Below are 1,153,433 nucleotides of genomic sequence, written 5' to 3'. Positions count from 1 at the left end.
AGGAATTGAGGAGGCTGACTCCCACTGCGCCGCCCATGTTGGAGTTGGTATTCGACTATAGCTCTCCGTTGTTCATAGAGCCTGGCCAACATGTGGAGCGTAGAGTTCCACCGTGTGGGCACGTCGCACAGCAGTCGGTGCACTGGCAGCTTAAAGTGATGTTGCAGGGTGCGCAGGGTGGCAGCGTCCGTGTGGGACTTGCGGAAATGTGCGCAGAGCCGGCGCGCCTTTACGAGCAGGTCTGACAAGCGTGGGTAGCTTTTCAGAAAGCGCTGAACCACCAAATTAAAGACGTGGGCCAGGCATGGCACGTGCGTGAGGCTGCCGAGCTGCAGAGCCGCCACCAGGTTACGGCCGTTGTCACACACGACCATGCCCGGTTGGAGGCTCAGCGGCGCAAGCCAGCGGTCGGTCTGCTGTGTCAGACCCTGCAGCAGTTCGTGGGCCGTGTGCCTCTTATCGCCTAAGCTGAGTAGTTTCAGCACGGCCTGCTGACGCTTGCCCACCGCTGTGCTGCCACACCGCGCGACACCGACTGCTGGCGACATGCTGCTGCTAACACATCTTGATTGCGAGACAGAGGAGGAGGAGGAGGAGGAGGAGGGTGCTTTAGTGGAGGAAGCATACACCTCCGCAGATACCAGCACCGAGCTGGGGCCCGCAATTCTGGGGGTGGGTAGGACGTGAGCGGTCCCAGGCTCTGACTCTGTCCCAGCCTCCACTAAATTCACCCAATGTGCCGTCAGGGAGATGTAGTGGCCCTGCCCGCCTGTGCTTGTCCACGTGTCCGTAGTTAAGTGGACCGTGGCAGTAACCGCGTTGGTGAGGGCGCGTACAATGTTGCGGGAGACGTGGTCGTGCAGGGCTGGGACGGCACATCGGGAAAAGTAGTGGCGACTGGGAACTGAGTAGCGCGGGGCCGCCGCCTCCATGATACTTTTGAAGGACTCCGTTTCCACAACCCTATACGGCAGCATCTCAAGGCTGATGAATTTTGCGATGCGGACGGTTAACGTTTGAGCGTGCGGGTGCGTGGCGGCGTACTTGCGCTTGCGCTCCAACAGTTGCGCTAGCGACGGCTGGACTGTGCGGTGCGAGACATTGGAGGATGGGGCCGAGGACAGCGGAGGTGAGGGTGTGGGTGCAGGCCATGAGACGGTCGTGCCTGTGTCCTGAGAGGGGGGTTGCATCTCAGTGGCAGGTTGGGGCACAGGGGGAGAGGCAGGGGTGCAAACCGGAGGCGGTGAACGGCCTTCGTCCCACCTTGTGGGGTGCTTGGCCATCATATGCCTGCGCATGGTGGTGGTGGTGAGGCTGTTGGTGTTGGCTCCCCGGCTGAGCTTTGCGCGACAAAGGTTGCACACCACAGTTCGTCGGTCGTCAGGCGTCTCTGTGAAAAACTGCCAGACCTTAGAGCACCTCGGCCTCTGCAGGGTGGCATGGCGCGAGGGGGCGCTTTGGGAAACACTTGGTGGATTATTCGGTCTGGCCCTGCCTCTACCCCTGGCCACCGCACTGCCTCTTGCAACCTGCCCTGCTGATGCCCTTGACTCCCCCTCTGAAGACCTGTCCTCCTGAGTAAGCGTTGCACACCAGGTGGGGTCAGTCACCTCATCGTCCTGCTGCTCTTCCTCCGAATCCTCTGTGCGCTGCTCCCTCGGACTTACTGCCCTTACTACTACCTCACTGCAAGACAACTGTGTCTGATCGTCATCGTCCTCCTCACCCACAGAAAGTTGTTGAGACAGTTGGCGGAAGTCCCCAGCCTCATCCCCTGGACCCCGGGAACTTTCGAATGGTTGGGCATCAGTGACTATAAACTCCTCTGGTGGGAGAGGAACCGCTGCTGCCCAATCTGAGCAGGGGCCCGAGAACAGTTCCTGGGAGTGTTCCCGCTCCTGAGCAGGTGTCATTGTAGTGGAGTGAGGAGGCTGGGAGGAAGGAGGAGCAGCAGACAGAGGATTCGGATTTGCAGCAGTGGACGGCGCAGAACTGCGTGTTGACGATAGGTTGCTCGAAGCACTTTCTGCCATCCAGGACAGGACCTGCTCACACTGCTCATTTTCTAATAACCGTCTCCCGCGTGGACCCATTAATTGGGCGATGAATGTGGGGACGCCAGAAACGTGCCTCTCTCCTAATCGCGCAGCAGTCGGCTGCGACACACCGGGATCCGGAGCTCGGCCTGTGCCCACACCCTGACTTGGCCCTCCGCGTCCTCGGCCGCGTCCACGTCCTCTAGGCCTACCCCTACCCCTCAGCATGCTGTATTACCAGTGATTTGATTTCACAGGCAGGAAATAAATTGGCGCAAGACTGCAGGCCAAATATTATTTTTGCACTTTTTGGAAAACGAACGGCCCCACTGCCTTTAGTGAATGAATAATCTAAGTTTAATAACTGTGCTGTGTCCCTGCTAATGTGTCACTGAACGTGAGGGTAGCAGAGTTATTATAACTGTGGCAGAGCAGGTATTTTTTTTCCCAATTAAGGAAAGCAAATGGCGAAGCCAGCAGTAAAGCGTAGCTGGGTGCGTATGATTTAGCACTGTTCTTCACGCAGCTCACACGTCTCCACCGCCCGTAAGGACGGACAGAGGCTGGACAAATAGATTTGTTTTCAGTTTTTTCCCACCAAAAGGCAGCACTGCGTATATTCAATGAACATGAGAAGTTTAATAACTGTGCTGTGTCCCTGCTTATGTGTCACAGAACGTGAGGGTAGCAGAGTTATTATAACTCTGGCAGAGCAGGTATTTTTTTTCCCAATTAAGGAAAGCAAATGGCGAAGCCAGCAGTAAAGCGTAGCTGGGTGCGTATGATTTAGCACTGTTCTTCACGCAGCTCACACGTCTCCACCGCCCGTAAGGACGGACAGAGGCTGGACAAATTGATTTGTTTTCAGTTTTTTCCCACCAAAAGGCAGCACTGCGTATATTCAATGAACATGAGAAGTTTAATAACTGTGCTGTGTCCCTGCTTATGTGTCACAGAACGTGAGGGTAGCAGAGTTATTATAACTCTGGCAGAGCAGGTATTTTTTTTCCCAATTAAGGAAAGCAAATGGCGAAGCCAGCAGTAAAGCGTAGCTGGGTGCGTATGATTTAGCACTGTTCTTCACGCAGCTCACACGTCTCCACCGCCCGTAAGGACGGACAGAGGCTGGACAAATAGATTTGTTTTCAGTTTTTTCCCACCAAAAGGCAGCACTGCGTATATTCAATGAACATGAGAAGTTTAATAACTGTGCTGTGTCCCTGCTTATGTGTCACAGAACGTGAGGGTAGCAGAGTTATTATAACTCTGGCAGAGCAGGTATTTTTTTTCCCAATTAAGGAAAGCAAATGGCGAAGCCAGCAGTAAAGCGTAGCTGGGTGCGTATGATTTAGCACTGTTCTTCACGCAGCTCACACGTCTCCACCGCGCGTAAGGACGGACAGAGGCTGGACAAATTGATTTGTTTTCATTTTTTTCCCACCAAAAGGCAGCACTGCGTATATTCAATGAACATGAGAAGTTTAATAACTGTGCTGTGTCCCTGCTTATGTGTCACAGAACGTGAGGGTAGCAGAGTTATTATAACTCTGGCAGAGCAGGTATTTTTTTTCCCAATTAAGGAAAGCAAATGGCGAAGCCAGCAGTAAAGCGTAGCTGGGTGCGTATGATTTAGCACTGTTCTTCACGCAGCTCACACGTCTCCACCGCCCGTAAGGACGGACAGAGGCTGGACAAATAGATTTGTTTTCAGTTTTTTCCCACCAAAAGGCAGCACTGCGTATATTCAATGAACATGAGAAGTTTAATAACTGTGCTGTGTCCCTGCTTATGTGTCACAGAACGTGAGGGTAGCAGAGTTATTATAACTCTGGCAGAGCAGGTATTTTTTTTCCCAATTAAGGAAAGCAAATGGCGAAGCCAGCAGTAAAGCGTAGCTGGGTGCGTATGATTTAGCACTGTTCTTCACGCAGCTCACACGTCTCCACCGCCCGTAAGGACGGACAGAGGCTGGACAAATTGATTTGTTTTCAGTTTTTTCCCACCAAAAGGCAGCACTGCGTATATTCAATGAACATGAGAAGTTTAATAACTGTGCTGTGTCCCTGCTTATGTGTCACAGAACGTGAGGGTAGCAGAGTTATTATAACTCTGGCAGAGCAGGTATTTTTTTTCCCAATTAAGGAAAGCAAATGGCGAAGCCAGCAGTAAAGCGTAGCTGGGTGCGTATGATTTAGCACTGTTCTTCACGCAGCTCACACGTCTCCACCGCCCGTAAGGACGGACAGAGGCTGGACAAATTGATTTGTTTTCAGTTTTTTCCCACCAAAAGGCAGCACTGCGTATATTCAATGAACATGAGAAGTTTAATAACTGTGCTGTGTCCCTGCTTATGTGTCACAGAACGTGAGGGTAGCAGAGTTATTATAACTCTGGCAGAGCAGGTATTTTTTTTCCCAATTAAGGAAAGCAAATGGCGAAGCCAGCAGTAAAGCGTAGCTGGGTGCGTATGATTTAGCACTGTTCTTCACGCAGCTCACACGTCTCCACCGCCCGTAAGGACGGACAGAGGCTGGACAAATTGATTTGTTTTCAGTTTTTTCCCACCAAAAGGCAGCACTGCGTATATTCAATGAACATGAGAAGTTTAATAACTGTGCTGTGTCCCTGCTTATGTGTCACAGAACGTGAGGGTAGCAGAGTTATTATAACTCTGGCAGAGCAGGTATTTTTTTTCCCAATTAAGGAAAGCAAATGGCGAAGCCAGCAGTAAAGCGTAGCTGGGTGCGTATGATTTAGCAATGTTTTTCACGCAGCTCACACGTGTCCACAGGCGTTAGGACGGACAGAGGCTGGACAAATTGATTTGTTTTCATTTTTTTCCCACCAAAAGGCAGCACTGCGTATATTCTATGAACATGAGAAGTTTAATAACTGTGCTGTGTCCCTGCTTATGTGTCACAGAACGTGAGGGTAGCAGAGTTATTATAACTCTGGCAGAGCAGGTATTTTTTTTCCCAATTAAGGAAAGCAAATGGCGAAGCCAGCAGTAAAGCGTAGCTGGGTGCGTATGATTTAGCACTGTTCTTCACGCAGCTCACACGTCTCCACCGCCCGTAAGGACGGACAGAGGCTGGACAAATAGATTTGTTTTCAGTTTTTTCCCACCAAAAGGCAGCACTGCGTATATTCAATGAACATGAGAAGTTTAATAACTGTGCTGTGTCCCTGCTTATGTGTCACAGAACGTGAGGGTAGCAGAGTTATTATAACTCTGGCAGAGCAGGTATTTTTTTTCCCAATTAAGGAAAGCAAATGGCGAAGCCAGCAGTAAAGCGTAGCTGGGTGCGTATGATTTAGCACTGTTCTTCACGCAGCTCACACGTCTCCACCGCCCGTAAGGACGGACAGAGGCTGGACAAATTGATTTGTTTTCAGTTTTTTCCCACCAAAAGGCAGCACTGCGTATATTCAATGAACATGAGAAGTTTAATAACTGTGCTGTGTCCCTGCTTATGTGTCACAGAACGTGAGGGTAGCAGAGTTATTATAACTCTGGCAGAGCAGGTATTTTTTTTCCCAATTAAGGAAAGCAAATGGCGAAGCCAGCAGTAAAGCGTAGCTGGGTGCGTATGATTTAGCACTGTTCTTCACGCAGCTCACACGTCTCCACCGCCCGTAAGGACGGACAGAGGCTGGACAAATAGATTTGTTTTCAGTTTTTTCCCACCAAAAGGCAGCACTGCGTATATTCAATGAACATGAGAAGTTTAATAACTGTGCTGTGTCCCTGCTTATGTGTCACAGAACGTGAGGGTAGCAGAGTTATTATAACTCTGGCAGAGCAGGTATTTTTTTTCCCAATTAAGGAAAGCAAATGGCGAAGCCAGCAGTAAAGCGTAGCTGGGTGCGTATGATTTAGCACTGTTCTTCACGCAGCTCACACGTCTCCACCGCCCGTAAGGACGGACAGAGGCTGGACAAATTGATTTGTTTTCAGTTTTTTCCCACCAAAAGGCAGCACTGCGTATATTCAATGAACATGAGAAGTTTAATAACTGTGCTGTGTCCCTGCTTATGTGTCACAGAACGTGAGGGTAGCAGAGTTATTATAACTCTGGCAGAGCAGGTATTTTTTTTCCCAATTAAGGAAAGCAAATGGCGAAGCCAGCAGTAAAGCGTAGCTGGGTGCGTATGATTTAGCACTGTTCTTCACGCAGCTCACACGTCTCCACCGCCCGTAAGGACGGACAGAGGCTGGACAAATTGATTTGTTTTCAGTTTTTTCCCACCAAAAGGCAGCACTGCGTATATTCAATGAACATGAGAAGTTTAATAACTGTGCTGTGTCCCTGCTTATGTGTCACAGAACGTGAGGGTAGCAGAGTTATTATAACTCTGGCAGAGCAGGTATTTTTTTTCCCAATTAAGGAAAGCAAATGGCGAAGCCAGCAGTAAAGCGTAGCTGGGTGCGTATGATTTAGCACTGTTCTTCACGCAGCTCACACGTCTCCACCGCCCGTAAGGACGGACAGAGGCTGGACAAATTGATTTGTTTTCAGTTTTTTCCCACCAAAAGGCAGCACTGCGTATATTCAATGAACATGAGAAGTTTAATAACTGTGCTGTGTCCCTGCTTATGTGTCACAGAACGTGAGGGTAGCAGAGTTATTATAACTCTGGCAGAGCAGGTATTTTTTTTCCCAATTAAGGAAAGCAAATGGCGAAGCCAGCAGTAAAGCGTAGCTGGGTGCGTATGATTTAGCAATGTTTTTCACGCAGCTCACACGTGTCCACAGGCGTTAGGACGGACAGAGGCTGGACAAATAGATTTGTTTTCATTTTTTTCCCACCAAAAGGCAGCACTGCGTATATTCAATGAACATGAGAAGTTTAATAACTGTGCTGTGTCCCTGCTTATGTGTCACAGAACGTGAGGGTAGCAGAGTTATTATAACTCTGGCAGAGCAGGTATTTTTTTTCCCAATTAAGGAAAGCAAATGGCGAAGCCAGCAGTAAAGCGTAGCTGGGTGCGTATGATTTAGCACTGTTCTTCACGCAGCTCACACGTCTCCACCGCCCGTAAGGACGGACAGAGGCTGGACAAATTGATTTGTTTTCAGTTTTTTCCCACCAAAAGGCAGCACTGCGTATATTCAATGAACATGAGAAGTTTAATAACTGTGCTGTGTCCCTGCTTATGTGTCACAGAACGTGAGGGTAGCAGAGTTATTATAACTCTGGCAGAGCAGGTATTTTTTTTCCCAATTAAGGAAAGCAAATGGCGAAGCCAGCAGTAAAGCGTAGCTGGGTGCGTATGATTTAGCACTGTTCTTCACGCAGCTCACACGTCTCCACCGCCCGTAAGGACGGACAGAGGCTGGACAAATTGATTTGTTTTCAGTTTTTTCCCACCAAAAGGCAGCACTGCGTATATTCTATGAATAATAACTGTGTTGTGGCCCTGCCTATACAATTCTTTCCCTGCAGTATCAATGGAGGGTGGAATGCTCTGCAGAGGCGATTTTGAGAAGCCCAAAAAAAATGCAGCACAGCCAACAGCAGCCTGGACAGTACTGCACACGGATAAATATGGCCCTAGAAAGGACCGTTGAGGTTCTTGAAGGCTACACTCACTCCTAACACTCTCCCTGCCTATGCAGCACTTCTGTCCCTAATGCCAGGTGCAACGGTCTGCAGAGGCGATTTTGAGGAAAAAAAAAATGCCACTGCTAACAGCAGCCAACACACAGCTATCAGTGGCCCTAATAAGGACCTTTGGGGGGTCTTGAAGCCTACACTAACTACCAATTCTTTCCCTACAGCAGCTCCGGTATAAACAGCACTGTCCCTCATCTAACTCACCAGGCATCTGAAGCGAGCCGCGGGAGGGGCCGACTTTTATATTAGGCGAACACCTGATCTCGCCAGCCACTCACAGCAGGGGGGTGGTATAGGGCTTAAACGTTGCAGGGGGAAGTTGTAATGCCTTCCCTGTCTTTCAATTGGCCAGAAAAGCGCGCAAACGTCTCAGGGAAGGAAGTGAAAGTAACCAGAACACCGCATGGTGTTCGTTACGAATAACGAACATCCCGAACACCCTAATATTCGCACGAATATCAAGCTCGGACGAACGCGTTCGCTCATCTCTAGTGCCGATGCGCCCGTGTGACTGAGCCCTAAGGCTACTTTCACACTGGCAAGTGCGATATCAGGCTGTGAAACACGTCCTCCTGATATCGCCTTTGTGTATGTGTGATTTCCCTGCAGATGCAAGGTGTTTTTGTATTAAAAATGCCTTGCATCACTTCAAGGAAGTAGCAATTGCGGAGTGTTTCCTATTGTTTTCAATGGGAAACCTCGCATTGCACTCGTGTGCACCTAGCTCGTAGTGCAATGCTTTACCAGCCCCATTGAAGACAATGGGCAAGGCATTCTGAGGGAATTTCCAAAGATAGGACTTGCAGCAATTATTTTTCCTGCACTGCAATGCGATGTAAGAAAAAATCATTCAAAAAAAGGAGTTCATATTCATGCAAGATTTGTGCCTCTTGAAACCCACAAATCTCACGCGATTTTATCGGTCGTGTGAAAACAGCCTGACTAACCTATATTAACTTTTTCATCCCCCTTTCAACCATCTGGATAGGACTCAGAAATGCTTGTCTGTTTGTGGCTGCTCACATGAAGGCTTCATGTCAAAGAGAAGGCACGTGGATCATGAGCAGGGATAGGCTAATGGTGCACTGTGCAGTCATCTCTGGTTCCCCGTATATCAAGAGAATGGGGTCCCTTGACCCCTATTTGACAAAGAGTATATGAGTTAGAGGAGGCAGTCGAAGCATGCTGCCCTTTCTGCTTTAGTTTATGGGAGTTGTGAAATACAAAGCTGTTACCACAGCATCCATCTACAATGGAAAGAGCGATATCATTGCATTATCTCTTCTTCTATGGAGTGCTGATTAGGGGAGATAGGGACTCCCATTCTCCCGATAGTTTGGAGTTTTGGAAGTGGCCCCTTAACCTATTAGACATTTATGCCTTATACTGTCGATATATCATAAATGTCAGAGAGTGGTATACCTTTACGTTTTATTGCGGCCCTTGGAACTGTTTCAATATGACACTGTGGTCCTCAGACCAGAAATGGTTGTGTACATCTGTGATGGAACATGTCGCATTCCAGAATCCAAGAAAAAACCTTCTATATGAAATTAGAAACCTATAGGTTGGTCTCACAAAAGCCATATTATCATTACGTATAACTTGGAGCCATGACACTTTTGTGTGCATGAACCCTTAAAATTAATTATTTATGTAAGAAATTAGGATCTACATTATTATGATGATAAATCCATATTTTTGTACAAATTGGAAATTGTAAGAAAACTTGCTGAAAGAGAAAATATTGACAATTGTTGTTTGCTATAGTAACTAGAGATGAGCGAGCACCCAAATGCTCGGGTCATCGCTATTCGAGTCGAGCTTTACGTAAAATTCGAGAGCTCTACTTGAGTAACGAACCCCATTGACTACAATGGGAGACTTGAGTATTTTTGTATGTGGGCCGCCGGGTGCCGCGCTTTTTTTTTTTTCTCTCTCTCTCTCTCCCTCTCCCTCTCTCCCTCTGCCTCTCCCTCTCTCTCTCTCCCTCTCCCTCTCCCTCTCCCACTCTCTCTCCCTCTCTCTCTCTCTCTTGTCTTTGGTCACAGGGATCACTGTGATAGGCCTGTTTAGTAAATACAGAAAAGGATTAGTGCTGCTTATCTCCCATCGCCGAGTGCTTTTGTGAGAGGAGAGAGATATAAAGCTACTAATGCAGTGCTGTAGAGGGTTAAAGAATTAGAGAAAGTACCCCTCATGACCCCCTGATCACCCCTCTCTCACCTCCTGATCACCCTCTTCCAACCATAAAGTGAAGAACACCCCTGTTCATTTTTTTTTCATGTTCACATTTTTTTGTTTGGTGAGTCGTAACGCATTACACTGCCGATACCGAAACTGAGTCGGAGGCAGAAATAAATTCCAGCTGTGACAATTTCTACTACTAGCCAAATGGCGGTTGAAGCAGTTGTTGAGTTGACCAGGGCCGAGAACTGCTATGCCTCTCGCAGAGTTCGATTATGCAAATTCATTTTTTCCCCAAATAACCCAATTTGTAGCGACTCCGGGTTTAAATACGGATGCTGCTAATTTTCTCCCTTTGACTTTTTAAATTTCTTTATCAGTGATAAAGTTGTGCAATTAATTGTCCAGCAGACAAACATTCATACTAGACAATTTATTGTAGAGCACCACACCTCTGTCTATTCTATTTTACTGCCACAAGTGTCCCAGAAATTAAAAAACATTTTTGGGAATCACATTGGTAATGGGTTTAGTAAATATAAATCCTCTATCCACTCATACTGGTCTACCAGTGCAACCCCTGTTTTTGCGGCAGTTATACCCTGAACACGATTTGAAACTGTAAGGCGTTTCTTCCATTTGATTGATAATTTCCAAGTCCCCACAAAAGATGACCCTGTCTATGATCAATTCAATAAATTGAAACCCCTAATCTCCCAGCTAAAATAATAATAATCTTTATTTGTATAGCGCCAACAGATTCCGCAGCGCTTACATAGACAGGGGGGATACAGAAAAACAATACAAACATTACAGAACCACGGTTACATAGTAATCAGTTGATGGAAACAATAGGGGTGAGGGTCCTGCTCCAACGAGCTTACATACTACATGTAATGGGGTGATACAGAAGGTAAAGGGGCTGGAGATGTGCACCGTATGGCGAGGTGGAGAGTGAGGGGTGCTATACACATAGACAATGGTCAGACATTTAGCCGTGTGACGGCAGAAACAGTATGACTGCAGGAGCGGTTTATGATGGCTAGCAGGGATTGCAGTCAGTAGGTCCGGCAGTATGTTATCAGGCGGAGTACAGAGGGGTTTGTTTAGGGAATGCAGTATGCCTCCCTGAAGAGGTGCGTTTTTAGAGCCCGCCTGAAGTTCTGCCAGTCCTGGATTGCTCGGGTAGCCTTTGGTAGTGCGTTCCAGAGGACTGGTGCTGCTCTGGAGAAGTCTTGGAGGCGGGAATGAGAAGTTCAAATTAAAGGCTTTCAAAATTTATATACCCAGGTACAGCATCAAATTATATAAGGTGTGCCAGAGCACTACAGGATATACCTTTAATTTCTTTATATATGAAGGCAAGGACCGCCACTTTAATCTACCAGGTTGCCCAGACAATATTAGCATTAATGAAAAAATTGTTTTGGAGCTTATTTGGCCAGTCTTGCACAACGGGGACTATGTGTATACGGACAACTTCTATACTACTGTTAAACTATACAAATCACTACATGCAGCAAATACAGGGGCCTGTGGGACAGTAAGAGAAAACAGAGCAGGATTGCCACAACCCCTTGTGTCCAGGCGCATGGAAATGGGTGCGTCATACGCGCTTACAAGTGACTCACTGCTTGTAGTCAAGTGGCACGATAAAAAGGGAGTCTACATGCTCTCAACTGTGCACACAGACCCCTCAGTAGTAGTAAGGAAGAGGGGGGCTGCCACGGGCAACAGAAAACCTCTCTGCGTCACAGACTACAACAAATTTACGAGGGGTGTAGACCTGTCCGACTTGGTGCTTCAGCCATATCTGGTGAAGCGTAAGACCAGGACCTGGTACAAAAAGGTAGCGATCTACCTTATGCAGGTTGCTACCTATATTTCTGAACACTGGGAAAACAGGGAAATCAATTTTGGGGTGCACATCCTCATTTTCATGTGCATAATTCAAAAATAATTGTTTTTAAAATTACATATTTGCAAAAATATGAAATTGTATTATTTTCCTCTGAATTGCATTAACTGCAACAACTGCAAATAAAAACTTGTGGGGTCAAAATACTCATAACTTCATCACTGGACTGGACTCCTGGCTCTCTCCTGTCTTTCTGACAAATTGGTAAGGAGACACTTTGCACCCATTAGTGGCCCTGCTCCACAGCATCACTGCCCCCTCCAGCAACTTTGTATGTGTTATAGATGTATTGATCATTAACATGATCACCGTGGCAGGCGATGGCGATAGCGAAAAGTTCCTCCACTACTTGTATAGCCCAATGCTCGTTCAAAGTAAATGAAAATGGAAACGCTGCACAAGCTACATAGTGCTCGGTGGCATGCAACACTACTAGCACAGCATGCAGGTAATCATATTTATGATCTCTGCATCTGTACATCGGTAGCCCAATTCACCACTCAATTTCCTAATGCAACTGTGAGCTATACGGTAGACTTTACCATGGATCTACATTTTTAAATCCATCAATTTCATATTTCTCTGATATCCCTCCCCATAGCTCCCCTGTATACACTTACACGCTTCTTACAAGAGCTGGGATGGCAGGATTTATTAAGGCTAAAGTATCTGGAAGCTCAAACATTCTCATGCCACCCCCACCCCACCTCCAACAGAAACACTGTGTCCCATATTGACTATGTATGTGGGCATGTCAAAGCCTGCTCAACTCTAGTTATTAGCTATCTTCCAAGGGCATTATCGGGTCATTCCTCACGCACTGTGAGATTTCGAAGTCCTGTCACAACAGAAACCCATAATAGCTAATACGTCAATCTTTTCTAGCACCTATTAATCAAATCTCACATCAATTAGAATCCTTCGTAACAATTAATGCATCTGTTCCTGTAGTGGAAGACTTCTATCTGGTATACTAGAATTTTGCATCCCCTACTATTCTCCCAATTACGTCTCCCATCAGAGAAATGCTGGCAGATAATAATTCCATTAGGAATACTGTCAGGGTATGCTGACAAGACCAGAACACTACACCAGGCTGATGAATAATTGATGCCTTCAAAGGGGAGGGGCCAGAATATAAACTGTTCCAAAATAGTTGATTGGCTGGGGTAACCACCTTCCTGTCAACCAATCAGTGAGCAGTGTTCATGTTAGTGCTGAATGACAAAGCACATCCACCAGAGCCAAGATCACATGGGCCAAGGTTGGCATTGAGAAGTTAACCCCAGACCCGATCCCATGCGCTATAACACACAGAAGCCTTGATTCACAGAGGCTGTGAAATACATGGCAACAGTCAAATCACCAAACCCTGATGGCTTATCTGTTGAAGCATGTCGAAATATATCATGACTCAATACTCGCCATTTTGCTGGCTGCTTACAATTTAGCTTATCAGGATGGCTCCTCGTTCAAGTTATTTCATCAGACCAATATAATAATTGGTTGAAGTTCCAATATTTGGAGATTCATATATCAAACTGCCACAGAAATTAACTGAATGAACAAATTCATTCATCCACTCATAGAACACTTTAACTCCAAATTTAAGATATGAGAGTTTATTATTACCTCTTTCCAATGGCAGGATGGCTACACCTAATTAAAATAATTATGCTAAGCAAATACACTACAACACACCTCTATGTCCATCTTGGGCAAATTTTTTCAGACCATGGATTCTCTCATGGCCTCATTCATTCTTTCTTCCAAAGCATGTCTAGACCCAAACTGAAAATTTCCGCCCTCCAGTGCCAAAAGTAATCAGCCGTTGCAGCACTCTCTGAGATTTTTGGATTACACCTGATTCAGAAGCTCACTTATCTGCTTACTCAATATTCTCTACATATTTTTAATCTCTCTGCAGACAAATATATTACTTGAGGCTGCCTACAATAGTAACTGTGATCTTTATGTTTTATGCTATATTAGACTGGTGGAATACGTTGTAATATTGGCGAACTCTAGCGTTTGGCGCACTCTAGCATTACTCCTTTCGTGTAGGCTTTTTTTCCTTGAAATGTCAGTATGTAATAACATATTGACTGTAGTCATTCTTTTTCATATATATGCTTTAATAAAATATGTTAAATAATTAAAGTGACTTGTCTGCACCTAACCCACATTTTAGCCTCTTGTGACAATGTGAAATAGGTTACAAGCTGCTGCTGTATAAGAGGATTGTTAAACATCACTAGATATGCATCAACCAATATTGGAACTTTTCATTAGTGTTGAGTGAATCAAAACAGTCAAAGCTTGTTTCGGATAGAACCTTGCTAAAAGTTCGGTTCAGCAAGAACCCAAACCTCAGGTGGTTCACCCAGCCAGCTCTAGTAAAAGAAGGAGAAGAACGAACCAGAGAAAGAAGAAAGAAAAAAAGAGAAGATGGAAATGGAAGAAGAAAAAGAAAAAAGAAGGAAAAGAAGGAAAGAAGAATCTTTTTCCTTCTTTTTCCTTCTTTTCCTTCTTTTTCACTTTTTCTTCTCTTTCCTTCTTTTCCTTCTTTTTCCTTCTTCTTTTTGCAGGGCTTGTTTGGCTCTTAGACAGTGTTATACACCCGTTTTAGGGGTATTGGTGCAGTTCTGGTTTGATTCTAACTAATTTGAACTGAGCCAAACTTTTTTGCCGACATTCAGCGAACCAGATGAACCGAAGTTTTCGAAACTTTGCTTATCACTATTTTTAATGTCATCTAATACATGTGTGAATTTTGTATTGTTATATTTGCAGTGTGTTAGTTTTAGCTGATGTGATATGGTTATGAATACCGAAGATGGAAATTGTGCATATGAAAATGTGATGCATTTATATCAGACCTGGTGTATGTGCACAGCAGGTATGTAGACTTGGTATATGTGCACAACAGGTATGTAGATCTGGTGTAGAGCTTGTGTCTGGTGTGAAACAACCCATTAGCCATTCTAGACCACCAGGGATGTGGCCATTACCCGTTCATCATCCTAGAACAAAGATCAGTTACCATTGTTACCATTAACCCTTTCAACCCCTAGAACACCAGCGATTGTTTTATTAATGCCCTTGATAAGATTTTGTAGACGTATCAACTTGATTGTAACATACTGATACTATTTTTCCTATTCTCTGTACATTTGTTTTTCTTTGCTGAACGAAGAAAGAAAATTGTAAGACTAAATATTATTCCCTTTACTATCCAGAACATCCAGGGATAAATTGTATTAACCTCTAAAGCCACCCAGGACCACCAGGAATATCATCATTAACTCTCAAGTCACCCTTGGAAGAAGGCCATGTTTTCTTGTTCTGGTAGTCCATAATATAGCAAGAAAAATCCAAAATAACAAAGATGAACAATAATCCAGGTCAGCAGAGCAAGAATGGTAAATTAAATGACCTTGGAAAAAATCTAAACATGACCTCATGTTGTACAGTATGTGGGTTCACGCAACATTCACATTATATTTGCAGTGTATGTCAGAGCCATACATTGGGAGGATTTCTTGATGTGTACATTCAATGGATGCCTCCAATATATACTTCTGTATAGGCATACAATGGCATACTTTACCCATAGGCCCCTACTGTGCAATATGACAACTATGCTATTTTTACAGCAAACAAACTATATATACATAATGCATACTGTTAGGAGGAGGCCAAAGGGACATTCTAATAGCCACAAGGCAAGTGGGGATCTATGGATATGTTTGATGTATATGCCTGGAGCTTTCCCAGTGCATATGTCAAACCTTCACTGCAAACAAAGTGTGGAAGCACCCTTGCAGGCTGATGTCCTCTCAATCAGGGTATGGTGTCAGGGATCTGCCTGTAGGTGGAAAATGTTAAGTGGTCTTGACTAGAGAACTTTTTAACAGCAAGTGGCAAAGGGAAAGAATGGGGGGAAAAACTTGACTGCCACAAATGGTGCTGACTAGAGATGAGCAAGCACGCTTGGATGAGCAAGCACACTCGGGGGAGGCGGGGGATAGCGGGGTGTAGAGGGGGAGAGAGTAAGCGAGATATCTCTCCCTCTCTCTCCCCCCCCCCCGCAACCCCCTGCTTCTTCCGCCACCCCCCCCCCCCCCCCCGAGCATGCTCGGACAAGAATACAGTTACTCGAGAAGAGCAAGGCTCGCTTGAGTAACTGACTTATCCAAGCGTGCTCGCTCAACTCTAGTGCTGATGATCAGAGCAGGCTTCTGCCATGTGTTCTGCTTCCCATAGTGCTTCCAGACTTTTCTCAGCCTGACTTCATTGGTCTGCCCAGGCTCTGTTTTACTGGAAGTCTTCAGCCCCTCTTTCAGCTTCCTATGGTTGCAGCTTTGCTCTATTTGCTATTCCACACTCAGCTTCCCATGACCCCCTCAACATACTCCAACTGCCACCACTAGCCATACACAAGCTTCCTTTTCTACAACTGTCTTGCTTCCTCTCTCTCTCTATTCATCTGCACCACTAGCCATGAGTACCACTTCTACCTGGGACCATAACTTATCGTTCTCCATGACCCAGGAGTGCCTGTACATTGGATAATCTTGCATTGGCTTCCCTATGGAGCAGCACTGGAGGATGCATTGTAAATTTAAAAAATAGGGAAATACGGCCCTGGACCTGACCAGCCTACTAGGATTTCTTCTGGCAGAACCAATGACCAATTTACCCTAAGGGTCAGTAAATTTGGAAATTGCAGTAACTTTGAAAGTCATATAGTGAAAGAGCTCTCAGGAGGATTGCCGTGGTAAAGGGGGATGAAACTTGGCTGGCTTCACGTTTTGTAGCGTGCATTATTGCTCTGCAATTGCTTTACCAAAGTTCCATCAATTGCCATAAGTTTTTTCAATCTGTTGTCAGTGGAAATCTGAATGATTATCATTCACTGTAAATGCATGCCCCGACTGAATGCTGAAGTAGAATTTGTTGGTTTTGTGTTCGTCGTACAGTTTCTACATGCATATAACTGAGTGACTTATCAGCCTGTATAAACAGGCATTAGAGATGAGCGAGCATACTCATCCAAGCTTGATGCTCATTCGAGTATTAGGGTGTTCGAGATGCTCGTTACTCGAGGCGAGCACCATGCGGCACTCGACTCCATTAAGCGAGCACTGACCATTGAATTCAATGGAGCCGGCAATACAGCCGGCTCCATTGAAAGCAATGGGCTGCCGGCGATCTCAGGATGAATTTTCGGGAAGGGCTTAAAAATATAAGCCCTTACCTGAAAATCATCCTAAAATGTGTATAAAAAAAAAAAAAATATGTCAGCATAAAGATCGTTCTCCTCTGCCATAGCTGTAACAGCTGTGGCAGAGAAGAACGATGTTAGCCCATTGAATTCAATGCAGCCGGCAATACAGCCGGCTCCATTGAAAGCAATGGGCTGCCGGCGAGCGCGGGATGAATTTTCGGGAAGGGTTTAAAAATATAAGCCCTTACCTGAAAATCATCCTAAAATGTGTAAAAATAAAAAAAAAAATGTATACTCACCTTTCCGCTGCAGCCGGAGTTCAGCCGCGTCTGGCCAGCAGTTCTCCTGAACTGCTCTGAGTAGTATTCAGCAGCCGGGGATTTAAAATCCCCGCCTGCTGAATGAGCTGCCTCTGATTGGTCACAGCCTCACCAATCAGAGGCAGCTCTCACTCACACCCATTCATGAATTCATGAATGGGTGAGTGAGTGCTGCCTCTGATTGACTCAGCGCAGGGACCAATCAGGGGCAGCTCTCAGCCATTCATGAATCCATTTCTGGAGCGGAGCACCAGTCATATACAAAAATGCTCGAGTCGCCCATTGACTTCAATGGAGTTCGTTACTCGTAACGAACTTTCGAGCATCACTGAAAGTTCGACTCGAGTAACGAGCACTCGAGCATTTGGTGCTCGCTCATCTCTAACACGCATTCATTCATCTATGAACATCTGTCTGTTTACTGTGAATAGAGGCGGGTTGGCTCGAATGATTCCTGGCCCACTCCACCTCCATTTACTAAGCGATGATCATTCCTGTGTCGTTGGGACGACCTGTTGGACATCTGTGCCTGACAAGTCCTCCCGTGTAAAAGAGCCCTTGCAGTGCATTCCGAGAAAATTGTCAATCACAGCAGCTGGTTGGTGTTAGCACTACCTCATGAATAAACTGGACTTAACATGTAGGTTCTCACAAACTTCTGAACATTACCCCATAAGTGACCAATCACTGAAATTAGCATATCTGCTTGTACTTTATGCTGCTTTGATTGAGCATAAAGTACATGACAGGTTTCTTTAAACTTGCTTGGGTAAGAGCATTCTGCAGTGACATGATATCCAACTGGTTTGCATTTACTTGGCCCATAAGTCACTATATGATTTCAATTGCATAGGTTTGAATACTTAAGTAGTATCCTAAAATGTGGAAAAATGGTAGGAAATTACAAAAAAAACCTATTTTGTTCTGTCTATACTATCACTGGAACAGGTGTGGGCTATTCCCATTTGCATAGTTTTGAGAATTAGTTAATTTCTCAGGTCTTAAAGTTGAAGCTTTTAGGTAACATACAATTATAGTTGTGTTCAAATTGATCATCAGGGGTTAATATTCATCAGAAGCTGTCTCCTATGCCGGTGCTTGGTCATATGGGAGTAAGAGGAGGTTTCCGTGATCTCTAAACTGTGAAATATTTCCTTCCATAAGACTGCAAGTGCTTTGACTTTGGTGAGCAGCAGCATAAGATAAACTACACCACATGTAGATGAAAAGCACAGGGATTTAACAGTAAGGCTGTCTAAATTCATTCCAGACTGTCTCTATGTTTACAGAGCTCCCTCAACAGCTCCTGCACATCTTGAAGACTGATTTTATATAAAGTTACACTAATCAAGTTAGTCATCATTGTCTTCTGCGTAAGCAGCAGTATAGACTGTAAAAGATCTAGAAGATACACAAAAAATACTTTGATGTGTCACCTAGAAAAAAAAATACTTTTTATAGGATTAAGGTTAAGACTATCCTAGTCTGAAATTGTTGCCTGAGTTGCTGTTTGCAGTAGTATTACATTGTGACATATGGGGATAAGGAACACAGCTGTAGTGCAATATGACCTAAACTGTTGGAGGTGCAGGCATCCCCAACCTTTGTACCTTGTGAGCCACATTTACGATAACTTTGGGTTATGGTCTGAAGCCACCTTATAGAGTACCTGTGATGTCCACAAAACCTTCAGGTCTCATTATCAGTCCCTTGGCATTGCTACACTGATGGTTGCACACTTTTTTGGTGCTGCTTGATTCTGAACCTGAATGAGAGTTGAATGTGTCAACGGAGTTAACACCAACAATCTCATACAAAGTGGAGTGGACCTTTCAGTTCTGAGATCATCCAATCAGCATGGACAGTTACAGAGTGGTTGGCTGCTCAGGGTTTTTGTCTGCTCTATTCCAGCTCCTAAAGAGGGAGAAGTTAGGCAATAAGGTGTCTCTTCTTAGTTTTTGTTCCTCCATGCCGACTGTCTTCCGTGGCTGTACTCTAGTTTGGCTGCTTTGGAAATTGAGTGTGATTGTGTGACAGAGGTTATATCTCACGATCACACTCCGATAATGACTATACACATTGATTGGACAGTGTCAGAGCTTGGAGACACACTCACCTCTGTATTAAAATGCTGGTTTCCACTTTGTTAACACATTCAGCCCTCATTTGCATAGAGAGCACAAAAACAAGCTCACCAATATCTGAGGAATGGGGGTTGCTAGTGGAAAAAAACTTAAATAATATTAGTACAGCCGTAGACCAGACTCATAATTAGACCTGAAGATCTTTGAGGACTTGGCAATTCTTCTTCAAAATACAATAGAGGAAAGGCATATTAAGTGTGAAGAAACAAGAAATTGTAAATTTGCAAATTTTGCTGCTCACAATTTATCACTAGTAGGCTTCCTTCACACACATTTTTGGTGACTTTTTTTTACCCCACCAAAAAACACATGTAAAAAAGATAGCTTTTTTTAATGGTACATGTGTTTTTAGGCTAATTTTACACAGGCGAGTGTGATATGGGGCCATAAATCACACGCCCATATTGCACTCCCCACCATGTAAATTCCCCGAGATGTTTTCACTTAGGGGATTGAAGGGTATCCCCCGCCATGGCTGTCAGGATAGCTGGGTTTCTCCCATTGTTTTCAATGGGAGACATCCCATTGGTTGTACCTAGCATGTGGCGCGATGCTGCCACCGACCCGATTAAAGAGAATGGGCGGTGCAATGAGAAAGCATGCATAAGATAGAACATGCCGCAATTTGTTTCCCAAAAAGCATCGCATCATGGTGCCATGCAGGAAAACATTGCTCATGTGTGACCCCAGATTTGTGCATCTCACAAAACACAAATCACGCACGATTTTATCTCCCATGTGTAGGCGGACTTATAAGTATTTTTTGGTTCCTTTTTTTCATTCACACATTTTTAGTATGTGTTTTTTTCTGCCAATTTTCATGTCCTGTAGAGAATCCCATACAAAATGTTAGAGAAAAAATGCCAAACGAACAGCCAACTAAAATTTTTTTTAAAAATCACCACTGTCAAGTGAGACACGAGACAGGCAAATAAAAGCCACTAAACATGCACGTTAAATACTTCTTAATTGACTTGCAGCTAACCTATGGCAATCACCGAAAAGAACTCACTAATTAATTAAAATATAACCTTTAGGACTTGACTGCCTATGGCAATAGTTTAAAAAGAAAAAAATGGGTGAAAAAAGGCCAACAAAACTCCAATAAAATGTGAATATACAGGTTTTTTTAACAATAAACTCTGTGTATGAAACCATCTGCATTACACCCTCTAAGTTGGCATTGTTTGGTAGTTAGGCCATGTCTATAATAATGTAAATTGCCAGTGCATATGGTTATAGCCCAGGAGTCATGGAGAGCCACATGTGGTTCTCGAGCCACTGGTTGGGGACTACTGCCCTAAGAACTCCTGCACATAAGAGAACCCTATGCACTGAACCTGTATGCAGCATCCATGCATGCTTTATAGGACTCAATGAACTTGAGGGCAAAAACACACGACCGTATGCGCAACTACACCCTCCGCTTTTTTTTCTTCTTGGACTTTTCAAGCTCTGCGCTAGATTGAAAAAAAAAAACTGTGGGAAGATAGGGCTATCATTTCTCACGTACAATAACGGGCGAGAATCCCGATAGTGAAAATGAAACCATTGAAATCAATGTTTTTGTTTTTTCCAGTTACGTGGTCGCGATTAAAAAGGAGACTGCTAAAGTTGTGTATTTTTGTTCATGACAAAGCACTCAACATTTGTCAGAGACCTGCATTGTGTTTTGCTAGACTCAGCAGCCCCAATATCATAACTAGAGTTGAGCGAACATACTCTGCCGAGCTTGATGCTCGTTCGAGTATTAGCGTACTCGATGGTGCTAATTACTCGAATAAGCATCACGCCGTGTTCGACCCCGCCCCAGTTTTTGGCTCCTCCCTGCTGTGATGTGCCTGTTTTGCCTCCCCCCCCCCCCCCCCTGCCGCAACACTGGCTGTCAGGCAGGCAGTGGGAGAAAGAGAGAGAGAGAAAACACACAAACCACAAAAAAAAAGCTCAGGACCCGGCCTCCCACATACAAAAATGCTCGAGTCTCCCATTGTAGTCAATAGGGTTCGTTACTCAAGTAGAGCTCTTGAATTTCACAAAAAGCTCGACTCGAATAACGCGGACCCGAACATTTGGGTGCTCGCTCATCTCTAATCATAACCAAAATGCAGTGATCTGTGGTCAGTCACAAGATCACTTTCTTTCGTAAAGGACTGAGTCCCGGTTCAAATGATCAAAAGAACCGAAATGACAAAACATTGCTTCTACATTCGATCTGGACACTTCCATGCTTGAGATTGACCTAATTTCTACCCCTATGTGGAGAGTGACCTTATGATTGTATTAGTAATATATTTTGTGTTTTATTTTTGTCATACACAATATGGCCAAAAAGTTGTTTGCAGTTGCATGAAGAGCATTTTTTCTGGAAAATAGGACCAAGACCTGAAAATTGTTTTTCTTATTGTAGAACATTGGAAGTTTCCCAAGCCAAAGAAAACTTTATTACTCTATTTGCATTTCTAAAAAAAGTGTATTGAGGCATTTGTATAGAAGGATATAAGCATTTTAAAGGAGATGTCCCGAGGCAGCAAGTGGGGTTATACACTTCTGTATGGCCATAATAATGCACTTTGTAATATACATTGTGCATTAATTATGAGCCATACAGAAGTTATAAAAAGTTTTTTACTTACCTGCTCCGTTGCTGGCGTCCTGGTCTCCATGGTGCCGACTAATTTTTGGCCTCCGATGGCCAAATTAGCCGCGCTTGCGCAGTCCGGGTCTTCTGCTGTTCTCTATGGGGCTCCGTGTAGCTCCGTGTAGCTCCGCCCCGTCACGTGCCGATTCCAGCCAATCAGGAGGCTGGAATCGGCAGTGGACCGCACAGAAGAGCTGCGGTCCACGAAGATAGAGGATCCCGGCGGCCATCTTCAGCGGTAAGTATTGAAGTCACCGGACCGCCGGGATTCAGGTAAGCGCTGTGCGGGTGGTTTTTTTAACCCCTGCATCGGGGTTGTCTCGCGCCGAACGGGGGGGGGGTTTAAAAAAAAAAAAACCCGTTTCGGCGCGGGACATCTCCTTTAATTGTGTTTAAATAGGAAAGATCTACTCCAACGTAAAATCATTTTACAGTATGTCCTGGGATCCATTACGGAGATTGTTGTGAAAGCTGCTATTAGGTCATCTTCTACAAATGACCTTACAATAAAAATAATGAGGAAAGAAAACAATTCTGCAACACATGAAGCAACAGGGTGCAGTTTTATATATCTGTTACAATCTGGACTTGCTCCAGGATAAAAGAGTGGACCACAATTATACTAAGACACTGTATTCTGCAAATTGTAACAAGTTTCAAGCTGATTTATTAGTCATAAAGCTATATGCCAAGTGTGTATGTATACATGGGTGTAACTATAGGGGATGCAGGGGATGTGGTTGCACCCAGGTCCAGGAGCCTTAGGGGGCCCATAAGGCCTCTCTTTTCCATATAGGGAGGCTAGCACTATGAATAAAGCAATATAGTTTGGGGCCCTGCTACGGGTTTTGCATTGGGGCCCATGAGCTTCAAGTTACGCTTCTGTATGTATATATACATACACACACACACACACATATATATATATATATATATATATATATATATATGTATGTGTGTATATTGAAATAAGGTTCATATAACACAAGGGTGCCAGTGTCATAATCTCGATCTCAAGTCAATGTATAAACACAGCACTCCCAGATGGATCAGATGCAATGGTGTTTATTCACCCAAAACAAAATTTCAGTCCTCTAACTAGGACTTTTTTGAATGTTGACAAAAGTCTCAGTAAGGGGACTGAAATATAGCTTTGGGTGAAAAAACAGCATTGCCCCCGGCTGTTGACTTGGCACTGAGCGAGTACTCTTCACTTGAACTAATCCTAAATAGAGATGAGCGAGTATACTCGCTAAGGCACTACTCGCTTGAGTAATGTGCCTTAGCCGAGTATCTTCCCGCTCGGCCCTAAAGATTCGGGGGCCGGCGCGGGGCGGGGAGCTGCGGGGGAGAGCGGGGAGGAACGGAGGGGAGATCTCTCTCTCCCGCCCGCTCTCCCCTGCTCCCCGCCGCAACTCACCTGTCAGCTGAGGCCGCCCCCGAATCTTCAGGGACGAGCGGGGAGATACTTGGCTAAGGCACATTACTCGAGCGAGTAGTGCCTTAGCGAGTATACTCGCTCATCCCTAATCCTAAACCATCTCAATTGGGTTTAGGTTGCGTGATTGTGAAGGTTATGCCATGTGATGCAACATTCTCTTTCTTGGTCTAATAGCCCTTACATAACCTGGAGAGGTGTTTGGGATTATTGTTCTTTTGCAAAACAAATGATGGTCCTTCTAAGTGCAAACCAATTGGGATGGCATGTTGCTGCATAATGCTGTGGTAGCCATGGGGGTTAACTGTGCCTTGACTTTTGAATAAAACACCAACAGTGTCACCAGAAAAGCGCCCACATCATCATAACTTCTCCTCTAAGCTTTACAGTGAACCACACATTTAGAAACATCAACTTTTTTGTGTTTCACAAAGGCATGGTGATTGGAACCAAAAATCTCAGATTTTGACTTATCAGACCAAAGTACAGATTTCCACTGGTCTAATGCTCATTCCTTGCGTTTTTTGACCCAAGCAATTCTGTTTTTTGCTGAGGTTCCTCAGTATTGGCTTATTTGCAGGAATTAGACCATGAAGGACTGATTCTCGAAGTTTCCTCTGAACACTTGATGTTGAAATGTGTCTGGTACTTGATCTTTGTGATGCATTGATATGGTCTCTAGTCTGAGGTGCTGTGAATTTGAGATTTCTGAGTCTGGTAACTCTAATGAAGTTATCCTCTGCAGCAGAGGTAGTTCTTGCTCTTCCTTTGTTGGGGCTTTCCTCATGAGAGCCACTTTCATTGTTGCATTTGATGGTTTTCATGACTATGCTTAAGGATACATTCAAAGTTTTTTACATTTTCCAGATTGACTGACCTTCATTTCTTACAGTAATGGTGGACTGTTGTTTCTCTCTACTTAGTTGAGTGATTTTTGCCATAATGTGGATTAGAACACTAGTTAAATAGGGCTAAACATTGTATGCAATTGTGTATCAACCCTACCTCTGCACAACACAACTAATGGTCTCAGACACATTAAGAAGGCAGGAAATTACACAAATTAACTCTTGAGAAGTCAAACATGTTAAATGAAAACTTTTGCAGGTGACTACTTCATGAAGTTGATTCAGAGAATGCCAAGAGATGGCAAAAGTGTCAAAAAGAAAGGGGGCGGGCGGAGCCTGACCTCCGAGCTTAATGGCTGTCTGAGCATTGAGCTCTGTCTGTGAGGCGCCCTTCTAAAGCCCTTTCAGCTGCTATCAGAAGTGGACATGCAGAGGAAGACAAAGGAGAGGAACAGCGATCAGCTATGCACACCCCGGTCTCATAAAAATCAAACGGGGATGCAGACGTACCTCAAACACCGCGGCTCCCGCTCCCCGCACCCAGCGGTCAAGATGGCGCCGATCCATGAGGCTGCAGCAGCTCACAGTAAGGAGGGGGAGGGAGAGCTGTCCTCCGATGAGGAGGACAGTGAAGCAATTTCTAAAAGCTTCATGAAGCAGCTCATTACAAGTGCCCTGCGCCCTGTCATGACTGAGCTGGCCGACATTAAGGAGGACATTAAGCACATGGGGAGGAGGGTGGAGGAGTTAGAGGGGTCCTCAGCCAACATCTCCTCTCATGCACTGGCTATGGCACAAGCCCTCAAAGATCAGCATGAGCATATTAATAGAGTTTTGATTTCCCAAGAAGATCTGGAAAATCGCAACAGACGGTCTAACATCAGGATAAAGGGGGTCCCTGAAACCTTTGCCACGGGGTCCCTCTTTAAGGTTGGGGCAGAGATCTTCAGTTCGTTGCTGGGAGGAGAAGCTTCAGCTCCTATTAATATAGAGCGTATTCACAGAGCGCTCAGACCCCCACCCTCTGCTGCTGATCCCCCTAGGGACATTATTTGTAAGCTTCTGAGCTTTCAAGATGCGCTGGCAATACTTAAAGCTGCTAGATCTCGCCGAGACCTGAGGTACAACGATCACCCTACACAGATCTACCAGGATCTTGCTCCCTCCACCCTATACAAGCGACGTCTCCTCCGCCCCCTCCTGGAGGCGCTCCGTGCTAAGGATATTAAGTACTCTTGGTTATTTCCTTTTGGCCTGGGGATATCCGTGAATGGTCGCAGGCTTACTATTCACTCCCCCGAAGACCTAGAGAATGCCTGGACTCATCTTGATATTGAGCCGATTGAACTGGCTTGCTGGCTCCCCCTACCGGAGTTCCCATACTTCCAAATTTGCCATTATCTGAAGCCTGGCATCAGGCGGGAAACCCAAAGTCCCCTAGGGGGAAGAGGAAGAAGGCGAAAGAAGGCTAATAGTCACCCAGACACTTAATGCAAGAGACTGGCTTTTATGTGTTCTCCTCTTGTTCTACCCGGTTTTGGCGTTACTCCCCGGGGAAAATGGCACTTAAGTATTCCGGTCAGATGGTTTTTATGAGATGCCCTCCCTGAGTGGCGCAACTCATTTGCGCAGTTCAGTACCCATGCTGCAAAAGCTCAGGTTGAACCTGATATTCTTACTGTGCACTACGTTATTCTTATTGCATATTTGTTTATTAATATTCCTTTATTTAGTAGGCTCTTCGCTAGCCGAGAGCCCCTCGGTTGTATTCCTTTTGTTTTTCTCTCAGTGTCCCACTTTTGCTGGGGCGGGGATGGGCGCCCTACAGCACAGGCTGTACCAAGTTGACTGGCCTATCTGCTTTTTAGACCAGACAACCTGCCCTATCCCACAGTTATCTTATTGTCTGCTCTAGCGGGTTTTACCAAACTCCTTTAAGTAATATAGTGTTATTGTCTGTCTTCCCTCATCCTTCTGTGCTCTACTCCCCTAATTTCTCTCCTGTTTCCTCCCCATCCCCCCATTCCTAATTCACTGCGCCAATAGAGGTGGTCTACGAAGCTGTGTCCTAATATTTAATGACTGTGTTCTCTCTCCTGACACCCTTAGTGACATAACCACAATCCGCTTTCATCAATATGACGGACTCTCTTCGGTTTACTACCTTCAATGTTAGAGGCCTTAATTCCCCGGAGAAGAGGCACCACATCTCGCTGCTCTTGAGGAGGTACGGTACAAAAATAGCTTTTTTACAGGAGACCCATTTCAGGGGAAATAGGTGCATATCCCTCCCCGGTAAGCAATTCCCACAGGGCTACCATAGTTCTCACCCGACATCGGCGTCCAAAGGTGTCTCAACTTTAATTCACAGGTCCGTCATTTTTTCCTGCGAGGCCCAGTATTCGGACGAGGAGGGAAGGGTCTTATTCCTGAGAGGGACTCTACAGGGCAACAAGGTGACTCTAGCGAACCTTTACGCCCCCAATAAAGGACAGGTCCCGTGGCTGATTAAACAGCTAGAAATACTAAAACAGTTCGCCTCTGGTCCGATCCTGTTGGGCGGTGATTTAAATCTCACTCTTTGCCCCCTTTTGGATTCCTCGACGGGAAAATCACAAATATCACAGTCCGGATTGAAGAGACTGAACAGAGAACTATCTGATATGGGTCTGGTAGACGCCTGGCGTTACATATACCCGTCAGTTAAAGACTATACATATTTCTCTACAGTTCACTCCTCCTTCCAACGTCTAGACTGCGTATTTATTTCCGCCTCGTTCCTTGAGTTCAAAGGTAGAGAGCGCCACAGGTAGGTCCAATCCACACTAACTAGGCTATGTGGATACGGTCACAGTACGTCTTTCCTTCAGTACTCCAATCCTTTAGATCAAAAGGAGAGCTGCAGATACAGGCTGGGGGGTCTGAGATCAGAACTCCCCCAGATATAATGAAAAAAGAAGAAGAAAAAAAAAAAACGTCAGTAAAAAAGGGATCCGCGCTCACAAGTGGAGTGAACTGAAGATGGATTCACGTGGCAATAATGGTGAGATATAACACTTACTTGGAAGGAGGGGGGTATGATGCACAAATGCCCCCTCCTCAGAGTGTCCACCACAAGATATAGAGCTATGCTCCAAATTGCATAGTAATGATCCAGGTGTTGAAACCAAACGTAAACTTTTAATAAGGCAACGCGTTTCGGTGCGAGGTAAAGCACCTTTCTCAAGCCATACATATAAAACAAATACACAATACACATATTTATACATAATAAGAAAAAGACATACCCTTCCCATGCTCATCAGTGCCGTGTGTCCGGCGTTCCTAGGGGTGGGCGTGCACTGATGACATCAGCAGCACCATGTGATGTGGTGGTCGTACTCTATGCCGTATGTAATAATGGGGTCTCTGAATTGAGACTTCGTTAAGACTGAATCATGTTGATCCTAAGGGGTATAATAAAGTCCATATCCATATTTAAAGCCAATAGCCTTTTCATAGTATCGGCATTCTCCAGTTGCTGAGTGGTGGAGGAGGAGCCTAATGACGCGTTCTGCATCATTGAGCCGCGCGTTGTTGATCGTGTAGTACCTCCGGCATAGTCCCGGCAGTGGAAACTGAACCCTTCACTTCTCGACAATGAAAAAGACAGGGTACAACTAAAAATAGCCATTGAGGAATATTTCTCGCTTAACAAAAACACTGAGACGCCCACGCCAATAATCTGGGAAGCCCATAAGGCATTTGCAAGAGGCCTTTTGATTTCCCTGGGTTCAAGGGTTAAGCGGGCCCAACAGAAAGTGATTGACGGGATGCTAAAACAAATCGCCAGACTTGAGCAAGCAACGAAGCTTTCACAGAGTAAGTCCACATTGGACGAATTAACTTCCCTTAGGAAAGAGCTTAAACTCTATTTGGAGAGCAGATACAATAAAAAACACTTATACCTCAAACACACGGTCTATGTCCAGGGAAATAGGGGTAGTAAATTCACCTCTGCGCTTATTAAAAAAGCACGTACCAGAAATCTCAGACTTGCCCAAGCTAGAAGAAAAAGAGACAGCTGCCCTAATCTCCCCATTTACCGCTCAGGAAGTGGACGATCTTATTGCCTCGTTCCCTCCGGAAAAGAGTCCAGGCCCAGATGGCCTCCCACTTATATATTTCAAAAAATTTAAATCTCTCCTGATCCCACAGTTAGTGGATTTATTTAATTCTTTACTACTTGGAACCCCCCTCCCAAAGCAGGCCCAAGAAGCCCATATTACCCTAATTCACAAGGACAAGAAGGAACCGGAAGACTGCGGAAGCTATAGGCCTATTTCGCTGATCAACTTTGATATGAAGTTGTGGGCTAAACTTTTAGCAAAATGGATTGAAAAACTTGTCCCTCCTTTGATAGATCCCGAGCAAACAGGGTTCGTCAAAGGCAGAGAGGGGAAGGATAATTGTATCAGGTTGCTACATGCTGCAAGATATGCTCAAAAACGGAATATCCCTTTAGCTTTTGTTAGCTCGGATGCGGAAAAAGCTTTCGACCGGGTCAACTGGTCCTACATGAAACATGTCCTTTCACACTTTAATTTCCCCCCTGCCTTTATTTCAGCCATATTTTCGTTATACACCGCGCCACACGCTAGGCTGAAAATAAATAACATTCTGTCCCCCCCCCTTTGATATAAAGAATAGAACGCGGCAAGGCTGCCCGCTGTCGCCGGTTCTGTTCATTCTCTCAATAGAACCTCTTCTGCAAAATATTAGGAGGGACTCAGAGATTCAGGGATTACGGGTCGGTGAGGCGGTCCTGTCAACTGCAGCATATGCAGATGACATTATCTTTTTGGTCACGAACCCTGAGAGGGGGCTGCCTCGGCTCGCCGCCCTTATGGAAGAGTTTGGTGTCATTTCTAATTTCGAAATAAATTACTCCAAGTCTACGGTTCTAAACATCTCCATTCCGCTAGCTCACTTTAAAGAATTGATGAGTAATTTTTTGGGTATTAAATTTACAAAGAAAGCAGAAGCTCTGTACACCGCTAATTTTATCCCCCTACTCATCAAGATTAAAAGTCTGCTCCGCTCTTACGATCTCCCCTTCATATCCTGGCTGGGGAGGAAGAACATTCTGAAGTCATGTTCTTCCGATAATCCTGTACAATTTCCGTCTGCTCCCTATTTACATTCCGGGCACCTTCTTTAAGGCATTGAGAGATGCCTTCTCGAAGTTTATGTGGAAAGGGAAAAGGCCTAGACTTCCTCACTGTCTATTAACAAGGAGGAGGGGTGAGGGTGGAGTAGACTTGCCCTGCCCCAAGGAATATTATTTGGCCACTCAGCTCAGTCAATGGATGGAAATGGTTTCACCATCTAAAGACCCCCTGATCTTTATGTTAGCTAAAGGGTCATATGGCCCTACCATTCTACAAGATCTGTGGTTCCCCACAGCGAAGGTCCGAAGTGGAGGTGTGCGCAACCCACTGCTTAGAGGGACTTTCGAGACCTGGAATAAATTTAGAGACTCCCTAGCTCCCTGCCCCTTGCCTCTCACTCCAATGTGCGCAATATACAGAACTCTGGGTCTTAGGCTAGACGCTTGCTCAGTCAGTACATGGCTGTTATTTAAAAATAAGACTATCTAGTCCATTCTATGGCCCACGAACCCACCTCTGCAATAATTGCGGAGCTGCTCCCTAACCACAACCTCTCATTCCTTGCCCTAGCTCACGTAAACAAAACAATTGCGGACTTTTTGAAGATTCATAAAGCTCCCCGCCCTCTAACCATTTTCGAGACTACATTAGCTGCAAAAAACCCTAGCAAAAGGAAGATGTTGTTTATTCGAAAACAATTCATTGCTCCTGCTACTCTGTCAAATCCCACTTTTATCACTTCCTGGGAAAAGGAGCTGGGGATCTCTATCACTCCTAGCGAAACGCGGCTCATACTGAGAACAGCATATGGGGTTTCCCCTTGTGTCACCTCACAGGAGTCGCACTACAGGTTATTGGTGAGGTGGTATAGAACCCCTCAATGGTTATATGATCACAAATTGGCCTCGCAGGATAAATGTTGGAGGTGCGACTCACATACTGGGTCGTTCCTCCATATTTGGTGGGAATGCCCTTCTCTGACACCTTTCTGGAATGATGTCGGTTCTGTGTTGAAAAAGTTATCTCCGGGTTTGGACCTCTCCCCTGAGGTGGTTCTCCTTTGGAAGCCTACAGCGACTTTTCATCCCCTAAAACATAAATTAATTGCGTTTCTCATTGACGTTGCGAAATTCCTCATCCCACTTAAGTGGCGTCAGCTAGACCCCCCCACTATTTGTATGTGGAAAGATAAAGTGGATCTGCTCATGAATTTAGAAGAACTCTCTAGTTGGATGAGAGGTTCACATGAGACGTTCCACAAAATCTGGTACCCCTGGAGGTTAATCAGAGGCGAAATAGGGTAAAATGCGGTTGGTGTGCCTCTTCTCCGGCTAAAGAAACGGAACTGCGCTATGGTTGCCCTACTCCGTGGATGGGGGACTCAACTCTAGCGCAAACGTGCGTATGTCCTAACTAACGCAGGCTGGAATTGTGTACGTAGCATCTCCCGGTCTTATACGGGTGTGGCTCTTTCCCCACCTTTGAGCAGTACAATTAGCAACCCCCCCCACCGCCCCCCTTCCAACCCCCTTCCCCCCCCCCCCTGTCTGTCTTGTCTACAATTTAGGTCGTTATTACTGTGTTCTCGGCTGACCCTGTTTCGGGATTCTCCCGCGGAAGATGTTAACCTTAACAGCATATAGTTATGTGTTGGTTGGCCGGTAAGATGGGGAGACTTCGGTATTATGATGTGAGTAAGGATTTGATGTTTACTGTCAATACTTGTACCTTTGTCTGCCCTACTTGACGTTTTTTGTTTGTTATGTATACAAAAACTTTTCAATAAAAATTGATTTAAAAAAAAAAAAAGGGGGGCTGCTTTGAAGAATCTAAAATATAAAACATATTCTGGTTTGTTTAATACTTTTTTGTTTATTACTTAGATTTTATGTCTTCAATATGAATCTATAATGTAGAAAAAATTTTATATATTTTATATGCACGCACACACACGCAAAATGCCAGTATTGCATTTTTGGGAGCCCCACAAAAAATGATCCCTCACACAGTCCCATTGGCATAAAAATAAAATACGTTATGGAGGTCAGAAGATAGTGATTGAAAGCAATTTTTTTTTTTAAATAAAGGGTTTAAACCTTTTTAGGCACTAGATATTAAAACAAAAAACACAGATATACATTTGGAATTGCCATAATTGTACTGACCAATAAAATAAAGAGTACTTTTCCTTTCTATCGCTCCATGAATGCCATTAAAATAAAACAAAAAACACTGGCACAATAGCATTGTTTTTCTCTTTTAGCTCATTAAAAAATTCTTTAAATCTATACAATACATTGTACGGTATTTTAAATGAAAAACACAACTTCTCCTGCAAAAAAACCCTGAACCCTCATCCAGCTATGTCAATGGAAAAATACTGGAGTTATGGATCTTGAAAGACGGGTATAGAGAAAAAGTAAACTGTCAAGTTTTCTAGGGGTTGATTATTAATTACAATTATGTTCTTGCATAAAATTATAAATATATTTATTCCATAATTAAGTCACTTTGACTTTATAATTACAGTATCATCAGTCCTAAGCACTTTATATTAAGCTGTATAAAACATATCACAGTATGTAACAAAGTTATTATACATGATATGAACAAAGTAAGGCCTTAGTCAGACGGGCGTTTTTAGCCGCGATTTGCGCATGCGCATGCGTCCGGCGATTTTTTAAAACCATTGCTTTGCAATGGTATCGGACACATGAGCGCTTTTTATGCGCTCGTCCGATAAATTATAGAACAGAAATCGCAGATCGCACCTATCTGCGATCTGCGATTCCTGTTCTCTTCTGTATATGCGCTCAATGGGGCCGGCGGCCGCAGCGCCGACCCCATTGAGAACATATAGAAGACAAATCATTCTGTAACAGCTGTGGCAGAGAAGAACGATGTTTGCCCATTCAATTCAATGGAGCTGGCAATACAGCCGGCTCCATTGTAGCAATGGGCTGCCGGCGTGCGCGGGGTGAATTGTCGGGAAGGGCTTAAATATATAAGCCTTTCCCTGCAATTCATCCAGAAAAGTGTTAAAATAAAAAAAATATACATACTCACCTGCTCCCGGCAGCCGGAGTTCTACGCGGCCGGCCTGCAGTGGGTGTGAAGGGGGTGTGAGTCAGACCTGCCCCCTGATTGGCTCAGCGCTGGCTTTAAGCCCTTCCCGACAATTCATCCCACACTCGCCCGCAGCGCATTGCTCTCAATGGAGCCGCTGTATTGCCGGCTCCATTGAATGCAATGCGCTGGACAGCTCCGGCCCATTTCTAATGAAACGCGGCTAGGAGCAGATTTTCGGGCGATTTTCGGGCACCGGTCACGCGACTTGCCGTCTGACTAAGGCCTAATGTTGTATATTGTGACTGTACAACTTTAACATTTTCTTAATGTAAAACTAATGATTAGTGTTAACAGAGGTGACTATGGGGTGCAATATAATTATGTGATCTTAAACACATCAAAAATTACTATCCTACTATTATAGTATTACAACTCTAATACCAAATAAAGTTGGAACACTGTGTAAAATGGGAATAAAAAAAAGAATGTAATGATTTGGAAATTTCATATAACTTTATTTATTCACAATAGAACAGAGAACAGAAGTTTAAACTGAGAAATTTTTCCATTTCATTTTTAAAAAATTAACCCATTTAGAAATTGATGGCAGCAACACATCTCTAAAAAGTTGGGCCGTGTCTACCACTGTGTAGGAACACCTCTTTTTACAAGAGTCTGTAAACATGTGGGAAGTGAGGAGACCAATTGCTGGAGTTTTGGGAGAGGAATGTTGTCCCATTCTTGTCTGATGTAGGATTGTAGCTGCTCATTAGTATTGGGTCGTCTTTGCCAGATTTTGTATTGTATAATGTGCCAAATATTTCCCACTGGTGAAAGTTCTTGGCTGCAGGCGGCCAGTTCAGCCCCCGGACTTTTCTTCTGTGAAGCCATGCTGTTGTGATGGAGGCATTGGTTTAGCATTGTCTTGCTGAAGTCTTCAAGGTCGTCCCTAAAGGAGACATTATCTGGATGGGAAAATATGTTCTACAACCTCTATAAACTGTACAGGATTGCTAGTGCCTTTCAAGATGTGTAAGCTGCCCATTGCGTAGGCATTAATACAACCCCATACCATCAGAGATGCAGACTTTTGAACTGTGCACTAATAACAAGCTGGATGGTTCCTTTCCTCTTGACTTCGCAGGACACAGAGTTTGTGGTTTCTTAAAAGAATTGATTTAGCTGAGCACAGAACAATTTTCCATTTTGCCTCCGTTCTTTTTAAATGGTCTTTGGCCCATAGAAGTTGCTGGCATTTCTGGATTGTGGATTGTAAAGTGAAGTGTGTTCCATCTAAATGGGGCATTATGTTATAGCAGTATTGAAAATGCATTGGCTTATTATTCTTCTATATTATCCTTGATTCACCCTTAGGACTTATTCAGATGAGCATGTTTATGTGCGTACATATTTGGCCACAACACCACGCGTCCACGTACGTGCCAAAACACTAGTGAATGAAGGTCCTTGCCCATTGCTTTCAATAGGGCCGCCGCTGCTGCCGGCAATCCCTGCAGTGATTTTTGGGAAAGGGCTTTAAATATACGCCCTTTCCTGAAAATTATCCCTAGAATGTGTAAAAAATAAAAAAAATATAAACTCACCTCTCCGCCACTGTCAGGGCTCAGGCACGTCTAGCCACTTGGTCTACCTGCACTGCTCTGAATCTCTTTCAGCAGGCGGGGATTTAAAATCCCAAGCTACTGAAAGGGCTGTTTCTGATTCGCTTAATGTTCAGCTAATCTGAGGCAGCACTCAGCCATTCATTGAATGACAGCTGAGTGCTGTCTGTGATTGGTCACAGTGCTCAGCCAATAACAAGCAGTGCTCGGCCATTCATTGAATTCAATGAATGAAAGAGATTTGGTACAGTGCCAGGGACCAAGCAGAGAACACGCACCTGAGCCGCGACAGCAGTGGAGAGGTGAGTATATTTTTTTTTTACGCATGCTAGGGATGATTTTTAGGGAAGGGCTTCTATTTAAAGCCCTTCCCCAAAAATCACTGCAGTGGTTACCGGCATCCAATTGCTTTCAACGGGGCTGCCGGCAGCAATGGCGGCCCCATTGAAAGCAATGGGAGAACATTGCGATTCTCTGCCACAGCTATTACAGCTGTCACAGCTGTGGCAGGGGATTCTTTACTCTCCGCTGGGAGTGCCATCATTACTGAACACTGTGACAGTGCTGTCACAGTGTTCAGTGACAAGGGGACTCACCGCGGGGAATATTTACACGCACCATGGATCTGTGCAGTGCATGCATGTCCTTTCTTTTGAGGTGTCCTGTAAAACATGGACATGTGAACACATCATAGGAAACCAAAGGGTTCTAAAAGACGCGCGGTTTTGTGCGTACCTATGTACGCACATAAAACGCTCGTCTGAATGAGCCCTTAGAATTTTACATTTTATTTATCTCTAAGATCTCATATCTCCCCATAGATTACAGTCAAGTAACAAATATGGCACTAATTTGGACAATTATTCTACTGTACTCAACAATGTTCCCATTGCCACCATTACACTGTTATTAGAATTACCTCACAAAGATTTTGATCCTTACTTTTGATCTATATTTGGGAATTGAAGAAAAGCAGGGTCTTATCCCAAGCATAATATGCTACCGGAAGGAGTTTTGGGAATGTCCAACGTGATTAAATATCTAATTTCATTTGCTTTTATCAAAAGATGGAAGCACGTTGCTTGACCAAGATAGTAAAGATAACTTTATCACCTTACTCCTCAGATTTATTATGTGGATGCCTTCCAGAGAGAGACCAGCAATTCCTATCCGCAGTCTCTCCCATTATTTATTTTTAAGGGACTGATTAAATTGTTGGTTTCCATTTTTATGTTGCCAGAATCCAGCTGCTCCAATTTATGCCAATTCAATTTTTATTGCAGGTATGTGCGTTTCTTCTTGTGGGTGCTGGCGTTCAAAAGGTCTATATCACATATCGTTTGGGCATACACCATCTATGTTATTTTCAGACATTTACGAAATGCCTGAATCTGAAATTCTTTCATTATAATTAAACAGCACATTTCTATTGAGCCTGAAATCTCCAACAGATGATCTCACCAAGTGTACTATTTTTGAGTACTAATGCATCTCTAATCCTGGTGACCACAATGGAATCTCCAATCTAGTAAGCTTTCTTATATGATTTCCTAAGAGAAAGTTATAAGTAAAACCTTGTCACTACAAGAATAGCAAAAACTGTCTCTTACTGGGGCCAATGTTAAGGGCTCAGTCACACGGGCGCATCAGCACCCGTACACTGGCGCCGATGCGCCCGTGTGACTGACAGTTAGAAGACGGCCATACCTGAAGACGGCCGTCTCTCTCCAGCGCTGATCATAGAACACATGACTGGCAATGGTCACATGTTCTTCCTCCCGCCGCTGCAGAGAGACGGCCGTCTTTAGGTACGTCCGTCTGCTGGCTGCAGTAACACGGGCGCCGATGCGCCCATGTGACTGAGCCCTAAAGTTCTTATGCAGTGGTACATGGTTTCTTTGAGACGACATACATTTTAACCACATGTCCTCGACTTGTTATCACGATTGCCTCTCTGAGGGATCTATGTACCACATTTTTTGGTCCAGTTCTAAGGTCCAATGGCTATATATTTGTGTGTATAATTTTATCCACTTTGTCACTCACTTCAATCTTAACAAAGACACTCCTTAAGATGATATTTCACAAATGCCCCCTCACACACTCACTAATTTCTTTCTCACAACAAGTGCCACGATAGCTCAACCATGAAAATCAGCCTCTTTACCCTTTGATTTGACTAAAACAAATTGATGTTCATTTTAAATAGTTATTTAATATATTTAATGAATGAGTAAAGAGATTAAAGGGGTTGTCCCGCCAAAGTAAGTGGGGTTCAGCACTTCTGTATGGCCATATTAATGCACTTTGTAATATACATCGTGCATTAAATATGAGCCAAACAGAAGTTATTCACTTACCTGCTCCGTTGCTAGCGTCCTCGTCTCCATGGTGTCGTCTAATTTTCAGCGTCTAATCGCCCGATTAGACGCGCTTGCGCAGTCCGGTCTTCTCCATGTTGAATGGGGCTGCTCGTGCTGGAGAGCTGCTCCTCGTAGCTCCGCCCCGTCACGTGTGCCGATTCCAGCCAATCAGGAGGCTGGAATCGGCAATGGAACGCACTGAGCCCACGGTGCACCATGGGAGAAGACCTGCGGTCCACCGTCGGTGAAGATCCCGGCGGCCATCTTAGCAAGGTAAGTAAGAAGTCGCCGCAGCACGGGGATTCAGGTAAGTACTATCCCTTTTTCTTTTTACCCCTGCATCGGGTTTGTCTCGCGCCGAACGGGGGGCCTATTGAAAAAAAAAAAAACCCGTTTCGGCGCGGGACAACCCCTTTAAATCGTATTTGTCAGCCATAGATTGACTATTCATTGAGGACCTTGTTGCCTTCACTAGTCTTATCTTCGTTATGGATGCCCCCTTCGCACTTGTGTCCACCTGGTTTCTGTCCTTGACCTAGCCTTGTTCTGATCTTTTCAGTTGCATGTTATCTTCTCACCACATTCAGAACTTTCTGTATCTTTAGGTGAGTCTTGCAGAAATATTCTGCACATGTAAGGTCCCTAATCAAAGTTGATAAATATTAGCTTTTGAGAGAACAAACACTCTGAGGAAAAAACTTGGGTCATTCATTCCACAACTCCCTTTTCACCACTTCCTGATTCTTCTTTCTTTCTAGAAGAACAAAAGAAACATTCAATCCAGGTTTACAGATATCTTTATTATTGTTTTCAGTACGTATTTGTTGCTACTTGTTTGTACAATATTATACAATGATTGAGTCTTTATTGCATCTGCTCAAATGTGTTTACTTAAATATTAACTTATTATTTCACTAAAAAACAATGAAAACTTTGAAAATAAACTATGGCAGAATTACTGTTGTTTAGGGTTGAGCGAACGTACTCTGCCGAGCTTGATGCTCGTTCGAGTATTAGCGTACTCAATGGTGCTCATTACTCAAATGAGCATCACGATGTGTTCGACCCCACCCCAGTTTTTGGCTCCTCCCCACTGTGATGTGCCTGCTTTGGCCCCTCCCTGCCATGACGTGGCGTGCGTCAATGTCAAATTTTTGGTCAGGGGAGAGAGAGAGAGAGAAACACACGCGAACCAAGGAAAAAAAAACAAAAAACTCGGGACCCGCCGTCCCACATACAAAAATGCTTGAGTCTCCCATTGTAGCCAATGGAGTTCGTTACTCAAATAGAGCTCTCGAATTTTACGAAAAGCTCGACTTGAATAACACAGACCCGAGAATTTGGGTGCTCGCTCATCTCTACTGTTGTTGTTCATACCACCTACAAAAAAATAAAATAAAAAGTGATCAAAAGGTTATATGTAAAGATGAGCGAACACCAAAATGTTCGGGTTCGAGTTATTCGAAACGAACTTCCCGCGATGTTCGGGTGTTCGTTTCGAATAACGAACCCCATTGAAGTCAATGGGCGACCGGAACATTTTTGTATTTCGCCGATGCTCGCTAAGGTTTTCATGTGTGAAAATCTTGGCAATTCAAGAAAATGATGGGAACGACACAGCAAGTTCTCCTCTGCCACAGCTGTAACAGCTGTGGCAGAGAAGAACGATGTTAGCCCATTGAATTCAATGGAGCCGTCAATACAGCCGACTCCACTGAATGCAATGGGCTGCCGGCGATCGCGGGATGAATTGTCGGAAAGGGGTTAAATATATAAGCCCTTTCCTGCAATTCATCCAGAAATGTGTAAAAATAAAAAATATATATATACTCACCTGGTGCCGACAGACGGAGTTCAGCGCGGCAGGCTGCAGTTCTCCTGAACTGCTCTGAACAGCTGTTAGTAGTATTCAGCAGCCGGGGATTTAAAATCCCCGCCTGCTGAATAAGATGCCTCTGAATGGTCACAGCCTGACCAATCAGAGGCCAGCCCTCACTCACACCCATTCATGAATTCATGAATGGGTGAGTGAGGGCTGCCTCTGATTGGCTCAGGGGCAGGAGAGCTTATATATTTAACCCCTTTCCGACAATTCATCCCGCGATCGCCGGCAGCCCATTGCATTCAGTGGAGTCGGCTGTATTGCCGGTTCCATTGAATTCAATGGGCAAACATCGTTCTTCTCTGTCACAGCTGTTACAGCTGTGGCAGAGAAGAAGGATTTGTCTTCTATATGTTCTCAATGGGGTTGGCGCTGCTGCCGCCGGCCCCATTGAGCGCATATAGAAATGATTTCTCAGGGAAGAAAGTTAAAGTAACCCGAACATCCGAACATCGTGTGGTGTTCGTTACGAATAACGAACATCCCGAACACCCTAATATTCGCCCGAGCATCAAGCTCGGACGAGTACGTTCGCTCATCTCTAGTTATATGTACTCTAAGATTGACAAATAAAAAGAGTTATAGCAACACAAAAGCAAATGAATGAAAGAAAGTATTCTTTGTTTAAAGGTAATAAAACATAAAAAGCTTAATAATTAAATATTGCTATAATGTAAATCACTGCACAATAAAGTTATCGTGTCATTAGCACCGAAGGCTGACTAGTCTAATAATGAAACCCAAAACCAAAACTAAAAAATTTGTGTAATTTAAGTTTTTTTTCCCATACCCTGAAAAAAGGTTACACAAATTTTACAATACATTAAATGGACCCAAAATAGTGCCATTGAGAAATAAAATTTGTTTCGCAAAAAAATATATAATTTGGCTACATTGATGGAAAAGAAAAAGAAAAGTTATGGCTCTTGGAAGGTAGGGATGGAAAAACAATGAAAAAAAGAAATTGCTATGTCACGAAAGCCAACACTAGCTGCGGTGCCAATGGGTTAAAAAGGTCAGACGTTTGTGCTGATTGACAAAATTACTGTGGCACATAATATTGGACTTTGAAGCAGCAAGGTATAAAAAAAGGGGGTATTAACTTTAAGCTGACAACAATTCTGTTTTCATGCATCGTATGTTATAAACCCTTCCCCCTCCATGCAATAACTTTATGTATAAAATAACATTTCGCAAAGAAACTTGACGGACGGATACATACAGTAATTTGATTGTGTTAACCAAGCTCAATCCCAGCAACAGATTTTAAATTCCATTGACTTTGAATCAAATCCAGGCATTTCCCAGTTATAAGAAAATTTCCAGTTAACACTAACTATAAATAATTGATGTTCTTGCATAGAAAAAAACCTTTTGTCATATAAGAATGTATAACTTGGAAGATGATTAACGCTATTTTAGATCACTTTTATTGGCATACAAAAAAATTAACACGCTTCATGAAATATGTATTTTATAGATACTTCTTAACTTATGCCGTAAGTACAAAGTGTTTCCAGAGACAGGGAGAACTGTGCAGTCAAAACTGATGAATAGGTGTTACACTTAGAGATGACACTGGACTCATAAAAGACTTGAGCTAATGCTGATGAATGAATCTGAAGGTTTTTGTCATTCAGAAGGTGCATATGGAAATGCTTTTCAAATAATAGTTCACATAAAGGGAAAACCAGAGGAGAAAAAAAGAATAAAAATTTGAGATGAGCGAGCATACGCGCTAAGGACAATTACTCGAGCGAGCATTGTCCTTAGCGAGTACCTGCCGGCTCGGAAGAAAAGATTTGGGTGCCGGCGGTGGGCATGAAGCAGTGGGGGAGAGCAGGGGGGAAAGGAGGGGAGATCTCTCTCTCCCTCTCTCCCCCCCGCTTCCCACTGCTCACTCCCGCAACTCACCGCTCACCCGCGTCGGCAACCGAATCTTTTCTTTCGAGCGGGCAGGTACTCGCTAAGGACAATGCTCGCTCATCTCTAATAAAAATGTATTGTTAATGGTGGCTCACAACACTGTGGTCTACCTTGGTTCCCATCTGAAAAAGGGCAACAATTGCATTGTGGTTATATTTTATGCAAGTGTTCTCGTCGGTTTCCTTCCAAACTCCAAGAAACATACTCAGGGCGGTATCACACGAGCGTTAACGCAAATATGCTCATTGCAACACACTGTATTAGCACATGAACGAGGTTTGAAGAGAGCCATAATTAGCGTGTTGCATGCATGTCTATACATATGACTGTAATTCTTTTGCCCACGGAAGGTCAGTTTACACGCATGTGACACACCTTTTCCGTGGAATTCAATGGCTATTTAAGCTTAATAAGGTCCTGCTCTCTTCTTTTCGCTGCATTTTGCACTGTATTATACCCATATTTTCACTCCTGCCATATACTTCTATGGCACTTTTGCTGCTCAAAACACAGGAAAGTAAAGCAGGACCTGTTTTTTTTATGCACACAAAAGACACACTTAGGACAACGAACCCATGGAAATCAATGAGTTTTATTTTATGTGTTTAGCCACCTCTGTGTTTAAATGTGCCTTTTAATAAATTTGGCGCATTTTATTCTAATGAACTTTGAATTAAGACCGGCGTATTGTATGAAACGACAGACATAATAAAAGCTATTTTAGCTGTGGTGGAATTTTTGATCAGGTGTGAAAGCACTAGAGATGATCGAGCACGCACGCGAAGGCTAATACTCGGGGAACGAGAGGGGGAGAATGAGAGAGATCTCTCTCTCCCCTCCTCTACCCCCTGCTCCCCTCCGCCGCCACAACCCCCGCCCCCCCCACCCCCCGCATTTGCTCGGATGAGTATGCAGTTACTCGAGAAGACTGATGCTCGAATATCGGCCTTCACCGAGCGTGCTTGATCATCTCTAGAAAGCACGCTTATTTTCATTCTATAGCTTTTGATTCGTGAAAATTCCAACACCTTGGAAGGTTTTTTTCTCATAGAAATTAATAGGTTTCATCAACTTATTCTCAATGATCATTTGTTTTCACAAAAATATGCTGCCAAAAAATATGCTTGTGTGGATGCAAAAATATTTTAGATTTTGCATTATTTAAAAACAAGGAAAAGGAAAGAAAAAAATGAATTGGAATAATTCTACATAAAAAATTAAATCAATTATTTCTATAGCTGCTTTGAGTCCCATTTAGAAAGCAACGATTATCGCTCAAAATTCACTCAAAAGCTGTCTTTTGAGCGATAATCATTGTGTGTAAGTGTTCGCCCATCGTGCAGATTTCGTTAAGTTGTCGCTCATCGTTGTCTTTCAGTGTGCTGAAAGACGACGATGAGCCTTATCAGGGATTCACAGCGGGATACAGCTGGTACTATTGTTTCAGCTGTATCCTGTGCCTGATAACAGGCTCGGTATGAAGAACAGAGTGGTCTAGCTCTTTTCTCCATACCTGGCACGGAGCGCTTGGCTGTATAACAGCCGGGCACTCCATGCCGAAAACAGCTGGATGCACAAGACAAGTGGGGCCACCCCGCTTGTATTCTGCATTCTCCACTCACAGTGCTCGGCTGTGTAACAGCCGGGTGCTGGATTGGGGGAACAGCTCTATGCAGAAGACAAGCAGGGACACCCCGCATGTCTTCTGCAGCCTCCGGTGGCAGCGCAAGATGGTCGCTCATCTTGAGCGATTATCTTGCGCTGTATATGACACAACGATGATCGCTCAAAAGTTGCTTGAGCGACATCTTTTGAGCGATTATTGTTGTGTCTAAATGGGCCTTTACAGAGCAAGCTAAAAGTGGCTGCATTTACACTGGTGTAGAAAATCACACTTGTCTTGGGTAGTATATTTGTCAATTACGAGATGATTCCTGAAAGTGTTTCATGAGGCACATGTAAGGCATAAAGAGTACAGAAGGCCAAGGTGTTCAAAAGTTTCTACAATAAGCAAAATTATAAATAGTGGCCCAGTAGAACTGAGCTAAACAGGCAGGAGTAGATTAAATATTTTGGGGGAGGGGGGGTTGACTTGGGTTTTCATAGGAAATTTTTAAATTTGTAAAGTTTTGCAATTTTATAGAAATAATATAAATAATTTTTTACATCAATCCACAAAACAATTTAGGTCTGAAACCTTAAATACATCTTTAAAATCCTTCTATTGTTAAATGATTTAAGGGGCTGCGTGTTCAACTTTAGAAGCCCATAAAAAATTGACCCTATAAAATTTGTGGTTTCTCTGACACATACATGACTAATACAATGAATAAATAACTATGGGAAAATGTTTATTGTTATGTACCACACCCAAAATAAAAATAATCACTCATGAAAACATGACCAAAGTGCGATTTAAAGCCTGGAAACAGGCAAGGCTCACACAGTGATAAATCATCAGAGGCGTATTCAGAAAGAAATGATGTCGAGAGCATCTGAATACTCCCCAAAAGTCACTTTGTAGAACTTTTCATGCCTAAATATTACTTTTTATTAAAGAACTTTTAGAATAAAAGATGCTTTGTGTATCAGTCTATAGCAGTAAACTACAAGAGAAGATTAGTGAAAGAAGGGTAAAAAAAGAAAAGTGATAAAAGATGTAGGTGAAATGTTAAGCTTGGAGCCCATTACTCTGTATTACAAACCCATTAAGAGCTCCACGAGGCACGATATTCTCTCTAGAAGCAATGCAAAGCAGAGAATATCCCTTAATATGGCATAGCATGGGGCATATCACAGTTTGCTTTCTTACAAATTCCATTTGAAGGGGCTGTTTTGGTCTTTAACAGATCTATGGGAACCGTATTACAGATCCATATAACATGAATATGCAAAACAGCAGTGTGCATCAGGCTTTATTAAAAAAAAAAGACTGAAGTTCCACATGAAAACATCTTCCAATAAAACCATAGTTCCAAAATCAGATTGTTTAAACATTTCAATGGTCAAGTGCTTGTCCCACTTTCAGCTGTTTTGTGCAGGAATCAGACAGCTTCATATATTTTGTAGTCGTCCAGGTTGATACTGCAGGCTGAGTCCTATTGAAGCGAATGGTTCTCAGCTTGCAGTACCAACCCTGGCCACTGTGCAGTGTACAAAGCTGTCTGCTTCCTGCAGCAAAACAACTAAAAGTGGGACAAGCACTTCAAATAAACAACACTTTATTCTGACCACAAATTAGATAACCTACTGAAGCTGGCAATACATACAATACAACACATACCACAAACTTCATGTTAATGAAGCTAAGAGCTAATAATAATAATCTTTATATAACACTAACATATTCAGCAGCACATATGTGTGTGTGTATATATATATATATATATATATATATATATATATATATATATATATATATATATACATACAGACAATTATACATTACATACAGTATTAGGGCTCAGTCACACGGGCGTTTATTGCCGCGATTTGCGCATGCGCATGCGTCCGGCGATTTTTTAAAACCATTGCTTTGCAATGGTATCGGACACATGAGCTCTTTTTATGCGCTCGTCCGATAAATTAGAGAACAGAAATCGCAGATCGCACCTATCTGCGATCTGCGATTCCTGTTCTCTTCTCTATATGCGCTCAATGGGGCCGGCGGCAGCAGCGCCGACCTCATTGAGAACATATAGAAGACAAATCATTCTTCTCTGCCACAGCTGTTCCAGCTGTGGCAGAGAAGAACGATGTTTGCCCATTGAATTCAATGGAGCGGCAATACAGCCGCTCCATTGAAAGCAATGGGCTGCCGGCGTGTGCGGGGTTAATTGTCGGGAAGGGGTTAAATATATAACCCCTTTCCTGCAATGCATCCTGAAAAGTGAAAAAATAAAAAAAAAGGATGTACTCACCTGCTCCCGGCAGCCTGAGATCCCCGCGGCGGTCCTGCAGTGGGTGTGAAGGGGGTGTGACTCAGGCTTGCCCCTGATTGGCTCAGCCTGAGCCAATCAGAGGCTGATCTCAGTCACACCCATTCATGAATTCATGAATGGGTGTGACTGAGACTTGCTTCTGATTGGCTCAGCGCTGAGCCAATCAGGGGCAAGCCTGAGTCACACCCCCTTCACACCCACTGCAGGCCGGCCGCCGGGATCTCCAGCTGCCGGGAGCAGGTAAGTACATACATTTTTTTTATTTTTTCACTTTTCAGGATGCATTGCAGGAAAGGGGTTATATATTTAACCCCTTCCCGACAATTCATCCCACACTCGCCCGCAGCGCTTGCATTCAATGGAGCCGCTGTATTGCCGTCTCCATTGAATGCAATGCGCTGGACAGTTCCGGCCCGTTTCTAATGAAACGCGGCTAGGAGCAGATTTTCGGGCGATTTTTGGGCCGATTTTTCTGCGCCGGTCACGCGATTTGCGCATGCGCATCCGTCATGCGATGCGCAAATCGCGTGAAAAAACGCCCGTGTGACTAAGGCCTTACAGTAATAAACAAATCGTCAAACAGGGGTGACATAAGTAGTAAAACTGCTTGTTCTCACATTGTCCAGCAGTTTTTATCATAAATAAGGTAGTATACATAAATCTGATTGTCATCTCCAGAAAGTATCTGTGTGTGTACAGATACGAAGTGTCCCTGAGTGCATAAAATGTGGGGTAGGGATATGACTTTAACTTTTTTCAAAATATTAATTTTCCTGATGTTACATTCCATGAACTTTTGCCTATATGTTATTTTCTTTTGGTCATGTAAAAACCTCCCGCACCCAGTATCATTTCTTTTTTGCCACATGCAGCAACTAACAACAAATAATAGGAGTTTATAAGTTGTAAAACATAATAAAGAAAAGAAGCCTATCCACTAGAAAAGGGTTAATGCAAGCTTGAATACAAGAATTTCTGTCAGCAAGGTTACTAGGTCATGTGCAAAGTTTAAATGATGAGTCACAGAGGATGGACAAGTGCTGGATAGTGATGCTCGATATTCAGTTTATTATTTAAAATTTGTTTAAATATTGTTAGCATCGTCAATTCGCAATTCTCATGTCTGATGGTATGTATTTTATTTTCAGATTCCAGGCTTCAGGCAACAACATCTCATTAGGTGCAGAGGTTTTTTTTTTTTTTTACAACTTAACAACGTTTTTGTGAGTTATATGCTAAAAAGTCATCGTTTGCCACCACAGGCTTTCAAATTTGAAAAAAAATTTGAAAAAAGTCATAACCCTAGTGTGGGGGTCACTTATAGAGTTGAATTAAGGCCACCTCACACCACTTTTTAAAATAGTGGTTGCATCTCATTGGGAGAACCTCACATCACTTTTTAAAATAGGGGGTGTACCTCATTGGGGGGAGCTAAAGAGATTTAAAGTATAATTTATAAATGATACCAGAAATCTACCCTGTTTATGGCCGGCATAGTTTTCAGAGTAGGTGCAAAGATGACCTGAGATATGCCTAATATTTGAAGAGCTGAGCACCTCTTTATACATTAAACACGTTTTACTCTAATGAGGCTTATATTAAGCCCAGTGTATTAAATGCCTATCTTAATAAATTACTTCCTAGATGTCTAATAAAAATTAGCTGAAAGTTTCTTTTCTGAATGATAGATGGTAATTAAAGGAAAGGAGAAGCAAATACTTTGGATGCCTAACAATCACAAACTGAGAAATGAAATGGATGATAAATCTAGAGCAAATTTCATCTGTGATCATTCCAACAGTTTAAATGAATTATGGAATTATGAAGTTATACGCCTACTGCATCAGAATAATTAAAGAGTACCCACTGTTCTGTTCTACTTCCATCTAAATGCATAAAGGCCAAAAATACAGTATATTGATTAATTTTTCATGATATACAATATCTTTATTGTAGTGGAGGCACTTTGTTTCTGTTACAGAACTCTAAACTCCAAACTCTAAACACAGTTATAGAGCTAAATGAAACAGAAATCTGGCTGCCTTCAGAGGGATCTTAAATAATTACAGAAGACAGGTTTTATTATTAAGGTCATTTGGAGCTGTATAAATGTGTCTTTAATGAGTTCCTCGTAGGCTGGGTCAAGACTCTGTTGAGCTCTTCTGTCCCTGAGTTCTGTCTGAATAGCTAAAAACAGTATTCAAACTCAACCCTGAATGGAACCATTCACTTTAGTGATGCAAGCGGAGAGCAAAGGTGCAAACTCTGGACTCTGACCTAGTTTTCATTCATTTCCGTTGCTTTTGGAGGATACACTACTGTAGCTGATGAAAACATCCAAATGCTTACTGCTACCTGATGTAAATCCAAACTTTCCACTTCATAAATTTCAAGGTTTAGATTCCAGATTGGGATTCCAGAATGCTGGATAAACTTATTCCAAAACAACTTTGATTGGATGCAGAATTAGCAGTAGATCTAGAGTGTTCCAAATCAAGAGTTTCATTGTATCATCAGTACAAATTTGTACAGCCGAAAATGTGCAACCAAATATAATACATAAATCAGATAATAACTTTAAAATGGCAGCTATAACTTAAAAAAGGTGTAAAAAGTATTAAAAAATAAATAAACAACTAACATTGACCAATTGCAAGGTAATGATGAAAACCCATTCACCACAAAAAGTAAATGTAGATACTAAGGATACATTATAGTGATTTAATATACTGGTGTATAAAAGAGCAGTGGATTTCCTCATATTGTATATAGTTTACCCTTTGAGATTGGGCATTATCCATTTTATATAGCTTGGTGCATTCCAGGATGTACAGTGAACAGGTTCTCATGTGGACAGGTAGTGATAGATAAAAGAAAAGACTGAAGGACACCCAATAGGAAGTGAATGAGATAGAGATTTCTGGTAGAAAGAATTTGTCATGAGTAGAGATGAGCGAGCACCAAAATGCTCGAGTGCTCGTTACTCGAGTCGAACTTTCAGTGATGCTCGAGAGCTCGTTTCGAGTAACGAACCCCATTGAAGTCAATGGGCGACTCGAGCATTTTTGTATATGACTGGTGCTCCGCTAAGGTTTTCATTTGTGAAAATCTTAGCAAATCACCAAAGTCATGTAAATAACACAGAAATGGATAGGGCAGGCGAGGAGCAACATGCAGGGCTGCATTTCGGGCTCCGAGGTCTCACTATTAAGCCACAATAGTGGCAAGAGTGAGACCCCCCCCCCCGCACTGTCAGCATAAAGATCGTTCTCCTCTGCCACAGCTGTAACAGCTGTAGCAGAGCAGAACGATGTTAGCCCATTGAATTCAATGGAGCCGGCAATACAGCTGGCTCCATTGAAAGCAATAGGCTGCCGGCGAGCGCGGGATGAATTTTCGGGAAGGGCTTAAAAATATAAGCCCTTACCTGAAAATCATCCTAAAATGTGTAAAAAGTAAAAAAAATATATATACTCACCTTGTCCCGGCAGAACGATGTTAGCCCATCGAATGACAGCTGAGCTGAACCAATCAGTGGCAGCACTCACTCACCCATTCATGAATTCATGAATGGGTGTGAGTGAGAGCTGCCTCTGATTGGTCAGGCTGTGACCAATCAGAGGCAGCTCATTCAGCAGGCGGGGATTTTAAATCCCCGGCTGCTGAATACTACAGAGAGCAGTTCAGGAGAACTGCCAGCTGGCCGCAGCTGAACTCCGTCTGCCGGGACTAGGTGAGTATATTTTTTCTTTTTCTTTTTACACATTTCTGGATGAATTGCAGGGAAGGGCTTATATTTTTAAGCCCTTCTCGAAAATTCATCATGCGCTCGCCGGCAGCCCATTGCTTTCAATGGAGCCGGCTGTATTGCCGGCTCCATTGAATTCAATGGGCTAACATCATTCTGCCGGGACAAGGTGGGTATTTATTTTTTTTTACTTTTTACACATTTCTGGATGAATTTCACGTAAGGGCTTATATTTTTAAGCCCTTCCCGAAAATTTATCCCGCGCTAGCCGGCAGCCCATTGCTTTCAATGGAGCTGGCTGTATTGCCGGCTCCATTGAATTCAATGGTCAGTGCTCGTTTAATCGAGACGAGCACCGTGTGGTGCTCGTCTCAAGTAACGAGCATCTCGAGCACCCTAATACTCGAACGAGCATCAAGCTCGGACGAGTATGCTCGCTCATCTCTAGTCATGAGGAATAAACCTTCAAACCCAGTTTATAAAACATGTGACAAGTGCCGTTAACCCAGATAATGTCAAACTCGCAAGGATGGACTTATCAGTAATAACAAAGTCAAAAGTAGAAAGAACTGCGAATAAGGCACGACCTAATAATTATAATTATAATGATTATGAAGAACATACATCTACACAGCTTCTCTGCTACTATGGACATACATCCCAATGCTTCTGATTACTCTGGAAATGTGGTGATATCTGGCACCAAACCAGCTTTCCTAGTCTGGTCATTCCTTAGTTGACTTATACAGTAAAAACTGAAGACTTGTATAGTAATAATTAAAGATTCTATTCAGTTCATAAGTTGGTGAGGTGAGTCTCCTTCATGTAACTGATGACCACTGCATGACTTAATCAGCGCTATAGTAGGTTAAAGTCTAATAAAATATATGTTTTCAGTAAATGAGCGCCGGCGTACTTTAAGGATCTGATTAAGTTATCTGGCATGACTTCAGAACCATGACGCACTTAAATAAATGACCTGACTAATGTAATTGATTTGTAACCAATTTATTAACCATTTAAGTTAAAAAAAAGTCTAAATTTAGTGCTTTCTAAATGTTGAATATAGTTGCATATTTAGATCTAGAGTTGGCATACTGCAAAGCTTTACAGCAGTTAATGAGACATGCATAGTCTACCAACACATCATTTTGCATGCAAGTTGATATTCTTTTGACTTTGAGGTAAGAACGTATAGAGCGAAAACTTGTGACTTTTTGGATCGCATTCAAATGGCAAAACAGTAAGGTACAAAGAAAGAAGTCTACTTATCCTACCACAATGTTCATCACAGAAAATGTAGCTAGCAAATAAAATTCCAATTTTGCTCCTCTCTTCTTATTTGGAAGTTATACATTGGTAAAATAAAAGGCCAATACATTGGACACAAGATTGGTTTATGATTCACATCCAATCATACTAATTTGAATTGTGGACAATCAGTTGAGAATATAAATGTTTAAAAGGGAGGGGTTGTCCAGTTGTAAACTATTAATGGCCTATCCTTAAGATAGTCCATCAATAGCAGAGTGGCTAGGGTCCACCAACCTGGGACTCCCGGTGGTTGTAAGTTGGGCCTTTGTGCTCATGCACTGAGCTGATTTCTACTGAAAGCAGACCTCTCCATTCTCCCTGTAGTTCCAGGCTTGGTATTGAAGGCCAAGTTCCCATTTACATCAGTGCCAGGCCACTGCAGTAGGAATGGAGTTGTCTGCTTACTGCAGAAATCAGCTAGGACCATGAGCATAAAGGCCAAGTTTACAGCTGATTGGCGGGGGTCTCAGATGACGGACTCTCGCTGATTAACTATTGATTGCCTATCCTAAGGATAGGTCATTAATAATTTACAACAGGACAATCCCTTTATGACATACATGCTCACCTATACAGGTTGTAAAATCAATTTGCCAGTTTTAAGATGCAAAGTGACTTGAACTTTGGAGAAATTTTGCCTCTTTCATCAACTCAAAAAGTAATAAAGTAATCATATACAGTATCTACATTTCCTGTATCTATGGAAAGCTAATATGGTATAACAATCGACGAATCCACAGAAAAGACTACTTGCTAGGATCTGAGCTTTCTCTAACTTTGGCAGTTACAACAGGAATGTGACTCCATATTGGAGCCTTTTATCTCTTTAAGTATGGTGGCTGTGACCTTGGAATCACCTTGACTTCATGTGTTAAGGTGCCTCAACTACCTGAGCCCTTGACATACTATTATTTCAAGTTACAGGATGGGTTTAAAAAACAAATATTGGTCTTGCTAATATATTTGACTGATTCTATTTCAGTATCTTGAGCTACATTTCATCTTTCCTAACAGTATTACGAATCATATTGAGGCTGTACAACTTAAAATTTCAAATGTTTTCCTCTGAAACTACCTTGCCTCAGGGAGAGGAATTTGTGGATTTCAGGATGTGTTGAAAAACAGCATATTAAATCATATCCAGGTTGTCCATTTTGGGGGGCACCTATTTGAACACCAAGGGCAGATACTTTGCATGGCTTCATCTATGGATTAGTCATTGCCTTCACGTTTCCACTGTACTAAGATCAAAGAAAAATAAACCTGGAAACAAAGTGAAGCCTGAATGGAGTGTGGAGATTTAGGGATCATGGGAAATTTTTCTGAGCTTCTCTGGCAGGCCGTAGCAGATCTGTTCAATTTCAGTAACAAACTTCTCTAGTCTGACTTTGTACTTTCTACTTTGTAGTTTTGCTTTTCTGCTCTGGGCACAGACGCTGTATAGATTTCTCACAATAACAGGATATTAAATTCCAGAACCTCCCCATCTTTAAAATAGCAGCACATTATGAATGCAACTCTTTCTTTTTAATGTGTACCGCTAGCAGAAATATTTTCTTACATGTGTTCAGCATTTTTTTATTGCTTTCCATCCTGTCAACAATTTGTGTTCATACTTATTTGTATTTATTGAATACTTTTAGGTCGGAATGCATGTTTTGGCGGATAGAGTCAAATTCATCTAGAAGTGAAGAATAAATGGTCTCTGATTATTTACATGTATTGGATTTCCATAAATTGTTTTAGTATTAGCTACACTTTATTGGAGCGCAAATTGATTTTACTAATGTTTTTTGAAAAATGCCATTTAATTGATCCTCTTAAGGAGTGTCAGAATCTGGTGCCCAAGGCCCACCAGAATAATTCACTCTGAGGGCCCACTACACAGCTGCATACAAATATTATGGCTTTTGCGATTTGCAAATTTCCAGCTGCCATATTCTCCATACATGTCAATGGAAAGGTGGCTGTGTTTGCCTGTGGCCCTGTTTACATTTATTTATATGGAGCATGCAGTGAGTGGGAATTAGTGAATTCCTATTCACTCGATAGGGAAGGATTCCAGAGGTGGCTCACCCAACAGACCCATTATGGCCATAAATAGCGCCAACATATAGTTTTATCATAAAGCGGCAACATTTTCAAAAAGATTTTTAATGGCACAATGATTTTGCAGGTGAACAATAGTTTTACCATTAAATTGTATGGCCACTAATCAATTAAAAAACACTACCAATTTGTGGTAAAATGGGATATTGGCATGGTATTCATGTGATCTCCTCCTGAACAAGGTAGATTAAAGATACTGGCTGATCACCCAATGCATCTAGATGTCACCTTTACCCGCCTATGTGCCTGTATAAATAGATAAACTAGCCAGGTGAGTATAGGGATGTATAGCCTAGCTGACATGTTGTAGTGCAGTGAGTTTACTGTGCCATACCCCGCTCATGCAAAGTTAGGGGGCTGAGGGCCTACTCTGGCTTAGGGCTCACCAGGGGATTCCCCAATTGCCCTGTGGTCCAAGCCAAGTCTGCTCTTCAGAGTAAAATAAAACAATTCTGTCTTTATTTCTAATTCAAACAAATTGTATCCATCCTTTTTAACACTAGAAGCAACAATAAGTTATTTCAATAAAGTTATATGAATAGATATATTAATTTGCCCAAAAACATAAGATAAAAGTCAGCTGAAATGGACAAGATCATTCGAAAAAAATCACTGTCTACTGCATTGTACCCAACAAGACTTACCGTGTTGGAGATGATCTAACCTAGTCATTTAGGCATCAATATATAGTCTTTGTCAAAGTTGCTTAGATCCTTTCACTTGGCCATTATCCCTGCTTCCAACACATCATCTTCAAGAACTGACAGCTCATTTGCTGCCTAATATATCCCACCCACAGGTACCCTTGTCATAAGGTAATCAATGTTATTCACTTCACCTGCCAATGATTTTACTGTCATTCCTGATCAATATAGGTTTATTTGCCATACAAATAAGTTCTTCCTGCATAGTGGGAGTGGATAAAAGCCACCTGTAATATTTTAGACGATAAGAAGTGATTTTTTTTTTCTGTGACATGGATTTTAAATTCATTGCGAAAAAAGCGACAGCAAGAAGACAGTCTTGTACATTCCCATTCAAATGAATGAGATGCAGACTTCTTGCAGTATTTGGCTTGGGCTCTGAGTCCACACCAAAATCCATGTCAAAATCTGCAATGTGATTTTGTGCATGTATACATAACAGCTTAGGCCTTAGTCACACGGGCGTTTTTTCGCGCGATTTGCGGATTGCATGACGGATGTGCATCCGCAAATCTCGTGACCGATGCCCAAAAATCGCCCGAAAATCTGCTCCTAGCCGCGTTTCATTAGAAACGGGCCGGAGCTGTCCAGCACATTGCATTCAATGGAGCCGGCAATACAGCCGGCTCCATTGAAAGCAATGGGCTGCCGGACAGTGCTGAATGAATTGTCGGGAAGGGCTTAAATATATAAGCCCTTCCCTGCAATTCATCCAGAAATGTGTTAAAATAAAAAAAATATATATACTTACCTTGTCCCGGCAGACGGAGTTCAGCGCGGCCGGCCTGCAGTGGGTGTGAAGGGGGTGTGAGTCAGACCTGCCCCTGATTGGTTCAGCGCTGAGCCAATCAGAGGCAGGTCTCACTCACACCCATTCATGAATTCATGAGCGCATATAGAGAAGAGAACAGGAATCGCAGATCGCAGATAGGTGCGATCTGCGATTTCTGTTCTATAATTTATCGGACGAGCGCATAAAAAGCGCTCATGTGTCCGATACCATTGCAAAGCAATGGTTTTAAAAAAAAAAAAATCGCCGGACGCATGCGCATGCGCAAATCGGGCGATAAAATGCCCGTCTGACTGAGGCCTCACTCTGAATAGTTATGTTAATAGTTTACAGGAGGAATACAGAGAAGAAGATCAGCACTGCCGGTTCAAGGTATCAAGAATGAGGCTTTTGGATGATAGAAACACAAACAATAAAAACAAGCAAGCTGATACATCAGTTGCTACATTTTATTGTATAAACGTGTTTTTTTTATTGTTTCTGTTTTGTCACTTGGTCACCGTGTGATCATGTGACCACATGACATCACTTGCTGCATCTAGTGCAGCTGTTTTGCAATCGGCCTGAAGAAGGTTTCACTCCATCACTAAAACATATTGCTGAATAAAGTCCTTCATACTATCATCAAAACACCTTAAGGGCTTAGTCACACGGGCGCATCGGCACCCGTACACAGGCGCCGATGCGCCCGTGTGACTGAGCCCTTACTGCAGGAAGAAGATAGCCGTACTTCAAGACGGACGACTCCCCGCAGCGCTGAAGAAAGAACACATGACCGGCAATGAAGCCGGTCACATGTTCTTTCTCCCGGCGTTGCATAGAGACGTCGGTCTTGAAGTGCGGCCGTCTCCTACCTGCAGTAACACGGGTGCCGATGCACCCATGTGACTGCCAGTCATGTGTTCTTTCTTTGGCGCTGCGGGGAGTCGTCCGTCTTGAAGTACGGCTGTCTTCTTCCTGCAGTAAGGGCTCAGTCACATGGGCGCATCGGCGCCTGTGTACGGGTGCCGATGCGCCCGTGTGACTAAGCCCTTAACCAGAAGCACCGATCTTCTCCTTTACATTCCTTCTGCATTCTTCATTTGCGGATCTGAATCCCAGTGATCCAATAGAAGAAGGGCAGCCGCTGATATATGTGCTGGAGTGTGCTGTGCCATTGGCCCGACACAACCATGTGTGAGATTCTTCTAGCCTATATTTTTACCTTCTGATTTTCTTGTGGATTATGGAGCACTATCTTTATCTCCATTGCAGTATGTGAAAATTTGGTTACCCTTTAAGTAATAACTTAGGGATTGTTCATTACCCTCACCGACACAGTTACCACAGTTATGGTTCAGTCATACATGTATAGGTGCGGGTTGAAATGTCATCTATATAGAGCCAATGGTTTCCAATGGAATTGGTCACATGGGCTATTTTTTACAGGTGCTTAAAATTCGCACCTGCAAAAGATAGAACATACAGGTGTCAATGGACGCGGTCACGCAAATTTTTTACGCACGAAGTGTGACCTTTTTTCATGTGCCTATACACACGCATAAAAATCACTCATGTGACTGAGCCCTTAAGCATTTGTAGTTATCAGATTATAGTCTTTTGAATTCAATAGTGTCAGGCTGTCACACAATGCATAGTAGTTCATGATTACACATTTTAATGAGGCCTATCTACAATTCCCTATATCCCTCTAAATAACTTCTGTACAGTTTAAGGCCTCATTCACACAAGCGTTTTTATGTGGATTCCGATGCATTCATTCACATGGGCGATTTTCAGGCGCGTGAAAAAATAACATCATCAAAACGTCAAATTGACATATCTTTCAACGAAAAACATTGGGAGCTCCCATATGGGAGGTGAAAAAAAAGGGGGGGGAGGGAGTTTACCTGTATCCGCTGCTCGGAAAAAAGACAGTTGGCTCTATTTATGCATTAAAGTCATTCGAGGATTTCTGCCAACCTACGGAATTCCACGCTGTAGCGTATCTTTTATGAGATATGCCCGTGTTAATGGATGAGAAAACACTAATTAATCTTGGGACTCAATCACAGCTGTTCTTCATTGATGCAATTTTCAGCCGCGACATCGCCCGTTGGAATGAGGCCTAATGCACAGCATATTCGTTTGATGCAATAAAACTATTATATATTCATTTTCTATCCCTTGTAAGAGATAGGACACCACCTTGATATTCAGCTGAGTAGCCATGTAGCCAATTGACCCATTATCAAGACTGTCATTGATTATGCAGTAGACCAATAAATAGCTAAGACCTCTAAAGGAAAGTATCAGTAGCCTATTACATGGAAATTACATATAACTATATTGACCCAATCTAATTTTGGCCTTCTTCTGGATCAACATTGGGGGGTAAAAGGCCGAATTGGATGGACATAGGTCTTTTTTCTGCCTTACATACTATATTACTATGGTATGTAGAGATGAGCGAGCACCCAAATGCTCGGGTCCGCGTTATTCGAGTTGAGCTTTTCGTAAAATGCGAGAGCTCTACTCGTGTAACGAACCCCATTGACTACAATGGGAGACTCGAGCATTTTTGTATGTGGGACGCCGGGTACCGAGCTTTTTTTTTTCCTCTTCTTTCTTTCTTCTCTCTCTCTATCTCTCGAGCATCAAGCTCGGCAGAGTACGTTCGCTCAACTCTAATGGTATGCATATAATTAGAAGGAAGAATATTGTATAATGTCTTTCGATTTTATGCAGAAACGGCTTTATCCAAACCTTTTAAAGGTAACACATTGCAGGCTCATACAACACTGGGTGGACAGTAAATTCACATATTTGTTTAGTAATTAATCAACCAGCAATGATAATCTCCAACTTCACCCAAGAGAATGAACACCATAGCTAAGAAATGCTAAGGATCCCATTTATTCTGAGTTTGTTCTTAACATATATTATGTGCCTTAGTCAAAATTAATCGTAAATCCACGAAGTGACGTTTCTAAATGCAATATTTATTGTTGGCAATGAAAGGCATAAATTGTGCAATGCGTGCAGTGTCAATTCTTCAGAACAACTTTTCTTGAGAAAGCATATCTTGAAATTGGTTTCAGCTGAATTCTTAGAGGTGCCTCTTTTCTACCAAAGTCTAGAGCTAACTGCTTCATATATCTTCTGCAGATGATCAAAGCACATTCTACAGTTTGTCCTAGAGAGAGTAATATTAACAAGATGGATAGCTATAAGTCACAGTCAAGATAAAAAAAAAGCCTCGTCCAGCCTCATATTTTAACCCACAGTTAAATGTTTCTGCCTTTACAGGCATGAGATAAACTCCTGGTAATAGAGGCATTGACTCATCATCCTAATTTTACATTCACGTTCAAAAGTATTTTATCTTTTCCTTAACCCATTATTACCGGCCCGTTTCTTTCCTCTAGTTACAAAAAAAGGAAAAATAAATTACTCAACATTAGGCTTTCTGAGATCAATGCATATATAAAGCAGGGTAAATACCCCATGGGGCTTGGGGAATGAATCATTAAAATGACTACAATATGTACAGTATCGCCTTCAAATGGAAACAGAGGAAATAGAAGAACTGTATCAACCATGAGCAGAAATACTGTGTTTCCCCCCGAAAATAAAACAGTGTCTTATATTAATTTTTGTTCAAAAAGGTTTAACTTTTTTACATGTATAGCTGCCTGGACACTATTTAAATTGACTTTTTTAATTAACTGTTAGCAGGGCTTAATTTTGGAGTAGGGCTTATATTTCAAGCATCCTCAAAAAGCCTGAAAAATCATTTTGCATCCTCACAAATTCTGGAAAATCATGCTATGTCTTATTTTCAGGGTATGTCTTGTTTTCAGGGAAACAGGGTAGCAGTAATTAAGAAATACACAAAAGAAGTAAAATAATGTTTCGGTATTTGGGTATGTGATGTATTTTATAACATTCAGCAACTATGGAGTTTTAGAGTTCTTAACTTCCTTTCATTCTTTTACTAGGTTCAGAGCCAAACTGACCCACCGGATGATTCTCCAGGGAACACAAGCTCTGAGCTTACTCATAACAGGGCGATGAGGATCAGCAGAGGACAATCCAATTCTCATTAGTGCTTATTGATCATATAAGCTATCTGTATGTTCATAACAGCAACATTAAAATTAAGAAGCATGTACTAACCTACCATATGTTTAAGACTATAAGACGCACAAATAAAAAGTCTTGCTAAAAAAGTGTGCATATCTTGTACACTGAAGTTCCCCATCCTGAAGGTCCTACTGGAGTTCCACAGAGCACAGTAATAGAGAAGCTTCTGGTGTGTGAAGGACCTTTCTAATGTCACAGACCTGTGACCAATCAGATGTGTGGAAGAAGTTATATGTATGGCCAGCATGGGTATGTTCACATTTATTGTCTAAACCTGAGGTGTGTCTTACAGTCATGTACATCTTGTAGTCAAAAAAATATGCTATATAGCTAAAAGGTGGGCCCTCAAAAGTCTGAGGTAAGTCAGTCAGCACAATCTTAGTTTGCGGTGGTGAAATTGTCAGTTAAAATCTAATATAACTGTGTGATCCTGAAGTTACTGGTACCGGAAAGTGGAAAAGCCTAGTTAGACAACGGCATCCAACAGTAAGAGGGAGCAGTAGCTTGTAAAATGTTTGGGTGGATCTTTGCCTTAGGCCTTAGTCAGACGGGCGTTTTTTGCCGCGATTTGCGGATCGCATGACGGATGCGCATCCGCAAATCGCGTGACCGGTGCGCGCAAGTCGCCCGCAAATCGCCCGAAAATCTGCTCCTAGCCGCGTTTCATTAGAAACGGGCCGGAGCTGTCCAGCGCATTGCATTCAATGGAGACGGCAATACAGCCGTCTCCATTGAAAGCAATGCGCTGCGGGCGAGCCCGGGATGAATTGTCGGGAAGGGCTTAAATATATAAGCCCTTACCTGCAATCCATCCTAAAATGTGTTAAAATTAAAAAAAATTGCATTCTCACCTTCTGCCTGCAGCTCCGGGCAGCCGTCCTGCAGTGGGTGTGAAGGGGGTGTGAGTCAGACCTGCCCCCTGATTGGCTCAGCGCTGAGCCAATCAGAGGCATGCCTCACTCACACCCATTCATGAATTCATGAATGGATGTGAGTCAGACCTGCCCCTGATTGGCTCAGCGCTGAGAGGCAGCAGTCACTCACCCATTCATGAATTCATGAATGGGTGTGTGAGTGAAACCGGCCTCTGATTGGTCAGGCTGTGACCAATCAGAGCAGATCATTCAGCAGGCGGGGATTTTAAAGCCCCGCCGGCAGAATAGTGCCGAGAAGCAGTTCAGGAGAACTGACAGCGGCCGCGGCTGGACTCCGGCTGCAGCGGAAAGGTGAGTATACAATTTTTTTTTATTTTAACACATTTTAGCATGAATTGCAGGGAAGGGTTTATATATTTAACCCCTTCCCGACAATTAACCCCACGCACGCCGGCAGCCCATTGCTTTCAATGGAGCGGCTGTATTGCCGCTCCATTGAATTCAATGGGCAAACATCGTTCTTCTCTGCCACAGCTGTTACAGCTGTGGCAGAGAAGAATGATTTGTCTTCTATATGTTCTCAATGGGGTCGGCGCTGCTGCCGCTGGCCCCATTGAGCGCATATACAGAAGCGAACAGGAATCGCAGATCGCAGATAGGTGCGATCTGCGATTTTTTGTTCTATAATTTTTCGGACGAGCGCATAAAAAGCGCTCATGTGTCCGATACCATTGCGAAGCAATGGTTTTAAAAAATCGCCGGACGCATGCGCATGCGCAAATCGCGGCAAAAAACGCCCGTCTGACTAAGCCCTTAAACTGTTTTGAATGGCATGCTAAAAGCTGGGCTATTTCCAAAGTAAGAGAACTGCAAAGTTTTCTTCTATATTTCACTTTTAATTAGGAAGTTATGGAGAAAACAAAAAAGATAGCAAATTGTGTGAACAGTGGACCAAACCATAGGCACCAGTCCTCAGTTAGTAGAACTCATTGATTGTAACTCAGAACCTACAAAAGGTAGGTAGAGTATCACAAACTTCTGGCATTCCCTATTCACAGTGGTTTCTGAGCCTTTTAGACTCGGAACAAGAATATCTACCTGCATTGTTGACTCAACAGTGAATGAAGGTTATGTAAGTAATATGTTTGTAATACCTAAACTGCTTTCTAAGTAGCATTTTGCTTTAGTGCCAGATCTATGCTCTTTTTTTTACATTTTTTATTACATTTAGAGAGCATATAAAAAGTAAGAGAAATCTTCTTTACATGATATTGTTAAAGGGGTTGTCCCGCGCCGAAACAGGTTTTTTTTTTTTTCAATAGCCCCCCCCGTTCGGCGCGAGACAAACCCGATGCAGGGGTTAAAAAAGAAAACCGGAGAGTGCTTATCTGAATCCCTGCGCTCCGGTGACTTCTTACTTACCTGGTGAAGATGGCCGCCGGGATCTTCACCCTTGGTGGACCGCAGGGCTTCTGTGCGGTCCATTGCTGATTCCAGCCTCCTGATTGGCTGGAATTGGCATGTGACGGGGCGGAGCTACAAGGAGCCGCTCTCCGGCACGAGCGGCCCCATTCAGAAAAGAAGAAGACCGGACTGCGCAAGCGCGTCTAATCCGGCAATTAGACGCTGAAGATTAGACGGCACCATGGAGACGAGGACGCTAGCAACGGAACAGGTAAGTGAATAACTTCTGTATGGCTCATAATTAATGCACAATGTACACTACAAAGTGCATTAATATGGCCATACAGAAGTGTATACCCCCACTTGCTTTCGCGGGACAACCCCTTTAATGATTTTAAAAAATGGAGAGGTCTAGGATCTCTCCAATACTGAGCAATTTTTAATCTGGTAGTTGTAATTACATGCATACTTATTTTTTTATGCTCATGTCGAAAATTATCCAGGTCAACTGATAATATGGCAATGTAAGGGGATGAGAGATATACCGTAACCACATATTTGGGATAACAGATTTCCAATAGCTCTCTGAAGCATATATATCTATGCTTTTAAACTAAAAGCATAAAGAATGTGTCAATTCTATGCATTTTGTCTTTAAAGAGGTTTTCTGAGTTATAGGTTTTTAGTAAAAAAGCCTTTCCAATGCAGTAAAAAAAAAGTAATGGGCATATACTCACCTCTCCCGGCTCCCACTGTGTCCTGTTGAATCCCGCTCCGGTGCTCAGTCCTCTGCTGTAGTTCTATGGGTTTCCAGGAGCACACTTCCACTGGTGTGGGATAATTGAGCTGGTTGGGTGTGTATTGCTCTAGCCAGCCAATCACCATGCATGTTCTGCTTTTGTCTAAGTTGCAAGCAGGTTCTGGGTAGAATTCCCGTGTCTGTTTGTTGGTGTGAACAGTAACATGTTCAGTGTCTGTTTGTAGGTGAACAGACATTAGGTGTGAACTGTCCTGTTCAATGTGTATGTTGCATTTCCCTTGTCTGGTTTTGCTGTCTGTTACCATCTATGGCGAGCCAGGCCCCTTGGTGCCAGTATGGAGCCATCCCTATTGGGATGATCGCCCTGCTTGCAGGTAGGACTCCTTTTTGGGTTTTAGTTGTCTTGTTAGAGTAGGGACTCAAAAGACAATGAAGACCCTTGAGGTGGGCTTGTGAGCTTGTGCATTCTGGCCAAAATACTAACCAATGCCTCATACGTACTAACTTATTAGATATTTCCATCTGTCTGGGTGTTGTGGTACTTTGGTAAATATTTTGGAGTCTGTTGTTGTTTGTTTGCATGTTCCAGTTTATGTTTTATGTTGGTGTCCATTCTGTGTGAACACAACCTTATGTCTTATGCTCAGGGCGATCGATACAGGTGCTTTGCTCATTTTCAAGCTGCAGTTCCGCCCAGTTTATGGAATGTCACAGGCACTGCGGCCAATAACAGAGCGCAGCAATGGATCGCTGATCTGTTATTGGCTGCAGTGCCTGTGACATCCTGTAAATGTGACATCAGAGGGGAGACCTGGAACAGCAGTGTAGCACACAGCAGGAAGAGGTGAGTATATGCCTGTTACTTATTTTGCTGCATGCGAAAGGCTTTTTACTAAAAAACCTACAACTCGGACAACCCCTTTAACTTCTCAACAGTCCAGTTGGGGAGCATATTGTTTAGGTAAACTCATAACATCTTCTAGTTAATTGCAAGTTAAGGGAAATGCCAAAATGTTTGTACGAGGATTACTTTATAAAACATACCATTCTTCATAATTTCCATCCATTTCCTTGCAGGCATTTAAAGGCTTCAGGTGTGTTAGGGCTAAATGCTCCAATTTATTTGTACAGTCCCACAGACCACCCAACGGTGTAACAAAAAGAAGTTGGTTAACATACCTTGTGGCTTATTTGTTTTATTCTGCTGCTTTCAAATTGTATATGCTAGTCTTACCTTGTAAAATTACAGTCTTGACAGCTGTTGAAGATACACATTAGTGGTTACAATGCCAAGTGCCACATTTTCTGAGCACTAACCTTAAAAATACATTTCTACCAAAGTTCTGAAAACACTGATGCATAAGTTAAAAAACAGTAATGAGCCTTGTACAAAAGCATATTCTCACTTACTACAGGATGTGATGATGCACCGCAGCAGTTCCCCTATAAAAATGAGTCAGAGACTAGTAATTTTAAGAAAATGCAAACCCAGGAGGTATTTGTGCATCACTTTAGCTGTGTAATGGATGAGTATGATTCTTGTAAAATGCAGATTTGAACAAAAACTTACATTTTTTAAATAAAGCACAATTTAGGTCCATTACTGTTGATTTTTCTAAAAGAAATCAAACATGTTCTTCTCTCCAGTCTGCACATACAATTGTCTAGCCACGCTTTCAATAAGCATTTGCATGAGTACAGTAAAAGAAAAGTGATATTAAGTAAAGGTAAAGGCATTATTGTAAATCTCTGCATACTTGTTATGAAACAGTCTGTTATTCTCCATTTGTAGTAGCCCTACTTTGCCAATTGAAGTGCACCATTATGGGGAATATGGTCAACGTCACATTGTGTAACGCTAGTTTTGTATTATAGGGGTTGTCCAGTTGTAAACTACTGATGACTTATCCATAGGCCTCATGTCCACGGGAGCCCACAGCAGAATCCGACCCTGCCCGTGGGCTGAGGCCACTGCGGAACTTCTACTTACCTGTCTGGGTCTTCTCTTCTCTTCACTGCAGAAGTATGCGGAAGCACAGGCCGGTGGACCGCCGCACAGGCACAGTGGAGTTTGTTGTTTTTTAAACTCCTGCTATACCGCGGACTCCGTGGCCCATCCAAAATTCAATTGCAGATGGGCCGCTGATCGGACGGCTTCCATTGATTTTAATGGAAGCCGTCCGTGCGGGATCCGCAGTCAAATGGAGCATGCTGCAATTTCTTTTCTGGGCCAAAAGGTCCGCAAATCAAATCTGCATGCTTTATTTCACTTGCGGATACCCATGTATCCCTATGGGCGGCTTGATTTGCAGATTCCGCAAATCAGATCCACCCGTGGACATTGGGCCTTAGGATAGGCTATCAAGAGTAGATCAGTGGGAATCTGTCACCTTACACCTTCACTGACCTGCTGTTCGTTAGGCCCTGAGATGATTTCTGCAGTGGCCAGGCTTGGTATTGCAGGCAAAGTTCCCCTTAATGTGAATGGATACTTTACCTGCAATATCAAGCCTGGCCATTGTAGTGAGAATGAAGCTGTTTGTTTCCTGCATGAATACATTGGCTTATCAAACAGCTGATCAGTGGGGTCCTGGACAGTGGACTCCCGTCAATCTACTGTCAATGGCTTATCCTAAGGTATGGCTATCAGTTGTTTATAACTAAACAACCTCCCTTTATGTTTTTTGTTTTTTTTTACAAATCTCTGCTTTTTAAGAGAATGCATTAAAACAACTCATTGTTTAAGGCCCAATGTCCATGGGCGGACTTGATTTGCGGGTGCCCTGCGCAGAAGATCAGCAATTCAAGCCGCCCATAGAGAAGCATTGGCGCCTGCACCTGAATTAGAGTGTGCGGATTTGTTTTGCGGATCTTTTGAAGGCAATGGAAGTCGTTTGATCTACGGCCCATCCACAGTTGACTTTGTGGATGGGCCCCAAATTCAGCTGGAAGAGCAGGAGATTTAAAAAAAATCTGTACTGCGCATGTCCGACAGCGAGCCTTGCGGACCATTCACAGTACAGATGTCCCGGAGGAAGAGAGGATTGTGTGGACACCGCCACCTGCAGACACAGGTACACAGGGTTGCCAGCCGTTGGCATTGTCACTACCGCTGTGGACTCCTGCATGCAGAATCCGAACCGCTCATGGAGATGAGGCCTAAATCATGTTTTTATGTTAAACTGTTTTAAGAATTTTTACAGATTTTTTTAAAAATTTTCATGACAAGAATGATTTTCATTGTGCCATGGCTGGTATGTCTGTGGGGAGGGGGGGTGCTGGTGTACAAGCAAAGTTTAATGCGATTGCTCAGTCCTCCTACTCTCAAACACTTTACATTATGTGGGCAGCACATCCCCTGTTTACCCGGAAAGATGTGCTATGACAAAGGGTCATTTTTGTGCCTGCCTAAAAGATGTGACAAATGACAAATGAACGTTTTATCATTTGTGATTTCATCGCTGAGCATCTAAAGATGGGCAACGACCCGGAATGAAAGTTCAAAAATGTGATTGTTCGCTTAATGATGAGCCCCTGCAAAAGCAAGTTTAGCCTCATAATAGTCTGATACTTCCTGTTCCATAAGGAAAGCGTTTCAGTAGTCATCTCATTATCATCACAGGTAGGATGGCAATGACCGATGAAGGCTAGTTCACATTAGCATTATGGGTTCTGCTTTAATGTACCATTATGGGAGCAGGAGAACAGTACCCACTGGCTGAACAGATCCATCTTATGATGGAACTCAATGGTGTCAAATGGACTACTCTGACTATTGACGGCAGTGCTCTTTCGTCCTGTACTTAAAAACTGTTATGCAATACAGTGACTGAACTTCACTGAACTTTTAGTGCCTAAAACCTATATATAAATTACATAAGATCTACCATTCACAATAGATGATGGTTACAGCTCACCCCCTACCCCTCCCTGCACAATGACCTCTGCACTAATCCCCACAACACTTTGCCATAGAAGTCAATAAGACATTTCCTGGCTGGATGTGCCTCTGACCTATGAGGCTGCTGTAAAGCATATCTCTGAATGTTGCTCATGGCAGCTCAGGCAAGACGACTGCCCCCATAGTCATGCACAAAAAATTGAATTAAAAATTTACCATAAAAAAATTAAAATTAGAAAAAGAAATATTTAGCATTACCTGGTTTTAATTGATAAAACATATAGGTGATACATTCCCTTTAATCTACTTTTCTTTCTTTAAAAAAAATGGCTGCTCTTGATGGCCAACAGTAATAAAAATAGCAGAGAAAAGAAACAATGTACTAAACATAATTAATCCATTAGTGATCAGCCATATGAGTTTTATGGCAGTTTCTAAGGGGTCTAAGGTGCCACAATGCCACCGTGGTCTAGTCTAAGGCTGGCACAGGAATCTCATACTAGTGTAAGGCTCCGCGGGCTGCAGCTTCAGGAACTTCTGAGTTTTTCAGGTTGATTCTACCATTGCTAAACAAACACTTTATTAACTGTGAAACAGAAAAATTGTAATTTGTGGCTCAGTAATCAAGGGTATCTCAGTCTGTCAGTAAAGTTCAAGAGTTTCCATGAATGGTTGTTAATCAGAGTTCTAACCTTGTTGTCTGAGATCAGCAATAAATGGTAATTGTCTCACAAACAGTCTTTAGGTCCACTAGCCCGGGATACCTGTAACAACTCTATGCCAAGAGCTCTTCCAGGCTCATTAGTGTGGGTCCAGCATTGTCAGAGAGGAGGGAATAGAGGAACTGCAGCTTCAGACCTTCAGGCGTCTTCACTTTTTCTAACCTGCCTGGTACTCTTTTTCCAGAGGAAACTGTCCATAGGACTGTGACTGCTACTCTGCATCATAAAATGGGAGAGAATCCCTTCCCTCTTCATCTACAGCTTAGCTGCACTCTGCAAGCTCCTCAATGGCTGCATCTCTTTCTTCTGGTGGAACCATCCTTGGGAATGTCTCTGTGGCACTGCAGTACACCAAGAGAGACCCCTGCTATCCTGCACCAAGCACCTCTGTCAAGTACTTCCTGTCTCTTCTTCCTGCTCAGCTCTGTTCCTCCATTCCTGCCCCCTTTTAAAGAGACATGTAAGCTGATGAAAATGGGAGGGGCCTCCCCTTTCACCTATTCGTTGCTTATGATGCAATCATGAGGTGCTGATTAGTTACCATGGCAACCAGAGGCCTGATCAAGGCCTCCATGTTTGGCATACAAGCCAGCCTATTAGATCTTGTCTCCAACAGGGCTTAGTAGAAGAACTGTCAAATGTATAGTGCACAGCACTACATAAGTAGTGCAGTATAGTTGTTAGGACTGGAAGGGGCAGATGGACAGGGAATCCCTACGCCAGCCCTCTCCCATGTCCCCACCTACTTGCCCCCCTTGCCTAGGCCCAGGACGACAACTGGGCAACGGTTCCTGCGCTGCACTAGTGACAGGGACCCCAAGGAAGGAGGGACAGGGAGACCAACAGATGAGTACTGCGTAGCAGACTGGAAGCAACAAACGAGCAAGCAGAGAGTAGTCATGAAACAAGCAGGGTCAAACTGAAAGACACGTGTGGAGTACAGGAGGGCAAAATAGAGGGAGAGTCAAATGAAAGACCGAAGTCGAAACACACAGGAGTCAGGTCAATAAATGCGGGTGTAGGTAGAGAAGTCAAACACTGGCAACTGGAGTCTGGTACAGCAAGGTATAAATGCAGAACTCCCTGCCCAGAGGGGCGGGGCAAAGCCACATGATGCCCGGAGGGAATCATTAAGCCGCCTCTCCTCAGCGGCTAGCACCTTCCCGAGCGCCGCGTGGCCAACCAACGGACGGGTACGCCCGTGCACGTGAGACGCGCTGCCGGCCGCCGCGACCAACCAACAGAGTGGGGGAACCCCAGACATAGCCGCCAGCCCAGGCCCCCGCAGCACCAGGATGAGCATCCTGCACTAACCGGACACCGGCGCCCCCAGTGGTAACAATAGTATACTAGCCATCGAGCCATTACATCTTCAAGTCCTCCTGAAGAACAAATAAATGTGTAAAAAAAGTCTGATTCTTTGCCCTGTGCAGTTTTCCTAAATAAAATAGATTTGCTTGGTCTCCAAATCTCTTGAAGCCCTTTGTCATGAAATGGATGATCCTGTAAGGTGGAAAATAAAAAACAGTGTTTAATATTGTTGATGGGTTATCCAGCCAATCATGCCTCCCTGCTTGTTTAAAATTATTTCTAGTGAAAACACATATTTTTAAAAATACTGTAACTTGAGGAATTATTCAGATTGATTGCTCTACACACGATACAGGGGGAAAGATTTACTATTAGAGATGAGCGAGTATACTCGCTAAGGCACATTACTCGAGCAAGTAGTGCCTTAGCCGAGTATCTCCCCGCTCATCTCTAAAGATTCGGGGGCCGGCGGGGGTGACAGGTGAGTTGCGGCGGGGAGCGGGGGGGAGCGGGGGGGAGAGAGGGAGAGAGAGAGATCTCCCCTCCGTTCCTCCCCGCTCTCCCCCGCCGGCCCCCAAATCTTTAGAGACGAGTGGGGAGATGCTCGGCTAAGGCACTACTCGCTCGAGTAATGTGCCTTAACAAATATACTCGCTCATCTCTATTTACTATTCATAGTTAAACAATTTTCTGGAGCAATGACCTAAATTGCAGGAAATTGCACCAATTTTTTGGCACAATTTTTGGCATAAACTTCGGCCTCTTTCACACGGGCTACAAACTCTTGCTACAAAATCTCACTACAAAACGCATGTATGTGAAGCACATGGTCTCCAATGGGTTCTCTCACATGAGATGTTTTGTAGCCTGAAAAAACCCATTGAAAACTATGAGCCTCACATACATGCGTTTTGTAGCGATGATTTTGTAGCCCATGTGAAAGAGGCCTAAGGTAACTAATAGGTGGTATAAACCTAGATGAGTCAGTCCTAAAATTTGACAGATTCACCTTCCAGCGCGAGTCCTTGTATCACATTTTAAGGCCTTAGTCAGACGGGCGATTTTTCGCGCGATTTGCGCATGCGGCCGGCGATTTTATAAAACCATTGCTTTGCAATGGTATCGGACACATGAGCGCTTTTTATGCGCTCGTCCGATAAATTATAGAACAAAAAATCGCAGATCGCACCTATATGCGATCTGCGATTCCTGTTCTCTTCTCTATATGCGCTCAATGGGGCCGGCGGCAGCAGCGCCGACCCCATTGAGAACATATAGAAGACAAATCATTCTTCTCTGCCACAGCTGTAACAGCTGTGACAGAGAAGAACGATGTTTGCCCATTGAATTCAATGGAGCGGCAATACAGCCGCTCCATTGAAAGCAATGGGCTGCCGGCGTGCGCGGGGTGAATTGTCGGGAAGGGGTTAAATATATAAACCCTTTCCTGCAATTCATTCTAAAATGTGTTAAAATAAAAAAAAATTGTATACTCACCTTTCCGCTGCAGCCGGAGTCCAGCCGCGGCCGCTGTCAGTTCTCCTGAACTGCTTCTTGGCACTATTCAGCCGGCAGGGCTTTAAAATTCCCGCCTGCTGAATGATCTGTCTCTGATTGATCACAGCCCTGACCAATCAGAGGCCGGTTTCACTCACACACCCATTCATGAATTCATGAATGGGTGAGTGACTGCTGCCTCTCAGCGCTGAGCCAATCAGGGGCAGGTCTGACTCACATCCATTCATGAATTCATGAATGGGTGTGAGTGAGGCATGCCTCTGATTGGCTCAGCGCTGAGCCAATCAGGGGGCAGGTCTGACTCACACCCCCTTCACACCCACTGCAGGACGGCCGCACGGAGCTCCGGCTGCCGGCAGAAGGTGAGTATACAATTTTTTTTTATTTTAACACATTTTAGGATGGATTGCAGGGAAGGGCTTATATAGTTAAGCCCTTACCGACAATTCATCCCGGGCTCGCCCGCAGCGCATTGCTTTCAATGGAGACGGCTGTATTGCCGTCTCCATTGAATGCAATGCGCTGGACAGCTCCGGCCCATTTCTAATGAAACGCGGCTAGGAGCAGATTTTCGGGCGATTTGCGGGCGACTTGTGCGCACCGGTCACGCGATTTGCGGATGCGCATCCGTCATGCGATCCGCAAATCGCGCGAAAAATCGCCCGTCTGACTAAGGCCTAAAACTGTCTGCCCTTTTATATGGAACGATTATTGTTAAACTAATTGTGGATTAGTTTGAAATGAAATGATAATTATAATTGTTCAGTGTGAACACGGCCAATGATTGAACGATGAACAAGGATTTGTTTGCTTATCCTTCGTCATTCATTTTAAGCGGTCATAAAAATTTTGCCAGATAAGCAAAGTAAGTCAACTGCAGCACTCACGTAGGGTAAGTCCTATCCGGTTCTCTTGTTTGCTGTAATCACAGCGAGGAGTATGTAGATGCAACAGCCCAGTAAGATCCGGATCATGACCAAATAGCAATCAAATTGTAGAAAGTGAACCAGGCAGCATCAGATGTAGTTTAAGACAATATTTTGCTCTTTATTCCTCCATAAAAAGAAGACTGGCGACGTTTCGACCTCTGCTGAGGCCTTTCTCAAGCTCAGTCAACCAAGATACAAAGACATATATATACACCAACCACATAAAAGTAAACCATATACAGGTGTGCATGAAACAACTAACCAATTAATTAATTGGTTAACCTTATCAGTGCCTACACATACCTTACATATTTGTGGATCGTCCATAGCCCAATGGTGAAATCGCAACGGATCAATGCATGGGTTAAAAAAAATCTGAGCCGGCTGTGTCAACACAGTAGCTTACATCAAGTTGACGCTGCATCACTAAGACGCATCCTCAATGCGACACACAGCGTCACCCCGTAAACGACAACGTTCAACTAAGTCCACGTCATCACGCAGGGGACGCCAACCAGAATACCCACATAGTTGGATATTCCGCTCCCCTAAGGGGCGTGACTCCCGACAGCACCCACGTCGTCATAATCACCTGATCCGCGCATCATCACGCTCACCCGGTGACGCGCATGGTCACGTGATAGAGTCACACGTCACATGACACAAACGTCAACATAGGGGTAATAATATCCTACGATCTTGATTGATGACAAAGTTGCTCCCCAAGTACCCGAATTATAAAGGGGGCAAGGTTGTAAGCCAGTGAATAAAGGATGTCAATCTTTAGTTATTATGGGAATATTTATACAGAATACATTTATTACGCCTAATTGTTACCGTTTAGAAGGCAAACCAGGGTGTAAATTAGATCAAATCATCAGATAATCCAACCATTACATTTAAATAAATACAAGGTAAGTATTAGAGATGAGCGAACGTACTCGTTTCGAGTAATTACTCGATCGATCATCGCTATTTTCGAGTACCTGGCTACTCGGGTGAAAAAATTCGGGGGGCGCTGAGGGTTGCAGAGGGGAGTGGGGGGAGAGAGAGAGCACCCCCGTGTTCCCCACTGCTACCCCCCTGCTCCACCACGCCGCCCCCCGGCGCCGCCGCCAAATCTTTTCACCCGAGTAGCGAGGTACTCGAAAATCGCGATGCTCGATTGCAAAATCGCCCTTAACGAGTACGTTCGCTCATCTCTAGTAAGTATCATCCAAATTTTATCAATAGATTTAGCACGCCTCCAAAGAGACCATAATAATCTCTTTGGAGGCGTGCTAAATCTATTGATAACATTTCAGATGAACGATTTTCTGGCGCGACAAGCATTTCCTATCTTTTGACGGCACAGCGCAAACGACGGGGGAGCAGCAATCTCACTAATAGCAGCTGCGATGTGCTCGCGGCTTCTATTCATTCACCCAACTTAACGTTCAGATGGCATCACTGTTTAAGTTAAAACGGCGCTCTTGTGAAAGAGCCCAAAAGATGATTTTTCAGCCATTCTCAAACCATTCCCAGGCCCTCCTGACAAACCAACAAATGGACTGATTAAGCTATGATGAAGAAATGAGAGAAAACATAGATGATTGTAAACGGACGTCATTTGAGACAAATGACTCATTTGCTCATTTCAATGGTTAATTGCTCCGTGTTAAAAGGCCTACGTTTGCACTGTGTAACTTTTAGACAGTATTAGTAAATGTGCCCCAGTAAATCTTTTCTAAGTCCCTTTAACAAAGTAAGCAGGCCAACGTCCATGAATCCAGCTAATCGTATTTATGTAGTGGGATTAGCATTGGCTAATGATGACAAATAAAATGGACATTTCCAGGCAGAACATATCTTCTTTCTGTATCATTTTTCATTCCATTATAAGCCTTGTTTATAAAACACAAGTAGAGTCTACAATTGCTGAATGAACTTGTAATGTCACATTCACATTCAGCTGTTGGGGTTTGTTTTTTTAGAAGGCTTCGAGCTGAAGGCAGCACAGCTGGTTTCGATGTCATGAGTTATCCAGAGAGCTGTTGCTTTGCTCTTGGCTTAAATTCAGCCAGATAACCAGATAAATTATGTTTCGGTGACACTCTGCATTTGACTTCTCCCAAACTATATATTAAGAACACGGATATAAAATATGTACGTCGAGTAACCTGGAAAGTGCTAATATTTTATTATCAATCTGCGTGAAAGTAACGTTTTTTGTTAGGCTACTTGCACACAGACATTCTTCGCCATTCATTTCAATAGTCCGAGTAAGAAAACAATCACATCATGTCTAATTTTTGGACGAGAATAGCTGTACGGTGTTCAGTACATCGGACAGCACACAGATAGGATGTCCCAGTGCCCTGGACATCCTAGGGCGCAATTTTTACAATGCCTGTTTTCATGTACCCTAATGCTGGTTTCACATGGGCTAGAATTTCGCATGAGTTTTATCTGTAGTGAGATGCACAAAACTCACACCCATGTATGAACTCCATTCTCTCCAATGGAGTCATATACATAAGCAATGTTTTCCCAAACAGCGATGGAAAAAAATCGTGGCATGTTCTATTTTTTTCGCATTCCTCGGAACACATCGCCCATTGATTTCAATGGGACCCTGAAAACATCGCATGGAACTTGTAAGCTGTGCAATGTGTATGTGAGTGCAACACGAGGTTTCCAATTGAATTCAGTGGGAAACCCCTCTGATCCTCCATCACCCGTTAAACTGAGGATCGGAATTCAACAGAAACAATGCAAGGCGTTTTTGCCTGAAAATTGTCCAGCATGCACAGATAAAATGCATGTCGACGACCGCGATATCAAAACAGAGAAACTCCCGTGTGAAGGAAGCCTTACAGTGATATTTTATCATTAACCCTTTGCAATCCAATTTTGGATTCAGGTTTTCCTAGGGGGTTTTCTCTTTCTGCCATTATACAATGGCGCCATCTGTTGGCTAGAGCCAGTACTGCTGTATAGGACACGCTGGAGAGGTCCCCGACAACAGAGCGGCCAGTAATATATAGTAAGAATACCCTGCCGGATGTCTTCTGAATCAGAATGTCTTCTGAATTCTCAATCAGAATGTCTTCAGAGGTCAGACAGTGTTAAATAAGGTTCTAAATCGAGTCACTCAGTGCCTACCATCAAAGAATGCCAAGGAGATTGACTATACATTCCCATGATGTCATGATCGTTTCACTCATATTTTAGTGTCCATTTGACCAAGATGTCGAATGACATATAACAGAATGAAATTGTAGATTTTTTAAAATCCAGACTCAAAGAAAAAATATCTATTATATAGAAATAAGCGATGTATGGAATGAGTCAATACGTAGATGTACACAATTGCTATACTGTATACTGTTATAATTAGTGGCTGTGGCCGTCATCTTACCCTATCTGTCCCCACTGATGGCTGTGGGGGCACATTCTCCTCCTATTTACAGTAGATATACCTCTGGCTATATCAGGTACTACAGATGGTAAACTTTTCAAACATTTGGTATGGCTAATTCACCAAATTTCATCAAAAACTTTGGTTCGGTCTGAATTAGTTCGAAGCGAACTGAGAGTTCATAACAATCCCTAAACTGGTATTGAACATTGTCTCTGAGCATAGTAGCGGTTATCCAGCAATGGATGTAGCTGAGATGCTAGCACTGTTGCCCTACAGTGCTGAAGTCCTAGGTTCAAATATGACCAAAGACAAACATCTGCATGGAGCTTTCTAAATACATACAGGTGCTGTTCTTGGTCAGATTTAAACCTTTGACCTCCGCAAGGTAGCAGTGCTAACCCCTGAGCTACCTCCATTGAACTACCACGCTCTAAGACAACCTTCAGTACTAGTTTTAGGGGGGGTTTGAACTTCCAATTAAGCCAAAACAAACTGCCCGAGGCTCAGTTGTAACCGAAATTTTAGCAAAGTTCAACCCAAATTCAGATTCTACAGGTTCACTTCGCTCATCTCCATCAAGTGCCCTCTCCCTAAGGAAGGTGCCATAAGCTTTTGTCTCCTTGTCCAGCTGTAGGGGTTATTCGTTTCTTTGGAATTCCTGGTTGCTGATTCTGGCTATACCTGACTACTCTGCATTCACCACTGCATGTGACCTCAGCTTGCTTTATTGACCATTCCCCTGTATGCCCAAACTCCTGGTCTGTTTGACCCATAGTAAACCTACTCTGTGTACAGACCTCTGGACTGTCTTGAATTTTGAAGTATACACTGCCTGTCTCAATTCTGGACTCTGCTTACTAAGCCTCTGATCACATGCTCAATTACAGGAGATCACAGCTCATCCTCCTGACTATTTACTTATAGGTCCATAGCTTATTTTGGTGAATACAGAATGAAGTGGAAGTGTCTTCTCTGCAGCAGAGATGGTATAGTCTCTAGCTGCTCATGTAATGCTTTGCTGATGCATAATGTGATTGATAGCAGAGAATAGTGTAAGAGAAGGCAGAAATTTCAGCATTAAGCAGAAAATTGCACTACATGAAAGTGACTCCAATATACATAGAAGACCTCCAGAATGTGACAGGCAATCAGGTGAGGGGTGCATGGATGGAAAAATGTGTTTTCCCCAGCATGACCCTTTAATGTTGGAATTTTTACAATCTTCTACACCAATATTTTCCATACTTCAGTCCTTAAGATCCCTCAACAGGTAATGATTTGATAATATCCTATAGTAAGAACACCTGTGGCAATGTTTAAGGCAATAACAATAATTACATCACCTGGGCAATACTATGGAAATCCAAAAGACCTGACCTGCTGGGGGATCATAAGCACTGGACTTTGGAAGACATTGTTCTACACAGATATAATATAAAACATATTGTTAAATGTATGTGATGGTTTTAAACTTGCCTGAGTGCTAATATAGTATGGGATTTAGAGTAATCTAATGGCTGAGTCAACCCTGAACCACGTGAGGATTGAGCTCACAACCTTCAGGTTGTGAGCAAGAGCTTAGGACTGCATTTCTGCTATTTTAACACTCTACGCCACATGAGGCCCTATATACAATGAGGCCTATTTAGGAACCCCTGAAAATCAGAATTGTGGTGTGAATGACAGCTGAGAGCTGCCCCTGATTGGCTCAGCGCACGGACCAATCAGAGGCAGCACTCACCCATTCATGAATTCATGAATGGGTGAGTGAGAGCTGCCTCTGATTGGTGAGGCTGTGACCAATCAGAGGGAGCTCATTCAGCAGGCGGGGATTTTAAATCCCCGGCTGCTGAATACTACTCACAGCAGTTCAGGAGAACTGCCGGCCGGCCGCGGCTGAACTCTGTCTGCCGGGACAAGGTGAGTATTTATATTTTTTTACTTTTTACACAGTTTTGGATGATTTTCAGGGAAGGGCTTATATTTTTAAGCCCTTCCCGAAAATTCATCCTGAGATCGCTCGCAGCCCATTGCTTTCAATGGAGCCAGCTGTATTGCCGGCTCCATTGAATTCAATGCGCTGGACAGCGCTGCACTGCTCCGGCCCGTTTCCAATGAAACGCAGCTAGGAGCAGATTTTTCGGGCGATTTTTTGGCCCCGGTCACGCGATTTGCGGATGCGCATCCGTCATGCGATCCGCAAATCGCGGCAAAAAACGCCCGTGTGACCGAGGCCTTACAGTGGGGAATGCGAACAATTCTGCCTACGTGAAAGCGCCCCAAAAGTCACAGTTTTAAGAGAGGTTATCAGAAACAAAACAACACAAATATAGCATATAATAGCATAGAATTGAAATTAGAAAACAATTGCATATACTTTCCACTTAGCAGAACTTATGATATTTGAACATTTTTTACCAGTTTGTTATTTCACTATTGTTTTTCTAACTTATTTTTTTTTTTTCGCCAGCGTTCCATAGAATTCACTAGAATTCAGCACCAACCTGCCTGCTGTAGGATATTCTAGATCTCCCATAGGAGGTTCCGGGCCACCTGTCCAAGCAATATTTACATTTAATCCTCTACCAAGGTCAGTTCCAGTGAAAAAAGAGGAAAAACACTACATAAAAATAAATTCTAATAGGAAAACATACAAACCCTATGCTCTTGAGAAGATCAAACAACGTGTCATGTCAGTTTAAGTTTGTTTGACAACTCAACTTTACTATGGCCTACAGTCCCAGTGGACAATTCGGTAATCTCATGCAATTTAAAGATCTAGAGAAGGACAAGAAAATTAGGGGCAATCATGGAATGCAATTAGATGTGAATGTTACAAACAAGAGAAGCGACTTTAAGAAATAATCCTAACCTCTTCTGGGACACCAAAACCCAGGAAGAAGGCGCTTCCATGGGGAGAATAGAAGGAAACATACAGACGACTCTCTATGAATCATCTTCATGGTGATCATCCTACGAATGTAGAAGAACACACAATATAAAGTCAAGAAGAAATGCCCAATCAAGTCTTGATTCTTCATCCTACGATCCTCGCTGCTCATTGACCTTTGGAAAACCTTTTCTCTTGGCTATACCCCTCTGCAGAGTCTGTATTTCTTTTGTCTTCTCACTCAGTCCATTGCTTCCTGAAGTTTAATGCAAATAACTGTTTAATGCACTTTTTTTTTGCAAATGGCTTCTTAAAGTCAGGAAACCCAAGCAAGAGCACCCTGGAGACTCCAGATGAGCAGCTATTGAGAAACCCCAGTCCTTTTGTACAATTAGATATTTTGTACACCGGTTCTTTGTACTTCTTGTCACTGAGATGGAATCTAGCATTCTGTTTTATAGAGGAGTTTTATGACTTATTAACTGCCAACAGTTCATAACCTCTTAGGCTTAATTAACTAGCCTCGTTGGCCTCTGAAGAAAGACCAATGTTTAAACTGCAGACTAGTATTTGGTAAAAAAAAGGAAAAAAAAAATCTAGGGCTAAAAGCCACAGAGCATTTTCCTGATTCTTGACAGAATGCTAAACATAAATGTATGCATTGATTTGCCAAGTTCCACTACTAAGGTCAAAGGCTTTGCAACCAGCTGAGTAAATTGGCGTTCTTAAAGCATTCAGTTCAGTTAGCAGTCCCACAGCAGCGAGTCTGACATCAAAAGCCCTGCCAGATGCGAAAAGAACTTCATACTTCATTTTTGCTAAATCATGACGGCAAAAGTTGAAGACATTTAAGTACAGTATGATCTCATTGGGATGGCAACTCTGCCCCCAGATCACAGGCATTTCCATGATTTCCACAATCAAAGGCAGAAGGCTGAATTTGAGACACATGGCCGAGCTGCTTTATTTAAAGGCTTGTAATACAACCACTGAAATGTGAGATTGATTGAAAAGAAAATCTAATAAAATACTTAATTCGTGGCAATATCTCAAATCTGGCTACTTTGCAAGCGAGGTTTGTCATATTTTCTCACAGTATGAAATTATTTAGTGAGCATGAAGCTGTATATTGTGAGTATTTTGTGCGTGTCTGAGTGTTTCTGGAGTTTCTAGTTTTATTCAAATTTTTAAAAAGTGTATGGTATTTTCTTTTTGGGATCGATCATCTCAATAAAAACAATTTTTAATGTTTATGTCAGAAATTTTGTAGCAATTTAAAGGGGTTGTCCCGCGGCAAAATCAATTTTTTTTTTCTACATACCCCCACATTGTGCCCCGTTAAAAACAATCCCTTTGTTATTTTAAAAAAAAAAAAAAAAAATCGCTTACCTGCATCCCAGTTCGGGCAGTTTCTTCTTTTCTTCTTTTAAAGATGGCCGCCGGTCCTTTCCCAAGGTGCACTGCGGTTTTCTCCCATGGTGCACCGCGGGTCTTCTCCCATGGTGCACCGTGGATTATCTTCTCCTGTCTTGCGCTCCACTGCCGATTACAGCCACCTAATTGGCTGATCGGCACCACGTGACGGAGGCGGAGCTATGATGACCATGCGCAGACCAGCTCTCCGACGCGAGCACGCCGGAGCGGCCCCATTCAACAGAGCAGAAGACCGGACAGCGCAAGCGCTTCTAAAGAAGCCAGAAGATGCAGAAATTAGTCGGAGACATGGAGACGGGGATGCCAGCAACGGAGGGGGTAAGTGTATAACTTCTGTATGGCTCATATTTAATGCACGATGTACATTACAAAGTGCATTAATATGGCCATACAGAAGTGTATAACCCCACTTGATTTCACGGGACAACCCATTTAACTTTTTCTGTATATAATGCAATTAAACTAAACCCCAATCTACACGCAATTATTATCGCTCAAAATTTGTCCAAACCACGGCTTTTGAGCGATAGCCATTGCGTGTAAATGCGTGCACTTACCTTACTCTTCGTTCATCGCTGACTTCAAGTCAACATAAAATCCTAACAACAGGGACTGTCATACTGTGTTCTCCGCGGGCAGCGTTGATGGGATTGTAAGCAGCCTGCGGCAGAACAAAGCAGATGTATTTAGAGAACAAACTACCCGCTGTTCTCTAAATACAAGTAAATGATGCTAATTAACTATTAATGGGCTGATTAGCCTGTTAGTAGCTAATGCAAAATGATCTCTCAGAACTGTCAGTTTCTGACGGATTTTGAGCGGTCATCTGTGCGTGTAAATGGGCCTTTGTCATTCCATTATAGGAGCTGAATCTGTTTAAGGCACGGACGCTAATGGCACCTGAGGGAACCCCATGGACTATAATAGGGTCTGGAACCTTACAAGAAAAAATAAAGCTGCATCCTGCTCTATTTTTTTACAGTACGTTTAATTAATAAGCTCTTAGCAGACCCTCTTATGCAGATATGTTCAAGGCCTAAGATAGGCTTTTTATGAAATTCGGTTATTGCGCACTTATCTTAGAAATTGCAGGCACTGCACTTATATTGTTTACTAGGTGATATAACTGTGTGGCACGGTGATTTTATGAATAGCAGTCTCGGAATATACAAAGTGGTTCTCAGAAATGAGCCCAGCACCACACTCTTATGAAAGCTGTCTAAAAGAATAGCAACCAATCACAGCGCAGCTTTCATTTGACTTCAGCAGCATAAGAAATGAAAGCTGAGCAGTGATTGGTTGGTATTGGCAACAGAAATTACAGGGGAAGTCGGTGAGTTTTTGATTTTTAATCCTGCCAGTATTGTCGCCTGGTGCTGAAGAACGCTCATGCAAAATTTCACTCAAATCGGACCAGAACTGTGGATGTGTATAAAACACAAACAAACAGATTTTGCGTATTATGTATAGGATGTGCATATCTGTTTCAGTGGCTATAAGGAGACAATGGGACATATATACTGCAAAGGGCTGCACAAATATATGTTTACAGTTTAGAATGCTCTCTATAGGTACACATTTCCAACAAATAAAACCATTTCCCAAGTGATGTCCAGATTACACAGCCAGTCTGGCTCATCCCAGATTCACAGATCCCTGGGAGAGTGCTTAAGGAATTCTATAGGCCATACTGTGCTAAGCACCTTGTATTTTTATGCAGTTAGGCCTCAGTCAGATGGGCGTTTTTCCGCCCATTTGCATGCGCAAATCGCGTTACCGGGGGCGAAAAATCGCCCGAAAAAACTGCTCCTAGCCACATTTCATTAGAAATGGGCCGGAGCTGTCCAGCGCATTGAATTCAATGGAGCCGGCAATACAGCCGGCTCCATTGAAAGCAATGGGCTGCCGGCGATCTCGCGATGAATTTTCGGGAAGGGCTTAAAAATATAAGCCCTTCCCTGAAATTCATCCAGAAATGTGTAAAAACAAATATATATATATATATATATATATATATATATATATATATATACATATACACTCACCTGGTACCGGCAGACGGAGTTCAGCCGCGGCCGGCCGGCAGTTCTCCTGAACTGCTCTGAGTAGTATTCAGCAGCCGGGGATTTAAAATCCCCGCCTGCTGAATGAGCTGCCTCTGATTGGTCACAGCCTCACCAATCAGAGGCAGCTCTCACTTACCCATTTATGAATTCATGAATGGGTGAGTGAGTGCTGCCTCTGATTGGCTCAGCGCTGGGACCAATCAGGGGCAGCTCTCAGCTCAATGACAGCTTTTTAAATCCCCGGCTGCTGAATACTACTCAGGGCAGTTCAGGAGAACTGCCGGCCGGCCGCGGCTGAACTCCGTCTGCCGGGACCAGGTGAGTATATATATTTTTTTGTTTTGTTTTTACACATTTCTGGATGAATTTCAGGGAAGGGCTTATATTTTTAAGCCCTTCCCGAAAATTCATCGTGCGATCACCGGCAGCCCATTGCTTTCAATGGAGCCGGCTATATTGCTGGCTCCATTGAATTCAATGGGCAAACATCGTTCTTCTCTGTCACAGCTGTTACAGCTATGGCAGAGAAGAATGATTTGCCTACTATATGTTCTCAATGGGGTCGGCGCTGCTGCCGCCGGCCCCATTGAGTGCATATAGAGAAGAGAACAGGAATCGCAGATCGCAGATAGGTGCGATCTGCGATTTCAGTTCTATAATTTATCGGACGAGCGCATAAAAAGCGCTCATGTGTCCGATACCACTGCAAAGCAATGGTTTTATAAAATCGCCGGACGCATGCGCAAATCGCGCCAAAAACCGCCCGTCTGACCGAGGCCTTAGAATAAACAGTAGTTGTGCATTTTTACTCAAATATTAAAAGTGTATGAGTGCTGAGGCATGTGTTTCTGTTACTGTGTTTGTTGCAGTCATGGCTGACGTGTGCCTTCAAATTTGATTTACTTGATGGAAGTGCTGATTTTTGCTTCTTGTATGCATTCCATTGGTGGTGGAGTGACTGCTCTCACCTTTGTCTTGCACGCTATTCACCTGTTTGTGCCAGGTGGCTTAATGAAAGCATATAGCCAGGTATCCAGCTTAGGGCTTATGCACACGGGTGTTGGCGTTTATACATGCGCCTGCCGGTGATGTAAAAACGTGCAGACAGGTGCACAAATCTAATGTTTGCGCACTCATTCAGACGGCCCGAGCCCGGCGCATATACACCGAGCCTGCAATGCCGTCAAGCGGGGAGAGACAGTTTAGCTCTGTTAAACTGTCTCCCCCTGTTGGCAGCCAGAAATGCGTGGGGGTGGGACGATGCAGGAGCTTAGCAACTAGCTCTGCCCGCGTCCCACCCCCTCCCATTGCAAACAGCCAGCAAGGGGCGGAGAAAAGGGTAGAAGGGGGAGACTTTATCAGTCACGCTGCTAAACTCACTCCCACCTCCCTTCCCTGGCAGCTGTCATAAGCTCCTATAGGAGTCTATGCAGTGGCCGACGTATTCCAGCCAGAAAGATAGTTCCAGGACTATCTTTCCTGGTTGGCATAAAAGCGCCCGACCGAAATGCGCCATCTTGACCGTCAGGCACTTTTACGCTGCGGAAAATCACTGTCTGATCTGATTCATTGGAATCCAATGCATCAGATGGTAGCATATATCAGCCGGCCATGGAAACAATGGCCTATATATGCTCGTGTGAATAAAGCCTAAGTCTGCTGGAGGCTTTTGGCCCAAAAAGAAATGTATTTTAAGGCTAGGTGCTCGTTCAAGATGTTTTGCCTTGAAGTGGAAGATGGGCCCACCTGCTTTGATCAAAAAATGTGCTAAGAATCTTGCATTGTTATGTGATTAGTATAAACAACAGTTATGCAAATTTATCCAGATACTAAATGTGTGTGAGTGCTGAAGCACGGGTTTCTGTTACTATAGGCCATACTGTTACTCCATAAGCAGGGCTTCTGGGCTAGGATAGAATTATCTCCATAATGTGGTGCCATAAGAAGTTTGTGTCCCACTTCCTATTTTCATGTGCATAATTCTGCCATGTGTTTGTGGCTAAAGGGAAATCACTTTTCTATTTCCTCTTTGACCTGAGAATAAAAGTAAAATAAAGTAGTAATAGAAGAAGTAATAGTTTTGGATTTGAATGATCTCATTTTTTAATTAGCTACACTGCAAATCGTAACTTTCTTAATGTGCATTCTCAAAATAAATTTTAACTACTTGATCTTGACATAAAAAATAATTTGAAATGTTTTTTTTTTCTTTAAATCTTTTATCACCTGACTGTGAATATTAATTAGGAGCAGATGTAACAGGTTAGGCTGTGATGCCAGGGTTCATTTCCTGCCTTTGCTTTGTCAGACAACCTATTACACCTTTCGTGAACTGGAGGCAAAACAAAAATGGTCCTCATAAATCAACATTTAGCTTTCCCCGGGCTGAGGGTTGTACTCACCCTTTTAGATTAAGGCAAGACTTTCATTCATTATTCATGAAATACATATAGACAACACGCCAACTGGCATTAGACGCCATATGAAGCACTTGTACGACAAATTACAAGAATGCTTTGAATTAAAAGAACACGATGAAAATCAACAACTAAGGGATGTTCTTTTCTGGAAAGTTTATGTCGGACAAAGGAGAAACACAGCAACTTGTTCTATCCAAACCATATTGTGGTACATATGACATGGCACATCCGTTTTTACATGGTATTTTACAACAACCATAGATGTAAAACTTATTCGACAAATTTGATGATTTAAGAATAGAGATGAGCGAGTATACTTGTATACTCGATTGAGTAGTGCCTTAGCCGAGTATCTCCTCGCTAGCCTCTAAAGATTTGGGGGCTGACGGGGGGCGGGGAGCGGCGGGGGAGAGCGGGGAGGAACGGAGGGGAGATCTCTCTCTCCCTCTCTCCCCCCCCCCCCCCCCGCTCCACCCTGCTCCCCGCCGCAACTCACCTGTCACCCGCGGCGGCCCCCGAATCTTTAGAGGTGAGCTGGCAGATACTCGGCTAAGGCACTACTCGCTCGAGTAAAGTGCCTTAGCGAGTATACTCGCTCATCTCTATTTAAGAACCATTGAACATTTGCTTATTTGTTTGTACTTTACCATGTGCACCGAATATAGATATTTTTCATCAGGGAACTTACAGTATTAAAGGGTAGTTGTAGACAGATGATTATTATTGAGTATTTAGGCTTGCTAATGACATTTACCAGTGACAATCTTTTTGTCTACATGTCTCTTTTGTATGCAAAGGGATCATTAAAAAAAAGTATCTCAAATGTCACTATTACATTCATGCAGGGCATAAGTACAGCAGGACGAGCATGTGTGACCAAGATGTAATTAATGCCCACAATGGACCAGTATGGTCATATATCAGCAGAAAATGGGGAATACAAGATAGGGCAAATAACAGTAACAGAAATGGTGAACGATGTCTCTAACCAACTTTGGTGGGGCAGAACATACCTTGAAGCAGGGTGATCACACCAATAGGGGCGGCCCCACGTAAGGAATCCTTCCTAGATGGAGGATTGGGAAGAAGTCTAACGCAGAAAGAGAAATGTATATAACACAGTATTTGGTACAAATGAATAAGCCCCACGCAGAATAAGCCTACCTTTGAATACTCTGCTTACACTTTCTAAACCAGTGCATGTTAAATCTGCCTCAATGATAATGACAATCTGTACCCCATGCTTGTGATTGGGGCTTCCACAATTCTGTTCACATACAATAGAAAATTTCCAGGTGGACTTTTTGCACTGCCCAAAAAAATCTGCGAAAGGAATAAGTAACATTCTAAATCTGTGTGGGAAAAGCTGAGATCTAGCCAGATTGAATGACAGTGGGGCTAGTGTTCATGTGGATGTGCTGCACACCCACAGCATATATGCAGGCTATCCAGTGTAAACAATTTGCAAACTGGACACATGCAAACATACCCTTAAACAGGGAGACACAGTGCTGAGGTGCTCCACTACAGGATTGAGGTCTGATGCCCAGGTTCAGGCCACTGGAAGTTGGGAGGGGGCTTGTGACATGTTTATATATAATCCCTCCAGGCTAAGTTTGTTCTTTCCCATGTTACATGTGCACATTCAGAAAGACGGGTTTTGGCTAGAGTCTTAGAAGTAGTCCGTAAATGGGAACAGGGACCATTAGCGCCAACAAGGCTGTTACTGCTCGCAGTTCAAACAGTCTGCAAAGTAAAGTTTGTTCTGATATGTTTCCTTCCTCATTCTAGACTTTTGAGCGCAGACACTTCATTTGTTCAACAGAACAGGCTCTGTAGTCAGTCTTTTTTGAATTGCAATCCTCAGGCCAAGTGTTGGCCACAATATCAGCAAGCTCCAGCAATATCTGCTTGTCTCCCCTCCTATCTTACTTTGGTGCAACTGAAGTATAGCCCGCTTGACTAGGCCCATAGGGTGGGTGATGCTGATCACCCATACTGTTCAGGCTGCACAACTCCAGATTAACTTGTGCTACTTCTTTACATGTCTGATGCCTACTGTACTCTTCTGTCTGCCCTGGAAACATATCAAAGATTGTAGGGCACAAGAGGAAGAGAGGACATTCCAAGGGTCCCCCGCTATCTATATAGTCCTCCAGGCTCTATAAGCTAAAACTACATTAAAGAAACAGCTAATCCACATGTCACAGGAGGCAAAACCACCATGCAACATTGCTTCATCTCCTTTCTTATGGAATCTGTGCCTACATTTTCACAAATCCCCAATGTGTGGATATTGCCTAAAAGTTGAAAAATATAAAGATTGACAATTTTCTTGGTATTTTAAGCAGAAAGGATGAATCAGATGGCAACCCTATCCGTACTTCCCATGATTCCTTCCAAAACACATAAACATTACAAAACAACGCTATAACGCGTATTACTCAACGTGTCCAATAATATGTACCAGATCCACAATCAATACTGTATCTTTCCTACATTTATCTTCTCTTTCAAGTATTTGGCATTAATGACAACAGTTTTACAAAGCAAATCCATTGTACAACAAAGAAGAACATCAAATAGGAAAGCAAAGTGGTCAGGATAATGGTTATAAATAACTGGAAGGGGCTTTCTAATGCTGCGTGATCTCCAGGGCTATAAATCTGATCCTGGGAATACCTAGAAAGGCTTTGCAGTCATCTGTAAGTACTTATAGTGATGTCATGTACTGCACAGGTGATCGCCAATAACCCTATTCAAGATGGGTAATAGTCCTGGATATGTACATGATTTTACAGGACTTCATGCTGACCATGGCACCTCTATATGGTGTAACCATTCAACATTCTGGAAGAAGAGATTAGTCTGTTCAAGAATTTAATTTAAAAACTTCAATTTTTAATTTTATATTTCCAGGATTCTGGTGAATCTTAGAAAACTCCTCTACTGTGGCCATAAGTATATTCCAATTATTTTTCGTTTTGAAAAGGTCACCCTTCACAATAATATCATGTCCAATCCGGAAACGGAGCTGGGAACTTGTATTCAAAGCAATGTGCTACGATTGGCCATGTGACATCACAATGAGTCTTGAAAAATCCCTTTAAAGTTTTTTTAGATGTGTTTAAAAATTTGATAACTGTAGAAACCATTGTGAAATAACTGTATGGAATCAACATTACATTAGATATGATCATACATTGTACTGAAGCAGGTGGATGGTGTGTGCAAGACGCGGCGGTGACAAACGGAGGCGGAGGCAGCAGATTTTTACAAAAATAACTCTATTGAAAGAATGTAGTGGTTTAGTGTTTTCGGCCCATTTGTATTTGAACATTGCATGAAATATCACACCAAAATTCTAACGCATTACGGGTAATATACGGGTGCATCTCCTTTACATCACCTCTCAAACTGGACTGCAACAGGTCACCTGACAGTGTTGGGTATTGGCTTTGTATGCCTGATGCAGACTCTTCTAACTGCATCCTCGACCTATACCACCCTGTAGGAGCTGCGTCTTTACACACAAGATGCCTGACACTGATGACGTCACATAAGCAATTTTCCTAAGGTCTAAGCCACTACATCACACTTCTCTTTTTCACATCAGGTAATTGTTGTGCCCTCACATGCGTAATAAATAATTGCATTACTCAATACTCATTTTCGCGACTGTTGTCACTTACTAGGGGAGATCTCTCTCACTCTCCCCCCCCTCCCACCCGTCCCCCCCCCCCCGCCACCCCCACACCCCCTGCCGCCCTCCCGAGCCTGCTCGGATGAGAATGCAGTTACTCGAGAAGAGCGAGGCTCGCTCGAGTAACTGCCTTATCCGAGCAGGCTCACTCATCTCTAGTTAGGACCCATCTGAAAGCTTGGTCACCTGGACGATGGTAGATGGGCCAATGTAATTTGATCAAATTGTATACCAAGAACCTTGCATTATTTAATGTGGCAACGCTATGATCCACTGGTGAAATTGCCTCAGAGGTTTACTCAGACTGGACAGACTTCCCTTGTACCCTTACCCCCCACCCCCACCCCCGCCCCCCCCCCCACTCCTTTTTTTCCGGGGGTTTTTCTACCTCTTCATAATCTCATTCTATTTCTTTATAAGGTTTAGATACCTTCATTTTTTCCCTAGCCCCCAGATAATGGAATATTATGCGACAAATGTGAGGGGGACTATGTTATGTTTTGCTATGTTTTATCGGAAAATCTGCACAGGTTGTCGATTAATCCTGAAACATACAAGAGCGAGGCAATGTAGCCTTGTCTTAATTATATTCTGATTTATCCTGTGAATGTACTGACATATCTGATGCAGCTAATAAAATACTTTTGAACCATAATGTGGTTAGTGTGTTTATTCTAGGTATGTATACGTCTGATAGCTAATGTATTTTGAGTGCTGTTGCCACACTTTTTGTTTTCTTCTTCTTACAGACGAGTGTCATAACTGACAACTTTTTTGGACCCAACCCCCTTCTTGTTCAGGTCATCAGCCTCATCTACATTATATGATTAATGTTCATGTCTATAATAACTTTACATCTAACCTTTTTTGTTTCGTTATTAGAGATGAGCGAACACCAAAATGTTCGGGTGTTCGTTATTCGTAACGAACTTCCCGTGATGCTCGAGGGTTCGTTTCGAACAACGAACCCCATTGAAGTCAATGGGCGACCAGAACATTTTTGTATTTTGCCGATGCTCGCTAAGGTTTTCATGTGTGAAAATCTGGGCAATTCAGGAAAGTGATGGGAATGACACAGTGACGGATAGGGCAGGCGAGGGGCTACATGTTGGGCTGCATCCTAAGTTCACAGGTCCCACTATTAAGCCACAATAGCGGCAAGAGTGGGCCCCCCCCCCCTCCCAACAACTTTTACTTCTGAAAAGCGCTCATTAGCATGGCATACCTTTGCTAAGCACCACACTACCTCCAACAAAGCACAATCACTGCCTGCATGACACTCCACTGCCACTTCTCCTGAGTTACATGCTGCCCAACCGCACCCCCTCCCCCCCACAGCGCACACCAAAGTGTCCCTGCGCAGCCTTCAGCTGCCCTCATGCCACACCACGCTCATGTCTATTTAGAATTGCGTCTGCCATGACGAGGGACCGCAGGCATACACTGCAGAGGTTGGCACGGCTAGGCAGCGACCCTCTTTAAAAGTGGCGGAGCGATAGCCCACAATGCTGTACAGAAGCAATGAGAAATAGAATCCTGTGCCACCGCCATCTGGAGCTGCACACGTGGGCATAGCAATGGGGAACCTATGTGCCACACACTATTCATTCTGTCAAGGTGTCTGCATGCCCCAGTCAGACCGGGCTTTTTAATTCATAGACACAGGCAGGTACAACTCCCTATTGTGAAGTCCCTGTCGACCCACAGCATGGGTGGCTCCCTGGAACCCACCGGCGGTACACAAAAATATCCCATTGCATTGCCCAACACAGCTGAGGTAGTAATGTCGTGCGTAATACAGGTGGGCTTCGGCCCACACTGCATGCCCCAGTCAGACTGGGATTCTTTACAAGTGGACACATGTAGGTTTAACTCCCTGTGGACCCACTGCCTGGGTGGGTGCCAGGAAGCCACCGGCGGTACATAGAAATATCCCATTGCATTGCCCAACACAGCTGAGGTAGTAATGTCGTGCGTAATACAGGTGTGCTTCGGCCCACACTGCATGCCCCAGTCAGACTGGGATTCTTTACAAGTGGACACATGTAGGTTTAACTCCCTGTGGACCCACTGCCTGGGTGGGTGCCAGGAAGCCACCGGCGGTACATAGAAATATCCCATTGCATTGCCCAACACAGCTGAGGTAGTAATGTCGTGCGTAATACAGGTGGGCTTCGGCCCACACTGCATGCCCCGGTCAGACGGGTTCTTTAGAAGTGTACAGATGTATTAAAAACTCAGTGTGCACCTACAGCATGGGTGGCTCCCTGGAACCCACCGGCGGTACACAAAAATATCCCATTGCATTGCCCAACACAGCTGAGGTAACGTCAGCTGTAATGCAGGTGGGCTAAAAATTAATTTGATTACACTGTAGGCGAGGGCCCACACAAATTGCTGTATCAACAGTACTAATGTACATCCCAAAAATTGGCCATGGCCAGCCAAGAGGGCAGGTGAAACCCATTAATCGCTTTGGTTAATGTGGCTTAAGTGGTAACTAGGCCTGGAGGCAGCCCAGTGTAACGAAAAATTGGTTCAAGTTAAAGTTCCAATGCTTTTAAGCGCATTGAAACTTATAAAAATTGTTCTGAAAAATTATTTGAGTGAGCCTTGTGGCCCTAAGAAAAATTGCCCGTTCAGCGTGATTACGTGAGGTTTCAGGAGGAGTAGCAGGAGGAGGAGGAGGAGGAGGAATATTAGACACAGATTGATGAAGCAGAAATGTCCCCGTTTTGGATGGTGAGAGAGAACGTAGCTTCCATCCGCGGGTGCAGCCTACGTATTGCTTACGTATCGCTGCTGTCCGCTGGTGGAGAACAGAAGTCTGGGGAAATCCAGCCTTTGTTCATCTTGATGAGTGTTAGCCTGTCGGCACTGTCGGTTGACAAGCGGCTACGCTTATCTGTGATGATTCCCCCAGCCGCACTAAACACCCTCTCCGACAACACGCTAGCCGCAGGACAAGCAAGCACCTCAAGGGCATACAGGGCTAGTTCAGGCCACGTGTCCAGCTTCGACACCCAGTAGTTGTAGGGGGCAGAGGCGTCACCAAGGATGGTCGTGCGATCCGCTACGTACTCCCTCACCATCCTTTTGCAGTGCTCCCGCCGACTCAGCCGTGACTGGGGAGCGGTGACACAGTCTTGGTGGGGAGCCATAAAGCTGGCCAGGCCCTTAAAGACTGTTGCACTGCCTGGGATGTACATGCTGCTCGATCTACGCACATCCCCTGCAACATGGCCCTCGGAACTGCGCCTTCTGCCACTAGCGCTGTCGGCTGGGAATTTTACCATCAGCTTGTCCGCAAGGGTCCTGTGGTATAGCAACACTCTCGAACCCCTTTCCTCTTCGGGAATCAGAGTGGGCAGGTTCTCCTTATACCGTGGATCGAGCAGTGTGTACACCCAGTAATCCGTCGTGGCCAGAATGCGTGCAACGCGAGGGTCACGAGAAAGGCATCCTAACATGAAGTCAGCCATGTGTGCCAGGGTACCTGTACGCAACACATGGCTGTCTTCACTAGGAAGATCACTTTCAGGATCCTCCTCCTCCTCCTCCTCCTCCTCAGGCCATACACGCTGAAAGGATGACAGGCAATCAGCCGGTGTACCGTCAGCAGCGGGCCAAGCTGTCTCTTCCCCCTCCTCCTCATCCTCCTCATGCTCCTCCTCCTCCTCCTGTACGCGCTGAGAAATAGACAGGAGGGTGCCCTGACTATCCAGCGGCATACTGTCTTCCCCCGCCCCCGTTTCCGAGCGCAAAGCAGCTGCCTTTATGGTTTGCAGGGAATTTCTCAAGATGCATAGCAGAGGAATGGTGACGCTAATGATTGTAGCATCGCCGCTCACCACCTGGGTAGACTCCTCAAAATTACCAAGGACATGGCAGATGTCTGCCAACCAGGCCCACTCTTCTGAAAGGAATTGAGGAGGCTGACTCCCACTGCGCCGCCCATGTTGGAGTTGGTATTCGACTATAGCTCTCCGTTGTTCATAGAGCCTGGCCAACATGTGGAGCGTAGAGTTCCACCGTGTGGGCACGTCGCACAGCAGTCGGTGCACTGGCAGCTTAAAGTGATGTTGCAGGGTGCGCAGGGTGGCAGCGTCCGTGTGGGACTTGCGGAAATGTGCGCAGAGCCGGCGCGCCTTTACGAGCAGGTCTGACAAGCGTGGGTAGCTTTTCAGAAACCGCTGAACCACCAAATTAAAGACGTGGGCCAGGCATGGCACGTGCGTGAGGCTGCCAAGCTGCAGAGCCGCCACCAGGTTACGGCCGTTGTCACACACGACCATGCCCGGTTGGAGGCTCAGCGGCGCAAGCCAGCGGTCGGTCTGCTGTGTCAGACCCTGCAGCAGTTCGTGGGCCGTGTGCCTCTTATCGCCTAAGCTGAGTAGTTTCAGCACGGCCTGCTGACGCTTGCCCACCGCTGTGCTGCCACACCGCGCGACACCGACTGCTGGCGACATGCTGCTGCTAACACATCTTGATTGTGAGACAGAGGAGGAGGAGGAGGAGGAGGGTGCTTTAGTGGAGGAAGCATACACCTCCGCAGATACCAGCACCGAGCTGGGGCCCGCAATTCTGGGGGTGGGTAGGACGTGAGCGGTCCCAGGCTCTGACTCTGTCCCAGCCTCCACTAAATTCACCCAATGTGCCGTCAGGGAGATGTAGTGGCCCTGCCCGCCTGTGCTTGTCCACGTGTCCGTAGTTAAGTGGACCGTGGCAGTAACCGCGTTGGTGAGGGCGCGCACAATGTTGCGGGAGACGTGGTCGTGCAGGGCTGGGACGGCACATCGGGAAAAGTAGTGGCGACTGGGAACTGAGTAGCGCGGGGCCGCCGCCTCCATGATACTTTTGAAGGACTCCGTTTCCACAACCCTATACGGCAGCATCTCAAGGCTGATGAATTTTGCGATGCGGACGGTTAACGTTTGAGCGTGCGGGTGCGTGGCGGCGTACTTGCGCTTGCGCTCGAACACTTGCGCAAGCGACGGCTGAACGGTGCGCTGAACTACACTGCTGGATGGGGCCGAGGACAGCGGAGATGAGGGTGTGGGTGCAGGCCATGAGGCGGTAGTGCCTGTGTCCTGAGAGGGGGGTTGCATCTCAGTGGCAGGTTGGGGCACAGGGGGAGAGGCAGGGGTGCAAACCGGAGACGGTGAACGGCCTTTGTCCCACCTTGCGGGGTGCTTGGCCATCATATGTCTGCGCATGGTGGTGGTGGTGAGGCTGTTGGTGTTGGCTCCCCGGCTGAGCTTTGCGCGACAAAGGTTGCACACCACTGTTCGTCGGTCGTCAGGCGTCTCTGTGAAAAACTGCCAGACCTTAGAGCACCTCGGCCTACGCAGGGTGGCATGGCGCGAGGGGGCGCTTTGGGAAACACTTGGTGGATTATTCGGTCTGGCCCTGCCTCTACCCCTGGCCACCGCACTGCCTCTTGCAACCTGCCCTGCTGATGCCCTTGACTCCCCCTCTGAAGACCTGTCCTCCTGAGTAAGCGTTGCACACCAGGTGGGGTCAGTCACCTCATCGTCCTGCTGCTCTTCCTCCGAATCCTCTGTGCGCTGCTCCCTGGGACTTACTGCCCTTACTACTACCTCACTGCAAGACAACTGTGTCTGATCGTCATCGTCCTCCTCACCCACAGAAAGTTGTTGAGACAGTTGGCGGAAGTCCCCAGCCTCTTCCCCCGGACCCCGGGAACTTTCGAATGGTTGGGCATCAGTGACGATAAACTCCTCTGGTGGGAGAGGAACCGCTGCTGCCCAATCTAAGCAGGGGCCCGAGAACAGTTCCTGGGAGTGTTCCCGCTCCTGAGCAGGTGTCATTGTAGTGGACTGAGGAGGCTGGGAGGAAGGAGGAGCAGCAGACAGAGGATTCGGATTGGCAGCAGTGGACGGCGCAGAACTGCGGGTAGACGATAGGTTGCTCGAAGCACTTTCTGCCATCCAGGACAGGACCTGCTCACACTGCTCATTTTCTAATAACCGTCTCCCGCGTGGACCCATTAATTGGGCGATGAATGTGGGGACGCCAGAAACGTGCCTCTCTCCTAATCGCGCAGCAGACAGCTGCGACACACCTGGATCAGGAGCTTGGCCTGTGCCCACACCCTCACTTGGCCCTCCGCGTCCTCGGCCACGTCCACGTCCACGTCCTCTAGGCTTACCCCTACCCCTCAGCATGCTGTATTACCAGTGATTAGATTTCCCAGGCAGGAAATAAATTGGCGCAAGACTGCAGGCCAAATATAATTTTTGCCCTTTTTGGAAAACGAAAGGCCCCACTGCCTCTAGTGAATGAATTATCTAAGTTTAATAACTGTGCTGTGTCCCTGCTTATGTGTCACAGAACGTGAGGGTAGCAGAGTTATTATAACTCTTGGAGAGCAGGTATTTTTTTTCCCAATTAAGGAAAGCAAATGGCGAACCCAGCAGTAAAGCGTAGCTGGGTGCGTATGATTTAGCAATGTTTTTCACGCAGCTCACACGTCTACACAGGCGTAAGGACGGACACAGGCTGGACAAATAGATTTGTTTTCAGTTTTTTCCCACCAACAGGCAGCACTGCGTATATTCAATGAACCTGCGAAGTTTAATAACTGCGCTGTGTCCCTGCTTATGTGTCACAGAACGTGAGGGTAGCAGAGTTATTATAACTCTTGGAGAGCAGGTATTTTTTTTCCCAATTAAGGAAAGCAAATGGCGAACCCAGCAGTAAAGCGTAGCTGGGTGCGTATGATTTAGCAATGTTTTTCACGCAGCTCACACGTCTACACAGGCGTAAGGACGGACACAGGCTGGACAAATAGATTTGTTTTCAGTTTTTTCCCACCAACAGGCAGCACTGCGTATATTCAATGAACCTGCGAAGTTTAATAACTGCGCTGTGTCCCTGCTTATGTGTCACAGAACGTGAGGGTAGCAGAGTTATTATAACTCTTGGAGAGCAGGTATTTTTTTTCCCAATTAAGGAAAGCAAATGGCGAACCCAGCAGTAAAGCGTAGCTGGGTGCGTATGATTTAGCAATGTTTTTCACGCAGCTCACACGTCTACACAGGCGTAAGGACGGACACAGGCTGGACAAATAGATTTGTTTTCAGTTTTTTCCCACCAACAGGCAGCACTGCGTATATTCAATGAACCTGCGAAGTTTAATAACTGCGCTGTGTCCCTGCTTATGTGTCACAGAACGTGAGGGTAGCAGAGTTATTATAACTCTTGGAGAGCAGGTATTTTTTTTTCCCAATTAAGGAAAGCAAATGGCGAACCCAGCAGTAAAGCGTAGCTGGCTGCGTATGATTTAGCAATGTTTTTCACGCAGCTCACACGTCTACACAGGCGTAAGGACGGACACAGGCTGGACAAATAGATTTGTTTTCAGTTTTTTCCCACCAACAGGCAGCACTGCGTATATTCAATGAACCTGCGAAGTTTAATAACTGCGCTGTGTCCCTGCTTATGTGTCACAGAACGTGAGGGTAGCAGAGTTATTATAACTCTTGGAGAGCAGGTATTTTTTTTTCCCAATTAAGGAAAGCAAATGGCGAACCCAGCAGTAAAGCGTAGCTGGCTGCGTATGATTTAGCAATGTTTTTCACGCAGCTCACACGTCTACACAGGCGTAAGGACGGACACAGGCTGGACAAATAGATTTGTTTTCAGTTTTTTCCCACCAACAGGCAGCACTGCGTATATTCTATGAATAATAACTGTGTTGTGGCCCTGCCTATACAATTCTTTCCCTGCAGTATCAATGGAGGGTGCAATGCTCTGCAGAGGCGATTTTGAGAAGCCCAAAAAAAATGCAGCACAGCCAACAGCAGCCTGGACAGTACTGCACACGGATAAATATGGCCCTAGAAAGGACCGTTGAGGTTCTTGAAGGCTACACTCACTCCTAACACTCTCCCTGCCTATGCAGCACTTCTGTCCCTAATGCCAGGTGCAACGGTCTGCAGAGGCGATTTTGAGAAAAAAAAAAAAATCCCACTGCTAACAGCAGCCAACACACAGCTATCAGTGGCCCTAATAAGGACCTTTGGGGGGTCTTGAAGCCTACACTAACTACCAATTCTTTCCCTACAGCAGCTCCGGTATAAACAGCACTGTCCCTCATCTAACTCACACCGCATCTGAGGCGAGCCGCGGGAGGGGCCGACTTTTATATTAGGCGAACACCTGATCTCGCCAGCCACTCACAGCAGGGGGGTGGTATAGGGCTTAAACGTTGCAGGGGGAAGTTGTAATGCCTTCCCTGTCTTTCAATTGGCCAGAAAAGCGCGCTAACGTCTCAGGGAAGGAAGTGAAAGTAACCAGAACACCGCATGGTGTTCGTCACGAATAACGAACATCCCGAACACCCTAATATTCGCACGAATATCAAGCTCGGACGAACGCGTTCGCTCATCTCTATTCGTTATCATTTTGTATTTCATATTTGACTCCAGTCTACATTAACATTTAACCCCTCTAGGAAACCAATCGATATGGTGTTTTAAATTACCCCAAAACAGCAAACATACGATTAACGCACATTGACAATTCTCATCAGCAAATCCAAAATCTATCATCAGTGCTTGGCAAAGGTTCCCTGCAGCAGAACTTTCCCATGGCTATTGCGAGATAGAAAGCTCACTGCCTAGTACGTCTGACTCATTCTCAGTGTGCTTTTTTTTATTCAAGAGTCATCATCTCATATAATAGTGATCTATCACGCAACCTCTAATATGGATAGATGCCAAAGTTTACTCAGGGGTACATTTTTTTTATTTACACAAAGAAAATATATGTCAAAATCCCCATAATGAACGGAACTGAAACATTTAAATGTATTGAAATGAAATTCCATCTGAAATCAAACATTTAGGAAGTATACAGGCTGTGTGATTGGTCATCAAATTTCCCATCTATTTCAAGGGGTCGTCTTTAGAGATGAGCGAACGTGTTCTTCCGAGCTTGATATTCGTGCGAATATTAGGGTGTTCGTTATTTGTAACGAACACCATGCGTTGTTCGGGTTACTTTCACTTCCTTCCCTGAGACGTTAGCGCGCTTTTCTGGCCAATTGAAAGACAGGGAAGGCATTACAACTTCCCCCTGTGACGTTCAAGCCCTATACCACCCCCCTGCAGTGAGTGGCTGGCGAGATCAGGTGTCCGCCGAATATAAAAGTCGGCCCCTCCCGCGGCTCGCCTCAGATGCCGTGTGAGTTAGATGAGGGACAGTGCTGTTTGTACCGGAGCTGCTGTAGGGAAAGAATTGGTAGTTAGTGTAGGCTTCAAGACCCCCCAAAGGTCCTTATTAGGGCCACTGATAGCTGTGTGTTGGCTGCTGTTAGCAGTGGCAATTTTTTTTTTCTCAAAATCGCCTCTGCAGAGCGTTGCACCCGGCATTAGGGACAGAAGTGCTGCATAGGCAGGGAGAGTGTTAGGAGTGAGTGTAGCCTTCAAGAACCTCAACAGTCCTTTCTAGGGCCATATTTAACTGTGTGCAGTACTGTGCTGGCTGCTGTTAGCTGTGCTGCATTTTTTTTTACTTCTCAAAATCGCCTCTGCAGAGCATTGCACCCTCCATTGATACTGCAGGGAAAGAATTGTATAGGCAGGGCCACAACACAGTTATTATTCATAGAATATACGCAGTGCTGCCTTTTGGTGCAAAAAAAACGGAAAATATTTCTATTTGTCCTGCCTTTGTCCGTCCTAAGGGCGGTGGACACGTGTCGGCTGCGTGTGCAACCTTTAAAAATCAGACGCACCCAGCTACGGTTTACTGCTGGCTTCGCCATTTGCTTTCCTTAATTGGGAAAAAAAATACCTGCTCTGCCAGAGTTAATAACTCTGCTACCCTCACGTTCTGTGACACATTAGCAGGAAAACAGCACAGTTATTAAACTTCTCATGTTCATTGAATATACGCAGTGCTGCCTTTTGGTGCAAAAAAACGGAAAATATTTCTATTTGTCCTGCCTCTGTCCGTCCTAAGGGCGGTGGACACGTGTCGGCTGCGTGTGCAACCTTTAAAAATCAGACGCACCCAGCTACGGTTTACTGCTGGCTTCGCCATTTGCTTTCCTTAATTGGGAAAAAAAATACCTGCTCTGCCAGAGTTAATAACTCTGCTACCCTCACGTTCTGTGACACATTAGCAGGAAAACAGCACAGTTATTAAACTTAGATTATACATTCACTAGAGGCAGTGGGGCCTTTCGTTTTCAAAAAAGGGAAAAAATTATATTTGGCCTGCAGTCTTGCGCCAATTTATTAGCTGCCTGTGAAATCAAATCACTGGTAATACAGCATGCTGAGGGGTAGGGGTAGGCCTAGAGGACGTGGACGCGGCCGAGGACGCGGAGGGCCAAGTCAGGGTGTGGGCACAGGCCGAGCTCCTGATCCAGGTGTGTCGCAGCCGACTGCTGCGCGATTAGGAGAGAGGCACGTTTCTGGCGTCCCCACATTCATCGCCCAATTAATGGGTCCACGCGGGAGACGGTTATTAGAAAATGAGCAGTGTGAGCAGGTCCTGTCCTGGATGGCAGAAAGTGCTTCGAGCAACCTATCGTCAACCCGCAGTTCTGCGCCGTCCACTGCTGCAAATCCGAATCCTCTGTCTGCTGCTCCTCCTTCCTCCCAGCCTCCTCACTCCACTACAATGACACCTGCTCAGGAGCGGGAACACTCCCAGGAACTGTTCTCGGGCCCCTGCTTAGATTGGGCAGCAGCGGTTCCTCTCCCACCAGAGGAGTTTATCGTCACTGATGCCCAACCATTCGAAAGTTCCCGGGGTCCGGGGGAAGAGGCTGGGGACTTCCGCCAACTGTCTCAACAACTTTCTGTGGGTGAGGAGGACGATGACGATCAGACACAGTTGTCTTGCAGTGAGGTAGTAGTAAGGGCAGTAAGTCCGAGGGAGCAGCGCACAGAGGATTCGGAGGAAGAGCAGCAGGACGATGAGGTGACTGACCCCACCTGGTGTGCAACGCTTACTCAGGAGGACAGGTCTTCAGAGGGGGAGTCAAGGGCATCAGCAGGGCAGGTTGCAAGAGGCAGTGCGGTGGCCAGGGGTAGAGGCAGGGCCAGACCGAATAATCCACCAAGTGTTTCCCAAAGCGCCCCCTCGCGCCATGCCACCCTGCAGAGGCCGAGGTGCTCTAAGGTCTGGCAGTTTTTCACAGAGACGCCTGACGACCGACGAACAGTGGTGTGCAACCTTTGTCGCGCAAAGCTCAGCCGGGGAGCCAACACCAACAGCCTCACCACCACCACCATGCGCAGACATATGATGGCCAAGCACCCCACAAGGTGGAACGAAGGCCGTTCAGCGCCTCCGGTTTGCACCCCTGCCTCTCCCCCTGTGCCCCAACCTGCCACTGAGATGCAACCCCCCTCTCAGGACACAGGCACTACCGTCTCCTGGCCTGCACCCACACCCTCACCTCCGCTGTCCTCGGCCCCATCCAGCAGTGTAGTTCAGCGCACCGTCCAGCCGTCGCTTGCGCAACTGTTGGAGCGCAAGCGCAAGTACGCCGCCACGCACCCGCACGCTCAAACGTTAACCGTCCGCATAGCAAAATTCATCAGCCTTGAGATGCTGCCGTATAGGGTTGTGGAAACGGAGTCCTTCAAAAGTATCATGGAGGCAGCGGCCCCGCGCTACTCAGTTCCCAGTCGCCACTACTTTTCCCGATGTGCCGTCCCAGCCCTGCACGACCACGTCTCCCGCAACATTGTACGCGCCCTCACCAACGCGGTTACTGCCACGGTCCACTTAACTACGGACACGTGGACAAGCACAGGCGGGCAGGGCCACTACATCTCCCTGACGGCACATTGGGTGAATTTAGTGGAGGCTGGGACAGAGTCAGAGCCCGGGACCGCTCACGTCCTACCCACCCCCAGAATTGCAGGCCCCAGCTCGGTGGTGGTATCTGCGGAGGTGTATGCTTCCTTCACTAAAGCACCCTCCTCCTCCTCCTCTGTCTCGCAATCAAGATGTGTTAGCAGCAGCATGTCGCCAGCAGTCGGTGTCGCGCGGTGTGGCAGCACAGCGGTGGGCAAGCGTCAGCAGGCCGTGCTGAAACTACTCAGCTTAGGCGATAAGAGGCACACGGCCCACGAACTGCTGCAGGGTCTGACACAGCAGACCGACCACTGGCTTGCGCCGCTGAGCCTCCAACCGGGCATGGTCGTGTGTGACAACGGCCGTAACATGGTGGCGGCTCTGCAGCTCGGCAGCCTCACGCACGTGCCATGCCTGGCCCACGTCTTTAATTTGGTGGTTCAGCGCTTTCTGAAAAGCTACCCACGCTTGTCAGACCTGCTCGTAGAGGCGCGCCGGCTCTGCGCACATTTCCGCAAGTCCCACACGGACGCTGCCACCCTGCGCACCCTGCAACATCACTTTAAGCTGCCAGTGCACCGACTGCTGTGCGACGTGCCCACACGGTGGAACTCTACGCTCCACATGTTGGCCAGGCTCTATGAACAGCGTAGAGCTATAGTCGAATACCAACTCCAACATGGGCGGCGCAGTGGGAGTCAGCCTCCTCAATTCCTTTCAGAAGAGTGGGCCTGGTTGGCAGACATCTGCCATGTCCTTGGTAATTTTGAGGAGTCTACCCAGGTGGTGAGCGGCGATGCTACAATCATTAGCGTCACCATTCCTCTGCTATGCATCTTGAGAAATTCCCTGCAAACCATAAAGGCAGCTGCTTTGCGCTCGGAAACGGGGGCGGGGGAAGACAGTATGCCGCTGGATAGTCAGGGCACCCTCCTGTCTATTTCTCAGCGCGTACAGGAGGAGGAGGAGGAGCATGAGGAGGATGAGGAGGAGGGGGAAGAGACAGCTTGGCCCGCTGCTGACGGTACACCGGCTGATTGCCTGTCATCCTTTCAGCGTGTATGGCCTGAGGAGGAGGAGGAGGATCCTGAAAGTGATCTTCCTAGTGAAGACAGCCATGTGTTGCGTACAGGTACCCTGGCACACATGGCTGACTTCATGTTAGGATGCCTTTCTCGTGACCCTCGCGTTGCACGCATTCTGGCCACGACGGATTACTGGGTGTACACACTGCTCGATCCACGGTATAAGGAGAACCTGCCCACTCTGATTCCCGAAGAGGAAAGGGGTTCGAGAGTGTTGCTATACCACAGGACCCTTGCGGACAAGCTGATGGTAAAATTCCCAGCCGACAGCGCTAGTGGCAGAAGGCGCAGTACCGAGGGCAAGGTAGCAGGGGAGGTGCGGAGATCGAGCAGCATGTACATCCCAGGCAGTGCAACAGTCTTTAAGGGCCTGGCCAGCTTTATGGCTCCCCACCAAGACTGTGTCACCGCTCCCCAGTCAAGGCTGAGTCGGCGGGAGCACTGTAAAAGGATGGTGAGGGAGTACGTAGCCGATCGCACGACCATCCTTGGTGACGCCTCTGCCCCCTACAACTACTGGGTGTCGAAGCTGGACACGTGGCCTGAACTAGCGCTGTATGCCCTGGAGGTGCTTGCTTGTCCTGCGGCTAGCGTCTTGTCGGAGAGGGTGTTTAGTGCGGCTGGGGGAATCATCACAGATAAGCGTACCTGCCTGTCAACCGACAGTGCCGACAGGCTAACACTCATCAAGATGAACAAAGGCTGGATTTCCCCAGACTTCTGTTCTCCACCAGCGGACAGCAGCGATACGTAAGCAATACGTAGGCTGCACCCGCGGATGGAAGCTACGTTCTCTCTCACCATCCAAAACGGGGACATTTCTGCTTCATCAATCTGTGTATAATATTCCTCCTCCTCCTCCTCCTGCTCCTCCTCCTGAAACCTCACGTAATCACGCTGAACGGGCAATTTTTCTTAGGGCCACAAAGCTCACTCAAATAATTTTTCTGAACAATTTTTATAAGTTTCAATGCGCTTAAAAGCGTTGGAACTTTAACTTGGACCAATTTTTCGTTACACTGGGCTGCCTCCAGGCCTAGTTACCACTTAAGCCACATTAACCAAAGCGATTAATGGGTTTCACCTGCCCTCTTGGCTGGCCATGGCCAATTTTTCTGATGTACATTAGTACTGTTGATACAGCAATTTTTGTGGGCCCTCGCCTACAGTGTAATCAAATTAATTTTTAGCCCACCTGCATTAAGCGCGACATTACTACCTCAGCTGTGTTGGGCAATGCAATGGGATATTTCTATGTACCGCCGGTGGCTTCCTGGCACCCACCCATGCTGTGGGTCCACAGGGAATTATAAATGCATCTGTTTCCACTTATAAAGAAACCCAGTCTGACTGGGGCATGCAGTGTGGGCCGAAACCCACCTGCATTAACCCTTTCCAGTCCACTGTCTGACCTGTGAAGACATTAGGGTTTAAGGCTGTACAGCTCCGTTGTTGGTAGACGTCCGTTGGGGTTCTCTTACTGTATATTGCCAGCCTCTCTGCTGTCGGAGCCTATCCTACGTGTCAGCTCATGCAGTACTGGCTTTAGCCAGCATATAGCGCCGTTGTATAACGGCAGAAAAAGAGTAAGCCCCCTAGGAAAACCATATACAAATTGGATTGGAAAGGGTTAAGCACGACATTACTACCTCAGCTGTGTTGGGCAATGCAATGGGATATTTCTGTGTACCGCCGGTGGGTTCCAGGGAGCCACCCATGCTGTAGGTGCACACGGAGTTTTTACTACATCTGTACACTTATAAAGAACCCCAGTCAGACTGGGGCATGCAGTGTGGGCCGAAGCCCACCTGCATTAAGCACAACATTACTACCTCAGCTGTGTTGGGCAATGCAATGGGATATTTCTATGTACCGCCGGTGGCTTCCTGGCACCCACCCATGCTGTGGGTCCACAGGGAATTATAAATGCATCTGTTTCCACTTATAAAGAAACCCAGTCTGACTGGGGCATGCAGTGTGGGCCGAAGCCCACCTGCATTAAGCACGACATTACTACCTCAGCTGTGTTGGGCAATGCAATGGGATATTTCTGTGTACCGCCGGTGGCTTCCTGGCACCCACCCATGCTGTAGGTGCACACGGAGTTTTTACTACATCTGTACACTTATAAAGAACCCCAGTCAGACTGGGGCATGCAGTGTGGGCCGAAGCCCACCTGCATTAAACATGACATTACTACCTCAGCTGTGTTGGGCAATGCAATGGGATATTTCTGTGTACCGCCGGTGGGTTCCAGGGAGCCACCCATGCTGTAGGTCGACAGGGACTTCACAATAGGGAGTTGTACCTGCCTGTGTCTATGAATTAAAAAGCCCGGTCTGACTGGGGCATGCAGACACCTTGACAGAATGAATAGTGTGTGGCACATAGGTTCCCCATTGCTATGCCCACGTGTGCAGCTCCTGATGGCGGTGGCACAGGATTCTATTTCTCATTGCTTCTGTACAGCATTGTGGGCTATCGCTCCGCCACTTTTAAAGAGCGTCGCTGCCTAGCCGTGCCAACCTCTGCAGTGTGTGCCTGCGGTCCCTCGTCATGGCAGACGCACTTCTAAATAGACATGAGCGTGGTGTGGCATGAGGGCAGCTGAAGGCTGCCCAGGGACACTTTGGTGTGCGCTGTGGGGGGGAGGGGGGCGGTTGGGCAGCATGTAACCCAGGAGAAGTGTCAGTGGAGTGTCATGCAGGCAGTGATTGTGCTTTGTTGGAGGTAGTGTGGTGCTTAGCAAAGGTATGCCATGCTAATGAGGGCTTTTCAGAAGTAAAAGTTGTTGGGGGGGGGGGCCCACTCTTGCCGGTATTGTGGCTTAATAGTGGGACCTGGGAACTTGAGATGCAGCCCAACATGTAGCCCCTCGCCTGCCCTATCCGTCACTGTGTCATTCCCATCACTTTCTTGAATTGCCCAGATTTTCACACATGAAAACCTTAGCGAGCATCGGCGAAATACAAAAATGCTCTGGTCGCCCATTGACTTCAATGGGGTTCGTTGTTCGAAACGAACCCTCGAGCATCGCGGGAAGTTCGTTCCGAATAACGAACACCCGAACATTTTGGTGTTCGCTCATCTCTAGTCGTCTTCAGTGGTTACATAATCATATATTGTTATGGGCTTACTTTTATTCAAACCTCAAGTCACTTTAAGTCCCTTAAAAGGAAAAAATGGGCAAAAATTCAAAAATAAACTTAGTATCCTGTCCCCTTTGGTGGTGGGGGCCTCAGCGCTCGGACCTCACAGATCAAAACTTCTGACATGTCACAAGTTTGTAAATGAGTTTAGTTGCCCTTTAATTTATATAGAGGATAGGAAAACTCAGGGTTTGTTTTTAGCGTACAGTTTAAAGGGAACTAGTCATCATTAGAGATGAGCCAACGTGCTCGTTTAGAGCATCACTTTTTTCGAGTTACTGCCTACGCGGGCGAAAAGATTCGGGGGGGGGCGCTGGGAGTGAGCAGGGGGGGGGGGGGAGAGAGAAAGAGGATGCTCCCCCTGTCCCCCCTGCTACTCCCCACAAAACCCCACCACCCCCCGAGCTCCCCAGAATCTTTTCGCCCAAGTAGGCACTTACTCGAAAAAAGCGATGCTCGTTCGAGTAATTGCCCTAAATGAGTACGTTAACTCATATCTGGTCACCATTATCTTATCCCTAAAACTGACTTCAATAGCCTGTAGGGGTTTTTGGCCTTTGTCTGCTTTAACTTTGAATTGTACTAATAACAGGTTAAACTCCAAAACATACTACTATAAATTAGAATTTGTAAGCCCCTGGATACAGGGGTAACCTCTGTGCATTGCTGCAGAGAATTGTGGACTTCTATAGGTGTAGTAAACTCAATGATTGTAAGGCTGGGTTCACACAGTCGAGACACTCGCAGGATTTGTGTGTCTCCCATTCTTTTGAATGGAGTCATTCACATGAGCGCTGCATGTCCTATCATTTTGCGTTTCTCATAACACATCGCCCATTATTTTCAATGGGACAGAAAAAAACATTGCACAGCATGTGATGTGCATGCGCGTGTGATGTGAAGCTTAGCACTGAAAACAATGGGAAACACTTGCCGATCCTCCGTCATGGCTGAAAGCCGTGCTGGAGGATCGCCATTTTACTGAAGTGATGGGAGGCATTTTTGACAGAAAAATGCCTCGCATCGGCATGAAAACGCACGGTGATGAGTGCAATATTGGGCCGAGTTTCTTAGACTGAAATTGCACTTGCCCGTGTGTAAGTAGCCTAAGGCCGGCTTCACAATGGCGTATTTGTGTATGTATTTGCGCACACAAAATTTGCGAATAGAACCCACTGATTTCAGTGAGTTGGTTCACATGCGCATATTTTTCCTGTGCGTTTTGGTTGCGCAAAAAAGAGTAGCATGTTCTATTTTCCTACCCACCAAAAGTACCCATAGAAGCCAATCGGAATGCGCAAATGCGCTCACAATATGTTAGGAGAAGCGTGAAAAACTGCGTATGGCCTTATTCACATGAGTATTTTTACGCAGCTATCTAGTCACATAAAAATACCGCCCAAAAATCCCTACCGTCTAAAGCGTTGGATTCCAATGCATTCATTCAGATAGGTGATTTTCCGGCGCGTAAAATCGGCTGACCAGAAAAGATAGGTCTTGTCCCGTTTTTTGCCGGAATACGCAGGCCGTTCCAGTACACTCCTATGTAAGGCTATGAGAGCCGTCAGAAAAGGGAAGGTAGAGGGGGGTGGAGGGAGTTTAGCAGCGGCTCACGTTGCTAAAGTCCATTCCCCTCCCCTTACAGGCAGATCCCATAGGCTGGGGAGGGTGGGGGAGGAAATTGAGCATGACAAGTGCTGCTAAAGTCCCTCCCCCTCCCTTTGCTGACACCTCCCATAGGCTGGGGAGGGAATTTAGCATGGCAAGCGACTTGGTCCCAGATTTCTCTCGTTCATGCGATTTTCAGCTGCGATGCAGGCGGTCGAAAATTGCAGCCCCTATGTAAAAGAGCCCCATGTGCAAAGAAAAAAGAACACATTTGGAACTCATTAGACTAATTAGCCATTTCAATGGCTGGGAGCTTTGGTGCTTTTTTTTTAGCATGCGTAAATGCACATGCCTTGCTAATGCAAAAAATATAGTAAAACATGCCGATGCACATGCAAAAAAAAGCAACATTTGTTCCGGGCGCTCATGCACTCCCGATACGCATATGCTCATTTGCAGCTAGTCTAACTATGACTGTCCCAAAGTTTAAAGACCCAATTTCCCTCTAAAGGCCTAGTAGATCAGCGGGCACAAACATCGAGAACAACATAGAAACAACTTAGAACAGTTTATGTATCAACAGCCGAAGTCTTGCATCACCGCATTCATTCTGGATTGACGAACGAGGGAAGGGATCTTAATTCAGCTAAGAGTTCATTCCGGCCATAAGACATTCTTGTATTTACGGTGTCCTTCTTGCTATAATTAACATGTAACAGCGGTCGTTTTTCAGCCTTTTTGAGTGAATTAAAGAGTGGAAATCTTAGTTTATAAAGTTCTATGAAATTATTTCATATTTACAATAGTCAAAGTAGGTTTCAAATTGTCATGAGATATCCTGTTTTGTGGTTAGGGTGTAATTTGTGAGACTATTTATATAACAACCACAGTAGATAATCAGCCAAGTCGAAAAATGTACGCACTATTGGCAAAACATTGCGCTTTTTTTTTTTTCTTGCTCAGCTGTTGCCTACTACATACATACCGGATTCCAAAAAGATCTGTGTTCCTATATTTATATAGCCGACAATTACAGTGTAAGCAAGTAGAGCTCCTGCACCAAATGGTTGCAATTAGAGAATAAGTCAGTAGGACATATTTTTTAGTGGCATGCAGCTAAATGTCAGTTGCTGCTGCCATATATTGCTCACACTTTTGCAAAGATGTCAGTATTAAGAATAGGGGGGGGGGGGAGGGTGTAATCTTGTATATGTTTCTCTTAAAACCCAAAGACATTTGTATCTTTAATCAGCTGCAAGCAGGGAAGGGATACCAATCTCTACCCCATATGATTTTCATTAGAGGTTATGAAAGCAAAAGTGTGAGGATAGGATCCTGACTGCTGGATGGTCACAGAAGCCGCTCCACAGCTGCACATGTTACTCACAGAGGGACCATCCTGGGACGGAGGATGATGACAGCAGTGCAGAGAGATCTTTGATAGCTTTGCATTTTTTAGGGGCTTTGATGAGCAAACATGTGGCGTTGAAACCAAACAGAGCAATAGAAAGCACATTTAGAATAGGGGCATGAAGGAACATGATCTCTCGAAGACAAATAAAAAAATCACCAAGAAATGGAGATACGGCTTTTAAAGTCTATAATTTTTATGCGGTTGTTAACAGGTAATAGATGGAAAGTTTTATTCTCTCGTGTAAGAAACTATTACACAGATGCTTATGCTCCGAGATAGCAATGATGGAGGTATAGAAGATAAAATAAAAAGTGTTTCATGCTTTACTTTCTAGGCCTATAAGTACAAAAATTCCATTTTTTTTCTTTTTTTTTTTTTTACTGTTTTCTTTCGATTTTGAGCTGTATATATATATATATATATATATATATATATATATATATATATATATATATAAACACTAGCTTGCTACCCACGACTTCTTTTTAATGGAATTCGTATTCTTTTCTTATCTAATCTGCGTTTTGCTGTATATTAAAACAGTGAGAAGTTAAAATAGTGAAAGGAATGTAACTGTAATATGCTATGTCAGCACAGTTCTATACATTTTTATTCTTGTCATTTTTTGCTAGGATATAGAGGTTTTGTGGGCTGCATACACATCGGCACGCCACATACAGTTGCACATCAGAAAACCTTTTTTTCCTAAATGTACACCTGCTGCCTTGAGTGTTTGCCCTTGAACCTTATTTATTGTCATGCCAAATGCTATTTTCAGAGAGAATTGCAGCCTTTTGAATCTATGGTTTCTATGGTCTACCATGTTTTCACTTCATACAAGCTGCTCCTCATTATGTTCTTGCTATTGAGGGGACCACAGACCCCTTGTTCTAATGGATAGATATTAAATGGTTGTGTGGTTAGCCGTTTTAATAGTATAAAATTTAATGTGCTTTGAACTGTGATGTTGAAAAGTACAAGATGAAAGCTGATTTCATGATGGAAGATCACCCGTTTATCGGAGCTGATCCTAGACCTCTGGGCAATAACTGATTTAGCTAGAATATAATGAGGAATAAGGAAAAAACTCGCTTATGCGCTCCGTCAATTTTCATCAATGTATGTAAGATCTTACTTGATAAGGGGTGCCTGGACTCCTGGCACCCCTTGCATCCAAGAAAGCAGGAAATCCAATGAAGCAGGCGTGTTCCTTTATAGGTCAATTTAATACAAATAAAACAAATGGTACTGTAACGCGTTTCGGCTTATGCTAAGCCTTTTTCAAGCTTGATTTTGTTTTATTTGTATTAAATTGACCAATAAAGGAACATGCCTGCTTCATTGGATTTCCTGCTTTCTTGGATGCAAGGGGTGCCAGGAGTCCAGGCACCCCTTATCAAGTAAGATCTTACATACATTGATGAAAATTGACGGAGCGCATAAGCGAGTTTTTTCCTTATTCCTCATTATATTCTTCCTCTTTAAACACTTTTGTTTGGAGTTGCTTGCTGCTGCTCTCCCTCCAGGGAAGTCCTAGGACCGTCAACCTTCATCTCACCTATATTTATTGGAGAGGCTCTCGTGGACTACAAACTGACCGGTTCCTTCCACGTAGGACCGGTTCAGTTGCGGTGAGTCTCTTTCTGTACCATTTCTGTCTCTCTCTAGATTTCTATACACCATTGGAGCGCCGCTTCTGACTTATATTGTTTTATTGATTTAGCTAGAATGGTAGACTTGGAAGGGACCTCCAGGGTCATCGGGTCCAACCCCCTGCTCAGTGCAGGATTCACTAAATCATCCTAGACAGATGTCTGTCCAGCCCTTGTTTTTGAAGACCTCCATTGAAGGAGAACTCACCACCTCCCGTGGTAACCTGTTCCACTCATTGATCACCCTCACTGGCAGAAAGTTTTTTCTAATATCTAATCTGTGTCTCCTCTCTTTCAGTTTCATGCCATTTTTTCTAGTCTTTCTTTGTACAAATAAGAATAGGGATGATCCCTCTGCACTGTAACAGCCCCTCAGATATGTGTAGACAGCTATTAAGTCTCCTCTCAGCCTTCTTTTTTGCAAGCTAAACATCCCCAGATCCTTTAACCGTTCCTCATAGGACATGATTTGCAGGCCGCTCACCATCTTGGTAACTCTTCTCTGAACTTGCTCCAGTTTGTCTATGCCTTTTTAAAATTGGGGTGCCCAGAACTGGATACAGTATTCCAGATGAGGTCTGACTAAGGAAGAGTAGAGGGGGATAATTACCTCACGTGATCTAGACTCTATGCTTCTCTTAATACATCCCAGAATTGTGTTTGCCTTATTTGCTCTCATTGATATGGATGGGGAAAGGCAAGCATGATGCTTCCCTTCTGACTTGAAGCTCCATTTCAACAGCATTTTCCAAGTATGTTAATTCCAAAACGCCAAAGCGTTTCAGAATAAAACTTACACGGGCACAATGTGCGTACCTGTCCTGGGTTCATGGTGCCCATGGTTCGCTTTAACGGAAGGGCGTTCTCCATTCTGAACTTTCATTTATTAGACATAGCAGTTGCGAAAATTGGCTTTTGTTTGGAGGACCAAGAACTAATATCCCATGTAGTGGTGCTACAAGGATATCAAACACTTGCTGCCAGGTTCTCTCACAAATTACAGCTAATTACGTGGAATTTCAGCAGCTGGACACCCTGTGATATGTTTGTCAACAGGAGACCCTTCTAGTACACAATGCCTATTGCTTAGCTACAACTTAACTTGCCAGTGTTTGAAGTTGCAAGTCCAGATCGCCCCAACAATTACCAGTAACACACTAAAGTTTCTAGCAGCCTAACAAAAAGAAGGAATTATCTAAGACAGGCAACCCTTTTCAGTTGGAGTAGAAGACTTTATTTCAAATTTTTAGTTGAGTTCTTCGTTATAGCTTTCCACTCTCATATACTTATGATTGGCTTTCTCAAGAAATAAGTCAATGTTTCTTCAAAACAATGCCTTTCTAAAAGCATTTTCACGCACTTTATATGACTTCATGCATTGCAGAAAACATAAATACGGCTTGTTATTTTTGGATCCAAACTGGGGAAAACAAAAAAGAGAAGGTTGAGTTTGCCAAACGCTTAGACATACACACATATTAAACAAAGCATGAAATAAACGCAGCGCTGATTCCTGTTATGTTTCAAAGCTGCACCCCTATATATACAAATATGAAGTACTCAGTGATGGATAACAAAGGAACATTTTGTTTTCCATGTATTAAGATAAAGAGGATTACATTTTACATAGGACATAAATTAATACGGTTTGGTTTGATAGCAATTTCTTTGGTCAAATTAGATATATGTTATAATTAGAGATGAGCGAGCATACTCGCTAAGAACAATTACTTGATCGAGCATTGTCCTTAGCGAGTATCTCCCCGCTCGGAAGAAAAGGTTCGGCTGCCGGCGCGGGTGAGAGTTGCAGCAGTAAGCAGGGGGGAGCGGGGGGGGGGGGGGGGGGAAGAGAGGGAGAGAGAGATCTCCCCTTCGTTCCTCAACGCTCTCCCCCGCAGCTCCCCACCCGCCGCCGGCAGCCGAACCTTTTTCTTCCGAGCGGGCAGGTACTCGCTAAGGGCAATGCTCGATCGAGTAATTGCCCTTAGCGAGTATGCTCGCTCATCTCTAATTATAGTTCCATGTTTTATAAAACTTGATGGAAAGATGTTCAGAATACTACTCTAACACTACAGAGGATTTTTAGTATATTAAGGCTAGATTAAAGGGGTTGTCCAGTTAGAAACTGACAACTTAAAATTGGATTCAAATGAGTTAAAACAATAAAACAAAGGTACTTATCCATCTGCAGCTCTGCCCTGTGATTATCCCGATCTGTATTGACAGTGGAAGTCAGGTGACTGCTGTCTGCCAATCAGAGGCTGCATAGTCACTGTCTGTTCTCATGGGGCGAGTGTTCACATCCTGGCCACCATGATGCCAGGAGTTCAGAATGGTGATGCTGCATCATCTGATTAGCAGGCAGTAGTCACCTGACTTCCGCTGTAAACAGAGTGGTGGTATTCCGGGGCTGCAGCGCTACATCGCTGTGGCTAAGGGCAGATAAGTACCATTTGTTTTATTATTTTAACTCATTTTTCTCTCATTCTAAACAGCCAATTTGTAATTGGACAACCCCTTTAAGACAGGATGGGCTCTGATTTCTGGGTATAAGACACCATCTGACCTAGTTACTACTTGCAGTCATATATAGGAGAGGCGGCTCTCCTCTGAGGTCTATGAGAGTTATGGATTTAGCCAAGCCAGAGACTCTCTCAGACTGGTCAGACAGTCATGCATTGTTACGTCTGAGCAATACAGGGATATGCGGTCTCCTGTTAAAAAGGACATGTGTGTATGGCCCTTTAAGGCCCTTTTCATCTACATGTATCACCCAATTGTATGGTGTAATGGACCTGACGGTTTCTTTATTTGGACATATGGTTTATTATGCTCCTAAATGATAGGGGGGCAGCTCTTTGATGCAATGGCATAAAAATGATTTTTATGTGGTGTGTAATATGCTCCTAATTGTTGAGGGGGTATTTTTGTGCTGCATTGGTATAAGCATGATTTCATGTGATTTAGTTATATTTTAATGAGATGCTTTGGTTTTTTTCTGGGTTTTGCAGACTCAAAGCATATTAGATCTGATTATGGTAGATGATCTCCAAGTCAGGGTGCGGGCAGACGAGCGCATAAACGGCGCGTTTTTGCGACCAAACGTATATACGTGACCATCTGAGGCAATGGTTTCGAATGTATTCGTTCACATGGGCGATTTTACGGCGCGTAAAAACGGCAATTCGAAAAAAAAACGGAACATATGCGACCGAAATACGCGCCAACGCATATTCGATCGCCAAAAAGACCGTTTGCAAAGTAGGAACAAACGAAAATACGCTTTCTAGCTCTGGTCGTGATCGGCGAAAAACGTTCTCTCGGGCGATTATACGTTGCGCTCGTGCGAACGTAAATACGCCTACGCTCGTCTGCCCTCACCTTCAGACACATATAGTGGTATAATATTCATGATGATTTAACTCTCGGGACTTATTGGTCCCCTGGTTTCTTTGTGACAGTGTATGGTGTTCACTAAAGAACTTGCATCCCTTGCAGGTGAAACGCGAAGGACTGATTTATTTTTTGAACTATTTTATTGTAGAGGTGTCATAAGTTACTGTTCAGACCACTTGAGACTTGATTTTTGGATATTACTGAACTCAACTTTAGCTGTAGTCTGCCAATGTATCCTGTTGGAGACATTGCACTGTTAGTTCCTATTGAAGAAGCCTTTATGCTTAGGGTGTAGGTTTCTCTTTAGTGTTGCCCTTTTCGGGGCAGGTGCCTCATTGTTATTAGGGAAAGACCAACGGCGTATTAGCACCTGAGCAGGTACCATCTTTCTCTCTACTTTTGTTACTTTAATTGTATGTTTTATATGGGATTAATAAAGGTTACATTTTAATTTCTTAATCAAAAAACTAAGTTATAGTTACTAGAGTATTGGAGATGGGTCATTGATCCATGTATTTAGAAATAAATGTAGACCAGGCAGCATCAGATGTCTCAAGAGTATCTTTCTTTATTCCTTCATAACAGACTGGCGATGTTTCAACCCCTCTTGGGGTCTTTATCAAGCTCGATAAAGACCCCAAGAGGGGTCGAAACGTCGCCAGTCTGTTATGGAGCAATAAAGAAAGATACTCTTGAGACATCTGATGCTGCCTGGTCTACATTTATTTCTGGATTCCTGTGGTGGGTCGTGATCCGGACACTGCTGGGCTCTGCATTGTTTTTCTCCTCGCCGAACAATACGGCTTTCAAAGACGCCAGGGGATTTGGAATTATCCTGAAGTGCTGCAGTTGACTTAATCTTGACTACATTTGATCCATGGATTTATGCTGATCGTTTGATTTAGAGTTCGGAAGGAATTTTTTTTCTCTAATATTGGGTACTACCTCATGCCTTTTTTTCCTTCTTCTGGATGAACATTGTTGAGTAATAGGCTGAACTGGATGCACGGATGCCTTTTTTCACCTTTACAAATCATGGTACAATATATGTGGATGACAGGTCTGCTTTATGCACCAAAAGAAAATGAGCCTATTACTATTTATAGTCACCATTATTTTCAATTATTTTACCTTGGCATTGTATGAAATTGCCATGATTCAGAGGAAAGGTCTCCTAGTCATGGTAACCCCTATATTAAACCAACCTACTGCCGCTGGGCATAAGAAAATCACCATGGAAAAGTTTAAAGATATTAGTAAATTTCAGCCTCTGCCTCCTGCAAGCATGGACCAAATGTTTCAAATTTGCAAGTACGTCTGTAGCATTTAGGCAATAGCCGTCTCACATTAAAGGAAAACAATTGTAAATGATTAGAAGATTACAGGAAACATCTTTTTCATGGTTTACACAAACGAGCCTGTGATAGTGAGAACACAATAACGTCCCCTTAGAAATGACTGAAGAAAATTAGCAAATATTATCTTAAGAGTGATAGTTGGCTATTATGGTTATTATAGTCATCAGCATTTACATTGGCCAGTCTTCAGACGCAAAGTGCCATGTTCCTTCTCTCATTTTAAGCCTTATTAACTATGTATTAGTGCTCAGTATTTGCGCCATGAGCAGTCTAACATACTTCTGAAGACATTTGGCATATGTTTAATGTTTGGACCAACTTCAACTAATTATGAACATCCTGAAATTTCTACTTAACCTCACATCAAGAAAAAATATACATTTTTAATCATTTTAGCTGGTCATAGTAAATAAGGGACTTTATGGTATTTAGTGTGATGACTCAAGAAGCTTACCTCCAGAGGTTTAAAGTAAACATGCAGGTAAACACTACTGGCCTAAAGGAACTGAGTGACAATGCTTAAATGGGTTTTCCAGGTAAAAAGATTATTGATGACCTATCTTCAGGATAGGTCATCAATAGTTGATTGGCCAGTCTCCGCCGCTCAGGATCCCAGCCAATCACCTGATTGGGGCACAAGGGTAAGAGCGGAAGCTGCTGCTCTGATCCCCATGTAGTGGCTGTCGCTTGTAATTGCAGGCACAGCTCCCAGCTCTGATTGCTGGCAGTGCCCCCCCCCCCACTCAGCTGATTGGCTGGATAGGTCATCAAAAATATTTTGCCTTGAAAACCCTTTTAATAAAGCTGTAATGGCAGCCTCATTGTCATCCACATGCCCAGATATTCCTAACAATTATACAGGAGAGCATCACTGAAAGCATTAGGTTCACTGCTGATTATTTTAATGGAAAATATAAAAACTTTCCTTAGTTTCTGTACACCCTCTCCTTAATACTAGGATGACCATGTACTTTATACAGTTAAAGGGAACCTGCCATGTCCTCACAGCACCAAAAACTAAGCTATAGTGCTGTTAAAGGACATGATGGGGAACCATATGATGTATTTTTTTGATCCAGTGGTGTCCTCCTCTAAAGTCAGCATGTGGCAGGAAAAATTAGTCTCCTTTCAGAGTTCCATGCACGCACTCTCTCATAGACTTGTACAGGAGAGAGCATGGGACTCCGAAAAAGAGCCAGAATTTTGTGCTGTGCACCAACTTCAGAGGTGGCCACCACTGGATCACGGGAGCTGGTGAGTATAAAATTACATAACTTGGCTCCCTGCCACGTCCCTTAATAGTACCATAATTTAATTTATAGTACTCTGGGTTGGGACAGGTTCTCTTAAATGGTTGGACCATTGTACGGAACAAACACATTTACCTCTTCTGTCACCCCAATTTTCTCACAGTGTTGGCTCTTGCAAGCAGAGCCTTCACCCCTATTGTTCAAATTGTTTATTTACAGTTTTACATAAGCTTATTACGGGAACTTTTTTGGGCCCGTTACATGGATGAGTGTCTTGCCCCAATTGCGGGTCTACTGATCCAAACTCAGAGCATCATAGAGATTTATGATGCTCCAAGCTTGGGTCAGTAGACCTACAATTGGACCGGGACACTTGCTCGTATTACAGATGCAGAAATGAGTCCCAAATATGCTCATGCAAAACTAGGCTAATACTGTATGCAATGTTTCATTTTGTCTATTCATGTAGCCTTGATTTGTAAAGCAATGTCTTGGCCCTATATAAGGATTATTATTATAAGCATCAATAGTATTACTACTGTAGTGCTTTGGATGGAACTATGGCCTAAGATTCCTAGCTACAAGACATCATTCCTCATTCCTGCACCCCCGTGCAACATTTATCTCTATTTATTAGTGTAGTCATGGTGGTTGTACATGTATAAATCCGTCAGACCTATAAGTTTAATATTTCAGGGTGATGTCAGATTTGTACAGGTGTGTGTCGCGGCAAAGAATGATTCATTCACTGACCCAGCTGTGTTCTTGTATTGTGTGGTATCTTGAAAATCTACACTGTTTGTATTTTGGGGTCTATAATGTGGTGCAGATCTAGTCTTTCAAAGTTAAGGTTGTTTATATGCCGCTTTGCTAGATTGTTTATGTGTAACAAAGTAACACAAAGTTCTAAGTCATAGCAAAGACAGAAAAGTAAAAAAAACAACCATTATGTGAAAAAACAACCATTATGTGCAATATATTTTTTTACGGACTACTCACTAAGATAAGCAGTCAAGATGTGAGCTTTGCAGCAGGTTGTAATGCTGTCCATACCCTGGAATAATCTAGGATTATTGTTTGCTGAGCTATGGCATGAAGTATTAAAGCCCGGTTCAGTAGATGATGTGTCTGAAGGGTATATCTATCGTAGGTCTTGTTAACATACCAAATCCAATGTCAAATTTTCGTCAAGTCTAAAACTTCTATAAACTGTTTAGACTGGGTGTACTTTGGTCCTATACATTAACCTTCACAGATCATGTGGGGAAGATAAAAAACAGGAGGACAGAAGAACATTAGTCCACAGTGAGCTCTTTAGGAAAATTACACTTTGGGTCATTACTCTTGTAGTCAACAATATCTGCTTTCTCAACCTTTACACATGTTGCAATTATGTTTGGAATGCTTGGGTGGCATTCAGGAATTATTTGCATAACTGAACACAACTAAACATAATCCCATCTGATTTTTACAATCTGTGGACTCCTCTTAAAATATAGCAGAGCTCCTAGTCTCAACTTTTCTATTTCTTACTCTACTAACTAACAAACTATACTTTTGTTCTCTTGATTGCCACACCTTAAAGTCCATCTTCCCACACCATGACCCTCAGTAGACCTTCAAGCCCAAGAATAACAGTATCTCGCTTTTTGCTTCTTTCCACATTTTCCCACACACAATGCAACCCAGACCTCACCTTCGGCTCTCCTGAGGCCACTTTTGGAAACCAGTTCGATGACACAGCCAACGGCCATGCGTGCAGTGCTGGACGAAAGCAGCTCCTTCCAAATGGTGTCACTGTCCACCTGAGCAAACAGTCAGTGAAGAAAGAAAGAAAGAAAAAAAAAAAAGAATAGAAAAAGAACGCACTAGAAAAAACAAGTCTGTGAGGGAGGGCTGGCAGGATGACAGCCTATGTACAATAACATTAGTCTTCCGTCTTGGCCAGCTGAAAGACCCTTCTGGACATGTCTTTGCTTAAACTTTTTTTCTGACACAGACTTCTCCAATGGAAACACATTCTTGTCATGCCTCACTGCTATTGCCTGTTTAGATTTCACATTACAAACAGCATTACATAGGCCAGAACTGGCGTACTTACAGGCCCATCAGATGTAAACCCACAGTAGTAGAGGTAATGTTCAGCATGACTAGCAACTGAAATCGGAATATCAGAGCATCCCAAACTAAATATGGAAAAGGAGCATAAATGCATCTGTGTAATGTTGTTAGAGAAAGGAAATATAATGCTAATTGTCATTTTGTTTTCATTAGTTTGTTCTCGAAGTTGAAACAAATTCTAACATACAGTAACAATCCTCATGGTAAAATACAAAACTGTAGAAATTAAGTTTTTCCTAAGTTTCTATTTCTAAGTATAATATTTTTTTTATTGAAAAGGTTGATCTCACATTAGTCACACTGGAGTGTATTTATAAAGCTGTAGACACCCTTAGGGCTCTTTTACATGGAAGAATTATCATTCAGTTTATCGCTGGATCATGCAATTGTTCAGTATAAACTCAGCCAATGACTGAACGATAAACTTAAAGGGGGTTTTCAGGGAGAATACTACTGATGACCTATCCTAAGGATAGGTCATCAATAGTTGATTGGCTGGGGTCCGTCGCTCAGGACACTGCCTGACCAGCTGAGCGAGTACATGCTGTCAGTGCTGCAAATACATAGTGGAAGCCTCCGTGTAGTGGCTGGCGCTTGTAACTGCAGGCATGGCTCTCATTGAAATCAACCTGAGCCGTGCCTGCAGTTCCAAGCACCGGCCAATGCACAGAGGTCGGCGGGAAGACTTCTGCTGCTTCTACTCTGACTTCGGTGTATTTGCTATGCTGACATTATGCGCTCGCTCAGCTGATCGGTCGAGGTCCTGAGCAACGGACCCTAGTCAACCAACTATTGACAACCTATCCTAAGGATAGGTATCCAATAATATTCTCCCTGGAAAGCCCCTTTAAGGTGCTTAAAGATGGAACGATTAGCATTCAGAGAATCCTTAAAATAAGTGAAAGTGAATGATAATCGTTTGATCTAAATGTGAGCCAACAACTAAATGATGAAGGATAATCGTTCACTTTTCGTTCATTTGATGCAAGCATAAAAACCATTGTTGGCTCGTTGAGTTTAAACAGCCATCATTAAGTCCTTCTTAGCCACTCACAGTGGCCTAATGCCTTTTGTTGTGATGTCATCAAAGTGACGAATGCAGTGGGAGGTGTCATAAAAATCCACAAGCATCACATACCCTCACCCCAATCCTTTACTACCCCACAATAAGTCCAGGTTCAGTGCTTAGTACTTCAAATTTCTGATGCAAGGAAATTTGGTTGGAACCATTTATTGGCCTGATGTATCTCGTAACAGACACCCCTGTAGAGGAACAGCTTGGCCATATTTTTTCTGAAGTTACATGGACCTCGGCATCTGTGCTTCTATGGCAGCTTTACTGTAGCTAATTTATGCCAACAATGTGAGACAGCAAATGAGCGTAACATCCCTTGTCTTGTTTTACTTAGCACCAAATAGCTCTATAAGGCCAGACATTTTTTTTTCAAAGCCAGCAAATGAGAGTACTTGCTGCAGACTGACGAATGTCATTGACAATGTGAAAACACTTTGTTGGTATGTGATGGCGTCATGGTGACAGGAGAAGGCAGGGGCTGTTCGTTATTGCAGAAAAATAAGCTTTACCGAACCATGAATAATATATACAGCATATCACTCCATAGGAGGGTTCGTATACTTTAACATTACAACACTTATCACAATCTTCTTAAAATAGAAGCAACTAAGCATCTACTGAGATCCAAAATATTGTTCAGAATATTCTGGCCTTTCCCATATATGTCCAATCTATACTACATTTTTGAATCTCTTTCTTCAGTGGTTCCAATGAATATACGTACATGTGGGGCTCAAATGTAATTTCGGACTGGCAGCTGCTGGGATTCCACGTCCGGCTTCCTTTTTCCTGGTTGTGTGGAAGCTCTTTAGCACATAGCTTATGTACCACCTACAGGGGCCTTACACATTCCTGATGGCATTTTAGCACACCATTAATGCACAGAAACCTATGCCAAAAATATGCTTCTCATGATTTACTTCTATTTAGCCAATCAGCCCAAATTTCTCAGAATCAGCCATCAAGACTCCTTGGTAGATGTGTGGAAGCCTAGGCTGAAATACTGTCATCTGTGGCTTTATCATCATCTGACTCAAAATACAAAAGGCCCTTTACTTCCATTATTTAACATATGTCTTGCTCCATCACAAGTGTAATAAATATATAGCATCACATCATCCTATTAGAAAACTGTGCAAGCAATTTACTTAACATAACCCACTTTATCTCTATGCAAGGCCTAAAATGGTGTCGCCATTAACACTATACGGTGCATTAACCATTTTGGTTAGTCCCACATGGTCTAAGACTCCCACCTTGGCCAGGGATTTTGTGCCTCGCTGAATTCGGGGGACAGAGTGCACTCATTACTGATGCCAGGATATAGGTTGCTGTATATAGATCTCTCCATAGGGCTCGGACCCTTTCAGCAGTTCTAATCTTTGTCTGCTTAATGAACTTTTACACTGTCTGCTCTGTTTCAGCCTCAAGGTAATGGCAGAGAAGGAGACAACCTCTCCTACCACATACTACAGGGATTCTCTTCAGCTACTTCTTCATCCGTGCAGTACAGGTTTGTGCAGACCTTTCACAGATCCAACAGTCCCCCAACACAGCTTCTGCCACTGCAGCACTGCTATGTTTCTCTGCTGGCTCTGCCTTTATGCTGTATGCGGTCACACTAACTGGGTGAGACTGACTGATTCCATAGGACGTTTGGCTCTTCCTTTTATTTGAGCCACTCTCCTCTCTGCTCTAAAACTGCCGAGTCACTCTCCTCTCTGCACTAAAACTGCTGAGTCAATCTCCTTTCTGCACTAAAATTGCTGAGTCACTTTCCTCTCTGCACTAAAACAGTTGAGTCACTCTCCTGTCTTCACTAAAACTGAACAGTTATTCTCCTCTCTGCACTAAAACTGCTCAGTCACTTTCCTCTCTGCACTAAAACAGCTGAGTCACTCTCTTGTCTTCACTAAAACTGAAGAGTCATTCTCCTCTCTCTGGAGTAAAACTACTGAGTCACTCTCCTCTCTGCACTTTTTGATTATTCCTTTTTACAAATTTCAAACAATAATATTTTGCATTTGACAATACCTAATATGATGACCCCATATACTCCATGTTGTTGTGTCATAACTATTAGTAAAAAATGAAAAACTCATGCATGTTTTGCTATTAATTCCACAAAATTGTTCCAAGGTCAGTATTTTCAACAAGATGTTTGACCTTGAGTATGGAGAAAGTTGGTGCTGAGTGTTGTGTATTTATGGTGGTCGGAATAGTTCCATTAAGTTTAGTGGTATCTAGAATGTTCATGTAACTAGGATTTTTCCTAACCAGTGGTATCGAAATATTTTCCACCCAGTAAGATGTTTCTATGCTTCTATATTTCTTGTCAAAGTAGTCCTAGGAAGAATATCCTTACTCAGTATGTTTTGTCAGATAAAACTAAGAAACATAAGTCATTATTGTTGATTTAAAGTATAAGTATTCCATTACCAAAAGATATATGATCTATTAGCACAACATGTTGACTAGCATGGCTGAATAGAGTATGTAAATACATAGTATAAAACTTGACCTGTTTGAAAGCCCATTATAAACTATAAAATTTGCATTTCCTCTGCGCCAACAGCTATTACAAAAGCTGAGCAAATTATTATTTCCATTAAGTGTACTTCCAATGATCCACTCAAAATGCACCTTGCTGGGGATATTATTGATCGATTGGGTTGCAACGGATTTATCTTAAAGGGGTGGTCTCGCGAAACCAAGTGGGGTTATACACTTCCGTATGGCCATATTAATGCACTTTGTAATATACATTGTGCATTAAATATGAGCCATACAGAAGTTATTCACTTACCTGCTCCGTTGCTAGCGTCCTCGTCTCCATGGTTCCGTCTAAATTCGCTGGCAGCTTGCTTTTTTAGACGCGCTTGCGCAGTCCGGTCTTCTCCTTTCAGCACGAGCCGCTTCAGTGTGCTCCCCGCTACAGCTCTTCTGTGCATGCGCAGACGAGCTGTCACTGCTCGGGAGCGCGCTGGAGCGGCCATTCTGTACCTTCCTCTGTTAGAGGAAGGTGCAGAGCTGCCGAGCTGTCCGGAGAAGCCGCCCAGCTGTCCCGCCGTCCAGCTGTCCTGGTAAGTGATGGGCCGGGGGGGCTGCCGCTGCGCCGGGGGGGGGGCTGTCGCTGCGATGGGGGGGGGGGCTGTCGCTGCGCCGGGGGAACTAGCGCTGGGCCGGGGGGGGCTGTCGCTGCGCCGGGGGAACTAGCGCTGGGCCGGGGGGGCTGTCGCTGCGCCGGGGGAACTAGCGCTGGGCCGGGGGGGGGGCTGGCGCTGGGCCGGGGGGGGGCTGGCGCTGGGCCGGGGGGGGGCTGCGCCGGTTACCTTCTGCCTGGCGGTGGGAGACTGGTCGGCCGTGTTCACTCCAGGGGTCCGGTCGGCGGCTGCGGGGCGTCGTGTTGTCATGGAGACACAGCTGGTAGCGTCTCGGGAGCGCGCACGTCGGGCTGCAGCGAGCGACGGGAAAAGAGCCGGCGGCCATCTTGGGGAAACTTTTATAAGTTGCTGAAACGCTGGAACGGTAAGTATAAACCAGCTAGAAATGTCATTTACAGGGGGGCTTAGTAATGTGTACTTAATGGGGGGGACTGGGCAAAAAAAAAAATTCACTGCTTCCTCGAGACATCTCCTTTAAGGGTAACCACAGGAAGGGAGCCTAATGGATGTCTTAGTACTCATTTTTTCACCCCTGTACAGAGATCTGGCTTCACAGTAAGGAATCCCCAGGTTGCTATCCCAGGAGTTGTCTTTACTAGCAAAAGCTAATGTCAGCTGAACACATGACACCAGAAAATGAGAGAAAAAACTTGTTAGGTGCTTCCAGCACCAGCACAGGACTGGCCGAGCACTGGGGTGTAGAGCGCTGATATCACTAAGGAAAGGGCGCTACAAAGTACCAGAAAGTTGAGTACGTGGAAGTAATGTGAAGGAAGCTCCACCCCCTTGGTGAGATCAGTGGTGGCTAGCGCATCACTGCTGAGATCAGTCTTCATGCTTTCATGCAGAGACAATAAATGGGGCTTTCCTGTCACTGAAATGCACGCTTTCATTTCACGACCGCATGTTCCAGTCCAAATGCATGCAAAGTGGCGAATGTGACCATGCTAAACCCTTCCTCCGGCTGCTATTGGTGAACATAGAGGTACACACCCTTTAAATGTTTCTAATTGTTTGTTGCTTATTTGTTAGCACTGCTGCTTTGCAGTGCTGGAGTTCTAGATTCAAATCTGACCAAAGGCAACATCTGGATAGAGATTTCAAAGTGTAGTGTCCCAGAGTTAGGGCCCTCACAGCACTTGTTGTGAACTGTCTATGTGTGTCCATGTGTGTATGTCCGTGTTGTTGTTGGTAATGGAGGCATGTGTATTTGTCTGCTCAGGTATTCAAGAGGTTAATGTCAGGTGTCTACGTTACCAAACTTGAACGTTTCTGTACCCCTGTCACCCTAACCTGCTCTGTGTTGCAAGAATGGTGAGTGTTTTAGGTGGGTGTCGTTTGAGGAGGTGGGGGCAAGGAAGAAGAAGAGAGATGTAGTCAGAGGAGGGAGACGTGTGGAGTTTGGCTTAGGCCTCCATGAGGTCTTGCAGGCTGAGCTCAACTCTGCCCCACCTGGGGGTGGGTTGTGACCCCTCTGAGCAAAGAGAGAAGGGACAGGAGCGGAGAGAGGGCCAGCAGAGAATTCTGTGAACTTTCCTGCTTAAATAGAGACTTTAGGCCAGAGCATACTCTGTGGATTCAAGTTGGAGGATGAGCCTAGCGTGAGTGAATGTACTACGCATTAACTTGGTCAGTGGTTAGAGGGTCTAGACAACCGAACAAGATCATCTGTTTTTTCCTTAAATGCCCCGAGAACGCTCCCCAAGATTCGCCCTCAGATAACTAAGACTGACGGCTACCACGTCCCTGGGAAGGAGAGTTAATAAGTAAAGGTTTATCGGTGACTATTATGGAGAAACTTGTTGGAATTGTTGTTACATAAGACTGTCGCAGTATGTATTGTACCCTAACTTTACAAGTGTTAAGTAAACCGTGTGCCTCCGGTTCAAACAACGCTTTGACTACTGACTCTTTATTTTGTCCTGATGTTACATCATACTCAGAGGCACTGGTGTCACAAAGAATTTCTATTACTGTAGCCTTATGTGATGGGAAGAGCCAGGTCCTGGTTGTCAGATGACAGCCAAGATCCTGCACTTAGAGTGGTGAAACCTCTGTTACCGACCATTTAACCCCTTACATTCCACGATCAATAGCAAGCACAGCATATATAAGTGGGTCACGGGGAGGTAGCTCTTCCTTTCATCCCACAATGTGATCATGGGTGCCAATGGGTCCTCAAGGTAGCCGGATGCCTGATTAAAGCCTCTGGATCTGCAGGGCATGCCAGTTTTTCAGACCCTGCCTCCAGTAGTGCAGTGTAGTATATATCAGCAATCGAACAATTGCATCTTCAAGTCCCTTTGAAGGACAAAATAAAGGGGATGTGGTACTCACAGGAGTTAATGAGCTGTTGGGGGTATTGGAAGTTGCACCCTCACTGATCTGTTATTGAGGGGCACACAATTGCTACTTAGGTGTCGTTAAAAGTTAAACCACTGTATTAAAGATGGGCATGCTCTCATCTCCCATGACTGTACAGATAATAACCAATGTTTTTTGGAGCATGGATATAGGAGTACATTTTTTCTCCTTTCGGCTAGGTGCACACTTGGGTTAAGAAAATGCCTGTTACGTCCACAAAAAATGGACATTTTTTATCCGTGTGCAGCTCCGTGTGGCCTCTGTATATGGTCCATGTGTCATTTTTTTCTGTATGCCATATCACGTCTGCAAAAAATACTGACACAAGCACAAATCTTTTCTTTTGCGTCTTTAAAAAAACGGATTGAACTAGGATGACATCCGTCCGCTGTCCCCCCCCCCCCCCCATTGACTTCAATGGGTGAGTCTCTTCGGATCAGAATAGTGCATATGATGAGTTTTTCACACAGTCCATCACTCAATAGTGTGTGTTACACCATAGAATAATATGGCTTTGCGTTCTGTCCATGAATAGCCCGTTTTTTTAACATTGATGAAAAATACATTAGTGTGCTGGAGGCCTTAGTATAATAAAATCATTCTAGAATTCCTGTGAACATTATGTTAGTATTGGTGTGGTCATTGCCATTATCAGTCCTAAGTCGCAGTATTAGTATTATACTTAAGCCAACAAATTAAATTCTGCGGTATGCAGGTTTTCTTGACAGAACCAGCAATCTAAGCCAACATCCTATAAGAGAGACAGAAATTCTTTCCAAGTCTGACTCCTCCCAACTGGATGCTGACTGTGCCAAAGCCCGGCCTTACACCTTCTATCCACAGGTTCCCTGCCGTGCTCATTTATCACAGGAGTTAACCATTATATGCTGAGAAAATTCATAAGCCACGTTTAGATTTTTATTCTACTGGCAGGGATGCAAATAAATTCTCGTCTATTCGAGGCCAGCCAAACTGATATCCTGACACATTGGCATGTTGCTCAACAAAATAATAACTGCTCATACTCCGTGGTATGCTGTTTAGAAAGTTAATAATGGTCTCCGCTTGACATTAAATAACAATCTCATCATTCAGATTTAGAGTTTAGAAAGCAAAGTTTACATTTTTTACATTTTTACGGGACATATATCAAAGATCCTTTTAGCAGTTTTCAAATACAGAGAATTACCATGGGTTGTACTATCAACATTGATTATACTGCACACCAAAAGTCTATTTAAAGGAGCCTTTTGCGCCGGGCGGAATAGACCGTACAGCGCACCGCAAGCCACCATAAATTTCGCACCAATAAAATCAACAGGTCACCTGCGGATTCTGATGCAGAATTAAAAATGGCTTAACCCTCTAAGGACCAGGATGTTTTGTACCTTTAGAATGGACACTGTTTTAGGGATTGTTAGGTCTAACAGACACGGGTGTCATCCTGTTTCCTGAATCTGCTGCTTGTTCCAGCATCTGCAGGGTTACTGTATCTGGCTTCTACATCCAGCTGGGGATGATTGGCAATCATCCTCCTATTTAACTTCCCCAGACTTTTCCCAGGATGTTTGGTGTTGTTGTGCAGTTTCCTGCATAACTGCATGTGAGCAGCAGCAGCAGCAGCAGCAGCAGCAGCAGCAGCAGCAGCAGCAGCAGCAGCAGCAGCAGCAGCAGCAGCAGCAGCAGCAGCAGCAGCAGCAGCAGCAGCAGCAGCAGCAGCAGCAGCTATCCTGTCTGCAAACAGTTCCTTGTGTATGCTTAGCTGGTTGATAGAGTGTCTCTGTGTGTTTTGCTGCTGGTTTCTGTAGCTTGTTTGCTATCTATCTCCTGTGTCTGTCACCTCTGTACTGGACTGTGTCCTGCTCTCACCTTACGTCCACTCCACACTCCTCCATATCTGCTCGGCTCGGTGCAACTGACTCTAGATTCCTATTCTCACTAGGTGGATAGGGAAGGCTAGGAGCCAGGGATAGAAAAAGCAGCCTGGACCTCTCCACCTTCAGGGGTACCTCTCAGGTAAGGGATGTTTTAGCCCATATAAGTTCACGGTCAGGTCCTTTCCTGTCCTTTGTACCGAGTTCCAGTCTGTGTGCAGTCTCCATCTCGGAGTCAGCTGTCTATCCTGCTGGGTGGTTTCACTCAGTAGGATGACACAATGGATCCGCAATCACATTGTAACAGGGATTCTACCCATGTGCCGGTTTTACTGCCCTATTTTTTCTTTCCTTCAGCTACCAAAATAATTTTTGCTGCGTCTTTTTTCTGTGACATATAGGGCCATTTTTAAAAATATCTTTTTCACTGATTCACTGATTGTTTTCACAGATTTTTTTTTTCCCCGTTTTTTTTTGTTTTAATGTGGGTAAAAAGCTAAAAAACTTATTTTTAAAAAAATTTATAGTTGCTTTTTTAAAATTAGTATATTTACGCTAAAATTAAGTATGGGAATGGGTTCCTCATTTTGTTTCGGATGTTTTGATATGCTATGTATGGTTTTGGATTACAGGGTGCATACAGCGACGGTTTTGGTTGGCCTCGGCTTTGGGTCATTTTCTTTTTTATGCTTTTTTTTTTTTAATTCTGTATTTTTTTCTTACTTATTTTTGTAACTATTTTTTTTTTACCATATAAGATCTCTGGGGGATATTTACATGTTTGTTTTTTTATTACACATTTTTCCACTGTAGCTGCGGCATCCATAGGAGCAACATCCATGGGACTCCCAGTTGCAGGGAAAACATCCCCTGTAGTGACAATAGTCACTGGCAGAGCTGATAAGGGTCTGCTAGGACCCTGTAGCTCTGCTGTGCCAGGGAATCCCGGTGGTCACGTGACTGTCAACTCCTGTAGTGGAAGAAACTCTTCCACTTTCACTTTTTAGTACAAAGCGCTCATTGAGCGCTAGGTACCCAGGAAAGGAGAAGGCAGAAGTGGTTAAAAACTGCTTCTCCCTTATCCTCTGGGATCTCAGCTGTGACTAATGCAATGAGCTGAAGTTAGCAGAAGTAACTCGTATTCTTACTCAGGCCTAGTCACAGTAGAGGCTACTCTGCTAAGCCGATGACTCGTATAGGAGGCAGATTTTCACAAGGGTGACTAGTGACAGCAAATGTTCCAAGTACAATGTGACGCCAGTGCTTCTAAGTATGATGCAACGGTGAAATAAAGAGCTTTAGTAAAACTGGAGGCACAGAGTTTTTACTGAATCTTGCCGAACGACAGGTTAGAATTCGCTTGACAGATTTAGCAGGCAGTAGAAACCTCAACAGTTTTTCCTCTCACACATGAAACTGATTAGAGTTCCTGAACTCTCTCTTGGACAATAAGACTGCCAACCTAAGTTAGCTGATTGCTACGCTGGGTGGTTATTTGTGGAGGAATGGAGGGATGAGTGCAGGCTCTCTCGTGGACACCCTGACTTCTGACTCAACAGGAATGTGGTAGCATAGTATGTTATTAAACCTGATTTCCTTTCAGCTGCGCGGAGTCTGCCCTGACTCTTTATACTTACCCCACCAACTAATCCTAAAACCTTATATATACTGTGTGTGTATATATATATATATATATATATATATATATATATATATATATATATATATATATATATATATTAGCAACACGGGGGTTATTTCGCTCACATCACAGGTAGACACCAATGGGTTAAACTCCAAATGTCTATTTATTTTAAACTTCACAGCAATAGCAGCTTGCTTCAGCACAGCACTTCATGCAAGTAAATCAACTTAAATGTCCTTTTACGTCAAGGTTTTGATAAACAGTCCAACTGTGGTTCTCACCCACTCTCCAGGAAAGCTTCATACAATTGTCTACAGGACTCACTCTGTTTTCCCTCAGGAAGGCTTCACCCCAAGCTTCCTGAGGCACATGAACAGACTCTTCCCAGCATCCAGGTCTCCCCCTGGTTTTGTCTTGGGCTCTCACAGCCCAGGTCCCTCTCACTGGACCTCTCTGGCTCACAACCCAGGTCCCTTTTACTGGACCTCTCTCTGGCTTGCAGCCCACTTCACCTCTGACTGCAGCAGGAACAAACACCTTTATCCTCCTTACTGACCACACCTGTGGGTGTTTTCCCCTTGTCTCAGGCACCAGACTGCCTGTCTGTTGCCCCCTACAGGCCACTCTCTGTAGTGTGCCTCTACTAAATAAATATATATATATATATATATATATATAATATATATAATGACACTCCGAATGAGGTAACTAAATAAGTGCTGTGGGGGCCCCTAACTTTGGGCCACTACACTAACAGCTGAGAACCTGACCTGCTCCTGCTTGATTATAGAAGCAGAGGCTTTAATTCCGTGCCATATTTCTGCGACCGGACAGAATTAAAGCCCAGGACCAAGTCCTGTAAATTTACAGTGCTTGGTTCTTAAGGGGTTAAAACCTGCCTGCCATTTCACATCAAAATTTGCAGCTAGTTCTGCAGATTTTGGTGAGGAATTCCGCATCTGCAGATTTGGCTGCATCCTGTGGCTTAATTTTATCCCGTGTGAAAGGTCCCTAAATAGTCTAGTCCTAAGGGATTAAAAAACTTTTAGAATTCGGTGTTTCACAAGATGCTTGGCTTGCACTAAGGAAACACTGGTCAGAGAAAATTCTATTATACATTTATATATGCAAATGCAAGATGTAGTCAAAAAGACTGATCTAGCGCTAGATCTCAGCGCTATATGGTGTCCTATATGGAAATAACAATAGCGTACTTAAATAGAAAGGCATGGGTGCTCTACATGATGGTATGGCGTACGGGTTCCTGTGGACCCCGGAACATCAATTTCAGTTTTGTGCTGTGGCCCCTGTAAGAGATGGAGAGTAAACCCCAATTGTAAAGTAGAAGAGTAACATGTAAGAAGAACAAATCTGCTTCCCACGTTTCTCTAAATCCAATGGTACCAATGCTATGACTGAAGTAAGAAAAGCATGCTCAATACGGCTTACTTCTGCTCCGATAGGGACAGATCATGCAGGAAGTCATCCATCGCCATCTACAGGAGAATCAGGGACCGATTCGGGTTGAGTCCTTGAAATAAATACAGGTCCAACAGGTTGATCGCGCCAAATTCGAACCTACATTTTCACACTGAAATTTGCAATGTCTTATGATTGGGTTGTGCTCTTGCTAGTAATTTGCATTGCATTTGCCCTCCATCAGCGCTTTGCTGTTTACTAACATGGTCCCATAATCATAGCATCAGCCCTGGACTGCACTGTAGAACAGGTCCATGCATGTATTATAGCAGAAAGAGCCCACTTCAGTCACAGTAGCAGTCCCACAGGACTTTGAGAAATTCAAAAAGTGGATTTCTGCTTCTCGGTATTAATGTATCTTGATGCCACCAGAAGTACAGGTGGAGCCAAGATGCAAGAAGTGTGACAGGGGGTTGATGCCCCCTGTTACTGATTGGGTGTCCTGCATTCTCGCCATCCTCACCCTCACATGTCCTGTAGCCACCGCCGGCCGCCGTGGAAGAGGGTGAGAGGCAGTGCTCAGGACTTATGAGCGGTGGTGGGCAGCGGATGAGGGCGTGGAGGAAGGGGGGAGCGGTCGGTCTGCACTCTGCAGTGCTGTTGTGCGTGGGAGCTGTGACCGGCGGCCTGGCAAAGTTCACAAAGCTGTACTGTGGGCCGCAGCGGTGAGCATCGCTGTTCAGTTAACGGCGCTGCTGTGGCCCACAGCGCTGAGTGGCAGCGCTCATGACTTCAGACGCATGGATCAGTGAGCGCTGCAGAGCGGCGGTGACCGGGGGCATCTATACTCATCTTTGCAGTTGCAGTCTGCACGCATCTCCCCTACACTCACAGTGTGGAAGACTGGAGAAAGGGTCGCCAGGGAGAGTCACAGCACTAGGCTCCAAGGCAGCGGAGGTGACAGCAGGGCCAGCAGCAAAATCTGTAACGGTGAAAAAGGGGCGGCAGGGACAGTGACAGTGGGGCTGGGACACCTGCTACAATCAGCGCAGGAAAAACAGGACCTGTGAGCCCGAGAATGGCTGCAGGTCATTGTACCCTATCAGGAACAGGGGGCGTCAACCCCGTCAAACACCTTGTATCTTGGCTCAACCAGTACTTCCAGTGGCGTCAAGATACACTAATACCCTGCTTCTCTTCAACTTTGCAATTAGTATGGGCCTGCTCTAAGGAACAACTATAGAGCTACCACAAATTACACTATGCAAGACAGCAGGCGTGGTGCTGGTTGTTTTAAAGCATAAAGTTTACAATAACAAATTTTGCAAGGCGAACACAAAACTCAAGCATGGGCCTTCTCCTCCTCCAAGGAAAAGCAGAAGAGTGACCAAAAGTTATGCCAAGAGAAACTGCAGGTGCGGTGCTTGTTTTAAAAGAAATGTCGTAAAGTTTATTAATTGGAAATTCTGCCAGGTGAACAGAACAGCCAAGTATGGGCATTCTCTAAGGAAAATCTGCAGAGCTACAGCTGTTTCTTTTTGCTTTAGGAAATTTTCATTTTGGGAGAAGGAGGATGAAACCTGGCAGAAACAGGAGCAGGAGAACAGCAGCAGCTCCATCACCACCACCAGCACCTTGAGGGCAAAGTGTGCGCCTTGTGGAAATCGAGAGCTATAGCTTTATATCTACATATTTACATAGTTTTCAATTGGGAGGAAGTAGGAGGGAAAAAATGTCGGGAGCAGGAGAAGGGAAGCAGCACCACTACCACCACCAGCAGCAACAGCACTTTGAAGGCAGCATGATAACTAATCAGTGGACTCTGCCATGGAGGCGCAGAAGTCAGGTGAAATCCAGGCCTTGTTTATTTTTATAAATGTCATGTGATCCACATTGTCTGTAGACAGGCGGATGTTGTTCAGTTATCACACCCCAAGCTGTGCTGAACACGCCACGTCTAAGTATCATGGATAAGTGCTGCCTATGACTATCACTCCCACCTTGTGCTGTTGCTGCCGGCTGCAATGGGTTGAAAAAACTATGCCACTGCTCTGTTAGACTTTCTCTGCCACCGGTGGAGGTGCTGCTGCAGCGGCTTCCTGATAGTGCTGCATTTTCAGATTCCTCTCCACTGTCAGAATGAGATTTGTCATTTTGGCCTTGCAGCAGTAATCAAGGAGGGTGGCCACCCAGTAAGGATCTGATGTATTAATGTGAGCTATGCGACAGCCCTACTGAAAGCACTGCAGCATAAAAGCACTCATATGCCTAAAAATGTCTAAGGGGATAGCACAAATTTCTTGGGGTCAGGCCTGAAGGCCCATTTAGACGGAACAGGTGTCGGGCAAACGATGGCCGACTCGTTGCCGCATACACTAGCTCTCGTGCACCTGCACGGGAGCTAGTATCGCTGGCTCACAGAGGGGAGGCTGGAGCAGATTTATCTCCTCGCACTCCCCCGACCTTCTCTATTGACTTAACATGGTGGCCGTTCAATACTGAATGGCTCCCATTTACACTGAGTGATCTGCTCATTGTCCATCGTTTATGCAGCATAAACGATAGGCGATGAGATGAACGCTGATCGCTCAGGGTAAATAGCAGCCGTTCACTACTGAATGGACGCAATGTTAAGTCAATGGAGAGGGGCGGGGGAGTGCGAGGAAAGAAATCTCCTCCAGCCTCCCCGCCCCCATGTGAACGAGCCAGCGATACTTGCTCCTGTGCAGGAGCATGGGAGTGAGGACACACAAGGACCAGTGTCGGGCATCGTTTGCGCGACATTCGTCCTGTGTAAATGGGCCTTAAGAGTGTTCTCCTGCTGGTACCACCATACACATAGAATAGCTGGGTCTAGTGATGGATGGAAGGAACATTGTATAGCCCCCATCCCATCCTCTGGACCTTTATCTCCCTCTTCTTCCTCCCCCTGCTCTTCCTACTCTATACTTCTCCCATGGGGGGAGAAATGTGTTTGAGAAGACACGCTTTTCTGGCCCAAAGCCCCCTTTTTAGTGGTGCCGAGTAATGGCGGACAGGCCAGAGAGTTCTGTAACACCAACTTATCATTGTCCCTGAGGCCCTGTAGTGTCTGTTCCATCAGGCAGACAACCGAGATGGTTGTACTGATCAGTGCATTATCACGTTTGTGGTGTAATTTTTGATAACTCTACCGCTTTTATTTGAAGGACGAGGAGGCCCGGTGTTGACCTGGCAGAATTTCTCCCTGTAAAATCTATGACATTGCTTTTAAAACAAGCAGCACATCTCCTGACTTGTATAGTGTAATTTGTGGTGATTTATAGATGTTCCTTGGAGCAGGTCCATGCTTGAGCATTGTTTTCACCTGGCAGAATTTGTATTTGGGAACTTATGACATTGCTTTTATAACAAGCAGCACACCTGCCTTCTTTTGTTTTCAGTGACACCCCTGTGCTACAATTGGCCCCTACACCACTATACCCGATTTTCACTAATTTTGGGGAGGAGCACAGTGTTCCCCAGATATGTGGCTATATTCCTATGCAATTTGGGGGGCTTTGGCTGTATTGGGGACCTTTTGGAGCGTAAATTATTGAATCCGATTTTGTCCCATAGACTTTAATGTGAGTGAGAATCAGTCGTCCTGGTTCATGATGATTTTTGTGAAATCGGCCCAATACTCACACTAACCAATTATTCCACTAGCCATCATTACAGTTGCCAAAACAACATATTTTATGCAGTTTTCTATGGCTGTTATGGAAAAATCTTTTTTGCACATTGCAACGATTGATATATCTTTTATCAAGTTTAGTATGGTTGTGATGAAATCTTTTATGCAGTTTGCTAGAAATGCTGTGACCTCATAACTTTTTATGCAGTTAATTGCATATTTTTAACGTTTTCTACCATTGGGATAGTAGCTAGTGAAGCACATTTAATCTCTCAGAATTAGATTTTCTCCAATTCAATGGCCTCTATAATATAGATGTGTGTACGGCATATATAAAAATTGACTGGTCTTATAGAATACAAAGACAGTTTAATATTTGTTTTAACAGCATTCAACATATATAATGATTTCTTCACATATTTATTAAAGAGAGTACAGAGTTAAGTTTCAGCTCCTACTTTCTAATATTTTTCTGGGATCCCTTGAATAACATTGTTATTTTTTTTGGACATCCCTATGTAGTTCTTTGGCTAAGGATTGTGTTCCTCCTACACATTTCCTGTCTGCACCATCCTAGGCGACTCCAATATCTTTTATAAGGATTAATTCAGCTGAGTGAAAATCACAAGGCACTTACCCTGAGAATATTCGGTGTTTATTACTAATGCAACCAGTATTAACTATTTAGAGCATTGCCCCCACCAAATTGACTAATCGCACTCTTTAGTGAATTCTATTTGCAGAACTGTACAATTCTATTTACAAAAATTCTAGAATAGTCTTTGCTGCCCATAGTAACCAATGAAAATCCAGACTTTAGATTTTAAACTACAAAGGAAAAATGAAAGCTGGACAACAAGGCAACTTTTTCTCCGAAACAGTCTTTCTACATGTCACTCAAATCTTTGGCCACTTTCACACGAGTGCACAGTCATTGAAAAAGAAAAAAATGGACCGAGAAGGAGTTGTTGGAAGCGAATATAACTTTCTATGTGTGAATGTAATGATGATATAAGTAAGTGATTATAATATTACATTTATTGAGGGAAACAATACAATTCAAAGGCGGGTCTAGTATAGAGTTCCCAACCTTATTTCTGGACAACTCAAGCAAAAATCATGGACAGACCAAATTTTTTTAGGACATGTAGGCCACGCCTCTGACACACCCAAATGTAAATCCAAATAGTTCAAAGTCCAAAAATTAATTCTGACCCCAAAATTTATTTCAGAATAATTTATATACTGATGAGATCAACTACTATCTACAACTGATGCATCCTTTATACTTATGATGCACCCTTTTCTGAAAAGATCAAAAAAGATATGTTACATAGAGGCAGGAACAGTATTTAGGTGGAGAGAGAAGCGTTCACATATTTATAGATAGAATACAGGCTACAGTATATGGATAGATAAAAACAAACTAAAATAGAAATACTGGTGGTCTTTCAGAGTAGTTATTCAGTCCCCCCCATACAGCCAGGCATGCACGTTATACTATCTAGACAGCTCCCACCAACATCCCCTTTCTTCTGGTGACCCAGACCAGGGAAGCAAGCTTCCAGGCAGGCAATGAATTGTGATAGAATACACATACTGCTGCCTACTGTCATACAAACTCTGGTCTCCTCTGCTCCCAGAACTAGGCTCTTCTATGCAGTGGACTGCTATGGAGAAACCTTGATGTCCATAAGAGTCAGGGTGCCCCCATAAGAAACTAACTAACAGTGCATCATCATGCAGTCACATGGCCGATTGGGATATTGGTCACATTTAAAGAGACACACACAGTGGCAGAGGCAGGCAATAGGAGGGATGGAAAAGAGAGCCTGCTTGACACTGACGAAGCAGAGCAACATATATAAGTTACTGGCATGGTGCTCTGCTGTCCTCAGACAGGTCAGAGACAGAGTGCCAAGTCTGGCTGCCAACCCCAGCAGTTACTAAGCACTGACCATCAATGATGATCGTCCAGCGTCCACTGCCAAGCCAAGCCCAGGGGCAGAGTTTACAGTGCTGTATTGTCACCAGCCCAGTACTTATGTGGTAGTCAATGTCATGTTAATTTAAAGAGGTTGTCCCGCGCCGAAACGGGGTTTTTTTTTTTTTTTCAATAGCCCCGCCGTTCGGCGCGAGACAAACCCGATGCAGGGGTAAAAAAAAAAAAACGTCCAGTACTTACCCGAATCCCCGCGCTCCCGCGACTTCTTACTTACCTTAATAAGATGGCCGCCGGGATCTTCACCCACGATGCACAGCGGGTCTTCTCCCATGGTGCACCGTGGGCTCTGTGCGCTCCATTGCCGATTCCAGCCTCCTGATTGGCTGGAATCGGCACACGTGACGGGGCGGAGCTACAAGGAGCAGCTCTCCGGGACGAGCGGCCCCATTCGGAAGGGAGAAGACCGGACTGCGCAAGCGCGTCTAATCGGGCGATTAGACGCTGAAATTAGATGGCACCATGGAGACGAGGACGCTAGCAACGGAGCAGGTAAGTGAATAACTTCTGTATGGCTCATAATTAATGCACAATGTACATTACAAAGTGCATTAATATGGCCATACAGAAGTGTATAACCCCACTTGCTTTCGCGGGACAACCCCTTTAAGCATGTCTCCTCATTCCCCACACCAGTCCAGAGGCCTGAGCCCCCCCCCCCCTCCCCTTCACACCCCATGCCCCTGAGCTGCTGCCATCTACTCTTCATCTTGCTGACAGTCCTCTGTGCCTCCTTGCCCACACCTCTGCCTGAGACTCACACCTCATGGGAAAGTATCAGTCACCGGTGATTGAGTGAAAACTCCACCCTGTCCTGCCTCTTTAGCAGAGCCTGTTTTTTTTTTTTTTTTTGTGAACTGTCCATGAATTTACAGATAGTTGACAAACCTGTTCTAGTAGCCTGCTGGTCCACCTCTAACCTGGATACATGATGAGATATCGTCAGGCATGAAGGTATACAGACTGCATATGTTGTCTTGCAGCACATTTGCTCACAGATGTTGCAATTGGGCCTCTAGATCATGGGCTCTCATAGGCTGCTGAAGCTGGAGTTCCAGCTAGTCCCATAAATGCTTGATTGGCAATAAATCTGCTGACTGGGCAGGCTAAGAAAGCGTGGCTAAAAGATGCCTGTTGGAAATCTTGCCATGCAAGACTCACACTTTTTGGTCATGTTGCACGCTTATCAGAAGCTTTCCCGGCCCACGGTGCCTCAACCGCAGCAATTGCTGGGAAAATCGAGAGACTACCCCCTGCCGGATGGCGGAGGCGTGGGTGCAACAGATAGGCAGCGGTACCTCCTCAGACATCTACACTGAATGAAACAATGCTCTCGGTTGTGGTCATTGTAGATTGGCGCTACGAACCATCGTTGTTCAAGCGTGATAACTAACTAACATGTGGCAACAGAATTTCCCGCAAACATTAAAAAAGAATTGCAATACAATAGAAATGTTGTAGATGGAGTCTATGGGGAAAGTTAATTTAGCCAGAAAAAAAGTTGCAAATATTGCCACACACCACTTTTGCAGACAGATTTGTGATATATTTAATTTTTGTGCAATATTCACCACATTCTGCTGCATGGACTGACCAGACATGCACCAAATTTATAAAGTGCCATGCACCTCTAAATAGAGATGGTGGACTTTATTCCGCTGCACTCTGTATTTAGACGGCCATATAAAACGCCAATCTAAGTAAATTTGTCGATATATTATCTCCATAACGTCATAAGCCTCAATAATGTAATGTATATCATGAACTGGCTTGCCTTAAGCCTCTATGATGGACATTTACGTCATGGTGATTGCATGGATATAACTACTTTTTTGGCTGATCGCAAAGCTCTCCCTGTAATGGCTTGGATTGGAGATAATTTCAATCAAAGATGTGTAACCCCTTAGGCTGGCTGTCTACGGGCGATTTGTCATACCGTGATCCACAGAGATAAATAGCATGCATAACACACTTTCCAAAGGATAACTATTGAAAGCACAACCCAATGTACACGAGCGGAAAATCGCTTGCAATTTTCCGCTTGCTTCTAAAAATCGCAGCATGCCGTGATTTGCCGCAATTCTCAGTGATAAACCTATTAAGATAGGTTCATTGCGGAAAATCATGGTGGCATTTGTGCTCCCCCGCGGTGGAATATCGCTTATGATATTCTGTGTCCCCCCCCCCCCCCCCCCCCCCCCCCCCCGGGGATCTCTCTCTATCTCTCCATCCACTCCCTCCTGCTCACTCCCGCAACACAGCGCTCACCCCCGCCGGCATTTGTGGGTGAGCAGGCAGGTACTCGAAAAGGACAATACTCGCTTGAGCATCTGTCCTTACCGAGTACGCACGCTCTTCTCTAGAGTTAATCCTTAACGGGTTCAGAAGACGTTAATGAATGGAAATTTCTCAAAGTCCCAGGGGCGTGTGATACCCTAGAACCCCTATATTAAATAAAGCCTACAAAATATTAGAGATTGCCAACCCATTTATACCTTTGTTTGGGGCAAATACTGACTAGCTATTACTTAATGTAAAAGTTGTTGATGTCTGTGTACTGTGACCCATTTGATGGTCAGACGTTCAGTGCACCACCTATTTCCTGCCCAGCACTCCCATCCAAGTCTACTGAACACAGACGTGTAATACTTTGAAAAACACGATACAAAGACAACTTCTTCTGCGAGTGTTAAGAAAGTCTTCTCAAATAAATTAAATATTTGTAGATTAATTATGCTGAAATCAATATGTTTGCTGAAAGAACCAAAGGCATCCAAGAGATTTCGCAAAGCCAAATCAGAGGTATGAAGTGGTGTCCCAAGGCAGTACAGAGTGCCAGGAAGCATAAACTCAATATGAAAACTCCATTTTTTTTTTCAAAAGTATGAATTTACTTTATTCAAAAGTGGTGAGCTTTCAGAAAGCTTCACAAAACAGTAATTGAAGAAATATTTGTGTTTTCACACTTTAGCTGGTCACTTCTCTATCATATTAGAATATTTTCAATCATTTTACAAACTCTTCATACCATTCTGTATGTGGGTACTGAATAAAAATGATACTACAGTTCATTTATGGGGTTATTCCCATCACACCAAGTATCCCATCTCTGGATCATGGGGTTTCTGTCATTCCACCCACACTAATCACTAAGTGATGGCATTTCCTAGCAATGAGCCATTACGTTGTATGATGGGAATAATCCTTTAGGGCTAGTTTCACATATAGGTATTTTGTGGCAGTTTTTGATGCAGTCTTTTGAGCCAAAGCCATAAGTAGATTCAAAAGGAATAGGAAATATAAAGGAAGGACTTATGCTTCTCCTGCTTACTGGATCCACTTCTGTCCTTGGCTCAGAAAACTTCATCAAGAACTGCCACAAAATATACATAGGTAAAGCTAGCATTAAATGATCATTCCCATCCTAAAATGTTATGGCTCATTGCTAGGAAATGCCATCACTTAGGGATCGGTGTGGGTCGAATGCCAGAATCCCCATGATCTGGAGATGGGATACTTTGTGTGATGGAAGTAACCCTGTAAATGTACTACAGTATCGGTATTATTCAGTAATCTGGGTGTGAAACAACTTTAAAGCTGGGTAATTTCTATATGGTGAGGCACATATGAAGCCTTGCAAGAAGGTGCATAAACAATCCCCAAACAATCGAAATTTAGCTGTTTTTGCAGTACAGTATAGAACTGGTTTCTTTCAATCGAAGTGGTACCCCTTTTACCACTGATTCGTCAAGTTAGGAAATCATCACTGAGCCTCAAACAACTGTTTCGATTGTTTGAGGATTGTTTATGCATCTTCTTGCGAAGGTTCGTATGTGGCTCATACGGTGCAGAAGACATTTAGAGGATTCTCTTGCTGTCACTGATATGGTGATGCTGTGTGGAGCATTTTTTTTTGTCACTTATGAGTACCATGGCTGAAACTTAAAGGGGTTGTCCCGCGAAACAAAGTAGGTCTATACACTTCTGTATGGCCATATTATTGCACTTTGTAATGTACATTGTGCATTAATTATGAGCCATACAGAAGTTATCAGAAATTTTTCACTTACCTGTTCCGTTGCTAGCGTCCTCGTTTCCATGGAGCCGTCTAATTTTCGGCGTCTAATCTCCAGATTAGACGCGCTTGCGCAGTCCGGTCTTCTTCTTTTCTCAATGGGGCCGCTCGTGCAGGAGAGCGGCTCCGTGTAGCTCCGCCCCGTCACGTGCCGATTCCAGCCAATCAGGAGGCTGGAATCGGCAATGGACCGCACAGAAGCCCTGCGGTCCACCGAGGGAGAAGATCCCGGCGGCCATCTTCAGCAGGTAAGTAAGAAGTCACCGGAGCGCGGGGATTCAGGTAAGCGCTGTCCGGTGTTCTTGTTTAACCCCTGCATCGGGGTTGTCTCGCGCCGAACGGGGGGGCTATTGAAAAAAAAAAAAACCCGTTTCGGCGCGGGACAACCCCTTTAAGAGCTGACTTATATGTGGACTGGTAAAATGGGGGCACTAGCTGTTTCTTAAGCAGAGACACTTGGGCTAACTTATTAACACTGTTCTAAATCAAGACAGCATACAACTAGATAAGACAGATATGTACTTTGCCAAAATTATCATAGTAATGCATTCTATGTGATAAACTTGGCGCATCCTGCTGGATATGTTAAATGCTTTTCTTATGCAACCCCTTGGCTTACATCAATATTTTGCATCAAAATAATAGTGCACGTCATTAACAAGTCTGGCTCATTTTACGACTCCACTCAGCCATGCCCCATTTTCTAAACATTTTTCAAAACAGTCTGGTGAGAAGAATATCTGAAATACATAACAAATTTGGCAGAATTTGAGACAGAATCTGATCCTGACAAGGATGATTTTGCTTAATATGCATGTATTTCCCCACTGAGGCTTTATACTTTATTTTGAGGACACTGTGAGCAGTATACATTAGCATGTTGTGGCCAAGGGGTATTTTGGGAAGGGGTGTGCAGAAGTGAGGGAGAAGCAAATGCTGACTCATTTAAGGGATTAGTTATCATGTCTGGTAAACCTGGTCTGTACAACTGGAGGTGACAAATTCCATAGCAGTAAATGCGGTCTAGCCAGTGGACAGATAAAGGGGATTCTCACAGTCTAACACAAGAGGCTATACCAAGGGAACTCAAGAATTACCTGAACCATTTCAATCTGACCAGCCATTGAAATGGAACACCCGCCTTGAAAAGGGCAACCCTACTACAGGAGAGAAGCCGAGATCGGTTCTGAGATGAACTGGTGACACAAACCACTGGTCACAAATCCACGGAGTACTTCATTTCTAGACATGGAACAGGACATTAATCAGAACTTCTTAGCACAAGTCCACTGAGCACTGTAAGCAGGGAGTACATAACACACTGGCACAGATGGATAAACAGCAACCCTTGAACCAAGGGGCTGGTTTAAATACCCTTGCATAGAACTTGATAGGCTGACTGGGCTGAAAGACATGCCAGGCATCCTATCAGTACTGTAACCAGAGGGATAGGTTAATCCTTTGCTGTCCAACACAGAATGACACTTTGCATGCACCACCCAACATCAAGTGGTCTGAAGCTGATGTAGTGATATCACCCTGGACCTGCTCCAGGAACTTAGAAGTCATGGTTCAGTCAGCGTGGTCTTTGGGCTCATCTAAGATGAAAATAACTTTCCTATCAGTCAAGATGGAGAGAACTGAGCCTGAAAGATCACAAATGTGAATCGGCCTTTACAGAAAACTGAATGCATTGATGAGTTAGCAGCTACAGATAATGCAGAAGTTTAAGTCACACCCCAGTCCAGGTGCCTAAAGGGGGCTAAAAATATCTGGTCCTTTACTAGTAATGGTCCACCTACATGGTGTAAATAAGCATTGTTGCCACATGTCAATCCACTTCAGAAACTTCTGAAAGCAGACAAGAAGTGAGGGATTTGGCAAATCTAACTTGACTGATGACAGACACAGGAGAATTGACTGAGTAATAGGCATAATTGAATAAGAATTTTCTTTAAAAATATGTCACATCTTGTTCATTTCACACTACCTGCGATGTCTGCTCTATATGTCCTTATTTTTCTTGGCTATAACATGCAGGTCCATTTTAACCCTAATATATTTCATGACATAAATAATCCAGTAATATTAGAATTAAAACTCAGCAGCAGTGATATCAATGCATCATAGGAAACATATAACAAAATATAAGCAGGTATATTATATACTGTAAGTGAAAACCGTTGCATAGAGGTTGTGTCTTTAAAGAGCTATGTCAATTTTGCCATGCGCTGGCAAATCAAGTTCATAAGCAAGCGGATTTGCTACACGCGTGATGACGAAGGGACCCACGTAACGCGGTGCCAGTTTCAAAGACAGAACCTTCAATTTGAGATTTCTAGAAGACAAATATACCTTCTGTCCCATCCTGTAAGGTTCAGATACAGACAGACTCTTCCCACTACGCAACTGCATACAAGCCTCTGTTGCTTCCAGGTTCTTCTGTACTTCTTTCCATACTCCCTGCAGCGCATCTGTGGCGACATCAGCTGTAGGACAGGCAGATGGCGCAGAGATAGCTGTAGGGAAGCGAGGATGCTGACCATATACATAAAGGAATGGAGATACCTCAGTGGAAAAACAAGTATGGTTGTTTAGCGCAAACTCTGCCAACGGCAGGAACTCTGCCCACTGATGAGCTTTTTCGCTAGCAAACAACCGTAAATATTGCACTAAATCCTGGTTATTCCGCTCAGTCTGACCATTAGTTTGTGGGTGGAATGCTGAACAAAAGGAAAGCAACGTTCCCAGGTTTCTACAGAAGGCTCGCCAAAATTGCGCAGCGAACTGAACACCATGATCAGATACGATGTTCTCGGGAACCCCATGTAGACGAATGATTTCTTTTACAAAAATCTTGGAAAATTCTATCGCAGAAGGTAGCTTCTTTAATGCCACGAAATGTGCCATCTTTGAGAAACTTCTGAGACTCAGGTAGATCGGTGATATAATCTACTGATAAATGTGACCACGGACGAAGAGGTATCGATAACGGTCTCAGAGGCCCCTCCGGACGCTGACTTTTACTGTGTGCACAGACAGAGCATCCCTTAACAAAGTCGTGGATCTCCCGAGACATGCCTGGCCACCAGTAGTGTCTAGTACAAAGATCCAGAGTCCCCTGAACCCCTGGATGGCCTGCGAGAACAGATGAGAGAGATTCTTCAATGACTCTGACACGCAAGGTCTCTGGCACAAACCATCTGCCCTCCGGCACCCTCGAGGGAGCGTCCTGCTGACAATTTTGTAGATGAGGAATGAGATGAGATTTTACCGCTGCCACCACCACCCCAGGTGCCAAGATATTCTCAGGAGCCACTGTCTCACTTTTCGGTGAACCGAAACTCCGTGAGAGGGCGTCTGCCTTCACGTTCTTCTCCCCTGGAATATATGTAACGACGAGGTTAAACCTGGCAAAAAACAATGCCCACCTGGCCTGACGAGCTGTGAGTCTCTTAGCATTGGCGAGATATACCAAGTTTTTATGATCAATATACACAGTAATGGGATGCCTTGCCCCCTCAAGATGGTGACGCCACTCTTCTAGAGACCACTTAATCGCCAATAACTCCCGATTACCCACGTCATAGTTACGTTCCGCCGAACTGAACTTCCGCGAGAAGAACGCACATGGACTATACCCTGATCTCCCGCTGACTTCCTGAGACAATACAGCCCCCGCCCCCACCTCAGACACATCAACCTCAATGAAGAACGGTCGCCGCGCGTCAGGCTGTACTAGCACCGGGGCAGCAGTAAACGCTCTTTTGAGATGACTAAAAGACTCTAGGGCCTCTGGTGACCATCTTACTTAGTCGGCACCCTTCTTGGTAAGATCGGTCAGGGGTTGAGCAATAACAAATATTCTTAATGAATTAACGGTAAAAATTTGTGAAACCTAAAAACCACTGGAGAGCTTTTAGGTTATCTGGTCTGACCCATTGGGAGATTGCTGCCACTTTATCAGGCTCCATTTGAATCTCCGTAGGTGAAATCACATAACCAAGGAAAGACACTTGTTTAGTACCAAAAATGCATTTCTCCAACTTGACAAAAAGTTGGTACTCACGCAAACAGGTCAGAACCAGCCTCAGGTGCCGCACATGTGAATCCCAGTCTGGGGAGTACACCAGAATGTCAGAGATATATGACCAAAAATACCCCCAGGAAGTCGTGGAAGACCGCGTTCATAAATCCCTGTAACACAGTGGGGGCATTACAAAGTCCGAAGGGCATGACTAGACATTCAAAATGTCCAAACGAGGTATTGAATGCGGTCTTCCACTCATCTCCCTTTCAGATGCGAATTAAATTGTAAACCCCCCTTAAGTCCAATTTGGAAAACCAGTGGGCCTCTACCACCTGATTCAATAAATCAGGAATCAGGGGCAAGGAGCACTGGTTCTTCACTGTAATTTTATTCAAAGCCAATAATCCACACAAGGCCTCAATGTCCCATCCTTCTTCTCTACAAAGAAGAGACCTGCCCCGGCAGGGGAACTCGATGGCTTGATATGTCGTTTGGCCAGAGACTCCGAGATATAGGACTTAAGGGCTTCCTGCTCATGCCCAGACAAATTGAAAATGGCTCCTCTAGGGATGGGACTGTCAGGGATCAAATCAATACCACAGTCCCACTCCCTATGGGGAGGAAAAGTCTCAGACAGGTTCTTGGAAAATACGTAATGAAAATCAGACAAATACTCAGGAATAAGTATGATATCTGCTGAGCACATGTATATAGTAGCTAAGTAACTATGACAGGACAACCCCCAATGTGTCAAGTCCCGAGTGGACCAATCAAATCAGGGATTGTGCAGTGCCAACCAGGGCATACCAAGCACTGCATCAACGGACATCCTTTCCATTAGCAAGAACAACAGATTCTCAGAATGGAGAACACCCACAGTGAACTGTAACATGGGAGTACTCGATTGTACAACCCTTGCAGACAGAGGGGTAGAATCAATACTAGTGAAGCATATTGGAATCTTTAACGCCGAGAATTCAGTCATCAGAGGTCGGACAAAACTTAAACCAATCAAATTGGCGGCAGCACTCGAATCAATAAAAGCTTGACCGGACGAGTGAAATTCCGATAGCCAATCTGACAAGGCACCAACAACTTACGGAGTGCCTGTGATTCTAGGTGATCCTCCCAAAGATCGCCTAGGATCTGAAGTTTTCCGCCGGTTCAGAGTGATGTTGTAGATGCTTCTGAGGACAGGTCGCTACACGATGTCCGGCTTTCCCACAATAGAGGCAGAGGCGATGAGTCATCCGGAACCGTCGCCATTCCTCGGGTCTTAGCTGATCCACTTCCATAGGCTCGGCACCAGAAGTTGACATGGGAGAAGTGGGAGCGGGTCTGCTGGATTCCCTAGCCTTACAGGCCTGACGTTCCTGTTTTTTCCTTGGGAGGACCAGCAACCGCCATATGGTAACAGCTTTTCTGATACAGAGATCCAAAAGTTCAAAACTCAACTTGTTGATTGCCTGTAGTCACCACTGGAGGGGATCTAGTAGTTTACCACATATGGTTTATGTGTTAGACTCAATAATAAATATATATATGAGCTGAGGATCGCTCAGGATGCATACCACAGATCACACCTTCAATGCAAGCAGTCGAGACATGGACTTTCCAAACTCAAGATGGCATTTATTGTCTTTAACTTGAGGTGCAGCTATACAGACACCAGCCTCTTCAGGTTATGATACAAAAATAAAAGTCTACCTGTATGGCTCTAATTTTACATAGAACACCCAGCTGGTGGACTACCCCCTCCCAGTCTCATCAATTCAACATAAATCCAATAGTAAGTCCTGTACTCATATATGTTTTCACAATAAAGCAGTTTTCAGAGCTTTCATCTACAATATGTCTCACGAAGAGAGAGAGAGACGAGAACTACACCCATTCCAATTAATTAGCTAGGAGGTGAGCTTCCTCCTCCTGCTTCATAAAATCCAAAATGTACAAATCATAGGACATTAAGCACAGTGCAGTTAGTAGGTGTGCATTCACTTTATATAGTAACATAGTATGCTAGGCTGAAAAAAAGACAAATGTCCACCCAGTTCAGCCTGTTTCTACCCTCCATCCTCGTTGATCCAGAGGAAGGCAAAAAAAAAAACCCAATGAGGCAGAAGTGAAGCTTAAAGGAGTTGTCCAGTTGCAAACTATTGATGATCTATCTCAGGATAGGTCATCAATAGTAGATAAGGACATTTTCATGCTTACGGTCTTGCTCCTAATTGATTTGTTGAGCTGTTTTATTAATACTGTATGTATCTATTTATGAAGGCTTGTTAACTCGTTTTATAATTTAGAGCATGACATACTCACAACATGTCATAAAATAAAACTATACAGTCTTCCACTCTCTACACATGTATTTAGAATAGCTTGAATTTCTTTACAACGGGGAATACAAAAGTCACAGTTTATAATAACACAAATGGTCAGAAGTCCCGCGAACTTGAATGCAGCTTATAAAGCCTGTTAAAAAAAATCCTATATGCTTACAAGATAAATGGGATAAAGGAAACATGTTTTAATAAAACCCAGACTGCATACAGTATTTGTGATATGCCTCCTAACTCCAGATAGCCAAAACTTTGAGATTTATTCTGTGCATGCCTTGCTTCATGCTGAGTGTTGTTTTGACTCTTCTACAGCTCCTCCTTTTATAATGTAAAGATTTAGCTTTACATACATAGTCAGTTGTTTTTGTAAAACTTGGCATTGGATGGTTGCCATATTATTTTTGATAAAAGTGGAATTCTCTGCTGTCTGCAGGGCTTACCCTTGGGACTGGTGCATGAGACTCAAACTTATATCAAGGAATCTCCTGTTTGCAAACTTTGTATTCCCCTGGTTCCTTTCTGTGCTGGTCTTGGAAGATTATGCACAGCTTGAAAGCCCATTTCTCATCTAAACAAATGCCATAAGCTTTTTCTTTTCTTTTTTTTTTTTTACTTTTTACAACCATGTCAAGAAATAATATTGACTGCCAATGGTCACATGAGTGGGCTTGCCTCCTCGGAGTCATAAAATAGCCTCAAGGTCTGTTATCAATTTCTCTGGGGCTATCCAGGGAATACTGGAGAAATTCAGATCCAAGTTATAAATGACAAATCAAAGCCGCAGAGGCTTTTGAAGCTGGTACCCATGACAGCAGCAATGTGACAGACTGCCCTTCATTGCTTTTGGAGACCATCGAAAAAAAATGAAAGGAGAATCTTGGGAAATAAAGTTTCTGTTTTTTTTCCCCACTCAGTAAGGTCACACAAATAAAAGGGAAAGCTTATTGTAAAGGATGTGGTAATAGTATAGATAACAATTATTATTTTGCTCATTTGAATACTTTGAATATAACATTACAACCTAGAGCTGAAGGTAAAATACAGCGTATCAATAATGTGCAACTTATTTGATAATATTTTAGTATAAACTATTTAGAATTCATGTATGAAAACCAGGCATTAACATCTCTGAGTCAGAGTGGGAAGACATAGTTAAAAGCTTCAGAAGTTGCTAAGGATGGGCTCTAATAACATTGCAAGTAGCACATTTTCATTGGTAAAGCAGGTAGTGTACAGTAGCATCATGAAGGTGGCACAGATGGCAACATAGTAACATTTTGAAAACTATTTTGATACATTGCTCTGGTGAATTGTGTTATTTCATACCTTTGTATCCATTTAAAAAATATGAATTGAGAAACCCTGAGCATGGATGGTACCCATTAAAGTTTAGCATTTGGTTTGGATTTGCATCTTATCAATCTATATATATAAAGACGAAAGCCCTCACTGACTGACTGACTCACTGACTGATTCACTGACTGACTCAATGACTGACTCAATGACTGACTCAATGACTGACTCAATGATTGACTCACTCACTGACTCACTCACTCACTGACTCACTCACTCACAGACTCGCCACTAATTCTCCAACTTGCCGATGTCATAGAAACATGAAATTTGGCACAAGCATAGATTATGTCCAAAATAGGAAAAGTAAAGGGGTCCCAACTCGATTATTCAATTCTAGCACAAAAAAACTAGCGTCCAAATTTTACGTACGTAATCTAACTCTCACTCTTCCCGATGTCGTAGAAACATGAAATTTGGCACGAGCATTGATTATGTCATAAATAGGAAGAGCTAATAGGTCCCAACTTGATTATTCAATTCTAAGCACAAAAGAATTAGAGTCCAAATTTTACGTACGTAATCTAATTCTCTCACTACCCGATGTCATAGAAACTTGAAATTTGGCACAAGCATCGACTATGTCATAAATAGAAAAAGTGTTGCGTCCTGCGAACACGCAACCTCAAAAACACAAACAAAAGGCACAACTGTGCAAAGGAAACAAAGCTATGGGGAATTCTCTCCCTATAGTCCCCTAACCCGGGAGGGGGCTCTGCCTACTCGGCGGACCGATTGCTCTGACAAGTGCGAGCCCGCACGCATGCCTGGGCCACTGACAAGTCCCTATCAGGGAGCCCTAGCACAAAAGAAAGGCGAAGCAGAAAACCAAACAAAACAGAAAAGAACTTAGCTAGTATGGAGAGCTTCAGCCAAGATGTGTTCCTCCGTCGGTGTCCAAAGGCAACTAAAGTATTGACCAGCACAGGAGATAATGCTGGCACTGTTTAAGTAGGAGCCAGGCTACTCAGCACCAGGTGCTGACTGACATTACTCCTGCAGCTACCACACCCCTCAGCTCCAGGAGAAGCAAGGGCACACCCAAAACCTGGTCTGGCCTGCAAGCAAGGTGCAGGCCTCAGAACGGCTGCAACAGTACCTCCCCTTCTAGAAGGGGCCCCAGGACCCTTAGGACCAGGACGACCACGGTTTGAGCTGTCAAAATTTTTTACCAGCCGATCTGCATGAACATCCGCTGCCAGAACCCATGACCTCTCTTCTGGGCCATACCCGCGCCAGTGCACCAGGTACTGCAGGGAATTCCTGACTCAACGGGAGTCCAGAATGTGACTTATTACAAACTGCTCCTCCCCATCCACTAGCACAGGAGCCGGGGGTGGTGAGTCATTCCCAGAATCGATGAATCTTTTCAGCAGAGATTTTTGGAACACATTGTTAATCTTCATCGTGCTGAGAATTTCTAACTGGAAGGCCACCGCGTTAATCTTCTCAATTATTTTAAACGGACCGATAAATCGCGGGCCCAGTTTAGCGGATGGTTGTTTGAGTTTAATATTTCTGGTAGACAAGCACACCAAGTCTCCAACACAGAATCCCGCCCCCTCAGAGCGGTGACTGTCTGTAACTCGCTTGCTGCGCCGAACGGATCGCTGTAAATTTTTCTGGACCTCCGCCGACCCGGCCTCAATATCGGAACAAAACTCATTTGCTCCTGGTACCTCCGAAACCCTCTTGGAAAGGGGGCCAAAACATGGGTGAAATCCGTAGTTACAGAAGAACGGGGAAGTCCCCGTAGCCTCCAGTGGTCTATTGTTTAGAGCAAACTCGGCTAGTGGTAAGAACTTCGACCAGTCCTCCTGATTTTCTGAGGCATAACAACGTAAATACTGCTCCAGGTTCTGATTACACCTCTCAGTTTGCCCATTGGTCTCAGGATGGTATGCCAAGGAAAACGAAAGCTGGACACCCAAACGAGAGCAGACTATTCGCCAAAAGCTAGAAACAAATTGTACGCCGCGATCGGAGACTATATTCTCTGGCAAACCATGTTGTCTAACGATGTGACAAATGAACAAACTCACCAACGTCTTGGCATTAGGTAAACCGGGGAGTGCCACAAAATGGCACATTTTACTAAACCGGTACACTACCACCCACACAACAGTGTTGCCCTCGGAAGGTGGTAAATCTGTAATGAAGTCCATGGACAAATGCGTCCATGGTCTCTTAGGAATAGGCAGCGGCAATAACATACCGGCTGGCTGACTGCGGGATGACTTGGTTCTGGCACACACCTCACATGACGAAACAAAACTGAATGCATCTCGTCGTAATGACGGCCACCAATATATTCTAGAGAGTAACTTACGGGTATTATTAATCCCCGGATGCCCGGCCAACACTGAACTGTGAATCTCGGCCAGCACCTGTAACCTTAGATGAACAGGAACAAAAAGCTTCCCAGACGGAAGCTTTGACGGGGCCAAATTTTGTGCTTTACGGACTTGCTCCTCTAACTCTAATGACACTGCCGACAACACCACCCCTTCAGACAGGATAGGGGTGGAGGTTCCTCAGAAACTACTGGAAGAAAACTTCTGGAAAGAGCATCGGCCTTCACATTCTTCCAGCCTGGACGATATGTAACTAAAAAATTGAAACGGGAAAAGAAAAGCGACCAGCGTGCCTGTCTGGAATTAAGTCTCTTGGCAGATTTCAGATATATGAGGTTTTTGTGATCCGTGAAAACCGTTACTTTGTGTCGCGCCCCCTCTAGAAAATGACGCCACTCCTCGAATGCCCATTTAATCGCCTGCAATTCCCTGTCCCCAATGTCATAATTTCGCTCTGAAGACGAAAATTTACGGGAGAAGAATGCACACGGGCGGAGATCTTGCAATGTCTCCGTTCCCTGAGATAGAACTGCTCCAACCCCGACCTCTGAAGCATCGACATCAACAATAAAGGGCCTGGAAGAATCTGGCTGCACCAGAAGCAGAGCAGTAGCAAAACACCTCTTCAATCTCTGAAATGACTGTATAGCTTCCGTCGACCATTTAATAGGAAAGCACCCCTTCTTAGTCATATCAGTAAGAGGTTTAACTATCACCGAAAAATTCCTAATGAATCTACGGTAATAGATGGCAAACCCCAAGAACCTTTGTAAGGCTTTCACATTTTCTGGTAGGACCCAATCCTGCACCGCTCGGACCTTCTCAGGATCCATCTTGAACCCTTCGTGGGTAATTATATGCCCCAAAAATGTGATCTCTTGTACAGCAAACACACACTTTTCTCTTTTGGCAAACAAACAATTCTCACGCAAAGCTTGGAGGACCTGGCGAACATGAGAAACATGAGACTCAGAATCCGGAGAGAAGATCAAAATATCATCCAAGTATACTAGTACAAATCTGCCCACAAACTGAGAGAGAACCTCATTGATCAAGGACTGGAATACCGCAGGGGCATTAGTGAGACCAAAAGGCGTCACCAGACTCTCAAAATGCCCCTCTGGGGTATTAAACGCAGTCTTCCACTCGTCCCCCTCCTTAATCCGGATTAAATTATATGGCCCGCGCAAGTCTAGTTTGGAAAACCAGTTGGAGCCATTCAACTGCGAAAACAGATCCGGAATAAGGGGGAGAGGGTATGGATTGCGTTTCGTGATTTTGTTCAATTCCCTAAAGTCAACACAGGGACGTAACCCGCCATCTTTTTTCTTTACAAAAAAGAAACCAGATGCTAGTGGGGAATTAGATGGCCGTATATGATTCCTTCTCAAGCTGTCCTGGATATAATGTTTGAGTGTCAGTCTCTCAGGGGCTGATATGTTCAACATGCAACTCTTGGGGAACTTGCAGTCAGGGAGACGTTCAATGGCACAATTCCCCTTTCTGTGCGGTGGTAATTTGTCTGCCCCCTCTTGGGAAAACACATCAGAGAAGTCAGCTATAAATTCAGGCAACTCCTCTGCCTAAATGGAGGCTATATCAGCAGAAATGCACCCGGACAGACAACCAGGGCTCCATTTAACAATGTCCTCCTTTTCCCAGTCCACTACTGGGTTGTGTAAGCGCAGCCAGGGCAACCCCAAGACTACTTGCGTAGGGAGGGATTCCATGACATATAGTGTTATACATTCCGTGTGGAACAGCCCAATCCTTAAATGAACATTAGGTACACAAAAACTCAGATTTCTCTGAGATAGTGGAGCAGCATCAATGGCGGACACAGGGATGGGAAAATCCAAAGCACTCATCTCTAAGCCTAAACGTTTGACAGTCTCCTGATGTATTAAATTAATACTAGCTCCACAATCCAAAAAGACACGTATGGGACTGTCAACACTGCCACAACGAATTTCAGCGGGAAGTACCGGCCTGGAAGAGGATACCCAAGCAATCTGATGGCCTAGAGGGACCTTCCCTCTAACCTCCAGGCCATCTAGTTTTCCGACTGAGCATTACGACGTGGGCAAAACTGAGCCACATGACCTGTACGATTACAGACAAAGCATCAGCCATTAAACTGTATCGTCCTTCTCCTTCTAACCCTGCCAGCTAGAGACCCCAGCTGCATGGGCTCTTCCATACCTGTAGGTAGGAGGTCGGGATCCGTAGACAGTTCCTGATGCCTCTCCCTGATCCATCTCCCAACTTTAATCACCAGAGACATGGCCTCATCTAGACTGCGAGGTACTGGATGTCCTACCAGTACGTCCTTGATCTCATTGGACAGACCACAATGAAACTGGCTCTTTAAAGCAGGGTCATTCCACTGAGTTTCTGCTGCCCAACGTTGAAACTTAGCACAATAATCTTCAACAGTGGAATCTCTCTGTCGCAAACGTCTGATATTTCCCTCAGCCACCGCTATCTTATCGGGGTCGTCATAAATAAGACCCAAAGCAGCAAAAAAGTTATCCACTGAGGTCAGAGCCTCAGATGTCGGGGGTAATGAAAACTCCCATGCCTGTGGCGCCCCCTGCAGCCTGGAAATTACAATGCCCACCCTCTGGGCGTCGTCTCCCGAAGAGCTAGGACGCAGTCTGAAATAGAGCTTACAGGCCTCTCGAAAGTATCCGAATTTCTGCCTATCACCAGAAAAACGGTCCAGTAGCTCAATTTTTTGGTTCCTTGCTGGGAACCTGCAGCGCAAGTTTAATCTCAGCAGCCAGCGTGCTGAGCTGGTGCGACAAAACCTCAAGGGGATTCATATTAACTGCACTGAATCTCCCTGAGTAGGTAAGGGCTGGTCAATCTGTTGCGTCCTGCGGACGTGCAACCTCAAAAACACAAAGAAAAGGCACAACTGTGCAAAGGAAACATAAAACTATGGGGAATTCTCTCCTTATAGTCCCCTAACCCGGGAGGGGGCCCTGCCTACTCGGCGGACCAATCGCTCTGACAAGTGCGAGCCCGCACGCGTGCCTGGGCCACTGACAAGTCCCTATCAGGGAGCCCTAGCACAAAAGAAAGGCGAAGCAGAAAACCAAACAAAACAGAAAAGAACTTAGCTAGTATGGAGAGCTTCAGCCAAGATGTGTTCCTCCGTCGGTGTCCAAAGGCAACTAAAGTATTGACCAGCACAGGAGATAATGCTGGCACTGTTTAAGTAGGAGCCAGGCTACTCAGCACCAGGTGCTGACTGACATTACTCCTGCAGCTACCACACCCCTCAGCTCCAGGAGAAGGAAGGGCACACCCCAAACCTGGTCTGGCCTGCAAGCAAGGTACAGGCCTCAGAACGGCTGCATCAAAAAGCTAATGGGTCCCAACTCGATTATTCAATTCTAAGCGCAAAGGAATTAGCATCCACATTTTATGTACGGAATCTAATTCTCTCACTTCCGGATGCAACAAATAATTACACAAATTTGTACCGCACAAAAGTGAAATTTGCCATAACCATTCTTTGCGTACTAAATATTGGAAATTTAAAGGGTTGCAACTAGAGATGAGCGAACGTACTCGTCCGAGCTTGATATTCGTGCGAATATTAGGGTGTTCGGGATGCTTGTTACTCGTAACGAGTACCACGCGGTGTTCCGGTTACTTTCAGTTTCCTCTCTGAGACGTTAGCGCGCTTTTTTGGCCAATTGAAAGACAGGGAAGGCATTACAACTTCCCCCTGTGACGTTCAAGCCCTATACCACCCCCCTGCTGTGAGTGGCTGGGGAGATCTGATGTCACCCGAGTATAAAAGTCGGCCCCTCCCGCGGCTCGGCTCAGATGCCTTGTGAGTTAGCTGAGGGACAGTGGTATCGTGCTGGAGCTGCTGTAGGGAGAGCGTTAGGAGTTAGTGTAGGCTTCAAGAACCCCAACGGTCCTTCTCAGGGCCACATCTAATAGTGTGCAGTACTGTGTTAGCACTGTATTTTTTTTTTTTCCAAAATTGGATCTGCAGAGCATTGCGCCCTGCAATAGGGACAGAAGTGGTGGTTAGGCAGGGAGAGTGTTAGCAGTGAGTGTAGGCTTCAAGAACCCCAACGGTCCTTTCTAGGGCCACATCTATCCGTGTGCAGTACTGTCCAGGCTGCTGTTAGCAGTGTTGCATTTTTTTTTTTTCTCAAAACCGGCTGTGCAGACCATTGCACCCGGCAATAATACTACAGGGATAGAATTGTGTAGGCAGGGCCAGAAGACATACATTATTCATTGAATAGACGCAGTGTGGCTTTTCCTTTGAAAAACAAGGGAAAAAATTCTATTTCGCCTGCCTCTGACAGTCCTCAGGGCTCTGGGTACGTGTGTGCTGCGTGCAGAACGTTAAAAAAAAATCAGACGCAGCCAGCTACGTTTTACTGCAGGCTTGCGCCAATTTTTTTCCTGCATGGGAAATCCCTGATCTGCTGTAGCGAATAACTTTGCATCACTGCAGTTCTCTGACACATTTGCAGGGCCACAACACAGTTATTACACTTAGTAGTATTCATTGAATACACGCAGTGTGGCTTGTCCTTTGAAAAACAAGGGAAAAAATTCTATTTCGCCTGCCTCTGACAGTCCTCAGGGCTCTGGGTACGTGTGTGCTGCGTGCAGAACGTTAAAAAAAATCAGACGCAGCCAGCTACGTTTTACTGCAGGCTTGCGCCAATTTTTTTCCTGCATGGGAAATCCCTGATCTGCTGTAGCGAATAACTTTGCATCACTGCAGTTCTCTGACACATTTGCAGGGCCACAACACAGTTATTAAACTTAGTAGTATTCATTGAATACACGCAGTGTGGCTTGTCCTTTTGAAAAACAAGGGAAAAAATTCTATTTTGGCTGCAGGCTTGCGCCAATTTTTTTCCTGCATGGGAAATCCCTGATCTGCTGGAGCGAATAACTTTGCATCACTGCAGTTCTCTGACACATTTGCAGGGCCACAACACAGTTATTACACTTAGTAGTATTCATTGAATACACGCAGTGTGGCTCGTCCTTTGAAAAACAAGGGAAAAAATTCTATTTCGCCTGCCTCTGACAGTCCTCAGGGCTCTGGGTACGTGTGTGCTGCGTGCAGAACGTTAAAAAAAATCAGACGCAGCCAGCTACGTTTTACTGCAGGCTTGCGCCAATTTTTTTCCTGCATGGGAAATCCCTGATCTGCTGTAGCGAATAACTTTGCATCACTGCAGTTCTCTGACACATTTGCAGGGCCACAACACAGTTATTAAACTTAGTAGTATTCATTGAATACACGCAGTGTGGCTTGTCCTTTTGAAAAACAAGGGAAAAAATTCTATTTTGGCTGCAGGCTTGCGCCAATTTTTTTCCTGCATGGGAAATCCCTGATCTGCTGGAGCGAATAACTTTGCATCACTGCAGTTCTCTGACACATTTGCAGGGCCACAACACAGTTATTAAACTTAGTAGTATTCATTGAATACACGCAGTGTGGCTTGTCCTTTGAAAAACAAGGGAAAAAATTCTATTTTGGCTGCAGGCTAGCGCCACTTTCTTTCCTGCCTGGGAAATCAAATTACTGGTAATACACCATGCTGAGGGGTAGGGGTAGGCCTATAGGACGTGGACGCGGGCGAGGACGCGGAGGCCCAAGTCAGGGTGTGGGCACAGGACGAGCCAGTGCGGTGGCCAGGGGTAGAGTCAGGGCCAGACCGAATAATCCACCAACTGTTTCCCAAAGCGCCCCCTCGCGCCATGCCACCCTGCACAGGTCAAGGTGCTCTACGGTGTGGCAGTTTTTCACAGAGACACCTGACGACCGACGAACTGTGGTGTGCAACCTTTGTCGCGCCAAGATCAGCTGGGGAGGCACCACCAACAGCATGCGCAGGCATATGATGGCCAAGCACCCCACAAGGTGGGACGATGCCCGTTCACCGCCTCCGGTTTGCACCACTGCCTCTCCCCCTGTGCCCCAACCTGCCACTGAGATCCAACCCCCCTCTGAGGACACAGGCACTACCGTCTCCTGGCCTGCACCCACACCCTCACCTCCGCTGTCCTCGGCCCCATCCAGCAATGTCTCTCAGCGTAGCGTCCAGACGTCGCTAGCGCCACAGTTTGAGCGCAAGCGCAAGTACGACGCCACGCACCCACACGCTCAAGCGTTAAACGTGCACATTGCAAAATTGATCAGCCTAGAGATGCTTCCGTATAGGCTTGTGGAAACGGAGGCTTTCAAAAGCATGATGGCGGCGGCTGCCCCGCGCTACTCGGTTCCCAGTCGCCACTACTTTTCCCGATGTGCCGTCCCAGGCCTGCACGACCACGTCTCCCGCAACATTGTACGCGCCCTCACCAACGCGGTTACTGCCAAGGTCCACTTAACAACAGACACGTGGACAAGCACAGGCGGGCAGGGCCACTATATCTCCCTGACGGCACATTGGGTGGATTTAGTGGAGGCTGGGACAGAGTCAGAGCCTGGGACCGCTCACGTCCTACCCACCCCCAGAATTGCTGGCCACAGCTCGGTGGTGGTATCTGCGGCGGTGTATGCTTCCTCCACTAAAGCACCTTCCTCCTCCTCCAACGCAACCTCTGTCTCGCAATCAAGATGTGTCAGCAGCACGTCGCCAGCAGTCGGTGTCACGCGGCGTGGCAGCACAGCGGTGGGCAAGTGTCAGCAGGCCGTGCTGAAACTACTCAGCTTAGGAGAGAAGAGGCACACGGCCCACGAACTGCTGCAGGGTCTGACAGAGCAGACCGACCGCTGGCTTGCGCCGCTGAGCCTCCAACCGGGCATGGTCGTGTGTGACAACGGCCGTAAGCTGCTGTCGGCTCTGCAGCTCGGCAGCCTCACGCACGTACCATGCCTGGCCCATGTGTTTAATTTGGTGGTTCAGCGCTTTCTGAAAAGCTACCCCCACTTGTCATACCTGCTCGGAAAGGTGCGCCAGCTCTGCGCACATTTCCGCAAATCCCACACGCACGCTGCCACCCTGCGGACACTGCAACATCGGTTTAATCTGCCAGTGCACCGACTGCTGTGCGACGTGCCCACACAGTGGAACTCTACGCTCCACATGTTGGCCAGACTCTATGAGCAGCGTAGAGCTATAGTGGAATACCAACTCCAACTTGCGCGGCGCAGTGTGAGTCAGCCTCCTCAATTATTTACAGAAGAGTGTCCCTGGTTGGCAGCCATCTGCCAGGTCCTTGGAAAATTTGAGGAGTCTACCCAGGTGGTGAGCGGCGATGCTGCAATCATTAGCGTCACCATTCCTCTGCTATGCATCTTGAGAAGTTCCCTGCAAAGCATAAAGGCAGACGCTTTGCGCTCGGAAACAGAGCCGGGGGAAGACAGTATGTCGCTGGATAGTCAGAGCACCCTCCTGTCTATATCTCAGCGCGTTCAGGAGGAGGAGGAGGAGCATGAGGAGGATGAGGAGGAGGGGGAAGAGACAGCTTGGCCCACTGCTGACGATACCCATGCTGCTTGCCTGTCATCCTTTCAGCGTGTATGGCCTGAGGAGGAGGAAGAGGAGGAGGAGGAGGATCCTGAAAGTGATCTTCCTAGTGAAGACAGCCATGTGTTGCGTACAGGTACCCTGGCACACATGGCTGACTTCATGTTAGGATGCCTTTCTCGTGACCCTCGCGTTACACGCATTCTGGCCACTACGGATTACTGGGTGTACACACTGCTCGACCCACGGTATAAGGAGAGCCTTTGCACTCTCATTCCCGAAGAGGAAAGGGGTTCGAGAATGATGCTATACCACAGGGCGCTGGTGGACAAACAGATGGTAAACTTCCCATCCGACAGCGCTAGTGGCAGAAGGCGCAGTTCCGAGGGCCAGGTAGCAGGGGAGGCGCAGAGATCATGCAGCATGTACAGCGCAGGCAGGGGAACATTCTCCAAGGCCTTTGCCAGCTTTATGGCTCCCCAGCAAGACTGTGTCACCGCTCCCCAGTCAAGGCTGAGTCTGCGGGAGCACTGTAAAAGGATGGTGAGGGAGTACGTAGCCGATCGCACAACCGTCCTCCGTGACGCCTCTGCCACCTACAACTACTGGGTGTCGAAGCTGGACACGTGGCCTGAACTCGCGCTGTATGCCCTGGAGGTGCTTGCTTGTCCTGCGGCTAGCGTCTTGTCAGAGAGTGTGTTTAGTGTGGCTGGGGGAATCATCACGAATAAGCGTACCCACCTGTCAACCGACAGTGCCGACAGGCTTACACTCATCAAGATGAACAAAGCCTGGATTTCCCCAGACTTCTCTTCTGCACCAGTGGACAGCAGCGATACCTAAGCAATACGTATTCTGCACCCGCGGATGGAAGCATCGTTCTCTATCACCATCCAAAACGGGGACATTTCTGCTTCATCAATCTGTGTATAATATTCCTCCTCCTCCTGCTCCTCCTCCTGAAACCTGACATAATCACGCCAAACGGAAATTTTTCTTAGGGCCACAAGGCTCACTCATATAATTTTTCTAAACAATTTTTATACGTTTCAATGCTCTTAAAAGCGTTGAAACTTTAACTTGAACCAATTTTTCGTTAAACTGGGCTGCCTCCAGGCCTAGTTACCACTTAAGCCACATTAACCAAAGCGATTAATAGGTTTCACCTGCCCTCTTGGTTGGCCATGGCCAATTTTTTAGATGTACATTAGTACTGTTGATACAGCAATTTTTGTGGCCCCTCGCCTACAGTGTAATCATAGCAATTTCTATGTTCTTCGCCTGCACTCATGGTACAGAAAGGTGTGTGGGGTTGGCCTACACTTTAGCTACATAAGTGTAACTTGTGCCTTGTCTATACTGCAGCTACTGAAATGGAACGAAGACTGCGCTCCCACTATACTGCTGCTTCGGAATTGTTACTGGGGCCTGTCTTGAGTGCTACTATTACTGAAATGGAACGCATACTGTGCTCCCCCTATAATGCTGCTAGTGATATGTTAGTGGGGCCTGTCCTAATGCTACAGCTGAAATGTTACTAATTATGGGCTCTGCCTATACCGCTGCTAATGGTATGTCTCTGGGGTGTGGAAACAGAGGCTTCCCAAAGACATGATGGCGGCGAGGCCATTTCCCACCAACGCTGTTACTGTTAAGGTGCATATAACCACGGACACGTGGAGAGGACACGTAGTGCCTCAAAAACATCCCCCGCCACAGCCCACTTAATCCTGGCCACATTCCGAAAACCAACAAAATAAAACCGCGCTACTAGGTCCGCAGTCACCAACACATTACCACCAACGCGGTTACTGTTAAGGTACATATTACCAGTCTGACTGGGGCATGCAGTGTGGGCCGAAGCCCACCTGTATTACGCACGACATTACTGCCTTAGCTGTGTTGGGCAATGCAATGGGATATTTTTGTGTATCGCCGGTGGGTTCCAGGGAGCCACCCATGCTGTAGGTGCACACGGAGTTTAACCTACATGTGTCCACTTGTAAAGAACCCCAGTCTGACTGGGGCATGCAGTGTGGGCCGAAGCCCACCTGCATTAAGCACGACATTACTACCTCAGCTGTGTTGGGCAATGCAATGGGATATTTCTATGTACCACCGGTGGCTTCCTGGCACCCACCCATGCTGTGGGTCCACAGGGAATTATAAATGCATCTGTTTCCACTTGTAAAGAACCCCAGTCAGACTGGGGCATGCAGTGTGGGCCGAAGCCCACCTGCATTAAGCACGACATTACTACCTCAGCTGTGTTGGGCAATGCAATGGGATATTTCTGTGTATCGCCGGTGGGTTCCAGGGAGCCACCCATGCTGTCGGTCGACAGGGACTTCACAATAGGGAGTTGTACCTGCCTGTGTCTATGAATTAAAAAGCCCGGTCTGACTGGGGCATGCAGAGACACCTTGACAGAATGAATAGTGTGTGGCACATAGGTTCCCCATTGCTATGCCCACGTGTGCAGCTCCTGATGGCGGTGGCACAGGATTCTATTTCTCATTGCTTCTGTACAGCATTGTGGGCTATCGCCTCGCCCCTTTTAAAGAGGGTCGCTGCCTAGCCGTGCCAACCCTCTGCAGTGTGTGCCTGCGGTTCCTCCTCATGGCAGACGCACTTCTCAATAGACATGAGGGTGGTGTGGCATGAGGGCAGCTGAAGGCTGCGCAGGGACACTTTGGTGTGCGCTGTGGGGGGGGAGGGGGGGGGCGGTTGGGCAGCATGTAACCCAGGAGAAGTGGCAGTGGAGTGTCATGCAGGCAGTGATTGTGCTTTGTTGGAGGTAGTGTGGTGCTTAGCAAAGCTATGCCATGCTAATGAGGGCTTTTCAGAAGTAAAAGTTTTTGGGAGGGGGGGGCCCACTCTTGCCGCTATTTTGGCTTAATAGTGGGACCTGTGAACTTGAGATGCAGCCCAACATGTAGCCCCTCGCCTGCCCTATCCGTTGCTGTGTCGTTCCCATCACTTTCTTGAATTGCCCAGATTTTCACACAAGGAAACCTTAGCGAGCATCGGCGAAATACAAAAATGCTCGGGTCGCCCATTGACTTCAATGGGGTTCGTTACTCGAAACGAACCCTCGAGCATCGCGAAAAGTTCGTCCCGAGTAACGAGCACCCGAGCATTTTGGTGCTCGCTCATCTCTAGTTGCAACTTGATTATTCAAACCTATGCATAAAAGTAAGTGACCCCCTATGTAATGTAATTAATAACACACATCTGTACTGCACAAACTTGAAATCTGGCATGACCATTCCTATGTTATGTAATTAATAACATATCTGTACCCCGCAATATATGAGACAGTTATCTTCTCAGCAAAACAAAACGCATTAATCTAAAGTAACCACAACTTCATAAGCTTTTCTGTGTGAACACCAGATAAACACCAGTACCAAATTAACTCGGGCAAAGCCGGGTATATCAGCTAGTTTCTTATATTGGGTTCCTCTATGTTTACTACTTTGACCCTTATTGTTGTTGAGTATTTTCTGTGTGTTGGACGAGTTAGGCCAATCTTACAAGACCAGATTTGAATTGCAGATTCTGTGATTGGAGTCTGCATGGACAATACGGGCATGGAAAGGCAGGCATTTTCGAATTTTCCTTCACACTCCCTGATACAAATTGCATATTCCACGAGCGGAAGAAAAGTTGCAGAATTCGTATGGACTGTCTCCATTGATGTGGGCTGTGGCTACCTGTGTCATCGATAAGCTAAAGTGTGGGAAATACAAACCCAAAAAACTTGTACTGCCCATGACCGCCTGCGAGCCTACGCGGTCATACGCAATACAGTAAAGTGCTGTACGAAGGGTCACCAGCCGGGCTTACAGCTGGAATCCGCTATAGCCATCCAACATGCAGAACCCAACCCGCTTGTGTGAACTCAGCTTTAGTGAGATGATCATTATGATTCTTTTTTAATGATACTCATTTTCATACATATCCACATCCCATGAAGTAAGACTCTGATATATTGTTCTAAAGCCCCAATGACTAAAGGAGTCCTGCACTATAATAAAATAGTGCACCACAGGATGGAATCAGTATGGAATAACATTTTCTGATGGAAGATTAAGTAGGCTGGAATCGGGAGGCTGGAATCGGCACACGTGACGGGGCGGAGCTACGCGATGACACGTAGAAGGGGGCAGAGCCAGAACGCCACTGCTGCCAAACAGACTCGAAGGCAGAAGACCCTTCTGCGCAAGCGCGTCTAATCGGGTGATTAGACGCTGAAGTTAGACGGAGCCATGGAGACGGGGACGCCAGCGCAGGGAAGGTAAGTGAATAACTACTGTATGGCTCATATTTAATGCACGATGTATATTACAAAGTGCATTTATATGGCCATACAGAAGTGCTTAACCCCACTTGCTTTCGCGAGACAACCCCTTTAATGCCCATCATTTGTGATTTAGTGGAATTTGCTTTATAATAGGAAATGGCACTGAAATGTTGCAAGGTAGACATCACCTGGGGGAGAGAGGTTTTTGGGTTTGTTAGGGTTAATATTACGTCGTTGGCAAATAGGTTTATTTTCTGCGTGTCTGTTCCTGTGGGAATGCCCTCAATATGTGGGTTGGACCTAACTGCCTCCGCCAGCGGCTCCATCATTATAGAGAATACGAGAGGCGATAGGGGACAGCCTTGGCGCGTACCATTGGTGATTTTGAATGGTTTAGATAGAACACCGTTAGTTAGAACCGAAGCTGATGGGGTAGTGTAGAGGGCGGTCACCGCCGTGAGAATTGGACCGGAAAAAACGAATCGTTCCAGTACACGTCTCATGTATCCCCAATGCACCCTATCGAATGCCTTCTCCGCATCCAAAGCAAGGAGCAGAGAAGGCATTCGTGCTGCACCAGTTTTGGCTATGAGGTTGATCAGACGTCTTGTTCCGTCAGGTGCCTGTCTTCCTCTTGTGAAGCCCACCTGGTCGTTTTTAATAAGCTGGGGTAGGATAGGAAATAATCGGTTGGCTATTATTTTCGCATATAGAGCTTGGTATCCGAATTTAGGAGAGAGATGGGGCGAAAGTTGCTTGTGGATTCGGGGGGCTTGCCCTCCTTGGGGATGGTGACTATGGTTGCTTTTAATTTTTCAGGGGGGATTTCGCCCGTTGACATTATGTGTTTAAAAAAGTCGCATATATGTGGAAGCAAGACCGGAGAAAATAGTTTGAGGTATTCGTTCGAAAAACCATCGGGACCTGGGGATTTGCCTGGCTTTAGTGAGCGAATAGTTTGTTTTATTTCTTGTGGCGTGATAGGTTGGCATAGGTCTTGAATTTGACTTTGCGAGAGAGATGGAATGGAAAGTGTGGATAAGAATGCATCAATTGCTAGGTCATTAGGTTGGAGAGTATCTTTATCATGGCTTAGATTGTAGAGTGAGTTGTAGTAGTTACTGAATTGGTCGGCAATTTCTTGTGGGCTATAAATCTTTTTGTTTGTTGTCTGAGAGATTAGATAAGGAATTCTTGAGTTTGCTTTGGTTGCTTTGACTTTATTGGCCATTAGTTTACTCGCTTTATTGTGTGAGTGATAGTGATACATTTTAAGTCTTTTTATGTGGTTCTCGTGATCTATTGAGAGGTGCGCTTGAAGCTCTGTTCTAGCTTTTTTTAAGGGAAGTAAATTTCCTAGGGACGGGTCTACCTTGTGTATCGCAGCCAAGTTGGAGACTTTTGTTAGTAAATCAAGTGTGGTTAAAGGGCTTGTCCCGCGCCGAAATGTTTTTGTTTTTTTTTCAATAGGCCCCCCGTTCGGCGCGAGACAAACCCAATGCATGTGTTAAAAAAAAACGTTTAGTACTTACCCGAATCCCCGCGCTGCGGCGACTTCTTCCTTACCTTAGCAAGATGACCGCCGGGATCTTCACCCACGATGCACCGCGGGTCTTCTCCCATGGTGCACCGTGGGCTCTGTGTGGTCCATTGCCGATTCCAGCCTCCTGATTGGCTGGAATCGGCACACGTGACGGGGCGGAGCTACGAGGACCAGCTCTCCGGCACGAGCGGCCCCATTCACCAGGGAGAAGACCGGACTGCGCAAGCGCGTCTAATCGGGCGATTAGACGCTGAAATTAGATGGCACCATGGAGACGAGGACGCTAGCAACGGAACAGGTAAGTGAATAACTTCTGTATGGCTCATAATTAATGCACGATGTACATTACAAAGTGCATTAATATGGCCATACAGAAGTGTATAACCCCACTTTCTTTCGCGGGACAACCCCTTTAAGTTACGTTGCTTATTGTAATAAGCTGTCTGTTGAATGAGAAGACCCCTTGCGAATACCTTATGTGCATTCCATAGAGTTGAAGGGCTGATTAAAGGGTGAGAGTTAAGAGCAAAGAATTCAGCGAGCATTTTCTCTTCCGAATTGGAGTTGTTTTTAAGAGACATGACGTAGGTATTGTTTCTCCAGATAAACGCATTTGGGGGCGAATGGGATAGACGGAGGGATAAGGTAATCGGGGCGTGGTCTGACCAGGTGATATTTCCTATTTTGCACTCTGTTACCATTGGTAAAAGCCATTTTGTTGTTAGAAACATGTCGATGCGGGAGTAAGTGTTGTGTCTATTGGAGAAAAAGGTGAAATCTCTCTCTGATGCGTGTTTACATCTCCACACATCATACAGATCTTCTTTTCGTAGCCAATCGTAAAGGTAAGGGGGAGCTCTGTCTCTTTTAGATGTTGAGTCCAAGTCTGGGCTATGGATGGTATTAAAGTCCCTGCAAGTTTGCCTTAAATTATATGCGAGATCTGTTTACACAGATCATTTAAAAACGCAAGTTGTGCAGTATTTGGGGCATAGACGTTCACTATAGTGAAGATCATGTTATTAATTTTACAAACCAAAGCCACATATCTTCCCCTCTCGTCTAAAATCTCCTTTTGTAGCTGAAAAGCAACCGTTCTTTTTATTGCAATAAAAACGCCTGCTTTTTTCTTTGGGCCATTGGTGTAAAAGACTTGGGGAAAGTCCCTATTAGTTAGTCTGATGGGGTCACTTTTTTGAAAGTGCGACTCCTGAACGCAGACCACCTCCGCTTTTGATCTCTTAACTTCTCTCCACAAGAGAGATCTTTTGAACGGGCTATTCAATCCCTTTGCATTGAGGGATATAATTTCCAATGCCATCTTGGTTGAGGTGGTTCTGCGCTAAGGAAACCGTGCATAGACAACAACCTTTTCACACAGCAAGAAACATTATCAAACGGCAACAAAGCTATGCAGTTTGTAAAGGATAAACAATTAGGTATCTTGTGGGGAATAACAAACATTTGGATAAGTAAAAGTAAGAGCAAAAACATAATCGTGCAGTGGGTTAGACTGCGCAAACTTGGGGAAAGTCTGCAGAAATATGGTGGTATAACCTGTTCTTGTAGAGCCGGTGATCAGCGACGTGAGCTTTCTAGGTTGCTTCTCTCCACTCCTGCACAATCTTGGGAGACTGGTTGTTCCTCCTGGTCTGGGTTTGGTTCCTTTCCGCTGGACGAGGAATATTCCATTCCTCCAGTAGCTCAAGACCCTTGTCTAGTGTGGTAATGACATTGGTATTTCCATTCTTTGTGACGATGATTTTTGTTGGGGAGCCCCATTTGTATCTTACTTCATGGTTACGAAGCGCTGAAGTTATGGGAGACAATTTCTTCCTAGCTGCTATTGTAGCTGGGAGAGGTCAGTGTAGAGTGTAATGTTCTGGAACGGGGCTGGTAGCGTAGTTATTTGTCTTGAGACTCGCATGAGTTGCTCTTTGATGTGGAAGAAGTGTATTCTTGCGATTGTGTCTCGCGGAAGGGATGGAGGAACGGATTGGGCTCTTGGTAGTCTGTGTGCCCGGTCTATTATGAGGTCCGAGGCTGAGCATTGTGGGATGATCGCTTGAATTAATCTTTTCAGAAATGCAACCAGTTCAGAGGGAGGTGTTGATTCAGGAATACCTCTGAACTTAATGTTGTTTCTACGATTTCTGTCCTCCATGTCCGCTAGTTTGTTACGTAGGGATTCTACTTCCTCCTCCAAGTTGTTATGAGAGTCCACTAATGAGTTATGGGCTGCTGCAAATTCTCCCATTTTACGCTCTGTATGGTCCACTCTTTCTCCTAGTTCGTCCACAGTTGCAGTTATGCCCGCCAGGCTGTTGGCGATTTCTTTTTGTATTGAGGTCTGAAGCGCCAGCATTGCTTCTTTCATGAATATCTCAGAAGCAGCATAGTTATGAGCTGGCATATCTTTTAGTGTCAGTTCAGTTGTGTGGTCAGAGTCAGATGAGTAGCGGGCTCACTGTTTTTGCGGGCTAGAGGCGTTTAAATTGGTCTCAATCCCTCTTGCGTCAAGTGAGGAGTGTTGGGCGCCCCTTTTGGTGCATGTTGTCGCTATGTCGGCAGGGGAAGTACTGTTTTGGCTCTTGCGAGTTTGGTCTAGGAGATTTTTGGCAGGCGGAGGAAGCCTTTTTAACGGAAGTTTGCTAGTGGGCAATGCCCGCGGGGAAGTGCGTGGGTCTGTGAGATCCTCATTATTTCCTGTATCGCCATGCAAGCTTGCAGTGCAGAAAAGATCTTTAGTGCCTTCTAGGATAGAGCTCCCTGAGATAATAAGGGCTTCAGCCCTTGATTCTGGAGAGGCATTCTTGGGAGATCGGAATCTGTCTTGAGGTGTGACATGGTGGAGGGGCTCCTTGGCGGCATAAGCCTGAGAAGCTGGGGAGGAGCACCCACGGGTGTTTGGGGCATTGGGTGCCTGATCAGAGAGGATCTTAGCTGGGGAAGGGCGTGGGAGAAGGGTTTCACCCACCTGTGAGTTCTGTGCTCTTTTCTGCAGGGCATCAGCGCTTGTAGTGAGCAGTGCAGGGGAGCGCTCCACAGCCAGCTCCATGAAAGCAGCGGAGCCGCGGTGAGTGCTGATCCAGCCTTCATCCTCCCTTCCTCTCCGCAGTGCCGCCGGAGGTCCCTCAGGTAAGCCTGCGTCGGCAGGGCAGACTCCGGAGACCCGGTCCAAGCGGTCCCCAGTAGCAGCGGTCGGGGCACTCTGCATGGATCCTGTGATAGGAGGAGCAGGTGAGTTCTGTGCTTTTTCATTACCTGTAGCGAGTAGTGCAGGGGAGCGCTCCACGGAAGCAGGGGAGCCGCGGTGAGCGCCGCTCCAGCCTTCTTCCCCCTTCTCTCCCCGCAGCGCCATCGGAGGTCCCTCAGGTGAGCCTGAATCGACAGAGCAGGCTCCGGGGACCCTGTCTGAGCGGTCCCCCGCAACATCGATCGGAGAGCTCCGCAAGGAGCCTGTGACAGAAGAGGCGGGTGAAGACCCGGAGCTCCGGCTCATGCAGTCAGTCGTGCTGTCACCTCGGGTCGGGCTTACAGGCAGCTTCCGTGGGGAATGAGAGGTGAGATTTATTTTGCCCGTAGGCAGTTTAGGCAGGCTTCGTCCTCCGCTGCTGTTTCTGTCTTCTTCGGCAGTTTTCTCCCTGGCGTCCGGGGACTCCCGCCTTCCCCCCAAGCGCGGGAATGCAGGGCCGCCATCTTTTGACTCCTCTCCCCGGCCTCTTGTGGAGTAAAAGTCTGTTAGCTTTTTCGGGGACATCTTTCTCACCCTTCTGGGCATGTTGGTGTGTGTTTGCCTTCTTCAGGGGTGGAATGTAGTCTTTAGAGCTGATTTTTTGCTGTTTTAGTTGTCGCTGTGCAGGTTAAGAGAGGAGCTGTACTAGGATGCGACCACCTAGCTCTCCTCCTTGGCCACGCCCCCCCCCCCCTTCATCTCCACTTTTCAAAACCCATATCTTTTTTATTTTTCCATCGATCCGGCCGTAGGAGGGCTTGTTTTTTTGCATGGCGAACTGTAGTTTTTATTTGTGCCATTTTTGGTTGCATAAACCAAATTGTAAAACGTTTATTAATTTTTTTTATGACCCCAGGGAGAAAAAAAAACACATAAATTCTGCCATTGCTTTTTGTGGTTTTTTTTTACAGTGTTAATTATGCAGCATAAATGACACAATACATTTTTTCTGCGGGTCGGTATGCTTACAACGATACCGAAATTCTTATTTTATTTTTTTAGGTTTTTCTACAATAAAAACCCTTTTAGGCCTTAGTCAGACGGGCGTTTTTAGCCGCGATTTGCGCATGCGCATGCGTCCGGCGATTTTATAAAACCATTGCTTTGCAATGGTATCGGACACATGAGCGCTTTTTATGCGCTCGTCCGATAAATTATAGAACAAAAAATCGCAGATCGCACCTACCTGCGATCTGCGATTCCTGTTCTCTTCTCTATATGCGCTCAATGGGGCCGGCGGCAGCAGCGCCGACCCCATTGCGAACATATAGAACACAAATCATTCTTCTCTGCCATAGCTGTAACAGCTGTGGCAGAGAAGAACGATGTTTGCCCATTGAATTCAATGGAGCGGCAATACAGCCGCTCCATTGAAAGCAATGGGCTGCCGGCGTGCGCGGGGTGAATTGTCGGGAAGGGGTTAAATATATAAACCCTTCCCTGCAATTGATCCTAAAATGTGTTAAAATAAAAAAAAATTGTATACTCACCTTTCCGCTGCAGCCGAGTCCAGCCGCGGCCGCTGTCAGTTCTCCTGAACTGCTTCTCGGCACTATTCAGCCGGCGGGGCTTTAAAATCCCCGCCTGCTGAATGATCTGCCTCTGATTGGTCACAGCCCTGACCAATCAGAGGCTGAAAACACTCACACACCCATTCATGAATTCATGAATGGGTGAGTGACTGCTGCCTCTCAGCGCTGAGCCAATCAGGGGCAGGTCTGACTCACATCCATTCATGAATTCATGAATGGGTGTGAGTGAGGCATGCCTGTGATTGGCTCAGCGCTGAGCCAATCAGGGGGCAGGTCTGACTCACACCCCCTTCACACCCACTGCAGGACGGCCGCTCGGAGCTCCGGCTCCCGGCAGAAGGTGAGTATACAATTTTTTTTTATTTTAACACATTTTAGGATTAATTGCAGGGAAGGGCTTATACATTTAAGCCCTTACCGACAATTCATCCCAGGCTCGCCCGCAGCACATTGCTTTAAATGGAGACGGCTCTATTGCCGTCTCCATTGAATGCAATGCGCTGGACAGCTCCGGCCCGTTTCTAATGAAACGCGGCTAGGAGCAGATTTTCGGGCGATTTGCGGGCGACTTGCGCGCACCGGTCACGCGATTTGCGGATGCGCATCCGTTATGCGATCCGCAAATCGCGCGAAAAAACGCCCGTCTGACTAAGGCCTTACGGAAATTATTTGTTTTTCTAAATCGCTGCATTCAAAGTCTTATAACTTTTTTATTTTTCCATGGATGGAGCTCTTTGAGGGCTTGTATTTTGCGTAACGAGCTGTAGTTTTTATAGGTACCATTTTGGGGTACATATGGCTTTTTTGATCACTTTTATTGGTTTTCTTTGGGAGGCAAAATGAAAAAAAATTACCATTTTGCCAGTTTTTTAGGGGTTTTTTTTTACGCTTTTTGCCATGCAGGTTAAAAAGTGTGTTCAATTTGTTGTGCAATTCGTTATGGATATGACGATACTAAATATGTGGGATTTTAATTCTTAATTTTTTTTTATACTAATGGGGAAAAAGCACAAAAAAGTGTTTGTTTTTTTTAAATTTTGACACTGTTTTAATCTTTTTTTAAAACTATTTGTGTCCCTGTGGGGGACTTGCACCATAGTACCTATGATCGCTATGATAAAGCATTGCAGGACTTCTGTCCTGCAATGCCTTATCATAGTGATCATAGGCAATGGCAATGCAGGATGTCTGTATCTGGCATCCTGTTGCCATGACAACCCGTCGGCCCTCCACGATTACTTCGTGGGGGTCCGATGACATCCCAGAGGGACCGCACTCCCTCTGTGAACCCTTTACATGCCTCGATCTACATAGATTGCGGCGTGTAAGGGGTTAACAGCAGGGGTTGCTCCTCTGATGCACCCCCGCTGTTGCATGCAGAAGCCGACTGTCAGTGACAGCTGGCTATCTCTGCCGGATAGGGCAGGATCTCTTCTGATCTCGCGCTATCCCCTGGGCTTAACTGTATGTTCTGTTGCATTAAGTAGCAGCTTGCCAAAACGTACAGTTACGCCCTGTGGCGTTAAGGGGTTAAAGACATATGTCGGTGTTGTTCCTAATTCTAGGCGTTTACCCATATCCATCCAGTTCCAGTGGGACATATATGTTCCTCAGGTTTGTAATTCAGTTTCTACACTGGATGAGAGAAAACAACTAAGTTAGGATTCTCAACACCTGATTTAGACGTCAATATGTCATCGAATGCTGGGAACTACGATATATCATAGTAATGCTATCCTGCTATATGGACCTCCATCATTTATTCATCCCTCTTATATGACTCTTCTAAAATTACCAGATTTTCAACTTTTTTGTCAGTGAACTGCAATTGGTATAATATATAGACAAATATTATTGCAGCCAGCATGTGACCATAGAATTCTGCGAAAGTTTTATGTCTTTTGATCATCAAAACAGTGAAAATGCTGAATCGTTTTCAATACTCTTTGTCTTGGCGAGCATTTTGTAACTATTTTTAGTATTCTTTCATTCCACTGAAGCTCTGCCTTAGAATTCAGAGTACGATTGTGAAATGACACAAGGAAATCCGCATCTAGGTCTTACATATGTTTAAGTCATCAAGTGCTAAGTAGGAATGTCATACTCATACGGAGTCCTCCATTGGGCAACACAGAAAATGTATTCCTACAAGATATTACATACAGATTTAGATGCTGAACCATCAGAGGTAATGGAAAAATTGCAAAACACAAAATTGCCCATGCTCATGTGACTCTTACAATTTTCATTGCTTTTGGCCAGTCATATCACCACCAGTATAATGCATGGAGTGACATCACAGCACAAATATAATAAGCACAATGATGTCATGATACAGCAATATTAAAGATTGATATCCATGCACAAGGATAAGAGAGATCGTGATGTCACAACATATAGGTAATAATGATTCAAGTGAAGTAACTGCAGAGGAATAATAGTCACAGTGATGCAGGGACAATGCACATATTGATCATAGTTATAGTGTATTGCTATTCAAGGATAATGTACAAAGTGATGTCACAAAATGGGAATAAGTAACACACTGATGTCACAGTACATGGATAAGAAACACTGTGAGGCTATAGAAAAGAATTTCTGTACATAGTGATATCACAGTATGCATAATATGCATGGTGATGTCACAGTATTAAGGGAGATGGTACGCAATGTAGGTTCCAGGATGCGATGCAGAAGACGGAGTTACGAAAATATGCAATTTTATTTTTAAACAAGGAACTGTAAAGCAATAACAGTATATTGGCAAAAGAAAGCTAGGTAGCTTTCACTGCAAAGTTCCTCACCCCTAACTACAGTCTTATGAATATTTCTATATGCACCGTACCAAATAATAATGTTTTACACTTCACAGAGAACCATCACAGTATTGGAGAATACACAGTATGAATAAAGCAATCAAAACTGTAAATTGTAGATTATTTAGCGCAGTCCTTTACCAAAGAAATAGTCTTTCTCAGTTTGTGGTATGCATTAACAAATAATTGAACTATATATGTATAGGATCATCCTAAACAAAGCTTATTACTACCCGGTCCAGCTCCGGGCAAATACCTAATTTTTGTATACTTGGTGCTTGAACTCTTCCTAATATTTAGAAGCCTGCTAGCTAATTGATAAGTCACTACTGGTGTGCACGTCAATAGATTTTAACAAGGCTAGCCTCACTTACAACCCAATATGGAGATGCTCTTAGACATCCACCTAGAGTAGCAGGCTCAGTACTAATGCTCTCTCTCCTGCAGATCATTACACCTTGAGTGGTAGCTTCCCTGCAGACTGTTGCACCTCTGTAAGAATTCCTCTTCTGCTGAAAGCACTCTCCGGTTCTCAGCTAGAAGTACTTAGTGTTCTCAAAGTAACCAAAATCCTGCTCCAGATCCCTGCACTCTCCTCTCTCCAGGCTATCACAGCCGAATGTTCTCCTGTACACCAAAACAACTCTGCTCAAAGTACAGTCCCTGCATCTTCTACAAGGTGGCACAGCTCCAGTTTTGTTTTTAGAATGCCATAGAACCTTTTGGACCTTTCCTAGGGAAGGGGTCTCTTGTCTGGACTGTTCGGTCCAAACGTTCCATTTCGGAGGGGGCAGTGCTTAGCACAGTGACATCACTTGGGTAGAGTCTCTCTGAGAAAGTCTGTTCAGCACTTCTTGTTAATCTCTTCCCCTGTCTCCCTACCAAGGTCAGAGCTGCATATCTTAGTAAGGAAAGGGGAGCAGAGCAGAATAATAAAGGTAACATCATAATGCCAAGATACATAGTATGTAAATCTGAAAAAAGACATATGTGCATCCAGTTCAGCCTATTACCCCCAATGTTGATCCAGAAGAAGGCAAAAACAGCAATAACATACAGTAATATAACAGTATATGGATAATATTAGGGATAATATAGTGATACCGTGTGTATGAGGCTTAAGAGTAAGATCTGAGCTATCAGTTATGCATATTGGATTTTAAAGCTAGAAGAGGTCATTTGATAAGGGATAAGTTGTCTACCTAACTATGTTCCAATATCATTCTTGGGCTTCTGAATTCTTAGTGGATTTCATCCTTATTAATGCCCACTGTTAATTTTGTTGTGCTCCAAACTTAAGTTTTAAGCAAACAGTATTGTGATCAATGTTATACCTGCATATGAATGGGGCACATAGCAAAGATTAAAAGGGTTATCCAATCTTTATAAGTTGATGGCCTTTCCTCAGGATAGGTCATCAATATGTAATCGGTGGGGATCGGCTGATCTGAATCCCTGCAATCAGCTGATTGAATGGCCTGAAGTACTCATGCAAGTCCCGCAGCCTCTTCAATGTTTCCCTCTGTACGTGAACCTGTTTGTACTCAGAATGCCATATTATTTTTAGTGGCCATTTTTAGTACTACAGTATTCTTCCACTGACTTCAATGGCACAAACCTGTAGTACTCAGAACGGCCACTATAGATAATACAGCATTCTGAGTACAAACAGGTTCGCCCTCGGATGTAAATATTAAAGAGGCTTCGGGACTTGCAACATCTCTACTTTACTCAGCTAATCAGTTAATTAATCCATTAATTTTTAAAGGCTAAATAACCCTTTTTCAATTTCGGTCCCCATCTGATGGTTTTTAACATCACCACACCCCTTACTACCTGAGCGAGATTTTTTTGACCTCTTCTCCTTCCCATGATTCTTTAGTTAACTCCCATACCCTTGTTCATAGGACTTGTGTAGATGGTGCTCACCACCCATTAAAATAAGGGATATAGCCAGAGGTGTAATTTGTAGCTGTTTGGCCTCAACGCTAAATCTGTAACAAAGCCCCAGCTGTAATGCTTCATTTATAGTACTGGTCTCCCCACATGGCAATGAGAGACTCTATGGGTTTCCTAAGGCTCCAAGGCTCAGGTATGATGGCATCCTCTGTACATTCCGATTATGGTTGTGCATCTGGATACAGTCAACCTGGCCTGCTCCCCTTTTTGCAAGAGCCCCATAGCAGCAGTATGGTTGGACTCTATGGTATGTATGCATGTATGCCCATGATTGTTATCCTGATTTGAATATGGATAGATGGGAGGATATTCAGGAAATGGGACTTAGACAAGGTCGTAGCTCTAGCGATGCAGAGGTAGCACTCTTATTGGGCCCTGGAGCCTTAGGGGCCCAAAGGCCCCTCTATCACATAAGACATGAGTATTATAAATAACACATGGTAGGTAGGCACTAGGTAGCCTTGTTACAGATTTCGCATTGTGGCCCAAGAGCTTCCAGTGATGTGAATAAGCACGGTGCAGACACACTGTTTCATTCCTTATACTTTTCAAAAAGATTTCAGTTGCCATCCACCAAAGCGGCACAGCTACATCTTATGTTTTTAAGTAGCAAATCACAGACTTTTTGCGTGGTTTGGAATTTACACATTTTTCCAAATGTACCTTTCAGGGGACCTTTAGTCAGCATTAGTCATTGGCAAACTTGGTGAAGATCATTATTTTTGGATGAGCATTAAAACATATGAGCAATTAGATTAATCTATCCAAACAACCAGAAGCCTTATGGAACCAAAATAACATTTTACCTACTTAAATTATAAGGTGTATCATAATATAACATGTCAAAATTTGCCTGTGCGATACAGTGTAAATATTTTAGCTTTGAAATCTTTGACACATTTTCTTGCAGAAGATGAAATATTTTTGGTAAACCGCTGTAGCTGAAGAGTGAACGCATAACATTACAACGAACTGGCAAATAAACCTAATTTTCCAGATTTTTAGTGAAATATAGCTAAATGGATTTGTCCTAATATTTCAGAGTCCATGAAGGTGGAAATTTGTGGTTTTAGGAGCCAAGAAAAACATCAAGGTATATTAAGTATTACACTTGCCCCATATGGGACAATGACAAAGTCCGGCCAAGATACTGTCATGTTATGCATATGAGAGCCTATGTGTATAATGAGTAGGAGAGGTCACTGATATCTGGTGTTCTACATCTTTTGTTGTTAAATTGACACAATGCAGAGCAATCTTTTGTCCCTCTCTTTATGTGGATAATAGCCAGGGTTTTATTTGATGAGAGGTAAACTTAGGACAAAAACATTTTTGTCAGTTTAGGCATATGCATTTTTGTGTTTTGTCCTATCTATCTATCTATCTATCTATCTATCTATCTATCTATCTATCTATCTATCTATCTATCTATCTATCTATCTATCTATCTATCTATCCCCAGAAATCTATCTATTGCAAGAAATAGTGAAGGTGTACATTCTAACTTGAGAGTATTGTACTGGAAGTACAATGGCCAGAAACTTCCATAAGAATGTTAAAGGGGTTGTCCCGCGCCAAAACGGGGTTTTTTTTTTCAACAGCCCCCCCGTTCGGCGCGAGACAAACCCGATGCAGGGACCTAAAAAAAAATCCGCACAGCGCTTACCTGAATCCCCGCTCTCCGGTGACTTCTTACTTACCGGTTGAAGATGGCCGCCGGGATCTTCTCCCTCGGTGGACCGCAGCTCTTCTGTGCGGTCCATTGCCGATTCCAGCCTCCTGATTGGCTGGAATCGGCACGTGACGGGGCGGAGCTACACGGAGCCGCTCTCCGGCACGAGCGGCCCCATTGAGAAAAGCAGAAGACCCGGACTGCGCAAGCGCGTCTAATCTGGCGATTAGACGCTGAAAATTAGACGGCACCATGGAGACGAGGACGCCAGCAACGGAGCAGGTAAGTAAATAACTTCTTATAACTTCTGTATGGCTCATAATTAATGCACAATGTACATTACAAAGTGCATTAATATGGCCATACAGAAGTGTATAGACCCACTTGCTTTCGCGGGACAACCCCTTTAAATCTGTAGCCCATGGTCCGTCTGTGATCAGATGATACCCAGAGCACAAAGATCAAAGACAGTGAAGAAACAAGGAGAAAATCAGACTACTTCCAGGTGTTGTTAAGGGATGAGGAGGCGTAAAAATGCTAAAAGAATCTACATTCTCATTCTTGTGTAGGTCACAACTAGAGATGAGTAAGCATGTTCATCCGAGCTTGATGCTCGTTCAAGCATTAGCATACTCGAAAGTACTCGTTACTCGAGCAAGCATCACGCAGTGCTTGAAACAAATTTCATCCTCTCCTCCCCGCATGTTTAGTGGCTTCACACTGGCGTGTTTTTATGCGTGCATATGCACATATAAGCCACAATGCATTCCCTATGATGTGTTCACTTGTCCGTTTTTTACGGGTGTGTGCCTGCAAAGATAGGATATGCGTGCACCATAATGAATGCAGGAATTGATTCAATGGAGCCGTGGCTGCTCCCGGCGCCCCCATTAAAGACAGTGGTCTGCTGGCACCCCTGAATTGTTTTTCACAGAAGGGCTCTACATATAAGCCCTTCCCTGAAAAACAATAATTTTAGTGTAAAAAAAAAAAAAAAGAAAAAAACATAGACAGGGAGCCGGCAGCAGGATCCTCTACCACAGCTGACATGTGTGACAGCTGCGGTAGGGAATTGAAGAATTCCTCTGCTGCATCTGTCACAGATGTGGCAGGTGCAGCAGCAAGGAATTCCTTTTACTAGCGGGGATGAAGGAAACATCTGCCGCATGCGGCAGATGTGTTCTGCATCCCCGCGGGAGACACTGCAGCAGCGGAGAGACAAGGTGTTTTTTTTTTTTTTACACTGTCACCTTGAAAAATGCTCGAGTCCCCCATTGACTATAATGGGGTTTGTTACTCGCAACGAGCTCTCGAGCATTACAAAAAGCTCGGATCGAGTAACAAGCATCCGAGCATTTTGGTGCTCACTCATTTCTAATCACAACGCATTTCAGAACCGGACAAGTTCCTTCCTCAGGCTTTAAACATTACACAAGTAGAAAAATACAGCATATTTAGGAAGAAAAAACACCAAATAAATGATAGGAGAAAGGGTAGAATAAAAAGTTACAAAAACATTCATTAGATGCAAAATCAAACCCAAGTGAATAGAATGGCAGTACACAAAACAAAATTGATTCTTATTAGACCAATGGAATAAAATTAAAATACAATGTTAAAAAAGAGGCATGAATATATATTAAAAATGTTGGAGGCTGATACATGCAGTGTTGGTGCTCTTATAGAATAAAGAAAGCCTGTAGAATGTAAAGTGACCCATTGCAAAAATAACAGCAGTGAACAAAAGCGATTAACCCTTTCCAATCCAATTTTGGATTCAAGGTTTCCTAAAAGGCTTTCTCTTTTTGCTGTTATACAAAAGTGCCATCTGCTGGCTAAAGCCAATGTGTGTGCGCCAGAGAGGCTCCGACAGTAAACGGTAAGCCGGTCACATGTTCTTTCCTCCAGTGCTGCAGAGAGACGGCCGTCTGCAGGTACGTCCGTCTTCTCACTGACAGTCAGACGGGCGCATCGGCGCCGGTGTACGGGTGCCGATGCGCCCGTGTGACTAAGGCCTCAGAATGTAGGAAGTTGTCAGACAGTAGATTGGAAATGGTAAAGTATTTAAAATCTAGTGCTAAAAGAATATTGTACAAGGATGTTAGTGAAACATTGCATTTTTCCAATCTTTTCTAATCGTATTTTCTGTACATGAATATGGGGGCTTCCATCTTGCTTGAGCTGCAGTGTTCACCGTTTACAGATTTGCTTTACAGAAAAAAATGATGGGCCTTTCATACAATAGACAGGGGGAGACCCATTTGCAGTCTGACTATCTGTCCAGTCTGCCATTACTCAACACTGCAGGGAGGGTGGTTTTGGGAAAGAAAGGGGGGTATCTTCTTCAACACATTTCTCCACCCATGGCAGAAGAACGAAAGAGGAACAGCAGGAGGAGGAAGAAGAGAAAGAACAGTAGAGGAATAATGTAGCTCTAGAGAAGTGAGGTACTCAACGTTCCATGCATCTATCACTCCCTTCCCTGTATCATTGGTGGTGGAGAAGCCACCGCAGCAGCACCAGCATTGGTGGCAGGGAAAGTCTAACATTGGTGTGGCATAGTTTTTAGCCGGTCGCAGCCTGCAACAACAGCACAGCTAGGATTAACAGTCACAGTCATCACTTATCCATGATGGTCCAAGAGTATGTTAGTTCTTGCATGGATGTACACAGACATGGTGTTGGCCCCTTTGACTTCTGGGTGTCTAAGCTGGATGAGTGGCTGGAGCTTGCCCAACAAGCTTTAGAGGTGCTTGCCTGCCCTGCTGCCAGTGTGCTAACAGAAAGGGTGTTCAGCACAGATGGAGATGTGATAACTGACAGACACATTCGACTGTCTACAGACAATGGCTATTGCTTGATGTTTATAAAAATGAACTAGGTATGGATTTCACCCCTAGATTCCACTGATTAGTTATCATGCTGGTGATTTTTACTCACGTATGACTGAGCATAGATTTATATCAAAGACCACACTGTACTCTCAAGACGCTGTTGCTAGTGGTGGTGGTGCTTTCCTTCTCTTGCTTCAGTTATGTTTCCTCCTTCTACATCCCCATACGAATGAAAAATTCATCAATAAGGAAATATTGAGCAACACACTCTGCCTTCAAGGCGCTGTTGCCAAAAATGTCATGTTTCCTCTTCCTCCTCCTGCTCCAAAAAATACAAAATTTCAAAAGCACAATTAACAGCTGTAGCTCTACAGCTTTTCCTTGGAAAAGGTTTGTGTTTGAGTGTTTTGTTCACCTGGTAGGATTTGTTTTATTTACAATCTTTACGACATTTCTTTTCAAATGAGCAGTACACCTGCTATCTTGCTTAGTAAAATATTTAGTAGCTCTATAGCTGTTCCTTGGAGCCCACGCATGAATGTTGTGTCCACCTGGCAGTATTTGTCTTTGCAAAATTTATAATATTGCTTTTAAAACAAGCAGCACACTTGCTGTTGTCTTTGGCATGATTTTTGATCCAGGAAACCCTATGTGGGCCTTCTTTTGTTTTCAGTGAAACCCCTACACCTACACCACTGTACACTGTTCTACAAATCATTGGGAATAACACAGTGTTCTCCAAATGTGGGCTTTATTTCCATGAAATTGGGGGGGGGGGGGGTGCATTGGGGACCTTCTGAAGGGCAAATCAGTGAATCTGATTTCTAGTCTATTTAACTTTAATGGGAGTTGGAATCAGTGGTCCTGATTTTCCACAATTTTTGTGAAATCATCCCGATACCAACACTAACGGATTATTCCACGAATCGCTCATCCCTATTCCTTTTGTACCCGTTAATCTCTTCTGGTATCTTTGCTCCACTGCATTATGAAGCACTTACTTTTTATTGTTTGTAAGCTTTTATTGCAATCCTGCATGGGATAATATTGAGAGAACTACTGAAACCTTTTCTCTGCAGAACAGGAAATATCAAACTATTGTTTGACTTAATGTTCAGTGGGAAAACTGCAGTTTTTTAGAACTTTTTTAATATAAATTGTAAATTTTACAAAACAGCCTAAAATTCTTAAAAAATCTTTCACGTAAAAACTTCACTTATACAATAGATCATTTCCTGATGACACATTCCCTTCAAGCAGCAAAAAAAGATTATTATGAGAAGAGCATCAATATTAGTTGCCATTTTTAAGCCAAAAGAGAAGACCTTGTTACAGAATGTGATGATAAAAATAACAGATAAATAAATGATGTATGTTGGAATGCATAGCCCTAAAATAATACCAGCACATATTGTGGGAGTCCAGGTGCCCTGGCACTAGTTGAAAGGCTGACTCATTGTTGGTGTTGGCTATCCATTTTTCTTATTCTGCCTTCCAAGCTAACCACATCGCCTGATTCAGTAATGCGTAGTTTAGAAATAAACACATGCTTGATGATATTATCATTCAAAACTAGAGGATTAATGGCTTCATGACCTCTTTCTTTTGGACCACACCTAGGGTTGTCCAAAGTTCTGTCATCTCGAGTTGACTTCTCAAAATATACTCTATATGTCAGCAAGGAAGTGTAATTATATTGCTGATAAATATTTGCTGGAGGTGAATCAGTCCATGTTGGATTCCCTAGTATCCCTTAATGTTTTTGCTAAATCATTACACCCATTAGTCTTATCTTAATTGGGTGGGAATGTGTAAATTCGGGTCTACTTCAATACAGCTCTTCTCTTGCCAACAGTACTGCACTCAATAACTGTGCATAAATACATCGGTGTTACTTGATTCACTTTATAAGTTTCAATCCTCAAATGATTAAGAAGGATAAGTGATGTCCTCATTTTCCCACAAGACAAAAATCTATTTTAAGATCCATATCCCTTTATAATTATTGAGTTAAAAGGAGACATTTTGCACTTAGCTTTGAGAACTGATTTTATCTATCTCTGGGCAGAAAAATAGCAAATGAAGTTCAATGTTGAAAAATGTAAGATTATGCACATGGGCAGCAAAAACGGATGTCACCAATATACACTAAATGGGGTACCGCTAGGGAAAAGTCATATGGAAAAGGACCTGGGGGTACTAGTGGATTATAGACTAAACTGGAGTAACCAATGCCAGTCAGCTGCTGCAAAGGCAAATAAAGTCTTGGGGTGCATTAAAAGAGGTATAGGGGCGAGGGACGAGAACATTATCCTTCCATTATATAAGGCACTAGTCAGGCCTCACATGGAATACTGTGTACAGTTCTGCACACCGGTGCTCAGGAAAGATGTTACAGTACTGGAGGGGGTTCAAACTAATAAACGGAATGACGGGACTGGAATACCCAGAGAGGTTATCAAAATTGGGATTATTTACCCTGGAAAAAAGACGGCTAAGGGGTGATCAAATAACTATGTATAAATACATAAGGGGCAATACAAGGATCTCTCCCAAGATCTGTTTACACCCAGGACCACGACGGTAACAAGAGGGTATCCGTTACGTTTAGAGGAAAGCAGGTTTCATCACCAACATAGAAAGGGGTTCTTTACTGTAAGAGCAGTTAGACGGTGGAACTCTCTGCCTGAGGATGTGGTGATGGCAAAATCCATAGAGGAGTTTAAAAGGGGACTTGATGTCTTTCTGGAGCGGAAGGGTATTATAACAGGTTATAAATCTTAGGTTAATTGTTAATCCGGGTTTACAGGCAGGTAGGAACTATTAGGGGTTGATCCAGGGAACAGTCTGATTGCCATTAGGGAGCCGGGAAGGAATTTTTTCCCCAAAAGGGCTAATTGGCTTTTGCTTTTGACAGGCTGGACTAGATGGACATTGTCTTCATTTAGCCTAACGAACTATGTTACTATGTATGTATGTTATACATTAAAGCATTGCTGGGTTTTCAACACGTTTTCTAAAATATACCAGATTCTCCTTACCCTCTTATTTGCTGCTGTTTGCAACATGTTTAATGTCTGTAAGTTCTGATTTTCAGATGCCTCGCTGTTTGCAATACACTTTTATGTAGGAGGCATGTGGTAAGCCCAGCATTCTGCCAGTAGTTCACTGTTCTGCACTTCCTTGCCTTGAGTTCTTATGCTGCATTGCACAATTTGTGGTGATCTCAGCAGGGGGCAGTATTTGAATTTTTCAATCCATCACAATGCAGACCCTTCAGGATTATCTATCACCCCATTGGAGCAAATTACATCAGGCGAACATTCTAGGTTAATAAGAAAGGAAATGCTTTATATATTTAAATTCAACACATTACACCCCATAGGATTAAATGAAACCTTGGAGAAATTTTATTAAGGATAATTATGTATTGATTATAGGATTAATACATATTTTATTAGTAATTAGGTTTTATCTGTATATTGTATAATATTTATGTTTTTATGCAATATGGTCTTATCTTTATTAATTATGTTCTTCGACATATCCTGTGTATATTTAGGTTTTATCGACGTATTTATTACATTTAGGCCTTAGTCAGACGGGCGTTTTTAGCTGGGATTTGCGCATGCGCATGCGTCCGGCGATTTTATAAAACCATTGCTTTGCAATGGTATCGGACACATGAGCGCTTTTTATGCGCTCGTCCGATAAATTATAGAACAAAAAATCGCAGATCGCACCTATCTGCGATCTGCGATTCCTGTTCTCTTCTGTATATGCGCTCAGTGGGGCCGGCGGCAGCAGCGCCGACCCCATTGAGAACATATAGAAGACAAATCATTCTTCTCTGCCACAGCTGTAACAGCTGTGGCAGAGAAGAATGATGTTTGCCCATTGAATTCAATGGAGCGGCAATACAGCCGCTCCATTGAAAGCAATGGGCTGCCGGCGTGCGCGGGGTGAATTGTCGGGAAGGGGTTAAATATATAAGCCCTTCCTTGCAATTCATCCTAAAATGTGTTAAAATAAAAAAAAATTGTATACTCACCTTTCCGCTGCAGCCGGAGTCCAGCCGCGGCCGCTGTCAGTTCTCCTGAACTGCTTCTTGGCACTATTCAGCCGGCGGGGCTTTAAAATCCCCGCCTGCTGAATGATCTGCCTCTGATTGGTCACAGCCCTGACCAATCAGAAGCTGAAAACACTCACACACCCATTCATGAATTCATGAATGTGTGAGTGACTGCTGCCTCTCAGCGCTGAGCCAATCAGGGGCAGGTCTGACTCACATCCATTCATGCATTCATGAATGGGTGTGAGTGAGGCATGCCTCTGATTGGCTCAGCGCTGAGCCAATCAGGGGCAGGTCTGACTCACACCCCCTTCACACCCACTGCAGGACGGCCGCGCGGAGCTCTGGCTGCTGGGAGAAGGTGAGTATACAATTTTTTTTTATTTTAACACATTTTAGGATGAATTGCAGGGAAGGGCTTATATATTTAAGCCCTTACCGACAATTCATAGTAACATAGTATGTAAGGCCGAATGAAGACATTGTCCATCTAGTCCAGCCTGTCTATCCTACTGTGTTGATCCAGAGGAAGGCAAAAAACCCCAAGGCCAGAAGTCAATTAGCCCTTTTGGGGGGAAAATTCCTTCCCGACTCCCTAATGGCAATCAGACTGTTCCCTGGATCAACCCCTAATAGTTCCTACCTGCCTATATACCAGGATTGACACTTAACCTAATATTTATATCCTGTAATATCCTTCTCCAGAAAGACATCAAGTCCCCTTTTAAACTCCTCTATGGATTTTGCCATCACCACTTCCTCCGGTAGAGAGTTCCACAGTCTAACTGCTCTTACAGTAAAGAACCCCTTTCTGTGTTGGTGATGAAACCTACTTTCCTCTAATCGTAGCGGATGTCCTCTTGTTACCGTTGTGGTCCTGGGTGTAAAAAGATCGCGGGAGAGATCCATGTGTTGTCCCCTCATGTACTTATACATAGTTATTTGGTCACCTCTTAACCTTCTTTTTTCTAGAGTAAATAGTCCCAATTTGGACAGCCTCTCTGGGTATTCCAGTCCCGTCATTCCATGTATTAGTTTAGTCGCTCTTCTTTGAACCCCCTCAAGCACTGTGACATCTTTCCTGAGCACCGGTGTCCAGAATTGTACGCAGTATTCCATGTGAGGTCTGACAAGTGCCTTATATAATGGAAGGATAATGTTCTCGTCCTTCGCCCCTATACCTCTTTTGATGCACCCCAAGACTTTATTTGCCTTTGCAGCGGCTGACTGGCATTGGTTACTCCAGTTTAGTCTATTATCCACTAATACCCCCAGATCCTTTTCCATATCACTTTTCCCTAGTGGTACCCCATTAAGTGAGTATTTGTGACATCCCGGGCTCGCCCGCAGCGCATTGCTTTCAGTGGAGACGGCTGTATTGCCGTCTCCATTGAATGCAATGCGCTGGACAGCTCCGGCCCGTTTCTAATGAAACGCGGCTAGGAGCAGATTTTCGGGCGATTTGCGGGCGACTTGCGCGCACCGGTCACGCGATTTGCGGATGCGCATCCGTCATGCGATCCGCAAATCGCGCGAAAAAACGCCCGTCTGACTAAGGCCTTAATGTGTAATTACAATATGATATACTTTGGTACTTACCATTCCCCTCCCCCTTCCTTTTCCATTTCCATTCTGCTTTCCTTATATATCCTGCATCCTGTATCATGGGATACAATAAGTATCAATATTTCAATGTGACACCCTACTGGGTCTTCCTTAGGTAGTCACATGACACAATGTCGTTTTGGCTTTTAGGCTCCTTCTATCTATTTTGATCTGATGGGGCCACTATAGCCAGTCACATGACAAATTACCGATGCATTCTAGCCCATGAATACTTCCTCCTCCCCCCCCCATGTCACTTTGATCGTGCAGTCATGTGACATGACGTCCTTGAATTCGGACGTCAGCAAGCTTCACGCGGCACCATGTGACTTCACATACGTCGCTGGAGGCGATCGCGCGGCCGCGAGATGTGATGCCCACATGTATGGACGTCATCACGCTTTACGTAACACCACGTGACTCGTCCAATGACGTGGAAAGAGAATCCCTAGAGGTGACGTAACATCACCACGCCTCTTATCTGTAACCAAGGCTACCAAATGCTTGTCCTTATGCTGTAAGGAACGCCCCCCTCTAGCGTAATGTTATAACATTCCCTTCCGACCTTGGGCTCCAAATGACCCCACTGACGTCATTGAACGGCGCCGCGCTATTATGCGGACACCGTTCGATACGCTTTAATCTGTTCATATTATAGAAACAACAGTAAGAAAATGTTATTATTATAAGGATACGATACCATACCCAGCAAAACACATTAATTATTTGAAAACTATGCTTATTAGAGGGGAGTGACAGTGTAGATCGTTTCCCTCCCTCCCTCCTCCCCTTCCTTTCCTCTCTCAGTGTATGTTTGTAATAAATAGAGACCACTTGTCATTTGTCTCCCATGCTTGAAAAAGGCTTGACACAAGCCGAAACGCGTCGCAGCGCCATTTACCTGTTTTAAATATAATAAATTGACCTATGAGGAATACGTCTGTTCCATTGGAGTTTTCTGCTCTCTTGGATATTGGCGGTGCCAGGAGTCCAGGCACCCCACAACAATTAAGATCCCTACACATTGATATAATTTGACGGAGCGCATGAAGTGAGTCTTTTTCCTTTATTTTGATTGTATGCCTGAGGACGTGGTGATGGCAAAATCCATAGAGGAGTTTAAAAGGGGACTTGATGTCTTTCTGGAGCGGAAGGGTATTACAGGTTATAAATCTTAGGTTAATTGTAGAGATGAGCGAACGTACTCGTTACGAGTACATACGCACCCGAGCACCGCCTTTTTCGAGTACAGCAGTACTCGCGCGTAAAGATTCGGGGGGCGCCGTGGCGGCACGGGGGGTAGCAGTGGGGAGTGGGGGGGAGAGGGAGAGAGAGAGGGCTCCCCCCTGTTCCCCGCTGCTCCCCCCCGCACCGCCGCGCCTCTCCCCGCACCACGGCGCCCCCCGAATCTTTACGCGCGAGTACTGAAGTACTCGAAAATGGCAGTACTCGGGTGCGTAAGTACTCATTACGAGTACGTTCGCTCATCTCTAGTTAATTGTTAATCCGGATTTACAGGCAGGTAGAAACTATTAGGGGTTGATCCAGGGAACAGTCTGATTGCCATTAGGGAGCCGGGAAGGAATTTTTTCCCCAAAAGGGCTAATTGGCTTTTGCTTTTGACAGGCTGGACTAGATGGACATTGTCTTCATTCAGCCTAACGAACTATGTTACTATGTATGTATGTTATACATTAAAGCATTGCTGGGTTTTCAACACGTTTTCTAAAATATACCAGATTATCCTTACCCTCTTATTTGCTGCTGTTTGCAACATGTTTAATGTCTGTAAGTTCTGATTTTCAGATGCCTCGCTGTTTGCAATACACTTTTATGTAGGAGGCATGTGGTAAGCCCAGCATTCTGCCAGTAGTTCACTGTTCTGCACTTCCTTGCCTTGAGTTCTTATGCTGCATTGCACAATTTGTGGTGATCTCAGCAGGGCGCAGTATCTGAATGCTCACCCCTCTGCTCTCCCAAGATGATTCAGGCATTCTGGCCAAATGATGAGTAAGCCTACTACAATATACACATGCAGGAGAGGCAGATATTGTGAATATCTGTCAGCCTGCAGCCTCTGAATGCATGGTTGTGCCTCTGTGAAGATAGCTCCTCCCCTGTTGCTAAAGAATCATCTTTATTACTAAAGGAGCTCTGTAGATAACAACCAACAGTGGATTGCAGAGAAGATAGAACGGAGATCCCCAGTGGTTGCCACTTTAAATATAATTTAGTCATTAAACAACAAAATGTTTAATGCAAATATATCACAGAAATGATGAGACTAGCACAAGCTTGAAGATGAGCATAAGTTGTCTGAAAAGTTAGTTTATTTTTTATTTTGCTCCTAAGCCACTGAGTGTCAAATAAATAAAGCTGTATAGTCATGAAATGAAAAGTTCCTCTGTAATATAGGCTTAATCTCTATTGTGTATATTTTTCCAGTTCTCCAAATGCAGCAAGCATAGTAGGCAATTCATGTCATAATATGGGTCCAGGAGCATGATATAGTACTCGCTATATAGTCAAATGGAACATGTCGGTGCTTTACAAAAAGCATTAAATAAAGATAAATACATATTTAAGGCTGAATGCACATGGCCGGGTCAGATTCCGCATGCGGGATCCCACAGTGGAATCCGACCCGGTGCCCAGCCTGTGACCCCTGTGTAGCTGTCTGGATTCTTCTTCTCTGTGCTGCAGATATGCCAGCTGGTGCGCCGGTGCGCATGTGCAGTATACATAATGCCACGCTGTCACTAAGTGATTATGATGCGGATTCTTTATATTCCAATTCTATCCGTTTAGTCATGTCCAACTCTTGCATACTCTGTAGAACAGTCATCTCCATGCTTCTGCATTCTCTATAGCTGCTTTCAGTTGCCTGATGTCTATTCCCGTGTCCTTCTTGATGGCATCCAGCCAACGTGCCTTTTGTCTTCCCTACTTGCTTTTACCACTGACCATTCCAAGTAGTATCTCTTTTTCCAAGGAATTCACCCTCCTCATCACATGTCCAAAATAAGTATGTCTCTGTCTCCTGATCTTGCCTTCCAAGGACACCCCTGGGTTGATTCGGTCCAGGACAGCTTTGTTAGTGACCCTAGCTGTCCAGAGATTCATAGAAGTTTTCTATTACACAACAGTTCAAAAGCGTCAATTATATAGCATATACTGTACATATTTATATCAGCTCAGCCAGGGTAGGAATGATCTACTACACCAGTAAGTTTACCTACCAGGAATATCAAATTTGGACTCGAGAGGTGAGTATGTTTTCAATAACTCCTCATTCACCCAGGCCTCTTCTTCTCTAAGCTGCGTCCATAGTACATCTCCAGTGGTCAGACCTCCATTGATCTACCATTTTCCCTGGCTCTAATTTCCATTTAATTTAGGGGGTCTGGACTTTAGTTAATTTAATGGTTCTGGCTTATTGGAAATAGAATATATGAACTTTGGCTGTATGTGAAAACGCCTGTCTGAATCTGAAGGGGTGAGCTCTACTTAATTTTTCTCTTTCCCCTCCAGATTTATGAGTATACACCAAATACCTTTTCTGCCTTTATACTTTGGACTCCTGTCATCTACTAACCTAAGCAGCATTTTTTGTAATAGGCTGGTATAATAAAAATGGTTTCACACACAGTTCTTTTAGTTAGAAAAATGTGATTTTTTTTCCCCTTTTGTGGGAGACAAATCAGCTACTGCCAGATGTTAGCTTACAAAAGACAAAAGTCAGCACTAGCAACAAATAAATGATATGTGAAGACACACGTAAACCATGGCTGCTAAAAATACAGACAAGTATGTAGATGGATGTCAGCAGCACACTTTTAAACACCCACAAGGGACGGACACACAAATGCAAGAGTCACCTTACAGATCCTGACCCGATCAGATCCAAAAGTTCCAAGGTGAAATATAAAGCGATGGCAGCATACACGGTGATTTCAAGATGGTTTTTCCTTTTATTTCCTTCACAGATGGTAATACAACGTTTCGACTTGCGTCTTTTTCAAGTATGCGAAAAATACAGAAACAGATATCTGAAAACAAATTACACAACTGCTGTTTATACTAACCACATAAATACGCAAGACTCTTAACACAGATTATGATCAAAACATGAGTGTCCATTCACCACATCCAGGCGCATCTTATTGGAGGAGTACCTAGCTTTAGAGAACATCTCTTTCTGGGCCAAAGTACTCCAATGCACTCAGGGTAAGCCGGATACCTGGCTATATAATTTTATTAAGCCACCCAGGACAGATGGTTGAATAGAGTACAAGACAAAAGTGAAGGCAGCCACTCCACCACCAATGCAATGCATACAAAAAACAAAAGCCAGCATTTATGTCAAATACATTAAATATAAAAAGGTGCACATAAGCCATGGCTGCAATAAATACAGCAACAGAAACATACCTTAACATTCATACATTTAATATCTGGATAATTTTGCACAAGTGTTTATACTAACCACATAAATACAAGGTTCTTAGACATATTTTGATCAAAACATGTAGGCCCATCCACCACATGCAGAAAACATTTTTAGATGGATACGTAGCTCTAAAAGACACCTCTGTTTGGGCCAAAGGCCTACAATAGACTCAAGAAAATCTGGCTACTTAGCTATATACTCTTAAAGGGGTTGTCTCGCGAAATCAAATGGGGTTATACACTTCTGTATGGCCATATTAATGCACTTTGTAATATACATCGTGCATTAAATATGAGCCATACAGAAGTTATTCACTTACCTGCTCCGTTGCTAGCGTCCTCGTCTCCATGGTTCCGTCTAAATTCGCTGGCAGCTTGCTTTTTTAGACGCGCTTGCGCAGTCCGGTCTTCTGCTCTGAGCATGAGCCGCTTCAGCCTGCTAGCCGCTACAGCTCTTCTGCGCATGCGCAGACGAGCTGTCACTTCTCGGGAGCGCGCTGGAGCAGCCATTCTGTACCATCCTCTCTTAGAGGAAGGTGCAGAGCCGCCCAGCTGTCCCGAGAAGCCGCCCAGCTGTCCCGCTGTCCTGCCATCCTGCCGCCCAGGTAAGTGATGGGCCGGGGGGGCTGCCGCTGGGCCGGGGGTCTGCTGCTGGGCCGGGGGGGGGGGTCTGCCGCTGGGCCGGGGGGGGTCTGCCGCTGGGCCGGGGGGGCTGCCGCTGGGCCAGGGGTCTGCCGCTGGGCCGGGGGGGCTGCCGCTGGGCCAGGGGGGGTCTGCCGCTGGGCCGGGGGGGGGCTGCCGCTGGGCCGGGGGGGCCTTCGTCTGTTGTCAGGGGTCTAGCGCCGGTTACCTGCTGCCTGGCGGTGGGTGACTGTGTGCCGTGGTCGGCCGCGTTCAATCCAGGGCTCCGGTCGGCGGCTGCGGGGCGCCTGGTTGTCAGGGAGACACAGCTGGTAGCGTCGCAGGAGCGCGCACGTCGGGCTACAGCAAGCGACGGGAAAAAAGCCGGCGGCCATCTTGGGAAAATCTTTATAAGTTGCTGAAACGCTGGAACTGTAAGTACAAACCAGCTAGAAAAGTCATTTACAGGGGGGCTTAGTAATGTATGCTTAATTAGGGGGACTGGGCAAAAAAAAAATTCACTGCTTCCTCGAGACAACCCCTTTAAAGCTATCTGGGACAGATGGGTGAATGGAGTGCAAGACAAAAGTGACGGCAGCCAATTCCTCACCAGTGCAATGAATACAGTAAGATGTCATCAGCCCCCAATTCTGGAGTGTGGTTTCTAAAATTCTGCAGAACTGTGTACACGTAGATAGAGGCGAAACTTGAAGCTGCTGGGCCACAATGCAAAATCTGTAAGAGGGCCCCCAACTATAATGCTTTATTCATAGTACTGGGCTTAGTATATGGAGAAAAGAAACCTTATAAGCCCCCTAAGGGTCCTGGGCCCGGGTGCAACTGCAATCCGTACAGAGCGATCATACAACTGAAGTTTTCTGTATAAATTCAGAACCGTAATACGGCTGTATGCATGGACCTAAAACAAGTTGGAATGGAACTATCATGTTTTGTCAAAGTACAGAATAAGATCCCCACCAATCTCCAAAATACCACAGCTTAATTCTGTTAAATTTACATGTACTGTAAGTAGTAAATTAGTCACATATTTAACTTTTAGTGCAGGAAAAGCTCCATTATAGTATCTTAATAAAGCATATCCATTAGCAAGAAATACTTTTCTTCTTGCTTTTTATATTATCGAACAAAACCTCCTATGGACATTTTTGGCTGCAGCGGTCTTTTGGCAAATTCTGTGTCTGCTTCATTTGTTCTGTTGATGGGATTCCGCATTTGATCACATTTATAATGTACAAAGTCTGTATATTAATGAGCCATTTTGCTTTTTGGCAATAGTTAAGTAGACCTTTATGTGTGGACAGGATACATTTAAATGTTAAACTATGTTTAGACTGTGCAGAGTAAAAAAGAATCCATGAAAATTGCAGCAATATGCCAGAATAAACCTTCATGTCAATAGATCACCAATTTACGCATGGGAATTGACTGGAAAGATTCTTCATGGGGCACCGATGTTTTGTGTGTTGGCTCACAGGGAGGCGGGTTTTAAGAACATTATTTGTATCTTCAGGATAAATTCTCAAAATTAACAAAAATAATGAAAAAAATAACTTTTTGCATTATCTGTACAGTTTTTATTATTTACATTGGAATGTACTATTAACATTTTGGCATTCCAAGACCCATCATTTATTTTTCGGTTAACATAGCCATATGAGAGGGTTTTTTTTTTGTGAAACGAGTTGTATGTTGTAATGTCACTATTTTGGGGCACATACAATGTATTTTATAATTTGTACCTTTTTTTTTTAACTTTTGAAATAAATGACAGGCTATCTATACTCTATTATGACTATTGCTACTGATCATGACATCTGAAGCGTTAGGCGCACAAGATTGAAACTGGCTATGGCCATTGCAGCAGGGTGTCAGCTATATGTTACAGCTGACACCCAATGCTGATAGCCCAGTATGTGGCACTTGTTAAGGCCCACCCATTAATGTTATAGATTTATGTTGCAGGACAGGAAAGGGTTAAAGGTGATATATCCCTTCCTAGCCACATTTTTCTTTTTTAAATTTTTCCAGTGCATCTATAATGAAAAATGAAACAACTTTGCAATATGTATTGATTAAAAATGTCTTCGAGTTTTGTGTCTGCAGCTTCTGTGCAGACCCATGCATCTCCATAACAACAGACTACAAAGAGACCCTGTGTAGTCTGACCCTATGGTAATTCTCTCTTTGATCATCCCTGATACACATTACATAGTCCTATTGAAATCAGCAGAGTTTCATTTTATATCTAAGGGCACCAATACATGGAAAATGAGATGAAATCTACTTAAAATAACAAAAATCCACCAATCACACATCTACCATACATGGGAGGAGTACACTTATTATTATTATTATTATTATTACAGATTAATAAGGCTTCTTTAGGGTACCAGTCACATTGTTGTGTGCAGTACACCATAAAGTCTTACAGTCTGTGAGTTATGCCCCTACTATTAAATTACCCTGCACCTTCTGGCCTTAGTCACGCGGGCGATTTTTCGCGCGATTTGCGGATTGCATGACGTATGCGCATCCGCAAATCGTGTGACCGATGCCCAAAAATCGCCCGAAAATCTGCTTCTAGCCGCGTTTCATTAGAAACGGGCCGGAGCTGTCCAGCGCATTGCATTCAATGGAGCCGGCAATACAGCCCGCTCCATTGAAAGCAATGCTCTGCAGGCGAGCGCGGGATGAATTGTCCGGAAGGGCTTAAATATATAAGCCCTTCCCTGCAATTCATCCAGAAATGTGTTAAAATAAAAAAATATATATATACTTACCTTGTCCCGGCAGACGGAGTTCAGCGCGGACGGCCTGCAGTGGGTGTGAAGGGGGTGTGAGTCAGACCTGCTCCCTGATTGGCTCAGCGCTGAGCCAATAAGAGGCAGGTCTCACTCACACCCATTCATGAATTCATGAATGGGTGTGAGTGAGACCTGTCTCTGAGTTTTATTTTAACACATTTATGGATGAATTGCAGGGAAGGGCTTATATATGTAAGCCCTTCCCGACAATTCATCCAGCGCTGTCCGGCAGCCCATTGCTTTCAATGGACCCGGCTGTATTGCCGGCTCCATTGAATTCAATGGGCAAACATCGTTCTTCTCTGCCACAGCTGTTACAGCTGTGGCAGAGGAGAATGATTTGTCTACTATATGTTCTCAATGGGGTTGGCGCTGCTGCCGCCGGCCCCATTGAGCGCATATACAGAAGAGAACAGGAATCGCAGATCGCAGATAGGTGCGATCTGCGATTTCTGTTCTATAATTTATCGGACGAGTGCATAAAAAGCGCTCATGTGTCCGATACCATTGCAAAGCAATGGTTTTAAAAAATCGCCGGACGCATGCGCATGCGCAAATCGGGCGAAAAAACGCCCATCTGACTGAGGCCGCTAAGTGGACCTCACAAAGCGATGACACCTCAGGCTCCCTCAACATCTCAAGGCCAGACGGCACCCAGCAAAAATAATAAACATTAGGTAGGAGTTAATATTTTGGCCAAAATAGGCAAGCAGACAACTCATATTAAGGCTGGGCCCATATGCCTGTGTTTCTGGCCTGTTGCATACATATCTCTCTTGTGCGAATACACAGCAAGTACGCAATGACAATGTGTACTTGCTGCATGTCGCCGATCCCCATAGAGTATCTTGGCATCTATGCATACATAATAAGCATCAGGATTAGAGATGAGCGAGCACTCTTGGTAAGGTGAGTTACTTGAGCGAGCCTCGCTCATCTCGAGTAACTGCCTTGTCCTCCGAGCGTGCTCGGGGAGCGGCGGGTGGGGGGGTTGCGTGGGGGAGAGAGATCTCTCGCTCCCCCCCCCCCCCCCCGCGCTCCTCTCTGCTCCCCCCCGCTGACCCCCCGAGCACGCTCGGAGGAGAAGGCAGTTACTCGAGATGAGCAAGTCTCGCTTGAGTAGCTCACCTTACCGAGCGTGCTCGCTCATCTCTAGTCAGGATAGAACATAAGGCAATTTTATTTTTTTTTGCACGCGTACTTAGCATGGCTCATGGGAGCTGCACAATGAAAGTATGTGAGAGATTGCTATTGCGTATCATGTGCAAAAACTGTGTGGGTAATACGCAATAAGCATATGGTCATGTGAGCCCAGTCTAAGTTGTTTTAAAAGTTTCTGCCATAACATTACCAAAAAATCCTAGAAAATGGGGTCTAATCTACTTAAAATCACAGAAAAGTCAATACTTATTAATACCCTTGTGTCAGTAAGTATGGCCTTTTTCTGTGATATTATATCCATAGGCACCTTTAATCTGATCACAGACAGCATGGCGAGTCTTTTATAAAAGGAACAAGTCACTGCAGCACATCCACTAGTTGGAATGACATTGGGAAAGTCACATTCTAAGCTAACACCCAACATACAGAACGTGGGAAGTCGAAAAAGTCATGAGTCGAAATAAAACTATAAATACTCACAAGTGCACCTGTTGATATTTTGGCATAGTCCTTCAATGATAGCAATGATTTACAAGTGTGTGAATGCACCGCTTCTGATTTATCAGCTACAACGGCTGTCACAATGCCAACATAACCTCAAGTCATCCAGTAAGAAGAGAGAGGAGAATGAATGTTCAGCTACCGGTGGTATTCTAAGCATTTAAATCAGTTGATCCTACAAGAACAGTGAATTTATCTTGCCTATTAAAAATGGTCTTTAGGGAATCCTACCAGTCTCTTAGACATGCTCGACGGGCTGGTCTGTGGCTGACTGAGCTAACATCGAAGCAGCAGGGGAAGACTGTGCTCTGGAAACAGACTGGTGTTTTCTAATCCCGCCATGCCAACTGTATCCATCTGAGCCTGGTAGATTTAAAATTGGTTGATACGCTGATGGTCCGGAGACTGCAGTTGCCAAGAATACAGCACAGTAGAAAGTAACATGAGAGGGGATCAAGTAAGACACTGGGAGAAACATGTCAACAAATTAAGTTCATTAGGTCAGGCCTGTTATAAATGTTGTTAAAAAAAAGCCCAGAGACTCAGTCAATAAATTAATTCAACAGATGTTTTTACACTGACATTTGAGAGTCGTCAGGTCTGCCGAATACCAGATCATGGCAGGAAACCTGTCAGTTCTCACAGTCTGAGAAGAACATATATTTGACCTAATGGACAAAACTTCTGAAAGAAATTATCTTAATGAAGGTATTGGGGTGAGGGAGGTTGTGGATGATCATGCACCCCTTATTAAAATTAAACATTGGTATTTATCAGATTCATTAGAATTTGGAATTATCGTGTGTAACATGTACATTGGACAGCAATGCATTATAGTACAGGTGAGAGAGTTGTAGATACCCTTTAATGGCTAATTAAAAAGATGATGACAAATGTTAACCTTTCAAGACTTTTTAGGCTTCAGTTATGATTATATAAGGGGTTAAAAATCTATGCATATATATCTATACATATTCCTTATGAAATCTTCAGAGAGGTCAAATAACTGGTTTTTTTTTACTCTAACCTTGCTACTGTGGATTAACAAGGAGTGAGTTGCCTGTTGATTGACTAAAGGTCTTGGTGTAAACGGTAGGTCCTGTTTCTGTGCTCTGGTGTCACTCAGCAGTTTTGGAGGAAGCAGAGAGCCTTGAGAGGAGTGAGCTGCCACAGTGCTATTGGAGAGTTGGGTTTTCCTGTACTAAAAAGAGAGAGAGTGCAAATTGAATTCCTGGAGTGGCACTACCTAGCTGTTGCAATGTGTCTGAGGAAGATCTGCCAATCATCCAAGGAAACTCAGCTGCAATTACCAACTGCAAGTGCCAAGCTGTCACCGGGAGAGAGACCACCAATGACAGCAGATATCTGGATATTCAAGTTTTGGTGGCGTGTAATTTTGAGTACCATCATCCATGCTCATCATTAGTAAAACGGATTATTTTGACTTCACCACTGTACAGCCTCCCCAATGGTGCTGTGCTAATAATTTGTTCTGGAGACAGTGACTGCATATTTCAGCTAGCAGATTTAGCAATTTGGTTAATTAAAGTTCCTGCAAAACTAAGTTACTTCACAGGAAACGTCTGATTTCAAATAGCATCTGTGGAGCTATGTATCCCTGGCCAAGGTAAACCATTGATTGTGATAATTCTATTTTGTGTGCACAGTATTAAGGACCCCATATTCATAGGGTACAGGCCGAGATATGACGTTAATCGAACATTAGTAAACTCTATTGTATACAAATAACACAATTTTATGTTATTGACATATTATGCTTTATCATACATTTAGTGAGATATTGTTTGTTCAACTGAACTAGTGTAAAGCGTCTCCATCACTGGAGTCATATTCTGCACCTGTTATAGTTACAGTATGTCAATCTAGGGGCTCGTAGAAACAGAGCTGACCTTTGTTACACCACTGCAACGATCATATATTATTTGGGCTTTCTTGTTCACTTTACGATGTCAGTTTTGGTTCATTGTTAAAGTTGACCACAAAAATTGTTCCTTCCTCCAATATGTGTGCTAATAAACCTCATTTCTGATAAATGGTAGACTAATAATGATACCGACTGGAAAATTATAAGAAAAAAATGTGGTCACTTTTTAGATCTGACAAACTTCTATCTAACGGTGGAATAAGCAGAGCTTGTACAAAGTGTTGCTGCATTTTTAAAGGGGTTGTGCTAAGATTACAACCTTTGCCCATATACCCAATTAAGGCATACAGATGAGTTATTTTTTAGTTTGACTTCTAACTACCCTGTTTCCCTGAAAATAAGACATACCCTGAAAATAAGACATAGCATAATTTTCCAGAATTTTTGAGGATGCAAAATGATTTTTCAGGCTTTTTGAGGATGCTTAAAATATAAGCCCTACTCCAAAATTAAGCCCTGCTAACAGTTAATTTAAAAAAGTCAATTTAAATAGTGTCCAGGCAGCTATACATGTAAAAAAGTTAAACCTTTTTGAACAAAAATTAATATAAGACACTGTCTTATTTTCGTGGAAACACGGTAATGTTGCTCTTCTTGTTGGCTGGGCGGTAAAATCACTCCAATTCTCATCAAATCAGATTGAGTAAGTCCGACCTGATTTCTGGCGAAAATGGTTCGAAAATTGAATTTCCCAAAATGCCTGCTACAGAGGTCAGAGTGCAGCCAATCAGCAGCCAGGGCACCCTGATGATGTCACCAAATGTGACCTCCATCTTCCATATGGGCAGCAGTTTAATTGGATGCCTACATCACATGACCTAGCCATATATAATGTGGACTGTGTAACCATTGCCCATTTTGCAGATGAGCACAGGAGAGAGAAGCTGCATCACATTTATATGCCTATGTAAAATGTGGTCTGTTTTTAAGAAGAGAGATTCTGCAGAGGATATATTGCTGCTAGTGTAAAAGCTTGCATACCAGCAGAGACATTAAAAGGGGTTGTTTAGGAGAGATCAGTGAAATAAGCTTCATCGCATTTATATGCCTGTACTAAAGGTGGTCTGTACATTTAGAGAGATACTTTGCAGAACATATATTTCTGCTGTGGCCACTATATATAGCAGCAAAGCAGACAGACAAACTATGCTTCAGTGTGGGGAATATAGCAGTTCTCTGTTAGTGGACTCAGACGTTCAAAGTCATGAGACCAGCTACTACAAATTATTTGCCAGTCTTATGCAGCTAGCAGTGGGGTGAGGGGTATTACATTTAATTGCGGAAAAGAGGGACAGTTCACAAAGATAAAATCTCTGACCTTCTGTTCTCACTTATCGTGCATCCCAGGGATTGCGGTTCAGTTTGTTGTTGTTGGTTTTTGCTGCATATCAACCAAAAAGAATCCCAAACAGCAAAACAGCAAACACACATAATGCCGTCAGCAGCCTCAGATATTATTCAAAGTCACGAGTACGGACACTACAAATTATTTGACGGCCTTATACAGTTACCCATGAGTTTCTGCAAACATTAAAGTTAGGTGAACAGTTACATAAAACTACACTAAAAAGTAAACAACAAAACTAAAAAAAGGAGAAATAAAAAAATTAAAAAGAAACATAAAAAAGCACTTAAACAATTACTCAGGTTTCCATCCACTGGTGAAAAAAGCCAGGAAACTGCAGTCATACCCAGCCACCTCTCGTCTGATGGAGGTCCAACGACAGTTTGGCCTACCACCCAACCACCTAATCTGTGACGTGTCTGCATAGTGAAATTCCATGTTGCATGTCTTACAGAAGCTAAGCCAGAGCAGAGAGCGATCATGGAGTACCAGATGGTGTATGCCATTAGCAGGCACTATATGGAGGTTGATCATTTGATTCCTGCGGAGTGACTACAGATCAAAGATGTTTGTGCCATTTTAGCCTGCTTTGTGGAAGTGACCAAAACGGTCATTTGTGATGGCGTAGTCATCAGTATGACCATCTCTGTTGTATGCCTGCTGGAACAGATGCTACAGAGCCTTAGACACAATGACATGCTGTTGTCACAGGAGGAAGAGGAGGATGGGATACCAATATCCCAACTTTCTGGCCAGTCCACCATTACTCAACACTGCAGATAGGGGGGCTTTCGGCAAGAAAGGGGGGCATCTTCTTCAACACATTTCTCCACCCGTGGGAGAAACATGGAGCAGGAAGAGCAGAGGGAGGAAGAGAAGGAGGGATAGGAGAGGAATAAAATAGGTCATAAGGCAGGGGAGTGGGCTACGCAACGTTCCATGCATCTATCACTTCCTTTCATCCATCACTTGTGGTGGTGAAGCTGATGCAGCACCAGTGGCAGGGGAAGTCTAACAGAGGCGTGGCATAGTTTTTCAGCCCGTCGCAGCGCACAGCAAAAGCACAGGGTAAGACTCACAGTCAGTACTAATCGATGATAGTCCAAGACTATCTCAGCTCCCGTGTAGTTGTACTCTGACATGGCTTTGGCCCCTTTGACCTCTTGGTGTCTAAGCTGAATGAGTGGCCAGAGCTTGCCCAACATGCTTTATAGGTACTTGCCTGCTCTGCTGCCTGTGGGCTATCAAAAAAGGGTGTTGAGCACAGCAGAGGGTTTGATAACTGACAGACACATCTGCCTATCCATAGACAATGTGGATCACCTGACATTAATAAGAATGAACCAGGCATGGATTTTACCTGATTTCTGCACCATCATGGCAGATTCCGCTGATTAGTTAGCAGGCTGCCAATTTTTACTCACATACGACTGAGCATAGATGTATATCAAAGACCACACTGTGTCCTCAAGGAGCTGTTGCTGCTTGTGGTGGTGCTGCTTTCACCATGTTTCCTATTCCTTCTTCTTCCCAAATTTAAAAGAGGTTAATATGGAAATACAGAGCTACAGCTCTCATGTTTCCACGAGGAGCACACTCTGCCCTCAAGATGTTGCTAGTGGTCATGCTGCTACTCTTCTTCTCCTGCCATGCTTCCTCCTCCTCCTTCTCCCAAAACTAAAATCTTCTAAACTACAAGAAAACAGCTGTAGCTCTATAACTTTTCCTTGGAGAAGGCCCGTGCTTGGCTGTTCTGTTCACCTGGTGAAATTTATCCTTGGAAAATTTATGACACCTGCTGTCTTGCCTAGTATAATTTCTGGTGTCTCTACAGCTTGGTGGAGGCCTGTGCTTGCATGTTCTGTTTAAAAAAATAATAGTTTTTTAATGGTTTAAGATAAGATTACTTAAATTTGTCCCATCTGTATGAACATCATTGAATGGAATGCCCTACTCAAAAATCCTCCTCATTGCCATTCTGTGCCATCCTTTATTCATCTGTATGACTGTCTTGTAATATTACTTTTTACCATAGCAACTGTTGCAGGGAGAATGTCTGGCTGGTGGTCTCTTACCACAGCTAAATCAGCACTGTTTGGGTGTCGTGTGATCAGCTTTTCACCCTGGATGAGGATTATGAAAAGAGTTGTTTCTAATGACACAATCCCTTTAAGCCTAAATGTTGTTCTCAGTAGGACTCCGTTTAAAGGGGTGGTCTCGCGAAACCAAGTGGGGTTATACACTTCCGTATGGCCATATTAATGCACTTTGTAATATACATCGTGCATTAAATATGAGCCATACAGAAGTTATTCACTTACCTGCTCCGTTGCTAGCGTCCTCGTCTCCATGGTTCCGTCTAAATTCGCTGGCAGCTTGCTTTTTTAGACGCGCTTGCGCAGTCCGGTCTTCTCCTTTCAGCACGAGCCGCTTCAGTGTGCTCCCCGCTACAGCTCTTCTGCGCATGCGCAGATGAGCTGTCACTGCTCGGGAGCGCGCTGGAGCGGCCATTCTGTACCATCCTCTGTTAGAGGAAGGTGCAGAGCCGCCCAGCTGTCCGGAGAAGCCGCCCAGCTGTCCTGCCGTCCAGGTAAGTGATGGGCCGGGGGGGCTGCCGCTGCGCCGGGGGGGGGGCTGTCGTCGCTGTCGCTGCGATGGGGGGGGCTGTCGCTGCGCCGGGGGGGGGGCTGTCGCTAGGCCGGGGGAACTAGCGCTGGGCCAGGGGGGTAAGTGATGGGTCGGGGGTGATGTTCACTGACAGGTGAAGGCCCCGGAGCCCAGCGCTGGGCTCCGGGGCCTTCACCTGGCCTCCGGAACCTAGCGCTGGGCTCCGGGGCCTTCACCTGGGCTCCGGGGCCTTCACCTGGGCTGAGGGTCTAGCGCTGGGGAGCCGGGGGCTAGCGCCGGTTACCTGCTGCTTGGCGGTGGGTGACTGGTCGGCGGCTGCGGGGCGTCTGGTCGGCGGCTGCGGGGCGTCTGGTCGGCGGCTGCGGGGCGTCTGGTCGGCGGCTGCCGGGCGTCCGGTTGCCATGGAGACACAGCTGGCAGCGTCTCAGGAGCGCGCACGTCGGGCTGCAGCGAGCGACGGGGAAAGAGCCGGCGGCCATCTTGGGGAAACTTTTATAAGTTGCTGAAACGCTGGAACGGTAAGTACAAACCAGCTAGGAAAGTCATTTACAGGGGTAATTGGTAATGTATGTTTAATTAGGGGGACTGGGCAAAAAAAAAAATCACTGCTTCCTCGAGACATCTCCTTTAAGCTCATAATTCAGAATTTCCTTCAGAAAATAGGATCAGATACGTTGCTTTCACTACACATTCATGAGATCCACTCTACCGTATGATTGGATTATTATTCTTTTATTACTAGAAAAAGTTGAAGAGAAGAGATTATCTCTGGCCTATTCAGATACTACGTCTCTGTTGATCAGACCAGAGACAGCGCAATACTGCATAGGAAGTGAGGGAAAGCAAGTACAGGACAGTGAACAACTGACAGAATGGTAGGCTTGTGACATGTCCCCTGGCTGAAAATGGATTGCAAACAGCAGGGCAGCTGAGGAAAGGGGAAGACACCTGAAAATCAGAACTTAAAAACATGTATCAGGGTGCAAACATTGGCAAATGAGTGGGTAAGGAGAACCTATTATAGTTTAGAAGACTTGTTGAAACCTTGAGTATGCTTTAAAACCATAAAACCCTTTTAAAGAGGTTGTCTTATCTCAATAGTCCCCTTATAAATTGAAGCTGGTGCGGCTCTGTTCTGGCTAATAGAAGGACCTCCCCCTTAGACATCTTTGAAAAGAAACAACTGCTTTAATGACATGTAATTATGTGCTCTTAATTCTGTTACAAATATATGTATCAGCTTTGCTTTGTCCTTTTCCTTTCCTCACCTCTTTAAGAGATAGACTAAGGCATGCCAATATAGTCAGCTGAGAATAGATCTGCCAGCCTAGCATGTTGGTCGAGCAAAGGTTACGTTAGCATTGCAAACTGGAGTGGAAGAGGTCTGAAAAAGCTATGTGCAAGCTGTAGAGATGAGCGAACACCAAAATGTTCGGGTGTTCGTTATTCGGAACGAACTTCCCGCGATGTTCGAGGGTTCGTTTCGAACAACGAACCCCATTGAAGTCAATGGGCGACCAGAACATTTTTGTATTTCGCCGATGCTCGCTAAGGTTTTCATGTGTGAAAATCTGGGCAATTCAAGAAAGTGATGGGAACGACACAGCAACGGATAGGGCAGGCGAGGGGCTACATGTTGGGCTGCATCTCAAGTTCACAGGTCCCACTATTAAGCCACAATAGCGGCAAGAGTGGCCCCCCCCCCCCTCCTAACAACTTTTACTTCTGAAAAGCCCTCATTAGCAATGCATACCTTAGCTAAGCACCACACTACCTCCAACAAAGCACAATCACTGCCTGCATGACACTCCACTGCCACTTCTCCTGGGTTACATGCTGCCCAACCCCCCCACCACCACCACAGCGCACACCAAAGTGTCCCTGCGCAGCCTTCAGCTGCCCTCATGCCACACCACCCTCATGTCTATTTATAAGTGCGTCTGCCATGAGGAGGAACCGCAGGCACACACTGCAGAGGGTTGGCACGGCTAGGCAGCGACCCTCTTTAAAAGGGGCGGGGCGATAGCCCACAATGCTGTACAGAAGCAATGAGAAATAGAATCCTGTGCCACCGCCATCAGGAGCTGCACACGTGGGCATAGCAATGGCGAACCTATGTGCCACACACTATTCATTCTGTCAAGGTGTCTGCATGCCCCAGTTAGACCGGGCTTTTTAATTCATAGACACAGGCAGGTACAACTCCCTATTGTGAAGTCCCTGTCGACCGACAGCATGGGTGGCTCCCTGGAACCCACCGGCGGTACACAAAAATATCCCATTGCATTGCCCAACACAGCTGAGGTAGTAATGTCGTGCGTAATAGAGGTGGGCTTCGGCCCACACTGCATGCCCCAGTCTGACTGGGGTTCTTTAGAAGTGGACACATGTAGGTTACACTCCCTGTGGACCCACTGCCTGGGTGGGTGCCAGGAACCCACCGGCGGTACATAGAAATATCCCATTGCATTGCCCAACACAGCTGAGGTAGTAATGTCGTGCGTAATACAGGTGGGCTTCGGCCCACACTGCATGCCCCAGTCAGACTGGGGTTCTTTAGAAGTGGACACATGTAGGTTACACTCCCTGTGGACCCACTGCCTGGGTGGGTGCCAGGAAGCCACCGGCGGTACATAGAAATATCCCATTGCATTGCCCAACACAGCTGAGGTAGTAATGTCGTGCGTAATACAGGTGGGCTTCGGCCCACACTGCATGCCCCAGTCTGACTGGGGTTCTTTAGAAGTGGACACATGTAGGTTACACTCCCTGTGGACCCACTGCCTGGGTGGGTGCCAGGAAGCCACCGGCAGTACATAGAAATATCCCATTGCATTGCCCAACACAGCTGAGGTAGTAATGTCGTGCGTAATACAGGTGGGCTTCGGCCCACACTGCATGCCCCAGTCAGACTGGGGTTCTTTACAAGTGGACACATGTAGGTTACACTCCCTGTGGACCCACTGCCTGGGTGGGTGCCAGGAAGCCACCGGCGGTACATAGAAATATCCCATTGCATTGCCCAACACAGCTGAGGTAGTAATGTCGTGCGTAATACAGGTGGGCTTCGGCCCACACTGCATGCCCCAGTCAGACTGGGGTTCTTTACAAGTGGACACATGTAGGTTACACTCCGTGTGCACCTACAGCATGGGTGGCTCCCTGGAACCCACCGGCGGTACATAGAAATATCCCATTGCATTGCCCAACACAGCTGAGGTAGTAATGTCGTGCTTAATGCAGGTGGGCTAAAAATTTATTTGATTACACTGTAGGCGAGGGCCCACAAAAATTGCTGTATCAACAGTACTAATGTACATCCCAAAAATTGGCCATGGCCAGCCAAGAGGGCAGGTGAAACCCATTAATTGCTTTGGTTAATGTGGCTTAAGTGGTAACTAGGCCTGGAGGCAGCCCAGTGTAACGAAAAATTGGTTCAAGTTACAGTTCAAACGCTTTTAAGAGCATTGAAACTTTTAAAAATTGTTTAGAAAAATTATTTGAGTGAGCCTTGTGGCCCTAAGAAAAATTGCCCGTTCAGCGTGATTACGTGAGGTTTCAGGAGGAGTAGCAGGAGGAGGAGGAGGAGGAATATTAGACACAGATTGATGAAGCAGAAATGTCCCCGTTTTGGATGGTGAGAGAGAACGTAGCTTCCATCCGCGGGTGCAGCCTACGTATTGCTTACGTATCGCTGCTGTCCGCTGGTGGAGAACAGAAGTCTGGGGAAATCCAGCCTTTGTTCATCTTGATGAGTGTTAGCCTGTCGGCACTGTGGGTTGACAAGCGGCTACGCTTATCTGTGATGATTCCCCCAGCCGCACTAAACACCCTCTCCGACAAGACGCTAGCCGCAGGACAAGCAAGCACCTCCAGGGCATACAGCGCTAGTTCAGGCCACGTGTCCAGCTTCGACACCCAGTAGTTGTAGGGGGCAGAGGCGTCACCGAGGATGGTCGTGCGATCGGCTACGTACTCCCTCACCATCCTTTTACAGTGCTCCCGCCGACTCAGCCTTGACTGGGGAGCGGTGACACAGTCTTGGTGGGGAGCCATAAAGCTGGCCAGGCCCTTAAAGACTGTTGCACTGCCTGGGATGTACATGCTGCTCGATCTCCGCACCTCCCCTGCTACCTTGCCCTCGGTACTGCGCCTTCTGCCACTAGCGCTGTCGGATGGGAATTTTACCATCAGCTTGTCCGCAAGGGTCCTGTGGTATAGCAACACTCTCGAACCCCTTTCCTCTTCGGGAATGAGAGTGGGAAGGTTCTCCTTATAGCGTGGGTCGAGCAGTGTGTACACCCAGTAATCCGTTGTGGCCAGAATGCGTGCAACGCGAGGGTCACGAGAAAGGCATCCTAACATGAAGTCAGCCATGTGTGCCAGGGTACCAGTACGCAACACATGGCTATCTTCACTAGGAAGATCACTTTCAGGATCCTCCTCCTCCTCCTCCTCCTCAGGCCATACACGCTGAAAGGATGACAGGCAATCAGCCGGTGTACCGTCAGCAGCGGGCCAAGCTGTCTCTTCCCCCTCCTCCTCATCCTCCTCATGCTCCTCCTCCTCCTCCTGTACGCGCTGAGAAATAGACAGGAGGGTGCCCTGACTATCCAGCGGCATACTGTCTTCCCCCGCCCCCGTTTCCGAGCGCAAAGCAGCTGCCTTTATGGTTTGCAGGGAATTTCTCAAGATGCATAGCAGAGGAATGGTGACGCTAATGATTGTAGCATCGCCGCTCACCACCTGGGTAGACTCCTCAAAATTACCAAGGACATGGCAGATGTCTGCCAACCAGGCCCACTCTTCTGAAAGGAATTGAGGAGGCTGACTCCCACTGCGCCGCCCATGTTGGAGTTGGTATTCGACTATAGCTCTACGTTGTTCATAGAGCCTGGCCAACATGTGGAGCGTAGAGTTCCACCGTGTGGGCACGTCGCACAGCAGTCGGTGCACTGGCAGCTTAAAGTGATGTTGCAGGGTGCGCAGGGTGGCAGCGTCCGTGTGGGACTTGCGGAAATGTGCGCAGAGCCGGCGCGCCTTTACGAGCAGGTCTGACAAGCGTGGGTAGCTTTTCAGAAAGCGCTGAACCACCAAATTAAAGACGTGGGCCAGGCATGGCACGTGCGTGAGGCTGCCGAGCTGCAGAGCCGCCACCAGGTTATGGCCGTTGTCACACACGACCATGCCCGGTTGGAGGCTCAGCGGCGCAAGCCAGCGGTCGGTCTGCTGTGTCAGACCCTGCAGCAGTTCGTGGCCCGTGTGCCTCTTATCGCCTAAGCTGAGTAGTTTCAGCACGGCCTGCTGACGCTTGCCCACCGCTGTGCTGCCACACCGCGCGACACCGACTGCTGGCGACATGCTGCTGCTAACACATCTTGATTGCGAGACAGAGGAGGAGGAGGAGGGTGCTTTAGTGGAGGAAGCATACACCTCCGCAGATACCAGCACCGAGCTGGGGCCCGCAATTCTGGGGGTGGGTAGGACGTGAGCGGTCCCAGGCTCTGACTCTGTCCCAGCCTCCACTAAATTCACCCAATGTGCCGTCAGGGAGATGTAGTGGCCCTGCCCGCCTGTGCTTGTCCACGTGTCCGTAGTTAAGTGGACCGTGGCAGTAACCGCGTTGGTGAGGGCGCGTACAATGTTGCGGGAGACGTGGTCGTGCAGGGCTGGGACGGCACATCGGGAAAAGTAGTGGCGACTGGGAACTGAGTAGCGCGGGGCCGCCGCCTCCATGATACTTTTGAAGGACTCAGTTTCCACAACCCTATACGGCAGCATCTCAAGGCTGATGAATTTTGCTATGCGGACGGTTAACGTTTGAGCGTGCGGGTGCGTGGCGGCGTACTTGCGCTTGCGCTCGAACACTTGCGCAAGCGACGGCTGGACGGTGCGCTGAACTACACTGCTGGATGGGGCCGAGGACAGCGGAGATGAGGGTGTGGGTGCAGGCCATGAGGCGGTAGTGCCTGTGTCCTGAGAGGGGGGTTGCATCTCAGTGGCAGGTTGGGGCACAGGGGGAGAGGCAGGGGTGCAAACCGGAGGCGCTGAACGGCCTTCGTCCCACCTTGTGGGGTGCTTGGCCATCATATGTCTGCGCATGGTGGTGGTGGTGAGGCTGTTGGTGTTGGCTCCCCGGCTGAGCTTTGCGCAACAAAGGTTGCACACCACTGTTCGTCGGTCGTCAGGCGTCTCTGTGAAAAACTGCCAGACCTTAGAGCACCTCGGCCTCTGCAGGGTGGCATGGCGCGAGGGGGCGCTTTGGGAAACACTTGGTGGATTATTCGGTCTGGCCCTGCCTCTACCCCTGGCCACCGCACTGCCTCTTGCAACCTGCCCTGCTGATGCCCTTGACTCCCCCTCTGAAGACCTGTCCTCCTGAGTAAGCGTTGCACACCAGGTGGGGTCAGTCACCTCATCGTCCTGCTGCTCTTCCTCCGAATCCTCTGTGCGCTTCTCCCTCGGACTTACTGCCCTTACTACTACCTCACTGCAAGACAACTGTGTCTGATCGTCATCGTCCTCCTCACCCACAGAAAGTTGTTGAGACAGTTGGCGGAAGTCCCCAGCCTCTTCCCCCGGACCCCGGGAACTTTCGAATGGTTGGGCATCAGTGACGATAAACTCCTCTGGTGGGAGAGGAACCGCTGCTGCCCAATCTGAGCAGGGGCCCGAGAACAGTTCCTGGGAGTCTTCCCGCTCCTGAGCAGGTGTCATTGTAGTGGAGTGAGGAGGCTGGGAGGAAGGAGGAGCAGCAGACAGAGGATTCGGATTTGCAGCAGTGGACGGCGCAGAACTGCGTGTTGACGATAGGTTGCTCGAAGCACTTTCTGCCATCCAGGACAGGACCTGCTCACACTGCTCATTTTCTAATAACCGTCTCCCGCGTGGACCCATTAATTGGGCGATGAATGTGGGGACGCCAGAAACGTGCCTCTCTCCTAATCGCGCAGCAGTCGGCTGCGACACACCGGGATCAGGAGCTCGGCCTGTGCCCACACCCTGACTTGGCCCTCCGCGTCCTCGGCCGCGTCCACGTCCTCTAGGCCTACCCCTACCCCTCAGCATGCTGTATTACCAGTGATTTGATTTCACAGGCAGGAAATAAATTGGCGCAAGACTGCAGGCCAAATATAATTTTTTCCCTTTTTGGAAAACGAAAGGCCCCACTGCCTCTAGTGAATGAATAATCTAAGTTTAATAACTGTGCTGTGTCCCTGCTAATGTGTCACAGAACGTGAGGGTAGCAGAGTTATTATAACTCTGGCAGAGCAGGTATTTTTTTCGCAATTAAGGAAAGCAAATGGCAAAGCCAGCAGTAAAGCGTAGCTGGGTGCGTCTGATTTTTTAACGTTGTTCACGCAGCTCACACGTGTCCACAGCCCTTAGGACGGACAGAGGCTGGACAAATAGATTTGTTTTCAGTTTTTTTCAACCAAAAGGCAGCACTGCGTATATTCAATGAACATGAGAAGTTTAATAACTGTGCTGTGTCCCTGCTAATGTGTCACAGAACGTGAGGGTAGCAGAGTTATTATAACTCTGGCAGAGCAGGTATTTTTTTCCCAATTAAGGAAAGCAAATGGCGAAGCCAGCAGTAAAGCGTAGCTGGGTGCGTCTGATTTTTCAACGTTGTTCACGCAGCTCACACGTGTCCACAGCCCTTAGGACGGACAGAGGCTGGACAAATAGATTTGTTTTCAGTTTTTTTCAACCAAAAGGCAGCACTGCGTATATTCAATGAACATGAGAAGTTTAATAACTGTGCTGTGTCCCTGCTAATGTGTCACAGAACGTGAGGGTAGCAGAGTTATTATAACTCTGGCAGAGCAGGTATTTTTTTCCCAATTAAGGAAAGCAAATGGCGAAGCCAGCAGTAAAGCGTAGCTGGGTGCGTCTGATTTTTCAACGTTGTTCACGCAGCTCACACGTGTCCACAGCCCTTAGGACGGACAGAGGCTGGACAAATAGATTTGTTTTCAGTTTTTTTCAACCAAAAGGCAGCACTGCGTATATTCAATGAACATGAGAAGTTTAATAACTGTGCTGTGTCCCTGCTAATGTGTCACAGAACGTGAGGGTAGCAGAGTTATTATAACTCTGGCAGAGCAGGTATTTTTTCCCAATTAAGGAAAGCAAATGGTGAAGCCAGCAGTAAACCGTAGCTGGGTGCGTCTGATTTTTAAACGTTGCACACGCAGCCGACACGTGTCCACAGCCCTTAGGACGGACAGAGGCTGGACAGATAGATTTGTTTTCAGTTGTTTTACAAGCAAAAGGCCGCACTGCGTATATTCAATGAATAATAACTGTGTTGTGGCCCTGCCTATACAATTCTTTCCCTGCAGTATCAATGGAGGGTGCAATGCTCTGCAGAGGCGATTTTGAGAAGAAAAAAAATATGCAGCACAGCTAACAGCAGCCAGCACAGTACTGCACACGGTTAAATATGGCCCTAGAAAGGACCGTTGAGGTTCTTGAAGGCTACACTCACTCCTAACACTCTCCCTGCCTATCCAACACTTCTGTCCCTAATGCCGGGTGCAACGCTCTGCAGAGGCGATTTTGAGAAAAAAAAATAATTGCCACTGCTAACAGCAGCCAACACACAGCTATCAGTGGCCCTAATAAGGACCTTTGGGGGTCTTGAAGCCTACACTAACTACCAATTCTTTCCCTACAGCAGCTCCGGTACAAACAGCACTGTCCCTCATCTAACTCACCAGGCATCTGAGGCGAGCCGCGGGAGGGGCCGACTTTTATATTAGGCGGACACCTGATCTCCCCAGCCACTCACAGCAGGGGGGTGGTATAGGGCTTAAACGACGCAGGGGGAAGTTGTAATGCCTTCCCTGTCTTTCAATTGGCCAGAAAAGCGCGCAAACGTCTCAGGGAAGGAAGTGAAAGTAACCAGAACACCGCATGGTGTTCGTTACGAATAACGAACATCCCGAACACCCTAATATTCGCACGAATATCAAGCTCGGACGAACACGTTCGCTCATCTCTAGCAAGCTGTCATTAGGTAGTGGCTTTAATGAGCAAAAAGCCCATGGTGTATGTATTCTTTAATGAAAAGTGCTTTATTCAGGACCAGCAACTATACAAGATGTATTTTTGTATATTTTATTTAATCATATATGTCTTTATGCTCACTATGCTTTTATAATTTGGTGCATACATATATGTATATGTGTATGTATACAAAGGTGTCCAAAGATGTAATCCCATACATTCAATGTTTTATACTGAAAACAGAAAGTAAACATCATAAGACTTTAGTGAGCTGTTGTAAATGTTTTTTGTTTATTACTAGAGTTGAGCAAACATGCTTGTCCGAGCTTGATGCTCATTTGAGTATTAGCATACTCGATGGTGCTCGGTACTTGAATGAGTACCACGCCGTGTTCGACCCACCCCGTTCTGAACCCTCCCCGCATTACCCCTTTCTGCTCTGACATGTGAGAGAGAGAGATTTGCTATACAAATAAAGATTATTATTATTATTATTATTATTATTACTACCTTAACATTTTACACTTGCCGGTACAAAATAAACTACTTTTATTAAAGGAGTTTTCCGTGTTAAAGGAAGATTGGTGGCAATGAAGGGATAAGTTTCATTTTAAAAAATACACCAATACTCACCTCCCACTGCTGCACTGCTTCCCCGATGTCGCTCCTGTCCTCCTTATTTGCTTGGTTGCCCGCAGAAACATCGGTTGCTTACCAATGTGATGGCTGTAGCCAATAGCAGGCCCAACAAGGACATCATCAATGACTTTCCTATATACCTGCCAGGGGCTTCTACATTAGAAACTTATATGTCAGGCTTACAAGATGTTACCAACCAGAAGACCTGATGATGTCACTTGTCTGATGCCGCAGTCCCTAAGTGGTGCACTGGTGGTACAGGGAGTACATTGATTTTATATAGTTTTGGGCATGGGGTGCGCAAAACTATATAAGAAAGTAACTCCGAAAAAACCTTTGAAGAATACCTCTACCATCAACTTTTGTGTCACTAAAGCCACTAGCTACGGGCAGGTTGCAGGAGAGCCCTAGCATTTTCAGACCTGTTCAACTCTAACTTTGCTCGGAGGACACCTGCAGTATACTTGTCTTAGGAACCTATCATTTGTAGGTTGGTTAATAAAATAAATATGTTTTACATATAATCCTATTAATCATTGTTGGCTATTTTAAAAAGTCAACTAAAGACTTTGGAATCATTCCCCAAGAATAATTTGCTCCTCAATAATTCAGACAGTGAAGAAGAGTATATTGCCAGTGGTATCCAAAGGGTCATATATCAGTTTGGCTCTGTCCACACTTTGATTATGTTTCCTTTTTTGATAGTTGATCTTTGGCCTAAGTTTCAGTCCCAGTACATTGAATGGGATCCATGCACTGATGGACAGTGTAGATTGAGCCTTTATGTATGTCAGTAATGTATAAAAACTTCCAGATATACATGAAAATTAGAATAAATGATCAAAAATCAAATTTATATCTATAATGTAGAAATTGGTGCCTGAGCCACAAGACGGAGAGATACATCATTGAGATAATTCTGATGTTTTCACCAGCATTCAGATTGGGACATCATCCAGCTTTGGTCTGTTAGGATGGTAATTATATTCCGGATACTGAGAAAGCAAGTGGTGCATATCCACAATAATATTGCCAAGAGGCACAATATGTTTCTACAAATTCTTACACATAATACAGTTCATTGAGTTAGAACTTTGCAACAGAAACTGTAAGTAAACAATTTAGCGGCAGTTTAGCCTGTAACATAAATACAGTATTATACTGGATATTGTATATGTATATTCATGTTTACTCTCTGCTAAACAATGTACATGGCACAAGAGCACATTAACCAGAATTGTTAACAGACAACACATATGTTTACATTTACTATGTGTTACATCTGCAAGTTTTGCTCAAAGATTTCATTCTTATGCAGTCTCCTATTTGGGTGCCTAAATGGGCGCTGCTGTAACTAGACAATGACTAAATCAGCACATAGACAAACAATAATTCTCAACAATCTAACCATAAACGATGGTCCTAAAGGGGTCATCTGACTTCAAAAATAATTTTAAAGCCTCCCTGCAATGTTATCTAAGCACAGCAATCATCTACTGTGTTTGCACCCAGCGGGGCTTATAATGGTGCATTGAATCCATAGAATTCAATGGATGGCCAAGAGCTGCCTGTGATTCGTTGAGTGCTGTGACCAATAAGAGGCAGCATTTAGCTGTCATTCAATAAATGGCTGAGTGCTGGGTGTTATTGGCTGAGTGCTCAGCCAATCAGATACAGCCCTTCCTGCAGGCGGGGATTTTAAATCCCCACCTGCTAAAAACAGAGTCAGAGCAGTGCAGGAAGAAGACAGGCTGGATGCGCCTGAGCCCCGACAGCTGAGGAGAGTTGAGTATATATATTTTTTATTTTTAACACATTCTAGGGATGAATTTCAGGGAAGGGCTTATATTTTAAGCCCTTCCCTGAAAATCCCTGCAGGGGTTGCCGGCAGCCCATTGCTTTCAATGGGACTGCAGAAGTGCCGATTCCATTGAAAGCAATGGGTGAACATCGCGATCCTCTGCCACAGGCATGACAGCTGTGGCAGGGGATTCTTTACTCCCCGCGGGGAGTCCCCTTGTCACTGAACACTGTGACAGTGCTGTCACAGTGTTCAGTGACAAGGGGACTCCCCGCTGGGACTATTTACACAGCAGTGGCGAAAAGGTGAGTATTAAAGATGAGCGAGTATACTTGCTAAGGCACATTACTCGAGCGAGTAGTGCCTTAGCCGAGTATCTCCCCGCTCGTCTCTAAAGATTTGGGGGCCGGCGCGGGTGACAGGTGAGTTGCAGCGGGGAGCGGGGGGGGAGCGGGCGGGAGAGAGGGAGATCTCCCCTCCATTCCTCCCAGCTCTCCCCCGCCGGCCCCCGAATCTTTAGAGATGAGCGGGGAGATACTCGGCTAAGGCACTACTCGCTCGAGTAATGTGCCTTAGCGAGTATACTTGCTCATCTCTAGTGAGTATATATAAATATATATAATTTTTTTTTGTTTACACAAACTACAGGTGATTTTCAAGGAAGGGCTTATATTAAATGAACATGGTTGTGCGGTTTTGTGCACACCTATGTACGGCACACGCTAGTGTGAATGCACCCTTAATAATTTCACTGTTTATTTATTTTTTATGCCCCCCCTTATTTTGCCATTTCATTTATTGCTCAGAAGTCCTATACCGATAATTTATGTTTATGTGCATATCTACCTTTTAAATATATTGTTATATTTGTAACATTTCAGGTTATCTATTAGTATGTTAATGTTTACATTTTGCCTTACATTTGTTTAAAAAAATTCCTCTTTACAATAAAAATCTATTGTTCAAAAAAAGAAAAGGAGGATTGCAATTCTGAGTCCCACTTAGGCCTGTGGGTGGAGAGGACTGTAGTAGAATGGCAGATTTAGCCTTTGAAATACTCCTTGTACTGTTTTGGAAATTTTGAAAAAAACCTTTCAGAGTGAGTATAGATGGATAGTGGTATAATCTAATGGGACTAACAAATGTCTGAACTGAAATTATTTATAAAATCTTTTTGATGGTTATGCAAAGAAATACTTAGATAATTGAAAAGTATAAGGGAGAATCCATCTATTATATCACCTATATTAATCCAATTTATAAACAATTTGTGGAATAAATTGTGGAATTATAAATATTCACTTGGTGTATCCCCTTAAAAAATAACTTTTATTAAATGACTTATTAAAACGTTTTGTGCCTCAGAACAAACAACGAAAGACGAACAATGGAACGACAAGTTCCACACAGAACCAGAACCAAAACAATGGTCGTAGCTCCTCAGCCGATATTATGAAAACACCAGATATTGTCAAAGGCCACAATGGAATAGTTAGTGGCAATGTTAAATTGAGGCTCGTGGCGCCCTTTTTTTGACGAGAGGAAGATAGATGAATAACCGCCACTCAGATACGGATTTATGGGTAGGATGCCCAATTCTGGAATTTCCATGTTATGAACAAGGCTAAAGGTCTGCCCGAGAGTCAGTTAAACTTGGAGGTCCCTTGTCGGAAACAACATGATACCGGTTATTGTTGCTGCAACCGACTAGAAACGGGGATCCAAGTAACCCAACCAGTTGTTTGGTTCAATTCAAACAGGGTACGAGCCCTTATTTCTATGCGAAATCAAAAATTCTGTATTAGATTCCCAATATATATTGATTCTTTTGACCGAGGGCACCTGATGTACGAATCAGAGTGCCCAGCTATGATGACAGTATGATGACAAGTCAGATGTAGATCAGTGAGAATCAAATTTTGTACTAAGTTCCCACCAAGTATTGGTCCAGGTCAGTGAGAATATTTGTACTAAATTCCCACCAATTATCGGTTCAACGCGTTTCTGTCATTTTAGGACTCATCAGGAACCTTATTCTAACCAAAAAAGTGTCTCATCTGCTAGATGTGCAGGATTACAAATGTGCTCATAACACCCTTGATGCAAAGAATACTGTGGGTGTCCTAATATAGGGGACCCTTGTGTCGAACGATGAGGTGTCTAGGTATATAATGCCCGCCAAACGACCAGGGGGGACCCTAAATTGCATAAATACTCTATATGTCAGGATACAGGATACTATAAGACTGCATAATAGAACCTGCATACAAAAATATCCCGAGTAATGTCTCTATGCCCGCAGTGCCAGTATCTGCTAGTTGCTAGCAATAGAGACGATCCGATAGACCAAAAAAGATATTAGTATCCCATATAGATGGTCCCAATTAAGGCCAAGGGAAAGCCCACACTCACTGATCTACAATGGAATCAGTGTGTCAAAAAATGTCCCAATCAATTAAAGACCAAGAGATAGAGTAAAGTAAGAAAAGCAGTATGGGACAGCATCTCCAGTCTTGATTTCCCTCCAGTCTACCATCAAGACTGGAGATGCTGTCCTATACTGCTTTTCTTACTTTACTCTATCTCTTGGTCTTTAATTGATTGGGACACTTTTTGACGCACTGATTCCATTGTAGATCAGGACCGAGGCTGACGATTCACTGAAAAAGCTGCACCTAGCAGCGTTTTCAGTGAAACCGCCCCACACTGCCTGCTATCCTCTGCCACAGCTGTGGCAGAGGAAAACGATGTTCGCCCATTGAATTCAATGGAGCCGGCAATACAGCCGGCTCCATTGAAAGCAGTGGGCTGCCGGCAAGCGCGGAATGAATTTTCGGGAAGGGCTTAAAAATATAAGCCCTTCCCTGAAAAACATCCTAAAATGTGTAAAAAAAAAAAAATGTATACTCCCCTTTTCCCAGCAGCCGGAGTTCAGCCGCGTCTGGCCGGCAGTTCTCCTGAACTGCTCTGTGTAGTATTCAGCAGCCGGGGATTTAAAATCCCCGCCTGCTGAATGAGCTGCCTCTGATTGGTCACAGCCCTCACCAATCAGAAGCAGCTCTCACTCACCCATTCATGAATTCAGAGGCACATATGGCCATCTGTTTTTGTGAATAGGCTAATTTTACTAAAGGCCCATTTACACGCAAAAACAATCGTTCAAAGGATTGAAAGATTGACAGTTTTAGTGATCGTTTTGCATAAAGTGTTAATGGAAACTAATGTCCATTAGCACTTTTTCAGTTTCATTTCCATGTAAAAGGGCCTCCAACAGCTATTTGCAGAGACAGCATGTGGTTTGACCTCTGCACACAGCTTTAATGTTCTTGCACGGGCTGTCAGCTGAATACAATGTAATCTCCAACTCCTGTGCAGAACACAGCGTGCCGTCCCTGTTATCTTCTCTCCGGCTGGACGATGGATGTTAAGCTCACCTTAAAATCATTGTTTAGCCAAAGAGTGAATGATGGTAATGTTTACACACAACGATTATTGCTCATATGCCATTGTTTGAATGACTTTTGAGCAGTAATCATTGCATGTAAATGGGGCTTTGGAAAAACAAATTAGTAGGCTCTCATGTACTCATTGTGTACTACTCAGATCTCTCATTTGTGGTGCCAAAAGAAACCATGCCACTTATGTAAACAGATCATGGTCATAGGCATAGAACTTATGGAAGCAAGACACATTAAGTTAAAAGGTTCTGTCCTAGTGACTGCGCATGATACCAAGTATTATGAAGTGTTCGATAAAACTACATTATATCAGTTTTTATGATATATTGCATCCTAACAAGACATGCACACAGGCATGACCTGGATTATTTATCAGATGTTACCCTCAAGACAATGATCTATAAGGAAATAAAACAGCAAAGCAGACAATTTAGTATAATTTTGTTGACGTCTTTGATGCAGACAGCTGTGGTAAGACACAGGTTTCCTGCCTGCCACCTCCTATGTGAGCTAATTTCGCTCCTTGAAGCTACACAGAGGAAACTCCTATCCCATTTCCTCATCTATAATTTCCTATCCATCTATTATACTTGGTAAATATTATAATAACTTACTTGTCAAATGTGGACTAGATAAATAATACAAATGATTCAAACTATGAACAATAAGGTTACAGAATGCAGACCTTTATTACATCTAAACTAGTATTTAACCCATTCCCGCTGCAGGGCGTAAGTTTACGTCCTGGCAGCCTGGTACTTCCCGCAACAGGGCGTAAACTTACGTCCTGGAGATAGCGCGGGATCACATATGATCCAGCGCTATCCCGCAGCGGGAGCCGGCTGTCAGTCACAGCCGGCGTCTCGCTGCAGCAGCGGGGGGACATCGGAGATGCGCCCGCCACTTTTAACCCCTTCCCTGCTGCGATCTAAGTAGATCGCGGCAGGGGAAGAGTTCACAGCGGGAGCGCGGCTCCCTCTGTGTCTCCGGCCGGAACTCGCGATGTCATCGCGAGAGCCCGGCCTGTCACCATGGCAACAGGACGCCAGACACTGGCGTCCTGTATTGCCTATGCCTGAGATCGCTGTATGAGCGATAAGGCATGGGAGAGCAGTAGCTCTGCCATGCCTTATGACAGCGATCATCAGGGCAGTGATTAAAGTCCCTCAGAGGGACACAAACAGTGTAAAAAAAAGAAAGATTTAAAAAATGAATAAAAAAAAATGTAAAAAAAAGAGTAAAAAAACCATTTTTTATGCTTTTTCTCAGATTAGCATAAAAAAAGGTAAAAAAAAAATAAAACCCCACATATTTGGTATTGTCGCGTCCGTAACGATGCGTACAATAAGTTGCACATGCTTTTGACTGGCACCGAAAAAAACGCTAAAAAAAAAGCTAAAAAACTGAGGCAAAATGCTCATTTTTAGCATTTTGCCTCACTAAAAACGCAATAAAAGTGATCAAAAAAGTCGTATGTACGCCAAAATGGTACCAATAAAATCTACAGCTCGTCTCGCAAAAAATAAGCCCTCATAGAGCTCTGTACATCAAAAAATAAAAAAGTTACGTGACTTTGAATGCAGCAATTTAGAATAGAAAAAAGATTTCCAAAAAAAAGGGTTTTTATTGCAGAAAAGTGGGAAAACCTAAAAAAAAGTTAGAATTTTGGTATCGTTGTAACCGTACCGGTCTGCAGAAAAAATGGAAAGTCTCATTTATGCTGCATGATTAACGGTGTAAAAAAAAAAAAAAAAATCTATGGCAGAATTGATGCGTTTTCTCTCTCTGCTATCATTAAAAAAAAAAAAAAAAATTTACAATATAGTCTATGTACCCAAAATTGGCATCGATAAAAACTACAGTTCGCCACGCAAAAAACAAGCCCTTATACGGCCGCGTCCACGGAAAAATAAAAAAGTTATGGCTTTTGAAAAATGGAGATGGAAAAATACCAAAAAATCGCTTGGTCCTCAACGCCAAAATAGGCCATGTCATGAAGGGGTTAATATCAAGGGACAAAGTCTAAAGGCCCATTAAGACACAAAGATTATTGCCCAAAGTTCGCTCAAAAAACATATTTTGAGCGATAATTATCATTGTGTGCATTTAGGCCAGATGATCGCTCAAAATTCGCTCAAACGGCAGTTTGAGTGACAGTTTTGAGCGTTCACTTTGCATAAGTGTGTAAATGAAGGCTCACGCTGTATGCAGAAGACAAGCGGGACCGTTATATTCTGCATACAGCTGTTGTCTTCTGGAAGCGCTCAGCTGGTATACAGCTGAGCGCTCTGAGCAGGGTATGCAGAAAACAAGCAGGGCGACTTGTCCTCTGTATACAGCTGTTGTCTTCTCGGAGCGCTCAGTTGGTGTACAGCTGAGCGCTCCAAGCGGGTTATGCAGAAGACAAGTGTAGCCACTTGTCTTATGTATACAGCTGCTGTGTTCTCAGAGTGCTCCGAGATGGGTAAACAGAAAACAGCTGGAGCTCTGCATACTTCTGCTGTGCTCTCCGAGTGGGATACCAGCTGAAACAATAGTATCAGCTGTATCCCACTGAGAACTCAGAGTGTGGTCCTGATAAGACTCATCCTTCTCTTTCAGCTTTCTACAAGACGACAATGAGTGAATTGTTAACGAAAACTGCATGATATCCGTGCATTTAGACCCCCCCACCCCCCACGGTCATGCAATCACCGGTATCTTCATTCATGTGTGTGCTGTTAAAAAAAACCTGTTTTTGAAATGACACAAATGGCAAGAAAATGAAAATCGTAATTTTTTCCTTCTGCTTTGCTTGGATTCATTCAAAAGCTGTGGGGTCAAGATGTGCAGTACACCCCTATATGAATTTGTTAAGGGGTCTAGTTTTCAAAATGGGGTCATTTGCGGGGGTTATCCGTCATTTTGGCTTTTAAAGGCTCTACAAGTGGGCAATGGGGCCTCAATCAGCTTCAAGCAAAATGTATGTTCTGAAAACCACCTCCTTTCAGTTTGAGCCCCGTTCTGCATACAGACAGAAGATTAGGGCCACAATGGGTATGTTTTTGAACACAGGACAAACATGGGTATCCATTTTGGTGTGCAAATCCTCATTTTCCTGTGCACTATAGAAAGAAAAACTGTCTTTAATATGACATATTTGCAAAAATATGAAATTTTATTTTTCTCCTCTAAATTGCATTAACCCTTGAAAAGAAACTGTGGGGTCAAAATTCACCCCTCAGTGAATATATAAAAATGTTCATTTGTGGGGCATATATCATTCTGACACCTATGAGCCTTTGCAATCTTGGCATGGTGTAGGAAAGCAAAATGTTCCTCAAAATGTTAATAATTAATGTTAAATTTGTACGTCCCCCAAGTTTTTCAAATGTGCGTCCAGAATAAAGTAAACAGGTGGAAATATATATCATATCAAAAAATTGTACAGTATGTTTGCACATATTTGAGATATTGCAGTTGGAAATGTAAAGAGAAACAATTTTTTCAAACTTTTCCAATTTTGGCACTTTTAATAAATATACACAAATTCTACTGGTCTGTTTGTACCACCTAAATTAAGAACAATATGTGGCAAAAAAATGTCAGAATCACTTGGGTATGCAAAACCTTTACAGAGTCATTCTATGTTAAAGTGACACATGTTAGATTTCTAAAATTTGGCCTGGTCATTAAGACACAAACAGGCTGGGTTACTAACGGGTTAAGAGAACAATTGATTGCCCAGGGTCCCCAGTGATAGACCTCTGACAATTTACTATTGATATCCTAATGATAGGCCATCAATAGCTGACAACTGGACAACCCCTTTGAGTTGGCCATACATATTAGATAGAAATACAGCACATTGATGTTGACCAACTGTTGGACAAATAGTTGTCAGGTGAATGATCATTCTGCAGACACAGACATACATATTTCATTTCATATTGTCATTTAAACTGGCCACACATATTCAATGACAGTGGGCAAAAAACAAAAACTCTTTATGGGACCACTATTTCAAGAAAAGATTGGTCACAGACAAAATATGTTCATAAGTATGAAAGATCTATTCATCCAAGTGTCCTACAGAAAAGTCAAACATGACCAACTTCTTCCATGTTGAATCTATTTTTGCACAATGGACAATAATGCAGGCAGATTATGTTTCAGAACATATGCACGGTGTTATAAAACCCCGTTCCCTTGCATTGGAGGTGGAATATTAGTACATTTGATGAGGATTTAAATGTGGAATTCACAATGAAGTCTTCATCAAATCCTGAACATACGTATCAGTGGAGATCTACACATACAGAACAGGGGCGTAAGTATAGAGGATGCAGGGGATGCGGTTGCACCCAGGCCCAGGAGCCTTGGGGGGCCCATAAGGCTTCTCCTTTGCATATAGCCCAGTACTAGGAATAAAGCATTATAGTTGGGACCCTATTACAGATTTTGCATTGGGGCCCAGAAGCTTCAAGTTACGCCTCTGATACAGAAGTTTAGTGTTTAAGAAAATGTTCACATAAAAGTTGGACACTAATCACAACTAATCACATATAGATGCTTCTACTTCATATTCATTCCTTTATACACATCATTTATTTTCATTCACATTTGACTGCCAGCTAAATAATGTTAAACTAAAAATATGTTTTGTTGCAAATTTTTGAAGCAGAAAAGATTAGGAAGTGTATATTCAAGAGATAAATGTTCCATGAAATTTCAATACGATTTAATAGCAAAATGTAATGGGCCATTGGATGAGTAAAGGATACGCTGCACTGCATCATTTTGTTACCTGCTCGGCAGTAATTAGCTGCTTCATTAATATTCATAACAATGCATCCATTGTGTTTGTTTTTACAATAGCTATATTGGACGTCTAACTTGCTTGATTTCAAAAAACTTTTCAAATCTTATATATTTTCACAGAAATTACCCAAATTAACTCTTTAGCTTCCGGACTAAAGGCTGATCGATAATGTTCTACTGCCTTGATAACAAGAAGAGCATATGCTCCAAAACACCAGAAACCCAACGGAAACGGACAGAGCATAGCAGGGGCATAAGAAAAGGCTCAGGGGCCCTGATGCAAAAGGTGAGCTGGGGCTCCTCCTCTATCTGTATCTGTACCCGTACCCATACCTAAACCATGCTGCACAAAGGCATAACTTGAAGCTTCTGGGCCCCAATGCAAAACCTGTAACAGGGCCCCCAACTATAATGGTTTATTCATAGTACTGGGCTCCCTATATGGAGAAGAGAGGCCTTATGGGCCCCCTAAGGCTCCTGGGTCCGGGTGCAACCGCATCCCCTGCACCCTCTATAGTTACGCCCCTGGAGCATAGTATTCTAAGGAAAATACCCACGATGACTCCTCTTCCCACTACTAATACTAGGATCTATTTGAAAAGAGATCTGGCATCTATTAGGAACAGGAACCACGACAGTAGTGTGAGATGATGTTCATACTAGTAGTCACAGGTTTCTGGCATAAATAAGTCACAAATTTTTGCTCAAGTTCCACTTGAGCAAAAATTGGTGACCTTTTGACATTTCTGTGCCCTGATGAGAATTTTTCTAAAAATTGACAGGGCCTTCACAGCCCAAGATATTCACTATAATTACACCAGGAACTAGTGCAAGTGATAGTGGAAAATTACACCATCATAGCTTCTAGCTTCTTTTTTGTTCACTGACTGATCAAACATGTACAAAATGTGTTAAAAGGGTATGTGTCTCTTAATAAATTTGGCACACTTTACTTCAGGGTATTTTCGACTTAGACCAGCCTATAAAATGTAAATGTTCCCCTCTATCTGTCTAGTTCAACATAAATTCAACAGTTTAAGGCAAAACAACCCTTATGTGGTACAATTTTCCTCCGTTTAAGGCCTCCAACACACTAGCATATTTGGGTGCATGTGCTGTCCGTGTTAATTCACAGGCATCACATAGACCCATTGCAGCCAATGGTCCTATGGACACCACCGTTTATATCATGGATGAGAATCAGGACATGTAAATGTATGTTTATGTGCACTCTGTCCGCACATCGGACAGCGCACAGACGGGGGTTCTATATGGTGTTGATGGGAGTTGTGCCAGAACCGCTCGGACAGAACTTGGATACATGGTAAGTGTGCACCCAGCCTAAGAGGAAGAAAGTCCTTTGCAACTTCAAATGTAGATATCAAAAGATTGTCTAAAGAATGAGTGTTCTTCTGGACATCATAACTAAACTGGTATAGAATAATTATGGTATCTGATAAGCTAAAAAAGAAAGACTCAGTGGAGATAATTAGTTGAAAACATTTTAAATGGGGTATTCCGGTGATTTAGAGTGAAAGTTATACGTTTCATAAGATGATAACATACAATTTTGCAATATAATGTTATAACATATTTTATAAATCTGCAGAGATATTACTTTGCCTGTGGTCTTGCCCCTGGTTAGTTACCCATTGGTATCCAATGGTTACGTCCCGTACGCTTCACTGTTTTACCGGTCAGGCATGCTCAGTGCCTTCAAATTCAGTAATGAAGACACAGTTTGTACAGTTGTGAATGTGCACCTGTCAGTAACTGGCAGTGAGGCATTGCGGGAAATGCAGTTTTTGCACTCTCCAATGGCCATTTTAAATAGCAATGTGGCAATCTGAAGCTAGCTAAAAAGCAGTGATGGCGCAGGTCAGCAAAAAAGGTACTTGAGTTCACTTTGATGATTTAGATCAGTTGTTCTCAACGTGGGTGTTATTGCCCCCTAGGAGAGTTTTTTTTACTTCTCAAGGGGGCGGTGAAATGAAAAGGAGCCGCAGGGGGGTGTTGGAACATAAAGGGGGAAGTAGGGGGGCATTCTGTGTTTGCTTTGTTGATTTTTTTTTCATCTGGTGACTACATTTTTCTAAAAATTAGTAGTGATACCTCAGTTTTTGTTGAGTGAGTTATGGATGTAGTGCTGAAGAGATGGGATCGGGGCTAGCCGAGTAGTTTTTGGAGATTTCTTTTTGGATGTTTTCGATTTTTTTTCTTTGAAGTGGGGGGTTAGCTTTCTGGTACTGAGATCCATCACAGAGGTCTGTTCCTTGGGGATGAGGAGGGAGTGGAATCTGTTGAAAAGTCGTTTGGGGTTGTCGGATAGTGAGGAGATGAGGGAGGTGAAGTAAGTTTATTTGGCATGTTGGAGGCCGGAGTTGTAGGTTTTGAGCATAAATTTGAAGTGGAGGAATTCTGAGGGCTGCTTTAACTTTCTTGCCAGCCATTCAGCACACCTATAGCACCGCCAGATAAAGTGCATTTGGGACGTGAGCCAAGGTTGCCGTGGTCTGCAGTAGACAGCTTGGGTCACAGGGGGTGTTGCTTTGTCCAGGGTGTGTCTGAGGGTGGTGCAAATCTAAGCAAGTTGAGGCATTTGGTGGTAAAGATTTCGTGGATAGTAGGGAATTTGTTGCACGTGGACTGGGAGTTCCCTAAGGTGCACTTGAATGAGGCGGGGGGTGGTTTGGAATGATGGGGGGAGATTTTGGTAGGGAGCAATATAGGGTAGATCAGGATTAGGAGAAATGTCCCCCACAGCTAGAAGTAGTAGGGTAGCAATGGTGAACAGGTGAGTGGGGGATTTGAGAGGATGGCTATGATTGTTCTTAGCAGTGTGAGGGGAAAGGAGGTGTTTGAGGAAGGTGGGAGCTATGCATGGGCAAGGAGAGGAGGGAGGGGCTTTGTGGATGGAGTGTGTTGGGGGAGGATGTAGTAGGAGAGCGTTAAAGCTGGCAGGGAGGATAGCGATGGAGGCTAGTGTAGAGATGAGGTTGTAGGGTCTTGGTAGAGTTTACCTGCTCCCTGCTCCGTCGAACGGCCATGTCTATATTTGGGGCTCGCTCAATTGAACAGTTGGGTAGGCAAGGCAGGGTGAATGTGGAGCGGTCAATGCAGTAATGGAGCAAAACATAAGCAAAGCAATGGAGTAGAGATGTAGTCTTTGCAGATGATGATGATGATAATAAGATACGTGCAAAAATGTAGTGAGCATAAGCACAGGCAAAAGCAATGGAGTGTAGATGCAGTCTTTGCAGATGGTGAGGCACGTGCAGTTGAGAGAGGAAGCAATCGTTACGGGTTAATTAGGCGAGCGTGATGGATGATGAATGGAATGAAGCAGCCATTTTGGGAAATAAGATGAGTGGGGGGGGGGGATGGAGCAGGGGAGCAATTTGTAGCACAATTTGTCTGTAAAAAATTTTTTTTTTTTTGCAAATCTTTTTTTATTGAGAACAAAAAGTAAACAAACACAATGTACATGCTGTGGTAAATGGAAGACTATGTTGTTCATAGTATGCCACAGAAAATCATCCAAGGTTGACATAACAACAAGTTTATATAAAAGGTGTAAAGTGACTTGCTTGTACAGTGCAGATTATGAAAAAGGAGAACAAGGAACTATTTATAATGTTCCCAAATTCATACATCCAAGGAGGTTTACCTATCAAACTGCTATACAGCAAATCTCGAAGGTTCGAGCAAAAAGTGAGAGTAAAACAAAGTAGAGCGAGTTTCATAAAAGAAGGGTGCTACCCTGTTTCCCTGAAAATAAGACATAACCTGAAAATAAGACATAGCATGATTTTCCAGAATTTTTGAGGATGCAAAATGATTTTTCAGGCTTTTTAAGGATGCTTGAAATATAAGCCCTACTCCAAAGTTAAGCCCTGCTAACAGTTAATTTAAAAAGTCAATTTAAATAGTGTCCAGGCAGCTATACATGTAAAAAAGTTAAACCTTTTTGAACAAAAATTAATATAAGACACTGTCTTATTTTCGGGGAAACACAGTAGTTAGAAAGCCAAGGCTAATGCTATTTGCATAATGAAGATTCTTCCAAAGACTCAAAACATGTACAAAGTCAAAGTGTCCTCTGGCCTCTTAGGCCTTTAGTTTTTCCAATCTGCAAATTGCATTCAATTCTAGAGATGAGCGAGCATACTCATCCGAGCTTGATACTCGTTCGAGTATTAGGGTGTTCGAGATGCTCGTTACTCGTAACGAGTACCACGTGATGTTCGAGTTACTTTCACTTTCTTCCCTGAGAAATTTGCGCGCTTTTCTGGCCAATAGAAAGACAGGGAAGGCATTACAACTTCCCCCTGCAACGTTCAAGCCCTATACCACCCCCCTGCAGTGAGTGGCTGGCGAGATTAGGTGTCACCCGAGTATTGAAATCTGCCCCTCCCGCGGCTCGCCACAGATGCATTCTGACATTAGTTCAGGGAAAGTGCTGTTGGTGCCGGAGCTGCTATAGGGGGAGTGTTAGGAGTTATTTTAGGTTTCAAGAACCCCAACGGTCCTTCTTAAGGCCGTAAATCTTCTCTATATGCGCTCAATAGGGCCAGCGGCAGCAGCGCCGACCCCATTGAGAACATATAGAAGACAAATCCTTCAGAGAAGAACGATGTTTGCTCATTGAATTCAATGGAGCCAGCAATACAGCAGGTTCCACTGAAAGCAATGGGCTGCCGGCGTGCGCGGGGATGAATTGTCGGGAAGGGGTTAAATATATAAGCCCTTCCCTGCAATTCATCCAGAAATGTGTTACAATAAAAATATATACCGGCGTATAAGGCGACGGGGCGTATAAGACGACCCCCCAACTGTCACCTTATACGCCGGTAATACAGCGGAGCAAAGAATAAAAATCATTACTTACTTCTTCTGACGTTCTGCGGCGCTCCTGCAGGCTGTTGCTCCCTCCTGGTGTTCTGCGGTGCTCCTGCAGGCTGTTGCTCCCTCCTGGTTCCCGGCAGAGCATTGATTTCTCTACGAAGGGCTTTAAATCCCCGCCTCTAGAAACACACGTGCCTTCAGCCAATCACAGCCAATGACAATGATGTCATTGAATGGCTGTGATTGGCTGTGTTTCTGGAGGCGGGGATTTCAAGCCCTGCGTCCAGAAAGCAATACTCTGCCGTGGACCAGGAGGGAGCAACAGCCTGCAGGAGCGCTGCAGAACGTCAGAAGAAGTAAGTAATGATTTTTATTCTTTGCTCCACTGTATTGCCGGCGTATAAGGTGACAGTTGGGGGGTCGTCTTATACGCCCCGTCGCCTTATACGCCGGTATATATTTTTATTGTAACACATTTCTGGATGAATTGCAGGGAAGGGCTTATATATTTAACCCCTTCCCGACAATTCATCCCCGCGCACGCCGGCAGCCCATTGCATTCAGTGGAACCTGCTGTATTGCCGCTCCATTGAATTCAATGGGCAAACATCGTTCTTCCCTGTCACAGCTGTTACAGCTATGGCAGAGGAGAACGATCTTTACGCTGACAGTGCGGGGGGGGGGGGGGGGCACTCTTGCCGCTATTGTGGCTTAATAGTGGGACCTGTGAACTTGAGATGCAGCCCACCATGTAGCCCCTCGCCTGCCCTATCCGTTTCTGTGTCGTTCCCATCACTTTCTTGAATTGCCCCGATTTTCACAAATGAAAACCTTAGCGAGCATCGGCGAAATACAAAAATGCTCGGGTCGCCCATTGACTTCAATGGGGTTAGTTACTCGAAACGAACCCTCGAGCATTGCGAAAATTTCGTCCCGAGTAACGAGCACCCGAGCATTTTGGTGCTCGCTCATCTCTATTCAATTCGCTAATTAGAAATTTGGAAGAGGGAGTTTAACTGTTTCTCTAGAGCATCAAAAATAGCAATTTGGCAGCTGTGATAATTCAGGTAACTAAGTAACCCTTTTCAGGTCAAAAAGATTTTAGAGGCCCAAAGTAGGATGAAAGGGGCAGTAGTGTCTGTTTGCTAGGGATTTTTTGTGATGAAATTAGAAATTTCTTTCCAGAAGTCTTGAATTTTGGGACAGGTAAATCAGATATGTGATTTTGATCCAAGAAGGGTGCCACAACACCAACATTCATAAATTTTGTTTGCACCAAAAAATCTTGCGTAGTACTACCATGTTCCTGAAAATAAGACACTTATATTAATTTTTGCTCCAAAAGAGGCACAGTGTCTTATTTTTGAGAGGGGCTTATACTCACCTGGTCCGCAGCGTCCTGGTGCCTCGTGCTGTTGGTCTCCGCCGGCGATGCAGAAGTCTGCAGTGCCCTCCACGCTGAGATATCCTCTTCTTTCTGGTGAAGGAGCTTTGAATACCCCGCCTCCAGCAAAGTGAGCGCTGTGATTGGAGCGAGCACCAGCCAATCACAGCCAGCGCTCGATGAGCCAATCACAGCCATTCAGTGGTGTCATTCACTGAATGGTTGTGAATGATTGAGCGCCGGCTCTGACTGGCTGGCGCTCGATCCGATCACAGCGCTTGCTTTCCTGGAGGCGGGGTATTCAAAGCCCTGTCACCAGAAAGAAGAGGATTTCTCAGTGCAGAGGACTTGCAGCTTGCCGCAGTGCCAGGGACCATCACACGGGACTCAGACGCCGTGGGCCAGATGAGTATTGATGTTTTTTTTTTTCATGTACTTTAGCTAGGGCTTATTTTCAGCAGATGGCTAATATTTCAAGCCTTCCCCGAAAACCGGGGTAAGGCTTACTTTCGGGGTAGGTTTTACTTTTAGGGAAAAATGGTAGCATGTGAAGGTTTTATAGGAGTTCTCTTGTATCCTTATGCATCCGTAGAAACTGTTAGACTTCTTAAGAATAAAGATAGTATCTTCTTTGGAAAAGATGATACCCAACTTCTTTTCGCAGACTAGTAATTAGCTAGGTTTAGTAGGGTTATTGTTAAGAAAAAGGCCTGAGTATATTTGGGATATCATCTCCTCAGGTACAAGGGATAACATATACATTTCCAGCTCGGAAGGCTCTGTTATGGAATTAAATTTGGCAAAAAAGAGCTTGCACAGTTCTGTGAATGCAAGATCTTGCAGAGAACTAGTAGTACAGACTATGGGTTGGACTTTAAGTGGATTAACATGGCTAGCATCTTTTGTGTTAAAAGTGTCAGTGTTTAAAATTCCTTCTAGCAACGCAGAATATTTTACATAATCCCCAAGTAAAAAGGAAGGAAACATCTGGTGGGGTTAAAGGAGGAGAGAAAGTCACAGAAAACTTCTACAGTACCCCTTATAAGTTGGCTCATAGTTGTGAGTAGGCTATGGTCAGTGGTATGGTACTGGTGGGGGCCCAAAAGGGATCTTCTAGAGATAAATGTCGAGGGGTCTCCTGGATCCTGGTCAAACAAATCCATCTGCACAAATTAATAACCATATAACACAGCTGGGGGTCAGTAAGTTCAACACTGCGATGGTAATGAGAGGGCATCCGCTACGCTTAAAGGAAAGCAGGTTTCACCGACACAGAAAAGGGTTCTTTACTGTAAGAGCAGTTAGACTGTGGAGCTCTCTGCCTGAGGATGTGGTGATGTCAAAATCCATAGAGGAGTTTAAAAGGGGACTTGATGTCTTTCTAGAGCGGAAGGATATTGCAGGATATAAATCTTAGGTTAATTGTTAAACCGGGTATACAGGCAGGTAGGAACTATTAGAGGTTGATCCAGGGAATAGTCTGATTGCCATTAGAGAGTCGGGAAGGAATTTTTCCCCCAAAAGGGCTAATTGGCTCCTGTCTCTTGGGGTTTTTTGCCTTCCTCTGGATTAACAACACAGGAGGATAACAGGCTGGACTAGATGGACATTGTCTTCATTCGGCCTTACGAACTATGTTACTATGTTACCTCCAATGTAAAGTTTCAGTATCAAAAGTCTGTGTGGTAACCTGGGTTTACTGTTCTTCCAGAGGAAGTGGGAAAATATTTGATTATGTGGACGTAGGATTGAGGGATATAGATAGATACCATCTGCAGTACATACAGTAGTTGTAGAAAATATGATTTAGTATAATTTTTCCAGGAAAGCAAAGGGACATTGAGTCATCTGAGGTGGGATTTAATTTTAATGAATAGTGGGGAGCAGTTAAAGGAGAATAGGTCAGGTAAGGACTTTGTGATGCTGATACCTAAATACTTTATGCGGGGGTCTGGCCATCTGAAGGGAGCAAGGTTCTGATGGAATCTAACTGTGTCATGTGGTGCTGATGTATTAAGGATCTACGATTTTGAGTCGTTGATTTTAAAATTTCAAACAAATGTAAATTGATGAAATGTTTGAAGAATATAAGGGAGGCTTGCCTGGGATTTGTAATAATTAACAAGAAGTCATCCGCAAAGGCGACCATGGAGTTTTTTTTACCGTCTATCTAAAGGCCTTCAATTTCTGTTGTTTGAGTGATCTTTTGAACCAGGGTCTCCATGGTTAAAATTAAAAAGTAAGGAGAGAGGGGACAGCTCTGTCTCATTCCATTTAGTATATCAAAAGTGGGAGATAGGGTGTCATTGACTCTCTACCTTGCCTTAGATAATGTGTATACAGAAAAAAGAGTGAAATAAAGGCCTGCAGAAAGCCAAATTTAGTTAGTACATTATGGACCAACCTTCCCTATTGAAAACTTTTTAAGTGCTAGTTGCTTATAAAACTAAGAGGATTTAGTGGGGTTGTACATAATGCCAGAGGTTAATAAGCCTGGCTGAGTTGCGTTTACGCTCTGTGTTTTGGACAACACCTACTTGTTCAGCCAAACTAAACTGGGCTGGATAAGTTTAAGTTTGTTTGCTAGAAGCTTGGCCCACCACTTAACATCTGTGTTGAGAAGGGAAATAGGGTGGTAACTTTCCCAATCTTTTTTTGTCTTTCCCTTCCTTAGGGACAAGTGAGATGTAAGCTTCTAGGGCTTGAGTAGGGAAGCAAGAACCACTCAGCAGACTATTAGCAATGACTAGGAATTTAGAAAGCAGAAGTGATTGAAATTATTTGTAGGAACTTATAGGAAAGCCTTCTGGACCTGGGGCCTTCTCATTGGGTATGGAGGATAGAACCTTGGCAAGCTCCAAGAGGGTGAAAAGTACTAGGAGTGATTCCTTTTCTTCCTCCAATAGTAATGGGAGTTTTATGGAGTTGAGAAAATGAGTGGTAAGAGATCTAACATCTGGGTAATTGGCAAGACCACAAAGAGGGCTATAGTAAGATAGAAATTTCTTCGTAATGTCATCAATTTTGTTAACTGAGGAGCCAGAGAGAGTTCCAATCTCTTTGATAAAGGAGTATTCATTTTGTTTTTCGATTCGGGCAAACATGAGTATAGAGCCCCTGTCTCCATGTGCGTAAAATTTGAAGGAACTTCTTTGGTAAAGCTTGGCCGACTAAACGTTTAACAAGTCTTTCAACTCACTTTTAGTGCCATTAATTTCTCCTGCACTTTCATTACACCCGTGATGTAGGCCTTGTGTATTTCCCAAAGTAAGATAAGAGAGATGCCTGGGATTATCTATAAAAAATTTTATTCCATTCTACCCAAAGCTCTAATTCAATATCATAAATATACTGTATCTCCAATTTGGAAGTTTCAGTCCTTCTTCTTCCACTGGACATTGTAAATATTTTTGAGCCAACTGCGGCCTCTTATAGCAGTTTCTCACACAGCTGAGGAATTTCTGCAGTGGATTTTGACTTCTAAAATCTGCACATAGAGCGAAATACTCCTGCCCTAAATCCGCAGCATGCCTACATATGGTGCGGATTTAAGCTGTGGATTTCAACCCTTGAAATACAAGGGGTTAAAGTCTGTGGAAAAGCTCTAACAAAGAAAATGCTGTAAAATCTGCACTATTTAGGTGTGGATTTGGCAACTGAGAATTTCCAGTGTATTTCATGTCTTTTTTTGCTGCAGAACGCATAAAGTCTAAATTTAAAATATACATATTGCTTTATAAGGGGCATATTTTTCATTCATACTACTACCATGTTTCCCCAAAAATAAGACAGCGTCTTTTATTAATTTTTGTTCAAAAAGGTTTAACTTTCTTACATGTATAGCTGCCTGGACACTATTTAAATTGACTTTTTTAATTAACTGTTAGCAGGGCTTAATTTTGGAGTAGGGCTTATATTTCAAGTATCATCAAAAAGCCTGAAAAATCATTTTGCATCCTCAAAAATTCTGGAAAATTATGCAATGTCTTATTTTCAGGGTATGTCTTATTTTCAGGAAAACAGGGTAAGTCTGAAATGTGTTGGATTTGCTTATGGTTATGGGATCTGCCAATTGTGACATTTTAAAAACACTTTAATAAAGTGTTGAAATGTGTTCCTCCAATTTGGACTTTCTTCTTCTTACCTTATCCTGAGGATAGGTCATGAATAGTAGATCGGAGAGGGTCTTTCACCCAGGGACTCTATTAATCGCTGATTGCTAGGCCACTCTGTTGCCAGAAACACACAGCTCAACATGCACCAATGGTCCTGAATTGTACTACATGCACAGTTTCCATTTACTTGAATGGGAACTCTGACTGTAATACCACCCTGAGCCACTGCAGTGTTTATGGAGCTATGTGATTTCTGCAATATATTTGCTTTGAACAGCTTGGAGAACAGCTGATTGGTGGGAGTCCCAGGTGACGTGATCAACTATTGAGATGACGTATCCTAAGAAAAAGTTATCAGAATCTACAGTTATAGAATTGCCCACCATATTTTTCTATATTGTGTGCCATCTGGTCCACCATTTAGAAGTATCAATGGGTTCAATACATGACATAAGAAGAAGTATTCCAAAATGTTTTGAAATCTAAAATATGCAGAATACCACCATATGGTATACATGATTTGATAGGAACGCATTTTCATAATATTCAAGACTCTCTCAATTTAATCATAGCCTTAATCCAGGCTCGCTTCACACTAGCTACAGGAATGATTTCTGCAGTTGTGCTATAAGGCCCACTGGTACCTAAACATGTGAAGGTGCCTTAAGTATGTTAAATGGTTATTAGATCTTCCATTGCATTGCACACTGTGTAATCATCCTTTCTATCTGACCACAAAAAAGAGAGGGCTTTCTGAGATTAAGCACATTTGGCCAATCTTAGGGTACTATACAGAGATACATACAATGTTTATTAAAATTAATTGGTCTTAGCTTACACATAAGGCTTGCAGTCTAAACAATGAAGAATTATTCTGACCACAAGAGGTGGATTGAGAATGAGCTGGGCCTCCAACATTGTCTCCCACTACAGCCATGATAGACTTGATTTTGGATAATAAAGTTCACTAAAGAAGCACTTATTACTTTTCTTCCTTTACTTAATTTTTTGTAGAATGTGCACTTTAACCCCTTAATGACGGCCCCATTCCCTTTTTACGTCCTGGCTTTGTGGGCTTTAATCCTCAGGGACATAAAAACATGCATCCTCTGAGGATTAAAGCCACGTGGGCTATGGACGTGATAGCTCCATGCTGTCAGTTCCCGGAGGTAGCCAACAACCTGGAGTGGTCATGGGGGGCTCCCGATCATGCAATCGGCGGTATCCAATGGATAGCGCCGATTGTAATAAAGTAAATAAAATGTAAAAAAAAATTTTCAGCTTTCCTCACGGATCGCATCCATGAGAGGGTCTGAAAGTACTCACCCCTGTCCTCCACGATGTCCTGCGATGATGTGGTCCAAAAAGGCCCTTTGGCCGTCTACTGCGCATGGGCATCAAAGGAAAAGTGGTGATGCATGCACAGAAAACTGGATCATCATTGGACATTCAAAATCTCCCACGTTTGTATCCACGAGGGGAGGTGAAAATACTCACCCGCAGCCTCCATGATGTCCCGCGGCGATATGGTCCTTCCAATGTACCTAAAATTCACACATATAGTGCAGCCTCATTGAAAGCATACAGAGAAGATCATGATGCTCTGCCACAGCTGTGGCAGAGGATTTCTTCATTTCCATGGGGAGTCCCATTGTCACTTAACACTGTGACAGCCCTTTTTTTTTAAATTCAATATATGGCTGAGCACTACCTCTGATTGGCTGAGCGCAGAGACCAATTACAGGCAGCGCTCAGCAGTTTTTCAATCCCCGGCCACCAGAAGCAGAGAAGACTGCGGGGGGGCTGAGAAAGGAGACGGTCAGCGTTTCTAGGAGACTTTACCTTTTTTTTCTACAGCTAGGGATGATTTTTAGAGAAGTGGTTATATTTAAAGCCCTACCCCGAAAATCCCTGCAGGGTTTGCCTTCATCCCATTTCTTTCAATGGGGCGGCAGCAGCAGCCGCACACATTAAAAGCAATGGTAGAACATTGCGCCCCTGTGCCACAGCTGTAACAGTGTTCAGTGATGAGGGGACTCCCCGCGGAGATGAAGAAATGCTATGCCACAGCTGTCCCAACTGTGGCAGAGAATCGCAATCTTCTCTGTATGTTTTCAATGGGGCTGGTGCTGCTGCCGCCGGCCCCATTGACCACAAGGTGAAACCCCTGGATATGACAGCATCCAGGGGTTTCACATCCAAGGAATCCCCTGCTGCAGCTGTCACAGCCGCAGTAGGGGATAGCAATGGGACGGCACTTTATGTGCGAATTTTGCCATCGTGTGACCGCACAAGAAGTGCGAATTTAAAAACGCGTCTTTGGTCACAAGAAAAAAGCTCATTTGACTGAGCCCTAAGGGGTTAAATTTAAAAATGTAACTTACCAAAGGGCTGTGAGCCTCTTCCAGCTTTGAACCCCTGCCCTAATGTCTGAATGGTTAGTCCACTTGTGCTGAACTCATTGATTAATATAAGTACCATTGAGACTAACACATATAGAGGGATTTGGTTAAGTGCTGTCAGACACAGTTGCAGTGTAAAAGAGTCACAAATTATGGAGCAAAACACAGAAGTGCAATAATTTGAAAGTTCTTGCGCTTCTCTTGCCACTTTTTAGAAATCATGAAAAAAATTAGACAAGAATTAGTGGAAGGGGCAAATTTACTATAATTTACTCCAGAAACTAACATTAATGATTATGCAAATCTACGTTATCTCATAACTGCCATAAATTTACATTTCTTGTGCACGGGCAAAAAAAGGGGTGCCTGTTAATAATTCTGGTATATCTTTTATAGTTTAAGGGTTATAAAGACTAGAAGGGTCACTAGTAGAGATGAGCGAGCATACTCGCTAAGGGCAATTGCTCAAGCGAGCATTGTCCTTAACGAGTACCTGCCCGCTCGGAAGAAAAGGTTCGGGTGCCGGTGGGGGGCGGGGAGTGGCAGGGGAGAGCAGGGGGGGACGGAGGGGAGATCTCTCTCTCCCTCTCTCCCCCTGGTCCCCCCTGCTCACTCCCACAACTCACCTCCCACCCGCGCCGCCACCCGAACCTTTTCTTCCGAGCGGGCAGGTACTCGTTAAGGACAATGCTCGCTCGAGTAATTGTCCTTAGCGAGTATGCTCGCTCATCTCTAGTCACTAGTCTTTTTTTAAAGGAACGTTTATTGGACATTTTATACATCACAATACAAAAAGAACATAAAGGAAGGTTCATCAGTAATATTTCACAGTATTAGACCATCATACTTCCATCAATCCCCTAAAATTATAATACTCCATTTTAATTTTTATTAAAATATAGTACAAAAAAGTATACAGCACAAACATACTAAACCTCTAACTCTAACTTTACACACAGCACGATCACCAATGCAGCAGACCTTCAGTCTTTATGCAAGTATCAAAGATCAAAAAAACATAAAAGGGAGAAAGAGCCTTAAAGTTCCCTAGAGGAATTAGTCAGACATGTTTGATGCAGTGTTAGGGCATTCAATCCACCGGCCCACTATCTCATTAAATTTGGCAGGGCAACCTCAAGTCGTGTATGTCAGCTTATATAAGGGGGTAACACTATTTATTTCACGTAGCCAGACAGTCTTAGTGGGTTTTTTGGGATGCTTCCAGTTGAGTACTACTACTTTTTAGCATAGAATAGCAGCAGTTTGTATAGAATGCGTGTTGCTGCATTAACCGGGATGTCTTCCACAAGGCCAAAGAGGCAAATCTTAGGGTGTAAAACATGCAGAGTTCCCAAATTTGTTTCCATAAACTCAAGAATATAACGCCAGTAAGTCTGTAAGATATGACACTCCCAGAACATATACATGAATGTGCCCACAACTCTAAAGTATCTTGGACAGACCACCTGAGGGGATAGGCACATAGCATGCAGCCACATAGGGGTGTAATATATTTTATAAAGGAACTTAACTTGTACTAGTCTGTCCCTAGCACTAATCAGGGGGGTCCGGAGGTGGCCAAGAGGCCACTCCAGTCATCCGAGTCCAGGTCCAGTATATCTGAGCCTCGTTTCTCAAGAGTCCTATCCTTCAGTGGATTAAGGCAACATGTCAGCTGCCTATAAAAACTAGAGAGAGGTTTCAGTAGGTTGGCCATCTTTGCCAGGTCTTACTGCCTGGTCAGGGCAAGAAGGATGTTCAGGCCCCCAAATTGGGCTCTAAGGGCATGTCAGAGTTGGAAGTATTTGAGGAGGGAACTATAGAGGAGGTCAAAACATATCTGCAGTTGTAAGAAGGAGCAGAGATCACTCCCTTCCACTATGTCCAAGAGGGTAGTGATTCCATGACGTCTCCAGAAGACAGTGTCTGGTATGCACTGTGAGTCTGGAAGATTGGGATTGTTTTATAGGGGAGTATGGAGTGACCATTTAGCTTCTTCCTCAGGTATCAGATGGAGGGCAATATTCCAGACCTTGAGAGTCACCCACATAGGTGTAGGTAGAGTATTTAGACGTGGAGTCAGTCCTCTTAGCAGCAAGAGGGTCACTAGTTATTAGCAAACTCCCCTATAGCATCCTGAGATCATGACCAACTTCTAGCAGCAGATCATATGATTAACACCACCTTGTTGAATCTACACACAAATCTTGATCTTTCAGCAACTTGCCAACTGAAAGGAAGCCTCTGACAATGAGACATTATTAAGGAATATTCCCTTCTTCCATCCAGCACCATATGCGCCGCCTGCCACCGAAACAAACATTATTCATAAACTCTCCGCACAAAAGCTAGTTGTCCGTTTCTTCCGAAGTTGAAAGGAACATTTGCTAAATACCTTCTCTCCTTAATTCCTGAAAAATGCATGGGATAATTAAATTAAATTACACCATTTTTATCTTAGCAAAATCAAGAGCGTTTCCTTTCCCTTCCCTTTGTGTTTACTTTCCTGCAGTAGCTGACATCAAAATGTTTTCTGGAATGCTTGGGCTAAATAAGTTATGCTTAACTCAATATCTAATATAAATAGCCTCGAGGAGATCCAGCAGTACAATGATAAAAGCTGGAGTTTCTTTTAGTAGCTTGCCACACTTTGCTGATATTGTATTTCTCTAATCACCAATCTTTATGTGCCTTCCTGACCCCAAGCTCTCTGTCCAAATAACTGTGTTGCTATCAAAGGCCCGTGTCACTGAAAGAGTGAATGGCTTTCATTTTTTTCTTGCAAAACTTCCGGCACTTGGCATCTGCAAAGAATTAACCCAAGTAGACTTTTTTTTTTAATGTTGCCTCCTGGTCAGAGCCCCATCCAGTGGAAGTTGCATTTTCTAGAGTGAGGTCACTGTGGTCAGAAATAGCTGGATGTCATAATTTATGTGAATTTCCAACTGTTTTCTTAAATTAGCTTGGAAATCATGACTTTAATGCCCACACTGCACGATGTCTATGGATTTTCCACAGGCAATTGTATGATTTATTAATAAAAACATGGCACAGCCTAATCTAGTTTAGATTTATATATCTCATATATGTCTCTATTTATCTATCTAGAACCAGTAGACACATTTTTAAATAGATGCTTCTTTAAATGTATCTACCATGATGCAAACATAAGCCTTTGGAATTACTTAACCTTGAAATCTAATACAGTTGCAATCATAATTATTTAGCCGGTGATAGCTTCCTCTTTCTGCCACAACCAAGTAGTGTATCCGGCATTCTTTTAGCTTTGAACTTGCAAAGTATGTCTTCCAGGTGTATTTCTAGGAACATTCAGGGCCTTTGCTATCTTTTTGCATCTTTTCTAGAGATGAGCGAGCCTGCTCGGTAAGGCAGTTACTTGAGAGAGCATCGCTCATCTTGAGTAACTGCTTAGTGATCCGAGCAGGCTCGGGTGGGCTGCGTGGGTAGAGCGGAGCGGGAGGAAGAGTGAGAGAGATCACTCTCTTCCTTCCCCCCGCTTCGCTCACCCGAGCCTGCTCGGATCACTAAGCAGTTACTCAAGATGAGCGGTGCTCTCTCGAGTAACTGCCTTACCGAATAGGCTCGCTCATCTCTAATCTTTTCCCTTTCTCTTCTGTTAACTTTTTGGACCAGTCTCTTGACTTTGCGAATTAGAAATATGGCTGTTAAAGGTCACAGTCAAAGCCCGATCCAGTCCAGGTATTTGATTTGTTTATTCTCGAACATACCTGATGCAACAGAATAAAGTCCTTGATTAGTTGTGTCAAGCACATCTTATACAACTAACGAAGCCCTTGATTAGTTGCATCTGATGTGCCTGACGCAACTCCTGATTTGCAAACATGTGCTCTTATATGGAATTATATTTAGAGGATGCATAATTCTGAAACTACAGTAGTCAATAAAAGTGTCATCTAGTGTTGAATTTGCAGAAACCACTTGTTATAGTAGTTGTGTTGAGCTATTTAAATTGTTCTTGTTGAATTCATTGATTTTGATTGCAACTGTATAAAATGAGGTTTATCTACTGTAATTCTTCTATTTGAAGTAACAATACTAAAATGCTATCGTTTCTTGAAAGGGTTGTTTTAGGAGCAACATTGATGACATATAGGTGTATCCAATGACCAATGTCACTCATGCCAAATGCTACAATTAAGTGGGTGCAGTCCTAGAAACGTTCCACCACTTTGTCTTCTCTTGGCCACTTGGCTTTTTCTGTTGGCTGCATGGTCAACCCACTTCAATCAGTAGCAGAGTATGTGTTGAAAGTCAAGTGGAGCTGACAAGTGAAATGGCAAAGACAGAATCCAAGGCACAAGCTGCTGCATAAAATCTCTTAGTCTTTTTTTCCAGCTTCTGTAAAAGCCATACCACAAATGTGATGTTTTGGTCATATGAGGCCTTTTTGAAGACAAAAATGTATATATGAACAGGACAGATACATATATATATTTTTTTTTATTAAAAAAGGTCATGAGTGGCCAAAACATTACATTTGTGGTATGGCTTTTATAGAAGTTTTGAATAAAGACTAAGAGGTTTTAAGTAGCAGCTTGTGCTTCAGAATCTTTGGAGCTACTGGGTTGTCTTATAGCTCAGTGGAAGACAGTACCTCGTGAAGCACAGCGCTACCCCAGTGGTTCATGGGACGCTTATACAAAGACTAAGAAAAGTGGCATAGCACTTTCTTAGACCACTTCTCTCTAGCACTTGGTGAGAGTCACAGAAGTCAAACCCTCCAGATCAAGCATTGATGGCACTGACATACGTCGGCCGACGTAAATTTATAGTGTTTCTCATGATACCATGAGTGCTTGTTGAATTAGGGACATCAATATCTGTTCTCTGACGCTTTAATTTACATATTTAATAGAAAGAAAATTCATATTACTAATTGTGCCGTGCTAATAAGTTTATGCACTATGAATAAATGTAGTTACTAATTCTTTTTTTTTTAACTTATTACTTGGAATGGTTTGGTTTTATTGGCAGAGGACTAGTTAAAAACTTCTCAGCTAGAAAGAAAACAAATAGTATAGATAAAAAGATAGATATTATTACCTGTGCATGCACTACAGTTATTAGTTTGTTTACAATGATCATTAAACTGTATACCATCATACCATGTTCTCTAATGTAGCAGAGTAAGCTTTGGTCCCCTTATGAATACAGTTTTAAAGTTCCATATACAGATATGTTCTTCATTAGTTTTCTTCTTGATTCGACATATCCATAAGGCCTTAGTCAGACGGGCGATTTTTCGCGCGATTTGCGGATCGCATGACGGATGCGCATCCGCAAATCGCGTGACCGGTGCGCGCAAGTCGCCCGCAAATCGCCCGAAAATCTGCTCCTAGCCGCGTTTCATTAGAAACGGGCCGGAGCTGTCCAGCGCATTGCATTCAATGGAGACGGCAATACAGCCGTCTCCATTGAAAGCAATGCGCTGCGGGCGAGCCCGGGATGAATTGTCGGTAAGGGCTTAAATATATAAGCCCTTCCCTGCAATCCATCCTAAAATGTGTTAAAATAAAAAAAAATTTTATACTCACCTTCTCCCGGCAGCCGGAGCTCCGCGTGGCCGTCCTGCAGTGGGTGTGAAGGGGGTGTGAGTCAGACCTGCCCCCTGATTGGCTCAGCGCTGAGCCAATCAGAGGCATGCCTCACTCACACCCATTCATGAATTCATGAATGGATGTGAGTCAGACCTGCCCCTGATTGGCTCAGCGCTGAGAGGCAGCAGTCACTCACCCATTCATGAATTCATGAATGGGTGTGTGAGTGTTTTCAGCCTCTGATTGGTCAGGGCTGTGACCAATCAGAGGCAGATCATTCAGCAGGCGGGGATTTTAAAGCCCCGCCGGCTGAATAGTGCCAAGAAGCAGTTCAGGAGAACTGACAGCGGCCGCGGCTGGACTCCGGCAGCAGCGGAAAGGTGAGTATACATTTTTTTTTTTTATTTTAACACATTTTAGGATGAATTGCAGGGAAGGGCTTATATATTTAACCCCTTCCCGACAATTCACCCCGCGCACGCCGGCAGCCCATTGCTTTCAATGGAGCGGCTGTATTGCCGGCTCCATTGAATTCAATGGGCAAACATCGTTCTTCTCTGCCACAGCTGTTACAGCTGTGGCAGAGAAGAATGATTTGTCTTCTATATGTTCTCAATGGGGTCGGCGCTGCTGCCGCCGGCCCCATTGAGCGCATATACAGAAGAGAACAGGAATCGCAGATCGCAGATAGGTGCGATCTGCGATTTTTTGTTCTATAATTTATCGGACGAGCACATAAAAAGCGCTCATGTGTCCGATACCATTGCAAAGCAATGGTTTTAAAAAATCGCCGGACGCATGCTCATGCGCAAATCGCGGCTAAAAACGCCCGTCTGACTAAGGCCTTAATGTGTGGCATAATCTGTTGAGAGATGTATATGCCTGATGTAGATTGGAGTATCCGTAGTACATTTACAAACAGAAACAGGCACTTAAAGAAGCATCTCTGAAATAGCTAGTTAGGTCGCCAACCAGCCGAGATAACATTCTAGATTTAGGGTGCTTTTAGACGGAACGATTATCTTTCAAAAAATTGTTCAAATGAGCAAAAGTGAATGATCACTTAGTCAAAATGCAAATCAATGACCAAACAATGAACAATCATCGTTCGGTTTTCGCTCTTCATTCATTGAAGTCAGGCTTAAAGATCACCGTTGGCTCGTTCACTTATCGTTAGCTTTAACCAGCGCTCATTCGGTCCTTCCAATTCACCTATACAGCAAATGTGAAAGACTGGACAATTCTAAACAATTTCTCATTTGAATGAGCCAAAGATGTTTCTGCCTGTCTAATCAGAATGCACGAGTGAACGAGCTAACGATGACGTCACTCACTCGCTCAAATGATAAATTAGCTTGTCTAAAAGTACCCTTAGCATTTACTAATGGGGATCTGGTGTCTGAGGTTAAGGTGAAAGAGAATTTGGGTTCCAGTGACCCCCAATGTTTATAGTTTGACATAAGTAGGATAGACAGGCTGGACTAGATGGACAATGTCTTCATTCGGCCTTACATACTATGTTACTATGTTACTATAAGAACAGACTTGGAGAAATCCTTTGCTACAGCCAAATTATTAGATTTTAGAAAGACTCATTTCAAGGATATGGATGAGTTTACAAAAAATGAATTGACAGGATAGAATAAAACAGCAGGAGTGTGTGCCCAGTGGACACTATCAAAAATGGCCATCTTATATGCAGCTAAATGTTATATCAAACAAATTAGCGAATGTAAAAAGGAAACACTATGGTTTATAGTCATAGAGGGTTATTCAAAAAGAAGGAGCAGATTTGGGGGATTAAATTACAAACAAACTACAAAAGACAGTTTTACAGTTTTATGATCCCCGAGGTACCTGCTTTTTGCATATACAACCAAGCTCAACAAATGTTTGTAGTTTGTTTGTAATTAAATCCGCAAATCTACTCATTCTTTTTGAATAACCCTGTATGATAAAAGAAAAGAGGTCTGTCTATAAGAGGTTTAAAAAAAACTAGAAGTGCAGCTCAAAATGTATAAAATTAGACAGAAGGAAGAAATGGCCCAACCCATTAAGGAGGGGGATAAAACATAAAAAGTATATTAGTGACAGAAGAAAAACTGTGGAATTACAAAAATTAAAAACGGGAGTAAAATAGAGGTAAGGCCATTGATAACCATCTGAATAGCCACTTTTACTGTATTTTCAGAAGTTAGTTTTCAGAATAATAATATATTTTGGTCTGGTATTAGTTCTAGTTTTAAGGTCTTAGATCTATTTTTCTAAGACTGATGTTGTGAGTGAACTTACATTTTAAAAAATTGAATAAGGTGATGGGTCCAGATGGCATCCACCCCAAATCTCTTAAAGAGCTCCAATCCGTGATTGCTTCACCTTTAACTGATTTGTTTAACCAGTCCCTTCTAACAGGTGATATTCCTGATGTCTGGAGAATGGCCATTGTTGTATCAATTCATAAGAAGGGTAGTAGCTGGGAACTACAGGCCAGTTATTTTAACCCCTTAGTGATCACCCATATGTGTTTTCACATCCTGGGTGTCTGGGCTTTAATCTCCAGGGTCGTAAAAAAACACTCGCTCTGGGGATTAAAGTCCTGGAGTATGTGAGGGTGACAGCTCCCTGCTATCAGGTGCCGTAGATAACCGAGAGCCTGGAGCTGTCATGGGGGGCTGTGGTGAGCAACCCCCGGTAACGCAATTGCTGTTATCCAATAGATAATGGCAATCACATAAAAGTAAACAAGAAGTTAAACAAACTTAAAGTTTCAGCTCCTCTGATGCCATTTTCTGCGCATGCGTGCCAGACGTAAAATAATGCAGAAGGCCAGGGAGCCTGGGAGAATTAAAACCTACCTGCTCCTGGCTAGCATGAGTAGCAGAAAGCATGGAGATGTCCCCAGGGGCCAAAGTATGCGGTCCCCAGTCACATGATCATCGTTATCCAAAGGATAATAGCAATCATGTAAAGTGAATAAAAATGGGGGAAAAAAAGCTTAAAAAGTTTAAAGTTTCATCTCCCCTCATGGATTATATCCATGAGGGGAGATGAAATTACATACTTAAGGTCCTCGGATATATCCATGGAAAAGGAATTAACTTAGTTAAAAAGATATATATATATCCGTGGATCTTACCCAGGCTTCTGCAGATGCGCCCATCAGCAAAATGGCGGACACATGTGCCAAAGTCGAGGATTGCCAGGGTAATTTAAAATCTCCCTGCTTCTGTCTACCAAATATAGCAGAGAGCAAGGAGATTTCGGTATGCAGTCCCAGGTCATTTGATCGCCATCATGCAATGGATAATGGCAATCATGTAAAAAGGAGGTGGAATTACTCATCTAAGGCCTTTGGTGATGTCCCATGACAGGATCTTTATCCATGGTCCTTTCTCCAGCTTAGGCGCATGCGCCCGTTGCCAAAATGGAGGATGCAAGTGCAGAAGCTGGGGGGGGGGGGCTAGGATATTTAAAATCCCCTTGCTCCTGGCTACTAAAGGTAGCCGAGAGTCTGGAGCAGTGACTGAGGGCCGCAGTGAGTGGTCCCCAGTCATGTGATCACTGTTATCTAATGGGTAATGAGAAATAGGTGGAGAGAGAAGTGGAGCAAACCCACAATGAAGACTGAGACTAAAGGCCTGGGAAGATACCCTGGTCTTAAAGTGCTTAAATTGGATATGGTAGATAACAGGAGGTGCTGCCACCCAGATTAACCCACCGAAGGTGGGAAGGTAGTATATGCTAAAAGAAAAAATCTGTTGTGTTGGCGCAACTCTCCAGAGGTTCCAATAAAGGTACCAGAACAAATGGATGAATATCCCACTTCTTGTTTTATTTAGAATATTAAAATTAAAATCCAGCTAATAAACGCGTTTCAGTGTGAACCCCTTCATTAGTAGTGCTGGAATGACTTCACTGTGAGGGAAGGGAACTCATAACCCTAAGTACTGTTAGTCACACGGGCGTTTTTTCCCGCGATTTGCGGATCGCATGACGGATGCGCATCCGCAAATCGCGTGACCGGGCCGAAAAATCGCCCAAAAAAACTGCTCCTAGCCGCGTTTCAATAGAAACGGGCCGGAGCTGTCCAGCGCATTGAATTCAATGGAGCCGGCAATACAGCCGGCTCCATTGAAAGCAATGGGCTGCGGGCGATCTCACGATGAATTTTCGGGAAGGGCTTAAAAATATAAGCCCTTCCCGGAAATTCATCCTAAAATGTGTAAAAACAAAAAAAAATATATATATACTCACCTGGTCCCGGCAGACGGAGTTCAGTCGCGGCCGGCCGGCAGTTCTCCTGAACTGCTCTGAGTAGTATTCAGCAGCCGGGGATTTAAAATCCCCGCCTGCTGAATGAGCTGCCTCTGATTGGTCACAGCCTCACCAATCAGAGGCAGCTCTCACTTACCCATTCATGAATTCATGAATGGGTGAGTGAGTGCTGCCTCTGATTGGCTCAGCGCAGGGACCAATCAGGGGCAGCTCTCAGCTGTCATTCAATAGCTGAGAGCTGCCCCTGATTGGTCCTTGCAATGAGCCAATCAGAGGCAGCACTCACTCACCCATTCATGAATTCATGAATGGGTGAGTGAGAGCTGCCTCTGATTGGTGAGGGCTGTGACCAATCAGTGGCAGCCCATTCAGCAGGCGGGGATTTTAAATCCCCGGCTGCTGAATACTACACAGAGCAGTTCAGGAGAACTGCCGGACGGCCGTAGCTGAACTCCGGCTGCAGGAACAAGGTGAGTATATATATATTTTTTTTATTTTTACACATTTTAGGATGATTTTCAGGGAAGGGCTTATATTTTTAAGCCCTTACCGAAAATTCATCCCACGCTCACCGGCAGCCCATTGCTTTCAATGGAGCTGGCTGTATTGCCGGCTCCATTGAATTCAATGGGCGAACATCGTTCTTCTCTGCCACAGCTGTTAAATCAAATGCATTGGATTACAGAATTCTGCTCACATTAGCGGGTAGAAGTACGTAATCCACGAGCAGAAAATAGTGGGAGGGGGATAAAACATGTTTCAAGTATATTAATGACAGAAGAAAAACTGTGGAATTACAAAAATTAAAAACGGGAGTAAGACCAACGTTAACTGGAGAGCAGTTGCGGATTCCGCATTCCTTTGATCCTCGGTAGTACGCAGATAAATAAAAAGCATGGGATTACAGAATTCTGCTCACATTAGCAGGTCAGAAGTACATAATCCACTCGCAGAAAATAGAACGCAGCATATTCTATTTAACCGCGGATACCTACAACAAAGAGACAATTGTGATTTATGGTCGCGGATATACCCACAGCCCATACGCAACTACATTGTGTATGGGCTGCTGGTACCCACATCATCGCTAAGTGGCGGTAGAGAAATATAAACAAAAGAAGGAGTACTGTGCAAGCAGATTCCACATATGGCCGCATGAGCCCGGCATTATTCAGATCGCTACCTGTAATGCCTTCGTAATTTACAAGAAGCCCCCGGGAACGCTTGCCTTCCTGCGGTTCCAGGAGCAGCTTATTGAGCGCCTTCTATTTGAGACCACCGCACATCAGTAAGCTTACGTAGCCTCACAGAGTGCCACATTCTACGCCCCATCCCTGCCACTGGGGTCAAGAAATACCCCACAAAAAAGTGTTGGGTTTGCAGCAAGCTTTGGAAGAAGAGGGATACCCGGTTTTATTGCCCCATGTGCTCATCCCAACCAAGCCTCTGTAATTACCCCTATTTTCAGACATACCACACAGTTTACAATATTACTTTTATCTAAGATTTAGGGATGCCAAAGAGGGGTGGGAGGATTATTTTTAGAGAGTCAGTTTTTTGTGAGTAATTGGACCTGGAATTTTTTCAGTTGTGCCCTGAAATCCAATGGGTGTTTCCTCCATTATAGGCCTAGCCATGTGTCCTGCAAGTCTAAACTGTTTTTAAAATGACACAATTGCCAAAAAAATGAAAATCATAATTGTTTCCTTCTGCTTTGCTTAGATTCTTTCAAAAACTGTGGAATCAAAATACGCAGTATACCCAAAGATAACATTTTTTTTACGGGGTCTAGTTTTCAAAATGGCATTAATTGTGGGGGTTCTCCATCATTTTGACCACTTAGGGGCTCTACAAGTGTGCAACGGGGCCTAAAACACTTTCAAGCAAAATTTTGATTCTGAAAGCAACCAGCTGCTCCTTTCAGTTGGGGCTCCATTGTGCATACATACATAAGATTGGGGCTACAATGGGTATTTTTGTGAACAAAGGACAAACAGGGGTATCCATTTTGGGGTGAAAGCCTCCATTCATAGGTGTGCTGTAGAAAAAAAACCTATTTTTAAAATGACGCAATTGCAAAAAAATGAAAATCGTAATTATTTCCTTCTGCTTTGCTTAGATTCATTCAAAAACTGTGGGGTCAAAATATGCAGTACCCCCCTAGATTAATTTGTTAAGGGATCTGGTTTTCAAAATTGGGGTCATTTGTGTGGGGTTCTCTGTTGTTTTGGCGGCTCAAGGGGTCTACAAGTGGGCAATGGGGCCTAAATCACCTTCAAGCAAAATGTCTGTTCTAAAAGCCACCAGCTGCTCCTTTTGGTTTGGGCCCTGCTGTGCATACAGACAGAAGACTAGGGCCACAATGGGTATGTTTCTGAACACAGCACAAACAGGGGTATCCATTTGGGGGTGCAAATCCTCATTTTCATGTGCACTATAGAAAATAAACCTGTCTTTGAAATGAAATATTTGCAAAAATATGAAATTTTGTTTTTTCTCCTCTAAAATGCATTAACTCCTGAAAAGAAACTGTGGGGTCAAAACACTCCTGACCCCCCTCAGTGAATACACTAAGAGGTGTTTTTGTTTTTTTTAAACGGTGTCATTTGTGGAGGTATCTATCATCCTGATGCATATGAGCCTTTGCAATCTTGGCTTGGTGTGGGAAAACAAAATGTTCCTCAAAATGTTAATAATTAATGTTGGATTTTTCCAATGTGCTTTCAGAATAAATTAAACAGGTGGAAATATATATTACATCAAAAATGTGTACAGTATGTTTGCACATATTTGACATATTGCAGGGGCTATAGCCCGCCACCCGCTGCTCATCCCCACTGCCCCCCCCCCCCCGAGCACGCTAGGAGGAGAAAGCAGGTACCCGAGTTGAGCGAGGCATCGCTCATGTAATTGACCTTACCCAGCATGCTCGCTCATCTCTAATGAAAAAGTAGAAAGATTCACACAAAGTTAAAGGTGGACCATCTGTAGCTCTCTCATTATTCCCAAGCCATTTGCTACACTTATAATTAGACTTTAGTCTTAATGAATCTAACCTTTGTTTAGGCTCTAGTAAGTCTTGACTCACGGATATGTTAAAGACATTCCTGTGCAAGGTTAGGTATGTATCTAACCACTTATTGGCCAGTACTAGCTTTGATGAAGCAGGAAAGCCCCATTTAAGATTGCCAGAGAAGGCATCAGAATAGACATTGACAGAGGAGTATCATAGTGAAACACAGTTCTACACTGATAGAGATTTGCCACTAATCCAAAGCAATTCATCTTTATTATTAAAAGATAACAAGGCTTTGAAGGCCGGGCCCTGTTTATGCGCACAGTAAGAGCTCGTCTAATGCAGCTTCCTCTATAACTTTTTCTTTTAATTAATTTATGTATGTCAAGATCAAGGGAGTCTATCATGGAAGATGAACTCCAGGACACGCCACTAAATAAATCACCTCTTACCAGCTCATATCCAGAACCCTTTAGATAGCTTACTGAGAAGATACTTTACTTTTCCCTCTTTCTTTTTAGAAGAGAGGCCACTAATTGTCGATATTCCTCCTTTAGAATGTTCTGTCATGTGCCTCTTAACACTTCTTATCAAGTCCCACCATCAGAATCTGAAATAAAACAGCTCTTGACCAGTTCTTGACCTCTATAAGCTGTAGGAGCACCTTTCTCTTCTGTCTTATATCTCATTAAAGTTTAAAAGAAAAATGAGGCAGGGAGAAAAAAAAATGATTACAAGGAAGCCTTAAGTTAACGAGTGCGGAAAAAATCTGGGAGATGAGTCTACTCTGTCAGAAGACCATTTTTCTCAAGAATATCGGAATACTATTACATTTTGAGCATATTTTTCTACTGTAAATAAAAAATTATGCATAAAAGAACAGTGTCATTGATCAAAGGCCCAATGTCCACGTGCAGATTGTAATTATAAAATCCTCGCGTGTCTCCCGCGCGGGAGATCCGCAGCTCCAGAAGCCCATAGGGATGCATTAGCGGATCACACGGAAGAAATCGCAGCATGCTCCATATTCCTGCTGATCTCCTGCACTGGCGGCTCCCGTGGCTTCCATTGAAGTCAATGGAAGCCGTTCGGATCCGCGGCACACCCGCAGCTGTTTTTGTGCTTTGCCGCGGATCCCGGGAGAGCAGGAGATTTAAAAAACAGTGTGCATGGAGCATGTGCGTAGCACACTGCGGGCGTGCCGAGCACATCCGCCGGGCAGTGTGAACCGCAGCGGAGGGGAGACCCGCAGCGTCCGGACAGGTGAATATGCTGTCATCTTTGGCCTCATGGCTGCGGGCATAGGTAGAAACGGCTGCGGGATTCCACCGTGCATTCCCGTGGACATGAGGCCTCAGGGTGCTTCTGTTTCTGACGCTAGCCAAGGAAATGCTGATTGTTTCAAGTTAATAAGCCATGACTGCTAAGGGTGCTACCGCTATGATACCATTGTGATCTGATGCAATCAACTGGAATCCTTTGACTTATTAGTCAAATATGTTGGAAATTTAATAATTATAATAGGTTTAAATCGAAACTTGCTAAAAGTTCAGTTTGACTCAAACCCAAACCTTAGTTGGCTTGTCTCGGCCAAACCCACTAAGATTCCTCCTTTTACGCTGAATGATTAGCACTGTTGCCTCCCAGTGCTGGGGTCCTAGGTTCAAATCTGGCTGAGGAAAAAACCTGCTTGGTCAGATTTGAACCTAGGATCCCAGTATTAAAAGGCAACCACAGAGGAGGAGAACTTTTATGGCTCTTAGACAGTGTTATACAGAAGTCTGTGGGGTATTGCTAAAGTGGTTCGGATTGAACTAATTTGGACAGAGCCAAACATTTTTTTTTGCCTAAAATCGACAGAAACAAACTTTTCAAAAGTTCACTCAGCACTAATAAAAATAACGCTAATAATAATAATAAACTAGATGGAAACGTATGAATTTTACGTTAATCAGTAGTTTGTTTAAACTTCCCTTTTCATATGTTAAGGACTGATTTATTACTTTAGGCTCATCCATGTAATATTGCATTATTCATTTTTTGATTTCTTTGATCTACTATTATGGCTATGATAAGTTAATGAGGTCATTCTAGCAGGGCTTGCTTAGAGGTGTGTAATATGTGCAACAACACTGCTACAGCAGCCTAATGAGACAAAGCACTCAATTGCAATGTCTGCAACCCTCTGTTATACTGCAAAAGTCCTTGATATACATTCGATCTATATTGTGTATAGTTGCCTTATGAGTGCATATATACACGTTATCCATCCATTAACATACAAGGGCATATAGGCTGGACCAAGCTGTTATATAGCGCTGGTCCATGATTTTCACTACATCACTTCACATATACAGCCATGCATATAGTTGCCTGATGACTGCATCCTCTCATATTTAGCACCAATTCTTGATGTATGTATACATTATTTCCACTACCTTATATACTGGTGGGTTCTCTCTAAAGATATCCATTACACATACCTATATAGACAGGTGCCCAGACTAGTGTCCCTTCCTCATGTACATTAAAGGCTGGCTCCCTCATCCACACAGATGTGGCACCCACACAGCAGGCACCCTTGGAGTCAGATACAATAGATGGTTCTTTTACCCTATTCACAATGGCATTGTCTCCTTTGAACGCCTATATGATCTATAATGGTTTGATATGGGTTCTGAATTAAATTAGGTTTTTGACCTGGGGACTGAATTTACTTTAAGGTCTACTTTAAGGTCTGAGTTACTTTCAGATCTGGGGTCTGATCAGGGGTGTAAATAAAAGCCCAGGGGCCAGGGTTCGAAAGCTCAGTTCCCCACTGTGCTGTCTACAGCTGCAAAGCAAATTTACATACATGATCTAGCCCCTGAACATAAGGTTTCCAATCATATTGCATATGGGCAGCGCGTATACACGCCATTGCAAGGCGACGCAAGGAAAATATAAAACAAAAAAACTGGTGGACTGCTCATGACAGGCTATACTAGCATGTTCCATATCACGATATACAGGAAGATGTCAGCCATGCTGGTGTAAGGATGGTTTCACATTAACTAATCTTCCCTGTGCTATTGAAGAAATAAAAGAATACAGGCTATCTATAAACTGAGAAATGGTGAGGGGACATTTATCTAACTTTAATGAATTCAAGTCTCAATGTCCAGATGAATGACATCCTCCGATACTAAAGGAAGCAGCAGAGGTAATTGCTGAACCCCTCGCTGTAACCTTTCAAAATTCTTAGAGAGCAGCAGTAGTCCCAAAGAATTGGGGAAGGTCAAATATTGTCCCTATCTTCAAAAAGGGAAGAAGGTGTACCCAAGAAATTACAGTACTGTGAGTCTCACTTCTATACCAGGAAACATAGTTGAACAAAATATTAAACTGCATGTATACAAGTACTTGGATGAGAATGCAGTAATTAATCGGAGCCAGCATGGGTTCGTAACAAACAAGTCACGCCAGACTAATCTAATTTCCTTCTATGACACAATCATTGGCTGGGTTGATCAGGGAAATGCAGTAGACCTATAGTAGTATATATTGGCCATAGTAAAGCATTTGACAAAGTATCTCATACCATTCTTATTGAATAAATGACCAAATATGAGATTGACAACTGTTTGGTGTGTTCACAACTGGCTGAGTGATCATACTCAAAGAGTATGAACATCTAATTGGAAGAATGTCTGAAGTGGGGTACCACGAGGCTCTGTCCTAGGCCCAGTGTTGTTCAACATTTTTATAAATGATCTAAACGACCGAATTGAGGGGAAACTGATCAAGTTTGCAGACAACTAACACTAGAGAAGAGAGAGAAAGAATGCAAAAAGATCGAGCCTAGCTGGTAACATGGGCTGTGACTAACAGAATGGTATTTATTTAACAGAGAGAAATGCAAAATCCTACATCTGAGCAAGAAAAATGAAAAAAAGTCAACAGTGTGATACAGTAGCAAAAAAGGCAAACACAATTCTGGGATGCATTAAGAGAAGCATAAAATCTAGATCATGTTAAGTAATTATTCCCATATACTCTCACCTGGAATACTGTGCTCCTAATGAGCACCCCTAGTTAATAAATGACCTAGACAAATTGGAGCAAGTTCAGAGAAGAGTTACCAAGATGGTGAGCGTTCTGCAAATCAGGTCCTATGAGGAATGGTCTGGGAATGTTTTGTTTGCAAAAAAGAAGACAAAGAGGAGACTTAATAGCCGTCTACAAATATCTGAAGGGCTGTCACAGTGCAGAGGGATCAGCCCTATTCTCATTTGCACAAGGAAAGACCAGAAGCAATAGGATGAAACTGAAAGGGAGGAGACACAAATTAGAAAAAACTTTTGGCAGTGAGGGTGATCAATGAGTGGAACAGGTTACCACAGGAGGTGGTGAGTTCTCCTTCAATGGAAGTCTTCAAACAGAGGCTGGACAGATATCAGTCTGAGATAATTTAGTGAATCCTGCAGGGGCTAGACCCAATGATCCTGGATATCCATTCCAACTTTATGATGCTATGAATTGATTCTATGTAAAAGCAATGAGAGTATGGAACGTTCTGCTTGTGGATGTGGTGATAGCGAATTCGATAAACGATTTTAGGAGGTGCCTGAACACCTTTCTTGAGCATTACAATATTACATGTTGTAGACACTAATTACTTCAGAAGGGTTGTTGATCCGGTGATTATTCTGATTGCCAGACATGGAGTTGGGAAGGAATTTTGTTTCCCTTAATTGAGGAAAATTGCCTTTTACCTCTTTGGGTATTTTTTCCTTCCTCTGGATCAACATTGCATGTGTTATAAGCTGAACTTGCTGGACATATATATTTTTTCAGCCTAACATACTATGTTACTATGCTATAGATATAGTTGCCTAAATGAACACATTGTTCTTAATAACTTGCTAATTTCTTTTAGAAATCAAATAAAAAATTGTCACAGTTTTTTTTGCAAAGTTTATCAAAGGAAATATAAAATTGTTTTCCATTTTTACCGAACCTTGTTCTATCTTATTATGGTGAGACAAAATAAAGGTCAGCGTAGTCAAATTGGACATATGTTTCTAGTAATTAATAAGGGTGGAGTCACATTGCATTCCCTATGATGTGTGCACATGACCGTACTTTGCAGGTGTGTGCCTGCAAAGATTGGGCATGTGTGCACCATTGGGAATGCACGTATTGTTTACAATGGAGCCGTGGCTTGAAAAAAATGGTCTGCCGGCACCCGTGCATTCTTTTTCAGGGAAGGGCTTTACATATAAGCCCTTCCCTAAAAAAGAAACATTTTAATGTAAAAAAAAAACAACTTACCTCTCCGCTACTGCCGTGACCCCCGCGGGCATGAAGAACACATCTGCCGGATGCGGCAGATGTTTCCTTCACTCCTGCTAGTTAAAAGAATTCCCTGCTGCTACATCTGCCACATCTGTGGCAGATGCAGCAGGGGAATTGTTCAATTCTCAACTGCAGCTGTCACACATGTCAGCTGCGGTAGAGAATCCTGATGCCGACACCCCATCATTGGATATCAGCCCTTCCCTGAAAAGCCATTTAAAATAGTGTAAAAAACAAAAAGAACAATACTTACCTACGGCTTCTGGCGCTGTCCCCGGCTCTGTAGTTCTGAACTATCAGCAGCTGGGGATTTAAAATCTCTGCCTGCTGGTAGCTCTGATTGTGATTGGCTGAGAACTACAGAATCGGAGACAGCGCCAGAAGTCACGGCTGAGCCCCGGCAGCTGAAGGCAGGTGAGTATGTTTTTTTTTTAACAGTACTTTTCTTGGATTTTCAGGGAAGGGCTTATGTTTAAAGCCCTTCCCTGAAATCCAATGACGGGGATGCCGGCAACAGGATTCTCTACCGCAGCTGACATGTGTGACAGCTGTGGCTGAGAATTGAAGAATTCCTCTGCTGCATCTGCCATAAATGTGGCAGATGTAGCAGCAGGGAATTCTTTTAACTAGGGGGGGTGAAGGAAACATCTGCCGCATGCGGAAGATGTGTTCTTCATGCCCGCGGGGGTCACGGCAGCGACGGAGAGGTAAGTTGTTTTGTTTTTGTTGTTTTTGCACTAAAATGTTTCTTTTTTAGGGAAGGGCTTATATGTAAAGCCCTTCCCTGAAAAAGAATGCAGGGGGCCAGCAGACCATTGTTTTCAATGGAGCCGCCGGCAGCAGCCACTAACAGAATAGTTCGCCTTTTCAAACATGGTCACAAGTTAAGCCACAGAGTTGGTTTTTCGGGTCCCCAGTAATCAGTGTGCGGCATTGTCTATCAGGATCCACCTTTCCTCCCAGAATAATTGTGTACTAATATCTCTTAGTCCACACCAAAGCCCAGTGAGTACCACTGATCTAAAATACGGTATGAGAAGAGCCTATGAAATCCCAGAAGGCTTTACTGTTATATAACATGTTTTGGCTCAGCATTTTCTTTCTCATTGACTGCAACACACTCAGAAATTCCACACATCATGCATTAGAAATGCCATAACTCTGTTCCATTTCTGCAGTTTGACTTCTGAAATGTTTTTTTTCTTGAAAATGCAAAAGCGAGCTCTGTAATTTATTACAGCACCAGCAATTCAAGATGTTATGCTTGGATGATTTGCAAGCAGTTGGTTAGCAACATTCCAGAACTTTTTGCTTTCATTGGCTACTAGGTTATTACCCTCAATTTCATTCTTTAAATCTGTGTTTAAAAACAGTTTAACAACACTTTCATTTTGTCTTAGAAGCAGTTGTGTGTTCTCTTTGGTAAAGGGCTGTGTAGCCTGCAAAAAAAAATATATATATATTTTTGGAAAGTCATTATGTTGGTGACTAAACCAGATCTTCATATTTATATCCATTTTTCATCTACTACATTGGCAACGAAAAGTAAAAATGTAGTTAAGACACACAATGGTTTAATAAGTCATTTTGTGCAAGTCAGAGAGGGATTTTTTAAATGTTTTTTTTTATATATTACAGGAGCATTGACGGCAGTTCAAAAATAATATTGCCAGTCAACCTGCCAATTGACAAATATTATTTTATTATCAAGCTATATTTCATTTAATGGAGTCTACTGAACATTGCAACAATTCATCAAACATTGGTTTTTGTGGACCAACATCTAAAGCCCTGGAAGTCATTTACTTTATTTATTCATTTATTTATTTTGTATTTCAATGATCATTTTTCATTAATCATTTTTCCAAAATAATAGAATGGGGTACAAAACAGAATTGAGGGTATGCATAGTATATAGATTCATAGAATGGTGGAGTTGGAAGGGACCTCCAGGGTCATCGGCTCCAACCCCCTGCTCAGTGCAGGATTCACTAAATCATCCCAGCCTTTGTTTGAACACTCTCTGTCTGTCCAGCCTTTGTTTGAACACTTCCATTGAAGGAGAACTCACCACCTCCCATGGTAACCTGTTCCACTCATTGATCACCCTCACTGTCAGAAAGCTTTTTCTAATATCTAATCTGTGTCTCCTCCCTTTCAGTTTTATCCCATTGCTTCTAGTCTTTCCTTGTGCAAATGAGAATAGGGCCGATCCCTCTGCACTGTGACAGCCCTTCAGATATTTGTAGACAGCTATTAAGTCTCCTCTCAGCTTTCTTTTTTGCAAGCTAAATATTCCCTGATCCTTTAACCGTTCCTCATAGGACATGATTTGCAGACCGCTCAGCATCTTGGTAACTCTTCTCTGAACTTGCTCCAGTTTGTCCATCTCTTTTTTAAGGTGGGGTGCTCAGAATCGGACCCAGTATTCCAGATGAGGTCTGACTAAGGAAGAGTAGAGGGGGACAATGACCTCACGTGATCTAGGCTCTATGCTTCTCTTAATACATCCTAGAATTGTGTTTGCCTTTTACTATGAGGGTATTAGTTAAAAAAAAAAGAACAAGATTGATCGATATTGCATGGTCATGAGCAGGAAAACAGAAGAATAGTTTTAGATGCATTTGACAATAAAGAACTTCCAATTAGTCAAAACATGGTTGCCATAACATTAATATAGTAAGAAATAAGAGATGAAGATGGAGAGGGTAAATAAGAGATATAAGGTAAAATACTGCAGGTAGAGTATTGAAAATCAGACAGCTTAAAGGGGTTGTCTCGCGGCAGCAAGTGGGGTTATACACTTCTGTATGGCCATATTAATGCACTTTGTAATATACATCGTGCATTAAATATGAGTCATACAGAAGTTATTCACTTACCTGCTCCGTTGCTAGCGTCCCCGTCGCCATGGCTCCGTCTAATTCTGATGTCTTCTGGCGTTTTTAGACGCACTTGCGCAGTCCGGTCTTCTGCCTGTTGAATGGGGCCGCTCGTGCCGGAGAGCTGCTCACCGCTTCGTCATCGTAGCTCCGCCCCGTCACGTGTGCCGATTCCAGCCAATCAGGAGGCTGGAATCGGCAATGGAACGCAAGGAAGGAGAAGAAAATCCACGGTGCACCATGGGAGAAGACCCGCAGTGCACCGTGGGAGAAGACCAGCGGCGCCATCTTTAAAAGAAGAATAGAAGAAGCTGCAGAACGCTGATGCAGGTAAGCGCAATGTGCTTTTTAAAAACTAACCTATGCTTTCTTTTTAACAGGGCAGAATGCGGGGTAAGTGAAAAAAATTTTTTTCCGCTTTTGCCGCGAGACAACCCCTTTAAGGAAGAACATCTCCTGCTAGGGCATTTGCTGCATAGAATGGATGGCCCAATGAGCATGCAAGTAGGATGCAGAAGACTAGTCCTCCTATGCTTCAGTTTACCAGCAGGGATGCGGGAGGGAATACAAGTATACAAATTACACATTTGAACTCAGCATCCCTTCTACTGTTCATGGATCACTCTAAGTTATAGAGTTGTCCAAGGTAACAAAATCTCTTTAATGGTTAAGGGTATACTATATACAGAATAATATTTCTCCCACTATAAGTTATATAAGTCACAGTGAAGTTCCCCGATCTTATAAAAGCACAAAGCCACAGACCAAATACATTGATACAGGTAAGGGAACCCTAAGGTGATGTCTAGCATTCTTTAGATTTTAAATGGTCGTTGATGTTTTAAACAACTTTTGCTTATGTTGTAGCCAATGTTACAACTGACAAAAGTGCTAAATACTTTATTCATCTAAAATGACATTTTTTATGCTGAAAAATCTCTAGAAAGTGCTGGCGACTAGGAATTTTCCTTCATTTTAATTTGTTGTCCACTGCCTGTTGTAAAATGATATTTGTCTCTAGTAATAGAGATAATCAGAATAACAGGAAGAGGAATAGGCTGCTGATTCATGCTGCCTACAGCAGGAAAAATAAGAGGAGGAGGGAGAAAAGCAGACACTCATACAGGTATGGCTGCTGGAGTTAATGATGAGTTATTTATTGTTATAGCTACTGAAATCACATCTATACTGCTCAGTCCTGTTGTATAATGTCCTCCTTTATGATTTTATGAATGTGTTTGCTACAGACAGTTAGGAAATACAATCTGCAGTTTCTACTATGTGCAGCATAGGGAAGTCAGTATAATATCTGTCTCCTCCCATCATCTCTAGAAGAACTGAAAATTAGATAACCCTAAAATAAATGAGCTACAACTGATAAATAGTCTGCAGGGAAAAAAATGGTGAAAATTGAAGATACAAGTCAGAAATAGGGTTGTTCCTCTTGTATACACATGAATGTATTCTCATTTTGAAAAGTTAACTAAAAAATAAGGAATCCTTCAAGTATGAAACACGGAACGGTCTATGGAAAATGTCAAGATTGATAGATGGATTTCCAAAACAATTTTTTACTTTTACACCAAACTCAGTTATTGTAAAGACCAATATGAAAATTGCAGTCTCCATAAAGATCCAAAATTACAAAGCATGTAAGCTCATAGGAGTGTCACATCCTACATTACTGCTATTAACAATCCTCATTATAATTTACTTTGTTATGATGTACTTTAATCATTGGCGGTAGTAGTAGTAAAAGTAGTGCATATTTTGGGTAAACTCCAGCAAGAAATCGGTTAATTATTTTTATCATATCTATATGTTAACAAATGTGTAATAACTTAAGCTGATTTCCAGCCATACTATAGTGCACATATGTTACAAAGCATCAGCCTGATGAAAGTGTCTTCATAAAAAGATTTGAGAGTAAGCAACAATATTGTACTCTCGGCCAAACCAAGCTCATCTGCAGCCAAAACCATGCTTCTCAGTAAAAGTCTTCTTTTCCCTTCTGTTCCATGTCCTCCAATAAGCTCAACTAAACACTAAAATGACCGCAACCTTGTGTCACTAAATCTTATTTTCAAGGTGACAAACCACAAAGCTTGCCCATGAATTGATCTATTTCACTTCATCATGAATTTTTCTTATTTTTTCCTCTTATGCAAGTACTTAACTCAAGACTCAGCTATTACTGTGAATCTTTTAATGCTTGCCTCACCTCAAACAGTTGGCTATTCCATCAAGCTAATTTTTCTCTGCAGCCACAGAGCACATACGCCACCCACTAATAGAGAAGTAGCATTTTGGCCACAATTCTTAGTTTACAATACATTCTCAAGCTCTTTTCATGATAAGTACATAGTAGCATTATACCACAGGACAACACTTTTTGACGCTTTCATGTTTTTTGAGATCCACTAGGAATGTTCTTTATTTTTTTCCTGTACTGAGGTGTTATGACATTCAAGGATAAATACAAAAGAAGCCTCTTTAGTACGATAGACAATAGGATTTTTTAAATGTAGCAGACATTTTGGATTGATACAGTAGAGTGCCCTTCTATCTTAAAATCCCAACATAAAAACAGTTACAATTTGTATAAGTGCACAGCAGAAGATAGATGGAAGTGACAAGAAAGAAATGATGGAGAAGAGAAGGCCAATTGCTGTAAATCCTCTTAAAAGTTACTTGAACTCCCCTACTTGGACTATTGAGGTATTCTTTCATATTACTAGAGCCCCGTGTGGCGCAGAGTGTTAAGGCAGCAGAAATGCAGTTCTAAGCTCCGACTCACGACCTGAAGGTTGTGGGTTTAATCCATACTTGGGTCAGGTAGCCAGCTCAAAGTTGACTCAGTCTTCCATCCTTCCAAGGTCAGTAACATGATTACCTAGCTAGCTGGGGGGGAGGGTAAAAATGACTGGGGAAGGCAATGGCAAAACCACCCCACAAAAATAGTCTGCCAAGAAAACGTCATGGTGTGACTTCACCCTAGGAGTCAGTTGTGACTCAGTGATTGCACCAGGGGACTTTAACTTACCTTCCTATTACTATTACTATTTTGAATCGTTTTAACATAAAGAGATTGTCCGGGTTTAAAAGAAAAATCTCTGATGGCAGGAAATGTTAAACCATAAGAAAATAAGGTATAGTCACCCGTTTGATCCTCTGCTGGTCCACCACCACCACTCTTGTTTTCGTGACTGGCTTCAGTGGTGTAAACCATTAGACTGCTCTTATTTTATAACACTTCCTGCCCCGGACAAAATTGTTCTGTATCTCAGATCTCTTTAATTAAGTCTAGGCTGACAATAAAGCATTTCCTTAAGAGAGTGATTAGTATTTTACTATTTTAAAAAAATGAAGTGGTGGATAATCTATTCACAAAGGTGTTGGCTGCCTTAAAGTATTTATAGGGATAGCTTTCTACAACATTGCTTCCCAGAAATATGCTTAGTAAACTTGATATTAAACATTCTCTAAACAATTTGTCTTTCTTAACCTTCTGTCCACTGATTGACCTGCCAAAACCAAAATATAAATCATTGGTTCATTTACTTTTCTTTTTTCATAATAAATGCATGTGTTTTTGTAAAAATCCCTTGCAAATTTTTATCATGATCATCAATTATCCATATTTTATATTTTCTTAGACTATAATTCTTCTTCTACAGAAGGCTGAATTTAAAACAATGCAACGAAGTCTTAACCCCTTAAGGCCTTAGTCAGACGGGCGTTTTTTCGCGCGATTTGCGGATCGCATGACGGATGCGCATCCGCAAATTGCATGACCGGCGCGCGTAAGTCGCCCGCAAATCGCCCGAAAATCTGCTCCTAGCCGCGTTTCATTAGAAACGGGCTGGAGCTGTCCAGCGCATTGCATTCAATGGAGACGGCAATACAGCCGTCTCCATTGAAAGAAATGCGCTGCGGGCGAGCCCGGGATGAATTGTCTACTAATTGTATACTCACCTTCTCCCGGCAGCCGGAGCTCCGAGCGGCCGTCCTGCAGTGGGTGTGAAGGGGGTGTGAGTCAGACCTGCCCCCTGATTGGCTCAGCGCTGAGCCAATCAGAGGCATGCCTCACTCACACCCATTCATGAATTCATGAATGGATGTGAGTCAGACCTGCCCCTGATTGGCTCAGCGCTGAGAGGCAGCAGTCACTCACCCATTCATGAATTCATAAATGGGTGTGTGAGTGAAACCGGCCTCTGATTGGTCAGGGCTGTGACCAATCAGAGCAGATCATTCAGCAGGCGGGGATTTTAAAGCCCCGCCAGCTGAATAGTGCTGAGAAGCAGTTCAGGAGAACTGACAGCGGCCGCGGCTGGACTCCGGCTGCAGCGGAAAGGTGAGTATACAATTTTTTTTTATTTTAACACATTTTAGGATGAATTGCAGGGAAGGGCTTATATATTTAACCCCTTCCCGACAATTCACCCCGCGCACGCCGGCAGCCCATTGCTTTCAATGGAGCGGCTGTATTGCCGCTCCATTGAATTCAATGGGCAAACATCGTTCTTCTCTGTCACAGCTGTTACAGCTGTGGCAGAGAAGAATGATTTGTCTTCTATATGTTCTCAATCGGGTCGGCGCTGCTGCCGCCGGCCCCATTGAGCGCATATAGAGAAGAGAACAGGAATCGCAGATCGCAGATAGGTGCGATCTGCGATTTTTTGTTCTATAATTTATCGGACGAGCGCATAAAAAGCGCTTATGTGTCCGATACCATTGCAAAGCAATGGTTTTATAAAATCGCCGGACGCATGCGCAAATCGCGGCTAAAAACGCCCGTCTGACTAAGGCCTAAGGATGCAGCCGTTTTTTTTTCATTTAAATTTTCAGTTTTTCTTCTCCATAGACATAGCTGTCTGAGGGCTTGTTTTTTGTGGGATGAGTAACATTTACCATACTAATTTACCATATAATGTAGGAAGAAAATAAAAAAAATTCTAAGTAGGGTGAAATGGAGAAAAAAAGGATTCTGCCATCTTTGTGAGGGGTCTTTTTTTTATGGCATACACACTGCGGCACAAAATTACATGATAACTTTATTCTATGAGACAGTATGATTACGAGGATATGAAATCAATGTTACATGCCTCACTGGCTACTCCCACGACTCTAGCTAGACCGTGGCATTGGTGTTTGAATGAGTCATTGCTGAATGATATAACTGTCAGTGAGTCCATTTGTGCAGATCTAATCCATTATTTTGAGGAGAACCCTCCAAAGGGCACCTCCCAAATCATAGTCTGGGCAGCACACAAATGCGTAGTCCGGGGTTTCTTCGTGAGGTATAGGACCCAGTGTAAGAAAGATAGATCTCTTGAATTTACAAAAATCACATCCGAAATTGAACCCCTAGAAAAAAACGCATAAACGATCTCATGCGTTCTCTGTCCAAGGGGCACTCGTCATTGCTTGTAAGCGCCTGCAAGACAAATTAGCTTTCCAAACTAAATCCCTTTTTAGCAAGAAGTTGTCGACATTTGTTTGAATTTGGAAATAAGTGCAGTAGGACATTGGCTAGATCTTTGAGAGCAGAGATTTTGTAGCTTTTTTCTGGGAATCTCCCCCCAATATGGGACCCTCACTAACAACCCGGTGAGGATTGCAGCTGAATTCGTGCAGTCCTATTGGGAATTATATAACCTAGCCTAAGCCTCAGGGACACAAACTGACACTCCTCTGGGCACCCAAATCCAACATAGAGAGATCAGGTCTACCCACAATACCTTTTGAGTTGGTGGGGACCCTTAATCTTCCCATTCCGGAAGAAAGAAAAAACCCAGGCGCTAAAAGAGATGCCTCCAGGTAAAACATCTGGTTCTGATTGGCTTCCGGACTCGTATTCTAAAAAATTTGTAGACTTGCTTATTAACCCTCTAACTTCGGCTTTGAATTCGATTGCAAGGGGTGGACTGCTACCCTTTGAGATGACGAGCACTCAGATTACAGTTATACATAAACAAGACAACAACCCTACGCTCTGCTTGAATTACCACCCTATCTCTCTACTTAATGTTGATCTCAAATTGTTTACCAAGGTCTTAGTTATGCACATCTCTCCTCTGTTACCTGCCATGATACATTTGGACCAGGTAGGGTTTATTGCTTCTAAAGAGGTAAGAGATCATACCACCAAAGTGCCTCTTAAGATCATACCCTAAGGAGAAAAGATAGAGTTTCAGAACCCCATCCCAGGCCTCTCACTAGCAAAGCCAGACTCCTACTGAACACTGATGATGGGCAGCAACCCTGAAACAGCTGTATGTGCATGCAGTCTGGCTTTGCTTTTAATTCCCAGTCATTGTTACAAGGCTTGTATAAAAAGTCTGACTGTGGCTTGAAGGAGTGCTGACTTCCAATAGGTGGCACTGTGAAGGTTTTATTCCATCCCCCTTATTCAACACTCACTATTACTGATATATGCACTGCTGATTTCTCAGCTTCAAGGCTTCAAAGCCCCCTATTTGATTAAATGGGAGAGAGAGCTTGCATGCACATTCTCCACAGCCCAGGTGCTCAGAATCTTTGAGTTTACTCATAAATCTTCCATCACAAGAAGACATCAAGAAGCTTTAAGCTACTTTCGAGATGGTATATGTTCCCCAAGAAAATACACAAAGTTTACCCTTCTTTGTCCTGATATATGATCAGCTCCCTATTGTGCTGACGCTGCGGCTCAGAAATAGGGACCCTACTGCACATTTTTTGGGACTGCCCCCTAATACGCAATTACTGAAATGTGGTACACTCCACAATCAGGAGAATACTACACGTGCACATTCCATAAACCCCAAAGCAAAATCTATTCCACCTCTCTGACCTTCCTAGATGCACTTACCACAAATCCATACTCAGACACCTTGTTAAAGGAGCAAGAGCCTGTATCCCTGTGCTCTGGAAGTCTTCTTCCCCTCCCTCACTGGCTGTGGGTCTATAGGCTGAGGTGATCCTGTGCCCCCACCCCTTTTTTTCTCTTTCTCTCTCTCTTTCTCTCTCTCTTTATGTGCTTCCCTTTTCTCTCTTACCCCACTATTCAAATTCAGTCCCAAACAATAGTCTTTTCCATTTCTCCCCACTTACGACCCTGTTCTAAGTTTACTATGTATGGTTTGTTAGCATTAGTTGCTTTGAAGTTTCTGGTGATATCCAATCACATAGGTTAGTCCTTTGGACATACCTAGAGTACAAACCTGATGGCTTAACTACGGACTATAGTCAGCGGCTATGCAGAATGTTAACCCTTTGCTCTTGGATAGCTCAAAGTATGTCAGGCCTTCAGTCAGTGTATATGTTTTAATGTTGTCCCCCCCCCCCCCCTTGAGGGTTTCTATTTTTGTTATAAACTTGGAAAAGGTTAAATAAAGAATTTTAAAAAAAAATGTGATTGCCTAATTCTGAACACATCCCCAAATATAACAGGGTGTTTGCACCTATGCAACCACATACGTTTAGTTTTGTTATTTTATATTTCAGATAATGGGTCACATCGAGGGTGGAAATAAATCTGACATGACTTATCTTAGTTGTTTTTTTTTTAATTTAAATTCTTTATTTATAAAATTGGGGAGGGTAGAGAAAGAGAAGGGGGAGGCAGGGTACAAATGCAGCAGCACAATAGAGTTTTCATTTCTTCCATCTTAGAGATCGCATTTGTGATAACAGTAAAACAGATTATCCAGGATGGGCGAGATTTAACAAAGGTAAGGAGGGGAGGGATCAACACTGGGATATGGGCTCTGCTTGATGATCCAATATCCGATTTATACAATAAAGGCATTAGGAATATATTGATTGGTAGATAAAATTAGATGTGTGGTCTGAGCTATCCGACCATGTTTTGAGGGATTGCTTCATTTTTCCATCTTGGAAATATCAGTTTTTTTCGAGACTGCGTAACATGCAGATTTCGTTGAGCCATTCTTGAATACTGTGAAGGAGGGGTGGTAGAGATGGGCATAGCAACCAAATATATGATAGTGTGCCTTCTGCTTTAAGACATCTCCAACAGATCGAGGGATAATTTGGATCAATTTTATGAAGGAGCTCTGGGGTTTTGTACCATCTGGAGATAATTTTATAATTTAGTTCTTGGTATCTTATTGATATGGAATTTGAATGCGAGTTCTTTAAGATGGTCGTAATTAGATTTTGTGAGAATACAGTGTCGAGATCTCTTTCCCAACTGGTGATGTATGAGGGGTGCTCATTATCATATATGAGTGCTGGTAAAGTTTGGAAATGATTCCCTTAAAGGGGAAGCCTTTCTCAAATATCCTATGAATAGGCAAATTGTGATCTGTATTAAGAATATCAGTCTGGAAAAGAGATTGCATACTTGATTGCATCATTATCCCTTTTATATAATTGTAGTAGGCCCAACGTCTCTTGGAGGTCTTGTATCGAAATGAACAGGTTATCGTGAAATAGTTTTGAAGATTGCATATTGGGATGATTGAAATGTGGCTGAAGGTAGTTTTTAAGATGTTTCAATTTGTTTGGCATTACGTTTAACCCCTTGAGTGGCAGGTTTCCCCCCACCCTGTCGTACCCACCAGGGCAGGTTTTTTAAAATGGTCTAATCATTGAATTTCAACTAGTTTTGCAGTTGCGTCTCAAGAGCCATAACTTTTTCATTTTTCCATTGACATGGCCATATAAGGGCTTGTTTTTTGCGGGACAAGTTGTGATTTTTTAAACAGGGGGGAGGAAAAAAAGAAATGGGGAAAAAAGAAAAAAAGGGGCCATGTCATTAAGGGGTTAAATAATGTATTAACTTCCTTCTCTGGGTCATTACGATGCACACGGATACCACATGTGTGATTGTATTTTTGATTTTTTACAAAGTAAAGGGAGACAAGTGTTTTTGGTTTTTTTTATAATTTTTTTCCTTTTCTTTTTTTTTTTTTTTTTAATTTTTTTTTTTTTGTCCCTTTAGGGGACTTCCACAGGGACCCATCAGGACCCCTGATCACATTCCGGGGGTCCGATGGTGACAGCCCTTTACATGCTGCAGTGACAACCCTTTACATGCTGCAGTCACATAGACTGCAGCATGTAAAGGGTTAACACAGCAGAGATTGGAGGTTTTCTCTGATCTCTGCTGTAAGAGCTAGTACCTAGCTGCCCTCTGACAGCTAACAACCAGCTTTCCCTGCCACAGAGACCATCGGCTTGCTTCTGACAAGCCGATGGTCTCTATGGCAACCTGTAAACAAAGCAGGAGGTTGCCGACATGTCGGCAATATCTTCTGCTGGTTTTTCAAAGCCCTTGCACTGCTCTATGTGGGTCTGTGCAGGCAGAGCAGACTGTCACAGCTTGTGGCATTGTGCTCTGCAGCTCCCATAGTGATACATAGCCCGGAAATCTTCCGGGCTATGTCACTATGAGCAGTGGAGCTCGTCCCCGGAAATTTTCCGGGCGTGCCACTCAAGGGGTTAAGAGGGGGTGTATCCGCTTATATAAGGTATAAGCCTCCTTTTCTTGTTAACTTTATGCCATATGTTAAAGGATAATGAATGAAGGTTGGTCCCTAGAGGTTGGCGTTCGAGTTCGGCACAGTTTGTTTTTGGAGAGATGTGTTAGTTCGGTTATACAGACTAAGTGTACTGCGTTATAATATGCTTCAAAGTCGGGTAGGCCAATGCCCTCCCCCCCCCCCCCCCCCCCCGTTTCTGTATTTAATTAATGTTATATACTTTACTCTGTGGCTTTTATTTTGCCAGATAAATTTCACGATTAGACGTTGCAGCTTCATGAAGAAGGGTTGAGGTATTTGTATAGGGGGTACATGTAGTAAATAGAGAACTTTGGGTATGACTATCATTTTAATTAAGTTCTTCCTTCCTAACCAAGAGCAGTAACTGGCACAGGGCAGAGGCGTCTGAGTAGCGGCTGGATAGGAAGATGAGTCTGGGTGCCGCATTCAGGATGGATTGGAGAGGGTAGAGTCTGGAGCAGGGGAGGCCGATCAGCAATGAGTTGCAATAATCGAGACAAGAGTTTATGAGGGCACCAGTGAGCATTTTTAGCTTGTCCATGGTGAGAAAAGAGTGGATTCTTGCGATGTTCTTGAGGTGCAGCTGACGTGTTCAGGCCACAGATTGGATGTAGGGGGTAAAGGAGAGATCAAAGTCGAATATGACCCCAAGGCAGTGGGCGCTCTCTGGGAGTTATGGTGGTGCCACATAATGAGATGGAGATATCAAGATGATAAAACAACCTGGGCCCTACTAGCTAAAAAATCCCTCTTTAAAAACACTTGCTCCCATATAACATACCTAGGAACCAAAATTTCCCCTGACATCTGAAATATACAAATTAAATTTTATTTAACTATTAGACAAAATAGAAAAAGACTTGTCTACATGGATCATGCTCTTGCAGTGTAGAAACATGTTGAATAAGCAGAATTAACAATTTTCTATTGTAGCCTTTTCTCTAGCAGCCAGATCATAGCAAGTGACTTGAGTTCAATAGATAATTGAACTATTGTAGCTCCATTTCTCAGTTGTCAGTCTGGCCCAGTCCCAGTTGCCATTTATAGCAAATATATACTTTTCATCAATAGTTGTTTGCTAGGGTAAGATAGAATGCCAAGCCAGTTTGGGTCTGGCTGGTGGGGTAATAGGCCCTGTGCTTTACGGTAATTTGCAGTCAAACGTTTAGATCTATTTCTAACAATTAAGCAGGCTGTGGTTATTCTTTTATACTATCTAGATACATTTTCCCTCCCTGATGTGTAGAAGCCTATGTTTTATAGCTGGAGAGCAATTATTTATTCAGTTCACTGGCGGATTTATGATATGAGCCTGGTAGACTTGTTTATAGTCTTTTGTTGGTGAACTGGCCCTATATTATTCATATCTGGGTGATTTTTCGAAAATTCATCTATACCCATGATATAACACACGTGGCCATTGAGGTATCACTTACTATGTCCCAGACACTAGAAAAAAATGTTGATAGGTTTTTGGGACTAGTTTAAGCATCATCATTTTTCAGGTATGTGCTCTATTTTTAAACATTTAATACTAAGGCCTCATGTCCACAGGCAAAATATGATTTTAAATCTGCAGCGGATCACCCACATGCGGATCCGCATCCCATAGGGATGCATTGACCACCCGCGGGTAGATAAATACCTGCGGCTGGTCAATAAAAGTGAATTTTAAAAAAATGGAGCATGAAAAAAAACGTGACATGCTCTATTTTCGTGCGGGTCTCCCGCGGGGACGGCTCCCGCAGGCTACTATTGAAGCCTATGGAAGCCATCCAGATCCGCGGGAGACCTAAAATAAGAATAACTTACCTGCAGCGGACCGGGCAGGTCTTCTCTTCTTCACAGCCGGATCTTGTTGCTTCGGCCCGGCGGATGTGCCTGGAGCATGCGCGCGGCACGCTGCCGGTGTGCCGACACATCCGCCGGCCGAAGAAAGAAGATCCAGCCGTGAAGAAGAGAAGACCTGCCCGGTCCGCTGCGGGTAAGTTTATTCTTATTTATTCTTCTTTTCAGCATTCATGTCCACGGCGCAGGAGGGACCCGCTACGGATTCTCCATGGAGAATCCATAGCGGGCCTGGTTTTCCCCGTGGACATGAGGCCTAAAGGTTAAGTTTTAGTTCCTCTCTGTGAACAGGACATGACATCAATATCAAATTAAACATGCAGAATATGATAGCCCCGTAATAGAAGAGGTATAGGCTCTTGTGGTCATCACTAGAGGTCTCAGAACTGACATGGCTTTAAAGGGGTTCTGACACAAATAATTTTTTTATGCTTTAGCAGCCATTGTTCCCTGGTCTGCCTAATGGACCCAGGGAACCCATGGGTTAATGGCTGCTAAAGCATAAAAATCTTATACTTACCGGTTCTCCTGTTGTTGTTGACATCGCGGGGTCATCTCCCGGCGGCATATTAGCACTTTCTGCTTAGGTTAAGCAGCCTGACTAGAGCCACCTGATTGGTGCACGCTGTGCAGTCACGTGGTGCCGAAGAGCCAATCAGGTGGCTCTAATCAGCAGCGCTGCTTAACCTAAGCAGAAAGTGCTAGTATGCCTCCCGGCAGGCAGTCTTCTTCCTCCAGCAGCCGCGCCGCTCCGGGATCGCGCGCATGCGCAGTGGAGAGGTGCCCTCTGACAGGAGTCAGGACGGGCCGCGTCTCCACTGCGCATGCTCAGCACTCCGGAGTTCAGCCAGGACGGACGGGCCGCCCACAGCAAGCACTGCTTGTGACGTGCTTGCTGTGGCGGTCAGTCCGTTGACCTCGGAAGTGCCTGACGGACGGACCAGAGCAGGAAGCGGTCTTTTTGACCGCTCCTGCTCTGCTTTAAAGGCACAGAAGAAGATGCCGGCTGGAGGGGACATGCCTGGCGATCGGGCCAGGCCAGGCAAGGTGAGTACAATTTTTTTTTTTTCATGTCAGAATCCCTTTAAGAAAATGGACAAAAGAACATTTGCAATTAGTTTTAGCACATAATTAGCTGCTAAGTGACCCACTACCATTAATATTAACAGTTCAGTCCTGAAATTAGCCAAATAAACAACATTTCAGTCACTTGTCCCTCAAAGTACTGCACCACGTCTGGTGCCACATATAATACATACCATGCCCCCAGGATATTTAGCTTCCTATTTAGGCTGCAACATCCAAAGATAGTCAACAAAGGAAGAAGTATTTCTGAAGAAGATAAATGACTATGGAATGAGGACTAAAATAAGGAATTCCAAAACCAAGTCAAATTCCCAAATGTATTATTTATTCTGTTCTATACATTTTAATTTATTTCCAACTCTATAAAACACATATTTACAAAACTGATAGTTAAAACTAGCCATAACCATGCAGTATTTGTACCAATCTTTCTATTATCTAATTGTTTATTTCTAGAGATGAGCGAGTATACTCGCTAAGGCATATTACTCAAGCGAGTAGTGCCTTAGCCGAACATCTCCCCGCTCGCCTGCAAAGATTCGGGGGCCGGCGGGGGGCAGGGAGCGGCGGGGGAGACCGGAGAGGAACGGAGGGGAGATCTCTCTCTCCCTCTCTTCCACCCGCTCCCGCCGCAACTCACCTGTCACCGGCGCCGGCCCCCGAATCTTTAGAGACGAGCGGGGAGATACTCGGCTAAGGCACTACTCGCTCGAGTAATGTGCCTTAGCGAGTATACTCGCTCATCTCTATTTATTTCCTATTGCTTACAAATGTATCAAACTTTAACTTGACTCTTAAATTGTTACATATCATGATGCGCCAAACTTAAGCTTTACATTTTCAACTTTACATTTGACGTGTTAAATGTCACTTTAAAGTTTGTATGAAGCACATTAAATAATATAGTACATCAGTGTATACAATACATTATGGAGAAATATTATTGCATTTGACTAACTTAAATGGGTTGACCCACTTCCAGCTATTTTGCTGAAGGAAGCAAACAATTACATATACTACGCAGTAACCCAGGTTTGTACTGCAGGCTAATTCCCATTCACTTCAATAGGACTAAGCCTACAGGATCAACATGGGCCACAGCACAATGTACAGATCTATCTGCTTCCTGAAGCAAAATAGCTAGAAGGGCGTCAACACCTTTAAGGTCTTTGGGCATCCTTAGGGCTTTACTGTGAGTGGTCAACTTAATTAAAAGTCCATAAACAATGTGCCCTTCATTCCCAGTGATCTGCCTTTTACCTGCCACTACCTTAATGTAAGCTATTGGCCCATTTACTGTCTTGTGCCAAAATTCTTATTCAACCATGTAGAATGCCGGCAGATGTTCCACTTTGGAAATTTGGCGGACTAGTTGGTAAAGATTGGCCAAAATGGTAGAGCTATCCCTCTGAAAACTGTCTCCTGAGTCATCTAATGTCCACACTTGACATACCTAATTCAACTTCAGGAAAACTAATGCCTCATAGTTGATTTGATGACTGAACATTAGAGATGAGCGAGCACCAAAATGCTCGGGTGCTCGTTACTCGGGACGAAATTATCGCGATGCTCGAGGGTTCGTTTCGAGTAACGAACCCCATTGAAGTCAATGGGCGACCCGAGCATTTTTGTATATCGCCGATGCTCGCTAAGGTTTCCATTTGTGAAAATCTGGGCAATTCAAGAAAGTGATGGGAACGACACAGCAACGGATAGGGCAGGCGAGGGGCTACATGTTGGGCTGCATCTCAAGTTCCCAGGTCCCACTATTAAGCCACAATAGCGGCAAGAGTGCCCCCCCCCCCTCCCAACAACTTTTACTTCTGAAAAGCCCTCATAAGCAATCCATACCTTAGCTAAGCACCACACTACCTCCAACAAATCACTGCCTGCATGACACTCCGCTGCCACTTCTCCTGGGTTACATGCTGCCCAACCCCCCCACACGACCCAGTGTCCACAGCGCACACCAAAGTGTCCCTGCGCAGCCTTCAGCTGCACTCATGCCACAGCACCCTCATGTCTATTTATAAGTGCGTCTGCCATGAGAAGGAACGGCAGGCACACACTGCAGAGGGTTGGCACGGCTAGGCAGCGACCTTCTTTAAAAGGGGCGGGGCGATAGCCCACAATGCTGTACAGAAGCAATGAGAAATATAATCCTGTGCCACCGCCATCAGGAGCTGCACACGTGGGCATAGCAATGGGGAACCTATGTGCCACACACTATTCATTCTGTCAAGGTGTCTGCATGCCCCAATCAGACCGCGGTTTTTTATAAATAGTCACAGGCAGGTACAACTCCGCAATGGGAATTCCGTGTGCACCCACAGCATGGGTGGCTCCCTGGAACCCACCGGCTGTACATAAATATATCCCATTGCATTGCCCATCACAGCTGAGGTAATGTCATGTTAAATGCAGGTGGGCTTCGGCCCACACTGCATGCCCCAGTCAGACTGGGGTTCTTTAGAAGTGGACACATGCAGTTACAACTCCCTGAGGGCCCCAAAAAATTGGTGTACCAACAGTACTAATGTACGTCAGAAAAATTGCCCATGCCCAACCAAGAGGGCAGGTGAAACCCATTAATCGCTTTGGTTAATGTGGCTTAATTTGTAACTAGGCCTGGAGGCAGCCCAGTTAAAATAAAAATTGGTTCAGGTGAAAGTTTCAACGCTTTAATGAGCATTGAAACGTATAAAAATTGTTTACAAAAATTATATGACTGAGCCTTGTGGGCCTAAGAAAAATTGCCCGTTCGACGTGATTACGTCAGGTTTCAGGAGGAGGAGCAGGAGGAGGAGGATGAATAGAATACACAGATTGATGAAGCAAAAAGGTCCCCGTTTTTGATGGTGATAGAGAACGATGCTTCCATTCGCGGGTGCAGCCTACGTATTGCTTAGGTATCGCTGCTGTCCGTTGGTGGAGAAGAGAAGTCTGGGGAAATCCAGACTTTGTTCATCTTGATGAGTGTAAGCCTGTCGGCACTGTCGGTTGACAGGCGGGTACGCTTATCCGTGATGATTCCCCCAGCCGCACTAAACACCCTCTCTGACAAGACGCTAGCCGCAGGACAAGCAAGCACCTCCAGGGCATACAGCGCGAGTTCAGGCCACGTGTCCAGCTTCGACACCCAGTAGTTATAGGGGGCAGAGGCGTCACCGAGGACGGTCGTGCGATCAGCTACGTACTCCCTCACCATCCTTTTACAGTGCTCCCGCCAACTCAGCCTTGACTGGGGACCGGTGACACAGTCTTGCTGGGGAGCCAGAAAGCTGGCAAAGGCCTTGGAGAATGTTCCCCTGCCTGCGCTGTACATGCTGCCTGATCTCTGCGCTTCCCCTGCTACCTGGCCCTCGGAACTGCACCTTCTGCCACTAGCGCTGTCGGATGGGAATGTTACCATCAGTTTGTCCGCCAGGGTCCTGTGGTATAGCATCACTCTCGAACCCCTTTCCTCTTCGGGTATGAGAGTGGAAAGGTTCTCCTTATACCGTGGGTCGAGCAGTGTGTACACCCAGTAATCTGTAGTGGCCAGAATGCGTATAACGCGAGGGTCTCGAGAAAGGCATCCTAACATGAAGTCAGCCATGTGTGCCAGGGTACCTGTACGCAACACATGGCTGTCCTCACTAGGAAGATCACTTTCAGGATCCTCCTCCTCCTCCTCCTCCTCAGGCCATACACGCTGAAAGGATGACAGGCAAGCAGCATGTGTACCCTCAGCAGTGGGCCAAGCTGTCTCTTCCCCCTCCTCCTCATCCTCCTCATGCTCCTCCTCCTCCTCCTCCTCAATGCGCTGAGATATAGACATGAGGTTGCTCTGACTATCCAGCGACATACTGTCTTCCCCCGCCTCCGTTTCTGATTCCAAAGCGTCTGCCCTTATGCTTTGCAGGGAACTTCTCAAGAGGCATAGCAGAGGAATGGTGACGCTAATGATTGCAGCATCCCCGCTCACCATCTGGGTAGACTCCTCAAAGTTTAAAGGACCTGGCAGATGGCTGCCAACCAGGCCCACTCTTCTGTAAAGAATTGAGGAGGCTGACTCCCACTACGCCGCCCATGTTGGAGTTGGTATTCCACTATAGCTCTACGCTGCTCATAGAGTCTGGCCAACATGTGGAGCGTAGAGTTCCACCGTGTGGGCACGTCGCACAGCAGTCGGTGCACTGGCAGATTAAACCGATGTTGCAGGGTCCGCAGGGTGTCAGCGTCCGTCTTGGACTTGCGGAAATGTGCGCAGAGCTGGCGCACCTTTCCGAGCAGGTATGACAAGTGTGGGTAGCTTTTCAGAAAGCGCTGAACCACCAAATTAAAGACATGGGCCAGGCATGGCACGTGCGTGAGGCTGCCGAGCTGCAGAACCACCACCAGGTTACGGCCGTTGTCACACACGACCATGCCCGGTTGGAGGCTCAGTGGCGAAAGCCAGCGGTCGGTCTGCTCTGTCAGACCCTGTAGCAGTTCGTGGGCCGTGTGCCTCTTCTCTCCTAAGCTGAGTATTTTCAGCACGGCCTGCTGACGCTTGCCCACCGCTGTGCTGCCACACCGCGCGACACCGACTGCTGGCGACGTGCTGCTGCTGCTGACACATCTTGATTGCGAGACAGAGGTTGCGTTGGAGGAGGCGGAGGAGGAGGAGGGTGGTTTAGTGGAGGAAGCATACACTGCCGCAGATACCAGCACCGAGCTGGGGCCCGCAATTCTGGGGGTGGGTAGGACGTGAGCGGTCCCAGGCTCTGACTCTGTCCCAGCCTCCACTAAATTCACCCAATGTGCCGTCAGGGAGATATAGTGGCCCTGCCCGCCTGTGCTTGTCCACGTATCCGTTGTTAAGTGGACCTTGGCAGTAACCGCGTTGGTGAAGGCGCGTACAATGTTGCGGGAGACGTGGTCGTGCAGGGCTGGGACGGCACATCGGGAAAAGTAGTGGCGACTGGGAAGTGAGTAGCGCGGGGCCGCCGCCACCATCATGCTTTTGAAAGCCTCCGTTTCCACAAGCCTATACGGCAGCATCTCCAGGCTGATCAATTTGGCTATGTGCACGTTTAACGCTTGAGCGTGCGGGTGCGTGGCTGCGTACTTGCGCTTGCGCTCAAACAGTTGCGCTAGCGACGTCTGGACGCTGCGCTGAGAGACATTTCTGGATGGGGCCGAGGACAGCGCAGGTGAGGGTGTGGGTGCAGGCCGGTAGGCACTCGTGCCTGTGTCCTCAGAGGGGGGTTGGATCTCAGTGGCAGGTTGGGGCACAGGGGGAGAGGCAGTGGTGCAAACCGGAGGCGGTGAACGGCCTTCGTCCCACCTTGTGGGGTGCTTGGCCATCATATGCCTGCGCATGCTGGTGGTGGTGGCACCCCAGCTGATCTTGGCGCGACAAAGGTTGCACACCATTGTTCGTCAGTCGTCAGGCGTCTCTGTGAAAAACTGCCACACCTTACAGCACCTTGGCCTCTGCAGGGTGGCATGGCGCGAGGGGACGCTTTGGGAAACAGTTGGTGGATTATTCGGTCTGGCGCTGCCTCTACCCCTGGCCACCGCACTGGCTCGGCCTGTGCCCACACCCTGACTTGGGCCTCCGCGTCCTCGCCCGCGTCCACATCCTCTAGGCCTACCCCTACCCCTCAGCATGCTGTATTACCAGTAGTGCAAAAACAGAACGCTGTAATTAAATGTGCCGCTTATTGGCCTGTGGTTGGAGGCTGACTTCGCTTACGGAACGCACAGCAGAGGCAGGAAAGAATTTTGCGCAAGCCTGCTATAACACTTAGCTGGCTGCGTATGAATTAGGACAACTACCCCCAGCCGGGACCCAGTACACTTGTGGACAGGAATACAGCGGTGATGTAAGAGGCAACACAGAGGCAGAAAAGAATTTTGCGCAAGCCTGCTGTAACACTTAGCTGGCTGCGTATGAATTAGGACAACTACCCCCAGCAGAGACCCAGTACACTTGTGGACAGGAATACAGCGGTGATGTAAGAGGCAACACAGAGGCAGAAAAGAATTTTGCGCAAGCCTGCTGTAACACTTAGCTGGCTGCGTATAATTAGGACAACTACCCCCAGCAGAGACCCAGTACACTTGTGGACAGGAATACAGCGGTGATGTAAGAGGCAACACAGAGGCAGAAAAGAATTTTGTGCAAGCCTGCTGTAACACTTAGCTGGCTGCGTATAAATTAGGACAACTACCCCCAGCAGAGACCCAGTACACTTGTGGACAGGAATACAGCGGTGATGTAAGAGGCAACACAGAGGCAGGAAAGAATTTTGCGCAAGCCTGCTGTAACACTTAGCTGGCTGAGTATGAATTAGGACAATTACCCCCAGCAGAGACCCAGTACACTTGTGGACAGGAATACAGCGGTGATGTAAGAGGCAACACAGAGGCAGAAAAGAATTTTGCGCAAGCCTGCTGTAACACTTAGCTGGCTGCGTATGAATTAGGACAACTACCCCCAGCCGGGACCCAGTACACTTGTGGACAGGAATACAGCGGTGATGTAAGAGGCAACACAGAGGCAGAAAAGAATTTTGCGCAAGCCTGCTGTAACACTTAGCTGGCTGCGTATGAATTAGGACAACTACCCCCAGCAGAGACCCAGTACACTTGTGGACAGGAATACAGCGGTGATGTAAGAGGCAACACAGAGGCAGAAAAGAATTTTGCGCAAGCCTGCTGTAACACTTAGCTGGCTGCGTATAATTAGGACAACTACCCCCAGCAGAGACCCAGTACACTTGTGGACAGGAATACAGCGGTGATGTAAGAGGCAACACAGAGGCAGAAAAGAATTTTGTGCAAGCCTGCTGTAACACTTAGCTGGCTGCGTATAAATTAGGACAACTACCCCCAGCAGAGACCCAGTACACTTGTGGACAGGAATACAGCGGTGATGTAAGAGGCAACACAGAGGCAGGAAAGAATTTTGCGCAAGCCTGCTGTAACACTTAGCTGGCTGAGTATGAATTAGGACAATTACCCCCAGCAGAGACCCAGTACACTTGTGGACAGGAATACAGCGGTGATGTAAGAGGCAACACAGAGGCAGAAAAGAATTTTGCGCAAGCCTGCTGTAACACTTAGCTGGCTGCGTATGAATTAGGACAACTACCCCCAGCAGAGACCCAGTACACTGAGGACGGTCACAGGCAGCCCAAATAGATTTTTTTTCCCAAATGTTTTTGGAAAGGCCCACTGCCCATATACACTAAATATGTCTTCTGTCCCTGCCTCACCACTACTGGCCCTGGACAATGTAAAATTACTGCAGGACGCAATGCTCTGCACGGCCGATATACAAAAAAAAAAAAAAAATGTGCAACACTGCAAAAAGCAGCCTCCACACTACTGCACACGGTTAGATGTGGCCCTAAGAAGGACCGTTGGGGTTCTTGAAGCCTAAAATAACTCCTAACGCTCTCCCTATAGCAGCTCCGGCACCAACAGCACTTTCCCTCCTCTATGTCAGAATGCATCTGTGGCGAGCCGCGGGAGGGGCCGATTTTTATACTCGGGTGACACCTGATCTCGCCAGCCACTCACTGCAGGGGGGTGGTATAGGGCTTGAACGTCGCAGGGGGAAGTTGTAATGCCTTCCCTGTCTTTCTATTGGCCAGAAAAGCGCGCTAACGTCTCAGAGATGAAAGTGAAAGTAACTCGAACATCGCGTGGTACTCGTTACGAGTAACGAGCATCTCGAACACGCTAATACTCGAACGAGTATCAAGCTCGGACGAGTACGTTCGCTCATCTCTAATAATGTTACATTGAATGTTAGGCTGAAGGAAGACAATGTCCATCTAGTTCAGCCTGTTAGTATCAGGTTCTGAAACAATATAATAATTCTATTCGATACAATTTATTTAATATTTTTATAGATTCTTCGACCTTCTCCAAAAAGTCTGAAATAAGTGCATAAAGGCAGTTTTCTTGCCCATCCAGCCTAGGTATAAATATTTGACTCTATCTGTGGCTCAGACATACTTGTGCTAACCTTTCAGAGGTTGTGGTTAGCCACAGAGAGGGCGGGGAGGACTTTTTCTCTACAAATTATCTTCAAAAGGGTTTTCAGTAATTTTTTATTTCAAAAAATCTCATGAGAATAAAGTCAACCGAATCACTTAATTACATAGCTGAGTGTTTGCATAAAGCACAGGAGAATGCGATGTAATTACGGGACAATGTTTGAAGACATGTGGAAAAAGAGAATGTTGGCAGTAAGTTCGGATGTAAAAATATGATGGCTTTCATTTACAAGGTAGTCCTTTATGTTATTAGTAGAGATGAGCGAATCCCTTAAAAAGTTCAGGCCTGGGGAATCGATTCCCACCCAGTGATGGATTTAAAACTGACTCTGAGAATGAGGACTTTCAAAACAACTAATGCGCTTCAGGTTTTAATAGTTGTTCTCACAGTTTGGAAGTTTCACATGAACTGAAAGAAATAGCAAGTAACTATCATGGTAAAAGATCTAAATATCGTGAAGCTGTAAAGGGCCACTTAGGCCGGACGATTATCGCTCAAAATACGTTCAAACAAACGAAAATGAGTGATAATCGTCCCATGTAAATGCAAAAAAATTGTTTACTTTCTGTTATCGCTGACTTTCAACCATCATGAAAATCATCACTGGATCGCGGGCTTCTCGCCGCGTATAAACGCATAGAATGTGAAGCACTGAGCAAGCAGCCAGCGAGAAGCCTCTGACCCAGCGGTGTTCTCTGACTGTCTAAATGCTCTGGCCGAGCGCTTAAGACCTTAGCGGGGGGTGTCAGCACTCGTACAGTCATTTAAATGACTTTTTCCACATCTGAATGGGACTTAAAAAGGGAAGGGGGGTACCGGCTACCACTGCTGTTTTTGCTTATTTCGTTACTCTGTATTATTTTGTTTATTGTCACAATATGTGCTGTTGCTTTAAAAGGTGGGCACAGGGTAGAGGAGCTCAGCATTCCTGAAGTGACAGGAAATGACCAGAGTTCCAGCCCCTCCCAGGAAGGCCTAAGTCCAGAAGTGAAGTAACTGTAAAGGCCCCTTTACACGCAACGATTATAGCTCAAAATTTGACCAAATGGATGAAAATGAGTGATAGTTGTTACATGTAAATGCGAGCATCATGCACTTTTCGTTCGAACGATGGATTTTAGTTAAACTTAAAATCCATTGTTCAGCGACTGAAAGACTGAGCAAATACATTGCATTTGAATATATTTCGCTCATCTTTCAAAAGATTGCAGGATGTTCTCTTTGCGGCATATTTATACTCGCTGCGAGGAGAACAATGCAATCTGCTGGCAGCCTGGAGGAGAACAATAGGATGTGTCAGCAGCTGTTCACACAGCTGGGAATGTGTTTCAACCCAGTCTGGGCTCTGCAAACAACTCCTGGATGTCCTTTTACATGCAAGTGAAGATGATAAAGTGTTAATGGCCATCAATGGCCATTAACACTTTATGCAAATACATCCCTAAGGGTCCATTAAGATAGAACGAGTGTCAGGCATACGATGCCTGACACTCGTCCCCACATGTCCTTGCTCCCGTGCTGTCACATGGGAGCTAGTATTGCTGTCTTGCTCACAGAGCAGCCAGCAGGGGGGCAGGGCGGTTGGAGGAGATTTCTCTCCTCGTGCTTTCCCACCCCTCTCCATTGACTTAACATAGCAGCCGTTCAGTACTGAAGGTTGCTATTTACACTGAAGAATGAGTGATCAGCTCATAGTCGATCATTTATGCTGCATAGTTCAGTGCAAATAGTGGCCGTTCAGTATTGAACAGCTGCTATGTTAAGTCAATAGAGAGGGGCAGGGGAGCATGAGGAGAGAACTCTCCTCCTGCTGCCACGCTGTGAGCTAATGATACTAGCTTCCGTGCAGCAGCATGGTAGCTAGCGTGTGCAGGGACGAATGTCCGGCATCGTTTGCCTGACATTGTCCCATCTAAATGGGGCTTAAATCTTCCAATCTTTCAGTCATTTGAAAGATTATCTTTGCATGTAAAAGGACCTTAAGAGTAAAGAAACACTTTCTCTGAGACCCAGTGACTCAGTCCAAGCAGATAGTCAAATGCTGGCCGCAGGGCCCGATATCTGAGATCTGGACAACTCTATGAGGGGCCTGTTTATTGAACCAGACTGATGCGGAGCCTGCTGCTGACCAGTAGAATACTGTTTGAACAACTGACAAGTGGAACACAGCTGGAATGCTGAACGTCTCTGTTCTTTCTACACCATTGAGTACAAGTGAAGGTAACCTAGGTTATTGTTTTGATATTGAAGCATTTGAGATTGTCCTGTAAGTGATGCTTAACTCGCGGTGTGAACTGTGTTAGTTTAGAATTAAAGTTTCTTCAGCATTGCAACATGTGGTCTCTGTCCGTACATCCTTTAACCTACACCCTGCATGTCCCTTACTTGGGAGGTTCCTGGGAAGAAGAACCACTAACCATGGTTCCCTGTCCCATGGTCTGCTGCTCACATTACCATCCCCGCTTGGCTGGCCCATTCCCACTTACTAATCCTTATCAAAATTGTTTGTTTCTTTCATGTACGAATGATGGAAACATGATTGGATAACTGATGCATAGTTAACAGGACACAAGCAGTAGCATTCACATTACTAGTTTTGTATTAGTTGCCTTTTTTTCTAAAAGAAAAATGGATCATAAATTGTGTCAAGATGTAGCAGCGACTACAAGAATACTACGATGATAGAATATGAATGGGTGTTCTACGCAAGTAGTTAGGAATGTTCGCTGTTCTATGCTATGGGAAGAAGTAGTTCATTACGCCAACAATATAATGGTACTCTAAATGGTGATCAGGAAAAATACTGTATATTTAGGTCTTATGCACATGTCCATATTACAGCTCAGTACAATTTCTGAGTTGTGCGGTGCCACAATAATAAAATGTATGAAGCCCTTACTGAGTGCTTTAGAAAATGGATGTGTAAAAAGAAGTATCAGGAGCAAACAATATGTCATACAATATATATGATTTTTACAACATTTTTAAAAAGGGAACTGCCAATTTGGAAATGCTGTGCAATTAATGGACAGTGTGATATAGAGCTGTATTTGCTGAACAGGTTAATATCTAGTTAGGGCTAGACTTCCCTATTTACCCATTTTTACATTTCCTTACATAATATTTTGTTATCTGACAGTGAGGGTGATCAATGAGTGGAACAGGTTACCATAGGAGGTGGTAAGTTCTCCTACAATGGAAGTCTTCAAACAAAGGCTGGACAGACATCTGTCTGGGATCCTTCACTGAGCAGGGGGTTGGACCAGATGACCCTGGAGGTCTCTTCCAACTTTACCATTCTATGATTCTATGATCTGTGTTTGCACTTGGAGTGTATAGCTATCCTTTAAGGACACATATATTGTTATGTCTAAACTGGGTGCAATCTATTTGCTAATTTCTACTTGGACATAACAACGGCAGATTGCAGTAGCAACTCACCTGCTGACTGGGACATGTACAGTGCAGAGTAGTAAGTGTTTAAAATGTTCTAATAACAGCAACAAAAACTAAAATTACAGCTTACCACAAGTTCAATGACTCACATCATATGCGAACATGTATCTATAGAGATAATGAGCGGTGCACAGAGGAAATGCCAATCCAGTACATGGGAGCAATATGGACAAAAGATGAAGACTATGTTCTCCAGCACTTGTATAAAAATATAGGAAGTTTATTAATCAAATATTAAAAACATAATAGGATAACGCCAATTCTAAAAAAAAAACAGTTTCAGCTTAAGAAAACCTCACTCATAGGCCTCGGTCACACGATCGTTTTTTGGTCCGATCTGCAGATGCGCTTGCGATCTGCAGATCTATAGACCAAATGCATCCCAATGGGATCAGTCACATGTCCGCTTTTTATGCTTATGTGCGATCAATTATAGGACACAACGATTCGCAGAACGCGCCTATCTGCGTTCTGTGCATTGCTGTGTTCTATATATGTGCTCAATGGGGCCGGCGGTAGCAGCGCAGACCCCATTGAGAACATATACTAAAGATCGTTCTCCTCTGCCACAGCTGTAACAGCTGTGGCAGAGAAGAATGATGTTCGCCCATTGAATTCAATGGAGCCGGCAATACAGCCGGCACCATTGAAAGCAATGGGCTGTCGGCGAGCGTGGGATGAATTTTCGGGAAGGGCTTAAAAATATAAGCCCTTCCCTGAAAATCATCCTAAAATGTGTTAAAAAAAAAAATAAATGTATACTCACCTTGTCCCGGCAGACGGAGTTCAGCCACGTCCGGCTGGCAGTTCTCCTGAACTGCTCTGTGTAGTATTCAGCAGCTGGGGATTTAAAATCCCCACCTGCTGAATGAGCTTCCTCTGATTGGTCACAGCCCTCACCAATCAGAGGCAGCTCTCACTCACCCATTCATGAATTCATGAATGGGTGAGTGAGAGCTGCCTCTGATTGGTGAGGGCAGTGAACAATCAGAGGCAGCTCATTCAGCAGGCATGAATGGGTGAGTGAGAGCTGCCTCTGATTGGTGAGGGCTGTGACCAATCAGAGGCAGCTCATTCAGCAGGCGGGGATTTCAAATCCCCGGCTGCTGAATACTACACAGAGCAGTTCAGGAGAACTGCCGGCCAGACGCGGCTGAACTCCGGCTGCTGGGAAAAGGTGAGTATACATTTTTTTTTTTTTTACACATTTTAGGATGATTTTCAGGGAAGGGCTTATATTTTAAGCTCTTCCCAAAAATTCATCCCACGCTCGCCGGCAGCCCATTGCTTTCAATGGAGCCGGCTGTATTGCCGGCTCCATTGAATTCTGCAACAGTATGCTTTTCAAATAAGCGTATATGATTGTTTAACTGAGTATTATATGATTACTTGATGTGCTTTTCTTACATGTGCTAACCCAATTTGCGTTTCCCAATTTCTAACATGTAAATTGCAGTTTCTTATTTGGGATTTGTCATACTTGGATACAAAAGTTTTCTACTCTATTTGTACCGTTTCTATTGCAGATTTGTCAGCAGGGAAAAAAAGAACATGCAGAATACAGCATGTAAAAATGCAATCTGTTCCTTAAATAAGACCTGTACTCAAAAATTACATGTTTACAATTTTTTTACTCCTTTTGCTTATTCTATTGACACATGTGGAATTGCACCTATGGAGGTGGATGAAGCCAAATTTACCATCAAACTGTAAGATGTATGTAAGCTAGTTGTTTAAGCTTCATAAATTGGAATCAGCATGCCTGCTCCTAGTAAGTGTCGTCTGTATTATGTTACACAACAGCCTGTGATACCCACGAAAAAAAAAAAACTTGGTTGAACATTTTTGACAAAAGCACCTGGATAACTTCTTCCAGTTTAAGTGAAGGATTAAATGGATTAAGGAGGATAGGCATCCAGGCATGCACCTGTTAGCTCTGTGCCTAGACTATACATTGAAGATTTCTCCATAGAAGGATTACATAAATCCAATATGTCATGCAAATTATCAAGCAATTTATATGGGGCTAACAGTAAATAAGATATCAACTATTAAGCCCTTGTACTTGGCTGCATCACTCAACAGGTCTTAAAGCATGCAGGACTTCGAAAACATTAACTCAAGAGTCAAGACATATATGACCTGGATAGAGCATAAGTCATACAGTGCTAGTTATGCAAGATCTTACATTTCCTGCTCGTATCATGAATGCTTCTGATAAAGACACAATGCCATCACTTTCAACTGTTTTCATTCAAAACTGGTAAGATTTGTTCCTGGCAAAAACCTGTTAATTAAATTTCACATTGCACAAACTGTTTAGATTTGTAGATCCTGGATCTCTGGTGTGAATGGACCTCTCCACCACATCCCATAAATGCTCAAGTGGACCCATTTTGGTAAACGTGCAAGCCACACTTCTTGGAGGAACTCTCCAGAATGCCACTTGAACTGATTCTGGACAACTTGGGCCCAATGGCATGGTGCATTATTTTTCTGGAATATCGCACATCAGTGTTGGGCTACATGAAGTCCATGAAGGGCTGCAAATGGTCACCAAACAGGGAAATATAGCAGGCACCAGTCAATGACATATTTAGACGGACCAGTAGACCAAACTCATGCATGAGAACACACCTCACAACAGTGTGGAGCTAACACCAGCCTACACAGTGCCTCTTTGTTACCTGAGTTCCATGGCTTCATGAGGTCTGTGCTACACACGCACCCTACCATCAGTCCAAAACAAATGGTACCATTGTAGTGGCCCGAAACACCTATTTTTGGCACCTCCATAATTGTCATACATGTCATGTCTCTTATGTGGATGCACTGTGCAAAGTGTCTTGTCTGCTGTTACGTGTATTGCACAGCTGCAGCATGCAAGAGGTTATTGTCTGAAAGTGGCTGGGACATGTCTGGAAAAAGTATCAAGTTTGTTTAGTCACATTATGTTGTATGATTGTAAATATGAGTAACTGAGAGCTAGGTGCGGTCTTCTGTCTGTGGTCTTCTTGTGAGAGGAGTAAGAGTGCCAGCCACATGGGGGTACCTTCAACCTTCATTTGGTGAAGTGATGGAAGCAGAAGAAAGGTATCCTGATGTTCTGAATCCCAGGAATCGCCTGTGAGGAGAATGATAGAGAAAGAGGAGCAAGAGTCCGCCGTGCAGCAATTTACCTACTAAGCTTCAGCTGAGTGTCTACAGAGTGTTGTGTCCCCCTCCGGTGTTATTCTGTCTCCCGGAGTGTGTGTGTCCAGGAGCGGAGCTTTACAGATAACAAGACTGTGTCTTGGGCCTTGTGTCTCGATCGCTGCACCATTACTCTTTGGCCAACTCCACATGTTGTTAGTCCTCTATGGTCCAGTTAGCAAACTGATGAGCTCATGTGAGGTGCTGTGTCCAATGTTGGGGTTTACTAGAGGCACTCTGTTTGGTCTTTCACTGCCATGTCCCCTGGAAGGATATCCACATGGAACCTCCTGCATCAACTGTTAATGTGATTTCTGCCAGAGTCACTTCTCTATTCACATGGACAATTCTAGCCAGACGCAGCTGGTCGCACTTATAATGCACCTGAGGGTGCCCACAGCGCTATCTACTGTGGGTGGTAATGCCTTCAATGACATATTCCTGGTACACACCAGACACTGTGGATCAAGGAATGCTAAATGCCCACACAACTGTAGAAATAGAATTATCCCATCTATCTGGCATTCACTATCATGCCTCGTTTGAACTTCGATAATTCATGTTGCCTTGTCATGAGCACGCTGGACAGTGTTCAACCTCACAAGGTAACACCTCACAACTTATTCAGGTGTGGACGTTCCCTAGCTATCATCTGACATCATACTACTTCATAATCAATTCACAAACTGCTATCCCATGACTTCTGGCATGTAAGTGTGTAAACTCAGTTGTTACGTGTTACATTTACAGCAGGAATCAAAAACAAACAAAAAGTGATTTATTCGCGTTACTTCTGGTAATGACATCAGTTATTAGTTTCTATCTGAAAGTTACATTTACATTCCAGATCTTTCTGTAACTTTGATTTACATAATAAGCAATGTCTCTATTTACAAGCCGGCGAAGCAGCATCTAGTGGACACACAGAAGAATGAATCCCCATATTATTCCCTCCTTGAACAATATCACATAATATGTTGAAAACAACAACAATTATCCATGTAACTTCTCTGGGTACACTAACACCCAGCGGATTGTTTCTGCAGCATGTCCGTGAATTTCTACAAGCCAGTTTCAGATGAATGCAGCCCTACACAAATTTGCCGCACTTGAACAGACCCCTTAAATGGGTGTTTTTGCAGTACTTTATGTTGAGTACTTAAATAAAGGATTAGTCCAAGAAATCACATAGCGACTGTTTTTTCATAGCAGCATAGAAGAAGATGGGAAAACCTATTTAAGGGAAGGGTCATCAGGAATATTTTCAGAATAAGCCTTTATAAATCCCATTTAAGTGCATTTTTGGAACACATCATTTATTGAGGCCTTATTCACACGAGCATCTGCTGGTGCGTACATATGCGCGCACAAAACCGGCGCACCAACATACATGCGTGAATGAATGGCTGAGCGCTGCCTGTGATTGGCTGAGCGCTCAACCAATCAGATACAGCCCTTTCAGCAGGCGTAGATTTTAAATTCCCACCTGCTGAAAAAACGTCACTACACTGCCGGGGACAGAGTAGAGAAGATGTGCCGAGCCACGACAGCGCCGGAGAGGTGAGTATTTTTTTATTTTGTACACCTTGGCTGAGCCAATTACAGCTACTGCTTAGCTATTCATTCATGAATAGCTAAGCACTAGCTATAATTGGCTGAGCGCTGAGCCAATCAGCACAGCCCTTTCAGGAGGCGGGGATTTTTAAATCCCCGCCTGCTGAAAGTGCTGAACAGCAGTGTCTAGGAGCTAGCCGGAGGATGTGTCTGAGCGGCGGAGAGTAATTTTTTTTTTCTTTTTTTAGCAGTTAATGATGATTTTTCAGGGAAGGACTTATATTTCAAGCTCTTCCCTGAAAATCATACTGTGGGGTTTGCCACAAACCTCTGCTTTCAATGGGACTGGCAGCAGCTCCGATCCCATTAAAAGCAATGGGATAACATGCTGCACTTCTGCCACAGCTGTGACAGCTGTGGCAAAAGTCAGCGGTATTCTCCCTATCTTTTAATAAGGCTAGCGCTGCTGCCGCTGGCCCTGTTGAAAAGACTGGCGATATCCCGGCGTCATCCCGGCATCTTTCTTGTGCTGCGAGCCGAGTGTTTTCACTTGCTCTCGCAGCACAAGTGAGAATAGAAGCCAGTGGGTGTCAGCCCTAACTTCTATTGTGGACAAAATATTTGAAGGGTATTTAAGGGTTGCTATCCTGAAATGAAAATATCTGTATAACTCCATATCAGCATAGGTTTGAGGGATAACTACTGTCAAACCAACCTGATCAGCTTCTACGAAAAGGTAAGTTCTAGACTGGACCGTTGGCTCTTGTATTGTATATTGATTTTTCCAAAGAGTTTGATACTGTGCCGCATAGCAAGTTGGTGTATAAAACGAGAATGCTTGGCCTGGGTGAGAAATTGTGTAAGTGGGCAAAACTGACATGGAAAAGGACTTAAGGGTTTCAGTTAACTGTAAACTTAACTGCCTTATACACTGCGTTACTATGTTAAGTGGAATCTAAGGCAGGCCATGGTTAGCTTATCATTATCTAAATAATGGAAACACCTAGGATTGATAATGCTCTTGGTAATTCATGCAGTAATAACACTCTCATGGTCCCTGCCCCCCGTCCACTTGTTGTTAATGTGTAGCATCAATGCAAATCAACAGTAAAGCAGCTGTAGTTCATCTACATACAGTGTTTTGTGTTGTGGATCATGCATGCCTGTGTAGATAGAGATCTGTCAACACAAATGTCAATTTAGAATCATAGAATAGTAGAGTTGGAAGGGACCTCCAGGGTCATCGGGTCCAACCCCCTGCTAAGTGCAAGATCACTAAATCATCCGAGACAGATATTTGTCCAGCCTTTGTTTGAACACTTCCATTGAAGGAGAACTCACCACCTCCCGTGGTAACCTGTTCCACTCATTGATCACCCTCACTGTCAGGAATTTTTTTCTAATATCTAATCTGTGTCTCATAAAGTGTAAATTCAGAGACAGAAGGGTGTTGAAGCGGATTGCAACCTTCAATAGGAAGACCATTGCAGCCAAAGTGAATGCAGAGCTCAATCATCATTCCAGCATCCTGTGTCAATCATTACAGTGATGAGACAATGCCAGAATCTGAGTTTTGACAGCAGAGCAGTAATTCACAAACCACGGGTTACACAAAAGAATGCAAGATAAGTACAATAGTGCCACAAATACAAAACCTCGTCTTTTTATCATTTTCCGTGTTTTTTTTTCTTCTTTTCTGTATTCGTCTTTTTCCTTCATCTACTTTTTCAATCTTTTTTACTTTTACTTCATCTTTTTCCTTCTTTCTCCCTCTCCTTCTTCTTCCTTCTTTTTCTTTCTTCTTCTAGTGGCTCTGGCCAAGATGAACCGCTGTGTTTGGGGCCCTCAAAACTTGCAGGTTTAGCAAAGTTCAACCCAAAACAGGGTTCTACTGTTTCGGTTTGCTCAATTCTACGTATTGGGGCTTGAACAGTTATTGCATGACGAGTGGTCTAATATGCCATTGGATTGGACACCATTCAGCGCTTGTATAAATTCATTCCAAACCAAATTCAGGCTGTGCTGACTGCCAAATGATTTCCTACACCGCATTAATAAAGAGTCTCATGAAACATCTAGGTCTTTCCATTATTTTGATAGACCCCTGTATGTAAATAACCTGTACAAATAATATGGTGAAAGTAAGATTCAATCTGCAGAGTCATCAGGGCTTCTTTACCATAGGAACCGTGACTCCGTGGAATAGTCGGGGCTGGTCACAGCAGTAATAGGTGATGGCTTCAAAATAGTCTTAGATGATTTCTTAGTCTTGACTTATGTAAATATCTGGAATTCGCATCAGAATGCTGATCCAGTCTGAATGCCACTTGGGATCAGAAGGGAAATTTATACTTTTAGAGCAGATTGTCTCATGTTTTATGGGGATGGGGGGGTTGCCTTCATCTGCATCACAGTGAAAAAAAAGTCTAACATTTGCCTCTACCCCTTCCCTTCATCCACATCCGCTCTCATCCACAGGTCGAAATTGATGGACAGGTGCCTGTTTTTGTTTTTTTGTTTTTTTTAACTGTAATTTTCATTGGAATACCAAAAAGTTTTAAGATTGAAGTTTGTGCAGCATTTCATACTACCTCAGTATGGCACATTTCTTAAAGGGGGTTATAGCATGAAAATCACTTAACACCTATCTACAGGATAGGTGCTAATTGATTGATTGCTGGGGCTTCAATTGTTTTGACCCTTGTAGTCATGAGTACAGCTCACCCCCGAGTCTCTCAGGCACATGGAGTGTGCACAGTAGATTTCACTTCTATGACGCTGATAGACATAGCCAAGCACTGTACTCGGCTATCGCCATGGACGGTGGTGGAAAAATCAAAATAGTTGCATTTTTTTGCACAATTATGCCTCACTGCAAAACCATTTTACATGGCACATTTAAAATGATACATTCCCTCCAGCATTATTACCAAATTTAAAAATGGGCAATTCATCCAAAACCCTTTAATTTGTCAACATAGTATAAATGCTAAGAGAACATTCACTCTAAATGTAAATGAACAATAGACCGCCGGCTCTCTTATATCATATATTTTCCATTCCCAGTATCTATTTATGCATTTGCAGTTTCCCTGAATTTACTTACAGCCAATATTCTAAACTACTTGTACAAATCTAAAGTTGTAAAGTACTAAACTTGCACTAAAAGGCCTTGGTGTGATAGGACTCATGATGGATGTGGGCTCGCATCGTGCATTATAGAACTTTTGGATAATCAGTAGGATTTTGTGTTTTGTAAAGACAAATTATTAGTTTAAAAAAGTAATAAAAAGGCCATTATTTTCCAATACATAAACAAGGATCTGAGTGAGCCCCTCACAGTGCCCCCAGACTGACATCCTGTTTAAACCCCCCACTGAAATGCCTTGAAGCACAGCTGCATAATTGACCTGCTCTAGGTAGATATATCCGTCACAGGCTAATTCTTGTCTCCCTCTGCACCATTACTTACATACTCAACATTGATTTATTTTTCTATCATCTTGCTGAGCAAAGACAAAAAGGTAAGCTATATATAATAATATATAGAATTCATGCTAGATGTAATCCGAACAAATACGCATATTCTTGCTGTGGTGTAAGAGAGTAAGGAGCTAAGTGTTACATGTATTAGTGGTAAATTTGGCATTAATTGGACTGAATTATCCAATATTTTGGATTTTTTTAATGAGCGGCATTATTTCATTGCCTATTTATGAATCAATGTGGGATTTTACAAACACAGACCTAAATTCTTTGCTTCTCTTCACACAGTCATACAGTGAAATGAGAAAATTCAGAGGTTCTTCAGCCGCCACTAGGAGGAGCTATCGGCTTGTGAGATTATACAGCTACCGCGTTTCCCTGAAAATAGGTCCTACCCCAATAGTAAAACCTATCGGGTTTTCAGGGGAGGCTTGAAATATAAGGCCTGCCCCGAAAATAGGACCTATTTCGGGCGCGCCCCAAAAAATTAATACTCACCTGTTCTGTGGCATCCTGATGGTCTCCGGCGGGTCTCCGACGGCGCGGCATCCTCCACAGCGCTGTGATTGGCTAATCAAGTGCTGACATCACTGAATGGCTGTGATTGGCTGCCAGCGCTCGATAAGCCAATCATAGCGCTCACTTCTGCTGGAGGCGGGGGATTTAAAGCCCCGTCGCCAGCAGAAGGCATCTGTGAGACGAGGAGGATGCCGCGCCACTGCGGGACACCAAGACACCATCGGGACGCTGCGGACCAGGTAAGTACAAGCCCCCCTCCCCCGAAAATAAGACACTGTGCCCTTATTTGGGGGAAAATATAATACAGTGTCTTATTTTCGGGAAAGCCTGGTAGTAATGAACATACAGCAGTATGCAGTGAGTACCACCTAGTGCAAATATAGGCAATCAATAGGAATATATAAAGGTTGTTGTGCGGAAATCCTTGTCAAGCCTATTAGATTTGCAGGGGCAGTTTATGTCATCCCCTGATCCTTTAAAGCAGGAGTGTCAATTCACCAAGGGCCACATCAGCCTTATGGTTGCCTTCAAAGTAATTGTATAGTAAGAACTCGTTCACATTTGAGTAGCGAAATACATGCACAATTTTTGAGAATGTAATACGCAGTGAATAAAATTAATTGATTCCAATGGCTTTCTTCACATGAGCATATTTTTTCACATTCTGGGCAATCGCTTGAAGAAATATAACGCATGACCTAATTTGGTACGCATTATGCACCTCTGCCGCCGGCCATATTAGAAGCAGTGGGCGATATCATGAAAATGATGGATATGCTGCGATTTTGTTTCAACGTAGCATCACAAGCGTTAAAACATCACAAATGGGAAGTGAAGCTATTGGAAACAATTTGATACATAAGTTTGCGATTTCTCATATCCTCGCAGTGCTGGGAAATCACGTGATTTCATCGCCAGTGTGATGGCGCCCTTGGAGGGTTCTTTCCCATCAGGTCTCGGCCTCACAGACTGCCTCAGATCTCTCTCCCTTCGCTCCCTTTGCTCCCCCTGCCGCCCGCCCGCATTTACTCGGACGAGTAACCAGTTACTCGAGAAGACCGATTCTCGCTCAAGCATCTGCCTTAAACGAGCGTGCTCGCTCATCTATATTAAAGACGTCTTGTGGAATTCGTGTTGCGGATTTCTAACATACAGGAAATGTAATTCTGCCATTAACGTCTGTAGAAAAACGGCAATAAATGACACAAAGTCCACACTAATTGACGAAATCTGCATCTGCGCTGCGTTGCATCCTGTTAGTGTGCTGCTGCTTCCCCTTGGCCAAGGGGAACTATATATTGACTGTGGTCAATAAAGGTTGCACACCTATCATTATACGTATCTGTTCCTGAGGGAACTGTTTGATATACAGACCGTTATGCCAGTTATATAAAATTGTTCACACAGTGAGAGTAAAGCCGCATGTCCACGGGTGGGGCGGATTCTGAGTGCGGAATCCCACAAGGAACCCGGCCCGTGACCGCCGCGGGCGACCATTCATACCTGTGCGGGCAGGCGGTGGTGTCCGCGCGGACCCCTCTTCTTCTGGGTTATCTGTACTGCGGGTGGTCCACACGGCTCGCCGTCGGACATTAGCAGTACAGATTTTTACATTTTTTTTCATCTCCTGCTTTTCCTATCTGAACCCACGGCCCATCTGCGATGTCATTTGCGGACGGGCCGCAAGTCGGACGGCTTCCATTGACTTCAATGCTGTCCGAGCGGGAACTGCTCTGAAATGGAGCATGCTGCAATTTGTTTTCCGGACCAAAAGGTCCACTAATCAAATCCGCATGTTTTAATTCACTTACAGATGCCCATGTTTCCCTATGAGTGGATTGAATTGTGGATCATCCACGCCACTGGCTCACGCAGATTCCGCAACTCAAATCCGCCTGTGGACATTGGTCCTAACTGAGTTGGTAATTGCTTCATTATCCAACTTTCAGTAAAGCATTGTTTCCCGTGTTAAACTGTCTACAGACTCTCCATGTACGGCACCATATTCTGCACCTGTGTAGTGTATATATTAGTGTAGCTGAAGGTTCCGGGGGCTCCACCTCGCACCGCTATATAATGAGTAAACCTCAGTGAGGCATTCTCACCCAAAAAAAGGTAGTGTCTCAAAAAATAAAGGAAGCATTTTGGAGAGGCTAATTACTGTACATTGTAGTGCTGAGCTCTGGGATCGGACAGAACATTGAGGTTCATTATTGGAGAACAGTTTGTACTGTTCTTCTGGTGAGGGGTCATAGAAGCAGCTTTATTTGTTCATTTACTTAGCCCATTCAGGCCCAAGAGTCATAAATTTACTGCAGTCCAAAGATGATTTTTTTTAACCTTTAGGGTGAAGCCACACGAACGTATATCGGCTCGGTTTTCACGCCGAGCCGATATACGTTGTCCTCGTGTGCAGGGGGGGGGGGGGAGGCTGGAAGAGCCAGGAGCAGGAACTGAGCTCCCGCCCCCCTCTCTGCCTCCTCTCCGCCCCTCTGCACTATTTGCAATGGGGAGAGGTGGGACGGGGGCAGGGCTAATTCTCGGAACTTAGCCCCGCCCCCGCTTCTTCCCATTGCAAATAGTGCAGAGGGGCGGAGAGGTGGCAGAGAGGGGGGCGGGAGCTCAGTTCCTGCTCCTGGCTCTTCCAGCCTCCCCCCCCCCTGCACACGAGGACAACGTATATCGGCTCGGCGTGAAAACCGAGCCGATATACGTTCGTGTGGCTTCACCCTTATAGTCTACTATTCTTTCTTCTTTACAGGACATTTATAGATTACTTGTTGACTTGTACCGCCATTACTGACTAGAAAAAGATCTCCATTAACGTTGTATGCCCATCTTTGTTACCTGGCATTAGCATGGCAACTATGTTTGGCATTAAAGTGTTGTAACATTGTATGTTAGGCTGAATGAAGACAATGTCCATCTAGTTCAGCCTGTTTCTACCTCCCCCCACCCCTTCCCACCTTGTTGGTCCAAGGGAAGGAAAAAAAACCCAACAAGCTAATTTAGCTCATTAGAGGAAAACAATTCCTTCCCAACTCCGTAATGGCAGTCAGAATAATCGCTGGATCAACCTTTGATAGTTCCTACCTGACTGTAAGACCCGGATCAACAACCCCGCTGGTCACCTAATGTCTATATCCTGTAATATCATAGCACTTTAAAAAGACCTCTAGTCCGCTCTTAAACTCCTCTATGGATTTTGCCATCACCACGTCCTCAGGCAGAGAGTTCCACAGTCTCACTGCTCTTACAGTAAAGAACCCCCTTCTGTGTTGGTAACGAAACCTACTTTCTTCCAGACGTAGCGGATGCCCTCTTGTTACCGACGCCATCCTGGGTATAAACAGATCGTGGGAGAGATCCTTGTATTGTCCCCTCATGTATTTATACATAGTTATTTGGTTGCCCCTTAGCCGTCTTTTTTCCAGGGTGAATATGTGTGCAACATTTTTTGGTTAATTTTAATAGCAGATATGGACAAGGCAGCAAGTCCAAAAATAAGTAGAGGACAATGATTATTTTTGTGAGTTTGGAAAATCGCCATTTGGCATGTTGTGGCACATTGCAGGCATCTGAAAGGCATCTACTCTTTAGGCAGGCAGGCCTCTGGCTATTTAAGGCATACTCCTGCACTAGCAGGACCATGAGCAATCAGACTCTATAATGTGTGAAGAGTGTTTCTGTCTGATCTCCTGGTATTTGATCCTTTGCGACCTACCCAACTTTCCTGACCTCTCCAATCCTGAACTCAGCTTGTTTTTTGACTATGCTTTTCCTTGCCTGCTGCATTCCCTGACCCTTGGCCTGATAAACTTTGTTAATGTATTCTACCTGCCCCGATTCAAGCTCTGTTCTACAATTATATCCCTTTCTTCTACACCCTCCAGTAGACCATTATGGAAAATCTGACCAAGTGCATCAAGTGACTCATAACTAAGACTATTTCTAGGGTAATGATCTGGGGTCTTCACAGCAAAGACTAGATCCCAATTAGTGGGGTTAAGGGGTGAGTACCAGGGAATTTCAGGTACTGCCCCAGGATCTAGCTCAAAGTTGAATCAGTTTAGAAGCAGATGGATCCATATCCAGTGCTGTAACACTCTTTTAGTAAATACTTGTATTCCCTATACTATAGGAATTCTGGAGCAACTCTTCTTATAACTTTGCATTTTGCTGTTCCTCTGTTATTTCGCCTAGACATTAACGAGTAAATTATCCACTGGGCGATACCACTAGGAGCTGTGTCCCATCACATTGTCACATTATCAATTCAGTGCTGTCAGTATCAGACTGGGTAGGACACATCCCTCTGTCAAGAGGAATGGGAACACTCAGCTGTCAATTTATTTATGCATCTCTAGAAGAATAATAGAGGAAAAGCACAATATTGAATACTAAGAAAATCTGCTTCTGAATTGTCATTTTATGGCAAATATGAATATTTACTAACAGAGATCAGTGAACTTTTGAAAAGTTTGGTTTGGCCGGTTCGTCAAATTTCAGAAAAAAGCTTGGTTCAAATTAGTTTGGAGTGAACCTTAATAATCCCGGACAATCAGTGGTGTCTCTTTTCATGTGGCTCAACACTGTTGACTTGTAGTTCTGGGTTCCGAGTTTCAAGTCTTACAGCATCTGTATGGAGTTTGTATGTTCTCCTTCGGTTTCATAATAATCTTCGTTATTTAACTCCATGTCAGATTTGAACCTAGGAGCACAGAACTGCAAGGCAATAGTGCTAACGACTGAGCCACCATGCTTCTTCCTCCTCCTTCTTCTCAATAAATGTATGCACTATATAAATAAAGGTGCTCATTATAAAGAAGAAGCCCACACAAACACGAGAACATACAAGCTCCATGCAGATGTTGTCCTTGCTCAAATTAAGCCTCCTACTCTTCTTGCTCCAAGGTTGATGTGTAAGGATCTGAGCAACGTTGTTCACACGATCAACCGATCATATGGATTTTTGGTATGAAGCTCTGCATTAGTGTTATGCCTATTGCATAATACTGTCAGGTGAGCCTTGATTTCTTCCCTTCACCCATTTGCCCTTATATAAGACTTGCTTACCCTATGCGGCACTATTTATTTGCCTTCAATGTGAGCCATATGTAAAATATACAAAAATGAAAAAAAAAATCAAAAATGAGTGCAAGATATGGTTAAAGAATTTACATGACACAATAAATGAACTGTATATTGATTATTCGAGATGCTTAACAGTCAACAAGTGTTTTAAGTATGCAGGGATTAAATGGTAGCAGATGGTTTAATTTTTAATATACAAGGGGTGGACAAAAGTATAGAAACATCATACGAAATCCATGACATTTTAAACATTAGCACTGAGCTGCCCTTTTGACCCCCGCTTGGCTGAGAGCTTTCCCAGCAAATTTGTTTTTACTCCACCTCTTGCCCTGCTCTGGGTGATTTTAGGAGGCAGCTGGTAACAGCAGCTGAGTGGCTCAAACCCCTGACCAATGGAACCTTGTTGCACGGGAGATGTTCATTTCTGCCCAGCAGCATTTGTGTCATATTACCTCCACTTAAGTTACATGGGATTATAAATCATATTTCAATAAGACAGTAGAGGCTGATTTTAAGGCATGCATTTCATATGGTGTTTCCATATTTTTGTCCACCCCCTGTATATGAAAAGATTTTTGTATGTTGAAGTACATTTTTCTGTGAACGATAAGGAGTTAAATGATAAAAAAGAATTGTTAATATTTCGGAGACTTACTCAAATGTTAAACCATATATAGTGAGTGTAATTTCCGTTTACATATTTTGTAGGTTATTTTTTCATTTCTTATGACTTAAGTACCCTAAAATGTTTAATATGAGTCGGCCAGTATGCAGTTTCGGATGTGCGACTTGTAGGCTACTTGTACAAGCTACCTGTCTGCTGTCTCATTTGTTCTGCTCTTTAAAAAGCTTTGAAATTGCCCTGAAGACAAACTGGCAGCAGCCACAATAAAAGGTATTATACAAAGTACAATGTAAGGTTAGTCGCTGCTCGCTGTCCAAGTGGTTAGCATTACCTCTTTAATCTTGATATGTATGCTTGGCACAGAGAATGCATCTGATTCAAGCCCATAAGTAATAGTTGCACTGGATCAAAAAAGTATTTCCAACCTGAAAGCCTAGAATAATGTCTGAGACCGCCGGTCTGATTATATCATGTGGGCAATAAGTGGCGAACCTTCTGTATTCTGCAATGCTACACGACTGCAAACATTCATTTCAGATCTAACAGAGTTTTAGAAGAGCAAGCATAGTAAGGGTGAGGGTTTAGTCACACGGGCGCATCGGCACCCATACACGGGAGCCCATGCGCCCGTGTGACTGAGCCCTTATACAGGAAGAAGACGGACGTTTTTCAAGACGGAACGTCTCTCTCCAGCGCTGAAGAAAGAACACTTGACAGGCAATGAAGCCGGTCACATGTTCTTCCTCCCGGCGCTGCAGAGAGACGTCTGTCCTGAAGTGCGGCCGTCCTCTCCCTGCAGTAACACAGGCGCCGATGCGCCCGTGTGACTGAGCCCTGAATGTACACATAACGCATAAAAAACTCCCAAAATCTGCACTAAAAGTTTATCAGTGTAATTTTCAAACTATACAGATCTTTCTACATTTCAGGGCTCATTTACATGGTCATTACATGCCATTTACAATGGCAAAAGACCCGGCGCATATACGCCAAGGCCGCAAAGCTGTGTGGCCTGGGGAGACATTCCCCCCTCCCTCCCCATTGCCGACTCACCTCTCCTCTTCTCAGCTCTGGCCGTTTGCAATGGGAGGGGGCGAAGCTTAGCTCCGCCCCCTCCCATTGCAAACAGCGGCAAGGGGCAGAGAGGAAACGAGAAGGGGGAGTGAGTTTAGCAGTCAGGCTGCTAAACTCCCTCCCACCTCCCTTCTCTGTCAGCTAGCAATGGCTCCCATAGGAATCAATGCAGCTGCCGGCGGCGGCGCGAAAGTGCCCGGCTGGGCCCTTTTGCGCCACGGAAATATGCCGCTGTGCATTGATGCATTGTAAGCCAATGCATCTGAGGGGCAGCGTATATCGGCTGGGCGTGAAAACCCAGCCGATATATGTCCGTGTGAATAAGCCCTTAGGGTGACTACCCACTACATTTTTTTTTGACTGTGAAATTCGCAGCGTTTTTTTTTCTGCACGGGTCTATGGGACTTGTAATGTTAAAATCGCGATCGCGCAAAATCACGATTTTAACATTACAAGTCCCATAGACCCCTGCAGAAAAAAACGCTGTGAATTTCGCAGTCAAAAAAAACTGTAGTGGGTAGTCACAGGGGGGTAACTATACGGGATGTGCTTGCACCCGAGCCCAGGAGCCTTAGGGGGCCCATAAGGCCTCTCTTCTCCATATAGGGAGCCCAGTACTATGACTAAAGCGTTATAGTTGGGGGCCCCGTTACAGGTTTTGCATTGGGGCCCAGGAGCTTCAAGTTACGCCTCTGGGTAGTCACCCTTAGGGCGCCCACCCACTTGCGTTTTTTTACCTGCGTTTGCGTTTTGCGTTTTGCGTTTTTCCTGCACAGGCATAGAGATAACATGTGTTCCTGTCCACTGGCGTTTTGCGTTGCGTTGCGTTGCGTTTTTTAACATAGGAACTGTCAGTTGCATATGTGTCCTTATTTTTCTCCTAATGCACCCATGAAAGTCAATGGAAAAGCCGCGAAAACGCAGCGTTTTTCACGCACGAAAATCGCAAACGCCAGTGGGTGGGCGCCCTTAAGCTGCAGATTTATTTTTATGGCCTTTTTTATCCAGATTTCGTTAGCAAATTTCAGTACAGAATTTCATACAACACAGAAAGCGGCCATATACCTACTGATATACTGATACAAGAAGGCAGCTATAAACCACATCCCAAACATCCCTTGAAGTCTATGAAGAAATTCCAAATCCAAAATCCACAACCCCAGTAAAGTACACAGCAGAAAAATTACTTAAAGAAAATGACTTCATTTACATCTTGTTGATTTTTTCCCCGCAGGATTACATGGAGTTAATTATACACTTAAAATATGCAGGGTTTAAATCATCTGCAAAGTCAACTCTTTGCTGTTCGGATGAGCTTTATCCACTGCCACGATCTACTGTGCTTGGCTTTTGGGCATCAGTTCAGGAGTGCGCACCGAAATGAGAAAATTCACGATTTTTCACCCCCCTTTTATTCTTAATAGTGGTTGCAAATATTTAGATTCATTTGTTAATTTAGAACATATTGATTTGTGGAGTCAGTACAGTGCAACTACTTAGGATAGGACTATACAGGGACTTTGATTGCAGCAGTGGTCATGTGTCCAAAGATTGCAGTATAGCCCTGTGGTATTGCAACATAATGAAAATGAATGGGATCTAAACCCACAGATCACAAGGAATCCCAAAACACTAGACTTATTAGTCTTTGCAAGTCATAGTTATGGCAACTAGCAAGCCACTAAGTGGCTGCATTGACTTTCATTATGCTGCAATCTTTGGTTGCATAACCAAGGTTGTTATGTAGACCAGCTGTGAGTCTACTGACCTGAAGTTATAGCATCATGTGAGCCTATGGTGCTGCGAGCTCATGTCTATGGGCCCAGAGTTTGGGTGGAGCACTCATTGCTATGACACTAAAGCAAATGCAGCCTTAGGCTTCTTTCACACGAGGGCATACACGGCACATTTTTAAAGGCTGACCGTATATATGTGACCATCTGAGGCATTGGTTTACAATGCATCCGTTCACACAGGCAAATATACACTGGACCGTGAAAAACGGAACATATGCTACCGAAATATGCGCCGACGCATATAGTTTGCACAAAAAGATAGTTCTGGAACTATCTTTCACCCGATGTAGCGCGGCAGCTCCCATAGACTACTATGGGAGCTGGGAAAAAAAGGGAGGGGAAGGCATTTTAGCAGCATCCAACACTGCAAAAAGCTTACAGGTGCCTCTATATAGGCATTGGAAGGCATCCCGAGGATTTTGGTGGAGTGAGGGTTTTCCGGGGTGAGACATATTTTTTCACTAATAAACGTCGCTCCTGGTCATATGAATGGGCGAGAAAACGCTGGCCGTCACCGCAGAAAAACGGCCATTCATGCAATTTACGGCGCGGCCGAGAAAACCTACAGGCGCATGCGGCCATGTGAAAGACCCTTGGGGTATGGCTTTAATAATCAACGACCCCAACTTAAAGAGGGTCAGCACAGTAGAGGTTAACAATACATTTATTCAGCCAACCAGCACCATGTGATGAGGAGCAAGGAATCCTAAAGCAGCTCCAGGCATGCCATTCTAAATTTTTGGAAGATTCTTTGGTTTGATAGACATGTACTAATTTCCATACTTCTACTTCCCATAGAACACTGCCTAAAAACTATGTTGCCATACACCTGCTGGATCTCTTCAATGGGAACCATTCCTTCCTTTCCAAGCCAGGTTGAATCCGAATGACATTGTAAAGGAAGTTAATGATTATCTCATGGAAAGACTGTTCCAATATGGACATAATAGCTTCAGGTAGATGTCATTTAACGATGGATATTCCAATTGGGGAAGATTTGCCCGATTGTGCCCATTTTATTCCATTCTGTCATTTATATATTTGTGTTTTCTCAACAAACCATTTCTAAATGGTAAACGCAAAGGCTAAACGCACTTCTTCCATAGAGCCAAAATTATGAAAAATATGCAAATTTGGTAAAAAAAAACAAAAAAAAAAAACACTGTAGATAGGGAAGGCAACATCGGAAGCTTTGGAACAGCAAAACAGCCCCAATGTTGTCCATCTCTAAAGACAAAGAGCCTTAGAGGTTGTGAATGACATGCCTCAGCCTGGCACGTGATCCCGCTAATTAAATGAAATAACAGGAAACATGTTTTCCATATGACATTCCCTGGCCACACACAAACTGTAACAGTAAATCTTTTATGTTAAATTGGTCCAGTGAGAAGTCCCAGGCTTAAGAAATGTGCCAAATTTTGTGTTTATATAGTGCACATAAAAAGTAGCAAGTACACTGACTCCTTGACATTGCATAAGGCTACCTTAAGGGCATGCAGATTTAATTTGTTTATGCCTCTCGGGCTTATTAAATTAAATCATTTCAGCACTGTATGGAGGCTGCCGGCTGCGGGAAACCTGTTCATTTAATAATTTAGATGTTTTGTTGTAATTAGAAAAAAAACATTTTTTTTTTAATCCAATCAACATCAGGATAAGAGGGACATTAGGAGATGCTGAGAAGGGCTTGTCTGACCTATGAACTTATAGCTCAGCATATTTGCCTAAGTGAATGGACTGTCACCTACCACTGCCCTGAATCCTCAGGATATTTATTTCCAAGGAATATGTTCGACCTTTCTGAGAAGTTGGCTGGTCCACGGACCCCTAAATCCACATATATAGTTTTAATTGTTCTTATTAGAGATATTGCTCCCCAATAAAGTCTAAATTGTATTGCAATTAATTTGATCTATCCTACTATCTATCTATCTATCTACTATCTATCTATCTATCTATCTATCTATCTATCTATCTATCTCATATCTATCTATCTCATATCTATCTATCTATCTCATATCTATCTATCTGTCTACTATCTATCTATCTCATATCTATCTATCTATCTATCTATCTATCTATCTATCTATCTATCTATCTATCTATCTATCTCATATCTATCTATCTATCTTATATCTATCTATCTATCTATCTATCTATCTATCTCATATCTATCTATCTATCTATCTATCTATCTATCTATCTATCTCATATCTATCTATCTATCTATCTCCTATCTATCTATCTATCTATCTCATATCTATCTATCTATCTATCTATCTATCTATTTATCTATCTATCTGTCTACTATCTATCTATCTATCTTATATCTATCTATCTATCTCATATCTATCTATCTATCTGTCTACTATCTATCTATCTATCTCATATCTATATATCTATCTATCTCATATCTATCTATCTATCTATCTATCTATCTCATATCTATCTATCTATCTGTCTACTATCTATCTATCTATCTCATATCTATCTATCTATCTATCTATCTCATATCTATCTATCTATCTATCTCATATCTATCTATCTATCTATCTATCTATCTATCTATCTATTATAATAGAAAAATACCTATGAGATAGATATTTAAATATGAAATAATAGCTAGATAGATAGATATGAGATGATCTAATAATATCTATCTCATATCTATCTCCTATCTATCTATCTATCTATCTATCTATCTATCTATCTATCTCTAATCTATCTACCTAGCTATCTATCCAGAGGCGTAACTTGAAGCTCCTGGGCCCCAATGCAAAACCTGTAACAGAACCCCAACTGTAATGCTTTATTCATAGTACTGGGCTCCCTAAATGGAGAAGAGAGACCTTATGGGCCCCCTAAGGCTTGTGGGCCTGGGTGCATCTACATTTCCTGCATCCCCTATAGTTATGCCAGTCTATCTATCTATTAGGTCAGATTTAAATATCTATATCATAGGTATTTATCTATTATAATATGAGATAGATATTTAAATATGAGATAATAGCTAGCTGGCTAGAAAGATAGATAGATATGGGATGGATAGATAGATAGATAGATAGATAGATAGATAGATAGATAGATAGATAGATAGATAGATAGATAGATACTGGGAGAGCATAGGGAAAGTGCTGCTGCTTATTCAGGGATAGTGTCAGTGTAGGATCCTGTCCTCAAGAACCCCAATGGTCCTTCTTAGGGCCACATCTGACCGTGTGCATAACTGTGTGGTTGGCTGGGAGCAGTTTTGCACAATTTTTTTTTTATCTCGGGCTGTACAGGCTATTACAGCTATAGCGTTCTAAGTCTGCAGTCTGTTATAGAGAGTATAGGGAAAGTGCTGCTGAGATAGGGACAGTGGTAGTGTAGGATCCTGTCTACAAGAACCCCAACGGCCCTTCTTAGGGCTACCTCTGACCGTCTGCATTTTACAGGGTGTCTGGTGGGAGTTGTAGTGCATCACTATTGCACAGCTAGGCCTGTTTGCAGCCTTCCGTATTCTTTGTTTCTGCCTGGAGTTAGCGTTACAATACCGCTCTCAGCGTGAAAGTGTACGCAAATAATTCCATAATTATTTACACGGCTCTGTGTCTGCTCTATTCGTAATCCACCATGCTGAGGGGTAGGGGTAGGGCTAGAGGACGTGGACGCGGGCGAGGACACGGAGGTCCAAGTGAGGGTGTGGGCACAGGCCGAGTTCCTGGTCCAGGTGAATCCCATTCGGCTGCTGCGGGATTAGGAGAGAGTTAAGTTTCTGGGATCCCCAGCTTTATATCACACTTTATGGGTCCACGTGGTAGACCTTTATTTCAAACAGAGCAGTGTGAGCAGGTCCTGTCATGGATGGCAGAAAATGCATCAAGCAATGTATAGACCACCCAGTCTTCTACACAGTCCACTGCTGCAACTCTGAATCCTCTGGCTGCTGCTCCTTCTTCCTCCCAGCCTCCTCACTCCATGAAAATGACACATTCTGATGATCAGGCAGACTCCCAGGAACTGTTCTCGGGTCGCTGCCTTGATTGGGAAAAAATGGTATCTCTCTCTCACCTGAGGAGTTTGTCATGACCGATGCCCAACCTTTGGAAAGTTCCCGGGGTCCGGGTGATGAGGCTGTGGACTTCCGGCAACTGTCTCAAGAGCTTTCAGTGGGTGAGGAGGACGATGATGATGATACACAGTTGTCTATCAGTGAGGAAGTAGTAAGGGCAGTAAGTCCGAGGGAGGAGAGCACAGAGGATTCGGAGGAAGAGCCGCTGGACGATGAGGTGACTGACCCCACCTGGTTTGCTAAGCCAACTGAGGACAGGTCTTCAGAGGGGGAGGCAAGTGCAGCAGCAGGACAGGTTGGAAGAGGCAGTGGGGTGGCCAGGGGTAGAGGCAGGGCTAGAGCGAAGAATACCCCAACTGTTTCCCAAAGCACCCCCTCGCGCCAAGCCACCGTGCAGAGGCCTAGGTGTTCAAAGGTGTGGATGTTTTTCAGTGAGAGCGCGGACGACCGACGAACAGTGGTGTGCAACCTTTGTCATGCCAAGATCAGCCGGGGAGCCACCACTACCAGCCTCACCACCACCAGCATGCGCAGGCATATGATGGCCAAGCATCCCACAAGGTGGGACGAAGGCCGTTCACCACCTCCGGGTCACACCACTGCCTCTTCCCCTATGCCCCAACCTGCCACTCAGATCCAACCTCCCTCTCAGGACACAGGCACGAGCGCTTCCCGGCCTGCACCCACACCCTCACCTCCCCTGTCCTCGACCCCATCCAGCAATGTCTCTCAGCGCAGCGTCCAGCTGTCGCTAGCGCAAGCATTGGAGCGAAAGCGCAAAAACGCCGCCACGCACCTGCACGCTCAAGCTTTAAACGTGCACATTGCCAAATTAATCAGCCTGGAGATGCTGCCGTACAGGCTTGTGGAAACGGAGGCTTTCAAAAACATGATGGCGGCGGTGGTCCCATGCTACTCCGTCCCCAGTCGCCACTATTTTTCCCGGTGAGCCGCTCCAGCCCTACACAAGCACGTATCCTGCAACATCAATCGTGCCCTCACCAACGCGGTTACTGGGAACGTCCACTTAACCACAGACACGTGGACAAGTACTGGCGGGCAGGGCCACTATATCTCCCTGATGGCACATTGGGTGAATTTGGTGGAGGCTGAGACCGAGTCAGAGCCTGGGACCGACACGTCCTACCCACACCCAGAATAGCGTGTCCTTTCTCGGTTCTGGTATCTGCGGTGGTCTATGCCACCTCCTCTAAACCCTCCCCCTCCTCCTCCTCCTACGCAACCTCTACCTCTCAATTAAGAAATGTGAGCAGCACGTAGCCAGCAGTCGGTGTGGCGCGGCGCGGCAGCACAGCGGTGGGCAAGCGTCAGCAGGCCGTGCTGAAACTACTTAGCCTAGAAGACAAGAGGCACACGCCCACTGAACTGTTGCAGGGTCTGACAGAGCAGACCGACCTCTGGCTTTCGCCACTGACCCTCCAACCGGGCATGGTCGTGTGTGACAACGGCCGTAAACTGGTGGTGGCTCTGCAGCTCGGCAGCCTCACACACATGCCATGCCTGACCCACGTCTTCAATCTGGTGATTCAGCGGTTTCTGAAAAACTACCCGCACTTATCTGACCTGCTCTGCAAGGTGCGCCGCGTCTGCGCACATTTCCGCAAGTCCACCACGGACGCTGCCACCCTGAGGACCCTGCAACATCGGTTTAATCTGCCAGAGCACCGACTGCTGTGCGACGTGCTCACACGGTGGAATTCTACGCTGCACATGTTGGCCAGGCTCTATGAGCAGCGTAGAGCAATAGTGGAATGCCAACTCCAACATGGGCAGCGTAGTGGTAGTCAGCCTCCCCAATTCTTTACTGAGGAGTGGGCCTGGATGGCAGACATCTACCACGTCCTCGGAAACTTTGAGGAGTCTACCCAGATGGTGAGCGGTGACGCTGCAATCATTAGCGTTACCATCCCGCTGCAAGGCATAAAGGCCGGGGGATGACAGTATGTCGTTTGATAGCCAGACCACCCTTATGTCTATATCTCAGCGCATTTTAGAGGAGGGGGAGGAGCAGGAGGAGGTGGAGGAGGAGGGGGAAGAGACAGCTGGGCACACTGCAAAGGGTACCCATGCTGCTTGCCTCTCATCTGTTCAGCGTGTATGGGCTGTGGAGGAGGAGGAGGAGAAGGAGGATCCTGAAAGTCATCTTCCTAGTGAGGACAGCCATGTCTTGCGTACTGGCACCCTGGCACACATATCTCACTTCATGTTAGGCTGCCTTTCCCGTGACCCTCGCGTTAGACGCATTCTGGCCAACATGGATTACTGGGTGTACACCCTTCTCGACCCGCGGTATAAGGAGAACCTTTCCACTCTCATTTCTGAAGAGGAAAGGGGTTTGAGAGTGATGCAATACCACAGGGCCCTGGTGGACAAAGTGATGCTAAACTTCCCATCTGACAGCGCTAGCAGCAGAAGGCGCAATTCCGAGGGCCAAGAAGCAGGGGAGGCGCGAAGATCAGGCAGCATGTTCAGCGCAAGCAGGGGAACACTCTCCAAGGCCTTTGCCAGCTTTATAGCTCCCCAGCAAGACTGCGACACCACTCCCCAGTCAAGGCTGAGTTGGAGGGAGCACTGTTAAAAGATGGTGAGGGAGTACGTAGCCGATCGTACCACCCTCCTCCGTGATGCCTCTGCTCTAGAGATGAGCGAGCACCAAAATGCTCGGGTGCTCGTTACTCAGGACGAAATTTTCGCGATGCTCGAGGGTTCGTTTCGAGTAACGAACCCCATTGAAGTCAATGGGCGACCCGAGCATTTTTGTATATCGCCGATGCTCGCTAAGGTTTCCATTGGTGAAAATCTGGGCAATTCAAGAAAGTGAGGGGAACAACACAGCAACAGATAGGGCAGGCGAGGGGCTACATGTTGGGCTGCATCTCAAGTTCCCAGGTCCCACTATTAAGCCACAATAGCGGCAAGAGTGGGCCCCCCCCCCCCTCCCAACAACTTTTACTTCTGAAAAGCCCTCATTAGCAATGCATACCTTAGCTAAGCACCACACTACCTCCAACAAAGCACAATCACTGCCTGCATGACACTCCGCTGCCACTTCTCCTGGGTTACATGCTGCTCAACCCCCCCCCCCCCCCCCCCCCCCGCACGACGCAGTGTCCACAGCGCACACCAAAGTGTCCCTTCAGCTGCACTCATACCACACGCTGGCCTCATAGCCATACCACCCTCATGTCTATTTATAAGTGCGTCTGCCATGAGGAGGAACCGCAGGCACACACTGCAGAGGGTTGGCACGGCTAGGCAGCGACCCTCTTTAAAAGGGGCGGGGCGTTAGCCCACAATGCTGTACAGAAGCAATGAGAAATATAATCCTGTGCCACCGCCATCAGGAGCTGCACACGTGGGCATAGCAATGGGGAACCTATGTGCCACACACTATTCATTCTGTCAAGGTGTCTGCATGCCCCAGTCAGACCGCGGTTTTTTATAAATAGTCACAGGCATGTACAACTCCGCAATGGGAATTCCGTGTGCACCCACAGCATGGGTGGCTCCCTGGAACCCACCGGCTGTACATAAATGTATCACATTGCAGTGCCCTGGACAGCATCGCTAACGTCAGATTAAATGCAGGTGGGCTTCGGCCCACACTGCATGCCCCAACCTGACCGGGGTTTTTAATTCATAGACACAGGCAGGTACAACTCCCTATTGTGAAGTCCCTGTGGACCGACAGCATGGGTGGGTGCCAGGAAGCCACTGGCGGTACATAAATATATCCCATTGCATTGCCCATCACAGCTGAGGTAATGTCATGTTTAATGCAGGTGGGCTTCGGCCCACACTGCATGCCCCAGTCAGACTGGGGTTCTTTAGAAGTGGACACATGCAGTTACAACTCTGTGTGGACCCACAGCATGGGTGGCTCCCTGGAACCCACCGACGGTACATAAATGTATCCCATTGCAGTGCCCAGCACAGCTGAGGTAATGTCATGTTTAATGCAGGTGGGCTTCGGCCCACACTGCATGCCCCAGTCAGACTGGGGTTCTTTAGAAGTGGACACATGCAGTTACAACTCCGTGGGGACCCACAGCATGGGTGGGTGCCAGGAAGCCACCGGCGGTACATAAATATATCCCATTGCATTGCCCATCACAGCTGAGGTAATGTCATGTGTAATGCAGGTGGGCTTCGGCCCACACTGCATGCCCCAGTCAGACTGGGGTTCTTTAGAAGTGGACACATGCAGTTACAACTCCGTGTGGACCCACAGCATGGGTGGCTCCCTGGAACCCACCGACGGTACATAAATATATCCCATTGCAGTGCCCAGCACAGCTGAGGTAATGTCATGTTTAATGCAGATGGGCTTCGGTCCACACTGCATGCCCCAGTCAGACTGGGGTTCTTTAGAAGTGGACACATGCAGTTACAACTCCGTGTGGACCCACAGCATGGGTGGGTGCAAGGAAGCCACCGGCGGTACATAAATATATCCCATTGCAGTGCGCAGCACAGCTGATGTAACGTCAGCTTTAATGCAGGTGGGCAAAAAATTAATTGGATTACACTGTAGGCGAGGGCCCCAAAAAATTGGTGTACCAACAGTACTAATGTACCTCAGAAAAATTGCCCATGCCCAACCAAGAGGGCAGGTGAAACCCATTAATCGCTTTATTTAATGTGGCTTAATTTGTAACTAGGCCTGGAGGCAGCCCAGTTAAAATAAAAATTGGTTCAGGTGCAAGTTTCAACGCTTTGTTTACAAAATTTATATGACTGAGCCTTGTGGGCCTAAGAAAAATTGCCCGTTCGGCGTGATTACGTGAGGTTTCAGGAGGAGGAGCAGTAGGAGGAGGATGAATATTATACACAGATTGATGAAGCTAAAAGGTCCCCGTTTTTGATGGTGATAGAGAACAATGCTTCCATCCGCGGGTGCAGCCTACGTATTGTTTAGGTATCGCTGCTGTCCGCTGGTGGAGAAGAGAAGTCTGGGGAAATCCAGGCTTTGTTCATCTTGATGAGTGTAAGCCTGTCGGCACTGTCGGTTGACAGGCGGGTACACTTATTTGTGATGATTCCCCCAGCCGCACTAAACACCCTCTCTGACAAGACGCTAGCCGCAGGACAAGCAAGCAACTCCAGGGCATACAGCGCGAGTTCAGGCCACGTGTCCAGCTTCGACACCCAGTAGTTGTAGGGGGCAGAGGCGTCACGGAGGACGGTCGTGCGATCGGCTACGTACTCCCTCACCATCCTTTTACAGTGCCCTCGCCGACTGTGTTCCCCTGCCTGTGCTGTACATGCTGCCTGATCTCCGCGCCTCCCCTGCTATCTGGCCCTCGGAACTGCGCCTTCGGCCACTAGCGCTGTCCGATGGGAATTTTACCATCATTTTTTCTGCCAGGGTCCTGTGGTATAGCATCACTCTCAAACCCCTTTCCTCTTTGGGTATGAGAGTGGAAAGGTTCTCCTTATACCGTGGGTCGAGCAGTGTGTACACCCAGTAATCCGTAGTGGCCAGAATGCGTGTAACGCGAGGGTCACGAGAAAGGCATCCTAACATGAAGTCAGCCATGTGTGCCAGGGTACCTGTACGCAACACATGTCTGTCCTCACTAGGAAGATCACTTTCAGGATCCTCCTCCTCCTCCTCCTCCTCAGGCCATACACGCTGAAAGGATGACAGGCAAGCAGCATGGGTACCCTCAGCAGTGGGCCAAGCTGTCTCTTCCCCCTCCTCCTCCTCCTCCTCCCCCTCCTCCTCCTCCTCCTCAACGCGCTGAGATATAGACAGGAGGGTGCTCTGACTATCCAGCGACATACTGTCTTCCCCCGCCTCTGTTTCCGAGCGCAAAGCGTCTGCCTTTATGCTTTGCAGGGAACTTCTCAAGAGGCATAGCAGAGGAATGGTAACGCTAATGATTGCAGCATCGCCGCTCACCATCTGGGTAGACTCCTCAAAGTTTCCAAGGACCTGGCAGATGTCTGCCAACCAGGCCCACTCTTCTGTAAAGAATTGAGGAGGCTGACTCCCACTGCGCCGCCCATGTTGGAGTTGGTATTCCACTATAGCTCTACACTGCTCATAGAGCCTGGCCAACATGTGGAGCGTAGAGTTCCACCATGTGGGCACGTCGCACAGCAGTCGGTGCACTGGCAGATTAAACCGATGTTGCAGGGTGGCAGCATCCGTGTAGGACTTGCGGAAATGTGCGCAGAGTCGGCGCACCTTTCCGAGCAGGTCTGACAAGCGTGGGTAGCTTTTCAGAAAGCGCTGAACCACCAAATTAAAGACGTGGGCCAGGCATGGCACGTGCGTGAGGCTGCCGAGCTGCAGAGCCGCCACCAGGTTACGGCCGTTGTCACACACAACCATGGTCGGTTGGAGGCTCAGCGGCGCAAGCCAGCGGTCGGTCTGCTCTGTCAGACCCTGCAGCAGTTCGTGGGCCGTGTGCCTTTTATCTTCTAAGCTGAGTAGTTTCAGCACAGCCTGCTGACGCTTGCCCAACTCTGTGCTGCTGCTGACACATCTTGATTGCGAGACAGAGGTTGCGTAGGAGGAGGAGGAGGAGGGTGGTTTAGTGGAGGAAGCATACACCGCCGCAGATACCACCACCGAGCTGGGGCCCGCAATTCTGGGGGTGGGTAGGACGTGAGCGGGCTCAGGCTCTGACTTTGTCCCAGCCTCCACTAAATTCACCCAATGTGCCGTCAGGGAGATATTGTGGCCCTGCCCGCCTGTGCTTGTCCACGTGTCCGTTGTTAAGTGGACCTTGGCAGTAACCGCGTTGGTGAGGGCGCGTACAATGTTGCGGGAGACGTGGTTGTGCAGGGCTGGGACGGCACATCGGGAAAAGTAGTGGCGACTGGGAACTGAGTAGCACGGGGCCGCCGCCGCCATCATACCTTTGAAAGCCTTCATTTCCACAACCCTATACGGCAGCATCTCCAGGCTGATAAGTTTGGCTATGTGCACGTTTAACGCTTGAGCGTGCGGGTGCGTGGCGGCGTACTTGCGCTTGCGCTCCAACACTTGCGCTAGTGACGGCTGGACGGTGCGCTGAGAGACATTGGTGGATGGGGCCGAGGACAACGGAGGTGAGGGTGTGGGTGCAGGCCAGGAGACGGTAGTGCCTGTGTCCTCAGAGCGGGGTTGGATCTCAGTGGCAGGTTGGGGCACAGGGGGAGAGGCAGCGGTGCAAACCGGAGGCGGTGAACGGCCTTCGTCCCACCTTGTGGGGTGCTTGGCCATCATATGTCTGCGCATGCTGGTGGTGGTGAGGCTGGTGGTGGTGGCTCCCCAGCTGATCTTGGTGCGACAAAGGTTGCACACCACTGTTCGTCGGTCGTCTGCACTCTCAGTGAAAAACTGCCAGACCTTTGAGCACCTCAGCCTCTGCAGGGTGGCATGGCGCGAGGGGGCGCCTTGGGAAACAGTTGGTGGATTATTCGGTCTGGCCCTGCCTCTACCCCTGGCCACCACACTGCCTCTTCCAACCTGCCCTGCTGCTGCACTTGCCTCCCCCTCTGAAGACCTGTCCTCAGTAGGCGTAGCAAACTAGGTTGGGTCAGTCACCTCATCGTCCTGCTGCTCTTCCTCCGAATCCTCTGTGCGCTCCTCCCTCAGACTTACTCCAATTACTACTACCTGAGTGATAGACAACTGTGTCTCATCGTCATCGTCCTCCTCAGCCACTGAAAGCTCTTGAGATAGTTGCCGGAAGTCCCCAGCCTCATCCCCCGGACCCCGGGAACTTTCCAAAGGTTGGGCATCGGTCACGACAAACTCCTCGGGTGGGAGAGGAACCATTGCTGGCCATTCTAGGCAGGGGCTCGGGAACAGTTCCTGGGAGTCTACCTGCTCCTCAGAATGTGTCATTGTAATGGAGTGAGGAGGCTGGGAGGAAGGAGGAGCAGCAGCCAGAAGATTCAGAGTTGCAGCAGTGGACGGCGCAGAATTCTGGGTGGTCGATAGATTGCTGGATGCACTTTCTGCCATCCACGACAGGACCTGCTCACACTGCTCATTTTCTAATAAAGGTCTCCCGCGTGGACCCATTAATTGTGAGATGAATGTGGGGACGCCAGAAACGTGCCTCTCTCCTAATCCCAGAGCAGTCGGCTGCGATACACCTGGATCAGGAGCTCGGCTTGTGCCCACACCCTGACTTGGGCCTCCGCGTCCTCGCCCGCGTCCACGTCCTCTAGGCCTACCCCTACCCCTCAGCATGCTGTATTACCAGTAGTGCAGAAACAGAACGCTGTAATTAAATGTGCCGCTTATTGGCCTGTGGTTGGAGCTTGACTTCCCTTACGGAATGCACAGCAGAGCCAGGAAACAATTTTGCGCACGCCTGTAGTGAGACGTAGGTGCGTATGACTGAGCTAGTGGAATTCACAGCGCAGAAGCAGTCAAGTGGCCAAAGGCCAGTAGTAGGCCTTGAGTATTTTGCTTCTATTTTTTTTAAATGCTGAGCTGATACAGCAGACAGATACTGTAGGCAGCGTATAATATTATGTATACTGTTTCCCTCTGGCGGGATGACGGAGCTGATGTAACAGAGACAGCAGATCCAGGAAACAATTTTGCGCAAGCCTGCTGTAATGCTTAGCTGCGTATTAATTAGGACTACTACCCCCAGCAGATAGATACTGTAGGCAGCGTATAATATTATGTATACTGTCTCCCTCTGGTGGGATGACGGCGCTGATGTAACAGAGACAGCAGATCCAGGAAACAATTTTGCGCAAGCCTGCTGTAACGCTTAGCTGCGTATTAATTAGGACTACTACCCCCAGCAGATAGATACTGTAGGCAGCGTATAATATTATGTATACTGTTTCCCTCTGGCGGGATGACGGCGCTGATGTAACAGAGACAGCAGATCCAGGAAACAATTTTGCGCAAGCCTGCTGTAACACTTAGCTGCGTATTAATTAGGACTACTACCCCCAGCAGACACGCAGTAAACTGAAGACGGTCACAGGCAGCCCAAATATAGTATTTTTCCCCAATTTTTTGGAAAAAGCCCACTGCCTATATAGCCTGAATATCTCTTTCCCTGCCTCGCCAGTACTGGCCCTATACTCTGTACAATGACTGCAGACTGCGGACGCAATGCTCTGCACGCCCGATATACAAAAAAATAAATAAATTGTGCAACACTGCTAAAAGCAGCCTCAACAGTACTGCACACGGTCAGATGTGGCCCTAAGAAGGACCGTTGGGGTTCTTGAAGCCTAAAATCACTCCTAACGCTCTCCCTATAGCAGCTCCGGCACCAGCAGCACTTTCCCTGATCTCTGTCAGAATGCATCTGTGGCGAGCCGCGGGAGGGGCCGATTTATATACTCGGGTGACACCTGATCTCGCCAGCCACTCACTGCAGGGGGGTGGTATAGGGCTTGAACGTCGCAGGGGGAAGTTGTAATGCCTTCCCTGTCTTTCTATTGGCCAGAAAAGCGCGTTAACGTCTCAGAGATGAAAGTGAAAGTAACTCGAACATCGCGTGGTGCTCGCCTCGAGTAATGAGCATCTCGAACACGCTAATACTTGAACGAGTATCAAGCTCGGACGAGTACGTTCGCTCATCTCTACTCTGCTCCATAAAACTATTGGGTGTCAAAGCTGGACACGTGGCCTGAACTCGCGCTGTATGCCCTGGAGGTGCTGGCTTGCCCTGCCGCTAGTGTCTTGTCAGAGAGGGTGTTTAGTGCAGCTGGGGGAATCATCACAGATAAGCGTACCCGCCTGTCAACTGCCAGTGCCGACATGCTTACACTCATAAAGATGAACAAAGCCTGGATTTCCCCAGACTTCTCTTCTCCACCGGCGGACAGCAGAGGAACCTAAAGATTTTTTTCGCTGCAACCGCAGATAAAATCACTCTTCTCTATCACCGGAAAAACGGGGCATTTAGCTTTGTCAATCTGTCTCTGATATTTGTCCTCCTTCTGCTACTCCTCCTCCAGAAACAACTTGTCATTGCACTGAACGGCCAATTTTTCTGCGGCCCAAAAGGCTCATCTAACAATGTTTTTACAATTTTTTAAAGTTTCAAAAGTATTGATACTTTAACATGAACCAATTTTCTTAACAGGGCTGCCTCCAGGCTCTGTTACAAATTAAGCAACAGCGAGCTGTATCTTTCAAAAAATATTAATCGGTTTCACCTGCCCTCGCGGTTGATAAATTTTTCAGAGGTACACTTGTACTCTTGGTACACAAATTTTTCGGGCCCACGCCTACACTCTTATTCAACTAATTTTTCCGGCCTTCGCCTACACTCTTATCCAACTAATTTTTCCGGTCTTCGCCTACTCTCATGGTACCCCTACGTTTCAAAGGTTGGCCTATACTATTACTACAGAAATTTTACTGGGGTCTGCCTGCCTATACTTCTACTACTAGATTGTTACTTGGGTCTGCCTATACTTCTGCCACGTAAATGTTACAGGGGTCTGCCTATACTAGTGCTACAAAAATGTTACAGGAGTCTGCCTATAATTCTGCCACATAAATGTTACAGGGGTCTGCTTATACTGCTGCCACTTAAATGTTACAGGGGTCTGCCTATACTTCTGCTAGAAGAATGTTACTGGGGTCTGCCTATAGTTCTGCCACGTAAATGTTACTGGGGTCTGCCTATACTTCTGCTACAGAAATGTTACAGGGGTCTGCCTATACTTCTACTACAGAAATGGTACTGGGGTCTGCCTATACTTCTACTACAGAAATGTTACTGGGGTCTGCCTATACTTCTACTAAAGAAATGGTGCTGGGGTTTGCCTCTACTGCTGCCACTTAAATGATTTAGGGGTCTGCCTATACTTCTGCTACAAGAATGTTACTGGGGTCTGCCTATACTTCTGTCATGTAACTGTTACAGGGGTCTGCCTATACTTCTGCCGCATAAATGTTACAGGGGTCTGCCTATACCGCTGCTACATAAATGTTACAGGGGTCTGCCCATACTTCTGCCACATAAATGTTACTGGGGTCTGCTTATAGCTTTTCTACTGGAATGTTACAGGGGTCTGTTTATACTATGCGTGCACACAGACTAGCTTAATTAAAAATTTCAAATTATTAATGGATGTTTCAATTTTTGAGGACTTCAAAGTAAAAGCTGTCTCAATGATCTTCACATTCATGTCTTCAATTTCTATGAGCATGTATCCAGGTTTTACTGGTACTCTGTTAGAGGAGGACAACATTGATCATCTTGAGACACCCAATATCACCATATACATTTATTTCCTGTTTTTGTATTTTTTTATAGTCAGTCACAGCCAGCTGCTGCTGTGGTTGGCACGAGCTCAGTTTCACTCATTTTTTAAACAATTAGGCTGGGTTCTCACCATCATCACCAAATGGGCCACCAAACACATGCTTCAGATATATGCAACTGTATGCCTCTACAATTGCTTTCACCTGCTTTTAATTCCCATTGAAAAACATAAATGCCACAGTAAAAGTCTTTTTTTTACAGTTGTGTTAAAAAATGTAGCTAAGTTCTTCTAAATGGTCATGATAAATAAATATAGTACTTTTGAAATATATGCTAAATGGCAACTCCTGTGTCATACAGCTAGAAAATAGTTAATAGGCAGGCTAAGCATATATATGTAATACCAAAATGCTGTGTGAATCTAGCCTTAAATATTAAAATACTAAATTAAATGCATTATATGATTAAAGGGGACTGTCATGGTGTAAAGCCAGTGGGGTAGACTGCATAGCCCCGCAGCTGTAGCCTGCTGACTCTATTCCCATTTTTGTTCATACTTATCTCGCCTAGAAGAACGTCTTTTAGGTCTGGCTCCTACAGCTGTAAATCTTCCAAGTGAGCATTCTTCACCACTCATCACTCACCATCAATGGGTCTTGTCGGACGGCTAATCAAATCTGACGTCACCCATTGACAGTCAGTGGTGAGAACCACATATTTGACAGAATCACAGTGCTGAAATCCAGACCTGCGAAGAGTCCATAAAGGTGACAGGAGATGAATGTAAAAAAAGAGAAACAAAGTCAATGGGGCCGTGACTGCAGAGCTATGCAGCCAGCTCCACTAACGTTATACCAGGACAGGTTCTCTTTAAACACTTATACATGTATATAGACTTAATGATATTTAAATTAATATTTAATTTTGCTTTCATAGAATATATATGTTCATCTCATAGAATTTTGAAGGTTCTAATATTGGAAATAATTGTTTTTTATAGACTGTACATATGTAAAAATGGTCTAGTAAACACAAGAGACAAACAAAAGAAAAAAAAAACACAAATATATTTTAGCAGGGGGGGGGGGGGGGAGAGAGAGAGAGAGAAGGAGCGCTTTCAGGTAATTTATTTATTTTTTACCCCCCACCAAGCAGGGTACTCATTGTACCGACCTCGGAAGGATGGAAGGCTGAGTTGACCTTCGGCTGGCTACCTTAACCACGCGGGGATTGAACTTGCAACCTTCAGGTTGTGAGCGAGAGCTTACACTCTGCACCACATGAGGCTCTCTCACTCTCCCCCCCCCCCCCCCTGTCCCCTCCACTCTGCCCTGCTGCCCCCCGAGCACGCTCGGAGGAGAAGGCAGTTACTCAAGATGAGCGAGGCTTATCGAGCGCGCTCGCTCATTTCTAATTTTAATATATTCTAATCTTAACTATTAACTGAATCAAGAATATGAATTTTACATATCAGTTCAAACACCAGGAAAAAAGGAACACAATAAAAAAAAGGAACAAAAACTTTATTTGTGAAAATAATAGAATAACATAAAGTAAAAATTAAACATAGCAACATAATCTATTTACAAAATGAAAACACAAAATCACCACTAATGGTGAAAATAAATACAGTGAATTAAACAGTCATATACATGGGTACCAAAGAAAAGTAAGATTTAAATTGTTTTAATTTTTAAATATTTTAATATCATGTCTCCGTATTTCTTCAGAAATGTTTTTTTATTTGAATAACATAAAAATAAATAGAATTTTAAATTTCATTTGATTCACATTGTTATTTACACTAAATCAAAAATTCTTAAATTAAACCCAAAATTCATTCTTATTCAATATGAAAAAAAATGTAATTATGAATTTGGAGATGAGCAAAAATATTAAAAAAGAGGTGAACCTTTTGTCAGCTCAAAGGGTTTGGAAAACAGTGTATTTTAATCGTTTTATTATTCTAGCATTTAGCATAAAGCAAACAAAATGAAAGCGCAGATTTTATCACTATTTTGTATTGTATTTCGTTAAAAAAAAAGAAAAGTTTGACATTTTGTTAGATTGTATTTGTAAAAAAAAATCTAAAAAAGAATTAAAAATTGTACTTCAAATAGTTTGTAAATAGAGATGAGCGAACGTACTCGGTAAGGGCGATTTCGCAATCGAGCACCGCGATTTTCGAGTACTTCACTACTCGGGTGAAAAGTACTCGGGTGCGCTGTGGGGCGGGGGGTTGCAGAGGGGAGTGTGGGGTAGCAGGGGGGAACAGGTGGGAGCTCTCTCTCTTTCCCTCTCCCCCCCCCCCCACTCCCCTCTGCAACCCCCCGCTCACCCACAGCGCACCTGAGTACTTTTCACCCGAGTAGTGAAGTACTCGAAAATCGCGGTGCTCGATTGCGAAATCGCCCTTACCGAGTACGTTCGCTCATCTCTATTTGTAAACCTAGATTTAGCCTTGGTGTAGAACATTTGCTCATCCCCCTCATAATAAATAAATATGTATGTCTATTACAGATGAGCGAGCATACTCGCTAAGGGCAATTGCATGAGCAAGCATTGCCCTTAGCGAGTACCTACCCACTCGAGAGAAAAGGTTCGGGTGCCGGCGGTGGGGAGCGGTAAGTTGCAGCAGTCAGCAGGGGGGGAGAGAGGGAGAGAGATCTCCCCACAGCTCCCTGCCCGCCGCCGGCACCCAAACCTTTTCTCCCGAGCGGGCAGGTACTCGCTAAGGGCAATGCTCGCTCGAGCAATTGCCCTTAGCGAGTATGCTCGCTCATCACTATTGTCTATGTATACTGTACCTTATCGGGACAAAAGATAGTTTTGTCCGTAACTTCACAAGCTAGATGTTTTGCATACTACACATAAAGTACTTCTGAGATTAGCAGCTTTTCATTATAAATACTTGTATTTTAGGTTTTACTTCTATCTAACAATCTTCATGGTAAATATTGATCATTTTTGGTATTTAACACCTTCATTGATCCTCAGCATGGCAGTTGGCATCTATTAATGTAAAAAAAGGTCAGTTTGTCAGGCATTTTTCTCTGCAAAAAATAAAGTATGCCTATAAAAAAGTAACACCTACTCATAATGAGGTATACTGCATATTTCTTTATTTAGAAAACTCAAAGCAAACATGAGTTGCGGGTTGTGGAGCTAATGCATTACTACATAAAAAAGGCAGATGCCATCTTAAGACACGTTCTGATTTATGAAAACCTTGCTATCAACTAGTACAGTGGTGAGCAACTCATTGCCTAGGGAGCACATTCAACCCTAGAACCCTTCTTCCATCTATGTACTATATAATATGTACAGTATACAGCTCTATCACACACTGCACACATATGTTGCTTTATATCACACAGAGGATGGAGGTCCCATGTGTCTTCTTTACAACAAAAGAAACCAAGTAATCTTGTAGATATCACACCTATTAACTAGAGATGAGCGAACCTACTCGGCCATGCCCCTTTTTGGCCCGAGCGCCGCGATTTTCGAGTACTTTCGTACTCGGGCGAAAAGATTCGGGGGGCGCCGTGGGTGAGTGGGGGGTTGCAACGGGGAGTGGGGGGGAGAGGGAGAGAGAGAGGGCTCCCCCCTGTTCCCCGCTGCTACCCCCCGCTCCGTCACGCCTCCCCCTGCCCCCCGGCGCCCCCCGAATCTTTTCACCTGAGTAGTACTCGAAAATCGCGGTGCTCGATCGAGTAATTACTCAAAACGAGTATGCTCGCTCATCTCTACTATTAACCCCTTTAGTGGCACACCCGGAAAATCTATGGGCCTTGCTGCACTGACCATGCAGTTAAACCCTGGAAGATTTCCGTGGACAGCTCTAGTGCTGAAATGCTGGCCAGGACACACAGTTATTGTGCCGCTGTACACGTTTGCCACTTCGAATTAGCTCAGGAAAATCTACGGGGCTTGATGCGCTGACATGTTAATAAGAAACCTGCCACTGAAGGGCTTAATGGCTGACAAAAATACATAATGTAATAGGGAGCTTTCGAACCTACTCAGGGTTCTTCCTCGGGCTGAGGCTGAGGAAGAACCCTGAGTAGGTTCGAAAGCTCCCTATAACATCATGTATTTTTGTCAGCCATTAAAAGGTATCATAGCTACAAGATTACTTGGTTTCTCTTACTGAGAACAATCACATTTTGTTTACAACAGAGAGGTAGCCATACATACATGCACAGCCAATCTCCATAGTGAAAGGGAAGTATGGAAAGTGCTAATCTGTTTCTGTACCTCTCATAGACTAACATGTATAGTCAGTCCATGTGGATGGCCACTTCTCCACGTCAAGCAAAGTACATTGACTGTATTGTGTGATTCTGAGATAAACTCCTGTTCTGCGTCTGTGACACCCATAATATGGTACAGTGGGTTGACCGCCACTGAACTAGAACCATTTTATTTCCTTTTAATACAATCTGTTGACAGCCTGCAAAATTCTCGAAACTAACATAAAAAGTCAAGAAAATTATTAACAAAGATGATTATCATTTTAAATGTCACCAAAGTTATAAATGACTTAAAATCGGATTTAGCAGGACTGATATGCTTCTTGCATGAGGAGTTTGTAATACTTGTAAAAAAAACGAATGTCCATTTCAAGGTAGATGGCGGAGTCTGTGTCCTTAGTTCACATGTAGCTTGTACATTGTCATATTGTACAGTAAATCAAGACATACAAATGCAGGTAATCAATCCATTAGAAATGAATGACTATTATTTATTTGGTCATGATGTGAATTTCCATGGACATGGACCATAATCAGCCTTCGCGGTGTACAAATACAAACTGCAAACCTAAAGCCAAAAGATACAACCTTGGCAAAGCAAAATGTCTGGACTAACTGGCAGTACGCTAATCATTGGAACAAAATTGCCTATTTAAAATGGTTGCCTATTTTTGGAAACCCAGTTTCCTATTTGGGAATTCTAAGTTAACCCTTTCCAATCCAATTTGTATCCTGGTTTTCCTAGGGGGATTACTCTGTTTCTGCTGTTATACAACGGCGCTATATGCTGGCTAAAGCCAGTACTGCATGAGGTGACACGTGGAATAGGCTCCAACAGCAGAGAGGCTGGCAATATACAGTAAGAGAACCCAGACGGACGTCTTCTAACATCGGAGTTGTACAGCCTTAAATCATAATGTCTTTAGGCATCGGACAGTGGATTGGAAAGGGTTAATAGAAAGGCATACTTCGCTCAGTACCTTCATCTATTAGTCAGAGTGAATAGAAAGGTACTTTTAGACGGAATGATTGTTCAAAAAATCATTCAAACGAGCGAAAGTGAAAGATAATCGTTCGGATGAAATGTAAGCCAAAGACTAAATGACAAACGATAATCGTTCACTTTTTGTTCGTCTTTCCTTTTATACAGGCGTGAAAATCATCATTGACTCGTTCACTCATCGTGCGGCTTAAACAACAGTCATTCCGTTCCTTTCATTCACTTGCAAAGTAATATTTGATTCTGAATGATTCTAGTTTGAATGAGCCAATGATGTATCTGCCTGTCTAAACAGGCTGCATGAGAGCCAACAAGCTAGAGGAGACATGACTCATTCGTTCGCTCAAAAGATAATCAACTCTGCTGGCCCCTTTGTGTTTGTGTCTTACATGGTCAGCCCATCACTTTCAAGAAGAACTGTTTAACCCTTTGTAATCCACTGTCTGACGTCTTAAGACATTATGATTTAAGGCCGTACAGCTCTGATGTTGCAAGACGTCCGTCTGGGTTCTCTTACTATATATTGCCAGCCTCTTTGCTATCCAACATGTCACCTTATGCAGTACTGGCTTTAGCCAGCAGATAGTGCCATTGTATAGTGGCAGAAAAAGAGTAAGCCCCCTAGGAAAATCAAAATACAAATTGGATTGGGAAGGGTTAATTCTTCATTTTACCTATGGTACTGTTGTAGGAAATAAAACAACCAATGCCAGGTTAATCTCCAGATTACAGCTGATTGCTTATTATAAGGGGATCCTACTAACAAAAAGCTATTACCCAAGGCAGACAAGTCCTTAGTCAAGGTGTATATGTCCTGTTATTCAAGATTAAGAAATATACATGTACGAAAGCATGCGTTATAATGATGGCATACATGAAAAGGATAGGGAGCATATTTTTCAATGACAGTAATAAATAAGTATAAATAAAACAATTTATAATTGTCCTAGAAATAGTCAAATATAATCTTTATTTTTTTGTTAGCGTTGAGGAAAATAAAGTTTGCTTACACATACTGTATAAACCAATGTAAGGAGAGGGCTGTGGTCACGTATTGTTCTCGGTTACCTCAAATGACTTGGGGGATGTCACAAAAGGGTATAAAATGTAAAGACTATCATGAAAATGTCAAAGTCATGCAGAAATAGTCATTGTGAAAACAGTAGATCCAAAATGAAGGCTTTCCAGGTTAAAGGTACAGGTGTAAGTGCTGGTAGATCAATTCTTTGAAGTTCTTGGTTCTATAAAAAGAAGTTGTCTTTGTACTTGTTATCAGCAGGAACTTGATGTCCTAAAGTAGCTGAAATATTCAGAAGGAGTGGAATAATTGGGGCAACATATTCCAAGGAGCCTTGTGACTTTAAGGAGTGCCCATAAATTAAGACACTGAGAAAGAGTGTCCTCCACCTACAGAATGCGAGCAGGCTGCAAGTTCTCCTCTTGAGGGTGGAAAATACGTTGCTGCACATAGAAAAAAGGCAAAAAGGGATGATATTGTTATTCTAGCTATGACTTAGAATGAAAAAACAGACCTAATCTAAAATAAATCTAATCTTGTACAGTATGTAGCGAAAACAATGACATGAATTACTTTAGTCCAATTACATCACATTTTTGTCCATCCTCAATACATCAGACAGAAAGTTGCACAGTATATTAACAGTATAACAGTATCTAGAAGCTAAAATCATATGTACAAAAGACACAATACAGACCCCCAACAAATTAAATGAAATTGCTTGGACATCTCTCAACACCAAGAAACAGGGGGTTTGGCACTTGACTCTCTTAAGTCAATATTCTGATGTATCACTTAAAATGGTTGTACCAGAATTACAAGTTATCCCCTATCCACAGGATAGGGGATAACTTGCTGATTCATGTGGGCCTTGCCATCAATTCTGAGAACGGGGGACTCATGCCCCTTTCTTCTACTGACTGCAGGGATGCTCCTCCCACCTGTAGTGACATCACATTGAATGGAGCGCTAGCCAAGCATGTGCATTCGATGTTCCATTCATTTAAAGGTGGCATGTCAGAAATTACCGAACGCCTGCCACTAAACTATCTCTGGCAGCCTCATTGAAAGTACATAGAGTGACAGCATGCTTTTGTGACCAGTGCTTTATCCAGTCTCTTCCTCACTGTGAGGTGTGCAGTAAGCCTGCAGTGATGATGATGGAGGACCCCAGACCCTTATTCTTGGTGTTGTGAGATTCCCATTAATTAACAAGGTAACCCCTATCCTTGTAATTCTGGTGCAACCTCTTAGAGTTAAAGGGGTGCAAGGGAGCAAAAGTACCTCTGTTCAAGGAATTTATGGGAATACCAACTTTCAAGGCTATTCTCACTTAGTGTAACTAGTGTAAACTGTAAGTATTCCCTTACGTTTCACTGGTGTGAGGGCATCTATAAGAGTGGAATTATTGTTCACTAATAGAGATGAGCGAGTATACTCGCTAAGGCACATTACCCGAGCGAGTAGTGCCTTAGCTGAGTATCTCCCCGCTCGTCTCTAAAGATTCGGGAGCGGTGGGGGAGAGCGGGGAGGAACGGAGGGGAGATCTCTCTCTCCCTCTCCCCCCCCCCCCCTCACCCCGCCACAACTCACCTGTCACCTGTGCCTTAGCGAGTAAACTCACTCATCTCTTTTCACTAACAGTTCCCACTATACAGCTCCCCAAATCAGCATTATGGGTTTCTGCATACTGAACCATACTGGAAAGGACATTTTCAAGAAACGTGAGAAGAGCCGTCAAACTTGTAAGAATTACATATTGGAAGCAGCTAGCACTCATTAACTCACTTTTAATGTATGACATGGAACAATATAAAATATACTGGTTTTTGGAACCTTTCCCTTCCTTTTGCAAAATAGAGTCATCAAAGACATTAATAACGCAAGTGGAGGCAAAAGAAACATTTTCTTGCACCAAGGGTATTTTCTGGATAAGCTATTTAGAACTCGTGGCACAAGAAATCCATCCCACAAGTTTCTCCTACCTCTACAGACAATCTTCTGTGAAGACAAGGTGCATTAGTCCCCAGTAGTGTTGCTCCAGGAGCGAGCGATTGCAATCACACCCAAAGGCTGAGTGCCTAAGGCCTCTCTGCTACATAAGTCAACATGACTATTATAAGTGTTCATGTGACTGTGATCATGCCCTGGTGGAGATTTGCATCAGGGTCTAGGAGCAGCAAGCTACACCCATGTTGGTCCTGGTTATTTGATTTGCTAAAGCATAGAATGTTACGATATAATGGTAACTTGCAGTGGAGTTACAGAACATTAGTGGCAGTGGGAGGATGAGTCACATTAAAAGAAACAACAGCAATACTTATCCTTCCCGCTGCCGTGCTGCTCCCCCACTGCTGCTTCCGTCCACCGGTGCCTTTTTTACTTGGTCCGCAGAGGTCACATGGGTTGTTTACTCAATTGTATCCAATAGCAGGCCTGTCAGTGATGTTCTGTAGACATGGTTGGGCCTACTACAACAGACACCAACATGACAGGTCTACAGGATGTCACCAAGCCAGATGACATCACCTGTCAGATGCCGTGGGGCCAAAGCAGCGCGCCAGCACCACAGTGTTAGTATTGATTCTATATACTTTTGGGCAAGGAAGTCCAAAACTATATTTAAAAAAAAACTTGGAAAACCCCTTTAATATTGGCCCATAGACATTTTAAAGAGTAAAAACAAACATTTATGCCCAGCAACATCTGAAATAGATATTTTACAGGGGTATAGTAACATCAGTTAACATGCAGGTGGACTAATGTAATAGAACCACAAAAATGCATATTCAGTAGAGATGAGCGAGCATGCTCGTTTAAGCCTGCGAGAGAGAGAGAGAGAGATCCGGGAAAAAGTGCTCGAGTCTCCCATTGACTTCAATGGGGTTCGTTACTCGGTCCCTAGTTATGATATACTAACCAATATATCACATCATCAAAGAAGGGTGTAGAGGCTTTGATACAAAAAGCAAGATTTGTCAATCACTTTATAGGATATAAAGTGGTTCCAAAGTTAAACCAAAGTTTTTCTTTGGAACCACTTTGCATCATATATTAAGAAATTGCACAATGTACCTAAGTGAACTTTAACCCATTAAGGACCAGCCACTGTATATATACGGCGGCTGGTGCTGGGCTTTGAGGACCACCGATTGTAAAAATACGGCGGTGCTCTAAGTCTCCTGCCTCTGCAATCAGTCAGAGGCAGATACGGGTTATCAGCTGTTAGTGACAGCTGATACCCTGGAGCAGAAGGCAGGAGGGGTTTTTAACCCTTCCTGCCTTCTGCTTCCCCGATATACAGTGCTCAATGAACACTGTCGGGGCAAAGTGAAAGTAAGAAGTTCTTTCACTACGGGAGCCTCGGGGGGTCATGTGACCTCCCGGGATTCCCTGCTACTGCAGAGCTGGAGGGTCAGACTTAGACCCTGGCAGCTCTGCAGGTGACTAATGTCACCACAGGGGTTGCTTTCCCCTGTAACTGAGGGTCCTATGGACTGCCCAGCTACAGTGGGAAAATGTCAAATAAAGTTAAAAAAAAAAAAAAAGTGAGTGTCCCCCAGAGGTCTTATATGACGTCATGGGGGACACAGATAGTAAAAAACACAATTACATAAATAAGTAAAACAAAACAACAGAATAAAACAACAAAACATACATAAAAAAGAGAATAACACAAAGCAGACGCCAACAAAAAACGTCGCCGTATGCGCCCTGTAAACCAAAACCATACATACTATATATCAAAACGTCCAAAATAAATAGAGGAACCCATTTCCTTACTTTATTTTAGTGTAAATATAAAAATAATTTTTAAAAAAACTATAAATGTTAAAAAAATCATTGTTTTTAGCATTTTATCCCCAATAAAACTAAAAAACGGAAAAAAAAGTCAGTGAAAAAGATATTAAAAAAATAGTCCAATATGTCACGGAAAAAAAAACGCAGCAAAAATAATTTTGGTAGCTAAAGGAAAAAAAATGGAGCAGTAAAATCGCCACATGGGTAAAATCCCTAAAAAGTGTCTGGTCCTTAAGGTACAAAACAACCTGGTCCTTAAGGGGTTAACTGAATTGAAGAGAATGTACTAATTTGTAAACCGAGTGTGACTAGGGACCTTTAAAATATCGTACATCTGTATCCTCAGATTTTAATTAAAGGGTTACTCCAGCTGTGAAGTGAATTTTCAAAAATTCCAGATATGGAAGGTGATTGTGCCATGTTTATACACAGCTAGTTATGGATATAAGTCAAGCAATCATAACCTTCTTATCCTATTCTCCATATCTGATGTTTATCTGCATCACTATTTTTCAAGATGGCCGCGGCATCCCAGCTGATATGCAGTTTGAAACTACATTTTCCACAATTCCCCACTCTGTACTTCCTTCCTGTGTGAGTCATCGCTAAGTGCTGCCCTACTATTGGTCGGCAATCTGGTCGCGAGAGCTAAAGAGAAAAAAGGCTGTTCCTAGTCATTCCTACTGATCAAACCCAACCTGTAGCGCTGGAATGACTACAGGTTGTATCCATGGCAACCTGGGAATAAACACTTCTGAAGTGTGATGGTTTATAGAGCTACAGACACAATATAGAAAGCAGCAAACTTTCATAACTTTTGATTATCCTTCATTTGGCAGAAAAGTTGCATAACTGGAATACCCCTTTAAATGTGGAAAGGAAATATAGTTTACTTGTTCTAGGTGTATATTAAAAATTGACATGGCTTACTTGAAAAGGTTTAATTGAGTAACGATCACTTGTATTGGTTTTTATTTTCTGAGACAGTCCCAGGTCAAAGCAAAAATGTAAATACTAGAGATAAGCGTGCACGCTCGGATAAGTCAGTGACTCGAGCAAGCCTCACTCTTCTCGAGTAACTGCATTCTTGTCCGAGCATGCTCGGGGGGGGGGGGGGGGGCGGCGTGAGCAGGGGGCGGCGGGAGTTATCGGGAAGGGGGGGGGGGAGATCTCTCACTCTTTCCCCCGCTACTCCCCACTATCCCCTGCCGCCCCCCCGAGCACACTCAGACAAGAATGCAGTTACTCGAGAAGAGCGAGGCTCGCTCGAGTAAGTGACTTATCCGAGAGTGCTCGCTCATCTCTAGTAATAACTAATCTCGGAGTAAAATCTTTGCCTGTTACCTGTTGTAAAAAGGCTGATTTTGGATTGGGTTCGGGGTGTATATGAATGTCATCATCGCTGTCTGGTGGCTCTTCCTTCACTTTCACAGATGCTAGGTTTTCCGTTCTGAGATCAGTACTGCTATGACTTCTTAGGTTTCCCGTAGATGAAACCCTTTCTTCTTGCATTGTGTAATCACTGTGATGTTCTTCTTCAGATTCTTCCAGTTGGCTTCCGGGTTGGCGAAGTTGTTCAATAGATTTGGAAAGCATCTTCAAAAAAATGAAATAATCAGAGAAACAGAATTTATTATTTGGTAGAAATCCTTTAATAGAAATGATTAGCTTAGTCAACCTGTAGGCATAGAGGTTTTGGATTTGCCCACATTCGTTAGGAAGATGGTTGTGTTTGATCTAAATAAGATGTGCCAGATGGTATAATTTTCTATATTGAACACTGATCTATGTGCCACAATGAGCATATTTGATTATGCCTTTAACCCTTTCCAATCCAATTTGTATCCTAGGGGGCTTACTCTTTTTCTGCCATTATAAAACAGCGCTATATGCTGGCTAAAGCCAGTACTGCATGAGGTGACACATTGGATAGGCTCCGACAGCAGAGAGGCTGGCAATATACAGTAAGAAAACCCCGACGGACGTCTTCCAACATCATAGCTGTACAGCCTTAAATCATAATGTCTTCAGACGTCAGACAGTGGATTGGAAAGGGTTAAAGGGAACCAGTGGACATCTGCTCTCATTCAATCAGTTTGACTTTTTTTCTACAGGCTGTATGGGTGCACTTCTACTGTACTCTATGGGAATGCATGCGCATAGTCGGTAGATAAGAGTCAAACCGGCTGACCAAGCACCGACCTCCACACATTTTAGTTAACAGTAACTGGAGAAACCAATGTCAGGCAGCTGCTGCCAAGGCAGATAGGATAATGGGTGCATCAAAAGAGGTCTAGGGGCATATGATGAGAACATTGTTCTTCCTCTTTAAAGTCACTGGTCAGACCACACATGAAATATTTTGGACAGTTTTGGGCATTGGTACTCAAGAAGGACATATCAGGTACAATGGTGGGCAACTAAAGTAATAAATGCAATGGGTGGACTACAATACCCAGAGAGGTTACTAAAATTGGGATTATTTCGTTTAGAAAAAAGCTGTCTGAGGGTGACCTAATAACTCTGTATAAATATATCAGGACAATACAGAGATCTCTGTTATCATCTGTTTATACCCAGGACTGTGGCAGTAACAAGGGGGCGCCCTCTACATCTAGAGGAAAGGTTTCCACACCGGCATAGAAGAGGGTTCTTTACTGTAAGAGCGGTGAGACTATGGAACTCTCTGCCTGAGGATGTGGTGATGGTGAATTTAGTTTAAGAGGGACCTGGACGCCTTTCTTGAGTGTAACACTATTACAAGTTATGATTCCTACATCATTCATCTAGAGATTTATTCTGATTGCTAGACTTCAAGTCCAGAACGATTTTTATTCCTAAAATGAAGAAAATTGGCTTCTAACTCATCGGGGAAGAGGGTTGCCCTCCTCGGACCAATATTGTAAGAGAATCGTCTGAGCGGGATGGACATATGTCTTTTTTAGCCTTACGTTATATGCTACTAAGCTGCGTTTACACCTTTATAATCACTAAAACAATATAACAAAAGAAAACTGTGATAAATCCGAATAGAGATTTGGAAAGAATGATCCCGGCGCTGCGAGAAAAAGTCAGCCGTCTCCTGCACAGAAATGAATTCAGTCTGACAGGAATCTGCCTTCCAAATAGAAAAGCACAGTTCAGATTTCCAAACATTAATATTTAAGAGAGTCGGGCAAACTATTTCCACCAGACGCAGATGGAATGTCACAATTTGCATCGCAGGCAGAGTTTTCAAGGTGTTTTACATAGAGTGGATCCCACAGGTAAAACAGGCGGGCGATATGGTTCCCACACTGTCAGAATGCAAAGTGACGCTCGGGGATTCTTCATACAACATAAAGAGAATTAGCAAAAGATTATGTTCAGAATTGTTCTAAAGTCATCAGGAATTCGTGTTTGTTCATTTCACTTCTGGTTGTCAAAAAGTCTTCTAGTCCTATTATTTATCTGCTGCTGCTCTGATCCGTCTGGACGTAAAGTGGAGAGAAAACCAATATATTTAATATATTCGTAAAACACAATAGACTAAATTCACCGGACATCCAGTGGAGTCAGAAGGAGCTGGAGAGTTCATTATATATCTAGTCACACAAACACCTACTGCAGCAAAGTAATGAGGGTTTATGGGGCGCCCTCTAGTGGTGAAAACACTTTCAACTCCTGTTGTACAACTAAGTATGTACATTTGGATTCAAAGGAGTTTCACAGTCATGTTACGGCACGTGCGGATATTTCATGCAGATTTCCACTGCGGGTCATCTTAAGGGCTCCCACCCACTGGCGTTTTTTTCTCCACTGCGATGCGATTCTAAAGTTAAAGTCTCGCATCTCAGTGCGAGAAAAACGCCGGCAGATACCCAAAAATTGCTGGGATATCGCTGCGACATCGCCAGTCTTTTCAATGGGGCCAGCGGCAGCAGCGCTAGCCCCATTGAAAAGATATGGGGAATGCCGCGGACTTCTGCCACAGCTGTGGCAGGAGTTTCCTTTATCCCCGAGGGGACTGCGCCCCATTGAAAAGACTGGCGATGTCGCAGCGATATCCCAGCGATTTTCTCGCACTGCTCTGCAAGAGTTTTCACTTACTCTCACAGCGCAGTGGAGAAAAGAACACCAGTGGGTGGGAGCCCTAAAACTGATTTTTTTTTTCTTTGCGGGAAATCGTTGATTGCCATTTTTTTCGTTGCGAATGTACGCGAATGCACTGCAACTCCACCTCCCAGCCTTTTCCCCACCTCCCTACTTGCTTCTAACCTTCAAATCGGCAGCGGATCCACAAATGCATTTAAATGTATTTGCAGATGCACTGCGAATCCTGAGCTTCCATAGAGATGAATGGAGCCAGATCCGCGCATTAACCGCAATGAAATGGAGCATGCTGCGATTTATAGTCCGAGCGCGGCATCCGCAAATCATTTAAAATCAAATCCACAGGACGTAAATGAAGTGCGGGTGCCCAATGCTCCTCTATGGGCGGCTAGAGCTACGGGTCACCCGCGCCAATTCAATAAATACTATCCGGCTGTGGACATTGGGCCTACGGTTTCATGCTGGTGATCGCGATATCACCACGAGAAAATCATGGCAATATTGCTCATGAGATGTCTGAGCGTCAGCGCTGCGCACGTGAAAGTCAATAGGATGTGGGATGCAATGCAATAAAACAAAGGCTCCATAGGGAAACATGGAAGATAAAAAAGAACAAAACGCAGAAAGGTAGCACAGCACATGCTACGTTTTTTTTCACGCAACATTGCATGAGTGAAAACATCGCAAATGTGAAGGGAACCATTGAAAATCATTAATTTAATAATTTTGTGTTTTCATCCGCTCTTGCGTCGCGCAAAAATCACACATTTTTTATCGCTTATGTGAAATTGGCCTAAGGTTGCCTTCACACTGGAGCGAAAATCGCGCAAGATTTGTACGTTGCGACGTGCAACAAATATGAACCCCATTTTTAAGAATGGGTCATACCCATGAGCGATCTTTTCTTGCACGCCACCGCGATGCAGGGAACAAATTGCAGCATGTCCTTACCTGCGGTTGCTTTCTATGGGGCCACCTTGGATCCATGGGGCTTTCACATGGTGGCACGTCTGATATCAGACTGTGAAGCATGGCCTGATATCGCCCTCTCCCGTGTTAAGGAGACCTTGGACATATTGGCGTGCGCAAAAATTTGCATGTGCAATATGCAGAGAATAGAATTGATTCCAATAGGTTTGCTCACATTTACTTCTCTTGCGTGTATGTTTTGCATGTGCGAAAAAAATGCAGCATGCTCTACTTTTGTGCGCCAAAGGTCCCCATAGAAGTCTATAGGAGGAGCACAAGTGCGCGTACAATGCACTGCGGAATTCCATAGGAAAAGGAACACATCCGGAACAAGTAGGCTAAATACCACTTAAATAGTAGAGAAAAATACGCCGATACGCACGCAAAAAAAGCAATAGCCCAGTAAAGGCCGAGCTACCGCACACATATTTACGTGTTTTGCCATACTTTCTGCGCTGCTGTGAATCGTTCACATCGGCGTGGGACACACTCATGATTCACAGGCTTAGGCCTCTTTCACATAGGCGTCGTTTCACGCAGAATCGGCACGTCAAAAAATTGAGCTGACCTATCTTTTGTGCATGATGCGTGTGAGTCTCCATAGACTATTATGGGAGTTGGATAACACGCACCACGCACCTCCGAACGTGTGAACGGGCAATTTCACAGCTAATTAGGACGTGATAGCGGGAAATAACCCGTTCATGCGAATTTAAGTGCAGTTTAGCCGCAATTTTTTGATGCGCCTATTCTGCGTGAAAACGACGCCTGTGTAAAAGAGCCCTTAATTAGTCGCTGCTGTGTTGTTTTCTTCCCAAAATTGCGCAGTTCGCAGGTATCGGGGGTGCATAGCAGCTAGATATTGGATTGGAAAGAATGCAGGTTGCAGCAGGATGCCGAGGGCTGCCGCCCCATGGTGATAGAGGTTACAGGCTCCTTGCTATCCACCATCGTTCTCATACATTTCAGCTTGGTTTAATAGTTCTTTTAATGCCCGGTCTTAGGCTTGGAGCCTCCGATGGAGGGGCGGTGGGTCCAGCTCTGGCAATGGTCCTTCAGTCACTGCTCAAATGCCTGAAAGGTAAGTTCCCCCATGGACTGCTGTAAACATCGCCTCTGTTCCACTGATGATGTCTACAGAAAAGTGACAGGAATTTGGTTTCCTCGTAGCTCATTAAATGTGTTATTGGATTGGCTCCCACTTGTGCATTTAGAGATTCCATAAGATGTATTGGGCCAGGAAATAAAAATATACTACAAAGAGGGTTAGAAACATGAGCCCTATTAGTCAGAGATGTCTGTTCACTTGGTAGGCCATTTAACCGATCCTTAAGGAAAGGTATAGATTTGTTACACGCATTAACATTTAACAGGTTCAACAAATCGGTCAGAAGTGAAGTTGTTTTTTCTTGCTTTTTTTTTTCAGATGGATCCAATGTACGGTACATGGAGCAATACTTTTTACTGTTGTAGCTGAATTTCCTCCAAATACAGTAGGGCTTCATTTTAAATTGGTCTTTCCCTCATTAACCTCTCCAATCTAATTAATCCTGTACAGAGCAACCAGGCTTACATTTCTGTTCAGTAGCGACACCAATGTCCCCCCTCCATGTGCCAGTCACTAAACTGATGCCTGTCCCCTGTGCCAGTCACTACACCGATCCCTCCACCCTGTGTCAGTCACTACACCGATGCCTGCTCCCTTGTGCCAGTCACTACACCAATACCTCCCCTTGTGCCAGTCACTATACCGATGCCTCTACCCTGTACCAGACACTACACCAATGCCTCCCCCTGTGCCAGTCGCTACACCAATGCCCCCCTATGTGTCAGTGACTACACTGATGCCTGTCCCCTGTGCCAGTCACTACACCCATCCCTCTACCCTGTGTCAGTCACTACACCGATGCCTGCTCCCTTGTACCAGTCACTACACCAATACCTCCCTCTGTGCCAGTCACTATACCGATGCCTCTACCCTGTACCAGAAACTACACCAATGCCTCCCCCTGTGCCAGTCACTACACCGATGACCCCCCTGTGCCAGTCACTACACTGATGCCTCTCCCTTGTCCCAGTCACTACACAGATGCCTGCTTCCTTGTGCCAGTCACTACACCAATTCCTCCCCCTGTGCCAGTCACTATACCAATGCCTCCACCCTGTGCCAGACACTACAACGATGCCTCCCCCTTGTTCCAGTCACTACCCCAATGCCTCGACTCTGTGCCAATCACTACACTGATGTCTCCCCCATGTGCCAGTCACTACAGAGATGCCTCTACCCTGTGGCAGTCACTACACTGATGTCTCCCCCCTGTGGCAGTCACTACAGCGATGCCTCTACCCTGCGCCAGTCACTATACTCCCCTGTGCGAGTCAATACACCAATTCCTCCCCTCTGTGACAGTCAATACACAGATGCCTCCCCATATGCCAGTCACTGCACCGATGCCTTCACCCTGTGCCAGTCACTATACTAGTTACCTATCCACTTTAGAATAAAGGCTAAAATTATCCCTTTCCTCTATAAAGCTCTCCACGGTGCTCTTCTCTCATCTCTACCTGTGCTCTCTGTTCTGCTAATAATCTTAGACTAACCTCCTACTTAACTAAACTTCCCACTCGCATCTCCATGATTTTTTCTCGAGCTGCATCAATTCTCTGGAATGCGCTCCCCCAGACCATCAAGTTAATCACGAATACAGTTTTAACTAAGTCCTAAAAGCACATCTCTTTAAGAAGGCCCACCATATGATTGCCATGGATAACGCAATGAACTATCACCGTGGACAGGCAGCCTTAAGGTGATTCTGGTCCAGTTGAAGCATCTCAGTCCAGTGTCTCAGTTCAGATATGTCTATCTGGGTATATTTAATCTGGGGTATTGTTACATCTTGTACTTTCGTGGTGCTTAGACTAGTATCAATCTATTTGTTAGCACATTCAGGGTCAGGGTTGCCCCAGGTTTTTCATATGGGGTTGCCCTCATCAGAGCAAGCACTCCTCTTTTAATTAGGGTTTCCTTCTATCAGTAGGTTAGGCTAAGTTCTCCATGTTTTAGTTTCCTTATAAACTATTTTGTGTTGTCTGCATTTGTACTTTTTGTGTATATCCGTCTACTACAGACACTAAATGACATCCAGCTCAGATGTAACATTTTGTTTGCATATGTCCTCTATAATTTGTAAAGTACTGCAGAGTATGTTGGCACCATATAAATATGCTCTATGGATGCTATTGATACAAGCTCTGTATCTTTTGAACCTGTTGCAAACGATTGCACAACAGCATAAATAGTACAGTAATAACACATTTTTACCAAAACATGTGTATTTGTGTGTGTATTATATTACCATTACTCACTTTGTTCATCTGAATCTGCTGTTGATACTTTTTTTGCTTCTCCAGGAATTGCTGATGCTGATGCTGAATGACAAGCTGCGCCAGGGTATTCTGAGGAAGGGGAGCAGACTGTGTCCTGTGCAGGGGTCTGTGACGAGGAAGTTTGTGAACCACCCTTCCTGCCGGTGAAACTCTATCTTTTGATGCTAGGGGAACTTGAAGAATCTGGGCGCCACCTGAGGAATGAGTGAGAAAGAATCGTTTTGAGTTCTTCATCTGATGGAGCAGACCTCTGACTGCACAGAGTAGATTAATGCAATAGCATAGAATATACATACTCTGGTCCGGCATCATTGGTTCATATTGATAAGATCATGTTCTTTATGGTAGACTGAAGCAAAGCAAGAGACGCTCCCCAGACTGGGCAAGTATTGATACTCCATCTGTTGTGATGATGTTGGCTTTTTTACTCAGAGCTTCAAATTGGTGTCCTTCTTTGTGCCACTATATTTGCATGGGGTAAAAGGGGGCAATAGGCTTTTGAGCTCTTGATTACTACTAAACTGCACAACTGCTCAGTTGGAGGGCATATGAATTCTATAGAGTAGGGTGCCCTGCTCAGAGCCCTTCCACATCTAGCTACATCCCCCCCCCCACTCCCTAACTCAGCTGTTTGCTAGAGCTGCTTGGGATGGAACCTGGGGCGATCAGCTGTTCACCCCAGGTGCCTTTTTCTGAAAGCGCAAATTCAGCATCTGATAATCTTAAAGGCCTGATAATTTGATGGCTGAAAAACAATAAATAGATATAGCAGCATGCTATTTGGGGCTTTGTTTTTCTGAACCCCTCTCTAGACTTAGTTACAAGTTGGTTATATACTTTTCTGTGTCTGATAATCCAGAACCACCTATCAGGTCACACAAATGTAAGGATTTTTTTCTATACTGTCAAGATATGTCCAAATAGTTAAACCACAATGTATTACAGTACAAAGGGGGATTTCAAAACCACATCTACTTATAGCAGAAAGCAATCTGGGTGGATTCTGGGTAGGCTGTGGATTCACAAGTTGCAGCATGGCTATTTACTTACAAAACTGAAGCCGATTTTCTTTGCAGTTATCATCCTTCGTAATACAATGAGTGATTTTTTTTTGTAAGGCTGAGATACATCTGTATCAGAAGCTCCGTTTTGAGCCTCCATCAAAATTCAGCATGAAACCTTGGGCAGAAAAACACGGCTGCGCTATTTTGACCAGGAAAGCTTTTTTTTCCTGCATGCTGGAAGCTGAACGGACCACATTACAGTCAATGGGTTCCATTCGGCGCCGTCTGGGTCCGACATATTCTGGATCCGGCTCTTCGAACAGTATGAACTTAGCCTTGAACATACAACTTTTGCCACAGAGTTGTGCAGAAACTCCACAAAGTTTGCTGATACCCTTATAGGTCTTTTTGCGTATTGAATGTTTCAACGAATTGCGTGTCTCTAAGATTCCTTTGTTTGTTTTCAGGTGCATTGTAGGTTAGCATGACTTACACATCTAATTGCAAGGGGCTTTTCAAATTCCAGCTACCTTCTTACGTATCATTCAGAATATCAGCTATGAGCTGCGTCGGTTCCCCGCATACTCTAGAGAATTGGTGATTTTGGTATTTGCCTTTATTCAATGTTCCAGCCAGATGCATTTATTATCCATCCGTTGGGTTCCACACTCATCTAGCAGGTATCGAGATAGGTGATAAATCTTTCTGACTGGAATACCCCTTTTAGTTAAAGGGAACCTGTCACCACTTATGAGCACCATAAATTAAGTTATGTTGCTCATAGGGCAGGTCCTAAGGACTCTGGGATGTACTTTTTACACTTCCTGGGTTCTCCATTTTCACACTGTCATCCATGGAAGTTGGCATGTGGACAGTGCATCATACTCATCTCTGCAGTCTCAATGATCTGTATAGAAGTGCACATATGCAAACTGCAGAGATGGGTCTGCTGAACTGTTCGCAGGCCAACTTCCATGATTGACAGACCTGGAATGAGGAGCCAAGAAAGAATAAAGAGAACATCCCTGCGCTCTTCAGGACTTGCCATGTGAGCACTATAACTTAGTTTATGGTGCTCATAAGTACTGATAGGTTCCTTTAAAAAAGTTGGAAGTCTGAAATCTATAGGTTTCCTATGTTCTACAGTTCAGTTGAGATCCCAGCTGAACACCACCAATGTGATCAGGCTCCGTAACCCATGAGAAGACAACTTACGGACAGCTTATGGAGCTTTACTTGTTCTGTAGGAATTAGGCCTCGTGCATAGTTTTGCCTTATATCACTAATAATATATACAGCTATGCAAAAGGCTAATAAAATGTAAATACAAGAGTAACACAACATAGAATATGCATATAGTTTATGTCAGTCTAGATCAGTGGTGGCAAACCTATGGAACACGTGCCAGAGGCGGCACGCAGAGCAATCTCTGCTGGCACACACCGCTGTCAGCCGCTCACCACGCTAGTGAATACTGGCAGAGGCCGATCCTCTTCCCCCTCCCCTGATGTCTCCTACTTGGTTCCACGAGAGTAGGGGGAGGAGGAGTCCGGCAACAAAGTGATCTCACAGTGTGCCCTCCAGGATCAGCGCCAGCAGCTATGCTGATGTAACTATTACTACTTGGGGCGCTGAGGGATGTCACTATTACTACTGGGGGCCGCTGTGGGATGTCACTATTACTACTGGGGGCACTGAGAGATGTCACTATCACTACTGGGGGAGCTGAGGGATGTCACTATTACTACTGGGGGCGCTGAGGGATGTCACTATTACTACTGGGGGCGCTGTGGGATGTCACTATTACTACTGGGGGCACTGTGGGATGTCACTATTACTACTGGGGGCACTGTGGGATGTCACTATTACTACTGGGGGCACTGAGGGATGTCACTATTACTACAGGGGGCACTGTGGGATGTCACTATTACTACTGGGGGTGCTGAGGGATGTCACTATTACTACTGGGGGCCGCTGTGGGATGTCACTATTACTACTGGGGGCACTGTGGGATGTCACTATTACTACTGGGGGCACTGAGGGATGTCACTATTACTACTGGGGGCGCTGAGGGATGTCACTATTACTACTGGGGGCACTGTGGGATGTCACTATTACTACTGGGAGCACTGTGGGATGTCACTATTACTACTGGGGGCACTGAGAGATGTCACTATTACTACTGGGGGCGCTGAGGGATGTTACTATTACTACTGGGGGCACTGTGGGATGTCACTATTACTACTGGGGGCACTGAGGGATGTCACTATTACTACTGGGGGCGCTGAGGGATGTTACTATTACTACTGGGGGCAGTGTGGGATGTCACTATTACTACTGGGGGCGCTGAGGGATATCACTATCACTACTGGGGCACTGTGGGATGTCACTATTACTACTGGGGGCAGTGTGGGATGTCACTATTACTACTGGGGGCGCTGAGGGATATCACTATCACTACTGGGGCACTGTGGGATGTCACTATTACTACTGGGGGCACTGTGGGATGTCACTATTACTACTGGGGGTACTGAGGGATGTCACTATTACTACTGGGGGCACTGTGGGATGTCACTATTACTACTGGGGGTACTGAGGGATGTCACTATTACTACTGGGGGGCTGTGGGATGTCACTATTACTACTGGTGGCACTGAGGGATGTCACTATTACTACTGGGGGCGCTGAGGGATGTCACTATTACTACTGGGGGTACTGAGGGATGTCACTATTACCACTGGGGGCGCTGAGGGATGTCACTATTACTACTAGGGGCACTGAGGGATGTCACTATTACTACTGGGGGTACTGAGGGATGTCACTATTACTACTGGGGGCCGCTGTGGGATGTCACTATTACTACTGGTGGCACTGAGGGATGTCACTATTACTACTGGTGGCACTGAGGGATGTCACTATTACTACTGAGGGTACTGAGGGATGTCACTATTACTACTGGGGGCCGCTGTGGGATGTCACTATTACTACTGGTGGCACTGAGGGATGTCACTATTACTACTGGTGGCACTGAGGGATGTCACTATTACTACTGGGGGCACTGAGGGATGTCACTATTACTACTGGGGCACTGAGGGATGTCACTATTACTACTGGGAGTGCTGAGGGATGTCACTATTACTACTGGGGGCGCTGTGGGATGTCACTATTACTACTGGGGGAGCTGAGGGTTGTCACTATTACTACTGGGGGTGCTGAGGGTTGTCAGTATTACTACTTGGGGCGCTGAGGGATGTCACTATTACTACTGGGGGCGCTGTGGGATGTCACTATTACTACTGGAGGCCCTGAGGGATGTCACTATTACTACTGGGGGTACTGTGGGATGTCACTATTACTACTGGGAGTGCTGAGGGATGTCACTATTACTACTGGGGGCGCTGTGGGATGTCACTATTACTACTGGAGGCCCTGAGGGATGTCACTATTACTACTGGGGGTACTGAGGGATGTCACTATTACTACTGGGGGCCGCTGTGGGATGTCACTATTACTACTGGGGGCACTGAGAGATGTCACTATTACTACTGGGGGAGCTGAGGGATGTCACTATTACTACTGGGGGCGCTGTGGGATGTCACTATTACTACTGGGGGCACTGTGGGATGTCACTATTACTACTGGGGGCACTGTGGGATGTCACTATTACTACTGGGGGTGCTGAGGGATGTCACTATTACTACTGGGGGCACTGAGGAATGTCACTATTACTACTGGGGGTGCTGAGGGATGTCACTATTACTACTGGGGGAGCTGAGGGTTGTCACTATTACTACTGGGGGTGCTGAGGGATGTCACTATTACTTCTGGGGGTGCTGAGGGATGTCACTATTACTACTGGGGGTGCTGAGGGATGTCACTATTACTACTGGGGGCGCTGTGGGATGTCACTATTACTATTGGGCCACTTTTGGATGTCACTATTACTACCTGGGCCACTGTGCGATGTCACTATTACTACTAAATCTGCACCCAGTCTATTTTGAGACAGCCACGTCCTTTTAAGAACGATGGACATAAAAGTCATACATCGTGATCAGCCCCGCCCCCTGATGTGTTGGCAGGCACTTTGCGATAAGTAAGTGGGTTTTGGGTTGCAGATTGGGCACTCAGTCTCTATAAGATTCGCCATTACTGGTCTAGATGAACGATTTGGGTGGGATCACCCCTTTAATAGAGAAGAAAATATAAAAGTCTCATAAGAGAAACTTTTTGTTTTCCCTCGCCAATGCTGTAGTTGAACTGAGGGTTGTATATTATATTGTGGGTGTGTTCCAGAATGCTAGTCCCAGTTCCCCATTGAATCATTTTACAGCAGCACGGATAACACTTAAACTATAGAAAACCCGAATTTGCTCAGATTAAAATAGTTCAGATAAGCAGCAAATCATTTGTGAACGTATGCCGTGTTTCAGCGCCCATTAATTAACTGATGCTGAGTTCTTCGGAGCCGATATGAAATGTACTTTAGATTGGTCATTACTAGAGATGAGCGAACGTACTCGTCCGAGCTTGATGCTCGGGCGAATATTAGGGTGTTCGGGATGTTCGTTATTCGTAACGAACACCACACGATGTTCGGATGTTCGTCTATATGCGCTCAATGGGGCCGGCGGCAGCAGCGCCAACCCCATTGAGAACATATAGAAGACAAATCCTTCTTCTCTGCCACAGCTGTAACAGCTGTGACAGAGAAGAACGATGTTTGCCCATTGAATTCAATGGAACCGGCAATACAGCCGACTCCACTGAATGCAATGGGCTGCCGGCGATCGCGGGATGAATTGTCGGAAAGGGGTTAAATATATAAGCTCTCCTGCCCCTGAGCCAATCAGAGGCAGCCCTCACTCACCCATTCATGAATTCATGAATGGGTGTGAGTGAGGGCTGGCCTCTGATTGGTCAGGCTGTGACCATTCAGAGGCATCTTATTCAGCAGGCGGGGATTTTAAATCCCCGGCTGCTGAATACTACTAACAGCTGTTCAGAGCAGTTCAGGAGAACTGCAGCCTGCCGCGCTGAACTCCGTCTGTCGGCACCAGGTGAGTATATATATATTTTTTATTTTTACACATTTCTGGATGAATTGCAGGGAAGGGCTTATATATTTAACCCTTTCCCGACAATTCATCCCGCGATCGCCGGCAGCCCATTGCTTTCAATGGAGTCGGCTGTATTGACGGCTCCATTGAACTCAATGGGCTAACATCGTTCTTCTCTGCCACAGCTGTTACAGCTGTGGCAGAGGAGAACTTGCTGTGTCGTTCCCATCATTTTCTTGAATTGCCAAGATTTTCACACATGAAAACCTTAGCGAGCATCGGCGAAATACAAAAATGTTCCGGTCGCCCATTGACTTCAATGGGGTTCGTTATTCGAAACGAACACCCGAACATCGCGGGAAGTTCGTTTCGAATAACGCGAACCCGAACATTTTGGTGTTCGCTCATCTTTAGTCATTACCGCTACTAAGTTTGGAAAAGAGGAGAAACTTGATCTGAAAGCCCCCAGTGATTCTCATTACCTGTGGCTAAAAGCTTCTGTTGTCGCATTTGTTCTTTGAGCAGTAAGTGCTGCAGTAAGGCCTGGTGGCTGCTGTTGCTCTTGCCCTCCAGGGATGTGTGGGCTGAAGATACCGGCAGGGCTCCGGCGTAGGGTCCGGGCAGCGATCCCCCCTGCCGGGGCGCCTGAGGCTCGTTCTTTTGTTTTTCTTTTAATGAAGATGAGGCCTGCAGCAGAAAATCAGAGAATTATTCTAATCCCATTAAACGGATGTTAGGATACAAGCGCTCTACTATTGAGCAGTAATGAATACATGACTGTATCTTAGGTGAAAGGATGTAGCCGGTCTATGCACTAAAGCCCTAGTGACAATGCAGTGGAGCACAACTAATAGGAGTCTTCATTGACTGACCATCTTTGACTACAGGGATCAAAGGTGTCAATGTAAATGACTTGTTATCTGCCAATGGTAAGATAAAGGCTACTTCCAGATAAGCGTATTGTAACATGTCCCTATAAGGGTGCATATTATAGATGTGTTACAGATGACATTACTATGTTTCAGCAGTATTTGATCTGTTTTTTTTTGCCTCCATATATTTTATTTTCTGCTGCGAAAATGCTGATTCGTATTGTGCAACAGAAAATAATAGCAATATGGAGGCAAAAACGGAAAAAACAGGTCATGGAAAATACAGCCATGTGAATAAATACATAGAATCAGACTAAAAAAAAATTACATAGTATGTTGGGCTGAAAAAAGACATATGTTCATCCATTTCAGTCTACAGTTAGTCCCCGACTTGCGAACAGGTTCCGTTCCGGGAGCCCGTTCGCAAGTCCGTTTTGTTCGCAAGTCGAACAAATGGTTGTATGGAGGGGATCGCGGGTGGATCCCGCTCCATACAACGTCGGGTGCCGGCTGTTCTTACAGCGGGCACCCGGCGGCAGCAGTTCCGACGAGCCGTGGCGCTTGTCGGAACTGTTAACCCTTTAATACCGCTCTGACAGCGGTATTTAAAGTGTTAACAGTTCTGACGAGCAGCACGGCTCATCGGAACTGCTGCCGCCGGGTGCCCACTGTAAGAAACAGCCTGCACCCGACGTTCAGGGGGCCTGTACAGCGTCCCATGATGAGATCGCGGGACGCTGTGTGGTTGCTAGGCAGCCGGGGACTCCTGAAAGGCCCCAGGGCTGCCTATGCAGAGTGCCCATCAAGCGCACGGCTTGCTAGGCGCTCTGCATAGACAGCCCTAGGGCCTTTCAGAAGGCCCCCGGCTGCCCAGCAACCGCGATGTGACCGGACAGGCTTCTATCAGGCTTGATAGAAGCCTGTCCGGTCCCTGCACAGTATGATGTAATGCCATAGCATTACATCATACTGTGCTGTACAGATAGTTCGTATCTTCCGAAATTCGTAAGTCGAATGTTCGCAAGTCGGGGACTATCTGTATTACCCCCCAATGTTGATCCAGAAGAAGGCAAAAAAAAAACTCCAATGAGGTAGAAACTAATTTTCCCCATTTAGGGGAGAAAACTCCTTCCCGACTCTAATCTGGTGATCAATATAATCCTCGCATCGGGAAATATTTTAATAAGCTGCGCTAGGAATAAAAGAAAAACCCTGCGGAGGATTTGGAAAAAGTCCATCAGTGTCTACAAAAGTAGACCAGTGGGGCAACACGCAAAGGGACCCCCACGTTGGTTTGTCCTGAGCATTTTGTGTATGTGTTACATTGTAACCATTTTGCCTAATGAATTAGTTTCCTGGATATTTACATATTTGGTTCGCAGTCACCGTCGGACGGGCTTTATATTACCGTAGTAACATTATAATTCCATATAAAATCTAAGCACTCATGTTATGTACTAAGAAATCAAAGTGTGGCCATTTAATAGGACTGTGACCGGCTTTATGAATAAGGGCATTATGAATCAGGGAAACAGATGGTTAAGGTACTTATTTTGTTTGGGGAGTAAATCAGATCTGGATCTCATCACCCATTAATTGCTGTCACCGGGAGTTTAAGTATGAAGAAGGACAGATATTTTCTTGCTCTCACTCCCTTCTACCTGGTCTCCGGGCAAGTGATAATAAATCCACAGTAGTTATTTAGTTTGGACGGGAGAACAACATACGTCCATTGGTATCACTCCCAGCTGACCTCTTCTGTTTTCATATAGTTGGGACTTTGAGCACAAACTCACGGATGGAAATGTCCAATATTTTAGAACGCTTGTCTAACAATTAGAGATGAGCGAGCGAGAGCTCTACTCGAGTAACGAACCCCATTGACTACAATGGGAGACTCGAGCATTTTTGTATGTGGAACCCCCGGGTCCCGAGTTTGTTTTTTTGTTTTTTTATTGGTTCGTGTTTCTCTCTCTTTTTGCAAACACATATAAAATATAGCAATAAAATACTAATATATTCCCTGTTGTGATTCCGCTCTGTAGTTGCTCTGAGTCAGGGATACCGTGCCTGTGGACAGCAACTAGTGGGAAAGGAAACCGCGACAGAGGATAATAGGAATTTTATATTATAACTTTACGTATGTGTCTGAAAAATGTGATCCCAGAAACCCTCTTGTATAAAGATGAGAAAATATATGATTTTTGGTGTAGGACGAACTAGAAAGAAAAGTTCAGCATCTGTCTATAGAAGAATATGGGCCACATAAAAGTGCATGTTATGTAATATGCTTGCTCCTGTGTAGGTTTTTTGCACAGTGAATGAGCATATTTTTGCAGGCACCACTCAAATTAGCCTAACGCTGAGCCGCTGATCGCGGGTATGCACAGCGTTTAGCACATACCCGCAGGGGCAGATGTCCGTGTTTGTGCACTTCCCATAGACCTCTATGGGGCGCTGTGGTGTGCAAGCAAGAACAAGATAGAGCAGGTCCAATTTTTTTTGCTTTCGCAGGTGCAAAATAAAGATGTGAGAATGAACCAATTGAAATCAATGGGTTCTACTTGCTACGTGCAGGAAAATTGTGGAGTAACATGGTCGTCTGTTGAAGCTCTGAGGGCTCCTTCCCATGAGCATAGGTGCAGATACGCACACGATATAGCAATGTTTTGCACTGGGCAGGCTACACTATTACACATGTATCGACACTTTCTGTGCTGCCAGGGACCATTCACATTGCTGCGGGACACAGCTGCGCCATGATTGAAAAAGCCGTACAGCCCAATTGGTCCCTGGTGTTATCTATTTCCCTGTACACCCCCATAGGCTCCTATGGTGCCTTTGGTGTGCAAATGCACACATAAATAGAGCATATTGTGTATTTTTTTTGCATGCCTGAAATACACGCAAAAGTGCCTTCCACTCCGCTGATGAAATCAAATTAAGCGTCCCTTTAATTCTCCAGAGCAGCACCAATCCTCTGGAACGCACTACCAAAAACTATCCGGGCAATCCCTGACTCACTAAACTTCAGGCGTGCTCTAAAAATGCACCTCTTCAGGGAGGTATACCATATCCCTTAAACTAGACCCCTTTGTACTCCGCCTGATAACATGCCCTACTGACTGCAATCCCTGCTAGGCGCAATCCACCGCTCCCTGCAGCCATACTGATTCTGCCGCTATTTAAGTCTGACCATTGTCTATGTGTATAGCATCCCTCACTCTCCCCCTTGCCATACCGTGCACATCTCCAGCCCCTTTACCTTCTGTATCACCCCATTACTTGTAGTATGTAAGCTTGTTGGAGCAGGACCCTCACCCCTACTGTTTCCATCAAGCGATTACTACATGTAACCATGGTTTTGTTCCTGTTCCCCCTGCTTTGTAAGCGATGTGGAATATGTTGGCGTCATATAAATAAAGATTATTATTACTCGTGTGAATGAACCGATTGAAAACAATGGGTTTGATTCTCTGCACAATGCACTCGTGTGAATAAGATCTTATAGTTGTGTCCGACACGTGAGCAATCATTTGGCCAACTGCTAAGTCTCCCGACTTCTCAATACACATGAATGTTTAGGAAAGTTGACCATTCATGTGTTTTCCAGTACAGAAAGTGCAGAAAGTCACCCCAGTTTTGGTGGTGGCTTCAGGGGGAACAAAAGATTCAGGCGTGGAATTCAGTGTGTCTGATCCTTCTTTTCCCCGATATCTGTCGTAGGTGAGTTGGTTGGTCCCACTGAAATCAGTGGGTTTGGTCAATTTTTCCCAAATATTGATGGAGGTCATTAGTCAAATAGGTATGGAGCTAAAAATGTGCACTATATAAAACTTATCAGCATATCATAGATATAGGTAGTCACAATATTTTAACTAGTCGTGGCTCGCCAGCCATGTCAGATGGGAACAAGGTTGATGTCACGGCGTGTGATCCCCATGCTGACTCATGCTCACTGTCATTTTGGCACTGGACACCAACATGACCACTTCTCTGAGGGTGTGTGGTTGGGTTGGTCGGCTGGGAGGCACATTTATTCCAATTCCTCCTCATGGGGGACGCTAATTATACTTCTAGTCTGTAGGTGTTTCTGGTCATGTTGATGGCTCCTGTGCTGCTCCATTAGCAAATAAGTCCATTTGGTGTTTAGGATTTTCTGGAGTGTTGTTGCATTTGTCTCCGGACTAGTTTGCTTCTTTCCATCTATACCATATCCTTGGTTATTATTACCCATAGCAAACATGATATATGACTCTCTACACGCCGACCAGGACTTTAGGGGTGTCAACATCACTGACACCCCTACAAAGTAGGTCAGCCTTCCACCTATTATCTATCTGTCCAAATATACTGGAGCATCAAGGTTTTTTTCTTGTGTTTATATTGCTGCTTGCTGCCTCTGGTAATCTTTTGCCTAGAGCCACCTTGTGATGCTCTCCTTGTCCTTGGGATGTCCTCTGGACCAGTAATTTGGAGCAACATTTGACCTTATCTGCTATCCAGGATCATTAGACGAACCGTGACCTCTCCTTAGGGTCTGGTTACGTCTGGGGTGATTTCTACCTTACTCCTCTCTTTTTTTCCACATTCTGCCATTTCCTCCACCCTTTATTGGAGTGCTAATCTCACATCTTTTTATTAAACATGATATCTGGTTACTAATTAGGGAGAGTAAGGGTCACCCCAGGCTCCTGACGTGGGGTCACCCTCATCAGGGTAAGTGCTCTACTTTTAGATAACGTCTTATTGCATTAGTGTACAAGTCCAAAATTGCACATTTTTGGTCACGATGTCTCCAAGAAAAAAACGGAATAAACAGCGATCCAAACGTCATGCAAACTCTAAAATGATCCTAATAGAAACTGCAGGACATCCTGCAAAAAATAAGCTCTCATACAATTATATCAACAGAAAAATAAAAAAAAACTGCGACTGTCAGAAGATGGTGGCAGAACATCATTTTATTCTTTTCCAAAGATTTTTTTTTTTTTAAACTAAAACTATATAAATTTGGTATAACTGTGATTGTGCTGACCCTTAGAATAAAATTTTAATTTCAGTTGTGCCCCAGTGTATACGCTGTGAAAAAAATACCCCCCCCCCCCCAAAGTTGGCAGAATTGAGTCTTTTTTCCCATTTCCCTCTTACAACAGGCAGCGTTCTGTGAGCACTCTCCTTGGCAAAGAAGGAAAGTGGCCACTGCTTAATACAGGCTTCTACCACACAAACATAAGTGTATAACAGAGGCCTGTATTAACCAATGAGCGCTTTCATTCATGTCCATGGAAAGCGCTCATTGCAGCTCCATTGCAGCCGGCGCCAGACTCAGGGACTGTCGCACAAAAAAACAACTGATCGTACAGGCAGGCGGTGGGCTGCCACCTGCAGCGGCGCAAGCCGTAGGTTCAGTATTCCTTTTTCTAGAGCAATTAAAATAATGATAGATGTCAAATGCTTTAAACCCCTCCCATTCACTCTACCTCTCCGATCAGTGGTCATTAGGGACCATCAATCATCTGTTCTAAGGGTTCTTTAAATGGGTCAAGAATCACCCCATTGTAATAAGCGCCAGTTGACAAAGAAGGTCAATCAACACTTTTTAATTGCTGTTTACACATGGCAGAGGATGGCCAGTATGAGGATGTAGGCTGTTATATATAATAATAATCTTTATTTGTATAGCGCCAACTTATTCCGCAGCGCTTTCAGGCATGGATAAATGCAAAACAATACAACAATTGCAACAATTACAATGTGAGATACATTGGGTTAGACACAAATGGGTTGAGGGTAGTACAGGAGGTGCAGGGGGTGGGGAACACAGGCAGTAGGAAATTTTATGTACAGATCATTTATCAGAAGGCAAACAGGGTGGAGCACCATAGGGAGGGGCGAGGGACTAGGTCAGGAGATTTGGTATGCTTCCCTGAAGAGGTGCGTTTTTAAGGCACGTCTGAAATTTCGTGCATTGGGAATTGTCCGGATGCCTTGGGGTAGAGCATTCCAGAGGATGGGTGCTGCTCTAGTGAAGTCCTGTAGGCGATATATGATTGTTCATCCCTATGCTGCTATTATTGGTTAACTCTTTACACTCAGAGATATGCATCAACAAGTGAGCATTTAAATGCCTTCATAAAAGACACAATCAACCCATAAACGAGAACATTCTTGTATATTGGCTGACCATGGGCATATTTACATGATCCGACAAAAAAGTGTTTGGGTGAACCCAATGACCATTGGGCCATGTAAAAGGTCTATGACTGGTCTGAATTGTATTCGCTTAGTCATTGGCATTGAGTAGAACAGAACGTCTGAGCCCATAAAGATCACTGAGCATGTGGAGACCTACAGTAGGAGAACAGATGAGATGGAATGTTATAGAGCGCTGGTTGGAAGACTCCGTCCGGCTGTCCGGTTTATGGCTCTCCAATAACTAATATCACAGACGCTATTACCAGGAGGACATAAAACACAATCCATATGTTTCATTTGATGTGCTGGCAATATTTCACAAGGCTGTTTTAAGACTGGATGACCACATCCCACATGAAAAGCTTGGTTTGGAGCATTTCTGTTAAAAAGCATTGTCAATTAGCGTACAAGTGCCGATGATGTACATGCTGTAAAGGCTTTTCTTATTGCAGGGGGTCATTTTCAACCTGGGAAAAAATGCTTCAAAGAAAATGTAAAAAAAAAAAATGCAGATGTATTTAAAAAAATGCTTACATTTGTTATACTTTTTTGTTAGACAACCAATATGGCTGCACATCTGCTTATAATAATTACTCTATTAGGGTATAGCCTGATGAGGTGGGTCCGCTGCGGAAAACCTGTATTTACTAAATGATGACCGTAGACTACAAGGCAGATCAACTATTGGATGGACTTAGGATATATATGGATCCATGCTATGCGTTAATGGACTGTGTATATACATTTGACCATGGACTGTTATCTATAATACAATCAGTGCACACAGCGATCTCCTCTATAGACATGAAGCTATTTAGTTAACGGAGTCTCTAATTCGTTTGCAATATTTGCCAGTTCTTCCTCAATAGCGCCTCCGCTTGTGTTTGGTTTTACTTGATATCAGTGGCATAGCTAAAGGCTCATCGGCCCGGGTGCAAAAGTTTATCTTTGGGCCCCTCGACTTCTCTTAACCCCTTAACGCAGAGGCGTAACTTGAAGCTCCTGAGCCCCAATGCAAAATCTGTAATGGGGCCTCCCACTATAATGCTTTATTCATAGTACCGGGCTCCCCATATGGAGTAGAGAGGCCTTATGGGCCCCATAAGGCTCCTGGGCCCGGGTGTAACCGCATCCCCTATAGTTACACCAGTTTTGATATACATTCTGGTGGGGCTTCAAAAGTACCACATGCTTAAAGCAGTACAAGGGTCTGAGAACTGTGATGTGATTGATGAGGCCTACCCGCTACTTTTAGTTGAAAAAATGCAAAAATTGCCAGTAATTATTACTGCTTACTTTGTCCTACTCAGTCTAGTCTTACATTACCTAAGCTGTTACATGGCATGTAGGGCTAATTGTGCACTGACATATCTACCTAGTCTTTCAGCATGGCCAGCCTTAGCTATGTGTGACCAATGGCTTGTAGGGAGGGCAGAAGGCAGATGTAGGCTGGGGTGAATCCCCCCACCCCCTTATAATCTGCCTGGTCAGATTATCTTCTTCCTCTGTATGGCAGTATGGAGCTACATGAGTCATCCTCCTCCCAACTCTGTTTCCTCCCTTCCGATGTTCCAAAGTGCTGCTATCAGCCCATTGGTGCCACTGTAACACAGCCGCTTAGTTCTTCTACTGTATTTATCTTATGAGCTTGGTTCTGGTATCTGTTTGTTGAGATTGGTTTGTGCTGTGTTGATGTTATGAGTTTGCTTCCGGTGCTGTATATACCGTATATACTGAGCTTGGCTCTGGTACTGTATTAATGTTACAAGCTTGGTTTTTGGTTCTGGCAGAGTACTGCATATCAGTGCAATATATATAGTTTTTGTCTTAGGACTGGGAGGTGGCAAGAAAAATCAGCACTGACACAGAAGCTGGTGATTTGTTGTTCAGACCCCTGGGAAAGATAGGTAATAACTCCCTACAGGGGCAAAAATGCAACTTAACTCAAGGACATTATTTTTGTCGAGTCATACTTTATATATATTTATTAAAAAGTGTTTAATATGCCCCAAAAATCTTTTCCAGGGCAGTTAAAACCAGGTGATTACTATGCAGTATTCCTAATGAATTATTTGGGGGCACTTACTTTATTGCTCTCTGCACATTTTTCAGTTGTCCAGTGAGAAAAGAATTTTAATGAGTATTGTGCAGCGCATCAGGATTACACATCTGTGTTCTTTCCTCCAATCTATCAGTGATGACAACCGAAAGGTTAACTAAATGCTGGATGTGCGGTTCTACCTGTGATGTATTCTCTGTCCGGCCACCTCTCCTTACTGGTCGGTGGTTTTACTCCCACCACTCCCTGACCTGTCCCCTCCATTCATCACCCTTCATCTCAACTAGAATGAATGCATTATATGCCAATAGATTTTGGAGTGGGCTTCTTGTAAACCCTCCGTTACATATAGAACAACATGGGCTGTAATAGTTTATATTGCACTGCATTGTACCAAAAATACTAAAGCAGAGGAAATATGTAATATGTGCAAAGTGTAAAAGAAAACATATACAACTACTGTATTTGTGTCATATGACATCAGAGCTTTCAAAATGTTATAATCAATAGTTCACATATCTTGTTTTTGTCGTATTTTTCCTTCTATAGTAATTTACTCCAGTGGTCTGTAGTCCAATATCACATTATGGTTATTTCATGGTGCAACACTAATGTGGTTTTCGATAGTTATTGTTATATTTTCCTCAAAAAGTTTCTTTAGGTTAAGTTTACACTATTTGTGGTGCACATTCATTGTATATGCTGGGAAAACCTGCCAATGTAATAATAATAAACTTTATTTGTATAGCGCCAACATATTCCGCAGCGCTTACATAGACAGGGGGATACAGAAAGACAAAAATACAAACATTACAGAACCACGGTTACATAGTAATCAATTGATGGAAACAATAGGGGTGAGGGTCCTGCTCCAACGAGCTTACATACTACAAGTAATGGGGGGATACAGAAGGTAAAGGGGCTGGAGATGTGCACTGTATGGCGAGGTGGAGAGTGAGGGGTGATATACACATAGACAATGGTCAGACATTTAGCCGTGTGACGGCAGAAACAGTATGACTGCAGGAGCGGTTTATGATGGCTAGCAGAGATTGCAGTCAGTAGGTCAGGGAGCATGTTATCAGGCGGAGTACAGAGGGGTTTGTTTAGGGAATTCAGTATGCCTCCCTGAAGAGGTGCGTTTTTAGAGCACACCTGAAGTTCTGCGAGTCCTGGATTGCTCGGGTAGCCTTTGGTAGTGCGTTCCAGAGGACCGGTGCTGCTCTGGAGAAGTCTTGGAGGCGGGAATGAGAAGTTCGAATTAAAGGGGCGCTCAGTCTGGTTTTGTTAGCAGAGCGGAGAGCCCGGGCTGGTTGATGGATTGAGATGAGGGAGGCAATATAGGGGGGAGCTGCGCTGTGGAGGGCTTTGTGGATGAAGGTGGCGAGTTTAAATTGAATTTTGTATTTAACGGGCAGCCAGTGCAGTGACCGGCACAGGGCAGAGGCGTCCGAGTAGCGGCTGGACAGGAAGATGAGCCTGGCTGCCGCATTCAGGATGGATTGGAGAGGGTAGTCTGGTGCAGGAGAGGCCGATCAGCAACGAGTTGCAATAATCGAGCCGGGAGTGGATGAGGGCAACAGTAAACGTTTTTAGCGTGTCCACAGTGAGAAAACAGCGGATTCTTGCGATGTTCTTGAGGTGCAGCTGACATGTTCGGGCCAGAGATTGGATGTAGGGCGTAAAAGAGAGATCAGAATCAAATATGACTCCAAGGCAGCGGGCATGTTGTCTAGGAGTTATGGTGGCGCCACACACTGAGATGGAGATGTCAGGATGAGGTTGGTTAGTGGAGGGTGGAAATACCAGTAAGTCAGTTTTAGAGAGGTTTAGTTTTAGGTAGAGAGAGGACATGGTGTTAGAGACAGCAGACAGACAGTTGGTGATGTTTTGGAGGAAAGGTGCAGAGATGTCACGGGAAGAGGTGTATAGCTGGGTGTCATCAGCGTAGAGGTGGTATTGGAGGCCAAATCTCCTGATGGTTTGTCCAATAGGGGCTGTGTAGATAGAGAAAAGAATGTAGAGTATACGCCAATATGCCCTTAGCCAAGCTTATGTCAAGAGGGTATCCTTTTGGCATATGCATCAATTCTTCTAGGTACACTTGCACACAGTTTTTGAAAGTATTGGACAGGGAGGTTGTTCCAAACATCTTGGAGAACTATGTACAGATATTCTGTGGATGTCGGCTTGCTCAAATCCTTCTGTCTCTTAATGTAATACCCAGCAGACCGGATGATGTTGAGATCAGGGCTCTGTGGGGCCATATCATCACTTCCAGGACTCCTTGTTCTTCTTTACACTGAAGATAGTTCTTAATGGCATTGGCTTGATGTTTGGGGTCATTGTCCTGCTACAGAAAACATTTGTCAGAAACGCTCTTTTCTCCTTAGGGAGAGCAACTATATACTATAAACTAAGTGAGGAGACTCAAATGGCCATGCACGCTCCTCTGGGTAATATGCAAATAAGTACATGGAGTCTGGCTTTGCTTGTAATTCCCGGTCATTGTAACAAGGCTTGTATAAAAAGTCTGACTTTGACTTGAAGGAATGCTGCCTTTCAATAGGTGGCACTGTAGAGGATTTATTCCATTTGCAGAAAACATTTGGAGCCAATCAGATGCCTCTTGGATGCTATTGCATGATGGGTAAGTATCTGCCTGTATTTCTCAGCATTGAGAACACCATTATTCCTGACCAAATCCCCAACTCCATTTCCTAAAATGTAGCCCAGAACTTGCAAGGAACCTTCACCATCATTGGCATAACTATAGGGGATGCAAGGGATGTGGTTGCACCCAGGGACAGGACCCTTAAAGCCTCTCTACTTCATATAGGAAGCCCAGTACTATGAGTAAAACATTATAGTTGGGGGCCCTGTTACAAGTTTTTCAATGGGGCACAAAAGCTTCAAGTTACGCCTCTGCTTCACTGTTGCCTGCAGCCACTCATTATTGTAGCGCTCTCCAGCCCGTTGGTGAAAAAACTACCTTCTGTTACAGTCAAATATTTCACATTTTGACTCATCAGTCCAGAGGACCTGCTGCCATTTTTCTACACTCTATTTCCTGTGTTTTCATGTATAGTTGAATCACTTGGTCTTGTTCCTATGTCAAAGGTATGTCTTTTTGGCTGCGATTCTTCCATGAAACCATGAAGGCTACTTCTGGTCAGACATCTCTAGTAGATGGGTGTACCTTGGTCCCATTGATTTCTATCAGTTCTGAGCTGATGGCACTGCTGGACATCTTCCGATTTTAAAGGGAAGCATGACGTGTCTTTCATCTGCTGCACCAAGTTTCCTTGGCCAACCACTGCATCTATTCCCCTCAATGTTGCCCGTTTCTTTGTGCTTCTTCAAAAGAGCTTGAACAACACATCTAGCAACCCCAGGTAACTGCTACAGCCCGAAACAAACAGAGACCACAGCAGTGTGTCCCCTCACTGCCACCAATGTCAGGGGTTCTCAGAAAACCCTCTTAACCCAACAAAAGCCATTGAAAAGCTATTGACAGGGCAAGTAAACTGTGGTACAAACCTTTTCTTAGCGCATTAGGTCTTAAGTTAAACTTTGCAACATCTGTACAGCTACACTAAATGTTTAGGAACACAGAAAGCCTGTCTTTGATACACAAGGTTACTTGCTGTAAACATTTAGACTTCATCAAACATTTCAATGGACTTCGAGAGGTCAAACGTTTGAGCTGGGTTGTAAAAAGATTATGGAGTTTTAAGCGTTTTATATTTTTGGTTTCAATGTGTGGTTAGAAATCCACAAATTACTCAAATGTCAAGACTGTCCAGCTTCATTTCCAAAGTGGAAGGTTGAAGTATAAATGTACAGTTTGCTTTTCTATAGAGTTTATATAGATTTACACTCAGTGGTGCGCAGGGAATGATATAGGTGTCATGGCTTGCTGTAGAGTCTTGCAATAAGGCTGGAAAGGGAATGCAGAATATACACTTAAGAGCAACGGAAAAGATTGAAGGGCCTTTGGCTAAAAGAGAAAATAAGATTGAAAGATTACTGGCTGATGAAGTAGACTGTGATTGAAAGGTTTCTGGCTGCAGATGCCCTGCGTTTAGTCAAAAGAAACAGAAACTACATGACACGCTGAAGATTAGATTACGAGATGTAACATTTTATTGCAACACTGTTGCATGTCATAGAAGAGGCATACATAAAGAGGGGCCCTCCTGTTTGCCGATACCCACACAACCCTCACACCTATACGGGTCATCAAAAGCATATTCCCCCTCACTCTTGTCCTTGACCTTCCATTTCTTTCTTTTTGCTTACAGTGTCTCTGCTGATTAGGTCCACGCAACACATGGGGGATGACATGGTGTAACGTTAAAGGATATGTACACCATTGCATTTTTTTTTTTTATATCAATGAGCTTTTGGAAATGAAGACTTTTTGCAATTGGGTTTCATTGAAAATTTCTGATTGTTTGATTTCTATGCTTCTATTATTTTCAAGGCGTTGCAGACCGAAGGACTGAGATCTTAGCTAATTCTGCCAGTCAGATAAAACGGACTGACTTCTCCCCTAGCCTGCTCCCTTGTTGTGAATGGGCATTCATTGTCTATACAGAGGCTTTGTGACAGTGTTGGAGGATGGTGGAGGAGATCAAGAGGACAGAGAGCAGAGAAAGCTACTATTACAGAGGGCTGTAATTCACTTCGAGGGAATTTTCTGAGTGAAAGAGAACGAATCGCAGCTACTCACAGAGAGAGGTTGAGATAGAGGAAATAGAAGGGCTCATTCATACGGGCGTATACAGTTTTGGTCCATTAAATACGCAGTGCTTTCAAAGACCGGAACTGTACATATTTACTGGACATTTGGTCCTTCTTGCATTTTTTTCTATGTGTGTATTATCTGCATTTTTCATACACGCAAAAAAAGATGCAAGAAGGTCCCATAGAGTTCTCTTGTCTTAATGCAATTCAATGAATCATGCATACTCACTGCAAATTTATGCAATCCTATTGACTTCAATGGGAAATTTAGGTCCGTAATACAGACCAAAATAGGACTTCCTTCAAAATCTTTAAAATATGAACGTGAAAAACACGTCTGAGTAACACAATACAATTTAATGAGGGGTTACACTCTCCATATTATGCACGTAAAAATATGTGCATAATACGGATGTGAATAAGAGCTAACTGTGTAATACTGAGTGTGCATGGTTACTCTACATAATCTCTAAAAGAGAAGACGCGAGTGGGATCTAAACTTGTGCGCCTTCATGAGAAAGACCAGCTGACCAGTGCCGGGAATGCCTCCAAACTGCAAACATGAATGTAGGGGATAATGCAATCCAAGTATGAGGTTTTCTAAATACATAAGAAGGAAAACTCATGCAAAAAAAACAAAACATAAGTGCATTTTTTCTGCAGGAACTTAGTGAGATATGTGTGTATTGATTTTTCATTCATTCATTTCTCAAAGGTTTCCATAGCCTTTAACCACTTCTTCATGGACCCCAATGCCAGCTGCATGGACTACCAGTATACTACATACAACTAAAATGAACTTGGATCACCAAAGTGATCTGATTTAGGTTCAGTTGAGGGCAAATATATATAATACATGATCGAAAAAACGCTCTCAAATTGTTACAGTCTGATCATTCACTTTATATTAAACATGCTTCTTACATTGAGTTGAGGAGCAGCAGGAGGAAGTCCCAAGGTGATGTTGGGTAATGACGGAGATGTGTATAAGCTTAACAGATTCATTGACTTCTCATGGTGTAGAAGAAGTTGGTGTGAGGTAAAATGCTATAATAAAAACAATATTCAGCATTAATCTCATGTAACATTGCTAGGTGTATTAAAATGTCTACATAGATAAAAAAAAAAAATTTCATGTGGCTTTAAATACACCAGAAATTCCCGCAATTTCATTCACTCCAGTCGTATAGATGTGAGTCATATACAATATTGTAGATTTCACTTTTGTACAGAAAACATAGTACTGTACATAATGTGCAAATGATTTCTTTATGCTACTCGAGCCAAATGCATTCAAAAACACTGGCACAGATGTAGCAAAAGTTTAACATGACGCTTTACGTGTTTTGGCACAGAACTTTTTCATGGCCTTTCAATAGCTATTCAATGGCTTTTGTTGAATTAAGATAACGTGTTTCAGCAAGCTATTAGTGTTCAGGTAAACTTTGCTACATCCATACATAGAACAGGTATCGCTTCCATTAACTACTAGACAAAATTGACTGTTATGGAGCAACAACAGAAAATAAAACTGTATGCAATGTGAAACATAGAGTCCATGTGGCATTAATGCTAGGGAAAAGCTGTACCAGTTAGTCTCTAGTTGGCTCCACTTGACTTTTCTGGCCAGCAGAATGGTCAGCCATTGACTATAATGGCCATCCATCTGGTCACCCAGTGAAAGCCAGGTTGGTGGTGGACTAAGGGTACCTTTACATGGGCCTTCTATCAGCCAAAAAATTACTCAAATGAGTGATTTTAAGCTACAGCTATCCCATGTAAGTGTGGGAACCAACAGGATACTGAGCAAGAAATTGTTCATTAGTCACTTCATTTCAGCCTACTGAAACAAAACGACTACTGAGCGACTTCTCACTCAGTGTAAACAGGCAGTCGTTCATCTTTGGATAATGAATAGTGGCCTGAAGGAATCTCCGGTGCACTCCACCTCCACTCACTGAAATACTATCACTCCCGTGTGAAGGCACAGGAGTGATAGCCATTGGGACAACTATTGGGTTCTTCTGCACCCAACAGTCATCCCGTGTAGAGGTACTCTAAGTAACAAAGCACCTTTAAACCCCTGCCAATTAGACTTAGGTAGCATATTTCTAGAATCAAAACTTTTGTTAGGACAACTCCTTTATGGATACAACACAGTAGTTCCTTACTAAAGGGAGTTTATAACCTAATTTCCCAATCGTGATCTTAGCTCAGTTGGGTAAAACACTGCTAGTGCCGACCTTAGAATGCAACTGTGTGACGGCTATTTGTAGCCGGCCAATTATTTAAATATATTGGACTAAATGATGGCACTGACTCACAAAAACCACTCTTTTACTGGAGAAATACAGTAATTTGGCTACTGTGTTCATAATTTATCTTTCAGCTCCTGGAAATCAATTTAGTCCTGCCATGTAAGACACTTCCATATAATTTCCACATGTGGTCTCACAATCCTACTTAAATTACACTATGTATTTTAGCCTTTTCTGAATTACTTCATCATAAGACCCACACAGCCTCCATTAGAATTAGAAGCTATGGCCTAATATTATCCCCAAGGGAGTCACATCAATGAAAAAGAATACCCCGTGTAACAGTATGACAACAGTGACTGCTTACTCCCCAAACAGAAAGCATATGGGTCTGCGATAATAGACCACCTCCAAGAAGTATCCAGTACACATAGGATTCACTAAGTAAATATAATAACTTGTCAAGCATGTAGAGGTTGGAAGGGCTGCTGGTTTTGTAATGGATAAATCTGGGATATCAATTAACTTGAGAAAATAAATTTTGCTAATGCATAGCTGTCAGTGAGGAGCGGGGTAACACCAAAATACAGGATGTTATTCAAAAATATAACCTTCGTGGACCAGGGTTCTTCTCAGATGCAGCCTATGGCTGGTCTCAGGCAGGAATGGACCAGATGAGATGGGATTCATAAATTTCGCTTTGACATTTGTGTGCACCCAAGGGTGGAATGATAAACAAGGAAAGGTTGCACAGTAGTAAAAGGTGTTAAATTACTGTATTTATAGTAAATCAAGGAACTAGTCATTCATTGTTACATGTCACTAAACAACCTCCCCATCAGGATGGATGGGAGCTGTTAACCGTTTTATTAGTCTTAGGTGGCACATTGTTATAGTTCGTATGCAAAAAAAAAAAAAAATGCATCACAAGTCCTAATGGGGAGATTATTTTTATGAGCGGACATGAGGAGAAATGCCCCGCTTGTCTATTTTTGGTTATTGAATATACAGCGGGTTGTTAAAAGGGGTCAGAGCATTGATTAAAAGCAGTTTTATAAATGAAAGGGGCTATATAGGAATTTTTTATTAATGACCTACCGTCAGGATAGGTCATCAATAGTGGGGTCTACCGCTTGGGATCAAGGCCGATCAACTGATCCTCTGATCTGCTGTCACTGTAATGAAACCGGATGTCCACATTGAAAATGTAACAGAAAGCACCACCCCCCATTAAAATAAACGGCAGCGATGCCTTCTATTAGACTTTCGATTCAGACTCCAATGCAGACGTCCAGTGTGGCTGCCCGGACACGGGCTTGAGGATCAGATGATTGGAAGTAGAGATGAGCAAGCATGCTCGTTTAAGCCTGATGCCCGATCGAGCATTGATATTGTCGAGTAATTGATTACTCAACCGAGCACCTCTCTCGTTCTCTCTCTCTCTCTCTCCACATGGTGAACGGTCGAGTAATCAGTTACTCGACAATATCAATGCTCGATCCAGCATCAGGCTTAAACGAGGGCTTATCCAAATGGCTGCAGGCACAAATACGCTCTCTGGTACGTAGCGTAATTACGCCTGAACGAAGGGGAGATCTTGCCCTTCGCTGGATTTTGTCGCGTTATGCGGCTGTGATTATCATGGTAGAATAAGGGAACAAAACCTCGCTTGTCTAAATCCGCCCTAAAACGCAGAAAATTCTGCACTAAAATTTGCATTTAAACATGTGGAATGTAGAGCTGATATTCGCAGCAGTAGATTAGGCTGCGTCTTGTGGAAATATTCTGCATGTGTGAAAGGTCCCTAGGCGAACTTTCAAACAAGACGTACTATACCACAACAGTGTTGTGGAGTCTACCATCCTGGGGAATACTTAGCACCAAAATCTGCTCTGCAAATGGGCAGATTTTAATGAGGAATTCAAAACAGCATTAAAATCCGCAGTTGGGGCTTAAACAGACGGGTGCGTTACGGCACGAACCATCGTTTTGTTCTTTTTTGACTATTATAATAATAATAATAATAATCTTTATTTGTATAGCGCCAACATATTCCACAGCGCTATTGCTCGCGAGTTTGAAAATAAAAAGCAGGAATGTGCACTAAAATCTCCATTGTGAAAATGAAACCATTGAAATAAATGGTTTAATTTTGGCCCATTTTGTGATATTCATGGCCACAAAATGGGACAAGATCATAGATGTCTAAAGAAGTCCTTGGCCTATGTCATGGCTGGAGGAGGAGGAATGTAGACTTAAAAGAACACCCTGCCTACAGTGAAGCATGGTGGTGCCTAGATGATACACTGAGGTTGCTTTACTTCCTCTGGCACTGGAAAACTGCAACACATGGAGGGCAAAACAGATTCAACCAAGTATCAGGAAATTCTAGTAGAACACATCATGCCTTCTCTGAGGAAGCTGAAGTTTGGGCATCACTGGACCTTCCAACATGACAATGATCCCAAGCATACCTCAAAGTCTATGTTGATTTCAGAACAAGTCCTGCAAAATTCTGCAGTGGCTCCCAGTCACCTGACTTGAACCCCATTGAAAATCATCGGTGGGATTTAAGAAGACTGTTGCAGCACACAAACCTAAGATTATTAGTAAACTGGAGGCCATTGACCACGAAGAATGGGCTATGAATCCTCAGGAACGCTGTCAGAAACCGGTGTCTGGTTCTGCATCACGTGTGCAGCAGGTCATAACAGCGAAAAGATGCTCTACTAAGAATATAAGACACTTGTCATGAAGGGGTTGAATATTTCCAGAAGTCATCAAAAGTGGCATTTTTTGTTTAGTTTGGAGAAACCACTTGCATTGAGCTGTTTAAATTGTTTTGTGTTTTTTTGCAGCCAGCTGACAATGTATAAATTTGGCACCTACCGTTATTTGCGAAGGGGATTGCATCATTTTGGTTGCCCCTGTATACACTTATACTGGGTACCATTATTTGATTATAAAATCTCCTCAGCCTAGGATATTCTTAAGTCTTTGAATAGCTGATATCAGCTAAGTTTGATCTCATCTGCCATCAAAAGACTTTTATTTAAGGATCCAAACCGCAGAAAGAATGCTACATAAAAAATAGACAAAAGATTTGGATCTTCATCATGCAAGGCAGAAAAATATTTGGCTTCCTGCTGGCAGCGAAAATAGAATGAATTTCACCCAAAGTAATGGAAAATGCAAAACCACAATCTCTAAGGCACCGTCAGCCTGAAATCTGATAAATGCAAGTAAAGACGCCTTTTATTAATATGGAGTTTGACTATTATTGGATGCCCAACGTGCCGGTGAGATCTACAGGACTGGATTATCGTGTACCTGCAGCATTACAGAACAGTCGCTTCCTAATTGACTAATTGTGCAGTAATGATGTCTTCATTCTCCTACTTCAGTTTGACATCACTGGTTCCTTATACAAAAGGCTTACAAGATAAAGCCACATGTTAGCTATCAGTGTAACATTATTTCTCTTCTGACCTCCACAGGGGGCTACTAATCAGTGGACAGGGGTCAAACACCTGCCCTCAGGATCACAGTTCACAAACAATTAATTTCTTATGAATGGGAAAGCTGGAAGGAGACATTTCTGAGGCTCCGGCTATGTCCTGCTGGTGACCTAAACTTTTTGCTGTACAAGCAATTTTAGTTTTTTACTGGAAGCATAAATGTCGTAGCAACACAATGACTGGAATTAGATTTGTTCTGGAAGAGTAATAAAAGGTACTTTATCCTTCCTGCAGCACAACTGTGTGGGAATTCCTTTGACACTTCGATGAAACCTGAAGACCCTTATTTGTAAATGGTCATTAATATCATAAAAATGAACAATTCTGTAAACGCAGCGCTCCCTTCACTGGAGAAATCACATCAAGCAGAACTTGTTCTAGAGAGGACTTACTCATATTATCACTTCAGAGTGTGAAGATAAAGTCCCCTGGTGGGTACTCATTTTACCTTGAGCTGGCTACCACGCGGGAATTGAACTCACAGCCTTCAGGTTGTGAGGGAGAGCTTCTGTTGCCTTAATGCTCTGTGCCACACAAGGCCCCCATGCTAAACACGCGAGCGTGTTTTTGACGCTAAGTAGGCACGTCCATTAGAACCAATGGTTTCCTACGGGTTCCTTCAGCCAAACAATTTTTTGACATGCCAAAAACATCAAAAGATAGGGCATAAGTTTGTTATCTCAATGGCGAAATTTCTTGTTGCGCTAAGGCCTCATGTCCACGGGGAAAATTAGGCCCGCTACGGATTCTCCATAGAGAATCCATAGCGGGTCCCTCCTGCCCCGCGGACATGAGGGCTAAAAATAAGAATTAACTCACCTCTCGCCCGCTCCGGATCTTCCCTTCGCCGCGGCTTCATCTTCTCTCCGTCGCGGCCGGATCTTCTTTCTTCGGCTCGGCGGATGCGCAGGGCACGTCGGTTGCGTGCCGCACGCATGCGCCCGCCCAAAGAGAAAAGATCCGGCCGCGACGGAGAGAAGATGAAGCCGCGGCGAAGGGAAGATCCGGAGCAGGTGAGTAAATTCTGATTTTGGTCTCCCACGGATCCGGACGGCTTCCACAGGCTTCAATAGAAGCCCGCAGGAGCCGTCCCCGTGGGAGACCCGCACGAAAATGGAGCATGGTCCAGATTTTTTCATGCTCCATTTTTAAAAAAAATCCCTTTTATTGACCATCCGCGGGTATTTATCTACCCGCAGGTGGTCAATGCATCCCTATGGGATGCGGATCCGCGGGCAGGAGAAGAGTTAAAATCCGCTGCGGATTTTAATTCTTCTTTTGCCCGTGGACATGAGGCCTAAAAGATAGGTCTTGTCCTATCTTTTGACGGACCAACGCTGGAGGCTCCATAGACTCAAAGAATCGGAGGTGGAGGGAGTTTAGCAGTGGCGAGCGCTGCTAAATAAGGACAGGTGCCTCTAATTGAGGCACGTAAAAGTCATTAAAGTAGTCCTGCCAACAGAGGGATTTTGGGGTTGCAGCGTTATTTCAACTGCCAGCCATGTGAATGGATGATAAAATCATAAAGGATGGCCACGACTTGGTCGCGGGTATTCTTTGTTCATCCAATTTTCGGCACGGTTAGTCGCGGTTTTTTAGCGTGGTACACTTTGCTGAGAATTGATGCTCATGTGAACTAGCCCTTGGGCTCAGTCAGATGGGCATCTGTTTGCTGCGCATGTTTTGTGCGTTTGCGATTCGCATCTAATAGAACCGATGCTTTTCAAAGTCACATGTCCAAATTTTACATACGCATACAATTTGCAGCTACAAAAGATGGAACATATGGGTGGCAATGGATGTAGTCACACGTTTTGTTTTTTTTTACGTGCACAGTGCGATCTTATTTACGAGGGAATAAACGCATGTAAAAACGCCCGTCTGAATGAGCCCTTAAGGAAACCTTCACATGGAAAAGGTTTAATCTGCGTGGATGTTTCTGCATCACAATGTTATCCCTGTGGGGCTTGTATTCTGCACCTGTTGCAATCCGCGCGTCTTTACTTTAAAACCGCAAGAATAAATTCCACAGCAGAAAAGCTTTCTGCAGTGGAATTACGAAGTCTTGTGGAATTGTTGTTACAGATTTCTAACATACGGGACATGTAAATCTGCAATTAACGTCTGCGGAAAAAACTTAATACCCGTGTTTCCCCGAAAATAAGACAGTGTCTTATATTAATTTTTGTTCAAAAAGGTTTAACTTTTTTACATGTATAGCTGCCTGGACACTATTTAAATTGACTTTTTAATTAATTGTGAGCAGGGCTTAATTTTGGAGTAGGGCTTATATTTCAAGCATCCTCAAAAAGCCTGAAAAATCATTTTGCATCCTCAAAAATTCTGGAAAATCATGCTATGTCTTATTTTCAGGGTATGTCTTATTTTCAGGGAAACAGGGTACATTTCAGAAAGTGTTCTGCAGAATGCGTTACGCAGTTTAACATTGCAATAAAATCCACACTAAATTGATAAAGCCACACCTGCGGATAATTCTGTCCTGTTTGAATAGTCCCTTATAGAGTATAGGCATGCAAGAGGGATTTGCTGCGGATTTTCTGCACCAGAATATCTGCTGTGAGAGCAGCTTCACACGACTCTATGTGAGTGCAATTGTGCATGAGCAAAATGTGCATGTGTAATACATAGGGAACAGAACCTATTGATTTCAATGAGTCTGTTCTCATCCCTAAATCATGCTCTAAAGGTCCCGATGGAAATCTATGGGTGGGGGCGGGGGCGCAAAAGATGCGTGAAAAAAGCGCAATTCTGTGGGAATAAGAACACATCTGGAACTCATTAGACTAAATAACCATTTAAATCTGGAAGGGGTTGCGTCCCATGCTCAAAAACCCATGATAATCACGGCTGCATGACGGGACAAAACGAAACCATTAATTTCAATGGTTTTGTTTTCATTAGCGGTATTCTTGCCCGTTAACCCTTTGCAATCCAATTTTAGATTCAGGGTTTCCTAGGAGGTTTTCTCTTTCTGCCATTATACAAGGGCGCCACCTGCTGGCCAGAGTCAGTACTGCGGTATTGTACATGCTGTAGAGGCCCCCAACAACAGACTGGCCAGTAATATACAGTAAGAATACCCTGCCGGACGTCTTCCGACATCAGAGCTGTACAGCCTTTAATCAGAATGTCTTTAGACGTCAGACAGTGGATTGGAAAGGGTTAATATTCTCCTACACATAGGTATAACGTGGTTTTGGCTTCAAAACCTGAACAAAAACTGCACGTGAACATTCCCCCGCCATTGGTCTTAGGTTCATAGAATGGTAGAGTTGGAAGGGGCCTTCAGGGTCATGGGGTCCAAACCTTGGAGGTCCCTTCCAACTCCAAGGTTGTCGATGTATTACTACTCATCAGGGAAATTCATGGATTTTTGTACAAGTTACCACTGACACAATGTATAACTCCTACCTCAGGATGAGAGTTGGTTGGCAAAACAGAGCTTTCGTTTTCCACACCTACATTAACTGGACCATTATTTGGAGAACTGGGTCCTGATACTGGAGAGCTGCTGCTGACTGAAGACTCTAGAATGCAATGAAACAGCCTTGATAAATGCATAGACTATATATCACACTTACAGAAAGACTAGAGAAATTCACATAAGGCTTATCACGCAGTGCAAAGATTTGTCCTTCCCCATGACCACTATTCAGTTGGTGCTACAGTGGTGAGTTTATAAGGACTTTGGTGTACCAGATCCAGCCTCACCCAATAAGGAGTCTGTGTATTCTCCAAATTCATATGCATTGCTGGTAAAATGGCTTCAAAAATATTCTGACGAGAGATATAAAGTCTACTACTGCTGCACTTATCCCAATGGGCTTCTTCCACATTGCCAAATGCAAAAAAAGAGCTTATGTCACAGTCTGAAATTTAATAATGGAGACTGATGGTCTTATTCTTCCGGGCTGCTAGTGTGCTTGGGAAAATATACAGTAGGCCACCAGCCGGGGGTCTATAGAGAGAAGAAAGAGCCCCATAACAAACATTAGATTGGAGATCCTTTCTGGCAGGTCACATTGCTACACCCAACCTTGGGACAGGCAGCTCTTTGATTATTTGTCCCACACACAAGTTGTAATATAAAACATGGTGGGGACAACTCCAGGGTCAAGGGAGTTCAATATGGGCCATCAGGGCATTATGGGTGCTGTTTTATATAACACCATCGCATAATATGACAATATCTGTGAGACAGGAGACTCTAGCTGTTACAGAGAACCTGTCATGTCCTCTCACAAGTCAAACTCGCTGTATACATTTACAGAGCGCTCTTCACTGATTGGACCACATTTTTATTTGCTTATCACCCCTTAGTTCACTTGCAATGGCTCCCATCAGTATCGGACCACATTACCAGTAAATTGTTAATTGACTGATTTCTACGACCCGGTTTCAATGCAACATCATCTCAGCTATTGGCACGGGGCAGTAGAGATCGTCCACATGGCAATTCACTAATATTGGGGTCCTAAACTAATGGGAGTGATTGTGGGCAAACAGTAGGGGGAGCTAGAGAAAAACTGTACTGCAATCAGCGGACAGCCAACTGTAGAGGTATACAGCCAGTGTTTCACTTGTGAGGGAAGATGGTAGGGCCTCGACAAACAAAGATGGTCACATGGCTTCACTAACTACCTGATGCACACTTTGTAGTAGTATCCATTGGTAGTATAAGACAATATATGTTGCTCTGACTGGCAGGTGTGCTCATGTAGGCAGCACTGGCCAATCAAAGCAGCATGCATTGTCTTAGACTAACGATGGAAACTAATGCACAGTGTATATCAGGCAGTCGGAGAAGTAGTTTGGTCATCTCTGTTCATCCAGGGCTGGATGGTGGCTTTAACTTCTTAGCAACAAGCCTATTTTGTGCCTTAAGGATGAAGGGATTTTCATCATTCCATTGCAAAAGCCATAACTCGTTGACAGCCATGTGAAGGCGCGATTTTTGTGGGACGAGTTGTATATTTTTACGGCACCACTCTAGGATGCATATAATGTATTGTATAACTTGCGGCTTACATGTTGCAGTTGATTGTGGCATCTAAGGGTTTAAACTGCCAGAATCTGAGGTTTCTCTGCATCTAGTGGTTAGAGCAGGAGCCTGGCTGTCGGTGGTCTGCCAAGCCACAACCTTACAAATTTGTATGTACATGTTTAAAGCCAATTAGTGTTATCAGTAAAATGGCATATTGGCCATCACTAAGGTGTTAAAGTGGTTTTCAAAGTACCCCTAACATTGGTGGTAGTGGGAGGACATGTACATGAAGAAAACAAAAACCTCTGCAACCGCTCACCACTGCAACAGTCCTTTATTTTTAAGCACTGCAGCAGTCACATGGATTGGTTACATACATGACCATTGCAGCCAATAGGAGGCTGGACAGGGCTGTCATCAGTGATGTCTTGTAAACCTGTCTTGGGGTTCTTACACTAGAAGTCCACGTAAAAGTTTTATGGGATGTCACCAACCCTTTCTGGCAGTGTACCATCAGATGCCATGGCGTCAAACGGTTGAAGGGGCTGTCTGGTGCCACGGTGAATATATTGATTTTATATCGTTTTGGGCACAGGAACCCCAAACTATACAAAATCAATAACTCTGAAAACCCCTTTACGGATTGTAGCCCTTGCAGCCATAGCATATGCCTAGACTCCGCTGTTCAGCTCAGAGCTGGATTGGCACTACAATGACAGCAGGACATATTTAATAAGTGTCCATGCTACAGCAACTTAGTTCTGGGTACAACACCAATTCTATCTGTTGAGGCTATCAGAAAACTTTTGAGAAGCCCATGCTCCTGGACAGCTGTGGTCAGGTCATGGCCATTTTCACTTCTGAAAGAGCTAGCTCAGGACGAAAGTGATCTACTGCATGTTCCTAATGTAATTAAACCATAAAACATAATTAAAAGGCATAAACAAATAAAACTCCATGAAATAATATGGAAAAACGGATCTCCATGTATGAACACATTTCCAAAAAACTACTAAACTATTCATAACATAGATAGCTGCTGCTGATCATCTGGAAGATGTGCGGCGCCCAGCTTGTGGCCAGTCTGGTGCACAGAGCTGTTCATCACATATGGTGTCCAGACGGTAGAAGGAAAAAACATGGGAACCAGTAGTTTCATGCTTGACTTACTTTTCCTTACTACTGGGATTTGCGTGTCATGTTGATTTTGTATAGTTGCACTTGATAGATAGAGGACATTAGTGTTACCTAGATTTGGACAGTGGAAGCCTTTCATATTTTGTTTAATGACTGGGATTTCCCTCCAAAAATCAGATTTTCCTCAGCTTTAAAATAGCCACAGAAAAATTAGTAATTAGTCAGTGCACTGAAGGCTTCAGGGTCTCGTAAGGTTATTTTTTTAGTATTGTATGCTTGTGAAAAGTTAATGGTGCCCTGATAAAAAAAAAAGATTAAAAAAAGACGAAGAGAACAATATTTGAACGAAATCTTATCTTTTGTATAAGACAAACCGAGTCTTGTTTTTCGTAGAAGACTAAGGCCATTTGGGTTGTTCTTGTGTCACCAAAGATAAACAAGGAACATTTTCAAAGGTCATGATAACATGCTATCAATCTAGTGTGGAGGGGGCCGCTGTTCAGCCCCTATCAATGTCAATACATAAATAAAAAGTCCGTGCATGTGGACACCAACACTGATTGCTTCATTTAAAGCTTCTTCTTTCAACTTCCTGTATGGTTGAATACATTGTATTGCACAATATATGCTCTGTATACTAAAGAGCCTGACTGTAGAGTTCTTCAATGAAACTACTGACACAAAGTCCAGAAAAACTTCTGACTCCATAAGAGAACCTGTCATCTTTAAGCCCCATAAACTTCATTCTTGGGCTCAAAGGTAAAGGATTAGGGAGCTTCATCAGCTTCATTTTTATAAGCTGTTGACTTTAATTTAGGCGGTTCCTTCTCATGGATATGCACATATTAATACAATATGAATCCATATATCAATCTGGCCATATGGGCAATTTAAAAAAATTGATCTTGAAAAGTAGTTCCAGGACTAAGATGCTTTTCAAGGTGGTGTAACTGAGCTTCTCTCTGCTTGGACAAATTCATATAGACTTATGGTCTTTTTACCCAGGCCACATTCTAGGCTTGATGTAGCGAGTGCGGATTGACACACATGTCGATCGACGGTTGTTTTATTATCTTTTTGCATGGGCTGAGAATCGGCTTATGGAGGTGAATGATTGCTAATATGATCTTTCATCTCCATGGGCCAGCTGTATATTTCCATGTTCACACTGGGAGACGTACCACAGATCAGCGAGCAATTTTATGCTTACATAAAGAAGCTAAAGAGCTGACAAATTAGCGTTTGCTGGTTTATTGGCTGATGGTCCCTGATTGTCAGGCAAATGAGTATTCAGAGGCACGTTTGACCCTAGGTCTATGCCTATCCCAACAGATATCACTAGACGACTTAATTTCTACTAGAGCGGTGTGCATTCCAGGCATTGTGCCCCGAAATGTGAATTTTATTTGCTAGTATATTAATTAATAAAACAGGGAAGCCAACCTTACACAATTTTTCTTTGACCTAAATCACATGTTTTTACCGTTAGCGGACCTTTTTTACTCTGTTCTGTCCATATCACGCCAACCTTTAGCTGGCACTTTTCTAGATTGGCAGCACTTCCATAGTTATCAAAATCTTGTCAACTATTACATCTACCATTCTATTATTTTACACTAAGAGGCTTTCCACCAACCCTTGTTCCTTTGCACCATTTCCTGACCCTGATAATTAGCCCATGTAAAAAGACCATTAGGTTACCCAAAGACATTAGACAGTTGAATGCTCAACAGCAATGTCCCAGACACCCCTATATCTCATACATGTATGCTTGGCTGGGCCAAATATGCATGTAGTCTCAATGTAATATGGTGGGAAAGTCAGACACCTCTGGCACAAGCTTGTCTCCCAAGAACGAAAAACTGGGCACCTGAAATGTAACTGTCTGATCCTCTTCTCCCCTGATATCTGCCATTGGGAAGTGTCAGGAGGCCACCATACACATTAGATGATAGGCCAAACCCACCAAAATCTGAGGATTGGTCTAATTTACATCGAATGGTTTTGGCTCCTTCAATCATGAGCTACCCAAAAAAGTCTGTACTAAAGATAGAAAAACTTTTTGAAAGTACATGAATTATTTTTGTTAAATATTCTATTACTAAAGCATAATAATCACCGATCATTCCGAATATGATGTTATGTGATGGTTGCAAGGAATAATAAAATAATGAATGGATGTATTTTTGCACACATTAGATGACATATAAGCATACTGTACCTGCCACCTCAAATATTCTCTTCTTGTATGAACCTGTGACATTCCCATCTTTTCTTCTTAACAAAGGGCTACTTCTTCTCTCTGCTACTTTTTGTTTTAATCGAGACCGAACTTTCAGGTTGGGTTCTGAAGCTGCAATGAAAATGAAGAAAAAAATTAAATGGAGAGAATTAGCAAATAATTTGACTAAATGCAGGACTGTTCGTACTGATAGGGAATGTGCCATCTGTTAATTTTGCCATTTCAATTAAAATATATTTCCACTGATCCTAAGCTTTTAATAATCTGTTTTTGTTTCATTTGTAGTAGAGCACAAAGTGGCCAAAAGGTTGACAAACAACATCAGTACAAGACCACATGTTCCAGCAATGTAGAAATGGGTATAACTACTGGGACATTGCTATGCAGGCATCAATACTGATATATGCTTCACAAACCTAAATACTTGGGGGCTGCCATTCAATATGCCTATGTGGAATAGAGCTGAGAATAAAGTAGGGAAAATAGGTAATAATGGACAATGTTATAATTAGAGATGAGCGAGCATACTCGCTAAGGACAATTACTCTATCGAGCATTGCCTTTAGTGAGTACCTGCCCGCTCGGAAGAAAAGATTCGGCTGCTGGCGCGGGGGAGCAGTAAGTTGCAGGAGTGAGCAGAAGGGAGTGGGGGGGGGGGGGGGGGGAGAAAGGGAGAGAGAGATCTCCCCTCCATTTCCCCCAGCTCTCCCCCCCCCCCCCCTCCCCCCCGCCGGCACCCGAATCTTTTCTTCTGAGTAGGCAGGTACTCGCTAAGGGCAATGCTTGCTCGAGTAATTGCCCTTAGCGAGTATGCTCTCTCATCTCTAATTATACTTAAACAATATATACTAGAACCGTTGAAACTTTGATTGTACACATTGTCCATGAGCTCGTGTCTATGAATCATCCTACTATGAAGATGCCACACTAAACAGACCGAAAAGGGGCACAGTTGAACCCCTTAGAGACCAGCCTATTTTGTACCTAAGGGACCAAGCGATTTTCATTGTCGTATCGCAAGAGCTATAACAGAGCCGTATGACGGTTTATGCTTTTTTAGCGCGAGTTGTATATTTTAATGGCACCACTCTGGGGTACATATACGGTACTGTATAAGGCCTCCCTCACACAGGCATTTGCAGAAATGCAGCATTTTTCAATGCTGCATTTACTGCAGATACCACCTGGTTTCAGCAGCGCTGGCATGCGTTATGCCAGCCTTTTGGCTGTGTGAATCATAAATCCCGCCTCTAGGAACCGATGACTCCGATTGGTTCTCGAGTGCTGCGCAGCCAATCAAAATCATCGCTTCCTAGAGGCGGGACTTAGGATCTTCTGTGTGCGGCTGAAGACTGCAAGAAGCGCATTGGAGCTCCAGAGAGCAGCGGGAGGGACCTGGACCCAGCCTGCTAGGTAATATATTATTTTTTTTTTGTTTTAATGTAATGCAGCTAGGGCTTATTTTCAGAATAGGGCTTATATATTTTAAGCCTCCCCGAAAATCCTAAAGAATCGGGGTAGGGCTTATTTCTAGGGTAGGTCTTATTTTAGGAGAAACAGGGTATTATTCGTTTACTGTTTTATTTAATGCTCTCTGCGAACAGTATGCCTTGGATTACATCAGACAAATGACCAACATTATGTATACACACACACACACACATATATATATATATATATATATATATATATATATATATATATATATATATATATATATATATATATATATATATATATATATATATATATATATATATATATATATATATATATATACACACACACTATATATATATATATATATATATATATATATATATATATATATATATATATATATATATATATATATATATATATATATATATATCATGGCATATTTACAAGTAAACAAGTGTCCCCTTCTCTCAAAGGAAATCTATGCATTCTCTTAATGTTTTCCTAAGATCGGTTTCATAGGAGATTTCCATAGCAGTGACTGCCTAATGTGAGATCCAGTCCCTCAGCTCAGAGGAGAGAGCTGCTCAGTATTCACCAGAGGGATGTTGAACTTCTGTGTCAATGTGTTTCATGCCCAGTGGCACTGATTGCCTTCCTATTTTTACCATACACTCTTCACTCTGCATTTCAATCACATCAGCAGTGGGTTTTTTATAAGTTCGTGTCTCTGAATTTGTCTGCCTGCTGAGAAGGTAACCTTGCATAACATAAATTATTGAAATGAAAACATTCAATCTGGAATTGAAAGAGAGGAAACACATAAATATTTCGGGGAGTTTTTTTCTCCCAAAATTAACTCAGAAGAAAATTGAATAATTAGTAAAAAAAAAAAAAAAAACTGCAGAAAAGATTAAATTAATATTTGCTAATCTTTCCACAACACCGGGCTCCAGAATGACAAATCCGTCTAGTAAGATGCAATTATATGATTGCATTCCAAGATTTGTGGAAAGCTGGTTCACAACCCATCTGGGAACTCTATCAGATGTGCAATCAGCTGGGAACTGTATCATATCTGCAATACCTAATGAATCTGTGTAGCATGTGGGATGCAGAATGATGGGACTGTTGGCGAACCAGACGGTCATTGTGCCAATATTTGATGGTGTACGCAAAGGGGAGCAGACGGCACAGCCAAAGGGACTTTAATGCTGTTACAAGGACAAACCCATTGCAATCAATAGGTTCTATCCTCTGTGTTTAGCATGTGCACTTGTGTGCAGCAGCCCTTGGGGCTTATGCACACGGGCGGATGCTTGCTACGGAATCCGCAGCGGGCATCTGCCCGCAGATTCCGCAGTAATGTCCATCCATAGCACACAATGGAAAAGTGATTTTTCATGCACACTAGCAGATGAAAAATCGCAGCATGCTCTATTTCTGAGTGTTTTCCGTGCGGACGGCATCCATTGAAGTCAATGGAAGCTGGGATCTGTGTCATTGCCTAGCGACGGCGCAGGGAAATCTGTACTGCACATGTACGCCGGTGGCCCATCCGCAGTGCAGAAGGAAAGACAGGTACGTAGGGTCGCCGGCAGGCTTCACGGGCAGATTCCATGCAGGATTCCCCACGCGGAATCCGTACGTGCCCGTTTGCAGATGGCCTAATACATGGACTTTCTCTAAATAGGTCACCGTAGGGTTCTGCGATGGGTCAAACTACTCATATCTCCATCTAAAACCAGTCTCCCTAACTGTCAACTAGTTTTACTGTTAGGGACCTTTCACACAAGACGGTATATTCCGCAACAGAGGAATATTCAGCCCCAAAATTTGCACTGCTACCATGCAGATTTGGGACAGAGTTGAAGCTAGCAGAATCCTGCCAGCAATTCCTCTTCAAAATCCACAGTTAGGCCTCCTGCACCTGGGCGGATTTGCATTGCACTGCGGGATTCCACCTCCGGATTTCGCAGCAAACCCAGCCCATAGCATGCTATGGAAAAACGTGATTTCCTGCTCACGAGTGGAAATCGATTTCGATTTTCCGCTCGTGGGAAAGAAATTGCAGCATGCTGTATTTGCTGCAGGCTACGCACGGCTGGCTTCCATTAAAGTCAACGCAAGCCATCTGTGCCGCGGCCATTCCTCAATCACCAACAGCGCACACGCCAGCCGACACATTTGCTACAGATGAGGCCGCGTCATCGCCATAGCAACGGCGTGGCATCCCCTGTACTGCGCATGTGCCACCCGACACATTGGCAGCACAGGAGAAGATGGAGAAGATACCGGATAGGTAAGCAGGTCTGGCATCGGATCGAACTCTGCTGCGGGAATCTTGCATGCGGGGTTCGAACCAACCTGTGTGCGGGCGGCCATGCAATGGTCAGTGGCCGGCCACTGGATCGAACTCCGCTGCGGGAATCCCGCATGCAGGGTCCGACCCGCCCATTTCCAGGGGGCCTTAGCCGTGCAGATTTTGATGCGGAATTCGGAGCCATCATATTCTGTAACATTGTTGCAGAACATCCCGCCCCGTGTGAAGGTCCCTTTAAAGGCTGACTTTCATGACTTTGTCTGGTTGGCCTTCTTGCAGGTGCAGAATAGAGCAGCCTCTATCTGTCTTGCTGCACCTGATCCCCAGCATCCCTTCCAGCTCACATCCTGACATGTGGTATTCCTTATGCTAAAGCGTGCACATGTTTTTCCAATGAAAGCTTCTATCTCAGTCTTTCCTTTTTATTTGCTGTGTACATATCTACTGAAATTAGTATCCCCCGCAGCAGCCCATGGTCAATTAGTTACAATGAAAACCTGCTGTTGCCGAGACATTTTTTCCCTTGATGAATTTAAATAAACACAAGTCCACATGATATCGGGAACGGCAGCACTTTGTGTCTGCGGACAACGGCGGTGCATACAGTTGTGTATTACTAAGCGGAATGCTCAGAATAATAGGCTCCACTTATAATACTTAGTAGTAGATGCTGTAACTGCCACGAATATTCTGCTTCCAGTACGAAAACTGTACGGTCACATGACTGAGCAGTACAGATGCCACAATGTTTAGCTTGACATTGATAACTTCTGTAACAAGTTATCTTAAAGGAGTTTATCGAAATAGCAACTTATCATCCGACTATAGGATGGGGAATAACATGCTGATCAGTGGGTTCTCACCACAGAGATCCCCGCCAATCTCCAGAATAGGACACCCGTGTCCCACTCTGAATGTCACTGCGGGGGTCGCTTCTGTCCCTGCACAGACATCACTGAGAATGGAGTGCTAACCAAGCATTTGTGGTCAGTGCTGCATTTATTCCAGTGGGAGCGACGGAAATACCTGAGCAGGTGCCAGTTGGACATCTCGGCAGCCCCATTGACAGTGAATGGAGAGCTAGTGCACTGTGAGGGAGGTATCAGCAGCTGTACCTGCAAAACTGCACACATAATAACTTCCAGGAAGACCTAGCTGCATCTCTGATGAATGCAAGCTGTATGGTTAAGGTATGGGTACAGGTGCAAATGACTGCAGGCTGTATGGTTTAGGAATGGGTACAGGTGCAGATGACTGCAGGCTGTATGATTTAGGTACAGGTACAGATGACTGTAGAATGTATGGTTTAGGAATGGGTACAGGTGCAGATGACTGCAGGCTGTATAGTTTAGGTATGGGTACAGGTGCAGATGACTGCAGGCTGTATGGTTTAGGAATGGGTACAGGTGCAGATGACTGCAGGCTGTATGGTTTAGGAATGGGTACAGGTGCAGATGACTGCAGGCTGTATGATTTAGGTACAGGTACAGATGACTGTAGAATGTATGGTTTAGGAATGGGTACAGGTGCAGATGACTGCAGGCTGTATAGTTTAGGTATGGGTACAGGTGCAGATGACTGCAGGCTGTATGGTTTAGGAATGGGTACAGGTGCAGATGACTGCAGGCTGTATGGTTTAGGAATAGGTACAGGTGCAGATGACTGCAGGCTGTATAGTTTAGGTATGGGTACAGGTGCAGATGACTGCAGGCTGTATGGTTTAGGAATGGGTACAGGTGCAGATGACTGCAGGCTGTATAGTTTAGGTATGGGTACAGGTGCAGATGACTGCAGGCTGTATGGTTTAGGAATGGGTACAGGTGCAGATGACTGCAGGTTGTATGGTTTAGGAATGGGTACAGGTGCAGATGACTGCAGGCTGTATGGTTTAGGAATGGGTACAGGTGCAGATGACTGCAGGCTGTATGATTTAGGTACAGGTACAGATGACTGCAGGCTGTATGGTTTAGGAATAGGTACAGGTGCAGATGACTGCAGGCTGTATAGTTTAGGTATGGGTACAGGTGCACATGACTGCACGCTGTATGGTTTAGGAATGGGTACAGGTGCAGATGACTGCAGGCTGTATAGTTTAGGTATGGGTACAGGTGCAGATGACTGCAGGCTGTATAGTTTAGGTATGGGTACAGGTGCAGATGACTGCAGGCTGTATAGTTTAGGTATGGGTACAGGTGCAGTTGACTGCAGGCTATTTGGTTTCGGTATGGGTGCAGGTACAGATGACTGCAGGCAGTATGGTTTAGGTATGGATGCACGTACAGATGATTGCAGGCTGTATGGTTTATATATGGGTACAGGTACAGATGATTGTAAGCTGTATGGATACAGGTACAGATTACTGCAAACTGTATAGTTTAGGTATAGATACGATATGACTGTAGGCTGTATGTTTTGGGTCTTGAGGGAAAACTTTGAGCCAGATACTGATCTGCAAAATAATAATAAACATAATTCACCAATCAAAGAAATGTCCCCTGTGATCACTGGACATGAGGGCAGCTTTACATGGGATAGCTATCAGCCAAAAGAATTGCTTAAACAAGTGATTTTCAGTGATGGTTGTTTGTGTAGACATGGGCCCCAACAAGGTGTTGAGCTAGAAATCGCTGAGGAGTTGCTAATCGCTCTGTTTCAGCTCACAGAAACTAACTGACCAGTGAGCGATTGGCTCTCACTGTTCACAGTGAATGGAGGCGGGCGGCCGGAAGAGATCTCCATCTTACTGTGGTACATGGGGCAGCTATTGCCCGAATTCACTATTTCCAGCAACAATTTGGGTGATAATCGCCTCATGTAAAGGTACCCAGGGGCGTAACTATAGAGGGTGCAGGGGATGCGGTTGCACCCGGGCCAAGGAGCCTTAGGGGGCCCATAAGGCCTCTCTTCTCCATATAGGGAGCCCAGTACTATGAATAAAGCATTATAGTTGGGGGCCCTGTTACAGGTTTTGCATTGGGGCCCAGGAGCTTCAAGTTACGCCTCTGTGCAGCATTGTTTAGGTATGGGTACGGGTACAGATACAGATAGAGGAGGCTCACATTTTGCATCAGGGCCCCTGAGCCTTTAGTTGCACCCCTGAAGGTACCTTAACATTTCTAGGTAGTAGCAGGAGCGCTTTGTAGACTCCCCACATAATGACGTCCTTTTATAATGAAAGCCGTGATGTTATGATGTATCTGTTTTCCAAAATGGACAATGAGCTACCCCATCGGTGTAAACAGATTTAAATTCACTGGAGATTGACTCATGGTGGAAAGCCAATAATAAGGCTCTATCACGTACTGATCAACACATGTAAGTGACCATTGGAAGTAGAGTGCTCCTCATCCATTATTTGGTTGCTTTGCCGTTTAGTCGTATGCTGTTTCATGTTAAACAATGTTTGCGGTCAGTTCCTGCGTTGGAGGCAGATGACACAGCGCTTCTGATGGTCTGCGGATGGAGAACAACTCCTACCTTTGTATCATTGTGTTGTGTGCCAAGTGCAAATCAGGACTTAATGAAAAAAGACAGGAAATGGGGGTAGAGGAGAAAGCAGGACCACTTGTAGAGTCGGCACTAGACGTAGGTAACACGAGATTCAGGAAGCTCCATAGCGCTTCTTTGAAGATAGAAAGAAGACTTTTACAAATAGCTCATTTTATTGCAGTTATTACTGTACATTCTTGGAGAAAAGCTGATGTTTATTTGACATACAGACTTTCTATATGAAATCGGATCACCTCCATGATAAGCACTCTCAATGCCCATTAATTACCGGGCTATGTGCAAATCTCTTTCTTACTTTATCTCCTCCCCATCTGTGATTCCTGAAGCTCCAGGATAGAGTTCACCACCCTGTGATTTCACCATTGTAGTCACAGTGGTATACCTACAGTGGGTTCAGATTGCAAGTAGACCGCTATACCTGGGGGCCCGTCTGTCATACATGAGAAGAGTTCAAGTGGCTGTTGCAGAGGTGGATTGACCTACTACAGTTACATAGTAAGTTAGAAAAAAGTTCATCTAGTTAAGCCTATGATCTTGCTAAATAAAACCTCTCAGGAATATACGTTGCTAACATTGATACATAAGCCTGCAGAAGAAAATGAAACTATATGTCATGATGTATAATATATTTAACGGATAGGTTTCAAAATTCATTATATTGCAGGGAGACAGGAACTGCTGATTCAGCAGTTTTGGTTCAGTGCTCTCCTAAGCTCTCGCTCATGACCTGAAGGTTGCGAGTTCAATCCCCAAATAGTGCAGGTAGCTGGCTCACGGTCGACTCAGCCTTCCATCCTTCCGAGGTCGATGAAATGAGCACACAGCTTGGTGGGGGGGTAATAAAACAAAATGTTACCTGAAAGCGCTCCGGAATAAGTTGGCGCTATACAAATAACAAGTCCCATCCCCTAAACAGCTGAACATATGCATAAATACGCTCACCACAACGGAGCGCATTTGTGCGTAAACTAGGTTTGGAGATTGCCTTAAACAGGCTGATACGCGCATGCCAGCACATAGTACTGTCATTCTTCAGCCAGTTCACATGTGTGCACACTACTTCCTTTCTGTGGAATATGATGGCAATTTAATGCCAAATTAGGGCTCCCTCCCCTAGCGTTTTTGTAAGCTGCCATAGACTTCTATAGTAGCTTTCTGCATAACACGATAGGGCAAGGACAATATTTTGCATGAGCGTTCTTCTGCACCAGGCGATGAATACTGGCATAATTATAAATCGAAAAACTCCCCGCCTTCCCCTGTAATTTTTGTTGCCAACATCAACCAATCAGAGCTCAGCTTTCATTTTTTATACTGCAGAGGTAAAATGAAAGCTGCGCTGTGATTGGCTGCTATGGGCAACACAGATTTTCTTTGGGACAGCCTTCATAAGAGTGGGTGCTGGGCTAGCACTTATGTAGCAACTAATGACATTAATGAACATTTCAGGTAAAAGAAATATTACTGAAGATGATTGCATGTCAGGGTGCCTACCCACTAGCGTTTTTTTTCCGCTGCGAATTCGCTGCGTTTTTTTTTCCAATTGTCATGGGACTTTTTAATGTTAAAAATGCAACGCAACTTGTGTTTTTGGTGCATTGCGTTTTTAACATTAGAAAGTCCCATTGACAATTGGAAAAAAAATGCAGCGAATTCGCAGCAGAAAAAAAACGCTAGTGGGTAGTCACACTAAGGTTGATGTGTCAATTGGCGAACAAATGATTTGGGACCATGGCAAAATGGCGCAGTAACATCACTTATTATGTAGAAAAAAGAAACAACTTTGAAACCCTAATTCCCAAACACCAATCCCTGCGCTTATACCACCGCGCACCGCACAGGTATATCACCTAGTACTTAATAAAATGTTTAAGGGCTGACTTACATGGGTGTAAGGGGGCTGCATATTACACGCTTGTAATACCTATAATGGGTGTATTACATGTGTAATACGCACAAAACAGGGTATACTTTTCTTTCACATGCATAATACGTGCGTAAAAAAAAAAACAACCGTCTGAATGGCTCAATGTAAATGAATGGGCTTTCAGGATTGTGTAATGAGGAATACACAGCCCCCATATGCCCCCCCGTGTGAGTGAGAGGTGCCTCTGATTAGCTCAGCGCTGAGCCAATCAGGGGCAGCTCTCACTCACACCCACTCACACCCACTGCAGGCCGGCCGCGCTGAACTCCGTCTGCCGGGACAAGGTGAGTATACATATTTTATTTTTTTTACACATTTCTGGATGAATTGCAGGGAAGGGCTTATATATTTAAGCCCTTACCGACAATTCATCCCGCGATCGCCCGCAGCGCATTGCTTTTAATGGAGTCGGCTGTATTGCCGGCTCCATTGAATTCAATGCGCTGGACAGCTCCTGCCCGTTTCTAATGAATCCGTCATGCGATGCGCAAATCGCGCGAAAAAACGCCCGTCTGACTAAGGCCTAAGGGGGAATGCAGACGGCCGGGTCGGATTCTGAGATTCTCGCAGCGGGATGCGACCCTGTGCCCCTGCAGTGACCTGTGGCTTACCGGTCCGGCTTCTTCGCTCAGCTCTGCGGATGTGCCAGCTGGTGCACAGCCGCGCACGTACAGTGCAGAGCCAGTGCGTCAGCACTGAAAAAGGACTTGCCCGGTTTCTTACCGTGCGAGATTTCACATGGTCAAATCGCGGCTGTCTGCATAGGATTGCATAAACGAATGCAATTTTATAGCAGTGTCCAATGGCAGAAATTCTGCGTAAAATCTCGCCGCAGAATTTCCGCCTGCGTGCATTCAGCCTAAAGTTACGGCGTTTTTGGTGCAGTGTGTACACTGTAAAAACAAACCTCCCAAAAACTGTCGCAATTGTAATTTTTTCATTTCAGTCCACTAAGAGATTTTTTTTTTAAAATTTCAGCACATTATGTGCTATATTAAATAGTACCATTTAAGAATACAACTTGTCCCTCAAAAACCAAGCCTTCAGCCATCTACAAAAACATTATCATTCTTTTATGAAAGCGAGAAGTAAACAAAAATTAAAAACAAAAAACGTCCACATCCTCAAGGGGTTAACTCAGAATATTTGGGTCAGGAGAGGTGTCGTGTCTCCTTAAGGAGAGCACCCAAAATGTGCGTGGAGACACCTAAGGGTGAGTGGGTCAAGGGAGGGCATAGTCTCTCCCCAAGGAGAGCACCCAGAAGGGGTGTGGGGACATCTAGAAGGTGAGTGAGGAGACTTATAAGGCCATGCAAGCTCCTCTGGGTAATTTATGCAAATATCTTCCTTATTTGCTAAGAATATTTCTCATAGCCTAAAGGAATAAATCAGATTATTGGATTTCTATTTACTGTTATGCCGTATATAGTGAGGAATAAATCTCTCATATAGAATGCGAATATTTGTAAGATACTTTATCAATTACAATGGAACAAGTTCAGCCTTATCTGTTCACCTCAAAATTTTCATCTACCGCGTTTCCCCGAAAATAAGACAGGGCCTTATATTAATTTTTGCTCCAAAATATTTCTTTTTTACATGTATAGCTGCCTGGACACCATTTAAAAATCATGCTTATTTTTGGGGTAGGTCTTATTTTCAGGGAAACAGGGTATCAAATAATATATTTGTGAAATTTTATTTTCTATTCATAATATTTATATTTCACACTTAAATAGGTAGAAAAAGTTTACAGAGTTTTTTTTCCCATGAATCAGCGCCTCTTAAAATACACAATCTTTTTATAGTCCATTGGTACATGTGAGTCAATAGTGATTAAGGCACAGCTGTGGTGAGCACACCATAAGACATGTCCACCAGATGTTCCCTCTCATACTGAAACAGACAATTACAAATTCTACTTTATTATTTCCTTGCGCTCACCGCGGACATTTCTAGGTCTTGAGGTATGTGACTGCATGCTTTAGCTCTTGTATAAATTGAAGGAATGCTATAGTCATCTCAAGTTTTCAGTTTAAGAGGATTGTAATATATCATTATTTTATTGAGGCCGCTGACAAACTGGTTCTTCACTACCAACTAGCTGCAGCATATTCATAGGCACACTGTAATGGAACGTATCTGCTTTAAGGGGGGTCATCTATTACTTAATAACAATACATTGTCTGATCTTTGGTTGTGGGGTGGCCATAGAGGTTGGCGACCAAATAGACAGCCAACATTTTATACTGATAAATTGGAAAAACAAAATAAAGATAATGAGAAAAATTATTATTCATGAGCAATTATTGGACTAATCGAGAGATTGAACCGATTTTCAAAAAATAATCGGGAATCGGGTTAACCTGATCTGCTTCCCATTAATCTCAATGGGAGTAAAAAAAATCGTGTTTAATATAATTTGGCCTCCAGAAGGTCCCTAAGGTATGCAAATGCCCTTGAATTGCATGGGAATGCAGATATATATCAGTGGTGGTGGGACCTCTTCAATGAACAAGGCTTAGTGGTTAGCATTGTTGCCTTGCAGTGTTGGGGTCCTAGGTTCAAATCTTATCAAGGGCGACATCTGCATGGGCTTTGAAAAACTTCATATATTTTCTGAAAACCCATTGAAATTAATCGGGAAAAAAGTGGAACATTTAATTGTGTTTTACTCCTCTGTTTCTGCTCCAAACACACAAACAGAGCGATGGAAAGGCCTAATGTAAGTGTGAATTCACTGATGGTCTCTAATAGTGCTGAACAACATGTATATTGATTAGCGCTCATTTTATTTTCTGTTACATGGACCAAAAATCTGCTTATGGGGACAAATGATTGCTATTAAGATCGTTCATTCCTGTCGGCTGGCCGGACATCTCGCTGTTCACACGGTGAACAGCGCTGCTAAGCTCGCTGCTAATCTCCGCCCCGTCTCGCCCCTTGTCCACAGCCAGCAATGGAAAGAGGCTGGACAGGGCAGTGCTTAGCTCTGCCCCCATTCTGCCCCCGCCCATTGGAATCAGCCAGAGGGGAGGAGAGAAGAAGGAGGAAGTTTAGCGGTCACGCTGCTAAACTCCCTCCCACCTCCCTTCTCTGGCCACTGTTATTGGCTCTCATAGGAGCCCAAGCAGTGGCCGACGTATTCTGGCCCAAAAGATAGTTCCAGGACTATCTTTTGGGCCTGACGTAAAAACACCTGGCACAATATTGGCCGGCCGGGCACTTTTACGTCATGGGAATACGACCATGTGATCTGATTAGAGATGAGTCAACGTGCTTGTTTAGAGCAATTACTCGAATGAGTATCGCTTTTTTCGAGTAACTGCCTAATCATGCGAAAAGATTAGGGGGGCGCTGAGGGTGAGCGAGGGGTTGCGGGGGGCGGGGGGGAGAGAGCAAGCTTCCCCCCTGCTCCCCCCCGCTTCACCCCGCCGCCCCCCGAATCCTTTCGCCCCAGTAGGCAGTTACTCGAAAAAAGTGATGCTCGTTCGAGTAATTGCTCTAAACGAGCACGTTCGCTCCTCTCTAGATCTGGTGCATTGGAATCCGATGCATCAGATCACAGCGTATATCGGCTGACCATGAAAACGGTGGCAGATATACGCTCTTGGGAAAGAGCCCATAATGTGTGAATTTTACACATTTAAAGCATATGGTTCCTGGACAAAGATTCTTCATAAGTACAAACTACAAAAGGGTTGCTCTAATCCGGGGGGTATTGGATGCTTCTATTTTTTTATTGAAGCCCCTTCTTCTTACCCCAGTAGTAAGATATATATCATGTAAAGGACGTTCATTTACAGCACTACAAATAAGTGATTTGTATAACTGTCCTTACACTGGGATAGTACCGCTCCTGTTATATAATATACTGTATATATATTTAGGAAGGTTTAAGGAACTGGGCATTAGAGTACTGCTCTTAATCTGAGATTTAATTAATAGGATTATAACGTAAACCACCTGGATAAAAAAAAATCTTATTAGCATTTAACCAGTGAGATGTTATAATGGACTGCACTTATTTATTTTAACTAAGATGGGAAGTTGGATGTTAGGTTTAGACACTTTCACGCACTTTAGGGTATATTTACTGGTGGAATATTGAAGAAATTTCAGAAAATGAAAAATCTCTTCATTTTATGGAGCTGTTTCCGCAGCACATGCATGATTTTGGCAAACCACAATCAGAAGCATGGGACAGACTTTGAAATTTCTGTAACAAATCTGCAGTGTGTGAACTAACCTCACATTGTTACCCCCACATCTGTTATATTACTGAGAATTAGTCTGGAACGAACGCAACCCTGTATTGGATCGAGCTTTGCTAAAAGTTTGGTTTGGCACAAACCGGAACCAAGCATTTAGTAAAGTTTTTACCCAAAACAGGGTTCTATTGGTTCAGCTCACTCGATACTAGTCCTGAAAACGGGCATATAACACTGCCTAAGAGCCATAAAAGCCCTGTATAGCACTCTCAGTGTGTTATATAGAGCTTTTATGGTGTTATACACCAGTTTTAGGGGTTTTGGTGAATTTCCGGTTCAGTTCCAACTAGTTTGGCCCAAAACAATTTTTTTTGCAATAGTTCAGCAGACTGCCTAAATCGAATGTTTCAAAAGTAAACTCATCACTAGTAATAATTAGAGATGAGCGAGTATACTCGCTAAGGCACATTACTTGAGCGAGTAGTGCCTTAGCCGAGTATCTCCCCGCTCGTCTCTAAAGATTCGGGGGCCGGCAGCGGTTGGGGAGCGGCGGGGAGGAACAGAGGGGAGATATCTCTCTCCCTCTCTCGCCCCCGCTCCCCCCGCAACTCACCTATCACCCGCGCCGGCCCCCAAATCTTTAGAGACGAGCGGGGAGATACTCGGCTAAGGCACTACTCGCTCTTTAGTAATAATACATACTGTACATTTATAGTGAGCAAGAAGGAGGAATAAACGGATAAAGACCTTCAAACTGGCACAAAATCTGGATATCCTGCTAATTTGGCACTTAATAAAAACAATCCCAATTTCAGATTACCAAAAAACTACCTGAAACATTGGGATATAGGATTTCTCTTATCCTAGCTATGGAGATCCCCCCCTCCCCCCTTCTATCACCCTTTAAGTATCCCCTCTAAGCTATATACTTCAAGAGTAAAAGGCATCTTTTGTGAATCAGCATTTTTACTGTGCACCATTCGAGCTTCAGTGCAACAGTAAGGCTGGTTCCCATATATCAGTCAAATCCGGCCAGTGTTTTCATGTGGCAGACGGATACAATGGATGGAATTTTGGTGCACGTCTTTAGCTCAGTCCAGCATTCATAGCTTTGCCACCAGACTATACCAAGTGTCATGTGGCCCTACAAAGCTGTAGCTACCATATACATGTGCTGGGAAGCAGGGGTGTAACTAAAGGCTCAGGGGCCCTGATGCAAAAGGTGAGCTCCCCCCCCCCCCGCCCTCTATCTGTATCTGTACCCGTACCCATACCTAAACCATGCTGCACAGAGACATAACTTGAAGCTCCTGGGCCCCAATGCAAAACCTGTAACAGGGCCCCCAACTATAATGTTTTATTCACAGTACTGGGCTCCCTATATGGAGAAGAGAGGTCTTATGGGCCCCCCAAGGCTCCTGGGCCCGGGTACAACCGCATCCCCTGCACCCTCTATAGTTACGCCCCTGCTGGCTTGAAGTACAGTAGAACCTCATACCAATGGCATGCAACTTGAAGGCCTTAGAGATTCAATATGGGCCTGGAGAAACACAGCACTGGTAAATATGTAAATCTACACTTCCTTTGGTTCAGAATTTCTGAAATTTTGGAAATTCAACACTACTGAGCAGTGATGGAACATTACCATATATACCGTTCATATAGTACATGCAAAGTACATTATACAAAGCTATATTTAAGATATAATGAAGCACAAATGCCAATAGGAGCGAGTAATAAATCATGTAGTGCTGACTGGTTCACTTTAGCTATTTGCATAAAAAATTGTAATTTTTATTGTATTTTGTGCCTTACGTTAGAAAGTTTATTTGTCTTGTTCATTAAATTATAGACGACACCAATTTAAAATCGTATTTAAAATGTAATTTAAGATAGATGTTAATTGCTCGCATTTCCCTGATACGGTCGTTATGTTTGGGGATATTATTCCAGTCCCCTACAACTTAATTAACCAAATATACAATGCAACTTTCCATCTGGTAGAGTCATTTAACAGGGATAGTTTTGCAGCGCCATAACTCAATGAGGCACAGAGGAAAAACTACTGAAATGCTATTTCCTTTGGAAGAGAATTATGTACAATTTCAGCGTGCTTAGAATTTCTAACAGCTAAAACCAAGGGGGAGGTATCACTCTTATTTATATGACTTTCCCATGAGGACACCGACAGCGCAGAATAAAGCTTGTACAATTTTTCAAGAGCAACTCAAATATTTTGCTTTTGGACAGAAAATCACATTTCGTGTTGAAGTCTTTCGCAATTAGGGAGAATTTAATTGAAGAAATTAATTATGAATCTCAGTTTATTCAGTAAAACAGATAAATATTGACTATTATCATTTTTAGAATTTTTTTTATCAAGACTGTTTTTGTGCGTTTTCTATTATCAGTTGATAACATGATATTCTAAAATATATTTAGGGTGGTTTTACACCTGCGCCCCGGGTTCCGCTTTCCTGCTCCATTCAGGGAGTAGGAATCCCCGTGGCCGAACAGCTCTATCGCAGGATGGACCCCATTGACTATAATTGGGGTTATTCAGTTTCCGCTCAGCTGCCCGGCTTTCGGCATGCAGCACTATTTCGTCTGGTATTTTGAGCCGAATCTTTGGCCGAACCTCCGACCGCAGGTTCCAATGCAGATGTGAAACCACTCTTATTTAGTGAGAGTATATCTGAGAATTCCTTACAACCAGGTAAAGTAGTAACATACAAAATGACAAACACTGGAAACGAATGAGATTTGACAAATAAAGAAGATTAATTTTGTCTTACAAAATGTTTTTTCTTTGTTTTTTTAATTTACATTTTACATGCTTTTTGGATGTTGCTCTTTCATCTAAAATAAAGCTTGGTTTAGCAGAGAGAATCTTATCAGCGCAGCCGGCTGATAACAGCCTGCTCTGTTGATAACGGCTGATCGCTCAATTCTAGCAAGCTAGAATTCAGCGATCAACGACTCGTGCACGAAAACTGCACGATGTCACTGTATTTAGACAGAACGAGGATCGCTCAAAATATGGCTTTGAGTGATTTTTGAGTGATTCTCGTTGTGTCTAAATGGGCCTTAAAACCATCAAGTAAACACAACTGTATTGATCTGTGTAGATGTTCCTCCATCCAGCCTATTTATCCAGGGACTAGGATATTGTAATTGCAACTCACTAAAGATGGAGCCTAGTTAGATTGAGGAAGTTCTGGTATGGTAAAACTAAAAGTTGGAGATGAGCGAGCACGCTCGGATAAGGCAGTTACTCGAGCGAGCATCGATCTTCTCGAGTAACTGCATTCTCGTCCGAGCAGGCTTGGGGGGGGGGGGGGGGGGCGCGGTGGTGGTTAGTGGGAGGGGGGGGGAGAGAGAGATATCTCTCTCACTCTCCCCCCCGCTGCCCCCCCGACCCTGCTCGGATGAGAATGCAGTTACTCGAGAAGAGCGATGCTCGCTCGAGTAACTGCCTGATCCGAGCGTGCTCGCTCATCTCTACTAAAAGTCCTATCAATGTCATTGAGAAAGAGAGATCAGGCATTTTAGATGTCTACACACCTGACTATTTCCGAAGGAGATAAGCTGTGGCTAATGGTGTCTGGCAATGATATATTCCTTCCTTCACATTGAATTTAAACACTGCATATGACTATCGAGAAGTCTGGACAAGTTTTAGTATTTGAATACAATGTATAATATAAATCTTTCTTAACACCCACGGTCAGCCTTAGCTATGTGCAACCCATGTGGTTGTGCATGGTGCCAACCACCAGCTTGTAGGGCGTATCAGGTGGATGTAGGCTGGGGACCCTTAGGTCCATATGGCCAGATGATCTTCCTCCTTGGATCTACATGAATCATCTCCATCTTATCTCTCTCTCTCTTCCCCTTAATGTCACAAGGCAGGGCTGTCAATTCATCAGTGCCCCCAACAAAATTGTTTCATTTTGCTATCGTATCATGGTTCTAGGGATGTATTTACCTTATGAACTTAGTTCTGGTATTGAATCTTTGTACTGAGGTTGGTTCATGCTGTTTTTATGTTATGAGTGGAGATGAGAGAGCATACTCGCTAAGGGCAATTACTCGAGCGAGCATTGCCCTTAGCGAGTACCTGCCGGCTCGGAAGAAAAGATTCGGCTGCCGGCGGCGGGCGGGGAGAGGTTGGGGAGAGCGGGGAGGAACGGAGGGGAGATCTCTCTCTCTCCCTCCCCTCCCCCCCGCTCCCCCCTGCTCACTGCCGCAACTCACCCGTCACCAGCGCCGGCAGCCGAACCTTTTCTTCCGAGTGGGGAGATACTCGCTAAGGGCAATGCTCGATCGAGCAATTGTCCTTAGCGAGTATGCTCGCTCATCTCTAGTTATGATTTTGGTTCTCGTACTATAATTTTGTACTCAGCTTTGTTCTGGTGCTGTATTAATATTATGACATTTATGAGCATGGTTCTGGTACAGTGGTTATCATTGAGGTATTGTGATGTGGGAATGCTGCTATCTTGCTGCTTTCATACATGCAGAATATAGGTAGACTGCCTATCAGTGCAATCAATATAGTTTTTTCTTATTACAAGGGCACCGAAAATTTTTTGCACAGGGTGCCATCTAATCTAAGGTGGGCATTGCTAACAGCAAATATACTACACCACTAAAATAACAATGCACATTATATTATTATACCTACACCAATATTGAACACTGTAGTCTAGTATAGCATGTGTTTGCACCATCCTATTTTGTACATAGCCATATACTTGGATGTACTTTGCCATCAATTCTTGTTTTCTAGATCTTTTTAAGGTTCAGTATAATAGAAAAGAAATATAAAATATGATCTCATTACCTTTATTTACATTAAAATTGAAACAATACACATTTATAGAATTTCGTAGGAGGAATATTATTGACATAGTTTCCATTTTTGTAACGTACAGTAGATATATTTCTGGGTAGGGTTAATGGTAGAATAGTAGTAGTACATGCACTGCATAAGCACTGCTACATCCGTTGTGTAATAAAGGACCATGTATCCATATATCTGTTACAGGAAACCCACTTTCCAAGGGTCGGTAAATAATTTAAAAAAAAGAAATCAGCTTTGGTTTCCCGTAATCAAAAAGTCACAAAGAACAAGCAGTTCTCCTAAGGAGCAAGATACTAAGATATGAAGAACGTGGAGATGCTGAAGTCTGCCAAGAGTCAAACATTTAGCCACATATAAGGTTTTCGATGCTTTGTTTATTATCACTCAGATGTTTAAAGGGTAACATGCACATGTCAATTACTGGTTTCGAAACTTTCTTTTACTGCACTACCTTCCAGTCTGTCTAGCACGAAATGTGAAAAGGACAGAACGTTACAAGGGAAACAAGACATTGATACCATGTAGCCCTCCATCTTTACAGATGAGGCCCAGCACTATGGTGCATATAGTCAATACAGATTTACTATTCTGTTGCTAATTAAGTTAAGACGAAAAACTCCAAGGCAAAGAACATAACTTTCTACTGAGGACCTCCTCTGGAACACCAATGAAGAAAGGGCTCGAAACCCGTAGGATGGAAATATAGGCTGGACATGTATTTGCTGGCCTCAGGGGGCCCATAAGGCCTCTCTTCCCCATACAAGAAGCCTAGAACTTTGAATAAAGCATTATAATTGGGGGCCCTGTTACAGACTTTGCATTTGGGTCCAGAAGCTTCAAGTTTCGCCTCTGTATTGTAATAGAGAATATTGTTTTACTTAAACACTATATGTAGACTGCAGAATGTTGTTGGTTCGGAGACCCCAAGCAGCAGAATGGATTCAGTGTAGGACTACGTAGAGTATTCTATCATACTGCAGCCAATAATCTTGTCTGTCTTGGATTGATCATTCAAAATATGAAATATCTTATATACATATTAATATATGAGAATCAATCAGGTTGAGTTCTAGAGTACAAGCTATCTTCGAGGGTCATCCATTAGAGTCAAGAGAATTCTTAAACGTTTCTAAGCCTATCATAATTGTTGGTGAATGTCTGATTATGTACCTAATACATATGAAGACCACAGTGAGATAAAAAATGGCTTAAGGCTTTCCTTTGGTATTGGAAATACTCTCAGTTCCTTTTCGATGAATGAAACTAAATGTAGAACAGTCTTATCGGTATCGTAGATTTTCTTAGACTCACTCCCACAATCCAAGTGCTTCAAAAACAACACCAATTCAAAACGCATTTGGCAGCGAGCTGTCCTGCTCATGGAACAATGGCTGAGTGCAAGTTCTGTACTTGATCTAAATAAATTATTATATTGCTTATTGGATCTTGAGGCACTGAGTTACATCAGCTTTGCTTAGCTTGCAAGGCTTGAATGTTCCAAGCTGTTTATAAGCAAAGTCTCAAATTATGTTGCACTTAATGTGTTGTTAAACTGTCTTTCACGATCTACAGAAAAGGTCAGCTCATTTAAATGAACTGGGATGGAAACCATCAGGGAGAAGATATCTTCGTGGCACTGATTTAGAATCCTAAAGTAGTATTAAGTGTCTTGGGAAAGAAAAGGATTACCATGTATAAAAAGGTCAAGAATTATTTGGTAGCCTTGTTGTTTTGAGAAGTCCTGTCAGCAATGGGAATGGGGATTAAGTGCTTTTAGTTTTATTGTCCCCCTTTATGATTGGATATTTATTGCTCTATATATGAAGGTTTTTTGACCTTTCTCACAGATAGGACCTAGACAGCTAAGTGACATGGTCCACTGAAACTTGTAAGGAATGTGATGTCTCCTGGACTAGACCTCCGGTAATGTCTAGGACTGCCAGGCCTTTAGTGTCTACAGACTCCCTTGGGAACAAAAGGTAAAATGGAACCTCCAATATTCTTTTATTAGGTAGACAACTTGTTTGTTTTGTAGGACTGTGATATTGGACAGATGGTTCGTAAAGAAATACATTTTGTAAGAACGTTTTCTTCATTATGACGTCAACACTTAGAGGTCAAGTGCTACACAGAATACAGGGTTGTGGGTTGCGTGTAGCATATTTGTGTTGGTATATATACTACATAGAAAGTTCTTTTCAAGGGGTTTCATATTCATATCTTTGAATATACTCAAAATAAGATGCACTGATCTCTGTAATGTCTAAAGACCCTTTTACATGGGTCAATGATTGGCCACAAATGTTGGTATGCCTGATGATCATCCCATGTGAGTAGGCCCACGATCAGCTGATGAACAAGCAAATGCTCATTCTTCAGGCGGTCAGGTCTTTTATGTGAACATAAGTGTTCTCGCTAGTCGCTACCTGTGTTAACAGGGGGATAAGCTGTGCTGTTGACCAATGCTGTTTACATGGAGATGAACCCTTGATGAGCAGCGATCAACATAGTATACTGTTTGTTGGTCTATGCTCATTAATGGGCAAAACGTCTCTCTGTGTAAAACAACCTTAAAGGGGTTGTCCCGCGAAAGCAAGTGGGGGTATACACTTCTGTATGGCCATATTAATGCACTTTGTAATGTACATTGTGCATTAATTATGAGCCATACAGAAGTTATTCACTTACCTGTTCCGTTGCTAGCGTCCTCGTCTCCATGGTGCCGTCTAATTTTCAGCGTCTAATCGCCGGATTAGACGCGCTTGCGCAGTCCGGTCTTCTTCTTTTCTGAATGGGGCCGCTCGTGCCGGAGAGCGGCTCCTTGTAGCTCCGCCCCGTCACGTGCCGATTCCAGCCAATCAGGAGGCTGGAATCGGCAATGGACCGCACAGAAGCCCTGCGGTCCACCGAGGGTGAAGATCCCGGCGGCCATCTTCACCAGGTAAGTAAGAAGTCACCGGAGCGTGGGGATTCAGGTAAGCATTCTCCGGTTTTCTTTTTTAACCCCTGCATCAGGTTTGTCTCGCGCCGAACGGAGGGGCTATTGAAAAAAAAAAAATGTTTCGGCGCGGGACAACCTCTTTAAGGCTAGTGGATTTAATGCAAAAAATCCACACCATTAGCGGAAATGTTGATGCGGATCTACAGCAGACTTCAGCTCTTCAACTGAAAGGATGAAATCTGCTTCACGTCAATTTTGATGAGAATTTTAGCGCACATCTGCACCAGAATCTGATACTTGTGAACTCATCTTAATAGGATAAGGATTTTTCACCATGGGTTTGTCCATAGACATAGTGATGTCAATTTAGGTTTTCCTGTATTTGTGTACATTTTTGAAAACACCCTTTACTGTGCTCATGTAGGAATAGAAAAATCTTTTCAATACACCTACAGTCTTGAAAAGGACTATTTCCACCACCTTCTGCTCCAGGCTTTTTAACCACCAGTTAAGTGACGTGAGGTTCACGGAGTCATCCCATAATATGGCCATGGCGTTTAATCATTGCACAGCACTAAGGCGTTGTCCCCATAGCACTGTGCCAGCAACAAATATAGAAAAAGTTACCAGCGCTCCGATGCAGGGGAAAATAAGAGGAAGAGTATATAAGGAAGCACTTACTTCACAGGGGTGCCTGGTCCTCGGCATCCCTGAATCCCAGATAGCAGACAACATTGCAGGTGTGGCAAAGGAATATAAGTAGCGATTTATTAACCCATATGCGACGTGTTTCTGCTTTAGAAAAAAGCCTTTCTCAAGCGTAAGTGCTTCCATTATATACTCTTCCTCTTATTTTTCCCTGCACCGGAGCGCTGGTAACTTTTTCTATATTTGTTGCCATTTATCCATATTAGGGTGACTACCCACTACAGTTTTTTTCCCCTGCAAAATTCGCAGCGTTTTTTTTTCTGCAGGGGTCTATGGGATTTGCAATGTTAAAATCGCGATCGTGCAAAATGGTAATTTTGCGGTAAATTGCGATTTTGCGCGATCGTGATTTTAACACTACCAGTCCCATAGACCCCTGCAGAAGAAAAAACGCTGCGAATTTCGCAGTGAAAAAAAAAACGTAGCAGGTAGTCACCCTTACTTGGTTGTTTCCTTACACCTGGAATTCTACCACCGCGCTCTCCTGGGGATGCTATAACTGGCCGGTGCACTGTAATTGCATTTGCCATTGGATTACCTTGAGGGACCCAGGGATTAATTGGAGATATACGCCATCCTGGGTTTGGACGTGCCGGTGCCCCCCATGGTGGCCCGGTGACGTCGGGTGAGTTTTTTCCTGTCTTTTTCACCCATATATTTTTAATACGTATATCCACTCTCTGGAGCGCTACCCATGTTTTACTGTGCCAGGATTGGTGTCATAGCCATGATACATGACATGTTAATGGATGCAACATGACTATGTAGTGTTCTAAACAGATACCTCAGTGGGTAAAGTAGGCAGTGGTAAAGGAAACAGCCCATTTCAAGACTTTGGGTTCACTTAAAGGTTTTTAATTTTCTTAAATCAAACATACTGATGAAGTTAACCTAAACCTCAGAAAAAATCCTTTAACTGTCCCTTACATATGGGCAAGCAGATGCAATGGAAAAAGTTTCCTTGCTCATTCGTTCATTTAAATGAATTTTGAGCGATAATCATTACATGTAAATGGGCCGTAAGTTACATGCACTTTACCATTTTAGCAAGAGAAGTGTAATGCATCCCATCAACCCTACTTCCTAGGGCTAGTTTCCCCAATTGCATTAACAATGATGTGTGATCTTACTGCATGATTGTGTAGATTGCTCACTTACAATCAATTAAGAAAACAACAAGCAACTGCTAACAATCCTAAAACTGAAGCCATATGGAGCTACTGCTCTGAAGAAGTGCCTGCTAAAACCAACATAACATGAACGCAGCTATGTATGATTGAAACACTATATGCGCACTAGTTGACAGTTGTGTATAGTATGCTTAATGACCTAGGTTTACCAACCAGACCTAGTAGTCAACCGTGGCCCAAGTCAACATGACAGGATGTTTAAGCCAGCAGATGTTTCAGTTAATGCAAAAACATTGGTGGGGTTTAACATTTACCCATACACTAGTAATATATATGAATATTTATTAGTGCCATCACTCAGTTCATATAAATATATACACATCAGAGTCTATTTTCTAGGAAACCAATTAAATTCAGCACATTTTTAGAATCTTATATAAGTATTGAGCAAATTTTTGAAACGTTCAGTTCAGCCACTTTTTCGAAAAGTTCTATTACATCCAAATAAGTTCAAACTGAATTGTAAGTTCACCAAAAAACCCTAAAAATAGTTTAGAGCACGGTATAAGAGACATAAAAGCATTGAATAATACTCTTGAAAGTGTCATACAGACCTTTTATGGCTTTGAGACAGGTATTATATGTCAGTGCCCAGAACTAGTGTTGAGTGAACCGAACCATTAGAATCCTGGTTCGGGAAGAACTTTGCTTAAAGCTTGGTTCGGGTTTATGCTGAATCGAACTTTTAGCAAAGTTCAACCGAAACAGTTCGTTCCCTCAACACTAATTATAGAAAATTGAAGAAGCTCAAGAACATTACGCAAATATAGGAATAAGCATGTAAACTTCATAATATTGGAACCCAAGGCACCAATTCCACAAAGCAGTCAAGCTACCCACTGGGTCAATACGCCACAAGGTTAAGGCAGTCGTTTTGTAGACTGGAGTTCTTCTGTATATGTGAAGTAAGGCCCCTCAAATACATTTCTAAAACTGATAAATAGCTCAGGGTAAAGGATTTTCGATTATTTTTAGTGAAACTAGGAACCCAAAATGCCCTAAATGCAAGGGTTCAGACACTGACTATAAGGCCAAACCCTATAACTTAAATCATTTGTTAGGTCACGTGTTCACGAATTAATTAATAATGTAAGGATTTTCTAAGTTCCTAGACCAAAACCAGTGTAGTTTTCCAACATATTTAAGTTATGTTATTTGATTCTTTCATTATTCTGAATTTCTTTATAGAAGTTTTGTGATTTTTTTTTAACCTACAAATTCTGTTAAATGATGGCATTTCAGTGACTGGTTTGACTAATAGTAAATATCAACCTTAAATCCAATACTTCAGTACTCTATCCGAAAAACATAGGATGCATAACATTACAGAGCGAATGCTATAATTGTACTCTCACAACATAATTTCTTCAGAAAAGGCTGCAATGTACATATAGTACATTCTACATCATCCAATGTCCTTGTGAATAATCACTAGGTGACACCAGCCACAATATTAGAGCATTGTAGACATATAAACTGAAAGCTATCCTATAAGAAAACTATCATTGGGAAAATCACCATAAACTAAGTTATGTTTGGCCATGTACTTCTTATACTTACCCAGCTCCCCGTCATCCTCTCTATCAACCCTGGAAGTTGGCTCTCCAACTCCTTCCGTCAGTCATTGGGTGCGCACTCCCATAGAGAACAGTGTGCAGGCGTGCCTACTGACTGAAGAAAAGAGTCATGCTCACAGACTGAGCGCCAAGTTCCAGGGATGACGATGAGGGAATGTGAAGCCGGGTAAGTCTGAGAAGTACAACCCCGACTCCATGTTCACTATCCTATATGCATCATAACTTAGTTAATGGTGCTTATCGGACATGATAGGTTCCCTTTAACAGGGTGATAAACCCCAATGTTGTTTAGAACAGCCAAAAGTAAGTCAGCAATAAAATCGGCTTAAAAATGTTATGAAATTAAGTATTAAAATTTAAGCAAACACAAAAACTTAAGAATTATATATACTATACACACCAACTATGAGAGTTAGGCTTTTTTTGAAACCCAGTGACTTAAAATTGTGCCCAATCTCCATTGAAACCGGATGTTAAGGTTATCCCTGGAGGCCCCAATGAATTATTACTACAGATGAGAAAACTCTACAGCAATCCTCACCTTGAACCTCATTCAGCAAAGAGTAGTAGGTCCGGTGTGACGCATCCCTAGGGTGTTGGGTACCATGAGGAACACCAAGACACTCTGAATTGGCCTAGGCATTTAAATACAAAGCTAAAGTAGTGACTCGACTCTTTATCCTGAGTGAAGAAAAGGCTATCTAGAATCCTTCGGGAGACTAACACCCAGAGGAGGAGAAAAGGTGGTGTGTTAGTATTCAGGTTATCCAGAAAGCTAAGTGACAACCAAGAATTGGTATAATTGGTAGTTGTCACGATCATCTAAGTAAGAACACCAAATATCCAACTTTACTGTATGTGCAGATAGTGCATTGTAGACTTGGACTGAAGTATACATGACAGCCCTCTAACTGTTGCCTATTGGTGCTTTACAAAACCTAGCAATAGTCTAAGGGCTCATTCAGATGGGCGTATACGTATTTTGGTCTGTAAATATGCAGTGCATTCTCCGGCCGAAATACGCCGTGGAGCTGCGGTTTCCTGCCTATTGGCAGTCATTTTTCACATGCAGAGTATATACATGCATAAAAAGCTACTCAAAATCCCATTCATTTTGTACAGAAATATGTAGTGTATATGCAGGCTTCCTGCATTTTTAGTGCATATTTACGAATGCCCATTGTCCGTATAATACGCACAAAGATAGGACATGACGCATATTTTTCACGCAATCGCACATTGTGTTAAAAAAATGTTCATGTGAACAAACCCACTGAAATCAATTGGCTCTGTTCACAGCATATTACTCACACACAAAATGCAGGCGTAATATGCAGCATATATACCTCGTGTGAATGAGCCTAACAGGCCATGTCTGGACCTAAAGGAGCAGGACAGACAAAGAGCCACAAACTCATAAAAAACACATTTAGCAGCCATAAAGTCATTATGATTCTAAACACAAAAGTGGAGACCGTTAGATGTAAATGAGCTTATCCTTAGCAATCAGGGATCAAAGTAATGAACCATTAGAGAGGTTGTGTGAGAGGCTGATGTTCAGCAAGTGTAATGAACATTGTGTAAGTCTATGTGGTGGCAAACACTGGCTCACTTGTGCTGAAACTACTACATTAGGGCATTGCGTATACAGCAGATATATATTGCATGCAAAACCTATCAATCCCGGTAGTCAAGTAGCCGGCCCAAGATTCTCCATAGTGTCCAGGGCAGGTCACAACTGTTTGGGTCATTGGATGCCCCATTCTCAATCTATACTAAGCCCTTTTAATAGTAACTTCAGGAGATCTACTCTTCCATGCATTGACCAAGAAGCGGATTCAATCACAGTGAAAGGTAGCAGGGAAGAGGTTCCCTCATATTTTCTTAAGAACTGTATACCCTTTCCTTTGCGTTGAGATCTAATCCTCCCATTGAGCCAAAACGACATAGGAGAAGCCATCTCTCAAAGGGATGTCAAAGTAGCCTAACCTGTCCATTTGGGAGCAGTAGCGGCATCGGAGCACAATTTCCTTGGGCAAAGCCCGGATAGCAGAATAGTAAGTGTTGTGTATGGTGCAACTATATTGGGTGCAATGATTGCAGTTTGAAGTCTCAGGGGGCTGAATGGTTCATAAGAAAGAAATCAGTACTATAAACGAAGGGTAATATTTGGGGGTCCTGTTACATATTATTGCAGTAGTGCCCAAAAGCTTTACGTTACACCTTAGACAGCTGCCAGGAAATTTCCATTCCCTGCTGCTTCCCTGTTGTGTTTTTGGAATGTAAGAGGAATTAATCTAATTACAAATCTCTATTAGGAAATCACATTTGATATAAAAGTATCCCATACTTTATATGAAAGAGTAAAAACTGTCTTAAGCCATGTCGCCCACAGCAAAGGAAAAAAAGGCTTAACCTCAAGGGCAAAGGTGACAGATTTGTGCCTGTCCATCACTGTAAGCATATACAGGATGTCATTGTATGTCCAATGGACAAAGTAGTACAACAGTCCCTCATTGTCCCCAAGGCCTACAGCATAGCCTTGTGGCTATTTAAATGAGCCAAGGGTCATTTGACTCGTGTCGGGGTTCCTGTTTCTTTTCCTGATAAAACCAGCATAAAAACATACGGGTTATGTAGCTGAGGGCTAGAATTAACTCTATGTTACTTATTGTGATTTAATAGGTAAACAGGGTATTTCTGGATGTCATTAAAACGTCATGTTAATTAATGAAATGTGGTAGAGCTAGTAAATCATTAACCCGACAGAAAATATACACCATAAGTAGAACGTTATCAATGTCTACACCGACGACAGGAAGAATGCTTTCTAAAGGTTTCAGTGGGATCATCTGTAATTGGAAATCCTCCTAAGTACAATACTTCATATTATTGTTCATTTACTAGCAGCAAGAAGAGATGGACTTTAGCAACCAATTTATAGCCTGTTCCTTTTCATATAAAACATAAAATTAGGCAACTTTGCAGATATCATTAATTTAAAAAAGACCACTTTGAGTCCCAAGCTCCAATGGAGACCAATGAGTTTTAATGGCTACAGACAGCAAACAAACCCTGCAGGCCTCATGTATGAAAACTACTGCAGGCAAGAACCGGAGGTGTCCATCATTGCAACAAATCTGATTAAAGGAAATATGATAGCTACTTTGAGCTCTATAAACTAAGCTTATGGGTTCACACTAGTTAACCCACTGAGTCCAGGATTGTAAGATTTATACTTACCTTCCTCATTGCTCTCCTGTTCTCAGTGCTCAAACCGGCTGCTGAATGCATTGATGTATGCGCTAAGTAGTCCTATGCTATGAATAGAATGGGAGAACTACGTAACACGTACCTCAATGAATTCAGCGCTGACAACAGGGGAACAGCGAAGAAGGTAAGCATAAAACTTACATCCCCGGACTCAGAGTATCATCTACTTTAAGGGGACTCCCCGCAGGGATGAAGAAATCCCCTGCCACAGCTGTGACAGAGGAGCACGATCTTCTCCCTATGTTTTCAATGAGGCGGGCGCTGCTACTCCCGGCCCCATTGACAACAAGGTAAAACACCTGGATATAACAGCATCCAGGGGTTTCAAATCTAAGGAATCCCCTGCTGCAGCTGTCACAGCCGCAGCAGGGGATAGTGATTTTCTCACATTGCTTTCAATGGGGTCGCACTATTTATGTGTGAATTTCACCATTGTGTGACCACACAGCAAGTATGAATTAAAAATGCGTCTGAAGGTTTGGTCACATGTTTTTTTATAAATACATTCTGCATTTTTTTTTCTCGCGCCTATACATGCGTGAAAAATTCGCTTGTCTGACTAATTATAAATGTATCTATCCAATGATTCTATCCAATGAATTGAAAACTAACCCACACTGAGCTATTCTTTACTATTCCCATCTTAATGTATACAGTATGGAAAGGTAAAGTCCCCCAGTACAAGCACTGACTCCTCGGGTGACATCAGATTGTGACGTTTTCTTGGCAGACTATTTTTTTCGGGGTGGTTTGCCATTGCCTTCCCCAGTCATCTTTTTACCCCTAGCAAGCTGGGTATTTTACCAACCTCAGAAGGATGAGTCAACCTTGAGCCGGCTACCTGAACCAAGCAGGGATTGAACCCTCAACCTTTAGGTCATGAGCTGGAGTTAGGACTGCATTTCTGCTGCCTTAACACTCTATGTCAAACAAGGCTCTTGTATACAGTATGCATAAATTCAAATCCCAGACTGGTATAGTACATAATTACTTGATGACTCAACTTATTGGGTGCAAAACCTCTGCCTGCAGTGGGGTGTACAATCTAATTTCCGCACCTTTTATACTTATTCCAGTATACCAATCCTACATGTTATTCTGTCAGCTGACTCCTGTTGCAGTGCTTTCTACTCTTGCTTGCAGGAAATATCCCATGTAACATTTATAATTGGTGGCCAATGATAACAAACCACACTCTCCAGGAGTCCTTTAAGGGGCACACTACTTAATAGTTGGAGTACTTGATAAGTATTCAGTCTCACGGCTGGAATCTGAGGCTTTTGCCTGCCTACATTTCTACCCAGCTATACGTTTAATCATCCTTCAAGATTCATTTGCAGCGTCGACTACTTTTCATCTGTTTAAGATATCAGCCGATTTATATATAATACCAATAGACATGGGGTAAACCTAAAGGGCAAATTCCCTACTCTGAGATTCTGATAAGAGTTGCATTTGGGACATGTATCCCTTTCAAATGCCACTTCCATTAACCTTCAATAGCAGCTGTGTAGGCTTTTTTCAGGGTACAGACATTTCTACACCTATTCATGTTCTCAGCAGGGGTTCAGTAAGTTTCACTTGATGCAAACACGATGTCCATCAGAAAATATAAAGCGGGACAGAACCTGATTCCCATTGGAAGCTAAGGAAAACAGCCAGGATTTATCCTGGATTAGACATCAAAGGGCAGTGATATAATGTGTTTACTATGGGATGCTCGGAAAAGGGGAACATAGTGCAGTTCAGGAAGGCTTGGCATTTGTAGGCTATTGTGTAGGTGGAAAGAGCTGGAGAAAAGTTACATTGATGCAGAAAAAGTCTCATTTATTTAGACAGAGATTGAATTTTGAAACATATGATTGTAAATAAAGAAAACATGAAACATGTTTATACTTTGTATCCATGCAGTGTGATAACTCACAGAGTTCTGATACTGCAGCAGGTTAGTCTGCAGTACTGCTGGATGTCAAACGGCTGATAAGACATTGTGATTAGAGATGAGTGAGCGTACTCGATAAGGGCAAATACTCAAGCGAGTATTGTCCTTAGCGAGTACCTGCCCGCTCGTCTCAAAAGATTTGGGTGCCGGCGGGGGAGAGCGGTGAGTTGCGGGAGGGAGCAGGGGGGAGCGAGGCAGAGAGCTAGATCTCCCCCCCCCCCGTTCCTCCCCGCTCTCCCCCGCCGGCACCTGAATCTTTTGAGACGAGTGGGTAGGTACTCGCAAAAGGCAATACTCACTTGAGTATTTGCTTTCAGTAAGTACGCTCGCTCATCTTTAATTGTGATATTACAGTGAGTTGCGCCAAATGACAAAATCTGTTACGATGTTACTCTATATTTATACTTGTTACTTAAAATCACTGATGAGGTACGGATTGGTTTAGCGTGCCCCACGTGTTTGTCTTAAGCTATTTGCGTTGCCCATCGTTTTCTATTGACTCCCCGGCTACACAAATAGCATAGGCATGCTGCGATATCTACATAGCGTGTCGCAACAGGCAAGCTATGGCTCACTACATGTGTTAGAGCATGAGCTTTGTTAAAATAATGATTTATGGTAATCACACGAAACTCAGTTGTAACTGTCCTTTTTAAGCATAATCCCCTTCTATACGGGATGATTCTTGTTAAGGCGGGTGACGTCACCGCTAGTTCTTCCCGCTCATGCAGAATGTTTAGACCGGCAGATCACTGCTGAGAATTTGTTCACTTCTTCACATTGCTATATGGAAATAAGGGAGACGGAACAATACTTCTGCAGCGCCACCTATTGGAAGGCAGCATTCCTTCAAGTCAATATTAGACTCTTTATACAAGCCTTGTGATAATAACTGGGAATTGAAAAGCAAGTAAGAATCCATATACAGACAGCTGTTTCAGAGTATTTGTCACCTTATCAGTGTGCAGTAGGTTTTGAGCTTTAGGGGCCTGTGATGGGGGTCAGGAACGCTATCTTTTCTCCTTAGGGAGAGCACGTAGAAGGTGAGTGAGTGAGGAGACTTATAAGGCCATTGATGCTCCTCTGGGTAATATGCAAATAAGGGAGATGGAACAATACCTCCGCAGTGCCACCTATTGGAAGGCAGCATTCCTGCAATTCAAATCCTATAGGAAACACTGAGCGGGGAGTGTTTATACGCAACGAGAAGTGAGCTGGCAATGATTTTTATGCTGGCTGAAAGTGAACAACGGCTTCATGTTTAGAAGTAACGATTATCTCGCACTTTCGTGTGTTTGAATGAATTTTGAGCAGCATGCAGCTGTGTGAGGGCGCGTTTTTTGTGGGACAACTTGTAGTTTTTAGTGGTACCATTTGAAAGTATGTATGTCCGTTTTGATAGTTCTTTACTAAAGTTTTTCTTGGGGACGGGGTGACCAAAAAAAGTGCAATTCTGGCATTGTGTGTTTTCTGCTAATGGCATTCACCATGTGGGATAAATAATGTATTTATACAAGTGAGTGGACTTTTATGGATGCAGTAATATGAAATGTGCTTTTTTTAACTATACATATGGAAAACGTTTTTTCTTAACTTTTCAGATTTATTTGTAATAATTCTAAAACCTTAATTTCACTTACCTTTAATTCTTTTTAAGTCCCTTAACGGGACTTTAGTTTTGGACTATATTGCATACCTATAGGCATTCTTAACAGGCAAAAATTCATGGCAGCCCCGATGGCCCCAGGCTTCCATAACACCCAAATGGCATGACCTCATCATGGAGAAGGACAAGTTTGGGACATTTAAATGGGTTTTCCAGGGTTAGAAAAACATGTCTTCTTTCATCCATACAGAGCGCCTCCCTTGTCCATATGCTTGTGTGTGGTATTGCAGCTAATTCCCATTGGAGCAAATGGGAGCTGAGCTGCAATACTAGACATAACCCATGGGCAAGTGTGATGCTGTGTTTGGAAGAAAGCAGCCATGTTTTTCTAGCCCTGGGCAACCCCTTTAAATGTCTATTATATTGAGATATTTAAATGCCATTGTCAGAATTGATAGCAGCGTTTAAATAGTTAAAAGTCCCAATCTGAGTTATCTCCAATAATGGCTGCTGTAACCAGGTGTCAGCTCGCTCTATACAAACCCCGCACACATCCACTGTACATGTACAGCAGATATCACCAAGGGGTTAAATACAACATCCCACTCCCCCATACTAGTGGATGCTCAGTATATCCGGCCACCCCAGTGCTACCTACAGAGGGCTATTGATATCTTGGCCATGATTGGCTGAGATGGAAGTACCCACATTAAACAGGAAAAATGGAGAAACATTCCAAATATATACTTGAATGAGAGGTTTTCCAAGACTGTTATTGATAGTCTAACTGTAGGATAGGCCATCAGTAGGAAATTGGTGGTCGTCTGACTGCCAGCACCTACACTAATCAGCTGATTAAAGTGCCTGCGGTGTATTAAAGACAACCATACAAACATATTTATCAAGATCATGTAAGAAAAATTTAAATCCTACCAGTTTTTCTTAAAGGAAAATCGTCCTTGCTATCTTGGAGCCCTGCTAAAGGATATTTGTATGATGGCAAGGTCCCGCTTAGTGGAGGAGAGCTTTGATCCAGTGACGTATGATGTGCTGCCCTGCAACATAAGCAACAAAATGCGTGAAATCTAAATACTGGAAGGTGATTCAAGTTCACTAGTGCCATAACTGACAGATTTAAGAGCTGGGCACAAGCTGATATCCAGAGGACCCCCTGGGTATGACCACTCCAAGAAAAAATGCAGTAGGGGCATTGCCTCTTCCATGCCTGTAGAGTCCTTTGGTGCTGGTCACCCGTTGGGTCCAGTCCGTATTCTGCAGCGGACCTCTTGCACTTGCATCCTTTTCTCACTGAAGCCCACTCAATCTACTCTCTGCCCGGAAACTGACCAGAGATTACGGGAGATTACAGAAGAGCAGACACACGCAGAGACTCCTGCAGTATGCTTTAGTCCTCCAAGCTCTATAATCTATAGTAAAGGCACAATCATCTTAGGGTGAATGCACATGGGCAGATTTGAATTGTGGAATCCAGAGCGGGCATCCACCCACGGGTTCCGCAGCAATAACCCTCCATAGTATGCTATGCAAAAGTGATTCTTCATGCACATGAGTGGAAACTGCAATTGATGAAAAATCACAGCATGTGGGACCCGCACGGACGGCTTCCATTGAAGTCAATGGAAATTGTCCGACCCGCAGCCATACTGGAATATCTATTCTGCAATGGCCATGGGACCCACATCATGACCTAGCGAGGGTGCAGGGAAATATGTACTGTGCATGTGCGCCAGCGTGACAGCTGCACCATTCGCAGTACAGATTTCAGAAGAAAAATACAGGTACGGGGGGTCACCGGCTACGGTCAGTGCTGGATTCTACTGCGTGATTCCACTGCCGGAATCTGGACCAGCCGTGTGGATGTCTCATACCATGCTGAAATAACAAACAACATCATGGCTGCACCCCCTTACACCACTTTTTAGAAAAATGTCGAAGATGACAGAAAAGAGCAAACTGTTGCAAATGTTTTAATAAGTATGGCTTGCACAAAAAGGTACAGAATTTTTCAATGTCACAATTCTGCACACAAGCCTAAATGACCCCCCCCCCCCCCACCACCACCACCACCTCCCTGCCATTACATGCCATATGAGGCCCAGGACAATCAAATTACAACTCTGGCTGGCATTTAATACTCCTTTACTGTCATACAATGTTCTATATTACAGATGTACCAAATATTGACTTGACCCTCAGTGGATTAAATACACGGTTTCAGCAAACTTTGAATTGACACTTAACAAAAAACATTCCCGCAACTCACCGCTCACCCCCACCAGCCCCCGAATCTTTTGGCGAAAATGGCAATACTCGCTCGAGTAATTTGCCTTAACGAGTACGCTCACTCATCTCTAGTTAACACTGAACGATAATCATTCAGATTCCCGTTGGATGTGGGAATGTTAATAACTTATCCGCCCATGTAAAAGGGCCCATAAAGGGGCTGTCTGACTTTTTCCATTTTTTATCTAAAGAGGCACCCCCTGTGTTAAAACAACAAACCAACTAATACTTACCTCTCCCGGCTCCCCAATGTATCTAATGCTGCAAATTTGAGTCTTCCCTGTGATGTAATGTTTACAGGCTGCAGCAACCTGTGGGACATCACAGGCTGCTGCAGTCAATGACAAAGCTCAGCTATCAAGCACTGAGCCATAGCATTGGCTTCAGCAGTCTATGACATCCCGCACACAGGCTGCTGCAGCCTGTCAACATTACACCATGGGGAAGACCCAGACCTGCAGGACTGGACACAGCAGAAGGCCGGGAGAGGTGAGCATCAGCTGGTTTATTATTTTTACCCTGTGCCTAGGGTATATAGATGTAAGTCTTAACTAAATCTCTGCCCCTCTGTGAAAAATAGCCTAGATACATGTAAAGAGCATCATTATTTTCTAACAGTACATAAACTGACAGAGCTTAAAAGTGGACAGCAAAGACCAAGAGTCTAAGTGCCATATAGGCAGTTCCTTGGGGAAATTAGCTCAACGGAGTGGAAAATCTTTTTTCGAAAAATCACATCATCTTCTCTCCTAGAAAGGAGGTTGCGGAGACATGCTAGACTCTCCTTCATCTTATGTGTTAAAGGGTTTTCTGGGACTCAAATATTGATGACCTATCCTTCCAACAGGTCATCAATATCAGATCAGTATGTGGAGGGATGACTCTTGGTGCCACCACTGATTAGCTGTTGGAAGAGGCCATAATGCTGCAGCAACATCCTTGGCCTGTGACATCTGAGGGCCCTTGTGCAGCTCAGTCCCATTCAAGTGATTTAGCTGTAATACCAGGCATTGCTACTACAACATATATAGTACTGTGCCTGCTATGTAATGAATGGGCCATAGCGTTCACCTGAATGCTGTGACCTCTTCAAAAAATTGAGCAGCAGGGGTGATGGCAGTCGAGCCTATACCAATCTGATATTGACGAACTACGGGTCATCAATATCTAAGTCCTAGAAAACCCTTTTAACCCTTTGCAATTCAATTTTGGATTCAGGGTTTCCTAGGGGGCTTTTTCTTTCTGCCATTATACAATGGCGCCATCTGCTGGCTAGAGCAAGTACTGTGGTATGGGACATGCTGGAGGGGCCCCCGACAACAGAGCGGCCAGTATTATACAATAAGAAGACCCTGCCGGACGTCTTCTGACATCGGAGCTGTACAGCCTTCAATCAGCATGTCTTCAGACGTCAGACAATGGATTGGAAAGAGGTAAGGAACATGCATTATGGCACAGCAGCAAGACAAAGGTTGTATTCTTTGCATCTCTTTTTCTACACCCCTGGTAGAGATGTTAATGTCCGGGTGTGTTTCTTCTAAGTTATATTTCTTCAAAAAAGTTATCCGAGGCATTTTTTTTCCTATAAAACTTTAAGAAAACCCTAAGATTGCCTATAACATAATAAGCCAAGTTGTCTGCAAAAATAAGACTTTGAGATAAGATGACATACGTGTACCAAAGCTTGGGGTGGCGGCCCATGGAATGATTGGTTCCGTTTGTAAAAGTATCTTTTGTTGCAGATTTACTCAGGAGGAACTCCTGGAGTTTCAGCTTTACCTCGGTGCTGGCCACGGCTCCTACAATGAAGGGTTAAAAAAAAAAAAATCACAAAACAGTGTTAAACTGATCGGAGCAAGAAACTGTTCTAGACAAAACCAGAACCATTAGGCGAAACTCACAGGACAGAAATCTACAACTCTAAATACACATTAATGACGCTGCGTATTCCCTGTGTGGAGAAGGGGTTAAATGTGATTTAGGAAGTGTGACTTCATTTTGCTTGTTTCTAGGTAACTGCTTCACACAGCATCCACTCCGCAAGAAGGAAACTCCTATAAAAGTGACAATTTAATTTAGCTTCCCACACTATTTGTTTACCCATAGGGTAGTTGTGAAATTACTTACTGCCAGCATTTCAAATTAATATTGTGGCTCCGAAGACATAAAATGCATCGAGTATGCTGTTGGAAAATGGATTAAATGCTCTCCCCTAAGGTCAATTAAACCTCAGTTTGAACTTATTGACTGCTAAATGAAAAACCTGCTGCACCTACACGGTGGGATGAGAGCAAGGAACTCAACAAAGAAAACAAAAATCAGCGTGGTTTCCAACAAAATAATGGGCACTGGTCGTCATTCTTGACCTCCTGAAATCATTACTGGCTCCTTTGAATTAATATACGGTATATTTGGACTGCAGTGTCATCAAGCAGGTAGCCCCCACCACCAAATACAAGAATGAAGAGCATCACATACACTACATGAACATACAAAGGGCTCAAGGGAAGAATGATCAAAGTTAGAGGTGAGCGAGCGTGCTCGTTTAGAGCAATTACTCGAACGAGCATCGCTTTTTTCGAGTAACTGCCTACTCGGACGAAAAGATTTTGGGGGCACCGGGGGGCGGCGGGGTGGATCAGGGGGTAGCTCTCTCCCCCCCCCCCCACCCCCCACCACTCACCCACTCACCCCTGGCGCTGCCCGAAATTTTTGGCCGATTAGGCAGTTACTCAAAAAAAGCGATGCTCGTTCGAGTAATTGCTCTAAATGAGCACGCTCACTCATCTCTAATCAAAGTCCATTTTCTTGTATTTTTGAACAGAACCTTCCACTTTGTAGATTGATGTTGTTGAATGTGTTAGTAAAGGCAAAAAAAAAATGAAAAATTGATCATAGTTCAATCCAGATTCTTGCAAAGTAAAGATATTTGCTGGAAGAACGATAAGAGTCCATTACACTTGCAGCAAGAATGATCAAGGTCCAGTCATATGACCACAGAAGCCAATAAGAGTACAATTCAATTCGATTATCCGTTCAATCAAGAACAATTCTTGGTCATTGTATGGATCATTCTCCTCTCTACAGATCTATTGATTACTGCTTCCTTGAGTTCCGATTTGACGGTATCAAGCCAATGAGTTCTTGGGTGGTCTCTCCTCCTACTTTCACTGACTATTCCCAGCATGAGCGCCTTCTCAAGTGAGTTGCTGCACATGACATGGCCAAAGTAGGATAATTTATGATTGGTGATCTTGGTTTCTTGATGCAATCCAATCCTTTGTTGGTGATTCTCACTGTGGACATTATGTGAGAGTGTTGTAATTAAAGACGTCAGTGCCCAGTATCATGACTTGTCCGTAATAAGTGCCTTGATTTACGGAGTCTCATTTATCAAAATTGTCTAAAAGAAAAACTACTTTTGTTAGGCATGAAACTTTCACATTAAAATGATCTATTTTCAGTAAACCACTTTTTATATGTGGTGGCTCCTGTCTACCTAGTGGTTTCCCTCAGTCAGTAGTCGCAAAAGAGCTCCCATATTACTACATTAGCAAGTCTGCATATGTGTCTTCTTGATGACCAGCCAAGAACATTTGAGGAAAGCAGACTAGTGACACACACTCATATTTTTTAAATGAGTGCAAAACCATTGTTTAAATCAAATTATTGATACATTCATGATCAGTTAGGATGCCAGAAAGCAAGGGTGGAAGATGACCGCCACCCTAACAAGTTGAGAGCACTATCATGTAACCAGAAATTGTAAGAAGAGTTGGCAGACATTCATGAGTCAGGAACTCAAATCAAACCTAACTTAATATTAAAGAGCCCCTATCAGGTCCTCTGACAAGTGGGACAGCTGCATACCTTTACAAACCCTGCCCCATTGACTACATTGCCATTTTTCTTGCAGTCCCCCTCTTGTTTGCCCGCTATGTCTTTCATTACACATGGAGCCCGATGCTAGTGTACTGTCAAATGGGCAGTACAGGGTCAATGGTTGATGCCCCATTTGATTAAAGGATTTGCCCAGTTACCGGACAACATCCCTTCAATAGCGTTCACTGAAGTAAAATAACAAATTAATTAGTACTTACCCCTCTTCTGCTGCTGAGATCCAGCTCTGCTGCCCCGTCGTGGTCCCAGTGTTTGTAGTGACAGCTGATACCATCCATCACTTGCTCTCCTGGAATTGGCACTCATCCTCAGCACCATGTTGCCAGGACAATCGAACAATGACGCTGCAGCCTCTCATTGGCTGCAGTGGTCACCTGATTTTCAGTGATGTCAGCTGTCACAGCAAACACCGGGACCACAGCAGGACTGCAGTGACAAAGAAGGGTAAGCATTGATGAGTTTGTTACTTTACTACTGTGAGCACTATTGAAGGGATGTTGTTCGGTAACTGGACAACCTCTTAAACTTGACAGCACAATAGTGACAAACTCCATATGTAGTGGGAGATATAGCCTGAAAAAGGGGGCTACAAGGAAAATAGCGGTGATGAAGTCAGTAGGACAGCAGTTGCAATGGTTTTCAGTATGCCAGGCTTATCAGAGGACCTGTCACTTAGTTAATGAACAGCAGATTGTTCTACATTGTGCTGAAGCAGCAGAAATGCAGTTCTAAGCTCTTGCTCACGACCTGAAAGTTGTGAGTTCAATCCCCGAATAGTGCAGGTAGCCAGCTCAAGGTTGACTCAGCCTTACATCCTTCCAAGGTCGGTAAAATGAGTACCCAGCTTGGATATGGGTAATAAATAGCTATAGGGGGTGCAGAGGTAACAGTTGCACCATGCCCTAGTGCCCAAGGAAGTCCAAAGGTGTCTCTGTTACCTAAGAAGATACCAGTATTATGAATGGTTCCAGATAGGTCATGTTACAGATTTTGCATAGGGGCCCAGGAGCTTTAAGTTATGCCTCTGCCAACTATAAACATAAAATATCCTTCCAACCAGCTCAGGGCTATAAAGGAATCTAAGAGCACCGTATATCATCTCCTAAAGTACTAAAGCTGTCCATAAACAGCTAGATATCCCAAAAACAACGCCATCTGCTTGGTACTTCTGCTATACTTATGAAGTCACCAACACAGTGGGGTAGCAATCCTTTCCTTTCTCATAACTCGGGCATTTTCAGTCAATGCCCCTTCCTTACCCAGCCGATCATGAGATAAGGCAGAACTATCCGGCAGCATTTGATCAGTTTAGTCATGATGACTTATAAAATGAATCAAGAAAATGAAATAAAAAATTGATGACAAATGAAACAATTTCTACTATATACATGATAAAAATGTGTAACACTAGATAAGTTTATTCTAACACACCTATTTAGTATGCAACCACACGAAGTATGTGCTCCGCTATGCCAGATATGAGATAAGAACGGTTCATCTTCAAAGAAAACTGCATGTATTTGTCTCCCTCTAGTGAGCAAGGACATACAAGGCTGATAGCTCAAAAATAGCTTCAGATCTTCTTGGATTCTCTCTACTGAAACATCCTGCAGATATTTGTTAACCTCTAAAAATGTTCAAGGTTGCAGAAAGATGACTAAAAATGTTTGTTGTGTCTAAAGAATCCAGTACATCCTACTGTGAGAACATCTAAAAATACAAGGGATGTGAGGAAACAGTAGGACAAGGACCTAAGGAAGTGTCCAATAGTCTAAAATTATCTCCATCTTCTTATCTGAGCCAATGATAACAAATGATATGTAGATGTAAATAACAGGTAACCAATGGAAGAATAGTGTGCAGCACTGGCGTAACTATAGAGGATGCAGGGGATGCGGTTGCACCCGGGCCCAGGAGCCTTAGGGGGCCCATAAGGCCTCTCTTCCCCATATAGGGAGTCCAGTACTATGAATAAAGTATTATAGTTGGGGGCCCTGTTACAGGTTTTGCATTGGGGCCCAGAAGCTTCAAGTTACGTCTCTGGTGTGCACATTGTAATATTTCAATATTCTGGATTTGCTGAGCTCCATGGGACAAAGTGCTCTACCCTCAGGTTTATTCTACAGAGAGTTGATTCTTGTATGTCAATCAAATGCAAAAAAAAGTTAGTAAAATCTTAATTCTGTGAAATATCTTCTCAAATAGACTATGTTATACAGTGTACATTGCCTTAAGTAATTGTAGCCGATTTGTAGACTTGAACCAAGTTACACTGAGTAATATAATTTGATTTTCAATAAAACGAGTTAAAAAAAATCTTAATTCTGTCACTTTTTGTTCATTAATTTCCATAGCAACACCCAAAATGCTTTAGGATGGACTAAATATTTCAAAAGTGAGATGTCCTGTGCCCATAACCTGTCACGAAAGGTGCAATCAGGTTGATAAAGTTGATGCCCCAACTATTATTATCTTGGCCAGCACTGCTATAGATCGGTCCTAGTAACATAGGCATTACGCATTGCACAGTAATTTTTCAACTTAACCCTTTCCAATCCAATTTTGGATTCAGGGTTTCCTAAAAGGCTTTTTGCTGTTATACAATGGTGCCATCTGCTGGCTAAAAGCAGTGTGTGTGCGCCAGAGAGGCTCCGACAGCGGAGTGGCTGGCAATAGACGGTAAGAATACCCTGTCGGACATCTTCTGACATTGGAGCTGTGCAAGCTTCAATCAGAATGTAGGAAGACGTCAGATAGCGGATTGGAAAGGGTTAATACTTTTCTTTAATTTGAAGGAGGACATCTTTAAATATAATTATGAGGGGGTCTCACTGATTATTTTAATGATCAAATATTAGCTTTCAGGGGGTAACGTGGAATCAATTGGCACATTGTAGCTCTCTTGGCCCTATAACTAGTATCACAGCAGCAGACGTGGATCCATTGTGCCTCTAAACAAATCTGACTTAGGGCCTAATCTGAAGGCTGCCATTGAGGATTCCCAGATTTCACCCTATAAACCTAGCAATCGGGATCTGGTCTTCACTGCAGGAAACTCCAGACCACTACACCAGAAATAGTCTCGGTTAAGAGACAGCTGACGCAAATTGGTCAGTAGATTTGTAACATGGTACCTGAGGGTGTAGGCCTGGACATAGTCGATGAACAGAGTCGAGGTCAGGTCTAATGGATATCTAGTGTAATGAGGTACCAGAGAGAATAGTCAGAGACACAGTCTAGGAATAAGCCAAGGTTAGGACAGGGAAATAACTTGTCTTGTTGGAAAACTGTCCGAGACTCTGCACAGGTAGCTAACAAGAATCAAAGTTAGTGAGCAAGCCGAAGTCAGGAGAGGAGAAAACAGGAGAAGAGTAAAACAAGTACAGATCAAAACCAGGAAATCAGAGAGGAACACCAGATCAACTTTCCTTTACAGTGAGACACTAATTGCTTAGCTACCCTCCAGTGCAAAAGGATGCCTTAAGTAGAACGGAACCTATCTGAATTGACCATGGACTGCAAAGCAGGGTGTACGCTAGCACTTTAAGAGGCAGATCAGCCACATGTGCGCACTCTTCAGGCAGCAGTAACAGCTGGGATGTGAGCTGAGAGGATGTAGCATCTACTACAGATAACACAGGGACTATAAGACCTGCCATGACCGATGGAGGGAGGAGCTAAGAGATGCCATCAGCCATGACCAGCAACCATAACAGCTACTAAAGTGGTGTCAGAAATCCAGACCTCCATTATTACCTAAACAAACCCATAAGGTATATGAGAATTGGTGGTTCATGGTAGACAACCTTCTTAGGCAGTCCATACATTTTTAGCCTAACACTCATTCACCTCACAGCTATCTTGTCTGACAGTTGGCCAAGTGTGCATTTGTCCTGAATGTAGGGAGGAGAAAGTTGCTTACCGAACAGAAATTGGACAATTGAAGTCAAACTGCCCGATTCTTATCTCTTTTAACATCTAGCACTGGGGGAGAATTGGGAGGCCCCCATATGCATTAGATGATTAGCTGGTCCTGCTAAAACCGGTGGGTTCAGTCAATCTACAACTAATATGTATGGCCACTAGAGATGAGCGAGCATACTCGCTAAGGGCAATTGCTCGAGCGAGCATTGCCCTTAGCGAGTACCTGCCCGCTCGAGAGACAAGGTTCAGGTGCTGGCGCGGGGGAGCAGTGAGTAGCGGCAGTCAGCAGGGGGGAGTGGGGGGAGAGAGGTAGAGAGAGAGAGATCTCCCCTCCGTTCCGCCCCGCTCTCCCCCTGCTCTCCCTGCCCGCCACCGGCACCCGAACCTTGTCTCTCGAGTGGGCAGGTACTCGCTAATGGCAATGCTCGCTCGAGCAATTGCCCTTAGCGAGTATGCTCACTCATCACTAATGGCCACTCTTCGAACAAATCTAATCTGCCTCAAAATAAAATCTGGGCATTTGTCAGTTAATTCTAGGAGATAAGTGTAATCATAAAATACTTCTTACAAGCTATCATGTTGAAATAAAGAGGAATGTGGATTTATGGGAAATTTGATCAAATGCATGAAGGTCAAGTTGCCATATGCAATTTGTTTCTGCCTGTGAACAGTCTATAGCTCTTTGTGACAATCTGTAATAGACACTGATTAGACATGCAAGGTGGAATCGAGGGAAGAAAAGAAATGAAAAGCAAATGAAGGAATCATTCTGAGGGTATAAAGTGCGTAAAGAAGTTCTACTTTTTTTTTTGCCGTGGTAATGAAAATGTACTATATCACAACGACATCATAAGTGACTACTACCCACTCAGGTAGGGCTTTTTACTTGCCTACATTAATAGAGTATATATACTGTACATTGTTGCAGCTGTCCAGAGTCGTTACCATTCACGGAGATGTGAAGGAATTGCATACTCTAGAAGTGCATAGGAGTCATTGTTTGTGGCCCCCTGCACTAGCCCCTTCTCCTCCTGAATGAAACCAAGAGCATGACAGAAGTGACATCTACAGGATACGATCAGAACTGCAAAACATACCGTATTATGAATGTTTAGTGATGTCACTGATTTTAGTGACATCATAGTGTATTTTCTAAATGTTTGCTTTCTAAATATTTTTCTGCCACCATTTTTTGTTCAACCATGTGTTCCCAGTAGTAACTAGAGATGAGCGAGCATACTCGATAAGGCAAACTACTCGAGCGAGTAGTGCCTTATTCGACTACCTGCCCGCTCATCTCTAAAGATTCAGGTGCCGGCGAGGGTGACAGGTGAGTTGCGGCAGTGAGCAGGGGGGAGCCGGGGGGGGGGGGGGAGAGGGAGAGATCTCCCCTCCGTTCCTCCCTGCTCTCCCCCACCGCTCCCCGCCCCCCGCCGGCCCCCGAATCTTTAGAGACGAGCGGGCAGGTACTCGCATAAGGCATTACTCGCTCGAGTAGTTTGCCTTATCGAGTATGCTCGCTCATCTCCAGTAGTAACTAATCAGATCACCTCTTCAATTTTCATATAAGCTGTAGAAAAATTAAAGAGGTCATCTGGATGGTGACTATCAGCACCTCCAAGACTTTTCCTCATTCATGAGGCTCAAGATACAGATATATTCTAAGCTTTGAACAGTTGCACTCAATAACCTTTTTTACATTCCCTTTAAAGGGGTATTTCCATCTCAGCAAGAAATCCCTTATCCACAGGATAGGGGATACCTTGCTAATTGGTGGTGGTCCAACTCCTGGGACCCCCAACTATCCTGAGATATCACCCCCAGTCTGTCCTAAAGTTTTTGACAGCAGTGGCAGTGCATGCATGCCACTGCTTAATCAACTTCAACTGGATCAGTTAAAAGGCCAAGTTCAAGTGCTCAGCAATCTCCGGTGGTCTCACTGAATTGAACAAGAATAATGGAGATTGCCAAGAGCTTAAACTCGGGGCGCATCTACATAGGCAATGGCGCAGTGGTGCGCATACGTGCCTACTACTCTCAAAAACTACAGGATGCACCGGGCGTGAAAACCCAGGATCAGTGGCGGTATTATTGATTGAACCTGCGATGGAGGCTTCTAAAGGAATCTTTAGTGTAGATGTGACTGGCATTTAACGGAAAAACTGGCCATGTTGCCCGCGGAAACATCAAAACTCAGAGTTAATGTCCTAACTTATTGTCGACATCCAACATACATGTATGTCAAATGTGGGCAGACTTCATATGGAGTAGGCTCAAAAACCGAGCTCCCTTCATACGAGTCGAGTGTTGACTGTCCTTGGCATATGACACTTTACCGCAGTGGCTGAAATTGGAGATAACTAAGATTGTGTCCGGTAACCATTTAGACGTCCCTGTCAATTCTAACAGTGGCATTTAAATATCCTCATAGAGGAAGGCAGTTCCCTGTATTACCTGAACATCTCGCCTGCCAAGGGATTGTGGGTGGCTGTCTGTTGGTCATGGCAGTCTGAGGCTTTGTGAAGGTTCCAATACTGCCATGGAATTGCTTATTAAGTCCTGCCAATGCCTGTCAAAATACAATACACTGCAGTACTGAAGCACTATTCTTGTAGTGCAAAATACTAGAATCTCAGGCGGAAAGCTAGCGGGAGCAATGATCCCTTGGGATCTTTTTCATGCTAGTGTGAACAGCGACTAGATCTCAACAGCTTCAAACTAGTTAGATTACATGTATAAATGGTAGAAACCAAAGAGTATTATTTATGAAGCTGAGCGCACGGCTGTTGCTCTCCTTACTTTCTTTGCCTCTTTCCTTGTTACGAGGGTGCATAAGTTGCTGCTCCCGCCGATGTCGCTCCGCTTCCTGTTCCTGTCGCTGCTGCTCCAACTTATGCTCCTTCTCTCTCTCTAGGATCTCCTGTTGCTGTTTCATTGCCAGTAATTCCTGCTGCAGCTTGTAGTAGAAAAATGAGAAAAAAAGGTATTTATAGTAGATTCATCCATAGATTTTATATACAAAGCAACAAGATTATGTACATTGGGGTATGAAGCGGAGCACTCCTTCAAGGTGTATCCCCCAAATACTGTTCTCAGGGGCTACAAATGGGTTCACCGTAAACCAGAGCCCTCTGCAAGATTGATGGGCTATCTTTACTTTGCAGTAGAGCTCTACTCAGGCTGCCTTCACACATGCATTGGGGGATTTTTGCTTGTGGAACCACTGTGGACACTCCATGGTGTTTACAATACAAACCAAGTGAATGAGATTTTTCAGATCACCTTCATACATGGCGGATTTTTTCTACTGCGGAAATGCTGGAAATTTGAAAAATACTGCAGATTATGAATCTGCAGCAGGTCTACTTATGTTGCAGAAATGCGCGGAAATGTAGCAGATTTTTTTGAAATCCACATCCCATCCAGTTAGAGGTTCAGGCTGGTGCTCTGTCCCTTTTCCTTTCTTTACACTGCAGCTCTGATTGTTTGTTTATTTACAAATAAGCGAATTTCCAACTTGCTCATGTGCACTACAAACTACAGAATAATTATGAAATACAAGCAATTACAAGACCAAATTAAAATAAGCAAGGGACTTTTAGGACTATAACATTGATGACCTATCCACGGGAAAGGTCATCATTATCAGATCAGAAGGGTCCGATTCCCCAGAACTAGCACAGCTCCATACACTATGTTGTGGCCTGGAATGGTATTACCGCTATTTCCCATTCACTTCAATGAGACTGGGCATGCACTGCCATAATGGGCCACTGCAATAGCTAATTGGCGGAGGTGCTGGGGACATTGGACCCTACTGATCTCATGTTGATGATGTCTTTAATAATGGAAGTTATACTACTAGTTGGAAGCACAGTACAGAAGCGATATACATTCAGGGAAGCACTATAATGTGCAAATTATTATACTACGTACGATTTTCATAACTTCTGATCATAAGGAAATAAATATAGTCAATAAAGGATATTATTGTCAGCCTGCCTTCTGTCTATACTGAACGCAGTCAGGCCTCATGAAGGCTACCACAGCCCATGTGGTCCCCCGTGGCTCTATGTTATGAATCAGCACAGACTCTATTGGGCGCCATTTATCTGACAGATTTGTCTAGAAGCAATGTTTCAAGGCAAAATGCTTCCTTAATACAAGATCAAATGGAGTTGGGCATGATTTTTTTTCCAGAATCCCTATGAATCTAACAGAAAAAACCTTGGTGTACTTTCATCTGATTCTGGTATAGATACATAACAGGTCGAGCCGTGATAAAGACATGGGCAAGGGAAACGAGGATCAATTGTCAACTTTCGCCATTGTTAAAACCCCCCTCCCACATCTAGCAACCAGACATTATTGGGGCCTTGCTTGTTACACAAAAGGAATAAACAATGGTGTCGGGATCAGTAATAGCGCTCCTCCAGTGCTAAATGATGATGTGATCAGTAAATGAAGAAAAAATGACTTACCCGGTACTGAGTGAGCGACCCTGGGATGGGTTAGCTCACTAGTACCTCCAATTCCGGGATAGCCTGTAGGTAAATAATTTGGACGATCCTCCTTCCCTGATCCTGTCCGGAGAGCTGCTTGGATGTCTGGGGTCCCTATTGCTAGGGAGCCCAGTATAAACGAGAATCAAAATAAAAAAATATCCAGTATAGCGCTTCACGGGATGAAGGATGGATGAAATATATCTTTTTCTACACCATAAGGTGAAGTTTTATTGCAACGCGTTTCAACCCTATAAAGGGTCTTTATCAAGCTTGATAAAGAGACCCTTTATAGGGTTGAAACGCGTTGCAATAAAACTTCACCTTATGGTGTAGAAAAAGATATATTTCATCCATCCTTCATCCCGTGAAGCGCTATACTGGATATTTTTTTATTTTGATTCTTGTTACACAAAAGGAGTTGTCCAAACTCTTTAACACTTTGAGTGCCACATCATCTGAAAGTGGGTGACGGATATATTTCTGCAGGGGCCCCGTCACCCAAAAATGGGTGACAGTTTCCTTTACTAAGAAATATTTTAATAGTAGCCCAAGTGGCAGACATCCTTTCGTCATTTGGGCCTCAACGGGAGCTCAGTCAAAAAACACTTGGCACTGAACGTGTTAATTAGGAACTAAAAAGAAATGGAAGTATTTAGACCAGGCATTTCAACAATAGCTGCATTTACGAAGCCCAACTACATGGCTGGCCTTGGCTACATTTAGCTACATACAACTTCTATGGTCGCACAGGGCATTGGCCCCCAGCTTGTGGAGGGGAGGCACTAAGTTGATGTAGGCTGGGGGTGATTGCCCCTCTTAGTTGTTGCGTCCTCCGGAAATGCAACCTCTAAAACACAAACAAAAAGGCACAACTGTGCAAAAGGAAACAAAAACTAAAGGGGAATGCTCTCCCAATCATTCCCTAACCCGGGAGGGGGCCCTGCTTACTCGGCGGACCGACCGCTCTGACAAGTGCGAGCCCGCACGCGTGCCTGGGTCACTGACAAGTCCCTATAGGGGAGCCCTGGCACAACAGAAAGCCAAAACCGAAAACCAAACAAAGCATAAAAGAACTTAGCTAGGAGCTTCAGCCAAGGTGTGTTCCTCCATCACTGTCCACAGGTAACTGAAGGATTGACCAGCACAGGAGATCATGCTGGCACTGTTTAAGTAGGAGCAAAGCTACTCAGCACCAGGTGCTGACTGACGTTACTCCTGCAACTATCATGCCCCTCAGCTCCAGGAGAAGCAAGGGCACACCCAAAACCTGGTCTGGCCTGCAAGCCTGGTGCAGGCCTCAGAATGGCTGGAACATTAGGTCTGCCTGGCTAGATAATATTCTTTCTCTGTGCGCCAGTGCCTTGTAGAGGTACATAGATCATCCTGCTCCTGGCTGAGTCTCCTTCTGCTTGATGTTCTGAGGCGCCACTGTCAGACCATCACTGCCCCCGAAACATAGTCACTTTAGTTCTGCTACTATATTTCTGTTATGTGATTGATTTTGAGCCTGTATTTATGTTATGAGCTTGGTTCTGGCCTTATATCTATGCACTGGTGTTCATTTGTGCTGTGCATATATTATTAGCTTGGTTTCTGTGCTGTATTTATGTTGTGAATTTGGTTCTGGTACTGTATTAATATACTGAGCTAGGTTTTGGTACAGGTTTTATTGTCTGAGCTGTTCTGGTGTGGGTACGCTGCAAACTTGCTGCTTTTTGCACACACTGAGTACAGGCAGATTCCTATCAGTGTAATATACCAATATAGAAGCTCTAAGGCCGGATTTCCACGAGTGGCATTTGTGCCACGTTTTTTGCAGAATGGGCATTGAATATTTTACTGTACTTTTAGCATCCACAAATCGTGCGCATTTGCGCGTGCAAAGAAACACAAAACCATGCTTGCTGACATTCATTGAAATGGGTAATTAAGTTAACTAGTTCAATATGTGCTTTTTTTGTGCGCAAGAGCTCAGGAAAATAGGGCATGTTGCATATGTTTTCGCGTGAACAACCCCATTGAAATCAACGGGTTTCATTCTCTGTGTATTGCGTGTGTAACTGCGTCTGTGTGAATAGGCCCTAACACATGCTGTTTTAGTGTGCTACTAAGTTAATGAGTTGTGCTGAATTGCGACTATGCTAATTGAGTAGCATGGCCACAGCTCAAAGTGAATGGCAATAGCTGCGTTACGCATTTAGCGTAGCATCAGGGCGTAACTATAGGGGATGTAGAGGATGCAGTTGCACCCAGGCCCAGGGGGGCCCATAAGGACAATCTTCTCCAAATAGGGAGCCCAGTAATATGAATAAAGCATTATAGTTGGGGACCCTGTTACAGATTCTACATCAGGGCCCAGAAGCTTCAACTTACGCCTCTGTGTAGCGTAGTATGCAGGCGGGGGCAGTCTGTGCTGCAGATGTAGAGCGCCATCCTTCATGGATGGTGCTGCTACATCTGTATATCTTTGTCGGGTTGGCAGACACCAATGAAAATTCCGAGCAGGGTGTCACCTTAACTAAGGAGGGCACTGCCCAACTACTTGAGGAAAGCAAGTTTCATCACCAACACAGAAAGGGGTTCTTTACTGTAAGAGCAGTTAGACTGTGGAACTCTCTGCCTGAGGAAGTGGTGATGGCAAAATCCATAGAGGAGTTTAAAAGGGGACTTGATGTCTTTCTAGAGAAGAAGGATATTATAGGTTATAAATCTTAGGTTAATTGTTAATCCGGGTTTACAGGCAGGTAGGAACTATTAGGGGTTGATCCAGGGAACAGTCTGATTGCCATTAGGGAGTCGGAAAGGAATTTTTTCCCCAAAAGGGCTAATTGGCTTCTGCTCTTGGGGTTTTTTGCCTTCCTCTGGATCAACATAGGAGGATAGACAGGCTGGACTAGATGGACATTGTCTTCATTCGGCCTAACGAACTATGTTACTATGTTACTTGATCCCATCCAGTCATTGGACTGCGCATCATATTTTGTGATACTTAATCTTTTTTCTGAACTCATCCGAGATTCTTCCCATTTTATTTACACAAACATGGTAGATAATTTATTGATTCTCCAGGCAATGTCTAGTTGTTACTTTCGAAAAGACTGAATTACAGTCATTAAAAAATGCAGTTTAAAGAATCAAATAGAAGAAAATTGGGCAATTAAACAAACAGTCTTTCCGTGTAATGGCTGTATGGGAAAACAATGTGATCATTTCATTCTGAAAGAGAGCTTAGATCCTACCAAGTTCACAGCAATGCAGACATTAACCTGTCCAGTGCCAGGGCCATGGGTGGTACACTGTGTCACATACATCCCCAGCAGCTCATATTGCAAAACCTGAGCTTTCTTGGAAATCACATTGCTTTGTAAAGAACTTAATGGAAGCAATGCCCTGGGGAACCATTCACAGTCAGTTGTAAATGTTCTTAAGAGAAACATTCCTAGTCACTCTTTTCCTCTTTGGATAACAGACAAGAAGAATGACAATGGAAGCCCTGTTAATAAGAAAAATCTACTCAACTATGCAGGAAACAGATTTGCTGAATTAAAGAAAATCTGCTGCCCCATTGCTTGCTTAGGGAGGGTGGCCCTGGGACAATTTGAGCAAAATCAAAAACAACATTAACTTTTAAGAAGTAGAGAGGCATTAATCATATACTGAGCGGTAACTCTTGTAAATGCTAAACTTTGTACGGAGAATGTATCATGTGACCGCCACATCGATGACACCAGATTCCACACGGCTTATACCATACAATGAGAAATGATTCATGGAATTATAATACGGTGGTGTCCAACCTTGGGTTGTCCAGGTGTTTCAAACTAGAATTCCCATTGGGCCTTGACAGCTGCACAACTTCCACAACTTGCCAAAAACCTACAACTCCCAGCATAATCAACCTCCAGTGGGGATACCGTTGTAGCATATAATAATCATGTGCTGCCATAGACGTCAATAGTAGTCCAACTCTTAGGCTCCGTTACCCTTTTTTTCCTTTCGTTTTCGCCCGAACATGTCAGCTGCACCTCAAGAACGTCGCAAGAATCCGCTCTTTTCTCATTGTGGACACGCTAAAAACGCTCACTGTTGCCCTCATCCACTCTTGGCTCGATTATTGCAACTCGTTGCTGATCGGCCTCCCCTACACCAGACTCTACCCTCTCCAATCCATCCTGAATGCGGCAGCCAGGCTCATCTTCCTGTCCAGCCGCTACTCGGACGCCTCTGCCCTGTGCCGGTCACTGCACTGGCTGCCTGCCAAATACAGAATACAATTTAAACTTACAACCTTCATCCACAAAGTCCTCCACAGCGCAGCGCCCCCCTATATCGCCTCCCTCCTCTCAATCCATTACCCAGCCCGGGCTCTCCGCTCTGCTAACGAAACCACACTGAGCGCCCCTTTAATTCGAACTTCTCATTCTCGCCTCCAAGACTTCTCCAGAGCAGCACCGGTCTTCTGGAACGCACTACCAAAGGCTACCCAAGCAATCCAGGACTCAGGTGTTCTCTAAAAACGTACCTCTTCAGGGAGGCATACCGCATTCCCTAAACAAAGCCCTCTGTACTCCGCCTGATAACATGCTCCCTGACCTATTGACTGCAATCCCTGCTAGCCATCATAAACCGTTCCTGCAGTCATAACGATTCTGCCGTCACACGGCTAAATGTCTGACTATTGTCTATAGAATCCCTCACTCTCCACCTCGCCATACAGTGCACATCTCCAGCCCCTTTACCTTCTGTATCACCCCACTACTTGTAGTATGTAAGCTTGTTGGGGCAGGACTCTCACCCCTATTGTTTCCATCAACTGATTACTATGTAACCGTGGTTCTGTAATGTTTGTACTTTTGTCTTTCTGTATCCCCCGTCTATGTAAGTGCTGCGGAATATGTTGGCGCTATACAAATACAGTTTATTATTATTATTTCACCCTTACCTTTTCGACACCATAATGTTCTTGTTTTTCCATCCACATGGCCGGATGAGGGCTTGTTTTTTTGCAGGACAAGTTGGATTTTGTAATGGCATCATTTAATATACCATACAATGTATTGCAAAACTTTTAAATACTGTTTTGTAGGGTTTAATCAAAAAAGCCCACAATTCTGCCTTTGTTTTTTCGGGTTTCATTTTCCCGGCTTTTATCACACAGTAAAAAGGACGTTATCTTTATTTTACAGGCCAGTATGATTGCGTCAATATCTAATATGGGACGGTATACTACAAAGTAAAAAACTAAATGCGCTTTGCGTCACCATAAGGTGAGTTCTATGACTTTTTTTTTGTATCAATTAATCCGTGTTGGGGCTTATTTTTTACAGGGCAAGATGTAGCAATGCAATTTGGATTATTTTTTTATTCCATTTTTGGGGAAGGAAGCAAAGTGCCCCCAAAACGTACTTTCAACATTGTTCATTTTATGTTGTTTCATTAATAAGGTAATGTCATGCTTTAATACTGTAGTTTGTACTTTTGCAGACGTAGCAATATCAATTCTTTGTTTGTTTTTTCAATTATTTATATTTTTATGGAGGATTTAAATATGTAATTTCACCCACTGGCTCATGGAAAACTGGGGATTAGAAACCAAGCCTGCAGAGGGGAAAACTGCTGGAAAATGCAGTGCTACTTCTTATGTGCACATAAATGAAAGCTCTTTCTGAAAAGTCTCCTGAAAGTTTAAATATGCTTTAAAAGCAAACAAACTATGTCTTATCAAACTTTACAGATACAAAGGAGAGTAGTGTAAAGCCCCATTTACACGCAACGATTATCGCTCAAAATGTGTTCAAATGATGGCTTTTAATCGATAATCGTTGCGTGTAAACCCTTCCATATTTCACGCTTCGGCTAAACTATGATTTTTAGGTCAGCTTAAAATCAATTGTTCAGTCGGAAAGAGATAGCAGGGACCACATGCTGTGTACTCCATGGGATCAGTTCATTACATTGTATTCAGCTGACAGCCCTCAGTAGCCCATGCAAAGACCACATGCTGGAATTTGCAAACAGCTGCTGGAGGCTCGTTTACACTCAAATCAAGGTAATAAACTGCTAATGGACATTAGTGTCCATTAGCAGTTTATGCAAAACAATCACAATAACTGTCGACCTTTCAATCATTTGAAAGACTGTCTTTGCGTGTAAATGGGCCTTAACTGTTTGGGCAGAGATCCAAAAGATCCACTTATCTATTTACCCACTGATCATAAATATTGTATGTATTGTGACAACTTGGGGACAAGTCAGCTCAAGAGATCACTATCTCCAGGGTAAAGGCCCATTTACACATAATGATTGTTACTCAAAATCCGCTCAAACGAATGAAACTGCGCAATAATCATTATGTCTGTTGTGCACTTGTTGTTCATTTTTCGTTTGTATCTCTAAAGAGCAACTTTGTTAGCTATCTGAGATTTGTAGTATTGTTAGCATCATTGCCTCCCATTCTCCAAATCAAAGAAGCCTGTTATAGGCAACAGTAAGGGATATAATACCTAAACTTGGGAAAACTCAGTCCACCACTTTACCGAAAGAATGGCTAAAAGAGACAGAAGAATACAGAGCAGTCTCTTTAAATAATTTAGTAGGTTTTACTGGGATGTGGTACCCATGGGACAAATTATGTTCAGCTGGTACCACGGGAGGCCAAGATTAGAAACTTAATTGCTTACTTTATTTCTTCCTCTCTCCCTCCTAGATAAGATCTAGTGATGGCGGTGTGGAGTGAAGATTCAGGGTTTTCCTCTTCTCCTCCTCCTTAGAGGCTAGTTACATGGTCCCCAATGGTTTGTCAACCAAATATATAGATGATTAGAAAAATTATTATATGCAGGGAAGTGAGATCATCGCTTTATTATTATTGTTGTGTATTACCTACTATATTGCCTATGTTGTGTAATTGCTTTATGACAGTAGGAAAAACTTAAAGAGACTCTGTCACCACCTTTTTGTACACCTCTCTGACAGTCACGCTGATTACAGTGATATCTCTGCTGTGTTGAGCTGTGCAGTAGTTTGGGAAAAACTTGCATTTAATTAATGACAGTCAGACATGGAAGACTACAAAAAGTAGTCCTTGATATTAATGAGCTGCAGGGTAGTTCCACCCACTCCACACTCCAGTCACCAATTGACTGCTGTCTGCTTATTACTGTGTGTGAAGAGATAGCAGTCAATCAGTGACTGAAGTGTGGGATGGGTGGAGCTAGCCTGCAGCTCATGAATATTGAGGACTTCTTCCTGTAGTCCTCTGTGTCTGGCTGCTTTTATTAAAAATTCAAGTTTCTCCCAAACTACAGCACAGATACATATGGAAGATGTACCAATGTAATAAGCTTGAGTGTCACAACCTTGTGCTACTCTCAGTGAGGGCTCCAAAAACATGGTGACAGATTCTCTTTGAAGTGTACCTGACATTTCATATAAGTTGTCAGAAGAAGCTGCCATGTGCACATGAGGAATAACACTATTTCTGGCCAATATATGATTTGTACCCTGTATCTATCACCATTTCCCCCTCTTCAGACTCTATTAAAAAGTGTCAGCAGCCCCACGTCCATATGGCACCTGAGAGTTTCGAACAGGTATGTTCTTGGTCATAGCTATGACCAAGAGCTTACCTGTTCGAAATACATGAGTCATGTGGACATGGATCTGCTGCCACATTCTATGGAGAATCTAATATAAATAAGTCTACATGCTTTTTCTTGCACCACACATTGACCCCTTTGCTGTAACTTTGGTGGATGATGTTGGTGTCATTAGATGGCACACACGCTCACCGCTGCCGTAAAATCATCAAATGTGAGTTTAATACATTCAGAGACCTGTCAGGCAGGTTGAAAGTTACAATGTTAGGTCTATGGGCGGCGCTGCTGTGCTTCAGGGATGTGCTAGAATGAGTGAAGCCTTGCTAAGCAACACAGCATACACTGTTAGGCTGCACTATACACTGCCCAACCAAGAGCGATAGGGAGAGAGAGAGAGAGACAGCGATAGAGAGAGAGACAGAGAGAGAGAGCAATAGAGAGACAGTGAGAGAGCAATAGAGAGGGAGACAGTGAGAGAAAGAGCGATAGAGAGACAGAGAGAGAGAGACAGCGATAGAGACAACTATAGAGAGACAGAGTGAGAGAGCAATAGAGAGACAGAGATAGTGATAGAGAGACAGAGAAACAGAGAGATAGAGCAATAGAGAGACAGAGAAACACAGAAGGAGAGCGTAGAGAGACAGAGAGAAACAGAGAGAGATAGAGCAATAGAGAGACAGAGAAACACAGAAGGAGAGCGTAGAGAGACAAAGAGAGTAATAGACAGAGAGAGCGATAGAGAGACAAATAGAGAAAGATAGCAATAGAGAGACAGAGATACAGACAGAGAAAGAGCGATGAAAAGACAGAGAGAGAACAATAGACAGAGAGAGAGAGCGATAGACAGAGTCAGCAATAGAAAGACAGAGAGAGAGAGCAAGAGACAGACAGACAGAGAGTGACAGAAAGAGAACAAAAGAGACAGACAGACAGACGAAGAGACGGAGTGATACCGAGACAGAAAGAGAGAGAGTGAGATAAACAGACAGAGAGAGAGAGAGACAGACAATGAAAGACACAGATAGAGAAAGGCAGACAGAGAGAGAGAGACAAACAGAGAGACACACAATGAGAGAGAGAGAAAGACAAACAGAGAGAAAGACAGACAAACCAAGAGAACTGTACGCTTTTTTATATTAGACATTTGCTCCAAATACAAAGTGACGCTCTAAATAATCACCAAACCGAGCAGATTTAGAAGATCACAACCACCACATTTTATGTTCATGTAGCAAACATCCGGACAATCTAGTATTTCAATAAGGAATACTGGATTTTATTCTGGTTGGTGCTGGACTTTTTCCTTTTGTTTGGACTGCTACGAATTAAAGCCAGTGTCTAGTGAGTGCACTCCGCTACAAAACACCCGGTCATATGTATGCCCACTAGGGCACATAGAACAGGGTAGACATTTCTTTCTTTCTTACTGCTATGATTCTATAATGTAGGCTTCCATACGCAATATGTAAGCCAAGGAAACAGGGCAGAATGCTCTAGTACACAGTTATAAGCAGCCCACAACATGGACCGAGGCCAATCTGGGCTGCTATTTAGAAGCAAAATCTGCTATATAATTTATTTAGAAAAACAATTCTTCAGCACACTCCTGCACTACAATCATTCTTCTATCTAATTAGTGACACACTTTAATAAGAATTAAAACTAAACGTGAACATGCATTCTTTCTGTATAGATGGAAGGTGGGAGCTTAGAGTCAGTTTTGGGAGACCCTCTGTACCCCTGTCTGACACAGGAAAGAATGTTAGTATTGTCATTAAATTGTGATGTGCAGGCAAAGGAGTAAGAGAGATAACCGAAGGAAACAAATGTAACAATGCAGAATTATTTGGCAGCCACATTGTGCTACCGCCGCGGCTCATCTGCCACTAGGGCTGCGGTCCGTAGCTGCCGAACATCTCCTCTCACTCTGTCCCCTCTGCACTGTGCTTGCTCTCTTACTGCTGCCCATGGGGCCAGCGCATATCTTTTAATTCCTTCCCCTACCAATTCCCAGCTTTCCCCTGCTATACTAGGCATCCTTCTTTCTTGGAGGATGCCTTAGCAATTGGTCAACATTATCATTGTGTCACAGCCCCAGTTCATGTATTCTGTGCTTTGACTCCTGCTCTGACTCTTAACTATTCTCCCTGACCTCAACTCTGCTTATTGCACGACACTATTGCTTACTGCCTGCTCCAATTGTCTGCCTGGACCTTGTTTCTGTACCTGTGCCTTGACCTCCTTCACTATCCTCTTGTACAGACCATCAGGTTCCATGCCTTAGCCCTGAGCACTGAATCAGCCACACAACCGGGACTAACAGTTGGGGGACCTCATGGCAAAGACCATATCCTGCTTAGAGGAGTCAAGGGTGAAAACTGGGGTTCCCCAAGTGCTGCCTGCATAAATATCTCTAAGCCAAACTGGAGTATGGCAAGGTGGGTCTACATCTGTCTATCTGACAATGGTATTCAGTCTTTGTAAAGCTAGGTGACAACTATGGGTAAATGATCATTTTTCTTAAGAGGGACGGCGCCAACACCCAGAAAACATGGGCAGTTGCTGGGCCCACTGTATCTAGGGAGCCCAATTTCCGCACCTTCTATTGCTGCTTGGAAGCTGCGGAGAATGGAGTTGTCAGTAGAAGTGTACATGTAGTTAACTCCTTCCTCTCCCTGGCTCACAGTTATCTTCTGCTATCTACATTATACACAGGGTCCGGCAGTGTGTGTAACTGTAATACTGCTCCCCTGTCGGCTCCACTTCCTTCTTCTCTGAGGTGTGGGGAGTAGGAGTTGATAGGGGTGCGGTATAACAGTTACCCAACTGATGCTTTCCTGCAGAAGGTCCTTTGGGTATCATCTGTCAGAAATCCCACTGGGTCTACTATTATTGCAAAGGTTCCCTTGGCTGTCGTCTGTCCGGAACTTTTCGGTAATTTATGTTCCCTTCTCTTCTGTTATATACATAAGGCCGGGCTCACATGAGTGGGTCAGATTCCTCATGCAGTAGGCCCACAGCTGATTTTTTTTTGATTGTTTGTATTTCCCGCGCTGTCACTTAGCGATGACATGGGTACCCGCAGCCCATATACAATGTTAACTGCGTATGGGCTGTGGGTCAGACACCTCCATTGACATCAACAGAGGCCATCCTCGGCGAAATAGAGCATGCTGAGATTTTTCTTCTGCTCACCGAATACGCAATTCGTATCTACAAGTGTGATGGAAAAATGCATACCTTTCAGTGCCTGTGTTTTAGGTGCGGTCAAGTTATGGTCAACATGGACCTGGCTGACGTAGGAATGCCACCCTGCTTCCACTTCCTGATAGTTGCTGCCATGCTGCAATAGGCACAGCGTAGACTATTCATTTAGGGCGAAATATTGTATTATCCTTTATTTCTAGGGGCACAGGGTATTTTGATCTCACAGTATTCCAAGTATATTAAGCATTATTTCAAAGATATGCACATGTATACTATAGCAAGAAGAACCCATATAATAATTCTACACATTATTTTAACCTTATAGTAAGGGCTTTTTCACACGGGTATATTTGTGCGCATATTTACGCACGCATGGCGCACAGAATAGAATCCATTAATTTCAATGGGTTCATTCACATTTTTGTATTTAGCACACATATGTCAGCCGCGCGAACAAAAAAATGCAGCAAGTTTTACTTTTCTGCACATTTGCGCACCAAAGATATCCATAGAAGATGCGTAATATGCTTCATAATTCTGCTGGGAAAAAAACACATCTGGCGCTAAATAGTTATTTCAATTGGTGCGTCTTGTTTGCCGCATGCAAATGGACATGCCTTTTGTGGGCAAAAAGTACAGAAAAATATGCCGATTTGCGCACAAAAAAGGATAGTTCATTCTGCAAAAACACTACGCTCAGGCACGCGCAAATACACATACACTTGTGTATAGGGGGCCGAAATGAGGTATAATAAAACAACAAAAGTGGAATATACTGTTGCAGAGTGTTGTGATACACCGCAATGGGGCCCACTTCAAGACTCTATCACCCGATGGCCAACATCAACCTGAAGTTAGTAATAACCTGCCTATAGTAATAAGTTTTGCTGAGTACCAGTGGCGTAACTATAGGGGATGCAGGGGATGCGGTTGCACCCAGGCCCAGGAGCCTTAGGGGGCCCATAAGGCCTCTCTTTTCTATATAGGGAGCCTAGTACTATGAATAAAGTGTTATAGTTGGGGCCCCATTACAGGTTTTGCATTGGGGCCCAGGAGCTTCAAGTTACGCCTCTGCTTTGTACATATCTACTACATATGAGAATCAGTGAATCTGATGACATTCTGTACTCAGGAAAGTGTATACTGACATCTGAGCAGATTTTGTTCCTTAAACACAAACGTGAATCTAACACTATCTAATAATAGGCTACACCTCAGGCTAGTCCGAGTAAACACGACTTCACAGCACGGCGTCCCCAGACCACACAGCTCCTGGCCGGCTGTCGTCTCGCACAGACGCTTGGTGTGTTTTCCCTTCCACTTCAATTTGCATTGGCTCCCAGATGACATTAACAGGCTCCATAACAACCGGTGTTTGAAGGCTTAGGACTATTCCCTGACCACTCAGAGCCATTACTTAACAACATAAATATTGGCTGGCAATGAGACTTTAATTATTTTGATTTACACTTGAATCCTTCAGCTCACTTTTCTTGCGTCTGACCGTTGTCACATGACTACTTTCAGTTTCAAGGAGTGAATAAACATGGCCATGAGATGTTCTGGAGGTCAAGGCATTAGCCGGCTGCAGGATCTGATCTCTTGGCTTTGGTATTTGGAGAAGATTCAATTAAGGGACTGAAGGTTCAAATGAATGAATATGATCCAGTCTGTTATTGCGTAGCGGGTGCCGCTTGCTTTGTGACTCAACGTCTGACTCTATGGACTTTTTATGGTTGTACAGTTTTGGTGGCTTTAAAGAGACATTTTCCAGGTCTAACGTTCCGGCAAATGAAATATTGAAACATGGAAATAGACTAAGTCTACATTGAAGTGAAGGTCCATATTAGAGCTGCTTAAAAATATATATATTAAAAGATCTGTTCAGCTTGGATAACCCCGATTCATTTAAAGATAAGCCTAGCCAACGATCTGCAATTCTGTCAGATTCAATGGTAAGGACAGTCCTTCATATATCAGTATTTTTGTCATCAAAACAAAGGTAACCATAATGGAACCCCAGCAGACCACACTGAAAGGGATAGTCGCCTGAGTGAACACTCAAAAGAACGATTAGGACCTATTTAGATACAACGATTATCGCTCAAAATTCGCTCAAAAGCCACCTTTTGAGCGATAATCGTTGCGTGTAAATATGCCCATCTTTCTGCCGAACAATGGTTGTCAGTTCGGCTTGAAAGCCGTCGTTCGTCAGAACAGCTGATAAGCAGGACTGCACGCTGTGCTCTGCTCAGGGACCGCTGATAACAGCTGATTGCATTGTCTCGGCTGTTCTCAGCTGTCAGCCCAGTGGCAGAACAAAAGGAATTTATTCAGAGAACAGCAGGCGGTCCTCTGTATAAATTCAGCTCCTGTCGGCTCACAGGCTACTTATTGGTACTAATAGGCATTAGTACCAATTAGTAGATTATGCAAAATGATTGCTTAAAAGCCATCTTTTGAGCGATCATATGTGTGTCTAAGGGTGCCTACTAGAGATGAGCAAACGTGCTCGGCCACGCCCCTTTTTCGCCCGAATACCGCGATTTCCGAGTACTTCCGTACTCGGGCGAAAAAATTCGGGGGGCGCCGTGGCGGCACGGGGGGTAGCAGTGGGGGGGAGAGGGAGAGAGAGAGGGCTCCCCCCTGTTCCCCGCTGCTACCCCCCGCTCCGCCACGCCTCTCCCCGCCCCCCGGCGCCCCCCGAATCTTTTCACCCGAGTACTGAAGTACTCGAAAATGGCGGTACTCGGGTGCGTAAGTACTCGAAATGAGTACGTTCGATCATCTCTAGTGCCTACCCACTGGCGATTTTTTTTCCTGCGATGCTAAATTGCGTTTTGCGTTTTTTCTGAAGAGCAATTAGCATAGAATGTGTTCTTGTCCATTTGGGGTTTTTTTTTCGTTTCGTTGCAATTTTTTACATAGAAACTGTCAGTTGCATATGTCTCCTTATTTTTCTCTTAATGCACCCATGATTGTCAATGGAAATTAACGAAAAACGCTGCGAAAAACGCTGCGTTTTTCACGCATGAAAATCGGCAACGCCAGTGGGTAGGCGCCCTTAAAGGGTTCTTTAAAGTTAACTGTCATCCGATGTAAACATGGGACCTAACAGGGCAAGTGAATGAGAAAACGAGAATTGCTCACTTGTTGGAGTTGTTTTTTAGTTCCCCTATTGTCTATATCAACCATTCAATCAGTGTCTATTTTCCCAGTGAAAACAGTTGCTTCCCAACTAGGGGCCTGCAAACCCCTATTATGTGGCTAGCCATAGTATCAGTGGCGTAACTATAGGGGATGCAGGGGATGCGGTTGCACCCGGGCCCAGGAGCCTTAGGGAGCCTATAAGGCCAGTCTTCTCCATATAGTGAGCCCAGTACTATGAATAAAGCATTATAGTTGGGGGCCCTGTTATAGATTTTGCATTGGGGCCCAGAAGCTTCAGTTATGCCTCTGGGTATGGGCACAGGTAAAGGTGGGGAGGGGGGGGGGGGCAGTTGAACTTTTGCACCCAGGCCCCTGAGCCTTTAGCTACACCCCTGCATAGTATTATTGAGTTATGACTATATGCACTGAAAATTAAGAGTACAGCAGATGTATCGTAACCACAGGACACAACCACATGAGATGGTACAATGTTAGTATCAAATATTATGCTCAAATATGTATCAGCTAACTTGTGATTCATTTTATTCTCTATACTTTCAATGTCTCTCCTCTATTCTTAAGATGAATGTGGTTCCTCATCGTTACTTAAAGTTGAATATGGCTCACAAGGTACAAAAGGCTGTGGACTTCTGGTTTAAAAGCTAAAGTTATCTCTTGATACCTTGAAAGGGGTATTCCCATCTGAACAAGTTATCCCCTACTCACTTCAATAGCAAGGTATAAAGAAAAAAAGAAAGAAAATCCGCGCTCCTTCAGGAAAAAGTTATCCTCTGGGGTCCTGCTATACACCGGGTAAGTGTATACCCTGCGTATTTGGCCAATAGGCACAGTTTTTTATTGGATTCTATCCTGTGGGCGCTGTCCTTATATATATATTTTGTTATATTTTGTTTTTTTGCTACTCACTTCAATGGGAACTACCTAAGATAGCGGAGCTCAAGTGCTCAGCATTCTCTGGTGGTCCAGTAACTTCATTGGGACTGTCCAATATTGCCAAGATATTGCTTGAACCTGGCCATAACTGGTGGACTTGAGCGAACGTTTGAAAAGTTCAGTTCAGCTGAATTTAGTCAAAAAGTTTGTTCTGGATCAGTGGTGGTGGTCTATCAATGGATGTAGCTCAGTGGTTCGCATTGTTGCCTAGCTGTACTGAGAACTGAGGTTCAAATGTGACCGAGGACAACATCTGCATGGAATTGAAAAACTCCATGAAGACAGTGTATTTAGTCAGATTTGAACCTGAAACTCCAGCACTACAATGCTACAGTGCTAACCACTGAGCCACCCTACGTGTTCCCTCTCTGAAGAAGGAGAAAAAAGATAATAACAAGAAACACACAAACTCTATGCAGATGTTGTCCTTGGTGAGCTTTGAACCCAGGACTCCAACACTGCCAGGCAACAATGCTAAACACTGAACTAAATCCATTGAAGAACTACAGCCATCAATTTATACACAGTAGTGAATCAAAGCACACAGAGCTGTAGTGTAAAGCATGGAGGAGGAATAGAGCAGCCTGACACTGAAGAGGCTGGAGGCGTGCTTTAGACTACCATCGATTTACTTTCCGGTAAAATCATGCAGCTGAGCTAAAGTCACTGATCATGGTTGTGCTATAATGGAGCACAGCTAAAAGGAGGTAAGACTTAAGAAAATAAATACCAGGTAGGCATCGCCCACAGAGTGGTGTAGAATTCCGCCTCAACACTTTAATTCTTCCATTTAAGACGAGATTTTGTTTAGGTTTACTTGGAATGGTATAGTTTAGACCACTCATATTCTTTTTTGGCATGTGCCAACCCCACTTTGTGCAAAACCAGCCCCAATACTGGTATCACATGAGTTTGTGGCTTAGCACATAAGTCACCCAGATACCTTGAGGTGCTCCTGGAGTTGGGCCTGGTGTTGCCTTGTCAGGTTTTCATGCTGTTTCTGAAATTCAGCGATGAGCAGCTGCTTCTGAATTTGCTGCTGCTGCTGGATTAACAGGAGCTCCTGCTGCAGCTGCTTCTCTCGCAACACCGGATCTAAAATAGGCATCACTGTTCGTAGATCTGTCCTCAGGTCCAGCGGTGTGACAGGGTCCAAACCTGTAGGAACCTCGGACTTGATATCTGAAATACAATACAAGCAGGAGATCATATTTAGCTTCTGCTGTCTACATATCTGAGCAATGAAAAAAATATTTTGTCAGATATTTAGATAAAAGTCGAAAAACTAAAATAAGAATTTCGTTATCATTTAGTTGCAACGTTTAACAGTATCTGAGTAGTAGGGCGACATCTAACATAAGGCCGCATTTTAGTGTTCACATCATGACTGCAACACCCATAGCCGACGCTCATCAACTGAACTCAACTTAGATCGTAGGGTTATATCGCGACATACAAATGGATTCTAAAATGCTACTGCATAGCAACTGCTTTACAAAGGCCAATGATCGTGAGCAAACATTTGCAGCGAGGCGGCAGGCTGCCCCTGCTACAATTAGTGTAAAGCTAGCTCTATTGGACAGACAGCAATATTAAAGTTGGCCAAATAATGGTTAATGGAAATCATACGCAGTGCATTTTTTTTCTTTGTTTGTATTGACCGTGCCATTGCTTAGCGATAACCCTCCATAGCTGCTATGGAAAAATGATTTTTCATGCACACAAGCGGAAACCAGTTGTGGTTTTCGCTCACGGATGAAAAATTGCAGCGTGCCCCATTTTCCTGTGGTTCCCGCACGGACAGCTTCCATTGAAGTCAATGGAAGCTGTTCGATCCGCGACCCGTCCACAATTGACATTGTGAATGGGCCGTGGATTCAGCGGGAACAGCAGAAGATTTTAAAAAAATCTGTAGTGTGCATGTGCGCCGGCCAGCGCTTCCGCACACATCCGCAGTACAGAAGAAAGAAGACCAGAACAGGTATGCAGGGTCGCCGGCTGCGAGCACGGAATCCGTGCGTGCCTGTGGACATGAGACTTAACTGAGATAGCTCAATAGGAATGTGCTGGAAACCTCCAGAAGAAGGCTCTGATGAACTATATAAGGAGATTGAGGAGATCAGTTATGGTTGTTGCTGGTGGAGAGTTTAGAGGAGACGGTTCTGCTATGCTGCTTGCAAAGCAAAGGAGCTGTTGCTAAGGACAGCTTGAGCCGAGAACAGCTACTGCCAAGGACCTCTGGTTCAACAAGCTGCTGATCACCCAACCATAGGAGCCATTTGCCTGCCACAGATGGGGACTCCAGGGGACTGTCCAGCAGGGTAGTAATCACCACTATGAAGCTCACTTGAGCTATACATAAATTAGGACACATCTGTCAGACAAGTAAGAGACCGGTCTCTGACTAGCTAGTGTATGCAAACTAACAGGGGCAATCAGGCTCACAATGACCTGATTACTCTGAACTGAGCTAAATTAGGGGAACTGTGGCTAGCATAATAAATGAACTGTGTAGTTTGTGACTAAGTTGCTTCTACCCGGAACAATTTATCGTTTGCACGAGTGAATAATGACAGAATTTGTTCGCTCAGCCATCAAGCCTGTTTATACAGGCAGATAAATAGTCACAAATTGGTCAGTTGTTTGCATTCATTGTACCAGTGAATGAGAACAACTGAATGATCAGTATTTAAAACATGACCTGTTGGGGGGCCCTGGGGACTATAGTTGAGCAACACTGATTTAGACAGAATTACCAGTAGGGGGCAGTTAGTCGACAGTTATAATTAGTCGTACTATTTGTTTGTTTCGATGATGTGATTGTTTCATCCTCTTTATCCTCAAGCAAAATGTTAATTTTTGTTTCCATGTCTCCTTATTCCGCCCCGTATCCTAAAGGAAGCAGAGCGCCTTATTCGTAACCTGTTGAACATGTATTAGAATGCTCATTCGCCTAATCATTTCCCTGTATAAACAAGGCAGCGAGTACCCGACAAATGAGCAAACGTTTGGTTGTCCGCTAATTGCATCCAAAAATATCCATTGTTCTTGACAGCACATCTACCTGTGTGAATGAGGGCTGTGCTGCAGACAGCGATGGAAGTGAATGGGGCAATCATATGAATGATTCTTCATCCTCCAAAGGGTTTGAGGGCAAAAACACATGAGCATGTTTTTCTCCGCTTATAAAGCCGTGGTAATCATGGCCTTGTAACGGGGCAAAACGAAACCACTGATTTCAATAGTTCAGTGGTTTCATTTTCACTATTGGAATTTCTCAGCTGTGAATACTATGACCAAGAAAAGATAGGATATGTCCAATGTTCCCCACATGTAGTGAATGCTACACGCAGGGAAGATCGGGCAGCACTTCTCTTCTCACATTTTTTTCCCAACTCATGCGCTCCGGCAGGGAGCCATGTATGTGAGCGCTAATCATTGTGATCAGTGATCCTCAAACACCCACATCATTATACGTAAAAGGACCCTCAAGCCTCTGTGGCACAGTTTTACTATTATGTAGTGTTAATAGGCATCTCCATTCATACTCCGCCTCGATGCAGCACCCAGTGGCCCTCCCACCAGGTGGAATGGTGTTGAGACACCTCCATCCTGAAGATAGGTGTGGGCACCAGAAGTGGTATCTACATCCACCAACATTTATGGGGTACCTAGAGTATATGACATAAATATCTAAGATACGAATAACCCTTTAGTGTAAAACCTAAACATAACAGGAAAATGATGGCTATGTTGTCAGTGTGAAGTGATAGTCCATTCAGAAAAAGCATTATGCTCCAGGAACTGTAAATGGAGGTTCTAGTACCCTATTATACTGCCTCTAGCTTGGATACAAGATGTGATACAGGTGGGCATGGAGGCTCTAGTACCCTATTATACCGCCTCTGGCTTGGATACAAGATGTGATACATGCAGGCATGGAGGCTCTAGTACCCTGTTGTACCGCCTCTAGCTTGGATACAAGATGTCATACGGACAGGCATAGAGGTTCTAGTACCCTGTTGTACCGCCTCTAGCTTGGATACAAGATGTCATACGGACAGGCATAGAGGTTCTAGTACCCTGTTGTACCACCTCTAGCTTGGATACAAGATGTCATACGGACAGGCATGGAGGCATACAATTCTGTATGGTATTCAGCGGAATATCGGTCTACAATTGCTGTAACTGAGCTTCTAGATCGTGCAAACTCCCAGACTTTTGAAGTTGGCATTCCAGATGGTCCCATACATGTTCTGGCAATCTGGAGACTAGACATGCCACAGAAGTGTGCCAATGTGGTGGAGACATTCCTGTGACCCCTTGTGTGTGCCGCTGAGCATTATCCTGCTGAAAAATGCCTCTTGGAAGTCCTGCCATGAGTGGAACACATGTGGCTGCAGGATGTCCTGAACATATCACTGAGCTGTCATTGTCCCTCGTACCACTACTAGGGGTGACCGACTGATGTATGCGATGGCACCCCAGACCATCACACCAGCAGGGAGCAGTGTGCTGCTCCACAGCAAAGGCAGGATTGAGGTGCTCACCTCTAGATCATGGCTGCCATCAGTGCTCAAACTAAACCTGGATTCATCACTGAAGACCACCCGGTCCACACTGTAACAGTTCAGTTTAGTTGTTCACAACACCAATGCAAATGGAGACAAGGATGGGTGTCAAAGGCAGTACTCGTTATGGGCACTATGAGACCAAATCTCCTTCAGCCAAGCATCTGGAAATGGTTCCGACAGACACAGGGGTGTAACGATGGTGCCATCTGTCTCTGGATGATGGACAATGAAACAGTTAGCGCTGCTTACGATGATCCTTTCTATTGGTGGTCTGTTGAGGGTGTACTTTGCTCAGTCGCCTTGTATGCATGCCCTCACTGACACATTAAATAGAAGTAGATTGATCATTGATTGAGCGATCATCTGGTGAACAATCCTTTCACAGATGCAGTCATTTCCTTTTTAGTCCATATTGGCTATTACATTCATTCAAACTGGCCATACACATACATGTTCAAAAACACCGAGTGAAGAATGGAAAGACTTTATGGGAAATTTTTTGAAGTAAGATCATTCATGGAAGAAACAGCTTTTTCTTCTGACCAGTGAATGAAAATTTCAACCATGGTCCACTGAGTGTCTTTTTGCACCTGCCGAATTCTTGGCTTGATATAAAGAGCATCGATCAACATTCATGTTGATCGACGCTCATTTATTTTCATTTACATTGGCTAAGAATCTCTTACGTGGACAAATGATCGTAAATACAGTCAACTGTCCTTATAGTCTGGTTGTACATCTACCCATTCCATTGAAAACAATGCTTTTCGAAGAACGCGAAAAGATAGGCCATGCAATGAAAACATTGCTTATTCTTCTGACTCCATTCGAAAGAATGGGGTTCATATTTGCATGAGATTTGTGAGTCTGTGTAAAACCGGAGGAACGATACCCTTTCTGACCCATAAAAAAAGTTACTCTACTTTAGTAAAGCCCAAATCCCAACCAAACAGAAAGTTTTATTGTCCCGTCCTTTAAAAAGTAGAAGACAAATCGGTCAACTTTTTACTCTGCTGAAATAATTCCTTCTAAACTGTTTGGTTTGGTTTTCCAGACTAATCATTAAATGGTGAAAAATCACTCTTAAGCTCACAAAAACTACTCTTGATTATAAATAATAGCCTTGAATTGGAAGCTAAAAGCAGGCGAGAGCTCGGCCCTCGATCCAATTCATTCAGCAGCAATCCACATTCCATTTGTCTAGACTAAATATAGCTACGTTTACACAAGAAATCAATAGTACTTGCTGAGAGCACAGCAAAGGCATGAATATTTCATCAAAGGCAGGGAGTGAGGGAATGATGGCAATCAGTAAACTGACAGCTATGTGCGGGCTGCCGGCGGCCTGCGGATGAGTCACACCAAGCTGGACAATGGCTTCCTCCCCGCAAGTCACAATCCGATTGAATGCGTCTTTCTATTTTTAACAGTAATTGTGTTGCAAGTGACAAAGCCTTATCATCTTGAAGTGAGAGATAGATTTTCTTACATCTCCTATGACAGGATAATATGCCCTGCGAGAAGCAATAATAGCAGCTCGATAGCGTTCGCCCATCGCATGTCTCCTTTGTGTTTGTACTCTGTGCCACATCACTAAATCCCCCCCCCCCTAAAAAAAAGGGGCACAGCTTTTCATACACAGCTTAATTACAATAATTAACATGGCAACCTTTGAATTAGCCGGAGGAGAACCATCTGTCTATATGTGAGAGTAGCCAAACGTTTAACCTTTGTCGCTTTCCGGCGTCTCAAACAATAAATAGGATGTAGAGAGTGGTCTTGCTTAAAATAACCTTTTGTCATGTAAACACGGCCTGATATGTCAAATGGAATCAATCCGATGACATTATCTCCAGTAATGCAGCGTTTTTGTGAAGAATTGCGCACTTGTCACTGAAGCTGGCGTTATTTCTATGCAGTCGTCGCACGGTAATATTAATCAGACCTTCGCATTGTGATCACCGCTTACATAAATTAGGTCTCGTTTTCTGGAAGCTAAGCAGCCGTACCATTTAGTTTCACTGATACATTGTAGCAAACTCACATTGTGGCTAAATACAGTCCTGTTTAGACTGGATACAATTGTCGAAAACCCTAAGGCCACATTCACATCTGCGTTCTGGAATCCATTTGGTATTCAGTTTTTCTGCTCCGATACGAGCGCGGAAAAAAGGAATCGCTGCCGGAACAGATGCATTATATGGTGGAACCAAACGGCACTAATGAATAAATAACCTGAAAGCGCTGCAGAATAAGTTGGCGCTATACAAATAATAAGTCCCTTAAAGCATACCTAAACTTTTAGGTGACTTTTCTAAGTCGAGGTGTGCATACATAAGGAGGAGGAATATTTCTGCCTATCTGGTCTGCATATGGAATTTTTCACCTGTTTTCCCCTCTGCAGGCTGTATATCTAATTCTCAGTTTTCTCTTGAGCTAGTGGATGGATACTAGCTACTATGAGAGATACCTGACAGATTAGATTGCATTCTGCTCATAGAAGCCAATGGAGAACAGAGTAGGAGGAGAAGAGTGAAAAATAAGCAGACACACAGAGATGCTGCTGCAGTTAACAATAAGTGTTTTACTATCTGACAGCTACTGGAATCAAATATATGATGCTCAGTACTGTTGTATAATGTCCCCTATGCTGTTGCTGCTTCTCTGTATATAAGGACAGTGATAAGGAAGCAGCATCTCCTCCACTTCCTGTGTGCAATGTATGGGAGATACCTTTAAGTGAAAGCCTTGGGCCTAATTCTTTTTGCTGGATTGTGTGGGTAAGCATCTAGCGACACTAAGTGTATGTTCACGCATTACGGATTTGTCTATGGCAAGTGTGCTGTATCTTTTTTACAAAAGGATCTGCGACAAAATTCTAAGGCTGACACTCGGATTTCTGCCCTGGATGTGCCATTGATGTATCATAGATCTACACGAAGATTACCAGCAGGTTGCCGCAGCCAACATACACGAATTAAATGCTGCAGATTTCGCTCTGGAAAATCACCTTCAAATGTAACAGAAATTTTCCGCACTGAATACTAAATACACTGCAGGCCTATTAATGCTGTGTATTATAGCCTTTGAAATACAAGGATTCAAACACATGGCGAATATGCAATGAAATCAGCAGCGGAAGCTACATCATTATCACTGGTCATATTATCAACTGGCATCATACCCTGCTATAGTAGATTTTTTTCCCTCTTATGTGGTCATTTGAGCAGAAGCTTCACCTTTGAATAATCTTTTTGGCTTTGGACTAGTTGAAATTGTAACTTTAGCAAAAAGTTACCCGACATTAAATCTATCACCTTTGTACCATTAACTACTTTTGGCAAATGTATGTATTGTACCTTACATATCCATTGCATATTTAGAGTTGCAAGTTTTGGGGTTATACACATAAAATACGACTCCTCATGTGGAAACCCGCTAACAATAATCTGCAAAAAGCTGAATTACATAAATATGGTAACATCTATAATGGGAATAGCGATAATTGCAATATTTGATGACAAAGTTGCCATAAGTAACTGCTTAGTAGAAGGTCTTTAGAGAGATTATGCGAGGGGCTATAAATAGAGATGAGCGAGTATACTCGCTAAGGCACATTACTCGAGCGAGTAGTGCCTTAGCCGAGTATCTCCCCGCTCGTCTCTAAAGATTCGGGGGCCGGCGCAGGTGACAGGTGAGTTGCGTCGGGGAGCGGGGGGGGGGGGGGGGAGGGAGAGATCTCCACTCCATTCCTCCCTGCTCTCCACCGCCGCTCCCCTCCCCCCGCCGGCCCCCGAATCTTTAGAGATGAGCGGGGAGATACTCGGCTAAGGCACTACTCGCTCGAGTAATGTGCCTTAGCGAGTATACTCGCTCATCTCTAGTTATAAAGTAAGCACTAAAAATAACACTAAGTACAATATGGCATGAACATGTCGGATCAAAACCGAGAGCTCAAGAGGAATGTAGGTCCTTAATCAGGCTCCGTTACCTTAAATAACAAAGGCGTTTTCTCTCCCTCCTGTTTTCTGTTCTGCAAAGTTGTAACGTTTAGTATTTTTTTTGCAAATTGATAAAAATATATGTGATTGAGACATTCACTTAGTTTTCAGCTAACCTCAGGAAAGGAAAGGGGATGTGACACCGCAGTGTTACTTCAGGCGAGGTACGCCAACTGCTTACTACTTCCTCAAAGCGCAAATTAAATAGTAAAAGAGAGGTGATAGGTAGATGGTGTTTTATAGTGTAGTACTCATCCAACATGACAGCTTTACTTCAACATGGACAGCTCAGTACCAACTACTATCATATCTAGAGGATGAATCCAAAAACGGCACATAGTGGCAATGTTATGTATAATCCCTTCTTAAAAGATAATAGTCATAGTGATCATCTGATCGTTATGGGTCTGGCTCCTGTTAACTCTTCCCAATCCCCTTTCTGACGTCTAAAGACATTGAGATAGAAGGCTGTACAGCTCCGATGCCGGAAGACATCCGGCAGGGTATTCTTACTGCATATTACTAGACGCTCTGTTGTCGGGGGCCTTTCCAGCATGTCCAATACCGCAGTACTGGCTCTAGCCAGCAGATGGTGCCATTGTATAATGGCAGAAAGAGAAACCCCCCTAGGAAACCTTGAATCCAAAATTGGATTGCAAAGGGTTAATACCCATCCAACACAATCAACTGTTATCAATGGTGGTGGTTACAGCTGGCCAGACATTCTATTATTATATGACTGCAATTCAAATGAATGACTGCCCATGTAATACATGGATGGGCCAGGTGTGCCAAAGAAGTAAAAGTTCTGGATCATAGAGAGGGATCCCTTACTCAGGACTACCAACAATGATATCAATATGTCCAAGGGAAATGATTCCAATCCACATTCCCTGTAACGAAAATAAATTACATCATAGTAACCCCAGGGCTATGATTATGCACTATGCTGCACAATAAATGCATGGCACCAGGGTACAGATATGCCCAACTTTGCCTTCCTGTGAATTTATTAAGGACTCCAATTTCGTAAAACCCGCAGCAGTCCACATCAAAACCACTGGGTGGCCACAAATAGACAAATATGATATGATATATATACATATATATCAACAGAGTATTGTGTAATCATGCTTTTTTTCCTCAAAGCTGGCTTGCGCTACTCATCTTGGTACTCATCTGTCAAGCCAAGAGAAAACAAGGATGAACACATCTATATTACAAGTACCACCTAGTATATACGTATCCCAGATTAAAGTGAACCTATTACCAGTTTCATGCTGCCCAAACCATGGGCACCTTGAACCCAGGACAGGAATGCCCAGTTAGCCCATGCTGCATTTCAGAAAAAAAATACTTAGAAGTCTGACTCACAGCTCAGCTGGATAAAAGCCTGAGTCAAACAGGAGGGCCGCGTCATGACGACTGACAGCCTTCTCCCTATACCCAAGCAGGGAGAAGACCTGTCACTCTTGATACTGCAGTCGGGAGAGCCTAGTGCAGCCTACCTCTTCAATTTGAGAGCTGAGCTCAAGGTCAAACTTTGCAGCAGAGTTACAGAATAAGGCTGGCTTCACGCGACCGAATTCCTACTGCAGAATGTGTGGTCGGCGTCTGCAGGAGGATTCGCAGCAAATCGCAGGTTTTGAAAGGTATGAACTTTCGTCTTTTCCTTCAAACTAGCGGAAACAAACTACATATTCCGCGAGTGGAGGAAAAATTTCAACATGCTCTGCATTGAAGTCAATGGAGGCCATCTGACCCGCAGCCCATCTGCAATTAACATACATGGACCAAATGCGCATATCTGTCCCGGGTTCATGCTGCCTATGGTTTTGGCAGCATCCTATTAAGAACCTAGACCCTAGGGCATAATGAGTGCATTTGTCTTTACACATGCCCTTTTAAATAAAATAGGACAATGTGAAAAAATATAATAATTGTAGAAAATGTGTTTATTTATATTTCCTTATCATATTCTATATAATTACCCCCCCGCCCAATTAACCCTTTCCAATCCACTGTCTGACCTCTGAAGACATTATGATTTAAGGCTGTACAGCTCCAATGTTGGAAGACGTCCGTCGGGGTTCTCTTACTGTATATTGCCAGCCTCTCTGCTGTTGGAGCCTATCCAACGTGTCACCTCATGCAGTACTGGGTTTAGCCAGCAGATAGCGCCGTTGTGTAACGGCAGAAAAAGAGTAAACACCCTAGGAAAACCAGGATACAAATTGGATTGGAAAGGGTTAATCTTATATCACAAGATCACACGTATACCATTAGTTAAAGTATGAAGAGAATATTAGAAAACTAAAGAGAGAGATACTTCAAATGCAAAAAGAGTAAAACTTTACAACTATAAATACAAAGATCACTTCTATTTATGCAGAATATAAAAAATGACTCTCCAAATTCCCCTTTAAAGCACTCAGGATTTATTTAATTACAGGTTCCTAGATTCTGCCTTCACAGCCTGTCCACTTGTAATACCGCTCTTGGACCACCCTCCGAAAAGCATGTTATTAATACCAATGTAATGTAATATTAATGCACAGTTATTAGCATTGGCATATACACTGTAATACTATAAGATTTCTTCATAATTCCGTGTTTGACACACAAGACATTATGTGAAAGTGTACTCCACACACGTCAGTAGCGCGCAGGGCTAGCAGCACTCAGTTTCTGGTAAGGAGGTATCCGTTTCTTAAGCAGTGTACTTTATAAATTCATGCGTTTTTAAGATGACAGATGTGATATATAATATCTCCATTCCATTCAAAGAGAATTGCACTTTACATCTCGTTTGCTCTTATTTATATAAGGTCTATATTTTGGTCTCTGGAATGTAATGTACAGAGGGGGTTCCCAGCGTTCCCTATTGTGGAGACAAATTTAAAGATGAATGTAATATTTTCTGGCAAGCTTAACTATTGGAAGGAATAAAACAGGAGGAATGTCTCCAAACTGAATGATGCTTTTCAGGTTCAGATAGGAATCCCATGTATTTAATTGCAAATAAACTATCCTTAAATGTGTAATTATATTATTCCCCTCTCTCATTCTCTAGATGGATAGATATTACACAGGCATAAGAGATGGATGGGTGGTTGGATGGATAGGAGATAGATAGAAAAATTTTGGATAGATAGATAAATAGATATGAGATAGATAGATAGATAGATAGATAGATAGATAGATAGATAGATAGATAGATAGATAGATATGAGATAGATAGATAGATAGATAGATAGATAGGAGATAGATAGATAGATAGATAGATAGATAGGAGATAGATAGATAGTTAGGAGATAGATAGATAGATATGAGATAGATAGCTAGATAGATAAATAGATAGATATGAGATAGATAGATAGATAGATAGATAGATAGATAGATATGAGATAGATAGATAGATATGAGATAGATAGATAGATAGATAGATATGAGATAGATAGATAGATAGATAGATAGATAGATAGATAGATAGATAGATAGGAGATAGATAGATAGATAGATAGATAGATAGATAGATAGATAGATAGGAGATAGATAGATAGTTAGGAGATAGATAGATAGATATGAGATAGATAGCTAGATAGATAAATAGATAGATATGAGATAGATAGATAGATGATATAGATAGATATGAGATAGATAGATAGATAGATAGATAGATAGATAGATAGATAGATAGATAGATAGATATGAGATAGATAGATAGATAGATAGATAGATAGATAGATAGATAGATAGATAGATAGATAGATGAATATGAGATAGATAGATATGAGAGATAGATATGAGATAGATAGATAGATGGATAGATATGAGATAGATAGATAGATAGATATGGGATAGATAGATAGATAGATATGAGATAGATAGATAGATATGAGATAGATAGATAGATAGATATGAGATAGATAGATAGATAGATAGATAGATAGGAGATAGATAGATAGATAGATAGATAGGAGATAGATAGATAGATATGAGATAGATAGCTAGATAGATAAATAGATAGATATGAGATAGATAGATAGATAGATAGATAGATAGATAGATAGATAGATAGGAGATAGATAGATATGAAGTGGATAGATAGATAGATAGATGATATAGATAGATAGATATGAGATAGATAGATAGATAGATAGATAGATATGAGATAGATAGATAGATAGATAGATAGATAGATGAATATGAGATAGATAGATATGAGATAGATAGATATGAGATAGATAGATAGATGGATAGATATGAGATAGATAGATAGATAGATAGATAGATATGGGATAGATAGATAGATAGATGAATAGATATTAGATAGATAGATAGATAGATAGATAGATAGATATTAGATAGATAGATAGATAGATATTAGATAGATAGATAGATAGATAGATAAATATGAGGTAGATAGATATGAGATCTATATGCATCTATAGACACTTTTGTCTAACTTTATGGCACCTCTGGCAGGCAGAGTTCAGTTGACTTAAGGCCCTTTTAAACAGGATGAATGTTGGGCAAACGATGCCTGACGCTCGTCCCCGCACATACTCGCTCTCATGCACCTGCACGTGAGCTAGTATCGCTGGCTCACATCGGGGAGGCTGCAGGAGATTTCTCTCCTCTCGCTCCCCCGCCCCTCTCCATTGACATAACATAGCGGCCATTCAGTACTGAACGGCCGCTATTTACACTGAACGATCAGCGATCTGCTCATCATCCATCATTTATGCAGCATAAATGATGGACGATGAGCATTCAATGTAAATAGCAGCCGTTCAGTAATTAATTGCCGCTATGTTATGTCAATAGAGAGGGGCGGGGGAACGAGAGGAGAGAAGTCTCCTGCAGCGTCCCCGCCCCCCCCCCCCCCCCCCTGCTGGCCGCTCTGTGATTGAGCCAGCACTACCAGCTCCGAGCAGTCACATGGGAGCGAGGACACACAGTCAGACACAATGTCGTTTGCCTGACATTCATCCCGTGTAAATGGACCCTAAGGTATGAGCCAGTCAGATAATGCTCCCCATCTGGGGGAAGACAGGCACTGGCAAGTCCGTGGGTGCTGGGAAGAAGTCCTGGAGCCTGATATTGAGGGATGCTATATGTTTGGTAGAGGCCAGATGGCTGAGGATTTAATTTGCACTATAATGTGACAAGAAATATAACTGGTTGCAGCGAGTTCTAAAACTAATGGAGTGAGATTTTCTTTGTATACTGGTTGCGGGTGATGGTATCACGACGGGTGATGGTATCACGACGGGTGATGGTATCGTGACACAGACTCAGATACGATGCAACAGACAGAAGTCCAACCAATGCACAATATTTAGGAATTTAAATTGTTAGTAACATCAAATAAGCAGTTAAACTGTTACCGTAGAATCCCCTTTGGCTAGCTATGTCTATCCATGTCCTAGGATTATTAATGCTCTATCCACAATGAGAAACAATAATATTTTATGCACAGTACATAATAACAACAGCACTTTGTGGAAAGTGTCAAGTACACTCCATAGTTAACGAGGTCGTATAGTCAAATATAATGCACAACTTCTCTTCAGTGCTACAGAACCCAACGAGGTGCTTTAGAAAAGCTGGTTTCCATGTCCAAGTACAATGTCTCTTTAAATATTACATTCTATAACCCAGATTCATGCTCGTTGAATATCACAGTTATCTTATAGCAGGCCTGCTAACACATCGTCCCTAGCGGTGTGCACACCTAGTAGTGTTACTGAGGCTGGCCTCATGACTTGTTGCCAGTGAACTCCTCGATGTACTCTTTGATCTGGATCCATGGTGGGGTAGTGCCATCCCAATCTTTCTAGTTGCTCAGGTCCGTGCCCGCTGCTTCCCACTCTCTCTCAGTCAGGAGTCCCAGCTCCCTCTGCCTTCCCTTCTCTGGCAGCAGTAGCTGATGGTGCTCTCACAGCACCTACTGCTCCTATAACAGTCCATGTGCTTCTCTTGTGGCGCAGCAGGAAATAGTCCTTTTACAGTGCTGACATCTCACTAGAATGATCCCAGAGAGCATGCTCCGTTCCGTTTGGAGTGGCCATCTTGGTGCTCCATTAGTAAGCCCAATACACCCTTTAGGGGAGTCCCTTACATTCTAACCATGTTACCCTGGAAATGACAATCCCATGAGAAAACTTTGCCCCCAAGCTGTGAAAATATATAAAGGTTTTTCAGAAGATTACAGAACATCAAGCAATTCGAAAATGCTCACTGAGTGTCTGATGGATCCTGTTGTATAGCGGCAGCTGTTCTTATTCATACTGGCCAATTATTGTCACAATCACTGGCATACAAGCAAACTGTGACCATCGTTGGAGAGAATAAACCTTTGAGCATGCTTGGCGAGTATTTCTTAACAACCTTTTTATATATGTATATAGATCCGTCATAGGTTGCTAGAAGCTGTATGCGGCAGTCTTGGGAGCCAAGCGTACTTCATACCCGTTGGCTATCGGTTGTTTTTGACAACGCACCCCACTAAAAAAAAAAAAGCCCTCAAATGGTTCTGTCCAAGGAAAAATAAAAAAGTTGTAGCTCTTGGAACATGGAGATGAAAAAACAAGAACGAATAACCCAAAAAGTGGCTGGTCATTAAAGGGTTAAAAAGTGCACAGTGGTAAGTACAAGCGACCTTACTCTTCACCTGCATTGCTCTTATATCCTCAAGTAGTACATATGTGCATGTTGAGCACACTGCCAGCTGTTCGCATTTTTGATTGAAGGAAATAAAAAAAAAAAACTAAAAAAAACTTTTTAATGTTTTAAAGTGTGATAATAACTAACAATTTCATACAACTGGATTCAATTTAATGATTTATAACCTTACATGACAAACATGTAGACTAGACTGCAAAATTAATAGATTTTGGAGAAATACGGAATATTGTGTTATTGGTTTTCATAGTTACAGAACACACATTGTAACTTTTTCTCTACAGTATGGAAACCATCCACGTCAGACATCAACTCTGTCATACAGCTGACACTCTGCTGCTACAGTCGGGGTTAGAGCTAACTCAAATCCCATCCCTTTAACCCCTCAAATGCTGTGCCAAATGCTGACTATGGCATCCGAGTGGTTTTACAGAGGGAAGGGGGTTTCTTCAATGCTGAAGGACAAACAGGCATAATACGCTTCAATAAAGAAGTACTGCAGCATATTATTGAAGCAAACAAAGGGGTCCAAAATAGAGGGAACTAAATAAAAAGATAGAAAAATGTAAAAAAAAACCCATGTTTTTCTCCTTTGATTTTTTTATATTGTGGCGCTGTTACAATGCTAATGTAAACTGATTGGGGTACGTATTGTATCCCCCTATCACTAGGGTTATCTCTACTTATATATCTGGCATATTTGTGACTTTGGGCAATTGTATTCAGAGATTTGTTTGGACCCTAAGGCCTTAGTCAGACGGGCGTTTTTAGCCGCGATTTGCGCATGCGTCCGGGGATTTTATAAAACCATTGCTTTGCAATGGTATCGGACACATGAGCACTTTTTATGCGCTCGTCTGATAAATTATAGAACAGAAATCGCAGATCGCACCTATCTGCGATCTGCGATTCCTGTTCTCTTCTCTATATGCGCTCAATGGAGCCGGCGGCAGCAGCGCCGACCCCATTGAGAACATATAGAAGACAAATCATTCTTCTCTGCCACAGCTGTAACAGCTGTGGCAGAGAAGAACGATGTTTGCCCATTGAATTCAATGGAACCGGCAATACAGCCGCTCCATTGAAAGCAATGGGCTGCCGGCGTGCGCGGGGTGAATTGTCGGGAAGGGCTTAAATATATAAGCCCTTCCCTGCAATTCATCCTAAAATGTGTTAAAATAAAAAAAAAATTGTATACTCACCTTTCCGCTGCAGCCGGAGTCCAGCCGCGGCCGCTGTCAGTTCTCCTGAACTGCTTCTCGGCACTATTCAGCCGGCGGGGCTTTAAAATCCCCGCCTGCTGAATGATCTGCCTCTGATTGGTCACAGCCCTGACCAATCAGAGGCAGGTTTCACTCACACACCCATTCATGAATTCATGAATGGGTGAGTGACTGCTGCCTCTCAGCGCTGAGCCAATCAGGGGCAGGTCTGACTCACATCCATTCATGAATTCATGAATGGGTGTGAGTGAGACATGCCTCTGATTGGCTCAGCGCTGAGCCAATCAGGGGGCAGGTCTGACTCACACCCCCTTCACACCCACTGCAGGACGGCCGCGCAGAGCTCCGGCTGCTGGGAGAAGGTGAGTATATATATATTTTTTATTTTTACACATTTTAGGATGAATTGCAGGGAAGGGCTTATATATTTAAGCCCTTCCCAACAATTCATCCCGGGCTCGCCCGCAGCGCATTGCTTTAAATGGAGCCGGCTCTATTGCCGTCTCCATTGAATGCAATGCGCTGGACAGCTCCGGCCCGTTTCTAATAAAACGCGGCTAGGAGCAGATTTTCGTGCGATTTGCGGGCGACTTGCGCGCACCGGTCACGCGATTTGCGGATGCGCATCCGTCATGCGATCTGCAAATCGCGTGAAAAAACGCCCGTGTGACTAAGGCCTTACAGTATCAGGCACATTTTTACCAGTCACCTGGTTGTCCTAATAGGTTTTGGATCAGTAGTTATTAGTCCCTGTCCTTTCTACCTGTTTGCACACTGAATTGCTAATGTATTAAATGACAAAATTGTAGGTTGTTTTTTTTTTTCATTCCTCCCTCAAAAATTAACAAACGCTATTTAATACACTCTATGAACCCCAAATGGGGCCATTAAAAAATACGAATCCAGCCTTTTTAACACTGGCGATGCGTTTTTGGGCTGGCCGCATCACAGCTCAAAAATGCATGAACAGGAAAAAGCTGCGATCGAGTCGTGGCTAAAATTAGCGTTCTCTTGTCCATTCACGCGGCCGGGTGCTGTGTATTAGCGAAAGAATTCCCTCAGTCAGGATAAATCTTCAGAATTACCTTCAATGCTTAAATACAGGCAGCTTTCATATTTTCGCAGCGTTGGACACTGCTAAACTGCCTTTCTCTCCCTTTTTCTGCAGCTCCCATAGGAGTCTATGGGAGCTGCAGCATATATAGGACGAAAGATAGGGCAAGACCTATCTTATCAGGCCGCATATAGAACCAGCCACCGTATTCGATCACCAATGTCCTATCTTACCTGGCATGATGTTTTTACATGGCTACAAATTGGCCATCTGAACGAATACGTTGTAAACCAATGCTTTAGATGGTCACGATTTTTATCGCGACTAAACTAGCCGTGTTAAAACACTTGTGTGAATAAGGCCTCAATCTACAAAAAATGAGCCATTAGTTGGCATTATCAATGAGAAATTAAAAAGATATAGGATAGGTACAAGGATAGGACTTTGTAGGATCTGCCACAAGCCGATTGTTAGCTTTGCCAGCGGGGGCCAACCTGCTAAACTACGATATGTCCAGCTAGTTCCTTCCATTCCCTTACTAGTCTCTCTTACTATATACTGTACATACACACATTAGGTATATATTCTAACATTGCTAATGACTTGTGATGATTCATCTCATGTAGCTTCCCTATTGTCTCCAAATAACGTATAGATTTTTGCCAAGTGATTAGTTTGCACAATGTAGGACCGTGGCGTTAATTGTGTTCCCGCAGTTTTCGGCCCATGACAGTAATGCACATTGCTGCTTCTCATTATGTAGCGCACCCTTCCTGTTAAATTACAGCGGCTCAGATTCACGACCAACAAAGACCATCAGGAATTAAAGCCACCTTCCGCAGAGCACAAAGGTATAAACCCACATTACGGCAGCAGCTAAGTATAATGATTAATGCTTTCATATACCTGTAATTTCTAGCACAGTATGTTCTTAATGGTTTGGCGGAGAACTCAAGAGTCAAGAGGTTTTCTAACTATTTTCTTTTTGCTTTTTACTGATTTTTTTTTTACATACTTCTTCTTCTAATGGCATGGGAAACTACAACTGCAATATACGTCTGATGTGAAGAACTGCATTTTATTTGCTAGACTTAAAGCTGCAGTAATGATGGTACTAGGGATATATTAAATTCATCATTTGCGTAAAATAACTTGGCTATTTTTGATCATGGGAAGAACAGACCAGTAAAGTTATTTTAAGCAAAGCAACAGACACTATAAAGTATATACGAGCATTTGTGTATCTGCATATTCCAACCATATTAATTGCGTCTTACACCGCACAATTTTAAAGGATTCCACACATTTTATTGAAATGTTCTATTCCTTAAGAAATGATAAAATGCTTATAAAGCGTGTGAATAGTGATGTCCAAACAGGAAAAACGTGTTATCAAGAGCAGATTAGAACATATTGACCTGAGATAAGGTGGACACTAGAGATGAGCGAGTATACTCGCTAAGGCACATTGCTCGAGCGAGTAGTGCCTTAGCCAAGTATCTCCCCGCTCGTTTTCCACTAAGGTCAAGGCTGATTCACAAATAACTTACTAGACCTTATTAATGATAGTATGACTGGTGAGTGTCACTAACGGCAACAAAGTTTTTAATGAAACTAAAAGTGGACATGTACATGTTGTGTATAGATGGTGGGTGGAACCTCATGCCCACAGTACCCCTGTCAATACTGTCTATGCTTTGTTAGTGTAGTATTTAAGTGGATTTCCCCACATTTTTCAAAAAGTTGCAAATGGCAAGAAATGAACTGAAATGAAAAACTAAGCAGTAATTACCACTTTAGTTTCCCACTGCTCCAGCGTAATATGCTCACCTCCCAGTTCTGTAAGCTCTGGTAGTGATTTCCGGTGTGCTGTTCCTCTTCCACGCAACTTACGCTCCAAAAGTAATCGTGTATTGAAAACAAGCAGAATTTTTTAAATCAGAGGTGACTCATCTGGCGTGAATAACCACTTCCCCAAAGGAATGGCTGTCACACTATTGTCTGGGTTTGCCTTGAGACTCAAGATGAGAACTTCTGCCGAAGTTCCCCATCCTTACTGGATAGCCACGGAGTGGAACGCGTCTATGGAATTTCCGCAGGGGCAATATATCGCGGACAAGCAAAGAGGTAGATCAATTAGAGGATAAAAAGTTCAGGGATACAGTATAAGACAATCAATCTGTATAGAACGGGGTCAAAAAGATGGAACTGTCATTCATGTTCCTGGGCAAATGTTTGCTGTGGTGCTAAAAACGTGTGCTCCAGGAACATAAATGACGTCAAAATGCCCCAAAATGTCGGAAAAACACCCGCTTTTGTGGCAGGTAAATCAAACTACTCCACCTTTAATCACCTCATTAAGCTAATGGTATGATATAAATTGAGCGTTTTCCATGCTCAGATTATGCTCGATAAAGAAGGACACTACCTTCGAAACGCAGAAGCTGTAAGTGTGGACTCTATCTACAACACCTGTGATAATTTCAAGGCATAGCTAGCATTTCTGGCGGGTTCTTGGAGCTTGAACCCACCCCAAAATGTAAGTGATAGTCCCATCTATTTGACACCCTTCTATACAGATTGATTGTCTTATACTGTACCCCTGGAGCGCGGGAACTTTTTATCCTCTGATCGACCTATCTCTTTCACACAACTGGTGCAGCCAATCACTGACTTCAGCAGTCAGGTATGCATGAATGGCACATGACTGCTGAGTCAGTGTTTGTTTCTGGGACCGGAGTGGTAGAATACTTACGGGATGAGTACTACTTAGTTTTTAATTTTAGTCCATTTCTTGCCCCTAGCAACTTTTTTGAAAAGTCCCCCCAAAAACTTTTTAAAGTAACTTTTTATGTCATGGTTAGAGATGAGCGAGCGTACTCGGTAAGGACAGATACTTAAGTGAGTATCATCCTCACCGAGTACCTACCTGCTCGCCCGCAAAGATTCGGGTGCCGGCGGGAGGGGAGCGGCGGGGGAAAGCGGGGGGGAACGGAAGGGAGATATCTCTCCCCCCATTCCCTCCTGCTCACTCCCGCAACACAGCGCTCATCCCCGCCGGCACCCGAATCTTTGCAGGCGAGCAGGCAGGTACTCGGTAAGGATGATACTCGCTCAAGTATCTGTCCTTACCGAGTACACTCGCTCATCTCTAGTCATGGTCCTACTATACAGTATGGTTCTGATACTCTTAAAGGTATTCCAAATATGAAGGCATGGAGCCTAGAGACCTCAGTGCAGTCTCTGGGCGTCATCTTGATAATGGAGTACTTCTTGGTACGAACATTTTGATCAAGAGATATCTGACGAAACTGTACAGAAACCGGAGTAACCAGAAAGTACGGAACTATTTCCAGAATAATCATTTGATTTGATTTATAGCCCAATGATTTCATATCCAGATTTTTCGTTTTTCTTTACAAGCCTATTTAGTTATGATATTTTGAACATAAGAATATTAACAGCGCTTCACTCCGAACACACGTTGCGCTGGATGTTTAATGTGCAGCAATTACCATCCAAATATAATGAAAATGAATTCTATAGGGAACTATTTATTTCTCTTTCAGCAGTCGCAGTGATTCTGGTCTTTCCAATACTCATGAATTGCAGGATTCCTGGAATGTTTTCCTTTTTTTTTTCTTCAATAAAATTTACCGCAGGCATATAAACAGAGTTGAGAGCCAAACCTGGAGAGGAATCAGGTTTTAGTGCTACAGTAAAACAGTCAAGAAAATTGAGTACAGCATACAGATTTTGTCCTGGTATTCAGCATTATGGTGCGGGATTAGTGAGGATCAAAGACCGGGAACAAGTGACTGCTCACTACAGGTTACAGAGAGGCGGCCCCAATATATCAAGGTTAGCCTAGTGTCCTTCAAGATCTTGGACGGTGAACTTTTTTTCAGATCTACAAACGTTCTGACACTTTACCTTAGTTGAGGTTTATAGGATCTTGGCTCACACAGCCGATCTGATTGTCAACTATATTGGAGAATGCAGGAGAACTCAGCTCCAAGAATACTGACTATTTTCCAGTTCCATTTAGTGCCTTAGTGATAAGTGTTTGTGTCAGGTTTACACAATTATAGCTTACGATGGCCTGAACATGAATTTTCTGTTGAGAATGAGGTCTGCAGCAGCTTTCGTATGTATTACAGTGTCATCCATGGTGGTCACATAGAGGGCCAACCACAATAACCACATGCCGGGTCAGCCACAAATCACACAGTGCCCCCCACCGCCATTTATAGCCAGCCTGATCACAAGTAAGGTCCTAATATTCAGAAGTAAGAACTCTTGTTGGAAGGGAGGTGAGTGGAGTTTATTGCAGAGCAATTATACGAATAGTATTTGCATACATATCCACAGAGAACTTCAATTAACATAAACTATATGATACTCATTCTGCACTATTTATTCTTTTAAAGGGATTGTACCAGAATGTAAAAGTTATCCCCTATCCATAGGATAGAGGATAAATTGTTGATCAGTGGTGGTCTCATTGCTGAGACCCTCCCCAATCCTAAGAACAAGGGTCCCATGTCCCCCTGTTCTTGCCAAATGCTTCTGCCACCCACTGTGAATGGTGGGCTGACTGAGCATGTGCAGTTGGCACTCCATTCTTTTTAATGAACTGCCAGAATTAGCCGAGTGCTTGCTACTCGGCCATCTCTACAATCCACAATGAATGGAGCCCCAGCGCTCTTGCCTGACCAGGACTCCATTCATTCTCCAACTCAATGCGTGGGGTGCAGTAAACCTGCAGTGAGGAGGACACGAGACCCGCATTCTCTGGATCAGTGGAGGTCTCAGCAGTGATAGGGGATATCTAATAATGTTATCGTTCAGTGTTTGGCACTATTACAATCGCCGTTTAAATGACCAATTATTTTTAGTCTTGCAGAAACCGAATGACAAACAAGAAGCGAACAATTCTCATTTGTCGTTCAGGCGTATGGACTGAATGATTATTGTTCACTTTTGTTCGTTTTAACGTGTTTTTTTTAAGGAAAATCGTTTCATTTAAACACACCTTTACTGCATCATAAACTGCCACAAAAGCTGTGTTTTAACGGGAAAACACCTTTAACATTAGATGGGGATTTATAATATTGGGAATGAAACTGATACTACTTTCAAAACAAAGGTCCATGTAAGTCAATACAGCTTGGGTCGTAATGTTTTATCAGTCGTTTCCCCTAAGTGAAATCTCACAGCAGTGCTAAAGGGGTCTAGATACTCTATAAAGCCCTGTGGATCCTTTGTTCTGGAATGAGGTGGTATCCTCCACTGAAGGACTCCATCAATTAGACCATTTATCTAAGTCCCGTCAAGAGATACACTCCACTGGCACTTACTGATGGAACAATTTAGAGTGGCCCATAGCAATATCGCAAAATATACAATCTGTGTTGGAACAGCCCTGCGAATTGCTTCCACGACTTGAAGCAACAGTTATTTTTCTAACTCGTCATTGGTAAAAAGTCGGAAAATTCATAATTTTTGAGCACAACCTTGTCATATACACAAGAACCTGAAACTCTGTCCCAAATAAAAGTTTGTTAAAAGGAAAAAAATTAGAGGGTGTCTTGCTTTGTAGTTAAAAGTTGAGTTTTTTTGGGCCACCCTACGAACATAGAGACCTTCTTCAATGCAATGCATATACACAAGTTTGTGAGATTTGAGGATTATGACCTAAAAAAAATTAAAAAATCAGATGCTGATAACCAAGAAGGATGGAATGGAAACAAATTAGGAAACCTTATTGACATTGCCAACTAAAAATAGAGAAACATCATAATTACAAATACCTTGTAACGAAGTCTCTTATCAAACACATTCTAAAATCGTCTTGTAGCGCATCACAAAATATTAAAACTAATAACACGTTCTCTAGATGTCTTCTCCGCCGTCACGCTTTATTGCCTATTGTTACAAGACTTAATAATGATATACTATTAAAGAGTGATTCACTGCTTCTAGGAATTAGTATAAAATAAGTGGGCCGAGTAAGCTGGCCTCTAGTATCCGCACACAAACATAGAGCTGTCTGCATGATTTGTACAGCATGCCAATCCCACAAACAGAAAGGGACTCGCATACTTTTCTGCACAGTGACTTTTGTGCTGAATTCAGACATAGAAAAAGTATTTATGGCGTGATTGTTTTATTTTTAGCCATCTATTGTTATTTTTATAGACAGATGTTCTCATCATTTTGCCCTAAAGTTGCTACGGATTTTGGAATGTGGACCCACTGGGTTACCAACCAGCCTGGTTTTTATACCAGACTGGGTGACTGGCAGCTGACGCCAGCAGATAGGAGTAGTTACAAAAGGGTAACTGGCCCTAAGGTAAGCAGGGAGATGGAAGGGGCCCGGCCTATGAGCAGGGTAATCGCCCCGATAAGGGTGGCCCCGCGCTGGAACCTAGCGCCTGACTAGCCCTGACAGAAAACAGGGATGACGTACAGAAACGAAGACACTGCCCAAAACTAACTTACTACAGAGATGAGAATGAACACAGACAGAAAGGAAATGGACACACATACAGATACAGGACACAAGGCAAAGGTACAAATAGGACAACCAGACAAAGGTCAAAATAGACTTAAACAGTCCAGAGACAGAAGACCTAGCAGTGGAGTGCCCAGAGGAAACACCAATACTGAGGCAACCAGGAAGTGCATCACCTCCGCCTAAATAGGGAAGTGATTGCCCATTAATCCCACAGATGATCTGAGAGGCAGAGGGCTGGTTAACCCACTCAGTGCTGGATGAAAACAGTCATAGGTTCCAAATGCACAGGAATAGTAGAATGATGCTAGGGACTGCCCACAGTCGCAAGAGGGCGGCAGAGGTGAGTAGCAGACCTCACATAAATGCTGTTTAAATGAGTGATTTTCTACATATAATGATTATCCACAATGGTTCTAGCACACACTGTACACTAGTACTAATACCCACAGAAAGCCAATGGGGCTGATTTGCTTAGATGGGCGTTGCACATACACATGCTAAGTAAGCCATGTGCCCAGCTATGAGTGACAAATGTATTAACCCCTTATTGCCACAGGATGTAAGTTTATGTCCTGGCAGGGTGGTAGTTAATGAAACAGGATGTTAACTTACATCCTGTGGATGGAATGGGCTCAGAAATGAGCCCACGCCATTTTGTATCGTGACTGATACCCGACCTCCAGCTGTCACATCGGAGATTGATGAGAACACCGATCCCCACTCTTAACCCCTTACATGCCGTAATCAATGTACATCGCATCATGTAAAGGGTTTACAGAGGAAGTGCGCTCCCTCTGTGTCCTCATCGGCCCTCCACAATGGCCCTCCGCAATGTAATCACAGTGGGCAGATGGGTTGCCATGGTAACCAGACACCATACACTATCCGCTTGCCATGGCAGCCCATGGTCCATGCCTTTCATGACTTATGATCGCTATTGTCCCCACAGTGCCATAGAAAGTTAAAAAAATATAAAAATAGCGTAAAAAAAGTTTTTAAAAAATTAGCATGTCATTGTGTCCTAATGGCCAAAATAGAGCATGTCCTTAAGGGATTAAGCATTGTCTGGTGACCTCTTCAAAATTGTGACTTTTAGACACCTTAATTCTGGTGTCCAGGGATGCAAAAATAGGCTCCAGCGAACCTCTATATGTAACAATATTTAGAAATATGCTCTTCAGCTGCCTCTTTGGACATAGACACAATAGAAGCAGACCAATTGACTTGTATGGGAGACTGTTCTGAGCATGCTCTGCGACCTTTGCAGGTCATTGTGCAGAAAAGGGAAAGAGGTGAGCAGTGACTATCACTATTGTGAATGGTGGATCCTGTGTTATCTATTAAACACAGGTGTTCCTTTTCATTGTAATCCCAGCTGTGGTGATCATGAGATGACTGCTGAAAAGTTTTCTCTACAGAACAGGAAGTGTCAGACTAGTATTAGGTTTAGTGGTCAAAGTGAAAACTGCAGAATTGTAGGATTTGTTTTTTAAATTTAGATTGTGAAAGCTAATCTTTAAAAAAAAACTATTAAAATTCTTTAAAAATATGTTTAGCATAAAAGCTTTATTTCTACGATGGGTCATTTTCTGATGAGACACGCATCACACTGTTTTAAAAGGGTATGACGCAGCCTCTTTGATTTGTTGATCTATGCTGGTCCCAGAGTTTGGAATTCCACTGACTAAAGATAGATGTATATTTTTGGGAAACTCATTAAAAGGGGAATCCCAACCTTCCATAGAAGCATTTCTAGGAGCTGCTCTATAAAGTCACTGTTCTGATTACAGACAAACCACGGTATACATTGCATGCATTTTTCTTCGAGGCAGTGGTGCATGCTTTCGGCTCTATGTGTTAATGTAGCCTTAGCACTGCTGATTCCCTATACTCCGATGCCATATAGTCCTGCTATTAGACTGCTGCAAGTCTATGCACTTATACACAGGTACAGTGATGGAATTATATTACACATCCCCTGAATTTTCTTCTTTGCCCATGCTGCAATAATAAAAGGCTTGCAGGTGATAAGGAATTGTCACCTTGTAGCTTTGGTAGGAGAATGTTTTAAGTCCTGTGCTTTCAATGTAAATTCTCTTAGCTATTTTAAGCTACAGCTAAGAGCTAAAGCAGGAAACCGAAATTTATTCTAAGCTCTAGTCATGTCAACGCTGCAAAACAAAGGTTCAATTTATAGGCTATCTAGTTGCGTAAAGTCAATCACTCGGTGTTAGGTGCAAGTTCCAAGAATGTTATTTGCACTTATGTGGCTATTCGAAAGTTGGCCACCTCATACAGAAAGCTCTACAGATATACCTTTTGTGTGTGTCACACATGGAAATTATAGAGGACAAGACTGATGTGTCCAATGTAAAGGATGAAAATAACATGCTGGTATATTAACTGCAAATATTTTGCATATATGTGTGAATATGTGTGTATATATATATATATATATATATATATATATATATATATATATATATATATACATACACATATACACACACACACATATATATATCACATATTTGCTACTGTAGCTATTGATATATTTGCCAACAATGTGAAAAAAATGTTGGTGGCCCATATGGCACTCCCCACAAAATGAGTGCATAAAATACCATACAAGTTACGTACAAATAGTAAAACTTCAAAAGTGTACACAAATGCTCTTAGTGTAGAGGGAGAAGGATATTTTATCTAACATCCTAGCTAGAGATGAGCAAGCACCAAAATGCTCGGGTGCTCATCGCTCGAGTCGAGCTTTTTAGAATGCTCGAGAGCTCGTCTTGAGTAACGAACGCCATTGAAGTTAATGGGAGACTCGAGCATTTGCCATGCAGACCCATGCTCGGTAGCTGCCTGCATTGTAGCCAGGGGTTTATCTATAGAGGATGCAGGGGATGCGTTTGCACCTGGGCCCAGGAGCCTTAGGGGGCCCATAAGGCTTTCTTCTCCATATAGGGAGCCCAGTACTATGAATAAAGCATTATAATTGGGGGCCCTGTTACAGCTTTTGTATTGGGGCCCAGAAGATTCAAGTTACGCCTCTGATTGTAGCTGCAATCTCTCTCTCCCCCTCCCTCTCTCTCCCCCTCCTTCTCCTTCCCTCTCCTAGAGCTCCATCTTCACGAGCAGCCAAGCACCGCTATGTGCTCAGCTTGAGTGACGAGTACTTCGAGTATGCTAATGCTCGGACGAGCAGGCTCGCTCATCTCTAATCCTAGCGGACGATTTTTACGCATGAAGAAAATGGGTACCACAATATAGAGAGAAAGTAAGGTGCTACAAAATAACATGCAACATATCAAAATCTTGATTACACAAGAATTATGCAGATAGATAATATCCAACAAAGACTATAGGAAGACAATTCCACCCAAATCATTGCCTCCTAGTGCAGCTTTATCAGGGAAGACTGTATGAAAATCATCAATCCCACTATTTATACAAAGAAAAAAGGACAATTACATAGTCAAGCTCTTGAACTTTGCTATCACCGGCAATCCAATTGTGTGTTACATCAGAGCTGGATGTAAAAACGCCTCATTGGATTGGACAAAATTTATTATCCAAAAAGGATGGATATACATACAATATACTAACGTGGAGAAGACAAAGTATTTAGAAGGAAACCAAGTCTAACCATAACCTACTAATGCAATGAGACCCTAACAAAAGGGTAGTACTCGCACTGATGAAGATGACCTGCGGCAACCCTGACTCTCCTTAATGAGAAAAAGGGATAAAATGTGCTACCATTAATAACATCACATGCGATATAGATGTTAAGCAACACGCTAAGACCAGATGAAATACCAATGCAGAAATAACAATAGGTCAGGAGAAAGCTGTTACAACACCCTAAATATCATTAACACTAAACAGACTTACCTGACAGTGGAGCAGGACAGGAGCTGAAACACCTTCAGACTAGAAGTATAACCGGCGTCCTCCATGAGGAGGAGCCAGAATAAATTTGTACAGGCACATGCTGATTGGCCGGCTGGGACACATACCTCCCAGTTGACTAATCCATCCACAAACCAGCAGAGAAGTGCTTAACTTCCAATGCCAGGGTGACATGACCATGCACTGGTCTGTGTATCACGTGGACTGGGGCTGGTGCCGTAACCTCACAGCCGGCGAACCATGACAGAGTGCGTCTAGAAAAGTGGACTTCGCATGATTACATGTAAACGCTCATATCTCAAAACAATTGATCATGCCAACATCAACAATGAAGTATGTCAACACTAACAAAATGCACTTGAGCACTAGAAAGATATATAGAAGTCATGTCAGGTGCAGATTTTCGTTTTTAGACATTACTGTTATTGCGATGGTCATGAATGTTATTGATGGTCCTTACGTGTGTGAGTTTTTAATTGCTTTTTAGGTTTCCTCTCTTTTTGGTGTTCGAACAATCCTTTGATATGGTGTTTGTAGTTGGATTGGGTAACCTACAACAACAGGTACACATCTCAACACTGCTCATACTAAAGTCTGAAGAATCCCGTGTATCCTGTTATGCTATCCCATCACCATATTCATTAAGCAAATGACAACATCTTATATTGTCATATCTTGCATCAATAGTCTCTCCCCGGATGAAAAGAGATTTAGACCCTTATTAGGCTGCTCCGGCAGTGGGCACGGTCTTCATAATTGAGATTCCACAGATGATTCCTGAGTTTTGTGTTTTTTTCAGTCCTCACGCAGCCACTGCCACCGTACACCTGGATATAACATTTATAGCTTAACAAGGCTTACATGTAATTCCCATGAACCTAAGAAGATCACGTTTCATTGCATGTTCATGGATTCAGTCTCTGGTGAATAGATATAATGAGTAAGTTAAGAAGAGACACGGTTATGTTAGGTGGAGGCAAATAGAGAAGAAGAATAAAATCCAACTGGAGGAAAAATCAAATGCGAAATGAATATATTTAAGATGATGACTAATTTAAAATGCCTCCAATTACAAATCTGAAATATTCATGATTTATTTATAGCCAGCGTAGTAAATTGATGGAAATGCACATCTGACATTCTCATATATCTCTTGAATATGCCAAAAGTTGTACATCGCGGTCTGGAGATGTCATTTCAATCAGTGATTTGCAGCAGCACCAGCAACTGTTTTAGTACCTGCATTTCATATATGTATGTGTATATATGTGTGTATATATGTGTGCGTATATATGTGTGTGTATATATGTGTGCATATGTGTGTGTATATATGAGTGTATATATGTGTATGTATATATATGTGTATGTATATATATATATGTGTGTATATATGTGTGTGTATATATGAGTGTATATATGTGTGTGTGTATGTGTGTGTATATATGTGTGTTTATAAATATATATATATATGTGTGTGTATGTGTGTGTATATGTGTGTGTATATGTGTGTGTATATATGAGTGTATATATGTGTGTGTATATATATATATATATACATATACACACACATTTATACATACACATATATACATACACATATATACACACACACATATATATACATACACATATATATACATACACATATATACACATATATATATACATACACATATATACACACACATATCTACACACATACACACATATATACACACACATATATACACACACATATATACACACACATATATACACACACATATACACACACACATACACACACATATATAAACACACATATATATATACATACACATATATACACAAACACACATATATATATACATACACATATATACACATATATATATATACATACACATATATACACACACATATATACATACACATATATACACACACATATATACACACACATATATACACACACATACACACACATATATACACACACATATACACACACATATATACACACACATACACACACATATATACACACACATATACACACACACACATATACACACACACATATATATATACACACATATTCATAATTCCAGTGAATAATTTTCTGGAGCAAAAAAATAAACTATATATATATTGTTTATTATTTTTTTGCTTCACTGGAATTATGAATAATAGTTCAACTTGTCTGGTATTGTGATAAGTGCAAATTAGTCTCACTATTCTGTGCCTTTTCATATGTGTAGATTTGCACACATCTGTTCCATTATGCCTGAGGAAGAATGCTGAGAGGTTCGAAAGCTCTCATTAACATCATGTATTTTTGGTAGCCATTAAGCCCTTATACCCATGGCTGGGTCGTATTCCAACTGCAAAATATCACAGTCAAATCAGACCCGGTGCCCCCCAGAGACCCATACTCACCTGTACGGATCCGCCATGAGTGTCTTGGCCAATGCTGGGCTATGACGCGGATTCCCACGATACTTCCGCAGTGCTCAATGCGTGGGATGGACAGATTCCACTGACTGCAATGGAAGCCATCCATGCGATTTTCCGCACAGAATAGAACATGCTGCCATTCTCCCCCGCAAGCGGAAAATCGCTCTTGATTTCCACTCGTGGGCAGGGGAGAATCATTTAACATAGCATGTCTACAGACGGACATTGCTGCGGAATTCACGGCAGGTGTCTGGCTGCGAATTCCGCAGCGATAATCCATCCGTGGACATTGGGCCTAAAAAGTATTATATCTACGAGATTACTTGGTTTCTCTTACTGAGAACAATCCCATGCAGCCTTATTTTCCGATTAGTCCTACATTGAAAAATAGTGTTCATGACAAGAACATTAAAAGGGTTATCTAGGAACACACTTTTGTTTTTCGTTTTGTCGGCGCCTGGTCCTCCCTGGTCTCCACTTCCAAGTGCAGGATACTAGTGAGGATGTCAACGGCACCATGGCCATGTGAACCCTGCAGCCAACCACAGCTCCCTTCAGCTGGTGATTAGCTGCCACCGTAACATGACCTGGGGTTGTGTCTTCATCGCATCATCACTCTGCTCTTGGAAGCGAAGATCAAGGACAAAACTGCAGGGGAGCGGGAAGGCAAGAATGTGTTCTGTTATATTTGTAGAGCAGAGTTTTAAAAAAAAGTATGTCCCCCATTCAGTTAGGGAGAGACCATTTAAAGGGGCATTTCAACCAGAGAGCTCATGGAATACCCAAAGAAGACTCCCGATTATTGGGAGAACAGGGCCAAACCAAGGCAGACACATATGGTAAGAGAGAATGTAAATTATTTGTCACCTATGGGTTTCTCCACTGATATGTATAGGAGCTACTGTAGATTGTGGATAGGCCATACATATCTGAAGTGACTTTCAGGGGTACATGTTCTCCTTGCAGAAATCGAGCTGGTGTAGAAAGTCCTACAGACAATGTTGTCTGGGAAAAAAGTATGTAAATTAGGTCTTCTTCCTTATGGAGGATAAATAATTTCCATATCTGCATAGACTATCCCCCTTTAACTTCTTACATCCCCCATCCCCCACACGAAGGCATACATGTGTGCCCTGGGTGAGATACAGGTGCTATAAAAGGACACATAGGTCCATCTTATGCATGGTGCGAACTAAGAAGCTGAGCCCGTGCCATTCGTAGCTGGAGCCGGTTGTGACTGACAGCTAGCCTCCCGCTTGACTGGTGAGAACACTGATCCCATCTGTTAACCCCTTACATGCCATGATCAGCGTTGATTGTGGCATGTAGGAGGTTAACAGAGGGATGGTGCTCTCTCTGTGATATCATCGGTCCTCCGCCATAAAATTATGTAGGGTCGATTGGGTTGCCATGGCAATTGGATACCAGTTAATGGAATTTGGGTCTGCCATGGCCTGCTGTGGGCAGAAATAGTCAGAAAACACTGCTCTACAAAACTGTATCATCTGAGCAATCTTGAGAGGTTCAAGTCCCCGGCAGGGGCATAAAAGAATACAATAAAAAGCTTAAAAAAAACCCTTTTTTGTACATTTTTCTCCTTTTTGGTATTAAAAAGCCCCCATGTTTGATATCTATGACAACAAAACACACCTCTTATCCCACAAAGCAAATGCTCTAAAACAAATGAATTTAAAAAAGCAGCTAAACTGCTTTTTTTGTTCAATTTGCCTCCCAAAAAAAGTGATCAAAAAAGTAATATGTACCCCTAAATAGTGCCAATAAAAACTAGAGCTTGTCACAGAAAAAATAAGCCCCTTTATCCATTGTGCAAATGCATGCATAAATGCACTTACTCCTGTGTGACCCCATCCTAAGGGGTTAAAACCTATTCTATTAGGTTATTTGAGGTGGCTCATTATAGAAGCCGCGCTCCCTTCTGCATACATGAGTAGTAGGGAGCGCTAACAATTACTGATGGATTGTAGCAAGCACGGTTAGAGCTTCTGTGGGTATACGAACGGCATGGAATCCGTGGCACGTCCACAGTTGGCTGGCCTTTACAACAACTAAACAATTAGTTTCCATTAATCTATTTTCATAGTCCAATTAAAACTGAACACAAACCCTGAATGCAGGCTTGAATTGTATCAAACTCGACTGGGAGATAAACTAAAATTTACTATTTGAAATTCTTTATTCTTGCTGATGATTTCAATATTATTTTTCCTAATTAATTCGGTTGATGTGACTCCCATGTTTCTATTAATATTCCGGTAACACAAAAGCAATAATTAGTTTTGGGCTTTGTGCCTAATGATGGTTCATGTTGAGAATAACAACTTTATTTTTAAAATGTCTCTCTCTGGTAAAATGTGAATCATCTTAGTAAAATATTTTTAGCAAGTGGTGAACAATTTGCCTAAGTTATTATTATCTACATATTATCCTATAATTAATAAACATAATTAAAGCTAAAACCTAAGTACAAAGCCTTAACACTTGCTCTATCTCCGTACTTGACTGCTTGCGGCGAGGATTTTAAAGTGAACTTATCACTATAAACCGGGCAGCTGTAAACGTATATTAGATGGGGGACTTGTGATTTGTATAGCACCAACTTATTCCGCAGCACTTTCAGGTAATTTATTTATCCCCCCCCCCCCCCCACCCAGCAAGCTGGGCACTCATTTTACTGACCTTGGAAGGATAGAAGGCTGAGTCAAACTTGAGCCGGCTACCTGAACCAAGCGGGGATTGAACTCACAACCTTCAGGTCGTGAGTGAGCGCTTAGGACAGTATTTCTGCTGCTTTCTCACTTCTGCTGCCCTCCAATAACATATTATGTAATCACACAGATAGAGAAATTGCAGCTGTATCCACCTCCTCCCTGCCTATTATTTACTGTTTCGAGCTCCTTCACACGGGTGTATTTGTGTGCAAAACGTGCCTGCGCAATATGCAGAGAATAGAACACATTGATTTCAATGGGTTCGTTCTCATGCGGGAATTTTCCGTGCGCATTTTGAGCCGCACAAAAAAAGGACAGAACATGCTCTATCTTTGGCCTCATTCACATGAGTGATGCGGCCGAAAATCACATTGAAGAAGAATAGTCGCGATCGAGTCCCAAGATTAACTACCGCTTTCTCGTCCATCCACACGGGCGTATAGCATGAAAAACACGCTGCAGCGCAGCATTCCATCGATCGGCAGAAATCCTTGGAATGACTTCTAACGCTTAAATAGAGCCAGCTGTCTTCTTTTCCGAGCACCAGATGCAGGTAAACTCTCTCCCCCTCCCTTTTTTTTCAGCTCCCATAAGAGTCTATAGGAGCCTCCAGTAATTTTCGGCAAAAGATAGGGCAAGGCCTATCTTTTGACAAAGCATGATAAATCGGGGACGGAAAATGATTGCACCTGAAAATCGCCCATGTGAATGAATGCCCTGGAATCCTATGCTTCACATAGTTGCGATTTTTGGCTGACGTTTTATCGCAGCAAAATAGCCACCTACAAACGCTCATGTGAATAAGGCCCTTCTGTGTATTTGTGCACCAAAGGCCCCCATAGAAGTCAATGGGGGGTGCACAAATACACAGGGAGATGTGTGAAACACTGCGTCATTCCGCTGGAAAAAGAACCCATCTGGAACTAATTTGCCATTTCAACTGTTTTCTGTTTGCCGCATGCAAATGAACATGCACTGCAGGAAAGTGTGATACGCATGCAAAAAAAAAGCCGCATTCGCAGTGCAAAAAAGTTGTACAATTGTGCTTACTGCTTACGCCTTTGTGAAGTCGGCCTTACTCTAGACGGGTCCTTGTGCACTGAAGAAGTGTATACTGTAAAGCTGCCCGTAGACTTGAGAAAATTGTTTTGACTGACCAAAATTTTTCTACCAGACATTTCCCATTTTTGATAACTTTTCAAACAATGGTCATACAAATAGAAATAACTCTAATCAGACATTTTGGACAATGTTTATCTCATGTATATGGGCAGCTTTACTAAAATTCCCCAAAATATGATATGTTAGTTACTTTCATTCTTTAATTAGTTTTTGTGTGCCGTTATGTAGGGATATCTTGACCTCTTCTTCTAAAAGGTGTTTTGCTCAGATGTATTTCCTGAAAATAACGAGATTCTGCACAAACATGTTTTAATTACTTCCATTACAGACTTGTCTCAGTACGGGCTTTAAAGGCACAACGCTAAGATACACCATCAATGTCCAATGCTGTGCTTATTAGTAAAAAGTAGCAGCAGTACTATGAAAGCATGCCGTCAGGGGCGTAGCTAAAGGCTCATGAGCCCAGGTGCAAATGTTTATCTTGGGGCCACTCAATTTCTCTTAACCCCAATGCCACCACTTTGTCTCTTGGTAGCTCTCGAGTTTGCATAGTTGACCATTGATTTTATCTTAAAGGGGTTGTCTGGGACTTTTATAATTGGGATAGGTCATCAATAGTTGATCGGCAGAGGCCACTGCTTGGGATCAGCTGATCGCCAAGCCTGATATCAGTACGGACAGTGCTGGAAGCAGATAGCGCTGTCTATATTGCAGTGGCCGGTTTAGTACTGCAGGTTTGAATTAGATAGTAGCTTTGTCTGTAGTACCCAACTGAGCTACCGCAATGTTGACAGTGCCGTCTGCTTCTATATACTGACAGTGGGCTGGGCAATCAGCTGATCAATGTGTATCCAAGCGGAGGAACCCACCGATCACTTATTGATGATGACCTATCCTGAGGACAGGTCCTCAATAGTAAACAACCCCTTTAATATTCTAACGGTTCCCTGCTGTATACAGCCTGACCGTAGGCATTTCATAAGTTGCGCAACCAACCACCATCAAGTTATGCCATATGCAAAGCTGGCATAGATTTGATATGAGCTACTATTAAATGTTATGTAATATCTAGCTGCGTTTTATATCCATGCGGTGCCTTTAGTAGCAATTAAACCTATTAAAGGTTCCAAGTCATGCAATAAGTGACACTGATAAACACTTTCCTCCACGCTATTCGTGTCGCAGTGATCTCGCACCGGGCTCAGATTATTCTGAACGGAATCACCTATAAATAGTATCTAGTTGTCCGCTCTGGTTAATGTCACCCAAGTATTTGTATCCTGTGTGACAAGGTGGATCCCTTAGAAGACGAGTCACAATCGCCCCAGAGCTTGCATCTTCACACTGGCTTGTGCGAATACAGAAAGCATTGCTGCTAGTCCATGCATACATTTAAACATGATTCTGTCCCCCTCCGAGCGTCTTATCTAAGACTTGTTTTGGTAGCAGGCAGGAATTTGTGGTTTTTCTTAATAGCAACCACAAATAACCCAAATATGACAGAATGGCTGCCGGCTATAAATAGTCATTCCGGTGTACAGTTATATTAGGAGGTAGCTTGGATGGCATGATAATACCTAAGAGACTAATCTTAGACGTGCAATGGCATGAGATGAAAATAATTGTCTAAGAATAGCTGACCCAGGGGAGCCGGCTTGCTAAAGATATCCATAGACATAAGCTGCTTACGTTTTAATTTATTTAAGAATAATCTTTAACAAGCTTTTCCTTGAAAAGAATTTGTCGTTTTTCCATTGAGCGAACAATATTGATTTATTGCGCCCATGTTCTTTTCTCGGGCCGTGGTGTTTGTAAATGTCAAACTACTGTGGAACAGCGGTTAGCCATGCATAATTAATGAATTTCTGGGGAGCTTAATGAGGGAGCTATCGGTTTTAATTGTATGATCCAAATATTTGTTAGTGGGCATGTTGGCGCGCTGGCATTTCTGTCACCCACCTGCATCACAACGCCCTTCCAGTGTGGTAGGAACTATATAGGGCTATTCAAAAAGAAGGAGCGGATTTGGGGATTTAATTACAAACAAACTACAAAAGAAAGGTCCACAATCCTCATATCACTGAGAAGGGGAAGGTTCAAAGTTTTTTTATGATATGCCAGTACTGTCCACGGGCGAGTTGCCATTGCAAGATCTGCGGCGATAAATCGCACACATGATACGTTTTCCATAGCAGAACTATGGATAGCGCAGCCCGGATCATAGTGATTTTCAGCTCGCGCGATTAGAATTGCAGCATGCTGTGATTTGCCGCGGTGAGCCTATCATTAATATAGGCTCATCATAGAGACCTGTCAGTGCTCTCCCCTCCTCCCTTGCGTCGACATTCCGTCCCGCCGTGGACAGGCAGCCTTAGTTGCACTTTCTGCCACATTGCGGTGTTGGGTTCTCGTTTGGAGTTTATGGTCCCTGAAGTGCGTAGGCATATGCAACCAAGTTCAACCCATTTTCCGTGCCACTCGTAAATTAGCTTGTTTTTTAGTATCAACGCCGGATTTCATGTTGCACTTGAAAAATGGATTCACACTTAACAAACTGAAGCACAAAATACGATTTCTCCTGCGGTTTCGCCATTTTCATATAAACTGTGAACAATCAGAAATAGCGGTGTGGCAGAACATGGAACTCAGGGTGCGGGCAGACGAGCGCATAAACTGCGCGTTTTTGCGACCAAACGTATATACGTGACCATCTGAGGCAATGGTTTCGAATGTATTCGTTCGCACGGGCGATTTTACGGCGCGTAAAAACGGCAACCCGAAAAAAAAAACGGAACATATGTGACCGAAATACGCGCCAACGCATATTCGATGGCCGAAAAGCTTTCTAGCTCTGGTCGTGATCGGTGAAAAACGTTCTCTCGGGCGATTATACGTTGCGCTCGGAAATCCTACTGCCAAAGCCCTAAACTAAGCCCTAGCTGCAGAAAAAAAAAAACATAGATCACCTAAGAAGCGCTGTCAGCTCCGCTGCGTCTTCTCCCCGGTCCCTGTCAAGTTGTCTTCTGGCCGGGGATTGGAAATTTCCGCCCTCCAGGAACTGCTGCCTCCTTATTGGCTGAGTGCCATGGCGCTCAGCCAATCAGAGCCAGTGCTTGATGAACCAATCACATCCATTCAAAATCTGCATCCACAATGCGCAGTATAAAGAACCCATTCACAACAAAGGGTTCCTTCACATGTGTTTTGTTCCCCCGCACATTCCGAGCATGGAAAAAAAAAACACGACATGCCTTGCTTTTCTGCGCAATTGCGCACGGAATGCCGAAGTCTGCCCAAAATCATGCTGTGAACTGTGCCATTTCACAAACTTAACAGAAAACATGTAGGCCTAGCAAATCAGCTAACCCGCCTCCAGAGTCAGCTGACCTGCTTACAAGTAGGCTTCGCTGCCTACTAAGTATTTGGTCCGGCCTACTCCAACATGGCGCTGCTGGGACCATGTTGGTGCGAGCGGTCTAGGCAGCGCAAAAAAGTACAGTACAATGCGCCGATCCAGGCTCCATACCATGTGAGGGCTTAGTCACACGGGCGTTTATTGCCGCGATTTGCGCATGCGCATGCGTCCGGCGATTTTTTAAAACCATTGCTTTGCAATGGTATCGGACACATGAGCGCTTTTTATGCGCTCGTCCGATAAATTAGAGAACAGAAATCGCAGATCGCACCTATCTGCGATCTGCGATTCCTGTTCTCTTCTCTATATGCGCTCAATGGGGCCGGCGGCAGCAGCGCCGACCCCATTGAGAACATACAGAAGACAAATCATTCTTCTCTGCCACAGCTGTAACAGCTGTGGCAGAGAAGAACAATGTTTGCCCATTAAATTCAATGGAGCGGCAATACAGCCGACTCCATTGAAAGCAATGGGCTGCCGGCGTGCGCGGGATGAGTTGTCGGGGAGGGGTTAAATATATAACCCCTGCCCTGCAATGCATCCTTAAATGTGAAAAAATAAAAAAAAAGGATGTACTCACCAGCTCCCGGCAGCTGGAGATCCCGGCGGCCGGCCTGCAGTGGGTGTGAAGGGGTGTGACTCAGACTGGCCCCTGATTGGCTCAGCCTGAGCCAATCAGAGGCTGATCTCAGTCACACCCATTCATGAATTCATGAATGGGTGTGACTGAGACTTGCTTCTGATTGGCTCAGCGCTGAGCCAATCAGGGGCCAGTCTGAGTCACACCTCCTTCACACCCAGGCCGCCGGGATCTCCAGCTGCCGGGAGCTGGTGAGTACATCCTTTTTTTTTATTTTTTCACATTTAAGGATGCATTGCAGGAAAGGGGTTATATATTTAACCCCTCCCCGACAATTCATCCCACACTCGCCCGCAGCGCTTGCATTCAATGGAGCCGCTGTATTGCCGGCTCCATTGAATGCAATGCGCTGGACAGCTCCGGCCCGTTTCTAATGAAACGCGGCTAGGAGCAGATTTTCGGGCGATTTTTCGGCGCCGGTCACGCGATTTGCGCATGCGCATCCGTCATGCGATGCGCAAATCGCGTGAAAAAACGCCCGTGTGACTAAGGCCTAAGGCCTCAGGCCTGATCGTGCACTATGAATAGCATATATACATCCCGTGACAGTGAACATATATATATACTTACTCTCATGTGAGGCCACCCTTAAAAAGGTGAGATCCGCGCTGTAAAACTACAGTGCTTCACACAGCGTATTTACGTGCGCAATAAACAGAGAATAGAGCCCATTGATTTGAATGAGTTCATTCACATTACCTTTTTTGTGCACGCATTTCTTGCACATGCAGAAAATCGAAGTCTATGGGGAGTGTGCAAATGTGCACGCAATACACGAGGGGATGCGTGAAATACAGCGCAAAACCACTGGGGAAAACACATCTGAATTTAATTAGGCTAAATAGCACATTTGTTTTCATTGGTTTCATTCTTCTGTCGCTTTTTCATGTGTGCAAAAAAAAATGACATGCTCTATTTTTGTGCGCATTTGCACACCTAAGGCACCATAGAAATCTATGGGGGTGTACATCTGATCCCCACACAATTGCGCAATGACCTGTGCAATTTCGCAGGGATATCGATAGCACCGGGGACTAATTAGGTCGCACAGCTTTTTTAAATTATGGAGTGGGTGTGCCCCGCGTTGATGTGAACAGACAGCGGCAGCGCAATAAGTAGAGTAAACAGTGCAGATGCGCGCTATTATAAGCGTTTCCGCGCTTACGTTCATCTGAAGGAGCCCTAAAATGTTGCACATGTTCCACAGTCAAATCCACTATGGAAAATCTGCAGCATTTTCGCAATGTGTAAACATATCCTTAGGGCTCATTCACACGCACGTATTTCAGAATAGGCTGCATATTCATAGACTGAAATTCACTTATTCGATGTATATTTCGGCCCATCTGGTGTTTTATTTTGTGCGTGTTTCCCAAGCAAAAGAAATGCAAGAAAGACCATTGATTTCATGCGCAAATATACAGTGAATATGCCTGCATCATTTATAATCGCTGCGTATTTGCGCATTACCATTGACTTCAATGGGCTATTTCGGTGCGTAATACATAAAAATAGGACAACTGAGTTTTATTACACAAGACCGAAAGTCACATGAAAAATACACTTGTCTGAATACCCCAAAGCAAATCAAATGGGATTCAGCACTGAGTAGTAAGGCCCATTTAGATTCAACGATTATCACTCAAAATTCGCTCAAAGGCAATCTTTTGAGCGATAGCCATTGTGTGCATTTACAGGGCAAGATGATTGCTCAAAATTCTCTCAAGTGGCAGTTTGAGTATCAGTTTTGAGCGTTCACTTTGCATAAGCAAAGCTTAGCTGCCACTAATTACATATGTTCACCGTACAATGATGGAGTATTGCCTCGTACCTGCCTATATTGCTGCTTCGGAAAGATCTGGAACTTTATGTCCAACTCGTATTGATGCGTGGGAAATAGTAAGCTACTGTAGATATATAATCCCTCTTATTGACTCACTGTTCCAGTATTTCACAATCCATATTATATGAAGGTAAAAGGTGACATGACGATAACAATAATAACTCAGCCAACCTCTACAGAAGAGCACAATGCTAGCAAAAATAACCGAAAATGGAACCGCTGAAGTACACTTGAGTTCATAGAAAATGTAGAATACTCCAGCAGAAAAGGAACTGACATCTCATTGTATCAGAGGATACTGTAACTTAAAATAATCACTTTATTTATAAAAATGATGATTGCAAAGAACAGTATGAGCATGAGTAAGCACAACCGGGGACCGAACAAAAGGCCATTGTCCTCTCTTGTCTAATGGAAGGTTAGCGGAAAGAATATCATCATAGTAAAACAATGTCTTCATCCCAGAAATCATGCAGAACCCACTTTAAATACCGCTGATAAATCAGATTTAATGTGATTTAGTTTCTTCTTTTCTCTATAAAACATACAGCTTGATCAAATCAGCCGAGTTTAAGATAATATAAAGATGAGATAATGTGGATATAATGTGGATATTGACTCTACAAACCATGCCAGGGTTCAAGTTGGTATTGATGGGGTTCTTCAGGACGGATGCTGACCTCTGGATGGGACCTCCACTGAAGGGGTCGTGAAGGAGACTAGCTGCAAAACTGGTTCCTACGAATGAGACGCTATGCCAATGTAAGTAATAAAGGCGAGGCAACGCTTGCAGAACAGCCACAACGCCTTTACTGTGCCGATAAGAGGGAGTGGTCTCAGAGGTCCGACCACCAATTGTCAAACTAAGGATAAGTCATCCATTTTCAATCCCCAGTAAACCCTTTCAAGTGCAATAATCCAGTGCCCCATGGAACTTATGATGAGATAGCTGCACAGCCAACTATCTAACCAATGTAATTGTTGAAGATAATGTAGCTTAACCCTTTCATGATTAAGGTTCATTGATGCCCCCGTGTCCAGGTCACATTCTGCAGTTCTAGCATGCCCAATTTCAAAGAACCATAACATCGTAAGGATATGCCCCTTTCTCACCGTGAACACGCTAAAACGCTCACTGTTACCCTCATCGACTCTTGGCTTGATTATTGAAACTCACTGCTGATCAGCCTCCCCCGCGCCAGACTCTCCCCCCTTCAATCCATCCTGCATGCGGCAGCCAGGCGCATCTTCCTATCTAGCTGCTACTCGGATGCCTCTGCCCTGTGCCGGTCACTGCACTGGCTGCCCGTCAAATACAGAATACAATTTAAACTCACCACCCTCACCCATAAAGCTCTCCACAGCACTGTGCCGCCCTACATTGCCTCCCTCATCTCAATCCACCAACAAGCCCGGGCCATCTGCTCTGCCAATGAAATCAGAATTAGTGCCCCTTTAACTCGAACATCTCATTTCCGCCTCTAAGACTTCTTCACAGCAGCACCAGTCCTCTGGAACGCGCTACCCAAAACTATCCGGGCAATCCATGACTCACAAAAACTGTAAAAACGCACCTCTTCAGGGAGGCATACCATATCCCCTAAACCAAACCCCTCTGTACTCCACCTGATAACGTGCTCCCTGTCCTACTGACTGCTAGCCGTCATCAACCACCCCCTGCAGTCATACCGATTCAGTCACTATAAGGCTTAAGTCTGACCATTGTCTATGTGCATAGCACTCATCACTCTCCACCTCCCCATACCAGGCACATCTCCAGCCCCTTTACCTTCTGTATCACCCCACTACTTGTAGTATGTAAGCTTGTTGGAGCAGGACCCTCACCCCTACTGTTTTGATCAACTGATTACTACATGTAACCATGGTTTTGTTTGTTTCTCCTGCTTTGTAGGCACTGCGGAATATGTGGGCGTTATATAAATAAAGATTATTATTATATGTTTACATCGATAGGACTGTGTGAGGGCTCATTTTTTGCAATGTGTTATTAGTACCATTTTTGGGTAACTGCTTTATCGCTTCATATTCAATTTTTATCTTGGAGACAGGACAACAAAAAAGTGCAATTCTGGCATTACGTATCTTTTCTGATTGTGTTCACCATGTGAGATTAGTAATGTGATATTTTAATAAATTGGACCTTCACAGATGCATCAATACCAGTTCTACATTTTCAGTTGTTTTTTTATGTGACAACTAGGAAAATGTTATTTTTAAGCTTTTTATATTTTTTATTCTGTGTAGTAATTTAAAAAGTTTTTTTTTTAGTTATGCTTACTTTCTTATAGTCCCCGGTGAGACTTGAATTTATGATTGTTTGATTGCTTATACTGTATAACAGGCTGCCTATTAAGTACATACTATAGACACGTTTCAATAGGCAAACAATCATAGAGGCCCTGGGGGTCTTCAAAAGACTTCAGGCTGCCATGACACCCAGACAGCAACCTTGTGATCTTATCATGGCGGGGAATTTACAGCAGCATTTAAAGGGTTAACAGGCATGATCGGAGTTATCACTGCTGCTGCAGGCAGGTGTCAGCTGTTGCTACCTGTTGTCTTTGCAGTGGGCTCACCGCCGTATATAGCCATATGTATGTCAGGCAGAGGTTAATCCTCTATATAGTAACACATCATGGTAAAGTATACAGTATGTACTAATGAGTAATGGGTGAGATATTTCCTTAAAAAAAGGATTAGACAACCCATTTGAAAACAGAAGCTGCCCTGGAGATTGGCTGATCTGCTGATATCATTGAGTTAAGCTGTTGTAACTGAAGAGACAATGTTGCAAAAAATAATAAACTGCAATATAATATATAGAGTCTGACAGAGAAGGAGCTGATCTCCTTTATTGGCTTTCCACTCTTGCTAATAATGGAGAACAGGTGAATTCTTGTAATAACCCACAAACAGCAATGTACTATAGAGGCAGACCATGCGGCTGCTATGGGGCCCATGGAGAGAGGGGGCCTAACTTTGTTTGGTTCCACTCCCTTTTCTTGGTGACTGGAAGGAGTGCAGGTCTCCCTTCTCCAGAGGAATTGAATTGCTAAAAGATAAGGGGGTTGGGAATTGTCTTAAATGTCATAGAAAGGGAGTGAAGGGAAAAACAAGCACTAGACCTTTTTGTCCTGAGTACCAAAATCCAACACCTCAATAAGGGGCTCATTTTGATCTTCGCTATGGGACTTGTGTACGCCACAGCCCACTAATGTTTAGTTCCAATAGCCTCAGTCCCAAGAACAGGCCCAGTGGGCCACCAAAATGTTTTAGGGCCATGGCTTCTGTTTTCAGTTATGATGGCTCAGTCTTGAAAAAGATCTTACCCAACCATGATGGATCCCATTTAGAGATGAGCGAGTGTTAAGGCAAATTACTCGAGCGAGTATTGCCACTTTCGAGTACATGCCCGCTCGTGCCAAAAGATTCGGGGGCCAGCAGAGTGGCGGCAGGGAAGAGCGGGAAGGAACAGGGGGAAGATCTCTCCCCCCCCCCCCGCTCACCCATGCTCACTCCCGCAACTCACCGCTCACCCCCGCCGGCCCCCGAATCTTTTCTCATGAGCGGGCATGTACTCGAAAATGGCAATACTCACTCGAGTATTTTGCCTTAACGAGTACGCTCGCTCATCTCTAATCCCATTCACATATAGTAGGGTTCGCCAGGTTTCCTGTTGATGTTCTGATATTTTCGATGGCAAGAAAAGTGCCCTGCCAACAAAAATAGTGAAAGCCTGACCAAAAGGGAATAAACCACTAATGTGAACAGAGCTTAAGAAAAAGATTCCTTATTCTGACAATCAGTAGATTCAAGGTACATTGTCCAAACCAAAGAAAATCTCCGATTATACTCACTTCTCACTAAAGAAAAGCTGAAACAGAACTACAAAAATAGGGAAGTTCTAGAAAAGTATAATAAGAATACTACTATAAATACTAAACACGCAACCCAGAAGTGACTACACTGTATGTGCTCAGCATACTGCCAAAACCTTGTACCTAGCTTACACAAAACATAAGAGGAAGTCAACCAGACGTCTGTATGCACTCCTACAAGTACGCCGACACTAAATATACATGCACCCACTTACTAGGTTCAAACGGTAGATATGTTCAATGTCGTCTCTCACATTTCTGAGCTGTTTTTGTCTTATTTCATTGCTGCAGATTAACCCTTTCCAATCCACTGGCTGATGTCTGAAGACATTATGATTTAAGGCTGTACAGCTCTGATATTGGAAGATGTCCGTCAGGGTTCTCTTACTGTATATTGCCAGCCTCTCTGCTGTCGGAGCCTATCTAATGTGTCACCTCATGCAGTACTGGCTTTAGCCAGCAGATAGCGCTGTTGTATAACAGCAGAAAAAGAGCAAGACCCCTAGGAAAACCAGAATAGAAATTGGATTGGAAAGGGTTAAACATAAAGAACCGCCGAATTATGGTAGGTTTTGCCACAAGCGTGAACAGTATACCAATGTATTATAAAGGAAAGGGACGAACAAGATACCAGGCGGATTCAGTTACATAGAAATGACCTAATTCTTTAGCAAAGTCTATGAATTCTGCAATACCTCTGCTGAGGGTAAACCACACTTGATGTGAGAGTGTTTTTGTCTTCCACAAGGTCAACTTGTATATCTACAATGAAGAATGGTATTGGCATTGGTAGGTTTGTAACAATAACTATATAAGAGTGGCTTCACATGAGTGCGCAAAAATGATTGCCTCAGTGCAACGTACCATTGCCTACCAAGCCTACCATTGGCTCCTATGGGGGTCTTTGCCGCACAATACGCAGAAAGGTAGAACAAGTCCTATTTTTTTCCATGCACACAAAATGCATGCAAAACACGCTCATGAGGACAAATCCATTTACTTCAATGGGTTCTAGTCTCTGCATACTGTGTGCATATATTGTTATGTGTGCAAAAGCATGCACAAATACGGTCATGTGAAGAAGCCCCAAACCCTATGAGATGTGATTACAGGTATACATTGTATATAAACAGGCACGGCCCTTTTCTTATACATTTTCCAGTATTGTCTCTTCACTTCATATAGCATTGTACACAATAGTTTTAGACTCTATCAAGCTGATTGACGGGAAAACATAATATAATGAAAAAATAAGGCTTCCTGGCCATATGCCTAGTTGCAGCTAAATTCAAAGGGGTTTGCCGAGATTTATAAATTTGATGACCTACCCTCAGGATAGGTCATCACTATTTTATTGGTAGGTGTTCAATACCCAGTATCTTTGCCAATCAGTTGCTTGTCACAGCCACTGTTTATCGGTGTTAACACAGCCTTGTGTATCAACCTTTGCTTCATTCGAGCTTGCAGTACCGTTTTAAGCCACTACACCATGTATGGAGCTGGGCTAATGGGAAGAGTGTCTCTATACAATCTATTAAAAAATAGCACTCTTGCAAGTCATTCAGAGGTCTTGTAACAATGACTGGGAACATAAACCAGAGCTGGAGTATTTTCCAGAAGCAAAAGATAACTATTAGAGATGAGCGAGCGTACTCGGAAAAGCACTACTCGCTCGAGTAATTTGCTTTATCCAAGTATCGCTGTGCTCGTCCCTGAAGATTCGGGTGCCGCTGTGGCTGACAGGTGAGTCGCAGCGGGGAGCAGGGGAGAGCGGGCGGGAGAGAGGGAGAGAAAGATCTCCCCTCCGTTCCTCCCCGCTCTCCCCTGCAGCTCCCCGCTCCGTGCCGGCACCCGAATCTTCAGGGACGAGCACAGCGATACTCGGATAAAGCAAATTACTCGAGCGAGTAGTGCTTATCCGAGTACGCTCGCTCATCTCTAATAACTATAGATAACTATGTACAGACAGGCAGTTTCAGGGTGTGTGTGTGTGTGTGTATATATTCATATATTATATATATATATATATATATATGTAAAATGTATATATATATATATATATATATATATATATATATATATATATATATATATATTTGCGGTAGTGCACTGTCCTAAATAGTTGTAGCCTTATATCTCTCACATATGTGTACTATTTAATTCTGCACCTTTCTGGTTCACATTGCTAGGATTAAAGGATAAAGACTGCTCTGTGCTAATTATATACGGAAGGGATACTTCCGCATATTCTGATCACTGAGACAGTTTTCCATATTTTCCTCCATGCAATGTGATCCTGCGACCTAATTATTTGTTGCTCTCCACTTTATTTATAAAATATACACACGCACACACACATATATATATATATAAAATGGACTTAATGGACTCCTAAATGCACTACTGAAAATTGCACTACTGTAGTACAGTGTTTTTAAAAAAAAGAAATAATTCTTTATTCTGCAGTACCTACAAAGCTGGGCACTCATTTTACCAACCTTGGAAGGCTAAGTCAACCTTGAGCCGCTACCTGAACCAAGCAGAGATTGAACTTACAACCTTCAGGCTGTGAGTGAGAGCTCAGAACTGCATTTCTGCAGCCCTAACACTCTGTGAAACTGTAATACTGGTTTCCATCTCTGAAAAGCTAAGGCAAACACTAAGAGCTCTTTTACAGGGAACAATTGTCATCCAAACAAGCCAGCCCTCATTCATTTTCTGCAGGCATAAAAATCATCGTTGGCTCATTCACTAATCTATCAGTTTAAATAGCGCTCAGTCTCTTACACAGTGAATGCGAATGACTGAACGATTCTCGTTTAAACAAGCCAACAATGTATCTGCCTGTATAAACAGGCTGCCCGAGCGAACTCTGACATCATTGGCTTGTTCAAACAATGTATCGTTTGGTGTAAACGGACCCTTAATGGCATATTTACTATTCACATAGTTTTCTGGTACAAATTGTGCCATAAAACCGTCTTATATTCTTTGTGCCACGATTGCTTTGGACACTTTCGGGCATTGTTTTCGGCTTGACAAAAAGGGGCATGGCCTAAAATGCTAAATAAAATGGGCCAAATTTGCATAAATCATGGCACAATTTCGGCGCAATTTTTGGCTTCAACGAAGCCAACTATTAGGTGGTCTAATTTTAGACTAGACAGTCTTAAAAATCCTAAAGATTTAACATTCAGCAAAGCTACTGTGATAAATCTGGTGCATTTTAAGACTGTCTTGTCCAAGTTTGCACCGTCTAACTTTTAGATAGTATTACTAAATAAGCCCCACATATTTCTGCCGCTGTACCTCCAATGCATGAAAACATAGCACTGTAACATACAAAGTAGCATAGTACGTAAGGCCAAAAAAAGACATGTGTCCATTCAGTTCAGCCTATTACCCCCCAATGCTGATCCAGAGGAAGGTAGAATATTGTCTTATTATACGTACGACACATATAGACTAATCTTACTTTTCACATATTAATTCGCTCTTCAGTATCTGTAAAGCTGCGTGGTATGTTGTTCATTTTTACCTCTTTAGTGTAACATTGACGTGTAGGTGTTTCTAATTATATGACTCCAAGATTACAGATTCTAACCAGCCGCTTGATAGGAAAAGCCTTTTCAGTAAAAAATTGAAGAAGGCAAAGCAGTAATTATGGGAGTGGCATTAGCAATGTATGTTGTACGTGTCAAAATGTACAACGAGCAAATGTTTGGAAGCTTATCTTCTTTACAAGGCACACCCCTAACTACTCAGAGTAATACTCCACAATTTATCTGCTTGAAATTGCAACCTTTGGTCCTGATGATATAATATTTCTAAAAAAAAATTTGCATTTAAAGGTTCAAGTAAAAAATTAGAATCTTTCTAAAGGCCTATTTAGACACAACAATTATCGCTCAAAATTCACTCAAACCCGTCTTTTGAGCGATAACCGTTGTGTCCAAATGCACGAACGTCGTGCGGTTTTCAGGCACGATTCGTTTCTTGCTCAATTCTAGTTTTCTAGAATTGAGCAATGAACTTTTATCAGTGGTGCAGGCTGTTATCACAGTCGGCAGTGCTGATGAGATTTTTTCAGCTGGTGTCCTGATGGTAGTTCACAGCGGGATGCGAGCTGTAAGCACGGAGAACAATGCAGCTGTTTGATTACGCAAAAACAGCTGTATTGTTCGCCGAGTGATAGCAGTGGTGTTCCGCTCCACCTGCATAGCTGTTTAGTAGCTACTTAGCTACTATAGACTATGCAAAGATGATCGCTCAAAACTGTCACTCAAACTGTCGTTTGAGCGATTTTTGAGCGATCATCTATCAGTGTAAATGGGGTCTAATGCATTTCTCTACTCTTGCATACAAATTTACAGGCCGTCTACCAGCAGACAAAGCCTTTTATTTTAGATACCTTATACTGTGTAGCTAAGGGTACTTGTACATGGACCAATAGGCGCCTGAATAATCCCTCAGATGAGTGATTACAAGCAACTGGCGGTCCGTATAAACACGGCACCCAACGGGATATTGAGTGAAAAGTCGCTCAGTAGTTGCTAGTCGTTCCGTTTCAGCTTACTGAAACGGAACGACTAGTAGGCAACCTCTCGCTCAGTATAAACAGGTGGTCGTTCATTTTTGAATGATTGCCTGCATACAGTGAATGGAGGAGGGTGGCCGGAAGAGATCTCCGGTGCGCTCTGCCTTCATTCAATGAACCACCGTCGCTCATGTATGAAGGCACAGGAGCAATAGTCATTGGAATGGCTGTTGTGCACTTAAGTGCTCAACAGTCGGCCCATTTAACCCTTTCCAATCCACTGTCTGACCACTGAAGACATTATCATTTAAGGCTGTACAGCTCAAATGTTGGAAGACGTCCGTCGGGGTTCTCTTACTGTATATTGCCAGCCTCTCTGCTGTCTGAGCCTATCCCACGTGTCTCCTCATGCAGTACTGGCTTTAGCCAGCATATAGCACCGTTGTATAACGGCAGAAAAAGAGTAAGCCCCCTAGGAAAACCAGGATACCAATTGGATTGGAAAGGGTTAAAACCACCCTTAGGCTATCACTCTGTGGTATGTGTAACCCAGGGGATAGACACCATATCTATACAGGGTACATACCCTTTCCTCAGACTGTGTTTTTTTAATTGTTGTATCACAGTATATAACACCCTTGAGGGTTTTTAGATGTAGTTTTTGTGTATGGGGTACTTGGCATACAAACAGTGAGAAACACTGACCAATAGGATGCCCTAATACAGAAAAGTTGGTGGGTGTAGCAGTAAGGGCGCATATTGGCTCATGAGTTGCATTGTACATTTGTTCACAGCCTTAAAGGCACTTTCCACTTTGGACAACCCCCCCCCCCCCCTTGTTACTGGGGTATTTAATAATAAGCTGATCACAAAGTCTTCTCCTGCGTGGTCTTCCAGTCATCAGCTGTAATCTGTTGAGAGACCTTGAAGTAAGTGTTTATTTTCCCTGCAGCACCCCCATAGGGTAAATTAAGCATTACACGGCGTCCATTCAAATCAATGGGTTGCCTGTATAGTGCAAGAGAGGACAGGTCCTCAAGAGTGAGAGATGCTCACTGTAGCCAGACTCCACTATGGCCAAGAGATGAGGATCCCTGAACTGAGGACCCCACCTATTAACTCTAAATGACCTCATATGATATATGAGATTGGTTTTCTAAACTGAACACCCCTTTTAAGGATAGAACATATGAACCCTCTCAGAGCTTCTTTTTGACTAAGAGGACTGATGGATGTGGTCAAATATAGTAAACTGGGCCGAAGAATGCATATTCATATGTCTATTCATTATGAGTATGTAATCATAATACAGAACAAACTATCTTCTCTACTACCCAAATTAGGGCTTTTGGGGCCAATTAATGGGTATACCAACTAGTTTTTCTTTACTATGGTATATCATAAATGCCCTAAAAAAGACAGGCAACAGATTTACAAATATTTGTAGCTGTTAATATAGAACAAGTAGATAATAAAAAAAAAATTCTTTAATCTGAAGCCTTCTTCAGATCTGTATTTTATGTCCATGTAATTCATGGACAGCACACGGATTCGTTATAGCCTATAAGGCTTATTACATGGGCGACATTTCACACCCACTGGTAGCCAATTTAAAAAAAATGCTGCATGTTCTATTCTTGTCCATATGACAATAGGGTGGATGGGTGTCCATGTGCTGCCCAATTCTCACTTAAAGGGGTACTCCCGTGATTCAGAGTGAAAGCTATATGCTTCATAAAGCATTAACAGGTAATTTTGCAATATAATGTTGTAACTTGTTTTACAAAGCTGCTGTGATATTGCTTTTTCTACGGCTTCCCCCCATTAGTTCTCCATTGGTATCCAATGGTTATGACTAGAGATGAGCGAACGCGTTCGTCCGAGCTTGCTATTCGTGCGAATATTAGGGTGTTCGGGATGTTCGTTATTCGTAACGAACACCATGCGGTGTTCTGGTAAATTAAACTTTCTTCCCTGAGACGTTAGCGCTTTTTTTTGGCCAATATAAAGACAGGGAAGGCATTACAACTTCCCCCTGCAACGTTTAAGCCCTATACCACCCCCCTGCTGTGAGTGGCTGGGGAGATAAGGTGTCCGCCTGATATGAAAGTCTGCCCCTCCCGCTGCTCGCTATGGATGCATTCTATATGCGCTCAATGGGGCCAGCGGCAGCAGCGCTGACCCCATTGAGAACATATAGAAGACAAATCCTTCTTCTCTGGCACAGCTGTAACAGCTGTAGCAGAGAAGAACGATGTTTGCCCATTGAATTCAATGGAACCGGCAATACAGCCGACTCCACTGAATGCAATGGGCTGCCGGCGATCGCAGGATGAATGGTCGGAAAGGGGTTAAATATATAACCCCTTTCCTGCAATTCATCCAGAAATGTGTTACACTAAAAATATATACCGGCGTTTAAGGCGACGGGGCGTATAAGACGACCCCCCAACTGTCACCTTATACGCCGGTAATACAGTGGAGCAAAGAATAAAAAGCATTACTTACGTTTTTAGATGATCTGCGGTGCTCCTGCAGGCTGTCACTCCCTCCTGGTCCACGGCAGACAAGCTTTCTCCACGAAAGACTTTAAATCCCTGCCTCCAGAAGCACATGTGCCTTCAGCCAATCACAGCCAATGACAATGATGTCATTGAATGGCTGTGATTGGCTGTGTTTCTGGAGGCGGGGATTTCAAGGCTTGAAATCCCCGCCTCCAGAAACACAGCCAATCACAGCCATTCAATGACATCATTGTCATTGGCTGTGATTGGCTGAAGGCACATGTGCTTCTGGAGGCAGGGATTTAAAGTCTTTCGTGGAGAAAGCTTGTCTGCCGTGGACCAGGAGGGAGTGACAGCCTGCAGGAGCGCCGCAGATCATCTAAAAACGTAAGTAATGCTTTTTATTCTTTGCTCCACTGTATTACCGGCGTATAAGGTGACAGTTGGGGGGTCGTCTTATACGCCCGGTCGCCTTATACGCCGGTATATATTTTTAGTGTAACACATTTCTGGATGAATTGCAGGAAAGGGGTTATATATTTAACCCCTTTCCGACCATTCATCCTGCGATCGCCGGCAGCCCATTGCATTCAGTGGAGTCGGCTGTATTGCCGGTTCCATTGAATTCAATGGGCAAACATCGTTCTTCTCTGCTACAGCTGTTACAGCTGTGCCAGAGGAGGACGATCTTTATGCTGACAGTGGGGGGGGGGGGGGGGCACTCTTGCCGCTATTGTGGCTTAATAGTGGGACCTGTGAACTTGAGATGCAGCCCACCATGTAGCCCCTCGCCTGCCCTATCCGTCACTGTGTCATTCCCATCACTTTCCTGAATTGCCCAGATTTTCACACATGAAAACCTTAGCGAGCATCGGCGAAATACAAAAATGTTCCGGTCGCCCATTGACTTCAATGGGGTTCGTTGTTCGAAACGAACCCTCGAGCATCACGGGAAGTTCGTTACGAATAACGAACACCCGAACATTTTGGTGTTCGCTCATCTCTAGTTATGACCTGTATGGTCCTCTGTTTTACTGGTCAGGCATGCTAAGAGCCTTTAATTTTTGCAATGCTAACACAGGTTGTACAGTTGTGAATGCACATTTTTCAGTAACTGGCAATGGGGCATTGTTGGAGATGTGGTTTTTGCGCTACCCTGCGTACATTTTAAATAACAATGTGGAAATCTGATGCTGGCTGGAAAGCAGTGGTGCAAAAAACGCACTGGAATTCAGTTGGATGAATTGGATTTGGAATAATAGCAATAAATGGAAACGTTAGGAAAATTTGGAAAATTTTGCCCAGTCCTTTAAGGACCGTTAACACATTTTTGAGCACAAATGTTAATACAAATATTTGTTCTCCCATTCCTTAGACTGTGTAATAGGCCAACACGATTGTTGATCATTGACTTACAGCAAACGTTTTCGCTGATCATCTATACATCTCCCCATGTGAACCAAGTGACGGGTAAATGGCCTATGAGGATGAACAACAGTTACAATTGTTCATCCATATAAGTGATTCTTCATCTATGTAAAATCTAAGTCAACGAGCACCAATGGACACGCCTGTTGATTGGCACTCATTCCATTGGCCCAAGAACCCGACCCATGCAAATTACCCTTATTTAGATTGCCGGTGCTATACAATGATGTATAATCAGAGAGTCCTTCAGGTGTTTTTTGCCCTAGCATGGTGCTTTGCTTGCAGTGTGAAAGGGATTAAATACCAGTAGCCGTTTCCTGGCGCATACGGTAAATGAACACTGCAAAACACGTTGTAAAACTACCCTAAAAAGTAATATTGTAATAACCCACCAAGATTTATATTTACGTAGCCATGAATTTAATCACTTTTCCCACAGTGTATAATATTTGAAGGTAAAGGAAACTCCTGAAATACCACTTAGATGGCCCTAGTGCTTCCCTATTATACTTCAACTCTTCCCGACTTTACAGGCAGGCTAATTACGTATAGATCTGCAGTGCTAGAGTCGATGTAAGAGGTGAGCGGTTCTCATGGATTATCCAGAAGTGTGCTGAGAATGTATTCCTAGATCAATGATAGAGTCAGAATGAAGCCAAACTAAAGTTTGCAAAGAACTTTGACAACCAACGAAACCGATTTCAACAATCCATAGACATAGTTCAAAGGACCTTCTGTAAACATAAATATTGGGCTCAGTCGAATATTCATATTATCTATTTTATGATTTATGGGTGCAAAAGGGTAGCAGTCAGAGCTGGGAAAATATATAACATGTTGGAGTCTGTGGAGAACAATCTAATACTTATCGGAAGAAAAGCTGCTAATTGTGTAAGATTACCACCAGGTAGTTAGGGTAGGGCTACATGGCCACTTTGGTTGTGGCATGGGTCGCACAACCAGTTATAGCAGTGTAGCCTTCTAATCTGCTAATCTAGTAGAAGTCAATGTGGATTACTCACAGGTAGCCACAACCATGACCAGCAAATCGCAAAAAAGTTGAATGTTTTGCAGTCTGCAAGTTTTTGCTAGTAATACAAACTGCATTGACTTCTACTGGAGTAGATTGCAAGGCTGCACTGTAATTTTTGGTCTCACAACCTGTATCACAGCCAAGGTTCTTGTGTTCCCTAGCCTTACTCCTAATAGTTCACTTCGGGCAGTTTGAGTCTAAACTTTAACAATATGAGGAAGTCTCCTTCTATGGCTCAGTGATTAGCACTGTTGCTTTGCACTGCTGGGGGCTTAGGTTCAAATCTGAAAATATCTGCACAGAGTTTGTATGTTTTCTCTGTATTTCATAATAATCAACTTCATTTATACAGCACCTACAAACTCTATGCAGATGTTGCCCTTGGTGAGATTTGAACCTACAACTCCATTGCTGTAAAACTATAGTCCTAACCACTGAGCCACCATGATTCTCCTTCCTCCCTCTCCTCAATAAATGTATGCACTATATAAATAAAGGTGATGATTATGAAGAATAAACCAACTCAAACACCGGCAGAACATACAAGCTCCATGCAGATGTTCACATTTAGCTCTAGGACCCCAGTGCAGCAAGGCAAGAGTACTAACCACTGAGCCACCATGATTCACCTTCCTTGCTCTCCTCAATAAATGTATGCACTATATAAATAAAGGTGGTGATAATGAAGAATAAACCTACTCAAACACCAGCAGAACATACAAGCTCCATGCAGATGTTCACATTTAGCTCTAGGACCCCAGTGCAGCAAGGCAAGAGTACTAACCACTGAGCCACCATGCATCCTCTGCCTTCTCCTCAATAAATGCAAGCACTATATACCACCTCCTCTTTCTTTCCTTCATGTTCGCCCAGGACAAACTGCCTGAGGTTCAGGTTTGATGCAAATTGAACTTTTAGCAAAGTTTGACCCAAAACAGGGTTTGACTGGTTTAGTTCGCTCAACACTTCCAATAGGTCAATAAACTGGGGAAGACCTGTCAGGCGATACTTCAGTGTTCTTGGAACACTCAAAATGTATTAAGTTACTTGCTATGAAATAAGTATATTGGGGAACATTTATTACTGCTGCTGTGTCAGAATTCTGGCGTAAGTTGCGCAGTTTTTTGGTTCAAATCAATTTAGACAAATTTACTATTTGCCAAAAAGAACAGATGTTACAACTCTCATTCCACTTTCAGAAGTGTCCAGAAAAGGGGGTGTGGCTTGAATGAAGCGAGGGCTTTAAAGACATTTATTGTATGACAGGTGACTTTATAAAGAGTCGCAAACATTTGTGGCAATCTCCCTTCAGTAACTGGAGGGTTTACAAAGTGACTCCATATTTTTTAGGCATATTTAAAGATGCAACATATTTATCAGCATCCTGCAGCGTTTGATAAATCAGTCGCATCTTTAAATTGGAGAAGGGAAGAAAAGTTGCAACAAAACAGGCATCAAAAATTCCCCTGATGATAGATACTCTGTGAACATTCCTTAACCTTCTTATGTACCGTGTTTCCCTGAAAATAAGACAGTGTCTTATATTAATTTTTGTTCAAAAAGGTTTAACTTTTTTACATGTATTACTTAAATTGACTTTTTTAATTAACTGTTAGCAGGGCTTAATTTTGGAATAGGGCTTATATTTCAAGCATCCTCAAAAAGCCTAAAAAATCATTTTGCATCCTCAAAAATTCTGGAAAATCATGCTATGTCTTATTTTCAGGGAAACAGGGTATATAGGGGCAGATTCACTGATCCTAATATTTAGACAGCATAAACTTAGACCAGGCAATCTAAAGATGTGCCAGATTTATCATAGAAAGCCACGATGTATGCGATATAAAGGTTGGTATATAAAATAAGAATACTTGGTCTGGGTGAGAATGTGTGTAAGTAACCGTATCAGTGATCGAAAGCAGAGGGGGGTCATAAATGGTACATACTCTGATTGGGTCACCGTTACTAGTGGGGTACCACAGGGGGCAGTACTGGGCACTATTCTTTTTAATATAGTTATTAATGACCTGGTAGAAGGATTCGGCAGTAAAATATCAATATCTGCAGATGATACGGAACTATGTAAAGTAATTAACATGAGAGGATGCAAGGAGATTGCAAGAGGATCTGGATAAGTTGGGGACAGAAAAGTGGCAGATGAGATTTAACACTGATAAATGTAAGGTTCTGCACATGGGCAGAGGAAATACATGTCACCGTTACACACTAAATGGGAAACTACTGGGTAACACTGACACTGACATGGGAAAGGATTTGGGGGTTTTAGTTAACTGTAAGCTTAACTGGAGCAGCCAGTGTCAGGCAGCTGCTGCCAAGGCTAATAGGATCATGTGGTGCATCAAAAGAGGTCTAGGGGTGCATGATGAGAACATTGTTCTTCCTCTTTACAAGTCACTGGTCAGACCACACATGGAATATTGTGGACAGTTTGGGGCACTGGTACTCAAGGAGGGCATATCAGAGCTTGAGTGGGTACAAAGGTGGTCAACTAAGTTAATAAATGAAAAGGCTAAACAACAATGCCCTGAGAGGTTGTCAAAATCAGGGTTATTTAGTTTATAAAAAAGATGGCTGAGGGGCAACCTAATAACTATGTATAAATATATCAGGGGACAATACAGAGATCTCTCCCATCATCTGTTTATACCCAGGACTGTGACTGTAACAAGGGGGCATCCTCTGTCTAGAGGAAAGAAGGTTTCTACACCAACATAGAAGGGGGTTCTTTACTGTAAGAGCAGAGAGACTGTGGAACTCTCTGCCTGAGGACGTGATGATAGTGAATTCAATAAAAGAGTACAAGAGGGGCCTGGACACCTTTCTTGAGTGATATAATATTATATCTTATAATCACTAATTACTTTAGAAGGGTCAGTGATCCGGTGATTATTCTGATTGCCAGATTGGAGTCAGGAAGAAATGTTTTTCCCTTACATGAGGAAAATTGACTTCTTCCTCTGGATCAACATTGGGGGTAATAGGCTAAAATAGATGGACATTTGGAAAGGATTTGGGAATTTTAGTTAACTGTAAGCTTAACTGGAGCAACCTGTGTCAGGCAGCTGCTGCCAAGGCAAATAGGGTCATGTGGTGCATCAAAAGAAGTCTAGGGGCACATGATAAGAACACTGTTCTTCCCGTATACAAGTCACTGGTCAGACCACACATGGACTATTGTGTCCAGTGTTGGACATCTCAGAGCTTGAGTGGGTACAAAGGTGGGCAACTAAGTTAATAAATAAAAAGGGTAAACAACAATGCCCTGAGAGGTTGTTAAATTATTTAGTTTAGAAAAAAGATGGCTGAGGGGCGACCTGATAACTATGTATAAATATATCAGGGGACAATACAGAGATCCATCCTATCATCTGTTTATACCCCGGACTGTAACTGTAAGAAGAGGGCGCCCTCTACATCTAGAGGAAAGAAGGTTTCTACACCAACATAGAAGGGGGTTCTTTACTGTAACAGCAGTAAGACTGTGGAACTCTCTACCGGAAGATGTAGTGATGGCGAATTTGATAGTAGTTTAAAAGGGGCCTGGACGTCTTTCTTGAGTGTTACAATATTATATGTTGAAATCACTAATTACTTCAGAACGGTCGGTGATCCAGGGATAATTCCATTAGCCAAATTGGAGTCAGGAAGGGTTTTTTTGTTCTCTTAAATGGGGAAAATTGGCTTTTACTTCATTGGGGTTTTGGAGGCTGAACTAGATGGACATATGACTCGTTTTGGCCTAACTGCTATGTTACTATGTGCACTGAAGAAATCAATGATTGAGCAAGGGATGAACCTCCATGAAAGAGTGAGGATTGTAAAATGTGGTACGCGATCAGATGCCCGATGACAATATTCACCGACAGTAAACACAACTCCGACTGCAAAAAGGAAAATCCACAAGAAGGGATTCACAGAGAAAGCCGAGTATTTGTGAGTAGTTCCGGATATCAGATGTTAGAATGCAACCTCTTGTTGCACACCGTGTACCTACCTCCCTAGCTAACAGTGTAACTACATGCATATATATATATATATATATACACACATGCAGGTGGTCATTGCGTTATTTACAGAAGCACAATGACATGAAAAATGAAATCCCATTAATACTAATAGTATGTATGCATCTCACATACAGGTGTAGCAATCGTTAACATGACTATGGCATCGTGATAACTTACATCAGTAGTACATTGTGGTTGAGTTATCATAAGGCATTAACTGTCAAGGTAACATTTGCTACATCTGTATATCACTAAGACTTTTAACGCAAAGAACTCATGTTACTCTTATATTATAATAGTAGCCATCAATACCAGCAATGAGGCGTTAGGCTCTCCACGTACCTCAATTTCATATTATTAGAGGCAGGTGAAACGGGTATAAATTCATCTACAAGGGCAACTATGATACTATGATGTGAAGCCTTCATTGTATATGCTATATACGCTACAATCATCATAAACACAAGAGTGGAAGGGTCCTTTCATTCAAAGTAATAGACAGATACTCTATGGTGGTGAATTACCGCTAAATCGACTCCCTAACTGACACAGTCGCTATCAAGAGCCCCTTAAAGTACTTCTATCAGTGTGCAAATACCAATTAAAAGTGCAAGCACTAACTTGAACCCACCTGCAGCCCTTACGGGGTTATACACTGACTACTTCTATAGGCAACTGATATGTTTCGGCATTACTAGGCCCACACCAACCATCCCTATTTGTAGTCATTATAAAGTGTATGAACAACTCATACAGACTAGTAAAGTTCTTAGAATCATTTGTCCATTGCAAGAGATACACTAATTTAATATTAATTAATTGTTGAATGCCATATACATAGAGATGGTAGCAGAGATGAGATTAATATGGCGCTGCACTGTTTGAATGCTCAGTCCTATGAAAATCATATATAACACGTTATCAAAAATATAGGTATGTAACGGAAACCATCTATCAGTATAGCAAATACGTAATAGACATTAATTTGCATTATGGATATAGTAACATTGCTTTGCATATATACAGAGATGGGAAGTAAGTGCAACATGTTGACACTCTGTAACTCTACACACGTATTTATAAATAAATATGTGTGTATGTATGTATATATATATAGAGATGTATATGTGTGTATATGTATATATATATATGCATATATATGTGTGTGTGTATATATATATATCTCTATATAGATAGATAGATATATATATATATATATATATATATATAGATATATACAGATATATCTATATATATTAACATACGTGTATATCTACAATTTGTATCGATACGTTGCATAAAGCTCGTTGCTTTGCATGCACCATGAATTAATTTCATTCTTCCATAGATCCTAATCCCCTCTAAATGTCAACACTAATCAGAAGTTGTGAGATGCTGAGGGTTATCACAGAGCATGCAGTTGTGTGTTCTTACCTGGGCTGATCATACTATGCATTCTGTGCTGTGCCAGGAGCTTGTCACGACCAGATACCCCATCTGAGGAAAAACATGATTCACTCTCATAAATTGTCTGCAGCATATTCCAGTCACTGTGTGTAGTTCAGACACATGAAAGCTTCATCACTCTTCTGCATGGAAGCGACCCCTCAGCAGCGTTAACTCCTCCGCAAGGGGAGGAGGAGGCACACATACACTTTGACAATTATTCCATTTTTCTCCCCATATTTACTGTGCTAACTACCCTTCTGGACCTTGCTGCTGCTTGTACAAGGAAGCTGTCGGAGCCCGGCAGATCCCTTAGAATCACAGCCAGTGCCTTGCCCTGAGAGCAGGTGCAACAGGAGGCTGGAGCCTCAGGGTTCTCTCTGTCTCAGTAATGAAAGACAGCATGAAATAAGAGGATGAAAGCGTGAAAATAGAGCTGAGGATGGATAAATATGTCCGCTATACTGAGAGAGGAACAATGACACAGCTAGTAGCACCCTAAGGAAGTGCGAGCCCTGTCCTGTATCTAAGCCTCTTCCTCCCTGCATGTGCTTCCTCTCCCTCACCCTCTGCCTCTCGCAGTGCCTGGCTTCTACAGTAAAGTTGGCTAAAGCTGGTGATAACTCATTTGCATGTGAATCAACAACAGCGTGGCCTACTGGGTCCAAAAATAGAACAATGGCCGGCCCGAGCCAAAAATAGGTCAAGCAGGGCCGAGTGATCGGAGCCTACATTAATGTATTTAAAAATATCCCAGCAAACACAGCTGTCCGGTCCGTCTTATGAGGAACACTGTCAGTCCTCTAAGGTTCAGAGTAATCATTAACATTTTACAAGCAAATCATCCTACTTGTCAAACCAGAAGAGCAGATACTGACATAGCCTATAAGCTATATATATCTGGAGATATAATATGGAGTGGAGCTTGTACCTCCTGGGCCTTAAACGCTGTACGAGAAACCCCCAAACTATTGGGACTGCACAGATGACCGCTATATCTCCAAAGGTCAGTCAACAGGGCGGCCAGAACCAAGTGATAAGCAGATGGTCTATAGTGGGGCAGATATTACCCGAAAGACGCTCTAGTAGTTAATGCCCTGTTTGGAAAATCGTTCAAACGAGCGAAAACCGAACGATAAGTGTTCATTTAAACGCAGCTAACGACGAACGGGAATCGTGCGCTACTTGTTCGGCATTCAGGCGTACAAAATCGGCGCCGGCTCGTGCAGTTTAAACACCGACTGTTCAGTGATTTATATAGGAATGGGAAATCCTGAACGATTAGTGCAGTCTAAAATGCTGCCTGAGCGCAAACGAGCCAGTGATGACATCACTAGCTCGTTAGCTCGGGCAAATGAGAATTGTTTGATTCTTGTGCCTTTTAAAAGGGGCATAAGAGAGGAGCAGTGTTAGGGCTACTTTAGACAAGCGTATTCGCAAATACGCTCGTTTCAGCACAGTGAATGAGATTGATTTGCGCACATATCAGCGCATAGTTCTGTACGTTTTTGTGCACGCAACGCCTGTTCATTTGCGCACATGACACACCCCCTGCCCTGATTTAATAGGCTGTTTAGCCTAGCGAGGTTCAGATATGTTCTATTCTTCATAGAACTGTGCAGCGTATTGCGCTTTTGCGCACCTCCTATAGACTTCTATGGGGACTTTGCTGCACAAATATGCAGAAAGATAGAGCAAGTCCAATTTTTTTTGCACGCAACCAAAATGCACGCGAAAGGAATCGTTAATGAGAACTAACCCTTTGACATCAATGGGTTCTATTCTCAGCATATTGCGCACACAATGCACGGCACAAATATGTCCGTCTGAAGAAGCCCTAATAAATAAACAGTGTAGAGGTAAACAATTAAAGGGCATTTCCTAAACAATAGGGTGCAGTTAAAAATACCGCCCAGCGCTATATCTCAATCCTGGCGTCCAATATTGAAATAACAATAGCGTGCTTTTATAGGAAGGCATGGAACCGCTACACGATGATATGGCGCATAAGCCCCTCGGGGCCCCCGAACATGGATTTCAGTTTTGTGTTGTAGCCGTGTAAGAGAGTGAAAACCCAATTGCAAAGTTGAGGAATAGCATGTGAGAAGCAGAAATCTGCTTCTGCTGGTCTCTAGTATCCGTGGAACCATTAGTTTGGCTGAAGCAAGGAAAGCGTACTCAAAGTGGCCCCTGTTAGCATTGATTGCACTGGATGCAGATAGCGCTGTCAACATTACAGCATCTTGGTTTAATACTACAGGCACAGCTCCTATTAAAATTTAAAACCGGGCCGCTGCAATACAGACCCCAACTATCGATGATCTATCCTGAAGACATAGGTCATCGATAGTAAAAGTCCCAGACAACCTCTTCAATTTGCATTTTTCTGACACATCTTTATTGTTTTCACATATGATATTGTTATATGATTTCTCAAAAACTGTAGGTATATTTATTAAAAATGTCCAAAAAAGCCACAGTTGTAGCATACAAGCACATGTATTAGCATAAGAGATGAGCGAGCATGCTCGGATAAGGCAGTTACTTGAGCGAGCATCGTTCTCGTCCGAGCAGGCTCGGGGGGCCCTTGGGTAGCGGGGGGGAAGGGGGAGTTCTGGGGGAATCAGGACATCTGGAGCACTCGGACGCCATAAATATATGCTTGCACGCTATAGTACAGGCAGATGTAGTACGCACCAGAGAGTGTTACAGGAAGATTGCAACTGCCATTTGGGTCATGTAACCAGCCCTATGGCACAACCTTTAGCTACTTGACCTTTGGCTCGAAATGAAAAGTCAAGAAGAAGATTGTTGTTCCTTCTCGGGGAAGTTCCGTACAATCAGGATTGACGGAAATGCTGTTAGTGGCTACCCTCGTGTTCTCCCGCTGCTATCGAGAGCACCTGTCTCACAACCTTGATACCGAGGACCTGAGCTCTATCCAGTTGCCCTTGAAAGTGGATCTCCACAACTTGTTCTTTTGTTTTGCAACACTTATTGAACTAGTGATAAGTGCCTCCGATTTCCCCGACTATAGCTACAATTTTAAGAAGAGACTACCTGACAATCTGTTAATAAATCTACATTGAAGCAGCAGCAACATGTCCAGCCCAATGATTGCTACTTATAGAAAACTGATGTCTGCCTTGATGACTGTGTGTGACTGGGCCTACTCTTATCGCTATGGGTCATCTTCCAAAACCCGAGTGGTAATCCCAGACCCAGAGCCCTGGGAGTCTTCTTTAATGCTGTCTGTGCCGGCTAGATCTTAAGAAAAGGCACAAGTTGAAGTAAGACCAGTTGGCACCTAGGGCAACCCCCCCTTCCCCTTTCACATCAAGCCATAATGCAGTATGAATAAGTTTTTAATATTTATCTAAAACCCAACCTAAAACCTAAAGAAGAGTAAAGTATAAAGGAAATACTTAAAGGGGTTGTCCCGCGAAAGCAAGTGGGGGTATACACTTCTGTATGGCCATATTAATGCACTTTGTAATATACATCGTGCATTAAATATGAGCCAAACAGAAGTTATTCACTTACCTGTTCCGTTGCTAGCGTCCTCGTCTCCATGGTGCCGTCTAATTTCAGCGTCTAATCTCCCGATTAGACGCGCTTGCGCAGTCCGGTCTTCTCCCTTCTGAATGGGGCCGCTCGTACCGGAGAGCTGCTCCTCGTAGCTCCGCCCCGTCACGTGTGCCGATTCCGGCCAATCAGGAGGCTGGAATCGGCAATGGAACGCACAGAGCCCACGGTGCACCATGGGAGAAGACCTGCGGTCCACCGTGGGTGAAGATCCCGGCGGCCATCTTAGCAAGGTAAGTAAGAAGTCGCTGCAGCGCGGGGATTCGGGTAAGTACTATCCGTTTGTTTGTTTTTTACCCCTGCATCGGGTTTGTCTCGCGCCGAACGGGGGGCCTATTGAAAAAAAAAAAAACCCGTTTCGGCGCGGGACAACCCCTTTAATTTTTTTTTATGCAGTCCTGACATTTCTTGGCAAAAAAAAGCATTAAAACTACACATTTGAAGACTCTATCCTTCTTTTATAATAACAGTATTTTGTAAGAGAATGTATATTTCCAGTTATTTACCTGCAATTTACAATAACAATAAGATTGACGGGGGAGGCTTAAAGCAAATAGGAAATTCTTTTCCTAAGATAAGGTTGTATGGCTTTTACTAGAAAACCCTATAGTAATTCTCAGTTTGAAATCTGCAAGAATGGATCCCCCAAACAACACAGTTCTGTCAGCAAGTCACATTACAAATTATGGGCTGTGTGCATAAAACCATGGATGCAATGCTCCTCTCCCCCACACAAATTGCACAGCTAAGTATGTGACAAAAAACCTATGGTTAGAACATGTCATCATCTTGTCTTCTCACTCACAGGCAGTCACCTCTAATAAGGTACCGCCGGTTAGACTCAAACCAATGGAAGCAGAATGTGCAGACCTCTACTTGTGATCTGGCCTCGTATAAAATCCTGGACCGTTTATGCTAATGTTATGTGTACTCTCTCTAGGAAATGATATGACATGTAAATGACTCATGATTGTATATTGCAAAGAACTTTCAACCTTCCATGGCGTTGGAGTGAAAACGCAACAAGCTGGCCAATGTTTCGAAAAATAACACATTAATAAGCAAGTTTATTCTTTTATACAAATGTAGAATTGAAAGAGGCTGTCCCCTGATAATAAGCTGATCACAGGGTCAGTGAATTACATAGAAGAGATGGAGCACCATGGTAAAAATGTACATGGGCATCCATGTAATGGAGGGGTTTGGAGGGGGGGGGGGGGTATTGAGAATCTGTGTTGAGTTTTGTTTTATTCTGATATTGTATTGAATCAAACAATCATAGAATGGTAGAGATGGAAGGGACCTCCAGGGTCCAACGGGTCCAACTCCTGCTTCACTAAGTCATCCCAGACAGATATTTGTCCAGGCTTTGTTTGAACACTTCCATTGAAGGAGAACTCACCACTTCCCGTGGTAACCTGTTCCACTCATTGATTACCCTCACTGACTAATATCTAATCTGTGTTTCCTCCCTTTCAGTTTTATTCTATTGCTTCTAGTCTTTCCTTGTGAAAGACTACAGGCAATGAGATGAAATAAGATGGGAACAGAGGACCTAGTTGAAGCAGGAAAGGAATCGGAAGACAGACTGTGCAAAGCAACAATTGGTCCTTCAGACTGGGGCCTCCATGCAAGTGCGTTTTCAAGCTGAAACCATTTAAATGGTGAGTCTGTTCTGGTCATATTGGACTGTAGAGTCTTTAGTGCAGCCAGAGGCCGGCTCCTCTGTTCCCTGTACCTTCATGCAAAGGGTAAAGAGACCGAGTTGTAAACTTTTGATTTCTGTTCACTATAAAGGCAATTATCATTACTTTGCGATGGCTATGTTTTCTGGCTTGGTGACATACCCCCAGACCCTTCAATGCACACCAAGCAACCAGACCTACTTCAATACATGGCCTTCTACCGAATCGGTTAAGGAGGAAAAATGGCCCATCACCAGTGTGAGCAGAGAAGAAAGGGAGCCGTTGGGTCCATCCTGCCTGTCAGAGTTTGACCCTGCAATCCCCACTTCCCCTAGCCCGTTATATCCAGTTTTGATACCCAGGTTGGTTACCCATTACATGGCCTTAAGGATATCTTTGGGCTAATTTTCCATCCCCTTGTTTGCTTGGAATGTAGTTTCTCATTGGAGGAGGTCCTGCATATGTTTTCATACCCAACAAAAAGGATCAGGGTTGCTTCCCTCCAAGTACCCCATAGTAGTTACATATTGCCTCTATGATTTGTATGCAACAGGTGAGAGATAGCGGGCAATAAAAAGTCCATCCTAGTTAGGGGTAGTAATACACACTGAATCCAAATTCACCCTGAAGGATAGCTTCTTTAATATACTTTCAGTATACTCTATAGTTTCCATTGACACTAAGCGGCTTCTGGTAAATGCTAACACCAGCCCAGGATTCCAGTCTGAAGTTCTTTCTGCCTGTGGACACAGCCCATGTCCATACCCAGCACTCCGGTGGTCTGCATTGGCAGCTCACACCAGTACAGGGCCCTCATGCTCAGCCAGAAGCTGCTGTGTCACAGCAAAGCCCGGGAACAGGGCTTGTCTTTTAGGGCAGCCTCACACGACTATATGCGCAAAATACATGCGGTAGCGCAACGTTTTTGTGCTGTGAAGGAGTCTTTTTTGCGTGCGTTTTAGCGCATTTTCTTGTACTCTTTTTGTCGGGCACCTTCACATAGGATTGGGACAAATTAGTGCCATGATTTTAAAGCCTTTCTAGCTAAATTAGCACCTGAGGTGTTCGATTCCCCATAAAATTGGGACTCCTATGGGGCCTTTGGTGCACACATGTGCACAAAGATAGAGCATGTCGTGGGTTTTTTTTTGGCGCACCCCTTTCAACCCCTTGCACAGGGTGTAAGCAGCTGTCTTTCTTTAAGAGAAATCAGTGTCTGAAGCTGCAGAACGTACCTATCAATGTGCATAAATAGCCCTTCAGTACTGGAAAGGGTGATATGGAGGTTCCGCTCTCTTGTGCCAGTAGCTAACAGTGTCAGTAAAAAAAATATTCGGTAAGGCTAGGTGCACAATAACCGCAAGTGCAAGTTGTGTGCAAGAGGCTTGACCCCAACCTTCATTGGACAGCACTTGGACACCGATATAGTGATATATACAAATGATCCACATTGGCATGCCCAATTTCTGGTCCATGAAATGGACAGAAATAGGTCATGGCATGAGTTTTTTTTCATGCAGACCATCATCCATAAGGTAGTGTGCACGAGGCCTAAGGGTAATTTCACACATTTTTAGGGTCTTCTATACTACTCAATGCCATCCAGATAACAAGCGCTGATTAACTAGATCAGTACTTGTTCAGATGGCCTTCTCACAGGTCAATTCAGACTGTAGAGGGACGAACAATTGTTCATAGGCTCGTTCATCCCTGACAGCATCACATCCCTGTTTAGCTGTGGAGATATGGTGCCGAATGCGATTACCTTGGTGTGGCATAAAAGGTACAATCTTCCCACAAATGTGTATTTGCTCACTTGTCGGGCAATTGGTGGCACTTTCATATAGGCAGATTATTGGGTGAATTAACATTTGGAGGAACTCTTGTTCACAATCATCTGCCCATGTAAAAAGCCACAAGAGTGGTTGGGCAGATAATCTTCCGTGGTAATGAGCAACAAACAACAATGAGAATGTCAGGCGGTGCTCATTAATAATGTCAACATGGGCAGATAGCTGCACAAAAGGCAAGATCAGCCAACAGACGAGAGTTTGCTCATTCACTGACTGATCGTGTCCACAGTCATGTGAGCCAATGATCGAGGAAAAGATCATTCAGCAAATATTTGTGCCTAATCAGAAGCCCATGTAAAAGGGCCTTTAAGGTGTTTAAATGACAGGCCAAGGAAGTGTGCCAATCTGAAGGAGGCTTTCATGGGAAACCCTTGCTGACCAACTGTTATATGTAACGGCTCACTAGATCATCACACAAGCAGCTGGGGCAGTGTGTTGCTCCTCAGCAAGGGCAGTATTGAAGCACTCATCACAAGGCTTCCATACTTCAACATGACCATCGCTGGCTCCCAAATAGAACCTGGATTAATCACTAAAGACAATAGAATACAGTCCATAGCAGTCCAGGATTCTCATTCATGGTACCACTGCAAACTAAGGCAACAGTGTTGGCTTGATGATGATAAAATATATAATGGGTATCATGATATCAAATATACTTTTGCTAAGCACGTGGAAATGGTCCAGCTAGTGGAAGAGATCTATAATGAAGGCAGCACCTGTGTCTGGATGGTGGACAATGAAATTGTTGAATCTACTTGTGCTTGTTAGCAGACCAAGCCCTGCTCTCTTCTGGTGGTCGGTGTCCGGAGACTGTTCTCCTTGTATGTGTGTCCTCATGTAACCACTCCTCTTGACATCTCCTAACAGCTTGGTCAAAATAGTTTAGATGGCGGGCAAATCATTGAAATGACCATTCTACTTCTCTAATTCCAATGATTCGTCCCCTATTTAAAGTCTGTTAAATGGGCAACATGTCTTCAAATGCATCGTAGAGGCATGTCTAGAAGTCAGCAATCTCTCAATAAGAAGTACTCTACACAAAGGTTGCCTCTGAGAGCCTTTCTATAGGGCAACGGGGAAGCTCTTTTACAACCTCTGGTGGTTAGACTCAATGTCTATCTAATCAGTCCACAACTGTAATCATTTACATATCTACCTGAGAAATAACTGTGTGCTGAGCTTTGTAGCCATTCGCCATTACTATCTGAGTGCATTAATTTTTTGGTCAATGAGTATATGTCTGTAGCTCAGATACTAATAGGAACACAAGATCAGCGTTTACTAGGAATTATGGAATTCTAACTACAAACGTAACGCAAGCTCACTGCATAGGTTTCTCCAGCTTCCAAAAAATCGGACTCTTTGGACCTACCACCTCACTACTAGAAACTTCTTATGTCAATGTATGTGACCACAACAGGATCTATATGACACACATGCGCTATATTATATACAGATATTTAATAAATAATATTTAGTCTACCATAACTACTAGAGATGAGCGAGTGTACTCGCTAAGGCAAACTACTCGAGCGAGTAGTGCCTTATGTGAGTACCTGCCCGCTCGTCTCTAAAGATTCGGGTGCGGGGCGGGGAGCGTCGGGGGAGAGCGGGGAGGAATGGGGGGGGGGGGGGAGATCTCTCTCTCACTCTCCCCCCCCCCCCCCGCTCCTCCCTGCTCACTCCCGCAACTACCCGCATGTTTAGAGACGAGCGGGCAGTAGGGCGAAGAACTGAGTCACTATGCTTGGTCTTTCTTCTCTGGGGAAGAAGAAGAAGAAACAAAGAGAGCATACAAACTCCATGCAGGTGTTGTCTTTGGTCAAACTTGAACCTAGGAGCCCAGTACTATGAGGCTAATGAATGAGCTGCCATGCTTGTTCTTCCTTCCTACTCCTCCAGAAAGGAAAAAGAAAGAGGAAGGATGAGAAGGAGGACAAAAAGCCAGAGATGACGGAGAATAATAAGAAAATATTTAACTTCTTTTCTATTTTTCCCTCTAATAAACCTTGAGAGAAGGAAGAACCAGGAGAATGAAATCACTGGTGGCTTAGTGGCTAGCAATGTTGCCTTGTAGCGCTGGGGTTCTAAGTTTACATGTTACTATTAAAAAAAACATCTGCGTAGAGTTTGTATTTTCTATTCGTGTTTATTATTCTTCTTCTTCTCTGTCCTCTCTTTCTCTGGAGTAGGGAGAAGGGAAAAGTAAGAAAGAAAAAATGTGGTGACTCTAGTTTCTGATGAAGGGCAACTTCTGGATGGAGTTTTTATGTTCTCTTTGTGTTTATTGTTCTTCCTCGGGGTGTGAAAGAACAAGTATGGTGGCTCCATTGTTAGAACTGCTGCTTTGCAGTGCTGGAGCCCTCGGTTCAAATTTGACTAAGGACAACATTAAGATAGAGGTTTTCAAGGTTCATCCAGATGTTACCCTTGTTGGAATTTGAACCTAGGACCTCAACATTGAAGACAATAGTGCAAACCACTGAGCCGCATTGTTTGGAGAGGAACTACTGACGCCTTTTGGACCTTCTGGAGGGCAAATTAGTGCATCCAATTTTTACTCCAATTGACTTTTAAGGGAGTCGGAATCGTCTCATCCCGATTCATGATTATTTTTTGGGAATCGGGTTAGGCACTACTGACCCGAATATTTGAATAATCGCTCAACACTAATGTTGGTGCCATTTACAGGTGGAGCATAGCTTAACTTGACTCAATGCATTAGGAAAGTGTTCTGTGCCACAGTTTATTTGACCTTTCAATAGATTTTCAGTTGCCTTGTTGTGTTAATATACCAATAGATTTGAAATGGCTTAAAGCCCCTACAATTTAGGAGGAGCTCTGTTCATTCTGTAGGAAAATGACATTACAGTTTTGGACAAATAGAGCTTCTTTTACTTTAAAAGCCAGTTGCTCGGGTTCTATCAGTGCTACAGCCATGCTTTTGGTGGCATTTTAAAACCACAGAATGGAATGTGGTGCCACACAAAAAGTCTTTGTAAAACGAAGAAAAAAGTGTTTATATCGTATAAAAGTAGTAAAACAAATTATGTTATGTGTTGTTGTCATAATCGTACTGACCCATAGTGTACATTTAACATAATATTTATAACACATGGTGAACGTCATAAAATTAAAACCCATAAAACAATAGGGAAATTGCTTTTTTTCCCATTGCGCCCCAGTAAAAAAATTAATAAAAGTTTCTCAATACATTATATGTACCTGAAATTGGTTCTTACAAAAACTAGAACTTGTGCTGCAAAATACAAGGTCTCACACAGCTACATTGCTGAAAAATAAATAAGTTATGACCACTGGAACACAAAAGGGGAAATGATTTACTGGTTTTAAGGCTAAAATTAGTTATGTCACTGAGGGGTTAAAAATACACTTAAGGCGACTAAGTTCTGTGCCAAATATAGTTATACAAGACATAAATTCAAAATCTACAATAAATAAGTGACATTTTCAGGAGGGTTTTTCCAATTTTAACTGGACTGTTAGAGGGTTAAGATAACTTGTTGCAGAAAGTTATCACAGTCAAGTTAACCCATGCTACATCTTTAAGAAATGGCAATTAATAAATAAACTTTTTGGCCCAAGTGGAATATCTACACTAACCTCCCCTGTCCACGGACGTGATTCTCCGCTCGCGGACGGCAATTGGTAGCATGCTGCCAATTGCTGCGATTCTCCAGGGTCAGCCTATCTGTCAGATAGGCTGACTGGCGGAGATTCTTTTGCCGGCGGTAGCTCCAGCAGCGGATATTCGCCGTGGGACTTCACAGCGCCCATGGACAGGGGGCCTAAGACCCAGAACTTAAGGAAGTTCTCCCATTAAATGAAGTTATGCCTTATCTACAGGATAGGGGATAACTATCTGATTGGTTAACCACTGATCATGAGAATTGGAATTCCAAAGGTTCCCAATGGAATGGAATAATGGTCACAGGCGCATCACTGCACCATTTATTTTAATGATTCTGCCGGAAATAGTTGAGTTCCAGCATTCGGCTATTTCCGGCAGTCCCATTAAAATAAATACAGCAGCAGTTTGTACAAATGACTTAAGTTTCCATCATTCAGGAACCTTCAACTCCCATTCTTGTGGTTGGTAGCAGTCCTAGCGGTCAGACTCTTACTGGTCAGATAGTTATCCCGTCGATAAGTGACAACATAACTTTGTGGGACACCCCCTTTAACTGCCATGCTACACCTTTCTTTATGAAGCCAATAATACTTGGTTGCTGATAATACTTTATCTGAAATGCTCATTGAAGCTCATGATGCCACTTGTAGCTTCAGTCTGGGATTCACTATTGAGTTCACAAGATTTTGCCAAGCTACTTAGTCACCTATTTGAATGGGTTTTCTGATATATACAGTAGGATCGATGACATATGCCATGTGTATCCAGCAGGGTCCGGCCATTTGGACCATCATCAATCCTGGGGATGAAGTGGCCATCAATGCAGAGGACCATTACATTGTAACCAGAAACAGTGTTGCTCTTATCCAGGGCTAATTTGCCCTACTAGTCAAAGTCTCACTTAAGTGCAATGCATTATTGTTGTTAGAACTTTGCAAATCTCTAAAACTATGGACAGCTTTAGCGGGAAAAAAATATTTTCCTACCAATGATAATGACAGACCCTCTGATATGCAACTTGCTCCTAGTTACAGACTTTTTTTTCATATGGATGTGTCCCTCCAAGTAATACCTGCTGAATGGTAGGTCTCTGTAGTCAGGATGCTGCTGCCTACACTAGCTCTCATGTATCAGTCCAATTTAACTTACATACTGCTTTCTCCTTCTACGGTCGATAAGGGATATCTTCTGCCTTGTACTGATAAATAGTGATGCTGAGGAGTGCGTAATTATTAATCCCATGCAGAGTCTGCCATGAGTGCTCTTCTCTCTCTGTACACTGCCAAGTGTGTGCTTTCCTCCTTGTCTATATTCTGATATAGAAAAGCTTGTGTGATCTGCTTTCCCAGAATACTAGGATGCCTTTCCTCCTCTCCTTACTCTGAAATGCCCTTTGTAATCTCCATCCCTCCCTCCTGCAATCTTTTACATTAAGAGAATGGAGGGAGAGAAGAGAGGGAGCAACACAGTCAAAAGCAGTGTGCTGTCAGATACATGTGACAGGTAGCAGAGCAATCAGCTGTGTACAAGAGTTGCACAGACTCTGCAACAGCAAAATGGTAGGAAATTTTTTAATATAGCTATTTAGAATGTTGCATCATTTTGTATTTAACGAAGCAAATGAAGAATAAACAAAATTTCACTACAGAGGTGTGAACTGGTAGTGGTGGGTGGCTCAGTAGTAATTCAACACTTAGCAGGATCATAGGCATCCATTCACTCAGCACCCAGAGATTCTCATCGTAACAGAAACATATTTTGTGTCAAAAATAGTTGCAAGGATGCAGAGGTATTAGACGAGGCACCGGAAAAGACTACTTCTGGAGCCACATTGCAGTGTTTCTTAACTAAACTTGAAGAAAAGCACAGTCTCTTACAAGTCGTTGTGTAAAGGCCCTTTTACTCGTAATGATTAACACTCAAAATTTGTTCAAATGGTCAAAAGGGAGCGATATATGTAATCGCAGGCAGTCATGCACTATTCATGCAATTGTCGTTCAGCGCTGGTTTTTAGCCGGAATAAAATCCATCGTTAAGCCACTAAGAATTTGTTCCATTTGAATGGAGTTCATTCAGTCTTTTCAGTGACTTAAGGATGGTTTTGTTTGCTTTGCATACACAATGAGTGCAGTGTTGACTCATGCCAGGAGAGAACAATGTACTCATTGTGTATGCAAGGGGGAAAGATAATGGAATCTGCTGGCCAGATAATCTCTTGGGAAAAACACACACCAGCTGCTATTGAAGTTTACTTTAGCTAATGACGGAAAATACAGATTATTAGTTGCGAGTAATTTTATTCAAAAATGTTGTCAGTTCGTCCAATCGTGCGGTTGTTTGAGTGATAATCGTTGCATGTAAAAGGGTCTTAACAGTGTAGTGACCCAGAATGGTTACTACATGATAATAATTCAGACATTTCTGGAACTATTAATCATATGTGTTTAAATCTGCTATATACTGTGTTTTGTGTTCTGCCTTGAAAGTGGTGGCTTAAGTAAAGCATAGTTTAGGAGCAGTTAAACAACACAGGGACTCAGCTCTTTTCAGCTTCATCCAATCAGTACTAAGCTGATAGGAGACGCAAAGGTTATATAAGTTTATATAATATTTTAGAAAGTTCAGAATGAGAAGAGAGCAGAAAGTAGTGTATCACCCTGCCATCTAAATTAGCTGGTTCAAGGGGACAGTTCCTAATAGCCATTTCTGGATTTGACTTCCGAAGGAAAAAGGGTGCACAGTGAATATTCTGGAGCCATGGTGAAAAACTCATACGAGCAGTACAGAGCAGAAAAGGTAGCACTTGCTTAAGCTACCATCCACAGGACTCGGCTACAAAGGTTTGCGCTTTCAGCAATTTGATGCTGAACCATTGTACTTCTGGATCAAGTAAACATGGTATACGCTATTACCCTCATCCAGACTCTCTAGACTCTTCTTTTCATGGGGGAGCATTACACTGCATTGCAGCAACATTCCAAGGAGAAGAGACCAGCCATTCACCATCACCCCCACCTTTGACTGTAATGCAGTCATTTGGGTAATGCTTCACTTAGTAATGGCAAGGGTGGGGTTAATACCATCAACCCAAACCATCACCCCCATTTCGGCATACAACAACAGCAACTTTTCCCTTCCAAGTGGCAGCAAAGTAGGTTGGTGGGCACTGGAATTACCAGGGAGAAGACACCTGGGTAGAACCAAATGGACCATGTTGCAAGACATTGGGCACCGGCGGTATGTGTCATGCAAAACATTTGGTACTAGGTCATGGTTTCCATTTATAACGGAAGCAACAATGCGGATGTCAACAAAGGCCTAGTCTATGTAAAGTATTTGCCTTTTGAACTGTGACTATGTTGGCGATGTGTAAATAGCTAATATTAAGATATAGCATTTCTATATAAGAACAGAGCTGCAACTGGAAACGTCTATCTGCCCTACGAATCCATCAGCAGAACACATACTGCTATTTATGGCATTCTGTATTCAGTTTGTTACACCACAAAGACACTGTTAGAAATTCTCAAAAAGGTGGTCCAATTAGAACAACCCTTGTCCACAGGGAAATAGCTTGGAGGGGCTGGTGATGCATGTGCTTCAAGTGCTGGATAACATAGGAGATGTCAACAAGTCACCCTACCTTGGTCAGGGTATTTAGGTCACTATAAGGAGGTTGGTGCAGAAGCTTCCTCTCTGACCTCTGTGTATTTGGAACAGAAATCTCCGCGCCAACCTCCCATGTAGTGGCCGGCGCTTGTAACTGCAGGCACGGTTCCCATTGACTTTAATGAGAGGCGTGCCTGCAGTTACAAGCACTGGCCACTACACAGAGGTCTGCTCTGACCTCTATGTTATTGCGGCACTGATGGCATGCGCCTGCTCAGCTGATCGGTCGGGGTCTCGAGTAACAGACCCCAGCCAATCAACTAATTGGCTGGGGTGTGTCAATAGTATTTGATAGGTCATTGATAGTATTTCCCTGGAAAACCCCTTTAATGCTCTCTATTTTGTTAATGGCATACAGATTTTACACTGAATCCATGTAAAATATTGGAGATACTCAAATGAAAACTTTTTTTTTTTCTAGAAGTAAACTAAGACCAAGTTGAGGGTAAAAAGTTATGTAAAGTGTAAGGCATTATGTATGTAGGAACGAATGCTGTCTCCTGGGATTTTGCTTTAATATAAATATACATGTTCTTCTTCCAAAATAAGAATAGTAAATAGAGAAAAGGAACTGTCATCTATGTCAAGTCTAAAATATCACTGGAAGCTTTTGCTCATAAAGTGGTTTGAGTATCGCCCACGCACTGCCATCCTGGTATTCTATTTTCGTTGCTTGCTTCTCTAGCTCCGCTGCAGTTGGCTGATGCACTGTACGCTTGATGTCTTGCAGTTTCAGTTTTTAACCGTGGCTGAGAATAGATGACTACTGCTGGTGTTTCTGTGTGTGTTTTCACTATGCAATTATTATTGCATTGAAAATTACACACCATAATTGCAGATGAGGTCATGAAAATTAATTGGAAACGTCTACATTGACGAAAGGTTACAGCGGCGTAGGACGATGTTGGGGTCGAAATTATGGCTCGTGGGATGAGTGTGCATGGTTCAGTGACTGCCATTTTCATGTCAGTTAGATTGCTACTCACTTTACCTCAGTGTGTCTTCTTTTAATTACATTACAAATTATGTAAGGTGTAATTATAATGTCTGTCAATAAGCACTAATTAGTCATCCTCGTGGTTCTTAAAGGAAATGCTAAGCATCAAAAGTAAGAAGGTAACTTAAATATGTGCACTTTACGATCAATTCATAGTAGATGATTCGGAGACCTTTCTACCTATACTGTATTCTTTAAAGTAGCACACTCCTTGATAATGCATTGGTAATTAGTTACTTAACCCTTTCCAATCCACTGTCTGACGTCTAAAGACATTATGATTTAAGGCTGGACAGCTCCGATGTTGGAAGATGTCTGTCGGGGTTCTCTTACTGTATATTGCCAGCCTCTCTGCTGTTAGAGCCTATCCAAAGTGTTCCCTTATGCAGTACTGGCTTAGGCCTCGGTCACATGGGCGTTTTTTCCCGCAATTTGCATCCGCAAATCGCCGAAAAATCTGCACCTAGCAGCATTTTCAGCAAAAGGACACGATCAAACGAGCGCTGCCCGCTATCCTCTGCCACAGCTGTGGCAGAGGAGAATGATGTTCACCCATGGAATTCAATGGGCTGCCGGCAAGCACGATATGAATTTTCGGGGAAGGGCTTAAAATTTAAGCCCTTCCCTGAAAAGCATCCTGAAAATGTGTAAAAAAAAAAATGTATACTCACCTTTTTGCTGCAGCCGGAGTTCAGCTGCGTCCGGCCGGCAGTTCTCCTGAACTGCTTTCTGTAGTATTCAGCAGGCAGGGATTTAAAATCCCCGCCTGCTGAATGGGCTGCCTCTGATTGGTCACAGCCCTCAGCCAATCAGAGGCAGCACTCACTCACCCATTCATGAATTCATGAATGGGTAAGTGAGTGCTGCCTCTGATTGGCTGAGCGCAGGGACCAATCAGAGGCAGCTCTCAGCTGTCATTCAATAGCAGAGGAGAACGATCTTTAGTATATGTTCTCAATGGGGTCGGCGCTGCTGCCGCCGTCCCCATTGAGCGCATATATAGAACACCGATTTGCGCAGAATGCAGATAGGCGCGTTCTGCGAATCATTGTGTCCTATAATTTATTGCACATCCGCATAAAAACGGACATGTGACTGCTCCCATTGCAAAGCATTGGGTCTATATATCCGCGAAAAAACGCCCGTGTGACCGAGGCCTTAGCCAGCATATAGCGCCATTGTATAACAGCAGAAAAAGAGTAAGCCCCCTAGGAAAAACAGAATACAAATTGGATTGGAAAGGGCTAAAGTATGTAGGATAACCATTTGTAATACATTACAGATGTCAGCAGTCGTAATTAGGATCAATAACTTGATATAGCCACTGGCTTTATTTTGTATAAAGACTTGATTGTCTAATTTTGGAAAATTTTAGCCTTCTTCTTCTTTAACAAATTGCTTTTACTATGTAAAGAATAAAATAATGAGGGGTCTAGTCCACAAGAGCATAACCTAGAGCTGTTAAAAGACCTACTTTAAGCTGGGGGAATGGCGCAGTTCAAGAATTCATGCCGAGTGATGTCATCTTTCTATGCAATAACATAGAAACATAGTATGCAAGGCTGAAAAATGTTGATTCAGAGGAAAGCAAAAAAATAAGCCCTATTAGGTAGAAGCCAATTTTCCTAATTTTAAGGAAAAAAAATTTCTTCCCGACTTCAAATCTGGCAATCAGAATACTCTCTGGATAAACAACCGTTCTTAAGTGATCTAGTGACTATAAAATGTAATAATATTGCTCTCCTGAAAGGCATACAACCCCCTCTTGAACTCTTTCAGTGAGTTCGCCATCACCTCGTCCTGCATAGTCTCACTGCTCTTACAGTAAAGAACCCCCTTCTATGTTGGTGTAGAAACCTTCTTTTCTTTGGATGTAGAGGACGCCCCCTCAATGCAGTCATAGTCCTGGGTATAAATAGGTGATGGTAGAGATCTCTGTATTAATCACTGATACTTTTATACATAAATACATATCATAATGCATGGTAAAGGGTCGAGCAAACAGGTCCAAGCCCACTTCCACTTGTTCCGTGCTAGAAGGTTGTTATAAGAGAATCTGCTATAATGTCAATGCTGCTCAAACTCTAAAAGGAGTGAAAAAGACTGATATATAGTTTTGTGGAAAATGTCCAATTTATTGATTGAAACCCCTGATAACTCAGGGCTTATGGGTCCAGTGGGCAGTTCTATCAGCCATGTCTTTATGTAAGCTCATACAAAGAAGGCTGTTAATCATTGTGTGAGACTATCCACTGACTCCTAAGGTCACAAATATGGGTTTCAATCAATAATTTGCAAGTGATACTAAATAATTTCACACAAAATTATATCTCAATCTTGCCTATAAATCGGATAGGCAACATATTCAACACCGGATAGGGTAATATATTCAACATGACAGTTTGCCTTCTAACCAGCAACATCTCAGTGGCCCACTTTCTTCTATGTTTAACCCGCAGTTCCCTGGTGCAAGCGCCAAGTCATGACTGACTCCTAGGGTGACGTCACATCATGACTGTTTTTGCCTTCTCCAGTCATCTTTTACCCCCAGCAAGCTGGGTATTCATTTTACCAACCTCAGAAGGATGGAAGGCTGAGTCAAGCTTGAGCTGGCTACCTGAACCACGCAGAGTTTGAACCTACAACCTTCAGGTTATGAGCATAAGCTTAGGACTGCATTTCTACTGCCTTAACACTATGCACCACACAAGGCTCTGCAGCAATGATTATATATATATATGGTGATATGCAGGCTTCCAAAGCTACCTAAAGCTTTTTCCCTAGCCTGATGAAGAGGCATTTCCTAGCCTGGAAGGCTCGTATATATATATATATACGAGCCTTCCAGGCTAGGAAATGCCTCTTCATCAGGCTAGGGAAAAAGCTTTAGGTAGCTTTGGAAGCCTGCATATCACCTCTATAATACTTTTGTCTTCTTTGTACCAGGGTATTTAATATTACAGTCTACCACAGTACCACACTATTTTTTCCATACTCCCTGCAGCAATGAAATACACTGTAGAATGTCTGCATTAGTTTAGCTCTCATTTACCCAACATTAAACTCGAACAGTATAGATGCAGTTGGATCAAAGGCAATAATATCATTATTCATTTCACCCATCAGAGACAACCACAGCCGAGCGCTTGCCAGAATCCCAACAAACATCGCAGACAGGGAGATATACAGAACTCAGAACTCTATGGAGGCCCTTTCTCCTCTGCCCCAGTCAATCACTGTGATGCCCACTGTCCTTTACAGCTAACCTTCCCCAACCTATTCACTTGCTTCAAGGACAGTCTACTCTTGACAGTCCTGGTTGGAGTAGGGAGTGGTCAGAGATGGTCCACACCACAGAGCCATAGCATTCAGTCCTGAGCTCCTGGTGGGATTACCTTTCAAACATGTGGCAGCACCAGAACTAGACGAAGTGGAGGCAGAACCATGGCGCACAATTCAGTGGGACAGGGAGTGGGGCCATATGACTCTGGGTCCCCTGCCCCATGGTACCCATAGCAGCTTTGTGTTCTTTTACTATTGGCATAAGCTATTGTTTGTCCCCATTGTTATAAGCTATGGTTTCAGATGTCAGACACCTCTTTCAGTCTCATCAGAGTAAGATATGCGTCTTGGGCTCTACTTTGCATGGTCTCTAACCCAGTAAATCACTGTGATGCCCACTATTCTTTACAGCTAACCTTCCCCAACCTATTCACTTGCTTCAAGGACAGTCTACTCTTGACAGTCCTGGTTGGAGTAGGGAGTGGTCAGAGATGGTCCACACCACAAAGCCATAGCATTCAGTCCTGAGCTCCTGGTGGGATTACCTTTCAAACATGTGGCAGCACCAGAACTAGACGAAGTGGAGGCAGAACCATGGCGCACAATTCAGTGGGACAGGGAGTGGGGCTGTATGACCCTGAGCCCCCTGCCCTATGGTATTCATAGCAGCTTTGTGATCTTTTCCCATTGACTTAAGCTATTGTTTGTCCCCATTGGTATAAGCTATGGTTTCAGATGTCAGACACCTCTTTCAGTCTTATAAGGTCTCATCAGAGTAAGATCTTGGGCTCTACTTTGCATGGTTTCAGAATTCTCCATACACGCTTCCATTATGATTTTTTAAAGTGTTTTTTTTATCTTTTCATGTTATTCTTCTTGGATTCTCTTGAGGTCTATGGTGTGCCTGTCTTAGAATATCTCCTTGGCTTTTTGTAAGACATTCTGCAGAGATATTTTAAGAATATTAGAGTCTTTATGTATTTGAATAATGGGTTCCTTTACCTTCTCTAACCTTCCCATTATAATGATCTGATACCTTTTTGTATATCGTATTTTACCTTTCCTACAAAGTGCCTACAATACTTTGACATGTTATGTCCACATTCTTCTTCTTTTTCTTCTCTTTTCTTACTTAAAATGTTTCAATATTTGAAATTTAGGATATTTTAGGTCTTCAAATGGATAGAAATATCCACTCGTGTATTAGATTCGTGATTATTAGGAAACTTTTGTGGGTAGTCCAAAATATATGATGAAAAAATCTTTTTCAAATAATGACATGAATCATGGAACAATGTGAATAAAGACTTTACTTCTCTTCTATCCCTCTTTTTAAATAGTCAATTTTAGTATTGCTACATGATGTCTAGCGCGCGGTTATCAGAGACTACCAGTTAACAAGTGAAAGAGAAAAAATATGGGTCAGGAGGGGTGTCATGTCTCCTTGGGGAGAGCACCCAAAAAGTGTGCGGAGACACCTAGGGGGTGAGTGGGCTCTCACCAGGGATAGCACCCAAAAGGGGTGTAGGGAGAGCGCCTAGAAGGTGAGTGAGGAGACTTATAAGGCCATGCAAGCTCCTCTGGGTAATTTATTCAAATAAGAAAGATGGAACAATACCTCTGCAGCGCCACCTATTGGATGGCAGCATTCCTTCAAATCAATGTGACTTTCTAACAAGTCTTAACAATGACTCCTATCCCCAATCATTGTTAAGACTTCTTAAAAAGTCACATTGATTTGAAGGAATGCTGCCATCCAATCGGTGGCGCTACAGAGGTATTTTTCAATCTTTCTTATTTGCATAGAAAAAATATAACATAAATTGAATTGGCTTTTGCCATTTTATCAACCTCTAGGATCTCAAGCAGTATTAGGGAACAACATCTTGTGAAGGTACTATAATGTTTTGAAGAAATACTTTCTATTATGATTGAAACTAAGGGTCAGTATTTCTGGGGGTCTTTCATTCCAGTATTAGCATACCATTAAAAGGTTTTAAAGACACCAAAGCAAAAGATCCACAAATTATGATTTCTACCTAAACCTGGTTTTGCACAAGCCTATTAAGGGTACATTCTTTCCCCCATGTTACAGCTGCATATCCCAGCCCGACCATGAGCCTAATGATCGGAACTAACAACATTCTAGAGATCTACTATGCTGTTCTTTCAGGCCATCAGAATTACTCCTAGGCTGTGATTTGCACTGACATACGGACCTAAAGTACAGCTGCATTGTGGCCATCTGATTGAGGCCTATGTTATATCAAATTATTGTACCGTAAACACAGACTTCAAATGTGGCCTACCGGAGGATTAGGAATAGCAAGAAATTATGGTTTTGAGTAATGTGAAATTTGGGGGAATTACGAAGATCCCTACTACCAGACAAATTTGGGTCCTCGGGCATTAAAGGCTATAGTCTCTGTACCAACAACATTAGTTGGGATGTACTTGGTTTGGCTTAAAAATGCATTTTGAGGAGTACTGTAATGGTGAGGGAGCTGTCAGCAAACTTTGAGTAATTCAATTATTATTATAAGAAACTTTGTAATATAATTTATTCAATCACTCTCTAAAATCTTTCTTGGGAGAAAGCATGGACAAACAGATTACATTTTATGCTGCCCTTAGAACACTATGGAGAGGGTACAAGGGGTTGGATGGGGAAGTAGCTCAGTGAGAGAAAAAAAGCAGAGAATCAAACACAGAGATGATGCCACAGTTAATAGTAAGTGTCATATTGTCTCACAGCTACTGAAATCACAACTACACTGCTCAGTACTCCTTAATCCCCCTGTTACTTCTCAGTATATAAGAGACAGAGATAAGGGACCAAAATCTTTTCTTCTTTATATGTGCTGTGCATAGGAGAAATCATAACAGCTAATTCACACCAACCAGTTCAAGGAAAATGGAGAATTAGACATGGAGCTCGCAGAGCGGGAGAGTGCTAAAACAGGTGTGATACAAGTCATATAATTGCCATAAATAGTGCTATTTTTCACCTGCACATATGACAGCTTTTTCTGAAAATTCACCTTAAAATGTAAAGGGATTTTCCAGGAAAATACTATTGATGACCTGTCAATAGTTGATCAGCTGTGGTCCGTCACTCAGGCCCCCAACCGATCAGCTGAGCAGGTGCATGATGTCAACGCCACAATAACACAGAGGTCGGAGTGGAAGCCTCTGCGCTGACCTCCATGTAGTGGCCGTGCTTGTAACTGCAGGCATGGCTCTCATTGAAATCCCTATAAGGAGGTCGGCGCAGAGGCTTCTGCTCCGACCCCTGTGTATTTGGAGTGGAAGTCTGCACGCCAACCTCCCATGTAGTGGCCTGTGCTTGTAACTGCAGGTACGGCTCCCACTGATTTCAATGAGAGCTGTGCCTGCAATTACAAGCACCAGCCACTACACAGAGGTCAGTGCAGATGCTTCCACTCTGACCTCTGTGTATTTGTGGCGCTGACAGCATGCACTCGCTCAGCTGATTGGCCAGGATCCCGAGCGATGGACGGCTGATCAACTATTGATGACCTATCCTGATGATGGGTCATCAATAGTATTTCACTGAAAAACCCCTTTAACCCTTTCCAATCCACTGTCTGATGTCTAAAGACATTCTGATTGAAGGCTGTACAGCTCCGATGTCAGAAGATGTCCAGCAGGGTATTCTTACTGTAGATTACTGGCTGCTCTGTTGTCAGGGGCCTCTCCAGCATGTCACATACCGCAGTACTGGCTCTAGCCAGCAGATGGCACCATTGTATAATGGCAGAAAGAGAAAGCCCCCTAGGAAACCACAAATCCAAAATGGGATTGCAAAGGGTTAAGTATGACATGTAAATTTGCAGTGTAGCAGAATATAAGGCATGCAACATCAGTTGTCCTATCTGAATGTACGGTATATAAAATCTCCATATCTGTATACGCTTCTTTGTCTCTATCACTGTTATAAATCTCCATTCTCATCATTGCCTGCTTCTTTTCATCACAACATAATAAATAAGATATATTTATTATACTGGACAATTCCATTTATCACAGAACATAATACGTTAAGCTGCGTGATTACAACCATTACGTGAATTAAAATCACCGCTCACCGCTACAGATTTCATGAATATTAATAACTCACAATACCAAATAAAAAAAACACACTTTACGCAGAACAATTAAGATTAGACCGAACATCATCTGGACAAAAATAATGAAACGGTAGATGGTACATCGGCATAGATGAATAGAAATATCTCAAGATAACAGACAGAGATAAAGCTGAAGAAATTATTTACCGATGGGAATTGTAAGCAGCACACAATGGCATTAAGTGACAGCCCGTGGCTAATAGTCCTCACCTATAAATAGACTGCGCCTCCGAATTGTATTAAAACCTAGAACAGAATGTCATCCACTTTATATCTCAATGTATTCATAGGCATAGCTTCAATGAATATTACATAGTGCAGAAACGCTGCTCTGCTCCGGCTTCTGACTTTACACGCAGGTTATGGATATGGAAGCATTTTTACATACATAAATATATTGCACAAATGAAAGAAACATTTCCACCGCCTTAAGGAACTGTGAACAAAAAACGAGTTACATGGTGCAAGAAAAGGGAGTATATAATGGAGAGGCAACCCTTGCCACTGCTTAGGGTCTCATTTTGAGGGATAGACTCCCCTCTGCCATTGCACTCATGGATAAAATAAAAGCCTTGTTGCAGTATGCCAGCTGAAATCAGGGAGTGGAATCAGGGTGGCATCTCTGTTACCTGGCCAACGCGATTGCTGCTTGGGCGCTGTTGGAGGCCTTTTTCTTGTCACTGCAGAAGGTCTTCTGTCAAAAATCCTTCAGGGTCTGCTATCATTGCAGAGGTTCCCCTAGAAGATTGGGAATCCCTCAGTGTATTCTGTCACTGTGTGCATGCATGCTGTATGAATGTTTGTCTGGTGTTGTCCATGCTTGGTCTGAGTTTGGTTTTGTTTGCTCCATCCATCCGATGGCGGTCGAATGCCTGAGTCTAGTTCTGTCTGTTTCCTCCATCTGATAGTGGTTGGATGTCTGAGGTATATGTCCTGTTTGAATCCCCTCCATCCATCGTTGTGTGGACGCCTGAACCATGAACTGTTTGTTGTGTCTGGTGTGGCTGTGGACTCTGGTCAGTTATGTACCTATTCCTAGCCTTGTTGGCATTTCTATCGGCTGTACATCCTTCCCTATCCTTCAACTAAGGACTGGCTAGGTTCCATAGGTTTGAGATGTGGGGCCGTCCCTATCGGGACGATCACCCTGTTTTTAACCAGGGTCCTCCAAACCAACATTGGTTAAGGATAGCATTCCTAATCCTGTCTATTGGTGTATCCCTTGTTTTGGTGTTGTGATATATGTATGTGTTGGTCCACTATGGACATTACCGCATCATTGTTTGACATGTTGGTAACATTTATGGAGGACATCGTAGTTGCACGAATGTAACAGGCCCTTTGACAAGAACATATAATCAACTGAATAAGCACTCAAATGAAAAGGATAGTAGTCAGCCAACAAATGAGCAAACGCTCATTCGCTGACTAATCATATCCTTTGTACAGCCACAAGCACTTTAATGTTAGCAAATGTAGATGGGGCAAAACTGGCCCAGGATCGGGGCATACATTATTTATATGAATCTACATCATTGTTTGCTATGAGGCCCTCCTCCACTAGGCACCCCCTAGTAGAAGCATTTTTAATTTGAATGAGGTAATTCTGTTATATACTATAAAGAAGATAAAAAGTCCGAGGAAAGTCAGGCCATTTTAGAGGTATAAAAATATACTATAAAGAAACTGAAACTATTGCAAATCCTGTGCTGGATAATTTCATAGTATATCTCTGTAAGAGTTTAAGCATTTTTCTCCATGTAAGCTGCCTCCTTTTACACAGCTACAGAGTCAACTAGATAAAATTCTGTCTGCTTGAACCCCTCCCCTACGTGAACCTTAAATGGTCAATGAGCTTTCAATAAACTTTGCATACATCAATACTACTGGAAAATATTTCTAAAAAAGTGATAAATCTTATCAGAGAAAAACGATTCTTTCTCTACTTGTCAGGTTTCTTTCCTCCTTCACTGCCTCCTAAACTACTATAATCCATCTTGGTGCAGAAGATGGACTAACTGCTTTCTGACAGATCAGATTACATGTTGCTCATAGAAGTCTATGAAGAAGGGAAGGAGGAGCCAAGTGAGAGGGAGGCATAGTGACACATACAGAGATGCTGCTGCAGCTCATAGTAACTGTTTACTATCTCACAGATACTGAAATCACAGCTACACTGCTCGATACTGCCGTATAATGTTCTACATACTGCTGCTGATTCTCTATGTATTCAAGACAGAGATAAAGGAGCAGAACTCCTGTAAATTCTGTATGCTGCTAATTTCCTTTTAGGAAATCTGAGAATTAGAGATGGAGACCATAGAGGGGAGAACTACTAAAAAATATTGAATGCAAGTCCTTTAATGTTAAGAAAAAGTGTTATTCCTCAAGTACACACACAACGTATTCTCAAAAGTCACTTGAAAAATTAGGCATGCTCCAAAAGCTTAATGTGGAAACTTCATGTGTAGTAAAAGTCATATTAGATTAATAGTAGTCAAAGCGGCAGAACCTGATGACCATCTAATGTGTATGGAGTGTTCTGACTCTCCCCTGCGGTGGGAAAGGAAAATCGAGCATGTTAGATTTCAACATACCTGATCTTTTTGTTCTCAAGGGAAATAAGATTTATACACCCAATATCGACTTATCTAAGATTATACAAAAATCATCCCATTATTAATGATAGCAAGAAGAATAAAAGAGATCTGTATACTATAAAGAGGAACGGTAATACAGAAAGCCTTTAGAACATTCCACTTAAACCTCTTCCTGTACAATACTTTTAGATGTCATTATCTATATTCATTGTACTTGCTTATCCTAACAAGCTTTTCTATATGTGTTGATGCATTCATGAATATAGAAGAGCTGTACAATAAGTGCCTACTGGACAGGATCCTTTATTGAAGACTTGATTTCCTATTCCAAAGTGATAATGAGTAACAGTTATCAGTCCGGCTGAAGCTCTGCATACGGCATATAGTAATTACCCAGACAATTACAAACATAACATTGTCAGCTTTAATGCCTGTCTCTTAACTTCATACATGCGGCTAAAATTTATCATATGGTAATGCCTCGCATTCTCATTCACGGCGCATAGCGTGTCGCTTTTGTTTGCACAGCCCAACTAGCTGACGTCTATAGTGACCTTCTGCTTCCTGACAAGATGCAAGAGTCAATATCATTTGTTTGGAGAACTATAATACAATCATGGAATTGTATCGTTACTGAGATTGGAAAGCTGTCTCCTTTGTATAAAAGAATACTAATGCTAAGATATGTTCAATCCTGCTCATTTAACAGATGTAGTAATTTGCTTGCTTGTTTTATGGAGTGATAAAGAATAGCTAATAAGGGAGGAAGGGATTTATCATAGTTTACTCCACTTTGGTCAGGTGCAGCAATGACTACTCCAGTACTGGCACACACATCCTGATAACAATTCCTTCCAACTAAGGACACATGTAGTGAGTGCATTCGGCTCCGATGCAAACCCACATCCTGCACACTGCAGTAATTATGGATCTGCCATTACTACTTTTTTGTCCATTTTTGCACTACTTTTAATACTTGATTGTTTGACAAATATTGAACAGTAGTCTATTCTTCTTTGCCATAAAAGGATGGCCGGATTTCATGGATACAAAGCAAGATGTTCATAGGGAAGCAGCTGTAGGCATATGCCCAAGGTACTACGAGGGGTGCCAACAAGCTATTCTATGCTGGCCAGAACAATTACTGTAGATACAAGGCTAAGTCAGCGAACCAAGGACCTGATTCATCAGGAGAGGAATACCTAAAATATTTTTTTTTCTGTAAGCCTATTCCCTATGGCAGCACAAAATGCAACAAATGTATCAAATATTCTATGCTTGTTTGTTAAATTTGTTGCATTCTGCCCAGGTGAAGGAAACAAGTGCATTGCAAAAGACTTTGGGGGGCGGGAGGCGGCGGGGTGGAGTGTGGGGTAGCAGGGGGGAACAGGGGGGAGCTCTCTCTCTCTCTCCACCCCGCTCACCCCCGGCGCCCCCCAAATCTTTTCACCCGATTAGGCAGTTACTCGAAAAAACGATGCTCGTTCGTGTAATTGCCCTAAACGGGCACGTTCGCTCATCTCTATTCCTGACATTATAAATAAGCACAATGATAATAGCGCCAGGTCCGGTTGGAATGTGCCTGTGCAAAAGTTTTGTAACATTTCAAAAAGTTGCAAATGATAAGTGTGTCTGAAAACTATTCCAATTAGGCTACGACCCCTCTTCGACAAATACCAAAACTGCCAGACTAGGTGCAAAATATCAAAGATCAGGTATAATGCGCATAATAAATCAGGCACAAAAAAGTAGCAGAATGAAAGTTACAGAATAAAAATGGCAAAAATTGAGCAAAAAATAAGGATGAATTAGGCCTAAAATCTTTGCCACCCCATGTGGAAAGCCTAGATATATCTGTGGAGGTTCAGACTTAATATCTAATTGATCTATATGCTGTATATGCATGGCAATGCTAAATAGTAACATGTCAAGTGTTACTTTACAGGTTATCTGTATCAAAAATTGTACTTTTTAAATAAAACCATCCACAATGGGAGTCTTAATGTGTTGTCTAATTATGAGCTATTGATGACCCATTCTCAGGAAAGGTAATCAGCAGCAGATTGGTGGGGGTTTGCCACTTGGGACCGGTGCCAATCAGCTGTTCACTGAGCAGCTATACTCGGGCACAGAACTGATTTCTGCCAGAAGCAGACAACTCTGTTCACACTACAATGGCCCAGTTTGTTTTGTAGTCCAGGTTCCTATTAATTTCAGTAGTAATGTAGCCTGCAATATCAAGCCAGATCACTGCAATGGGAACGGAGCCATCTGCTCCTGGCAGAAATCAGTTTATGCCCAAGTGCAGTGATTCAGCAGCAGCTGATTGGCAGGGGTTCCAAGCGGCAGACCCCTGCCAATTTGCTATTGATAACCAATCCTGAGGATAGGAGTCTGAGTTTATGAAAGGTACCTGGGTGACGTCAGCATGTCACCCCTGATCAGGCAGCGCATGCACTCTGTCATTTAGCGCTGGACACCGACAAAGTAACATCTGCTCCTGGTGCCAGGGCTGATAGGCTTGCTGGGTATATGAAGTTGTCCCTTAATCTAAGGATGCCTGTTATGCTGTTTGTATACTTGCCCCCTTGCAACAGAGTTTAATTTAACCCTCTGTCATTCTAGCATTCAGTTACTGGATATTCCTTTAGTATGAGTGGTTCAGTTAGGTTTTTAGGTTTGGTTATTCTCATAGTGGTCACCAGTGAGTCTCGAACTGGTTACGGTCTCTCTCCCATAGTGGGGTCACCCTTTTCAGGGCAAGCACTCTGGTGGAGAGACTTGTCGGCTTTGGACAGTCTTGGCAAAAGTTCTCCATATCTAGTCATATACTAATCTAATATTTTACATCAGTTAGAATTGACCTGTATTCTTGACTTCCGGTTGGACTCTGTCTGTTACTTGGTAACTTGTCACCTCCGGTTGCGCAAACTATCTCACCAAATATGACAATAGGCAATCAAAAAGCTCATAACAGGACAACACTACTTAATGTGTGATATTTTTGTAAGTGGTAGGTGATTACGAGCATAGAGCATAGAGAGCATCGTACATTCAAGCATAGAGATCAAACATACTTTAGTCACCTGGCCAAGGCAATGATTGCAATTAGGCTCTGCTTGGCAAACCTACTAGTGGGGGAAGATTTATTAATTTTGATCAATTTGTTATTTAATTTTTTTTAGAGAGAAGATAAACAAAATCTTCAATTCTAACATGATTTTATTTTTTTTTTAGAGCGTACATGCGGTATAAATAATATGTTCAATTACTTCTGCGGGTCAATTACGTCTATACCAAATTTATATAGCTCTCAACTATTTCACCCTATTTTTTTTTAATGTATTTTTTTCTATCTTCTATATTTTTGCCATTTTCAAGCCTCCAGATACCATAGCAACCCATCAGGACCCCATGATCCCATTGAAAGAGTCCGATGGGTAACAGAGGAAGCTCCCTCCCTCTGTCAGACCTTTACATGCTGCGGTTGCATTGATTGCAGCATGTAAAGGTCTAAACAGTTGAGTTCAGGGGTTTCTTTGGTCCCCAATGTTAGATCAAATGCCAGGCTGTCATCGGATAACCAACAGAATATCCGTGCCAGGCTTCTGACGCAGCGTTGTATTAAGGTGATTGCATCAGAATAAGGCCCCATAATGACCGCTGTTAAAAGGCATATGGGAGGTCGTTAAGGGGTTAAGATTTCCTTCATGTACTTTTTTTTAGGGCTTGTAAAAAATACTGTGAAATTCATGCGTTTTTTGCAAACTATTTTAGTGCCCCTTTTTGTTCCATACTTTTGCCTCTTTTTTTGCCAAACCTACAATCTACTGCATTGGGGAAAAAAATGCCAGTCATCTAAAAAAGATGCGATGGGCAGAGGAAAAGGAATTATATGGCTCCTCTCAGGGGTCCCTCTGGTCTATAAGAGGGGATCAATACCACAATTAACACGTGATAGTTTAGGACTCAGCTATGGATATTGCAATGGGGCCCAGGACTAGTGTTGAGCAAACTGAACCAGTAGAACCTTGTTTCAGGTTGAACTTTGCTAAATGTTTGTTTCAGCACAAACCCGAACCCAGCTTTTAGCAAAGTTCTACCCGAAACAGGATTCTACCGGCTCGGTTTGTCCATGTAACACTATCTAAGAGACATACAAGCCCTGTATAACACTGTCAGGATGTTACACAGAGCTTTTATGGCTCTTAGATGGTATTACTCATTCGTTTAAGGGTTTTGTAAACTTCTAGTTCGGTTCAAACTGATTTGAACTGAACCAAACTTTTTGAAAAAGTTCAGCAAACATGCCAAACTGAACTTTTCTAAAGTTCTCTCATCACTACCTTGGAGCTTTAAAGAGGGTATTCCCATTCACTTAAATGGGAATACCGGAGATAGCCGAGTTCAAGTATTTGGCAAACTCCAGCAGTCCCATTGAAGTGAATGGAGCGGTAGCGCACATGCATGGCCATGGCAGTCAAAAAACAGTAAGGTGCCGGGGCAATATCTCTGGATTGGTGGGGGCTCCAGTGTCAGATTCCCACCAATTGGCAAGGAATCTCCTAGCCTGTAGATAGGGAATAACTTGCCAAGATGAGAATATCCCTTTAAGTTATGACTCTGATACCTCTTTGTAAAATCCTAAAACAACCGCTAAAAATTTTTCAAAAATTACATCAGATTTATTTTCAGTTGTTTTTCTAAACTTTCTCTATAATAAATATATACTCTTCTATGGCCATCCAAAAATCCAGCATTTTAAAGCAATTTCTGTTTTAATATGAAACATTTGATAAACCGTAAAAACGGAGAAATGGCGTTTTCAGTATATTATAGAACTCTACAAACACATATCACTTTCTTGATTCATTTTACAACTAAAGGCAATGTCAGATGCAATATTTCTCTTTAGTGAAAACATCTGCACTACTGAGACATTTCCACCTGACTATCGCCGGCCGTGCCCCTTCCCACGTGTGACATATATAACTCAAAGCACCAGCAAGCAAAATGACCCTCTAAGAAGAAAGAAATAGAAGAATTTCAGGTTTCCTGGAAGGACATCATTGTGTGTTGCTGAAATAGTCTTTTTATTGGCCCGTTATTGAGGACACATGTCCCACATAAATACAAATATTACAGGGCTGATAATGTGGCAGAGGTTAAATGACCATGTAAGAAACAATGAAAAGGAAGGATTATATCATTATTCCATTTAAAGTATTGCTACACTCGGAAGGAAAGAGGAAACATTTGTGGGGTCTACAAGTAACGGCGCAGGATCGGAACATGAAGAGAGAAGCAACTCTACAGAAAAAGTTGAGCAGTTCTGCTGCTCTTAGTATTAGCACATGCACCCACGTGTTTTTGCCCTAGCAGCTAATTTCACCTTCTTTTAGGGTGCATTCACATGGGGGGAATTAGCATGCAGGACGCACTGCAACTCCTCACCGAAAACCATAGGGCTACCTGCAGATTTTAAAGCCGAATTGAAAATTACTTAAATCTGCCTGAATTTCTGCAGGAAACCCCATAGATAGAGCCATGGATTTTTCTATGAAGTTCTGCAGCGGTAGAATAAGCTGTGGGTTTTGTTGCACGTTGTGGGCTAATTCTGCCCATGTAAAAGTGCCCTAAGGCCTCCAGCACATGGGCAGATCAGACCCCGCATGCATGATTTCCGCAGCGGAGTTCAACCTGGTGACCCCAGCTTAACTGTCTGGTGGCTACTGCAGATGCTGAGGATGGGCCGGCTGGCACTTCGTTGCGCATGCACTGTAGCCGCTGGCACTTGGTGGTGACACGTATCCCGCAATACTTTTTGCAGTGCTCACTGCGGAAGTGCCGCGGGACAGACGTCTTCCATTGACTTCAATGGAAGCCGGACGCGCGTAAACTGCACAAAATCGCAGCATGCTGCCAATTTTTTCTCCACGAGCGGAAAATCGCAATCGGTTTCCGCTCGTGGAGATGAAATGGCATTTTGCCATTAAATACTATGGGCTGTATTTGCTGCGGAGTCCGGAGGCGAACGCCCGCCGCGGACTACACAATGCAAATACGCCAGTGTGCAGGAAGCCTAAAGGAGTTTACCCGGAATAAAAAATTGGGCAGAGAATGGTGGAAATTAAAAAAGCAAGCACTATTCATCTCCTAAATGTCCAGCTGGTCCAGTGTAGCCACTCAGATCCCCTCTGCTGAGGTCCAAGAAGCTGCTGCAGCAGGCATGCAGCATTCACTTTTTGTTTTTTTTAGGTCCAGGAAAACTCCTTTACGATAATGTCCTATATGCAAATAAGGAAGATGGAACAATACTTCTGCAGCGCCACCTATTGGATGGCAGCATTCCTGCATATCATTGTCTGACCTTTTATACAGGTCTTTGGAACACGGATTGGGAATTGAAAACCAAGCCAGAATCCATACACAGACAGCTGTTTGGGGTTTTTGCCCCTCATCAGTGTGCAGTAGGATTCTGGTTTGGCTAGTGGGAGGCCTGTGATGTGTATCTGAAGGGGTATCATCACTCCTTAAGGAGAGAACCTAGAAAGTGAGAGAGGAGACTTATAAGGCCATGCATGCTCCTCTGGGTAATATATGCAGGAAGTATAAAGCTCTGTCGATCTTAAGAACGGGGGTCCCGTGTCTCCCGTTCTCCTCACTGCAGGGTTACTGCACCCCCCACAGTGAGGAGGAGACTGAATGAAGCACTGGTACTTCCATCAGCCCCATTGAAATGAATAGTGAACCAACCAGGTATGTTTGGCCAGCACTCCATTCATTATCACGGCACTGTGGGGGGACAAGTAATCCAGGCAGAGCGGAACACTAATGTCCCTTACTCAAGATCAGCGTAGATCTCAGCAGTGAGACCCCCACGATAAGCAAGCAATGCCTCATCTACATTCTTGTTATCTTGGTACAACCTCATTAATCCTAATATATAAATAAATTGGGTGGGGAGGGGCACATCAGGCCAATATTTCAGTGTTCTTGGAACACTCCAAATGTATTATCTTATGCTCCTTCACATGGGATGATTCTCGTTTAAACGAGCGCAGGAGCGGGTGACGTCACCGCTAGTCGTTTGCGCTCAGCAGAATGTTTGGACAGGCAGATCGTCGCTGAGAATAGTTTACTTTACTTCTCATTCACTTTTTGCTCAGTGCTCACATTCCTATGTGATACCCGGAGCGGGGAGCGTTTAGACATAACGAGGAGAGAGCGAAGCAGCCATGATTTTTATGCAGGCTGAAATTGAATGACAAATGAAAAGCGAATGAAAAGCACAGGATGGCTCGTGTTTAGGCACAATGATTATCGCGCACTTTTGTTCATTTGAGCGAATTTTCAGTGACAATTGTTACATGTAAATGGGCCTTTACTTGCTATGATCCCCACCGATCACAGAATATTTACTATCCTGTGAATAGGGAAGAAATTGTAATCTTGGTACAACCCCTTTAATCCCTTCACTACTACACCACCCGGGATTTTACAAATAAGCTGTCCCCTGCCCTCCCCACCAGGGATCTTATAATTAATCTCTTTAATCCCTTCACTACTACACCACCAGGGATTTTACCATTAACCTGTCCCCTGCCCTCACCACCAGGGATTTTATAATTAATGCCTTCACTACTACACCACTGGGGATGTTACCATTAACCTGTCCTTTGCCCTCATCACCAGGGATTTTATAATTAATCCCTTCACTACTACACCGCCAGGAATTTTACCATTAACCTGTCCCCTGCCCTCACCACCAGGGATTTTATAATTAATGCCTTCACTACTACATCACTGGGGATGTTACCATTAACCTGTCCTTTGCCCTCATCACCAAGGATTTTATAATTAATCCCTTCACTACTACACCACCAGGGATGTTACCATTAACCTGTCCTTTGCCCTCATCACCAGGGATTTTATAATTAATCCCTTCACTACTACACCACTGGGGGTGTTACCAATAACCTGTCCCCTGCCCGCACCACCAGGGATTTTATAATTAATCCCTTCACTACTACACCACTGGGGATGTTACCATTAACCTGTCCTCTGCCCTCCCCACCAGGGATATTTTATAATTAATTCCTTCACTATTACACCACCAGGGGTGTTACCATTAACCTGTCCTCTGCCCTCATCACCGGGGATTTTATAACTTATCCCTTCACTACTACACCACTGGGGATGTTACCATTAACCTGTCCTCTGCCCTCATCACCAGGGATATTTTATAATTAATTCCTTCACTATTACACCACCAGGGGTGTTACCAATAACCTGTACCCTGACCTCACCACCAGGGATCTTATCATCAATCCCCAGCTGCACACGGGCATATTAGCATTGCAGAATCCAGAGTGGGCGTCTGCTCCTGGGTTTTGCAGCAAATACCATCCATAACATGCTATGGAATAGCACTTTTTCCTGCACATGAGTGGAAATCAATTGTGATTTTCCACTTGTGGAGGAAAAATCACAGCATGTTCGATTTTAGTGCCACATAGACAGCTTCCATTGAAGTCAATGGAAGCCGTCTGACCCCGGCCCATCTGCGCTGGTAAATCTGTACTGCGCATGTCTGGCAACAATCCATACGTAGCACAGATAAGAAGAAAAGAAGACAGATATGCAGGGTCACCAGCCAGGCAAAGGGTCAGATTCCAGATCCCGCAGCAGAATCCGACCCTTTGCCTGGCTGGTGCAGCCGGCCTAATCCCTTCACCACTAGACCACCAGGGATGTTACTATTAACACCTTCACTAACCTAGGCTACCAGAGATTACCCATTACTGCAGGCAGCACAAAGACTAGAGTTTTCCAGAGACATAACAGCCCAAAAAAATATTTTTTACAGACATTATTAATTTTAAATATGGGAAGATGTAACTTGCAGGTTTGCTGACTTAAGAAGGGCTACATATTGCTTTTGCAAAGCGGTACTCGGTTGTCTGTGTCCACCCCTGAACTAAACTGTAAAACGTTTAAAGTGAAACTTCACTTTTTACCCACCTTGTCATTTTTATGCCCAAAATTTAGTTCTAATGAATTAAATATATTTTCATATTGGTTGGAGCTCATATCCCATCTCAGCCTTCTTCTCTTCTATAGAGTAAACAACCCTTCTGCATAAACTAGACCTCATATTTATGTGGTCACCTATCTGGGAACCTTCTCCAGCTCAGCTATCTCTCAGAGCCATGTCCTTTCCAGCAAGACAATATTCTGTTAGCTTTTGGTGCAGCATACTGGCATTGTGCATATACATTTAATTTAGGTATAGATATTACTTATAGATAATAAGTTCAATAAACAACAAAAATGACTCCAGAGCTCTCATACCATTCGGAAACTTGGTAAAACATAAGATTTTTTTTTTTTGGAAGCTGAATAGTTGTCAGCAGAGCTGCGGGAACAGTAACATAATGAAATCTACGCTCGGTACAATTATACCTTTGTCTCCCACCCGCAGGCAGAAGTTGACAATATAAGTGTTTACAAAATGAGAACTTCATTGTAAAGTCGCACTTTAAACAGAAATGCTACATGAATCAGGTGCTCCGCTTCGTCGTACTTAGCTGCATAATCTAGTCATTAAAATCCTATTTTTATTTAGTAAACGTACTATGGCAGAATTGAGCAAGTACCATATAATTGATAAGAGGGAGCCAAGCACATAATGTAATAATACTCAGAGTCAATTTTAGCAACACTTATAAATCATATTAAAGACAAATTTTCCAAAGTTGAAAATATCTTATGATCCAACATGAAGCATTCGTACTACTAGAAAAACAAGGGTAGAAAATAGAAACATTAATAGCAGCCAACGCGTAAGTTCAAAGCTTAAAACAGTGTTAGAATGGAGTCGTCAAATCGTAACGTAGACTGGGGCATGAAAATGTGCGGACAACAAGGGTCAGTGTTACCCATAACAGCCAATCAGATTCGTTCAGCCTTTCATTTAGACTTTTGAAAACACAAACTTTTTTCAGTGTTTACGCAAAAGTTCTCAAGTGCTAATGTTGGAGCCGCCAAACTGGGTTAACTAGGAGTAAGAATTAGAGATGAGCGAGTATACTCGCTAAGGCACATTACTCGAGCGAGTAGAGCCTTAGCCGAGTATCTCCCCGCTCGTCCCTAAAGATTCGGGGGCCAGCGGGGGAGAGCGAGGAGGAACGGAGGGGAGATCTCTCTCTCCCTCTCTCCCCCCCCTTTCCCGCCACAACTCACCTGTCACCCGCGCCGGCCCCCGAATCTTTAGAGACGAGCGGGGAGATACTCGGCTAAGGCAATACTCGCTCGAGTAATGTGCCTTAGCGAATATACTCACTCATCTCTAGTAAGAATCCTTGTACACAGGATTGCCAGGTGTGAAAGGGCCGATCAGTTATCCCAAAGATAATTACTCCACCGTGCTTTTACACAGGAGCCATAATTGTTCAATGAACGGAGGCGGAGCGGGCTGGAGATCGCTTCTGCTCACCCGCCTCTATCCACAGTAAACAGGAAGTCTTTCATAAAGTAGAGGAACAACTGCCTGTTTAGGGCTCAGTCAGACGGGCGTTTTTTTGCGCGATTTGCGCATGCGCATGCATCCGGCGATTTTATAAAACCATTCCTTTGCAAGGGTATCGGACACATGAGCGCTTTTTATGCGCTCGTCCGATAAATTATAGAACAGAAATCGCAGATCACACCTATCTGCGATCTGCGATTCCTGTTCTCTTCTCTATATGCGCTCAATGGGGCCGGCGGCAGCAGCGCCGACCCCATTGAGAACATATACTAGACAAAGCATTCTCCTCTGCCACAGGTGTAACAGCTGTGGCAGAGAAGAATGATGTTTGCCCATTGAATTCAATGGAGCCGGCAATACAGCCGGCTCCATTGAAAGCAATGGGCTGCCGGCGATCACGGGATGAATTTTCGGGAAAGACTTAAATATATAAGCCCTTCCCTGAAATTCATCCAGAAATGTGTAAAAACAAAAAAATATATATACTCACCTTGTCCTGGCAGACGGAGTTCAGCCTCGGCCGGCGGCAGTTCTCCTGAACTGCTCAGAGTAGTATTCAGCAGCCGGGGATTTAAAATCCCCGCCTGCTGAATGAGCTGCCTCTGATTGGTCACAGCCTGACCAATTAGAGGCAGCTCTCACTCACACCCATTCATGAATTCATGAATGGGTGTGAGTGAGAGCTGCCCCTGATTGGTCCCTGCGCTGAGCCAATCAGAGGCATCACTCACTCACCCATTCATGAATTCCTGAATGGGTGTGAGTGAGAGCTGCCTCTGATTGGTCAGGCTGTGAACAATCAGAGGCAGCTCATTCAGCAGGCGGGGATTTTAAATCCCCGGCTGCTGAATACTACTCTGAGCAGTTCAGGAGAACTGCCGCCGGACGCGGCTGAACTCCGTCTGCCGGGACAAGTTAAGTATATATTTTTTTGTTGTTTTTACACATTTCTGGATGAATTTCTGGGAAGGGCTTATATATTTAAGCCCTTCCCGAAAATTCATCCCGCGATCGCCCGCAGCGCATTGCTTTCAATGGAGCCGGCTGTATTGCCGGCTCCATTGAATTCAATGCGCTGGACAGCTCCGGCCTGTTTCTATTGAAACGCGGCTAGGAGCAGTATTTTCGGGTGATTTTTTGGCCCCGGTCACGCGATTTGCGGATGCGCATCCGTCATGCGATCCGCAAATCGCGGGAAAAAACGCCCGTGTGACTAAGGCCTTACACAGAATGATCATCATCACTAGATTTTTATGCCTGCAGAAACTGAACAAGTATTGATAAGTGAATGAATTATCATTCGTCATTCAGTCACTGAACTACATTAGTTAATGGAATAAGTGTCATTATTCATACCACTATTGGGGACCAAGGTGCAGCTTTCAGGTCTCCATAGGCATATAGAAAGTAGGCTGTGTTAGCATCCAGAGCTCAACAACAGATCAAATGCCTAATTATTTTACAATTCTGCTAGCATCAGCATCTCAACTGTAGATTAAGGGCTCCTTCACACGGCCACAGTGTGGCCGTAAATTGCATTAACGAGAGGCAGCCTCTACCATTTAGGTGCCGGTTCAGACGGTCCAGGTGCGTAGAGTATGCGCCGTACCTAGAATACCATCGGGTGGAGGGAGAGAGTTTAGATCTGCTAAACTCCCTCCCCCTTTGCTCCCCTTCTCCACCCCTTGCTGGCTGTGGGCAAAGGGAGGTGGCGGGACGGGGAGGGAGACAGTGTGCTAATCTCCTGTCCCCTACCTTTGCCAACAGCTGGCAAGGGGCAGAGAGGGGGGAGGGAGTTTATCAGAGATGCTGCTAAACTCCCTCCCATCTCCCTTGTCCAGCAGCTGTCATAGGCTCCCATAGTAGTCTATGGGACCAGACGGCTTATTCTGGCTGAAAAGATAGATCCAAACCTATTTTTGTGCGGCCGGCGTAAAAACGGCCGGCCAGAATTCACACTATATGTGCTATCTTTACTGGCCGGCCATTTTTACGCACTGGACAATCTGAACTGATGCATTGGAATGCAATCCATCAAATGATCGTGAATATTGGCCGGCCATGAAAAAGCGAACGATATAGGCTCGTGTGAATAAAGCCTAAAAGTGAAAGTGACCATGTTTGCAATGTACCTTACAAACACACACAATTGCAACATATATAAAAAGAGACAGAAGGTAAATGGACAGCGGGTGTGCACGACCAAGTGAAGGTTTCTGCTTCTACTGTATGTTGCAGCCATGGTATAATGTGCGCCTATACATTTCTATTGGGATTTATTTCCACTGGTTAGTGCTGACCTTTTTCATTCTTTTTTGTACAAATATTGTGAAGTTTTGGCTGCCTTCACTGGGTCGTGCACACCCGCCGCCCATTTACCTTCTGTCCCTCCTATTGGACCATATAAATAGTATCCTACCTTCTCTGGTTTTATTTGTAGGCTTAGTCCCAAGAGAGGAGCATTGTGCAAGGTAGGAACTCAGCTTTCCCAGGTTGAGATTATACCACCTGGTTTTAGCATTAGGACCCATCTGATAGCTTGGTCACCTAGACGTTGGTCAAATTATACCAAGAGCCTTGCATTATTTAATGTGGTTAGAGTATTGATTATAGGTATGTATACCTCTGATAGTAAATTTATTTTGCGTGCCGTTGCCACTTTTGGTTTCTGCTTCTACTGTATGTTGCAGCCATGGTTTAATGTGCACCTATATATTTCTATTGGGATTTATTTCCATTGGGTAGTGCTGACCTATTTTATTCTTTTTTGTAAGGATGATATGCAAAGTAAGCATAAAGAAGTAAAAATACAAAAAATACCAGTTCTTACTGAGTTAGATTGGTTTTACTTGGCTGCAAGGAGACATGCAGAAATATCTCAGTCAGTTCTGTATAGTAGATACAGTCCCCTGGAGTCTAAGAGAGATCTTTGATCCATGCTGCAGTTTTACTATGTCCCAGCCACGCCTTTGACCTTCCCACCCATAACATCAGGGAGAGAGGCCAGCTGAGCGTATGCACAAAACGCCAAGATGGAAATGCAATTTCATATTTCCATCATATTTCCCCAGGATGCCCTCCAAGAGAGGAACTATCACCACCATATTTTATAACATGATTTTATCTACTCATGGACTTCAAACATGATGTGCACGGGATCATTGGTTCAGCAGATATACAATTTGTCCTGAGGTTCCAATGATGGAAGTGAGTGCATTGGATTCAGTGTCACCTCCCAATACTGGAGATATAGGAATGTTCCACCCATATTGCATGGATAAATCGTAATCTTAGTTCTTACATTCCCTTTGTTCTACCAGGAGCCTCTGTCCTGGGCAATTCAGAGACCCAGAGTCTAGCTGAAGGCTCTTTTACATACAGCGATTATCACTCAAAATGCGTCCAATCGTCCGAAAATGAGTGATAATCGTTACATGTAATGATTTGAACGATGGATTTCAATTCACTTAAAATCCATGCTTCAGCCACTGAAAGACAGAGCAAATACATTCCATTTAAATGTATTTTACTAATCTTTCAAAAGACTGTAGGATGTTCTCCCTGCGGCATGTTTACACTAGCTGCTAGGAGAACAATGGACTGTGTTGGCAGCTGGGCTGTGCAAACAACTTGTGCAGGTACTTTTACATGCAAATGAAGATGATAAAGTGTTAATGGCTATTAACATTTTATGCAAGTATATTCCCCAAATCTTTCAGTCGTTTCAAAGATTATCTTTGCGTGTAAATGGGCCTTAAAGGGGTTGTCCTGCAAAATAAAGTAAAGGTAAACACTTCTGTATGGCTATATTAATGCACTTTGTAATATACATCGTGCATTAAATATTGGCCATACAGAAGTTATATACTTACCTACAGGGGGTCCCCCCCTCCCTGTGTTGGCGTCTCCCTCTGCCTGGCGCCGACCAAATCCTTCTCCTGGCTCAAATAGACGCGCTTGTGCAGTCTGCCTCTTCTGTCCCGTGGACGCGCCACTCCAGCGTGCTCGCGCCGCACAGGTCGTCTGCGCAAGCGCGTCTATTCGAGCCAGGAGAAGGATTTGGTCGGCGCCAGGGAGAGGGGGACGCCAACACAGGGGGCGGACCCCCTGTAGGTAAGTATATAACTTCTGTATGGCCAATATTTAATGCACGATGTATATTACAAAGTGCATTAATATGGCCATACAGAAGTGTTTACCTTTACTTTATTTTGCGGGACAACCCCATTAAGGAAGAAAAGGCATGCTAATAGGAGCATCCTGGTTGTAACAAAGGAGCATGAGAGGGTCAAAGCTCCCATTTAGGTGTAAGCAGGAAGACAATGAATGATACCGAATATATTCTACATGACCACTGTGACTACTGATTGACTGCCGGGATTAGATAGTAGCCATTTGTAGACAAAGAACGGGAGGCCTATGGGTGCTGCAGTGCTGGATTGCCGGTTGAACAAAGGGGTGAATAATGCTTACTGTGTTAACACATTTGCAGCCATTTTGTAATAAAAAAGCACTTTATTAACCCCTTTAATACATTTAGCTCAACTTTGAACTAAACATTGCCTTTAATGGAGCTCTCAATAATTGGTGCAAGAAAGAAGGAAAAGCATAGAGCGACTTGATGAAAAAGAGAACAAGCAGAGAAAAAAACAGATAGAAAATAAATCATTTGTGCATTGTCAGATAATTAACCCTTGGCATGGTTATTTTCTACTAAAAAACAATCTGATCAGGAATGTATATTCTAATCAAATCATTTGAGCTGACATTTCAAGGTGAACTGCAGAGAGCATATTAGGTACCTGCAAGTAATCAAAACTGATTAACTTCTGAGCAAACCAGATTGAAGTTGACCTGAACCCTACAATGATAAAAGTCTGTGGATTACATCTAATTGTATCTGGACTCAGAGAATCTGATTGCCTTTGAAACAGGATCTCATAGAAAGTATTAGACCCCCACAATCATCTCTGCAAGGATCTACCAAAGACTATGCAAAGAAATGGAAGTAGAATGACTGAAGTTATTGATCACCCACATCTATCCACCATAAAGGAAAACTATTCCGAATGCTTTCAGCTACTCCAATGTATTAATAAGAAAACATGATCGGACTGTGTTATGGGTCAAGTGGTTTCCTCTCATTGCTATGCTATTAGCAATCCAGGGGGGGGGGGGGGGGGAGAAATAAAGTTCAAATTCCTAACCATTGTTGTTAAGCCTTCAAAGGATTTAGACATATTAACTAGAGATGAGCGAGCGTACTCGGTTTGGGTGTTTTTTGCACTCGAGCACCGCTTTTTCCGAGTAACTGACTACTCGGAAGAAAAGATTCGGGGGGCGGTGTGGTGGAGCGGGGGGTAGCAGTGGGGAACAGGGGGAGCTCTCTCTCTCTCCCCCCTCCCCACTCCCCTCTACAACCCTCCGCTCACCCCCGGCGCCCCCCCCCAAATCTTTTCGTCCGAGTAGTCAGTTACATGGAGAAAGCGATGCTCGAGTGCAAAAACACCCAAACCGAGTACGCTCGCTCACCTCTAATATTAACCCTTTCCAAACCACTATCTGACCTGTGAAGACATTATGATTTAAGGCTGTTCAGCTCCGATGATGGAAGACGTCTGTCGGGGTTCTCTTACTGTACATTGCCAGCCTCTCTGCTGTCGGAGCCTATCCAACGTGTCACTTCATGCAGTACTGGCTTTAGCCAGCAGATAGCGCCAGAAAAAGAGTAAGCCCCTTAGGAAAACCAGGATGCAAATTGGACTGGAAAGGGTTAATGTTCTCATTTCAGATTGGCAATAGCAAATTTTAAAGATTGAAAAAAAAATCCTACCCAACTTTAACTTGTTCCCTGTGTTGCCCCCCATCATGTGCGGATCTAACTGTGCTTCCAGCATCATGTCCTCTAAGGGCTCATGTCCACGGGCAAAATATGATTTAAGATCCGCAGCGGATCTCCCGCATGTGGATCCGCATCCCATAGGGATGCATTGACCACCCGCGGGTACATAAATACCCGCGGATCGTCAATAAAAGTGATTTTAAAAAAAATGGAGCATGAAAAAATCTGGACCATGCTCCATTTTCATGCGGGTCTCCCGCGGGGACGGCTCCCGCGGGCTTCTATTGAAGCCTATGGAAGCCGTCTGGATCCGCGGGAGACCTAAAATAGGAATTTAAAGCATTTACTCACCCGCAGCGGGCCGCGAAGCTCTGCTCTTCCTCACGGCTGCATTTCCCTTGCTTTGGCTCGGCGGATGTGCCCGGCGCATGCGCGCGGCACGTCGACGACGTGCCGGCGATGTGCCGCCGGCGTCAGGAATTCATCCGCCGGCCGAAAATGAAGATCCGGCCGTGAGGAACAGCTGATCTTCGCCGGCCGCTACGGATAGGTAAATGCTTTTAAATTCCTATTTTCGGCGCTCATGTCCGCGGGGCAGGAGGGACCCGCTGCAGATTCTCCATTGAGAATCTGCAGCGGATCTGATTTTCCCCGTGGACATGAGGCCTAAACTGGCACCATCTCTGTTCTCCACCTGAGGTAGTACTAATAAGCATATCCTCGATGAACACTTAGCAGCACTGATACTGTACATGCCAGCAACCTTTGTCCCGTTTAGACGTAACAATTATCGTTCAAGCAGTTGTTAAAATGAATGGAAGGGAACAATAATAGCTCAGTTGAAGTGCAGCCACTGACCGAACGACAGACGAGAATTGTGCACTTTTCATTCATCATTCAGTTTCAGCAGGACTAAAAATCATGTTTAAAGACTTCCCACTCAGTGTTTCACAAAGTAATGTGTGGTTGTTCCCAGCAAGGCAAACCAAGTCCTCTTGTAGATAGGATGCCTTTTAATGGTTAACAAAAATACATGACGTTATAGCGAGCTTTCAAACCTACTTCCGGCCCTTCCTCTGGCATGATGCCCGAAAAAGAACCTTGCGTAAGTTCAAAAGGGCATATTTGCATGTGTAAAACACAGAGTTCAGAGCCCATTGATTTTGATGGGTTTGTTCACACGCTTGTATTCTTACAGCGCATTTTGAGCAAAAAAAAATACAGCATGCTCTATTTTCCTGCACATTTTTGAATCTGAAGTCCCCATAGTAGTCAATGAATTAATCTGGAACTCATTAGACTGATTAGCCATTTCAATCAGTGGGTATTCTTTTGCCACGGGCAAAGAAACATGCCTTGCGGGCAAAGTACAATGAAAAATGCGCAAAAAAGCATTATCCATTCAGCAAATATACAGCTCTCAGGTGTGCGCAAATACGCTTACGCTTGTGTTAAGGGAGCCTTAAGGCCCACTTACACGCAACGATTGTCGTTTGAACGAACAAATTAACGACTTTTTTGCTTTCAAATGCTGAGCGTTTACATGTGAAGATAATTGTTTGAAATCCTCGCCATTTCCCTCGTTAGCTATGTAAACACTATGTGTTGTTTGCTCAGGTGGGCGTGTGTTTATGCAAGGAATCTCTAGGTGTGTATTAGCTGGGCAAACAAGTCGTTTGAAAGACTAAACAACTGAAAAACTGAACAAATGCAGTTTAAACCGAACGACAAGCGAACAAACTAACGACTATTTTTATGCAGGGTGAAACTCAGCGATAAATGACAAGTGAACGAATAGTGCATGATGGCTTTGCATATACAAGTAACAATTATTGCTCACTTTCACTCGTTGGAATGAATTCTGAGCATTAGTTGTTGCGTGTAAATGGGCCTTTACTCTGAACGCTAGATTTTTCCTGTTTCCTTCACTACATTTCTGTGTGTTTCATTAGCAGTAGTCCTGTTTATTCACAGCTGGCTATCTGGTGGAATCTACTGATCAAAGCCCAAGAACAGCAAGCCTGTTGTTTCCATTAGCAAAGAAATCTAATACAAGATAAAGAGTATGCAGGATGTTGCTGTTTAATGGACACATTGTGATTGTTCTTATGCAAAGTGCCATCATCAAGCTTTATATCAGCTGTGCGGGGAGAATAGAATATGCTTAAAAGCAAACTAAACACTAATCTAAATATCAGACGGCTCAGTTGAAATATCCATGATTGCTTTTATCATCAGTATATTGATAGAACATGCCAGCTACCGCATGTTACCCAACTGGTGACCCTCCAGTGCTTGACTACTGTACTACTCACTGTGTTTACTATAACGGCAAATCTGTAAAGCCTACAGTACAAATTGCAGTTAAGTATCTGTATTCTTATGACTTTGGAACTAATAAAGATTACATTTTATATGGTTTATGCCTACTTGGAAAAAGGGCACCTGAGACAATGCGCCAGCTTAGAATTGGCTGATATTCAACTTAATCATATGCTATTCTTCACCTAAAACCAAAGTTATATTTACAATTCTGCTTGCATTATGTTAGTTCACATTTTCTTCCTTATCACTGCTGGTTCGGGATTTGAGGTGAATAGCATTGATTATGTCATGATAACGGTACCATGCAAATGGCGGGATGTTTTAGGTAGCATGTGAACAGTCAGTTTTTGGGCAAATATAAGGACCTGAGTGGCATGGACAAGGGCAAAACTTTGATGAATACACAACTAGGTAAGAGAATCTTCAAAATGTCAGGTCTTGTAGGATGTAGGTTGGTATTTTCCAAGAAAAGGGTAGGGTGTTGCGAAACAGGATTCAGGATACGATGCAGCAGACAGAGTAACCAAAGTATACCAGATTTATATAAAACACAGAAATAAAAGGGAACAATAAAATAGTAATGACAAGATAGTTAAACTTAATCTTTTGAATACCTGTGTAATATTTACTGCTAACTAAAAGTAGGAATAACCATAGCTTGTGAGTAATCCGTAGTAACACTAATACCCTAGAATCATAGAATGGTAGAGTTGGAAGGGACCTCCAGGAACATCGGCTCCAACCCCCTGCTCAGTGCAGAATATACTAAATCATCCCAGACAGATATTTGTTCAGCCTCTGCTTGAACACTTCCATTGAAGGAGAACTCAGCAATTCCTGTGGTAACCTGTTCCACTCATTGATCACCCTCACTGTCTAATATCTAATCTGTGTCTCCTCCCTTTCAATTCCATCCAATTGCTTCTATTCTTTCCTTGTACAAATGAGAATAGGGCTGATCCTTCTACACTGTGACAGCCCCTCATATATTTGTAGACAGCTATTAAGTCTCCTCTCAGCCTTCTTTTTTGCAAGCTAAACATTCCCAGATCCTTTAATCGTTCCTCATAGGACATAATTTGCAGACCGCTCACCATCTTGGTAACTCTTCTCCGAACTTGCTCCAGTTTGTCTATGTATTTTTTAAAGTGGGGTGCCCCGAACTGGACACAGTATTCCAGATGGGGTCTGACTAAGGAAGAGTAGAGGGGGATAATGACCTCACGTGATCTAGACTCTATCTTTCTCTTAATACATCCCAGAATTGAGTTTGCCTTTTTGGCTGTTGCATCACATTGTTCACTCATGTTCAATCTATGATCTATTAGTATACCCAAATCTTTTTAAGATGTGCTGTTGCTTACTCCAATTCCTTCCATTCTGTATGTGCTTTTTTCATTTTTCTTGCCCAGATGAAGGACTTTGCACTTTTCCTTGTTAAAAACCATTCTGTTACTCGCTGCACACTGTGCAAGCTTTTCTAGATCTTTTTGCATAGTCTCTCTCTTTCCCATCATTTCCCTCCTCCAAATCATTTATAAAAATGTTTAACAACACTGGCCTAGGACAGAGCCTTGTGATACTAAAGTCAAGATATACTATATCTACAGCATTTCCCTGATCAACCCAGTCGGTGATTCTGTCGTAGAAGGAAATTAGATTTGTCTTGCATGAATTATTTGCTACAAACCCATGCTGGCTCTGGTTAATTATTCCATTTTCATACTTGCATACATGCTGTTTAATAATTTGTTCAGAGATCATTCCCAGTATAGAAGTTAGGCTCACAGGCCTGTAGTTTCCTGAATCTACCTTCTTGCCTTTTTTTGATGATAGGGACAGCATTTGCCCTTTTCCAATCTTCTGAAACTTCTCCTGTTCTTCAGGAAGTTTCAAAGATTATGGCAAGTGGTTCAGCAATTACCTCTGCTGCTTCCTTTAGTATCCTAGGATGTAATTCATCTGGACCTTGAGACTTGAATTCATTTAAGTTAGTCATGTGTTCCTTCACCATCTCTCTGCTTATAGATAGTCTACATTATTTTATCCCCCCAATAGCACAGGAAGATCAGTTGATGTTCCATCTACTTTCTGAGAGAAAACATACAAAATAGGAATTTAAAAGTTTGTCCTTCTCAACATCATTCTTAACCAATTCATTTTCATCTTGTAAGCATCCAATTGCATCTTTGACTTTTCTTTTGCTTTTGACATACCCCCAAATTCCCTTTTTTTATTGCTTTTGGCCTCTGTTGCAAGCTACCATTCATTATTAGCTTTTCCTTGTGAGCACTCACTATTTTAATATCACTACCGTCTCACATAATTGCAGATCACAGAATATAATACATAGTTTCTCAGTAGAGGTTAATGCTCCACTACTAGCAGTATATTAGAAATACAGGTTGCAGAATATACTTGTGATATCTATTTGTTCAAGGCACACTTGCTATCACAGGTGCTATTTTACTTTCCCCCTTGTAAACAAATATCTCAGTCCGCAAACATGGGCTTGAGGACTTGGACCTTAGCAACAGTCCGATTTTCCAGTACAGTCTCTGTCTGTTTCTCCCTGTAGTATGCCTGCTGACTAACTACTGCTCAAACCTGTTGGCATGCACCTAATGATCCAAGCGATCCGGCAGCATTGCCCAGGGGTCGGGAGCACTACTACTCTCTGTTCTACTCTGTGCCTTTCTGCTGACATCGGGCGATCCTGCTCTTCTCTGGGCTCAGGCAGCACCATCCCAAGCCCTCTCAGCCCCATATCACCTTAGCATTGCTCTCTCTCCACTTCTGGTATTTCCTCTCCAACACTTTGCACCTCCTCCTCACAGCCAGCAACCTCTTCTTTCACTATCTAGCAGCTGTTCAACTCACTAACCTGCAGAAAATTGTCCTTTTTATAGCAGGGCATTTACCAATCATCATCAGTCCAGTGAGCATGCTCAGTTCTGTTGTGCCAAAAATTGGTGAAAATTTTGGCAAATGCGTCAATTCTGGCACAGTTCCCAGTTCACTTCTATGGCATCATTAACCCTTTGGGTTAAGTCCCTCATAGGCCAACTGGTAAACTGGTGGAAGGGTCCATTGTGAACACCACTGAATGTTTAAACACGGTTATGCTAAGATAGCATTCCCTGTTCATATGCTCTATTAGGCCTTAGTATGTGTACATTTATTCCAGCTCCTTCTTACAGAGGACAACAGTTATACTCCAGGTCAGAAGGTGCTTCATGGTCATACCTGCAGTTCTTGGTCCTGTCCTGAGTCTCAGCTAAAATAGCTTTGCTGAAAGCTTACTTATTTATCTGAGGTGTTTTAAACATCTGTTTTTCTGCCTTTTTGCCATTCACAATTCTGTGATTGTCATCTGTCCTTTGCCACTAACCCTTGTCACCATCTAGGGAAAGACACTTCAAGTTCCTGATGCGGGGTCAACCTGATCAGGGCGAGAGCTCTGCTGGTAGCTAGGATATTCCCTTATCTGAGCATTCAGGGTTACTTTCCCCATCTTCCAATTCTGTGTTTGCTTATGACATTTTTTGTGTTATCCTCATTTATACTATGACTGCATATATTTGCCCTTTTAGGATGCTATCATTACATCTGGGTGAGACATAACACTTATCTCAAGAAAGAACACAAGAATTTGGCGTAGAAACTCTTGAGATCCCCATACAAATTCAATAGTTGGCCGGTGCCACCAAAAATGACAGATTCGGATAACTTCTCTTTAACATGTACAAGGGATTGAACACATAACAAGAAGAGCTAACCAAGTGGGAACCAAGTGTGCTACTCCTGATATCAATTTCTTAGGAAAATCCGAAACAAACGAATTAAAATCTAACAATCAATTTACAAAATAAGAACTGCTTTTTACAGAAGTCCAACCAAATGTTCCTTCTGAGTCACGATGAATGTGATAGTGACTTTTTTTGTCTTAAGCAATTTCCATTGTTCGTTTCTGTTTAAAAATTCAGAAAAGCATAAGGAAATCATTTGACCTTTTGATTTGCAAATGTTCTGCTGTAATACACAAATAATTATCCAGCGAGAGAAGGAAAAACATAGCAGCCCTGAAAAGACAGCTATTTGCTAGCGCGACGCTGCACAGATAAGTCAACCAAAATAGTTTAACAGTGTCACACCACTCACTCTTCCCTGCTGGGATATAAACAATGATCCCTTCACATGAAAAAATAATAAGTACAGTCTATTTAAAGAAAAGCCTTCACCTAATAGAAAGCCCAAATGTTTAAAAAAGATTTTGGCAGAACACTTCTGTTTTATATTGGCAAGACGGTAATAACGTATTATGTGTCACTGCCATTTTTCAGCTGCGCAGCATTTTTATATGATAATTATCAAGCCACACAATTAAGAAACAACCGCAAAAATATACTTAGAGATTTACTTTAAATTGGCTGGCTACAATCGGAGATTTTATTCTGCATAGTATTGGAAGTAAAAGCCATAAAGGTGGAACTGTAGTTTTCGAAAGTAGACAGGACTGGGTATGCCAGGAGCCTGAAGTCTATAAATCAAGCTCTTCTACCTACATGCATTCACCACTTTAACAATGACATTTCCAGGGCACACATGGGCATTGCCTCATCAGATTTTTGAGCAGTTAAATCAGTCTGGAGAGTAAGTTGTGGGAATCTCAATTATCAGCTGAACTGTGTGCAGGACGGACAAAATTAAAATTGCCATTCGCACAGCTTGCAACCGCCATGGGATTTAACCTTAAACAGGGAGATCTGTATCATCAGGATTGAGATACAATTGCACGCCGCCTGTGGCTAAAGCCATCTTATAGTTCACTTTGCCCTTGTCTCCGCTCGGAATAGGAAATATCTGTGAGATGCTTGTAATGATATTGATGTAGATTCTGTCATGTACCACATCCTCTTACCCAAAGTGTGAACTGAACGGGATTACCACTGGTTATGTTATGGACTGCGAAGGTCCTAATGACCATCACTAGAACTTTGGACTGCCAAGGTGCTAATGACCATCGCTAGAACTATGGACTGGCAAGGTCCTAATGACCATCGCTAGAACTATGGACTGCCAAGGTCCTAATGACCATTGCTAGAACTATGGACTGTCAAGGTCCTAATGACCATCACTAGAACTATGGCCTGCCAAGGTCCTAATGACCATCGCTAGAACTATGGACTGCCAAGGTCCTAATGACCATCACTAGAACTATGGACTGTCAAGGTCCTAATGACCAACGCTAGAATTATGGATTGGCAAGGTCCTAATGACCATCACTAGAACTATGGACTGCCAAGGTCCTAATGTCCATCGCTAGAACTATGGACTGTCATGGTCCTAATGACCATTGCTAGAACTATGGACTGTCATGGTCCTAATGACCATTGCTAGAACTATGGCCTGCCAAGGTCCTAATGACCATCGCTAGAAGTATGGACTGCTAAGGTCCTAATGACCATCGCTAGAACAATCAAGGCTTGCTGTTGCATTGTTTAGCCATGTTGTATGCTAACCATGTTTATTTCCAGATACGGTGGAGTCCAAAAGATTAACCGCCTATTATGTTTTAATGCATATGACTGGCTCTGGGTCATAGGTATGGACACTGAGCCTAGTGCCATACAGGTTCCGTCATAGGCAGAATTTAAAAATATAGTTGGGACTGGTTCACACTTTTTCTGGTCAGTTGTTGTGATATAGTGGCTGTGAGTGCAATAATATCAATAAGCCTAAGAGCGGCCACGAAGCGGCATAAGCGCATATATGATCGCAATAGCATTACATATATGTGCTATGCAGGATGTGCGGCAGGATGCTGTTGCGCCTGTATCGGTGCTTTTTACTGTAGCTTTTTGAGCTGCCGGGACTGCTCACATTGGTGCTGTCCCAGAAGGGTTAATTGATTTTGAGGTGATAGGTGGTAAATAGCTTTATTACATGTCAGCACATGACTGTCACTACATGACATTTGTAGCCACTGACTACCAATAATAATACCATGGTCATTACTAATACTCATTGTTTAATACCCCATCTAACACTTCATCTTATAACTCTCCAGTGGTTTATTCCAGCTGTTTGAGAAAGTTGCTGCCTTGCCTTAAAACACGTCACATCTGGCATGTAATAAAACTATTTACCATGTATCACCTCAAAGTTGACTATGCCTTCTGTGGTTCGCGCCAAGATCCTAGTTTGTCCTGCACTTCCTCTCCTTGTGTGGAGCTGTGACCTGGATACAGTTTTCTTCAGAAAGTGTTATAGGATTATTGTGGCATTTTAGATTGCTACATGGAAGTGAGTGCCCTATGAAAGTAATAGAGACTAGGACTATAAAGCTAAGTGTCCTGCAAAGAGACAGCAACCATTAAGCTCAATGAACCTGTTAGAGAATGTAACCAGCAAACTGTGTACCTTTAAAAGACTATGCACTCAACCACCAGTTGTGATTGTAACCATTATGCAATGCATTTCCTATGGAGTAAAGTTTTCCTAAGTTACCACTGGTATCTGCTTCAGTTACTGTGCAGGTCCTGAAATACAGGATGTCATGTCTGCTTCGTGCATGAAATAACTGCAAACCAAAATATATTCTCTCTGGCAATGTTCACACCACACTACCAGGAACCCCTTGCAGTATGATGAAAAAGTAAACAAAGGAGGGAAACTTTCCCTAAGGGTGGCTTTACAGGAGCATGTTTTTGTGCGTGCATACGTGTGCACAAAAACACGCTTCTATTAGAACCAATGCATTCCCTATGGTGTGTTCATATGTCCGTGTTTTACAGCTGTGTGCCTGTAAAGATAGGACATGCATGCACCATAGGGAATGTACGCATTGTCTTCAATGGAGCCGCGGCTGCTGCCAGCGGCTCAATTGAAGGCAATGGTCTGCCAGCACCCCTGAATTGTTTTTCAGGGAAGAGCTTTACATGTAAGCTCTTCCCTGAAAAAAAAAGAATTTTGGTGTAAAAAAAAAATACTTACCTGTCCGCCACTGCCGCGTTCCCGTGGGGATGAAGAACACATCTGCCGAATGTGGCAGATGTCTCCTTAATCCCCGCGAGGAAAAATAATTCCCTGCTGCACCTGCCACATCTGTGATGGATGCAGCAAATGAATTTTTGATCCCTGCGGGCAATAAAGAATTCCCTACTACCAAAATGGTGATAAAAATAAAAAATAAATACTCACCTTTCTTCAGCTGCGTCCAGCTGGCTCTTCTCCTGCCCTGCACTGAGTAGTTTTCAGGAGGCGGGGATTTTACATCCTTGCCTGCTGAATGGGCTGCCTCTGATTGGCTGAGTGCAGGGACCAATCAGAGGCAGCTCTCAGCTGTCATTTAATAGCAGAGAGTTGCCTCTGATTGGTCACAGTGCTCAGCCAATCATAGGCAGTCCATTCAGCAGGCAGGAATTTTAAATCCCCGCCTGCTGAATACTACTCAGAGCAGTGCAGGAGAAGAGCTGGCTGGACGTGGCTGAGCCCCGGCAGCTGAAGAAAGGGGAGTATTTTTATTTTTTTTATCACCATTTTTTCTTGTTTTTTAGTGAAGGGCTTATATTTAAAGCCCTTCCCTGAAAAACAATTACAGGATGCCAGCAGCTGGATCTCCTACCCCAGCTGTCATCTGTGACAGCTGTGGTAAGGAATTCTTTATTCTCTGCAGGGATGAAGAATTGCTTTGCTGCATCTGTCACAGATGTGGCAGGTGCAGCAGTGAATTCTTTTTCATTGCGGGGATGAAGAAAACATCTGACGCATGCGGCAGATGTGTTCTTCATCCCCGCAGGGACACTGCAGCAGCGGACAGGTAAGTATTTTGTTTTTCAGGGAAGAGCTTACATGTAAAGCTGTTCCCGGAAAAACAATTCAGGGGTGGCGGACAGACCATTACCTTCAATGGAGCCATCGGCAGCAGCTAAGGTTCCATTGAAGGCAATGCATGGACTTGCATACACGCGTGTTTTTGCGCGTACATAGGTGCGCACCAAAACACGCTTGTGTGAAGCCACCCTAAGGGGAACTCGAACGTGAAAACCCCTGCCTAATAGTAGATAGCCCGCCCTGATAAGGATGCATCCACCCTCATGTCTGTGCCACTCACCAAGCCTGATAAATGACAAAGGAAAAACCACCATAAGAGTAAACCAAAACTTCAAAGAATAAATCTCAATAATAAATCTCTGAACTTATCCAAAGAGCCGCTGCAAGAACCACAGAAACCAGATTCAGTGAGGTCCTCTACCAACAGCAGAAGGAGACGGCACCAGCACAGAACCCTGGCCAGGAGGGAACTTACACCCCACCCCCTTATTGCCCCCAGGTGTACACCAACAGCTGACACACCTATCTGAGTCACAGAAAACCAAATGCTCAAGCTCAAACTGACACAACAAGGGTTCAATGACTATTTGTAAATAAGAACTAACCCTTTTACAAGAATCTAATTGGTGGATTGGATTTCACTTTTTCTTGAATGGTGTGGGAGCAAGTTAAGGTGAATATTCTTTAGCACTTTCTTGGGGACCTACCAAGGTAGGTACTTAGTATGTGGGCATTCTCTGGCAGTGACTTAGGGGCATTTTATATCAGGAACTGTATACAGAGTAAGGGTGCATTCACACGAACGTATATCGGCTCGGTTTTCACGCCGAGCCGATATACGTTGTCCTCGGGTGCAGAGGGGGGAGGATGGAAGAGCCAGGGCCAGGAACTGAGGCTCCCGCCCCCTCTCTGCCTCCTCTCCGCCCCTCTGCACTACTTGCAATGAGAGGAGGCGGGACGGGGGCGGGCCTAAAGTCCTGGAATTAGCCCCGCCCCCATCCCGCCTCTCCCCATTGCAAATAGTGCAGAGGGGCGGAGAGGAGGCAGAGAGGGGGCGGGAGCCTCAGTTCCTGGCCCTGGCTCTTCCATCCTCCCCCCCGCACACGAGGACAACGTATATCGGCTCGGCGTGAAACCCGAGCCGATATACGTTCGTGTGAATGCACCCTCAGGGTGCGGGCAGACGAGCGCATAAACGGCGCGTTTTTGCGACCAAACGTATATACGTGACCATCTGAGGCAATGGTTTCGAATGTATTCGTTCACATGGGCGATTTTACGGCGCGTAAAAACGGCAATTCGAAAAAAACGGAACATATGCGACCGAAATACGCGCCAACGCATATCCGATCGCCGAAAAGACCGTTTGCAAAGTAGGAACAAACGAAAATACGCTTTCTAGCTCTGGTAGTGATTGGTGAAAAACGATCGCTCGGGCGATTATACGTTGCGCTCGTGCGAACGTAAATACGCCTACGCTCGTCTGCCCGCACCCTCACTGTGTATATGCGAGCTCTGTAGGCAATGTACAGTATATATATAAGGGCCCTCTGGTTAGGAAACTCCCTGATTGGTGCACTGAATACTGCGGTACAGTCTGGCTATTGTAGTACTGTATATAGTGGGTCTTCCTGGAGGTTTACATGTTAGTTTCTAGCAGACAAAATAGGTAGGGGAAGTCTTTAGTACTCTTTGTATATATGGGAGTATTTCCTGACTGGCACTGTATATATGAGAGTGCTCTCTGGCAGGCACTGGTATGGGGACACCCGACAGATACTGATTATGGGGAACCCTTGTCGAGTGTTTAAGGGGATCCTATGAAATAACATTACGGGGACAGAGATTCCTTGAGTATTTTTGTGCTTTTTTTGTTCATTATTAATTATGCAACTACCCAAGTATACAGTATTTTGATTTGATCTGAAGCACTGTGCATTAGAGATGTGCTTTAGGCTTCTTCCACACGAGAGTATATACGGCGCGTTTTCACGCCCGGGTGCATATACGGTACCCATGTGAAGCATTGGTTTCCAATGCAGCCGTTCACATGGGTGTAAATACGCCGGCACCGTGATAAACAGAACATATACGCGTCCGGCATATATTGGCCAAAACATAGTCCTGGAACTATGTTTTGGCCAATATACGCCGGCGGGACCTATTGACTCCTATGGGAGCAGGGAAAGAGAAGGGAGGGGGAGGCATTTTTACAGCGTCCAACGCTGCGAAAAGCTTACAGGTGTCTCTATATAGGCACTGGAGGGCATCCTAAAGGATTTTAGCAGAGCGAGGGTTTTTCGGGGTGCGGCGTATGTTTTTGCTAAAAATGACGCTTGCTATATTTGGTCAACCTAAGCTTGTACAATGTCAATATGTGTAGAAGAAAAGGCTAGAGCTTTGGCGCAACTTATAGTTGGCAAGAGAGGCGAAGATCCCAGTGATGTAGAAAAGGTAGGAAAACTTTATAGGCGCAAGCATTGTAACTTTTGTCTGCTGCCACCATTGGTACCATTGATCTGCTATTGGATTAGAATGGTCTGATCAGAACTCACTGTCCCGCTGTCTGATGAAGAGGCACTTAGCCTCGAAACATGTTACCTACTGGTTTTCAATAAAAGCTTTTACCTTTTCTACACCACTGGCATCTTTGGTTCCCAGTTCCTTACCAGCTATAGGTTGTGCCGAAGTGAGAGCCCTGTCTCTAGCTGTAGAAACATGTCCTTGATATACTAAGTGCACATTGTTATGCAACGTTTTTCAGACATTTATTAATAAAATTTCCTTGCCTTACAAATATAATATTAATTCTACTGCAATAATTAAAACTGAGCAAAGCAATAGCAAAATATAATTGTATGTTAATTTAATTAAGAAACCACAGGGCTGAAATTAGTAATCTAATTATAGTCATACTGGCTGAAATTAAGGAAAAACAAATGTTCCAAGATATTCTCAAGTAAAATATGTGCTAAATATAGATGCAGCTCCCATTATTACATTTCAACCCACAGACATTGGACTTTAACCATTTAGAAGGAAACAAGATAATGAATTCATTATACCAGTGTGGGCCTGTGCACCAAAGCATGCCCAGACTCCCGAATATCTTTCCTGTTATGCAATGGCACATTTCTTACCCCTGCATTTCTACATAACTTGACACATTTGCATGTAAGAGTTTGATAAATTTGTTTAAAACCCCTGTAGGGGTATGAAACCCATACACTATCTTACCAAAAGAAAATGGACACCTCAGCAAGAATCAAAAGTAGTATTTATTTCCATATGTTAACCCTTTCCAATCCACTGTCTGACGTCTGAAGACATTCTGATTGAAGGCTGTACAGCTCCGATGTCGGAAGACGTCCGGCAAGGTATTCTTACTGTATATTACTGGCTGCTCAGTTGTCCAGGGCCTCTCCAGCATGTCCCATACCGCAGTACTGGCTCTAGCCAGCAGATGGTGCCTTTGTATAATGGCAGAAAGAGTAAGCCCCATAGGAAACCCTGAATCCAAAATTGGATTGCAAAGGGTTAATACTTAGCGGGGCTCCTTGGGCCTTAATGACATCAGATATTCTTCATGACATACTTTCTGCTAACATCTGATGCACTTTAGGAGGTACGTATTTCCCTCTGTTCATCCTGCAAACATCTGGCAAGTTCTGTCAAAGATGAGCACGGTTTATATTTCCTGACCTGATGTTCCAGTTCATCCCAGACATGTTCAATAGGGTTCAGGTCGGGACTCTGTGCAGGTCAGCCCAATCGTGGAACATCCATATCCTCAATCCAACGTAAAAGAGGGTTGGGTTTGTGACAAGGCACCTTGTCTTTGTTGGAAGTATTGCTGACCATTCTCAGAGTATTGCCACATTGTTGGCAGCTCATTATTGTCTACGATGTCAAGGTACACCTCCATGTTCACGGTTCTTTCCACTACAACCAACATACAAAGACCATGCCACTTAACATCCCCAGACCATAACAGACTCTCCATCGTACTTAGCTGTTGGCACAACATACTCAGGCAAAAGGCGTTCCCCAGACGCCCTCCACACCCCGGTACATCCATCTGTTTTTGGAGTAGCGTGACTCATCAATCCAAAGAATATTCTTCCATTGCTCAACTATCCAATTATGAAGCTCCTTGCACCATTGTGGATGGGCCAATGCATTTCACTTCTTGACGGAAAGCTAGTGTGCAAAGGCAAAACCTATATATTCACGAACTGTGGCTGACACCCACAAGGGTCTACATCCTATGTAGCATGGTTTAGGACATGTGAACTATAATAAGGCACAAGCCATTCTACTGATAGTGGTGTCCAAATACTTTTGTTAGGCCAGTGTATAATGGTCATCTTCGGCTTTGTCAAGCTTTACAAGAAACAGATATAGCTAGGATATAGCAGGGTAGGATAATAAAATAATATTACAACTCGGAGAAATGCTCCTTATAAACTACTGTTACTAAGATAAGGTCTGTACAAATGCCAGTGGATTTTATTTGGAGTTATAGAAGTAGCAGGTCTCCTGCCATCTGACAACTCCCATGGTCTGTCATTTTTGCAGTGATGCTACTAGACATTTCGGAACCCAAGGCAGAGTATTTAGAAACTCTTATTTTTCAGTTTGCACAGAAATGGCCTAATAACATGGCTTCTGCATACCAACAAATACTTGGGAACATGACAATTCAAGTTATGTATAAAGGCAGAAGTGTTTGTGTCTGGGGAATGTTATAGACTATGACTATATACTGCTAGAAATAACATTAGAGAACGGGGAGAGCTTTGTCATAGAGGGATGCATATGGTCAGCTGCAGTATTTAACTACTAAAGCTTATCTTTGCTTTATAGTGATTGTACCTTTTTTCTTTTTCAAATGTACCCCTTTCCCCAACCCCAAAATTAATTCTAAACTCACCCAGCCAAAACGGCACCCATTCGGGGCTCCAGCAACAAGTCATGTAACCTGTGATGCCACCAGGTCTTCTGGCCCCCGGACTGTATATGGGACATCAGTGATGATGTCGGGGGTTCTGTTTCGGGGTAGTACACTGGCTGCAGTGGTCACATGGGTAAAGAGGCACATCACTGCTGCAGCCAATGAAAACACAGACCGGCCGGCAGGATCGAAGCAGTGACACCGGAACAGCAAGCAATTTGTGAGGTCAATACACTGTTTTCAATTTTTCTACATCACCTTTCACTCCCAACTGCTACATATCTTTAAAAATAAGACAACCCCTTTAAGAATGCAGCAATTTCGCTTTTTTTTACTGTTTAAAGTAAAAGTAAAGTATAGTACCCACCCAACCATGATGTAATAGTATGTCATGTACTTGCAAAGTCAATGATGCATTAGTTAAGGGCTTTTATATATCCTGAGATTTTTACCCAATTTTACTTTTACAAATGAAAATTTTTTTAATGACCAAATGTTTCACTACAAACTGCACATAAGAAAGGCCTTCAAAAGAAGTTTCCTGTAACTCAATCAAGCTACTAGGAATTGTTTAAAATTTTTGATCTCAATATAATCCTGATATGTGTATTAATGTTGCATTCCACAGCCTTTATATCTTTTCAGGAGGGGACTTGATGTACCCTTGTATCACAGACCCTCTAGTCTGCTTTGAACAGGATTTTGCTTACAAGTGGATTCACTTTGACTTTTGCCACCCTCGGTGACAACCATGCCTCTGTCCTTAAAGGGGTTGTCCCGCGGCAGCAAGTGGGTCTATACACTTCTGTATGGCCATATTAATGCACTTTGTAATGTACATTGTGCATTAATTATGAGCCATACAGAAGTTATCAAAAGTTTTATACTTACCTGCTCCGTTGCTGGCGTCCTCGTCTCCATGGTGCCGACTAATTTTCGGCCTCCGATGGCCAAATTAGCCGCGCTTGCGCAGTCCGGGTCTTCTGCTGTCTTCAATGGGGCCGCTCGTGCAGAATGCCAGCTCCGTGTAGCTCCGCCCCGTCACGTGCCGATTCCAGCCAATCAGGAGGCTGGAATCGGCAATGGACCGCACAGAAGAGCTGCGGTCCACGGAGGGAGCAGACCCCGGCGGCCATCTTCAGCAGGTGAGTATGAAGACGCCGGACCGCCGGGATTCAGGTAAGCACTCTCCGGTTTGTTTTTTTAACCCCTGCATCGGGGTTGTCTCGCGCCGAACGGGGGGGGGGGGGGGGGGTTAAAAGAAAAAAAAAAAACGTTTCGGCGCGGGACAACCCCTTTAAGGTCGCTAATATTGTTGGAAGCCTTACAAGGGGTAGGAGCTCATGCATTCCCAAATGTAAAAACACCATGCACTGTTTGGTGATAGAACCTTGTTTTTGAACACCTCTAAATTGTAATCTAGCCTTTGTTTAACTCTAACGAATGTTACAGCCTACAGTAGACCCGCAGGTCGGTTCTTGGTCTTCAGAACAGCACTCTCCTTAATCACACATTGGACTACATTTTGATTCAGGACCTTCAGCACTATTTAAATGTTTTGGATAGTGGGACCATCATCTAGACAGAGTGGTCAAAATAGTCTTTGGGACATTGTAGTGTAATATGTTGACTTGTATATATCTGTAAGGGCTTTGCATAATCCCATAGATCTTCTAATATGACAGCGGAATGGTTGGCTGTGCTGCTTTCCTGGTATTCTGTACCACTTTCATACGTATATGTTATCTCAGATTTAAACAATATTAGAAATCATCTTTTCTTCTTGATCTCTAGACCACAATCAGCCTGTCCATTCCAATAGTTATCTCCAGTAAGGCTTGGGAAGTATCTTTAGATCCTCATCTTCACTGGCTGGATATAATAGTCTCTACTGAAGGAAGAGCTTTGCTTTTGCTTTTTTGCTTGCTTTTCTTATAGACCAGTGGTTCTCAACCTTTTTCAGCCTAGTGCCCCTTTAGGTATTGGGATGGTGGCCAGCTCCCCCCAAGCCTGATTAGTTTAAACTCAGTCAACGTTTACCTTGTTTACAAAGTTAAAAGTACAAATTAAAATACTGAATACTTTTTTTTGGAAAGTTTGATAGTGTTTAACAGATTTGCATTAATTGTGAAAACATGTCTCTAAAAATTACCAAAGAAGTATTTTAGTCAGCTAAATTTTAGCTACTAAAATGTAGGTGCTAAATATTTAAAAAAAGGTTAATTGTGGATAGAATAATTAATATGTTTTACTGCAGAAGATAATTTTTTAGGGGGAAGCAAGCAGTAATAGCATCTTTACTTATCATTAGATAGTAACGTACAATGTATAAAGAAAATGCAAAATACACCTTAACCCTTTGCAATCCAATTTTGGATTCAGGGTTACCTAAGGGGCTTTCTCTTTCTACCATTTTACAATGCCGCCATCTGCTGGCTGGAGCCAGTACTGCAGTATGTGACATGCCAAAGAGGCCCCCGACAATAGAGCGGCCAGTAATATACAGTTAGAATACCTTGCCGGACGTCTTTTGACATTAGAGCTGTACTGGCTTCAATCAGAATGATAAAAGACGTCAGACAGTGGATTGGAAAGGGTTAATCCTTAATGGTCAGAAGACTAATTAAAATGCAAGAACAATGAAATTCGACTAATAATAATAATGTTTCCCACAATCAATCTGTGTCATTAATGGCTGCCTTGGGCCTGATGAGCAGACGCCAATTTCACAATATTAGGTTTATCTTCGTCAACTGCAGTCTCAAGTCGCGACTTGCACATATCTGAAGTTTCTCACTTTTGTCAGGAGCTGCTGAACCGCGCTGAAGCCCCTCTGCACTAAGTACATAGATGGAAAAGCTAACACGAGAAACTTAACTTCCTGCCACAGGATAGGATAGGAATTCTTCACTTTCACCCAAAAACATTCATAGCCACATTGTTGAAAAAGTACTTGGGCTTTGCCATCGTGTTTCAAGTCAATCAACTGCTCTTGTAATCTGGGATGAAATTCTCCTGCATCTGCTGAAAATGGATTTAGTACCTACATTGGTATTTCAAGGATACATAGATCATTAAATCAGGTTTGCATGTCTTCTTTGGCTTGTTTGAGGTGTGAGCATAAAACGTCTAAGTCTGCATCTTAAAGTTTGTCTCCGTCTTTGCGTGCAATTTCTTGAAGACTCAGAAACTGACAGATCTTGCGTCAACTCAGGTTATTGGTATGGAGGTCCAGTTTGGCAATGAAGGAAGAGATTATACCTTTAGCCTTAATGAAATTCATTTTGTCTCCTTGTAGTTTTGTGTTGACCTCGTTGAGTTTGTCAAATATGTCTGCGAGATAGGCAATGTCAAGACGTTGTAGTTCGATTGCATCACAAAGGTTTGGGTCACTTGGCTGAAGAAACTCAACTACTGTGTCAAAAAGTTCATAGAAGCGTTGTAAGCACTTTCCTCTTGACAGCCACCTCACTTCAGTGTGTAGCAGTAGATGTTCAAATTCTCCATCATGGTCTTAAAAGAGCTTGCAGGAAAGATGTTCGTTCAAAGAGTGCGCTTTTATCTTGTTAACAGCATTAATTACATAGCGCAGTCTATTCTCAAGGGACCCTTGTAAAGGTAGCTTTACACAGGGCAATTATCACCCAAATAATTGTTGAAAACAGCAAATTCAGAAAACAGTTGCCCCATGTACATGCAGCCGCTGGAAAGGCACTGAGCGAGGAATCACTCGTCAGAGTCGCTTGGTTTTAGCTTACCTAAAAAGCAACTATTGGTCCTTGTAAACAGGCAGTAAAAGTGCTAACAACCACATGTCTGTGAGTGTGTGTGAGTGCTTCACATGTTCTGCCCCCTGATCACATGATGGTGATGGCATCGCAGTTTCTAAAGCATATATAAAACACAGAGCCGGACAGCAGGTGTGTGCTGATAGGACCTATGATGATGTCATCATGTGATCAGTCACATGGTCTCTGTGCTCCATCCCAGACCACATGGCGGTGACATCATTGCAAGTCCTAAACCAGCAGAGACTGATCCTTTCACGGTGATGTCATCACAGGTCCTTGATCCTTGTGCAGTGAATGAGGCATTATGGGTGCACTACATCCCCCACAAACCCCATGGCCTCAATTGCTATGGATACAGCAGTACTCAATCTGGCAGTTTGTAGCTGGTTGTGAGACAGCTGGACACCTGTGTGGAGAGTCCAATAAATGACACCTCCCAAATGTACACATACATAGCTGGCAGTGCATATTAACCAACAACAATAAAGCACAGTCCTTCACCGCTATCTTCACATCTCCTGAACGTGATATCATGTCATCTCAAGTGCTAATGTCACCAACACCAGTCCAGCCTTCATCTAATCGTCAACTGTTGTCCAGTGTTGAAACAAACCATTGCTGTTGTGCAAACATGTCACCACAGAAAGTTCAACACCGCCGTAAAGCTAATGCAGCTTATGTGAGACAGGGACATGCCACGATTTCACCTCAGCCAGCAGCTGAAGTTTGTACATTTCATGCAGCTGATATGCAAAAGCTATGAGCCAACATGTCTCCTCATTGAGCTGCTGAAGTTCGTAAATCACATGCTGCTCATATGCGAGAGCAACAAGCCAATACGTCTCCTCAGCAAGCTGTTGAAGTTTGTAAATCACCCCAATGGTCTGGAAAATTGTAAAAAATGCCAATATCTTATCTGCTACACCCCGCTCCACCACGCCGCTCCCCGCCCCCCGGCGCCCCCCGAATCTTTTCGTCCGAGTAGTCAGTTACTCGGAAAAAGCGGTGCTCGAGTGCAAAAACACCCAAACCGAGTAGGTACGCTCATCTCTAATGGCCACGGATGTTCAATAAACAGTTCAGTCTACACTTTTTCCTACATGAACTGGTTGAGCAGATATCCCAACAAGAGTTCTGTCATTTGGAGGGGATACAGAGGGCACCAAGCACCACAGCTGGCATAACCCTTTACTGGCATTTTAAAAATGCCCTTTTTAAAATGTTATTTGTTAAGCGGAGTAAAATTTTTGGGAGGGTCCAGTTTCTACAGTGTACACACACACAAAAAATGACATGATGACTTTATTCTATGGCTCAGTACGATTACTACGATACCAAATTGATATAGGTTTTTTTGCTGTACTACGTTTATTTTTTCCAAAGATATATATATTTTTTTTTTATTATTTTCTGCCGCCATCTTCTGACAGCCATAAAGTTTTAAATTTTTCATCGATATAGTAGTGTGAGGGCTCATTTTGTACGGGACACCCTGCAGTTTCCCTTGGTACCATTTTGGAATACATACAATTTTTTGATAGTTTTTTATTACTTTTCTTTATTGGAGATGGGGTGACTAAAAAAGCGCAATTCTGGCTTTTTTTTTAATGACATTCACCATGCGGGGCAAATGATGCATTACTTTGATAGATCAGACTTTTATGGATACAGCGATACCAAATATCTTTGGGGGTTTTATTATTTAGATTATTTTATTATAAATATGGCAAACGTTTTTTTTTACTTTTATTACCTTTTATTTTTTTTCATTAATTAACAAATTTTTTTTAAACTAATTTTTACAGGTCTTTTTAGTCCCCAGAGGGAAGATGAACTTGCAATGCTTTGATCGCTCCTGCACTATGATGTAATGCCATAGCCTTACATTATACCGTGGTCTAACAGGCAATCTATCAAGCCACATCACAGGCATGGCTTAATAGGCAATGGCTTGAAGGCTTGAAGGCCCCTGGCTGCCATGGCAACTGCATGGCACCCCACCATCTCACTGCGGCACACAAGATGCAAAGAAAAGAGCCCATTCATTTCAAAGGGTTCATTCTCATTTCTATTATTTGTATGCACAAACAATGCAAGTCTAAGGACCACGTGGTCCATCTTGTTTGCCCTTATATTATTTCTCTCTTAGGATAAATCCCAGGGTTTAATTAATTTATTGCTGATTTTCCAACCACGTCTGCTGGAAGTTTGTTCCAACTATCTACTACTCTTTCAGTAAAAGAATATCACCCTAATCTCAGATTGTGCCCCTTGTTCTAGTGCCTCGCTTCCTAACAAATGTACTTCTTCCTTGAACCTTATTTATATCCTGTCCACGGGCGTTTTTGCATTGCGTTCCCTGTGGTGATAATCCGGCCACGGGGAATGCGTTGCACGCTTTCTATAGTGTTGCTATGGAAAGCGCAGCCCCCTGTCCACAAGCGGAGAATCATAGCAATTCTTCGCTCGCGGACGGCAAATCGCAGCATGCTGCGAATAGCCACGATTCTCCGCGGTCAGCCTATCTGTTAGATAGGCTCACAGCAGAGGTCAGTCCGCTGGCTCCTGCTCCCAGGCGGAGATCCGCCGCGGGATATTGTAACGCCCGTGGACAGGCAACCTAGAGGGAACCCTACTAAACTGACTACTGGGTCAAACTGATGAATAACAGCCCTTTGCAAGAATAAATTTGCAATTTTTCCATTTCAAAGCATAACTGCAGAAAATGCTTTCTTGCGCCAAATGCTGATGTCCGTGGTCCGGTCTGGTTGGCGGAGTTTTTAGCATAAACCCACCTACCTCTGCTGCTGTGTTTCATGTCATCCACTGAGCACTTTGACCTTTCATGTATGCACTAAAGGTTGCAAACTGGTGCATATGCAGATGGCATCAACGAATGTCCCCACAAACCTGGGTCCGCAAACTTCCGCCGCAGGTGTGAAAGTTCAAAGCACTTTGTTTAAGGTCGCTTTTAGACGACTGAGAAAATCTAGCAAGATTTGTGCGTTGTGAAACGCGCAAATCGTGCGCGAACATGAACTCTATTCTTGTGAATGGAGTCATATACAGGATGCAGAAAAAAAAATTGCTGCATAGCCTGACTTTTCGCGTTCCTCGGAACGCATTGCCTGTTGATTTCAATGGGAGCTTTAATGCCTCGTATGCTGCATTTAAATCAATGGGAAACACTTCCAACCCTCTATCATGGGGGAAAGTGGCGCAAGAAAACCAGAACTTAAAGGGGTTGTCTCGCAGCAGGCATAAAAATTTAACATTACCCCATTCCCCCTGTCACCCCCCTGGCATAAAATAGCAAATTAAAGCGGTTTTTAAACCGCTTGCTACTCACCGATCCGACGAAATAAGGAGTTTAAAAAATCTTCTCCCAAAGATGGTCGCCGGTCCTTTCCCAGGGATGCACTGCGGTTTTCTCCCATGGTGCACCGCGGGTCTTCTCCCATGGTGCACCATGGGCTCTGTGCGTTCCATTGCCGATTCCAGCCTCCTGATTGGCTGGAATCGGCACACGTGACGGGGTGGAGCTACGATGACGACGCGGTGACCAGCTCTCCGGCACGAGCGGCCCCATTCACCAGGCAGAAGACCGCACAGCGCAAACACGTCTAAAAAAGCAAGAAGCCAGCGAAATTAGATGGAACCATGGAGACGTGGACGCTAGCAACGGAGCAGGTAAGTGAATAACTTCTGTATGGCTCATATTTAATGCACGATGTATATTACAAAGTGCATTAATATGGCCATACAGAAGTGTATAGACCCACTTGCTGCCGTGAAAAAAACCCTTTAAGCAATGCGAGGCATTTTTACCTGAAAAACGCCTCGCTTCTGCGGGTACATTGCACATTCATGAGCATGATATAGGGACAAGTTTCATGATCTGATATCATGTGCGCCTGTGTGTAGGAAGCCTAAAGGCCCATTTAGACATACATAGTAACATAGTAACATAGTTTGTGACATAGTAACATAGTTCGTAAGGCTGAATGAAGACAATGTCCATCTAGTCCAGCCTGTCTATCCTCCTGTGTTGTTGATCCAGAGGAAGGCAAAAAACCCCAAGAGCAGAAGCCAATTAGCCCTTTTGGGGAAAAAATTTCTTCCCGACTCCCTAATGGCAATCAGACTAATCCTTGGATCAACCCCTAATAGTTCCTACCTGCCTGTAAACCCAGATAACAATTAACCCAAGATTTATAACCTATAATATCCTTCCTCTCCAGAAAGACATCAAGTCCCCTTTTAAACTCCTCTATGGATTTTGCCATCACCACTTCCTCAGGCAGATGGAACGATGCTCACTCAAAATTCACTCAAACGGCAGTTTGAGTGACCGTTTTGAGCGATGATCTTTGCATAATTCTTAAGTAGCTAATTAGCTACTTAAAGAGTTAAATGAAGGCGGAGCGGGACTCTGCTGATAACTCTGAGAAAAGCAGCTGTTTTGTATATGCAAACAGCTGCTTTGTTCTCTGAGTTATCAGCGGTGTCCCGCTGAGCTAATAGCTCCAAGAAACAGCAGGAGTGCTGATAGCTGCTTTGTTCTGGGAGCTTTAAGCTGGTATCTTGCTGAGCAGTTCTAGCAAGATACCGGCTGAAAGAATGCTATCAGCGCCACCTGCTGAGAAAATCAGCGTGCGGCACTGATAAGAGTCATCGGTGATTTCTAGCTGGCTAGAAATCACCGATGAATAAATAGTGCATGAACAGTGCATGATAGGCGCGTGTTTAGATGCAACGATTATCGCTCAAAAGATGGCTTTTGAGCAAATTTTGAGCGATAATCATTGTGTCTAAATGGGCCTTAAGACATAAAACACAGTAGCTGAAGTAGGCGGGTTTATGTTCAAGACTCAGGCCAGCAAAGATGGTCCGGACCCGCCCACTGGACATTAGAATGCGGTGTGGGAAAAGTTAAGACATTGGAAAAATAACCAACTTATTTTTGAAAGAGCTGTTATTCTGTAGTCTGCCCCGTAGCCACTTTAGTAGGGTCGAAACCACATTTTAATCAATGTCCCCCCTCTACCTTCTTTCTTCCAGGTTATACATTTTTTTTTAAGTCCTTCCTGATAGGTTTTGTTCTTGAGACCTTTCACCATTTTTGTATCCCATCTTATGACCCGTTGTATTTTATCAATGCCTTTCTGTACATGAGGTCTCCAGAACTGAACACAGTATTCCAGATGTGGTCCCACCAGAACTCTATGCAGCAGGATCACAATCTCCATCTTTCTACTTTTCCTTTATGTATTCATTTGCTTCATTTTAGTTTTTTAACTTTCCAAAAGTCAAGTAAGCTTCCATCTGATAAGCTCACTGCCATCACGGCTACTGATGTGAGAAAGAGGAGATAAAGGTCTAGAGTTTGGGACAATGGATGGCAGATACTGGAATCATTGTAATTATTACTATGCCCACCATTAAAACTGCTCATCATGAAATGTCAATGTTCCCTTGTCAACTCTCTTATTTCAGCAGATATTTCCAGGAAATGTGAACAAATGATATCACTGGTAATTACTGGATAGGCAGAGATCTAATTGCCATTGCAGAACACATCCCACTACACAGTTTCTGAATTACTCATCATCCCCATCCTGTGCTCTGATAGTACACTGGGTTCTCTGCGTTGGAGGCGTACAATTCCCTGTCCTGAATCTGTGTACAGTATTTGTTATCTAAGTTTTATCTTCGCTTCTGTATCACATTCTGATTATTTCATTTACTTTTAGAGTAGGACCCTTTCTATCCCAGCAATCAATGGGATGTACAGTTTACAATGCAATTCATGAGGCCTCTTTCACACGACCGTATGTGTTTTTAACTCTTGCAGCTAAAAATCACATGAAAGAAGAATAGCCGTGATCAAGTCCCAATCCTAATTAGCATTTTCTTGTCCATTCACACGGGCGGCTGCGGCGTATTGGCAAAAAAATATGCTACTGCGTGGAAATCCCTCGGTCAACAAAAATCCTCGGAATGACTATTAATGGTTATATAGAGCCGACTGTCTTCTTTTACTAGCGTTGGACGCAGCTAAACTCCCTCTCCTTTTTTGGCAGCTCCCATAGAAGCCTATGGGAGCCTCCAGCGTAACCTGGCAAAAGAAAGGCCAAGAGCTATCTTTTCATGTGCCGTATAAAATCAGTTGCCATTTTTGGTCGCCGATGTGTTATTTTTCCCGTCGCGATTTTTTACGCTCCTAAAAATTGCACACCTGAATGAATACATTGGAATGGCATACTTCAGGTGGTCACGATTTTTTGAAACAGCTAAATTAACCACGTGTATACAGACGAATGAATGAGGCCTTAAAGAATCTAATGAGTGACCGCTAAAGCTGCCCAACAGTTTAGCGAATGTTTAAACTGCCGCAAAATCTTAGCTTCCTGTACTCTTCTGTCTATGACTTGGGACGTAGTCATACAACAGTACTGAGCATTAGCAATTGGGTCAGGAGGACAGTTTTCCCTTATGGGGGTAAGGAGACTTAAAAGGCCATGCAATAAGACAACCATGTACAGACAGGCTATTTTGGATTTTTACGCCTTATCAATGTACAGCAGATTTCTTGCTGGCTGGGTGAAAAGCCTATTAAATGCATTGGGTGGGGTATCTTTTTCTTATCTTATAGCCCCAGTCATATTATAACGCCTGTTAAAAGGTTGTACATTCACTTGCAGGAAAGCTACTTTTTAAGGTTGGGCTCACACGGGGCTGATTTGCAGATCAGCCACGGAAAGCCTGCCTTCAAACTCACACCATTTGAGTCAGGTTTTATCCCAAATTCCTGTGCGGAATTCACCCCCTCAAGGAGCGAGGGTAAATTCCGCAGCGGAGATGTCGATAAAATTGACATGCTGCGGAACTGAATTCCACACTGCAAGTCAATTTCCACACGGGTTTTTTGCAGGTTATTTCCACAGCTTGTGGACAAGATGTAAATGCCGCAGAATTCACGTAATAGGTAGCACTGACAAGGCATTGTAACATCACTCATTTGCATATCAAATTTCCCAGAGGAGCATTGCTTTTTAAGTCTCCTCACACCTACTAGATGATCTCCACAAGTAGATATTGTATTTCTTCTGACCCACATCATAGACTTCTCACCAAGTCAGAAAGCAACCTATTGTATACTGATGTATACTGTCCGTATATTGTTATCTTGTCTTCTGGAAAAGATTCTGTCTTTGGCTTACATTTCTAATCAGGTTACAAGTCCTGTTAAAAGGTTGGACATTTTGACAGTAGTTCACTGTCCTGCACTTCCTTACCCTGACTTCACATGCTGCATTGCACAATATATGGTACAATTAGCAGGGGATCAGTATCTGAATGATGGTCTCCACTGCTCTCCCATGTCTATTCAGACATTCTGGCCAAATGGTGAATAAATCCAATATAATGTGTTCACACACACACACAAGAGGGGCAAAGATTTGGCAAATTGTTATCATGGTGTCTGCAGATCTATCAGCCTGTAGCCTCTGAGTTCAAAGCAGGACCCCTATGAAGGTAGCTCCTCCCCCCATTGCTTAGTAAATATTCTTGTTACTAAAAAAGCTCTGGACTTAATAACAGACAGTAGGTTGCAGAGAAGCTGCAAGGGAGACCCCTAGTGGCAGCCCCTTCAAACTTGATTTACAGTGGTAAAGCAAGAACATTTTTAATGCAAGTACATTACACAAAGAATGACACTAATACAGGCTAGTAGAGGAGCAGAGGTTGTCTGAAAAGTTAGTGCCACTTTAAAACTACATATACTATCTGAAGAGAACACCAGAAAAGAAGCATGCAATTAAAAATATATTACAGTAACATACAGAACTTAACAAAAGGAGATTCTGCATGGGTACATAGTGTTATATATTACTAATTTTTCAAATGGTTGTGTACATGGGGCTTAAAGGGTTTGTAAGTGAATAAAAAAACATGGCTACTTTCTTCCAGAAATAAGGCCAATCATTTTCATGGGTTGTCTCTGATATTGCTACTCAGCCTCATTCACTTGAAACAGGCTGGATTGCAGTAGTAAACAGTAACCATAAGGCACAAATAGTAGAATGGGATGTTTGGGCCAACTGTAATTAGGCTTTAATTTCTAGGGTTAGAGTGAAGCTAGAGGTTAGGCTGATATATTCTACTAATCAGCGTCATTTAAGGGCCATTCCCATTTTGTTTCCCTCTGCGTTCCAGGGTTCCATCAAGGTTATATATGAATCTGTGAAAATGGGATTCAGAGAGAATTTCCAGGACAGAACCATTGTTTCTACTGCTGAAATGGAGACCAACAAGGTCTCCGTTTCAGCAAATTTCTGCTCCTTCCTGACATTCGTGCCAGAGAAAATAGTGAGGCCGACTATGCTATTCTCTCTGACACAAATGCCAGAAGCGATCATAAACCTGCTCAGAGACCTTATTGGTCTCCTTTTCAAGAAGCCTTTGTTTCCATCCCAGGATTCTATCTGCTTTTGGGGATTCAAACATAAATCATGACGGTGCCCCTGATTGGAATTAAAATGTTTTTGGCCCCTAACAGTTGAGTAGATCTACAATATAGCTTATGGACCTTCATTCCTATTCCTGATCAATACTGCATACAAATACAACTAAAACATCTATTAAATGGGAGTCGCATCATAGCAAGACCTAATGCTTCCATGACATCTAATTACTCTGTGTAGATCTTATTATGCTTTGATCATTTTGGTATAAAGTATGTGTTGTTTGTTGCTTTCCTCTGGCACCAGTGTGACCTAGAAAGTAGATGACATATTTATCACCCAAATGCAACTGCACTGTAATCCGACCGCTATCATAATGCATCCAATTCAAATCCATTTCTCATTTCTAAAAGATACAGTGCTATTTTTTTCTCTCCTCCAGCTTAACCGTATAAACCCAAGAAATGGATTATTCTTGCAAATTTTTGCATGACCTAAAGGCCCATTTGCACACAAAGATGATCTCTCCAGAGATGACTTTTGAGTGATGATTTTGCATAAACTACTAATTGGTACTAATGCCAATTATTTGATTATTAATGTGTGTGAACCTCCGGGAGCTATACTCAGAGAAGAGCGGGTAGTCTGTCCTCTGAATACATTCCCTTTGTTGTGCCGCGGGGCTGACAGATGAGACAATGTTATTAGCGCTCCCTACAGAGAAAACGCTGTGAAGTCCCTGCTATCAGCTCAAACAATGGATTTTAGGCCGAACATAAAATCCTCGTTCGGCAGAAAAGTGAAAGATGGGCACATTTACACGCAGCGATCATCACTCAAAAGAATACATTTTGAGTGATAATCATTCGTGTGTAAAAGGGCCTTAAGACACACTATCTTTAATTTTCTTTCCCTTACATGACCTTTCCTTTCCCTTCGGTTCCAGTTCCGTGATGCATTGCTGCACATACCATGAAACACAATATATATATTATGTAAAGCTATTTACTAAATGCATGATACATACAATATGAATTACTTAATCTTGCATGTAAACAGTGAAGATGGGTTATCCCTGGCTTAAGAAAATAATTCATTGCCCTCAAGTAATCAATTTTCAACAATGCATATGCCTGTCATGAATAATGCCAATGCCCATTAACTCTGAGGAATGGCAATAAAGGTTGAGTAAGAAAATAATTGTAGCGTAGATCAAAGAGGGGAGCCCCTACTGAGAGGTAAATGTATATACTGCCAATATTTCATCTTTCAGATCCATTCCGCCTCTTTAACCTAATATGAACGCTATAAAGAAAAAAGGCCCTGAAACTGTTATTGTGAAAGCCAAAAACTAATTAGTCAGAACTTCCCAATGTGTTCAGTGAAAAGTTACTCGAAATAATGGGCTACTTTCTGAAATTTTATAGGTTTACTGAGTCTAGTGTTCTCTGGTATTTCCTGCTGCTCTTGGTTGGGAAGATTGACAAAACTTTACAAGTCATCTTGAGTAACACACAAACCTTTCTATACAGGCAATAACTTGTGCTATCATAAAGTATACAAGTGCACTTGAAGTAGAAACAAGGGGGGGGGGAAATGTCAGTGAGGCAATAACTGTATATCACATGGCCATCGATATTCAGAGTACCGGGCTTTCTCCACTGGGCGACATGCCAGAAGAACATACAAAAGAGGATATAAAAAAGCAAATATGCCATATCATACTCAGTGGATATAAACAAGATACTTATATTGGTTGCAGAATATGTTATAGTTTGACATAAATGTATATTGTGTGAGAAACTTCGAGAGATCTAGGCTCTGCGGGCTTTGTTCCTATAGAAATGATGAATCAAATACTATTTAATTATTCTGATTACAGCAAATTCACACTAATTCTACTTGTCAGAGCATATTAAGAAATCGCTTAATTAACACTTCTAGAATATAATGCTATTAGCAGAATGGCTCCTCTTTGTCCAAGGTCACATGGCCATAAGGCAGGCGCATTTTCAGGTCTGTATTACAATTGCAATATCAAGGCCTTCCATTGTCCTACTGAGCCAAACATAGATTAGCATAAACTTTTTTCATAATCCAAGTTTAATTTAGTTTTTGGTCTGTTTTTTATATCTCCCTTTCTGTGATTTTTTTTGACTTATGTTAGTGTAGAGACCAACAATAAGCGAGGACCCTTGACGTGGGTTGTGGGCTCACGTATTTTGACCAAAATATCAACTAATTCCAACCATTTATCAGTGTGCCTTTGAATACTGGGGAGCCCAGGGTGCCAGTGCTGATGTAATTCACCTTTGGGGTGCAGGGCAACCAGCTGGATTAAAACATGGCATCATTAATAGGTTGTAAGCCTGCATGGTTCACTACATATACCATGTGGCCTGACACCCCGTGTATAGGCTTTGTAGTCTTAATACAGTTGCCGTATTAGGGCAGTGTGAAACTGGCCATAGGACTCATGAACATGTCTGCATTTAAGGATTTGTCCCGTTACGGGGCAATATTGCTGCAATAGCTCCCACAGTCTTAAAATAACAAACAGAGCAGTACTTACCCATCCGCTGCCCCAGGGATCCATTGCATAAAGTATAAAATTGTAGTATAGTCCGTAGAATGCTGTATGACAGAGGTCTATCTTCGTACGGTCTTGGCATACTAAGAAGCATGCAGAGTGCTTATGACTCCGTAGTATGGAGATAAAGGGACTCTATGTAGGGTTGACCTCTTTCTTACAAAAAAATACCAGACAAGATTTTTTTAAAAAGTGGTTTTGGAGACTTTGGCTTAACACAAAATCTGATTTGACAGTTATGTCATTATATCAGCAGATAGTCCCCCTATACAGCTATCCTTAATACATATGTAACTGATGCCTCCGCAGACCAACTGTATCTGCTCTAGATACAAAGCAGAGTTTTTACTGGCATGGACCTCCAATTATAAGTGCCATCCAGGCTGATAGTTTACCAACCTGCTGGCAACCCTAACTCTATGTAACTCTATACAGACTCTATGCAAATAGTTGTGTGCAGCAGGTCTTAAGTGGAAGGAGATACTAAAGGTGCCTAAACATTGAGACCCCCACCAATTGCTAGAATGATCCAGCTGAAGAGCTCATCCAAGTGCCGTCACTGCTCGCTAGCTGAAGACGGATCCATAGACTTTCAATGGAGTCCGTCCGTCTTCAGCTAGTGAACAGTGACGGCACGCAAATGAGCACTTCAAGCTGCTTCATTCTAGCTATCAGTGGCGGTCTCAGCACCGTGAACCTCAGCGATCAAAACTTTTGACATATTCCTATGAGTTGTCCAAAGTTTTTAGAAAGGTTACACTTTGTTAGCAATTTTCTAATCTATTCTGAAAAGTAGATTCAAAGTTCACCTACTTGTTAATCCTGTCATCTTGTAGGGTGTGCCCTGGTTCCACCCACGTAAATGTGCCAGACATGTTTCTTTATGCTACAGGGAAATATTCAGTTTTATGCCGTGTGCCAATTTTGCTGCCTCTTTAAGAAAATTAATGTATTTATGTGTGTACAGTATTTTCCATCCAGGATTATGTAGGAAGAGTTGAGGTACGGCTCTACAGTAGACTGCAGAACTTTCTCATATGATGTGCGGTGTGCGCCACACTACTTTCTGTCGCATTTTGGTCGCCCCTCCAAAAAATACAGCATGCTCTATTTTTCTGCGTATGTGCGCATCAAAGAAGTCAATGGGGGGTGCAGAAATGCACATGCAATATGCAAGGGAATGCTTTGGTACGCTGAGTAATTCCGCTGGCAAAAGGACATAGTCTGGAACTCATTAAGGCTAATGAACCATTTCAATCAGTGCATCTTTGTTTGTCGCATGCAAATACCCATGTCTTGCAGGTGTAAAAAGTTCAGTAAAATACGCTGATTCATGTGCAAAATAGCATTGTTCATTCTGCAAATACGCATCGCTCAGGCGCACGCAAACATGTATACGCTCATGTGAAGGGGACCTTACTCATACAGCGCCCATTGTATGAAAATATAAAATGTAGAACTCACATGGAACCTGCAACAAATACTGAAGAGTATAGTTAAGCCGGATTCACACGGCCGTAATGGCGTGCGCAATGCGCAGAAAATAACGATTTTAATGGGTTCGTTCACATGCAAGTATTTGGTGTGCGCAATTAAGTCGTGCAAAAAATATGCAGCATGCTCTATTTTTCAACTCATCAAACAAATTGGCTATTCCAGTGGCTGAGAGCATCGGTGCGTTTTTTTTTTTTATGCATGATACGCGCTTGCAAAAAATGTACAGTAAAATACGCTGATGCGCATGCAAAAACTCAAGCCCATGCAGCAAAAAGGCAGCAGAAATTTGCATGCGCTCATGTGTTAGGCATGCGTACGGAGTTTTGATTAGCACTGAAATTTCACGTATATGAGGCCTAAAAAGTAACAAAAAATATAATATTTTTCTCAATACTTGATTTTAGAAAAAAAAAAGTACGCCAAATCTCCTTGTGTGAACAAACGCGATCAAACGAAATAGAATTCCAGATGCAGGTAGGTATATATATATCATGCTGTGTAATCCCTGGGGACATTTTCAGTTTTACTACACGACTTGCTGTCTCTCTTTGTGAGTCTAATATATCTGCTCCAAATATATTTGAACATTGAAATTCTAATTATAATTTGGGCATTTTACTTTTGCGGCGTCTCTTTTTAGCTTGTTTGCTTTCTCGGTGAGTAGACAGCAACTGTTGCTAGAAGGATGTTGATACACAAGGGAAGCATTTGACTCGAGCGAACGATTTGTTACTAATTTTTCAATAGCATGAAAGCATAAACTGTGACGCAATGGGAACCGGCCTCCTGGCTGCTACAGTGCAGGCTGCTATTTCCAGATTCCCAATGACTAAAATAGATGGCACCGCTTGTCTCTGACACACAGACATATCATCACAGATAGAATGAGGCTGGTGCAGGGGAACGCTACCATCAATGCGCACTGCAACTAAGACAGACAAAGGCAAATGTTCAGAAGTCACAACAAATTCATGCTTTGAACACGCCGTCACAAATATGGACCAAATGTGTTAACAATAAAATTTATTCTAGATCCAAATATGTATATTTTTGATCGGCATGAAAAAACGGTAGTGTGCATAGACTCATAGGCGATGATGGGTCTGTGTGAGGTCCATCAATTAACATGGATAGCACACGGACCTCAATTTGCTAGCGTTACGGAGGTCTTCAAAGTGACGCTCCACCTGGATGAATATTGACTATGTCCTCTAGAAATGTATCACATTTTTAACCCTTTCCAATCCAATTTTGGATTCAGGGTTTCCTAAACGGCTTTCTCTTTTTACTGTTATACAACAGTGCCATCTGCTGGCTAAAGCCAGTGTGTGTGTGCCAGAGAGGCTCCGACAGCGAAGTGACTGGCAATAGATGGTAAGAATACCCTGTCGGATGTCTTCTGAAATTGGAGCTGTACAAGCTTCAATCAGAATGTAGGAAGACGTCAGACAGTGGATTGGAAGCCAAGCAGGCAGGTACTCGCATAAGGCACTACTCGCTCGAGTAGTTTGCCTTAGCGAGTACGCTTGCTCATCTCTAGTCCTAATGATTAAATGAGGTTTATATGTTCAATATATTTACATCATTTTTTGCTATTTTTAAATTGCACACCTCTTTCTACTGTATATTGAAATGTTAAAAAAACTGAAATCCTGCAGTTTTCACTTGGGCCATGAGATTTCATGTTCTGTAGAGAAAACTTTTCAGCACTGACTTCATTATCATCACAGGCAGGATTACAATGAAGAGGCTGAGAAGGGGATAAGATGAAGAAAAAAATATACTCACCTTTAAAATGGCCCCCGAGTCCAGCACTGTCACACTGCCAGTCAAAATCCCACCCATCCCGGAGCTCCTGCAGCAGTCACATGCCATTCATTATTCATGTGACTGCTGCTGGCAATCACTACACTCAGTGGTCAAACGAATGACTATCTACAGTGGTCACAAGAATGATGAATGGCATGTGACTGCTAAATAAGGGGCCATTTAAAAGTTGATTACATTTTTTCCTTTTTTTCTACCCATATCATCCCCTTACGAAATTTTAAAATGTATTAGCAGACCCCTCTAAAGCTGCCATCCAGTGGGAGTGCCCAGAGGGCATCATTATTGAAAGAGTCTGCAATTAGAATATTACAAAGGGCTGCCGCAGCATGGCTGGAGGATAGTTGTAAGTCTGGGTTGACGTTGCAGTGTCAGTCCTGGCCCACGTGATGTGCTATGTCAATGAGTGTTCATTTTCCATCAGCAGTTGTCTGCAAAACGTTAACTTGATGTTAAGTGGTTTATTGACTGTTTAAGGTAGTTGGCTGCTCTTCCAGTCAGTCATCAACTAGTTGGTTGTTTAAACCAGTTCTTCTGAATACAAGGTGCTGGTTATACTTTTTACCTGAGGGCTCAGCCACACGGGCGCCGATGCGCCCGTATTACTGCATGATAAGATGGCCGCACCGGGTGCGGACGTGTCTCTGCATGACCGTCTCCATTGCCGGCCATGTGTTCTATGTGCCGGCCGATACGGAGAGTCGTCCACACCGGCAGTGCAGCGGTCATATCCTGCAGAAAAACGGGCGCATCGGCGCCCGTGTGACTGAGCCCAGAAGCTGCTTCTGTTCTTGTTTGCGGTTTCTGAGTTGCCACTACATCTCAGTTAGGCCTTGTTCACACAAGCGTTTTTACGCAGCTAATTTAGCCGTGATAAAAACCATTGACCATGTGAAGCACTGTATTCCAATGCATTCATTTACATGGCCGATTATTAGCCGCGTAAAAACACCAGGCTGGCTAACATGGGACATCGGCGGCCAAACACGCCGACCAATGTTTTGACCCGCCTGGAAAAGATAGGTCTTGCCGTATCTTTTGGCTGCAATCAGCCTTCAGGTCCCTTAGAAGCCTATGGGAGCTGCCGGTAAAGGGAGGGTGAGAAAGTTTAGCATCGGCTAGCGCAGCTAACCTATGTCAGCTGGCTGTAGTGAGCCAGTTGAAGGATTTCTCCTGGCGGATGAAATTCCGGGCTGCGGCATATATACCGCACCCGCCATGAGAATGTGAGATTTAGCTGTGACTTGGTCGCGCCTTTCTCTTGTTCATGCGATTTTCGTCCATAATGCGGGCAGACGAAAATCGCAAAGGTCGTTTGAAAGAGGCCTTAAGAAAAGTCTTCTATTGTTCTACTTATTTATCTGGGGTATTTGTATGTTGTTCTCCATGTACTAGTGGTTGTATATATATCGAGTGCCATCTTACTTTAGCCACTACTCCTTATCTCCATCTAGGGAAAGCCAGGGTTGCTCTAGGTTCCTGACATTGGGTCAACCTCATCAGGGCGAACGCTCTGCTTCTAGATAGCGTCTTCTAGTATTAGTAGGTTTAGGGTCAGATTTCCCTGTTTTCCCCATGTTGTATTTCCTTATTACATATTTGCCTTATCTAAGTTTATATTGAGTGTGTCTATATTTTAGTTGCAACCAATACGTTTGGGTGAGACGTAACAGGGGCTTATATTAGTAAGTGCCATAACACTGAAATGCCTAGTATGCTAAGAATCTTCTTAGGCTATTTTCACATGGTTTGGACAATCTTTTACTAATCAGTGCTTCTCTTTAGTAATGGGAAAGTGCTGACCAATCAGAAGCCGAGAGAAGTGCAAAAATTCAGAGGATGCCATGAAATAAGAGGGAGCTAGAGTCTAGAGACAAGGTCATTTTGCCCGTTGTTGACCCTCCTCTGTCTTGGGCTTTCTTTACTATGAAGTGCAGGTACATTCACGTAGATTTGTTTGCCTGCAGATTTTCCATTCACATGCGAAGATACCCTAAGTAATATTCTGAAGTTAACTTAACACCGAGTTTTTGGCTGGAAACAGACTTTTCATACTTACACCATTTGACATTATACCCTCTAACACTCTTCTGAACTTCTGACCTCGTGGAGCTATATCACAGTAAATTGCATTCTGTTTGGATTGTTGGCGTTTCATCCAGTTCTAGATACAATTGGGCTTGTCAGGTTTGCGCCTTTGTTTTGGCAGATGACAGAACTAATTGTAAAAACTGACAACAAGAAATTTCACATGGCTTTGAAAGAAGTGGCATCAATTACTGGGTTATAATTAAAAGGAAAAAGCTGTACGTCAGATGATGTTTAGCTGGGATCCACATTTGATGGAAGTGTTAATATAGGGTAAAATCCCTTCTGCGTTCTTTAGAAAAAGCCATACTTTAAAGACAATGTCTACCCTTGGACACCATTTTTTTGTAAGGTCTCATGGCCTTATTACAGCTCTGTATAATCAACTGTACTACTTCTATGGAGATGTAATAGGCAACATTAGGAGTGTATGAGTCCGTACTGTACCTATGTGTGTCTCCAGTTTCATACATTGCTTCATAGTTTTTTTTGTCGCATTGGCTATGAGCAGAGGTGTAACTTGAAGCTCCCGGGCCCCGATGCAAAACCTGTAACAGGGCCCTCAACTATAATGCTTTGTTCATAGTACTGGGCTCCCTATATGGAGAAGAGAGGCCTTATGGATCCCCTAAGGCTCCTGGGCCCGGGTGCAACCGCATCCCCTGCATCCACTATAGTTATGCCCCTGCCTATGAGTGTAGCCATTGTGGCATGCTCCATCAGGTGCCCATCCACTACACATATATGTAACAGAAATGTGTATTTTCTGTCTAAATTTGCAGGCAGAAAATCTATGGTGTATTACAGCAGCAGCAAAGTAGATGATTTTTTAACCCTTAATGCCACAGGACATAAGTTTACATCCTGGGCACATGGTACTTAATGCAGCAGGGCATAATCTTAAATTCTGAGGATGGCATGGGCTCAGAAGTGAGACCGCACCGTACCACAGCGGCAACTGGCTTTTACTGACAGCAAGACTCTCACTGCAACAGCGGGTATCAGAGGGAACACTGGTGCCCGCTGTTTAACCCTTACATGTCATGATCACTGTAGATCGCAGCATGTAAAGGTTCGCAGCGAGAGCACGCTCTCTCTATGACTTCATCAGCTCTCTGCTATGGGTTGTCATGTCAACCGGATGCCAGGCAATTGGGTCCAGGGCTGCCATGACTGCTGATTGCTATTCTACTCAGTAATGCATTGCAGTACAGAGTTTTCTGGTTCAAGTCTCCTACAGGGACATAAAAAAAATGTAAAAATAAAAAACTTTTTTTGTGCAATTTCCCCTCTTTGTGTAAAAAAAATAAAAAAACACATATTTGGTATCATCACATCCATAATGACATGTACAATAAATTGAATGCACTATTTAAACTGCATTGCACAAAATGTATAGAAAAGACAAAAAAATTGAGACAAAATGCTTATTGTTTTTCCTTTAGACTCCTAAAAACCACAATAAGGGCGCCCACCCACTGGCGTTTGCGATTTTCATGCGTTTTTGGCGCGTTTTCCACGCGTTTTTTGCGGCGTTTTCGCGGCATTTTCGCGGCGTTTTCGCGCCTTTTCCGTTAATTTCCATTGACATTCATGGGTGCATTAAGAGAAAAATAAGGACACATATGCAACTGACAGTTCCTATGTTAAAAATTGCAACGGACCGAAAAAAAAAACGCCAGTGGACAGGAACACATTCAAAACTAATTGCTCTTGAGAAAAAACGCAAAACGCAAAGGAAAAAAAATCGCCAGTGGGTGGGCGCCCTAAAAGTGATAAAAAAGCAGATGTGCCCCAATATGGTACCAACAACATCTACAATGCAAAAACAGAACCTCACAGAGCTCCGTCTATAGAAAAATAAAAAAGTGATGGGACTTTGAATGTAGCGATGCAGAGAAAATAATAATTTCCAAAAAAAGGGGAAAAAGATAACAAAACAATAATGTCAAATATCATTAATGTAATTTATGCTGTATGATTAACACTGTAAAAAAAAACAATGGCAGAATTGATGCATTTCCTCTCCCTGCCCTCCAAAACAAATTACAAACGTTTTACAATACATTATATGTACCCAAAAAATGGCCCCACTAAAAACTACAGTTCGCCATGCAAAAAAAGCCCTCATATGGCCGTGTCAATGGAAAAAAGTTATGGCTTTTGAAGAGTGGAACGATCATGAAAATTCTTAAATGATTTCAAATGGGACCAAAACGAAAGGTAAGGAGTAGAGATGAGCGAGCATACTCGCTAAGGACAATTACTCGATCGAGCATTGTCCTTAGCGAGTATCTCCCCACTCCGGAGAAAAGGTTCGGCTGCCTGCGCGGGTGACAGGTGAGTTGCGACAGTCAGCAGGGGGGGCGGGGGGGGGGGGGGGGAGAGAGGGAGAGAGAGATCTCCCCTCTGTTCCTCCCCACTCTCCCCGCAGCTCCTCACCCACCGCCCTGCAGCCGAATCTTTGCTCCCGAGCGGGCAGGTACTCGCTAAGGGCAATGCTTGATGTGTAAAGACATTCTGATTGAAGGCTGTACGGCTCCGATGTCGGAGGACGTCCGGCAGGGTATTCTTACTGTATATTACTGGCCGCTCTGTTGTTGGGGGCCTCTCCAGCAAGTCCCATACCACAGTACTGGCTCTAGCCAGCAGATGACGCCATTGTAAAATGGCAGAAAGAGAAAGCCCCCTAAGAAACACTGAATCCAAAATTGGATTGCAAAGGGTTAATATATATGTGTATATAAGTGAGCTAGTATTACCTTCATTAGTTATTCATTTCTACCTGAAATACCTGGTCTCCTCCTCAGATGGTCATGTGATTTCAATTCTGACTAGCTCAGATTTACTTAGGTTTATGTGTTCAGTTTTAGTCAGTTTCTTAGTCTGTGCAATGCTATTACATGAACTCTACCATAGAAATCACCTAGAGGGCCACACAGACACTCTTATGACAGTTTGTGATTATGATCACACAGCTACTGTCACACAGTTATAATAGAGGAGATCACAGTTCATCCTCCTGACTGTATACGTCTGGCCTATAGCTTATTTAAAACAATATAGGTAAGGATAATTAAATTGTCCACCCAGTAGGCAGAAATGGTATAGCCTCTAGCTAATGCTGTTCTGATGCAACATAAGTTTGATGTGAAAACAAAATTCTCACTGTCAAAATGGTGCCAGATAAGCATCAGACAGGAGGCTGCATGGAATGGAAGTGACTGTAATATACAGAAAAGGATGTGAAAAGAACTGGTATGGAGGCACAACCCTCTAAGCTACTAGAAGATGTTGATCAAAGTCCAATGTGTGATGGTAAAAGCACTCCTTTTTCATTTCTTTTACTCACTGTAATATACAGAGGAGACCTCAACAGTGTGACAGTCAATCAGGAGGGGAAGGGGTCAGGGATGGAAAAACGTTTTTTTTCGCTGCAGTGTTTATTTAATTTTAACCTCTTTAGTCATTGTCCAGTATTTGATTAATTTTACAAAAAAATATAAATTTGGTCCCGATCATAAAAGTGATTTGCAAAATCACTGGTATGAAACGTACTGTGATGTAAACCCTCAGCATAAAAAAATGGCGACTACAGCAACCTTCTATGTCCAAATGTGTACAGAGCCACTGCCAAAGGCATTACACACTGCAGTCATAAGACGGGGTCAAGAGTGCAGGAAATGATGCCACTTTGGATGACTTATCACCTAGGTAAGGGTGGTTTCACACCAGCGTTCGGGGTTTCGCTTTTCTGCTCCATTCAGGGAACAGGAAAGGGTAATTCCCATGGCCAAATAGCTCCATGCCAGGATGGAACTGAACAGTGCCCGCCAGACCCCAATGACTATAATAGGGTCTGTTTGGTTTCCGCTCAGCTGCCCGGTATTTAGACGAAAGAAAAAGCTCTGCATGCAGCACTTTTTCTTCTGGTATGTTGAGCCAGATCTGCATCGAAACCTCCAACCAGAGTTTCCAACATAGATGTGAAACCACCCTAAGGCCTTAGTCAGACGGGCGTTTTTTCGCGCGATTTGCGGATCACATGACGGATGCGCATCCGCAAATCGCGTGACCGGTGCCCGAAAATCGCCCAAAAATCTGCTCCTAGCCGCGTTTCATTAGAAACGGGCCGGAGCTGTCCAGCGCATTGCATTCAATGGAGCCGGCAATACAGCCGGCTCCATTGAAAGCAATGCGCTGCGGGCGAGTGTGGGATGAATTGTCGGGAAGGGCTTAAATATATAAGCTCTTCCCTGCAATTCATCCAGAAATGTGTTAAAATAAAAAAATATATATATACTCACCTGCTCCCGGCAGCCGGAGTTCCGCGCCGCCGGCCTGCACTGGGTGTGAAGGGGGTGTGAGTCAGACCTGCCCCCTGATTGGCTCAGCGCTGAGCCAATCAGAGGCAGGTCTCACTCACACCCATTCATGAATTCATGAATGGGTGTGAGTGAGACCTGCCTCTGATTGGCTCAGACTGAGCCAATCAGGGGCAAGTCTGAATCACACCCCCTTCACACCCACTGCAGGCCGGCCGCGCGGAACTCCGGCTGCCGGGACAAGGTGAGTATATATATATTTTTTATTTTAACACATTTCTGGATGAATTGCAGGGAAGGGCTTATATATTTAAGCCCTTCCCGACAATTCATCCAGCGCTGTCCGGCAGCCCATTGCTTTCAATGGAGCTGGCTGTATTGCCGGCTCCATTGAATTCAATGGGCAAACATCGTTCTTCTCTGCCACAGCTGTTACAGCTGTGGCAGAAAAGAATGATTTGTCTTCTATATGTGGCAGAAAAGAATGATTTGTCTTCTATATGTTCTCAATGGGGTCGGCGCTGCTGCTGCCGGCCCCATTGAGCGCATATAGAGAAGAGAACAGGAATCGCAGATCGCAGATAGGTGCGATCTGCGATTTCTGTTCTATAATTTATCGGACGAGCGCATAAAAAGCGCTCATGTGTCCGATACCATTGCAAAGCAATGGTTTTAAAAAATCGCCGGACGCATGCGCATGCGCAAATCGGGCAAAAAAACGCCCGTCTGACTAAGGCCTAAGGCCTCATGTCAATAGCTGGGTCAGATTCTGCAGGCGAGAGCCTGCAGCGGAATCCCACCCTGCCTGCGGCAAGAGGACATCACTTACCCGTCTGGATCCTCTGCGTGGCTGTGCGGGTCTTCCATCTTCTCCACTGCGGATGTGGGTAGGCGCCGCATGGCACATGCACAGTGTAGTTTTTTTGTAATCACCTGCTTTCCTGCGGGATCTGCGTCCAATCTGAATTGTCAACTGCAGGCGGGCCGTGGATCAGACGTCTTCCATTGACAACAGTGTGGGACCCGTGGCAAAATGAAGCATGCTGCAATTTGTTTTCCAGACCAAAAGGTCCGCAAATCAAATCCGCATGCTTAAATTCAGCTGCGGGCGCCCATGATTGTCTATGTGCAACTTGAACTGTGGGTCGTTCGCACGGGGGGCCCCGCGGATTCTGCAATTCAATTCCGCCCATGTACATTGGGCTAACACTTTCTACTGTTATCTATGCTGTGAGCAGCAGTGCCGAATTTTCAATCCAAATCGGCTATACGCAATACCTGTTTTTAAGGAAGCCAGCAACCTTTTTTTTGTAAACTTCATTGAATCCTGAAAGTTAACCTTTAACGTCCCATAAAAGTCCACTTTACTAGAGCAAGATCTACATATACCTATGTGCCATTTCCGCAGGTTTTAAGAATATTTTGGCAAAAAAAAAAAAAGTACAATTGTCTCTTTCGAATCCTTCGCCCCATGTGACTGCGCAAATCAGTTGCGCAAAAACTGAAAGAAAAAAAAAACCGTATTCAATCTCCAAATAAACCTTTAACTCCCTTTGAAAGTGTTTTTGTAAAGTTGCAAGATGTACAAGAGAAGATTAGAATATGAAGCACGTAGTTGTTTTCTTAAAAGACAATTTAGAATTGTCTCTCTTAAACCCGTCTACTTGCTCATTCGTTCACCTGAGAAGCAAGCCTTCACGTCTTCGAACAATGTCACATCGACACTGAGAAGAAGGCTGAATACAAGCGTAATAACACAAGCGGAATGCTTTTACCAACCTGGATTGGCACGACGACTCCCCCATTCTCTCTAAATTGATTATTCTATTATTGTTGGATGTTCCTGATTTTTTTCCCCCATTTCTTACAAAAATAAAAGTTTTGCAAGTAATGAATTCCATACACATTCCTTAATCAGCTACAATTGTGAAGCATTAAACTTTCTTCTGGCATTATTAGCAGGTGAAATATGCCTTTTTATGATATAGTAATAACTCTGAACCGAAGTCCCCCGGCCTTCACCCCTCTGAACCACCTGCACTTTTTAACAGCCCTCAATCCAGGATACCAGAAACTAATAAAACGTTAACCTGCCAATTAACAACTAGGTAAAACTTCAACGTCGTACAATATTTTGCTCGCTTTCATGAAGCCGCACACCTACATTAACTGTTCACTGCAATTAAAGCAAAAACGACCCAAGCGTAATTTGGATATTTTGTTAATACCGAAATTCTCAACTGAGAAAAGGTTTTTAGTTCAGGCAAATAATAAAATAAAATATTTGCACTGGGGCAGAAGGAACGAGAAAGAACGTTTAAACAGGTGCCTAGCTGATATTTTCAAAGTGAACGGAGTTAAAGGAGATGTCCCGAGGCAGCAAGTGGGTCTATACACTTCTGTATGGCCATAATAATGCACTTTGTAATGTACATTGTGCATTAATTATGAGCCATACAGAAGTTATAAAAAGTTTTTTACTTACCTGCTCCGTTGCTAGCGTCCTGGTCTCCATGGTGCCGACTAATTTTTGGCCTCCGATGGCCAAATTAGCCGCGCTTGCGCAGTCCGGGTCTTCTGCTGTTCTCTATGGGGCTCCGTGTAGCTCCGTGTAGCTCCGCCCTGTCACGTGCCGATTCCAGCCAATCAGGAGGCTGGAATCGGCAGTGGACCGCACAGAAGAGCTGCGGTCCACGAAGATAGAGGATCCCGGCGGCCATCTTCAGCGGTAAGTATTGAAGTCACCGGACCGCCGGGATTCAGGTAAGCGCTGTGCGGGTGGTTTTTTTAACCCCTGCATCGGGGTTGTCTCGCGCCGAACGGGGGGGGGGTTTAAAAAAAAAAAAACCCGTTTCGGCGCGGGACATCTCCTTTAATCCAATGTTTTAGTTGCAAATATTTAGGTCCATCGAATACAAATTTAAAGCTATTTACATAAGTTCGGTTCGGATTTTTATGACATTTTCTGTATATTTGAACTTAGTAGATAAAATGCAAGAGTGCGGAAAATAAACAAATTTGTGTGTTTGTAGGCACATGTGTTGATCCGGAGTGTATGTTTTTGTACACCTGTATATTGACATACTTGATAAATATAGGGTGCGCATCAAGACCTTCCAAAAAGAACTTTCCCTTCCAGCACTATGACCTCTTCTATTCTACCTGCTGGAGTTCGGCCACAGCTATGCAAGAAATTAAAAACTTCAGTTGAGTACTGTGTCTGGACCTGGGAACAGAAAGTAGGCAAATTATTTGGGATACTGGTTGAATACCACCTTCAACTACTTTTACACTGGCTTATTTTGGTTAGCATTTAAGTGGAATCACACAATGTTTTGACTTGTACTTTGTGGTGTTTTAACTGATTTTTTTTGCATTGGGGGGGGAGCCAAAGAGAGGGTTTGACCGTTTTGGGGGTTTTATGGGTTGTTGCTTTTAGCAATATGCAGGATTTGCTTTGTACATTGTTTTCCTTCATAGACAATTTCAACTCATCAGAAAATAAGTTTGTAGAAAATGTCATTAAATAAAGAATATATATTGTAAAATGTAGGCAAAAAAGAGTAATTAAGGCTTTTTGGATCATAATTCGTAAGCCAAAAGCAGGAGTTGAGTCTAAATACAAGATCATACAATAAAAAGATTTGCAAGTCTTTCATGTTTTGGACCATTTCTATATTATATTTCATGTATAGATAGTGTAGCAAGTTGTGTGTACTTCACAACAGCAGCAATTAATGGAAATCATTGGACAGAAAAGTGTCAAAAGACTAATCTTGCTTAGACTTAGATCTTTCGACGCCTTTCGACTCATCAGGGGACACGAGAATTCCATTGTTGATGAGTAACGGCAGTGGTTTTTGCATCATCCCATGAAAGGTCGACAGTGTGCAAGTCCTCTATAAATGTATGTCACCAGGTTATCTTCTGCCTTCCCTGAAAATGCTTCTCACTAATACAGTCCCCCAAAGAGTACAGCCCCACTCAAAGAGATCATGGAGAGCTGAATACCGAGTCAACAGTAGGGCATGGAGTGATTCTTTTCATATGGACCATATGTCCATGTGAAAAATCAGCCAAGTTAATAGTTTTATTAGCTATTATGAGCCACACAGACAGAACATGGCCTGAATATACAGACATCTGAATGAGCCCTGATAGTTCTTTTATAATCTGAGCTATGTAATGATCAATAGGACTGGCATTCACTTACCTGGGCTTCACAAAGCCAATTCAGAATGTTCAAGGGACAAATGATCTTTCAAGTGATTGATCGTCCCTCATACTGTTTCTTTTTGTCAGCAGCACATTCCCCATTCACATAGAGTCATAGAATGGTAGAGTTGGAAGGGACCTCCAGGCTCATTGGGTCCAACCCCCTGCTCAGTGCAGGATCACTACATCATTCCTGACAGATTTTTGTATAGCCTTTGTTTGAACACTTCCATTGAAGGAGAACTCACCACCTCTCATGCTAACCTGTTCCACTCATTGATCCCCCTCACTGTCAGAAAGTTTTTTCTAATATCTAATTTGTGTCTCCTCCCTTCAGTTTCATCCCATTGCTTCTAGTCTTTCCTTGTGCAAATGAGAATAGGGCTGATCCCCTATTGAAGGGACTGGAATACCCAGAGAGGCTATCAAAATTGGGATTATTTACCCTGGAAAAAGACTGCTAGGGGGTGATCAAATAACTATGTATAAATACATTAGGGGATGATACAAGGATCTCTCCCATGTTTATACCCAGGACTGCGATCCAGGACTAACTCCATTCTCATCCAAGTACTTGCATACATGCTGTTTAATAATTTGTTCAAAGATCTTTCCCAGTATAGAGGTCAGACTCACAGGCCTGGATTTTCTGACCTAGGGGGCGTGGCTAACCGGCAGCCGGAGCACACGCACTTAAACAGAGCTCCAGGCAGCAGGACCGCGCCGTCGGCTTTCTCACCCGAATAAAGGCACCCAGGCCGCCGATAATGGCACCGCTGACACCACCAGACCCCAAGCTTTAATTAGAGACCTCCCGCGGGTCTCTGGCTGACGCCGCAATTTTGCGGCCTACAGACCCGGGCACAGCCTCGGGCTAAATTAATACTTGCGGCCGACCGGAAGTGAAGGCCAGCCGCGGAAGAAGGCAAAAACACTGCGAGGGAGCGGCGAGAGTGGAGGAGCAGCTGCTGGAGACCTGGATTACGCCGGGGAATGGGCAGAAGAACCAGCGGAGGCAGCGGAAGGCCTGCAACAGTGAGTAGGCCCACAGCACTCCTTGATATTAGAGCAGGAGGGAGCTCCTGCCGGAGCAGAGCACATCCCCCCCCCCCCCCACCCCTCCCCACCTCACGGAGCTGTTGGTCGGAGGAGCGGGGACACAGGGATGTTGTCCGCAGCCCCTGCTCACCCCCTCCCCACCTGCAACCATCAACACCCCGAAGGGCTAAAAGCTTCAGTGTGGGGGACAGAATAAGGGGCAGGAGGATCGCTGCACTGAGCCCCCGAACCCCACGCAGAGGTCCCTGGCAGGACTAATCGCATAAGGTGGGACTGAAACCCCACTGGCAGACAGCCCACAGCCTGCACATCTATTGGGTAGCAACGTTAGAGTCGCTAAGCGGACGCCGCCAGACACAGAGAGCCGTCCCTCCCTAAGCACCGAGGTGCAACCAAGCAGAACGCCCAAACCGGACAAGATGGGCATTTAATGTTCGCCATGTAAAGAGAGACCCCCGGGACCCATGTAACCACTTCAAACCGAGCTGGTCGAACCGCTGCGCAAACGAATAATTTCGAGTTAACAGTGCATAACATAATACTCCAATCTGAGGATGCACTATGGTGAAAATTGGGAGAGATAAAAGCAGGGAGCAAGCGGAGGCGCCCAGGGTTAACAAAAGCCAAGCAGAGATGGATAAATTCCTAAAGAAAAAACACAGCTCTCTGGCAGCACGGCACCAGAGAGCTCCACAAGAAGGCGCTACTGGCCAACACAGAGAGGACTCAGACATAGAAAGCACCTCTATTACTTCGGACCACAATGAGGACATGGACAGGGAACCGATCTCACGATCTTTCCTTAAAGAAATCCTGACTCAGACAATCTCTCCGGTAATGAAAGAGTTGGCGGACATAAAATCTGAAGTCAAACAAATTGGCCATAGGGTGGAGGACTTGGAGAATGCACAACAAGAACTGATACAACATAATACAGCCCTCCAAGATGCCCTAACAGAGCAACAAGACCAATTGAACCATGCGATGCTCCTTATTGAGGACCAAGAGAACAGGAGCCGCAGGAAAAATATCCGTTTTAGGGGCCTACCAGAATCAATAACCGCAGAAGCACTAAACTCAACTGCTATGCAAATATTTCAGTCCCTGCTAGGTGAAGATAGAACTGGTAAAATCGTGATTGAGCGGATACATAGAGCTCTGAGACCCAAACCAATGGCTACTGAACCCCCAAGGGACGTCGTCTGTGGCCTCCTGAGCTACGTGGACACCTCAGCAATCCTGCATAAGGCCAGATAAACAAGTGAGATCCTCTTTGAAGACCATAAAATCCTTATTTTTCAAGATATCGCCCCAGCACTTTGGCCAAAAGACGCTTACTTAAACCCCTGACAGAAGCCCTACACATCAAAAAACTCCTGGTCAGATGGCTTTTCCGGTTTGGTCTTGCGACCTTTAAAGACGGACAACAGATTACCATCAGATCACCAAACGACCTCGAGAAGGCGTGGGAAAAGCTCGGAATAACACCTATTGCAATTCCATCCTGGCTGCCATTCCAACCTAAAGCACGTTTGCCCCAATTGAAGGCTTCTGAGCAATGAACGATTAACAAGCCTCCTAAAACTCCTAGGCAAAAGAAAAAACAGCAGGCGGAGGCCTGAGGTCGCCCCCCCCCCCCCCCTCTTCCTTTCTTCAGATGACTCGGAGCGATATCCCTCACGTTCTCTCCCCCCCTCCCCCCCTCTTTTCTTTTCCACCAGCTAAACAAGATAACAGACAGATCTATCGAGGAGATCGGAGGGGCTGGGATGCAGGAGTGAAGGAAGAGGCAACTAACTACTTCACGGTGAATATGCGCGGGTCTGGTCAGGTGGCGGGCGCTAGAGACGGGGGGCGCGCTGGGGGGGTGGGGGGAAGGGAGCTTCCCCCCCCTCCTGCTCTCCCTCTATATGTTGCTTATCTGCTGAGTAGATACCGCAGCCCGGTCCTGCCGGCACTCCACGCGTTCGTTGCATGGCCTAGACCTACACAGAGTGTTCAATGTGATGTAAATGCACACTGTATTTTTTCTCACAAGGTGCGCGGATCTGTGTCCAGTCCATAATGTTTGCTAGTTTCATAACTTAACAATGTCATTACGGTTTGAAACCCAAGAACACGAGGGCTAGGAGAAGCCATGGGGTTTACGCTCCTCCCTTGACCCTGAGTGAGGAACAGGTTCAGGGTTCCTTTGGGAATGGCCCTCCCCCCACCTCGTGTCTAACAAATTTCCTCTTTTTCCCACTTTATGTGGAGTATGTTTTTACCCCCAGTTGGAACAGCAAGATGGTTAACAAAATTTTAGACGTGAAAAAGGCAGACCCCCTACAGAAAATAGCTTCCTTATGGTTGACTAATGGCGGAAGTTAAAATTGTCTCATTTAATGTTAGAGGCTGGAATAATCCCCAGAAGAGAGCACAGACACTTATGCTTACCAAAAAACACAACCGGACGTGATGTTCCTACAGGAAACCCACTTCCGTCACAATCGCATACCCAAACTCCCAACTCATAACTATAATCAATGGTTCCACAGCACGCATTCCTCAGCTTTAAGAGGGGTCTCCGTCGTGATCAGCAAAAATATCCCTTTCATTCTCACCCAGTCTGAATCAGACCCGGCCGGCAGATTCATATTCCTGAAAGGCACGGTGGCACACAGAGTGATCTCTCTTGCTAACCTGTACGCCCCAAACAAAAACCAGGCCCAGTGGCTAATACGCTTTCTTTCTAAATTCAAAGAATTTGCTGAAGGCTTGAAAATAGTTGGAGGTGACTTTAACATAGCGTTAGACCAAACGATAGACACCACCTCATGCGCTACACAGACACCCAAGACGCTGACCCGCAGACTGAGAAGCCTACTAGCTGAATCAAATCTGCGCGACGCGTGGAGGCTGAGGAACCCCGGGCTCAGGGAATATACCTACTTCTCTCACATACATGCAACCTACCACAGAATTGACTACTTGTTGGTCTCAGGTAGATTTTTGCACGCGGTTACCTCAGCGGATATTGGCCACATCACCATATCAGATCATGCCCCTATCTTTCTCTCTCTGATTGTGGACAGCCTCCCGAGGAGGGAATGGAATTGGCGCCTCAATTGCACATTGATCAGTGGAAGGGACAATGCCACGAGCATCTCAGAGAAACTGGAGGAATTCTTCCGGATTAATGACTCCCCGGAGGTACCGGTTCCCTTCATCTGGGAGGCCCATCAAGCTTACATTAGGGGGGAGCTGATATCCCTGGGCACCAGAGTAAAACGGCAGAGGGAGGAGGAGGTCAATACCCTACTCACCCAAATCTCAGATAAAGAGGCACAGCATAAAGATGGTCCCAATAACGACACACTAAAAGAACTTAAAGACCTGAGGGACAAAATGAAAAACACCTTAAACATCAAAGCAGCTAAAACTTTATTTACCTCCAAATACAAGATATATATACATGGCAACAGAGGTTCTAAAACGATGACAAGACTAATCCAAAAACAATGAGGGAAACACTTTATTTCCCAGGTCAAGACAGCGGCGGGAGCCACAGTAACATCTACAGAGGAGGTGGCTGCGGAATTTGAAAAATTCTACACCACCTTATATAACCTAGAGAGGGACACCGGGGCCCAACGGGACACCGCGCACAACTTCCTAAACAATCTAAAATTACCGGGACTGACTGAGGAGGATGCCTCCTTGCTCCTAGACCCAGCAACGGAGAATGAAGCAGCCGAAGTCCTAGCCTCCATTCCGAACGGGAAAAGCCCGGGCCCGGATGGGCTCCCCATTGCCTATTATAAAAAGTTTGCCAATATACTTGTCCCACAACTGACCAAACTCTGCAATTCCCTTCTCTCAGGCTCAGCACTACCCAAGCAAGCCCAAGAGGCTTACATAGCGCTTATCCCCAAAGAGGGTAAGGACCCAGAATCCTGTGGAAATTACCGCCCCATCTCCCTACTGAATTCAGATATTAAACTTTGGGCGAAACTGCTCGCCCATAGGGTGGCTCCCCTACTGACTAAACTGATAAGCCCAGACCAAGTAGGTTTTGTGCCAGGTAGGGAGGGGAAATTTAACACATCCCGAGCAATTCAGGCTATCCACTACGCGAAACACAATAAACGCCCATTGATCCTAATCTCCACAGATGCTGAGAAGGCCTTCGACAGGGTAAGCTGGAATTTCATCAACAGCACCCTGTCTAAATTCGGATTCCCCCTGCCGTTCATAAAAGCTATTTTCACCCTTTACTCTGAGCCGACGACGAGAGTCCAGGTCAATGGCACGTTATCCAAACCCTTTCCCATCAGGAACGGCACTAGGCAAGGTTGCTCATTATTGCCCACTCTCTTCATCCTAGTGATGGAGACATTACTTCAAGATATCAGACAGAACCCAGATATTGAGGGCCTCCAAATAGGAGATGCCACCCACATCACCGCAGCCTACGCTGATGATCTCCTGGTGATGGCCACCAATCCCAGGAGGGCCCTGCCGGCGCTTGTAGAGACGTTTGAACACTTTGGTAGGTTGTCCAACTTTAAAATTAATTATGACAAGTCGGAGATACTAAATATAACGGCCCCTCCCCGCACAGTTAGCAAACTGAGGGAACAGTTTGCATTCAAATGGCCCACATCAAAAATTAAATACCTAGGCATCACCTTGACGGCGAATCCCTCCCTCATATATGACACAAACTATGCCCCGTTGATTAAAAAAGTGAAGAACCAGCTCGACCAACTAAAAATACCACTTATTTCATGGCTGGGTAGGAAAAACCTTATTTCCACATATATTCTCCCGCCCATCATCTATATCTTGCACTCGGTGCCAATCGACCTACCCATTACCTTCTTCTCACAAATGCACAAACTATTCCGTGACTATATCTGGGGAGGGCATAACCCGAGACTGGCCTTTTCATTTCTGAGCCAAAAGCGCCCCCAAGGAGGTACGGGACTCCCAGACCTCCAGCTATACCACAAGGCGATTCACATCGCCAGATGGATCCTCTTAATAGACAACACAATCACCTCCCCAACACTTTGCATGGAAAGGACAATGCTCGGTAAGGATAACCAGGGTCTGCTCTGGGTCAATGGTCTCACACAAGACAAACATGTGCACCTTAACCCCATCACAAAATGCACTATCAAGGTACTGAAACATGCACGGATGGGAGTGACAAGTGCAAAGTCCCTCCCCCCCATGACACCAGCTTCTTTAATACCCTCTATTCTAGCCAATAAACCACGGGGAAGTGAAGGAATATGGGATAAACTCCAATCCACCACAATTTATGATATTCTTAAGGGCCCCACTTTGGCAGACATACGCAACTAGACAGCTGGCTCCCACAACCACCCCGCAACTTCCTGGAAAGGGCTACTCTATATCGCTCACTGAGACAGTTCCAATCCACCCACTTTGAGAACTTGAGAGACTCAACATGGTTCGAGACATATACTTCTCTACCCTCTCGACCGAAAAAGTTGGTTACCCATCTTTATAAAGGACTTCTGTTGCAAAAAGCCTCGGAAAGGCCCTGGTTTTTGAGGGAATGGGAAAGAGAACTGGGACTTACTCTCAGTCGAGAAGATACCCTAAAAGTTCTGAAAAATTCCCACGGGTTCTCAAAATGCGTTCGCACACAGGAAAATTCTTACAAGCTGTTGACCAGGTGGTATAGAACCCCGGTCACAATTGCCAGAACGAACCCGACATCCCCAGATGTCTGCTGGAGATGTGAGGAAGAAAAACGGACAGCCCTCCATATTTGGTGGGAATGTTCAAAAATTAAGCCCTACTGGCGGTCAGTCACCAACATTATCAGTAAAATATGCCATACTTCTTACTCCTTTAGACCGGAGGAGATACTTATCTGGCTCCCCACAAACCATTTCAAACCCTCAAAAAAAAGTCTGCCTACAATCCTTTTAACGGCAGCTAAGCTCCTGATACCCCTCTTCTGGAAAGACAAGGAGATTCCACAAATCCGCCAGTGGTTAGACAGGATAGCGCAAATCTTCCGGTTTGAGGAAATCCTGGCGTGGGAAGCCAACACCAGGGACGACTTCACGGCCCTTTGGACCCCATGGATTTGCTTCCAGGACAATCCAGATCTCACCACAACCTAGAATTAATGATCTACCTATGCACACACCACAATATAAAGACAACATCTTGCTGTTTGTTTTCCCAAATTGTTTTCCCTAATTGTTTTTCCTAAATCTACCATACCTGATCACACCCGGTTTCCCCAGGTGTATTTCTTATTACACCTCACACCCACTTCCCCCCCCCCCCTTTCTCCCCCCCCCCTTCCCACCCCACCTATGCCCCTGATTGTCCTCCCCGTTACCTGGCCGGAAGTATGCTATAAATGACAAAAGCGTTATATTTATTCTGAAGCGTTATATTTATTCTGATGTCTGTAATTGAATGGTTACTTTCAAGCTGGCCCTGCATGGCTGATATGCATGTTCTTATATCCGGCACTGTTATACCATTATTTCAATAAAAAGAAATTGTTTAAGACTCACAGGCCTGTAGATTCCTGGATCCACCTTCTTTCTTTTTTTGAAGATAGGGACAACATTTGCCCTTTTCCAATCTTCTGGGAATTCTGTTTTCCGGGAATTTTCAAAGATAATTGCGAATGGTGCAGCAATAACCTCCGCTGTTTCCTTTAGTATCCTAGGATGTAATTAATCTGGACCTTGAGACTTGAATTCATTTAAGTAAGCTATGTGTTCCCTCACCATCTCTCTGCTTATAGATAGCCAGCATTAATGTATTCTCCCAATAGTACAGGGAAGATCAGTTGATGTTCCATCTACTTTCTGAGAGAAAACGGAATTTAAAGGTTCGGCGTTCTCAACATCATTCCTAACCAATTCACCATTTTCATCTTGTAAGCATCCAATAGCATCTTTGACTTTTCTTTTGCTTTTGACATAACCCCCAAATCCTTTTTCATTGTTTTTGGCCTCTGTTGCAAGCCTCAATTCATTATTAAGCTTTAGCTTTTCTGACACTTGCCCTACAGTTTCTGCAGATCGCGTTATATTCTTCTTTAGATATTCCTCTCTCCTTCCATTTGATAAATATATTTTTCTTTGTTTTTAACATATGTGCAAGTTCTGTGTTCATCCATCCTGGTCTCTTTAAATGCTTCCCATTCTTCCTTCTTTTAGGGATTGTTAACGATTGTGCTTTGAGAATCTCATTTTGCAATATTTCCCAACCTTCTTGGACCTTTCTGTCCTTAAGAACATACAGCCATTGGATTCTTCCTACCCTCCTTTTGAGTCCATTGAGTCCATTAAAATCTGCCTTTCTGAAATCTAACATTAGGGTCTGAGTTTTTTTCAGGTTTTCCTCCCCTTTTTATCCAAAATGCAAGGATAGCATGATCCCTGCCTCCTAAGGCCCCAGCCACCCTTACTTCCTCAACCGTCCCCTCCCTGTTGGTAAGAATTAGGTCCAAGATAGCAGATCCCCTTGTTTTCTCTTCTACCTTTTGGAAGATGAAGTTGTCAGCAAGAGCAGATAAGAATTTGTTGAATCCATTACTTTTACATGAGAGAGATTCCCAACAAATGTCTGGATAGGTAAAATCTCCCATGATCACCATGTCATACTTTTTGGAGAGCTTGGCCATCTTATGTAGAAAGAGTTCATCCATATCTTCTGCTTGTCAGGCTGCCTATAGTAAATGCCTACAGCAGTGTCCTTTCTGTTCTTCTCTCCTTGTATTCTTAACCAAACAGTTCCTACAGAACTACCATGCTCTAAAGCTTGAATCTCTGTGGAGATTAATGCTTTCCTAACATACAACGCAATGCCTCCTCCCCTTTTTTTAGGTGTGTTTCTTATAAATATGTTGTATCCTTCAAGCCTTGTATTCCAATAATGTGTATCATTCCACCAAGTTTCTGTGATGCCTATGACATCATATTTCTCTTCCTGTGTTAGGAGCTTCAATTTCTTTTTTGTTTCCCATGCTCTGTGCATTTGTGTAAAAACATTTTAGTTTGTGACCGGTGTCTCTTGCTCCTCTAGTTTCCTTCTGAATTTTTTGACTTTTTTCTTTCTTTCCACTTCTAATAGCAAGGTTCTCAAATGTATTAATTAGCTGTATATTTGTACCTGGCCTTTTACTTCCCTTTCCATATTGTTCTAGTTTATAGCTCTCCTAATGCGTAAAGAAAGGTGCCCACCAAATATATGCTTACCTGTTTTTGTAAGGTGCAACCCGTCTCTAGCAAGCAGTCCTTCGTATAGGTAATTCACTCCATCGTCTAGAAATCCAAATCTTTGCTGATGGCACCATCAACGTAGCCAGTTGTTCACCTCTAGAATCCTGTTCCATCTTTTTATTCCATGGCCATCCACTGGGAGGATGGATGACAAGACTACCTGTGCTTCTGGTTCCTTCACCTTCTTTCCGAGGTCTTCAAAGTCTCTGCAGATAGTTGCAAGGTGCTTTTTTGCAGTGCCATTTGTCCCTACATGTATTACTAGGAATAGGTGGTGCTCTATAGGACTGAAGAGTCTTAGCAGCCTGTCAGACACATCTTTGATTTGTGCACCTTGAAGACAGCACATCTCTCGTGAGGTGTCAGGTCTGCAGACAGCGGCCTCTGTTTCTCTCAATAGGGAACCCCCCACAACCACCACTCTCCTTTTCTTCTTCACAACACCACTTCTTTTTCTCCATTCAAGATGACTCTGTGTGCTTACTAAACAGTTCTTTGTGGGTAAAGTAATTCTTGGTGAACCGCTTTCTCCTCTGTTCTATTCTTTGTGGGTAGAGTCATTTCTTGCTGTATCTCTTTCTTCTCTGTTCTGTTCTTTGCAGGTAGAATGATTTCTTGCTGTACCTTTTTCTTCTCTGCTCTGTTCTTTGTGGATAGAGTCATTTCTTGCTATACCTCTTTCTCCTTCTGCTCTGGAACCAGTACCAGGCCCCCCTGCGTTAAAACCTCGCAGTATGGGTCCTGGCTGACTCCTGATCCTTCGGCTTCTTTGGGTCACATGCTTTCATTCCTCAGCTTCTGCAGATACACTGGACATTTATTTTCCTTCAACATTTTGAAGACTGTCTTCTACTCTGTCTAGGAAACCCTCACCTTCTTTAATAAGATTCAATGTTACCCAATCACTGGGCCATTTAAAAAGCCCTTAACAGAGCGGTAATCCGTCATTAAATCCCCTGGCCTCTAATGATAATGAGTTGACTCTGCTAATCTTATTCCAGTCTACATAGCAAAGTTAAAGTAAAATATAGCATGAAGTAGGCAATTTCAGCAACATTGCATGTGCTCCAGTAGCCATAATGAAAACAATAATTTTTAAGTATATTCCTATAATTAAAACCGGATTTAATAGTATATCAGAACAAATTGTTGTGCTGTCACAGTGCTCAGTGATGAGGGTACTCCCCACGGGGATGAAAGAATCCCTTTCCACAGCTGTCATAGCTATGGCAGAGGAGCATGACCTTATCCCTATGTTTTCAATGGGGCCGACACTGCTGCTCCCGGCCCTATTGACAACAAGGTGAAACCCCTGGATGTGACAGCATCTATGGGTTTCACATTCAAGGAATCCCTAGCTGCAGCTGTCACAGCTGCAGCAGGGGATAGCGATCCTGTTCCATTGCTTTCAATGAGGCCTCACTATATGTGTGCGAATTTTAGGATCGTGTGACCGCACAGCAAGTCACACATTTTTTTATACATGCATTTTGCATTTCATTTTCATGAGCCTACACATCCGTGAAAAAAAAACACTCGTCTGACTGAGCCCTAAAGGGGGGTTTTGATGTTACTTTTTTAATGCTTTTTTAACTCCTTATTTCTGTCCCAATACTCAACTTGAATATCACCATATGTTATCATTCTTATAATACACTGCTATTATTCAGTATAGCAGTGTATTATAAAGCCTATGTCACCTATGTTTCCTCCCTCTAACAGCCTTTTACATGCCGCAGTCGCACTGACCATTGGCATGTAAAGAGTTAAACAGTGGGGATCTGAGGTTTCTCTGGTCCCTACTGTTTGAAGAGATGCCAGGCTGTTATCCAACAGCCAAGCACCCACTCTTCCTGGCACACCCATGCCAGACCTCTGCTGCAGCCATTGTAAAAAGGCAATTGTATCAGAATAAAGACCATTAATGGGCGCCCTCAAAGGACATACGGGCGGCCGCTAAAGGGTTTTAAATAAAGTATGACTAAACAATTATTTAATAAGAAGACTAAGTTTTATTGTTACGTTTTCACATGAGAATATTTTGCAGTACTCATTTTGAAGGTATTGCATTACAGGAAAACAGTTGGGGAGGATCAAACCTGGAGAGGCTTGGCTCATTTATTTAGATGTTAACCTTTCCAGCAATCCTTCAGCTGGAAGGGCGTTGTAGAAAGAGGTTATTGGAGTCAGAATAAGAAGTGGTCATTTTTTTTTTCATTAATAATGATTAGTATATAAAGCTGCATTCTCAGATGATGACTCAAAATGTTAGGAACTTTGAATAAATATCCACAGAGTCCCATGAGTTTTCGTTTACTTTCAGCAAACTTAGTCACTCTAAACTCAGGGAAAGACTCACTAGGAAAAGGGTTCCTTAATTTAATTCACAGCTACGGAAAAAGGATTAACCATTTTATGACCCAATCATGCCAAAAATAATTGTTATTTTACCTTTTAAATACCAGTGTGCCTTTATATAACCGCCAGTTTTAAAAACTTAGGTTAAATTGACACTTAGGAAAAAAATAGAATTGACTGTCCAGGTCTTTAGAGACTGCCAAATCTTTAAAAAAGTGCCAATGTTTGCTTTAACCTATCTACGACTTCCTTCACATATAAGGGGAGATTCACTAATTCTAATATTTCAGTGTAAACTAAGACCAGGCAGCGTAAAAAGGCATCAGATTTAGCACAGTGGCTCATGCTGGATGATTAGCTTGCTGTATCTTTAGACACTTGTGTTTAACTTTACACCACTTATTTGTTGGCTTACTTTGCACCAAAATTTTTTTAAGAAGACATTGACATAATTTGGCACACATTGTTGCTTTAGCCACACTCCTTTACATTATGTCACACCCATGGTCTGGTAAATCATCCTTCCTTGTTAGAAGAGACTTAAAAAGTGACTGATACACTTAATAAATGTGGTGCAAAAAATTCAAACCAGCTTTTTGGCCAAATTGCAACGGAATTATGTTGTTTTTTTTACAACCTTTTGTAGGATTGTAAAAAAAAACCATGAATTTCACGTGCTTTTTTTGTATTTTTTTCGGTGGCATTTTTTAATGCAAACACTTGTAACAGACTTTTTGGTCATTTTTCAAGTCCTATAGAGAAGCCTATGAGAAAGCGCATGGAAAAAACGCAACATTTTGGGGGGAACAAAAGATTGTGAGCCCAAAGAACACACTCAAAATAAGGAAAAACTCCACAGAAAGCTCTGTTGCAAGATGTTTCATACATCTCTATAAGGGTGGATTCAGACGACCGTCTATCGGCTCGGTTTTCATGCCGAGCCGATATACGGTGTCCTCATCTGCAGGGGAAGGGGGAAGAGCCAGGAGCAGGAACTGAGCTCCCGCGCCCTCTCTGCCTCCTCTCCACCGCCCCTCTGCACTATTTGCAATGAAAGGAGGCGGGACAGGGGTGGGGCTAAGTTCCAAGAATTAGCCCCACCCCTGTCCCGACTCTCCCCATTGCAAATAGTGCAGAGGGGCGGAGAGGGGGCGGGAGCTCAGAGCACTGGTCCTGGCTTTTCCAGGCTCCCCCTCTGCAGAGAGAGACGACGTATATCGGCTGGACGTGAAAACCGAGCCGATATACGGTCGTCTGAATCCAGTCTTAACCTACAGCTAAATACCCCAAAAAATGCTGCAGTAAAAATGCCAGTAAAAGCATAGAATTTTTCCGAAAACATTTGGGGCACATTCATTATTGGTGTTGTGCTAGAATTCTGGCTTTCAGGGGTTCTTAAATAAGCCCCAAAGTGAGGAAAATGCAACAAATATATTAAGAGACAGCAGCCTTATAATAAATTAATCGCATCTTTGCCATGCCAGAAATGTAGGCTATGAACAGGCATAGATTCGCACCAGTAGGGTAGGCCAATTTTGTGGCATAATATATTGTAAAAGTGTTGGGGCTCAGAAGGACCCATCCCTCCCACTTATCCCCACTTACTTGCCTCATTACTTTAAAATTGAAACGCAAAGCTTAAAATAGCCAAAAATCACAAATGTTTGCACAAATAATGACGTTTTCTGACATGCAGCCAATAGGACCTTCCCCTGGAATGTCTAGGTGCCATTTTGCAAGTGTTAAAAGTTGATAGGGACCCGTAGGGTGCATTCACATGAGCATGTGTGTACATAGGTACGCACAAAACCGTGCATCCATGTACGTGCACAAACACACGTAAATGCAGGTCCGTGCAGCATTGCTTTCAATGGGGCTGTGGCTGCTGACAGCAGCCCCATTGTAAGTAATATGATGCCAACAACCTCTGCAGTGATTTTCAGGAAAGGGCTTGAAATATAAGATATATAAACAGATATATACATATACACTCACCTCTCTGCCGCTGCCGTGTAAATATTCCCGCGGGGAGTCCCCTTGTCACTGAACACTGTGACAGCACTGTTACAGTGTTCAGTGACAAGGGGACTCCCCGGGGGGAGTAAAGAATCCCCTGCCACAGCTGTGGCAGAGGATCGCGATGTTCTCCCATTGCTTTCAATGGAACCGGCGCTTCTGCAGCATCATTGAAAGCAATGGGTTGCCGGCAAGCCCTGCAAGGATTTTCGGGAAAGGGCTTTAAATATAAGCCCTTCCCTGAAAATCATCCATAGAATGTGTTAAAAATAAAAAACATATATACTCCCCTCTCCGCAGCTGCCAGGGCTCAGGCGCGTCCATGAAAACAATGAATGGCTAAGCGCTGCCTGTAATTGGCTGAGTGCTGTGACCAATTACAGGCAGCACTCAGCTGTCATTCAATGAGCGCTCAGCCAATCAGATACAGCCCTTTCAGCAGGTGGGGATTTAAAATCCCCGCCTGCTGAAAGAGATTCAGACCATTGCAGGGAGAAGACAGGCTGGACGCGCCTGAGCCCCGGCAGCTATAGAGTGAGTGAGAGATAAGTATATATATTTTTTTATTTTTCACACATTCTAGGGATGATTTTTCAAGGAAGGGCTTATATTTAAAGCCCTTCCCCGAAAATCCCTGTAGGGCTTGCTGGCAGCCCATTGCTTTCAATGGGGCTGCAGAAGCGCTGGTCCTATTGAAAGCAATGAGAGAACATCACGATCCTCTGCCACAGTTGTGACAGCTCTGGCAGAGGATTCTTCGCTTCCTGTGGCGAGTCCCCTTGTCACTGAACACTGTGACAGTGCTGTGAATATTTAAACGGCAGCGACGGAGAGGTGAGTATATATATATATATATATATATATATATATAATTTTTTTTTACACAAACCAGGGATGATTTTCAGGGAAGGGCTGATATTTCAAGCTCTTCCCTGAAAATCACCGCAGGGGTTGCCGGCATCCTATTGCTTTCAATTCGGCTGCCGGCAGCAGCCATGGCCCAATTGAAAGCAATGCTGCACGGACTTGCATTCATGCGTAAAAACGGGGCCGATATACGCTTGTGTGAAAGAATCCTCAGACAGCTATGTGATCAAAGAAAAAAGTTATGGCTCTTGGAATACAACAGTAGGAAAAAAATAGAAAAATGGGTGGGTCATTGAGGCCCAAAATAGGTTTGGCATTAAGGGGTTAATGACTATATATTAAATCATTGCTTCCATAATTCTTTTCAGGCATGCTCATTCATGGTACGTATTGCTAGAAATCCTTCTGGGGTGTAATTGTAAGTAACGATGCGTGTAGCACAGTCAATAAGGAAGAAGACGGATTTGAAAGTCTTCTGGCTGGCGGACAGCGCAGGGAGATCCTGGACTATTTTTACCAATGAGTAAGTTTAACGCATTTCTTCCTCCAAGATTCGTCAGTTTTTTTTTCTGTCAAATGCAGCATTTTTGAAAACCCACACAACCCTATACAGGAAAGGCAGAGCAGTGCCAGCGGTTCCATCGAACGGAGCCCAGTGTTATTATTGTTCACTTCTGCTCGGAGAACTTTCCCATCATGGCTTACTACTGGGCTTTGTCTCCCTGCTTGGAAAGGTTACTGCTGCAAACCGTTTGCTTCATGTGAGGCCATGAATAAAATTAAGGCCTCATGTCCACGGGGAAAATCAGATCCGCTGCAGATTCTCCATGGAGAATCTGCAGCGGGTCCCTCCTGCCCCGCGGACATGAGCGCCGAAAATAAGAATTTAAAAGTATTTACCATCCGGCGCGGGCGGAGAAGATCAGCTGTTCCTCACGGCCGGATCTTCATTTTCGGCCGGCGGATGAATTCCTGACGCCGGCGGCACGTCGCCGGCACGTCGCCGACGTGCCGCGCGCATGCGCCGGGCACATCCGCCGAGCCGAAGCAAGGAAGATGCGGCCGTGAGGAACAGCTGACCTTCCCCGCCCGCGCCGGATGGTAAATACTTTAAATTCCTATTTTAGGTCTCCCGCGGATCCGGACGGCTTCCATAGGCTTCAATAGAAGCCCGCGGGAGCCGTCCCCGCGGGAGACCCGCACGAAAATGGAGCATGGTCCGGATTTTTCCATGCTCCATTTTTTTTAAAATCCCTTTTATTGACGATCCGCGGGTATTTATCTACCCGCGGGTGGTCAATGCATCCCTATGGGATGCGGATCCGCACGCGGGAGATCCGCTGCGGATCCTAAATCATATTTTGCCCGTGGACATGAGGCCTAAGTGTAATTCCACTGAAGAGAAACCGCCAAGATTTTCAAAGAGATTGTGGTAAAATGTGACTGTCTGAAGCTATTTTCACTACGGAAGGAATGTGCGCAGATGCTGGCTCAGCGATTTACATGATTCTTTTTATGCACACACTGAAGAGTGATAATAATTACAAATGAGGGTGAAGAAAGAAAAACAAATCTTTATCTAATCTGGAACATATCATTGCAAAATGAGTTGTTGCGAGGATACATAACCGATAAAACAACATTTAGGGCGGACACTCACTAGCGATATTTTCTCTCTTGCACTGCGAGAGCACGAAAAAACTCTCGCCTCGCAGTGCAAGAGAGACGCCAGTATAGAACCGGCATAACGCTAGTGGTTTCAATGGGGCCAGCGACAGCAGCGCTAGCCCCATTGAAAACATAGGGAGAATGCCACGGACTTCTGCCACAGCTGGAGACAGCGGGGACCGCGGGGATGAAGGAATCCTCTGCCACAGCTGTCACAGCTGTGGCAGAAGTCCGCGGCATTCTATGCCATTGCTTTCAATGGGATCGGCACTGCTGCCGATCCTATTGAAAGCACTGCTTTGGCAAGCCCCATGAATGAATAGCTAAGGGCAGTGTGTCATTGGCTGAGCGCTCAGCCAATAGCTAAGCAGTAGCTGCTATTGGCTGAGCCCTCAGTCAATCTGCACAGCCCTTTTACTCTCGCAGCTCAGTGGAGAAAAAAACGCCATTGGGTGTCCACCCTTAAAGTCAACCTGTTGCAACTTTCTCCCCTCTGAAATAAGCAGACGGTTGAGTACAGCAGGTCCTCCAGACAATGCCAAGACTTTCCGTAATTATTTGTATACCCCAAAGCATTCTTGTTGCCGATCTAAATGATTCTTGAAAGACCCCCAATCTACTTGTCCTTGTCCTATGTAGTTGTTTACACGAAGCTAAATACTGGGGTCTTCTTATGTGGCGAATGCACCTTTAGGGCAACTCAAGCCAAGGGCCAAGTGCAACTGATACTCCACAAGGACTATAGCTACACTCTTAGCTTAACCCTTTGCAATCCAATTTTGGATTCAGGGTTTCCTAGGGGGCTTTCTATTTCTGCCATTATACAATGGTGCCATCTGCTGGGTAGAGCCAGAACTGCGGTATGGGACATGTTGGAGAGGCCCCCAACAACAGAGCAGCCAGTAATATACAGTAAGAATACCCTGCCGGGCGTCTTTTGACATCAGAGCTGTAGAGGCTTCAAATCAGAAAGTCTATAGACGTCAGACAGTGGATTGGAAAGAGTTAAGGCCTCATTCACACGGGCATACGCAATTTCGGACAGATTTCGCTACGTTTCTATGTGCGTGTTTCATGCGTTTTTACTGCATATGTGTGATTATTACGTCCATGTGCCATCTGTGTGCAATAGAAACCCAAGAAGGCCAAACTGATGTCTTCTGACAACAGGCGTAAAAAAAATGCCGTGTAACATTCATGCATACTGCGCATCTTTTAAACTCCCACAGACTTTCACGGGCAATTTTATTTTGTGGATATGGACCAAAATAGGAGTGCTATGATTTTTTTTTTTTACGTAGGCCATAAAAAATGCACATCTGAATATAGCAATTTACCTTACCGGTCTGCGTGCTGCGTGTATTCAGTCAGTACGGACAGGACACGGATAGGAAAAACTCCCATGTGGATGAGCCCTAAGACTACTTAAAGGGGTTTTCTGGGACAATTAGGCCTCATGTCCTCAGCATGCACTGATTTTTTATGTGGATAGCCGCAGCGGATTCACTGTGAGTCGTTGTTAAAAGGATTGTTTATAACTTGCGGGAGATTGCATATAGCGCTTTTTTCCTACGTAGATATACTCAATCCCACCTCCCAGTTTTTTCCCTACCTCCATAATTGATTTTAACCTTCCTAATTTCCCATAGAGATGAATAGAGTCACATCCACGTGTGATCCGCCATAAAATGGAGCATGCTGTGATTTATTATCCGTACATGGCATCAGCAAATCATTTAAAATCAAATCCGCAAGTGTTAAATGAAGTGTGGATGCCCCGTGCTTCCTTATGGGCGGCCTGAATTGCGGATCAAATCTGTCCGTGGACATTGGGTTATACTGCTGAGAATAGGTCATCAATAGTTGATTAACATGAGTTGGATATTCGGGATCGGTATTGTTGCATCTTGCCTCCACCATGAATAATGGGGTGAAGACCTGGGTTGTGCATGATGAGTTATAGGTGAGGGTTAGGTGATGCCCACAGCAGCCGATTGGCTGATGCAGGGCTGCTGCTGGCATGTCTGCTGTTAGTGCATCTCTTACTGCTCCCTGAGCCGTGGCACTTTCAGCCACCGGATGGACAGCAAGATCCATTCCAGACACCCTCTTTTGTCACTCTGATGGGCTGTCTTCGAGCATGTCCCATTGACTCTCCTGTCAGTCACCCTGCCGCTCACCTGTCTCCCCTCCTGGCTGCAGCTCTGGGTGTTCCCGACGGCTGCGTCCTGTTATTAACCTCGCCACTCAGCCATCTACCCTCCTGGCTGGCCGCTGCCTTCTTCAGCAACGTCGCTCCATCCATGCTGCGAATTTGAGAGTGACGTCAGTGTAAGCCCCGCTGCGGTACAACAGGACCATCCCCTGCCGGCGAGACTTACAGTGAAGGAGCCGGTACGCTAGAATGTAGAGTGCTGTGGTAAGTGACAGGAGAGGACGCTGGGGGTGACTGACAGGGGGTGGCAGCTGGTGGTCAGCCCTGCTGCTGGAGAACTGGAGCACCACTCCTGGAACACACTTCCATCATCCAATCCACTGCTTGGGGGTGTTAGCTAGCCCTTCCCTGTCAGAGACACAGCCAAACCCTTGTCTCCACCCCTAAGTTCTGGTGGAGACAAGATACAACAATGCTCTCGGTATCCCCACCGATCAGCTGTTTGTTTGCCGGGCTTGCTGTTAGTGCGGGCAACGCCTGAAGCAGATGGCACTGTCAAAATTGCAATGGCCCAGGTTGTTACTACAGGCAAAGCTCCCATTACATTTAAAGGGAGCTGTGCTTGCAGTATCAACCCGGACTGCTGCTATAGACCTTCTTCCAGTGCTGTCCACATAGAGTTGGTTCAGCAAACAGCTGATCAGCAAACATATACTCCTGCCAATCAGCTATTGATGTCCTATCCTGTGAATAGGGCATCAACAGTATAAGTCCTGGCCAACCCCTTCAATTAACATGTGACATTTGAAAAGTTCCCCACGACAAGTAGATTATGACTCTACAATTCTCAGGTGTCTGCGCATAGTACTGTACATTTTTGCGCACGTAGGGTCTGCTCTTACACTCGCAACATTCCTCCTGATTTGAAAGGCTATTAAGCCAAATGAGTTCCAGATGTGTTCTTTTGCCAGCGGTTTTGCGCAGTGTTTTACGCATCTCCTTGCATATTGTGTGTGCATTTGCACACGTCTCATAGACTTTTATGATACCCACTTGTGCGCAAATATGCAGGAAAAAAGAGCAGGTCCTATTATTTTGCATGCAAATGAAATGCGTACAAAAAAACATTAATGTGAAAGAATCCATTGACATCAGCCTCATTACGGCCGGCTTCACACGTGCGTATGCATACTTGCTCATGCCTGAGTGCTGTGCTTTGGCGGAAAGTAAGATGCTTTTTTGCACACACATCAGCGTATTTTACTGTTCCAAGCACGTTTATTTGCACAAGGCACACAAAGACGCACCAATTGAAGTCCAATTTGCAGTCCATCCGCAATGGACGGCGCTTAGCGATGGCGCAGGAAAAACAAACATTGAAAAAAAAATCTCTGCTACTCATGACTAATGGCGAGCGTCCGCAGTCATCTGCAGTAAAGAAATGATACTTACGCAGGGTCATCGGCCGGGGTCAGAGCTAGATTCTGCTGTGGGCGATAACATGCGGAATCCAGATCCCCCAGTCTTAACCCTTTCCAATCCAATTTTGGATTCAGGATTTCCTAAAAGGCTTTCTCTTTTTGCTGTTATAGAATGGTGCCATCTACTGGCTAAAGCCAGTGTGTGCGCCAGAGAGGCTCCGATAGCGGAGTGGCTGGCAATAGATGGTAAGAAGACCCTGTCGGACGTCTTCTGACATTGGAGCTGTACAAGCTTCAATCAGAATGTAGGAAGATGTCAGACAGTGGATTGGAAAGGGTTAATGCGTTACCGCTGGGTCCTTTTTCTTGCACAATTACGCAATGTTTCGCACCTCCCCTTGCATATTGTGCGTGCATTTGCGCTCTTCCTTTTGCTTTTATGGAGACCTTTGGTGCACAGAAAAAAATACGCAGAAAAATTGAATTTTTTTTTGGTTTTTGCGCTACTGAAATTGTGCGTAAAATATAGAAATGTGAACTCATCCATTGAAATCAATAGATTCTATTCTTTGCATACCGCGCGTGCAAATATGACCATGTGAAGCTGGCGTGAGAATGTTTAAATACAGCAGGGTGCTGTGAGGCATATAGTCCTGGCGAAGGACGAGCATTTCCTAAAAAAATGTGTCCCTCCAAATAAGTACATTGTATCTTTCCGGAAGCCCGACGCATGGAGAGTATATAAACTGTTGCGAACATTTTTGGTGTCTCTCATGCCTGTTAAAGAGCTTCCAGCCAACGGAGGGTTTAATGCCGGCAGATATAGTATGACATTGCATATAAAATAACAAGAGGACCTAATACAGCTGTATTCCCATAATAAAAGCCGAAACGTTCACAGGGTTTTGTCACAAACACCAGGTGCAAACGTAGTCTAACACAATGAGCTCGGGGGGGAACGAAAGATAAATGATCGCTGTTATTGGTTTAAAACCCCCTTCACAAGTGAAGGCTCATTTATTCTACTGCAGCTCTACCCAACAGCAATGCTTTGTCCCTTGCCTGGAAGAATGTCAACTTTGTCATGCCGAAAATGTCTATTAGAACATGGCGTATTCTGCCTTCGCTAATCCTAGGGTCAGTAGCATGAATGTCACTTTGAACGTTTATGTGTTACCTTGTAGGAAAGCTTAGTTATAAATTTTAAAAGCATACCTAACCCTAACTTCCTGTTCACCTCCAATTTTAAGGTATTGAGGTTAGAAGTCAAAGGTCATACCCCTCGTTCAATAAAAACCCTTTGCTGCCAAAGTTATTACAAGTATTCCACATCCCTGCCAATTCCCCCGTGACATAAAGCACCATTTTTCCTTTGCTTTTTTTGGGGCCCCTCTCTTCCTCTTTTATATAGTCGAAAACAGCCTTTCGAGATGCTTTCTTGTCCAAAGAGCCGCGTCTTAGAAACCCGTAGACCATTAGCTAAAATGAGAAAACAGGTTCACACATAGGAGATTTTTCACAGAGCTGTGAATATTCTAATTTAATGTATGCAGCATAACGTGTTTTCGACATCCACCCCCCCCCCCCCCCTCCCCTTCTTCTCCGAGAGTAACAGAGGTTTTATTCAGGGTGCGCACCTGTGGAAACCAAGCTTCCAGCACACACTGGATCATTAACAAAATGAGTTGTGTCAATAGGTTACAGTCTCTAAGGGGAAGAAGGCTATATATCAAAAGAATAACATTATTTATTCTGTGGGAGATAAAGTGCTTGATTTAATGAGGCTGGCAATTGGTAAAGCAGTTAGAAAAAGAAAGCGCACTTGGAAGAGAAGATAAAACATACATTTTAGTTCGGTTTAGGTTAAAAAAAAAATAAGATTACGATTAGAAAAGTTAAGAAAAGAATAAACTGGAGTGAAAGAAAAAAAAGACATTATTGTGCATAGAGTGAGGGGGGACACAAACACTTTGTAACTGTAAGGCCTTAGTCAGACGGGCGTTTTTAGCCGCGATTTGCGCATGCGCATGCGTCCGGCGATTTTATAAAACCATTGCTTTGCAATGGTATCGGACACATGAGCGCTTTTTATGCGCTCGTCCGATAAATTATAGAACAAAAAATCGCAGATCGCACCTATCTGCGATCTGCGATTCCTGTTCTCTTCTCTATATGCGCTCAATGGGGCCGGCGGCAGCAGCGCCGACCCCATTGAGAACATATAGTAGACAAATCATTCTTCTCTGCCACAGCTGTAACAGCTGTGGCAGAGAAGAACGATGTTTGCCCATTGAATTCAATGGAGCCGGCAATACAGCCGCTCCACTGAAAGCAATGGGCTGCCGGCGTGCGCGGGGTGAATTGTCGGGAAGGGGTTAAATATATAAGCCCTTCCCTGCAATTCATCCTAAAATGTGTTAAAAAAAAAAAATTGTATACTCACCTTTCCGCTGCAGCCGGAGTCCAGCCGCGGCCGCTGTCAGTTCTCCTGAACTGCTTCTCGGCACTATTCAGCCGGCGGGGCTTTAAAATCCCGCCTGCTGAATGATCTGCCTCTGATTGGTCACAGCCCTGACCAATCAGAGGCCGGTTTCACTCACACACCCATTCATGAATTCATGAATGGGTGAGTGACTGCTGCCTCTCAGCGCTGAGCCAATCAGGGGCAGGTCTGACTCACATCCATTCATGAATTCATGAATTGGTGTGAGTTAGGCATGCCTCTGATTGGCTCAGCGCTGAGCCAATCAGGGGGCAGGTCTGACTCACACCCCCTTCACACCCACTGCAGGACGGCCGCGCGGAGCTCCGGCTGCCGGGAGAAGGTGAGTATACAATTTTTTTATTTTAACACATTTTAGGATGAATTGCAGGGAAGGGCTTATATATTTAAGCCCTTACCGACAATTCATCCCGGGCTCGCCCGCAGCGCATTGCTTTAAATGGAGACGGCTCTATTGCCGTCTCCATTGAAGGCAATGCGCTGGACAGCTCCGGCCCGTTTCTAATGAAACGCGGCTAGGAGCAGATTTTCGGGCGATTTGCGGGCGACTTGCTCGCACCAGTCACGCGATTTGCGGATGCGCATCCGTCATGCGATCCGCAAATCGCGCGAAAAAACGCCCATCTGACTAAGGCCTCAGGCTACATTCACACGGGCGTATTAGATTTTACTCATACCATACGCAGAGGATAGAACCCATTGATTTCAATGGGTTCGTTCTCATTTTCCAATTTCGCTTGCACGCAAATAGTAGAACCTGCTTTATTTTTGTGCGTGTTTGAAAAACAAGGATCTCCATAGACTTTATAGGAGGTGTGCAAATGTGCTTACAAATGTGCAAAATGATGCACAATTCCACTGCAAAAGCACACCCTGGAGTTGTTAGGCTAAAGAGCCATTTAATAAAAATAAAATAAATCTTGTTATCAGTATAGAAACAACTTATTCTGCAGCGCTTTCAGGTACTTTCATGCAAGCCTAGCATTTTGCCAGAAGTTTGCTGTCCTGCGGTTCTTTGCCCTGACTTTACCTGCTGCATTATGCAGGCTATGCAGGTCTAATCAGCAGGTGGGCAGTATATGAATGCTTGCCCCTCTGCTGTTCTAAAACAATTCAGGCATTTCGGTCAAATGTTGAATAAACCCAAGAGAATGTGTGTACACATGCTCACAAACACACAGAACCCCCCTCTATCCAGAAGAGGCAAGAGATTGTGGAGATCATTATCATAGAGTCTACAGATCTGTCAGCCTGCAGCCTCTGAGTGCACAGGAGCACTTATGTGAGGACAGCTGCTTCCTCATTGCTAAGTAAACATCCCTGTAGCTACAGAAGCTCTGTACCTAACAACAGACATTGGATTACAGAGAAGCTGGAAGGGAGACACCTAGTGGCAGCAACTTCAAATGTGATTTATAGTTGTAAAGCAACAAAATTTTTAATGTAATTATATTACAAAAATGATGAAACTAACACAAGCGAGTAGATGAACATAAACGGTTTGAAAAGTTAGTGCCCCTTTAAGGTGCTTTTACATGGCTGATTATCAGGCATAAACACTTTGCTCAAACGTTCATCTCTCCAATAACCAGACCGTCTAAATATACAAAAGATTAGTGGATGAAGCAGCAAACCCTCGTTCAATGGCTGATCTATCTGTTTATGCACGAACAAAAAAGTTGCTGGTCAAATGCTCATCTCCCTATGTAAACTGGGAAATCCAGCATCCAACCAATAACAGATGTATGCGGACGAATGCTCATATTAACAATTGCCCATCACCATAAAGCCAGCCATCTACCATATGCAAAGGGCAGCGAATAAGTACCCATTGGCATGCTTTGTTGACTGGCACTTATTACAGTGGGCTAATTCTTGGCCTATGTAAATGAGCCCTCGCCTGTGGTTTCCAAAATTGCAGGTTTTTACCTAGTTCTGATTTTCAATATTGAAAATGTCATAATTGTAGTGCTAAAGTGAACATTAAAATGAAAAAACTAAATAGTACCAGAAAATTAAAAAAAACACTTATCGGTCTATTTCATATTTGCTTTATTAATTGGATATTGGATTCACTTACAGCACATGTCATAACAGAAGCATTGACGTTAGTTGGAAGTAGGCTTTTATGTGTTTGCTCACGGTCTAGCCAGCGTTACTCCACTTTACATGAAATCTACTTTTTGTTAGCTGATTCCTGTGCCTAGGAATGTTTTTGTTTTCTCAGAACTAGACCAGTTTCATATGACTATTAGAGATGAGCGAGCGTACTCGGTAAGGACAGATACTCAAGTGAGTATCGTCCTTTTCGAGTACCTGCCTGCTCGCCTGCAAAGATTCGGGTGCAGGCGGGGGTGAGCGCTGTGTTGCGGGAGTGAGTAGGAGGGAGCGGGGGGAAGAGAGAGAGAGAGATCTCCCCACCTTACCCCGCCACCCCCCACCCCCGCCGGCACCCCAATCTTTGCGGGCAAGCAGGCAGGTACTCAAAAAGGATGATACTCGCTTGAGTATCTGCCCTTAACGAGTACACTCGCTCATCTCTATTGACCATAGTTTGGTTTTCTTTTAGCATCCCTATTATGGGCACAACACCTACATCCTCATAGTTTTACTGAGCTGAAATTAAATACTGTAGATCTCCCATGAGATTCTGGGTGTTGGGCCCACAATACGGATGGTAAAATGGGGCCACATTATAAGCAGGAACAATCTACCTCAAGCAAATACTGTTTTATACCAGATTCACACTGTTACAGGCAAACAATACAAAATGGTCGACATATTTTCGTCATACTTTTCCATCCTATAGGAGTCACTCCTGGCCTTGGCTAAGAAAACACATAAAAACTGCATCAAACTGCCCTTATTTAAGAATAGTTAACACTACAAATGTAAATGTATAGATGTAGCATTACAAGAAGGCAATTCAAAGGATTACAGTATGTCTACAGACTTCGGTCCACTAGATTGGCTCTCCATTCTGGTGCATAGTGGTTGGGCCCCAATGTGGAGTCTCCCATTTATATCATTCATATTCCATAATAGGCCATACACACTGCAGTTCTTGTCATGACACAATTCTATTAGAACTCAAATGTTCAGGTTTGGAGTAGAGCAACATTTTAAATACTACTTTAATAGCTACTTAGTATTACATATATATATTTAATATATTAATAAGCTCTTCTCCAGAAGAGAAGTCTCATTAAAATCACCTGTAGATAGCTACCCGGTAACTTAGGGCCCAACTCATTAAAAAAAAACTTAAAACATGACTAGGTATTTTAGCCAAGCCAGAGTTTATTCCAAAAGAAAGTAATACCTATGGTAGACATGTTCCCCAGTCATGTTTCAAGACTCAAGGCTCTTAAATAGCTCAGAAAGTGACTAATAGGATAGTTACAGTACCCACAGGTGGCACTAGAGAGACATTTTTCTCCCTCTGAATGAAAGCTAATTTGCATACCTTTTCCCAGGGAGCATTGCCTGTAAGAATCTTTATGCCAGCTAGCACTCTCCACAAGGAGAAACAGTACATCCGACAGCTCTATGAAAGGCTTGTGGCAAATTCATCCAGTACCCTACACTGTATTGATAAGGGGCAAGAGCCCTGGCACAGCTGTCTACAGATGGATGTCTCTTCCTTTTGAAGGATATTCTATTTTGGCTTAGTTAAAATCCCTAGTCATGTTTCAACACTATTTAATGGGTTGGACCTTGACCCGTAGGGTGGCTACCTACAGGTGGCTTTCGAGAGGCAGTTCCTTCTAGAGCACAGCTATCCTGTAGTGTGTATGCCTTTACTGAGTATAAAAATCTGACATTCATAGAACAAGTTTGTTTTTATTTTTTCTGCCAAAAAACAGAGAAAGGCGAAGAGATTTGAATCAATTGTTTCCCAGTTTTTCATATTATAATACTTGCAGATGAAGACATAATAGCTGTTTCATGATGAAACCAAGAGAATGGATCTCCAACTATCCCAAAAAAATGAAAAAGAGCACTTGGATTCTAACAAAACTGACACACCGCTTTACACTTTACTGCATTTAGCGAAAATTGGTCTGTCAGGAATGTTCACAGAACATCATGTATTTAGCATCAAGGAAGTCTGTGTTTTTACTCATAATACCCAAATGTCAATCTTTCTGCAGGGCTAATGAATCCTTCAACGCTAGCCACATATTTGTGCCTGGAATGTCTTTTCTATGACATAGTATACCCACTTTATGGATATATTTACACTAAAAACATGCATATGGGTAAGTAGCATAAATAATCTTTTGTAACAATTGCAGTTTCTGTTGTTTCTTTTTTTTGTTTTGCTATTTTTAAACTTTTTTTTAAATTTACCCATAGTGTTATTCAAAGTATTTATGGTCTCTCTCTCTAATTCCTTGAGAGGCAGTAATAAAATACTTGAAAAGGGAAGACTGAAGTATATATATATATATATATATATATATATATATATATATATATATATATATATATATATATATATATATATATATATATATAAATCATCAGGGTTTCTTTTACATGTTTTCATACCGGTGCTATATGTTTTTGTTTACTTTTTTCTTGTATCTTTACACATTGCTATCAAACATCTACCCTGTTTCCCTGAAAATAAGACAGTGTCTTATATTAATTTTTGCTCCAATAGATTGTACTTTTTTACATGTACAGCTGCCTGGACACTATTTATATTGTCCTTTTTTATTAACTGTAAATAGGGCTCAATTTTGAAGTAGGGCTTATACTTCAAGCATCCTAAAAAAATACTGAAAAAGCATTCTGCATCCTCAAAACTCCAGGAAAATCCTGCTATGTCTTATTTTCAGGGTATGTCTTATTTTCAGGAAAACAGGGTAGGAGACAAAAATGTACCTGGCTACTTCACTGCCTCCCACAAACAGACTCATGCCCACAAGCGATGCAGAATATCCCCGCGGATTTCTGCCACGATTCAAAACGAAAAAGTGCCAGCGTTCTTCCATGCGGATTTCAGCGGTTTCACTTCTTTGATATCAATGGAGCCCTCCCGCGGCGTAAATCCACGGTAAAATAGAACATGCCGCGATTTTTTTCCTGGAAATATGTGGTACAAATCCGCATGTGTGCATTGGCAGGCTGAAAGCTATAAGCTTCAATAGAACCTTGCCACTGCGGAATTCACGTGCGGATTTCCGCCGCGGGAAACGCGGTGTAAATCCATCCATGGGCATTCACCCAAAGGATGGTTTCACATCTGCATTGGAACCTCTGGTCAAAGGCACAAACAGCTGGACAGCAGGGCGGAAAGCGAACAGATTCCAGTATAGTTAATGGGGTCCGTTCAGCGCTGTTTGGTTCCATCCTAAGACGGAGCCGTTTGGCCACAGGCATTTCCCTTTTCTGCTCCAAGCGGACTTCCCAATGCAGGTGTTAAACCACCCAAAACCCTAGAATCTCAAAAATAAACCCCCCAAAGCAGAAAAATAAAGCAGACTTTTTAGACAGACAAGTGTTGGCATATAACAAGCCATTTAGTTGTACAATTTCTCTCATTCTTAATATTTACCACTGCAACAGAATACAATTTTGCATCCCTTTACAAATGTCTTTGAAAATGTATAATCTTGTGTTTATGTAAGGAAAGCAAGTAGTATCTATTATATTTAAATATATACAAAGCCAGCCTTAGCTACGCATGACCTCCCTACTACCATTTTTCCCGATAAGCCCTACCCTGGTTTTTGGGGGAGGCTTCAAATATAAGTCCTTCCCTGAAAATAAGCCCTAGCTAACCTAGATGAAAAAAAAAAAAACATCAATACTCACCTGGTCCACGGCATCCCGGTGCCTCGCGATGGTCTCCGGCGGCGCTGCGGCAATCATTCACAGCCATTCAGTGAATGACATCACTGAACAGCTGTAATTGGCTCATCGAGCGTTGGCTGTGATTGGCAGGTGCTCAATCCAATCACAACCTCGCTTTCCTGGAGGCGGGGCATTCAAAGCCCAGTTTACCAGAAAGAAACTGATATGTCAGTGCAGAGGACACTGCAGCTTGACGCAGCACTACCAGAGACCATTGCGAGGCATCGGCACGCCGCGGACCAGGTGAGTATAACCACCACCACCATCACTCCCCCTCCCCTTCCCCTTGAAAATAAGACACTGTGCCTCTTTTAGGGCAAAAATTAATATTAGATAATGTCTTATTTTCGGGGAAACACGGTATGCTTATACGTCTCACAAAAAATGTATGGAAACATATACCTTTTTTAACCTATAACAAGCAGACAGAGTAATAGCTTCTGCCTGGTACACCTGTGCTGCTTCTGCATCCATTGCAATGTTGCACAGAGCATTGATAAATTAAATCAGAGTTTTTGCATTGGGCACCGCTATTTTGATGCTCTACTTTCAATATTGCTTTTGAATGGAGCACAGCTTGCACACATTCTCCATTAAGTGTGCTCAAGTAATAATGAGCAACCGAAGCATGTGCTCCAGAGATGCTCCTGACAATGATGAACAGGCAGAGCATGTTCTCTGCACTCTGAGCATGCTCGGAGTGCACTGATGAATATGCCTTTATAATACTTGGGCAATAGGGGTTTCAACTGTTTGTTGCTCAGAGCAAGCAATCACAGCACAGCTTTCATTTTACTAGAACAGCTTAAGTAACGATGATTGGTTGTTATGTGTAACAATATTTTATACAGTTTCAATAATTTTGGCTTATTTAATATCTATGGCAAAATAAGATGCTTTGTTATTTAGTATGATGAATAAACTAAACATGTGGTAGATCTGGAATGCCTCCAAACAAACGGAAACCCATCCGACAAGTCCAGACGAAAGCATAGAAAGTAAAATTACTGCAAGAGAGTGAGACAAGTAAGCAACACGATCAATGATTTCAGAATGAGTGTGGAAGAGCCAGGACATCAAGGGCTGCAGAGACCCAAATACAAAAAGAGAAAAAGACAGTTCATGAAGAGTCTAGGCATTTCAATTTGTTGCTGGAAGGTTTTCAATATGACCCTCAAAACTAGTGATGGGCGACTGGTAGAATGATTGGTTTGTGTCGAAAATCATCATGAATCAGGACAGCTGATTCCGAATCCCATTAAAGTCAATGGGAGTAAAAATATGTTCTACCAATTTGCCCTCCAGAGAGTCCCCAATGCAGCCAAAGCACCTCCCCCCCCCCACCCCCAATTGCATGGGAACACAGTCACACATCTGGGGAACAGTGCGCTCCTCCGTAAAATTGGCATAATTGCATTTTTTTTTCATGTCTCCTGACTTAAACATTTTTAAAAGTTTTTTCATAAATTATATGTTACAATAAATAGTACCAATGAAAAGTAAAACGCATTCCATTACAAAGAAGCCCTCATAAGAGCTATAGAAATGGAAACATTAAAAAGTTATGGCTTTCGGAAGGTGAGAACGAAAAAATGGGAATAAAAAATTGAAATATCTCTGGTCCTGAAAGGGTTAATTTGTACCAGCTCAACAGATGCCAAAATGGGACTGATGTAAAAAAGAAAAAAAAAGTGAATTATTATACACATGTAAGAACAATATCTCAGACAAGATGGCCATAATAATGGGAAGTAAAGATTAGGAGAATAAAAATCTATGAATTAAAAAAAAGTTTAGGTAAAAAAAAAATGTCTGATATATTCCAGCTCCACTTGTCTTCATATCCGCATATACTTTGGCTGTACAGCGCAGCGATGTACAAGAGTCTATGAGGACAAATGGAGCTGGAAAACTGACAATGACACCTGGCTGGTTGAAGAGTCTCTGTTTATGTAATTACAGTCTGAAAGATCCAAAATCTCAACACAACAAAGCCACCGCAGAAGCTGTTCAGAGGCGTTTAAAGGAGCCAATACATCAGTGTCGCTCATCTGCTGACAGCTCATTATGCATCGTAACTTACTGATTATGCTGTCATTTAATAGAAGAACAGACACTGCAAAGAAACTTCATGGTGATTGGAGTGCCCCTAAATACCAGCTATGGTTAAAAGATAGATGGAGAGATAGATAGATAGATAGATAGATAGATAGATAGATAGATATGAGATAGATAGATAGATAGATAGATAGATATGAGATAGATAGATGGATAGATAGATAGATAGATAGATAGATAGATATGAGATAGATAGATAGATAGATAGATGATAGATATGAGATAGATAGATAGATAGATAGATAGATAGATAGATAGATAGATAGATAGATAGATAGATATGAGATAGATATGAGAGAGATAGATATGAGATAGATATGAGAGAGATAGATATGAGATAGATATGAGATAGATAGATATGAGATAGATAGATGATAGATATGAGATAGATAGATGATAAATATGAGATAGATAGATAGATAGATAGATAGATATGAGATAGATATTAGATAGATAGATGATAGATATGAGATAGATAGATAGATAGATAGATAGATAGATAGATATTAGATAGATAGATGATAGATATGAGATAGATAGATAGATAAATATGAGATAGATAGATAGATAAATATGAGATAGATAGATAGATAGATAAATATGAGATAGATAGATAGATAGATAGATAGATAGTAGGATAAATGTGTTTGTTCCTGCTACAGTCAGAGGTGAAGTGGGCTGTGAGAGCCCGTGACAGGTCCAGTGAGAGGGACCTGGGCTGTGAGAGCCCGAGACAGATCCAAGGGGAGAACTGGACTGGGAGCAAGAGGTCTGGAGAGAGACCTGGATGCTGGAGAGACTATTCGTGTGCCTCAGGAAGTTGGGTTAAACCTGAGCTGAAGACAACTGTATGAAGCTGCCCTGGAGAGTGGGTGAGAACCCCAGTTGGACTGTTTATTGAACTATATGAAACCCTGAAGTAAAAGGACATTTTATTTGATGAAGTGCTAAAGCAAGACGATATTGCTGTGAAGGGGAAAATAAATAGCAATGTAGTGTTTAACCCATTGGTATTTACCTGTGATGTGAGCGAATGATCTCCGGGTCGCTACTATATATATATATATATATATATATATATATATATATATATATGTATATATATATATATATATATATATATATACATACATATACATACACATATATTTATTAATATATATATATATGTATATATGTGTGTGTGTATAAAATGGAGTTCAAGGGTGGACCTTCATAGTAAGTAACATCTAACTAGAAGAAATTAGAGAATGCAGCTTATAATATCATTCATGTTGTTTTCCATCTAGAGCACTTTGGAACTTCATGTGACAATGAATCTTGGCCATATGGTATCCTATATAACGAAAGTCGACTTCCTTAAAAACCTGGCAAATAACTTGTGAATGTTCTGTTATTAATTTAAGGATAATTAAACATTATGTTTTTCATGGCATATAGCTGAATGCAATTTACATTAATATATATGTATATGCCAAAAAGTAGAGAAAGTCACGGAGGATGAATCTGCTTGTTTATCTCCTTCTATCAGCAGTTGTAAGCGGTGACCTAGAGATGGACGACTGTGCAATGATGTTGCACGATTGCATTCCTGCTAATGGATGAAGCCAGGTTCACACAGGGCAGTAGAGGGCCATTTATTATGTGTTTCTTTTTAGCCAAGCCAAGTGTGGATACTGAAATAAGGAAAAGCATCATTTTTCATTTTGTACTTTTTATCTCCTTAGGAACCACCTTCTGGCTTTGGCTTTTTCAAAAACTGCATCAAACTGCCCTGGTGTAGTCTTAAAGGGGTTGTTCAGTTGTAAATTATTGATGGTTTATCCTCATGATAGGTCATTAATAGTAGATTACACTATTTCTGTTTCCATATCTCTTGTGTTATGGAAACAGCCAAGTACAGCATGCAACACTGTTTCCATATCTGCCGGGCTATGGAAACAGCCAGGTACAGCATGCTACACTGTTTCCATATCTGCCTGGTTATGGAAACAGACAAGTACAGCATGCTACACTGTTTCCATATCTGCCGGGCTATGGAAACAGCCAGGTACAGCATGCTACACTGTCTCCATATCTGCCGGGCTATGGAAACAAACAAGTACAGCATGCTACACTGTTTCCATATCTTTCGTGTTATGGAAACTGCAATCTGTACTTTGGTATACTGTTGCCATAACACCCATTCACTTTAACAGGAATTACAGTAACGGTATAAGGCTGCCACCTTGGCTATTTTCGTAATTCCGTGAGGTGGTTTGGAAACAGCTGTGGGTTTCTCATCTCAGCCATGAAATGCTGAGATAGGACAAAACCTTCCAGATTTTTGCACATCTTAATACATTTGTCATTCATAGCCAGGTAGGGTCTTATGGCCCACTTACACGCAACGATTATCATTTGAACAAAAGAATGACTCAACGACTTTTTTGCTTTCATAGGATGAGTGTTTACACGTAAAGATAATCGTTTTAAAATTTTCGCTATTCCCCTTATTCGCTAAGTCGTTTGGTAGTTTCTATGTGTAAACAGAAGTGGAGGATTGTTTACTCAGGTGGGCGTCTGTATATGCGAAGAAAAAGCCATTGTCTACTGTCTAACGATTTAACTACATGACAAAAGAAAAGAATTCAAGTCCTTATAGAAGGTGTAGTCAAAACGTCTGATCCACGCTATACCTCAATGCTGGTGTCCTATATTCAAATAACAGTAGCATACTCGAATAGGAAGGCATTGATTCATTACATGATGGGATGGCCCATGGGCACCTGTGGGCTATGGAACATGGATTTCAATTTTGTATTGTGGCCCCTGTAAGAGATAGAGAGTAAAACCCAATAGCAAAGTTGAAGAGTAGTATGTGAGAAGCAGAAATCGACTCTCTAAGTCCTATGGAACCGCAGCTATGACTGAAGTAAGGAAAGAGTACTCAAACTGGCCTCCTTCTGCTATGATAGACACAGGCTTTCCAGTAAGTCATCCAGTGTCTTTGCAAGAGATTCAGGTATCTACATTAAGAGTCTCGGGAATGAACTCCCCATGCATGGATCAGAGCAGAAGGAAGCCACCTTGAATATGCTTTCCTTACTTCAGTCATAGCAGCAGTCCAATGGTACCTAGAGAGACACGGTAAGTGGATTTCTGCTTCTCACATGCTACTCTTCAACTTTGCTATTGGGTTTTACTCTCCAGCTCTTACAGGGACCACAACACAAAATTGATATCCATGTTCTGGGGCGCACAGGGGCCAATGCGCCATACCATCATGTAGGCCATCCATGCCTTCCTATTCGAGTACGATATTGTTATGTCAATATAGGACACCAGTATTGAGATATAGCGTGGATCAGTCTTTTTGACTAAACCCTATCTTAACAAGTGATATTTTTGTATTTTAAGTGGAAATGCACTTTTGGAAAACATTAGAAAGGCAACCATATGATACAAATGGCTATGATGAGATAAATGAGCTACAATGACCTATTTTCTCTCTACTCGCCTGTTCACTGTTTATGATACACTGGCTTAGACTCCAATACACAATCCTGCGCTGACTAAATTAAACAAGGCTCTGAAAGTATAAACATAAAATTAAATTAAAGTTCTTGTTTCAGTCCACTTTATGCCATGGAAGAAAAACAGACGGTTTAGTCTTGCTCTCCCAACTATTACTTGGCAGGCTGCGGGCCGTTACTTAAATGAATGCTTTCAACAAAATTGTAAACTCTAATACCAATTTTAGAGCATGGTATGACCTCCAGAAAAAAGTCGAAGAAAGTAGATTTCTTTTGCATTAAAGCTCGTATAAAAGAAAAGGGACTGTAATTAATGATAAGAATGAGGTAAGAGACTCAGAGAAATATCAGAAAACGCCTCAGTTAGTATGACTGCTAATAGGGCCGCCAACGTTCAGGGCTTTACATGTCAAATACAGAGGAGCAAATAAAAGGGAAAAGAATAAAAACAAGCAGGTACAATAAAAATGATCTTATTGAGTTACAAACTGATACAGAAGGGAGAGAAAGCCCTATCCATGAGGACTTACAATCTATGAGATTAAGGGCAAAGAGGCAATAGGTGTTGATAGAAGCTGCTTATATAGTTTTGTAGTGGAGATACGGTAAAGGCCCATTTACACACAATGATTATCACTTAAAATTAGTTCAAATGATGCCTTTTGAGCGATAATCATTGCGTGTAAATGTTACCATCGTTAGCTTTTCGGCCGAATGATGATTTTTAGTTCAGCATAAAAACCATAGTTTGGCCGGCCAGCTGATAGCAGGGACCGCATGCTATGATTCTCCATGGAAGTGCTGATACATTGTTTTCAGCTGCTGTTCCATGGAAGAGCAATGGAGCTGCATGCTGATAACAGACCACCCGCTGTTATCTGCCAACAGCAAAGGGAGCTTCATTTAAATGAAAATGAAGCTAATAAGCTACTAATAGGCATTAGTGCCCATTAGTAGCTATGCAAAAAGATCGCTCAAGACTGTCACTCAAACTGTCTTTTGAACGAATTTTGAGTGATCATTTTTGCGTGTAAATGGGGCATTAGTTCAAGTTTTTCTGAAAAGGGTTTTTTTTTTAATTGCCTTTGAAGGTGTTGAAGTTGGAAGAGAGTCTGATGTGTTGCGGGATTGAGTTCAGAGTATGGGGTGTACGTGGGAGAAAATTTGGATGATGTGAGGAGTGGAAAAAAGGTGAGCAAAGAAGGAGGTCTTGTGAGCAATGACGATTACTTACAGCAAGGAGATTAGGGCAGGGATGTATGGGAGGGACAGATTGTGGACAGACATATTTCATTATTAATATGATTAAATGAATTTGTTGAACAATAGGTAGGGACTGGTAGAGAAAAGAAGTGGTAAAGGTGCGTGGGGAGTTGTAGATTCATTGGGCAACAAAGTTGAAGATGCATTGGAGGGGTGAAAATTGTTAGAGAAGAGGTCACAAAGAAGGAAGTTTCAGTAGGCCAACCAAGATATGGTAGGGACACGGGGAAGCATTTTTGTTGATTGAGGTTGAGGAAAATGCAATTGAAAAAAAAAGGTTTTTGGGCTTAAGGTGGCAGGAGGTACTCAAGACTCAGATATATAGTCTAGAGCAGGGGTCCCCAACTCCAGTCCTCAGGGACCACCAAGAGGTCATGTTTTCAGGATATCCTATGGTAAGAACACCTGTGGCAATGTCTGAGGCACTGATGATAATTACATCACCTGTGCAACACTGAGGAAATCCTAAAAACATGACCTGTTGGCGGTCCCCGAGGACTGAAGTTGGGGAACACTGGTCTAGAGGAAAGGGTGAAATCAAATATTATCCCCAGGAAGAGAATGCGTGAGACTAGTTAAAGTGTGAAGTATCAACATGGACAACCAGATATACATTGCACTACTTAGAAACACATAAACGCTACTATATGCTACATACAGTACATTACGGGTAAAAATGAGAAAAACATTCTGATTTGCTGGCAATTTCATAATTTAATTTGCAGGAGAACTAACAACCAGCAGAACAGGTAATACAGATCCACAGTCTTATGGAGTAAGTTAATGGAGTGTTAACATATGGATCCATAACTTCAACTTGACTTCTATGTGAAAAATACCGATCTGTAATAGAGATTATTTTTCTCCCCTAAAAAACTTGTAGAAATTAACGGAGTCTAAAATAAGAGACTGTTTTAAGACTATAGACTTCTGTTGGGAGAACGAGGATTCTTCTTATCTCGCCATTTGTAGACTACATTGAATTCTATAGGGTGAAGATGGGGAGAATTTTCAAGCAGTATGGCAGTAATTTGCAATTATTTATAAACAGATTGGTTTACAAGTATTTGGTCAGCGACATCGTTTTTCATAATATTGCCTCTGTACAACACCGTAATTGATTCAGAAAAGTGTAGATATTTTGTGCTAATTCAAGGAGATTTAACAAAAAATATTGTAATAACTATTTAGGAATGACCGCTATTTTTTACATTGTCCTTCTATTTTCACAATAGACTGATAAGCAATTTTCCGATTTGGTTACCTCATCACTTCATCACAAATTAAGACGAAAAAAAAGTCTGGAGTTGATTTTAAGTCTTGGATTTGAAGAAACCCTAGAGACAGCAAAAGCTTTAGAACAGGCCAAATCGGTAAAGTCGTACATTCTTAAAAAGAAAGAAGCTACTGGCAATCTCAGCAATACCAAAAGACTGGAAGAACTCGGAAGACAACTGATGATGATCGCAGAACTTATTTAAAGAAGGTGCCCAGTTCTGGAACAAGATTCTTTGACAGATGAAACCAAGATTAACTTGTACCAGAATGATGAAAAGAGAACAGAATGAATTAGGAAAAAACTCATGATCAAACGCAAGCCCCATCAACTTTCATACATAGTGAAGTCCACGTTATGGAATGGACATGTATGGCGCTAATGAACCTGGGTCACTGGTGTTTATTGATGATTTTACTGCAGCTAGATCTATTACGAAGTGTACAGAGCCGTACTTTCTGCTCAGGTTCAGTCAAATATTGCAAACATGATACGACAGCACTTCACAGTATAAATGGAAAATGGTCATGTGATCTCGGTTCTGACTAGCTCAGAATTCGTTAGGTTTATGTATTCTAAAATTAAGTCAGTAGTGATGAGCGAGCACGCTCGGATAAAGCAGTTACTCGAGCGAGCATCGCTCTTCTTGAGTAACTGCTTAGTGGTCCGAGCAGGCTCTCACTCCCCCCCCCCCCCGGCTACCCCAGTCGCCCCCCCCCCCCCCCCGAGCCTGTTCGGACAAGTAAGCAGTTACTCAAGAAGAGCGATGCTCGCCCGAGTAACTGCTTTACCTGAGCGTGCTCGCTCTTCTCTATAAGTCAGTTTCACATTCTGTGTGATGCTGTTACATGCACTTACCACAGGACCTGCCTACAGTGGATTACAAGCACTCTTATCACAGTTACTGATGATGATCACACAGCTCCTGTCATACAGTTATAGTAGAGGAGATCACAGCTCATCCTCCTGACTATATACTGATGGTCTGTAACTTATTTAGGGGAATATAGAAGGTAATGTTAATTTTACTGTCCCCCAGCAGGAAGAAATGGTATAGCCTAAACTAATGTCGTGCTGATACATTATGGGATTGATGCGAAACTGAAATTTAAAAAAATCTTACTCTCAAGATGGTCCCTGATAAGCATCAGACAGAGGGCTGTACTGCAGGGAAGTGGCTGCAGTACACAGAGGAGACCTCCAGAGATATATTCAAAACAGCTGACGCCTTTGCAGTTTAGTTATTCATCCGAATTCACTGAATCATTCTCCTCAGCATGGATATATATATATATATATATATATATATATATATATATATATATATATATATATATATACAGACTGCAGTTGCCGTTCTGGGTCGGGCTTTTTACTAGTTAAATATAATCCTTATACTTAAAATTCTACTAGTTTCATTAGTTTTGAGCCTATAAAAATGAGTGGCCTGTGCAAGAAAATGGTCTAAATTCGTAAATGGTTACTAAAATATTTTTGTTAAACTCCTTGAATTAAAGCTAACAGTCTTCGCTTGAAGTACATATTGATGGCTTAGATCCAAGTCCATTATGCTGGTATACAGAGGCTGAATTACTTGATCCAACTGTATATCCTAATCAATAGCAGTATGACAAATAGTGGTGCCATATCCAGAATCTGTGCACCCACCATTGGGGAATTCAGGACTGCTTAGATTTTCTCTCTTTTGTAGATAGATAGAATGCATTAATTACTGCAAAATGTGATCCAAGATGCCGTACCGCTGTATCAGATGATAATTTATTTTATGTTGGGTCGTGACAGAATTATTTCAACATAAATTATTAGCTTTTGTGCTCCACAACCCGAGCCAAGAGCTTGTCCACAAAGTATTTACTTTAAGTGCCACTTCATTTTTGCATGGTTTAGTAAGGAAATCTTGGCAGAAACTTCACTCACTATTTTCTCTTCGTACTGGAACAGTTGGTCATATAAACAAGGATTGTACACTTATAAGAGAAGAAAGTTAATTAGCAATGTGGAGACAGTAACAGATATGTACAATGAATCTAATATAACAAAGCCTACAGGCTTTTTCTTGCACCACACTTTGACCCCTTTCCCCGACATTTGGTGGATGACTTTGGTGTCATTAGACTAGGTATATGCTCACCGGTGCCATAAAATCATCAAATTTGACTTTAAAACATTCAGGGACCTGCCAGGTGAACTGAAAGTTACAATGTTAAGTATGGCAGTGCTGCGCTGCTGTACTTCAGGCACCGCTAGAAACATTGAAGCATTGCTAAGCGATGCGCTATACTCTGCCCAACCACCAGGGTGCTTATATAATGCCTGCAGTAATGCCCCTGTCCCTCACCCACTCGGCTGCTATCCCTCCTCCCGCCATGGCCTCACTTCCCTCCATGAAAGCAGCGCACAGCAGGGTTCCAGGGTCACCTCACAGCTGTGACTCTTCACAGACAGCACTCGGGGGACGGCTGCTGCACAGGCTCCATGATCCGTGGATCCCCAACCCTGCACAACGGTCATATGAACACTTCCTAGCTAGCGGTCCGGGACATCCATTGTCTGCATGGGAGCTCCTTCGGCTCTGCCTCTCTCTCTATCTAGAGAGACAGAGCAATAGAATGGCAGACAGAAATAGATATATAGAGAGACAGAGCGATAGAAAGATAGACTGACAGAAAGAGACAGACAGATACAGAAATAGAGCCATAGAGGGACAGGGAAGGTCTGTGCTGCACGTAAAATATCTCCACGGTTGGTCCGCTCATCACTGAACACTGTGACAGCACTGTCACAGTGTTCAGTGATGATAGGACTCCCCGCGGGGATGAAAGAATCCTCTGCCACAGCTGTGGAAAAAGGATCGCAATGTTCTCCCATTCCTTTCAATGGGGCCGACACTGCAGCCGCCCTATTGACAGCAATGCGATGCAGGCATCATCTTGCGCCGCTGTCAGGGCTCCGGCGTGTATTTTTGGTCCCCGGAACTGCTCTGAAGCACTTTTTGCAAGCCGGGAATTTAAAACTTCCCGCTTCCAGAAAGTTCTGGGTTTCATTGGCCGAGCCCTCAGCCAATCACAGGCAGAGCTCAGCTATTCATTGAATGACAGCTGAGCGCTGCCTGTGATTGGTCACAGTGCTCAGTCAATCAGAGGCAGCGCTCAGCCATTCATTGAATTCATTCCCGGCGCATGGATGTCCTATCTTTTGTAGGTGCGAGTATTTTGCGCCTGTAAAAGACGGTCATCTGAACACTACATAGGGAACCAATGTTTCTATCAGATGCGCTTTTTTTTGCACACGTAGGAGTGCACAATAAAACGCTCATCTGACTTCGCCCTTAACATCAGCAAAACGGTTTCCTTTGAGGTATCTTTTAACCCAAGGAAATTTTGAAAAAAACTTGCACAGAGCGAGATTGGATAAATACAAAGAGTGGGGTGAGGGTGTCATGCTGCTTTTCATCACAAATTACTTAAAGGGGTTGTCCCGTGAAAGCAAGTGGGGGTATACACTTCTGTATGGCCATATTAATGCACTTTGTAATGTACATTTTGCATTAATTATGAGCCATACAGAAGTTATCAAAAGTTATTCACTTACCTGCTCCGTTGCTGGCGTCCTCGTCTCCATGGTTGCCGTCTAATTTTCTCCGTCTAATGGTCAAATTAGACGCGCTTGCGCAGTCCGGGTCTTCTTATCTTCTCAATGGGGCTCCGTGTAGCTCCGTGTAGCTCCGCCCCGTCACGTGCCGATTCCAGCCAATCAGGAATCGGCAATGGACCGCACAGAAGAGCTGCGGTCCACGGAGGGAGAAGATCCCGGCGGCCATCTTCAACCGGTAAGTAAGAAGTCACCGGAGCGCGGGGATTCAGGTAAGCGCTGTGCGGTGTTCTTTTTTAACCCCTGCATCGGGGTTGTCTCGCGCCGAACGGGGGGGGGGGGTTGAAAAAAAAACAACCCCCGTTTCGGCGCGGGACAACCCCTTTAACACTCAGCACTGTGTGTGCAGGTGCGTTGCCATGATGGACAAACCATTCACCTGTTTGCCACAAATTCGAACGTTTTCTCAATACATTGTAACATAACCTTTTCAAACCCTTCAAATTAAAGCTTTGGTTGACTGTTTGACCCTGTGTTACAAATCCTGAGTGCACTATCCCTCTCACATCTAAGAAACAAATGAGCACTGTTTTCACCCTTAACTTGCTGTGATTGGCTGAGCACTCAGGCAATCAGACCCAGCACTTTCTGGAGGCGGGGATTTTTAAATCCCCGGCCAACAGAAAGTGCTTCAGAGCAGTGTGGGCGACCAAGCGAGAAGACGCGCCAGAGCCCCAAAAGCAGCGGAAGGTGATGTATATTGTTTTTACAGCAGATTGGGATGATTTTCAGGGTAGGGCTTATATTTCAAGAAAGCAATTTCTAAGAAAGAGAAAGAACACTGATTATGGAATGGAAGGATAGATAGATAGATAGATAGATAGATAGATAGATAGATAGATAGATAGATAGGAGATAGATAGATAGATAGATAGGAGATAGATAGATAGATAGATAGATAGTAGGATAGATAGATAGATAGATAGATAGATAGATAGATAGATAGAAAGATAGATAGGAGATAGATAGATAGATAGATAGATAGAGAGATAGATATGAGATAGATAGATAGATAGATAGATAGATAGATAGATAGGAGATAGATAGATAGATAGATAGGAGATAGAAAGATAGATAGATAGATATGCGATAGATAGATAGATAGATAGATATGAGATAGATAGATATGAGATAGATAGGAGATAGATAGATAGGAGGTAGATGGATAGATAGATAGATAGATAGATAGATAGATAGATAGATAGATAGATAGATAGATATGAGACAGATAGATAGATATGACAGATAGATAGATAGATAGATAGATAGATAGATAGATATGAGAGAGATAGATTGATAGATAGATAGATAATAGATAGATAGATAGATAGATAGATATGGGAGAGATTGATTGATAGATGGATAAAATGCATTCGATAATTAATTATATATGTAGAGATCTCCCTCATCTTCTACTTATTTATCAACATTTAGTTCTCCATATGTCACTGGCATCTTATCTTTGCTTCCAATTTGTTGTGCCAAATAATATCCTATTAAGCTGTGAAAGTTGCCGAAAGTCTAATTAAAAGAGAGCGTTGCAGCATTTAACCATTGATAATAAATTCTTTCTAACGTGTCATTACGCCAAACGCTTATTACTATTTCACTTCACATTTTAATGACTATTTTCCTCCCATTAGGTAGTTTTATATCTCTGTAAAGTAAGCTGTATTTCTTGATGCTGCCAAAACTAGCTTTTTAGATGTTGTCCAACTTTTTCTTGTAAAATATCATGAGAAAACAACTCTGTTTTCACCTGTCTTATGATTTTAATAAGAACATTTAGTTTATAAGGATGGCCAGAAGTGGGGTTTTTGTCATTAATTTAAAGAAGGAATTAAAAAAATTTTTTTGGAATATCATATTGGGCATTTATCAAAGCTGGTGCAATGGTTACATTGATATGTCCCAGAATAACCTGTGAGACTATTAGATTGTTTTATGATAGATTGGTTAGAACACTGTCAGGCCTTATGCATAAAGTCTTCTGTATGGAGGCACACAGTGTCTATGTCTCCATAGTACGAAGCCAAAGGCACTCTGATTACCGCAGTCTGGTGCCTTCATACAGCATTGTATTACTGAGATATTCTCCCATAAAAGTAATGCTTCAAGGTGAGATATCCTCATAATACAGTATCCCATGGAGTATACCATTGTCTTTTTCATCCATACACATGTTTTATCTGGCTTCTATTTGTAGGAGCAGGAAGCAGTTAGCAGTTAGCACACGAAGTATAATACATTACAGTCCACTGCATCAGTATCTTCCTTTGGCTTCTGATCCGTAACCCCAACATTTAGGCTAAAACCAAAGTTGCATGTAGTTACATATTAGTTTATGTGTTAGGTCCAGCAGACCGTGGCGTCATCCTGTCTCCTGAGTCTGCTTCTCTTTTTTTTCCAGCAGTCCCAGGGTTACTGTGTCTAGCACTTTACCCCGGCTTGTGGGGATTTGCAATCAGGTTCCTAGTTAAACTTTCCAGAAACGTCCCACAATGGTTGCTGTTGTTGTTTATTCCCGGGGTGTCTGCATGCAAGCTGCTGGGGCAGCTATCTAGTCTGCATACCATTCTTTGCGTATCCTTTACCAGTTTATATTGTGTTTTTGTGTTCCCATTTCCTTGTGTGTTCTGCTGCTGGGTTTTGTTTGTCTGTCTATTTCCTGTATCTATTATCTCTGCACAGGACTGGCTTCGGTTTCCATCTCATGTCCATTTCTGCAAATCTGTGTGGCTTGGTACATCTGCCTCTAGATTCCCATCCTCACTTGGCAGGTAGGAAGGTCTAGGAGCCAGGGTCAGGAGAGGCGACCAAGACCTCTCCACCACCAGGAATATCTCCAGGACAGGAATATCTAGGCCATCTGAGCTCAGGGTAAGGCCCATTCTCCTTCTTTGTACCGAGTATCCACTTGTGCTCAGTCCTCACCTCAATGTCAGCTGTCAATCCTGCTGGGTCATCCCACTCGTCAGGACGACACAGTGGATCCACCAATTTACTTCATAATATTATGAAAGTAATCTATATCAGCAGTGCAATAGTTGGTGGGTGTCAGAGTTTGCTGCAACACAAGCTTTCAAAACTCATGTAAAGATACACAAACCAATTGATGTAAATTACAGAGAAGCTAACCTAAAATACAGTCACGTAAAATAGAGCGCATGATTTGTCCTACAAACCCACTAAGATCTTATCTCTGGGATAGAATTGTTACTATTTAGCTATAGCATTCATAAACTCATTTTTAGACTGCGGGATGGAATAGTATGTGGATAAGGATATTTAGGCAAATTTCAAAACAAGATTATTAATTTGCCTTTGGCTAAGATTGGCAGCCAAAAAAGTCAAGTGATCTTGCAAAATGTTCTAAAGCAGAGAATGACACTGTGTACAACATTACATGGAAATAACACAGCGGCAGTTCAATACTGAACGGCCACTATTTACACTGAACAATGAGCGATCAGCTCATCGTCCATACTGCATTGTTCAGTGTAAATAGCGGCCGTTCAGTATTGAAGGGCCGCTGTGTTATGTCAATGGAGAGGGTGTTGTATATATATATATATATATATATATATTATACATATTGTGTACGATGGGTATCTTGCACTGACTGGCTTCATAAAATGAATTGAGACCTCATGACCACCTGTTGGTAATGGTGATTTATGCGTATCGAATAGAGATGGTGGTATTTATAACATAGGTTTAGCATATGGAACCTTGCAGGATTAATTGTTGTTCATTTTTGGGTCATATCACCTTATCTATAAAATGTGTCCACAACTTAAAGGTATTTTGATATTTCTTTAAAAAGTGACACCACTTTGAATTTATCCCATACCCCCATCTAGAGTGTTGCAGGAGCATGTTAGAAGGTTCCTGATTGGATCTCTCTTATCATGGCAGACATACCAATTTGGTAGGCAAACCACGCTGTTGTAGGGCCAGAGTGGGAATAGCTTTATCCTGCCCCCCATTTTTCCCACTTTCTTTATTTATGGTATTTTTATTGGAAATTTTTAAAATAAATATCTCTCAAAAAGGTTATTTTGGAGTCGCGCAGCGGGGACCTGTGGTTCTACAGGTTTTCACGTGCACACCTTCACAGGTGAGGGTTAATTGAGCTGCCTGGGTGTGGTATTCTCCAGCTAGCCAATCCCCTTCCCCCCCCCCCCCCCGGTCTGCTGCACATAAATACCAGATTCTCTTGCCAGAGAATGCTGGTCATTTTATCTATATTATGCATTTTGTGTTAATCCCACTCTGATTGGTGTTATACATGTCTAGTCTGTTGTGTCTTTCTCACCTTCCCTGAGGACAGTCTGGACACCTGTAGTCCTTAGCTGCATTTTATGCAGACTCCCTCTCCCGTTCCCTTTGACAGGTGCATATCTGTGCAGGTGGCCAGACATATGTGTGAACAGTGTTGTATTCATTGGGTCTCTGCAGGTGTCAGACAAGGTGTATGAACAGTGCTGTTCTACCGTGCATGCAAGTCCCTGGAGTGTTGGTGTGAACAGTGACATGTTCAGTGTCTGTGAAGGTTTCTAGATATCAGGTGTGAACAGTCCTGTTCTGTGAGTTGGTGTGAGTTGCATCCTGTTTTGCTGTGGATAGTTTGCCATCCAGGGATAGGTAGGTCCCTAGGTTGCAGCGCAGGGTCATCCTTATCGGGACAATCGCCCTGCTTGCAGGCAAGTTTACACATAGTGGTTGTCCCGATAGAGTAGGGATATGTTATGTCTGCCCGTGAGACCAGTTCGCAGTCCTACCTTGGTGTTGTTTGATATATTCATTTTGTGTGTGCTTATGGTGTTTGTGTGAACGCCACCTTGCATCCGTGTGGAGGCTTGGTGCCCTGGTGTGGCGTGGGCTTAACAGTTATGTTTTAATGGTAGTCCAAGTGTGATTTAACCCCTTAGTGACCACCCTATAGTGTTTTTACGTCCTGCAGCTGCAGGACGTGTATGGAGGGAGGTAGCGCCGCTATCTCCCTCCATACAGCGCGGGCGTCAGCTGTTTATTACAGCTGACACCCGCGGGCAAAAGCCGCACTCGGCCGTTCGGCCGATCGCGGCTATTAACCCTTTAAATGCCGCTGTCAATTCTGACAGCGGCATTTAAATCCCCCGAACGCTGTTTGGGGGTCCCGCACGGCCCCCCCGCGGTGAGATCGGCGGATCCGTGCAGGTGTCATGGCAGCCGGGGGCCTAATGAATGGCCCCAGGGCTGCCTTACCAGACTGCCTATCAAGCCATCCACACAGGGTGGCTTCATAGACTGCCTGTAAAAAAGCAGTATGATGTAATGCTATAGCATTACGTCATACTGCAGGAGCGATCAAAGCATCGCATGTTAAAGTCCCCCAGGGGGACTTCAAAGTAAAGTTTTAAAAAAGATCAATAAAGTTTTTTAAATTGTAAAAAAAAAAGTTATAAAAGTTTAAATCACCCCCCTTTTGCCATATCTATTATTAAAAAATCTAAATCATAAAATAAAAATATGTATTTGATATCGCCGCATCCGAAAAAGTCCGATCTATCAAAGTAGTGCATTATTTTTTCTACACGGTGAACGTCGTCCGAAAAAAAAATAAAGAACGCCAGAAATGCATTTTTTTAGTTACCCTGTCTCCCAGAAAAAACGCAATAAAAAAAGCGATCAAAAAGTCGTATGTATTCCAAATTAATACTGTCAGAAACTACAGGACATCCCGCAAAAATTGAGCCCTTGCTCAACTACGTCGACGGAAAAATAAAAAAGTTATCGCGCGCACAAAATGACGGCAGAAAATAATTGAAAAAAATTAAATATCTTAAAAAAAAATACAAGTACTACAGCAAAAACAATACTATATAAGTTTGGTATCGTAGTAATCGTACTGACCCATACAATAAAAATATCAAGTCGTTTTTGTTGCAGTTTGTGCGCCGTAGAAACAGGACGCACCGAAAGATGGTGGAATGTCGTTTTTTTTTTCCATTTCTCTCCGCTAAGAATTTTTTAAAAGTTTTTCAGTACATTATATGGTACAATAAATAGTGCCATTGAATAATACAACTCGTCCCGCAAAAAAAAAAAGCCCTCATACAGCGACGTCGATGGATAAATAAAGGAGCTACGATTTTTTAAAAGGGAGGAGGAAAAAACAAAAATGAAAAAAAGCAAAAAAGCCTGGTCACTAAGGGGGTTAAAACAGATTTGAGACTAAAAATGTGAATAAACCAGCTTGTATTCAACACGTAATGGATTGCATTGGTAATCAGACATTAGTATAAACTTCAAAACAAAAAAAAAGAATAAAAAAGCTGAAATTCAAACCTTAGGGCGCCCACCCACTGGCGATTTTTTTTCCTTTGCGTTTTGCGTTTTTTCTCAAGAGCAATTAGTTTTGAATGTGTTCCTGTCCACTGGCGTTTTTTTTCCGGTCCGTTGCAATTTTTAACATAGGAACTGTCAGTTGCATATGTGTCCTTATTTTTCTCTTAATGCACCCATGAATGTCAATGGAAATTAGCGGAAAAGGCGCGAAAAAGCCGCGAAAAACGCTGCGTTTTTCACGCACGAAAATCGCAAACGCCAGTGGGTGGGCGCCCTTAAGGGATCTTGTTACTGAGCAACACTGGAAATGTTAATTTGATACATATTTTTAAAAACCTTGTTGAGTGATAACTACTTAGACCTGTTTCCTAAATTGCTGATCACTTGAATAGGTTGTTCAGAACTTTAGTCAATAGCTACATTTTTGTAGTTGAGATAGGGAGACTGTATAATATACAACAACCTGAAATCTCATTTACACTTTGTCAAACAGCATTTAGATATTCTGCAACCAAGTGGAAGTATGTTCTAAAGTCTGATAACGCCCAAATTGAGATATTTTGCTATCAAAAATGCTATTGCTGGGATAAGCAAAACACCCTCAAAACACCATCCTGCAGATGTCCGGGAAAATGAATAATTTTTAAGACTATTGGGAATGCTGTAAAAACGTAAAAAGATATACCCCTCTCACCCAGTCTCCCGCAACTCCTGTTCCAACAGCGCCCAGTCTCTCATTATTCTCTACTTCCTGCTACATTTATGATGTCCTGACACAAGGATATGTGAAGCATAGTGGCGGCAGCATCATGCTGTGTGGTGGCTAGAGATGAGCAAGCACCAAAATGCTCGGGTGCTCGTTACTCGGGACGAACTTCGCGATGCTCGAGGGTTCGTTTCGAATAACGAACCCCATTGAAGTCAATGGGCAACCCGAGCATTTTTGTATTTCGCCAATGCTCGCTAAGGTTTCCTTGTGTGAAAATCTGGGCAATTCAAGAAAGTGATGGGAACGACACAGCAACGGATAGGGCAGGCGAGGGGCTACATGTTGGGCTGCATCTCAAGTTCACAGGTCCCACTATTAAGCCACAATAGCGGCAAGAGTGGGGCCCCCCCCTCCCAAAAACTTTTACTTCTGAAAAGGCCTCATTAGCATGGCATACCTTTGCTAAGCACCACACTACCTCCAACAAAGCACAATCACTGCCTGCATGACACTCCACTGCCACTTCTCCTGGGTTACATGCAGCCCAACCGCCCCCCCTCCCCCCCACAGCGCACACCAAAGTGTCCCTGCGCAGCCTTCAGCTGCCCTCATGCCACACCACCCTCATGTCTATTTAGAAGTGCGTCTGCCATGATGAGGAACCGCAGGTACACACTGCAGAGGGTTGGCATGGCTAGGCAGCGACCCTCTTTAAAAGGGGCGGGGCGATAGCCCACAATGCTGTACAGAAGCAATGAGAAATAGAATCCTGTGCCACCGCCATCAGGAGCTGCACACGTGGGCATAGCAATGGGGAACCTATGTGCCACACACTATTCATTCTGTCAAGGTGTCTCTGCATGCCCCAGTCAGACCGGGCTTTTTAATTCATAGACACAGGCAGGTACAACTCCCTATTGTGAAGTCCCTGTCGACCGACAGCATGGGTGGCTCCCTGGAACCCACCGGCGGTACATAAAAATATCCCATTGCGTTGCCCAACACAGCCGAGGTAGTAATGTCGTGCTTAATGCAGGTGGGCTTCGGCCCACACTGCATGCCCCAGTCAGACTGGGGTTCTTTACAAGTGGACACATGTGGGTTATACTCCGTGTGCACCTACAGCATGGGTGGCTCCCTGGAACCCACCGGCGATACACAAAAATATCCCATTGCATTGCCCAACACAGCTGAGGTAGTAATGTCGTGCTTAATGCAGGTGGGCTTCGGCCCACACTGCATGCCCCAGTCAGACTGGGGTTCTTTACAAGTGGAAACAGATGCATTTATAATTCCCTGTGGACCCACAGCATGGGTGGGTGCCAGGAAGCCACCGGCGGTACATAGAAATATCCCATTGCATTGCCCAACACAGCTGAGGTAGTAATGTCGTGCTTAATGCAGGTGGGCTCCGGCCAACACTGCATGCCCCAGTCAGACTGGTAATATGTACCTTAACAGTAACCGCGTTGGTCGTAATGTGGTGGTGACTGCGGACCTAGTAGCGCGGTTTTATTTTGTTGGTTTTCGGAATGTGGCCAGGATTAAGTGGGCCGTGGCGGGGGATGTTTTGGAGGCACTACGTGTCCTCTCCACGTGTCCGTGGTTATATGCACCTTAACAGTAACAGCGTTGGTGGGAAATGGCCTCGCCGCCATCATGTCTTTGGGAAGCCTCTGTTTCCACACCCCAGAGACATACCATTAGCAGCGGTATAGGCAGAGCCCAGAATTAGTAACATTTCAGCCGTAGCATTAGCGACAGGCCCCACTAACATATCACTAGCAGCATTATAGGGGGAGCACAGTCTTAGTTCCATTTCAGTAATAGTAGCAGCCTACACAGGCCCCAGTAACAATTCCGAAGCAGCAGTATAGTGGGAGCGCAGTCTTAGTTCCATTTCAGTAGCTGCAGTATAGCCAAGGCCCAAGTTACATTTATGTAGCTAAAGTGTAGGCCAACCCCACACACACTTCTGTACCATGAGTGCAGGCGAAGAACATAGAAATTGCTATGATTACACTGTAGGTGAGGGCCCCAAAACATTGGTGTACCAACAGTACTAATGTACCTCAGTAAAAATTGGCCATGCCCAACCAAGATGGCAGGTGAAACCCATTAATCGCTTTGGTTAATGTGGCTTAAGTGGTAACTAGGCCTGGAGGCAGCCCAGTTTAACAAAAAATTGGTTCAAGTTAAAGTTTCAACGCTTTTAAGAGCATTGAAACATATAAAAATTGTTTAGAAAAATTAGATGAGTGAGCCTTGTGGCCCTAAGAAAAATTGCCCGTTCAGCGTGATTACGTGAGGTTTCAGGAGGAGGAGCAGGAGGAGGAGGAGGAATATTAGACACAGATTGATGAAGCAGAAATGTCCCCGTTTTGGATGGTGAGAGAGAACGTAGCTTCCATCCGCGGGTGCAGCCTATGTATTGCTTACGTATCGCTGCTGTCCGCTGGTGGAGAAGAGAAGTCTGGGGAAATCCAGGCTTTGTTCATCTTGATGAGTGTTAGCCTGTCGGCACTGTCGGTTGACAGGCGGGTACGCTTATCTGTGATGATTCCCCCAGCCGCACTAAACACCCTCTCTGACAAGACACTAGCCGCAGGACAAGCAAGCACCTCTAGGGCATACAGCGCGAGTTCAGGCCACGTGTCCAGCTTCGACACCCAGTAGTTGTAGGGGGCAGAGGCGTCACGGAGGACGGTCGTGCGATCGGCTACGTACTCCCTCACCATCCTTTTACAGTGCTCCCGCCGACTCAGCCTTGACTGGGGAGCGGTGACACAGTCTTGCTGGGGAGCCATAAAGCTGGCAAAGGCCTTGGAGAATGTTCCCCTGCCTGCGCTGTACATGCTGCCTGATCTCTGCGCCTCCCCTGCTACCTGGCCCTCGGAACTGCGCCTTCTGCCACTAGCGCTGTCGGATGGGAAGTTTACCATCAGTTTGTCCACCAGCGCCCTGTGGTATAGCATCATTCTCGAACCCCTTTCCTCTTCGGGAATGAGAGTGCAAAGGCTCTCCTTATAGCGTGGGTCGAGCAGTGTGTACACCCAGTAATCCGTAGTGGCCAGAATGCGTGTAACGCGAGGGTCACGAGAAAGGCATTCTAACATGAAGTCAGCCATGTGTGCCAGGGTACCTGTACGCAACACATGGTTGTCCGCACTAGGAAGATCACTTTCAGGATCCTCCTCCTCCTCCTCCTCCTCAGGCCATACACGCTGAAAGGATGACAGGCAAGCAGCATGGGTACCGTCAGCAGTGGGCCAAGCTGTCTCTTCCCCCTCCTCCTCATCCTCCTCATGCTCCTCCTCCTCCTGAACACGCTGAGATATAGACAGGAGGGTGCTCTGACTATCCAGCGACATACTGTCTTCCCCCGGCTCTGTTTCCGAGCGCAAAGCGTCTGCCTTTATGCTTTGCAGGGAACTTCTCAAGATGCATAGCAGAGGAATGGTGACGCTAATGATTGCAGCATCGCCGCTCACCACCTGGGTAGACTCCTCAAATTTTCCAAGGACCTGGCAGATGGCTGCCAACCAGGGCCACTCTTCTGTAAATAATTGAGGAGGCTGACTCCCACTGCGCCGCGCAAGTTGGAGTTGGTATTCCACTATAGCTCTACGCTGCTCATAGAGTCTGGCCAACATGTGGAGCGTAGAGTTCCACTGTGTGGGCACGTCGCACAGCAGTCGGTGCACTGGCAGATGAAACCTATGTTGCAGTGTCCGCAGGGTGGCAGCGTGCGTGTGGGATTTGCAGAAATGTGCGCAGAGCTGGCGCACCTTTCCGAGCAGGTATGACAAGTGGGGGTAGCTTTTCAGAAAGCGCTGAACCACCAAATTAAAGACATGGGCCAGGCATGGCACGTGCGTGAGGCTGCCGAGCTGCAGAGCCGCCACCAGCTTACGGCCGTTGTCACACACGACCATGCCCGGTTGGAGGCTCAGCGGCGCAAGCCAGTGGTCGGTCTGCTCTGTCAGACCCTGCAGCAGTTCGTGGGCCGTGTGCCTCTTCTCTCCTAAGCTGAGTAGTTTCAGCACGGCCTGCTGACGCTTGCCCACCGCTGTGCTGCCACACCGCGTGACACCGACTGCTGGCGACGTGCTGCTGCTGACACATCTTGATTGTGAGACAGAGGTTGCGTTGGAGGAGGAGGAGGAAGGTGCTTTAGTGGAGGAAGCATACACCGCCGCAGATACCACCACCGAGCTGTGGCCCGCAATTCTGGGATTGGGTAGGACGTGAGCGGTCCCAGGCTCTGACTCTGTCCCAGCCTCCACTAAATTCACCCAATGTGCCGTCAGGGAGATATAGTGGCCCTGCCCGCCTGTGCTTGTCCACGTGTCCGTTGTTAAGTGGACCTTGGCATTAACCGCGTTGGTGAGGGCGCGTACAATGTTGCGAGAGACGTGGTCGTGCAGGCCTGGGACGGCACATCGGGAAAAGTAGTGGCGACTGGGAACCGAGTAGCGCGGGGCAGCCGCCGCCATCATGCTTTTGAAAGCCTCCGTTTCCACAAGCCTATACGGCAGCATCTCTAGGCTGATCAATTTTGCAATGTGCACGTTTAACACATGAGCGTGCGGGTGCGTGGCGTCGTACTTGCGCTTGCGCTCAAACTGTGGCACTAGCGACGTCTGGACGCTACGCTGAGAGACATTGCTGGATGGGGCCGAGGACAGCGGAGGTGAGGGTGTGGGTGCAGGCCAGGAGACGGTACTGCCTGTGTCCTGAGAGGGGGTTTGGATCTCAGTGGCAGGTTGGGGCACAGGGGGAGAGGCAGTGGTGCAAACCGGAGGCGGTGAACGGGCATCGTCCCACCTTGTGGGGTGCTTGGCCATCATATGCCTGCGCATGCTGTTGGTGGTGCCTCCCCAGCTGATCTTGGCGCGACAAAGGTTGCACACCACTGTTCGTCGGTCGTCAGGCGTCTCTGTGAAAAACTGCCACACCGTAGAGCACCTTGACCTGTGCAGGGTGGCATGGCGCGAGGGGGCGCTTTGGGAAACAGTTGGTGGATTATTCGGTCTGGCCCTGCCTCTACCCCTGGCCACCGCACTGGCTCGGCCTGTGCTCACACCCTCACTTCGCCCTCCGCGTCCTCGGCCGTGTCCACGTCCTCTAGGCCTACCCCTACCCCTCAGCATGCTGTATTACCAGTGACTTGATTTCACAGGCAGGAAAGAAATTGGCGCAAGCCTGCAGGCCAAATATAATTTTTTAACTTTTTTTTTAAAAGGAAAGGCCCACTGCCTTTAGTGAATGAATAATAAGTTTAATAACTGTGTTGCGGCCCTGCAAAAGTGTCACAGAACTTTACTGTTGCAGAGTTATTAACTGTGGCAGAGCAGGTATTTCCCAGGCAGGAAAGAAATTGGCGCAAGGCTGCACTCAACCGTAGCTGGTTGCGTCTGATTTTTTTACGTTCTCCACGCAGCACACACGTACCCAGAGCCCTTAGGACTGACAGAGGCAGGGCAAATATAATTTTTTCCCTTTTGTTAAAAAAGGAAAGGCCCACTGCGCCTATTCAATGACTAATATAACTGTGTTGCGGCCCTGCAAAAGTGTCACAGAACTTTACTGTTGCAGAGTTATTAACTGTGGCAGAGCAGGTATTTCCCAGGCAGGAAAGAAATTGGCGCAAGGCTGCACTCAACCGTAGCTGGTTGCGTCTGATTTTTTTACGTTCTCCACGCAGCACACACGTACCCAGAGCCCTTAGGACTGACAGAGGCAGGGCAAATATACTTTTTTCCCTTTTGTTAAAAAAGAAAAGGCCCACTGCGTCTATTCAATGACTAATAACTGTGTTGTGGCCCTGCCTACACAATTCTGTGCCTGTAGTATCAATGGAGGGTGCAATGCTCTGCACCGCCGATTTTGAGAAAAAAAAAAAAAAGCAACACAGCTAACAGCAGCCTGCACAGTACTCCACACAGTTAAATGTGGCCCTAGAAAGGACCGTTGAGGTTCTTGAAGGCTACACTCACTCCTAACACTCTCCCTGCCTAAGCACCACTTCTGTCCCTAATACCAGGTGCAATGCTCTGCACTGCCGATTTTGAGAAAAAAAAAAAATTTCTCCACTGCTAACAGCAGCCTGCACACACGTAGATGTGGCCCTAAGAAGGGCCGTTGGGGTTCTTGAAGCCTACACTCACTACAAACACTCTCCCTACAGCAACTCCAATAGAACAGCACTTTCCCTCAGCTAACTCACAAGACATCTGAGGCGAGCCGCGGGAGGGGCCGACTTTTATACTCGGGTGACATCTGATCTCCCCAGCCACTCACAGCAGGGGGTGGTATAGGGCTTGAACGTCACAGGGGGAAGTTGTAATGCCTTCCCTGTCTTTCAATTGGCCAGAAAAGCGCGCTAACGTCTCAGAGAGGAAACTGAAAGTAACCGGAACACCGCGTGGTACTCGTTACGAGTAACGAGCATCCCGAACACCGTAATATTCGCACGAATATCAAGCTCGGACGAGTACGTTCGCTCATCTCTAGTGGTGGCCAATCACTAGCTGCAATAGGTCCCCACTTCGACTTGATGATTGGCTACAGAAGTCCCGCTTCCCTGCGTTGTGATGTCATCGCTGCAGCAAGAAGTAGAGAGTGGTGGTGTGTGATCAGTGAAGTGAGTCTTCTCATTTTATGTTTTTACGCCATGCTGAGCTCTTTATCAGCATAGCTTTTGCCAGTTGAGCCCTTTAATGAGGCAAAATATAGATAAGTCCTGGAGGAAACGCGCTGCAGTTTGCAAGACAAGTGTGACATAAGAAAAGATTTATTTTCCAGCAACACAACATCCTTATTCATAAAGCTACACCTAAATTTGACCACTAGGATCTCAATAAATATCAGTAGAAAAATAAACAAATGCCAGTAAATCTGTAAACAAAAAGAAAAAAAAAATTGTATTATATATTTTTTTAATAATTTACTAGAATGTTATAAAAAAACTTTAAAACAAAAAATTCTCTAGAGCATACTTATTTATATAATTGGATCGTTTAGGGGGAAAGAAAATTAAAGGAAGTGAGAGATAATTGACCCTGCCTATATTATGTAGATCTAAACAAACCAAGCTTCATCTACGGAATTCAATTGCCAGAAATGTACATGTGCGTAGCTTCTAATCAAGATCTTTTAGAAAGTTACAACACGTACTTAAAGAGCATAAAAAAATGTTTTTGAGCAACAGTGAACTTTTTACCACAGTTCATTGCAAAGCTGATTGCTTGGCTGCGCAATGAAAAAAAAAAAAAAAAAGGTCACGTATGATCAAAGCAATCCTCTAAAAATTGTTAATGTTTGTTATAAACCAAAACTAGAAAACTAGAGATTAAATAATCAGCAGGCCTAAAACAAAGGCTTTTATTGTTTTCATTAGGTTTTGACCACAAGTGCTTGGGTGCAGCACCTGGGGTATGTTATAGGGCAGGAGAAACATGCCTGGAGACTTAATAAGTGTTTTAATGATCAGTTAGAGTGCAGATTGTTACAAAGCTCCATTGCACAACGTATTTCATTGCATCCATTACAACTCAATTTGCTGCTTTCTGAATTCAGCGCTGAGAATTTCGAAACGGAATGACTGGGCAATCACTGAAATGGAAATACAAATTACGGTTTAAGGAATAAGAAATAGAAGGAGAAGGGAGTTTGTGTCTTTATCTGTATCCCATCAATCTTTTAAAGACATACAGAAAATGTCAAAGTAATGATTTGTAAACATGTTTTTCAATTTTATTGTACCTTTTCGGTTGAAAAGAGGAATTTAATCATAACCTTTACCTTCTGTGCAGCACAAATACTTTGAGAGGTTATGAAAGGGTCTGCTTTTTTCAGACGCCACTCTTGTCCATGAACACTACTTCATATTGCAGCTCAGCACTTTGCACTTGAATAGGGTTGAGCTGCAAGACCAGATAAAGCCAATGGAGGAGAGTAATAATTTTGATAGATCCTTTTAATTCATCCTGGAATTATACCATTAATTATATACATGATACCTTAGTTATATGAAGAAACTAGACATGTTCTTCACCTGAAGTTTGCCGTAGACTTGAAGCTTTCTAATATGAATTTTCCAATTTCTGCTGTCTACGGGCCTATTTATACGGCTGTAGGCACTTTACATGCGCCGGCTGGCATCGTAAAAACGCCAGAACGGCAAAGGCCCCGGCGCATAAATGCCGAGGGCACAATGCCGTGGGGAGACATTCTCCTTTCCCTCCCCCTCGCAGGCCCACCTCCCCTCTCCTCCCCTACGGACGTTTGCAATGGGAGGGGGTGGGACAGGGGCGTAGCTAAGCTCCCGTCCCTTCTCCGCCCTTGTCCGCAGACAGTAATAGGATAGGGCAGAGCAGGCGGAGCTCAGCTCCACCCTGGTCACACCCCTTCCCATTCTAAACGCGGCAAGGGTTGGAGAGGAGAAGAGAAGGGGGAGGGAGTTCAGCAGTCATGCTACTAAACTCCCTCCCACCTCCCTTTTCCAGCAGCTATCATAGGCTCCCATAGGAATCTATGCAGCTGCCGCTGCCAGCGTGAAAGCGCCCGGTCGGTGCTTTCACACCACGGAAATACGCCCTTGTGCACTGACGCATTGTAAGCCTATGCATCAGAGGGGCAGCATATATTGGTCGGGCATGAAAACCAGGCCGATATATGCCCATGTGAATAAGCCCTACATGTGTATGGAATAGTATAGTCTGCTACACTATTCCATATGGGTTTTTTTGCATACTAACGTATCACTGGCCCAACTGAGGTATACTGATGTCTGCAACATAAAAACAAACTCAACAACACTTCTACCAAGTAAATTAAAAGTGAAGGTGCATATAAGCCATGGCTGTGACAGATACAGTAACAGAAACACATGCTACAGTAATATATCACACTAGTGATATGTACTTAGCATGTATGTTGGGAAAAGCTCCTTGAATGCATGCTAAGCATATCAATAGTGTTTCCATCACCAGAGACCAAAGGAATGTCCTTTGGTCCTCCATCAGTCTGGTTTATATTTGCTTCAGCAATAAAATTGCACAATTACTGCTTATACTAACCATACAAAAATTCAGAGTTCTGAAGACATCTTGATCAAAACATGTGGGCCCATCCACCACGTCCAGGTGAACCTTACTGGATGGGTTAAGGAGCACATAAGCCATGGCTGCGACAAATGCAGTAACAGAAACACATGCATCAGCACACATACACATTTAATATCTGAATAAAATTGCACAACTGTTGTTTATACTAACCACATCAAAGTGCAAGGTACATGAAGAATATTTTGATCAAAGCATGCACGTGTTACTGTAAGGCCTTAGTCAGACGGGCGTTTTTAGACGCGATTTGCGCATGCGCATGCGTCCGGCGATTTTATAAAACCATTGCTTTGCAATGGTATCGGACACATGAGCGCTTTTTATGCGCTCGTTCGATAAATTATAGAACAAAAAATCGCAGATCGCACCTATCTGCGATCTGCGATTCCTGTTCTCTTCTCTATATGCGCTCAATGGGGCCGGCGGCAGCAGCGCCGACCCCATTGAGAACATATAGAAGACAAATCATTCTTCTCTGCCACAGCTGTAACAGCTGTGGCAGAGAAGAACGATGTTTGCCCATTGAATTCAATGGAGCGGCAATACAGCCGCTCCATTGAAAGCAATGGGCTGCCGGCGTGCGCGGGGTGAATTGTCGGGAAGGGGTTAAATATATAAGCCCTTCCCTGCAATTCATCCTAAAATGTGTTAAAATAAAAAAAAATTGTATACTCACCTTTCCGCTGCTGCCGAAGCCCAGCCGCGGCCGCTGTCAGTTCTCCTGAACTGCTTCTCGGCACTATTCAGCCGGCGGGGCTTTAAAATCCCCGCCTGCTGAATGATCTGCCTGTGATTGGTCACAGCCCTGACCAATCAGAGGCAGGTTTCACTCACACACCCATTCATGAATTCATGAATGGGTGAGTGACTGCTGCCTCTCAGCGCTGAGCCAATCAGGGGCAGGTCTGACTCACATCCATTCATGAATTCATGAATGGGTGTGAGTGAGACATGCCTCTGATTGGCTCAGCGCTGAGCCAATCAGGGGGCAGGTCTGACTCACACCCCCTTCACACCCACTGCAGGATGGCCGCGCGGAGCTCCGGCTGCCGGGAGAAAGTGAGTACATATATATTTTTTATTTTTACACATTTTAGGATAAATTGCAGGCAAGGGCTTATATATTTAAGCCCTTCCCGACAATTCATCCCGGGCTCCTTTAGTGGAGCAGTAGCTGCCTTCACGTTTGACATGCACTCCATTCACCGATCTCTCCCAGGTATTACAGTAAGTTTATTCGGCCAGATACACTGATTTGGAGTTTTTTTTTCTTCAAAGAGAGGTGTCTTTAGAGCTAGGAACCTATCCAATAAGATTTGCTTGATCGTGGAAGAATGGCCCACATGTTTTGATCAAAATGTGAGCTAAGCACCTTGCATTTTTATGTAGCTAGTATAAACTAGAGTTGTGCATTTTTATTCAGAAAGTAAATGTGTATGAGTGCTGAAGCACATGTATACCAGCCTGGTGGAGGACAAAAGGACAATTTTTTGTTCTCTGGTGAATGGAACACTATTGATATGCTTAGCATGCATTCCCAAAGCTTTTCCAAGCATACATGCTAAGTAGAGATGAGCGAGCATACTCGCTAAGGCAAACTACTCGAGCGAGTAGTGCCTTATTCGAGTACCTGCCCGCTCGTCTCTAAAGATTTGGCTGCTGGCGGGGGCGGGGAGCGGCAGGGGAGAGCGAGGAGGAATGGAGGGGAGATCTCTCTCTCCCTCTCTTCCCCCCGCTCTCCCCCTGCTCTCCCCCTGCTCACCGCCGCAACTCACCGCTCACCTGCACCGACAGCCGAATCTTTAGAGACGAGCGGGCAGGTACTCGAATAAGGCACTACTCGCTCGAGTAGTTTGCCTTAGCGAGTATGCTCACTCATCTCTAATGCTAAGTGCATATCACTAGTGTGATTTCCACAGGGCCATATTTTTTTACCATTTAGTATAGAAGGGGCTAGTGCTTGTTTCTCACCTCATGCCCTGTCCATGATCCATGGGTCAGTTCCCAACTCCATTTTTTGCTAATCACATAGAGTGAAATCCTGCAGACATACCCCTACCCAATAGTAAAGAGCATAAAATGACTATATACATAATGTATACATATGTCTAATTGACATGCACAGTATTCTTAGCTCTTTTTACTATATAATATATGCCTATTCAATTAAAAGGAAACCTAAACCAGTTCAACTTATGTGCCATGCATATTCTAAAACATACATATTAACCACAGCAAATCTAACTGAGCACATCATCCATCATATTCCCCACAATCTTTCATGGGACATTTTTTGATGAGATGAGGACCTCCCATGCCATCCATATTAACGGAACATACTCAGATTGGGTCACCGTTACTAGTGGGGTACCACAGGGGGCAGTACTGGGCCCTATTCTTTTTAATATATTTATTAATGAGCTTGTAGAAGGATTGTATAGTAAAGTATAAGTTTTTTCGAAGTTAAGTATAAGGTTCTGCACATGGGCAGGGAAAATAAATGTCACCGTTACATACTAAATGGAAAACACAGTAAACTTCACAGTAAACTTAAAGCAACCCTCCAATTTTTGGGCAAAATTCTGTTTGTTCTAAGGAGGGAGTATATTATCTGCAGTTGTTCTTCTCTGCTGTCCCTGCAATCTTCTGGTTCCAGGTCCTGTTTTTGGGCATCCAAGATGGCCGAGACAATTTTCAGGCTACTTAATCTCCAAAGTGTATTGGTAGTGTTAGACTACCAAAACCCCAAAACAGTTCTCTAATTGGCCACAGCTGGTCATATGATCAGCAATGGCCAATCAGAGAGCAGTGCGGTGTGCATTAGGTAGTAAAAAATTTCTGTAGCCATCTTGGATAGGTGAAAACAGGAACTGAAACTGGTGGATCAGAAGGGCAGCAGAAAAGAACAACAGCAGATAATATAGCCACCTACCCCTCCTGTCCCGGAACAGAATTTTGTCCTAAGACTGGAAAATTGCTTTAAGTGGAGCAATAAGTGTTAGGCAGCTGCTGCCAAGGTAAATAAGACCATGGGGTGCAATAAAAGAGGTATAGGTTCACAAAAAGAACATAGTTATTCCACTTTACAAATCACTCATCAGACCGCATATAGAATATTGTGTATAGTGTTTTGCAGCAGTGCAAAAGGCAGGCAACGAATGTAATACATAGAATGGGTGGAAATATAGTACCTAGGCTGTTTACTAAGACAGCTGGGAGGTGACATAATATGTATATATCTGTCAGGGCAGTGGATGTACTGTGGCTCTAAACCAATTTGGTTTGGGGCTAGATCTAAGGGCTGCACTTGGGGGTTCCTGGTATTCACCCCTTTTACCCAACCAATCAAGATCTGGTCTTCACTGCAGGGAACTCAAGAATGTTAACCAAAAAATAGTCTTGGTTAAGAGGTAGCTGAAGTGAGTTGGCCAGGTTTAGCAAAATATGGTACCAGAAGGTGTAGATAGAGAGGTGGCCATAGAACACAGCAGAGATTTTAATAGGCAGAATTCTTGCATAATCAAGAAACAGGCCGAACGTCAAGGCAGGCAGCAGACAGAGTAAAGATGGTCAATAAACAAGCCAAACATGGGGATGGAGGAGTCAGGAAAAGCTGGGTACTCATCCTGGCCTTCTAAGCAGAGAGAGAGAAGACAGATGACAGTGGCTGCGGCATCTCTTGCCAGGGACAGAGGGAGAAAGACAGCGGCCGAGAGGATGTAAGGGAAGTCAGCAGCCATGGCCCTGATAAATGACAGTATCAGGGGTAATCTCAAGGCAAATGTTAAAAGTGGGCATCCTTTACTTCTAGAGGAAAGAAGATTTGTACTCCAACACATAAGGGGATTCTTTACTGTAACAGCAGTGAAACTATCTATCTCTCTGCCTAAGGAATTTGTATTGCTGAATTTATTGCCAGATTTTGAGTCAGGAAGGAAATCATTCCCTAAGATGAGGAAAATTGGCTTCTACCTCCTTTTAGTTTTCTCTGGATCAACACTGCAGAATAATAGGTTGACCTAGATGGACATATGTCTTTTTTTCAGCCTTAGCTGCCCTGTTACTATGAAGGCCAAGATCAAATGGAAACAAAATATGAAATTACAGAGAACACTATATTAAAGGAACTATATATATAATTTTAGCATCTAATTGTAAACTCATCATCGACCCAAGATCTCTACAGTCTCAATCAGTTCATGATATGACCATTGACTACCTTCGTTACTAAGAAAGCTTCAAGGCACGGGAGATTACAAAAGGGTTACAGAAAACAAATGTAAAGCAAGTGCTGCCCATATGTAGTCTAATTTAATCAAACTGAACTATTGCTATCCAAGAAATATTAAAGTACTTTGGTCATATATTTTCAGAACTTAATCATCACAGCACTATGGAGATCACCTAATAAAATCTCTAATGCTTATAGGTCTAAGAAATCTGGATTGAGCTTGGCAAGGAGCTAACACTACCATCATGTTTCATTTGATTGCTTTTAATGAAGCTATACACTGACATCATAATCCAGTCATAGACAATGTCTTAAGTGGAATGTGTCACCTCCAACCACCCCACCACCACCACCCCTTTCCCCTAATTGCTGTAATCAATAAGTAACTTAAAGGAGCTTTCTGTTTGTAGAAATTGATGACCTGTTCTCAGAGTAGGCCATCAATATTGGAGTGGTAAAGGGCCACCACCCAGGACCACTCTCAATCATCAGATTAAGGCCACTTTCACACGCGTGTTATTTTGATGCTATGTTAGCAGCGTCAAACATTTGTGACCATCGAGCAGCAAATCGCATGAACGAAGAATAGCCACAACCAAGGCACGGCTATTATTTGCGATTTTATCATCCATTTACATGGCTGTTGGTGGTGAAATAACCCTGAAATCCCTTGGTTGGCAGAACTAGTTTAATAACTTTTAATTGCCTCAACTAAAGGCACCTGTCAGTGTTTGGCAGCACTAGCCGCTGCTAAACTCCATCCCCCTCCCTTTTTTTGGACGGCTCCCATAGACTCTCACAGGAGTCTATGGAGTGTCCTGCATTGTGGGGTCCAAGGATAGGACAAGACCTATCTTTTAGCGCACAACAAAATTTCAGGTGTTGAAATAACGCGCTTATGTCCTATATTTTGCGGTGTGATTTTTTGGCACGTGGACGAATCCATAGCAAACCATTCGTTCTAATGGACGCGATTTTTTGGCGCGCCTACCTAATGTCAAAATAATGCCATGTTAATGAGGCCTAAAGGGGGTCCACAGTGTTTGTGCAAGCACTGCCGGCTCTTCAATGCTTACATCAGAGTACGATCCTGTTCATCCTCAGAGCCCCATACTTTTAATGGAATCTGTTCTGAATATTACACAATTGTCCACATTAATTGAACAGAACAAGGTGGCATTATGTCAATCGGCACTTGTCCATGCCATCACACTTGACAGAGGATCGTGATTGCATACCTTCCTCTTTACAAGGGGAAATGTGCAGCCAACCAGACGACATTTTTATGCTTGCCTAAACGAGCCAACCAGTCGACAAACAATAGTCTGCTCATTCGTTTTCTGATCATTAACAGTTTTACATGGACAGATGATTGGGCAAATGAACATTTGGGCCCGACTATTGGCCCATGTATAAGGGCTTTCACCTGCTATCAATTGCAACAATCCTAACTTACACACGTTTCCAAAGCCAAAAAGAAAACCCCAGCGCTCGCGGATTCCCAGGATATTAACGGGAATAATATCCTGGGGTTTTCTTTTTGGCTTTTGAAATGTGTTTATGCAAACAGCTGGATTTGGGCTGCCTCCCCGATGATTGCTCTCCAGTGAACACCGGATAGGAAGTCCCAGGTTAATGGTACAAGCGAACGAGGATATAGGTGCCGGTGGATCCTCTAGGCAGGGGATCTCACCGAGCACCAGGTGAATGCTTCCAGTATTCACGTTTAAACCTTGACATTTATTACGAGTGAGTAGGCGCTGATCCTGTTCTATTGATAACAATCCTAACTTTGTATGGAAGCAAGTTTATATCTCTGATGTGTCCGTACACATGACCACATTATAGATCTGTATTGCATAAATATCTGTATTGCATTCATAGACTGCTATGGCCCAATATTGTACCTTTGTGTATTCCATATCATACAGAATATATAAGAAGTAAAATTGTGCAGGTTCCATCCCATGCCATGTTATAAAGGTATTCTGTCTCATGGCACAAGCACTCTGAGCTGTAGCCCACCTACTACCAACTCACTATCTTGAACCGGGACTGCCATGCCCACCTGCTACATCTATCCCCTATGCAGCAGCCAGACTGTCATCCAACCTTCATGACTGCCTAAGCCCAAAACATCTTGGTGACCTGCCATGTAACTAGTGTCCCCCTATATGCAGCTCCACCCTGCCATGAGACTCATGGTAAAATCGCTGAGGTCCACCACCAAAACCTTTAGTACCATAACTTCAGCACCATGATCCAGCCTTACATAACATGAAAATATTACCAATACCACATAGTAAGATAGTAGGCCATGGAAAAGTAGATTGTCTTTGATCCTGACACCACACTCTTATTAAAGCTGTCTAAAAGAAAATCTGTCTATGTTGCCCATAACAACCAATCACAGCACTGCTTCCATTTTACCTCAGCAGTATAAGAAATAAAAGCTGCGCTGTGATTGGTTGTTATGGGCAACAAAAATAGGCTTTCTTTTAGACAGCTTTCATAAGAGTGTAGTACCGGGATCAGAGGCGAGCTACCTTTTCATGGCCTACCCTGTAGAAAAAGGCATGCATCCATCCATCCATCCAGATCAGCCTATTATCCTTCAACGTTGATCTGGTCAAAGGCAAAAGCTCCATGAGGTAGAGGCCAATTTTCCTCATTTTAGGGAAAAAAATTCCTTCCCAATTCCAAATCTTGCAATCAAAATTAAATCCCTGGTTCAACGAGCCTCCTGATGCGAGCTAATGACTGCAACATATAATATTGTTACACTCCAAAATAGGTATCCAGGCCCCTCTTGAACTCTTTTAGTGAGTTCATATACCCATTTCGAAAAGAGGGTGGGTTGGATGGGTCTTCACTGTCCTCAGGTAAGTATTCACTAACTACACCTAAGTTATTCCACATACACTCATACATCCCTCCCCTGAGTATTGTTCTCTATCTAAAGGTAGATAGACAGACAAAGGAGCAATAATCTTACAGTGAATGGAGGTGGAGCGCGTTGGGGATCTCTTCCAGCCACCCGTTTCCATTCACTGCAAACAGGCAGTCATTGAAAGATTGAATCACTCCTATCTACACTGAATGAGAAGTCGCTCGTTAGTCACTTCATTTCAGTGAGCTGAAACCAAGCAACTAGCATGTGCTGCGTGACTTCTTGCTCGGTGCCCTGTCGGTGGTTGCGTGTACACGGGACGACTATCACCAAAAATCGCTGTTTCAACCGATTACCCGAGGTATAATCCCCCTGTGTGAAAGGTACCTTTTCACTCCCCTTCGTTTTAGTTCTGGATCATTCCTTAGGTTCCTTTTAGACAAGCCAATTCTATTTTGAATGAGCGAGTGACATCCCCGCTAGCTCATTCGCTCTTGTGCAGCCTGTCCAGACAGGTAGATGCATCATCAACGCATTCAAACGAGAATTGTTCAGTCTTTCTCATTTGCTGTATAAGTGAATGAGAAGGACTGAATGATCAGTGCTTAAATCGAACGATAAGCGAACAAGTCAACGATGAACAATGAATGAAAAGTGAACAATTATCATTCGCCGTTTAGTCGTTGGCTCGTGTTTAGACTAAACGATTACTTTCGCTCTTTTGAATGATAGTCATTCCGTCTAAACGTATCTTTACGTCTTATGTCCTAGGCTAACAAGAATTCACCCCACCCCCCACCACCACCAAACTCTCTGGCTTAATTTTGGAGTAGGGGTTATATTCCAAACATCCTCAAAAAGCCTGAAAAATAATTTTGCATCCTCAAAAATTCTGGAAAATCACGCTATGTCTTATTTTCAGGGTATGTCTTATTTTCGGGGAAACAGGGTAGTTGCAACCTGGCCCCTTTACGACTCCTTGCATCTATACCTCCTCTTGTCGTTAATACCTTGGACAATCCATTTAAGAATCATTTTTTTCAATTTGCGCTCCTTCTTCCTAAGAATGGATGCAATTACCAAACATCAATGTAACAATAAAACTAATTTTCGAACGCTTAAATGCATGTTCTTATTGTATGGCCCTAATCCAGCATGGGGTCCTGAAATATGCACTTCAGCAGTATCTGAGACCCAACAGTGATATAACACAGTGACATCCACTGTAGTGCATTAGTCTTTAATGGTTTCCCATTGCGAGGCTATTGCAAAGCACAGCAGGGGGCTTAGATTAAGCTATTAGGACATTAGGAGTGCAAAACAACTAGGCTCTGTGCAAGGTTTAAATCGATATACTAAATTTCAGTCATGTCAAAGGTAAACCCTGAATTTATATTGTGCTTGCCAGACCAGCACTCTGCAAATAAGGGGCGCAGAAATACAAAGTCTACAGTATAACAACATGGCAACTTTCTGCAAAGGATCAACTTCTTGCATTGTGAGATCAGGTGATTTAGACGGAACGATTATGGTTAAAAAAGAGTGAAAGTGAACAATAATCGGTCAGGCGAAGCGTGAACCAACGACCGAACGACGAATGATAATCTTCGCTTTTCGCTCATCATTCTTTCATTTTCTAAAATTGATCATTGGCTCATTCACTTATCGTTCGATTGAACCAGCGCTCATTCAGTTGTTCTCATTCACCTATGCAACGAATGTGAAAGACTGAATGATTCTCAACGATTTCTCATTTGAACGAGCCAATGATGAATCTGCCTGTCTCAATAGGCTAACGAGAGCTAACCAGCCAATGATGACATCACTCACCCGTTCGCTCGTTCAAACGATGAATCGGCTCGGCTAAAAGTGCCCATAGTTACTTGTTTGTCCAATGGAGATTAGAGATTGGTCATCCTACTGACAATGACTATTGGCAATATTGACAAAGGTCCTCCATGGCTGACACATGCGCTGCAATGGGGTAAATAAAGACTGCATTTTATCTTGGATTCCTGTGGTTTCTTGGATTTTTCTCCATTACAAGTTATGGCTTGATGGAAAGACATGTTTTCACATAAAAATAAAAATCTAAGGATGAAAATTGCCATTTTTCCACTATAACATGATTTAGGGCAGCCTCACATGAGCGTATACGCAAAAACGCACGTGATAGCGTGATGTTTTTGTGCCGGGAACATCATGCTATGGACTATTCATATTGGCGCGGGACACACTTGCGCCATGATTTAAAAGGCTGTGCAGCCTAATTAGTATCAGGTGTAGTAGATTTCTTGCAAAATTGCACAGCATTGTACACAATTAAGTGGGTATTGGGTGGCATCCACCCCATAGACTTTTATGGAGCATTCGGTGTGCAAATGTGCAATAAAATAGAGCATGCTGCATATTTTTTCACGCACACATATCATGCACACAAAAACACAGTGTGGATGAGCCCATTGAAAACAAATGGGTTTTCTTCTCGGCATATTGCGCTTGCAAATTTTAATCACGCACATATACCCATGTGATAATAACTAGAGATGAGCGAGCGTACTCGGATAAGCACTACTCGCTCGAGTAATTGGCTTTATCCGAGTATCGCTGTGCTCGTCCCTGAAGATTCGGGTGCCGCTGCGGGTGACAGGTGAGTCGCAGCGGGGAGCAGGGGAGATCGGGCTGGAGAGAGGGAGAGAAAGATCTTACCTCCGTTCCTCCCCGCTCTCCCCTGCAGCTCCCCGCTCCGTGCCGTCACCCGAATCTTCAGGGACGAGCACAGCGATACTCGGATAAAGCCAATTACTCGAGCGAGTAGTGCTTTTCCGAGTACGCTCGCTCATCTCTAATAATAACATGAGATAATGACCGTAAAAACACAAAGCAAAAGGAACTATGTAAAAATTGCTGATTTTGATCCACTCAAAAATAGAAGAAAAAACGCGATCAAAAAGTCTTAAGTACCCTAGAGAAGCACAAATAAAAATGTCAACTCATCCCGCAAAATCAAGCCCTCACACAGCTCCGTAGACAGAAAAATAATTATGCCTCTCTAAAAATGGCAATGCAAAAAATATTGATTTCCTATGAAATATACTTTTATTGTGCAAAAGTGGTGAAATCTTAAAAAAATACAATAAATCTGATGTAGCGGTAATCATATTGACCCGCAAAATAAGGCTAACATACAACATAGTGAATGGCATGTGTAAAAAAAACTTTTTCAAAAATGTTGTTTTCGAAAATTCAGCTCACAAACGGCACAATAAAAGCAATCGAAGGATCATCTGTACCCTAAAATAGTATCCATGGAAGCATAAGCTCTTTCCTCAAACAACAAGCCCACACAAAGCTCTGTAGGTGGCAAAATGAAAAAAGGATAGAACAAAAAAGTATTGTTTTTGTGTAAAGATTGTAAAACATACAAAAAAAGCCCTCACAGTGTTAAAGATGGAAAACAAAAAAATGTATGGTTCTTGGAACATCAAAAATACGTTTACTGAGCAAAAGTGCTAAAACAAAATAGAAATGTCTGTGAATTTGGTATCACCGCAGTCATACTGGCTGGTAGAATGAAGAAAACATGGCATTTATATTGTGCGCTAAATTTGTTTTTTGCCTCAACCCCACCCCCTCCGCCAAAAAAAAAAATATTAAGCCCTGATGTGCTCCTGACTGCTTACATACGCCCCACATTATAAACTATCATACTAGTACTCCTTGTACCACTAGATGAATATTCTAAAGGGTGTAGTTCTAAAACTGGGTTCACTTTGGGGGGTGGGGTATTCCACTGTACTGGGTATCTCAGGGGCCCGGTAAATGCAACATAGCTTCCATAAATTATTCCAGCAAAATCTGTGCTCTTTTGCTTCTGCCCAACCAGCAGTTATAAACTCGGAAGAAATCGCTTAGCAAATTCTGGGCTGCTATTACTCCTATTCTTCGTATCCCATGAAAATGGAAAAAATGGGGCTAAATCTAAGTGTTTTTGAAGAAAGTTGTAATTTTTCACTTTCATGGGTCATTGCTAACAAATGCCATCTGACGGGTCAAAACTAGAGATGAGCGAGCACGCTCGTTTAAGGCTGTCGAGTAACTGATTACTTGACGGAGCACCATGCAGGGGGGGGGGGCGGCGGACACCGGGGGCGGGAGCACATGGTAATCAGTTACTCAACAAGACCGATGCTCGATCAGCCTTAAACGAGCGTGCTCGCTCATCTCTAGTCAAAACACTCTCTACTTGCCTTGAGGAGTTACTTGAGGGATCTAGAAACCAAAATAGAAGTGGCTTTTGGGATGATCCTTTCTTCTGGGTATATTAGGGGCGCTTCCAATGTGGCAAAGCATCCAAAAATTATTCCAGCAAAATCTTGCGCTCCAAAAGCCTAATGTTGCTATTTCTCTATTGAACCCTCTCAGGTGTCCAAACAATGGTTTACGTACTGGTTTATGTAGCATTTCCGTATTTGCAAGAAATAGAGTAGAACATTGCAGGGTGCTTTTTTTTCCTATTATTTTCCTAAACATTTGGGGTTAAACCTTATATGTTTGTGAAAAAAGTTGCCATTTTTCATTTTTATGAAACAATGTTAACAACTACCACCGAACACCTGTGGCTCAAAATGCTCACTATACCTCTTGATGAATCCTTTGACGGGTCTAGTTTCCAGAGTTGCTTTTGCAGTAGTCCACTGTGTTGGGTACTTTAGGGCCTTCGTAAATGCATCGTGGTGTCTAAAAATGATTTTAGCAAAATTTGTGTTGCAAAAGTCAAATAGCACTCCTTCCCTTCTGAGCCCTACCATGTGTCCTAAAAGCAGTTTACATCCACATATGTGGCATTCCTTGCTTGGGAGAAATTGGGTAACAAACTGTAGGGTGAGTTTTCTCCTATTGCTCTTTGTTAAATTGAAAAATTTGGGGCCAAACGTATGCGTTTTCAGAAAAATTGTAATTACTCAATTTCAAAACCCATTTCTAAAACACCTTTGAGGTGAAAACAATCATTACACCACTTTATGAAAAAGTGGAACTTGGAAAGAAGGAGAAGAAGAAGTAGGAGATTAAAGAGAAGGGAAAAGATGGGAAGTTTAAGGAGGAGGATAAGAAGAAGGAGAATAAGATAGTTTCGTTCCTCTTCTACTCCTCTAGAAAAGGAAGGGGCAGGAGGAGGAAAAAGGAAGAAGCTTGATGGCTCAGTGGTCAGCACGGTTGCCTTGTAGCACTGGAGTTCTTGGTTCATATCTGACTATAGGCAACATCTGCATGGAGTGTGTATGTTCTCATTGTGTTTATTCTTATTTTTCCTCTTTGTTTATCCTACTCTGGAGATGGAAGAAAGAAGAAGTGTGGTGACTCAGAAGCCTTGCAGTGCTGTAGTTCCAAGTCCAAATCTGACCAAGGGTAGCATCTGCGTGGAGATTTTTATGTTTTTTCTTCTGCTCCTACTCTGGAAAAGGAAGTACAAAGACCGAATGTGGTGGCTCAGTGGTTAACAGTGGAGTCCTAGGATTAAATCTAGCTAAGGATGACATCTGTATGCAGTTTTTATGTTCACAAGCATGGTGGCTCAGTTTTGGAATGGGCTTGCGGGAATGAACAATCGTAGCCAATTGTCGGGCAAACACACTGTTGAAGGAACATTCATGCCTGATAATAATCAAGCTGTGTAAAAGTAACTAAAGTCTGACCATTGTCTACCATATAGAATCTAGAAGAAGGCATCGAATATACATACTTACTTACTTGTGGTGGAATGATCCTATTACTTTGGTTCCAGCTAGCAGTGTGGTAGACATATTTACTCTGTTGTGCAGATGTAGCCACAGGTCTTACAGAGTGGGGTACTATTAGTCTCTGTCTCTATTGTTACAAGTTTAGTGATTACACGGACATCAGTAGTGAAGGTTCTTGGAATTGGTTTGGTGGTCTGTCATCCTTCTCTTGTGTTGTTGGCGTTCTTGCATCATTTTGCATAGATCCTCCAACTGTATGTGACCGCAGGAGGGATGAGGTTATTGTTTTCAATTTTCCTGCACTTGAGGAGGTCACCCCTGGGAATGGTGAAAGCTCTTTTGATTTGGCTGTCTGTTATATTAGGGCTATGGCCTCACTTGATGAAATCCCTTTAGAGTTTGGGCAGATGTTCATCACAGTCAGCAGGACCTGAACAGATGTATCTCATGTCATGGCTGTAAATAACAGATCTTTTTATATGTTTAGGGTGAAAACTGTAATTATGGAGGTAAGTTGTCACCAGTGTATTGTCATTCTTTTAGTGATTGTGGAGTCTAAGAAATGTATATCTATTTTTCAATAGTCCTGGTGGGGTAGAAGGAATTATAGAGTTGTTTTTTTTTAGCCATGTAAGAGATCTTCTTACACTGTTCACTTATAGATATTACAATGTACCATACAGTTTTTGAAGAAGCAACCTAAGTGGACCACTCAGCCAATAAAAAGTTATTAAATGACTACATTATCTGTTTCTACAGCTAGTTACAGATGCATACGTTATCAGTTTGTATATTACTAGTAATTATTAGGAAATTATATAGTACCAGTCCTTTAGTAGCACAATGTGTCATACACTCTGCTACATGCATGTCACACACACAGAGCTCTGCTACATGCACGTCACACACACAGCTCTGCTACATGCACGTCACACACAGCTCTGCTACATGTACATCACATACAGCTCTGCTACATACATTCTTCATACAACAGGGATCAAAATCTTCACAGTAGAGTCCTGCAGACACTGATCACTCTTGGTAATGTGACCCCATACTCCTTCCGCACAAGTGACTGATCACATGACGTTGACATCATCACAGGTCCTGTAAGCACACGGCTGCTGTAGGTGTTTGTTAGTATACCATCTCCTGCAAACCCCCAGCGGCCTCAGTTGCTATGGAATACTAATGAAAACCTAGCTGGACAGCAGCCGTGTGCTTACAGGACCTGTGATGACGTCAATCGTGTGATCAGGGGCGGAGCATATAACTCACTCACTCATGCACGCACGAACAGACAGGTCATTGTTAGTATTTTGATAACAATGGTGTTCCATTGTAATTCCAGAGCCAAATCAAGTAACATATAGGCTTCAACATGGAAAAAAAATGAAAAATAGAGTCTGCCTGAACGGATATAAACTCAAGCAAACTGAAGGGCTATTCACATACTTTGTGTCAAACCCTCCAGTTGCTTTTCACTCCAGTGTAGTACAAAATACTAGAGGAAATGTGATGACAAAGCTGATCCTATAATTGTCCTGATAAGGGCTTAAAACATATGGGCATTTAAAATGGGCTGAAACAAAACCATGGATCTCAATGGTTTAGTTTTTACTATTGGGATTCTCGCGCATTATTATTACATACGAGAATAGATAGCACTTGCCCTATCTTTCCGGCATGTACTTTCTCTATGTGTGAGAAACATAGGGCAGGATACTATTTTCCTGCTCTTTTTTCAAACTCGCAGAGTTTGGATAGTCAGAAGGAAAAAACGGTTCATGCGCTACTATGCTCTATACTGGCGAGCGTATTAGTGTATGCGACCATGTGTTTAAGCCCTCAGTCAGTAACAAATCTGAGGGCACACGGATGGGAAAAACTCCCATGTCAATGAGCCCTAGGGCTACTTAAAGGGGTTTTCTGGGACTATTACTCTTGAGAATAGGTCATCAAGAAATGATCAACGTGAGTTCATAGAGCGGTGTTTGAATAGTCAAAAAAGAAAACAAAACACTGGTTCAGGCGCTAACACACTCCGTAGGGGTGAGTCACTCAACGAAAAAACAGCATGCCCTATTTTCCTGCGCACTTGCTCTGCAAAAGTCCCAATGGAAGTCAATAGGGATGCCCAAATGTGCACAAAATACACTAGGGAATGCGTGAAACACTTGCTTAATTGCACAGGAAAAAGAACACACCCCAATTGTTGCGGGGCTTCTTTCTGTGTGCAAATACACATGCAAGCAAAAATCACAGTAAAATATGCGAATACTCACACAAAAAAGCCTCATTCAGTGTGCAAAAAAGTGTGTAAATGTGCACGTGTATTGTAGAGTGTTAAGGCAGCAGAAATGCAGTCTTAAGCTCTCGCTCATGACCTGAAGGTTGTGAGTTCAATCCCCGCTTGGTTCAGGTAGCCGACTCAAGGTTCTGAGGTTGGTAAAATGAGTACCCAGCTTGCTGGGGGGTAATAAATAAATTACCTGAAAGTGCTGCAGAATAAGTTGGCGCTATACAAATGACAAAATATATATGCTCATGTGAAGGGGCCCTAAACCTAGCAGCAGCATTTTTCTGAAGCAGTCAGGCTGGAGATGACTGACCTCCAGTCTAGTGAATGTGCCATTAAGTAAAATATTAAGCTTTAACTTTCCTAATTTGATTATTAAAATACAATTTATCTGCAATCAACAGATCCATAAAATGTATCATTCCAGCTAACATTTTCATTGCGGATTCCAGTGTAAAAATAGCCAACATGCTAACAGCCGGGGCGGGTTACAGCTTTCTATCTATGAAAGTGAACTTGAGTTAAATAACTGGATTCTAGCTGACTAAAGTAGTATAAATGCATCCATTAGCATCATCAGCTGTCAAGATTATGGAAACAAATACAGCGCCACTATTTTCTTTGGACAACATGCAGAGTAAAAATAATTCTGACTGCTCAGCGCTGAGACGAAGGTCCATGAGATATTAAATCACATTACACTACGCAATCATCCCTTCCTCATAAATTCAATTAACTTCACAAAATGTTATATTACTGAATTAAGCATTTTGCTGAAAAACAATAAAGCGGATTAGTGAAGCTTGAGAAAATCCCAAAAGACAGAAATACCTGCAATTATATTTTTATGTCCTATTAAACGTATGTTCTCAGGCTAGATGTAGGGTTTGCTAGTTAATCTTCAGCTGAATATATACATTAAGCTGTAATTCCAGTTTTAACAACATTTTACAATTAAAATCTATATAAAAATCTAATTAAATTTGCAATAATTTTGCATTGCTGTTGTAGTATAGATTCTAGCTTTTTCATGTTGTTTTCGGCATTTGCATATACAGTATATTGCTACTTTCCAAATTCTGCGGATAACTAGAAGCAAACAGCAGTTTAAGGCCGGTTTCACAGATCCGAGTCAAAATACTGGCACTTGTTGTTCCATCCAAAAGCCGAGCAGCTGGGCAGAAAGTGGATGGACCCGATTATAGTCAATGGGGTCCGTCTGGCACTGTTCAGTTCCATCCAGAGATGGAGACGCTTGGCTGCAGGGATTCCCCTTTCTTGCTCCTTGAATGGAGCAGGAAGGCGGAACACCGAAACCACCCTAAGTCTATCCCACTGACCCCAGAGTGCAGCATAAAATCAGCTGAGCAAGATTTCATTGGATGTATTTCATTGTGAATCCACGTTAGAATGGGAAACTTGCACAACCTTAGCAACTTTAAACAAGGCGTGATCATTGGTGCTAGACTAGCTGGGGCAACCTAATATCTATGTTTAAACATATCGAGGGACAATGCAGAGATATCTTCCATCATCTATTTATACCCAGGTGTTAGGACTGGCAGGGGCAGATGGACAGGGGATCCCTAAGCCAGGCCTCTCCCGTGTCCATACCTACTTGCGCCCCCTGGGCTAGGCCCCAAGGCGACAACTGGACAATGGTCCCTGCGCTGCACTAGTGGCAAAGTGGGAGGGACAGGGAGACCGGCAGGTGAGTACCACGTAGCTGAAACAGAAGCAACAATGGAGCACACCAGAGAGTAGTTGAGAAAAGACACGAGTGGAGTACAGGAGGGCAGAGCAGAGACAGAGTCAATAGAAAAGCCAAAGTCAAAACACTAGGAGTCAGGTCAAGAAACGCGGTTGTAGGCAGAACGAGTCAAAACCAAACACTGGCAACCAGGTTCTGGGCCAGCAGGGTGTATATGCAGGAATCCCCGCCAAGAGGGGCGGGGAGAAGTCACATGATGGCTGGAGCGAATCATAAAGCCGTCTCCCCCCGGCGGTGCACACTAGCCCGATCGCCACACGGCCGACCAGCAGACAGGCACGCCTGCACACGGCGCAGGACGCGCCGCCGCCGGCCGTCACAACTAACCACCAGAGTGGAGGAACCCCGGACAGAGCTGCCAGCCCGGGCCCCCGCAGCACCAAGACAAGTAGCCCGCACCAACCGGACCCCGGCGCCCCCAGTGGTAACCCCGTGTCTAACACCAGGACTGTGACTGTAACAAGGGGAGTGTCTTCTACTTCTACAGGAAAGAAGGTTTCTACACCGACATAGAAGTGGGTTCTTTACTGTAAAAGCAGTGAGACTGTGAAACTCTCTACCTGAAGATGTGGTGATGGCGAATTTGATAAAAGAGTGAATTTAAGAGGCGTCTGGATGCCTTTCTTGAGCGATTAACTTCAGAAGGGTTGTTTATCAAGGGACGCAGATTGGACTCGGGAAGGAATTTTATTCCTGAAATAAGGAAAATTGAGTTCTATCTCATCGGGTTTTTTTGCCTTCTGGATCAACATCGCAGAATAATAGGCTAAACTGGATGGACATATGTCTTTTTTCAGCCTTACCTACTATGTTACCATAGTCAAAAGTATACCAAGAATAGTGAGATCAAGAAACAATATGCTGTGGGGATCCTGTGGATGTAAAAAACTTGTAGGAGGATGTCAAGAATCTTCCTCATGAACAGGTGATGCATATTCAAGCAAATAGTTACTCAATACAACGCCTGTAGTCCAACTAACATGTCCAAATGCACAACTCGTCTTTCTTAAGCACAGGAGGGCTATAATAACAGTCAACCAATATTAGTGTCTTTACTTACAAAGAGAAACAGAAAGGCAAGACTCTAATGGGCAAAAAAGTGCAAACATTTTATCACTGAGCATTTGGACCCAGAAGTGTAATAGAACTCATAGCGCCTATTGATTTCAGTGGGAGCTATGCCTTCTACTACGCTTCCATCTCCGATCGCAATGCAGACAAATCTGTCAACATCTGGCTCGGATACAGTAAATGTGGGTCTGAGATCAGCTAATCACAGGGGATCCTGAGCAGTGGAGGCCCGCCAATCAACTATTTCATCCTGAGAATAGATCAATACTAGTACAAGGTGTCAAAGACACAGAATATCCCTTTAACCTATATAGTGGATTCTCCCTTTAATGTCATTTAGTTTCACAAAAGACAAAGGAACCCATACTAAATATCAGACTGGGCTCCCTGTTATTGTGTTTGGTTTCATGGCTTTTCCATGAACCTTGGACCAATACCTCATGCTTTTGTTGAGAATGAGACCAACTAGAATTGGGTCCTTTTCTGTAAGAGCCCATAGGAGTAACATGGCCTTCCTCTATGGTGTGTACACCCTTGTATGAAAATAATGCAAGGAAAGCTTTTTTTCCCCCAAATGTGCTATGGAGATCGGTCGGCCACGGGAACGACTGCCACATTGTTTCTAGTAAATGTTTTTTTCAAAACTCTCCATCCACATAATGCAGGCTTTTGTTTTATCTCCAGTGCTTTATTATCCAATCACTCCTATTAGTAATTTTGTTTCAGAGTATATTTAGGAATTTCAGGTTATACATGTCTTAAAAGCTGAATTATAGGAGGATAGAAAACAATTTTGGGGATTCTCCAGCAGCTACAATAAAAGCTAAAAACATTAAACTTTAATACTCCATTAAAAAATTGCTGTGGACATCCCAAAAAAACTGCCAAACCACTTATGTGCTTCAATTCGTACTCCATTCCTAAAGGGAACCCGTCATCACCCATGACCCCCATAAACTATGCTATGGGGCTTAAATGTTCCAGCACCGTGTTCCCAAAAAGTTGAATAGAGAGCACTCACACGGGGAGTGGAAAATAGTCATGTTATGTGCACACTAACTTAGCGGGACCCAGTGCAGGAATCCGTCACCCTGTGAATATGAAACATAGCTCCCCAGACTCCCTGTTCCCACACCTTTGAGCCCTGCAACATAGTTTATGGGGGTTAAGGGTGATGACAGGTTCCCTTTAAGTATAGCCAGTTATTGTACTGGATACATTAATAATAATACAGTGTAGGAGAAACCCCTCCTATCTAAATCCGTTATTAGAGGGGTAATTGCTCCAAGGCCTCCATCCCCACATACACTCCACGCATGATAGCAAAACCCAGCAAAGTAGCCGCATGTTCTTCTCCACTGTCACTATTGAATAAAAGTTGGGAGTATAATATTTATAAAAGTTCATTCTCCATTAATAACTTTGGGCGTACAATACAGCATCGATTTTCAAACTTTGTACAAGTTGTGGAACAGTAGTAGATCCGCTATTATTACTGTTCTTGTTGTTTGTCCTCAAGTATCAAAAACCTATGCAGAGTTAACCATTGCTGAAGCCAGCCTTGTGAATGTGAAGGATAACATTGCAACATTCATAACAATAGTGAACTGTGGAAGCACATAGCTGCCTAAGGCCTCATATCCACGGGCAGATCGGATTCCGCATGTGGGAATCCACAACGGAATCTGCCCCTGTCCGCGGCCTACGGCACTGCAGACCCGTCTGAGTCTTCTATTTTCTTCACTGCGGATGTGTGCGAAAGTGCCGGTCGCCACACATGCACAGTGGAGCTTGTTTTTTTTAAACTTCTGTTTTCCCATGGAATCTGCCGACAGGCCGCAATTCAATTGCGGACAGGCTGCGGATCGGACGGCTTCCATTGTCTTCAATGAAAGTCATTCGTGTGGGATCCGCACAGAAATGGAGCATGCTGCAATTTGTTTTCCGGACCAAAAGGTCCACAAAACAAATCTGCATCCTTTAATTCAGATGTGGACGCCCATATTTTTCTATGAGCGACTTGAACTGCAATTCAAGTCCGCCCATGGACATTGGGCCTTACTCTTTCACTTCCTACTGTGGTATGGTCAGTGACTGTAGGATATCACAATACAGGCTATAGCACCAAATCAGTTCTATATCTCTTGAGAATTTATTCGAGCCCGATTACCCAGTTTTCTCCTATTGCTTTTATTTGAATTGGAACCTCATTCTTGGTTCTTCAAAAAAATAAGTGGTCCTAGAGGTTTCTACAAAATGCAACCCCATACTTTCCCTCATCAAAAAATCACTTGGCCAGGCTGAGAGAACAACCTTAGGGCTTAGTCACACGGGCGTTTATTGCCGCGATTTGCGCATGCGCATGCGTCCGGCGACTTTTTAAAACCATTGCTTTGCAATGGTATCGGACACATGAGCGCTTTTTATGCGCTCGTCCGATAAATTAGAGAACAGAAATCGCAGATCGCACCTATCTGCGATCTGCGATTCCTGTTCTCTTCTCTATATGCGCTCAACGGGGCCGGCGGCAGCAGCGCCGACCCCATTGAGAACATACAGAAGACAAATCATTCTTCTCTGCCACAGCTGGAACAGCTGTGGCAGAGAAGAACAATGTTTGCCCATTAAATTCAATGGAGCGGCAATACAGCCGACTCCATTGAAAGCAATGGGCTGCCGGCGTGCGCGGGATGAATTGTCGGTAAGGGGTTAAATATATAACCCTGCAGTGGGTGTGAAGGGGTGTGACTCAGACTGGCCCCTGATTGGCTCAGCCTGAGCCAATCAGAGGCTGATCTCAGTCACACCCATTCATGAATTCATGAATGGGTGTGACTGAGACTTGCTTCTGATTGGCTCAGCGCTGAGCCAATCAGGGGCAAGCCTGAGTCACACCTCCTTCACACCCACTGCAGGCCGACCGCCGGGATCTCCAGCTGCCGGGAGCTGGTGAGTACATCCTTTTTTTTTTTTTTTCACATTTAAGGATGCATTGCAGGTAAGGGGTTATATATTTAACCCCTTACCGACAATTCATCCCACACTCGCCCGCAGCGCTTGCATTCAATGGAGCCGCTGTATTGCCGGCTCCATTGAATGCAATGCGCTGGACAGCTCCGGCCCGTTTCTAATGAAACGCGGCTAGGAGCAGATTTTCGGGCGATTTTTGGGCCGATTTTTCGGCGCCGGTCACGCAATTTGCGCATGCGCATCCGTCATGCGATGCGCAAATCGCGTGAAAAAACGCCCGTGTGACTAAGGCCTTAACTATTGACTGGGTTTTGATAGTTTATTGAATGCCCAGGTCAAGAACGGTCAAAAAACTGTTTAAACAAAAAGTAATTAAAAAAATGTATCAGTTAGGATTACTTACAAGAACTAGGAAACCCTTAGTATGCCAAGAGGGAACTGATTCTAGTAGTCACTGATAGTTCTAAAGGCTCAGTCAGAGGAGCGGGTTTTTTTGCGCACCTATGTGTGAAAAAAAATGCTCTCCGCGCATGTTCAAAATGACCGAAGCTCCGTTCCCATTGCTTTCAATGGGGCCAGCGCTACTTAAAAAGGAATGTTGGTAAAAAGATGCCTGGATTAGACAGAAATGTGCAAAAGTACTACTATATTTGATGTAATCTTGGGGGTGGGATTGACTATAAGGGGAAGAACAGAGATAGAAGCTGAACCCAGGCATTGACCACTGCGGGAGCCCAAAAGGTTCATTTGTCAGATAAGAAGACACCAATATTATAAATAGCACACGGCAAATAGAATTCTCTGATGTAAGCCAAACACCAATCATCATGAAAAGACTACAATAAAGTATGTTTTTACAGTATTTTATCAGAGATAAAACCTTAGAAAAGTTGAGGGCAGAGGGTAAAACTAAATTAGCAAAATACAAGGAAATCCTGGGGAAAAAAAAACCTGCTGCAGTCTGCAAGAGAACTGCAATTTAGGAGATTTGAAAATAGAGGACAGCTATTACCCTGGAATAGCCAAGTCAAAGTCCAGATGTTAGCGCACTTGAGGATTTCTGTCTGGGCTTGAAATAGCTGTGCACTTACAATATCAACATAACCTGACAGACCTTGAACAGTTGTCCAAAGAACAAAAGGAACAAAATGCAGTCCCTACAAGCGGATAGAGACTTACAGTATCTTGGATGTAAGTGCTGCCAAATGTGCCTTTCACAAAAACGGACTTACTATTTTGCATAGATATTCATCCAATTATTTGTGTTTATTAACTCTATCAGTCATTTTGTAGAGATTTGCTTTCACTTTGACATAAATTCATGAAGTATGAATATTTTTTATATGTACTGTACTATAAACCTTAGCCAATACAATGCAATAGTGCTTGTATCCCATACAGCTAAAAGAGCTATAAACTATCCATATCTACAAGTCAATGAAAGCAAGGAGTGACATGTGGAGGAGAACACATGCAGAAGTCCCTCGAGGATGGAGGCTGCATCTCATGATTTAAAAGCTGAGAAATTACAAGTACAGTTCCTTAGAAGAGAAGAAGGAATTCCTGTGCATCCACAAGAATGTCCAGCGGTGCGGAGCATAAACAATATTAATGACATATTGTGTCCTGTCTGTTTTCTCTCGCACCCTCTCATGTCATGGACACCACATTCATTCCGGCTCTTATTTTCAAGCAAGGGTTCTATTTGTATGAATATCAAACAGGAATCCACCCACCACTATTTATTATATGCCGCTGACTGATCACATTCACCTGATATCACTAATTTACCTGGCATCATCATCATGGCCAGTCCAGGGTATCGTAAAATGCCTTGCTGAATTTATTATTGTCATCTTTTTCTTTTATTGGAAAATGTGGACAATCCCATATTCTGATCCTTATAGGCAATAATCGGATGATCAGAAAAGTTCTTCCCATAAGGCCATATTCAGACAGCCATAGGTGAGTTGTTCCAAAGAGACTTGGGCATACTCGCATTGGACAGCACACAGATACCCATCCTTGTGCTATCCGATATTCATGGACCCTACACATTACGTCTGAACGGACAAGAATAGGACATGCAGTGGGATACGTAAGACTCAACAGTTAAAGGGGTTTTCCAGTCAAATACTATTCATAAGGATAGGTCATTAATAGTTGATCGGTCAGGGTCCGCTGCTCAGGACCCCGACCGATCAGCTGTGCGGCTACATGCTGTCAGTGTCGCAGTCTCGTTGAAATCAATGAGAGTCGTACCTGCAGTTACAAGCGCTGGCCGCTACATGGGAGGTCGCGCAGAGGCTTCCACTCTGACCTCAGTGTATTTGGAGCGGATGGAAATTTTTTGGCACTTCTTTTGCTACTAAAGTGCTGCATTCAAATGTAAGCTGTTGGGTGCCAATGGCATATACCCCCGGGTTCTAAGGGAAACAAGTAATGTGTTAAACTGTTCTTTCTTATGTTTAAGGACTCTATAGTGCCCTAATCTGTTCCACTGGATTGGCGCATTGCCACTGTGGTGCAGATATTCAAAAAGGGTTGAAAAGTGAACCTGGAAACTACAGGCCGGTAAGTCTAACTTCTATTGTGGGTTAAATGTTTGAAGGGTTTCTAAGAGATGCTATCCTGGAGGGCCCTTAAGGAAAATAGCTGTATAACTCCATATCAGCATGGGTTTATGGGAGATCGCTCCTGTCAAATCAAAGTGATCAGCTTCTATGAGAACATAAATTTTAGACTGGAGCAAGAGAATCATTGGATCTTGTATATCTAAACTTTACTGATACTGTGCCATATAAAAGGTTGTTATATAAAATGAGAATGCTTGTTCTGGGCGAGAATGTCTGTATGTGTGTCAGTAACTTTCTCAATGATTAGAGTTGAGTGAACGTACTCTGCCGAGCTTGATGCTCATTCGAGTATTAGCATACTTGATGGTGCTCGCTACTCAAGCGAGCAGCACGTTGTGTTCGACCCCGCCCAAGTTTTGGCGGCTCCCAGCTGGAACGTGTCAGTTTTGCCCCCTTCCCGCTGCTACGCTGCGCACGGCAATGGTAGTTTGTGGCTGGCTTGGGGGGAGGGGGGAGGAGAGAGAGTGAGAGAGAGAGAGAACAAAACAAAAAAAGCTTGGCAACTGGCGGGTCCCATACAAAAATGCTCGAGTCTCCCATTGAAGTAAATGGGGTTCGTTACTCGAATAGAGCTCTCGAATTTTACGAAAAACTCGACTCGAATAACAAGGACCCGAGCATTTGGGTGCTCGCTCATCTCTATCAATGATTAAAAGCAGAGGGTGGTTATAAATGGTACATGCTCTGATTGGGTCACCGTTACTAGTGGGGTACCACAGGGGGCAGTACTGGGCACTATTCTTTTTAATATAGTTATTAATGACCTGGTAGAAGGATTGTGTAGTAAAATATCAGTATTTGCAGATGACACCGAACTATGTAAAGAAATTAACACAAGGCGGTTGCAGGAGGATCTGAATAAGTTGGAGGCAGAAAAGTGGCAGATGAGGTTTAACACTGATAAATGTAAGGTTCTGCCCATGGGCAGAGGAAATACATGTCACTGTTACACACTAAATGGGAAACCACTGGGTAACACTGACATGGGGAAGGACTTGGGGGTTTTAGTTAACGGTAAGCTTAACTGAAGCAACCAATGTCAGTCAGCTGCTGCCAAGGCAAATAGGGTCATGTGGTGCATCAAAAGAGGTCAAGGGGCACATGATGAGAACATTGTTCATTCTCTTTACAAATCACTGGTCAGACCACACATGGAATATTGTGTACAGTTTCGGGCACTGGTACTCAAGAAGGGCATATCAGAGCTTGAGTGGGTACAAAGACGGGCAACTAAAGTAATAAATGGAATGGGCGGACTACAATATCCAGAGAGGATATCAAAATTGGGGTTTTTTTAGTTAAGAAAAAAGACAGCTGTGGGGCGACCTGGTAACTATGAAAAGATATACCAGTGATCAATACAGAGATCTCTCCCATCATCTATTTACACCCAGGGCTGTGACTGTAACAAGGGGGTGCCCTCTACGTCTAGAGGAAAGAAGGTTTATGCACAAACATGGAAGCGGGTTCTTTACTGAAAGAGCAGCGAGACCATGGAACTCTCTGCCTGAGGATGTAGTGATAACGAATTTGATAAAAGAGTTTATGAGGGGCCTGGAGATCTTTCTTGAACATCAGAATATTACATGTTATAGTTAGTAATTACTTCAGAAGGGTTGTTGATCCAAGAATTATTCCAATTGCCAGGCTTGAAGTCAGAAAGGAGTTTTTTTCCCCTTAAAGGGGTTGTCCCGCGCCAAAACAGGTTTTTTTTTTTTTTCAACCCCCCCCCCCCCCCCCCCGTTCGGCGCGAGACAACCCCAATGCAGGGGTTAAAAAAGAACACCGGAGAGTGCTTACCTGAATCCCCGCGCTCTGGTGACTTCTTACTTACCTGCTGAAGATGGCCGCCGGGATCTTCTCCCTCCGTGGACCGCAGGGCTTCTGTGCGGTCCATTGCCGATTCCAGCCTCCTGATTGGCTGGAATCGGCACGTGACGGGGCGGAGCTACACGGAGCCCCATTGAAAACAGAAGAAGACCCGGACTGCGCAAGCGCGGCTAATTTGGCCATTAGACGGCGAAAATTAGTCGGCTCCATGGGAACGAGGACGCTAGCAACGGAGCAGGTAAGTGAAAAACTTCTTATAACTTCTGTATGGCTCATAATTAATGCACAATGTACATTACAAAGTGCATTAATATGGCCATACAGAAGTGTATAGACCCACTTGCTGCCGCGGGACAACCCCTTTAAGGGCTCCTGTCCACGGGCGAATTTTCACTGTGTTCCCTGTGGCGATAATCTGGCCGTGGGGAACGCAGTGAACGCTTTCCATAGCGTTGCTATGGAAAGTGCAGCCCCGCCTGTCCACGAGGGGAGAATTATAGCTATTCTCTGCTCGTGGGCCGCAAATCGTGATTTGACGCGATTCTCCGCAGTGAGCCTATTTGTCACATAGGCTCGCTGCGGAGAACTGACTGCTCCTGGGCGGCGGAATATCGCTAGCGATATTCTGCAACACCCGTGGACAGGTGGCCCTAATGAGGAGAATTGGCTTTCACCTCATTGTTTTGGGGGTTTTTTGCCTTCCTCTGGATCAATATTGGGTGGGGAAGAGGGGTAGGGGGGTAATATGCTGAACTGCATGGTCATCTGTCTTTCTTCAGCCTATATACTATGTTACTATGTAAAAAAAAAAAATCTGTCAAAACACAGACTAGAACTGATGGAAGCCTAAAATTCTGATTTCTTTTATTTAGCTTCAAAGGAACCTGTCATCAATTTTTGCTATAGTAAACTAAGCCCAATGCTACAATCATTACTTACACCTGGTTGCAAAAGCAATTTTTCCTACGATGTTACATCATCCATACTACGCCTTAAAAATCTCACAGCGCCGTTGATCGGCAAATGCGCAGACGAGGGCTCACCTTGTGGTTGCCCTAAAAAATTTGTGAAAAGCAGCATGCATGACGTACCATCGTAGGAGAAGAGGGGCAGACAAAGGGGAACAGCCTTCAGACTAGAGAGTCAGTCCGGCTTACCCAACAGACATAGGCTTTTGGAAGTTGGCCATCCAGACCTATGTTTTAGTGTATATACACAGTTACATACATGATACTAATTGATGACTGCCGGTCACATCTCATTTGGTACCACCATTTATTACTTTATTTGAAATATCATTCGATGTTGTCTTAGTCTTTTTTGAATAATAAAGAATTTAATTATATTTAAGGGGATATTAGCTATGGGCAATTTTTGCCTTTGGCAATAAGAATTGTTTTTATGTAACCCGGAGTATTCCGAGGGCAAATTCATAATATATTTAGGCATTATATCTGTCCTTGATTGTACAGATGCTAGTAGCACATATCTCTCTATTACTGTGTGCAAGTGTAAGTCTTGTGTTTCCTTTTTCCATTTTTGTGTTGTCCATGGTTATACTGTGTGCATATATATGTGATCCTCTTTTTAGGATGCATCTAATACGTACGTCCAGGTCACATGGGCAGACATAACAAAAAGGTCCTGGGAATTCATAACTTATGGATCCTCTTTGCGGTTTTCTTTGAATCCCTGAGTCATATAATCACCATTGTAGGCGTTACACTAGACCTAACTCATTCTATAGTTTTGCTTGGAGAGTTCCTATAGAGTTGGGGAATAGTCAGACTAGTGTTTTTTTCAGTTCCGGGACCCCTTCATATATAGGTTCACTGCAGGTAACCAATTATGGGTAGATAGCATTTCAAATGTTGTAACATTGGAAAAAGCTTTTTATTCCCGCTTCTTTCTGCATAGTGAAATTTACTGGTTTTGTTATGAGGACAAAACTCCTTGCACAATAGAAATGTTTGCAGGAATGATTCATTTGCTTGTTGTGACATAGTATAATCACCAAAACTTTTGAACCTTTCATGGTCAGACTGGATCTAGCAGAAAATAATGCAGACACTAATTTCACCTGTCAGCAAACCATAGACATCAGTCACCATGCGGATTACATGACTCATTTATCCAAACCCTTCTGTACCAAATATTTGGAGTCTCTTGGTGATTTTTACATGTAACTAAAGTTGTCTCTAGCAGTTACACGCTCCGTGTCCCTCACAAGAACTCGGTCCAGGCCAGCGAATCATATGCTGATAGTGGTTGAACAGTTTAACACATCCAACTGTCCCATACAAACATATTGCAGCAAACCAGATGTAAGGCAACCCTCCGAGGAATTAGCGCAGCTCCAGTTGCTCTCTTATTGTAAATTCCAAGAGACAGGAATGTTCTGGACTCAGATACTGTCCAGTTAATCAGACGAAATTTGATTTTTGGAGCTGCAAATAAAAGTGAATACATGAAAATAACAAAAAAATTAAAACATTGGCAAGTGGAGGCTCCCCTGAAACCTTTATGACGCAGAGATAAAACTTGTTTTTCATGCTTTTGCAATCATAATAATTAAAAAAGTAAAAGTGGGGGCATTTCCAGATAAAGGCATTGTCAGAGGGCGATAAAGAAGGTCGTTGGTCACTTTTTAGTATAGACAATCATTACCACGACCATTCTCTAAAATCATTACTATGTTTCAGGCCATTGAATGTTAATCTACAGTCTGATGGGATATCAAAGACCCACAAAATAGCTCTTAGTGGTACCTAACACCAAGGGGAATGATGTGGATGTGGACTAATTAGTAACCTGCAATAGACATTCCATCTTGTTAATCATATGATATCATTAGCATTTTTGGCATAATCGGCAATTAAGGGAAGCTTAAGGCTCTTTCACACAGGCGATGCGATCTTCGGCCACCTGAATCGCGGGCAAAAATCACATGAACTAGACCAAGTCACGGTTGCATCTCCCATTTACTCGCCCATTCAGACTGTGGGGTGCAGTGTATATACGCCGCAGCTCAGAATACCGTCGGACAGGGGAAGAGAGTTCAGCTTTGCTAAACTCCCTCCCCATTCCCTCCCCTCTCCGCCCCCTGATGGCTGCCGGCAAAGGGAGGGGGTGGGAACTTAGCAGAGCTAGTGCACTAAACTCCCTCCCCCTCTTTGCCCTTTGTCGGCTGCCAGCAAGGGGAGGCGGCAGACAGGGTAGGAGCTTAGCAGAGCTAGCCATGTTAAACTCGATCCCTTCCCAGCCTATGGGAGCTGCTGGCAAGGGGAGGGACTTTAGAAGCGCAAGCCTCTGCTAAGCTCCCTCTCCCTTCCCTTTTCTACTGGCTCTCATAGGCTCCCATAGGAGTCTATGAGAATGGCTGGCATATTCCTGTAAAAGCTAGGACAAGACCTATCTTTTCCGGATGGCGTAAAAGCGGTTGGCCGGAATGCGCTCCATATGCGCTATCTTTTCCAGCCAGCCGATTTAACGCACTGGAAAATTGCCCATCTGAAAAATGCATTGGCATCCAATGCTTCAGATGGTCGCATTTTTCGGACGTCGATTTATCACGGCAAAATCGCCTCGATAAAATGCTCGTGTGAATAAAGCCTCAGGCTGTGCTTACATGTATGGTTGTTGAGGTTTTAGGTACAATTGTTGCAATCTTATTCGCTGTATAAAAAAAAAATCAACAAAATGCACCACAAAAATGATACCTGTATAATGCAAAACTGTAAAAAGACCAAAAGTTATTTAAAAATGTTAAAAAATATTGCTAAAATATCCATTTAGCATTCACATGTTGTAGTTCATCCGAACTGGAATTCAATACAAAAGAACCTATACAGAGGGACCCACAGAAATCAACAGGTAGAGGAAGTGGATACATTATTTAGAAACTTATGATAATATTTGAGGGTTTGGGGTATTTTTTTGCTTTTTGTTTTATTTTCTTTGTGTATGGATTATTAAATTTCATTATCATTATTATTTTTTACATTTTTATTGCTATTTTGTGAACAGTAATACAATTTGAAGTAATAAAAAAAATAAGTCCATGGGTATCATATTGTGGCACCCTACAACTTGTAGGCAAAGAGTCGAATTTACAAATGAGCAAAGCAGCACTGGATGCTATATTACAGTATTGTCCCCTTGTAGCATTGTTTCTAATGGTAAATACCCCATCATACAGCACATCAAGAACCATCATGAAGATTCCCATATGGCAGAAGAGAGGCCTAAGTCTATATTTACATAGAGCAGGTTTGTTGCAAACTTTTTTTCTTCACTTCTACAACCGAAAATCCATTCCACACAAATGTAACTTGTGCTAACTTGTTCGCTTACATCTCACCATAGAGTGAATTGTACGCTATTTGGGTAGTGCACAATTGCCATTCTCTTTGAATGTACAACATCAGGGGCATAACTAAAGGCTCAGGGGCCCTGATGCAAAAGGTGAGCTGGGGCCCCCCCTCTATCTGTATCTGTACCCGTACCCATACCTTAACCATGCTGCACAGAGGCATAACTTGAAGCTTCTGGGCCCCAATGCAAAACCTGTAATAGGGCCCCCAACTATAATGCTTTATTTATAGTACTGGGCTCCCTATATGAAGAAGAGAGGCCTTATGGGCCCCCTAAGGCTCCTGGGCCCGGGTGCAACCGCATCCCCTATAGTTATGCCCCTGTACAACATGCTACTAGAGATGAGCGAGCATACTCGTCCGAGCTTGATACTCGTTCGAGTATTAGGGTGTTCGAGATGCTCGTTACTCGTGACGAGTACCACGCGATGTTCGGGTTACTTTCACTTTCTTCCCTGAGAAATTTGCGCGCTTTTCTGGCCAATAGAAAGACAGGGAAGGCATTACAACTTCCCCCTGCAACATTCAAGCCCTATACCACCCCCCTGCAGTGAGTGGCTGGCGAGATTAGGTGTCACCCGAGTATTAAAATCTGCCCCTCCCGCGGCTCGCCACAGATGCATTCTGACATAGCTGAGGGAAAGTGCTATCGTGTTGGAGCTGCTATAGGGAGAGTGTTAGGAGTATTTTAGGTTTCAAGAACCCCAACAGTCCTTCTTAAGGCCATAGAAATCGCAGATCGCACCTATGTGCGATCTGCGATTTCTGTTCTCTTCTCTATATGCGCTCAATGGGCCGGCGGCAGCAGCGCCGACCCCATTGAGAACATATAGAAGACAAATCATTCTTCTCTGCCACAGCTGTAACAGCTGTGGCAGAGAAGAACGATGTTTGCCCATTGAATTCAATGGAGCGGCAATACAGCAGGTTCCACTGAAAGCAATGGGCTGCCGGCGTGCGCGGGGATGAATTGTCGGGAAGGGCTTAAATATATAAGCCCTTCCCTGCAATTCATCCAGAAATGTGTTACAATAAAAATATATACCGGCGTATAAGGCGACGGGGCGTATAAGACGACCCCCCAACTGTCACCTTATACGCCGGCAATACAGTGGAGCAAAGAATAAAAATCATTACTCACTTCTTCTGACGTTCTGCGGCGCTCCTGCAGGCTGTCGCTCCCTCCTGGTCCCCGGCAGAGCATTGCTTTCTCTACGAAGGGCTTTAAATCCCCGCCTCCAGAAACACACGTGCCTTCAGCCAATCACACCCAATGACAATGATGTCATTGAATGGCTGTGATTGGCTGTGTTTCTGGAGGCGGGGATTTCAAGCCCTGCGTCCAGAAAGCAATGCTCTGCCGGGAACCAGGAGGGAGCGACAGCCTGCAGGAGCGCCGCAGAACGTCAGAAGAAGTGAGTAATGATTTTTATTCTTTGCTCCACTGTATTGCCGGCGTATAAGGTGACAGTTGGGGGGTCGTCTTATACGCCCCGTCGCCTTATACGCCGGTATATATTTTTATTGTAACACATTTCTGGATGAATTGCAGGGAAGGGCTTATATATTTAAGCCCTTCCCGACAATTCATCCTGCGATAGCCGGCAGCCCATTGCTTTCAGTGGAACCTGCTGTATTGCTGTCTCCATTGAATTCAATGGGCAAACATCGTTCTTCTCTGCCACAGCTGTTATAGCTATGGCAGAGGAGAACGATCTTTACGCTGACAGTGCGGGGGGGGGGGCCCACTCTTGCCGCTATTGTGGCTTAATAGTGGGACCTGTGAACTTGAGATGCAGCCCAACATGTAGCCCCTCGCCTGCCCTATCCGTTGCTGTGTTGTTCCCATCACTTTCTTGAATTGCCCCGATTTTCACAAACAAAAACCTTAGCGAGCATCGGCGATATACAAAAAAGCTCGGGTCGCCCATTGACTTCAATGGGGTTCGTTACTCGAAACGAACCCTTGAGCATTGCGAAAATTTCGTCCCGAGTAACGAGCACCCGAGCATTTTGGTGCTCGCTCATCTCTACATGCTACATTATTAGCGAGATCGTGGTAGCAAATGCCACATCTTCACAATTGAAGGGCGTTGTTTGTGCAGCATGTGTGAGGCCGGGCTCACGCGAACGAGTCGGATTCTGCATGCGGATATCCGCAACGGAAAGTAATTGCGAATGGTCAAGGAAGATCGCAGATGCGTGCAGTTTTCCATGCGGATTTACACATATGCACAGCGTATTGTCTGCGTGGAAGAAAGATCTCTCCTCTCCAGCTGGCTTTATTATCTATTCTCCTATAAGATGGGAGCGTTTCCACCACTCATACGCAATCTTAAATGTATGGGTTGCGGGTCGCTCACATCCCTAGCCATCTATTGAGGCAGTCAACACGCGAAATCCGCGTTAAAATAGAACATGCTGCAACTTTTCTTCCGCTTGCGGGATACACAATTCGTACTGCGAGTGTGAAGGAAAATTTGAAAATGCATGCCTTTCAATGCCCGCATTTACCACGGATCGTCAACATAGACGGCGATCGCGGAATCCGCAGTTCAAATCCAGTCATGTGACTTTTTCGAATCTCATTCAGTAATAAGGGACAGGTTTTCAGTTGCGCAAATTTACCACCAGTGAACATACCCTTAGAGGTGAGCCGTCAAATTGGATGATTTTTTTACTTTAAACCTTTCCAATCTACTGTCTGACGTCCAAAGACATTCCGATTGAAGGCTGTACAGCTCCGATGTCGGAAGATGTCCGGCAGGGTATTCTTACTGTATACTACTGGCCGCTCTGTTGTCGGGGGCCTCTCCAACATGTCACATATTGCAGTACTGGCTCTAGCCAGCAGATGGTGCCATTGTATAATGGCAGAAAGAGAAAGCCCCCTAGGAAACCCTGAATCCAATATTGGATTGCAGAGGGTTAAATGGCTACAAATAGTCTTTAAAAAATTACTTTTATTGCCTTTTACTATTGGCAACAAATAAATCAAAAACACGTAACTCCAAATAAGGGAAAACATATCTATATATACACTTTTTGTAAGACATATTTGTTCATTGCCCAATTCTGTACTTGCTTCTTTTCTCTCTTGTACTTGAGACTCCTATCCGTGACCAGAGAATTGGTTCTAAAGAGATAGCCCGCTTGGAAATATACTGTATATCTGATTTCTGTTTTTCTAACCAATCTGTGTTCTCTCAGCCATCACCGTCCGTTTCTGTGGATATGCATCTTTATAGATAAATGGGCATATTAAGTAATTGTTATTCTAAATTGTCAGAATTTTGGTCCCATTTAAGAGAATAATAGGCTAAATTATTTGCACATGCGGAACATCAAAATCTTTACAAAATGATAAGCGAGGATAGTTTTCTTCAAAGATGAGCTCCAAGCTCCATGTGGAAAATGACAGAATTATTATTGTGATTATACCGTATTTTTCTTTTTTCTTTTACAGACAATGAATCATTTTACACACCTGGCTAATGTTTAAAAATGTACATTTTCGTTTTTATGAAAACCATGAAAAATGTGTTTTCAGCTAAATCTATTGACTACCACGTAGCTACAGTTTTTGTTTCAAGTAACGATTTACTGGCCGCATACTTTAGCTGTTGCATAAGTTTTACCTTTAACCCCTAAACGTCTTGATCAACTCAAGGTTAGGTAATGAGTCCATGCAAGCTAGGATAAAATAATGCAAGGAAAAGTTATGAGAAAGGGGGATTTTTTTCATTGGAAGGGAGAAAAGAAATCAATTTAGGGAATACAAGTACTGCTATGTTGTGGAATACTAAATTAATCAATATGTCAAAGTCAAAAATGCTTTGAAAATTAGGTACTTGTCATCCGAAGAACAGCCCCTGTATGATAGATTTTGCAGTAGGCTGGAAGTAATTTTCAAGATGTAGTGCAGAGGAGTTTGAGCAACACCTTCAACAAACTTTATTTCAGAAGCATGTGAACCGTAAAATTAGTGGTGACACACGTTGCTGATGGACTGTATCTTTACTGTATCTACTACCTAAAGGGGATCTGTTCTTGGAAGATGGCTTACTTTTTAGGTTTTTATATTAAACACATTTTTTAGATTTTCGTATATACTTATGTCACTATTTATGTATTAGAAATACCGTATACTAAAATATTGCCAATTTCAAGCAGAGCACACACAGCGTGGCTTCGCATTGGACTCCCAAGCTCTAGTCCTCAGCAGTTAGAACCACACTCAACCCCGGTCCCTAATTGTGATTAAACTGATGAAGGGGTTATTTCCCTGGAAACGCATCTTTATTGCTGGTTACCATATTTATTTTTACTAATAAAGAGAAGTTGGATTTCACATTTTCTCGTAATCTGGATGGCTACAGTGAACCAGGATTATTATTCCTTCCACTCCATCGTACTTTCCTTCAAATCGGGAGCATTTGTCTGGTTGGCAGCACCTCCACCTACCTGGGATATATATACCTCATACAACAGTCATAGCCCCTCATACCCAGTGGGTCCCAACTTTCTAAATGGTTTTCACTCCACCTTATTTTCTGTTTCTACCTCATATGTTAGAGAGGCCTGGAAGAGGATGTTCCCTCTAGACTCTATGGGCCTATATCCATGCCGGTCAGGATGCTGCCCATATTACCACCATATTCCAGCTGGCCCATCTTCATTTTATAATGTCACTATGACATGTCAAAGGTTCTTAAAAGGATGGTTATATTTAAAGGCTACGGACATCTTTGAAGGTATTGTTCTATTTAAATGCATTAACAAAGTTTTTCTTTCTTTTGGTCCTGAATTAGCTTATTGGCTCGTTCGGGAGAGATGGTAAAGGGGCTGCAGACTGAGCCATAAGCCAAACTCACTGACTGGCTAGTGAGCAACATTTTGCAGCTTGGTCTATACTGTGAAATATAGAAGCTGAACAAACCAATCGAATCAGTTCACTACCACCAGTTCAAATCCTTACATGCAATAAGGTACAAGGATGAGGAGGTGCATCAATAGCTCCAAATAGCCAAAGGAAAGAAGAATCTTAAAGCACTCTCCAAATGGAATAAAAGAATATATGAACTTTTTCATTTTTCTGATTAGAAATAACATAAGAGCAGAAATAAAAAAAAAAAGAGTCAGGAATGCTCTGAAAAAGTAGAACCCTGTTTTGAGTCAAATTTTGTTAAATGTTTGGTTCATCGCAAACCTGAGACTTGGGCTATTCGTCTCGGCCTAACAACCTTCCTCTTTTTTCTCATCTTTCCCTTTTTTCTCTTCATCTTCCTCTTCTTCCTCTAGTATTCTTCCTTTTCTTCTGCGTTGTGCACTAGTTTTAGGGGTATTGATGAAGTTCAGGTTCAGTTTGAACTAATTCGTGCCAAACCAAGCTTTTTGCCCAAATTTAGTGAACCAGCTGAACCAAATTTTGAAAATTTTGCTCATCACTAGGAGAGAGTATGGCTGAAGTAGGAGATTACTCAAGGTGTAGTTACTGTATGTTACCATAAAGATGCATAGCAGCTATAGAAATAAAATTATAATACATTTTTGAACAAATAAAGTTGCTTAATGTTTTTATTTTCATGGACTGGGACAAAAAAATGGGTGCAAGTTGAAGGTTTTCTTATCTTTTGATTACACATTTTTATTCTGTTATCCTTACATAATGGACAACCCTACTGCCTGAGCTGTTGCAACAACAGTTCCAAGAATCTGTTCCAGCAGGCACCTGGATATAGGAAATCTAGGGACCAATTGACATATATGGGAGAGTGTTACGGACACGTTTTGTGATATTTTCATATTTGTATCCATAGAAAAATAACAAACCAGCTCACCTCTCTGATAAGACTTTTCAGGCTTTACATTACACGGATCGCACTCCAAACACGTTCTAGTCAGCCAGCAGAAAACTAAAATCAATCCAGTAGCAAAGGAGAAAACAATAAAATCCAATACTCTATTTAAAATATTAAGAATAGGTAAACCCCATAGTCAGAAACCTACGCGTTTCAGAAACTTCAAGCTTCCTTGCTCAAGGCTCAAGCGTAGGTATGTGACTATGGGGTTCATATATTTTAATTTTTTGGAATAAAGTATTGGATTTAATTTTTATACTTTTTTCTGCTCGATTAATTTCCTTGTTCTGCTGGGAATGTTCAAATTTCACTGTGCAGAAAAAGGGGGACCTGAGCTGTCCTCAACATCTATTGTCAATTGCATGGCCCTAATCTTCTGCCTCATTGTAATCCTATCCTCTTATGGTAATTAGATGACTGATGACTCGGGCCTTCAAGTTAAAAAGTCATCTCTACAAAACAAGTATCAGCCTATTAGGATGGCTCAATAGCCTGTATGAAAGAAACTGCAAGACTTTAGAATTTTCCTAACATATACTCTTTAGATAACACACAGGTTTTTGAGAGAAATGCTTGTTGCAAAAAATGGACCAATGGATATATGTATGTATACATTATAAGAGGTAACAAAGAATGCTGGTTGGTGAGTGGAGGTGGAAAGTGGAGAGTTGGTTAGCACTTGACTTAACACATTACCAAAATTAGGACACATTATTATACTAGCTGAACCTGCATGCCCCATGGTTCGCCAACCATATCAGACCAGGACAGGAGTAATGTCACGGCAAAAGTGACGGCCCATGTGATCCACTGGTTATACTTCTTGTGTGAAGGTGTTTCTGGTCAGGTTGGCAGCGGCACTCCTGCTCCAATGTCAGATTAGACTATTTGTTGTTTTAAGGATATTTGGGGGTGTTATAATATTTATCTCCTGACTTATTGCCATTGCTGCATTAGTATTAGATCTGGTTCATTGCATGGTTCTATATTTATATTGTCATATATTGTTGTATACTATGTTCGTATTATCCAACTAGAGAGAGCCAAGGTAGGTCACCGCAGATTCCTGATGTGGGGTCACCCTCATCAGGGTGAGTGCTCCGCTTTTAGGTAGGGTCTCATCTAGAGATGAGCGAGTATACTCGCTAAGGCACATTACTCGAGCGAGTAGTGCCTTAGCCGAGTATCTCCCCGCTCGTCTCTAAAGATTCGGGGGCCGGCGCCGGTGACAGGTGAGTTGCGGCGGGGAGCAGGGGGGAGAGATCTCCCCTCCATTCCTCCCTGCTCTCCCCCGCCGCTCCCCGCCCCCTGCCCCCCGCCGGCCCCCGAATCTTTAGAGACGAGCGGGGAGATACTCGGCTAAGGCACTACTCGCTCAAGTAATGTGCCTTAGCGAGTATACTCGCTCATCTCTAGTCTCATCACGTTATTAGGTTTACCACCTGTTCTCCTTTTGGACATTATATTACGTTAGATCCGGACAAGATATTTTGTGTCTAGCTTGGACGTAACAATATATGATCTGTGTTTGATAATGACTCTTATATGATCATCAACCATGTTGATCTTGAGGCTGTTTATACCTACATACTGTCTATATTATTTTATGGGTTATTAGCTCTTTTGTAATTCTTATTATTGTATAGGATATGCTATTCTTCTTAATCAGCCATTATACAAGGTTTTCCTTTCTTATTCAGTGTCCTCAACTGTAGATACAAGCCTAATGCGAAAATCTTAAACTATTGCTCCGCATCCAAAGAAATCATTTTCCCACCACCTTTGCATTGCGCAAGATTTCTGCATCATCCACTTCTGCTGTACATCCCTCAATACCTACTATATGGCAAAATACCATAAAACGCTTCCTCACTGGTACTGAGGGAATAAAATGCTGTGATAGTAGAAGGAAGGCAATTCAGTAACAGAATCATTGTGTTTAATGAGTCCCCAGGCTACTAGAACTGAAGGGATAGTCAGGAAAGAGTGATTCCCGTAACATTCTTCAATCCTTTGTGGTATACAAAGCAAATATAATCATTTACTTGGTGGAGCATGTGTGTTATAACATAGGCTCAAGAGGAAAAACATCCAGTTTTATTTTACAGGAATGGGTAATAATAAGTCTGCTAGCAGCTAAAGGATTCCGAACACCTCGGCTGTCAGAGGGGCTGGTAAAGTGTTGCTTTTCAATACTATATAGCCTGTTCTGGTCGTAAGTTTTATGAAATCTAGACTAAAGAAGGTTGCATAGGGAGAACAGCAAGAAACTGTAAAATGTAACTTAAAACCAATCAATTAATTGACTGCCTGTTTTTGCTGTAGAAGAAAAAAGTTCCAGTGTATAGAATTCTTAAAGGGGACCTGTCAACTTATTTTCTTAGAGCTCTTCATCATTATTCTTCCTGGAGATATATGGATAAATTGACAACTGGGTGTTCCCATTCCCCGTGTCAACAGGGTGTGCGTCTACATAGTCTGACGTGATTGGACAGCGTCAGTGTATGTAGAGACATACTACATTATCAGGAGGAATCACTATGAATGATGCGCTGCATGCGTAGAGGGATCCATAAAGGTGCCTATGGAATGCTCATGTAAAACTAGCCCTATACTGATTTTTTCCCACAACCTGTATAGCAATCTGCTCAGCTCCTCCTACTCTATATTTGAGGTCTGACCTAAGGTCTGAAATGAATTATGATTTGGTTTATGGTATGAGATCTGTATTCATTTTCCGGTCTGGCCTGGAAGCTGAATTTTTCTCTGCTCTGGTGTAAGGTCTTTCTTAAAGGGGTTTTATTGGACAATTTGTATTGATGACCTGTCCTCAGGATAGTTGATTGGCTGGGCTTCTGGCCAATCATCTGTCCTGGCACCTGCTGCCATTGGCAAAACACAGAGTAGAGAGCAGAAGCAGATAGCACCAACCCCTATGCAGGGCGCTAGTAATTGCCGCCACAGCTTTAATTAATTTTAATGAGAGCTATACTTGCAATTTTTAGCGCTAGCCACTATGCAGAGGTTATGCTTCCACTCCATTCTCCGTGTTTTGCCAGTGACAGAGGGCACCTGAAAAGCTAATCGGCTTGGGTCCTGAGCAGTGGACTCCAGACGTTCAATATAAACTGTCCAGAAAACCCCTTTAATTTAGGGAGTCTAAGACGTATTATTTTTGGGTCTTGTCTGGGGTCAGTATGCATGGATTTGGACTAGGATCTGGCCTTTTGCTTGAAGGGGTTCTGTCATTAGAAAAAAAAAATCAATGCTTACATATTCCTCCCCATACAGTCTTCTAAGCCCATCTTCTCCCTGCCTATCTTCTCCTGGCTCCTCCAGTCCCCCCGGGTCACGTTACCTCTAGCCAGCCGGATCCTCATCTTCCTATTAGAAAAAAAAATCAATACTTACCAATTCCTCCCCAGGCAGTCTTCTTACCACATCTTCTCCTCACCAATCTTCTCCTGGCTTCTGCAGTCTCCCCGGGTCACGTCACCTCCAGCCGGCCGGATCTTTTTCTTCCTGTCACGTTACGTACATTCTCGGCAGTCTCCTTCCTGCAGGTTAGTGTAGGTTACGTCACTAGTGACGTAACGTTCAATGCCTAGCAGGGAATGCTGAATTCTATGCAGGGCTATTGTCGAGACTGCGCAATAGCCCAGCATGGGATTCGGCATTCCTTGCTAAGCGGTGAATGCTACGTCACTAGTGACATAGCGTACACTGACCTGCAGGAAGCAGACGGCTGAGAATGGACGTAACGTGACAGGAAGAAGAAGATCCAGCCGGCTGGAGGTGATGTGACCCGGGGAGACTGCAGGAGCCAGGAGAAGATTGGTGAGGAGAAGATGTGGTAAGAAGACTGCCTGGGGAGGGATAGGTAAGTATTGATTTTTATTTCTAATGACAGAACCCCTTTAAGTTTCAACGTTTTATTTAAATTTACATAAGGGTTTTGGTGTGAGATCTGAATTCATTTTGGGGTTTGATCTAGGGATAGATATATCCCCTGCCCCATCCTACAATCTTTACTGTGGATTGTTTCTGTTTTCCTACCCACCTCGGTTTGTTTGTGAAAGCAGATAAACAGTCTGACAACAGAGGCCGAAGAGGAGAAGAACATAGAGAGAAAAGCCTGATAATAATCTGTAATGTTGGCTTCATTGCTGTCCACCTTCATCCTTCCGCTTCCTATGATACATCTGACTGCCAAGACTTTGAATCTACTGAGCGTTAGATGTCCCCCCAAAAGTAAAATCAGACTTAACTTTTTGGACGCCTTTTCAGAATATGCTGCCACATGTGTGTACATGAGGAATAACACTTTCTGGCCATTATATAACTTGTACCTTGTATCGCTAACACTGGCATATACTCATAGCAGTATAACATTATGGACTCAGCACCAATACTGAAAAATGAATCATTACACAGTTCCCATTGAAATCACTGAACTACCCATGGAATTTCTGGATCCTCCAGAGCAACGGAAACGCTTTGCAGCTGCTCTTCCCCCTGGTTAATAGATAAGGGGCCTAAATGAAAACCTCCTCAAGGGAACTCGTCAGAGGGTTCATGCTACCGGAACCATGGGCAGGTGAACCCGGGACAAAACTGCACAGTGCCCCCATGTAATTGTTATGCTGCAAGTGCAGAGACCCCAATGCAGTCCGCTCCTTTGACTTTACAACTCAGTTCCTGAGTCGAACTTAAACCCTTTCCAATCCAATTTTGGATTCAGGATTTCCTAAAAGGCTTTGCATTTTGCTGTTATACAACGATGCCAACTGCTGGCTAAAGCCAGTGTGTGTGCACCAGAGAGCCTCCGGCAGCAGAGTGGCTGGCAACAGACGGTAAGAATACCCTGTCGGACCTCTTCTGACATTGGAGCTGTACAAGCTTCAATCAGAATGTAGGAAGACGTCAGACAGTGCACTGGAAAGGGTTAAAGTGTGTTTATTCCGAAATGTTGCAACGTTTCAGAATAACACACAGGGGAATTGTGCAGCTCTGTCCTGGGTTCATGCCGCCCGTGCTTCAGGAAGCATGAACATGGTGACAAATTTCCTGTTAATCAGAAATCTTTTCCTATAAAACGCTGGTCCTTAAGTCTCATCTAATTCTTACACAGATCCTTTAAGTTATAAAGCAGAAAGCTCTGCTGGCCATGATTTGCTTTTGGACCTTGCCAAAACAATATATATTTACTCCGTAAATCTTAACCATCATGACATAATCAAAGTACAATACAACCGTGGGCCATAAAATGCATAATTGTAATTCTACAAATGTCGCCTTTACATGTCGCAAACAATCCAATTATAATGTGGAGGTGGAAATAACATTTAGTTGCCGTCTTGGTAAAGAATAATAATCTCTACAATTCTTGATTTCCGAACTGAATAATGTCTTGATATAAAGCATATTACACTAGCGCCCTCTAACGGCAGCTATGTGTAATTTGTTGATACTCAGTCTGCTAAATACAGGATTTTATGGCACCATGCTTTACCAGTACTGTCATTATGTTATAGACATTCTAAAACAGTACATCAAATTGTGTGTAAGATTAGTTTTAATTACATTATGCTAATCATAGGGCTTATTAAGATATGCATTCATTCATGCTGTGTTAAAGGAAACACACTCAGGGCTCCTTCGGACGAGCGCTGTGGGCACCTATTAGAGGTGCGCCCAGAAAGTGCTTCTATATGAACCAATGTTGGACGCGCTGAATTAGCACATCTAACAAAGATTGGACATGCGAGTACAAACTCGCCTGTCGGCTCCGAGGTGCTGCATTCTTTCCATACACTCCTATGGGAGCTAGAGAGCACACACCTCGCACCTCGGATCGTGTGAATGGGCTACTTCAAAGTAGTTTGAATGAACCGTGATCTTTACAGCAGTATAGCCGCAAGCTTTGTACGCAGCTATACTGTGGGTGGACAGCAGACGAGCCCTCATTGTCAAAAAAATCAAGCACCTAGAAAGATGCAGTTACATCCCAATCAGATATAAAAATGCTTACAGTTGTAGCGTCATTAGATCTTGCCACCTGAGGCCCTAAAAGTGGTTCCCCCTTGGCCTATAAAAGGCTCCCAGTGGCTACTTGTGTGTAGTGACCTCTTCTTCAGCTTGTGTAGAGCTTGTTGACCACTAGACGTCTCTACATTGCAGAGAAGAGATGTCACCCACTTAACGGAGTTTGAAAGGGGTCCCATTATTGGAACGCAAGAAGCTGGATGGTCGTATCGACAAATTGTCTGCCACCTGGGCCATTCTGACCAGACTGTTAGGAGGTGTTGGGACCAGTAGATGTGTGAGCGCACACAAGGCGTCTGAGGTCAGGACACCCTCAACAGACCACCAGTAGAGAGGATCGTCTGATCAGCCAACAAGCACAAGCAGCTCCAATTGTTTTATTGTCCACCATCCAGAGACAGTTGACACCATCGTTAGAGGCCCTGGTGTCTGTCAGAACCTTTTCCGGGCTTTTGGCTGAGAGACATTTGATCTCACTGCACCCATTATGTATACTACCTTTGACACCCACCCGCCGTCGCCTCCATTTGCAGTGGTGTCATGCATGATGAAACTGGACTGCTACAAAGTGGAACCAGGTTGTCTTCAGCGATTAATCCAGGTTTAGTTTTGGCGCTGTCCGTGTTCATGTCTGAAGACCTATGGGTGAGTGCCTCAATCCTGCCTTTGCTGTGGAGTGGCACACTGCCCCCACTGCTGGTGTGATGGTCTCAGGGGCATACAACAGTCGATCACCCCTAGTAGTGGTACGAGGGACAATGACAGCTTAGCGATATGTTCAGGACATCCTGCAGCCACATGTGTTCCTTTCATGGCGGCTTCCAAAAAGTATTTTCCAGCAGGACAACGCGAAGCTGCACACAGCAGGGGGGTCACAGGAATGTCCCCTTAACATTGTCACACCGCTGTAGCTGCCCAGTCACCAGATTTATCACCAATAGAACATGTATGGAACCATCTGGTATGCCAACCACGACAGCCTACAAATTTGTAGGCTCAGTTAGAGCAAATGTGGAGCGATATGCCACAGAATACCATACGGAACCTTATGGTTCTATTCGCACCTGTATCACATCTTGTATCCAAGCTAGAGGCGACCCAACAGGGTACTAAAGCCTCCATGCCCACCTGTATCACATCTTGTATCCAAGCTAGAGGCGACCCAACAGGGTACTAGAGCCTCTATGCCCACCTGTATCACATCTTGTATCCAAGCTAGAGGCGACCCAACAGGGTACTAGAGCCTCCATGCCAGCCCGTATCACATCTTGCATCCAAGCCAGAGGCGACCCAACAGGGTACTAGAGCCTCCATGCCCACCTGTATCACATCTTGCATCCAAGCTAGAAGCGACCCAACAGGGTACTAGAGCCTCCCTTCAAGTGTTCAGTTTTTCGTAATAGATTATTCTTTCACTCAGATATTGTAATCACTTACTTATAACAATGTTACTTTTTACATCTTCTATGTGATTGACAAGAAGTGTATTATGTATCATTATGATATATTTTTTGTATTGTTCTGGTTACACAGATTTTACTACAGTTTAGACCACTAAAAATTTACTTTCACCAGACCAAGATTAGTGATACCACTGTGCCTGGCATTTGGGGCATCCCCAGACCTTAAGTAATAAGGTAACTTGCCACTCAATGATCTACAAGTACTTATTGATTTGTAAGCAGTCTTAAAAGCTATAGCCACCTGGGAGTGGAGGGGTTAAAAAAAATTTTCACTTAAATGTATGTACTTTGGACCTGCAATCAATTTTGCAATAGGGTTTAACCCCTTCTAATCCACTGTTGGATGTCTTACAGCGTAATTACTGAATCCTGTACAGCTCCGATGTCGTAAGACGTGAGACAAGGTATACCTACACTATTCTGCCGGCCACTCCGCTGCACCATGTAGCTTTAGCCAGCAGATGGTGATGTTGTATAACAGAAGAAAGAGCGAGCCTCCTAGGAAGTCCTCAATCCAAAAATTGATTGGAAATGGTTAATTCACAATGTTGTATTGTTTGTCTTCTGTAGCTTCTACATATCACTGTATATTGACACTGCAGTCTAAATCTCAATACGAGGTCCGTCAGTGAGGCTGGACAAAAGATTATTGTTTAGATTCCTACTGGATAATGCAAATCTGAACAATAATCGTTCATTTGAAGAGTTGACAGTTTTGGCAGGCATAAAAATCAATCAACGATCGGCCTGTTTACTGTGAATGGAGCGATAATTATTGCTTTTTTGTGAAAGCACAGGAGCAATTATCGCGGGGACGACCATCGAGCGCTTAAGCTCCCAACAATTGCCCCATCTAAAAAGTTAAGTTTGTCGACCAAAAGTCATGTAAGCATGAATTTATATTGAAGAATGAGGTGAAAAAGGCTAAAACAGCCTACTGACAATGAGGAAATCCAGAATAAAGATACCAGCAGTACTGAATAAGGAAAGACTTTATTGAGATTAGCAGCAGGTAACGCGTTTCAATGCATATACACCTCTTCATCAGACAGCTGAACGATGTATCTGACAGTCGATCAGTTCATTATAGTCCAGTGCATAGAGTAATCACAACCAGTGGTGCCCAGTAGGATATATTGGTGGGTTCTACCCTGAAAGCCATCAACATCCCTCGCTGACTACTCTATGCCTTGGACTATGGCGAACTGATCAACTGTCAGATACATCGCTCAGCTGTGCCTAAAACACGTTACCTGCTGCTTCTCTATGAAGTTTTCCCTTCATACCACTGGTATGTAGTATCTCACTGCCAATAGGTTGCGCCAGAACTCTAGGTTTTTCCACCATAATCTGTTAGAGATGGGGTTACCACTGGGGGCGCCGGTGTCCGGTAGAGGCGGAATGCTCATCCTGGAGCTGCTGGGGCCCAGCCTGGTGGCCTTGTCCGGGGTTCCCCTGCTCTGGTGGTTGGTCGCGGCGGCCGGCAGCATGCCCCATGTCGTGCGCGTCTGTCCGCCGGTCGGACGCGCAGCGCTCTAGTCAGTGCATGTCTCCTGGGGGAGGCAACATTGTAATTCCCTCTGGTGTCATATGACTTCTCCCTGCCCCTCTGGGCAGGGAGTTCTGCTTATATACCTGGCTGGGCCAGAGACTGGTTGCCAGTGTTTGGTTCTGACTGCGTCTGCCTACACCCGCATTATTGACCTGACTTCTTGTGTTCTGACTTTGGCTTCTATTCTGACTCTGTTTTTGGTTTGTTCCCCTGTACTGCGCACGTGCCTCTCTGGTTTGACCCGGCCTGCTTCCTGACTTCTCTCTGGTTGCTTAGCTGTTGCGGTCGGTCAGCTACGTGGCACCCACCTGCCGGCCTCCCTGTCCCTTCTTTCTTGGGGTCCCTGTCCCTAGTGCAGTGCAGGGACCGTCACCCAGTTGTCGCCCTGGGGCCTAGCCCAGGGGGGCAAGCAGGTAGGAACTTGGGAGAGGGCTGACATAGGAACCCCCTGTCCACCTGTCCCGGCCAGCCATAACATAATCTTCCTTTAAAGGACTGGCAGTGCCAAATCCAGTATTTGTTGGACACCAACGATGCCCGGCAGACCTCACTGCCTACAACAGGGTCCATCAGGGTTATGTCATAGTGTCCTATTACTGCATAAAAAATAGCGTGAGAACAGCGCTTGTACAAACCAAACAGTGAAAAACAAAAAAACAGATAAAGGGAACTCACCCGGTGTGTGCGGTCAGACCAGATAACTAGAATGACCGCTACACCCAGAAAACACCCCCAGACGTCTATTGAAAGACCTTTAGAACAAGGATTCCCCATGTGGGAGGAGCCTCAGGATTAGACACCAGACACCTTGAAGACCCCTGGGATGAATAATAAAGATCAACAGTGAAAACAAAACTTGCGCTCCTTAATGGGGGTAAACAAAGGTGAACAATATGTGATCAGTGTTCACTTACTTCTGTGGGGCGTTTCTCTCCATGAAGACCTCCCTAGACGAAGAATTAACGTTTTATGTCAAAAAGTCAACTTGTTAACTCCAGACCCTTCCAAGGGAGGTATGCAGACCAGAGGTTCAGAGAAAGACTACTTATTTGACTTAATTACAAACATGCTACTAACAACACAAAAATAAATACTAAGGGTGTGTAAAAAAAAAGTCTATAGCGACGCGTTTCGGGGTCTCCTACCCATTTCTCAAGTTTACCCAATGTGTTCATATAGTATAGTATAAGAGCCCACCTCGGCTACATTTTCCATTCCTCCATTCAAAAGCACAGGAAAAACGCTGCAAAATCACAGAGTTTGTCCGAAAAGCATCATGTGTGAACCCACTCTTATACAAGTATAATAACTCAGGCAGTAATTTCCTGTGAAGACTCGGCATACAAGACAGCTTGTTAAAGTACAGAGCAGGTGCTTTCCTCTAAGGAAGTGAAAGCCCAATGTCAAGTAATTTACAATATGTGGCCATTACTTGCCATATGCATCTGCTATGACTGATCCCAGCAAGATTTCATCCAGGGCAGGGCGAGCAATGAGGTATATCATGACAGCTGAGCACAATGCAGCACATTCCACCTATCAAACCTGCAACACACGGACATTCCACAGCGGAATCTCCAGGGAAAGTCATACTTCAAGTGTGAACATTCCTCATGTCACAGATGATTAACCCCTCCAGAGCAGGCAAAGCCAGGCCCTCCCTGCACACGTCTGGGACTGGCTTGATGTTCCTTTTTAGATACATTTAAACCATATTGTGTACGGAAGATAAAAATGTATCATATTAAACATCAGATTGTGCAGAAATCTGTAAGGCTGTGGTAACATTGTGACTGTGAAGATACATTGCACTTACAGAAACTGGATCAAAGATCATCTATTTCTACAATTTATTGCTGCCTAACAGGGGTTGGGGGTCTCCACATGTCAGAAGTACTGTGATCTGTGCAATCAAATCTTATGTAGTGGCCCAGTATATGCTTCCCTGGCCCCCTCCATAATGTCATACCAGTATGACTTATATGGAAGCTCTGTGCAAAACTGTCTTGTCATTGTTATGTGTATTGCACAGCTGCAGCAAATGATGGGTTAAAGGGGTTGTCCCGCGAAAGCAAGTAGGGTTCAGCACTTCTGTATGGCCATATTAATGCACTTTGTAATGTACATCGTGCATTAATTATGAGCCATACAGAAGTTATTCACTTACCTGCTCCATTGCTAGCGTCCCCGTCTCCATGGTGCCGTCTAATTTCAGCGTCTAATCTCCCGATTAGACGCGCTTGCGCAGTCCGGTCTTCTCCCTTCTGAATGGGGCCGCTCGTGCCGGAGAGCTGCTCCTCGTAGCTCCGCCCCGTCACGTGTGCCGATTCCAGCCAATCAGGAGGCTGGAATCGGCAATGGAACGCACAGAGCCCACGGTGCACCATGGGAGAAGACCTGCGGTCCACCGTGGGTGAAGATCCTGGCGGCCATCTTCGCAAGGTAAGTAAGAAGTCACCGGAGCGCGGGGATTCGGGTAAGTACTATCCGTTTTTTTTTTTTAAACCCCTGCATCGGGTTTGTCTCGTGCCGAACGGGGGGGCTATTGAAAAAAAAAAAAAACGTTTCGGCGCGGGACAACCCCTTTAATGTCTGCAAAGTGTGAACTGAGGCTCTGGTAAATGTATCAATTCATGTCCTGTCACAATGTATGAGTAAGGTTATAAATGTGAGTGCTTGAGAGCGGGAAAAGGTCTTCCATCTTGAATTCCATCTAAGAGAGAGTAAAGCAAAGAGGCACTCATGTGTTGAAGATAGAAGAGGAGGAGAGATTTCCCGAGCGAGTAAGCCCACCCCAGAGAGAGAGAACGTGAGTCAGTCCTAAGTTTTCTTACTCAAGGCCCAGTGCAGAAGTACTCTTTCTTTTCTTCAATTGTTCACACCCATTAAGCTGGGTACTCATTTTACCGACCTCAGAAGGGTGGAAGGCTGAGTCAACTCAGACAGTGCACTAACCATTTGTAGAAAACACATTCAGTGAAACAAGTTGCCGGTCGGTGGGACTGTGGCAGACCAGGTCCATCATGACAGACCTTGCATCAGTATAAGATCTGAGGGACAGCATTTGTTGGCATGTTGTAGCGATTAAAGCTGACTCGCAATGTTCAGCAGTGGAAAACATGGTTTTGCGAATGAAGAGCATTGTTGAAAACTAAGGGGGTTTTATTAAAAAATCTGTATTGTGATTCACATAGCTAAAGTGCCAACTATCGGTGACTTTTGTACTAAAATGAATTTTTTGTAAATAGTTGACGTGGCCATTGTCCAAATTTTGTCTCATTTAGCGCTAACTATATATATATATATATATATATATATATATATATATATATACACAGATACATATGCATACACACACTACAGCGCCACCTATCAGCAACCTTTTTCACTAGACTTTTTTTTTTAAACAAATGGTGAGCGCATCGTCTGAAGTGACTGCTGTCCGAATTTCGTCTCATTTGGAGCAGCTGAATGCCCTGCAAAGGCCTCTGAGCTAGGAAGTTGAATTTTATTACACATATATATATATATATATATATATAGTCCTACTGTTACTGTTAACATCTCATCTGTGCACTTATCACTGCTAGGCTGAAGCAACGCCTTATGTAATATTGCGAAGTCAAGAAGGCGATTTACTAAAGTGAAGAATAGACATTTTTCAGTGAAGAAGTTGATGTCAGATTACATAGAGAATGCCGGGGAGGCTGAGGCTACAAATCTGTCAGATGTGTGGACTGGGAATCTTAGAAGAGAGCAGTTTCGGCAACAACAAAGTCCCTTTCTTTGTGCTCACTGTACTACTGGGGATTAGAATGGGGTCAGTATCCCATGACAGCACCTGCAAAGTTATAAGCTAATATCCTGCATTAATCATATTCCATCTGAGTTTTAAAAGCAAATAAATAGTTGTGCGTGTCCTTTGACCCCCGCTACAGAGGAGCCTGCACTTTATCTTCATGGCAAGCTAAGCTTTCTCTCTGCAAGACAAAAAATATGGTCAAGCATCCTGACCCTGCAGCTGAAGTAAGAAGGCCAAGTCTAGGAATAAAATGTGGATTTCCCGGGGAGAAGGAGCAGCGAGGGGCGGACAATTAATGGTCAAGTTCAATTAAATGCAGGCATGAACATGGTTGATTTATAAGATATGGCACAGGAATACTACGGGGTTAATGGGTACTAAAGTTGTATATTGAAAAGTTCGGTTATTGAGGGCTCGTTCACATTTGCGTTAGCGCTCCGTCGGAGCTTTATGTCTTTCTGCTCCATTTTTGGTGCAGTGAAAGAGTTAAAACTAAAATAAATGTTTCCGTTTTTCTCCCCCGTTGATTTCAATGGGTATTCACAAAACTGAATGCTTTTTTTATGGAACAAATAGTACTTCAGGCTGCGCCTTTTTTCCTTTAAAACCTTGAAAAAGATAAAAACTTTCTTTTATTTATTAAAAAACATTGAAATGGGGGGAAAAATGAAAAATGTTTATTTCACTTTTAATTCCGCTTCTCTGCTACAAACATGGAAAGCCCTGACAGAGCACGAACGCAAATGTGAACCGGCTTTAATATGCTTTTAGTTTCAAATGCTCACTAATTTTAAGATCTGTGCTTACTGTTAGTGAATGGAATCCAATGCAGAAATTCAGCTGTGGAAAATTCATCCTATGTGGCTGTAGCCATCTGCCATAGGCTTTTATGCTGCCAATCACACATATTGTGCAAAATACGTGCGCAATAAAGATCACAACATGTTCTATCTTGGCGTGTATATTCTGTGCGCATACATGTCCACAGCAAGAACGCAGCGTCGTTGTGTATTTGCTGTGTACCAGGGCCATGTGACTGCTGCAGCTCTCTTATGTCATACGGCCATGTCAACAAAAAAATTCAATGTTAGGGTAAACAGGCAAACAGAGAAAGCGTTTTAGGAAACCCTGAATCTAAAATTGGATTGCAAAGGGTTAAAAAGTCAGATTATCAAGGACCTGTAGACTGGCATTAAGCTATCTTTACATGGGGCCATTATAACTCAAATAATTGCTGCAGACAACAAATTTGGGTGATGGTTGTCACATGTACAAGCGGCCACTGACAGGGCAAGGGAGTGAGAGTCGCTCACTTGTCAGAGTCGCTTGTTGGAGTAGCTCGCCTAAAAACCAAGTGATTATCAGTCCATCTATACAGGCGGTCCTTCATCTATGGATGACTGTCTGTTTGCAATGAATGAAGGTGGGTGGACAGAAGAGATCTCTATTCACTGAATGACTATATGAAAGCACAGGAGGGATAGTCTGCGGGACACTCGCCCCGAGTAAAGGTAGCTTTAGACATTCTAACAAGAACTGTTGTCTAGCTGCAAGTGGTTTAATCATCCCCAAAGCGCTGACAGGTCCCCTCTAATTTATGTGCTGTTCATTGTTCGTATGGCCCCAGCATGTTCCATAATTACCCACATCGGTTTCACTTCCAAATGGGTGTAGAAAGCTGAACCAAACCAACACAAACATATGGAAGACATATAGACTCCATACAGGGACAGATGTGCTCCTCGGACCCCGGCGCTCCAAGATAACAGAGGTGATCCCTGAGCATCAAGGTGCTTCTACACAGAATGATTAGCATTCAGATTCCCGCGACCCAGCGACTGAACGGCAAACAAGAAGTCGTTCACTTCCTGGCCATCATTCACTCAGTGCATGCAGAAAACTGAGCGACACCACAGTCCGTGTAAACAGGCAGTCGTTCACTTATGAATGACTGCCTGCTTACTGTGTATGGAGGTGGCCGGCCAGAACGATCCCCGGCACACTGCGATGTTCGTTGCTGTGCTTTTACACTGGGGGCATCTGTTACCCAAAGTTAATGCACTCTTATATATGGGACTATATACCACCTAGAATAAATGATAAGATATAAGAGGCATGAAGCTTCTGGGCCCTAACATAAAATCTGCTGCAGAACCTCTTTAAAAAAAAAGTATATAACGTTTAAACAAATACCAGTTTTAGACATGTAAATGGAAAATTTTATAGAGAAAGCTGAATAACAGGGAATTACACATATTAAAGGGGTTGGTCACATCTGAGCTACTGATGATCCATCCTCAACATAGGCCATCTATAGTTGATTGTTAGATGTCTGCCGCTCAAAGCCCTCAATGATCAGCTGTTTGCCAGGTCACTGCCAGTGTGTACAAAGCCAGAAACATTGAATTCAATGGGGAAAAAGCCTGTAATACCAACCTTGGCCACAACAAACTGTACGGAGCTGTCTGCTTCTGCAAGCATTGAAAGTGATCCTGCAAACAGCTGATCATTGAGGATCCCAAGCGGTGGAGCGCCGCTGATCAATATTCATGGTCTATCATGAGTTTAGGTAATCTATAGTGCAGATATGGACAATCCATCTAATAACGTGCTCGTCAAATTGTCATTACTGTTGTCAGGCTGTGCAGTATATGCCAAATTTTCAATACCGCACATATACAGGAATCACTTTGATAAATACATCCCATGACTTGCAACTACCTTAGCACAAAAAAAGGCTGTCAACCGGGATGCAAACCACTTTTTTCATGGTACATACTGCAATGTTTGATAGAAAGACACATATTAAAATGTATTACATAGAAACTACTTTGTGATGAGAACTATTTTTCTACATGACATAAATTTAATGACAATATGGTAAAGTGTCCCTGAAAATAGTTTTAAACTACTGGCAAGTTTTATAGTGTATTTGTAAATGAAGATCTTTATCAGTCTGCGTTGAAGTGGCAATCTCATACTTGTCCAGCAGGGGGCGATATAGCCCAAACTACAGATTTGTTCTGTTACAATTAAAAATCTGGTTTTCAAATAGAAATAAAACAAAAGTAAATATTTAATATAAAGAGTAATTTCATGAATTGATTAAATATGTGCAGATAACCTTAAACCAATAGATACAAAGGACATAAAGAAAAACTATAGTGCCCATATCAAATAAGTCAAATTGAACACAGCAAATAATATTTATTTCCCATAATACCAGAAAGAAGGTTTCTAAGCAGATTTTTACAAAAATTATGATAGATAGATATGAGATAGATAGGAGATAGGCCGCCTGCAGACGAGCGGAAATCCCGCCGCGGGATTTCCCGCGGGATTTCCGCCGCTGAAAGTCTGCATAGGAGTGCATTACAATACGCACTCCTATGCAGACGGCCGCGGTTTGGCCGCGCGAAATCTCGCGCGGCAAACAAACCGCGGCATGTTCTAATTTTGTGCGGGGCACGCACTCACCTGGCCGCCGGCTCCGGTCTGCGCATGCGCCGGCTGCGCGGCAGCCGGCACATCAAAGAGCCGGGGCCGCCAGGCGCGGGTGAGTACGCGCTCGTCCCTGCAGGCTCTGGGGTCGGATCGCGCGGCGAGATTTCTCGCTGCCGGATCCGACCCGCTCGTCTGCAGGCGGCCATAGATAGATAGATAGATAGATATGAGATAGATAGATAGATAGATAGATAGATATGAGATAGATAGATAGATAGATAGATAGATAGATATGAGATAGATAGATAAATAGATAGATATGAGATAGATAGATAAATAGATAGATATGAGATAGATAGATAGATAGATAGATAGATAGATAGATAGATAGATAGATAGATATGAGATAGATAGATAGATATGAGATAGATAGATATGAGATAGATAGATATGAGATAGATAGATATGAGATAGATAGATATGAGATAGATAGATAGATATGAAATAGATAGATAGATATGAGATAGATAGATAGATAGATAGATATGAGATAGATAGATAAATAGATAGATATGAGATAGATAGATAGATAGATAGATAGATAGATAGATATGAGATAGATAGATAGATAGATAGATAGATAGATAGATATGAGATAGATAGATATGAGATAGATAGATAGATATGAGATAGATAGATATGAGATAGATAGATATGAAATAGATAGATAGATATGAGATAGATAGATAGATATGAGATAGATAGATAGATAGATAGATAGATAGATAGATAGATAGATATGAGATAGATAGATAGATATGAGATATATAGATGGATAGATAGATAGATATGAGATAGATAGATAGATAGATAGATAGATATGAGATAGATAGATAGATAGATGATAGATAGATAGATAGATATGAGATAGATAGATAAATAGATAGATATGAGATAGATAGATAAATAGATAGATATGAGATAGATAGATAGATCGATATGAGATAGATAGATAGATAGATAGATAGATAGATAGATAAATAGATAGATATGAGATAGATAGATAAATAGATAGATATGAGATAGATAGATAGATAGATAGATAGATAGATAGATAGATATGAGATAGATAGATAGATAGATAGATAGATAGATAGATAGATAGATAGATATGAGATAGATAGATATGAGATAGATAGATAGATAGATAGATATGAGATAGATAGATATGAGATAGATAGATAGATATGAAATAGATAGATAGATATGAGATAGATAGATAGATAGATATGAGATAGATAGATAGATAGATAGATAGATAGATAGATAGATAGATATGAGATAGATAGATAGATATGAGATATATAGATGGATAGATAGATAGATATGAGATAGATAGATAGATAGATATGAGATAGATAGATAGATAGATATGAGATAGATAGATATGAGATAGATAGATAGATAGATAGATAGATAGATAGATAGATATGAGATAGATAGATAGATATGAGATAGATAGATAGATAGATAGATATGAAATAGATAGATAGATATGAGATAGATAGATAGATAGATAGATATGAGATAGATAGATATGAGATATATAGATAGATAGATGGATAGATAGATAGGAGAGAGAGATAGATAGATAGATAGGAGATAGATAGATAGATAGGAGATAGATAGATAGATAGATAGATAGATAGGAGAAAGGTAGATAGATAGATAGGAAATAGATATAGATAGATAGATAGATAGATAGATAGATAGATAGATAGATAGATAGATATGAGATAGATAGATAGATATGAGATAGATATATAGATGGATAGATAGATAGATAGATAGATAGATAGATAGATAGATAGATAGATAGATAGATAGATAGATAGATAGATAGATAGATATGAGATAGATATGAGAGATAGATAGAATAACATAAGATAAATCTATTTAGAAGAAAGAAAGAAAGAAAGGAGCTATGACAATCATCGCTGATCGTGTAGTTTAAACAGCTGCCATTCAATAGCGAACGGTGCCTGTGTTATGTGAATGGAGAGAGGCGGGGGAGCGAGAGGAGAGAAATCTCATGCACTGCCCCGCCCCCCTGCGAGCCAGCCCTGCTAGCTCCCGTGCAGGAGAACAGGAGCACGGGGATACAGGGACGAGTGTCGGGCATCGTTTGCCCGACACTCGACCTGTGTAAATGGGCCTTAAGAAAAGAAGAGAAAAAGAAAAAGAAAAAAGAAAAAAAAAAAGAAAGAAGGAAAGAAAATAGACAGTAGATAATATAAAAGTATAATGTTTTCAACAGTCCGTAAAGCAGGACTCACCGGCTTTCTCTATGACTCTTGGCAGCATTTAAACAGCTTTAAGCCGCTTTCACACGGGCGACAAAGTTACGCAATTTTCTCGTGATGCGACAGTGCAATGAATCGCATGTATGAGAAGCCCATGCTTTCCAATTGGTTCCTTCACATTAGGGATGTTTTTTAGGCTGCTATATTGCTCAGCCAATCACTTTAGCGCTCGATGAACCAATAAGAGCCAGCGCTTCCTGGAGGCGGGGTATTTGTACCCCTGACCAGGAAGCGCTGGATAAAAACTGCAAGAAAGTCTGCTGGAGCTGCAGAGGAGACATGCGGCGGAGCGGACAGCACCATCTTTTTTTTATGGAGCCAGGGCTTATTTTGGGGGTAGAGCTTATATTTCAAGCCCCACCTCTTCCGGAAAATCCTGGCAAAAGAGCGCAACAAAGTCTTTGTAGTGACACAAAATCACAAAAACACACAGATGCGATAAAGCTATGATTTTCTCATGGCTATATCGCTGTCACCCGTGTGAAGGAGGCCTTAACGAAGATACTGAATCAGATCACAGAAATCTATATATTCGCCAAAACTCAGCAATGTTTGCCCATTGAATTCAATGGAGCCGGCAATACAGCCGGCTCCATTAAAAGCAATGGGCTGCCGGCAATCGCGGGATGAATTGTCGGGAAGGGCTTAAATATATAAGCCCTTCCCTGAAATTCATCCAGAAATGTGTAAAAATAATTAAAAATATATATATACTCACCTTGTCCCGGCAGACGGAGTTCAGCGCGGCCGGCCGTGGGTGTGCGTGGGTGTGAGTGAGAGCTGCCCCTGATTGGTCCCTGCGCTGAGCCAATCAGAGGCAGCTTTCACTCATGAATGGGTGTGAGTGAGAGCTGCCTCTGATTGGCTCAGCGCTGAGCCAATCAGGGGCAGCTCTCACTGACACCCACTCACACCCACTGCAGGCCGGCCACGCTGAACTCCGTCTGCCGGGACAAGGTAAGTATATATATATTTTTTTATTTTTACACATTTCTGGATGAATTGCAGGGAAGGGCTTATATATTTAAGCCCTTACCGACAATTCATCGTGAGATCGCCAGCAGCCCATTGCTTTCAATGGAGCCAGCTGTATTGCCGACTCCATTGAATTCAATGCGCTGGACAGCTCCGGCCCGTTTCTATTGAAACACGGCTAGGAGCAGTTTTTTCGGGCGATTTTTCAGCCCCGTTCACGCGATTTGCGGATGCGCATCCATCATGCGATCCGCAAATCATGGCAAAAAACGCCCGTGTGACTAAGGCGTAATAAAGTAGCAACAGAGAACAGCCAGCCAGAAAAAAACATGCAAACACAAAGAGAACATATAAACTCCATGCAGATGTTGTCCTTGGTCAGATTCAAACCCTGGACTTCAACGTAACACTGGTAACCACTAAGCCCAAAGATTTATTTTGGGTCCCCTGATTCTCTCCTGGCCACAGAACTTCAGTACACGTTGGTTTTCCGCCAATGTATAAGCTGCAGTATGGCCCTGAATTACAGTTTAAACTGACTGGAGAACGTTTGTTTGTAGCAGCAGTTCACACTGACCCATGGACTGGGTAAATAACCGCTGCCATCAGTGTTCATGCTAATTGTGGCTATTAAGCCTTAAAATGACGGTGACAACTCTGACAGCAGTATTTAAATGCCCCAATCGGTGTTTGGGGGACCAGAACAGCCCCGACGTGATACAATTGTGAGGTGGTGTTCAATTGTCATGGCAATCCAGGGCCTTCTGAAGGCCCCTAGGCTACTGTATGTATCTGCCTACTAAGACTAGCCTGTGGCCTGTCTTAGTAAAATGCTGGCAGGAATACCATATACTGCAATACTATAGTATTGCAGCATATGGTATAAGCAATCAAACGATCGCAATTTCAAGTCCCTTATGAGGACTTAAAAAAAGCAAATATAAGAGGGGAAAAAAGGTTTTAATTATTGTAGAAAACAAAGGATACTAAATGTTAAAAAAACGGTTCTTGTATTTATAATTAAAAAATCAAAACAATTAAAAAAAACCACAATGTATATTTGGTACCGTCATGCCCATGAAAGTCCAATCTATCAAAATAGTGCATTAATTATCCTGAATGGTGAATATCGTCAGAAAACCACACAATGCAAGAACTGAACTTTTTGGTCACTCTATCTCCAAGACGAAATGTAATAAAAAGCGATCCAAATGTTTGATGCACTCCAACATGGCACCTTCAGGACTACAGGATGTACTGCATAAAACAAGCCCTCACAAACCCCCATAGACGGAAAGGTAAAAAAGTTATAGAAGTCAGGAGATGGCAATAGAAAAACAGAACATATTTTAATATATATATTATTTATCTATGCTTACCGATGCTTACCTGATGCATTAACCCCGAGTGCAGCTGCCAGTAATAATACTTAAAAAGTGTTAATTCTACAGATAAACGTTTGATTGCTATATTCCTGTTACCGTCCAGAACTCCCCTTTAAGTGTCAAAGTCTTTCATGAAGCTTAGAAAATCCATCACCAATGTGTGATACCTGCATGAGGATTTTTTTTCCTTTAAAGCCCCATTTACACACACAGATGATAGCTCAAAATTTGTCAGAAACTGATAGTTTTGAGGATCATTTGCATAGGTAATAATGGGCTAATCAGCCCATTAGTAGCTAACTAGCTTCATTCGCATGTATTTAGAGAACAGTGGATGGTCTGTTCTCTAAACACATAACTTTTGTTCTGCCGTGGGCTGCTGGCTGCATACAATGTCATCAGCGCTGCCTGCGGAGAACAGCGCATGCCGTCCCTCTTATCATGGATGATGGCTTTTATGTTGAGCTGAACTCAGCGATGGATGAAGAGTAGAGATGAGCGAACGTACTCGGATAAGCACTACTCATCCGAGTAATGTGCCTTATCCGAGTACCGCTGTACTCGTGCTGAAAGATTCGGGGCGCTCCGCTGCTGACAGGTGAGTCGCAGCGGGGAGCGGGGCAGAGCGGGCGGGAGAGAAGGAGAGAAAGATCTCCCCTCCGTTCCTCCCCGCTCTCCCCTGCAGCTCCCCGCTCCGCAGCGCGTCCCGAATCTTTCAGCACGAGTACAGCGGTACTCGGATAAGGCACATTACTCGGACGAGTAGTGCTTATCCGAGTACGTTCGCTCATCTCTAATGAAGAGTGCACAGTAAGTGCACGATGGGCACATTTACACGCAACCGTTATCGCTCAAAAGTCATCATTTGGACAAATTTTGAGCGATAATCGTTGCGTGTAAATCAGCCTTAAGTTTTCTATTCTCCCATGTGATATCCCCATTACACCACTGCTACAATACACAGCTCTCCCCTACCTCTGGGGCCGTACGCAGTGTGGAAAGTGGCTTCACGGTGGGATCTGGAGCTTCTTCCGTCCATCGTCATGTGTGCGGGACTTTACATATAATTTAGCTGCAGCTGGGATTTTTACCAATGTTCACATCTAACGTGTTTCCAAATGAAGAAGTGAAGAAAGGTCAAAGAAAGAGCTAAAAATAAATAAAAGAAGTAGGAGCAGCGGCGCTGGGAAGGTGTTATATGTTCTGCTTCTACAGAAAAATAATTACATTCCCGTCCCCCTTCTACTTCAATGGGTAATGATTCTATATTTAGGATCCGATGATGAAAAAATGGTTAGAAGTGATACAATGTGAATAAGTTGGAAACACAGAGAATGGATACATGAGTTGTGAGTATACAGCATTAGCGCATGGGGATGAATGCATATCGTGGGCGAGTAATGCATCCTAACACACACGTACTGTGCTAGTGATTGGGCAGATGTATGGAGCTGGAGCTGGCATCACAATATGGTGTCCAATGTAAGGGTATGTTCACACACCATGGAGAAACGTTTCACCGCAGAATTCACTTACTGCATCGCAATAGATGAATTTAGAATAAAAACCAAAACAAACAAAAAAAACTGCATGAAATTTGCTGCATTTTCTGTCAAAAACGCTTCCTATCACTTCAGAAAAGTAGCGATCCTCCGGCGCCCCCTTCAGGCTTTTCAACGGAAAAATTTGTTTTCCTGTTCAATTGAAAATAATGCGTTCCGAGGAATATAGGACATGCTAAGATTTTTTTCTCTTAACGAATCGCTCATGTATAAGAATGGGGTTCATATTTGTGTGAGATTTGTACGTCTCTCAATGAACGAATCACGCGCGAGTTTCTTGTCCATTCGTTCTTACTTCCTTTTTTTGTGCACATGTAAAAAAAATAGTCTGTTGCGAATCCACGTCAAAGTCCAAATCAGCACCAATTGTGTAATGCGGAATTTAACTTGGATTTAAGTGCAGATTTTCCCCTGGTGAAAATCGGCACCAATTGCACTACGTGTGAACGCACCGCTACATTACTTTATTACATCAATTCATTATTGCATAAATTAATTTAATTTAATCATTATCATTTATATAAATTCAAAATTATACATTAAATATAAATAATAATGGGAAAAAAATATATATTTCAACATTTTTAAAATTATTAAATTAGTAAGACTCCTAAATTGCTCAGAAACGGGCCAAATTTTACAAATGTGCTTCCAAAATAAAGTGAACAAATGGAAATATATCCCTGATAAAAAAATAGCACAATATGTTTGTACAAATTTGTAATATGTCAGTTGAAAACTTTAAAAAAATGCCAATTTTTAAAAATTTTCCTCAATTTTAGTGCATTTTTGATAAATATATGCAAATCATATTGGTCTACTTTTACCATAAAAATACAATATGTAACAAGAAAAAAGCAGTGCCAGGATTACTTGGTTGCGTCAAACCTTTACAGAGTCAGGCCGGCTCCACACAGATGTATACGCAATTGCACACTCCTTAGTGCAACAAGGCTTTTTTGCTCACAAAGCAGCTTTTTGCACACAGGACATGTTCATTTGCAGATGAGACACAAAGACAGACCGATTAAAATGGCGAATTCGTCTAATGAGTTTCAGATGTGTTTTTCCCCCCTGCGGAATTACGCAGTGTTTCATGCATCTCCTTGCATATTGCTTGCGCCAGGGGCGTAACTATAGAGGATGCAGGGGATGCGGTTGCACCCGGGCCCAGGAGCCTTAGGGGGCCCATAAGGCCTCTCTTCTCCATATAGGAAACCCAGTACTATGAATAAAGCATTATAGTTGGGGGCCCTGTTACAGGTTTTGCATTGGGGCCGAGGAGCTTTAAGTTACGCCTCTGGCATGCGCATTTGCCTCCCCCCCATTGACTTCTACTGGGACCTGTGGTGTGCAAATATGCAAAAAAATAGAACATGTTCTATTTTTCTTTTTGCGCGACCAAACCGCACACGCAAAATACCTAAATGTGTACAAACCCACTGAAATCAATGGGTTCTATTCTCTACTGCAAATTCTGTGCGCGGAAAAGTATGGGCCAATGTTTCCGCCTGGAGCCAGCCTTATTCTCTGTTAAAGTGTCACACAACAGATTTCCAAAACTTGGCTTGGTTATTAAGGATCACACAGGCTTGTTCTTGAAGGGGTCAATCGTAGTTCCCATCAACTACCCTCTCCAATGTGATTGATTCCAAATACTCCATTATTAATAAATGTGGACAAGAAAAAAAGTTTCCCCAGTGATTAGTGGAACCATTGGCACAACTGCTGGTAGACTCATAGCGGTGCATTACCCATGGGGGGTAGATTCAACCCCCAAGATGTAATGGTATTAGCAGCAGGAGAGCCGATAATAGTAATTATATTGCCGGCAATGCTTTGTAAATCTTTTCCATATTTCCTTCTTTTTTCTGTCTTAATCACAAATAGGAGGAAGTGTTTATAAGAGACTACATTTAGTGCTGACAGAATCTATCAGCAGGATCCGTGACTAAGTATCACTGTACAAGCAGCAGTTAAACCAAGGCACGTAAGTAACAGCGTGGTCTCATGCTATATGCACTCCGCAGACAGGAGGCTAAGCTATCTTTAACAATGCCACAAATACTTGGAGATTCACATCTGTTTAATAGCTTCTCTATTTCCCCTTTTTAAACGGAATTTCCAGCTTTATGATGAATGACACCATATCACCCAGACAAGAGCCGGGTTCAGCTCCCTTTAAAGGTAATGCACCAACGCCAGCTTGGCAACTGACCTTATGCGCCTTCGGAGCCTTTTACACACTATGACCTGTCGAGCACAGATAACCAACCGGTCGCCCCAGCGATGATCGCGCCTGTGCTTTTACGCAAGCACGATCCTCACTCAGTGACTGGAGTAGACGAACGACTGCCTGTTTACGTGGGCCGATCGTCGTCCATTTTTTTGCATGCATGAACTGAACGTCGAACGATGAGAATGAATTAACATCATCATTCAATCTGTGCATGCATTTAGACTGAGTGATAATCGTTCGGGAATCTGTTCGATTTTGTGGCCTGTGTATAAACGCCTTTGCTGGTGGATTCCCATTTTATGCTAATTAGATGGCTGTGGCAAAGTCGGCCCTTCTAGCCAGCAATACTAAAGCTCCAATGGGCTTAGTAGTTGTTTCAGCCACTTGTCATGGCAGGCAGAATCCAACACCTTCTCCTATTGTTGGGTGTGGCCAGCATCGTGGTTACCATGTTGCCTAAGGCGGACACCCCATCTCCTGTCTGGTTTTTGGCTCCTATAGAGTTTGAGCAGTCACCCGGTCCACCTGTTAAAGGGCAAGCTTTCCAGTCCCAACAAATCCTGACAGGTCCGGGGTTATTTAGGACTACTCTGCCTATTAGAGGGTCTTCATTCTGTGAGAGATTGCAAGTTTATTTTTGTCTGATTTGATCCACCATACCTGAATGACCCAGCTTCCCTGACCTCTCTAATCCTGACATTGTCTCATTCGATTACACTTTTCTTGCTTTTTGCCTGCCCTGACTTTTGGCCTGATCTGCATTGTGAAAGTATTCAACCTCCACTGACTCCAACTCTGTTCTTGTCTACTCCCTCCATACCACATCACAGAAAGCCTGGCAAAGTACATCAACCGCCCTTTGACTGAGACTATTTATAGGGTAATGATCTGAAGGTCAAGATCAGATCCCAACTGGTGGGGTGAAAGCGTGAAAACCAGGGAATGCTATCCTTGGATCTAGCCACATCCACTGCCATGACAGTAGTCATTCACACCCTGCCTCCTATGAGCATACCATGGTAGACTTCATAGTTAATGTAAGACCCTATATATCTTTGGGTTGCCTCTTTCCAGATGCCTTGTTTGAAGCTGTCTGTCCTCCTGCCTATTGAGGATTGTTTTTCGTTTCTTAATAGAGATGAGCGAACGTACTCGTCCGAGCTTGATGCTCGTTCGAGTATTAGGGTGTTCGAGATGCTCGTTACTCGAGACGAGTACCACGCGATGTTCGAGCTACTTTCACTTTCATCTCTGAGAAATTTGCACGCTTTTCTGGCCAATAGAAAGACATGGAAGGCATTACAACTTCCTCCTGTGATGTTCCAGCCCTATACCACCCCCCTGCAGTGAGTGGCTGGGGAGATCAGGTGTCACCCGAGTATGACAGAGATCAGGGACAGTGCTGCTGATGCTGCTGCTGCTATAGGGAGAGCGTTAGGAGTTATTTTAGGCTTGAAGAACCCCAACGGTCCTTCTTAGGGCCCCATCTGACCGTGTGCAGTACTGTTGAAGCTGCTTTTAGCAGTGTTGCACTTTTTTTTGTGTGTGTGTATATCGGGCGTGCAGAGCATTGCGTCCTCAGTCTACAGTCATTGTACATAGTATAGGGCCAGTACTGGTGAGGCAGGGAAAGAGATATACTGTCTATATAGGCAGTGGGCTTTTTCAAACAAATTTGGGAAAAATACTATCTTTGGGCTGCCTGTGACAGTCTTGAGTGTACTGCGTCTCTGCTGGGGGTAGTAGTCCTAATTAATACGCAGCTAAGTTTTACAGCAGGCTTGCACAAAATTCTTTCCTGGCTCTGCGTTGCCCGTTACATCACCGCCATCATCCCCTCCACAGGGAAACAGTCTGCAGTAATTTTACATAGTATAGGGCCAGTAGTGGTGAGGCAGGGACAGTGGGAAAGGTGAAAGAGATATACTGTCTATATAGCCAGTGGGCTTTTTCAAACAAATTTGGGAAAAATACTATCTTTGGGCTGCCTGTGACCGTCTTGAGTGTACTGCGTCTCTGCTGGGGGTAGTAGTCCTAATTAATACGCAGCTAAGTGTTACAGCAGGCTTGCGCAAAATTCTTTCCTGGCTCTGCGTTGCCCGTTACATCACCGCCGTCATCCCGTCCAGAGGGAAACAGTATACATATATACGCTGCCTACAGTATCTGTCTGCTGTCTCAGCTCAGCCTTTAAAAAAATAGAAGCAAAATACTTAAGGCCTACTAGTGGCCATTGGACACTTGACTGCTTCTGCGCTGTGAATTCCACTAGCTCAGTCATACGCACCTACGTCTCACTACAGGCTTGCGCAAAATTCTTTCCTGGCTCTGCTGTGCGTTCCGTAAGCGAAGTCAGCCTCCAACCACAGGCCAATAAGCGGCACATTAAATTACAGCGTTCTGTTTCTGCTCTACTCATAATACACCATGCTGAGGGGTAGGGGTAGGCCTAGAGGACGTGGACGCGGGCGAGGACGCGGAGGCCCAAGTCAGGGTGTGGGCACAGGCCGAGCTCCTGATCCAGGTGTATCGCAGCCGACTGCTGCGGGATTAGGAGAGAGGCACGTTTCTGGCGTCCCCAGATTAATCTCACAATTAATGGGTCCACGAGGTAGACCTTTATTAGAAAATGAGCAGTGTGAGCAGGTCCTGTCGTGGATGGCAGAAAGTGCATCCAGCAATCTATCGACCACCCAGAGTTCTATGCCGTCCACTGCTGCAACTCTGAATCCTCTGGCTGCTGCTCCTGCTTTCTCCCAGCCTCCTCACTCTATTACAATGACACATTCTGAGGAGCAGGCAGACTCCCAGGAACTGTTCTCGGGCCCCTGCCCAGAATGGGCAGCAATGGTTCCTATCCCACCGGAGGAGTTTGTTGTGACCGATGCCCAACCTTTGGGAAGTTCCCGGGGTCCGGGGGATGAGGCTGGGGACTTCCGGCAACTGTCTCAAGAGCTTTCAGTGGGTGAGGACGAGGACGACGATGAAACACAGTTTTCTATCACTCAGGTAGTAGTAATTGTAGTAAGTCCGAGGGAGGAGCGCACAGAGGATTCGAAGCAAGAGCAGCAGGACGATGAGGTGACTGACCCCACCTGGTTTGCTAAGTCTACTGAGGACAGGTCTTCAGAGGGGGAGGCAAGTGCAGCAGCAGGGCAGGTTGGAAGAGGCAGTGTGGTGGCCAGGGGTAGAGGCAGGGCCAGACCAAATAATCCACCAATTGTTTCCCAAAGCGCCCCCTCGCACCATGCCACCCTGCAGAGGCCGAGGTGCTCAAAGGTGTGGCAGTTTTTCACTGAGAGTGCAGACGACCGATGAACTGTGGTGTGCAAGGTTTGTCGCGCCAAGATCAGCCGTGGAGCCACCACCACCAGCCTCACCACCACCAGCATGCACAAGCATATGATGGCCAAGCACCCCACAAGGTGGGACGAAGGCCTTCACCGCCTCCGGTTTGCACCACTGCCTCTCCCCCTGTGCCCCAACCTGCCACTGAGATCCAACCTCCCTCTCAGGACACAGGCACGACCGTCTCCCGGCCTGCACCCACACCCTCACCTCCGCTGTCCTCGGCCCCATCCAGCAATGTCTCTCAGCGCACCGTCCAGCCGTCGCTAGCGCAAGTGTTTGAGCGCAAGCGCAAGTACGCAGCCACGCACCCGCACGCTCAAGCGTTAAACGTGCACATAGCCAAATTGATCAGCCTGGAGATGCTGCCGTATAGGCTTGTGGAAACGGAGGCTTTCAAAACATGATGGTGGCGGCGGCCCCGCGCTACTCGGTTCCCAGTCACCACTACTTTTCCCGATGTGCCGTCCCAGCCCTGCACGACCACGTCTCCCACAACATTGTACGCGCCCTCACCAACGCGGTTACTGCCAAGGTCCACTTAACAACGGACACGTGGACAAGCACAGGCGGGCAGGGCCACTATATCTCCCTGACGGCACATTGGGTGAATTTAGTGGAGGCTGGGACTGAGTCAGAGCCTGGGACCGCTCATATCCTACCCACCCCCAGAATTGCGGGCCCCAGCTCGGTGCTGGTATCTGCGGTGGTGTATGCTTCCTCCACTAATCCACCCTCCTCCTACGCAACCTTTGTCTCGCAATCAAGATGTGTCAGCAGCAGCACGTCGCCAGCAGTCGGTGTCGCGTGGCGTGGCAGCACAGCGGTGGCCAAGAGTCAGCAGGCCATGCTGAAACTACTCAGCTTAGGAGAGAAGAGGCACACAGCCCACAAACTGCTGCAGGGTCTGACAGAGCAGACCGACCGCTGGCTTTCGCCGCTGAGCCTCCAACCGGGCAGGGTCGTGTGTGACAACGGCCGTAACCTGGTGGAGGCTCTGCAGCTCGGCAGCCTCACGCACGTGCCATGCCTCGCCCACGTCTTTAATTTGGTGGTTCAGCGCTTTCTGAAAAGCTACCCACGCTTGTCAGACCTGCTCGGAAAGGTGCGCCGGCTCAGCGCACATTTCCGCAAGTCCAAGACGGACGCTGCCACCCTGCAACATCGGTTTAATCTGACAGTGCACCGACTGCTGTGCGACGTGCCCACACGGTGGAACTCTACGCTCCACATGTTGGCCAGGCTCTATGAGCAGCGTAGAGCTATAGTGGAATACCAACTCCAACATGGGCGGCGTAGTGGGAGTCAGCCTCCTCAATTCTTTACAGAAGAGTGGACCTGGTTGGCAGACATCTGCCAGGTCCTTGGAAACTTTGAGGAGTCTACCCAGATGGTGAGCGGCGATGCTGCAATCATTAGCGTCACCATTCCTCTGCTATGCCTCTTGAGAAGTTCCCTGCAAAGCATAAAGGCAGTCGCTTTGCGCTCGGAAACGGAGGCGGGGGAAGACAGTATGTCGCTGGATAGTCAGAGCACCCTCCTGTCTATATCTCAGCGCGTTGAGGAGGAGGAGGAGGAGCATGAGGAGGATGAGGAGGAGGGGGAAGAGACAGCTTGGCCCACTGCTGAGGGTACCCATGCTGCTTGCCTGTCATCCTTTCAGCGTGTATGGCCTGAGGAGGAGGAGGAGAAGGAGGATCCTGAAAGTGATCTTCCTAGTGAGGACAGCCATGTGTTGCGTACAGGTACCCTGGCACACATGGCTGATTTCATGTTAGGATGCCTTTCTCGTGACCCTCGCGTTACACGCATTCTTGCCCCTACGGATTACTGGGTGTACACACTGCTCGACCCACGGTATAAGGAGAACCTTTCCACTCTCATACCCGAAGAGGAAAGGGGTTCGAGAGTGATGCTATACCACAGGACCCTGGCGGACAAACTGATGGTAAAATTCCCATCCGACAGCGCTAGTGGCCGAAGGTGCAGTTCCGAGGGCCAGGTAGCAGGGGAGGCGCAGAGATCAGGCAGCATGTACAGCACAGGCAGGGGAACACTCTCTAAGGCCTTTGACAGCTTTCTGGCTCCCCAGCAAGACTGTGCCACTGCTCCCCAGTCAAGGCTGAGTCGGCGGGAGCACTGTAAAAGGATGGTGAGGGAGTACGTAGCCGATCGCACGACCGTCCTCCGTGACGCCTCTGCCCCCTACAACTACTGGGTGTCGAAGCTGGACACGTGGCCTGAACTCGCGCTGTATGCCCTGGAGGTGCTTGCTTGTCCTGCGGCTAGCGTCTTGTCAGAGAGGGTGTTTAGTGCGGCTGGGGGAATCATCACAGATAAGTGTACCCGCCTGTCAACCGACAGTGCCGACAGGCTTACACTCATCAAGATGAACAAAGCCTGGATTTCCCCAGACTTCTCTTCTCCACCAGCGTACAGCAGCGATACCTAAACAATACGTAGGCTGCACCCGTGGATGGAAGCATCGTTCTCTATCATCATAAAAAACGGGGACCTTTTAGCTTCATCAATCTGTGTATTATATTCATCCTCCTCCTCCTGCTCCTCCTCCTGAAACCTCACGTAATCACGCTGAACGGGCAATTTTTCTTAGGCCCACAAGGCTCAGTCATATAACTTTTGTAAACAATGTTTATACGTTTCAATTCTCAATTCAATAAAGCGTTGAAACTTGCACCTGAACCAATTTTTATTTTAACTGGGCTGCCTACAGGCCTAGTTACAAATTAAGCCATATTAACCAAAGCGATTAATGGGATTCACCCGCCCTCTTGGTTGGGCATGGGCAATTTTTCTGAGGTACATTAGTACTGTTGGTACACCAATTTTTTGGGCCCTCGCCTACAGTGTAATCCTAGTAATTTTTAGCCCACCTGCATTAAAGCTGACGTTACATCAGCTGTGCTGGGCACTGCAATGGGATATATTTATGTACCGCCAGTGGGTTCCAGGGAGCCACCCATGCTGTGGGTCCACAGGGACTTCACATTAGGGATTTGTACCTGCCAGTGTCTATGTATTAAAAACCCCGGTCAGACTGGGGCATGCAGTGTGGGCCGAAGCCCACCTGCATTAAACCTGACGTTACCTCAGCTGTGATGGGCACTGCAATGGGATATATTTATGTACCGCCGGTGGGTTCCAGGGAGCCACCTATGCTGTCGGTCCACACGGAGTTGTAACTGCATGTGTCCACTTCTAAAGAACCCCAGTCTGACTGTGGCATGCAGTGTGGGCCGAAGCCCACCTGCATTAAACCTGACGTTACCTCAGCTGTGATGGGCACGGCAATGGGATATATTTATGTACCGCCGGTGGCTTCCTGGCACCCACCCATGCTGTGGGTCCACACGTAGTTGTAACTGCATGTGTCCACTTCTAAAGAACCCCAGTCTGACTGGGGCATGCAGTGTGGGCCGAAGCCCACCTGCATTTAATCGGACGTTAGCTCTGCTGTGATGGGCACTGCAATTGGATACATTTATGTACAGCCGGTGGGTTCCAGGGAGCCACCCATGCTGTGGGTGCACACGGAATTCCCATTGCGAAGTTGTACCTGCTTGTGACTATTTATAAAAAACCCCGGTCTGACTGGGGCATGCAGACACCTTGACAGAATGAATAGTGTGTGGCACATGGGTTCCCCATTGCTATGCCCACGTTTGCAGCTCCTGATGGAGGTGGCACAGGATTGGATTTCTCATTGCTTCTGTACAGCATTATGGGCTATTGCCCCGCCCCTTTTAAAGAGGGTCGCTGCCTGGCCGTGCCAACCCTCTGCAGTGTGTGCCTGCGGTTCCTCCTCATGGCAGACGCACTCATAAATAGACATGAGTGTGGCGTGGCATGAGGGCAGCTGAAGGCTGCGCAGGGACACTTTGGTGTGCGCTGTGGACACTGGGTTGTGCGGGGGGGGGGGGGGGTTGGGCAGCATGTAACCCAGGAGAAGTGGCAGCGGGGTGTCATGCAGGCAGTGATTGTGCTTTGTTGGAGGTAGTGTGGTGGTTAGCTAAGGTATGCCTTGCTAATGAGGGTTTTTCAGAAGTAAAAATTGTTGGGAGAGGGGGGGCCCACTCTTGCCGCTATTGTGGCTTAATAGTGGGACCTGGGAACTTGAGATGCAGCCCAACATGTAGCCCCTCGCCTGCCCTATCCGTTTCTGTGTCGTTCCCATCACTTTCTTGAATTGCCCAGATTTTCACAAATGAAAACCTTAGCGAGCATCGGCGATATACAAAAATGCTCGAGTCGCCCATTGACTTCAATGGGTTCCAGCATCGCGAAAATTTCGTCTCAAGTAACGAGCACCCGAGCATTTTGGTGCTCGCTCATCTCTATTTCTTAACTTTTTTTATTATATGCTCTTACAGCATTAATTGTTGCTTTCTTGTAGTGCTCTTTGATACTCCCTTATTACCAGTCACAGCTGGCAGTTGATGGTTATTCAACTCAATAAAATAGTATAACAACAGAAATGTATATTTTTTATTTAACTCAACAGTTTTTCCTTTTTACTATATTATGAATATTCCTCAGTTTCCCCGTGACCTTCCAATGAACAGCAGCATGGCTTCCAACAACAAAACTGAGATGCCACAAAAGTTACATTTTCGGGGGGAAAAAATCTTTTACAGGTGTATGAGTCATTCTATAGAAAGCATGGCTGACGAAAAAGTATAATTGGAATTCCGTACTAAGTACTAGAGTGTGGCAACTTTTTGGCCTGCTTAAGAAAATTGTAGAGAACGGACCACAAAAGGTCTGTGGGAATATATTTTTTTTAAAAAGCAAAATTAATGGGGTATTCCCAACTAAACCATTTATACACAGTATAGGCCATTCCCAATGAAAATATTAACATTTAGAAGTTTAAAGATATAAACAAGGGCAGAGAGGCACACTGCGGCATCCACCCCCTTACAATGGATGTCAGTGAGATTAATAACCACCAAAGAAATTAAAGAGAACCTATCACTGGAATTTGGGTCCTCTTTTCATTTCAAAATCCAATATATGCCCCAAAATGTCTTATGAAAAACATTTTAAAAATGCTGCTTTCCACTCAGTGAATCACCTGACTTTCCTCAGGTGCATGCAAAGGTCCAGAATGTGGGATTTCCAGCACCCACAGTGCTTCCCATTGCCTACAACAGTACCCCAAATTCTCAGGGCATGAGATCTCACTAGTTCTTGCAAGATCATGTGTCTCTGAGTAAACCAGTTGTGTAAATGCAACTGATTTGTTACTGTTGCATTAACTTGGCTGACAATGCTAGTTAATCAGAGATGCGAGGACTAGTGAGATCTTGTGCCTTGATAGTCTGGGGGGCCTTGGTGGGTTTGTAGGAAGCACTGTGGATGACTTGTACCCTGCATGCATCTCAAGTTTTTAATTCTGTGTGCCGTATCTCTAATTTTCAGTTCTTTCTATGTTGGTTCAGGGATACTGCAGTTATTCTATACAATTTACATGGAGAAAACAGAATTTCTTTCTCTCTAACATTCTATAGCACACACAGAGACATAATATCAGACTGGAGGACAGTGTACAGCAGTACTGAGCAGTGTAGATGTGATTTCTGCAACTGTAGGGCTGTCTACCAAGGTGGAATTAACCAAAAAGGTTTCTTTTGAAAGAGTGTTTTCTGAGTTATACATTTCTGATCTAATTCTGGTTTTACTTGGATAATAATTTATAAATGCAATACAAAAAAAGTAATAGACTAAAAATAATTGTAAGTACTACTGCTACACCTGTGACCTGACATTTACTTATGGGTGGTTACTGTATATATTCAGAGGGGCTCAAAATCAGCTTTGTACCTAGGGCTCGGAACATAGTTAACCCTGGGAAGGACAGTATACATTTCTAAAGTTTTAACACTGGCCACTCACTTGAGAAAAAAGTTGAACAAACCCAGAAGTCAGAGAAACAGAGATAGGACATGTTGGTTTCTAACACACCTGGTCTTTTGTAGTCTTGAGAGATGAGGCTTACTCCATGACAGCTACTACCGTGTTTCCCTGAAAATAAGACAGTGTCTTATATTAATTTTTGTTCAGAAAGGTTTAACTTTTTTACATTTATAGCTGCCTGGACACTATTTAAATTGACTTTTTTTAATTAACTGTTAGCAGGGCTTAATTTTGGAGTAGGGCTTATATTTCAAGCATCCACAAAAGCCTGAAAAATCATTTTGCATCCTCAAAAATTCTGGAAACTCATGCTATGTCTTATTTTCAGGGTATGTCTTATTTTCAGGAAAACAGGGTATATCTCAAGTGAATAGCCAGCTTAAGTGGAGGAACTGCACTTCAACAATAATGATCAGTACACAATTTGTATAGAAGGGAGCCGCCATAGGGTATACCTGGCTAAGTAAGCATAATTTTCAAAAAATTGCCAAGAGGCAAAAATGTAGCCTGCTGGCTATACCCTCCCAAAAGAGAATGATATAAAATAATATACTTTATTGATATATCTCTCAAAACAGGCTGTGAAATTTAAGGAATAGGTGGTAAAAAAACAATACTCACCTAGCAGCTGGTGTTTGGGTCCCTTGCGCTGGGCTGTGGTGCTTAGGCAGGCTTCCATGTCCTCCTGCATGCCGACAGAGCAGTTCTTCCTGGTAGCGGGGCTTGAATACCCCACCTCCAGCAAGCTAATGGTCTGATTGGTTAATCGAGTGCCGCATCAGCCAATGAAAGCCGATGCTTGACTAACCAATCACAGCCATTTAATGATGTCATTCTACCAGGAAGAACTGCTCTGTGGGTGTGCAGGAGGACACGGCAGTACGCAGCAGCGATGGAGACTCGAATGTGAGGGACCCAAACGCCGGCTGCTAGGTGAGTATTATAAGACATGCCCCGAAAATAAGATACTGTGCCTCTTCTGAGGCGAAAATTAATATAAGGCAGTGTCTTATTTTCATTGAAACATGGTATCTTTTCTTTGTAGATAATCTACAGTAAAATTGTCATTGGGGCTATAAGTCAAGTCCTCCACATTCAGCACCAGAGGGCCACATTCCCTTTCTCAAACATATCAACACCACTTTGCATAGAGGAATGTTTACCTTTACCTGGTTATGTTACCATAACCTCACTGATACACTATATTATCTGATTAGAGTTTTTTTATTTTTACATTTTTTAGAATTTTCCTTTAACCCTTTCCAATCCAATTTTGGATTCAGGGTTTCCTAAAAGGCTTTCTCTTTTTGCTGTTATACAACGGTGCCATCTGCTGGCTAAAGCCAGTGTATGTGTGCCAGAGAGGCTCCGACAGCGGAGTGGCTGGCAATAGACGGTAAGAATACCCTGTCGGACGTCTTCTGACATTGGAGCTGTACAAGCTTCAATCAGAATGTAGGAAGACGGCAGACAGTGGATTGGAAAGGGTTAATGCCAGAGTAAGCTTCATTGGACAATAGGAAGGAACTTGATGACTAGATGAACTCTACTTCTAAATCATTTATGAATTTCTCTGCAAATTCCTGACTCGAGGGACTAACTTCTCACTAAATGAAAGTAATGAGGCAGGGAATTTCATAGTTTTTTTTATTGTAAAGGACGTAGCTCATAGAAAACCCCAAGATTAATTTTCTATAGAGAATGGATGCCAAGTTAACGACAAAGAATGTTTGGACATGACCCATTAAAATAGGTCATCTTGCAGTTGCCCCAATAACACTAAATAATTACTGAACAGGGAGTTTAAGGAGTTTTTTGCTAAACTACTCCCTTCATTTACTCCTACTCGCCCATCCTGACAAAATCACAATGGCCTGCAGTCTGAATGCTTCATGGATTCCGCATTCTATTGAATGACATCATAACACAGACCCAAAAACCCACAAGTAAAGACTATGAACAGCATAGGAGATGCACATGGTTTACATGTAAACATTGGTTTAGCAAGTCAGCTCTGTGCATTGTGATAGCATGAAAAGCTGTCACATGAGAAGGAGGGGGTTAATTAGCAACACTAGCTACAACAACAATATCCCTTTCAGTGCTGCCTTAACAATTCTGTTAGGCAAAATCTAAATAGTTAGATTTTTGTAGATTAGATGAATGTATGGTGTCTGGTGGAAAGAATGCATTTTCCAGTATGCAAATCACAAGAGCAAACTCCCTTTCAAAAGTTCAGCTCTGAAGCCTGCATATTTGTGAATGCAACTCTGGACTACAGGCTATAACTTGGTACAATGTAAATTACACTCATTGTAATTTTTGCTATGGAATTAAACTTTCTCTGTGTGATTGTAACGTTGATATAAGTGATTACAATATCAGAGGAGGATTTATTGCAGAAAACCGAACACTGGGAGGGAGGCTCTAGTACCCTGTTGTACCGCCTCTAGCTTCGATGTAAGATGTGATACGGGTGGACATGGAGGCTCTAGTACCCTGTAGTACCACCTCTAGCTTGGATACAAGATGTGACACGGGCAGGCATGGAGGCTCTAGTACCCTGTTGTACCGCCTCTAGCTTCGATGTAAGATGAGATACGGGTGGGCATGGAGGCTCTAGTACCCTGTTGTACCGCCTCTAGCTTCGATGTAAGATCAGATACGGGTGGGCATGGAGGCTCTAGTACCCTTTTGTACCACCTCTAGCTTGGGTACAAGATGTTTATGGGTGGGCAGGAAGGCTCTAGTATCTTATTGGGCCATCTTTAGCTTGGATACAAGATGTGATATAGACGGACATGGAGGCTCTAGTACCCTGTTGTATCACCTCTAGCTTGGATACAAGATGTGATATGGGTGAGCATGGAGGTTCTAGTATCGTGTTGGGTCGCCTTTAGCTTGGATGGGAAATGTGATACGAGCGGGCATGGAGGCTCTGGTACCCAGTTGGGCTACCTCTAGCTTGCATACAATATGGAGGCATATGGTATGCTGTGGCATATCGCTCCACATTTGCTGTAACTGAGCCTCTAGATCGTGCAAATTCGTAGGCTGTCAGAGTTGGCATCCCAGATGGTCCCATACATGTTCTATTGGAGATAAATCTAGCAACCAGGCAGGCTACGGAAGTGTGACAATGTTGTGGAGACATTCCTGCGACCCCCTTGTGTGTGTGGCAAAGCATTATCCTGCTGGAAAATACCTCTTTGAAGCCGCCATGAGAGGAACACATGGCTGCAGGATGTTCTGAACATCGCTGAGCTACCATTGTCCTTCGACCACTACTAGGGGTGATCAACTGTCATATGCAATGGCTCCCCAGACCATCACACCAGCAGTGGGGCCATTGTGCCGCTCTACAGCAAAGGCAAGATTCCGAGGCGCTCACCACTCGATTTCTAGACATGAACATGACCGTCGTCAGTGCCCAAACTGAACTGGATTTATTGATGAAAACAACTCGGTTCCACTCCAAACCAGTCCAGCTTTGTCAGTCACAACACCACTGCAAATGGAGGTGACAGTGGGTGTCAAAGTCAGTACACATAATGGGTACTGTGAAACCAAATGTTATTCAGCCAAGTCCCTGGAAATGTTTCCGACAGACACAGGGTCCTGTAATGATGATTCCACCTGTCTCTGGACAGTTGCAGCTGCTCTTGCTTATCGGATGATCAGTTGATCCTCTCTACTGGTGGCCTGTCCAGCCCATTTGCCTTGTGTGCCCTCACACATCCACTGTTCCCAACACTTCCTAACAGTCTGGTCAGAACGGCCCAGGTGGTGACCAATTCGGCGATACAACCATCCAGCTTTTCAATAATGCACCCCATCTCAAATGCTATTAATTGGGCGAGATCTCTTTGATTGCATGTCTAGTGGTCAATAAGCTCTACACAAGCGGAAGAAGAAGTCCCTACACACAAGGAGCCTCCGAGAGCCTTTTTATAAGCCAAGGGTGGAACCACTTTTAGGACCTCAGGTGGCAAGACCGTTCATCTAATCCCACCACAACTCTAATCATCTGCATATCTGCCTAAGATGTAACTGCATGCCGAGTTTTGTAGCAAAACAACAACTTCTACAAAAATTCTCTAAAATATTGCTCAATTTTTACTCTGCTGGGCACTTCTTACATACTGGTTCAAGGGTTTCACCCATCCCTGAGTCTGCCCCTGATTGTACCCTCTGATTCTATTAGCACATGGCATACTCACTCACAATACTGGTGCTGTAATGTCGGTTAAAGAGAGACCGTAAGTGATTTTAGTTTTAGGTCATTTGTACAAGTAGAAAATACGCAAATTTTAAAATGTGGCGTCAATAAAAACTTTTTCTAAGTAGGTTAAATTTGTTCTAAAAAGATTTTGAAAGTATATTCAGTGTTAAAAAAAAGGAGAGGGCGGCCGTGAACTAAAGGTGCTAATCACATTTTGATGGGGGGAAAAAAGCAACGTATTCTTCCATAAGCACTAATAGAAATCTATCACTTAAAAATGCAGAGTCGCACCTGCAGGTGTCTAACATAAGAATTTAGTTTAGTCTTATTAACTCTCACTGTTTGGGAGAAAGTTTTAGTGGCTGCTTGTACATTATATACTCTTACCTGTCAGTAAAACTAATAATAATCTTTATATAGCGCCTCCATATTCCGCAGCACTTTACAATCAGACAGAGTAACAACAAAATTAATTCAAACAAGAGGCCTGCTCACAAGAGCTTACAATCTATAAGGAAACAGGGAAGACATAAGAAGTTTGTACAACGGGCCAGCCATCTATATATATAAAGACGAAAGCCCTCACTGACTCACTCACTGACTGACTGACTCGCCAAAAGTTCTCCAACTTCCCGATGTCATAGAAACATGAAATTTGGCACACGCATAGATTATCTCCAAAATAGGAAAAGTAATTGGGTCCCAACTCGATTATTCAATTCTAGCGCAAAAGAATTGGCGTCGAAATTTTACGTACGGAATCTAAATCTGTCACTTTCCAATGTCATAGAAACTTAAAATTTGGCCCGAGCATTGATTATGTCATAAATGGGAAAAGCTAATGGGTCCCAACACGATTATTCAATTCTATGCGCAAAAGAATTAGCGTCCAAATTTTACGTACGGAATCTAATTCTCTCACTTTCCGGTGTCATAGAAACGTGAAATTTGGCACGAGCATTGATTATGTCATAAATAGGAAACGCTAATGTGTCCCAACTCCATTATTCAACTCTATGCGCAAAATAATTAGCGTCCAAATTTTATGTACGGAATCTAATTTTCTCACTTCCCGATGTCATAGAAACAGGAAATTTGGCACGAGCATTGATTATGTCATAAATAGGAAAAGCTAATGGGTCCCAACTCGATTATTTAATTCTAGTGCAAAAGAATTGGCATCGAAATTTTACGTGCGGAATGTAATTTTTTCACTTTCCGGTGTCATAGAAACGGGAAATTTGGCACGAGCATTGATTATGTCATAAATAGGAAACGCTAATGGGTCCCAACTCCATTATTCAATTCTATGCGCAAAAGAATTAGCGTCCAAATTTTACGTATAGAATCTAATTTTCTCACTTCCCAATGTCATAGAAACAGGAAATTTGGCACGAGCATTGATTATGTCATAAATAGGAAAAGCTAATGGGTCCCAACTCGATTATTTAATTCTATGTGCAAAAGAATTAGCGTCCAAATTTTACGTGCGGAATGTAATTTTTTCACTTTCCGGTGTCATAGAAACGGGAGATTTGGCACGAGCATTGATTATGTCATAAATAGGAAAAGCTAATGGGTCCCAACTCCATTATTCAATTCTATGCGCAAAAGAATTAGCGTCCAAATTTTACGTACATAATCTAAATCTCTCACTTCCCAATGTAATAGAAACATGAAATTTGGCACGGGCATTGATTATGTCATAAATAGGAAAAGTTAATGTGTCCCAACTCGTTTATTCAATTCTATGCGCAAAAGAATTAGTGTCCAAAATTTTACATACGGAATCTAATTTTCTCACTTTCCGGTGTCATAGAAACGTGAAATTTGGCACGAGCATTGATTATGTCATACATAGGAAAAGTTCATAGGTCCCAACTCGATTATTCAATTCTAGCGCAAAAGAATTAGTGTCCAAATTTTACGTGCGGAATGTAATTTTTTCACTTTCCGGTGTCATAGAAACGGGAAATTTGGCACGAGCATTGATTATGTCATAAATAGGAAAAGTTAATGGGTCTCAACTTGATTATTCAATTCTATGCACAAAAGAAGTAGTGTCCAAATTTTATGTACGTAATCTAATTCTCTCACTTCCTGATGTCATTTTATATAAAGTAAACTTCACATGGTTACCTCCACGTGGTGTTTCCTGGGTAACGCAGAGAATTATGCAAAATGGTGAACATATGTTTTTCCGGTATCTCTAAAGTAAGCACGACTTCATAAGATTTTCCGTGTGAACACCAGATAAACACCAATACCAAATTAACTCGGGCGAAGCCGGGTATATCAGCTAGTCTTTTATATTAAAGAGGTTTTCCGAGTTCTATAATATCAATATACTCAACGTGGTCCTGCATTGTGGTTTTAGTGCTGCAGGTGACGTAATCAGGACAGAAGACCTGGTGACATCCCATAAACCGGTCATGTGCGCTTCTAATGTTGTAGCAGGTTTTCAGGACATCACTGATGACGTACTTGCCAGGCCTCCTATTGGCTGCAGTGGTCATGTGCTTAAAAGTTGGACAAACTGCCGATAATATTGCCACTTCTGTCTTGCAATGCTCCAGACTGACTCCTAAGGCCTCCTGCACGATTTTGTGGTGTTAATTACTAACACCGGCAACTAATTCCAGTTCAAAACCAGATGTCAACGGCCCCGGCAGTGAAAAAAAAGGCACTTACCTGTGTAGAAACGCTCGCAAGAAGACGTGATTAGGTTCCACTCAGAGCGCAATTACATCACGTCATTTGCAGGAGGCCTTAGTCCAAAATAAGAAGTTATGCTCACAGCTGAGCCTGTATTCAGTCCCTAAGGCTCTGTACTAAGGAGCCATAGATGCTTCCAAGTTCCTGTGATGCCACATGGTGCACTATGCAGAAAAAAAATGTGTGTGGCCTCATTCACACGGGCGACAGCGATATCGCCACGAGAAAATAGCAGTGATATCACAGCTGTGTTCTGTGTGATATTGCTGCGTTTTCTTGCGGCGATATCGCAATTTTATGGCGTAACTTTGCAGCTCTCTTTTGCCAGGATTTTCAAGGGGACTTGAAATATAAGCCCTACCCAGACACGTCTCCTTCTGAAGCTCTGGCACACTTGTCTGTAGTCTTCAGCCAGTGCTTCCTGGTCAGGAGATTGAAAAACCCCGGCTTCAGGAAGTACTGTCTCTGATTAGTTCTCAAGTGCCGTGGATCAGCCAATCACTGCAGCGCTCGATGAACCAATCACAGCCATTGCATTGAATGGCTGTGATTGGTTCATCGAGCGCTGCAGTGATGTTCACATGGTGGAATTAATAGCAGATTTTTCTGTGTGAACTCCACCTTTAAAAACAGAGGCTGGACAGAGGGGTTGGATCCAATGACCCTGGAGGTCCCTTCCAACTCTACCATTCTGCCACGGTTTGTGGCGCGGATCTACACAAAGATTTAACCCCGTCAATGTCACTTCTGGACATGCAGGAAATGCATTGGAATTCTGTATGTGGATTTTGCTCATTAACAGAGCTGAATACGCATGCAGATCCATGCCAAAAACCGCAACAAAAAGATGCAGATTTTAGGGGCAGAATTCACGTGGAAAATTCTGCAGTGAAATCTGCCGTGTGAACATACCCTAAATGTCTTTGCATAAAACAGAAGGAATTTGAGCACTTGCTTCTCTCACATCCAGCAATCAGTTATTAGGGCTCGGTCAGACGAGTGTGCTTTTTGCGTGCACAAAAAAGAGTGCTTCTAAAACATGAGAGAATGTAGGTGTGCTAAACGGAGCGCACCTAATAAGGATAAGACATGCATGGCTACAATGCCCCCATCGCAGGTCCATGCTGCATGTTGTGCAGGAGCTCCCATACACCCCTATGGGAGCAGGAGTTAATGGAAACTCCTGCACTGGGAATAGATAGCCTGCTGCTCACAGCAGGGCATTTGAGGAGCAGCAGGAGAGGCAAAGGCTTCTGGCATACAACAGAGGCGGGACCAGCCTTAATGCTTCAACAGTTTATTTAATGAACTAAAAGGCAGGAATTAATTACCTTAATTACTCTTGATATCGAGAAATTACTGTCTCTCTCTCTCTGACCAAAGCCACGGTCACTTAGCTGACCGATACTAATAACAATGCCAGTCTATGAACAACATACAAGTGTTTCTGTAAGGTCCCTGTTGCAATACCTCAAGGTCAGGCGCTGAGCCGGCAATGGCAGTCGTGGGTCTTGCGGGTGACTACAATCTTCCAAGGCACCAAAACCCATCGATCTTAATGGTACAGGGATTCCCCAGAACTTGAAAACTGTCTGCAACATACTTCTTGGCTTCTTTCCAGGATGGATACTGACAAACTGAAGGCCATTCCAGAGGGCCTCGGACAGCACCCAACTGGCAGCTACAGCTCACTTTCAACTGATCCTGGCATGGACTCCTTCTAGGGTAGAAGCTAAATCCTAGGAAACTGAAGGACCTCCGATGATATCAAGTCCCACATGACCCAACGCAGCCAATGGCAGAGCAGATCATTAACTCTATATAGAAACTTGAAAAGAAAGCAACAATGGTACAAGACTACTAGGGGTGAATATAAAACAAAGAATCATCACAACAACCATCATTACTGATAGCATAAATAACACTTCAAATATCAACAAAGGGATTACTTTGGACCCATTACTTCATGGACCCAACTTTCTAACCATCCCCCTTATAGAGCCATTGGTTGAGGAGGACCCCAAGTCAACACCCACCACCCAGAGTGTCAATAGGACATTGCGTGAAATCATCAGCCCACAAGACCTTCCTATAGAAAAGTACAAGGATCACGTGGTACAATTACAAACTCAGATTAGTATGTAGGATTTAAGATTATATTATTATATTCATCTGAATCGAAATCAATTTTTTATGGTACTTTTGGTGGAGACTTTTTACAGACACCATTCGTAGATTGAACGGTTTCCTATAATTGACATAACCTTATAGCTGCATTTAGCTGAAAACAAGGATATACCAATAAAACTTCATTAAAACAATCTGGCAGTTCCAGGGGATTGGGGTGTTTGGAGCAGCGTTGTGGTGTTCACACATTGTTACAATAACAGAGGTGTTATTCACTGCTTAATCACTTCAGAACTAGCTGCACTCCAGCCCTATTAACGCTGCGACATTTATCATAGAGCCAATAAAAAACATTATTGCTGGATGTAAAATGTTACTGTGGGTCCTGCCTCACAAAACACTGGGATTTTATTAGCCCTCAATGGAAACACAGAGTGTGAAAACACATGTTCAATACCGAATAAAAGATAAGGAGTGCAATGTGTATCAGCGGGTCCTTCTAGAAGTAGAATGCAGGAAAATTCTGCATTGTCACCGAGTTTAGGAAGTAATGTAACGCAAATCTATTTGAATGTACAGATATAGCAAAGTTTATCATCACGGTGATAACTTTCCGGGACGAGTTATCTTATATGAATCCATTCAAAAGCTATTATTATATTAAAACAGCAAAACCCATTGTAAAGCTATTAACACAGTAAACAGACTGTGGCAAAGTAAAGACCCATTTACATGCAACGATTATCGCTCAATATTCGTTCAAATGAGCAAAAGTGATTGATAATCGTTACGGGTAAACGCGAAGCCATCGTGCACTATTTGTTCACTCGTCATTTATTACTGAGTTTCAGCCTGCAAAAAAATAGTTGTTAGTTTGTTTGCTTGTCATTGGCTATAAAAGGCATTCGTTCAGTCTTTCAAATGATTTGGGGGGGGGAGGGGGATGATTGTTCACCCAGCTAAAAACAGTGACTCATGCAGCAGTAGGCAATGGCTTTTTCCTGGCACTAATTAAAAACCTCCTGCCGAGAGATTCTTCGCATAAATACACACCTACCTGAGCAAACAACATGTAGAGTGTTTACTTAGCTGAAGAGGGAAATGGTGAGAATTTTCAATGATTATCTTTACGTGTAGATGCTCAACATTTGAAAGCAAAAAAGTTCAAATGACAACTGTTGCGTATAAATGGGCCTTAATGCATAACTGTGGCACATACTGCATTAGAGTTTCTACATATAAAACTATAAGAGTAATTGCCAGAGGCTTTTAAGATCAGGGCACAAGCTTAGAGGCACGGCCCCTCCAAATAAACAGGTTAAAATAGTGCCACTTTTAGTGCCCCCTTACACACAGTAAAAAGTGCTCTCTTTAGGTCCCCATTCAGTAATAATAACTTACTTTTATGCCAATTACACATTAATGCCTCCTTTTGTGCCCCCACAAAGTCACCCTTTTGTGTCCCCACACAGTAGTAATGTCTATTTTGTGGGCTTATCTACTAATAGTGCCCCTTTTTATCCCCAACAAAGAAAAAAAATTATATTACCCTAACCCCGCTTGCATGATGTTCTATGTCTGCTTCCCGTCTATGTTGTCAGTGGTTCGAGGTAGATAGCAAAATGAAGTGATATCATCGCGCCACATGTGCTAGGATACTATGTCATCAGCGACCCACTGGCTCTGTGGTTAGCCATGGGACACAAAAAACAGCTGAAAGTGGTTCGAGATACCACCAATAACTACGATTGCTGTCTGCAAATTAAAGTGCTTAATACTAGGCACTGGTGTTGAGTAAACCAAACCAGTAGAACCCTGTGTTGGGTAGAATTTTGCCAAATGTTCTGTTCAGCCTAAACCCAAAAAACCTTTTAGCATATTCCTACCCAAAACAGAGTTCTACTGGTTCAGTTTGCTCAACGCTAGTCCTGAACACTGGTTAACACTGTCTAAGAGCCATAAAAGCCTTGTATATTACCCTCAGAGTGTTAACAAAATTGGTCAAAAGAGCGAAAATGAACAATAATCATTTACTTTAAACGCAGCCAAAGTTCGAACGATGAACCATAAATCGTGTACTTTTCGTTCGCTTTTTCATTTTAATGCCTGCATAAAATGTTCATTTTATGCAGGCATTAAAAATCATCGTTGGCTGGATCACTATTCATTTGGTGTAAGTCGCGTGCGTTTAGTCGTTCTCATTGACTTATACAGCGAATCTGCACAACTACATGATTTCTGGTTTAAAAGAGCCAACGATGCATCTGCCTGTATAAACAGGCTACACAAGTGAACTCTGACACATGAGAAATCAGCTGTTCTAAATAGACCGTAGGGCTTTGACAGACAGACGGGGGTGTTACGTAATGCGCTCGCTCCTGAGCAAACAGGTGTATTTTGCGCCTCTGCCTGCGCATATATTGAGCAGACACAGCTTGTGCGCATGAACGGGGGAATCATCCCACCCCGATTTAAATGGCTAATTAGCCTAACGTGGTACCGGTGATCATAGGTATGCGCTGTGCTTAACAAATACCCGCATGGGCAGATGTGCGTGTTTGCACACCTCCTGTAAACCTCTGTGGGGCTCTTTGGTGCGCAAATATGCACAAGATAGATCAGGTCCTATTTTTTTGTGCTCGCGAAAATGGCAAAGCAGAAAAAAGAAGTGAGAGTGAATCCATTGAAATCAATGGGTTACTATTAGAAATGAGCGAGCACCAAAACGCTCGGGTGCTCGTTACTCGAGTCGAACTTTCAGTGATGCTCGAGAGTTCGTTTCGAGTAACGAACCCCATTGAAGTCAATGGGCGACCCGAGCATTTTTGTATATCGCCGATGCTCGCTAAGGTTTTCATTTGTGAAAACCTGGGAAATTCAAGAAAGTGATGGGAACGACACAGAAACGGATAGGGCAGGTGAGGGGCAACATGTTGGGCTGCATCTCAAGTTCCCAGGTCCCACTATTAAGCCACAATAGTGGCAAGAGTGAGACCCCCCCCCCCCCCCCCACTGTCAACATAAAGATCGTTCTCCTTCTCATGAATTTATGAATGGGTGAGTGACTGCTGCCTCTCATTGGCTCAGCGGGACCAATCAGATGAGAGGCAGCAGTCACTCACCCATTCATGAATTCATGAATGGGTGTGTGAGATCTGCCTCTGATTGGTCAGGCTGTGACCAATTAGAGGCAGCTCATTCAGCAGGCGGGGATTTTAAATCCCCGGCTGCTGAATACTACTCACAGCTGTTCAGGAGGACTGCCGCTGGCCGCGCTGAACTCCGTCTGCCGGGACCAGGTGAGTATATATATTTTTTTTATTTTTACACATTTCTGGATGAATTGCAGGGAAGGGCTTATATATTTAAGCCCTTCCCGACAATTCATCCCGCGCTCGCCGGCAGCCCATTGCTTTCAATGGAGCCGGCTGTATTGCCGGCTCCATTGAATTCAATGGTCAGTGCTCGTTTAATCGAGATGAGTACCGCGTGGTGCTCGTCTCGAGTAACGAGCATCTCGAGCACCCTAATACTCGAACGAGCATCAAGCTCGGACGAGTATGCTCGCTCATCTCTAGTTACTATCTCTTCAGAAGAAACCGTACGTTAAATCCTACTTAGTGCCGAAGCTACGGGAAGATATAGGTGTGGGAGATGAACATGTGGAATCTCTGTAGGTAGAAATACATAGAGGGAAAAATAACAAAATTCTGATAGGGGTTTTCTATAGGCCACCAAAAATAAAAGAAGAAACTGAAAACGTATTAATAAGGCAGATAGCAGAGGTGTCAAACCGCAATGAAATCATTATTATGGGAGACTTTAATTATCCGGATATAATATGGGAAGACGAATCCTGTGAAACTCACAAGGGTGATAAGTTCTTGAGAACAATTAAAGATAACTACTTTACCGCCCTGTTATGTTTGTATGAATATGTTAATCATACTTAGGTAAGCCAACTTCTGTGATGTTCCAAAAAGCATCCAGTATATGATTTGTGAATCCTCCTGTATTGCTGTCAATAAAAAATTAATGTTTAAAAAAAAAAACAAAAAAAAAGTACCTTACCCAACTTGTACGGGAGCCAACTAGAGGGAGGGCTATCTTGGACTTATTATTAACTAACAAACTGGACAGAATCATGGGGGTGCAGGTTGAGGGAAGCTTGGGAAATAGTGACCACAATATAGTTAATTTCCAGCTTTCATTCAATAGGAAGCCTTATCAGGGAGCGACAAAAAAACTAAATTTAGTCAAGCAAAATTTGATCAGCTGAGAACTACTATCGGTAACATTAATTGGGACAACACCCTCAAAAATAACAGTACAGACGGCAAATGGGAGAAGTTTAAGAACATCCTAATTACCTCATGTGAGCAGTTCATACCCTTTAAAAATAAAAGAACTACAAGTAGAAGGAAACCGATGTGGTTTGACAAAACTGTAAGGGGGGCAATAAACGAAAAAAAGAAAGCATTTAAATTATTAAAACAAGAAGGCAGCGAAGAAGCGCTAAAATCGTACAGGGGAAAAAACAAACCATGTAAGGAAAAGATAAAAACTGCAAAAGAAGAGGCAGAGAGACTGATTGCCAAAGAGAGCAAAAATAGCCCTAAACTATTTTTCAATTATATAAACAGTAAAAGGATTTGCACTGAGAGCACTGACACTTTAACAAATAATGCAGGAGAAATCATAGAAGACGATGGTGGAAGGGGAATCTATTTCACGAAGGAAAAAGGCATGTCACACAAGATACAGGTGAATTAAACGAACCCCCCACAAAATATCACTTGCCTAACTCAGGAGTTAGTGCAGAGCCAGTTAAAAAAGATTTAAATCGACAAATCGCCAGGCCCAGATGGAATACACCCAAGGGTTATAAGGAAACTAAGTGAAATGATTGACAGACCACTATGTCTTATATTTAGCGACACCATTGAGACCGGGGTTGTAGTAGTGGATTGGCGTATTGCCATTGTGGTTCCAATGTACAAAAGGGGGTCAAGAAGGGAGCCTGGTAACTACAGGCTGGTAAAAATATTCGAAGGGGTTTCTGAGAGACGTCATCCTAGAATACCTCGAGGAGAACAACGGTATAACTCCTCATCAGCATGGATTCATGAGAGGTCGATCATGTCAGACCAATTTAATTAGCTTTTATAATGAAGTAAGTTCTAGGCTGGACCTGGGAGAGTCTATTGATCTGGTATATCTAGATTTCTCTAAAACATTTGACACCGTGCCGCATAAAATGAAACGGTTTGAGCTGGGCGAAAATGTGTGTAGTTGGGTAAAAAACTGGCTTGAAGATAGAAAGCAGAGGGAGGTAGTAAATGGTTTGTACTCTGATTGGGCCAGCGTTGCTAGTGGGGTGCCACAGGGTTCAGTATTCGGCCCAATTCTGTATAATATATTTATCAATGACCTGTTAGAGGGACTGCAGAGTAAAATATTAATATTTGCTGACAAAACAAAATTATATAAGACAATTAATACAACAGAGGACAATGTACGGCTACAAATGGACCTAGATAAGCTGGGGGCTTGGGTAGAAAAATGGCAAATGGAAGTTCAATGTGGATAAATGTAAGGTTATGCACATGGGCAGGAGAAACCAATATACACCAAATGGAGTACTGCTAGGGAAAAGTGATATGGAAAAAGACCTGGGGGTACTAGAGGATTGTAGATTTAACTGGAGCAACCAATGCCAGTCAGCAGCTGCAAAAGCAAATAAAGTCTTGGGGTGCATTAAAAGAGGTATAGGGGCAAAGGACGAGAACATTATCCTCCCACTATATAAGGCACTTGTCAGGACTCACATGGAATACTGTGTACAGTTCTGGACACCGGTGCTTAGCACTTGAGGGGGTACAAAGAAGGGCAATTACATTTATAAACTGAATAGGAGGACTGGAATACCCAGAGAGGCTATCAAAGTTGGGATTATTTACACTAGAAAAAAGACGGCTAAGGGGCGATCAAATAACTATGTATAAATACATGAGGGGACAAGGATCTCTCCCATGATCTGTTTATACCCAGGACTGCGACGGTAACAAGAGGGCATCCTCCATGTCTAGAAGAAAGCAGGTTTCATCACTAACACAGAAGGTGGTTCTTTACTGTAAGAGCAGTGAGACTGTGGAACTCTCTGCCTGAGGACGTGGTGATGGCACAATTCATAGAGGAGTTTAAGAGGCGACTAGGCGTCTTTCTAGAGTGCTATACTATTACAGGATATAGACATTAAATAACCAGCGGGGTTGCAGATCCGGGTCTTAGAGTCAGGTGGGAGCTTTCAAACGTTAATCCAGGGATTATTCTAATGGCCATTATGGAGTCGGGAAGGAATTTGCACAAATGTGCAAAAAAATAAAGCATGTTCTACTCTTATGCGTGCGTATGTGTGCAAAATTGGGAAGTGTGTGGAAACCCATTGATATCAATAGGTTCTATTCTCTGCGTATTGTGTGTGTAAATTGTAAGCATGCAAATACATGTGCAAATACACCCGTGTGAAGGAGCCCTTAGGCCAGTTTCACACTAACTTATTTGCACGCAAAAAATCTGTGCGTGTGAGGGCATAAACATAAACGTGTTTGTGTACGTGAAACTCATGCCTGCAAAACGTGACAAAGCAAAACCATTGATTTCAATGGGCTCGTTCTCATGAGTGCGTTCCTTTGCACGTGAGAAAAGAAAGAACCTGCCCTATCTTTCTGCATGTTACACAGAAAACTGCCATTGAACATATGGATATGACCCTGCGGATAGCCCCTGTTCATGCGCAATTACGCTCCATGGCGGCGAGTGTATTTGCACATGCATTCGTTTGTTGAAGCCCTGATACACAGAAAAAAGAGCCCATTGATTTTGTAAAAAAAATACACAGCATGCTCTATTTTTCTATGCATTTGCGAAGGGAAAGAACACATCCTAACCCTTTCCAATCCACTGTCTGACGTCTAAAGACATTCTGATTGAAGGCTGTACAGCTCCGATGTTGGAAGACGCCCGGCAGGGTATTCCTACTGTAGATTACTGGCCGCTGTGTTGTCGGGGGCCGCTCCAGCATGTCACATACCGCAGTACTGGCTCAAGCCAGCAGATGGCGCCATTGTATAATGGCAGAAAGAGAAAGCCCCTAGGAAATCCTGAATCCAAAATTGGATTGAAAAGGGTTAAGCTCATTAAACTAATAGGCCATTTCAATGGCTTGAGAGCATTGGTGCATTTTTTTTTTTTTGCGTGCAGTAGAAAACGCAGTTGCATGCACAAAAAATTAGCACAAACACGCATACACTCATGTGAATCCGGCCTTACCTCTGTAGGCTACGCCGCTCGTCAGACATCAGGCCTGTGTGGATGAAAAGGAGCTGAGCGCCAGCATACAGGTGTGAGCCTACGTAGTCTACAGCTTCTTGCAGTTGTAATTCCACAATATAACAGAATAGTTATTGGCGCCCCGTAATGCTGACCTTCCGATTCTGATTTACAGCGTAACGCAGGTGTTATTTTCCTGGGAAATTGGGCTTAAGGTCTACAATACTGAATAAGATTAGCAATAGAAGAAGAAAAGCCCTTATATTGCAGGCGCATCAATGATCGTGTTAAATTATGCAGTGAAAATAGGCAAAAATGTAAACTAATCTTGCTACAATTCGGAATAGTGAGGTGCTACATTACACTTAATGGGAAATGATCTGCTAAAGTGCCCTCTACTCTCTTCTTTACCATTAGGGTAGTTATAAAGAACTGTCATTTACTCAATGGATGTTCATATCTCTCTCTACACTAAATGCTATCTTAGATGTAGACCAAAGAGTGTAGTCATTCCCAGGCCGGCCGTAGGGCTCGTCATCATCAGCACTCTGGAGTTCTGGTTTCCTGCTCTGTTTGGGGAGCGGAAAAACGGGACCCCCTGTGCAAACAGTTCTATCTTATGACAGAAGGAAACGGTGCAGAGTGGACCCTCATTGACTATAACGAGGTCCATTCGATTTCCACCTAGCAGTCTAGCATGTTGCTGGAATTTACAGGATGAAATAGCGCAGATTGTTGCAATATTTCCTCCTGTTTTCTAGCGGAAATCAGCAACAGGGGTTCTAAACAGAACCTCCAACACTGATTTAAACAAGCCCTTAGGCTGTATGCATATGGACGATTTTCCTATGCGTTCATTTGAATAGGAGTACTCACATGGGCGTTCTTTTACAGGAATGGACAGTACGTGTAAAAAAATGCAGAATGTCCTATTTTTGTCTGATTTTCTGATGAACGTTGCCCATCCATGTCAATGGTTGTATTAAAAAAGCCTGCTGGTCCTGCTCAGATTCCCTTCAAGATAGCATTGCTGTAGCTAAGACGTATGTTCAGGCCTCATGGACACAACCATGTAAAAAAATCAGTACCAGTCAGCATTGTGTTGTAACCATGAGGTTCCACGAGGGAGGAACACCCTCTGAATATAGTAGCAAGTAGAATAACAGGCACACTAGGAGAGGGGATTTTTTCCAGAACTCGAGCATTGATGAGCTATCCTCAGAATAGATCATTAATATCCGACTGGTGGTGGTCCAATTCCTGGCACCCCTACAATCAGTTGATTGAAGGGGCTGTGATGTTCAGGTGAGCACTGCGGCCTCCTCACTGTATACCAGGCACAGTGCAATATATTTTGTAGCTGCAGTACCTGGTATTGCAGCTCTGTTCTATTCACTTGAATGGGAGTGAGTTGTACATTAGCCATGCGGCCAAAGGATATGGCATCGCACTGCAGAGAAGAGGCCACCACAGCCTCTTCAATCAGCTGATAGGAAGGGGCTGCCAGGTGTTGGACCCCCACTGATCTGATATTGCTGACTTACCTGAGGACAGATCAGCAATACATAAGATCTAGTTAACTTTACTGGAACTTAAAGCACAACATAAATCAGCCACATTGCAAAAATCTTGAGACTTGATCCAGCCCCTGAGGAGCGAGTCTCTCTCAGGTCTCCGCAACTTTCAACTTCACAGGGTAGAAAAAGTTTCAGCAAAGCAGAAGTTCAGAGTTCACTCGGGCAGCCTGTTTATACCGGCAGGTACATCGTCGGCTTGTTCAAACTGGAAATCATTCAGTCATTGACATTCACCGTATAAGTGACCGAGAAGGACTAAACGATCGGTATTTAATCTGAATGATAAGTGAACGAGCCAACGATGATATTTATGGCTCCATCACACGGGCGTATTATTCATCAGCAGTTTGTCAGCCAAAACCAGAAGTGGAACCTAAAGAGAGAAAGTGTGAGGGAAAGATTTGTATTTCTTCCGTATTTTGGACCCACTTCTGGTTATGCCTGACTAAATACTGATGAAATACGCCCATGTGAAGGAGCCCTAAGTCCTGCATAGAATGAACAATGAGAGAAAAGATAGGACCTGCCCTATTGTTCTGTGTTTTACAAAGAAAACTGCCATAGAAGTCTATGGCATGTTAAAGAAATTAAGGGGATGGCATGACTTTGTGGACAACACAGGAAAAAGAGGACAGCTGCCCCTTATTAGGCTTTAAATAGCCATTGTATTCCATGGAAAGGGGGTATCGCGCACGTGTGAACTGGCATGTCGAGCACATAAAATTGTAGTACTATGCACTGACACAAGCGCAACAGTCTGAGTATTGCCCTCTCCAAACCTTGTTCATGCACAAATACGCTCCATTGCTGCGAGTGTATTTGCGCATACGGTTGCCCGTCAAAGCCTTTACTCTCCCCATCACATGACTCAGACTGAAGGCTCCTTTACATGACTGTATTTTGGCACACACAATTGATGTTAATAGGTTCGGTCTTAGGAACGTGTTTTGTGTGTGCATTTCACGCACACGGAAAAAAGTAGGCCTCTTCTATTTTCCTGTGTATTTGTGTACCAAGGACTCCATAGAAGTCTATGGGAGATGTGCAATACGCTACGCAATTCAGTGAAAAAAAAGAAAACATCTGGACTGCATTAGACTAAATTGCCTTTTAAATCATGGCAGTGGTGTGTCGCGCACGTGAACTGATCCTGTGTGCCTTAAAGGTACATCAATATGCATCGATACGCATATAAGTCTGCCTCATCAAACCTCGTTCTCTGCGCAATTGTACACACGGTCATTGGTAGCCGCCCATAAACAGATTACTAGTACTCATGAGCAACCATTGCAGGCTATATCTTTGCACGGTCACATAACCTGACTGACTATTGGGTTCCCAACCAATATAGTGCCTAACAGATAATGGGGTATAAAAGGCGGGAACAGAGTGACTAACATAAGTAATAAATACCGTGTTTCCCCGAAAATAAGACAGTGTCATATTAATTTTTGTTCAAAAAGGTTTAACTTTTTTACATGTATAGCTGCCTGGACACTATTTAAATTGACTTTTTTAATTAACTGTTAGCAGGGCTTAATTTTGGAGTAGGGCTTATATTTCAAGCATCCTCAAAAATTCTGGAAAATCATGCTATGTCTTATTTTCAGGGAAACAGGGTATTAGGAAAAGAGTTTCTAGACAGGAAAAAAACAGGCAGTTGAAATAAGCAAGGTCACCCAGCAGGAGTCAGTAGCTTGAACTCCTCTTTATTTACCGACAACTCATAGAGCAATAAATTCTCTTTTTTTTAACGAAAAGCATGGGGTTCCAAAAATTGCACCATTCCAGTGCTTACACACTAGTGATGCTCATGTGTTGTTTGTGGTGTCCACAGTACTGATCTCAGTAAGCTTCATTGATCAGTAGCTCAACCCCAAGAGAAGGATGGTTAAATACAGACACTAAATGGCAAGAAGTGCCTCTTACATATGTCCCTTTTACATTACGGTGAGAGAACTTCAAGTTGCAAATTATCCCAGAATGCTTTTCTGTAGATAATTTACATATTTCAATACCCAGGCTGCTTTTCTGCAAATAGTTAGCATATTTCTGAAAAAAGTTAGCTCTTAAAGACCCGACTCATTTTTCCTTCAGATCTTAGTAGAGAAGTCTGACCACACTTGAATCAGTTGTTTTATATGGTCACTACATGGTAGACCTTGGGGGGTTAGTCTGCTCGCTATAGAAGGAACTGGACAACACGTCAATCAACCTAAGGCCAGATCTACTCTCTATGTTAATTTAGTCTCTGCTGATTGGCCAAGAAGAACCATGTGATCATATTCAGGGAACAAACTAACCCGATAAAGCCTTGTGGTCCTGCTCAGATTTCCTTCAAGATAGCATTGCAGCAGCTAAGATGTATGTTCAGGCCTCATGGACACAACCGTGTAAAAAATCAGTACCAGACAGCAGTAGAATAACAAGCATACTAGGAGAGTGGGTTAAAAAAAATTATTAGAGGGGTTTTACCAGTACTCAAGTATTGAGCTATTCTCAGGATAGCACATTAATATCCAACTGGTGGTGGTCCAACTCCTGGTACCCCTACAATCAGCTGAGTTAGCAACTGTTTAAAAAAAACCCTGTATAAATACAAGAATCCAAAAATTGCACTATTCCAGTGCTCTAACACTAGTGATGCTTATGTGTTGTTTGTGGCATCAGCAGTACTGATCTCAGTAAAATTCATGGATCAGTAGCTCAAACCCCAAGAGAAGGATAGTTAAATACAGATACTAAATGGCAAGAAGTGCCTCTTACACATGTCACTCTTTAGTTAAGGCGAGAGAATGTCAAGTTGAAAATTATACCCAAGATGCTTTTCAGCAGATAATTTGCATATTCCAATACTATTTGCATAAGAGCATCCTGGGTATGATTTGCAATGTACAATCATGTCACCTTAACTGAAGAGAGACGTGTGTATGGGGCACTTGTGGTCCTGCACTATCTTCAACTATGCTTTTTGGACTCACCTACAAGTTAGTTAATATTAAAGTCTTATGAGTTAAGGTTTATTTAGACAGTGATTTTTGCTTAAAATTTTAAGCAGAAATTGTTATGGCTAAATGCACAGACTTTGTGCCCAATATATTCCTTTCTCAATTCTAGTGTTTTAGAATTGAGCAAGAAACTGTTACCAGTGGTGCAGGCTGCTATCACAGCTGTATTGTTCGCCGAGTGATAGCAGTGGTATCCCGCTCCGCCTGCATAGCTCTTTAGTAGCTAATTAGACTATGCAAGGATAACGGTTAATACTGTCACTCAAACTGTCATTTGAGCGACCATCTGTCAGTGTAAATGGGGTCTTATAATGAAAACCAAATCTGTTGATCAGCTAATCGTTTTTAAATATAGTTTGTATAACTATATAGAAACATCCCACAGTCATATCTACGTAGCAGTAGAGTGATCCATGTTTGTACCAGAACTTGGGCCAAAATCACAGTGGAGATGCAAATCTTTCCATGAGGCATTATTCAGACGGTTATATAATGGGTCCTAATGCCCTATCAGTGTACTTCCTGTACAGCCCATCGGGAGGCAACAATGAGACAAGAACATGTAGTGTCCACTGACCCTACAGATTGGACAGCACAGGGAGGGGGTCCATGTGGTAACTGATGCGAGTTGAACCCAAAATTCTTGGATGCAACTTGAATACGCTGCCTGCATTCAGCCATAGGCCTCGTTCACACGGCAGTATTTGGAAGCCAAAAATAGCAGTGGAATCTACAGAGAAAATGAACAATGGAAAGATTTGCATCTCTTCCCTATTTTTGACCCGCTCCTGGATTTGCCCTAGAAATGCTGCCGTCTGAACGGGGATACATATAGAACAACCGACACATTAAAGGGGTTGTCCCGCGCCGAAACGGGTTTTTTTTTTCAACAGCCCCCCCGTTCGGCGCGAGGCAACCCCCGATGCAGGGGTTAAACAAGAACACCGGACAGCGCTTACCTGAATCCCCGCGCTCCGGTGACTTCTTACTTACCTGCTGAAGATGGCCGCCGGGATCTTCTCTCTCGGTGGACCGCAGGGCTTCTGTGCGGTCCATTGCCGATTCCAGCCTCCTGATTGGCTGGAATCGGCACGTGACGGGGCGGAGCTACACGGAGTCGCTCTCCGGCACGAGCGGCCCCATTGAGAAAAGAAGAAGACCCGGACTGGGCAAGCGCGTCTAATCTGGCGATTAGACGCTGAAAATTAGACGGCTCCATGGAAACGAGGACGCCAGCAACGGAGCAGGTAAGTGAAAAACTTCTTATAACTTCTGTATGGCTCATAATTAATGCACAATGTACATTACAAAGTGCATTAATATGGCCATACAGAAGTGTATAGACCCACTTGCTTTCGCGGGACAACCCCTTTAATTCTATTGCGTAGGTTTATCCATAGTGAATCTACCACAAAATTTATATGCGCCATGTGCAGACTTGTGACAAACTTATTAAGAAGAAATCCATACCATAGTCCATCTCAGTAGGAGATTGTATAGTTTAAGCTTCACCTGGTTTTAAAAAGCCTAATAGAATAACTGCGCTCATACTTACATCCTAATGATGCTTACATATTGTCCAGTAGCTAAACTCCAGAAGACTAGTTTCATACAGCCACTGCATGGCAATATGTGCACCACACACACGTCTCTCTTCAGTTAAGGTGAGATAATGGCAAATTGCAGAAGATACCCAGAATGCTTTTCTGCAACTAATTTGCATATGTCTGGGGAAAAAAATGTTAACTCTTGGGGAATTCCATTATTTTGCCCTTTTAGAACTTAGAGGAAAGTTTCTTTTTCGACATATTTTTGTGCCTCCCATTACTTCTATTGGGGAACTTGGTTGTGCAAATTCACACAAAAATAAAGTATGCAGCATTTTTTTGCGTGTGCTCTCCTATGTGAATGCAGCCTTAAACAAATTACTAGTGCTCATACACTTGCAGTGTCACATAGCCTAACATACTATTGGGTTCCCAACCAATTCAGTTTCTGACAGATAATAGTATATTCAAAGGAATGGAGTGACCCTCGTAAGAGATAAGCATTGGTGAAAACATTTCGGATGGGGGATTAGTTATGGATTGTTAAATACAGACATTTAGTGGCAACAATAGGCATGATACACGTTTCTCTTCATCTAAAGTGCGAGAACAGCAGGTTGCAAAAGATAGCCTTATGGATTTATGTACATAATTTGCATATTCCAATACCCAGAATGCTTTTCTGCAGGTAGTTTGCATACCTTTGAAAAACGTTTACACTTGGAAACATTGATCATTTTGTCCATGAGAACTTAGAGCCCCTTCAAATAAGCGTATGCACAAGAATACCTGCGTAAGTGCAACGCTTTTGCGCACATCTTTGCACATTCATGTATTTTTTGCGCTTGCAGGGCCAGTTTACATGGAAGACACCCCTGCCATGATTTTAAACGTTATTTAGCCTAATGAGTTCCAGGTGTGCTCTTTCTCCAGCGGAATCGCGCAACTTAGTACTCATTTGCATACCTACATTTGGTGCACGAAACATTGACAAGTGCGATATCGCACTCACCCATGTGAATGTAGCCGTAAGCAGATTACTAGTGCTCATATGAACACACTGCAGGCTATATTATTGGGTTCCCCACCCCCAATACATTATCTAACAGAATGTACCCAATAAGGAATAAGCCTGGAGAATAAGTTTTTGAAAAGAATAAGTGCTTTTTAATGGAATCAAACAAGATTACTGCAGTAAGATATATATTATAATATAGCTTATATTATAAATTCTATTTTTAACCAAAAGCATGGGGTTCCAAAAATTGCACCGTTCCAGTGTTCTCACACTAGTGATGCTTATGTGTTGTTTGTGGTGTCAGCAGTACTGATCTCAGTAAGCTTCATTGATCAGCAGCTCAACCCCAAGAGAAGGATGGTTAAACACAGACACTGAATGGCAAGAAGTGCCTTATACTCATGTCCCTCTTTAGTTAAGGTGAGAGAACTGAAGTTGCAAATTATACCCAGGATAATTTGCATATCCTGATACCCAGCATGCTTTTCTGCAAATACCTTATTTTTGAAAGACTATTTAAAGACTTAGTTTTCTTTTTCTTCTTCACATTTTTTTTTTAGAAAAAACATATATATATATATATTTACCTTTGTACCAAAATTCTTGCAGCTTTAGCACAAACAGTTTTTTACTGTCACCTTAACTGAAGAGACATGTGTATGGGGCACTTGTGGCCATGCACTGGTTTCAATTATACCTTGCTGTGGCTGGATTGCAAATTGACAAACATTTAAGTAGATTAGCAGTTCAAATAGTCTTCTCTTTTTCTTCTCTCTTCAAGATGCAAACAATCTGTCCTGTGCAGTATGATGTAATGCTATGGCATTACATTATACTGTGCAAGTATCAGACAGATCTCTATGAAGCCTGTCCGTCAAACACGGGACTCTGCGATTCCTAGGCAGCTGGGGGCCTTTTAAGAGGCCCTAGGGCTTCCTATGCAGAGTGCCTATCAAGCTGTGTGCCTGATAGGCACTCTGCATAGGCAGCCTCAGGCCCCTCAGAATGCCCCCGTGGTCTTATAGCAGGACACTGTACAGGCGCCCTGAAACACCCAACTGTAAGAAATTCCAACGAGCCGCTCGTCGGAGCTGTTAACACTTTAAATACCACTGTCAGCGGTATTTAAAGTGTTAACAGTTCCGACGAGCAGCGCGGCTCGTCAGAACTGCTGCTGCTGGGTGTCCGCTGTAAGAACGGCCTGCACTAGCCGTTGTATGGAGCGGGATCCACCCGCGATCCTGCTCCATACAAACATTTGTTCGGACATATGAAGAAATCGACTTGCGAACAGATTCCTGGAACGGAACCTGTTGGCAAGCAGGGGACCATCTGTATATCTATATTAGAAAAGTGGAGTTTTAGGAGTTAAAGAGAAAAATGTAACCATTATTAAATATAGTTTGCATAACTATGTAGCAGTAGACTGATCTGTGTTTGTACCAGGACTTGCTCCAAACTCACAGTGGCGATGCAAATCTTTCCAAATGGCTCCTAATGCCCTGTCTGTGTATTTCCTGTAGAGCCCATGATGAGACAAGTATATGTAGTGTCCACTGACCTGCAGATTGGCCAACACAGGGAGGGGTCTAATGCGAGTTAAACCCGAAATCCCTGGGGCGCAACTTCAATACACTGTCTGAGTTTAGCCTAAAGCCTCCTTCACATGGCAGAATTTGAAAAGCCAAAACTGGAAGTGGAATCTACACAGAAACGGTACAATGGAAAGATTTGCATCTCTTCCGAATTTTTGACCCATTCCCAGAACTGCCATCTAAAAGGGGATACATATAGACCCACCCAAGCATTAATTCTATTGCACGGGTTTGTCCATCGTGAATCTACATGTGCCATGTGCAGACTTGTGACATACTAACTGAGAAGAAAGCCGGGCCATGTTCTATCTCAGTAGGAGGTCATATAAAGTTTGATTTGCAAATGGTTTTAACCCTTACCAATCCACTGTCTGACGTCTGAAGACATTCTGATTGAAGCCTGTACAGCTCTGATGTCGGAAGACATCCGTCAGGGTATTCTTACTGTATATTACTGGCCGCTCTGTTGTTGGGGACCTCTCCAGCATGTCCCATACCACAGTATTGGCTTTAGCCAGCAGATGGCGCCATTGTAAAATGGCAGAAAGAGAAAGCCCCCTAGGAAACCCTGAATACAAAATTGGATTGCAAAGGGTTAAAAGATTTCATAGACCGACGGTTCACATACTTTCCCAGTACTGATGCTTATGTGTTGTTCTATAGCTCAACTTTATAAGAATAGTTGAACACGGGCACTGCATGACGATATGTGCCCCACACACGTCTCTCTTCAGCAGAGCCGGCTTCACACGACCAGGTCGGATACCAGCCGGTGACATTGCGTACGTGTAGTTTCTGCATTGCGTATGACCGTGGCAGCTCACCGTTGGTCATGCGCAGTACAGATTTTTTTCCCCAATATTTGTATTTCTCATGCTGTCGCTAAGTGATGACATGGGTCGGACCATCTCCATTGACTTCAATGGTGGCCATCCATGCAGAGTCCGCAGCTATATTACAAAAAATGTGATTTTTCTTCCTCCGCTCATAGAATACGCAATTCATATCTGCGATTGTAAGTGAAAGACCAAAATGCTTTTTCGTGCATGCAATTTGCTGCAGATTCTGCAATAGGAATCTGGTTTTGTGAAGCCGGCCTTAAGGGGAGAGCAAGTCAAGTTGCAAAAGATATTCATGAGGGGACCTTGATTGTGCAAATGCTTAATAAAGCATGCTCAGCCATGTAAATGTAGCCTTAAACAGATTTTTTGCACTGTTACACAACCTTGCATACTATTGGGTTCTCAACCAGCGCAGTGTGTGAAAGGAACCAACATACAAAAACTCATAAGAAACCCCTATTGGTAAAAAAACCATTATGAGTAGAAACTGGTATTTCTAATAAGACCATTTTAACAACAGCATATAGAGTAACAGACACTATCTTTTTAACCAAAAGCATGGGGTTCCAAAAATTGCACCATTCCAGTGTTTGCACACTAGTGATGCTTATGTGTTGTTTGTGGTGTCAGCAGTACTGATCTCAGTAAGCTTCATTAATCAGTAGCTCAACCCCAAGAGAAGGATGGTTAAACACAGACACTGAATGGCAAGAAGTGCCTCATACTCATGTCCCTCTTAAGTTAAGGTGAGAAAACATCAAGTTGCAAATTATACCCAGGATGCTTTTCTGTAGATAATTTGCATATTGCAATACCCAGCATGTTTTCCTGCAACTAGTTAGCATATTCTTGAAAACAAGTTAGTTTTTAAAGGCCTAGCTCATGCTTATCTTTAGATTGTAGTTGGAAATTTATTTTCTACCCTTGTGCCAAAGGTTTTGCATTTTCTAGCACAAGTGATTTTTTTAAGTTTCACACCAGCCTCCCCACTTTCTTCAAACTAGCTGTGGCTTGGCTGATGTAAAACAATAATTACTTCCATGCGTATTGAGACTAAAGGGCTATTTAGACACAACGATTATCGCTCAAAATTCACTCAAAAGCCGTCTTTTGAGCGATAATCGCTGTGTGAAACTGCACTGACATCGTGCAGTTTTCGTTATGCCGTCGCTCATCGTTGTCTTTCAGTGTGCTGAAGACAACGATGAGCCTTAGGGTGCATTCACACGAACGTATATCGGCTCGGTTTTCACGCCGAGCCGATATACGTTGTCCTCATGTGCAGGGGGGGGAGGCTGGAAGAGCCCAGGAGCAGGAACTGAGCTCCCGCCCCCTCTCTGCCTCCTCTCCACCTCTCTGCACTATTTGCAATGGGGAGAGGTGGGGCGGGGCTAATTCGAGGACCTTAGCCCCGCCCCCATCCCACCTCCTCTCATTGAAAACAGTGCAGAGGGGCGGAGAGGAGGCAGAGAGGGGGCGGGAGCCTCAGTTCCTGCTTCTGGCTCTTCCAGGCTCCCCCCGCTGCAGATGAGGAGGACGTGTACCGGCTCGGCGTGAAAACCGAGCCGATATACGTTCATGTGAATGCACCCTTATCAGGGATTCACAGCGGGATACAGCTGATACTATTGTTTCAGCTGTATCCTGTCCCTAATACCCGGCACGGACCACTCGGCTGTATAACATCTGGATGCAGAAGACAAGCCAGGACACCCGGCTAATCTTCTGCATCGTCCGCTCCAAGCGCTCGGCTATATAACAGCCGGGTACTCAGAGCAGGGAACAGCTGGATGCAGAAGATAAGAGAGGACACCCCGCTTGTCTTCTGCAGCCTCCGGTGGCAGCACAAGGTGATCGCTCATCTTGAGCGATCATCTTGCGCTTTAAATGACACAACGATGATCGCTCAAAAGTCGCTTGAGCGACATCTTTTGAGCGATTATCATTGTGTCTAAATGAGCCTTAAGGGTTTAAATTTTTCACCAGTATGCAAGTTGCCTGCAGAAGAGCATCCTGGGAATGATTTGCAACTTAATTCCTTAAAGGGGTTGTCCCGCGAAAGCAAGTGGGTCTATACACTGCTGTATGGCCATATTAATGCACTTTGTAATGTACATCGTGCATTAATTATGAGCCATACAGAAGTTATTCACTTACCTGTTCCGTTGCTAGCGTCCCCGTCTCCATGGTGCCGTCTAATTTCAGCGTCTAATCGCCCGATTAGACGCGCTTGCGCAGTCCGGTCTTCTCCCTGGTGAATGGGGCCGCTCGTGCCGGAGAGCTGGTCCTCGTAGCTCCGCCCCGTCACGTGTGCCGATTCCAGCCAATCAGGAGGCTGGAATCGGCAATGGACCGCACAGAGCCCACGGTGCACCATGGGAGAAGACCCGCGGTGCATCGTGGGTGAAGATCCCGGCGGCCATCTTGCTAAGGTAAGGAAGAAGTCGCCGCAGCGCGGGGATTCGGGTAAGTACTAAACGTTTTTTTTTTTTAACACATGCATTGGGTTTGTCTCGCGCCGAACGGGGGGCCTATTGAATTAAAAAAAAACCCGTTTCGGCGCGGGACAACCCCTTTAAGGATTAGGCGCTGTAAATTTACAGCGCTTGGTGCTGGGCTTTAATCCTGCCCAATAGTAAATATACGGCTTGATATGATATGTTACAACACAGGCATAACAAACAAGACCTGGAGCTCGTGGATCGGAGGAACGGCAGAGAAGAACCAAGTGCAGGTAGCATACCACCCCTGCCTTTAGGACAGAATTCTGTTGCTTTAAAGGGATTGTGTGAGATAGTTTTTTAAATGCCGCAGGAAGCAGATGAATGTTGAAAAATATAAGAAATAGGTCCCACCTCCTAAGACTACAATAACACAGGCAAGAATCTCCTGCGAGTTTGGTGCATTCCAAGACACGAAAATCTTGCACGAATATGAACTGCATTCTTCTGAATGGACTTATTCACAAGAGTGATTTTTTAGCACATATTGAACTATTTAACCTAACCCTTTCCAATCCACCATCTGTCGTCTGAAGACATTCTGATTGAAGGCTGTACAACTCCGATGTCTGAAGACGTCCGGTAGGGTATTCTTACTGTATATTACTGGCCATTCTGTTGTCGGGGGGCCTTTCCAGCATGTCCCATACCGCAGTACTGGCTACAGCCAGCAGATGGCGCCATTGTGAAATGGCAGAAAGAGAAAGCCCCCTAGGAAACCCTGAATCCAAATTTGGATTGCAAAGTGTTAATTGGCCATTTCAAAAAATGGTGTATTTTTGTGCACAATTTGCATGCATGAAAAGTTCAGTAAAACACACACATGCGCGTGCAGATACGCAATATCCAGTGCATAAATGCACATGTAAATGCACTTATGCCTGTGTGACACCGGCCTCCAAGAGGTTTTGTCAGTAAAATGTATATTTGCCATCTCATCCGTGCCTTACTCCCGGCTGCTACCAACCTCTTAATGTATCTGTATTCAATATATTTCTTCTTGCTAGTGTGTGCAAGATGGGTCACGTAACCCAATCACTGCATTTTCATCGGCTCCGCTGATGTCACATCAGTGCATCCTTCTACTTCCAGCCCACATAGTCGATGCCACATCACTAGTGACTTAAATATAGTGCCTTTGCTAGAAATGCCGGATGTGCTGAACTGCAGGTTGCACTGTAAGGCTGGGTTCACACAAGGTGGATTCGCTGCGAAATTTCCCTGCGGCCACTAATCATGGGATTAGCCAGCCATGTGGATGAGATTTGTCAAAAATCTCATCCACACGGGTAAGACAATCCGTTGCGGCATTAGCCGGCACTGTGGCGTGCCCGGGACGCAGCATGTCAATTTTATGGGAGAGCTGTCTGCAACGGAAAAGCATGCGCCAAAGCTGCTTCAAAACCTCCGGCTACTTGCCGCGTGTTTTGAAGCTGCGCTTATCCCGCGGAAATCGTGCGTTTTTTCGCTGTGGCAAATCCGCCGTGTTTGACCCCAGCCTAAGTGTGGAAGTAGTTGACATAGAAGCCAGCACTACTACTGTTGGGAAATGACCCCCACTGCATCCAGAAGTGTAGTGGCACCATTAAATGGGATGAAAATAAGGAAGATGGATCAATACCTCTGCAGCACCACCTATTGACCCACATCATAGACCTCTCACTAACCAAGCCAGAAACCTACTGCACACTAATGAGGGGCAAACCCCCCAAAACAGTTGACTATGTATGGATTCTGGCTTGGATTTTAATTCTCAGTCATTGTTTTAAGGCTTGTATAAAGCCTAACATTGATTTGCAGGAATGCTGCCTTCCAATAGGTGGCGCTGCAGAGGTATTGTTCCATCTTCCTTATTTGCATATTTCCCAGAGGAGCATGCATGGCCTTATAAGTCTCCTCACTCACCTCCTAGGTGCTCTCCTTAAGGAGGAACAATACCCTTCTTGACCCATGGGATGAATACAAGCAAGTAGCCACAATTTATGGCTGAAAGGTTAATTTCAGAAGGAAGCAGCCATTGCAGCGATAAAATCCTTTTAGTTTTTCCCTTCTCTCTCTAATATATCAATCTATAAAATACAATAATCCAGAGTAATAAGTTCACATCAATGACTCCATGTAGAACGGATATCTAGAGGGAGGATGTTAGTGATCTATACTATTATGATGAGTATAGCCTTCAGGATGTAACACCCTTCAGTCCTCGCTATGAACATTACGTATCCTGGGTATGGAAGCATCTGAGATTTAACGATATGCATTTTTTAACAGTTCTCTTTATTGTTTTCTTAACTTTCACCATTTACTGTAGTTAAACCCATTATACGGGCTCTAAACTACTTTTAATGAGACCATTATATCATCATTTTATTGTAATTAAAATGGAATAGGATGTGAGAGAGGAAACAAGCTAAGATTTCATTAATTCCCACCATGAACACTACTTCATCTATGCGAGCGCTGTATCCTCCCATCAGTTTAACTCATGGACGAAAAGAAAAACAAGTAACGTATGCGCTTCCTGCTGCGAGAACGCCGAGTTCTGGAAGTGCCGGAGATGTACTGCACATAATAAGGGAACACAGTCATGCATCTCAGGACTTACTTAGGTCTTCTACGTGGAAGGTGCGCACCAGAACTTTACCTGTAGAGCAAGAACAGAAAATCACAGCAGGTCGCACTAATGAACAATAAAGCAGTTTAAATTAATTTAGCGCTAATTCAATCCATTGTTTAACCCTTTCTAATCCACTGTCTGACCTCTGAAGACATTATGATTTCAGGCTGTACAGCTCAGATGTTTGAAGACGTTCGTCGGGGTTCTCTTACTGTATATTGCCAGCCTCTCTGCTGTCGGAGCCTATCCAACGTGTCACCTCATGTAGTACTGGCTTTAGCCAGCATATAGCGCCGTTGTATAACGACAGAAAAAGAGTAAGCCCCCTAGGAAAACCAGGATACAAATTGGATTGGAAAGGGTTAAATATAGGCAATAACTTTAGTGATCAAAAGCACAGGCCAGCCGGGCCAATACCCTTGTCTAAAGGCTTATTTAGAGAATTCGCTCACTGTAAGGAGGGCTGATTCAAAGCATCGGCCCTTGGCAGATGATTGGCTTTATGGGGAGGAAGGATCATTAAAGGTGTTGTCCAGGACTTAATTACTGATAACGTAGGCCTTGTTCACACGAGTGCTGTTTTCACGCATTAGAGGCGCATGAAAAGAGCCCTTCTATATGAACCAATGGTTTCCTACAGAAGCGTTCACATGAAGAAATTTTAGACACACTAAATACTCGCATCAGTCCAAGATAGGACATGCGTGGCTACAATACTCGCATCTAAGGTCCGTGCTGTGAGTAAAGATAGGACCTGACCTATCTTTGCTGCGCAATGTGCAGGTTTTTCCATAGACTCCTATGGGAGCTGGAGTCTATGGAAACTCCTGCACAGGAAAATGAGATTACAAATCTCATTAGGAGGATTTCTGCTGGTGGAAGGAATTCCCAGCTGCTTAGGCTTCATTCACACAAGCATATATCAGCCGCGTTTTCACGGCTGGAGGATATACGCTACCCATCTGATGCATTTGTTTCCAATGCAACAGTTCAGATGGGTGTATTCCTGATGCATAAAAACATCCGGCCAGCAAAGATAGCTCATATGGTGTGCATTCTGGCCAGGTGTTTTTACGGCAGCCGAAAAGATAGCTCTGGAACTAGCTTCGGCTGGAATGCGGCGGCCACTGCTATAGACTTCTATGGGAGCCTATGACAGCTGCCGGAGAAGGGAGGTGGGAGGGAGTTTAGCAGCATGACTGCTAAACTCCCTCCCTTTCTCTCCCTCTCTGCTCCTTGATGGCTGTCTGCAATGGGAGGGGGCGGGACAGGGCAGGAGCTAGTGTGCTAAAGGCCCACCCCCTCCCCCCCTCCCCCTTGCCGGGAGCTCCCATAGGCTGGAGCAGAGAAGGTGAGGGACTAGCTCTGCTAAGCTCCCGCCCCTTCCCCTTGTCGTAAGCTGGCAAGGGGCGGAGAGAGGACTGGAAGGGAGTGGGAGTTTAGTAGATCTAAACTCCCACCCCCCAGCTGACAGTGTCCCGGGGCAGCTGCGTATATGCACCATAGCCTCGGCTGTCTGAACGGGAGTTGCAGCCGTGACTTGGTCACAGCTGCTACTCGTTTATGCAATTTTTGGCCGCGCTGTGGCTGTGACACTGTTGTCCGAAAATTGTTGCACCCACGTGAATGAAGCCTTACGGCGGGACATTTATAACATGCTGCCAAGAAGCGCATTTTAAATGTCCTGCTGCAAAATCCTGTTAGTCCCCGGGTGCATGACAGAATACTCCGATGGTTCCCTTAATTCCCGCAGACACTAACAGGAACTTACAGCGGGACATTTAAAATGTGCTTTTGGGCAGCACGTTTTAAATATCCCACTGTAAGCAGCTGGGAATTCCTCCAGCCCCACTACTGGGCAATTCTCCAGCAGTGGGAGGCAGTAGGGGATTTCCTCCACCTGTTTCCCTAAGGGATTTTCCAATAGCCAGGAGAGAGAGGAAGCAGGGTTACAGGGCTTCCCCAAGAGCATGAGAGGAAAGGGTGGGACTAAAGAGAGCCCCTTCTCTCTTTGCTATGGGGAAGCCCAGCCCTCTCTCTGTGCTATGGGGATATCCCTTGGGGATCCCTAGAGCAGGGAGAGAGAGAGCGGGGCTATGGGTTCCTCCCCCATAGCAGGGAGAGTAAGTGAGGCTATGGGGGATTAACTCATAGCAGGGAGAGACAGAGAGGGGTTTTGAGTTAATCCCCTATAGCCCCGCTCTTTCTCTCCCTGCCCTGCGGGGCTTCTTCTCTCTCTCCTGCTGGAGCAGCTGGCCGTTCATGCGATTTTTAGCATACCTATACTGCGCTAAAACCACGCTTGTGTGAACGAGGCCTTATCCTAAAGAATAGTTGATCAGAGGGGGTTCGCCACTCGTGATCCCTGTGAATTAGCTGATATCAGACCTGCTGTCATTGCAGACACAGCAAGCTCTGTCTATAGTCCAGAAGTTTGGTTTGGTAATAAAGTACAGCTCCCACTGAATTGAATGGCGGCTGTACAATGGAACAAACTTTCTGCTTCCTCAATGATAGTGGGGCCTGTGAATAGCTGATTGGCAGGGATCCTAAGTGGTGGACCTCTGCCGATCAAGCTTTGATGACCTATTGTTTGGATAGGTCATTATGACGGCTTGGCAGTTGTGTCGGATAGGGACAAGGGTGATGTCACAGCGTCAGCCCCCGGCCTATGTATGCCATATGCCGGTGCATACTAAATGTCATTCTGGCATTGGACACCAATATGAGCACTTCTCTGCTTATATGTGAATCGATTGGTCAGCTGAGAGGAGTATGTACCAGCTGACCAATCAACGCTTGTCTGTGCACAATTCTTTAGGCTCCTCCTCATTATTGGGGATTTCTACTAGTCTGAAAGTATTTTCTGGTCTAGTCGGCGGCTCCTGTCCTGTTGTTCAGTCAGAAAAGTCTGCTTGGTGTAAAGGGTATTTGGGGTGTTCTCCTGACTAATTGCTTATTCAGCATTGGTATTTCATCTGGTTTGTTATGTGCTTGTGTGCACAAATCTCGCATGAATACGAACTCCAACCGTCTTGCAATACAGAAATCTCATACGATTTTTTCGGCAGTGTGAAAGCAGCCTAAGGCCTCTTTCCCATGAGCGTATATTGACCCGCCGTTTTCACGGTTGGCTGATATACGCTGTGATCTGATGCATTGGATTCCCGCCCCTTGTCCACAGCCGTTAGATTTTTGTGCCTGTTCACGAGCTCCTACGCCCCAGATGGTAGCGTATATTGGCTGACCATGATATACGCTCGTGGCAATGAAGCCTAAAGCTGCGGTTATGTAGCAAGAGTCATTTGCACTTAAGTCACAATACAACCTTAATGATGTCCTGCTTCTGTATAATCCCTAATTCAAGATAAACTATTGTAGGCGCACCCACTAAGTGCATAGTGGAAATCCAGAGTCAAGGAAGTGAACCAGCCCCCAAGCCCTCCTCATTCCGCATGACTCTTCTAGTTAGGGTGGCAAGGAAGTAGTCATGTGACCTCTATATTCCCTGCTGAATACTTAAATGGGCCTATACAAGGTATAGTCAAAAATACTGATTCTGCGCTATATCTCAATATTGGTGTCCTATATTGAAATAAAAATAGCATACTTAAATAGGAAGACATGGATGCGCTACATGGTATATGACACACAGGCCTCTGGGGACCCTGGAACATGGACAGCTGAGGACGGTTTCAGACAAATGTGTATTTCTCCCATTATGCGTCCGTGTTAATCACGGCCACATAACGGGGCAAAATGAAAACACTCATTTCAATAGGATTTCAGAGGTTTTCTCAGCCATTAATTGCATGGCAGAAAAATGTTAGGACCTGCCCTACCTTCCCTGCATGTAATGAACACTACATGCAGGAGAGATCGGGCAGCAACTATCTTCCCGCAGTTATTTTCAAACTCCTGCACTCTGGCGCGGAGTTTGAAAAGTCGGCGAAGGGGAAGAAATTCCGTTCGTTCAGATGCAACTACGCTCCGTGCCGGCGAGTGCAGTTACGCCTACGCTCATCTGAAACCGCCCTAATTCTGTTGTGGTAGTTCGGCATCCGGTGTGACCATTCCCGGAGTCTTTCTTCTATACTTATCTTTACTTTTGTATCCATTCCTGGCTTTAGCTTAAGAAACTCATTACTAGCTGCATGAAAACTGCATGTAGGGATCTACCAAAGAGCAGTACAATAAATGAGCCTAAATGAAATACTATATTATTATAGACGCAGTATGCGCCACAATGCTTCACAATCGCTGGAATGAGTTTTATGTCTCCATCCTGAGCTGATTGACATCCCAATTAAATACTTTATTGTTTTGTTTTGCTTGGAAACAGCTTAAAATTACTCATACTTCTAATGTGATAATTAAAACACAGAGATTAACAGTATTATGACAGCTGGGATAGCACTATAATTAGTTTAATATATATGTGGCTGTATGCACAAAACAGCATTTACAAGTTAGGCTTATTTTAAAAGAAAATGTACAGTAGATGTACAATATGTACGTTTTCATTAAAGGGGTTGTGCAAGGTTATAAAGTTATTCTCTATGCACAGGAATGGGAATAACTTTATGATCAGTGGGTCCACCAATCCCAAAGAGTGGGGTCTGGTCCATCCGGTCATATAGGCATGCCGCTGCTCTGTTTATGCACTTTGGCAATCTCCGGCATGGTTGTTGAAGTGAATGGAGCAGCGGCGTGCCTGATTGACCTCCACTCCATTCAGTTGGAGACTAACCGGACGCTCGTTCTCAGGATCGTTGGGGATCCCAGCGGTCGGACCCCCACCAATCATAAACCTAACCCATGTCTTGTGGGCAGGGCATAAGTTTATAACTTAGCACAACCCCTGTAAGAAAGTATTCATTGAGTTTAACACTAGATACCTTCCTCAGGGTGACTACCCACTAGCGTTTGCGAATTTGCTGCATTTTTTTTCCAGGTGTCCATGGGGCTTTCTAATGTTAAAAACGCAATTTACCACGAAAATTGCGATTTTGCGCGGTGCGGTTTTGACATTACAAGTCCCATAGACGCCTGGAGAAAACAAAACGCTGCGAATTTCGCAGTGAAAAAGAACTGTAGTGGGTAGTCACCCTTATTCTTAGACCGGCTGCACATGACCGGGTCAGATTCCGCATGCAGGAGCCCGCAGCAGAATCTGACCCTGTGCCCAGTCAGCATCCGCGGGTACCTGCTTTGCTTCTTCTCTTTCTGTGCTGTGGAGCACCAGATATGCGCAGTATTTTTTTTTTTATTTCGGCTTTTCCCATGTTGTCGCTAGGCAATGATGCAATATCCATAACCTTTCTGCAATGTCATTGCTGAAGGTCCGTGGGTCAGACAGCTTCCATTGACTTCAATGCAAGCCATCCATGCGGAATCCACACAGAAATAGAGCGTGCTGAGACTTTTCCTCCCCAAGCGGAAAATCGCAATTGGTTTCTGCGATGGGCGGTATTTGTGCGGAATCCGAAGACGGACGCCCGCTCCGGATTCCGCAATGCAAATCTGCCCGTGTGCAGGCGGTCTTTTAGAATTGTTAGCAATACGGGGATGGCCTTTTCAAAACTGCAATTAAAAAGGAACTTGCCTATATAACAAAGCTTGGAGTTTGGATGCATTTTTGTAAATGTTTTTGAGAAATCTTGCATTTTTGATAAATCTTGCAGTTTTGATGCATTTTTTTTTTACCAATACGACGCGCAAACCCAAAACAAGAAAAGTATGATACTGGTTTCACACACAAGGTTTTTCGTGGTATTTTTGTGTGTGTTTGTAGTTTTTTTTGGCCAAAAACACAGTAGGTAGATTTTGCATTAAAGTTTCTAGGGATATGTAAATCACGCTACCTACAAAGTGTTTGTGATGTGTGGTTTTGTGTTTTTGGTCAGTAGTGTTTATTTCAAAACACCTTTATAAAATGCACTATTGTGTTTGTATTAACAGCGGTGTTTATTGATGTTGTTGTGCACTTTATGCAATTATGTTACACTGTGTACTACTTAATGTATGGCACTATTGGGACTTTTACCACCCACAACCTGGGGGCATTGGCTGGTGCTTGAGGTAGGAGACTGCGAAACATTGTCTCAACTGCGTTGCCATGTTGTTTGTTAGTATATGACCCTAGGAATGGCGTTCCTGGATGTCATCCTGCAGAAGGAGGACTCTTGTCTTACTGCAAAAATGTCTTCCCGGGGATCGGGCTATGGGTTAGCCTCAGTTCTCATCTCTAACGCTCAGTGTTAACAGGGAGGAGAAAACTAAGGGTGGATTTACATGGGATGACTATTGTCCGAGTAAGTGCTCAAAAGAGAGAATGCAAACAGTCATTCCATGTAAACCCTGCCACCAACAGGGTGATGAGTGATAAATCGCTACTAGTCATCTCAGTTTGCATGTATGTTTAGCCCATGCTTTCCTACGGGCTCTTCCACACAAGCGATGTTTTGTGGCCTGCGACATTGCGAGACAACAAAATCACACCATGCTCTATACAGCCACGATTTGCAATTTTTTCTAGCCCACGTTTCCCTATGGAGCCTTCCTTTCTGTTCCATCACACGAAAACGCGGTTATCGTGCGATGCAACTTTTACAGTAGGAAATACTACAGTAAAAGCCCTAAACGAAGCCCTAGCTGCAGGAAATAAAAAGGATACATCACCTTAGAAGCGCTGTCCGGCTCCGCTGCATCTTCTCCCCGAGTCCCGGCACTGATCTTCAACATCTCTTCTGGATGGGGATTGAAAAATCCCCGCCTCCTGGAAGCGCTGCTTCTGACTGGCTGAGTGCTGTGATGCTCAGCCAATCAGAGCCTGCGGTTCCTGGAGGTGGGGATTTTCTAATCCCTGGCCAGAACAGATGCTGAAGACAACTGCCAGGAACTGGGGAGAAGACAGGCTGGAGCGGGACAGCACCTCTTAGGTGATGTATGTGGGTTTCTTGTTTTCTGCAGCTAGGGCTTAGTTTAGGGCTTTGACAGTAGGATTTCCTACTGTCAAAGTTGCATCGCACCACACAAAATTCGCATTTTGATGCAATGCAACAGAGAGGAAGGCTCCATAGGGAAACATGTGCTAGAAAACCTCACAAGTTGCGTGCATATCGGCGGACCCGCAAGGTTTTTTTCTTGCAATGTTGCATCCTACAAAACATAGCAAATATGAAGGAACCCAAAGGAAAGCATGGGCTTCACATACATGCGATTTGTAGCGTTGTCGCAGCGTGAGAAAATCGTGCGACTTTGTTGCCCGTGTGAAGGAGGCCTTAAGCTATTCTAAATCTTTTACAGTAAGACAATATATCAATAAGATTAGCTCCTCCTTCTCTATAATTGGCTGCCTGCAGATGGCATATTTAGGATTTAAACAGATGGGCGTGCTTTAGTCCCGTAATGATCGCAGGAAGAGAAAACACATCTATTCTGCCATTGTTTTTTTACAGTGTTAATCATGCAGCATAAATGACACAATACATTTTTTTCTGCGGGTCGGTACGATTACAACAATACCAAAATTCTTTTTTTTTTTTAGGTTTTTCCACTTTTACGCAATAAAAAAAACTTTTTGGGGAAATGATTTGTTTTTCTAAATCGCTGCATTCAAAGTCTTATAACTTTTGTATTTTTCCATGGATGGAGCTCTGTGAGGGATTTGTTTTTGCGTAGTGAGCTGTAATTTTTATGGGTACCATTTTGGGGTACATATGGCTTTTTTGATCACTTTTATTGCTTTTTTGGAAGGAAAAATTTAAAAAAATTAGTATTTTGCCTCAGTTCTTTAGTTTTTTCTTTTTGCCGTGCAGAATAAAAAGGGTGCTCAATTTGTTGTGCGAATAATTACGGATACAACTATACTAAATATGTGGGATTTTAATTTTTTAAACATTTTTTATACTAATTGGGAAAAAAGCACAAAAAAGTTTTTTTTAACCTTTTTTTTTACATTTCTTTAATTTTGACACTGTTTTGATGTTTTTTGCACACTATTTGTGTCCCTGTAGGGGACTTACACCATAGCACCTATGATCGCTATGATAAAGCATTGCAGGACTTCTGTCTTGCAATGACTTATCACTTGTTATAGCGATTATAGGTAATGGCAATGCAGGACGACTATAGCTGGCGTCCTGTTGCCATGGTAACCTGACGGCACTCCGCAATTATGTAGCGAGAGACAGATGATGTCACATAGGGAGCGCGCTCCCTCTATGAACCTCTTACATGCCGCAATCTATATAGAAGGGGTTCACAGCGGGGGTCACTGTCCCGATGCACCCTCGCTGTTGCAGCGGGAGGCCAGCTATCGTGACAGCCGCTCCTGCTGCCGGATAGCGCAGGATCTATTCTGATCTTGCGTTATCCTCAGGACATAACTGTATGTCCTGTTGCTTTAAGTACCTCCCTGCCAGGAGATGCAGTTACTCCATGTGGTGTTAAAGGGTTAATAGTACGATTGGCAGGGCTCCCTCACTAGGGATCAGCTGTTCCCTGGGCCGGCACGCTAATGCACTGAGCTGATTTCTGCAGGAAGCAGACAGTTTTATTCTTATAGCAGTGGCCAGCCTTGGTATTGCAGGGTAGGTTCCCATTGAATTTAATGCAAACTTGGCCTGCAATACCAAGCCTGACCACTGCAGTGAGAATGGAGCCATCATTCTCATTGCTCAACTGTCCAATGATGATGCTCCTTGCACCATTGTAGACAAGTTCATACATCTTCTTTGAGAAAACTCGCCAGATGTTTGCAGGATGAATTGAGGGAAATACCAGCTGAAATGTATCAGACATTAGTAGAAAGTATTAACATATGTAAATAAATGCAACTTTTGATTCAGCTTGCTCAGCTGTCCAATAACTTTTGGTAGGATAGTGTATATACTATTATTTGTACAATTTTACAATATACTTCTATATCAATTCTTTATGGTTTTCAATATCTCTGCTTGCTTTCAGTGAGACCCTCTGTATGTTTACAATGGATAAAAGATTCTCCACAGCCATTGATAGAAACTCAGGTGCACAGCTCATTAGAAGAGAGAACGCTGATACTTGCATACTCCTGTATCTTTGTGTTCAGCATATGACCATAAACCAGGGGTGCGCAACCTCCAGCCCAGGACCACAAGGCCTGCTATGCCATTCTGTGTGGCCCCCAACCATCTGGTCAGAGACACGCTTGTCTGTGCCTGTTGAGTGCTCACATGTAGTTTCCATGTAAGGGCGCCCACCCACTGGCGTTTGCGATTTTCGTGCGTGAAAAACGCAGCGTTTTCGCGGCGTTTTTTGCAGCGTTTTCGCGGCGTTTTCGCGGCTTTTCCATTAATTTCCATTGACTTTCATGGGTGCATTAGGAGAAAAATAAGGACACATATACAACTGACAGTTCCTATGTTAAAAAACGCAACGCAACGCAAAAAAAAACGCCAGTGGACAGGAGTACATTCAATTCTAATTGCTCTTGAGAAAAAACGCAAAACGCAAAGAAAAAAAATCGCCAGTGGGTGGGCGCCCTTAGGGTGCATTCCCACGAACATATATTGGCTCAGTTTTCACGGTCCTCATGTGCAGGCGGGGGGGGATGGAAGAGCCAGGAGCAGGAGCTGAGCTCCCGCCCCCTCTCTGCCTCCTCTCTGCCCCTCTGCACTATTTGCAATGAAAGGAGGCGAGATGGGGGCGGGGCTAAGTTCCGAGAATTAGCCCCGCCCCCGCCCCACCTCTCCCCATTGCAAATAGTGCAGAGGGGTGGAGAGGAGGCAGAGAGGGGGCGGGAGCTCAGTTCCTGCTCCTGGCTCTTCCATCCTCCACCCCCCTGCAGATGAGGAGGACATATATCGGCTCTGTGTGAAAACCGAGCCGATATACGTTCGTGGGAATGCAGCCCATGGGTGACTACCCACTAGCGTTTTTTTTCTGCTGCAAATTTGCTGCTATTTTTTCTTCCAATTGGCAATGGGACTTTCTAATGTTAAAAACGCAAAGTTGCGTTGCGTCGCGATGCGGTTTTAACATTAGGAAGTCCCATTGACAATTGGAAGAAAAAATAGCAGCAAATTCGCAGCAGAAAAAAAACTCTAGTGGGTAGTCACCCTAAGAGGAGGGCACTCAGCATGGGAGCAGGGGCATAAAAGTATTAATGGTGCACGATGTGGCCAATGCTGGGACTCCCATATATTGGCAGAATAGGGGTCCCCTCACCCCTGGGTGACAATGCAGAAGAGAGTAGATGAGGTAGTTATGCGTAAGTGAGGCTATCTTAATTGTACTTTCCTGAAGTAATAATAAAGATTATAATCTTTATACAGCGCCAACATATTCTGCAGCACTTTACAAAGGAAAGGGAACATGAACAGACAATATCAGACATTACATACAGTAGTAAACCCATAAACTATTTGGATAGTAGGGGGTGAGGACCCTGCTAGCAAGAGCTTCAATGGGGTACCGTAGCATACATATAGTTGTATGAGCCGGTCAGCAACCAAGATCTGTCTATATACAGACATGTAGTGCATTAGGGTCTATGGCTGTGGGGGATACAGTGGGATGAAGGGATCAGGTTCTGAAGGGAAAGGTAAAGGAGGGGTAAACAGAGAAGAGTTAGATTAGGGGATGTGACAGGCACATGTGCTTTAGGGCGCTCTTAAAACCGTGAGTATTAGGGACCTAATAGTCTAGGGTAGAACATTCCAGGAAACTGAAGCATCCTGGGAAAAATCTTGGTGACAGGAATGGGAGGGTTAGATTATTAAATTAATAATAAATTAATCTTAAATCATTGGCAGAATGGAGAGAACAAAGAGGGTGGTAGTCAGAGAGGAGTGGGGAGATATAGGGTGGTATGAGCAACACTGTCAAGAGCTTTATGGATAAGAGACAACCAGTGTAGTGACTGCCATAGGCGTACATATAGGGGTTGCTGGGATCGCGATTGCGACCCGGCCCCTGAGACCCCGGGGGCCTCCTTTCCACACACTGACTGCATTACTTTCACTAATGTCTCTGCGCGGGCCGACAGCTTCTCCTGCACATCAGCGCTTCCTCACAGACCTCTGTTCAGACTCCTCACCTCTGATGATCTCAGTGCAGAACCAGATAGGGGAGGAGTCTGAGCAGAGGTCCGGGAGGAAGCGCCGGTGTGCAGGAGAAGCTGCTGTCCTGTGCAGAGACATTAGTGAAAGTAACTGCGGTCAGTGAGCGGGACCTGTGTGATGGGGGGGAGAGAATGAGGGGGGGACTTTGTGTAATACGGAGGGAGGAGAGAACAAGGGAGGACCCTGTGTGATGAGGGGGGGGGGAGAACGAGGGGGGACCCTGTGTGATGGGGGGAGAACGAGGGGGGGGGACCCTGTGTGATGGGGGGAGGGAATGAGGGGGACCCTGTGTGATGGGGGGGAGGGAACGAGGGGGACCCTGTGTGACAAGGGGGGGAGGGAACGAGGGGGACCCTGTGTGATGGGGGGAGGGGAGAGAACAAGGGGGGCCCTGTGTGATGGGGGGAGAGAACAAGGGGGACCCTGTGTGATGGGTGGAGAGAACGAGGGGGACCCTGTGTGATGGGGTGAGAGAACGAGGGGGAGCCTGTGTGATGGAGGGGGGGGGGGAATGAGGGGGACCCTGTGTGATGGGGGGGAGAACGAGGGGGGAACCTGTGTGATAGGGGAGGGGTGAGAGAACGGGGGGGGGGGCCCTGTGTGATGGAGGGGGGGAGAGAATGAGGGGCATCCTGTGTAATGGGGGGGGAATGAACGAGGGGGACCATGTGTGATGGGGGGAAGAGAACGAGGGGGACCCTGTGTGATGGAAGGGTTGGGGGAACGAGGAGGACCCTGCATGATGGGGGGAGAACGAGGGGGACCCTGTGTGATGGGGGGAAGAGAACGAGGGGGACCCTGTGTGATGGAAGGGTTGGAGGAACGAGGAGGACCCTGCATGATGGGGGGAGAACGAGGGGGATCCTGTGTGATGGGGGGAGGGGGTGAGAACGGGGGGGAACCCTGTGTGATGGAGGGGGAAGAACGAGGGGGACCCTGTGTGATGGGGGAGAGAACGAGGGGACCCTGTGTGATGGGGAGAGAACAAGGGGGAGCCTGTGTGATGGGGGGAGAGAACGAGGGGGACCCTGTGTGATGGGTGGAGAGAACGAGGGGGACCCTGTGTGATGGGGGAGAGAACAAGGGGGAGCCTGTGTGATGGGGGAGAGAACGAGGGGGAACCTGTGTGATGGGGGGGAGAGAACGAGGGGGACCCTGTGTGATGGGGGAGAGAACAAGGGGGACCCTGTGTGATGGGGGGAGAACGAGGGGGATCCTGTGTGATGGGGGGAGAGAACGAGGGGGACCCTGTGTGATGGGGAGAACAAGGGGGATCTGTGTGATGGGGGGGACGAGGGGGATCCTGTGTGTTCGGGGGGAAAGAGGGGGACCCTGTGTGATGGGAGGGAGAGAACGAGGGGGATCCTGTGTGATGGTGGGGAGGGGGGAGAGAACGGGGGGAGGACCCTGTGTGATGGAGGGGGGAAAGAACGAGGGGGATCCTGTGTGATGTGGGGGAGTGAACGAGGGGGACCCTGTGTGATGGGGGGAGAAAACGAGGGGGACCCTGTGTGATGGAGAGGCGGGGGAACGAGGGGGACTCTGTGTGATGGGGGGAGAACGAGGGGGATCCTGTGTGATGGGGGAGAGAACGGGGGGGGGGACCCTGTGTGATGGAGGGGGGAGATAACAAGGGGGATCCTGTGTGATGGGGGCGAGAGAACGAGTGGGACCCTGTGTGATGGGGAGAACAAGGGGGATCCTGTTTAATGGAGGGCAAGGGGAGAATGTGGGGGACCCTGTGTGATGGGGGGTGAAGAGGGGGACCCTGTGTGATGGGGGCGGGAGAACGAGGGGGATCCTGTGTGATGGGGGGAGAGAACGAGGGGGACCCTGTGTGATGGGGGAGAACAAGGGGGATCTGTGTGATGGGGGGACGAGGGGGATCCTGTGTGTTCGGGGGGGAAAGAGGGGGACCCTGTGGGATGGGGAGTGGGGGGAAGGAGAACAAAGGGCATCCTGTGTGATCGGAAGTGGAGGAGGAACGAGGGGCGTTCCGTGTGATGGGGAGTGGTTGGGGGGGCAAAGGGTGTTCCGTGTGATGGGGAGTGGGGGGGGGGGGGGCGAGGGGTGTTCTGTGTGATGGGGAGTGGGGGGGGGGGCGAGGAGTGTTTTGTGTGAAGGGGAGTGGGGGGAACGAGGGGTGTTACGTGTGATGTTGTATATATTGTTAATATGATATCTCCAATGTATGTGTATGTATATGTGTGTGTGTATATATATATATATATATATATATATATATATATATATATATAAAATTATTTTTTCCTTTCTTGGGGAAGCAAAGCGTGCCTTGAGGCTTGAGTTCTGGATGTTTTAAAACTCTGCTAAAACCCCTGATTACTAATGATTAGAGTTGAGCGAACGTACTCTTCCGAGCTTGATGCTCGTCCGAGTTTTAGCATACACGATGGTGCTCGCTACTCGAGCGAGCATCACGCCATGTTCGACCCCGCCCCAGTTTTGGCCCCTTCCCCGCTGCGACGCTGTGCACGTCAATGGCAGTTTTTTTGGCTGGCTTGGAGGGAGAAAGAGAGGGAGAGAACACACACGAACCAAAAACAAGAAGCTCGGTACCCGGCGGGTCCTATACAAAAAATGCTCAAGTCTCCCATTGTAGTCAATGGGGTTAGTTACTCAAGTAGAGCTCTCGAATTTTACGAAAAGCTCAACTCGAATAACGAGGACCCGAGCATTTGGGTGCTCGCTCATCTCTACTAATAATCCATTGATGGATCATTTAAAAAAAACAGTAATGTAGCTAAAAGTGATACAAGGAGTAGCCGTAAAATAGAGTGGGGGTTGGAGGGGTCTGGAAGGGGGCCCCAAGCTAAACTTTTGCACCGGGCCCATGAGCCTCTAGCTACGCCCCTGCTGACTGGCACAGAGTGGAGGCATCAGTGTAGTGACTGGCACAGGGTGGAGGCATCAGTGTAGTGACTGACACAGGGTGGAGGCATCAGTGTAGTGACTGGCACAGGTGGGAGACATCAGTGCAGTGACTGGCACAGGTGGGAGGCATCAGTGCAGTGACTGGCACAGGGGGGAAGCATCAGTGTAGTGACTGGTACAGGGTGGAGGCAGCAGTGTAGTGACTGGCACAGGGGGAGGCATCCGTGTAGTGACTGGCACAGGAGGAGGCATCAGTGTAGGGACTGGCACAGGGGGAAGGCATTATTGTAGTGACTGGTACAGGGGGGAGGCATCAGTACAGTGACTGGCACAGGGTGGAGGCATCAGTGTAGTGACTGGCACAGGGTGAAGGTATCAGTATAGTGACTGGCACAGGGTGGAGGCATCAGTGTAGTGACTGGCACAGGGTGGAGGCATCAGTGTAGTGACTGTCACAAAGTGGAGGCATCAGTGTAGTGACTGGCACAGGGGGAAAGCATTATTTTAGTGACTGGCACAGGGGGGAGGCATCAGTACAGTGACTGGCACAGGGTGGAGGCATCAGTGTAGTGACTGGCACAGGGTGGAGGCACTGTTGTAGCAGTTGGATGATAAAATGAGGCTGGCAGAGAATTTAATAAGAGGAAGATCGATTAATAGTAAGTTGCAATAATTAAAGCTGAGATTGGATCAAGGCAAAAATAAATGTTTTTGATGCATCCGCAGTAAGTAAAGGGCAGATTGTGGAGATGTTTTTGAGGTGCGGGCTGTTTCAGCAACTCACATAAACTACAATGGAGAAAGCCGCATGCATGGTGTCTTCCTTTGAAGAAAAAGGGGATCCCCATTCTCCTAATAGGGGGTAGGCCTGAAAGTGGAACTAGCTCCTATGAGACATTCATATACTGTTGACTATGCCATAAATACCTCAGATGATAATACCCCACTAAGTTTTACTGCAACCCTTGGGAAGAGTTCAATGTGACAAATGTGGCCCTAAGGCCAAAAACCATTGTGCATTAGAGATGAGCGAGCACCCCCTCCCCCCCCCCCCCCCCCGCACTGTCAATGGAGCCGGCAATACAGCTGGCTCCATTGAAAGCAACGGGCTGCCAGCGATCGCGGGATGAATTGTCGGGAAGGGCTTAAATATATAAGCCCTTCCCTGCAATTCATCCAGAAATGTGTAAAAATTAAAAAATATATACTCACCTTGTCCCGGCAGAACGATGTTAGCCCATTGAATTCAATGGAGCCGGCAATACAGCTGGCTCCATTGAAAGCAATGGGCTGCCGGCGATCGCGGGATGAATTGTCGGGAAGGGGTTAAATATATAAGCCCTTCCCTGCAATTCATCCAGAAATGTGTAAAAATAAAAGGTATACACTACCGTTCAAAAGTTTGGGGTCACATTGAAATGTACTTATTTTTGAAGGAAAAGCACTGTACTTTTCAATGAAGATAACTTTAAACTAGTCCTAACTTTAAACAAATGCACTCTATACATTGCTAATGTGGTAAATGACTATTCTAGCTGCAAATGCCTGTTTTTTTGTGCAATATCTACAAAGGTGAATAGAGGCCCATTTCCAGCAACTATCACTCCAGTGTTCTAATGGTACAATGTGTTTGCTCATTGGCTCAGAAGGCTAATTGATGATTAGAAAACCCTTGTGCAATCATGTTCACACATCTGAAAACAGTCTAGCTCGTTACAGAAGCTACAAAACTGACCTTCCTGTGAGCAGATTGAGTTTCTGGAGCATCACATTTGTGGGGTCAATCAAACGCTCAAAATGGCCAGAAAAAGAGAACTTTCATCTGAAACTCGACAGTCTATTCTTGTTCTTAGAAATGAAGGCTATTCCATGCGAGAAATTGCTAAGAAATTGAAGATTTCCTACAACGGTGTGTACTACTCCCTTCAGAGGACAGCACAAACAGGCTCTAACCAGAGTAGAAAAAGAAGTGGGAGGCCGCGTTGCACAACTACTGTATATACCGGCGTATAAGGCGACGGGGCGTATAAAACGACCCCCCAACTTTCACCTTATACGCCGGTATACAGTGGAGAAAAAAAAAATTCATTACTCACCTCCCCCGATGTTCTGTCGCGCTCCGGCAGGATGTCGCTCGCTCCTCGTCCCCGGCGCAGCATTGCTTTCTGAATGCGGGGCTTGAAATCCCCGCTTTCAGAAAGCTAATACACACGCTGGCAGCCATGACATCATTGAATGGCTGTGATTGGCTAAAACACACGTGGCTTCAGCCAATCACACTATTCAATGACATCATTGAATGGCTGTGATTGCTAACACGTGCGCCTTCAGCCAATCACAGCCATTCAATGCTGTCATGGCTGCCGGCGTGTGTACTAGCTTTCTGGAAGCGGGGATTTCAAGCCCCGCATTCAGAAAGCAATGCTGCGCCGGGGACGAGGAGCGAGCGACATCCTGCCGGAGCGCGACAGAACGCCGGGGGAGGTGAGTAATGATTTTTTTTTTTTTTACACTTTTTTTTTTTTGTATTACCGGCGCATAAGACAACCCCCGACTTCAGACCCGATTTTTCGGGGTTCAAAAGTCGTCTTATACGCCGGTATATACGGTACGCAAGAAGATAAGCACATTAGTCTCTAGTTTGAGAAACAGACGCCTCACAGGTACCCAACTGGCATCTTCATTAAATAGTACCCGCAAAACACCAGTGTCAACATCTACAGTGAAGGGGCGGCTGCGGGATTTTGGGCTTCAGGGCAGAGTGGCAAAGAAAAAGCCATATCTGAGACTGGCCAATAAAAGAAAAAGATTAAGATGGGCAAAAGAACACAGACATTGGACAGAGGAAGACTGGAAAAAGGTGTTGTGGACGGATGAATCCAAGTTTGAGGTGTTTGGATCACAAAGAAGAACGTTTGTGAGACGCAGAACAAATGAAAAGATGCTGGAAGAATGCCTGACGCCATCTGTTAAGCATGGTGGAGGTAATGTGATGGTCTGGGGTTGCTTTGGTGCTGGTAAGGTGGGAGATTTGTACAGGGTAAAAGGGATTCTGAATAAGGAAGGCTATCACTCCATTTTGCAACGCCATGCCATACCCAGTGGACAGCGCTCGATTGGAACCAATTTCATCCTACAACAGGACAATGACCCTAAACACACCTCCAAATTGTGCAAGAACTATTTACAGCAGAAGCAGGCAGCTGGTATTCTATCGGTAATGGAGTGGCCAGCGCAGTCACCAGATCTGAACCCCATTGAGCTGTTGTGGGAGCAGCTTGACCGTATGGTACGCCAGAAGTGCCCATCCAACCAATCCAACTTGTGGGAGATGCTTCTAGAAGCGTGGGGTGCAATTTCACAAGCTTACCTCAACAAATTAACAGCTAGAATGTCAGAGGTGTGCAATGCTGTAATTGCTGCAAAAGGAGAATTCTTTGACGAAAGCAAAGTTTGATGTAAAAACAATGTTATTTCAAATACAAATCATTATTTCTAACCTTGTCAATGTCTTGGCTCTATTTTCTATTCATTTCACAACGCATGGTGGTGAATAAGTGTGACTTTTCATGGAAAACACAAAATTGTTTGGGTGACCCCAAACTTTTGAACGGTAGTGTATATATACTCACCTGGTCCCGGCAGACGGAGTTCAGCGCGGCCAGCGGCAGTCCTCCTGAACTGCTCTGAACAGCTGTGAGTAGTATTCAGCAGTCGGGGATTTAAAATCCCCGCCTGCTGAAAGAGCTGCCTCTAATTGGTCACAGCCTGACCAATCAGAGGCAGATTCCACTCACACACCCATTCATGAATTTATGAATGGGTGAGTGACTGCTGCCTCTCATCTGATTGGTCCCGCCGAGCCAATCAGAGGCAGTAGTCACACACCCATTCATAAATTCATGAATGGGTGTGTGAGTGGAATCTGCCTCTGATTGGTCAGGCTGTGACCAATTAGAGGCAGCTCATTCAGCAGGCGGGGATTTTAAATCCCTGGCTGCTGAATACTACTCACAGCTGTTCAGAGCAGTTCAGGAGAACTGCCGCTGGCCGCGCTGAACTCCGTCTGCCGGGACCAGGTGAGTATATATATATATATTTTTTTTTACACATTTCTGGATGAATTGCAGGGAAGGGCTTATATATTTAACCCCTTCCCGACAATTCATCCCGCGATCGCCGGCAGCCCATTGCTTTTAATGGAGCCAGCTGTATTGCCGGCTCCATTGAATTCAATGGTCAGTGCTCGTTTAATCGAGACGAGTACCGCGTGGTGCTCGTCTCGAGTAACGAGCATCTCGAGCACCCTAATACTCGAACGAGCATCAAGCTCGGACGAGTATGCTCGCTCATCTCTATTGTGCATCCCTACCAGAAACAAATATCCATCCGCTTGGAGTATGCAGTGCAGGTTAAATGACTACTAACAACCGTGAGGAATTGATACAGAAAGTATATTAGAAAACTGAATAACTTTAGAACCTTTATTTGCTGAAACTGCAATAGCTGTTTACTGCTAGGTGCACACTAGGCGTGAACGCAACTTGTGGCCGAGATGCTGCAATGCATCCCAGCCCGCCTCCTCCCCCTGCAGAAAGGGACACCGTATATCGGCCAGGAGTGAAAACCCGGCCAATATACGGACGTCTGAATAAGCCCTTAGGGTATGTTTACACTCGGGAGAATATTGCTGAAATTTAATAGCATTTCCACATCAAAAACATAGTAAAAATCCACACCTTCAGGAGGTTCACTGCTCGCCTCCAAAGTCTTTGGCCGTCAGCACTTCCTTCACCATCAGCTGGCGGCCTGTACTGAGCCTAGCGCCACTGGACACTTCCGCATCACCTCATCAGCTGATTTCCAGTCAGGTCCCGCACTGATGATGCAAATTTTGACTTTTTTGGATACGGAAATGCTGCAGAATTTGCAGTGGAATTTCCATGGTGGACATCCCACAGCCACGTGTAGACATACCCTCAAAAAATGAAATTGGGCGGATTTTGACATGGATTTTGGAGCAGAGAGAAATATACTGTAGATTTTCATGTGGATTCCCATCAAAATCCACAACATGTGAACGTACCCCAACACTAAGTGTAAATGTAGCCCTTGGGGGGGGGCTTTGTTTTATTTTTAATCTTATTGAAGAATTCACATACAGTCCAATGGTCCGGGATTATTTCGTACTTCTAATCCCATTAATCAGCTGACAGGAATATTGCAGCTCCTAACATAAACACTCTGTACTCTAAATGTGCGATTCTGAAAAAATAAACCCATGGAAGTAAAAATAGAAGGGTGATGGTTTTAAGACACTGTTTGACTTAAACCAGCTGCGAGCTGTCGAGTAAAAAAAAAAGACGTGACATGATCCAGATGGCCTTTGTTCTTTCCGATGACAGATCTATTTGATAAGGGGTCCAGCTGCACAGCTGCAGGTTGGATGTTTGCTGAGCATGTTGGAGGATATCATTCAGTACATTCACAAAGGTACATTTAAAGGTAGATTTGAAAGTCTACATCTACATTGGAGCTACATTGTAGATTATATTAGATAATTACCTACATAGCGTTACATTTGTGCAGAGTGCAAGTACCGCGCCCTTTATGGACATAGGCGTACCACTAGGGGTTGCAGTGATCATAATTGCAACCCGGCCCCTGTGCGGAGAGGGCACAGAGGCTCCTGTCATGCACAAAATGCACACTGAGTGTATTGCCGGACGGTCGCACTGCCGGCTGCATGATTAGTGCAGCCAGTAATGTGTGGCTGTTGGAGGCGGGGAGGAGGGGATGCCGAAGCTGTGCACACAGCGGAGTATAGCCAGATGATTATGTCATCATACCACTGCTCCTGGGAACAAATTGCACGGCATCTGCGCACCCTGCTCTCCTCACACTGTGGCTGGGGTATACAAGATGTGATATGGGTGGGCATGGAGGCTCTAGTACCCTGTTGTACCAACTTTAGCATGCATGTGGGATGTGTTATGAGCAGGCATGGAGGCTCTATTACCTTGTTGTACCGCCTCTAGCTTGGATACAAGATGTGTTACAGTCGGCATGGAGGCTCTAGTACCCTGTTGTACCATCTCTAGCGTGCACGTAAGATTTGATACGTGCGGGCATGGAGGCTCTAGTACCCTGTTGTACCACCTCTAGCTTGGATGTAAAATGTGATACAGGTGGGCATGAAGGCTCTAGTACCCTGTGTACTGCCTCTAGCTTGGATGTAAAATGTGATACAGGTCGGCATGGAGGCTCTAGTACCCTGTTGTACCACCTCTAGCTTGGATACAAGAAGCGATACGGGCAGACATGGAGGCTCTAGTACGCAGTTGTACCGCCTCTAGCTTGGATACAAGATGTGATATAGTTAGGTATGGAGGCTCTAGTTTACTGTTGTACCACCTCTAGCTTGGATAAAAGATGTGATATGGGGTGGCATGGAGGCTCTAGTACCCTGTTGTACCGCCTTTAGCTTGGATACAAGATGTGATATGGGTGGGCCAGGGAGATTTAGTACCCTGTTGTATCGCCTCTAGCTTGGATAAAAGATGTGATACAGTGGGGATGGAGGCTCTAGTACCCTGTTGTACCACTTCTAGCTTGGATATAAGATGTGATACAGCTGGGCATGAAGGTTCTGTCTGGTATCCTGTGGCATATCGCTCCACATTCATTTGCTATTACTGAGCTTCTAGATCATCCAAACTCATTGGCTGTCAAAATTGGCATCCCAGATGGTCCTATATATTAATCTGGTGACCGGGCAGCCACGGAAATGTGGCAATGTTGTGGAGGCATTCTTGTGACCCCCTTGTGTGTGCGGCTGAGCATTATCCTGCTGGAAAATATACAGGTGATGTATAAATTATACCAGCTATACATATCTAATTATATGCAGGTGATATGAGGTCTCTGCAGCCCTATCTTTTGATGTACCCTCGCATTGCATCTCCCATTGATTTCAGCAGTGGCGGAGGATTTCTACTTCCCTGGAGTTGGAGTAATGGGAGACATTTTTGATACAAAAATGCCTTGTATCCAGATTGGTGAGCGTGATATCGGGCCATTATTTATGTGAAATTAGTCTAAGGAGCTACAAGCAAATTTTTATGTGGTCCAGGAAATAAGTCATGTTTAGAAAGCTTATCCCAAGGGTCTAGATCATGTATGTAAATTTGTTTTGTAGCTCTATGCAGCACAGTCTAGGTATGGGTACAGTTACAGATGGGGGGAGGCCCGAGCAGAACTTTTGCACCCGGGCCCCTGAGGCTTTAGTTACACCCCTATCTATGGACATCCCCAACACATCAGACCAAGACATAATTAATGTCTGCAATGGACCAATATAGACATACACAATAGCACCAAAATGTGGGGAATACAAACTACAAGTAATGGTGAAAGAAATACAGAGATGGGAATGCTATGCCTAACTAACTTTGGAGAGGCAGACCCTGCCTAAAAGCAGGGCGATCGCAGCCCTACATCAGGTACCTAGAAGGCCTAGTCTGTCGCTAGATGGAGGATAAGGAAGATGTTTAATGCAAATTGAAAGAGCAACGTATACAACTCAGTATTTGGTAGAAGTAAATAGGCCACACAGAATAAATAACCACAGGTACCTAGCTGACAGGAGTCCATTATTCACCAAACACCTCGGGAAGGACAATAACCGGCGTCCATGTAAAGGCGGGCCTGGAGTAAATATACTTCCACAATGGCTTATTTGTCGGTTATGGGAAATACCTCCCTATCAGCCAATCAGCTCATATACCACAAGAGATGTTGTAGCAGGATTATAAAGAAAGGCCCATTAAACACAGAGCCAACTGAGGAATTTCTGACAGATGACACCTTAAGGGCCTACAGCATTGATAGGAAGAAGTCACTTATTGGCACCGAATGCCGAATGACAGGGCACATGCACTGAATACACAGTTACATGGGCTGAGGCCAACATGGTGACATCACCCTGGCTCCACTTCCTGATTGCAGCCGGCGCACAGCAACACAATGCAACTCACTACAATAATGTTATTTTTGAAGTCACTTTTGTGAGTCGTTGAGCAGGAGCACATTCATAGCAGGTTTTTCCAGTGGGGAGGGCTCAAAGAAAATATTAATATACACAAGAAATCATTTCACAGAAGTTAGAAATACACCGTCATAAGAAAGATAATAAAAAGTGAATTTCCCAAACATTCTTCACCTTTCCCCCTTTTGGTTTAATGGATTGTCTCATCACTGATAATCTCTTTCAGATAGATGCTGCTTCAGTCATCCCCAACAAAGCCATGGGCAGACAGATATGAGCTGCTGCTGAGAAAATATAGTATTACATGATGGCCATTGAGATAAATCTCTGTCCATCCAGTACAAGCATAGCTTTGGCCCACTAGAGCATACATACCATTCTGGATCATAAAGGGGGTTCCAGCCAGAGGACAACCTCTTTAAAGAACCCTCCAGTCCCAGACAAACAAAGATGGTCAGATCACTTCTCTAACTATCTCATGCACACAGAGCATTGCTAATCTAAGATTGCTCTGATTGTCCAGTGCTGCACATGTGAGCAGTGCTGGCCAATCAAAGTAGTGTGTAGTGGCTTAGATGACCAATGCCATACCAATGTAGTGTGCATCAGATAGTCAGAGAAGCGGTGCAGCCGTATTCGTTTGCCCAGGACCTGAGGGTTGTTTTAAGTAAGCAACCTCTTGTTCTAAAATGTGCCATGCCCTGATACATTAGAACATGGTGCCTTATTGTAGTTAGAAAAAAAAATAAACCATAGTTTACCCTGGGTTATTTAGAAAAAGTTTCTATAAGCTATAAGGGTAAGCATATTCACATAATTCATGAATTTCCTAGTGACCCCTACTTCCATTATACCAGTAGGGTCGAACCTGCCCTCCATTATGTCCTTGTCCAGACTGAATTCTTTGCCTGTTCTGGGTGAGTTGATTTTCTCATTTCAGATCTCTATCTGCTCTCTGATGATCGCACTGTCGAGTGATTTTGTACCTCGACATCCCTAACAACGCCAACCCAGATGGGGGTATCGCAACTCTCCAGTCTACCACATTGGATTTACTGTAGTTGAATTTAATTCTACCAACACAAATTAATCCTGGACCACCATCTGTTCTGTAGTTCATGGTGTCTGTTAAGGACAGCGGGTGTGGACCCACTGTGCCAACAAACCGATTTGGCTTTGGGCTAAACCTAAGGGTGTTGTCCTGATGGTTTCCTGGTATTCACCCTTTATCCCATGTACAGAGATCTGGATTTTGCAGTGGAAAACTGAGCAGGCCGCTACCTCCTGGAGTAGTCCCAGTGTGGATGGCAGCTGATCCACAGGAGTTAGAGACACTGGTGCAAAGCACTGTAAACAGTCTGAGCTATGAACAGGACCAGGTATGGTGTCGGGATAGGCAGAGTGCAAATGGAAACCAGGTAAGATACCAGAAATCGGGGAAGATGCTTAAGTCAGGAGCAGGAGGCCTTAGCTGGGTGACAAACACACACCAATACTCGGGCAAGGAAGAGGATTCCCAGTACAGCTAGATAGGAGGGTAATAGCCAATTACCCTGCAGCTAGGGTGAGAGCAGTGGGGAGGATTAACTTCTGCAGTGCTGATGGAAACTAAACGGGTAAAAGCTAGTCACACAAGAAGAGCAGAGCTATGCCCGTGTCTGCCCCGGGTAGCCGGCCTAACAGTGTCCTTTATCTTCTGGGGTTTGTTGTTTAATAGATGCCAATGCATACAGAAATAATAGCTACATGTTTGTGTGCTATGAGTAGACAAGAAACTGTCAACATTAGTGTTGAATGAACCGAACCAGTTGAACCTTGTTTTAGATCAAACGTAGATAAAAGTTTGGTTCACTATGAACCCAAATCGAGCTTTTAGCAAAGTTTTAACTGAAATTGGGTTCTGCTGGTTCAGTTCACTCAAGTCCTGAATACTGGTCGTAATACATTGTCTGAGTGTTATACAGGGTTTTTATAGCTCTAAGATCGTGTTATACACCAGTTTTGGTGAACTTCTGTTTCAGTTCAAACTAAAGGCCCATTTAGACACAACAATTATCACTCAAAAGATGTCACTCATGTGACTTTTGAACGATAATCGTTGTGTCATTTACAGCGCAAGATGATCGCTCAAGATGAGCTATCACCTTGCGCTGCCAGCGGAGGATGCAGAAGACAAGTGGGGTGTCCCCGCTTGTCTTCTACATACAGCTGTTCCCCCGCTTTGAGCACCCAGCTGTTATACAGCCGAGCGCTCGGAGCGGAGGATGCAGAATACAAGCGGGATGTCCCCACTTGTCTTCTGCATCCAGATGTTTTCTGCATGGAGCGCCCGACTGTTATATAGCTAAGTGCTCTAGGCAGAGGACGCAGAAGGCAAGCGGGGCTTTTGAGGGAATTTTGAGCGATAATCGTTGTGTCTAAGTGGGCCTTAATTCGGACTGAACTGAACTTTTTGGCAAAAGTTCGGTGAACCTGCAGAACTTTACTTTTCAAAAGTTCTCTTATCACTAGAGATGAGCGAGCGTACTTGCTGAGGCAAACTACTCGAGCGAGTAGTGCCTTATGCGAGTACCTGCCCACTCTTCTCAAAAGATTTGGGTGCCGGCGGGAGAGAGCGGTGAGTTGCGGGAGTAAGCAGGGGGGAGCGGGGGGGGGGAGTGAGAGAGAGATCTCCCCCCTGTTCCTCCCCGCTCTCCCCCGCCGCTCCCTGCCCCCCGCCACCTGAATCTTTTGAGACGAGCAGGCAGGTACTCACATAAGGCACTACTCGCTCGAGTAATTTGCCTTAGCGAGTACGCTCGCTCATCTCTACTTATCACTAATGACTATGACTGCAGCAATTCTAGAGCAAAGGATAAATGCTATAGGTGATTAATTCAGCAGGCCCTTCTGACTCCTTGTTATGCTGAGCGTATCATTACAATTATATGGGATTATAGAAGTATTTGAATAGAACTAATTTCTAGAATTTCTATTAAATGTGCCTGTAAATTTGTCCAGTGTGCTTCCTATTTGCTCATTTAAGTGCTAATGTATGGTTTACAGGCAGCTCTTTCCTCTGTTATTTGTCCAAACAATAATCTACTTTCGGTACTTTTCATGCATAAATGTTTTCAGTAAATCCATTTGAGAGGAAATAGTTATTATGTTCTTAACCAAATCACCAGCACAAAAACACAATTTTGATTGAACAGCCCCTAATAGAAGAAAGTCAGCTAAGGCAACAATAAGTATAACGCATGCTATTATTAGAATAATGAATCCCATAATGCTTCCTGTAAGAAGCGGCCTCTCTGAAATTACCTTTGTGCATTTTATTAATCAGCAAATGGTAGAGCTAAGTAAATAAATGATCACGAAAAAGACTTGGATTTTATAGACTTACTGGAAAAAAACGTGATCTCTTTTTGTTAAATAACAGCCAGGTGATATTGGGTGAAGCCAGTATATAATTCACCCAATGGAAAACATGGACTGCACAAGCTGCAACACACTTCTAACAATCGTGCAAATTATAAAGGTTGTCTATGCTGGAAAATCCATTTTAATTGAGAGTAAATAGAGGGGAGTCCTGTGTTAAAGGGGTTTTCCAAATATATACAACATGTTTCTATGCCTCTTATGGTTTGCCGGCCATGTTGGAGTATTGGGACCAGGATGACGTCATAGCATCAGCCTAGGTCCACAGGATGACGTCATAGCATCAGCCTAGGTCCACGTGATGCGCATGCTGGTGCATGCATAGTTCATTTCAGGGCTGGACACCGATGGGGACACTTCTCTGTATGTATGCGGATGAATTGGTCAACTGGGAGTTGAGTAGCTCAGCCGGCCAATCAGCATTAGTCTGTATACATTTATTCCAACTCTTACTCAATGAAGGTGTTTCTGGTCAAGTCAGTAGCTTTTTCATGCAGTCCTGTATTTCAGTTCAGATACATGTCTGGTTATTTATTCTGTCTGTTGCATTGTTACATCTTGTTTCCTGTACATTTGTGGTGTATTTATTTGAGTAACATCTATTTTCTATGACATTCCCTGTCAAAAACTAGAGAAAGTCAGGGCTGCCCCAGGTTTATATGGGGTCGCTTTCATCAGGGTGAGCACTCTACTTTTAGGTAGGATCACCATATATTAGCGGAACTGCTGCAGTCATTCAATAGTCATAAGAGAACTTTTGAAAAGCAGAATTTGCTGTGTTTTTTGTATATGTGTGGATTTCCTGCTGCGGAATGTGTTGCGCTTTTGTGATACGGTAGTAGTTCCTGCTCCTGAGGTCACATGAGCAAGCTTTATTAACAAACATCAAACTGTGGAAAAGCTGCAAAAACTGCAACAATACTTATTTTTGCAGATTACGGTGAGGTTTTTAATTTTAACCGATGATCCTTATGGCGAAAATCTGCTGCAGATACTGCAGTTTCCGCAATATAAATAGACATTTTGCAGCAGAAAAAAACTGCAACGGCTGAAGGAGATTTGTAAAACCTCATTCATTTGCCTTCTACTGTACACACTGCAGAATGTCCACAGCAATTCCGCTAGCAATTCCCTCAAACAGCAGTGCTTGCTGCATGCTGAAATTCAGGGGTTACAGCCAAAGCTATCAGCAGCACTCCAACACAAGCTTCTTCCAGCCTTAGGCCTCCATCACACGAGTGTTTTTTTTTTGCTCGCGTGTGCAAAAATCGTGTGAACTGGCAATGTGCAGAAGACCCAAGCTTCATGCGCATGAAAATCGCCCATTCACTGGAGCAGCCGTGCTTTAAAAAGCGCAGCTGCTCTAGGAGGAGAGAGAAGAAGAACCCCTGCATGGCTTTGGGATTTCCGCATAGCAGGGAGACAGAGAGTGGGCCTATGGGGAAATCTCTAGCTCTGCCCCCTGCTCCCACTCTCTCAGGGAAGCCCTCGGGAATCGCCCTGTAACCCCGCCCCCCCTCTCCCCACTACAAGACAATCCCTTGGAGAAAGAGGAAGCACCAAGAGCATGAAGACTTCAGAGGTGAGGGAGAGGGCAGTTTCTTCTGAAATCCGCTGCGGAAGCGCAGTTTATTTCGAGTCACAATCTGCAAATTTTGACTCTATGTCTTTTGGGAAAATGCTGCGGATTTTGCATGTCCTATTATTTGTTTATGGAATCTTTTAAAAAATCGCATTTCACTTTCATGTGATACGATATGCATGTGTGTGATTTTTACCATTGAAGACTATTGGAAGTACTTTTTTTCTTTATTGGAAGTAATAATTTTTATGCATGTGAAAATCATGTAAGATACAGCCCAGTGATGTGCCAAGTTCCATTTGTTTATACTGTGTTAGGCCTTAGTCAGACAAGCGTTTTTTCGCGCGATTTGCGGATCGCATGACGGATGCGCATCCGCAAATCGCGTGACCGGTGCGCGCAAGTCGCCCGCAAATCGCCCGAAAATCTGCTCCTAGCCGCGTTTCATTAGAAACGGGCCGGAGCTGTCCAGCGCATTGCATTCAATGGAGACGGCAATACAGCCGTCTCCATTGAAAGCAATGCGCTGCGGGCGAGCCCGGGATGAATTGTCGGTAAGGGCTTAAATATATAAGCCCTTCCCTGCAATCCATCCTAAAATGTGTAAAAATAAAAAATATCTATGTACTCACCTCCCGGCAGCCGGAGCTCCGAGCGGCCGACCTGCAGTGGGTGTGAAGGGGGTGTGAGTCAGACCTGCCCCCTGATTGGCTCAGCGCTGAGCCAATCAGAGGCATGCCTCACTCACACCCATTCATGAATTCATGAATGGATGTGAGTCAGACCTGCCCCTGATTGGCTCAGCGCTGAGAGGCAGCAGTCACTCACCCATTCATGAATTCATGAATGGGTGTGTGAGTGAAACCGGCCTCTGATTGGTCAGGGCTTCGACCAATCAGAGGCAGATCATTCAGCAGGTGGGGATTTTAAAGCCCCGCCGGCTGAATAGTGCCGAGAAGCAGTTCAGGAGAACTGACAGCGGCCGCGGCTGGACTCCGGCTGCAGCGGAAAGGTGAGTATACAATTTTTTTTTATTTTAACACATTTTAGGATGAATTGCAGGGAAGGGCTTATATATTTAACCCCTTCCCGACAATTCACCCCGTGCACGCCGGCAGCCCATTGCTTTCAATGGAGCGGCTGTATTGCCGCTCCATTGAATTCAATGGGCAAACATCGTTCTTCTCTGCCACAGCTGTTACAGCTGTAGCAGAGAAGAATGATTTGTCTTCTATATGTTCTCAATGGGGTCGGCGCTGCTGCCACCGGCCCCACTGAGCGCATATAGAGAAGAGAACAGGAATCGCAGATCGCAGATAGGTGTGATCTGCGATTTTTTGTTCTATACTTTATCGGACGAACGCATAAAAAGCGCTCATGTGTCCGATACCATTGCAAAGCAATGGTTTTATAAAATCGCCGGACGCATGCGCATGCGCAAATCGCGCGAAAAATCGCCCGTCTGACTAAGGCCTTAAAGTTGAATGTATATGTGTTTCTGTGATTCTGGTCCTTTACGACAGCAGCCACTGCAATGGAATGTGATGCTGGAGGGACACACCCCTATGAGGTCAGCCTGCCTGTCTGCAGACCCAGTATGAGAAGGAAGCAGGATGTGACGACACAGAGAGAGCAGCAGCCATCTTTGCAGAGAGAGAACCAAGTGTCTGTGCTGCATGGAGAGTGTGTGGAGATCTTAGAGGACTTTCCTGTACAGCTAACCTGTGTGTAATTCAGTCCAGAGGCAGACAGAGTGTAAAGAGACAGTATGTTCAGTGGAGCCATGCTGAAAGGACTGTGCCCAGTGGCTACCCAGTAATACTGACATTGTGGCTGTGAACATCGCTGCCAAAGCTAAAGACTGGCAGTGCTGTTGAGTACCGGACGGTAACTGCACAACCCTGGCTTATATCACACCGGGGTGTATGGATTCTGCAGGACTGTCAGTGTGCTGAGCTACTTGCTGTTGGATCTCATTTCATCCATTTTGTTTTCCTGCCTGCTGAGAAGGATCTTATTGCCTCGGATATTGTGATAACCGCGAGGAGAGGACGCTTCGCTATACAAGAAAGGAACGACATTGGGCCCCAACGCGCGCTTCTACACACTGTAAGCAGTCCACCCGGACCACCGGTAAGAGGGGTGCGCACCCAAATGTGAAGTTAGGGTCAGTTAGGGATAGTTTTGGGACTATTGTTCTTTCAGTGTCCGTGCTGTGGAGGTGGACATAGTAAACGTGGAATATATTGTGAAATCCAACTTGAATTGTTCCAACTATACTGTGTATTTTGCTTGTCCTTATTCCTGTTCTTTTACCATTAACTTGCCTTTATTAACCTGTAGTAAATGCATTTTTCTTAACTTGACCACCCCGTGTGCGTCCTTTCTGGTTGCGGAGCCCAAACCACCTGCCTTGCTCTCGGTCCACAATCATAAGTACATAAATGTGAGGCGATGCATTTTTACAGTTGTGGTATTGGTCAGAGTTTTTTGCACCAATAATCACACTCACCCATGTGAAAGCACCCTTAGTTCAAACATCCAGCTACAAAGAGAGAGATCTGCTCACCTTAAACCTATCTACATATTACATTACATAAATGATGGCTTCTTTATGTTCTTAACACATGAGAATACTTGCAACAAGGTTTGGAGCTGTGAGACTGGTAGACAGCCTACGAGGGAGCAGCGTCGCCGAAACATGTGAAAGAGACCAATATAGGGGGAAATGTCTGACTTATGCAAGTATATAAAAACCCATACAAAACTGCTCAACCTGAAGTCACCTTAAGATACAACACAGCATCTTCTCCAACTGCTGTATACAATGCCTTGTGAGGCCGATCGCTCCTATGCTTAGTCAATGAATGGAGGCGGAGCGGGCTGAAGATTATTCCTTCCATCCCGCCTCCATTCACAGTAAACATGCCATCTTTCATAGATGAAGGACTGCCTGTTTAACAAAACAATGCAGTGACAGACCAACAATGATTTTATGGTCTGCATGAAAGATCCAATCATCGATTTATCACTGATCAGTCTTTCACTGCATGCGTTCACACGGCGCAATTATCAAGCGATTTGCACGATAATCGTCCCATGTAAAAGAGGTATAAGATGAGATCTCATTACACTACGCTTGCACATGTGCTATGTAGCAGCAATATTCTAGTACATACGTAACAAATGGACAAATCAAAAAACCTCTAAAGCGCAAAGTGAATATGGAAGAGTAGTATGGTGTTAAGAAAGTTTTAAGAACAGAGAAAATAAGAAGACTACAACTAGCACTTGGCTTTATGGTGCCATGAGTAGCTGCAAAGTTAGTAAGGCTTATAGCACAGAACGTATTCGTTAAAGAGGGTAGAAAATCCTCCCATTTACCCCCTTCCAGGTGTGCTAATCAAATAATTAGGACAGCTGGTAGTGCTACAGGATGCGCCTGTTTGTCCAGTGTGGATCCAATACAGCATTCATTGCTAAAAAAAATAAGGACACCAAGCTATGACGTATTACAGAGGTACATAGATGCCTCCTATTTTCAAGCAGAGTAAATGGCTGGAAGAGTTGAACCACCCACCGGGTGTACAGCATCGGGTGATGCCACGCATATCTGAGTAAACCAAACACAATTAAAGGAGATGTATTTTCATATGGTTCTAATCCTTTCTTGATGAGCTGCCACCTCTGCAAAAATGGGCGTGGGAGCTGTGTGAAGCCATACAGAAAATGGAAAATCAGGATAGGCGCTCAACTATAACAGGTTGCAAGCTGCCTGTGCTACAATTAGTGTAAAGGCAGTCCCGTTAAAGTCAATGGACAGACTGCAATATTAAAGTCGGCCACTAGAGGGAAGTTACAATACAAGCAGGGACTATGGTGAACAGAAATCAATTCTATGACCTTACAGAACATGTTCAATAGGAAAGTGCATGGAAACGTCCAGAAAAAGGATCTAAGAAACAATAATAGATGGCTGAGCAGAGCAGTGGTGGTTGCTGCTGCTGAAAAGTTCAGAGGAGACAGTTCTGCTGTGCCGAGGACTGCTGGATCTGACAACTGGTGTCAAGAACGTCTGGTTCAACAAGCCACTTGATTGCCCAGCTTCAGGAGCCATTTGTCCACCCCAGTAGGGTAGTAACCACATCAAAACCTCCACTGCTACAAAGCTTGTAAAGAGGACTCATTTGAGCTATACATCAACCAAGACCCAGCTGCCAGGCACATAAGAGACCGGTCTCTGACTAGCTAGTGGCGCACACTAATAGAGACTATTCCTTGATGGCCTGCCTAGCTTACAAAGCCCTGATTACTCAGGACTGAGACAATTTGGGGAAGTATCTCCTTCAAAGGACTGTGGCTATCATACAGATTGAATTGTGTTATTCATGGCCACTAAGTTGCAGACTTTCTCAATAGTTTTAAAGTAATTACGGTGATATATTTCATTTCTATGTTGATTTTTTTGACGGGATGTTTGTGAATACATCAATACTCAGTGTTATCTATTAGAGATGAGCGAGCGTACTCTGTGTTTTTGCACTCGAGCCCCGCTTTTTTCGAGTAACTAACTACTCGGGCGAAAAGATTCGGCGGGCGCCGGGGGGCGGCGTGGTGGAGCTGGGGATAGCAGTGGGGAACAGGGGGGAGCTCTCTCTCCCCTCCCCTCTGCAACCCCCTGCTCACCCCCGGCGCCCCCGAATCTTTTCGCCCGAGTAGTCAGTTACTCGAAAAAAGCGCTGTTCGATTGCGAAATCGCCCTAAACGAGTACGTTCGTTCATCTCTATTATCTATCCTTTTGTTCCTACCTCTCCTTATTCCACATCATATCCTAAAAGAACCTGGGTGTGTTACCCGTGACCCCTTACACAACACCATGGCCAATGGCATTAAGCAGTAGTTTCAGGTGAATATGGTACTTACATATGTGACACTAGAGATCTATGCAAGCAAGACCTCTCCCCTCATACAGAAGTATGTAATTCACCTTAAGCTACTGTATATTGCCATTGGCTTTGGTGTTGAGTGCATATCCTGATTTTCCGTTTCCTAGTGCAGATGTGCTCCCTAGAGCTGTCGCCCCGGTGCTTGTAATTAGATTCTGCATACTTACTGAATGTTGTATTGTTGATATAATTTTTTTGCCTTGCCTTTGCATTCCTCACACATGAAAAACTGGAATATTTCTGTTCATCCCCCATGCTTGTTAAAAGCATGTGCCGTAATCAGGATGTAAACTTTTCCTTAATGACCGCACTGTTATATTGAGCAAACAAATAACAATGCCCCTATCCCCGTCCCCTGGTGAAACTTGGCATTAGGTATTTATTTTTGCAGTGGGAATTAATAAGTCGTTTAGAAAACCCGTCTCTCTGGGGTGAAGTGCGGTTGTTTTCTACATTAAAGTGTTGTGCTGGAAGTCCTTGTTGTCACACAAGGGCCCTGATTTTGCATCATTTGTTATAAAGAAACATTTGAGATACATTACTGTGAGGAGGAAAGAATAATGATAGGTAACTGTACTGCTCGGCCACAATCAGCAGAGCCTGGAAGAAAATACTTGTTGGCAAATTTCAGCAAATGGAACCAAATTATTAGCAAATCTCTAGAGGTAAATTAAATTGTTTAACACAAGGATTATTATTATTATACATGTCAAGCAACATATGCAGCTGTAACTCTGGTGAAGCCAAGGATGCATATGAAATCAAATGCAAATGTGGCTTAAGGGGGCCCATTTCCACTTAGACATAAGGTGCAATTAGTGCTAGTTATGGATGATGGAAAGGGGAGTGTAAAACGGAACGCAGCCCCACGCTAATATTTTCTACGGCTCGTAGGGTTACCACCCAGCCGGCAAATGACCAACCCCAATGGTAATTATATCATAAGACTGGTATTTATTTTTTACCAGCAATATCAATTGTTGGCAAAAATGTTTTGAACTGCTGTGGGGCAGGAGCCGAATGGCTCTATCCCACCACCCACTCCCCCTTGTCTGGCTGGGTAACAAAAAGTTAACAAACAGAACTCTATCACTCGCATTATCACAAGGTCACGGGCACTGTATGCAGAGGATACCCTGACTCCTCCCTCTCATTGCCTTATATCTACAATAAAAGAAATCAGAAAACAAAAATGCATATTATGTATCACCGCGTCTGTAAAACTCTGATCAAAGTTGTGCATTTTTTACCCTGCACAATGAACATCGTCAGAAAAAAAAAAAGAACGCCAGAAATGCGCTTTTTTGGTCACTCTGTCTCCAAGAAAAAATACAATAAAAAGCTATCAAAAAGTCGTATGTGGGGGGGCGTGGCCGGCTGATGGTGGAGTAAGTCGCATCTCCACACAGCGCCCGATTCCAGCACCAGCAATCGGACCTCAGACGAGACCTGGATCCCTTTGACTGCCCGGATAGGGAAGAAAAAGACTCAAGAGGGTTCTAAGAAGGCCCCAACCACCCAGGGAGGGAGCCTGGTGGCTTTCCTCTGAAGTACAGAGAGAGCGCAGCACTCTGAGCAAGATGACTCTGCTGACAGAGGAGCCGGCGGGACATGTGGGAGGAGAGCCGGTCACAGGGATCACAGCGGAGGGGACCTGCCGGAACAGAGATACCCGAGGTGTCTGCAGACAGCCTCCAGGTAGGGAGTGCGGCATCAGGTGGAGTTACCCTGTGTGCTCCGGCTGGCCACACACCTGCTGAGGAGACAAAGCAGGGGGGGGGTGAAGGGGAGTCCCAGAGAGACACTGTTGGTCCAGATAGTGCACCAAAGGCAGAGGTAGTGGGGCACTAGTGCAGCCAGAGGTGGGGGGATATCCCTGAAAGAGATCCCCCTGCACAAGTTCCCAATGCCAGAAGGCTCCCCCCCCCCCCCCCAACACAAAGCCCCAAGAGAAATAAAAAATATGGCCGCAGCTCCCCCCCCCCCCACCCACCCACCCCTTCACCATGTGTCCCAGCCAGAAGGGGAAAAATGAGATTCCCTGGGAAATGGGGATGTGGTGGAGATTGGCCAGGAGGGAGCTGACAGTTTGACAGGGTCTGCAGAGATGTCCCTCACATTCAGCCCACCATCCACAATGACCAAACAGGGACTACAAAGTTCTAGGAAGCTGAGCCCTTCCCCCACTGAATCCCACATCATTCAGGAAGATTGGGATTGGAAAGAGCACCTGTGGGATCTACCCACAAAGATAGAAATTAAGTATTTTTTTTTAAATTGAATCTTCTCATTAGGACATTGCTGCCCTCCAACAAGATATCAGTCACACAGGTCAGAGGATTGAGGTGATAGAGGACACACAGGAGCAAATTACTAATACCATGGATGCTCACTCCCCCAAGTTATCGCAACACTCCCAGCAGATCACTGAGTTATAATTCTTGCTTGACGTCATCGCAGAAACAACTAGAGAATAAGAGGTCTCACGGAGGAAATTGGCAATGCCCAGTTGGAACAGTAGGCCCGAGAGTTTTCAGAGATACTTCAGAAGACAGAATCCACCACTTCTTGGGCCCCAAATCCTCTGACCAGAACAGACCTAGAGACATTGTGTGCAGCGTGCATTTCTACAAACTGAAGGAACAGATCCTTCAACATGCTAGAAAGACTAGAGAATTCTCCTACAGAGGGGCCCTGCTAATGATCCTGTCAGATCTGTGACGTCATATACTCCAGCTACGAAAAGCCCTGAAACCACTGCTGACACTACTCCGTGAAAAAGAGATCAATTATCGCTGGGGTTTCCAGTTTTAGCTTCAGGCCAACAAAGGGGGCAGGTCCTCTGTTTAGAGGCTTGGGCAATTTGCCTAACTTCCTGGGCACTTTTGAGCTCCCGTCCTTGTCTCTCCTGGTCTGGCCAAAGTCCTCCTCTCTTCCACTGCCTCCTCCTAGAAGTGAATGACAGACAGCTGGCCAGGGACCGCGATGTTGACGTCGAGCGCAGCACCAAAAGAATTTGGAGACTCCAGCTTCCCCATCAAGAGACTTAACCAGAGAGAATCGGACGACTCTTCCTTGCATACTCTCCTGTGGGAGCCTAAGTTTGTCCAAGGGAAATAAGCTATTTCAGGGGATGGGGGCGGGAGCGGGTGTTCGATTGTTAAACGTTTTTCACTGTTCCACATGTAAACAATTTGAGTCTCCTCACTCACCGTCTAGGTGCTCTCCCTAAGGAAAATAGATAGCGTTTCTGACCCCAGGCCTCTCACTAGCAAAGCCAGACTCCTACTGTACACTGATGAAGGGCAAAAACCCTGAAACAGCTGTATGTACATGGAGTCTGGCTTTGCTTTTAAATCCCGGTCATTGTTACAAGGCTTGTATAAAAAGTCTGACTTTGGCTTGAAGGAATGCTGCTTTCCAATAGGTGGCACTGTAGAGGTTTTATTCCATCTCCCTTATTTACATGTAAGCAAAGGCATGGTTAGCCTTTGCAGTCTATCGAGCGACAATATTTCTTGTTTTATTTGTTACTTGTTTATGTCTGTGTCTTGTCCTCCTAGTGTGCCCTCCCTACACCTATCCCCTTTCTGCAGGGACTGGGCTGGGACTTCAGTGGTGGGCCTTTTACTTACACAGAGATCATGGGTGATCTGTCATGCAGTACGTTTAACACTAAGGGACTTAATATCCCACAGAAGAGAAGCCAGATCCTTTACCATTTCCACAAAAAGAGAGTGTTGGTGGCCATGTTCCAAAAGATGTATTTTAGGGTGGACAGCATTCCTGCCTGCAGCTCAAAGTACTCTCCCATCTGGTTCTATGGGCCCTACCCCTCCAAGAAAGAAGGTGTATTGATTGTGCTCCATAAGGGATTCAGACACTCTGTGCTGGACTCCAAAATAGATCCTGATGGTCATTACATCTTCCTGAAGGGGGATATAGATGGCGCTATAGTAACCCTGGATAACGTTTATTTTCCTAACTAGCAACAGGTTTCCTGTGCTACTAGGATACTGAAGGCATTTGTGGGATTCACAGACGGCTCCAAAATTATCCTGGGTGAAGACCTGAACCTGGTGCTGAATCCAGAGCTTGATGTGTCCTCGGGTAGGACCTCCCTCTCCCAATCGGCGTTACACTCACTCAAAAAAACCCTAAACGCTTTACACTTAGTGGAGGATTCTTCACCCGGGGTGCAGGGACTACACGTTTCATTTTGCCGTACACAACTCATACACTAGGATAGATGTGCTCCTGGTCTCATAGAGTCTATTGGACTGCTCCCCGAGGTGCTCCCTGGGTAACCTTATCTTGTCCAACCATGCGCCAGTCTTTGGGGATTTTACTACGTGGAGTGGCCACCCGGGGGGTACCTAGTGGAGACTCAACGATAATCTGCTTAAAGAACCCCTGTGCGTAGCTGACATTAAAAATGCAATCACAGAATTTACAGAAGTACATCGGGCCGACTCCACAGGGGCTCCCACCCAGTGAGAAGCGTTGAAATGCGTCATCTTAATCTCACACGGGGCTAGACTCAAAAGAGAAAACGCAGCAAAACTTCATAAACCTATCCTAAACCTACAGGCCAAAGAGGCAGCCAACAAAAGAGCCCAAAGAGATACACTCAAAGTAGAGATTTCGACCCTGAGAGCAGATACTAAAAATCATTAACCAACGATCCCTGGCCTTTAGAGACAGACTACGCAGAGGTGTCTTTGAGTACAAGGACAAGTGTGGAAGCTGGCTAGGGAAGGCTTTGCATCCCAGGGCATCCTTCTCCCACATTACTAAAATCCAGATGGGTGGGTGGGGCCTGGTCCACTCCACCTAGGACATTCTGGAGGAATTTACGAGATATTACTTCAAGCTTTACAATATTGAAAAGTCGGCTCAGCCAGACTCCCAACATAGGGTGAAGGAGACCGAGGCCTACCTGGCTGTTAACACTCCCAAAAGAATGACAGATGAGGAATCGGGGGGCTTGGAGGTGGGCTTCTTCTCTCTGGAGCACTCGGAGCTAATCAAAAACATAAAAGTGGGTTAGAGCCCACGACCAGACGGCTTCACAGCCCAGTTCTATAAAATGTTTCGGGAGGAGGTCTCACCTCTGGTCCTCAGAGTCTTTAATGCAATGGGGCATGGATGTCCCTTCCCGACCCAGGCCTTGATGACTCACATCACGGTCATACTGAAGCCTGGTAAGGATGCCTCTGTATGCGGCAGCTATAGACCAATCTCCCTTGTGACTAGGAGAATTATTCCTAGACTCTGGAAGTCCACAACGCCTCCATCAAGAGTGATGTGGGTGGAGGAGCTTAACGAACTTATGCACTTTGATGAACTGAAGATGGGAGAGAATGATACTCATGATGAGTTCTATAATACTTGGCAGGTTTGGATTTCCTTTCAGTCTTTGGAAAGATTTAAGAGATGGGTAGAATCTGAACAGTTTTGAGAAACAGCCCGGGTAACCCCATAAGAGGCTTGAAGTGATCTTTACTCGCATTGGGGCTCATTCCTTTTCCTAAGTCATCCTTCTAAGGATGTGATACTTTCTTTCAAGAATGGACTTTGGAGGCAAGAACACCAACTATATGTTCCTGAGGCTGGTCGTCTCGAAGTCCTCAAACTTGTCCATGATACCAAGCTGGCCAATCACCTTGGGGGTAACAAAGACTCTGGAAGTTCTGCTTCGTTCCTTCTGGTGGCCCGACTACAAGAGGCATGTGAAGAGATATGTCACCTCTTGCAAGGTATATGCCCGGAACAAGACACCACAAGCTCGCCCTCTGGGTTTCCTACAACCTCTTCTAACCTCATCCAGGCCTTGGGGATCTATATCAATTAACTTTATAGTGGACCTGCCCCCCTTGAAAAGAATGACTACCATCTTTGTTGCCATTAACTGACTTACAAAGATGGCTCACTTCGTCCCCATAGAAAAGATTCCCACCGTCGAGCACGCCATGGAGTTGATGATCCGGGAAGTTTTCTGTCTACATGGAATTCTGGATGATATCGTCTCAGACAGATGGATTCAGTTCACCTCAAAATTCTGTAGACACTTCTGAAAGGCCCTGCGAACTACCGTGAGTCTCTCCTCTGCCTTTCATTCGCATTCTAACCACCAGACCGAGAGAACTAACCAGACTCTGGAGCAGTTTCTTTCTGCTTCATCTTCCATCTTCAAGATGACTGGGTGGATTATCTATCAACAGCAGAGTTCATCTACAACAATGCCCAACACAGCTCAACCGCCCAGAGCCCATTCTACATCCTGTCTGTATTCTGGGCCTTCCTATCAGCACTCCTGTATGGATGGTCGAACACAGACTGACAACATTAGCTGAAACCCAGAAGAAATTGAAGGAGACCTTGCAAGTAACCCTGGATGTCTACAAAAGAGTAGCGGACAGACAGTGCCAAGCTGCCCCCACCTTCAAACTGGGCAACAAGGTGTGGTTATCCACTAAATTTAAGGTGTCATGTACATCCTCCCAAGCTTGGGCAAAGATTTATCGGTCCCTTCCAAATCACAGGGAGGATCAGCTTTCCGTTTAAAGCTCCCGGAGAGCTTCAGAATCCATCCTGTCTTCTGTCTTCCATGTTTCCCTGTTCATAGCGATCCAATGGAACACCTTTACCGGAAGACAGCAACCACCTCCTGATAAAGTACAAGGGCAAGATGAGTTTCTTTTAGAGAAACGACTGCAGTACCTGATGCAGTGAAAGAGATACAGACCGGAGGAAAATTGGAAGGGCCACCAATGTCCATGCCCCTAGGCTGACAATAGAATTCCATAACAAGTATCCAGGGAAGCCGGACATCTGGAGGTCATACTGGAAGGGGCTCGAACCTGGGAACTTCTGTGCTCCAGGCGGTTTCTCTCCCAAGTGAACTATTCAGCTCCTCTGCTGATCCTAGCATTGCCATTGCTCCTGTTAAGTCCACTTCCTGTCATGGCCCCACCCCGCTACTAATTGGGACTTCCTATAAAAGTCTGACTCTGTTTCAGATCCAGCGCATGATTATTCTGCTCCACAGCATTGATCAGCTCCACTTCCACCTGCTCCTCTGCTATTGCGACAAGACCTCCTGACACTGACTCCTGGCTTTCCATCTGACTGCGCTACCCACCTCATCCATTGTACTGTAAACCGAGAGTTCCTGTTGCTGATTACTGGCTCTTACCTGACTACTCTCCAGACCTGCGGCTGCTACATCTGAAGCTCCACCCTAGTGCCTGAGCTGCTACATTCTGTCAAGCCACACTCCAAAACCTCACCCCTTTTATCCTGGCTGCTATTTTTTGATAAGACTGGTAGCAATCCTAATTGCACCTTACGGTTATCACACCACTGCTGTGTGCTTTTTGCCTTACTCTTGAGCTGTGAAATCATGTGCTACTTTTCTTCTGCTGTAATGTCACAGTGTACAAGGAAACCTTTCTTATGTGCATTATCTATGCACTATGATATTACTGTGTGCATAATTGCTGTTCTGTAACATCACTGAGTAGATTATCATTGTTCATTATTCCTGTGCATTAGGGAGACTAACGAACAAATCGGCCAACACTGGGAATGAAGAACAATTTCTTGGTCTGGCCACTTAGGGACAGTCTTTATACTCAAACAATAATAAAACCAATGATTAACCGTGTTCTCCAGCAGGAGAGATACAGTTGTTTGTTACAAATGCGAACAGATGGAAGCAGTAGCTCTGAGTGCAACCTACATGAAGCCTAAATTGGTCATGATTTGGTGGTCGTTCTCATTCCCTACTGTTGCAGATACAATGCTGTACTTCTGGTGACAGCATTGATTGACTGGCCCCTGCTTGCTGCAGACATGATACCTGGACACACAGCCCTCTTACTGCACCACACATCCACTTATACACTGGGCACTACTACTTTATCACTATGCCAACCAACTTTCTGGAGGAAAGGTGCACATAGCATGCACATACACCCAACAAGCACTCCACCACCAGCAAATACTCCTTGGTTTATTACTTGGCAGGAAAACTACCTGCCTAATATAAGTCCATGTGAGCAATGTGATGCATTCACACCTTTGCATGTCTGCACTGGTGAAGGCTAACCACTGTGAGGTTCTCTATCAATCATGGCATCTAAGGTCTTTATTGCCCAGCACCATATTGGACCGGGCACTGTAGAACTAAATCACCTGAGATCCACTGTACCCTGCAACATAACATTGTCCCAGTGACATTCAGCTATTGCAACTAGCAGATTACGTGCAATAAAAACATAGGTCTTATGCCATGAACTCCACCTGAAAAAAAAGAAACCATACAAAACACACTATAACATAACCATAAAATCAGAACACTAGTCCCATATTTCCATAAGGGGCTCCTCCAGTGAGGTAGAAAAATTGGCTTCTACCTCATTGGGATTGTTTTTCCTTCCTCTGGATCAACATTGCAGGATAAAAGGTTGAACTGCGTGTAAGTCTGTATTTTGTCAGCCCTACAAACTATGTTACTATAATACTATGTATATACATGGTTCACACAACTAAACAGTAGACAGCAGTGTAACTGCCATGCTTTCCAAAAAATAAGACCTACCCCAAAAATAAGCCCTAAGCTAATTTTCGAGGAGGCTTGCAATATGAGCCCTAACCAAAAAATAAGACCTAGTTACACTACATTAAAAAAAAGAATACATTACCTAGTAGGCTTGGTCCAGGTCCCTCCTGCTGCTCTTTAGAGGTTCAGTACAGTTTCTGCAGTCCTCAGCCACTTGTACAACATAAATCTTACCTCCAGGAAGCGGTGGATGTGATTGGTTCTTCGACTGCTGCTCAGCCAATCAATGCAGCGCTGGATGAACTAATGCGATGGCTGTGATTGGCCACGGCTCAGCCAATTCATAAATCTACAACGCGATGGCTGTTGATTGGTTCTTCCACCACTGCTCAGCCAATCGATGTAGCACTGGATAAACCAATCACAGCCATCACATTGGTTCATCCTGCGCTGCATTGATTGGCTGACAGCAGTAAAAGAGCAATTCACAGCTATCACTTTCTGGAGGCGGGATTTATGCATCCTGTAACCAGAAAGTGATGTTGTATGAGTAGCCAAGGAATGCAGGAAGCACGTCAGAGCGCCGGGGAGCAGCGGGAGGGACCTGAACTGAGCCTGCTAGGTAAGTATAATAAGACACCCCCCCCCCCCCCCAAAAAAAAAAAAAATAAGACCTAGTGCCTTTTTGGGGTCAAAAATTTATATAAGACAGGGTCTTATTTTGGGTGGAACACGATATATTGAAAGCAGAACTTACAGTCCTCCATGACTGTTATGCCTGAGGGAGCCCAAATGAACTCTGCCACACCAGTATTATGAATAGCAAATGGTAGATCGGGTCCCGACATTGGGGCCCAGCAGCTTCAAGTTAGACTTCTGCACTGAAGTCACTTGGGGTTGTGGAGAATAAAAAACTAAAAGACGAATGAAAGAAAAACTGTAAAATATAGACTACTCTTCATCAGGACGGCAATTCATGTGCTGTCCAATCTTAACAGGCACTGCACATTGCATATCCTATTCTCATCTATAAAGACAATCCATTAAAGTCTACACCCAGTTTCACTAGAAAAGTCATTATAGAGCAGAACTTTGCAACATAATTGTTTGTTTAAATAATCATATTAGGATATTTTTCTTTTTAAAGGGGTTGTACCAAGATTACAAGTTATCCCCTATCCACAGTTTAGGAAGGGAGTCTCACTGCTGAGACTCCTGCCAATCTTAAGAATGGGGGTCCCATGTTCCCAGTTGTCTTCATTGTGGGATAACTGCAGCTCCCGCATTGAGGAGGAGACTAGATGGAGCGCTGGTCGCACAAGCACACCAATGCTCCATTCACTTACAATAGGACTGTGACGATAGCTGGGTGGCAAGCACTTGGGTATTTAAGTCAGTCCCATTGAAATGAATGGAGCACCAACTGTGCATCCTCAGTCAGCTCTCTATTCATTTTGACATCAATGCGAGGACAGAAGCAATCCCTTCAGTGAGAGGCAGAGGAGGATACAGGATCTCCATTCTCGAGATCGAAGGGGTCTCAGAAGAGAGACCCCCAGCGATCAGCAAGTTATCCGCTATGACTTTTAATCTTGGTACAACCCCTTTACCAACCATTCTTCTCTGCATGCCAGACTGCTGTCTTCAGTGTGCCTCAGTTCTGATGCCCCGAACATACTTCTTCTATACTGAGGGTGGAATAGCCCATATATAAAGTCTATAAAAATATTAAGTACTTTAATGAAAGTTCATAGAATACATAGCATTAAAAAGCTTGTGGCAGAGAGTCAGCAGTACCTAAATAAAAGCACAGGGCCATAGTAGTTAATGTAAGTCTGCCACAAAATAATTTAGCAAAACTTAATATGCATACTGCCAGGTGTCACACAATACACAGAGCAAGCTAGTATTCCCCCATAGAATACAAAGGGGGGAAATAATAAGCAGTAATTAAGTAGATAAAGAGTAACTATGAAAATTGTTCAGTCAAATGTAATGACCATTATACACTTCAACATACGTAACGTGCAATTATACCTTTATTATGTGAAGCAGAAATAAAGAAGGAGACATAACACTGGAGAACTGAGCCCCAACTCCAATGGTTTCATCTGGGAATGCGCGCTCCCTGAGTCGGATGATGAATTGATGCATGCAAGGGACCCCAGAAAGGTGCACAAATTGCACATGTTTTCCATTAATTGAGCCTTGACTCAACCAAAAAAATGACTGTTCTGCTGTACTGTACTTTATGTTGGAACTCTACGTTATCTGCTTGTGAATCAACAGTATGGAAATCAATCTCTCTAAATGAACTTGCTTTATATGTTCCACACTATATACTGTACAATAAAGCAACAAAGTAATGATGTTGACTCTCTTTTCAATATGCACTCTGATGCATTCTTCTAAATAATTGGAAATATTGAGCGTTATGGGAGAATCCATTTGTTGGGGCTATAAACATTTTACAGCAGCTTGCGTAAGGGGTTAAAGGCCCATGCATATATTTAAGAATATTACGGCTGTTTCTGCCAGGACCTGAACTGCCCATTGATTGGCTGATGGGCTAGGTATTCAAGTCAGGTCCTGTTCCACAGCTGTAGTGTGACTCAACAGTTTTTTGCAGTGAGCCTTGTGAGAAGTGAGCTGCCGCAGTGCTACTGGAAAGCTGGGTTTTCCTGTATCAGAGAGAGTGCACCTCAGTTCCTGGATTGGCACTACCCAGCTGTTTCAATGCAAGTGCCAGAGGGAGGCCTGGTGATCGTCCAAGGAAACGTCAGCTACAATCACCAACCACAAGTGCCAAGGCTTCACCAAGAGAGAGACCACAAGCAAGAGCAGATAGACCAACAGACAGTATCCAGATATTCAGGTTTCAGTGGTGTGTAATCATGACTACCATCACCCAGGCTCACTAGTTTGACTTTAATCACTGTATAACTTCCCCAAAGGTACTGTGTTAATAATTTGTTCAGAGGTTAGTGACTGCATGTTTCAATTAGCAGATTTAGTCATTGGTTTAGCAAAGTTCCTGCAAGGCTGAGTAACTTCAGACAGCATCTGTGGAGCTATTTACTCATAGCTAGGGTAAAACATGTATTGACTGTGATAATTCTATATTATGCATGCAATATTAAAGAACGCTAGTCTTAGGGTAGAAACTGAATTATAGCGTTAATCAGCAACGTAACTATAAGGGATGCAGAGGATGCGGTTGCACCCGGGCCTAGAAGCCTTAGGGCACCCATAAGGCCACTCTTTTCCATATAGGAAGCCCAGTACTAAGAATAAAGCATTATATTTGGGGGCCCTGTTACAGGTTTTGCATTAGGGCTTCAAGTTATGCCTCTGGGTACGGGTACAGGTAAAGGTTGGGACTGAGCTTGAACTTTTGCACCCGGGCCCCTGAGCCTTTAGTTATACCCTGTTAGTAAACTCTTTGCATTGTATCCAAATAATAATGTTGCATGTTATTGCCATATTGTTTATCGTACATTCAGTAAAGCGTTGATTGTTCAACCGAACTGTTGTAAAGCCTCTCCATCACCAGCCTCATATTCTGCACCTGCAACCCGTTTCACTTTCATGCTATCACAAGTTGTGTGTGTGTCTCACTCCCATACAAAATTGGTTCAGGAAATAGTTATATGTTGATGGTTTTAATGTAGCACAATTATGAGTGGTGCAGAAACTATATTCCCCATATAGTCCTAGCATAAGGCCGGCTTAACACAGGCATAAGCGTATTTGCACGTGCCTGAGCACTGCTTTTTTGTGGAATGCACTATGCTTATTTGCATATTTTACCCACAGCCCATGTTCATTTGCACGGGGCCAAAAACCCACCGATTGAAATGGCTAATTAGTTCCAGATATGTTCTTTTTCCTGCCCAATTATGCAGTGTTTCACACATCTCTGTGTGTATTTGCGAACCCCCTATTGACTTCTATGGGAATCTTTGGTGTGCAAATATACAGAAAAATAGTTGCTTTTTTTTTTTTGCAATTGAACTACACAAATGTGAATGAACCTATTGTAACCAATGGGTTCTATTCTCTGCGTATTGTGCACACAAATTTTGGGTGCGCAAATACGCCCGCGTGAAGCCCGCTGTTTATACGAATGCAAATCCAAGCAGTTATCCAAGCAGGGAGTTATTTTTTATCTCAGCAAATAACAAAAGCAACTGACATAATGTACCAAGCAGGTCTATTTCCTGCACTGTAGTTCTGATGACACAGAGAGCTCGGGAGAATAAGCCGCAAGAGAATAAAGGTACAAAAATATTGTCTCAAATAGCAGGTCTAAAACCCCAGTGGTGATTAAACCAGATGGTTCTATTTTAGAAAAGCGCCACTTATGAGAACAATCAGGAGCAGTGCCCACCCCCTTGGCACCTCGGGACAACTAAGGACAAGACATACACATATATGTGTCCCATGAATCCTCATGTGCTATCAATCATCCCTGTGTTAGTGACTTCTGGAAGAAGCTATTCTATCCCAATGTCCCTGCCAAGACGCTGGAAGAAGCATACAGGACTATTTCTAAAAGGCGGCAGTCATCTTGATTCTGTATTACGAAGCATTAAAGCTCGCTGGCTGTACTGTATATATCCCTGCTGATCTAGGTTACCTTTTGTGAGGTTATCATATTAGAGGCGATGTATCGACTAGAGCATAATTATAACACCCCGGGTAATAACTTCAGTGATAATGAAATGACACACCACGTCTATTATTTCAGCAGTTTAGTGCTCTGCATATCCTCTTCACTTCCAGCTCTATTTCATTGCAATCTGTCACAATATATATTATTTTAATGCTGGAACATAAAATATTCAAGCTCTGTAGTGATTTCAAGCTATCGGAAACAATTTCTGCGCCATCAGAATTTTAAATATTTCATGCAACATGTTTGGGGACAGAGTTAACCAATTTCTTGCCATAAGCTTGGAAAAAAAAGTATGGCCCTAGGAGTACTGAAATTCTGTATTTAAAGGATTATTCACACAAGCGTTTATTGGCTACATTTTCACCGCCGGCCGATATATGCGACCATCTGATGCAATGGATTCCAATGCATCAGCGCAGATGGCTGATTTTCCAGTGCGTGAAAACGGCCATCCCAAAAAGATACAGTGCGGCCGGAGTACAGCAGAGAAAAAAGGGAGGTAGGATGGAGTTTAGCAGAGGCTCTACTAAACTCGCTCTGACCCTTGGCGGCTGCCAGCAAGGGGAGGGGGCGAGAGATTAGCATACTACCTCCCTCCACGCCCCATCCCACCTCCTTCCTTTGCCGACAGCCGGTGACGGGCAGAGAGGTGAGGCAGTTTAGCAGAGCTAAACTCTCTCCCCCCGCCCGATGGTATTCCGGGTGCAGCATATACTTGCTGCACCCAAGCCATCTGAACAGGCGCATAAACAGGAAATGTAGCCGTGACTTGGATATGGCTGCCTCCTGTACTCGCGATTATCGGCCGTGTTGCGGCTGATCGAAAGTCGCAGCGGCCGTGTGAAGGAGCCCTCAAGGGGACGTTCAGTCAAAATGATCTGTATTTCATGGACAGGTGAGTATTTTCTCTCAGACCGCTAGTTATGTGTAATAGAGAGCTTAGTCCCCCTTGGAACTGCTTGGAGAATATGACGCAACAGTTTAAAAAAACTAATGCTGATTAGAAAGTCCGAAATCTCTAAGCAGTGCTAAAAAGGGGATAAAGGTGCTCTATAGGGTCTCTTTAATCTATAGAGTCCTTTTATTCTGAAAGTCATTGGTGATCTAAGATCCCAGGCTCCAATAATTTAATATAACATATGACAATCATGTAGTATCATCCCTTTAGATGGAAGGTTAAACTTTAACCCATTAAAGCGACCCTCCGGGCCTGGACAAACAAAGATTACCAAACCGCTTCTCTGGCTAAGAGGTCTTTTACACGGTATAATACGCAAAAAAATTGTGACTATTAGAACCCACGGTTTCCTATGGAAATGTTCAGATGAAGGAATTTTAGCCGGGCAAAGAACTCACACCTAAAAAGAAAGGACATCAGCGACTAAATTTCACGCAACTCCCATTCCGTGCTGCGGGAAAAGATAGGACCCGACCTATGTTTGCTGCGCTAAGCGCAGGAGTTTCCATAGGCACCTATAGGAGCTGGACAATAAGGGATGAGAAGAGAGTGCTGCAATGCCACTAATCCCAGAAGCATGTTTTAAATGTCCCACTGTACGCTCCTGTTAGTCCCCACGGGGGTGACAGGACTCCCCAGGGGTTCCCTTTATCTCCGCAGGGTTGGAGGGATTTCTGCGCAACAGGGAGAGAGATAGATGAAGGGAAACCCTCTTCATCACTGAGGACTCCCTTCATCTCCACGGGGCTGGAGGCATTTTCCCGCAGCAGGGAGAGATGGATTTCCCTATAAATTTAGTATTGGTGTAATCCTACTGGCCCACAGAATACAATTAACATGGCATTTTTGCTGCCAAGTGTATGCCATAAAAACAAGACCCCACTGAAAATGGTCAAATTGAGTGTTTTTTAAAAGTTTTTCAGTACATTAAATGGTACCATTGGAAAATACCACTCGTCCCGCAAAAAACAAGCCCTCAGACAGCTAGATCGACAGAAAAATAAAGTTACGAATTTTTTGAAAGTGGGGAGGAATAAAATGAAAAAAATGGCCTTTTATGGAAGAACCATTGACTGAAAAATTACTCAATCGAGGGATTTTGAGCAATTGTTAGCCCACATAAACATGAGACCCAACGAGGTACCATGTGACAAGCCATTTCTCGCTCAGTGTAAACAGGCAGTCATTCATCTTTAAATGACTACCTGTTCACAGTGAATGGAGGCGAGTGGCTTGAAGAGATCCCCGTCCCACTCCGCCTCCATTTACAGAAGCGATAGCCGGCCCGTGTAAGGTAACCTTTAGGAAAGCTGCTTCCACATTATATGTAGGCTAAAACAGACAGCAAAGCTAACAGGTTCAATTTAATCCAATGAGGTAACACTTGTGACAATTACTGATGCAGTGACACTAAATAATGCTGCTATGCTAGCAAAGTTCTGCACGAACCGCCTATAGTACCCTACAATGCCTAAAAAGCTCTCACCTGCTTTGTAGTAGTGGGTTGTGGCCAGTCCTGAATGGCTTCAAGTTTATTGATCTGGGGTTTTATAACACCCCTGCCTATTACATACCCCAGGTATCGTGCTTCTTCGAGGCCTATGGCGCACTTCTTTGGGTTTGCTGTGAGCCCTGCTTTTCTAAGGGAGTTCAGTACTGCCTGTACCTTGGGTAGATGGCTGTCCCAGTCTTCGCTAAAGATGATGATATCATCTAAATATGCTGACGCATATTGACGATGGGGTTTTAGTATGATATCCATCAATCTTTGGAAAGTTGCTGGGGCTCCACGCAAACCGAAGGGTAGGCAGATGTACTGAAACAACCCTTCTGGTGTGGCAAACGCAGTCTTTTCTTTCGCGCTCTCTGTAAGGGGAACCTGCCAGTAGCCTTTAGTAAGGTCGAGAGTGGAAAAGTACCTGGCATGACCCAGTCTCTCAATTAACTCGTCCATTCTCGGCATTGGGTATGCGTCAAATTTTGACACGTCATTTAGCTTCCGGAAGTCGTTACAGAAGCGCAGAGAGCCATCAGGTTTTGGTATCAGCATGATAGGGCTGGACCATTCGCTTTTCGACTCCTCAATTACTCCGAGGTCTAGCATTTTCTTGACCTCCTCTGAGATGGCTCGTCTGCGGGCTTCTGGAACCCTGTACGGTTTCAACTGAACCTTTACCCCTGGTTCAGTTATAATGTCGTGTTTTATGACACCAGTACGCCCTGGTATATCAGAGAACACATCTGAGTTACGTTGTATAAATTCCCTCAACTCTTGTTGTTGGGATTTGGACAGGGACCCTGATACACACACCTCTGGGACCTCACCATGGGGGGTGCTCACTGCAGTCAGGGCTTCTCTGTCCTTCCATGGCTTAATTAGGTTTACATGGTACAACTGTTCCGGTTTCCGCCTACCTGGCTGGTATACCTTATAATTTACCTCTCCGACTTTCTCAATTATTTCATAGGGCCCTTGCCATTTGGCTAGGAATTTACTTTCTAGGGTGGGCACCAACACTAGTACCCGATCCCCAGGGTTGAAGGTTCTCACCTTGGCGGACCTGTTATATACCCGGCTTTGGGCTTCTTGAGCCTGCTGTAAATGTTCTCTAACAATGGGCATGACCGCCGCAATTCGATCCTGCATGAGGGAGATGTGTTCAATAACACTCCTGTAGGGGGTGGACTCGTGCTCCCAGGTTTCCTTAGCTACATCAAGGAGCCCTCGGGGATGTCTACCATAAACTAATTCAAAGGGAGAGAACCCAGTGGAGGATTGTGGGACTTCACGGATTGAGAACATTAAATATGGCAACAGACAGTCCCAGTCCTTCCCATCCTTATTGACTACCTTTTTTAGCATGCTTTTTAGGGTCTTATTAAATCTCTCAACCAGACCGTCCGTCTGTGGGTGGTACACCGACGTCCGTAAGTGCTTAATATTCAGCAGCTTACACAATTCCTTCATGACCTTTGACATAAAGGGGGTTCCTTGGTCCGTCAGGATCTCTTTTGGTATGCTTGTGCGGGAGAACATGTGAAGTAGTTCCTTTGCAATACCCTTGGATGACGTATTGCGTAAAGGAACGGCTTCGGGGTAACGGGTGGCATAGTCTACAACCACTAATATATGTTGGTAACCCCGGGCAGACTTTACCAAGGGCCCAACTAGGTCCATAGCGATCCACTCAAACGGCACCTCTATGATGGGCAAGGGCACCAAGGGGCTCCGGTAATGGGGCATAGGAGCTGTTATTTGACACTCCGGGCACGACTCACAGTAACGTTTTACATCACCATGTACCCCCGGCCAGAAAAAACGCTGAAGGATGCGTTCCCTAGTCTTTTCGTTCCCAAGATGACCTCCCAGAACATGCTGGTGCGCCAGGTCTAAGACCATCCTACAATAAGACTGAGGTACCACCAGCTGTTCCACAACCTCCCCACGGACCTTGTCAACCTGATACAACAATTCTTGATTGACTGCCAGGTGTGGAAACACAGTATCAGCCCCTGGGAATTGAGGCTCCCCATTTAGTACTTTAACATTTTCCCTGGCCTTTACTAAGGTGGGGTCTCGGAGCTGCTCAGTTCCGAAATTGGCACGTGAGACCTCTAAGTCAGGCATAGCAACCACTTCGTCCTGTACCTCCGTCTCACCCGCTAGTACTGTTAAGGGAAAGTCATCCCCATTCTCTTGGGTCACCCCTACTGCTGGAACCGTACCCTCAGGGTCAAACGGTTCTGGACACACATCATACACATTTGCATTATCATGAACCTTATTTGCAGACGACCCTCGGTGTCGCCACAAGTCCCAAAATAGGGGAAAGTCTCTCCCGAGGATCACGGTGTGCATTAAGGATTTTACGACGCCCACCTCATGGGTGGCAAGTCCACACGGAGTCTCAAGTCTTACAAGGGCAATAGGATACTCCTTGGTGTCCTCATGCACACACACAACCCCTATGCGACGGCCGGTGAAGGTTGTGGGATCAACCAGGCTGGAGTGCACCAGCGTAACCAAGCTCCCTGAGTCCAGTAGAGCTGTCACCGCAAAGTCATTCACCTTTAGGTGACATAATGGTCGATCAGTCTCTGACACAGTCTCTGCAGAACATACTGGCCGTGCGAACATCGACCTCCGCCGGGCATAGTCACAGTCCATGGGTTCCACGGTAAGTGGACAGTTGGCGGCAATATGCCCGGGCTCAGGACAGCGCCAACATAGTATGGGGCCCCGGTCCCCTTGGGGTTCTACCCGGGACTGGACTGTCCAGTTGGGACTTCTCTTCTGTCCCACATGATCCCCCTCTGAGCCGCCTCCCTTTGGGACACTTTTGACACCCCTTACATACGGAACAGTCTTACCAGGTGCTCCGGTCGACTTGCTGTTCCCGGGGTTGGAACGTCGAGGAGGCACGGCTTGCAGTAAGGCCTCCGTGGCTTTATACCTCTCGACGAGGCTCACGAGTTGGCCCACATCCTGGGGACCCCCTTGTCCCACCCAGTGCTGGATTGCAGGGGGCAACGAGCGGATGAACTTGTCCAGAACCACTCTTTGTACGATCTCCGCCGGGGACGACTCCTCTGGCTGCAGCCACTTTCTCACCAGGTGGAACAGGTCGTACATCTGGGAGCGAGCTGGTAGGTCGTCCGTGAAAGTCCAGGCGTGTACGCGTCGGGCCCGCACATGGGTGTCCACGCGCAAGCGTGCCAGGATCTCACCTTTGAGCTTATTATAGTCCTTGGCATCCTGCTCCCCGAGGTCAAAGTAGGCCTTTTGGGGTTCTCCTGTCAGGAAAGGCGCTACTACCTCCGCCCACTGAGGTGCTGGTAATTTCTCCCTCTCGGCCACTCTCTCAAAGATCGTGAGATAGGCCTCGATGTCATCGGTGGCCGTCATCTTTTGTAAGGCCGCCTGTACCGCGGTACGGGTGGTGGGGAGCGAACCAGACGACCTCTGCACACTTTGCGCCAGGAGAGCATTAGTCTCGGCCTGAGCTCTCATGGCCTCCTCATGGATCTTTTGCTGGGTCGCCGCCACTTGTTGCTGCTGGGCCAACGCTTGCTGTTACTGCACGTTCATTTGTACCAGCTGCTTTATCAGTTCCTCCATCTTGGCAGTATCTGATGGCTGTGCCGTTGCAGCTTTCACCCAGGACATGGGGGTTACAGCACTCTCAAGTCAATCTCTCTTGGGCGGTTGCAGCAAAATGTCCATTAATTGGTGTATGTCTCTTTAAGACCGCTGCCCGCATCCTCCACCATATGTGAGGGATTAGCGTTTAGGATCGGTAGCAACCTGGGCATAAGCAGTCAGAGACAGTGACACTTGCGATAAAGTCCTTAGTCCAGGCTTCACCTGGGTTTATTTCAGTGCAAACAAAGCAAAATACAAGCCTTAACTCCAGGCAAAGTAAATCCTGCTCGTCCGAGCACTTACTAAACATGTAGCGTCCCTGTCTACATACTGGTAACCAAATGGCTCCTGCACACAGCCAGCCAGGCTCTCAGACCTGCAGAGGTCTCAGCTCTTCCCCTGGCCCTGTAGGCCCAGGCTTTATAAGGCCTGGTACCAGCCCCACCTGGTACGTGGGAGGGAACATCCCACCCTTCACTTTGGTCACTCCAGGAAAAGCCGGCCCGGATTATGCGGCTTGGAGCCACTTACTTGCTACAACGTGTCAGTAACTTAGTGTTACTGACACCATACTGCCGGCTTCCTCCACCGAGCCCAGGCTGCTCGGTGGCACGTATCTGCCCAAGCGCTCCCCAAAGCAGCATAGGAGAGCATCCTAGGCGAAATATACCTGCCCTCCAGCACCTTGCCGGTCACCGTCTCACAATATATACAGTATCCAGTAGTCACAGTATAGGATGGTCAAAGCTCACCTCTTTCCCCCTCCCTGCAACAATGATCTCTCTACACTTCACAGGTCATACTTAAATGAGTCTCCCATAGAAGTCATGGGGTCTCTGCCTGCCTGCTTTTTTACTGAATTTGTTTTCTGATTTTAGTTTAATTAGGTATAAAAAGCTAAAAAAATATATATTTTAAGTTGTTTTTAAAATTAGTGTATTTACACTAAAATAAAGTACAGAAATAGGCATCTCATTTTATATATTTTTTATTGTGTAATTTTTTTTCTTATCTTTATAACATTTTTTTAACATCTATGTCCCCTATTACATCATATAAGACATCTGGGGTTCATTTGCATTGTCTTTTTTTTAAATTTCACACTTTTACACTGTAGCTGGGGCATCCCTAAGAGCCCCAATTACAGGGGAAAACATTCCCTATAGTGACAGTAGTCACTAGCAGAGCTGATCTGGGTCTGTAGGACCCTGAGGCTCTGCCATTGCAGGGGGCCCCTGGCGGTCACTTGAGCGTCGGGTCGAATAGCGGAAGTGACACTTCTGCTTTCTCCCTTCACTGCGTATCACTCATTGAGTGCTAGATAGCCTGCAAGAGAGAAGGCAGAAGCAGTTAAAAACTGTTTCTACCTTCTCCTCCGGGTCCTGGGCTGTCCATAACAGTCGAGGACCCGACCTGCTCCTGCTGCATTGCAGGAGTTTTAGTCCCACGCTGTATTTTTATCATCAGCCAAGATTAAAGCCCAGGACCATGCACCATAAATATATTTTGCATGTATTTGGGAACCCATTCCAATGAAGTACGCCAGCCTGTTTGCCATAGCCAACCACCCATTCGTCTCTGTAAAATCCAGAGCCTTAGAATCAGTGCTGTCATTAGGACTTGCTCTGCTATGAGTCATTTGCTGCTACTTGCAGAGGACAGAGGTGACCAGTCTGTCCCTTGTGATACGTAACTGGAGATAAAGCAAGAAATGAGATCATTTTGATTGCTAAGATGGCAGGGGCCGGCCCGAACATCATTACGAGGCACATTGGTTGCGTTCTTTATTGCTGTGGAGATAAACTTAAGGGAAATGTAGCATTTGTAAAATCCTATTTATGGATATTACAAAGACGATAAAGAAATGCAGCCACTTAGGTGATCAGTCTTAGCGGTATTACCGGGTTGTACAATCCGTATCAGTCTTTTATTCCAGATTGCAACAGTAATTCCATTCTGGTTTAGCTGGCATCAGACAAACCCGCTAATTAAAGGATTGCTTCTTTTTCTCTCAAGCAAACAAAATTGCTGTTTTTAATACTTGGATAGACGTTTCATATTCTTCAAACAGCAATGAATGCGCAAATATTTATAATCCCGATGGCTTGAAAAATACAAACAAATCTATAAAGAAACTACATCGTCAACGTTGACTCCTATTCTATTCTAAATGGGAGTTGGCCTTGTGGGCAAGCACCATATTGGAAGACCTTATCAACATTTTCTATGAGTAAGGCCGCCTGCACACGGGCAGGAATCCCGCGGGATTTCCGCCACTGAAAGCCTGCATAGGAGTGCATTACAATACGTACTCCTATGCAGACGGCCGCGGTTTGGCCGCGCAAAATGTCGCGCGGCAAACAAACCGCGGCATGTCCTATTTCTGTGCGGGGCTCACAGAGCCTCGCACAGAAACGTCACTCACCCAGCCGCCGGCTCCGGTGTGCGCATGCGCCGGCTGCCCGTCAGCTGGCACATGAAAGAGCCGGGGCCGCGGGGCGCGGGTGAGTACGCACTCCTCCCTGCAGGCGCTCGGGTCGGGTCCCGCGGCGAGAATTCTCGCCGCCGGATCTGACCTGCCCGTCTGCAGGTGGCCTAAAGGTGAATGCCCAGGGACGGATTTGCATCGCGTTTCCTGCGGTGGAAATCCATGCGAGAATTCTGCAGGGCAAGGTTCTATTGAAGCCAATAGCTTTCTGCCTGCCAACGCAAACATGCGGATTTGTACCACCGATTTCCGCAAGTGTGAAAAAAGCGCAGCATTTTCTAATTTATCAATGGAAGCGAAACCACGGAAATCTGTGTGGAAAGCGATACCTGTTTTGATTCACGGTACTCCCGCTGCGTAAACCCGCAGGCGTATTCCACATTGCTCGTGGGCATGAGCCCTAAACAGGCACCACAATATGGGTAGACAAGTGAGAGACCTTCTTTCCTACAAATGGTGCAAAAGATGGGGCAAATCAATGCTTTGCCTCCCTGTCTGTTATGTTTGTGCAGGGCGCAAGTACGACGCCCTTCATAGACGTCATCAACATGTCAGCCCAAGACATAACTAATGTCCGCAGCGGACCAATATAGACATGTATTATATCACCAAAATGTGCAAAACACAAAATAGGGCAAATAATGGTAACAGAAATACGGGAATAGGAACTCTATCACTAACCAACTTTGGAAAGGCAGACCCTACCTACTGTATCAGCAAGGCCATCACCCAGATACAGGTGGACCCATATCAGGAACCTAGGGGGCCTAGTCTGTCTCCTAAATGGAGGATAGAGAAGATGTTTAAAACAAACCTGTCACTTGCCCAAAATACCATAAACTAACTTATGGTGCTCTTAGGGCAGGTCACAGGGATCCAGGTGCTATATTTTTCATACTCATCCGCTTACTGGTTTCCACAGTGCCCACCTGTGAGGTCCAATAATCGGATTCTTTCCAGAGTCTTATACGTGCACTCTCTATTATAGACCTGTATTTCACAGTGTGGCTCCTGCAAATAGCTAATCAGATGAGGTGTTGGGCATCAGACCCCCAATGATCAGATATTGATGACCTATCCCAAGGATATCAATATTATCAATATTATAGTCCCAGAAAACTGATTGCTCAAAATCATGCAATCTAGAAATGATGTAAAATGATAAATAAGTATATTAAAGGGCTGACCTGGTTCTGCTGTGGAGCTCACGGTTGGAGAAGACATGCTGACCAACTTTTAAAGGAGATCAAATCCCCGATCTTGTAATGACAGTGAAAGTTGTTTCAGTGACCAGAAATTCTGCAATCAGAAAGAAAGATTTTGACCTCAACTATCTTCATTGTTTCAGAAGTAACTTAAGTCTCATTAGCTATATGCCTGCAGCATAATTACAAGTAATGATAACACTTCTCTTTGCTATTTTACTATTTGTATGATAAAACAAATTTCCCTCTACTATTGAGAGGCAAAACAAGTAAAAGAAAAAACATGGAACCTACACTCATTGACAAAAAATAATACACCCCGATAGAAATGCCCGATTGCTGCAAAACTCAGCACGCAGATAAGGCCCATTTACATGTAACAATTATCACTCAAAATTCGTTCAAATGACTGAAAATGAGCGACAATCGTTACATGTAAACATGGGCATCGTGCACTTTTCATTTGAACGATGATTTTAAGGTGAACTTAAAATCCATAGTTCAGCTAAAGGAGATAAAGCAAACACATTTATCTCTGAGTAGACTGCAGGTTGTTATCTCCGCGGGGAGCCAGCAGATAACACTGTAAAGTGTCGAGAGCCCAGATGACAACAATGCAGCTGTGTGTACAGCTGGGTGTGTGATTAATCACATGCTGGGCTCTGCAAACAGCTCCTGAAGGCCCTTTTACATGCAAATGGAGATAATGTGTTAATGGCCATTAACATTTTATGCAAAAAGATCGCTAAAACTTTCAATCTTTCAGTTGTTTGAAAGATTATCTTTGTGTGTTAATGGGCCTTTATATATCAGGCAGAGATGTACATGATTACAGTTTTAGTCTGATTAGACACTGGGTCTAACCACCAGAGGCCATAACAGTGCTTCCTCCATTGCCCTATGAAAAGGCTCTCAGAGGCTACTTTTGTGTACAGATGTAGCAATCATTAACATGACTTGTAGTCATTGTAGTTAAGTTATTATAATAGGTTTAATGGCAAGTTAATGGTTGCTACATCTGTACCTCTTGTTGAGAGATTGTTGACTGCTAAACATACTTTTATGATGCAGTCCAAGACAATTTGCCCAGTTAACAGACTTTGAGAGGAGGCACATCATTGAAATGAGAGAAGCAAGATGGTTGTTTCGATTAATTACCCGCCACCTGGGCCTTTCTGACCAAGCTGTTAGGAGGTGTTGGGAGCAGTGGTTATGTCAAGGCACACACACATGGCAAACAAGCTTCAACCGGCAGTGACAGACCACTAGTAGAGAGGATCATTTGATCCACCGACAAGTAATAGTTTCATTGTCCGTTATCCAAACACAAGAGGCACCTTCATTAGAGAACCCTGTCCGGACCATTTTCAGGTGCGTGCTTAGCAGAAGGAAATTTAGTGTCACGGCACCCATTACGTGTCCTGCCATTACCACTCCAACACCGTCACCTTTGCAGTGGTGTCATGAACAAGAAACCTGGACCGCTATGGACTGGAACCAAATCATCTTTAGCGACGAATCCAGGTTCTGTTTGGGAGCGAGAACAGTTGTATGGAGGCCTCGTGATGAGAACTTCAATTCTGCCATTGCTGTGCATGTACTCCTATAGACTTTTATAGGAGAGCACACTCACAGGACTCTAGAAAGAGTTAGATTTTCGGATCGCAGGAGCAGGTGAGTATAAAATGTACATCAGCCATCTCCCTGTCACATCCCCTAACAGCACCACAACTTAGTTTATAGTGCTGTGGGGACGTAGCAGATTCCCTTTAAGGCCAGTTTCTCGAAATTCTCACCCAACCGCTTGTCTAATAGCCCAAACTAACAGCATCATAACAATTGCTGCTGAACAAGGTCCACAATACAGGTGCAAAAATGTATGCATATTACATATTACATAAGTTGGTTCTTGTCAAACCAAACTAAAGGAGATTCAAGCCAAAGCTGGAGGATACAAAATATCCAGAACAACGGAGGACCTCCGGTGTGGTTTCATTTACCGATCATAGGCTTGCTTAAAGAAAATGTAGAATATAATCTAACTAGGGATTGAAGTCCCCTGTGTAAGCCTTTGATGGTAATTTACTAATGCACAGTGTGCTTTGCAATATGTATCTCTATAATGGAGAAGCACTTTACAAAAGGAGACTGCAAATGAAAGGCAGACAGGAAGAGAACGGGCTGGATTGACAGGAGAGACAATTGTATTCATTTATTTTGGAAAACTACAAAATACGTAAGGTGGTACGATAAGAGGAAATGTAGAGGTTGTTCGTGTAAGGTGCAACAAGAGAAACAGATGGTATATTATACTATAAGCAGGGGTGTAGCTAGATGATCATGGGCCCTGGTGCAAAAGTGCAACTCAGCCAACACTTCCCACCCCTCTGTAGTGTTTATGTTCACTGCCGCAGAAACTATCTTAAATTTTTAGTGATGACTACCCCCCACACCACCCCCCCCCCCCAAAAAAAATCCTAAACTTTTGTATACATTGGAGATAACATATCTATAAGGCAACTTGACAACTTTTTTAACATAGTAGGCTTAGAGTGGCTCAGCTGTAGTATACCCCTCACTAATACACTCATAGTGTATACAGTGCAGGTACCAGTAATGATCTAAGCTGGTGTCTACTCCACTTCGAGTCAGATCCTTTTTTTTTCATTTCGATTTAGGTCTAGAACACCATAACAATCTCTTCCACCAAAGACTTGTCTCTGCCACAAAACTCATTATCCTGCTGCCCCAATGCCCTTATCAGTACCAGACATTTTACACAGTACTATTACACCCTTTGTGCCCCACACAGTAATAATATGAATCTTGCCCCACCAAATTGTAATAGTTCTCCTTTTGTGCCTTCACATGCTGTTTAGTGCCCATTGCACCCCCTACGTTCTATAAAAAGTGACCCTTGAGCCCCGTATTATGTAATAGTGCCCTTTTTGCTCCCACGTACAATGTAATAGTGCCCCCATATTCTGTAATAGTTCTTTCTCCGGGACTGTAATTAATTGGTGTCACTCTCCCACACAAATCAAAATGTAACTAGTCCTTACACTGAGTAGTTGGTGACTCCATAACAAACTTTCTTCGAACTATGCTTTTTCGGAATATTAGTGCAGTCTTTCAGATTCTGTTCAACAATCTTATTCTGAATATCTTTAAAGAGTGCCTGAACTTTCAGAAAACTTTTGAATTCATAAAGATTTTTCGAAAGTATTGATCAGTGGGAACCTCCTGCTGAAACCCCCGCTGATTGCTAGAATGAGGGGGTTGCAGCACTCACCTGAGCGCTGTGCCCCCTCAGCTATGTTTGCTCATTTTTGGCTACTTCCAGCAGCTGAAGACAGGCTCATATAGGTGTATAGAAATCTTCTAGCGATCAGCGGGGGTCTCAGCAGCAGGATCACCACTGATCAATACTTTTGACATGTCTATATGACATGTCAAAAGTTTTCCTTAAATGCAGGTACTTTTTTAAGATATAGAGAATAAGATTGTTTAACAGAATCCAAAAGACTCTACTAATATTCCAAAAAAGCATAGTTAGAAGAAAGTTCATTATTGAGTCTCCAATTACTCAGTGTAAGGACTAGTTTCATTTAGCAATACACTACTGACTATCAACGTGGTTTACTAGGCCTCACCAAGAAAAAGTTGGGTTGATAAATAGAGGACATTATTCCTGAGCAAGATTAAAGCATTCGCGGTGACAAGCAATTCCATGAGATGGCAAGTTAGGGTACTTTTACATGGGCTAACAGTTGCCTCTAGTAATTGCTCAAAAGACGAGTTACGAGTGACTGTCTTCACGTGTAAACATGGGACCCGTCAGGGTAAGTGAGTGAGAATCGCTCACTTGTCAGAGTCGCTTGTTTTTCAGCTCACCTAAAAACCAAGTAACTGTTTGCCCATGTAAACAGGCTTTCATTTATGAAAAGAGCGATTAAGGGCAATTTTCGCCCCATATAAACATGGGACCCGTCAGGGCAAGTGAGTGAGAATCGCTCACTTGTCGGAGTCGCTTGGTTTTCAGCTCACCTAAAAACCAAGTAACTGTTGGCCCATGTAAACAGGCTATCATTTATGAAAAGAGCGATTAAGGGCAATTTTTGCCCCTTATAAAAACACGGGACTCGATAGGGCAAGTGAGTGAGAAACGCTCACTTGTTAGAGTAGCTTGGTTTTCAGCTCCTCTAAAAAAAACAAGGGACTGTCAACCCATGTAAACAGGCAGTCATCCATGTATGAATGGCTACCGGTTTACTCTGAATGCAGGTGTGTGGCCGGAAGAGATCTCAGTCGCACTCCGCCTCCAATCAGTGAACGACTATCACTCCTGTGGGAAAGCATAGGTAATCGTTGGAATGGCTAACGGGCACTTAAACATCCAACAGTCATCCCACATAAAAGTACCCTTAGACATACTTGGTCTCCTTGTTAGTAAAGCATATTGAATAGGACATTATTTATTAGTTCCTAGTGTTCATAGATGCACTTCATATCACATTTATCGTATTAGAATCGGTTTGCATTTAAAAAGAGTTATATTTTTGCTACGAACTAAGGGTAGGGTCACACGAGCGTGTTTTCGCGCATACATAGGTGCGTACATAGGTACAAGCAAAAACACGCGTGTATGCAGCTGCATGCTTGTTTTCAATGGAGCCGTAGCGGCTGCTGGCGGCTCCATTGAAAAGAATGGTCTGCTGGCTCCCTGCATTCTTTTTCAGGGAAGGGCTTTACATACAAGCCCTTCCCTGAAAAAGAAACATTTTAGTGTAAAAAAAAAAAAAACATGTGGCAGATGTTTCCTTCACCCACGCTACTTAAAAGAATTCCCTACTGCTACATCTGCCACAACAGATGCAGCAGAGGAATTCTTCAATTCTGAACCGCAGCTGTGACACATGACAGCTGTGGTAGAGAATCCTAGAGAATCCTGCTACTGGCATCCCCGTCAATGGCTTTTCAGAGAAGGGCTTCATAAGCCCCTCCCTGAAAAGCCATTTAAAATAGTATACAAAAAAAGAAAATTTAATACTCACCTGCCGGGGCTCAGCCGCAACTTCTGCCGCTGCCCCTGGCTCTGTAGTTCTGAGCTATCAGCAGCGGGGGATTTAAAATCCCCACCTGCTGGTAGCTCTGATTGTGATTGGCTGAGTGTTTTAGCCAATCACAATCAGAGCTACCAGCAGGCGAGGATTTTAAATCCCCGGCTGCTGATAGCTCAGCAGTGCTCCAGAGCCGGGGGCAGAAGTTGCCACTGAGCCCCGGCAGCCGTCAATGGCTTTTCAGGAAAGGGCTTCATAAGCCCTTCCCTGAAAAGCCATTTAAAAAAGTGTACAAAGAAAAAAAATCAATACTCACCTGCCGGGGCTCAGCCGCGACTTCTGGCTCTGTAGTTCTGAGCTATCAGCAGCCGGGCATTTAAAATCCCCGCCTGCTGGTAGCTCTGATTGTGATTGGCTGAGCGCTTCGGCTCCATTGAAAACAATGCGTGCATTCCCAATGGTGCGCGCATGTCCTATCTTTGCAGGCACGCACCTGCAAAGTACAGACATGTGCACACACTATAGGGAATGCAGTGTTGCAAATACAAGCGTATGCACGCACAAAAACACGCCCGTGTATCCCCACCCTAAGACTGATTTTTTTATGTGCTATTGAAGCCTTTTATTGAAGAAATAATCTGTTGAATTTGTATTGTAATTCCAGTTAAATAAGTGTTCATGCGAACAACAATATCACTGTGTAACATTATACTGGTAAAGTTGTTAATCCTGCTTTTTATCTTGACTGCAAAAATAATATCTATTGTTAAAAATAGAACTTGAAAATTACGGTTTCACCATCTCTGCGTCACATTCCTCAACCTGCTATCACTCCTTCCTCGTCTTTCAATATAGATCAACAGCAACTAGTTAAAGGGGTTGTCCCGCGAAACAAAGTGGGGGTATACACTTCTGTATGGCCATATTAATGCACTTTGTAATGTACATTGTGCATTAATTATGAGCCATACAGAAGTTATTCACTTACCTGCTCCGTTGCTAGCGTCCTCGTCTCCATGGTGCCGTCTAATCTTCAGCGTCTAATCACCCGATTAGACGCGCTTGCGCAGTCCGGTCTTCTCCCTTCTGAATGGGGCCGCTCGTGCCGGAGAGCGGCTCCTCGTAGCTCCGCCCCGTCACGTGTGCCGATTCCAGCCAATCAGGAGGCTGGAATCGGCAATGGACCGCACAGAAGACCTGCGGTCCACCGAGGGTGAAGATCCCGGTGGCCATCTTGACAAGGTAAGTCAGAAGTCGCCGGAGCGCGGGGATTCGGGTAAGTACTGGACGGTTTGTTTTTTTTATGCCTGCATCGGGTTTGTCTCGCGCCGAACGGGGGGGCTATTGAAAAAAAAAAAACCCGTTTCGGCGCGGGACAACCCCTTTAAAGTAAAAGCAGCCTATAGTGTAGTGAAGCGTCCTGTGGGACCCCTTAGCGTAGTAGCCCTTTCTCAACTGTGACCCTATAGCTATGTCTGTGAGATATGCCATATTTCATTATCATATCTCATCTAAAGGGGTTGTATAAAGAAAAAACCATTGAAGACCGTGCTGTCAAGTGACTGCTGCAGCCAATCAAAGGCCACAGTGTCACCACCCAATCTCCTTGCATCAGCATTTACATCCTAGGTGCCATGATGCCAGGAGTTTGGAACATGATGCTGTGGTCTCTGATTGGCTGCAGCAGTCACCTGACTTCCAGTCTGTGCTGACAGCAGGATCTTCACCGGAGCTGTTCCGCTGTTTTCCAGGGGCAGAAGAGAGGTAATTGCTGCTTCTTTTAGTATTTTATATAATGCCTAGCTATTTTAAACTTTTTTTATACTTGGACAAACCCCTTTGAAGTTGGGACAGCAGGCATAATACCAGAACTCTATCCAGTGACGTCTTGGCGGTGGTGAGCTTGTACTGTTATACAGAAGTCAATCTGAACATGCAGAGCTGCTAAAATATAAACTATGAAAAAAAAATGTAAAACATTCATAAAAATATTCACAAATAAAAAAAAAATCAGCGGTAGAAAAATCTTTTCTCATGTTCGGTTAAGGGGTTGTGGATGACATACTTGGTGCATGATGTAGCCTAACATGAATAATACTAGGGGGATTTTTCCTTTTTTAATATTTTAAAGTTTTTAACCATTTTTTAGTACTTTATCTATTTAGCAATTATATACCGGTAATTGCATATTTTCACTTTAAGTTTCCAGCATCAGGCATTGTGTTTTTTTTCTTTAATAACTTAATTAGACTTCTGTACGGAAAGGTAAATGTATTAGCCTGTTAAGTAACATTTTCCGTCTGGTCAAGATAGACCAATGGATTTTTCCATTCATTTCTTTAAGACGGCGCTGAATGGAAAGTCCTCCTAGAACTTAATATTTAATATACCTGTGATTTAATGGATGGCTAGTCTAGTTGGGATCTTATAAGCAAAACTTCCTAGTAAAATGAAAATGCACCTATTAACCCTATTTTATGAAAAGACGATAACTTACACACTTGCCCTTATTTATGAATGTGTTAATGACAGATTAGTGTCTAAAGCAGCGTGAGAACTAAGGCGCATGGAGGTTTAGATAAATTTAGAAATAGTTTGTGACAAAAACAAGAAAAACATCCGACAAGCTCAATTTTTTTCCTTTTATCCCCAAAGTGGGCGGAGCAAGCTTCTATCTTTCTGACATTTATGAAGCGTTATTACAAGAAAGTGCTGGCAAAAGGTGGTGCTAATAAAACCTAATAAAAGTTGGTGTAAACGAAGAGGCATTTGACAAAAATGTTTAGTGCTTGCTCGTTTTGGTCTATTTTTGTCACAAATTCACATTTTGGTCCACTTGGTCCCAGAAAGAGGTCCACATCGAGATCTGAGACAGTGAGCTCTTGCTGGTCAAATAGGTGTGAACACCCCTTGGACAATGAAGGATGGATTTATAAAGCTTTTACTAAACTTCTGGCCTGGATGTGGTTTAGTGTTGTGTGACCATTCATCTGGTAGAGGAAAAATGGCAATCCAATGAGCTAACACCACCCAAGTTGTTACATAGTGCATAAAGCAGAATTTAAGTTGTGGCGTAAAACATATTTTAGAATACAAATTTCCGCATTTTTGGTGCACACTGCACTGCCATACTAAAATTGGTGCATTTTTGGAGCATCTTTCTTAGTTTGATATAGAACAAAATGCGCCAAATTTACTGTCTGCCACTTTTGTAAATACTAGCAAGTTCTCAGAAGAATTGGCTCAATATACGCCCGTATTCTTAAATGAGGACTAGCGTTCTCACCTCAATATTCAGGGTAGTGCTCCTGCAATCATTCTCATTTATTTATTTAGCGTTTTGTTTTTCTTTTGGGAGGTCTCAACATTTGATAACTACATGGTTAAGATAGTTTGTAAGCTGCTCTTAAGGGCGTACTCCAGCGATTCAAAGTGAAAGATATATTCTTCGTATGGCAATTGATAACATGTAATTTTGCAATATACAGGGTTATTAAAAAAGAAGGAGCAGATTTGGGGATTTATTTACAAACTACAAAAGAGAGGTCCACAATCCTCACATCACTGAGAAGAGGAAGGTTCAAAGTTTTTGATGACATACTAGTAAGGCCTCATGCCCACGGCCAGGTACGATTCTGACTGCGAAATATCGCAGCGGAATCAGACCCGGTGCCCCCCAGAGACCAATACTCACCTGCCCAGATCTGCCGCGAGTGTCTTGGTCAGCGAGCAGGCGCACATGCGCAGTGCAGCACATGACGTGGGGGCGCTGGGCTGTAATGCGGATTCCCGTGGTACTTCCACAGTGCCCACTGCAAAAGTATCACGGGACGGATGGCTTCCATTGACTACAATTGAAGCTGTCCGTTGATTTTCAGCACAGAATAGAACATGCTGCGATTCTCTCCTGCAAGCAGAAAATCGCAGTTGATTTCTGCTCGTGGGCAGGGGAGAATCGTTTACCACAGCATGTCTATGGATGGGTGTCTGGTCGCGAATTCCGCACCAATTACCCGCCTGTGGGCAATCAGCCTTAAGTTCCATATTCTGCTACATCGCAGCGTTATTTCTTGCTGTTTGTAGGGAAACTATGACACCAAAGGAGAAAGTGTTTTGTTTGCGGGAGTTTGCTAAGTGTGAATCCATTATTCAAGTGCAACTTGAGTTCCGACATCGATTCCAAAAACAGCCGCCTCGTCACAAGCTAATTTACGAGTGGCACAGAAAATTTGTTGAAATGGTTACATATGCAAACAGAAAAGCACAGGTCGCCCACACACATCACATGAAAATGTGGAGCGTATTAGAGTCGCATTACGCCATGGTGTGGCCATAAATGGAACTTACTGGTGTGTCATTAAAAAAATGTGAACCTTCGGCCGCCTGCAGACGGCCGGGTCGGATCCGGCTGCGAGAATTCTCGCAGCGGGACCCGACCCGAGCGCCTGCAGAGAGCACCGCTGACTTACCCGCTCCCGCAGCTCCGGCTCTTTCATGTGCCAGCTGCCGGGCAGCCAGCGCATGCGCAGAGCGGAGCCGGCAGCCGGGCAGTGACGTTTCTGTGCGGGGCTCTGTGAGCTCCGCACAGAATTAGAGCATGCCGCGGTTTGTTTGCTGCGCGTGATTTCACGCAGACAAACCGCGGCCGTCTGCGTGAAATCACACGCAGCAAACAAACCACGGCCGTCTGCATAGGATTGCGTGCTGTAATGCAATCCTATGCAGGCGTCCAGAGGTGGAAATTCTGCGGGGAATCCCGCCGCGGAATTTCCACCTATCTGCAGGCGGCCTTCCTCTTCTCAGTGATGTGAGGATTGTGTTCCTGTCTTATGTAGTTTGTTTGTAATTAAATTCCCTAAATCTGCTCCTTCTTTTTCAATAACTCTGTAATGTTATAACTTGTATTACAGAGCTGCAGAGATATTACTTTACCTGCGGTCTTCCCTCCTACTTCGTTCTCTATTGTTATCCAATGGTTATGACCTGTAGGCTCAGCTGTTTTACTGGTCAGGCATGCTCAGTGCCCTTAAATTCTGTAATAATGACCAGGTTTGTACAGTTATGAACGCTCACTCACCAGTAACAGGCAATGGAGCATTGTGGGAAATGTAGTTTTTGCACTCCCTGGCGGCCAATTTAAATAACAATGTGGAAATCTGAAGCCTACTGGAAAGCAGCGGTGGTGAAGGTCAGGAAAAAATATATACTCAAGTTCAGTTTGATTATTTAGATGGACATTTTGAATAATGGCAGTAGGTGGAAGTATTAGACATTTTAAGGGGTTTTCCCATGACATCTGCTTGTCTATTTTAAAACCTGTCAATCACACAGGTAATCAAAGTAAGTTAGGTGATGGTCTAACAATTGTGATCCCCAATGTTGCTGATAACAAAGGACCCCTCCTGTTTCTCTTCAAGCTAATCCTATGCTTGTGCTAATGCTTGTGCATATTAGCAGGGAAGCACAATGAATGTAAGATCTGCCTATTGTACAACATGGTTGCTGTTGGGTCAAATCATAAGCAAAATGCTCATACAGACGTAACAAAATGTAACCCAAAGCTAATAACTTGCTGCAACAAATTACCATATTGAGACTTAATGTAAGAACTTTTCTTGCTTTTCTGTCACTTTCTCCCTGAGCGCAAGACGCACCACACCAAGGATGAGCATAAGGTTGTGTTCACAGACTGCAGAACGGAGTAAAATATCATATAATCTAAACAAAAGGAGGAAGGGACAACCTCACCCTGATTACGGAGGAGAACTGCCTTGCCTAAAAGTGAGGTTATCACCTCGATAAAGGTGGCCCCATGTCTCGTGCCTCAACCACTAACTCTAGCAACTAAAAGAAGGAAAACACTAATCAACTACCAAGAGCACCACTTAGCTTTACAGCAGAACTCTTACCAATGCAAACATGCCCTCTCTCCACAAAGACTGAGAAAATAATCAGCAACAACCTGACCTAGAAGCTGACTAAGGCCTCCTTCCCATGGACGGATTTCCGGCGCGTAATACGCGGCAGAAATCCGCTGCGTTGCCCGCAGTTATTAGGTTCTATTGAACCTAATAGCACAATGCTTACGGTGCGGAATTCCACCGCGGTGGAATTTCGCACCGTAAAATCACCCGTCCTCACCCGCGGCATGCTCTATTTTCCGCGGGTGTCTGCGCGGACGGCTTCCATTGCAGTCAATAGAAGCCGTACGTCATACTATCTTCCGCTGTAGCACAGCAGAAGATAGCGTGAAACCGCTTCCCTGCCTACCGCGTCATATGACACGGACGGCACATCATGTGACGCTGTGGGCGTGTCATATGACACGGCCAGCACGTCACATAACGCTGCGGCGCGCCACGCACTCTATTGCGCATGCGCGCCAAAGCGTCATGCGGGACGTAGGACCGCGGATCCGGAGGTAAGTATTGGGGTCTCTGGGGGGGGGGCGCCGTGACGGGCTGCCGCGGAGTCTCCGCGGTGGAGCCCGTCACGGCCATGTGAAGCCGGCCTTAAATAATGACCCAGGCAATGCAATTGGACAGACAGACTACCACAAACACCTGGGTAAGATCGACAGATACGACACAAGAGAACAAAATCAGTGACAAGGGAAACACTGAGGGAATACAGACAAACGATCACCATGCCACGACCCCATTGCGGCCAACAGATGTGACATTTTTAAGTTAAACTTTGGTAAATCTGTATGCAAGATAACAGTACAGTGGATGTCATACATCTAAACATTTCGGGTATATTCTTTAATACATGTCTATAAGCCTGAATAGTTTTAAAGAATACATTAGTACAAAAATCATCAGAATATACAAAATTGCATCACTTTATATCAAGTCATAACACAAGTAATCCTTAAACTGTGTCAGATGTACTACTATGAATTTGACAAATGTTTTTGTGCACCACTATCATAAATGTATTAATATAAGTCTATTTATCAGGTAAAAAATGGTATTGCCCCTCTGATAGTGGGATACTTGGTGGTATGATCTGACTGTACAAGACCAAAAGTTACGTCAAAACTGAAAATTCTGTTTCATATCTTAATTATCTCCAGCTTCCCCATTCTCTTCCATCCATATGGCTGCAATATATGACCATAACACCTAGACCAGCTTGTGGTTATATTTAACCAATCACTGATTATCATAGCACTCCGTTCAATTAAAGGGATTATCCAGCCTTTTAAAACTGATGGCCTATCCTCAAGGTTGACCATCAATGTCTGATCAGTGGGGAATCAATGGGATAATACTGTAGTACTTACAATAGCCGCTATAAATAATTTGGTGTTCTGAGAAAGAACACAATCGTGCTGCTCACAGGAGTGCCACGACTCCTTCAATCAGCTGACTGGCAGAGATCCTGAGTGGTAGACCCCCACCAACCAGATATTGATGGCCTATCCTGATATTTTACTTAAATGGGTTATCTAGTCTATCAATTTTATAAAGGCTGAATAACACCTTTAAGTAAAAACAAGGAGTCCACGCATGTAACTGGCCTAAAATATATTACTAGCATTATTATTATATTTTTATAACACATTTTCCAAAATGGCTTAAAACACATAGAGCCTCATGCATAAAAACAGTTCTAATAGAAAAAGCTGTTCCACAACAGCAATTCAATTTTTAGCTTTCCATTTTTCGAACCGAGGTCGAGGAAAAGAGAATTTGAATGGTTGCTATGAGTAACAATGAAACTTTTTGCTCGAAATGTAAGCTTTTTGTCAACAAGGACCACCGAGTTTAAAATTGGAGGCAAGTGCTAGGGTTCGCCATAAATATATTGTTGAAAGGGCTGTTTGGAACATTTAAGACACTGGCTGAAAGTGGGAATATGATAGAATAAGTACTGCTCATCTGCTAAATCTTCAGTTCCCATTATGATGCTCCAACTGGTCTCTGTGGCAGTCTTGTAGTCATGACATTATGACTGCATGCACGTGACCACTGTAGGTAATCACTGTCATCAGTCGTGATGAAAGTCAGGCGTGTAGCTGGGAGGTGGGGCAGGAGGGGCATGTGCCTTGGGTGCAGTCAAGACCAAGGCGGAGAGGGGACACCAGCCATCCAATTTAACCCCCCTACAGTTTATCTGGAACCTAGCTGGTTCTGCAGGAAAAGGACTTTACAGTTTTGGACAAAGTAAGCTTGTTCTCATTTAAATGTCTGTAGCTCTGGTTCTATCAGTGCAACATGGTGTTGGTACCATTTTAATGTCAAGATTGTTGGCTTTAAATTGGCAACACAAGCATGTCTATAGCACTTATAGAATCAGAGCTAAAATCACTTAAATTGTGGGTTGGAAATATTGAATTTACAAATGTACTGTTTTGCTGGCACCTAGGCTCCCCTGGCCTTCAGTTCTGGGTGCAGAGCGCTGACATCATTCAAACCAGGTCATGTGACCATCGCAGCTTATCATTGTCTGAAGTGAGTCGGCGTATGACTGCAGCTGTCACATGGACTTGGTGTTGGTGACATCTTTGTTAGCTCCCCGCACCTGAAGTTTCTGGAGGGCGGTGTGGGGCAGCAAACTGATTCTTTGCCCCAGGTGATGGAAAACCTAGCTATGCCTGTGTGCGTGCACACTACAGCAGTGATTGGCTGCAGGGCTCATTTGCAGATAATTGGAACAAGAGGCGTAACTTGAAGCTCCTGGGCCCCAATGCAAAACCTGTAACAGGGCCACCAACTGTAATGCTTTATTCATAGTACTGGGCTCTCCATATGGAGAAGAGAAGCCTTATGGGCCCCCTAAGGCTCTTGGGCCCGGGTGCAACCACATCCCCCGCATCCCCTATAGCTATGCCAGTGGTCAGAACATCATAACTGTAGGACAACAACAGAAATTGGAGGCACGACTGGAATGGTGGTGATGGAGCAGCAAGGAATTTATAGATAAGTAGTACTTATTTTATCACATTCCCTGATTTCTTTCAGTCTTTTAAATCTCCCAGACAACCCCGTTAGCTAAAATTTACTTAAGTACACTAAAGGTGGCTCTAAGATATCAATTATATGTTCTGCTTATATACATAAGTAGATTTTTAACAACAGTGGGAGCTATAAGTTACCCAGAAGACCAGTAACTTCTGAAGAGTTACCCAGAAGGCCAGTAACTTCTGATGAGTTACCCAAAAGACCAAAGACCAGTAACTTCTGATGAGTTTCCCAGAAGACCAGTAACTTCTTATAAATTATCCAGAAGACCAGTAACTTCTGATAAGTTACCCAGACTAGTAACTTCTTATAAGTTACCAAGAAGACCAGTAATTTCTGATAGGTTACCCAGAAGACCAGTAACTTCTTATAAGTTACCCAGAAGGCCAGTAACTTCTGATAAGTTACCCAGAAGACCAGTAACTTCTGATGAGTTACCCAGAAAACCAGTAACTTCTGATGACTTACCCAGAAGACCAGTAACTTATGATGATTAACTCAGAAGACCAATAACTTATGATAAGTTACCCAGAAGACCAGTAACTTCTGATAAGTTACCCAGAAAACCGGTAACTTCTGATGAGTTACCCAGAAGACCATTAACTTCTGATAAGTTACCCAGAAGACCAGTAACTTCTGATGAGTTACCCACAAGACTAGTAACTTCTGATGAGTTACCCACAAGACCAGTAACTTCTGATAAATTACCCAGAAGACCAGTAACTTTTGATGAGTTACCCAGAAGACCAGTAACTTCTGATGACTTACCCAGAAGACCAGTAACTTCTGATGACTTACCCAGAAGGCAAGTAACTTCTGATGACTTACCCAGAAGACCAGTAACTTCTGATAAATTACCCAGAAGACCAGTAATTTCTGATAAATTACCCAGACTAGTAACTTCTTATAAGTTACCAAGAAGACTAGTAACTTCTGATAAGTTACCCAGAAGACCAGTAACGTCTTATAAGTTACCCAGAAGACCAGTAACTTCTGATAAGTGATCCAGAAAACCAGTAACTTCCGATGAGTTACCCAGAAGACCATTAACTTCTGATAAGTTACCCAGAAGACCAGTAACTTCTGATGAGTTACCCACAAGACTAGTAACTTCTGATGAGTTACCCAGAAGACCAGGAACTTCTGATAAGTTAACCAGAAGACCAGTAACTTCTGATAAATTACCCAGAAGACCAGTAACTTTTGATGAGTTACCCAGAAGACCAGTAACTTCTGATGACTTACCCAGAAGACCAGTAACTTCTGATGACTTACCCAGAAGGCAAGTAACTTCTGATGACTTACCAAGAAGACCAGTAACTTCTGATAAGTTACCCAGAAGACCAGTAACTTCTGATAAGTTACCCAGAAGACCAATAATGATCTCCGTATATAAAAGATGATAGAATAAAAATGAAAGCTAAAAATAATAAATCATTCACAGATAGATAAATTATATTTAGTATCACATTAAGACATTACAAGTTTTCATGATAAATAACGATGTACATAAAATTCACCCTATTGCCGTTTCTACTAGATAACAGCTACTTGTGATAACTGTGACATAAGCAATGCACTTTTAGAAATACATTCAGATAAGGTAACTTATTCTTTTCAAAGATGTTGCTGTCAAAATCTTTACTTATAAATAGCCGTATTCTCTCTGGGCAGTGGCTGTGCATGAATAATTCTAGGCTGTGAAGTTTATGAATATTATATCTATATTTCTTTCTGATCCCATCATCAAGGTCAACACACTTTCCTGCATTTTGGATTGCATGGCTAATTTATCTCTCAGGGAATATCACAATTCTCTTCTTATTTTTAGCAACATCTACAAAGATAAAAATTTCAAAACTTTATAAATTATGCACCACGTTATATTCTCTCGTGACTGGGTAATAACCAAAGTGACATGAATCAATAATCTATGCACTTAAAAATGTGACAACAACAGGAAGTTTATTCATTAGCATATGTATGGATTGTCAATTATATGACTATGGACAAATTAAGGTTGGTAGGGACCCCAATACCCTTCGCAAGGAGCAGGTCTCCACCTGACCCCTATTGCTTCCACAAAAAGAAGAGGTGGTCACTCATGCATTTGGGCCTGCAGTGGAGTCTATGAGAGTGATGGAGACTCTCTTGGACTTCAATGAAGAGAGCCACACACATGCATGCTCACCTCTTCTCAGCTGGATAGCAGCACCGAATGGCCATTATGTGAACCCCTGGTTTCCTGGCATGCCCAGGATCCCAGAAGTAAGCTTCATATACATTACTGATATAGTGGTTGTCCAACATATATGGTGAAAGGCAGAGCAGATAGCAAGAGGCTCCCTTGTATCTGGTGGATAAATGATTCTCCTGATTTAGTTGTATATTTCACAACTGAATCAGAAGAACCAGCCCAATAGGAGTCTTATTTCCCACCTAGGTTCCAAAAATGGTGAAGAGTCAAGAGCATGTGCCATCCCTTAAATGTGGCCCTCCTTATAATTTAATAATACTCTCCTTAATTAATAGCACTATACATCACTTGATTTTATTGGTTCTGTTCCCATTGGGCTCAAAATAGTTTTTAAGTCACCTGTTAGCAGGTTTATAGAATGTGGGAGGAAACTGGAATAAACCCACCTAAACACAGGAACAGCATACAAATTCCATGCAGATGTGGTCTTTAGTCAAATATAAACCTAGGACACTAGCCCTGCAAGACAACAGTGCTAACGACTGAGCCACCATGCTGCCCAAATAATTAATTATTGTTACAACGCTGTGGCTTTACCTGCCTAGTTGAATCAGTGTCCATTCTAGTAGACTACAGGTGGCCATACACATCAGACAAATGTTGACTGAACCCATCGATTTCAGAGGAGAGAAGGATTGGACACGTTGGATATTAACATATCGGATCCTTTAGGCTAAATTTACACTTGGCACTTGAATTTTATTCATATACCCACTAGTTGGTCATAGCTACATCAATAAAAGTTAACAAACTTAGTCTACAAGACAATTATCATTATGCTGGTGGAACCAAAGTGAGCACTTCTGTTCCATCTGTCAAAACCAGTACAGGTTTTGTTCTACATTTTTCTTGGTTGCAACTGAATAAAAGCTATGAAAGTATGAGTACTGTCCCTTTAATTCAAATTAATAATTTTGTAGATGAACCTCTGAACCAAAATCATAAATATTATGTCTGTACATGTCCAGAGGCAAAGATCAATAGAAATGGCACAGGCACAATACAAAAGTAATGCAGTGCATTACACAAGAAATCAAGCATGTTCAAATCCACTAATGGAGCTAAAGAAATTTGTTAAAAATCCTTAAAAAAGCCAAATATTGAAAGTTTAAAAAAACTTAGATCATGTAACAAAAATATAAACAATAATAGAATAAGCATTATTCGCATAGTCCAAACTATTAGAATAAGTCTTTTATCCCATACTGTAAAATGTTAAAAATATATTCAATGCCAGCACTTTGGTCACCCTGCCTCCTCTAAAAATGTGGAATAAAAAATTATAAAAAAAAGTTATATGTACCCCAAAAATAGCACCATTAAAAACCATATCTTGCCCCACAAAAAATACAATTCTGTAAATGAAAAAATAACTTTATGGAGGTCAGAATATGCAGACACAAAGAAAATTAATATTCTTAAAAAGTTTATATTTTTCAAAAGTTTTCGAACCTGATAACTATATAAATTTACTATCGCTGTAAATATATTCACCTGTAGAATGAAAGAAACATCTCTTTTTTTCCGCACAGTAAAAAATGTTAAAAAACGCAAACTACAATGGCAGAATTGTGGGCTTTTCAAAATTCCATCACACACTATATTAAATGTAATTAAGTTACAAAAAGCATCTTGTCCTGAAAAAAAACAAGTCTGCGTACATCTGTATCGATGAAAAAGTAAAAAGAAGTCATGGCTATTGATGAGCGAGCACCCAAATGCTCGGGTCCGCGTTATTAGAGTCGAGCTTTTCGTAACATTCGAGAGCTCTACTTGAGTAACGAACTCCATTGACTACAATGGGAGACTCGAGCATTTTTGTATGTGGGACGCCAGTTCCGGAGTCTCTTCCCCCCTCTCTCTCTCCCCTCTCTCTCTCTCTCTCTCTCCCCCCCCCCCCTCTCTCTCTCGCCCTCCCCTCTCTCTCCCTCTCCCCTCTCTCTCTCTCTCCCCCCTCTCTCTCTCTCCCCCCCTCTCTCTCTCCCCCCCTCACTCTCTCCCCCTCCCTCCCTCCCTCCCTCCCTCTTCCTCTCTCCCTCCCTCTTCCTCTCTCTCTCTCTCCCCCCCCTCTCTCTCTCTCTCTGCCTCTCCCTCCCTCTCCCTATCTCTCCCTCTCTCTCCCTCTCTCCCTCCCTCCCTCTCTCTCTCAAAAACTGGGGCGGGGTCGAACACAGCATGATGCTCGTTCGAGTAATGAGCATGAAGCTTGGCAGAGTACATTCGCTCAACTCTAGTCATGGCTCTTCGAAAGCGGGGATGAGAAAATGAAAAAGACGAAAAATGGCAGTGGTGGGCAGGGGCTTACTTTTATTGAAAAATGGTGAACCTATACTTCGACCCTGTAAAGAGTTATCGACTTGAAGATAGCATGGGGCTACACCTAGACTTTTTACCTCTCACTACAAAAAGAAAATGCAGTTATATCGCCATCCTTATGAATCGGGTGACTTGAAAATCCTTCAAAATTGCTCCAGTCCATTCACTGGAAATAACTATTTTTGATCACCTCTATATGCTGGGATTTCAGAGCAATTTTACGAAGTAGTAACCACATTTTTCCTTCGTAGGATAGTATGAAAACCTCTCAAAAAGTGCTTGTTAAAGTTTTGATGATAGAAAAATGTCTAACTACGTCAGGTCTGAGTTTAGCCCTAACCTTACAAGCCTGTTTAAAAGTCTGAAGTCACAAAGTTCCACCGGCAGTTCCATTATCTAGCGCACAGTACCACCAGATTGTTATTTACTGCAAACATGTAATAACCACTTCCTCAGAAGCCTCGCTCGCTGTCTGAATATGAAATATTTATTACAAATGTAATAATGTAATCTCCCCAAACCAGTATAAATCACAGTCCTCCCAGACTCGGAGGCCTACTATTGACAGCCATCTATAAATGAAAGCTTTTCAGAACAGATGGCGGCAGTTATGATGTGATATATAATGGCACATTCACAAACAGTGCATCCGTTCAATCACTCTTTAATATTATATATTGTTTTTGTAGAAAGAGTTATTGTATTCCATTAGTTACAAAACTGCAATATATTCATGCTGGCTTTGACGTTAATGTGCTTACAGAATAAAGGAACAGATGACTACATCCAATATGTAATGAAAGGAAACGTAGCTAATGTGGGATCTGTAACTGCGTAAAGGGGTTATTCAGGCTTTAAAAATTGATGGCCAATCGTCAGGACAGGCCATCAATATCTGATCGGTGGGGGTCTGCCGCCTGGGACCAGCACTGATCAGCTATTTGAAAGGGCTGCAGTGCTCAAGCGAGCACTATGGCCTCTTCAATGTTTAAATCCGCGTATGGTCTTGGGAGTACTCAGAATGCTGTATTTTTTATAGTGGCCGTTCTGAGTACTGCAGGCTTGTCCCATTCATTTCAATGAATGGCCAGTAGAAAAAAGTACACAATACTCTTCGCCTTCAATCAGCTAATCGGCGGGGATCCCAGGTGGCGGACCCCAACAACCAGATATTGATGGCCTATACTAAGGATAGACCATCAATTTTTAAAACCTCGATAACTCCTTTAAGGCCAGTTTCACTCAAACGTATTATGAGCGTCTTTATACATCCGTAATACAGACATATATCTCGGCCTAACTGCAGGTATCCTGACCCGAACTCAGAGCTTCATAGGAATCTATGAGTTTGAGTCAGGAGACCCATGGTCAGGCCTGGATACTCTTTGGTATTACAGATACATAAATTAAACTGACCTTATGCAAAATTGAACAGAAGGCTGAGTTCACTTTAGTGTTAGAATATTTTTTCTTGTTGCGCCATGGGAACAGAAAAACAGAAAGCTATCTGGGAAAGGATCTGTCTTATGACAGAATCGAATAGCACCTGATTGACCCCACTGACTATAATATGGTCTGCTGAGCAGCCGTAATGCTATCTGGAATTTTCCCGGATGAAATAGTGCAGCTGCTATATTTTGTCTGGAATTTTGCGCCATATCTGTATCAGAGACTTGGAACAGAGTCTCTAAAAAGATATGAACAGAAAGTGGAAACTCAGGGCTGTCAAAGTGCAGAGGGATCAGCCCTATTCTCATTTGCACAAGGAAAGACTAGAAGCAATGGGATGAAACTGAAAGGGAGGAGACACAGATTAGATATTAGAAAAAACTTTCTGACAGGGAGGGTGATCAATGAGTGGAACAGGTTACTACAGGAGGGGGTGAGTTCTTCTTCAATAGAAGTCTTCAAACAAAGGCTGGACAGACATCTGTCTGGGATGATTTAGTGAATCCTGCATTAAGCAGGGGGTTGGACCCAAAGACCTTGGAGGTCCCTTCCAACTCTACCATTTTATGATTCTATGAATGTGGCCTTACTCAGTGTATAGCAAATGTAAGAAATAGATGCTAGTGGCCAATGATTGGGTGCACAATAAGGCTTAAATTGGGGTGTCTTCCACCAGACCTTTGGAGTCCATTATTGTATTTTAAGCCTGAGCTCTCTGGAGGATCTACTGGTACCTTGAGGGTCAATCTAGGCCTAGGTAATGAATACAGTTTTTATCTTTTTTTGTTAATCCTGAGTCAACCTATTAATCTCAAAGAGTATTTTCTAATGCTTCAAAGTGAACATTACCGTGTTCTCTCAGCAGCCAGACCCCCGTAATCAGCTTATCATTGAGGAAGCCTCCCAATAAAGGAAATTACCTTACCACCTTTGAAACAATTGTGCTATACACACAATATTCATACTGCAACCATGTTCAGAAAATACAAGCAGCCACATGTAAGTCAATAGAAGTTGCAAGAAGGTGGAGAATTGCTTTAAACAGATTCCCCAAATATAAACCTAAACATAATCGGAAATAGAATTTCCCTATTTTCTATGTGAACTGTTCCTTATTTACCTTATTATTTCTCTAGTAATATACTTGTGTAGAATATGTGGGATGTTCTTAGTCCATTGTTACTTTGTACCAGCTGTTCTTGTTTCCATAATGCAGCCCAAGCAACCTAGTTTTATTTGATGAGTCAAATAGGATGATACAGCTGTTCTGTAATGGGTCACGACTTCAGTTTTCTTTATTTCAGCATACTAAAAATGTACCGTATTTCTGAAAAGGGAGCAAGATTAATGTTATAGCCACGTATGAGTCAACATAAAAAGTAATGATGGTGCAAATAAATGTCATTTACTGGGTTTTGTTGCTCTTGTTTTTGTTCTCGCATAAAAAGGATCTGTAAAATAAATTTTCATGACTCGTATTTTACTTTAATATACTAGTGAACTGAAATAAAAGGCCCTTGTAATACATGAGAGTAATAATGTCAGGACTCTCAATTTATAATAACACAATATGAAAGATGCAGAAAACTACAGTGTGAATATCATCATGTTCTGTGCCATTTGTGGAGGATCGGGAGCCGGGGAATCGGTAGGGTCAGTATGACATACTTTATTTTACACGGAGACTTTTTTTTTATTGTAAACACCTGAATATTGATAAGTCAACTTTTCAACTCTTTTGTTTGGCCAGTTTGCCAAATTTAGGCAAAAAGTTCAGTTCAGTCCAAATTAGTTTGAACAAACTGGGACTTCACTAATGCATCTAAAAGTGGTGTATAACACTGTCATAAAAGCCCTGTATAACGTTCTTTAGGTCACCCAAGAGTGTATCTAAGTACTTTTGAGCTGTTTTTAGGGCAAAGTTAATGATGAAGAAAAAGAATAAGATGAATAAGAAGAAGAAAAAAAGACATAAAAGACAAATAAGAAATGTTTGCAAGGCATTATGGGCTACCCTGAGATTATGTGATCCTTCCTCCTTCTCCTTTCTGCCACATGCCATTTTTAGTGGGTTGGACCAAGACAAACAGCTCAATGTTCAGGTTTGCACCAAATCGGCCATTTAAGAAAAGGTCGACCCGAAACAGGGTTCAACCTTTTTGGTTCACCCAACACTATGCCTGGACATTCCCTTTAATATTTTATGGTCTATATAATCTCCATAATGGAGTCCTAAGACTACCAAGGGGTAATGGTAAAACCAATGGAGTGGGTTCTTATAAAGGTTTCCATGTTTAGAAAAATATGGCTTTGTTCTTCCAAAATTAGCAGCACACACAGGTTGTGTGTGGTATTGCAGCTTATCTCCATTCATTTTACTGGAACTGAATTGCAATAACAGACACAGCCCATGGACAGATTTGATGCTGTTTCAAGAAAGCAGCCACATTTTTCTAATCCTGGATGACCTCTTGATTAGGGGTATTTCTGTGTATACTTTGGCTATGCAACGAAATACTCTCCAACTGCCACTCATCAACCCACCATAAATGATAGACTAACACAGTCAGTGACTCTAGAATAACTGGCCACAACAGCTACTTTATTAACTTTGTATGAAAAATATTTAATATAGAAACATATAACGTACATCAAAACAAAGGAGGTATATTAGGAATATCAATAACCGATCCCCCACCCGCAACATGCTGATTCAGAAGGTGGCAAAGATGTCAAAAATGCTGTGTATCACATCTCTCCAGTTCCATGGGAGTTATTTCAATGTAAGCATCACCAATCTTTTAAGCTCCATATCCACCAAAGCCAGGGGTACCACACCACCGACAGCCCCCTATTCAATAACACAAGTGACCTGCAAGATCTCCCTACTACCAAATGTCATGACAAGAAAGCAAAAGGACAAAAAAGAACCCTCTCCTGTCCATCAAATTAAGAGCTAAGAAACTAAGGGCAGGTGGGTTGTTGCTGACACAGTAAGAAACTGAAGCCCCGCCTCTCTTAAAGTAGCTGTTCAGTCTACATCACTTCACCCCTCTCAGTACACCCAAAGACCCTCTAACTCCCCCTGTATCACCTTTGGAACTACTTTTCCATCCAACCCTGTCATGTTGGGCTTCTGCTAGTCTGCATCCTACTATGTGCCCTCACTTTAATAGAGGTATGTGGATAATGTACAAGTGAAAACTCCCCACATTCCAAATCGATGCTCAGTATTGAATATATTTATTTTCCATTGATTATATGGCACCAATATATTCTGCAGCACTGTACAGAGATAATCATCTCTCCCATCAATCCATGGCGCAATAGACATGGAATGGGAATGGTTCACTCAGTCAAGCTTTGCGCCTTTCTGAACCACATTTATTGAAAGTCAATGATTAGCAGTGAAATTACTGCATACGGAGCTACTTTATTAACCCCTTTAGGACCCGAGTATTTAGCCTCATATTATACCTATCATTTAAACAATGTTTTGTGATATAAATATCTCAGAAATTGTAATCAGTGGGGTCCAAGACTTGAGTCCCAAAGGGATCACCAGAATGAAGTGTAACATGCATCACTGAGTAACATGCCGCTTTGGCTTTTCTTAGTTTTCCTCAGCAGAATAAACAATATATTGTCTATCTTCAGCGGTCAGCATGCTTTTATGTAATTTTTTGAACTGAGTTTTTTTCATAGTACAGTAAGACAAAATAGAAAAGGCAACACTGATGTTCACTCAACATTGAAGCGGAAAGATCTATCTATCCATCTATCTCCTATCTATCTATATCTATATCTATCTATCTATCCATCTATCCATCTATCTCCTATCTATCTATCTCTATATCTATCTATCTATCTATCCATCTATCCATCTATCTCCTATCTATCTATCTCTATATCTATCTATCTATCTATCTATCTATCTATCTATCTATCTATCCATCTATCTCCTATCTATCTATCTCTCTATCTATCTATCTCATATCTATCTATCTATCTCAAAGCTATAATCAAATATCTATCTATTTATCTACTGTATCTATCTCATATCCATCTCATATCTATCTATCTCATATCTATCTATCTATCTATCTATCTATCTATCTATCTATCTAATACTTCTCTATCTCTCTATTTATCTACTGTATCTATCTCATATTTATCATCTCTCCATCTCATATCTATCTATCTATCTCATATCTATCATCTATCAATCTATCTAATGTCTATCTACCTATCTCTCTATTTATCTACTGCATCTATCACATATCAATCTCATATCTATCTATCTATCTATCTATCTATCTATCTATCTATCTATCTCATATCTATCTATCTATCTATCTATCTGTCTCCTATCTATCATTTATCAATCTATCTAATGTCTATCTACCTATCTCTCTAGTTATCTACTGCATCTATCACATAACAATCTCATATCTATCTAGTTATCTATCTATCTATCTATCTCATATCTATCTAGTTATCTATCTCCTATCTATCTATCATCTATCTATCTCCTATCTATCTATCTATCTATCTATCTCATATCTATCTATCTCCTATCTATCTATCCATCCATCCATCCATCCATCCATCCATCACTAAATATACAGAACTGTGTAAATATATTTGGTGCACCTAGAAATAAATAATGACCAAACTGCTTTACACAGCCCTAAGTAGGAAATATTGCATATTGATTTTAATCTTTCGCAACCACAATGTATAGACAAAAAGTGCTTTGTAAATGTCTGCCTATATACATTCATATATCTCTGTACACAACCATATACAGCCCCGCAGTATAGCTATTATATTTTCAAATGACCAAAAAGGTCACATTGCAACATGACCCATACAGCTTTAATCTATAATTACTCCATTATACCCACACAGTGAAGAGTCACTAACACCAAGTCCCCTTTGGCACTGACCCAATCAATAATTTACAATATACCGCATATACAGAGTGCTGGCACATTGTTATTTGGATTTATCAATAAAACATAGTTAAATGGGTCATCGAATCTTATGTCTTATTCTTCAAGGCAGATCCTAAACTGCAGGAGCATGACTAGTAGGTGAGAATAGATTGTCAGCTTCTAAATGTAGACAAGAATATAACAACTTTGTGAAGAGCATCCCATTTTAGAATAATTAATATATGCTTAGATAACCTATATAACACAGTTCCTTGATGTAATACTCTACTTAACAGTACTGCAAATTAAACGAAAAAACTCCAGAGGACAAAAAACACAAATATATTTAAATTAATGCGCCACTTCGCTGAAAGCACATTTTTCTATCCCTGCATCCCTCACCCGATTGTCTGTCATACTCTGAATGTCTCTATTGTGGATTGCAGTTACTTCCATGCAATGCAGCCTCCTGTCTGATACCTATCAGACACTATCTTGATGTTGCTTTCACTCTCGCATTAATCCCATGATACATCAGTACAGCATCACATGACCAACTACAGCCTGTATTCTGTATTCACCTAAATAAGCTACAGACTATGGGCTTGGTCAGACAAGCGTGGTTTACACACTGCTACAGGAACCAATAGGTTTCTAAGGAAGCACTTGCACATACCCTTTTTAGAAGCACAGAATCTGTGCTCCTAAAAAAGAAGGACAGTGAGTGCTGACTCGCCTGTCAGCTTCGTGGTGCGCAGCTATGCAGGGTGCTTTCCATAGGCTGCTATGGGAGCCATGGAAGAACGCAGCCCACGCCACGGATGTGTGACCAGGCTGTTTCACAGAGCTAGAGACAGCCCAGTCATGCAATATTTTTAAGGATGACAGCTTCGTGATTTACATGTTGCTTAACAGCGTGTTAACCACGTTTTACTGACCGAGCCCTATAAGTGTACAGTCAGGAAGATGAACTGTGATCTCCTCTATTATAACTGTGTATCATCATCAGTTAGGTCAGTCTCACACAACCGGGTTTGAATTGCGAAATCCGCGATCATCACCTGCGCAGGTGATCCACGGTATTCCGCACACATTAGAAGAATAGAACATTCACATGTTCGTTCACATGAGTGAACGGCGATTGCAATTACCACGAGCAAAAATAAAAATCGCAGCATGTCTTATTTTTCTGCGGATTCCGCACGGACGGCTTTCATTGAAGTCAATAGAAGCCATCTGACCCGCAGCCCATCCACAATTGACATTGTGGATAGGTTGCGGGTACACGCATCATCACCTATCATCAGTACTGCGCATGACTGACGGTGAGCCCCCGTGGCCATCCGCAATACAGAAATTACAAGGTACGCATGCTCGCCGACCAGGGACAAGGCCAGACTCCGCTGTGGGCTCCGACCCGTCTGTGTGAGAGTGGCCTAACTGTGATAAAAGTGTCTGTGTGCCACTCTAAGCAGTTTATTGGGTAGGGTCCATGTAACAGCATCACACAGACTGAGAAACTGACTAGAAACTGAACATATAACCCCAAGTAGATCTGAGCTGGTCAGAACTGAGATCACATGACCATCTCAGGAGAAGGAAGTCAGGAGTTTCAGATAGAAAGGCATAACTAATCAAGGTAATACTAGCTCACTTATATATACTGGGGGGATAGCTACATAATGAATTTTAAAAAAAAATACTGGAGTGGCCCTTTAATAGGAAATGTAGAAGAAATCATACTGTTGTGAGCTAATCCATTTCATCAAAACATATTCAACATCTTAGACTACATATGCACATTTGATGTATAAAATATTATGGTATTTTAGATGTATATTAGATTTAATCTGACACATACTGACATGTGCAATATGTTCTCTTTCACCCAAGAAGATGTAGAGCTGTCCATACAAATCTCTCATAAGGCTCCCAGCGTGCTATTACAGAAAACTTACTAGAGAAACTAAAAGGCTGCTGTGAGATTGCTTCCCACCCGGGAATAAGATGCCTGGCTGACACTCTGGGGAATACATCCTTATTGACATCTAGGAAAGAGTATTACTGATGAAGCTTTTAACTACCCTATTAATGTTAAAGATACATTTATTTAACACATATTTTGAGATATTTTAACAAATACTGTTCTGGAATATGTCTCACTGGTTACCATAAAACAGATGGATTTGCTTACTAAAATCCCATGTCTTACCAACCTTATCATGCAGTCATGTCCCTGGAGGACAGATAAACGGGTTTCTATTAAAACCCTATTAGAGGAAGTAGTTACTTGCCCTCTCACTAATGTCACCATTGTACTGTATGTACCCCCCAGTAGTTTAGGATGAGCTCCGTGCTTTCTGCAGAAAAGGGAAATTACAATTGAGGATGAACAGAGCTTGTTCTACTTTATACTGCTGTAGCTCTGGTTCTATTAGAATTAGTAACATGATTTTGCTAATATTCTTGGCTTTAAAATAACATCAAAAGCATGTTCATAGCCCTTATAGAACCCAAGTTACAGCAGTTTGAAGTAGAGTCGGGAATACTGAATTTACAGCTAGCCTTTTTTAGTGAGTGTGCGCAGAGGAGAGGAGGGGGGAGACAAGCGGCAACAAAGAAGATCTGGGATTCTCCTGTATGGGACCTTTCACACAGGACAGAGTATTCCGCAACAGTATTGTGGAATATGCCATCTGCAGAATTGAACATAGCAGAATCCTGCTGGCAATTCTTCATCAAAATCTGCAGTAAGAAGTGCAGAATTTGGTGCAGAATTCAGGAATGGCATATTCCGGCCTGTGTGAAAGGTCTCTATATCTTCCTGTCACAGAAAAGAGGTGACAGAATTTTTAATCATGTTTTTACCCTCCTATCAAACAGAAAGCATATTTGCTCTCTTACTGTTACAGATAGGGTTTTTACATTGATCACAGCAGAAACTATGACACAAGTATGAATACAATAAAATGGTCTATAAATGGTGGAAACTTTATATTAAACGGTGTGCAACAAAAAGATACAATATAACCTCAAAAAGGATAGCAATTTGTTTGATGGTTTACTTCCCAGCTGACGTTATTAACCCCTTAAAGACCACCAATATGCCTTTTTACATTGTTCATAAAGGCCCTTATTCATATGCATGTGCACTGTGCATTTTTTATGGAGTTGCATCAGAATACTGACACAGGTCTCTTTGTGAATAGCAATAGGCAAACGGCGACCTGAGGACAGCCTGGTAGCTGTTATAACAGTGGGGACCAGGGAAACTGCCAATCCCCACTGATTAATTCTTCACATGCCATGGTCAATGACACCCCAGCATGTAAAAAGGCTGACAGGAAGGGGCTCTCACTGTCACCTATCAGACCTGATCATGGCATCCCGAAGGGGTTGTTATTGCACCCTGAGGCTTGAAGATGAACTTTAGGTCTGTTATCTACAACAACTTATGAGGCCCAGCTTATGGCTGAGCTTCATAGGCAATAGGATATACTGTAATACTTCAGTATTGTAGTGTAGTATATAAATTATCAAAAATTGTGAACTTCAGATCCCCTATTGAGACAAAAGTAAAAACTTTAAAAAGTTTACCAAAATAGTAAAGAATACACACAAAAAAACAAAAATTCTCCTTTTCCCTCTTAATATATATTAAAAAATCACTATAACTTTATTTATTATATAAATTCAGTGTCAATGTAATCGTACTGACCCATAGAATTAATTTATCATATTATTTACACCACACAGTGAACACCATTTAAAAAAAACAACATGCCAGAATTTTGTTAATCTTGCCTCTAAAAATTGGAATAAAAAGTGATCAAAATGTTTTATGTTCCCAAAAATGGGATAAATGAAGATGAGAGCTCATTCCACGAAAAACAAGTCCTCATAGAGCTCCATCAATATAAAAATGTAATGGCTCTTGGAATGCGCTGATATAAAAGTAAATCTTTAAAAAAATGTTTTTGGTGTACAAAAATAGCAACACATAAATAAAAACTGTGTAAACTTGGTATCACCGGAATTGTGCTGACCTAATCACATTATTTATAATGCACGCTGAACCTTGCAAAAATGTAATCCAAAAAGCAACAGAGGAATTTCTTTTTTCTCACAATCTCCCCCAAATAATGTATAAAAGTTATACAACGCATTATATGTACCTGAAAATGATGCCATTAAAAAACACAACTTGTCCCGCAAAAAGTCGATGGAAACATTAATAAGTTCTGGCTCTAGAAAGGCAACAATGAAAAAAAAAATGAAAAATTAGTTGATCACTAAAGTGCAAATAGGCTTCGCTTCAGTAGTAAGGGGTTAAAACTGATCATACAGTGGGAATGGTTGTTGGTCATAAAGTGCAATTAAATGATTAAACAATAGGTCACGGTGTCCTTCTCAGAGTTCAGACCCAACTCACTCAGGAAAACAGAACTTTGAGACAAACCAACTTAATCAGCTTCTACGATGAAGTAAGCTCTAGGCTGGACCTGGGAGAGTCTATTGATCTCGTATATCTGGATTTCTCTAAAGCATTTGACACCGTGCCACATAATAGGCTGATATATAAAATGAGACAGCTCGGATTGGGTGAAAACGTGTGTAATTGGGTAAAGAACTGGCTCAGGGATAGAAAGCAGAGGGTGGTAATAAACGGTTCATACTCAGATTGGGCCACCGTCGCTAGTGGGGTGCCACAGGGTTCAGTATTGGGCCCCATTCTGTTCAATATATTTATCAACGACCTGATAGAGGGGCTGCACAGCAAAATATCTATATTTACAGATGATACAAAATTATACAAGAATTATACAAGACAATTAATACAACGGAGGACAAGGTACGGCTACAAACGGACCTAGATAAGGTGGGGGCTTGGGCAGAAAAATGGCAAATGAAGTTCAATGTTGATAAATGTAAAGTTATGCACATGGGCAGGAGAAACGGATGCCACCAATATACACTAAATAGGGTACCACTAGGGAAAAGTGATATGGAAAAAGACCTGGGGGTACTAGTGGATTGTAGACTAAACTGGAGTAAGCAATGCCAGTCAGCTGCTGCAAAGGCAAATAAAGTCTTGGGGCGAGGGACGAGAATATTATTCTTCAACTATATAAGGCACTTGTCAAGCCTCACAGATTTACTGTCCTATAACATTTCCATTAACCTTGCTCCATAATGGTCCCCCACCAATATGATATTGATGACCTATCCTGAGGATAGTGTGTCAATATCTTAGTGCCAGAAAACCCCTTTAAATCAATTGGTTGTCCATGTTATGCTCTGATGTGTTAGGAACTCAACACAGAGAGACAACACTTCTGAAAAGTGAACCCCTCTATTAACTCAGAATTCCTAATAGGGTATTAAACTTAGTTTTTGAAACCACACAAATTTGTTAAGCTCTGATCTGGTAGAAAAAATGATGGCTCAGTCATGACCACTCTAACTATTGAGGTGGTCCCACAGCTGGACCTTCACCAGGGTTTAACATGAAGAGGTAATATACACTAAAAAATGTAAGTATTGCAGTGTACTGTACAAGTGATCAAGAGACATGTGTTCAAATCTCACCAGAGGACTAAAAAATGAAAAAAAGTTTAATAAAAGTTTTAAAAATAAATTTTAAAAACTACTAAAATAAAAAAACCTTTCTACATTTTAGGTAAAAAGATATACTTATCAGCGCCTCATTCAAAACAAACCAAAATTAAAGCAAATGAATAAATGTGCACTCACCTGGTGCTCGGTGGATTTCTTTCATAAGGAGAATCCACCGGCACCTAGGGTCCACGATATCCTATCATGTAACTCTGGTTCCAAATCCAGATCCTTGAGAGTTGTCTCTGGGAATACAGCCCTCTCTAGAGCTGGTAAAGTACAGCTTGCTTAAATGAAAAAATCCCCGCGCTCCGGAACACAGAGGAATCAGTCGTAAGCTTGTTTGTCCGTAAAGCTTGATTTCATGTGCAACGCATTTTGGCAATCCACTATGTTAAAATCCACTTACATTTCATACCCTCATGGAAGACGCCATTGCGGAGACAATTACAGCGTCATCATATGGGAGGTGCTTCCTGTTCAGGTGACTTGGTACCTCACTTTATTTTCTGATGGAACGCAATGTGCGCCCCATTCCTGATTCCTCTGTGTTCCGGAGCGAGGGGATTTTTTCATTTAAGCAAGCTGTACATTTTAAGTAAAAAAATCTAAACAATAAAAAACTCCATCATTGGAAAAATAAAAAATCAAGGGGATCCATTTTTTTTCCATTTAAAATTAGTAAACAAAACTCTAAAAATTTGGTATGACTCTAATCGTGCCGGTCAGTTGAATAAAGTTAACGGTCATTTTTTCTGCTCAGTGAACTCTGTAAAGGGATTTTAAAAAAACTAAATTCCCTTTTTTCCAACTAATGCCACTTAAAAATATATAGTTTTAAAACTTTGTCAAGATTTTTAAAGGGCCATTGTGGCAAAAACACATTTTCCATGCCTGCACCTCTCAACTGATTGCTTGTCACATGCTGGAGGCCTCCTCTGTGTATTCTAACCACTTCCCTGCCTGTCAGGCACCATCTTGAGGCCTTAGTCAGACGGGCGTTTTTAGCTGCGATTTGCGCATGCGCATGCGTCCGGCGATTTTATAAAACCATTGCTTTGCAATGGTATCGGACACATGAGCGCTTTTTATGCGCTCGTCCGATAAATTATAGAACAAAAAATCGCAGATCGCACCTATCTGCGATCTGCGATTCCTGTTCTCTTCTGTATATGCGCTCAATGGGGCCGGCGGCAGCAGCGCCGACCCCATTGAGAACATATAGAAGACAAATCATTCTTCTCTGCCACAGCTGTAACAGCTGTGGCAGAGAAGAACGATGTTTGCCCATTGAATTCAATGGAGCGGCAATACAGCCGCTCCATTGAAAGCAATGGGTTGCTGGCGTGCGCGGGGTGAATTGTCGGGAAGGGGTTAAATATATAAGCCCTTCCCTGCAATTCATCCTAAAATGTGTTAAAATAAAAAAAAATTGTATACTCACCTTTCCGCTGCAGCCGGAGTCCAGCCGCGGCCGCTGTCAGTTCTCCTGAACTGCTTCTCGGCACTATTCAGCCGGCGGGGCTTTAAAATCCCCGCCTGCTGAATGATCTGCCTCTGATTGGTCACAGCCCTGACCAATCAGAGGCCGGTTTCACTCACACACCCATTCATGAATTCATGAATGGGTGAGTGACTGCTGCCTCTCAGCGCTGAGCCAATCAGGGGCAGGTCTGACTCACATCCATTCATGAATTCATGAATGGGTGTGAGTGAGGCATGCCTCTGATTGGCTCAGCGCTGAGCCAATCAGGGGGCAGGTCTGACTCACACCCCCTTCACACCCACTGCAGGACGGTCGCGCGGAGCTCCGGCTGCCGGGAGAAGGTGAGTATACATTTTTTTTTTATTTTAACACATTTTAGGATGAATTGCAGGGAAGGGCTTATATATTTAAGCCCTTACCGACAATTCATCCCGGGCTCGCCCGCAGCGCATTGCTTTAAATGGAGGCGGCTCTATTGCCGTCTCCATTGAATGCAATGAGCTGGACAGCTCCGGCCCGTTTCTAATGAAACGCGGCTAGGAGCAGATTTTCGGGCAATTTGCTAGCGACTTGCGCACCGGTCACGCGATTTGCGGATGCGCATCCGTCATGCAATCCGCAAATCGCGCGAAAAAACGCCCGTCTGACTAAGGCCTGAGAGTGATATTTTTTTACTTTCCCTTTCAATCAATCCCATGATGAGTCAGGACAGTAAGCTATAGAATTTTTTGTTTAATTATATCATTGCCTTCTATATTCACCTAAATAAATTAGAGTCCATAAGTATAAAATTAGGAGGGTAAGCCGTGATCTCCTCTATTATAACTGTGTGACAGTTGTGATCATCATCAGTAACTATAAGATTCTTTATCCCCCTCAACACAGTTTCAGTGGCAGGTATATATAATAGTTTTAAACAAACTGAGAAACTGACTTGAAAATGAACATATAACTCCAAGTAGATCTGAAAGGGTCACAACTGAGATCACATGACCATCTTAGGAAAAAGAGGCCAGAATTTTCAGATAAAAAAAAATAACTAAGCTAGGTAATAGCTGCATAATGAATTAATTAAAAAATAACTGGCGTGGCCCTTTAGTATTAATATGATACAGTAAAAAGCATCATTAAATATATAACTTCTCCCACAAAAGAAAAAAAAACAAGCACTTAGGGCTCAGTCAGACGAGCGTTTTTTTGTGCACCTATGTGTGCAAAAAAAGGGTTCCCCGCATTAGCAAAATGCTCAGGACCATGGCTCCGTGCCCATTGCTTTCAATGGGGCTGGCACTAAGCTTGAAATATAGGCCCTTCCCTGAAAATCATCCCTAGCTGCTGTAAAAAAATTGATATATACTCACCTCTCCGCTGCTGTCGAGGTTCTGGCACGTGTTCTCTCTTCTATGGCGGCATTGTACTGAAGCACTTTCAGCAGGCGGGGATTTAAAAATCCCCACCTCCTGAAAAGGCTGTGTCTGATTAGCTGAATATTCAGCCAATCACAGGTAGTGCTCAGCTATTCATTGAATGACAGCTGAGTGCTCCCTGTGATTGGTCATTGAATTTAATGAATGGCTGAGTGCTACCTGTGATTGGCTGAGTGCTGTGACTAATCAGAGGCAGCATTCAGCTGTCATTCAATGGCTGAGCGCTGCATGTGATTGGCTGAGCATTCAGCCAACCATACACAGCCGTTTCAGGAGGCGGGGATTTTACATCCCTGCCTGCTGAAAGAACTTCAGTATAGTGTTGAGGAGACAAGTGGCTAGACTCTAAAAAACAATAAATATAAAATGTTGTCTAACTTAATACTCTGCTTTATGATTTTAAACCATTTTTATGTAATGCAATCTTGTTTTCTCTAGCTGCTTTTGGAATTATTTAGGCTGCTATTGGAACAGCCAGCTACTTAGCTCCACCTCACTGTGAGAAAACGCGAGTCTAAGGCTAATGCCCACAGGCAGATTTTTGCTGCGGAATCCGGAGGGGGCGTCCGCCTCCGTAGCAATAAACGGCCATAGCATGCTATGATAAAAAGATTCTTCATACAGACGAGTGGAAACCAATTGCAGTTCCCCCCTGCAGATAAAAAAAATTGCAGCATGCTCCATTTTATTGCGGTTCCCACACGGACAGCTTCCGTTGAAGTCTATGGAAGCCATGGGACCCGTGATCCATCCGCAATTGACATTGTGGATGGGCCGCGGATTCTGTGGGAAAAGCAGGAGGAGAAGAAGAAAAGCAAGTGCGGACGTGGCTGCCGCCGGGTTCGGATTCCGCTGCGGGCTCCCGCATGTGGAATCCGACTCACCCTTGGGCTTGAGGGCTGTCACCTGAGATCCCACAATCTACTGCTAACCGTAAAAGGAAGCCATCATCAATTTGAATATGACAATGGGCAGCCTCATAGCATATAGGAGCAATAAAAGAGAAGCAAATCAAAGAATTTATAAAGGTACATAACATGTGGATTCTACCTGTGGAAAGTGGAGTTTTCCTTTAAAGCTCTCTGCACAGTTATTGGTCAGGGGTGGTTGTCGGGGGAAAATGTGAAAAGTTTACTTTGCATTCAAATCTGGAATTATTATTCATAATTTTGTTGGAATAGGTAGAAAGTTTTCATTTTAAATGTCAATTACAACTCTGCATAAATCAACTGAGCAACTTAATTAAATTCCAAAAAAATCTGAGTTTCATCCGACGTTTCTGTGGCAACCTTATTTACCTTATATGCCTGGTCATTTGCATCTGGTAGCTGATAACTAAAAACTATCTCTGTAATGAAAATTTGATATGGAATCAAATCGTCTGCTTGATTCCTGATGGCTAGATGTGTATGTTATTAAGAGACTGAAGTGAATGTGGCTGAACTGCAATACCAGACACAGCCTGTTGACAATAGTGGCGTTGTAAAAAAAAAAAAAAGTATGTGCTATATGCAAAGCACCATATCACTCTCCGCTAACTAGCCTACAGGAATTATCTAACATGGTCCACGACTCCTTCTGTAAAAAAAAATGCTCCATGCAGGCCACCGAGGTAATCTTCACTATGCTAATTAGCAGTCAATTAAAGTGAACCTGTCACTAGATATCGGCTACCCGAAATATGGGCTGCATGATCCCAGAGACATTGACATTTGACTCAGAGCTGAGCTGGAACAGAGCTCCAAGCCAAAGAGACGGGGAGCACCGCACTCTCCCCACCCAGGTCTTCAAGACTAACAGCTCTCTCTTCTATACACAAGCAGTGAGAAGAGATGTCCCTGTTGGTACTGTGGGCAGGGAGAGCCTGGCAAGGCCTGCTTTTCTGACTTGAGAGATCCAAGAGCTGGGCATCAAGTCAAAAAAGTATGCTTTTTTTATGGAATGCAGTAGCGTTTCAGAAAAAAACATACAAGGCCTGAATGGTCATATCTGCCCCGAATTCATGTTGCCCATGATTCGGACAGCATAAACCTGCTGACAGGTTTCCTTTAACTTCTTAGTGACAAAGCCTGTTTGCGCCTCGGTGATGAAGCCAAATTTTGGAAGTCTGACATGTGTCACTTTAACATAGAATAACTCCGTAAAGGTTTTGCATATCCAAGTAATTCTGACACTGTTTTTTCGCCACATATTGTACTTCATTTAGGTGATAAAAAAAGACTGTTATAATTTGTGTATGTATATTTATTAAAAGTGCCAAAATTGGGAAAATTTAGAAAACATTTTATTTTTTTCACATTTTCAACTGCAATATGTCAAATATGTGCAAACATACTGTACACATTTTTCATAAGATATATATTTCCAGCTGTTAACATTATTCTGGAGGCACACTGGAAAAACGTTAGGTTTTTTTTTTTAACCATTTAGGAGACGTACAAATTTAACATTGATTATTATTAACATTCCAAAGAACACTTCGTTTTCCTGCACCAAGCCAAGATTGCAAAGGCTAAATGATAGATACCCCCACAAATGACCCCATTTGAAAAACGACACCACTTAATATATTCACTGAGGGGTGTCATGAATATTTTGACCCCAGTTTCTTTTCAGGAGTTAATGCAATTTAGAGGAGAAAAAATAAAATTGCATATTTTTGCAGATATGTTATTCAAAAGATAGATTTTTTTATAGTGCACATAAAAATGGATAACCCTGTTTGTTCTGTGTTTAGAAACATACCCACTGTGGCCCTAATATTATGTCCATATGCACAGTGGGCCCAAAAAATGAAGGGAGCAGCCGGTGGCTTTCAGAACAGACATTTTGCTTGAAGGCATTTCAGGTCCCATAGCTCTCTTGTAATGCCCTTGAGTGGCCAATATGATAGAAAACCCCTAGTTTGAAAACTAGACCCCTTAATGAATTCCTTAGGTCTTAGTCAGACGGGCGTTTTTTCGCGCGATTTGCGCATGCGATTCGCGCATATATAGAACCAATGGTTCGCTATGGTATCGGTCACATGTCCGCTTTTTATGCAGATATGCGATAAATTATAGGACACGACGATTCGCAGATCGCGCCTATCTGCGTTCGGCGTTTTATGTGCGCACCAAAATCATTTTTTTCGCCAGTCAGTCTGAGTTTCATGCGCATTTTGATGCGCACGGCGATTTTTCTCCGGTGAGACGGGCGTTTTGCTGCGACGATTAACGCGGCTAGGTGCAGATTTTTCCCGCGATTTTTCGCCCCCGGTCACGCGATTTGCGCATGTGCATGCGATGCGCAAATCGCGCGAAAAAACGCCCGTCTGACTAAGGCCTTAACGGGTATAATCCATATTTTGATCCCACAGTTTTTGAATGAATCGAAGCAAAGCAGAAGGAAATAAATTACGATTTTCATTGTTTTGGCAATTATGTCATTTTAAAGTCAGTTTTTTTTTTTGTACAGCACACATATGAATGAAAACTTTCACCCCAAAATGGATACCCTTGTTTGTCCTGAGTTCAGAATCATACCCGTTGCGGCCCTAATATTATGTCCGTATACACAAAGGGGCCCAAACCTAAAAAAAACATTAAACGTCAATTTTTTTTAAACTTTTACATTGCATAATGGCGATCACGTGACCCAAGGCCCCTCACCGTGGCCCTTGGTCACTGCTCCAGACTCTTGGCTACCTTTAGTAGCCAGGAGCAAGGAGATTTTAAATTTCCCGGGACCCTCCCCAGCTTCTGTGCTTACGTCCGCCATTCTGTAGACGGGCGCATGCGCCGAAGTTGGAGAAAGGTCGGTGGATAAAGATCCCATCAGGGAACATCGCCAGGGGCCTTAGGTAAGTAATTTCACGGACTGGATCTGTGACGGGAGGAGAAATTTTAACTTTTTTTAAACTTTTACGCGATTGCCGTTATCCGTTGGATAGCAGTGAACACGTAACCAGTGATCGCATACCGTGGTCCCCCCGTTAAATCTTCAGACTCTCGGCTACGTTTGCTAGCCAGGAGCAAGGAGATATTAAATGACCCTGGCAACCTGCAACTCTTGTGCATGCGTCTACCATTTTGGTGGTGGGCGTGTGCACAGAAGGTCCATAGATAAATCTAGGGGCCTTAGGTACGTAATTTCATCTCCCCTCACGGATATGACGAGAGATAAAACAAACTTTTTAAACTTTTTCTTCACACTCTTTTTTATTGGATAGCGGCTATCATGTGACCGGAAAACGCATACAGCAGTCCCCGGTGATATCTCTTTGCTGTCGGCTACACATGCTATACAGAAGCACAGAGATTTTTAAATCTCCTGGGCCGCGAGCCCTTCTGTGCACACGCCCGACATTTACGTCTGGCGCGCATGCGCAGAAGGCGACATAAGGTCCTAGAAGGATGAGAACATTGTGGGACATCTCGGAGGATGGAGGTGAGTGCTTTTAGCTACCCTCGTGGATTGGATTTATGAGGGGAGCTGGATCTTTAACTTTATTTAACTTTTTTTTACACTTTTATGCGATCGCTGTGATACAGCAGATAACGGCGATCACATGACCAAGTGTCGCTCACCGAAGCCCTCCATGGCAGCATGTCACGTCCACAGGCCCTGCAGCTTTAATTCTCGGGGTGAGCGTGTTTTTACGTTCCTGAGGATTAAAGCCCACAAAGCCAGTACGTAAAAAGGCAATGGGGCAAAGGTACCTGTCACCAGGTTCATGCTGCCCAAACTATGGTCAGCATGAACCTGGGCCAAGTATGCTCATGTATGCCTCATTATTAAATGCTGTGGTGTTTCAGAATAAATGTACTCTGAAGATTCATTACAAACAGAGCTCTGAGGGCGGCGCTGCACCGGCCTCTCCCCACCCAGATTGCCAAGAGCGTGGAGAGGCAGGAGTGGTGATGCCCCCATGCCTGGCAGCTCCATTTGTAATGAATCTTCAATGTATGGTTATTCAGAAATGCCAAACTCAAGACCTGTCCAGGGCTCATGCTGTCCATCGCTCAGGCAGCATGAACCCGGTGACAGGTTCACTTTAAGCATGACTTTGCATACAGCATAGAACCAGTTTTAAAGGGAACCTGTGAATTCTCCTGACATATCTGTTTTAGTGCATAATTATAGTCCTCCTAACATAACTATACTGGATCATACTTTCTTCGAACTCTGCATTGTGCTGTTCCTTTGCCACACCTACTAGAAATTTAGGAATAAATTGACAGCTGGGTGTTACCAGTTGGGGGTTTGTCCCAACATACGCTGTCCAATCAGTTGTAACACTATCTAAGGACACACCCCTTGGACAAGAGGAATAGTACCATTCAGGTGTCAACTTATTCATACATTTCTAGGAGGAATAACAGAGGAACAGCACAACACAGAATTATGAGAAAAGCTGCTCCGGTATAGTTATCTCATGCATAGTATGAGTTTTTACTACCTGTCAGGAATGGTGACGGATCCTCTTTAGCACCTCAGGTCATTGAGGGACGGTTTAATGGGTGTTGTTGTTCATTTCTTGCTGTACCTGCCAAACTTCCAGCTTCTAATGGAAGTCTAGCTTTTGTTTCTTTGTTAGCCCAAGACATCTAAACATAATAGCTACGCTACCTAGCTGCAGTGTATAATAACACTATTGTGTCATAGAGGGAGCTGGGAGAGTTAGAAAGTATACTAGTTTTTCATCCTGTTCTGGAACAAGTTCTTCAATAGCAATTCTTTGTTTTTGCCTTTCCCCGCATCGACAAAGGTGGAAAAATACCAAAACATTGGCAAAGACTGGACATGTGATTTGAAAAACCAAACATTAGATTCCATATGCTGCATAGTGGGAATGAGATTAGGTGAAATACCGTTGAACATAATCCAATATCTGAGCAGTGAGCTATTTTAAGAAATTAATTACATTTATTTCATTTTACTAGATTAAAAAAAAAATTCCAATATATTTTCAAAAATGTGACTAATGCTTAGTGGCGTATTACAGGACAAAACATTCATTGCAAACTATTCGACTGGTGAGGCTCGGACTGCTGGGATCTCCACCAAACATCAAGCCATGCGAATAGAGTGGTTATCAATTAGGTGTGCTGCAACTCCATTCAAACTCTATGGGGGTGACAGAAACCAGCGGTCAGACCCCACAGAAAACATATCACTAAACAACAGGGACCACCCAGATTATTATAGTGAAGCCCAAAGAATAGTTCCAGATCTCAGAAGCATCATTTAAGTGCTAAGGACTTTTCAAGCTCCATTTCTCAACTTTCACGGGAAAAGTTTTGAGGAACATATACCGTACTTTTGTGTGTTATTTATATTCTGGGGAAAATGGTAGAAATTGTGTGGAAAATGCTAAAAATCTGTAAAACACTTTCAATGTTCCTTTTTTTTCTGCTCAATGAATACTATTGGTACATGGCTACATTTTTTCCTGTGGCCTTCTTATTTGTCTGCCTATGTAGGCGTATTATAAGGTTCATTAATTTGGGGGGTGGGGAGGTGAAAAGTTGTAAATCTTTAAAATGTCATTTTGGGATATGTTTCTATTTTTAGACTATTTTTTATTACAGAAAAAAACTGTAAAAAAATGATAATTTGCTTTATTTCTAAATTGTATTTCACATTTTGCTATGGTTCACATTACACTTCATGTATTTATTTTTCATGCACAGATTTAACTTATATGCCATAAGCCAGCAAACTTTAAATTGATATTTAACACATCCCGTGCCATTGAAAGTATTAGGTTAAAATTTACTGCATCATCTTATGTAACACTTATAAAGTCAATTTACAGTTTGCTACATCTGTAACAGGTGTCATAGTGACAAATGGCGCATAAACTTCATTCATGAAAAAGGGGTGTTTGTTTAGAACTTTTTTATGTTAAGTTTTGTGCTTTATTTGACCCAATTTCTGGTTCCTTTATGTCTTTTCTTTTTTATTTCATTTTATATGCGGTACTATGCCATTACAATAGCCAATATATTATGTGCCTAAACTAATACTTTAACATACAGGACTGTCTGGGGGCCTCCATGGATTTGGAACTGTTCAGTCAAGCAGGAGTTCACAATGTATGACATCACTGGGGTTTATTCTATGATTTTAAAACAGGCATTCTTGGATCCTTTTGTGAAACTCCCGCTCTATAGAATGAATGTTGTACTTATGTAAACCCAAGACGTGCAGCACATATACGCTTTGTTGCATACAGTTATATAGTGGTTACTTATCAATATACGAGATATACACACATATAAGTAGGATATTGGCATCATAAAACGCACCCAACAAACTGTACGATAAAGATGGTCAAATAAATATTAAAAAAAGATCTTTAGTATATATGAGACCTTTTTGACAAAATTGTGAATAATTCATGCCAGATTATAGGATTTTCTGGACAAGCAGAACTTTTAATGTTCACAATGTTCACACCAAATGCTAGGTGGCTCTTCAGAGGTTTTTCCTCTGTCTCTTCCCATAGATAGATAGATAGATAGATAGATAGATAGATAGATAGATAGATAGATAGATAGATAGATAGATAGATAGATAGATAGATAGATAGATAGATAGATAGATAGATAGATAGATATGAGATAGATATATATGAGATAGATAGATAGATAGATAGATAGATAGATAGATAGATAGATAGATAGATATGAGATAGATAGATAGATAGATAGATAGATAGATAGATAGATAGATAGATAGATATGAGATAGATAGATAGATATGGGATAGATAGATAGATAGATATGGGATAGATAGATAGATAGATATGAGATAGATGATAGATAGACAGATAGATAGATAGATAGATAGATAGATAGATAGATAGATAGATAGATATGGGATAGATAGATATGAGATAGATAGATAGATAGATATGAGATAGATGATAGATAGATATTAAATAGATGGATAGATAGATAGAAAGATAGATAGATATGAGATAGATAGATAGATAGATAGATAGATAGATAGATAGATAGATAGGAGATAGATAGATAGATAGATATGAAGTAGATAGATAGATAGATATGAAGTAGATAGATAGATGATATAGATAGATAGATAGATAGATAGATAGATAGATAGATAGATAGATAGATAGATAGATAGATAGATAGATATGAGGTAGATAGATAGATATGAAGTAGATAGATAGATAGATGATATAGATAGATAGATATGAGATAGATAGATAGATAAATAGATAGATATGAGATAGATGATATAGATAGATAGATATGAGATAGATGATATAGACAGATAGATATGAGATAGATAGATAGATAGATAGAAAGATAGATAGATATGAGATAGATAGATAGATAGATAGATAGGAGATAGATATGAAGTAGATAGATAGATAGATGATATAGATAGATAGATAGATAGATAGATAGATAGATAGATAGATAGATATGAGGTAGTTAGATAGATAGATATGAGATAGATAGATAGATAGATAGATAGATAGATAGATAGATAGATAGATAGATATGAGATAGATAGATAGATATTTTTTTGTCTACAAGCTTCATCTATATCTATACATACAATTAAATATAGCAAGTTGGAAGCCAGAGGAACAAGCAGCCTTCTCAGTTCCTATTAATTTTTTTGTAAGATAATAGCTGAAATTACATGTTTGGAGGAAAGTGCTCCACCTGTTTCCTACCTACTGGTCCCTCTGTGACTCCCTAGTGGAAGATTTAATTACATATGATCAGATATCACTTACTGCTACCTTCCTTTGGCCTGAACACTGATTTGTTTTTCACTGAACCAACGAACCGGGGTATGATGCTATTGAACAACAAGTAGTTATTAATCTCTTGCACCCCTGCTAGTCATTCATTTCAATTCTCACTATGTCGCTATTAAATTAAGTATATAGAGCAGAATGCGATGACGGCTATATAACTGTATCTGACCGCAGAAGTTTAATACGAGACCTTTCAAAGAACGTCATTTAACTCTTAAGAGTTCATAACTTAGGAATTCTTCTCCTATTGGTCAGGACTTTCTACCCTATGCTATCCATACCAACATGGCTACAGATACATCAGCCTGCTAGTTGTAACTTTTTCTATAATGCCAAATCAGTAGAAATGATATTACAGTTTTACAACATAAGAAAATGTTTGTAAACCAAAAACCCAAAACAGTTCAAATTCAACACGATTCATTGGACGGGATATAGACAATGATGCCATTTCTATCAGAACTTTGCCGAACCCCTCCCTAGTTAATAATCCATGCAATAGCATGCTGCTATCCAGACACTAGGATTAATAGGAGTGCAGCCTGACAGTTCTAGTCCCCGAGCTTTGCTATGTAATACATCACAACTCACCTTTCTGGTTATTCAGTAGCTCGTTAGTGAACTTCCTAATGCATCCACCTCATCCATCTTCACCGAGGAGACTAGAGAAATAGAAGGAGTGTGCAGAAGAAGAGGTAAAGTAGTTTTAGGTACTGCAGTGTATGATCCCAGGTTACAGGAAGACTGCGGAGCCGGAGACAAGACTCAGTGATGTTTTTGAAATCTGCAGATAGAGAGGGAAAGGATGGGTGAGGATGGGAGGGAGAGAAAGATCTGATCACAGCCCGTGGCGACACGAGTAGGATTTGCTAAAAATAGCAACTCAATAGAGAGAGGGAGAGGCTGGCTGAGCCAACAATTGTGGATCAGTTTCACAACACGAGCACGGGCATTGATACTGGCAGCATCCACATTAAGCACACACGGATGCAGGCTGGCTCCTCGTAGACTCTCGTCTCAGCCATTTTTTTTATTTACCGGTCTACCTGCATCGCTAACGGCTTGCATACGGTATCATTAAGGAGGTCAAGTGTCAATCACCACGTCACACACCTGTAGACGATGCACATAGGGAGGGTCACTTACTTATTCTGTGCAACATTAATATCGATCTCTTAAGTACTGATCGCTTTGCTATGAAGAATGCTATGAAGAATAGCACAGTCTCTTAAGTCAGGAGAAACCCAACTGCTCTGGTGAAGTCAGTCCAGTTCGTAACTATAGGTTACACTAAACTAATGCCCGGATATCGTAAGAATGTAGACCATTCTTTATATATTCATTTACTGTCGGGTAGTAATAGAGGTAAGGGGCGAGGTCCAAAGGATAAGCTATATAATACTTTTTTTTTTTGATGAAAGGATATTCCAGAACGGTCAGCTGGGCTTCTATCAGACATTTTTTTAATCCCATGGAAAAGTAGCCCGCCTCTAATAATACTGTGATTGGAAGAACAAGCAAATTTTTAATGTAAAGTTTTATTGATTTACCCACATGTTACAACAGATACTGGAAGTGGTCTCTGTTCATTTCTATGCATGTCGCAATATTGGCTGATACTGCCTGCAGCTCTTCAACCTGCTGTGGATAGAGTTTGTCATGTTATCCTTGAGTTCATCCAGGTGTATGCAGATTGTTGGCATATACTTTCTGCTTTAAATTTCTCCAGGGATAAAAATCACAAGTGGACAAGTCCGGGGAATGTAGTGGCCATAACTCTTTGCTCACAGTTCGCTCTTCTGTAAAGAGCTCATGAACCTGTGCCAGTGAGTTGCGGGAGGTAAGCCATGTTGCCCTATCTTGTTGGAAGAAGTGGTATATTCTTTCTTCTGGTGTTTGTTAGTCATAAAACTGTTCAAACATGTCCAGATAATCCATGGTATTCACAGCTAATTTGAAGAAAACTGGGCCCACTATTCGTGTTCCTGACACTATTCACCAAACACCCGTTTTCTGGTCGTGCAGTGGCGTTTGGTGAGTCAGGTGGGAATTTTCAGTAGACCAGTGCCTCCTATACTGTGAATTCATGTGACCTGATAAATGACACTACGCTTATTTTGTGATGAAGTACAGCAATAGATCTAGAAGTTCTCTAGTAATCATAATCAGCAACTACATGTAGTAATTTACGCTTTTATCAAGCTCTTTCAGTTCCCACACGTTATTTGGTATAGTTTCAGGTTCAGAGATTTCAGCACTCGCCAAAATGTAGTTTGTGATGCACCAACTTGCTGGGACAGTCTCCAAGTTGACTTTCAAGGGCTACTTGCAATTCACTTCTGAATGACATGGATGACTTCAGATATTCAGACTGAGGAGGCCTCAGTTTCTTTATATTTGCGACAAACCTGGTTTGACAAATTTTTGAACCAGGCTCTGAATACAACGTTTATCAGATGGTTATGTACCTGGGTACTTGCCAAAGAAGACCTCTTGCATCTCCTTAATTGATCCACTTCACACATAGCCTTCCACAATAACAATTCACTGCTGCAGATTTATGAAAGCTGGTAAAAGAAAATTTGTCTTTGTTGCCCAAGGCAACCAATCACAGTGCAGCTTTCATTTTTTATACTGCTGGAGTAAAATGAAAGGACTATGGCCAAAGACTGTGATGCTGGGATTGGAGGCGGGCTACTTTTTTGTGGCCCAGGCTGTATGATTTCATTAGAATGCTGCAGAGAAACATCCTATTTAAAAAAAAAAAATCCTAAAGTCCCACATTTTTCACACTGACCGCTAGGCCTAATAATACTCTGACACCTCTTTTCAAGTCATCTCATTATCATCACAGGTGATGTTCACAGCTTAACTGCTCCACCTTCTTGCACAATGACCACTGCACAGCATGACCAGACTATTCTCCATAGAAGTTAATGGGTCCTTTCTGTTCATTGTGTTAATGGCCCACGAAGCAGCTGTAAAGCATATCTCTAAAAGCTGCCATAAAGCATAACTGCTGCAAAGGCAAGATGGCTGTCCCCTTAGTCATGTAAAGACAATAAAATAATCTACAATTAGAAAAAAAGATGCAGATTAGAAAAACATTTATGCAGTATGTATAAACAATAAAATCTGCCAGGTGTAATGAAACATATGAAGGAAATGTGAGTGGCAAATGTGGAGACGCTCCAGCTGGCAGTGTACACCATTCTCACTTCTTCTATTCCTCCATTGTTAGCAGTAATCTCACTGTAGAGTACATATGCGAGTATAGAACACTGGTATGTTTGGCGCAACTCTCTAGTGAAAGTCATGAGGCAATAGGATGAAATATTCAGCTTCTCTTTTATCTAGTGAATTAAAAGCCAGCAATAAATACATATTTTGCGGTAGGCCTCTTCATCAGTCATGCTGAGGGGCAGTTATATACAACATATCGGTGAAGTAGTTACAAAATATAGAGTAAGGGCTCATGTCCACAGGTACTTTTTCACCGAGTATTACGCTTGCGATACACGGTTGCGTAATACGTGGTAAATGGAGTCAATGAAAGTCAATGGACTTTCATTGATCAATGCACATTAGCATGTAGACTCTTTGTGTAAATACGCACGAGAAATAGATGGCAGCATGCCCATCCACAATCTCTGCCGGCTGAGCTGGCATCACAAACACTGGTAAATGCCTTGGGGAAACCCGAAAAGCCTGTGGGCTTGAGCCCGATGTGGTAAGAAAATGGAAGAGAGCAAGAAAAAGATGTGGGGGGAATATAAAAAACAAACAAAAAAAGATTATGCTACATCGCGTATTCATACATATAATGTTTTTTGAGTGTTATACAGGGCTCTTATGGCCATAATCAGTGTTCAGGGCTAGTGTTCAGCACACCAAACCAGTAGAACCTTGTTTCAGGTAGAACCTTGCGAAACGCTTGGTTCAATTTCATACGAACCGAATGTTTAGCAAAGCTTGACCCAAAACAGGGTTTTACTAGTTCAGTTTGTTCAATACTATCGAAGATCCCCTTTAAATTGGGTCTCTCTACACTAATTTTTGAGAAGCATCCCAAGTGATAAGTTAACATTGTGGTCAGCAATTTAATATGTAGAAACTACATATGGCTCTTATGGATCATATAGGCAGAAAGCAGCAAAACACAGAATAGGCCCCACCTCAATCTGACAGCTATGGTAATAGTTGATGTCCATCATTACATTTTTAGGTCCAAAATTCTGTCCTGATTCATTTCATTATATATCAGTATAGGGGAGTTCTGTTTTCTGACCTGATAAATAGGAGGATTTGGGCGAAGCAGCAGCACATGTAAAAAACATTTGGGTATACTAATAGATCACAGGCTGAACATGAGTCAACAGTGTGATGCAGTAGCAAAAGAGGCACATACAATTCTGGTATGTATTAGGAAAAGCATAGTGTCTAGATCACGTGAGGTAATTATCCCCCTCTACTCTTTCTTGGTCAGACCTCATCTGGAATACTGTGTCCAGTTCTGGGCACCCTGAATTGAAAAAGACATAGACAAACTGGAGCAAGAGTTACCGAGATGGTGAGCGGTTTGCAAATCATGTCCTATGAGGAACGGTTAAAGGATCTGGGGATGTGTAGCTTGCAAAAAAGAAGGCTGAGAGGAGACTTAATAGCTGTCTACAAATATCTGAAGGGCTGTCACAATGCAGAGAGATCCACCCTATTCTCATCTGCATAAGGAAAGACTAGAAGCAATGGAATGAAACTGAAACGGAGGAGACACAGATTAGATATTAGAAAAAAACTTTCTGACAGTGAGGGTGATCAATGAGTGGAACAGGTTACCACAGGAGGTGGTGAGTTCTCCTTCAATGGAAGTGATCAAACAGAGGCTGGACAGAAATCTGTCTGGTATGATTAGTGACCTTGCATTGAGCAGGGGGTTGGACCTGATGACCCTGGAGGTCCCTTCTAATTCTACCATTCTCTGATTGTAAATGATTAGACTTTGGCTGCATGCACAGCATAGTTTAATGTGTAGAGAATAGACTTTTTTTTGCATTAGAGGTAAACTGTAATTTGCAACTTTATATAATTGGAGATACAGTTTGGTGTATTTTTATAAACTGTCACAGATATGATGATGTGGTTGGAAAGTTAAAAATAAAATTGCACACAAGTTATGGTAGACTAATTGTTGGCATAGGCGCACAGAACAGGGGCAATAAGTGGCAACCTTTTTCTAGTTAATTAGGTACTTCTTATTCCAGCAGAGCTTATTTTAGTTTTTTGCTACCTAATTAGAAAAGTAAAATAATCCCCCCCATTCATCTTCTAGACACAACTATCAAAACACACATTGCTGCAGTGAAAATTTAGCCATTTTAACCCTTTTCTCATAGTTGCTTATATGTAGAATATCATCACAAAAGTGCTACGAAGTATTACTATAGAGTGAAAACACTCAGGGTTTTCAATGATATTATGAGTGGGGTTGACAAGTCAGCAAGGTCTCCTAGGGACGGAACTATGGATGAAGAATGATCATGATTTTTTCTTAAGGCATATCAATAAAATACAATAGCCTCATTTATGAATGGGACATAAAATATGCAATCCAAACATTAACTAAATAGTTAAACATATTCGGCTAGCTGTAATTGTAGACTCAGAGCACTTCACAAAATCCATTTAACAATCTTAAAACCTTTTAGCATGAAACACTACTGGAAATTGAAAGATCACAGTAATATCGTGATTACAATAAACAAATTAATATTGCATGGGATTTAATATGAGGAGGGCAATTTCCTGAATAATAAACCATGTACCAATCTGAATGCTCATTTCAGGCTCATAGAGGAATAAGTTAAAAAGTACAAAGTGCATTTTAGAACACAACATAGTAGCATTGTATTTAAGGCTAAAAAAAGACACATGGCCATCTAGTTCAGCCTATTACAACATAAAGTATAATTATACACTGTAGCAAAATTCATTGCTATGACCAAAAGCTTCAATATGCAAAACCTATAGAAGTACTGAGAAGTGAAGTGGTCTCTGCACATATAATAAGGGATATGGAGTGCTATAGTCAATTATACACATTTTTTCAATAGCTTCTATTGGGTCAGACATTGATTTACAGGAATGCTGGGATCCAATAGGTGGCGCTGCAGAGGTATTGTTCCATCTTCCTTATTTGCATATATTTCCCAGAGGAGCATGAATGGCCTTATAAGTCTCCTCACTCATCTTCCTTAAGGAGTGATGATATCCCTACCAACCCACATAATAGGCCTCGCACATGCAAGCCAGAATCTTACTGCACACGGATGAGGGGCAAAATCCCAGAAACAGCTGTTTGTGTATATATTCTGGCTTGGTTTCAATTCCCAATCATTTTTCCAAGGACCTGTATAAAGGGTTGGGCATTGATTTGCAGGAATGCTGCCATCCAATAGGTGGCGCTGCAAAGGTATTGTTCCGTCTTTCTTATTTGCAGTATGATTAAGACACGGTTTTATGTAGTTGTAAATGGGGCTCGTAAATCATTTCTGTCATAGTTTGCCACATTTTTATATAGCATTCAGTTGTTTATTGCACGGTGGATGTTGCTGGGGAAGCATTGTACTAATAAAGAATAGTCCACGTTGCAAACAACAAAAGTGTCTCAAGTGAAAAGATCTCTGAAGCAAGATCTGAATAAGTACAATAGTAAAGCTGAGCTTTCTTGTAGCGCTTATTACTACAATCCATCCGGTGACATCTGATCATAGAGATAATCTCTACACGTAAAACCCTTCTAGTGATCTGATTTATTAGATCTGATCGTTATCTTCAAGAATGGTAGGAACAGAAACTGCACTATGTGGAATGTATTTATTTTGCTGGAATGGCAACTTTATTCACATTCTCATCCCAACAAAATAATAAAAGTGCTAACGACCTCTTGTCCGTGAATGTGTGAGTGCTTCACATGCTCCGCCCCCTGATCACATGATGGTGACATCATCACAGGTACTAAAGCATATATAAAACACAGAGCCTGACAGCAGCCGTGTACTCACAGGACCTATGATAATGTCACTATTATGTGATCAATCACATGGTTTCTGAGCTCCACCCCTGATCACATGATGGTCCTTAACTAGAGATGAGCGAAAGTACTTGTTAAGGGCGATTTCGCAATCAAGCATTGCTATTTTCGAGTACCTGACTACTCGGGTGAAAAGATTCGGGGTGCGCCGGGGGTGAGAAGAAAGTGGGGGGGGGGGGAGAGAGAGAGAGAGCTCCCCTCTGTTCCCCACTGCTAACCTCTGCTCCAACACGCTGCCCCCCGCCCCCGACGCTCCCCCAAATCTTTTCCCCCAAGTAGTCAGGTACTCGAAAATAGCGATGCTCGATTGCGAAATCGCCCTTAACAAGTACGTTCGCTCATCTCTATCCTTAACGTTATTAAAAACCTGCAGAGCCAGACAGCTGCCGTGTGCTGACAGGAAACCCCCGTGGCTTCAGTTGCTATGGATACAGCAGTACTCAGTCTGGCAGTTTTGTAGCTGGTTGTAAGACAGCTGCACACCTGTGTGGAGACTCACAAATGTCCACATTCATAACTGGTGGTGCATACTCACTAACAACATTGAAGCATAGTCCTTTCCCACTATCTTCACATCTCCTGAACATAATATCATGTCATCTCAAGTGCTAATGCAGACAACACCAGTCCAGCCTTCATCTAATCGTCAACCGTTGTCCAGTGTTGAAACTAACCATCACTGTCATGCAAACATGTCACCACAGATGGTTCAACGCTGCTGTGAAGCTAATGTAGCTTACATGACACAGTGACAAGCCACGATTACGAGTAATTTAATAATGAGTAATTTAATAATGAACCATTATGGATGTTCATCTTAGGAAGTTCAAATGTTTTAAGTTATCATTGGAAATGGGATCACCATAGCATACTGATCAGTGAGAGTGTGACACAATCTCTTCAGCTCTTTTTCTACCTAAGGCCACTTTCACACCTCCGAGAAAATTGTGCACGAATATGAACCCCATTCCTGCAGTACAGATGAAGAAAAAGAACGGCATACACGCACAGACGCCTTTCTTTTTCTTCATCCACATGCAGAATCCAACCAGCCCATGTGCAGGCGGCCTTACTCTGCACATGACAGGGACAGTTCAAAATCTATAATACATTCTGGTGCAATTTACATCAGAAAACTGTCTTACCTACTTTGCGCCACATTTACTATGTGTTTTTAGACACTTTTCGAAGGTTTTTCTAACTTGTCCAAAAATTATTGTGACCTAAATTGCTCCAAAAAAATGCCTCGAATTGCTGCGAATTGTACCAAAGTTTGGGCACAATTTTTGACATAAACAAAGCCAACCAATAGGTGGTCTAAACTGAGTATATGCAGTTTTAAAATTCGACAGGTTTATCATTTCACAGAGCTGCTATGATACATCTGCCACATCGTTAGACTAATGTATACACAGCATTAGTAAATAAGCCCCACAGTGTGTGTTAGGGGTCTAAGATGTTGTTCAAAGTAGAGCATCTGGCCAATACAAATTATTTGTAGGTGTTACATAGCTACCTGCGGGGTGAGGGGAATTAATTGAAGATGTGCAAACCAAGGACAGTTCACTTTGTACAATATATACTCTCTCTACAAAAAAAACAAACAAACAAGGAGACAGCAAAAAAACTTAGTGTGTGTTAGCGGCCTCAGACTTTGTTCACAGTTTCGCATCTGGTCAATACAAATCATTTGCAGGCGTTACACAGCTACCTGTGGAGTGAGGAGAAGTAGCATATACTGCACAACAGGGACTATTCAGAATATATATAATACATACTCTCTGGCCTTCTATTTCACGTATCATGCCGCTGTGGGATTGCTGCCTAGTAGGTGGCCATGTTTTTTTGTGAATATAAAGCCAAATACATCCCAAACAGGGAAACAGAAACTGCACATAGTTTGTGTGTGTCGGCAGGGTACAACATTGTTGAACGTTGCGTCCAAGCAATGCAAATTATTATCTGACGCTGCTGCCAGTGGTTTTCTGCAAACTACGAAGTTAGCTGAAAAGTTAAGTAAAACTAAACGAAAAACTAAGTAAAAAAAATGAAAACATGAAGAAAGCAAGGGGTAGAGGACATGTCGGTAGTGGTGGTGATGAATGTAGTAGAGGACGGGCCAAGTTAGCACTTCAACGACTCCACATTCTGCAGGAGGCAAGGCAAGCCCTCTGCCATTCCTTACAAGGCAAGCCCTCTGCCATGTGTTACATCTGCAACATGCAGAACAGGTCATAAAGCCATGCTTGAATTACCACTACCCCCTCTTCCTCCCAGTCACAGGTGCACAGCAGTCAGTCAGCACCAGTCAGTCATGAGCATCTCCTCTCTACTTCACCCCATCCCAAATCCCCCCACACTCTCCAAAGTAGTCCACATGGATCGGTCTGAGGAGCTGTCTGGTCATTCACTCTCATGGTTGTCAATGGAACAGTCCAAACAACCAAAGGGAGAAGACCAAGACATTGAATACAGTGATTCCCAATCATTTTAGTCCTCAGTAGACGAAGATGAGGGTGGGTCAGTATATGCAGTCATCCCTCACACAGGCAATGTGTACTTAGGGGGATGTGGAAACAGAGGTGCCAGCTCCTGGTGCTCACTGTAGAACGTCTACTTTAAGCTTCTCCTCTGCAATCAATGACTGGGCTTCAGAGGGAAGAGTGGAAAACAAAGAGCAGAAGTTGACCCACCACTATCACCATCACTTTCATCGACATTTATATGTACCTCATGTCCCAGGTCAGCAGCCAGCCTTCCATTCCCGAGCTATGGGAACATGAGAAATAATACCATTCCAACTATCCACAAGCACAGCACCTGAACACAAGCATTGCACAGCTGCTGGCAAGGGAAATGCTGCCCATCAGGCTAGTGGACACAGATACCTTCTACAATGTGCTAACCCACAGTACCAGATGCCCATCTGGCATTTCTTTACCCAAAAGTCCATCCCTGCCCTGCACCGTCATGTGAGTGATAATGTATTGCAAAACGCTGTCAGTGTCAGGGTGCACCTGACCATAATTACGTGGTCCAGCAAACACAATCTGAAGCCACGCAAGGTTGTGTGTGACAATGAGGCCAACTTGCTGGCAAGCCCTCAGAAATATTACACACATATCTTGCTTGACCCATGTGATGAACCTGCTAGTCTAGCGCTTATTAAACAATTACCCAGGTTTACATGCAATGTTGGAAAAGGACAAGGAACTGTACTCACATTTTTGCCATTCACACCAAGCCACCTCTCATCTTGTAGAGAAGCAGCAACAGATTGGGCTACCACCCAACCACTTCATCTGTGATGTGTCTACATGACGGATTTCCAAGTTGCATATGTTGTAGAGGTTAATTCAGCAGCAGAGAGTGATCAGATGGTATATGTCATCAGCAGGCGCTGTATGGAGATCGGTCTTTTGACGCCTGTGGAATGGCTGCAGATCAGACATGCATGTAGTTTTAGCCTGCTTTGAGGAAGTGACCAAAATGGTCAGTCGTGATGACGTACTGATCAGTATGACCATCCCTATTGTCTGCCTACTGGAACAGATACTACAAGTCTTCAGGGACAATGATGTGTTGTTGTCACAGGAGGAGGATGAGTTGGAAGGGATACCAATTTCCAAATCTACCAATGGCCAGTTTGCCATTACTCTGCACCGCAGGTAGGGTGGTAGAGTAGGAGGAGGAGAAAGAGGAGTGGAATAATGTAGGTCCAGAGGCAGAGGAGGGGGCTACGCAATGTTCCTTCCATCCATCACTAACACCAGCTATTCTAAGTCGATGGGACAATCACAGAGCTTTGCTGGAGTGTCAATACATTTATTACAACGAACGTTAATGCTCATATCCGAATATTTTGGTTTGACGGTCCAGCCAAATATGTTGACCCGTTATAAGCCAGATGTGAAAGATTGAATATTGGCTGGTAGTTTAGTCGGGTTATGCAGTGGAAGATCAATCAATGCTTCAAAAATAATGCTGCTATTCAGGACTCTAGAAAAACTGGGACTCCCGAAGGACACTCCTGATTATCACTGCATAACCAGATAGTCTAGACCTTGTGGACTGTAGGAAAGCTGGGTGCTCTAGATAAGAAATTAGCCTCTCCTCATCGTATGGAATCCTTTTTTACATACATATGCATTAAAGTATTAATTCCTCCAAAAAGCTAAGTCTTCCTAGAAACTTTGACCATCAGATGATTTTAATTAAAGGGGTTGTCTCGCGCCGAAACAGGTTTTTTTTTTTTTCCATAGGCGCAGGACAACCCCAAAGGATGTGTTAAAAAAAAAAATTTTTATTACTTACCCGAATCCCCGCTCTGCGACGTCTTCCTTCTTCCTTCTTCTTCCTTCACCAAGATGGCCGCCGGGATCTTCACCCACGATGCACCGCGGGTCTTCTCCCATGGTGCACCGTGGGCTCTGTGCGGTCCATTGCCGATTCCAGCCTCCTGATTGGCTGGAATCGGCACACGTGATGGGGCGGAGCTACGAGGACCAGCTCTCCGGCACGAGCGGCCCCATTCACCAGGAAGAAGACCGCACAGCGCAAGCGCGTCTAAAAAAGCAAGAAGACATCAGAATTAGACGGATCCATGGCGACGGGGACGCTAGCAACGGAGCAGGTAAGTGAATAACTTCTGTATGGCTCATATTTAATGCACGATGTACATTACAAAGTGCATTAATATGGCCATACAGAAGTGTATAACCCCAATTGCTGCCGCGAGACAACCCCTTTAACTTAATTGCAACCAAGTGTTTTTAAATGTCTATGTGTATGATACGTTCTTCAAAGGTGATCAAGTCCCACATTGGGTTGAAACACGTCCTTTGCTCTGATATTTTTTGGCACTAAGCACTAAATAAAGCATGTTCTTTTGTCATGGGAAGCCGACTTCAACTTCGATTCTTTCTTCTCCGTTATAACCCTGGGACTGAGCAGTGAAGCCAAAGCTCCGTGGACACATCCCTTTACAAAACTGACACCACTTGGATCCAGTGAAGGTGAGCAACCTTTTTTCTTTACCTTGAATTCTTTCTAAGTGGATGGCCTGACCAGCCAGAGGACACTTATAGGCCCCAAGGAATGTGGGCCATCACCCTTAAGCACTTTGAAGCATTTGAGTGTTTTTATGCTGTAGTGCTTGGAGAAGGACCATGGTATAACCCACATTAAAGCATCAGATCATTACTGGTTGGCCAACCTCCTTTATACCCACTACAAGGCTGAAATGACAATTAGATTCCGGAAGTGAAGAAGGACCTCAAAATGAAGCAGTATCAGGACAGACGGTTAAGTAGCTTGAGCTGAGCATTTCCCCATGACTGTGGGGATGCATCCACATTGGATCACAGTGGCTCATGGCAGACCTGGCTGCTCTGTTCAGCTGGTAGAATTTATCCTTTGCAAAATTTAGAACATTGCTTTTAAAACAATCAGCACACCTGTTATTTTGCTTAGCGTAATTTTTGGTAGCTCTACAGTTGTTCCTTGAAGAAGGCCCATGCTTGGCTATTGTATTCACCTTGTAGAATTTGTCATTTGCAAAATTTATGACATTTTGATCTTGGAGCCCCTATGTGGACCTTCTTTTGTTTTCTGTGCTACAAGAGAGAGATAACTTATATATTGCACTTTACTGTTGTTAAGTTCAATGTATAAGCTCTTATGCACCATGTATACATTTCATGAGCTATTTTTATAAAATATTAACCCCTTGAGTGGCGGGTTTCCTACCACCCTGTATGACCTACCAGGGCAGTTTTTTTAAATGGTCTAATCATTTAATTTCAACCAATCTTCCAGTTGCCTTCCAAGAGCCATAACTTTTTCATTTTTCCATTGACACAGCCATATGAGGGCTTGTTTTTTGCGGGACAAGTTGTACTTTTTGATGGCATCATTTTTGGGTACATATAATGTATTGTATGCCTTTTGTAAAAAAAAATTTGTAGGGAGATTGGGGGAAAAAAATAAATTCTGCCATTTGTTTTTTGGATTTCATTTTTACAGCATTCAGCGTGCAGAATAAATAAATAGTGTGATAACGTTATTCTCTGAGTCAGCACGATTCTGGCGATACCAAGTTTATACAGCTTTTTTATGTTTTGCTATTTTTGTACATTTAAAACATTTTTTTCTTAAGGTTGCGTTCACACGAGCGTGTTTTTGTGCGTACATACGTGCGCACCAAAACAGCAGCGTGCCTGATGTCAATGGAGCCGCGGCGGCTGCCGGCGGATCCATTGAAAACAATGCTCTGCCGGCACACTGCATTCTTTTTCAGGGAATGGCTTTACATATAAGCCCTTCCCTGAAAAAAAATTTAGTGTATAAAAAAAAAAATGCAGCCATTCTCTTCAGTGGAGCCGCTGCTGCTGCCGGCAGCTCCATTGAAGACAATGGTCTTCCGGCACCCCTAAACTGTTTGTCAGTAAAGCTCTTCCCTGAAAAAGAAAAATTTTAGTGTAAAAAAAAAACTAAATAAAATATATACTTACCTGTCCGCCACTGCTGTTTCCCCCGTGGGGATGAAGAACACATCTGCCACATGGGGCAGATGTTTCCTTCATTTCTGCTAGTTAAAGGAATTCCCTGCTGCTACATCTGTGACAGATGCAGCAGAGGAATTCTTCAATTCTCTACCACAGCTGTCACACATGTCAGCTGCAGTAAAGGATTCTGCTGCCGGCTCCATTGAAAGCAATGGGCTGCCGGCGATCGCACAATAAATTTTTGGGAAGGGCCTAAAAATATAAATTCATCCAGAAATGTGTAAAAAGTAAAAAAAATATATATACTCACCTTGTCCGGGCAGACGGAGTTCAGCTGTGGCCGGCCGGCAGTTCTCCTGAACTGCTCTGAGTAGTATTCGGCAGCCGGGGATTTAAAATCCCCGCCTGCTGAATGATCTGCCTCTGATTGGTCTCAGCGCTGAGCCAATCAGAGGCAGCACTCACTCACCCGTTCATGAATTCATGAATGGGTGAGTGAGAGCTGCCTCTGATTGGTGTCATTCAGCTGAGAGCTGCCCCTGATTGGTCCCTGCGCTGAACCAATCAGAGGCAGCACTCACTCACCCATTCATGAATTCATGAATGGGTGAGTGAGAGCTGCCTCTGATTGGTGAGGCTGTGATTTGAAATCCCCGGCTGCTGAATACTACTCAGAGCAGTTCAGGAGAACTGCCGGCCAGCCGCGGCTGAACTCCGTCTGCCGGGACAAGGTGAGTATATATTTTTTTTACTTTTTACACATTTCTGGATGAATTTCAGGGAAGGGCTTATATTTTTAAGCCCTGCCCGAAAATTCATCGTGAGATCGCCCGCAGCCCATTGCTTTCAATGGAGCCGGCTGTATTGCCGGTTCCATTGAATTCAATGCGCTGGACAGCTCCGGCCCGTTTCTAATGAAACACAGCTAGAAGCAGATTTTTCGGGCGATTTTTTGGCCCCGGTCACGCGATTTGCGGATGCGCATCCGTCATGCGATCTGCAAATCGCGGGAAAAAACGCCCGAGTGACCGAGGCCTTAAAATTTTTTTTTACCCCTTTAGGGGACTTCCACAGAGACCCATCAGGACCGCCTGATCACATTCCGGGGGTCCGATGGTGACAGCCCTTTACATGCTGCAGTCGCATAGACCGCAGCATGTAAAGGGTTAACACAGCAGAGATCGGAGGTTTTCTCCATTCTCTGCTGTGTAAGAGCCAGTGCCCGGCTATCCTCTGACAGAGGAAGCCCATTTCCTCTGTCAGCCCTTTACATGCTGTGGTCGCATAGACCGCAGCATGTAAAAAGTTAACACAACAGAGATCTGAGGTTTTCTCCATTCTCTACTGTGTAAGGGAGCATACGCACGCACAAAAACATGCTTGTATATGCAACATTGCATTCCCTATGGTGTGTTCACATGTGCGTGTTTTATAACGCACGTACCTTCAAAACATAGGACATGCATGCACCATAGGTTCCTGGTGCATGTCAATATTCCCCAGCGGGGAGTCCCCTTGTCACTGAACACTGTGACAGCACTGTCACAGTGATCAGTGCTGAGAGGACTCCCCCCCCGGGGAAAAAAGAATCCCCTGCCACAGCTGTGGTAGAGGATTTCTTCATCTCCACGAAGAGTAAAGAATCCCCTGCCACAACTGTCACAGAGGATGTTCTCCCATTGCTTTCAATGGGACCAGCACTTCTGCAATGGTCCACTTTAAATATAAGCCCTTCCCTGAAAATCATCTCTAGAATGTGCTAAGAATAAAAAAAAATTATACTCACCTCTCCTCAGCTACCGGGGCTTAGGCCTGTCTACCCTGTCTTCTCCCTGCACTGCTCTGAAACTCTTTCAGCAGATGGGGATTTAAAATTCCCGCCTGCTAAAAGGGATGTATCTGATGGGCTGAGCGCTCAGCCAATCACAGGCAGCTTTCAGCTATCGAATGACAGCTGAGTGCTGCCTGTGATTGGTCACAGCACTCAGCCAATCACAGGCAGTGCTAGGCCATTCATTGAATTCTATGAAGGATCCCATTTAAAACAATGAGAGAACATTGCGATCCTCTGCCACAGCTGTGACAGGGGATTCTTTACTCTCCGCAGGGAGTCCTCTTGGCACTGATCACTGTGACAGTGCTGTCACAGTGTTCAGTGACAGGGGACTCCCCGCTGGGGAATATTGACACGCACCACGAACCTATGGTGCATGCATGTCCAATGTTTTGCAGGTATGTGCGTTTGCACGCCTGTAAAACATGGACATGTGAACACACCATAGGGAACCAATCTTTCTAATAGGAGCATGTTTTTGTGTGCTACCTAAACCAAGCGGGGATTGAACCTGCAAACCTTCAGGTCATGAGAGCTTACAGCAGAAAGCTGCATTCTGCTGCCTTAACACTCCGCACCATGAAAATGAGGATTTGCACCCCAAAATGAATATCCCTGTTTGCCCTGTATTCAGAAACATACCCATTTTGGCCCTAATCTTATGTCCATATGCACAACGGAGCCTAAACCGAAACAAGCGGTCGGTGGTTTTCAGAATAGACATTTTGAAGGTGTTTTAGGCCTCATTGCCCACTTGTAGAGCCCTTGAGCGGCCAAAACGATGGAGAACCCCTACAAATGACCCCATTTTGAAAACGAGTTCCCTTAACGAATTCATCTAAAGGTGTACTGCGTATTTTGACCCCACAGTTTTTGAATGAATGTAAGCATAGAAGAAGCAAAAAATTACGATTTTCATTTTTTGGGATGTGTCATTTTAAAAACCGCTTTTTTTTTGTACAGCACACATATGAATGAAGACTTTCACCCCAAAATGGATATCCCTGTTTATCCTGTGTGAGGCCGGGAGCTTTAGGTACGTCATTTCATCTCCACTCTCGGTGACAGCTCCTGCTCTCACCTACTTATACTAGCTGGAAGCAGGGAGTTCTTAAGGCCTCTTGGCCCCCTGCGCGTGCGCATGCAGTAGTGACATCTGGCGCACATGCACAGATGCCAGGGTCATGTCCTGGAGAACCAGAACATCGCGGGACATCGTGGAGGACGGGGGTGAGTTTTTAACCTTATATTGGCTTTAATGTGATTGCGTGAACGGGGGGGGGGGGGGGGGGGATTTCCTGCGGTCCCCCCATGACAGCTACAGATGTCAGCTACCTCCGGGGATTAAAGGCCAGCAAAGCAGGATGTAAAAACACTATGGGGTGGTCTCTAAGGGGTTATGAACGTGTATTAACACATGTACACATTAAAAAAATAAAACTATTTTTTAAATTTTTTTTGTAAAAGTGAAAAAACACACATGGTACCACTGCAATTATCATGAGCCGTATCATTATAACAAAACCCACTGTACCAAAACCAGTATTACCAATAATAACACTATATAAGGGCCAAATTATACCGCCACATATGATCACATATTACTACCATATAGTGACTGAATAATACCACATACTCTTACTGAATAAAGACCTCTAGAAAGATCAATATTACCAATAATAACACTATAGGAGGGACGAATAATACTGCTACAACAGGATCACAGATTACCACCTTAGGCCACTCTCAAATATGCGCTTTTAACTGCTCTTACCGCAGCGTTTTGAACACCGCACTAATCGTGGTACAATGTTCACATTGATTTCAATGGAGCCTCGCAGATGCCACGATTTTGAAGCATTGTCTGCTCTATTTTGGTGCGTTAGAGCGCTTTTTAACGCACCTTATCACCCATCAAAATGACAGGGTGTGCCGAAAATGCTGTTGAACACACTAGCCTGCATTCGAAAACGCTGATAAAAATCACAGTAAAACATGGGGGGTTACTGATGCCATGTGTGAGAGCGGACTTAGTGTTGCTAAAAAAAACACTATACATAGACTAATATTACCTCTATACAGTTACCATATATTGATATATACCAGCTCTGCTCAGCAGACTGTATAAGTGATTACAGTACCATTATATCTAGTGATCGTAGCTGACGTCCTCTCTGACTGGAGACATTTACTTTCTCTTTTCTTCTCCATCCTGCTCAGATGAAATGATGTCTTCCCCATGCCACAACCTGTCTTCGCAGAATTTGACACAAAAACATCTTTGACTCCTCAATTTTCCATCTGTCTTCGATTTTTAAGGCTCTACATAATCTTCCCATCCTAAGTGCCCTCTCAGTAAAAATACTCCTCATGGCCTAAATTTAGCAATAATGGCCCTCATGCCATGCATTAGGTAACAATGCCCCTCCTGGGTCAAATTAATAACACCCCTCCTGGCTTAAATTAAGTAATAATTATTGCTCCTCGTGGCTCAAATGAACTGATAATGCCCCTCATGACTAAAATGAATGAATCAAAATACTAACGACCACCTGTCCGTCCGTAAGTGAGTTACATACTCTGCCCCTGATCACATGATGGTGACGTCAGCACAGGTCCTGTAAGCACACAGTTGCTGTCCGGCTAGGAGTTCGTTAGTATTCCATAGCAACTCAGACCGCAGGGGGGTTGTAGGTGATGTAGTCTGCCATAATCTGCACAGGGATGATATCACCGTCATGTGATCGGGGCGGAGCATGAAACTCACTCGGGGAGAAGAACCTGTGATGATGTCACCATCATTTGATCAGGGACGGAGCATGACAGTGACATCATCACAGGGCCTTCATCCTGAGTGCTGTGCTACTTGTGAACCCTGTTGTATGGGATGAAGAATGTATGTAGCAGAGGTGTATGTGATGTACATGTATCAGTGCAGTGTGTGTGTGACGTGCATGTAGCAGAGCTGTGTGATGCATTGCGCCACCAGAGCCGCGCAGACCGCAGAGGCCGGAGCAGAAGAAGAGCCACAACTGAGGTACTATATCTGTTTTTGTTTTGTTTAAGGAAAGACCATACTTTTAAAAAAAAGTTGGCGCTGCACCGGCCCCAGGGCACAAACGGCCCAGTGGGATCTTTCCCCAGAGGGCAAAATAGCCAATCTGCCCCAAGTCCCATATGTCATGAATTGGGTAGTTGTGAATGTAGATATATTTTTGTGTTGTTTTCATGCCAACAGGTGTGTATCATAAGCTCTAAGCTGTCTAGATGACTGACCATAAAAGAAGAGATAAGACACCTCTCCCATAAGATTGTATTTCTTAATCCTGTTAATGTGTGAATGAAGGCAACCACTTTCCATTGTGTTATTCAGCACAGATGTTCCAGTCTCTCCACAGAGACTATTGTTTCACAGTGACATTAATTTCCACAGGATGTTTAAACTACTTAACAAGAATATATTAAGATTATATTTAAGGACACCATGTAGACCGGTAAGTGATTGGCATTACATATTTATACTCATTTGGAAAATGTTCTTACATTGCTTGTAAAAGTTGTCATGTATATATATCTACACATATATAACTGAAAGTGCATAGACATGTTGGAATGTACAGACTATAATGTGTTCGTCTCACTATTATAGCATGGGAATGTTTAGATCAGAATGGTACAATGTAAGTCATCATTCAATTTTGGACACAAGTAGTTTTAGTTATTAAGGAGAAAGAAGTTTGCATTTTTATGTTTTTTTAGTTTAGTGCATAGGTTTATAGATGAATGAGGGAGTAGGGTCTGGAAAAAAATCCTGCACGAGAAAAGAGCAAATGTTCCTTATCATAGTGCTGGACATCTGAACTGTCTGGCTGACTGTCAAATTTTAGTCTGTGGGGGCAAGCTCACAGCAGTGGGCCATAAGTAGCGGCTAATCCTTAATCTGTTAACCTCTGCATATTATGATTTAAACTCAGTGCCAGAAGCTCATAACATAAATAGGGCACCAGAACCAAACTCAGTACATAGATACAGTACCAGAACTAAGCATATAGCATAAATATACTGGGTGCCTAATTAATATATGCCCCATGCCATGTCTGCTGATTAAAACATTATGCCCCTTCAAAAGAAAAAGTGTAAAAATAGCTGCTGCCGCTCCCATGCTGTCATCCCGCTGCAGGCACAGAGAAGGCCTTTTCTCCCCTTGGTTTCTGATCTGGGTCCATTCCTATTGGGGTGATTACCCTGTTTTCAGTCAGGGACTACTACACCAAAGTTGGTTAGGGACAGCGTTCCCATTCCCTTATTCCTGTTACTGCTATTTGACATATTTAGTGTTCCTTTTATGCCATATTTTGTTATCCTTGTTCGTATAATAAAATGTATATGTTTTGACATATTTATGGTGCAGCGTCCAAGGAGCGGGCCCACAGCTAAGGAGATAGCGGGGTAGATAAGGCCTTGCTACCTAGGTGTAGCATGAGACCAACCAAGTAACTGCTGGGGGAGTTTCACAGGGAAAATCCAATCCGCTGTTTTACCTTAAAGTCCTTGCCACTTGTGACGCCCCCGTTCCGCTCTCTGTGGTGAATCTGTTCCACTCCTCTCTCACTCTCAATATGGCTTAGAAATGCTAAAGCTTCCTTGGTGAAGTGGGCCCAGGGCAAGTAGTCGGCCATCGCTCAGCATCCTCCATCTTGGGGTCCTCCTAACACAAGGCACAGTTTCTCTTTCTCACTAAAATGTTCTCTCTTCCCAAGACTCCAACTTAGACTGACTTGGACTCTGGCAAGACTGACTTACAGAACTTCTTGCAAACACATATACATAGCACGATCACATGACATACAACAAGATACATTTCTCAGACATAACCCAGACATTAACCCATTCAGTGCTGCAGAGGTGTAATACACATCAAATGCATACATGTAGAAGACACTGACAATAAAAAGGCACAAGACAAACACATCCACACTTATGGAGGGGCCTCGTTAACTCTGGGGCAGTACATATGGTGTCCTGCTTCCATTCATGGTATTTACCATCACTTCGGACATCATTTACATCTTTGTTTGACCTGAAGATTACGTCCGTGAGGGGCACCATACGTCTGCCAAGCACAAACATGCCAGAAAATTTTTTTTAAATCATCAAAAGCTTTTCAAAAATAGTTTTATCACAAATGCTTGATTTGAACAATAGATCATCTTCTGAAGAAACATTCCCTTTAAGCTGACCATGCATGTTAGATAACTGTCAGCCAACAGTTATCTCTCCCAAGCCCCCCATGAACATGAATGCTTCGCTTGACTGCTTGTGTTTCAAATGAGGAGACGAGAATAAAGCATTGCCAGGCATCTCTGGTGGCGGGCTAGTCACCTGAAAACAAAAGGATTGGGCATGTGAAAAGTCCAAATGCCTGGTCCTTCTTTCCTCCAACATCAGCACATATGGGAGAGTCTGGAGGCCTTCATACAAATAAGAACATGGGCTAATCATGCCAAATCTTCTGAAAGAAATAACCAAAGAAGTTATCTGCATTTCTAACATCAAAAGTTACCTAGTTTATTTTGTACTGGCTAAGATAGTATCAGCAGTGGAGCCTATAGCTTCATATATAGCTTCAGAGTTAAAGGGAATGGTTTGTGCATTTAATTGTACCTTCAATAGTTAGATATAAAATACTGTAGAATAGAAATAATAGAGCAGATTTACTAATCCTGTCTAATAGACGATGTAATGTTAATTCAGGCAGTCTAAAAATGAGTCAAATGTATTACTATGGCTCATGCTGAATGATAAATTTGGAGCTCTTTGGACACTTTTGCCTAACTTTATACCACCTATTGGTTAGCTAAAATATGAGCGTCAAAAGTTAGTTAACTATGCTATTCTGTCCAATAAAAGTGACAGAAACAAACAGAAACCTAGACAAACAAAGGCCATATTTGTCTCTCGTTGACTAAATACAGCCTATGGTTCTGTCCTGGTTTTTGTCTCAAATTTCTGTTTTCGGGGATCCAGCTGTAAGCTTTGGACGTAACCCAGGGACGTAGAGAGAATCGTGATGAGAATTCTTCCTTATCTATGCCTACTGCTGTAAAATTAAGCTGTCACTAATTCCTTCACCCTCTTCTAATGAGATGGCTCTGCTCATCCTGTCCTAGTCTAAACAGTAAAGCTAATTGTTACATAAACCGGGAATCATCAGCTTATTGTGCCTGCTTTAGTGGCTAGTGTGAACCCTAGACTATGTCAAGACTACTTTTATGTGGATAGTAACAAAAGAACACCAAAAATGCTTGAAAATGCCAATAAACAATAGAAACCTAATATAATGAAATCCTAATCTTGATCACATCTAGTTTTCTGATGATAAACCTCCTTTCCACATTTTCATCTTTAAGCCTAAGCTTCAGAGCTATTATAAAAGCATAGCAAAAGATAGAGAAGAAATGTCAGAATTGATCCTTTTTGTGGAAATGTACAGACGAAATTCCAAGTGACACAGTACAAAGGTAGTAATGTGGTAAGTAGAGTGACAATTGGTACAATACTGACATGATGCATACTTCTACTATCCATCAACTTGTCACTGAAATTCTGGCTAGGTTTTTCCTTCTAGAGTACTTTCAATCATTTTCAAAATTCTCAAGCGAAAATAAAATGATTTAAGAAATTTGAATACAGCGAGGGCCTGAAATATCACAATGCTTATAAATAGAGAGGTGTTCTCTTTCATGTGTTAAAAGGGTTTTTGTTGAATATAGGAGTTTCACTAATGTTCTTCTGTTCTATTTATCTGAGCAAGGTATGAATCAATTTCCATTACTATGAAAATTTGACAGTATGGAGCTATTTGTCTCCAAGGTAACTGAAGATGCAGATTTCTCTTTTAAAAGCCTTTTAATCAAACACTAATCTGGAAGGGGATGATATTTGGGGCTTTGAAGCTCAGAAAGGAGTTTTTTCTTGCAGTGAGTCTATACTACTCCTTAAGACATAACTAGGCTGGTACAGCGCAGTTTACTGTAGTTAGTACTTTGCTGTGTAAGGCAAGCTTCAGATGAGCGTAGACTCAACGTATTTGCGCACTGAACGGGGCTTTTTTACTGTTCCAATTTAAATAGCAAATTAGTTCCAGATGTGTTCTATTTCCAGCGCAATTGCGCAGTGTTTTACGCATCTCCTAGCGTATTGCACGTGCATTTGCACACCCCTATTGACTTCTATGGGAACCTTCAGTGTGCAAATACGCAGAAAGATAGAGCATGTATCTATTTTTCGAGGGGATGAAACCGAAATGCGCAAAATACAGGAATGAGAATAAGCCCATTGAAATCAATGGGTTCTATTCTCTTAGTATTGCGCACGCAAATACGCCTGTTTGGCCTTAGGCTCTGTACAAACTAGAGCTGTAGCTTGGCCTGTTTTTACAGGTGGCGATATATATATATGATATATATACATCCCATTTAAGGGCTCCTGCACATGAGCGTATGCATAGATACATTCGTGATAGAGTGACGTAATTGCACTATGAAGGGGGCATTTTCGCTGGCTATTGTGTGTATATCAGCACATTCTACTGTACTTTTCTAAGCTGCTGAGCCCTTCACATTGGCAAGGGACACAACTGCACCGTGATTGAACATGCTGAGCAGACTAATTAGTCCGCGGAGTTATCAATTAACACCGCAAAATCGAGCAGGTCAATGCAGGTGCAAATGCCATTAAAAAACATGCAAAAAAAGTTGATTGTTAATTTTAGATTGTGGTACCAGAATACCATTTTCTATGTCAGCAGCTGTAGGCATGATTACCCTATAATCTATATATATAAAGACGAAAGCCCTCACTGACTCACTGACTTACTGACTCACTAGCCACTAATTCTCCAACTTCCCAATGTCGTAGAAACATGAAATTTGGCACAAGCATAGCTTATCTCTAAAATAGGAAAAGTTAATGGGTCCCAACTCGATTATTCAATTCTAGCGCAAAAGAACTAGCGTCAAAATTTTACGTACGTAATCTAGTTCTCTCACTTCCCGATGTCATAGAAACATGAAATTTGGCACAGGCATTGATTATGTCATAAATAGGAAAAGTTATTGGGTCCCAACTTGATTATTCAATTCTAGCGCAAAAGAATTAGCGTCCAAATTTTACATTCGTAATCTAATTCTCTCACTTCCCGAAGTCATAAAAATTTGAAATTTGGCACGGGCATTGATTGTGTCATAAATACGAAAAGCTAATGGGTCCCAACTCGATTATCCAATTCTAACTGCTAAAGAATTAGCGTCCAAATTTTACATACGGAATCTAATTCTCTTACTTCCTGATGTCATAGAAATTTGAAATTTGGCACGAGCATTGATTATGTCATAAATAGGAAAAGCTAGTTATTGGGTCCCAACTCGATTATTCAATTCTAAGTGCAAAAGAATTAGCGTCCAAACTTTACGTACATAATCTAATTTCCTCACTTCCTGATGTCATTTTATATAAAGGAATTGTCGCATGGTTACCTCCCGTGGTGTTTCCTGGGTAACGCAAAGAATCATGCAAAATGGTGAGCATTTTTTTTCCTCAGTATCTCTAAAGTAACCACAACTTCATAAGACTTTCCGTGTGAACACCAGATAAACACCAGTTCCAAATTAACTCGGGCGAAGCCGGGTATATCAGCTAGTCAGTAATAAATGTAAAAATACCCTTAAGGCTCTTTCATATGATTGTAAATATGCAGCGATTTAAACATGTGTTTTTTACGCGCATAGAATGAAGTGAATAAAGCCCATTTATTTCAATGGGTTCATTCACATGTGCATATCTTTCACACAACTTTCGTTGGGTGACTGACCTTCGAGAAATGGGACCAGAATCTGACATGCTACAGTACAGTGCTAGTGAATAGGGTTTTAAGAAACCCCATTTACTCCCAGTGTAGAAGAAATCTATCATGGATATTAGGCACATTGCGGATTTTCCAATCCACAGTATGCACTATGTGTTTCATTAATTGCAAAGCAATAAGTGAAGTCCGCAGCTCAAGCCGCACTAAAATCTCCAGAAGTTATGTGCTGTTTTCAATGCAAAAAAATCACATGATGTATAGAGATGAGCGAGCACCAAAATGCTCGGGTGCTCGTTACTCGAGACGAACTTTTCGCGATGCTCGAGGGTTCGTTTCGAGTAATGAACCCCATTGAAGTCAATGGGCGACCCAAGCATTTTTGTATATCGCCGATGCTCGCTAAGGTTTTCATTTGTGAAAATCTGGGCAATTCAAGAAAGTGATGGGAACGACACAGAAACGGATAGGGCAGGCGAGGGGCTACATGTTGGGCTGCATCTCAAGTTCCCAGGTCCCACTATTAAGCCACAATAGCGGCAAGAGTGCCCCCCCCCCCCAACAATTTTTACTTCTGAAAAACCCTCATTAGCAAGGCATACCTTAGCTAAGCACCACACTACCTCCAACAAAGCACAATCACTGCTTGCATGACACTCCGTTGCCACTTCTCCTAAGTAACATGCTGCCCAACCCCCCCCCCCCCCCGCACGACCCAGTGTCCACAGCGTACACTAAAGTGTCCCTGCGCAGCCTTCAGCTGCACTCATGCCACACGCTGGCCTCATAGCCACACCACCCTCATGTCTATTTATAAGTGCGTCTGCCATGAGGAGGAACCGCAAGCACACACTGCAGAGGGTTGGCACGGCTAGGCAGCGACCCTCTTTAAAAGGGGCGGGGCGATAGCCCACAATGCTGTACAGAAGCAATGAGAAATCCAATCCTGTGCCACCTCCATCAGGAGCTGCACATGTGGGCATAGCAATAGGGAACCCATGTGCCCCTCACTATTCATTCTGTCAAGGTGTCTGCATGCCCCAGTCAGAACGGGGTTTTTTATAAATAGTCACAGGCAGGTACAACTCCGCAATGGGAATTCCGTGTGCACCCACAGCATGGGTGGGTCCCAGGAAGCCACCGGCGGTACATAAATATATCCCATTGCAGTGCCCATCACAGCTGAGGTAACGTCCGATTAAATGCAGGTGGTCTTCGGCCCACACTGCATGCCCCAGTCTGACCGGGGTTTTTAATACATAGACACTCGCAGGTACAAATCCCTAATGTGAAGTCCCTGTGGACCCACAGCATGGGTGGCTCCCTGGAACCCACCGGCGGTACATAAATATATCCCATTGCAGTGCCCTGGACAGCAAAGCTAACGTCAGATTAAATGCAGGTGGGCTTCGGCGGTACATTAATGTATCCCATTGCAGTGCCCTGCTCAGCAGAGCTAACGTCACATACAATACAGGTGTGCTTCGGCCCACAGTGCATACCCCAGTCAGAGTGGTAATATGTACCTTAAGAGTAACCGCGTTGGTGGGAATGTGGTGGCGACTGCGGACCTAGTAGCGCGGTTTTATTTAGTTGGTTTTCGGAATGCGGCCAGGATTAAGTGGGCCGTGGCGGGGGGGATAGTGGGGGGCTCTCTTGTTGTGTCAGTAAAGGTGAGATTTCTTGGACTGCCACCAGACGGACCTATGCAAAGGTATTTGCCAAGAATGTTTTCATTGTTGGAGGAGGAGGGGGATGTTTTTGAGGCACTACGTGTCCTCTCCACGTGTCCGTGGTTATATGCACCTTAACAGTAACCACGTTGGTGGGAAATGGCCTCGCCACCATCATGTCTTTGGGAAGCCTCCGTTTCCACACCCCAGTGACATAGTATTAGCAGCGGTTTAGTTAGAGCCCAGAATTAGTAACATTTCAGCGGTAGCATTAGGGACAGGCCCCAGTAACATATCACTAGCAGCAGTATAGGGGGAGCACAGTATTAGTTCCATTTCAGTAGTAGTAGCAGTCCAGACAGGCCCAAGTAACAATTCCGAAGCAGCAGTATAGGGGGAGCGCACTCTTAGTTCCATTTCAGTAGTAGTAGCAGTCAAGACAGGCCCCAGTAACAATTCCGAAGCAGCAGTATAGGGGGAGCACAGTATTAGTTCCATTTCAGTAGTAGTAGCAGTCAAGACAGGCCACAGTAACATATCACTAGCAGCAGTATAGGGGGAGCACAGTATTAGTTCCATTAGTTACATTTATGTAGCAAAAGTGTAGGCCAACCCCACACACCTTGCTGTACCATGAGTGCAGGCGAAGCCCATAAAAATTACTAGGATTACACTGTAGGCGAGGGCCAAAAAAAATTGGTGTACCAACAGTACTAATGTACCTCAGAAAAATTGCCCATGCCCAACCAAGAGGGCAAGTGGAACCCATTAATCGCTTTGGTTAATGTGGCTTAATTTGTACCTAGGCCTGGAGGCAGCCCAGTTAAAATAAAAATTGGTTCAGGTGCAAGTTTCAACTCTTTAATGAGAATTGAAACGTATAAACACTGTTTACTAAAGTCATATGACTGAGCCTTGTGGGCCTAAGAAAAATTGCCCGTTCGGCGTGATTACGTGAGGTTTCAGGAGGAGGAGCAGGAGGAGGAGGATGAATATAATACACAGATTGATGAAGCTAAAAGGTCCCCGTTTTTGATGGTGATAGAGAACGATGCTTCTATCCGTGGGTGCAGCCTCATATTGTTTAGGTACCGCTGCTGTCCGCTGGTGGAGAAGAGAAGTCTGGGAAAATACAGGCTTTGTTCATCTTTATGAGTGTAAGCCTGTCGGCACTGTCAGTTGACAGGCGGGTACGCTTATCCGTGATGATTCCCAAAGCCACACTAAACACCCTCTCTGACAAGACGCTAGCATACAGCGCGAGTTCAGGCCACGTGTCCAGCTTTGACACCCAGTAGTTGTAGGGGGCAGAGGCGTCACGGAGGACGGTCGTGCGATCGGCTACGTACTCCCTCACCATCCTTTTACAGTGCTCCCGCCGACTCAGCCTTGACTGGGGAGCTGTGACACAGTCTTGCTGGGGAGCCATAAAGCTGGCAAAGGCCTTGGAGAGTGTTCCCCTGCCTGCGCTGTACATGCTGCCTGATCTCCGCGCCTCCCCTGCTACCTGGCCCTGGGAACTGCGCCTTCTGCTACTAGCGCTGTCGGATGGGAATTTTACCATCAGTTTGTCCGCCAGGGTCCTGTGGTATAGCATCACTCTCGAACCCCTTTCCTCTTCAGGTATGAGAGTGGAAAGGTTCTCCTTATACCGTGGGTTGAGCAGGGTGTACACTCAGTAATCTGTAGTGGCCAGAATGCGTGTAACGTGAGGGTCACGAGAAAGGCATCCTAACATGAAGTCTGCCATGTGTGCCAGGGTACCTGTACGCAACACATGGCTGTCCTCACTAGGAAGATCACTTTCAGGATCCTCCTCCTCAGGCCATACACGCTGAAAGGATGACAGGCAAGCAGCATGGGTACCCTCAGCAGTGGGCCAAGCTGTCTCTTCCACCTCCTCCTCATGCTCCTCCCCCTCCTCCTCCTCCTCAACGCGCTGAGATATAGACATGATGGTGCTCTGACTATCCAGCGACATACTGTCTTCCCCAGCCTCCGTTTCCGAGCGCAAAGCATCTGCCTTTATGCTTTGCAGGGAACTTCTCAAGAGGCATAGCAGAGGAACGGTGACGCTAATGATTGCAGCATCGCCGCTCACCATCTGGGTAGACTCCTCAAAGTTTCCAAGGACCTGGCAGATGTCTGCCAACCAGGCCCACTCTTCTGTAATGAATTGAGGAGGCTGACTCCCACTACGCCACCCATGTTGGAGTTGGTATTCCACTATAACTCTACGCTGCTCATAGAGCCTGGCCAACATGTGGAGCGTAGAGTTCCACCAATTGGGCACATCGCACAGCAGTCGGTGCACTGGCAGATTAAACCGATGTTGCAGGGTCCGCAGGGTGGCAGCGTCCGTCTTGGACTTGCGGAAATGTGCGCTGAGCCGACACACCTTTCCGAGCAGGTCTGACAAGCGTGGGTAGCTTTTCAGAAAGCGCTGAACCACCAAATTAAAGACGTGGGCCAGGCATGGCACGTGCGTGAGGCTGCCGAGCTGCCGAGCCGCCACCAGGTTATGCCCGTTGTCACACACGACCATGCCCGGTTGGAGGCTCAGCGGCGAAAGCCAGCGGTCGGTCTGCTCTTTCAGACCCTGCAGCAGTTCGTGGGCCATGTGCCTCTTCTCTCCTAAGCTGAGTAGTTTCAGCACGGCCTGCTGGCGCTTGCCCACCGCTGTGCTGCCACCCCGCGCGACACCGACTGGTGGCGACGTGCTGCTGCTGACACATCTTGATTGCGAGACAGAGGTTGCGTAGGAGGAGGAGGAGGAGGAGGGTGGTTTAGTGGAGGAAGCATACACCGCCGCAGATACCAGCACCAAGCTGGGGCCCGCAATTCTGGGGGTGGGTAGGACGTGTGCGTTCCCAGGCTCTGACTCGGTCCCAGCCTCCACTAAATTCACCCAATGTGCCGTCAGGGAGATATAGTGGCCCTGCCCGCCTGTGCTTGTTCACGTGTCCGCTGTTAAGTGGACCTTGGCAGTAACCGCGTTGGTGAGGGCGCGTACAATGTTGCGGGAGACGTGGTGGTGCAGGACTGGGACGGCACATCGGGAAAAGTAGTGGCGACTGGGAACCGAGTAGCGTGGGGCCGCCGCCGCCATCATGTTTTTGAAAGCCTCCGTTTCCACAAGCCTATACGGCAGCATCTCCAGGCTGATCAATTTGGCTATGTGCACGTTTAACGCTTGAGCATGCGGGTGCGTGGCAGCGTACTTGCGCTTGCGCTCAAACAGTTGCGCTAGCGACGGCTGGACGGTGCGCTGAGAGACATTGCTGGATGGGGCCGAGGACAGCGGAGGTGAGGGTGTGGGTGCAGGCCGGGAGACGGTAGTGCCTGTGTCCTGAGAAGGGGGTTGGATCTCAGTGGCAGGTTGGGGCACAGGGGGAGAGGTAGTGGTGCAAACCGGAGGCGGTGAACGGCTTTCGTCCCACCTTGTGGGGTGCTTGGCCATCATATGCCTGCGCATGCTGGTGGTGGTGAGGCTGGTGGTGGTGGCAGATCTTGGCGCGACAAACCTTGCACACCACAGTTCGTCGGTCGTCTGCACTCTCAGTGAAAAACTGCCAGACCTTTGAGCACCTCGGCCTCTGCAGGGTGGCATGGCGCGAGGGGGCGCTTTGGGAAACAGTTGGTGGATTATTCGGTCTGGCCCTGCCTCTACCCCTGGCCACCGCACTGCCTCTTCCAACCTGCCCTGCTGCTGCACTTGCCTCCCCCTCTGAAGACCTGTCCTCAGTAGGCTTAGCAAACCAGGTGGGGTCAGTCACCTCATCGTCCAGCTGCTCTTCCTCCGAATCCTCTGTGCGCTCCTCCCTCGGACTTACTGCCCTTACTACTACCTCACTGATAGACAACTGTGTCTCATCGTCATCATCCTCCTCACCCACTGAAAGCTCTTGAGACAGTTGCCGGAAGTCCCCAGCCTCATCCCCCGGACCCCGGGAACTTTCCGAAGGTTGGGCTGGGCGTCGGTCACGACAAACTCCTCCGGTGGGAGAGGAACCATTGCTGCCAATTCTGGGCAGGGGCCCGAGAACAGTTCCTGGGAGTCTGCTTGCTCCTCAGAATGTGTCATTGTAATGGAGTGAGGAGGCTGGGAGGAAGGAGGAGCAGCAGCCAGAGGATTAAGGGTTGCAGCAGTGGACGGCGTAGAAGTCTGTGTGGTCGATAGATTGCTGGATGCACTTTCTGCCATCCACGACAGGACCTGCTCACACTGCTCATTTTCTAATAAAGGTCTACCGTGTGGACCCATTAATTGTGAGATGAATCTGGGGACCCCTGAAATTTGCCTCTCTCCTAATCCCGCAGCAGTCAGCTGCGATACACCTGGATCAGGAGCTCGGCCTGTGCCCACACCCTGACTTGGGCCTCCACGTCCTCGCCCGCGTCCACGTCCTCTAGGCCTACCCCTACCCCTCAGCATGGTGTATTACGAGTAGAGCAGAAACAGAACGCTGTAATTAAATGTGCCGCTTATTGGCCTGTGGTTGGAGGCTGACTTCACTTACGGAACGCACAGCAGAGCCAGCAAACAATTTTGCACACGCCTGCACTGTGACGTAGGTGCGTATGACTCAGCTAGGGGAATTCACAGCACAGAACCAGTCAAGTGGCCAAAGGCCACTAGTAGGCCCTAAGTATTTTGCTTCTATTTTTTTAAATGCTGAGCTGGTACAGCAGACAGATACTGTAGGCAGCGTATATTATGTATACTGTTTCCCTCTGGCGGGATGACGGCGGTGATGTAACGGAGACAGCAGAGCCAGCAAACAATTTTGCGCACGCCTGCACTGTGACGTAGGTGCGTATGACTCAGCTAGTGGAATTCACAGCGCAGAAGCAGTCAAGTGGCCAAAGGCCAGTAGTAGGCCTTAAGTATTTTGCTTCTATTTTTTTAAATGCTGAGCTTGTACTAGCTGATGAAAGTGAAAGTAACTCGCACATCGCGTAGTGCTCGTCTCGAGTAACGAGCATCTCGAACACCCTAATACTCGAACGAGTATCAAGCTCGGACGAGTACGCTCGCTCATCTCTAATGATGTATGAACTTCCCTAATAGAGCAGAGACCTCATGGAATTTATATTGTCAGCAGTCTCACGTGATTGACAATAACCTGTGCCATAGGCAGAATATAGGCTACTGTAAAAGGCAGCAGCGGTGACATTTGATTCCTGTGTCTCTCTTGGCTTCTCTTGCAATTCAAATAATGAAGAAAACAATAAGCTTTAGGGCGGCTTCAGACGACCATATATCGGCCGGGTTTTCACGCCCGGGCGATATACGGTGCTTCTCTCTGCAGGGGGAGGAGGCTGGAAGAGCAGGGAGCAGTGCACTGAGCTCCTACCCCTGTCCGCCCCTCACCACTATTTGCAATGGGAGGGGATGGGATGGGGCGGAGCTACGTGGCAAGACTAGTGATAGCACAGGAGAGAGCAGCACTGGGACGAGCTGCCGGACATCGTTTGCCCAACAGCTCATCCCTTCAATAAACTGACATACTAAAAAATTTGATAATAATTTAAAATGTATATTAGGCCTCGTTCCTATAGAAGCGTTCACATGGCCGATTGTTAGACACACTAAATTAGCGCATCTAACAAAGACAGGACATACATGGCTACAATGTCCGCATTGCAGGTCTGCGCTGCGTGAAAAGATAGGACCTGTCCTATCTTTCGTGCCCAATGTGCAGGGGTTTCCTTTGTCTCCTATGCAAGCAGGAGTCTATGGAAACTCCTGCGTAGGGAATAGATTCCCCACTGCTTACAGCAGGACATTTAAAACCGGCTGCCCAGAAACACATTGGCATGTCCCGCTGTAAACTCCTGTTAGTCCCCACGGGGATAAGGGGACTCCCTGAAGGTTTACAATGGGACATTTAAAATGTGCTTCTAGGCAGCACCTTTTAAATGCCCTGCTGTAAGCAGCGGGGTATTCCTTTTGCCCCCTGCTGGGCAATTCCCCAGAAGCAAGGGGCAGTAGGGGACTGCCTCCACATCTCTCTCCAAGGGATTTCCCTATAGCGGGGAGAGAGAAGGGGGTGGAGTTACAGGGCTACTCCTGAGAGTGTGGGAGGAGAGGGCGGGGCTAGAGGGATTCGACCTTTCTGTCTTTGCTTTGGGGGATCTCTGTGAGAAGCGATATAGCCTTGCCCCTCTTTCTAGCCCCACCCACACTCTCTGCGCTATGGAGATATCCCTTTTGGATCCATAGAGTAGGGAGAGAGCGAGCCGGGCTATAGGTTAATCCCCTGTAGCTCAGCTCTTTATCTGCTATGGGGAAGTCCAGAAGCCCTGCGGGGCTTCTTCTCTATCTCCTGCTGAAGCAGCTGCACTTTTTCAAGCGCAGTTGCTCCATTAAGCACGTTTCCGTGATTTTTAGCGCAGTATAGGTGCAGTATGAATGTAAGACTATAATCATTGGGTGCAGTTCTGGAGCAACTGCCGCCATGAGGTTTGGGCAGGTTATTATTTTATTCCTATAATATGTATATGTATATATTAATGTGGCATCTGATTTTTTTTAGCATATTTATATCTCGCTTATGTTAGGGTCCAATCCTTATTTTGATGTAAAAAAAATGTACAGGAGAACTTACCTTCCGACCTAGACGTGCAAATAGCCTTTATTAAGTCAGGCTCGCTTCTGAGACCCTTGTTAATTGCTTAAACAAAGGGACTGCAGTGCTCACCCGAGCACTATGCCCCTTCGGCTGGCTTCAACACTTTTTGACTCCTCCCGGTACCTAAAGGCGGCCACATAGAGATCCATATAAGCTTTCTATACAGTAGCCACCTTCAGATTTTGGGAGGAACCAAAAAGCAGTGAAGATAGGGTGAGTATAGCCCCCTTCTTCTAGTGATGAGCATGGGTCTCAGCAGCGGGACCCCAACTGATCAATACTTTTGACATGTCAAATATATTTTTCTAAGCTTAGTGTCCACATTGTACCCTGATTCCCGTATTGCTTGCCCCTACCGTGACATGTATTTTGTGTCATAAGTGGCACAAGGTGCAGAACGCAAATGCTGATATGGTGGCAGCTGGCTCATTACCTAGTAGCGGAACATGACAGTTGGTGCCATACTAAGGCAAATTACCAAGTTTGATGGGCACAAGAAGTGTTATCCACCTGTACAATGGAGCTACAGAGCCGCTGACAGAATTGACCCAGAATGCATTGGAAGGGGATGCACGGAAAACTTTCCTCCTATGACTAAAATCTGAGTATCAGACTGTGGATGCCATTCCGATGTCAAGTTACTTGAGAACATTTATGGGGAAGCAGCAAGCACTGGAGCTTTGAGGGGATGATTCTTCACTAGAGTCCCAAGAGAAGAAGAGAATGTACTGCAGTTAAGTCAAGTGCTTCAGGAAATCCTAGCCAGCATACAAAAACGAGACACATCCGGAATGAACACCATGGGCCCAATCCACCAAATCGTGAGGTATCGGTTTATCTTGGCTTAAAAAGTATGCCCCTTGGCCAAATTCTACATGAGTGGTTCTTTGTCGATCAATTGTTGATTTTCCACCGATTGCTCACCGAAGGTGTTGCCTGGGCCAGGATGATAACTATGGACCATATGCTGTACAGTCACAAACCATAGAGGGCCGTGAAGCCACTGGAGGAGAGAAGGATAAGTGCTTTAAGCTCTGTAAAAGAAGAATTAACGCAAGTTAAAGCTAGAATGAGTCAGCCACTGTCTTGCAGGCCATATTACGAAGAACCCCAATATCAACTCCGGTCATTTCCTGTTATGAGAAGTCAGCCTACAGCCCTGCCTCAAAGTTTAAGATGACACTGTGATTGACAAAAGCTGCAATATTGCCAGTGTGAAGAAAGGGGACATTTCGCTAGAGAATGTTGAAGTGAGATGCCTTGATACCCAGAAGAGCCGCTAAACTAAAACCTCCTACAGTAGTGGGGCATACTACAGGGAAGGCGTGGAGAGGACCCACTAGCCAATGCTCTTAAAACTCAAGTTGTTGGGTGCCCAATGCTGTGAGCTGAATTCGAAGGAAAGTGAGTCAATTGTAATGTGGATGCCAGTTGTCAAATTACAACAATCTTTCTTCAATCAACATTTCCAGGCCATAGTTAAGCCCAAAAGAGAAGCCATAATGAAATTGACTGCTGGTAACCATTTGCCCATTCCTGTAACAGGATTCGCTTGGATGAGTGTACAAATTTGTGGGCAAAAAAGGCATAATCATCATCTCCATGATACTGGTCATGAATATTCTACCTGAATTAGACCAAATTATGTTTATTATGAAGGGATTCGGTTATTGTAAGCAAACAACTCTCCATCGGTCAATACAGAAAGCTTTCCAGCAACTAATATGAGCAAGTGTTTACAAAAGAGTACACCTGGACACTGAGTGGTGGGGACTCTCAGAATCCCTGGAAGAGGCATTCTCACCCTACCTCCCTGACATGAGACTGTCCTGACATATTAAAGATTAGAAGGGGTTAAGGTTATGTTGGAACCAGCAGGGCTTGGAGAGTTTTGCAAAGATGCCCTATTTCTCCGGAATAAAGTCCCATTTACACAGGACAAATGTCAGGCAAACAATGCCCAACACTCGTCCCTGCATGTACCCACTTCCCGGGGGGTTGCATAGGATTGAGTATCTTTGGCTTGCAGCACGGCAGCTGGAGGAGATTTCTCTCCTCCCACTCCCCCACCCATCTCCATTCACTTAACACAGCGGCCGTTCAGGTTGCATAAACGATGAAAGATGAGCTGAACGATAATCGTTCAGTGTAAACAGCAACCGCTCAGTACTAAATGGCCGCTGTGTTACGTAAATGGAGAGGGGCGGATGAGATCGAGCAGTGAAATCTCCTCCAGCCACCTTACCCCTGCTGGCCGCTCTTTCAGAAAGCCAGTGATTACAGATGAGCAAGCCTACTCAGTAAGGCAGTTACTCGAGCGAGCATCGCTCTTCTCGAGTAACTGCTTAGTGATCCAAGCAGGCTCGGGTGGGCTGCAGGGGTGAGCGGGGGGGGGGGGGGGGAGTGGAGCGGAGTGGGGGGAAGAGAGAGAGATCCCCGCCCCCTGCAGCCCACCCAAGCCTGCTCAGATCACTAAGCAGCTATTCGAGAAGAGCGATGCTCGCTCGAGTAACTGCCTTACCGAGTAGGCTCGCTCATCTCTACCAGTGATACTTGCTCCTGTGTCACAGCACGGGAGTGACTACGTTTGCCTGACATTCGTCCCATGTAAATGGGGCTTAAGGCTGTGATCCGAGAAGGGAAAGTTTATGTACGATATGTTAATCTTGGGTCAAAGAGATCACTCTGAGTGTAGGTGCATCAAGAAGTAAAAAAGAAGGACTTTGGCTGTGTCTACGGAAGAAAGAGATGTCCCGACACCTCAGTGGAATGGGTAAGTTAACCTAGAATCTATGGAAGCTGAGCTAACATCATCCACAACAGAACAAGTAGAAGCGATTGAAAATTTATTGTGGCAGTTCCAAACAGTGTTGATTTCGGGAGTTGTTCAGAGCAGTCAAAGTCCCTGGGCAGCCCCAGTAGTGCTGGTAGAAGAAAGACGGAAGTATCCAATTCTGCATAGATTACTGCAAGTTGAATGCCTGTACTGTTTAGGATTCTTACCCTCTACTAAGGATTGAAGACTCCTTCTCTATCTTGGGGAAGGCTAGATATTCTTGACTCTCGATCTTGCCAGTGGATACTGGCCCATCACAAAAAAAGAACAAACATGTAAAGAGGGATCCCGCAGCACTGTTCTCAATACCCAAACATGGGGAAGAATTCCCTGCACAGCCGATCAGCAAAGGTGGACCAACCTTTATATATTATCAACTTGAAAAATGAAGAAGATCCGCAGCAGGCAAAGAGATGATGTAAAAATAGTGTTCTTTTTATTCCAAATCCATAAAAATAGATGGTACAGGCAGCGACGTTTCAACCATTACTGGTCTTTATCAAGCATGCATCTGACCCCTATCCTCCCACCTTATATACTAAAAGTACACACATGTCAGCCAATCTGCTGCAGATCTTCATTTTTCAAAAAAAGAACAAACCTAAGACAGCATTCATGCTACCTATGGGGCTTTATGAGTTCAATCGTATGCCGTTTGGGTTAACCAATGCATCTGGAACTTTTCAACGGCTGATGAAAAATGCTTAGGGGACTTAAATTGTGAAGCTATTCTCATCTATTTGTATGATATTATTGTGTATGGCGCTATTTTGAATTAACATCTGAAGAAATTGGAAAAGTACTGGAACGCCTGCAGGCCCATAGCCTGAAAGTTGAACTGAAGAAGTGCCACTTATTTAGGCAGGAGATTGAATACATGAACCATACAGTGTCCAAAGATGGGGTTCTGCCCTCTAAAGATAAAGTAGTCGCTGTGGAAAAATGGCAACCACCAAAGACTTTGCAAGAATTGAGAGCAATTCTTGGCCTAGTTGGGTATTACAGACAATTTATTAAAGACTTTCAAAAATTGCAAGCTCTCTAAATGCACTGTTGATGAACTCTGAATGAACAGTTACAGCTAATGGCCTGAATCAATCCATCTCATGGGGTGAAGCTCAAGAAAAAGTATTCAGAGCATTGAAAGAAGCTCTGACCACTACTCCTATCCTGACATATGCTGATTTCGACCAGCCCTTCTTATTATATACCAATGGCCTGGAAGAAGTGCTAGCACAAATACAGGAGGGACACAAATGAGTAATTGTCTACACTAGCCAATCCCAACGGGATTCAGAACTTCTCACCTTAGTCTGGGCAATGACTGTAAAATTCACAGAGTAGTTGCCTGGGGCCAAAATACAAGTCCTGACTGGCAACAACCGGCTAGCAGATCTAGACACAGTTTAACAGGGAGCACTGCAACAGCGCTGGGTGGCCCAGCTGGCAAAATACAATCTCACTATCCAATACCAAGACAGAGAACAGGAATGCTGATGCATTATCACAAGTTACACTACAAGTCTATGTGAAGAAATTGATGACTGGGTAGACGATGAAGAGGCACCCAACTTTCAGAGTTTAGCTTTCTATGAACCTTGAGGCACGATGGCAGGTGATGATCCCCAGAAAGTTAGCAAAGGACACTGCTTGAGAAGCACATAAGTGCCTCACTTTGGGGCCAATAAGACATTTCAATGGCTGCAATGATTCATGCATTGCCTGCAATTAAAAAGACTGTTGAGGAAATTTGTCGGACTTGTCAAAAGTGTGAAGTAATCAAAAGTCTGGAATAGCATGCTCCTCTACAAACCATCCAGACGAAAGAACCTCTGAAGGTCCTGATGATCGACTACCTATTCATTGAGCAAGTAGTTAGTGGACATCACTAATCTTTCGTCATGACAGACCACTTCTCAAAGTTAGTTTGCAGTGGTGATTCCCACTCATGACCAGACCACAGAATCTTCTGCCCATGCAATCTGTCAAATCTTCATCTGAGTGTACAGGTGCCCAAAACACATCCACTAAGACCAAGTCGCTGGTTTCAGCTGTATGCAACTCTTCTACATGAACAGGGAGGTGAACAAACAATATCTTTGCTACTGGTGTGACACAAACCTGCACTGGACAAATCCCTCCAAGATGGTTGGTGCACAGAAGACTGTGGGCCCATCGAAGGTAACCTAACTGCAAAGTATCTGCAATTGTTACATGATAAAGTGTTCCCATCACTGCGCAACACATTACCAATGTTCTGCCAGCAGGATGATGTTCCACCACATTATGGACATGATATCTATTAGTTTTTGTATCAGGAGTTTCTAGGGAAGTGAATTGAACATCGTAGCCTGGTGAAGTCACCCCCATGCTTGCATATCTCACCCCCCTGGACTTCTACCTGTGGGATGATATCAAGTCCATTGTTCATGCAGTAATGATCCAGAGTGCGGCACACATGCAACAGCAGATCCTGGATCCCTGTGCAAACATTTTGCCTCTGAGGTGTGACTCCCAGTGCATCATAAATGGGAGATGAGGAAAACTGTGATGATTCGAAACAATATGGAGGACATCGAGCATATTCTGTAGTGGAGCATCGTTGTGTTCCATGTCATGTGAAAATGTTTAATAACTTTTACAGGAATAAAGGTACATGACATTTAAGCACAGACTTGGATTCATCATCAAACTATCTATTAGATGTGTATGTCACATGGATCCCTTCCCATTTGAAAGTAACGACTTGACTCCGAGAAGGCGGTTTTCAAAATGGCCACCATGTTGGATACCGTCCCTCTTAGATTTTTCCCCTTCCCCTTAGCAACATGCCACACACAGGATAACGTTCCCAACCCCCATTTTCCATTTATTCAGGTGTCTCCATACCTTTCGACAACCCTGAATTTATGTATTTGCAATTGCATCACAAGTAACCAGGTTTAGAAAGACTGTCTACCAAAATCTAACATTATCCTCTAGCTGATACATAGGAGATAACTTTATGATCAGTGGTAGTCTGGATGCTTGGACCCCTATCGATCCTGAGAACAGGCGACCCTACGGAATGTAGCAGATGATGTGCAGGCGTGCCGCTGCTTCATTCAATTTAAAGCCCACGCTGGAAATTGCCAAGAGGTCATACTTGGCAATTTCTGATGATGTCCTCTGCTCTATTTATGCAGAGACCATTAGGACCACCATTCTCGGAATCAGTGAGGACCCAGTGGTTGGATTTTCACTAATCGTAAAGCTATCCCCTATCTTGCGGATAACTCTTTTAAGTGGTCAACAGCAGAAATATTATAAATGAGCTGTCAGATCTTGACAATAAACATTTTAGTAAATATTTGCATTACCAGTAAAATTAACAATTTTGAACACCTTTTTTTTAGAACTCTGCTCTTCGCTGTTCTTCTCTTACTCCCCCTACAATGTATAAATACATTTTAAACTGTAAACTGGTCAATTGGGAGTGTTCCTACATAGTCTGACTCTGCCAGTGTCAATACACTGTCAGACTTTATTGACAAGAGATATTCATACATTTCCAGGAGGGTAATAGAGGAACTGTACAATGGGGAGTGAGGAAAAAAGTGCTCCAGATTTATTTAATGAGGGAAACAAATATTTACAATTGCATGTTAAGAGAGCTACAATACAGAAACATGTAAAATGTAGATATTGCTATTTACAAAATTACTCATTACTAATTACTTAAAGGGGTTATCCAGGGACTATGTATTTTTTGCAAAGCTGACCAATATATTGTGAAAACATAACAAACGCCTCCTCTGCAGTTTCTGGTCTGCCAGTGTCCGATCCCTGCAGGGTGCAGGAGCTGGCAATGGCATTACCAACATCAGGGCCATGTGACTGCTGCAGCCAATCACCAGTTTACTTCAGCTAGTGATTGGTTGCAGCGATCACATAAACTAGTATTGGGACGTCTTTGTGCAGCACTTTGAAGAAAAGAGCAGCGGGGACCAGGCACCAGCAGACCAGAAGCTGCAGGGGAGGTGAGTATGCATTTTGTTATGTTTCTATAGTATACTGGACAACTTTTTGAAAACTACAGAATCTCTGGATAACCCCCTTTACTGTAATCCCATGATGTAGCAATTTGGGTTGAGTAGTGCTTTAATATATAAACGTATTAAACAATTGACTGGTTACAAAGAAACACGGTGATACATTTGTTTTTCCAGCGACCTTGACCATTTTCAGTGTATTCGTCAGTTCCCCACTTCATGATTTGAAACACAGTGCAGATAATAGCCAAGGTTATTGAACATATTGCGGAACAATTGTGAATAATTAGCTGGACTTGTATTCAACAGTGTAGACTCACAATTTTAATGTATGCGAAAAAATAACCTTGAAAAGTGTTACAGACAAAACTCAAATAACAATTAGCAAAGTACGTTATTTGCACGGTGCATTAAATTATGATTGGGTTGCAGGTTCTCTTGCTGGGCATTAATTGCATTACATCAGACAGTGCTCTGCTACGCGCTCTGCTTACATATTGGTGCACAGTTTAGCTTTCCCATATCATGTCAATTGCTTTACATTGCACTATGACATTGCAGCAAAAATATGGCAGCACAGAAACATACCAAGTATTATGTATTAAAAGGCATCAACACATTTACTGTAACCAGATAAACTCACTCATTTCACAGCGTTGTATATAATTTCATATTGGGCAATGTCCCCATTGGGGCTCACAATTTAACCCTTTTCAATTCACTGTCTGACGTCTTCCTACATTTTGATTGAAGCTTGTACAGCTCCAATGTAAGAAGATGTCTGACAGGGTATTCTTACCGTCTATTATCAGCCACTCCTCTCTGGTGCACACACACTGGCTTTAGCCAGCAGATGGCACCATTGTATAACAGCAAAAAGAGAAAGCCTTTTAGGAAACCCTGAATCCTAAATTGGATTGGAAAGGGTTAATATATGTGAATAGCCTCATTGGCTATGATGAGTCCACGTAATACAAACATGAGGGGAACAAACTAATTCCATGCAGATGTCATCCTTGGTGGGATTTTAATCTGAGACCCCAGTGCTGCAAGGCAATAGCACTAACCACTAATCCATAATGCTGCTCATTGCATTTAATTCTACAAGTTATTCTTCACCAGCAGTGAATTAAGTAGACCATAGAACATGGGCTGTTCCCCAAATTTCCCTCTGCCACCATACCATGCTATATCTATATCAGCACTTTCTGTGCTAGCATTGACAAAATGGTTACAATTTCCCTTCTGAAAAGGCTGTGACCTTACACACTTACAGTGTCCAATAATCGCTGACAACACCCAGTTGTCAATGAAGACTAGGCTACACTATAAATGTATGTATATTTTTGTGGAATACAAGCATTTGCTAAAACAGATATGTAATGAGTGACAACTTCCCAATAAATGAAATGACTCAAAAGTGATGTCTTCTCTGACTGTAGATACTCTCTTTCCTTTTCTTATCCATCTGACCCAGACTATAATACCAACTTCTGCTTGGCCCCTTACTTCTGAAGACATCCCCAGCTTCTATAGAAAAATAAATTGAGACCCAGACCAGTACTTTAAATAAATTGAGACCTGAGATTAGACCCCTATATGAAAACAGGCCCAATGCCAAACCCCAGAGGAAATACAGACTTAATGTCCAAACAAATAGAGAATCCAGATCACCCAAACTATTCGTCTCCAGAACACCACTCCTCCCAAGCAAATACAGATTCCAGTACAGACTCCTCCCAACCAGACCCTCTAAATAGATAAAAACCCAAGACCCGCTCACCTAAATACAGGCCGCTGAATAAATTCTGATTCCAGACAAAACCCTCTAAACTAATACTGACACCAAACCACATCCTTAGTGTCAAGAGACTGGGGTCCGGGTAACTGTGAGTCCCTTAACTTCCCGCAACCCCTGTCCTGTCCCTATCTACTTGCCTCCCTAGGCTAGGCCCTAGGGTAACAACTGGGCGACCTTCTCTAGACTTCCTAGGGATGCGGGGCAGAGTCAGACACACAAACAAATACAAGAAACAAACAAACACAAGGCAGGTCAGGCAATCCAGGTTGGCAACGGGAGAGAACGCAGTACCGAAGGGTAGGGCAAAGGCAAAGTCGGGTTCAGAGCAAGTGTGTCAAAGCAGGGAGTCAAGAATAGGAAACGCAGGTGCAGTTGAAGACCAAACATACACTGGCACTGCAGGAAGGAAACTGAACATTTAAATGCTGTCAGAATTCCCGCCCCAGCAGCTGATTGGGGTGGGGAGCCTGACAGCAACAGGAGTCAATCACGGGGCATTGGGAAAACCGCCCCCAGCACCAGCTGGATAAGCGGGGACGGAGGAAGCGCCCCTACTGTCAAGACAATAGGGACGCGGCGCCTGCCGACAGATAGTTCCCTCCAAACACTCTTCAATAGTGTCGCAATATAAGAGCAAATCATCAACATATTGAAGTAGGGAGGCGCTGAGATATTTTGGGACCCAGTTTTGCAAAAATGTTTGTGGGGCCTCAGAGTACTGTCCTATGGAGTTTGCGGCAACATACTACCAATATTGCTTGCATGGAGGCAAATAAGAGCATTAACTGCTCATAAATCGTGGACCATAAGAAAGGTTTGAGATTGTCCTCGGCAACCTTTTTCTTGACTAGAAACAATGGTGTGCTATAAGGGGAATGACATTCCTTTCCAAGGTATGCCTGGCACTGCTCATGAATACTGGATTCCTGAGCAGCACTCAAAGGGTATTGCCTTGGACTTTAACGTCCATCGGAGTGACGGGCAGTTGTCCAACATCCATTTTGTCTTTGGCCCACAGTATCACCATTGGCACCAATGCAAGAATTTTTTGCATGTAAGGAGATGCATTTTTCTGGGAATCTGTAACAATAAGCACAACACAAATGGTAGTTAACTGTTAACTATTTAGTGGGCTGGTCACCTTAATACCCCCCAAATCTTCATAGATTGAAAATGTAATACACTTTAAGTAAACCCTTGTTATTAATTTGATTCTGTTTATATTGTACTTATCAGGCTTGCCAAGTACACAATTGTCTCATTACTGATTTAGCAGGGGGAAGTGAGGGTGCTTGAAATATAACCCCTACCCAAAGAATAAGCCCTAGCTACACTACATGAAAAAAAAAACTCACCTCACAGGCGCTGTCCTCGTCCCTCTCGTTGCTCTCCAGGCGCACCGCCATGCTTCCTTGCTGTGCTCAGCGCTTAAAGAGCATTCTCTTCCTAATAACGTGGGTTGAATACCCTGCCTTCCGCAAGAGCATGCTGTGATTGGCTCAGGACCACAGCCTGAGCCAATCAAAGACGGCGCTCGATGAGCCAATCACAGCCATTCAATGATGTCATTAACTGAATGGCTGTGATTGGCTCATCAAGCGCCGGTGTGATTATCTCAGGCTACTGTCCTGAGCCAATCATATCATTCTCTAGCTGGAGGCAGGGTATTCAACCCACATTACCAGGAAGAGAAGGGTCTTAAGCGCTCAGCACGACAAGGAAGCATGCCGGTGCGCCTGGAGAGCAGCGAGACGGACAGGAATAGCACCCGCTAGGTAAGTATTAAGAGATATTATTGTATCTTGTCACCACTGGAAGTGTGGGTGGTGACAAGATTCAGGCTGCTTGACAGGCTGGGCACGCCACCAGTTTTTAATTGTCTGCAGGGCTGCCTCCCCTGCTCGGGCTCTTAGGTCCTGGCACTCACTAACAGCGGTTTTCCCGGCAGCACAGCAGCTTCTTGACATTGCTAACCTCAACTCCCCTATAGGCTTCCCTCCCCCGCCTGCTGCACCCTCGCTCTCCCTTACTGTCACCCAGCGCTGTCCCCGGAGTGTCACCCACCGCTGTCCCCTAAATCTCCAGCCTTCCTCTGTAGCCTTACCCTCAGCGTCCCCCTCCCTCACTGTCACCCAGCGCTGTCCTGTGCAGTCTTACTGCAGAGTCCCCGCTCCCCTCCAGCATTCCCCACAGCCTCCCCATCCCCCTTCCTCACTCTCACCCAGCGATAAGCTATCAAGTCCCCAATGCCACGCCCCCGCAATTCCCTCAGTGTCTGCCGCCGCTGTCTGCTCACACATGCTGCCAGTGCAGGGAGGCCCCCCGGGAAGCTGCTGTCGCCACTGGAAAACAAGAAGAAGCCGCTGTGCCGCCTGGGAAACCGCTGTTAGTGAGTGCCGGGACCTGAGAGCCTAAGCAGGGGGAGGCAGCGCTGTCAAGCAGCCTGTATCTTGTCACTACCTACACTTCTGGTGGTGACAAGATACAATAATACCGAATTAAGACATCCCCTGAAAATAAGACACTGTGCCTCTTTTGGGGCAAAAATTAATATAAGACAGTGTCTTATTTTCGGGAAACACGGTAGGTCGGTCTGTGTTAAGTGGGGGGAAAACTATTATCTTAGAGAACTCTTATTCATATTCCCCCCCTCCTCTTACATCACCAAGCTCCACCCTTTGTGGTCTGGCCAACTGCTTGGGAATGTCTCTCTCATTCTATGTCCTGCAATACACAAAGACAATATAACACAATATAACTTAAATATGGTCCCTTCACACAACATACAAATTCACAAAAATAACAAATCCACATTATTTATGATCAAATAAAATCAGATTTGACAAAAATTACACCATAATTCTGTGCAGCAACATGACAGCCTACCAACTCACACATCTCATGCAGGCAACCCCCTACCACCGGGATGCACTCAATCTCCTGGAGAGCACAGACATCTTAACTCTTCGTAGGCAAATGATGGAATTGTATGATAGATTTCTTTCTTAAATTCCGTCTGTCTGTGGTTCCAACTTCCCCTTTCCTGTGCAATCTGTGGCAAAAAACTCAGCCTGCTTCATGCAATAGGTGCATCTGGGAATCCCTTTCTCGTGATTGGTGGGGGGCTTAGTGGTCAGACCCCCTATTGATCAGATACTTATCACCTATCCACAAGATTAGCGATAAGCTAATTTTCTGAGAAACCCCACTAAGAATGAGAAACATTGTATAGGCCGCCGGTGCAACTTTACACGGGCCCTAGGAGAGCCAGGTGCTATCTCTTCCTTCATTTTTGTTGAGAGTGATGTGTCAGAGTTCTCCATGGAAGGCTCCTCCGACAGGTCCACATTCCAACAGCTCTCTTCTCAGCATGAAAAGTATCACAAGAATGAAAGCTATTTTGTGTTCATATTCAAAATTCCTGGTATAGACCTAAACCAAAAAACACCAGGGACAAAAGCAAAAAAAAACTGCAGGAGGGACACATTCAAAGGAAATAGATACCCCGATAAAGGATGTGCTAGGGTGCTATATGACAAGCATTTCCGTGTAGTAAATGTGTTGGTGGAGAACAAGGGTCCCACATACTGTTCCTATACAAGGCTCTCCACTGTGTTTGTCTGAGCCTGAAGTGGATAATCAGCTGAGAATATAATATCAAGAAGCCAGAGACTTACAACAGCACTGCTTTTAGATCATTCATTTCACAACTTCCCCTGGTGATAATCACGGCAGGTTTTGACAGTTTTTCCTGCCATTATAAGTTAATGTACAATTTTTGTTCATGTCAAAAGCTGTAGAAGTCTAGTAGTTGTCTATACCCTGTAGATTTTACATTAGATTGCAAAGGTCTAAGCTGCCATCTAGTGTTCAGCAGATATTTCCAATCTCTGCATTTGTAACATGTGAAGAACATCATTTAGAAGGAACTTGGTGCATCAGCATACGGTACATTTTACTTCTATAGCCGGAAATCCGTGGCGTTATGCCGCAGCTATTAGGTTCTATGGAACCTAATAGCTCAATGTTCACGCTGCGGAATTCCACTGTGGAATTCCGCAGTGTGAAGGAAACCACGGCATGCTCTAATTGCCGCCGGAAGACGCGCGGCCGGCTTCCATTGTTTTCAATGTAAGCCAGCCGTCACGCTATACTTCCGCTGTAGCACAGCGGAAGTATCGCGTGAATACGCATCCCCGCCCACCGCCGGCTGCATCATCCTGCACTGCCGGCGCGTTAGGCGCTGTACTGCGTATACACGCTGGCTTAAGGGACGGAAATAACGCGGCAGATCCGGGAGGTGAGTATGAGGATTTTGGGAGGCGCTGGGATATTCTACTAGTGGAGTCCGCCACGGCCGTGGGCATGAGGTCTAAGGACTGAGCCAATTTTGATTTTAAAGGGAACCTATCACCTCCCTACAGCACCATAAACTAAGTTATGGTGCTCTTAGGGGACATGACAGGAGGTCGAATGACGTGTTTGTTATACTCACCCACTCCCTGGTTCCTGTGTTGCCCGCAGATGAGGATCGTGCCAGCACTACAAATCTAACTTTTTTTATAGTGTAGTGTGCACAGTCTCCTGTACAAGTCTATGGGAGAGCACGCACGGCAATGTGAAAAGAGTTGGGTTTGCAGTGTCTGCATGGTCTTCAGAGGGGGACACTGCAGGATTACAGGAGTGGGTGTGTACAAAAAGTTCATCATCCCCTAACAGCACCATAACTTAGTTTGTGGGGCTGTGGGGAGGTGACTGGTTCCCTTTAAAGATTAAAGGAATTGTTTTAATTACTTGGGGTACCTGTAAGTTAATGTTTAATTTATCTAACTTTTTATGATTACAGAAGAAAATGCAATTCTGACAGGTTAATCATAGTTACTTACAAACATGTACGATTAATAGCCACTTAAGGCCGCCTGCAGACGAGCGGGTCGGATCCGGCAGCGAGAATTCTCGCCGCGGGACCCGACCCGAGAGCCTGCAGGGACGAGCGCGTACTCACCCGCACCTGGCGGCCCCGGCTCTTTCATGTGCCGGCTGTGGCGCAGCCGGCGCATGCGCAGACCGGAGCCGGCGACCGGGTGAGTGCGAGCCCCGCACAAAAATAGGACATGTCGCGGTTTGTTTGCCGCGCGAGATTTCGCGCGGCCAAACCGCGGCTGTCTGCATAGGAGTGCGTATTGTAATGCACTCCTATGCAAACTTTCAGTGGCGGAAATCCCGCGGGATTTCCGCCCGTGTGCAGGCGGCCTTATTACAGACACTCAGGCCAATTTCACACGGGCGAGAAAATAGCTCAATTTTCGTGTGATGCGAGAGTGAGTGAAAGCGCAGAATTATGAAACCAATGATTTTCAATGGTTTCCTTTACATTTGCGATGTTTTCACTTATGTGATGTTGCGAGAGAAAAAGATTGTAGCATGTTCTATCCTGTTGCGATATCACCTATTGTTTTCATTGTCTTCATCCTACGGAGTTTTATTTTAATTATGGTGTTTTATAAAGATTTTTATTTATTTGATGAGATGGTTTGTGTTATTATTAGTTCATAGCACATACTATTTAGGCCCAATGTCCAGTTGCACGCACGGATTCCACTGCTAAATCCTGCAGTGGTATCCATGCATGCCCGCGGACACGGAGAGGAAAAGACATTTTCTTACCTCTCTGGATCCAGCGAAGGTCTCCTCTGTCATGGCCAGATCTCCTTACTCCGGATGTTTTCGGGGCGTGCCAGCTGACGTGCCCGGCTCATGCACAGTGCTCTTTTTTTTTTCTTTTAAATCTCCTGCTTTACCATGGATCCACGGCCCTTCCACAGTGACAGCTGTGGGCGGTCCACGGATCGGACGGCTTCCATTGACTTCAATGGAATGCGTCTGCGCGGGATTCGCAGGAAAATGGAGCATGCTGCGATTTCTTCTCGCGCGCGCGATCCACACACGGTGGGGAAAAGAATCACATTCGCGTGCTTTTAGCTGCTTTGCGGTTGCTAATGCATCCCTATGGGTGGCTTGATTTGTGGATCTTCCGCGTGAGTGCCCCGGTACAGGTTTCGCAAGTCAAATCCGCCCGTGGACATTGGGTTTTAATCAAATGTTTTTGTATGCTGTGAATGGCATATGACCTGTGATGTGAAACAGTCTTCCACGACCTTTGTAGCAGAGTTTGGCTGCTACAATATATATATATATATATATTTATATGAGCAAACGCATTAGCAAAGTGCACAATGCAGATACATAGACACTACCTATATCTGTGCAAATAAGCAAAGGCATCAGTAGAGGTGCAACTAGGAAATACACAGCAATGAATGTCAGTCACTAGTAAATGAAGATAAATTGATTTATCACCATTAGAACATGTATGGGATCATCTGGGATGCCAATGAAACCTATATGCCTCCATGCCCGCATCACATCTTGTATCCAAATTAGAGGGGGTACCACATATGCTTGCGACACACCTCTGACCTGATTTAAAAAGCTGTTTAGCCTAATGAGGTCCAAATGTGTTCTCTCGCTTGGTCCTGGGCTATAATCCAGGTCGACAGCGAAAGTACAGTGTGGGATTAACCCTTTCCAATCCAATTTGGGATCCAGGGTTTCCTAAAAGGCTTTCTCTTTTCGCTGTTATACAACAGTGCCATCTGCTGGCTAAAGCCAGTGTGTGTGCGCCAGAGAGGCTTGAACAGCGGAGTGGCTGGCAATAGACGGTAAGAATAACCTGTCGAGATCTTCTGACATTGGAGCTGTACAAGCTTTAATCAGAATGTAGAAAGACGTCAGATGGTGGACTAGAAAGGGTTAAAGCCTCTGCTCCAGCAATCAAGCAGGTCAGGTCCTCTGCTGTCAGACACAGCTGAGCACCTGTAGGAGAAGACCTCAATGAGCGCTATGTACTAAAGACTGAAAATGGAAGTATTACTTCCACTATGCAACCCGACGGTCATATGACTGACAGGTGCCCCCTGTTACAGCAAAGCTGCAGGGTCCTAACAGGCCCTGATCAGCTCTGTTAGTGATCACTGTCATTACAGGGGCTCCTATAGATGCCCCAGCTACAGTAGAAAAAGTGTGAAGTAAAATAAAAAATAAGACAATGTGAATGTCTTATATGACATTATGGGGAGCATAGATAGTAAAAAAATAGCTACAAAAATAAGTTACAAAAAATTACAGAACAAAGTAAAAATATATACATGAGGGTTTATTCAGACAGGCGTATATCAGCCGGGTTTTCATACCCGGCCAATAAACACTGTCCCTCTCTGCAAGGGGAGGAGGCGGGCCTGGACGGAGCTAGTACATTAAGCTCCTGCCCCCTCTCCACTGTTTGCAATGGGAGGGGGCGGGACGGGTGAAACTTAGCTCTGCCCCATCCCGTCCCTCCAATTGCAAGTAGTGGCGAGGGGCGGAGAGGGGGCGAGAGCTTAGTGCACTGCTCCCGGCCCGGCCTGCTTCCTATCCTTGCAGAGAGGGACAGCGTATATCACCTGGGCGTGAAAATCCGGCCGATATACGCCTGCCTGAATAAGCCCTAAAAGAGACAATGACCCACTGCCAACATCAAGCAAAATCCTCGCCATATGCGCCCTGTAATCCAAAACTATACAAATTATATATTAAAACATCCGGAAAAAAAATTCCCATACTTTATTTTAGCGTAAATATACTAATTTTAAAAATAAACTATAAATTTAAACAAAAAATTTTTTAGCTTTTTACCCCAAAAAACTGAACAAAAAGTTATTAAAAAATATATAATAAAAAATAATATAAGATATAATAAAAAGAAATATAATGAAGCCCCTTCACCATACGACACCTTCATGCATCATACATTGTATTTCTATTTACTGAATGCATATGAAGACAGACGAGCTAATCACTCCACTAGGGGGAGCACAGGCTTACAAGACGCTGCAGGAGAAAAGCACTCAAATAAAGATCGTACTCCACACTTTTCTTACTTGTACCAAGAGGAGACAAGCACTGATTCACAACATGTAGAAACAAGTCTTGTCCTGGAAAGTGCTTTGCTGATGCCAATAAAAAAGTAAGACATAGTGTACAGATTTCTTCACTACAAGTGCACTAGTACAGCAACATTCAGCTTAACTCCTTCAGGACCAGAGATTTGTCATTTTTTAAATTTCTGTTTTGTCATCCCCCCTTCCAAGAGCCATAACTTTTTTATTTTTCCACTGACTTAGGCCGCCTGCACACGGGCGGAAATCCCGCGGCGGGATTTCCCGCGGGATTTCCGCCACTGAAAATTTGCATAGGAGTGCATTATAATACGCACTCCTATGCAGACGGCCGCGGTTTGGCCGCGCGAAATCTCGCGCGGCAAACAAACCGCGGCATGTCCTATTTTTGTGCGGGGCACGCACTCACCCGGCCGCCGGCTCCGGTCTGCGCATGCGCCGACTGCGCGGCAGCCGGCACATGAAAGAGCCGGGGCCGCCAGGCGCGGGTGAGTACGCGCTCGTCTCTGCAGGCGCTCGGGTCGGGTCCCGCGGCGAGAATTCTCGCTGCCGGATCCGACCCGCTCGTCTGCAGGCGGCCATAAGCTATGAGGGCTTGTTTTTTTATCTGTATATTTTTATGCTACCATTTAAAATACCATATAATGTACAGAAAAAATTTTAAAAATTTTAAAATGGGGGGAAATTTAAAAAATGCTATTGCTCAAGGTTGCCAAACTGTTTTTTTAATTTATTCTTTACAACTTACCAAGAATCTTCGACAACCAACATCTTTTATGGACACAATGGAGAATATAAAGATTCTAAATACTGGTATACTGTATGTCAATTGTTTAGAAAAGTGATATGAAGACATTAGCAGTGTTCACTGTGAAGTCTATAATAATGATTATAACAGTACTAGTGACCTGTACGATCTCATCCAGCTTCAAAAAGTCATGGACACATGAGACTGGAAAAAATGACCTGCGCGACACTGGTGGCGCTATTTCTGGAATGAAAGTAAAACCATACCCAGCTCCCCTAACATAATACAATGGTCCCTCAACATAAAATATTAGGGCTTATTCAGACAGGCATATATCTGTCGGGTTTTCACGCCCAGCCGATATATACTGTCCCTCTCTGTAAGGGGGCAACTTAGCTCCACCCCTGTCCCGTCCCTCCCATAGCAAGCAGTGGCGAGGGGTGGAGAGGCGGAGGGAGCTCAGTGCACTAGCTACCGGCCAGGCCCGCCTCCTCCCCTTGCAGAGAGGGACAGCGTATATCGGCTGGGCGTGAAAACCTGACCGATATATGCACGTCGGAATAAGCCCTTAGTCGTTCTAGGACGTTCATTGCATGTTGAAAATATTGTATGCTGAGACTATAACTCTAGGCAAACCTGGTTGCAAACTCAAAAATGTCAATCAAATTAATACAAAATGAAGATTAAAAGAAATTAAGCAGATAAGTAATACAAGTAAAGAGAGCCATCACATGCAGAACTGTGCAAAAGTTTTAGGTTATTGTGGAAAACAAGCTGCAAAGAATGCGATAAAGTGTTAATATTTTTCTTTTGTCAATTAATATACTGCAGAGTGAATGAACAAAAGAGAAACCTAAAGCAAATAAATATTTGGTGTGACCACCAGCCTTTGCCTCCAAAACAGCATCAGTTCTTCTAAGTACACTTGCACACAGTTTTGGAAGGAACTCAGCAGGTAGGGTGTTCCAAACATCTTGGAGAACTAACCACAGATCTTCTGTGGATGTCGGCTTGCTCGGATCCTTCTGTCTCCATGTAATCCCAGACAGACTAGATGATGATGATGATGAGATCAGGGCTCTATGGGGGCCGTATCATCACTTCAAGGACGCCTTGTTCTTCTTTACACTGAAGACAGCATTTCGCATCCGCACTTCATTTAACACATGCGGATTTGTTTTTATTTGATTTGCGGATGCCACACACGGATAATAAATCACAGCATGCTTTATTTCACCACGAATCACATGCGGATGAGCTCCATTCATTTATATGGGAGCTTATGAACCGCAGTGCATCTGCAAATACATTTGCGGATTCACTGCAGATTTGAAGCTTAAAATCAATTAGGGAAGTGGCGAAAAGGCCTTGGTGCCGCAGTTGCGGATTTTTTTTCTGTGCCATGCTTCACTGTTACCTGCAGACACTCATTATTGTACTGCTCTCCACCACGCTTCACTGTTACCTGCAGACAGTCATTATTGTCCCACTCTCCACCATGCTTTGCCGTTACCTGCAGACACTCATTATTGCACCACTCTCAATCATGCTTTGCTGCTGCCAGCAGACACCTATTGTACTGCTCTCCACCATGCTTCACTGCTGCCTGCAGACAGTCATTATTGTCCCGCTCTCCACCATGCTTCACTGCTGCCTGCAGACAGTCATTATTGTACCGCTATCCACCATGCTTCACTGTTATCTGAAGACACTCATTATTATACCACTCTACACCATGCTTCGCTGCTGCCTGCAGACACTCATTATTGTATCTCTCTCCACCATGCTTTACTGTTACCTGCAGACACTCATTATTGTACTGCTCTTCACCATGCTTCACTGTTACCTGCAGACACTCATTATTGTACCGCTCTCCACCATGCTTCACTGTTACCTGCAGACACTCATTATTATACCACTCTACACCATGCTTCACTGCTGCCTGCAGACACTCATTGTTGTATCGCTCTACACCATGCTTCACTGCTGCCTGCACTCATTGCTGTATCGCTCTCCACCATACTTTACTGTTACCTGCAGACACTAATTATTGTACTGCTCTCCACCATGCTTCACTGTTACCTGCAGACACTCATTATTGTACCGCTCTCCACCATGCTTCACTGTTACCTGCAGACACTCATTATTATACCACTCTACACCATGCTTCACTGCTGTCTGCAGACACTCATTGCTGTATCGCTCGCCACCATGCTTCACTGCTACCTGCAGACACTCATTATTGTCCCGCTCTCCACTATACTTCACTGCTGCTTGCAGACACTCATTATTGTACCGCTCTCCACTATACTTCACTGCTGTCTGCAGACACTCATTATTATATCGCTCTCCACCATGCTTCACTGTTGCCTGTACACACTCATTATTGTACCGCTCTCCACCATGCTTCACTGTTACCTGCAGACACGCATTATTATACCACTCTACACCATGCTTCACTGCTGCCTGCAGACACTCATTATTGTATCGCTCTCCAGCTCTTCGGCAAACAAACTGCCTTCTGTTACAGCCAAATATTTAAAATTTTAACTCATCAGTCCAGAGCACCTGCTGCCATTTTTCTGCATCCCATTGTCACCGATGACAACTTCTTTCTCATGATCCTGAGGGATCCGAGTTGTCAGACCCCCAGCGATCAGTCATTTATCACTTATCCCTCTGGATAGGTGATAAATAATTTTCATGAGATAACTGCTTAAATAGGTTAAAGCGAGTCACAACTATGTTTCAGTATCTAGTCGTGGCTGAAGGCAGCTAGATTGTTAACGCATTAATATGCTATGCAGGGAATTTAGAGCTCTGCATTAAAAATCTAGGTTTCATGTAATATAAATATACAGGATGGTCCAAAGCTATGGAGACACCTGAATAAATGGAAAATGGTGGTTGGGAACGCTATTCTGTGTGTGGCATGTGGCTAAGGCAGGGGGGAGGGGGGGTGACAAATCTGAGAAGGCCATTGTCCAACATGGCAGCCATTTTGGAAGCCACCAGCTTGCAACAATGCCGATATTTTCAAGTGGAAAGGGGTGGTGAAAATGTGATGTACCTTTATTCCTGTCAAAGTTATTACCAATTTTTTTTTTCATTACAGACACAGATATGGCTGCAAGATTAACACATGAGGAGTGGAGAGAGCTTGTGCTGATATCTGGAGAGCGCAGTACCTGAGTTATTACAGCGAATTTCAACAGTCAGTATCCTAACAGACCAGCCATCTGTCATGGCACAGTTGGCAAAGTGCTTGCCAAATTTCACAAAACTGGTTATGTGTTGGATCTACTAAAAAGTTTACACAAGAAAACTGCCACATATGAAGCAACAACAATGGCAGTTACTGGCGTCCTTCTGCAAGAGCCCACATTCTAGAAGCTGGAGTCTATCATAGGAGAGCGGGGCGAGTTGAGCCACCATCAGGCAGATACTGGCTATGCACAAATGACTCCCGTACAAGATCCAGTGGCTGCATCATCTCAATCAGGACAATCCCAATCGCTGTGTTGAATTTGTGGAATAAGTGTCACAGCAATTGCAATGGGATCCACATTTCACAAAGATGCTGAGGAGTTGCTTTCAGTGCATCGTGATTAGGAGAAGAGGATGGCCTCTCAATTCAAAACAACGGGGAGCACATCAAGCATATCCTGTAGTGGATCGCTGCTGTGGTCCCTGTCACTGAAAATGTGTTAATAACTTTGGTAGGAATAAAAGTACATGGCATTTGAGCACATATTCAGATTCTTCATTGAGTGAAACAAATGTCACATGCACCTCATGGTAACCTTTAAAATGGCCACCATGTTGGACAGTATCCCTCTCAAATTTGCCCCCTTGCCTTAGCAATAGGCCATACACAGGATGATGCTCCCAACTGCCAATTTCCATTTATTCAGGTGTCTCAGTAGCCTGTATATAAACAAATTAATCATTATTTTCAGTTTTGCCTGCCTTCCTTAAGACATCCTTAATAGAGATGAGCGAGCACCAAAATGCTCGGGTGCTCGTTACTCGGGACGAAAATTTCGCGATGCTCGAGGGTTCGTTTCGAGTAACGAACCCCATTGAAGTCAATGGGCGACTCGAGCATTTTTGTATATCGCCGATGCTCGCTAAGGTTTCCATTTGTGAAAATCTGGGCAATTCAAGAAAGTGATGGGAACGACACAGCAACGGATAGGGCAGGCGAGGGGCTACATGTTGGGCTGCATTTCAAGTTCCCAGGTCCCACTATTAAGCCACAATAGCGGCAAGAGTGCCCCCCCCTCCCAACAATTTTTACTTCTGAAAAGCCCTCATTAGCAATGCATACCTCAGCTAAGCACCACACTACCTTCAACAAAGCACAATCACTGCCTGCATGACACTCCGCTGCCACTTCTGCTGGGTTACATGCTGCCCAACCCCCCCCCCCCGCACGACCCAGTGTCCACAGCGCACACCAAAGTGTCCCTGCGCAGCCTTCAGCTGCCCTCATGCCACACCACCCTCATGTCTATTTATAAGTGCTTCTGCCATGAGGAGGAACCGCAGGCACACACTGCAGAGGGTTGGCACGGCTAGGCAGCGACCCTCTTTAAAAGGGGCGGGGCGATAGCCCACAATGCTGTACAGAAGCAATGAGAAATATAATCCTGTGCCACCACCATCAGGAGCTGCACACGTAGGCATAGCAATGGGGAACCTATGTGCCACAAACTATTCATTCTGTCAAGGTGTCTGCATGCCCCAGTCAGACCGCGTTTTTTTATAGTCACAGGCAGGTACAACTCCGCAATGGGAATTCCGTGTGCACCCACAGCATGGGTGGCTCCCTGGAACCCACCGGCTGTACATAAATAAATCCCATTGCAGTGCCCTGGACAGCAGAGCTAACATCAGATTAAATGCAGGTGGGCTTCGGCCCACACTGCATGCCCCAACCTGACCGGGGTTTTTAATTCATAGACACAGGCAGGTACAACTCCCTATTGTGAAGTCCTTGTGGACCCACAGCATGGGTGGCTCCCTGGAACCCACCGGCGGTACATAAATATATCCCATTGCAGTGCCCTGGACAGCAAAGCTAACGTCAGGTTTAATGCAGGTGGGCTTCGGCCCACACTGCATGCCCCAGTCAGACTGGGGTTCTTTAGAAGTGGACACATGCAGTTACAACTCCGTGTGGACCGACAGCATGGGTGGGTCCCAGGAAGCCACCGGCGGTACATAAATATATCCCATTGCAGTGCCCTGGACAGCAAAGCTAACGTCAGGTTTAATGCAGGTGGGCTTCGGCCCACACTGCATGCCCCAGTCAGACTGGGGTTCTTTAGAAGTGGACACATGCAGTTACAACTCCGTGTGGACCGACAGCATGGGTGGCTCCCTGGAACCCACCGGCGGTACATAAATATATCCCATTGCAGTTCCCAGCACAGCTGAGGTAATGTCAGGTTTAATGCAGGTGGGCTTCGGCCCACACTGCATGCCCCAGTCAGACTGGGGTTCTTTAGAAGTGGACACATGCAGTTACAACTCCGTGTGGACCGACAGCATGGGTGGCTCCCTGGAACCCACCGGCAGTACATAAATATATCCCATTGCAGTGCCCAGCACACTGAGGTAATGTCAGGTTTAATGCAGGTGGGCTAAAAATTAATAGGATTACACTGTAGGCGAGGGCCCCAAAAAATTGGTGTACCAACAGTACTAATGTACCTCAGAAAAATTGCCCATGCCCAACCAAGAGGGCAGGTGAAACCCATTAATCGCTTTGGTTAATGTGGCTTAATTTGTAACTAGGCCTGGAGGCAGCCCAGGTAAAATAAAAATTGGTTCAGGTGCAAGTTTCAACGCTTTAATGAGCATTGAAACGTATAAAAATTGTCTACAAAAATTATGACTGAGCCTTGTGGGCCTAAGAAAAATTGCCCATTTGGGGTGATTACGTGAGGTTTCAGGAGGAGGAGGATGAATATAATGCACAAATTGATGAAGCTAAAAGGTCCCCGTTTTTTATGGTGATAGAGAACGATGCTTCCATCCGTGGGTGCAGCCTACATATTGTTTAGGTATCGCTGCTGTCCGCTGGTGGAGAAGAGAAGTCTGGGGAAATCCAGGCTTTGTTCATCTTGATGAGTGTAAGCCTGTCGGCACTGTCGGTTGACAGGCGGGTACGCTTATCCGTGATGATTCCCCCAGCCGCAATAAACACCCTCTCTGACAAGACGCTAGCTGCAGGACAAGCAAGCACCTCCAGGGCATACAGCGCGAGTTCAGGCCACGTGTCCAGCTTCGACACCCAGTAGTTGTAGAGGGCAGAGGCGTCACGGAGGATGGTCGTGCGATCGGCTACGTACTCCCTCACCATCCTTTTACAGTGCTCCCGCCGACTCAGCCTTGACTGGGGAGCGGTGACACAGTCTTGCTGGGGAGCCAGAAAGCTGTCAAAGGCCTTAGAGAGTGTTCCCCTGCCTGTGCTGTACATGCTGCCTGATCTCCGCGCCTCCCCTGCTACCTGGCCCTCGGAACTATGCCTTCTGCCACTAGCGCTGTCGGATGGGAATTTTACCATCAACTTGTCCGCCAGGGTCCTGTGGTAAAGCAACACTCTCGAACCCCTTTCCTCTTTGGGTATGAGAGTGGAAAGGTTCTCCTTATACCGTGGGTCGAGCAGTGTGTACACCCAGTAATCCGTAGTGGTCAGAATGCGTGTAACGCGAGGGTCACGAGAAAGGCATCCTAACATGAAGTCAGCCATGTGTGCCAGGGTACCTGTACGCAACACATGGCTGTCCTCACTAGGAAGATCACTTTCAGGATCCTCCTCCTCCTCCTCCTCAGGCCATACACGCTGAAAGGATGACAGGCAAGCAGCATGGGTACCCTCAGCAGTGGGCCAAGCTGTCTCTTCCCCCTCCTCCTCATCCTCCTCATGCTCCTCCTCCTCCTCCTCAACGCGCTGAGATATAGACAGGAGGGTGCTCTGACTATCCAGCAACATACTGTCTTCCCTCGCCTCCGTTTCCGAGCGCAAAGGGTCTGCCTTTATGCTTTGCAGGGACTTCTCAAGAGGCATAGCAGAGGAATGGTGACGCTAATGATTGCAGCATCGCCGCTCACCATCTGGGTAGACTCCTCAAAGTTTCCATGGACCTGGCAGATGTCTGCCAACCAGGCCCACTCTTCTGTAAAGAATTGAGGAGGCTGACTCCCACTGCGCCGCCCATGTTGGAGTTGGTATTCCACTATAGCTCTACGCTGCTCATAGAGCCTGGCCAACATGTGGAGCATAGAGTTCCACCGTGTGGGCACGTCGCACAGCAGTCGGTGCACTGGCAGATTAAACCGATGTTGCTGGGTGCGCAGGGTGGCAGCGTCCGTGTGGGACTTGCGGAAATGTGCGCTGAGCCAGCGCACCTTTCCGAGCAGGTCTAACAAGCGTGGGTAGCTTTTCAGAAAGTGCTGAACCACCAAATTAAAGACGTGGGCCAAGCATGGCACGTGCGTAAGGCTGCCGAGCTGCAGAGCCGCCACCAGGTTACGGCCGTTGTCACACACGACCATGCCCGGTTGGAGGCTCAGCGGCGAAAGCCATTGGTCGGTCTGCTCTGTCAGACCCTGCAGCAGTTCGTGGGCCGTGTGCCTCTTCTCTCCTAAGCTGAGTAGTTTCAGCACGGCCTGCTGACGCTTGCCCACCGCTGTGCTGCCACGCCGCGCGACACCGACTGCTGGCGACGTGCTGCTGCTAACACATCTTGATTGCGAGACAGAGGTTGCGTAGGAGGAGGAGGAGGGTGGTTTAGTGGAGGAAGCATACACCACCGCAGATACCAGCACCGAGCTGGGGCCCGCAATTCTGGGGGTGGGTAGGACGTGAGCGGTCCCAGGCTCTGACTCGGTCCCAGCCTCCACTAAATTCACCAATTGTGCCGTCAGGGAGATATAGTGGCCCTGCCCGCCTGTGCTTGTCCATGTGTCCGTTGTTAAGTGGACCTTGGCAGTAACCGCGTTGGTGAGGGCGCGTACAATGTTGCGGGAGACGTGGTCGTGCAGGGCTGGGACGGCACATCGGGAAAAGTAGTGGCGACTGGGAACCGAGTAGCGCGGGGCCGCCGCCGCCATCATGCTTTTGAAAGCCTCCGTTTCCACAAGCCTATACGGCAGCATCTCCAGGCTGATCAATTTGGCTATGTGCACGTTTAACGCTTGAGCGTGCGGGTGCGTGGTGGCGTACTTGCGCTTGCGCTCAAACACTTGCGCTAGCGACGGCTGGATGGTGCGCTGAGAGACATTGGTGGATGGGGCCGAGGACAGCGGAGGTGAGGGTGTGGGTGCAGGCCAGGAGACAGTAGTGCCTGTGTCCTGAGAGGGGGGTTGGATCTCAGTGGCAGGTTGGGGCACAGGGGGAGAGGCAGTGGTGCAAACCGGAGGCGGTGAACGGCCTTCGTCCCACCTTGTGGGGTGCTTGGCCATCATATGTCTGCGCATGCTGGTGGTGGTGAGGCTGGTGGTGGTGGCTCCCCGGCTGATCTTGGCGCGACAAAGGTTGCACACCACTGTTCGTCGGTCGTCTGCACTCTCAGTGAAAAACTGCCAGACCTTTGAGCACCTCGGCCTCTGCAGGGTGGCATGGCGCGAGGGGGCGCTTTGGGAAACAGTTGGTGGATTATTCGGTCTCGCCCTGCCTCTACCCCTGGCCACCGCACTGCCTCTTCCAACCTGCCCTGCTGCTGCACTTGCCTCCCCCTCTGAAGACCTGTCCTCAGTAGGCTTAGCAAACCAGGTAGGGTCAGTCACCTCATCGTCCAGCTGCTCTTCCTCCGAATCCTCTGTGCGCTCCTCCCCCGGACTTACTGCCCTTACTACTACCTCACTGATAGACAACTGTGTCTCATCGTCATCGTCCTCCTCACCCACTGAAAGCTCTTGAGACACTTGCCGGAAGTCCCCAGCCTCATCCCCCGGACCCCGGGAACTTTTCAAAGGTTAGGCATCGGTCACGACAAACTCCTCCGGTGGGAGAGGAACCATTGCTGCCCATTCTGGGCAGGGGCCCGAGAACAGTTCCTGGGAGTCTGCCTGCTCCTCAGAATGTGTCATTGTAATGGAGTGAGGAGGCTGGGAGGAAGGAGGAGCAGCAGCCAGAGAATTCAGAGTTGCAGCAGTGGACGGCGTAGAACTCTGGGTGGTCGATAGATTGCTGGATGCACTTTCTGCCATCCATGACAGGACCTGCTCACACTGCTCATTTTCTAATAAAGGTCTACCGCGTGGACCCATTAATTGTGAGATGAATCTGGGGACGCCAGAAACGTGCCTCTCTCGTAATCCCGCAGCAGTCTGCTGCGAAACACCTGGATCAGGAGCTCGGCCTGTGCCCACACCCTGACTTGGGCCTCCGCGTCCTCGCCCGCGTCCACGTCCTCTAGGCCTAGCCCTACCCCTCAGCATGGTGTATTACGAGTAGAGCAGAAACAGAACACTGTAATAAAATGTGCCGCTTATTGGCCTGTGGTTGGAGGCTGACTTCGCTTACGGAACGCACAGCAGAGCCAGGAAAGAATTTTGCATACAACTGTAGTGAGACGTAGGTGCGTATGACTGAGCTAGTGGAATTCACAGCGCAGAAGCAGTCAAGTGGCCAGACGCCACTAGTAGGCCTTAAGTATTTTGCTTCTATTTTTTGAACGGCAGAGCTGAGACAGTAGACAGATACTGTAGGCAGCGTATATATGTATACTGTTTCAATGTGGACAGGATGACGACGGTGATGTAACGGGCACCGCAGAGCCAGGAAACACTTTTGCACAAGCCTGCTATAACGCTTAGCTGCGTATTAATTAGGACTACTACCCCCAGCAGACACGCAGTACACTGAGGACGGTCACAGGCAGCCCAAATATAGTTTTTTTCCCAAAATTTGTTTGAAAAAGCCCACTGCCTATATAGACAGTATATCTCTTTCACCTTTTTCACTGTCCCTGCCTCACCAGTACTGGCCCTATACTATGTACAATGACTGCAGACTGAGGATGCAATGCTCTGCACGGCCGATATACAAAAACAAATGTGCAACACTGCTAAAAGCAGCCTCAACAGTACTGCACACAGTCAGATGTGGCCCTAAGAAGGACCGTTGGGGTTCTTGAAGCCTAAAATAACTCCTAACACTCTCCCTATAGCAACTCCAGCATCAGCAGCACTTTCCCTGATCTATGTCAGAATGCATCTGTGGCGAGCCGCGGGAGGGGCCGATTTATATACTCGGGTGACACCTGATCTCGCCAGCCACTCATTGCAGGGGGGTGGTATAGGGCTTGAATGTCGCAGGGGGAAGTTGTAATGCCTTCTCTGTCTTTCTATTGGCCAGAAAAGCGCGCTAACGTCTCAGAGATGAAAGTGAAAGTAACTCGAACATCGCGTGGTGCTCGCCTCGAGTAACGAGCATCTTGAACACGCTAAGACTCGAACGAGTATCAAGCTCGAACGAGTACGTTCGCTCATCTCTAATCCTTAACTTTTTTTTACTTTTGCATGGATATATTTGTATGAAAGTAATTTTTTGGGAGGCGGGGATTAGAAAGAGTTAAATGTTTCAACACCACCATTTTTGTATCTGTATCTGATTTACATCTCGAGAGCCTGTAGTAGCAGTTTGTCTCAGGCATTAGACTCTACCCAGCAAAAAGGCCTTCTGCACGCTGCCGGGTCAGATTTCTGACTGTGAGACTCTTGCAGCAGGGTGCGACCTGAGCCCCTACAGTGAACTTTCACTTACCTGTCCGGCGTCTTCTCACTCTGCTCTGCGATGTGCCGGCTGGCGCACAGTCGCACATGCACTAAGCAGAGCTGGCGTGTCAGCAGTGGCATTTCTGTGCGAGCCTCGCACAAAAGTAGGACATGCCGTGATTTTGTTACTGCACGGATTTTCTGCGATCAAAATCACGGCTGCCTGAATAGGATTGCATGCATGCATGCTATTCTATGGCAGCGTGCAATGGCGGAAATTCCACGCGGAATCTCGCTGCCTAAGTCATGTCCAGCTTTAAAAGGTTTTGCCTGCTCCTAAAAAAATGTTGCAGAATACTTACAAACATCTACCACACTTTACAGCTATCCTTTGGATGACAGCCAGCAGCTGAAGGGTGAGGTGCCCCCCTTCCGACTAACCATCGGCCCCTCATGATACAACTGCGGGGTGCTGCTGGTTACCATAGTAGCCCTGGGCCTAGTAAAGGCTCCCAAGGCTCTCACATATTTAACCCTATTAAGTAGTGCCTGTGGTAGAGCCTAATATGTGAAGGTTAAAAATACAATATACTGCAAAACTGAAGTATTTTAGTATATTATAGAAGTGATCAATCACAAGTTCAAGTCTTCTAAGGTGATTAAAAAAAAAAGTAAAATGAAGTCAATTAAAATGTTTTGAAATGAAATTCAAAAATAAAAATATTTTCATACCACACAATCTAATCAATAAAAGATAAACATAAAGGTAGTATCGAAACAGCTTGAAATATTTAAGTATTTAGTTATTTATTCTATACAGTAAATATGGAAGCCATAAATAAACTGTCTCCCAAAAAAAATGTAATAAAAAGTAATCAAAAAGTCGTATGTACTCAAAAATAGTAGCAATAAAAACTACAGCTTACTAAGGGCCCCAGCCTCCTACAGTCCCTGTGGATTGAAATTTTCAATTTGAAGTCAGTCGAATTATTGACTCTCGTCGTGCAAGGATTTCTTTGCAATATTTAGTGCACTGGCGGTGGTACAAACCTGAGGAAAAGACGTGTGTTCCAGATGCTGATGTTGGAGCTGAATGCCTTGTTAAGACGTTTCATCGGTGGAATCCTAATAAACTGGGTCCTAAGAGTCTAGTGGCCCCTCCTCAGTGGGGAGATACTGTCACTATCTATGGTCAGTAATGGAGTCGTGGTACTGGGGTCTCAACAAGTAGATGGTCTGGCTGCACTATTCCAGTCTACCCTACAGGTTAACATTTGTGTTTCTGTGGTTTGGCATTTTTTATGCGTCGTTTGTCTGTATTCCCTCAGTGGTTACCATCATTGATTTCGTTCCCTTGTGTCATACGTTAATTTTACCCAGGTGTTTGTGGAACGTTGTTTAATCTATTGCATTACCTCGGCCATTACATAAGGCTGCTATTGGGTATCGTTGTTGCTGAATATTGTCTCAGTTCCGGTGGAGTGCGGTCGTGTTCATCTGAGATCTGCCACTCATCAAGTTGTGTTTTTGTTGTTTAGTTCTGCTGTAATGCAAAGTGGTGTTTTTGGTTTCAAATGGTTTTATTAAATTTTGTAGTCATACATGTAGTAGGCTTTTAACATTCTAACGTCCCCTCACAGGGGGCCAAATATTGCCATCAAAAATAGTATTTGCCTATTGCTGCTAATGGAATACTTAGGTATAGGGTTAAAACAGAACAAAGGGGTCAACATAAAATTTTAAATCAGTAGGTCGTCAAGAATCCATATCAGCGGATATACGTGTCTGAATTGCGTGCATCATTCCCTTTGGTCACTAGAATAGAGGTTAAATAGATGATATAATGTTGCGTAATCCGGGATCTCTATACATTCGATCCAAGGTTGCCAAATTTTCTAGAAGTTTATCATCGTATCTGTTCTAATAGCATGAATTCTTTCATATAGCATAATTGAAGATATTCTGTCAAGTACCACTGGAAAAGAGAGAGTAGGTGACTTCCATGCGGAGGCGATGTGGATTCCTGTAGCCATACATACATATTGCATCAATTTATGGGCTTGGTACCTAGATCGCACAGGGCGATCCCTCAATAAGAAGACTGTAGGGGATTTGGGAATTGGACCCACAAACATTTGGTTGAGAAGTCTGTGGACTTTCGACCACAGTCTGTCAACTTCTAAGCATGTCCACCATGTATGGAGCATATCTCCTCTTTCTTGACATCCCCTAAAACATAGTGGGGAGGAGGTTGGATAGAAATGGTGTAATCTTTGTGGGACTAAGTAGGTCCTGTGTAATATTTTGATTGAGGTCTCCATAAGGGAGACTTGGTGGCTGCCCTTGGTGATCGTGGTACAGCAGTGCTGCCATCTATCCAAAGTCATTGCAAGCTGAAGGTCCGCTTCCCATCTCCTCATAAACAAAAGTTTCTCCCCCGTCAGGGGTTGGTTTAGCATACTATATATATGTGAGAGCATTCCTTTCTGGGAGGGGTTTTTAGCGCATGTGGCTTCGAATGGTGTGGGTGAAAGTGACATGGGGGTGGGTGCTATAGTATGGATAAAGTGGAATATTTGATGAACTCTCATGTATTCCTGAGGGGGCGGTTTAAATGTGGCAACAAATTGCTGCATGGTATAAAGTTTAGATTGTGTGTAGAAATGTCGTAGGGTAGTTTTTTGATTACTTAGCCACCACTGGAAATGAGCTAGGTCTTGGCCTGGTGGAAACTGTGGGTTATGAAGTATTGGTTACATGGGGGAAATCTTAGAGGAAAGATTGTACTTGAACCGGACGCTTCTCCACAACAAGAGGGAGTGGTGTGACAGCGGGCTCATTTTTTGCAGCCCCTGGAGGAGTGGTCCCGAAGACCAAGTCAAATATGCTATATTGTGTGGATAGATACGGTTTTTCTCCATCCATAAATTTCCTTTGGGGTCGTTTGACCCCGTTACCCATTGGGCTATTTGGGCCGCCTTGTAATATTTGATTATATTGGGCACTGATAGATCTCCCAGCCTTTTATGGTAATGCATTGTTGTATGTTTAATTCTCGCTCTTTTATTGGCCCATATGAATCTAAATATAGCGTGTTGGAAGTTGCGTAAGGTGGCTAAGGGAATGGATGTCGATAGACATCGAAAAAAATATAATATCCTTGGCAAAGTAGTCATTTTTATTGCATTAATTCTACCTATCCAGGAGAGTTGAGGTTTATCCCAATTCCGCAGGTCAGATGTTAGTCTCTTTATTAATTCTGGGTAGTTCCACTTATAGAGTGATTGTATTGAGGTAGTCAATTTAATGCCTAAATATGAGATGTTGTGTATTTTATACTAAAACTGAAAGTTTACGTTTATCAATTTTATTAAGGGTTCTGGGGTGTTGATAAAGGATATTTCGGATTTATCAACATTCACTCGAAGGCCCGAGAGTTGAGACCATATGTCTAATGTGAACATTAGGTTCGGCAATGATGTTAGGGGCTGGGAAAGGGTCAGTAGCAGATCATCTGCGAATAGGCTCGTTTTGTATTCATTATTCCCTATCCAAATTCTTTTTATGTTGGGATTAGAGCGGATTGCTTCTGCCAGTGGTTCAATCGCTAAAGCAAATAATGCTGGGGAAAGGGGGCAACCTTGTCTAGTACCTCTACTAATTGGTATAGGGGCTGCTTTGGTGGATGGTAGTTTAAGGTTTGCAGAGGGTGTCAAGTAGAGGGCTAGGAGGGCTGACAGATAGGGTCCTCTAATCCCAATGAGACGTAGGACTGAGAATAAGTAGCTCCAGGATAGTGTATCAAAAGCCTTCTCTAAGTCTAGTGCTAGGAGGGTCATTTGGGATTTTGAAGTGTTAACAAAATCTATAATATTTAGGACCTTTCTTATGTTGTCTGGAGCTTGTCTCGCTGGTATGAAACCCACTTGGTCTCTGTGGATCAGGGAGGGGAGGAGGTGGTTCAGTCTGGTTGCTAGTATGGAGGTAAAAATCTTGTAATCCTGGTTCAATAATGAGATAGGTCTATAGTTTTTTGGTGACAGGTTGTCTTTGCCTTCCTTAGGAATCACTGTAAGTTGCGAGTCCAGAAATTCCTTTGGGGGTATTTCCCCATTCAAGAGTTTCTGGAACATTTTTTTTAGAGGCTGGACTAGTACGTCTTTGAATGTTTTGTAGTATAGCGCGGTGAAGCCGTCGGGGCCTGGGGCTTTTCCCATTTTAAGATTTTTAATGGTGTCTAAAATTTCTTTATCTGAAATATCGGCATTCAGAACTTCTCTTTGAGAATCAGAGAGGAAGGAAAGTTTTATGGTGTCTAAGAAGGTGGCTCTCGGGGGCGTGGGGTTGCTGTCTTGGGCTTTGTATAAAGTAGTATAGTATTCATGAAAAATATCACGGATCCTGTCAGGATTAGACGTAGTGGTTCCTTGGGAGGTGTTAATCTTAAAGACTGTATTAATTTTTGTCTTGTTTCGCAAACTTGCTGCCAGCAGGTGATCCGGCTTCTTTGCGTATTTTTAATAAGTTGCTCCTGTCCATTGGAGGGCTTTTTCTACCTGATGTGATAGTAGGGCATTCATTTGTAATTTGGTGTCTTTGATATCTTTGGTCGTAGCTATAGTTGGGTTATATTGATTTAAGGTCTCTAGTAGGAAGAGTTTCCTCTCTAGAGCAAATATCGCCTGGCCCTTTTCCCGTTTTTTCTTGGACGCTAATTTGATCAAGTGTCCCCTGATGCACGCTTTATGGGCTAGCCATGTCCACATCGGGGAGGATTCTGGGTTAGTATTAATTTCAAAGTACTCTGTTAGATGTTGTGTGATTTGGGTTAATAGTTTTGGGTCTTTCAGCAGCGATTCATTTAGATGCCACTGGGTCTTTAGGAACAGTGCAGAGGACCATAGTATAGAAGATACCACTATGTCGTGGTCAGACCACGCACAAGGCATGTGTCTAATTTGGGCTCATTTTGGAAGGAGAGAAGTTGAAATTAGTATGTAGTCTAATCTGGAATATAAGCGGGCCGCTGGGGAGTAATATGTATATCCTCGCTTGTTGCCTTAGAGCTCTCTCCAGCAGTCCACCAGTGATAGAGATGTTAGGGTGTCTGACCATCTTTGTCTCTGTGTTTTAGTGAACCTATCAGGTCCAGGGGCCGTTCTGTCCAGCTTTTGAGAGAATGGGAGATTAAAGTCTCCTGCCCATACCACTTTTGCCGATGTGAATTTTGCTAGTTTTTGGCTCAGAAGGAACAGCGTGGGGAGTGGGTTTTCCGCAGGGGCATAGACATTGATAAAGACTACTTGTTGGTCATATAATGTTCCCGCTATCAGACAGAAACGCCCTTCTTCATCTATGTCCCAAAGTGGTGTTTTTGCTATTTGTGTTTTCTCTCTTTTAGGTGCTAAAGTCATTGGCCGAGGCACGAGATGTGGGGCCACCTTTATCAAGGCAATAACCTCGCTTTCAGCCATGGTTGTGAGGTTATCCCTTCCTTCCTTTTGATTATATGGCACTTCACTCAGCTCCCGGTCTGCTCCCTGTGTGAACACAACCTTGCGTTTGTCCTGAATGTGGTGCATCTTGCATTCAGGGCAAAGTGATGAGTGCATGTTCCACATAGTGTGCCCTCAACATACAATATTAATTGGTTCTAAGATGACCATTGTGTGATAAAAAAATTTCTATGTTGAAACCATAACTCTACGGTAAACTGGCAACTGGTTCCGAAGCCTTCAAAATCTCAACCAAGAGTAATACAAAATGAAGATGAAAAAAAATGAAGCATAAAACTAATACAGATAAAGCAAGTTCTTACATATGAAAGTCAGAAAAGAGCTGCTACCATGTTTCCCTGAAAATAAGACATACCCTGAAAATAAGACATAACATAATTTTCCAGGATTTTTGCGGATGCAAAATGATTTTTAATGATTTTTGAGGATGCTTGAAATATAAGCCCTACTCCAAAATTAAGTGCTGCTTATAGTTAATTTAAAAAAGTCAATTTAAATAGTGTCCAGGCAGCTATATGTGTAAAAAAGTTAAATCTTTTTGAGCAAAAATTAATATAAGACACTGTCTTATTTTCGGGGAAACACGGTAGTAGCTGTAAATCACTTACTATGTAGATGACAGGAGCACCTTCAGGGTCCTGTACAGAACACATAGTGTACCAGAAAAATTACATGGAGTCATGTAGTACCAAATTGTACTGTGGAGAGGCGACACTGGACAGCCAATCAGTGCATGCACTTCAGTAACACAGCTGTTTTACCAATGAGATGGACATGCCGATTGGCTACATTTTCCAGTAAAGGGCACTTGCCGCAGATCTGGACTGTCTGTGACTTTGTATGTTGAGTCTGGTTTCAATGAACTAGGAAAGACCCTTGTATGTTGAAAATCTTGTATCCTGAGGCCATTTGCAGGCTGAGAAATCATTGTATTTGGTAATCAATCCTCAGATAAATGAGAACCATCCTCAGATAAATGATCACTTGGGTGATAACGTGTTCTTGTTTTTCACTCCGCTGCTGATATAACCTCAGTTTAGCATGCTTATAGCCCACCTCAAATATGTGTGGAATTATTTTGCTCTTTTTCTCTAGCCTTTTCTGCATATTTCACATAGGTAGTGCGTTGATTCCTGTGAAATATGTAGTGGGACAGACTGCTGACAATACCATTGAAAGTTCTTGGCACGCTGTTTGACAGTTTCCTCCTGAACTTGCACAATCTTTCCCCTTTGAAAATCTCAATATTTCCAGAGGTTGTAAACTGGACTCATATAACAACCAAACAAAGACTTTGAAAACATATGATATGTCTTACCTGTGTCAAGAAACATCCACCATAGCAAAACAGATCTAGCATCTTTCTAAGGACTCATGCCTACGGCCATGACGGGCTCCACAAGCGGAATACCACAGCGGAGTCCATCATGGCGCTCCCCCCAAAGACCCCATATTCACCTCCGGATCTGCTGTGCAGCTCCCGCAATGACGCGCATGCGCAGTACAGCGTATGATGCGCTGGCAGTGTCATATGACATGGCCGGCGGTGCACGTATTATAGTGTGATGGCTGGCTTCCATTAACTAAAATAGAAGCCGTCTGTGCATATTCCCGCAGCTAATAAGACATGCCGCGGGTTATTTCACGATGTGGCATTCCGCAGCGTGAACATTGAGCTATTAGGTTCAGTAGAACCTAATAGCTGCGGTGAAACGCAGAGGATTTCCAACGCGCCTCACACGGCGGAAATCCGGCCGTGGGCATTAGGCCTTAAATAGCATCTATTTATGAGATTGCTTTATACCTCTGTAATCTAGAAATAAAATTTCTGTTGTTACCTGGAAATTGTCAACCAGCTGCTCTTTGATCTCTGTGACTGAATATTTATCCAATGCCTCTGAGTGGGGTTGTTTCTGCAGCATGTGCATGGAAATCTGTAAGCCTCTATCAGACAAGTGGAAGTTTTGCAAAAAATTTTGCAAAAAAAGTATGCTATATATAAACTCACCTTAATACCTCAAAGCCACAATGGAAAAAAAATGGCCTTGAAGATATTTACAAAGAAGCTAGATGTTACACTACCTGACTATACAAGTGTATATTTCTAATGTTAATTTGTTCTCCCTTAGCCTAAACAGCAGCACTATATGGGGGTATTACTTCCCCTGTGTATTGGTAGGACAGATGGAATTTTTAATTAATCAAATTAAACACATTCTATAGAGCTTCCTGAGTCCATAAGAAAAGCATCTGGCCATTCCTTGCATTTATTATAAAGTTGACTACAATCCCCAAAAAGGTTATCAAAATTGGGATTATTTAGTTTAGAAAAAAGATGGTTGAGGGGCGGCCTAATAATTATAAATATATCAGGGAACAAGACAAAGATCTCTCCCACAATTTATTTATACCCACGACTGTGACTGTAACAAGGGGGCGCCCTCTACATCTAGAGGAAAGAAGGTTTAATCACCAACATAGATGGGGGTTTTTTACTGTAAGAGCAGTGAGACTATGAACTCTCTGCCTGAGGATGTGATGACAGTGAATTCGATAAAAGTGTACAAGAGGATGTCTTGTACTCTTTTATCGAATGTCTTTCTTGAGCGATGTAATATTACATGTTATAATCACTAATAACTTCAAAAGGGTCGGTGATCTGGGGATTATTATGATTGCAAGACTGGAGTTAGGAAGTAGTTTTCCCTTAAATATGGAAAATTGACTTCTACCTCAGTGGGTTTTTTTTGCCTTCCTCTGGATCAACATTGGGGGGTAATAGGCTAAACTGGATGGACATATGTCTTTTTTCGGCCTAGCATACTATGTTACTATGGAGTAGTGTATAACTTGGGCAGCAATATCGTGCTGCTGTTTGAACTAATAAAAAGCAGACTAAATATTTCCCTTACGTCCTAAAAAGCAGCACAATAATGGAAATTTAGCAAGTAGTAACTAATAGGGAGGGCCGTTTTGTGTGGTGAAACTAAAAATTGATCATCCGACAGTGGTCACCTCTAAGAACCGAAAATGTAACATATAATGAGTAATAAATATATAGGTCAACCTCCATACTGCATAGCAAATCTAATCCGTCAGGATCAGACTTCATTCAGCCCAAGAGGTAGACACTGGGAAAGTAGAGTGGGCCCTAACAAAATTGGGTGAATCATAGTTCTCGAATATGTACACAAGACTAAATGCCTCTTAAATCCATTTACCCAAGTTAGGTAAGGCGGTGCTTAAGCCTTTGTTTCTGATAGAAAAAAATAATTAATACATTTTCAACCCTCCAAATATCTTTATTCCAAGCTAAACAGATTTTAAAAACAATACAGAATTAGGGCCCCTTTGCATGGGACGACCTGTTGCATGCAGATGCCCGACAGACAATCCTAGGGATAATTGCTCCTGTGCTTTTACACAAGAATGATCATCACTCAGTGCATGGAGGAAGAGCAGGTTGGAGATCGTTTCGGCCCACCTGCCTCCATTTACAGTAAACAGGCAGTCGTTCATAAATGAACGACTGCCTGTTTACGTGGGCTGCTCGTCGTTAAGTTTTAGGTATGCATACACTGAATGACAAATGATGAGAACCAAATTATCGTTCGTCGTTCAGTCTGTGCCTGCATTTAGACTGAACGACAATACATAAGCCAGCCTCCTATATACAGCACAGCCCTTCCTCTCCAAGTACTTTACTTTCCTCTATCATCACAGTGAGCCTCCTTTTCCTGTGATACTCGTTTGCCACTGACAGCACACCGATGAGTCGGAAAACAGTGCCGTATACAAGAATAGTAATGATTGACAGAGGCTCAGCTAATCAACACTATGCTTGATTCAGCCTTGTTCCTCAGCTTATCTGTGTCCTGTCCTGCTCCACAGTTTGTCTTACTACAGTTTTCCCTTGGGTGGAATTCAAAATCATGCTTCACTTAAACAGTTAATTAATCAAATTAATCTCAATAATTGGCCAACCCTACCTCCAGGCGTATTTCTCAATCTAGTTGAGACTTATTTGTAGTCAACAGGATCCAGAATGACTGGATCAAGGATCATTCATTTCTGTGATGTTTCTACTCTCTGTGGGACTGATGAGCATAAGATAGCAGGGTACCTCAACTGCTCAACTTCTCCGGTTAATGATTCTATGGACTCTGGCACTCTCTTTTTGAACTGCTTAAGTGTCATAACTCTGTATTTACACGGACGAATGTGATATTGGTCCGATAAAATTGGACAGATATGGTAATCGTAAACTTACAATTTTTGCAACCTGCAATTGTGATACGCAAACCAGTTCCTCTGCAGTCACTCCCATGCAAGGACTGGCTGAAAGCCACAACATATGCACAGGAAAAAGGAGTTGGTCCATCATAGGATAAAAACTCTCTTTATTGAAAAATCCAGACAAACATAGAAGAACATGTAGCATGTGCCATCTTGCATGTTTCAGCCAAAGTATGTTGTGGTTAATTATAGTCTATGATTAAGAGTCACATGCTTGCCTGGAACATGTAAGACGGCACATGCTTCTTGTTCCTCTATGTCTATCTGGATTTTTCAATAAAGAGAAAGAGTTTTTATCCTATGCTGGACCTACTCCCTGTGAAATTGTGATAAGTTTTGCGAGCTGAACGCATAGCATCGCTATGACTCCAGGGAATGCTGTGACCTTTGTGCACAGGCTTAGATTGTTAGGGGCTTTGGAATATTCTGATCCCTCTCTCTGGACTTCTGTATGTCTTGGCATAAACTTCATGGACCTCTGAGGAGATCTTCTGCATCTAGAGTTTATGGAGCACATTTCCAATAGGGTTTATGCCAGTTTATGGTGCAAAAAAGTTGTACATTTTTGCGACTTTTCTTTTCTGTACCAGCCCCACCACTTTTTTAAAAAGTTGCCAGGGTTTGTCAGGAGTGGACGTGGCCATCCTGGGTCAACAGATTTATGTATAATTAAGACCAGAAACTGGCGTAAATTATACCGGAAATGTACAACAGGTCGGAGCATACATTTTTGTTTAAGCACAAGAAGCTGTCGGGGATGTGCTGAATACTTGAAGAGAAGTAAGCCGCTTCATGTATTCAGCACACTATACGTGCAGCAAAATTGTACTAAGCACGGCACAGGAAATGCCAGTCTTAATGCCTTTTTGCACAGAACGATTATTGTTCAAAAGATTGTTTAATGGAGCAAACGCATACAATAATCATTCAGTCTGAACACAGCCAACAACCAAACGCTAAATCATTCACTTTTCGTTCGTCCTTCATTTTATGCAAACATAAAAACTATTGCTGGCTCATTTACTTATTGCAGTTTAAACAGCAATCATATCTGCCTCTATACACAGGCTGCCCGAGCAAACTCTGACATCGTTTACTCATTCAAACAAGAAATCGGCTAGTCTAAACAGACCCTTATGGCCCATTCATAGTGATGCTCGCTCACAGCACTGCCGGCATGGAGTGACTGCACATCTATCCAATATCTAGTCCATTTTGGACATCTCCACATCATGTGTATTAGCCCTGCACTTTGTATCTTACAGTGTATACATAGCGGGCTTTCCCTTACCCCTATGTCATGCAAAAAAGCAGGTGCGCGTTATACTTTGTGTAGCAGATATAGTTGTGATAGCCTGTGTGACTCACTCAGTGAAAGTTTGAGGGTCAAACTCAGAATCTCATCCCATTGTGAGTCTTCAATAGGGCCGATATCTGCTATTAAACTAATTGAACTTAATTGTCCAGTGAAATTGATGGGAACATGCTTGCGTATTTTTTTGCACATGCAAATATGCAGGGCTTGCGCAAAAAAAGGCAGTGAAATACGCACGCATAAACACAACGCTCATCATGTAAATATGCAGCGCAAATGAGTAAATAAATAACTTACACCCATGCAAATCCTCTTATTCAGGAAGCATAAAGATACTTGCTGATTGGGGATATCTCCCCGTGTGAACTAGGAGATGTACAGCCTGCCTATGGGGATAAACGATCTTGTAGCAATCGCTGGTTCTCATTAGCCAGCTTTGGCCCGTGTGAATTGGTGCTTGTTACATTGGGCTGAGAATTCGGTCATCTTAAGGTCGTTTTACAGGGGACGATGGTCAGACTTCCATAGGACTGATAGTCGTTCAAGAGAATGTAGGTAGAACAATCCCAGCCCGCCCGCCATTCACAGTAAGCAGAAGTCACCCAAATGTTGAGCGTCTCTTATTTACATGGGCTGAGAGTCGCTTGGTTACTAAACACGAAGTGACTGACAAGTGAGTGATTTTTCGATCGGTGCAGTCAGCAGTCGTGTGTACACGGGACAATCCTCACCTGAATTTGCTGTTTCCAGTGAGAATAATCACCCCGTGTAAAGTTTCCTTAAAATAACCTTCAGTTGTAGAGTATACAGCAGTGGTTCCCAAAGTGATCTATATGGACCCCCAGGGGTCGATTTTGACTTGCTGGGGGTCCATGTCAGCAAGAAAAAAATTTGAGGGTGCACAAGATGTAAATGGGGGTCCACGTGAGAAGACTCCATTTAGGCAGGTCATCATTAACATTTAGATGTTCTGTAAATAACATAATACACCTTACACTGATCGTACATAATACTTAGACATAGAAATTAATTGACGATTATCCGTTCAGTCACATCCGACTTTTGGTCACTCTATGGATCTATGTTCTCCACGCATTCCTGTCTTTCACGGCTTCTTTCAGTTCCGCGATTGACATGTTCGTGGTGGCCTTGATTGTATCTAGCCATCTTGTTCTTTGTCGTCCTCATCTTCTCTTTCCACTGACTTTGCCAAGCATCAGTACTGTTTCGATTGAGTTAGCGTGCGTCGCGTGGCCAAAAAAAAAAAAGAGAACCGCCGTTTAATGATTTTGCCCTTCAGTGATATTTTTGGTTTGACGCAATCTAACACTACCTTGTTCATTGCCATGGCAGTCCAAGGTATCCGTAGCATTTTTTTCCAGCACCATAGTTCAAACGCATCAATTTTCCTTTTGTCTGTTTTCCTGATCGCCCAGCTTTCGCAACCATACGTCGTTATAGGAAAGACAATTGCATTGACCAGTCTGTTTTTTGTTGCAATGCTAATATCTTTGCTTTTCCAGATCTTTTACCTTCCTTGCATTACATTCCTACCACGTGTAATCCATCTCTTGATCTCAGGTTCAGATTGCCCATTGAAATTGATTTTGGATCCAAGGAAGATGAAATCTTGGACCGACTTGACTTCTTCGTTGTTAATTTTTATGTTCACTGCACCGTTGCCCACCGCAGCCATGAATTTCGTTCTCTTGCTGTTGAGGTACAGTCCCATGCGGTCGCTTTCTTTTTGCACTCATTTGATAAGGTATTCCAGGTCCCTTTCACTTTCCGCAAACAGAGTGGTGTCATCTCCATATCGAAGGTTGTAGACATTTCTGCCACCGATTTTGACTCCGATTTCAGATTTGTCGAGATTGCATCGCCTCATGATCATTTCTGCATACAGGTTGAAAAGGACTGCTGATAGAATGCAGCCTTGCCATATGCCTTTCTCGATTCCAAACCAATATGTGTTTCCATAAGCTGTCCTGACTGTTGCTTCTTGGTTGATCAATGCCCAGAGCTTTCCTGTTTGGTAGTTGTTTCAGCCCATATGACTTCTTTCTCCATAATGCCCGTTTCTTGTTCTACTTGAATGTACATGGAGTCTGACTTTGCTTTTAATTCCCAGTGATTGTTACAAGGATTGTATAAAGTCTGACTTGGGCTTGAAGGAATGCTGCCTTCCAATATGTGGCACTGTAGAGCTTTTATTCCATCTCCCTTATTTGTTATACTTGATGTACATGATCCAACGTGTTGTCTTTTTCATTGCCTGCATTCAGCTCTGCTGTATATTCTCACCACCTACACTTGATTTGATCTTCTTGTAATAATTTGCCATCGCAGTCTTTGATAGTTGCTGCCTAGCGTGGTACGAACAGTGCCCGGGTCTGCTTCACATGTGCGAAGAGAGCTCGGGTGTGGCCTTGCTGGTTTGCTTCTTCCAGTAGCGCTCTTTGTCTTATCGGACTTTTTTTGAAATTTCGCATTTAGCTATCTGAATTCAATGATGGTGCCCACTTCTTTAGCTGTTTGGTGCTTGTTGGCAATTCTGATAGATTCATCCAATATCCATTGCCGTTGTTTTGCAGATTTTTTGAAAAGGATGAATTGTTTAGCTGTGTTCCGTGTGATGGATTTCATTTCCTCCCATAATTTGTCAGGATCTTTTCTGATGGTGCTGAGCGCTTCAAATCGATTATTCCCTTTGACTGCGTATCGTGAAGGGATGTTGTCTACGTCGAAACGGCATATTGCTGGTGACCTTTTGATGTTGCTGAATTTGAGCTTGATTTTTGCGACTAGGAGCTGATGATCAGAGCCGCACTCTGCGCCTGGAAGTGTTCTCATGGCCAGAATTGAGCTTTTCCAATGCATTTGACATAGGAAGTTGTTGATTTGGTTTCGATGCAGGCCATTTGGGGCCGTCCATGTGTGCAAACAGCGCTTCGGCTGCTCAAACCATGTGTTCACGATCTATGGGCAGTCTTCTGTGCAACATTGAACCATAAGGTCGCCTGCATTATTCCGCTCACTCAATCCGAATTTGCCAACGACATGTAGGTCTTCTCCAGAGCCAATTTTTGCATTGAAATACCATTATAAAAAGTGATGTCCTTGGCAGGGGTCTGATTACTTGCTGGAGATTGGCATAGAATTTTTCAATGTCTTCACCTGTTGCATCAGTTATGGGCGCATAAACTTGGAGAATTGTGATCGAGCTAGGATTCCCATTGATGCGTACGGATATGATCCTATCGTTTATGGCACTGAAACAATGGACAGCTTTGGCGACTGCTTTGTTTGCGATGAATGCCACTACATTGCGTCCGATGGTGTAATTACCTGAGTAGAAAACTGTGTAATCATCGCTATTGAAAAAAACATTGCCTGTCCAGTGAAGCTCACTGATACCCAGCAGGTAAATGTTGAGCAGTTCCATTTCATTTTTTAGGATTTCCAATTTGCCCATGTTCATGCCATGGATGTTCCACGTGCCTATGTTGTGAATCTTTGAGAAACGCAGATGGAGCCTTTCACTTGGAGCTGCATCAGCAGACCGGCTTCCAAAATGGCTTTGTCCTGCCGGCATCATTAATGCCCAAAATATTCAAGTTTTGTCCTTGTTCTTCACTGGTGGCTTGATCGGTGCCTTCTAGCCCAGAGGGCCCACCTTCCAGCACCATATTTGGACTCATTTGGTTTTGATTCAAAAAGTACTTTGGCAGTGGTAGTGAAGTAGTTTGCCATGGTTTTCCCCACCCCTCCACATTTATCTGGGTTTAGGACCAGAGTGAAGCTGTTGCCAATAACTGGCTGGGTTAGAAATTACTTACTTCTTTGATATTTCATGAAATTGTTTATGTAGAGTTTGCGCAAAACATCTTGGGCTCTGGTGATAGACAAAACAGAACTGCACAGAAGCTAATTTACCTATAAAGTTTCTACTGCGCATCATTTTCACATGATCTGCCAGAGCCCAAGAAGTTTTGTACAAACTATACCTACTGCTTTGTGGTGTGCTATGTTCATGTGCAAGTTTTCATATCAACTGCAACGCATTTCGTGCATACCTGTTGCTTATCCTGCGCTATGGACTATTGCAAAAAAGTTTTCAATAGCTTTTCCATCTTCATACCTCGTAGTAAAGGGGTTTTAGTGCGGTCGCCAATCTTCTTACAAAAAAAAAATAAAGCTACTGCAAATCCCTGAATATGGAGATCTGAGACTATACCTCACTAACTCGAAGCCAAATATTGAACAATTGCTATCAGAGCATTCGGCTCATCTCTCCCATTAACAGTATTATTTGTGGATTCATTTTATGTAAGAATTTTAGTAAGTTCTGATGTTTTTGTCCAAAACCCAAATATTTACTTACATTTTGTGTCTTTTCAATAAAGATCTGAATTAAAATTGTACTTTTTTTTTTTTTTTAACAATTGTCCACTGTACAAAATACCCCATCTAAGGGTGGCTTCACACAAAGCCATTGGCTTCCAATGCCTCCATGCACATTTGCGATGTTTTAATGCTTGCGATGCAGCATTAAAAAAAATTGTGGCATGTCCATTCTTTTTGCGATCTCGCCCATTGGTTTCAATGGGGTCAGCGGCAGCAGCGCCAGCCTGTTGGAAATCAATGAGTGAAAATCGAGATCCTCTGCCACTGCTGTGACAGAAGTGGCAGGGGACTCTCCGCTATGACATATCGCCCGTGAACACTCTGCCTACGTGAGCAGCACTGTGTCAACTGACTTTAATAAATTAAGGAAAATTCAATATTAGGCCGGCTGCACACAGCTGGATTTGCATTGCGGAATCCGGAGCAGGCGTCTCCGGATTACGCAGCAAATACTGCCCATAACATGCTATTGAAAAATGCTTTTTCCTGCACACTCAACAATCAATTGCGATTTTACGCTCACAGAGGAAAAAAAAATCACAGCGTGTTCTATTTTTAAGCGAGCTCCGCATTGACAGCTTCCATTGAAGTCAATGGAACGTCCAACCAGCAGCCCTTCCGCGTTTGGCTTTGCAAAAAGGTTGCAGATTTAAAAATAATCTGTACCGCGCAAGTTTGACGGTGAGCCGTGCGGACCATCCGCAGTACAGAAAAGAAGAATGACAGGTATGCGCGGACGCTGGCTGTGCATAGGATTGGATTCCGCTGAGGGCTCCCGCATGTGGAATCCGACCCGGTCATGTGCAGCCGGCCTTAGGCAGGCAGGGGGGTCTGCGGAAAACTAAAAAAAAACAAAAAAAACAAGTGGTCTATGGGGAAAAAAGTTTGAGAACCTCTGGTCTAGAGAGAAGAAAAAATAAAAAAGTGCATTATAATACACAATAACAGGCTATAAACTTCACAGATTGGGAACCCAGTATAAGAGTAATGTAACAACCTCCTGCGTCCCTAGCGCAATCAATAAATTGAAGCAGAGACAAGGCAAGAAGCTTAACCCCTTAGTGACCAAGCCTGTTTGCACCTTAAAGGGGTTGTCCCGCGGCAGCAAGTGGGTCTATACACTTCTGTATGGCCATATTAATGCACTTTGTAATGTACATTGTGCATTAATTATGAGCCATACAGAAGTTATAAGAAGTTTTTCACTTACCTGCTCCGTTGCTAGCGTCCTCGTTTCCATGGAGCCCGTCTAATTTTCGGCGTCTAATGGCCAAATTAGACGCGCTTGCGCAGTCCGGGTCTTCTTCTTTTCTCAATGGGGCCGCTCGTGCAGGATGCCGGCTCCGTGTAGCTCCGCCCCGTCACGTGCCGATTCCAGCCAATCAGGAGGCTGGAATCGGCAATGGACCGCACAGAAGCCCTGCGGTCCACCGAGGGAGAAGATCCCGGCGGCCATCTTCAGCAGGTAAGTAAGAAGTCACCGGAGCGCGGGGATTCAGGTAAGCGCTGTGCGGTGTTCTTTTTTAACCCCTGCATCGGGGTTGTCTCGCGCCGAACAGGAGGGGGGGGGGGTTTGAAAAAAAAACCAAAAACCGTTTCGGCGCGGGACAACCCCTTTAATGACCAGGCCAAATTTTGCAAATCTGACATGTGTCACTTTAACATGGAAAAACACCAGAAAGGTTTTGCATATCCAAGCTATTCTGACATTGTTTTTTCGCCACATGTTGTACTTCATTTAGGCGGAAAAAATAGACCAATAGAATTTGTGTTTATTTATTAAAAGCGCCAAAATTGGGAAAATTTTGAAAAAAATCATCATTTTTTCACATTTCCAACTGCAATATCTTAAATATGTGCAAACATAATATAGAAATTTTTGGTAAGATTTATATTTCCACCCATTTACTTTATTTTGGGCGCACATTGGAAAAACTTTCGTTTTTGTTTTTTTTTAACCATTTAGGAGACGTACAAATTTAACATTACTTTTTAGCATTTTGAGGAACACTTTGTTTTCCTATACCAAGCCAAGATTGGAAAGGCTCATGAGTGTCAGAATAATAGATACCCCCAAATGACCCCATTTAAAAAACTACACCCCTTAGTGTATTCACTGAGGGTGTCATGAGTATTTTGACCCCACAGTTTTTTTTCAGGAATTGATTCAATTTAGAGGAGAAAAAGTAAAATTTCATATTTTTGCAAATCTGTCATTTTAAAGACATATTTTTTTCCTATAGTTTACATGAAAATCAGGATTTACACCCCAAAATGGATACCCCTATTTCTCCCGTGTTCAGAAATATACCCATTGTGGCCCAATTGTTATATCTGAGTCCACAACGGGGCCCAAAATGAAAGGAGTAGTCAGTGTCTTTCAAAACAGAAATTTAGCTTGAAGTTCTTTTAGGCCCCATAGCACACATGTAGAGTTCTTGAGCGCCCAAAACCATAGAAAACCCCCACAAATGACCCCATTTTGAAAACTAGACCCCTTAAGGAATTTATCTAGGGGTGTATTGCATATTTTGACCCCACAGTTTTTGAATGAATTCAAACCAAACAAAAGGAAAAAATTGTGATTCTCGTTTTTTCGGCAATTCTGTCATTTTAAAAACAGCTTTTTTGTACAGCACACATATGAATGAAGACTTGCACCCAAAAATGGATACCCCTGTTTGTCCCGTGTTCAGAGACATACCCATTGTCACCCTAATCTTATGTCTGGATACACAACAGAGCCCAAAATGAAAGTAGCAACCGGTAGCTTTCGGAACACAAATTTTGCTTGAAGTCATTTTAGGCCCCATTGCCCACTTGTAGAGTTCTTGAGCGCCCAAAACCATAGAGAACCCCCACAAATGACCCCATTTTGAAAACTAGACTCCTTAACGAATTTATCTAGGGGTGTACAGCGTATTTTGACCCCACAGTTTTTGAATAAATTCAAGCAGAAACATACCCATTGTGGCCCTAATATTATGTCCGCATGCACAACGGGGCGCAAAATGAAAGGAGTAATCAGTGGCTTTCAGAACATAGATTTTGCTTGAAGTCCTTTTAGGCGCCATTGCCCACTTGTAGAGTTCTTGAGCGGGCAAAACCATAGAGAACCCCCACAAATGACCCCATTTTGAAAACTAGACCCCTTACCGAATTTATTTAGGGGTGTACTGTGTATTTTAACTCTACAATTTTTGAATAGATCTAAGCAAAGCAGTAGGAAAAAATTACGATTTTCATTTTTTGGGCTATTGTGTCAATTTAAAAACAGGTTTCTTTGTACAGCACACATATGAATGAAGACTTTCACCCCAAAATGGATACCCCTGTTTGTCCCGTGTTCAGAAACATACCCATTGTGGCCCTAATAGACTTACAGGACCCATGGCTAGGCCTAAAATGAAAGGAATACACGTTGGATTTCAGGGTACCACTGAATAAATTTCAGGTCCCATTGCCCAATAATAGAGCCATCGAGCGGCCAAAACTATAAAGAACCCCCTCAAATGACCCCATTTTGAAAACTAGACCCCTTAACGAATTCATCTAGGGGTGTACTGCGTATTTTGACCCCACAGTATTTGAATGAATCTAAGCAAAGCAGAAGGAAAAAGTTACGATTTTCAATTTTTTTGGCACTTTTTTCAATTTAAAAAGTTTTTTTGTACAGTGTACATAGGAATGAAGACATTCACCCCCAAATGGATACCCCCGTTTGTCCCGAGTTCAGAAACATACCCATTGTGGCCCTAATCTACTTACAGGATGCATGGGAAGGCCTATAAAGGACAGAACACCCGTTGGATTTTAGGGCACAACTGAATAAATTCCAGGCCCCATTGCTTATTTGTGCGGAATAAAAATTGACTCCCTAAAAATTCCCTCCCCCCCCCCCCCCCACACTCAGCGCCCTTTTTGGCGTTCGCAAATCTTAGATAAAAGTAATAATGTGAACTGTGTAGTATTTCCAAAGACAGGGGTAATTACGGAGGCTGGTTGGAATGGGCCCATGGGGCAATAAAACCGGTATCCCCCCTCCTCTCATGTATTTTGAGGGGCTTTTTTTGACCTCAGTGGCGGGTATGGGGTGTAAAAAGTGGCGTTCCATGAGTCTTCGTAAGCTTGATGAGGTGCGGCGGTCTCACACAGAAGGCACTCAAAAAGGTGCTCCTGGAACTGCATGAAGGCGAGCGTTCCTGGGGCTTCTTGTAAATTACGTATTACAGGTAGCGGTCTGAATAACGCCGGGCTTACGCTGCCGTTGGCGGAATCTGCTTGTGGAGGCCCGCAGTGGATCCCAGCTGTGAGCCGGCTGTGACCCTGCGTACGGCCACGTAATGTACTGCGCATAACTGCGTACTCACACAGGCGGTCATGCGCAGTACACCTTTTTTGTTGTTCGCATTTCCCGCACCGTCACTTAGCGATGACGCGGGTACCCGCAGCCCGTATACAACGTAGTTGCGTATGGGCTGCGGGTATATCCATGACCATGGAGCACAATAGGCTCTATGTTGCAGATATCCACGCTAAAATAGAACCTGCTACGTTCTCTTTTCTTTGTCCGAACAGCCTGGGATGACAGCTCCATGCTGTCGGCTACCTGCGGACACCAACAGCATGGAGCTGTCACGTCCACCGCCCGAGGGGCTTTATTCTCTGCAGGACACGTTTTTACGTTCTCAGAGAACAAAGCCCACTTCGGGAGGACGTAAAAACACTATGGGCTGGTCGTTAAGGGGTTAACAAACCAACTTGTCAGCATGGGACAGAAAAACCCACTTAGAATGCAAAACTAGTAAAGCACAGAAACAATCGACATATTTGGTATTGCTGCATTTGTAACTACCCATCTAATAAAGTCAGACGGACCCCATTGACCATAATGAGGCCCGTTCGGTTTCCGCTTACCTACCCAGCTTTTAGACGAAAGAAAAAGCGCGGAAAAGTCCCATTAGAAATAGTGCAGTATTCTAGGTGTTTGTATGGGAAATTGACGGAAGTTAGACAGACTCAGTTATAATCAATGGGATCCATTTAGTGCCGTTCGGTTGGGACGCGTGCCGGATCGGTGGTTCTGGTATTCTCATTCTTTGGTTAAGGACATAGCCAAATAGGTCAGAACCGCAGGTGTGAATACGCCTTTAAGGCTCCATCAGACGGACATATGATTTTTTGTGTATGTAGCGGTGCATCTTAGGCTGGGTTCCCACACGGCATATTCCCGGTGGAAATCTTGCAGTTTGGCCGCAGTGAAAAACTGAGATTTCCGCCGGGAAAGTGCTGCTTCAAAACCTGCAGCACTCAGCCACGGGTTTTGGAGCGGCTTGGCCGCACGCTTTTCACTCCCATTGATTAAAGCTTGGCCGCAACAGGAAAAAAAAAAAAGAATGGACATGCTGCGGTTGACGAATCCGCGCTGCAATGCCGGCTTCTGCCGCGACGGATTCGCCATCCCGTGTGGACGAGATTTCTGAGAAATGGCTAATCCCGTGATTAGCGGCCGCAGATGGATTTGCCACGGCAAACTTCCGGGCGGAATTTCCACAGCAAATCCGCCCTGTGTGAACCCAGCCTTACTATTCTTTTTGCGCTTGCAGGGCATGTTAACATGAGCACGGTACACCTCCCCCATCATGATTTAATAGGCTATTTAGTCTAATGAGATGTTCTTTTCTCTGCGATTTTGCTCTGTATATCGCGCATCCCGTTGTGTGTTGCGTGAGCGTTAGCGCACTATAGACTTCTATGGCGCCCTTTGGTGAGCAGATGCACACAATATAGAGCATATTCTATTTTTTTGCGTGTAAGAGGAATACGTGCACAAAAAAGGGAAATGAGAACAAACCCATTGAAATCAATTGATTCTATCCTCTGTGTATTGCGTGCGCAAACATGCCCGTGTGAGGAGTCCTAAGGTCGGCTGCACATGGACATAAAAGCAGTTGTGCACATCTCAGTGCAACTTTTTTGCGCATGTATCGGCACATTTTACTGCACACAGCGTGCGGGAGACAAGCGCACCCCAATTTAAATGGTTATTTACCTCAGGAGTTCCAGATGTGTTCATTTTTAAAACAGAATTGCGCAGCGTATTTTGCATCTGTGCTCCCATTTGCACAACCCCCCCCCCCCATTAGCTTCTATGGGGACCTCTGTTGCACGAATGTGCAGAAAGATAAGGCGCGTTCTATCTCTATTTACATGGACAAGAATATGTGCATGTGAAGGACCACAGTGAAATCAACGGGCTCTACTCATTGCGTACGGCGCGCAAATATGTCTGTGTGAAGGAGCCCTTAGACTTGGTACGCTATGAGCGGCCATGTTGCCACTCACAAAACTTGCGTAAAATACACGTGCAAGAAAAATCATAGCGTATCCTATCCTGGAGTGTATTACACGAGCATACGCGCCAAGATAGTACACGGCGATGAGCGGCACGCAGCCAGTATGCAATTTCATAGCATATGTAAATCTCACAACCTGCCTGCTGGGAGATATGCTCATGTGAGCCGGGCCTAAGGGCATATGTGCAAAAACATTTGCATTAGAAAAGTGTGCACGGAGCCCGCCGCTCCCGCCATGACAGGACGGCCGTGTCAGTCGCAGGTGACCGCCGCTCTCCACATGACAGGACGCAGGTGACTGCCGCAGTGTGCATGGAGCTCGCCACTTTCCACATGACAGGGCTGCCGTGTGAGCCACAGGTAACCGCCGCAGTGTGCATGGAGCCTGTCGCTTCTCTTATGACAGGACAGAGGTGTGAGCTGCAGTGATCGCTGCTCTTCACATGACAGGACGACCGTATCAGCTGCAGGTAACCGTCGCAGTGTGCATGGAGCCCGCCTCTGCCCTCATGACAGGACGGCCGTGTGAACCGCAGGTAACCACCGCAGTGTGCACGGAGCCCGCTGCTACCCTCATGACAGGACGGCCGTGTGAACTGCAGGTGACCGCCGCAGTGTGCACGGAGCCTGCAGTTTTCCCCATGACAGGATGGCCGTGTGAGCAGCAGGTAACCGCCGCAGTGTGCACGGGGCCCACCGTTCCCCTCACGACAGGACGGCCGTGTGAGCCACAGGTAACCGCCGCAGTGTGCACAGAGGCTGCCACTCCTCTCACGACAGGACGGCCGTGTGAGCCGCAGGTGACCACCGCTCTCTGCATGATTGGATGGCTGTGTCAGCCGCAGGTGACCACCGCAGTGTTCACAGAGCCCGCCGCTCCCCCATGACAGGATGTCCGTGTCAGCCGCAGGTGACCGCTGCACTGTGCATGGAGCCCGCCGTTTCCCCCATGACAGGATGGCCGTGTGAGCCGCAGATGACCGCCACTCTCCACATGGCAGGACGCAGGTGACCGCTGCAGTGTGCATGGAGCCCGCCTCTCCCCTCATGACAGGACAGCCGTGTGAGCAGCAAGTCACCGCTGTAGTGTGCACAGAGCTCGCCACTTTCCACATGACAGGACAGCCGTGTGAGCCGCAGGTAACCGCCGCAGTGTGCACGGAGCCTGACTCTCCCCTCATGACAGGACGGCCGTGTCAGCCGCAGGTGACCGCCGCAGTGTGCACGGAGCCCGCTGCTCCCCTCATGACAGGACGGCCGTGTGAACCGCAGGTGACGGCCGAAGTGTGCACAGAGCCCGCCGTTTCAGTGTGCAGAGCCTGCCATTTCCCCAATGACAGGACGGCCGTGTGAGTCGCAGGTAACCGCCGCAGTGTGCACGGAGAGCCCGCCGTTTCCCCAATGACAGGATGGCCGTGTGAGCCGCAGGTAACCGCCGCTCCCCTCATGACAGGTTGACTGTGAGAGCCGCAGGAAACCGCACCTCCCCTCATGACAGGACGGCCGTGTGAGCCGCAGGTAACCTCCACAGTGTGCACAGAGCCCGCCGTTTCCCCTCATGACAGGACAGCCGTGTGAGCCGCAGGTAACCGCCGCAATGTGCACGGAGCCCGCCATTTCCCCCATGACAGGACGGCCGTGTGAGCCGCCGCAGTGTGCATGGAGCCCACCGTTTCCCCCATGACAGGGCGGCCGTGTGAGCCACAGGTAACCGTCGCAGTGTGCAGAGCCCGCCGTTTCCCCTCATGACAGGACGGCTGTGTGAGCCGCAGGTAACCGTCGCAGTGTGCAGAGCCCGCCGTTTCCCCCCATGACAGGGCGGCCGTGTGAGCCGCAGGTAACCATCGCAGTGTGCAGAGCCCGCTGCTCCCCTCATGACAGGACGGCCGTGTGAACCGCAAGTGACTGCCGCAGAGTGCATGGAGCCCGCCGTTTCCCCAATGACAGGATGGCCGTGTGAGCCACAGGTAACCGCCGCAATGTGCACGGAGCCCGCCGTTTCCCCAATGACAGGATGGCCGTGTGAGCCGCAGGTAAACGCCGCAATGTGCACTGAGCCCGCCGTTTTCCCCATGACAGGACGGCTGTGTGAGCCGCCGCAGTGTGCATGGAGCCCACCGTTTCCCCAATGACAGGGCGGCCGTGTGAGCCGCAGGTAACCGTCGCAGTGTGCAGAGCCCGCCGTTTCCCCTCATGACAGGACGGCCGTGTGAGCCGCAGGTAACCACCGCAATGTGCACGGAGCCCGCCGTTTTCCCCATGACAGGACGGCCGTGTGAACCGCAGGTGACTGCCGCAGTGTGCATGGAGCCCGCTGCTCCCCTCATGACAGGAGGGCCGTGTGAACCGCAGGTGACTGCCGCAGTGTGCATGGAGCCCGCCGTTTCCCCAATGACAGGATGGCCGTGTGAGCCACAGGTAACCGCCACTCCCCTCATGACAGGACGGCTGTGTGAGCCGCAGGTAACCGCCGCAGTATGCGCGGGGCCCACAGCTTCCCTCATGACAGGACGGCCGTGTGAGCCGCAGGTAACCATCGCAGTGTACACAGAGCCCGCCGTTTCCCCTCATGACAGGATGGCCGTGTGAGTCGCAGGTAACCGCCGCAGTGTGCACGGAGAGCCCGCCGTTTCCCCAATGACAGGATGGCCGTGTGAGCCGCAGGTAACCGCCGCTCCCCTCATGACAGGTTGACTGTGAGAGCCGCAGGAAACCGCACCTCCCCTCATGACAGGACGGCCGTGTGAGCCGCAGGTAACCTCCACAGTGTGCACAGAGCCCGCCGTTTCCCCTCATGACAGGACAGCCGTGTGAGCCGCAGGTAACCGCCGCAATGTGCACGGAGCCCGCCATTTCCCCCATGACAGGACGGCCGTGTGAGCCGCCGCAGTGTGCATGGAGCCCACCGTTTCCCCCATGACAGGGCGGCCGTGTGAGCCACAGGTAACCGTCGCAGTGTGCAGAGCCCGCCGTTTCCCCTCATGACAGGACGGCTGTGTGAGCCGCAGGTAACCGTCGCAGTGTGCAGAGCCCGCCGTTTCCCCCCATGACAGGGCGGCCGTGTGAGCCGCAGGTAACCATCGCAGTGTGCAGAGCCCGCTGCTCCCCTCATGACAGGACGGCCGTGTGAACCGCAAGTGACTGCCGCAGAGTGCATGGAGCCCGCCGTTTCCCCAATGACAGGATGGCCGTGTGAGCCACAGGTAACCGCCGCAATGTGCACGGAGCCCGCCGTTTCCCCAATGACAGGATGGCCGTGTGAGCCGCAGGTAAACGCCGCAATGTGCACTGAGCCCGCCGTTTTCCCCATGACAGGACGGCTGTGTGAGCCGCCGCAGTGTGCATGGAGCCCACCGTTTCCCCAATGACAGGGCGGCCGTGTGAGCCGCAGGTAACCGTCGCAGTGTGCAGAGCCCGCCGTTTCCCCTCATGACAGGACGGCCGTGTGAGCCGCAGGTAACCACCGCAATGTGCACGGAGCCCGCCGTTTTCCCCATGACAGGACGGCCGTGTGAACCGCAGGTGACTGCCGCAGTGTGCATGGAGCCCGCTGCTCCCCTCATGACAGGAGGGCCGTGTGAACCGCAGGTGACTGCCGCAGTGTGCATGGAGCCCGCCGTTTCCCCAATGACAGGATGGCCGTGTGAGCCACAGGTAACCGCCACTCCCCTCATGACAGGACGGCTGTGTGAGCCGCAGGTAACCGCCGCAGTATGCGCGGGGCCCACAGCTTCCCTCATGACAGGACGGCCGTGTGAGCCGCAGGTAACCATCGCAGTGTACACAGAGCCCGCCGTTTCCCCTCATGACAGGATGGCCGTGTGAGCCGCAGGTAACCGCCGCAGTGTGCACAGAGCCCGCCGTTTCCCCTCATGACAGGACGGCCGTGTGAGCCACAGGTAACCGCCGCAATGTGCACGGAGCCCGCCGTTTCCCCCATGACAGGACGGCCGTGTGAGCCGCCGCAGTGTGCATGGAGCCCACCGTTTCCCCTCATGACAGGACGGCCGTGTGAGCCGCAGGTAACCATCGCAGTGTACACAGAGCCCGCCGTTTCCCCTCATGACAGGATGGCCGTGTGAGCCGCAGGTAACCGCCGCAGTGTGCACAGAGCCCGCCGTTTCCCCTCATGACAGGACGGCCGTGTGAGCCACAGGTAACCGCCGCAATGTGCACGGAGCCCGCCGTTTCCCCCATGACAGGACGGCCGTGTGAGCCGCCGCAGTCTGCATGGAGCCCACCGTTTCCCCAATGACAGGGCGGCCGTGTGAGCCGCAGGTAACCGTCGCAGCGTGCAGAGCCCGCCGTTTCCCCTCATGACAGGATGGCCGTGTGAGCCGCAGGTAACCGCCGCAGTGTGCAGAGCCCGCCGTTTCCCCTCATGACAGGACGGCCGTGTGAGCCGCAGGTAACCACCGCAATGTGCACGGAGCCCGCCGTTTTCCCCATGACAGGACGGCCGTGTGAGCCGCCAGTGTGCATGGAGCCCACCGTTTCCCCCATGACAGGGCGGCCGTGTGAGCCGCAGGTAACCGTCGCAGTATGCAGAGCCCGCCGTTTCCCCAATGACACGGTGGCCGTGTGAGCCGCAGGTAACCGCTGCAGTGTGCACGGGGCCCACCGCTCCTCTCATGACAGGACGGCCGTGTGAACCGCAGGTGACCGCCGCAGTGTGCATGGAGCCCGCCGTTTCCCCAATGACAGGATGGCCGTGTGAGCCACAGGTAACCGCCGCTCCCCTCATGACAGGACGGCCGTGTTAACCGCAGGTGACCGCCGCAGTGTGCACGGAGCCCGCCGTTTCCCCTCATGACAGGATGGCCGTGTGAGCAGCAGGTAAACGCCGCAGTGTGCACAGAGCCCGCCGTTTCCCCAATGACAGGACGGCCGTGTGAGCCGCCGCAATGTGCATGGAGCCCACCGTTTTCCCCAATGACAGGACGGCCGTGTGAGCCGCAGGTAACCGCCGCAATGTGCACGGAGCCCGCCGTTTCCCCAATGACAGGACGGCCGTGTGAGCCGCAGGTAACCGCCGCAGTGTGCACAGAGCCCGCCGCTCCCCTCATGACAAGACGGCCGTGTCAGCCGCAGGTCACCGCAGCAGTGTGCACAGAGCCCGCCGCTCCTCGTCACTATGGGCGGCCGTACTAGCATGGAGGCCGGGGCTGCTCGCTCACAGGACGGACCCGCCTCCTCGCCAGTCTGCGGCCGCTGCTCCATGTTTCTGCCTCCCCCTCCCTCCACAACATGGCGGCTCTTCCGGAGGCGGCCGGAGGGTAGGGGTGGGTCAGCCTGGGAAGCTACCGGAGGAGGCACGGGGCTGCAGGGGGACAGTGTAGAATGCTGCGGGGATAGAGGAGCGGCTCGGCCGGCGGTAATCATGATCCCAAAGGTAAGATGTGTCATGGGGGGAGCAGCCCTGCAGGGGGCAGTGCTGAGGGGACTGCGGGGATTACAAGACTAGGTGCCCGCCGGGTGTGGAGGACATGACAGCAGGTGACAGCGGGGACTAAGAGGCTTATCCCCAGGTGACAGGAGTGATGGGGACGGCGGTGTGTTGGGGCTGTTGTCATAGTGACAGCACAGTGATGGAGGTGTATGTTGGGCAGTAGGGATGGCAGCTGGGGGGCTGTAGGGATTATGGTGGTGTGTGGGGTGTGCAGTAGTGATGGGGTGAGGAAGAGTCTGGGGGTGTAGTGATGGAGGAAAGTGCTGGAGGTGCTTTAATGATCAAGGCATTGAGGGGCTGTAGGGATTAGGTGGTCACGGTGGCGCATCAAGGGGGCACAATAGCGTGTCGAGGGGCCACATGGATTAAGGGGCCACAACATCGCTTTAAGGGGCCACAACATCGCTTTAAGAGGCCATGGGGATTAAGGGGGCAAGGTGGGGCATCGAGTAGCCATGGGGATTAAGGGGGGGCGCGTCGATGGGGCATAGGGATTAAGGGGGGCGCGTCGAGGGGTCATAGGGATTAAGGGAGGTGCGTCGAGAGGCGATAGGGATTAAGGGGGGCACGTCGAGGGGCCATAGGGATTAAGGGGGGGGGGCGCGTCGAGGGGCCATAGGGTTTAAGAGGGGGGGGATTTGAGGGGCCATAGGGATTAGGGGGGGGGGCACGTCAAGGGGCCATAGGGATTGGGGGGGGCGCATCGAGGGGCCATAGGGATTGGGGGGGGCGCGTCGAGGGGCCATAGGGACTGGGGGGGGGGCGCGTCGAGGGGCCATAGGGACTGGGGGGGGGGCGCGTCGAGGGGCCATAGGGATTAAGGGGGGGGCGCGTCGAGGGGCCATAGGGTTTAAGAGGGGGGGGATTCGAGGGGCCATAGGGATTAAGGGGGGCGCGCCGAGGGGCCATAGGGATTGGGGGGGGGCGCATCGAGGGGCCATAGGGATTGGGGGGGGGGCGCGTCGAGGGACCATAGGGACTGGGGGGGGGGCGCGTCGAGGGGCCATAGGGATTAAGGGGGGGGCGTGTCGAGGGGCCATAGGGATTAAGGGGGGGGCGTGTCGAGGGGCCATAGGGATTAAGGGGGGGGCGTGTCTAGGGGCCATAGGGATTAAGGGGGGGCGCGTCGAGGGGCTATAGGGATTAGGGGGGGGCGCGTCGAGGGGCCATAGGGATTAAGGGGGGGGCGCGTCGAGGGGCCATAGGGATTAAGGGGGGGGGCGCGTCGAGGGGCCATAGGGATTAAGGGGGGGCGCGTCGAGGGGCCATAGGGATTAAAGGGGGGGGGCTCGTCGAGGGGCCATAGGGATTAAAGGGGGGGGGCTCGTCGAGGGGCCATAGGGATTGAGGGGGGGGGCTCGTCGAGGGGCCATAGGGATTGAGGGGGGGGGGCTCGTCGAGGGGCCATAGGGATTGAGGGGGGGGGGGGGCTCGTCGAGGGGCCATAGGGATTGAGGGGGGGGCTCGTCGAGGGGCCATAGGGATTGAGGGGGGGGGGGGGCTCGTCGAGGGGCCATAGGGATTGAGGGGGGGGCTCGTCGAGGGGCCATAGGGATTGAGGGGGGGGGGCTCGTCGAGGGGCCATAGGGATTGAGGGGGGGGCTCGTCGAGGGGCCATAGGGATTGAGGGGGGGGGGCTCGTCGAGGGGCCATAGGGATTATGGGGGGGGGGGCTCGTCGAGGGGCCATAGGGATTGAGGGGGGGGCTCGTCGAGGGGCCATAGGGATTGAGGGGGGGGCTCGTCGAGGGGCCATAGGGATTGAGGGGGGGGGGCTCGTCGAGGGGCCATAGGGATTGAGGGGGGGGGCTCGTCGAGGGGCCATAGGGATTGAGGGGGGGGGCTCGTCGAGGGGCCATAGGGATTGAGGGGGGGGGCTCGTCGAGGGGCCTTAGGGATTGAGGGGGGGGGGCTCGTCGAGGGGCCATAGGGATTGAGGGGGGGGGCTCGTCGAGGGGCCATAGGGATTGAGGGGGGGGCTCGTCGAGGGGCCATAGGGATTGGGGGGGCTCATCGAGGGGCCATAGGGATTAAGGGGGGCGCGTTAAGGGGCCATAGGGATTAAGGGGGGCACGGCAGCGCGTTGAGTGGCTCTAGTGATCTGTGGGGCACGGCGGCGCCCGAGGGACTCTAGTGATCTGTGGGGCTTGGTAGCGCACTGAGGGGCCGCAGGGAACGGCGGAACATGGCTCCGCGCTGAGGGGCCGCAGGGATCAGGGGGGGCACGGCGGTGCTTTGAGGGGTTCTAGTGATCAGGGGGGCATGGCGGCGTGTCAAGGGGCCACAGGGATCAGAGGGGAACGGCGGCGCGTCGAGGGGCTCTAGTGATCGCGCGCGCGGCACAGCGGCACGCCGAGGGACTCTAGTGATTGGGGGGGGGGGCCCTGGCAGCGCGCTGAGGCGCTCTACTGATTGGGGAGGCACGACGGCGAGCTGGGAGGGGCTGTACCCCTACCACTGTCCCCTGTAACTCTGGTTGCTGTTAGTGACAGCAGAAGAGGAGCTCTAATGATGGGGGGAGATGGCCAGCAGTACACGGCCGGTCCATAGGTGGAGGAATATAAAGATGGTGGCACCGCGGTCATCGTGAGGAGACGTTTTATGGAGCTGATGGAAGTTTGAGGTTACATAGAAATAAGCGATACGCGACATCAGGTGACGTTGGAGACAACTATGGGAGGGGGGCAACAGCTAGGGGCTGACGGGGAAGGAAGGAACTTGTCACTTCTCGCCCGTTGAGAGCTAATTGTTTACAATTTTCCAGATTAAAAAACATATTAATAAAACAGTTGTTCCATAGAGCAATATTACTGAGCGAGTGACAGGCGGAGTAATAGGAGTAACAGTACCTGTGAGAGCAGAACCTCTAACCAATGAGAAGAGGAAGAAATAAGGGGTGATCGGTGCTGGACAGAATACACCAGTTGGAATTAGTGTCCAGCGTGGTTTTCCAACGCGTTTCCCGCTTATTGCGACTGGTACATTCTAATTTTCGGGATGCCGCTCGTTGACTGGTGGTCTGTGCGTCTTATGACTCTCTTGCCCGGCGTAGGTCTGTCCTGCTTCTCCTAGCTACACGGCGTGATACATGATCGGGGTTGCGTGTAGTCCTACATGTATGACCTATAACTGTACATGTGTAGAAGCCCCCGGTGACGTCACTTGGTGTAAGCGGTCGTTTTCATCGGGTTACGAGTCATCTGATCCTCCTGCGGTCGCAGTGATTTGCGGGAGGGCTTCTCTCCGCGGCTATATAATAAGCGCGGAGGTCCCGGGAGAGCTGCGTGCCTCTGTTTGTTGTTGTTGACGTGATCAATATCTGCAGATGGTAATAGAGACCCGCGAAACAAGATGATCATGTAGTCACACTGCTTCCCCAGCAATATGCCACTCGCCGCGTGCTACGTAACACCATTTTTACGCTACTAAATCCGTGAGTATCTGGAGTACGATGTGTGGGGACGCCATGTTTGGTTAGGGAATTGCCCTAATCTATGGTTGATTTTCTAACCAGATCGTCCCTTTAACAACTTGAATTCTAAAATGTAGTGCCACATCACTTAAAACAATACAACAAATGGGTACTTACCCTCCTCAGCCCTGGCGACCCGCTGGTGCAGCCCCATCATTCACCCGGTCTCTGACAGCCGAAGTCAGGTGACTGCCGCATGCCTGTCGGAGGCCACAGTATTGCCGTTTTCTTGCATGATGGCGCCCAGAATGTGAGCGCTGATGCCCTTGCATCTGATTGGCAGGTGGTGGTCATCTGACTTCGCTGTCAACAGAGACCGAATGAATCGTGGGCTTGCAGCGCTGGATCGCCGAGGAGGGCAAATACCTATTAATGGTTTGAAGTGATTTTCTGCGGAGAGCCCCTTTAAACCTTCAGCTACATGCTATAGGCAGGTAAGCCGGCTTCTGCTTGTAAGCTGGGACATCACAAGGACTTGTAGGAGAGCAGGTCCCTACGGCTTTGGTACTAGGGGCACTTGTTACACTTTTTTTTTTGCTTAAATCTACAATCTGCTACAGTTGCAATTGAAATTGTGTGCGATCCTAACTATACAGGCCCAGTATAGACTGTCATTGGAGCTTCTGGGACAGAGACCCGGGCCCTGCTCATTGCTCCATTAGAGGAGCAGAATTGTTCAAGATATCCCGATGGAAACTTTCCAGGGGTAAGCCAAAGGAGAACACTTCTGGCTTACATGTGGCCCTCCTTTTTTTTCCTTCTAGAGTTCACTTGTTTGCAGTTTGGGTCCTTTTTCATGACCTTAATGAAGCCACATGCCAAGTGCTAATCGATACTATCATTGCTTGCTTCAAGAGGACCTGTCATGGCGTAGAATGCATGGCTCTGCTGGCGCTATTCCCACCCCTCTAACTTTTTTTTTCTTGATACTTTTCTGCCTTTGCCCTCCATAGATCTGTTTCTGGTGCTCTTAGCCTGTCAAGTTGGCAGTTCCCTCTGCTCATTCTCAATGGCTGATGTCAGACTCGATTGGTATTCCTATGTTACCCATTGAGAGTAAGTGGTGGGAACTGCCTACTTGACAAATAGAGCGCATTGGAAGTTGGAAGAGCCCATTTGGAAGACTGAAGGAGAGTATAAAAATGGTGGGGGGGGGGGGTGGAAGACGGGAATAGGGTCAGTGAGGTCACTGCTGTAGAGCCATGTAGCCAGCCCCGCTAATTCTATTCTTTGACATGTTCCATCATAGGCTCCGTTTGGAGGACGGACTTATAGAGTTGAGCAACAGAAATGACACTAGAGCCCATGTGCAAGTGAATGTGCCCTTGAGGCCTTATTCACACGACTGTATTAACGCGGCTAATTTAGCCACCTCAAAACATTTTGACCATCTGAAGCATTGGATTCCAATATATTCATTCAGATGAGCGATTATTTTTTTTCTGGTGCGTAAAAGAAATCGCGCCAGAAAAATAGGACCGAAAACAGCAACCCGTTTTATACGACGCTTGAAAAGATTGGTCTTGACCTATCTTTTCCCAAGATATGCTGGAAGCTCCCATAGACTTCTATGGGTGCTAAAAAAAAAAAGGAGGGAGTTTTCCGTGGTTCAACGCTGGGAAAAGACAGCTGCCTCTATTAAACCACTAGAGGTCACTCTGAGGATTTCTGCCGACCGAGGGATTTCCGCGCTGTAGCATTTTTTTTTTTTGCCCCTATGCTGCAGCCACCTGTGTGAATGGACTTGAAAACGCTAATTAAGATCAGGACTTGATCACAGCTTTTTAAAAAATTTCCGCGATTTTACGGCGTGATCTATAAAAAACATATATGGTCATGTGAAAAAGGCCTAAGAGGGACCTGCCTTGTGCTCAGGTCCGTGGGGCTGGCTGCTTAGCTTTATACCTGCGGCCCAACTGACTTCAATGATGTCTTTCCCTTCTTTATACCTCACCTGTTCTCCTGAATGGGTTCTTCTTGTTCAGCTCTCAGAGTTGTGAATGTGTCAAGTGGGCGGTCCCCACTGCTCATTGCCATTGGATGCGGTCAGACTTGATTGACGGTAAGTGGTGAGGACCGCTTGTTTGACACATTCACAGTGCCAGGAACCTAAGCCGTCTGTAGAGGGCGATAGGGATGAGTATAAATGGAAAGAAAGACATGATTGAACTCAGCAGGGGCCGTGGTTGGCCCTACTACTATGAGGATATGATGGGTCATTAAAGGGTCTAAACACAGGCTGATGCAGCTATATGGGGGACAAAGAGCCATCAATATGGTTAGCTGACCTCCATACACTTTCATCATTCAGAGGTGCTGCCAACCATGATTTTTGGTGCAACAGAAGATGCCATCAAGCGGCAAATGATGACGGATGGTAAGAAGGGCGTTCTAGAGAAGAGGAGGGACAGGAGAAGTCCTAGAAAGGAGTCAGAGGTGGTAACTAGAGTTATGCCTTGTTCATTATTTGATGAGGATTTAGGCACGGAGGTAACCTATTTGCTTCTGCACCTCTACTGCTAAGCGTGCAGTCACATCTGTTAGCGTCCAACATCCAATCACGTAGGAGAGTACGCCTGGGCAACCCCTTCAGTTTATCTATTGGATTGGTAAGCTAGTCTATGGTTTCTGACCACAGCTTTCATCTGAAATGCCGAAAACAGCATTCAGACAGAACCGTAGGCGGTAGTTATTGCAATGGATGCCAAAGCTGCACGCCAGTCAACTGCTCTATTCTATCTTGCTAAAACGTTGGAAACTAACAGAAACTTACTGAAACCAAAGCTTCAGTTTTGGTCTCCACTTAAGTATTGACAGCCCATGTCCTGTCCAGAGTTCCATCTGAATGATGATTCCAGAAAGGGATGAGATTAGTTGTGGGCATCTCCTCCAATAGCTCTTATATGTGGGGTACAGCAGGATTATGGTTAGTTACTCAATGCAGATAATATCTAGATGTGGCTGGGTACGATGAACTAAGGTAAACCTGTTATTGCCTTTTGTGCTTGATCTTATCTGCTCGTGGAGAAACTTTGACTTTATGGTCCACTTCTGTTGCCCATTGAGTGCAACATTTTTGGCCAGTGGCCATGTGAGACCAACTCATGTATTTTGTGCGTCCCGCGGATAACTGGTGCAACACATCTCAAACAGCGTGCAGTAATTAAAAGAGGCAGTTTAGAATGAGATAAAAATGTCTCCTGAAAACAACCCCTTTTAGGAGGAATCCGCAGGTCTGGCTTCTTGCACCCCGGCCTCACCGCTGGGGAAAGTTGTGGCCGTTGCAGGAAAATGAAGTTTTACATTCCCGCCATTCAAATACTCAGGAAGCTACAAGCACATACAGACTTGGTGCTGCACAGACAATGTAATATTACATGACATTCATCAATATCCGTAGGGGCCATGCAATAAATGATCACTCCTAGTCCTTCTCTGGCTGATGAAGGGGTCCTAAGGACTTTGTGATGTCTGTAAGCTCTGATGGGCATAAAGATGGGTTGTTCCGTGTGGACAACCTTCTTTTAAGGCTTCCTTCACATACACCTATTATTCAGTGTTTTAAAGCATATGTAAAAAAAAATTAAGTGTTTCAAGATTCAGTAGAATTCATTTTTTTCCTCAAGTGTTTCAGTCTCGTTTTTTGGGTTTGTACGTGCATTTCTGGAGTTTTTGAAGTTCTAACAAAAGCTGTAAATAGAAAAAAATAATAACTAGAGCATGCTGTATTTTGTTACAAACAGTTCCATCCGCTGACCCCAAAAGGCTAAAAAAAACACCAAAAAAAGCACCCCGAAGTGCTGTTTATATAGGCTTACCGTATCGAGCGAACTTTGGAAAAGTTCAGTTTGGCTGTTTTTTTCCGAATTTCAGCAGAACGTTTGGTCCAGATTAGTTCTAACCATTGCCTTGCAGTGCTGGGGTCTTGGCCTTCTGGCTTCAAAGACAACAATCTGCTTAGTCAGATTTGAAACTAATACCCCAACGCTGTAAGGCAACCGTGCTAACTACTGAGCCACCGTGGTGGAGGAAGAAGAAGGTGGCTCGGTGGTTAGCACTGTTGCCTTGCAGCACTGGGGTCCTGGGTTCAAATCTGAGCAGCAGATGTTGTCCTTGGTTGGATTTGAAACTATGAGGCTAATACCCCCAACACTGCAAGACAGCGGTGCTAATCGCTGAGCAACAATTACAGAAGGAGATTTTAGTGGGTTTGACCAAAACTAACTGGACTTTTAGCAAAGTTCAACCGTGAACAGGGTTCGCCCAACACTGGTGGTTTACTGCAGACTTTTCAGGATGCATTCACACACAGCTGATTTGCTGCAGATTTCATGCTTCCAATGGAATTCAGATTGAAGGGGTGAAATCTGCTGCAGGTCTGTACCAAAATCTGGCAAAATAGACAGCAAATCGGCAACGTGTGAATGCATGCAATAGGCAGTCTGCCAGCAGTCCTGTTGACAGCTCTACATACTATGCTGGGCTCTTGTATACCTGGAGCGTATGTAGAGGTTCTTGATGAGCAGGCATCTCCGCTGTAATGTGTCGCAGAGCCCCAGACTAAGACAAGAGTGCCACATCATTTATCAGTCGGTCAAGTGCATTGCCAGAAGTTTGTGGTCTCCTAAGTCTTGACAGGCGACCCGTGTGAAGAAAGGTGCTTTTCATTGTATCCGGCTCTGAAGAAGAACAGGTTTTTCCAGTTCTTGTTGCGCTTTTCAGTTCTTTAACTGGAAATAAATCTTTTGGGGACGCTGTGACGCTACAGGAGCTGCTCTAGATACCTCTAGATACCAGCTGAAACTGAAATTTCACATGTCGCCTGCTTTATGGCCAAAAGATCATCAGAAACTTTCTAGCCTTTCCTTACAGTACAAAGGCTGAAGTAAAGAACATTTTCAGTATCGTTGCATCAGAAGATCATTTGTAACTTGAGTTCCGATTTCCCCTCTTCTGCTTCCTACCACTTTGAGTGAGGAAACTTGTAGATGTAATGTGCGGCTGTCCTGTGAAGCCTGTGCCCTCTTCTAGCTGGACATCCGAACTTAGGGTGATTGCACACGGGGGGGATTTGAATTGCAGAATCTGGAGCGGGTGACGTCCTCTGGATTCTGCAGCTAATACCGCTCATAGCATGCTATGGTAAAGTGATTCTTCATGCACATGGGCGGAAACCAATTGTGGATTTTGCTCGCGGATGAAAAATTGCAGTATGCTCTATTTTCCTGCAGTGTCCATACAGTTGGCTTACATTAAAGTCAATGGAAGCCCTCCGACCCGCAGCCCATCCACAATGTTAATTCGGATTCCACTGGAAAACCAGGAGTTTAAGAAAAAAATAAATCTGTACTGCATGTCTGACAGTGAGCCATCTCTGCAGTGCAGATGAAGATTCAGTGATGCAGGTGCGCGTGGACGCCGCTGCTGCCAGTGCCGTATTCCGAATGCGGAATCCGGCTCTGCCGTGTGCATTTGGCCTATCTTTGGGCATGTCCTACCTTTTGGAACGTCTTGTATTGCATCGCCTATTGTTTTCAATGGAGCTGGCACAGCATCGCACGGCACGTGAGGTGCACGCAAGTGCGATCTCAGGCTTACCCATTGAAAACAATGGGAAACACTGAAGTGATGCAAGGCGATTTTTAACACCGAAAAAACCCTGACATCCCATGTTGGTGAGCGCAATATTGGTCCGTGAAACTAGCCTGTGTGAAATTAGCCTAAGAGATTGATGGCCTATCCTCTGGATAGGTTTTGGTGGTTCCAATATCTTCATTGTTCTGTTCTGAGGATGGAGCCAAGGGATAGAAACGGACCAGAACTACATTTGCAGATGTGAATAGGCTTTATAGGATTTCTTGTCTCACCACGTGATGGACTATTGCTAAGATATGCCATCTTTCTTACTAGGGTTACAGTTGCTGAGATTACCTCTGATTCTGTCGATGAAGGAGGGGCTTAAGCATTGCTGTGGCCCCATTCACTTAAATTAGTGATAGGAGTGGTCTTTGTTTACAAGAGGCTGACGTGGCTGCTGCTGTCAAAATGTGGCTTCAGTGGTCATATGCCATACTGCTGGCATTACTGCTCAGTGATGAAAGCTTTGGTGGCAGTAGACATTTCTTGACTTCTAAGGTGCTGATTGGCTACAGCAGTCACATGCCAGCTGCTTGTAACCCTTTCCAATCCAATTTGTATCCTGGTTTTCCTAGGGGGCTTACTCTTTTTCTGCCTTTATACAACGGCACTATCTGCTGGCTAAAGCCAGTACTGCATGAGGTGACATATTGGATAGGCTCTGACAGCAGAGAGGCTGGCAATATAGAGTAAGAGAACCCCGACGGATGTCTTACAACATCGGAGCTGTACAGCGTTAAATTATAATGTCTTCAGACGTCAGACAATGGATTGGAAAGGGTTAAACAAAGGCAGAGGGACCGCCAGTTGCTTTTTACTTTGAAAAAGTCTACATATCCATTCAATGCCCGTGTACAATGGAGTTGGCATGGATTCCACAATTTGTGCAGAACCTGATGATCCAAGTTATCACAACACTGAGAATGTTCCAGAGAGTATCCTGTGATGTAACTGAACGCTTGGTGTTCTTGCTCCTCAAGTACCCCATGAATGTTTAATAGGGTTGAGGTTAGGTGACCGTGGTGGGAAGTCCATGTCAGGCTGCTCTTCTTCTTTGTCTTTAGTCTTCAAGTAGTTTTTGTTAAAGGGGTTGTCCGAGATCCAGCTTCTTTATAAAACTTGGCCCCTGTGTGCAGAACATAAGAAAGGACTCAAACTTGTGGCTGCATAAAAAATGCCCACGGCCATAAATGCCCACCTGGAAAGTTGCCCACACATTTTTTTGGCAGCACTACAAAGTTTGTGATCTCAGATATTTAAGGTGCAAGGTGAGGATGTTCACATGATATGTGATCTGATTGTGATTTTGGATTGACCTAGTGCAAAAAAAATGATGAGGATCCGTGCTTGTCAAACACGTGTTTCTACCAATAGATAGAGTCTGGTCTCATCGCTCACTGCTCCTGTCTGATTCCTCCAGCACACGGCAGTACATGGTCCAGTGGGTATCCCTGCTATCTGTACTCGGTTATCACTGTTAGCTATGGTGTTACATAGGACTGCTAGATACATCTACTACATAATCTGTGCTCGGTTATCTGTGGAGTTACATAGGACTGCAGGGAGCATTTTATTATATTCTTTCTACTTGGAGGCCCTTTTACATGGGACATTTAGACGTGAAATTTGCTCCCTTCAGCCCCGTCACGGCCATGGCAGGTGATTGCGATGTTCTTCCATTGTTTTCAATGGGGCTGGCGCTGCTGCCGTCAGCCTATTGAAAACAATAGGTGATATTGCAAAAAGAAAGGAAATGCTGCCTTTTTTTTTTCACGCAGCATCGCAAGAATGAAAAACATTGCAAATGAGAATGAAACCATTGAAAATTGTTTTCAGAATCATGCGTTTTCACACACTCCTGCATCTCCTTATTGTGAAGGAGACCTTAATGAGAACAGAGCCTTCCGTATGGATTTTAAATCAAATTTGCTGTGGTACTGGTGTAATACGGTATGTCTCCACCAGAAGTATGAGTGGAGACATTGGCTGGCTGGGTTGAGTTACAGGGAACGGGCAGGTCACTCCCACAGCTGCAAATTGGCTGATGCCCCGCACACTACTTCCCTGGGACACATGTACCAGCTCACACATCTTCTCGCCCGGACTGTCACTTTTCCTGCTGCCGGGCTCCCATCTCACCTCCTGGCGCCCCGCAATACTGACCCTGCTGTCACTCTCCTTTCCCCGCTGCCAGCTGCCTCCCATGTTCGCTGCCGACCCTGCTGTCACTCTCCCCGGTGGCGGCGGCGAGGGCTACCATCTAGAGGGGCCAGGGTTGAAGATGGGACAGCCCCACAAAACATCATCAGCAGCCGATTGTCAGCCGGCAAGTAACTGGCCGGCCAGGTGGAATAGAGCGCCATCTGTGGCACACTGCCAGCCGGAGGGAGCGGCATGCAGGAGCTGAGAGTCCGGGGCTGAAGACGGCACAACAGCCGCACAAAGCAGGAGCCTGTCACCTGGCGCAAGTAACAGTGGGGACGGGACGGAACATAGCAGAGACGAGGAGAGCCATCAGCAGCTAGGGGCGTGAACAGGGCATTACTTCCAGCTCTGCCCGGTCAACCCATAGCTTCCGGTGTCGACATATGACACCAGTACCATTTATGGTTTGCCTCTCTTTCACTTACATTGTACTTTATGGGTGTCTTGGGCAGTTTCTTAACGGGGATGTCTTATGAGGACATATAGACATCGTAGAAGAGGGTCTTCCGCTTGGGATCCCCTCTATGAACCAAAATGGAGAGCTGCTGTATGAGCTTGTCTGTTTCTGGAGATGTTGAGTCTTCCTTGTATGACCCATGGCAAGACTGATGTGACCCCACACTGACGGCACGTTCGCCCTACGCCACTTTCATGTGCCGGCATCCTGGTGAGTATTTGGTTTCAGTATTTGTAACCCAGGGGTGGATCCAAGAGCGATAGAAAAGGTATAATGGAAAGTTTTGTATCGCTGTTTATTGGATCCACTTCTGGGTTTGGCTTACAAACACTGAATCAAAATATTGATTAAATATTGCCTTCTGAAAGAGGCCTTTTTACTTTGTAGCAAATAACGTATCAGATCTGGCACAGAACAATATCTAATGGCTGCGACTGAACAATGTTCAGGGAGAAATGCAATCGCCTTTTGTAGGTGTTGGTTGTAATAAAATTCAAATTATGCAAATGGGCTGTGGAATTTCTCAGCTAAGTTGGGGGTTTGCAGGGGTGCCCGGACCTGCCGCTGATCTGAAGAGCATTGTCTCTGTTGAGGAGTGTGTCCTTCGTCAGGGCGTAGTCTATTTGGTGCAGGTCTCCAGCGCCAGAGTAGACTGTAAAGTGACCCTCCGGTTCTGGAGAAACAAAAATGGCTGAACGGCTTCACTGACTACCTGATGTGCGTTAGTATGAGTCGGTAGTCTAAGACATTACACGCTGGTGGCCAATACTGATCACCTGGTCAATAAGAGCAGTTGTAGTGTGTAGACTAATGATTAGAGATGAGCGAGAACCCAAATGCTTGGGTCTGTGTTATTCGAGTCGAGCTTTTCGTAAAATTCGAGAGCTCTACTCAAGTAATGAACCCCATTGACTACAATGGGAGACTCAAGCATTTTTATATGTGGGACGCCGGGTCCCGTGCTTTTTTTTTTTCTTGGTTTGAATGAATAGCTAAGTACTAGCTGTAATTGGCTGAGCGCTCAGCCAATAGCTAAGCACTAGCTGTTATTGGCTGAGCGCTCAGCCAATCAGCACAGCCCTTTCAGGAGGCGGGGAATTTTAAATTTACGCCTGCTGAAAGTGCTGGATAGCAGTGTCAGGGACCAAGCTGGAGGATGCGTGTGAGCGGCGGAGAGGTGAGTACTTTTTTAAAACTTTTTTAACCACTTATTGATGATTTTCAGGGAAGGGCTTGTATTTCAAGCCCTTCCCCGAAAATCATACTGCAGGGTTTGCCAAAAACCACTGCTTTCAATGGAACCGGCAGCAGCGCCGATCCCATTGAAAGCAATGGGATAGCATGCTGCACTTCTGCCACAGCTGTCACAGCTGTGGCAGAAGTCTGTGGTATTCACCATATCTCTTCAATGAGGCTAGCGCTGCTGCCGCTGGCCCCATTGAAAAGACTGGCGTAATCCCGGCTTCGTCCAGTTTTTTTTCTCGCACTGCGAGGCGAGAGTTTTCACTTGCTCTCGCAGCGCAATGGAGAAAAAAACACCAGTGGCTGTTCGCCCTCATACGGCCGTGTCGACGGAAAAATAAAAAAGTTATGGCATTTGAAAAGTGGAGATGAAAATCCTCCCCCCAAAATCTGCATCTCCTCATGCCCAGAATAGGCCGCCTAATTAAGGGGTGAAGGTTCTCTCATTCAGATATTTACGCAGAAAAGCCGCTGGAATGACTGTGACTTTACCCCGAATGACTTTTGACCAACCAGCAAATGTGTTTAGGTGAGTGACACAAAGCGACTAGCGAGCAAATTACTGCTCCTCCCCGTAAGGACGCATCTGAGCCTCAGTCATAAGAGTTGCCGGCCATGTGCATCGTTGTATGGCTGCTCCATTCATCTTCTCCTTGCTATTTCCAGGAGAGTGATCATCTCAACGGGGTCCTCAAGCCCGACTGTGACTCTAATGGCCAACGGGTCTTTAATCTAAGATTTGTTGCCCAATTGTGCAGTTTACACATCTACAACATCGCGGTCAATGTGGACCAAAATGGCAAATGTTTCCATTTGATGAGTGTATTTGTAGCCCGGCCTCAGTGTAGCTTCTCTTATCATTTGCATCCAGACATCTGTCTTAGCTTGTGGTTCCAGCAGGACGGATAAAATTAGTGTCATGGCAATTAAAATCTTATTTTGAGCAAGGCCTCTGGGGACTTCCCTCCCACATCGAGCGAAGAGCCTCTTGAGTTGAAAGCCTTCCCGGCGAGACAGTAAGATGGGAATTGCAGGTTGTATATGTACATCTATCTACTAGCCATATGTCATTTGCACATGGCCGTGGATATGCTGGGGCAAAGGTAGAAAATTAAGAGTTTTAACCCATTAAGGACCAAGCACTATAAATATACAGTGCTTGGTCCTGGGCTTTAATACCAGCCGATAGTAAAAATACAGCGGGGATTAAAGCCTCCTGCTTCTGTAATCAATCAGAAGCAGGAAGGGTTGTTAGCTGTTAGTCACAGCTGATAAGCCGGAGGAGGAGGTAGAAGTGGATTTTAACCCTTTCTGCCTCCTCCTTTATTTAGTACACAGTGCTCAATGAGCGCAATGTACTAAAAAAGTGGAAGTATAACTTCCACTACGTGAGCCGGCAGTCAGTGATCACCGGGTGACCTCTGGCACAGCAGAGCTACAGGGACCTAGCGAACCCTAATCAGCTCTACCAGTGTAATGTCACTACAGGGGATGTTTCTCCCTGTAACTGGGGCTCCTATGGATGCCCCAACTACAGTGGAAAAATGTCAAATAAAAAAAACAAACATGTGAATGTCCCCCAGAGGTCTTATGAGGTCATGGGGGACATAGATAGTAAAAAGAATACTTAAATAAGTAAAATAAAATTGCAGAATAAAACAACAATATTCACATAAAAAAGCTATAACACAAAGCCGACGCCAACCAAAACCGTCGCCGTATGTGCCCTGTAAACCAAAACCATACATATTATATATCAAAACGTCTGAAACCAAAATGAGGAACCCGTTCCCATACTTGTATTTTAGCGTAAATATACTAATTTAAAGAAAATAACTATAAATGTTCAAAAAAATCATTTTTTTAGCTTTTTACCCCCAATAAAACTAAAAACCTGGGGGAAAAAGTCAGTGAAAAAGATATAAAAAATAGCCCTATATGTCACACACAAAAAAAAAAAAACGCAGCAAAAATAATTTTGGTAGCTAAAGAAAAAATGAAACTACCACATGGGTGAAATCCCTAAAAAGTGCCTGGTTCTTAAGGTACAAAACAGCCTGCGAGCCCCGCACAGAAATAGAGCATGCCATGATTTGTTTGCCGCGCGGGATTTCGCGCGGCCGTCTGCATAGGATTGCGTCTGTTAACGCAATCCTATGCAGGCTTCCAGCGGCGGAAATCCTGCCGCGGAATTTCCGCCAGTCTGCAGGCGGCCTTATATGAAGGGATTCTCAACTGCTGTCCCCAAGTCACCACAGCAGGCCTTGGTTTGGGGATATCCTATAGAGAGAACACCTCTAACAATAATATTATGTGTCCAGGAGATCCTGAAAACATGACCTGTTGGAGGTACATGAGGACTGGAGTTGGGAAACGCTACTTTGTATTGATTTTCTTCTAGCAATGAGCTGGTAAATGCTTGGAGATGAACTTGTAACAACACTTGTGGGGCTCCTGACAACATAGCGCTGCTTTACCTGGTCAGTCATCTGATTTATTGGTAATTTCTTTGTAAAATGCTGACTTGGCGTTGGGAAATCATGATGCAACCGATGCTAGAAGTGTAGCTCACTGGATCTGGATTTATTCATGTGCGGAAGGAATCTGTTGTTGATCAGCGGCTATCAGAATGGTCCGTAATCTACATGTGGGGCAGATTTACTATTAAAAATTCTACTTCTCTGGCGCAAATTGCAACAGAAAACGTTTATATTCTTTGAGCCACATTTATCATGTGCTTTGGAGAATTTTTTTTTTGCATGACTTGACTGACAAAGGGGTGTGGTCTAAATGCAACACTGTGTGCCAGAAAAATGTGCCTAATTTAGGCACACATTTTGATAATAGATTAAACCAATACCTAGATGTATGCAGCCAGCAAACTTTGTGTTGCTTACCTTAGGCTACATTCACACAAGCCTGAAAATCTCGCGCGTTGCAAGACGCACAAAATTTGTGCAAAAATGAACTCCTTTCTTCTGATTGGAGTCATACACATGAGCACTTTTATTTATTTATTTGCGCCTCACAGCGATGGTACAAGGTTAAAAAAAAATCACTGCATGTCCTTTTTTTTTCTTTTTTTACACGTCCCTCGGCATGCATCGCTCATTGTCTTCAATGGGACAGTCATACACATAGCATGCCGCAGTATGAGCACACGAGTGCCATGTGATGCCTGCAATTGAAATCAATGGGTAAGACCATCCCTCCGATGCGTGTAAAACAAGCATCGGAGGATCGGAAGTTTCACAGTAGGGATGCAAGGCGTTTTTCCATTATGCCTGAGGAAGGATCCTGAGAGGTTGGAAAGCTCGCTATTACATCATGTATTTTTGTTAGCCATTAAAAGGTACCATATCTACAAGATGACTGGGTTGCTCTTGCTGAGAACAATCACACAAACCCCTCACATGTACGGGTAAAATGCACGTAGAGAAGCGTAATATCGGACTGGGCTTCTTGGCCCAATATGGCGCTTGTCTGTGTGATTGTAGCTTTACTATTCTATGGTAAAGTCCCAGCATGCTGTGCAACTACTTTCTGTGTGATGTGTTGTGGTTGCTGACACTGGAGATGGGACTTTAGTGCACCGAATGAGGAGACAAATTATAACCGGCATCATCTTGGTTATATAGTCTTAACCTTGCACCAGCACTGCCCCCTCTAGTATATGGCCCCATTGCACCGACACTGCCCCCTCTAGTATATGGCCCCATTGTACCGACACTCTCCCCTCTAGAATATGGCGACATTGCACCGCCCCCCCTCCCCCTTCCCTTCTAGGATATGATGCCATTGCACTGACCCCCCTCTCTCTAGGATATGGCGCCATTGCACCGCCCCCCCCCTCCCTTCTAGGATATGACGCCATTGCACTGACCCTCCTCCCTCTAGGATATGGCACCATTGCACCCCCCCCCCCCCCTAGGATATGGAGCTATTAGTCGTGGTGTTTATAAGAGATGTCCCTGGAAGTCACCTGATTGCTGCAGCCAATCAGAGGCTGCAACATCACCGCCCGTTCTCCTGGTATCAGCATTCACTTCCTGGGCACCATGAGGCGAGGAGTTCAGAGCAGTGACGCTGCAGTGGTCTGGTGACTTCTGATGGCATCATATGACACAACTAACATGGTGGTTACAGCAGGCTGGTTCGTGGTGGCAGAGGCTTGGTAAGTACTACTCTTTTCGTTTTAGCACAGTACGCTCTATAGGGGGAATGCTGACTGGTTTCTGGATAACCCCTTTAAAACAAATTCCAGTAATATTGAGCACAAGGTTGCCAGGAACTTACCAGAATCTCTGAATATTTATTTTAAGCCTTTCACAAGCTGGACAATTGTCTCACTTTTGACAAACCAATAAAACCTAAACTATGAAATGAAAAAAATCATTCTCTACCTCCATACCCATGTTTTCTGAAAGTAGGTACCTGGCATGGTGAAAAACACCACACAGCAATAATCCAGATAACTGTGAACATTTGAGCCCTGGAGCTGACAAATGCACATTGGGTGCGGGGGGGATTAGATGTGCAACTGTTCATCTCCTTTTAGTTGAGTATGCCAATTTATTTTGGCATACTTCATCACTGACCATCTATGGGCAAAAAAAAGGACCTTCTTGCATAAAACACTTTATAACTTCCCAATAAAACAATGTAGCCTTTGTATAACGAAGGACTTCATAATTTGCATACTAGTACATGTAGTTTATCCAATTTTTAATTCAGTTATTAATTACCCTTGCCATCCAGCTATTTGCAGGGGATACAACGCTCCGGCCTGTTTCGTGGCCTGCGACATGTTCATTGGTCACATGTCCTTTGTAGCTCAGCCCTATTCAAGCGAATGGGATTGAGCTGCCATACCAGGCATTGCTGCTACGTACTAAATGGCACTGATGTACCATGAAGAGGCCGCAGAGCCCACTGGGTTGCTGTGGCCACTTCAAACTGTGGATCGGCAGGGGTATTGGGAGTTGGCTTCTTACCGATCTGTTATTGATGACCAAAGGCTTGGAAACCTTCTTGAGGGATCACTTGTAGAAAGCAACTGATTACATAAAATATAACACATGTTGGGTGAATCGCCTCCGCAAATTTAGCTTTTCTACCATCGCTAGAATCCTTAGAAGCGGCATGTTGACTAAGAAGTGTCTTAGCCGCTTGGCTTTTCTTCTGAGGATAACACTTTGGGATGAAGTTTATTAGACATCACAGAAGTAATTGTTCCCCCGACTCCCTTGAGTTGTACGAGGGTTAAATAATGGCTTTGTATCCTCTTCGTTTTATCTGCGTTCTGACACCTCGCTTTTATTTTTGCTACTAAGCACACTGTAAGCGGGAAGATATTTTCAGAAGTCAGTTTGTCACTTGATTTCACAAGTCACGCAGTATACCTTGTTTTTGGAACTCTTTCTTCCTATAACCCCCTCAGCTGAAACGAAGCATGAAAGAACGTCGTTCATGAGCAGTTTTCATCTTCACTTGGTTCCCTTTTTTTATGTTTGGTTGTGATGTCTGGGCCAAATGGCGAGCTCTCATGTAAGTCTCTACGGAGGTAACTGCGCACTTCATGTGTGTTGGGAATGTAAATGGGAGGATTGCTACTGGCGCTAATGAAGAAAAACCTACAGTTTTATTTTTATATATATATATATATAATTTTAATATGACATTTTTTTTTACATAGACAATCAGTCATTGTGCAAACTCACCCCATATATGGCCTCATAGGCTATAATGGGTCAGTGTGCTATCCATGAAATACATGGACTCAAAATATGCCCATCTGAATAAAGCCTAATGGCCATAATACATTGCATTATAGTAATGGGAGCCGCCATAGGAAGCACAGATGTAAACCCCCCCAGTGGAACTAAAAAATAATAATTAAAGGTTTTGTCCAAGTATAAAAAAAAATATTTTAAATGGCCAGGTCTATGATATAATGACACAAGAAGCAGTACTTACCTCTTTTCAACCCCCTGGGAACAGCAGAGTAGCTCTTGTGAGGATCCCGCAGGCTGGAAGTCAGGTGACCACTGCAGCTAATCAGGCCACAGCGTCACCGTTCCAAACCATTCCAAACTCTTGGTATCATGGAGCCCAGGATGTGTGTGCTGATGCCAGGAGAACAGGCAGTGACACTGCGGCCTCTGATTGGCTGCAGCAATCACCTGATTTCCGAGGCTGTGCTGACAGCGGGATCTTCATTGGAGCTGTTCAGCTGTTTCCTGGCAGAAGAAGAGGGCAAGTACTGGTGCTTTTGTTGTATCACATGCCCGCCCATTAATTATTATTATTTATTTATTTTTTTTAACTCAGACAGCCCCTTTCAGTTTATGGGGGAAAATCTGCAATTTAAAAAAAAAAATAGTGTTGTATAAAAGTAGTACAATGCAACCAATCGTATTGGAGCTTTAACATTCTAAACTTTGCTAGGAAAAGTGTTAGTTTCCGTAGTGAAAGAGTCCAGGACACCTATTTGGTCTGTTTGCACCGCTGTACGTCTGTACCGTCTTTCATACACAAGACTGTCGTCCTCTACAATAGAGATGTAGAACAGTAAGCAGCCCTAAGCATGTCCTCTGCTGTGACCTTGTGCAAAGTGCATTGGTTACAAGCATGACTTATGGCATGTCACATAGTAGCTGTATCACTGGTGTGTAGGAGGCGCATGATTTTGTTGGTTTACCACACCTAATGCTACAATGTAACACACGGGGTGTGAGCTCTCGATCATACAGAGGCCGCCTTCCAACATCTGCTTATTGTTCCTGTGTACAAAATATTTTGTATGTTACATGCAAGCATTGGAGCTGTTAAAGGGACGGCGCAATTGTGGTTTAAAGGGTTTTTACAGGACATAAAAGCAAAAATGATAAAGGGTTAAAAGAAAGAAATTGAATACTCTCCTATCCTGGCGGCTCTTCGCCCAACGTTGTAGCCCTGGTGCCCATTGCATGGAAGCTGGAAGAAGCGGTGGGCGGTCACATGCCGTTCATTGTGCATGTGACTGCTCAGTCACTAATTGCTTCAGCAGCTAAGGAGAAATGGCTATTCCTTTCCTGGGAGCTATCTACCAATGACCTACTCTGAAGTGATAGGTCATCAGTAGTTGATCAGTGGACTCTACTGATGACTTATTCTGTGGGTGGATCATCAATAGATAACCACTGGCAAATCTCTTTAAAATGTACCTACGCTGTCAGATGATTTTTCGGCATAAACTGTGTACATGAGGAATAACACTAGATCTGATCATTATATGACTGGTATCCTTCATTTCCCCACTGCAGGTCTCCTGACCTGAACCCCATGCATCATACGCTCCTATGATGTCTGAAGTTCGGGCCACTTGTGTGTGCTACAAGATGATCAGGGAGCAGGATCTGCAGTTCTCTGTGCACAGTCTATAGGACACAGCACAGCAGCCAGGCTCTAGAACCTGCAAGCGGGAAAATGGAGAGAAAAATTCAGGATACTTGTTATATAAAGGGCAGAAATGGTGTTATTCCTCATGTACACACATAACGGCCTATTCTGAAAAGTCATGTATGCTCTAATTGTAGGACAAGCTCTTAAAGGGCTCAGTATTCTTTATTTCCCAAGCCGACAATCTGAGGTTCAAGTACACAAACAGGAAAAAGCAAGAGAACGTCTGAAGGGATATGAGCTAGCGCTTCACAAGCACAGTATCCTATACTGGATAAGCTACTACCCTGTTTCCCCGAAAATAAGATGCGTCTTATATTAATTTTTGCTTCCAAATATGCGCTATGTCTTATTTTCAGGGGGTGTCTTATTTTTCAATGAAGAAGAATTCACATTTATTGTTTAACAAAAAAAATGAGCAAAAATTACTCAATGACAGTCATGTCATCATTTTCTGGCACATCATCATAAACATCTGAACCCGGAATCTCCTGCTAAATTTCTTGACACTACATTTCTTGTAAAATCTTCGGGCCAAAGCAGGAAGGTTTTTGCCCCAAGAATCTTCCACGATTCCTTTCTTGTACTCAACAGAATAGCTCTTTCTTTTTGCGCTCAGGTCTAGGGGTAAAAATATACGGTAGCAACATTGTTTATTTCTTGTACTTTAGACTCTTCAGCAAAAAAGCAGACACCCCCTATTGAATCAAAATGACACACTGTTTACCTGACTCACATACAGGGCTACAAAAAATAAGAGCTGTAAAGTACCTGGCTCCCACACACTGTCTGGAGACTGTAATGCTCACCCCCTAAGGCCGCCTGCAGACGAGCGGGTCGGATCCGGCAGCGAGAAATCTCGCCGCGCGATCCGACCCCAGAGCCTGCAGGGACGAGCGCGTACTCACCCGCGCCTGGCGGCCCCGGCTCTTTGATGTGCCGGCTGCCGCGCAGCCGGCGCATGCGCAGACCGGAGCCGGCGGCCAGGTGAGTGCGTTCCCCGCAGAAAATTAGAACATGCCGCGGTTTGTTTGCCGCGCGAGATTTCGCGCGGCCAAACCGCAGCCGTCTGCATAGGAGTGCGTATTGTAATGCACTCCTATGCAGACTTTCAGCGGCGGAAATCCCGCGGGAAATCCCGCGGCGGGATTTCCGCTCGTCTGCAGGCGGCCTAAGGCTGGAAATACACTCTGTGAGAACCCAGCCTTAAGAATCACACATATGGTTGCCTGACTCACACACAGAGCCATAAAAAAAAGTAACATACCTGCAGACAGAAGTTCCTGTACCACTTGTAAGCAGGGATGGTATTGCAGCTTCCGGCCACCAGGGGGAGCAGACGTGTGCAGCAGCAACAGAACAACAGTATGGAGTTTTTGAGCCAGCAAGGGGAGCTTACAACAGCACACTCGTACAGCACAGGAGGAGGTAGGAGACAGCGGGGATGGCAGCAGGGGACAGGCTCCTCTCGACTTGCCTGCACACTTTAGTATGCCTTATTATCGGGGTGTGCCTTATATTAGCGATTTCTGCAAATTTCTTAATGTGTCTTATTTTCGGGGGTGCCTTATTTTAGGGGAAACATGGTACTGTCAGTGTTGTTGGCCGTTGGGGGAAAAAGTTTTTTTTTTTTTTTTTTTTTCCACCTTTAGACTTAAAGGAAAGAGTATCTGCCATTATCCTTTGTGATCGGTTTTGTTCGTTTCTCATTTGTTTCATTTGCTTTTTTCCAAAATTACTGTCATTTCTGCATTCTGTTTAGTGATTCTGGGAGTTTTGTTTTCAGTGATGGGATGAATTGGAAGGTTAAAACTTGTTCACATCAGTGTCCGAGATTCCGTTTAGCACCTCCTTCGCTAATGTCTGCGCTGTTTTTTCCTCTATAACCTGGCAAAATGCTGGACTGCTGGACAAGAATCGAACAGACCCCATTATAGTCAGTGGGGGTCTGTTCAGCATTGTTCATTCTGTCATAAGACTGTTGGCTTTGGCCCGGGGGTGCTGTTCTGCTTACTTAACAGAGCAGGAAAACGATAATTCTGATGTAAACGAGCCCTAATTGTTTTTGTTTTGTTCTTTGTACTATTTGGTTTTTTTTTTCCCTTCAATTTTCTAAGTAAGAAAAAAGTTACCACAAAGAAAAAGGGTTCTAAGAAAGACTTGTAACAATGTGTCGTTATCACCATCCGCTCTACGTGTTACTACACAGTGCGGTGGAGATAAGTGGAGGAGCCGCCGCTGAAGACCTTCATGTAGGACAAGTGGCTTCTCATCACATCCATAATAAGTCTTAGAACAGTCATTGTGACGGTGAACCGTCTGGAGACTATATAAGTGGAACATAATCATGTATTACACCAACTGATAGGGAATTGGAAGGGCTCTGGTCTTACAGGTCAACTGCATTGATTCCATATGAACATTACAGTATATTCCTGCATCGGATCTGTGTTGCCCATAATCTTCCCGTGGAGCCCAAGCGGCATAGAATCATCCAAGTGGATTTTTTATACTAGCTGTCAAGTGTTCCATGTAACGAGCATCTTTCATCCGAGGATGTAAGTCATAAGGAGAGAATATTCCCACTGTGAGGAGATTAGCAATCCGGCACCGGATTTGCAAATCTCAATTGGGGGTATATGTTGTATATTAGTTGTGCCCTATTGGACCCTGCCTTTTATTCTCATGTCCAGAAAATGTGAAGCAATGACCCTGTGAACTTATACTCCATCTAATAGGAAATGAGGGGTTAAATTTGCGCAACACTTTTATGATGTCTGTGCATTGGCTCCCTGAAATTTCACAGTTCATATGATGCGATGCGACAAACGCCCCCCTCAGTATCACTCCCATTTCAATATATATCCGTGTTTAAGGGCCCTTTTACTAGGGACCATAGTTGGGTGCTCAAGCGACGGAGAGCTGTGCCAGCGGTGATCGCTCCTCTGCTTTCACACACGATCGCTCAGTGAATGGAGGCGCAGTGGATCAGAGATCGCTTATGTCTGATTACCTCCATTCACAGTAAACAAGCAGTGGTTCGTAGATTAATGACTGGTTGAAGCAACAGTGCTGCTTGGTGAGTGCTGTCACTTCAGTCCATACCAGGTATAGCGCCGTATGTTGTGCAGTGGCTGTTTCTGGTATTGCAATTTAATCTAATTCGCTTAAATGGGACTGAGCTGCTCTCAAGCCATGTGTCCGCTGAACATGATATCTTACATCTGAGAAGAGGCTCACTCGAGTGCTGTGGCCTCTTAAGTCAGCTGATCAGTGAGGATACCGAGTGGCAGACCTTCACTAATAAACTATTGATAGTCTATCCCGAGGATAGATCATCAGTAGTTTTAGTTCCAATAAACCGCTTTTCCAGACAACTCCTATAAACATTGGACAAAACTTATCAGAATCCACCAATTTTGGCCTGACTGAACAAATCTCATGTGTATTGGGGCCTCCTGACTTTTCCCTGACAGATGATGTTGGGCATAGGCGTTGAGTAAGATGAGTCTCCATCCCTAATCCGTGTGTTCTTCCTGGAGATAAGCCACCACCAGAGCTTTCTCAATTGTCCTAATGGCAAACGGATGAACACTTGGTTTGGTTGAGTGTTCATATGTATGAGGATGTCGGTCAGGCAGCAGCTGTTGTGTGGGCAACTTTAAGCTGTTGTATGGTCATTTTTGCACATATTATGTGACTGTCTTGCAACTGAAGATGATGACATTTGTGTAGAGAATAGAGATGAGCGAGCATGCTCGGTTAGGGCAATTACACGAACGCGAATTGCTTTTTTCGACTGACTGCCTACTCGTCTGAAAAGATGCGGGGGGGGGGGGGATCTCTCTCTCTCGCACAACACCCCCCACCCCCGCCGAGCGATGCTCGTTCGAGCAATTACTCTAACCGAGCATGCTCGCTCATCTCTAGTAGAGAATCGTGTGGGGAAATAGACCGCGTTTAGTAGAATTTACATACGGATCATGTCTCTAAATTATGGACTTATACAATTCTATTAGATCTGCACCTTTATGGGGGAGGGGGTTCTAAGATCCCGTTGAAGCATCCATTGTCTCCTCTCTAGACAGGAATCGCTAGCGTCCCCTCAGCGGCATCAACTGGATATTGGCGGAGATTTACTAAACTAAATGCGCCAGAATTCTGGTCCAGGGGTTTGGTTGATATGAAAATTATTCATTTTAACATTTGTGAAACTTTTTAAGAACTTTTATTTGCTCTTCTTGGTTCTTCAATCAAAGTTTCTATGTAATGATGATGTTTTCTTTTCTTTTGCTGCAGGCCAGTCTTTCCATATGGGGTTGGGGAAGTCTCGGCGGTGTGCTCTTCCTCATAACGTTTGGACCCTTTGCTATATTTTATTTTGCCTTTTACATCCTCTGCTTCGTGGGCGGGTAAGTAATATGAATTTACTGCTGCCTACATTTTATCTGAAGAACTGCAGCAGATGTAATCATACTGTAATGTTGTGCGGTAGGTCAAGGATCAGAGTCGATCCGAAGGGGCTCAGGTACTTTCCAGAGCTCTGTGTGACCCACTTGATATAGAAATTACCCAGGATCCCTCCCCACCAATGGAATCTTTTGGCATGTATGGTGACTTGTTAGATGACTTTCATTCCTTTCATTCATTATGTAGCTTTCCCTCCAGTTTAAATAAGTGGGCTAGTGTCACCTTAATTAGTTATTTCTTTCTGTCTGAAACTTCCAGCCTCTTTTCTTTTTCCTTCGATGGTCATATGATCTTAATTCTGGCCAGCTCAGATTTACTTGGGGGTTATGGATTAATTTTCTAGTCCAATTCTCAGTTTGTGTGATACTGTTTTGTGTATCTACCACAAAATCTGCATAGACAGTCCTATCACAGTTACTGATGATGATCACGCAACTCCTGTCACACAGTTATAATAGAGGAGATCACAGCTCATCCTCTTCACTATATACTTATGGCCTATAGCTTATATAGGTGACTAAAGAAAGTAATGATAGTTAAGCTGTCCCGCCAGCAGGCAAACGTGGTATAGTGGTGCATCATGGGATAGATGTGAAACTGAAAGTAAAAAAAATCTGAGCCTCAAGATGGTGCTTGATAAGCATCATACAGGAGGCTGCACTGCCTGGAAGTGGCTGGATTATACAGAGGAGATCTTCACAGTGTGATGGGCAATCATGGGAGGGCGCAGGGATGAAAACATCTGTTTGCGCCAGAGCGGCCCTTTTTAAGGTGGATTTTCCCTTTTAGGGACCTTTTTTAACACAGGCGGAATAAGAGACGCACCGCAGCACATGGTAGATTCCACACCTGAGTCCGCAGGGCTACCTGCAGAATTTCATACGAAATTGAAATTGCTTAAATATACCTGCAATTTTGCATTAAAATACACAGACCTGCAGATTCGGGTGCAGAATACCACAGTAGCAGCTTAGCTGCGCCTTACAGTGTGGCCTGGCGTGTTAATCCGCCCGTGTGACAGGTCCTGATGCCTTGTGGTTCATCTGTCCTAACTACATGCGGATCACTGCTAATTTCCTGCGAGTACATGGAGTTGCCAGATGGGACCTGGACACGCTACTTAGATTCAGATGTTATCCCAGCAATTACTGGTGATCTGTATGCATCCTAAGGGCTCTTTAACACAACCGTATGCGTTTTTGCATTCAGCCGTATGCGCCATGAAATCGCATGAATGAATGAATTGCCGTGATCGCGTCACAAACTGTAGCCACATATTTTTAGCCGTTCACACGGGCGGCTGCAGCGTATCTGCAAAAAATACGCTGCAGCGCAAATATCTATCAATCGGCAGAAGTCCTCAGAAAGACTACTAATGCTTAAATAGAGGCAGCTGTCTTTTCCTAGCATTGGACGCAGCTAAACGCCCTCCCCATCCCTTTTGTTTCCTGTTTCCATAGAAGTCTATGGGAGCTTTCTGCGTATCTCGGCAAAACATATCTTTTGCTGAGATAGGTCTTGCCCTATTGCGGCGTATAAAATGTGTTATTTTTCCTAGCGCAAATTTTAAATTATTTTTTTACGTGCCCAAAAATCTGAATGGATGCATTGGAATCCAATCCTTCAGATGGTCGTGTTTTTTGGGCAATTTTTTAATGACGCGGCTAAATAGGTGTGTATGTACGGTCGTGTGAATAAGGCTCAAGGCTGGCTTAACACAGCCGACAGAATTGCGTGAGATTTGTGCATTGCGAGATGCACAAATATGATCCCCATTCTTTTGAATAGGGTCATACACATGAGCGATATTTATTTATTTTTTTCCCTGCATGGCACCGCGATGCGGGAAACAATCGCAGCGTGTTCTATCTTGTGCGTGCTCTTGCATTGCAGTGCCCATTCCTTTCAATGAGGCCTGTAGCAGCATCGCACCATAAGGTCTCTTATTGAAAACAATGGGAGAAGCTCCGCTATCCTCTGCCGCAGCCGGTGATGCAGGGAATCTTCCAAGCGATACGAGGCTGTTTTGGCATGAAACCCCTCGCATCCTCTGCAAATTCACATGGTGGAGAACGTGTTATGGGGGTGGGATTCACGGACCCTTATCGCACTTGCTCGTCTGAAGTCAGCCTAAGCGTTCTTTACCACAAGCGTATGTCGGCCTGCCTTTTTCTCGATCGGCAGATATACACTATGATCTGATGCATTGGATTGCAATGCATCAGATCACACGGCTGTATTCCCGAGATGTAAAAGCGCCCGGACGGGCCAATATCTCACCAGGCATTTTTACGTTGGGCCCAATAGATAGTCCTGGAACTATCTTTTGGGCCGGAATACGGCTGCTGCTGCATGGACTCCTATGGGAGCCAATGACAGTGGCCCGGAAAGGGAGGTGAGAGGGAGTTTAGCAGCGTGACTGCTAAACTCCCTCCCTCTTCTCTCCTCCCCTCCAGCTGATTGCAATGGGAGTGGGCGGAGCTAAGCACCGTCCCATCCCGTCTCCTTCCATTGCTGGCTGCAGACAAGGGGCGGGGAGGGGTGAGAGCTTAGCTTCGCCCCCCCCCCCTCCCCACCCCACATTGCTTACAGCCAGAGGGGAGGAGAGAGGAGGTGAACCGTCGAGGAGGAAGGAAAAACATGAGGGCTAGCGACTGCTGCTGGTGCTCGTGTATTGACGCCCTCAAGGACATCTGACAACATAATGCAGTATTACTAATAAGCTAAAATCGGAGCTCACCCTAAATTACATTGTTGAAGTAATGTAGCTTGCTTTTATAGTTACACTGCTTGGTTATGTGTTACCATTGCAGTCACTCGGAATTGGTTAGGTATTAACCCTTTGCAATCCAATTTTAGATTCAGGGTTTCCTAGGCAGCATTCTCTTTCTGCCATAATACAATGGCGCCACCTGCTGGCTAGAGCCATGTATTGGACATGTTGGAGAGGCCCCCGACAGCAGAGCGGCCAGTAATATACAGTAAGAATACCCTGCCAGACGTCTTCCGACATCGGAAGCTATACAGCCTTTAATTAGAATGTCTTTAGATGTCAGACAGTTGATTGGAAAGGGTTAATGAGGTATGTTGCCTTATGCCAGAGTTTAAATCGGGGCCGATGTACAGGACGGCTTAGGTCTTGATTAATATTGCATGTGGTAAGTCCATAAAGCTTCCATCTTCTACTGGATAAAATAATGCAGCCTAGATCAATGTTTTGGCTATCTAAAGGCAACAGAAGCTTGATGGAAAACCAATAATAGGAACTTGGACAGAGCCTAAGAGGGTCATTTCTCTCCACTCCACCATGAGAGATCATGCTTAGCCCAAACATGGATGTTTATCTCAATGGAGTGGAATGAGCTGCTGCCGGTCTCCCTTGTGAAAATCCAGCATGCCCGGTCATGTTGTCCCCAACATCAACCATTGGGAAAGAGTTGAGGGGACCCCTAGCATCAGGTTGTGGATCCTCTGACTTTGTATCTCCTGTACATGTATGGCCATCTTTACTCTGTCTCAATGCACGTGTTTACCAGCCTGTACAATATATAGACTTCAGGCTTTATGGAAAGTGTGTTTATAAAGCACTCAATGTATATCTACTGTGGTGTTCTTCAGAAAGTGCATTGGGTAAGGTCCCAAGTTGTGGCATCCATCATGTAGCCAAAAGTTGCAAGCTGTTGTGACAAATTCAGTAGTGACTGTTGATTGGAAATGGCTGCGCTGTTTTAGGAAAAATGGACAACAATTCACAAGTGACAGTCAGTTGGTACTTAAAGGGGTTTGTGCCAAGTTATAAAGTCATCTCCTTTCCACAGCATAAGAAATAACTTTATGATCAGCGGCAGTCCAACCACCGAGACCCTCACCGATGATCCTGAGAATGGGCTCCAATCGGTTGCCAAGTGAAGCGAAGGTCACAAAGACCCCATCCCATTCCATTCATTTCAATGATGGCATCACTCAAGTGATTCTGCCATTGCAGTGAGTGGCGTGACCTCTGCACCATTCACTCGGGGACCAGCAGGATCCCCGTTCTCAGGATTGGTGAGCAGACTCCGACTGCTTTATAAAGTTATATCCTATCTTATACAGGGCATACTACATGTGTGTAAGCTATTTTTGTTAGCGTAAATAAGCAGCGTACATACATAACAAAAATACTCTTAAACCCGTGTGACGGGCTGTTTTTGCGGGGTGGTTTGCCACTGCCTTCCCCAGTCATCTTATACTCGTTTTACCAACCTAGGAGGGATGGAAAGTACAACCAATATTCAGAACAGCGCTGCAGTCACTTTCAAGGGGGGGTGTATCATACAATTTAGGTAGGTAATAGTTGGACACTCACCCGGTGCAGAGTGGGAATTCCCAGATGGGGAGCCCACCTGCACCTGTTGCCTGAGTTTGCTTGTAAGAGTAATCCCTCCCGTCCGATGTCAGGGGGACTGGGGGTGCATCCAGGAGCGTGCAAAACCTCTGTGGTGCCAGGGATCTTAATAACGATAATCCAAGTAAAAGAAAAGGATCTCCGCGCTCCTCGGATACGGGTTATGATTGTAATCAGTGACCGGCAGGTCCGTGATATTGTCAATCCTAATTTATTAAACTTCTAACATACAATGCGTTTCGACATGTTGCTACGCCTTTTTCAAGTATACATTCGTACATTTACATAGAGCCATGGCGTACTCCCATTCTGTCTTGCATCGGACGCCAGTTGTGTGACGTAATTTGGTGGAAGGAGAATTCCCCTCTGTGTTTGGTCATGTGGAGCGCTATGTGCGTTCCATTCAACACCTCTTGGTTAAAGCGCAAACGTGCATTTTAAATAAAAAACGAGAGCATGTCACGGCTACTTGCCGGTCGGCCGTGACAATAAAAGTAACCATTTTTTATATATGCATTTATGAACATCTCATTGTGGTAATGTGGTAGAACAGCTCAAGCCATCTAGGTCTTGAGTATTATTTCAAATAAAAAGGGACAATGTATCTCTGTATAGATTACTAGTAGAGATGAGCGAGCATACTCCATAAGGCAAACTACTCGAGCGAGTAGTGCCTTATTCGAGTACCTGCCGGCTCGTCTCTAAAGAAACGGGTGCCGGCAGGGGGCGGGGAGCGACGGGGGAAAGCGGGGAAAAACGGAGGGAAGATCTCACTCTCACTCTCCCCCCCCACCCCCTTCCCGCTCCCTCCTGCTCACCGCCGCAACTCACCTGTCACCCGCATCGGCAGCTGAATGTTTAGAGACGAGCGGGCAGGTACTCGCATAAGGCACTACTCGCTCGAGTAGTTTGCCTTATCGAGTATGCTCGCTCATCTCTAATTACTAGATATACGGGCGATGGGTGCGGCAAAAATGTGTCATAATAAAACAGAGTACATATCATCTGGGTCTAAAGATCTTGTTATACTTAAAACAGTATTTCAGATAAAATGGACTATAAAACTAATCCGTTAATTTTTATATTCCTTAACGAATGAATAAAGTAAATGCAGAAGACGGCTCTGACGTCTGAGCTCTCATCATAGTGTTAGAGATGCGTCAGACCTCGCCGGACAGCAGAGCTCTGCGGGGAAATCTGAATGTTAGTCGAGGTCCGACACTGGATTGGAAAGGGTTACATACAAGGAAGAGCCATGGGCTGCATGTACTTCACCTTGTATCGCTGAGTGAGGTTGTTAGCAACTCCTTATCTTCTACTTTCTCCTCGTGTTCTGCTCTTTCCCGGAATTATTTACTAGTCTTGATATTGTTGGCATTTTCTTATAGTGATACGCCGGACGCCGATTACCTTTTTCTTTTGCTTTGCGTTCTCATTACGGTTCTCTGAAATTAGATATTTGGACACTAATGACCTTTCAGATATATATTGTGTGACTTTGCTGTCCTTTAAAGTAGTTATTGAAAACCATGACAGACGACTTTGGGGAGGATATCCTCATTTTTAACCCCTAAATTTTGTGGAACGGCTTTCCCAGCTCTCTTCTATGGCCGCAGTACAACATGATATCTGCAGTATTGTCAGTCAGTGTCAATTTGATATAAAAACAAAGTGCCCGTAGCTTTGTGGGCATGAAGACGTACCCAGTGCCAAACTTACATATATGTTATAGCAAACCTTTACATATCAATATTTCTATTTTTATTTCTCCACATCAACATCATCTCTTAAAGATGAATGCGACTCGCAAGGTGAAAAAGTTGGTGGGAATCTTTTTTGCTTCTTAAAAAATGAACCTTCATTTTAATCTTTTAACGTGTTTTTGGTGGGGGTTTGAGTTGGGACCTCAGCAAAATCCCTTGAAAGATGCTGCTTATGACTCGCCTACCGGCATCATCATACTTTGTCTTTTGAACTTTACTTAGCTTGAGGATGGTTGCTCTAGTACCCTGTTGTACTGCCTCTAGCTTGGATACAAGATGTGATACAGTCTGGCATGGAGCCTCTAGTACCCGGTTGTACCGCCTCTAGCTTGGATACAAGATGTGATACAGTCTGGCATGGAGCCTCTAGTACCCGGTTGTACCGCCTCTAGCTTGGATACAAGATGTGATAGTCTGGCATGGAGCCTCTAGTACCCGGTTGTACCACCTCTAGCTTGGATACAAGATGTGATATGGGTGGGCATGGAGCTTCTGCCCTGTTTCCCTGAAAATAAGCCCTACCCTGATTTTTTCATGATTTTTGAGGAGGCTTGAAATATAAGTCCACCCTGAAAATAAGCCCCAGCTGCATTACATAAAAAAAAAATACATTACCTAGCAGGCTCGGTACAGGTCTCTCCTGCTGCTCTCCAGCGCTCAGATGCACTTTTTGCAGTCCTCTGACACCCACACAAGATCACTTCCTGGTTATGGAATTCATAAATCCCGCCTCCAGGAAGCGATGACTTTGATTGGTACTCCAGCACTGCTCAGCCAATCAATGCAGCACTTGATGAACCAATGTGATGGATGTAAATGGTTGATTGAGCGCTGCATTGATTGGTTCTCTAGCACTGCCCAACCAATCAATGTTATGAGTGTTTCAAATTGGGAAGATCCTTTGAAATAACCCTGTACTTGGAAATACCTTGTATATGAATTCCCTAACTCAGCATTTGTTGGAATTCCCGTAGTTCCTTAGTAGCTCTCCATATCACAAGATAACTGTCAGAAAATCTACAGCATGCTTTCAATATCATCCCGACATGAATGGGTTTTATAAAACTGGATTGTCTGGAATCTGCATTGAAAATGTATTGCAATTCCACAGTGTGAGAATTAGGCTTGGGGGGGGGGGGGGTTCATCATCCACGAGTGGTAGAGCATTGGCCAACTGAAGCTTGTATATAATATGTTGTTTTAGGACTCTGTGGAATTGTACCTTATCACACATAAGCTGCACCTCTTCATTTCACCGTGAAAACCCATGTAATTGAGTCACATGCAACCTAAATGTGCAATTCCCAAGTTGTTAAAACTGAGTTATAGAAGAGATGATCTTTGGACGGCAGCCCAAGTCTTCTATGCGTGACAGAATGTAACTTTATTGTCGCCTTCTAAGAATTGCATAAAGCTGTGTAATTGAGAAGCTGTCGGAATAATTGCAAATTGGAAGATAAAATTAGCCTTCTATTTAAATATTGCATCTTTTTTTGTTGTACTTTTTCCTCCCAACCTCATTGGTTTTATATTTATTTCCCTCCTAGGGGTTTTGTGGTGACGCTTCTCTTCGGAAAGATAAGCTCTGAGAAGTACCTTGAGAGATGCGAACACTCGTTTCTTCCTACGACTTCTGCTGGCATCTCACGGGTAGGTTAGTGTGACGTAATCATCTGTGTGACGTGTATGTGAGCGTGTAAAAGGCCAGTGTTCAATCAAGTATACCAAAAAGGCCACTGGAGGCGCTCCTGCACAAGGAGATGGCGAGTGATACACTGTTTCATAGTGTAGTCAGCTGGCATTAACTGGCTGTCACATCATTCTGCTTTTTCTGTGTGGTCTTCATTTCATGGTTTTTTACCCTCCTCCTATCAAATCCTTGTCTACTCCTGTAGCCAGAGCACACTCTTTTGCCTAACACCATTCATGGCTTGAATTTTTTTTTTTATTTGTGAGGCTGCCGTTCGCCCTCCACCGGTTCACTGTGCCCTCCGTCGGTTCGCCCTGTGACCGAGCACCCCATTTCCCCTCCCTGTGTTCTCACTTTTCTTCTTGCTGAATAAATGGCTGCTTGCTGGATATATCTTGGGTCTTGATCTGTTTGTCTGCGGGTTCAGGACTGCTCAATCATGGGCTTGGCTAGTTGTCCTCAATCATGAGCCAATGCGTGGACGCAAGAGCAGCACCTGGTAGAGGAAAACAACAAGATAAAGGCCCATTTACACGGCCAGATAATCGCTCAAAGATCTTTCAAACGACAGTTTGAGTGACACCTTTGAGTGATCAGCTACTTAAATACCAATTATTTATGCAAATGAAGCCTTCACTGAACCCAGCTAATAGCCCAAGGCTATTATCTGCGCTCAGATCCTTTGTTCTCCATGGGGAAACAATGCTATCAGCACTTCCCGCGGAGAACTACTGATAAAAATGAGGGACGATTTTAATGTTGGACTGATTTTAACGATCAGCCGAAAAGCTGACGATGGGTGCACTTTTACACGCACCGATTATCGCTAAAACGATCGCAGATAAGTGATTTTTTTTTTGGCGATAATCGTCCAGCGTAAATGGGCCTTAAGGCTGCAGAAAAGATCTAAAATCTGATCATGCCCCAAGGTTGAAGTTAGCTGCTCATTTACTGACTAGGCTCCATACAGTCTACATCAGATATATGCGTTCAGAGGTTTTCCGGGTATACAGCTTTGACGGAAGTCTGAGACAGATCCCACTTTATTAGAATACAGAAATTCATCCAAAGTGTGAGCATAAAAACTAGTGTTTCCAAGCCTTGGGGCACCACTCGTTTTTTTTTTTTTTACCGCAGGGCACCCCTACCAAAAAGGGCGTCTGGGTTATCATGACATGATTTTTACCTCCAATATTCTGGAATTGTCCACTGCAGAAAATCCGCAGCATCTCCACTACATGTAAACCAACCTTAAGCCTGGGTCCACACGGGGCTGATTTGCTGTGGAAGATCATCAGCAGAAAGTCTGCCCAAAAAGCCGCACCATATGGAACTGGTTTTATCACTTATTTTTGTGCGTAGCTCAAACCCTCATTGAAAAGAGGTGAAGTACACAGCAGAAACTGTGATAAAATTAACATGTTGCAGAATTAAATTCCACACCGCTTGTCAATCTCCGCACGGGTTTTATGTGGATTTTTTTCCGCAGCTTGTGGATGGGATGAGATTTTCAAAATCTCATCCACCGTGCAGCTAAAATGGAGTAATTAACTAGAGCCAGCATGGGTTTGTAACAAACAAGTCATGCCAGAGAAATCTAATTTCCTTCTATGACAGAATCACCGACTGGGTTGATCAGGGAAATGCAGTGGATATAGTATATCTTGACCTTAGTAAAGCATTTGACAAAGTATCTCATACCATACTTATTGAAAAAATGACCAAATATTGGATTGACAAGGCAACTGTTAGGTGAATTCACAACTGGCTGAGTGATTGTACTCAAAGAGGGGTCATTATAAGCTGCACATCCAAGTGGAAGAATGTATCAAGTGGGGTACCACAAGACTCTGTCCTAGGCCCAGTGTTGTTCAACATTTTTATAAATGATCTGGAGGAGGGAATTGATGGGAAACTGATCAAATTTGCCGCTGACACAAAGCTAGAAGGGATAGCTAACACATCTGGGAAAGAAAAATGAAAAAAGCACATACAGAATGGGAGGAATTGGGCTAAGCAGCACATGTGAAAAAGACTTGGGTATACTAATAGATCATAGACTGAACATGAGTCAACAATGTGATGCAGCAGCCAAAAAGGCAAACACAATTCTGGGATGTATTAAGAGAAGCATAGAGTCCAGATGACGTGAGGTAAATATCCCCCTCTTCTCTTCCTTGGTCAGACCTCATTTGGAATACTGTGCAATACAGTTCTGGACACCCCCACATTAAAAAAGACATTGAAAAACTGGAGCAAGTTCAGAGAAGAGTCAGGGCTTTTACCCACTACTGTTTTTTTAACGCTGTAATATCACTGCTTTTTTTCAATGGGACTTTCTAATGTTAAAATCGCATTGCACAAAAATCGCAGAAGCACAAACCTGTGATTTTTGTGCGATGTGATTTTAACATTAGAAAGTCCCATTGAAAAAAACGCTAGTAGGTAAAAGCCCTTACGAAGATGGTGAGCAGTCTGCAAATCATGTCCTATGAGGAACAGTTAAAGGATCTGGGAATGTTCAGCTTGCAGAATAGAAGGCTGAGAGGAGACTTAATAGCGGTCTACAAATATCTGAAGGGTTGTCACAGTGCAGAGGGATCAGCCCTATTCTCAAGGAAAGACTAGAAGCAATGGGATGAAACTGAAGGGAGAAGACACAAATTAGATACTAGAAAAAACTTTCTGACAGTGAGGGTGATCAATGAGTGGAACAGGTTACCACGGGAGGTGGTGAGTTCTCCTTCAATGGAAGTCTTCAAACAGACGCTGGACAAATATCTATCTGGGATGATTTAGTGAATCCTGCATTGAGCAGGGGGTTGGACCCGATGACCCCAGAGGTCCCTTCCAACTCTACCGTTCTATGATACTGTAAATGCTGTACAATTTTCGTGCCGGACCCTATGCATTGCAGCTTCTTGGCAAATACGCCCCATGTGGACCCAGCCAAAAGGGGTTTCCCAGGCAGCACCTCCTGGAACACATTGGGGTTGGAATGGAAGCACTGCTCCGAGCCCCGTGTAGTGGCCGACGCTCGTAATTGCAGGATCAACTCTCATTCACATTAATGGAAGCTGTGCTTGTAATTGCAGGCACCCCTCCCATTGTTTTTAATAAGAGCTGCATTTGCAATTACAAAACGCAAATTGCTGTGTTTAAAAAAAAAAAAAAAAAAATGTAAAGAATTGGGCCAGGTGAATAGATTTACATTTTCTCCGTATCACAGTCCACAAAACACGGACCAAATGCATAGCTAAAATACACGCATCTGAAAGCGGACTGAATTGTAGTTAATTCACTAAAACCTCTCATTCTGAGCTTAAAGGGAATGCATCACCAAAATTGTTTTTTGTAATAACTAAAACCAGATGGTTAAAGGTAGAATGTATTATTCTGTTGCCTGTATCTGACTATGGGGGCGGCCATCTTTCCTGAGTTAGATTTAACAGCATTTAGAGATATGCTTTACAGCAGCCTCATAGATAGGAAAGGACCCAAAGACTTGTATAGTAGACTGTTCTAGACATGCGCTGTGACCTGTGTAGAGGTGATTTTGCAGGGAGGGGGAGTAGATAGTCCCAGCTGATCACCTATTGTGAATGTTGGATCCTGTTATCTACATATAGGTGTTATCTGTCAGTGTAATCCTGCCTGTGATGATAGATGACTGTTGCAAAGCTTTCACTACAGATTAGGAAGTGGTAGATTAGTAGAAGGCTCTGTGGTCAGTGGGACAAATGAAGGATTATAGGATTAAGCCTTTAACAACACATGACATAAGGTTACGTCCTGCACATTCGGAGTGTGTATGGAGGAAGATCGCGTGGGGAACTCCCTCCATACAACGCAGGTGCTGGCTGTTTCTTACAGCCGGTACCTGCCTGCGACAGCTCCGATAAGCCGCAGCGCTTATTGGCGCTGTTAAGGCTTTAAATGCCGCCATCAATTCTGACAGCGGCATTTAAAGGCCTCAACCGATGTTTGGGGGTAACGTATGGCCCACCGTGATGACATCGTGGTTTGCCGTGTGGTTGTCAGGGCAGCCGGGGGGCTTCTAAATGGCCCCGGGGCTGCCGTTGCAAAGTGCCTATCAAGTCATGCCCATGCCCATATTAATATAGTATCCTAGTAATCGTACTGACCCATATAATAAAGTTATCATGTCATTTTTGTAGCAGTGTGTTTGTCGTAGAAACAAGATGCACTTAAAGATGGCAGATTTTTTTTTTATTATTATTTCACTCCACTAAGAATTTTTAAAAAGTTTTTTTTTTCTTTAGTACATTTTATAGTACCATTGAAAAATACAACTCGTCCCGCAAAAAACAAGCCCTCATACATCTATGTCGATGGATAAATAAAAGTTATGTTTTAACAGTGGGGAGAAAAACATGAAAATGGGAAGGGGGGCGCTTCCTTAAGGGGTTAAAAAAAAATACAGATTGTAACTGACGAAAAAAAATTGCCCCAAATTCTTCAATATATGTTTAGCACAAAGATGTGATTTATATGAAGTCCTTTCCTGATGATGCATTCCCTTTTAACGGTCCAGTGGGCGGTCTTATCAGTGATTGGCCAGCTATTTCTCTCTGCCCACTCATAAGTTATACGGGATCTTCTCACAGAAAACTCCAGTATATATCGATCCGCCCCTCTGGCTCTATAAGATGCTGCCGCTAGAGCTGATTGCATTTCCAATGTGACAGGTTCCCTTTAAAATAAGACCGGCCTGACTAATATGGCAGACAACTGCAGTTAGTAGTAGTCTGTCCGCTGCGGCCGGAGGTGTTACATAAGCACAGGGGATACATTGATCTTGTTGTTCCTTGGGAGATAATGAATGGATTGCTTGCAGCGTGACCTCTCTGTGCCTCCGTGCCCCGCTCATAGCATGGGTGTGGGCATTATGTTGTGGTCATGCCCCGGCTCACATCACATGGACTGGAGCTAGACTACATACCTACCAGCTCCTGGTCCTCTGCCAGCAGAATGCAATCACTGACAGCTGAAAGCCCATAGACAAAGCAACTGTTTGCACTTCTGGTCATACAGAGACGTGTTCTAAGGCGCCGGTGTTTCCCATCCTCGGCCTGCTTAATGTTTTATTATGGGGTTTTCATTTCCATCTATGCTGCTGCTTATTCACTCCTATTTGCTGACATCACTTACTGCAATTCAGTTTACATTTGTGTAATATTGTTAATTGTTTGTGCATATTTTATACCATATGTATATATTTGAATATTTAAAGGGCCACTCCAGTTAGTAACTTTTTTTTTTCATTCTTGTAATGATGTCCCCAGCCTTGTGAGGCGCAGAGTGTTAAGGCAGCAGAAATGCAGTCCTAAGCTCTCACTCTCAACTTTAAGATTGCGGATTCAATCCCCGCGGGGTTCAGGTAGCCTGCTGAAAGTTAGAAAAATGTGTACCCGCTTTTGCTTGGGGTACACATTTTACAGCTTGCTGGGGGGCGGGGTAAAAGATGACTGTTTTTGCGGGGAAGGCAATGGCAAACCAGCCCGCAAAAACATGTGACATCACCCTAGGGGTCTGTCATAACTCGGTGCTTGCACCAGAGGACTTTATTTTACCTACCTTATTCCTTACTATCTGAAACTCCTGGCCTTTTATGATCATGTGATCTCAATCCGGAAAAGCTAGATTTACTTTGGGTTATGCCTTTTGAAACCAGTCTGTTTTTCAGTCCCTGTGATGCTATTATATGGACCCTACCATAGAAACTCCCTAGTGGGCAATACAGACTCTCCTTTTGCAGTTACTGATGATCATCACACAGCTATAATAGAGGAGATCACAGCTTGGTCACCTGATTATATACTTATTGTCTGTAACTTATTTAGGTGAGTATAGAATACAGATAGTAATGGAAGTGTTGCAGAGATAGTACAGTGTGTATCTGATCATGTAATGCAGTGCTGATATATCATAGGATTGATGTGAAAGTGACTGTAATATCAAGATGCTGCTTGATGAGCATTACATAGGGGGCTGCACTGCAAGCGGAATACCGCAGCGGAGCCCGTCACGGCACCCCCACCCCCCAGAGACCCCATACTTACCTCCGGATCTGCTGTTCGATGTCCCGCATGACGCTCTGGCGCGCATGCGCAGTACAGTGCATGACACGCCGGCAGCGTCTTGTGAAGCGCCGGCAGCGTCTTGTGAAGCGCCGGCAGCGTCTTGTGAAGCGCCGGCAGCGTCTTGTGAAGCGCCGGCAGCGTCTTGTGAAGCGCCGGCAGCGTCTTGTGAAGCGCCGGCAGCGTCTTGTGAAGCGCCGGCAGCGTCTGGTGACGCCAGCGTCTGGTGACACCTGCGGCATGTTCTGAGTACAGGAGAATTAACGGGGTGGAATTCCGCACCGTGAGCATTGCGCTATTAGGTTCAATAGAACCTAATAGCTGCGGGGCAACACCGCGGAAAGCTGCCCGTGGGAATTGGCCCTTAGTGTCCATTGTCAGACTCACACACCTATATTTGTAACCAATGAAAAAAGGAGCTACAAAATAATGATGGGCCTATTGTGTAAACGGCAGGAGCCGGAAACACCTGATATTTCCAAAACCAGAAACCGGTTCCATTTGTTCCAGTCTGGAAGTTTCGTCAAACATCAAATGCTCTTAAAGGTCCAAATTAACTGCATAAATACCCTCGCCCTCCCCTTTCCCCAAGACGCAGTTTATGATTTACCATCTCATATAAACTAATCAGATTGGCTCGATAACCCTGGTGTCTCATGAACCCGCGCTGACACAAGATGAGTTGCCAAGCTAGAATTCCGGAAAATGTCCCAACAAAAGTCCTCCGACCTCGCAGAAAGTAGTAAAGGGCGATCACTTCTGGCTTTCCTCCTGCTTGGAGCTTTGAGTTGTTGACATCACCTGAATTACAGAGTTGGCACCCAAATGAATAAGAACCTGTTTATCCGCTTGTGGATCGTAAAATGAAAAGCATAGAATTTACCTCTGCAAATTGTAGATGAAGAAATCTGTGCTTGTCCAAGACCGCTCTCTCGATATACAATGGCCATATTGTGGAAACCTTGACAGTAATAGGAAGCAATACATTTTATAGGATACGGGGCGGTGTACCGCTCTGACTGGTACAGTAAGTATCTTTCTTGGGAGGACCTCTGTAGAAGACACAGCTCTGTTCATTGTGTTGTTACTACTAACTTCCCGCTTTCTTTATGACAGAGGTGCTGCGTTTTTTCCCCTCCTCATATAGTGCCATTTGTTTTTTTCCTTTGTTCACCGAATTTTGTTATTGTTTTTCTATTTTACTGGGGGTTAATGTGTACGAAAAGTGTTAAAAAAAAATTATATTAGTTACATAAAGTACAGTAATGGCTGCGCCATTTTGTATTGGACATTTTTGATATATAGTTTATACAATCTTATACTATGGGGCAGATATGGTGACAGTTTACGTTGGAGTCAGAAGTCGGACGCGCATAAATATATATTAGAATATATATATATATATAATATATATATATATATCATAGAATATATATATAATATATGTGTGTGTGTGTGTGTATATATATATATATATTTATTTATTTATTTATTTATTTTTTACACTTTTTCACTGTAAGTAGAGCATCCATGAGAATCCTAGTTACAAAGGGAAACCTCCCTCTAGTGTGACAGCAGACGCTGTTGGAGCTGGACAGGCGACTAAGACCCTGCAGCTCTGTCATGCTGGGAGTCGCCAGCAATCACGTTTTCATGCAGGAAATTCCTTCCGCATTCTGCGTTCTCTACATGTCGCTCATTGAACGTTATGTAGCCTTTATAAGAGAAGGCAGAAGCAGTTAAAAACTGTTTCCGACTTCTCCTTTGGGTCCCTGGCTGCGTCTGACAGCTGAGCACCCGACCTGCTCCTGTTGGATTGCAGGAGCTTTAATCCTTTACCGTATAGCAAGCGCTGTATATTTATGGCGCTGGGTCCTCAATGAGTTAAAGAGCCATGTGCCACCTAGCCATTCTGAGGAAGGGGCTGTGTCCCTCAAACACATCAATGTGCTGGTTTTGTTAAACAAAGGAGTCAGACTTCTGTTCCTGGTCTCCATTATAATTTGTGACAAGGGCTGCACCACTTTCCCAGCTTCTCTGCTTTCTCCCTGGGCTATACTGACATGCTAGTTTATTACTGTGGTGTATTCTGGGCCGGAAGCACCTTTTACACTTTATTTCATCACCTTCATCACCATGTAGCTTAATATAGCCACATAAGTTAGGTCTGCTGAGTTCATGGGTGTAGCTGCACTTTTTCCTGCACTAATTAACATGAGCGTTTTTTTTTGTTTTTTTTTTTAAAATCTGATTTCTCTGAGTTTGTAGTTGAGTAAACCTGGACACAACATTAAAATCAATGGGACTGTTCAAATGAACAATCTTTCACATGGTCCTCTGGTCCTTATGAAAGCAATCGTAGCATGTCCCATTCACATCCGGTTAGTGGCAAGAACACCACATGCAATATGCTGGATCCAAGCAGCTCGGACGGCACAGCCAATGGGGTATCCGTATGCTGTCTGAAGGAAGTTGGGCCAAGAATCTCAAGTGCAGCTTGCAAATGGCCATCTGAATGTCACCTTACATGTTTTGTGCTCAACTGTTTAACATTGTAGCAGAAAGAAACTCTCCAAGGGGTGAGAGGTAATATTTGGAAAACTGCAATCTTTATAAATTGAGGAAACAAGGCAAAACTACTTCAAATTACTAAAGCAAATTATTTGTGAAGTTAAACATTTTCTGTAGCTCCAGCGAGCGTGTGGCCCTTGTATTCTGTTGATTGGTTAGGCGGTTCCTGAGGTTGTAACCTTACACATTAATAGCCTATCCCCGAGATCCTGAAACTAATTCCTTTACAAGAACACTAAACCTTAAAAATGGCATATCAAAGTAGACTGGAAATAATCCTGCCTCACTATTGGTCAGGCTGTAGGATTTTCTGCATGTTCCTGATATTAACAGTCTTGTGGATATCCTGCAGAGAACACTGGGTTAATCTCCTGCTGATCAGCTCCATTTTTCGGTGGGAATGGTCTGCGGGGGTCGGGCCTAGCAAAGGGGGTGTGGTTTAACAATATTTGTTTCCTAGACACTGCAGAGGGGGGAGGCTCCCTCTGCAGACAGTGAGAGGGACATGGCTGATCTCCCGGGACATGTAGAAGATTACTTTTATATGCTTCTCAGTTTTAATTGTAATACGAGATAAAACTGGATCAGAGTGGAGGAAGAGCGGAAGTGCTGGGATAATATTTTTGTGTTTTCTATGTTTAGTTAATTTAGCAGGAAATTATTATTACGAAACAAGCCAATGCTTTAGTCAACTTTTATTGTTAAAGAATTATTAAAAGGTTGTAAACTATTGATGGCCATCCTTGGGACAGGTCATCAATAGTAGTTGCTCAGGACACTTTCTGATCAGCTGTTCGTCTAAACCAGCAAGCTCGGGCACTAAGCTGATTTCTGCAGGAAGCAGACGGCTCCGTTCTTACTTTAATCACCAGGCTCGGTATCGCAGGCCAAGCTGCCACTGAAATGAATGGGAACATAGCCTGTAATACCAAGGCTGCCCACTACAATAAGAACAGAGCTGTTGACTTCCTGCAGAAATCAGCTCTGTTCATGGGTGCACTGGCCCGGCAAACAGCTGATCGGTGGGGGTCCTGAGTGATGGTCTCCCACTGGTCTACTATGGATGACATGTCCTGAGGATAAGCAATCAATAGTTTATAACCGGACAGACCCTTTAATAACACACAGAACTAGTTTCTCTCTCAATGCAGTAAGAACAATGCCAAGTTGGTCCTCATTAGAAAAGTTAAGTGCAAAAAGTTCATGAATGAGTTGCCTTCAATATAAAGAAGTCAGTGTAAAGGCTTTGATAAATCTGTTCAGTTATTAAAAAAAAGTAATACATAAATACATTTTTATAAAAAAAAATTTCTTAACTTTCCATGTTCTTACCCTAATTTAAAAAATCCAGGGAGATTACAGCTCCATTAGCCACAGAGTTTTCATATTAGGTTAACCGTTCCTGTCACTTTTTAGCTACCACTGTGTACATTGGGGAGATCAGCAGTCCTCTCATCAGGTTGGATTACAGTGATGGGTAACACCGCTGTTAGAACACTTGAGGCAGTTAACTTGCTAAGATGGGAATACTCCATCTCCTAGATAACTTGCCAGTTAGTGAGGGTCCGACTGTTGGAACTCCCACTGATTCAGAGAAATCTTCCCCAGCAAGTCCCAACATTTTGGCTGCGAACGTGCACCACCGTGCCTTTCTCCTCAGTGGGACCGCTGGAGATCGCAGAGTTTAAGCGCTTGTCAATCGCCGGCAGTCCCATTGAAGCTTGCTGAGCGCTTGAACTCTGCTGTCTCTGACACTTTTCATTGAAGTAGATGGCATGGTGGCATGCATGCTTTACCACTGCTGTCAAATGTCAAGGAGGTGCTAAGTAGGATTTCTCAAGTTGGGAATACCCCTTTAACACAGGATTACACCATTAGGCAATGGGGATAGCTCGACGCCTTCTGCACCCCGTCCTTGGTTATGTGTTGGGGAATATTCAGGTTTGGCTACAGAAACTTCGTAACTGTACCATTCATGTGATGAGGCTCGCAGAAAACCATGTGCTGCAGAAACGCCAACATTTCTAATGAATGGAACAGATTTTTCATCTTTGATCTCTGTCTCTGAAATCGGGAAGTTTTGTTATGCCCCGGTGTCGGCTGCTAACAGATTTCTAGAAACTGTTCTTGCAAATCGGTGGTGATGGTGGAAGTTTTGTCTGCTGTTACAGTGACAGAATCTTTTCCTATTCTTTAGGTCTTAGAAGAAATGAAACGTGAAGCTAGACCCATCAAGATTGACAGAAGGGTGACCGGTGCCAATATGATTGATGAACCCCTTCAGCAAGTAAGTGTCCTACTTGTTTTTTTCTTTTATTAAATCTTCTTACAGTCAAGACACTGAAAACCGAAGACTTGGAGAAATAAATAAAACCTGTATGATAAGTTAGACCAAGAATCAGAAAAAATTTAAGAAGGGGAAGTTATATGATCTCTTTTCCATACAGGTTTACACTCTTTCATATCAGTAATTAGAGCTCAATCCCCCCTACCCCCCACCATGTGGCTGCGATGATATATTTCTATTAAGCACAAGGAGATCATTTCATAAAGCTTCAACCCTTTCCAATCCACTGTTTGACGTCTGAAGACGTTATGATTTAAGGCTGTACAGCTCCGATGTTGGAAGACGTCCGTCAGGGTTCTCTTACTGTATATTGCCAGCCTCTCTGCTGTCAGAGCCTATCCAACGTGTCACCTCATGCAGTACTGGCTTTAGCCAGCATATAGCGCCGTTGTATAACGGCAGAAAAAGAGTAAGCCCCCAGGAAAACCAGGATACAAATTGGATTGGAAAGGGTTAAAGAGGACCCATCGACTCTCATCTCCTCTGGTTCTGTACATACTTGTACTGTTCCTCTGTTATTCCTTTTGGAAATATATGTATAAATTCACAACTGGGTGTTACCATCTCCTTGGTCAATGGGGGCAGAGCACACAGAGAAAAGGAAACTCATGGGCAGACATACAACTTCCAGAGAAGAAGAAGATATATACAAAGAAGTACCACTTAGTTGGGGCGTGGGGAAAGTAAATATCACTCCTCCAACCCCCCCTATGGTGTCCTAGATCATACCCCAATCACAGATGCTCCAACGATGGTATGAGCTTTTAAAACACTTTATTTACCAACAGGATCAATCATGGGAGAGCATGGCTGGCAAGCAAACTAGCAGGTGACGTGTTTTGGGGGGATTGCCTATTGCCTGCTAGTTCGCTGGACTGCCGTGATCTCTGATGACTGATCCTGTTGGTAAAAGTGGTTAAAAAACTCAAGCATTTGTGTTCTATGTTATGATTAAAGTGTGATCCAGGGCACTAGGGAAGGGTCGGATGAGTGACCTTTTCAGTTTGCCTGTTTTAGTCTAAATCACCTAAAAAACCAAAGTCCCAAAAAATTTTGTCCAAAATTGTTCCCCGGTGTTAATACTTCTGTGCTTTTACACAGGAGCATTAATAGATCGGTGAATGGAGGTGTCCGCCTACCTCCATTCATAGAAGAACGATTGCCTGTTTACATAGTGATCTTCGCTTCATTTTTTTTTCTTATGCCTGTACAAACTGAACAATGAATGATAAGCGAATGAATTATCTTTCGCTGTTCAGTAGCGAATTCACTGAATGACCATCATTCAAATTCGCACGTTCAGCAAGAATCTGAATGATAAAACGACCATAAGGGCATTTATTCGAGTAGACTGGTTGGATGGAATCACCTCTAGAGATGAGCGAACATACTCGTTTAGGGTGTTTTTGCACTCGAGCACCGCTTTTTCCGAGTAACCGACTACTCTGGCGAAAAGATTCGGGGGTGAGCGGGGGGTTGCAGAGGGGAGTGAGGGTGGGGAGGGAGGGAGCTCCCCCCTGTTCCCCACTGCTACCCCCCTGCTCCACCACGCCGCCCCCCGAATCTTTTCGTCCGAGTAGTCAGTTACTCGGAAAAAGCGGTGCTCGAGTGCAAAAACGCCCTAAACGAGTACGTTCGCTCATCTCTAACCACCTCCTCTGGTGGCTTCTAGCTAACTCTGGCTTAGCGTCTTGAAGCTGGCTTTGTTTCTACTATTACATTAGTTGCAGAGGGCTTGCAGTGTTACATTACACATAGTCTAATGGCTTCGTACTAGCTGTGTGTTCTGTATTGTGTAACCGCTCACCTGCTTTTTTGTTAAGCAGACAGGAAGTAACTACTCACATAGACAATGAAAAAGGAAATTCTGCAGTAACAATCTGCTGAGGACATAGAAACATGAACACGCCGTCAGCATTCATGATCGGCAACTGTCCTCATACATCACCTCGTTAGTTACAGTCATTTGGAATAACTATATTGCCATATGCATTCTGTTCACACTAGCATGTAGGAACTGCGGAATACGCAAGCACAAAAAAGAAAGCAGCATGTTGTATTTTGCGGCGTATTGCACGTGAGAGTCCAGTGTTCTCAATGGTCGTGTAATCGACATTGCGTATGGGCGGTGTGTATACACCCATTGCGAATCGATGGTGTTGGAAAAATAAAAACACAACAAAAACCAGCAGGACTGTGTGTGACTGCGTACATGAGATGCACTGCTATGCGCAGTACAATTTCGCTGCCATACGCGGTGATAGGCCGGCTCCACAGCGATAAAACACAGCATGACCAATGCAGCATTCTACGCTTACAGCCGTGTGAGCCCAGCCTTAGTATTACTAATAGTGATGGTGATAATGATGTCTATGTAGACATTAAAGGGTCACCTAATTTTAGCCTATAAGCTAAGCTTATGGGCTGAAATTAAGTGGCGCTAAGTCCAAGGATATGGGCGTTATATTTATATTTCCCGCTGTTCCCCCGGTATCAGTGCTGAAAGCCATCGCTCAGTAGTCCACCTGTTCTAATGTTATAATGGGCGGACTACTTGGTAGCGGTGGTTGTCAGCTATTGCACCACGGAAACAGCAGTGGAGGAAAGTATAAAACTTACATCCCCGGATCCAGCGGGTCTCCTACTGTCAGCCGATAAGTTTAGCTCATAGCGCTAGAAGTAGGTGACGACTCCCTTCAGGTTTTGCATTGTTCTGTCAAACAAGCAGTGTCATGTTTTAAAGGTGTTTCCCATGTTTTATCCCCACTTCCATGATAACACTGGTCCTGCAGCCTGTGCCTTGTACTCGTCCTGTTGACATGATTGGATATGTACACCTGATTCAAAGAAAGACTGTCAATCTTTTAGTTACGGAGCCGCCCTTTTAATGTGACCGTGACGTGTTGCCAATCATAAAAAGAAAATATTAGGGCAAACATTGAAGATATTGTCTTTCAGTTAAAGGGCCACTCCAGTAATTTTCCTTTTATTCATTATACAGGGTTATCACAAATGATCTTCCCAATTTGATACTCGTAACTCACATTTAGGACGCCTGCACACGAGCGGAAATTCCGCGGTGGGATTTCCTGTGGAATTTCCGTTGCTGGAAGCCTGCATAGGATTGTGTTAACAAACGCAATCCTATGCAGATGGCCGTGGTTTGGCTGCGCAAAATCTCGCGCGGCAAGCAAACTGCGGCATGTTCTATTTCTGTGCGGGGCTCGCAGAGCCCCGCACAGAAACGTCACTCACCCGCCGCCGGCACATCAAACAGCCGGATCCGGGGGCGCGGGTGAGTACGCACTGCTCTCTGCGAGAATCCTCGCTGCCGGATCCGACCCGCCCGTCTGCAGGCATCCTTAATGACACTCAGATACATAAATTCGATATAAATGGAAACAGAAACGCAAAACATTTTATTGCACAACATCAAAAATGTTTTCCACATCTGAGATGATCGGTGTGACCCCCTTTGTCAGTGGACACACATGGAGCCTGTTGTCAACTTCCTGCCATGTACTACCATGTTGTAATGCAATGGCTTCTGTGATGTGTCCTCGCAGATCATGGTGAGTGGTAAGGGGGGCATGTAGACTCTAAGGCTAGGTTCACACAGGGCGGATTTCCAGCGGAATTCACACAATTTCGCTGCACCAAAAAAACGTGGGAATTCTGCTGGAAGAGTGCAGCTTCAAATCCCGCGGCATTTCGCTGTGAGTTTTGTAGCGGTTAATTCGCTGGCATTCCGCTGTGGTTTTCTCTCCCCATAGAGAGGAGCCAGGCCGCAGCATAAAAAAAATTGACATGCTGCATATCTGAAATCTGTGCCGCAACGCTGGGTTCCGCCCTGCTTTTCCGCGATGGATTGGCCACACCGTGTGGACGAGATTTTTGTAAAATCTCGTCCACATGCTGGCTAATTCCGGGATTACTGGCTACAGGCAGAGTTGCCACAGCGAATTTCCCTCACGGAAATTCCCCTGCAAATCTGCCCATGTGAACCCAGCCTTACACTCCCCCAAAGAAAAACATCATAAGGCGTAAGGTCCGGGAAACGTGGAAGCCAAGGAAGAAGTCCACGATCTTCACAACCTGCACGGCCGATCCATCTGTTTAGTAGTCGCCTATTCAGCTCCCTTCTAACTTCATTGTGAAAGTGAAGGGGGAGATTTATGAGGACTTCATGTGAAAATTGCACGGACACGCTCTGCTGTTTCCACTCTTACTGGTGGACGGCCGGATGATTTTTGCTTACGGATGCAACCTTTCTCCCTTGAAATTGGAGTACCACTTACGCATTGTGCGCCCGCTGAATGGATCCTCATGAAACGAAATGAGTCTGCTTATCAGTTGGCATAATTCCTATGTGATGGACTGTACCACACAAGCACTTTAGAGGGGACACAGACTTCTATCACAGTTACTGCTGCTGATTAGAGGCTCTTATCATACAGTTATAATGGTGAAGACAGTTCAGCCTCCTGACCGTATACTTATGATCCTTAGCTTATATAGGGGAATATAGAATACAGAAGGTAGTGGTGGTGTCCCGTGAGCAGGCAGAAATGGCATTGCCTCTAGCTGGTTGTGTGATGCTGTGCTAATGCATCAGGTGATTGATATCACAAAATAGAGAAAGCAGGGACAAATCTCAGCAGCATGGCGATGCCCATTAAGCATCAAACAGATAGCTGCACTGAAAGGAAGTGACTGCAATACACATAGAAGACGTCCAGGTGAAGGGATGGAAAAATGTGCATTTGCTGGAGTGGCCCTTTTTAAAGGGGTTTTTGACCCCTAAAGTTTTTAATTGTCGTGTTCTAGTGACATCATGTTCTTTTCCATGTGACCATGGTAGCCAGTCGCTGACTGCTACATTGATGGCAATGTGGAGTAAACCCCAGTGCCGAAGGTCACCACGCCATCTTTCTGGGATATCAACAGGAAGTGGCGGGTGATTGATCTCCTGTCCTGCCGTAATAAGAAAACAAGTTCTGTCCCTGAATCTTATCCTCTTGTGTGAACTTTTATCTATGTTTTGAAGGTTATACCTGGGGAAGTTAAGTGATGACCAGTATAGCCCATTATAGCCCCGATCACATGGCTGCCCTAGGCTTTCCAATGGCAAATTTGCCCTAGTTGCCTAGTAGTGGCATTGAGAGAAATCCCTATATAAGTAGACGATGTGCCATGAGGTATGTAGGTAAGTTTGGGGGGATCGGCTCCTCTAGGACCTTTCATGCTAGCTGTGCTATTGGGTTTGTGGCCAGACAATTTATGTCTTTACATTTTTGCCTGCGCTTATTATTTTTTGCCAACCTATCCAATATTTGTGTGTTTCAGGTCATCCAGTTTTCCTTGAGGGACTATATCCAGTATTGGTATTACACACTAAGTGAAGATGAATCATTTCTCCTTGAAATAAGGCAGACTGTTCAGAATGCACTTGTTCAATTTTCCACCCGGTAAGTAAACACTTTTATCATGTACTCTATGCTCTGAAATGACTGGGAGGTCACACAACGGACTTTGGGGAAACTCTTGTTTTACTTCTTCGAGCTTTTACTTATTCATGGTCAATTGGAAAAGTGTTCATCGAGTAGCAATGTAATCTTTTCCTTTGCTCTGTGAAGTAGTAAAGGGTACAGTAGTTGACTCCTTTCAAAACGAATATCCTGACAGATGACAGATGGTACAGTTAAATATCTTTTTAAAGTAGTGTCCTGGTATATGTAACTAATTCTTCTTGGAGTTTTTGAATTCAGTGTGTTGTAGTAATACACTTTTATTTGCTGGTGTTGGGGATTTGAGTGAATTGAGCAATCCGGAGGTACCAGCATGTGCCGCCTTGTCTTCTGGTAGAAATCCAAAGTGACTGTGAAGCTCAATATTGCTGTCGGCCCTTTATTTTATTGATTGTGGGGCTTTGCATTCAGACCCTTCCAACCAGCAAGTAAATGGCACATCCATGAAATATAGTATCATCACTTAGTAGGGGGGAACCAAGAGCGTAAAAGAAACCGCTCACCAGCCTGATTCACTCTTCAAGGAGACGGCATAAGCCACGCCTGACCAGATGTGTGCAGGAAAATCACAGAGGAAAAAGGGGTTGATCCAGCTCTTCCGCAAATCGTTGATCATAAATAAGTCCATTTTGACAGAAACACTAAAAAAAAGCACTTCCACTGACCCGTTTCCGATGTCAGACTGGCGGCCTTAGACGGAATCCGACTAAGGCCGGGCTCACACGGTCAGACCGGATTCCTCATGCGAGAGGCTTGCAGTGCATTTCGGCGACTCTGCGTACCTGCTTGAACTGTATTGCCTATGACCGCGGCGGCTCGCCATCACTCATGCGCAGTACAGGTTTTTTTTCTTTCTTTGTATATACCACTCCGTCTCTCAGAATGTTCAAATCCCCAGTCAATGTGTCAGCAGCATCGGGGGTTTTTCAGAAAGATGAATCAGAAGATGAGCTTTAAAACTCCACCTTTATTTCGTTTCGCATAAAACAACAGCAACGTTTCGGCTGTACTCCTGACAGCCTTTGTCAAGCCACATTGACTGGGGATTTGGATACCTTTTGGACGAAGGGTCTGCGTCCAATTTCAGCGCTGCATCAACAAATCTATATTTTGGCTCTAGTGAGTATATCTCCTATCTTTTCTGGTGTGCTGCAACTATCTTTGTATTTGCTGTCTCTCAGAATGTTAATTGCGTCTGGGGTGCGGGTCTGATGACCACCATTGACTTCAATGGAGCCTGTGCGTGGCAAAATAGAGCAAGCTGCGATGGTTCCTCCGCTCATGGAATACAATTTGTATCTGCGAGTGCGAAGGAAAAATTGAAAGTTAGTGGGACACAAAGATCTTACTATATTTTTCTGTTTCAATTGCAATATGGGGCAAAAGTACAGATGAGATTATGGGATTTTTTTTTTTACTTTCTCTGGTTGGTGTTTTAGTATATTTTATGTTCCAGTTGCACATAATTCCCAAAGTTTTTAGACCCATTTACACGCAAAGATGATCACTCAAAATTTGTTCAAAAGATAGCTTGAATGACAGTTTGAGCGATTATTTTGCATAAAGTACTAGTGGGCGCTAATGCTCATTTGTGGCTAATTAGCTTCATTTGCGTGCAAATGAGCCTCCCTTTGCTGTATGCAGATAATAGCGGGTGGTCTGTTATCTGCATATAGCTCCATTGTTCTCCCATGGGACAGCAGCTGAAAACAATGTTATCAGCGCTCCCGTGAAGAATCACAGCGTGCGGTCCCTTCTATCAGTTGGCCGGCTGAACAATGTTTTTTATGCTGAACTAAAAATCATTGTTATGCTGAAAAGCTAGCGATGGTAGCATTTACACGCAACGATTATCGCTCAAAAGACATTGTTTGAACAAATTTTGAGTGATAATCGTTGTGTGTAAGTGGGCCTTTTGTCTGCAGTCAGTGAGTTACTAGAGAACAGTCTTGATAACATCCAAAGACTAAAGGCTCTCGCTGACGCTCTCCCTGTTGGATGTCCGGTGGACCCGGTCGGATATATTACACGGAAATACCCTGGTTACACGGCACACTTGGATTAGAGACGTGCCGGACCTTCCCTGTTCAGGGGGACCGGGCATGTCAGGGTCAGTTATTTAATATTTTTCACCACACAGTGGATACATGTGATGTTTGCATGATTTTTTTCTTTACCTCGTGCCTGGAGCGCTGCCTTTGCTGAATTTTGACTGACTTGTAGGGCAGACTGTTCTAGACGTCCTGTGACTTATGTGAAGGTGATTTTACAAGGCGGTGGAGTAGATAGTCCCAGTTTATATCTACTGTGAATGGTGGATCCTGTTATCTACATATAGGTGTTACCTGTCAGTGTAATCCTGCCTGTGATGTTAGATGACTTGCAATTGATTTCCACTCGTGGGCATGAAAACCCGCTTTTACATTGCATGTTTATGGAGGGTTATTGCTGTGGAATCTGGAGACGGACGCCCACTCTGGATTCCGCAGCCAAAATCCGCCCGTGTGCATTGGGCCTTCATTTGAGGTTAGTCGGGCAGAGGGGCCTTTAACATTAATTAGGTTTATTTTTTATATCTGTTGTCCAATGCCTTTGGTTTATTGATATATGTACAGCTGATCCTATTACTTATTTCTCCCCCTTTTTTGTTTCTTGAGCTTTGGCCCAGGGGAAGATGGGTCCTTGTAAGCACACTTCTGACTCTTCTTCTAGAAACAAAGATAACCCTTAATGTGCCCTGTATCCGCCGCTGCCAGGCATACACACTGCTGTTACACTATTAGGCCTGAGAGAAGGGATTTCCCATCTGTTAATCTATTGCTGAAGATGTTCGGGAAATCTGAAAGCTTGAAGTCCGTATTCAGCCAACAGCTGACATTCACTCCTCCTATTGTGCTTTTATGTACGGAGGAGAGCTGGAAGAAGAAAAGGAAGCCCTAATGACCAACAGTGGGACTACTTAAGGTACCCTTACACGGGGCAATGATCACCCAAATAATCTCTAGAAATAGGGCGGGGCATTGAGCAAGAAATTACTTGCTTACAGGAGTCGCTTGCCTAAAAGTCAAACCACAATCAGCTCATGTAAACAGGCAGTCTGTTTGCAGTGAATGAAGGTCGGCGGCTGGAAGAGATCTCCAGCGAGCCCTACCTAAATTATCTGAACGACTGTCACATATAGGCATATGAGCGTCCGACATCTGTCCCACAGACAGCTGTCCCGAAAGCTTTACCTGCCCATACAAGTGAAACAATTGCAGGGAACTTTAGAGTAAACTTTGGTCATGTGGACTATCTTCAGTCAAAGGCTTAATTTTTTGTGAATTTTGAAAGTTATCCTTAGGTTGTTTTCACCCGGCCGATGCACAAATATGAACCCCATTCTTTTGAATGGGGTCATACACATGAGTGTTTTGTGTGTGTGTGTCCCTTCCCGTTCTGCATTGCATCGCCCCTTGTTTTCAATGGGGCCCGATGGCAGCATTGCACTGCGTGCTAGGTGCACGCGAGTGCAATGCAAGATCTCCCTATTGAAAACAATGGGAGACACTCCGCAATCATCCACTGCAGCTGACAGCCAAGGCAGAGGATTCTTACTTCCTCGCATCCGCAGGGAAATCGTATGTTGGCTGCCCGATATCTCACTCACCCGTGAGAAGCTAGCCTTAGGGGGCATTCACACAGGCGAGTTTATGCCTTGCGAGACGCACAAAACCTGCACTGAAATAAACCCTAGTGTTCTCAATGGATCGATTTACATGTGCATTTTTTTTTTTATGTGAGCCCACAGAACGCTTGCCCATTTGTTTCCAATAGCTGGGGGAAAAAATCGCATGTATATGACAAAGTTGGAGGTAGGTGGAAGGTCTTTAAAAATGATTTCAAAGAACTAGGATGTAAGCTTAGGGCAACATCTCCCAAAGTAGTATTTTCTGAAATACTGCATGTACCTCGTGCCACACAAGAAAGGCAGAGGGAGATTAGGGAGGCAATCAAGTGGCTCCAGAGTTGATTTAGGAAGGAAAGGTTTGGGTTCCTGGAGAACTGGGCTGACTTTGCTGTCGGCTGCAGGCTCTACTCTTAGGGATGGGCTGCATCTCAATGGGAAGGGGGCAGCTGTACCAGGGGAGAAGATGGCTAGAAGATTGGAGGAGTGGTTAAACTAGGAACTGGGGGGAGGGCAACCAGAGAGATAGAGAGGAAGATAGTGTAGACTGTGACCTGGGACTAAGTAATGAAAAAGATGCAGCGGTGGGAGGTGTTAGTACTGGCAGAACAGTTAATAGGGATACACTGAAAATTAAAAAATAACCAAAACCTTCTAAACTGTAAAAAGGCCGTTCTCACACTCCCCGTTTTTTTCTACGATTAGCGCAGTGTCGCGAGCGCCACAGTACCTCGCCAACATTGATTTTAATGGGGCTTCACAGACTTGTGCTCGAATGTGGTGTTTCTAATACCGCGATTTTCATGCGCTGTCTGTTTTGTGGTTTTTTTTGTGCTTTTTCAACGCACCTCATGGGATGTGCTAAAAAGTGCTATCAAACGCTGTATAATGCGTTCAAAAGCGCCACTCAAATTAGCTGTAAAATGCAGTGATTTTGAGCAGCGTTTTCTGAACGCATGTGTGAGAGCAGCCTAATGCTAGAAGTCTGACCAATAAGGTTGCCAAAGTGGAAGTACCGTATTTTTCGCTTTATAAGAGGCACCTGATGATAAGACGCACCTAGGTTTTAGGCCGCCTGCACACGGGCGGAAATCCCGCGGCGGGATTATCCACGGGATTTCCGCCACTGAAAGCCTGCATAGGAATACATTACAATACGCACTCCTATGCAGACGGCCGGGGTTTGGCCGCGCGAAATGTCACGCGACAAACAAACCGCGGCATGTCCTATTTCTGTGCGGGGCTCGCGGAGCCTCGCACAGAAACGTCACTCACCCGGCCGCCGGCTCCGGCCTGCGGCACATGAAAGAGCCGGGGCCGCCAGGCGCGGGTGAGTGCGCGCTACTCCCTGCAGGCGCTGGGGTCGGGTCCCGCGGCGAAAATTCTCGCCGCCGGATCCGACCCGCCCGTCTGCAGGCGGCCTTAGAGAGAGGAAAGTAGGAAAAAAATATTTTGAACCAAAAAGTGGGCTTAAATATTTAATAAAATAACAGAATAATATGTAAACATGAACAGCAGTCAGTCAACAGCCGCATTAAGAACTATTATTACTGTAATTAACAGATGAGCAGAGATTTTTATTTTAGAACAATACATCTCTAGTCATCAGGAAACCCCCAAAACTCCTCACTGCTGTCCGAACTTATCAAGATCAGTGACTCACTATCCCTGGTGTCAGCATCTTCATAAAGGATTCCATCCTCAGAACCGTCCAAGGCATTACTGATGCCACATTTTTTGAAGGGTCCTACAACAATTTCCTCCTTCACAGCCAGCCACGATGTTTTCACCCACTCACAAACCTGAGTGATAGTGGGCCTTTTCATCCGTCCAGTGGGTGTCCGGTCATGATTGCCAGCAGCCATCCACTTGTTCCACTCCTTTCGCATGAAAACTTTAAATGGCTTGTTAATAGAAGCATCCCGAGGCTGCAACTGGCTGGTAAGCCCCCCGGGAATTACAGCTAGATGAGTCTTTGCTTTTTTAAATATTTTTTTTGTGTTTTCACTGATATGTGCCCTAAACTGGTCAAGTACTAGTAGGGCAGGTTTCTTCAGAAGCCCTCCAGGGCGTCTGGATCACACTTTTTCGATCCATATTTTCATTCCACCTTCATCCATCCATCCTTTCTCATAAACATGGACAATAACTCCTCGTGGGATCGCCTCTTTTGGGATGCTTTTTCTTTTGAAGATTAGTATTGGTGGAAGTTGGGTGCCATCTGCACAGCAGGACGACACAACCATGTAATGCGTTTTCTCATGTCCTGAGGTTTTCACAGTTATGGATTTTTTCACCTTTCAAATCAACAGTCCTGTTTGATGGAACATCAAAAGTTAACGGGACTTCATCCATATCCCCAATCTGGGCTATTTCAAAGCCATTTTTCTTTCGTGCATCAATTACAAATTTATGAAAAGACACAATCTTGGCTTCATATTCTTTAGGCATTTTTCGCGCAATCCTAGTTTTGGTGCGCATAGCAAGGCCACATCTCCTCATGAACCTGTAGCACCACGATGTGGATCCAGTGAAGTCCTCAATGCCTTTCTCTGCAGCAAGACGCTTGGCTTCAAAGATGATCATTTTTGTAGAGACTGAAAATCCGTTGTTCCTGTGACGTATTATCCACTCTTTCATTTCCACGTCTATCTGTGGCCATTTTGCAGTACACCCACGAAAAGTGTGCTTACTTTTATCTGCTTTTTGCAGCTCCTCCTCCTGTTTCCTCCATTCACGTATCATTTTTTCTGTTGGAGGCGGCCCAAAATTTCTCTCAGCTGCTCTGTTCCCATGTTCTTTGGCGTATTTCAATACCTCCAGTTTAAAAGGGATTTTATATGCTCGTCGTTTCTGCTTTGACATCTTTCTAAAATTGGATGGATGCAGCAGGAGACTAAGGTAGCTTTGTCATGCAATAATGAAAGAACTGTCAGCAGTTCCTCATAGGAGGAAGGGGTCAAGCTGATTGGTGGAGGAATGGGAGCAACAGTTGTTCCCACCGGCACTCACCACCAATCAGCGGGCAGCAGTGCAAAGGAGAGAGAACTGATTCTGAGTTTCTTTGGCCGAATGTTTGCGATTGCGCGAACAAGCGGCACATTCGCTCTATAAGACGCACTGACTTTTCTCCCCCACTTTGGGGGGAAGAAAAGTGCGTCTTATAAAGCGAAAAATATGGTAATTATATCTGAGAAAAACGATGACATAGTGGGAATAACTGGGACCTGGTTGGATGAAAGCTGTGACTGGGTGGTGAACCTAGAGGGTTACAGTCTGTTTGGAATGGATCGTAAAAAGACAGAACGGGAAAGGGGGGTTCTTTATGTAAAATTCTGTTAAAAGCCCGCACTTAAGGAAGATATATGTGAGAGAGATGAACATATGGAGTCTCTATGGGTCGAGATACATGGAGGGAAAAACAGTAATAAAATACTCAAAGGGGTTTTCTATAGGCCACCAAATATAACATAAGCCACTGAAAATCTATTACTGGGGCAAATAGATGAAGCAGCAAATCACAACGAGCTAATTATTATGGAATCCAAAAGAAGAGCAGGTGGAGCAATTCCTGTTAAGAATGTGTTCCAGGTAGCGAGAAAGATCTTTTTGAGAATAATTAGTAGGGTGCTGGCAGTCCAATTACCAAATGGTCAATCATAAAAAGGAGAAAATGAAGGACCATATGCGCTACCCTTGTTATGTAAAGTGCTTTAAGGCAAAAGGATTAACCCAAATCATCTTAATTAATTGATAATCAGCACACAGCTTCAGGGACCCAGCCCCTTCTTTAGAAATAGTTGGATAATCATATCCTGTACTTCACAGAAGTACTGCATTTCTTCTGTGTAGCACAGGATATGATTATAAAATAACAACCCTGTACTCTTTCCAGCTTTTTCTGAAGAAGGTGATGAGTCCCATGAAATACGTGATGTGCTGGTTATCAATTAATTAAGATGATTTGGGTTCATCTTTTTCATTTTCTCCTTTCTATATTTAAATGTAATTATTATGGGAGATTTTAACTATACAGATATAAACTGGGAAGCTGTAACCTGCGGATCTCATGAAGGTAACAGGTTTCTGTCAACAACTAAAGCTGATTACCTTACCGAACTTGTACAGGACCCGACTAGATGGGTGGCCATTTAGGACTTTAATATTAACCAGCAGACCTGACAGAATAACAGGGGTGCAGGTGATGGGGCACCTGGGAAATAGGGACCATAATAACATTTTACAATTGTTTTTAAAAAGGGAGATTTATTGGGGAGCTATAAAAATGCTAAACTTTAGGAAGGCAAAGTTCGATCAGGCCAGAGGTTCCCTTCACCTTATTGAGTGGGACAATATCCTCAGAAATAAGAGTACAGACAATAAAGGGGACATTTTTTAAAAACATATTAAATACTTACGGTGAGAGGTTCATACCTTGGAGGAATAAAAGGGTTAAGAATAGGAGAAAACCCACGTGACTCAATGAAGATGTAAAGAGGGAAATAAACCACAAAAAGAAAGCATTTAAACTACTAAAATAAGAAGAGAGCGAAGAAACCCTAACAACGTATAAGGAAAAAATAAATTATGTAAAAGGCAGATAAAGGCAGCAAAGGTGTAGACAAAGATTAATTGCCAAAGAGAATAAAACTAATCCTAAACTGTTCAATTATATATATGGTTAAAAAATTAATGCTATAAGTGTTTGCCTTTTAATAAATAATGTAGGAAAAATTGTAGTGGGTGATAAAAAAGCAAATCTATTAAACAGTTTTTTTCAGTGTAATCATGGAGGAAAATGAAATGTTAGATGAGATGCAGAGTGATAAAGTAAACTCTCCTCTAAATGTCCACCAGTCTAACCCATGAAGAAGTGCAGACCTGCCTAAAAAGATTCAAATGCAAAAATCACCAGGTCCCAGCAAGAAAAAAAAATTGTAGGGTGCATGAGATGTAAAGGTAAGCGCTGTCCGGTGTTCTTTTTTAACCCCTGCATCGGCTTGTCTCGTGCCGAACGGGGGGGGGGGGGGGGGTTGAGAAAAAAAAAACCCGTTTCGGCACGAGACAACCCCTTTAAGGAAATTCAGTCTTAGACCGGCAGGGGTCTATGGAAAAAAAAAAAATCAGCAAGTGGTATATGGAGCAAAAAGTTTGCGAACCTCTTGTCTAGAGGAAAGAAGGCGTCTACACCGACATAGATGGTGGTTCTTTACTGTAAGAGCAGTGAGACTATGGAACTCTCTGCCTGAGGATGTGCTGATGAGGAATTTGATAAGAGTTAAAGAGGGGCCTGGACGCCCATCTTGAGTGTAGCAATATTACATGTTATGGTCACCAATTACTTCAGAAGGGTTGGTGATCGGGGAGTTAAGGCCCTTTTACACACAACGATTATCGCTCAAAATTTACTCAAAAGCCATCTTTTGAGCGATAATCATTATGTATAAATGTGCGCCCATTGTGCACTTACCATGCACTTTTCATCCATCCCTGACTTCAGGTCAGCATCAAATCCATTGTCCCTGATAAGAGGGGCCGCACGCTGTGTTCTCCGCGGGCAGTACTGATAACATTCTTTAGCAGCTGCTGTCCTGCTGGAGAACAATAGTGATGTATTTAGAGAACAGACCATCCACTGTTCTCTAAATATATAACACAATATTGTTAGAGAAAAATTTGTCTCCGTGCTACGTGGTACTTGTATTGAATGCGTGGATATACTTTATACTTAGCGATAAGCATAAAGGCGAGTGGTAGTATAAGAAAGACACTTACTGGGAAGGAGGGGGGTATGCAAACAGATGCCCCCTCCTTGACGTGCTGACTCCAATCACTGATGAAGGTACACGCTGGTGTGTTGGATCAAGTCCAAGGTTTATTTCATAATCCACCGGTTGTGAAAAACGTAACAGGCAACGCGTTTCGGTGTTCAGGGGGCTGCTTTCCATAGCAATGCTAGGAGCCCGTAGTGAGAGAAATTGGCTTCTACCTCATTGGGGCTTTTGTCTTCCTCTAGATCAACATTGGCCGTAGGGGGAGGGGGGGGGGGTGAAATAATAGACTAAACTGGATGGACATTTGTCTGTTTTACTATGTTTAAGAAGCACCTTTCTTCCGGAATAAGAATACATATAATATGCATATTGTGTTTGGCGCTGAATGTTGGTTTAGGTGCTTTCTCTGCCTTTTTACTTCATTATTTGCCATTCTTGTACACAGAAACTTGGAGTTTATTTTCTCCAATACTTAATGAAAAGGCTTTGAGTTGAACTACTGAGATGGATTCAGTCATATATGATGTATAACAACTGTGTCCAGGCATCGTTATGTGTTGTAATGTAGTATTTCTTTGTTTTATAAGGTCTAAAGAAATTGACTGGCAGCCTTATTTTACGACCCGGTTAGTAGATGACTTTGCCACTCACCTCCGAGTATTCAGAAAAGCTCAACAGAGGATGGCAGAGAAAGAAGATCAAAAGAAAGGTAACGGCCCCACGGGAAAACGGGTTTATCTTTCTAAAGCATGAATAGAATTTTGAGTGTTCATTAAACCTCCTAAATTCTTGATTAACGGGCCATGTCCTTCATTGGCCACACTATGCCATTACATTATGACCCACGGGAGTCCAGAGAATGCATGGGGGCATCTAGAGCATTTCTTCCGCTGGCGACATCCTGGTTCCCTGCAGGGGGTCTGGACTGCCAATTTGAAGAGTCTAGGCAGTCTGTTCCCACCTATCAGTATGTGATGGCAGATCCCAGCAATACGCCATCAGTTACTTTTGTGGGAAAGCCTCTTAAGAAGCTGACACAAGTGAACAAACGAGGTACGCTTTAAGGCCAGGTTCACATGGGCGGAATTGATTTGCGTATTCTGCAATCTGCTGACGTGCAGATAGAAAGTGCATTTTTTGCAAGTAGAATAAAAAACGCAGTATGCTCTATTTTTGCGCGGATTCCACGCTGAAATCAATGGATGTGTTTTGTGGCCCATACACAATTAACATTATGTATGAGCGGCGGAAACTTTAATAGAAAAGATGGAATGCCGGCTGCAGCTTATCGTCCGCACAGAAGATACGCTGTGTTATAGTATACATCTGCATGGAAAAACGCTCGCATCCGCGATCATTTTCAATTATTTTTCACATGCGGAATATGACCCGTCCGTGCGAGCCGGGCCTAACTGACTACAAGACCCAGCGTTCCTAAAACATGATTGGCTTGCTTGTACTTATTACATTCCTGCATTAAACGTTATAGCCTTTTTAGTTGACCCCAAGAGTAATACTGTTGCTTTTGTTACAAAGGGGGGTATAAACCGTACTGTTCTTGTATTTCGGGGGCAAGTAACTGCTCGCTGGCACACAAAGCTCGTTTGTTTAGTACTTGATGTCTTAAAATCCCCACATTGCCGCTGTGGTTTAATCCTCTTCTGCAGTCTGCACAGAGTATGTTTTATTTATTAGGCTTCCATTCAGTGTTGATTCATTGTCAGTAGGAGACCTTGTTACCCTTTTTGGTTTCCTATTGGTTTACTAGTCTGAATTGTGTGTTTTGTACAGGATCGTGAACCTTCCACACTATAACATTGCAGGGCTGCATAGAATTACTGCTGAATTGGCGAGCTCCAACTTTTGTTTTCCGTCTTCCTCATTTGTGTTTTACTTGCAGACACAGCAGAAGATTTTGTAGATACTTTTTTTGAGGTTGAAGTTGAAATGGAGAAAATTGTCTGCCGTGACCTCGTGTGCAGTTCTTCCAAAGATGAGGAAGGTGGGATGAATCACTTGTGGTTTTTAAACTTTCCTGACTGTAATGTGTCCTAAGCTTATTTCTAAACTTAAAGGGAATTTATCAACGATCTGCACCATAAACTAAAACTTTTTTTAATTTAAATGCATGTATTTTGGATAGGCAGTTGTTTTTGTAATAGGGTTTAATTAAACATGTTTCACTGTTTTTGTCTTCTGCAGCTTCTACTTATCACTGTATATGGAGACCGCAATTTAACGATCCTTTTACACTAGACGACTATTCGGCACTTAAAGGGGTTGTCCCGCGCCGAAACGGGGGGGGGGGGGGGTTCAACCCCCCCCCCCTCCCGTTCGGCGCAAGACAACCCCGATGCAGGGACTTAAAAAAAAAAAAACACAGCGCTTACCTGAATCCCCGCGCTCCGGTGACTTCTTACTTACCGGTTGAAGATGGCCGCCGGGATCTTCTCCCTCGGTGGACCGCAGGGCTTCTGTGCGGTCCATTGCCGATTCCAGCCTCCTGATTGGCTGAAATCGGCACGTGACGGGGCAGAGCTACACGGAGCCGGCATCCTGCACGAGCGACCCCATTGAGAAAAGAAGAAGACCCGGACTGCGCAAGCGCAGCTAATTTGGCCATTAGATGCCGAAAATTAGTCGGCTCCATGGAAACGAGGACGCTAGCAACGGAACAGGTAAGTGAAAAACTTCTTATAACTTCTGTATGGCTCATAATTAATGCACAATGTACATTACAAAGTGCATTAATATGGCCATACAGAAGTGTATAGACCCACTTGCTGCCGCGGGACAACCCCTTTAAGTGCGTTACAGCCGTCCCAACGATTCTCGCCCCTGTGCTTGTTAACTGAATAGAGGCGAAGCGCACCAGAGGTCTCCTCCGGCCACCGCCTGCATTCAGGTGAACAGGCAGTTGGTCAGAGATGAGCTACTGCCTTTATACACGGGCCGGGCGCCATTTGATTTTTAGGCTTGCATATGGTGAATGACGAGCGATAAGCCAACAAATTATTGTTTGCTGTTCGGTTGCTGGCAGTGTTTCCACTGAGCAATTATTGTTCAGTTTTGCACGTTCCTGTGAGTAGAGGATAATCATTCATCTAAAAGGGTCCTTAGGATGCAGTGTCTATGTACAGTGACATGTCGAAGCTGCAGAAGACAAACTGCTAAATTTTCAATGAGATCCTATTGAAAAAACGATTGTCAGCCCAAAATGCATGCATGTTAGTAAAAGAAAAGTCCCTCAAAAGATATTCCTAGCCTTTAAAGGGAACTTTTTGTCAACTATGAGCACTATTACTCCCCCCACACACACACACACCACCACCACCCCAACTTAAAAAAAGAAACCTTATCCATAGCCTTTAAATCATGTTGTGTTTATAGATGCAGATGTCCTGTTTTAGCATTAAAGGGGTTCTGACACGAATAAGGTTTTTATGCTTTAGCAGCCATTGTTCCCTGGTCTGCCTAATGGACACAGGGAACCCACGATTTATAGCTGCTAAAGCACTAAAACCTTATACTTACCTTTTCTTCTGTTGTTGTTGTCCTCTGGAGGCCATCTCCCAGCAGGCTCTTCTTCTTCCTCCGACATGCCGCCCCCCTCCCGGAATCCGTGCATGCGCAGAAGACAGGTGCCCTCTGACAGGAGTCAGAACGGGCCGCCTCTCCACTGCGCATGCACAGAACAGCACTGCTTGTGACGTGGGGCCCGTCCGGTGACCTGGGAAGTGACTGACAGATGGAGCAGAGTCGGAAGCAGTCATTTTAACCGCTACAGCTCTGCTTCCTGAAGCTGCAAAGGAAGATGCCCGATGGAGAGGAGATCACTGATGATCAGTCCTGGCCAGGCAAGGTAAGTAAATTTTTTTTTTTTTTAATATCCGAACCCCTTTAAACAGATTGAAGGGCTTGTCCACAGATCTAAAAGCATAGTTGTTTTTTTCCAAAAAAGGATCTACAGGTTGTGCATGGTATTTCAGCTGAGCCCTATTCATTTCAATGGAGCTGGAACAGCAATACCACACAAAACCCATAGACATCTTGGACTGTTTTCCATGTCTGACACCCCAAGTCTGCTTGACGTCCCTGTAAGTGCTTTAGAAGGGAACACATACATTAACAGGCTTCCAGCAGACACCATGTCATTAGTCTGTTAATATATACGGAGTCAGCAGAAAGTAGCGAATCGCATTCTGAGAAGGTCATTTTTTTTGGAAAATGCATCCGCTTGATTAAAAACAAAAGTTAATTAACAACTTTTGTCTACTGTTGTAAGTTCTGTTGGTTTGCTAATCCATGATGACCTGCTTAGGCTCCCAGTAGACAGGATGTATCCTAACCGTGTTTGTGTGTTTCTAGGGTTTCTGAAGGATTTATGTGAAGTTTTACTGTATTTATTGCTACCTCCTGGAGACTTCCAGAACAAGATCATGCGATACTTTGTGCGGGTGAGAACTGAAGAGCTCTTTATTACCCAAACACTTTTTGTAGTGGTGCTTTGCTCTATTAGATTGTGTGACTCTTCTACTCCGATACTAATTTCCAGTTTATATATTTGTCTTATTTTTTCTTTTAGGAAATCCTTTCCCGAGGAATTCTTCTTCCTTTAATAAACCAGCTCAGTGATCCTGATTATATTAATCAATATATCATTTGGATGGTGAGTGCATCAATGTCCTTTCAATCACTTCATTTATCGCTTATGCTCCATTTAGATGGAACGATAATCACTCGTTCAGACTAACTAAACCGAACAATAATCGTTCAGTCTAGATGCGGGCAAACGACTGAACAGCGAGCGAGGATCGTGAGGTTATCGCTCTACGTTCAGGTTCAGCCGGCATAAATACCAGCCCTGACTCGGGCACGTACCATGCCATTTAAATACCTAGGAATGTGAAACGCTGAGCTAATTGCCCAAGGACTGCAGGATGGTCAACAAGGAAGGGCCAATGAGAACCGAGAGATTCTCAGCCATTAGAGATAGATCGCTGATTGCAGATTGTTTGCTCAGCGGACTTGGTGCATCGGCAGCCTAACACACTTTATGGCATGTGTAGCTTTTAATTGGGTTTTTTGCAGCTTTCCTGTGGATTCCTCGATCGCCGCAGATGGGACCGACAGATGTGACGTGAGATGCAAACGACTCTGTAGTGCTGATGGCTGAGGAATAGGCAATCGATATTTGATCAAGCCTATTCTTTTATTGGCAACTAAACAAACAGATCTGACCAGTCTTTATGAAATTATGTGTTTGGTGCTCAGATTGAGCAGTTCTTCAGGTTCCTATTGGAGTCTGGTTCCTGCTGGATATTGCTGGCAGGCTTCTTAGGTGACATGGGTTGGTGTCCTATAGCTCCTTGCTCCACGCCCTTATCACATCCTGTTGTATTACTAAAAGAGCATTGCAGAAACTTGCTTACCTGAACCTTGTGTTTTAGAGATTGCAGTGAACTTAAAGGGGTTTTTCCAGAGAAATACTACCGATGACCTGTCATCAGGATAAGTCATCAATAATTGATCGACCAGGGTCCGTTGCTCGGGCCCCCGACAGATCAGCTGAACGGGTGCATGGAATAACAGGGATCGGAGTCTCGAGCGACGGACCCCAGTGATCAAATATTGATGGTCTATCCTGTTGATAGGTCATCAGTAGTATTTCGCTGGAAAACCCCTTTAATATTAAATGGGGTTTTCCAAAATGTATGACTTAAGTGAAATCTAGCTACTCTTTCATAAAATAACGAATACATTTATACTCTCCTCTCCCCGCCGTGTTGTGCCACCACTCTGGTTCTTCTCTCTGATGGCACATTTACAGGCGTCCCCTGCCTGTTCATGGGATGTCACAGGTGCTGCAACCAATGACAGAGTTGAGCAAACGAGAGCTGAGCTCTGTCATTGGCTGAGGTGCCTGTAACGTCCGGGCAGGACTGCTGCCTGTACACAGACAGCGAGAGCAGGACTGAGCGGTGGTGTGGGGCACAGCAGGACCGAGCGGTGGTGTGGGGCACAGCAGGACCGAGCGGTGGTTTGGGTCACAGCAGGACCGAGCGGTGGTTTGGGTCACAGCAGGACCGAGCAGGGGTGTGGGGCACAGCAGGACCGAGCAGGGGTGTGGGGCACAGCAGGACCGAGCAGGGGTGTGGGGCACAGCAGGACCGAGCAGGGGTGTGGGGCACAGCAGGACCGAGCAGGGGTGTGGGGCACAGCAGGACCGAGCAGGGGTGTGGGGCACAGCAGGACCGAGCAGGGGTGTGGGGCACAGCAGGACCGAGCAGGGGTGTGGGGCACAGCAGGACCGAGCAGGGGTGTGGGGCACAGCAGGACCGAGCAGGGGTGTGGGGCACAGCAGGACCGAGCAGGGGTGTGGGGCACAGCAGGACCGAGCAGGGGTGTGGGGCACAGCAGGACCGAGCAGGGGTGTGGGGCACAGCAGGACCGAGCAGGGGTGTGGGGCACAGCAGGACCGAGCAGGGGTGTTGGGGCACAGCAGGACCGAGCAGGGGTGTTGGGGCACAGCAGGACTGAGCAGGGGTGTTGGGGCACAGCAGGACTGAGCAGGGGTGTTGGGGCACAGCAGGACTGAGCAGGGGTGTTGGGGCACAGCAGGACTGAGCAGGGGTGTTGGGGCACAGCAGGACTGAGCAGGGGTGTTGGGGCACAGCAGGACTGAGCAGGGGTGTTGGGGCACAGCAGGACTGAGCAGGGGTGTGGGGCACAGCAGGACTGAGCAGGGGTGTTGGGGCACAGCAGGACTGAGCAGGGGTGTTGGGGCACAGCAGGACTGAGCAGGGGTGTGGGGCACAGCAGGACTGAGCAGGGGTGTTGGGGCACAGCAGGACTGAGCAGGGGTGTTGGGGCACAGCAGGACTGAGCAGGGGTGTTGGGGCACAGCAGGACTGAGCAGGGGTGTTGGGGCACAGCAGGACTGAGCAGGGGTGTTGGGGCACAGCAGGACTGAGCAGGGGTGTTGGGGCACAGCAGGACTGAGCAGGGGTGTTGGGGCACAGCAGGACTGAGCAGGGGTGTTGGGGCACAGCAGGACTGAGCAGGGGTGTTGGGGCACAGCAGGACTGAGCAGGGGTGTTGGGGCACAGCAGGACTGAGCAGGGGTGTGGGGCACAGCAGGACTGAGCAGGGGTGTGGGGCACAGCAGGACTGAGCAGGGGTGTGGGGCACAGCAGGACTGAGCAGGGGTGTGGGGCACAGCAGGACTGAGCAGGGGTGTGGGGCACAGCAGGACTGAGCAGGGGTGTGGGGCACAGCAGGACCGAGCAGGGGTGTGGGGCACAGCAGGACCGAGCAGGGGTGTGGGGCACAGCAGGACTGAGCAGGGGTGTGGGGCACAGCAGGACTGAGCAGGGGTGTGGGGCACAGCAGGACTAAGCGGTGGTTTGGGGCACAGCAGAACCGTCAGTGACATGGTGCACGGCGGGGTGCTTATAAGCAAATCTGTTGTTTCATGGCAGAGGAGCTGGATTTTATGTAAAAAAAAAAAATGTTATTTTTGGAAAACTCCTTTAACTATCGGTCCTGGATTGCCGTAAAGAATACATGTTATGGAGGGGGCGTGGCCTGGCTAATGGAGAGCTAGGACGTGCAGTACTTGCGCTCCGTCTGCCTCACGGCATTAAACGCTCTTAAATAGGCATCCACCTACCAAATTACTGCAGGAGACAAGGATGGGAAAGAAGAAGGGGGGCACCAGCCTTTGCAAGCCCAGAGATGAGGACCCCGGTCCGCTGGACCGCTATATGACCGCCGGCGGGGACCGCCGCAAGCAGGAGGGGGAAGGCGGGAAGCCATCAACCGCGGAGCCGACCACGGAGGCCAAGGAGAGAGGACCTCAAGCGGCGACCACAGCAGCAACTACCGCGGGGGGCAGGCCCCCACAGAGAACCGACAGCCTCACCAGACCGGTGCGCTCGACAGCGACAGCGCGGCACCCGGACGACACCCAAGATGGCGGCGGTCGCAGCACGGCGGACCGCGAGCGCCCGCGAACACCGGAGAACGCGGGGTCGGACCTGGGTGAGAACAATCCGGCTCCCCTCCCACACCCGAAACCCCACTCACCGCACAAGGCACTCCAGACACAGGCGCCAAGCCCGGAGGATCCGCAGGCCGAGCCGGAAGTACAGGCCCGGCGGCCATTTTCTTGTAGCCCTCCACCGGAAGTGAGGGATCCAGCGAGCTCACGGCCGCGGAGGGAAGCGGCGGGAGATCCCACAGCACAGCAGAACATTCCCCCAAATGTAGGTACAGGGGAGGGGGTCAGGGCCAACCCCACCACCATGCGGGAAGCCGGGCCGGGGCAATATGAACCCGGAAAGGAGGCGATATACAGAGAGGGGGCAATACGCAGACCACCGCCCCCACATCCCAGGGACACCATATCAGATGGGGAAGAAGAGTGGGCTGCCTCACCGGGACCTTCTTCTGGACCCCTGAAGGGAGGAGGAGGAGAGAGGCCCTCAAGCCACATAAACAAAAGGCCCAGTACAGGGCAAGCCCCAGAATCCCCCGCTTATGAGACCATAAGAGAAGGCAAGGCTAAGGGGAGAATGCCGCAGCCACTGATATCCGGCGGGGAAGCCACCGAAATCACCCCCACAAATCCCTTGTCCCCCAAACAACAACGAGGGGGACAAACATCAGGCACAAGGGCCCATCACGATTTTCATGCGCAGAGAGAAGGGGAAAACCCAAAACGCCCAAGCACAGACACCACAGATAGTTGGGATTGGAAGGAACACCTTAGGTCGATCCCCACCAGAGAGGACCTGGACAAACACTTTGCCCAGTTTGCCTCATCACAAAAATCAGCTTTGGAGTCCCTACAAAGGGAAATTCAACAAATGGGGCACCGCATCAGAGAAACTGAGGAGACCCAAGACCTAATGCTCCAGCACCTAAACGAACATCACGACATCTTAAGCGAGCACGCTTTTCAAATAGCTGAACTTGCCAATCATTTAGATGATATAGAGAACCGTCACAGACGGAACAATTTAAGAATCCGAGGACTGAATGAAGAAATAGAAAACAAACACCTAGAGGCCTGGGCCATCAAGTGTTTTGGGGAACTCCTGGAAAGACCCCCGAATGACCCAATAGAAATAGATAGGATACATAGGGCCCTGGGCCCCAGGCCTACAGACCCAGATAGACCTAGAGATGTAATCTGTAGAATACACTTTTTCAAGGAGAAAGAAGAAATTCTACGCCAGATCAGGAATAAAGGACCGATCAAATTCCGAGACAGAAACCTGCAGTTCTTACCGGACCTCTCCAGAAAGACTCTTCAACAGCGCCGAGCGCTCAGACCATTGCTACTACTGCTAAAGGAAAGGGAGATCCCATACCGTTGGGGATACCCTTTCCAACTGATGGCGGGCTCGGGGAGAGAGGGGGCAGTCTTTAGATCTCTGGGAGACCTTCCCAAATTTCTCACGGCACTCAAGCTACCGACGGTCTCACTACCAGAATGGCCAAAAATGGGGGCCCCTTCACTCACCCCCCCTAGGGGGCAATGGCAACCAGTGAACAACAACCGCAAAAGGTCAAATGCGAACAACCAGGAACACCCCCTAAAGACCCGCACTTAATGAAACAGAAACAGTACGTACCCAATACGGGTCCCCCCCGAGGAGCACAAGGCAGCCCTGAAGAGACATAAACAAAGGGACATATATCTCAACAACCACTCCACAAGAAGCTACTGACTCTGGGTGAATGGGACTTATATCCCGCTTCAGAGTTCGGGACACACTACGAATTTGGCATCGGAGCAGACGGACTCTCTCACCAGGGACAGTCAGACTAGCAGTGACAGCATACCCTCATATCCTGAGATACTTAAATCCCTTTCACCTCTCGAATGTTTAGTCTGGTTTGGCTTCCCTCCTCGGGGGGGGTCCTCCCCTATATTTCGTTACTTTGTCTTCTCTCTCCCATCGCTTGAGTTTTTTCTTTCCTTTTTTTCTCTCCTTTTTCTTTTCTACAAAGGGATGGATGCCCAACATGTTGTTTTCAGCCGCCGTGGGGGAGGGGAGCGGGACTCAGATTCGACCGGACCCAGTCACCCCCCCCACTAGGGACTACAGCCGCACACGGCTGTACAGACGATAGTCGTTTGTTAGTAACCAAATCTTGTCCACCCATGAGACCAAAGCCGGCAATGTTAATGTATCTTCAAAAGTGGATGCTTGTTTTTTATGTTTCCCCTCACCCCTTTACCCTTATGTGTGATCCCTTCCCCCCCCTATTTCAGGCCACCCTCCGAGGTGAGATATTACCTCCAAGAATTAGAAGACCACCAACACAACCTCCTCATACTATGAGATGGCCCGACTAAATGTCTGCTCGTTCAACACAAAGGGTCTGAACTGCCCTAATAAGCGTAACCAGGTGTTGTACAGGCTCCACAGGAAAAAGGTAACAATTGCTTTACTCCAAGAAACGCACTTCCCACGTACGGGTCCCCCGGACTGTGGGAGGAACAAATTTTACCCGGTATGGTTCCATTCCACACACCCAGAAAGCAAAACCTGTGGAGTCTCCATAACATTCCATAAATCCCTGAACCCCGTAATCTTGTCACAAGAGATAGGGGATGACGGGAGATACATTTTCCTTAAGGTATCCATGGCCAATAGAAGTCTCACAATTGCTAACATGTACTTCCCCAACCAGGGTCAAGTGGGCTTTGCTTTGGAGACTCTCCGGAGACTACAGGAGTTCGCGGAAGGTACACCAATCATCCTGGGAGGTGATTTTAATATGTGTATGGACCCCCGGCTAGACTCCTCCACGGGACGCTCCGCACTCACAAGAGCAGCTATACGTAAAGTTCAGAGAACACTTGTGAGTATGGACCTGATCGACTTATGGCGCACTCTCCATCCGGGTAAGCGTGATTACAGTTTCCATTCCATGGCACACAATACATATAGTAGAATTGATTATATTTTCATATCGCATAGTTTACTCGATGGGGACCCTCTATGTTCCTTAGATGTATTTTTGTGGTCAGATCATTCACCAGTGTTTGCATCCATGGGCCCGGGAGAGGGGGAAAGGGGCATACCTACATGGCGTCTCAACGACAGCTTACTCAGGGACACCATATGCTTAAATGAGATAAAAAGAACAATAGAAAATTTTAGAGTTGATCACGCAGTGGACCCCACACCAGCCCCAATAAAATGGGAAGCCCTTAAATGTGTGTTAAGGGGCGTGTTCATCTCCCATGGAGCCAGGATCAAAAAAGAGCAAACAGCTAGACTCACCGAATTAATAAGGGACCTAAACGCCAAAGAAACATCAAATAAATCACGGGCTACTGCTGCCCTACAAGTCGAAATTTCGGAATTGCGACATAAAATATTAGACGTTCTAGATCAAAAAGCCTTGGGGAGGAAGGATAAACTTAAAGCGGGTTATTATGAATATGGGGATAAGAGCGGTAGATGGTTAGCTAGAGCGTTACATCCTAGGACGGCACACCCACATATTCACCATATCAACTCAGCGGAGGGCAGACGGTTGCATTCTCCGAAAGATATACTAGAAGAGTTCCGCCTTTATTACTCAAAATTATATAACATTCCCGAGACACAGGCCACATCAGATGCTCAACAGAGACAGAGGATAGAGGGATATCTTGATCTCCATCTATCGAGGCATCTCTCCTCGGAGGAAACTTTGGCGCTGGAAGGGGATATGGAGGCAGAGGAGCTCAAACAGGTGATTCAAGGAATTAAAACTGGGAAAAGCCCGGGACCTGATGGGTTCTCACCGGGATTTTACAAGGTTTGCGGAGACTTACTTTCAGACTTACTCTTGAGGGCCTTCAACACTATTTCCCGGGACCATCCCTTACCACCCCAGGCTCTTCAGGCCCACATTGTACTAATCCCTAAACCCGGGAAGGATCCCTTGGCGTGTGGCAATTACCGACCGATCTCGCTCATTAACTGCGACCTCAAAATCTTCTCAAAGATCATAGCCAACAGAATAAATACCTTGATACCACGACTCATACATGGGGACCAGGTGGGTTTTGTCCCAGGAAGGGAGGCTAGAGATAATGCGGCCAAGACCCTGTCCTTGATCGATTGGGCAAAAAAGAAAAGATCTTCACTCTGCCTGCTTTCTGTCGATGCAGAGAAAGCATTCGACAGGATCAGTTGGAGATTTCTAGAAACAACGCTGGAGAGGATAGGTCTGGGGCCTAGAGCCCTGGCTTGGATCATGGCGCTTTATAGGAACCCCTCGGCCCAGGTCAGGGTCAACGGCAAGCTGTCTACTTATTTCAGGATTAGGAATGGTACACGGCAAGGGTGTCCCCTTTCCCCCACGTTATATATAATGGTGATGGAGTCTTTGGCCAACGCCATTAGGAATAATCCCTCAATAAAAGGGATGCGGGTGGGAAGGGGAGAACATAAGGTCTCACTCTACGCGGATGACCTACTAGTTTACATCACAGAACCACGAATAGGCCTCCCTAATATCATGCAAGAATTTATAGCCTTTGGCAAATTGAGCAATTACAAAATTAATGCCCAAAAGTCAGTGATCCTCAATGTGTCGATTCCTAAAAGGGAAGCGGATGAACTGGCCTCAGCCTTCCCGTTTCTATGGAAAGATGATTCATTTAAATACCTAGGGATACAAATTCCGACGGATTTGACTAGGATATACGAGCTAAATTATAAGCCAATCCTACGGACATTAGCAAGAGATTTAGAGAGATGGTCGGGGACGCCTATGACGTGGTTTGGGAGATTGAGCGCAATTAAGATGGACATACTCCCGAGACTGTTATATATTTTCCAGACCGCTCCGTGTAACCCCCCGAGCACCTTCTTCGATAAACTGCGAGGCCAATTGCTTAAGTTCATCTGGAAAAGTGGTTCTAAAAGACTTAGTCATAAAAGTCTAACCAAACCAAAAGATAAGGGCGGACTGGGGTTTCCCGATTTTCGCTGGTATCACAAAGCGACAATTGGAACTTTCATATTGGATCTGTTCCATCACAGGGAGGATAAACTCTGGGTGCACATAGAAAACAATAACAACATTTCTGAAACCAGAGGGGTGTTCTGGATTCCGGGAAAGGTACACTGGGAGAAGGTAGAGATATCATTTATGATGAACACATTGATAAGGGCTTGGAAAGGGGGATGCAGGATCTCGGTCCCGGGGCCCCTTACCCCTCTGGCTGGAAACCCAAATCTACGGGCAACTCTAATGACACGAAACCTGGAGTTCCTACCCCCAGGAGTAGAGGCTAGGGTGGGGGAAATAATAGAATCAGGGGACACACGGGATCTGGGGTCCCTGAGGGGACCTGGAGGGGCGGCCCCGGGCTCATGGATGCAATACCTACAGATACGTAGTTATATGGGTGGGATTAAACCCTCCCAGGGTTGGAACATGACGCATACTCCCTTCGAGAAACTTTGCTGTGCCTCGGAAACTCCTAAACACACGGTATCAATACTCTACAATCTACTAGTAGAGGAACATCTTGGAAATCACCAACCCAGATGGATAGGCGCGTGGGAGGAGGCACTGGGCAGGTCTTTCCCGGTGGAGGCATGGGGTAAGGCATTTCAGCTTACCCACAAAATGTCAATATCCAGCAGGCTTCAGGAGCTAAATTTCAAGATCATCTCAAGATGGTACCTGACCCCAGAGAGATTACACTCCTTCTTTCCCGCAACTCCGAACATCTGCTGGCGTTGCAGAGCTGACACCGGTTCAATGCTCCATATTTGGTGGGACTGTCCCATGGTCACACCCATATGGCAGGATGTGAAACACCTATACGAGAGAGTGTGTAGAGAGTCATTTTCCCTGACACCCGAGTTGGCACTTTTGTCCATCGCTCACGAGAAAGTTCATTTGTTCAAAACAGGTTTGCTAAAATTCTTTATCATAGCCACAAGGCAGGTGATTCCTAGATTTTGGAAACAGAGTGTAGAGATTCCCAGAAGTGCATGGGTGGGAGCGATGGATGAGATTGAGAGATTGGAGAGACTCAGAGTGGCGGAAGATCCAACAGGATATGATAAATTCTATCGTACTTGGGCAACCTGGATAGATATACGAAATACACCTAGGTTTTCGAGATGGCTAGCAACAGGCAATTGTGAGTGAACGTGTGGTATACATACAGTACATGTATATAACAACTGATACAATTAAGAATGGATCCTGGATGGCCTCCCCCCCCCCCCCCCCCTCCTTACCCTTCTCCCCTTTTCCTTTGTTGTCTTCCACCCGTCGGTGTGTACCCAACCCCCCTTTGTTATCGTTAATTATGAGTATCAATACACATAGGAAGTTTATTCAGTTCAAGAAGGTTTATTGGTGATTTTGTACAAGATATCTGAAAACGTTAAAGGTTGCTTTTTTATATGATTGAGGTGTACAATATCAGAAAGCCTTCCTTTATGTGTTATAATCTTACGTGTTATGTTTATGAAAAAGCAATAAAATGTTTTGGAAGAATACATGTTATGGAACATGTGTTATCTTCAGATTAGTGGCCGTTCTAAAATACTTGAAAACATACAAAGGACATATTTCATGCAGCCGAGAGGGAATCTGATGCCAATAGGAACCTAACAAGGATGTGCTCAGTCAGCGCACGGAACGTGTAGCTTCATGTATAATTGTCAGATTTGTATACTTGGCCAATAAACAAAAAAAAACAGACTTTGTTCAAATATCCATTGCCTATTCCTCGGTTATCTGGGATCCGCGCCACAGCCCCATTTCATGTCTTCACATCACAGCAATGCCGTTGTCTTGTTAGGGTCCTTGATATGTTGCGGATTTGGTGCAGATCTGCAGCAGATTTCTCCCTTTCATTTCAAATTTAAATCTGCTTCAGGTCTGTACCAAATCCACAGCAAATCGGCTCTGTGTGAACACAGACTTATGCCCCTGTTACACTGAATGAGATTCTCTTGGTTTCCTTGTGAGAGAATTACCCCGTATATCTAGCCGTATCTACCCCTACCTGTAGCGCTGCAAACACCCCGTTACTCGGCAGCCATAAAGACTGCAATTCCCCATGTTCTCCTAAGTGAAATGTAAGACTCTAATAGAAATGTAACTTGGAGGCAGAAATTGAAATAATTGTTTTTTTCTCCTCAGATTCGTGATTCCAATTGCAATTATGAGGCCTTTATGAATGTCATTAAGTTAAGTGACAATATTGGAGAGTTGGAAGCTGTGAGGGATAAAGCTGCTGAAGAATTGCAGTATCTCCGCTCATTAGATACTGTGGGGGATGGTAAGTAGTGGCGTGGGGGTTATTGCACTATCATGACTGTCATTCGGTTATAATGTTGTCTTGGGACTGGAGTGTCGTGGGCAAAATAAAGTCAGAAATGCATCCACTCTATCTGGGCGTTATCTTATGAAGGTGGATGGAGCCGTCTGCGTATGCCCAACCCATTCTGCTAATTTTATCACGTTTTAGGCCATATTCACGTGGCCGTTATTCTCGCGCAAGTTTTGTTCATTGTGAGAGTCATAAAACCCATTATTTACAATGAGTGTATTTACATAGGTTTTTTTCTGTCTCAGCTATGCTGCAAGATAGAAAAATCGCAGCAGGTGCTAATTTTTGAAAGATCCCACCCATTTTCTATGATGCGACAAAAAAATAAATAAATAACATTGTACTCGCATGCAAGTGCATTTTTTCCCTCTATTGAAATAACGTTTGATTTTTTTCACGCACATGAAAAACACACTTACACGCTGTCTGTCTTGAAAAGCGCATCACACCTGCATAGAAAATCGCATATTGACCAGCACGATATTGGTCAGAGTATCTCTGACTCATATTGTGCTTCTCTGCGTGAATACAGCATGAGGCTCAATGTACACGGGTGGATTTGAATTGCGGGGCACCCGCACGGAAGATCCGCAGTTCAAGCCTCCCATAGGAAACCATGGGCGACCGCACTTGAATTTTAACATGCGGATTTGTTTTCAGGATTCCATATGCTGAAAACAAATCTGCATGTCAAATTTTAGATCGGTTCCAGCACAGACAGCTTCCGCAGTACAGACCCGGACAGGTACGCAGGGTGGCCAGCGGCGGGCAGGGTCGGATTCTGCTGCAGGCTCCCACACTCTTGGCATAAGCTGGGTACATGGGGGCCATGGACACCTTTAGCATGTGTGTTGCCGGTTTTCCTGGTTCATATACTAGATGTGAACTGAGCTGAACTTGCATTGTACCTGAGGTGGCAGTCACTGTCCTTATCTAAGGGGAATCCCTGCGACCGAATGATGGAACTGAACAGTGCAGGACAGACCCCGTTGACTATAAAGAGGTCCATCTGTCCGCTTTCCGCCCTGCTGACCAGCGTTTGGACGGAAGATGTGAAATTGGCCTAACTAAAATGAACACGTCAGAAGAGCTGAACGCTCCTTTTTAGATCAGTATTATAATATATCCTTTAAGGGTTTGTAAAGACTTTGTTAGTGAATTATGTTATATAATCATTAGCGCTATTGAATATTACATTGCATGAGCTATTTTTATGTCCATGAGACCAGGATTAGAACCTGTTTGTTTAGTTGTGAGTGTGGAGTCCATGATTGCACGCCATGTGCCGGTGCACGCTCCGTTCTAACCCTTGTGATCTCTTGGCATTACCTCACTCTTTTGGCTTTAGAGTTTATTATTGTCTCTGACATATGCGGCTTGTAAAAATAAAATCTTGTCCCCTCCTGCATTGGAAAGCAAAGTGCAGTGTGATCTCATGGGCCTGTGGAGGGCCAACGTACAGATGATATAGGTGGACTGAAAATACATCACTTGTTCTAGATAGAAGTGATCGTCTCAAAGATTTACTTAATTTTTTTTCTGCGAAGTAGTCCCAGCACGGCTCCTTACCTATTGGGCAAGGCTTGATCACCAGAGCCGACGTTCTCGTCGTCATGATTCTCCTAATAGGTTTTTTTTTTATTCTTTAGAACAGGGAGAAAAAGTGGAAAATCTCACAATCAGTTGCTCAGAATGTTATTTTTATACATCTACTGTCCTTGTAAATAAAGGCAGCTTTGTACAATGTGAAAGCCTTTTACTGGCCTTGAAAATGTCTATTTTGTACTTTTTTCCTCTCTTAGATATCAACACTATAAAAAACCAGATCAACAGTTTACTGTTCGTGAAGAAAGTCTGTGAAACACGAATACAGAGGTTGCAGTCTGGGAAAGTAAGTTTTTATATATCCTCTTTTTGTAGCTTTTTCTCGCCCTTCTGTTTTGGGCCTCATGCCCACAGACAAAGCAGGATACGCCCGTGGATTTCCGCTGCGGAAATACCGCGTTTAAAAACATGAGTGCCTGCGAGCAATCGCCTAATTCCACCACGGAAATCCCAAGGTCTCTATTAATGCTATATTAATGGAGACCTCCCGCACGGGAAAAACGTGGTGAATTACAATATGCCGCAATTTCTTTCCCGCGATGGAAATCTGCAGCAGAATCACGCATGTGAGCACTGAGCTATTAGGTTCAATAGAACCCAATAGCAGCGGAATTCTGCTGCAGAAACCGCTGTGAAAATCCGTTCGTGGGCATTAGTCCTTGGCCCGTGTAAATGTCTGAGCTGCTGAAAGGAGATTCCCTTGAACCCCTTGGTGACATGCACCCTAAATGCATGCTTCTCGGAGCTGGTATTGGACGCCCAGTGCAGTCCATCTATGGCATTGTGATCACGGGGCATTAGATTTGTGCCCACACAATCGCCTGTGGATGGGAAAGAGCAGGGGTGTCTGTGTGTTTTAGCCGCCACTCTGCAGCAATGACTGAGATCGGAGAAAAACGTTGATCTCCGCTTGTAATACTGTGGTCAAAAGTGATTGTGGCATTAGAAGGTGTATTGCTTTTACTTGAGTATCAGCTTCTGCAATGGAGATTGCCAGGGCAGATGGTCTTAAAGGGGTATTTCAGAGAGACTTCCCACGCCCACCACCAAAAAAAAAACGGGTGCAGTACGAATATGATAGAAATCAGCATATCTGTAGCAACTTTATACATATTGAACATGACAGGTTCTCTTTAAAGCAGGTCGTCTTTGCTGCTTATCTATTTAGACAGTGTTTTATGATGTGTAAATACCTGGGAGCGTTATACAATGTTGCTTTTTTATACAGGAAATTGATACTGTGAAGTTGGCTGCAAACTTTGGAAAACTTTGCACAGTCCCGCTGGACAGAATTCTTATACACAATGTTGCACTACAGTTTTTTATGGGTGAGTGAAAATCATACATATCCTCTTGCTTCTCATAATGAACCCCTTAATTGTGGAAGTATGCATTTTTCTCCTAATACCTTTCAATAATTAACCTCAACTGTACGTTGGGGCGTATTCATGTTAGGGCTAGTCCATGTATTTCATGGATAGCACTTAGCCCTCATTGTAGCCTATATAGACAAGAAACGTTTCACGTGGACCAATGGTTAAGCACACCTTTTGAACGTACAGTTCAGTTGTTAATGTAGGCTATTTAAAAAGATGCCTACCATTTTTGCATCTGTACAATCTGTGTAACTGCTTCACCTAGTTGGCTGTCCTGAAGCTGGAATGAATTCCCCAGCAGGCTCATCCTGGCTTTATGGGCTCCCTACTCTCACCATCCCTTTTCTTAGTATTAGGCCGGACTCATAGAGTTGTATGATTACCGCGTATTACGCGTGTTATGTACGCCCGTGGGATACATGGTAACTCATAGGCAATCAATTACATTGCCCTACGCAGTTCTGTTCACAGCGTGTCGGAATTGCATAATAGGCGAGCGCAAAAAAGAGCACAGCATGTTCTATTTTGCTGCGTATATACGCACGATAAAGCCCGTTGTTCTCTACGCAAAAAATAGAAATCGCTGCAGGAAGGTGGAGGAGGGTGCAGGGAGAGAAGCGGGAAGGTGGAGGAGGGTGCAGGGAGAGAAGCAGGACGGTGGAGGAGCAGGACAGGCAAAGAAGTGGGAAGGTGGAGGAGCGGTGCAGGGAGAGAAGCGGGAAGATGGAGGAGCGGTACAGGGAGAGAAGCGGGAAGGTGGAGGAGCATGCAGAGAGAGAAGCGGGGAGGTGGAGGAGCATGCAGAGAGAGAAGCGGGAAGGTGGAGGCGCGTGCAGGGAGAGAAGCCGGAAGGTGGAGGCACGTGCGGGAAGCTGGAGGAATGTGCAGGGAGAGAAGCGGGAAGGTGGAGGAATGTGCAGGGAGAGAAGCAGGAAGGTGGAGGAGCGTGCAGGGAGAGAAGCGGGAAGGTGGAGGAGCGTGCAGGGAGAGAAGCGGGAAGGTGGAGGAGCGTGCAGGGAGAGAAGCGGGAAGGTGGAGGAGCGTGCAGGGAGAGAAGCGGGGAGGTGGAGGAGCGTGCAGGGAGAGAAGCGGGGAAGTGGAGGAGCGTGCAGGGAGAGAAGCGGGAAGGTGGAGGAGCGTGCAGGGAGAGAAGCGGGAAGGTGGAGGAGCGTGCAGGGAGAGAAGCGGGAAGGTGGAGGAGCGTGCAGGGAGAGAAGCGGGAAGGTGGAGGAGCGTGCAGGGAGAGAAGCGGGAAGGTGGAGGAGCGTGCAGGGAGAGAAGCGGGAAGGTGGAGGAGCGTGCAGGGAGAGAAGCGGGAAGGTGGAGGAGCGTGCAGGGAGAGAAGCGGGAAGGTGGAGGAGCGTGCAGGGAGAGAAGCGGGAAGGTGGAGGAGCGTGCAGGGAGAGAAGCGGGAAGGTGGAGGAGCGTGCAGGGAGAGAAGCGGGAAGGTGGAGGAGCGTGCAGGGAGAGAAGCGGGAAGGTGGAGGAGCGTGCAGGGAGAGAAGCGGGAAGGTGGAGGAGCGGTGCAGGGAGAGAAGCGGAAAGGTGGAGGAGCGGTGCAGGGAGAGAAGCGGAAAGGTGGAGGAGCGGTGCAGGGAGAGAAGCGGAAAGGTGGAGGAGCGGTGGAGGGAGAGAAGCGGAAAGGTGGAGGAGCGGTGCAGGGAGAGAAGCGGAAAGGTGGAGGAGCGGTGCAGGGAGAGAAGCGGAAAGGTGGAGGAGCGGTGCAGGGAGAGAAGCGGAAAGGTGGAGGAGCGGTGCAGGGAGAGAAGCGGAAAGGTGGAGGAGCGGTGCAGGGAGAGAAGCGGAAAGGTGGAGGAGCGGTGCAGGGAGAGAAGCGGAAAGGTGGAGGAGCGGTGCAGGGAGAGAAGCGGAAAGGTGGAGGAACGGTGCAGGGAGAGAAGCGGAAAGGTGGAGGAGCGGTGCAGGGAGAGAAGCGGAAAGGTGGAGGAGCGGTGCAGGGAGAGAAGCGGAAAGGTGGAGGAGCGGTGCAGGGAGAGAAGCGGAAAGGTGGAGGAGCGGTGCAGGGAGAGAAGCGGAAAGGTGGAGGAGCGGTGCAGGGAGAGAAACGGTACAGGGAGAGAAGCGGGAAGGTGGAGCAGCGGTACATGGAGAGAAGCGGGAATGTGGAGGAGCAGTGCAGGAAGAGAAGCATTGACGTTATCAGATAGGGCATATTCCACAGGCTCTAGGTGGGGAGTAAAGCCCATACAAGGTGGCTTGCAGTAGGAGATGGGGGAATCGAACCGGATGCTAGTGATAATTTAAAGATTTCCCCTGGCATGTCTGTGTTAGTACATACTGGTATTCCCCATTAAATAACAATTCTGGGGCATCTTTTTTTGGACCTTTTGTGTTGCGCTGTTTCTCTATTATTCCTTTTAGAAATTTATGCAACATGTAAATAGGATTGTCTGAACGGCGGGAGTTTAGCCATGTGTTATACTGTATGTGTCCATGGCATTGGACAGGTTATGGTGGCTCATTGTTATAATACAAAATGTACCTGGCATGACTGCATACATAGTAATACTGATGCATGGGATTTGTGCTGGACAGGATATTGTGGTAATGGAGGGCATTGGAATAAAACTCGAGTCCTGTACAATTAAAACCCTATTGACGTTCTACCGCTAAGACTAATTGTTTCAATGAGGCGGTCACTCTATGATCATGTGCTCGCTCATCCGCAGCACTGTGCTCTTATTACAGATCTCATCAGCATTACAAAAATATGATTGTGCTCCAAGACATGTTTACTACTTTTCTGTAACACAAATTAACCATGACAGAAATGGACTCGTTTTCAGCATAAAACAATAATTTGAGCAATTCTACGGAGGATGAATATCACTTCTATTTAGGCCGGGCTCACACAAACCTATCTGTATTGGGTATTATACACACAATGTACGTGCGCAGAATACGCAGTAAATGGCGTCCATGAAAGTACGTTGATTTTCATGAATCCACTTACAATTGCATCTACTTATTGCATATGCTACGAGCGTAAAAAAGAACGCATCATATTCTATTGTGCCGCGTATTATGCACGTAAGAGCCCTATTGTTCTCTGTGGGTGCGTTCGAAATGCAGTGCATACGCATTCACATTGTGTATGTGCAGCGTTTTTACGCATATTGCTAGGAGACGTCAGAAGGAAATTGAAAATAAAGAAGAAACCAAGAAGCCTGAGCAGGACAGCGTGCGTAAAATACGCAGCGATGCACAGTTCTCGGTGCTGGTAAATTGCTGCAATGTTTTTTTTTACACAGCGTATTACCATAAGCCATGTAAGCCCGGTCTTACAGGGAGCCTGTCCCCAGGTTCATGCTTCCAGAACCACGGTCAGCATGAACCCAGGATAGAACTGCCCATTTATGTTTTAGTCTGGAACTCTTCTGCATTTCAGAAAAAAAATACTTAAATGGATGACCCTGAACTCGCTCTCGGAGCGCTCAAGTCACAGAGGCAGGCTGGGGTCTCCGTGCTGGTAGCACCAAGAGCGACAGTCCTCTCCCTGGAAGAGAGCTGTCAGCCTGGATCACACCGGCGGGGAGAGCCTGGCGCTGGCCCACCTCTTTAACTCGGAGCTCTGTAAACTTGTTTAAAACGCAGCAGCCTTTCAGAATAACACCTACATGGTCCAAATGAACATATCTATCATGGAGTCATGCTGCCCGAACCACCTGGTGACAGGTTCACTTTAAGTTACTTTAGCTAAGACGATCAAAAACTATATCTTCTTTCTCCATCATCCACTTGTATTTGCTTCCCTTTCCATGTCCGTTGTAGAACTGCCATCGTTAGGAGGTTTGTATATCTGTATAGCAGCTTAGACTCATTATATTTCCTTAATACTGTGTAGCAGCAAAATGTAAAACTACAAAATGTTTTAGGCTTTTCCTATATTTTCCCCCCTCATATAAATGTAGGTAGTCAAGTTTTGATCCCATTGTTTTTTGAGGAACGCCTGGTTCAAAGACGTCTGGACAGTTAAATTGGCAGCATAGAAAAAGAGCGGGTTACTGGCATGAGTGAGGGCATGGCTCAAACTGGATGGTTCAATATACTTGTGGTTGGAGAAGTAGTGGGCATCAGATGAACAGTATATCCTATATATATTCTTTGTAACTTGGCATACTGGTTCTGGATGATTATGGAAACTAATGGCCTAATAAAAAACAAAGTGTCAAAGTGAGGGATGTTGGAGTCTAAGTCCCCTTCAGAGCTCCGGCACACGGAGCGGGACTGGGCCATGTTGGTGGCTGCACGGAATTGGTCCTAAGCTTTTTAACCACATGTGTAGGTAGTAGAAGCCTAATTCACTCTCTCTGTAGTATTTAGCAAAAAGAAAATGGTCTGGGACCACATTAGCGAGTAGAACAAAATGTGATTGTTTTGGCTCCAAATAGTACCCATGATGCTAGTGTGGATAGCTGAAACGTGGCCATACGCATATCAGCTGAAACTGCCAACCATCTATTGTGTATTGGGGCTCTCCTGATTTTTGAGAAAGAAGGACTGGAGACATTGAAGTTCAACATGCACTTTTTTTTCCCCCAAAGGAGATAAGTTACTATCAGGGGTATCTGACAGTGGCTTAATCCCCACTCCCAATTGAGAACACGTGCACGTTCAGTCTTGCCCAGTGTGCATGTGTATGAGGGAGTCAAAAGCAATAGCCATTAAAAAGTCGTGTGTGTGCTACCACGGTTTCCTGAAAATAAGATCTACCCCATGTCTTATTTTTCAGGATTTCCGGGGAGGCTTGAAATATAAGCCCTATCCCAAAAATAATTACCTAGTGGGTTCGGTCCAGGTCCCTCCTGCTGCTTTCCAGAGCAGTTCCCGCAGTCCTCATGCGCCCATACAAGACCACTCCCTGGTTACAGGATTCATAAATCCGCCTCCACGAACCGATGGCTGTGATTGGTTCTTCGAGCTCTGCTCAGCCAAGCAATGCAGCGTTTGATGAACCAATCACAGCCATCGCATTGGTTCATTGAGCACTGCATTGATTGGGTGAGCAATCTTAGCCATCGCTTCGTGGAGGCGGGATTTATGAATCCTATAACCAGGGAGTGCTCTTGTATTATTATCATTTGTATTATTTCTGAAGAATAAATGCATGTGTCCACTTTCTCATGAACTTTCTTGTTGCCATAGATTTTATGCAGCAGACTGGGGGCCAAGCACATCTCTTCTTCTGGCTTACAGTAGAGGGCTACCGGGTGACTGCACAGCAACAGCTGGAGGTGCTGCGGAGCCGGCAGCGGGATGGAAAACACCAAACCAATCAAACTAAGGGGCTGTTAAGAGCAGCTGCCGTTGGTGTGTTTGACCAGTACTTATCAGAAAAGGTATGAAAATCAGGTTTTTATAGTAAAATGAGACCTTAACGAGTACTTATATTTATATGGAAACTTGGAGACTTTTCGAAGAGATCCTTGCTCTGTCAGGCCTATTCGTCTGACCTGTGTTTTCAAATGTTTAGTTGTCATTTTACAGCTTTCATCAGAAAGCTGCAGCCAGTTAAACGATGACTGAAACACGATCCTCTTTGTTCACCAACTTCACATCTCGGAGGAGAGTTGGAAAAATTTTGGTAGGAGTCAAAAGAATACGGAAATCGGGTGGTCAATTTCTCTTGTATAAAGTGCTGGTGACATAAGTGGCGCTAGCTGTTCCCACTCCTGGCCTTTGCAGAGGATCGCTGTCAGTTCCTGGTGTTGATGTATGTAGTTTTGTGGCAGTTTTCACTTATCCTGATATCAGGTTATTGATTTCTTTACAGGCATCACCAAGAGTTCTCATCGATGATTATTTACTAGCGAAGCTTGAAGAAGGGGTGCACAACGAAGACCCAACGCCGGAGATCTTTGATGAGGTCCAAAAAAAGGCAAGTATGTTAAGTATTATAAATAAATGGAATCGTTGCTTATAGGGTATCTATCAACATGTCATAGAGCAGTAGGAGCTGAGCAGATAGACATACTGAATCTTTCCCTGTAAATCTATATAACTTGTATTATAGTCATTTATATCTCTGCTCATTCTCGGCTTAAGGGTCCAGTGGGCGGAGCTATCAGTGATTGACAGCCATCTGTATGCAGCGTCGTATACAGCTGTGTCTGTTGTACCAAGCTGTGAAGTGGTGTACAGTATATCTTTTGAGCATCTGTTGTTCATCCATTGACATACAATTTTTCTCACCGGTTTGACAACCAGGTTTATGACATGATGTTGCGGGATGAACGTTTTTATCCCTCCTTCCGCCACAACGCTCTCTATATACGGATGCTTGCGGAGCTGGATATGCTGAAAGAACCAAGTTTTAAAGGCTCTGATGATGGAGATGGAGGTAATGAGCGGCTTGCCCAGTGATGGTGGCTATACTGTTTATAGGTAGTCATTTGTTACATACTGTTTGTCGGATAACAAAACTCTGCCTTCAGATTTATTCCTACATTATTTATTTCGGCATTCATTATTCATGGCTCTGTTAATGTTGCTCTATTGATCAGCAATCTTCATTTTCCAGTAAGAATTTATATTGTCACAGAGCATTAATGCAAGCTGAAAGGGGTTGTCTGAGATAGTCATTATAAAAACGGATCCCCTGTTTGCATAACATAATAAAGAGCTCATACTCTCCACTCCCCGCTGGTCCCCCACCGACGGCTCCAGATCTCCCTGCTGACATGTTGTTTACAGGCTGCAGTCAGCCTGTGACGTTCTGTAAACAGGCTGCTGCAGCCAACGACAGAGGTCAGTGATCATCATTGCTCTGTCAGTTTACATGACGTCACATCCTGCGACTGCAAGCTGTAAAAGTTATGTTAGCAGGGAGGCCCAGAGCCGCTGGCGGTGGACAAGCTGGGAGCAGTAAGTATGAGCAGTTTGTTGTGTTATGCAGACAGGAGATCCATTTTTTTAATAAAGAACCAGTGTCTAGAACGAGAAAGCTTTGGGGGGCACGGAACAATCTGTATAGGGACCCATTATAAGATATTTATTAAATAGAGCTAGAAACCCCACTTAGGTGACCATGCACATGAGATTTAACGGTGACTTGGCATTACTCTCATCTGAAGTGATTAGCAGTCCAGAAATGTATGTTTTTCCTCAGTACCCCATTTAGGGTGTGTGCACACGTTAAAGAAATGCCATGGATTTTTTTGCAGCAGAATTGTCTGTCTAAAATCTGCAGCGCTTAATAGCGCAGGCATTGTCAATGGGAATTCTGTAAATCTGATTCTCCCGCTGCAAAAAAGAAAATCCACCATAGGCTGGCACGCAGTGCAATTTTTAATCTACAGCATGTCAATTTATGCTGATTTTCACCTTTTCAAACAAGGATGTGCAATCAGTCAAAATCAGCATGCAAGAAGTGGATTTTGGCATGGACCAAAATTCTGCAACATGTGAGCATCCCCCAAGGCTACAGCTTTATGGTGACATCAGATGTACGAAAAGTCACTTTACTAAAAAAAATTTGTGACTTGCTGTCGCGTGACTGTTTGTTTTACAGCCGCATTTTGGCTGTATGACCTGTAGCCAAAAATCCAACCGTTTTTAGCTATATGGTCACATTGCAACCTCACATCTAGTGATTGTCCGTAGGGTCACATTGTGACCTAACACGATTGAAGCATGACGGTCGTGATAAATTCATATCTGTTGGATTTTTGATCAAAAGCCACGTTCAACTTTGCTGTCAGACTGCAATCAAATTGGCATGTGACTGCGGGTTGACACTGACTTAAAGGGGTTGCCCCGCGCCGAAACGGGGTTTTTTTTTTTTCAACCCCCCCCCCCCCCGTTCGGCGCGAGACAACCCCGATGCAGGGACGTAAAAAAAAAACCGCTCAGCGCTTACCTTAATCCCCGCGCTCTGGTGACTTCTATACTTACCGGTGAAGATGGCCGCCGGGATCCTCTTCCTCCGTGGACCGCAGCTCTTCTGTGCGGTCCATTGCCGATTCCAGCCTCCTGATTGGCTGGAATCGGCACGTGATGGGGCGGAGCTACACGGAGCCCCATTGAAGAAAGCAGAAGACCCGGACTGCGCAAGCGCGTCTAGTTTGGCCATTCGACCATTTTAGACGGCGAAAATTAGGCGGGCTCCATGGAGACGAGGACGCCAGCAGCGGAGCAGGTTAGTGAAAAACTTTTTATAACTTCTGTATGGCTCATAATTAATGCACAATGTACATTACAAAGTGCATTATTATGGCCATACAGAAGTGTATAGACCCACTTGCTGCTGCGGGAAAAAAACCGTTTCGGCGCGGGACAACCCCTTTAAGGCCAGCTTCACACGAGGGTATGCTTATTCACGTAATGGACGCTGCTTTATTACGCGTGCATTGGCATATTTTTGCCGTGTTCAAGGCTTTTGTGCATTTGCGCGCACAAAAAAATATGCACTAATTCTCTCAACCATTAAAATGTCCAATTAGTCTAATTAGTTCAAGATGTGTTCTTTACCTGCACAATTACACAGTGTATCACTCATCTACTAGTGTATTGCGCATGCATACGCGCATCCTAATTGACTTCTATGCGGAGTTTTAATTCACAGGAAAATAAGAGCACGTGGCGTGTTTTTTGGCGTGCAACCGAAATGCACAGGAATAATACATGCATGTGAACGAACCCGTTGAAATCAATGGGTTCTATTCACTACATATTGTGTGCGCAAATGCGCCTGTGTATTTCTTGGTACTGCGGTTGTGTTGGGTTGCAATGCGATCCCATTGATATTTATTAAATGCCTTGTTGCAGTTCAGCATTGAGATCTTCATATTTCTCGGCCTAATTCGCTGTGTAGCCCTAGCCTAATATTCCAGATTGCAGGTCAGCTGTTGATTTATTGCATGGCGGAACCAACTAATGGGCTGTAATATAGAAAAATAATAAAAATGTGTTTGTTTTATCCATCAATTTCCTTACAGCTGTGGTGAGCTGTATTCGATACGCAATACCGGACCTTCACCACCCATTAATATATATCCAGATAGCGGACAGTGTTAGGATAAGTTCCTGCCCAGTTCTCATTGTGCCTCTTCCTGGATAAATATCGTACAGATCTTCCCCCTCCGGTTTGTTAGGTTTTTCTATGCATCAGTGAGTGCAGGGATTCCTTGTAACTGTGCAAGAAGTTTGACATTTCTTTATAGCTTGAACCTGAGACCTGCCTTGTGTTGTACTGCCCTCTGGTGGCCAATCTCTGCCTGTAGGAAATTCCCCGGTATGAAAAGTCAAAAGCCACAACAACCCTTAATACAGTTTAAGTCGAGTTTATAGGGTCGTTGGGTATACAGCGCAGAACACTGTAATTACATGGATAGTAAAGAGTTGTGGAACACAAAAGTAGTTGAACGTTGCTACAAATATTCGTCATTACAACAATGGAAGTAGTAAAGCTAAATAGTCAAGAATCATTACAGGAACTCTAACAAAAGTGCATGGCTAATTAGTGTATCAACGCTCTGTATTATATGGAGTTTCGCAGTATTTCCATCCATTCACAGCAAGCAGAGATCTTGAAAATGTTAATTTCTAACTATTTATATTAGAAAGTTGCTTTTCATTTTGCACTACTTTAGCTTTATTTATGTAGAAGCAGGAAACCCCTTTATTTGTTATGGTCTACATTTTATAAACCCTTTCACACCTCATCATGGATCTATATGATATGGAGTGAGGCTTGTTCCTGCCTTCTCCGGTACGTGCAGATATAAAGTGCCGTGTAATCGCTTGCAGGAGGACAGATGTATTACATAACCGTACTCATGCGAGGGGGTAGTATGGACAAAAGTCCACGTTTTCCACCACTATGGCCATTCTACATGCAGAACCTAAACCCAAAGTTGCTCCCCAACTTTGAATGAATGCTATTCCCCTGATCTCCATGAATATGCTTTAGTTCAGGCCTGGCCATCCAAATCCTAAAATTTTTCCCAAAAAATATTAACATGCTTCTTTCAATATAAAGAACAAATACGATGAGTAAAGTTGTATTTTGTGGTGTAAAGAAAAAAAATTAATTCAATTTTTAAACTGAGGAGTACAAGGGGGACACAGAGTGGTTACATTAGACCACTTAATGCCGAGGCTTCCATACAAAGTATGGTTACATTGCATCACCCATTGAGATGTGCTCTACAGATCTCTGTTCCTGGGAATGACCTGTTCTTCACTTGTTGCAGGTGCGTCTACATTATGATGTTTGTGTTGGAGAGCTGTGGGGATCAGAGGTTGGGATGTTGGGTGTGCGCTGTAAAAACTTCTAGGTTTCACATGATGGGATTTTTAATCTTGGCTGCAGTCACTGAGAAATCCTCTGTATTCTAACACTTTTGCTTTTGTGTTTTTTTTCTTTCTCCTAGAGTCTTTTAACGGATCACCAACAGGCAGCATCAATTTGGTATGTAATTCTTCTAACAATGTACGTCCTGCTGCATTTCAAGTATCTAATTTTCTCATAAATAAATTAGAATCTGTTATTATTACGGCACCAACGTGTTTTTTTCTAGTCAAGTTCCAACCCGCTCACATCAGACTATGGAGCAACCAATGGAGTAATTGTGTAGGTAAAGAACAGGCCAAGTGATAAAATGCAAGAGACATGTAGCTAGTGTGTGACGGTAAGGCTGGGTTCACACGGGGCGGATTTGCCGCGACAATTCCATCCGGAATTTTGCCGCCGCAAATCCGCCTGCGGCTGCTAATCCCGGAATTAGCCAGCCATGTGGACGAGATGTCTCAGAATTCGCCGGCCACAGCATGTTCATTTTTTTACTTCTTCCGTTGTGGCCGCGCTCTCCTCTATAGGAGCGCGGGCGCAGCGGAAGAGCAAGCGGCCAGGCCACTTTAAAACCCACGGCTAGGTGCCGCGGGTTTTGAAGCAGCGCTTCTCCCAGCGGAAGTTTCGCGTTTTTTCGCTGCTGCCAAACTACGAGATTTCTGCCGGGAATCCGGCATGTGAGAACCCAGGCTAAGGAGGCACTGTGCTGGCCCTGGCCTAGTCTGTACACCGTTAGTGAGATCCTGCTCTGTCCAGCCTCTCTTTAACTCTATTGTTAAACAGTTTATATAGGATAAAACCTAATAGAAAAAGTTAAACTGAAAAAAAAAAAATGAAATCTGCTGTATAAAACTAAAAGCGACATCAGTGCTATGAATTGGGCCTCAGTTTAAGGCCAGAGTGCAGGGGTGATAGACAAGCCTTCATTCTGCGGATTGGGTCAGGCTTGCAGGCTCGGAGGATTTACTGCAGTCCAACACTGTTCAGTCCCACCTATGATATACAGTATATGGTTTATAATGATACTTGACTTATACTTTTCTATCTCAGTTTTCTTGAATGATAGTTACTTGGAGCCTTAAAATCATAACTTGCTGACCAGTGGGGATTTCACTGTTGAGACCCCCACTTATTTCGAGAGCAGGGATCATGTAGCCCCCTCTGCCTGTCTATGTGGGGTTGCTTCACCTCTCACACTGACGTCAGAATGTATGGAGCACCAGCCAAGCTTGCACAGCCACCACTCCGTTCATCTCAGTGGAACTGACTGAAATATCCAAGAGCTTGCGGCTTGGCAGTCCTATATAAAGTCAATGAAATCCCGGCGTGAATGAGCGACCAGCGTTGCATTCAGTCTCTTCCTCGCTGTGGAGGGTGCTGTAAACCCACAGGACCCCAGTCCTAAATCTGCAAATCATCCCCTTTCCTGTGGACATTTGGGCAGATACTTGTGTAAAAAGAAAGAAGATGAAAGAAACCCTTGCCTGTCAAATGTCCGGCTGCTTTAGTCCCCGGAGATCCTGTAGCGGTCATGTGCCGCTCATTGTTACCATATCCATTTCAGCCGATTTGTGACCTCCGCATGCGTCATGCGCCGCTCATGCACCCGAGACCAATGTGGCCAGTGATTGGCTGCAGCAGTCACTTGACAGATGAACAGCACATGACCACTTCAGAAGCTTCTAGGACGGCGCCGGAGCAGTGGGACAATTTTAAAATTCGTTTAATGTTTTTGTTTTTTTTTATATTCTATTAATTTACACACTTAAGCCGGGCTCACACAACCGTGCCGTAATATGCTGTGGAAAATCAGTGTTTTACTGGCATAGAGAACAGCGTATCTCTGCGTATTGTCATGTTTTTGCACGCGTATGCCTGCGCATGAACACTGTATTTTACACATGCTGTCATGCCACGGCTTCTCAGTTTCTTCCCTTTTTTCCCCTTTAGCTTCTCATGTTTCCTAGCAACATGCGCCAAAAAACGCCGTACTCACACAATGTAATTACCTGTGTACACTGCATTCCAAACGCACCCATAGAAAACAATAGGGCTGTAAATGCGTAATACGCAGTAAAATAGAACACGCTGCGTTCTTTTTTTACGTGTGTAATATATGCAATAAATATACCCCAGTGAATAGAACAATGAAAATCGATCTACATTCATTGACGCCATTCACCGCGTATTATGCGCACGTACATTGCGCGTGTAATACGCAATTCAAATAATTTCGTGTGAGCCTGCTCTTATCTGTCCTCTGCCCTTTTTTTAAATCAGAAAACTTATTTTTAATATTAACCCTTTCCAATCCACTGTCTGACGTCTGAAGACATTATGATTTAACGCTGTACAGCTCCGATGCTGGAAGACGTCCGTCGGGGTTCTCCTACTGTATATTGCCAGCCTCTCTGCTGTCGGCGCCTATCCAACGTGTCACCTCATGCAGTACTGGCTTTAGCCAGCAGATAGTGCTGTTGTATAACGGCAGAAAAAGAGTAAGCCCCCTAGGAAAACTAGGATACAAATTGGATTGGAAAGGGTTAAGTGCTAAAAGAGGATCTGATCCTATTAGGATGGAAAGCGGGACTTTTCCCTAGAAGAAAAAAAATATAGGAAAAGTTTTTCCTGCTTCTCCCGTCTGCATCTTGTAGACTTTACACCTGGAGCCGTCTTGCAGCGCTAAGAAAAAAAGGCTGTTCTATGCACTTGATTGGCAATAGTGGAAGGAGAAGAATGCTGTTTTATACTGAACTGCTGGTTAATGAGATGAATTAGTTCAAAGTCCTCCCACTTTTCCATCGTTACCGACACCCAGATGTTTACCCCCGATCGCCAGTCCCATAATCATATTATTTGGCGCAGGTCGGTAAACGTCAGTCAGATAAGACTCCTTGGGCTATTTTAATAAAAGCTGCAAATCCAGCACTAGCGAGCGCGCGAGCCGCGGTAGAGAAAGCTCTATTTTTAGTCGACCGATCTGTTGACCATAAATGATATCCGTCACTCATGATGATGTTCGCTGACCTTTCGGGCGAAGGAAGGAGTCCGCTCGCCCCAGTGAATGGCATGCTTGCGTTATTAATGTTGAAAGGAACGTTTCACTGAGCGAGAAGGAAACATCGGTGTTGGTATGGGGTCCAGGAAACAATAGTGTGTATATGAAGGAATCTTTTACTTTCCTCTGTGTGTAATGTTTAGTGCTATTCTGGGACTGCCGTGCTTTTGCAGGTGTTTGAACACTAGCAGATTAGTTGTTTCTGGCCTGGCTCCATGTCTGGAGTAAATGCCTACTCAAATAATACAGCTCCCCTGTGTCACTCAGTTACAATAAACAGAACAGGCAATGAATTGGGGGGAAAGGTCGTTCTGAAGGTCATCAACATGCACAATTTTCAACAGGTTTAGAGAGAAAGTGGCATAAAGTGTAACTAAATCCCTGTTCGTCTTAGTTTTATGTAGGAAATGTATCTCTTTGTCAACTTTTGTTTTACTTTTTTTTTTTTTATAAATTTCCACCTGGCAATTAAAAGGGTTTTACAGGACTAACTTATCTTCAGCATAGATGATCAATAGTTGATCAGGGGTCTGCCACTAGGGATCCTCACCGATCAAATGATTGAAATGCAAGTGGTTCTCGGGTAAGCGCCTCTTGTCACTTCAGACCATACCAGGCGCAGTGCCATGCATTGTATAGCAGCTGTGCTTGGTATGACAGCTCAGTCCCATTCAATTGGAATTGAATGAGGGCGTGTTACCAATGAATGTGACATCACCTGCCTGAAAAGAGGCTATGTCATGGCCTCTTCAATCACCTGGGATCCCAAGTATCTGACCTTGTCAGTCAACTATTGATGACCTGTTCTGAGTGTAGGGGCTCAATACTTTTGTATCAGTAAACCCCTATAACCATTTCCAATCCAGTGTCAGCTCTCATCCGACATTAAGATTTCCCTGTGTAACTTTGATGTTGGACGAGGGCCAACACATGTTTCTAACATTATGCAGGACAGCTCTCCGATGTCAGAGGCTGTTCTGCATATGTATGTTACAGTATGCACGACAGCGCTCCAACACGCAACATAGATATGCAGAACAGCCTCCGACATCGATGAGGGCAAAACCCCCAAACAGCTATCTGCGTATGGTTTTCTGCCTTGGATTTCAATTCCCAATCATTGTTTTAAAGACTTGTTTAAACGGTCTGCCATTGATTTGAAGGAATGCTGACATCCAATAGGTGGCGCTGCAGACATATTGTTCCATCTTCCTTATTTGCATACTGTTAGAAACGTGCAGGCCCTTGTCTGACATCAGAGCTATGCACAGAAATATTAATGTCGGACGAGGACCGACACTGGATTGGAAATTGTTTATTTTCAAAAAATTGCTAATAAAATCATCATGACAGATCATTTTTATGTGTTTCTGTTGAGTAATTCCATGGAATCCACAACATGCTTTTACCACCCAAAATAAATAAGAGCTGGGGAGGGTGCGGGTGACAGGGAAATTGGATTGGAAAGGGTTAAAACTGTTCATAAGTTTTATAATAAAAAGAAAATCTAACTTTTTTTCTTTTAAAATGTTTGTTCCTTAGTCTCTGGATGACCTGTCAAACGTCACCACCGAAGAGCTGGTACAAATCCATGCTTTTATTTCTGACACTGGTGAGAGATTGTACTGCCCTCTATTGTTTGTCCCTCACGTGTTTCTCTAGTTAATTTGCTGCCTATGATTTGTCATGTGCGCACATCTCACATCTGTCATTTGTCACTGTTGTCATACCCCAACACTGGAGCTATAGAAATGTTGTCTTCCCCCAACAGCTATCTCTTTCTTTCCTACTTGTATGACACACAACACCATACATTATCGCAGATTGGAACCAGTGAGAAACTCAAAACTTACACTTTAGATAGGTGGAAGGACCGGGCTGCCGCTCCATAACCACTCGCCACTCTTAGGCCGGTTTCACATCTGCGTTGGACTTCAGGTTGGAGGTTCCACCGCAGATCTGGCAAAAGATATTGGAAGAAAATGCCTGGCAGCTGAGCAGAAACTGAACGGACACCATTATAGTCAGAGGTCTGTTCAGCACGGTTCGGTCCTACAATAGAGCCCATCGTCCACAGGGATTCCCCTTTCCTGCCCCCCTAGAGAGTAGCAAAGCGGAACCCCCAACACAAACAGGAAAGAGAAGAGGTCTTCAGCAACAGCAGAACTTTTAATGGAAAGCTTTAAAAAAAAGGTACTGCACTTGAGTAATAGTATTGGGAAGTTCTTATTTTTCAGCGAAGTGCACCTTAATATGATTCACAAATATCAGCGATATACGGTATAAGCATTTCAGTAGATAGGAGTTACAGCACAGATCATAGTAGCGGAAACGGATATTTTCCTGACTTTAAGTTTCATTGAAGAACCCAAAAGCCACCAAGTCCCTGCGGTCTAGAATTACAGATGACGGTGAACCGTAGATTCAACAGCAGATGCAGATAAGACGTGTGTAAGGATGCCCATATTTTAGATATCTGTCAACTAAATGCTGGTTTATCCGACACCTATCCTTCCCAATTCCCATGTGCCGATGCATTCCTGTCCTTAGCCGAGATGGACGTGGAAAGGGAAGAAAGCTGCACTTCTTACACAGCTTATCTCCTGAGAACAGAAGGATCGGGCAGCTGAAATCCAACCGCCGAATTGTAATCTTCTCCTACATCTGCTGTTGGAGAAGTCAGAAGGCCGCTATTCACATAAGATAAATCAGCCAGTCCCAGCAATATCAGTGGGTTCAGTCAATCCACACCTAAGTTGGCCACAATTTACACCAGACCATATAACTCCAGTGCTATTAAGGAAATGATGGGGGATGTCGGTTTTTGGATAAAACTCTGTTAGAACTTCATCCCACTTGAGGCTCTAGCTGCACAGGGGTATTTGACGATTACCTTGTGTGAATGCAGCATTTCATTGCTGCTTTATACATTTATGTTTTGACTTTTTAAGGCCATCTTCACACATTGCGTATATTGGAAAACCCACAGCAAATCCAGAGTGAACCAAACCCATTTTGCTGAAGATTTTCCCCTGGATTTGCTGCAGGCTTTAACCCTTGTTCTTCAAGGATTGAAATCGGTAGCAAATATCCGCAGCATAAATGGGCATGCTGTGGGTTCTGTGCAGAAACTTTTTGCTCCATGTGAAGATTTTAAAATCTCATCCACATGGCTTGTACTGTAAATGCTACAGAATAACCCACTGCGGAAATTCTGCAGCCTTTACGCCACTTATGAAGGCGCCTTAAGACGTAACTATGGGCAACTGATAAAAACGCCAGATACTATAAACACACGCCTTCACACAAGGGCTTGACAAGTATCCCCCTGAATGGGCATCCAGGTTCTGCGGGACACGATCACACGTGCATGTAGTCCCGGGACATTATGATTACTTGACAGTGCTAAATGTTTTCCTGAACTATAAATCTTTTAATAGGCGGTCAAATACCGTATGAAAGATGATCCCAACAGCTTGATAGGAAGTATGTGTTCACTGTCTGAGCCGATGAAAAGCCAACACATTCTTGAAACTCTTTAAGCTTTTCTTACTTTATCTAATACTTTGAAAATAATTCCCATTGCCATTCTGGTCCGAACGTTGTTAATCTGTTAGTCATGTGGAATTAATCCATTATGGTTATCAGATCTAAGTAGAGATGTAGCTCAACTTTTCCTGTGATAAATCTGCTAATTGTACTCCCACGGAGCCAGTTTTAAGACATAAATGGAGTTGTCAAGACCATATTGACTACAGATTCACATGTATAGACCCAAAACACAGAACCAATCCCAGTGTACACTATCCTATCAGAAGTAGTTGGAGATCTGAGCAAGAATTAAAAGTAGTATTGATTTCCCCATGTTAATACTTAGTGGGGTTCCTTTAGCCCTAATGACATTGGATATTCTCCATGGCATACTTTTTTACTAACATCTGATACACTTCAGCTGATATTTCCCTTTATTCACCCTGCAAACATCTGTTAAGTTTTCTCAAAGAAGATGCATCGCCTGTATACAATGGCACAAGGAGTGTCGTCACTGGACAGTTGAGCAGTTGAAGAATGTTCTATGGAGCAACGAATCGCACTACTCCATCTTGAAATCAGATAGATGTACCTGAAGAATGCCTTTTTGCCTGATTGTCTTATGCCAACAGTAAAGTATAGTGGAGGTTCCTTTATGGTCTGGGGATGTTTTATATGGCATGGTCTTGGTCCGTAGGTTGTAGTGGCAAGAACAGTGAACACAGAGGTGTACCTTGTCATTATAGAACTGGTGAAATTATGGCAATTCTCTGGGGAAATAGTCAGCCATACTTCAAACAAGACAACGTGCCTTGTCACAAATCCAACGCTGTTTACGTTGGCTTGAGGATATAGATGTTCCACGATGGAACTGGACTTCAGAGTCCCATACCTGAACATCTTGGGACAAACTGAAATGTTTGGTCAGGAAGTGCATACAGTGTCCATCTTCTTTGAGGCAACTTGTCCGACATTTACAGGATGAATAGAGGGAAATACCTTGTACTAACATCTGATACACTTCAGCTGGTATGTCAAGGAGAGTGTCCAATGTGGTTGGAGGCAAAGAGGGTCCCACTAGGTATTGATATATGTAAATAAATACTACTTTTAGCTCTTGCTGAGGTGTCCAATTACTTTTGGTAGGATAGTGTACACCGCATATGGAAAAGGATGACAGCTTGAATATCCGATCACAATCCACTTGCATTTATGGTGCTTTTTGGCCTGAGAGGTTTAGTCTAAACCCCGAACATTACTTTTCTTTGTTACCCTATATATACTTATTGGTAGGTCCATCAGCTTCATTAACAGAGTTTGCGTTGGGCACCATGACTTGATTCATAACAAAACCCATTAATGGAGCCCATTAATTTATACACATTAATGGACCCCATTAATTTATACACATGACGCGCTCTGCGCCATCCTGTTGATCGGAGATATAATTCTACCTACGAGTTTTCTCGCTCTTGGGGTGTCGCACAACATGTTCGCTCTTTGTGTAAAGCACCGCCGCACGTCATGTATTCTGAAACGTAGCAGCGTAGGATTGTCTGTTCTCATTTCACTGCCATTTCATGCTCTTTCTTCTATCCCTTTTTGTATGTACATTTGTCTCTGTGCATTGTAAACTACCAGTTCATGTTGACTGTGACCCATATGCTGTGGCAGGAGTTTGTAATGAACATGGGAAAACCTATGCACTGTACGCCATCACTGTCCAGCGGCGAACCTTGGATGGCATTGAAGAAATATGGAAAACCTATCGCCGGTACAGTGACTTCCATGACTTCCACATGCGGATCACTGAACAGGTATGGAGCGGGGCTTTTATTGCATATACTGGGCAGCAAACACATTGTGACTCTATTCAATATGGGCAGAACAGGACACTTTTTTTTTTCTGCTACATACATTTATGGGATGTCTATTAGATATATAAAAAAGTTGAATAGGGGTGTCCAGTCCTCTCTATTGGCAGAGAAATCGAAATGTATGCAGGATCACTCTTCATTAGAGTGAATGGGAAGCATGGAAACGGCTTGCTCCTGGTCTTGCATTCACTATAAATGTAAGTGACTGCACATGCCGACCCCCTCCCACAATGAGTAGGGAACTCCACCCAAATCAGACATTTACTACATATTCAATCAAAATGACATCCTCAAGATTTCAAGAAAAGTTTTCCGACAGTTTTTTCTCCTGTGCTGTACCAATGTAATGTATGCGATTGGCTTTCAGTGTTTATATACAGATGTGTCCACCCTCACCTTTCTGCAAATTTGTCTAAGGACTCCCAATTTCTGATGATAGAAATTCAATAGAGTATCGCAACATGCTAGCGAAACCCTCGAAAGGCTGCAATTCACATCACAACCACTGGAAACCTAATAGTGTAGACATTTACTGACAGAGTATCACAAAATCATGTTTCAAAGCTGGTCACCTTGGAAGTGTCAAGCCAAGCGATAAAAAAGAAAGGATATATCTGTATATACATGTAGCCAAAGAAGCTTTCAGTCTAAGGCTGGGTTCACATGGGGCGGAAATGCTGCAACATTTTTCTGCAGACCCTCCGCATGGAAGTTCCGCATGCATTTTTAAAACTGAGACTAAGCCCCAAGGTGGACGAGACTAGCAAAAATCTCGTTCACACGCTGCCGACAACCTGCTGTGGGCAAGCTGCGTGGAAACTTGCATGCAGCGCAAAATTTAAATCCGCGACATGTCAATTTAGGCGCATTTTCCGCCTATGGAGATGCACAACGGCAGCGCTGGGAGGGTGTTGGTCAGTAAGCGCACTACTTCTCACAGTTGCGACCATTAGCAGGTACAGAGTATCCTACCTGCTCCATCAGCACCAAAGAGTTCTGCAGCCTAAATGAAGTACCCCTCAGCCTCCAACGGAGTTACTGGACCGGAGCGCGACTATTCCACATCTACAAAAGTTGATCTTATTCTTTTTGGGTGTCTTGTTTGTTTGGCAGTAATGTATCCCACAGCTCAGCCCTATTTATCTTGTAACCAGATCATTTCTGGCCTAGCACTGAGAAGCGCAGAAGAATGGCTTTGGAACAGTGGCTCAGATCATTTGTCGTATTGGTCACAGGGCTTAGGAAGGAAAAAGCCGAGCTTGGGAATTGAGTGTATAGGCTTTGGGCGACAGATTATGAGTCTGTGGGGTCTGAGCTGAGACAGCTGTAGGCATTTCTTAGTGCCACCAGAGATATGCCCTTTTTTATAGGCTCGCCTATATGAACTTGTAAACTGAGGTACGGAGTTGCCTGGATGGAAATGCTTTCTACTCTGGGATCCCATGTTTTGTAGTCTGCTAACTACTACGACTTGTCTCTGCCTCAGATATCACTTTGTGGAGGAAGGGTTTTACCTTTTTCTATTCTGTGCACAAAGTTTTTCTGTTTTCCGACTACTTTAATTGAAATGCATGAAATAAAGTGACCTAAGTGACAAATCTTAGGAAATGTGTTCTGAACCTAAGGTGACCTCCAGATCCATTGTTAAAGTGAATGAGGCAATGTGAATATAGATCCCACTTCCAGCTGTCCATAAACTCCTGATCTCAAGGCTTAGCAGCGTTTCCCACCCACAGAATTCAGTGCAACGTATATAAAATCAGCCTAACACTTTATCTCCATTACCTTGTAACCTAGCACACGGAATACTTTACCTGTTGTCATTGGTTTCCAGACTATGATCAGCGCAGTAATAGTACATGCAATGTGCATGCTTTACTCTGGGACGTTGGATGTGGTATTACGATAACAGGCAAACACGGGGAGGAAGAGAACTTTTAGTTTTATTAAAGGCGATGAATGTTTGAGATTTGCTGTCAAACACCGGTAATAAAGAACACATTCAGACATGTTTTAGTTTCCAACTCTGTGTATTTGCATAAAAAGATAAACGTGCCAAAGTATCGCGGCGTTCCCGACTCTGAAGGCGTGAAGGAGAGCTGAGGGGAGATTGCCTCGCGGCTTCAGGACTTGCAAGGGACTTTACTCTTTGAAGTGCTACATTTGGATACATTTGATACATTGTGTATTTGCATAAAACGAAGGTAAAAGTGGCAAAGAAGGAAACTTAAACATTGCTGTGTGCGCTCTCTATTACTGATGATTCGGGCGGATGAGTGAGAGCTACCCAGAGTTCAGAGATTTGATATTTTTGCTCAACCACTGATTGACAACCAATAAATGGTCACCAATAAGCAAACCAAAGCTAATTTTAAAAATCAGGATTATTCCTCATCATTTGACACAAAATGCACAAACCTGCCCTCTTCTCCTTTGTTTATTATATGCTGCCATTAATGCAATATTTCCTACCTGTCATATCCAATTTAAAGAATTCGAGACATTCTCCACCCCTAAATTCTGCCCGTTACTGACAGTAAGGTTCACTTACAGTCTGAAGTACCCATCTGAGACGGCATGTTTACCACCTTAATATACTAACAGGCTGCACTATTTGACACTTTCAGAAAATGTTCTCCAGATGTAAACCAAGTGTATGTCAGCAGGGCACCTTTATGGCAAATATCTCATTCATATAAACCTGTGGGAATGTTAACGTTCTCTCTTGCTTTCCTTTTTTTATTATTTTGCTTCATACCCCTTGACGAATAAAAATGACGGGTGCTAGAACATGTGTCCCAACTATGAGGACTGACGCACTACGTTGCAATCTAAGCACAAGATTTGTGTCCTCCTATGATCAATACATGTTTGTATGAGCTCAAGCAGGACAGAAGCCTTCCATGTAGCAGAAGGACACTTCGAACCAGACAACCCCTTTAAGTTTTTATAGTTGAAAATAACTTTTTTTTAAAATTTAGAGCCACATCACTTCAAACAATAAAATAAACCGATACTTGCCCTCCTCAGCCCTGGTGACCCAGCACTGCAGTCTCGTTATTTATCTAGTCTCTGTTGACAGCGGGAGCCAGGTGACCGCCACCTACCAATCAGTGGCTGCAGTGACACCATAGCTCCTCCCATCGAGGATGTGAGTACCGATGCCAGGAGAACGGGCGATGACTCTGCGTCCTTTGATTGGCAGGTGGTAGTTTCATGACTTCTTTCAACAGAGACTGGGTGAATTGTGGGGCTGCAGTGCTGGATCGCGGAGGAGATTTAAGTATGTGTTGTTTTAGGTGATGTGGCTCTGAATTTTAAGTTATTTTCTAACCAGACAACCTTTTTAAATAAAGTCAGAAAAAAACAAAAACCAAGAAACCTTGACTACCATCATCGTTGAGATCGGCGATTGGCTTCAGCAGTCATGTGGATGTACAGCATGACATCACTGTAGTAAATATAGACAATGGGGGGGACCACCAGAGCGATGGGGGTTTTAACTAACACAAGTTCTGGTGCGTGTGTGTGTAATACCGTATATACCGGCGTATAAGACAACTTTTGAACCCCGAAAAATCTGCTCTGAAGTCGGGGGTCGTCTTATACGCCGGTAATACAAAAAAAAGAAAGTATCAAAAAAAAAAAATCATTACTCACCTCCCCTGGCGTTCTGCGGCGCTGCTGCAGGCTGTCGCTCCGTCCTGGTCCCCGGCAGAGCATTGCTTTCTGGACGCGGGGCTTGAAATCCCCGCCTCCAGAAAGCTAATACTGTGAATGGCTAACACACGCCGTCAGCCAATCACAGCCATTTAATGACATCATTGAATGGCTGTGATTGGCTGAAGGCGCACGTGTGTAACCCAATCACAGGCATTCAATGATGTCATTGAATGGCTGTGATTGGCTGACGGCGTGTGTTAGGCAATCACAGTATTAGCTTTCAAGCCCTGCGTCAAGAAAGCAATGCTCTGCCGGGGACCAGGAGGGAGTGACGTCCTGCAGCAGCGCCGCAGAACGCCGGGGGAGGTGAGTAATGATTTTTTTTTTGCTCCACTGTATTCCCGGCGTATAAGGTGACAGTTGGGGGGTCGTCTTATACGCCCCGTCGCCTTATACTCCGGAATATACGGTATATCATAAAAATGCTTTTTTTTATTATATATATATATATATATATATATTTTATTTTTTCTTGTTTTATCACATCTAACTCTGTCAGACAGAATTATTGAATTATTTAAACCCTGGATAGATCTTTTATTCTCCCCTTCTAATCCTTCTTTCACTGTGCTTCAATTCCTAACAGCCTGTCGTACAAGTTGGCGTGGCTAGTAAATGCATTGAGTGTTAAGTGAGTGTAGGTTATTAATGGCCGCATGGTTCACGAAAAAAAAACCCCTCTGCTATTAATACTTAACGGCTAACCCTCAATTCATTTGCTAACGTTGCCAACTTGCATGACGGTGGAGTCTTGGCTGCTACATGGGCCCTACCCTTAAAAGCAAAAGAAATATCCAATTCGCTTTACTGCTATGACTGAGTGTTGTCACTTTGGTGAACAAGTGTTAGAGAGCCTATTTTTTACATGGCCTGACAATCGTCTGTCCACAAATGTTTGTTTTGGCGATGGGCTGTTTAAAAAAAAAAAAAAAATGCCAACGATTAGCCAACAGACGGGCAAGCTCTTACCCATCATCTGAATGTCTTGTTTATGTGAACATAAAAAAATGCTTCCTGGTCGGCTGCAAATCCCAAGTCATTGGGGAGAGTTGCAAAAACTCAGAAAAGAAATAGTCATCAATGGAAATTGTTGCATAACTTATGGCCATAATAGGAGGATGGATGGTAGAGCTGGCCCAGAAAAAAGATTTTTCAACTTTTTTGTTGCTGCTTCATTAGCCATTTGACCTGAGCTTGTGTGCATTAGCAGTCCGTCTACAGGGGAATTGATCAATATTTGTCTGGTGTCTATTTGTTGTCAGTGATTGAGCATATGAGAGACTCCTCCAACAAGGCCGTGTTCACAAAACATTAGCACAGTGGTTTACTCTGTGTATATATAACTAACCTACAGAATTTCCTCTTATATTTCTGGGTACTTTAACAGCTTTTCTTTTGTGTTTTTTTTCTTGGATGACCTATTTCAGTTTGAAAACCTCGCTGGTCTCCTCAAGCTCCCCGGAAAAAAGACTTTCAACAACATGGACAAAGAATTTTTGGAAAAGAGAAAAAATGATTTAAATGCGTATTTACAGGTAAGATCTGTCCTCAGCATGAGCAGCAGAGCCGTTCTTTACTCAAGTGTATTAAAGTTGCTGCTGTTTTAGTGAGATTGTTGTATTAATGCATTTCTTCTCATATGTCTTGATTAATGGGCAGTCTTTGTATGCCAGCATTATAAGGAGTTCTTGGTGCGTAGTGTTTATTGGGCTGTGTGGTTTCGATTACAATGCCTATTTCTAGCCTTTTGACAGATTCTAAAGGATAAAGCATTTATCGTTTGTGTTTTTATACCTGTAGTTGTTGCTAAGTCCTGAGTTGCTGAAGGCATGTCCTACACTTGCCCCTTTTGTATTTGACTTCCTTGAGAACAAAGCCTACAATAAGGGAAAGGGGGACTTTGCACGTAAGGTATGTATTTGAAGGAAGAAAAAAAACATTCTAAATAATTTCTAAAATAATTTATGAAATGTACTAATACAAGAATGCATCACAATGTTTGTTTAGAAAAGGCCAGAGAGACCTTTAAAGGGATTGCCCACCTCTTATCTATTGATAACCTATTCCAAAGGATAGGTCATCAATAGTTGAGAGGTAGACAATCCCTTTAAAAATACCCCCGTTTTTGCACCTAATGTGTGATTTAGTTCAGCAGTATCTGGACTTTGAGGAGATGTGAAATCAGCAGGTTATTGCTAGCGAAAGGAGGAGAAGGTGACAACAGTTGATTTTACAGCAAAGGAAGGAGATGAATGATTACTTTATTGCCGTGGGGGGAGGAGGAGGCGTTCAGCACCTGCAGTGTACATAACACTGTCAGCTGTCAGTGCCCTAGAGGGAAGGTTGACAGTGTGATGTCTCCCTCATATAGTATGGAGAGCAGAGCAGATCCACAGTGTGGACAACTTCCCATCAATCTATTCTGCTCTGTATGACCAAGACATTGCACAGACAACTAAGGCCCCCTGTCCACGGGCGATACAAAGTCCCACGGCAGATCGCCGCCGCCCGGGAGCAGGAGCCACTGCCGATTCTCCGCCGGTCAGCCCTATCTGATAGATAGGCTGACCGCGGAGAATCGTGGCAATTCGCAGCATCATTGCGATTCTCCGCTCACGGACAGGTGCCGGCGCTTTCCATAGCAATGCTATGGACAGGGTACCCTAACAGTGTGATGTGCACTGCAGGTGTGGAACAACTTAACCCCAGTGATAAAGTAATGACTCAACTCCTCCTTTTGTGACTCGGACATGAACTTCTATCTTCTCCTCCCCCAGCAATAAACTGCTTCTTTCACATCTCCAGTCCTCCTGTCATTACATTCAGTGCTGAAGAACAGTCCATTAGTCTGCCTGACTGACGGATTATAGAGTAATCTTGGCCTTCCAGCTTACAGTATGTGACTAGCTACAGAAAGCATAGAAGGAAATACCTAAATATTTTCAATCAAAATTAGTTAATGTTTTATATCCAAAATGTCATTGATTTATGCAAAAATAATTCCAAACGAGGGTGTCCCTAGCCTTTTTACAGAATTTTTGCTTCTGTGCTAGCCTTAATCTATATGACTTAGTATAATTGAAAATGCATGCATTCTACATGAGCAAGTTCTAAATTGAAAGTATACTGACAATGTTTGGAAAGTTGTTTGTTGCCCGTGATCTAATCCACGTACGTTGTTCCTTGTAGATGGACACATTTGTAAATCCACTGCGCAATTCAATGAGGAATGTCTCCAATGCCGTGAAATCCATACCGGACAGCTTAGCTGAAGGGATGAATAAGATGTCTGACAACGTGGGCAAAATGTCGGAAAAACTCGGACAAGATATAAAGCAATCCTTTTTTAAGGTCTGCATCTACTTCAGTCGCTTAAAATCTTATCATGTGGTACAAACACACTACAGGTGCGCGGTGCACAACCTATTCATAGGCCTCGCTATATTTTACTGTAGTTTTACATCAGAGCTGCTCATCTTCCTCCGTTTTACTTTCAATAAAGTTTACCTTGTTGCCGGTGACTTGGGGGGGTGTTGAGGGGGGGGGGGGTGCAGGGCCCAAGCTCAGGAGCGGACAGTGGGGGAAGCACTATAATGCACTGCTTATGCATAGTGCATAGGGAGGACAGGTGCTCTGACGTCACTGTGGAAACTTATAACCAACCAAAACATCATCATACATGAATGTAATTGCAATGCAAATATTTGTCTTTGAGTACAATAAACTTTATAGCTCCCACCTGCCAGGATCGATGACTGTGTTGGTGCACTAATAGTAATCTGCAGAGAGAGACTGCTGGTATTTCTTCTTCTACAATAACAGGTGTTTATAATGGACCGGCCATGTAATTCTAATTGGCTATACATAAAATAAAGTGTGTGAGCTGACAAGGACCTGTGGAGGGTGGGCAAAGCTACATCGCAGGGTTGTGCTATGCATGCTGGAAGTTGTAGGCAAGCATCGGCTTGACTGTGGACGTCATGCAAGTAAACACAGTGGCAGGGACAAAAAAGATAGACCAGAGTAGCGGGACAAGGTACAGACTGCTGCTCCTTAGCGGCAGCTCATAGATTACAGCATTTGCTGATTTGTTTTTATACCCGGAAAACCCCTTCAATCGCTTGTGTGTAACTCCCCATTCTTGCAATACACATTCATTAACTTTTTTTAATTTTACTACCGTAAATCAAATCTGAAGCACAGCCCCTCTACAATCTACTGCTTGTCGTTAAATATTTAGCTTCCCAAGTAACTGGGATGTTAGGAGATTTTCGTAGTTGTGGGGAGGGCGTCCTTCACAGGCTCAGCTTCCCTGCACTCACACAGCTCTCAGATCTGCAGTCAGTGTGTACACATACTCTGTCTCTCCTGATGATAGATTTACCTGGTATGTGTACTTTATGCTATAGGCACTGTAGGCGTCTCCAGTCTGCTGTGGAGAAAGCAATAATTCTTATTGGACTGTTCTTTTATTAGCTGCTCTACCAGGTCTTGTGTGTTTGCATGGTCACCACATATATAGAACATATGTAAAGTTCCCTATATATGCTGTGATCATGTAAATGCACAAGATCTAGTAAAGCGGCTAATAATGATCATTCTCATCAGTTCCATAAGAACTATTGCTGCTTCGCACAAGAGAAAGATGTAGGGCAGAATTCATAAAGTGTGTGACGCCAGAATTCTGGCTTTAAAAAGCTGCAAGCTCCAGTCAAAGTTTGCAACTTTACAGGTTTTAGGACGCCCTCGTCACTCTTCCGATAAGATACAAAACTGTTAGGGCAACACCCCGAGAATGGAGATAAAAGCTGGAGCAAATATATGTGCGTTGTGGGGGAAAGGAAAAACGGCGCTCAACGCTAGGCCTGGTTCACCTCCAAATATGTGGCAATGGTCCACTTTACCACCTAATCCTTGTTGGCATCCATAAGGGCGAGGAGGGTGAGCGTCAAGCTAGCACCTTAGTCACAAATACAGGAAAAAGAATTGACAAAAAACCCTGTGCTCCTGGTGCATAAGTAGATTATAAAAGAAAGTATACAAGGCACTTACTTGGGGAGTTCACAAACCACAGGAAGTCCCCTCAAGTATGCATGGTAGCTTTGAAAATACCGCAATGCCCCAAAAAGGAGCGTGGCCACCCCAGACCAGCACACTTATGTGTAATTTACGACAGAACCGCTACATCATATGGACATGTTAAAAGTTTTGATTGGTGGGGGCCCAGGTACCGAGACCCCCACCAATCACTAGAGCGAAGCAGCGGAGGTTCTTGGCCCGGTGCTGTGTGACACAGCTCAATGTAAAGAGTCTATAAGCCAGACTCCAGCTGGCGAGCAGAGACGGTTCTCAGAAGACCCATGCTCCTGCTGCTTTATGGGGATTGCCCAGACTACCACCAATCAAAACTTTAGACATGTCCCTAAGACATGGCAAAAGTCTATTGAAACTGCAGTTACACTTTTAAAGTTCAGGTTTTGTGATTTCCGTGTTACCATAGAGTTAAGTGTTAAAATTCTGAAAACTTGACCATTTTTTGTATTTACATTTTTTTTCTTCCTTAAGGCTCCAATCCTTGTACCAAAGGCTGATTCAGATCCTGAACATTGCCGAGTGTCTGCGCAACTAGATGACAATGTGAGTACATAGTCCATTCTTTAAAATACACGTAGAGGAATTTGGGGCAGATGTGTATACGATGTAACTTCTGGAAGAACAGCGTTGGTAGAAGTCTCTTTTTTTTCGTAAATTACTTCTTTGCTTTTACTTTTCAACTGCATTTTATTGAACGATGGATTCCTCTTCATTTGTTAACAGCTTCCCGACGGCATAATGTAAGTATGTGTCATACGGTCATGAAGGGTGTATGGAGAGAGCTCTAGTGCCGAGTCCTCTCCATACCTGACTGCTACCAGCTGTTTCTGACAGCCGCTAGTACCTGCTGCGATCATTTAGCTTTGATCATAGTAGTGACCTCTTTGGATGGAGCAGTCAGCTTTGATCACACATCTTAACAGTCAGCAAGAGGGCGGAATGCCCCATCGACAATTCTTGAGACCCGATCAGGAGGTTACGATGGGCTTGCATGGCAGCCCAGAGCCTACTGAAGGCTTACAGGGTTGCCATGCATATATGCCTATCAAGCCCTGCTCGTAGCAGGGCTTCATAGGTAATGGTCAAAATAACTATATACTGCAATACTAAAGTTTAGTACAAGCAATCAAATGATCGCAAGTTCAAGCCCCCTGTGGGGGAAAAAACGGTTTAATAAAGCTTTTATTAAACAGTAAACCCCCCTCCCTTTTTTCCAATTTTTCCCATAAAACATAAACTCCTACATCCACATATTTGGTATCACTGTGTTTGTAAAAGTCCAAACGTTGGCTGTGATTGGTTTATCCAGCACTGCATTGATTGGCTGCGCAGTGGTGGAAGAACCAATAAAAAGCTATCGCATTGTAGAGACAGAATTAATTAATTGGCTGAGCCGCGGCCAATCACAGCCATCGCATTGGTTCAGCAGCATTGTATTGATTGGCTGAGCAGTGGTCGAAGAACCAGTCACAGCCATCGATTCCTGGAGGTGGGATTTATGAATCCCGTAACCAGGAAGTGATGTTATACGAGCAGCCGAGGACTGCGGGAACCACACCAAACCTCTATAGAGAGCCGTGGGAAGGATCGGGACCGAGCCTGGTAGGTAATGTATTCTTTTTTTTTAATGTAGTGTAACTAAGGCTTATTTTCGGGGTAGGGCTTATATTTCAAGCCTCCTCGAAAAAAATCAGGCTAGGTCTTATTTGGCGGGAAACCGGCTAATCCAGAAATACATATATTATGCAATATGCATGTTTGACTATTCCTTACTTTTATCGCTTACAGTTGAATCATTCAGATGTTTCCTGTGAATGCAAATCCCAAACTCTATTGTGTCCCATGAAGATATAGGGGTGCAAATGTCCTCTTGGTTGATGGTTAGATTGCGAACGGTTCCATGTGACTCGACCATACACGCACGCTTTACACCTTGTGGATAGTATAGTTTGTGCTCACACAAGTCCAGGCTGTCACTGATAGAGTTTGCTCAGTATAATGGAAAAACATACCTTCAAGGTTCTCCAAATGGGACAGGAAATGTTTTATCTTTGACTAGAGCTTACAGCACAAAACTGATTGGTAATTTGTACGGGTATTGGTCATCGTCATAAATCTGCACCTGTCCTTCCCTATATGTCACATCAAAGCATTCTACTGTGTCTTCCCCAACATCCCGGCCTTACCGACACATTGATAAATGCCCTTGGGTTAAAGCACTCCGGATTGTTCGTCATGGCTGTAAAGTGATCAGGTGCTGCACTTCTCATCTGGTCTTATATATTGTAGTATGTACAGTTTAGTGTCACAACTCCTTCAGATCTTTGCTTTTGCAATTGGCCTTTTGTAAAATATTGGTACAGTGCGTCCTATACAACGAGAGAATAGAGCTGTACTTATTTCCCAATTTGTTGTGTGTGTGTGTGTATATATATATAATATATATATATTTATTGGAACCATGGCCTACAGCTACGTGATGCCACGTATGAATGTGATTTTGCACGACTTCATTCTCACCCTATGGATAAGTGATAAATAATTTTGGTGGGATAACTTTTTAAAGAATTATGTATAAATATTCAAGTACTGCTAGAAAGGGCCACTCTGGCGAGAACACATTTTTCCATCCCTGCACCCCTCACCTGATTGCCTGTAACACTCTGCAGGTCTGGGTATTGCAACCATTACCCTGCAGTGCAGCCTCCTGTCTGATGCCTATCAGCCAGTATCTTGATAGGGGGATTTTTTTGGTTCCACTTTCACCTCTATCCTATGATACAGCCTCACAGCTGAAGGCTGTAGAATTTCTGCCTGCTGGCGGAACAGATTAATTGCTATTGCCTTCTATATGCACCTAAATAAGCTACAGACTATAAATATACAGTTAGGAGGATGAGCTGCCATCTCTATTATAACGGTGTGACAGGAGCTGTGTGATTATCCTCAGTAACTGTGATACCTATGGTTCCCCCTTAGGCGGTTTCTGTGGTAGGGTCCATTTAACAGCATCACACTGTCTGAGAAATTGACTAGTTTCAGACAGCATAACCCCAAGTAAACCTGGCGAGAGATGGTGAGATTCTAGGTCACATGACCATCTGAGGGAACAAGGCTGGCAGTTTCGGATAAAAATAAACTTAAAGCCCCCTGCACATCGCAGAGCCGGACTCCACATGCGGAATCTGGCTCTGTAAGCAGCGGTGTCCGTACGTACCTTGTCACTTTCTTTTTCTTCTGTACTGCGGTCGGTCTGCATGGCGAGCTGTTGGACCTGCGCAGTACAGAGTTTTATTTTTCTTTTATAAACTGCTGATTTTTCCCGCGTCATCACTGGACGATAACGCGGAATCCGCGACCTTTCCGCAAAGTCATTGTGGGAGGGACGCAGATCGCATGGCTTCTATGGACTTCAATGGAAGCCATCCGTGCATATTCCATGAAAAAATGGAGCATGCTGCGATTTTTCCTGCGCTTGTGGAAACCGCAATCGATTTCCGCTCATGTGCAGGAAGGATCTATTTCCCATAGCATGCTGTGAGTGCTATTTGCGGTGGATCCGTGGTGCGGACGCCTGCAGCACATATCTGTCTGTGGGCAGGAGCCCTTAACAAGGTAACACTAGATGACTTAGGCTGGGGGTATAGCTACATGAAAAACAAACCACACTGATACTGTTATCAGTATCTGACTCAATAAGTACCCGTCTTTACTTTATACTGCACTTTTTTTTAATTTGACTCAAAACCTGCCACTCTTGTTCCAGCCTCATAGAGTTCAGCATGTCTGTTCTCTGGGTTATATGTGTTCCTATAACTGCAATGCTGGAACTATCTCTGTCCATGAATGTAGCCACCCTGAGCAATCCCTACAGCATTGTACAGTGGTTCGTACCGCCGGCATTCTACTTTAAAGACCTTTCCAAAATCTCGGCGTTACTAGTTAGTTCTCCCCGTAATAAGCGAATATCCCGTGTAATGTCATGTGTAACGCAGCCGGCTAGTCACTCTTAACTGAGACCTCCTATAAATCTCCTTCTGCTAGGTTGATGACAATATCCCTCTGCGTGTGATGCTTCTGCTCATGGATGAAGTCTTTGACCTGAAGGAAAGAAATCAGTGGTTAAGAAGACAAATCACCAGCCTTCTCCAGCAGCTGATCAGAGCCACATATGGAGACACAATTAATAGGTATGGGGGAGAACTGCTGGGGCAACAGTCACTGGGGCAGATTTCCTATTGAAAACTCAACAGTTTTCTGGTCAAAATTTCTCTTACATGGTTGGCGCCACACTTACCATGTGTTTTTGGACACTTTTTACGACTCATCTGCCATGGGGCGTGGCTTTGTGAAAAGGACATGGCACAATTTTGGGGGCGCAAAGTCGCATTTAGGACAAGTTTTTGCAATTTTTGTCAAACTAAGCCAACTAGTTTAAAGTTAGACTAGACGGTCTACAGGTATGCCAGTTTATCATCCAGCAGAGTCACTGGGATAAATCTTGCACATTTAAAGACTGCCCAGGCTGTTGCCACTGTCTGACTATACAGCGATATTAACACGAGCGAGCAGGATATCAGGTTTGAGAAACCCGGCCTGATATCACGCTTGTCAACGTGCGTTTTACCTGCGGATGCGAGGCGTTTTTCACCTGGCAGCATCACTGTGAGGGAGAACATCACTCGTGTGTATGACTCTATTCCAAAGAGCGGGGTTCATATTCGCAAAGATTTTGTTTGTCTCGCAAGAGATTCACCCTTGTGTGAATGTAGCATTAGACAGTATTAGCCAATGTGTTGTTTTTTCATTAGTAGCTGGGAACTATTAATCACATGATTCTTTTTTTTCTTTTCGGTCACCAGAAAAATAGTTGATCATGTGGAGTCCATGACGTCACCTGATCAGGTAGCAGATTATGTCAAGCATTTTAGGTAAGCTGGTTGTAAATGTATATGCAATGCATGTAAGATAGGACCAGAAATAAGGACTGTACAAAAGAAAATCTGACCTACAGAAAAAACGTAATCCGCCCTGATATTCTAGATTTAACTTCCTTTATACTGTTATATTGGAGAGATGGAAATTTCTTCTTTGCAGCCTGTAAATGTTTTTAGAAGTCTTAGAAACTGTTAGCTAATAGAAACATTGATTGCAGAGACTCGTTTTGGCCTAATGGGATATTGGCAGAGACGGCTCCTCGCAGAGACAGAAGCATACGAATGCGTACAAGAGTTTCTACAAAAACGAAGTTGCTGGAAATCATGCCAGGTGGGTAGTGTAAGCCTCGCTTTTATGTAAGGCGTGCAAACAGAGTAGGGCTGAAGCGCTTTCTTCATCAACGGCTACGAGCTGGAGATTGTTAGACGCGCGATAATCTAAGGAACACATTTATTAAACCCTGCACTACATTGTTTGGATCAGTGGTGTCCAGGTGCATAAATCAAACCACGACGGAAACGAGTTGTGATTTTTGCGTTCTGATTCTCGTTTTCCACCTCTCTTTTTCTTGCTGTACAGGGCTATGGGGTTTCATATTCCCATAAATTAATTAACACTGGACATAACTATAGGGCCAATTTCACATGGGCGAAAAAAATCGTACGATATTTCCACAATGCAACATTTATATAAATCGCATGTATGTGAAGCTCGTGCTTTGCAATGAGTTCCTTCACATTAGCGATGTTCTGTTGGCTGCTACATTGTGAGAGAAAAAAATTGTGGCACGCTCTATACAGCCGTGATTTCCCATGTTTCCCTATGGAGCCTTCCTTTCTATTGCGGTACGATACAACTTTTACAGTAGAAAGTCCTACTGCTATCCCTAGAATAAGCCATGGCTACATATTAAAAAAAAAAAATACATTACCTAACAGGCGCTGTCCACTCCGCTGCACTTGAATGGCTTTGATTGGTTCATTGAGCGCTGCAGTGATTCGCTGAACCACGGTGCTCAAGAACCAATCGGAGCCAGTGCTTCCTAGAGGAGGGATTTTTGAGCCCCACATAAAGAAGCGCTGGCTGAAGACTACAGACCAGTGTGCCAAAGCTTCAGAAGAAGTGCGAGCAGACAGCGCCTGTTAGGCATTGTTTTTTGTTTTTAAATGTGGCCATGGTTTATATTTCAACCCCCCCCCCCCCCCCAAAAGTCCTGGCAAAAGTGTGCTACAAAGTCGCACAACTTTGCAGCACCATAAAATCTCGATTAACTCTTTGAGAAACGCAGAATACAGCTGTGATATTGCTGCGATTATTCTTGCAGCGATATCGCTGTCGCCCCTGTGAGAGACGCCTAAGGGTGTATTTATATTGGCAAGTCTCATGCGATTTCTGTGTGTTGCAAAAGGCTCAGAAATTGTACATGAAAAGAACTCATTGTTTTAAATGGGTTAATTTAAATGAGCAATTTTTCACTCACACAGATGCTGCGATTTTTGCTTCTCACGCTGGCTTCCTACACACGGTCGTGAAACTTGGACCCCGGCAAAAAAAAAAAAACTAAACTTTTTCCTATCCCCCTCGCTCGCTGCCCGGTGTGTTTTAATGTGTAGCATTTACTGACTTTCTACTACATAATTCCATTATGATGTCTGGATAGTGGAAGTTCTGGTGTCAGAGTTCCACCTCACAATAATGTGTATATTTCTATACACTGATATCACACAAATACATTTTTCTTCCCCTTTTAGATGAACTGAAGCACATAATCGGGGCAGAAACAACGAGAAAGGGAATTCTTCGGGTCTTTGAAATGTTTCAGCACACCCAACTGAACAGGAGACTTGCGTATGTTTTTTTAGAAGGCTTTTTGGAAACTTTATTTTCACAATGCAAATTCCATGAGCTTTTTAACAAACTGCACTCCAGGTCCGAGCGAATGAGGAAATATAGACAGAGACAGCAATCTTATCATGCACCTGCCTTACAGAAGAGGTGACACTCCGGCCTGTCCAGTCGTGCGCTAGAAACTCTACAGTGTTTTATCCAGGAAGAACTGAAAGAGCGGTTTGGGCAGAATTTCCGAAGCTCAATAATGGCTACCGATGTTTCCACACCAGTTATATCGTGTCCTATAGATTACCGACGCATCCATAAGCGCTGTGGCTCTGTTCATCCTACTTGCTGTGCAACCATTCATTGATTGGAACTGTAGATGTCTTAAATTGGTGCATTCGAATCACATTAGAAGAACCAAGACCAGAGATGGCGCCATCCGGATTCAGACATGGAAGAGCGTGACGGGGGCGTTCTAGTGGGGGAATAAATGCCAGATTGTATTTTTCTACATTAATATCAAGCACAAATACATTGCTACGCTGGAGGATCATCAGGACGGAGTTTAAGCTGGGGAATTGTGCAATGACGGCAATGAGGCGGTTGTCCGGGTTTCAGTAGCAAAGGGTGCAGAATGGGTATCTGAGGACTTACTGGTTCAACGGGGCCTCCGCCTGTAACTCTGATACGCGGCAGACTTTTTAAGCTCCGTATGTGCAGATCTGTATTAGTTTGGGAAGCGGGGTGATTTTTGTTTTATTTTTGTTTTTTTTTGTATGATTTTCTTTCTGTGATCAGTCTTGATGTCTGATTTCTTTTTCTTTTTTTTTTCTTCATCCTTCCATTATTACTTTAAACTTTACAAAGATGGCGACCACCTGCTGAAGTTTCACATCATGGCTCAGTACCAAACATCCCACAAAGAGGTCATTCTACGTAACTTATCAGCCGAATAAGGTTTTAAACCTGAAAATGTGTACCCAGTGCATTTCTTGCATGTATAGCTATCCCGAATATTGGCATATACTCTCTCCCAACAACTGACGATCGGTGTCTTACAGTTGCTTTCTGAGCACGATAGCAGTGCCAGTCTTTTCTATTTAGGTCACGGTTGCACTTAATGTGTTATTTTGAAATTTATATCTCTATAGTGAGATGAAAAATATCACACTTTTCACTTGTAAAGTCGCTTACTCGATTTGTAGATCAACTTTTCTTTTTTTTTTTTCTGGATGTCATATCCCAGTTTTTTGTTCCTTAAATCGAAAAGAAAATGAGTGTTCATCATCTTTTCTCCTTTTTTTATTTTTTATACAGTATACTTATATAGTGTGACTCTTAAAGGGGATTCAACACATTAGAAGAAAATAACATGTGCCCAAAATGGAAACTATGGTTGATGGCAGTGTCATCTGGATGTAGAGACCGTTGGAGGGCGGTGTGGAGTGTTATTTCTGGCCCTGGTCCTGCGCATGGAGTGGGGTTGTGATCATCTTTCCTCTTTATACACTCTATATTTAAATCCTCTTCTAGATGGAATAGGATCTACCAAGTTTAGTAATTCAGCACAGTTGGTTCAGCCTGAGGCTTTGAGTTTAATTCTGACCAGGGCAATATCTACATTGACCTTGAATGTCCTCTGGTAGGTTTCTGCAGTACTCCGGTCTGGTGTGGGTTGCTTCACTAGCCTTAGTGTGTGTATCGGAGAGAGAGTAATTAGGTTGTGAGCCCCTTTTAGGGCAATAACTTTATAATAAGCGTAAGGTGTTGGCACTACATAACAGGAGCTAATTGGAGAACATGACATCCAGGCCACCAATGGTGTAATGAACTGGAGAAATTTGTCAACTCGCAAAGATGTCATCTCTTCGAATGGAGGCTGTGGTGAATCTGCTTCTCAAACATCTGTCATTTGATGGGAATCGAGATAAAGAAGTAGGGCAAAGCACTCTTGAATGGGAATCTGTGGCACGAGCTGCTGGCCTAATACACTGGTCAACCATAGGTCATAGATGCGTTGAGTATTGGCATGAACGGCAGGGTAAAAGTTAATAAGGCACTAGCACAATCTGTTGGCAAGTCATACTCGTAAATGGTCTTCAGCTGGAAGTGTAAGATCAAAAAAACTTTATTTAGAACCAGCAAATAACACATATCAAGGTTTTCAGACCTCTTCATCATGCCGGTGGATAGTTGTGCAATTCTATATTCATTCCTTCTGGTGGGATGTAAAGGTAAGGGCTCATAATTGCCACCGATCTGTCCTTCCTCAATGGTTTTATTGTGAGTAGAGATGAGCGAGCACGCTCGTTTTAAGGCTGATGCTCGAGAGCGCATCGGTCTTTTCGAGGAATTGCTTACTCGTCCGAGCACCATGCGGGGGGGTGGGGCGGCTGGGGGGAGAGCGAGAGAGATCTCACGCCTTAAACAAGCGTGCTCGCTCATCTCTAATTGTGAGTCCTTCCTATAACGTTGGGCCAGTAGGAATTGATATAGAATTGTATGATGTAGAGGTCCACAAACCTCATTATTTGCTGGTTCTAAATTAAGTTTCTTACACTTCCGGCTCAAGACCATTTAAAAGTATCACTTGCCAAAAGGTCTCGTTAGTGCCTTAATAAGTTACATGATGTCAAACAGATCCTCATTGACTGCACATCTTCTAGTTTTAACCCCTTCCAATACAATTTCCCTGCCACCCACACACTCCTCAGCTCTTATTTATTTTGGGTGCGAAAGCCCGTTGTGGATGCCTTGAAATTACTCAACAGAAACCTAAAAATGAACGATCCTGATGTTTTTATTAGCAATTTCTTTAAAAATGTAACAATTTCCACTCTAGTGTCAGGCGTCATCCAGCATTAAGATTTCTCTACATAGCTCTGTCGGACGAGGGCAAGACACATTTTTCTAACACTATGCAGCACAGCACTCCGATGACGAAAGGCTGTTTTGCATATGTCTGTTACATGGGAGCGCTCTCCTGCCTACTGTAACTTATATATGCAGAACAGCCTCCGACATCGGAGCTCTGTCCTGCAAAATGTTAAAAACATCTATTTGACCTTGTCCGATATCATAGCTATGTAGGGAAATCTTATAATGTTGGAAATGGGTAATCAAAGTGACAAATATGTTAACCTTAGATTAACCTACAAAAAAAGCAATGATCCCTATCTAGATTAGTTTATAAACCTTTTTCATCCTTTGCAGCCTCTTACCATACACTTAGTATTCTACGGTGGGCTATTATCGGTGGCCTCATGTTATGGGTGTGGAAGCCCGTGTTTCAGCTGATCCAATTAAATCAAGTGATTTTCTGTTGACTTCATTCAGTTCTTACAATTTCTGCATAGCGGTGGCGAGACCTCGCTCCACAAGAAATCATTCTGACTTGTCTGCATGTAACGTGACCATTGCACATGAATCCGTACAATGTCAATCTATGTTTTATATATGTGAGAAGTTGGGATGGAATTTTAAGTAAAACAAAATATATATTTTTTTAATCTTGAATTAGGTTTTTCTCATTAGTTTGTGAGACTGCTGCTCGATATCTGCTGTACCAGACTGTGAAGCAGTTCATCATAGAGTTCTGCCTTGAATCCATTATATCCTCATCAATTCCTGCAAGCTGATTGTACGATACGGTTTCTTAAACCGAGCACTCTGTTGTCTGGAATCATTGAGTCGGGGGCTTCAAATCGTTGCTGGAAATGTATTGTGCCATTGTCCAAAGCGAATGCACTTGTTTTAGCCTTAATATTTTTTTAAAGCAAAAGGACGGTCATAGAAACTCGTTGGCTCAAGAGTCGTGGCGTTAGATGAACCGATGCTGTAAGAAGGAGCGCCAGGTTTTAAAACACACACGTAGCTTTATTTTTTTGTAAAAAAATAATTTTTATAATGTGCAATACTTTCCGCTGTCTAATAAGTAATAATGTCCGGGCACTTGGTGAAAGTTCCTCTCGGATACCCTATTCTGACCCATACATTGAAACATCTATGGCGAGTTCGTTTTCACTTAGTGTCGGAATTACAGTTCTATCTAAAATATGTACAATGCAAGGAAACTCCTTTTCAATATGTTGGAGAACTTACCGTTAAAGGGGTTGTCCCACATTGACTTATTGCCTATCCTGTGGATAGGTGATATGTATGATCAGTACGCGTCTTGCATGCTGAAACCCTCTCTTCCAATCCTGAGACCAGGAGTCCCATATCTGCCTCTTCTCGTCATTGCAGGCTTCCTGCACCCACCTGAAGTAACAAGGAGATTGAATACAGCAGTGGTCATACATGCGCGACACCGCTCCATTCATTTCACTGGGGCAAACGGAGTAGAAGTGTTCGGCTATTTTCAGCTGTCCCATTGAAGATGCATGATCAACTCCATTCAATCTCCTCCTCTTTGCAGGGGGGGCAGTGAGGAAGAGAAAGGCACATCGGACCCTGGTTCTTGGGGTTGGCGGTGATGTCAGTAGTGATACCCCCAGACATTCGGCTTTTATTGCCTATCCTTTGGCACATTTAAGTGAGTGATCAGCTCTCTCGTGTTAAAGCACAGGAGCGATAACCATTGGGACAGTTATTGGGCGCCTAAGCACCCAACGGTTGTCCTGTGTAAAGCTATCCTAACTTTCAGTCTTGTAATAACCCCTTTAACTCAAGAATGCTATTCCCTCGCTCAATTTACTTGACCGTTACTTTCTCGATCATCTCCCCCATCCCCTTTAACGTCATTCCTGTGAGAATAGCACTTGCCTCATTTCACCATGTCTGTGATGAGCCGCACAGTTACAGGAGGCGGTCTGAATGCTCCTTTCATTCTAGCGGTTTGGATTATTGTATCAGTCACTTGATTTTTAATGCTCATTACATATCGGGTGTTTCATAAAGGTTCCCACACAAATACCGCTGCTTTGGTGCGTGAAATCACTGCAAAACAATCATTTTAGGGTGGAAATAGGGATTCGGTGATGTCCTGCAATACATTCCTTCTCTTTACTGCGTAGCTCTTATTACATGTGTCCCATCTACACCGCGAGGGCGGCCGGTTTCTGGACTTGCGACAGTATGTAGCGGAGAGTACTGTGATGCCGCTAGTTCTTGGCGAACTGATTAGGCTGAACTCTCACAAGTTTTACTCCCCGATACAAATGTCTGCCACCACAGAGTATAGACTATGAGTACAAAGACTTGTTTTATAAGTCTTGGCTGGCACTCCAGGTTGTCTTACAGTGTGTCCTACTGCTCCTGACAGATATTTATATAGCATATGTCATGAATAGAACTGTTCTAATATGATGTGCATATCATGTACAGTCCATTGGGTTTTTTGCATTGTTCTATGAATGCTATTTCCACCTTTTTGGGTTTTTTTCACCCTTCTCTTGAGCAGAGGGCAAAACAGATTGTTACAGCTTATTGAGTTGAAAGAAACTTTTTTTTGTTTTGTTTTCCATTTCCATTAAGTTTTTGTTCAACTGAGAAACTGGAATACCGGTAACACTAATAAAGTATTAACAGAAGCCGTTTACACTGTGTGTCCTTTTACTGAAGCAGCTTCCAACAAGATGCAGGTTCAGCTGTGATGGGGATTAAGGATTTCTTCAGACACTCGCTTCATCAGTAACCCCCCCCCCCCCCCCCCCCCCCTTTGCGTGCAGTCACATAAAAAATGGACATACCCCCTTACCTGCTCTCTGGGGTGTACCGCGGCGGTGCACCTGGTCTCCACTCTGATGTCACGTTTGCAGGCTGCTCTATTATTGGGTGTAGTGCCTGTGATGTCACTACAATTGCCTAATCTTCTCTACAGGATACAAAGTCAGCTTCCAGACATGTATCCCCAGTGAGTACTGAGGAAGGGGCTTATTTACCCCGAAATGTGTATGCATGCTAGTTTTAACCCCTTAAGGACATGGCCTGTTTTAGCAGTAAGGACGCAACGATTCTCAGGGGGGATTTTCATCTCCACTTTTCAAAAGCCATAACTTTATTTTTCAGTCGACATGGCCGTATAAGGGCTTGTTTTTTGCATTGCGAACTATAGTTTTTATCGGTACCATTTTGGGGTGCATATAATGTATTGCAAAACTTTTACAGAGCAGAGAGAGACATCAATTCTGCCATTGTTTTTTCATTTTATTTTTTTTTACAGTGTCAAGCATACAGCATAAATGACAACAGACATTTTTTTCTGCGGGTCAGTACAATTACGATGATACCAAAAATAGAATTATTTTGTGGTTTTCCACTTTTGCACTATAAAACCCTTTTTTTTTTTAAATTCTAATTATTTTTGCATGGTTGCATTCAAAGTCGCAATGTCTTATCGCTTTTAACAGCGATCACAGGCAAAGGCAAACGAGGACGCGTCCTGTTGCCATGGCAATCCATCAGCCCTCTGCAATTACATCACGGGGGTCTGATGACGTCACAGATGGAGCGCCCTCCCTCTGCGAACCCTTTACATGCCGCAATCTACATAGATAGTGGCATGTAAGGGGTAAACAGGGGGTCGCTATTTTTATGCAATGCCGCTGTTGCAGTGGGAGGTTGGCCATCTGTAACAGCCGGCTCCCCTGCCAGATGTGCAGCATCTCTTCTGATCTTGTGCTATCCACAGGGTCTAAGTCTACATCCTATGGCGTTAAGGGGTTAAGTAATAGAGAAGTTTGGCAATAACCAATCTCATGTCATTGCATTGCACCTGGAGGTCGCGCCACATTCCCCAAAAATTTGTTTATTTTTTCTTTATGTGATGTCCCATAAATCGGGTGGGATTGCAGCCTGTAAACGAACACAGGTACAGAGAGCCAAGCATGTCTGTTATTTTAGTGCATGCAGGAGTTTTACCAATAAACTATAACTTTTATAAAGGTCAGATCTTCCCCTTATGACTCTCCCTCCAAAATTAGACGGTGCAAGGATGAGATTCTGTAAGCTCCCCCATTGTGGGACAGGCTTAGATTCTCGAATGAGGTGGAGCAAGCAATCTGCTAGACTCCTCCAGGGAATTGATATGTGTGCAACCTGAAGGTATTGAAACCAGGCTCCAATAAGAGCCCCAACCCTCCCCCCGCTCTAACAGATCCCCCAACGGCCTAAAACCCGATCTCGATATCAGGTCTCTCACTCTCAGAACTGAGATCCCCAGTCTGTCTAATAAAGGACCACCTCTGAAAAACATTGGTAAGTCTGGGTTACTCACCAGAGGTGTTAGGGGTCCTGGCCTAGAAATCAGGTGTGTTCTGGAGGCGTATCCACCCCATGTCTCAAGGAGACACCCTATGAACGGGGACAGCTCCAGTCCCCGGGCAGGAAGCTGAAAAAAAAAGCAATACTCACCTAGCAGGCGTTGTCTGGGTCCCTCCCGCTGCTCTCTGGTGTTCCTGCAGGCTTTCATGGAGTTGTCAGCGCCGACAGAGCATCTCTTGCTGGTAATGGGGATTGAAAGACCCTTCTCCAGCAAGAGATTGCTCTGATTGGTTCTCGAGCGCTGGCTCTCATTTCAATGGGCAATGCACAAAGTTTAAATATGCTGAAATGCCCCAAAATAGAACAGACATCGCTTTCAAATCGCAGCTTTGCATTTTAACGCTCGTCTGAGAAGCCCCATTGAAAGGAATGGCAGCGTTGCACGGTGTTTAGCGCAGCACTGAAAACGCAGCATTCAACACTGAAAAAAATGCCTGTATGAGGGAGGCCTAAGGGCAGCTTGTTGATGTCGTCTTCTACTAGGTGCACACTGTTCCTTGGAAGTCTAGAAGTGGTGCTGCCATCTTGGAACACCACTGAGGGGCCCATGAAAAAATAAAGGGAATGATCATGTAAAGCTGCATTCTGTGATCACTAGTGTTGTCTTTATCTTATGTTGAAATTAGTTGGATGATCTAACACATCTAAATGTGACAAATGACCAAAAATAAATTGGATGAGGGGTAAATACTTTTTCGCAGCACCGTATGTCTCTTAACCGTTATTAAAACTAGGTGAAAAGCTGCTGATTTGGTTTTACTTCAAACATCATAAGGAGAAATAAATTCATTTTTCAAAATTGTGGAAATAGGGATAAGCTGCAAATCTGCGTAAGGGCTCCTTCACACTGGCGAGGGCGATATTAGGCCGTGATTCACAGCCTGATTATCACGCTCGCCATCCATGTGAGACCCGTGGATGTGAGGCGGTTTCATGTGAAAACAGCCTCTCATCACTGCGGGGATGAAGCAATTCCCCGCTGTGGCAGTCACATCCACGACAGAGGATTGCAAAGTTCTCCCATTGCTTTCAATGGGTCCGTTCCTGAACTTACTGTGTTATTTCCAAACAGAGAATTTATTGGAGGAGTTAAGCCCCGTTTACACGCAACGATTTTCGCTGAAAATTAACTCAAACGATGTTTTGAGTGATAATCGTTGCGTTTAAATGCTACCATTCTCTACTTTTCAACCAAACGATAATTTTTAGTTGAGCTTAAAATCCATCATTCATCCTGGAAGCTGATGGGGACCACACACTGTGTTTCTTCATTGTATTCAGCTTCTGTCCAGTGGCAGAACAATGGGGCTGTATGCAGATAACAGACCACCTGCTGTTCTCTGCATATGGTGCAAGGAGGCTCATTTACATGCAAATGAAGCTAATAAGTTACTAATGGGCATTAGTGCCATTAGCAGCTTATGCAAAATGATTGCTCAAACTGAAAATCATCCTATCTTTGGAACAAATTTTGAGTGATCATCTTTGTGTGTAAATAGGGCTTTACTGCTGCTGAGAACTACTTAAAGCAAACAAGCTTTTGAGGGTGGTTGATTAAAGAGTGGTTGTTTTAAGTGTGTGTGACTTATAAGTGACTCCCTTCTAAAGTTACCCGATTTTATCTATTTACTGTTGCTTCCACTTGTATAAATGACTTGTTTTTATCTGTACCATCCCCATTTAGAATGTGCTGCACGATTGACAATGCTGTCCACTGTACATCTTGTGACATGTATGCAGTCCTTGAAAAGTTATTTGAGAATGCACAGTGCGGTACAAAATGTGAGTGTGTTGCACCTTTAGAAGCCCAGATCCTGGATCTAATTCTGTGGCTTGCAACACCAAGATCTATTGACAACATAAAAAGGAGTTTGCTGCTCACTGAGCAGACAATTGCTGGGACAGATGGGGGAAGTGGTAGCATGGAAGTGCAGGATAATCATGGAGCTAGCTGGGTGACAGAAGAGAGCAGAGGGACGAGTGCTAGGGAGGCTAGTATTGAGCTGGCACACCCCAAGTACTTTGTAAAGCTGGTAACGGAGGGGAATGTCATTACAGGATTAGCACTGCCACAGCATCACATACCTTCTGACCGCTAGGCAGATTTCTGCCCCAGTAAGAAGAGCAATTGGAGCACAGGGCAGGCTCGACAGGTACTGGTAGTGGGGGACTCAATTATTAGGGAGCAGTGTACATATTGGGGTCGAAATTGCTACCTGTCCCTTTAGGTCAGGGTTGTATGTGCCCCCTTACCACCCTGAAACACTGACTGACCATACAAATTAAAAGGGTTTTCCAGGCATCGCTGCCACGAAACCAAGGTGCAGACAGGCTCATTGCCAAAGAGAGTAAAACTAACCCTAAACTGTTGTTCAACTAAGAATAAAGTGAATAAACGTCTTAGAGGGGGATGAGGAAAAAGTAAATCAGTTAGTTTTGTCATCGTTTTCACTCAGGAAAATGAAATGTCATGTGAAATGCAGAGTGATCAAGTAAACTTTCCGTTAAAGCTCAGACGTCAAGGCCCATTTAGACACAACGATTATCGCTCAGAATTCACTCAAAAGCCGTCTTTTGAGCGATAATCGTTGTGTGTAACTGCACTGACAAAGTGCAGTTTTCGTTAAGCCGTCGCTCATCGTTGTCTTTCAGCATGCTGAAAGACAATGATGAACCTTATCAGGGATTCACAGCAGGATACAGCTGGTACTATTGTTTCAGCTGTATCCCCCAACCTGATAACAGGCTGGGTATGAAGAACAGAGCGGTCCAGCTCTGTTCTCCATACCCGGCACAGAGCGTTAGGCTGTATAATAGCCGGGCGCTCCATGCAGAAAACATCTGGATGCAGAAGGCAAGCGAAGACACCCTGCTTGTCTTCTGCATCCTTTGCACAGAGCGCCCGGCTGTTACACAGCCGAGTGCTCCGTGCAGAAAAACAGCTGGATGCAGAAGCCAAGCGGGGACACCCCGCTTGTCTTCTGCATCCTGCGCGCCAAGCGCTCGGCTGTATAATAGCCGGCCGCTCGGAGCGGGGAACAGCCTGATCCAGAAGACAAGTGGGGACACCCCGCTTGTCTTCTGCATCCTCCCCTGGCAGTGGATCATCAACCTTCGCTGTAAATAACACCATAATCGCTCAAAAGTGGCTTGAGCGACATCTTTTGAGCAATAATCGTTGTGTCTAAATGGGCCTTAATCCTTGGAAGAGGTGCAGCGCTGCTTTCAAAAAGATTAAAATGGACAGAGCGCCAGGTCCTGATGGCATACACCCCTAGGTTATAAGGGAATTAAGTAATGTGCTAGACAGACCATTGTTTTTTTTATATTTAAGGACTTTATAATCTGTTCCACTGGATTGGTGCATAGCTAATGTGTTGCTAATATTGAAAAAGGGGTTAGAAAGTGAACCTGGAAACTACAGGCCATTAAGTCTAAAGGTAAAGAAAGAAGGTTGCTCACCTTCACTGCATCCAAGTGGTGTCAGGTTTATAAGGACATGTGTCCACAGAGCTCTGGCTTCACCACAAAGTCCTAGCAGTATAACGGACCTAACCCAGCCGTATAACGGAAAGAAATAAAGTTGAAGTCGGCTTCCCGTGACAAAAGAACATGCTTTATATAGTGCTTAGTGCTAATGTTTTTTGGCACCAAGCACTAAATAAAACATGTTCTTTTGTCATGGGAAGCCAACTTCAAGTCTTTCTTGTCCATTAAGTCTAAAGACTCGTTTACACACAAAGACAATCTTTCAAACGATTAAAAGATTGACAGTTCTAGCGATCATTTTGCATAAACTGCTAATGGGAACTAATGTCCATTAGCAGTTTATTACCTTCATTTGCGCGTAAATGAGCCTCCAGCAGCTGTTTGCATATCCCAGTATGTGGTCTGGACTTTGCACTCAGCTGCATTGTCTTCCCATGGGCTGTCAGTTGAACACAATGTACTCAGCTGCTCCTATGGAGAACACAGCGTGTGGTCCTTGTTATCTCTCTTCGGCCGAGTGATAGATTTTATGCTCACCTAAAAATCATTGTTCAGCCGAAGAGTGAAAGATGGAAGCGTTTACATGCAACGATTATCAATCAAAAGCCATTCTTTGAACGAGTTTTGAGCGATAATTGTTACGTGTAAATGGGGCTTTACTTCTACTGTGGGTAAAATGTTTGAGGGGTTTCTAATATATACTATCGTGGAGTACCTCAAGGAAAATAGCTGTATAACTACATATCAGTGTGGGTTTATGTGAGGGATCCCTTTTTTCAAATCAACCTGATCAGCCTCTAGGAGAAGGTAAGTTCTAGACTGGACCGGAGAGATTCATTGGACCTTGTATAGCTGGACTTTTCCAAAGTGTTTGATACTGTGCCAGATACAAGGTTGGTATATAAAATGGGAATGCTTGGTCTGGGCGAGAATGTGTGTAAGTAACTGGTCAGTGATAGAAAGCAGAGGGGGGTTATTAATGGTACATACTCTGATTGTTACCACTGCTAGTGAGGTACCACAGGAGGCGGTCTTGGGTCCTGTTCTTTTTAATATACTTTGCATATTAAACATTGTGGAGGGATTGTACAGTAAAATATCAATATCTGCAGATGACCCAAAGCTATGCAAATAATATGACCGTTGCAAATGGCTCTGGATAAGTTTAGGGCTTGGCCACAAAAGTGTCAAATAAGGTTTAACACTGATTAAGGTAAGGTTCTGCACATGGGCAGAGGAAATACATGTCACCATTACACACTAAATGGGAAACACTGTCAGAACTTGGGGATTTTAGTTAACTAAGCTTAACTGCAGCAACCAGTGTCAGGCCGCTGCTGTGAAGGCAAATAGGATCATGGGGTGCATCAAAAGAGGTCTAGGAGCGCATGATTAGAACATTGTTCTTCCTCTTTACAATTCACTGGTCAGACCACACATGGACTATTGTGAACAGTTTTGGGCACCAGTACTCAAGAAGGACATATCAGAGCTTAAAGGAGATGTCTCGAGGAAGCAGTGATTTTTTTTTTTGCCCAGTCCCCCTAATTAAACATACATTACTAATTACCCCTGTAAATTACTTTCCTAGCTGGTTTCTACTTACCGTTTCAGCAACTTATAAAAGTTTCCCCAAGATGGCCGCCGGCTCTTTCCCCGTCGCTCGCTGCAGCCCGACGTGCGCGCTCCCGAGACGCTGCCAGCTGTGTCTCCATGGCAACCGGACGCCAAGCAGCCGCCGACCGGACGCCCCGCAGCCGCCGACCAGTCACCCACCGCCAGGCAGAAGGTAACCGGCGCAGCCCCCCCCCCCCAGCGACAGCCCCCCCGGCCTAGCGCTAGTTCCCCCATCACAGCGGCAGCCCCCCCCGGCCTAGCGCTAGTTCCCCCATCACATCGGCAGCCCCCCCGGCGCAGCGACAGCCCCCCCCGGCCTAGCGCTAGTTCCCCCATCACATCGGCAGCCCCCCCGGCGCAGCGACAGCCCCCCCCCCCCCGGCCTAGCGCTAGTTCCCCCATCACATCGGCAGCCCCCCCGGCGCAGCGCTAGTTCCTCCGGCGCAGCGGCAGCCCCCCCCCCGACCCATCACTTACCTGGGACGCTTCTCGGGGCTGCTGGGCTGGGCTGGGCTTCTCCGCTGGGCAGCTGCAGTTTCTGCACCTTCCTCTAACAGAGGAAGGTACAGAATGGCCGCTCCAGCGCGCTCCCGAGCAGTGACAGCTCGTCTGCGCATGCGCAGAAGAGCTGTAGCGGGGAGCACACTGAAGCGGCTCGTGCTGAATGGAGAAGACCGGACTGCGCAAGCGCGTCTAAAAAAGCAAGCTGCCGGCGAATTTAGACGGAACCATGGAGACGAGGACGCTAGCAACGGAGCAGGTAAGTGGAATAACTTCTGTATGGCTCATATTTAATGCACGATGTATATTACAAAGTGCATTAATATGGCCATACGGAAGTGTATAACCCCACTTGGTTTCGCGAGACCACCCCTTTAAGTCGGTACAAAGATGAGCAACTAAAGTAATAAATGGAATGGGTGGACTACAATACCCAGAGAGGTTTGGGGTTATTTAGCTTACAAAAAAAGACAACTGAGGGCCGACATAACAACTATGTATAAATATATCAGGGGACAATACAGAGATCCATCCTATCATCTGTTTATACCCAAGACTGTAACAAGGGGGCACCCTCTACGTCTAAGGCACAGGTGTCAAACACAAGGCCCGCGGGCCGAATCCGGCCCGCCGCCTCATTTTCTGTGGCCCGCCGGCTATGCAGTAAGTTCCCTCACCTCCGTGCTGAAGTCAGTAGGCGATCTTCACTCAGCTTGTTTTGTCTAGTGCAGACAGTAATAGAGGAGTGCCGATAGCAGACTGACAACGGCCGCGGAGGAGGGAAGAAGAGTGCAGAGAACATGATCTCTGCAGCAGGAGAGCGACGCTAAGGAGGAGCAGCTGCAGGGTGAGAGCCTGATCAGCGCTGACCTCCTCTCACTGGCCCAAGAAGGACTGAGAGCAGCCAGTATACCAGCCAGTGGGACCATATTGGATGCAGGTAAGTATAAATATGTGTATCAAAATGCAGAAGTGTCCTTGTGTGCATATGTGTATATGTATATATGTGTGTGTCTGTATGTATATATGTCTAATAGTGTGCGTATATGTTTAGAATGGTGTGTGTGTGAATGAGCAGAATGGTGTGCGTCTGTGCGTGTGTATGCGCAGAATGGTGTGCATCTGTGCGTGTGTATGCGCAGAATGCTGTGCGTGTGTATGCGCAGAATGGTGTGCGTCTGTGCGTGAGTATGTGCAAAATGTGTGCGTCTGTGCGTGTGTATGCGCAGAATGGTGTGCGCGTGTATGCGCATTATGGTGTGCGTGTGTATGCGCAGAATGGTGTGCGTGTGTATGCGCAGAATGGTGTGCGTCTGTGCGTGAGTATGTGCAAAATGTGTGCGTCTGTGTGTGTGTATGTGCAGAATGGTGTGCGTGTGTATGCGCAGAATGGTGTGCGTGTGTATGCGCAGAATGGTGTGCGTGTGTATGCGCAGAATGGTGTGCGTGTGTATGCGCAGAATGGTGTGCATGGCATGTCTATGCGCAGAATGGTGTGCGTGTGTATGCGCAGAATGGTGTTTGTCTGTGCGTGAGTATGCGCAGAATGTGTGCGTCTTTGCGTGTGTATGCGCAGAATGGTGTGCGCGTGTATGCGCATTATGGTGTGCGTGTGTATGCGCAGAATGGTGTGCGTGTGTATGCGCAGAATGGTGTGCGTCTGTGCGTGAGTATGTGCAAAATGTGTGCGTCGGTGTGTGTGTATGTGCAGAATGGTGTGCGTGTGTATGCGCAGAATGGTGTGCGTGTGTATGCGCAGAATGGTGTGCGTGTGTATGCGCAGAATGGTGTGCATGGCATGTGTATGCGCAGAATGGTGTGCGTGTGTATGCGCAGAATGGTGTGCGTGTGTATGCGCAGAATGGTGTTTGTCTGTGCGTGAGTATGCGCAGAATGTGTGCGTCTGTGCGTGTGTATGCGCAGAATGGTGTGCGTCACTGGCCACTATGGAGGACCTTATTACCAATCGGGCCACTGTGGGATTCACTTTTACTTTACTGTCTTACAATTAGAATCGGCCCTTTGAAGGCAACCATAAGGCTGATGTGGCCCTTGGTGAAAATGAGTTTGACACCCCTGGTCTAGGGGAAAGAAGATTTATACACCAACATAGAAGAGATTATGGAACTCTCTGCCTGAGGATGTGATGATGGCAAACTCCCTAATCGAGCACAAGAGGGGCCTGGACGCCATTTGTGAGTGTAACAATATTACATGTTATAGTCACCAATTAATTCAGAGGCGTTGTTGATCCAGAGATTATTCTGATTGCTAGATTGGAGTCAGGAAGGATTTTTTTCCCCTAAAATGAGGGGTTTTAGCCTTCCTCTCTATCAACATTAGGGGAAGTGGGGGGTGAGCATGTGTTGCTGTAGCAATAGTTGATTGGCTGGGATCCCGGCCCATCAGCTGTCCTGGCACCTGCTGTCCCTGGCAAAACACACAGGGTACAGGGCAGCAGCAGATCGCTCCAACCCCTGCACAGAGCCCAGTCCTGGTAGCTGCAGGTGCAGCTCCCATTAAAATCAGCTACTACCTGCTTATCTGAGCAATCTGTTTCTGCTCCACAACCTGCATGCTTTGCCAGTGACGGTGGCTGCCCAATCGGCTGCTTGACTAGGGGCCTGAGTGGTGGATCCCAGCCGATCAACTATTGATGACCTGTGCTGAAGATATCCATCAAAACAGCCTGCAAAAACCCTTTAAGTGCTCTAGAACAGGGGTCCCCAACTCCAGTCCTCAGGGACCACCAACAGGTCATGTTTTCAGGATATCCTATGGTAAGAACACCTGTGGCAATGTCTGAGGCACTGACAATAATTACATCACCTGTGCAACTCTGAGGAAATCCTGAAAACATGACCTGTTGGCGGTCCCTGAGGACTGGAGTTGGGGAACACTGCTCTAGAATATAGGACAACACAGCAGCTTTTGCATCCAATACAAAAGTCTGAGCCCAGTTCTATGATCACATTGGACCTTGCTCACCATAGGAAAAAAAATTATATTCACCTAGAAGAGCCGTCCAGCTCTTCTCTCCAGTATCGGAAGTCTTCCTCTGTGTTCTGGAAGCCGGGGATAGAAAAATCCCCGCCCCCAGAAAGCGCTGGTCTCATTGGCTGAGAGCTTGACCAATCACAGGCAGCACTCAGCCATTCATTGATGAATGAATGAGCACTGCCTGTGATTGGCTAAGCATTGTGACCAATCACAGGCAGCTCTCTGTCATAATCATCGCTTTCACATTGCAAGAAAAAATATCGCTAGTGGGTAGGCACCGTAATATAGATAAGAATATGGTACTAGAAGAATTATGCTGTTGGGATGCTTCCCTGAGGCAGATTCCTGCAAATTTGTGAAAGTGGGTAAAAACCAACAATATGGTGATCCATGCTCAACACCTGTAGGAAGCTTTTCTGTTATTGCTATACGCATGATCCCAGTTTTTAGCACCGTATATAGCTCTGCACAACTCCAGACCCAATACTGTGTGCTAATAGATGTGTTTTTCCTGCATTTGGCAGTAAAGGAAGTCGCCTGGCAGTTTAGGAAGGTGAAGTAACCATTACCTATAGCCATTGTATACACACGTAGGGTTTTGTTTTTTTCTTTTTGATGGGGGGTGTTATTCCTGAATTCCCCTAGTGGCAATCTTTGCCTCTTGCCCAAACCCTTCCTGGCTCATTCTCCTCTAATAGCTCATATTATTGCTTGTGGCCAGGTGTGAGGCTCTGTCCCTTTAAGTCTGCCCTTTGTATTTTCATTAGTATCAAAATGAACACGTTTTGTGGGAAAGCTGGTGCTGAAAACTCCCTGTGGGAAAATTGTTTGGGAAGCTTTCATTCCACACAAATAATCCCCATACTTTTATTTTTGCACCTGCATAAAATAAATGAACAATAGCACCATGTATTGCAGTTCCTTCTTGAAATGCTATTGTCACCTTTAGTCCCCAGATCAGAACATTTCTTTCTTTGGTGATTTCTTTTTATAGCAGCTGTGTATATCGTAGAAATGTCCATATTTCCCATCTGTTTAACCAGCAGATTAATAGTCTTTCTAATACATATTTTATTTTTCCCCTAAACATCGTCCATCTGTATATAGCTGACCTTATAGATTTGCACGTATAATCTCTGAAAGGAGACCTTGTGTCATACACGATGTTCTGAAATTATAAGGTGCCTCGCAGAAGTTCTTGTTGTCCTTGGGGACCTAGAAAACCATTTATTGTGGGGTACCAATTCTCATATAGAAGAAAAAATGTGAGTGCCATTATTTAATGCATGCTGTGTAAGTCTACATGTACTGAAATTGCTGTGAGTTCGACCTACATCAGATTACCAGGCTAGTGGATGAGAGCTCATCCACATGCTATAGTCTTGACAGTGGCACTGCAGAGATCAGTATGGATCAACTCACTGCCCAACTAGCCTCCTTTTCCCCCTACCCCAACCAACCCACCTCCTACTGCTCCAAAAAATAGACAGAGACATTGGGTTGGATTAAATTAGTTACAACAGATATTTAAACTTTTCAAACAAAAAAAACCTGTTAAAATATATATCCATGTAACTGTGAATAAAGAAAAATTAACCTCACCCCACCACCTGTAAAACCTGACCTTGGAGCTACAACGGTCTGACTGCCAATCTGCCCACCTTCTTTAATTATCCTCAACTGCAACCCATAGGCTCAAATAAGCCAGAACAGCAAAACAAAAACTCCATATAATTTGGGGGGGGGGGGGGGGGTTGGAACATAACCACACTGCATCCCCCTCCTCTACCAATTTCACCCCAACTCTACAGACTCTCACTCTGCTTAAACAAATATGATCTGATACCTCAGGAATGCAATCTATCCCACACTGCTAAGGCTTGCTCTAGACCACTCTGAATGCCTAAAGATGGATGCCCGCAGCATTTAGGTGGACACCATCTACCTGCCAGTAATTCCCCTTCCTGTCTTCTAAGTCATGGTGTCTTGACTCAAATCCCACCATTCCTGTACACAAATGCTGACACTGCTCTGTTAGACTTCACCCTCACTTTATTTAAACTTGCAATCGAACGGGCCGCCCTCCTGGTCTTCCGAGGAATGATGTTAGACCACACCCAGGAACAAGGACCAAAGGCTGAGGAGATCATACCAGACATCTTTGATTAATTCTCTACAAGGCCAAGTTCCCAGGTCATCAGCCCCACCCCGTCATGCAAAACTAGTACATTGTGGGCCCTATTCAGTCGGGAATATCAGTGATACTCTGGTAATACCCGACCCCAGACTATACCTCGAATAGCAATCGACCAAAGTATGGCCTCGCTCCTCAGAAAACCCAGCTGCTTCCCTCTGGACACACATCAGTTCATTCAGCCTCCCTATATATAGAAGAATGCCACAATAATTAAATGACGTAAGGGGTAGAAACTGCAAGACTAGAAATGGACAGCGATAAAAAATAAATTACAAAAACATCAAGAAAAAACACACGATCCCCATTCTACCCACTCACCTATTAAAAACAACTCTGCCTAAACACCCCCTGAAACAGACTACTGATAAAATCTTAAGCCACCCCACAGTATCTTTACATATTCAGATGTAAACATAAACAAAGCTCTCTCCCCATTACACAAACTGTGGCTGTATGTCAGACCTAAATCTCCAAGACTCCCACCTACCCCTACTCTAAAGGCTGGTTTAGACACAACGATTATCGCTCAAAAAATCTTTTGAGCGATTTTTGAGCGATAAGGGCGCCCACCCACTGGCGTTTGCGATTTTCCATTAATTTCCATTGACTTTCATGGGTGCATTAGGAGAAAAATAAGGACACATATGCAACTGACAGTTCCTATGTTAAAAAACGCAACGCAACGCAAAACGCCAGTGGACAGGAGTACATTCAATTCTAATTGCTCTGCAGAAAAAACGCAAAACGCAAAGAAAAAAAAAATCGCCAGTGGGTGGGCGCCCTAATAGTAGTGTTCTTTTTACAGCGCAAGGTGATCGCTCAAACCTTGAGCAATCACCTTGCGCTCTGAGCGGAGGATGCAGAAGACAAGTGGGGTGTCCCTGCTTGTCTTTTGCATCTAGCTGTTGCCAGCTTGGAGCGCCCAGCTGTTATACAGTGGAGCGCTCCAAGCGGAGGATAAAGAGCACAGCTGGATCGCTCTGTTCTTCATACCCCGCCTGTCATCAGGGAGCTGGATACAGCTGAAACAATAGTATCAGCTGTATCCCACTGTGAATTCCTGATAACTGATCGCTGATCTTTCAGCATACTGAAAGATCAGTAACAGCTTCACGAAAACTGCATGATGTCAGTGCAGTTAGACACGATTATCGCTCGAAAGATGGCTTTGAGCCAGGGGCGTAACTATAGAGGATGCAGGGGATGCGATTGCACCCGGGCCCAGGAGCCTTCGGGGGCCCATAAGGCCTCTCTTCTCCATATAGGGAACCCAGTACTATGAGTAAAGCATTATAGTTGGCCGCCCCATTTCAAGTTTTTGCATTGGGGTCCAGGAGCTTCAAGTTACGCCTCTGCTTTGAGCGATTTTTGAGTGAAAATCGTTGTGTCTGAAAGGGCCTTTAACCACCTCAGGGCAAAGCTCCCAACTTGCCTCCTCTGTGACGGCACCAATCCAAAAGAAATGAGGGGTAAAAAGCAAACTGCCCAAGCCCAACATCACCAAACCCTTCCGGAAAAACGCAGCAAACAGCATGACAAAAAAAAACCCCATCTGCATGACACAACAGGGGACTGGTAGCCAACTTAGCCATCATCCTATATGCTATTAAGGTCCCCACAGGACACATACCGGCCCCAGAAGCCACACTTAAAGCCACCCTCTGCCTACCTGCTTAATCCTAGATTTTCTGATCCAAAACTTCATACGACCCTCACCCGACAGCACATCCTCCACTAGCAAACTGCCCCTTCTGACTGTACTAAGAGCTACCAACTTTCCCACTAACAGGGCCCCAAACAACATTCAAGAAAAGGTCTAACCTAAACAGCGTAACCTCGAAGACCGAACTACAAACAGAAACGCAAGCACTCTTAGTAGCTGATAAACTACACCGTCCGACAGCAGTTAGACTGAACCTAACCGCTCTGTGGCAAGGAGGTACTCGCCTGTGGATTTCCGACCTCAACATCAGGGAAATGGTGCACCACATGTAGATAGACTCCAGAAGCAGGGATTTATTTAAAATCTGGCACCTGCCAGCATTTATTCCACCGCACAGTGTACAGCAAAACTTGAACAGCATATCATATACAGTCCATAATTTTAGGGTTCACAAACCCACTGGACCACCGTCGCTACCCCCACCTGGCATCTAGAGGGTGTCCCCCTCTTTCAGACTAGCAGCAGTTCCCAAACATATCCCTCCAGGATCTCCTGGTCCAACTTGGAACTCCGGCTAGCAACCCTTCAGCTCCACTGAGCTGGTACTCTCTCCCCTCTTGACTGTGTCAGAAACTGGTTAGTTTGAAATGCTTCCTGACACACCCACAGCTGTTAACCCTTTATTTGCAGTCCAGAGTGCCCGTCTCTAGCACTCTGCATGCCACTTTGTGTACTGCACTCCCACACCTCTCAAACCACTTCAAGGCCTGGATGACCAGGAAGCTCTTTGTTATGTCTCTGAGCTTTCAAAGCTTCTGTCCAAAAGCCAGAGCTGCCACAAAACAATTAACCCTGGAGACCAACCAGCCTGCAAGCGCCACAAAATCCAGAAACTCCAACAGTTCAACATCAAACTTCACATCACCCAAGGTACAAAGCCAATTCTCACAGTCACGCCAAGCCAACTAATGCATTTTCCCAGGTACTAATGGTCCGTGATGAACAAATCAACTCCTCCGCTGCTTGTAGGCCAACACCCAAAGCTGTGATAGACAGTCGATTCCTTGTCTGTCCACCGCTGGAGCAAGGAAACGAAAATGGTCTCACTGTAGGAGAAAAAGAGAATTCACCACTGAGTTTTTGACTCCAGCCACATGCATCGCCACTACTCAAGCATTTAAAAATAGACATTTCAAAATCGGGTACCGAAGCAAGATACCACTGGGGAAGAAGAGGAATGATTCTGTCATGTTGTTAAACACCAGAAGTACACCCAAGTTATTGCAATGAAAACAAACCTTTTTATCTTAAAACTGGTCACTCCAAATGTCTACAGCTGTCACTATGAGGAAAAGTTCTAAGAGGGCTAAATTCCTCACCAAACCTTCCTCCATTCCTGCTTCCAGCACACCACTGAACCTGACAGTAAGCTCCAAACCCTGGACTCCCAACCACGTCCTTGTAAAGGTTCCAGTCAAAACTGTCCACCACTTCAGCCATAGTAAATGACTGCCCATTACATTTCTCAAAAAAGTCAGCTGATATCCGTAAATCCACCCAATACACCCTATTCAGCCAAACAAGGTGATGAAAGGTTTGAATACCCGTTCCAAGAATGAGCTAAAGGCCTCAAGGTATAGAAGAGAGAGCAATTCATGGGAAGGCACCAGTCCACAAAATATGCCCCTGTTCCAGAACCCAACAGCTGCTGACTCTTGGGATGTACTGGAAGGAGGTGAAATGCAGCCTCGATATCAGTCATGACCATGAGTGCCCCAGCACTGTAATAATGGACCCAAGCCACTAATGTATAAAAGGAAGTATATACCACAGTGTAAAGCTCCAGATCAGTCCTATCATTCACCAACAACCCCAGTGGATGCAACAAGTGGATAAAGCGAAACATATTCTGCTAATTTTAGGGTACAATGCCTAACTGTAAAACAACTAAATCGAGAATTGGCAAGGCTGGAAAAGGGCTAGCCATGTGAACTAACAAAACTTTCTTCTCTAACTTCTCGAACACCACAGATGGATGCTTCCCCACTGACATAAGGTTCCTGGTGAAAAGAGGACGTCATCAGTAGGAGCTGGAATTCCAAAACCCTCTGAAAAACCCTTAAGAAGCAAACGTGCCATGTCCATATCTGAGTAGCTACTAAGATATGGAAGAATATTGTCCAGTTTCACTGAAGTCTTTCTCTTGAGCAAGCCCAGGACCTCTTTTTCCTTTCTCTTTCTTGAAACAGCACAACGCCCTATGGGAAGTGCTGCTACAGACAGAGTAGACATGCTGGAATTTGAACCTGACCCTGTACTTGCATTGTCAATCATTAAACTGCCAACATAGCCCCAATTTATTAATCCCTGACTGACCCCCAGCATTGGATAAAGCAGACTGATCCTCTCCTCCAGCCCTCCCTGGAAATGGCTGCCTGCCTAACTCTCGCCCAAAACGCATTGAAGTCATAATCTTCAGTTACAGGCCTATATATTTCTGGTCCCACCGTATGACTGGGCAAATGGCTTTTCTCTGTCTGAATTGCTCATCGTAACATAGCAAAGTTTGGCCCCCATTGACTCGATAGGCCTCCGTGATCCTACCCATACAACAGAAAAGGCCCAAGCAATTCTCTGATGCCTTTTCACCATTAATGCTCTCCAGTATGGCATTTGCTTGCAACCAGTTCTCAAAGGTTTGAAGGATCAAACCATTGTGCCACTCCTCCTTCTAGGTTTCACTGCACCAAATTTTTTCTTGCACCTCCTGCTTCAGGTGGGCCCCCAAAGAGTCTTCAAAGCAGATATAAACCTCGCCTTTTCCTCTATCATCTAACAGCATAGAATCTGCTTACCTGCCCTTCTCGGTCTGAACGGATACTGTCACTCCGACACTAGCTAAAAATCTCCCAACTGCTGGCACGTTAACGTCTGGCTAACAACTGGTCCCCCTATAGGCAGAACCCAGGCCGGGACCTATGGCTCCTGGATGATGACCACAGTCCCATCGAGGAGGGTTCGAAGAGGATCTTCAACACTGATGCCAGACTGGCAGCACTGCTTCAGGGTTTAGGCACTCCAGAGGGGATGCCCACTGTCAGTACAGGTGGGGACGTGCTTGGAGGCTCCATCGGATGTGAAGGCCCTTGACAGGAAGAGGAAGCCTAAGCAGCTGGCCTAATCGCAGTGACTGGCGGTGCCACTGAGCCTTTTAACTAGAGTAGGAGCCATGCTTGGTCGGCACTTTTCCCTGCAGCCCAAAGTTGCTCCAGGAGATTGTGGACAGAGGACATGTGGTGAGTGTACGGGGAGGAAGGCATACACTTCATCCGACTCCACATTGCCCAAAGTACAGAGCCAATTCTTCCAGTCATGCTAAGCCAACTCATATATTGCCCAGGTACCACTGAAACGAATTAACTTCCCTGCCCCTTGTAGGCCAACTCCCAAAGGTGCAATGGACGGTTGAACCATTGTCTGTTCGCCTCCGGTGCAAGCAAATGAAAACTGTCCCGCTGGAATGGCTACCCAGTGCTAGGAATGGCCTTAAACACCTCTCCCCTCTTCCTCCACCTTCTACTCCATCTACTATCCAGCCCTCTTTGCAGGACCTGTCATGCTCGCCTCCTCCTAGCTTCACCTATTTTAAAATACGTTTCTATTTCGGATTTTCACTACAGATTTGAGCTCATGATGATTCCACATCAATGACACGTGACGATTTTGCTATGAGTTTGCTGCAAAATTGAAGTAAAGTCTGCAGATGGACTTTCAGTGTAAAAGTCAGCTGTGTGTGTACCCAGTCGTACAGAGGGGAGCTCCAATAGAATCACTGCTTCTAAGGAAAATATGGGGCTCACTGAACTCCAACAGCTCCTTAATACTTAACCACAATGTCCCACCATACAGCAGGGGGTGTGCTTACAACTTTCCCATGTGCATAATCCCTGAGACTGACTGCGAGAGTAATGCCTTTTTTACAGGGAAGTTTCCACATTGAGAGAATATATTAGAGGGGCTTTTAAAGGGCCACTCCGGTTAAAGTTTTTTTTATTGATTATGTAACTATCCCCCCAGTATATATAAGTCAGCTAGTATTACTTTGGTTTAGTTATTCCTTTCTATCTGAAATCCTGGCCTCTTTCTCCTCAGATAGTCATGTGATCTCAATTTTGACCAGCTCAGATTTAGTTAGTTTTAGGTCTTCAGTTTCTAATGTGCTTCTCAGGCAGCATAACATCTATGTGATGCTAATAGGGGAGATGGAACAATATCTCCACAGTGCTACCTATTTGAAGGCAGCATTCCTTCAAGTCAATGTTAGACTCTTTCTACAAGCCTTGTAACAACGTCCGATCATTGTTACAAGGCTTGTATAAAGAGTCTAACATTGACTTGAAGCAATGCTGCCTTTCGATAGGTGGCACTGGGGAGGTATTGTTCCATTTCCCTTATTTGTATATTACCCAGAGGAGCATGAATGGCCTTTTAAGTCTCCTCAGTCACTCACCGTCTAGGTGCTCTCCTTAAGGAGAAACGATTGTGTTTCTGATCTGTGTGATTGTATTGCATGGACCCAACGCCAGAAACTGCTTAGAGGGGGATATAGACACTCCTATCACAGTTACTGATGATGATTAGAGGCTCCTGTCACATAGTTATAATAGAGGAGATCACAGCTCATCTGTATATTTATGGTCTGTCGCTTATTTAGGTGAATACAGAGCGTAATAGCAGTGTTTTACCTGCAGCAGAGATGGTACAGCCTCTGTCTGCTCATGCAAAGCTGTGTCGATGCATCATGAAAATGAAAGCAGAAATCTCACCATCAAGATAGTGCCTGATAAGCATCAGACAGGAGGTCATATTACATGGAAGTGACTGCAATATACAAAGCAGACCTGTTACAGGCAATCAAGTGAGGGGTGCAAGAATTGAAAAATGTGTTTATACCGGAGTGTTAATCTATAACGCTGTGCTACATACAGAAAAACCTTAGAATTGCCATATGAAACCGTCATCTGGCCCCAGGCCTAATGAACATCTGCAGATATTCCTAAATATGACTGCTATACTACAGGGCAGCTGATTCCAACTACCTATTGAATCAGTAGGATGCAGGAATCTATGTCTATCATCCTACTCTCTGCCATCATCTTGCCATCGCTGATTAACCAAGGGCAAAAAGATTTTTAAGTCTGCACTGCCCAGCTTGAGACATAGACATAACATTCACATAAATACCACTTATGATAGGCAAGGAAGTTGGGTGTGTACCACAATATGCCTTAGGTGGTAGCATTTGAAGTGTATTTCTGAAACACCCTTTGTCCCTGTGACTCGTTATAATAAATATATATGAAGTGTTAAAAGGCCCACCAGCCATCGGAATCATAAACACCGCGCAGAACAGCGCAGCGCAGGATCTGTACTGCAGCACAACAGCACAATAACTGGGGATTTTTTTTTTCTTTTTAAATATAAATTTTATGGTTACAACAGATTTTCTAGGAATTGTTTGAAGTGTTTTCATTTGAAACCACTGCTCATAAACCTTTCTGTATAATTTATGGCCGGCAATTTCTGCTCCAGTGTTGAAATGAAAACACCTTGTTAAGTGCTTTGCCAGTATTGGCTGAAATAATTATCCTAATATTTTGGATTAATTAAAATACTGAGAAATGTTTTTTTTCTTTTATATTATAATGGAGTTAGATCCAAAATTATAAATGCATGCGAAAGGGAATTCTGAGCAAAAACATCATTGTAGTCAGGAAAATGTATTAACCAACTGACTGAGTGAGTTGTGTCTATGCATTAGACTGATCTAGAAGGTTAAAACACTAAACTTTATCATTTTATGTTAATAAAACTTTTTAACTTTTTTTAAACTTTTTAATAAAGTTGTTTTATTGAATATTTTGATCAAAAATTGTGCAAAATGATGTTTTTTTTAAGTATTTTTCATGCAAAGTTAAAGCAAAAACTTTTATTTGCTGTTTTCCTCTGCGCTATACAAGACTCCCATCTGCTGGCCGATCATATACTCACATAGGACTGGCAATTTTTAGAGGAACATTTACATTAGCGAATCAAACCCTAAACAGATGCAAATAAGTCGAAAGCTCTAAGTATATAACTAGACCGTGTTTGACAGCTCTGTTTTCTATGCTATTATTTTTAAGATGTGGGCTGTGAAGCACTGCTGTGTCTGAGCCATTAGCTACATATAGGACTGCCCTGAAATGGCTGTGAGACCATTATATCTGATGTACAATATATGACTGCCATATTGGTTTTCAATGAGAACAGCAGGACGAACATTAGAAGATCTATACCTACAAATTTCACATATCGCAATTAAGTTTGAAAAGTTTTCTCACTCAATATGCTGTCGGGTCCCACTTTTACACGAGGCGACTGTTGGTCAAAATTGCTTTTTTGAGCGTTTTCTTTTTTTTTTCATTCAATAGCTGAACAGCATAAAAGCTCTGTGAAACAAGAATAGGTTTTTGGGTCAATCTTGTTATTTGTATAGCCCCAACTTATTCCGCAGCGCTTTCAGGAAATTTGTTTATTTATTACCCCAACCCACCCCCCACGAAGCTGGGTACTCATTTTACCGACCTCAGAAGGATGAATCAACCTTGAGCTGCTTACCTGAAACATGTGGGGATGGAACTCGCAACCTTCAGGTCATGAGTGAGAGCTTAGGACTGCATTTCAGCTGCCTTAACACTCTACACTACACAAGGCTGTCACTTGAGAAGCTGAGCCCAATGGAAAATCCTGTGATGGCCAACTTAAACCCTATTTCTACAGCAAATCATCCGTTAATGTAAGTTCTTTGGTTTGTCTTGTTAGGCTGTATTCACATGGGTGAGTGGGATTTAGGTCAATGAAAAACGGACCATTTTCTGTATGACTTCAATGCAATTTTCACACACAATTTTCATCCGTTGTTCACGCGTGTTTTTCACTGATCTACACTGCCTGGTTATTATGTTCATGTGCTCCCCATAGTAACACGTCTTAAAAATGCACTCGCGGGCAACTCACTTGGCATGTGATTCCGATCCGTCTTTTTTTTTTTTTCTTTACACTCCCATGAAAAATAATAGGCGATTCTTGAACAAAAAGAACATGCAGTGATTCTTCAAACTTGAACTATCAGTCTGAGGGAAAAGTTGCATGTGGGAATTAACTAATTCAAACCAATGGGTTCTTTTTCTGCACAAGTTCTGTTTGTCTCGCAATTGGAAAGAACTCACATGGGAAAATCTCCCGTGTGAATACAGCCTTACGTAGTTAGAAATTCCATTGTTTAGACCCCTTTCACATGATATTCGGTGATCTGCACCTCAATAGTCTTTGCGTTTTAAAAAAGATGGATGAGATCTCTGCACAAGAAGAGGAGAAATATTGCCTAAACTGCAAGAGCTGGGAGTATATTCTCTCCACCGCACTGCTGAATACAGTATTTTGGTGCCATATAAATAGTTGCTAATTAAGAGATACGGGGTCCACTACATACATCAGTACTACTGTTGGATAGTGCATAAAGCTGAGCTGTAAGAGTATATATATAGACATATATTAGAGATGAGCGAGTACCAAAATGCTCGGGTCCTTGTTATTCGAGGCGAGCCTTTCGTAATATTCGAGAGCTCTATTCGAGTAACAAACCCCATGGAAGTCAATGGGAGACTTGAGCATTTTTGTATTGGACCCGCCGAGTGCCAAGCTTTTTTTTTTCTACTCTCTCTTCCTCTCTCTCTCCCTCTCTCCCACATAATGCTGTGGATGTGCGCAGGCTGGCACGTCACACCAGGAAGTAGTAATGTGGGGTGGGGCTGAACACGGCGTGGTACTCGCTCGAATAATGAGCACCATCCAGTATGCTAATACTCGAATGAGCATCAAACTCGGACGAGCATGTTCGCTCAACTCTAATATATATATATATATATATATATATATATATATATATATATTATATATACACATACACGTAAAGGTTATCCCTGCTTATTGTCTAGTGAATAAAATAAAATCCTGGGGTCCTGTACACATGGAATCCGCCCATGGCCCTCCCCTGCATGCAGTTTGTATGTTCTCCCTCTGTGTGGATTTTCTCCAAATTCTCTGGTTTTCTTTCACACTCAAAAAAACTTATTGATTGGTCAATTTTCTTCTTGGCTCTAGTATGTGAGACAGACAGGGAAATTAGATTGTGAGCACCATTGCCAACAGGCTTATGTCTGTGATTATAATCTTTGCAGCAGTGTAGAACGTTGGTGCTACATAAGAAACAACAAAAAAATGTAAATATTACATTACAGATGAAGATTTCAAAATGGTACAAAACTAGAGATGAGCGAGCGTACTCGGAAAAACACTACTCGCTCGAGTAATTTGCTTTATCCGAGTATCGCTGTGCTCGGGTCTGAAGATTCGGGTGCCGGCACGGAGCGGGGAGCTACAGGGGAGAGCGGGGAGGAACGGAGGTAAGATCTTTCTCTCCCTCTCTCCCGCCCGCTCTCCCCTGCTCCCCGCTGCGACTCACCTGTCAGCCGCAGCGGCACCCGAATCTTCAGACCCGAGCACAGCGATACTCGGATAAAGCACATTACTCGAGCGAGTAGTGCTTTTCCGAGTACACTCGCTCATCTCTATTCAAAACCAAAACAGATATTCTGGTCACCAGAAACATAAAAATGAAGAACAGTAGCTTTTTGCAGAATTTCTACCACTGTGGTCTTTTATCTGGTTATGGACCATGCATGATCAATCAAAAAAATTCTAGAATTCTCAGATACTGGGTTAGAATCTGACGAAAAACTACATCAGCATGGATCCCCTCACTGGTCCTGAGTCCCGAGGAAGCCCACCCATTGTTGTGTCCAAAGACATCCCTCCACTGATACCCATAAAAGGGGTCTGCTCCAATGTTGCACTGGTAACACACCATCTTTTGGTTCTGTTACGCTTCTTCCAGTCTTCTCTTGTTTTTCTTTTCCTTCTTAGCTACATAAAAAGTTTTTTTTTTTCGAACAGTCCTTGACTATGATGTTATCTGGAGTTTTCCCGTGACCGATGCTTGTCTGCACATTTTAAAATGAAGTTCGTATAATAACTTTGGCACTTTTCATGCTCTACACACTTTTTTTTTTTTACAGGGATAGAGTTTACCTATAGAAACTTGAAGTCTTAACAATAAAACATAAACTATGAGCTTGTAGTAAAGTTCGAGCATGTTTTACCCCTCAACCTGTCTGAAGAGGCCTCACTTTATAAGAACCATGAGCAGAGTGTCCTGTAATGATTTATGGTCCTTAGAAGACATCTCTTTGAAAGTCCTGTTTGGCAGCTATCTGTGTCAAGCCCAGCTCCACGCCAGCGAGGTAATCATGTCCCTTTGGGAAACAGTTTTGCTGCAGGTGTTTTCTCTTTCTTCCTCTACAAAGGTCACAGAAGCATGAAATCTCTCCTAATTCAGGCCCAGTACTAATCACATATAGGACTAAAGGAAAGTGTGACCAAGTATTGAGTAAAGTCAACTGGCACCTGTTTTCACCATCTCAATTTGTTTTTCTTCTCAGTGCATTTTACACCTTTTAATTTAATTTGTCACTGGCGCTCTCTTCCCCCAGCTGTCTACATCCAGGGAGCATATATTACAGCTGCTGTTATCAATGGCTTAGTCTTGCTGGGGTCCTGAGCCAAAAGAATTAGTGAGGTCGTGTAGATTGCTTGAGTCCCAATGCTATGACGGCCTTATCTCACTGAGTCGCGGTAACCTGATTCTATAGTCCAGAACGACCCGAGCATTCTAGTGTTAGTGCCAGAAAGTCTTTCCTATTCTCTAATGATGTTGTTTTTGGATAAGAAACGATTTCTACTTAACAAAAGGATTCATTGAAAGCCTCCGGCAAAATACAATGTAAACACATTTAATTTACACCGTGGTATCGCATTTACACATGCCACAAGTCTATTGCATGTGAAATGCGTAATCACTGAACAGAAGAGGGTTTGTCCTTCCATTCCTATGTCCTCGTTTACCTGTATTTAGTAAGGGTACTTGTATACCGGCTTATAGTCGCCCAAATAATTGCTCAAACAAGTGATTTCAGGCAACGGGCGGCCCATGTAAACTTGGCACCCAATAGGGTACCGAGAGAAAAGTTGCTTAGTACCATATTTCCCCTGAATGCAAGACCTACCCCTAAAATAAGCCCTACCCTGATTTTCAGGGAGTGGGGTAGAAATATAAGCCCTAAACCCCAAAATTTTAATATTAATTTTTTCCCCAAAGGAGGCACAGGTCTTATTTTAGGGGGATGTCTTATACTTACCTAGCAAGCGCCGTCTGGGTCCTTCCCGCTGGTCTCCGCAGTTCTGGGCAGGCTTGCTTGCAGCAATCAGCGCCGATAGAACATCGCTTGCTTGTGACTGGGTTTGAAAACTCTGCCTCCAGCAACCGATTGCTCTGACTGGTTCTCGAGCGCCGCAGCTCAGCCAATCACTGCTGTGCTCAAAGTACCAATCACAGCCATTCAAAATAAGACCCTGTGCCTCTTTTGGGGCAAAAATCAATAAAAGACATGGTCTTATATTCGGGGTAACACAATAGTTGTTAGTCGTTCCGTTTCAGCTTACTGAAATGGAATGGCTAGTGAGCGACGTCTCACTGAGTATAAACAGGCAGTTGCTCACCTATGAAAAAACTGCCAGTTTGTAGCGAATAGAGGCTGGTGGCTGGAAGAGATCTCCAAAGTGTTCCAACTCCATTCACTGAATGCACATGAGTGATAGTCATTGGGACATCTGTTGGGCACTCGAGCACCTAACACTTGTCCTGTCTAAAGCCACCCTAAAATCCCCGAGTATATGTAGTCTAAAATAGCTCCTTTGCATAGGTTCTATGGTTTTTCAATACACACCTGTCAATGAAATATGACATTTTTATAGATTGCCCATCAGATATTAGATTCTGAATGCTGCACGGCTCTGTAATAGCACCAGGCAGATCCCCAATCACAGGACTGGTAGTCACGCTCGTCAAGTATGGCAGCGTAGATTCTATGCTGGAGCGTTCTTTTATTCCAGGCAACCGTTCCAAGACTCGGCAACACTCTCTCTAATTTACAGTTTTCAGGTTACAAATAACGACTGTGGCAAGTGGGCTCACTTGGGTCTTCTCTAAGCTTGCTCTTCTGCTTACCACTCTGGCCATGTGTGGTCCTCATGTTCTCTAGGCATACACTCCCTCTGACTCTCAGTGGAGCGGCAATCTTCAAGGTATATTCAACATTGTCTCCAGACTTTCTGTATTGTGCCTTCCTATCACTCTGATGTGATGGTTGCCCGAAATCGTTAACTGGTCTTGTGTGTGTGTGTATACATAAATATAACTATTTGACGCACTAGCAGCAAAACCTGGCATTTTTATGCCCCTGCCACTATGGAGTTCCTACAGTAATATTCTGCCTGTACTCCACCCAGCCTACATGTTACACCACACTACAATGTTGCTCCTGTGAATACATACTAACACATACATACAATTAAAATGTACTGCTGCAAACTTTATGGAGGCATTTCCAACATCTTACAGCTCTAGTGACAAGCCCGATCCGTTGAGTAGAACCTGACCCACTAAGTGTAAGGGCTATATCCCAGCTCTTGGATCAGCATAAGCATTTTGGGAAGGTGTAAAGATGTCCCCTGACTATGTAAGCTCAGGCAGAACATAATTTTTCTTTTGGAATCATTTATATAATGGTCCTGTGTGTAGATATTGCTGTTATATACAGGTTATGGCGCCCCATGATGTTCTTTTGATTTCCTCTCGAAATGTTCCACCCAACGTATCCAGTGCCGGTGAGAAGAAGTCGCCTCTAGTCTGTTGATTATTATTGGTTGGCATTTACATCAGTAGAAATGTCTTTACCATCTGTGAACAACACAAACGGAGCAGTAAGAGTGACCCGCTGATTATGTGTGACCATCGGCACTGACACATGAGGCGGAAGATGCTTTCCTGAGAAGAACTCAAAAGAATATCCAGGAGTTCCATAACTTGTTTCTACGTGTTTTTCAAAATTATTTCAACTGAAAAATTGTTTTTCATGATTTATCAGAGAAATGAAACAATTAATTGTGTGACGTGACGACCCCTCTTATGTTTTGCAGGCTTCATGCCAATTCCCTAGTTTTACGATAAGGGGAACCTGTCATTGCCTTTGAGCCCCATAGACTACATTTCGGGGAACTGTGTTTCATACTCCATGGTGCCCATTCCTGTTCTGCGTCCCTATGAAGTTGATGCGTGCCTACAGCGTGATCCTTTTTAGACAAATGTGTGTTCGCGCTCTCCCATAGAGATCAATGAGAGCGCACATGTGTAGAGCCATCTGTAAAGAGTCACACTTTATGCGCATGCTAACTTTGTGGGGACACAGAGCAGCACCTGGTGAGTAGGAAACCCAACTTATTGGACATCCCATTTGCTCACCTTTGAGCGTGATATCGTAGTTTATGGGGCTTAAAGGTGATGATAGATTCCTTTAAAATCAAACAAGCCAGTGCACACATGGTTTCTTTATTCCGTCTAGTGCTTATTGACTCATGCCCTATTTTTGGCTATGGGCGTATTGTTCACCAGGGGGCAGCACATGCTGTCATGCAGTTTGCATTTTCGGAGAAGGTGAGCCTCATTTATCAAAACTGTCCTTGTTATCCTTAGCAACCCACCAGAGCTCAGTTTTCATTTCACCAAGTTTCAGAAATGAAAGCTGAGCTCTGATTGGTTGCTATGAGTAACCAGGACAGGATGTGAGGGTGCGTTTGCTCCATTCTGCACAAAAGTGTCTTCATCATTTATCACAAGAACCTATTAAGTCCTTGGTAACATATCAGAGAGCCGCTAAGCAAGGGAAGTAACCACTAGAGGTTTGCCTCCCACCAGAGGTGTAGCTAGGTCTTTCTGCACTTAGGGCAAATAGTTTGGGCACCAATGAATTAATTAACGTAACATAACTTTTTAGTTTATTTTGATCCTACATTGTGGAGTCCGGATCTGGACATTTGAGGGTAGCGCCCCACGGTGTGACCACCTGGGCAGCAGCGATGCCGCTGAAATATCCGCTGAACAGTATATTGGCACAGTTTGTATAGCTAAGATAGTGCTATGCATGAATGAATAGCTAAGTATTATCTGTAATTGGCTGAGCGCTCAGCCAATAGCCAAGCACTAGCTGTTATTGGCTGAGCGCTCAGCGAATCAGCACAGCCCTTTCAGGAGGCGGGGATTTGTAAATTTTTTTAAATCCCCGTCTGCTGAAAGTGCTGGATAGCAGTGTCGGGGAGCCAGCCGGAGGATGCCTGTGAGCGGCGGATAGGTGAGTACTTTGTTTTTTTCTTTTTTAACCACTTATTGATGATTTTCAGGGAAGGGCTTATATTTCAAGCCCTTCCCTGAAAATCATACTGCAGGGTTTGCCAAAAAACACTGCTTTCAATGGGACCGGCAGCAGAGCCGATCCCATTGAAAGCAATGGGATAGCATGCTGCACTTCTGCCACAGCTGTGACAGCTGTGGCAGAAGTCCGCGGTATTCTCTATACCTTTTCAATGGGGCTAGCGCTGCTGCCGATGGCCCCATTGAAAAGACTGGTGATATCCCGGCATCATCCCATTTTTTTTCTCGCACTGCGAGGCAAGAGTTTTCACTTGCTCTCGCAGCGCAGTGGAGAAAAAAATGCCAGTGGGTGTCCGCCCTAATAGAGATGAGCGAGCATACTTGTTAAGGACAAATACTCGAGCGAGTATCGTTCTTTTCGAGTATCTGCCTGCTTCTCCGCAAAGATTCGGGTGCCGGCGAGGGTGAGCGATGGGTTGCGGGAATGAGCAGGGGTGGAGTGGGGAGGAGGAGAGAGTGATATCTCCCCCCCCCCCCGGTCTCCCCCATTCTCCCCCGCTGCCCCCTGTGGGCACCCGAATCTTTGCGGAAGAGCAGGAAGATACTCAAAAAGGACGATACGAGTATTTGTCCTTAACGAGTATGCTCGCTCATCTCTAATGTCTAACTTATACCAGAGATAGATAGATAGATAGATAGATAGATAGATAGATAGATAGATGAGGCGGGATTTATAAATTGGCTGAGCCACCGCTTAGTTAATTCATAAATTCCATCTCCATGGTGTAATGGCTGTGATTGGTACTTTGAGCGCTGAGGCTCAGCCAATCAATGCGGCGCTCGAAGACCAATCACAGGAATCGCTTCATGGAGGCAGGATTTATGAATCCCGTAACCAAGGAGTGATTCTGTATGAGTGGCCGAGGACTGTGGGAACCATGCCAGGGTTCTGGAGAGCAGCAGATAGGACCTAGACCAAGCCTGCTGGTAATGTATTCCTATTGACTTTTTTATGCAATGTAACTAGGGTTTATTTTTGTGGTAGCGCCTATATTTTAAGCCTCCTTGAAAATCCTGAAAAATCAGGTAGGGCTTATTTTCAGGCTAGGTCTTATATTTGGGAAATCACTGTAGTGTTCTCCTTTGCACCCCGTACCTCCACAGTGATAGTGTCCTCCTTTGTGTGCCTGACACAGTATTAGATCTCTCTCACCTGGTCAAAATGATCTTCATTTCCTGCAATGCAGAAAAAATGGCAAGAAACTCCACCAACAGCAGCACAGCCTGGAGGCTAACTCGTCCCACATATGTGACTAAGCACATGCTCATAACATCATCAAAGGTGACTCAGAATCTCCAGAAACCTCCTACACATGTGGCTAATCACCTGATCACCATATCAAAGGTCCTTTAACTCTAAAAGGTATCTCTTCCTCTGCTTTCCTGCAACAGGCAGCTGATTGCCTCCTTTCATTGTAGGGTGGTCTGACGCCTCCCCTCCTCATTGCACCCGGGGCACATGCCCCTCCTGCCCCCTACAATTACCCCTCTGCTTCCCACTGAACACTGTTTGGCTCCTGCCTTTTTTAACATTATTCCCTCACACTTAATGGTTCCCATAGATAAATGCAAGTGATCAGTCAACCGTGAGGACGCTCGCACATATATATACACATGTGTTCCGTGGATTCTACAATTAAACTAGTCAACGAACTATATTTCACCCCATGTAAATGCCCCCAACAGTTTGTTCAAAACTTGCAAAATTGAGCAATAAGTCGACAACACTGTGCGTAAAAGCACAGACACTACAGTCGTTCGTACACTTTAGCCACTACTTCAAGCAACTCTTCAGATGATCGTTATCTCGTGTAAAGCCATCCTTCGTACGTTACAGGACAACATGTGCCCAATTATTTTAGCCGTATTTAGCTTTTTAAAATAAATCTTTTGAAGATTAACCCTTCAGTACCAGGGGAACAATATATTAAATGGAGCCTATTTTTCTATGCTTCCACTTGGCAATAATGAAATAATTCCACACAGTTCATGATGAGGGTCACACCACGACTTGGAGAACATCATAAGAATGAGCTAAGTGTTACAATCATTATGTTCTACAGCTGCTCTGCCCCGTTCTTTGTCACTTGACTTCCATTTCATTCTGTCACCCTCTAAAGACTTCGCTTTCTAGTTCAGCAAACAATTGGTTGTTATAGCAGAACGCACTACACAAGACATCCTTTGAACTACGGTTCAAGTATGCAGCGAGAAGTGCAGCCACATAAATTCAGGCAAGCAAAAGTTTTAGCACCTTAAGGACAATCTCGAGAAGGAGACAGGCTTTTGGACTTCAGCGCATAGTCTTAATTTTCCTAGATTTGTACTTTTTTTTTTTTCTGGAAATATCTGCAATCCTCAGCATGTTGCTCAAGTTTTGTAGTTTGTGAGATTGGATGTTAATAGTCTGTGTCACATAATGTGAAAGACTTGGGAATGGCCTGATGGACACCAGCTTACTGCAGCCTTCTACAGCCTCCAAGTAAACTTCTATGAGGACCTACTGTAAGGAGGTTGTATGTTGTTGTTGCTGATAAGGCTGTTAATGGTATGTGGATGTGCCTTTAAATTATTGCGCAATTGCAGGCAATACAGAGACGGGATCTGGTGAGAGGGGTGCGCTTTAAAAGTGCATGGCGCAACTCTTATGTGTGCGCAGGAAGTATGGGGGTGGAAAGAGTGCTGTTCATGGGGAAACGGTCAAGTCGTTGAGTCCCTACAGGATACTGAAAGACGCGAAAGCTTAGAGTTGCGTTAGACGCTGTGTTGACTTTATTACCCTCTCGTGAGGGTTTCTGCAACATCCGATACACTTATCTAGAAGCGGCGAGACGTATCACTGTCTGTATCAGTTATACTTGAGACTATTTGAGAAGCATTATGTGGCATCTGATGTCGTCTTCATACAACTGCGATCGGAGAGTATTTCTGATATGTCAGTTGAACCCTGTGATTAGCAAGGAAGCAGATGCCTGACTGCCCCTCTGGCATGTACCAGGGGCATCAGTCCAACAACTTGCCCCCGTTCCTTTAGAAGGCTCTGACGTCCCTACCATTACTATGCCTCGGCTTTCATATGGAGATATATAGAGTTTGGAGTTTTGTTGCCTTCGACACTGTAGCTCAGAGCTATTCTCTTCTATGTATGTATAAAGATTACTGAGTTCTGGCACAGGCTGCAGCAGCCTGTGTAGCCCTGTATACAGGGTGCTGCAGCCCGTAAACATTATGTCAGGGGGGACCCGAAGCTGCAGCGCTGGACACAGTGGGGAGCCAGCAGAGGTGAATATTAGCTAGTTTGGTATTTTTAGACACATTAAATTTGTTGAGATAATAGTTGTATAAGTCGGGCAACCCCTTCAACAAAATACAACAACTTCATGTTACTAAAAAGTAATCCTACAAAAGTGTCAAGTGCAAAACGTTTACTTTAACATTTAAGGGGATTATTTTACAATTAAAAGGGTTCTCTAGGACTTTACTATCCTCAGATTAGTTGATCAGCGGGGGTCTGCTGCTTGGAATCCCTACCAATCAGCTGTTGATGGGGGGTCCGCTATCAGTGTGGAGAGATCCATAAGCAGGCAGTTCTGTCCACATTGCAGCAGTCCAGGTTGGTGTTGCATTGAATTCAGTTCTTGCAATACCTGCTTAGGCCTCTGCAATGTGGACAGAGCTGCCTGTTTTTAGAAGATCCCTACTGATAGTTCAATAATAATAAAATAATAAAGTCCCAAAAAACTCCTGTTACGTCCGCTTGACGCACTAGAACACCACGCCTCTGAACGAATGAAAGAGTGTCCATTTAAAACCCACAAACACACTTATATAGTATTTGCACTACAAACTACACCTCTCCTGGTAAAAAAATGGAAGGACACCTGTCCCTTACTAACCAGGGAAAGTGGAGAACCCCTGCCTAAAAGTGGGGTAATCGTCCTGATAGGTTCGGCCCCACTGCCTTCTTCTAGGACCTGCCTGGATACACAGGACACGACTCTGTTCACACACACTGAACCCAGAACAGGACTACACATAAAAGACGTCTGTCATCCTGCACAGACCTAATATACGTCGCTGTTCACACCAACATACAGTGTAACACATACCACATAGAACAGGACAATTCACACCACATGTCTAGCCACCAGACATACAGAACATGTTGCTGTTCACACTAACATACAACAGGTAGTGCGTACGACATACAACAGGAACCCCAACCAGAGCTCACATGTATAAAGATGGTAAATCATAGCTAGACCAAGTGTCCTCACTCCACGGGGTATGGAGTGTCAGCCACCATGCTGACATAACTGTAAATGGTGTCAGGCATCACACATCTGACACATACATAGGACATAAGACGTCTGGAAGCCGCATCTGTCAAGGGATAAAGAGTAACCTGCGGGCGCCTGCATCTGTGTGGTCACTGTACCACACACTACTAAATGCACGCACCCCAGAAACCACAAGGAGGGGAGGGGCAGCAGGTGTCCAGACCGTCTTTAGGGAAGGAGACAGACACTTCAGACTAAGCATGCACACACCAGCTCTGAGTGGGATTAACACAGAGTAAAGCATTAAAATGACCAGCAATCTCTCCCAAGAGTTTGCTGATATTTATCTGCCACAGACAAGGGGGATTGGTTGGTGGAGAATACTACACCCAGCCAGCTTAATTAACCCCTACCTGTGAAGGTGTGTACAAAGAAACCTGTAGAACCACAGGTCCCAGATGCACAACCTTAACAACTCCATTAAATATCATGCAAAACAATTATTTTTCATTTGGAATCATTAAGAAAGAATTTCCACAGCTGTGCTCCATAAAGTAATAGTGCCCCCTTTGTGACCTCATATAGCAATTGTGACCCCATATACTAATAGTGCCCCCTTTGTGACCCCATATACTAATAGTGCCCCCTTTGTGACCCCATATACTAATAGTGCCCCCTTTGTGACCCCATATACTAATAGTGCCCCCTTTGTGACCCCATATACTAATAGTGCCCCCCTTATGACCCCATATAGTAATAGTGCCCCTTTTGTGACCCAATATACTAATAGTGCCCCTTTGTGACCCCATATAATAATAGTGCCCTCTTTGAGCCCCCCATGTAGTATCAGTGTTACAGCACTGTATACATTAGATGAACATTCTAAGAGGGACTCCTAAGAACACCAGGGGGCGCCACAAGTATATATCAGCAATATTTAGCCACAAGAGATTTTTTAATAAAATGATTCCAACTGTAAACTTCTCATGTTACAAATGATCGAACAGAGTGATTTAATATCCCTTTAATTCTGTTTTCCCATCGTATACTAGGACGCAATGACTTTAGAGTTAAGGGCAGAGACCACAGATTGTTTTCCTTTCCAGACTATGAGAATAACTAGACTGGTTACAGCACTGTCATCTATTCAATATGCCAGTGACAGTCCTCTGCGGACTTGATAATCGGTAGAACACACTTTTCCCCATTCACACTACGGAGCAGGTAAAGTCATTTGCTCTTTACATTCCATTCTAAGCATTGAGCGCATTTCTTACGGCCGTGACTGTAAACCGGCAGGTGGTTACTGTAAACCTGGGAAGAACCGATGTCATAAAACTCCACTGCAGAGAGGAAGAAGCACTTGACTTAATTATGTTTCATTGTGTTGTGTTACGTGGAGAGAATATATATCTACGTCCATCTTCTTGTATCTCCCTCTCGGAATATGTATTTGTTTAGTAACCATACATCAAAAATATGGTGACCATTTTAAATGCAATCTTATTGCCTAATTTGCCGCCCCACTCTGGGGTTTTCTACCTAAATGACCAATGCGCCAATTGATGTAGAGCAGATTTAAGCGTTCGAAGAGATACATGCATTTATATTCACGGTGACGTCAAAATGACGGATCCAGCGTTAGATCTCAATACTGCTGTCCTATATTGAAATATCAATAGTGTACTTGTATGGGAAGACATGGATGCGCTATATGATGGCATTGCGTATGGACCCCTACGGGCCCCGGAACAGGGATTTGAATTTAGTGTTATAGCCCTTCTAAGAGACAGAGAGTAAAACCCAGTTCTAAAGTTGAGAAGTAGCAAGTGAGAAGCAGAAATCTGCTTACTGCATCTCACTAAGCGCGAATACACACGGGCGTATTTGCACTGCGGGATCCGGAGCGAGCGTTCTCCTCCAGATCCCGCGGCAAATACTGCCTATAGCATGCTATACAAAACGCTTTTTCCTGCCCATGAGCAGAAATCAACTGGATTTTCCGCTCACGGGGGAAAAACGCAGAGTGTCCTATTCTAGTGTGGGCCTCGCACGGACGGCTTCCATCCCAGTCAATGGAAAATGTCCATCCCGTGGCCATTCCAAAAGGTCAATTTTGAAATCGCCATGGATCTGCGTCATCGTCAGTGCAATCGCAGGTCATTCTCTGCACCATGCATGTGCGGCGGCGCACCAGCTGGCAAATCTGCAGCACGGAGAAGACATCGCACAGGTACGCGGGGGGGCACCGCCGGGTCACAGGATCTGATTCCGCTGCAAGATCTCACAGTTGGAATCCGACCCGGCCGTGTGAATTCGGCCTAAGTCTTGTGGAACGCTGCTATAACTGAAGTAAGGAAACATAAGTACCGGCAGTATGGCCTATGCGATAGCATTTAGTGAACAGCAAAGCGTCGATTCGGTGCAGGTACAATGCTAATTACTAGTAAGAGCCCAACCCAAGCAGAAGGGACACAGAATGGGGATTTCTGCTTGTTACATGCTACTCTTCAACTTTGCAATTGGGGTTTACTCTCCATCTCTTACAAGGGCCACAGCACAAAATTGAAATCCATGTTCCGGGGCCCGTGCGTCCTACCATCGTGTAGCACATTCATGTCTTCCTATTCAAGTCTGATATCATTTCAATGTAGGACTCCAGTATTGAGATCTAGCCCTGGATTGGGCTGTTTGTCGTCACCCTATAGAACAATAAGCACATGTATTTTTTCCGAACTTCAATCTCATTGGAGACTACGTGTCTGTCCTCCTTTCTCATCTGGTAATGCCTGTTTATACCAGGGGGTGCACGCGGGCACACTCTAGGTTATAGGTCATTGTAAAAGAATTGATTGTGAATTTGCTGCCCCTTAGGGTACACCGATACTCCGTTTTTTGGCCCAAAAATCAGATGGAAATAGCACCCATTCATTTGAATGGGTGTATGAATGGGTGTATGCACACTGGCTTTTTTTTCTTGGATGAGTTAAAAAAAGGTCCTATTCTTGTCTGATTTTTGGATGAAAATAGTTCATGTCAATGTGCGGGGTTCAGCACATCAAACAACACACGGGTGGGATATCCAAGTGCTGTCCGATACGAGTGGTGCCTGAGAATCTCAGGGACAACTTTTAAATTGCCTGTGTGCTTGTAGCCTTACACTGCAGGCAAGAAAAAAGTTTACTTCGGTGTTAGCCAGTTGAGAAAAAGTCTTCTAGCTCTTAATCGTCAGCAGTAACAACGCAGTTTAATGACCAACTGTACCTCTTACCATCATTTCTTTCATATCATTAGCTATTAGAAGGTATCAGAACTGCCAGACCAGAGATTACTGAGTGCAATGAGACTATTTACAATGATTGGGAACTAGAGATGAGCGAGCATACTCGGTAAGGCGATATACTCGAGAGAGCATCGCCTTTTTCGAGTACCTGCTGGCTCGCCCCTGAAGATTGGGGGGGGGGGGGGGCAGGGATCGGGGGCAGCAAGGGGGAGCGGGGAGGAGAGTGAGAGAGATCTCTCTCTCCCGATCCCCTCTGCAACCCCCTGCTCACCGCCGCGGGCCCCCCGAATCTTCAGGGACGCGCCAGCAGGTACTTGAAAAAGGCGATGCTCTCTCGAGTATATAGCCTTACCGAGTATGCTCACTCATCTCTATTTTTTTTAAAGCTTTCCATTTTCTTCTGCAGACCGCACTATGTTCCCTTTAAAATATTGAAACCTAACGGATTGGAAGCAAATGGAAAGCTTTTAGTTTGCTTTCCGTTTTTAAAAACCCCATTGACATGAATGGTAATAAAAGCAGATTTGCTCATTTCCGTTTAATTCCATCTCTCTGCTCCAAAGACATAACAGAAAGACGGAGAGCCGAAATGTAGATTCAACGCTGGGACAGTATGGATTCACCCTGAGTGATTCCACTACAACCTGAGTGGTGTCAGCAACATCATCCAATCTATGGGGCACTACTGCCATCTGCTGGTGAAAGCACATACATACATGATAAATATGCAGTTTCTTGCATATTAGGCGCTGTTCACATCTGAGTATCATCATTTATAATTGGAAGCCATCATGCCGTGTCGGATTCCAGACCTCGTTGACCTATGATAAGGTCCATCTAGGTTTTTGTAATTTTTATTGAAAGAACAGTGCAGAAAGTTGTGTTATACATCCCTGCAGAAGTGGTGGTGGGGGTGGAGAGGGGGGGTAAATATAGCCTTACATGTAGATTAAGGCAAAACTTTAACGTTTCATTTACTGAAGGGTATGTACACGGATAAATACCTTTTACTCCAACGCTTCTAAAATGAAACAAAAAGTAACTTTTCATATAATCTTCTTCAAAAGAGCCCTATTGTGTTGTGGGTGCAGCAGTCTGCCATGCCCCATGGTGTTAGACAACAAGCCCCGTGTCAGACTCCTCTCTGTGCCAGGATCAGCTGATTCTTTGGACACTAGATGAGAGCGGCTCCATATTACTTTCTTTACTGTACAACGTGAGTTTTGTATAGGGCCAATCACTAGTTATGTACAAAACTGTGCAGAAGTTTTAGGCAGGTGTGGAAAAGATGCTGCAATGTAATGAAATGTTCAAACATAGAAGTGTTAATAGTTTATTTTTGTCAACTAACAAAATGCAAAATGACCGAACAAAAGAGGAGTCTGAATCAAATCAATATTCGGTGTGCCCGCCCTTTACCTCCAAAACAGCATCAATTCTTCTAGGAACACTTGCACACAGTTTTTGAAGGAACTTGGCAGAGAGGTTGTTGCAAAAAACCTGGAGAACAAACATGTAATCCCAGACAGACAGGCTCGATGATGATGAGATCAGGGCTCTTAGGGCCACATCATCACTTCCAGGACTTGTTCTTCTTTAGGGCTTTTACCCACCAGCATTTTTTTTAAAGCTGCGATATCGCTGCACTTTTTGCAATGGGACTTTCTAATGTTAAAATCGCATCGCACAAAAATCGCAAGTTTGTGAGATGTGATTTTTTTGTGCAATGCGATTTTAACATTAGAAAGTCCCATTGACATCTACATTAAAAAAACGAAACGATATCGAAGCGTTAAAAAATGCTCGTGGGTAAAAGCCCTTACACTGAAGATAATTCTTAATAACATTGGAAGGATGTTTGGGGTTGTTGTCCTGTTGCTTTATGTCCCGCTCTCAAACATGCTTCACTGCTGCCTGCAGACACTCATTGTTGTACCGCTCTCCACCATGCTCTACTGTTGCCTGCAGACACTCATTATTGTACCGCTCTCCACCATGCTTCCCTGTTGCCTGCAGACACTCATTATTGTACCGCTCTCCACCATGCTTCCCTGTTGCCTGCAGACACTCATTATTGTACCGCTCACCACCGTGCCTCACTGCTGCCTGCAGACACTCATTATTGTACCGCTCTCCATCATGCTTCACTGTTGCCTGCAGACAGTCATTATTGCACCGCTCTCCACCGTGCTTCACTGCTGCCTGCAGACACTCATTATTGTACCGCTCACCACCGTGCCTCACTGCTACCTGCAGACACTAATTCTTGTACCGCTCTCCACCATGCCTCACTGCTACCTGCAGACACTAATTCTTGTACTGCTCTCCACCATGCTTCATTGTTGCCTGCAGACACTCATTCTTGTACCGCTCTTCACTATGCTTCACTGTTATCTGCAGACACTCGTTATTTACTCTCTCCAGCCCTTCGGTGAACAAACTGTCTTCTGCTACAGACAAATACTTCAAATTTTGAGTCATCAGTCCAGATCGTCTGCTGACATTATTCTGCACCCCCAGTTCCTATATTTTCATGTGTAGTTGAGACGCTTGGCCTTGTTTCTACATAAAAGGAATGTTTTTTTGGCTGCAATTCTTCCATGAAGACCACTTCTGGCCAGACTTCTGCTTACAGTAGATGGATATACCTGGGTCCCACTGATTTCTGCTAGTTCTGATCTGACAGTGCAGTTGGACATCTGTGACGGTTTTCACCTGGCCATGTCATGGCCAGAGCACGACCGAGAATCGCATAAGTCACACCTGCATCTCCCGTTTATGTGCCGATTCAGACGGCCCGGGTCCAGCGAGTATACGCCTAGCCTGGGATACCAACGGGCTGGGGGAGAGAGTTTAGCTCTGCTAAACTCCCACCCCCTTCCCTCCCCCTCTCTGTCCCTTGCCGGATGTCTGCAATGGAAGGGGGCGGTACGGGACCGGAGCTAGTTTTCCAAACTCCTGCCCCCTCTCTGCCCCTTGCCGGCTGTCTGCAATGGTAGGGGGCGGGATGGGTCAGGAGCTAGTGTGCTAATCTCCCGCCCTGCTCCCTTCCTTTGCTAACAGCTGGCAAGGGGCAGAGAAGGGGAGGGAGTTTAGCAGAGACGCTGCTAAACTCCCTCCCACCTCCCTTTTTCGGCAGCTCCCATAGGCTCCCATAGGAGTCTATGGGATCGTCCACCCTATTCCAGAAGGAAGATAGTTCCAGAACTATCTTTTCATGCTGGCGTAAAAACGACCGGCCTGAATGCACACTGTATGCTCTATCTCTGCTTGTCGGACCTTTTTACTCACTGCAAAAGCGCCCATCTAAACTGATGCTTTGTATCAGATGGGTCGTGTATATTGGCCGGCTGTGAAAACGGGGCCGATATACGCTCATGTGAATGAAGCCTCAGTCCTGCAGCAACTTGTCTTCCTCAGTCTACGCAGCCAAAATTATCCTTTTTACATTAAGGCATTAACCAATCATCAAGTGTCCAGTGGGCATGCCCATTTCTGCTGCGCCAAATTTGAATGCACACTATGATTTTGGCGCATTTCTCCAGTACATCCCTACATTAACCCCTTGCATGCAGGGCAGTCAGTGAAATATTTTTCCCCTGCACGGACTTGCAGAAGCTACATCAGAGCTCTATAAGGTAGCCCTGCTGCATGTAACTCTGTATAGTATAGTTCTATAAAGTTTTACAAAAGTTCTGATGGACTTTGACGTGCAGTAAATATGTTTCCCCTCTTGTTCCCTTTCTAAGCTGCTTTCCCTCTGAGTGAGACGCTTGGTATACTTTTTCTTTGTTGATATTTTTCTTCAAATTTTGTCATCGACTCAGATCTGGAAAGGCTCCATGTATCATCCCTACCTTATAAATCATTAACACGGCAAGTACAGCTCTTGATTCCCAGACACAACGCATTCTTGAAGCTGATCCAGATCTCCGGTTTTCCAGCCAGGAGCAGTTTCTGTGTTGCACAAAACAAAGTAAATCTGACAACTTCTTTTGCATGTCACCTCTAGCGTCCATCTCCTTCCCACCCCGGCCATGGCATTTGCGGGCAGTGGGTCTCTCACACTGCGCTACAAGTGCTTTTCCTATGGTGCTTGCAGCACCTGACAGCTCTCTCTCGTGGCGCCTGGATCCGGTGATCTGAGCCGCTATAGTGTTAACCCTTTGCAATCCAATTTTGGATTCAGGGTTTCCTAGGGGGCTTTCTCTTTCTGCCATTATACAATGGCACCATCTGCTGGCTAGAGCCAGTACTGGGGTATGGGACATGCTGGAGAGGCCCCCCGACAACAGAGCGGACAGTAATATACAGTAAGAATACCCTACCGGACGTCTTCCGACATCGGAGCTGTACAGCCTTCAAATAGAATGTCTTTAGACGTCAGACAGTGGATTGGAAAGGGTTAACGTGTTTTTTTATCACAATTGTTGGGAGATTTGCAGGTGGCTAATGTTTTTCTGCACTTTTTCTTATACTCTTGCACGGCCTGGAGTAATAGGTGAGGATCGCAGGATCAGGAGCTGGCTAGCAAATTTTGGCCTGGGGGAGAAGAACACAGCATTGGCCCAAAAGTAGCGACCCACCCTAAGGGCCCTTTCACATGGGCGTGTGCAAGTTACGCCTGGGATTCTTTGGCACAATTTGCATCAGACAGCACACAGACACACATCCGTGTGCTGCATGACACCCGCTGCCAGTGGACATTGTATGTGATATGGACCAGAATAGGACATGCTGTGATTTAGTTTTTCGGTCTATGTGGAAAAATGCCTGTGTGCACAGCCCAATTGGCTATCATGGGTCCGTGTGTCCATGTGCTGTCTGTGAATTACATGAACACAATACTCCCATGTGAATAGTCTCTAAGGTGGAAGTACACAGTGCAGCTGGCCACAACAAGCCAAACCAAGGACACACAAAATATGGGCAAAATTGTGTGTGGCCATAGGCGGCCACAGTTGAGCATAGTCTGGCTGCATGCGGCCAGCCACACCATTCCCTTCCATCCGTAACTATCTATTTAGCATGAGTACAGTAGCAGAATCAAGCTCATAACATGAAGACAGCACCAGAACCAAGCTCATTACATAAATAAAAAACCAAAAACAAGCTCATAACATACATGCAGCCCCTGAAATAAGTTTCTACCATAAGTACAGTACCGGAACCAAGAACTATGTTTCTCCTCTATATGGCCAGATTTCGACATGCATATTAAGAGCGCATTTTACGGATGAGTATCCCAGCTCAACTGTGAATCTAGTCACCCAAGTTCACAGCAGGGGTGTATGAAGAAATCGGGATTAGAATAGAAGCTGGGGTGTACAAAGAACTCAAAGGGCCCCATACCAAAACTCTGAATGTGCCCCGCCCTGAAAAAAAAATTAAAATAAATAAAAAATGTATAACAACAACCCTTAGAATGTAGCCAGCCTAGACACCGAGGTTCAGCTCTAGTGTAGCTCTAAATATTAGTTTTATTAGGTACTTATATTCCAGCTCAGAAATAGTGATTACAGTGCAGTTACCTCCAGTGATTACAGGTGATGTTGTCTCTGTTTGGAGTCGTCCGCATTCAGTTTTCTTCTCTCTTGGTCTACTGAAATTTCTTCCAGCAATGATTCACTTCTACAAACTCTTCCCATCCCGCTGCTGCAACCCCTAATGAACTTCTCAGTTTGTCCTTATAATAACAAGGGTCCAATCTGTGGACCCTTAATAGTGATAGGACCCTTCCTGTGGACCACTAATATTAATAGGACCCCTCCCTTCCTCTGTCTACAGTTAATATGTATGACCCCTCTTGATACCCCAAATCTGGCTGCTGGTCCTGCTTACCATATTACATTTGCATAAAGGACTGCCATCTACAGATTCCTGCCTTGCGGAGCCAGGAAAGGAGTGAGGTAACAGCGTGACATAACGCAAGGCGGTATGTATGTTAATGGAAGGCCGGCTGCACACAACCCGGTTGGATTCCGCTTGCGGGAGCCCGCAGTGGAGTCTGACCCTGTGCCTGGCCGGCATCTGCGCCTACCTGTCAATACTTCTTCTCTTCTGTACTGTGAATGGTCCACACGGCTTGCTGTTGACATGCGCAGTACAGATTTTCTTTTTTAATCCCTGCATTTACCTCTGCAACGCACAAAACTTGCGTGATTTTCTTGGCCGCGTGAAAGCCACCTAAGGAGAGGATTTCCCTGTAACTGTGGCTCCTATACATGCTGTAGCTAAAACTGTGAAATAAAAAAATAAAGACCGTGAATGTCCGCCAGAGGTCTGATATGTCCTCACAAGGGACACAGATGTTTAAAAAAAAAGTTACAGAAATAAGTTTAAAAAAATTACAGAATAAAATAAAAAAATATATAAAAAACAAAAAACAACCCACCACCAACGCCAACACAAGCTGCCGCCCTTGTAATCCGAGACAAAACAAATTATATATACGTCCAAAACGAAATGGCGAACCCATGCCTTTACTTTATTTTAATTTAAATATAATTTTAAAAATAAAGAACACTACATTTAAAAAATTATTATTTTTTTACTTTTTCTACACAATACCCCTAGTAAAACAAACAAATTTTAAAAAAAGCTGGAAAAGAAAAAAATCTGTAAAAAAAAAGTATTAAAAATAGCCCTATATGTCACAAGAGAAAAAATGCAGCCAAAATTATTTTGGCAGGCAAGGGAAAATAAAAAATAAAAAAAAACACTCTGGCCTTTAAGGGGTTAATGAATTACATTGGAACAGAGACCCCCATCATATGCACTGATGCTGGTATTATTACATCTCGATGATACAGACATATTTACACAAATATGTGACGAATACTTCTTATTCCCGCACTGTTGTCATCCAAGTGTTTATGTTGCGGCTCATTCAGAAGTCAGAACTATTTACAGAGTAGATTCCAAATAAAAACAAAAAAAGCTCCAATAAAGTGAGATTATGCAAAGAGTAGCGCTGCCACCTAGTGGCACTTTAGAGAACTTTCTCATACATTTTAAAGAGATACAAGTATGGATTTTTCTCTGTTATCCTCTCCCCTTCCCTATATACATGGCTGGTGCCGCCTCTTTGCATTATTAGTATGCACATAAGTCAGAAAATCCGCAAGACAAAAATAACCTTTGAAGCAGTTCTTCTGCGGCAAAACTGCAACAGAAAAAAACGCAGCAAAACCACAACAAATCTGCCCTGTGTGAACCCAGCATAATAGGTTCATTCACATTTCCTTTTTTTGGTCGCGCATTTCTCACATGTGCAAAAAGATAGGACCTGCTGTATTTTTGTGCACATTTGCGCACCAAAGGTCCCTTAAAAAAAAATCTATGGGAGGTGCGAAAAATGCGCAAGCTGTGCATGTACAGATGTGCAATACGCTGCACAATTCAGTGAAAAAAAGAATACCTCGAACTCATTAGGCCAAATAGTCATTTAAATCAGGGTCTGTTCGTCTGCCGTGCGCAAATGAGCATGCAATGCGTGCGCAAAAGATATAGTAAAAGACACCGATATACATGCAAAAAAAGCCTTGCACAGAGGTGCAACATATTTGCCAAAAACGCATCCTTCCGAGTGAAGGAGCCCTACGGACGTATGCACTAAAATACTCACTCCTAACACGTATCTGGGCAGTGAACAAGTCTTTTTTGCTCGCATAACTCCATTTTTTTTTTGCATTTACAACAGCTGCGCATTTGCGCATGCTTAAAAACACACAAGCACTACATCATGCATCAGTGACCCAGCCCGCTGTATACACCTATAAACACTGAACATGTGCGGCGTGACGCCATCCTGCGGGGCTTATGGTGCTTTCTGGGTTGGTGAGAGAGCAGCTCAGGTTGGAGATGCCTTCTGGTGATCCTCTTTTGCCTTGGTTGCTGTTGCGCAGATTTGGGAAATCTGGTGACATGGCGGACGTTGTAGCTGTAAGGAGGAGTCGGCGGTTCTGGATTAATCCTCCGATGTCCCAGAGTGCCGGCCTCCGCTCAACTCAAAATTGATGAGCGTCTCCATCTCCACTCGGTTGGGCTCCCAAAAGGAGATTATCCTAACCATTCCGCAAAACATCTGCAATTAGCTGCAAACTTTATAGTGTCCTGACAGGTGGCTGCGCAACTACGCCATTTTTCACACATGTTCGTGTGGACTCTGTGGGCCTTTGAACTCTCCCATAAACGTCTATGGGGACTTTGGTGCGTAAATGAGCACAAAAATAGAGCATGTCACAATGAATGACGGGCAAGAGCTGCCTGTTATTGGCTGAGCACCTCAGTGAATCACATTCAGCTCTTTCAGCAGGCGGGGATTTTAAATTCTAGTCTGAAGATAGATCAGCACCACAGTGCAAGGGAAAGCAGGAGAAGATGCGGCTGTGCCCCGGCAGCTGAAGGGAGGTGAGTATTTTTTAAATTTTTTAAACCACTTTTACTTGATTTTCAGGGAAGGGCTTATATTTAAAGCTGAAATCAATTGCTGGCAGCAGAATCCTCTACTGCAGCTGACATGTGTGACAGCTGCGGTAGAGAATTAAAGAAATCCTCTGCTGCATCTGTCACAGATGTGGCAGATGTATCAGCAGGGAATTATTTCAACTAGCGGGGGTGAAGAAAACATCTGCCGCATGCGGCAGATGTGTTCTTCATGCCCACGGGGTCACGACAGCGGCAGAGAGGTAAGTAATTTTTTATTTTTTTTTTACACTAAAATGTTTCTTTTTCAGGGAAGGGCTTATATGTAAAGAAAAATAATGCAGAGGGCTGGCAGACCATTGTTTTCAATGGAGCTGCCGGTAGCAGCCGCGGCTCCATTGACAACAAGCACGCGGCTGTGTTCACGTGTGTTTTTGCTCGTACCTAGTGCAGAGGTACTGAATTGTCTGTGTTGCATATTGAAGTCTGAGTCCCGCTGAGTGGAGGTACTTGTCTGTCGGAGAGTCTGTGGAGTGACCCTACCCCTTTCCCTACTCTGGAGAGTTCCCCTTCCAGGATCGGACTGTAGGGCCCTTACCATCCTGAGTTTCCTCCCTGACCTCCAATCTCTTGTTTTACTTGCACTAGAGTATCTTGTGAATTTATGCCTTGTGAAAAGTGAAGTTTACAGTAAAGCTATTAAAATCCCCGCCTGCTGAAAGAGCTATATCTGATTGGCTGAGTGCTCAGCCAATCACAGGCAGCTCTCAAGCATTCATTGAATGACAGCTGAGTGCTGCCTGTGATTGGTCACAGCACTCAGCCAATCACAGGCAGTGCTTAGCTATTCATTGAATTCTATAAATTGCCAGGTGCTGCCTGTGACTGGCTGAGTGCTATGATGAGGGGCTGCCACAGTGTTCAATGATGAGGGGATTCCCCACGGGGATGAAGGAATCCCTTCCACATCTGTCACAGCTGTGACAGAGGAGCGCAATGCTATCCCATTGCTTTCAATGTGGCCGGCACTGCTGCTGCCCAATTGAAAGAAATGGGTTGAAGGCAACCACCACAGGGATTTTCCTGGGGGGTGGGACGGGCTTGAAATATAAGCCCTACCCCGAAAATAAGCCCTAGCTGCAGGGAAAAAAAACAACAATACATCACCTAGAAGCGCTGTCCGGGGCTCCCCTACGTCTTCTCCCCAGGTTTCCAGCACTCTTCTTCTTTATTTTCTTCTGGCCTGGGATTGAAAAATCTCCTGGAATAGTTGCCGCTGATTGGCTGAGCACTTTGACCAATCACATCGCATCGCACAAGAACCGCATTTTGTGTGGAGCAAAAAACGCTGTCCTATCTTTTGCAGGTGCAAATTTTTAGCGCATGTAAAAAACAGATGTGTGACCGCTTTCATTGGAAAGCATTGGTTTTAATAGAGCCGTTTTTTAAACACACCTATACATGCACGAAAAAACTGCTCATCTGACTGAGCCCTGAAGAACAGGCTGTACATTTCTGCTAAGTTAGACTTTTTTAAAAAGAATATCTTGGCTTTCTTGTGCTTGGTTCTTGCACTGCGGAGCCTCTACTATATGGTAGTTCTTATGTAGCCAATGTAATAGGCCAGTCTGTGGTTGAGAACTTTTAGAGCATGGAAGCAAGTGGTCCGGGACATTAGGGGCGGGGGAGCCAAAACCATAAATGGCTCTATGTATTAGCTTACTCCCTCCATCTTTTATTTATTTTTCTTCACTGAAGCCCAACCTTCAAGTATTTTCCTACCAACCTCAGGGTCTTCTAGTTTTATGCCCATCTTTGAAAGAGAGATGGTTAATCTTTATCCGCATGACTTTCTCTAGTGTGAAAGTACAAAGTGGAGATTGAGTGTTTTTTTAGGAGGGTAGTGCATTAAAAAGCCAAGTGCGTTGGTGGCATGTTCCTTTGCTATATTAATTAGTTTATCTTTTACAAAAACCCACAAGTTGCCCATACAGAAGGAAGTGGGATGGAGGGAGGACATAAAGCAGCTGGAGTTCTGTGAAAGACATATACCTAGTTTCTTGGGGATGTAAGAGTTGTGATACCTTTTCAGTATTCCTACTACGCCAGAGTGTAAAAAACGTATTATTGTGGCCTGCACTAAATTCTGGGTGATTCCACAGGTGCATAGGTTTTGATAGTCGGAAGTGTAGCCCATAAGCCTTCCGTAAGGTTTTCCATGTGGCAATGGTATTTTTAGCCAGAAGAGATCTCCTGTCCACCAATGGGAGTTCAGAAAAGCTTGTGTGTAGTAAAGTGTTTAAATTCCAAGGGTGGAGAAGATTGGCTTCCAAATTATGAATTGAGAAATAGCTGGTACCTTGCAACCAGTCCAATGAGTAACAGAAGAGGCTTGCTAAATCATAGCTACGGATGTCTGGAAAATGTATTACACCGCTATCCTTGGGGAGCATGAGTGTATTTAGGGAAATGCGCGGGCGTTTGTTCCTCCATATAAAAAGCTGACTGAAGTTTTTACACGTCCTCCTCTTTTAACAGCTATGGAATAGTTTGCAGTGGGTAAAAAAGTCTTGGGAGACTAAGCATTTTAATAAGGTGACATATTCCTACAAGAGACAAGGGGAGATTGTCCCATTTACGGAGTTCCAATCAAATTTTGGTTATCAACGGAGGATAATTAAGGTGGTAAATAGACTCAGGCGTTCTTCCTATATGTATGCCCAAATATTTAGGGATGTGGTTACCAGGGATTTTTGTGAGGTCATGACTATGTAGGGTTCACTGCCACGTCAAGTGGTGGACCTGCATTCAGATTGCTGTCGCTGTTCTTTAGGCACTGCGGGTGTAGAGGCGTCATCTCTTTGTTGTCTTCTCCTGTTGAGTGAGTCTTGGTTGGGGTTTTGCTGTTGGCGTGTTGCTGAGGGGGAAATTGCAAGAGGAGTTAAGTTTAGGTCTGACACCGCCATCTCGGGGTCCTGGTGGGTAGAGCAGGAGCCATTTTGAGTGTAGACCTTTAAAGTTCCAGGATATATAGGCACACATTTTATTCGCTTTTTATAAAGGGCCGAGCAGAGAAGGCTTATCTCTGGTGTTGTACATCTGCTGAGAAATCAGCAAACAGTAGGATCTCTGTTTTTGTGCATCCTCATAGCATGGCGCCAGAACCGGAAATCTGGATGGGTTTTTATGTTCTCTTTGTGTTTATTCTTGTTCTTCTTCCCCTCCTCTGGCACAGTGTGGTGGCTCAGTTGTTAGCACTGCTGCTTTGCACTGCTGGAGTTCTACGTTCAAATCTGACCAAGGGCAACATCTGGACAGAGTTTTTCAAAGTTCATACAGGTGTTATCCTTGATTGGAGTTGAACCTAGGACCTCAGCACTGTAAGGCAACTGAGACACACACATATACGTTACTGCAGATGGTTTTTACTCCCCTTGATTTCAATGGGAGTTAGAATTGGCCATCCTGATTCGCAATAATTTTTACGACATTAGTAGAGATGAGCGAGCGTACTCGTCCGAGCTTGATACTCGTTAGAGTATTAGGGTGTTCGAGATGCTCGTTACTCGTGACGAGTACCACGCGATGTTCGAGTTACTTTCACTTTCATCTCTGAGACGTTAGCGCGCTTTTCTGGCCAATAGAAAGACAGGGAAGGCATTACAACTTCCCCCTGTGATGTTCCAGCCCTATACCACCCCCCTGCTGTGAGTGGCTGGCGAGATCAGGTGTCACCCGAGTATTAAAATCTGCCCGCCCGCGGCTCGCCACAGATGCATTCTGACATAGTTCAGGGAAAGTGCTGTTGATGCCGGAGCTGCTATAGGGAGAGTGTTAGGAGTGATTTTAGGCTTCAAGAACCCCAACGCTCCTTCTTAGGCCATAGAAATCGCAGATCGCACCTATCTGCGATCTGCGATTTCTGTTCTCTTCTCTATATGCGCTCAATGGGGCCGGCGGCAGCAGCGCCGACCCCATTGAGAACATATAGAAGACAAATCATTCTTCTCTGCCACAGCTGTAACAGCTGTTCTGCGGCGCTGCTGCAGGCTGTCGCTCCCTCCTGGTCCCTGGCAGAGCATTGCTTTCTGGACGCAGGGCTTGAAATCCCCGCCTCCAGAAAGCTACTGTGATTAGCTAACACACGCCGTCAGCCAATCACAGACATTCAATGACATCATTGTCATTGGCTGTGATTGGTTGAAGGCACGTGTGTTTTCTGGAGGCGGGGATTTCAAGCCCTGCGTCCAGAAAGCAATGCTCTGCCGGGGACCAGGAGGGAGCGACATCCTGCAGCAGCGCCGCAGAACGCCGGGGGAAGTGAGTAATGATTTTTATTTTTTGCTCCGCTGTATTCCCGGCGTATAAGGTGACAGTTGGGGGGTTGTCTTATACGCCCCGTCGCCTTATACGCCGGTATATACGGTATATTTTTTTTATTTTTACACATTTCTGGATGAATTGCAGGGAAGGGCTTCTATATTTAAGCCCTTCCCGACAATTCATCCCGCGCACGCCGGCAGCCCATTGCTTTCAGTGGAACCTGCTGTATTGCTGGCTCCATTGAATTCAATGGGCTAACATCGTTCTTCTCTGCCACAGCTGTTACTGCTGTGGCAGAGGAGAACGATCTTTATGCTGACAGTGCGGGGGGGGGGGGGCACTCTTGCCGCTATTGTGGCTTAATAGTGGGACCTGGGAACTTGAGATGCAGCCCAACATGTAGCCCCTTGCCTGCCCTATCCATTGCTGTGTCGTTCCCATCATTTTCTTGAATTGCCCCGATTTTCACAAATGAAAAGCTTAGCGAGCATCGGCGATATACAAAAATGCTCGGGTCGCCCATTGACTTCAATGGGGTTCGTTACTCGAAACGAACCCTCGAACATCGCGATAATTTCGTCCCGAGTAACGAACACCCGAGCATTTTGGTGCTCGCTCATCTCTACACTTTAGGAATATTTCATTCATTGCTCAACACTAAGCATTATCAATCCTAAGTCTTTCCAATATTTTGATAAACCCCTACATGTACTGATGTTTGTAACCATTACTTATATTCCCAAGCTGGAGTAAGGTTCTGTTTCATTGAACTGTGCTGTGTCCACCTCCATTGCTGTGCCATCTTTGACCCTCTCACATATACACCTCATTCTATACTTCCTGCTGGTGTTCTGCACTGACACCTTCAGAATGTGGTGGGTCTCCTTACATCTATTGTACATTGAAAAGCAACCCCAATTAGCTATCAGAAGCTGGTGGCACAGTGGAGATGGCACACAGCAAGTACAATTATCAGCACAGGTAGCCTATAATGACAATCAAGTACTTGGGGCACAAGCAAGCAATCTCCTCTTAAAAGAGGTTGATTTCCTTAAAGCGACCGTCCAGGCCTGGACAAACAAAAATGTCCGACCGCTTCTCTCACTACCTGATGCACATCGTGCATAGTATGCATCGGCAGCCTATGATACAATATGTTGTTCCTACTGGCCACATGGACAGTATTGGTCAATCATAGCAGGTATAATGTCTTAGGGCTCGGTCAGACAAGTGTTTTTTTCATTGAATGGCTGTGATTGGTCCCTTCACTCAGCCAATAAGAGGCAGCACTTCCAGGAGGCGGGGATTTTTAGATCCCCAGCCAGAAGAAATGATTCAGAAACGTTCCGGGGAGCCGGGATGAAGACGTGCCGGAGACCCGACAGCGCTGCTAGGTAATGTTTTTTTAAATCAGCTAGGGGTTATTTTCAAGGAAGGGCTTATATTTCAAACCCTTCCCCGAAAATCCCTGCAAGGGTTGCCTTCATCCCATTGTTTTCAATGGGGCAGCAGCAGCATCGGCCACATTAAAAGCAATGGGAGAAGATCACTGCTGTGAGGAAGTCACCGCTGCTTACAGCAGGACATTTAAAAGCGTGTAAAATCCTGTTAGTCCCCGCGGGGATTAATGGAACCCTTGGGGTTCCCCTCATCCCTGCGAAGACAAACAGGAGTTAACAGCGGGACATTTAAAAGGTGCTTTTGGCCAGAAGCACCTTTTAAATGCCCTGCTATAAGCAGCAGGTATTTATTCCCAGCGCAGGAGTTTCCATTAACTGCTGCTCCCATAGAAGTCAATAGAAACTCCTGCACAAAATGCACCTATGCTCTATCTTTTTTAGCTGCGTGCTTATGCACTGCAAATTCTGCGCCTATGAACGCTTCTATAGGAGCCCATTGGTTATTTTGGAAGTGTTCATTTTAGTCGGACCTAAAACACGCTTGTCTGACCGAGCCCTTAGACTAAAGATACATACTAATGCACAGTGGGCATCAGATAGACAGAGAAGCGGGTGCGGCCATCTTTGTCCGGGATATGAGGGTCACTTTAATTTCCAAAGACTGTCTATGTTGCCTGAGCCTTCTGCTTTATGATGGGTTATACAACAAACATGGATTATTGCTCACATGTGACATATTTCTGGATTCAGTGTATACGGTTTAATGAGATCAAACACAAATGAGCTCCGAGGAGGAAAGTCTGAGAGGAAACAATTTCTGTGATGGAATGTCGAGTTATTTTGGTCTTTCTGTAATAAAATCACTTTCCTCCCAAAACTTGCAGTGAAAATCGTATTGTTTTCCAGGTCGTATATCTCCAAGCTTTAAGACCTGGAATTGTATAATTGTCCTCTTCTAAATGGTTCATTAACAAATGTAAAGACATCGTTACTGCTATTTACAAACAAACAATTATCATGAGAAACATCGGCAGCCCCCCCCCCCCATGCAGCACTCCATGCCGATTCTCACAAGCTCTTGCTCAACTTTTACAAAATGGGAAGATACTAAATGTTACGTTTTGTGTTATTCAATATTATCCCTATAGATTAATGTATAAATCCAGTTAGTAACAAAATTTTACTTCACAAGGGAATAAAATTCTTTTATGACACCTCAATGGCTGTCAGATAATTTCCTTGGATCACTTTAACATTCTTCTTAAGGCCCATTTAAACACAACAATTATCGCTGAAAAGATGTCTTTTGAGCAACTTTTAAATGATCATCGTTGTGTCACTTACAGCGCAAGATGATCTCTCAAGATTAGTGATCACCTTGCGTTGCCAGTGGAGGATGCAGAAGACAAGAGGGGTGTCCCCACTTGTCTTCTGCATACAGCTGTTCCCCGCTCCGAGCGCTCGGCTGTTATATAGCCGAGCACTCGGAGCGGAGGATGCAGAAGACAAGCGGGGTAGCCCCCGCTTGTCTTCTGCATCCAGATGTTTTCTGCACAGAGCGCCCGACTGTTATACAGCTGAGCACTCCGTGCAGGGTATGGAGAACAGAGCTGGACCGCTCTGTTCTTCATACCGAGCCTGTCATCAGGGAGTGGGATACAGCTGAAACAATAGTATCAGCTGTATCCCGCTGTGAATCCCTGATAAGGCTCATCGTTGTCTTTCAGCATGCTGAAAGACAACGATGAGCGATGGTTTAACGAAAACTGCACGATGTCAGTGCAGTTACACACAACAATTATCGATCAAAAGACGCTTTTGAGCGAATTTTGGGTGATAATCGTTTTTTTTAAATGGGCTTTTACTCCTTAGGGTGACTACCGACTACAGTTTTTTTCACTGTGAAATTCGCAGCATTTTTTTTCTGCAGGGGTCTATGGGACTTGTAAGGTTAAAATCGCCATTTTGCGCGATCGCGATTTTAACATTAGAAATTTCATAGACCCCTGCAGAAAAAAAAATGCTGCGAATTTTGCAGTAGAAAAAAACTGCAGTGGGTAGTTACCATTATGCATTAGAACTCAGAGTCGTTAAATAAGTGTAGCCCACCGATATGTACTATTATTGTTTCTTTTATTACTATTTCTCGCATAGGGGAATCCAAAGTTTGACTATTCTTACTCCAAAGAAGTTTTCCTATATTAAAGAGGTTTTCCCACCACGTTAAATTATCCCCTTTTCACTGGCGCCTTCTAATGTATATGGCCTTGTATAGCCTTTATTTTTGTACTTTATGCCTCCTCCTAGCCTTTACTCTCTGATGTCACTTCATTACATTTATTGATTGTTGTCCTTTTGCACTGGACATGCATCAGTACTCAATAGTAATTGACATTGTGATGGTACAAAAAATGATATATATTGAATACAGTGCCAGCCTTAGTTAAGATGGCGCCCCGTGTAGAATGTTTTTGGTGCCCCCTTTCCCCGATCATAAGAAAAACATATATATAGTACTTATAGGCAGTCTTAAGGCAGCAACATAGTAGCATATCTACACCACAACAGCTCAGTGAGTAAGCACTGTACCAGAATCAAGCTCATAACAAATACAGCACCAGAATCAAACTCGTAACATAAATACAGCACAAGCCAACCACGATACATGGATACAATATCAAGCTCATAACAAATTCCTCCCCAGAACCCACCTCAGTACAATACCGGAACCAAGCTCAGAACATAAATACAGTAGGAGAACTAAGCAAGTACGTTGCGGGCCCTGATGGGCTGACAGCAGAGCTACGGAACACCAGATAGGAGGAGATAGATCCAGGAGGAAGATTCATGTAGATTCACAAGACGCTGCTGAAAGGAGGAAAAAGATTATGTGGCCAGGTTGACCTAAGGGGGGAAGTGGCTAAGGCCAGCCATGTATGCATATGTGTGTGTATATATATATGTATATATATATATATATATATATATATATATATATATATATACACATATACAACAGAAAAAGAAGCCAGACGCAAGATATATACTTCAGGGAAGGCTTCTTTTTCCGTGAGTTGTCTTTGTACATTTTTTTTCTCACCTCTGTGATTATATATATATATATATATATATATATATATATATTATTTTTTAAATTACTATTACTGTTCCTATATATTTGTGGGGTGATGTACGCTAGCCTTATACATATAGTACCATGTGCATTTGAGATGCCCTTATTGGCTGACCTGTAGGGGGATCAGCATTCTAATGTTATTACTGGTCTCAATTTTTGTGTCTCTTTAATTGCTTTTAATAACATATTGTCAATTCTTTTTTTTCCGTTGCTATTGTAACAAAGTTTCTATTGTTTTGCATTTAGAATGTGCACTTATCTTTGATACATACTTAGGTTTGGTATTCACAAGATAGGTGATAACTTGCGGATCAGAGAGGGTCCTGAGAATGCAGCTCTGTTGTTTCCGGAAGCATGGGCAACGGAGAACATTCATGCTCACCTCTGCTCCATTCACTTCAAACGGGGGGTTGGAGTTAGCTAAGCAAAAACGTATTCTGCACCATATTCTGAAACTATCTGGGAGGAATCTGCCCGTACACCTACACTTCTTATGTAGATAATATTTTCTGGGGCATAATACAGTTCATGGAATGAATAGCTTGACTGAATCTATGTACTGACCTTGGAAATATTAATAAAAATTTCTCAAGCTAAACAAAACATATCTTTCCAGTCTTTAGTTACAACAAAGACTGAGACCCCCACTGATTCCAAGAACAGTGGTCCCAAAGGTTCCGGTATGAATAGAACAGTGATCGCACTCCACCCAGCGCACATGTGCACTACTTCTCCATTCATTTCAGTGGGAGCACCGGAGATAGCCAAGTTCAAGAGCCACCACCACTCCATTCATGCAAGGACCTTTGGGACTCTGTGCTTGCGACTGGTGGAGATCCCATCAGTTGAACCCGTACTGATCAGAAGGTTATCCCCTATGATGTGGATAGGGACTAACGTTCTATTTTGGCCCAACCCCTTTAGCTGCCCCCCATATTCAAGATAAAACCAGTAGTTCTTGTCTGTAATAACAATGCTTCTGATAAAGGGACCTTCTCACTCTTTCCAGCAACCAACTACCAGTATGATCCATTCATCTCAAGGAAGCCATGTTTACACATTTACCAACGGGTCAGCAGACCTTGACATCTCCTCAGAAGAAGAACTTGATATTACTGAGATGTGAGTGAGAGGAGGAGAGCTTAAAGACGGAGTGCATTAAGAGAAAACATTGGGGACATCATTACATTCAAGCACATCACTACATAGAATGACAGTCTCAACAATCTGGCACTGGAGAATGATTGTAAGGTTGCTGATATTAAGAGGATGAACAACTTTCTTACAGAGGGGCAATAATAATTTTGAAGCACAAGTTTTATCCCTCCACGGAGGCCACCAACATGTCAGACCAAAACGTAATTAATGTCTGTAATGGACAAATATAGACATGTATAATATCACCAATCAAGGGGAAGTCAAAATAGGGCAAGTAACAGTAACAGAATGGGAACGCTATCCCTAACCAACTTTGGTGTGGCAGACCACGCTTAGAAACAGGGAGATTGCCCTAATAGAGGCAGTCCCATGTCAGGAGCCCAGGGGGCCTAGTCTCTCCCTAGATAGAGGATAGATCTGTAATATAGATGGAAAGAGCAATGTATATAACCTGATAGAAGTGATTATTTATTCTGCGTGGGACTAAACACCTCAGGCTGGACAATAACCAGCACCCATGTAGAGGCGGACCCGGAGTAAATACACTTCCATTATTGCTGATTAGCTGACTAAGGAAAATACCTCCCTGTTGGCCCATCAGCCTATACACCGCAGAAGATGTTGTGGTGTAAGGGGCTACCCACAAGGGGTTAACACAGGTTAACACTAAGGTGAATTTTTTGTGCAGATTACTTGTGAAGCGGGAAAAATTAGTGTGGAATTGAGAACATGCTGTAGATTTTCTAAGGTCCATTAATTGTAGATTGCCTGAATTTGGGCACATCATTTATTTTTGCCCTAAAGACTCTAAAAATCAAAATAGCAAAAAAGTTTATGAAAATTTGTAGCGAAGACTGTAGATTTTATAACTATTAACTTGATAACCGATGTAAGCGTGGAGCTTCACCTTTTCACTGACATTCAATATATAAATTTCACTCTTTTCCAACTACAGCCTGGAGAGGGCAGCAGTAAGTCACATTACTTGGAAACTGTTTTTTTTTAAAGGAATAGGCCCAATGAAGGAGTGAATGAGACCAGTCATGCAAACGGTGGGAGAAGGAAAACGGGCCATCTGATGAACTCACTGAGAGATACAAATCATCTGCTAGAGGAGACATGTAACCAGTGCTAACATTGCACTGAACAGGGGGTGCAGCGACGATATGCAAGTGACCTAAGGAGAGATCAGGACGGTCAGAAACCTCCCATGGAGTAGAAGGGTCAGAGCAATGTACACAGCTACCCCTGCAATGGATATTATATCTGACACCGAGGTGCACAGAGGCATAACCTGAAGCTCCTGGCCCCCATGCGCAACCCGTGCCATTTACTATACTACAGTTTTCTTAGGTAGTCATATTAACTACTAAGGCTCCAACTACAACTGTGACCTCTGCAGCATCATTATAGCAGGGCCCAGAAACAGCTAGGGCCTGGAAAGATACAAAAAAGTGCCAAAAAATTAAGAATTACTAATACAGTTTTACAAAATTTTAAGAAAAAGCATTAAATGTTTGGAAATTGAGATTCTTAGAACAAGTCCAGTCACACAAACCACCACTCTTTCAGATTCATACATGTGGCTTCCCACATGTAAGTATCACGCACGAGCATACTGCTAAGTTGTACTGTGTGTGAGTATTTATCTCGTTAAGTCTGGGAGAACAGAAACAAGGAAAGGAAAGTTGTATCAGATACAATAAGTTCAGTAAGGAAAGCGTTTCAGAATAATTTGCTGTGTGTACGTGAGGAATAACACTATTTCATACCATTAGATGACTTGTTTCCTGTATTTAACTCAGTTATCTTCTCTGAAGGCTGTATCTGCAATTCTCAGTTCTTTCTGAGCAGGCGAGAGCAACCTGCTGTTATGCATCTTCAATACACTGCATGTGGAGAAAACTGCTCTCTGGAGCACATTTAGGGACATAACAGTATCATAAAGGGCAGTCTACAGCAGTTCCGAGCAGTGTAGATGTGACTTCAGTATTTGTAAGACACAGCAATTTACTCACCAATGTAATTGCAGTACTGTCTATCCAAGTAAAAACAACTAAAAAGGTTCCTTTTGTTGAAGCAATAACAGAGTTTGCCCATACTGAAACTTTAAAAAACGTGCCTAATTATTAATTTCTGATCTGATTCTGACATGCTTGGGCTGCTGGTATGTTGAACTTGCATAATAGTTTGTAAACTCAATACAGAAAAGTGATAAACTAAAAATAATTGTAAGTAGTTATTGTGTATAATCCGTGCCCTGTCCTAAACTATGGACCTGGAAGTGTAGAATTAAGACCATAACTATGTTTAAAGTGACTTCAGAAGTACATGCGACTGACCATGATCACACACAGATCCTACCTATTTTGGTTCTGAAGGTCACATAGTCATTTTGAAATAAGATTGCTTGAGGAAGAATTTCTACATATTCAACAGACATTACACACATCAGCAAGCCAGTCAGCTGCAATATAAAACATTACAGCCCACTGACAGCCCTAGTGCTCTAGAAGAATCACATGCCACATACATTGTTCTTTTATAACACTTACCCCTTAAAGGGGTTCTGTCATTAAAAACAAAATCAATACTTACCTATTCCTCCCCGTCAGTCTTTTTATCACATCTTCTCCTCACCGATCTTCTCCGGGCTCCTGCATTCCCCTGGGTCCCTGTAAAGGAGGACTCAACTGGTGTGGAATGCCCGTCAAATGACAGGCACCTACACCGCCAGTCCAAGACTGCCTTTAAAGTAATTATTGATCCAATCAGCCACCGAATCACTCAAACCGTTCAGTTTGTAAAAAATTACCCCCCCCCCCCCTGTGGATGAGATAAAATAGGAGAGACAATCTACTTACTTTGTAGAGGAGTTCACTAGACTGGTGGGACTCCTCTAAAATCCAGCAAGGCCGGGAGCAATAGCTCGTAGAGATACCAACAGGCTGGCATAAATGGTCCAATTTTTTTTTTATTTCAATAGAACAGGAACATAGAGACATACAATGCACACTAACAGTACATGCATGTTAGGTAATATGGTTATGCAATGACTTTTAGAGATAAACTCCTTAATCAAGCAACTCTACTAAGAACAAGTCGGATTCCGCAGCGGATATCTACAGCAGAAGACCTTTGATCCATCGCGGAAAACAATTGTGAATACTCGTGGAAGATCGCAGATGCAAGAAAACTCGCAAGCAGGGACTGACATTACACATCGCCCAGGTGAAAATTCTCGATCTCTCTTCTCTCGCTCATCCATTGACTTCAATGAAAGCCGTCCATGCTAAAATAGAGCATGCTAAAACACTCCTGCTTTTGTTGGATGAAGGTGGCTGATAATACCCTGTCTAACTATTAATATGCTCTGTCTCTAGAAAGAGGATGTGGAATTCATTGGACTCGCTAAACATATGCAAGTGCTGGCTTAAGTGCAATGTCCCTTTAAACATCCAGTGAACATGCTTGCCTTTGCGCAGTACAAGACATTTCATTATACCGCACATTTACAGTCTATATACAATGTTAGTTTGTGGTTTCATATTATGTTATTCAGCCCTTAGGCTTGGATGCCATTATTACCAAAAGAGATACCGCAAGGAGAGGAATGCATTTAAGAACTCTCAGATGTTAAAATGTCAACTCTTATTCACCCTTGTTTTCCAGCAGTCTCTGGCGTCAGAAGTGGCGCAGTTTAAAACTTGGAAAACTAACACTGAATCAAATAAAAGGATGACGAATCTTATTTACTGGAAAATTTTCTTTTTCAATTTTTTTTTCTTACTTTAAAGTTTGATTTTTTTTCCAGTTGCAAGGCAGAAATTTCCATTTAATGAATGTATGCGGGCAAAATGTATTTACTGCAAATAAGGATCCATGAAGCGGAATCACCGTAGATGTTCTGTCCATGCTAAATAAGAAAAACTAAAAAGATTAATGGGCTTCATGAAATTTACCCTTCTTCTAGTTTAATAATAAGGAACTAATAATTATTATTTAAAAGGGTTGTCCAGTTGTAAACTATTGATGGCCTATCCTCAGGACAAACCTTCAGTAGTAAATAGGCACCAGTCTGACATCTAGTATCCTCCTTGTTCCTGATAACAAATATTGAGTGGGGTGATCGTGTGAAATACATGGAATGCCTTGGCCATTCTGATCACGTCTGATCACTTCTCCTGCAACCCTGTTAAGAAATGCTCATAAAACATCTACAGTCTCATTTGCCTTCTCTGATGGGACTTTTAATGTATTATCTCACTCTACTGAGAAGGATAAGCATGGCCCTGTTTTATATGCTTCATCTGCAAATACTATTATGCATGTTATTTCAGCACACAGTAGTAGTGTGACTATGCAACATGATACACAAAATGAACCTACTCTGTGCTGTGTTTCTCTAGCTGTACCTGCAACACCCCAGAGGGATGACCCTGGGCACCTGGCTAACGTGAAGATCTGGGAGGGATAAGTGCTGGCTTGTTACGGCAGCACTTACTTGGCTCTGGTCCCCGGATGGATGACATGCAGCCAAGGCCAGAGTAGAATCGCAGGCCAGCTTCGACACCCCTAGGATAGGGAATGCCAATAAACGGGTTGATGGGGGTAGTAGTATTTATCACTTGTGATGCCACCATTCCCACACACCAGTATGCTACATGGTGGAGAAAAAAACACAGAGACTTGTGTATAGTACCTTGGGTCCCCAGGAACGGTTAGGGCCCGGTATTACTTTTACTGAATAACAAATTTTTACAACAGGTATTCAAAGCAATGCAGGTACAGTTCTCTTTACATGACAGAAGGTTAGAGCAACGAGATAGAGAGGATACACAGTATGAAAACCAGTCGAAAAACGAATAGCGTGAAATATGTGCCCAAGAAAAGTGGCAGCATGTTCTATTTTGGCACGTATTACATGCACATACAGTACATGGCAATTAGCAGTATACAGCTAGTACGCAATATCTCTCATGTGCGGCACGCTGGGAGATAATCTCATATGAGCCGGGTCTTGTAAGGATCAGGATATTACTTTAAAGAGAAATAAAAAAAGAGATAACTATGGACACTCATCATATAGCTGTCTTTCCAGATTATTCAGTGGACATACAAAAAAAAACAGACGCAGCTTCATGATGTCAAGAGAAAGTTACGTGGTTTGCTATATTATATCCAGTACACCTGGAACTAGTATCCTAAATTATATCAGATACTTATCCTCTATCCTGAGCGTAGGCAATAAATTCTATTGGTGGGATAAACCCTTTATGCTAAATAAATCCAGACTGCAAATATGGGAATCAGAATAAGGTCTCTTGCACTCACGTGTATCAGGGCTCTGTGCATGAGCCATATAAAAATAATGAGCCAAAAATAAAAAAAATGAGGTTATACTCATCTCTATTGTGGCCCCAGGATGCAGCTGCTGGCGGTATTGGCACTGACTTCCACGTAGACGGCCAGGCAGAAACACGTGACCACTGTGGGCAATCAGATGCCAGAACATCACGTCTCCAAACTCCTGGCATCAAGGCATCCAGGATATCAATGCTGATGCCGGGAGCACCAACAGTGATGCTGCAGCTTCTGATTGGCTGCAGTGGACATATGCTTCCGCCCAGTCATCTACCTGGAAGTCACCGCCAATACTGAAGGCTGCTGTCAGCTGCATCCCGGGGCTCCAGGAGAGCTGAGTATACCCTGTTTTTATTTTAGGCATGACCCTGCGGGAGAACAGGGTTTTACTCTAATGACAAAACCCCTTTAAGAGCCAAGGAAGGTATCCGATTTCATTCTTTGATATCAGAGAAGCTTTCCCCAAAAGGATTACTAAATATCCCAATTACAGCAGAAGGTGTCTATCCCAATTTATACATGCACTATCCTAACAAAAGTAACTTATATTACTTGCTGGACATCCGAATAAGTAAGTAAGAAAGTAGTATTTAATTATATGTTAATACTTACTGGGGCCTCCTTTGAAACTTATGACATTGGATACTCTGGCTTACTTTCTACTAATATCCGATTCACTTCAGCTGGTATTTCCCTCCATTTATTTTGTAAAGGTCTGATGAGTTCTTCCAAAGGCACATGGAGCATTGTCATTGGACAGTTGTGCAATGGAAGAGCGTTATATGGAGTGACAAATCACGCTACTCCATCTTCAAATCAGATAGATGTACCTGGGTGCTTAGGCAGTGCCCTTTGCCTGAGTGTATTGTGCCAACAGTTAAGTGTGGTGGAGGTTCCATTATGGTCTGGGGATATTTTACATGGCATGGTCTCAGTCTGTTGGTTGTAGTGGCAAGAACCATGAACACTGGGGTGTACCTTGACAATCTAGACAATAAATCAGCAATACTTTGGAAATGACCAGCAATACTTCCAACAAGACAACGCGCCTTCTTACAAATCCAACACTGTTTTACATTGGCTAGAGGATATGGATGTTCCACGATTGGACTGGCTGCACAATCTGAACCCTACAAAACATCTTTGGGATGAACTAGAATGTCAGATCAGGAAATATGAACAGCTTCCATCTTCTTTGCGAGAACTTTCCGGGCATTTTCAGAATGAATGGAGGGAAATACCAGCTGAGGAGTATCAGATATTAGTAGAAGGTATGCCACGGAGAGTATCCGATGCCATTAATGTCAAAGGAGGCCACACCAAGTATTAACTTATGTATATAAATGCTACTTTTGATTCCTGCACATGTCTCCAATTACTTCTGGTAAGATAGTGTACTTCCACCAATGATCTCTGTTTGCATTGATAGTCATTATCTCCAACAGTCACATGGTGGTATAAAATGACAGCAAGGCAACGATGTAGACATAGAAGACCATAGGATCGCTGTTGCTGGTGTATCAAAGGATTTAAAATGTGATTATGAGCCTACAGTATTAATACTATGCAATAAGCAACTACCATTTTTTTAAGTCTAGTAAATCCCTTTAAACCTTTCCAATCCAATTTTGGATTCAGGGTTTCTTAAAAGGCTTTCTCTTTTTGCTATTGTACAATGTTGCCATCTGCTGCCTAAAGCCAGTGTGTATGCGCCAGAGTGGCTCTGACAGCAGAGTGGCTGGCAATAGACTGTAAGAATACCCTGTCGGACATCTTCTGACATTGGAGCTGTACAAGCCTCAATCAGAATGTAGGAAAACATCAGAGAGTGGATAGGAAAGGGTTAATGTGAGTTTTACATTTACATAGTAAAATAATGTCATTTCTTCCAATGAGCATGTAATATCTGTTGTAGAGACAGCCATGATTGGATCAGGAAATGTTTTTATGCGGATCGTACTATATAACAATCAGATCTCACAGATTCAATTATTATGAGCCTTCACATGTAGCAACAATGGCTGAGATCTCATAAATTACAATGAAAAGCTCTATGGAGGTTATGAGACTGAAACTTCCAAGGGAAAATGAGATATACGAACGCTGATTTTCCAACCACAACCCACAGAAGTCATTCTAAGTCAGAGTGACAATGAAGTAGCTTTATGGTTTGACATACCAATACTTAACCTCAATACATTTCCTGTGATTGTCATTACTCTGTATTTAGTCCTCATGAGAATAATTATGTATTAGTCAAACGACAGTAAGGAATGTCAGAAATGCAGAAAATAATAATACTTATTATTAGCTACATTACAGATGGATAGCCATAGTCAGAGTTAAAAGGACTTAAAGTCAATAAAAAGGAATACTCACCTATCCCGGCCGCTCCCCATCCAGCACTGCAGCCCCGATGCCCGCCATACTGATCCTGCAAGAAGCGGTGGGTGGTCATGTGTCGTTCATTGTGCATGTGACCGCTTAGCCACTCACGGGCTCCATTGGTTATGTAAGTATCACTGCGGAAGCTTGTGAGTGGCTGAGCCCAATGCTGTTTCTGTAGCACTTATTGAGGTCAATGAAAGATACCGAAACAGTGTAGCACAGGACGCTGGGCTGAAGCACTCGACTGTTACCGTAGGCTCCGGCTGAGTGGCAACAGTTTCCCATTTCGGCTATTAAAAGTCGAAATATGATTAGCCGCTTACTCCGCTCCACATCCCAGAAAAGTATTGGAAGGGAGAGGAAAGATACTTTAAAGGGGTTCTGTCAGGAAAAAAAATTCATACTCACTTGTGCCTTATGGGGCCGTTCACCGGGAACCCGCTATTCTTCTCCTCTCCCTCCGGCAGCCATCCGATCGCAGGGCAGAAGCTGGTAAAGTGCTAGCTTCCGCCCCTGCCCCAATCACTGCCGGACGGCAAGTCCTGCCACCCGGGTTAAGTGACGCATCGCCCAATGATTGGCCTGGCCATGTCTAACCTCTGCCATCCTCAGAGAGTCGACGGTGAGTGTGCATGCGTCCGCCTTCCCAGCACACTTGTGCACTTGCCATTGACTCTCCGTGGACGGCAGAGGATAGACCCAGCCAGGGCGGTGGGAACTCGCATGAGCGCGCACAGGAGCCGCCGGAACTGCTTGGAGATGACCCCTCACGCAACACCTAATCAACGGAGGGACCAAGCACAATGGGAATAAGTGAGTTTGCTTTGTTTTTAAACTTTTCTCTTACCACAGGTTATACTGTAAAGGGATGCAGGGCAGGATGCAGCTGAGTATAATTTTTTTTTTCTGACAGAGCCCCTTTAAGGCATTGAAACATCTTCCATTTTCTAATCTGTTTTTCCCCCGATTTAATTATTCTATTAAGTGTACATGATTATGGGGGCAGCCCTCTTGCCTTTGCTGCAGTTAGCTGCAGCTTTACCAGTTATAGTGAATGATGGATCCTGTGTTATCTATATATAGGTGTTACATTTCATTGTAATCTTGCCTATGATAATCATGAGATGACTGCTGAAAAGTTTTCTCCACAGAACAGGAAGTGTCAAGTGCCAGACTATTATTAAACTTAATGGTCAGCTTGAAAAATGCAGGATATTAAGATTTTTTAAAAAAAAATATAGATCATGACATTCAAAATAGAAAAGTCACCAAAATTCTTAAAAACTATAGATAGCACATAGCACCGAAAGTAATTTTAATGTCTTAAGAGCCGAGTTAAGGTACCTTTACACGGGGCAATTGTCATTTAGATAGTGACTCAGAAAAGTCATGAATGACAGTCGTTCATTTGTTTTTACATTAGATGTTTGCCAAGATACTGTTCATAGGGGGAACTCCATGCAAATTTATTTGAATAGAACAGTAGCCTGTTTACACTAAACAACTATCGCTTGGATTCGCCCTTTCGAGCTATTATTTGGCCAATAGTCATCCTATGTAAAGGTACTGCTAAGGCCCATTAAGACCCAATGATTTTCACTCAAAGCCATGTTTTGAGCAATAACCGTTGCATCTAAATGCATGGACATCGTGCAGTTTTCATGCACGATACGTTCCTCGCTCAATTCTAGTTTTCTTGAATTGAGCGATGAACTCTTATCAGGCTGTTATCACAGTCGGCAGCGCTGATAAGATTCTTTCAGCTCGAGTCCCACTGGTAGTTCACAGTGGGACGCGAGCTGTAAGCGCAGAGAACAATGCAGCTGTTTGCTTATTTTTGAGCGATCATCTTTCAGTGAAAATGGGGTCTTAGACATTGCTGCATCTGTATAGTGATATCTGATAGCCTGCAGTAAACATTGAGGTTGAAAAACTTGGCATACTTCTCGGGAGTTTCAGAACTCTTCACCATTTTATTTGCTCATATAGTCGTGTGGCAGAAACCTCATGTCCCGCTGTAGTTTCCTATTGTCGAGATCCATACTGTTCAAACTCTGCTGTGTTTGAAACATTACATTGCCACAGACAGTGCATGCTGTATTACTGATTGCCTGTGTCGCGGGGCTGGAATGTGACACAGATTAATGAATACGATGCAGACAACGGAGTTACAAAATAGGAACTTTTTATTTAAAGAAGTAACTGAAAAGAACAATTGTATGCAGTTTAGGAAACAGTGCAAGAAACATATACCTTGTCACAGTACCGTGACGTAATCCTGACTATGTGTAGCTAAAACATACAACTGTTATCTTATGTATACCCAAAAAAAATATTTCGCACTTTGTATAAGGTAATTACCACATTAGCAGTACCTGATAGACAAGCTGTCCTCACATGCAGTCTAGTGAAACAATACCCATGGCTTAGAACACATAGTTACCAAATAATAAAGGTACTTTCTGTGACTGGTAGGTTTGCAAAGACTCCCATGCTACTGCTCAGTAGTCCCAGGGTCCATTCTGGTAAAAGTCACAGTTATGGTTCTCCACTAAGCATTCAAGTCTTGCAATTATTAGGGTCCCAAGGTATAGTGTTTATCCTGCTACACTGACAACAGGCCTGCTTAGTTTGTCAAAAGTCGCTCTTAGGCTTCATTCACCCGAGCGCATAAACGGCGTCGTTTTTACGGCCGACCGATATACTCGACCATTGGGGGCATTGGTTTCCAATGCATTCGTTCACACGGGTGAATATACGGCGCGTAAATACATCGCACTGTCAAAAAATGGACCATACGGCTGGCGTATATACTGTGGCTAAAAAGATAGTTCTGGAACTATCTTTTGCCCGATATATGGCAGCGGCTCCCATAGACTCCTATGGGAGCTGGGAAAAAAAGGAGGGGGAGGCAGTTTAGCAGCGTCCAACACAGGGAAAAGCTTACAGGTGCCTTTATATAGGCATTGGAAGGCATCCTGAGGATTTCTGCAAAGCGAGGGTTTTCCAGGGTACAATGTATTTTTTCAGTAAAGACGTCAGTTCCGGTCATGTGAATGGGCAAGAAAACGCTGACCGTGATCGCAGAGAAACAGACATTCATGCAATTTTATGGCGCGGCCGAGAGAACGCAAGAGCGCATACGCTCGTGTGAAAGAGCCCTTAGTGTGCACACTGCTTTTAATGAGGTTGGCCTCACTTACGACTCACTAAAGGTAAATTCCATAATGCCCTACCGGTGTGGCTTGATCCACCGAACTCTCCCTGTTTTGCTGTATTCGGTGGATGGCAGAGTCCATGTAGTCTGTGACACATCGGTAAGAAGTCTCACTTGAATGACCTTAGAGCTCGGGATCCTCAGCTTCCTAGCAGCGATTTTTTTTCTCACGAGTAATACATGCGCAAAAAAATGCTGGCGCGGCTGGTCCAATACAAATCAATAGTCTATTGGATCATGTGTCGCACGTGGGAAAATTGCGTGCATGATACACAATGACGATACGCTCTTGTAAGAGCAGCCTAAGGATGACTGCATTTTATTTCTACTCTACATGGGGTGGACTGAACTTATCCTTTATTTTCTTTTTTTCTTAATTGGTTTGACATTTTTTAATGACAATTACTAGTTTTCCATTGATTTTCGAACTCAACTTATGATATTTTTAACTTTCTGGATCAATGTTATAACTTGAAAGAGCTTTGTACTCAACAATTATATGTATATCAAAAACAACATCCAAACGACTTTATAACTCCTTTACCAAGTCAGTAATCACAACAAACATACTCTAAAATTCAGGTACAGGAGGTGCCAAGTTAAAACCTGCAACATAATGATAACATAATAAAAGGCCAGTAGGTGGCACTGTGTTATTATAACGCTAGGAGAAGATGAAAAGTATAATGGTTCAACAGAAAACAGGCGACATATGTGTACAAGCTAATATCTACATTGGACTTTATTCCAAGCTTAGGCTGGTAATGCTAAAGGGTAAGCTAATAGGAGGTACTTCATCTACGGAGGGAGTTTTTCTGCAACTGGACAACCAGATCTCTGCAACAAATACCCTCACCATGTGTAGGTCGCTCATGAATTTCTGCATTAGCCAGCACATCTATGCTTCTAAAATGGACCAGACAAAATAAAAGCAAACACTAAAGGGCGTTGGCACTCGAAATTAAGTTGTCCACAGGAAACTCTGGACTCCCATTTTCGGGAGTGGTGGGTGTTGGACCCCTATCGATCAGCTAGTTATCTCCTATCATGTAGATAGGGTATAACTTAATTTTGTGGGACAAGTGCAATTTTGTAAGAATTTTTGAATTTTGTTAAAGGTACCAACAGATTTCCCAAACATAGTACCTGAACTTTTTTGGCATCACTCAGACATTCTGAAATCCTCATCCTCGTAGTATATCTAAGAGTTAGATTCATTGAGTTGAAATGTATAAGCAGTTCTTTTATTTGTTGTGCATTTTTTCGACTATTTTTATGTGATTTCAGGATAAAAGTTTCATGCTGGTGCTGGAGTTCCTTCCGCCATTATCTTTTTATTGTATCCACCTGGGATACAGTAGAGTCTGAGAGGGGCGCATTTTTGGGATGTGAGAAGCTGGATAGTCAGATCGATGAATTGCCGCCACCTGGGCCATTCTGACCAGACTGTTAGGAGGCGTTGGGACTAGTGGATCTGTGAGGGCACACAAGGTGACCGGAGTCAGGACACCCTCAACAGACCACCAGAAGAGAGGATTGTCTGATTGTCCGACAAGCACGAGCAGCTCCAACTATTTCATTGTTTACCATCCAGAGACAGGTGGCACCATCATTACACCCCTGTGTCTGTTGGAACTATTTCCAGGCATCTCATAGCGGCCATTACATTTAGTGCCTTTGACACCCACTGTCGCCTCCAATTGCAGTGGTGTCATGAATGATGAAACTGGACTGTTATGTAGTAAAACCAGGTTGTCTTCAGTGATGAATCCAGGTTTTGTTTGGGCACCGGCAACGGCCATGTTCGTGTCTGCCTTTGCTGTGGAGCGGCACACTACCCTCTACTGATGTGATGGTCTGGGGTGCCATCGCATATGACAGTTGGTCACCCCTAGTAGTGGTACGAGGGACAATGACAGCTCAGCGATGTGTTCAGAACATCCTGCAGCCACATGTGTCCCTCTCTTGATGGCTTCTAAGAGGAATCTTCCAGCAGGATAATGCTCGGCCACACACTCAAGGGGGTCACAGGAATGTCTCCACAACATTGTCACACTTCCTTGGTCTGCCCAGTCACCAGATTTATTGCCAATGCAACATGTATGGGACCATCTGGGATGCCAACTTAGACAGCCTAGGAGTTTGCATGATCAAGAGACTCAGTTATAGCAAATGTGGACTGAAATACCACAGGATCTCATACAAAACTTGTATACCTCTATGCCCACCCATATCACATCTTATATCCAAGCTAGAGTCAGCCCAATATGGTACTAGAGCCTCCATGCCTGCCCATATTACATCTTGCATCCAAGCTAGAGGCAGGCCAATACGGTACTAGATCCTCCATGCCCGCCCGTATCACATCTTGTATCTAAATTTCATTCAATTCCAGCAACTCCTTCCAGGTGATTGATTTTTTTGACAATACGTGAATATATGTATGTGTATTGCTTGTACCTTTAAATGGTGCAAGTCCTTTAGTAGGTATATATCAAATAATAGCTGATTCTGCAGTTATGAATACTATATATACTAAATGCATAAAATAATGTGGATACTTGTTTATAAGTTTATCTGTTTCTTTCACTCCCATTGCATATCCAGCATTCAGTCATTACATACATTTCTAGAGCCGCCTGACCGAGTGCTCTCATCATGTAAGGTCTGGAAGCAACAATTGATCATTTGCAAAGTAGTCATGATATCAAGGTTGTCCCTAGTGTAGAATATCCCATACGTCTTCTCGAAAGATTTGCCTTCATTATTTCTGCATGGATGTGCAGTTCTATATATCTACCATATCTATCTATGTAACAGTCCCTTTACACGGTTCGACTGTCATTCCTGTGCTCTCACACAGGAGCGATAGTGGTTCAGAGAATGAAGGCGGAGTAGTCGGGGATCTCGTTTGGCCAGCCGCCTCCATTCACTGTAAACAGGCAGTCATTCATAGATGAACGACAACCTCTTTACACGGGCCGATAGTCACTTGGTTACTAGCTCAGCTAAAAACCATGCAACTCTGACTCGCTAAGTGTTCTGTTATTGTCCATTTGTACTCAAAATGACCCCTAAATTCATTGTTTTCAGCTATTATTAGGGCAATATCGTCCTGTGTATAGGTACTCTATCTATCTATCTAGTTGTAATTCATTGCCTTAGATCATCAGGAAATGTAAATTGAACCTCCTAACCGCTTCACTACCTTAGACTACCAGGGATTTTGAAACTATTAAAAAAAATTTAAAATGGAGAGCAAGGAGGACCCTCCTTTCTATAAAATCCAGATCTGAATAATAAATTAAAGGGGGTATTCCAATATCAGTCCCCAATGGCCAAAATAGTAATATCCCTTTGTACCCTGTAGCCTGGGTGGACAAAAGTACTAAACAGCCAAGCAATCTGTTCTATGCTATTTCCATACCCCCTCCCTAATGAATAGAAGTTGCAGAAGGAGCACATAAAATCATAATACATTGTTTCTGCAACTTAGTATTAGGGAAACATTGCATTTTGCTGTGCTTTTCTGTTTTGCTGCTTCTGTAACTCCCATTCACTTCGACTCGGCTTTTTTCATAACTCCCGACCACCACCAGCTACTGCAGACATCTCGGCGGCCTAGGCAGGGTTGGTCAAGCTTAGTTTTTAAGATAGGTGTGGGTTCCAGAGGTAGGACCGAGATCTATCAGACTTTTTTGGTATACCCCATGGCAGGGGCGTAACTAAAGGTTCAGGGGCCCTGATGCAAAAGGTGAGCTGCCCCCCCCCTCTATCTGTATCTGTACCCGTACCCATACCTAAACCATGCGGCACAGAGGCATAACTTGAAGCTTCTGGGCCCTAATGCAAAACCTGTAACAGGGCCCCCAACTATAATGCTTTATTCATAGTACTGGGCTCCCTATATGGAGAAGAGAGGCCTTTAGGCCCCTAAGGCTCCTGGGCCCGGGTGCAACCGCATCCCCTGCACCCTCTATAGTTACGCCCCTGCCCTGTGGGTATGTCATAAAAGTCTGAGATGGGAATACCCCTTTAATTCAAACAATAGGTAGAGTCCTAAGTGGTGGATTTATGATGGATCAGGACATCAGAGTATTTACAATGGATAGACCAATGTAGATATTTTATTCCACACTTACATGCCAACTTGCGGAGTTGAACAGAACACAAATACATGTTTTGTGAATCATAAAAGGACTGCGCAGTCTCACAAGATCAGAGACTAGCCAAGATATTATTATCCCACAGCAATGTTCAAATAAGGCTCACTAATGAATGGAACATGGCAGCGGACGGCCTCTCCGAGCAGTCCTCCTTTAGTAAATTGCATCTTATTACGTCTAATCCACTCACTTCTTTGATCTCAATGGGAAAGTGGCTTACGAAGAGCAAAAATAGAAGAATATTCCAGAAAAAAAACATCAAGTGTTTTTATCTGATTGCACAGAACTTTTTATGCAAAGCCTTGGAAGACAAATGCACTCTCGTTACTCAGACATGAACAAGTACACATGAAAGAGCTGGTAATGGACTGGACAGACAGGTTACAGAACTTTTCTGTTTGTAGCGTTTTACTGGCATCCTGTGGAAAGTTACTTCTTCATTGTGACGTCGTGATGAAATAGCGTTTTGCAATTTGAAGAAGGTTTGTTCCTCATTCAAAGATTCTGGATTTTCATGGGACACTTTTTACGGAGAACAAGGAGGGCCTGTAGACTTCACTGGTTGAGCAAGACTGGAAACTGTTCCACATACTGTGACAATCACTATTATATTAGGTATATACATTGTATCTTGCCGACTGCAGGGTGGAACGCATTGTAGAATGGATGTACTCAATATGGAATGGTGTTTGTAGGCATCAAATGCGCTGGATAAATGCTGTTGGAGGCCAAGTCCAATGCCGATGGAGATGAGTTCAGTCTTTATTTAGACTAGGATCAGACAACCTTGGTGGACCCTACTTTAAGGATGACTTTACACAAGACTACTATTGTCTGAATAGTTGCTGGAAATAGCCAATAAAGCATGTGAACGACTGTTATTTGTATACTTTCACCAAGAGTGATTGTTGTTCACTCATTTAATTTCATGATCGAATTGTTGGGAGCATTGACATGAGCTGAAGCATCATTTGTCAACTAGATAAGGGGTGTAAGGTTCTTTGGTGGGCTTGCATCTGAAATTTCAACCTCTCCCCATTGCAAACCCATTGGTTGACGAGTCCACTGGCCGAACCAGCAAGAGATCATAGTAGTGAGTGTTCTTTCGAAGATCATCGGGGACTGTTCATTTGCAGACCCATGTTTATGTTGGGACACAAAAGCTTTATGAAACTTTTTATATGACCTTAATACTGAGGATAACCCTAGTAAGCACACGCTTCAAACCTGATGTGATACCTAAATTCATGTTGTCTTCATTTGTACTTTACACAATAAAATAATTATTACTGCCTTGTAAATATGTACTTAACTGTTCTACACATGGGTAACAAATACGGCCGTTCCGGTTCTTTCTCTAATGTAGTTCACAACCGGATATCAAAGGGAAATAAAAGATATTGTAACAATTTTACTATCTTAGAACACAACATTTAGGTTCTCAGAAAGTATGAGAATGGTTGAGGACCACTGTCATGTCTGGTTTAGAAAAGTTTCTCAGGGTCTAGTGATGTTAGTTATCTCACTTGGACGCCTAGGGTCCGCAGCGCCGATTTAGAATGTCGATGATTGAGAGCATTGTTCCATTCAGTGTTGATGCCGGAGGAGGTACCGTTGCCTATCTGTTGCACCCACGAGGAGGCCTCCGCCATCCGGCGGAGTGATGGTCTAGTGATGGGCAGTCCTCAATGCAGCCGTATCTTCATTCTTGTTTGAAACAGTGTTTCGAATAAATAATGTCTCATTAAGGGCTCCCACCCACTAGCGATATTTTCTTTCTTGCGCTGCGGGAGCACGAGAGACATCTCGCATCGCAGCGCAAGAAAGAGGCCGGTGTAAAACCGGCATATTGCAAGTGGTTTCAATGGGGCTAGCGACAGCAGCGCTAGCCCCGTTGAAAGCATAGGGAGAATGCCGCAGACTTCTGCCACAGCTGTGGCAGGAGTTTCCTTCATCCCCGTAGGGACCACGGGGATGAAGGAATCCTCTGCCACAGCTGTCACAGCTGTGGCAGAAGTCCGCAGCATTCTATTCTATTGCTTTTGATGGGATCGGCAGCAGATATGAATGAATAGCTAAAGGCTATGTGTGATTGGCTGAGCGCTCAGCCAATAGCTAAGCAGTAGCTGCTATTGGCTGAGCCCTCAGCCAATCTGCACAGCCCTTTCAGGAGGCGGGGATTTTAAAATCCCCGACTGCTGAAAGAGCTTAATAGCAGTGCCGGGTAGCCAGCAGGAGGACGCGGCTGAGCGCAGGAGAGGTGAGTACTAAATTTTTTTTTTTTACACACTCATTGATGATTATCAGGGAAGGGCTTATATTTCAAGCCCTTTCCCGATAATCATTCCGCGGGGCTTGGCAGAAAGCAATGCTTTCAATGGGATCGGCAGCAGTGCCGATCCCATTGAAAGCAATGGGCTAAAATGCCGGGGACTTCTGCCACAGCTGTCACAGCTGTGGCAGAGGATTCCTTCATCCCCGCGGTCCCCGTGGGAATGAAGGAAACTCCTGCCACAGCTGTCACATCTGTAACAGCTGTGGCAGAAGTCCCCGGCATTCTCCATGTCTTTTCAATGGGGCTAGCACTGCTGCCGTTGGCCCCATTGAAAAGACTGGCGATAGGTCGGCGTGATGCCGATATCCCGGCGTCATGCCGATTTTTTTCTCGCACTGCGATGCAAGACTTTAACTTTAGAATCACATCGCAGTGAAGAAAATATCGCCAGTGGGTGGGAGCCCTTAATGTTAGAAGATGAAATATTGGCAAAACAAGCAGAGGAACATGAGAGAAGGATAGGTATTTGTAAGTCTGCTGCCCTATTAAATATTTCACAATTACAATCCTGGGCACAGAACTCTGTCTTCTGCAGAATATGTATCGCATTAACCCCCTAACAGTCACATTAAAGTTCGAAAAACCCTTCCGAAAATGTCACTTATTGTAGATTTTGAATTTATGTCTCATTTAAATATATAATATTTAGGGCATAACTCAGTTGCCTGAAGTGCTTTTTTTAACCCCCTAATGACATAACTACTTTTAGCCTTAAGAGCCACTAATTTTTTTCCTCGTTTGTGTTCCAGAAGTCATAACTTTAAAATTTTTTCACCAATGTATTTTGTGGAACAAGTTCTAGTTTTTATCGGAACCAATTCTAGGTCCATATGATGTATTCAATAACTTTTAGTATCTTTTTTTTGCTGCGGGGGTATAAATATTATGTTTCATCAAAAAAAAGGGGGGAGAGAATGAGCTCACTAGAAGCTGGAGACGTCCTGCTATTCCTATAAGTATTATTCTAAGGGTCATTATCATTATGGAAGCACCGAATTTATTGAGGTTTCTTGTCTTCATTACTTTTGCACAATACAAACCTCTTTTTTTCAAAAAGAATATTAGTGTGGCGCCACATCCCAGAATAAAAGAATTTTTAACTTTTCATCAAAAGAGTGAGCTGTGTGTGGGCTTGTTTTTTGTGGGGCAACTTGTAGTTTTTAATGGTATTCAAGGTATACATAACTTTTTGATTATTATTTTTTATTCCTGCTAGCCAAAACAAGATGAACAGAAAACGGCTATTTTGACATTTTCTTTCTGAGTTTTTTTTAATGGAATTTAACTTGTTGGATTAAAAATGTATTACTTAATAGTATGTGTTGTTACGGATGTGGAAATACCAATTATGTGCATTTTTTTTGTTCTTTTTTATTTTCAATATTGGGCAGACCCCATTATAGCCAATGGAGTCTTCCCGGCGCCGTTTGGTTCCGTCCGAAGACAGAACTGTTAAGCCATGGGGATTCCCCTTTCCTATTTCCTGAACAAAGCAGGAAAGCGGAATCCCCAGCGCAGGTGGAGAAGCACCCTTTATTGCCCAGCACATCTAACTATATTGGGGTTTGTGTGTAATGTGTGATTGGACTGGTTGTATTTTTATGAGGGACATCTTTGTTGCTGTTATAATAGTATGCGGTAGTACAGAAATGTAACTCTATGTGATGGCTGCTTTCATTCATCAGAAAAGGATTTTATTTTTTAGGACTCTACAATTTTATTTGCACAGTTTATGGGTTACACCACATGCTAAGAGTTCATACATGCAGATGCATATCTCCCTTATGAAGTCCCATTGTGTTCACGAGTCTGATTTATGGGTAAGTGTTCATGATGTCGCACACAGCTAGCAGCAAGCAATCAGATTCCTGATAGTTATTTTTATGGGACAGAATAGAAAATGGGTGCAATGAACGATTGTTTACAACAGGGAGCATGTCTTCTTTTTCAACACTATCGTTCATTAGAAGAGCTGTTTATTACTATTGCCAAACTCTCTATTAGGAAATTTACCAGTGATCTGTTTCTAATGATGTTGCATTTGTAATGATGTTGCAGAGTAAAAATTACTGCACATTTCACAATAAATTAGTCATCTTTCCTTTCAATTAATTCACAGGATGGCTAAGCACAATCTTTTCCTGTAGTTCTAGAAGGCACAAAGTCAGCTACAATTAGCCACCCACATTCTAACTTCTAAATCTCAAAGAAGGGGTTGTCCCACAAGATAATTCCATTAATTTTTGCCCTTTTAGGACATAGAGTATAGACATCATAGTGAAGGTTCCTTACGTGGCGCCTCCTCTATAAGCTACAGATGGCAACCACTAACCAAGAGCAGCTCTACTGTAGACGACACGGCCCTTTGATGTGTTACAGTTATTTGAATCGCCATTATGTAATACTACATTAGCTCCTCAGCCTACTGGAAAAGCCAAAAAGAGGGCATGCTTACCGCACCTGATCCCCCACTGCTCCCTGACGGTGCCTGGTTCCGTGCTACTCTCTTTTTCCTGCTGCAGCAGTGATAATGTCCCAACAATAGGACAATTGTAGTGTAAAGCTTCCTGCTCCTTCCACTGAGGAAATGAGTGCTGCCCATGAAGCTTTACCCACTTTTGCTAAGCCATGTCCGTTTTGATGATGTGATTCGTGTCATTGCTGCTTCCACATCACCTGACCGGCAGTGGCGGCACTCACCGGCGGTTGACAGGTGACATGGGCTGCAAAATTTTCAGCTGCAGAAAATCTGCAGTATTTCCGCTATGTGTGAACATACCGTAACAGATCTTTAACAGATCAGGTGAATAGTACATGATGCACGTGTCTTCCGATCACTCACAGTTCATAGAAAACTCCATTTAGTTCCTTCCTTATAGCGATTGTAATATCGGTGGTTCAAATTTTTTTTTTGTAACGATATCCATAGACAGTCAAGCTGGGTAGTCCAACTTAAAAGAATAAGTGGAGGACCACATTTGGGGTTAAAGCACACAGGCCACCGTGATGACACCGGTAATCAGGTTCAGAGCTGGATTACAGTTTCTCCTTGAATGATGTCATCGCTCTGGCACAACCGTCTCCCTGGATCCAAGTCCCAGGGACTACCAATACCCATGTTACAGTTGGTAATCAATAGAGCTCTGAAACTGTAATCACTGTGTAGGACCACTTAAAATGTAACCTTTATTAATAGTAATTTAAAAAAATGCTAATTAAGGAGCAACGTAAAAAGACAAAAAAATAAAAAACAGAAAATGACTAATAGGTCAAAAAGGGGTCAGGTTCAGAACACCTAAATGATAGCATAGGGTTTTCTGTCTGGAATGACCCGTTACAGGAAGCGTGGTATATACAAGATCCCGCAGACAGATTCTACAAGAATTTTGTAACCATCAAGAGTACCACTCTAGTTCAAGAAAATATAATGAGTCCCACCAGCAGCACAGAAATACTCCCTCTCAAGGGTCAGGCCAGTAGATGCAAAAGCCAAACCGGAACTTAAACCAGACAGGTTCCAAACGAACATCCACAAAAGTAGTGGCTGGCAGCATAGATGGATGTAGAGAAGTACAAAAACTTTTTATTGCCCCATTACAATAGACAGCGACGTTTCGGCCGTAAAGGCCCTCCTCAAGCTGTCGCTGTCTATTGTAATGGGGCAATAAAAAGTTTTTGTACTTCTCTACATCCGTCTATGCTGCCAGCCACTGCTTTTGTGGAGTACCACTCTAGTTGTGATACTACAGTGGAATCAGAATTGACATCCACTGCATGTGTGCCTCAAAGAAGCAATCAAATTGAAAAAATAATTCGGTTCTCATTCGTGTTCTATTCTACGCGTTTCGTCGCAAGAGGTGACTCATCAGGAACCCTAAATAAGTTTAGATACAGAACCGATTGCATAGGAATATTATTGGCATTAGGGAGAATAAACATCAAATTTCTCTTTGTTTTCTTGAGTGAACAAAAAAAAGAATGAGACGCTAAATATCCAGAGTTGGCTGTTTGATGAATCACAACCATAGATGTATCTTGAAACAGAAAGCATCCCTATGCTGATCTGTCCTATTTTGACTGTCAGCACTGAGATTATGCCTAACTATATAAGATATGAAAGATGCATAAAGCTCGTGAAAGTCTTGCTAGGCCCTTACCCCATAGATCCATAGATAAAAATAACAAAAAGAGGATGTAGCAAAGTCTCCAGCCCAGATGGTAGGCTGGAGAGCTCTGAAACTGGCTCCCACTGCTACACCCTGCCTATATGGTACCCCCTAGGGCATGTCCTATGTGTCCACAATCCTCATCTGATCCTCCCATCCGATAGAAATAAAGCAATATATTAAGACTAGGCAGACTTTGTCCACAGATAACCACATTACATAAGCATTCCAAAGTAAGTATTAATAGTAACATTAATAAATGTAGAAAAACACTTAAGACACAATACTTCATGAACCCAGTTGTCTAAAAAAAAAAAACCTTACATTAGAAAGAAACCTGGAGTGGAGTGATGGGACAGGTTTGCCTGGGTCCCATACAGAAGGACCGACTGAAACTGGAGTGCAGTCGTAGTATGGCTGACTCCTTGTGTTGGTGTCAACTGTTGAGGGTGAGGTACATAGTCAATGAGGATATGATGGATACCCCACTCACTGAACAAAGATAATTCTTGGTTATTTATCCTGCTAATTGACTTCTCACTGAAAGGAATGCACCTAAAATGTTATCTTTATTATACAAACTCCCTAAAACTTCACAATCATAGAATTCCCACAAACTAAAAGCAAACTTATATGTAAATCATATGAATGCCATCACCAGGTTCAGTAGTGGGGTCATATAGAGTATTTCTAAATTCCATCGGGGGTTGTTAATATTGGTACCCCAATAATTAAAACAATAATCTTAACTGTCCCCTGATGAGCAAGGGAAAAGCATGACTGATGAAGGGGTTCCCCCCAAAACACGTATCTTATGCTGGTTTTTAATCCATTTAATAAAATAGAGTTGATTTATGAATGGGTGTTCACACTATGACTTACCTATGGTTACAGGATACATATGCCTATATGCTTGGTACTTGTTTCAATTTGTCTTCAACATTCTAATAACCTATGCAACGTTTGATTAAGGTTTATAAGAGCTGGATAATGGGTATGCATTGTATGGAGATATAATTGAAGTAAGACTACTTAATTGATTGAATTGGTAACCTCTGACACTATTGACTATATCAGAGCATATTACTGTAACATTAGGGTATAATAGAGTATCTGACAGAGATAGGTTCCTACACGGGGCCGCCCTTGTCAGGGTGGTGATTCTATGTTTATCTGAGGTGTGAGAGAAGGATAATCCAGGGTCAGAATTCCTTGGCATCTTTTTGTTGTCTTCAGGATAACCTATCTTTGAGAAAAACCCTTAGTGCCAGAGTGGACAATATCAGAGGTTTATATATTAGTTTTGTTTTAGTTTGCGGGAGTACTACATGGTGGATACCCATCTGAAGGAAATGTGTGGCGAATTTGTCAACAGAGGGTGTAAAATGTTTTACAAATGTCCCCCTATGTGTGACACCATCCTATCACTATATAGGTAAGTTACACCCAATCAGCTGTTGGCTCCCAAAGGACCCCTTGTCATAAGACAATTGGATGAAGAGCAATATCCTCACCGGAAGTTGTCCCTGGGATGAATTACTTTTTGCTGACTACTTTTGAACTTAGTTGTTTAAGAGCCCATTCACACAGCATACTTTTTGTCCAGATTTTTTACGGAAGTAATATGGACAGCATGCAGTTTCATTTGTATTCACTGCGTTTTTTTATGCATGTTGCCAGGAGACAGTGGTAAAAAAAACAATATCAATTGCAGATTCAATAAGAACTTAGGAAACATGCACATGTATCAGATCCACATGCAGTGAAAATGGCGAGCTTTTCATGGACCAAAATTGCATACGCCAATGTGAATGAGAATAAAGTGACATACTTCTACAGTGACATCACCTATCCAGATACCTGCTGGTCTTCCGCTAGACCCTAGACCCCCAGCCTTCTCCGGATCCCTACCAAAGATAACATGTATGTAAAGTTAACCGCCCGTATAACGCCTTAAGTGTTTCCAATACGAAACCACAAAATAACAAATTATCCTGTCAAAAATAGGAAATGTTTTACAATATAACTTGTTTTGTGCTGTAATTGTGGTCAAGTGATTGATATTTTCGGATTTTTACTCATTCGGTTATATTTAGTATTGTTTACAACCGAACACTGAGATGAAGAAAGCTGAATATTCTATAAAAATATTGTTCACAAAATGCAGACAAACTTGGCAGAGGGAAGGAAGGGCAGGATAGCGAAGGCTTTGGAATATGTTTTATGTAAGTTTTAGTAACTAAGATTGGTGCCTGCTACAAATTAAACTTGACTGTTCTATGCTTCGGAAGATTTAATGAAAACCAGCTGTATCGCTGCTATGAAAGCATTCGGGATCTTTCACACGGGACGGAGTTAGTCTGCGTGGACGTTCCTGCGTCACAAAGTTACCTCTATGGGGTTTAAATTCCGCACCTGTTATAATCCGCACGTCTTTACTTCCAAACCGCAGCATCCGATTCCGCTGCATAAAAGTTTTCTGCTTTGGAATTAAGAACGTCCGGCGGAACTGTTGTTGTGGATATCTAGCATACAGGAGATATAATTCCACAATTTAGGGCTCCTTCACATGGGCATATTTGCACACGTTGTTGCGCACGGAAATACGCTTGCGGTAACCACAGACAATAGAAATCATTGATTTTAATGGGTTTGCTCACATTACTTGTTTTAGCATGCGCATTTCTGAAAAAATACGTGACATGCTCAAATTTTGTGCCCACGGGAGTTTATGGGGGAGTGCAAATGCGCACTAATTCTCGCGAACATCCATGAAAAACAGCCACTTGTCAGTGAATTCAATGAATGGCCGAGCACTGCCTGTGATTGGCTGAGTGCTGTGACCAATCACAGGCAGCACTCAGCTGTCATTCAATGAATGGCTGAGTGCTGCCTGTGATTGGCTGAGCGCTCAGACAATCAGATACAGCCCTTTCAGCAGATGGGGATTTTTAAATCCACACCTGCTGAAACAGATTCAGAGCAGTGCAGGGAGAAGACAGGATGGACGCGCCTGAGTTCCGGCAGCTGAGGAGAGGCGAGAATATATTTTAAAAATTTTTTTACATATTCTATGGATGATTTTCCGGGAAGGGCTTAATTTTAAAGCCCTTCCCCGAATGTCCCTGCAGGGCTTGCCGGCAGTCTATTGCTTTCAATGGGACTGCAGAAACCCCAGTCCCATTGAAAGCAATAGAAGAACATTGCGATCCTCTGCCCCAGCTGTCACAGCTGTGATAGCTGTGGCAAGGGAATTCTTCAGCCTCACGGGGAGTCCCCTTGTCACTGAACACTGTCATAGCACTGTCAGAGTGTTCCGTGACAAGGGGACTCCCCGCGGGTAATATTGACACGCGCCACGGACCTATGGTGCATGCATGTCCTATCTTTTACAGGTGCACGTGTTTGCACGCCTCTAAAACACGGACATGTGAACACTCCATAGGGAACCAATGGTTCTAATAGGCACGCAGTTTTGTGCACACAATTGTACGCACATAAACGCGCTTGTCTGAATTCACCCTAATTGACAAAATCCGCATCTGTGCTGCATCGTGCTGCCTAGTTAGTCCCATGTGTAAGCACCTTTACAGATCCTTCACATGGATAGAATTACACTGCAGGATGCAGCCAAATCCACAGCTGGGGAACTTCACAAAAAAATCTGCAGGTCTAAGGCTGGCTTCACACGGGTGTATTTGAGCACACCAATTTGCATGTGCAATACTCAGAGAACAGAACCCATTGATTTTTGATGGGTTTGTCCCATTTCCGTATTTTCCGTGCGCATTTTGGTTGCAAAAAAAAATACAGCATGCTCTATTTTTCTGCATATTTGCGCACTAAAGATCCTCATAGATGTCAGTGGGGGATGCGCAAACGTACACAATATGCAAGGAGATGTGTGATTCTGCTGAAGAAAAAAACACATTTGGAATTCATTTAGACTAATTACTAATTTAAATGGGTGCATCTTTGATTCGGATACAAATGAACATGCCTTGTTGGCGCAAAAAGTACAGTAAAATACACTAAGGGTGGCTTGACACGAGCGTGTCTTTGTGCATACATAAGTGCGCACCCATGTACGTGCAAAAACACACGTGTATGAAGGTCCCTGTATTGCCTTCAATGAAGCTGCGGCTGCTGCTGGCGGCTCCATTGAAGGCGATGGTCTGCCGGCATCCCTGAATTGTTTTTCAGGGAAGGGCTTTACATATAAGCACTTCCCTGAAAAACAAGAATTTTAGTGTTAAAAAAAAAACATACCTGTCCGCCGCTGCCATGTCCCCGCGGGGATGAAGAACACATCTGCCGCATGCGTGAGGAAAAAGAATTCCCTGCTACACCTGCCACATCAGTGACAGATGCAGCAAAGGAATTCTTCATCCCTGCGGGGAATAAAGAATCCCCTACCACAGCTGTCACAGATGACAGCTGCTGTAGGGGATCCAGCTGCCGGCATCCTGTAATTGTTTTTCAGGGAAAGGCTTTAAATATAAACCCTTCCCTAAAAAACAAGAAAAAATGGCGTCCAGCTGGCTCTTCTCCCTGCACTGCTCTCAGTAGTATTCAGCAGGCGGGGATTTAAAATCCCTACCTGCTGAATGTGCTGCCTGTGATTGGCTGAGCACTGTGACCAATCAGAGGCAGCTCTCAGCTATTGAATGACAGGTGAGCTCCCTCTGATAGGTCCCTGCGCTCAGCAATCAGAGGCAGCACTCACCCATTTGCGGCTCCATTGAAGACAATGCGTTCATTCCCTATGGTGCACGCACGTCCTATCTTTGCAGGCACGCACCTGTGCAACACAGACATGTGAACACACCATAGGGAATACATTGGTTTAAATAGAAGCGTGTTTTTGTGCGCACATATGCACACCCAAAAAACGCTGGTGTGAAGCCACTCTAATGCATCATTCATTCCACAAAACCGCTATGCTTGTACGTGCGCAAATACGCATACGCTTGTGTGGATTTTGATGCGGAATTGCATGGCAGGTTTTACGCCATTTTTGATTCGTATGCGATTTCGGTCCATAACAAGTTCACCGTTTTCGCTGCACATTTTACACCCATATTGCAATTGCATTCATTGCTTTTTTAATGTTTGCAAAAAAAAAACAAAGAGGGCCCAATTGATGTCCCTTTTTTTTATTCTACTGTCTGCTGGCAACATGCGTAAAAGACGCGGTGAATACACATGCAGCTGTGTTTTTATGCGATCCCATAGACTTTAATGGACGATTTCAGTCCGTAAATATGGACAATAGGACATACACCAATGCAAAAATACACCAATACAAATCAATGGTGTTGTATGCGAAATTAATATGGAACAAATGAACCAAAGACAGGAACAGTAAGAACTACCATATCACCTGTACAGCAGTCGAGGGATAGTTGTATGGGTTCCCCAGGAAGAGAAAAATGTTTTCAGGAGTTTGATACAAAAAAGTGAGGAATTATTGTAATAAATAATAGTTTTTTTAATGTCTTATTAGGTATTCTGTTAATAAAAGAGCATTGCTTGTTTGGGACCTCCTTCGAATAGCTAAAGCAAAGAGCAGCTACAGAAACTGTATCTAGCTCTGTAGATCAGGAACGCTATATTTTTCCTTAGGGATAGCACCTAGAAGCTGAATGAGGAGACTTATAAGGCCATTCATACTCCTCTGGGTAATATTGTTACGCCTGTCAGCTCATAGTTAATTTTGCCAGCACACCTTGTTCTGTCCAGACCAGCCAAGGTTAACAGTTCCTGTGCCTCTCAGTCAGGTTAATTAACCTGCTATGTGTCTGAGCAGTGTGCTGGTGATTGACAGGTCTATTTACCTATCGGCTCCTCCCGCCTCCCTATAAGATCCAGCTCATGCTGCCTGGGAGTGGCCGATTATTGTTCAGTTTGAAGTGTCCTCTGAGTAGTCGGGCAGCTCTGACCTGCTGATTGTTGGTCCTGTACTTTGTGGTACTTTTCAGTGTCCACTGTGTAGCTCTGCTGCTCTGACCTGCTGAGTGTCGATCCTGGTACCTTGTGCCATTCCCTCAGTCTGCTAGCTTGTCTGCCTCTGTTTGTATCCTGCTTCTGTCAGCTTGTCCACCAGACCTTGCTGTTATCAGCCAGGGATTTCCAGTCTGCCTCGTTTGGTATCCTGCTTCATGCAGCTTGCCTGTTTGACCTTGCTATTGTCTGCTTTACTCACTGTTATCAGCCAGGGCTTTACCATCTGCCTCTGTCCTGTTTGCATTGTTCGTGTTGGTTTTGTCATCTGCCTTTCCTGTCTGTACTAGTGGGTAGTAGTCGCTTGCATAGGTACTGCGGTCCCCGCCTGTCCCCTCGAGGTAGCATAGGGTCAGAGTTGGCGGCCTGGACGTGTCCACCATCAGGGCTATCTCCAGGAAGGGACAGTGGCATGGGTGAAGATCAGAGAGCCCCACGCCGTAAGTACCTAGGCACCCCACTAGTACCGTAACAAATATGCAAATAAGAAGGATGGAACAAAACCCCTGCAATGCCACCTATTGGAAGGCAGTATTCCTGCAAGTCAATATTAGACTCTTTACACACGTCTTGTAACAATGATTGGGAGAAGAAGGAAAATAAATAGCTCAGTAGCGACACATCTGTTACAGTCCATTAATGTCAGTAGACAGTGTAATGCTTCATTTCCTCTTTGTAGAGAAATTGAAAACTGAGTTCTTCCACAGATTATGTCTCAGGGTCCCAGCAGCAGGACACCCTGCTGATCAATTTATTTTTCGGTGACCTTTTTAACACAAATAAATGTTTTTAAGTCAACCACCCCTTTAATGGACCCACAATGAGGATACAATCAGTAAACTGGAAATTTAGGCACAAGCCTATTGCTGCAGAGTGGAAGGAGTGTGATTATGTTCTCATTTTTTTTCTTAACCCGTCCGCTGGTTGTGTTTCTACTGGAATTTTACTAAAAAGGATGTTGGGATGTAGAGCATGAGCATGGACTAGGAAGCAACCTTCTAACATGAGAAGACCCTACCTATTAACGGAGTGATCACCCTGATAAGGGCAGCCCCACATCAGGAACCTGGGATGACCCTAACTTTCTCTAGATGGTGGCAGGAAATAGTAACAAAAATAAGATGATACTCAAAATAAATACAATAAAAAGGAGGACAAGCATCCCAGATAAATAAGTAAACCAGACTTATCATAACTGAGATGCAGTTCCAACCCAGGAGCCGCAGATTAGACCCGAAACACCTTCTGACAGAAAGTATAACCAACAACTTCTGTTCAGAAGAGCAAACAATGCCCACTGATTAGCTGAATAGCCAGTCAATTAACCCCTTAACTGCAAGGAGTAGTTAATTCCCTGCTGACAGAAAATGAACAGGCACCAACATGGCACATCATGTAGGCTGGGGCAAATGCTACGAACTCCACCCCAGACCATGACTGTTCACCAGCTGTAGCATGACAAAGAGAATCTGGAAGTTACAACTAATGGTGGGCAATTGTCTGTGCTACACGTTGTCTGATGATGTCACACCAACATTACTGTGATGTCACTTCCTGTTTTAATGTTTAGACTCTGTGACCCCATTTCCTGTTACGAAATCTGAATAAAACATTTCTATTCAATGGCTTTTGATCATGAGAGTGAATAGAGCGCAACACTTCCAAAGGCTACAGCAATGCCCCATCTGGTCTGGAGTAGCAGAGGAAATGCCAAATGGGCATAACTTCATATTAGTTGAATACCTTTTATAAAATAAACAGTTTATTAAATTAATCTATTCATTTTTTTTTCATTGCCTTCTCATAGAGAAAAGTATTGTTTCCCTCCTTAAACCACCCCACAGGCTGAAGAAAATCAGACTTATATAGTTGACGGTAATCAACAAGTCTCTCTGGATCCGAAGCCACAACTCTTTGCCAATTCCATTGTTTCGTTATTAGCATTATGAGGATGAAATAGACTTGCAGTGACTGTATGTTTAGGCATGCATTGGTTTTGGAATGTTTTTTAATGGCATTTTAAAAAGAGCAAAACAAAATCCAACTTCAGCCCTGATTGCCTCCGCCATGCCAAGCCGTATTTGATATTGTGAAGGAAACTTAAAAGAGTCCATTTAGCTTGCCACCGCTGAAGTCTTTCTAGTTAAGTGCCTGTGACTCATTTCTCACTTCATACAATATGTAGCTGTGCTTTTAAGACCCCGAGCCATTGTGGAGCCAGCACTGTGACATCTGGCTCCCAGTGGTGAAGCAACATGATACTTCTTGGAGTTCAGTTTTTTTCCATAAAACTTGGCAGTGATTGGCCTATTGAAATAAATAAATGGCAAGAAGAAGCAACAAATGCAAACAGCTCAAATAACCAGACAAACCGAGGGATGAAATACAAGAGAACAGTGTGTTTTGTCTCTTGGAGAGAGAGGAGGAGGACAATAGACGGTTGTTGGGGTACTCAATTCTTATGTCATCTAACAAGATGGGAAAGTAGGTTTTGGAATGGAGAAGAAAACATGTAAAACTATTATTCAGACCATCTGGATCTCTTATACATTCTGTACACTTAAAATTACCGTAAAACTAGTCAGCTAATAAAACTGAGATTTTTCACACGGAGAGTTGAAAAAAAATTATAACTTTTTTTTCTCTTTTTAAGGCACATTTATATATTTTTCCACACCAATTTATGCAATGTAGTTGGAGTTTCAGTTCACTCATCACAACTATGGTGCAAATCCATAGAGTTTATTATCAAAAATGAGTTTAATAGTATAGTAGCGTATGCTTCTGTCATTCTCTTCTTGAACTACAATAAAGCGGTCATCTGTCAGTAAAATCTGCACTCTCTAAAAATGATGAGATGACTTTGCTGACTCTATCATAGTCTACACAGAGTAGCTGATAGAGTGAGGCAGGGAGGATAAGATGCCAGTCTAATGTGTGTACTGCAGTGGCTAGGTCAAAAACTGAAATATTTATCAGTCACATAAAAAACAGCATTTTTTTTTCTAAAAAATGTGTATAATAAATAGGGGAATTAGATAATATTATACATTACCTTTAGGAGGCTTCACAATTTGTGTAATGCATCTCTATCTGACAATTCGTTCCACTGGACATGGTTTTCCAAAAGGCGAAAATTTGAGGCATATGAATGAAAGGGCTTGTCCAATTACTGGACAACGTTCCCTCTATAGTGACCATATAAGATAACAAAAGCAGCAGTATTTACTTGTCCTCTGCCGCTGCAATCTAGCGCTGCACTCCCATTCTGATCCTGGTGTTTATTGTGGCAGGTGATGTCATCAGAAGTTACCTGACCGATGCAGCCAATCAGAGGCTACAGCACCACAGTTCTACATGCTGCTGGTAGGAGAATGGGCGGTGACACTGCAGCCTCTGGTTGGCTACATCAGTCAGGTTACTTCTGATGACGTCATCTGCCACAACAAACACCAGGACCATGGCGGGGCTACTGTGCTGGATTGCAGCGGCAGAGGACGGGTATGTACTGCTCCTTTTTTATTTTAGCACAGTGGGCACTATAGACAGAATATTGTCCAGTAACCAGACAACCCCTTTGATATCTGCTAAAAAAAAGATGACATATTATGAAACACAGAATTGCTAATTTAATACCTTGTTTTCTTGTTAGATACTTCCTTCTGTTTGAACAGCTTTTTGACCCTCTTGGGGACACAGCCATTTTATTTCCATTTTTGTTTTCTCCTCCTCGCTTTAAAAAAAAAATCATAACTTTTTTTATTTTTCCATCAATGTAAGAGCTTGTCTAAGAGCTTGTTTTTTGTGGAACTAGTATTTTTATTGGTACTGTTTAATGTATCATATAAAGTATGGAGAAACTCTAAACATTTTCATTGTAGCTGTGTGAAGACTTGATTTTTTTAAGGGGGACTTATGGTTTATACTTGTACCATTTTGGGGTACACACGACTTTTTCATTGCTTTTTATTAAAGTTCTCCTTGCATAGGCGCCTTTTCAAAACGTCTTTATTAGAACCAATGCTTTCCAATAAAAGCAGTCACATGTCCGTTTTTTAGAAGCGGAAAAAAATTGCACATGCAAAAGATAGAACACGTGACTGCAAATGCATCCAGTCGCGCAATTTTTTCTACACGCGATGTGTGATTTTTTATTATAAATATGGGAATTTTTTATGTTTAATATTTTTCATTTTTTGTGATGATTAAAAATATTTTAGTTTTTATTTTAGTTCCCCTCGGGGGCCTTGAATTTGCAATCATTTGATTGCTTTTACAATACGCTGCAGTACTTCAGTATTGCAGAATATTGTATTTATGAAGCATTGTATTAAGATATGGCAACCCTGAAGGTCTTCACAATGCCCCAGGCTGCCATGACACTTAAACTGGATTCTGCAATCTCATTGTTGGGGTGCATCTGGAACATTTAATGCCAGTTAGGCCATTTAAATGCTGACGTCTCTTTTTTTTATTTGGGCATTTCACTCAAATTACAGTAGAATTTTTTTTTTTTGGGGGGGGGGGGGTTGCATTGGTTTTTGTGAAACCAACACTGGGTCCTTTATGGTATCTGTCTCACTGGTCAGAAAAACATCAAGCACATTAAAAACAGATCAGAAAAATTGAATATGTTTCAGTACCTGATTTTAATTAGTAAAAACAATCTAGGCGATACATTCCCTTTAAGATCCTGGTTCCTGAGTGTGATACCGATTCCAGCAAATAATTCCAACATCTATTGTTTTTTGTTCAGTTTTATCATGAACAACCAAAAGCTACGGCTTATAGGATTCATACAGCAAAACAAATGTCCCCTTGTAGGAGCTTTGTGGTAAAGACAAGGAGGTCTCTGGGTATTCGGAGTCTTGGAAGAGCTAGCAGAAATTTCCAAGGATTCAGAAGGTCCAACTCTGGCAGATTATAAGAGAATAGGAGAAAAAAAGCAACAGAGGGTTCTGTGAATTAGAGCGCATATCCTACTACTTGTCTGCAAGGCATTTCACTTCCAAAGCAGTGTAAAGTAGGCACAGCAGTGGTCTACTGTACAATGGAAAGCAGATCTTTCCTACAGTCATTTCATCCTACCACATTTACTGCCTTGTCTTACGTTGCTTCTAGCTTTCTTTCCATTATGGCCACTGTATAATAGGGCCGTATGAGTCATTCGTCGCACTATTTTCAATTAGCAGATGAGCACATGTGAGGCAAATTGGAATAGATGCCTTCATACTAGATATCTGGACTGCTAGATATCCCATAGTGAAAAGAAGTGGTGATTGATTATTTTAAGTGGTTTACAAAATTTTCTGTGGCTATCTTGCGGAATCAAAGGAGAACCTTGGCAAAACAGAAGAGTAGTAATTTTTGTTTAACAAAATTGTTATTGATTTTATAAAGGTCATCATGTCACGTCCGCTTGGCGCACAAAAGCGCCACTCCTCAGAACGGACGCAAACGTGTCCATTTAAAAACGCAAACACACACATCGAGTACTTGCCCGGACCAATTGTACCTCTCCAGGAGAAAGAATGGACAACTGCCCCTAACTGATCAGGAATAGAGGGGCACCCTTGCCTAAAAGCGGAGTCATCACCTTGATAAAGGCGGCCAGTGTCTTCTTCTACTGACCTGACTATCCCTGATCAGCGAGCTGGAGAGATGCACTGAACACACAGAACATGACACTGCTCACACACACACTGTACACAGAACAGGACTGCACATAAAGCACGTCAGGCACCCTGCACAGACCTAACATACGTCGCTGTTCGCACCAATATATAGTGTAACACATACCACATAGAACAGGACTGTACACACCACATGTCTGGCCACTTGCACAGACATACAACACAAGTCACTGTTCACACCAACATACAATAGGTAGTGTGTGCAACACGGACCGCACCCAGAGCTCACATGTATACCAATACCAAACCATAGCCAGTCCAAGTGTCCTCACTACAGGGGAAAAGGGAGAGTCAGCCACTGTGCTGACATAGGGAGCAGTGTCAGGCATCACCCATCTGACATACACATAAGACATCAGACGTCTGGGGGCCACACCTGCCCAGGGATAGGGACATACCTGCGGGCCACCTGCACCTCTGTGGTCACCGTACCATACACTACACAATGCATGTACCCCAGAATGCAAAGAGTGGAGGAACAGCAGGTGCCCAGACCGTCTTCAGGGAAGAAGAGAGACACTTCAAACCAGCATGCAAACACCAGCTCTGAGTGGGATAAACAGTGATACATAAGGCACTAAAAAGACCAGCAATCTCTCCCAAGAGTTTGCTGGTATTTATCTGATGCAGACCAGGGGATCAGCTGCTGGAGAATACCACAGCCAGCCAGCTCAATTAACCCCTACCTGTGAAGATGTGCACAAGGAAGCCTGTAGACCCACAGGTCCCAGATGCACAACCTTAACAGGTCAAATCATATTAATCATGACTTTCAACATTACATCCATGTATTTAGTCAGGGGTTACAAAGTTGAGCCAATACCCATAATTATATACCATGTAATACTTCTTAGGGCAAAGTCAGACAAGCGTGTATTTGTGCACGTGTATAAGCACACAAAACTGTGCATCTATTAGAACCAATGGTTTCCTATGATGTGTTCACATGTCCGTGTTTACAGGTGCGAAAATACTTGCACCTGGAAAGATTGGACATGTGTGCAACCCATAGGTCCATGCTCCACAAGAATCCCCATGGGGAGTTCCCTCATTACTGAACACCATGACAGCAGCCACCTGATTAAAAGCAATGGGATGCAGGCACCCCTCACAGTGATTTTCAGGGAAGGGCTTGAAATATAAACCCTTCCCTGAAAATCATCCCTAGGTTGTGTAAAAAAATAAAACATATATATACTCACCTCTCCGCCACTGTCTGGGCTCGGCGCATCTTGACTCTTGGCTCCCCGGAACTGCACTGAAGTTCTTTTAGCAGGCGGGGATTTAAGCACTGCCTGTGATTGGTAACAGTGCTCAGCCAATCACAGGCAGCACTCAGCTGTTATGCAATGAATGGCTGAACACTGCCTGTGATTAGCTGAGCGCTCATCCAATCACACACAGCCCCTTTAGGAGGCGTGGATTTTAAATCCCTGCCTGCTGAAAGAACCTCAGTACAGTGTCGGGGAGCCAAGCGTTAAGACGCGCTAAGCCCCAACAGCGCCGGAGAGGTGAGTATATATATTTTTTAATTTTTTCTTTTAAATTAGGGATGATTTTCAGGGAAGGGCTTATATTTCAAGGCCTTCCCCAAACATCACTGCGGGGAGTGCCTGCATCCCACTTCTTTCAATGAGGCTGGCTGCTGTAGCGCCGGCCCCATTGAAAGCAATGGACACAGAGCTTCGGTCATGTGTATTTTGCACCTTTATTAGAAAAATGCCTAGTTAAATAAAATAGAATCAGCATAAGTAAACCAGTAACATAAATAACATTTAGGGAAAGATAAATATAGAAGACAATGGGGAAAATATATAAGGGAAAGATCATGGGGTAAGGGCAGTTGAGCTATGCTTGTAGCTTGTCAAATCAGTGCACCTGAGTTGGTAAGCTAAAGTAATCTCTTCTTTTGATTAGCTCCATCGATAAGAGCCTCATAAATCTGTTGGGGGAGTAAAGGATATACTTGATGGTAAGCTAGATTCCCCTGGAAGGGTCAATGATCTGGCTGTTGGGCTCCGAAGACGCATAGTGAGCGAGTATTGATACCAAGAAGACCATTTCTTGGTCTGAAAGGGTAACCGCCAGTTTCTCATTGATCATAATTAGAGATGAGCGAGCACCAAAATGCTCGGGTGCTCGTTACTCAAGACGAACTTTTCGCGATGCTCGAGGGTTCGTTTCGAGTAACGAACCCCATTGAAGTCAATGGGCGACCCGAGCATTTTTGTATATCGTCGATGCTCGCTAAGGTTTTTATTTGTGAAAATCTGCAAAACCCAAGAAAGTGCTGGAAACGACACAGAAACGGATAGGGCAGGCGAGGGGCTACATGTTGGGCTGCATTTCAGGTTCCCAGGTCCCACTATTAAGCCACAATAGCGGCAAGAGTGCCCCCCCCCCTCCCAACAATTTTTACTTCTGAAAAACCCTCATTAGCAAGGCATACCTTAGCTAAGCACCACACTACCTCCAACAAAGCACAATCACTGCCTGCATGACACTCCGCTGCCACTTCTCCTGGGTTACATACTGCCCAACCCCCCCGCACGACCCAGTGTCCACAGCGCACACCAAAGTGTCCCTGCGCAGCCTTCAGCTGCCCTCATGCCACACGCTAGCCTCATAGCCACACCACCCTCATGTCTATTTATAAGTGCGTCTGCCATGAGGAGGAACCGGAGGCACACACTGCAGAGGGTTGGCAGGGCCAGGCAGCGACCCTCTTTAAAAGGTGCGAGGCAATAGCCCACAATGCTGTACAGAAGCAATGAGAAATCCAATCCTGTGCCACCTCCATCAGGAGCTGCACACGTGGGCATAGCAATGGGGAACCCATGTGCCACACACTATTCATTCTGTCAAGGGGTCTGCATGCCCCAGTCAGACCGCAGTTTTTTATAAATAGTCACAGGCAGGTACAACTCCGCAATGGGAATTCCGTGTGCACCCACAGCATGGGTGGCTCCCTGGAACCCACCGGCGGTACATAAACAAATCCCATTGCAGTGCCCTGGACAGCCGAGCTAACGTCAGATTAAATGCAGGTGGGCTTCGGTCCACACTGCATGCCCCAGTCAGACTGGGGCTCTTTATAAGTAGACACATGCAGTTGCAACTCCGTGTGGACCGACAGCATGGGTGGGTCCCAGGAAGCCACCGGCGCTACATAAATATATCCCATTGTATTGCCCATTACAGCTGAGGTAGTAATGTCATGTTTAATGCAAGTGGGCTTTGGCCCACACTGCATGCCCCAGTCTGACCGGGGTTTTTAATACATATACACTGGCAGGTACAAATCCCTAATGTGAAGTCCCTGTGGACCCACAGCGTGGGTGGCTCCCTGGAACCCACCGGCGGTACATAACTAAATCCCATTGCAGTGCCCAGCACAGCTGAGGTAACGTGAGGTTTAATGCAGGTGGGCTTCGGCCCACACTGCATGCCCCAGTCAGTCTGGGGTTCTTTATAAGTAGACACATGCAGTTACAACTCCGTGTGGACCGACAGCATGGGTGGGTCCCAGGAAGCCACCGGCGGTACATAAATATATCCCATTGCAGTGCCCTGGACAGCAAAGCTAACGTCAGATTAAATGCAGGTGGGCTTCGGCCCACACTGCATGCCCCAGTCTGACCGGGGTTTTTAATACATAGACACTGGCAGGTACAAATCCCTAATGTGAAGTCCCTGTGGACCCACAGCATGGGTGGCTCCCTGAAACCCACCGGTGGTACATAAACGTATCCCATTGCAGTGCCCTGCTCAGCAGAGCTAACGTCACATACAATACAGGTGTGCTTCGGCCCACAGTGCATGCCCCAGTCAGAGTGGTAATATGTACCTTAACAGTAACCGCGTTGGTGGGAATGTGATGGCGACTGCGGACCTAGTAGCATGGTTGTATTTAGTTGGTTTTCGGAATGTGGCCAAGATTAAGTGGGCCGTGGCGGGGGCATGGTGGGTGGGCTCTCTTGTTGTGTCGGTAAAGGTGAAATTCTTGGACTGCCACCAGACGGACCAATGCAAAGGTATTTGGCAAGAATGTTTTCATTGTTGGAGGAGGAGGGGGGATGTTTTTGAGGCACTATGTGTCCTCTCCACGTGTCCGTGGTTATATGCACCTTAACAGTAACCGCGTTGGTGGGAAATGGCCTCGCCACCATCATGTCTTTGGGAAGCCTCCGTTTCCACACCCCAGTGACATAGCATTAGCAGCGGTATAGGCAGAGCCCAGAATTAGTAACATTTCAGCGGTAGCATTAGGGACAGGCCCCAGTAACATATCACTAGCAGCATTATAGGGGGAGCACAGTATTAGTTCCATTTCAGTAGTAGTAGCAGTCCAGACAGGCCCCAGTAACAATTCTGAAGCAGCAGTAAAGGGGAGCACAGTCTTAGTTCCATTTCAGTAATAGTAGCAGTCAAGACAGGCCCCAGTAACAATTCCGAAGCAGCAGTATAGGGGGAGCACAGTATTAGTTCCATTTCAGTAGTAGTAGCAGTCAAGACAGGCCCCAGTAACATTCCGGTTGCAGCAGTTTAGGGAGATAACAGTCTCTTTCACCTTTCAGTAGTTGCAGTATAGACAAGGCCCCAGTTACATTTATGTAGCAAAAGTGTGGGCCAACCCCACACACCTTGCTGTAGCATGAGTGCAGGCGAAGCCCATAAAAATTACTAGGATTACACTGTAGGCGAGGGCCCAAAAAAATTGGTGTACCAACAGTACTAATGTACCTCAGAAAAATTGCCCATGCCCAACCAAGAGGGCAGGTGAAACCCATTAATCGCTTTGGTTAATGTGGCTTAATTTGTAACTAGGCCTGGAGGCAGCCCAGTTAAAATAAAAATTGGTTCAGGTGCAAGTTTCAACGCTTTAATGAGAATTGAAACGTATAAACATTGTTTACGAAAGTCATATGACTGAGCCTTGTGGGCCTAAGAAAAATTGCCCGTTCGGCGTGAGGTTTCAGGAGGAGGAGCAGGAGGAGGAGGATGAATATAATACACAGATTGATGAAGCTAAAAGGTCCCCGTTTTTGATAGTGATAGAAAACGATGCTTCCATCCGCGGGTGCAGCCTACGTATTGTTTAGGTATCGCTGCTGTCCGCTGGTGGAGAAGAGAAGTCTGGGGAAATCCAGGCTTTGTTCATCTTTATGAGTGTAAGCCTGTCGGCACTGTCGGTTGATAGGCGGGTACGCTTATCCGTGATGATTCCCCCAGCCGCACTAAACACCCTCTCTGACAAGACGCTAGCCACAGGACAAGCAAGCACCTCCAGGGCATACAGTGCGAGTTCAGGCCACGTGTCCAGCTTTGACACCCAGTAGTTGTAGGGAGCAGAGGCGTCACGGAGGACAGTCGTGCGATCGGCTACGTACTCCCTCACCATCCTTTTACAGTGCTCCCGCCGACTCAGCCTTGACTGGGGAGCGGTGACACAGTCTTGCTGGGGAGCCATAAAGCTGGCAAAGGCCTTGGAGAGTATTCCCCTGCTGCGCTGTACATGCTGCCTGATCTCTGCGCCTCCCCTGCTACCTGGCCCTCGGAACTGCGCCTTCTGCCACTAGCGCTGTCGGATGGGAATTTTACCATCAGTTTGTCCGCCAGGGTCCTGTGGTATAGCATCACTCTCGAACCCCTTTCCTCTTTGGGTATGAGAGTGGAAAGGTTCTCCTTATACCGTGGGTCGAGCAGTGTGTACACCCAGTAATCTGTAGAGGCCAGAATGCGTGTAACGCGAGGGTCACGACAAAGGCATCCTAACATGAAATCCGCCATGTGTGCCAGGGTACCTGTACGCAACACATGGCTGTCCTCACTAGGAAGATCACTTTCAGGATCCTCCTCCTCCTCCTCAGGCCATACACGCTGAAAGGATGACAGGCAAGCAGCATGGGTACCCTCAGCAGTGGGCCAAGCTGTCTCTTCCCCCTCCTCCTCATGCTCCTCCCCCTCCTCCTCCTCCTCCTCAACGCGCTGAGATATAGACATGAGGGTGCTCTGACTATCCAGCGACATACTGTCTTCCCCCGCCTCCGTTTCCGAGCGCAAAGCGTCTGCCTTTATGCTTTGCTGGGTACTTCTCAAGAGGCATAGCAGAGGAATGGTGACGCTAATGATTGCAGCATCGCCGCTCGCCATTTGGGTAGACTCCTCAAAGTTTCCAAGGACCTGCCAACCAGGCCCACTCTTCTGTAAAGAATTGAGGAGGCTGACTCCCACTGCGCCGCCCATGTTGGAGTTGGTATTCCACTATAGCTCTACGCTGCTCATAGAGCCTGGCCAACATGTGGAGCGTAGAGTTCCACCGTGTGGGCACGTCGCACAGCAGTCGGTGCACTGGCAGATTAAACCGATGTTGCAGGGTGCGCAGGGTGGCAGCGTCCGTCTTGGACTTGCGGAAATGTGCGCTGAGTCGGCGCACCTTTCCGAGCAGGTCTGACAAGCGTGGGTAGCTTTTCAGAAAGCACTGAACCACCAAATTAAAGATGTGGGCCAGGCATGGCACGTGCGTGAGGTTGCCGAGCTGCAGAGCCGCCACCAGGTTACGGCCGTTGTCACACACGACCATGCCCGGTTGGAGGCTCAGCGGCGAAAGCCAGCGGTCGGTCTGCTCTGTCAGACCCTGCAGCAGTTCGTGGGCCATGTGCCTCTTCTCTCCTAAGCTGAGTAGTTTCAGCATGGCCTGCTGACGCTTGCCCACCGCTGTGCTGCCACGCCGCGCGACACCGACTGCTGGCGACGTGCTGCTGCTGACACATCTTGATTGCGAGACAGAGGTTGCGTAGGAGGAGGAGGGTGGTTTAGTGGAGGAAGCATACACCGCCGCAGATACCACCACCGAGCTGGGGCCCGCAATTCTGGGGGTGGGTAGGACGTGAGCGGTCCCAGGCTCTGACTCTGTCCCAGCCTCCACTAAATTCACCCAATGTGCCGTCAGGGAGATATAGTGGCCCTGCCCGCCTGTGCTTGTCCACGTGTCCATTGTTAAGTGGACCTTGGCAGTAACCGCGTTGGTGAGGGCGCGTACAATGTTGCGGGAGACGTGGTCGTGCAGGGCTGGGACGGCACATCGGGAAAAGTAGTGGCGACTGGGAACCGAGTAGTGCGGGGCCGCCGCTGCCATCATGTTTTTGAAAGCCTCCGTTTCCACAAGCCTATACGGCAGCATCTCCAGGCTGATCAATTTGGCTATGTGCACGTTTAACACTTGAGCGTGCGGGTGCGTGGCGGCGTACTTGCACTTGCGCTCCAACAGTTGCGCTAGCGACGGCTGGACATTGCGCTGAGAGACATTGCTGGATGGGGCCGAGGACAGCGGAGGTGAGGGTGTGGGTGCAGGCTGGGAGATGGTCGTGCCTGTGTCCTGAGAGGGGGGTTGGATCTCAGTGGCAGGTTGGGGTACAGGGGAAGAGGCAGTGGTGCAAACCGGAGGTGGTAAATGGCCTTCGTCCCACCTTGTGTGGTGCTTGGCCATCATATGCCTGCGCATGCTGGTGGTGATGAGGCTGGTGGTGGTGGCTCCCTGGCTGATCTTGGCGCGACAAACCTTGCACACCACAGTTCATCGGTCGTCTGCACTCTCAGTGAAAAACTGCCAGACCTTTGAGCACCTCGGCCCCTGCAGGGTGGCATGGCGCGAGGGGGCGCTTTGGGAAACAGTTGGTGGATTATTCGGTCTGGCCCTGCCTCTACCCCTGGCCACCGCACTGCCTCTTCCAACCTGCCCTGCTGCTGCACTTGCCTCCCCCTCTGAAGACCTGTCCTCAGTAGGCTTAGCAAACCAGGTGGGGTCAGTCACCTCATCGTCCAGCTGCTCTTCCTCCGAATCCTCTGTGCGCTCCTCCCTCGGACTTACTGCCCTTACTACTACCTGAGTGATAGACAACTGTGTCTCATCGTCATCGTCCTCCTCACCCTCTGAAAGCTCTTGAGACAGTTGCCGGAAGTCCCCAGCCTCATCCCCCGGACCTCGGGAACTTTCCAAAGGTTGGGCATCGGTCACGATAAACTCCTCTGGTGGGAGAGGAACCATTGCTGCCCAATCTGGGCAGGGGCCCGAGAACAGTTCCTGGAAGTCTGCCTGCTCCTCAGAATGTGTCATTTTCATGGAGTGAGGAGGCTGGGAGGAAGGAGGAGCAGCAGCCAGAGTATTCAGAGTTGCAGCTGTGGACGGCGTAGAGGACTGGGTGGTCGATAGATTGCTGGATGCACTTTCTGCCATCCACGACAGGACCTGCTCACACTGCTCAGTTTCTAATAAAGGTCTACCGCGTGGACCCATTAATTGTGAGATGAATCTGGGGACCCCTGAAACTTGCCTTTCTCCTAATTCCGCAGCAGTCGACTGCGATACACCTGGATCAGGAGCTCGGCCTGTGCCCACACCCTGACTTGGGCCTCCGCGTCCTCGCCGGCGTCCACGTCCTCTAGGCCTACCCCTACCCCTCAGCATGGTGTATTACGAGTAGAGCAGAAACAGAACGCTGTAATTAAATGTGCCGCTTATTGGCCTGTGGTTGGAGGCTGACTTCACTTAGGGAACGCAGAGCAGAGCCAGGGAACAATTTTGCGCACGCCTGTAGTGAGACGTAGGTGCGTAGGACTGAGCTAGTGGAATTCACAGCGCAGAAGCAGTCAAGTGGCCAAAGGGCAGTGGTAGGCCTTAAGTATTTTGCTTCAATTTTTTTAAATGGTGAGCTGAAACACCAGACAGATACTGTATGCAGCGTATATATTGTATACTGTTTCCCTCTGGCGCTATGACGGCGGTGATGTAACGTGCACAGCAGAGCCAGGAAACAATTTTGCGCACGCCTGTAGTGAGACGTAGGTGCGTAGGACTGAGCTAGTGGAATTCACAGCGCAGAAGCAGTCAAGTGGCCAAAGGGCAGTGGTAGGCCTTAAGTATTTTGCTTCAATTTTTTTAAATGGTGAGCTGAAACACCAGACAGATACTGTATGCAGCGTATATAATGTATACTGTTTCCCTCTGGACGGGATGACGGCGGTGATGTAACGGGCACAGCAGAGCCAGGAAACAATTTTGCGCAAGCCTGCTGTAACGCTTTGCTGCGTATTAATTAGGACTACTACCCCCAGCAGACACGCAGTACACTGAAGACGGTCACAGGCAGCCCAAAGATAGTATTTTTCCCCAATTTGTTTGAAAAAGCCCACTGCCTATATAGACAGTATATCTCTTTCACCTTTCCCTCTTTCCCTGCCTCACCAGTACTGCCCCTATACTGAGTAAAATGACTGCAGACTGAGGACGCAATGGTCTGCACGCCCGATATACAAAAAAAAAAAATTGTGCAACACTGCTAAAAGCAGCCTCAACAGTACTGCACACGGTCAGATGTGGCCCTAAGAAGGACCGTTGGGGTTCTTGAAGACTAAAATAAGACCTAACGCTCTCCCTATAGCAGCTACAGCAAGACAGCACTTTTCCTGATCTCTGTCACCATGCATCTGTGGCGAGCCGCGGGCGGGGCAGATTTAAATACTCGGGTGTCATCTGATCTCCCCAGCCACACACTGCAGAGGGGTGGTATAGGGCTGGAACGTCACAGGAGGAAGTTGTAATGCCTTCCATGTCTTTCTATTGGCCAGAAAAGTGTGCAGATGAAAGTGAAAGTAACTCGAACATCGCGTGGTGCTCGTCTCGAGTAACGAGCATCTCGAACACCCTAATACTCGAACGAGCATCAAGCTCGGACGAGTACGCTCGCTCATCTCTAATCATAATCCATGACAATTTAGTTTTAACTAAATCAACACTAACTAATGTTTTCCTCCAGGAGTGAGCAACGGCTAAATGTGCAGCTAGGAAACAATAGGATATCCATTTATGAGTGTGTTTGGGAATGTTAGGAATACGTTTGCCAGTAAAGCTTGCCAGGACAATTTTTGTAACAAAATATTAGTAATGGAATATATGAGTTTATACCTGAATCCAGAACCTGCGGAGCGTAGGGCAGTAGGTACCCTCCGCTCCCCATCCCCTAAAACATAGGCCTGACATCCCTGGAAACATGCTGGAGATTCTTTTAGGAACAAGATAACAATGCATTAGAAGTTCATAACCTGCTTCTGTTATTGATACATTAATAGAGAGTTTTGCAGTCGATATTGCAATTTTATACCACTCCGAAATTGGCAATTCCTCACTCTTCCCATCTCTTCATGTAGGGGAGTTTGTCCTTGGGTATTATAAAGTTGGAGTACAACTTGGCAGTTATTCCAGGGTCCCAAGCCCTTGTGTTACAAAGGCTTTCAAAGCTAGATAATTCAGACATATTTTGTCTATTTTCGGTAAGGGCCAATACATAATGCTTAATTTGCTGTAGACGAAAAATCTCCGCATTTGGAATGGCGTGAACAGCACAAAAGAACTCAAATTGTCTGAAGCCTAATCTATCGACAAAATCAATCATTCTGGTGAGATCTCTGTCTAAAAAGTAAAATCAAGAAAAAATTTGGAACCTTAAAGGGGCTTCCCATGTTAGACAATTCTATTAATTGGATGGGTCGCCTGAAGGGTAATTTTCAATCGGCTCTATAACCTGGCAATATGTGTTCAATTACTCTTTGGTATAACCACAGGAAAAAGAAAGCATTTCACATGCCAGTCCTCCAGAGAGACAGTGATAGTCTTTGTAATTGCTCTTCACTCCGGATAACTTATGGAGGTGCTTATTGAAGGACTCTTGTGTATTTACCCAGAATGCTCGAATTGCATATTTGAAAATGGTGTTTCTAAAACAGGCGGTACCTTAGCCCGTTTAGAACCAGTCACTGTAAATTTACGGCGGCTGGTCCTGGGCTTGGAGCACCTCTGATAGTAAAATTATGGCAGTGCTTTAAGACTCCTGTCTCTGCAATCAATCAGAGGCAAGAATGGGTTATCAGCTGTTAGTAACCGCTGATAACCTGGAACAGAAGGCAGGAGGGGTTTTTAACTCTTTCTGCCTTCTGCTTCCCCTATACACAGTGCTCAATGAGCACTGTGTGGGGAAAGGGAAAGTAACATGCACTTTCACTACGGAAGCCCGGGGGGGGGGGGGTCATGTGACCTCCCGGGACTCCCTGCTAATGCAGAGCTGGAGGATCAAACTAGACCCTGGCAGCTCTGCAAGTGACTAATGTCACTACAGTGGTTGCTTTCCCCTGTAACTGGGGCTCCTATGGATGCCCCAGCTACAGTGGGAAAGTGTCAAATAAAGAAAAAAAAAAGTGAATGTACCCCAGAGATTTTACATGACATCATGGGGGACATAGATAGTAAAAAAACACAATTACATACATCAGTAAAACAAAATTACAGAAGAAAACAATAATATATACATAAGGAAGAAAATAACCCAAAACCGACACCAACCAAAAATGTTGTTATAAGCACCCTGTAAACCAAAACCGTACATATTATATATCAAAACGTCCAAAACAAATATAGGCACCTATTCCCATACTTTATTTTAGTGTAAATATCAAAATAATTGAAAAAAAAACTATAAATGTTAAAAAACTCTTCTTTTTTAGATTTTTACCCCCAATAAAACTAAAAACGGGAAAAAATTCAGTGAAAAAGATATGAAAAAAATAGTCCTATACGTCATGGGAAAAAACGCAGCAAAAATAATTTTGATAGCTAAAGGAAAAAAAATAAGAGTTGTAAAACCACCACATGGGTAAAATCCCTAAAAAGTGTCTGGTCCTTAAGGTACAAAACAACCTGGTCCTTAAGGGGTTAAAACTTACATATATCACAGGATAACTATTTCTAATGAATAATGCTAATAAAAAATAGCTGGTAATGTTAAATATTATAATCATCACTGATGATATGGGGCTTAGCTGTAGTTCAAGGCACAGCCAATGGACAAGAGTAGCACTGGTAGAAAAAAAGCCTTTAAACTTTTCCCATCACAATGTGAGAATAAAGAAAAAGTAACTCAGCAGAAATAAACATCTTGGACCGCAAATGTTTCCATTTGGCTATTTAATGTAATCTTCTCCATTATTCTGTCTATCAAAGCATTCACGAACTCTTTAATATAGAATCAATCTGAAATTCTTTCCCTAAATGTACATTTGTCTTCTCTTAGCATCTGAATAACTTCTGACATTTATTTAGTGTCCAAATGTATTCGTCTGGCTGTAATTATCTTTTCTTTTGTTGCAAGAAATTGTAAACCGCATTTCTCGATTTCTCGAGTGCAGCGGCTGGCTATATTATAGGTAGATAAACAGTCCATTATCGTTATAAACTGTAGTAAAACACTAATGACAAGCAAGTCATCTCACAATAAATGTAATACATTAATCACTTGACTTCATTTACTACTTCTATAATTCAGAGTTATAACTTTCTATATTTATCGAGAACATACAAAACCCATCTGGATTTATTCACATATAGTGCCATTAGTTGTTTGAAATGTATATTTACATGAGATGGACAGTGGCCATAAAATCAAAGCAAAAAAACAGATGTTTGCACTCAATACTAAATGACCCAATTATTCATCGAAAATGAAGTACAGGGAGAACTGTCTATGGGGTTCCAATCATAATCACCATGAGTTATATTTAATGGTCTGAGTATTAAATTTACATGTTCTAAACCGTATTAGCGTCAAATGGAATTCCCTTTGTATATTGAAAATGTAATAATGATGTGTCCTGGAGCCGCTGTGGTATTATAGACAGTAATAAGCTCACATGGACATGCAGTAGTAATATAATAATAATAATCTTTATTTGTATAGCGCCAACTTATACCACATGGGAAACATGACAAACACAAACAATACAAACACTACAGAAATTACAAAAGTTACATGAGGTATTCAGTCATTTGGAAACAAAGGGGGTGAGGTGATACAGAAGGTACAGGGGCAGGAGGTGGAGCAAGGGGGAACACAGCAATGCAACGATAACATGTGATATACAGTTTTTTGGGACGCAAACAAGGTGGGGGTAGTACAGGAGGTGTGGGGCAAGAAATATACTTGATAGGCAAAAGTGGAAAGCCATAGGGAGAGGCAGGGGCATATTGTGGGGATAGGGGACTGGATCAAGAGGTTTGGTATGTTTCTATGAAGAGATGTGTCTTTAAGGCGTGTGTGAAGTTCCGCATGTGGCCGCTTGTCCGGCTGTTTTGGGGTAGACAGTTTGAGAGGATCGGTGCTGCTTAAACCGGGTGTAAGTTGGTGCATGGATCAAAGCCAGCTCCAGCGGCATGTAGACATTTGTAGGCACGTGAGATCAAGCATTCGAAAAATAAAATTCACAAACTTTATTAGTATAAGACAATTTCCTTAAAAGGAAGACAGCAGACAACAAGAGCGGGATTACCTACGCATTTCAAACCCCACGGTAATTATTTATGGCATGACTAAGAACTAGAGATGAGCGAGCACCAAAATGCTCGGGTGCTCGTTACTCGGGACGAAAATTTCGCGATGCTCGAGGGTTCGTTTCGAATAACGAACCCCATTGAAGTCAATGGGCGACCCGAGCATTTTTGTATATCGCCGATGCTCGCTAAGGTTTCCATTTGTGAAAATCTGGGCAATTCAAGAAAGTGATGGGAACGACACAGCAACGGATAGGGCAGGCAAGGGGCTACATGTTGGGCTGCATCTCAAGTTCCCAGGTCCCACTATTAAGCCACAATAGCGGCAAGAGTGGCCCCCCCCCCTCCCAACAATTTTTACTTCTGAAAAACCCTCATTAGCAAGGCATACCTTAGCTAAGCACCACACTACCTCCAACAAAGCACAATCACTGCCTGCATGACACTCCGCTGCCACTTCTCCTGGGTTACATGTTGCCCAACCCCCTCCCCCCCCCCCCCCGCACGACCCAGTGTCCACAGCACAAACCAAAGTGTCCCTGCGCAGCCTTCAGCTGCCCTCATGCCACGCCACCCTCATGTCTATTTATAAGTGCGTCTGCCATGAGGAGGAACCGCAGACACACACTGCAGAGGGTTGGCACGGCTAGGCAGCGACCCTCTTTAAAAGGGGCAGGACGATAGCCCACAATGCTGTACAGAAGCAATGAGAAATATAATCCTGTGCCACCGCCATGAGGAGCTGCACACGTGGGCATAGCAATGGGGAACCTATGTGCCACACACTATTCATTCTGTCAAGGTGTCTGCATGCCCCAGTCAGACTGCGGTTTTTTATAAATAGTCACAGGCAGCTACAACTCCGCAATGGGAATTCCGTGTGCACCCACAGCATGGGTGGCTCCCTGGAACCCACCCGCTGTACATAAATGTATCCCATTGCAGTGCCCTGGACAGCAGAGCTAACATCAGATTAAATGCAGGTGGGCTTCGGCCCAAACTGCATGCCCCAGTCAGGCTCGAGTTTTTTATAAGTATACACAGGCACGTACATCTCCCTAATGGGAAGTCCATGTGGACCGACAGCATGGGTGGGTCCCAGGAAGCCACTGGAGGTACATAAATATATCCCATTGCAGTGCCCAGCACAGCTGATGTAACGTCAGCTTTAATGCAGGTGGGCTAAAAATTAATTGGATTACACTGGTGTACCAACAGTACTAATGTACCTCAGAAAAATTGCCCATGCCCAACCAAGAGGGCAGGTGAAACCCATTAATCGCTTTGGTTAATGTGGCTTAATTGGTAACTAGGCCAGGAGGCAGCCCAGTTAAAATAAAAATTGGTTCAGGTGCAAGTTTCAACGCTTTAATGAGCATTGAAACGTATAAAAATTGTTTACAAAATTATATGACTGAGCCTTGTGGGCCTAAGAAAAATTGCCCGTTCGGCGTGATTACGTGAGGTTTCAGGAGGAGGAGCAGGAGGAGGAGGATGAATAGAATACACAGATTGATGAAGCAAAAAGGTCCCCGTTTTTGATGGTGATAGAGAACGATGCTTCCATCCACGGGTGCAGCCTACGTATTGCTTAGGTATCGCTGCTGTCCGCTGGTGGAGAAGAGAAGTCTGGGGAAATCCAGGCTTTGTTCATCTTGATGAGTGTAAGCCTGTCGGCACTGTCGGTTGACAGGCGGATACGCTTATCCGTGATGATTCCCCCAGCCGCACTAAACACCCTCTCTGACAAGACGCTAGCCTCAGGACAAGCAAGCACCTCCAGGGCATACAGCGCGAGTTCAGGCCACGTGTCCAGCTTCGACACCCAGTAGTTGTAGGGGGCAGAGGCGTCACGGAGGACGGTCGTGCGATCGGCTACGTACTCCCTCACCATCCTTTTACAGTGCTCCCAACGACTCAGCCTTGACTGGGGAGCGGTGACACAGTCTTGCTGGGGAGCCATAAAGCTGGCAAAGGCCTTGGAGAATGTTCCCCTGCCTGTGCTGTACATGCTGCCTGATCGCTGCCCCTCCCCTGCTACCTGGCCCTCGGAACTGCACCTTCTGCCACTAGTGCTGTCGTATGGGAATGTTACCATCAGTTTGTCCGCCAGGGTCCTGTGGTATAGCATCACTCTCGAACCCCTTTCCTCTTCGGGTATGAGAGTGGAAAGGTTCTCCCTATACCGTGGGTCGAGCAGTGTGTACACCCAGTAATCCGTAGTGGCCAGAATGCGTGTAACGCGAGGGTCTCGAGAAAGGCATCCTAACATGAAGTCAGCCATGTGTGCCAGGGTACCTGTACGCAACAAATGGCTGTCCTCACTAGGAAGATCACTTTCAGGATCCTCCTCCTCCTCCTCCTCAGGCCATACACGCTGAAAGGATGACAGGCAAGCAGCATGGGTACCCTCAGCAGTGGGCCAAGATATAGACATGAGGGTGCTCTGACTATCCAGCGACATACTGTCTTCCCCCGCCTCCGTTTCCGAGTGCAAAGCGTCTGCCTTTATGCTTTGCAGGGAACTTCTCAAGAGGCATAGCAGAGGAATGGTGACGCTAATGATTGCAGACTCCCCGCTCACCATCTGGGTAGACTCCTTAAAGTTTCCAAGGACCTGGCAGATGGCTGCCAACCAGGCCCACTCTTCTGTGAAGAATTGAGGAGGCTGACTCCCACTACGCCGCCCATGTTGGAGTTGGTATTCCGCTATAGCTCTACGCTGCTCATAGAGTCTGGCCAACATGTGGAGCGTAGAGTTCCACCGTGTGGGCACGTCGCACAGCAGTCGGTGCACTGGCAGATTAAACCGATGTTGCAGGGTCCGCAGGGTGGTAGCGTCCGTCTTGGACTTGCGGAAATGTGCGCTGACCCAGCGCACCTTTCCGAGCAGGTATGACAAGTGTGGGTAGCTTTTCAGAAAGCGCTGAACCACCAAATTAAAGACATGGGCCAGGCATGGCACGTGCGTGAGGCTGCCGAGCTGCAGAGCCGCCACCAGGTTATGGCAGTTGTCACACATGACCATGCCCGGTTGGAGGCTCAGCGGCGAAAGCCAGCGGTCGGTCTGCTCTGTCAGACCCTGCAGCAGTTCGTGGGCCGTGTGCCTCTTCTCTCCTAAGCTGAGTAGTTTCAGCACGGCCTGCTGACGCTTGCCCACCGCTGTGCTGCCACGCCGCGCGACACCGACTGCTGGCGACGTGTTGCTGCTGCTGACACATCTTGATTGCGAGACAGAGTTTGCGTTGGAGGAGGAGGAGGAGGGTGGTTTAGTGGAGGAAGCATACACCGTGGCAGATACCAGCACCGAACTGGGGCCCGCAATTCTGGGGGTGGGTAGGACGTGAGCGGTCCCAGGATCTGACTCTGTCCCAGCCTCCACTAAATTCACCCAATGTGCCGTCAGGGAGATATAGTGGCCCTGCCCGCCTGTGCTTGTCCACGTGTCCGTTGTTAAGTGGACCTTGGCAGTAACCGCGTTGGTGAGGGTGCGTACAATGTTGCGGGAGACGTGGTCGTGCAGGGCTGGGACGGCACATCGGGAAAAGTAGTGGCGACTGGGAACCGAGTAGCGCGGGGCCGCCGCCGCCATCATGCTTTTGAAAGCCTCCGTTTCCACAAGCCTATACGGCAGCATCTCCAGGCTGATCAATTTGGCTATGTGCACGTTTAACGCTTGAGCGTGCGGGTGCGTGGCGGCGTACTTGCGCTTGCGCTCAAACAGTTGCGCTAGCGACGTCTGGACACTGCACTGAGAGACATTGCTGGATGGGGCCGAGGACAGCGGAGGTGAGGGTGTGGGTGCAGGCTGGTAGGCACTCGTGCCTGTGTCCTCAGAGGGGGGTTGGATCTCAGTGGCAGGTTGGGGCACAGGGGGAGAGGCAGTGGTGCAAACCGGAGGCGGTGAACGGCCTTCGTCCCACCTTGTGGGATGCTTGGCTATCATATACCTGCGCATGCTGGTGGTGGTGGCTCCCCGGCTGATCTTGGCGCGACAAAGGTTGCACACCACTGTTCGTCGGTCGTCAGGCGTCTCTGTGAAAAACTGCCACACCTTAGAGCACCTTGGCCTCTGCAGGGCGTTGCATGGCGCGAGGGGGCACTTTGGGAAACAGTTGGTGAATTATTCGGTCTGGCCCTGCCTCTACCCCTGGCCACCGCACTAGCTCGGCCTGTGCCCACACCCTGACTTGGGCCTCCGCGTCCTCGCCCGCGTCCACGTCCTCTAGGCCTACCCCTACCCCTCAGCATGCTGTATTACCAGTAGTGCAGAAACAGAACGCTGTAATTAAATGTGCCGCTTATTGGCCTGTGGGTGGAGGCTGACTTCGCTTACGGAACGCACAGCAGAGCCAGGAAAGAATTTTGTGCAAGCCTGCTGTAACACTTAGCTGGCTGCGTATGAATTAGGACTTCTACCGCCAGCAGAGACCCAGTACACTGAGGACGGTCACAGGCAGCCCAAAAAGATTTTTTTCCCAAATGTTTTTGGAAAGGCCCACTGCCTATATACACTAAATATGTCTTCTGTCCCTGCCTCACCACTACTGGCCCTGGACTATGTAAAATTACTGCAGGACGCAATGCTCTGCACGGCTGATATACAAAAAAAAAAAATGTGCAACACTGCAAAAAGCAGCCTCCACACTACTGCACACGGTTATATGTGGCCCTACGAAGGACCGTTGGGGTTCTTGAAGCCTAAAATAACTCCTAACACTCTCCCTATAGCAACTCCAGCAAGACAGCACTTTCCCTGAACTATGTCAGAATGCATCTGTGGCGAGCCGCGGGAGAGGCCGATTTATATACTCGGGTGACACCTGATCTCGCCAGCCACTCACTGCAGGGGGGTGGTATAGGGCTTGAATGTCACAGGGGGAAGTTGTAATGCCTTCCCTGTCTGTCTATTGGCCAGAAAAGCGCGCTAACGTCTCAGAGATGAAAGTGAAAGTAACTCGAACATTGCGTGGTGCTCGTTTCGAATAACGAGCATCTCGAACACGCTAATACTCGAACGAGCATCAAGCTCGGACGAGTACGTTCGCTCATCTCTACTAAGAACCTTAATGTTTGAAAAGTGATGGAAAAATTCTTGATCTTAATGTCTGTTGCCTTCACTTTTAGAAAGTTTTTGATATACCAAAAAATATTGTAACTATTATTTTTCCTGTGCTGGATCAACCTTGTCTGCAAATTTCTTCTTTAATAGTAGATTACAGTTTTCACTGAAGTAAATAGTATAAATTGATCACTGGAACTGACGGGGTCTACCTCAACAATTTTGTTCCAAGTCACCTATATGCCATGGCCAGAGTAATGACTCTTGAGTCAAGAGACTAGATGTTATAGAAAAAGGCTACCAGAAGAAGTCTGAGCAAATACCTACAGTACAGAGCCAAGGCAAGTGCAGACCTAAAGTGAAAAAAAACGATAGAGCAAAGTGTAAATGGGCAAAAAAACTATTTTTAATTTTTTTAAACATTTTTTTGGTGCCATTATTATTAGCTCTCTCATAGAAATGGATATTTTATTATCTTGCTGGTTGAACATATCTTGCGGGTTGTGCACTTCAAGTTTTTTTAATAATGTCATAATAAATTTTGTGATTTTTTTTTATAGTGAAGCTGAAGAAACACTATTCTAAAAACAATCCCTTTGCAAAGACTCAGACATATATGATGTGGTTTTTACTTTTTGGACACCGTATGGCTTAGCTTAAACTCCTAATTCAGTTTTGACTATCTCCATAAAATATTGGTTCCAATATCAGTGAAAAATAAGTAATGTTTAACATGTTAAAAAATGACTTACATGATGAAATTGTTATCCTCAATACATTGGGGGAAAATCTACTAAGCAAAATACTCCAAAATTCTAACTCAAATTGGGCCTCAAAAATGTTGCACACAGTGTGTGGACCTCATCTGGAATACTGTGTCCAGTTCTAGGAACCTCACTCTGAAAAATTCATAGACAAACTGGAGCAAGTTCAGAGAAGAGTTACCAAGATGGTGAGCGGTCTGCAAATCATGTCCTATGAGGAACAGTTAAAGGATCTGGGAATGTTTAGCTTGTAAAAAAGAAGGCTGAAAGGAGACTTAATAGCTGTCTACAAACATCTGAAGGGCTGTCACAGTGCAGAGGGATCAGCCCTATTCTGATCTGCACAAGGAAAGACTAGAAGCAATGGGATGAAACTGAAAGGGAGGAGACACAAATTAGATATTAGAAAAAACTTTCTGACAGTGAGGGTGATCAATGAGGGGAACAGGTCACCACGGGAGGTGGTGAGTTATCCTTCAATGAAAGTGTTCAAACAAAGGTTGGACAAATATCTGTCTGGGATGATTTAGTGATCCTGCACTGAGCAGGGGGTTGGACCCGATGATCCTGGAGGTCCCTTCCAACTCTACCATTCTATGATACTATGCTTCTAAATTTATCACATCTTTTAGACAAATTTTTGTTATTTTCATCTTAACTGTTTTTAAGTGTTCGGAAAAGGCTAAGAGGAATAATAAAACACCCAGAATTTAGTAAGATGTGGGCTATTTTTTTGCACTAATTAATGGTGTATAAGTAAGTCACCAAGAGATGCTGTAAGATCATGTCTAATATGTCTTGCAAGTTATACCAAATGTGATTAGACACACATGACATTTTTGTAATTTTGGTGCAATTTATATATTTTTCTGACTTGTAAACCTAGACATTATATGAGTTGCTATTAGTATATCTCCTTTCCCGTCTGTCATATTTTTGCTATTATTTGTTAATTTATTAGCGCACTAAGAAAACTGCTAAATAATAACGCTTGACTTAGATGACAGCATGCCACATTATTTTTAGTTCGAGTGACCTGGATTACCCCTTACAACATGTGCATATGTGAATGAACAGATCCTCACAGTTCTATAAACTAAGATGAAAACCATGACACATCAAACAACTAGATCATATCTCATTTTGATATACATATCATAGGACAATATTTCAAATATTCAGAAATTAATAGAGCGGTAAATGAAAACGTACGTACTTGGGCGAACATCTGGTTCATTTTACTATAACTAGACCCTACTGTAATGGAAACAGGTCCATGTGTTTACCCTTAAGTCATATGTTTGCCTCTATACGTTTTATCATAACGGAAAATAGAAATAATCAGACGCTGAAATGTTCCTAGCGGGGATGGTTCATTTATTTTTCTTGCCAGAGACTGTCAGTAAATCTGATTGCCGCTTTCTTTATAAATCATTTGCTAAACCAACCTAATATAACATACTCAAGGAATGTCAATTTTCGAAAAAAAGCACCAAAAAAAAAGAATGATTTTTAAATGAATTAGATTAATTGAAAACATGTGTTTCGAAAGAAAATTAACTAATGGGCAATTCAGACTAAGAAACATTAGTGAGTTTACTGGATAACTAAACATTTCTGGGAAAGAGACAACAAATTAATCTTTATTGAAGAATTGAAGACAGAGAAGATCTTAAAAGAATTCTCGAATTAAGTCTACTTTCGAAAATTCTGATTATTACAAGCCAGATACAGGAATTGACATAGGATTACTGCTTCCAATTTGCTTTCTCCCATCCTTGCTGTTTACACACTGCAATCCAGGAAAGTTGTGTCTGCGTGCTAGGGGTACATTGTTTAAAAAGGTCCCGCAAAGTGGAGATATAGGCATCAAAAATTGGAAATGTGCTGAATAGTTTGTACTATATTAAATGGACACTAATCTTTCACGCAACTTCTACTCATCCATAAGTTTATGTGTACATCTTCAATTTTGCAATATAGTTGTATTAAAAAAAATGTGGTTTACCACTGAAAATCTAATTTAAAGTGCCTACCACTAGGGTCCCCCTTCCAGCACTTTTTCAATCCACTGCCTGTTTTTATACATTTGGCTTCTGTAGTAACAGGGACATGGGGACACTGCTAGTTAATACATGCAACAGAGGATTGGACATTCAGATGCTGCCTTGCAGTTGATTGAGGCAGCGCTATGCAAGGCAGCATGGGAAGTGTGAGAGGAAGTCCTGGACAGTACACTACTGGCAAAATGGCTGGCTTAAGATACTTCCCACTTGTAAGGGAATAGCAAATAGCAGAGATAGCAGAAAAATAGGAAACTCTACATGGAAAACCGAATTGATAAAGTTCAAACTGGGTACAAACAGCAGCAAAGCAGCCATCAATGTCGACCTGTGAGGCTTTTTCTCAAATAATTTTTTTTCTAAACTGAGGTATTCTTTAAGAAATAAAAATGGTGACATACTACCCTCTCAGTTGCTCAAGTATAGCACCAGCCTTATCTAGCACTATATTGTTAAATTGTTGAATGAGGCACAAAAAGTGTCTAAAACATAATAACTGTGATGCAAGGCATATTTGTAATTCGAGAAAGCATTATCTTGCATTTAATTAGTAAATATCCCCCAGTATCGCTAGTTACTGGGACAACTGACATCAAACTATGTCATGGGTATGTTAGTGCAAACCAATATTTGCAATATGATATGCTATTGGGGTCCAAATTAAATGTTAGAGGTAAGCTGAGCTCAGGAGAATAACTCTCACCACATCAACTCTTAGCATGATCAAAGTTATCTGTTTATTGATTGACAGACTGCAGCTTTTATACAGGCACATGATCTAATTACAATAATTCAAATCTATTATAATTCATTTATTACCATTGGTCAAAGAAACATAAACATGCAAGATAAGGAATTTAACATCGAAATTGCTGAAGGGAAAGCAGTGCAGATGCAGTAGAATCCTACATGATTAACTTCTCAGAATGCAAAGATACTTTAATTATAAACAATAATTGTTTAGAGAGAGACAGGAGAACAGGGTGCAATGACCCGTGACATTCAATCTAGGGCCTTGGAATGTTCTAATCATCAAGCCCCTTCTTATTCTTCAATATATTTTAGCAAATCTTGTTTAAGATTGGCTACAAAATGGCTATGCATGGGATAAAATATATAGTCACTCATTTTACTAACAGGTAACAATTAGAGATGAGCGAGTATACTCGCTAAGGCACATTACTCGAGCTAGTAGTGCCTTAGCCGAGTATCTCCCCGCTCGTCTCTAAAGATTCGGGGACCGGCGGTGGCCGGGGAGCGGCGGGGGAGAGCGGGGAGGAATGGAGGGGAGATCTCTCTCTCCCTATCTCCCCCCGCTCCCCGCCGCAACTCACCTGTCACCCGCGCTGGTCCCCGAATCTTTAGAGACGAGCGGAGAGATACTCGGCTAAGGCACTACTCGCTGGAGTAATGTGCCTTAGCCAGTATACTCGCTCATCTCTAGTAACAATTAAAGCTGATTTTGTTAATCGAATATATCAGATCCTGGTGATCACATGAATAATCAGATAATCCTAGAAAGAGATAGTATGCAATACAACAGCATTATTACTTTTTACATTGCATAATTACATAGAATAAAACTAAAGTACTAAGTAATAAAGAAAACAATTGTTTTTTCAATACAGCCATTGATCATTGTACAGCCATAGTTCCTATGTTCTCCCTGTATCACCACATAAGTGTTCATTATATGAGTCACTTTATTTTTTAGATGGTGATCACTTATAGAGAACCATTGGCAAAAAAAATGGAAAAATATTTTGGAGTTTTTGGAGTTATCTTTTTACAAATGGGAAACCTAAATAGACTGAAAGATTGCAAAAAGATTTTGGAGTCCTGACCTATGGAATGTATAGATGCTTACAAATTTCACACGTTTTTGCTTACACTAGCAATAAACTCCAACCTAAATGAACGATTTTTGAGATGTGTGAGCTCACAAGGAGAAGAGGAAGAAGCAATTCCAGTTTTTTAGAAATTATTGCCAAAATAGTCGCTGATATATGATTCTGAATGAAACCTGTTGCCTGAACCCAGGACAGGTGTGCCCACTGCTCCTGTGTATGTGTTATTCTGAAAGGCTGTAGCGTTTTAGAATAAACTCACTTGGAAATTTGACTCAGAATGGAGCCATGAGTTAAAAAGGAGGGCCATGATGGCTTCTCCTGACCTGAAGACCTGAGAGCTCTCTCCCCATACAAGAAGGGGAGAGAGCTGTCAGTCAACATGATCTGGGTAGGTAGAAGCAAGGGCGGCCCACCTCTAAGACTTGGAGCTCCATTCTGAGTCAAATATTATTATGAAACACCACAGAGTTTCAGAAGAACACATACATGGGGCAATGGGCATACCCATCCTGGGTTCATGCTGCCCAAAATAGTCAAGAGAAATAGAAGCATCATATAATTTCTATCTCAAAAACTATACATAACATCTATTTGGCTAAAGCTAATTTCAGGGACAACTCAAAATGTCCAAAATGTATAACTTGTCCATCCTATCTATTATGTTTTGACACAGGAATTGCACCCGCTATTGGATATTAAGTGTTGCCACATTATTTCTTGTTAATCTTATTTGGCATTTTCCCACACAACACAGATATTGGCTAGAAGCTACAGATGGAACGTGGATCGGGGAATTGTGGTGCAACTAGACTTTCAGATATGGGACTAGACACACCCTTCACATGAGTATAGATTAGAGTGATTCTAAGCGCTTTGTGGCACTTGCGATGTAATATATAGTCAGTTTTGATATTCCTTGAATAGTAGGATTCATATCTGGACCCCATATGTACAGCCTGTTTAGCAACTAAGTATAGATAGTGCACTTTACGTTCAGATGATTGTACTTAGCTTTCCATTGATCTTTATGTGATTTGTGTCTGGAGTTTCATAGTTTGATGACCTACAATATATTTTTTATGTATATATGATCAATGACTTGTGTTAATGCTGATTTAATATTTGAGAGAACATGAATTGTTCAGATGTTGTGAATTGGCATAGTATTTTTGTGATATATTTAGTGCCTGCACTGCGTATTGTCTTGAATTTCTTTCTACAAGTCTTTACTGTTCTTCTGGTAAAGTAGTGGTCTGACCTCTACACCTCAGATTTTATGTTTAATGCAATCCATGTCACATGATCTGCCACATGATATCAGCACAAATACACATATTTCGCAAGGACCCTGAGTAAGCAACATGAAGGCCAATTAGCTCTCCAAACAGGTCAGAGCAAAGTTATGAAAAAATATAAATCAGGGTTGGGTTAAAAACAAAATATTTAAAACTTTTCTATACAGATGAATAAGGCTGCAGTGCGCATGAGTGAAAATCGCTCCATTCTTTCAAGGACACTTGGGACTCCATTCTCATGATTGGTGGGGATCGCAGTGGTTGGAACCTCACTGATTAGCCTTCTATCACCCACCCTGTACATGATAAGTGACACGTTCTTTTAGAGAGACAACCCCTATAAGAATTTAGCAGCATTGGCATGGAAAGGACTGAAAGAAGAACTTAAACATACGGGGGGGGGGGGGGGGGAATATGGAAGCACCATACGAAATGCATGTGATTTTAATAATTAGCACTGAGCTGCCATTTGGACCCCTGATTGGCTGAGATCTTTCCCGCCAAATTTGTGTTTATTTCACCTCTTGCCCTGCTCTGAGTGGTTTTGAGAGCCAACTGGTGACAGCAGCTGAGTGGCTCAAAACCCTGACCAATGGAACCCTGTTGCTTGGGCAGATGTTCACTTCTGCCCGGTAGCATCTGTGCCATATTACCTCCACTTAATATTAGTCTCTACAATTTATCGCTCCATGTAAGAGGAGCCTTAGGGCTCATTCACATGGGCATATGTGCAATTGTGCTTGCCTCAGTGCAACGTATTTGTGCAGTGAACAAGTCTTTTTTGCACACGTATTGGCATATTCTAATTTACTTTTTTCATGTGCAAAGCATGGTTTTTGTGCGTGGGATGCAACCATGCTCTAATTTAAATGGGTATTTAGCCTGTTTGCACATCACAGAGCCCCATAGAGGTCTATTGGAGGTGCACACATGCTCATCTGCCCCTGTAGATATGCGCTAAACGCAGCACATACCCGTGATCACCATTACTTTGTTAGGCAAATAAGTGCTTTAAATCAGGGTGGGATGATTCCCCGCCCATGTGAACGAGCGGTGCCTGCGCTCCATTTTTGCGCAGGCATGAACACATAATACACTCGTTCACTGCGCAAAAAAAATGTGCAGGAACAAAAACGTATTATGTTACTCACTTGTCAGTTGAAGCCCTCATACTGAAAGGTAACACCTATATGTAGATTACACAGTGATCAGCTGGGACTATCTACTGAACCTCCCTGCAAAATAACCTCTGCACAGGTCATGGGACATGTCTAGAACAGTCTCCCATATACGTCTATGGGTCCCCTCCTGTCTATTGTGTGAGTGGCCCTAGAAACAGCCATGAATCATATCTTCTTAATAACATAGTAACATAGTATGTTAGGCTGTAAAAAGACACGTCCATCCAGTTCAGCCCATTTTTCCCCCAATGTTGATCCAAAACAATGAGGTAGAAGACACTTTTCCCCATTTAAGAGAAAAAAATTCTTCCTGACTCCAATCTGGCAATCAGAATAATACCCGGATCACTAACATTTCTGAAGTAATTAGTGATTATTATTACATATAATATTGAATCACTCAAGAAAGGCATCCATACCCATCTTGTACTCTTTTATCGACTTCACCATCACTACGTCCTCAGGCAGAGAGTTCCATAGTCTCACTGCTGTTACAGTAAAGAGCTCTATTCTATGTCACTGTAGAAACCTTCTTTCCTCTAGACGTGGAGGGCGCCCCCTTGTTACAGTCACAGCCCTGGATTTAAATAGATGATGGGAGAGATCTCTGTATTGTCCTCCGATTATATTTATACGTAGTTATCAGGTCGCCCCTCAGCCCTCTTTTTTCCAAACTAAATAATCCCAATTTTGATAACCTCTCTGGGTATTGTAGTCCGCCCATTCCATTTATTACTTTAGTTGCCCACCTTTGTACCCACTCAAGCTCTGATATGCCCTTCTTGAGTACTGGTGCCCAAAACTGTCCACAATATTCCATGTGTGGTCTGACCAGTGACTTGTAAAGAAGAAGAACAATGTTCTCGTCATGTGCCCCTAGACCTCTTTTGATGCACCCCATGATCCTATTAGCCTTGGCAGCAGCTGCCTAACACTGGCTGCTCCAGTTAAGCTGACAGTTAACTAAAACCCCCAAATCCTTTTCCAGGTTAGTGTTACCAAATGGTTTCCCATTTAATGTGTATTGGTGACATGTATTTCCTCTGTCCATCTGCAGAACCTTACATTTATCAGTGTTAAACCTCATTTGCCACTTTTCTGACCCCAACTTATCCAGATCGATTTGCAACCGCATTCTGTCCTCTTGTGTTAATTACTTTACATCATTTTGAAACATCTGCAAATATTTCTATTTTACTGCACAATCCTTCTACCAGGTCATTAATAAATATATTAAAAAGAATAGTGCCCAGTACTGCCCCCTGTGGTACCCCACTAGTGACATATTCAGAGTATGTACCATTTATAACCCCCCTCTGCTTTCGATCATTGAGCCAGTTACTTACCCACTTACACACATACTTTTAATGCTGTTAAAATGTAGCTCAGGAAAGATGGCCGCCCCCATAGTCATTTACAGACAACAGAATAAAAAATTATACAATCAAAAAATAAACACAGATTGGAAAAATTGAAAATCTTTCACTATCTGGTTTTAATTAATACATTTTTTTAGTGACAGAGTCTCTTTAAAATATTGGTGTCTTCTTATGTGAAAAAATGGACTTTGGGCATCCTAGGCTCCAGGACCTGGGTGTGACTGATACTTCTACATCCTCTATAGTTATGCCATTAATGACATTATATTTTCCTTAGTATAGTGTGATGTAGCTCTGAAGACAACCTGAAAGTGATCCTGAGGTCAGTGCTTGTATACTTGTTACATAAATGTTACTTTATATACCTCTTTTGCTAGTTTTGACCCAATGAAGGACTGAAGTTTAAAAGCTTGTTTTGTGTGTAGGTTAGGAAAGTTGTAGTTTGCTTCTGGGAGCTACTATTAGGAAACATTTACATGCAAGATATATGAAATTTATGTTTTGCGATTGTGCATCAGGACAATAGAGCCATAAAAGACATTGTTGGAGAGACATTTGTCTTTTAATCTACTTCAAAAACTATATCTCCCTTTGCAAGCAACTTGTTTTTGCACCAATGCATCTCAAATAAAAATGAAGCATTTCTTAATAATTCCAATTAAAAAATCTCCTACATGTTTATGTCTACAGCTCCTATATATCCTGAATGAATGACAGCGAGAGCTGCCTGTGATTGGCTGAGCACGTCAGCCAATCACAAACAGCTCTTTCGGCAGGCGGGGATTTTATATCCCCGCCGGCTGATAGATCAGCTCTAGAGAGCTGAGGACAGCCAGGAGAAGACACGGCTGAGCCCCGGCAGCCAAAGGCAGGTAAGTGTGTCTTTTTTTTGGTTTTTAAACCACTTTTACTTGATTTCCAGGGAAGGGCTTATATTTAAAGCCCTTCTCTGAAATCATTTGCCGGCAGCAGAATCCTCAACCGCAGCTGACATGTGTGACAGCTGCGGTAGAGAATTGAAGAATTCTTCTGCTGCATCTGTTACAGATGTGGCAGTTGCAGCAGCAGGGAATTCTTTTAACTAGCGGGGATGAAGGAAACATCTGCTGCATGCGGCAGATGTGTTCTTCATCCCCGTGGGGAACACGGCAGCGGCGGACAGGTAAGTATATATATATATTTTTATTTTTTTTTACACTAAAATGTTTCTTTTTCAGGGAAGGGCTTATATGTAAAGTCCTTCCCTGAAAAGGAATGCAGGGGGCCAGCAGAGCATTGTTTTCAATGGAGCCACCAGCAGCAGCCAACACTCTCACAGTGGATCCAGACAGGTGAGTATAGGGTCTCTGGGGGCACGGGCAGAATCAGACCCGGCCGTGTGCATGAGGCTGAAATGTTTCAAAATAACTACATTTTTTTGGCTACTTTGTTATTAATGAAGCAAAAAGTCTATTAAAATGTTTATTAAAGGAGTTGTCCGGCCACACAGGGTAAAAATTTTTATAATGCTGCTGCTTTCCTTTCAGTAAGGATAGTAACAGACAGCATACAGGGGCTCAAACCGGCCGGCAGATCAGCTGCAATGTCAGTTTCTTACCTTAGATTCTGATCTTCACTGCAGCTTTCAAAGATGGCGCCTCTCTGCGCTCTCCCTCTTCTGTGTGCGCGCTCCCGATGGTAGTAAGAGACATGAAAAGGCAGGATTTCCCTCAGCTCACGTCCTAGCCCCGCCCATGACACGCCCACCTCTATTGAACTGCTCTACAGTCTCTCCCCGCCCAGGCCCCGCCCCCTGCTGCATACTATAATCAGAGGGGGTGTGGCCAGGGGAGACTGCGTTATACACTCATGTCAGGATAAAATCCTGGCATGACTGTAAACACTAGCACTGTGTATAGTGAATGCAGAGGGGCGGGGGAGAGCCGAGAGAGAACTCTCCTGCAGCCCCCCACTGCAAGGCTACCTACTGCCCCCCCACCCTGCTAAAGTGAAACAAAACATTTCCCCACACACACATGCCCTCATAGTCCCCTCCCACAGCGACCCCCCCTCACAATGACCCCCCCCCCCACAGTGCACTCTCCCACAGTGCCCCCCTAATGATCCCCCACAGTGCCACAAACAGTGCCCTCTACAGTACCCCCGACACATGCCCCCCAGAGTCCCCCCCACTGCACTCCAAAGTAGCCCCCCTCCACATGCCCCCCATCCACAGCGTCCCTTTACAGTGCTCCCGCCCCCCCCCCCCTGACAGCCACTTGCACACACACATCCATCCATCCTCCCCCCCCCCCACGAGAGCCCGCCCCTCCTCTCATTCTTACCTTGGAGTTGAAGAGCCAGCAGCCACGCCTCCCCTGCAGGCAGCTTCCCAGGCTGAAGTTCTTCTGCACCTGCGCAGAGCTGTGCTGGAGAGGCGCGTCCCCGGTCATCCCGACAAGAAGAGGAGAAGAGACTTGTCGGAACCAGGAACCATGGCAACCGAGGAGCAACACAGGGGGGGGGGGCAGCCAAGAGGTAAGTGAATAACTTCTGTTTGCCTAATTTACAATGCACAATGTATATTACAAAGTGCATTGTAATGGGCAAACAGAAGTAATGACACCTAATGTTTATGGCCGGACAACCCCTTTAAGAACAAGGGTGAGTTTGTAATTGTGCAAAGACCAGAGGGTCTCTTATTTATCAATATGGAGATGTTTGCTTGTTTTTAAAGGGCGAACAGTTATGTGACACAGAATATGACCAGCACGGTATGTCAGTAATTTAGTTACATCGTAGATATGAGATTAAAGTCTCCATAAAAGGCATGTGGCAATCTTTAAAGTCAGGCAGATAAGCAATTACAAAACTCTATCTAAAGGAAGAAATATCGAAGGAAAAGACAGCAAGATATCCTAATTAATATACTATGCCCATTACTAGTAATCTGTTCATGATGCTGACCGGATGGAAACACGAGGAAATCATTCATTTGTCATTACCTCAGTCGCTAATACAATATACAGTAACATATGATGTTGTTATAGTTTTGAACGAAATAAGCTATACTGGCATGCACCTATAGATCTCCATGGACGTAATCCGTCACCATAGAGCAATATATAAGGCATGTTAAACATCTGGATTTAATGTCAGACATTCGCCGTGTCGACACAGCTGTAAATGCATTTTTGATGAACTTGAGATTTGCTAAAAATAGCTGAAATTCTCTGCAAATGAGATGAAGGAATGTTACTGGTCACCATAAAGATCTGAGGGCTCTAACCATTGTAAAAATACATTTTTGTATGTTCTTGTAGTCCAGATGGATTCCTAGGGGACCTTTAAGGTCTCTGTCAGTCCAGTCCATAATACCAGAATACTGTATCATAATGATGGCCCCGTTTGAAATGTTATATCTCTACAGATGAAACCTCAAATTTAGTGCCACGTAGTAAAAAGACTACAAAATGTAGTATAGTAAATTGCTAAAAATAGTATATAGTAGGACTGCTTTTCCAGCTTGAAGTCTATAGCATGCAGAGGAGTAATAATGCCCTTTGTTTCTGAGTAGTAGCTTCAAGAAATGAAAGACAATCTTCAAGATTTGAAAGTTGTGATGTTAGTCAACATGCAAGATGTAACACCAACATGTACTTCACTTTCAGCCCCATCATGGGTCTAACAGATTCATTGATTCCTGTCATGCTGCTAATTCAAGTCTTTAACCCCTGAAAGACCAGGGTGTTTTGGTCCTTAAGGCCTCATGCACACGGCAGGTCAGGATTCCGGCTGTGGAATCCCGCACGGAATCCGGGCCTGACCACGGTGGGTGACCGTGTGTACCTGTCGTCTTCTTAGCCCATGTCGTCTTCTTCACCTTTGCTTGGGAAAGGTTGGGAAACACTGGACTATTTTCCTAGATTATTCAATATTACACAAGTTATTTCCAGATCTCTATCATAAGTTTGAAAGACACATTTGTAAAAGTGACATGTTATTTACCTCTTCACTTGTATTTGCAAACTTCAAGTATAATTACGGGTCCCTTGCAACAAAAAGGGATTGTCCCTTTAAAAAGAATAAGTCATTAGTTACTGACCTATTGTATAAATCAAGTTTTTGGTGTTTTTTTTTTTAGATTTTTGATGTGGTAATATGTATTTAAAAAAATCGTTAAATCCTGCAGTTTTCACAATGACCACTAAGCCTTATAATAGTCTAGCAATTCCTGGTGTGTAGAGAAAATGTTTCAGCACTTATTGCATTATCATCACAGGCAGAATTACAAGGAAGGTAACAGTTATGTATAGATAACATATTATCCACTATTCACAATAGGTCATGGTCACAGCTCACCTCCTTCCCCTCCCTGCACAATGGTCTCTGTACAGATCATAAAGCATGCCAAGAACACTCATCCATAGAATTATATGGGTCAAGTCCTGTCCATTGTCTCCTATGGCCCATGAAGCTGCGTGAAAAACATCTCTAAATGATCTTGACTGCAGCTCAGGTAGGATAGCACCCTCATAACCATGTACTAAAATAGAATAAAAAAAACTAAAGTCAGAAAATAAAATTAGATTTAGAAAAAATCTTAGTAAAAAAAGAATAGTAAAAAATATAGGTCATACATTCTCTTTAACCCCAAGAGGTATATATACATCCTGGGTGCGCAGGGTTTGTATGAAGCAGGTTGAGAAGATGAGACCAGTCAATACACTGCTGCAATCAGCATTCCCAAAAATTATGGCTGTTATGCCCTTTCCATTCTGACAACGATATTTAATTCTCTCATTCGGCATTCAGAATAGCCCTCTCATGATGAGATCACAAGGTGCCATGTCAGCTTTCTGAAGGTGCCCAGGTCTGTCATGTATTTCTACCTGTTAAGATGTGCTGCAGGCACTTCTTTATACAATGCCAGCAGAAATAACATATGCTGTAACACTAAAGTATTGCAGTATATGCTATTAGCGAGCAAACGGTTGCAAGCCCTTTTATGGGACTAAAAAAAGTAAAAGTGATTTTTTTTCTCTTAATGTATACAATAAAGGATACCGAAAGTTTTAAAAAAATCCTGTTCCTGTATATATAATATAAAAAATGTAAACAAAAAAGATATATATATATATATTTGGTAGTGTGGTGTCTGTAAAATTCAGATCTATCAAAATAATACATTATTTATATGGAACAAAAAGAATACAAAATGCCAGAATTGCACTTTTTTGGTCACCCGCATCTCTAAGAGAAATTGATTAAAAAGCGATCAAAAAGTCGTATGCACTTCAAAATAGAAAGTACAGGATGTCCCACAAAAAACAAGCCCTCAAACAGCTATATTGACAGAAAAATCAAAAAGTTATGGTGGTCAGAAGATGGTGGCAGAAAACTTTTTTTTTTCAAAGTTATCTTACTTTTTAAAAGCAGTAAGCTAAAAAATATGTTGGTATCGTCATAATGATACTGTAATGATACTGACCCACAGAATAGAGTTATCATATCAGCTTTACTGCAGTGTGTATGCTGTAACAACAAGAACACTGTCCAAATGGGGGAATTGTTTTTTTTTTCATTGCCATTTCACTCCACTTGTACTTTATACACTTTTACAATTTTCTATTATGTGGTACATTAAATAGAACCACTAAAAATACACCTCATCCTGCAAAAAACGAGCCCTCAGACAGCTGTGTGGATGGAAAAAACAAAAGCGTAATGATTTTTTTTTAATTAAAAAAAGGGGTCTTCATTATTAAGGGGTTAACGCCAAACGTAGTTCAAAAACGTAAACTCCTTCTTCAGCAGAGTTGTCATACAGTATATCGGTAACTCCTTTGGTGATACTTGTGCCTGTCTATAGCATGGCATGAACATGATGGTCTCTGATGATTTCCTTAAATGAAAAATACAAGATGTTTATGGGGTTAATGCGCAAATAATGGTTTTCTTTGACCCTTCAAAGACACATTTTTACTCTTTCCAGAAAGAAAATCACTGGTGATACTGTAGATCGGGAGTGTCCAACCTTTTGGCATTTCTGGGCCACACTGGAAGAATAAGAGTTGCCTTGGGCCGCACATTAAATACACAAACACTAACAAAAGCTGATAGGCAAAGAAAAAGAACTGTGCATAATTCTCTTGATATCCGCCACCACAGATAAGCAAAAAAGTCCTCACATAATAATCCTAACTATGCAGCGGCCCGTTCAGAGAGTCTTAAATCATCAGGCAAGTCCCAAGTTTTTGTTTAGTAATATAGAAAATGTCCATCTAAGTCATTACCTCACTGATATTCTTTTAATTAGAAAAGTAAAAGAGAAGAAGGCAGCAAAAAACTAGTGATATATTTGACATTGTATTTGAGAAAAGCTCCAAAAAACCCCATTGTCCTCCACAGTCCTCCAAACAACCCCATATTCAACTGTGCCTCCAAACATCTTCCATCATCCTCCAACCAGGCCACATAGACTCCCGATTGGAGTCAATCCCTGCTTCTGAATGTGATCCTGGACACAGAAACCTGCTCAGGCTCACATGCAGCTTCCAGCCATGGACCCATTTCTGACACCAGGGAGGGAAACACAGTGCCACCTGGCCAAGATGAGACCACCATCTCTTGTCCTCACCTCGATACTGGATAGGAGTGGTCAGGACTTGGGTGGACAGGAAGGACAATCACCACCGCACGTGGACCCAGATTGACTGAGTGAGTCAGACAGTCATAGAGCTGCAAATACCCACCCTCTGCCTTGTCATCTATATGAGTCTGTCTGCGAGTGGAAGCTCACAGCCTGCCACTGCCATGTACTGCCTGTGGCCTCACATTCAGCCTACATGGGACCCCTCCAGGCCCAGTCGTTGTTGCACATGCTGCACCAATGATCATCATGCCCCTGCCCTTAATAATCAGATTAGTTTACTTGGCTGCCTCGCTAAGTCCCCATGATAGAGAAATCAAATAATCTTGTAGATATGATACCTTTTATTGGCTAACAAAAATACACAATGTTATAGTAAGCTTTCAGGTCTTCTATGGACCCTTCATCAAACTAAATAAAACTGATTTGGATGGGGCACATTTTATATACACTACCGTTCAAAAGTTTGGGGTCACATTGAAATGTCCTTATTTTTGAAGGAAAAGCACTGTACTTTTCAATGAAGATAACTTTAAACTAGTCCTAACTTTAAACAAATGCACTCTATACATTGCTAATGTGGTAAATGACTATTCTAGCTGCAAATGTCTGGTTTTTTGTGCAATATCTACAAAGGTGTATAGAGGCCCATTTCCAGCAACTATCACTCCAGTGTTCTAATGGTACAATGTGTTTGCTCATTGGCTCAGAAGGCTAATTGATGATTAGAAAACCCTTGTGCAATCATGTTCACACATCTGAAAACAGTCTAGCTCGTTACAGAAGCTACAAAACTGACCTTCCTGTGAGCAGATTGAGTTTCTGGAGCATCACATTTGTGGGGTCAATTAAACGCTCAAGATGGCCAGAAAAAGAGAACTTTCATCTGAAACTCGACAGTCTATTCTTGTTCTTAGAAATGAAGGCTATTCCATGCGAGAAATTGCTAAGAAATTGAAGATTTCCTACAACTGTGTGTACTACTCCCTTCAGAGGACAGCACAAACAGGCTCTAACCAGAGTAGAAAAAGAAGTGGGAGGCCGCGTTGCACAACTAAGCAAGAAGATAAGCACATTAGAGTCTCTAGTTTGAGAAACAGACGCCTCACAGGTACCCAACTGGCATCTTCATTAAATAGTACCCGCAAAACACCAGTGTCAACATCTACAGTGAAGAGGCCGCTGCAGGATTTTGGGCTTCAGGGCAGAGTGGCAAAGAAAAAGCCATATCTGAGACTGGCCAATAAAAGAAAAAGATTAAGATGGGCAAAAGAACACAGACATTGGACAGAGGAAGACTGGAAAAAAGTGTTGTGGACGGATGAATCCAAGTTTGAGGTGTTTGGATCACAAAGAAGAACGTTTGTGAGACGCAGAACAAATGAAAAGATGCTGGAAGAATGCCTGACGCCATCTGTTAAGCATGGTGGAGGTAATGTGATGGTCTGGGGTTGCTTTGGTGCTGGTAAGGTGGGAGATTTGTACAGGGTAAAAGGGATTCTGAATAAGGAAGGCTATCACTCCATTTTGCAATGCCATGCCATACCCAGTGGACAGCGCTTGATTGGAACCAATTTCATCCTACAACAGGACAATGACCCTAAACACACCTCCAAATTGTGCAAGAACTATTTACAGCAGAAGCAGGCAGATGGTATTCTATCGGTAATGAAGTGGCCAGCGCAGTCACCAGATCTGAACCCCATTGAGCTGTTGTGGGAGCAGCTTGACCGTATGGTACGCCAGAAGTGCCCATCCAACCAATCCAACTTGTGGGAGATGTTTCTAGAAGCGTGGGGTGCAATTTCACAAGCTTACCTCAACAAATTAACAGCTAGAATGTCAAAGGTGTGCAATGCTGTAATTGCTGCAAAAGGAGGATTCTTTGACGAAAGCAAAGTTTGATGTAAAAACAATGTTATTTCAAATACAAATCATTATTTCTAACCTTGTCAATGTCTTGACTCTATTTTCTATTCATTTCACAATGCATGGTGGTGAATAAGTGTGACTTTTCATGGAAAACACAAAATTGTTTGGGTGACCCCAAACTTTTGAACGGTAGTGTATATATATAAAATATATATATATATACAAATGCAGAGATGACACCCCTCTTGCCCTAAATACAAATGTTTACACGGACATTTTAGACTGATTTCCACTTAAAACAATGTCAGACAAGCTGAGGAGGGGAATAGATACTTAATCAGTTCACTGAGCTAAGGAATGTGAAAGTTTTATGATGTCTGTTATCTGTCCTTTAACCCTGCACATAAAGGAGATGGAACAACAGCTCTACAGTGCCACCTATTGAAAGGCAGCATTCTCTTCTGAATTTTTATGAAGTTTTTAAAAAAAACAATAATTGGGAAGAGGACATTTCTCCTGACCTCATTCAGACCTTTCATTTTCTCCACTTATGCAAGAATCCCGCTCCGACGTTCATTCTATTATTGAGGGTATCAAAATGGCCATAAATGTATATTTCCAAATTCTTCAGTGACTATTGGCTAACACGGTACCAAACCTTTTCTTTAAGGCCTTGTTAATACGAGCGTTGTCTTGCACACATCTGTGCTGTGCAAAAAAAGAGCATTCCATAGATGTGCAAAAAATGTTTGAACAAAGCTCCACACCCATTGTTTTTAATGGGGCCCCGATTCAAAGCAATGCGCTGCAGGCACCAACCACAGTGATTTTCGGGGAAGGGCTTGAAATATGAGCCCTTCCCCAAAATCATGCCCAGCTCTGAAGCTCTTTCAACAAGCGGGAATTTAAAATCCCCATCTCCTGAAAGGGCTGTGTCTGATTGGCTGAGTGCTCAGCCAATCACAGGCAGCACTCGGCCATTCATTGAATGACAGCTGAGTACTGCCTGTGATTAGGCACAGCGCTCAACCATTCATTGAATTCATTGAGCTTTAGAGCAGTTTCGTGGGAGCCAAGCAGCAAGACGGGCTGGGGCCCTAACAGCAGCGGAGTAGTGAGGTTTTCTTTTTTACACAAGCTAGGGATGATTTTTCAGGGAAGGGCTTATATTTAAAGCCCTTCCCCGAAAATCACTGCAGTGATTGCCTACATCCCATTGCTTTGATTGGGACCACCAGCAGCAGTGGCGGCCCCATTGAAAGCAATGGGAGAACATTGTGGTCCTCTGCCACAGCTGTGACAGCTGTGGAAGTGGATTCTTTACTCCCTGCGGGGAGTCTCCTTGTCACTGAACACTGTGACAGTGCTAACTCACGGTTTTGTGCTCACATACGCACGCACAAATACATGCTCGTGTGAAGGAGGCCGTAGTCACCATGAACACATGTAACATCTGATGGTGTAAAAAAGTTTGGTGTTTTAAGTTTATGATTTTGTGTTGGGCCTCGTTAATAGCCATCCTGGGCAGCTTGCAGCCCTCGGTGTGCAGGTTGGGCACCCTTGATGTAGATGATAAGCTATCGCATATGAATACTCTGCTTTCAGTGGAATTAAAATTTAAGGTGCTACCTCAAAACCATTTACTTGTAGGGTGATACTGGTCATTGGTAAAATATGTATGACAGTAATATCCTATAATCGCTGTTTCTGTATCCCATATCTCCATGGCATTCTATCTGAAGATAAATAGAGTCAGTATAAATTGCTGGATTTACTAGAAAACGCTTCCAGAACAGCCCTATTAAGGAACCCAATTTCAGCAACATGACATACAGCATATTTCACATAAAATCTTTTATGTATGGAACGCTTTGGCAACAGCCAAGCCATAGTCATATTAAATAATAATATCGGAATAATTTAAACCAGCAAGAAGCTGGACTGATATAAACTCTTTTAATGCCAAGAACCAGATCTGACATTTAAGATTATTAATCTATAAACACAGAATAAATTCCTCTTTATCTCAGATATTATACGGTCTCTTGAGGAAAAAACACGTGTTTTTTATTGTAGCACAGAAATGGGATTGCATTGATTTCATTGCATTCCACGGACACTGAAAAGATATATCAAACCGGATTTTTGGCCATAAGTAACGTCTTATTTAAACAATAGAAAATGCTCAATTGTAGCCAAAAAATTTAGAATCCCGCTGGAAGAAGACATGGTGCATTCTTTCGTGTGCATGGAGCCTGTTCGCTGGCACCCAGAATTCCCGTGGCTCTGTATTCTGCCATATACTGCCTACATAGAGCAGCTCTTATGGGCTTTGTGTTCTGCTGTAAGGATTGTTTCACTATTAATTAATGTTTGATACTTTTATTGTTCCAGTATTACTGTGATACAATAAAAAGGATGTTGATGGTCATGCATTATTGTGCAGGGATGCAGCATATTTAACTGCTTGATTGCCTCTCAAAGCTCTAGGGCAGTGGTCCCCAACATTTTTTGCACAAGGGACAGGCATTTTTCCATGACCCAGCAGGGCGGGGTGGGGCAGAGGTGGGGCTTTGGTCATATGGGGGTTTCAGTGGCTTCAGTAGTAATGCTATTACTACTGGGGCTGATATAGGGACACTATTACTAATAATATCCCCTATATCAGCAACAGTAGTAATAGCGCCCCCCCCCCCCCCCCTGAGACCCATATACTTACCCCTTCCTCCTCATGCAAGTGCTGCTACTCCTCTGCTTGGCACTGCTAGCGACGCTGATGCTGGTGTACACTGTGACGTCAGTGTGCTTCTGGACGCCTCCTCTGCCTGTTCTCGCGGAACCAAGTAGGAGACATCAGAGGAGGAGGGAGGAGGATCCTGGCTGCACACTGACGTCAGGGCAGCCGCGGCCCCTGCTGGTATTCACTACTAATGTGGTGAGAGGCCAATGGCAGTGCCGCGGACTGGCAAAAAAAACCCAACGGACCGGTGGTTGTGGACCACTACTCTAGGGTGGTGCTTAATGTATCAAAGGGTTGGGTCTGTGTATGAAGGTGGTAGACAGTAGATCATGCAGCAGAAATTCTGTCGAAAAGAAAATGGCTCTTATAATTGGTGACCGCAGGGCTTTCGCTGTGAAGTGTTTCGCTGTTTGGGAAGCTGCATAAGAATAGATGGAGTCTCTGAGCTTCTCAACACAAGTGCACACCATCTCCTCTGCCTTACCGAATCTATACTGGTTGAACTGCTAGACCAAGCGACTTGTGTTCCATGTTCAGCAACCCAAGTTTGGAGCATCAACATGTGGCCTGTGTTTGTTCACATGCCTTCCCATTGCCTGGTATGGGTTACCCTCTGATTTGGCTTTCTACAGACATTAAGTGTGCCACATCTCCCATAACCGTCTCCAGGTGACCTCAGAAAAGAAAGTGGAGAGGTCTCCGAATGCCCACGGGACCCTCTTTCACTGCCACATATATGACCTACATATAGCACCACATATGGGCTCTTTATTCTGCCCTATTCTGCCTATGTATAGCACTATGTATTCTCACCTAGAAGCAATGCTTGTAGCAGAGGCATAACTTGAAGCTTCAGGGCCCCAATGCAAAATCTGTAACAGGGCTCCCAACTATAATGCTTTATTCATACTACTAGGCTCCCTCTATAGAGAAAATAGGCTTTATGGGCCCCATAAGTATCCTGGGCCTGGGTGCGACCGTATCCCCTACATCCCCTATAGTTACGCCCCTGGCTTGTAGGAAGGCATGCTTCTAGTATACAGCATCCGATGGAACATGCTAGAATTCTTTTTAACTTGGATTCTGCATGTATAGTAGAGCTCCATAAACTTCTGTTGGTGACATAGTGCAGATTAGTACAGTTAGGAGCTTGTACAGAGCCACAATATGGCATATTCGCGAGCCCTTGCCAGAATTTGTAATTATATTGAGCCTATTACAATCAGCAAAGAAACGCCATGTAAAAATATAATTGCAATTGTCTTCCGTGTAATTTTCCACTGAGAAAAAGAGTTACTTTGGGTTTTGGCAGCGCTTCAACATTTCCTTTCCCAGAGCGATGCATTCTGCTTAGTCATACACTACATTGTCTTGGACCAATATATTATGCACATTTTGGACAAACTATATGGTTTATGCTGGAAAAACCTGAGGCTTCACCTTTATATATGTATTTTTACAGAGGGGAAAACTTTTGCATGCAGCGTCCCATCACCCATGCCATTTAGAGCTTTTTATACCCTCTAAGGAAGTGTTCAAATGGGAGATAGCAAAATGCCTCTGTAGCACCATCTATGAGAAGGTAGCATTCCTACAAGTCAATCTTTAAAAAAAAACTGGTGATATAAGCCAAAGCCAGAGCCTTCTCCAGAAAGAGAAGCTAACCATCCACAGACAGCTGTTTCATCAGTGTGCAATAGGTTCTGGCTGACATGGATATGATGTGGGTCAGGAGGGGTACAGTTTTCCTGGTGGAGAGCACCTAATGGGTGTGAGGAGACTTATAAGACCCTGCATGCTCCTCTGGGAAATTATATATGCAAATGCAAGATTGGAACTATGCCTGTGCAGCGCCACCAGCTCATAGAGAGGGGAGGCAATGGGCCACTATTAAACTAATAGAGTGGTGGGGGACAGGCTGGGAGGCATCCTTAGGCTTAACTAGATCTATCCGTGGGCTGGATCAATGAAAATAGGACAGGCTGACATTTTTCCGTCTCGCAATATCACTGCGAAAGAAAATCGCCCATGTCATCAGACCCATTATAAATAATGGATTCTATTTTTGTGCGAGGATATTGGCAGTGTAAATATGGCCTTACATGGTGATAGAACTGTATGGGTGGCTAGGGTACCACCCACTGTGAGTTACTGAGCAGAGTGGTGTGGAGGTACATGCCAGAGCTCAAAATCCAAGATGGCACCCGCTAAAGTGTTGGCTGGGTCCTCTGGGGAAAGTGTAGAGTCGGGCCTACTATGAAAATGATGTGGGCACATGTGACTTAGGCCCCCTGTCCACAGGCAAGGCAGAATATCGCTAGCGATATTCCTCCACTGGGGAGCAGGGGAGAGAACTGATAGTTCTCTGACAGATAGGCTCAGCATGCCACGATTTGAGTCGCTATGATTCTCTGTTTGTGGGCTGAATTACTCGCGGCCAGAATATCGCCGCTAGTAACGCAATGCAAGATCGCCCTTAATCCTTTTCTGCTTTGGACTCAATCACTCATCACATATTTGCTGCTTTCAATTCAGCTTCTGTGATATATCTGTTTGCTCAGTCCTTGTCTATGTTTGGTTCCTATGACCTGTTTCTTGCTCTGTTGATACCCGATATGCCAGTTTATGCTCTGATGTGTTATTATGTAAAGATTAAAGTTTTATTTTACCAAGAATCCTGCGATTTCTGTCATCTCGGTAAGGTCTCCCTCTAGAGAGACCACATCCAGCACCCAGGTCCCTGTAAGACACATGATATTGGATTCTTTCCCCATCACAATGTATATTCACCTAACTGTATGTTTTTGGAGTGCGGGAGGAAACCCACAGAAACACAGGTCGGTTGTCCTTGGTGGGATTTGAACCTAGGACCCCAGTGCGGCAAGGCAATAGTGCTAACCACTGAGCCACCATGCTGCCCACCGCTGCCAATCAGCTGATTAGGTGCTCGCTGTCAATGCCGCAATACATAGTGATAAGGGCAGAAACAGTTGGCTCCAACCCCATTGTAGTGCCCACCACTTGTAATTGCAGGCACAGATATCATTGCTTTAATGAGAGCTGCCCCTTCAATCACAAGCACAGAGGTTGGAACCAGCAGCTTCTGCTCTGACCCCTCTATATTGCGGCACTGACAGTGGGCACTTGGTTAACTGATTGGCCAGGGTGCTAAGCTGCAGACCCTAGTCGATGATCAATAGTATTTGCGTGGAAACCCCCTTTAAGACTACTACTTCCCAGCTTTCGGACAGTGTCTACTCATCAGCCCTTGTCTACCCTCCAGTCCAGTGTTTGTCCAAGCTGCCTACAGTACAGGGGTGAATAGGTATCCAGGGAATATCGTAGACTTCACAATCTAATCTAATTAGTGCCACAATGGTAGCAGCTACAGGGATCCACAATCATACTATGAGAACTGTCACACTGCGCCTTCACTTAATAACCTGTTTTCTATTGGGCTTATTTCACAGTGTCCTGTATTATTATAATATGTGTTTGATGGCGAACCTTTTAGAGACCGAGTGCCCAAACTTCAACCCAAAACCCACATACTTACCGCAAAATGCCAACATTTCAGGGGGCGGGGCTTATCATGATGTATGATTTTACCCCCGTCGTTCTAAAAAGGACGGGGCTGTTTCAAAATAAACCCCCACCCCATAGCGATAATAGTGACCCCCACCCCACAGTGGCCCCAGCGATAATAGTGACCCCCACTCCACAGCGGCCCCGGCGATAATAGTGACCCCCACAGTGGCCCCAGCGCTTACCTGAATCCCCGCACTCCGGTGACTTCTTACTTACCTGCTGAAGATGGCCGCCGGCATCTTCTCCCTCGGTGGACCGCAGGGCTTCTGTGCGGTCCATTGCCGATTCCAGCCTCCTGATTGGCTGGAATCGGCACGTGACGGGGCGGAGCTACACGGAGCCCCATTGAGAAAAGCAGAAGACCTGGACTGCGCAAGCGCGTCTAATTTGGCCATTAGACGGCGAAAATTAGACGGCAATAATGGAGACGAGGACGCCAGCAACGGAACAGGTAAGTGAATAACTTTTGATAACTTCTGTATGGCTCATAATTAATGCACAATGTACATTACAAAGTGCATTAATATGGCCATACAGAAGTGTATAGACCCACTTGCTTTCGCGGGACAACCCCTTTAACTTTTTCTTCCCCACTTCTGCCACAATCAGCAATTCCCAGCAACCTGATTGGTTGTTTGGTGAATCAGCCAACCAAAACAACCAATCAGGTTGCTGGGAATTGTTGATTGCGGCAGAAGTGGGGAAGAAAAAGTTAATATGCTCCTGGCACACACTGTGACATCAGTGTGCTGCCGGACGCCTTCTCCCCCTGCTTTCACGGAACCAAGTAGTAGGAGACATCGGGGGAGGGGGATGCCGGCTGCACACTGACGTCACAGTGTGTGCCAGGATCAGCGCGGCTAGCAGCGCTGTGAGTGAATACGGGCCCTGCCGGTATTTACTAGTAGTGAGCGACTGATGGCGGCGCGTGCCAGTAAGGAGGGCTCTGCGTGCCGCCTCTGGCACACGTGCCATATGTTCGCCACCACTGTTCTATTATGACGTTGTAATAGTATTTTATACTAATTCCTAGTCTGTGTTATATTGTGGTCATGTCAAAAGGGTTGAATGCCTTAATTCCTCAAATGTGTGATGTCGTCACTCAAGTGTTATAAGTGTTTGTTATAGCATAGTGTTATGCCTGTTATCTATTAAGAAGATGTCACAATGATGTCTGTCCAGGGAGTATTACTAGGCTGTGCTCTATTGTTATAATGTCACACTAGACTGTTACTGTGTTTTACAATCTGTTTTATATTGTAATGAGGTCACAGTGAACCTTCCGATTATAAGAGCTTTTCTACATTAAAGATGTCACAATACATTGTGTCTTCATTTACAAGTTGTGGTCAACAGTATTATTGGCACCCTTGATCGTTTAGTATAAAAAAGCTATTATCCTCAGAAATAAGTGGATATTCACTTACAGCATGCCCAAATACAATCAACACAAAGTTTACCAATCATTTCTAAATAACTACAAATAAAGAACAAACCTAGTAGAGGACGGGGATAGATTCAAGCTCTAAAGAAATTCCGGCACTCGCTTTACTGCTCGATAAACTTTTACTGCATTAGAGCAAAGATATTCAGGCAGGATTACAGGCACCTTCCATAATACTTGGTGGCACTAACTAATGACAGCCTACTTTTTTGCAGCCCTCTGTGAGCTCTTTGCACCTGTCTGCTGTAGTTTCTTCTACTTTTCTACTACTGTTCTCTCCAGCTCTTGAATGTTTGTGGGTTACAAAGTAACATAGTATGTAAGGCCGAAAAAAAGACACATGTCCATCCAGTTTAGCCTATTACCCCCAATGTTGATCTGGAGGAAGTAAAAAAAGCAATGAGGTAGAAGCCAATTTTCTCCATTTAAGAACTTATTCCCGCGTCCGTATATCAGCCGGGTTTTCACGCCCGGCTGATATACGGTGTCCCTTTCTGCAGGGAGAGGAGGCAGGTTGGGCCGGGAGCAGTGCACTGAGCTCCCCCCCCCCCCCTCGTCACTGTTTGCAATGGGAGGGGGCTGGGCAGGGGCAGAGCTAGGTTCCATCCCACCCCGGCTCCTCCCATTGCAAATAGTGGCGAGAGGCGGAGAGGGGGCGGGAGCTCAGTGCACTGCTCTAGGCCCAGCCCGCCTCCTCTCCCTGCAGAAAGGGACACTGTATATTGGCCAGGCATGAAAAGCCGGCCGATATATGGAAATGTAAATAAGTTTGAGAGGGGCGCATTATTGAAATGCAAGAAACTGGATGGTCAAATCAACAAAATGCCTGCTGTTCTGGGCCATTCTGACCAGTGTGCTGGGTGGTATTGGGATCAGTGGATGCATGAGGGAAAGCACAGAAGGTGAACAGACTCAGGACGCCCTTCACAGAACACCAGTAGAGAGGACTGTCTGATCATCTGACAAGCACAAGCAACTCCAACTGTTTGGTTGTCTACCATCTAGAGTCCTGCCTCGGCTGTGGAGCGGCACACTGCTCCCACTGCTGGTGTGATGGTCTGTGGGGGCCATTGTATATAAAAGTTGTTTAACCCTAGTAGAGGTATGAGGGACAATGACAGCTCAGCGATATGTTCAGGTAATCCTGCAGCCACATGTGTTCCTCTCATGGCGGCTTCCAAGAACCATTTTCTAGCAGGATAATGCTCAACTGCACACACAAGGGGGGTCACAGGAATGTCTCCACAACAAAGCCACACTTTCATGGTCTGCCCAGTTGCCAGATTTATTGCCAATAGAACATCTAGGGGACCATCTGGAAAGTTAACTTCAACAACCTATGAGTTTACATGATCTAGAGGCTCAGTTACAGCAAATGTGAATTGATATATCACAAGATATCATACCGAACCTGTATGCCTCCATGCCCTCCCAAATCACATCTTGTAACCAAGCTAGAGGCGGTACAACAGGGTACTAGAGCCTCTGTACCTGCCTGTATCACATCTTGTATCCAAGCTAGAGGCGATACAACAGGGTACTAGAGCCTCCATGCCTGCCTGTATCACATCTTGCATCCAAGCTAGAGGCGGTAGAACAGGATAGTAGAGCCTCCATGCCCACCCGTATCACATCTTGTATTCAAGCTAGAGGAGGAACAACAGGGTACTAGAGCCCCCATGCCTGCCCATATCACATCTTGCATCCAAGCTAGAGGTGGCACAACAGGATACTAGAGCCTCCATGCCCTCCCAAATCACATCTTGTATCCAAGCTAGAGGTGGTACAACAGGGTAGTAGAGCCTCCATGACTACCCATATCACATCTTCTATCCAAGCAAGAGGCCGTACAACAGGGTACTAG

General features: G+C 44.1%; 2 protein-coding genes, 1 long non-coding RNA gene and 4 other non-coding genes across 9 annotated transcripts; 1 reads left to right on the top strand and 6 right to left on the bottom strand.

Moving 5' to 3' along the window:
- Window positions 1–308,471: 308,471 nt before the first annotated feature.
- On the bottom strand, window positions 308,472–816,984 carry HDAC9 (histone deacetylase 9). 2 transcript variants are annotated; one of them, XM_066585479.1, is made up of 14 exons: window positions 816,802–816,984; window positions 773,891–774,002; window positions 476,009–476,071; window positions 417,927–418,165; window positions 400,369–400,525; window positions 391,418–391,544; window positions 388,375–388,496; window positions 355,906–356,037; window positions 350,975–351,090; window positions 342,691–342,813; window positions 328,371–328,575; window positions 321,804–322,018; window positions 314,721–314,972; window positions 308,472–310,018 (listed from the first exon to the last, which is right to left on the bottom strand). In XM_066585479.1, the coding sequence occupies exons 2-14, from the start codon at window positions 773,925–773,927 to the stop codon at window positions 309,965–309,967; spliced, it is 1,842 nt and encodes a 613-aa protein (XP_066441576.1). In that variant the 5' UTR covers window positions 773,928–774,002; window positions 816,802–816,984; the 3' UTR covers window positions 308,472–309,964. The 2 variants fall into 2 exon arrangements, with proteins under 2 accessions (XP_066441576.1, XP_066441575.1); XM_066585478.1 differs by lacking the exons at window positions 773,891–774,002; window positions 816,802–816,984 and having other exon boundaries at window positions 476,009–476,586.
- On the bottom strand, window positions 707,510–707,635 carry LOC136587264 (U4atac minor spliceosomal RNA). The gene has a single exon (XR_010787451.1). It is a non-coding gene; the product is annotated as a U4atac minor spliceosomal RNA (small nuclear RNA).
- On the bottom strand, window positions 708,346–708,472 carry LOC136587266 (U4atac minor spliceosomal RNA). Its single transcript, XR_010787453.1, has one exon. It is a non-coding gene; the product is annotated as a U4atac minor spliceosomal RNA (small nuclear RNA).
- On the bottom strand, window positions 711,553–711,678 carry LOC136587265 (U4atac minor spliceosomal RNA). The gene has a single exon (XR_010787452.1). It is a non-coding gene; the product is annotated as a U4atac minor spliceosomal RNA (small nuclear RNA).
- Window positions 714,316–714,441, bottom strand: LOC136587263 (U4atac minor spliceosomal RNA). Its single transcript, XR_010787450.1, has one exon. It is a non-coding gene; the product is annotated as a U4atac minor spliceosomal RNA (small nuclear RNA).
- An 87,140-nt stretch (window positions 816,985–904,124) lies between the features above and the next one.
- SNX13 (sorting nexin 13) lies at window positions 904,125–1,021,301 on the top strand. 2 transcript variants are annotated; one of them, XM_066585354.1, is made up of 26 exons: window positions 904,125–904,237; window positions 929,046–929,158; window positions 936,914–937,016; window positions 947,926–948,015; window positions 953,422–953,543; window positions 963,632–963,753; window positions 964,945–965,046; window positions 967,413–967,501; window positions 967,630–967,713; window positions 978,231–978,369; window positions 980,223–980,311; window positions 981,254–981,353; window positions 986,568–986,761; window positions 987,196–987,300; window positions 987,630–987,762; window positions 991,796–991,833; window positions 996,314–996,383; window positions 999,977–1,000,119; window positions 1,005,330–1,005,437; window positions 1,005,703–1,005,813; window positions 1,007,092–1,007,253; window positions 1,009,468–1,009,539; window positions 1,013,041–1,013,186; window positions 1,013,859–1,013,927; window positions 1,014,152–1,014,264; window positions 1,015,686–1,021,301. In XM_066585354.1, the coding sequence occupies exons 1-26, from the start codon at window positions 904,226–904,228 to the stop codon at window positions 1,015,931–1,015,933; spliced, it is 2,877 nt and encodes a 958-aa protein (XP_066441451.1). In that variant the 5' UTR covers window positions 904,125–904,225; the 3' UTR covers window positions 1,015,934–1,021,301. The 2 variants fall into 2 exon arrangements, with proteins under 2 accessions (XP_066441451.1, XP_066441450.1); XM_066585353.1 differs by having other exon boundaries at window positions 999,944–1,000,119.
- Window positions 1,021,302–1,139,099: 117,798 nt separating this feature from the next.
- LOC136587181 (uncharacterized) lies at window positions 1,139,100–1,139,709 on the bottom strand. The gene is made up of 3 exons (XR_010787431.1): window positions 1,139,636–1,139,709; window positions 1,139,282–1,139,347; window positions 1,139,100–1,139,195 (listed from the first exon to the last, which is right to left on the bottom strand). It is a non-coding gene; the product is annotated as an uncharacterized lncRNA (long non-coding RNA).
- Between the last annotated feature and the right edge of the window lie 13,724 nt (window positions 1,139,710–1,153,433).

This window comes from Eleutherodactylus coqui, chromosome 12, assembly GCF_035609145.1.
Source record: "Eleutherodactylus coqui strain aEleCoq1 chromosome 12, aEleCoq1.hap1, whole genome shotgun sequence".
Taxonomy (NCBI): Eukaryota; Metazoa; Chordata; class Amphibia; order Anura; family Eleutherodactylidae; genus Eleutherodactylus; species Eleutherodactylus coqui.
The sequence above is the reverse complement of the archived record's forward strand: the minus strand, read 5'-3'. Positions and strand labels throughout refer to the sequence as shown.

Coding starts and splice junctions, on each gene's coding strand:
- HDAC9 (XM_066585478.1), bottom strand. CDS start 476,114: ATGCTGCAGACAATTTATGAGAGTGAATCATGTTTTTCCTCAGATGGG. Junction 356,038..388,374: donor TTTTCCTTTAAGAAAAACTG/GTAGGATTTAAA, acceptor TTTTCATTGCAG/CTTCAGAACCCAACCTGAAA. Junction 328,576..342,690: donor CTGCTGCTCCTCAACTCAAT/GTAAGAAGCATG, acceptor TTTCTGCTGCAG/GCCTCATCTTCATTAAAAGA.
- SNX13 (XM_066585353.1), top strand. Junction 987,763..991,795: donor CTCTGATGATGGAGATGGAG/GTAATGAGCGGC, acceptor TCTTTCTCCTAG/AGTCTTTTAACGGATCACCA. Junction 1,005,814..1,007,091: donor AGGGGGACTTTGCACGTAAG/GTATGTATTTGA, acceptor TGTTCCTTGTAG/ATGGACACATTTGTAAATCC.